The 825,319-nt window shown below is 45.5% G+C and overlaps 1 protein-coding gene across 2 annotated transcripts; it reads left to right on the top strand.

The window, feature by feature from the left end:
- Positions 1–31,069: 31,069 nt before the first annotated feature.
- Positions 31,070–756,359, top strand: ACSL3 (acyl-CoA synthetase long chain family member 3). Of its 2 annotated transcripts, none has more exons than XM_078665968.1 (15): positions 31,070–31,190; positions 242,965–243,397; positions 293,672–293,849; positions 353,037–353,146; positions 416,686–416,818; positions 500,591–500,738; positions 571,379–571,502; positions 579,130–579,201; positions 587,020–587,159; positions 608,714–608,886; positions 624,598–624,672; positions 678,021–678,212; positions 711,270–711,384; positions 729,031–729,188; positions 754,889–756,359. In XM_078665968.1, the coding sequence occupies exons 2-15, from the start codon at positions 243,047–243,049 to the stop codon at positions 755,044–755,046; spliced, it is 2,127 nt and encodes a 708-aa protein (XP_078522094.1). In that variant the 5' UTR covers positions 31,070–31,190; positions 242,965–243,046; the 3' UTR covers positions 755,047–756,359. The 2 variants fall into 2 exon arrangements, with proteins under 2 accessions (XP_078522094.1, XP_078522095.1); XM_078665969.1 differs by lacking the exon at positions 31,070–31,190 and adding an exon at positions 219,959–219,975.
- Positions 756,360–825,319: the final 68,960 nt, after the last annotated feature.

The following is an 825,319-nucleotide window of genomic DNA, read 5'->3' as shown; positions in this document are numbered from 1 at the left end:
CTCCTTGAGAATACAGGTATTTTGTTGGAATAATCTTGCAGGTGAAAAGACCCACCCAAGAACAGCACTAATACTAGTCAGTACCAATCTTAAATAGTGTTAGAGTCGTGCTACCTCAGACAAGCTATTAAGCCCTGTCTGTGTACTATTGCATTTGAGGATTAGATAGGCCTCTTTCTGTAGTAGCACTCGATCTACATCCAAGGGACTTTTGTTATTATTCATCACAAACAAAATGGACCATTTGATATCATTTTCGTCATGCCCTTTCTCAATAAAGTGCTCAACCATGGGTGCCGTCATCACTCTCTTTTTAATACGAGATCTATGTTGACTGATTCTCAGGCTGACCTGTTGGCTGATTTTGCCAATATATATCATCTTGCATGGGCAAACTACTACGTAGACTAAAAAAGGATGTGAGAAAAAGTCATTAGTCTACAGAAATGTTTTTATGCTGTTGATCAGCTCCAATTTGCTGTTGATCAGCTCCAATTAGATCCCAATTTGGTTCTCACATAAACAGCATCACAATTAAAAGCTAGCCTAAAAAAAGTAACATGGCCGATAAATTTTCACTTGGACAGGGAGGCGTGCCTTAAAACAAAGGGGATTCAAAACATAATAGACTCCATTTTAGCAAATAGAGTGCAACCATATATTAATTGTAATTTGTCTCAATGGCTGAGACACTTTGGGATTTTGCTAGGGTTGGGTATGCTCCTGCTTAATCCCCTTATGGCTAAATGGTATGGAATACCCACGGAATGTATTTCATGTCAAAAAAGAGGTTTTACGACCTGAATCACATCCTTTTTGTCTGTCTGGCACTTTTATTAGACCATTGAAAATGGCTGAGGCCCATATGCTTGCAGGTATCTATACGATCTGCCTCAGAAGTACTACAATTACTTTATATGCCCCCTAATGAAATGTTGTTATAAAATAACCAATTTAACTTTTTTAAGTGCTTTTTAAATGTACATTGATTTCATTGCACTTATAGTACTGTTGTTTTGATGTTGCCCTGGATTTTAATTAATTTCTAGGAATCTGAACATCATGTCATACCTGCCAACTAACACACTGCCTCAGTGTGGCACACGATATCGGCTCCCAGCAAATGGTCACCCTGTGGCAAGGAAAACGAGCTCAACACCACTGTAAATAGCGGTTTTCCAGCATGTTTAGGAGAGCCTTTGATCTGCCGACCTCCAATAAGGGGTGTGAGAACACCCCAGGACATCGGCACCCGCCTCAGTAGGTTTTTTAGGTCGACCTCTGCCAATGCGCTTGCGCATTGCAGATGTCGATCTATTGTAGCTGAAACAAAGTCTTTGAACCAAGCGCGGATTCAGATTACATGCAGTTCATGTGCCCGTGCACGCGCTTCAGACCCGCCACAGATATGCCGAGAGCTTCACACTTCAAAGGAATGCTCTCCCCCACTCCCATGCCTCTTCTCTCACCCTTTCGCTATCTCCCCCGCCCTCCCACCTTCAGCCTCTTCCTCTGCTGGACCTGCCCTTCCTCGCCATTGGCTTTTCCTTCCGTCCCCACTCTCTGCCTTGCACTCCTCTCCCTCCCTCGCAATCCGTTGTTTTTTGTACACTCCTAATTAAGTGCAGTTACACACTAGCCTTAAGCATTCTTTTGCACAGCACCAAATCAGTTCACGCGCTGACAAACCGCACTCACTGACTTTCTTTGCTCCCACCCACTAGCATTTTATCGCGCCCTGTCACTTCATTTTTTTCTCAGATCCATGTAAACGTAGGAGCACAACTCTCGTTATTATAACTCACATCAAGACACTACCCATACAGGCCACATGACCGAAACACACCGTTCAGAGCAATGCACGCTACAACCAGGGAATAGTGTGAATGAAGCTGCAGTACAGTTGTAGTCATATCCGAGCATTTCTTTGAAATCTGCCCCTTCTGTGATGCTCCTCATAGGAAGCCATTGGGCTCAGCGGGCTTCAGCTCTCAGCCTCCCCCCCAACCCCCCCCCCCCCACAGCCTCCGTACACACACTGGCATTTTTTTTAGCTGCTAGCCGCGGGCGTGTACTTGACAGGTCTTTAAAAAGAACAATCACTTGTTAACGAGGCTTTGTTGTTTTTCACACCTTCTTGGAGCCCCAGCATCTCCACTCTGCTTGTGCCTTGAAGAATTACCCCCACCCTCCCGAAAATTTTATCCGCCCCCCCCCCACACTGAAATGTGGCTCTAGTTGCGCCTCTGTAGGAAGCCCTTGAGTGTGCCACACGCTCTCTTTTTCTGTTTAGTTTGCCTTTTGGAGCGCTGACTCCCCGGTCCACCGCAGCCCTCATTGCTGTTTGTTGTGGAGGGAGGAAATAGCGCTGGTACTTCCTGGTCGTCCCACGACGGGCGGCCATCTTGTCAGGGTGTCGGTCTAGTCTCCCACCCCCTCCCAATCTATCTATACTCCTGCCATCTCGCGAAGCGGTGACGCGCAGCGGGAGCGCCATAGACGCGCCGAAGAGGCGCCAAAGAGAAGCCAGTCTGTGCCAGTCCGCGTCCAGACGCTCCCAGCTCGCAGACTGCGCCGACACTATGGCAGGTGATCGCCTGACTTATAGTGCCGCTCTCTTGCACGCTTTGTGCCCCACCCCCAACCTGCGGTGTTTACACTCTATGTCACCTACAAATAAAGGTGCTCGGTGTAATTCCTGTAACTGGGGCATGCGCCCTCAGGTGCTCGGGAAATCCCCACCCGCGCCTAAATGAAGGATGTACCTCCTTAACTGTCGGTCCCTACCGAAGCACCACACTGAGTTGGCTTTGCTCATAGAGGAGTACAAACCTGATGCCCTCTTCTTAACGGAGACATGGTTACAGCTGGAGCTCGACCCTGCCTCAGTTTGGGCTTCACCCCCAGGCTATACCATCAAACGACTGGATCGTCTGACCGGAAGGGGTGGAGGGTTGTCTATCATCTACAGAGATAATTATGGGTGTCGGATTTCCCCTTTTACGACATCAGGCTGTGAGAGTCTACATTTTACTCTGGAATTCTCCCCTACCACCACCTTCATGGGAGCCCTAGTCTACCGCCCACCCGGGACCCCTGGTAATTTTGTCTCTGACCTCACAGATATTGCTGCCAATTCAATGATTACTTCTGCTAATTTTACTGTGCTGGGTGACCTGAATTAACATCTAGACGACCCTTCTGACTCAGTGGCCAACAGTCTTCGCTTGAACTGTTTGGCTATTGATCTGCAGCAGAAGGGGTTCCACCCAACGCACATCAAGGGACATCTTCTTGATCACATTTTCAGCAATTTAGACAACCTTATGGTCGAGGTACCTATTCCTCTACCTTGGACCGACCATTTTTTAATACCCTTTTTGTGGTCCCCAAACATCTGTCCTGTCCTACTGAATAATAACAAACGATGGGGGAGGAAGTGGGCATCGCTCTCGTCCTCTGAGTGGATTCTGGCCCTCAATAAACATCCTCCTGCGATGGCGACCAATCCCGCCAACGCGACCGCCAATTTTGACAACTGGATAAACTGCACCCTCGATCAAGTCCTCCCTAAGAAACCCCTCGACTTGATAAAAAGATCCAAAGTTGCCCCCTGGTACTCCCCTGCTCTCAGGCTCATGAAGCAGTCCTGCCGTAAATTAGAGAGAGCATGGAGAAGTGACCGCTCACCCTCAAAAAGAGCAGATTACAGAGCCGCTATAAAGCTCTATAAACTCGAAATGAAAACTGCACAAGCTCTTTTTTACGACTCAAAAATCAACTCAGCCGCCAATTCTCCCAAAGAAATTTTTCAAATTGCCAAATCCCTAATCTCTCCCGCACCCGAGCAGCTGTCCCCAATAGGCGCCCAATCCCGATGCGATGATCTAGCCTCTTACTTCTTTCAGAAGATTCAAACCATCTACTCTTTATTTCCTGGAGGTAATGAGGCTGAGGAATCCACCATCTCTCTGGAGAGTGCTTCCACTGCCCCCTGCACACTGGACAAATTTCCCCTGTTAGACTCCGCCACTATTGATAAAATCATCCCTAAAGTTACCTCAGGATCCCCCAAAGATCCAGCGCCCCCGAGGATTCTCACAAAGGTCTGGGATGCCATCCGCCCGGCCATTTTGATTGCTCTCAATGCTTCTATTACCACCAACTCTGTCCCTGCCTCTTGGAAGTGTGCAATGGTCAAGGCCTTATTAAAGAAGCCCTCCCTGGACCAGAACAATCTGTCTAACTTCCGCCCAATCTCCCTACTCCCCTGGATGAGCAAACTGCTCGAGAGACACATTAACACCATCCTAGTAGACCACTTAGAATCAGCGGATCTGCTCTGTGTCTCTCAGACAGGGTTCCGTCCCCAGCATGGGACCGAAACTGCTCTTATCGCAGTGACGGAGGAAACCCGAGCCGTGCTGGACCGGCGAGGAAAAACAGCCATCATTTTGCTCGATCTCAGTGCCGCGTTCGACACCGTCAACCACACCATCTTATTACATCGTTTGATGAGTTTGGGAGTGTCGGGCGCGGCACTGGAGTGGCTGTCTTCCTTCCTGGAAGAGCGTTTCTTCCAGGTGTTTGAGGGTGAGGCTGTCTCCATCAAACATCCACTTAGCTGCGGGGTGCCTCAGGGCTCTTCCCTGAGCCCCACGCTTTTTAACGTTTATATGCAACCTCTAGCAGGGATAGTCCAACCCTTTGGTGTGCGTATTGTCACCTACGCTGACGATACCCAACTGGTGGTCTCTCTGGATCACACGGATGGGTCGTCCAACACCTTAGGTCCATGTCTAGAGGCTGTAGCTAGGTGGATGCAACTCTCCTGCCTCAAACTTAATGGGGAGAAAACGGAGGTCATGCTCCTGGGCAACCCTCCTCCGACCTGTCTGGCCTCTATTTGGCCTTCCTGCCTCGGCGCTCCCCCCCCCCCAAATCCCAGATAAAGAGCCTGGGCGTCTGGCTGGACAAGTCGCTCGACTTCTCGGCTCAAGCCATTAAAACAGCGGCCACATGTGTGGGGCTCATGAAGATGCGTCGCAAAGTGCTCCCGTTGCTTCCTTTCCAGGCGAGGAGAATCTTGGTCCAGGCCTTGATCCTTTCTCGCCTGGACTATGGAAACGCGCTATATCTGGGAACACTGGTAGCCGTGACCCACAGGCTCCAGGTCACCCAAAACTGTGCCGCCCGCCTATTGTACAACATCCCTCGCTGGCAGTCTGCTAAGCACACCTTGAACGATCTTCACTGGCTTCCAGTCGTTGCCAGAGCTCAGTTCAAGGCCATGTGCATTGTCCACAAATCTTTTTATCGAACGGGCCCCGCCATCCTGTTTCCCTTAGTTCTGCCCTATGTCCCCCCCAGAGCCCTTCGCTCCGGATCATTGCATCTAGCAACTACAACAAAGATTAACAAAGCTAGGTGGGGCGTCCGCTCTTTTTCCCACACGGCCGCCAGGCTCTGGAACTCCCTCCCTCTTGCCCTCAGAGGGAACCCCAACAGGATGGCTTTTAGGAAAGCGCTGCAGACACATCTGTACACCAAAACCCGGTAACCCCGCGGCCTGTCCATTATTACAATCAATGTAAGCGCTGCGAGGCCTCCGGGTAGTTTCGGCGCTATACAAATATAATTTTTCATTTCATTTCATTTCATCCTTAGTTGCCTGCGGATTGCGATCTCACACATTTGGTTGCTGCGCGCCCCCTTCCCTTCCGTCCCCACTCTCTGCCTTGCACTCCTCTCCCTCCCTCGCAATCCGTTGTTTGTAACGTGGGTGGGTGTAAGCTCTCGGACCAGCCGTTGGCTACCAGTATCTTCTAGTTTGTTGGCTTTGATATTTAATTATCCGGAATTGGGCTCGATATTCGGGTTTCTTCTGGTCACTGAAGGTGCCTTGACATTAGTCACATCTGAATTGACAGGATACAGCGAGGGTCTCAGCCAGTCTTGAATCCAAGTCAAATTACTTTTTTTTTCTCATTCGAAACAGTGCCCTTATTTGGACAATGACAGACCTTGCTACAAAACGTCTTTCGGATCCTTTCTTGTGAATTGAAACTGCACATACGCTGTGCTGTGCTGTGTTTGCATTTCAGACCTCTGGTGGTGAGCTTTTTCCAGGTGCCCGAGGAGGTTGTACCATAAAGCGCTACCCTTTTCCCGTCTCTCCCCTCCGGGAGACTGCCCTTCCTCGTTATGCCTGCAGTGACACAATGAAGTTAGCTCTTAACGTATGGCGGGACTCTTCGCATGATGGTGTCGACCACAGGTTTTATATCGGCACCCGCAGAGTGTTGCGCTACCCCAGCATCACTCAGCACCACCACAGCACCACTCAGCACCACCACAGCATCACTCAGCACCACCACAGCACCACTCAGCACCACCACAGCACCACTCAGCACCACCACAGCACCACTCAGCACCACCACAGCATCACTCAGCACCACCACAGCACCACTCAGCACCACCACAGCACCACTCAGCACCACCACAGCATCACTCAGCACCACCACAGCATCACTGAGCACCACCACAGCATCACTCAGCACCACCACAGCATCACTCTGGAACACTACAGCATCATTCTGGAACGCCACAACATCACTATGCGCTACCATAGCATCATTATGCGCCACCACAGCATCACTCAGGGCCTCCACAGCATCACTCAGCACCACCACAGCATCACTCAGCACCACCACAGCATCACTCTGGAACACTACAGCATCACTCTGGAACACCACAGCATCACTATGCGCTACCACAGCATCATTATGCGCCACCACAGCATCACTCAGGGCCTCCACAGCATCACTCAGGGCCTCCACAGCATCACTCAGCACCACCACAGCATCACTCTGGAACACTATAACATCACTCTGGAACACCACAGCATCACTATGCGCTACCACAGCATCATTATGCGCCACCACAGCATCACTCAGCGCCATCCCAGCATCACTCAGCACCACCACAGCACCACTCAGCACCACCACATTATCACTCAGCACCACCACATTATCACTCAGCACCACCTCAGCACCACTCAGCACCACCACAGCATCACTCAGCACCACCACAGCACCACTCAGCACCACCACAGCATCACTCTGCACCACCACAGCACCACTCAGCACCACCACATCACCACTCAGCACCACCACAGCACCACTCAGCACCACCACAGCACCACTCAGCACCACCACAGCACCACTCAGCGCCACTCCAGCATCACTCAGCACCACTCAGCACCACCACAGCATCACTCAGCACCACCACAGCACCACTCAGCACCACCACAGCATCACTCAGCGCCACCCCAGCATCACTCAGCACCATCACAGCACCACTCAGCACCACCACATTATCACTCAGCACCACCACAGCACCACTCAGCACCACCACAGCATCACTCAGCACCACCACAGCACCACCACAGCATCACTCAGCACCACCACAGCACCAGTCAGCACCACCACAGCATCACTCAGCACCACCACAGCACCACCACAGCACCACCACAGCATCACTCAGCACCACCACAGCACCACTCAGCACCACCACAGCACCACTCAGCACCACCACAGCACCACTCAGCGCCACCCCAGCACCACTCAGCACCACCACAGCATCACTCAGCACCACCACAGCATCACTCAGCACCACCACAGCATCACTCAACACCACAATATTATCACTCAGCACCACCACAGCACCACTCAGAACCACTCAGCACCACCACAGCATCACCCTGGGACACTACAGCATCACTATGCGCTACCACAGCATCATTATGTGCCACCACAGCATCACTCAGGGCCTCCACAGCATCACTCAGGGCCTCCACAGCATCACTCAGCACCACAACATTATCACTCAGCACCACCACAGCACCACTCAGAACCACTCAGCACCACCACAGCATCACTCTGGGACACTACAGCATCACCATGCGCTACCACAGCATCATTATGTGCCACCACAGCATCACTCAGGGCCTCCACAGCATCACTCAGGGCCTCCACAGCATCACTCAGGGCCTCCACAGCATCACTCACGGCCTCCACAGCATCACTCAGGGCCACCACAGCATCACTCAGGGGCACCACAACATCACTATGCGCTACCACAGCATCACTGAACGCCACAGCATCACTCGTCGCCACAACAACATCACTCCGCGCCATCACAGCATCAATCTGTGCAACCATTCAACAAAAACTGGTTCGAATATGTTCTCTCAATGTTTCAAGCTTTATTACCAATGTCACAAAAAGATGTTAATATTTCACTTCTGTTCTTGGATTTTCATCACAATAAAATACACTGAACATAATCTTCATAAAAGTTATTTACAAAAGGTGAAGCTATTGCCATTATAAATTACAATGGTATAAAACGTTTACAACGCAACTTTTACAACGCACTACCATTACAATGAAACTTTTACAACGCAACATCCATTACAACGCATACATTTACAACGCAGTCATTACAACGCATGACACTACAACGCACACCACTACAACGCATACCATTACAACGCAGTCATTACAACGCATACCATTACAACGCAAAACTTACCATCCAACACTTACCCTACTGTTGCACCCCCTGGAGTTAGAATAGTAATTTTAACCCCTACACTATCCAAAACTTTCCCTACTGTTGCACCCCCTGGAGTTAGAATAGTAATTTTAACCCCTACACTATCCAACACTTACTTTATAGGCAATGTAATGTAATGCGTTGTAATGGTATGCGTTGTAAATGTAGTATGCGTTGTAGTGGAATGCGTTGTAAAGGTATTTTTTAAGAATTCGTTGTAATGGTATGCGTTGTAATGGATGTTGCGGTGTAAAAAATGCGTTGTAAAGGTATGCGTTGTAAAAGTGTGCGTTGTAACGTCATACATCCAATTACAATCACTTTTATTTAAGTACTAGCAGCCTGCCCGGACATTGTCCGGGGCAGAAATAGAATGTGTGCAAAGGGTTGGAAGGGGTCAGCACCGCTGCAGGAGACGCGCAGCAGAGCGGCCAGCACCGGGAGCAGCAGAGCGGACTGTAATCCGGAAGAGCCATGAGGGGCGGAGGAGGGAGCGCGGCTGAGAGCCTGGGGGAGCAAGTGGGGCCGAGGACAGACAACGGACGATGCGGCGGAAGGTGGGCTTCGTCCTGCACAGTGTGCTGGTGATCTGCACTTTCCTGGGGCTGGTGCTGCTCTGGGCTTCCATGTCCCCCAAGGTGACGGACGAGTCCGGGGCCCCTGTGGCCGGAGAGCGGGTGAGTGCAGCATGGCGACGCAGCGAAGGGGGCTCTGGGAAACCGGATCTTGGACCGCCGGAGAGCGTGTGAGTGCAGCATGGCGACACAGCAAAGGGGGTCTGGGAAACCTGATCTTGGACCGTCGGAGAGCGTGTGAGTGCAGCATGGCGACGCAGCGAAGGGGGCTCTGGGAAACCGGATCTTGGACCGCTGGGCACGCTGATGCCGGGCCCCCAGCGTTTGCACACGATATGATGGCATGAAGGGCGGAACGTACCACACGCCCCCAGCGTTTGCCACGCCTCCAGCACACGCCCACAGCACAACAAATACACGCCCACAAGGGAGTACTTTGCTGGCATGGGTCTTTTACCTTTTAAATGTATGGTGGCCGTCTGCATAGCCTATGTCCTTCTGCTGCAACTGCCCTTTCCAACGCTGTATTGGATGTTGTGATTGGTGCTGTGGTTACTGAGATTACCTGCCTCAAAGGTTTGGGCTCTCTCTTTATAATAGTAGTATAGATTAATTATTCTAAAAAAATAAAAGCCATTGTTATTTGTAATATCAATACATCTAAGTCACGTAAATACAAAACATGTTGCATTACAAATGCTATAGGTGTCACATTTGCGAAAGTTATAACTGTTGGCATTGTAAATGACAAAGCTATTAATTTAGCTATTTTTAAAACCAACACATAAATAAAACAATTGTCATTTACAAGACCAATAGCTCAAACTTTCCTAATGCGAGACCTATTGCATTGCAAATGCTTTTCTTTTCTTTGGGAGGAGGGGGCTTGGGGCAGGGTGGGGTTAAAAAGTGTCTCCTAGGTACTTGTTGGCACGTGGCCCTGTCCTTTTTAAGGCCCTGCCCCCTCCTCACACTGTGAGATTGTTCTTCAAGTTGGCAGGTATATCATGTGTTTGTATGTTTCTTGAGCATATGTACATTTTTAAGTGTTTTATGTGGATCTCTTCCAGGTTCTGTACATTAATAAAATAAACTCAAAACTTGTCTGTTTAAACGCACAGACATTATCCTGAACTGTCGTTTTACCAAATTTTTAATAAAGGAGAAAAAAATTGGCGATAATGAATTTTAAGGAATTGAAAAAAGAATAAAGATTTTCATAACGGCAATCAAAATCCATCAGTGTTTCTTTACTTTTTGGGAAGATCTTAATATATTGTTATTTGATTGTTAGTCTCAATACCTGTGGAGTATTAACAATTTACATTTACATGATTTATTAGCTAAGTGCTGGGCCATCCTTTGTTTAGAAAAAAATTAAGAACTGTGCAATATCCCCAACTCCTGTTTTCTGTCTGCATTTATCTTTAAAAGTGGATAAATACAGAAAATTGTGCTTCTTTTTTTTTTGTTCAAATTTGTTTTATTGATTTTAAAATAGAACAAATACATTGTAATTCTGACGTAAGTCCACAAGATTACGCTAAGGGCTGACTGTAGTATGCACATCACATTAATCTGGACATTGTATTCGGGAGCCCTCTGGTGCCGCAAATGTCCTTGAATATCGCCTCCATGTCGTCCCGCGCACCTGGATATAAAGGACACTTGAGAACAAACGAGGAAAAGCAAAGAAAACCAAACCCTACCCCCTTCTCCAAGAACACCCCCACCCCAACCAGTGTGCCGAGATGCGTAACTAGATGTGACGTGTGTAGAATAGACTCACGATGCTTCTGACCTAGACTCGGTGTCAGCGCGATGTGCCTCAGTAAGGTGGAGTAGGCGGAGGTATTTGGGGCAAGGTTTTTCGTTGAATTACCCTGATAAGAGTGATAACAACGGCTGCCAGACTGTGTGGAAGGAGGCCAAGGATTGTGTAAGTGTAGCTTGGATCCGCTCCATACCCAACGTATGCCAAAGTTTGTGTAACCAACCTGTGTATGTGGGCCGAGTGTTTGTCCCCCAAAGGGATAGGATGTGCTGTGTGGCTGCCTGTAGTGCCAGGCACATCTGTCGCCAACTGGGGGATTTTAGCGGGAACGTAAGCGCGTTCGGGAGTCCCAAAATAGTGTATGCTGGAAATCGTGGGATGTCGGTATCAAAGTAATTGTCTATGTCATTGAGAACAGACGACCAGTAGGCCGTGAACTTTTGCCGTCCCAGAGAAGATGTGTCAGGGTACCTTTCTCACCAAACTCTCTCCAGCAGGTCGAGCTGCAGGACGGGTTGCCTCTGTGCAGCCTAACTGGGGTCAGATACCAGTAAGTTGCTAGTTTCACAGCTATTTTTCTGCCTGCCGTGTTCCTGGCTGTGTGATTGGCCCTGTAATATATGGAATGCCATTCCCGGGTCGTGAGTGTTCTCCCCAGCTCCTCCTCCCAACGTCACTGGCCGGCGGAATGGTGTGTCTCAGGAGGTGGGTCAAGCATCTTATATAGATCTGTAATTAAATTGCGATCTGAATCTTTGGTAACTATCCATTTTTCGAACTCTGTCATTTTCCTACCAACTAAGGGACTAACCTCAGGGTGTGTTAACCAGTGCCGTAATTGAAAGTATTGAAAACGATGTGGAGCAACAATGTCATAGAGCTGTGGCAGGGTTGAAAGTGGTATGAATCCCTCTAGGTCAAAAAGGTGACCCACCGACCTGCAATTGGATCCACGCCATTGTGGGAACATGTGAGTGTCCATACCTGGGGCGAAGTCAGGATTGTCAAGCAATGGAGATACCGGCGAAGGGAATGTTGTGAGCCCCCTTTTAGAGTAAACCGAGTCCCATACTCGTAACACTGTGCGAGTAATGGGTGATTTTTGAAGATATTTAGGTCTATGCTACCGGCAGGGGAATGGTATTTTCCAGAGTGAGGTCTGGACCATTGCCCTGTCTTGTAAGAGCCATCTCTTCTCTGACTCATGCCTATGCCATTCCACCAGGTACCTCAACTGTGCCGCCTGGAAATATTGCTGCAGTTTGGGGATCCCCAAACCCCCCTCATCCGGCCCACGAAAGGCTAGGTTTCTATGCATGCGGGGTCTCTTCCCTCCCCAGACAAAGTGGTGGAGCAGGTCCTGCAGCGTCTTGATGGTCCCCGCTGGGGGTAACAATGGGATAGTTTGAAAAATGTATAAAATGTTGGGAAGCGCTGACATTTTTACCACTGCAATGCGCCCCAGTAGGGATAAAGGTTGTTTCTGCCATCTCCGGAGATCCCCTTGGATTTGTGATGTGACTTTAGAGTAGTTAAGGCAACCGTTTGGTCAGTCGACGTGGTGAGAACGATTCCCAAGTAAGGGAATTGCATTTGGACCAATAATCCCCCGTTGTGCAGGGGCAACTCGTGTGTGGCGTGGGATAATCGGGTTGTCTCGCACCCTTTGCGCTAACTGTTCTATATAGAGTGTGAAGAGGAGGGGCGAGAGCGGACACCCTTGTCTGGTGCCGCGTTGGATCTCGAAAGGGCTTGAGCTCAACCCGTTGATGTGGATCCGAGCCTGTGGTCGATGATAGCAGCTTGCAACCCACGCTCTGAAGCGCTCCCCAATACCGAAGTGGACCAGAATCTGCTAGAGAAAGCACCAATCCACTCTATCGAACGCTTTCTCAGTGTCTATGGATAAGAGCACGGAGTCTGACTGTTGGTAGTGAGTTTTATTTATTAAATGGAGAATGCGTTTAGTGTTATCGCTACATTGTCTACCAGGGATGAAGCCTAAGTGATACGGTTCTATAATACCTGGAAGATATGGTCCAAGCCGAGAGGCGAGCACCCCCTGTAGGCCGCGTAATGAGTGGTGTCTTTGCCCGGTTTAGGCAGCACTATGATGTCAGCTGCCAGCATGTCAGGAGGGATGGAGCCTGGACCTTGAAACAAATTAAAAAGTTTTGTAAGAATCAGTGCAATTAAGAGGCAAAAAACTTTGTAAAAACCGGAGGAGAAGCAGTCCGGGCCAGGTGATTTCAGGGGCTTGAGACGGAGATTGCACCAACTACCTCCTCGATTCTGATAGGCGTGTCCAGTGACGTTGCACCTTCCACGTTGAGAGCGGTGGTGGCGGCACCTTGTAAGTAGGCTTCTGCGTTCTTGTCAAGGAGGGGGTCTGCAATATAAAGGGAAGCATAATATTCCCTGAACTCTTCCGCAATCCGCTCCTCATCATGTATTTTCTCCCCGTGCTTATCGTGTAGGGTTGAGATTTTGGACCGCTGGACTTTGGCCCGAAGAGCGCTTGCCAGGAGTCGTCCCATTCTACTCCCCCCCCACATAATACGTGTGCCGAAGCCTTAGTGCGGTGTATTCAGCCTTGTCTATATATAGACCCGCCAGCTTGGCCCTTGCGGCTTTCAGCTGTTTCCAGATTCTCTGCCCCTGTGCGACTGTGTACCCTTTCAAGTAAAACCACTTTGGCAGCTAACGATTCTCGCTTGTCTTCACGTTCTTTGGTGTCTGCCACTGAAATGGCAATCAAGTCGCCTCTCACCACCGCCTTTAGGGCCCCCCAAAAGGCCGACACAGACTTATCCGTCCGGTCATTAAACTCAATGTAGTCAGTGATGCGTTTGTGGAGTTGCTGGACTACCTCCCCGCGTTCAATCTCCACCGACCCTGTGGTATCTTAGTGTGTGGGACCCTAAGCGAGATTTCTACAGCGTCGTGATCTGAAATGGCAGCTGGGATGATGTCCACCTCCTCCATCTTGGCCAGCAGCTCTGAGGAACCTAAGAAGTGGTCTAGTCTGGCATATGTGTGGTGCACGTGAGAATAGAATGTGTAGTGCGAGGTCCCGGTGTGTTTGGTCCGCCACATGTTCACCAGCCCTCTCTGTACCAGCCAGTCTCTCCCGTCCTGTGAAAGTGCGCCTGTGTTACTGAAACGGTGGCCAGACCTATCTCTTTCCTTGTCCATAACCAGGTTGAGGTTCTCCACTATGAGTAGGAAGTGTTCTGAGGAGTGTAGAGCCTCCGACAAGGCATTTTTAAGAAAGGGCTCCTGACCCATATTAAGGGCATATAGGGATCCCACTATCAAGGACATGTCACCTACCTTGATGCTACAGGCAAGAAGTCTGCCTTTAATCTCCCTGATCTTATCCCCAATTTGACCAGAAAAATGTTTGGCCATAAGTATTGCCACTCCCGCTTTTTTGTTGGTGGTGGAGGAAAATAATTGCTGAGGGAATGCGCTGGACCTCATCCTATGCCAGTCTTTGGAAAGTAAATGAGTTTCCTGAAGTAAGCATATGGCGGCGCCTGAATTTTCCAAGTATGACAGGACCGCCCTCCGCTTAATGGGGCTATTAAGCCCTTTCACATTCAAAGTGAGAACGCGAAGCGTGGCCCCAGTCACCTCACCGATGGAATGTAGTGAATGTCCATTCTATTGGAAGCTGCCCACGTCGCCGATCTCCAGCTGGCCCCTAACCCTGTCGGCACACTGGTTCCCTCCCGCCCACTCCAACTCCCCCACCCACCCGAACCCTTCCCCCAAACTTCCCCAAAATCGGAATTCCCAATCCCCCCCTCCCCTCCTCCTCCCACCCTAACCCCAACAGAAACCCTCCAACATCGGATCATAGTCCCAGGCTTGGTAGCACAAAACAAAGGCCTGTGGTAAAGTTATGTATAGGAGCGTGTAGCAGTGGTGACCTACCCGGCCATCTGCCTGCCCACCCCCGGACCAGAATTGTTGTAGTGCCAAAGTGACCACACCACACAGAGAACTCAGTCTGTGGGCGATGTGTCTCTAGCCACCTCTTGAATGGCCAGGGCCCGTTCCTGTGCCATGGTGGATGGGTCTGGTTTCAAGTCCGTTTTAGGCGAGCGTCTACGGCCGACCCTCTGCCATTCTCCCTGTGACGGTCGCTGAGAAGGTCCTGGTGAGGTAGTTCCCACATTCTCCTCAATGACTAGCAGGGCGCAGGTGTCCCGGAGGGATCTCATCTTGTGCAAGGTTCCGTTCCATTTGAAGATCAATCAGAAGGGGTGACCCCAAGAGTAGGGGACTCCTTTATCCCGTAGGAGTGTCGTGGCAACTTTAAATGCTTTCCTTTTTTGAAGGGTGATGGCCGACAGGTCCTGGAACAGTGCCACTGGGTGACCTTGGTACTTGAGAGGTTGTTTCTGGCGTGCTTCACGAAGGGTCCTCTCTTTTAATGGATAGTCCGGTAAGAAGGCCAAGGTGTCTGGGCTGGAGCCGGCACACGCCGCGCCAAACCCACCTTGTGAGCTCTGTCTATGCGGATGTCAAAGTCTACTGGCTCCCCTACGATCTCTCGAAACATGCCCTGTAGCTATTCAGTGATGTTCGCTCCTTCTGCTTTAGATGGGACGCCCCGACCCGAATGTTGTTGCGTCGGGACCTGTTTTCAAGATTGTAGTGTAGTTCCTATATTCCCAATAGGCTCTGCGCATCGGAATAATATATTCAGCAGTGTAGACGTAGGACTGAGGTCGACTAGGTCCCTACTGACTATATTAGACTTAAGTTTTTGCCAGCTAGCTCAGAGGTCACTAGAAACTTTCTCGAATAAACGAGGAGGAGTTTAACCTCCCTGGATAGACAAGAAGGGATTAGCTTCTGACAACCATATAACATGACAACTTTGCTCCCTGAGAATAAGAGTGTATCTCTAGAGTTGTGTGAAAACAATAGACAGCTATTTCACTCAGTCAAGTATGCGTACTTAGTTTCACCAGAATGCAGAGAAAAGAGAGACGGGCGTTTTCAATAAAAGGTTGTTATTTATTGAGCAGTCTTCTTTCTCATGCAAGAGAAATGAATTGCAACAATTGCAATACTCATAGTAAAGTAAAGTGCGTACAGTAAAAGGAGGATTATAAAACAATACTGTAAAAGCATTGATATGGTTTCTTAGCCATAAGATACTTTAAAATAGATAAAATATATACATACTTATATACATTGACTAACGTACTCAACTGGTGCTTCTAAATACGCCTACCCCGGTGTACCTGACCTAAGCCTAATACGTGGGAAGGAGTAAGTAAGTAGCAGTTTAAGTTAAGTTTGTTTTGCCAAGAATCTAACTCAAGAATTCTCTTTAAGGGTTTAGTCAGCTCCGTACCTGGGTATTAGAAAGCAGGAGGTCTGGTATCTCTCTCTCAGGACTCGATATCCCAGTAACCCGCGAAGGTATCTGGAAACACCGGAGCTGGATTTCTCGGCAGGAGAAAAGACAGCGTCTCTCTCAGTGCGTCAAAAGGGAGGGGCAGCGTCCGTGGGCTCTCGCATCAGCTGGGCTCTCGGGCAAGTAGATAGCTGCTCCCAATACCACCACCGTGTGTTTGCTTAAGGCAACGTTGGTATATTTATACCTGTAAGGTGCCGGGTTTGACGTAAGGCTGGACATAAGACATCAATAAAGATGTCACTAAGAACTGGCCGTTCTTACAGTGCTTTACAGGAGTTCTAGGATGAAATCAAAACAAAGCAAGGGGGATTTCCCAGGTTGCTAGAAGTTTGGATTGTTTAGAGAACTCGTTGTGCTTTCTAGGGGGCCGGGGAAGTAGCCTTGCTTAATGTGACAGCATGTGCTATGACTGAATTTGGGTATGATTATTATGCCGTTGTATGGATATTATTAATTATAACCGGACAAGGGCATAAAATAGGAATATCGATTTAGGCTCCTAGATAAAAACACAATACCCACTCCACGATCTAATATCCATCATTACTAAAACTAAGCAATAGTAAACATATAAAAGTGTATGTGTATTTCAACCCACCCCAAAATACATTTTTAGCATTTGAAATGGTGCATAGATATACACGAAAAATGATTATAGGTACTGTACGCTATTCAAGCAGTGTAATCATTCATTAAAAAGGATGCATATATATATATCGGCATGAATGATTTGCGCAATTTACACATGAAATGGCTCTTAATACAGAAAAAAGGTTGAGACCATTCCATCACATATAAATACAGGTGCTGTAAATGTGCTAGAGGCTGAGGTAATATATTGTCTCTAGAGTTCCTATAAATAGAAGCTCTGTTCTCTAAGAATAGTTCTACTTCAAGCAGAGTACATGTGCCAGAGAAAAAGGTAAATATTTTGGAATCGGGAAAAAAAATAATTTCGCTTTCATGGGAGAGAGAAAAAATATAGTTCCAAATATGTTCAGTAGCTTTTGTTTATCAAAGCCGAAGGCCGAATTCAGAATTCAGGGAACGCTGTGTACTAGTTTGCTTAAAAAGTTATTCTTTTTGCTCGGGGGAAAACATCATTTCAGACAGACTCGCAAAAAAGTTGTCTACGGCTTCAAGTGAAAGTTCGATTAAGTTCGAAAATGCCGCAACTGTAGAGTCATGAGAATGATTGCTATCATCGATGTCAGGATCAGCAATGCTCACACAAGGTCGTACCTGGGTGATGTTGCTCTCATCTCGTACTTCACTACTCTTTAATCGCAGTGGTGAAGTCTCAACGAATGCCGTCATCAGAATGGGTAGCCGCTGGGGACAACACAATGCATGAGCCGTTACAGGACTTAGCAAAGTATCTGTATCCAATGGTACTGCTGATGGTAGTGTAAGACAGACGTCCAAAACGCATTCTTCTCCGCATAGCATACATCGAAGCACAGGTAAGATGCAATTCTGCCAGATGGGTCTGAATGAAAGAAACCAGGTCATATTCAGATCTCTTAGCCGGGCTAATCCAAGGACTTTAGTTATGCGGTCCCGATAGCGTATAGCTAGGATCGTTTCTTCCATTGTTGCTGGAGTCTTGTCTGCGACTTGGCTTGCCATATCGAAGCAGAAGTATCAAAAATAAAATGCCTGCTACAAGTCCCAACAGAAGTGGTAGGCCGCCAAAGACAGAATGGACAAAATTAGGAAAAATGCCCAGAACTGTTTGGAAGGTTGTTACCAGTCCCGAAAAAATTGTCTTAAATATATGTGGGATACCACTGGTATCAGACATATTTAGGATTTGGCTTAGCATTTCTGCGAAATGCAGGGGGCAATTTGTTGATAAAAGTGTATGTATCTCGCCGTTGTCCTTGCAACTTGAAGATCATACGTTTCTTTTGATGACGTCAAGGGCACAGTTGTCTGTAAAAGAACAGACTTCATTCTGCCTAAAGTATCAATTCGAATAGAAGAGATATTCAAAAAGGGCCAAATCTTCGCCTCCGTGTCTGGAGTGCTGTTTGGAAACAATACTTGCATACAGCAAGTGACCATGGAACTAACGCTCATGAGATAAGCTTTTCCTGGCACCATGCCACAACATCTGTGGTCCACTATTAAAATATAGCTTCCGTTAGAAAGCCGTCTAAAGAATGGCTCTATTCGAGTTGCAGGTGTGCCATGCTGGTGACATGAAAGGTTATTTGAAGTCCCCTCACAGGCCCCATGCAAGTTAATACCTTGACAAAGAAGTATACCACTCAGTGATCGTTTACAATTGTTACCACTAAGAAATACATTCTGTTTCTTTTCACTATAACATGTGTGTGTGTAAGGTAATTTCCATGATGACTTAATGTACCCTTTACCCAACCTTTCATACTGGCCTGCTGGTATATACTCTTGACAGAATTTAAATTGGAAAGTTGTTATCGGAATTATTATTATTCCGTGTATTATCCATTCAATGACAGGTCTTTCTGACATTGTCAATGGTAATCTCTCAAGTTTTTCAATGCTCAGAATTGTATACTCTGCTCCTTTCTGTGCCAAGCTAATTTGTGTATCAGTAAGGTTAAAGACAGAGAATAGTGACGTTGTGTTGATTAAACGCCAGGGCACGTAGCCTGAACGCAGATTTTGCAACGTCCAGCCAAGCTGTACAATAGAACGTAATTGGGACTGACCGTGTTGTAACATTAGTAAGTCCTGCTCTATTATATCAATAGCAGATGATACAATACTGTCCAGTGAAGATATTCTGGAAGACAGAGTCATTAACCCATTGTCCACAACAGAAAGTGATTTTTCCAAATTGATACGGTCAATTCCCCGTATTTTTTCTGCTGTTTCAATTTGCATTATTTTCCAAGCTTCGTTGTACGCTGCGTATACACTGGCCGCTATGAAACGTTTTTGACGCTGTTTGCGTGGTCCCATTATGAAATCACGCAAGTCAGCACCGTCTTTAAGTAAAGTCAAGTGTTGCTTAATTTCTGCCAGTGTGGATGTGTGTAGCCATTCGAGGCAGAGTTTTCCTACACTGTATGTTGTAACTATCCCTGGATGTTGTCTATGGGAGTATCTAGGGTCTGGCCTGGTCAATTTGAACCCCTGTAATTTGTTCAGGAATCTATCTTGACAGCTGTTTGTGTCTGTGGGCCATATAAACCATTTTTTCCAATCAGGATGTGTTCTGTTTTGGTTAAAAATATGGGATACGTCTATCTCAACATCTGTAGTGCTATTACTGTCAGGTGTTGGCTTTGGAATAGACGGTTTGTTTAAGTCTTTAATTTTGGCTAGGCCAAGACAGGTTGTCTGTTGAATGGTGTCATTCAAGAATATAATTTGTTCTGGGATCATGCAGGCTCTAAATAATGATTCTAAACCTTGGACCTGCCAATCTTTGGTACCCCAGATAGTTTTTGTTTCAATGTTGTTTTTCCAGAAATCAAAACCAAATGTAGTCATTTTTTCATAAAATGCTTCTGAATAGATTAATTTAGTGTTTGTCAGCATTGTTTTCATTCCTGTCTTATTTACCATTTTAAAATAAAACGTTTCTGCTTCACTTGTGTTAAATCCTGAAAAATATGGGAATTTCTCATACAATGTTATCGAACTTCCTTTTGGTGGAGTTGCACAATGTTCCCATTGATTATAATTAAAAAATGTCTAGGTTGAGCAGATTTATGCAAATAATGATGTGCAAAGTGGTTGTAGCAGTACATTTCTTCATAATTCGATGAACCCTGCAAATAATCATGTTCTTTAAATTTTGCTGACATAACTAAATCTGACATCATATCATTAATACTTTCAAAGTCCCAATCATCAGAGAATGTGCTCGGTTTTACAAAGTCACTTAACGAAACCTTAACACCTTCAATGCTAAGGCAATTCCCGCTGGGTGCTGAACTTTTGGATTTCCCATTGTTCATGACAAGGTCAGCTCGTCATTAGCACAGCTCCAGTGTACTGCATGACGAGCTGACCTTGTCATGAGCATCCAAGAGGTTAAACTGGTGTGGATACTTCAAGAGCTCGACCGGGCCATAGATTTCGTAATCTGTTTTGTCCCAAGCTACCCCACCGGGTATTGGATTGGCTGTGACATTCACGGATGATAGTTCTCTTTTCTCGATGTGAGATGACTTGTTTGGCTTTAGGACCAAGTTGATGTTCTGACTTGCTGTGTCCATTGAACTGTATTTTCCTTCAATAAAATTTCCCAAACAGAGAACCATGATGAGCCAAAGCAGGAGGAAAAGTACACCTAACACAATCCAAAATTCAATCCATGGATAAATCAGATAGGTTTCTTTGAGTTGATGAAAGAGTTCTGTTACTTTGTCTTTAAAAGTTTTTGTTGTTGGCTGTTCTTCAGGCTTGCTTGGATCCTCAGAAAAGTCATCGAAATTGACGAAGTAGCCAGATGCAGTTCTGTCAATTGTTGGAATCGCTTCAGGATTTTTATTTGCTTTTGCATTTTTTGTTTCATTAGCATAGTCTGAGGCTACATCGTTGTAGACTGGTGTTTCTTGACGAACTGTTGAAATTTGGGTTTCAAGAGGCACAAGTTCCATGGCATTGTTGCATAGTCCTTTTTTATTCACTGCAGGTTTATCAAATGTGATTAGTCTCTCAGTTTGAACCTCTTGTATTGTAACACGTTTTGGTGCTCTGCTACATCTTGGGAGTCCACTGGGCCTACTACTTATTATTGACCACATGATTGTGGTTTTACCAGGTCGATGGATACAACTCGGTTCTCCTTTTTACCAGCAAGGGGCGGTAGTACTACTGATCTTGTTCCGCTGACAGCTAAGACAGGTACTGCTTTTCTGTAAGAAGGCCCAAATTCCTTCTTCACCGCTATTTTCTCTCTGACTAGATCCTCAATCTTTGGAATCCAGACAGGCCTTGCTGGGACAGGTGGTTTCTCTTCAGTGGCTGTTGGCTGCTGTTTTAGCTTTATGTTGCTCAGGTCTTTTCTTGTTTCATTTAAGTCCTGTAAAATAGCCAAACGATCTTTGATATCAAAGCATTTTTCTTCTACCACTGAAGTCTGACTAGCCAAGTCCTGAATATGCATTCTAGTACCGAACAATAGTTCGTACGGGCTGAAACCTTTTAGAGAATTTCTTGGCAGATTATTAAGACTACGTTGGACACTTGTTAAATGTTGGACCCACCCATCACCCGAACCTAATACCCTCGCCGTTATAGATTGCTTTATGTCTCGGTTTTTTCTTTCCACAATCCCATTTCCCTCAGGATGGAAGGGCCAAGAGTACCGCAATGCAATGCCCATGCTGGTCATGGCCTCGTTATAAGCTCGAGAGCTAAAAGCAGGACCCTGGTCAGAATGTAGCATGCCAATTGCGTATGTGCCGTTATAGACTCGCAAATCTTTTATAACAGTTCTGGCGTCAGCCGAGCGCTGGTGTCTACATTTTTAGTGAATCTAGTCTTAAATAATATACATTGGGACACATTTTTCCTGTTTGATTTGGCGTATAGATCGCCTTATGCTGTCTACTAGGTGTTCTGGCACTACCTCGGCCGGTTCGCCACTGCGATCTCTGTTGCAGTTTTGACAGTTTATTGCAAATTTGCGATTACGCAAGCTCATTCCCGGCCACCAGTATTCTAATTGTAATTCTGTCAGAGATTCTTTGATCATCTGATGCCTTAGACCTAATCCCATATGTGCTTCTTGTATTAAGAAGATTCTCCTGTTCGTGTTTGGAATTACTCTATCCCCCACTCCAGGGATTTGAGCAAAAGGAACGGAGTTTGCATCGATTATGTATGTATAATTGAGTGGATAGTTCACGGGTAATGCTGCACAGTCGCCTTTTGAAGACGTTTTTACCGCCATCATGGTTTCCCCGTCTATGTATTTTTCTGAACGCTTTTTTGTGGCTACGGAAGCCGGTTTAGTTGCTTCCGCTGTGGCTGTCAGCCAATGAATTCCCTGCAGCGTGAATGCCATCACGCTGATGACTCAGTGTATGTATCACGTGAGCCTTTTGTAGTTCTTTCTGCAAAAGAACTACCTGTTCCCAAAGCTTTTTATGCTTTATTGTGGCACCTGTGTCATCTTTGTAATCGTTTTGAATCCACTTCTGCAAGTCATTATTGTAAGATTTGACGCAGTAATGCGAATCGCACACTATTAGTGTGGGGAATTCGCGATCGGCATTTTCAAGCGCCATCTTTAAAGATTTTATTTCAGCTCGCTGAGTTGAACAGTTTCTGAGTGATTCAGTTTTGGTAATTAACGGTCTGAATTTACCCAAGCGCCAGCGACCTTTAACAATCGCGCACGCTGCGTTGTAGGATTTTTTCTCTACATCGTAGTGTTGTGCAAATCTGTCCAGGTAGATTACACATTTGTATTTTTCGAGAGGTAGAATGTCGATTGACAGAGGATATTCTTTTTCATATTCTAGATTTTCCAGTTTTCTCATTTCCGGGTCAAAATAGTATTTCACTTTTTCTGTAGCAAGAGAATTTTCCCATTGTATCCATTTTGGATCTAATGCCACATTAGTCAAATTGCGTGGGCTTGTTAATGCCTCAAAGGCTGATTCTGCTGTTAAAACAGTTATCTGTCTGCCTTGGCCTTGGTCTCTTTCTTTTGCTACAGCTGTTTGAACCGCATTTACAATATTTTCTGTAAGACTGAATGATTTTTCAGCTTGTGTGTACAAATGTGATTTGTAAGCTATTGGTACCTTTTCTCCCTCATTAGAGGTCAGGTACGTGAATCCGCATCTTCCTGGGATGACTCGGATTACAAGGTTGCGTGTGTTATCGAGAGTTTGCAATTTTGTTTTAGCTAACATGTCTGCTTGCAATGATCTCAAAATTTCTGTGTGTTTTTGAGTCCAATTGATTGGTTTGAAATCAAGTTTTATTAGTTCATAGAGAGGTTTAACCCTCTCTGCATAATTTAGAATGTATGTTCTTCCGAAATTCAGGAAACCTAGTATTGATTGTAAGTTCTTCAGCGTTTTTGGTGCTTGGAGTACAGCACACTTCTCTAAGAAATTGTCTGCTAGGCTTTTGCCTTCACTTGATAATTCATATCCTAAAAACAGGACAGTTAGATGGGCAATTCGTGACTTTTTAAAGTTGAATTTGTAACCCTCTGCTGCGAACCCAAGTATTATGGTGTTCACTCTGTTCAAGTGAGTCTCCAAATCATCATCTGTGAGATAGATGTCATCGACATGAGATAATGCCTCATCATCATACATTTGTAGTAACTCTATTACTCTTGCTGAGAATAATCCTGGGCTATTCTTGAATCCCTGTGGGAGTCGACAGAATTTTTTGTTGTGACCAAATTATTGAGAAAGCGGTCAAGTACCTGCTTTCAGGTGCTATGTTTTGACAAAAGAATCCATTAGAGATGTTTAATGTTGTTTTGTATTTTTTGCGCACAATGTTATTCATTTGTGCTGCACTGTGTGAATTTTGTACTGCAAATGTCTTGCAACATGAGTTAAGGTGTCTGTAGTCCAAAACTAGACGATATGAATCGTCTGGCTTGGAGACAGGAAACAAAGGATTGTTCATTTGAGAGGTGCATGTTTCAATCACCCCTTGGTATTCAAGTTGATCTAAGATCTCCCTGACTTTCTTTTTAGCTTCTTGCTTAATTGGGTACTGCCTCTGTGCAGTTGGTTGACATTTTACCTGGATTTTGTGAGGAGGAGAGTCCTCATCCCATCCTACATGATTTTTATATAATGCAGGAGCTTGGGCTACTGCCCATTTTCTTGCATATGTATATTTTTTATGAATTGGAATATGATTTGAAAAGGCAGGCATAATCATTTCTTCGCCATGAGGGCACTCTCTGACAAACTCTGGGGGCCAGTCTTTCTCAGCTAAAAGGATGTCATAGCCTTTGGAAAGGTTATCCCAAAATAGACCCCTTACTTTCCTAGTCTTATCTCCCTCTATACGTAATGTTATCTCGTATATTTTATGAGGTTTGCTAACTCTGGTATTTGCAGTTTCCACCTGTATGTATTCATTCGTGTCCACTGTCTCCAGAAGATTCATCAGGATCCTGCGAGCTATGGTCACTTCTGCTGCGCTGTCTAGCATTGTCTGGGCCCACTCTCCGTTTTTCAGTTGTGTCCTCAGTATCCTCGGCATGTTTAACTATTTTAATGCTGGCTACCTTCTTTCTTGGAAATTGTAATTTTTTACTTTGATGAGCAGGTTCCTTGTCTTTGGACTTGACGTGCTCTTCCCTGTGTTCTGACCGTCCTCTTCTTTCCGATTTCTGCGAGGAAGTCTGAAAAGATCGAGAGGGACGTGTATCAATGTCTTGATATCTATCAGGTTTCTTCAGATTATCCCTATTTCTAAGGTTGTATCTTTTCTCAGAGGGCTCCCTCTGGGGAGACTTGTGTCCTTGGTCCGGAGATCTTTCTCTCCGCCGAGGAGACCTTCCTCTGGACTGGAATCTTTTTTCTTTAGGATTGGATTGTTTATTTCCATCCCAGCTCTTTTTTTTGAGTGTTTAGATTATTTTTAATAAATATCTTTTCAGGATTTTCAGTTAGTTGGGGTTTACTGGTTTCCCACCCAAACTATCTCTACCTAGTTCTTCATAGGATTTTTCTATGATTCTGGCAAGTTCAATTGGTTGGTCTGCTATATCTGTTTCTTTCAATTTCTGGCGGATCGCCACAGATGCTGCTTCTCCTTTTATGTTGGCTAATAATATAGCCGAGACCTGCCTGAAGTCTTTCAGTAATTTCATACCCAGAGTTAAAGCAGGTTCTGCACCGTATTCATTTTGAATCTGTCTTAGCACATCTGGTATTATCGCCATAGACGGAACACCATGTGTTTTTGTGTAAATGGAAGCAAAGACTGTGCCCCAAGTGTCACAGTCCTCCACATGTGGTGTGATCCCCATTGGAAGGCAGATAGTCAGAATTCTGTGTTTCTCAGTAGGGGTAGTATCCGGAAATACTGCCTCTATTTGAGTGACTTTTTGTCCTAACCAGAACGGAATTTGTTCCCGTTTTGCGGGTACTTTACCCAGACATGATTGTATGTTCTGTGGTGTAATTTTGTTTGTGTTCCCCTGATGAGGGATCAGCTGTGGAATGTTAATAGCCGGTTGGACTGTTGAAGTCCGCATTACATATTGGACTAATTGTCTATGTATTTTAATTAGTACTTTTAGCTGGACTAAAAGTTCTGGTACTGACATTTTTTCGATGTCGGGATGTGGTGTGTAGCTAGCTAGAACCGGCCACATTGCTCCTGGTCTACCTAGTGGACCGAGCCTGGTGATGTGATTATTATGTTTTAGGGCGCCTTTAAACCAGAGCAGGTGCTCTTGGTATTTTAATGGGATTTCCACCTCCTCGAAAGGAGTGTACTCATCCGGAGGTTCCTCTATTTTGTAATAGTGGAAGTCGTGTGTGACAGCGTTTGCTGCTGGAAAGTTTATCCATGTGTAGAATACCTCTGTCTGCCGATATTCATGGGCCTCAATTACGAATACGACTATTCCACCTCTTGGTGTTAGTCCATTTTCTATAAGTTTAAGAGTTATAGTTTTTCTTATGTTGACCGGAATGAGTATAACACTCGGGTCATTTTCTTGGAGACTTGTGTCATCCGCTAGGAGACGAGCTGCTATTCTAGCTGCCTCCCTCTCTTCTTCACTTTCTGACATTTTTACTGACAGAAAGGTTTTTGTTGCAGATCAGGTTTCAAGGAAACAAAGATTAGGTGCACAATATTTTGGAACACTGTATCCTTCAACGTTGACTAAACCAAAAACTATACATAGGAATCTCTTCCTACTAAGTTCCAGGGGATTTTAACCTTTTACCCACTCCAGACGTCTTTTGGAGTATTTACGGGAAAAGGGGTCTGTGTGAAAAAGCACGACTGGGTTACTCTAACGTCTTGCGTTAGATTTATCGCCTTACCAAACGTTGGGCGCCATGTAGTGTAGTTCCTATATTCCCAATAGGCTCTGCGCATTGGAATAATATATTCAGCAGTGTAGACGTAGCACTGAGGTCGACTAGGTCCCTACTGACTATATTAGACTTAAGTTTTTGCCAGCTAGCTCAGAGGTCACTAGAAACTTTCTCGAATAAACGAGGAGGAGTTTAACCTCCCTGGATAGACAAGAAGGGATTAGCTTCTGACAACCATATAACATGACAACTTTGCTCCCTCAGAATAAGAGTGTATCTCTAGAGTCGTGTGAAAACAATAGACAGCTATTTCACTCAGTCAAGTGTGCGTACTTAGTTTCACCAGAATGCAGAGAAAAGAGAGACGGGCGTTTTCAATAAAAGGTTGTTATTTATTGAGCAGTCTTCTTTCTCATGCAAGAGAAATGAATTGCCACAATTGCAATACTCATAGTAAAGTAAAGTGCGTACAGTAAAAGGAGGATTATAAAATAATACTGTAAAAGCATTGATATGGTTTCTTAGCCATAAGATACTTTAAAATAGATAAAATATATACATACTTATATACATTGACTAACGTACTCAACTGGTGCTTCTAAATACGCCTACCCCGGTGTACCTGACCTAAGCCTAATACGTGGGAAGGAGTAAGTAAGTAGCAGTTTAAGTTAAGTTTGTTTTGCCAAGAATCTAACTCAAGAATTCTCTTTAAGGGTTTAGTCAGCTCCGTACCTGGGTATTAGAAAGCAGGAGGTCTGGTATCTCTCTCTCAGGACTCGATATCCCAGTAACCCGCGAAGGTATCTGGAAACATCGGAGCTGGATTTCTCGGCAGGAGAAAAGACAGCGTCTCTCTCAGTGCGTCAAAAGGGAGGGGCAGCGTCCGTGGGCTCTCGTATCAGCTGGGCTCTCGGGCAAGTAGATAGCTGCTCCCAATACCACCACTGTGTGTTTGCTTAAGGCAACGTTGGTATATTTATACCTGTAAGGTGCCGGGTTTGACGTAAGGCTGGACATAAGACGTCAATAAAGATGTCACTAAGAACTGGCCGTTCTTACAGTGCTTTACAGGAGTTCTAGGATGAAATCAAAACAAAGCAAGGGGGATTTCCCAGGTTGCTGGAGGTTTGGATTGTTTAGAGAACTTGTTGTGCTTTCTAGGGGGCCGGGGAAGTAGCCTTGCTTAATGTGACAGCATATGCTATGACTGAATGCTGGGTATGATTATTATGCCGTTGTATGGATATTATTGATTATAACCGGACAAGGGCATAAAATAGGAATATCGATTTAGGCTCCTAGATAAAAACACAATAAGATCCTCTGCGTCCGCTTGTAAATCAACCTGTTGGTCTCGGAGGCAAAGAAGTTCTTGCTGAAGTTGTTCCACCTCCTCACTCCTGGACTGTTCCAAGTCTTCAACAGCCGCCACCCGTTCACCCAAACCGTCCACCTCGCGGTGTATTTCTCGGAACTCCCCGGCCACTTCCTGCTTCAACGTGTGGAAGTCCTTCCAGAGTGAGTTGAACAGGGATTCTAGGAAGGACTTGGTGATGGGCACCTCTCCGTCTCCCTGGTCCGTGGGCTGTTTCGGCGCCGCTGTTGTGGGGGATCCCTTTTCCCCTTTGGGAGGACCGTTTATGAGCATGTCGGTGAGCGTGCGCCCGCCCCTTCTCCCGGTGCCGGCCATGCTTAGCCGCTGTTCGCTAACGCCGTTCCACTTTCGGGTGTGAGAGGCTACAGGGGTTAGTCCCGGTGTTTGGGCCAGTCGTGAGAGGATGCCGGGTAGGGATAGCCTCCTGCTGGCTGAGTGGTGGATCTTCTGTGGAGTCAGTGTGGTGGCGGTGTGGGGGGGAGCAGTCCTGCCTGGATCCCCCAGCGTAGCCTGCACAGCTGTGCTCCCCCTGTCACCCCCGCAGCGCTCTATCTGAGAGGCACCCTGTCCTGGCAAAACTTTAGTGCTGACTGTCTGCTCTCTAGGGCTGTAATCCTCCTCTGAATTCCACCCCCGGCCATCTGTTGTGGATTGCGGGGCCCAGTCTATGCAAAGTAGACCCTGCGTGTTTTGAATGGGACGCAGGCCCGCCAAATGTCCAGGTGAGTCTCAACAGGGGGCCAAATGGTCGCTGTCGCTGCGTCTGAGGGGGGCCACCAGTGTAGGATTGCCAGCGCCACCCAGACCGGCAGGCGATTACGGCTGGTGTCCCAGTTGCCCACCGAGACCCCCCCTCGCCGCGATGGACCTGCACTTACGCCGGGTTCTCTCCCCGGCAGGCCGCAGACCCCTGCTCCATTCCTTGGGGCGGCGCCGACTACCCCCGGCACTGGGGCCTACTCAGAAGCACAGGGGTGTCCCTCGCTGTCTCCCAAATTAGGTTGAAAGCGTGCACTTCCCGCTCCTGTTTGCCTGACAGCCTGCCACTGTCCCTCCAGGTGCTACGCCTGAAGGGGGAAGGAGCGCCCCGCAGTGACACTTGAGTAGGCCTCCCAGCCTCGACTTCGATTTTCCCGCCTTGGCACGCGTCGCAGCGCCACTTACAGGTTGTAGGGGTCACAGCCCGATTCCTGGAACACCTTGACCGGTATTGCTATGTCTCCAGGCCGCTTACTCGGGTAGGTGGCCTAACCCCCGCACGTCCGCCTGAATGTCTGTGCCCGGGGGGGGAGGGTCTCTCACGGCACCCCCGGTCTCACCCGCCATGGCGCCCACCCCGTCAGGGCACCGGGTCACAGCAGGCAGCGGTGTGTCACAGCGGGCTCTCGTTGCGCCGGAGACACTGTTCTGCTGAGGAACGGAGCAACCCTCCACCACTCCGGACTAGGCGTCCCAGCCTCGGCCTCAGTTTTCTCGCATCAGCGCCCGCAACTGCCGCCCCGCCTCTCGCTAAGTGTCAGGGAGGCAGCTGGGCTCATAAAGTATCTTTCAGTCGCAGTTGTCGACCCCAGGTCTCCCACTTGGGTAGGCTGAATGATTCCTGCGAGACCACTTGGCTGCTCAGCTGCTTGACTGCTTGAAGCTCGGGGATCTCTCCTGGCGCCCTCAGTCTCCCTCGCTTCTGTCAGGGCGCCATTTCGCAACGGGCAGCCTTGCGACCTATGGGGCTGTCGCCGCGGCTTACGGAAACCAGAAACACACACAAGTGCCAGCTTTGTATGCCTGCGTAACCCCCCGCCGCCGTAGATCTCTGGTGGGGTGTTTTGTGCGGTATTTGGTCGGTTTGGAGGACTTGGTGCGGGGAGCCTCCGGAATCAGCTTCCTCCTATGTTGCCATCTTGGCCATGCCCCCAATTGTGCTTCTTTCAAGTGACTCTCCGTGCTTTCTTTAAGCCAGCAGCTGAGCAGATGGACAGCCTGGGAAATTAAAAAACAGGATAAAATGTCTTTAAATAACCGAATTTGTTAACATATATTCATGGTATAGTACTAATATCTACCAGTGTATGTATTGTGTAATATTTGGCAGCTTAAATAGCTAAAACACGACAGTCATCAAAGTATGAGTGCGCATCTGTCAGTTAAATAGATATGGAAATGTAGTTTTACAAATGTATTTATACGCAAACACAAAATAAATATGGATAAATACAGATAAAAATACAGATAAAATGGCCCAAAAATAAATATGGATAAATACATAAATAATTCCTTCGTTTTGGCCTTTTAGTTCGTTAATATATTCGTAATGGCACGAGGGGTGGAATGCTTCTAATATCACGGCAGATATTTCTAAATTCCAGTTTAGACTATTACTTTTTATGAATCCCTCGAAAAGCAGCTACATAATATGATGTAGTAAGGTGAGACGCTTCCGCGTATTAAATAAATGCACGCTTTGAATTCTGAATAGACTTCAGAAAGTTTTTACATCATGCCATATATTAATTATCATAGCTCGGCTCGTGCTCTCAGATCCAATTTAGACCCTTGTCTCTCCTTGTTTATTTATTTGTTCACCCACCTATAATATATATATGCAAACCCAGCTTACCTATGTGTGTTTCGTAATTGCCGTACACTCGCCCAGCTATTATTGGCACTGATACAAAAGAAAGAAGCCGCCCACAAAGTACACACCTTTCGAGAAGGTCTGAGATATCAACATCAACTAACCTGGAGTAACCTCTCCCTCCGCCCATCGGTGACGTAGGAAACCAGCCCCTCACGCGCCACTTTCCAGGGCCAATGAAAACGAGGCATCGCCATGCGTTGGGAGGAGGGTGGTGGGTGTGCGCGTGCGCTCCCTTGTATGCGCGTGCTTTAATATGTAATCTTGGTCAGTTGCCCACTGCCCCTTCTATTTTGGACTACGCAAGTTGCATTTTTCCTGGTTGTTTCCTATAAACGAATCGCCGTGGAAGAGTTTTATAACAAAACTGAAGCTGCCATTTAATAAGATACTGCCGGGGGATAGATATTCGTTGAAAAATCATGTTTAAATGGGAAAGGCTGCTTGTCCGCGTACGCCAGGCCTTCGGTCAGAAAAGAGAAAAAATGTGAACACAATTAGAGGGGGGTGTTATAGCGGTAGAAGCATTAGAACGAAAGTACTTCGCTTTTACTTATTCTACGCATTTTCGGGAGCGGTGGGGAATAGCTTGGACTTCTTTTGGTGGGCGTGTGCTTGCTTCTCGCTTCTTTTCAATGGCGGTGGGGCTTGTTCTTGTGTTCAGATCCGGCCACACACTGCCGGTGTTCAGCTGAGCAGGCGCGGCGCTCTCTCCTTCTCCTCCCGGGCCGCCGCGAGACACCGGCAGCCGCCTCCCTACAGCTCCAGGCGGCACGACCCGGGGTGAGTGACCACGCTGGGCAGAGGGTGGGAACACAGAGGGTTTGTGTGGCAGCGCCGTGGGTGCGGTACAGGCACCCCCGGTAACACGCATGGCAAAGAAAGATGCGCACTTGTCGCTGCTTGTGCTGCACATGCAGGCATCGGGGAATTGTGGACAGCAGTGAGCCGCACGTGTAGTTGCACGCAGGCTGCCACTGAAGGACATGTCACCTGTTGACTTCAGAGGACGCTCGCAACTGCAAGGGTCATTCTGCTCTTCATACATGTGGACTCCAGGGAGGGGCAGGTCTGCCCCGGGAGCGGATGTGCCGGCTCGGGCTCGGAGTTGCGCGGGTCATTACTTTGTGAAGACCCCATGCAACCCCCCTCCTTCCCCCATTGAGCTTTCACTACTGAGAAACACTTGTCTCTTGGGACATAAAGGGCTTTCACTGATGACACGTGGAATTTCCTTGTGTAACGTCACGCTGTCCGTGGTCTTGGTATATAGAAAAGTACACCGGTGGTTCTCCGAATTTCTCGATCACAGGCTTCCTAGGGGGGATACCTGGCTGGTAGTGTCTTAAGAGCAGGGCACTTGGTTCAAAGTATGAGGAGTCGTAACGGCCATGGACTCTGTTCCAAGGGGATGTAGGCGATAGTAACCGGGTACATCACCTCGAGCACTTATTTCATGTTCCCAGTGAATGGTATTTCCTTCTTAAGGGTCAAACTGACAAACCTTCTATTGGAATGTCCCCCCCCTTTCAGCAATCGTCTTTATTTTCTGGAATTTGTATTTTTAGAATCGTGAAAAGATGTTTGCCCTACACCACAGCTATACTAGATGTGATGTTATACGCGACCGCCGCAGACCTACGGCCCATTAGAGCACCATTTATTGTTTATTGACCAGAACAAAAAGTAGTTGTTGCCTGCTATATATCAAGGCGCACTGGCCTAACAGGGATTCCGGGGTGGCCCAAAGAATGTCCTTATTCTGATGTACACTTGTCGGTCCAGCCAGTGTCTACATCGTTAAATGTTGATGTTTTCGTTTAACACGTATTCTATTGTTTCTGTATTGTGACTAGGGTGCGTGTGCTAGTTTTCTGTGCTGTCTGCGAAATAGTTGTGTCTGGATGGGGCCCTCGGTCCAGGCAGCTGCGGATGCTGCGTTATTGTTATTCATTTGGACCAATCGGGGTTAACAACACTGCCGGAGCCCTGCTCACGCGTTCTCATCGGTGCCTGGATCTAGTTTCCCGTGGGTCGCAGCCGGTCGCTCACCCCTTTCTGTTTTGTTTTTATTAATCTGTGTTTTGTAAACACGGATGCTGAGAAGGGGCGGTGCACAGTGGGCTGCAGCATCACAGTCATGTGCTTCGTCTTGTTTTGGGGAATTACAGCATGGCTGCGCGCTCCGTCATGCTTACGCATCCACGTAGCAAGGCTAAAAACATGACCAATGTATTTATTATCTAATGTCCGTCCGAGTACAGGAGCATCCAACCTGCCTGTGAAGAAGGTAGCCGAGGTTATGGTTCCTCGTTGTGCGCTTTGTTTTCCCACACAGCTTCTTTGGCGTTTAATAGAGATATACGTGTTGATATTGCTTGGAGCCCATCTGTATTCCTTTCGCGCACTTTGGCAGATATATTTTTGGGTTGGAGTGGTGTGCATTGTTGGGGGTACCGAGACAACTTTAATTTTTGTACTTGCTGTAAATTAATATCAAACATTATTCCGTGATTGCTTGACATGTTGCTTCCGTGCACCTTTGTCAATGAGTAGCAATTTCAGGGCTTTAAGTGTGATGGAAACGGGGGGTTCTCTCAAAGGGGCGTGGTCGATGTAATTAGGGTGTGGCTTAAAACACGGAAATTAAAAATCTGTGCCTTTGGCAATTTGCTGCTTCTGTCATTGTATCCAGCTATATCATACAACACGTACCATTACACATCTAACAAGCCAGGACTATTGGCTTTGCCAATGGTTGTTAGTTGCATAAGATTATTAAGCTACAACTATGGCTTCGTTGCATAGAATATTGAAAAGGCCGCAGTTCTGAAATGATGAGGCAGAAAGAAATATATTGTTTCTCTTTGAAGTGGCATAAAATCAGTGAAGGGTGGTAATGCTGCAGAGCTAAGATTTTTTTCCACCCTGAAGAGGTGAAGGCAAAAATGTAGCCCAATAGCGACCCATCTCCGCATCTGATTTTTAGAACTGCCGGTGCTGAGCACCTACAGAACCTGGGCTACTTAAAGACCTGAGCAATTGTATAAACTGAGTAGTATACTTTATGATAATTATAAAGATTCGTCGCATGGTGCTGGTTGATGCAACAGGCCTTAATACTTAGCTCGTTGAAGATGTCATCACATGTATTCATAAGCTGATGAATGGATTATTGTGCTTTGCAACCAGGTTCTTTCCGGTCTTGTTACCACTGAGGTACCATGCGCCTGAAACCATTGTCCACAAATTTGATAACCAAGTTAGTTCCTTTTGTACTCTAGATTCTCCAGGAATCATTTGGCTGGGAATTCAGAGATTTGTACCCTTTCCTCTGTCGTATGTATAATGGGACCCATGGTAAATGCATCCCTGGCACTAACTCAGTAAGAAATTCCTACCCACTGTGTTTTTGCTCCCTATGTGCCTCATTGCTATTTAAATCTGTCTTATTTTATATTTTTGGGGGCTTTATTTGATCCCGACCGAGACCAGGAAGACTGTCACCCAGGCACTCGTCACCAGCCGACTGGACTACGGAAACGCCCTCTACGCCGGAACCACAGCCAAGCTACAGAAAAGACTCCAGCGCATCCAGAACACCTCCGCCCGACTCATCCTGGATGTCCCCCGACGCAGCCACATCTCCAGCCACCTGAGGAACCTGCACTGGCTCCCAGTCGACAAGAGGATCACGTTCCGGCTCTTCACCCACGCACACAAGTCTCTCCACGACCTGGGCCCCAAGTACCTCAACGACCGCCTGACCTTCTACACGCCCACCCGCCAGCTACGGTCCACCAGCCTCGCCCTCGCAGCCGTACCACGCATCCGAAGAGCCACCGCCGGAGGAAGATCCTTCTCTTACCTGGCTGCCAAGACTTGGAACTCTCTCCCCATCCACCTTCGGCTGACCCAGGACCATCTCGGCTTCAGGAAACAACTCAAGACCTGGCTGTTCGAGCAGTAGCATACCCCTCCCCCCAAGCGCCTTGAGACCCTCCTGGGTGAGTAGTGCGCTATACAAATGGCATGATTGATTGATTGATTGAACATGCTAACTTTTTTCAAATCTCCATTGCTTTACCCATTGTTTAGTTTGTCAAAGTATAGGGTCTAGATTTAGATGTTTTTTGTTCACGTTGTGCCCTTTTGAGACTGAAGGTGGGCACTTAGGTGTTCATGATGTAGAGAACTCGTCGCAGATCTGAATGTTGAATGGTTGGTCGTTCACAAAATATCTATTGACTGGAGTCACAGAATTGCCAGGTATTTTAACTGCTTACTTGAATATTTTTTTCCTTGTATCTACTAGGTTGTTTTGATAAGTGCAGAACAAAAACATTAAATTCTGAGTGTCTAAGACCATAGGTTGATTTAGTTTCCCTTGTTTCAAGGGAAAATTGACGCTGCCAACTATTGACCATCATGGTAGGTATTTCTTTAAAAAATAAAATGTCAGTCACCTCATACAAATGGCAAGCTTCTTCATTAACTTCCTCTTCATCATGGCCTAGTTGTTGGTGCATTGATGTCTTCTGACGAAGGACTAATGGTTGCTTTTGTAGATGGGCACTCTTGATAGACTTATGCTACTCATCAGTAACCTGACTTTACCATACAAAAGACACACAAATTATGAAAGGAATGCAGAACAAATCAAACATTCACCCTGAGTCTAGAGACCTGGGTTAAATCCATCATTCTTTTGCTCACCATGCCACCCAGTTTAGACCCAGCCATGTGCAAATACATCTTGACCTTGCTTCTCATGGGAACAATCTAGCCTGAACTCCTAAGCCTGGACCTGAAACAAGGGTCCTGGGCCTGGTTTCAGGGCATTACCCCATATAAGCCAGGCTAACTTGAATCCAGTGGCTTAGTGAGCCCACTTTCTTTCTGGAACTGTGACCATCAAACTGATCTTTTAGTCGCAACTCGACCGATGAGACAACTTCTTACCCGGAACCCTATCTCTACAACAAGTGTTATCCACTATGAGTGAAAGCTGAAGGTCTTAGTACTTCAATAGCTGTCTTTCAGATTCCATCTTTAATAATGGAGATATTATATTCAAATCCAGTTTAAGACAGAATGCATTTCTCACAATGTATTCCTCAACTCCACTATCTCATACCTGTTTGGAACATGAAAATCTCTGGAGCTTCTAGAAGATCAAGAATCACTTTGTCGTTCCTGGTCAAACCTCTGACCTTCAAGCAAGAATGCTGAATGAGACAAGAATTATAGTAAGCAAGGCTTTGTAACTCCCTCCCACCGGCCTTTCACAAACACTCTTGTCTATTCACATTAAAAAGGGAACTCTGACTCCTTGTAGTAGAACGTATATTGTATAAATCGCGCGACGGTCCGCGCAAAAAAGTTTGAAGAGTTTGTTAAATTTTAGGCTTTTTATACAATGTTTTTTTTGTTGTTTTTTTTGTTTTACTGTTGTAAGGGGGTGTAGTGGAACGTATATTGTATACATCGCGCGATGTATATCCACTGTGCATCCTCGCGCATTCAGCGCGATACTCTTATGTATTGTTTCAAATGTATTACTCTCGCATGGAGGGTTCGTCCTACAGGATTCTTGGTTGACTGGTAGTCACCGTTGGGCTTCCTGTGGATCGGACGCTTCATGTGTCGGGTGGAGTTATTTCTACATTAAACTTGATCTACATGCTGATTGAGTTTCTCTTCATTCTTTTCGAATTTAACACTCCTCCTTTAGGAAAGACACTTTGTTTAAAGTGGGGATCGTTGATCGCACCTCCAATGTTTACCTGACCTCTCTTTCCTGATAAGTGTATGCCTGGTGATGTCTGAGGTTCGATTCTGTACCAACAGCTGAAGAGATTGGTCATCAATCTAATTTCCTCGGAGCTTGTTTCTGCCCAATTTTTTTGGGGGGAAAACGGATTTTATTGATTGCACATATGGTGCAGCACTCCGGAGATGACTGCAAATCAATTATACAGCATCTATTGATTGGCAATATATGAATCATAGAATAATATCAAAAAACAGTTCTACCCCCCCACCCGGATCCCACCCAGTTTCTGCCCAATTTTAACAAGACAAACCCATCTACATTGCTTTACACTTGTTACATGTGTGTCAGATTTTCTGTATCCTTGTCTGCTGCTGTGAGGCAGCAGTGCTGCATGGTCTCCGTTTTTATGTTTTTGTTCTTCATATAAGTGTTGTATTCATCAACGTAGAGCTATTCCCATCCAATGCTTATGGGGGGGGTCACCTTTTGCAAACGCATAATAGACACTCTGAACTCATGTCAGTCATACTTAATATGTTCATGATTTGATAATTGTTCTCCTCAGACTTAGGCCTTCATTAAGGTTAGTTGTATTTCACCAGAGCATTTACTTCGGGTGGAATTCTGCTGCTTGTTATAATAAGTGGCTGGTGTCTGAATATCTAATTACTGGTTGTGAAAGTTCTGGACCTGATAATTCCAGGCCTGGAGGCACAGGTCCCAGTTTCACTAGGTGCAGATGTGCACCCTGTGAAAGCACTACAGGGGCTGAAGTGCAGGAGCACACACACTCTACATAAAAGCCACACGGTGGGTGTGAGGACAAACTCCGGACATGTTCACAACCCAGGGGCAGACAGGGATCCAACCCATCTTTTCTGAACTTCCCTCCCCAAGGAAGAACAGCATAATGCTAGTGCCAGACTCTGTAGCTTTGTGACCCCCCCGCCCCCTCCTGTCCCTTCTAGCCAAGAGGTCAGAGCAGGGGAAATAGACCACCACCCCCGGCACTGCCATGTCATGGCCTGATTTACACCCCCCAACGAGCCCCACCAGTCCGCCTGCTCACTTCTTCCTTATGCCGTGAGCATTTAAAAAACATAATCACATTTTCCGTTGGAACACAGCGAAAATCACATTTAGAAGGACCTGCTATCCCTGGTCCACATGAACATTCCCCTTTCCAGGAACACAACTCCTAATAGCTGTAATTTTGGTGTGGGATAATGATTGGAATTCTAGATTTCGGCCTTAAGTATTGCATCACCAAATTCTGCCAATCTGATACAAACGTTTTTAGGGCTCGCCTGGCGTTGGAGCGCGAAGCGCTCCCGCCAGCGAGTTCTATAGTCACCTTCCTCCCTGCCAAGGGAGTGTGAGCTGTGAACGAGCAGCTCTAGACCTGTGAACGAGCCGATTGTCGTATGGGCGCGAGCCGATTCAGGTCTGTGAACGCGCTTCTAGCTTTGCAGGGCCGCCACTAGCAGGAGCCGCGGGGAACGTCAACGTGCACGCTCACGGCGTCACGCTCATGCCCTCCCGCGTCTCTTAGGCTGTTCTCCGCTCCAGGCCGACTTGTTTGAGGATGACGCCGCGCCTGAACTGCATCCGCCTGTCCCACGGTCTCCGAGCAGGTGGATTTGGGGGTGCACCCACATATTCAGTATGTGATGCCCCAGCTCGCCACGGTGGAGGAGGCCGCAGACGCAGTCCCGCCGGCACAGGGTAAGTGATCTCAGCCGTCGGGTCTCCATCAGGGGCTGCTTCTCTGAGCTGGAGGGGGGGGGAGGGGGGCTTGTTATTATTATTGCATCAAGGGCCATTATTTCCCCATGAAGTCTCGTGCATGTTCTGTGTATAGTATTCCTTTGTGGTAATTTAACTGTGCTGTATTTTCGAAAGTGTTCACGAGTTATGGAAAGAGCGACCGTTTTCAGATTTATAAAAATGCAGAGTCTAATACATTTTTCCTGACTTCTTGTTTTTAATGGATGCACTCGCAAGTCCATTTGTTTCATACTGCACTTCTGGCACAGTCACGGCCAATCCCGTATCTTTAGAAAAGTGTGAGAATCCACACTGAAGTTAAGGGTGGACGGTGGGCGCTCCTGCTGCTAATCTTGCCTCAGACTCACCCCGGGCTGTATCAGCAGGCGGTGATTAGGATGACCCCCAGAAAGGATTAATTATTCACAGAGGAGCTCCCGTTGATTAACCGCTAATCCGCCAGGTAAACTCGGAGTGTAAGCACCGTGGTTTGGAACGTAGTTTTTCGAGAAAAAGCAAAAAGTATAACTTTTCCACCGCTTCACCCACCAGCTTCCAGGCAGCTCTTAGCTAGACTTGGCATGTACGGACTAATAATAAAATGAACACGAGTATCGATTAAGTACTGTAAAAGGTGGTTTGAATTGGTCCAATAAAATGTGTAAGCCGCCCGCCTAATCTCCTTTATCCGATCTAAAAAAATAACAACGGAATCCCATTGCACAAATTAATAAGTAAATGGACGCAAATGTTTTACATGGCACCAAAGAAACCGAATGAATGGTGTTAAGGGACTATAAACCCAGCATGTTCCAATCCAATTAAATATATATATAGCGGCAAAACGGAGTAAGGCTTCCGACCACTGTACGAGAAAAGGAGCACTTCCGTATACAGAAATGCACGATTTTCCACACCCTATATTAATACACTATGACTCTTCATGCTTTGCAAAGTTCCATCAGAATATCGTTCCAGAAACTGCATATGATTAGGGCAAAACCTGTTAATTCGAGGGTGGTGAGGGTACTGCTCCTGGCTACGCGTGCCATGTAGGCTGGTTGGGGAAGCGACTGCCATTTCGCCATTTCTGCCTCCTGGCTGCTATTCTTTTTATTGGACTAATTGAAAATAAAATACCCAGATGTTACCATGCATAATCTTTCCGAATGACATTCTTCAGGTGGCCGTGCAGGTGCAGTCAAGTTCTAGGCGGAAGAAGCAAAGATCCCGGGTGGGGGGCAAGAGGCGGATGGGGTGATAGAGGTGTGCGCCATACAGAATGAGGTACTTACCTTGACAAATTGAGCCCTAGATCAGCAAATTGAGGCTTGGCTCCACAAATTGAGGCATATTTTAGGCGAGTGCCCCTCTGAGCATGAAATACGCTGGAGTACAGGAATGAGCACGGCAGCATTTGGGGGAAGGTGGGTACGGGCCTCCAGTGACGGCCCGCAGTGGGAGTCGGTGGAGCGGGGGTGGGACAGGGTGGTAGGGTAGTGCAGTCGGGCATATGACGTCCACGAGTAAAGTAAGTAAATAAATAAATACAACTATTTACCTTGCGTTTGCTGCATTGCCAACTCAGCGATGCAGTGAGCGCAAGGTAAATAGTTTATTTATTTACTTACTTTACTCATGGACGTCGTATGTGCGACTCCGCTACCCACCCCCTCCCCCGCTCCGCAGCACTCCCACTGCAAGCCGCCACTGACGGGCCTATGTAGATGTTTACATGAGGGGGATGGGCACCAAGGAAGTGGACCATGATAGAATGCCGTACATCATATTCACACCTCACTGTCATCATTCACAGGTGAATTACTCCCACAGCACAGTGCACTAGAAGGGAGTGCTGGCCCACATTGAAAAAAAACAAAGATGTGTGAGCGCTGGCCCCGGCTTGAAAACATGGCTGTAAAGCTTTCTTTTTAAGAATTTCCCCCCTGTGCCGCCCCATCCCATCCCTCCCTTCACTGGCTTTTACTTTTCTGTGCTTCAGCTCCTATTGCTGTCATTTAAGTTCCCTGTGCCATACACAATCCCCACGAACACTACCTCCCACCCATTGCTGCCTGCTAATTTTAGAGGTACAGCACCATTGCCGCTGTTTCCCGTTTATTTTAAAAACACGTTCCATTGGCAGTACGGATCGGCACTTGTAATTTTGTTTTGGAGGGACCCTTACTGAATATCCGCAGCAGTTGTTTCCCTGAAGCAGCAGTGGCCTAATTTTTATTTTCGGGTTTGTCAAACCAGTAATCTGTTCGAAATGTGTTGCAGATATAATTTCCGGAGTGGCTGCAGCTGCTGGCTTACGTTTTCGTTTTACAATTGCAGAGGAAAAGTTTATGACTCCACAGCTGAATGGTGTGATGCTGCTGGGAGTTGTCAGACTCAGCTTGCTAGGTCTGTCGCGTTAGTGGGTAGGTGACGGACGTAAAGTAGTAGTAAAATGTTGCAGCTAAGCTGCATTTACCAGTGCTTTTCTCATAGGATCCTATCTGATGACCATAGTGCTATTCTGTACGGGTCGGAGTCTATAATATTTGAAAATCCTTGCATGCATGTGCGGACTCGAGATTTCCGATCCCCAACACGAAATCCATGCATAAATAACAAGCATTAACAAGCATTTGCAATGCAATAGGGCTCGTTATTTTTATGTCTTTTCATTCCCTTTTACAATTTCTCTTCAGCCCCCTCATGCTCCATTTTTATTCCTTTCCTTCTTTTTGCCTTCCTGTCCCCTCCCTTCTTCTCCAACTAACACCTCATATTTCTCTATTTTCTCTCCTCCTCTCACATTCTGCCTTCCACTCACTTCTGTTGTTCTCTGTCTCTCTTACTAACGTCACTTTACACCCATTTACATGCTCCCCTCTCTCCTTCGTTCGCCGTGTCGCTGCATTTTCTTCTTTATCCCTTCGTCTCATTCTATCGCCCTCACTCTATCTATCGCCCGCCCTCTATCTATCGACCACCCTCTGTCTATCTTTCGCCCGCCCTCTATCAATCTATCGCCCTCCCTTTATCTATCGCCCTCCCTCTATCTATCGCCCTCCCTCTATCTATCGCACTCACTCTGTCTATCTATCTATCGCCCTCACTCTATCTATCGCACTCACTCTATCTATCGCACTCACTCTATCTATCCATCGCCCTCACTATCTATCTATCTATCGCACCACCACAGCATCACTCAGCACCACCACAGCATCACTCGGGGGCACCACAACATCACTATGCGCTACCACAGGATCACTGAATACCACAGCATCACTCCGCACCACCACAGCATCAATCTGTGCAACCATTCAACAACAACTGCTTCAAATATGTTCTCTCAATGTTTCTAGCTTTATTACAGATGTCACAAAAAAGATGTTAATATTTCACTTCTGTTCTTGGATTCTAGTCACAATAACATACAATTAACATAATCTTCACAAAAGTAATTTACAAAAGTTTAAGCTATTGCCATTATAAATTACAATAACTTTTATTTAAGTATTCATTATTAAAAAAAATTAAAAGCCATTGTTATTTGTAATATCAATACATCTAAGTCACGTAAATACAAAACATGTTGCTTTACAAATAGTATAGGTGTCACATTTGCAAAAGTTAAAGTATTGGCATTGTAAATAACAAAGCTATTAATTTTGCTATTTTCAAAACCAACACATAAATAAAAAATTGGTCATTTACAATACCAATAGCTCAAACTTTCCTAATGCGAGACCTATTGCATTGAAAATGCTTGTTATCTTTGGCTTGTTCTTTGCAAGGCTAACCTAGTAGTCTTCCATCTCTGTTGCTGGGTTTTCCACAGCATTTTCAGGAGCCGGGTCAACAGAAATGCTTTAGTGAAGATTAGTGATAGTGGTGGTATTAGAACAATAAGATGCTTTTTTTGTAAAGGGTGGTAATAACCCTTTAAGGGGAGAGGAGTTGGCCTAATGGCTAGGGCTGTCGCCCTCGAATCTGGGGAACTGTGTTCGAGTCTCAGGAATGACAGCTGAACATCCTGTGATTCTGGGCAAATCACTTAAATCTCCCTAACAAAAATGAATGTGTCCTCATGTAATGCAACTGGTGCTATGTAAAGCGCTCTGATACCCGATTTGGGTCAAGTTTGTGCTATATAAAACTCAGTTTAAAAAAAAAAAAATCCCACCCTTTTTGGCTACCCATGAATGCAACCACAATGTTTACCCAGACTAGTGCTGGTCAGAGCTGCCATCGTGCCTTTGTGGCTGACAGATAAGTAATCTTCCGCAACTCTGTTTAGTAACACAGAAGTGACTTGCTGCTGCATCTGTGAAACTCTATACGGTTGTGAAAACTTAACGAAATAATTGGTGCGATGTGTGAGTCATTAATTGTGTGGGAGAGTGTTGCACAAGAACTGGCAAGTTCGCACAGAGGGGGTTTGGCTACTGGTGTCATTGTATGAGGTGTGGTGCATGTCCTAAGATGTATTATCTTTCATAATAGATGATGGGAGTGACACTCTTGAATCTACCCAACTTAAGGGGTGCTCTGACTGTATTGTGGTTTAAAAAGTATCTTTTATTGCTTCACTTCATTACCAAATTTTTTTTTTTGCAGTTACTTTTTTTTAAATAAAATGCCTACTATTCTGGTGATTTCCTTTCTTTTTGTGATGGTTATAGTCCAAGAGGAGCCTATAGTGAGGGTGGACTAATTTGGGATATCTGAACATGCATAGTTAATCTGAACTTAATTTCAATCACATGAATATAAACTCCTGAATTTTGCCTATTAAATCTAACATACTGTTTGACTAAGATAGGTTATGCAGACTAGTCAGTGCTTTTAAATTGAACCTTGTTTGATAGTTGAGAGCTGGAAGAAAGGGGTAAAATAAGAATATACCACCATTTGTTTTTTTTTTGGTCTCGCCTAGCGTTGCTGCGCACATGCATAGCTCGCTCGGCGAGATTTATTGTTAATGAGGAGTTTGAGAAAAGGGCTTTAAGCCCCGTTCCTTATTTCCATTGGCTGGCGTCACCGTTTATGGTAAACAGTGCCTTGCCATTGGAAATAAGGACGCCCTTTGGCCTCCAAGCTGGACTCGGTGGCCTGCTTTGCTGCTGTCACAAAGCAGTTTCTTATCTTTATGGGGCCATGTGTTTCGAATTAGAAACACATTGCCCCATAAAGACAAGAGATCCCCATACTCCGGCTGCAGCGCAGTCCTCTTTCACTTTAGGGATCGTGCTTTTTAGATGCTGTCGCCTCGGGCACCTCAACCAGAGAACGCGTTTTTCAACAAAAGGAAGTGGCTGAAGACATGCTTGGAAACTCCATTGTCCAAGTAAAGTTCTTTCTAAACTCTAAAAGGATCGCACAGCGTGTTCTGACTTATGTAGAAAAACAAACCCTCCCACAGTGAGAGGCTTATTGTTTGACGTTGCACAGATCTCAATAAACAAACAGCATAGCCAAACAAGAAGAAGCTGATATCCTATCTCATTAGTACATCGACGGTATTTTCTAAAGAGTGGGCTTCTGTACAATAATATTCCTCACAAAACATACAAAGTATTACATTTCTATAGCTCGGATAGAGAGAGAGCGAGTCAACCCAGCCAGCGCCTCTCTGGAGAAAACATAAAATAAATCTCGAGTGCTTGTAAAAGGGCCTTCGTGCACTGGAGCAGTGCTATGAAGGTATGCGCGTGTATGTGTGCAGCAGTGGTGTGCACACATGCCTGCCTCTCCCTCTGTATACGCCCTCGGGTGTGTGCATTTCTCTGCATGTTTCTGTCTGGGTGTGTGCGTGCATTTTTCTAGGTGTGTTTTGTGTGCACCAATGTATAAATATGTTTTGTGTGCTCTAACTGCGTGTGTGCACGTGTCTGCTTGTGAGCGGTCCATCGTCTTCTGGGTGTTTGTGTGCCTTTGTGGGCGGGTGGGTCAGTGAGTGTGTGTTTTTGTGGCTGCGTGCGTTTGTGCGTTCATGCGTGTGCCTGCACACATCCCGGTCTCTGAACCAGGAAGCAGCATTTCATCTCTCAGCAGCCAGTGTGAAATTATGGGATGCCTCATTTAGAAACAGACGTTCATGGGGCACAGCTTGCAGTGCCAGGTACGTGCCCCCGCCCAGTAAGTACACAGACGCCTCTGGTGCCAGCAGCTTCAGGGCACAGGGGAGTGCCTGGGTCACATGCGACACAGATGCCAGGGCTCACAAAAAAGCCAACCCTACGCCGGTTCCAGGGACTCCTTGCACGAGAAGCCACCAGTGCACAGCGGTGGCACACGCAGTACTGCTGAGTGGTGCTAAACGTGGGCAGAAAGGGTCAAATCTGGACAGAGAGACCCCCATTTCACTGCATGTGCTTGATGGCACGTCAGCCTGTGCTGTGTGCCTTGAAGCACAGAGCACACAGGGGGCACAGCTGGTCTGGAAACACCAGTGCAATACCGGTCCAGTATCTCGAGCAGGGGGTTCAAAAAGTCTCTCACTGAACCGACGGCCCATTACACCTCCATGAGAGTCTCAGTGCTGCAACCTCTGCTGAGCATCACACCCAAGCACCACCGTGACTCGCTACAGTACCAGTGCGTCACTTCCGCTGAATGTCAAAGAGGGTCTCACTGCTGCAACCTGTGTTAAGCACAAATACTACACGTGTTTACATCTAATATTCATAGGTACTGATGTGTTTTCAGTATTGTACGTTATGAACTCCTTTTACGAAAAAAAATAACATTTTAATAAATGTCTGACATGATTTTAACATGCCTCTTGCTTCTTTAGACATGACACTCTCATGGTAGATGTAGTAATCATGGGTAGATATTGTTCAACGTGTGGTCTCCTTGACTGCATAGCTTTTACAAAACCTCAAATAAGCAAAGCTGAATATTATACAGGGATTCTTTAAAACCTAGTGTCAATGTCTTTAATATATGTGTTGCTTTAAAAACACACATAAATAAAAGGCATTACAATGCCAATAGCTTAAAATCTCCCAATTGCGAGACCTATTGCATTGCAAATGCTTGTTATAGATTCTGAAAAGGAGGAGGAGGTTTGAGCAGTGGAAGGCAATGGTGCAAATACGGGGAAGAGACGGAAGCAGAGGAGGAGCATGAGATAAAAGGAGCACTAAGTCGATGATTTGAAAGAGTCTATGCTGAAATGGGTAAATGTGTCCAAGTTGAACATACAAAAATATATAGACTTATTATAAGCTTCGTACCTTCTTCAAGAGGGCCACAAACACTACAACACAGCTACAATTCAACTTGTACTGGAGAGTTATGTAGGTTTTGACGGACGACAGGCAGTAGAGGAGATGAGGATTTGAATGAATAAAGAAGTGTTTGTGGATATTGCAAAGGATGAATCGCCATCATCCTACAGAAGGAAGCATGTTGGTGATCGATTCAGAATGAAGGCAAGTTTCAGGAGTGCTCAGAAAAGAAGGAAACATAGCAGCAAATTCTTAGAGGCAGGGAAAGTCTAATTCAGAGGGATGGAGAAAAAAGGGGGACAGGTGATCAAAATCTTACATTTAAACTGAGACATGATAAAAGTGTTAACTTATGCAAAGTGTGTTGGACTATTAGTAGGCGTGTTTGAAACATGTAATCAACTGACCAAGCCTGTTAAGATGAAAGGTTGTTGAACTGTGTAAATAGAGGATTAACATGGACTCACGGGTGTGCTCAGTGCTCCCTAATTGATGGGCGAAGCCCGTTTTAGATTTCAAAGCTAATGACCTGGGTGTTGGGTAAATTTATGCAAGGTGGTACCCTTTTCCTATTGATGTTTGCGCTGTTGTGTAGATTGTAATGTGTCAAGCCTCCCTCATTTGTGTTAGTCTGTTTCATCAGTCATTTCAATTGATTGGACACAACAGAACAAATCTTCGGAGCCATAGTCTGCTCTCACCAGGTCTCCACCCTCAGAGGTACTGCTCTGCCTATGTGAATCTGAACTAGCTCTGCAGTAGTGAAAATGCGTTACTCTCTGGTGATTTTAATTGGTGGCTTCTGTCAAGTTATCAGAGCGTATGCCAGGTACCGCACAAACTACAGTCTCCTTCAGGTGGTGCTGGCTGAGTATGTTTCTGTCTTGCTGTCCCCAGATCAAGAATATACAGGGGCTTAGCTTACTCAATGTGGTTCGTGGGATGTGAATCTCAAATTTCCCAACTGAAAAAGCTGTGGTCTACAGATTGTAAGGGTGAGATGACCAATGTTCGGTATGGACTGCTTCCATAAGGAGAAGGGTGAATACTCATTACAATTAGGAGGGCCTCTGTCTAGATTAGTTAGGAGAGCTTCTGTCTAGAGTGGCACAATGGGCAAAAAATAATGGGCTGGAATGCTACCCTGAGCGATTCGAGTATTTACAAGCATCCATCCCATTACCTCTTGGGTGATTGCCAGTGGTATGCATGGAAACCTGAGAATGACTCCACATTCCAATCCTGCTACTGCAAATGCTGGTGGATTCAAAAAAGCAGTAAACTTGCACCCATTCAAGGAGAACTTCTATGGGTGCAGATTTACAGTTTTCTTTTCATTTGGGGGATAAACCAGTAACTATATACACTTACAATTCCACTCCAAAGAAAATGAACAAGTTAAAAGCTCCTAGCCAAATGAGAACAACAAGAAAACTGAACACGGACATGGAAAAATCAACTCTGGATGCTAGTCCCATCACCAAGCCAAGAACACATTTGGAGGGTGTCGCACCCCTCTAGAACTACTCGTCTGCGCCCCTTGGGTATGGTAGTTCTTCCTGTTGACTCATGACTGTGGTCATGGTCAACACAACGGCCCGAGTCCCTGCCCTGGGATCACTTACTTGAAATGTACTTTCACTGCATGATCTCCTCTTTGTCCCTGCTATGAGGACCTTGATGGTGGTTTTCAAATTGGTGCATGCTGTCGGGGCTCTATGTTTCCAGTCCTAGCCTTTTCCAAATTATTTTATCAAGTGACTGATGGCCACATGTACTACACCAAGGTGCAATTCGAGGTGGGGGTACCTGCAAATTAATAGTATGAGCTGATCAAGAGCCGAGCCAAGGGTCTGGCTTGGTTTGAGTCCAAGCATGACCCAAGCTATAAAATGTTTGGCATGAATATTGTGCAACAAACATAATGTAAAAATATGATACAGTATCTTAAATTTTTTTTAAAGTGCATTCCTTTAACATGTGGAAGCGTTTCACCCTAGTGCATCAGATTATATCACTTTCATTGACAAATATTCAGTGTACTGCTTTTTTCTTCAATCATTCTCTGAAACTGTCCAGGTGTGTGGAGTTCTCTCCAGTTATTTATTTACCCTATACTTTCGCAGAGCTTTTATGATTACTGTCTCTGTCATGTAGAATTAACTCATTGTCCTGCGTTTTTTCCCTGGGCTTTATATTTTTCTTAAATGTTATTTGAGCTTTTAGTTTTTCTTATCCATAATCATCGAAGAATTTACGTGCCCTAAATATAATCAAACAATGTCTCTGGTGTTTGATCTTCTCTCCCTTTTTCTGAAAGTGCATTGGTATGGGAGATTAGAGCCAAATAATTGCTTGTTATGCATGTCATAAATGGAGAATTGTCTGTACACACTTAGTCTTTCGTTCCAAGTGAACATTTTATAATTATAATGTATAAAGTTGTCGTTTCTCCAACTTTTCGGAGGTCTGCGTGCGATATGAAAATGCATGCATAACACTGCAGATACAATTTCCAGGAGAATCGACATTCCACACTATTTGTTTATGAATTTCTCTATTATTCGATGTATGCTGCACGTTTTTTTCACCGATGCTTGCAAATTGAAAACCATAAATTGTGTTACTTTCCGTATGGGGACGCGGAGCATTAATTCTCATTTTTCTTATCCCTACTTCTAGTCGGTTTTTAGGGCTCGCCTGGCGTTGGAGCGCGAAGCGCTCCCGCCAGCGAGTTCTATAGTCACCTTCCTCCCTGCCAAGGGAGTGTGAGCTGTGAACGAGCAGCTCTAGACCTGTGAACGAGCCGATTGTCGTATGGGCGCGAGCCGATTCAGGTCTGTGAACGCGCTTCTAGCTTTGCAGGGCCGCCACTAGCAGGAGCCGCGGGGAACGTCAACGTGCACGCTCACGGCGTCACGCTCATGCCCTCCCGCGTCTCTTAGGCTGTTCTCCGCTCCAGGCCGACTTGTTTGAGGATGACGCCGCGCCTGAACTGCATCCGCCTGTCCCACGGTCTCCGAGCAGGTGGATTTGGGGGTGCACCCACATATTCAGTATGTGATGCCCCAGCTCGCCACGGTGGAGGAGGCCGCAGACGCAGTCCCGCCGGCACAGGGTAAGTGATCTCAGCCGTCGGGTCTCCATCAGGGGCTGCTTCTCTGAGCTGGAGGGGGGGGGAGGGGGGCTTGTTATTATTATTGCATCAAGGGCCATTATTTCCCCATGAAGTCTCGTGCATGTTCTGTGTATAGTATTCCTTTGTGGTAATTTAACTGTGCTGTATTTTCAAAAGTGTTCACGAGTTATGGAAAGAGCGACCGTTTTCAGATTTATAAAAATGCAGAGTCTAATACATTTTTCCTGACTTCTTGTTTTTAATGGATGCACTCGCAAGTCCATTTGTTTCATACTGCACTTCTGGCACAGTCACGGCCAATCCCGTATCTTTAGAAAAGTGTGAGAATCCACACTGAAGTTAAGGGTGGACGGTGGGCGCTCCTGCTGCTAATCTTGCCTCAGACTCACCCCGGGCTGTATCAGCAGGCAGTGATTAGGATGACCCCCAGAAAGGATTAATTATTCACAGAGGAGCTCCCGTTGATTAACCGCTAATCCGCCAGGTAAACTCGGAGTGTAAGCACCGTGGTTTGGAACGTAGTTTTTCGAGAAAAAGCAAAAAGTATAACTTTCCCACCGCTTCACCCACCAGCTTCCAGTCAGCTCTTAGCTAGACTTGGCATGTACGGACTAATAATAAAATGAACACGAGTATCGATTAAGTACTGTAAAAGGTGGTTTGAATTGGTCCAATAAAATGTGTAAGCCGCCCGCCTAATCTCCTTTATCCGATCTAAAAAAATAACAACGGAATCCCATTGCACAAATTAATAAGTAAATGGACGCAAATGTTTTACATGGCACCAAAGAAACCGAATGAATGGTGTTAAGGGACTATAAACCCAGCATGTTCCAATCCAATTAAATATATATATAGCGGCAAAACGGAGTAAGGCTTCCGACCACTGTACGAGAAAAGGAGCACTTCCGTATACAGAAATGCACGATTTTCCACACCCTATATTAATACACTATGACTCTTCATGCTTTGCAAAGTTCCATCAGAATATCGTTCCAGAAACTGCATATGATTAGGGCAAAACCTGTTAATTCGAGGGTGGTGAGGGTACTGCTCCTGGCTACGCGTGCCATGTAGGCTGGTTGGGGAAGCGACTGCCATTTCGCCATTTCTGCCTCCTGGCTGCTATTCTTTTTATTGGACTAATTGAAAATAAAATACCCAGATGTTACCATGCATAATCTTTCCGAATGACATTCTTCAGGTGGCCGTGCAGGTGCAGTCAAGTTCTAGGCGGAAGAAGCAAAGATCCCGGGTGGGGGGCAAGAGGCGGATGGGGTGATAGAGGTGTGCGCCATACAGAATGAGGTACTTACCTTGACAAATTGAGCCCTAGATCAGCAAATTGAGGCTTGGCTCCACAAATTGAGGCATATTTTAGGCGAGTGCCCCTCTGAGCATGAAATACGCTGGAGTACAGGAATGAGCACGGCAGCATTTGGGGGAAGGTGGGTACGGGCCTCCAGTGACGGCCCGCAGTGGGAGTCGGTGGAGCGGGGGTGGGACAGGGTGGTAGGGTAGTGCAGTCGGGCATATGACGTCCACGAGTAAAGTAAGTAAATAAATAAATACAACTATTTACCTTGCGTTTGCTGCATTGCCAACTCAGCGATGCAGTGAGCGCAAGGTAAATAGTTTATTTATTTACTTACTTTACTCATGGACGTCGTATGTGCGACTCCGCTACCCACCCCCTCCCCCGCTCCGCAGCACTCCCACTGCAAGCCGCCACTGACGGGCCTATGTAGATGTTTACATGAGGGGGATGGGCACCAAGGAAGTGGACCATGATAGAATGCCGTACATCATATTCACACCTCACTGTCATCATTCACAGGTGAATTACTCCCACAGCACAGTGCACTAGAAGGGAGTGCTGGCCCACATTGAAAAAAAACAAAGATGTGTGAGCGCTGGCCCCGGCTTGAAAACATGGCTGTAAAGCTTTCTTTTTAAGAATTTCCCCCCTGTGCCGCCCCATCCCATCCCTCCCTTCACTGGCTTTTACTTTTCTGTGCTTCAGCTCCTATTGCTGTCATTTAAGTTCCCTGTGCCATACACAATCCCCACGAACACTACCTCCCACCCATTGCTGCCTGCTAATTTTAGAGGTACAGCACCATTGCCGCTGTTTCCCGTTTATTTTAAAAACACGTTCCATTGGCAGTACGGATCGGCACTTGTAATTTTGTTTTGGAGGGACCCTTACTGAATATCCGCAGCAGTTGTTTCCCTGAAGCAGCAGTGGCCTAATTTTTATTTTCGGGTTTGTCAAACCAGTAATCTGTTCGAAATGTGTTGCAGATATAATTTCCGGAGTGGCTGCAGCTGCTGGCTTACGTTTTCGTTTTACAATTGCAGAGGAAAAGTTTATGACTCCACAGCTGAATGGTGTGATGCTGCTGGGAGTTGTCAGACTCAGCTTGCTAGGTCTGTCGCGTTAGTGGGTAGGTGACGGACGTAAAGTAGTAGTAAAATGTTGCAGCTAAGCTGCATTTACCAGTGCTTTTCTCATAGGATCCTATCTGATGACCATAGTGCTATTCTGTACGGGTCGGAGTCTATAATATTTGAAAATCCTTGCATGCATGTGCGGACTCGAGATTTCCGATCCCCAACACGAAATCCATGCATAAATAACAAGCATTAACAAGCATTTGCAATGCAATAGGGCTCGTTATTTTTATGTCTTTTCATTCCCTTTTACAATTTCTCTTCAGCCCCCTCATGCTCCATTTTTATTCCTTTCCTTCTTTTTGCCTTCCTGTCCCCTCCCTTCTTCTCCAACTAACACCTCATATTTCTCTATTTTCTCTCCTCCTCTCACATTCTGCCTTCCACTCACTTCTGTTGTTCTCTGTCTCTCTTACTAACGTCACTTTACACCCATTTACATGCTCCCCTCTCTCCTTCGTTCGCCGTGTCGCTGCATTTTCTTCTTTATCCCTTCGTCTCATTCTATCGCCCTCACTCTATCTATCGCCCGCCCTCTATCTATCGACCACCCTCTGTCTATCTTTCGCCCGCCCTCTATCAATCTATCGCCCTCCCTTTATCTATCGCCCTCCCTCTATCTATCGCCCTCCCTCTATCTATCGCACTCACTCTGTCTATCTATCTATCGCCCTCACTCTATCTATCGCACTCACTCTATCTATCGCACTCTCTATCTATCTATCTATCGCACTCACTCTATCTATCCATCGCCCTCACTATCTATCTATCTATCGCACCACCACAGCATCACTCAGCACCACCACAGCATCACTCGGGGGCACCACAACATCACTATGCGCTACCACAGGATCACTGAATACCACAGCATCACTCCGCACCACCACAGCATCAATCTGTGCAACCATTCAACAACAACTGCTTCAAATATGTTCTCTCAATGTTTCTAGCTTTATTACAGATGTCACAAAAAAGATGTTAATATTTCACTTCTGTTCTTGGATTCTAGTCACAATAACATACAATTAACATAATCTTCACAAAAGTAATTTACAAAAGTTTAAGCTATTGCCATTATAAATTACAATAACTTTTATTTAAGTATTCATTATTAAAAAAAATTAAAAGCCATTGTTATTTGTAATATCAATACATCTAAGTCACGTAAATACAAAACATGTTGCTTTACAAATAGTATAGGTGTCACATTTGCAAAAGTTAAAGTATTGGCATTGTAAATAACAAAGCTATTAATTTTGCTATTTTCAAAACCAACACATAAATAAAAAATTGGTCATTTACAATACCAATAGCTCAAACTTTCCTAATGCGAGACCTATTGCATTGAAAATGCTTGTTAATTGTGTTGCTGCTGAATCACTGGTAGACCTATCCTCTACCGAGGTTCAGTTTTTCTTCCTTTCGGGGTTCAGTGTGGCATGGTTTACTGTATAACGTGGTACAGCATGGCGTCATGGTCTTGTTTTGATGTACTAGACTTGGAACCAAAAGAACGGAATACATTTTTCAAAGAAACCCTGAGTCGTCTTTGATTCATGTGCTCTGAAGCAAACGTGGGTTTATCTGGTAGAGAACTCGAGGCTCTATTGCATTTTATTTCATACTGATTAATTGCCGATGACTGGACGTATGTGGTTGATGTTTGCAGGAAATACCTTAATACCCCCAGCACATTAAAACGTTATAATCTGAAAGCTCTTAATCGCTGTATAATCTATGAAATTACGTGTGCTTTGGACCTTTTTATTGTGTGGAAGATGACGGGTCATCTCCTAAAGCCATAATGTTAGTATTGCAGTTGGCAGATTCAAAGGTGGGCCTCTGTCTCCCACTTCACTTTTACAGCCCTATCTCGTTTTGTAAAGTCGTGAAGCCTTGAGCAGGGAATATGTAGTAGCGCAATTGCAGTGGAGCCAGTGACCTCTCTTTGATTGCTGAAGAAGTGTTCTGGTATTTGGTTACCATGGGAGCTTCTCTGTTTTGGACTGTCTAGCACGGTGAAAACGGCATCCACTGAAAGAATGCTTCTTTTGTACAGATTATGTTAAATATGATAGGTCTGAATTTGGTATGGTGACAAGCCAGCAAACGAGGCTCTAGACTTTACTGGTTCATAGAGAAAAGCTATATCATGGGTCTGTTATATTTATTATGAAAAGTTCTGATAAAAGTAGTAGGTCTAAGTAATTTATTGTGAAAAGCTTATGTTAAAGTCAATAGCCATTAATGGGTGAATGGTTTTACATTTCGGTAATGCCAGTAGGCAGGTATTTTCTCACCTGGCTTTCCACAGATTACCTTAGTAGGCAAGGGTTTTGATTACTACCTCTGACAGACCCAGTTTTTTAAAATATCATTCTTTTTAATGTCTTTAATGACAGCGCAGTTGCCTGCAACAGTTTAGTGATCACCATTAAAAGATGTATAAGAAGTAATACTAGGAGAGAAGCTGTGGTTCCGCTCACATGTTTATCCTCTCTACTTGCATTTGATTGGAAAATGTAGGAAAGTCCTCCTTTTCACCCGGTCACCCCAAATTTTGGACAGGTACTGGTGGTTACTGACTTTGAAAATGTCCTAGGCTCTGCTAACCAGGGTCAGTGTTCTGTCCTTAATAGGTACATGGTATTTGATGTAGTTATATTTGTCCAAGCCAACCTACCTGCATGTCCCTCGTATATGGTAGGGCATGTAGGTTTAGAGACCTTAGTGGACCTAATTCACCTAACTTTGCACTGCTGTATTGTCTGATCTCATTTTAAAGCCAACCTGCCATGCAGGCTTGGTTTTTAAAATAAACTGTGTCCAAATTCAACTTTGGAAATACAAGTACTTCCAAAGAGCAAAACTACCTTTTTATAACCCCCTTAAGGTCTGCTCTTGGTGCCCCAAGGGTAGGTTTCCTTGTTATAAAAATCAGGGACATTATACATTTTTTTTATATGCCCTGAAGTGGGAAAAATAGCCAACGTTGTTTTCCCCGTTGTAATGCTGCTAGCTCCATAGGCTAAAAGAGGAGAGTTTATTAAACTTTAATAACGTCTAACTTTTGATTGGGAGTAGATGGCAACATAACTATTCATTTGATATTTGAATTAAGGTCTGATTTTATTAGAAGTATTGCAGGAAAGTAGTTTTAGAGCTTACTATCCTTCTTACTATCCTTAAGTTACCTAAAACAGCCCGGTAGCAGCGTCTTCTGATTGTCCAAGCTGCTCCCTGAGAAGATGTGAAGAGTCCTGGGGATGAAACCATACAGACAATTGGTGGGAGGAGGTTTGATTCCTGGAGAAGCCAGGGACAGGAAAGGGCTGGAGAGATAAATGTAACTTAAAGGTAGAAGAACAAATGTCACAGGACTCAGGCCAGCCCCCACTTCCTTGATCCCCAGCCAGTTGGGAGCCCCTAATTAGATTAGGAGTGGGGCTGGAAGGGGAGTGTAGGGAAAAGTTAGCCACAGCTGTGGGTTGGGTTAGCTAGACCTGCAGTCCAAGGAGCGAATTTCTCCATTTTGATATTTGGAAAATGTCTGTAAGCACTATTTTCTTTAGTAAGTTTCTCCTACTGCATGTATGAAATACTTTCCTGCAACGTTCAGTGCGACATGCATCCAGCCTGGGACAATAGCGGTCCGTTCTTTGAAATTAAATAGGTCTAGCATTTACAATAATTTGAGCTATTGGCAACTTAAATAACAATGCCTTTTATTTATGTGTTAATTATCAAAATAGATAAATAAAAGGCATTGTCATGTACAAACCGCTTAAACTCTCGCAAATATGAGACTGCATTGCAAATGCTTGTATTTTTATTCTCGTTCCTGTTCCCAGTACTCCACAGATAAGATTCTGCCCATGTGAATGCAAGGTAAACGGCATGCTTGTGAGGTTGAGGGTGTAGTATTTTGATACCAGACCTATTTGTGTTAAAGGCGCTTTCTTCAATGCCAAACAGCTGTGTTTCTGAAGCTTGTCAATGTAATGGTAGGATGAACACTATCACATGTAATTATTTTGTTCTGTTTGTAAAGTTCCAGAAAAACCTGTTCTGCAGAAGTTCCACATTTCGTTATTGCTCCATTCATATTAATGGATACTTGATACGCTGCACAGATTCTGTCGGACCCTAGCATATTTGCTACCATTTGGAGGCATCTTTTGAAATGACACGACCATTACAGTTCTTGCCTAATCAGATGTGTTTAGGTCTGGCCTAGACATTGCTTTAGTTGTCTCATTAGCTTCATGTTTTCCTAATAAAAAAAACAAAACAAAAAAACCCACTCAAACATTTATATTAATAGATATGTACACGCACAGCCACAAGGGGGGTCGGCCAGTCTTTTTTCCTCCATTCACAATTTGCTTCTGCAGCCTACAGAATGAGGTCGTTGGTCAACCCAGTTCAGCCATTGACTCTTTACCCTGAGAGACTGGATTGTGCTTGTTTACATCCAGCTTTAAAGGATGTCACTTAAGTGCTTGGATTAGTATGCCGAGCTATATTTTTTTTAATTCGGCTTTCATTTAATTTTTTAAATATTTGGCAAACACGTGAATGCTACTTTTAGACCATTTTTTTATCATGTTTATTGGTGCTTGCATTTTTATAAATAAATAGTAAAAGACATTGCAGGCTTGCCAAGATTTGGTCTGCTAGCTTTGTCGGTGCTTACTTTTTATGTTTTACAGATTTGTAGATTGCACCGTCACCCGGGATGGTATCCTGGTGCTGATCAGGCCTAGGGCTTAATGGAAAACCAGGTCTTCAGCTTCTTACAGAGTTCAAGAAGTGAGGAAGAGGCTCTTATGTGTAGGTGCATGTTGTTCCTTGCTTTAGGAGTGATGTAGGAGAAGGCTTCACCGCCAGATCTGCCTTTCCATATGCATGGGATTTGTGTAAGCAGGACTCCGGACAAGTGGCGGTGTCTGGAAGGTTTGCAAAAGCAGATGCGATTTTGAGGTATGCTGGGCCAGTGTTGTATAGTGCCTTGAAAGTGTGGGTGACAAGTTTGAATTGCACTTGTTTGTGAATGGGAAGCCAGTGAAGTTCCTTCAGGTGTGATGTGCGTACGGTGTGGGAGGTTGCAAGTGATTTTTGCCCATAGAGTTCTGAATGGTTTGTAGCCATCTGGGAAGTTTTTTGTTCATAGTGTTTCCATAGTCCAGCTTTCTTTTGACGAGGTTAGGCGCGACTGTTTTCCAGGTGCTGATTGGGAGCCATTTAAAAATGTTCCTCTGGGTCAAAACTGGTACCATACTTTACTAAGGGTTACCAGACTTTTTAAGTGTAAATTACAGTACAATGGTGGGGATCTCTTATTTGTGTTATTCAGTGATCGGGTCATAAACAGCATAGGAGATGGCCTTGAGTGGAATGAGGGTGAACTCCAGGTGGCAGTCAGGAAGACATTGGCCTGATCCGCCACAGATTGTACGGCATGCATACTGGAAGATAATGCTAACCTCCACATACGAAACTATCTGTTACTTGGAATTAGGCTGGCGCTGCTTGTTTTTAATTGGATGAGCCCAACCTAAGGTCTTTAAGTTGATGCATATTGTTTGTTCGAACTAGGCGAAGTGGGATTGGATTTAGTGAGGTCTTATGAATTTCCCACGGTTTATTTAGAGTAGTCAAAATGCTAAGAATTGTTTTGAGTTGCATATCATAATTGATACTGTTTTTGGGTGCCTTTTTACATATAAAAACAATATGATCATGTGATTGTACTGCTTAATGAAAACGGAAGTGTCTGTAGTTTGTTCTAAACCTACATCGATCTTTCACTTGCTACCCATATGTGCTTATTAACAGCTGTACTAAACTGCTGCTTTCAGGATCTGTATTTCGCGAAGGCTGGCATGGCCGTGTTACTTCAGAGTGCATAAGCATTCACTAATGCTTACATAGCACTAGGTTAGAGGCAGTCCAATTCACCTTCCTTCAAAATGGTCAAATCTGAGTTTTTCGCTTGCATAGATCCAGCCAGAAAACAGCCTTCTTGCCCCCAAGTACTTCAGCGGTTTACACAGGCCAAGACGTTTGTTAAAAGTTGGTGTTCGTGTCATCGCATAAAAATTCAAAAAATATCTAACCACTGTAGTAGAAGCTGCTTTAAAATATTCCTCTCACATTTGTTCATCATTGTAGCAAAGTGTAATGCAAACATGAAAATGGCTATCTTATCTTTTTTTCCCGATTAATAATTTTATAGTAGTCTGGCATGGCTCTATCTTAACTGGGTACACATTGCAACACTTGTTATCAGTGTTTGCAACACTAGTTCTAAACTTGTTTTAGTAGTCTCCTGTTTTATCACAGTAATCTTCTCCCACCCGCTGCACTATTGGTACAATTCACACGTCTGGTGATTAGCACAGCGTAACTGAGTGCTCCCACTAAAGCCAAAACATAGCACTTTGGGTGGGTAACTGACTTGTCAATGATGTCACTCGGAATCCTGTTCAAAACCACCTCCTTGTGAGCCTGCTTCTACTGCGTCTTCTTCTTTTTCCCCTCCGTCTACAGAGCCCTTGATCTTTCAAGGTGCTTGAACCCTTTATAGATCTCTTCCGCCCCCCCCCCCCTTCAGATTCCTCCCACCGATATAGATATCTATAAACTAAACATAGGGAAAACACGTTTGCTGTTACAACTATCAATCAAACAATACATTTATAGAGCGCGCTACTCACCCGAGAGGGTCTCAAGGCGCTGAGGGAGAGGAGGGGGGGGCCGCTACTGCTCGAATTCATGACAATAAGTCATACCTGAAGAATGTGTCACGTATTTGCAACGAAAATATGTTTATTGTGCAACAGCCATTTCTTATTAGTCGCTCCTATGTTTAGTTTATCAGCTTCTTTTGGTTGTATTCCTTGTTTCTTCGGGTCGCCAATTACATTGGTAATACTTTTTCTGTTAGTAGTAGTATGAATCTTTATTCAGTTACAATTTAAACATAAAAGATAAACATGACCCATATAACATATTATAAAAACATATAAACTTTAAAACGTCAGTTGACACACACAGTAAATTGTCCAGATTCCAGGGCAACCATTATAATTCATTACAAGCTGCTTAAGTCCTAAAATGACATGCCATAAAGAAAAGTATTCAGTAAGTTTCAGTAACCACATAATCGATTGTCCATTTCCCCAATGCATCAAACTAACGATCATTCCTGTATATAATACACCATAAACAAGCATTGGCATAGCCAATAGGTCTCGCCTTTGGGACCTTATAAGTGCTTGGCCATCCTTGCACCAAGGATATTGTGCTGCATAACCAAATACTTCTAAGGTCCCAAAAGCGAGACCTATTGGCTATGCCAATGCTTGTTGTAGACATTCACTTTTTCAGACTTAAGTCTACCAAGAAGCACAAAAGAAATCGATCGATGTATGCGGTCTGCATTTACTTCAGTATTAATCAAACGCATACTAGCAATGCTAGCACTTTTATTCTAATGTAAAATGAAAATGTAATAGTCAAAAATGTTATCCTGTAAAAAAGCAAAATGCAAGATGTACAATGTCAAATACGAACATCTTCAGAACTTGATTACATTAATTTATGCTATTTATTTGAAGTTGGCTATTCACTGGACTGTTTTGCAATTTATATATGTGAACAGTTGTGGCAAGAAGACCACTCCGTAGATAAAACTTCAATCAAACCTAAGTCCAAACATACTACATTTACCATCTTGTTTCAAAACATGTCAAAGCAATGGTAGACCACAGCTATGTGACAATTAAAAGACCAGGTTACTAGGAACACTTAGACCAATGCACACTTCAAAACAATATGAAATTGATTTTTTTACGGGAAATTACATTCCCTACATTAAAGAGACATATTCTAGCTTCAAACTGGGCCAGTAGAAGCAGTAAGGAAACAATGCGGCATGCTTCCCTCATGGTAGACCATGGAAGTATAGAGTCAAATTAATATTTCTTCTTCTACGCACACCCGTCCTAATGAATTCCAGAGGTTTGATTTTCATCAATTTCAAGGGTGAATGTCATCAACAACGCACGCTAAGCAAAAGAAAGACGTGCGCATCACATTTCTGAACTGGCATCAAATTAACACAGATACATCAACTTTCTGAACAGTGTTGCTTGTCTAATGCTTAAGATAGATTTAATATTTCATAAACTCTTCATCCTTGATTTTCAAAGGCAAAGAGCCCAGAATAAAGTAACAAGCTGAAAAGCTTGCATTTACCTCTCGAAAAATTTCGTTGCAACATTCTAACGTTATTGATAAATGTCTTTTTTAAATAAAATAAGCCTTTGCTTCCAGACAATCACTGCAGCTCCTTTCTGTCAAATGCCAAAACAGCCACTGGAAGAAACGACCCGAGCCCCCTTGAAAAATAAAACACTGCATTGACTGGAGCATACACACATTGGAAGAGCCAATCACTGTTGCCACTTTCTATCAAAAAGCAAAACAGTAACTGGAAGAGACGAGCCCACTTGAAAAATAAAACACTGCATTGACTGGAGCATACACACATTGGAGGAGCCAGTCACTGCAGCCACTTTCTATCAAAAAGCAAAACAGTAACTGGAAGAGACAAGCCCCCTTGAAAAATAAAACACTGCATTGACTGGAGCATCCAAACATTGGAGGTGACAATCACTGTAGCCGTTTTCTGTGAAAAGGCAAAACAGTCACAGGAAGAGACGCCCTTGAGCCCACTTGTAAAATAAAACACTGCATGACGGGAGCACACACACATTGGAGGAGACTATCAATGCAGCCACTTTCTAACAAACAGTTAGACATTCACTGGAAGACACAACACCTAGTGCCCTTGTCTCTTAAAAACCTGCATTGACTAGAGGATGTTCTCACCGCACCCTCTCCTGTCAGAGAACCCCACATTAGCTAGAGAATACAGCCACCCCCAATTAAACAAGCATTGGCTGAAAGGAAACGTGCGGCCGCGACTGGGAGTTGTATGTGCGTGCAAAAATAAACAAGCACGAAAGTGAACGCTCATTGAGGCACCCACAAAAACCCACATGGCAGCTGCGCGTTGCACGCTCGCGTGAACGCAAGCGTTAGGCCACAAAAAGCCTGTGGCAGCTCTTAGAAAACCCCCTTACTATAAGTCGAGGAAGCAGCGCATGCGCTGCTCTAGGCTCGACCTAAAAAGGAGTATCTAGCATTTCAAGTGGTGCATAAAGCATTTGGTCAGCCCTAATAAAAAGAACAAAACAAATGTGAGACCATGCCTCCCTTAACTAAATTGCACAGCTCAAAAAGTTAATTACGCACACATGTGTGAACATTTGAGTAGCATCAGCAGGTCTCACTTTTTTAGATTTTTAAGAAGGGCTATTAGAAAACATTTTCTTAGCCAGGTGAAGTGGGAACAAAACAGAACAAAATGATCAAGAGTTTGTGCAGACAAATTATCACACTAGCAGGGGACCAATGCGCCTGAATTAGGTCAGCCTTTAGAGAAACTAATCAGTTGTGCTAAAAGACTAAACCTTGTTAACAACTGCCAATGATAAACATTAGTCATCCATGTCGGGTAAGGTTCTATAAAGGGTACTGTTTTTATTAGACAAAAGGCATGTGCAGCAGATTTCTGAAGTTTGTCACTTTCCATAGTTGCAACAACACAAGCGCGTTTGACCTAATCACAGTCTGCTTTAGTGATCCCCCCGCCTACCCCCACATAAAATAAAAAATACATCTGGGTGGCCTATGCTGGTTGACCGTGGGACTTTATATAGCCAAACCAAGGTATTTCTTTTTACATTGTCTAGTAAGAGACCATCCCTATTGATCAGTCGGTTCAATGTTGGATCACTTTTGTACCACACTGAGATCCATCATAGCTAGAACCCCAAGGGGTGGTGTTAATCTGATGGTACAAGTTAACTTCTTTAGATTTGTTCCTTCAAAATATAGGAAATAGAATACTGTCAGAAAAACCGAATAGTGTCCACAATTGAGAAGACTTTTTTTTAATCCAGTGCACATTCGTTATATTTTAGCCTTTTGTTAAACACTATGAGAACACACATTAAAACATAGATTTAATTCAATATAAGCTATATTTGGTATGTGCAAACAACCATAAAAGCAGTTGCAAGATTAAAATACAATAGTAAAAACAATTGTTTAAAAAAGTTTTAGCAGCAAATAAAAAAACGCAAATCCTTGCCGAGTACATTCTGTTTTTTTTCAGCAAACAATGCTTTTTTTTTACATTTATAGATTTTATAATAAATGATGCAACATTAAAACAGACCCCACAGATTGCAGCTTTGTGCGCTCCCACATTTTGCTTTAAAAATAGTCATTTTTAGATAATGACACCTAAAATACAAGTGAAAAGCATAGTGAACAATGACGTGCTTAGACTGCCTGTCACGTGGGTAGGGGGTAGAATCTGGGGGGCAGGATTTCATTGCAGGGAAAGCGACTAGATGGTGTACTATTCCTAGTCTGAGTCTAGTCAGTACAAGCGATGTTTTGGCTTTGTCACCCCAGTCAAATCATTTTGAAATCCCGTCTTAGACTTGATTGATAGAATATAAGAGTTTGTTTCCCTGCCAGTCTCATACGAGTTTCTAGTTCAGAAAGACATCCTTAATTTCCTGTTTAGTTAATGTAGTCACCTGCACAGGGTTCGACTGCATTGGTAGATTAAACAGTTTACTGTATGTATTACTGATATATCTTAACCAAGGGATACACATTTTTTTATCCATAAGTAGACCGTCCATGATAATAGATTTGGTAAAATGAGTTTAATCTTTAGCCCAAATGGACCTCCACAACAGCAGAAGTTGCAGAGAAACCAAATCTGCTAGGTACTGTAATCCTACTTCCTGGTGTATTATTTCAGTGGACGCTGAGGAAGGTAAACTAAAGACACTTTAAAAAAATTCTTCACTCTGCAATACCTGACTACAGTGGTAGTCCCACACCCCAGCACCATATAAGGCAATGGCAATGGATCTAGCCTTGTAAATGAGAAGCATATCCTTAATTGGAAGGTTGCATAATTTTGTCACAACTCTAAAAACCCCATGTGCACTCCTGTTCATCTTAGATTGGACATTGGTTATTTCATGTGACAAATTTTCACTATCTGAAAAAGTTGCTCCCAGATAACAAAAAGTGTTAACTGTATCTATTGGGGTATTATCAATACAGACAGTTTTGCAGTTCTTTAATTTAACCATGCATACAATGGTAAAAGTCTTTGTTTTGTTAATTATCGGTTTCCTTGCGTTGATAAAATCCCTAAAACTGTCAATCGCTGTAAGCCTACTGGGGTCCTAGAAAGCAATACAGCATTGTCTCCACTGGGATCTGGCTCCTAGAGATTTGTGGGGCATCGGCTTGTTGCAGAACTTTGTCCATCTCATTAATAAACAATGAGAACAGGAGTGGGGCGAGGACACAGCCCTGACGAATGCCTCTTTTCACGTCAAAATTTGGCGTGCATTCGCCCTGCTGCCCATATCGTACCTAAATTGATAGCATCTCATAGTCTTGCAAGAAAAAAAAATTGGTTTGGGTGTACCAAGGCTAAGCAAGGTTGGACAAAGGATTGAATGGTCAACGAGGTCAAATTTGCTGCTACTGTTTGCGAAGCATAAGTACAATCTCCCTTCTTTGGCACATGTGTATTTGCCTATTGGTAACTCAAGATTTATACACTGCTCTATGGTCCCCACCCGTTTTCTAAAATCATATTGTGCTGGAGAACGTTTTGCCTTTTCGTTTGCCCACTCTTCTAATCTCATTAGAAGGACTTTGCTCTTCACCTTAACTGAGCAGTCTAGAAGCGATATGGTGCGGTCATTTTTTGCTTCTGACTTATTGCCTTTCTTGAAAATGGGGATAATAACGGATTTACCCCACAAATGAGGGATATGCTCTGTCACAGCTGTATTAAATACTGTGCTGAGAGTAGGCCACATAAGTCTATTGCAGCTTTATATACATCTACTGCAACACTGTTTGGACATGGGGCTTTCCCCCTTACTACATGAATATACATTTGTATTATTGATCAATTCTGTCATCAACTTCACTTGTTTCACTTCTTTATCCATCTAGGACTGTGAGACTAGTGCTGTTAGGAATTGCAGGGAGTTATAACAACCTAGATTCTGCCCAGGGGCTTCGTGGCATCTGTGACATAGCCAGCCCTGGATTTTTAGCCAGGAGACCATTGCCTTTGGTGACTTATGATTTCAATTTAACATTGCAAGAATGAGTTCTAAATTACCAGTTTGTAGAGATATCCAAAAAGTGTGGCATGTGACATATGCCCTTTGACTGTAATGGAAATCTAAGCTTACCTCTGCTGTGCAATTTATTTAGCTGGCAAGCTCTTGCGATCGCGCTCTTATCTGCCTGAAGGGAGAGGCTCATATTCTCTGTCTTGCATACGTTGCTACTTAAATAGTCACTGTTTTTTTTGTTTTTTTAATTTGTGTTTTTTTATTTTACAGAACAGTGAGCCAGACAGCGTAGAGCGATATAAACATGTGGCATAGTTTTGCATGTGTACAACCAGTGTGGGATAATATTTCATTTCAAAATCTTTATTTCGGCATATATGCCATAAAAGAAAAACAGTGCACACATTACTTGCATTACATCAGATAAAACATATCTCTACATTAAAACACTGATACATAAACACATTGATAAAAAGTAGAATCATTAAAAGAAAAGTACAATCCATATTTGAAAACAATAATAAGGGAGCAGTACGTTCATATGTTATAGGATGGACCACTACATTGCATCAACAATTCAGATCAGTTACAATTGATGCCCCATCTTTTTCCTTTGATAAAAAATAGAAAGTAGAAATCTACTAACACTAAATATTATCTGTTGTGACGTATTAGTAGTTAGGATTCTCAGAGCCTGTGAACATGACCTCAAGCCTAATAAGAGGCATATTGGTTTGATCCATCTCTTCCTTGCCTGCACATACGAGGGGCAGAAGAAAAGGATATGCTGTTCATTTTCAATCTGTTCATGTTCACACATGGGACAAATTTCGTCCAATGTTTGAGACGATGTATCACGACTCCTAGCCCAACGTGCCAAAGTTGTTTTGATTAAAAGGTTTCCATACCTAAATTTTAAAAATAATGTTTTGGCAAGTGGGGGCTCTATTTCATCCATAAAAATTTCATAAAGGGGTTCGTCCTTAAAACTTAAGAATTTTGAGATTATGGTCCCACTAGCTGAATTACTTATTGTTCTATTCCCTATAAAGGTCCAGAATGCCCTTTTTAAAATTAATTTGGGATTATCGGGTAGTTGCTCGGGATTCTCCCAGAAATGTTTTAATCCTATACAACTCAACCAGGTCTTAACATGCCTTAGCCATGGGGTAGCACTTTGGGGGTCAAGCGCAATAATTTCTTTTAACCCGTCTCTATAGTCCTGGAGTTCAGGGACGTGCCATAGTCTAACCCATAGCATTAGGGGTCGAATCAGGACTAGATGATCTGTTCTTTTAAAATTCAGGTCCAGTTCCAAGGGTACAAGTGGAGTACCTCTTGGGACCCTCACCAAACTTCGCATAAAGTTGTTATCTGATACTCTAAAGGTATCTTTGGCTCCGGGGCCCCATATTTCAGCTCCGTAAAGGGCTGATGACTGAACCTTGAATTTAAATAGTTCCATAACTGGGGACACTGCTTTACTAGTACTTTGACTGTGTTCTTTAAGGATTGGTCTAACATTCTGGGCAAAGATTAATTTACTTTTGTCCATTTGCGCTTTCCAATTGAACTTGGAGTCTAGTGTCACCCCTAAATAAGAAAAATGGGGAACTGAATCCAACCTTGCTCCATTTAATGTTAAACAACCTTTCTCCCGTTTTATAGGGTTTAGAGACATACATTTAGTTTTCGTTCCATTAATCTCCAACCCCTTAGAACTGCAATAATCATTAAAAGTGTCCAGTAGGGACTGTAATCCATTTTTTGTTTGGGATATCAAAATTGTATTGTCTGCAAAAAGTAAGGAAGTTACCTTTTCGCCATTGAGCTTTGGTGAGTCATTTTTGCAACCTTTTAAAAAAGAGGGAATATCATTTACAAACAGTAAAAAAAGCGTGGGAGCCAGGACACAGCCCTGACGAACTCCACGTTCGATGGGTATTTTTTGTGTTAACTCACCATTTGGACCCCATCTAATTCTAGCAAAATTCCCTTCATGCAACTCTTTAATCTGAGTAACAAGGTTGTTTGGCATACCAGCTGCGCTCAAGGTTTTCCATAAGAGATTTCGGGGCACCAGATCAAACGCTGCCCTTAAATCAACAAAGGCAACATATAAGTGGCACCTTTTGATCTCTACGTACTTCCAATAGAGGCAGCAAAATCTAAAAATTTGGTCTATAGTGCTGACTTTTGATCTGAATCCAGCTTGGTATTTAGTTAAAATTTCATTTTCATCCAACCAATCACACACACGTAATAAAATGTGCCGTGAATAAATTTTCTGTAGGATGTCCATTAAGCTTATTGGTCGATAGTTACTAGGGTCCATCCTATCGCCTTTTTTAAAAATTAAGACAATTTCCGCTCCCTTCCAGCTTTCTGGAAATTCTAAAGAGCAAGATAATGTATTGCACAGATAGTTAATATAGGGTGCCCATATTCCTAGGTCATGCTTGTATAGGTCCCCCGGGATCTTGTCCAGACCAGGGGCTTTCCCTGATTTGATTTGGGATATTGCCAGCTCGGTTTCCCCTAAGGTAAAGATTAAAGGATCTGTTCGATAATCGTGGGTCTCCACAATCGTGTCCATTTGAGGATCATCATATTTTTTGTACAAACTCGTGAAATGATCGACCCAGGTTTCCTCATCCAAAAAAACATCCTTCACCACCCTACCTGCTTGATTACCATTTGCGACCAGCCTCCAGAACGCCACGTTGTCGCGTGATCTGGCGGCTAGCAACAAATCAGCCCATTTATCTTCATCCCATATACAATAATAATATACATTAACAGCATCAGACATCCATGAGTGTCCCCATATGACATCACACAGTGGTCCAGAATCGTTAAAATAAGTCTCTAAAGGCATGCCAACACAGATTATTCTCAGCATTCTCGCCTACATCAGGAGTTTAGCTAAACCGAGGATGATTCGTCGAAGCTATCAGGATTCAATACGGTTATAACATCCTAACAAGAACTATTACCCAACCTCACTGTTGATTTGCAGGATGCCCTTTAATCTCCAGTAGCATGTCAACAGAGTCTGCTTGTCTCTTTCTCTTCCAGAAGCGCACAAGATATCTGAGGTTATCAGTGGATGTACTTGAATCACTCCAAGACGGACGCTCCCTCTTCATCCATCCACCAAAGGGAATTAGCATGACCGGAATTGGGTCCCTTTCCATCCTACCCTGACGTTTGCGTGTCGGTTGAGTGCAGCATTTTTAAGGCAGGATATATTCCCAGATGCTATTGTTAAAACCTCTTGGGACATAAGTGCAGCTCGGTAGCAGTATCATCGCAATGAGGTGGTGTTTGCTGGTAGAGCATACGGTTGAGTGAAACTTGTGTGGAGCATGCAGCGGGAGGGAGCAGAGTAAGGTGTGAAGGAAAGTAGCGTTTTTTTAATTAGCGAGGTCGAATTTAGCATGCATCAGATCCTCTTGAAAGGTTGGGTAAGAAAGTGCATAAATTAGTTAGAAGAGGAATGAGTAGCAGAGAATATGAAAATTATTTAATGAATGGAACAAATGGTGCACCCTGTGTGTTACCAGCTCTGGCATGACAGTCATCTAGATGAGGAACTTTTTATAATGTTCCTACCCCCAGAAGACAGCCGCTGCAATACAAGCCCAATGTTCCTTGTAAATGCTTCACTGAGAGATACTAGCAATGGTGCAAATGATGGCTCCGCTCAGGGGAGACTGAACAAAGAAAGCAGTCAATGAGCAAACATTACTCTGATGGGAATGTAGGAGGCAATGGTGGAAGATGCAGCATTTATTGGCTGGATCCAGCATCGCATGGCCTGGATCAGGCTTGTTGATCTCAGATTGTATCTGCTGTTGATAATTCTTACTTCGGAGGGAACCGGTTGAATTTACAATCACAGTAGTGGGACTCTATAATTGATGTTCGTTGTCAATGATACCCAAGGTCTTCTGTGACTTTGGCTCTCTGAATGTTGTGTTCACACACAATTTCTTATAAAGACCGTTGCACTGGATTTAGGAAATCATGTGGTGTGGGTGTTTCAGGCTGTGCAGGGCACCACATAACTGAAGTTTGCTTATTTATCCTGCAGGGGCAGCACCATCCAGTCAGGATGAGCGCTGAGGCCGTCACCTCTGATTGGCTTCTGACAACCACCCCTAGGTTATGTCATTGCCTGCAAACTGCTGCCCAATGAAAAGTGAGCTGGCACTGATTCAACAGCTGTTGGGCATGAAGAGACAAGGACATGTGCTCCGCAGATTATGTGACAATCCATTGCCCTTTTGCTGATCTGGGAACATAATGCCAATGCATGGGACTAACCCGCAATCTTTGACACTTTTAATAACATAACTTGTATTTGTAAAGCGCATGTTCATTGCGACGGGTATCTTGGCACTGAATAACTGATGTTTTTTACTCAACTGCACTCCTATTTATTTCATGACTGTGTACAAAACTCAAAGTTATGTTTTGTCCATGTGAGTTTTATCTTGATAAGACCTATGAATTATGCTATTTATTTCCTTTCAAACAAACGTAATAGTTGTAAGGTTACCTCCAAATGTGCAGAATTTACATCTTTGGTGAACATGTGAAAACCATTTGTATGTGTTGTGTACTGACATCTGGCTCTTTGCCATCAACATAACTTTGGTATGGAGCACTTTAAAATAATTATAGTGGCCTTTGGCCAGTCCACTTTAAAACATTGGCTTTTTGTGTACTTTCTCTCACAGCCATTAGCTTGAGACATTGTCAATCACATCTTATGTCTTCCTATAAGGGTTTAGTCCTCTCACCTCATTCGGTCAGCAGCCAGTGCATGAGGGACCATTTTCTTTCCTTCTACTCCCTCCCATCTCCTCTCCTGACCCTCTCTGAGTTCTGCACTCACTCGTCCTACTTCGCCCTTCTTGTTGGCTGCCTCTCATCCTTCCCCGCTCTTTTACCTTTTTTTATTACATTTTTTAAATTACGTTTTATGAGGGCCTTACAGCTGCATACTGATACTTGGCCACTCTCTTGCATTTTTTGCGTACAGCATGCACTGCATACTTTGATATTAACGTACTATTTGAAAATTACCGTCGGGCATCTTGGAATTGTTGATTTAGTAATAAAGCATACAAAAAAGATGGCCTCCCGCCCATTAGTGTGCACCCATGGCGGCCATCTTTTAATGGGATTAATTATACCTGTTACAAAAACCGCTCCAAGATGATCGTGATCTATACCCATATTTATGCACTCATGGTGGTAATCATGGACTTTTTTGCTTAAATTATTTTATTGGTTTTGGTTTGAAACATTACTAAGAGACCTAGGAACCCTGACTAACAATCATACAATGAAACACAATTCCCATTTTAATGGAGGAAAATAATTAAAATGCATCCTCTTTCCATCCGACACTTCAGTAAACAAAAACATTATGTGCTGAGGGGTGTGCGGGTGGGTTTGTAGAAGGAAGCGAGAGAGGAGAGTCTTAATGTTGAAGATGCACAATGGGGGCTCTTGTGCTGAGCATCTTTATAAGGAGTGTGGGTGTGAAAAGCTTTATGGCATGTTTGCAGTAAAGTTGTGCTACTTGTGACCTGTCAGTGAGATATTTGGGGGGGCCTTAGCCATGGGTATTCAAGTTTAGTGAAGTTGTGAAACCGCATGGCCCATCTTCGGTTTGAATTGCCACTCTTTCTGTGTTAGGTTGGGTTGACGTAGTTACCTTGCTGTAAGTTGTTACACCAATGGGCAATATGTGGGGAAATCTCTTTTTCCAAAATATGTCAGTACGTTGCCTCGCTGCTTGCAGCATGTGAGATGGCCAGACCAAATCTTGGAAATTATTTCCCTCTAGGATCTCAGATTGTTGGCCCATGGCGGTAGTTGCTGGATTTGGTGGGATGGCTACGTCCAGCACCCCTTTATTAAGGCCTCCCTCCGTACACCTGAGCCGGGGAAGGAATTAGTGACAGAAAGATGTCTTGAGGGCACTCTGGAGTCATGTGACCACTGACCCCCTAGGCTGGATACTTTAAGGATGTCTGACATTACTCTGCCTTCTGAGGATTAGCCATTAAGCCGCTACAGTCCTCTAGCTTGCCATCTGTATTTAGGACTAGAGATTAGATTGACTAAATTTGCCACCAAAAGGGCATGATCGACTACAGTCATAGCCCCTTAAGGTTGGATTGATAAATTCAAGATGACAGATTTCTGTTTTCTCAGAGTACTCTAATTCTCCTAGGACTGCCAAAGGGATCCCTCTAGATCAGCCCTGGACAAGAGGACATCATCATTGAAAAAGCACGACCTTGTGTTCCTGTCCTGCAAAAGAATGTATCTGCTGTCCTCTCGGGCCCTAATCCTTATGGCTAGTGGTTCCAAAACTAACACAAAAAGAGGTCTGTGAGGGCCGCCATGCCTCATGCCTCTTTGTATGGCAAAACCTGTGGACTTCAGACCATTGATCTTGGCTGCTACTGTTTTTAAACCCTGCCAATATGCAGTCTCGTCTCTTTTCCAGTGACTTCTTATCCAGGCCAGCTTCTGTAATTCCTTAGTTTGCAAAGTTGAACTACTATGTACTAGTTTTTGTGATAAAGTAGAACAAAAACAGTTAAAGAGCGGCCATCCTGCCTATGCATGCTTTGACATGGGCGGTCGTCTTTCAATGATTTTTGCCCTAAACAATTACCAAAGCAAATGAGCATTGGCAAACTAAGTTCGCTTTGTGATCTTGTGTCCAGGTGAGACTTATAGGCATTGTCACTGCTTATTAATTTTGGAAATCTGGAGCATTCTTCCCGAGTCCAATATCCTGAAAATGTTTTTCCTCAACTGAAATCGAAAGTTTGCTAAATAGTACAACGGCTAAGTTTAAAAAAAAAACAAACCTACAATTGCACAGTTTATATGTGATTAACAGATCTCTCTAAAACACCTGCTACCAAAGCTCCTTCATAGTTGGGTGGATAATGTTCAAAGCAAACACCACCTCACATTAAATGTCAATATTCAGTAAGATTATTTGTTTTGCTCTTGAGGTATATTTTTCTTTCTAGCTTGAAAGACCTATCTGCAGGAAAAAACATAGTAAATGTGCATCTAATGAGAAAACGCATGAGTTACCCTGAAGTACTGAACATGCTTTTTTGCCCATAACAGATGGTGCAAAAGACCTTACGTGATAAGCAAACTCATAGGAAATAGTCTTAACACGCCATGGTCATCGTGATTTGTTTAAGTATGCAATGTTTGTTTTAAATAAACAGCAATTAGCGTAGTAAAAACCTCCATACCAATCTGCTCGGTTGTTGAAAGTTCATCAGTGCCATGTGAAGAGGATTCTCTTAAGAAGGAAACAGATACTTCATATTATGGACATTTACCAGTTGGATCGTTGAACTGTGCATGATCTGTTATCCTAGTAATTGTCGAAGTTGACTTGAGGTTCGATATGTGAAAAGAGTGTATGTAATTAGGAAGAAATTTCAAAAACGTAGTTTTCAGTGGTACTATAATGAGCCCTGAAGAAGCAGTGTGACATATTTTGGCTGTCATCTTACTCTGCTCATATATTTTGTGGCAATTGAATTGAACAAAAATTAAATGGTCTTATTTTGTATAATATTAATATTTCAACAAAAAAAAAGATGCAGTACATATAATTTGACCGTTTTTAATGGCCTATACAGTGATTTTTAATCAATACAATTATTTGTTTTACCTTTATAAATGGTAATAAAAACAACTTTGTGATTACAAAATAGATTGCCCACACATAATGAATCATCCTGGTGATATGACTTCTGAAGTACTGGTCATGCTGTTTTTTGCATTAGTTTTGTAATCCTGTCATCTGAATAGATCTCCGTTTCCCAGTCTTTCTGTGGTCTGGTTTTTTTTTTCCCTGTATAAGTAAAATGTGCTACCTGTTGCAGCCATTCTTAACCCTTCCCAAAAAGGATAGATTATAGAAAAGTGCCTTTTTTGACGTGGTTAGCCCCCAATTTTTACATTATGTGATTTTGATCGAAAGCATACTGTGTTCCTGCTAACCAAGTTCCCAGTGCCAGATCTTTCCTAAAACTGTACCACGATTGGCACTGCTTCAGCAACCCCTATAATGTTCCTGTCAATTGTACCCCTGGTACCTAGGACATTGGTACTGAAGAAGGCCAACTAGGGATGCAGCACAAATTGTGCCACCCTAGGCACCCCTCACCAAGACCGTGCAAACTGCCATTGTCTGCTGCTTGTCTTGGTGCAGAGAAAACTGAATAGTCAACATGACACACAGGCCTGTGTGCCATGCCCACAGACACTGAATGAGTTATAGGTAAGTCACCCCCTATTGAAGGCATTTAGTCCTAAGGTAGGGTGCACTATATCCTGTGCATGAGCAGATATGACCCTACAATATATACGTCCAGGGAAGCCATAGGTAGTACAGGGGATGGATACTTGTCATATCAAGTTTCCTAACTCCATGATGGCTTCACTGTACCCTAAGATGTTTGGTACCAAACATCATGTCTTAATAAATCCTCACTGATGCCATCGTTGGATTTATTAATAACTGCACACAGGGGACACCTTAGAGGGTCCCCTGAAAACCTACCAAACAGTAGTGTGGTCTCTGGCTAGTCTTAGCCAGCCTGCCACCACCAGACATGTTTCTGACCTCCTGGGTTGAGAGCCTGCGCTGAACAAACCCTCCTCTGGATGCAGGAGTCGCTTCAAAGGCGATGCCCCCTTTAATATGCAATTGAGGCTTCTCCATATAGTGGAGGATGCCAACCCCCCTGTCCGGCTCCACGTTTGATGAGAGAACAGGTGGGAAAATTAGTTTGATTAGGAGGTGTGTCTGCAATCAGCCAGCATCACCCCTAAGGTGTGACAGAAGATGTGAACACTACTTTTCCAATCTATCTAAGCAAGAAGATGCAGAGGGTCAAATCGGTCTCCTCACCGAGTGTGAAGACACCAGGACCTACCGGAGCCGTGCCGCACCGATGCCTATGGTACCGGACCCCCTCCAACCTACACCGAGACGAGGAGTCCAATCCTGACTCTAACTGCCCAGGAAGCCAGCTCCCATCAAGGGATGTTGAGACCCACTTCGTTAGTGGCTCAGATGTCTCAGAATTGTCCCTGCAACCTGCTTACCCCTGATCACGAAGACATCTTGATGCAGCCTGGGAATCGACAATCCAGCTGTGCTCCTGTGGTCCTTAGGCCCTTGCAACCTGCTCCCTCAAGTGGGACCCCTTGGTCTTTCCTTTTAAGTCCCTTTGTACAGTGTGTTTTCTGATGACCCCCTTATCCGTAGCGCGCCTGCTACCAACAATGATTCGGCAGAATCTGGGACACTCCCGACAATTCGCTTGTGGAACTTTGGATCTGGCCTTCCTACTTTCCTAAATCCAGATGGTGAACCTTGCGATCCAACTGTATGATTTTATACGCATTTTCCAATTTTCTCCCATAGACTTCCGTGGTGCGTAATTGCGCCCAGGTGTATTTTTTTGTGAACTTCGAAAATTCATATCCTAAAAAGCACTTACCATAGAACAAAGTTCTTGGTCTAAAAAATTATATAAAAATCAATGTTATTTTTACAAATTGGTCTCAGATTTATTCTTGAGTGTTTATCATTTCTTGCCTCTGTGAGTACAATAAATGCCCTACTACTCTATGATAAACCTAACTGCTTGCCTACACTACCACAAATAGAGTGTTAGTATTATTTACTTTTGCCTCTGTATACCAACTGGGATCCACTGGACTCTCTGCACAATGTAATTCATTTAGTGCACTATATAGAGAGCCAGTTTCCTACAGACATGTATAAATTCTGTGAATCTGAACGAATCTTTTTTTTTTTTTATTTTAAATGCTGCAGCCATCTTGTTCCCATTCTACTCTGTTTGTTATCCTTCATGGTTTTTGCCCTCCATGCTACTTTGGGGTGCACTGAAAAGCCACAGTATTTTGAAAGCTCTTTTTAGGTCTCGACTACAGGACTGTCTAGTTGTGAAAGACCTCTTGTAGAGTCTACCAAAAACATATTTGTTTGGAGCCTGCCCATCACATTGGTTGGCCTTATGGTCCCTCTCATTTGCCTGCTTCTTATTCAGCAGCTTGCCTTCCTCTTGTGTTTGTCCCTCTCGTATAGTATAGCCTTTTAAACATCCTTTTATTGGCTGAATTGTATCTTTCCACTTCTCATGTTTAGGGAACTACTTTTTTAAATTTTTGTTATGAAGTATTCCATGAGCATGCACGTTTTCTTGCTGCCACTCATGTTCTGCTTGCACTCCTAAATACCCCCATTACTTCAACTTCACCAGCCGGTTGCACCCCTACCCTCAAAAGCCTTCAAATAGATGTTTTAAACTAATTTTACTTTCCTGGGATGGCCTAGCAACTGTCATTTACTCCCAGGCTGTTCCTCATTAAAAAAAAAAAAAGCAGAAATGCTTTTGGGTTCCTCCAATGAGTCCCTTTCCCTTCCCACTCACCACAGCTTCCCTCACCCCACCAACTGCTCCATTCCTTTCCCACCCCCACAATTTCTATGTTTTTTATTTTTTTTTTTATTTTAATTTTTGGGGAGGGCCTGACAGATGCTGTTTATTGCTGGTCACTCAGCAAAATTTAAAACACTTGTGCGCTAATACATTTTAAAAATGTTATTTATTTATCAATACACGTAGATCGGTGAAAAAAAAGAATGGCGCAGAGTCATTCCATAGGCATATGTGGCAATGCATGCACCTTAAGAATGATGCAGCCGGTGCCTAAGTCATGGTGTATCTTTTTTTTTTTTTTTTTTTACTTCTGCTGTAAAACATTGGCAAAAAGTACTGACAGTCAACTGTGTGAGACCTATTGACTTTGCCAGTGCTTCTGAAAGGAAGAGTAAGTGAGCACAGTCTGCTTCTGACATTTGACATGGCTAGCATTGCTACCCCCAGTCCTTGTAGGATGAGTACAACATTGATCTTACAGTACAATGCATGTATCACAATAAATGGCACTGCTAGATGTCTTGGCGCGAAAAATGGTGTTGCAAGTTTTTTGATTCCGTAGCTTATGGGCGACCCAGATTTCACTTTACCCATCTCATTGGTGGTTTCGCACCAATGCACATTAATTCTTTAGAGCGCAATAACTTAACGTTTGTTTCCACTACTGTTTTTTTTTCTTTCGCATCCTGCTTCTGACAAGCCTGAATGAGACCAAAGCCAATCCCCACAGTTGCTCAGTATTCCAACTGTCTCATGAGCGATGAAGAAGCGCAGTCCTGTCCTCTCGAGCACCACCAACCCCACCAAATTTGCTTCCAATATCCTGTGGAATTTCCTTTTGACCCACTTTCTGGAGGTCCCTGTTACTTGTATTTCGCTTTAGGATCCCACTGTGTAACCCCCACTTGCAACGCTGAAAGAAAATATTCACAACACGTTTTTCTTTTTGTGCATGTGTATAGGATGTGTTTGTGGGGAACGCAGACCACAAAAGAAGCCCAGCCCTACTTTCGGATTCCCTTATATAATCCCTATGGCTGTACCCCAATGCCTTGAGTCACTGGGGGAGCTCTCTGCGACAGTGGTGACCTTTTTAGGACATACTGCCTAAACCATCTGGCAGGTGAGCAACACTAGGATGCTGTGCCCACTGTGTTGCACTTCAGACCATGTGAACCGTTGTAGAACTGGACTTTGCCTGCCATGGGAAGCAAAGTAGAGGGTGACCGCATCACTGCAGTTCAGAGCTTCTTTTAACCGGATCTGTGCCTTCTATAGCTTTGTGATCTGTGATAGGAAGGGCAAAGGAGCATCTAAAGGACGGACCTGAGATCACAGATTCTGAATCCTTTCTGCTGCTAACAGCCACTGTATTCACTCTACCTGCCCGGTTGAATTGGTGGTACAGTTTTCATACTCCAGTGTTTACTTTAACCTGTTTAGCTTATCTTCGATGTTGTAAATGTGTTATTTATTTCAGGTCAGTTGTAAGCTACTTTTCTGTTTACTTTAGTGTTCTTTCTAGTAGTTGAGCTTGCAGTTGTGAACGTTTTCGTTTTTGGTGACAATTCGACCTTCTATGTCACGGTTTATGGCAAAAATAAAATGCCTGGCAAAGCAAATAGGTCTAGTGTTGGTAATTAAGTGTGACCAAAATATTGGTTGCAGGACTACACTTGTAAGGAAAATGTAAAAGTAAAATACTGGTGCTTCTGAGCAAGTAAATCTACTTGGAAGACAAACAAAAATCCTTTTTAGGTCTCGCCTGCGTAGGCTGCGCATGTGTAGTATCGCTGGCGAGATTTTATGATTTAGAGGGGCTTTGAGTATCGGGCTTTAAGCCCCGCCCCTCTTTCCCATTGGCCGGGTCACCTTTTATGCTAAACGGTGGCCAGCCATTGAGAGAGAGCTTTTGCTGACATAGACTTCTCTTTTTTTCTGCCGTCCCACTTGGACGGCCTGGCCTGCCTTCCTTCTGGCGTTAAAGGTTTCTTATCTTTATGGGGCCAAACAGATGGCCCCATAAAGATAATAAACCTTTTACTTCAGAAGGAAAGCAGGCCGAGGCCGTCCAAGTGGAACGGCAGAAAAAGAGTAAACTCTGTCTTGGCGAGCGCTTGTTTTTTTACTGTGCCAAGTGTACTCATGTCTTGTGTTCCTGCACTCGCAGGAGTAAAACGTTTCCATTCACAGCTGCTTTTGAATTTTGTTTGACAGCGCATAGTTACGGGGAGCTGTTTATGTGGAGTGGTGGCCACTGCTTCCCAGCTGGACACCTCTGTTTACCCCTGGAGTGCTCTGTCTTGAACCCTCAGGCCTGGTGCCACGAGACAGCTATGCGCTGGTGTGTGTGCCATGTTTTACCACAGGACCCGTGCCTCTCTCTGCACAGACAGTCTGTTTCTGCCAGCACATCTGCCACCGATGAAAGGAATAAAACAGTCAAAGAATGAAAAGTAAATAAACGCCGTTCCAACGCCATGACACGTGCAGCCCTCTCTCTCTCTCTTAACAAGTCGCAGAGCAGCTCTGCAGTCTGAGCCTCAGTCCCTTCTTGCTCTCTGTTTGCAATAATGGACCATGGTTGGAGCAAGCACACACCTCAAACAAAAAGAAAGGTATTACAATATTTTAGTTGTGGGGTCTCTGCACGGACTGTCTTCCTGCAGCCAGGCCCTGGCTAAACTTCAAGTGCTTGTTTTAAGTGTACAGAAGGGTGATTTGGGGGGTGGGGCGAGATCTTTTTCTCAGGAGCTGTAAATTCCCCCACAGGAGGACGGCACCTTTATCACTTAGTTTGGGCAGTGCCCCCTTCAAAGGCTGCCCCTCAGTTCACGTCCAGGCCTTGCACGTGGGAGGGGCGGTGGGGAGGTCACTTTCCTCTTAAATATGCCGTTTCTGAGGGGAAAACCTCACTCTGGGACAGCTCGCTCCAGGAGGCGCCTTCCAGCCTGCAACTTCCACCATTGATGCCACATTCAGCAGGTAAGGGTGGTGGGGGTCAGGGGGTGTGAAAGGGTCCAGAGATGTGTGTTATGTGCTTTAATTCACCATCCCACAGCACCGGCACCCCTCACATATATACCCCAGCCCTGGCCGGGCGCAGTGTGTCTGTGATTGTTGAACCTCGTTGAGACGTGACTGCTAGAGCGCCAGTGCCTCCGATGACATCACTCTCTGCGTCTTCTCTTAGAAAACCTCTCTGCGAGGGTGTGGTCGCGGTATTATCTTTTTTCACATGAGGTTGTAAGTAAAATAATTTGAAAATACAGTCTGCACCAGGGGGACTCTCCGTAGGTCCTGGAGGCGAGAATCCTTGATTTACAGGTTGTGCCCAGAGTACACACTACGAGGCCTTCCACCCGCCGAGCGGCTCTACCTGCGTTTTTTACTGCAACGGCCGGCGTTTTATGTGAACATTGCTTGGTTTCTTTTCGGGGTCTGATGGCACATTTTAGGGGCTATCTGGTAAATGTGTCATTTTAGGGACGGGTGAGGCCTTTCTAAGCTTACCTTCAGTCGGAACTGTGGGCAGGACAGTCAATCTGGTGAAACTTTATTGATGTGGTTTGAAGGTAGCACCTGTAGGTCACTTATTCTAGCTGCGTGGGTCAATGCGCCTGCTGCAGAGACCTATGCCCCCAACTTGCACATATGTTTGGAGCTGGAGAGCTGGTTGGTAAGGTGTGAAGTCCAATCTTTTGATGAACAGATCAGTGATTTCAGGTGTGTTCGTCTAATTAGTTAAATAAAAGCAAAATAAGACGACAACACCCAGAATGCATTTCGCTATCACACAAAAGTCCTGAACTGCTAACAGTGTCCCGAAGACCTAGAGCATGGCCCAGGGCCGCACCAGTGAGGGCGGGGTCAGTGGGGGAGGAGGATGGGGACAGAGCAAACAAGCATTGAAAATGCAACATGTCTCGCCTTTGGTTAAGTTAAAGCTATTTGCTTTGCTGATGGTATTGTATAGCAAAGCAAATGGCTTTAACTTAATAAAAGGCGAGACCTATTGCATTTTTAATGCTTGTTTAATTTTATTGCACTACAAAGAAAACATTGAATTAATATTGGGCAAAAAAAGGTACTATTGGGTTTGAATTACGGTAACCTGAACATGCAGATAAAGAGGAAAAAAAGACGTGCAGGGAATGAACAACAAGAATCTGTACTGGCCTAGCTGCTCTGGAACTAATATTTTTTGGGAGATGTGCGTATGCGATAACTGCAAAATGTTTGTCAGTCATAGTGCAAGAAAGCCAATGTTTGAGCTTGTCTGACCCAGTGCTCCGTTCTGTATGGTAGAAGTGAAATGAACAGGCCAATGGTTCAGGAGCCTGACCAAAAGCTCCTCAATGTATTTGTATTTTTTTTATTACATGAGGCTGGCGAGAAAGCTTTCACTAAGCCAGACCTAGAAATGGTTAAGAAGAGACATACTTTGAAGAAAATCGTTCGTGTGCTCTACTCCATAAGGCTATTTGGCATAGAAAACCTAAGCTGAATTTAAACTTTTCGATTGCCTTTTCAGCACTGTTGAACATTTAATCTTAACGTTTAAAAGCTCATATGCTACCTAGGCGTTTTAAGCACCTAATTCCAGGATAAAACCCATAGATAAAAAAAAATTTTTTACTTGACTTAAGGCTGGGACTAGGTCAGTGGGGAGCTTCAAGCCAGGGCACATAAATAGCCGTATTTTTGTGTATGTACTGGGTAGTGGGATTTCCATAGCGCTTGCCTACCCCTTACAACATACTGCTGTGCGTTCTGGTTGGTCAAGTATGTAGGCACTGTGTTGTGCATGGTAGGAAGATATTGTTTGAGATGTGACCCGTTGATAATATTTTGGCATCTCACCTAATGTTTGGATCTGCACCAACCTTGTTGCAGCAAGATGTAGCAGCATCTTAAGCGTAAAATGGGAAGTGAACAGTTGATATAATTGCAGATTGCGTATGCAAACCTAGGTAGCTTATTTCGAAGTCCTTCGAAATCTTAGGAAATTGCCATTTCTTCACTACGTTTCCTGAACTGTAGGTGTCTGTGATTGAGTGTTATTCTCTTCCAAAACATGTTCCGGGGCATGCATGTAAATACGGAGCAAGAGCTTCCCCGTATGCTTAAAAGGTGGAATGATGAGGAATGGGACCGTCCTGGATCTTAGATTTTTCCTTTGACTGTACAACGTGGTTTTTAGATTGTAGGAAAATTGGTCCTGTTTCTTAGCTCACTCAGTGAGCAATGCTGAGGGATTTTAATGGGATTCTTCTTCTGAATGCAAGCCACTATAGTGTCTTGAAGACAGAAGCAATGTGCTCACTTCTATTCGCGCTTAAGACGTGTCTGCCTATGACACTCTGGATTCATTTCACTCCTATATTTAAAGAAACCACTGTAAAGCAGGTTTGCATATTCAAGACGTGTAACACGAAGGTTTTTGTGACTTGCGTGTGCTAAGCGCAGGAGTAGTGTACTTTGACCTGTTACCAAAATGCTAATCAGTTTATTGTGAGAACGTTTCTTTAAACTAAAAGGGAATCTTTTCTCACAATGTCTCACATCTACATTGAGGAAAAACAGAGGATAATAGTGAAGTTGCCTGATGACTAGCGTGCATTGTGTTTCTGATATTACCACTTCTTTTTTGGAGGATAAGAGTTGTGGGTCATGATGATCATTTTGTGTGTGTTTGTGTGACCAATTTGTGGGAGTTCCAGGGATATCATCCTTTGCCCTTCGAGTTTGATCAGCTAAGAGGTGAACTTATGCTAGTTACCAAGGGAACTTTTGGATGGAGGAACCGGTAGAGCTGGGTAAGCGACCAATGTTTCAAAACTCCTGCCTCTGCTTTTTTGAAGGACTGTAGTAGGTTGACTTGAGTCATACAGAAATTAGTACTCCTTTTTAAGGTAACGTGCTTGCTTTTTTATGTAGTTTTTGCACTTTAGAACATGTAAAAGCAGCTTAATGATGATTTGGAAGTCGGAGGGTATAGAAGACAGAGTCTATATGTCCTGTTGTTCAGAGGCTCTGATATTTGTAAGGAGTTAAACAACGTCACCAGTGTTCCTGAATGAGTTTTGTGTGCTGGCTAGTTCACCAAGATGGTAAGTTGTCACCAGGTGTTTGTGTCCCAATACTGTTGTCTCCCAAAGCATGCAATGGATGCCTGTTACATTAGCTAGGGCAGACGTGTGAATATCAATATTTAGGAACTGGATAATTAACATGGACCTAAACAGAAATACTAAACAATGAATGCATTCGATACACGTCATCAAAAAAATATGTCAATCAATAGAATTTTTAATATATTTTTTTTATTTCAATTTTTAAGAATATATATATATATATATATATATATATATATATATATATATATATATATATATATATATATTATACAATAAATACAGAGTGATCAAAAATTAATTCACTTTCAATAAAATACATCTATAGATATCAATCCAAATGATTGGCAGTCACAATACAATTTGATTTTTTTTTTCTTCCTCACATTGATACAATTTTAAGCATGGCTAGGGAATAGGCAACCAGACCCCCAGTTTATCGCGAATTGGCTGAGCAGTAAGCATGGGCGGATTTTGCGGATCCACGATTCGCGGATTTGCGTATTCACGGATCGTGGATCCGCAAAATCCGCGGATTTTGCGTATTTGCGGATTGGCGGATTTGGGGCGGGGCTTCCATGCGAGTGCACATGCCTCTTGTGTGTAGAAAAGGTCAGAGACCGATCAGTGCCAGAAAGTACCCTGCCCTTGATATTTATTCAAGAAGATGCCACCGTTTTGTGCCATACCTCTACTCAACTGGAGTACTTTCTACTGGATAATCAGTAAGTGCTACCTCGTTGGGTAAATGTATAGTGCTTTTACTACACTACAGCTGCCTAAAGTGCCAGAGAGTTGTCTACAGCGACCAGGTGTGTGTTACTATGCAATCGAGCCGAAGGGCGCAGGGGTCCCTTGAGTGAGCTATTATAGTGGGTAAATGGCGGGAAGACGGTGCACACCACGAGTGTGTGGGCGGGGCCAAACGGACGAGGCTTCCATGCGAGTGCACATGCCTCTTGTGTGTAGAAAAGGTCAGAGACCGATCAGTGCCAGAATGAACCCTGCCCTTCATATTTATTCAAGAAGACGGGGATAATCTCCTTTGCCTGATCATAACACAAGAAAAGGCAGTGGCTAATCCGCCGGGATATAGATTTCTTAGTGTCAGCTTAGCAAATTGATGTGTATTCAGCAGCACAAACAGTGGTGTGTATTCTCTACAAGTTAGGCTTCGCTTTCAGTACATGTTGCATTTCTTTCACAGAAACAAACGACTGCTTTGTCCGGCTCTTTTCACCAAAGCTCAGCTGCAACAGAACCCTAGTTAACTCTCACCAAGATGGTACCTGGAATCAGGCTTAAGAACAAAAGTAACAAACACGTTGCTTACCCACAAAGATGCCTCCATCTAACGTCAAGCATAAAGAATCAGAAATGGGAAGGGGGTGCACCCGAAATTTGAAATGCAAGCTTGGGAGGGCAGAATCATCTACTGGCAATTAATATGTAAATGAACCCAGAGTATTATGACTTCCACAGACATGTTTTTTACTCCGCACTCGAATACGTGAACTCTTGAGAAAAGCTATAATGAGTTATCGCAGCCGATTTTCGATGGTATATTTGGGAAGAGGGCACAGCTGCCTGGCCTGTTAACTATTTTACGATGGCGCCGGCAAGCTGCCAGCGCCATCCTAAAATAGTTACTAAATTAGCTTCAACAGGAAGCTCGAATAGATAAAATAAAGCAGATGCACGAGTGCCTGCTTGATTTTATCTATTAGAGCTTCCTGTTGAAGCTAATTTAGTTACTATTTTACGATGGCGCTGGCAGCTTGCCGGCGCCATCGTAAATCACTTACAACAACAGGCCAGGAAGGCTTGAACTTTTGGCCTCGGAATCCGCCGCTCGCGGATTGCGAATTTTCGGTGAATTCACGAGAGTTCGCGGATCGCGGATTTACCGAAAATCCGCAAAATCCGCGAGCGTAGCGGATTTTGCGCTCATGCTTACTGAGCAGTGCAATGCCCCCAATTTCAGGTGGGGGCACTGCGAAAAAAACAAATCTGCCTCTGTAAATATTTGTTTTCCCTTTTACTGCAGGCTTAGATCAGCACGTCATGAGTACTTAAGTATAGCATTTCTCGCACTGCCAGGCTGATGCCGATCTGAAAGCCTACCCCCCACACACCACCACCTCTGGATTGGGGCTAGCGAGAGAGACATCCTGTGTGTAGTTTTCTGAAGTTTCTCAAGGGAATGCACTTGTCCCATGCTCTATTTTTTAGCTTGAGCCTATGCAGCAGATGCACTGCTCTGCGAGGCCTGCTGTATCTAGACAGTGGGCTTGAAGCACCTCCCATCTTTTTCATTAGTTCCTTTTTGTAGCCTCCGTAAATGCCTGCCTTTGATTGGTCAGTATGCTTCATGATTGGTCAGTATGCTTCATTAGTCACACCTTTTGATGTTTCGGACGCTCTCAGGAGAATGCCCCTGTTACATGTAGTATTACTATTTTTTTTTTTTTTTTTTTACTTTAGATTGCTTTGAACGCACTTCAAAAGAAATGTTTTGCCTCCGCTCTTATAGCATATGTAACACAAATTGCTCACATAGCAGCGTAGTGCCTGCGTCACAGATGCCGTGGTTCATGTTTTGGACAACATTTGCATTTTCAACTGTGCGTTTCCTTTGTTCACTTCAGCCTGCCTAAAATGGCTTATACACGCTGCTGGCAAGCGCTTTCATTTTAAATCTATAATCCGTAACACACCCAGGTATGTAAGTTTCCTCATCGTCTCCTGTTGTATGCGTGGTGAACCGCTTATGATCTAGAACTTTGGTCTGTACTGCCACAGGAAATGGAACATATTCAACTCAATTGCACTCCTTCAGTGGCCTGCTGATTGTCGGATCCTGCCCAGCTGCACCTGTGATTGTGCACGTACCCAGGCATCTATTTTGAGGAGTGGGGACATGAATAACGCCATCACTGGTACAACGCATTTTGGTTCTGGCGAATGAATCATGCAGGAGGGCACAAAGACAGTGACTGGAGGAAAATAAATAGTACTCCATTGTGCACAGAGTACAAGGACATCTTGAGCCTGCAGATCTATTTTACCATCCTCTACTGGAATAAGGTTGCTGTGGTGGGCCAGCGCTGCGCAAATCCGAGCAGCCATTCAGCTGCAGCATTTAGTCTTTGCCTATCTTGTCATGCCACGTAGCGCATACTCTCTCAACTCCCACCTCCTGCATAGGGCCTTGCGTACTGTAGTAAAAAAAATAACGAATTGTTGATGCCTACGGTGAAGATTAGCAAGTGACAGTAAAATGTAAGTGCAAGCACACACACCAACTGTCCTGGAGCTTAGAAACGAGTGCCAGTTAGGCTCACCGGCACGAATCAAGCACTGCTTGTTCCCACCCTAGTGTCCCTGGAACCGTGAGGCTTATGAACTCCTGTTTTAACAGGTGTGCTGCGTTGTGCGTGGGCAGATGAATAAGAATATCGCATTGTGTTCTGTGCTTGACATCTGAGATGTGTCTTCAGTGCCATGAACTGTCCGTGGGATACAAAAACTACATCTGCATTGTGAGACAGAAATCAACCGGCTGTGGTTTCCAAGGGCTTTAAGGACATTGTCAGACGGACCAGAACTGTTTGTGCCTTACAAGATGAGGTGTACAGGCCTTGTGAGAGTGAAGGCAACTACAGGGGGCTAGCACTAGGTAGAGAGAGGTGGTTAGACTAACATAAACCGGCTGTGGTTTGCAAGGTTAAGCAGGTGTTGTCAACCTGGGTGAAAACTGCCTGCAAATCGTAAGAGTAATACATGGATTGGGTGGCCTTCTGGGAAAGGAGGCCTCTTGCCATTACAAACGCTCGAGAAACATTGCCAACTGAAGGAAACTGACGATTGCAAGGACATTGTCAGAGTGACGTAAATTGTGTGTGGTTTATAAGTGCTGTGTTAACAGAGGGGAACTCTGAGGATTGCTCAAGCTGTAAAGGTGTTTTCAGACTGATGGGAGGTGTTTGTGGATGACACAGGCTTTAAAGCTACTATCAGGCTGAGCATGGCACTGTCGGATTACAAGCGTCGGCTATATTGTCAGACTGAACAAGGCTGTCTATTGATTCCTAGAACTAAAGACAGCAGACTGAAAGAAACCATGGATTACAAGAGCTACAGTCAATTTGTCCTCGGAAAAAGGAGCCATTTGGATTTCTCTGTTCATTAAGATACTGTAATACCGACCCCATACCGTTCCTCTGTCGTGAACAGGCTTTTCAAAATAATGTTATTCTTCGTGATTACATCTCAGCGCCGCGAGTCAAAGCAGGTTCCTACTGCTGTGAGGTATAAAGTACACGCTTCTGGAGACGGCGCCCACCTTCTTCAGACTGTTTCTTTCTTTTTTTAAAATACCACAATTAGAAACGCCTGTTCACAATACTAGACCCAGGGCTTTAAATAGACCGGGTCTGAGCACCAGCAGTTTTTTTAAAGGAGGCCTCGAAACGGGTCTCTATTGGCTCTGCTTTGTGCCCTGGCACAGCCGGTCCGTTTTTTTCCGGTCTACAGTGACGGCAGGCACTTTGATGTGCGCTGCTCACCCTGCTCACTTCTCACTTGAGGAGGAGTTACGGCATGACGTCATGCCAGGTGAGCGTGTAGGGGAAGGGAAATCCTCTAACCCCTTGGATGCTGATGACGGAACCACTCCGTCACCAGCCACGAGTGGGCTGTGCTAATGACGGAGTGGTTCCGTCACGGCCTGGCCGCCGCGCATGCGCGGCATTAATTTCGTGCCGCGCGTTCTATTAGGCGGGCGGGGCCGTGACGGAACCACTCCATCACCAGCACAGCGCGCCCGTGGCTGGTGACGGAGTGGTTCCGTCACCAGCATGGCAGCACGCGTGACCCCCCACCCCCCCAGCTCCGCGGCAGAATTACCGCCGCGGCCAAGGGGTTAAAGAGTCCTCTGTGGAGTTCCCTTCTCTTTTTGAAACTCAGGAACAGCAACATTGTTGTGGTGTCACCAGGGCTTTTAAGTGGATGCTTTATGTATATTATTATATACAAGTCATAGTTACTACTTATTTATCTTATTACAAAAGACAGTGGACCCTAGTATTTGAGGAATCCGGGTAAAAATAAGCATACGCTAAATAGCCAATATGTACTTTGTCCAGCCGGGCAGGAGTTTATTTTGGGGTTACAAACAACAATGAATCGGAAGTAATGTCAAGGGTGTACCGCCTGCGTCACTTTTTTTTTATGCCCCGGCAGCGCAATCCTCTCAATCATATCTATGAAGCAACGCAAAGCCAACCTGCATAGAAAGACAGAGCAGCACAAGGTCCGGCATGGCTCTATTTTGCATCAAGAAGGTGTTCCACAGGTGTTGCAGTGGATGTTCTCATGCAACATCCATGTATTTTGACTCTGCCCCAGATTTACTTAGTAACATAAACCTGAGGTTGCAGCGAAATCTTATTCCTCCCTTGCGCAGGTGTAACTAGGAGAAATATTATTATTTCTCCTCGTTTTTAGGTCTTGCCTAGTCGGCGTTCGCACTGTCTAATTGAGATGTATTCAGAATTTGGGCTTTAAGCCAGCCCATCGCGTCTGGTTGGTTGGGGTGCCTTTTGAAAATTCCTTTACTATGGTTGGTCAATAGTGTCCATCTGTCCTGCCTTTTGGTGCTGGGTTCCCTCCCAGGGGTAATCACCAATTTTGTTTCTTTTGGTTGGCCATCTGTTGCCTCCTCGCTTGCAGACGCACCCCCCCTCCCTTCTTCCCATTATTGCTGCCGTCCTTCCTGGTTTTCTTTACAGTTCTTTTGTTTTGACACACTGATTACGTTGGTCTGGTGTTTCCACTTCACTGCTCTCAGATTAGCTGGTATAGCTTTTAATAGGCCTGTGCCTCCTTGCTCGCAGAGGCGCCCCTCCCTCCTGTGATGACTGTTGTCCTTGTTGGTTTTCTTTGCATTGCTTTCGTCCCTTGCTACTCTACTGGTCACCAGTGTTTGAGCACCCACTTTACCTCAGTGGGTGCCTTTTTAATAGCCAAAATCAACTGTGCTTGGGAGTTCAGGGGGGGTTTCCATTAGTACTCCTAGCAATCTTGCGACGCCACTACCCTTCCTGGCTCAGTAAGTCAGGGTACGCCTTGCAAAACTCACTTCCCAGCTGAGCAGAGAAGCTGACTGAGGCGAAGCACAGTCTGCCAACCCATGGGAGACTTATTTCACCACAGACCCTGAGTGCGCTGTATTAGCACGTCCCATGCAGTGGTGTGGAATTTTTGAAAACCTTTACTTGTCCAAGGGCCAAAGTGTTAGAGAAATCTCCGTGTCCTATAATGAAATAAACTTGCCCCCTTTACTACCTAAATAATTTAGATGAGGCAGCACACTTGCTTTATTAATCATCAACAGCCTCCTAAGTAAACCTGCCCTCTGCTTCTGCCCATCAGTTGTAAGCAACCACACACATTCCCTTATTGCAACCTATAAGCTTCCATTTTCCTCTCACCATATACTAAACTGGTCCCCTTTCATCTTAATTACAGTCCATAACCCTTCCGCAGACTCATCATAGGCTCCATCACCCTTTGCTTCTGATCTTTCACACTATAAGCTTTATCTCCTTACCCATTTCTCTCAATACAGACTGAATAGTGTTTTACCTCCTCTCTCTCATTGCAGACCACAGGTTCCATGCCCCATCATCCACTACACACAATACAGGTTTCATGCTTGGTCCCTTTGCCTCCAGCTCACTACATGTTCTATGCCCCTTTCTCCACAGGTTCCATACCTCTTCCACTCCAATATCTTATCTCAACACCAAATCACTCTATTGTAGTTGTGTTAACTGCTTTAAAACCCTTGCCATCCACTCTTTCTCAACAAGCTACCAGCATTTCTTAAGCCTGTTTGCGAGTTGTGCTTGGCTAACAGAAAGGCAGCCAGCAGTCGATACCTCTTCACCAAACCACCCCTCCCTGTAAACCATGAGCCCTGCAATCTGCCCCTACAGCATCCACAGTCCTAGCGGCATGCTGTAAACGACTAGTGTTGATTGAGGTACAAACCCAGATAGGCTTAATGTGACCAGTGCAGAGGTGACAAATGTATAAGACAAAAGAGATATTTATGTCCACTAACATTGGCAGCAACAACATCTCATGTAGAAGTGTGCATTCTTAGCCATCAGCAGGAACAAGCCAAGCATCATGGCTGGAGGCATACTTCTGTGACAAAACAACTATGTGTAAGGAAGGTGGAAAAGCAGTATAACTGTTTTCTGGGTGAAAGAAAGCAGCATAAGGCACAGGCCAATTGCAAAAAGCAGAACATGGAATGGTGAAGCAAGACTAAGTGAATACTGAACCAAACTCGCCAGGCTGGCAGGCTATTCCAGCAACCTCCTAGCTGCATCAGTGAGGGCATGGCCATGACACCAATATCGGACCATTAAGCATACTTGAAAGTGTTGAGCTAGATAAAGGTAGCACCAGCTAGGAACTGAAAAATGTGAGGACCAGCACACCAGATGAAAGGGAGTATGAGGGCAGACAGGATAGGGACAGTTTTAGAGACTTACAAGGAGATCCTGTGGCTACATCGAGGGTTGACTTAAGGGATGGGATGTCGGCCATAGATCTAGGACACAGAGATAGGGGTGACTCTGTGAATAGGAAAATGCAGTGTCGATAGCAGGGGCAGAAATAAACTGTGAATCATAAGAGAAAGTTATGCAGGTCACGTACAGGGTGTGAAAGTGCAGGAAGTCAGAGAATTCTGGGACAATGGAAGAGCAGGAGACTAAATCATGCCACGGTGGGAAAGACTAGCACCATTGCTAGGCAACATCTGCAAACCAGCAAGATGGCTCAGTAGGTTGGGGCTCACCTGACAAGTAGTGTGATATGTACGTGGCAGTTCAAATCGTGACAAGGATCCACCTTCCATCGTTCAAGTTCAGCAAATGGAGTATCATAAAATGGAGCCCAAGTAAAATCTGTTAATTATAGCTCTTAAAACAAACAGATGTGTGGTATGAATGGCTATATTAAAAACATTGAGAGGTTTGGATTGAGGAAGAGGGAAAGGCCACAGAAAATGAATGACCTGGGGAACCTCAATGTAAAGGGATATGAAGTGTTAGGAAAGAAATACTGGAAAGCAATACTGAACAACATGGACAAAACCAGACTGCCTTGAGAAATAGAAATGAAGTGAAGAGAGTCAGATAATATTAGAACAGAGAGAGCAAGTGACTAGACTAGGGCACAAATGGGGAGACTGGAGTGTACAAAGCACTGTGGTGAAAGCGAGTTATTAGTAATAGTGAAGACCTCAAGGAATGCAAGAATGATGTAGTACTAGGGGGGAGTAGTGTTGTGGCCCGTGAGCATGTAGCAAAAAAGACACTGGTTGCTGACTTACTATTATTTATTTATTTATTTTTGAATTTTATAGAGCGCACGGCTACCCCCGAGGGGGTGTCCCGGCGCTAACAACTAATGAGCCCTGAGTATTACTTACTTACTAGCCAGGAGTACAGAGACAGATGGTTGTTGCAATGAGTTCAGAGTGGAAATATGTGGGATCTGAGTTAGAGGTGGGGAGCCACAGTGATGAAGTAGTGTACAGGAATGCAAGGATGTATGTAAAGAGGATGCTGGGAAGAGAGGTGGGCAGGTTTGTAGAACAGGAGTGGAGGCACTAATCAGGAAGTGAGTAGCAGAAGGAAATATGGTGGCATCAAGAAGGGACTATAGCCACAAGCAACTGAAAGATCCAAGGCAAACAGGAGGCATCAGGATGAGGAGGCAGGCATCTGTAAGATGATGGCTTCACTTTTCTAGGCAAGTGGTCAGGGGACGGTTTATTCTGCACAGACAGAGCAATCTGGTTTAACCCCCAATATTCTGGTTTATAGAAGCATCTTTCTCCCCTGCTGGCAGTAGGGCGACACCCTGGAGGCTGAAGAAAGCAGAATAAACAGGGAACACAACAAAAGGGGGACTCCGAAACATAAATCCCAATAACCTGCACATATTTAAGGCAAACCACCTCAATCAAGACACAGTCAATAGTAACGGGGTAACAGACACCCTCAAGACTGTATTTTTCCGGGCAAAAGTGCCAAAAAAGCAACCTGAAATTGAAAATGTGAGATCCCCCTGCATATTTTGTGTACATTCACTGTAATTTGCAGATCCTAGTACATGACTAAAATATAATGTACACTTTTGCCACTTTAAATATATAGTTTATTAATCAGCATGCACTTTTTTTTAAAAACAATTCAAGCGTCCAGGGTGCTGTGCAGGTACAAGTTAGCAACGCTTATATGGCAAACTGAACACCTATAGCTGCAGAGGGTCATGATCCAAGGGTATAGGTTCATTTTATATTGGGAGCTGTGCAGATTGGGACCAGGCAATCCTAGGTTAAGTTGGTGCATCGCTCCCTCCAGACATATGTGTGATATTTGCATATTTAAATCTCTGCATACCTGCTATCGAGCAGTGAAGTACCCACTGTGTCATGGGCTCTAGTGCAAGGAAGGATATGTTGCCCCAGGCTACTTATTGAAGTGTCCGTGCTGCTGTCACTCTGCTCGTGATTCAAACTCGGATGCAAACACACTGTGACAACCACAAAGGCGGCATCAGCCATCCAATGAGGTTTTTGCACGCCTGGTGCGAAAGGGGGGTTTAATCCACTCTGCCAATGGTAACAGTGCCTGCCTTTTGAAAAACGCGAAGGACACCCTGTTTGAAATTAGTCGACGGGGCAGGGAAACAGACTCAAAAAACGCACACAAAAAACACCCGTCCGACTTTATCAATGCACAACCGTCACCAATTTGTCATGAATGTGACAAAGGCTCAGTCAAATATTATTTTATGTTCACATCAACAATATTTATTTCTTGACTTAGCCAGAGTTTTGTAGAAAAGAAAATTATCATGCTAATACAAAAACAGTTTTTTGTTAGGAATTTTTAAAACACACTTATTCACATCCACATTCATGTCTCAATCAACTGCATTCCTCACACTAAAAGGTTTGATAAATCACAAGTCATTGGTTAAATCATCAGTTCATACGAGTGTGGTTTAAATTAAACGTTTCTGCGTCCATTATCAGAAAAGTTGTTATCTGTGGAACTTTGCTTCTATGTTCTTAAAGTATAACAAATCACAAATCAACACCCCCGGGTCAAGACAATTACATACTCTATTTCTTTACAACGTTCTTAGTTCTTATGTTAATGTTATTATATCCTAATGTGGTTAATCAATCTTCCTCTAAGCATGCACACATGCCTTCCTCTGGGTTGCCACACCTGTACGACCCCAAAGGCCACCCTAAGCCTGTAATGACAAAATATCACTAAGCCACACATTCAAATATGAACCCTAAAAATAAAGTGCTACTTAGTTCCATTAGATTTACAATCCTCAGTCATCAGAAATGTCACAAAATATAAATCACCAAAGCAGAGAACTTGAGAAGACACCTGTGCTTGAATTCACTCTCCCGAGGCCAGTGTATAGGGTTATAGCAGGAAATGGAAAGGTCCTCGACTGGAAACATGCATAGTGTGACTAGTCCAGCGGAACATAGAGTACACCTAACAAGGTGTGTGCAGTCAAACAAGTCTTACTATTAGAACAAAGAGGTGAGCGTGATTATCTGGCAATCCGGAGGCTCTGAATGTAATTTTCCTTACGGGCCTCTCTGGAACATGATTCCTCATACAAGGCAAAAGAATGGCCTTACAAGACTAGTCTGCATGTGCCGAACTGCACATAACGGAAAGAAATAATCGTCACGCTACCTTGATGTGCACACATACACTCAAATTAGCCTTGATTTGTTTCCGTGGGTCAGTACAACTGAAGGGAGATTATATTCCTTAAAAGGACATCTGCATTCTGCAAATCTAATTAGCATACATAAATAATGCAGGGATACAAAGAAAGACTTCTCTCGTCCTACCAAAAGTTAATGCTGCATTCTGTAGAAAGCTGGCAGCTATCTTCTGTTGTGGAGGGCATAGCTGCCAAGGTTTCAGATTGCTATGTGTGACATTTTCATAATTTCAATGCAATTATGAGTGACATTTCAATGACTATGAGTGACACTTTCGCTCGAGCAAAATCACGCAAGGAAGATGAGGGAAACATATAGATATCAGAAATTACGCCTGTTTGAGCAACGAGAAACTCTAAGAAGATCTTGGAGGGGCACTAACCAGAGACAGACTGAATGACTGCAATTCTCAGTAACAAGGCAGGAAGTCGCTGCAGCTGCTCAGTATATTATCTCATCAATCTGATCATTCATGACCATGTGCTAGCCTAAAACACATTTTATAGCATAGCATAGCATAGCAAGTGTACATAGGAGATTGTACCCTCACTCAGTCTCAGGCACATCTTTGCAAGCCTGGTGAGCAGGCGCTGCGGCAACACCGCTGCTTAGGTTTCAGATTGCTTATGTCTGACAATTCTTTAGCTCAGTGTGCTTGTTTGTGACATTTCATTCTCTTTGAGTGAGCCTATAGAAACCAGCAGTTATGCTATGTGCCATTCTGCACACATACTGAGTATAAACTGTGCAGAAATAGTGAGCTGAGTGCTAGCACTTGTTTGCTTGGCTGCTTAAGAAGCACATTTACCTTCATCAACGATAATAAAGAACATCATCACATGAACGTGCAGCTGCAATACATCACTGTGTTCTTTGACTTTAGGCATTTAATACAACAGTCGCAACTAGCACTGGCCTGATAGGATTAACTGCCAATATGTCAGTGAGAAAGGTGAACAATACAGACCCCAGAATGTAAAGCTAGGAATGATAGACAGTTTTCACCTCACTGCCACATGACAGCTGTCTGATAGCGACACTCACACTGTATTAAAAATAAGGATTCTGATTGATTGATTGACATCCCCCATCAACAAAGGAATTTTATATGCATATTCTCAATTTACTAAAAAAAAAACTTTTGAAAAAGAAAATATATGGACCTCCAAACGTCAAATGCATTGTCCTGCTTCTGTAAAGTTTGCTTTTACTTTCAGACGGTTGCACCAGTCATGCCCCACTTCTGCCACTATAAGAAATTGAAACTTTTGAATGCTGCCTTTGCTTCAGCATCGTGTCATAATATGCTAGAAAGGTTATAACCCTTTTGTCGTTGTTATGAATTAGAACTTTAGCCAGCCAGCTTTAGCCAGCCTGCTCTTTAAGCCAACCCCTTCCTGCTTTCTGAGATTTAAAGTTTTATTTTTATTTGCCTACAAATTCAGAACTTGCTGAAAGCGCATTAAATTCATGTCAGCCTACCTAACTGTTATAAATTTCAAGGACAAGAACTAGTTGAATGAATGCGTGATGGGACGTATCACCACCAACAGACCTTCAAAAGCAACCCTATATCTACAGTATTCCATTCTTGGTTTGCTATTTGATTTCCTGCACTTAAACACGCATCTCTGCAAGTGCACGGTTTATATTTGAAGGTCTGAACAGTTAAAAGTAAAGCCAGGCATGCTTTCATTAGTTTGTCCTTTAACTGTCCTTTTGCTAATTCTGAAAACTCATCCTTTGGCTGGGATGGCTTACCGGCCCCCCAAAAGCAACTTCTCGTAGGTATATTCTCAATGTAAGGTAGTGGACGGTAATTGCAGTGCCAGCCATCAAGCACCTGCGGTGCGCAGAACACTTTATTAATAATATGGAATAGCCTTACCTTATTCTGTCAATGCCACACTCTGGCCGCGCAGAGCGGCTGGCCGGATCCTTCCAGGTCCCAATGTGCGTGTGCAAGGAGCACCCCAGCCTGCTAAACAAATATGCGCAGGCCTCTGAAGCAGCCGTCGCTACACCCAATGAGGCCCGAGCAGGTGCTGTGTGGATGATCAAGTGCAGACAAACTTTCTCATCACGGCTCCAATGCTGACTCCTTCACGATGACGATATAAAACGGCGATCTGTGGCTTGCTGATGTTCTTCTCCTCACATTATAAACCACTGATTTTCATAACCTCATGTGCAATGGTTAAAATGCATATTATACCGACACACAGACAGATCGGTGATCTCTATAGTAATTCACATGACATGCTTTAATACTAAGAGGCTGCCGCTTGCCACTGCACAGTTCAGTTTAGGGGCCAGCCGCCTGCCTGCGTCCTTAGACTTGACTGCAACAGATTAGTCTCTCCCTCGGCAAACGGGCACGGAGTCGGACCGTGCGCCACCCCGGAGTAACAAACTCAGCTAGCAGCAGCCCCACTGCTGCTCAGTGGGCCTGCCTTCACATATGCTCGGTCCTGTCGGGTCCGGTTTGGAGGTAGCGGCCGGGTTCATGTCAGCCCACAGGCGCGCGCGCGGCACGCCTTCACTAGTCCCAGCTTCCGGAATCTGACCTCCCTTCCCTCCAGAACGTGAGGTCAGGTCAGATCGGCCCCCCCGTGGGGCCACAGTCAGTTTGCTGCCCTTAACCACTCCTGAGGGCACAGCAGGCCCCGCCCGGGTGTCTCGGATCGGGCAAAGGACTGCCTCGGCCTGGATACATTGTATCGGGCAGCAGTACACAAGTCAAAATCATTAACTGTCTGTTTACTAACAGTCAGAGCCTGTTCTGGTGGCAGCGCCCGGCCGGCAAGCCTGCCTGCGGGGAACAGCAGAGCCTGCGCACAGGGATCAGAGGTGCGCCACAGCGCATGCTAGCAGCCTGGTGTTACCAGTTTTACCGCTGGTACAGCAGAGTGAGATGGTGGCTTAAAATGCGTGACAATGCATTTCAGTGCGGTGATGCGGAGCACCGCACTGAAATGCGTTAGTGTCACACCGGTTGCGTGATACTTGACAGGCCTGGGAGGGTGAAAATCCAAAACACCACCTTCCGATTACCTATGAGGGGCTCCAAACTCCTTACTCGTCGTAAGGAAACAAAACTTGAACTGGTCCCGTAAGGGTTTATCCATACAAATGTGTAACACACCAGCTCCTGTGAAAGCCTGAATTTTAGCACTATCCATAGGGCAACAAAGATAAATGTGCTCACCCCGTGCCCCTCAGAAACTGGAGTTATAAATATGCTCCTCGATGGCAAAGTGATGGCCACTAAACCCGTTGTTCATCCTTGGAATGGTGCCAACCTTTTGACACACTGGCAGTGTTTATGATTTATGCGTACGCCTGCTGGGGCAGCAAATTACCTCTAGCAGACACATGGCTTTTTACTCCCGCAGCCAAAGGTTATCTGGCAGCATTTTTGATTGGCTGTGAGCCCCAGAGTGCCCACAGTTCTTATTATTTAAGTGATTTAATGTCTACTTGTCCGTTGGACAAAATAGACATTAAATCTTCTTGTTCTTCATAAAAATCAACATGGGTCGGGCGATATTATTCCCCCACCCCTACCATGCCATGCCTCAAATCTACTCGCCCACTCACAATTACGAGTAAAATTTTATCAGGTCGAGCTATTTTTAACGCCTATTAATCCCATCTTGCAAGTAAACTTAGGCTGTAAAAGGAACAGGTGTTCTGTTCATTCAGAAAGTGAGTGAGCAATGAAGATGACATAAAATCTTGTTTTTATCTTGACACATTTGCTGTCTGTTCAAGAAAAGAGGTCAAATGTCAGTATGTCTCTTAATTAATTGTTGCTTGGAAAATTAGGTTTATTTTTCTCTCTCTTACTAGAGTTAGTGATTTTTGTTAAGTTAGCTGTCTGAAGTTGTCCGTTATTTTTCTCTAACATAGCATTTAAATAAATAGCCTGTAAATTAATATTTCAAATATTTCAAAATATATCCTGAATTACAAAAGCACATTCTTTTGTAATTAGGAAGTGTGATGCAAACAAAGTTTTAAATTGGAGCAAAACAAACCAGAACGCTTTACTTGTTGATGTGTGAATGACACATTTGCAAAATCTCTATTTCCAAACATTGTTTGTACACTATACAGTTTTATCAGTAATGCTGCATGTCGGTGGGAAGGAAAGAGTTTGGCCATTTCAATGTAAAATCTGCTGATCACAAATGACCCTGTGCTACCACTTCATGCTTTATTTATGTCTTTATTAAAAGTGATAGTTTTTAAACATGATTTGGGAAACATTCCTGCTCTGCCCTCTAGAAAATTCTGTAAATGAACTAAAAGAGTCAAGGGTCATGTTTATCCTATATGTGGCTAGATTTTTATTATATATGGAAAAAAGTTTAGTGTATGAAGTCCAACAAAAGAGGTTTTTTCGTACAGCAGACTGGCTGAACTCGCACATATGTACAAGGTGCTCTTATATGAGAAGGAAGAAAATGGCGGTTCAATAAATTAAATTATTTGACCACGATCACTTCATTTGAAACCAGTTTATGGGCCAAGAGCATTACAAATAGGCTGAGTAGATTATTTAAGTCACTAGACTTGCAGGTCTCGTAACATTGTTATGATTTTTCGAGGCCTGCATGCACCCCCGGGCGGCTCATAGGCAAGCCCGCCTAGACCAGTGGTTGGGATGGCATGCACCCATAGGCTTAAAGCCACCTGTGTCCGTTTGCAAGATCCACTGGCATGGATTCAGACAATACCAAACGTCCCGGTCAAGGGGGCCCTTGGAAAAGATATATATTCAAAGTTGCGTCGTACAAGTCAGTGGGGCACAAAGGAGATTGCACTCAGCCTTCGGTTTTCAAGTTGATTCATTAACGTCAGCACGTTTTAACCTTAACAGGTCTTCGTCATGGCCTCATTTGAAATTGAAATGAGCGCGGAGTGCAATCTCCTTTGTGCCACACTGACTCATGAGGCGACACCTTTGTCATAATTACATGGGACCCGTACCTGCTGTATTGCACCAGCCCCACCAGGTGGATGTGGCCTGGCCTTTACGGGATCTACACTACTTGGATGGAGATGATAGATATATATATATATATCTATCTATATTTCATCCACTCGACTGTCATCGCGTTTCGAATGCACCAGGCAGCCTTGTTCACGACAGGGTGCACCATCTATTGTGCAATATAAATAGATAAAGTGCAAGTAAACATAAAAAACATCTTTTGGGTACTGTAATGTTACAGATATATCCCTGTCAATGAAAGATTCAATACATTACCAAGTTATGTGCATATCCAGTTGCATGTGGTTAACAAAACCAATCTTGTAACTCACTGAAATCATCTGTTATTGTCACCGTGGTTTTAAGCATATAAAAGTCTCACTATGTTATTAACGGTGTTCTAAATATTTCAACCACTGAGTACACAATGGAAAAATAAAACTAAACAAATTAATGTTTGGCGTCCACAGAGCGAGGTAAATCAGCTGAACTTTCATGGCTTCTTGTGCCAAAGTATTACGTATGTTGTAATTAACACATTCTAGTGCAACATTATGAAAGCAATACTTACCTATTGAACCTTTACAATCACTTTCCCCCTCAACTTGATAAAGTTCTCCATGCTGAACATACATTTTAAATTTATTACACTGCTCCGTTCTGAGCCACTAAAAACAGATTTTATAACAGCTCATATTGTAACCATACTCGAGAGAAAAATAAGGTGCTGATATGACATGTCCTGGTGGACTATCTAATATGTACATGCACAGCAACACTTCATTATTGTCTTCACAAACCCAATCAACCTTCTAAAAATACAAAGGAATGTATATAACAATGTAGTATTCTTCTGAAACCATTCTTTACTACAATGGCATCCTCCAAGATGCATGTCCTTGCATAAATGCATTAAAGAAGACCAGTATAGAGTTCTTCATCCATATTAAAACCAATTGGGTGTTTGCTATCCATCTCAAAATAAACCATGATTTTAATCTATGTAGTTCCTTCTCACAATCACCTTCTCTTTTTCTCTTAAGAACTTGAGCTACACAACTATATCTTAAAACTGAAGGGTTACTCTGATGGTGTTAAAAATGTCAAGCAGTGGGATAGCTTCCATCTTTGTGATTGCTCTGATGTGCTGTAGTATTGTCTTGTGCAGGTAAAATGGTACTCCCCACATACGGTCTCTTGCAGGGACAAGTGAGGATGTATTCCACAAAATCAGATTTACATACTAGGCTACCTCTCATTTTGATTTCCTTTTTGAAGGGTGTCACTAACACCGAAAGGTTCTCGCCGTTCTTGCAGGCTTTGCACTTAGTACATTTCCTAAATCCTTTTTGTTGTGTCAACCATGTCTTTGGTCTTCTACTTGTGCTATGTTCCCGTATGAACAAGTAGTCTCTCATCCAATTAGATTCCCTATAACTTATCATGATATGCCTATGCATCTGCTTGCCTATGATGGGGTCTTCTCTTAGTAGATGCCAATGTTTCTGCATGGCTTGCCTTACCCTGCAGTGTTCCTTGTTGTATGTTATTGTGAATCTATGTGGTTGCATTGTGTGTTTTTTCTTTACACTTGTTTGTGAAGGATTAAACGGGGCCTCTTCCCCATCTAATTCATGTGTCTTTTTGGAAACAGCAGTCAGTATGGTATCGGAATACCCACATTGTTTAAACCAGTTGATCATACCCTTCTCCATTTAATCATATTCAGCCTGTGTACTGCAGGCCTGTTTGGCTCTATAGAATTACCCAAAAGAGATTATTTTGGTCAGGAGGCGGAATGGAAGCTGTCTGCATGCAGTATAGTATTACATGGAGTAGGTTTCCTAAAAATTGAGGTTTCCAACCTTTTCTGCTCCTACTTGGATATAAATGTCTAGGAAATCTACGGATGTGGAACTTATCTTCGCTGTAAATCCTAAGTTAAGGTCATTGTCATTAAGTTCGCTCACAAATTGCTCAGCCTCACAGCTGTGCCCTGCCACAACACAAAGAGGGTGTCAAAGTACTTCAACCACAAAATTGTATGCTGTAACCAATGCTCCATGATATGGCCTCAAAGCACCTGCTCCTCCCACGGCCCATATGCAAATTAGCATAACTAGGGGCGAAGCAGGTGCCTATAGCCGTTCCTCGTTTTTAGGTCGAGCCTGGAATTCGCATCCAAAGGATGCGTCCAGGTGGAGACTTATAGCTAGCTGACTCGGGGGAATGAAGGACAAGAAACTGCCACGCGCTTCTCTTCGGCTGGATTACACTGCGTGCACGCGCACCCACACTCACGCATGCGCACATCACAGCCACACGCATACACAGGCAAACCCCCCCCCCCGCCGCCGCACCTACACACACACTAGCGCACCTACACGCGCACACACAGACCCCCCCACACACACACCAGCGCACCTACACTCACGCACGCACACATACAAAGACCCCCCTCCCCCCGCCATCGCCATTGCACACATACACACACACACAAGCGCACCCCCCTCCCCCCTAGAACTAAGCCACACTTACCGCCGGGACTTCTGTAGCCGGGGCTCTCCCTCGGGCATGGGAGCCCCGCTTTCAGGCACTCCGTGGGCGCGTGCGCGGGACTTCCGAAGACGGAAGTCCCGCCCGCCCAAATGAACTCAAAGCCTCAAACGCGCATGCGCAGTGACGAGACACCACATGTCCCCATGCTTTACCTTGAATAAAAGTTTAGCAGGACAGAGATGTTGACAGTAGGATCCTCAATGCAGTGGGAACACTTGGCCCCTACAACTGCCCTGCATGCCAGTCAGCGAGGTCCTAATCTTCAATCAGGATTTCCTTGTTAGGCTCGGCCGCCTTCCACAAAATGGCGGCCGCGTGAGTGCTTCTCAAGCTCGCCCCATTACGGCGCTAGGGGACTGTTGGCAGTACGTCCATGGAGACCGGAGCCAGGTTGCGTTAATTCAGGCCTCCACAAACACCTGCGGCAGTGTCCCCTTTACAGTCAGAGCCTCCCTCACCTTGTGCGCGCTCCGTGTCTCCAGACTCTTGCGCTCCGCATCGGCTCTCACGCCCGGCTGCAGCACAGGCACCCCGCGTGCACAGCGAAAACGCCCCATGGCCCCCACCTCCTTCAGCCTCCGATGTTGCGGGCGTCCCAGCGTTCAGTAGCCACCGCTTCTCCTCACCGATGGCGCGATCTCCGGCGCCAGGCTGCCGGCGTCCCCGCTGCACACGCCGGAGGCGCTCCAACCTTTAGGCCCCGGCTGCACTATGTAAATTAGGCGGTAGGCCTCGCCAATCACGCGTCGCTCGATGTTACGGTCAAATTTCTTGCAGAAAGCTTAATATGACCTCCTGGTCACTGTTAACAGCATTATCGCAGCTTCGAACCGCAGTCTAGCATGCCATGTACGGATGTATTTCGGATATTTCAGCCTCGGCTGGCCATTCCGCAGCTCAGGGAAGCCACGCCCCCTGAAAACAGTATTTTACACAGCGGTCTAAATCAGCCTTTCATCCTTCTGAAGTGAATAAACTGAGTACCATTGAGTTGGGTAACAATAAACCTGTGATATTCGGTGCCAAGATACTCTTGGGTGAATGTGAATTTTACAAATACACATGTTCTGCTACATAATTGAGGTGCAAAAGGACCCTCACAGGTCTGGGCTCCAGTGCCACTGCACCTGCTGCATTATTGGCAGGTTATACCGTGTCCCCACTCCCTCATACACACCACCTAACTGCAGCTTGCCTCCGACATAAGGTACGGTTGGCACATTGCAGTTCTCTATTCGACATGAATATTTAATGTCTCAGCCAGTGTAAAAATAGATAAAATCACCCAAAGACAGCATTTTTCCCCTTCATGGTGCCTACTTAAAACAGTATTTATAAAAACAATGCACTTTAAAATGTGTTCTAGAGGTTCCATAATTACACCTGACTAGGGTTGCCACCTGACCGATTTTTTTTGTATTTTTTTTTTTTTACTGACTCCGCAGGTATTTTAATGTCCCAGATAGTACAAAAATTAGCATGTACATATCACATTTATTTCTATCTATCATTAAAATTTGATACTTTTGTACGAGCCATATTTTATATGTTCCTTTTTATACAAACAAAACTTAACTACTGCATAAATAAAGACATTGCCATTTACAATACTAAAAGCTCAAACTTTCCTAATGCGAGACCTATTGCATTGCAAATGCTTGTTCTTGATAAAGCGGACTCCCAAAAATAAAAATGTTCTTTGTGAGGCACCACTCAGTTTCCAAAATCTTTGTATTATGCATGTCAAAGCCCAAAGGTCTCATAAGTAGGAGAATATAAATATAAATATATATATATATATATATATATCTAAAGAAAAGTTTGGTGCACTCACAGGGTGTAATATGAGGCTTTATTCATCGCAGACACGTTTCAACACATTGCTATCTGCAGTTCGATAAAGCCAAAAAATCAAAGAACCCAGTGTACATTCTTTTAAATGTCCAGCAACGTGATTGGTTGTCCTGTGGCAAATAGGAGGACCGCATTTCCCCAGACTGGTAGTGGAGCGCCACATCCCTGAAAAGATTGTTTGAATCGTGTCTGTGATGAATATAACCTCATATTATGCCCAGTGAGTGCACCAAACTTTTCTTTGGCAGTTGACAAGCGGGTTCCACTCCCGCCTATCTGATTGCACCGCCCGTGACTTCGGCGGCCTTGGTGGAAAGCAGTGAAACGAATATATATATAAATCCGTATTTAACCGTAATGTCCGACATGACAATATTGAAGCCTTGAACATGATTATGATTCAAGAAAAAAGCATATTAAGGGAACAACGTCCCAACAATCAACAGTTCAATTTGACTAAATCACAAAGAAACGCCTTGGAGGGTCTGATCAACGATCCTACTATAATTGTTAAACTATCTGATAAGGGCGGCAATGTAATTGTGACGGATTTGGAGCAATACAACAACGAAGCCCTGAGACAATTGGGGGACACTAATTGCTACGAGGAAATTAGTTGGGACATCTACAGATCTTCGATTAATGTTTATCATGAGATGTTAAAGGGATGGTGGGTTGCTGGTCTATTGGACATTGATGAATATCACTTCTTGAAAACAGATAATCCATGTATACTGTGTTTTTATCTATTACCTAAAATTCATAAACCCCCCCATTAGGCCACTATGAAGGCCCATTGTGTCCTCTAATGGAGGGCTCCTGGAGACTACTTCAATCTTCTTGGATTTGTTCCTGTCTCCCTTCGTTACCAATTTGAGGTCATACTGTAGGGACAGTACTGACTTCCTCCGTCTCATCCATGATGTGAGGTGGGAGGAGAGCTGCTTGATTATGGCATTAGATGTATGATCCCTATACACCTGCATCAATCAAAGGCAGGGTGTGGAAGCATGCATGTATTTTTTTCCGGGGGAGACCTGTATCCCTCTGGGAACATATTTATAAATCAATGTGGAAAGGATCACTGGTCCTGCATAACCAAGGTCTGCAGGTGGATCGGTAGGTGTCTCCCAAATAAAAGACCCTCATACACGTTTTTTTTCAGAGTCGTGTAGCGGTATATGATGTGTCCCCGCTTCTTGTAACACGTGTCCGTGCGTAATCCTTGGGTCAGTTTTTGTTTGCACCCTCCGCCAGGAGGTTGTACCATTGGTTAAAACAGTAGTGAGGTTCAACTTTAATTCTAGAAGCGGGGACACATCATATACCGCTACACGACTCTGAAAAAACACGTGTATGAGGGTCTTTTATTTGGGAGACACCTACCGATCCACCTGCAGACCTGCAGTCAGTTTTTGTTTGCACCCTCCGCCAGGAGGTTGTACCATTGGTTAAAACAGTAGTGAGGTTCAACTTTAATTCTAGAAGCGGGGACACATCATATACCGCTACACGACTCTGAAAAAACATGTGTATGAGGGTCTTTTATTTGGGAGACACCTACCGATCCACCTGCAGACCTTGGTTATGCAGGACCAGTGATCCTTTCCACATTGATTTATAATTATTGAAAGGAGATTGAAAGGATCTCTACTCTCTCTCCCTCCACCAATTGATGATACGTCCTCTGGGAACATACTGCTATAAGAGAGAATGATGCTGTATTGTTTAAATGACAACATTTTCATTTTTGACAAAACCCTTTATCGACAGAAGTCTGGGACTTGTTTTGTCCCCAGCTTAGCTAATTTTTTTCTGGGCTGCTGGGAGGAAAATGAAAGATACACCAAACACATCCCGATCTGGATCAGGTACATAGATGACCTGTTCCTGATTTGGGATGGTCCCAAGAGTATGGCACAAGAATTCATTTACTGGGTAACAATCGACTTAATCTCAATTTCGCTCATAAAATCGGCGCCTCATTGTGAATTCCTCAAACTAGCCGTCAACATTGGAAATAAGCAGATGGTCACCAGCCTCTTCAGGAAAGATACGGCTGGCAATACCTTATTGCACGCCAAAAGTAATCATCCAACGGCACTCGTTAACAGCATCCCCTATGTGAGGTTTTTCAGGGCCCGGAGAAATTGTAATACTGAGTCGGGCTACAGGAAGGAGCAATGGGTCATGGAAGATAGATTTGCACAGCTGGGGTATAATAGAAAAGTGGTATCCGCAGCTATTAAAAAAGTCAGAGGGGTAAACTGCAATGAGATTTTATTCCGCTCCAAAGAGACAAAACCACTGAGAGCAATGTTCCCAGGACGATTACTACATACAACACCAAATCCAATGTTATTAAAAGAATTATGAACGCCATGGTCGTAGTCTGACCATGATTTCAACTATTGTCCACATAGGATAATTGTAGCCGATTTGATGGATTCAGTTAGTCTGTTTCCATCGCCATGCCTTTTGCACAACATAGTATTAATTCTGAAGATTAGAGACAATTTGCGATATCTCCTTTTATTTACCACCATCACTTCTTTTCATTTTTCCTTTTTTTACCACTCACACCACACCACACCACACACAGTTTGTGAGCCAGTTCCCGCCGTTATTGCATACGTTTCTGCGTGAGTAATATGATTTGAGTATCCATTTGAGCCATTGACTATTGCATACCTTTCTGGTTGGTATCTGGTAAATTACCAAATATTAATATTAGACATAGATCATGTATTCTGGACAGTCAAATATTTAGGGGTACATTACCCTAGATTGTTGATATAATATTGGGCATTCACCATTCATTTCTGCTTGACTGAATCACCATTTGGAAGGAGTGGCAATTTTAATTATTGTCTAACTACAATTTGCCATTCTTGGCTAATCATTTTCCCTCTCTTTGTGGGCACAAGTCTGATCTGTGCATGCGTTATACTCTATCAAATACTAACATTGATTGTATTGCCAGCATGTACACAAGTGACTCGTAGTCGATATTAATTTGGGAGCATTTGCTCAAATACCCGTGCTCACAAAGACATGTTCCTGTCTTGAAAATCGGGCACAATATGTGGTATAACAGTGTTGGACATTGTATTCATGCATCTGTTTATTTAGATGTCATCATTTGTTTAATTACATTTGAGATATCTAGATCATCAAGTACCCATCCATGAACTATGAAATGATTCATTATTGCAAAGCATATTTTAATCGGCATTGCTGCATGCATTTTGTCAATGTGTAAAGTTTTGTCAATTAACATTGAACTCTCTTTACTGATTATCGTGAACATTTGAAGCACAAGCCGATTGCTATTGGAGTATTTTTTCTCTTTCCATGAACCTAGGTTTATATTTTTACAGGGGATGGTACGCAGGTTTCTCACTTAATAAAGGCTTCACCGAAACGCGTCATTTGTGTGCACAATAAACCATTGTGCAGTCCTCTGGTGCCGCTTCTTTCTTTGGGATTTCCGCGAAGATTACTTTCTGTGGAGAAAAAAATGTGTGTGTATACATTTTTGCAAGTGGGTAAAAATGAGCCACAGGTGATTCTTTTCAAATTTAATCATATTGCTGAAATTACAATACGAGCATTTCCCCGCAGGGACGTTGATCACGGGATGCAGAATAATTCTGTATCCCGTGATCAAGGACCCTGCGGTGTCGAAACGCGTAGGGGCATTGCGGGCCCGGCAGCGAGGGGTAGGGTAGGTCCACCCGAGGAGGCACGGGATTTTACAACCTGAAAATTACGAGGTCGAACTCGTAGCTCTACCTGCCGGGTGCTGTTATTGTAGCTCACCTTCACAAAGTTAGGCAAATACAGCACAACACAGGTATTTTTGACCCTTTACACTTAATGGAATAAGGATTCTATAGCAAGGTAAAGGCACTCTGTAGATAGTCTTTTTAACCACAAACTTTTTGTTCATTTTGGTCCTGAAGAATCGCTAGTCAGTGGACAAACAGCGAGAAACATGTCGACCAATTGATTCATTCACTAGTCTAGTCTCGCATCAGGGTACATTATTTCCCTCCGAGCCTATTCTATATCTCCTTTTAACTTGGAGTGAGGGACCGCTAGAATAAACCTGATCCTGGTACCCTTTGCCCCAATTTTAACTTCCACTACGTCTACATAGCACTGACCCCATACCCACACTTCACCCACATGGCAGTTGGATAAGAGATCTCCGTCGAAGAGCCCCTCTTTGAGGTGTTGCCCGTTGGGTATTGCACCGCCGACCCAACGAGGAGCATTGCCGATGATGAAGCATGACACCTGCAAGGGTGTGTGAGGCCATTATATCCAGCATATTGGATACCCACGCGTTTTTCCACGACGCACGGGTGTCACCAACACCACTACCCCCCCATTAGGAACAGCCTGGTACCTCTTGTGGTTCATGCTACTTTGGACGAACACCTGGCTGGACCTACCACTCTTTCTTAGGAGTGGGAAACTCGCCCTCTTCACTCCCTCCCTTCTTTGAAAGCACAACATATAAATGCACACACACACATAGGTAGACTTATACCTGTGTATATGTGTGTGAATGTATATTTGGGAGCTCTTCTGTGAGTCCTCACACCAACAATACTAATTGATAGCTGTCCCTCGACTAGCATGGACCGCCACCAATTGCTTCAAGGTTTCACTGTATGCACACAATTAACTACTGCTGGAGTCCTTCCCACAGGACTAGAAATATTAATATTTTGTGTTGCAAGACTCTCGACTCACGAGGGTGCCTACATTAACGCTTGGCAGCAAAATGTGCACAAAGCAAGGGTAAAAGGCAGGAATGCACCGTATTTCATGAAATACGCATTACTGACTTTTCACATTAGTGTTGGGCAGCGCAGCATGAAGTATTTGGTGCTGCCCTACCCCTCATAAATGAGGACCTGACGGTGTAAATTATGCATGCATACGGTTGTATAGCATCCCCCAGTTCATCATTATTTATAAAGTGTTATCACCCTCTTTCACACCCAGTCAACCATCCCTTAAAAAAAAAATATGAACACCAGCTGAGGCACTTGCGAAGTCCACCATTAAACACAAGATGAATGATTGCATATTTATTGGATATAACCAAAATAAACTGCTGCAAAAATGCCACAAAAATAAAACAAAAGTGTGCATCAAAATGTATTTATTGTGCCGCAACATTTCCTAACACATGCTGCAATATCCTGGGGGTCTGAGCAACACTTGGTAGTTTTTGCGTCATTTACCTGTGATAGTTTTCTAAGTCTAAGTCTAGCAGACAGCACAGCTGTCTGGTTAAAAAGACTTCTTGGGGACATTCTGAAAGCTGACTTAGGAATGAATGCATTTCGTCCATTGTTTTCCATTGGCTTTATGGTTTATAATTTACATTTGTCTGCTTTCTAACTGCTGCTATGTTTCAGGCTGTTCAGCATGTCTTTGTTCCCCCATGGAGCCCAGCTGGTTTACTGTAATCTTCCATGAGTGCTCAATTTCTGTAAACAGGCCTTTATATTTTGTTCTTTCATTGTCACATTTGCTGTGCATTGAAAGAAAGAGGTTACATGTCATGCTTCATCTTTCGAGGGAGCTTGGTGTTTAGTTTACTATTCTTTCTCAGACTTCAAAGTGAACAGATTTATCTGACAATCTTGCTGTGAAAGCGAAGGTTTTTATTCTAGCACACAACAAAATTTAAAATGTAATTGGAATGTTTAAATATTTTACCATATATCAGAATTAGGTAAGTACAAATAAAGCACATATTGTAATTCTGAAATGTGGCGGAAATAATTATTTTAACAAAATCAAAGCAAGCTGTACACCAGAATATGCCATTCCCATACATTATTGTTTGTGTGCTTTATAGTTTTATCAGTAAAACTGTTCGTTTGTGCAAATGTAATCGTCATTTCATTTTAAAATGTGTTGTCTTTAACTTCAATGGGCTACCACACCATACATTATCCACTCTATGCCAATCCACCACACTTGACGCTTCTCCACTGCACTCTATTCTACAACACTCCACGGCACTGTACGCCACTCCGCACCTCTCTTCTACCCACTGTACGCCACTCAACGTCACTCCAATTCACGCTACTCTTCTCTATGCTCCTCCACTCTGTGACAGGCTGCACCCCTCCACTCTACGACACTCTTGTCACTCCACTTTACAACACTTTACTCCACTCTAGGCCCTTGAACTGTAGGCCCGCCACTCTAGGCCGCTGCCATTCTAGGCACGCCACTCTACGTCACTAAGTTTTAGCTATGCTGAACAGCAGGCTTGCTGGTGTACAACATGCAGCAATACTTGCACAGGTGAGACCTTCTTACTGGCTTTGCCAATGTTTGTTAAAGTCTGCAGACTTGCCCAGAGTAGGAATGAACGCCCGGAAGAGTGACTCATGTGCTGTCATGTACAGGATGAACTGCTGGGTGTCTTGTCTGTTTTTTTTTTTTTACTCTGAGGTCAGTGGGTTTATTTTGCGCTGTTCACTTATGATTTCTAAATTTGCCGTGGTGTTAAACTTCATCATCCAATCTGTGGTTTCACAAGCAGGAAATAGACTTTAAACAACTCGTCTGTCGATCATAGTGAAAAACCTTGCACATTTGAAGGCGCACTCTTAGCATCGATTTTACTTGAACAATTATTTCCTTAAAGTAAATGTTTTATTTAAGGAAGAGCGCCGAGTTGAATGCAAAACGCCTAATATCTAGAGCTCTGTATGTGCATTTTCTCAGTTTTTACTGCACACCCACATATCTACCCTTTTCATGGGCGATCTACTGTTTCATTAGCACGCCTGGCCCAACTGCCAATCAAATGTAGAGAAATTGGATAGCTCTCAGAAACTGTAGGTACAGATAAAACAAGCATTTGCAATGCAATAGGTCTCACATTTGCTGGAGTTGGAGCTATTAGCCTTGCCAATGGCAATGTTTTTTTGTTTGCAGGGGAGTGATTATTTAAAGAAAGAAAGTGCACACTATACCAGAATATAACGTTCATAGCAACTGTGCAGTAAAGCTATGGCAATGCTAACATAAAGTAACTGGGCAAAGTACACCCAGCCATGGTAAACGCTACTTAGAGCCCACTTTTGGCTAAGAGGTCAACTGCAAGCAAGCACTGTAGCAAGCAGTTGTTGCACATGATGCATGTAGTTCACGCAGGTGCAACAGAGGAGCTTAACACAAGTATGCTCTGTTTATAGACCGCTCGGACTCAAATGTCGCAGACTAGAAAAGTTATGTAAAGATTTGGCGAGCCTCTGCGCCAAGAAAATGGACGTTCTACCCCTGTTTGTGCTCAAGATGAACACTTAAACAATTGTTCAATTATGACATTATTTACATTAAATAGAATTTCAGACTCAAAATATGTAGTGGTCTCTTTTGTTTTTAGATTTTGTGTGTTTTTCAGTATTCATCTATTTTCAAATGTTCTCTCCTAAGTGCTGGTAAAGTTGGCAGTTCCCCTGCTAGGGCTGAAAAGTAAAGTGATCTCAGCGGGGATGCGTACCATAAATCCTCCTTATAATTTAAGCAGATATTGGTGCCCATGTGGCTGCTTAGCAGAGCTTTAGGAGCCGTCCCCCTAAAATATTACATGCAGAGCTAATGGAAAACCTTTTAGAAACTACATAAATGACCCCTTTCTGATTTCAGAATTTTGACTTGTTTCCAGAACTGTATAGCTTTCTGGGATCCATTATTGGTTCCACATCCATTTCTACTACTAACTGGAAGGAGGTTGAAAGCACAAAAAAATTGGAAAAATAGGCTGTCCCAGTAAAAGGCCAAAACTGTGTAGAAAAGTTTGGTTTTCTGACAAGAGTCTGCCTGTTCCTGAAAGCTTGGAAGATTGTGATTTTAGTACCACAAACTCTTCGTTGATACCATTTGCAGGGAAAAAAACAGATACTGTCTTCTGCAGGACTTTTTTCCTATTTTTCCCCAACAAACCAACAATTAGCCGTATTTTACTTAATTTCTTGGTGCCCTCCTGGGGAATCCCCAAACCCTGGGTCCCTTTAGAATCCTCAGAATGTAGGAAGAAAAGGATGCAAATTTGGTAAGGATATCTTATGTGGACATAAATGTTTGGGGCCTAGTAGCGAACTAGCCCAAATAGCCAAAAACAGGTGTGGCAACGGGGGGGGGGGGGGAGAGCTGACAGTGAAGGGGTTAAGAAGCCTGTATACAGGCAGGTGAAACAATACAATATTGACATGTATACACACATCAACACTTGTACAAATAAAACAACATATGAAGAGGCGCTCTTGGGCACCAGCAACACACAGAGGCACATATATGCACATACTTAGACACCACACCCATACAGCCATAGCAACAGCCCCAAATCTAATCTATTCTGGCATAAATACATAGATAAATGGATCAGCAGACAGACGAGTGTGGATGATGCATCAATTGAAAAGAATGCACGAATAGAGTAATTGGTGGGTCATGAAGCAGCTCCTCATCAGCTTGGGGATTTATTTAACAGGTTTTGAGAATAATGTAGGTATTTCCTTTTGAGAATGCCTAATAAAACTAGTTATCAGTAACCATACACCTGAAACTCCCCTCCCTCCACATACTTCGACAACAGAAGGATCTGACACAGATCTTGAGTGAGAACCTCACCGTCAGTGTGCTTGGAGTGACAAAATAATTTGTACTCTGACAGAACCTGAACTTATAACCCTCAAGCACTGGAATTTATGATTACAGCTACTAGTGGGCTTTTATATAAAATGTGTTGACTGACTTGATGCCTATGTAAAGTCCCCCAATGTGTGGATTGCTAGTCCAAGTTGTTGTCACTGTCCCAGCCTTCTCTCACGATAAAGGACCGACAAACCTGTCTCCATCTCCAACCGCATCCAACAGTCTGGAACATACATACATACTGGGTGGCGGTCGAAATATGCAGGACTCATGTAGTGTCAGCATGTTCAAGGTGCATCAGCATGTTCAAGGTGCATCGTCTTCAACCATGGCGAGCGGGCAGTATATAAGTGTGTGTATATATATATATATATGTGTGTATATATATATATATATATATATATATATATATATGTGTATATATATATATATATATATATATATATATATATATATATATATATATATATATATATATATATATATATATATATATATATATATATATATATATATATATATATATATATATTTTTTTTCTTTCTTTTTCACGTTCTTTCTGCTAGGCTCCTTCAAGGTTCCGATTCTGATGAAGTGATATTGCTCCAACACTGAAATGCATGTGTCTTTGTAGTCTCCGGTTATGGGAGATTTGTCCCTTTATCTTTTTCTGGTGCTCTTAGAGGCAGCATTTCCTTTCTGGGTGAGTTGATGTTTTAGCTTGTTCTTCATGTTTTTGATCTCTGTGTTTCTCCACCCATTCCCGTGCGGCAGGAGTGTAAACAAATAAAGCTTTTGATTGCGAAATTACTTTTCTTTTGGCAGGGCATGGGATATTGTATTTAATGCCTTTTGACTCCATCAAAGATTTTCCTATGGCTTTGTACTTGTTGAATACTTTAATAGTCTGTGATTCATAGCTAATTTCACCCAGTGTTTGCATTGGGCTGAGAATTTCATCTCAGTCTTTGTAGTTTGAGTAACTGGTTATCATGGCCCTTAGCGAAGCCCCCACCAGCAGCCTCCAGGACAGGACTGTTTTTGCGATGAAACATCCGGACAGCTTATTGTGCATTGCATGGCCCAAGGCATCTTCCACTCTTTCTTGCAGAATTTCAATTAAGGTAGTTTAAAAAAAAAAAAAGTATATATATTTTTTACCTTCAGTCAGACAAGCTTCACGGTATGTATAAACAACAATACACATACAATGACAGGTACCACATATTCAATACATTGCGAGCAGTTCAATGTCCATTTTATATGTCACCACATATGTACCCTGATGTTCTGGGTAATTCGATTGTTGTCGGGTGCCTACCTCTATGGACAAGCTTAGGTGGCCCTTAGTAACTCCTCCTCCTGCCACCTAGTCTCTTAACCCACCCCTGTTCTTTTGGGTCCCTCCTGTTCTGCTTCACTTTCGATTCCTTGTGCCATACAAGTCTGGTAGTCCCCATATGTATTTGGGTCTATATTGTTTTGGGATTAGAGCATTGTAATTGTTGGATTGTGTAGAGCAATAGGCCAGCTCTTTTTGCCGTTCAGATAATTTGGGTAGCAGGCCACGCGTCCAGCGCATTGCTATTCTGCGTTTCGCTAGTAAGAGGCTAATGGCCGCCAATTTGCGCCCTGATTTATGTATGTTTTTATCATAGCCTAATAAGGCAACCAGAGGGGTCTCTGGAATTGTGAGCTCCAACATCTGTGTTAAGGCTGAGAATACCTCCCTCCAGAACGCTCAAACTCCGGGGTACTCCCAGGCCAAGTGAGTGAAACTTGCTTCTCAGACCTTTATCATCCTCGATCGACCCATACTTATGTAACTGGGACAGGGCGTAGTATACCCTGTGGCCCTGTGGAGATATTTGTAATGTATCAGCCTGTGTCCCCATTTTGTGAGATGGACTTGGTATTTGTGAAGCAGAGTGCCCACTGTGCCTTTGTCCTTTCTATGCCTAACTCCTCCTGCCACTCCAACTGAGCTTTATGCAGAGTCAGATTTGTACATTTCATGCTGAGTGCGTATAGCGTTGTGATGACGCACCGTGGAGAGTAAACCTGCAGAAGATATGTTAATGACTGTATCTCTTGTTGTTCTGTCATATCTTCTCCTAATATAGTGTGCAGTGCCTGCTGACCCCTGTGAAACTGATAGGTGTCCAGAGTTGATATCTGAGGTGTTAGTGCTAATATTTGCTCCCACATTTTTACTACGCCTCCATGAAAAAAGTCCCATCTCTGCACAATTTGTAGCTTGTGAAGTGATTGGATGACTGCCCTATCTTCACTCAACAGAAACCAATCGCACCATTCGATTGGCCACTTGGGTGAATACATGAGCGCAAGCTGCTGGGAAACTGCCATGTTCTTCATTTGGGTTCTCGTGCATCCTATCAAGTCTATAATGCTGGGAGTCTCCCGTACTCCCCTTACTAATACATTCGGCAGTAGGTTGGGGCTGACTGTTTTTCTTTAAATGTGTTGTGGTAATTCATGGGGTCCATGAATCCAGTAATATTCATGTAGTACCTGCGCAACCCTGTAGTATCCTTCTAAATCTGGGGCATTTAGGCCACTCAATGTGGTTTTTGTTAGTATGTCCCATTTAATCCAGGGCTGTTTCCCGGCCCATGCAAGACGTATCATTAGGGTGCAGAGATTCTAGAAAAATGACTTGGGCAGTGTCATTGGAATATTAGAGAATAAGAATAGGAAGCAGGGAAGCACAATCCTTTTCATTAAAGCCACACTGCCTATGAGAGATAGTGGGAGTCTGATCGACTTGTCGATGGAGTCTTTCAGTTTTTGCATTGCACGCCCATAGTTTTCGTGCAGTATCACCTTTGTGTCTGTATGCACCTGGATCCTCAAATAGCGCACCGGTTCTGTAGTCTATTCTATGGGGTAGTCAGTCTGTGTGGTGGTGGTCACGCTAGTGAGTGGAAGCATCAAAGACTTATGCCAATTGATATTCAGGCCCGAATGATGATCAAATAGTTTAACCTCTTGAAGCATAGGATTTAGATTTTGTTCAGGATTGCAAATGTAGAGCAATGCATCGTGTGCATATGCTGCGATGACCAGGTTGTATTGTAGGGACCGAATGCCCCTTTGGGCATGATATTCTCGCATGGCACAGGTAAGAGGTTCCACCACCAGAGCATCCAGTAGAGGGAAAAGGGGGCATCCCTGCCTAGTGCCTCTGGCTATTGGTGATGAAAATAGCCCATTAACCCTTACACGTGCAATGAGATCAGTATACAACACATGAACTAGTTTCAAGAAAACCTCGCCAATACCTACTCTCTGTAGAACGGTATATAAGAATCGCCATTCCACAGAGTCCAAAGCCTTCTCTTGATCTATGAAAAAGACAGTGTCACCAGACGTCTACTAATTCCTCCGCCACTGTGATATCCGTTATTGCTCTCGCAGCCCTAGAAGGGCGTCTAGGGGGGCCTTTTGACTTGTCTAGTTATGGATTTTGTATGCAATTAAAATCACCACCCCAGAGTTGTGGCATATCTGAGTGTCGCGTGATTTTGCAGTGCAGGGTGTGATAGACTTGAGGGTCATCGTGATTAGGTCCATAAATGCCGACTATTAGCACGAGAAAGTTATCCTTCTGTCATTTAGCTATTCCATATCGTCCCTCGGTATCCACTACTACCTCCTGTATGTGCAATACAGAGTTCCTGTGCACCCAAATCAGCACCCCTCTGGCATGTGACATAAATCCGGACGCAATGCAGGTGCCTTTCATTCTCCGCGATAACAGAGACCTGTGCTTGGGGGGAGGTGGGGCTCTTGGAGTATAGCCACATCCATATGATATTGTTGTAAATAGGCCACTACTTTGAGAATTTTTCTGTGATTATTGAGGCTCCTTACATTCCTAACATGAATTTTAAAGGGACATTAGTGTTAGTGGTTTGGTCTGTGGACATTGTATTTGCTTATGAGTTGATACAGAATATTCAAAATGTGAGACCTTTCACTTGAACAATACATGCTAAGCACAATTGACCTAGATTTGCTTGCTAACAAACGGAACTGTTAACTCCTCCCCTCCCCACCCTCGCCATAACCTGTTTTTGTAACATGCCTTGACTTGACTTTCTGAATCCCACCCTTCCCAACACCAAAAAAGCATTTCAACTTTACTCCCTGGTGTGTATTACACTTTGGGGCGGTGGTTGCCCACCTAACTGTGCCTAATGATGGCCGCTGTCCACCATTCCCATAGAATACCATCCAGGTAGCTATTACTACTGACAACAGTAGATATTGCAGCCGTGCACAACTTACTACAATTGGAAAATAACACATCATACTTATGGATTCATTGTGCACTCTTAATGTTTCAACGTATCCATCATGATGTGAATGGGGCGCATGTCCGTCGCGCACATTATGCCATTGTTTGTTTTTTGCATTACTCTAGGTGAGTCTTAGAAATGTTCCAATACTGCCAGTCCTGCTATTTTGAATCACCTTGCGCATACCCTTCTTCACCCACAGGCATCTGTGGAAGTTTCTTTTTGTTCTCCTTGCTATGCTTTTTGAGTGCTTGCTGTAGTGCTTGAGGTACAGTGTATATCTTGTTCTTACAATTAAAAGTTCCTCTCAATCTGGCCGGATATAACATTGCATATTCTAGTTGCAGCTCTCTCAATTTGCGTTTCATGGATGCGAATTGCCTACGTGCTTCCTGCTCCTGTTGTCTAAAGTCTGGTAAAAGAGCCAGCTCTGAGTCTTCATATTTTAACACTCGCAACTCGCTGACATGTCAGAGCGCCGCATCCCTGTCCCTATAATTCAATAACCTTGCTACCAGGGGCTGAGGGGGAGACCCGGGGGGTGGCCTGGGGCCAGCGAATGGTGAGTGCGCTCCACAATGAAAGCTAATGAGAATATTTCACGTCCTAGTAGAGACACCAAGAGTTGCTCTGTAAATGACCCCATATTTCCGGTTACTGTGAACTCGGCAGGCCTAGTATGCGCTGTTGCGCCAAGAACGTGCCTCCAAGTCCTCAGCCTTGTCGTGCAGAGTCGCCAAAGTTTTATCCATTTGCTTCTGTGCTAAACCTGCTTCGGCCGGTGCGGCCTCTGCCTCCGAGGTATAGCGCTCTGCCATATCTAACCTTTCAGCATGCTTGTCCATACATTCAGAAATGTGATCCATTCTTTATGCTAAATAGTAAATTTTACTGTCTATGGAGGTCAAACGTTGTTGCATAGCTGCTAGTATATGTCGAATGTCCTCACCTGTGTCAGCCACAGTGTCCCCCTGATCATGAGGAGGGGATTCCGTATCCTCCTCGCGTGCCCAGTAGTCTTGCATCTCTCAAAAGTAATCTTGGGCTGCGCCTTATCAGTCTTCACCATGGCTTGGCCTGAGCTGCTCCGCCAAAGGGGCGAAGACCGCGGGGTGAGTGCCACGTAGAAGGGTCGTCTGGTCGCACGTGTGTGCCTTTCCACACTGCCTAGCAGGGATTGTGTAAGATTTAGCGCTATAATGAAACAGCAACAGTTTATGTATGTTTAGTTCTTTATTTGCCCGGAGCGCCGGGAAACACCGCTGACCTAAACTGCGGTCGGCGCCTAATAACATGGCTGCCTTTCCGCTTCCGCTCGCCCGCATCCTGTTCCGGTCTGTAAAAGACTAGACCGTCACTACATATCTCCCTCCTTTAATGCATTTACATTTAACCATTAAACCTTACTGTTAGTCCATCACAAAGTCCTTGAATTTCTCAGGCATCTTCACCCTTCTTCCAGCTCTCGTATTCGTCACTCTTTCTCCTTGTGCTCTACCTTGACTTTCTAACGACTTTCCCAACATCTTCGCTTTCATACTGATATCTCCCGTACCTTTATCTCCTCCATCTTCACCTTTCTCTCCCTTAGGTCCTCTGACCTCCACTTGTTCACTTGCTGCTCAAATTTCCACTTTCTGCATGCCTTCTTCTACTTGCTCACACGTTCGTCCTTCACGTCCTTCCTCAAACGTTTCCACATCCTCCGTTCTCTCGTCTCCATCTGTTCCCCAGTTCAAGATCTTACTACACTTCGCCATCCTGTCCTGCGACCACACTTTACCATCACTAAGCAGTGCCGATCTGGCGTATGGTTCTATGACCTGAAGCGGAGGGGTGAACTTGCTTTCCCCCTTTCTTTTGAGCGTTGCCACCCTTACTCTCACCCAATCGCCTTTTATCTGAAGTCACTTCCTGGACACCGTGGCTTTTGTTGAAATATTCGGTGTATGTTTCCTGCGCTCTTTCCAGGTTCCGTTTGACCACCGCTGGAGACCATTTGCTCTGTACCACCATCTTCCTCCACACCGCGTTGTCCTTTGTGAAGGGTTCTCTTCCTCTTAACACTTTGAACGGGCTGTACCCCGTGCCTCCAGGCGTGATCCGGTATGCCCATATCATTTTTGGCAGCTCCTTCTCCCAATCTAAACCATCGCTTATGGCCGCCTGAATGGTGCCCATAATCACCCTGTTAAAACGTTCAACTTGTCCATTTCCTGATGGATGATATATGGGCGTGTGTTTGACCTCTATGCCATTTCTTGTCATAAATGCTCCCCACTTTGCCGACGTGAACTGTGGTCCATTGTCACATATTATCACTTTCGGTATTCCTTCCTTGATAAACGCATTTCTCAAAAAGGTTAATACATCTTCCGTGTCCATAGTTTCCTTCACCTCAATCTCTGGCCATTTGAAGTACTTGTCGATCAACACTACCACGTACTTTTGTAGTCCTTCTGTGTTTAGAATGGGTCCCATGATGTCAACGGACACATCTCCCACGGTCCTTCTGGTATGGGGAATCGTCCCAACTGAGGTCGCATCACACTCTGAGATTTGTCCGCCTTGGAGCATGACTCACATTGTCTTACATGCCTCTCCACCTGGGCGTCGATGGCTGGCCACCAGTACATTTGCCTAGCCAAAGCCTTCGTTTTTGTGATGCCTTGATGTCCTTCATGCAGTAATGTCATTAGATGTGGTATCACTCCTTGGGGGGGCACAACTTTGTCTCCTCTCAACAGGAACATGGGATTATCTCCCAGTGACATCTCGTCCCGCACTTCCCAATACCTTCTCAACGGTTCTTTGAGATGCCTCTTCTCACGCCATCCATGGACGGACGTACCCCTTGATTGCTTCCATGTCTTCGTCCGATTTGTATGCCTCCTCCCACTCTTGGGCACTTATTACTCCTTCCATGTCCTGGATGGTGGCTACCACATAACCATCCCAATTCGGAGTCCCTTGTGCGTCAGCCCCTTCCTTTGCTGCTGCCTGACTGACAAAGTCTGCCACCTTGTTTTGTGGCCCTGGTATGTGCTCCACATCATACACGAAGTCTAGGAGTCTCAGTGTCATTTTGGCTATTCGGGGAGTGGCGTGGGCATGTCCACAAGATGTCAATACTTTTATTAGTGGCTTGTGGTCTGTTCTTACTAGGAACTTTGCTCCCCACAGATACTGCCTAAATCTCTCCATTCCCCACACTACTGCTAGCATCTCTTTTTCAATGATGCTGAACTTTTCTTCGTTCGGCGCCAAGGACCTCGAGGCAAAGCTGATGGTGGACATCTCACCTTTCTCCGATCTCTGCATGAGTACCGCTCCCAGGCCTTTGTCACTTGCGTCTGTGGTGAGGACTGAGATCGCTTCAGGATCAAACCCCGTAAGCGGTATCGTCGTGCTGAGTTCCTGCTTTAGCTTGACAAATTCTTCCTGTTCTTCCTCCCTCCATTGGAAGCCATTTCTCTCCTTAAGAAGTTGTCGCATGCAGTGGGTTTTCGTGGCAAAGTTGGCAATGAACTTGCTATAATATTCTGCCATCCCCAGGAACGATCTGACATCCTCCTTTTTCTCTGGGGTTGGCGCGTCCACGATAGCTTGCATGTTGTTAGAAAGGCGACCCCGGGGGAGGCAGAAGATGTCTGACTGACCACCCCTAGGTCCACCTCTCCTTCGAGAAGTAGCCGAGCGTTACCGAGAGGCCTCCTGGGTGAGGGTCCTCTCCTAGGATCGTACAGCAGAATAATCACCACACTACAAACGGCCACTACACAAGAGATCAAGTTCTTAAGCTTTTATAAGTAATCAAGGTTGCTGGTTCTTGGCAGTATATACAGATGGATCGAAGGATCCGTAAAGTCTCGGAAAGGGGGGTAGGTAGCGGGACAGTCTAGTTCTGGGCGGAGGAAGGGATACCCTACGCACAGCTCTCAATCCTCGAGCTGGGGGGTTCCGAGGGTTCGAGCCGCGGCAGCGCCAGCAGGCTTTCAGATGGTTCAGCAAGGTAGGCCGCGGCAGCGCCAGCAGGCTCTCTGATGGTTCAGCAAGGTAGGCCGCGGCAGCGCCAGCAGGCTCTCAGATGGTTCAGGTTACCGGAGATGAGTTCGTCTGGTGTCGGCCGTGACAGCGTCAGCAGGGCTTCCAGTCCAGGATACAACTGACGTCCTAATCCAGGGCTGGCCCAGATATAGGACTGGAGTCCTTTGATGTCAGGACCCTCGCGCCTGGGGGTCAGAAGGGCCGGGATGATGGTGTCCAGACACCCAGCAGGGGGGTGGAGCCAGCGCCCAGGGAGGCCGGAGGGCGATCGAAACCAGGCGTCCGGGGACGGCTGGAGGGCCATCGCAACACCCTTTTCCCCGGGATCTGTCGAGTGGCCACTCGACCACCTGGGTGGATCTTGGTGCCTCGATGTCTGGGCTTCGCTGGGGCCTGGGCCGGAGCAGAGGCCACGTGGTCGTGACGTGGTGGGCCCAAGATGGAGTCGGGCGCGGCCTCATGCTTAGGTCGTGAGGGGCCCACGATGGGGCCAGGTCGGTAGTGGGGGTCCGGGATGGTGGCCGGACCAGCAATGTTGGGGCGTGCAGTGTCGGGCAAAAGGGCTGCCCGATGCTGGGGGGAGGGCCGATGTCGTTCTGGGCTCGCCATGCGGAAGGAGTAGGACCACGCCATGAGGCCGGGTCCAACACGCGTCCCCCCCAGCTGAAGGCAGGGGAGAGTCACCCATCTTCTTGGGGATTCTCCTCGCCGAGGCGGAAGAATCGGGACAGGCCGTCAGCATTGGCGTGGTCGTTGCCGGGGCGATGCTCCACAGTGAAGTCCATCCCCTGCAGCGAAATGGACCAGCGCAGCAGTTTCGGGTTTTCTCCCCGCATCTGCATCAACCACCGCAGGGGCCGGTGGTCGGTCTGTACTCGGAAGTGGGTGCCGAAGAGGTAGGGCCGGAGCTTCTTGAGGGCCCACACCACGGCGAAGGCTTCCCTCTCGATGGTGCTCCATCGCTGCTCTCGTGCCAGTAGGCGTCGGCTGATGAAGGCCACCGGCTGGTCGATGCCTTCGGAGTTAACTTGGGACAGGACTGCCCCGATGCCGTGCTCTGAGGCGTCGGTTTGGACCACAAACTCTCTGCTGTAGTCGGGGGCCTGGAGCACAGGGGCGGTGCACATGGCAGTCTTCAGAGTTTCAAAGGCTGCCTGGCACTCGGGGGTCCAGTGCACCTTCTGTGGTAGTTTCTTTGAGGTCAGTTCTGTGAGGGGCCCCACAATGCTCCCGTAGTTCTTTATGAATCGCCGATAATATCCGGTGAGCCCCAGGAAGGCGCGGACGGCGGTTTGGGTGACCGGGGGCTCCCAGGCCCGGATGGTGTCTATCTTTGGTTGGAGGGGAGCCACTTGGCCGCTCCCCACTTGGTGTCCCAGATAGGTCACGGACCCTTGGCCTATCTGGCACTTACTGGCTTTGATGGTGAGTCCGGCCCGCCGAAGGGCAGTCAGGACTGTCCAGAGGTGGGTCAGGTGCTCATCCCAGTGGAGGCTGTACACTGCAATGTCGTCGAGATAGGCGGCGCTGTACTCCTCTAGACCGGCCAGCACTTGGTTTACTAGTCTCTGGAAGGTTGCGGGTGCGTTCTTCATGCCGAAGGGCATCACTTTGAAGTGATAGTGGCCATCTGGTGTCGAGAAGGCCGATCGCTCCTGTGCACCAGGGGTAAGGCCAATCTGCCAATACCCCGCCGTGAGATCGAAGGTGCTGAGATATTTGGCGGCCCCTAGGCGATCAATCAATTCATCCGCCCTGGGGATGGAATGGGCGTCGGTCCTGGTGACGGCATTCAGTCCCCTGTAGTCAACACAGAACCGGAGCTCCGGAGCGGCCCCGGGGGGGGGGTGGCTTTAGTGACCAGGACAACGGGACTGGCCCAGGGACTGTTGGAGGGTTCGACTACCCCCAGAGCTAACATCTTGGCTACTTCGGATTGGATGCAGGCCCGGACCCGGTCGGGCACTCGAAAAGCTCGGTGTTTTACAGGCGGGCTGTCTCCTGTGTCTACATCGTGCACACACCACCGGGTGACCCCCGGAGTGAGGGAAAACAGATCCGCAAACTGCCCCAGCAGCTTCCGGCAGTCCTGTTGCTGCTCTGGGGTCAGGGAAGAGGAGAGCGTGACCCCTTCGACGGAGCCGTCTTTCTCGGTGGTGCTGAGGAGATCTGGTAGGGGTTCGGAGTCGTCCTCAGCTCCGTCATCGGTCGCTAGCAGCAGGCTCAGTTCAGTGCGTGCAAAGTGGGGCTTGAGCCGGTTAGCGTGCAGAACCCGGAGGGGGTTCCGGGGGGACTCCATGTCCACCAGATAGGTGACTGGGCTCTTGCGCTCCACCACTTTGAAGGGCCCCGTCCATTTGTCCTGGAGGGCACAAGGTTCGACCGGGGACATGACCCAGACCTGCTGGCCCGGCTCGAATTCGATGGACGAGGTGTTCTGGTCATACCAGCGTTTCATCTCCTCCTGACTAGCCTCCAGGTTGGCCTCGGCAAGTTCCCGGAACTTCCGAGTCTGATTGCGGAGGGTCAGGAGGTACCGGTAGACATCGGGTGGGGCCTCTCGAACTGCTGTCTCCCAGCCTTCCTTGACCAGGCTGAGGGGGCCTCTGACCGGGTGTCCGTACAAGAGTTCAAAGGGGCTGAACCCCAGGGACTTCTGGGGTACCTCTCGGTAGGCGAACAGGAGGCAAGGTAGCAGGACATCCCATTTGCGCCGGAGTGGTTCTTCTAAGCCCTTGATCATCCCCTTCAATGTTCTGTTAAATCGTTCCACTAGTCCATTTCCTTGGGGATGGTATGGGGTGGTGAATTTATAGGTGACCCCGCACTGTTGCCATAGGGACCGCATATGCTTCGAGATAAAGTTGGAGCCTCGATCACTCACGACTTCTCGGGGGAAGCCGACTCGGGAGAAGATGCTCATGAGGGCTCGGCCCACCACGGGGGCTGTGATGGTTCGGAGGGGAATGGCTTCGGGATAGCGGGTAGCATGGTCAACCAGGACGAGGATGAAGCGGTGCCCCTGCGAGGTTCGAGGTCCAGGGGCCCTACGATGTCTATCCCCACTCGCTCAAAGGGGGTAGTCACCACGGGGAATGGCTGGAGCGGGGCTTTGACTTTCCCCCGGCTCTTCCCGCTGGCTTGACAGGTCGGGCAGGTCCTGCAGTGGTTAAGCACATCGGTGCGCATTTTTGGCCAGAAGAAATGGGTTACCAGGCGGCTGTAAGTTTTGTCCTGCCCCAGGTGCCCGGCGAGGGGCACATCATGTGCTAAGTTCAGGAGGAAGTCTCTGAATCTGAGGGGTACGACAAGTACACGGCCGGCCCCTAGTTCAGCAATCTTTTGCTCACTGTAGAGAAGGTTGTTGTCCCAATAGATCCAGTGGGACCCCGCGGGGTCTCCAGTTGCTTGGGTAGCGGCTTGCTGTCGAATCCCTTCGAGGGAGGGGCAGGTTTTCTGTTCCTGCCAGAACTGTTCGCGGGTGGGGCCACCTTCTTGGCGCCATTGGGCGAGTTCTGGGAGGTGGTCGAGCTCGGTAAGATCTTCTTGGTCGGGCCCTTGGGGGCTGTGTTCGGAGTCGGCGTCCTCGGGGACGACGGGCGGCGGAGGGGCCGGCCACTCCGGCTCCTCGGTGGGAGCTTCCCCCGCTGGGGTGGAGGCTCGGGCGGTCATGGAGCGGGTGGTCGCACAGACCCACTCGGGAAGGCCTAGCATCCCCAGGTGCTCTCTCCGTTCGACGTTAGCCCAGGGGGAACTTCCTAGGTCGTTCCCAAGGAGACAGTCCACGGGGGCATCGTCGCGGACAGTCACTTTCAGCACGCCCGACACTCCTCCCCCCCCCCCCCCCCCCCCCCCCCCCCCACTGGAAGGGGATGCGGGCCATCTGGCACAAAGTCTCTGAGTTATCTGCGGACCGGACTGGACACAGGACGTTAGGAAGGATCTGTTCCGGGGTCACCAGATGGCAGCGGACCGCTGTCACGCTGGCCCCAGTGTCACGGAGGGCTTCGGTCCGGCGTCCATTGATGGTGACCCACTGGCGGTATTTCTGGGTGTTGTCGGGGATCGGGCCTCGGGGGATCAGGTCGTGAGTACCCAGGCATGCTAAGGTCATGGCGGCGGGCTCCCACTCGGCTTGCCCGGGGTTGTCGTCCTCCTCCTCACTTCTTTCTTCACCCAGGGCAGCGGCTGCGATCTGGCGGGTCGGGGGACCGGTGGTGCCGTGTCGCTGATTCATTGGGCAGAGGGGGTCATTCGCATAATGACCCAGTCGCTGACATCTGTGGCACGTCACGTTCGGGCGGGGCCCCGGTCTGGCTGGGGGGCGCCCTCTCTGGCCCAGGGATGGCGACGTGGAGGTGGGGGAGGACCCCTGGGGGACGTCTCGACCCCGGCTCTGGCCTACTCCGCCGCCTCGTGGGCGGTGGTTCCCCGGGGATCCCCGGCCGTAGTCTCCCAGTGGACTCCGGGGAACTCGGGTGCTCACCCATCTATCCGCCTCGACAGCGAGTTTTCGTGGCTCAGTCAATTTGCTGTCGAGGAGGTGTTGCCGGAGTTCGATGAAGCAATTATTGGACAGATGTTCCCATAGAATGAGGTCGATCAACTGCTGGAAGGTGGTGACCTGGCAGCCTCTGACTCACCCCTCGAAGGCTCTGCTGTAAAAGTTCACGTACTCCACCCACGTGGTACCGGGGATTTTCTTGCAGTCTCTAAATCGCTGCCGGTACATCTCGGGGGTGAGCCCGTAGCGAGTGAAGAGGGCGGTCTTCATGTGCTCGTACGAGGTCATCTCGGTATCAGGGAGATCCAGCAGGGCGTCCCTTCCTTTGTTGATAAACTTCCCCCACAGGCCGGCGCCCCAGTCCTTGAGGGGTACTCGATGGGCGGCCATGGCGACCTCGTAGGCTTTGAACCACTGTTGGATGTTGTCTTTCTTATAGTACTCTTTGACGACATCCTTGGGTATGTGCACCTTCGTGTCCACCGGCGGGGGTGAGGTCTTACCCCCGGCGATGGCAGACTCGTTTGCCTTGGCTTTAAGTTCCATTTCTTTGAGGACGCGCTCGTGCTCGAGCATGAGTTTTTTCTCCTCGAGGGCTAACTTCCTTTCTGCCAGTTGGATTTCTCCTTCTTGTCTGAGTCGAGCAAGATCCAACTCGTGGAGCCGGTTCCTCTCTCGTTCTCGGGCGTCTTCGTGGGAGAGGCCCGTGTCTGGGTTTGCGGGTCTCCCTCCCGCCGGGTTCGTCTCTGCCTCCGGGCCTCCGTTCGGGCCCGGGTTATCTTCACTCGGGGGTGGCGCCTCGCCGGCGTCCACCCAGGCCTGTAGGGCCGATTTAAAGTCTTCTTTGGTGCTTAAGCCAGTGGTAGCGATGCCTAGGTCTTTGCAGAATTGCTTTAGCTCCTTGTGACTGTAGTCTTCCATTTTCTCTTTCTGGAATTCTGTGCTCATGGTCGTAGTGGGTTTTTCTTGGTAGTGAGTGAATCACTCTCTGTACGATCTGCGTGGGCTCGGATCCCGGCGCTTGCCACCAATGTTAGAAAGGCGACCCCGGGGGAGGCAGAAGATGTCTGACTGACCACCCCTAGGTCCACCTCTCCTTCGAGAAGTAGCCGAGCGTTACAGAGAGGCCTCCTGGGTGAGGGTCCTCTCCTAGGATCGTACAGCAGAATAATCACCACACTACAAACGGCCACCACACAAGAGATCAAGTTCTTAAGCTTTTATAAGTAATCAAGGTTGCTGGTTCTTGGCAGTATATACAGATGGATCGAAGGATCCGTAAAGTCTCGGAAAGGGGGGTAGGTAGCGGGACAGTCTAGTTCTGGGCGGAGGAAGGGATACCCTACGCACAGCTCTCAATCCTCGAGCTGGGGGGTTCCGAGGGTTCGAGCCGCGGCAGCGCCAGCAGGCTTTCAGATGGTTCAGCAAGGTAGGCCGCGGCAGCGCCAGCAGGCTCTCTGATGGTTCAGCAAGGTAGGCCGCGGCAGCGCCAGCAGGCTCTCAGATGGTTCAGCAAGGTAGGCCGCGGCAGCGCCAGCAGGCTCTCAGATGGTTCAGCAAGATAGGCCGCGGCAGCGCCAGCAGGCTCTCAGATGGTTCAGCAAGGTAGGCCGCGGCAGCGCCAGCAGGCTCTCAGATGGTTCAGGTTACCGGAGATGAGTTCGTCTGGTGTCGGCCGTGACAGCGTCAGCAGGGCTTCCAGTCCAGGATACAACTGCCGTCCTAATCCAGGGCTGGCCCAGATATAGGACTGGAGTACTTTGATGGTGTCCAGACACCCAGCAGGGGGGTGGAGCCAGCGCCCAGGGAGGCCGGAGGGCGATCGAAACCAGGCGTCCGGGGACGGCTGGAGGGCCATCGCAACACCCTTTTCTCCGGGATCTGTCGAGTGGCCACTCGACCACCTGGGTGGATCTTGGTGCCTCGATGTCTGGGCTTCGCTGGGGCCTGGGCCGGAGCAGAGGCCACGTGGTCGTGACGTGGTGGGCCCAAGATGGAGTCGGGCGCGGCCTCATGCTTAGGTCGTGAGGGGCCCACGATGGGGCCAGGTCGGTAGTGGGGGTCCGGGATGGTGGCCGGACCAGCAATGTTGGGGCGTGCAGTGTCGGGCAAAAGGGCTGCCCGATGCTGGGGGGAGGGCCGATGTCGTTCTGGGCTCGCCATGCAGAAGGAGTAGGACCGCGCCATGAGGCCGGGTCCAACACATGTTGGCCCTCTTTGGCTCTATTCCTCTCTCACTCACTTCATGTCCAAGGTACGTTACCGATGGCACGCCCAGTTTGCATTTCGACCACTCCGCCGTCAATCCATTCGCCTGCAGCGTGCGTAGTACTTGATGCAGCTTCTTATTATGTTCCTGTCTGGATGCACCCATGATGAGGATGTCATCCTGGAAGAACTGGACACCACTCATTTTCCTGAACAGTCTGTGCATGAGATTTTGGAACACGGCAGCTGCGGATGCCAACCCGAAGGGCATTCTCACAAACTTGTAACAGCCGAAAGGAGTGATAAAGGAAGTGAGGTGACTGCACGAGGGATGTAGTTTTACCTGGTGGTAGGCCGAACATAAATCCAAGGTGGAAAACCATTTGATGCCCTTTGTTTTCGCTAACATCTCGTTGATGCGGGGAAGAGGGAATTTGTCCACTAAGATGTTTTTGTTCAATTCCCTGAGGTCAATGCATAGCCTCACCTTCCCGCTGGGCTTCTGGGCCACCACAAAGGGAGAAAGCCATTCAGAACTTTCTATGGCTTGTATTATCCCGCCTTTCTCCAGTCTGTCCAGTTCCGCTTGGACTGCTTCTCTGCTCCTGAGTGGAATGTTTCTCACCTTGTGCACCACCGGTTTCGCTCCCTCCTTCAACTTGATGAGGTGTTGGTATTTAACCAGTTCTCCTATTTGCCCCCCGAAAATTGTGGGGTATTCCCTGCACCATGCTTCATTGTCGCCATTTTGTTCCATGTCCATCAGCAAAACTTCTCTACTCCACCTGGGTTGAGTTGTATTCCTAACGCTCCCTGGTCCTTCCAACTGAGCACGGACGGTCCTTTCTCAGCGACATACAGCTTGCACGTTGCTTGTCGACCCCTGAACTCAGAGTAAAGGACAGTATCCTAACATGGGTATCTTCTGCCCCGTGTACGTGACCGGTCGTAGGTCCATAGGGCGCAGTTCTTCTTGTATTTTCGTAGCGAATTGCTTGTCCCACACATGTCTTTGTATTATAGTGATGGGTGCTCCAATGTCCGCTATCATTTCTACGGGCACTCCTCCTATGTGCATTTCCAACCAAGGTTTGTCTGACTCTGTACATCCCACATCCAAAATTTGGGCGTCAATGTATAGAAACTCTTGCTGGTCCTCGTCATCCGATCTGCTCGCCTCATCTTCTTGTTGCTCCTGGTCCACATACCTCACTGTGGCCCCTTTTGGCTTGCGACGGTACACCTTCTCGTAGTGACCGAACGTGCTGCAGTATGCACATTTCGCCCTAAAGGCTGGGCATGCCTTGTCATTTCCCAAATGTGTCATGCTTCCACACCGGTAACAACTGGGCTTGCCACCTCTGCCTGTCTTCTGGGCTGTTCCTCCAGTCGATGGTGGACCTCTTATATTCCTGACTCTTCGTTGTCTTTCTGCTTGGTCTTCTCTCCTCTGTGGCTCGCCATGATTCTGCAGACTGTCTGTGCGCTCCCAGTTTCTTTTCTAGCTGCTTGCGCACATCTCTTTGACATCTCTGCTTTCTTTACCATGGCCCAAACCTCCTTCAAAGGTGCTTCGCCGTTCACCCACAATTTTTCTTGGACGTGCGTGCTCGTCGTGTGCATGATGATTTGATCGCGAATTAGCTCGTCATGGAGGGGACCAAATTTGCATGTGAGGGCCAGTTTCTGAAGAGCCGCAACATATTCATCCACTGTCTCACCTCCTCCTTGCTTCCTGTGGAAGAAACTGTGTCTGTCAATGGCCACACACACCACGGGTCTGTAGTGCGCATCCAAGTCCGAAATAGCGTGGCTGAAGACCTCATCATCGTTGTTATCATGTAGCCCTTTCACAATGGTGTTGAACACCCGAATGCCTTCTGGACCCAAGTTGTGTAACAGGATTTTTAACCTTCGCTTGCTTGAAAAAGCTGCGCCGCTTTCCTCCTCTAGCGCTTCCAAGTAGTTCTGGAAGTACCTTTTCCAGTCTTCCCAGGGCATCGCGGGCTCACCTCTGGACGGAAGAAACGGAACCATCTGCGTCAGCGACGTGGATTGCGCTGCCATTTTCCTGACGACGTCGGGGTTGTGGCGTCGCGGTTGGGAGGGCTGCCCGGGGCTTGCCGTGTATCTGCGTCCGCCCTCTCACTTCCCCCAGAGATCGCGCTCCCTGATGCTGCGGTCTCACCTCGCTGGGGACGTTGCCCAACTCCACACTCTGCCTCCAGCCGTCCTCCCTGGCCCAAGTGCTCCGCCAGCTTGCACGGCTTGCAGTGCCACGTGATAGCGCGCCCCTTCTGGAGTCCTGCTAGGAGCTGCACCACTCCGCCTTTCCTGATGTAGAGTACCTCTGGAGGGAATTGAAGTTCAATTTGATGGCCCGTGTAATTTCGGTAAACACTGTGTGTTGCTGGCCACAATGAGTGTCCTCGCAGACTGGTGTGTGCTGCCTCCTCCCCCTATGGCTGGTACTAAAGCCTTTTTCCTTTGCTGCAGTGGGCCCTGCAGTGAGTGAGCACCCCTGGTGGTTGTGCGTGCGCTGGAACTGCCTGAGGGTTTCCTCTGCCGCGCTCCGGGACAGTATTCGGCTCCCTGCTGGGCGGGAACCGCCGTATCGCGTTGCTTGGTGCGTCCGCTTGATGCGTGGGACGCCGCTATTGAGCGCCACTCCTCGTCGCCATTGTAAGATTTAGCGCTATAATGAAACGGCAACAGTTTATGTATGTTTAGTTCTTTATTTGCCAGGAGCGCCGGGAAACACCGCTGAGCTAAACTGCGGTCGGCGCCTAATAACATGGCTGCCTTTCCGCTCGCCCGCATCCTGTTCCGGTCTGTAAAAGACTAGACCTTCACTACAGATTGTTATGCGCTCTGGGGGCCCTTGACACACACTAGACCGCAACATCGAGTCGTGGCAGTAGTGTGGGCGCCTCCCGCAGTCTATGTGACCGATGCTTCCACGTGAGCCCAGAAGCTCACAATTCCGCTGCTAAGTGCCTGGGGGAGAATAGGAAGTGGGCAGGGGACGTGAGCAGGTACTCTGCGACGACTCATTGACTCTGGAGCTAGATGTGCGGGTCGCTCCCGAGCGTCACGAGTCGCTGCTGATTGTGCCTCCCCTCTCGGTCCCGACTGCAGCAGCATCCACCGGGGGCCCGCTCCCCCTACACAGCCTCTCGCCACTTGCTGTAGCTATGCCGATCTGACCCGCATGAGCTGAGCCCCTCCCCTCCCCCCCCCCCCCCCCCCCCCCCCCGGCAGCAGCACACCCGCCCTTGACCGGAGAGGCTCTCTGTGCACGAGTCTCTGCCCTCCGGGACGGACTTGTAAAGGATTACATCAGGGCCTCTAATCACCGCACGCAACTGCCCCGGTCTCTGCACTCCGCTAGGCTGCAACGCGCCTCTTCTATTTTAAATTGCCGTGGCAGGCCCGTCGACTTCGAGACGTCAGCAAAATATTCCTGGGTCGATCTGGACTAGCGAAAGAACATCCGCTCAGAACCAGACGGCAAAGGTCCTGGATGTAAGCAGATTCCTGTAGTATAGTGCGGACGGGTCCCGGAGCTCACTCAATCTGCAGCCATCTTTCTACTAGGCAAGCTCCGCCCTCTCTTTCACAAAGGTAGTTTGTACAAACATTACAAACAACAGTTTGATCGGAGTCCTCCAACTGAAAGATTCGGCCCTATTCCTCAGTCACTCTGTTGACTGTATGTAGCAGGTCTTGGTGCAACTACGCTGAGCCAAACCTCTGAGTTTATTTTCTATTGTGGTTCAGGAGTCTTGTATGCCTGTACCTAGATGCTAGTTGAGTCTGCTGATGCTCCCTGTGCCACGCTCGCACCAAGGAAGCGGATGGGGCTAACGCCACCATGGCAGTCTGTTGAGGGGCATTGTGAGCAATTTTGTCAATCTTCCCCTGATTGGGGACGTGGATTGCTTTGTCTTTAGCTATTTTGCCTTTCTTTTGGCACATCCCTGGAGGTCCACTGCCACTAACCGAGCACCAATGTTCAAGTAGGAACTGTATACCCTGGTTTTGCTTGCTAATGCTCCCCCTGCATCCATCTGGATTCGCTCAATATTTTTACCCAAAAGTGACTAGCGTCCCGTTAATTTTACTGGCCTGCTGCTAGTTGTGGGTCAACAAGGTGCCAACAATGTCTCAAGATTTGGCAAGCTTTTCTGGTGGTGGTCTGTTTCACCATCTGTTATTGCTTTTGGGTGGGAAACCATGCAGCCATGGTCATTTATGCTTTGAGCTGCTCCGGTGTAGGTAACAACTAGGCTTGGTCTGTGGCAGCACCTTAATGAACAGGGAGCTTTCGCAGCATCCAGGACCACTTTCCCGGACACAGTAAGATGTCTTCACCCCGATTAAAGCTGCTTCGCATGCGGCAGCTACAGCCTTAAAGGACTGCTGTGGTCCCTACTGAACCAAACAGAAGCCTCTTGAAAGAATAGGCAAGGAGGGAGGTGTAAAGCAGGGAACTGCCCCTCACCTTGCTCCCAAGAGGACTCTCTTGCCTCCGGTTTGCTTGCCCTTAGCTGCCAGCCTCACCACTCCAGCATGTTCAGCTTTGCTTTGGCTACTGCCCAGATTAGTTTATGGTGTTATAAACATGGGGTAACCCAATGAAAGTCAAAGGACCTGGGTATCGAGTATTATAGAAAGAATTGGTCCTAGACGTTAATTCCTGATATATAATACAATTATGAATCAATCAATTGTTGCTTACAGTTTTACTCGTCATCAGATTAAATCCTTGATGATAGACATTAATCATGGTAAAAAACATATAATAGCCCAAAATGTTTGTTGTCCCACAAAACACACCTGAAACAGAAAATGTCTGGCCCAAACAGGGAGACTGTATGATTTAATGCATACTTAAATAGACAACATCATAATTTTTCAAACCGTTATTTACACATAAAGGGGATTTTTGTCAAAATGACGTGCATAGAGAGAAAAGATAGTAAGTGCTCGTGTGTGAAAGCGACCAAAGAGGTCAGTGGGGGTTAAAAACAGATTGGAATTTTTTCAACAGAAATAAAGGTACAATCCTTAGCGTTTAAGATGAGCCTGCCCTGCACAGCTGCAAAAAAAGTAATTCTTTCTTGCCAGTACAAAATTATAATATCCTGTCTCTTTAACACATTGTGCTAAGTTGAGTGATAGAGGCGACGTAGCATCGACCGCGCCCCCAATGACGTTTTCCGGGTTGCTAGGTAGCGACGTTCTACAATGACGCTATGCAGAGGCCCGGCTGGGTTGCTAGGTTACCGAGATGGCCGCCTAGACTCTCGGCTCCGCCGATCCTTGCGCTTTCCCCTATCATCCTGTTCTTTATCCTGTTTTTCCACCCGGCGACTGGAATGGGGACACGATCCTGAACATGACGGCGTGTCTCCCTGCACATTCCATGCAGTATCGGTGGTAAACCGTCCCCGCTCCTTTCCCGGCCCTGCGCGGCAGTGAGACCGGGTCTTTGTCTGTGGAGTCAGCCGGACGCGGCCACAGAGGCAGCGGCCATCGTGGAGGAGGAGGAGTTGATCGGCTGGTGAGAGGCTGCCGCGCTGTGCTCGTCGCCGCAGCGCCTCATTCCGCTCTGTGATTCTGCACGCCTGGATACTTTTTGCCTGCTGGAAACACTTTGTATCTTTGCCCGGCTTGGAAGTGGACGGAACAGTTTCTTTGTTACTCCGGCCCGTCATGGACGCCATTTTATGCATTGCACTTCAGCGCCCGGCAGTGGAATCCTCGGAGCTCAATTGGGGGTCCGGATGCTGGTTGACAGCGAATGAGCCTGTACTGCGATGTCATCAGTCGCCCCCATGTCTCCGGCCCAGTGGTCATTAGCGGAATGTCGGCGGAGTGATCTGTGGATGGCGAGTGACAATGGCGACCGGCTCCCTGAGCTGCCACACGTCCGTGAGCCTGGGGTAGAGGACACTGCTGTACTCTTTCTTCCTGAGGCACCGCTGGGGACCGGTGCTGTCCTGTGTGCTCTGGAGGCAGTTAGAGTTGCTTTTCTTGTCAACACCCGAGATCTGGAGTGCCGGCTTGATGCTATTTCTCCTGTGGGCCGTGGTTGCCCCCAAGTGCTGCACACTGCGCCACACTCTGCACCGGTCCACATTGATCTCCTTGCCGAGGTGCCTGTAGAGATGTTGGCGGTTCACGGTTCTGATTCTGCTGAAGTGCTGACCGCGATGGTTCGGAAGAGGTCTGGAGTTCGTGGTTCCTTACACTGGCTGGTATATCGTCCCCGGGCGCCATGTTTGCCATCTCCTTTGTGTACTGGTGGCGTGACTTTTCAACTCTTCATGGGACTGTTGTTGTCGCTCTGGCCGGCTATTTCCGACGGACTGATGCGCTGCCTTGCTCATGTTTGTATCATTCTCGGACATGCAACGGTGGTTTGCGTGGACTTTTGTGGGCGACCCCCCATTCTGTGTTGGCCATCCCGGGGGCCTCTCTCATCCACGGCGCAGGCCAGATTGTTGGACTCCATCGACCAACCTGATCGCAGGGGGCAAGGTTAAGGCAGTTTATTTGGGTCGCTATTCCTTATATTGCTGGGACTGTGTTGGGTGAGCGGGACATTGATTGCATCGACCGTTGGTATCATGTCGGGTGCGGGGACCGGGAGCGGGCGGCCGGGAATATATCTGTGGATTGTTTTCCTCCTCCGCTGATCCTTATCACCTTCGTTGTTTATTTCTCTCCTCCTCCATTCTTGTACTTTTAGTACTTTTTCCCTTCTTTGGGGCAGTGTCGGGGCGACAGGCACGCTGTTTATGGGCTAGGCCGTAGCCATTACAGGGGTGCAGGGTGGCGGGTGTGGGGGGGGTTTGTTATTTTAGTTTATTTTGTTCTATGGTCCCTTTTGCTCTTTTCTAGCTTTGGGAGGGTTCTTTCCTCTTTCGTAGGGCTGGCTGTCCCTTGGTCTTGCACCTTATTTCTTTTTCGGGCATCTTCTTCGGCCCCTGTCTCTCCCTTCTCTGGGGTGGGATTCCTGGGGTGATTTTGGGAATGTTGTTTATTGTATTATGGCCTGTTCGGTATTACCATCTCGGTTGCCTTGATTATTTAGTCGCTACAGTCATTGACTGCCTCAATTTGCCACTGGGGTATGTTCCCCTTGTCTCTTATGGTTTTTACGTGAGGTGCTATATTCCTGTGGTGGCAGCCCCTACTCTTTTTCAAAATGAAAACCTCATATCCTTTGTTACAGTCCCCACAACCGTGTCTGGTGTATCTTAACATATCCTGTTGCCGATTGGTATGCATTTCTCCTGTTTTTTATTGAAAGTTTTGCGGCCGGCCATGATGGTTGTGGGCCTGCGCATGTATCTCTTTGTTTCTCCGAATAAAGGTTTTTAAAAAAAAAAAAAAAAAAATCATAGTCTCCCTGTTTGGGCCAGACATTTTCTGTTTCAGGTGTGTTTTGTGGGACAACAAACATTTTGGGCTATTATGTTTTTTACCATGATTAATGTATATCATCAAGGATTTAATCTGATGACGAGTAAAACTGTAAGCAACAATTGATTGATTCATAATTGTATTATATATCAGGAATTAACGTCTAGGACCAATTCAGATTAGTTTATGGGCATTGGCCTCCTCACCCCAAGGCACAATGTCAGGCACCAGAATACTGGATAATAGGGCGGAAGTTGTGCAATATGATGCAGGATGTTGGGATTTAAAGCTCGTTTACAATGTACCCTCCTTCTTTAGGGGCAAGGCCACGCCTTTTGAGTAGATTTTTGGGGGCTGGGTAGGATTTGGAAATGGAGAGGATCGTAAGAGGCTGTTGTGAATGTATAGACGTTTTAAAGTGTTGTAGATGCATGGTTCACCCATGCAATGTCCAGAGCTGCCAGATGGGTCACAATGACAACTTTCACATGACATTCTAGGCCTCTTGATGGACGGGCATATTTTGTTTTTTTTAGTAGACTTATTTTCAAGGTGGCCTGAAGGGGATTTTGTGAAAGATATTGATTGGTTCAAGGGGAGTGTTAAGGGTCTTGGAAGAAATGTTCAGGATGGAGGTCTTTCCAAGGTTGATGGTAACAGGCAACAGGGTGCATTTTTTCTCTAGAGAGAGAAAGTCATTTCTACATGAATAGCTCTTTTCAAGGGTCTTCCTCATGGAATTAAGAAAACAAACTATTCATTATATAATCTAAAGTGTGGATGTTTAGATATTGAATAAAACTGAACGAAATCATAAAACTGACTAATCGATGATTAAAACTTGAAAAAAAAAATACAAAGTAGGTTGGTGGCCTACCGGGTGTCTCTGCATTTGACAATCAGGACACCCCTTGAATTGGTCACGGGACAAAGGGTGGTGTTTGTCAGACCCACCTGCAAATGTGGGGGGAAAGGAGAAGCACGTGGCAAGCAGGGGCTACTGGGCTTGAACTGTGGTTGTTTTCCTCTGATTTCATGTGGTCTGTCCTACTATGACCCTGCAAGTTGGGCCAAGTGTAACCCTTTCCACACTTGACTCATAGTGGTAGTGATGGTGAGAAGTCAGAGGCTTAGCTGGGTTTAGTGTGGGGTTGCTGCAGCTCAAAGCTTAATAATCCGTCAACAACCTAGAAAGCGAATGTCTAGCGCAGTTCTTTTCTTTTCCAAAAAAAAGTACTTAATTATACAACCGTACCACACATACTACTGTTAACAAAAAAATGTAGTCTCTCTGGGTGTTGTCTGGGCCGGTACAGCACCTTCCATGCACCCTCGCTGTTTCGCCTTCTTCTAGGCTCTGTTCCTGGTTCTGGAAGCCACCTCCTCCCTCAGTCTCTCCTCCTCTATGGGAATAACAGCAGTAGTGATAGTATAGCACATGTGCGGATTAAATTGCCCCCAAATACCATGAACACTCAGTCTCTGCTAGTCTCTTGCCTCTCTCAAGTGAAGTCAGTCGTAAAAGGGCCGTGCCACCATCTCGGGCCCTGATCACACCTGCTCATTCTGACTGAGTGGCGGTGCTCTGGCCAGCATTTCTTCGTCTCTCCCTACTTAGGAACTACGGCTGTGCATAGTGGTGCGCCCACTCTGTACCCTTTGTTGAGCACGAATTGGCAGTCTTGATGCAATGCAATCTCAACTGGTAAAAGTCCTGGGATTAGGAGTCTTTGTGCTAGGCATAAACCAGAGCCATCGAGTCAAAGACTGAGCCCCAAATGGGCAAAGTAGCACTTGGGAGATGCTGCCCCCTTGGACTGACCATTAATTTGGTTGCTGCAGCCCTTCATGACCAGGACACAACTTTGGCAGTTGCTGCCCCTGCACCAGCTGATTGCAGGTGCAGCATGGCCTGGCGACATTTTTTGCACTCACAGCCCTGCATAGGCTGATCACAGCTGGGTATTTGAGGCTATGCACAGAGCGTTTTCCGATTGGACAGTTGCAACCAGACTTAGGTTGATTGCAACACACAATCCTAGTCACATCCTGGCCTCTAGTTGCTGTCTCAAGGTTGCGGTTCCTGATCCAAACTATTATGGAGAGATTTGAGAGTGTATTACCACTAGGTCCAACAGATCTCTCTCTCCTTCAGCCCCTTGTAGTGGAGCCACACAGACACCAGGGGCACACTCCTTCCTGGACAGTCTCAGCCTGTGGGATCGACCAGCTCTTCCTCTCTCCGCAGAATGGAAGGCTTCTAGGAGTACACAGAGATCAGACCTCCTGTGATGTTCCCTCAGCTCTTGCAGACTGACTGTCCTGCAGTCACCAGCCCTGGTTACACAACACTCTTATGAGTACTTTGTGGAGCACTTACTTCCCTGGCCATGGAGGGCTTGGACTGAAACAGCATATGAACAGCATGTGGGATCCCACGTTAATACTGGCAGACCGTAAACGTGTATCCACAGAATGAAACTGTAGAATTGGGTTAGGGGAGTTCTTCCTTTAAGTGTCCTTTTCAGGCTGTTCTTCAGACACAACCTTTGAATAGAGGGATGTTCCTCACAGTAGACAAGCCTTCGACCTAGATGACCCAAAAGAGAGACACAAAAGGTGTGAGGCTTTGGCACCTGGCTGAAATCAGCCCAACCGGTAATGACCAAACGGCATGCTTCACCAAACTGTTTCCTCGCCTGGCACAAAAGGCTACAGTCCCACTGCTCACCCCTATCCTCTTCCAAATGGCAGTTTGGTGGAGACTAATAAGCAGCTCCATGCTAACTAAAAGACCTTTCGCTGATCCCTTCACAGCAATATCTAGGTCACCTCCCTACAACGATTCACTTCCACTGTCTAGGAATACAACCATCATCTCCATCTTCTGAAAAGTCTGGCCAAGGGGAATCCAAAACTATTCTCACTGGCTTAGATTATTCTGGTTCAATCACACACCATGCATGTACCATGCAGGCTACACCCATCAGCACACATAACACTCACTCTGGATGTTAGTGCTTTTGACTGGCTAAGCACGTGGGAGGGAACCTCATAAGAGTGGGGCAGTAGGTCTCCACTCCTATGACTCAGATTAAAAAAGTCTGGCCATTTTATGGCTCCTCTAAATATGGTATGCTGTCAAATCAAAACGGCTTGATTCGGTGACAACAAGGCAAACCCCATAAAAGCATACTATCACACATGTATCTAAAAGAAAATACATTCTAACTGTTATTAGTAAGCAATGATTGATTCTAATAAAATATGTACAGATTTGGACTTCGTGGGGAGAATAGCACAATAAAATAGCACAATAAAATAGCAAATCCATTTTCCAAAGTTTTATAAAATATAATCTACCACAAGTTCATGCGATAAAGTGCAAGTGCAAACAGTGCAAAAAAATATGAATAAGGAATGATGTTAATCATCTTCTTTTTCATACAGTAAAGCATCCAAAAGTGCATAGACTTTTCTTTCTCTAATTGGTTGTTTTATTAAGCAGATTACAGAGCTAATGATTTTCATGGTGTCCAAGCTGCATATAAAATTAAACTCATCCTTTTAGTTAAAAAGCATATTTTTATTTAAAAAGCGGTTTCAATACAGTTATTTGGATATCCATATAAAAAGGACAAAAAAGAACAAAATGCAAAGTGGACTGTATATTTTTACCATGGCATGGGCAAGGTGGCAACATTCTGTGCCATTTCTCTGTGCTTGGGAATGCAATTAAATAGTGTAAAGTGCTCATCCTTAGCCTGGTCAGATAAAATCTATGCTGAACATTCTGGACCAAAATAAGATATAACGGAGTACCCCTCATGTATGGACGTTCACAATAGGCTGCCACTGTCTGTTTTCTCATAGCCATCGTATCCCTATCATGTTCTGCGGCAGTAATATATCTCGATTTGAAAATCGCTTTTACTGTGTTCCTGTATGCTTAAAGAGTTATCTGTGCTTTACTTCACATTTTGTCAATAGTTTAAAAATGTGACGCAGTCATGGTATTTTCATACCATGGTCTAAAGCTAGGCAGTCTGTAATCAAATCCTTAGAGAATTGTGTTTCTTCCTTTGTCCATAAACCGTGCCAGAGGGTAAGAGCAGATATATTGAAGGTTTCACTTAAATGTGGGGCGAATAGTTCTTTCTGTACAATCATATTTGCAGTTACACTAAGAACTGCCAATCTTTTTAAGAACTTATTTTCATTAGTTTGAAGGATTGTCGTATTTGCTCTCCCCCCATATTGCAGCTCCATAGTTAACTGCTGGGACACACTTGCTCGTATACAAGTTTAAAATGTAAAATTTCTCGTAGGGGTTTGTGTCCAAGTTTTGCCGCAAACCTAAAAATCCCCTCAGTAGTTTTAAAAAATTTCAATTTTACATAATTCAAAGTGTGAATTCTATGTGCCGTTATTGCAAAATAGCAACCCCACATATGAAAAAGTCAGAGCTCTGTTTATAAAACCCCCACCCACATGATGCTGTCTACACTTTTGTCTCTTACCTCCACATAACATTACAAATGTGTTTTTTTTTTTTTTAAGTTCAGCTGTAAGTCTATGTTAGTCATATATTGGGCAAAGTTTTCTATTGGACATTGTAGGCTGTTTGCAGTTCTGGTCATTAGGACGGCATATAATAAAATGGGGTGGGGCGTATTCCAACTTTTGGGGCATCTACAGCCAATTTTTGTAAAAATGAGTCCACATTATTTATATACTGTTCTTCCTTGTCTCAGCGGTATTATACCCTGCCCAGTGGGTGCGTTAACAATATCAGTCGTTAATGAATTGTTTACGTCATCCATGTTATTTAGTTTGTTAGCACCAATTGGGCTCATTATGCCTTGGCCAAATTCTCCGGATGTATCGGCTAAAATGTTAGATTCGTCTATGTTCTTGGCTAAGTTGGTATCAAACAGGAGTGCCGAGCTTTGGGGTACAGGCTTCTTCCTTTTAGGTACTGTTGGATTTCTGGGAGCGCCCGTTTACTCATCTCTTGGTTGATACTTTCAGGGATCTGGGCATTGTCGTTTAACAGGGGTAAAGACTTATTTTAATTAGTAATGCCTCTGTAATATGGAAATTTGATTTGGTTTGTGATTCAAGGCCATTTAACTTGTCTTCAATGTGGGCCAGTCTCAAGATAATTGGATTTAACATAGTAAACATCAGGGTTTCCAACCTCTGCCATGAGGCTTCATCTTGGGGTAGGCAAGCTGTTTTGGGTATATCGATGTTTAATATATCCGTAGGATTTAAGGCTCCCTTAGTTGTAACATCACCCCCTTTTTTGACTGCTTAGCAAGTTTTGCAGGTTTAGGTCTGTACGGACCCTCTACCCCTTTCTCTTCACGGCGGGGTGGTACAGGTTGACGCTAACTCTGCTGCAGGTTCACAGAGTATCGGGCCACTAGCTATATCGGGGACTATTTCATCGACTGCATCAGGGGCTATTTCACTCGCTAAGTTGATGCTGGGTCCACAGTCCTGAAGTGTTATGGCAGCCTTATCCCCTAGTAAAGATCTTTTATTAACTAAAGGTTCCAGGGATCAGCGCCGTTCCGCCCTCCCAATCTCATGTTCAAGTACAGAGGTGGCTCTAATCAGAAATTGATCGAGAGTCCCCGCGATAGTCCCAGCTTGCTGCACATCTTTCCCCTTCCCATTCCCCTCTTGTTATGTTATGTTATGTGCCCACTCTTTTATAGCGCACGGCTACCCAAACGGGTGTCCCGGCGCTTTAGCAAAGAGATCAGAGACCAGTCAATCCAGCCCGCAGCTCAGAAAGTCGTGATGATCATGCAGAAAAGAGCCACGTCTTTAGTTCTTTTCTAAACATCAGGAGACTGTTGGCTTTCCGCAAAGAGATCGGAAGCCCATTCCAATGGAGGGCCGCTAGATAGCGGAAGGACCGACCACCCATCCGAGCGCGTTTAAAGGAAGGGACCACAATCGTGGCAGATGAAGCTGAACGCAACACCCTCTTTGGGACATAAAAGGCCAGTCTCTTCCTAATGTACAAAGGGCCTACAGAATGCAGGGCTTTAAATGCCAGAGTCAAAGTTTTAAAAATGACTCTTTTGGAAATCGGTAGCCAATGTAACTCTTTAAGTAAACCAGAGGCTCTAGCTCTGCGTGGAAGGCCAAAAATTGCCCTTGCAGCAGAATTTTGGACTATCTGCAATCTTGCCACCAAGTACTTCGGCAGGCCCGCATAGAGTGCATTAGCATAGTCGAAACGTGATCCAACTAATGCCTGCACCACAATTTTCTTATATTGCAGTGACAGCAGCGGCAAAAATTTCCTGAGCATCCGCAGGATGCTAAAACATTTCCCTGATAATACATTGATCTGGGATCTAAATGACAGATCAACGTCACAGATCACACCCAGATTTTTGGCCTGCGTTGACACCGCGTCTGGAGGAAACATGTCTCGAGGCCACCAAGATTTCCAACATGGATCCGGAGCACAGCCAAAAAAAAGCAACTCAGACTTGTCTGAGTTGCATTTAAGGCTGTGTTGTTGAAACCATGAAAAAACGGAGTCAAGGCAGTCCCTGATTCTAGCCCCATCAAATGCCTCTCCCTTCCTGCAAGTAAACAGGAGCTGGGTGTCATCAGCGTAGGATATGACCTGGGCACCATAAGCCTCCGCCACCGCCGCCAGAGGGGCCATATAGATATTAAAAAGGATGGGGCTCAGAATGGATCCTTGAGGAACCCCCACCCCTAGCGACGGCATTTCAGCGGAGAACGGTGGTGCCCAGATCACCTGTCGGCGGTCAGATAAAAAAGATCTAAACCAGTCCAACACCGTCCCGCGAAACCCGATCTCCTGGAGTCTTAAAAGGAGACCGTCATGCGGGACGGTGTCGAAAGCCGCCGACAGATCCAGCATGACTAGTACAGCCTTACCTCCAAGATCGAGCGTCTCCCTGATAGCTTCAGTGACCTCCAGAAGGGCTGTCTCTGTACTGTAATTAGCACGAAACCCCGACTGTGTGTCATGAAGAAGGTTGTTGCTCTCGATATAGTTGGTAATCGAGAGCTGCACGTGTTTTTCAACAACCTTAGCTAGAGCAGGGAGAAGGGATATCGGTCTGTAATTAGCATGCGTCAAGGGATCTAAATTTGGCTTTTTGATTAGGGGCAAAATCAGTGCATGCTTCCATGCTAAGGGAACCACTCCCGTAGACAAAGACATGTTCATCAGAGGGTTCAACAAACTATTTACAGCTGCAGCTACTCTGCCCAAGAATTTAGCCGGGCAGGGGTCCATAGGCGAACCTGACTGCAGTCGAGATAAAAGATCAAACGAGGTCAAACAGGACATTTGAGGGAATGTCGAAAGGAAGGGCATAGTATCCTCACTCAAGGAGGTAAAGGTAGAGCTATATACTGGCAATGTGGGGTCTACGGCCGGAAAAGACTCCTGAATAGTCTTAATTTTTTTAGCAAAAAAGACTGCAAGCTGTTTTATCCACTCTTCGGAATGTGAGTGGGCGGAAGAGCAGGCAGCCGGTGAGGTGAACTCCCTAACTATTTTAAAAAGCTCCTTACTAGTATTAGTGGCTTCATCTATTCTATGCTCCAGATAACTTTGCTTGCTCTCGGCAATCTGTTTATGATACGTTTTAATCATATCTTTATATCTTTGTTTACTCATCTTTAGATTTTATCGCTAAGCAGATATATATTAGACAGGGGTTCTCAGCCGTTGACAAAATTGTTCAAAGGATAATGTATAGAAGGAACCGTCCACAGTACCTTCTTTTGATGTAGATCTCAAGGGGGGGGGGGCCCAGCCCCGTCTCCTCAGGTCTTTGAAGGGCGTAGATGGGCTCGCTCTTGGCCCGGGCTTTGCCCGGGCATGCCCGCGTACGTCCCGCGCAGCGGTATCCCTGCGGCCCTTTTGAGCGCCTCCTGGCGCTTTTCTATCGATGTAGGCGTCATGCGCGCCACTGGGACTTCTTGGGCTTGTGCTCCCCCGGCCGGCTTCCCACTCGTGACCAGGATTACCTCGAATGACTCCGTTGGCGGTGGCGGCTGTTTGCAGGCACCTGTGGCAGACAGCAAGTGCAGGTAAATTGAGCTCACATCACTGCTGTATATTAATTCCATGACGGAGACAGTAGTTCAATGTCTATCAATAAAGGCACATTTGTGCTCTTTTCCCGGCCACAGGTGAGTCTAGGACCTAGTCATGTCACAGATAGGCCTAGGCGTGATACCAAACTAGCACTAATCTAGCTAGCTCTCTAGATTATTATTTGTCCAGGCCAAAAGTCAGAATTCCAGATACAGTTCTGATCTCTGTCCAATGCAGCATGGCTACATTATATAGAGAAAATTCCAGTGGGAAACAAATTGAGAATAAAGCCACCCTATGGAACATTGAGATATACTAGATCCTTCTGGAGTGTAAAGATTTTCCAATATGCGGTCACCGTGGATGGTTGCCAAGTTTGACATTTAAGTAGAGTGACACTGTGTCATAATGAAAAGAGAAAAGTGGTGACAAAGGTGTGTCGAGAGAATATGAAAGAAGATAAGGGTATAGTGGAATTCTCAAGATCAGTGAGGAAGGTAGTTTGGAGTCCAGTGCGAATCTTGGTCAGGCAAAATAGTTCAAACAGGACCTTTTAGCATTAAAGATAATATTTTTAGTGAAACTAATAAATCTTATCATTTGTGATTAACGGGAAAGACTGTTAAATATATGAAATGTCTATTTAGAGTAGCTCTATAACCCTGGTATCATCCTTTGAGGTCTATAATATTTTAAGATCCAATTTGCATTTGTACGTAACTTGAACATCTCTGATAAAATGTGATGGTGACACTTGTAGGTCCTTTTTGAAGTATTTATTCAAGTAAGAGACAAAACAGACCACCAGCCCATGCAGCAGCTCAAATCCAAATGCCATCAAACTCCGCTAGATCCTCCCCTCCACACAGAGCAGACCATTATGCTGTCATAGATGTTGAGTGGAACAATAAGGTGCTGCCGGCAACAGGGACAGGTGAGCACATGCATAGAAAGAGGTGAACAATAACATTGCCCACATAGCCCAGCCCATAACAATTTCTTTGTACTATCTTGCTAATTTTATCAATTATTTGCATGGTTCTGGTAAGTTCTGTTTAGGACACAAGTGGCTTCTGCTTAGTACGATTTGTAATCCAGTCTAATCAAGTTTGCTGTAAAATTGCGAATGGAGGCTGATGTGTGGTACCTCGAAAAGGAGGTTATCAGCATGGTGTTCAAACATAGAACCGATGGTTAATTATGGGGGTCTGTGGGAGGAAAGTTGTAAGTGATGAGGTGGTTATAAATGCTGATGCGTGTCCTACAGGAAAAATACTGTATTGTAGGTTATTCTAAACAAAAACCTTGAAAATGTAAAGCAAATGGTGGTAGTTACAGCAATGAAAAACCAGTGCACATTTTTTGTGTTAGTTTGCCTATACCGGCCATTGCCTAAAATGGGTCTCTTTATTGGGTGAAGAGCAAACCATATGAAGACTGAAAGTACAATGTTCTGAGCTTTGAAATGCACTCATTCTATTGCAGTAAATGCTTGACTCGTTCATTGAGATGTTCGGGGTGGTCTTTTGGTAAGGGAAATGTAAGAAATTACTAATATTAATTGAGAGTGGTGAGAACACACCACAATTATTAATCCCAATCCTTATGAGGGGGAACCACAAAGTCACTAAATAAACTTGTGTTTAGCCCTCTGGCAGCTTGGAACGCATCAGTCAGACTCAACTTGGAGACAATGTGTAAAGTATTTAGGCAATACTCAAACAGTAGTATCGTGAAAAACACAACATAAGAAAGATCTCAAAAGAATTTAGAAACAAATTGAATGTTTTACTTAATTAAATGATACCAAAATAAAAAACTTCTACTCAATAGAACCAGAGATGTGATTTTTTTCTTTTCAAGTTTTAGGTAAAAATAACAGCAAGAGGTGAGAAGCGCCAACTGCATATCTGGTCGGGTGCGTCTGGGACAAAGCCACAAGATCAGGCTGATTGCAATGCAGTGTGGGAAGGGGACAGGTCCAGGTTCATCCTGCAGGAAGTTTTGCCTTCTTTCTTAGGTGCTGAGTCAGTGTGGTGCTGCTCTGCGGAACTCAGAGTTACCATGTTTTGGACCCAGTGAGGCTTTAGGATGTGTCGGACCGGGTGAAAATTTTAGTCAGGTGCTGTGCGGCGTGGCTTTGCCGGGGAACTGCTTTGCTATGCATCTGATCTGGTGAGCTTTCACTTAGGATCTGCCAGTCTCTGCATCTTATCTGATAAAAACTTCAGTTCTGTGGGAGAGGTGCTCTCTGACTCCTGACAGTGGTCCAAGACCTTGAGGGCAGCAGTTGGGGTCAGGACACACTCCACAGAGGAAAGCAGAGGGGACCAGGTCAGATCCACTTGGGCCTAGTAAGATGGGAAGCAGGAAGTGCCTCTGAAAACTTGTTGTTTCCTTGTAGTTCACACAGGTCATCCAACTGACCCTTGATGTCACTTATGGGGTCTGGAGCTCGGGAGAAGCATGTCGTCTTCTTTCAGACTAAAGACAGAAGGGCAGTCCTCTTTATGAGTCTTCATAGGTCCAGGAGTGTTCTGATTTCAGGTTATAGGGATGCCACTATTCTGCCCAGTGCCAGTCTGTGGGCGGGGGACAATCCTTTGTCTATCTCCTAAACCAGTTATGCTGCCTACTGAATACCCACTTCCCCAGACTCCAGCCTGGCTAGTGAAACAGAGGCACGGTCAGGCCTGGTATGAGGTTATTCTTTTTAAAAGTGCCATTTTCAAAATAGTAAATTATAATACAACTTTAAGTTGGATTTGTCATCACTATTAAAAGGAGTCTTTAAAATATACCTCTAGCTGCTCCCAAACTTTATTTAGCCCTTAAATGTAATCAGGCCTTGCCACAGTGAAGAACGACTTTAAAGATCTTTTACTTGCTTGGAGATGTTAAACATTAAATATACAAGTCCTACCTTTAAGTTATGATGCACCCTGCTATATGGACATTTAGGGCCTACCTACAGGTCGAAATGACAACTTTAACCTGTACTGCATTAGCAGCCTGAAATGTTTTACAGTGCTACTTTAGTGGTGGGCACAAAGAGTGGTGCAGCCCACTAGTAGTATTTAATTTACTGGCCCTGGGTACGTGTAGGACCATATAGGACTATATACTAGGGACTGCTAAGTAAATAACGTACCAATCAGATGTATACCAATGTCACTATGTTTGAAAGGTAAAGCATACGCACTTTACCACTGGTTAGCTGGTATAATGTGTACAGAGTCTGATGGATAACAACAAACTTGTTCAGCAACAGAAGGCAAAAATCTATGGTGACACTGCGGAAAGGGCTTTTTTGTCAACAGGTTATAGCCCATTAACAACAGGACACACCTAATCATAGATGGTGCTTCTACGCTGTACTCGTTATTGCTACACACCAAATAACTTAGCCTACTATTTTGGAATCCAGCCCACCTCCATTTCTTTTACATGCAATGGTTTTGCAAAAATGCCAGTAGAAAAGCAGCTTTTCTGTTATTCTGTTATATTAGTGTTTTGTTTTTCTCCACAATTTAGAAGCTTAGCGCGCCAAGAATGAAGGCTCTTATTTAATTCAGATTCTAGCTAGTAGTAGCAGCCAAATAATCGTGCCAATGAATATTGTCTTGGTCTGAGATTTTATCATCACTAGGACTAGGTGCAGTTTAGAAGGCTGTTGCAAAAGGTGCATGCTGAACTTCACTCTTTGGTGTTGTATTAATCACCACTGGGAGTGTTATCAAAGATGTTTAGCCAAATAGTGGTCTATACTGGGACAAATATCTCTATTGGGTCGGTTCTGTGGTTGTATTGACCTGTGATAGTGGAGTGTCTGTTATTGGTGCATGGTGAGAGGAAGAGCCCAGGGCAGGGGGGATAGTATGTCAAGCTGAATTCCTTTGGCTGATGGAGTGGTGGGACTGTTGTTGGGCAAACATAATTTTGTCTGCGTTTTTGGTAGATTGGAGTGTTCATCCTTTCCAGATTGTTTATTAATGATCTAGATTTTCCAGTAATGTGAATCCTGCTTGTCTATCTATGAAGGGTCCACAGCAAATGCACTATTAACTGTTTGGTGTTGTCTCTTAGCCTAGAACGTGCTAGAACCTACTTTTCAAGCTGCCCTTCATTCCTTATACGTAAAAAGCATTTTTCTTTTTTTAAAGCGCAGTCTCAACTGGACACGGAGTATTGGTTTAATGATTTTTTCAAGCTGTATCTGAATTCTAAACCAACTGCCAAATCGGAGATTAATATTTAACTGTCATTTATTTTCTTAAAGTTGTGTAGAAAGGGGATCAAGTGTTACCCTGTTAAAGTTCAGGAGTACAGTAGTTCAGTAGACAACTGTGGTAATTGATGCTTTCTTTTTTAGATACTTCCCAATAATCACTGATTGACAAGGACCCAGTGAAAAGGCCATCCATATGCTTGACTCCAGAAACGCTTGTCAAATGTTTCTAGCTTTATTGGGTCCCTCAGATCATTTGCCATGTTTTTTGCGAACTTGATAGCCCATCTCTTTTCAAAGTCGTCATGTCCTCTAATACATTTGCCTGATTTCTGCCAAGTATGTTGTTTTTGTGAGATTTTTTTAAAGAATTGATTGATTGAGATCAACGATTGACCACTCACCCCTCTGTGGCCTTAAAGGCATCCCACTACATAAAATGGATGGGTCTTGACCCATAGATTTCTGTGAACTAATGTGTGATCACATATCTCAATTGTTTCATTTTTGAGGGGTAATCCTATAATCCTTCATCCTCCTTCTAAACTTTGGATATTTAATATCCATTGTAGGTAGACTCGTATGGAACATTGAGTTCTCTGATATTTCAATTAACTCTGGTTTTGGTAGAGAATTGGGATGGACCAGATTGTGTGGGCGACATGAATGTATTCTAGTCTTGAGTGTGATTGGTATCTTTTCCAGAAACCTTACATTGTTTCTCTGTCAAACTTTTGTCTCCATGGCTAAGATAGCCATCCTGTCGGAGTAGATTTGGGAGGGCATACTGGCCTTAGGGCTGGTGAAATTGAAATCTTGTCTGTTAAGCATGGATCATCCAAACTTGAAGACACAGTTGAGTATGTAGTGTTAATTAAAAAAAACTGCAAATTAGCTGATGGGGATCTCAACTAATATTAAAACCTAAAGGCTACTAAGCATATATTTAGCATGTATTCAACTGCTTTTGTCATCAACTTAAAATGTTGGTGTTCAGGCATGTGATATAGGGTTGGCAATCCTTTTTTTTAATTACCTTTTGTAGTCCCACATTCAAGGACCTAGTATTGTTGTCCTGCAATAATCTGATGAGACTACTTTTTCAGCTAATGCTCTTGACACTTGTGGAACCATCCCTATTGCTTGACACTGTCCAACACACATTGTACACATTCACTTCAATCCCTCAATAATTCATCCTTTTGCACCATTTTCTGCAAATTTTCTTCAGGGGTACAATAGCCATGGCACTTCATAGGAAGGGTTGGGGTTTCTCAATTTACCCCAACATGTATTGCCATATATGGCTCAAAGTGTGATGGAGGGGGGGGGGGGCATTTTTCTGGTTACTCCCTTGCTGGGCAAACACCAGACTTGGTAACCAGCTGCCCTTATGGAATACTGCTAGGCACTGTGAGGAATTGAAACTAGGAGCTGTAAAACAAGACCTTCAGAAACATGTTTATATTTCTTGTCATTTGGTTGCAGCTAATAATGTACAGTTTTAGCTATAGACAATTGACACCAAGATTCTGAACATGGCTATGATCAGCCATTTAGTCTACTAACTGTCACTGCTTGCCTTAGCGATGGGAGATACTGCATGAATGCAAATAATCTTAGTGTCTAACTGGGCTTTTTCTCTTGGGTGCCAATCCATTGTTGGTAGGGATCAACTTGGCCTACTGATCCTGGTGACCCCCCACTCCACTCCAAGCAGAGGGAATCTTTAAATAGCTTTGGTGTGTGGTTAGCCTCCTGCATTCATTTGACTTCCAAGTAGCCACTGTCACATTGGCAATTAATTTGTCATAATAATTTTTCAAATGTGGCTTCACATTTACAAAATATGTGTGTCTCCGTACAATCTCACAAGTTGATGGCATTTCAGAATCATATAATCTGAATTATTTGATTTTAGGAAATACCACTGCTTAAATGAGTGTTTCCAGGCAGTGGGCTGGCCTGCAGTCCTGGAGTTCATTTAGGACAAATAGTTGTGCTGAATGTAAAAGTCGGTGTTGGAGACTGGCCCCTAATGCCTGAACTATTGATTTCAAATTAAAAAAGACATTTGAACATTGTGTGCTGCTAATCACCCCGATTTGAATAACACTTCGTGGAAAAACGCTACATTTGGTGGTATAGGGCTCAATTTGCAAGGCTCAGATCTCTGGAATTCTTTAGCTCTGTCCCTAGTCTAAATCTCTTTAAGTTGAAGGAACACCTATGCTATGGTGGATGGTAACCAGATTCTGTGGCAATGTCATTACTGTGTTTTATTTACATTGTATCTGTTTTTGCAATCCTTTTTTCTGGTATGTTTCACCTTGAAGTTTGATGTTGTGGCATTTTGGGTGGTGCTAAATAAAATATAAAATATGTGTACGAAGAGAAGCCCCCGAAGATAGTGATGTTGGTCCTTACGTTCGGTTCAGAGATATCACATAATGGTCACTCAACTTGTACCATCATCATGATTTCTAGCCCTTTCCACATAGTGATGAACGAACGCTAGAATAGCAAACCGTGAACTTCTTATAACACCAACAGTATTTCAACTTATGAAGCCCTTTGTACTCTAAATAAAACCAAAGCTCAGAACAGACTAACATTTAAGCATTTACACATTTCATACCATGCCCCTGCTTCACCAGGCAGGCAGTCCGACAGTATGCCAGATTACTTTTTGATATCTTTCCCAGGACAGAGAGGTGCAGTTCTTCCTGTACAGTGTCCCTTCCAGTTAGTCCATTGGGCAGTCCCCTTTGAGATTGGCAGTGTGATCAACTGTGAACAACTGGATTATCTCAGACTTTACCGTGCACAGAGCCAATAATCATCATTTCATCTCTTGGAAATCTTTCCTCTTCCTGACGGTTTGCTCCAGAAGCATCTGTGGATGAAGATATTTGAGAGAATCTATGGTCAGCTTTTGTGTGTGGTGTTTTTTTAGGATCAGTCTTTGCTGCGATCTCCTCTTCATGGTTAGATTCCTAGGGTGAGGTTAGCTTGCCTGGACCTGGATGGGATCTAGCAGGCTTTTATGCACTTCAGTTTTGTGAGGAAACTCCATTTTTAGGAGATCAAGATTAAATATCGCCTTGAATGAGCGACACTCCTTTACTTCTCTGAAGAAATAATCCTTAGGCTTGTCTGGCTGTTTATATTTTCAAGGTCAGTTAAGGCCGTTTTGATTGGATGCAGCACTTCCTGAGTGGTTTGGTTGTTCTTTTCCCTTGCATTCTACATCCGAGTTCTGAGTTTTGGTATTTCAGCCATGATTTTAGGAGTTATCTATCTCTCCAATGCCGCTAGCTCCTGTTGTGAACATAGTAGGCATTAAGGGGCATTTTTTTTTAATGACAACTGTAAGGGGCTAACAAACATAGTTGTAGGACAATGCAGTGGTAACTATCGTGCTCACAGAGTTTATTTGTTTTTTGGGCCTGCTGCCACTTGAGATCTTGCTTCTGGTATTGTTGGGGGTGTGGAGTACGTTGGAATGAGCTTACTAGAGCACTGGCATTAGTTTGTTGACCTGCAGTTAAGCTAACTGATGTTGTCAAGGCTACCGTACAACAGTTCGTAGGTATGCTGATTACAGAGAGATCCATATTTGCCCCGAGAGACTTACCATGTTGCATTATTGCCATAGTCTCCATGCATCACAAACTACATTGTATACAAGATCAATCCATATGGCTGATGCAATGTGTTTCAGGAACTCCACTGCTTTGCATTTCTTGACCTGAATCTCTAATTATTGATGATGGAGGGTTTATGGTGATCCCTGCTACACTTCACAAACATTTGACAAACACCCTTCCTAAACACCAGTGGGCAAGGGGCTGACTTCCTTGTCCATCATTTTGTGAAATATTTATAAATAAGTAATTGGTCGAGAGTTAAAAATGTGCACAACAACATCCAGTCCACCAGCCCTAGCTGGGTAGTAAGAGTCGCAGACTTGCTCTCTTTGTGGATTGCTAGGTATGTATTTACCCCCAAAATGTTAAACAGTTCCCTAGCCTCCCATCGCTCTATGTTCGTCCTGGACTTGTACTCCGTTAGCCCTTGAACTTTTATTTTGTGACCACGACCATGCCTATAATGAACATCTGTGAAGAATATGAAAGAGCCTGTTGGTTTTAACTTCTGTTTGTAACAGTCGTACAGCCTAAGGCTGTGGAACACGGTGTCTGCTGTTTGCTTTAAACAACTAATAATGTTCTGGATGTTCAGGCTCTTTCAGCTGCTGACCAGCTACTTTACTATCATGTTATGTAGTTTAGCTTATTTGTTTAGCGCGTGTGGTAGGTTTTTTAACTAATCATGCCCTATGGCACTTATTGACTGTACATGTCCTTGTAATTATTGCGGTCAAGAAGCGAATGAGAATCCTGTAAATACCTGTGCTTCAGTTCAGATGGCTTTCATGCTAGTAATTTTTTTTTTTTTGCTCAAGCTGCTCGGAGTCCTAATACCTTTTTACTGCTTGACTTTGTAACCATCAACAATATAGTTAATGTTAAAGGAGTGGGCGGAGTGCATCTGAATCCTTGGGGTGACAGTTGCTTGAATTGTTCTGTTACTTGCAGTTTTTATTAGGCCAGTACAGAGGTTTCTTGCCCTGTAATGGATTACTCAGCAGGCCACACTGTGCAGCCTATAAAGAGCACTTGCTTCACTGGCTGCATCTATGTTCTCTTTAAACACAGTCTTTTTCTCTACATGCCTAAACATTAGCAGAAGGGATAAAACCGGATTTACCTGAACATGAAGTTTCCAGATGTACATCTTGCCAAAGAGTTACAAGTAAAAACACAAGGCTTGGGCGAAAATCAAGTATATTACTTTAAAAGGGCGTTGCACGACGGATGCTTGTTAAAGAATTTTCGTTGGTTATGCATTGGTCACATTCACATTAAGTACTTTTCGTTCCTGTACCCCAAAAACCCCTGGTGGACGAGCAATAAAGATAAAGGCATTGAAGAATGGAAGCCAGAGGGCTGTACACGGGGATGACGTGAGAGACTGGCGGTCAGCTGCTAGCGCGCCTATCCTGCATCTCACCAGAACTCCCGAGGCGACTCCGGGAGCAACGCTGCTTTTAAAATTACTTGGACACTAGTCTACTAGTTCTTAGCCCGCCTACCTGCTTCGCTGTTTGGCGCTACGGAGCCAGCGCTTCTGCTCTTCCTGGCTGCTCCTGTCCTGCTCGCTGACCCAGACCGCCACCGCTGATCGCCCCCTCCCTGCTGACTCTTGGAGTGGGACGGGCGGCTCCACCATCTTGGGCGGGTCTGGGCTCGGCGCTGCAGTTCTTTGGCCCCTCCCCCCTCGTCAAGTACTTCAGGCGGTCAGCTGCTAGCGCGCCTATCCTGCATCTCACCAGAACTCCCGAGGCGACTCCGGGAGCAACGCTGCTTTTAAAATTACTTGGACACTAGTCTACTAGTTCTTAGCCCGCCTACCTGCTTCGCTGTTTGGCGCTACGGAGCCAGCGCTTCTGCTCTTCCTGGCTGCTCCTGTCCTGCTCGCTGACCCAGACCGCCACCGCTGATCGCCCCCTCCCTGCTGACTCTTGGAGTGGGACGGGCGGCTCCACCATCTTGGGCGGGTCTGGGCTCGGCGCTGCAGTTCTTTGGCCCCTCCCCCCTCGTCAAGTACTTCAGGCGGTCAGCTGCTAGCGCGCCTATCCTGCATCTCACCAGAACTCCCGAGGCGACTCCGGGAGCAACGCTGCTTTTAAAATTACTTGGACACTAGTCTACTAGTTCTTAGCCCGCCTACCTGCTTCGCTGTTTGGCGCTACGGAGCCAGCGCTTCTGCTCTTCCTGGCTGCTCCTGTCCTGCTCGCTGACCCAGACCGCCACCGCTGATCGCCCCCTCCCTGCTGACTCTTGGAGTGGGACGGGCGGCTCCACCATCTTGGGCGGGTCTGGGCTCGGCGCTGCAGTTCTTTGGCCCCTCCCCCCTCGTCAAGTACTTCAGGCGGTCAGCTGCTAGCGCGCCTATCCTGCATCTCACCAGAACTCCCGAGGCGACTCCGGGAGCAACGCTGCTTTTAAAATTACTTGGACACTAGTCTACTAGTTCTTAGCCCGCCTACCTGCTTCGCTGTTTGGCGCTACGGAGCCAGCGCTTCTGCTCTTCCTGGCTGCTCCTGTCCTGCTCGCTGACCCAGACCGCCACCGCTGATCGCCCCCTCCCTGCTGACTCTTGGAGTGGGACGGGCGGCTCCACCATCTTGGGCGGGTCTGGGCTCGGCGCTGCAGTTCTTTGGCCCCTCCCCCCTTGCCACACCCCCGGACTCTTTCCCCCATGTGTCGCTACTTAATGGTTACCCAGTCCCGGCCGCGTAGCGGACGCGCGCAGCGGGCGCGCCGAAGGCGCGCCGAAGTTGCGCCTAAGTTAAGCCCGTCTGCGCCCGTCCGCGACAGGCCGGGACCAGGGGCCACACCCCCTGCCCTTTCTTTAGCTTATACCTCCGCACAACTCCTAGCTTTCAATGCTGTTTCCCCACTTTCACCCCCACTCTTGCGCCACCTTGACACACTTGGTATTCTCGTCCCTCCTTCCCCTCACTTGACTCCGCTTCTTTCTAGCCCCAATAGCACTTCCCCCCTAGCTACTGATCCCCCCTCTGCCTCCTTTTCCTCCTCCCTCTCTGCCTCTGCCGCTGCCGCCGCTTCTGCCATACTGCTTAACACCCGCTCAGCGGCCAAACATCAGACGGCTCTCTTTAATCTTCTTACCTCCGACTCCCCAGATTTCCTTTTTTTGACCGAAACTTGGTTCACCGCTGACTCCCTTCCCGACCTCTTAGCCATTCTTCCCGACTCCTATTATGCCCTCCGGGCTGATCGTCCGGACGGCAAGGTGGGGGGAGGGGTGGCGATGATCATTCGGTCAACCCTTAAATTTCAACTTCTTAATTACCCCCCTATCTCTAATGTGGACTACCTAGTGGCCCGCTCTCTCAATCTACCTGTCCCCCTCACTGTTGTCCTTGTGTACCGTCCTCCTCAATCTATGCCCTCTTTTGTAGCCTCCATTCAGGACCTTATGGCCACCCTTGTGGTCAATAATTCTTCCGTCCTATTGCTCGGCGACTTTAATTATTGGCCGGGCGACCCCAGGGAAGACCTTCCCTCGAAAGATTTCTCAGGCACTCTCCAATGCCTAAATTTCACTTCTCATATCTCAGTTCCCACTCATGTCCAGGGTCACATCTTGGACCAAATCTGGTCCTCTCGCCCTATTGTTTCACCCCCTCTTGTTTCCCCTTGCGTCTGGTCGGATCATTTTTCCATCTCTTTTGCCATCCTCCTGGGAGTGGTTGACAAGCCTCCCCTCCCTAAGAACATCTCAGCCCGCAATTGGAATCGAACGGACCTTGACTCTCTCTCGCTCACTTTGGCTTCATCTGTCCCTACCCTCACCAATCTTTCTCTTGATTCTCAGGTCAATGCCATTGGCACATGGCTTTCCTCCTCCTGCGACCTTGTCGCTCCGCTTAAAAAGATCAAGGCGATGCGTCCTCATGACGCGCACAAATGGTTCTCTCCAGAACTTAAAACTCTTAAACTCGACCTAAGGCGGTCGGAACGCCACTGGAGACGGAACTATTGCCCCTTGTTGCGCGCCAAATACAAATCACTCCTTGCTGAATATAAAAATGCGATCCTGGCGGCAAAAACCGCCTATTTCTCTGAGAGAGTAGCTCTCGCGAATAACAAATCCCGTGAAATCTTCTCTCTGGTCTACAATCTTGCCACCTCTGATCGCTCCACCCCCAGTCCGGTTCCCTCACAGTCCCTCTGTTCTTCACTTAACGATTTTTTTATTGATAAGATCGTTAAGATCAAAGCTAACATTCCCACACTGCCACAACCCCGCCCCACCTGTCTTCCCATCTATCCTCCCTTCTCTTTCTCCTCTTTCCCTCCTCTTTCTACTGAACTATTTCTAAATCTACTGATCAAAATCAAGTCCGGTTCCCCCTTGGATTGCGCGCCAGCACGCATCCTTAAAACCCTCTTCACCACTTGCTCTGGACCTCCTCTTGCCCTCCTTAACTCCTCTCTGGCTCTTGGATCTGTCCCCTCCTCTTTCAAATCTGCCATAGTCCTTCCGATTTTAAAGAAAACTGGTTTAGATCCCTCTCTTCCCTCCAATTTCCGTCCCATCTCTCTCCTTCCCTACCTGGGCAAGATCCTCGAGGCTCATGTCACTTCTTGCCTCTCCTCTTACATTGAGGAGAACAGCCTCCTTGCATCCCATCAGGCAGGATTTCGCCCGGGCCACTCCACGGAGATGGTGGTCCTCGCAGTCTTGGATGAGCTTAAGGGGAAGGCTGACTCCAATCTCCCCCAGGCTCTGGTCCTTCTCGATTTGTCCGCTGCGTTTGACACGGTCGACCATGCCATCCTTCTCGACCGTGTCAGCGCAGCGGGCATTCGGGGCGTGGCCTTTTCCTGGCTGGCGTCCTTCCTTCAGGATAGGTCCCAGGCAGTTCATCTCTCCGGTTTTTCCGCTCCTCCCCGTCCTGTCACTTGTGGAGTTCCCCAAGGCTCTTCTCTCTCCCCTCTCCTCTTCAATCTCTATATTCACCCCCTCATCACTTCTCTTCTTGAGCTGGGGGTCTCTGTGTATAACTACGCAGATGACCTTCAGCTCGTCTTCGATCTTTCTTCCTCCCCTGACTCTCTTCCCAAGTTCTGTTCCACTTTAGTTTTCATTTCTGACTGGATGTGCGCTAACCAACTGAAGCTCAATCCAGATAAAACCGAACTTGTTCTCACCGGTGGCTCTTCTAACCCCTGGACTCCCGCACATTGGCCCCTCTCTTTTGGTCCCCCCCCTGTTCCCTCTTCTTCTGTCCGCACTCTTGGCATCAAAGTCAGTCATGACTTATCCATGCACAGTCAGATCAGCTCGGTTGTGTCCTCCTGCTTTCTTTCTCTCCGTTTAATCCGGAAAATCTCCCGCTTCTTCTCCTCTGATGCTCTCAAATCCATAGTCATGGCCCTCGTCATCTCTCGCCTTGACTACGGGAATGGCTTGTATGTGGGCATACCTGCTTACGAATCTCGCCGCCTACAGGCCATTCAAAACCAAGCCGCTCGTCTCATTCTCTCCCTCCCCAAATCCTCTCATATCACCCCGGCTCTTAAATCACTTCACTGGCTCCCTGTTCGTCTCAGATCCTTTTTCAAACTGGCCTGTCTAGCATTCTTGGCTCACTCTCGCTCCGCACCCCTGTTCATCAACTCTCTTGTCTCTTCCCATGCCCCTGTCCGCACCCTCCGTTCTTCCTCTCTCTCTCTTCTTCACACCCCTCGTTTCCGCAAATCCAGAACCGGGGGAACCCGATTCTCAGTCCTTGCCCCCCAGTTTTGGAATAGCCTTCCTCTCTCTATTCGCTCCATTCCCATCTACTCCCACTTTCGCAAAGCCCTTAAAACCTTCCTCTTCCTTCAGGCATTTCCCTCTTAAATCTTTCCTGGGTCCCCTCTGCCGAGTTTCTGATCAGGTCCCCAGCGCCAGGAAGCCGCTTGGCCATCGCGCGCTTTATTAAATATTTTATTCATTCATTCATTCATTCATTCATTCACTGGAAACGGCTCAGCAGCAGGGCCGGACTGGGAACCAAAACCGGCCCTGGCAAAGTGCTCGGCCGGCCCCCCGCCTCCCCCTGGGGGAGGGGGGGGATGCCACCGAGCTCTTTACCAGGGCCGCTTTTCCGCCGAATTTGTTACAGGGCCGATTTTGCAGCTTTGCTGCAAAAACGGCCCTGTCACAAAAACGGCCCCCAGGGGCCCAAAAACGTCCCCCACCCTTGCGGCCGACCGGGCAATTGCCCGGTGCCCGCAACGGCCAATCCGGGCCTGCTCAGCAGGTCCGTTTTCAGCCGCATCTCCCAGGCGGACATTTCACAAGATGTTTAGCTCATTGTTAAAGAGACTTTTTCCAACTGCAGGTGTGTTTTTTAGGTCGAGCCTAGGCAGCGCATTCACTGTTCTGCAATGCATGCTGTATTGTGGTACAGACTTGAAGCTCTGCCCATTTTTTCCGTTGGCTTGTGATAGAGCGCGGGCTCACCTGCACGTTTTACCATCCACACCTGGGCCCACAAAAACATACACACTTTGAACAGGTAAACCTACGTTTAATCAGATATTAATTAACCTTTTAGGACCTATAACCTTACCAATCCTAGTCACCAGTTCCTAGAGTCCCAAGGGATCAAGGAAGTTAGCATAATAGGTAGTAAATAAACATTTGCAATCATAAAATAACCACAGACTCGTGAAAGGTTTAACCACTTTATCTATGTAAATTCTTACATGTCAGAGTACATACCAATTCAATTAAAGCTTGTTCAATTAGAAAGAGTATGATCAAAGCAAGATGATGTGAAAATATTACGAGACTTTCTTTAAGCATTGAAACCTAGGAAGGGTAAGAAAAGGGAAATAGTACAATGACGTACCCACACAAATTTATAATTACCTAGAATGGTGTGAAGACCAACCCTGGCCACGGGCTGGGATAAAGGACAGAACCCTGATAGTTCAGGTGCCAGCAGGATAGAACAGGTGCAAACCAGAATCGGGACAGGTACAGACCAAATTGGATCAGGACAGGACCGGCACCCACAGCTAAAGTGCAACACCAGCTGTGCAACCCTCTCTGCAGCTAACAGTCAGACCCCGATTGGGTTATCGAACTCCTTCCCAGAACCCTGATTGGGTTATCAATTCTTCTGACAGAGTGCTCCGCCAACAACTCTGCTCTCGATCGCCTGTTGAGTGCGTTGGCTCAGTGACAGGTCAGCTATTCAGACAAGTCGGACAATCTAACTAGCTAAGACTACCTTAGATATACCATTTTCTAGGGCAGTGTACCACCCCTCAATGTTGCAAATTGTGTGTTCCCTCAATTTGATTGATCAAAATGCGAGGAGAGGTCATCACACCATACCAGTTATGAGATCTTACTCTTCATTATTCATATTTATGTTCCGGCGCAATATTTTATTTTCCCATGCACTTTTATTCCACCCAACAATGAATGTTCCAATAGTAAATACAATGTATATCAATTGTTGAATTTAACCTCCTCTTGGAAGTTCATAGGGTCAGGTTCCCAGGCGCATCTCAGTCAAGACTGTCACTGGCACAGGTTCAATGCCATGACTCGAGGAATTCTTTGACTCTTGTGCGCAGACTCAAGTTTTTCAAAATGGAGTGCAGCAAGGTTACACCAGGCCCAAATACGAGCTAGTAGCAAAGTCAAAAAGAAACCGTTTTAGAACAAGGAATAAATTAATGCACTGTATACCACATATCTCTACTCTATTCCCATTACTTTATTTCAACTACAGCATTAGATTTTTAGGCAGAGCAACAACTTAGTAAAAGCAGCAGTGCAAGTTTTAGCATGTTAAAACCTATAGCAGCCATTTTTAGTTCTAGTGCGCAAAAGTTTCCCACCTTGCAGAGAGTACGTCATGTCACGTGAGTGTGGCAGACACGTGCGCAGTACAGTTCCCGCGTTGCGGCGGCCATTTTAGGTCACTTGAGTTACTAGTTAGTAAAAGCACATTGAAAAGCTTCCCCTAGATGCTAGAAATGTTGTGTGATGCATAATTAGTAATACGAAACCTGTTTATTAGTGCATTATGTGTTATTTCGAGAGGATTGAATCCGAGCAAGTCTCTTTAAGAGCGAAACCTTGCTCCATCACTTGTGTGATTGTCCTTTGGAAACTGAGACTTTTCATTTGTCAAGAGGCTTATAGTACCTCCTTGGTACTGCCTTGTCTCAATTTGTAACCTCCCTAGGCCACATCCCCTGTTATGTGTCCTTACAGGGTAGATTTTAAGTACAGCCTCCAGGCACTATTTTGCTAAATGGTTGTCTGCCCTGCTGGCACAGGCAGGACAAGCTCTCTCAACACCTTCTTTTTTTAATTTGAAAATGGCACCCCGCTCCTTTCTTTAAACACAGCTGGCTCTTGTAAAGAAGGATGACCTTATTGTGAAAGTGGTCATGGGTCGCTTTTACAAAAACGGATTTTGTTGTCAACTTAACAAACAAATGCTTTTTTTGTGTGCCCATTCAAAAAAGCCTGCTGGGAGCTGCAGAAACGAAATTTAAAAAAAAGGAAAACTTTACTTGCAGTTCTTCCCTACACAGCAGGGCAGCCGATACTATAATATTCGCTGCACTATGGAAAATCGTCCCATAATGCTTTGCAGTGCCCTTTATTCAAAACACATTTTTGCTCATTACTCATCCTGTGGTGGTCCTAGTACGATGGGACCACCACAAAACCAACCTGCACAGCATTCTTTTCCTTTCTAGCTTATCATCTGGGTCCTCACTTTAAGTTAGAGGGGGGCCCAAAATAGTCCCCCTTTCCCACTGTCTGATTAATTTTAAATCCACGCTTCCATAGTTGGAACTAATGCTCTACAGCTGGAATATGTGTTTAATGTAATTTTCCATTTAGTGACCACCATTACTCTGAAAGGTTTCCATAGCTCAAATTTTTGTAAATGCGAGACCTATTGCATTGCAAAAGCTTGTTAAGTTTTCCTTTTCAGATGTTCACTGGCCTGTGCCTCATCTGACCAGTTTCAACGGATGCACGATTTGTGGGAAATGAGGCTTGCACCTTATGATTACTGAGTGTATAGTCTGGGCCACTGTAAATATGCGGCAGGGGAGGACCAAATTGTGTGGAAGGGTTTACTAAATTATGCGTTAAGAAAAGGCCGACTATGCGGTTTAATGTGCCACATTTTGTGCCAGTATTGCTTCATTTTGTAATGTATACATGTTAACACTATCTGGGCAAAGGTATGACCTCATTAGACTCCCAAATTAAGCAATATACAACAGAAAGAGGACACGTCTACCTTTTGGTCTGCACATCAACTTGTATTACTGCATTTTAAGTAACCTTGATCCATTTTAGCTAGAAACACATTTTTAAAGATCTGCCTATTATGCAGGAGATGATGGATCACGTGGCAACTGCGTAAAATCCATAGTTATATTGAAAACGCTGCTGAAGCAAAAAATTGCATAATTTCAGTGGCCCTGATCTTGGGGCCTTGCAGTACATCATCTTGTGAGCTTTCATCCGTATTGTAGAAAAAGGACCAAAAACTGTCTTCAATTAAGACTTGTAATGTCCCTTTTACTCCTCCACAGCTACATGAACACATAATGTTCCTCGGTAATGCAAGATGTTTACAGTCATTCTCTCATAAAGGACGAGGGATAGCTGGTTGGTATGCTATAAAGTAGTACCCTTCTCTGAATGTTGGTAATCTTAATCCAGATTTCACTCTTTGCAGTAGATGAGGATTGCCACCTTGTCCCTCGTTTTTGCCACTGTCTTTTTAGGTCTCGCCTTTTCCATTCCGCAGGAATGGAAAATCGAGAGAATTCTAGTGGTCAAAATACTCGTCAAACTAAGGCTTTTTTCTGTGCGGTTTTCTTCGAGTTCACGTGGCCACAGGCACGCGCTTTTGTGCCATAAACTTTTTTTTTTTTCACGAGCTTTTGTTGTTTTTCATTGGCTCTTCACTTTGTCCACGCCTCATTGAAGCTGCTCCCTCCGCCCACCTTCTCTCTGTCCTGCGCGTGCATCTTGCTTATCTCACCGTAGCTTGACAACATTCAGACGTGCACTCTTTCCAAGCATACCCCCCTGCCTTTCACTTGCGGAAACACGCACACCAAAAACAAACAGCCCACAGACTCTCTCTCTCCCCCATTCACGCACGGCAACACGCACACCAAAAACAAACAGCCCACAGACTCTCTCTCTCTCCCATTCACGCACGTCAACACGCACACCAAACACAACCAGCCCACAGACTCTCTCTCTCTCTCTCTCTCTCTCTCCCATTCACGCACGTCAACACGCACACCAAACACAACCAGCCCACAGACTCTCTCTCTCTCTCTCTCTCCCATTCACGCACGTCAACACGCACACCAAACACAAACATCCCACAGACTCTCTCTCTCCCCCATTCACGCACGGCAACACGCACACCAAAAACAAACAGCCCACAGACTCTCTCCCATTCACGCACGGCAACACGCACACCAAACACAAACAGCCCACAGACTCCTCTCTCCCCCATTCACGCACGGCAACACGCACACCAAACACAAACAGCCCACAGACTCTCTCTCTCTCTCTCTCTCTCTCTCCCCCATTCACGCACGGCAACACGCACACCAAACATCCCACAGACTCTCTCTCTCTCCCATTCACGCACGGCAAAACGCACACCAAAAACAAACAGCCCACAGACTCTCTCTCTCTCCCATTCACGCACACCAAACACAAATAGCCCACAGACTCTCTCTCCCATTCACGCACGGCAACACGCACACCAAACACAAATAGCCCACAGACTCTCTCCCATTCACGCACACGTCGACAACATTCAGACGTGCACTCTTTCCAAGCATACCCCCCTGCCTTAGCTTCTCTCTCATTCATTCACCTGCACGTTCCTGCCTTTCACTCGCGGAAATACGCACACCAAACACAATCAGCCCACAGTCTCTCTCTCCCACCCCCCACACTCCCAATCTCTCTCCCATTCACGCACGGCAACACGCACACCATAGCTTCTCTCTCATTCATCTGCACGTTCCCCCCCCCCCCCTCCCAGACTCTCTCCCATTCACGCACGGCAACACGCACACCATAGCTTCTCTCTCATTCATCTGCACGTTCTCCCACCCCCCCTTCTACTTTTATGCCCGCTTTTCTCTCAAAACATTTTAAAACACAACCAACAGTCCCCAGACTCTTTCACATTCACGCACACCATCTGCTTCTTCCTTCTACCCTCTCTAAGGTGGGGAGGGGGCGAGAGCAAAACGTCTGAGGCCTAACCACCCCAGGAGACTGGAGTGCTTTAATCACAGTCGTAAAGATTCTAATCTGTTGTCGGCCATCCGCTGTGAAATGCAAATATAAACTAAAGGGAGCGAAACTCGCCTTCTCACCGAATACCATAAAATACAAGGGAAGCAACTTTTGAAACACTGTGGAAAGCACCACGTTGTTTTACACATACTATTACATGCAGGTAAAATGGTATTTTGTTATTCTTACGTTTGTTAGTGCAAAGTTACACATCAAACACGCATAGCACCAGCCGTAAGTGCCTGCTTAGGCCATGCACACACACCAACACTGCAAATGCCTAGACATTTTACGTGTGCGGATTAAGAAAAATACCACATTTAGTATGACACAAAAATGAGTACTAGGATTACGCGAAACACTTTTGTATTTGTATAATTGTGTTGCGAGTGCTGCTTTAACACTTGCTCACACTTTTTATCGCCATGTTTTGCAAACCTCAATCGTGAACACAAAGTGCAAATATTGTGGAACTATACACAGCCCTCACGCCCACTGCACACAGCCCTCACTCAGTGCACACAGCCCTCACTCACACTGCACAAAGTCTTCGATCGCACTGCATACAGGCCTCACTCAGTGCATACAGCCGTCACTCAGTGCACACATCCCTAACTCACACTGCACACAGGCTTCACTCACACTGCACACAGGCCTCACTCAGTGCACTCAGACTTCAATCACACTGCATACAGTGCGCACTCAGTGCATACTGCACACACTCAGTGCATACTGAACACACTCCGTGCACACTGCCCTAACTCACAGTGCACACAGCACTCACTCAGTGACACAGCTCTCACTCGCCCTGCACACAGTACTCACTCGCCATGCACTCAGGCGTTACTCAGTGCAAGCAGCCCTCACTCAGTGCACACAGCACTCACTCACACTGCACACAGGCTTCACTCACACTGCACACAGGCCTAACTCCGTGCACTCAGCCTTCAATCACTCTGCATACAGTCCGCACTCAGTGCATACTGCACACACTCAGTGCACATTGCCCTAACTCACAGTGCACACTGCCCTCACTCAGTGCACACTGCCCTCACTCAGTGCACACTGCCCTCACTCAGTGCACACTGCCCTCACTCAGTGCACACTGCCCTCACTCAGTGCACACTGCCCTCACTCAGTGCACACTGCCCTCACTCTGTGCACACTGCCCTCACTCGGTGCACACTGCCCTCACTCGGTGCACACTGCCCTCACTCAGTGCACACTGCCCTCACTCAGTGCACACTGCCCTCACTCAGTGCACACAACACTCACTCAGTGACACAGCTCTCACTCAGTGTCACAGCTCTCACTCGCCCTGCACACAGTACTCACTCGCCATGCACACAGGCGTTACTCAGTGCAACCAGCCCTCACTCACACTGCATACAGGCCTCACTCACACTGCACACAGGCCTCACTCACACTGCACACAGGCCTCACTCACACTGCACACAGGCCTCACTCACACTGCACACAGGCCTCACTCACACTGCACACAGGCCTCACTCACACTGCACACAGGCCTCACTCACACTGCACACAGGCCTCACTCACACTGCACACAGGCCTCACTCACACTGCACACAGGCCTCACTCACACTGCACACAGGCCTCACTCACACTGCACACAGGCCTCACTCACACTCCACACAGCCCTCACTCACACTCCACACAGCCCTCACTCACACTCCACACAGCCCTCACTCACACTCCACACAGGCTTCACTCACACTGCACACAGGCCTAACTCAGTGCACTCAGCCTTCAATCACTCTGCATACAGTCCGCACTCAGTGCATACTGCACACACTCAGTGCACATTGCCCTAACTCACAGTGCACATTGCCCTAACTCACAGTGCACAGTGCCCTCACTCAGTGCACACTGCCCTCACTCAGTGCACACTGCCCTCACTCAGTGCACACTGCCCTCACTCAGTGCACACTGCCCTCACTCAGTGCACACTGCCCTCACTCAGTGCACACTGCCCTCACTCAGTGCACACTGCCCTCACTCAGTGCACACTGCCCTCACTCAGTGCACACTGCCCTCACTCAGTGCACACTGCCCTCAATCAGTGCACACTGCCCTCAATCAGTGCACACTGCCCTCACTCAGTGCACACTGCCCTCACTCAGTGCACACTGCCCTCACTCAGTGCACACTGCCCTCAATCAGTGCACACAGCACTCAATCAGTGCACACAACACTCAATCAGTGCACACAGCACTCAATCAGTGCACACAGCACTCACTCAGTGACACAGCTCTCACTCGCCCTGCACACAGTACTCACTCGCCATGCACTCAGGCGTTACTCAGTGCAAGCAGCCCTCACTCACACTGCACACAGGCTTCACTCACACTGCACACAGGCCTCACTCACACTGCACACAGGCCTCACTCACACTGCACACAGGCCTCACTCACACTCCACACAGCCCTCACTCACACTCCACACAGCCCTCACTCACACTGCACACAGGCTTCACTCACACTGCACACAGGCCTAACTCAGTGCACTCAGCCTTCAATCACTCTGCATACAGTCCGCACTCAGTGCATACTGCACACACTCAGTGCACATTGCCCTAACTCTCAGTGCACACTGCCCTCACTCAGTGCACACTGCCCTCACTCAGTGCACACTGCCCTCACTCAGTGCACACTGCCCTCACTCAGTGCACACTGCCCTCACTCAGTGCACACTGCCCTCACTCAGTGCACACTGCCCTCACTCAGTGCACACTGCCCTCACTCAGTGCACACTGCCCTCACTCAGTGCACACTGCCCTCACTCAGTGCACACTGCCCTCACTCAGTGCACACTGCCCTCACTCGGTGCACACTGCCCTCACTCAGTGACACAGCTCTCACTCAGTGACACAGCTCTCACTCAGTGACACAGCTCTCACTCAGTGACACAGCTCTCACTCAGTGACACAGCTCTCACTCAGTGACACAGCTCTCACTCAGTGACACAGCTCTCACTCGCCCTGCACACAGTACTCACTCGCCATGCACACAGGCGTTACTCAGTGCAACCAGCCCTCACTCACAGTGCACACAGGCCTCACTCACACTGCACACAGGCCTCACTCACACTGCACACAGGCCTCACTCACACTGCACACAGGCCTCACTCACACTGCACACAGGCCTCACTCACACTGCACACAGGCCTCACTCACACTGCACACAGGCCTCACTCACACTGCACACAGGCCTCACTCACACTGCACACAGGCCTCACTCACACTGCACACAGGCCTCACTCACACTGCACACAGGCCTCACTCACACTGCACACAGGCCTCACTCACACTGCACACAGGCCTCACTCACACTGCACACAGGCCTCACTCACACTCCACACAGGCCTCACTCACACTCCACACAGGCCTCACTCACACTCCACACAGGCCTCACTCACACTCCACACAGGCCTCACTCACACTCCACACAGGCCTCACTCACACTCCACACAGGCCTCACTCACACTCCACACAGCCCTCACTCACACTCCACACAGGCTTCACTCACACTGCACACAGGCCTAACTCACACTGCACACAGGCCTAACTCAGTGCACTCAGCCTTCAATCACTCTGCATACAGTCCGCACTCAGTGCATACTGCACACACTCAGTGCACATTGCCCTAACTCACAGTGCACACTGCCCTCACTCAGTGCACACTGCCCTCACTCAGTGCACACTGCCCTCACTCAGTGCACACTGCCCTCACTCAGTGCACACTGCCCTCACTCAGTGCACACTGCCCTCACTCAGTGCACACTGCCCTCACTCAGTGCACACTGCCCTCACTCAGTGCACACTGCCCTCACTCAGTGCACACTGCCCTCACTCAGTGCACACTGCCCTCACTCAGTGCACACTGCCCTCACTCAGTGCACACTGCCCTCACTCAGTGCACACTGCCCTCACTCAGTGCACACTGCCCTCACTCAGTGCACACTGCCCTCACTCAGTGCACACTGCCCTCACTCAGTGCACACTGCCCTCACTCAGTGCACACTGCCCTCACTCAGTGCACACTGCCCTCAATCAGTGCACACAGCACTCACTCAGTGACACAGCTCTCACTCGCCCTGCACACAGTACTCACTCGCCATGCACTCAGGCGTTACTCAGGGCAAGCAGCCCTCACTCACACTGCACACAGGCTTCACTCACAATGCACACAGGCCTCACTCACACTGCACACAGGCCTCACTCACACTGCACACAGGCCTCACTCACACTCCACACAGCCCTCACTCACACTCCACACAGCCCTCACTCACACTGCACACAGGCTTCACTCACACTGCACACAGGCCTAACTCAGTGCACTCAGCCTTCAATCACTCTGCATACAGTCCGCACTCAGTGCATACTGCACACACTCAGTGCACATTGCCCTAACTCACAGTGCACATTGCCCTCACTCAGTGCACACTGCCCTCACTCAGTGCACACTGCCCTCACTCAGTGCACACTGCCCTCACTCAGTGCACACTGCCCTCACTCAGTGCACACTGCCCTCACTCAGTGCACACTGCCCTCACTCGGTGCACACTGCCCTCACTCGGTGCACACTGCCCTCACTCAGTGCACACTGCCCTCACTCAGTGCACACTGCCCTCACTCAGTGCACACTGCCCTCACTCAGTGCACACAACACTCACTCAGTGACACAGCTCTCACTCAGTGACACAGCTCTCACTCGCCCTGCACACAGTACTCACTCGCCATGCACACAGGCGTTACTCAGTGCAACCAGCCCTCACTCACACTGCATACAGGCCTCACTCACACTGCACACAGGCCTCACTCACACTGCACACAGGCCTCACTCACACTGCACACAGGCCTCACTCACACTGCACACAGGCCTCACTCACACTGCACACAGGCCTCACTCACACTGCACACAGGCCTCACTCACACTGCACACAGGCCTCACTCACACTGCACACAGGCCTCACTCACACTGCACACAGGCCTCACTCACACTGCACACAGGCCTCACTCACACTGCACACAGGCCTCACTCACACTCCACACAGGCCTCACTCACAATCCACACAGCCCTCACTCACACTCCACACAGCCCTCACTCACTCCACACAGCCCTCACTCACACTCCACACAGGCTTCACTCACACTCCACACAGGCCTAACTCAGTGCACTCAGCCTTCAATCACTCTGCATACAGTCCGCACTCAGTGCATACTGCACACACTCAGTGCACATTGCCCTAACTCACAGTGCACATTGCCCTAACTCACAGTGCACATTGCCCTAACTCACAGTGCACACTGCCCTCACTCAGTGCACACTGCCCTCACTCAGTGCACACTGCCCTCACTCAGTGCACACTGCCCTCACTCAGTGCACACTGCCCTCACTCAGTGCACACTGTCCTCACTCAGTGCACACTGCCCTCACTCAGTGCACACTGCCCTCACTCAGTGCACACTGCCCTCACTCAGTGCACACTGCCCTCAATCAGTGCACACTGCCCTCAATCAGTGCACACTGCCCTCACTCAGTGCACACTGCCCTCACTCAGTGCACACTGCCCTCAATCAGTGCACACTGCCCTCAATCAGTGCACACTGCCCTCAATCAGTGCACACAGCACTCAATCAGTGCACACAACACTCAATCAGTGCACACAGCACTCAATCAGTGCACACAGCACTCACTCAGTGACACAGCTCTCACTCGCCCTGCACACAGTACTCACTCGCCATGCACTCAGGCGTTACTCAGTGCAAGCAGCCCTCACTCACACTGCACACAGGCTTCACTCACACTGCACACAGGCTTCACTCACACTGCACACAGGCCTCACTCACACTGCACACAGGCCTCACTCACACTCCACACAGCCCTCACTCACACTCCACACAGCCCTCACTCACACTGCACACAGGCTTCACTCACACTGCACACAGGCCTAACTCAGTGCACTCAGCCTTCAATCACTCTGCATACAGTCCGCACTCAGTGCATACTGCACACACTCAGTGCACATTGCCCTAACTCTCAGTGCACACTGCCCTCACTCAGTGCACACTGCCCTCACTCAGTGCACACTGCCCTCACTCAGTGCACACTGCCCTCACTCAGTGCACACTGCCCTCACTCAGTGCACACTGCCCTCACTCAGTGCACACTGCCCTCACTCAGTGCACACTGCCCTCACTCAGTGCACACTGCCCTCACTCAGTGCACACTGCCCTCACTCGGTGCACACTGCCCTCACTCGGTGCACACTGCCCTCACTCGGTGCACACTGCCCTCACTCGGTGCACACTGCCCTCACTCGGTGCACACTGCCCTCACTCGGTGCACACTGCCCTCACTCGGTGCACACTGCCCTCACTCGGTGCACACTGCCCTCACTCAGTGCACACTGCCCTCACTCAGTGCACACTGCCCTCACTCAGTGCACACTGCCCTCACTCAGTGCACACTGCCCTCACTCAGTGCACACTGCCCTCACTCAGTGCACACTGCCCTCACTCAGTGCACACTGCCCTCACTCAGTGCACACTGCCCTCACTCAGTGCACACTGCCCTCACTCAGTGCACACTGCCCTCACTCAGTGCACACTGCCCTCACTCAGTGCACACTGCCCTCACTCAGTGACACAGCTCTCACTCAGTGACACAGCTCTCACTCAGTGACACAGCTCTCACTCAGTGACACAGCTCTCACTCAGTGACACAGCTCTCACTCAGTGACACAGCTCTCACTCGCCCTGCACACAGTACTCACTCGCCATGCACACAGGCGTTACTCAGTGCAACCAGCCCTCACTCACAGTGCACACAGGCCTCACTCACAGTGCACACAGGCCTCACTCACACTGCACACAGGCCTCACTCACACTGCACACAGGCCTCACTCACACTGCACACAGGCCTCACTCACACTGCACACAGGCCTCACTCACACTGCACACAGGCCTCACTCACACTGCACACAGGCCTCACTCACACTGCACACAGGCCTCACTCACACTGCACACAGGCCTCACTCACACTGCACACAGGCCTCACTCACACTGCACACAGGCCTCACTCACACTGCACACAGGCCTCACTCACACTGCACACAGGCCTCACTCACACTGCACACAGGCCTCACTCACACTGCACACAGGCCTCACTCACACTGCACACAGGCCTCACTCACACTCCACACAGGCCTCACTCACACTCCACACAGGCCTCACTCACACTGCACACAGGCCTAACTCACACTGCACACAGGCCTAACTCAGTGCACTCAGCCTTCAATCACTCTGCATACAGTCCGCACTCAGTGCATACTGCACACACTCAGTGCACATTGCCCTAACTCACAGTGCACACTGCCCTCACTCAGTGCACACTGCCCTCACTCAGTGCACACTGCCCTCACTCAGTGCACACTGCCCTCACTCAGTGCACACTGCCCTCACTCAGTGCACACTGCCCTCACTCAGTGCACACTGCCCTCACTCAGTGCACACTGCCCTCACTCAGTGCACACTGCCCTCACTCAGTGCACACTGCCCTCACTCAGTGCACACTGCCCTCACTCAGTGCACACTGCCCTCACTCAGTGCACACTGCCCTCACTCAGTGCACACTGCCCTCACTCAGTGCACACTGCCCTCAATCAGTGCACACTGCCCTCACTCAGTGCACACTGCCCTCAATCAGTGCACACAGCACTCAATCAGTGCACACTGCCCTCAATCAGTGCACACAGCACTCACTCAGTGACACAGCTCTCACTCGCCCTGCACACAGTACTCACTCGCCATGCACTCAGGCGTTACTCAGGGCAAGCAGCCCTCACTCACACTGCACACAGGCTTCACTCACAATGCACACAGGCCTCACTCACACTGCACACAGGCCTCACTCACACTGCACACAGGCCTCACTCACACTCCACACAGCCCTCACTCACACTCCACACAGCCCTCACTCACACTGCACACAGGCTTCACTCACACTGCACACAGGCCTAACTCAGTGCACTCAGCCTTCAATCACTCTGCATACAGTCCGCACTCAGTGCATACTGCACACACTCAGTGCACATTGCCCTAACTCACAGTGCACATTGCCCTCACTCAGTGCACACTGCCCTCACTCAGTGCACACTGCCCTCACTCAGTGCACACTGCCCTCACTCAGTGCACACTGCCCTCACTCAGTGCACACTGCCCTCACTCAGTGCACACTGCCCTCACTCAGTGCACACTGCCCTCACTCAGTGCACACTGCCCTCACTCAGTGCACACTGCCCTCACTCAGTGCACACTGCCCTCACTCAGTGCACACTGCCCTCACTCAGTGCACACTGCCCTCACTCAGTGCACACTGCCCTCACTCAGTGCACACTGCCCTCACTCAGTGCACACTGCCCTCACTCAGTGACACAGCTCTCACTCAGTGACACAGCTCTCACTCGCCCTGCACACAGTACTCACTCGCCATGCACTCAGGCGTTACTCAGTGCAAGCAGCCCTCACTCACACTGCACACAGGCTTCACTCACACTGCACACAGGCCTCACAACTCAGCACTATTGCAAGCTTCTTTCGTATATAGAGTGCACACAACACCATTGCAAGCTTCCCTACCATACAGAATACAGTCTGCAGCATTGCACCATTTAGAGTGGTGTGTCAAGTGAGCTCAGTGCACAGTTTTACAATACATTTCACCAGGCACAAAAACACACACACCACCAGACATCAGTGCACGCTTTCACCAGGCACACACACCAACAGCCATCACTGCACGCTTTCACCAGGCATACACACACACCAACCGCCATCAGTGCACGCTTTCACCGGGCATACACACACACCAACAGCCATCAGTGCACGCTTTCACCAGGCATACACACCACCGGCCGTCAGTGCACGCTTTCACCACATGTTTCAACGTGGCACACACAATAACAGGTATAAAAGCATGCTTTGTTGCTGTTGAGTAGTGCAGTAGTGTTGATGAATGAGGCTGTTGTTGTGCTAAATACGGCTGTGGTGGTGCAGAGTGATGCTGTGTTGGTGCTCAGTGGTACTGTGGGGGTGCTGAGTGATACTGTGGTGTTGCTGCGTGGTGCATTGGTGGGGCTCAGTGATGCAGTTGTTGTGATAAGTGCTACTGTTGTGGTGCAGAGTTATGCTGTGGTGGTAATCCGTGAACACCAACACAGCAGCACTCATCACCACCACAGCACCACTCATCACCACAACCGCATTACTCAGCACCACACTAGCATCACTCTGCAACACACCAGCATCACTCTGCAACACACCAGCATCACTCCACACCACCACAACAGCATCATTCAGCACCACCACAATATCACTCTGCACCGACAGAGCAGCACTCTGCACCACCACAAGCACCACTCGACACCACCACCACAGCATCACTTTGCACCAACACAACATCATTCACAAGCGACATATTGACAATAGGCACCACTCACCACCAGTCTAAAATTACACAGAACAACTCAGCACTATTGCAAGCTTCTTTCGTAGATAGAGTGCACACAACACCATTGCAAGCTTCCCTACAATACAGAATACAGTATGCAGCATTGCACCATTTAAAGTGGTGTCAAGTGAGCTCAGTGCACAGTTTTACAATACATTTCACCAGGCACACACACACACACCACCAGCCATCAGTGCACGCTTTCACCAGGCACACACACACACACCAACAGCCATCAGTGAACGCTTTCACCAGGCATACACACCACCGGCCGTCAGTGCACGCTTTCACCACATGTTTCAACGTGGCACACACAATAACTTCAGCTTTGAATATAAACGTTCTAATATTATGCTTCACTTTTATTCCTACTGTCAAGGACGTAATCAATTGTGTCTTTTATCACCTAAGCTTACTTTGGGGACTCTTGCAAATTCTTGTTCTCCCCCACAGAGGCACCCTGCTCCTGCGGTGAACCTTCCTAGACTGGATTAGGACATTACTATCACACACAACTTTTTCATCATCAAACAACCAAGCTACAGGTAGCAGCCTTTAGACCACATGCTCAGACTGTGGATCGTTGCATCGTCCACAAGGCACTACACAGGATGTCCGCAGGTCACGGATTCAGAACCTTCTGAACATGTCAGCTTACCCACAAATAGGAAACATCCAAAAGGTTTCTGCCAACTTATCAACCTACCAATAATGCTTTGCTGAAAGAAGATGCCTTCACTCTGAAGGGTCAGTGGGGCACTGGCTCCATCCCTATGTGCACACCATCATTCCTCACACAAAGCTGAGGATTCGTTATTTGTGTTTATCCAAGTATTTGGTGATTTTTATTCAATCAATGTTTTTCAAACGAATATTCCACATTTAAACATTCGATAATCAATCTGTTTTTTATCCACAATTTCAACATGTGACAAAGTCCTTCAATTGAATCCAATGCATTTCGGGCCAATAATTGTGCCCTTCATCAGGGAACAGACACTAAAAAAATGAAAATAAAACAATAAACTGTCAATAAATATCCTATCAAAACTAGGATGTGGGGGTGTGTGTGGGAATCACGTCACAATAAGTCGTGGACCTAGCGTGTGGGTAGTGAGTAGTTGGGGTGTCACCTCAAATAACCTTAATGCCCGTGTATGTCGAATAAGGTTACCTAAAAATGTCTCACATGTAAAAATTGCCAGGTTGACAGGTAGTTCCTATGGTTTAGATATCTAGGAACAAAAAAACTGGTAAGAAAACGATTTAAGAACAGTAGTGGCTTCATTGTCATGTCTCGGTCGAAAATGCCGAAAAAACTGACCTGTAAGTTCGTCATGGTGTCAGTGCGATGTTGCTCCGTTCAAGAACGCCGGTCGGGACGTGTCCGCCATGGACCGCGTTTCATAAGTTTACTCAGTTCTGATCACATGACCAAAGGAACTGAAGATAGACTACTAGTCGAGTTAATGGTTGACCGAGAAAGTGGACGGAAAAGGTAGTGTGAAACGGTAGTGATATAGCGCAAAAGTCACTGCGTGTTGGTGCTTGGTAGATGTGCTTATTAGTCAAAAAGGACAAGTAAAAAATTATAAGTAAAAAGTAAATTCAAAGGTAGTATGAAAAAATCGAACCAAGTCGGGTTAGGGTTAGTCACCTATGTCGTAAATGGGTGAGCTAGTGAATCAACAGTACTGTAAGGTATAGGGCTGGTGCATAGGGAATAAATATTTGCAAATTTACAAATTTCACATAAAAGGAAACATAACATGTTAACATACAGAATCACAGGAGTTACTAATTCGATTTCGGAGCAATTTTAGAGGTAGCAAGAGTTCAATTCTATCATTTAAGCCAAACTGCTTATGAGTTGAAAGTTTTTGTATCCAGGCGTTTTCTCTTTGGAGTAGAAATTTGGTGTTATCTCTGCCTTCAATTTTCAAGATGGTTTCCAATATGATAAATTTCATTTGTGAAATGTTGTGCTGTTCTTCAATGAAGTGGGTTGCCACTGAGGATTTCATGTTTTTCAGTCGTATGTTTGATTTATGTTCGGTAAGTCTAATTTTGATTTTACGCTCCGTTTTTCCAATGTATAGTTTGCCGCATGGGCACTTAAGAGCGTAAATGACATTAATAGAGTCACATGTAGCATTAACCCTCAGTTTTAGTTCATGTCCTTTCATGGGGTGGTTGATTTTATTTCCCTTAATTATACTATTGCAGTTTCCACAATTTAAGCAGGCTTTAGTGCCAGTAAATACAGTTGTTGTGACCGGTTTGTGTTGGAGAAGTTCTCCTAAGTTGTGTCCTCTAGTAAAAGCGAATAATGGGAGCTCAGAAAAGATCTGGTTGAAATCTGGTTCAAGATTTAACAATGGCCAGTGTTGGAGTATAATTTTCTTGAATTTGGCAGTAGAGGTGGAGTATTTTGAGACTACCACTATCCGGGTCTGTTGTTGTTTTTGACTTGGTTGTAGCAATTTTTCTCGGTCAATGTTCAGAATCCTGTGTTTAGATTCCTCTCTGATGTCTTTAGGGTATCCTCGTTTGTGAAATTTGGTTGATATTTCTTCAATTCTTTCTCCCAATTCATTGGGGTCCGACGTTATTCTTTTGACACGTGCCATCTGTGAAAACGGGAGATGCTTTTTAAGGTTAGGTTGGAGCATATTGTTTCTGTCTGTGGGTTTTTTAAAAAGATCAGTTTCAAGCCCTTTTTCCTTTATGGAAACTTTAACATCAAGGAAATTCACTGTGTCGTCTGATATTTCCCAAGTCAGTTGGATACGTCCGTCAATTTGATTGAATTCAGTGAGAACTGTTTGTAATTCTTCCTTGGTGTTCTTCCAGATGATAAATAGGTCATCAATATAACGTATCATAAGTTTGAGATTGTCAGTCCATCTCTTGTTGGCAAAGATGTGAGTCTCCTCATAATGTTGCATAAATATGTTAGCATATACGGGCGCTGCTGAGTTGCCCATGGCCATTCCGACTAGTTGTTGATACCATTTGCCTTGATACACAAAGTAACTTTGATATAATGTGAAGAGCATGAGCTCCATCAGAAATGTTTGGAAGGGTACGTCTAGATCAGAGTTTAATAGTGCCTGTTCAATAGCTTTTATTCCCAAAAAATGGGGTATAGTGGTATACAGTGAACGCACTTCAGCGGTGCAAAGTATCAGTTTATCTTCGGCATCGAACATTAACTCTTGTAGTGTAGAAATAAAGTGAGTGGTGTCTTTAATGTATGTTCTCATTTTTTGTACCGTAGGTTGGAGATATTTGTCCAGAAGTTGGCCTATCGGTTCATGTAAACTGCCACATGTGGAGACTATGGGTCTTAGTGGAGGGTCCATGATGTTTTTATGTATTTTTGGTACCATTCTTAACGTTGGACTTTTTGGATGGGATTTTGTGAGGAAGTGCTTGGTTCTGTCGTTGATGATGACAGTTTGTTATTGTTTTATTTTCATTTTTTTAGTGTCTGTTCCCTGATGAAGGGCACAATTATTGGCCCGAAATGCATTGGATTCAATTGAAGGACTTTGTCACATGTTGAAATTGTGGATAAAAAACAGATTGATTATCGAATGTTTAAATGTGGAATATTAGTTTGAAAAACATTGATTGAATAAAAATCACCAAATACTTGGATAAACACACATAACGAATCCTCAGCTTTGTGTGAGGAATGATGGCGTGCACATAGGGATGGAGCCAGTGCCCCACTGGTCCCACATTATCTTATTGTTACCGACTCCGTAGGACCCTCGACGTTACCTATGTAGCACCTGCAAAATTGAAAAACTCACGAAACTATTTGAACCAGCTGTGCATCCGCCCGGTCCGTTTTCTTTGTTACAGTTTCAGTGTCCACACTCTGACAGATAGCACGCAAATACAAAATATGAGTAATATGAGTAATTACGAGGAAATTTCAAAAAGCACGGAGGCCCGTGCCTCCACCTTTGCATACAAGTCAGACGAAGTGGATCGCATATATGCGCTTATCAGGGAAGAAAACTCAAATAGTTTCGTGAGTTTTTCAATTTTGCAGGTCAAATGGTATCAACAACTAGTCGGAAGGGCCATGGGCAACTCAGCAGCGCCAGTATATGCTAACATATTTATGCAACATTATGAGGAGACTCACATCTTTGCCAACAAGAGATGGACTGACAATCTCAAACTTATGATACGTTATATTGATGACCTATTTATCATCTGGAAGAACACCAAGGAAGAATTACAAACAGTTCTCACTGAATTCAATCAAATTGACGGACATATCCACCTGACTTGGGAAATATCAGACGACACAGTGAATTTCCTTGATGTTAAAGTTTCCTTAAAGGAAAAAGGGCTTGAAACTGATATTTTTAAAAAACCCACAGACAGAAACAATATGCTCAATTTTTCAAGTTTTCATGAACCTAACCTTAAAAAGCATCTCCCGTTTTCACAGATGGCACGTGTCAAAAGAATAACGTCGGACCCCAATAAATTGGGAGAAAGAATTGAAGAAATATCAACCAAATTTCACAAACGAGGATACCCTAAAGACATCATAGAGGAATCTAAACACAGGATTCTGAACATTGACCGAGAAAAATTGCTACAACCAAGTCAAAAACAACAACAGACCCGGATAGTGGTAGTCTCAAAATACTCCACCTCTACTGCCAAATTCAAGAAAATTATACTCCAACACTGGCCATTGTTAAATCTTGAACCAGATTTCAACCAGATCTTTTCTGAGCTCCCATTATTCGCTTTTACTAGAGGACACAACTTAGGAGAACTTCTCCAACACAAACTGGTCACAACAACTGTATTTACTGGCACTAAAGCTTGCTTAAATTGTGGAAACTGCAATAGTATAATTAAGGGAAATAAAATCAACCACCCCATGAAAGGACATGAACTAAAACTGAGGGTTAATGCTACATGTGACTCTAGTAATGTCATTTACGCTCTTAAGTGCCCATGCGGCAAACTATACATTGGAAAAACGGAGCGTAAAATCAAAATTAGACTTACCGAACATAAATCAAACATACGACTGAAAAACATGAAATCCTCACTGGCAACCCACTTCATTGAAGAACAGCACAACATTTCACAAATGAAATTTATCATATTGGAAACCATCTTGAAAATTGAAGGCAGAGAACACCAAATTTCTACTCCAAAGAGAAAACGCCTGGATACAAAAACTTTCAACTCATAAGCCGTTTGGCTTAAATTATAGAATTGAACTCTCTTGCTACCTCTAAAATTGCTCCTAAATCCAATTAGTAACTCATGTGATTCTGTATGTTAACATGTTATGTTTCCTTTTATGTGAAAGTTGTAAATTTGTAAATATTTATTCCCTATGTACCAGCCCTATACCTTACAGTACTGTTGATTCACTAGCTCACCCATTTACGACATAGGTGACTAACCCTAACCCGACTGGGTTCGATTTTTTCATACTACCTTTGAATTTACTTTTTACTTATAATTTTTTACCTGGTCTTTTTGACTAATCAGCACATCTACCAAGCACCAACACGCAGTGACTTTTACGCTATATCACTACCGTTTCACACTACCTTTTCCGTCCACTTTCTCGGTCGACCATTAACTCGACTAGTAGTCTATCTTCAGTTCCTTTGGTCATGTGATCGGAACTGAGTAAACTTATGAAACGCGGTCCATGGCGGACACGTCCCGACCGGCGTTCTTGAACGGAGCAACATCGCACTGACACCATGACGAACTTACAGGTCAGTTTCTCGGCATTTTCGACTGAGACATGACAATGAAGCCACTACTGTTCTTAAATCGTTTTCTTACCAGTTTTTTTGTTCCTAGATATCTAAACCATAGGAACTACCTGGCAATCGTGACATGTGAGACATTTTTAGTTAACCTTATTCGACATACACGGGCATTAAGGTTATTTGAGGTGACACCCTAACTACTCACTACCCACACACTAGGTCCACGACTTATTGTGACGTGATTCCCACTGACCCCCCCACATCCTAGTTTTGATAGGATATTTATTGACAGTTTATTGTTTTATTTTCATTTTTTTAGTGTCTGTTCCCTGATGAAGGGCACAATTATTGGCCCGAAATGCATTGGATTCAATTGAAGGACTTTGTCACATGTTGAAATTATGGATAAAAAACAGATTGATTATCGAATGTTTAAATGTGGAATATTCGTTTGAAAAACATTGATTGAATAAAAATCACCAAATACTTGGATAAACACAAATAACGAATCCTCAGCTTTGTGTGAGGAATGATGGTGTGCACATAGGGATGGAGCCAGTGCCCCACTGGTCCCACATTATCTTATTGTTACCGACGCCGTAGGACCCTCGACGTTTCCTATGTAGCACCTGCAAAATTGAAAAACTCACGAAACTATTTGAACCAGCTGTGCATCCGCCCGGTCCGTTTTCTTTTTCACTCTGAAGGGTCCATTGTCTGGAACTATCTTCACCTCCAATTAACACCTACAGACAACTTCCGGCGTTTAGAAAATTCACCTCATTATTAAACTAGCATGCTCTTTTTCTTCGAGTACTATACAGCAAGTTTTTTACACACTATTATTAACGTTTCGCATCAACTACTTTAAAAAAGAATCTACGCTATCCTTTTTAGACCTAGACAAACAACTACCAAACTAAGGCCAAACAACAAAACGAAAATGCCAAAAAGAAAATTCTAAATAACAAAAAAATGCACAAGATCTGCTACGCACCAAGTAAATGAAAACGACGATAGCTAACAATCACATAACTAACACATAATACGTACATTATTAACACCTTTAGGTAACACCCACAAAACTAAAAATTTAAAAGCTAAACAATCAACACAGATAAAAGAAGGATTAATGGAAATAACGTCAACATACATTTGCAAATTAAAACACAAAGAAACATCCACATTTGCAGTTGCCTTAATTATTCGCATATTTCGTTAATGAAGAATAAAAACATAAATGACATTCGCAAAAGTATACATTTACACACCTTCGATTAAACACTGTGCCTCCTATAATTTTCAAACATTGTCATTGTAAAAATAAACAATTTAAATCATCAAAACTTAGCACATCCAATTATTACATAAATATACTCTAAGTACATACCCCTTCTAAGTTAAAATACAGATCATGTACGTAAAAATACGAACACAACCAATAAATACATTAAAATTGTCAGACATTATATCTCAACTTTATAAACAGTTAATTAACTATATTTTAAGTAAATACCAAAAAAGTAATAGTCGCGAACAAAAGATTTAAATTTTTATACAAAAGAATTCATATTCTTTACTTAATTTATACATACTATCAATAGTACATTCTATTAAATAAATAAAACAGTTAGAAATAAAGTCTTACCTGTCAAACGACGCAACAACAGCACAGGAACGAGAACACGCCTTCCGCGCCCTGCGATTCTCGATCTTCTGGGGAATTCCACCGTTGACGCACGCCAATCGAAACGCAACGTCAAAAACGTAGCGCTCCGATTGGCTGAAAAAAAACGTGAATCAAAAATGGTACACTGGCAAGAGGAAACCAAAAAAAAAACTAGACCGCTGACCTACTAAACGTAGGTAGCGTCAAGGGGACGCATTGCGTCCGCCATTTTTTTTTAATACATACATAAACATCAAAAAACACTTAAACAACATCACATCTACAAATATACACATCACACACTAAACATAGCAACACTAAAATACACTCATACAGCACCAGCAAAGCAAAAATACAGCATCACTATACATCAAAGGCTCCAACAACACACATCTACAACACCACAGCATCAAAACACACAACACATGCATCACTAAGTGCAACAACATCATTCATCCCAACACATGCAACACTTAACACAACACAAAACTACGCACAACACTTGCATCGCTCAGCACAACACTCAACAAAAATAATGCTTAAATAAGAAAAAAATAACAAAAAATCGCCACAATGCACAACATCACTTTGTACTTATAAAAGACGCACACTAAATGTATTTTATTATTACACTAGGCGGACAAACAGGAATGAATATTCCCCCGCATGTTTGCAAAATATATATATTTATACAGATATATGAAAAAAAATAACACTAACTTGTAAACGCTCAATGTACGGGAGAAATAATACTCTAACACAAAAAAAACCATCAGGCGCACACTCTACTTACATCACTCTACAACTCTAACGCAATCACTCTGCCACCCTCACGCCTTCACTCTACCTGCCTAACTCTAACACTCTACTGCCCTCACTCTACAACTATGACACCCTCACTCTACCACTCTACGACCCTCACTCTAACACTCTACCGCCCTTACTCTACCGCCGTCACTCTGACACTCAACCACCATCACCCTACCACTCGAACGCCCTCACTCAATCGCACTCACTCATACGCACTCACTCTACAAACCTCACTCTAACAACATCATTCTACCACCCTCACTCTAACGCCCTCAAACACTCTGCCGCCCTCACTCACTGTAGCACCCTCAATAACTCAATCGCCCTCACACACTCCCTCCCTCACTCTATCGCCCTCCCTCACTCTATCGCCCTCCCTCACTCTATCGCCCTCCCTCACTCTATCGCCCTCCCTCACTCTATCGCCCTCCCTCACTCTATCGCACAACATCACTCTATCGCCCTCCTTCCCTCTATCGCCCTCCTTCTATCGCCCTCCCTCTATTGCTCACTCTCTATCACCCTCCCTCTATGATTCACCCTCCCTCTATCTATCTATCTCACTCACTCTATCTATTCAATCACCATAGAATCACTCCGCACCACCACAGCATCACTCAGGGGCACAACATCACTATGCGCTACAACAGCAACACTGAACGCCACTGCATCACTTGTCGCAAAAAAAAAAATAACTCTGCGCCACCACAGCATCAATCTGTTAAACAATTCAACTACAAATGCATCAAAACATTTCTGTCAATGTATCTACATTTAATAAAAAATACATTAAAGTTAAATATTTTCAATTATGTTCTTGATAAAACATTTTAATTATTCAGAACAATACATAGAAGACGGGGAAAAACTAAACATGTACCTTTACTAATGCTATAGATTTAACATTTGCAAAATTTAGAAGTATTGCCATTTGTATTACAAAAAATATAACTTTAATCTTTTTAAAAACATAAAAAAGATTACAAACATTTACATTTTACATACTAAAAGCTTAAACTTATCTATTGAGAAACCTATTGCATTTTCAGCACCACTTCACCACCACAGCACCACTCGGCACCACCACAGCATCCCTCAGCACCACCACAGCATCACTCAGCACCACCACAGCATCACTCAGCACCACCACAGCATCACTCAGCACCACCACATTATCACTCAGCACCACCACATTATCACTCAGCACCACCACATTATCACTCAGCACCACCACATTATCACTCAGCACCACCACATTATCACTCAGCACCACCACATTATCACTCAGCACCACCACATTATCACTCAGCACCACCACATTATCACTCAGCACCACCACACCACTCTGCACCACCACAGCACCACTCTGCACCACCACAGCACCACTCTGCACCACCACCACAGCACCACTCTGCACCACCACCACAGCACCACTCAGCACCACCACAGCATCACTCAGCACCACCACAGCTTCATTCAGCACCACCACAGCTTCATTCAGCACCACCACAGCTTCATTCAGCAGCACGACAGCATCACTCAGCAGCACGACAGCATCACTCAGCAGCACGACAGCATCACTCAGCAGCACGACAGCATCACTCAGCAGCACGACAGCATCACTCAGCAGCACCACAGCATCCCTCAGCACCACCACAGCATCCCTCAGCACCACCACAGCATCCCTCAGCACCACCACAGCATCCCTCAGCACCACCACAGCATCACCCAGCGCAACCACAGCATCACCCAGCGCAACCACAGCATCACCCAGCGCAACCACAGCATCACCCAGCGCAACCACAGCATCACCCAGCGCAACCACAGCATCACCCAGCGCAACCACAGCATCACCCAGCGCAACCACAGCATCACTAGTTCAAATATGTTCTCTCAATGTTTGAAGCTTTAATGCAAATGTCACAAAAAAATGGTAATATTTCACTTCTGTTCTTGGATTTTAGTCACTGAACATAATCTTCACAACAGTTATTTACAAAAGTTTAAGCTATTGCCATTAAAAATTACAATCACTTTTATTTAAGTATTAATTATTTAAAAAAATGAAAAGCCAATGTTAATTGTAATATCAATACATCTAAGTCAGGTCAATACAAAACATGTGACATTACAAATACTAAAAGTGTCACATATGCTAAAGTTAAAAGTATTGGCATTGTAAATCACAAAACATAAATATAAAAAGTCATTTACAAAACCAATAGCTCCAACTTTCCTACTGCGAGACCTATTGGCAACGCCAGTGCTTGCCTCGACACTGGAAGAACGGCATGTTCATGCTAGGTATGTTTATTCGGGTGTGCGCTAATTTGTTTTAACGAATTCCACGGCTCTGATTGATGGGCGAACATCCTCTCTGCTGAGAACAAAGCAATTAAAAACACATCATAAAACGCGATCGATTTCTAGATAGACAGATCTGTATAATCCAATCAAATATATAAGAGCCTCGCTCCACTGAGTACAGACTTTAACCAACAAAACTTTTCTTTGCAAAATATAGAGCTGTCTGCTGGGGGATTTGCGCTCTGTTTAAAATACAGGGGGAGTTTAAGAACCTTCTTTTCTGCCAGGACGGGCGGGCGGTATTATTGTGGGCAGGGCGGCACGTGGAGTTTAATTGTTCCATAGCTGCGCCGTCATTTAGACTGGGTTTCTGCTGCTGACTGAAGCCTGGATGACTGAGAAGTGTCCTTCAGCACCACCACAGCTTCATTCAGCACCACCACAGCATCACTCAGCACCACCACAGCATCACTCAGCACCACCACAGCATCACTCAGCACCACCACAGCATCACTCAGCACCACCACAGCATCACTCAGCACCACCACATTATCACTCAGCACCACCACATTATCACTCAGCACCACCACATTATCACTCAGCACCACCACATTATCACTCAGCACCACCACATTATCACTCAGCACCACCACATTATCACTCAGCACCACCACATTATCACTCAGCACCACCACATTATCACTCAGCACCACCACATTATCACTCAGCACCACCACATTATCACTCAGCACCACCACATTATCACTCAGCACCACCACATTATCACTCAGCACCACCACATTATCACTCAGCACCACCACAGCACCACTCTGCACCACCACAGCACCACTCTGCACCACCACAGCACCACTCTGCACCACCACAGCACCACTCTGCACCACCACAGCACCACTCTGCACCACCACAGCACCACTCTGCACCACCACAGCACCACTCTGCACCACCACAGCACCACTCTGCACCACCACAGCACCACTCAGCACCACCACAGCATCACTCAGCACCACCACAGCATCACTCAGCACCACCACAGCATCACTCAGCACCACCACAGCTTCACTCAGCACCACCACAGCTTCACTCAGCACCACCACAGCTTCACTCAGCACCACCACAGCTTCACTCAGCACCACCACAGCTTCACTCAGCACCACCACAGCTTCACTCAGCACCACCACAGCTTCACTCAGCACCACCACAGCTTCACTCAGCACCACCACACCATGACTCAGCACCACCACACCATGACTCAGCACCACCACACCACACCATGACTCAGCGCAGACTCAGCGCAACCACAGCATCCCTCAGCGCAACCACAGCATCCCTCAGCGCAACCACAGCATCACTCAGCGCAACCACAGCATCACTCAGCGCAACCACAGCATCACTCAGCGCAACCACAGCATCACTCAGCGCAACCACAGCATCACTCAGCGCAACCACAGCATCACTCAGCACCACCACAGCATCACTAGTTCAAATATATTCTCTCAATGTTTGAAGCTTTAATGCAAATGTCACCAAAAAATGGTAATATTTCACTTCTGTTCTTGGATTTTAGTCACTGAACATAATCTTAACAACAGTTATTTACAAAAGTTTAAGCTACTGCCATTAAAAATTACAATCACTTTTATTTAAGTATTAATTATTTAAAAAAATTAAAAGCCAATGTTAATTGTAATATCAATACATCTAAGTCAAGTCAATACAAAACATGTGACATTACAAATACTTAAAGTGTCACATATGCTAAAGTTAAAAGTATTGGCATTGTAAATCACAAAACATAAATATAAAACGTCATTTACAAAACCAATAGCTCCAACTTTCCTACTGCGAGACCTATTGGCAACGTCAGTGCTTGTTACACTATGAGGGTGAGTCATGTTGCAATAGTTGACATCCGGGTTAGCTCTCAATGAGAAGTGTTGGGCCCTCTTCCTTCGCCAAGAAGGAAGAAACACCTGACATTCACTTGGAAATTCAGTTGATGTATTTTCCTGAGGCAGACCCTTTACTTTTCCTGTATCTACAGAACTCCTCGTTCTTTTTAGGTCGAGCGACCTATCTCAATGCGCATGCGCATTGAGCGGGAGCGAGATATATAGGGGCTTATCGAGAGTTTACCTAACTGGCGATTTGATGCTGTGCCCGTGCGCTTTTAGGTCAATGCGCAAGCGCATTGACCTAAAATGCGCGTGCACAGCATCAAATCGTCAGCCATCTGTGGCCCAGCTTGGTGCCGCTCCACCCCCTGCGGCATCAAAGGCTTTCACGGCCGGCCGTGCTTTCAGTTTGCCGCTCCACCCCCTGCGGCATCAAAGGCTTTCGCCGGCCGTGACTCGCATTTCTCCTTCCTTCCTTCCTGCCCAGCCCCCCTCCCAGCGCTGCCTTGTTTAGTTAAGCTTTGTTTACAATGTGGTGTCATTTGTACAAGTGCTGTGTCCTGCTTAGATATATCAATCTGGCATTTCACTGTCTTGTTTCACGCATTTTTATTTGACCTGTGTAAACTTTTTTGTTATGTAAGCAGAATTTATGGCATTTTGCCCCACGCATAATTTCTGGTATTTTGCGTCATGCTTCGTACCTGAGATTTCAGAAATCAAGAATTATTCCTTGTAGAATTATTCCTGGTCGCAATATTAAATACCATTCAGGTGGAAATCCTATCAAGAGCACGGAAAAAAGTAAATGACTCAAACGTGAAAAGCTGCTGTTGCAGCATTTTCATTTCTTGCGCTATTATTTTTGTGCGACATGCGTCATCCAGAGGCGCATTCTGCACTATAAGTTTGCGCTATATACCAGATTTCCATTTTATGCCATTTCAAAAATGCTCAGCACTGTTTTTAACTCCTCTCTAGGTATATGTTCTTTAGTGGAATTAAAAATGTTCGCTTGTGTAATATATAATTTTGAAAGGGGTTGTCCTCATAAAACATCCGTCACTTCCTCACATGACATGGTACTTGCTGTATTGGGAATTTGGCTTTTGTGTGCAAGGTTATTTCCCCTCACCCACTTCTATTTTCATCATTTCATAGTTGGCATTCAAAACAAATAAACATTGACCGAATTATCTATATAGCTTACAATATGTGCAGCTGGAAAATGTGTGTGATCTTGACAATGAACAGTTTATCCCATAATATTTCGAGCCAGTAACTTGCTGCCCAGTTACCTTGCAGCCTCTGTACTTCCAGGGCCGGGGGACTTAAAGCATCGCCACCAACTGACAGGGCATCAGACTTCTATACCTTCAACAACTTTCAGAAACACACCCCCGTCTCATACTTTCTGGATTCCAGGCGCTGCATCTTGTTTTGTGTGTGCAATGTTTACAATTTTTGCATCCTTGCTTAAAAATCCGAATATTTCAATGTTTTAGTTATACGAAGTCTCTTCTTTCTCCGTGATTTAAAAGGAATAAAAACATTCTTAACACACGTTAAAGTCCGGCGCCACTTCAGTCGCAACTAACTGGATTTTATTAAATGTTGACTATTGTTGTGCTCTCTTAACTTGCGCAGCCAGGTATTGAAAGGTTGGTATGTGGTTGCTGCTGCCCCACCACATCCACCACATGCACCACCACTACATCCACCACCCCATCCACCACCAGCACCACCCCATCCACCACCACCACCGCATCCACAACCACCAACGCATCCACAACCACCACCGCATCCACCATCACCACATCCACCACATCCACCACCACCACATCCACCACCACATCCACCACCACCACATCCAACACATCCACCACCACCACATCCACCACATCCACCGCCACATCCACCACATCCACCACATCCACCACATCCACCACATACACCACCACCGCATCCACCACCGCATCTACAACCACCACCGCATCTACAACCACCACCGCATCTACAACCACCACCGCATCTACAACCACCACCCCATCCACAACCACCACCGCATCCACCATCACCACATCCACCGCATCCACCACCGCATCCACCGCCGCATCCACCGCCGCATCCACCGCCGCATCCACCGCCGCATCCACCGCCGCATCCACCGCCGCATCCACCGCCGCATCCACCGCCGCATCCACCTCAACCTCCGCCACCGCCACATCCACCACCACCTCCACCACCATCTCCACATCCACCATGACATCCACCGCCACATCCACCACCACATCCACCACATGCACCACATCCACCACCACATCCACCACCACATCCACCACATGCACCACATGCACCACATGCACCACATCCACCACCACATCCACCACATGCACCACATGCACCACATCCACCACATGCACCACCACCGCCACATCCACCGCCGCATCCACCGCCACATCCACCGCCGCATCCACCGCCACCTCCACCGCCACCGCCACCGCCACCTCCACCTCCACCTCCACCTCCACATCCACACAGCCACAGCCACCTCCACCTCCACCTCCACCTCCACCTCCACCACCACCACCATCTCCACATCCACCATGACATCCACCGCCACATCCACCACCACATCCACCACCACATCCACCACATCCACCACATCCACCACATGCACCACATGCACCACATGCACCACATGCACCACATGCACCACATGCACCACATGCACCACATGCACCACATGCACCACATGCACCACATGCACCACATGCACCACATGCACCACATGCACCACCACCACATGCACCACCACCACATGCACCACCACCACATCCACCACATGCACCACCACCACATCCACCACATGCACCACCACATGCACCACCACATGCACCACCACATGCACCACCACATCCACCGCCACATGCACCACCACATCCACCGCCGCATCCACCGCCGCATCCACCGCCGCATCCACCGCCGCATCCACCGCCGCATCCACCGCCGCATCCACCGCCGCATCCACCGCCGCATCCACCGCCGCATCCACCGCCACATCCACCGCCACATCCACCGCCACATCCACCACATCCACCACCACCATATCCCCCAGATCCACCACCACATCTATATGTGTGTGTGTGTGTGTGTGTGGCTCTGTGTGTGTAGGTTGCAAATGCAATGTTCTTGGATTTTCGTCACAATAAAATACACTGAACATAATCTTCACAAAATTTATTTACAAACGTTTAAGCTATTGTCATTATAAATTACAATAAATGTTATTTAAGTATTAATTATTTACAAAATTAAAAGCCATTGTTATTTGTAATATCAATACATGTAAGTCACGTAAATACAACACACATTACATTACAAATGCTATAGGTGTCACATTTGCGAAAGTTAAAACTATTGACATTGTAACTGACAAAGCTATTAATTTTGATATTTTCAAAACCAACACATAAAAAGTGTCATTTACAATACCAATCGCTCAAACTTTCCTAATGCGAGACCTATTGCATTTCCAATGCTTGTTTTGTTTTGTGTTATACGTTTAATTTGTTTGGGTGTGCTCATTTCCTCCCATCTAGGAACCAATTTGGACCGCCTGAGGCATGGCCAAAATGGCAGCCGCATCGGATGCTTCCTAGAAAAGCTCTGTGCTAGGCCCAACAATTATCCGGTTATCCAGCGCCATCGACCTGTTTACGGGCTCATTTTAAATTGCCCACTCTCTGGAGAACACTTGAGGAAACCAGATTGGGCCATAGATTACAGGGATTTGTCGCAATATCCATTGGTTTGCAACAACAGCAGCGAGTGGCATGTAGTGCGCTCCTCTGATGACTGCGGCTTCCCGAAAGGGGAGCGATCCTGAGGTATTATTGGACCCGAGTGAGGACCGGGAAGCCGGGTAGTGCGAGATCGGCCCTGCTGCGGGGGGCCCCGCCCCTGATGGTAGCATCACTCTGACTCCATGGCAGGACCCTGTCCAACACCACCCCTTGTTGTAAATATTTTTGTCCACCCTAAGCGTGGAAGGGTATACTCAGATGTGAGTCCCTTGCTCATTGCACCATCAGGATTCAAGCAAGCCGGGCCGAAGACGGCTGAAATGCCAGAAACCGGTCCCCGGAAGCTTGTTTCCTTCCCAGTGTAAGAATTGGCTTTTGTAGTCTGGTCTGCCCTGTTCCCATGATGCACTGGGCCAGGGACAGACTAATTTGCATACAGCCAGGTTCTGAAACTGGGATGGTGCAATGAGCTAAAAAACGGTGTTGGATTTAGCCCTGATCTCTTGACTGGGTGAGAGTATTCTGCTTAATTCAGAGACTCTGTCCATCACCACCCCTTGTTGTAAAGGGGGCAGAGGGTTGCCGATGAGCGGGAGCCCGGAGGACTGGGAGGGAACAGCAACGGGGTAAATAGAGCCCAGTGCGCACCTCACCCCACCCCCGAGGACAACTGTTTTGATGCCGGTGGGAGGCAGAACCAACTTCGGGGAAGAAGTAACCATGAAGCAGGCTGGCTGCGAGCCGGGCCTAGTTCCTCCTCTCATCGTCATCTTACCTGCACCTGATGGAGGATTGCCCTTCACTGGACAGACGAAAGGCCGCGCTGGTCCGGTGTCCAAGGAGGACTGCTCGGAGGAGTTGGGCCGGGATGGGCTTGAGGCGCCATTTTCCACCTGGGGCCTGGGGCTTAGAATGGAGTTCCAGATCTGGGCAGCCCTAGAGAGCGGTGAGACACATCTGCAGAATCCCGGGAGTAGCGGTGAGTTCCCTGGCAATGGGTGATAGCATGGGGCTTTCTTAAGGGATCGCAGTAGTGGACGCCATGACACGCTTGAGAGAGTGTCACCCGGAGTAATAAAAGGGCTGCTCTCTTTAGCACCCATCATTGGCGAAACGTAGGCCCCAGAGAGAACTTGGGAGCATTGAGAGGCGGTGGCCCCCGTGGCGGGACCTGGTTTGCAAGGACAATGGAAATACTACCTGTTGCCCGCCCATAGGATTGAGGCCTCATAAATGTCCAGTGGGGAGAGTGGGAGGACTCCTTGGATAGTGGTTCTCTCGTAACCCTTCCTACAGCGCTCAAGCAAACAGCCTCGAACTGGCTGTCTTCTACTATATTTCTCCAGAGGTCCGGAGGTGCTGTGTAACGAAGATGGATATCCCGTAGAGTTCTCTATGACTTTAGATCCAGCCCTAAACGTATGGCCTATGGGACTGGTACGTCAACAGTCTGAAACGCTGTAGAGGCTAAGGAACATGGCAGGGCGCATAACCCGCTCTCAAGGTGATGAGCTCTCAACATCACACAGCAGGGGTTGCACGTAAATCCCCAAGTGCCTCGTTCTGATCGTGGTGTCCTATCCATTACAGCTCTGATGGGGAAGGCAAGACTCAAACAGTTGGGAGCCCCACCCAAAGCCGCTGACCCCACTCAAGGAACAGCAGCCGAGGATGACCACGCCACCCAAGCTGGACACCCAATACGACTCCAGCTAGTTAAGATGCTAGCAGCCATAGCGGATACTAAGGCCACTCTAAAGCAAGACATAGGCAAGTGTCAGTGGGCCTTGGCCTACTGCTAACGGAGCACCACAAGTTGTCGGACTGAGTCAAAGGGGTGGGGACTTCCAGCACCCAACTGTGACCTGAATGCACAACACTTACGAGTCAGACGTCCAATCTCAAGGACCAGGAGCTGCTCCTTGATCGGAAAGCAGAAGATGCTGAAGGCCGTAACAGGCATAACATTAGGGTGGTGGGCATGCCAGAGGGAGTTGGAAAAGGTGCTGTGGTAAACTACCTGGAGAACTGGTTGTGAACTGAGGTAGGTGCTGGCTTACTTACCCCCCTTTTTCACGCTGGAGAAAGCTCAAGTGACAGCGCAGCTGCTAGCCCTGGGCCGACCTCCCTGATTGGTGGTGCCAATTACCGGGACCGTGATATTATATTACAGAAGGCACACTCGGAGGGCCTCTATATAGTGGACATAGTGGACAACAAGGGGGTCTCTATATTCTGGACTTTACCTCAGCAGTGCAAACTAGAAGGGCTTCCTTTCTGGAGATCAAGAGAGCCTTCCGTGAAAACGATATCCAGTACTCCTTGATGTTCCCATCGAAACACCAGATTGTTCTTGACGGCTCCACACACATCTGTGAAGACCCAGAATCCGCCTGGACCTGGCTGTAGACCTATAAAGTGGAACGGCAAACCGACGACAATCGGTACCCAGGCGGAAGGTATGGAAGTGCCCACGCCAGTTGTAAGTGATGGTCCCAGGAGCAGCCCATCACCGACAGAAACTGAATTGGAACCAGCATTATCCCCTCTCGGTCCACACCTCACTGAGTGGCCTTGTAGGCTGACTGGGGGAGGTATTCGTTTAGGCATAGCTTGAAGTATTTGGTTTGGACCGCCAGCCATTGCCGCTCTGCCCTTGGGTTGGGGAATTTATAATTTGGGGCTGTTCATGCCCTATTCTTTATTTTTCTTACTCTTTCTGTTTACACATGAACCACACAATACAGCATTGGAGTGGGGGGGAGGCAGGCAGGGGGATTCTGGGAGGCAGTGAAAGATGTGCCCAAGCAAAGTTCAATTTTGCTGACCAACTACAAGCCCTGACATTTATGTCCTGGAACATTAGTGGTATGGAATCACCTTCAAAGAGACGTGGGATCCATAGGTACCTCCAGAGGTAAGTGCAGGTCACCATACTCCAGGAGAACCACCTGGCTGGGGCGAAGATAGATCGGTTCAAACATAGATGGAAGGGCAAGCTTATGCCATTTTCTACCTTGCCTACGCTTGGGGGGATTTTAATATGAATTTTAGCACACGTTCCCCATTCTAGATTAGGAGGATAGCTTTGTCTTTGTGGGGGGTAGATTATTCGGGAAGGAGTTTACACTGGGTTGCATCCATGCTCCAAACCAAGACCTTATTGTTTTCCTCCACTCACTCTCCATTCACATGGATGGCCTATCAGTTGATAGTCTGCTGATAGGAGGCAACTGTAACTGTGTATTGGATGTGTCATTGCTCAACACAGCCACTGACGGGCAGGAGCAGGCAAACTGGCGAAGGGATTGCAAGATTGGGTTGGGCATTGGGAGATGGTAGATGTATGGAGGACTCAACATGGGAAGAAACAGGACTTCTCCTATTCCTCCCATATTCATAAGCTACACAGCCGGATAGATAGATGTGTATGTTCTCGGACGCTTAGCCAACATATTACATACTCTGAATACCTGGGGCGAACTCTAGCTGATCACAGCCCTGTGCTCCTGGGATTTCAGCCACTGGGGGAACGCCCACCTATCCCTATGTGGCGGCTCAGTCCAGCCTCTCTGGAGGAAGCATGCTACCGCAATTCTCTAGCAGGGGTGATCTCCAACTACTTTGCTCAGAACCAGGGCATCATGTCCACGAGTATAGTGGAATGGGAGGCTTTCATGGTGGTAGCTTGGGGTCGCTGCATCGGGCTGACAGTTTTTACCCAGAGGGAGCTGTGTAGGGAACTCTAAGCACTTGAAGACAAATTGCATAACTTAAATATGGCTCTTGCCGTTCAGTCAGGAACGTTGGAGAAGATCTAGGAGACCAGAGAAAGGTACAATGCTACACTAGAGAGAATGCTTATTCATGGTTCCAAACAGTGCATTAATAAGACGAAGAGGAGGGCAAAGCGGGACGGCTGTTGGCATGGCTCAGTAGACCGGAGTCACGGGGGCCTATCGCACATATCTGGCAGAGAGATGGCCGCTCTTTACATTCACCCACGGCTATCAATGGTGAGTTCTTTGATTCTTATAAAGGCCTGTACGCTGCCCCTTCGCCCCTCCTGGCGGAAACTCAATTGTCGTTTTTTAGCGCCTATGCCACTGAATACTTTACAAGCTCTGAACCTGATTTTATTGATGGGGAAATATAAGAATGCAAAGGGGGGAAAATTTTACATGGCCTAAGTAGATCTAACAGCAGCCTTCGACTGCGTGGACCATGCAAAACTATGGGCTATTTTAGGAGAGATGGGAGTTGAGACTCCAGTCCTAAACTTCATGCGAGAAATGTACAGGAACGCCATGGCTAGAGTCCGCTTTGGTTTAAGTGGAGAACTTACGACATCCTTTGGAGTGAGGAGAGGGGTTAGACAGGGCTGTGTCCTGGCTCCCTTCCTCTTCTCACTTTACACTAATGGTCTGGAACAAGCCATGCTGAAGGGGAGTCAGGACTTACCCTGTGTGAAAAATCGCCCGGTCCCTGCTCTATTATATGCAGATGATGCCGTAATTATAGCACGCACCCCTCTAGAACTTCAGCGCGCTCTAGTTAGGTATCATAGCTATATGGCAAACCTTGATTTAAAGATTAATATTAAGAAAACTTTTGTCATGTCATCTGAGACAAGTCACAAGAAGAAGAGGAGCGTCTTTATAGAACAGCGAAAGCTAGAAAATACTGTTAGCTACCCATACCTCGGAATTTTAATTGATAACAAATGCTCGTGGAGGCAGGCAATAGAAGCCAGAAAACTATTGTTTACAAGGGCCACGACCGCATTAGTTAACTTTGCACGCAGGTTAGGTAAAAGACCCCCCACAGAGATGATACAAATATACCAAGCTAAATGTGTGAGTACGGTGATCTATGGTGCAGGCGTGTGGGGCTATGGAAATGTTGACTCCTGCAGAAGTTGAAAAACAGTTTTCTCAGGTTTCTTCTAGCGGTCCCAAGAGGTACATCGACTTTTAGTTGCCACATGGAACTGGGTCTTCCGTATATTGTTGACCTGGTAAAAATTCAGCCAATTCTCTTGTGGCACCGAATATGGTCTTCACCAAACTTGGCTTTTAATAGAGACATCTTGGACGACTGCCTTTCACTTAATCAAGTAGATAGGATAGGCTGGATCGCATATGTCAAAAAATTCTTATGCGATGTGGGCTTTGTAAGATATTTTAACAAACCCCTTTCGATCCAGGAGATTTCAAGGAAAAAGCTAAAGAAACTGTGCATGTTACACACGGAGGAAGTGCGTCTGTCAATAGAGGCAACAAAAAGCTCAGCGCAACAGTCACTCCAAGTACAAATCACCCCGACCATTCAGCCATATTTCACATTTACTCTGAGTAGTTATGATAGAATGGGGCTTACTCGTTTGAGAATGAATATATTTCAACGACTGATAACCTTCCCTAAAACTAACGATTGGTCCCACTTGTTACCACCATGTCCTTGTGATGAAATGTCTAGCCAGTCCATGAGGCACGTGGTTTTTTTCTGTAAATTCTACCACGAACCGAGGAAGCACTGGGTAAAACCAATAATCAAAATCTTGGGTTTGCGGCAATGCCGCCCGGCGTTCCACGTGATCCAGTACCTTGAGGGGAAGTGTATCGCAAAGAATATTGCCAAATTTTAAAAATGTTGCATTAAGCACAGGTCAAATTTGGAACAGTACTTATGAATGATATACTACTAAATGAATTCTTGCTCCAACTTTTTATTGTAAAACTATGTAACTTTGTCCAATAATACTATAGACAAGATATTCATTGTTTTTATCTTCATAGTTTTTTTTAATGATGTTCTTAACCTGCATATTTCAAAATGCACTTTTATGGTTTTGTATGCTGAAAACCGAATAAAGTATTTGATTGAATACTTTATGTGAGGCACACCATAAAGACCTGGTGGAGGACCTATACCAGCAAAGTAGATCTGGGCGGCTATGAAAGAAATGGCGCGGATCAAGAAACCAGGTCCTAATGGCCGCCTGGTCTAGTTTTATGCTACTTATACTGGGACCCTGACCCTGCGGTTAGAACTGCTATAAGCAGACTCTTGGCGACTCGATGTACTCCTGGAATCCACCAATGATGCCGTGATCATTTCACTTCCTAAACTAAGACGCTGGGAGCCTGGGTTACTGAATTCCACTCTCTTTCAATGTTGAACATAGACTTTAAGATCCTTAGTAAAGCATTGGCCCTCCGCCTGCTCCCACGTCAGCAGACTCTGATTCATGAAGATCAAAGTAGCTTCATCCCAACCTCATAGATCCTGAGGACCTTGCAAACACAGTGCTGATGTTGGTTACGATTTGCCGCCAGGCCAATTCCTTAGGTGTAAAGCACTGACAGAAATACTTCAGGCCCGTGGGCAGGGGATCAGGGAGATCCTGAAACTCATGCTGTCTTGCAACTACTGGTCTCCATGGGATCAGCTAGACATCTGGTGACCTGGTTTGATTGGACCCTTGCGCAGTCTTACGTAGTCCCTTAGTTGCATTGAGGGGCAGATGGAAAAAGATTATAGAACATGAATTGTCGGACTCAGAATGGCAGAGAATTTTGGCCGCCCCCCAAAAAAAAAACCAGGAACACGAGGTTGAAATATCTCTAATTCAACTATATACACATGACATTGCACAAAATCCAGGTAGTATACCTTGCAAAAAATTGGCACACGGTTTATTGACTTAGCATTAGTACTGGCTAAAAGTCAAATAGCTATGACTTGAAATTGGATGTGGGTCCCAGGGTCCAGACTTTGAGGGAGGATGTCACCTAATGGCCGAGGGCTGAGGAGAGGGCATTGGCCAGAGAAGAGGCCCAAGGGGTGGTATACAACCTTTACAACGCACTACCATTACAACGAAACTTTTACAATGCAACATCCATTACAACGCATGCATTTACAACGCAGTCATTACAACGCACAACACTACAACGCACACCACTACAACTTATGCCATTACAACGCAGTCATTACAACGCATACCATTACAACGCATAGCATTACAACACATAGTACCCTTACACTATCCAACACTTACCCTACTGTTGCACCCCCTGGAGTTAGAATAGTAATTTTTACCCCTACAATATCCAACACTTACCCTACTGTTGCACCCCCTGGAGTTAGAATAGTAATTTTTACCCCTACACTATCCAACACTTACCTTACATGCAATGCAATGTAATGCGTTGTAATGGTATGCGTTGTAAATGTAGTATGCGTTGTAGTGGAATGCGTTGTAAAGGTAGTTTCAAAGAATTCGTTGTAATGGTGTGCGTTGTAATGGATGTTGCAGTGTAAAAAAATGCGTTGTAAAGGTAGGCGTTGTAAAAGTATGCATTGTAACGTCATACATCCCCGAGGGGTACGTGCTCGCCCGATTGCAAACTTATGGACCGAGGTGCTGGTAGCATGAGAGCACGTGAAGAATGGCCCTGGGGATGGACCGAGGGAAAGCGATGACCCACTGGGGGATGGGGTGTTTGGATCCCCAGGAGACCAGAGGGAAGAAGTAACTTTGGGAGGACCTGGGAAGCACCACTGGAACGTTAGACTTACTGTACTGCTCAGGTGAGGTTGGTGGAGGCAACTAAACCCCCGATATCGCAAACTAGACAAATGGTACAACCTAGGCTGCCAGGGTGTATCCGTAATAACATCAGGAGGGAACCTACCAACCCTTGCCCCCACATACCTACACCCTTGATAATTGGAGGTCGCTGCCCACTCATGTTTAGGGCTGGTGATCTAAAGCTGACTGACTCATTCCCATGTGCGAGGTCAACCTGTTTATTTGTATTACCTTTTGTTGTTTATTACAATATTTTTGATTCCCTATTATATATTTGGCACTTCAATTTTCCTCGAATATTGATCCATTGTACTGCTGTGGTGTCCACATGCCCCTCCTTCGTAAAAGCAAAGGGTTATTTCGCGAGATCAACAAAGGTGTAAAATGATAGTAACATTCAGAATTGCTTAGACTAGAGTGATAGATGTCGATAATGAGAATATACAACACCTTTTTAGTATGTGATACACCACTGTCGGTGTGGGTAAGTGCTTCAGTGCCACCCATTAGGGTAGTAGGCGCTATACAAAAGCTATAGTACAGTACAATTGTGTAAAGCCAACATAGTGACTTAAAGGCACATTACCCAACAGACACCACATCTCCACAGGCCATTCCAGATAACAATGAATGAGCCAGTGCCTCCCCCCCCGGCATGCATGCCCGAAACTAATCCCCCACTCTTGGCCATCTTCCCCTTGTGGGCCCTCTGTTTGTCTTGCGCGCTCCACCTCCCTTGGCGCCTTTTCTCCAGTTGTGAGAATGTGCGAGTAGAGCGTGCGCTGAGCGCATGCCCACGTGGCATGGGGGGGGAGGGCCAGGAGGGGGTCTGCGAGGCTCTGTTTTCATTTCTCAGTTTAGTGACATATTTTGAAAGGAAGCTGCGTTCGGGATGTGCCTGCAGAGCATCCGTCGAGCCCCCGTGCCACAGGAAGCACCCCTACCCCCTGGGATTAGTGGAAGAGGGATTAACATTTTTGTGCTGATTAAATGCAGATCGGAGGTTCTGTTTTTCCTTGAATTCTGAAATCGCAGCCACCTGAGCAAGAGGATGGTGCGGGTGTCAAGGTGGGGGCAGTGATTCAAAATTGTGTAACTAATAATGTCAATTTACTAAAAAATTTCACAAAACACCTAGGCCCGAAACAAAAGTCTTATTGTAGCTAACCATTTCATCAGAGGTGTTTCTATTAAACCCCCTCTTTCCAAACTTGAAAGGCAAAAGACTAAATGTAGCATCTCCTTCAGCAAGTTTCTAATAAGGGTTTGAGGGCCGGGCCCGACCCACCTATTTGAAAAATAGACTCCACTGAGGCGACATCGTGAAGCGCACTCCGGAAGTCAGGCAGCCTTGGTTTGGACGTGGGCGGTGCCTGCCAAAGAAACAGGAAGGAACCGCCGGGGAGGACGTCCGGAACCGTGCAGGCTCCATGCTGAAGTCCCGGCCCAATCAGAGGGACCGGGCGAAGCGAGAGGGCAGACTGCATGGCACCAGAGGCAACACGGGGCTCCCGAGTGGTGAGGAGACCCCCGCGGCGTGCCAAGAGACAGCCAAGGAACCTGCACACCGAGCCAGTAAGTGAGAGCTTGTAGGCTGTTAGAAGAACAAGCATTGGCATAGCCAATAGGTCTCGCTTGTGGGACCTTATAAGTATTTAGTTACAAGGATATTGTGCTGCAAAACAAAATACTTAAAAGGTCCCACAAGCGAGACCTATTGGCTATGCCAATGCTTGTTTTAATTTGCAAGAGTTTATCATATTTTATGTGGTTTGTGTTGTACAGTGTGCATGCGGCTTGTGCAGGGGCTCTTAGACTTCGGCCAGACCCTCATCATGGCATTTGCTGGTAATCTGTTGTTCACTGGGGTGAAGAAAGCTGAGTTCCATGCTCGAGACCTTGTGTAGACCTTTATTAAGTCTGTTGAAGAGCGCAGCAGTACTTACTTCATGCTGCAAACACGAGGGCAGCAACTCAACGTTAGGGCAGATACGTACGCCTTGGCCGGACAGGTTTTTAGCAATGCATCTGAGGTGAAACAGCATGGAGGGGATGTGTGGTTGCGCGAAGAAATCAGGGGCCCAATTTGAAGTGTGTGTTGTAATTATGAAAGCGGGCGCGTGTTAAACATATAGCACAGCGCCCATGTACGTCAAAGCTATGTGCAGCAGCCTATGAAGCGACTGCTGTGGCTAGTCATTACGAGCTGCTCTCGAAGAAGGCTTTGGAACAGATGGTAATTTAAGTAAAAAAAAAAAGACTTTGATGCAGCAGGGGGTCGGAGCGGGAAGAGCTGCTGGCGTGGGAGGGTGATTGATGGGCGGGGCAGCGCTGGGGAAGCCTGGGATGCCTTTGATGTGGGGAGGGAGGAGAGCCTTGTGCAGGAGAAATGAACAGATGTCCGTGAGGTGTGGGAGGAGTGCCTGATGCGCGTGCTTGTGTTTCACGTGAACTGAAAGAAAACGCCGGCTGAAAGCCCTTTGGTTTGACGAGGATTTTGCCGACTTGAATTCTCGTTCCTCAATGCGCTTGCGCGCATTTAAGGTCACGAGACCTAAAAAGCACGTCGCTCACTGGGCTTAAGGATATCCCGAGTTGAGCGCACGTGTGCCTAGAAAACAAAAGTGAAACTACAGGAGGCTTGCAAGGAAGGGGGACAGGAGATGTGCACGGCGCGTTCACATTTCCAGTCCAGCATGCGCGTGCCACTGTCTTGTCTCCCTTCCGAGGCAAGTCAGTAGCAATAGATCTCGCTGGCGACAGCGCATCGCGCTGTGGTCGCCAGGCGAGACCTAAATAGGTGCGCCTAATAAAGTACTGATGACAAACCGGGACGTGAAGGCGCCGCCTCGGCTTAGAGTTCACTGCTAGCTCACCTTGTTCATTTCTAATTAAAACTTTGTGCCAGGAAGTTTTTTGCCTCGTCATGACTCTTGGCTCAGCTACTGGGATTGTCTGCCAGGATCTCAATGTGACCTTCTTGAAAATAAAACATTGGATGTTACTTAGATCTTGCAGGATTGGTCGTGCCCTTCAATCATTAGTTGCATCTCCGTGCCGTTTTGATCACTTGTTCACCTGGAGTTTTCAAGAAAGTGCTGCCTTTTTTATTTTTGTTCTTTAGCATTACTTTGTTTGAGCTCGTTCTCCTAGGTAGTTCAATCAATTTAAATGATCAAAAATACGTCTTCTAGATGTGGTTCTCTATTAAACCTTTTTCTTTGGTCCTTTTTTTATTACCATTAGGGCACGTTGAAATGGTGAGTGGGTGAATATTTCCTTACTCACTGGCTTCGTTCACATACTTATAATATTTCGAAATTGAATTTCGGAGCACACCAGCATAGAGCAGAAAAGGTTGATTCGAACACTGCCCTCCCATCGTCGACACAGTAGCCCATTTGACTGGTGTACAAATTCTCTTTATATGAATTTGCCCACGCAGGGCCAGTGCTTCTGCCTAAATACTGGCAAAAGTACCTTCAACCTGTTCATATGGATATCCTTTAGGGGTTGCACGTTTTGTAATTTGATTGATAAAGGCAAAGTTGCATTTAGATTGGGGTCGACTTTTAGTGAGATTTATTACAAATTATGTTGTCAAATATATTTTTTTGCAATATCACACATCTTGTCCCATATAATGACGAGAACTCTGACTTTAGCACGTGAAGTCCGGACTGAGTTATCAGTGTTTCATTTCTGTTGGTTAGCAACATATGGCTGTCTGCACTATAATCACTAGGGCAAGAAATGATTTGCTTCGGCTCACTGTGTTACAGGCCATAGGTTTTTATGTTCTACTCTTCTCCACGCTTTCACCGTTGGCAGACACTAATACCACCAATCCGTCTCAAGAAGCAGAGGTGCATAGAGATCATCTGAGCAAGCGCTCCATTTGTGTATGTGCAGTGGCGGCTCCTCCTCCATGACTGAGGAGCGTCGGCTCTCTGCCTGGATCAGAGCCAGTAATTTTTATTTTCTGGCTCTATGCCAGCTTACACAGGGAGGGACGGGGCACGGAGAGGAGGAGTGCTCTGTGCACTCATTAAGTGCGCATATGTAATTGGCCGACTGTCTCGGGCTGACTCACTCACCGACCTACTTGGCACCCGATCTACTTGGTGCAGGCATCCCCGCACAGCGGAATCAGCGCTGACGCGGGAGAGTCTCTCTGTCTCCTTTGCCGCCATTCTCCACGCCTAGCCACAAGACACGCCCACTTGTGAGGCCACGCCCCCTGTATCCTCTCACCGCCCTATAAACATGTGCAACTACCGGAGGCGCAGCGGACGAGCGCAGCGGGCGCGACGATTGCGCGCCGAAGGCGCGCTTAAGGCAAGCTCGTCTGCGCTCATCCGCGCCCAGTCTGGGCCTAGGGCCATACCCCCTACATCTCAGTCTCAAAAGACCAGGCATTACAGCGCTGAAACCCTTCACAGTATTAGGCCCCCTGTTGTGAACTGCCATCTGCATTTCTATCACGCAGAAGACATTCCACAAACCTGTCCAAAATGCAAATTAACCCTTAAACCTAAGCTGGCCCTAGACTTGACACACGAGTACTGTATGTTTATGGTAAACTGCAGATTCCTGCCTAAACACAGGGCGGAGATTGCCCTGTTGTTAGAAGAACGCATGCCAGACATAGTATTCCTGACGGAAACGTGGCTCGCCACAGATTCCGACCCTGCCCTAGTAACAGCCCTCCCTCCAGGCTTCCAAATTACTCGGCAGGACCGACCTGAGGGGAGAGGAGGAGGCCTAGCAATCATTTATAAAGAACAGTTTCACTGCCGAGTTACTCCGGAAACAATCCCTGACTGTGAGAGCTTAGCCTTCAGTCTCGAACTTTCTCCTAATCACTGCTTCTCAGGAACACTAATTTATCGCCCCCCAGGCCCCCCTAAGCAGTTCCACAATCCTCTTTCTTCGATTGTGGCGGAACGCGTTAGCACTACATCTAACTTCACTCTGTTAGGTGACCTCAACCTTCATTTCGACTCTGCACTGGACCATACAGTCACTACTCTCGTAGATGACCTAGCTGCCTTGCAACTAATCCAACATGTCAGGACCCCAACTCATGTTAAGGGCCATCTGCTGGACCCCGTGTTCAGCAACTGTGTAGACCTTGTAGCCGGACCACCAATTCCCCTCCTGTGGACGGATCATTTATTGGTCCCCTTCACCTGGACCACACTTAAGCCCCCACCCACTAGACCCACGATAAGACTCGCCAGAGCCTGGTCACGCCTCCCAGTCGACGAATGGACCATTAAGCTCGCCAGCAACCAACCCCTCCACAATGAGGATCCTTGTCTAGCCAATCAGGCTTATGAAGATTGGATTACACAAACCCTCGAAGACACTCTCCCTAAAAGTAAAATCACGCTGAAACGCTCCCATAAAACCGCCCCCTGGTACTCGGAGGCTCTCAGGGAAAAGAAACGCCAATGCAGAAAAACGGAAAGGCAATGGCGTCTAGATTATTCTCCGGAGGAAAAAATTCGATACCGAGACTTAATCAATGACTACAAAACAGAAGTCTAAGCCGCCCAAGCTGCATACATCTCTAATAGAATTATTCTGGCCAAATCAAAACCCAAAGAAATTTTCCAAATCGTGAAAAAACTTACCAATCCTCCATCTAGGCTGCACGAGACAAAATCAACAGTCCATTGTAATGACGTAGCAGAGTTTTTCCACCAAAAAGTCAATAAAATCCACTCATCCTTCCCCCCCCCCCTCCTAGCTACCACCCCCTTAGCTCGGGCCAATACAACTATGGCACACCCAGCCTCCACCCACACTGGATCACTTCCCCCGTCTAGATTTTGCATCCCTAGAATCCGTGGCTCGGAAAGTAAAATATGGATCCCCTGACGATCCAGCCCCGCCAGATATCATAATGTCAGCATCCCAGATCACATTGCCAACCATAATGGACCTCCTGAACGTATCCATCACCTCCGGCACTGTCCCTCCTGTTTGGAAACAGGCCATGGTCCGAGCCCTGTTAAAGAAACCCAATCTGGATCCCGCAGATTTTAGCAATTACCGGCCTATCTCCCTGCTCCCCTGGGTGAGTAAAATCCTGGAGAGATACATTAACCTCCAACTGGTGAACTTCTTGGAAAACTACCAACTGTTAGACCCCACCCAGACGGGTTTTAGACCCAAACACGGAACTGAGTCCGCCCTCCTTGTGGTCACTGAGGAATCCAGAAAAATCCTAGATCGAGGAGGATCAGTGGCAGTGATCCTCCTCGACCTTAGCGCGGCATTCGATACGGTCAGCCACGACATCTTGCTGAACCGTCTGTCTAGTGTCGGAATCAAGGATAAAGCCTGGCTTTGGTTCAAATCCTTCTTGAAGGACAGATCCTTTCGAGTATTCGATGGTGAGTCAGTGTCCACTTTGTGAAAACAAATAGCTAACAGACAGACCAGCTGGGTAGGAACCAAGATTACATAATGTATAGACTCATCAGCGTTCTATGTGGTCACCAATAAAAATTTTAACATTTCAAAATCAAATTATCAATTGTTAATTAATTGTATAGACTTCTGTCAAACAATAAGTTATTATAAAAAACTATAAAAAGAGGGAGTAAATACACATGTATATAGCACAACAGAAATTTTTATTATGACACAATAAATCAAGGAAAAAATGGAACAAGAACCACAATTCATAAAACCTTCTTGTATCAATTTATAATTAAAAATTACAGATAGCCAAATAAAAAAGACTTTCAACTGTGAATAACTAAAGTTCCTTCTAAATCCTAAAGTATAGAGAAAAACCTATATTCACAAAAACATAAAACGTGGCCAGAAAACTAATTTCTGTTCGCGCGTTTCGGCGTTTCCACAAACGCCTTCTTCAGGAGCCACAAGGTTATACTGTAATAATCTTTAAAAGAAAAGAAGAAAGAGAGAAATATTTACATTTACCTTCTGTCCATTCTAAAAACATCTCATTATCATTATACTAAAAAACATATATACACATTCCCTCATAATTCAAACATTGTTACATAAATTTCTATTTACATCATAAGCATCTATCTTGAGCCGTGAACCACAAATCTCATTTAATCAACATATTCCTATATTACACCAGCTGTCTTATTCATCTTACATCACATAATTATTTACAACGGAGAGAAATTTCTCAGTTCATGATGGGTATCTAGAGCAGTTAATTCACAGATTTCGAATATGACAATAGAGGGGAGAGGGGCTGCCCCGCTAGTGTTTGGAGATACAACCTAGTAAAGACCAAAGTCATTTTAATATTTAAAGAAACACAGGGCTATCCCTTACTGAGGTATCATTTATTATGCAATGCAGGTGATAAGTCGTCCTTTGGGGTCTACTTACTTTAAAAGAGAAAGGAAAACGACTTCCCAAGGTCGGAATATTTCATGTACCAATAAGGCACTCCACTTCTGTTTAGACAAGAGGTGCCAATTTATGTCTGTAATTTTCAAACAAGAGAGGGAGGGGGGGCCATGTTATAGCCTCTATTGTATTCTCATAGTTACAAGTACATATTCACCATCAGCAGTAAATAGCGGCCAAAAGGGGCAAGATATCTTTATGTATTAGCACCTTTCATATTTTGGCTTCAAAAAATGACCCTTCAACTTTGCAATGATGCAAGCACCCCATATGGTGGCGTCTTATATATTGGTCTATTATTTACTTCTCCACTTGGAAAGCTGTTTTACATTCTTTCCCATGGTAACCGATACCAAAACTATCAGCAAAAAGACCCCGGAATAACTACATGCGTTAACATCTAATATGATTGATCATTACTGCATCAAAGCTGGTTACTCAAATATCCCTTCTACTTACTTTAGTTAGAGTAAAAGACTCGTTTTCTCACTGTTCTGTTTTTTCTGAGTGCAGAAGGAAGATAATTCACACTCTTAGAACCCGGTTATTTCAGCGTATTCTGGGAGCCGGCATTTCCACAACTATCAGCAGAAAAACCGGAGTTAACTGCATGTATTAGCATCCAATATGAATGATCATTACTGCACTAAAGCTAGTTACTTGAAAATCCCTTCTACTTACTTTGGTTAAAGTAAAAGGCTCGTTTTCTCAATGTTTCGTTTTTTCGAAGTGCAGAGAGAAAATAATTCACACTCTCGGAGCCCGTTTTTTCAGCGTATTTCTGGAAACGTATTTCCTGAGGAAGAGATTGTATTTAGTTTTGAATGGGCATCCCACTATTAGAAAGATGGATACTCGAATGTATCTAAGTTACTACTTGGCAGCAAAAGGGACGACGTTCTAAAACTGGTTACTTGAAAGTCTCTTCTACTTACTTTGGTTAGAGTACAAGGCTCGTTTTCTCGATGTTTTGTTTTTTCGGAGTGCAGAAAGAAAATACTTCTCACTCTTGGGGCCCGATTCTTCCAGCGTATTTCTGGAAACCGGTATTTCCTAAGGAAAGGTTATATATAGTTTCCTTAGAGTCAGTGTCCACTAGCAGACCATTGAGGTGCGGGGTCCCACGGCTCCTCTTTAAGCCCTGCGCTTTTCAACATCTATATGAGGCCACTGGCTGAGGTTGTCCGTCCTTTTGGGGTTAAGATTATTTCTTACGCAGACGACACACAGCTGGTGGTCTCATTGGCGCAGGAGGCCGACATGCCAATGTTAGGCGGGCTTCGAAAGTGTTTAGAGGAGGTAAAGAGCTGGATGTCCTCATCATCCCTAAAACTAAATGGGGAGAAAACGGAGCTGATGCTCCTGGGCCCTTCTGACCCCAGTTTCTTCAACTCTTTGTGGCCCCCCTGTCTAGGCACCCCATCACTACCCAAGGATAGCATCAAGAGCCTCGGGGTGTGGCTGGATAGATCCCTTTCATTTAACATCCAGACTACAAAACTCTCGGCTACCTGCTTTGGCCTTCTCAGGATGTTAAAGAAAATTCTCCCCCTTCTACCCATGGAGGCTAAGCAGGTAGCCATCCAGGGTTTGATACAGTCCCGCCTAGACTTTAACAACATCCTCTACCTTGGTGCTCCAGAATACACCTTGCGTAGACTTCAGACAGTGCAGAACTGTGCGGCTCGCACACTGCTTCAGGTTCCACGCAGACAATCAGCTAAAGCTGGTCTGATCAGCCTACATTGGCTGCCAGTGCGTCCGAGAATCCTCTTCAAGGCCATGTGCATTGCCCACCAGGCCTTTTGGGACACAGGTCCTATGATCACCCGTGACCCTGTCATCCACTATCAACCCAGCAGAAGTCTCCGCTCGAGCCAGGCCTTCGTAGCTACCGCCCCAAGAATAAAAAAGACTAGGTCTGGCGGCAGGACGTTCACCTACAATGCCTCCAAGACCTGGAATACACTCCCCCTACATCTTAGAGCCAACCCCAACCTTTTATCATTCCGCAAACAGTTAGACATTCCTATTCAACCTTCCTCATTAATTCTCTGTTAGCAATTCTGCCAGGCCACCTCTGTTGGCTCCTAGCGCTTTGACGCCCCCGGGCAGCAATCGCGCTTTATAAATCTACCTTTCATTTCATTTCATTTCATTTCATTTCACATGTGCACTTCGGTTTCTCCAGCCCGGCTGCATTGAGTAGCCGGGCTGGAGAAACCCCCCGAGAATCCCTGGTCTGAGCGGAGCGTCTTTTCAGCCCGCTCAGACCAATCCCGCGCTGCTGTCACACGAGACCAGCGTGGGATTTGCAGGGAGTCTGTGACCAGGAAGGACGAGGCGGAGGGGGAGGTGGGCGGCAGCTCCAGGTAAGTGTTTCTTTAAAAAATGTTTATTATAAACCCCCCCCCCCTCGCCAGCACTCCCTGCACCCCTTCCACCCACCTCACCACCTCTTTATTGTGGCAGCTGCCACTGTGCCTGTGGATGCCGTAGGCCAGTCCCTGCTCCTCACTGAGCTACGTGCAGGGGTGTTCAGATGTCAGGTGGGTTGCAGGGGCTATTTTCAAAACCGGCTCTGTGCCTATGTCCAAGTGTTACAGCTTGCGGAATTTATGGTACACTACCTCCGTAGTTAAACGATAAGCACTTCCCGGGCATACCGCCACGAGGAGACCGCTCACAGCGCGACCTCCCGAACCACTTCTTAGGATTTTGAGCACTGCGAAATATACATGAAACTACACAACGATCTTGTGGTACTTTGAACAGTACTGCCCCAGGAGCACGCTTCCCTTGTGCTCAACACAATCAACGACTGTTGCGGTGGGTCGCGGACCCTGCCGGGTCGGAGGTGTCGCCGGTGGAGCGACCTTTCTGTCCACGTGGTCCGGGCTGCAGCCCTCGTGAGTCGCGGAGACACTTTTCCGAGCACGGCGAGGCACGTGTCGGCTGGCTGGTTCTGGAACAATTGAGTGTTTTGGAATGTCAGGCCACTGTGCAGCGTGGTTCCTGTTGTTTCTGCTTGCTTTGGTTGTCCATGTGGGTGTTGTGGCATAGACACCACTGTATGATTGCTTATTGGTGTGTGCATGGGGCAATTCAGTTTATTATTTCTCAGCCTATACTTCGCTCAATATATCTTCTAGCCCAACCTTCTGACTCATCTCAAACTTCTTTCTACTACTCCTTCTAATGCACTACCCTATCTCTCATCCTATACATCTATCAATATATCCTCTACATCCACTCTCTCATTTATCCCAAACCCCATACCACTACTATGATCGCCAAAATAACCCTTTCTATACTCTCTCCTACTCTACCCCTCCTTGCATCATCTGACACCTCTTTTTACTACACCGATCCCCTAAAACAAACCTTTCTAAACTCTCCCCTCTAAATCATTCCCTCCAAAACTCCTTTTTACTCATCCAAAAGCCTCTTCCTACTGCTAAGACCTAAAAAAAAATCCTTCACTCTTTTATCCCTCCACTATCCTTTTTCAATCAAAATTAACAGACTAACATGTTCACTTCTCATATTACATATTCAACTATATTAATATACTGCCCAAATAACTGAATAACATATCTACTACTCAAATTACTTCGTATTTTTACTATACTAATTTTCAACACTAATCCTTTATGGATTCCGGAGTGGCGTGCTACTCGCCAGAAAAGCGCTTCAACACCCATCAGGGGTAACAAGTGCTATATGAATGCAAATCTTTCTTCCTCTTTTATCCATCCGCCATCCTTCTCACTCCAAGTAACAGACTAATATCCACCACTGAAATTACCTCATGTTTCACCATATTAATTCACCACTAATCCTTTATAGGCTTCCTGAATAGCATGCGTCAACAAGCGAGCGATAAATAAATACAAACCTTTGTCCTCCTTTATCCTTCTGCTATCATTCTAAATCCAAATAACTGACTAACCTATCCACCACTTAAAATGTAATTTCATGTTAAACTATACTAATTCAACACTAATCCTCTATGGGTCCCGGAGTAGCGTGCTACCCGCCGAAAAAGCGCATTGACGCCTCGTCGGGGGTAGTAAGCGCTATATAAATGCAATTACAATACAATACAATATATATATATATATATATATATATATATATATATATATATATATATATATATATATATATATCATTAATTTCTTTTTTTTTGAGATCCACAGATTTTCAACAAAACTGTCAAGGGAGCTATGGGAAACCATGCTGCAAAATATATTTTTTTTGTTTTTGTTTTTTAAAGGCTTATTTAAAAAAAAAATATATATATATATATAATGTGTGTATGTGTATATATATATATATATATATATATATATATATATATATATATATATATGTGGCCTGTTACATGGAGGGTTAGATGCAGAACATACCACCCCACCATCAGGGTGGGACATTAGGCCTGGCCCCCATCCCTGCTGCACACCGACAAAGGATATGGTATTGTTGGTTGTCCGCCCATGAAGAGTGGGACACGGGGCCAGACAGAATGTCACTCTGAGACCCAACTCTGCTGAGTTAGCCATAATTCACACTCCCCTACATACTAAACAAACAACATACATATTTGTTTCTTTTAAATGTCGTTATTGGGATCTCAATTTTTAGCAATATTTGCCTATTTTTACGCAATGAAAGTTGTGCCTTAAACAAGCCATTTGTTTTAGTTTTTTGTGTTTGTACAGTTATTGGGGATAATAAACAAAAAGGGGATAATAAACAAAAAGAAAACCAGAACCGTTGAATAGTAACTTGGATAATAAAAATATGTTTTTGAATGTCTGCTCATGTAACCGCACACTATTTCTTCATACTTATACAGTCTGTTCTCCAGTGGCGATCATAGCCCACAGAGAAGGCAATGTGAGCAAATAGTGGGAAAACTTGCATCACTTCTATATTTCTCCTGCTGCCAGATGTTTTGGGGCAGTTTGTCACCAGGATCAGTGGTGTGCTGTAATACAACAGTAAATGTAGATGCCACCTCTTCAGAGTTTCTCCCTTTTTGGTTGCATTAAATTGCCTTAGATGCCGAGCATTAAGTAGTTTATGCATCAATGTATTCTGAATTAATATGTGGCATGCCTGCCCATGCCTGCCCACGCGGAGTGTCTTGTCACGTAATGTGCATATGACCTATGTCGATTATGGCTTTTTTCTTTCCAGCAGTGATGGTAAAGAATGGTCACGATATATTTGAGTGGAGATCTCGTGTCTTCCACCTTATCCCATTTGCTGTCCTGATCAGCTTTCTCTGGATGTTCTCTGCCTAGTCTTCCTTTCAGAAGCCATACCTCCAGTTGAAAAATGTTTACTATTGCTGAAAAAGGAAAAGTTAGGAAGAAAACTGCTGTGGATCTCTTGTAGAGTGTAGTGATATGTATAATGACTAGAACTATTTGAATGTGGAATAATACAGTTGGTATCTAAGGATCTGTGATGACTGCACAGTACTAAGAGACTTCCCTGGATTGTTTTACTAGTTTTTGGTACCACTGTTCTGAAAAATGCTTAAAACATGGACATTTTAATGCATCAGCACGTTCCTGAGATTTACTTTGCTATTAACAAATCCCTAGCTTCAAACAATAAAAACGATTTTTTTTTTTATCGAACTCAACTTTATATAATGTAATAGGATCTGCGGTACCGTTTTTGGAGTTACTGTTCCTGGAAATTAATTTCTGCCTTTCCTATCTCATGAGAGTGTTGCAACACTATGGAATTGTTTTGATGGATGCCACAGCTTTTATTTTTTTTTTTAAAGAAAGGAAAGGAGCCTTCTGATTAGTTAAGCAATTCACTCTGAGAAAGTCTACAGCCTCTAGAAACAAGGGACCCACCTATTGGATGACACCCTTCTGCCCTTCACTCTTCACAGTGAGAGAAGTGTTTACTTTCCTCATTATGGCTTCCCCGTGGAGTGGACAAAGCCAAAAAACTGGTACAGTGTCAGACCAACAATCTTCTGCTCAGCTGTTCTATGATGATGATATTATGGAAGTGGCTACAACTCCTAGGGCTTCTGCTCATCACTTAAAGAGATCCTTTATTGATGCAAATTATCCCACAAAGTACATCACTAATTCTAATTACTAATTCTACTCACCCCACAGGGCAGAAAAAAGTTAATGTCGGTAAGGTCACATGTATTTTATGTGACCAAGTTCTGTAGAGGGGGCATCCTGAGACCTACTTATTCAGCGTGAGCAGCATAAAAACATCCCTGTGCCATGCAATTGAATGTGCACGTAACAGCAGAGCTAAAGAGACTGGAACATGAAAAGGGGTAAGAAGTAACCTTGCCCCAAGAAGAAATGATGCCGCTAGAAGTCCAGCTGTAATCGGAGGAGGAGGATGGCCACCTACAGTTTTTCTTGACCCACTGCAACCAGTACATGTAGATCATCTTTTGGGGTCGATTAATATAGGCGTTTACTCCCACACACTGAAAGACCAACTGGAAAAAATGTCACAAAGACTTTTATTATAGAATAATAAATGAAGAAATCAAAAAAGTTTTTATGTATGGGTTTAAAAAGTTTACAGGGAAATACCAAACATTTTTAAACTCAAACACAAAAAAGCTCCCAAAAAAGAACAAACCCAAAAAGGTAAAAAAAAGAAAACACTTATAAACACAAAATAAAAAACAGTAAACATTTAGCTGTCCGTTGTGGGTTTTTTCAGGACCTTTTTCGGGCTTCGTCCTGCAGCTCAACTCTGCTGCGTTGTCAGTTAAAAGATACTGTTTTAAACTAACAAAACCACTGAAAGTCACCACTTAGTTTTCGCAAGTAACTCCCGCCCCTGCCATGCACAATCTTGTCTTCAATTATATAATTTCAGATGTTGCAGTCATGTTCTCAATGATGTCTTATATCACACCATGAGTGATGTACTATGTGGGATAATTAGCAGTGCATGGCGAAGGGTGCAAGTGATAGTTACCTTAGGGCACAAGGTATAGTTACTTAAAATACCTATAACTGGTGAATTTCAGCTGTTTATTCGTTTGAAACTGTATGTTTTAACTGACATTTTCATCTCACTACAACGTTCCTTTAACCTTAATTTTTTTCCAGAGAATTTCTAAGATTATTTTTAATGGAAAGTAAGCTATTCCTACCATATCTAGTTATAAGAGCACTTTAACCTTTGGTTTCTACAGTGCATTTCTAGGTATTTTTTTTAAATTGTAATTAATATTTTATTGCCATATGTAACGCCAAACCCATTCAGTGCATGACCTGTGGCCAACCTCTCGCATTCATTAAACCTATGCTGCGCAAGGCCAGGGACCTACCTCCCCAAATAAATATATTTGTAAACCCCAGTGGATGGGGTGTCAGGAGCCTTTGCAGGTTTGAGGATGAGGGCAGCACACTTCCTTCGCCTTTGTGTGTTGGCACCCGAGGGTGAGGTCCTCACAGACTGGGACCATGCACACCCCTCCCCTTTTTAGGGCTCGCCTAGCTTTGGAGCAGGCATGCGCTCCTCGCTCTGCGAGGCGTCTTGTAATCAATAAGATTTCTGAAGTGGACTTGAAGCCCCACCCATGATTTTTATTGGCTGGTGTCATCATTTATGCTAAACGCTGGCTCTTGATTGTAAATTAGGCTTCTTTGTTACAGCCCTGTCTCCCTCTGCGACGGCCCATCCGGACTCTATCTTTTACTGGTGGCGTGACACAGTCTCCTTCAATTAGTTAAGCACGCACTATTTGGGAAATGGACACTGATGGGGACAATAGCGACTGCAGCGCTATGCGCTCTCAATTGTATGTTTTTGATTACTATAATGAGCGTGGTGCCCGCTAGGGACACCGCACTCACTTTATATCTTACAGCAAATGCTTGTTTATTTAGTACGCACTCGTATGCTTTTTTACTTGTTTATTCCTGTGCTAAAAAATGGCAGCCGCGCGCCTCCTTGAACGCGTCTCACCCAACTCGTAACGCTAGGCTCGTCCTAAAAACATGTTAGTGTTTGAGTGGGCCTGAGCGCCACGCTGCTCTTTTCGATTTATCTTTTGCTCAGGCTATGGCAGCCAGTGTCTCTTAAGGTGGCCTTTATGAACAGGCGTGCAGGCACCCCCCGATTGGGACGCCTCACTACCACAGGCGCCTGTGTCACGTCACCAGAAGAGGCTTCATCTAAAGTTAGTGGCTGAGAGGTAGACTTTCTTCCCAAGTGACGGGTGCTCCACTGACAAGTAATCAGACCGTGGCCACATGTCCCTCACGCCGGCACCCAACTGTAAAGTGGGAAAGTCAACCAAGTCACTTGTCTAACGTGTGAGTAATTTGACTGGAAACATGCTTCTGGGAGGAAGGATAAGCAGCGCAATGTATATTTTCTACTACTTTGCGCATTAAACTTTGGGACATTGTATTTTTGTGAGCGCCTTGTTAGTTTTGCTTGTGAAGAGCAGATACGCTTACAGTCACACTGTGGAAAAGAGGAGAAGCCATGATTAGCAAGGACCCAGCGTGTATACTTGGGTAGTCAAGTTTCCCCTGTCGCATGCACTACTGAAGCATCACCTTGTTCTATAGAAACAGGAACCGGCTTTTCAGAAATGAAACCTTGCAGACTACCTGTCAATATATTGTGCTGTTACTAGTGGTATAGTGAGGGTAAGTAACAGCAAAAGTTTTAAAAATGAAAGAGAGAAATAACAGAATTAATGTATGTAATAGTAATATTATGTGCTTAGAGGCGTTCCAACAACTGCTGGGCCCGGTGCCACTGCACCTGCTGCACCATTCATTCATGACCCCATTGCCTGTAAGGCAACTGCACTTTTGACTGTCTGTTTGGTAGTAAAATATCACAATATATGGTGTTTAGAGGGGTTACTAGAGCTTTGGGCCCCGGTGTCACTGCACCTGCTGCACTATTGAAATCATGACCCTAGTGCCTGCAGGTTAACTGTGTTTGTGACTGTTTGTTTACTAGTTAAATATAGCATTATTTGGTGTTAACAACCCTTGTCCACGGTGCTACTGCACATACAGAACTATTTAAAACATGGCCCTAGTGCCTGCTAGATAACTGCATTTGTGACTGCCTGATTAGTTGTAAAATTTATCAATATTCTGCGTTTCGTGGGGTCTCTCTAGCTTTTGTTCCCGGTGCCACTGCACATGCTGCGCCATTCAAACCATGACCCTGTTGTCTGCCAGGTAACTGCTTTTGTGGCTGCCTGCTTAGTAGTAAAATATGGCATAGCTCTTGTATATTAACTTTATTTTTAAAGCACCGTTTATTACAACATTTAGAATTGGATCATAATGACCAAATATATTAAGTTGAAAAAATCAATCTGATAATGTCTACAAAGTGCAAGTATTGAGGCATGAATAGGAAATGCCACAAACGTTCAAAGGCTAAAGCATCTGCTATACACAACTAAGTAATGTAAAGCAAGGATTCCAGCATACTGTTAGAAGCTGACTGCCTTCTCCGTGTTAAGAGAGCTCATCTTGACAGTGAATGCGCTTTGCAAGTGTGAACAGCTTTCGTAGAAATTTCTTAACTGCATAAATGCGTGCAGCCAGGGGAAGATGGAAAAAAATCCACACAAAAGTGAATAAACACAGTAATTCCGCAATGGAAACTGATAAGATCCCCCTTTTAATATATATTAATAGAAGATATTTCATATGCACAATACAAGTGCTGTGCAGGCGAAACCTAAAAAGCACACTTCCTGTACCAGGATCTAGCTTCTGAAAAATATGGTGGTGTTCCACTCAGCAGTTTTGGCTGGAGGACGTTCCAAAAATCCCTATTAAAATTGCATGGGGATTTTGTTTTGGGAACCCCCCATTTTCTATGCCCTCGCTTAACTGATCACACCGAAACTTTCCATCAAGGAGTTAAGCCAAAACAAGCTCTTTCTTTGGAAAGTTTTGTGAAAATTCAAGAAGGTCATTAGCAAACAAAAGAAGCAATTTTCTGCTGAAACACCATCCTAACTAGAACTGCCAAGTTGCAACTGCAACTGTGTAATATTTTGCAAAAACACTGAAATTGACTAGAAATGTTGCATTATGCATGCATAATCGCTTGCCCCATCATGTTTTACTCTTGCTAGACTGTTTTTTTATTTTAAGTCTCGCCTAGGCAGCGCTTGCTCTGTCTCTTCGAGACATGCTATATTCAAGTATGGACTTGAAGCTCTGCCCACTCTCCACCCGTCTTTTTAATTGGCTACTGTCGCTGTCCTTTGTAAATGTTGCATTTTGATTTGTGAATAGGCTTATTAGTCCCTTCTTGGTAACTCCCTCTCTTCTGTTACCTCCCATTAGGACTGGCCCTTTTATATGTGCTGTTACTTGCTATGCTTCATTTACAGTCTGTCAGCACTATTTTCTTAAATGACTTTTTCCTACCTACTGTTGCAGGCATACTTTTCGCTTCCAAGCTAACACACACAGCATTTGTTTCCTGATCATCATCATTGGCATTTGGAGGTTTTTTTTTGTTCTGTGCACTTCCTCTCGCCTCCCTCGCACCCTGCTTGTTTTTTTTTTATATATAATTGTGGATGTACTTTATCAGCGTTGCACCCGTTTCACGAGTGCCATGCTGGTTTTGCTTTCAGTGTTGTGTCTTTTCCTCGCTTCTCACTCTCACTATTCCAACCGATTAGCAGGCTCCAGCTGAGCAGCAGAGCCAGACGGACGGAGAGGGAGGGTTATCCTGCAGCCTGCTTCAGAACAGGGGGTACTGCGGTCTATGGCGCCTTCTTGCAGCTGCCCCGGCAATGGACTTGCTCTGGTCTCCGCAGACAGCTGCAATATAAACTCTAACAGTGCTGCACCTATTTCACAAGGCGAGCTGGTTTGGCTTTCGTTGTCGTGTCATTGCCCCAGCGCCTCCATTTCCCTTTCTTCTCTCCCTCCCTTCCAATCAGTGAGTGGGCTCCAGTGTTTTCGTCAGAGTAGGCAATAGTGGATGCGCACTTTTCTTTTTAAAAGTGTGCCTTGTCCAACTTGCTCCTCTGCTCAAAATGACCATTAGTAAAAAAAAATTTTTGTGCAAAATACCGCACTTCAAGTTAAACACTGGCACTGGTATGCCAGCAGCTCAGCGGCTTCTGCTGTTCTGTTGCCGAGACCTATGTGACTGGACTCCGAGATCCCTAGACCCCAGCAAATGTGGCGGACAGCTGCAGCAGGTTCGTTTACTTCAACCGAACCTCTCTCCAAAAGCTTGCACCATGCAATTGTTGACTATTTGAGGATATTGTTTATTAGCGCTTGTATAGCGCTCAGTACCAGTCTTTCCTCCAATGTGAGCCCCCTCCTATAATAGGCTCCCCTGCACTCTGCATATCCTTCCCATTCATGTTTCCATACTTAAAAGGCTCTTTTTGCTTTGCTGAAGGTAGTGTTCGCATCCTAGGAAATGCAGCAGTAAATGATAGCTCAACCCAATAATATCAAAATGTAAACTTCTCACTAGCAGGAAGTGAGACTTCAGGACCATTTTTGGCTTATTTTAATCATTGATGTCCCTAATCTCTTCCCTCAGCAAAATGACAATAGGATAAAAACGCAATCTAAAAAAAAAACTAAATGTTTTCCCACCTGACATGGCCGCCTACCAGACCACATCTCCTACAAGATGTGGTCTGGTCAATTTCCTCTCATTTCCGCTTGTGTTTCATCGTAATTATTTGACCATTTCAGTCTAAAATGTAACGACTCAGTCACGCCATTTGGAATCACTAACACAAGCTGTGTATCACAGCTTACGCAAAATGTACGAAATTACAATATAAATGTCAGAGAAAATCTTTTTTTAAAAATCTAAACAAGATTCAGATGAGCTACAAATCAGTCAAATGCAAAAATAAATGCTCGCCGAACAAGCTAACTTGTTAAAATGATTAAAACGCTTAAATTGTTAATTGCTTAAATATTTTTTTAATTTCAGCTGTACCTCATCTTAAAAGTAAGATAGTCATCTTCAAAACAAGCATTTGCCATGCATTAGATCTCGAATTTGCGAGAGTTTGAGCTATTGGCATTGTAAATGACTATCTTTTATTTATGTGTTTTGAAAGCCTGCAAGCAATGGGTAAACACGCACTTTGTACTTGTAGTCCGTGCTTACGAGATGCAAGACTGGCAGTAAAAGAGATGCAGTTACTTCCAACCTTGCTTCTCATAAGCGACTATAAGTACAAAGTGCATGTTTACGCACCACTTGCAGGTTTTCAAAACACATAAAAGGCATTGTCATTTACAATATGGGAAAAAGAGAGAGGGACCCAAATATACCACAGGGGTAGGGTACCGAACGACAATTGTCAAAAAAAGCTCCCCTGGGAAACCAATGTAACAACACAATCTCGCAGCCACACTAAGCGTTCAACCAGATATATATGACCCACTCACAGAGTTTCACACTATGAACCAGAAAAGCAAATCAGTACAAAAGCAAAATTAAAAAGGATAGCTAGACAGTTTATTAACAGTTATAACAGAAGCAGCTATATAATAAAAAATGTATTGTACAATATAAATGACAAGTTAAAAACATTTCATAAAACGACCTAAATCCGCATGTGGGACACAAATACAACAAGACATTGCACAAAGCTCTAGGCAGAAACAACTTCTAGCTAGATAATCAAAAGCTATTGTTTGCATATGTCATATATCGGTGGAGTTTTCCCAAAGTTAAAGCATCGACGCGTTTCGATGGGTCCAATAGGGATAGCTGCCTACCTTCATCACGACAAAAACAAAATCTTCCCTCTTTCTATAGCAAAATCTATTAAAAACATATAAAACAACATACATGTTAAAATTAGAACTGATTTTGTTGACTGGCTCACATATTAAACATAACCACCATGCAAACAAACCTCTCTTATATTAAGCACCATACATCATTCTCTCAAAATTGTAGTAATGCTTAATTAAACAGTGCAAAATAAATTAATTCTGGATTTTAAAACCGGCCTCCTAAAAGAAAGTACCGGCGACTCTTCTTGCCTTAAGTTCCTATTTAAAAATAAACACACCCCTACCAGAAGTTATTATTAGGGAGTTAGCTACTAGTCTGATCCAGATATCTTAAACATATTAGCGTATTTAATTCTGGATGTTTAAGCAGGCCTTTTGTAATAAAGATAGTGCCATGGGACTCAACTTGTTTTTAGTCCCTGCTTAGTATCAACATACCCCTGCTTTAAATTATTCATGGGATTTTATTTACTACTCTGATAGCGATGCATTTAACATAGTAGCACATTGTAGACAGAAGGGTAAAATTACCTCATATATTCGTGAATACTCTCTTAGTTATTCATTAGTTAAAAACAATTTCATATGCCAATGGTGACCTGCCGTCACTCACGGCAGAGACTGAAAAAGATAAAACAAAAAAAGGTCAAAAAGATCCAATTCTCAGTGTACTAAAGGAAGGAGATGATATAAAGCTCCACACAAAATACCTTAAATGATAATCGAGGCTAGTGCTGTATTGTCTTCTTCGAGGCTAGTGCTGTATTGTCTTCTTCAAGTTAAGCAAAGAACCACAGCTCCTTTCTCATTGTGTCCAATATAGCCAAGGTAAAAACCAAGACAATCTGAAGAAAAGGATTTGCATATATTAGCTGGATGCCCCGTGTTGTTATACTGCCTACACTTTATCATGTCCTAAGCATTACGCTAACCACATACCTTCAAAGAGCCAAAAGCGAAGCCCCGGTTTCAGTTTTTCTCGTTCTGCGTCTGAACGTATATTTTGGAATATATATACACATAGGACCGGAGTCTTTCACTACAGGGAACTCTCTAGGGAAAAGAGAGAAGTATTAAATGAAATATATCTCGGCATATTACTAAAAGATACCCATGTGCTAGCCACTCGTGTCAAAGGTAGACAAGCTTACACTACCAGAGACCCCTGCTGACCGCTATTACTACAGACTCGCTTACCTTAAAACGTGATGTCCCAGAAAATAAAGACTGGAGTCTGACACAGGGTAATGTTTCTCCGGAAGCGTCTCTTTGGGTCTAAGATAGGTGCCTGATTTTATACTAACAAAGTCCCACGCTGCTCTATGGAAATTCATGACAGCTGCGGTAGAAAGATCACATGATGTTTGTGTACAATGGCGGGAGCCAAACTTGATCTCCCCAGATGTAAACGAGAGTCGATCCCTAACGTCGGATAGTGTACCTAACAATGCAGTGGCCCAAATATTTTGCACCGCAAAGCGAATAACTAAAAATTCCAACAATAAAGACTGGCAAAAGGAAAATTCTTAAAAGCCGATAAATTTGCGACAACATCAAAAACGCCTGCCATCTTACGATTGGCCAACAACACGTGAGGCAAGGAATACCCTTTGGATGTCTATTTTTAATGTCAAACCGCCATCTTGCGGTTGGCAAATGTCGAACCGATAAAACCCGACCTCTAAAACGGACCAGAAGTCCAAAATAAATTCATTAATTCAGATCAAAAATCATAAAGATAGAATTTATTAAGAACAGCATCTAACCACTTCATGCAGATAAAAATTAGTGTAGCATAAAGGTGAATAGAACTCATTAACACCATCTATGCACTCCAATTCTCACCAAGTGTCTAACCAAACATGAAGAGTGGCATTAACCTACCATGTAATATTTATCGTTTGTACCGGCACATATTACTAGGGATCCAAACGTTCCCATTCATCTCTTGAGTTCAAACCCTTACGCATGGTATCTAAAAAAGAGATAAACGATTGTTTGAGCTTTCCGCTTTGTGTCCCAGTTGCCACCGCGTCTGCTCATGGTCACTTTTTCTAATACAAACCAGCGAAAGTCATTTTCCTTATGTTCCTTCTCAACAAAGTGGGAGACCAATGGTGCATTTTCCTTCCTAGTTTTAAGGGCGGATCTATGTTCTTGAACCCTATCTCTCCGCTCTCTGCTAGTTTCGCCCACGTAGCCAAGGCCACATGGGCTTAACTTGAAGAAGACGATACAGCACTAGCCTCGATTATCATTTAAGGTATTTTGTGTGGAGCTTTATATAATCTCCTTCCTTTAGTACACTGAGAATTGAATCTTTTTGACCTTTTTTTGTTTTATCTTTTTCAGTCTCGGCCGTGAGTGACGGCAGGTCACCATTGGCATATGAAATTGTTTTTAACTAATGAATAACTAAGAGAGTATTCACAAATATATGAGGTCATTTTACCTTTCTGTCTACAATGTGCTACTATTTATTTATTTATTTGAAAGTTTTATATAGCGCGGACAAGATCTTTGCAGATATCAGACGCTTTACACAGATGGGTACATGAGGGAGCATAGTCAGACAGCTATATCAATAGATCAAACAGTATAAGTAGGTGGCTACAATGCCAATCAAGTGGGTAAAAAGATAACAATACAAATAATCACAGGGATCAAACATGTAGTACAGATCGGTGCATATAGTCTTACCAGAGTTCGAGATAATAGTTCAAGTGTATTTAGCCATGAGGATAGCTTTTACTTCATTTTTAAAGAGTGTAGTGGAAGAGATAAGCCTGGTTTCGGGAGGGAGTGAGTTCCAGATTCTAGGCGCCATTCCTGAGAAGGAGCGCTTATATGTTTTTTCCTTCCGGAATCTTCGAGGTTTCAGCAGAAGATTGTTTGTGCCTCTAGTGTTTCTAGCTCTGCCAGAGATTGTCAGTTTCTGAGCGAGGTAGCCGGGTGAGTTTAGGTGTACCGCCTTGTGTGTCATGCAGGCGATTTTCAAATGAATTCTGGCTTCAAAAGGCAGCCAATTCAGGGATTTCAAGTCAGGGGTGATATGGGAATGCTTTTTTGATCCAGTGTCTCGCTGCAGCGTTTAGAGAAGCTCTTAGGGGTGCGGTTGAAGTTAGGGGGAGTCCGCAGAGGGCGATGCTGCCGTATTCAATTCGGGGGATGACTAGTGCTTGTACTGCGGTTTGGAAGTTTTTGGTTGGGAGGAAAGGTTTGAGTTTCCTCAGAGTATTGATCTGGAAGTTCGCACCCTTTGTTGCCTTGCTGATATGTTGCTGCATGTTGAGATTGGTGTCAAGTGTTATGCCTAGAGATTTTGCTGAGTCCACGATGGTGGGTTGGACATTGAGTGCGGTTAGGTGTTTAAGCCAGATTTGGGTGGTGGAGATCTTCGCTGGAGGTGAGATCAGAAGGAACTCTGTTTTTAGGGCATTGAGTTTAAGATGATTATCGGCAAGCCAGGATTGGGTGCTTCTGATCGTTGAGTTCAAGAGCAAAATGTCTTTGGGGGACTGTAGTTTGAGATAAAGTTGGGTGTCATCAGCGTACATGTGAAAGTGTACATTGGATGCTTGTAGCAGGGTAGTGAGAGGTTCCATGACTAGGTTGAACAGAGTTGGGGATAGCGAGGATCCTTGGGGGACGCCTAGCGTTACAGGTATTGGCGAGGACATCAGGTTGTTGCTCTTGAATTTCTGCGACCTGTTGTGAAGAAAGGAAGTGAACCACTTGAGAACAGTTCCAGATAAACCCATTCTTGTGTTTAGTAGTTCTAGTAGATTCTCATGTTTAACGGTGTCAAATGCTGAAGAGAGATCAAGAAGGATGAGGAGGCAGGTGTAGTTTTGGTCTAGCATTTGAAGTGCGTCGTCCATTATGTGAGTCATAGCAGTTTCTGTACTGTGCCCTGCTCGGAAGCCTGACTGGTGAGGGTTAAGGAGATCAAATTGTTCAATGTGTTTAGTCAGTTGTAGTTGTGCGCATTTTTCCAGCAGTTTGGCGAGAGTGGGGATATTGGTAATGGGACGGTAATTGTTGAGGTCAGAGGGGTCGGATGTAGGTTTCTTTAGTAGAGGTGTGACTTGACCAACTTTGAGGGAGTCAGGTATGCTTCCTTGTTGGAGAGAGCTGTTGATAATTTTGGTCCAGAGTGGGACAAGCACCGGGGTAAAGTCTTTTACTGCGGTAGCAGGAAGGGGGTCCGTGAGGTGATTGGATGGTTTCAGGGTGCTGAGCAGTTTGCCAATTTCTTTTTCCGAGTATGTGCCAAAGGTTGACCATGTAGCCTTGTTTTTTGGTTCAGTGGGTGCTAGGCACTGGGGTTTGGAGTAGAGGCTTGCGTCGATGAGGAGATCACTCTTTATGTTGTCAGTTTTTTGGATAAAGAAAGCGGCGAAGTCTTCACAGGAGGGTGCCTCACGCACAGTGTTGACTGGTGGGGGTTGACCCTTGGATTGTGATTTGATTAGCTCAAACAGTTTTCTCGGGCGGTTTTTTGCTTGGTCGAGCTGGAGGCTGAAGAAGTCTGATTTTGAGCGTTTTATTTTCCTGAAGTAGGCGTTTCTCTTTTTCTTCAGATCTTTTAGGTGCATTGCAGAGGGCGCTCATCTCCAGGTACGCTCCGCCATTCGCATGTCTCGTCTATCAATGCACCGCTATCCGAGTAGTAAATAAAATCCCATGAATAATTTAAAGCAGGGGTATGTTGATACTAAGCAGGGACTAAAGACAAGTTGAGTCCCATGGCACTATCTTTGTTACAAAGGCCGGCTTAAACATCCAGAATTAAATACGCTAATATGTTTAAGATATCTGGATCAGACTAGTAGCTGACGCCCTAATAATAACTTCTAGTAGGGGTGTGTTAATTTTTAAATAGGGACTTAAGGCAAGGAGAGTCCCCGGTACTTTCTTTTAGGAGGCCGGTTTTAAAATTCAGAATTAATTTCTTTTGCACTGTTTAATTAAGCATTACTACAATTTTGAGAGAATGATGTATAGTGCTTAATATAAGAGAGGGTTGTGTGCATGGTGGTTATGTTTAATATGTGAGCCAGTCAACCAAATCAGTTAGAATTTTAACATGTATGTTGTTTTATATGTTTTTAATAGATTTTGCTATAGAAAGTGGGAAGATTGTTATTTTGTCCTGATGAAGGTGGGCAGCTGTCCCTATTGGACCCGCCGAAACGCGTCGATTCTTTAACTTTGGGAAAACTCCACCGATATATGACATATGCAAAAAATAGCTTTTGATTATCTAGCTAGAAGTTGTTTCTGCCTAGAGCTTTGTGCATACAATTTACCTATCTATAGGTCCTAGTACCATGGTGTTCCCTGACTTGAAACTTATTTGTCTTGCTGTGTTTTTGTCCCACATGCTGATTTGTTGTTTTATGAAATGTTTTTACCTTGTCATTTATACTGTACAATAAATGTTTAATTATATAGCTGCTTCTGTTATAACTGTTAATAAACTGTATAGCTGTCCTTTTTAATTTTGCTTTTGTACTAATTTGCTTTTCTGGTTCATAGTGTGAAACTCTGCGAGTGGATCATATATATCTGGTTGAACGCTTAGTGTGGCTGCAAGATTGTGTTGTTACATTGGTTTCCCAGGGGAGCTTTTTTTGACAATTGTCATTTACAATGCCAGTAGCTCAAACTCTCAAATACGAGACCTATTGCATTGCAAATGTTTGTTTGGTTGATCCTAGCAGGCAGCACAAGCTATATGCATAGAAATATCAGTTGTGTGCTCAACAAAAGCTTACAGCCCACCTGTTGCTTACCATTGGTTCACTTTACATCTCATGTGTTTGCTTCTTATTTATGGCTGTCCTTCTCCCAGGTTGTCCATCTTGAGCACAGACTCTTTACCGTCTCTCTGATTTGCTGGCTTCTATCCTTCCACTTCTCACCTTTAGGAAACATTATTTGATTTTGGTTAAGCACTCCTTGAGAGTACATGTTATGTCCAGCTCCCTCCTCCTCTCCACCTTTTGTCCCCCCCACCCCTGCACTCTTTCTCTTTCTTGTGTACTACTCCCCTGAACTTTCTTGTACCCTGTTTTTCTCCATGTGTGCTTCTCACCTGCACCTCATGTTGTTTTTGTTACGTTTGTGTTCTTCTCATTCTCTTGTATTCTTCTCTCCCGCCCCATGCACTCAAGTCTTCTCTCCCCATTCCCTTGCACGCTGTGTTTTTCTGCATGTATTCTTTCCCCCGCCCCTGTGTTGGTCTCTCCCTCCCTCGTGTAGTACTTTGTCTTTTCCCTCCTTGCCCCCACCCACTCTCCCAAATCGCTCTTAATTTAATTCCCTCCAGTCACCCAGTTATATATTTTCTTATGCCGGAAATGTGTACTTTTGGCAACAAAAAAAATCTTTCTTTTCTTATTTATCTAGCCAAGTGGCTTCCTCTATCTTGAATCAGTAAATAAAATGTGTAACTAAATAGTGCCCATGTGATCATGCATGTGCATGACAGTGGAATGACTCAACTGCAAATGGCTGTTGTATATAGTGGCTTTTTAATTTTTGACAGTGCTTCATAGCATCCGTAACAAGCATTATGCTGTGTAGAGAATTGGCAAAAGCCATAGCCAAAACCAAGAGGTCCCAAAGGCTAGACCTTTTGGCTTTACCAATGCTTGGCACATGAGTGTTACATTTATGGCGTGCAGCATGTGTAATTCATGTGTTGTCTGTTTTATAGTATAGTTTCTTATTTTTAGTTGTTTTACGCTTTTCAGCCAGACCCATAACTTTGTTTCTAAGTATACATCTCGTTCAACTAATTTGACACGTAAATATATTCTCTGAACATAGAATTATTACAGTTTATTTCATTGAATAAGTGAACGTAAATCATTGTCATTTGGTTTAAGCACGATAGAGAAGAAAGCAAAAACCATTCAGTGGCGGAATTGGTGAAACCATGAAACCTGAACCTATCTTGGCATCCCAACTCGACCAAATTATCTTTTCCTAGAAAATTACTTTATTTCTCTGTGTACCTTATTTTGAATACCAAGTTTTTAGTGCATCTTTTAAAGTAAGATAGTTCAGAATGTTCTCTAATTAACACTTGTTTTCTTTGTGGTTTGAGACGTTGCTCCACAAATAATAACATTGGTCATGTAAACATGACAAACTCCAATCTGTTGCTTCACTTGTTGCGGCGTTGTTTGAATTGGGACGGGGAATAGGTGAATACTTCAAAGGTTTTGTCTAAAACAATGTTTGCTAGCCGTCTTGGAGTGATAACAGAGTACTGAAGAGGAAAACTAGCCTTCAAAAAATACATAATTTTACGTAATTTATGTGACATTTGTTATGAATTAACTTCTGTCCTTTAGTCCACATGGCAAGTGTTTCTATCGCTTGGACGGTGCTTTAGGTTTTGGAGCCAAGCCAATCTACTGGCTCATCTCTGCTCTCCCTGTGACTACGCTGGCTTGCCCAGCTCCACCAGTTAGTTCGGGAAACATCATGTTAATATTTTTCGTGCGTGGATTTCTCCGTTACTCTCATCTTGATGAATAAATCCTCTTTATACCCGACGCACTCTTCGGACATCCGCTGCGAGAGACGCGGTGACGTCACCCTAAGGGGCTGACCGGCCTGTTATTGTGAGCTCACAGGACGCAATAAGCGGGCACCTGTCAAGACGCACCTGGCGTCTGTTAAAGAGCACGTTCCGTCGTCATGGAGACGGACCCCTTTAGAGGAGCGCCGCTGTAGTGTCTCTACCCCTGAGGCTCCTGCATCGGCTGTGGCGATGAGAGCGCGCGGCGGGACCGTGCTGCTGCAGGCGGCCCAAATTCCCGGTGAGCGAGGGCGGCACACGCCAAAGTGCAATCATTGGCGTCATGTGGAGGAGGGCTGCATTTTGAACACTCAGTGGTTGTAATTTCCTTATGCATTTAGTCCAGAGAGGGCACATAATGATCCCATACCAATTGTACACGAGGTTCTTAACATTGGTTTCATTTAGGGCCAGTAATCGCCGTCAGTCCGTGTATTTGCGTGGCTACCTTATGCCTCATGGTTCACGTCCATAGACGACTGGACTGCTATGTTACTCTTCGTGTCCAGTCTCTCTGCCTCTTCCTGTTACTCCAGTACCCACAGAGCACAAGTCCTAAAATAAGAAGTGGGGGGGCGGGCTAACCTACTTAATCAGTATGCAAGTGCCATCACCGCGCGTGCCATCACAAGAAGAAACATCCGATCTTAAGCCCATATATGTTTAGCAGGTCTTTCATGAGTACATTTGAGCACATTTCGAAAATACTTACACACCCTCCTGATTTAGGCAGAAGAATCACACTTTTGAAAGCTTCAAGTAAGTCAATGTTGCCTTTTCTCAGAGTAAAGCTTCCTCTACCCATAGTGCTTTAAAAGAAACATTTGTGATATTTAAATTATTACACCGCCTCCTCAGGGGTAGTATGTGCTATATGAGTGCTATTTATTTTGTGCAAATACTGGGACAGATCAACACATCTGAAGTTCTTACAGTGCATGCATATCTCCTAAACGTGGACTGAACAAAGTGAAAAGCAGCCTCTCTTAAGTATGTGTGAAGTGCTAACATAGTGTGAGCCTTTGTTTCCCCTCTGATGCATTTGCTTTAAGGTGTGAGGCTCCTGAATGCTGCCAGCCAGGAGACTTGAACAAAAGGAGGCCTGATGACCCCTCAGATTCTTTCTTTGTTATGGGCCCAACGGGAGTCTGCAATAAGAGAGCCCCTGTCCCGTCCCCGCCTGCACCACACCTTGTTGAGGATGGAAATCAGATAACACCATGCAGGCACTGCTGAAATTGTCCCTGTGTTTGGAAATTACGCCGGGACAAATTCAGCATCTTTTTCTGTGGGGCCCAACTTCTTGGCAGGGAGGATGGCGGTCACCCTGTGAAAAAAGTGGGTTGACGCCGTCCACCCGTGTGTACTCACGACTCGTGCCCTGAGTACCCAACTATCTGTCAGCATTGTTATCACGAGTACCCCGACACTGAGCTTGATCCATGACGTCACTGAACGTGGTTATGAATGGTGTAATATTTGAAGTCATTAGCAGTGCATTGCGATAGTTAACTCGAGTAGCTTTAACTGCGGAATTTCTATGGTTTTGTATGGGTGAAATCTGAGCCCAACTATAACCCCCCTGTAACTTTTTTCTTTTTTTTTGTGAATTTCGGTGTTTTTTAAAAGTTTTTTTTCTAACTGCAACCAGTAATATTTGACAGTGAGTTTGTAAGTGAGTGCATGAGTAAGTGTCTCAGTAGGTCTGTGAGTGGGCATGCGAGTGTCTGAGTGGGTCTGTAAGTGGGTGTATGAGTCTAAGTGGGTTTGCATGGGCCTCCATAAGTGTGTGAGTGCATGAGTGTCTTAGTGGGTCTCTAAGTTGGTGCGCGAGTTTGAATGAGTCAGTGTTTGGGTGTGTGAGTCCAGGCATGTGAGTGAGTGCATGAGTCTGAGTGGGTGTGTGAGTTGGTGTGTGAGTCTGAGTGGGTCTGTGAGTGTCTGAGGGCTCTGTTTTTCCCTCTTCTGCTCTGTTTTGCCTTCGGTGCTTGTTTTTCTGCCCTCTGTTTTGTCCTCCTCTGCACAGGGGAGATGGGACCATGTACTCATCCTCCCAGGGCCGATTCCAGCCCCGCGTACCCAGACCTAGATTGGATTGAGGAAGGGGGCTGCTGGCTCCCCTCCCTTGGCCGATTCGGACCCTAGGACCCATCCTGTTGGGCCAGGTCATGTCTCCTGGGTGCCCTAGAGTTCACCCAGGGCATCCAGTGTGCAGGATTGGGACCGTTGGGCGAGCCTTAAGGTCCCAGCCAGCTCCTCGCCTCCTGATGGAGCCGGCATTGCTATTGCACACAGGAACCTGCTTGAAATGTGGCTCCCTGTGTGCAAGGGCAATAGTTTAATCTCTTTCCCTGTCCGCATGTCTGCCGGCAGAGAAATAGATTAAACCTCTGCTTCCAGCAAGTGGGAGTACTCTTGACAGCTCCTGCTCGCTGGAAGCGCAGTGTTTGCTTTTACTTGATGGGAGCTGTCCGCTCACGCCAAGCAAAAGCCCATAGCTATGTTCTGGGAGTGGGCACCCCGAGACATAGCAGGGTGCTATTTCACCAGAGGGAGGTGGTGGTCCCAAAGGGGTCAGGGGCGGAGTTCCTCACAACCCTCCCATCACTGTTTCTTTATTTCTGGGAAGGTGGTGGGCCTCCAGCCTTCTAGGGAGCCTAGGAGGGGGTTCTGCAAGGCCCTGACATTTCTAAATACAATGCCCCACGAAGGTGGTAGTCCCCAGGGCTTCTAGGAAGCTCAGGAGGGTGGCCCTGTGCACCCTCATTCCTTTTCTCAAAAAAATTCCCCCTGGTACCTTGGCCACCTGTGTGCTTTTTTCAAAACGAGCAAGGGATCCCTTGCTTCCACCCCCTCCTCCACTGTAGTCTCGGCTCTGCTGTGAATTTCGGCGAAAACGTTTTACAAAAAAAAAATGCTTTGTTGACCTGCCAGGGTCCATCTGGGATCCCAGGACTAAGGTTACAGGCGTTAGGGTATTACTGCCCTACCGTAAAAAAAATGTTTGTTTCTGGGACTCCGATGATGCTGAGTCCCAAGATGGCTACCAACACTTCTTTCTTGAAATGTTGGCAGCCAATCAGATCGAAGCACAAGATGGGGAGGGTTCGCAGAGCTTTCACGTCCCTTGATATCCAAATTTGGATATCTTTAAATAACTTAACTACTGAATAGATTTACACCAAATAACAAAACGTACTCTTTTTGGATCAAGAGCTAGATTTCTGCCAGATTTGGTGTAATTCTGTCCAGCTGCGGATCGGGCTGTAGTTTTGTTCAAAATTCCTATGGGAATTTACATGGGAAATGCGCTTTTTTTTTTTAACCCTCCCTCCTTTTCTCTGCCCCCACTTGACGGATCGCCTCGAAACTTTCCTTGCACAACTATAATCACCGTGGCACTTTTTTGGGAAAATTTGGTGAAGATTTGTCAAATGGTGCCAAAGATTTAGGCAACACGGCCCCTACACTATAGCGGAGGAGGTTCACCCCACCCCTCGCAAAACATCAGGAAAGGGAAAAAAAAGGACATGTTTTAGTTTTCCTTTACTGCGGAGTCTTGTTGGCAGGGTCTGGGGTGTGTTGGGAATGGTAGTGCACTCCCTTCACTGCACATGACAGTTTGGCCGGCCGTCTGAGGCTGGCCAAACATTCATGTGCAGTGAAAGCTCTTTCCAACCCAGCAACACAGTTTGGTTGAAGAGAGAGCAGGCACAGACTCCCAGTCTATCATGGAGTGTAAATCTAAGGTGCTCAGGCCAATCCGGAAGCTGTTTTCATTCGTGAGAGCAGCTTCAGGATTGGCCATAGGCCATTTTGGAAGATTGTGCCTTCTTGCAGTGAAGCGGAGCAGAATAGCCAGACTGGGGCGACTGCAGGTAAGTTTAATTCATTTTTTGACTCTATGCCCTTTCCCCCCCTGCTTGTATAATATACCGGCCGCTCCTGGATAAAAATTAGTAAAAAAAAAATGCTTTTCCGATGGAAACATGGTCCTAACTATAACCATCTACTGGCAACTGCCAGTATGTAATTATATTTATAGTACCAACTAATACCCTTTCAGGAGTTTTCAGGCCATTTCTTCACGATTGAAGAGTACAGACTTGACAATATATGGAGCTAGTGGCACTGCGTGAGATGTAATCTCCTCCAAGCTTTGACGAAGTCTTCTTGTCATATCTTTTCCTACGCAGTTCCTCTTTCACCCCAATAAACACTGCCTCCACTGAGGTACCAAAGACTTTAGGGTAAGATGTTGCTTATTAATAAAAGAAAGAATGACACCTGTGAGCTAATTAGACCTCTTAGGGTGTGTTTTCATATTGCGAGAGAATGGGACTACATTTCAGGAACTACAATAGTTTTCACAGGTTCATTTCCTGGGTTAAAACTATACATTCATTTGAGATGTGCATTATTTGCTATTGTGTTATAGTGACTGACATAAGACCTTCTCCATTTTGCATTAAGAAATACAAGCCCTTTTGGCCAAGTTGTGGAAATGTGCTTTTTAAGGAGCACGCTGGTGCAGGGGTCACCCTTATCTTGTCCACGGGTCCATAGACCAACAAAATAGAGATTGGCACTGAAACTGGAATTCAAAGAACAAGTTTATTAATCACTCATGAGTTGGACTACGTACATTCAACACCCTCAAGTGTTCCAGGAGGTAGTACGTTGAATACACAGACCATGGTGCTTATATACAAATAGAAGCTACCTGCCTACACAGAAATAGTTACAGCCAGACATGGGCAGATGAGTAATCACTTAGACAGAGAAGTGGGAGGGGGAACAGAACTGTTCACAGCATCACAAAATATCTGACAGTTACATCTTTAACCAGGTGCATTTCAGCAGCTACAGGCCTTTTCTCAGCACATACATTGCTTTGACTCAGTGCAGACTGAGTTAACTAAAGTTGATGACTCAGGCAGAATAGAAGGGCAAGCAACAGTGAAAACGGAAGAATTACATAGCTAATAAAATGGATTCCACAAACAAAATGGCTTCAGCTTATGCTAACAGAAATTATTTTCGATTGCCTCAAAATGGGCTGTCAAAACAGTGCTGGTGCAAGAAGTACGGCATGGTGTTACTTCCACTAATTTCTGGTGCCCAGGATGGACAAAGTCCATCTGCCTGTTCTAGACCAGCGCCCCCTCTATGCCTTCTGTAAGGAGAAATTCAAAAGGCTCACCCTAGCACAGGTCTTGTCGACCCTGGAGACTGGTTGGTGGCGTTGGACCTGGAAGATGCCTATTTTCCATATTCTCGGCGTGCCCACCCATCAGCGCTACCTGTGGTTCGTAGTATTTGACAGGAGGATTTCCAATTTGCTGTGGTCTTCTTTGCTGTCACCAGTGCCCCTCAGGTGTTCAAAAAAGTGATTGCGGTCGTGGCCGCTCATCTGAGCACATCTGAGCTGCCAGTCTTCTCCTAGTTGCCGACTGGCTGTTGAGGGTAAGCTCGTCCCAAGCAGTTATCAGCCACCGCCAGACTACGGCAAACTTCCTATCATTTTTGTAGTTCAATGTTAACATACCAAAGTTACACCTGACTCCTTCTCAAACTGTCCCCTTCATCCGAGCCATTCTGGACACAGTTCGGTTTCGTGCCTTTCCCCCGGGAAATAGAGTCCAGGACATTCAGGCTATGATTCTGATCTTTCAGACTCTGTCCTGGATTTGAGTGAGGTCGGCCGAGAGACTGTTGGGGCTCATGTCCACCTGCACCCTGCTGGTTGAGTACACCAGGTGGCATACGTGGGTTCTGCAGTGGGATCTGAACTACCAGTGGGCCCAACATCAAGGAGACTGCACTGACCACTTTCATATTTTCGAGAAGACAGCAAAAGATCCACAGTGATGGGTGCTGGACCACGAATGGGTTAGTTGCAGACCCCTCTTCCCTGCCCACACAGAGATGATAGTGGTGACTGATGCATTGTTTCTGGGTTTGACTGCTATCTGGGAGAGGTGGAGATCCGAGTCCTCTGGTCTCTGGCAGAGTCCAAGCTTCACATCAACCTCCTGGTGCTGAGAGCCATCCGCTTGGCACTTAAAGCCTTCGTGCCACCCATAAAAGGGATGCTGGTACAGGTTCTCACCGAATTAATCACTGACATGTGATGCTGCAACAAACCGGGTGGGGTGGGGCCACAAACCCTGTACCAGGAGGCCTTGTCGCTCTGGAAATGGCTGGACCAACAAGGTATTTCCCTGTTGGTGAACCACCTGGCAGGATCCTTGAATGCCAGGGTGTACACACTCAGCTGTCGATGCCCAGCAGATCACAGATGGCAGTTGCACTCTGAGGTGGCGCAAGGTCTCTTCCGCGACTGGGGAGAACCGTGGCTCAATATGTTCGCCAAAGTATAGAATGCGCAATGTCAGCACTTCTGCTCTTTTGAGTTTCCAAGGCACTTCTCTTGCTCGGAGATGCATTCCTACTAAGCATGGGCGGATTTTACGAATTGGCAATCCGCGAACTTGCATATTTACGGATTCGCAATGCGCAAAATCCGCGAACTCTCGCGAATTTGCGGATTTTTTTTTTTATGTTCGCAAGAATTTCTGCCAGTTCGCGAGGGTTCTGTACCAGTTCGCAATTGCGAACTTACTTGTCGGCTCGCAACGGCCGCGACTATGTTGTTTCTACATCTGGTTCATCATCATAGGTTCACAGCACCCTCTGTTTCACCACTGCCACCCTCTGGTACACCCATGCCACCCTCTGGTACATCACTGCCACCCTCTGGTTGGTTTATCACTGTAGATTATGGGGGTGAAAAAAAGCAAGCACACCTGCCCTGCTTCAACTGACATGAATTAATTTGGGGTTGATTAATGTGTCGCTGAATTTAAACTTCCAGTCTGGCTGGCACCTGCTTCCTTATCTGTAATTTGCTGAACTCTGAAGGGCCCCCTCAGGAAGCACTACAGGGAATGGTTACTAATGATAAGATTGAACTTTTGCACCTGCTGAGTGCTTTCAGTTTTGTCTGTAATTGCTTTCTGTTGCAGTGTAATTTTTTTAACAGGACCTTTGTTGTATACTTGTAGCTATTCTCTGAGCCTGCTGTGAGGGTCAGAGCAGGGTCATAGAATAGTTGCAAGTAGGCAAATGAACTCTGAAGCGGCCCCTCAGGAAGCACTACAGGGAATGGTTACTAATGATAAGATTGAACTTTTGCACCTGCTGAGTGCTTTCAGTATTGCAAAAATCCAAATATCCAGCAGCATCCACAAAAGTAATCCTTCCAGGTCAAGATCCAAATCAAAGTGGCCAGCACATGAAGAAAGCACTGGGAGGTGCCTGGTGGACAGGAACAGGAAGTTGGAGACGGTGGGGCACTTCCTTCCTCCCACCCCCACCCCCCAAAATGGACTCCTTGCAAAGAAAAAGTGCAGGCAAATGTCAACCTGAGGAGTTATTCTGATAAAAATCATAATTTTCAAGGTTTATGCTGCCTGCTGGTGGATTTCTTGTGCGAAATTGCAAATTTTGCAATCTCGCAATTGCGAGATTGTCGCTGCCCGCCGCATCTACGTGTTCGCAAGTATTTACTCCCGCGAAATTGTATAGTATTCTAGTTGGCAAGCAAAAAATCCGCTTCGCACGGATTTTACGAATTTTCGGCAAGTTCGCTAGAGTTCGCGGATTGCGAATTTACCGAAAATCCGCAAAATCCGCGAGCGGAACGGATTTTACGCCCATGCTTAATTCCTACCTTGAGTGGAACTCCAGACCCCAGTATGCCTTTCCACCGATACCACTCCTGCCCCGAGTTCTGAAGATCAGGACTGACCGGGCCCAGCTCATCTTAGTGGCTCTGGATTGGGCATAGAGAGTATGTTATCCAGGACTCGAGGGTTTGAGCATATCTCCTCTGATCAGGCTTCCCCTCCAGCAGGTCTTGCTGTCGCGGCAACAGGGGAGGGTTCTGCACCTGAGCCTTCATATTCGCCAGCTTCATGCTTTGAGATTAAGTGATATATGAACACCTTCGACCTTCCTCCAGAGGAGGTTGGTGCCATCTTGGCAGCCAGGCACCCCTTGACGAATACTGTTGCTAGAGATCGCGGGTCACCCGACCAATAATTTCGCCACTTCTGGCTTCGGGCCCATATACTTTACTTTATCATATACATTGATCAGATGACCACACAATCTACTACCAATAATTGTGAGTTCCTTTTCGATTTATTTTCAGTGTACCCAACTTACCATCCACCGTTATGGGTACCTATGACCACGATGGGTCAGGGAGCTAGCTGTAAAAGGAAAGGCAGCAAAATACAAACCCAACTTTTATGCTTTATTTTATGAAATGACCACGGATAACTGGAAGTTTTGAAAAGTTTATCTTAAATTCAAATAAGGGCGGTCATACAGCTTTATCAATAGAATACAAGTGCGACAGGGAACCCGCTAAGTGAGAGGAAAACTAAGATAAGGGGCAAGATGAACACGCTATAAATCTGAGTTACTTAGTCAGTTTTCGAGAGAAAAACCAAGACCATATCAGGAAGTTGCAAACTGCAATACAGAAAATGATTTCTAAAAGGTAGGGTAACATAGGAACACGCTATGAAATCAAATGCAAATGACTTTATGAAATGCAATGGTTGCAGGAGAAAGCATGGAAAATTATCACGTGCAAAGGTATGTCTTTATTGAAGCAAAGACAGAAAAATAGAAAGGTGCAGTTTTAAGAATTTCAGAGCAATATTTACCTAGACTGGTGTGAAAACCAACCCTGGCCACGGGTCAGTTAAGGACAGGAAAACCCTCAAGGAAGGATAACCCTCAGTAGGACAGCAGGTGCAGAATGGACACCCCAGGACAGGACAGGAAACCCAGATTCGGATCAGGACAGGACCACCAGGATACGACCAGCACCCGCAGTTCGGAAGCAACGCCTGCGCTCCACCCTCTCTGCAGCTATCAGTCAGGACCCCGATTGGGTCAGCGAATTCCCAGAAAAAGTGCTCCGCCAGCACTTAAGGTTCAGTAAAACCTTCAGAGTCTATGGTCAAATTTCGGACAGAGAGCTCCGCAGCACCTCTGTATCAAGTCACCTATTGAGTGCGTTGGGTCAGTGACAGGTCAGCTATTCAGACAAGTCGGACAATTTCTCTAGCTAAACCTAGGCTAGTTATACTGTTTTGGGACAGAGTACCACCCCCCAAATGTTGCAAAGTGTCAGAATCCCCAATTTGGATTGGTCCTAAGGTAGGCTTTGGTTAACACACCAATCAGAACAGACTATTCTAAGGCCTAATTTGCATCCTAAGGTGCCGCCTAGCAAGATTTGGGGTTCCCACGAGAAGTCGCACGGAATACAATGAAAATTTATACAATGTATTACAATATAGCATAATCTAGATGCTTCTGGCTGGGTGAAGGTGCATGTTCTCATGCAGGCTCTGCCAACAACCTTCTTTGGCTTGGTTTCAATGCCATCTTCACCATCGATTGATTCTGCGCAGAAGTACCCTCCAAGATGGACTCCCAAGCCCCCATCACCCCTCAGTGCCGAGGATACATGAAAAGTAAGCGAAAACAAATTAGTACATAAAAATAAATGACTGTATTACAGGTCATGATTTCACATTTTAGGTTCATCATTATAAAAATATACTATGCATTATTGGTAAGTGCAACAAACAATTTCACAAGAGCAGCAGCACAAAGCTTCACCACGTTATCAGCGCATAGCCATCTTATTGCTTATTACGCATGCGCACCCTTTCCCTCCAAAACTATCTCTACACGAAGTCACGTGAGGGTGACTGACGCATGCGCAGAAGAGGAAAGTCAAGCAGCGGCCATTTTAGAAACACGGATTAATCATATTAGTAAAACACATAAGCAAGCTTCTCTATCATACATATATATCGAAAATAAAGATATTAGTAAATCGTACAATTCGTTACGAGGTTACAACGGTTTCGAGGTTCATGAATCGAGCAAGTCGCGATGCGAAATCTTGCTCTATCACTGTATACGCTTGTTGTTGGGATACATTTGTGGCTTGGTGTGGTACACACTAGATTTACCCCCTCCAGGCCCAATTATCTCATATTCTGTTTATTTCTCTTGCCCCATTGCCTAGTTTGGGCACAGTTTAAGGTTATCTTTCGACTACTTACAGTTGCCAGATCAGCCCTCGCTGTTCAAGCTTCCAGTTGTGAAAGAGCTCCCACATATTTATTTATTTCTTATTTATTTATGGGCTAGGTTTCTCCTGCTCGAAGCTGTTTCGCCCCTTTCCCTTTATCATGCCCCAACAGGATCTTAATCTGGTCCTGATGTATCTGATGTGCTCTCCATTCGAGCCACTTCATAGCTGTGTCTTAAGACTCCTTACCATTAAGACTGTTCCTAACCGCCATCACCTCGGAATGGCAAGTGAGTGAGCTTCAGGCTCTTTGTGATAATCCACTATACACTACCTTCTTCTCAGACAAACTGATTCTTTGGACTTGGGCATCTTCTTGCCTAATGCTGTGACGCCGTTCCACGTTGCCGGCAATCTGTGCACCGTCTGGCCCTTCTAAGGAGATTGCTAAGCTTGTACATTAATCATATCAAAGAATACCAGGTGGACGTTCAGCTCTTTGTGCGGTTCTCTGGAGCAAAAAAAGACAGAATAGTACCATCTCCAGCTGGATTGTGCTATAAAGATCTGCTGCACTTTGACTAAAAAGCAGCCTCCAGAAGTACCTCCTGCTTAGTCTACCAAGGCCAAAGCTGCTACCACTGCGCTAGCTGGTGGAATTCCTGTCTTAGACATGTGCCAAGCAGCTGCATTCAGGTAGCACTGTTGTCTGGACAGTCAGGTTTGCCGAGAGGGGCATTTTGCCTGCTCGGTCCTGCAAGACTTTCTGGTTTGAGTCAATTCACAGACCCAGCTCTAAATAGGTACTGCTTTTGTATCTAGTCGAAAAGTGAGAAATCTGCAGTTAGAAGTTTCTATCAGAAGAATATCTTACTAAACATCGGTAACACTCTTTCCGGTAGAGCTTATATCTGGCCACAGATCCTTCACTGAACCTCCCTGTTCTCTGATTGGAGTCTAATAAAACCCCAAGTCTAGGAATGTGCACACTGTCTACCAATTAGGTTTTGCATCTCTCTGTCTGGAGGCACGGGCAGTCTCGAAAGCAACTGACGCAGTGTGCAGGAGTGGCGCCTATATAGGCCCTGCACGTCATCTCCGGAGAGGAACGGCATCCAGGGGGAGCTACAAGGTTCCACCTTCCAGCATGCAGAGGTACTGCTGAAAAGTTTTCAGATCCAGCCTCAAAAGGTGAGGAATCTGGGCTAGATCGAGTCTCTACCACAAGAGCGTTATAGAAGGTAAGTACCCTTATTCTTTACTGCCAGGCTCTGGAGTGTGGTTAAACCTGCAGAACTCCTAAATCTGAAATTGACCAAAGTAGATCACTTCTAAAGAAATACCTGAATGCTTCATTGATAATCTATTTGCTAAAGGTCAAAACACTACCCAGTTATGTTTAAAGCAACACCCCCCTCTATCTCTGAAACGGCTGCAAAGAACTGCTGTACATAGAGGATATAGAGAAAGTTGCATAAGCACTTAACTGGACATATGGAATACATTAATCAAAATGGGACATTACTCCACTAAACAGTCAACACACCTCAATCCATGTCAATATGTGTTCATGAGGCCTAGGTATGCAGCATTGCTTGAGTTGCTTCTTTTGAAGATTGTTGAATTAGGAAGTCCATTGTGAACTTTACAGGGAAGTGTGGGTATTGTTATGTTATTATACAGATCAAAGAGAGAGAGAGGACTAGGTACGCTAGCCCGTATCCCCTGGGTTATATGTAGATATCAATGTGGACTAGCTTAGTTTAAGGGGAGGGGGGGAATTTAAGTGACTCTGGTACGTCAGACAATAGAAAGGAAAAAAGCAATGTTTTCCTTATAAAGCCCTCACCCACCGACCTAGTCGGTGGCATGCTTCATCATCGGGCCCACCACAGTGGCACCGAATGTGCCCCGGGTGTGCTGCAACGCCAGGTGACTGCGGAGCTGGTATATTGCTGCGTGTGCAGTGAAGGAGTGAGAAGTGAAAGTTTAAAAAGCTATACAGGAGGTCCCAGCACCCGAGGGTTAACAAGTATTTAATAAACTGGGCCTCTGTCAGCTGTTTAAAAAGGCAAAAGGACAAAATGGAGTATATGATGACCTCCTGTGTCCAATGTGGTCTACATGTTTCTGCCAGTGCCTTTTATATTATAAGCTGGCTTTCCTCAGGACCAAAGTCTTACGTGATAAGTGCAGGTTAAATAATAATAATAAACTAAATTAAGTGTTGTGTCAATTCTTGACTATGTGTCGCGCTCGCTAAGGCGCTGTAGCTGTTCGAGGGGGATTCCCTCAAGCTTTTCTACATAAAACATATAAGACAAGGACAAGACGTACAGGGTAGAGTCATATTAGGATGGCATGTCTTGAAAACCATGGTGGCCGGCTTTTAGGGTGGTGTACGGCTTAAATCCGGCTAGGGTGAGCTCATGTCAAATGTATGAGACTGGTGAAAGTTTAGATACAACCGTTAGTGGGTGGTGGTGGGCTAAAAAACGAAATCACAAGGTGAGGTACAGGAAAGTACTAATACTGGGTCCTCACTCTGTTATTTCTTGGTGAAAAGCCTCATGGGTCGCCTGGCAGAGAAAGAGACCCTGTGGAGATAAACGTGGTTCACAAGGCTATCTAACCTGTAAGGAGAGAAGAGTTCTGGCTTACCCCATTTTGCAGGACAAGTGTTGTGGTTTACTCACGAGTAGTTCGGTCTGGTTCCTCCTTGGACCTATTCGTCCTTCTGCGGCGCCCGGTGTGAAGTGAGTGGGCCGTCTGGCTCGGTTTTTATATTGTTTGGTAAACTCGATGCACCTGTTCGGGTTAGAAAGTGGGAGGGGTGCGCGGTAAACGCTGCCTCATGGTGGTTCTATCTGCGCATGTGCAGATGAGTAGCGCGGGTTTCAGGCGCATGCGCAATGCGATGCCATTGCGTTCCGAGTTGAGCGCATGCGCAGGTGAATGCGTGCGCATGGACTCGTTCTCAAGTTGCCCGTGATCGGTAGTTAAACTGGGCATGAGTGTTTTACATGAACAGTGGACTTGAGAGTACAGGGTAAATCAGCATTGGTGCATTTTGCCGCATTGGGCGGACATGGAGGGAGAAGAGGGGGCAGGCAAAGGGACGCTCATGCAGGAGTGCAAAGGCACTACTACCTGTGGTTCTTTTGTGAGGGTGTCTACATGGCCAGACTGTTCCATGGGATGGAATCATTAAGGCCGTGGATATGGGTGGAAAGGCGATAAATCCAGCGTTGTTCTTTTTGCAGCAGGAGTTTCTCGTCTCTGACGTTGTCAAATTTCTCAATGACGGTCCACGTGAAGTCATTGGGTGTGTGGTTGTGGGTCAGGAAGTGGTCTGTGAGTTTACTGATGTTTTTACCACATCTTATGGTACTTCTATGCTCTGTCATTCTTGTGCGAACTTTTCTGGTTGTCATTCCGACATACCTGAGGCCGCATCTGCAGGTGATCAAGTATACTAGGTTGGAGGAGTTGCAGTTTGTGAACTGTCGTTGTGTCCAGGTCTTGCCCGGTTCCAAACTCAGTGTTTTTGATGGGGATGTCAGGTGGCATACACTGCAGTTATTGCAGGGTTGGTGGCCAGTGATTTTTGGCAAGCCCCATGCGTTGACGATGGTGTTGTCTTTGTCTTGATTTTTTGGGCGAGGTCTGGTGTTCACTAGTTGGTCTCTTAAGTTGGTGGCCCTTTTGTAGGCGAAGCGGGGCTTTTCCCACTGTCTGGTACCAGAGTTTATGATTTTCCAGTTGCGGTTAATGATGTTGGACACTTGGTTAGACGCTGTATTGTACGTCGTTACGCACGTCAGGACAGGATCTTCTTCCGGTTTTTCAACTGTCTCCAAGAGAGCCTCCCTGTTTTGGTTCCTGGCTCTTTTGCATGTCTTATTGATTATCCTGGAGGGGTAGCCACGGTCCTTCAGTTTTTGCACCAGATCGCTGGATTGCTGTTTGTAGTCTTTTATGCTGCTGCAGTTACGCCTGATGCGTAAAAACTGCCCATAGGGCAGGTTTTCCCTCAGGTGTCGGGGATGAAAACTATCAAACCTGAGCAAGGAGTTTCTTGCTGTGGGTTTGTAGAAGGTAGTGGTCGAGAGTCTTCCATACTCTGGTCTGATGTCCAGATCTAGGAAAGGTAGCTCAGTGGGACTGCTAGTGCATGTGAAGCGCAAGTATGGGTCTAGTTGGTTGATCCATAGCATGAAATTGTCAAGTGATTCCTGATCGCCCTTCCATATTATGAGAATGTCGTCTATGTAGCGACGCCACATTCTTATGTTGGTGGAAAAAGGGTTAGTTGGTTGTTGTATGTATGTCTCCTCGAAGTGGGCCACGTACAGTCCTGCCACACTAGGAGCAAAGACACTGCCCATAGATGTACCGTTCGTCTGGAGGTAATAGGTGCCCTCATATTCGAAATAGTTCTCTTTAAGAGCTAGGGCTGCACAGTCTAAGATGAAGCTGCGGGGGGTGTTGTAAGTCCAAGTGTTGGACATGAGGACATTGTTATGTTGTCAATTCTTAAAGACGGTTTTCAAGGTGTATTGGAAAGGAAATGTAAGTGGGATACAAGAGTCAAGGGGCTGATTGTTCACACTTTGGTCAACTTATGTGGCTCGGTCAGTTGAATCTATACCTTACACCTAAATGATTCGGCTCCGTATCTTTTGTGCAAATCAATGCACCAGTGGTGGCTGGTGACATTTGAAAGTGGTGAGGCAAATATGTTGTGTATGACTTTTATATAGCGAGCAACGTAAACCAGTTCAATGGACAAAGCTGGGGTCCAGGGTGAGTCCCTCTCCCAAGAAAGAAATGGAAAAAAAGGTAATGGTGCATTTTAAAGCAAATTAATGTAGCGATAAAGCAAGGTTTATAAAGCAGTGGGAACATACAGTCTTGAAATATTGAATACATAAACTGCCCCATATCTTCCTGAATTAAAATGTTCAACAGTTACTGTATTGTATAATTTGTACAACATAACAACCATAGCCCTTTAAAATGTATGCTTGCCCAGTGTCTTGCACTGCACGCAGTACTAACTTTGGAAAAATATGCTCTAACCAGACTCCGAGAAGCACCCACAGCGGCTGGCTGCAACCAGTAACATAGAAATATGTTCAGACAGGTCTTTAAGTGGGATGAAAATAGTGGCGGCTCTCTATAAAGGAACATGTCAAATACATTTTTGTGATTCCCATAGTATGCCATCTGACCTGTATTTTGGTTTCTTTCTGAGAAGCAATTGTACACAGATAAATGACACAACACCTGACATACACTTAAAGCCTGTCAGTACGAGTGGCTTTGTCACTGGGTGTTAAGTGTTTGAGATAAATGAGTAACAACAATTTGTTATAAATAATTAACATTGCAAATGTTTCAATTCTGAAACTGTGAGTCTCTGAATTAAATAGCATTGAGGCCTGTGGAAGTAGCTTAGGCCTTCAGTTATGTGTGCTCTGTTAGATGCATTTTTGATACATATGTTGTCCATCTGCACATCTTCAACCACCTCTTTCCTCTTCAGTATCCTATTTTCACTCTTCCCCCAAATGCACTTTCTTGCATCTCTGTCACTTCACCACCTCTGAACATTCACTGAACTCCCTCAAATGTAAGCACTTTCATTTCTCTTATTTTTCCTTGCAAATATTTTGACATCTGTGTACCCCCTTCAAACACATATCCACACAATTTCAGTTGCAAATGGAGTCCTTTTTTGACAAACATCTCCTCTAATATTGAAGTGCTCCAGCCCAAGCCTATGGCCTGGACTGATCACTATCTGATCGAAACGCAAATTGCTATTGACATCCCTTTAGCCAATCATAACTTGCCTAAGACTCTTAAGCGTCCTTGGAGAAACTTGAACTTAGAGCACTTTCACCATCTGTTGTTGCAGCACCATCCTCAACCTCCTGAGGAAGTTTCCCGTGGCTATGACGACTTTTGCAAGTGGCTTGAGCAATCTTTGGATACCCCCATACCAGCTAGGTGGAGCAAGGTTAAATCTGGCTCCCCCAGTCCCTGGTATGATGAATCCCTTAGGGTACTGAAAGCATCTTGTAAAAAAGCAGAACGCGCTTGGCGCAGAAACTATGATACTGATCTTAAAGCAGCCTATAGATCTTGCATTAGGATGTATCATAAGGCCATATGTTCAGCCAGGGCCGCTTTTTACTCACAAGAAATAAAAAACAGTACTAACCCTACCAAGACCATTTTTAGGGTGTGTAAGGACCTTACCAACAAAAGAACTGCTTCCACGTTGACTGCCTCTATGACACACTGCGAAGATCTGGCCTTGTTTTTCGTCGAAAAAGTGGAGGCTATATACAGGTCATTTGCTACGCCTTTTGTCAGTGAAATTAATAGTGCCCCTCCGGTCTCTAAATTCTTATTAGCCATTCCAGGTCCTACCCAAGAGGAGTTCCTAAATCTGACGGTTAAAGTTAAATCAGGTTCTCCGGAGGACCCTATGAGACCCATGGAATTTCGTGATTTCGCCGACTGTTGCTATCCGGCGATGCAGAGCTTAATTGATCTCTCCTTCAGATCTGGTAGTGTTCCTACTGCTTGGAAGCAGGCCATTATAATACCAATTCTAAAAAAAACCGTCTCTTGACCCTTCCAAATCAGAGCATTACCGACCTATCTCCCTCCTTCCTTGGACGGCTAAATTAGCTGAAGCCCACGCCAATAGGATCTTATCCCTCCACCTGCAAGAAGCAAACATACTGGATAACTCCCAGAATGGGTTTCGAGCCGGTCATAGTACCGAGACCGCTCTCTTGGCGGTGGTGGAACACATCAGGAACATAATTGACCAAGGTCAGACGGCGGCACTGATCCTATTGGATCTAAGTGCCGCGTTTGACACGGTCCCCCACCACATCCTTTTACACCGCCTCGTGGAGGCAGGTGTTGGAGAACAAGCGCTTGATTGGTTTCGATCATTTCTCACGGGTCGAACCTTCAAAGTTTCTACTCCTCCCTACATCTCTGCCCCACGTCCCATTTTGCAGGGAGTTCCACAGGGTTCGGCTCTGAGCCCTACCCTTTTTAATTTGTATGTTGCACCGCTGGCGCAGGTAGCTGCCAGCTTTGGTCTCTCAATAGTGTCATACGCCGATGACACACAATTGGCGGTGTCACTCAATGGCGATTCCAACATGAACGCCCCCACCTTTCAAGCAGCCCTTAAAGCTGTCGCCGGCTGGATGGCGAATAATCGCTTACAACTCAATGCCACCAAGACGGAGGTTATTCTTTTCGGGAGAGACAGCGAGCTCTGGGGAGACCAATGGTGGCCTTCTGAATTGGGCCCCGTCCCGACCCCTGTAGCCGAAGTCAGAAATCTGGGCGTCTGGCTTGACGATCAATTGTCTTTTATTCCCCACATCAAACGTGTTGCGGGAACTTGTTTCGGCGCTCTACAAAGCCTTCGGCCTGTTTTTAAATTTTTTGACGCGGACACCAGGCAGATTATAGTCCAAGCTCTGGTGTTGACCAGATTGGACTACGCCAGCTCTCTGTTTCTGGGTGTCAATCAAGCTGAGCTTGCCCGTCTTCAGCGGATACAAAATTCGGCGGCTAGGATGCTGGTCGGCCTCCCTAAATTTGTTTCGGCTCGTAGCACTATCTATGACCTTCACTGGCTCCCAGTGGGCCAAAGAATTAAGTTTAAGGCTTTGTGCCTTACTTTTAAAATTCTCAACTTGGCCTCCCCTCCTATTCTTACTCAGACCATCCGCCACTATGTCCCCTTAAGAGCTCTTCGGTCTGCAGGGTCTAATCTGGCCATTGTTCCTCGTTTTAAAAAGTCCAGAATGGGTGGACGCTCTTTCTCGGTGATGGCGGCTACGCTGTGGAACTCTTTGCCTGCTTCACTTCGTTCCATCCACGATTTGTTTCATTTTAGGAAACAATTAAAAACCCATCTGTTCTCCGCTGTATAGCCCTGTGTTTTGGTAATCATGTTGTGTTGTGTCTTTTATCTCCAAAAGCGCCGGGACGCCTCTTGGCTGCGGCATCTGCGCGCTATACAAAATTTAATAACATAACATAACATAAACATAGTTCTGTGTGCTATGCAGAGAAGCCCATCCACTGACGCACACTTTTTTTTAGCTTTAGCCTTAGCGCCTGCGTGCTCAATCAAAGCCCTTTATAAACACCGGGCATGGATCAAACCTCAAAATATGCCCAGAAAAAAAGAGATAAACAACAAAATTATAAGAGAGCTAAATCTTGGGTGATGCAAGATTAGGTGAAGCATGTGAAATAAGAGGAACTAAATTGCTGAAATCATTCCCTTAACATTTTTAACATTCATTGTTTGCAAGAGAATCCATGTTTTTGCCATCAGTGTTAACTTAAGAGCATGAAGACACAGCCAGCTTTGATGCCATACATCATAGGACTAGCCACTGCAAGCACATATTTCTTGCCTTGCTTGACTAGGATATTTGGATCAAATTTGCAAGGTAACAAGAACCCTGCTCGTTATTTGGTTCCATTTCGCGGGGGGAACAATTAACAAATTCAGCAGCTTCACTTCTAACGGAGCCTGCAATCTGCAACGAGGACCTGAGGTGTCACAGTGGGGGAGGTTAGCGTGATGAGGGGTCTCAGTACAATATAAATAACACAACACTAGCCTGCAAACACTTACCATTACAGAGAACAAGGCATCAGATCGGACGTGCTTGCATCCACTCTCGCGTATGGCAAAATGGTGGGATCTATGCCTTTGAATCACGGACATCTGAAGTCACGCAGGGATGAAGTCTCAAACGCCAGCACCCATGATGCCAGTTGTGTCACTAGCCTACAGAGTGCATACAACAATAGACCACAATGGCAATCAATAGCTTTTAAACAGAAACCCCTGCATCTTACATCACTGTTCCAAAAGTTGATTTACTGTCTGTCTTCGGTCTCCTGCTTCAGAGTGAGGTGGGGCAGGCAGCCTGAAGCAGACGGCCCAGCCCAGACTTAAATACATCGATTTGTTTAGAGATACGATCGTATCTCTAAATTAATCGATCTATTTAATATGTTTTTATGTAATTGTGTAGGAATTTTAGAGGAGCACAGCCCCTGAGCCCTAATGGAGAAACCGCCCCTGCAATGTATTCTATTTTATTTACAATATTACATCATCCACACACAGGAGGGTAAATGTTAACCATTCAAACACATTCATAGCATTTCATTGCATCTAAAAAAAAAAGAGAGCGATTTCGCACTGGTCCGTCTTTTTCTTTAAGCTCCTAATTAATGCACTTAATGACGTGGTTCCATTTCCTCCGAAATCCAATGTAGCTATACATTGAAGAGCGATCCACAGGAGCTATCATGTCAGTTTTGTTGGTCTTTTCTGCCAGCCTTGTTTAAAAAAAAAAATGTATTCTTAACCAAGGGCAAAGATGACCGTAGTTGGATGTCACAATAGCTATAGTTCTACAGGTCAGTCTTCTTTGTTCCGGAAAACCCACAACCATCTTGGTAGGAGAGAAACTGGGAAAGCCAACTGCTTGAACTGAAAATCCTCCGACATTATCGTGGGTCAAACTCCTTTAGATAGGATTTTCTTAGTTTGAAGTAAATTTATCTTTTTTCTAATCATTCTTATTGGCCTATTTATGTACGTTTGTTTTGCCACAAGCATATACAAATACAACACTATAAATATTGTGTGGCAGCAACAAATAATGTAAGGAAGCAATGCTATACATGAACAGATTTCCCTTTAAAGTAGTGTAAGAGTGGTTTAAACAGAGTTTTATTTAGACAAGGTTACAAAGAGGGTTTTAATGCACTCTTGAGTCATTCCAATATGTTTATATCAATTTTCTGTTGAGGTCTAAAATATTCATCAGAACTGATGTAGATATCCATACATCAGACTTGTTGGTGGGAGAAGAGGAGAGTTCCCTTGAAATCCGTAACTGTTAGAAAACAGCTGCGGGAAAAAGAGAGCATAAATTACAGTACTTGGCAACGATAGTGTAAATAAAAACATTACTTAAAAAATGCTAAGCCCCTTAGTCGCAGCCTGTAAAACGCAGTAGCCCCTCGGCTTTTCTACCTATCCATTATCTGAGTTTTATGTTTAGAGTTGGAGGTAAACTAATTCCACATACCTCCATGTCCCATAATTTAACCGTTCTATAACATACCTAGTGGCCATGTTAGGAGTGTTGAAAGCCGCACCAAGCGCTCCACTACTATAGCAGGCTATACCAGTCATTAAAGGCCTGCTCCCTTGTTAAAGGCATGTAATGCTGCACCGGGCCTTTAATGGCCGTTATAGCCCAGCTACGGCGGCTATAAAGCTGTCAGAATATTCCACCTCAAAAGGTTTGAGTGTCAAATAGAGCAAACAAATGCATAGACGATAGATGGGTTTGATATCCCCCTTGGCTCCGGAGCGAAGGGTCACAGGTGTTATCTGTTGAACATGCACAGCAAGAGCTGTGAAAGCAGGTTGAAGTCAGCCTCTGGTTCTCCTCGGCTAAACTGTTTTTCGTAGTTCAGCCAAGCCCGGGAGACCTAGAAGCTGAGCAGCGTTCACCCCTCCCTCCTTCTGAAGCCCCAGTGACACTGAGCTACAGGAGGAAGGAAAGGTGACGGCTCTGTGCATCCTGCTGCACATCCTCTGCCTTTCTTTTCCTCCTGCCCAATCCACATATTTTGGAGAGGCTGGGTAAAGAGAAATGCAGAGGACATTAGGAACTGAAATGTTGAGCGCAGCGCGCCGATATCAGCTCTGCTGCTTCATTGTTTTCAGTGGAGCTCCCAACAGTCCAGTGTTCTAATTGGTAAGAGAAATAGTGAACACAAATGGAATGGTTACCTTCTCTGTCTTCTTTCTTGATAAAAAGTTTTTTACAGTCTCAAAGTGACCTCCTGTAGAAGTTTGAGCTCTGTCATGTTTCGAGATAGAAAAGCTTTCTTACGCTTGGACGCCCAGTGGCTCTGCTCAGTGGTGTGGGAGATCAATAAGTCCCCTAAGGCCTTTTCACAGCCTCCATTAGTACTCTGGGGGAAGTGAACGCAGGGCAATCTTTTTTAACGTGGTGTATTTTCAGGTAAACTGCAGATTTGTAAGTCTGGCTGTGATTGAAGCGTTCTGTGATGGATGATATTCCATGACAACATTTTGATGTAGGGCTGTCTGTGCTGGATAGCAGTGGCTTTGGTTGGAGTAACCCCGAGCTAGCCCCACTTTATAACTTAATGGCTACCTAAAATGTTTGATCGATGTTTGACCTTATTGTAGCATCCTGCATGCCCTGTCCCCAGTTAGAGGGGTGCTAAATTTGAGAGCAGCTTTCTACCTTGGATTTAATTAATTATATATGAAGGGTATGCATCTTTGCAATTATGTTTTCTCGAGCTGTGTCTGCTGCATTATGTGTAGCCTGGGGGTGTGAAAACCTGGTCAGTGTTTGGACCACTCATGCTTTGTAAGGCCTTCTGTAGCCCCTAACTCCCTAGCGTCTATCTCTAGTCTACCCCTCAGTTTGTCTATCTCCCCGTTCTAGCTTGAACAGGCTGCACTTCCCCTTTTTTTTTTTTTACCTAACGCTTCTTAGCCCTTCCTGGCCATCCAGATAAAGGGAGGCAAGGATCAGTGTCAATTTAGCCTGACTCCTCTCTTCTCCCCTCCCACCCCCTTCATCTTCACCACTCCTCCTTAATACAGATGTTCCTAGACTGCAGTACAGACAGCTGCCACAATATTCCTAGAGCTAACCACTGACCCACTACCGTAATGTCTATCGCATTATGCCCAATCCTCTTATTGTATTTGTGGTGTTTCTACAGTGTCCCCACAGGCTGTGCTTCTTTCGTGCTTAGTTGGACCCCAAGCATTATTCACATAGAAATCAACTGTGCTATCAAATGTCGGGTTTTGATCTCTAAGGGGGACTTCAGATAGTATTTACCAGTGGCTTATTAGTCTTTTTAGTGGTTGAGCTCTGTCGCTTTTCATATCATCGGTGACTAATCAGTGCCTTCTAGTATAAGACTTGCATTGCTTCTGGGTAGACTCCATATGTACATACAAAGGTGACTTACAGCGCCTCAAAGGGTCCTGAGTGAAAACCATGCATTACTTACTGGTGGCTTAACAGTAGCTATGTCTTTTTCACTTCTTGTAGGGCTGCTTAGTATTCGTTTGTAGGGGTTGTCTTTGCGGAGTAGACTTGCATGTTTATTCTCTTGATGACACATTTGAGCCTCATCGAGGTTGAATTCTGTCTTTTTTGTTTTTATGTAAACTACTCAAAAGTGTGTGACAACCTCTGTTCTCATATTTACTGCAGCTCTTCATGCTAAAGTGGAGTGGCCTAATCATGTTAGGAGCATATTTTGAACCTCGAGCACCTAACCAAAGATCTCCCATTTAGACATTTTACATCCAATTCCTTCCAACCCAAACTATGAAATGCTGCTTAGGAAGTCGACGAAAGTCGAAGCAATTTACAGCTTTGTCAGGGGCAAGAGCGCTAAACAAAAGCTGCTGTTTGTTCAAATATAATACAGTAAACTCTGTGGAGGCCAGTGGTGCTCTTGTTGGAGAGTCTCTTTCCCTTGTGAACCTTTATATTTCTAGATTATGAATCCAGTTTTGACTCCTCCTTTTGAAGACATGGAAAGCCATCTTGCAAGTAGATTAATTGAGAGAAGTTACGCATGATAAGCATGCAAACAAAGTATTTTGAACTGTGCCATTTTGAATTCCAATTTTGTTTAACCACTTTATTTCCTTTTGTACTTTTCCTTTGTCAACAAAGTGAGAATTAATTCAAGCATACTCCTTTACAATTTACGGTGGCAATGGCAAGTCATGTACATGTAGATTTGATAATGGTTTTGTGGTGGGAGGATCAGAAAAAATGTTGGAAGGGAAAAGGGTATTTTATGAGATGGTAGAATGGTTTAAAATTCAAGCGTGCATAAAGTTGCAGGGCGACTTCAGAATCTTTTTACTATAATGTGCAGTATAAAATAAACACCAGATTCGAGAATTTTCATAGTTTAATTACCTTCCTTATCTATTTTTAGATCCAGATCTTCGTTGAACTCATTGCGGTAGGAAGACCTAAAGAAACACCAGTTGCAACTAAGATTTTTGTTAACCCGCAAGATGGAACTCAGCGATGATCTGAACCCTGTTCTTCGCCGCCTTGTGCAATTTATAATGTGGGTGTACAGTATAATTACTTTCGCACCATGGTACGTCCTGTCTGGGGCTATGGACCGAGAATTAAAAGCCAAACGAATTAGAGCTCGACCAGCGGATCTTCTGCCTGGGAGTCCTTATAGGGCTGTCAACAGTTCACGAAATTTGGCTTCAATTCTGTATCCTGAGTGTGATACACTGGACAAGGTCTTCAAGCATGCAGCAAACAAATTCGGACTCACAAAGTGCCTGGGAACCAGAGAAATTTTAAACGAGGAAGATGAAGTTCAGCCAAATGGGAAAGTTTTTAAAAAGGTAATTTGCTTTTCAGCATTGATGCATTTCTTGTTTTCTTTCTTTTCAACTCAGACATTTTAAATGCAGCTATTTTCTCTGACAAGGAGTTTGATGCGTAGTTTTGGAGAAAATCAGGTTTGTATATGCCTAACTAGCTAACATAATTGAAAGATAAATAACCGTAAACCACAGCAGGTTTCAGAAAATGTGTGAAATTTATCTTTCAGGAATGTGTTTTTTTAATGAATCTGATTGAGAGGTGTGCATTTTACCACAATGCCTAGTTTTCTGTAGAAAGGCAGGCAGGTATGTATGTTGTGTGTAGTCCACGTTCAGAGTCCTCTGCAGGCTTAGTGTCACAAAGCAGTAGCACTGCACATGCCATTACCGGTTCTTACCACCCCATGGAAGATGAATAAAGTATGTGGGGACAGTCAAACAACACTCCCTCTTATAACAGTGCCTCAGAAATAAATGTATTACATTTAAAATATTTTTCTGTTCAATATCTTGCCCACTTCCCTCTAGTCATGCGGTACATCCATGGGCATATAACAGTGCTTTAAAACATTTTTTTTTAACAATCATGTTTTCAGTGCGGAGATCTTTCTTAGTTAAGAGCTTGTTCTCCACTGTTGGTGTCTGATGCTAGTATATTTGGCCCGGTTGCAGTTCCTCAGGGCAAGGTATGGGCTAGCAAGGGGCTTCAATCCCCGGCTGTTGTAATCTGTGACCATACTTGACAATTTCGGTACTACACAACATTTAATACACCACTATAGTCCACATTCTGGCAGTTTATTCATACAGTGTGGCTGAGCAACAACCTGTCCTGCTCAGGTGTAAGAGCACTGTACAAAGTTATGAGCAGCTCAGTTTGGGTTTGCAGTATCCATTAAAAGATGCACTTTATGTGAGCTCATTTGGCAGTGAGATGGAATTGGCTGGCTTTATTTACCTGATCAAAGAATACAGATGGTTCAGGTGCTCTGGAGTAGTTTTTAATAGAGGCAACACCGAAAGCTTTGACCTTCTCTCTGTTCAGTCCTGTACTGACTCCCCACTGATCATGATGGAACGTACCCCCAAATGTGCACTTGTGGAACTTTGGGAGCTCACACGCTCTCAGTACTTAAATGCAGCTAGTGGTAGTAGGTGGGAACCACCAGCAGTCATTTTTGAGAACCAACAGTTCCTTTTCCCCATCAGAGTTTGACCCAGAAGAAGAGCGATAAAAGCAGACTAGGGGGAAAGAGGGCGGCAGAGAGAGGCATAAAAAAGGTACAAAGAGAAGCAGGAGCCAGAAAAAGTGAGATGAATGGGCTAGGAGTGTCTGGTCATGGACCAGAGGGCCAAGAGGGTGGATTCAAGACTATGCAGGCTTGGTATTCGGCATGCCAACATTCTGTAGAGCTACCAGTTCGCTTCTGAGTCGAACTTTGGGCTACGGCACTTATTCTTTTACAAATTAAGCACTGCTGGCTCCTAACACAAAGTATTAAAATTGGCAAAGTACACTCACGACTAACCTGAGCAAGATATCACAACTTTGTTTTGTTAAACACACTGATGACATCATACAATGGGTCTTATCTGTTCGCAGATTCCCTACGGAGGAATCGGGATGAAGTAAGTACTGAACATTTATATCATCAAGAAATATTCCCTCATGACCTAGATAATTCTGAAGTTAACAACTTGTATGCTTTCAAAATAATCTTTCAACACAGGGTGACAACATGTACTTTTTCACATGTGTGATTTTTATTACTTATTTTATATAAGATACATTTCTCATTTTTTTCTTTTTTAATTTTTACTTTAAAGTCATTGCAATCATTTTACAAAACATATAATTCATCATTTGAGCAATAAAAAACATACAAATACCATGCAGAGAAAAAAAGGACTAATTCACTCTCACAAAAACCTCATACAAACTCTCTCATACATACTACATTCATTCCTTATTCTGTGTCTGAGGGATCGCAAGTTGTAGTGCGAAATTATTAAGCAAGGTCGACGCGTTTCGGTGGGTTGAGACCACCTTCCTCAGGACCTTTTGGCAGAACAGACGATCTTTCACAAGGAAATTATAAACACTGCATGGATATCTGTAATAATAAATAATATATCATGTATCTGTTACATTATCTTAGGTTAATTTATCTCATAATCTTGTCATACAATGCACAACTACTACAATTTTTATTACTATTGAACACCACGTGGAAAAGTCAACAGAGACTAATTCATAACCTCTACTTATTACTTTATGTCTTTTGTCAGTGATCCTGAATCAAGCAAACCAACACAGTTTTATCAATGCATTTACTAAAGGGTATAGAGCTTGTTCTTAGGTTAACGTGAGAAAAAGTAAAGTAAGTGAGAGAGAAAAGATATAGAGGATCCCTCAAATCTATTGATTTGGTTCGATGTGCAATTACATGGTTTAGGAAGCCAGATTACATATAATTTTCCTATTGATAAGAGCGAAGGATAGGTTATTCATTTTCAGTTACAAAGGATGTACCATGTATTCTTACCCTTATAACATTAGTAGGGTAGATCAAAACTTCAATTGTGACTTCGTGTCAACAATTTGTTCACAAAGAAACGTTCCTACAATAAATTGTGCAAAAAATATGTTTGTAACTCTAGAGCTTGTGAACATATTGTGAAATTTTCATACTATTGGTTATCTATCAGCTTACCCCGTGACACTCAATCCATTAACAATCAAGTTAATAATCCGGAGGTTGACCTGAGCTGCAAACCTTGACTGATTAGTATGATTTGCCTAAAGGGATAAAAGCAATCCTTAAGCTAGTATGTTATGTATTTAAGAGTTGTCTACGTATGTAGGTAGTAGGAAGAACTACTAACCTTCCGATTATCAGGAGCAGCTCCTAAAGATTCCCTTTATGTATTTCGGCTGGTTTCTATTTTTTCTTTTTTCTCAACTTGTTTGGGGCATTTCACTCATTTATTGACATTTTGGCTGTAACAATAAGAGCAAAAGTCGGACATGAGAATCTGATCTCAGTTGAGATGATTAATATCGTAGTTACTACGACTCAAAAAATTCCATTATTGTTGATATATAAGATTAAAGAGTACGAGTGTATATCCTCTTAGTGACCTCAAGTAACTAACAGTAATGCCCTTGCTAACTTTAATTGACTCCTATGTTGTGCCAGTAATCATCATAATCGGAGTTAGCTAATATACAAAAACACGAGCTATAGTTTCAACTGAAGGACAGTCAGCGTTTCATTTAAATGAAAAAGTCTATGCAATGTCCTACCACTGGACTGCAACCCTTTAGGTAGTGAGACCATGAGATAAAATTACTTGGTCTTTAATTAACATTGTTATTGCCAAAGAGAGTCTAACCGCGTTTTAATATCCCGCATGTATCGAGGTGGTTAACTTACTTCAGTTTGCTAGGATGCAAGTTGCAGCCGCTTCCGCCAGCACTCCGGCTCGTACTCCCTTAGGTTCAGAAAAACCTGTTGTTGAGCCTGCGTTTAAATACCGTAATACTCGCGCCAATTGTTTTGTAATGAGCGCCATTTCTGAGTGGTGTAGTTTTTTTATTTTTTTCCTCATTTCTCAGCCCCGTACTATAAATACATAAAGCGACAGAATATTTACCCAGCTGCTCAAATAATTAAACAGCCCGAGTTTTTTAGAAAATTCCCAACGGTTCCCAGATTTTTTCCGAGGTAACTTTTACTCCGAGGATCTAAATGTCATATCTTTTAAACTTCCGACTACAACTAAATGGGCGCCATTTCTAAGTGGCGTTTAATTCTCTATTTCTACCCACGAAGTGTTAGTATGCTAAAGAAAATTTAATAAAATCCAGTTGACCAGAAAATATATATGGCACCCAATAAGAGATAAAGACGATATTGTTCAAGCCCTAGATAATACAAAAATATATGCGAGCTGTATTGTGAGTCTGCAACTATATCTTGACTTTTGGGTCAATGATAAGTGAGGTTCTCTTTTCTTAACCTGTCCTCTTTAGATGACTATCGTTTATATCAATACCCATGATAAACTGGGGTACGCAAGTCAATATATTGCAAAGATGTAACGTACATTTATGATAAGAACCACAAACTGGGGTACGTAAATCAATATATTGCAGAGATACAACTTACATTTATGATAAAGGCTACAGACGGCTCTTTTATTGCAAAGTTTATAGTATGTTTTATAGGGATGACGGAGGTTGTGAAAAACTCCTCATTGCAGAGATGCAACGTGCATTTATGGTAAAGCCCACAGACGGTTCTTTTATTTCAAGGGTCATAGTGTCTGTTAATTAAGATAGCGGAGGTTGTAAAAAGACTCCTCATTACATAATTTCATAAAAGATGCGACGTATTATGTTTAGGTAGCCAAAAACAGATTGATTAAACTACACGAGAGAGTCTGAGGTGTACCAATCGTCATACATATGTTTAATTATGGTATGATAAGTTGGTTATTCTGTTACATACCATGAGATATTTTCATTTAATCCTGATGGTATGTAACAGAATAACCAACTAACCAACAGACACTATGACCCTTGAAATAAAAGAACCGTCTGTGGTCTTTACCATAAATGCACGTTGCATCTCTGCCCGTCACGGCCCGCCCTGTTCTGTTGTTTACAGCACACGGGGGAAATCGCGGCCGCAGCGAAGGGGTTAAAGCAACTAGGTAATTCGAATAATTTGCTACTTGTTGTATTGTGAGATGTAAATAATATTGGAAGATGCTTGGACAGCATGGTAGAACCCTTCTCGCATAGCACATACTGATAACACACTGCATGATGGCACACACCTGCCCACAACATTTTGGTGAAATGGCGTCTGTGCTCTGCAATAGTTTATCTGTTGCTTTCTCGAGTTCTAGTCGGCACTTCAGAGCAGTGCCCTGTAACCTGTTGCATGTTCCTGTCTCTGAAAGTACGGATTCTCAGCCATTTACTCATTTTGCACTTTTGAGAACTAGTTGTTTAAGCCTACGCCGCGGCATGATTCTTTACTCTCTGCCATTTTTAGGGCTCGTCTGCTGATGCGCTTGCGCATTGCTGGCGAGCTATATTGTGGCTTAACTAGAGCTTAACCATCACGGCGATTTGTTGCTGTGCCCGAGAAAAACAAGCCTCCTCCCTCCTCCCCTTTCACTGCCCAGGCCGGCCGTACTTTCACTTCGCGTTTATTTTAACATGGCAGCTTTTCCTTTTCTGGTTGAATGTCTTATAGCTTTCCCTCACCCTATTCTCGTCACCCTTACTCACTCCCATCAATCTCCCGGACTAAACCCTTCTCTTTGTACCCATTCCGGGAGTGACTTTTTGTTTCTCCCGGACTAAACCCTTCTCTTTGTACCCATTCCGGGAGAGACCTTTTGTTTCTGTCAAACTCCTCTGCTTCGTGTGTGAAGCTTTGTAATCTCACTATTGGCAAGCCGCTTGTAGATGCATTTCTCTCCCGGCTCAAGCTCTACCTATCCCCTACCGATTTTCTCCCCACTTCCTCCCAAGTACAGATTCCTTTCCTCTGTAAGTATAGTTCTTGCAGATCACCTTGCCAGTCGTAATTGTTTTCATTGCGCATTTAAGGATATATTTTCTTTTTTTCCTGTGGACATTGTCTGACGAGCAGTGCCTAGCAATGCAGCGCTGACATCTCGTGGAAGAGGCGGCTGCATATGAAGAGTGCCCATGTTTGTTTGACATTTTCATCTTTCCTTGAATGCGGGCTCAGGCGGAGGTGTGCTAAGAAACTCAAAACTGCTCCGGTAGTCTGGGTAGTTCCACTGCCAGTTTACACTCTTGTTTCATGAAAAACGTAGTTTTTTGCTTTGTACCCATTCCCGGAGTGACCTTTGTTTCTGTCAAACTTCTCGGCTCTGCTTCGTGTGTGAAGCTTTGTAATCTCACTATTGGCAAGCCGCTTGTAGATGCATTTCTCTCCCGGCTCAAGCACTACCTATCCCCTACCGATTTTCTCCCCACTTCCTCCAAGTACAGATTCCTTCCCTCTGTAACGATGCAGCCACCACACAGCTCCACCGATGCAGCCACCACACAGCTCCACCGATGCAGCCACCACACAGCTCCACCGATGAAGCCACCACACAGCTCCACCGACACAGCTCCACCGATGCACCCACCACACAGCTCCACCGATGCACCCACCACACAGCTCCACCGATGCACCCACCACACAGCTCCACCGATGCACCCACCACACAGCTCCACCGATGCACCCACCACACAGCTCCACCGATGCACCCACCACACAGCTCCACCGAGGCACCCACCATACAGCTCCACCGAGGCACCCACCATACAGCTCCACCGAGGCACCCACCATACAGCTCCACCGAGGCACCCACCACACAGCTCCACCGATGCACCCACCACACAGCTCCACCGATGCACCCACCACACAGCTCCACCGTGGCACCCACCACACAGCTCCACCGTGGCACCCACCACACAGCTCCACCGTGGCACCCACCACACAGCTCCACCGTGGCACCCACCACACAGCTCCACCGTGGCACCCACCACACAGCTCCACCGTGGCACCCACCACACAGCTCCACCGTGGCACCCACCACACAGCTCCACCGTGGCACCCACCACACAGCTCCACAGATGCACCCACCACACAGCTCCACAGATGCACCCACCACACAGCTCCACAGATGCACCCACCACACAGCTCCTCAGATGCACCCACCACCCAGCTCCACCGATGCACCCACCACACAGCTCCACCGATGCACCCACCACCCAGCTCCACCGATGCACCCACCACACAGCTCCACCGATGCACCCACCACCCAGCTCCACCGATGCACCCACCACACGGGAAACGGCCTTTACAACGAGGCCGTTTCCCCGAAATCTTTAACCACGCATGCAGTACAACGCATGCGTGGTTACCACTAATGCCTTTACCACGCATACCTTTACTACGATGTTTGTAGTAAAGGCATATGTGGTAAAGGTAAAAAGAAAAAAAGGGGGGCTTGGGGGGGTCTCCCCCCCCAAATAAAACAACTCACCATAAGTCACGTCGGCGTCAGCGTCGTTTGAGAGAAATCGGAAAAAAATGCCGTTTTCTCTTAACGACGTATGACGTCACCACGCAATTATTCGAGGAAAAGTTTATCCGTGGTAAACGAATTCCGTTGTAACGCATGCGTGGTAAAGGCATGCGTTGCAACGGAATTCGTTGTATCATCATATATTCCCACCACACAGCTCCACCTACACAGCTCCACCGATGCACCCACCACACAGCTCCACCGATGCACCCACCACACAGCTCCACCGATGCACCCACCACACAGCTCCACCGATGCACCCACCACACAGCTCCACCGAACGACCCACCACACAGCTCCACCGAACGACCCACCACACAGCTCCACCGAACGACCCACCACACAGCTCCACCGAACGACCCACCACACAGCTCCACCGATGCAGCCACCACACAGCTCCACCCAGCTCCACCGATGCACCCACCACACAGCTCCACTGACACAGCTCCATCGATGCACCCACCACACAGCTCCACCGATGCACCCACCACACATCTCCACCGAGGCACCCACCACACAGCTCCACCGATGCACCCACCACACAGCTCCACCGATGCACCCACCACACAGCTCCACCGATGCACCCACCACACAGCTCCACCGATGCACCCACCACACAGCTCCACCGATGCACCCACCACACAGCTCCACCGATGCACCCACCACACAGCTCCACAGATGCACCCACCACCCAGCTCCGCCGATGCACCCACCACCCAGCTCCGCCGATGCACCCACCACCCAGCTCCGCCGATGCACCCACCACCTTGCTCCGCCGAGGCACCCACCACCTTGCTCCACCGAGGCACCCACCACACAGCTCCACCGATGCACCCACCACACAGCTCCACCGATGCTCCAACTAAGCTCCACCAATGCACCCACCACACAGCTCCACCAATGCACCCACTAAGCTCCACCGATGCACACACCACTCAGCGCCACCACAGCATCACTCAGCGCCACCACAGCATCACTCAGCACCACCACAGCATCACTCAGCGCAACCACAGCATCACTCAGCGCAACCACAGCATCACTCAGCGCAACCACAGCATCACTGGTTCAAATATGTTCTTGCAATGTTTCAAGCTGTTTTCAAGCTTTCATGCTTTATTACAAATCACAAAAAGATGTTAATATTTCACTTCTGTTCTTGGATTTTGGTCACAATAAAAAACACTGAACATAATCTTCACAAAAGTTATTTACAAAAGTTTAAGCTATTGCCATTACAAATTAAATACATTATTTAAGTATTAATTATTTAAAAAAAATTAAAAGCCATTGTTATTTGTAATATCAATACATCTAAGTCACGTAAATACAAAACATGTTGCATTACAAATGCTATAGGTGTTTGCGAAAGTTATAACTATTGGCATTGTAAATGACAAAGCTATTAATTTAGTTATTTTAAAAAATAACACGTAAATATAAAAAAGTTCATTTATAAGACCAATAGCTGAAACTTTCCTAATGCGAGCCCTATTGCATTTCCAATGCTTGTTTTACCTTATTGTTCTAAACACCCTTTGTTTTTGCCTCTGTCAGTGTTGCCCAATCTGTCGTTGGGAGCTGAATTTTTGTTGAGTGGGGTCATGGAGGTCCAAGCAATAAATAAAAATGCCTTTAAATTCTGTATTTATATTGTCACGTTTGCTGTGCTTCAATGACGGAGGTCAGATGTCAGGCCCTGCCTACTGACAGATTTCTGCTTGTTTTGAACATGGGGATTGGTGTTTACAAAATCCTCGAATTTTACAGTCTGAGAAAGTAAAGTGAATTATGTGACAATCTTGCTGCCTTACAGTGAGTGTGAAAGAAAAGGCTGTAGAACGTTATTTTTGGTAACATTCAACACAGCATATATTTTTTAACTCTTTTTATTAGCACTTCTGATAAAACATAATACCGACAGCATACATACAATACAGGAGAAAAAGAGCAAGCATTTGCAATGCAATAGGTCTCGCATTTTCGAAACTTTAACCTATTGGTTTTGTAAACGACAATGCCTTTTATTACTGCAGGTTTTTTTTTTTTTTTTTTTTTTTGAAGACCTTTATTTGCATTATTAGGTTAAACATGTATGGGCCTACAACCAATCCGGCCGGCCACAAGTCAAAAACGATCAAGAATCAAAATAAGCGACACAAGGCCAGTTGGCAGGCAAGCAAACATAATTGGACAATGCTAGAGACGGGATAAGCGGCAATAACGGCCCAACATCAGGATCAGTGAGGTCTATTTTATAATAAGGGGACAAGGCTCATGACTGACTCACAAATACGGAAAAACCCAAAAACAGGATTACACCCATGCCAAAACGAGAGGAGGGGGGAAGGGGTGGGGGGGAAGAGGTTGTAAGGGCACGATATGACCGTAGCACGAAACAAACACAAAATATAGTGGAGAAGCATACAAGTGCTACCAAGATCTCATGACCCCCACCCAATAACACGCTAACAAAGGCAAGGGGAGCGGGAAACTGTACGAATCGAGCCCACGTCTTTCAATATGAGCCTGGGAAAAAGGGGGAGGGGGGGTAAAAAAGGGGGGGGGAAGGAAAGGGGGGGGGGAAAGGGGGGAAAGAAACAAGGGGAAAAAACCAAAAAAGGACAGAAAGGGGGGGAAAGGAAGGGAGAAGAACAAAAGAACGAATAATAAAAGAAGATACACAACCGTGCGAGATGGGCGCCACCCCGGGTCAGGCAACCCACGGCTAATAGTACAGAAGAAATTGGAAGCTGGCGAAAAGAAGGGTAGGGCAGTTACGACGAAGCATCGAAACCAAGAAAAGTGGCATACCAACCCACCCATGCCGGAGAAGCGAGGACAGAAGCGGCACCGCTATAAAGGGATAGAAAAGGGCCATAGAACCAAAAGAAAACATCTGAAAGACCCCACCCACCCGTCCCACCCCGCACCCCTGCAGAAGGCTACGGCCTACCCTCCAAACAGCGTGCCTGTCGCCCTAATCCGAAACCCGAAATATAGTGAAAAGAAAGGTAGAGGAAAAAGACAAAAAGAGGAGAAAAGGAAATACAAAACAAAAAGAAACTATGAGGGAGGAGCCAGAGGATATGAGCAAACACATTTGGCCACGACCCACCCCCGACCAACAAATAAAGAAATATCAAATCAGTTCTACACCTTCACATACAGCAAGAACCACAGGGAGGTGGAGGGGGGGGAGAGATTGTAACGTTTCACCGTGTCGGGAGTACAAACATCAATACAACGAGCAGGTAGACCAGCAGACTATCATGTCGTGCAACTCACCCCCAACCCTTCCTGACCACGAAACCAACCCAATAAAGGATAATGTGGAGCGTACCACCCAGCACAAAAGAAGCGTAACGTAGTCCAGAGTCACGGCAGTAATATAAATCAGGTAGAGCCTTCGTACGGAGGGAATACAAAAAGTCAATTAAACAAGTCAATTGTAGCAGTAACGACAGGGCAAGCAACGGCAAGCCGGAGTCCAAGTGCGCAATCCGACAATACAAAGGTACCCCTCCAGAACAAAAGTTAGAATCCAACGTAGCGGTAGCAAACAGCGGCCCACCATGAGTTCCAGGTACCCGGGAAGGAGCAGATCTCCGCGTCGTGTGGAAGTCCTCGAAATCCAGGCGGCGAGGGAGCAGAGGATCAAAAGTCACCGGCCCATCAAGCGGCCGAAGAACAACAACAGCAACTCCTGGCGCAGCCGAAGGGGGCAAAGCAATGGCGGCATCAAAACGACAGGGGTGCATGAAAGAGCGGCGGCCCAAAATGGCGGCGAGCCACATGGGGTCGGTAGAGGCACCGGGGGCCAAGACAGCGTGCAATGACATCAAGGCGTCCAGGACATCTCCGGGCGTGGGCGCCCGAGCACACACCCAGGCCTCCGCACAATCCGGCCGGTAAGGAGCGTCGGTGCAGAGCGGAGCACTCCCCACGTTGTCGGCAGCCATCTTGTGAGTTTCGCCGCCCCACACTCCACCGTGGGCCCCCAAACAGTTCCCAAATGTAGGACTTTACAGACCTCCGGAGGTTCCCAACAACGGCCTCACCGGCACAGGATGGGCGAGCGCCCGATGGGGGGGGGTCTCCTCCAAACAATGACAGGCCCCACAGGCGAGAGCCAGGCGCGGGGTCCAGGACCGCCGGACAGGACAAAGGCGAAGGGACCCCTTCACACAGTCAGCCCCCAACACATCTCGTCCCCCTCCAGCTGCACGGCTCAGTCATCGGGGCCGGTCCAGGATCACAGGGGCACACGCACAACGGTTCCCACCAGTGGCTCACTTTCGCGGCCGGGGCCGGCAATCTCTTCTCTGCCGGTCGGGTCCCGCAGGAATCTCTTCTCCGCCGGTCGGGTCCCGCAGGCGAGGTCCCGGTCTCGAGTGCCCGGAGGCCTCAATCCCACCGAGGGCACAGCTGCGGATCCACAGCACACAGGGACCTCCGGACCAGACGGTGAGTAAGAGTGGGTCTTTAAAGTTCGAATTCTGTATGGAAGTAGCGTCGCAGTGCAGGATATATGGCAGGATAATCGAAGTTAGCCGGAGGGCCGACGGAGCCGAGCTAAAAGGCGGCCATTACGTCCTCGAGCTAGGCTCCTCCCTCTACTGCAGGTTTTTTAACATAAATAAAAGGACAATGCCAATAGCTTAATATCTCACAATTGCGAGACCTATTGCATTGCAAATGCTTGTTATTACTGTTTGTCACTGCTCATTGTTACTACACTTACCTATTCTGTACCATTTTTTTTACAAGTTATTATTAATTCCTTTATTGTAAACGACGATATCTTCACCAAACCTTAAACTTCCTTTACCCTTTAACTGTTCACCCCTAAACTCTTCACCCAAACCTTATCCTAAAAAATATTATTTTTCACTGTATTACTTGCATTGAAATGACAAACGATAACGTGGTCTGCAGTTAGTGTTATCCATAAATCCATATATAAATACCCACAAGCAAATGTCCTAATAATGAAATGGATGCAATCAGGTGACACGGGGACTAAACACCAGGGTGAGGGTGGCTGAGGATTGAATACTGGGACAAAACGAGGGCTACAGGCAGGGAAGTTACGTTTCTTTACCTTGCACTTCCTTACCCTGTACTCTTAACTTAGTTTTCTCCCACATGAAAATGGAAAACTGGGCTAACACTTTGTAATTCAGGAACCAATTGGAGATGGGGTATGCTACTGCTTTCAGATGCACTACAATTAAAACATCCTAACTGAAAGATATGCTGCAAAACAAGCAGAGGAAAAATCAGAATTTAAATTAAAAATGACTGGGGCAGGCTCAGGGTACTAACTGTAAGTGCAAAGCCAGAGCACAAGACGAAATGGGGTTATTGTTTCAGGATTGGAGGCCGAAATCTAGACTCGTCCACCAGTGTGACTAATATTATTTCCCAGAAGCCAAGTGAGCTGCTTTTTGAATAGTTTTAAGGGTGGGGGATAGTTGATGAAATATCTGTGAAAGCACTCCATCATGCTTTTGGGAAACTACTGTAACAAATGTGGGTTCTGTAATAATTTATCTGAAAGAGACACGTTAGTGATAGATTCCTTACCTTAGAATATCCCCAGGCGTCAGACTGGATCCGGAATTTTTTTGCCTAGCAATACCCCTGTGCGTCGGTAGGAGTTGTCCGTGGCTCCGCGTCCGTCGTCGGCGTCGTTAGCGCCGGAATGACGTTGTCGGAGTACTTAGACGCCGCCCATGCGCGCTGATGTCAGTTCTTCTTTTTTCCGCGCCAGCTAGCGCAGATCCGGAGAAGCTCTACCCCTAGTCATTTTTTGACTAAACTTTTTGATCTTTTTGATCATTTCTCTACTCGAGTTTTCGACTCCAACAGTGCCGGTAGGGATGCCCGGGTTCAAGCCCTGTTCGAAGTGCGACCGACTGATGTCGGTCACGGACCCCCATCGCCGGTGCCTGAAGTGCTTAGGCCTCGACCACGACGACCGCACCTGCTCCGACTGCCGGGCCCTGAAGTCGAAGGCTAGGCGGGAGCGGTCCTGCAAGCGGCTTGAGCTCCGGCAGTCGGCCCCGCGCCATTCCAGGTCCCGGTCCCACGGGAGGTCGAGGGACCGGTCGCGGGGTCGGAGTCCTCGCAGCTCCGGGAGTGGACATCGGTCGTCGGGATCCAAGTCCTCTGGTAAGAGGCATGAGAGGTCGGAGCGGCATCATCGCTCCTCCGACCCACCCCGACGATGCGGCCGGGGGTTCGGGCGACACCGCCCACGTGGCTCCGAGTGAGTCGCAAGCGTCGCCGCCTGCCCCACACCTTCGGGTCCCTGGGCACGGCGTGACGCCGGAGGAGGTCGAGCGGTACCTCATGGCCATGAGGTCCCTCCCTCCTCCACCGGGTCCCGCGGCGCCTTCGGGCCCAGCACTCCCAGCTGGAGGCCCTGGCGGGTCGGGCGCTTCGGCCCGACGCCGCCGGGTGCTTCGACCCTGGCGCCGCCGGGTGCTTCGGCCCTGGCGCCGCCGGCGACTTCGGTCCCGGCGCCGCAGGACCTCACCGGATACGCTTCCGGATCAGGGTCGTCGACCTCACGACCTCACCGGCGCCGGCCCCGATGGTGTCGCCCCCGGCGCCCATTGTGGACACCGTCCCCAATCTTCCCTTCGGTCCGACTCTGGCGCCGTTGGGCGCCGCTTCCGACGGCCTTTGGAGATTTTTATTTCCATGAGGAGGCCCAGTCTGTTGACCCTGGGTTACAGGAGACTGGTGACGGAGGTGATTGGGAGGGGTCTGAGGACCCTCTGGCACAGGAATGCCAGTCTCAAGAGGACTGGACATATGAGCTTGGGGAGGCCAGTGGTATTGACACCTCGCCAGACACTGGATTTGTCTCCCCTCCCACCGTGGCTACGGAGGAGGGGGCTGCTTATAGCGTAGTGTTGACGAGGGCAGCCAAGGCCTTGGGCCTTGAGCTCCCCGTTGCGACCGTGAGGACTAACCTCCTCACTGAGGTTCTTAAACCGCAGGCAAGCTCCAGTGAGCCTCTGCTGCCGTTTAATGAAGCCTTATGTGACGTTCTTGTGGGCACTTGGTCCAAGCCCGCCACAGGTCCGCCTGTGGATAGGAACGTGGCCAGACGCTACCGCCCGGCTCCGGGCGACCCTTGCTTTTTGTCCACCCTTCCCACCCCAGAGAGCCTGGTTATCCAGGCCTCCACTTCCCAGACCGCATTCCAGACGGCCCCGCCCGATCGGGAATCCAAGAGATATGAACAGTTCGGAAAGAAGGTGTTCTCGTCCCTGAGTTTGGGACTGCGGTCTGTCAATACCGCTTGTCTCTTGGGCCGCTACACCCACACCCTGTGGGACACGGTTGCGGACGATCTGCCACAATGCCCGGAGGAGGTCCGGGCTAAACTCGCCCAAGCCCTTGTGGAGGGTCGAGATGCGGCACGATACTCTATCCGGTGTGGGCTGGATACCACGGGCTCACTGGGCAGGGCGATGGCAACGACGGTGGCAGTTAGACTCCACGCCTGGTTGAGGTCCGCCAACTTTTCGGCCGATGTCCAGGCCACCCTTCTGGACATGCCGTTCGAAGGCCCTCGCCTTTTTGGCGACAAGGCAGACCATGCGCTGGAGCGCTTTAAGGACTCCAGGGCTACAGCCAAGTCCTTAGGCCTTTCGGCCACGCGCCAGCAATCGGGTGCCTTTCGCTCCTTTCGTGGCCACGGAAGGGGCGTCCCCACGCGTGCTGCTAGCCACGCACCGCAGACTACCCAGCAGCACGGTGGCGGCCGTGGAAACCGCCGTGGCGGCGGTCGGGGTCAGGGGCGAGGCCAGTCCACACCTCCCTCCGCAGCACCTGCCTCTAAACCTTCCTAGTCCGAGTTTTCAGGCCCATGTGACGACTGTGGGAGGCAGGGTTCGCCATCACCACTCCCACTGGCGCACTGTCACGTCGGACAGGTGGGTGCTGCAAATCGTCCGAAGGGGCTACTCCCTCCCCTTCGAGGCGACCCCTCCATCCATGCCACCGCGTGTCGGGGGATCACTTGCAACTTCTGCAAGAGGAAGTCACGGCCCTCTTGGCCAAGGGGGCCATCAAGCACGTTCCTGGGCCAGAAGTAGGGTGTGGATGTTACTCCCACTACTTTCTGGTGCCCAAGAAGGGCAGGGGGGGGCCTGCGCCCTATCTTGGATCTACGGAACGTCAACGGCTTCCTCCGACAAGAGAAGTTCAAGATGCTGACTTTGGCTCAGGTCTTAGCTGCCCTGAACCCCGGAGACTGGATGGTAGCGTTGGACTTGCAGGACGCTTATTTTCACATCCCCGTCCTGCCGGCCCACCGGCGTTACCTGCGGTTCACGGTAGGCCACGAGCATTTTCAGTTTACCGTGCTCCCCTTCGGCCTTACCAGCACCCCACAGGTGTTCACGAAGGTGTTGGCGGTGGTCGCAGCTCATCTGCGCAGGTTAGGGGTGTCGGTCTTCCCCTACCTCGACGACTAGTTGTTGAAGGCGGGCTCGCCCCAGACAGTCGTCAGCCACCTCCAGACTACGGCCGACCTCCTGCACTTGCTGGGGTTCTCCATCAATGTGCCGAAGTCGCACCTGTGTCCCTCTCAGAAGCTCCTCTTCATCGGAGCGGTTCTGGACTGGGCGCAGTTTCGGGTTTACCCTCCCGAACAGCGGGTTCGGGATATTCAGGCTCTGATTCCAATCTTCCAGCCTTTATTCCGAGTCTCGGTCAGGTTGACGCTGCGGCTTCTGGGACTGATGGCCTCCTGCATCCTTCTGGTGCGTCACGCCCAGTGACGAATGGGGGCTCTGCAGTGGGACCTGAAGTTTCAGTGGGCCCAGCATCAGGGCAACTTGTCCGACCATGTCTTGATCTCGGAGGGCACTGCAAGACAGTTGCAGTGGTGGCTCACGGACCGCGATTGGGTCAGTGGCAGATCCCTCTCCCTACCCCACCCGGAGCATGTAGTTGTGACGGACGCGTCCCTCCAGGGCTGGGGTGGCCACATGGGAGAGGCGGAGATCAGAGGACTCTGGTCTCCGGAGGAGGCCCGGCTCCACATCAACCTGTTGGAGTTACGGGCGATTCGTCTAGCACTGAAGGCTTTCCTCCCCTCTGTCCGGGGGAGTGTAGTGCAGGTGTTCACGGACAACACCACCGCCATGTGGTACTGCAACAAACAGGGCGGGGTTGGGTCGTGGACCCTATGCCAGGAGGCTCTGCGCCTCTGGCAGTGGCTGGAACATCAGGGCGTGACCCTGGTGGTTCAACACCTGGCAGGTTCTCTGAATGCCAGGGCGGACGAACTCAGCCGTCGGTGCATGATGGATCACGAATGGCGTCTGAGCTCGGACGTGGCGCAAGGCCTCTTTCAGCAGTGGGGAGAGCCTTGGTTAGATCTATTCGCCACCGAAGAGAACGCGCAATGTCATCAGTTCTGCGCGTTGGAATTTCCAGGGCGGCGCTCGCTCGGAGACGCTTTTCGTCGCGAGTGGAGTTGCGGTCTATTGTACGCCTTTCCGCCTATACCACTTCTGCCCAGAGTGCTGAAGAAGATCAGGCGCGACCAGGCCCAGGTTATCCTTGTGGCTCCGGACTGGGCACGAAGATACTGGTATCCCGAGCTACTCAGCATGTCAGTCGATCCCCCGATTCGTCTGCCTCTTCGGGAGGACCTTCTGTCGCAGCAGCAGGGGACGGTCCTCCACCCGAACCTGTCCAGTCTCCACCTACGAGCTTGGAGATTGAGCGGCGACAGTTGAGGTCATTTGACTTGCCTCCCGAAGTCTGTAATGTCATTCTGGCAGCCAGGCGTCCCTCCACAAAGTCGGTATACGCCTGCAGGTGGAACAGATTTGTGGCATGGTGCACAGCGAAGGCTGTGGACCCACTCTCTGCCCCCCTTTCTGAGGTTCTCCTCTTTCTTCTGTCTCTTGCCCAGCAGGGCTCAGCTCTGGGCACTGTCAAGGGCTACCTTTCTGCCCTTTCTGCCTTCTTGAGGCTGCCTGATCAGCCTTCTCTGTTCAAGTCCCCTATTGTAAATAGATTTCTTAAGGGCATCACACACATGATCCCTCCTATTCCCTTCGTGATGCCCCAGTGGGACTTGAACCTTGTTCTTACTTTCCTGATGTGCGCTCCCTTTGAGCCACTTCACAACTGTCCTCTTTGCCTTCTGACTCTGAAGACTGCTTTCCTGGTTGCCATCACCTCTGCCAGGAGAGTGAGTGAGCTCCAGGCCCTTTCTTGTACTCCACCTTTCCTTTCTGTCCATTCGGACAAGGTTGTGTTGCGTACCAAGCCATCTTTCCTGCCCAAGGTTGTCTCAGCCTTCCACATCGGGCAGTCCATCACCTTGCCAACCTTCTTTCCGCCTCCGCATCCCTCTAAAGAGGAAGAGCGGCTCCACCGTCTGGACCCAAAACGTGCGCTCTCATTTTACTTGGATCGCACACGCCAGTTCCGGGTGGATGACCAACTCTTTGTTGGTTACGTGGGCGCTAAGAAGGGGAAGGCGGTACACAAGCGGACCATCTCCCGGTGGATCATCTTGTGTATCCAGGCATGTTACTCCATGGCTAAGAAGGAGCCCCCTGTTGGATTGAGGGCTCATTCCACTCTGGCCACGGCGACTACCACTGCCCTGGGCAGGGGAGTGCCCTTACAAGACATCTGTCAGGCAGCTACGTGGGCATCGCTGCACACGTTTGCAAGACACTACTGCCTGGACAGCCAAGTCCGGAGGGATGGCTTCTTTGGCCGTTCCGTCCTCCAGGACTTTCTGGTGTGATTATTGGTTCGCAGACCCACCACCGGGGTTGGTATTGCTGGGGTATCTATTCTAAGGTAAGGAATCTATCACTAACGTGTCTCTTTCAGATGCACAAGTTACTACTTGTGTAACGATATATCTGTAAGAGACATTAGTTAGTGATAGATTCCTTACCGACCCTCCCATCCTCCCCGTTCTGCGAACCGATATCTAGGGTTAAGGTCATCCCCTTTCAGGGTCCTAGTTTCTTGGCACCAGTGTTGGTTCTATCATGGCTCTGCGTATCTGGCGCGGAAAAGCTGTGTATCAGAACTGACGTCAGCGCGCATGGGCGGCGTCTAAGTACTCCGACGTCATTCCGGCGCTAACGACGCCGACGACGGACGCGGAGCCGCGGACGATGCCTACCGACGCGCAGGGGTATTGCTACGCAAAAAATTTCCGGAGCCAGTCTGACGCCTGGGGATATTCTGAGGTAAGGAATCTATCACTAACTAATGTCTCTTACAAGTAGTAACTTGTGCCTTAGGCCCACATGCAAAATATGCCTGGCCTGTTGGGAGTTTCCGCTGAGCACCAAAAGGGCATTGTAAAGATTTTTGTAGCTGTTTAAATGGTGGTCCAGCGCAGAAGCTGCGCTAGAAGGAATGGTGTCCAAAAGGCCGACCTAGCTGTGGTGACCTATATAATGCCATTTATTATGGCATCAAAGTTCCATATGGGTATTTCTGATGGCAAAGCCAATGCCATCAGGAATGGCTATCCATCACCCTCTCAGTGGGTCGCAGAACGCAGAGAAGGGCAGATAACATGTCTGCATTTTTTTGCGCAGAAGTCATATTTGCGCCATTCTTTTACCTTGGGATATCCTCGTCAATGTATTCGAAGCATATTCAGAAAAGTAAGCAGATCTCCATTTATCTGTTTGTCATAGCCTGTCTCCAATAGGGTATGCTTGAAAGCTGTCAGATGTTTTCTCTAAGGGCAACCTGATTGCATCTGCAGGTGAGCTCTGAGGGTTACCGGTGGTGGGGGGGTAGGGGGGTGAAGGCATGCTGCTGCACTCTTAGGGCCTGCAGGGTGGGACAGTCATCCCAGGCACCCCTGTCAGTTGACCAGGAGTAAATGGGAGTGACCAGGAGGGGTCTGATTGGCTATAAGCTAACTAAAGGTCTGTGAGAGTTTAGTGCGGTGTCTGAAAGAAGGCAGAAAGCATCTGAAGGAGACATCAGGCAGTGATTTGGCCATGAGGGGATGTGTGAAGGTGGGCCAAAGACTTATTTAACTACCTAATGTCCAAATAGGGTGACGGATACCTTAGCTTGTGTGAGAGCATGCTGTGTATCTCCAAAGACTGTCCGTCTTGTCTGAGGGTTGGCTGGAGATAGTTGTGCATTGGTCAGATTTTTTTGTGTGCAGTTAAGAGTTATTCTAGTTTATTTATAAGGGTCTCTGAATGCCTGCTGGGGGTGTCATATGGCATGCCTAGGGTCTCTGATGGTCCTGTGTGTTTGTTAAAGGGCCAGTGGAAAAAGTCCATTATGACCTGGACAAAGTGGTGACACTTTCTAAGGTAGACAACAGAGGGTGTCAAGGGGAGCCAGGATGATACATGCCTGAGGCTCTATATGGATGATTAAGGACCATGCTGAACAGAACTGGGACATTTATATCATTCACGCCTGTACCCTCCATTCCAGCAATGCTGGAAACACCCCTCTCTTCAGCGGCGTTAAAACATGCCATAACTGTCTTATTTCTTAAATAGGCATTATTAATGCACCCTGATCCTTCCCCGCAATATTACTGACGCTGTCAACCCCACTTTTGTAAAACAAAAAACAAAAAAAGTAGCAACCACCAAAGCTTTCCTCCCATCGCAAATTTACATGCCTACAGCAATTGGTAAGGCTGGTATCTGTTATGATCGGCAACCTTCACCTGTTCCGAATAACCCCGTTGGATATTGTGCAGCAAAGAAATCATTCATCTAAAGCAGGTTTTCTCCTGCATGTTCCACATGTTAATGAAAAGTCAATGCTTGTACTCCTTCTTTTCTCTGTGATATTTATTGCCATTTTAGTAGAATCAAGTATCTAGAGATGTGCTGAATTATGTTTCTTCCGTAAATTTCAGGCTAATTTCGCATAAAATGGTTTCAAGTTCCTGAAATATTGTGTAAAGTTTTCTGAACAATATAGACAGCTATAAATGTAAACAAAGTGTGAAGCATTTTAAGGTGACTAGCGCCCTCCTCTGGTTATAAGCAAGAACTACAGGCAGGATAGACGTTATAAATTACCTTTAAACCCCTATTGAAAACTTCCACTGCACTGGAGATTTCACCTCACGGATGGGACGGTTACCTTTTAATTTCAGCACAGAGTTAGACTTGGTGGTTCAATTGATGGATCTGATACTGCTCAATAAATATACCATTGCCAAAGCAAGTTGGTCTTTCCTTTTGGAACTAATTACTTTGTGAATGCAGTCTGCATCGGCAAAAAATAACGGCAACAAGCAGCAGCTGTTTTAAAGCACATTCGTGCTTGTTCTGGCCTTCACCTTGCGGGAGCGAGCAGCAGCGGCGCCAAAGCCATATGTTTTCAATTAGAACGCGCGCCTCTGCTCGCTCCTGCAAGGTGGATGCCAGCACAAGCACCAGTATGCTTGAAAAGGAGCAGACTGATGGCTAAAGGCCCTCCTGGTGCAGCGCATGCCCGCCCTGCCTAGGCGAGACCTAAAAAGGACCAGAAGAGCAGTTTCTTTTCAACATTCACATTTCTTTCTCCACTTTGTCCGATTGTGATTTGCTGTATCCTCTACATGTTCGTAACCCAGACAGCATTTCTATACACACACTCTTCGTGTAAGATGATAGTGTACCCGGTGTTACTTCAGGCTTTCAGGTCCCTCTTTCCATAGTTTATCATTAACATGTGTATCCTCTATCGGCCCATTACACCGTTAAGACTGAGAGGTCAATAGGTATGTTTGCAATGGGTCCCAGATGTCTCTGGGCCTGGACGTGGGTGGTAGTAGTTCAGAGTATATGAGTGACTGTTCCTACTAGAATATCAGATCCTGAATCCATTCTTTGAATTTAAGTGCTCTTCCCCATCCTCATCTACAGGCAACCCTGCGTTTGGCCATTAACAACCCCAAATGCAATAAACTTCTTATATGCAGTCTCTACATCACCCTTATATTCCAGCAATGCTACAACAGGTGATATATGCAAGGGGGAACCTTAGCATACGTGCCATTGCATTGAATACCTGGCACCAATATCTATGAATTTCTGGGCATTCCCATGACACGTGTAGGAAATATGCGGCCTCCCTCCTACAACGTTCACAACTATTGCTATCTTCGTTTAAATTTGTGCATCTTGACCGGGCTATAATATAAACGGTGCAAACCGTTTATAACGTATCATAGGGAGCCTACTGTTGCATTTTATGTTTTCTGTCTGCTCGCAGCAGTATTCCCATTGCTTGTCCGTTATGGTGACCTCCAGTTCTGCCTCCCAATGCATGCGTGATCTCAGCTGATGCGTCTTACATGATGCCAACATGCTGCGATAGGCTAGAGGTTGCATGCCGCGGCGGGTCAGTTAGAAATATCACATGCAGTCAGGGTGCAACCTGTGGCTCCTGCGGAACATGGGGTTGCCGCTTTCACGCTTTGCCTAAGTCTAACATTTATAATAAGTCCATCGTGGAGGGTGTTCTTCCTCATTGTTCCTGCGTCTGAAATGTACCATTTTCATACAGCCCCCCCCCAATGCTGGACCTTTACTTTCTGCAGCATATGTCTACATGCCAATTCGTAGGTAACTTTTAGGCCACCGTGATATATTGGGGGTAGCTGGGGGGAGTAGAGTTCTGTACATGCAGCATTTCGGCCAGCCTTTGCCACACCTATAACTGGGCATGCCACCGTGGTGGGATCAGTATCTCTGACCTTGGGATTTGTTGCGATGGCTCCCGTTAGGAGTATTGGATCCAACACAGTAATTTAAATACTTGTAAATTAACTGTACCCATTAAGTAGTCCAGAAAGCAAAAATGTAGCAAATTTTTCTGTAATTCTGAAGTGTGATGGATACAAATAATAGGATTGAAACAAATCCGGGCCCTGTTTCCTGGCGAGTCACAAATGATAAATATTCACTGAAACCCAATTTCCACACTACTGTTTGTGTGCAATATAGTTTTATCAGTGAAACTGCATGTCTATAATTTCAGTGGCCATTTCAATGGAACATGTACTGTTTGTAAATGATGGTGGGCTACCACATGATGCTTTGGTTGCATTAAAAAAATTGTTTGTCCATTAAAGCTAGGTTGGTCATGAAAGTTTGTCATGCTAAAAAGTGGGTCTTGCTTCTAAAACGTTTGAGAAGGTTTACATATTCCTCTTAGCAAATAAAGACCTTAATTCTTCTTTCAGGGTAACCCACCGGGTGCCACAACATTACAAATATGTCATTCAGAATGCATTAAAGGCTTAAACTGAGCTGTACTCTTTCTGACTGCTCAAAAAGGTCACATTGTGACAATTGACTGTTGCCTCTGTTCTTACCAGGCAACAATGAATGATATCGAGACATTTTCAGAAAGTAGTGACCACCGCAGCAAAACAAAACTTGCTTCAAATAAGTACACCGTAAAAGACTTTTTGTTGTGTGTGTTTATTGTTGAAATAACCGACCTGAGCCTCGGCTGTCAAACGTCAATTTACTACAAATCCCAAGATATTTCTGAAGAAGTGAAAGTTGCGAATCAAAAGTAAATTTCTTGAATTTCCCCAAGTATTGTCGCTTGCACCATAATTTTAGCTAGAATGCATAATGGAACTCACTCAACTTTTTGTAAACTTTATTAATGGGTCTTGGGGCTAAATGACTATGTGACCAGTAAGTAGAAGACTAATTCTCACAACCCGACTATTATTTTGTATTTTGTATTTTGTATGTTTTAGTTTAGCAACTCGCAATTAAGGGATCCCCTCACCAACTTCTTTCCCCAATTGTCTTTGTAAACCATTTGACTGCATGCTGTTGATGGAAAAATACGTGATATAGTTCTAGATCCAACAGCTCAGACCCCTGTCCTCCTGATCCAGCTGCGGTTTATTCAGGTTGAATATACTCCTGTTTCTGGCCCATAACGGAGTAATCTTTAGGCTAATTCTCTAATAGTGCATGTTGCTATGGACACATGGAATTGTGTATTGTACACAGGCTGCTGGGACGGAGAACTATTTTAGCTATGGTGATTCTACCCCTAATGTAGAGGTTTCCAGAAGTGTACTAATTATTTTAAAACTTTGAAAACTCCAGCCATATGTCTACATATTATGTTACCATGGGTGTTCATTACTTTTATCCCCAAGTACCTGAATGTCTCCCTTCCCTAGTAGAGGCCCAGTTCTTGGAGCTTGTCAAGGGGCGGTTTTAGTAGTCTGCCTAGTAGAAACAGGATAGACTTTATCCAATGGGTTTCTAGGTCTGAATTCATTATTTTTAAATTTTGTTATGAAGTAACAGGACTGCTTGAGGCTGACTTGAGTATATCAGTTTTTCATCTGCATAAAGATTTACTGTGATAGTTGCATCGCAAGGGCAAATAGCAATGTTGAAAGAGGGCACCCCATTCTACCTTGCTTGTTTGGGAGACTAGGCCATCAGACCTTAACTTGTGCTATGGCTTCAGTGTAGAGTCCGTGAATCCTGCTCAAAAAGTTGGTCTTAAAGCCCATATGTCTCAATGCTTTCTGGTGAACTTTAACCTACATTGCATCTTTATGAAACTACGGCATATATTAATCATTTTAACTACATATCGCTCTGCATTGCTCTCTACTAATGTCTAGGGTAGCACAATTTCTTCACATTTTATTTTCTACTTAACAATAAGACCTTAGTTTCAATTTCGATGTTAATACATGTGTAATTCTAGCATAAGTATACTCTGTTAGCATTGGAGAGCGGTCTGAGAGAAATCTGTTAAAGTACTTTGCCACTTGTATTTTCATCAATAATTCACCCATGACAAATATTCGATCCAGCCTGCTATAGGTGTTGTGCGTGATTGACTGATAGCAGAACTCTCTGTATGACGGGTACAATACTCCAGATTTAGAACCAAACTATATCACCTGCGGTTTCCTTACAGGGATGTTATGATACAAACACAAGGAGATGATGGAAGGAGCGCTGAAACTTTTCAGATACTCACCCCCCCAGTCACAGATCTGGGTTGAATTCATCATTGTTCTTTAGCTCACTCTGCCACCCCAGTTCAGACCCAGCCATATGCAAATCAGTCTTGACCCTGTTCCTTATGGGAACAGTCTAGCCCGAACTGCCAAGCCAGGTCTTCCCTGGACCGGAAACGAGCATCCTGGGACCAGTTTCGGGGTAACATCAGCCAGGCTAGCTTGAATCCAGTGGAAAAATTGAACAAGAGACCCATGTCTGAGCATACCCTGCCAACTTAGGGTGAACAAAGCAAACACAGGGAGATGATGGACGGAGCGCTGAAACTTTTCAGACACAAAATTTGTGTTAAGCTGTTTCCTGAGCGGTTGCAGAATTTTGTATCAGCATTGAACAAAGTTATCAAGCCTCATAAAGATCTAGCTGTTCCATCAATTTTGATACCCCCTCATCGCACACACCTTTGTCTATTAAGACTTGTAATGTTAATGCTCTACCTCACCTTACCTTCCAGATCGATGGCACAGCTGACATTACTGCTTCGATAGAGTATGCCCCTACATCTGGCTCTGTTCCTCTGGCAATCTTGCAGCCCTACTTTTGTCTGTCAGGATCCTTTCTTTATCTGTCCTAGATTTGACTTATGCAAATTGTCTGACCTCTGCATCTCTCGTGGGGTGATTCTCAGTAAGGGTGCATAGTTACCTGTGTGTAGCCCCTGGGCACTTGGAGTGAGATAAAGTCCACCTATCTTAAAGAGGTTTAGCTTCAAGTGAAGGCCGCTGACCTCTGCAAATTGTAGAGTGTAGTCTCATGTAATTTGAGGTTAAGTGCCTCCTGCTTGGATATGTTTATTTTGAAACCTGACAACCTTCACTACTCTGTCATGTAGCAGATATGGCAGCCACTTCCATCAACGGGACCAAAATATAATTTGGAAAGTTGGTGAGCTTAAACATACCCACTCCCAGTTGGATCCCACGGATGCTACGATGCACTTTATTTACTGCGCTAGGGTTCTAGATGTAGTGCACATTAGAGGGACTTAGGGCACACCTCTCTTGTTCTCCTCTCTGCACAAGTTTTTTGTAATTTTTTTTTAGTTTTATATAGTGCAAACCTGACCCGAAGATATCAGTTATTGGAGCGCTTTACATGAGCACCAGTTTAGTTACAGATGGACACGTTCATTTTTGTTCAGCACAAGGAGATTATGTGATTTGCCCAGAATCACAGGATGTGGAGCGTCGTTGACGATACTCGAACCTGGTTTCTCAGCTTCAAGGTAGACTGCTCTAGCCGTAAGGCTACATCCTCTCCCAGAGTTGCACTAAATTAATGTTTTTGGCGATGCATAGCCTGCTCACACCTTGTTAATAAAATTGTGTACTAAGCCTCGAGTCCACACAGCCTCCCGGAAGAAATTCAACTCAACCCGGTCAAAGTCCTTTTTAGCATCAAAGGAGAGTAAATATTATAATCTTTCTACTGTACCTCGGGGCGTCCGCCGTGATGTGTATCACCATTAAGGTATTATTCTTAACCCTATGCACTTTCCCAAAACGACTGTGGCAGCATGCCCCCAGTTGAGCTGCTAAGACCTATACAAAGATTTTTCGTATACGTATTCAGGAGCGAAATGGGTTGGTAAAACCCACGTTCATTCCCATCTTTCCCAGGTTTAGGAAAAATGGTGACATTTAGTTTCAACATAGATGTCACACTATCCTGCTTTATGAAGGAGATTGAACAATCTTTTCATTATATTGAGCAATGCAGACCAGTGTGTCTCACAGAACATAAGGCTGAACATATCTTGTCTAGGGGCTTTTGATTTTCTTAGGCCATTTATTGCCTTAATAATTTCCCTGGTGGTAGCTTGGTCTTTTAAATCTGTGTGATCCAGGGATAGCTTCTAATCGAAGTTGGCCTGCCCTGCACACCCCTTCACCAAGCTCCCATCTGCTGGTTTGGAAATAATAAATCCGAACCTATCAGCCTTTGCCATTTAATTTTATCAGACCTTCTCCCTCTTAATTTCTCACCTCCTCTATGTATGCCAGTTGCTTATTTTTGCCTTGAGTCTGGGTGCTTAAAGCTTCCTGGCCTTGGCCCTCTTGTAGAATTTCTGCCTGCCATACAGTTGCAAGTGCATATTCCGCTATATTTTGATTAAGCATTCACAGTTACTCTCGGAGGCATTGCATCTGTGCTTTTGTTTTCTTTTGTAGTTTCTCTACCTTTTCTAAGTCTGCCCGCCTGATTTACTGAAAATAAACTAATCAAAGAGGGAGCATTATTTAAAAACGTCCCATGGTGCCATTATTTAATGCTTGCAAATTCAATGCAACTCACCAAATCGTCTTTTAGGCTGTAAGGTTTTGGTTAAACATTAGTGGCAGAGAAACTATTAACGACTGGTAATGACCACAGAGTCAAGATTTTTATTTGATTTAGTCCTCTACTGAAAACCCAAAAAATATTTTAAAATAACCGTTATAAAACATTAGTAATATAATCATTTCAAAACAGTTTTTAAAAAGCTCTTGAAAAATCTAAATCGGTTGTGACCTACAAATCATCAGGTAGCAAATTAAGAAGCGAGATAAGGCCTTGAACTGAAATTATATTATATCTAGTTCGGATAGGGTTTAAGTGCCGGCGTCTGGCCTCGACCAGTGTCGGATTTGGGCATTCAAACAGGATATGCGGTAAGTCTTGCGCTCCTCTGTCAAATGAATCACAATTCTCATTCGGTTCAGTGGATCGTTTCCTGCGTGGAATAAGTCCGTTATTTCAAAAAACCTGCTTTGTTGGTCGTTCAGGATTGAGTATAGGTGAATGGTTGTTGATTTTTGCTGTAGAGAAGCTTGAGGCCAGAGGATTTAGTTGTTTCCAATTTTTCTTTTGTGTTGAATAATGAATTACTCTAGCGTTATTGCTGGAATTTTCTGTTATGGAGATGGGGGATTTGGGAATTTTAACTTCTTAGCCTCCCGCCTTGTGAATTTTCTGTTTGCTCTTTTATTAATCCTATTCCACTTGCTATTTTTGTTTCTATTCCTTTCTTGATACGACCGGCTCAGGCACATCTGTGGCTGAAGTTCGTTTTCAGTGTTTCTTCTTTACTTGTTGAGTTATTACAAAAATCTATTGATCTTCTCCAGGTAAAGATTGGATAATAGGGAATTACACTGTGTGATTATTTAACGATGGTGGAGTCATTGAATAGTTTTCTGAGAGAATAGATTTTATCGTCCTTGAGCTTCTTGTTTTTTCTTTGTGTTATTCGACCCGTTTTGGTTGCCATTTGTATCGTTGGTCTTCAGATGCTAGGACTTCTTTTAAGGTTTTGTTGTTTCCCAACATCATTTTCGTCTCTTTTTGATAATTGAGATTGATTTTGTTTGAGTTGTTGTCTCCTTTTTTTTAATTATCAACTAAGTATTGTAGTATTCCTGTTTGCCGTTTCCAGGATCTGGTTGGATTTCCCATGACATTCTCTAAGCGGGTCAATACTAATTTCAAGATCCTTTGTAGAGTGAATAACAAACTGGAGACAGGGTTTTGTCCATTCGGAGATTGCAAAGTGTTGAACAGCAGAAATTCTAGTGAATGCGATAGGTTTCCCGCTGAGTCAAATGTATTACGTGGAGTGCTTTTGTAGAATTGCAGTGACTCCATTATAAATTTTAGAAACATGGGGAGGAGGGGTATCATTGAATTTTCCAGCTTGTCCTTTGATGTTTCTGGAAGGAATGCTGACATCCTTTGCATTATCTAAACCAGTTATCGGTCTCTTTTCCTGCTCAATTTGCGGATTTACTTGATCCGTTTTGGCAAAGAAATGTGTTATTTCTACGCTCCCAGGAAAGCTCCTATATGGGCTGCCTTACCCAAAGTCGTTTGCGTTGTTTGTTGCAAGCCCAGTCTTTTCATGTGGATTGTTTGTTCTGAGTTTCTTGTAGGCCATGACAGACAGACAGACAGAGGGGGGCCGGGTGGCTTAATCAAGATGATTTGTGTTGTACTAGACCACTGCTATTGCGTCTGGGATATGCCTTTCTTTTTATTGGTAAGTGTCGGATTGGATGGAGCCCCTGCAAACCACGTCCAGGCCCAGCTGGGGGGCTTCCGCTAGAACCTTGGTAACGATAGTCTACTAAGATTTCAGTGCTCAGCTGTTTTTTTGTCTATGCACCTCCTGCCTGGGTGCAGCCTCAACATCGTCCTGTCATTTACGCTCACTTACACCCATTCATTGCTCCGACATCAAGGTAAGAGGGAGCGTGGGTGGAATCTTTGCTCTGAGTTGAGTTTCAAAACACTAATGAATCTGGTGTTTTAGGAGGCTTGCGCATTCAATTAGTACCCTGATTCCCTTCCTGATTCCCCGTTTGTGATGTTTGATATATTTGATGGCCCCCCCTACCCGCGAGTGGGGTACTGGAGTCAAATGTGACTGTGGGGAGACGTGGAGGACCCACACTTACCTATTCATCGGCTGCTGGGAACCCTCCTACTCAATCCGCTCTGACCCACTGGCTGCGGCTGCTGTGTCTGTGGTCTGCTGACTGCTACCAGCCACACCCTGGTGGTTGATCCCTGGGGGTGACCGGTAACTGTGTTGCTGAGGGTCTTATGTCTGCAAACGTCCATGGGGGAGAACAGAGGAAGGCACAGAGGAGGGAGGGAGTGGCCACACTCTTAGGTTGTTTTGCAGCAGGGCCTCTGCTCCGCTTGCTCTGCTCCATTGCTGTACTTGCCCCGCGGTTTCAGGATTAGTGGGGCACTTCAGGAAGGGCCGCAGGCTGCACCCGAACCTAGTCGGGCCGCCTCCGTGGACCACCTGTGGCTCTCACTCAGCAGCCGCCGTTTAATGGCAGTCTCACTCGTCCTCACGCTTGTCCTCTGGAGCTCGAAAATTCCTGCTGGTGCCTGCGCGTGTGCCTGTACCAAGCAGGCTCCAGGGTTGTGGGTGGTAAAGAAAACTGACGGAGACTGTGGGCGAAGCGAGGACCTGGGGAGCCTATGGGGAAGCAGGAATGGAGAGCTTGAGGCATTCGAGGCGCACTCTGCTCCGCTTTCCGCTCCTCATTCCCCTGCTCACCCGCTGAACCACAGACCGTGGCACGGGAACACAGGGCGGTCGGCGACTCTGGCGTTGCTTGTTCTGCTCTGCTGATCGGATCACCTGAGACTCAACCGGATCTCACCAACAGTCAGTCATGTTATTGACCAAAAATTGTTACAAGTATCATGGCTAAAAACTCTATGATGCACTGAACGGTGACTTAGTTTCATTTGTTACCAATGAAACTAAACATGCTAGGATTTTAACTAGAAAGGGGCTGGGCCAAAAAAAGATCCTCACTCTGCGATCGGTTGTCGGTATTGGCATGTAAAGATTTGCAAGATGCTAGCTTTGATTGGGTACATCTCTTCAATGATGGCTGAAGCAGTGCGTCTAGGTGCACTGTGATCTGTTATTGACTACTACAGAGTGTATTTCACTGTGTACAGCACGTGCTAAACTGTGGAATGACCTACAAATTGGCTCCAGATAGGGGAGTTGTACAGTTCAAGCTCAGGGACCTACATCATGTACAGTGTCTGTTCAAGTGTATATTGCTCTGTGGGGAAATCTCATACGGGGAGCTGAGGCTATATTATCGAGAGTGGTAAGACCAGTATGTACTGATCTGTTGAGGAGGAGGGATGCAAACTGACCTGCAAGGGGCTCATGGGTTGAGAAGTTAAGAACGTAGTTTAGAAAATGTTTACAAGTTCCTCATTTTCATTCAAACCCCTATCTACGGAGTCCAATTGATGCTTCCACTTACATTCCCGTAGGTTCCATGTAAATCCAGTGGCAACTCCAAGTGGGTTCAGATGAACGTTCCCCAAGACCACTCACTGTATATCTTCCAGATTGTGGTTGTATTCTTTGAAATGTTCCACTAGGTGTATCACATCAAATCCAACTGCAATGTTGAAGGATACGTTATTTCACTATTTCTTTAGTCAAATCATCTTTCCTGTAATAATGTAGACAGCACTTCGTTTTTACCATGCATAATGTATCAATACCCTTTTGGTCCTGATGAAGGCACATTTTTTTACAGAACCAACCTTCTACCAATCAAAACATTGGCACTAAAATCTTTGTATGCATGTGTTCTGTAGCATAGAGAAACTGTGAATTGGACTGTTTGTCACCTATAACTCCACATTGTATACGCTGTGTCCAGCATTTGCACATTTCTTTTGTACTCTTGCACGTTTTCACTTTTCGTGAGTACTGCACCTTTGCACTTGTTTGGAACACCTACCTTGTAAATCTACTGTGATGATTGAATCAATCGATGTTTTACTTAAAGTGTAAAACATGAAGCTGGTGTGTACGTTGCTCATTGACGTGAAGAGAACTCTCCCAAGCCTCTTCACGAAGGGACCAAAGATTTTCTTTTTCTTTTATATGTTTTTATTACCATTTTTTAACAGATACAACAGTGAGGCGGAGGTCTCAAGCTAACAAGGGAAAAGGAGACAGGGATAGGGAATGGGCAAAGTTTCAGAGTCAATACATCAGTACTACAGCATATCACTTTTTTTGGGGAGTGGGGTAGTTTTACAAAGCGCAAACTTGAGGTGAAGATATCAGTTATCGGAGCGTTTTACATGAGCACGAGTTGCGTTACAGACGGACACAGTCATGTTTTCTAGCCAAGGGCAGATTAAGTGATTTGTCCAGAATCAACCTTTGTGGACTTTGAACCTAGGACTACAGAGAGAGAAACATAGCATGTAGAGAAACTGCAATGGTGCTGCATCCGATAGGCAGCTGGGTGGAGGAGAACACAGGGCACACTCACCCCGAGAGGTTTCAAACATTTAAGGGGCCAGAAAGGAGCATCTAAACACTGCCCAAGGGTCCATGTAGGAAAAGACCCCTCCTGATGCTGTGGGTTTATGTATCGGAGGTAAGCTAGGAATGTCTCCCTGATGTCCTGCGGGTGGGAGCTTGGTGCCATCAGGTCGCATTATGTGGATAGTTGTTCTTGACAGTAGGCTGCATCCCACAACCAGGCGTCTGCCTTAGATACAGGCCTTCTGCCCCAGTGCATAGCAACTCGTCATTTGGCCAATAGCAGGAGTATACCTGTGAGGCGTCTGAGTTTAACGGGACATCCATGACATAGCCCAGGAGTTGAGCCAGTGGGGTTTTGTGGGAGCCTGTTATCTGGTACAGAATAGATACACCATGGACCAGTGTCCATACGTTCCCAGGCGAGGCGAATGAAGGAGACCTATGGAGCTCATGACCTTGGGCAACATGCTTCGTTTTCCAGCCCCATGTGTAATAGTTGCAATGTAATACAATATAGCTTATGCGAGAATTTTAAATGGATGAGGTGCAACCTATAAGTAGGTGAAAGGGCCGCAGTCTGACCGCAGCAGTGTAATCATTGTGCGTCTGTGATGGAGGGCTTGAAGTCAAGATCCCTGGCTGTGCGAGTTGCCAAAGTTGACATTGGTGCCTTATCCTGCATTGTCTGGTATAGGCAGGTTAAAGTTTGCGGGAAGAGGTGTTTGTTAGCAGGTGTTCAAGCACATGAAGCTGGGGTGCAGGAAACATTGAGTGCATCGCACAACAGTTGACACATAGGGACAACGGATAATATATCTCACTGAATCATAGCTGTACATACCATTTTCTATCGGGCATAGACCCTCTTACCTTATCGCAGATACTGGCCTGTCCACTAATAGTACTAACACAGAATTTCTTCCTGCTGAGCTGTGTAACGCCTCTTCCTTACTTGAGCCTCCCTCACCTCCACTGGCCGCTTCGGATGTCAAATATGTCTTGTTGCTGGGCCAGCCCTGATACTGGAGACCTAACGTCCAGGGATAAGGCCTCCGCTCAGTAGCCATGAATTCAGTGGAGTTGCTTCTGTGTGCTTGGCAAGTGGGGTCTGTTTTTGACAATCCGCCCTCTGACAGCATTTGTGTAGGAGTAGAGGGGCTTCCCTCCATGCCACATAGTCTGAGTCCCTGGTGGTTGATGTCATGATTGTGGTTCTGACCTGGAGCATGGCTCACTGCAGGGTTTGCTGCTTTGCTTGTCTTCTCCTCAGTCTACAGCATTTGTTATTAGTTATATTCTGATCCCTTCAGGGTTTTGCTGGCTCAGGAGCACTATTATTCCGCCCCGATGAGCTTACCTTTTCATAGCCTCTCCAGTGCCCTTGACCAAGGTGCGGTATATTGCAGGGAATTGTATCACCTTCTCCAGCATGGCCAGCCCGCTGGGGTCTTTCCTGTTGATCTCCAGTTCAGGCTCCAATCCAGCTGTTCTCCAGGGATCCGAATAGTCTACATTGTCTTGTAGTCAGGGCCTGATGGCAGGCTTCTCTAGCTGCCTCTGCTAATAGGAGACCTAAAGGGCCAACTTGATTTGGCTATTTGTGAAGGGTCCTAGGTAGCCGACCGTGACTGTGCCACATGCCCTCTGTGTCTTTTTTTTAATAAATATCTTTTTTATTGGCATTTGTATGATTAACAAGCTTACAATCAATACAATTACATATCCACAGTAAGGTTACCCAGCTGCATACAATTTCTTATCAACTTTTATCATGTTAAGATTACGGATGCATCTCCGAGACAAAACATTTGTTTTCTTAACAGCATCGTATTCAGAACTATGTGTCCCCAATGTGTCTGTTCCTTCTGGTTTCACACCAGTGGTAAGATAACCCCTCACCATGGCAAAATACTTGATAGGGAGTGGATGGGCTCTCCATTTACACAATCTATCCTAGATGTGCATATATTGAGGATGCATAAGTCTGCCATATAAAAGCAAAAAAAAGCACAAAAAAAGGGAAACAAAGGAAAACAAACTCCATATCTTAATTAAATGAACACACAACTACAACTAGTGTAAAACTACCAGGGGTCCTCTGCCAGTACATGTGTCTACAACAGTTTGACCGGTGCTACCTTGGGGTCTGGGGCACCAAGGGGGAGGGGGAAGGAAAAGGAGAAAAAGCAAAGAGAGCTCTGAACAGACAAGGGTAACACCCGGCACCTCACCCATCTAATGGTATATCCCAGTCACGGCACGACACAGGAGGACCAATCCCACCGCTCGCCGAGAACTCTGATGGTAGTAGCCAGAAAACGTAAATACCTCCCGCTTTGAACTAAAGCTCTTATGGCACCAAGAAAGCAAAGTAAGTCATCACAACCCTCCCCAGAAGACCTCTCTTGTCCAAGGATCTAGCCATTCATCCTTCCATCAAACCCCTGATATCCACAATTTCAAATGTACATTCTTTCATCTATTCATTCTTTAACCCATCATTCAGTCTTTCACCATTCATTCTGTCATTCCATCTGTTTGCCCACCCATATGCAAACCTTTTCAACCATTTGCAAACCTTTCCATCGTCTATCCTTCCATCCATCATTTCACTCATCCATCCATTCACTCATCCATCCAACAATTTACCATTTCACCCATCCAGCCTTTAAGACCATAAGGAATGTACATTTGTTAGGTTTCAAGCTCTGTGAAATGTGAATAATGGGTGCGCGTGTGAACTTGGACGACCCCAGTACATCATTCATTGAAAAGAACCCATAAACGACATAAAGTGCACTTGTAAAGCGCACATTCATTTCGAAACTTTAGCTGGCGCTGTATACCCGATATGTATTTTTAAACTCCTTACACAAATTAATTATCATAATTTTATCGATTGAACGAAGATGGAAGGCTGATACAGCAACATTAGATTAGGGCACCTAACACTTTTACAAGCTTTCACTGAAAAACAATTGCATCCTGTTATGTTGAATAAACTGAAGTGCACAAACATGCGTAACACTTAAGACACAAATGAAACCTATCCGGGGCGTCTGTGGATTCTTGCGCTAGAGCTAGGAATCCCACAAGTTACAGTGGAGTGGGGCATGGTTCCTCACCTTTCCAGGTATGAAGAGGGTGGGTTTTTCCTTTTATGCACAGCCAGTTGCGGAGTGTTCGCCTCTCTGATTTGAGCGAGCAGGCTGGAGAGAAGGGACAGCCTCAGCCCTCCAACACTAGCGTGCCTCTTTGTGAACTCTACTCACAGATAAACAGCCCTTCAGAAGGCTTCGCTGCTCAGCTTTTGTTTTGTTTTTTTAAACAATACTGTGTGATAAACCATCCTTAAAGTGATTGAACTTTTATTTGAAACACATTACACCCTATGTTAATTTTCAAACATTGCACATCGTGTTAGCTTTCAACATGTGCCAAAAGAAGAGAGAGACTGCCTCCGGACCCCGTCGTCGGCAACATGCATCTGGTGAGATTTTTGGGCATCGCGCCTTACCAGCTGTTAATGTTGCCAGCCGCTACTGTGCAGGAGGAGGCTCACCACATGCTGTAACACCCCAAACTGACCCATTGCCATTCTGTATGTGGCAATCAGCCACAAGCAGAATGGCAATGGGCGAGGTGGGGCTGCTGTTGTGTTCCGAGGATGAGTGCGAGTGGGACCCATCAGGGAGCTGAGGCCTCTCGTATGGGAACAGCTCTGCTCCCTGCAAGCCCCAAAATTACGTACAAAAGGCATCCGTAAAAGGGATCCTCAAGGACAACGGATGTGGGGTCTAAAATACGGACGGTCCTTGAAATTTACGGACGGTCCTTGAAATTTACGGACGGTTGGTCACCCTAGTCAGGGCAGCCTGTAAATCCTTTATGGTGAAGCAAAAGTGGGACACACATTGTGTTCCCCAGTGTTGCTTTGTCTTGGCAGTGAATATCCAAATTTTAAATGTGGTATTCACGATAGTGGCACTTGGTGGGAGCCATAGAATTATAGGTGGGTAACTGCGAATACCAGATGTTTTACATGTTTGGGTTTTAATGACCTGAAGTAATTCAACAAAAACGAAGGGTGAAGGTTGCAGGCTCCAGGACTGAGCATTATGACTGGAAAGCAGTCTACAACAAGCAATGTTTCTCACTGCTGTGAAGTTAATGCAGTTTTTTTAAAATAACCAAGTGTTGTTTTTAGAGTGAAAAACACAAAAACACACAGTAAATAATTCCACATGTCTGAGTTAAAAAGAACGGCAGATAAGACATTATCAAAGCTCACATCCAGCCAAAGATATTCCCACCACCTGCCTCACATTTTGCCATGTTTCTGCGGGCATCCTCGTGCCTCATAAATGGGTCGTTCCTGGCGAGCACACAAGCCCTCACCCTTTCTCCGTAACCGCAGTTTAACATTTTAAAAAGCCTATTCACAATAATGGGTGGCTATGGAACCCATATGTAAAACACAGAGTTTAAACAGTAAGGCATAGCTTTATCAGAATTTGCAATAGTAATCAGTACTACAAACTGCAAAAAAAAAAACTCATTCAACTTGTTCAAAATGCAGCGCTGAATTTAGCCTAAAATTGCATGTTTTTTTTTTTACTTCGTATGTCTACAACAAAGTAAAATACTCAATGCAAACACTAGGTGGAGCATTTCCCTAAAAATGTAAAAGACACCTCTGCGGCACAGTGTTCCCCCTAACCACGGCAGTGGATGACGAGCACAAAGAAGGGGGACATCAGCTGCTCACCAGGGCTGAACAAATTTTGCTCTGCACTGGTTGCAGGCGGAGAAGGCTGCCCCCTTGCGGCTGAAAGGAGAAAGGGCGAGATTGAGGGCAGATGACCAAAAACGTACATAAAGGGTGGATAGTCGGCCTAGCTCAGCGCCGATGTCACCCATTCGCCGAACATTGATGGTGGCTGAGGCAGCAAGAAGGAATGGCCGCTGCGGAGGCGGGCGGAGCAGCAACCTGCAAGGGTTTATGGGATTGGGCTGTGTTTCATTACAGAGAGTCGACCTGTATATGTCTTTCATCGTTATTAAAAACTTTATTTTGCCTGAGGCAGACACGTCTGACACCAAACCTTCTGGGTCAAACGTTTTGAACGAAATTATGTTTAGCAAAATTATAAAGAGGTGGGTAAATACATTGGGGCTGTACATCTGTCCTGCAACCCTGCCTGGCGCTTTGAGTTATGGGGCTCACAAATTGGGCCTTGCTGTTCGGAGTCCGAGCTCAAGTCGTAACCGCCGTCGATTCCGAGCTGACGCATTAAATAGTGCGCCCCTTCGTCTCCAGTGGGGAGCACAATTAAGGTCCATTCATTGTTGGAATGGGTAAAACCATGTGCCCGGAGACTGCTGCTTATGCTTCTGTTTGTATACACATTATCCGCTTCTTCCACTGACTGTGGCATCATTGTTAGGGCACACGTCATTGTCCAGGCTCCATTACTCATATTTGGTCAGAACATTAGGAAAAATGCGAACTTTGCGAAAGCTTGCTGTAATTTCTCAGAATGTATTCATCGCAGTTTCAACAAATTGAAATGAGATAGTGAAGTGAGTGGGAGCTGAAGGCCAGAGAGCTGAAGGGAGCTCAGCGCACCACAGGTAATGCAAATGACATTTAGATTTACGTGGCATTACGGCTGTGAGCAGCAAAAAAGTCACAACACTCCCATTTGGGTCCTTAATGCTCGATATACAGCAAGTATGGAACTATTGTAAATAGTTATGTGCTTGCGTACACTGCCCTCTTGAGGTCATGTGTGGTATTTCTTTACTGATCACATATAATCCTCGGCTGCTGATCATCATATGGAAGTATAAATAGCCGACCCCGAATTAGCCAATAAATATGAGGTATTTGTGGGTTTTTTTCACCTAGGGCTAGCGGTTCTTATGTTCTATAAAATAAGCAGACTTATTAATTCATTAATTATTTTACTGTGTGGTTAATAAATAAGACATTAAAAACAGAATTAAATCCCGCTTGATCACAAACGGCCTTCCCTGCCCAAAATGCACAGAAACCATAACAAAGTTAGTTAGACGAACAGGGATAGATATGAATGCACTTAGGAGTATACCATCAAAGTAACCACAAACTTTTAGAAGTCTAGTCATTTTAGAAATTTGCATTCAGGCCCGGCCTAAGGCATGTGCAAGCTGTGCACCTGCACAGGGCCGCCAAACCCCAGGGGCCGCCACGCCAATATATATCCTTAGATACATATTTGCGTGGCGGCCCCTGGCAGGGATTTGGCGGCCTCGGGCCCCCTACCTACACTCCCTGCTCAGGGCCTCCGTGAGCCTAGAGCCGGCCCTGTTGCATTGAACTAAACCAAGGATTTTTTAGGTCTCGCACCTGGCGACGCAGCGCGAAGCGCTGTCACCAGCGAGACCTATAGTCGTCGACTATGCTTTCAAGGGCTTGCAAGGAAGACAGGAGATGGGCACGCGCAGGTTGCAGGCCGGATCGGATATGTGGACGCGCGTGTTCACCACATACAGTTACGCGCTGTGCCCATCTCCTGTCTCCCTTGCAAACCTCCTGCAGTTACTTTCACTTTCCCTCCCCCTTCCGCCGTCGGCTCCACGGCCTGTCAACGCGCCCGATGTGCTCCCTTCCGCTATCCCAGCACTGATTGAGAAGGACTCACCCACCCCACCGCCCCCCAGCACCCAGATCTGTCCCATCTGCAGGGGTCGCAGCTCTCCTTACCTGTGTAGGTCTCGCCTTCCCGCACCTTAGCCACAAGTCCAAGTAAAGTCCCAAGGATCGCAGCTTGCGCCCGCGCCATGGCTGCTAGCGGCAGCGGGAGGCGCCCCTGCGCCCCGTCGTTCCACCCGCGCGTCCACCTGAGGCTCCGGCTCCCTCTTGGCTGCCCGTGTGCCCCCCGCACAACTCCTTGCTTCGCCAGCAACTCTTTGCCCGCGCGCCCGTCTCGCACTCCAGCAGCCTCCAAGCCCAGGCGACTGCGCCGCTGATGTCATCCGTGCGCGAGCTCTTCTCCCACACCGGGCCACTAGAGGGCGAGTGCCAGCAACAACAGCTAAAGGCAGGGCGAGCTCCCGCTGGGTACAGAGCGCGCGCAGCTCTAACTGTACAGGAGGCGCAGCGGTAGGGGAGTCCGGGGACTCTCGTGGTGCGATGATTCTTTAAACTCTCTACTAAAATAGCCCAAGAGTAGCCTCATTGTTATTTTTGTAGTCTTTCTTCAAGATTGTTGGTTCTCTCATTGGTGAGCTGGTGGTAGGCTGTTTCCGCGTCCTAACAGTGATGTCGCCAAGCTGAGGGTGGATTGTAGGGTGGCCTTTTGTTACGTGAGAGCCTGACAGGGCCAATGGGTGTGTTTCCGTGGCTGTGAGCGACAGGCAGCAAAGGCAATTGAGGCTTGCGGAATCGCCGACCTGCGCAAATTCTCGAACAATGGCTATAAGTAAGGCCGTTAAGCCAACTCTGATGGAAAAGTAGTTTATGACTATCCCTAAGAGATAACCAACTTCCCTTTCCTGTGAATCTCCCAATGTGATTTCCCCCTCCCGGCTTATTTGAAGTTGCACTTCCACTGGGCTCGTCTAGAAAGTAGCCGGATACCAAACCACAAAGGCATGGTTCATTTATTGGTACAGAGACGCAACTAATTGTCCCAACGCCCTTACCTACAGAAGTCGCCAAGACCACTATGCCCCATTACTATGGTGCGGTTGCCCGCAGCAGGTGAATCATCTTGTCGCTGGATAACACCTTGTCAAGAAGGAGAAACCGCTCCGGCCTCTGGTGACCTTGGGTCGGGGAGGGATATGAGGGGTCATGGGTGGACTCTGCAGCAGATAGCAAGAGCTGGGAAGGAATTAAGGACAGGGACATCTAGAATGTGACAGCAGACAAGAAAACCCAGGTCTCGTGTCATTCACCAGCCGGCTGCTCACTCTTAACCCAGCGCAGTCTTCAGCTTCACACATACCCTACACTTCTACCCCTTCCTCCCAGCCTCCCTTTCAGAGCGCATTTAATCCATTCAGGGTTATTTCCGTGTTCACACCTCTTAATTTCTAGAAGAATCATATTGTGTTCTTAGTTGATGTGGAAGAGGCATCTCCGAGTAGCTCGTGAACTTGTTTCTTTCGCAGTGCCGCTTAAAAATAGCTTATTCATCTACAGGACCGAACCCGTTCGCTGCGAGTTACACATCTCGGCATTGGGCTATTGTTCTAGTAAACCGCGTTAAAACTTCAGAGACGGTTACCACTGCCGAGCCCATGTACCAATTCTGGTTCGGGTGCTGTGTGGCGGTGATGGGGGTAAGGAATAATATTTTTGGTGGTACTTTGGGTCTACAGAAAGAGATCTGCGCATCATGTGTGCTTTGACATTATATGGCGTGCAGAAATAATTCCATTTAACATAAGCCTTAGAAAGCAAACCCCTTTTCCGTGCTGCCACTCGGCACATAAAAAAGCTAAAAACTGGTGAGCCCTCCTTTGATATTCATTGCTCAAATTAGGTTTTTAGGAGGGCCGAAATATTAGGAACCCGGAAGAAGACAAAATCAGGAGTGTAGCTCCTAGAGGCCAGCAGCTAAACGCACAAGCACTTCAAGCAGAGGACGCAGTCATCAGCACCACTGCTTCCAGCTTGTCCTGTACGTTCATTAAAACCCAGTTACTAAAGCAACGTGCCGTTTTCTGTAACAGCTGTTCCTTTTAGCGCTGCAACGTCTAAAATGTTGGAACATAGTGCTACAAAAAACTAGAATAAATAATGCACCACAGATGCTTTTAAAAACAAATAGATAAAAAACAACGCCATTTACAATACCAACAACTTCAAACTTTGCTAATGCGAGACCTATTGCATTGCAAATGCTTGTTTTTTAAGTCCAGTTAGTGGCACACAAACACGAGTTCTTTTTGTGGCCATCGGCTCCTCTCTACATATTGCTCTCCCTAGCATTCCCACAGATAACTTATTGATAGTTTCAATCTGGAATTAGAAGCTGAAAGTCACTTCAAGTTGATGGAATCCTTAACATTGAATGTTGAATTTTGTTTAAAGTGCTTAACATGACCATAAACACGTTTTAATGACTACGACCTACCAATTTAGCACTCTATTGTGACGTCGCAGCCCTTAAGGAGTGGCGCAAAGCAAAGTGAAGGCCGCCCCAGTGAGTCTTCCATGAAAACCACTAAGCCCACGTCACACCGCTCCCCAGTGACTCCTGTCCTCTATAAACAGATCGCAGCAAACACTCGCAGGCCATTCAGACATCTAGAGGTGCGAGGTGTTATGTCCTTGAATTAGCACATTGAAAAGTAACTGGGAAATGTCTGTGGGGAGGATTTCTGAGAAAGATGGAATACATGGGCTCCTGTCTGGATAAAGAGATATATGCGAGGGCAATAAAGACCCTACATACCTCCATAAACGTAATTTCTTTACATCCCGGACTATTGGAAACAAATAAACGTTTGGGCATACCCGTGCCACTTAGGGTGACAAATGCAAAAAGAACAATTGATGGACAGAATGCAGAACAGTCACCCCAGTACAGAGATCTGGGCGTAAATCCATGTTTTTTGCTCGCCATGCCATTCCAGTTTGGACCCAGCCATATGCAGATCAGTCTTGACCCTGCGCCCAATGGGAACAGTCCAGCTCGAACTGCCAGGCCAGGTCCTCCCTGGACTGGAAACAAGCATCCTAGGACCGGTTTCGGGCTTTCAGCTCACATCAGCCAGGATAGCTTGACTCCAGTGGCATGGAGAGCACGGGACTCACATCTGGGTAAACCTGTCACTCTCGGGGTGACGAATGCAAAAAGAACAATTGATGGACAGAATGCAGAACAATGTCATACATTCACCCCAGTACAGAGATCTGGGCTTAAATCCATAGTTTTTTTTGCTCACCATGCCATTCAAGTTTGGACCCAGCCATGTCCTTGTGTTTGCTTTGTTTGCCCTAATTTATTAGGGTATGCCCATACGTGGGTCCCTTGCTCGCTTTGCCACTGGATTCAAGCTAGCCTGGCTGATGAAGGGTGTTACCCCATGTCGGTCCCAGGATGCTTGTTTCCGGTCCAGGGAAGACATAGCTTGGCAGTTCGGGCTGGACTGTTCCCATGAGGCACAGGGTCAAGACTGATTTGCATATAGCTGTGTCTGAGCTGGGGTGGCAAAGTAAGCTAAAGAACGCAGATGGATTCAACTCAGATCTGTGACTGGGGGTAAGTGTTTGAAAAGTTTCAGCACTCTGTCCATCATCTCCTTGTGTTTGCTTTGGTTAATAAATGTGGCACTAGAGGGCAGCATTGTATTATTTTTAGAACGTTCGTTCCATTTTCACACACTTTTGAAATACAAGTGAATTTCGAGCCTCCCAACCGGAATGATCCAGTCGTTGTGTCTTCTGATGTATTATAGGGATTCTATGTGGATCCATTTAAAATTCAGAAACTGCTCCAAAATGAGGAGCAGTGTTATGGGTTCAAATTTCCATCCTTTTCTCCCCAGGCCTCTTATGAATCCAGTGTGCCTTGCATTTATTGGCAAAATCCACCTCTGTTCCTGCGTGCTTTGCTGGTAAAATGTTTTGCACTTCTGGACACTACCTTCGCTCAGACTGTACCTCTGTCGAGTAATATCCCTATAAACATTGCCCATTTACACTCTATTCTGTGTAACCACTGCTCTAAAGTGTCCACCTGCCAGCATGCAGCATATAAACAAAATATCTAAAAATTAAAAATGTTAATCGGATTTATGAAAAGGGATTTTACTTTGGAATAACGAAATATGATTACCAAGGAAAAGACGTAAAGGATCATATGTACTGTTATGGCAGATCACCCTGTAGCAGCAATTTTATTTTTGTGGTAAATAAAAGGTGCTTCTTCACAAAGGCATTGTGGACTGTACTAGTTTTCCATATATGCCTTTTTGAATTGGCCCTAAAAAATGTAAAGTATTAATACAATGAGAAAATTGAGGGAATATTCATATGCAGTTAGTACAAATGTAAAGGATATGCCCTCTTCGCATTTTAACTGACAGGGTGTTTGACACTTTAGGGATAATTTAAGTAATCTTACATGCATCTGTTAGTTTTACAGTATTTTTTCACACACACCAGCATATCTTTGTCAGTAGGCCCCTGGTTCTTCAGGTATTGAACTGTTATAATACAGTGTGGTTGCACAATAAATATGTTCCTTCTGAAAACATCAACTATATAAAAGAAAGCATGAGGAGAACAAATGGTGTAGACGTGCACCTTGACCAATGGATGGAAAATAATGGCCAACTGATGAAATATCTGGATGTGAACCTCTTCTGTAAGGAAGAGGTAAGCAGCTAATGCACATTCTATTCTTGGCTTCTGGACAAACACTGATAATATCGTTCACATGTGATGGGAATGTTTCTGTGTAGCGGTCGCAAGCCCACTGGAAACTGAACCTAATTCATCAACTCATGGAAGCTAACGAACCACGTGCCAAATAACTGGTTTTGTATCACTAATTCTATAGGTCACATATGAATCAAATCACCTTTCCTCCAAGTCCTGCTGACATCAGTGTCTCTTTTTATGTTGTATCATAGATTCATTTTAATTCAGTATCACTGAAGTTGAAATAGAAAGTACATTTTTGGAAATTAACAAGGAAACCGGAACCTCTGAGATTAGTGTAGTACTTTCAAAATTGTTAAATATCATGATGATTCTTCATTGTCACCACTCCTTTTTAGGTCGAGTGTGGGCAGGCCATGCTCTGCTCTGCTCTGCAAAGGGTGTTGTACTAAAGTATGGACTTTAAGCACCGCCCATGATTTCAATTGGCTTCTCTTACTCACCTTTGTAAATGCCTGTTTTTATTTGGTAGATAGACTTACTAGTCCCTCCTTTTGCCCTTCTGTATCCTCCCATGAGGACTGCCCCTGTTATGTGCTTATATGATTCACGTTATTTCCCAAACTTCAAAATCACTCTTTTTTTGGTTGCCCTGCCTCTGCTCGTGTTCCTGTCATGAAACCTTTGTGGCCTCTTGATTTTTCAGCTTGGCCCGACACTTAATCTCTCCATGCCTTTCCCACACTACCTCACCCCTCCCACAACAGTGCATAATTGACCCACTACCCCTGAGAGGCAATTGCTTGTTTGTGTCGTTGCTTATTCAGCTTTGGCTCCTGCTATGCTGCTCGTAAACTTGCCTTCACCATTCCACACACCACATCACCCCTCCCACAACAGTGCATGCCCGTCCCCACCACCCCTCCGAGGTCACTGCTTTTTAGGTTGAGCCTGGGCAGGGCATACACTGCCCTGCAAGCCATGCTGTATTAGAGTATGTACTTGAAGCTCCAACCATATTTTTCATAGGCTTGTGTCATTGTCCTTTGTAAACATTGGCTTCTGATTCATAAATAGGCTTGTTAGTCCCTCCTTAGTACCGCCTTGTCCTCATTTCTATCCACCCATGAGGACTGACCCTTTTACTTCTGTTATACAGGATGCTTTCTTTAGTCTGTAAGCACTATTTTCTTTAAATGAGTGGCTTCTATTTCAGGTACAACAAGCTTTTCCTGCAACATTCAGCGTGCCATGGGCGCTTTCACTTTCTAAGCAGCCCGGGACAATGACGGCCGCTTCTGCTGTAACGGGCAGATTGCAGTCCACTCATTGTTGAGTAGCATGTGGTGTTTTTGGTATTTTTAGGACACCTTGTAGTAGGGTGGCGTAGCAGATCATCAAGAGGCTGGCCTCTCTGTGACCATGCCCTTTATATCTGCGTTTACCTAGTGCTCCTGTTCTTGACAGAACATTTACTCGTAGCATGTACGAAACTATTGCCTCCATTAACCACCCACTGTCACCTCTGCAATCTACCTCCTACCGCTCATAAATGTTCACGCACTCTCCTGCATTCTGTTATGAAATGCGCCTCGTGTTCAGTGACGTCTGCTGCCCTCAGCGCTTCATAACTACCCCCTCGCAGAGCATTCTTTTCTCAGGCTGCCTGCCTCCTTCTGCCCTCCTGAGGATACTTCAATCTACTCTTAAATTCTTGCGCTTACAGGGTGCACTAACGCCTTCTACCTGAAGCTTGTGATAAACCGCCCATAAGTGGAAAACATGGGTTCTGATTCAAGGATTTTTCTGACGGTAAACAACTACCTGCGGAAATTATAACAAATGGTTCCTACTTGAATAAAAAGAAAAATGACTCCTTAGTGTTTTTCTTATCAGGCAGTTATCTTAATGTCTCGTTTTACACATTTTTATACCTCAAAGTAGTATTCCTGATTCTCCTTAAGCTTTTTTTTTACTTTAATGCTGAGCACGGTTCCCAATTCAGGGACACTGTGCTCTGTTTCAGCTTTCCCTAATGTGCCGCAAGGCCACAGAAAGGAAAAGCAAGCATTTGCAATGCAGTAGGTCTCGCAATTGCGAGATTTTGAGCTATTGGCATTGTTAATGACAATGCCTTTTATTTATGTGTTTAGAACACCTGCAATAATAAAAAGCATTGTCATTTACAATGCCAATAGGTCAAAGTTTCGAAAATGCGAGACCTGTTGCATTGCAAATGCTTGTTCTAACATGCTTTTGCCTGTGCTAGAGAGTCCATGTTATCCTTGTGTTCCTTTATTTGTTGCGTGTTACTTCCTCATTAGTACATGAGGGACAGCGGAAAGGGAGGCGTACACTCGTGTGCCTAGCGCGCCATTGTCCCAACCCAATCCCTTGAACCGGCGAGCTGTTGTGTGCAAAGATTGTTTTTCTTCTGTAGTTCTGCTTGATAATCTGAAAGCAAAATGAGGGTTTCATAGTGAGCATTCTCATTTACTACTTGCGTGACAATTCGGATATGAAACCCTTTATAATAGATCTTTTTGGGGGCTAAAACCCTGTTTTATATGTGTATTAGATTAAACTATTTCCCCACTACCGTCGCCCCTAACTAAACCCAAAACTGTACACACCCTGGGCAAAATTTGAAATTGACTGCCAGCCAGGTATATTATTTTTTAGTGTGAAACTAATTAACTTAAGAGAACAGCATGCAATCCAAGACTGGAAAAAAATCATCCTGCAAGCCTGTCTTCATTGAACCATTGTTAAAATGTCCGACATCCGTAGGGATGCGAAAAAAGAAGCTTAAAGTTCCTGGGGAATATTTCTTAACTTGTGAAATTGTCACTAGAAAGGAATCTATTCGGAGCAGTACTGCAAACTACGTAGTCTGGATAGAAAACTGTATATTTTTAGGACTGCTGTTATTGAAAGGATAAACAAGCATTTACAATGCAATGGTTTCGCCTTTTGAAAAGTTTGAGCTATTGGCATTGTAAATGACAAAATTTGTATTTGTGTTGGTTTTGAAAACAGATAAATAAATGGCATTGTCATTTACAATGCCAATAGTTTAATCTCTGGCACACCTCTTAACAGAGGTGAGGGGCGCCCTACCAAAGCTCTACGGTAATCTACACACCACAGGCTCTTAACAGAGGTGAGGGGCGCCCTACCAAAGCTCTACGGTAATCTACACACCATAGGCTCTTAACAGAGGTGAGGGGCGCCCTACAAAAGCTTTACGGTAAATTTAGAACGTTCCCTAGATCCGTCAACTCTTGAGACGGAAATGTGTCAATGAATTCAGTGACCTACACACCATATCACAACAGATCCCATGGGAATATCCGCACAGCCAAGATGCCCCTTTTTCACACGGTTTACATTTGACTTGACCCCACGACCCAAGTGTGTGACCATAAGCACTGGTCTGGAGAAACTCCCCCTCTTAAAACTCGCAATCCACCCGAACTTTAATCCTGGCCAAAAGCAAAGGGACAGCTTGCATTTGTAAAAATGATTTATTGGTGAGCTTGTATGCCTGGACCTTACTGCTCACTTTTGACAGTGTTGTTGTGTTAAGATTGAATTTAGGATAATTTACCATTTATGGGTCAATTTCAAATTTTCTCGGATTTAGCGAACCTCACCTCGAAGGGCTGTTGTTACAACCATAGAGAACTGCCTTGGGCTCGGGTAATTTGTCCATCGCCAGTGTGTGGATCTCCAGAGCCATCTTGCCGGCTAGTTCAGGCACCCTTTCAACGAGACACTTTCTTGAGCTGCTATAACAAAACTTTCATGTAAAAATAAAACATGGTTTCTCTTTTTGAGCCACAAAAGGCCCACAGCTGACTAGGAGGCAGCAGAGCGAGTCTTTGGAGGAAGATAGCTTTGATACACAACGTTCAGTGCGCGATTGTGGGCAGCAGAAGGAGCGGTGTCCGCAGCCAGAAGGACAAGACTCCATTGCCATGTTTTAGAATCGGGACACGGCAGATATGCAAGAAGAAGTGGGGTAAATAGGCACTGCCCAAACATAAAATACTAGAATGATTTAGGTGATGGTGGTTTATGACACCACCTAATTAGTATTCTTTCTAAAGAGAAGGCTTAATTAATTAACTTCTTTTTACAGCCATACACTGTAAAAATGTAACAGCAGCATGCAACTATCAATAAAACAAAATTAAACCGGAAAGGGGCTGGGAGTGAATTTCAATCGGGTTTAGCCAGCAGCGACTGAAGCACAATCCCAGCAAAATCCTGAAGTAAAATGCAGATTGTGCTCTTTTTGCACAAGGGGCGGGGCTTGCATACTGCTCCAGGGTAAAGGAAATCACAGCTGCATGCAGAATTCACTTCGCTGGGGCTATCCCGAGAACAAGGATGGGAAGTGGGTAAACTCATGCTGCGGGCCCACTTTTGCTGTGCATATTGTGTGATGGCTGGAGGTTTTAGGTGTGTGGACTGGGATCGAGGTTCTGCAATGGAGCATTGTTGGCAGTTTCTTCTTCTGATGGTTTGTTTTGTCAACGTGAAAAATTGCAAGGTGTGTGTTACATACACTCTAGACTAGAGGAAAGGTCACGTTACTGAATGGTCAACAAGAGCACTGGACTGTGGTTCTTGTGGGCGGGGAGATGAGGGGAGGGTAGGGATGTCGCAGTGCAACAAGTTTTTATTAAAGCATTGCAGAGGGTTCCTTGTATCCCCAAGTTTTCAGGCAACAATAAAAGCGTCAAGATAACTCTGGCGATTAATGTACCTGCTGGAGAGAGATCGGCGTTTTGCCTAGTGGCAGTTTTGACTCGTCCAAGATAGCGCAGTGGGTTGATATTCCTGCTGCAAAGAGCACATACTACGCAGATCGCAGACCGGTGTTTTATGCTGAGGCTCGGTGGCTTACCGCGTTTGTCACGGAGATCCATTTGTGACTGTGCAGTTCAGAAGTTACAATCGCAAACATATATACATCGGCGCCCCAACACACGAGAAAAAAAAAAGTGGTCACACTGTACTTCCCCGTGACAAAGACACTGGGCTTGTGACACCACGTCCAGTCTTTTGTAACTATTTTAATTAATTGAAATATTAGAATGTATTCATTCATTCACTGGGCTTGTGGGCAACTGCCCTATAGAATGGATTATTGGCGCCAAAACTGGTTTATCGACATGAATTGCACCCGATGACCCCAGTGCAAAGACACAGCATTGCTATGGGGAGGAACACGAGGCCTTTAAAACTGCCATGCGTACAATAGCCGCAGCGGGGCCAGCAACAAGCTCAGTGTTTGGCCCCTTTAACCCCCAGCATCTTTGGAAACACTGTCTATCAGCCTCTGTCCACTGTGCTCCTAATGCCGGGCTTCACAGCACTGCAGTACAATCAGCTGCCCTTCTGTGCAGCACTTGCTAGACACTGTAGAGCTTTTGCGTTTGTGGTTCTCTGGTGCTGCTAATCCCAGCTTCTATGAACACTGGTGTCCCGAATGATCCTGACACTGCCTGGTGCTACTCACCGCATGCACCGCTGCAGCCTCTGTCCCTGATTCTCCCAGCGCCGCACACTGACTAATAACATTCCCTGCAGCGGGGCATCTTGACGCTCTTTCTTCCCCGTACTCTCTGCTTCTTTGGCGCTGCTGGAGTCTCTGGTGCAGCCTGTGTCCCTCTCACACCAGGTACTTCCACTGCTGGGGCCTCTGGCACGAGGCTTCTCCCTGATACTGCCAAAGTCAGGCACCGAGAAGCCCTCCACTCCCCCTCCCCCCACTCCCCCATCACTGGTTAATGAGCGCTTTTTCGCTGGCGCTGGACCCTCTGTTCCCACAGCCTCTACGAATGAGCTGATGAGCGCTTCAAGGGCCTCGGCTCTGTCTGTTGCGTCCCAAAAACCAGGCACAGTCTGACCCTATGTCGCTACCCCCAGATCCCTGGTGCGGACATCAGGACGCTCGGAGAGCCTCTGCCTCATCCCCGGAGCCCTTATAGGCAGACAGGGCTCGTCCACCTGTCTCCAATACCCGTACCCCTGAGCTGACGCACTCTCAGAGCCACGGCTCTGTCTAGCGCTGCCAAAAACCGGGCGCTGCCCGGCACAGCGTCCCTAATGACAGTGAAACTCACGCAGAGAGCAGGGCGCTATGGGAACCTCTGCTCCGTCTCTGGAGCACGCAGAGGGGCAGCGGAGGACACTCCGCACTGCCCTTGGTGTTCACAGACATTGCTGGTCCTCGTCACCGCTGCCACTGTGCACCGGTGATGAAGGGCTGGACCTCTGAAGAGTGTCTGCTCTGTCCCTGGTGCTCCCAGAACTGGGTAGAGCTGATGAGGCTCTAGGCAGCGCCCCCGGTGTCACCGAGAAGCACTCCACTACATTCACTAGGTTTGAAGCACAGCTTGGAAGGAAAACTAGCATTAAGCACGGGCAAACGGACAGCGGGAGGGGGGCGGGTTAACGGCACAAACAATAATGTCGGGAACGGGCAAACAGACAGCGGGAGGGGGGTGGGTTAACGGCACGAACATAATGTCGGGAACGGGCAAACGGACAGCGGTAGGGGGGCGGGTTAACGGCACGAACATAATAATGTCCTGACCTGTACAAACAAGCTACTGCCCGGCCGCCATCTTCAGAGAAACGACGAAAAAAACCTTGACGGCAAAAAAACCAAAACCCCGCCCACAGCCGCGTGACGTGGGCAAAAGCCTAAAATTCTCGGGAACGCCCCCGAATCTGCTCCGGCTATGACAGACCGATCTCTGTTCCAATGGCTAGCCTCCATTTATGGAGCTAGCCAATGGAACAGAGGGGCGGGACTACACACACACACTGTACACAAAAGTTTTCGCCTGCGCGAAACGCTGCTTGCGCAGCTTTCGACAGGCGAAACCTAAAAAGGAGTGAAGCGAGGTTCAGTTGTAGCAGCAGTGGAGCACCATCCCGGCAGAGGGTAAAACCTGGACCCGGAAGGAGTTTCAGTTGTCCCGGATATTGCTCATGTGTATTGATGGGACTTTCTTCTTGGTCGGACTGAGGTTCATTTGGTGGTTCCCCATCACTTGGTGTCTCATGAATCTGGATCTGGTTCACATCTCTTCCGAAATATTAGGAGTTGGAACAAAAACTACTGAAATATCGCTCAAAGCGTGGGCATCTTTTGGTTACCCTTCTTAAGTCTCTTTCACCTCTTTAATCCTTTACTCCGTTGTTTTAAGTTTTAGAATCACTTGGGTATCTTGCATCTGAATGAGCGGGCATACCTATGCATCCAGTGTCAGGCCAAAGACCCCTGGAACATGAATGCTGGGAAAACTCTATTGAAACAAACCATTATAAAAAATGCAGTTCTAGTATAAAGCAATAGAAATATGTTTCCAGTAATTAAACTGACAGAGTAACTATTATCTGCCCTTATTTAGCGTTCCAGTGATCTGTGTCTGTGGGATTTTAGTTCAGTTTCGTGTTTGACGACCTGCGTTTAAAGTGAAGGGCAGTGAAAGGTAGCCTGGATCAAACAATGTCAGTCTAGGTACAAAGTGACCACCCCAAGCCAAGAGTGACATATTTGATCTTAATCCATTTACGTTAGCTTTACTTTGTTTACAGGGAAATATTCTGTCCTATAAAATGTCACCATTCTCACTCCCCGGGCTGATACGCATCATGGCCGATTGTGAAGCGTTATGTTGTATTTCCACTTAATGTCTGAAAACCAACTCTATTTTATTACATAGTATCACGTTAAAAAATCTGGCGGGGCTTTCTTGGACTACCTTTTGTGGTGCAAGGGAGAAAAAAGTGTGGTTTTTTTGTTAATAAGAAGTTAATACTAACTTGAAGCTGATAGTGATTAAATTTTAGGGATGCATTGTAATTATATTTACTTTTTTTAGGTCATCCTTGGACAATACAAATGGCTGACTTACGAAGATGTTCTGACACTTGCCTCAAAGTTTGGTTCTGGGCTTTGCTCTATAGGTCAAAAACCAAAAAAAAATATTGCCCTCTTTTGTGAGACCAGAGCCGAGTGGCTGATAACTGCCCAGGCATGTTTCATGTACAACTTCCCAGGTAAGTTCTGTTTATTTTTTATTTGTTTATATCTATCTTTTAATCTAGTCAGTTTGGTAATTTGAGGATCCGACACAATAGGCCTTTTAATGTTTATTTTATTTATTTAATAGTTAGTATTGGTGAAAAAACCAGTGCACTCAACATAGAATAAACATTTTGTACTCACGCATACTACATTATATACTGTGTAAAACAATAAATAATCACATAAATTATTAAACAAGGCACGCTAGTTCTATTAATATTATTTGTAGAGCGCGATACTGTCACCTGAAAAAGGCATACTTCAGAGATTACAGAACCACTTCTTCAAGGCTTTCCTAATGGCATAGAGATTACTAAATGAACAATCCTAGTCCGATCTACTATTCCATAGTACGGTATATTGTTCCATTGGCAAGCCACCTGTACAGAAAATTATCTACCACTAAGACAAGGTTTCTTACATTTAGAAAATTTGAGCAAATTGATATTCCCAGAGTATAATGATCTAGTTGGAAGATAGGAATGCAATGTAGGTTGATGCTGTAGGGGAAAAGTGTGATGAAAAGCTCTATGCGCCATGCACAGTGCTTTAAACTTTATATGCTTGGCCATGGGGAACCAGTGAAGAGAATCCAGAGCCGCTGACGTAGAGGAAAGCGTGGTAGAATAAAACCAGTTTTGCGGCTGACGCTTGTATGCGATGAAGATGTACAAGACATCTAGGTCCAGTTAAAAAGTGAAGTCTGTTTAAGATCATACTTAGCAACACAAGCAGGCGGGGATCCATTGGCAGCAGAGGTTGAACTTTATGGAGTACTCATTAGCCTAAAACAACTGGAGGATAGTTTACTAACATGAGTGAAGGGGAAGAGAGGTCATTATCCTTATAAACTACCAGATTTTGAACGGCCTACACTGTAATTAGATCTGAGCTATCCTTCAGTGGTCAACATTTTGCTGCCAATGGTTTGAAAAGAGACTGAAAGACAACTCGTTACCTTAGTCTTGTCTCCATTGAACTTAAATAGCTCTAAGCCACTGCAAGACATCTTGCGTGTATTCATGGAAAGCTGCCATTGGAAAATGTCTCCTCCAATCATTAAAGGACTCTGAAAAGTGAACCTGGATCTCGTTACACCTTTGCCATCTGAGTTCATAACAACCTTGAGTTACTATGAGATGGAGTGCTTGTTTTCACTTTCCCATTTAAGCACAGATATGACTCTGTGTGTGTGTGTGTGTATTTTCACTGAAAAAAACAAAGGTTTCAGACATGTTATAGTTCGGAATTAGCATTTAAAAAACCTTGGAAAATCTCTGAAAAACCCATAGATTTCCGGGCTGTTATAGTTAGCTGGACATTTCACTCGTACAAAACCATTGAAATTTCTCCGTTATAGTTAGTTCTTCTAACTATAACTTGCGTGCCTGCAATCCACTGCTGATGATGTCATATATTACTTCATTCATGACACGGTCAGTAACATCACTGATGACATCTCAAATGACCTCACTGATGACATCATCCAGTGAATGTGGTTTGGTTCGTCATTTAAATGTTATATATATATATATATATATATATATTCACTGAAAAAACCATAGGTTATAGACCATATATAGTTAGGAATTAGCATTTAAAAAACCTTATTTTACTCACACAAAACCATTGAAATTCCATATATAGTTAGTTGCACTAACTATATATCGCGCACCCGCAATCCACTGCTGATCATGTCACATATTACATCATTCATGACATGGTCAGTGACATCACTGATGACATCACTGATGACATCTCAAATGACATCACTGATGACAACATCCAGTGACTGTATGTTTCTGTAAAGTTAAAATATGTCTTACATATTGAAGAATGAGTGGATGTATAAGTGTCTGGATGAAGGATTTAGTAGGTGCGTGACTGACTGTATGAGTGAGTGATTAAATGTGTCTCACTGAATGCATGGGTTAGTGACTAAACTGTCTTAATTTGTGCATCATTATGTCTGTTGTGATGTAAACTGCTGCATGTGTTGATCATTAGCTATACGAGAGGCTATATGTGTTATTGATTGGTTGCCCAAGTATTTGTATGGAGATTGAGTTTGTGTACGGGTGGCTGGGAGGTGTGTGACTCTGTGCATAGATGTGTGAGCAGTTGATTCACTAGGTGTATGAGTTCAAGAGTGCATGTGGAAACAGCTACATGGGCAGTTGACTGTGTGCATGAGTGTATTGATGAGTGAATGGATATCTCAATGCTACATGTCATAGTAAGTACATATGTAAAACACAGTACATGTGAGAGTTGGCATATATAAATAACTGTGCATGAGAGCCACTGAATGTGTGAGTGGTTGTATGGATCATTGTGAACTTGTATCAGGGATTGTATAAGAGAGTAAATATGTGTTCGTATATGTTTCAATAAGTAAGGTGTGTATAACTGTATAGTTGAAGAAATGGAGGTGAGATTGTTTCTTTGCATGACTGACTAGGTGTGTGAGTAACTCCATGGATGAGTGACAGTGTGTGAGTGTCTGTATACACTGAGTGTATCTAAGGTTATATTAAAGTCTGAAGAGGTTTATCGTATTAGCACAAGAATGATGTCAAATGAGATGTCATCATTGATGTCATCAGTGATGTCATTTGAGATGTCATCAGTGATGTCATCAGTGATGTCACTGACCATGTCATGAATGATGTAATATGTGACATGATCAGCAGTGGATTGCGGGTGCGCGATATATAGTTAGTGCAACTAACTATATATGGAATTTCAATGGTTTTGTGTGAGTAAAATAAGGTTTTTTAAATGCTAATTCCTAACTATATATGGTCTATAACCTATGGTTTTTTCAGTGAATTTTCAAGGTTTTGTAAATGCTAATTCCTAACTATATATGGTCTATAACCTATGGTTTTTTCAGTGAATTTCAATGGTTTTTTAATAGCAAATATCATAAACTGTCGAATGTCAAGTACGTGGTAAGTAAAAACATTTTCGTGTTTATGCACACTGATCTGCTTTGAATGCTGCCCCCCACCCCTCATTTCTATTAGGAGTACTCTCTCTTTGCAGATAGTGAAGGGTAGTTAACGCAGGCCTTTGCCCCCGTTGTAATCCGTCGTGCCTGCTTCTCTCTCCATTTGATTGATTGTTCTCTTTGGTTCATTCTCTATTTACAAACAAGCACAGAGTCGCAATACTCTGTTTAGTCTTTGCAGATAGCGAAAAATCGTGTAAAAAAACAAAAGGAATCGAGCAAAATCAGAAGGCCACTAATGGGATCTCTTTTTGACCTCGCTAAAATAGAAACATTAGGAACAACCTGTTGAAAATAGCAATGTGTATGTACATAAGCGGCGTTCATTTGTGTTCACAGTACCCCTTGTTGATTGTTTGAATCGAGCATTGAATTGTTCGAAGTTGGTTCTCTTAAGGATCTTCTCTGCCTGCAAACGAGGAAGAATAGGAATATTCTCTCTCCCTTTGCAGATAGTGAAGGGTAGGTAACGCAAGCCTTTAACACGTCGTACCTATTTCATTCCTCATTGATTGATTGATTGTCCGAACATTGACTGTTTGGGAATTAGTTCTTTTTGGAGGTATTCCCTGTTTGCAAATAAACGTAGGAAAATCTTTGCAAGTAGTGAAAGGGTACGTAATGCGGACCTTTCTCCCCCGTTGTAATCTGTCATGCCTATCTACTCCCCACTGATTGATGCACCTGTTTCACCCGGACCGTTTACTAGAGATAGGTCATCTGGCCCGACCAGAGAGCACCCCTAGTGAAAAGGACATATGCAATAATAACGAAGTGATCACTGTATCCTGTTAACAGAAACTTTAGCATGAAACAACCTGGAAAGAAAAGAATAGGAAAACGAAAATCAGTAGGCCACTGATGAACTTTTTATTAAATAACAAACAAAAAAACGATAACAATACGTAATGATAAAACCTATTATTGTCCTAGAAACAAGAAACGTTAGAAGTAAGCCCGTAATAAGAAACCTGAAAACATCGCCCCTCACTGCCCCAAAACGTGTCTGTCCCACCGCCTGCCACGGCCAAATAACGGCAAACTGGGAAAGATAGAAGTCAGCAGACATCCGCCCCATTCTAGAAACTTCCAAAGGGCAACAGGTTTTCGGCTACGCCCAGCCGGAAGCAACACATAATAAGGCGGGTCCTGCTGCCACGCCTCGGCCAGGAGATCATCACGTAGGGTGTAGCCGGAGGAGAGGCCGAGGCCAGCGGGACCCGGCCAGGGGGATTGACAACACTGGAGAGTTTCAGGGGGGGGAATGTCCGTGTCCTCGACCCTCCCCTCTCTCTCCCAGTCCGGCCGCGGTGGCCCTTGAGAGTTGCAGGTTGTCCCTCCACACTCTCTCCCGGTCCGGCCACCAACAGCCGGGGGCTGGGGCCGACGGGATCCGGCTGCAGCCGATGAGCCAAGGAACCCGTTCATGGGGCCAGAGCAAAGGGCGTCCGGCCGCCATCCACCGGAGGTGCGGCCCAAAGACGGACGGGACATTTCTTCTTTCTTTTATAATGGCTGCGACAACACTGGGGGGGGATGTCTTGCACATGCCTCCGACCCCCCCCCCCTCCCCCCCCCCCCTCATCCTCATCGCCTGGTCCGGCCATAACAAATGTCAAGCGAGATGCCGTGGGGTGCACTGGGAGGGAGAGACGCTGCGAACAGGCCTCTCCCGCCTCCCCAGGTGGAGGCTTCCCAGCTGCACCCTCAGCGCTCCAGGTGCCCGGAAAAGGGTTCTTCCACTGTGGCAATGCTGCAACGTCTCGCCCGGCAGGGTGGAGCCCGTCCGCTCATTTGACCCCGCGATCGCCAGTAGCTACCGAACTCTCAAAATGGCGGTCGACCTGGCAAGAGCGGGCCCAGCATAAAGAAATGGCCCGGTCACTGGTTGACTCCACCACCGTAGTCCTCCACGACCTTGAAGATTCTAGAGGAGCCGCGGGAGTCTCCGACCCCCGCAGACACCCCCGATGGGGAATGACTGCCATGATCGCCCGTGGAGTGACGAAACTGTATCCGCGGGACGTCGGCGCTCCCATGCTGCCGCCAGCCTCAGTTTGAATGACTAGAATCCTGCAGACCTCAGTTCCGGTGAAAGCACAGTGTGACCCGGTAGGAAAAATTGTTGCACCCCCTCCCCTTTTTGACTGATAGTTCAAACCACCGATCCTTTCCTTTGCCCTTTTACCGGAACTATGGACTGCCTCCCCCTCTTTTACATTTTCTAGAGAAAACAAAACATTAACCACTACATTAGCATGCAGTTGACACCAGAACTGTTTTCAAATTGAAAACCAACAACATCTTCAACAGAATCCTTTTTGTTTCTGCTGTGACCCTGCTACAGCACAGGCATTGTCCCCAGCAGTAATTCTGCAATGCCGGTAAGTATAGCTGTGGTGCCTACTGGACTCACTCACCCCCGCGGCGCCCCACGCCGTTATTTGCTGGGCGGCAACTTACTAGACATCACCTTCGTGACATCCAGATTTCAGCGCTTTCTGCTGCCTTGGAACTATTCGCACAACAGACCGCTACTGACAATCCACCCCCCGGGACGCCCCACGCCGGATACCCAAATCAGTGCGGCACCCAGGCAACATCTTCTGAATTTTCATAATTTGAAAGAACTAGTAACATGTCCTCATCAGGAATTTTCTCATAAAGTCTGCAATGATGATTCTTGTAACTCTATGGTCTCCAAACATTCGATAAATTCGCCATCAAGAGATTGATCAAAAAAATCATTCAAGTCATCTCCTCCTTGTGAGAATATTTCATTATTGGTGCTGTCAATTTCAATAAATGTATTGGATAATTCAAAATAAATTGCCACGGTCTCTTCGTTTAAATGTTTTTACTGTTTTTGTTTTGTTGTATATATTTATAAGTTATTAAAGTTTTATAATCCTACTACTTTGTTGGAGTGCTATATATTTTTAATATGACACATAATTGTAAAAACTTTGATGTACAAAGAGTCATCCCTGGAATCTTCCGCTTCAGGCTCGGTCCCCTCCCCAATCACAATACAGGATGGTTTTCAGATAGTAGGAACACGTGTGGTGTGACGGATCTCATCGGGTGTGGGCCTTGATCTACTATAACTCCTTTGAAGAGGGGTGATTCTTTACAGCTGGGGCCATAAACTACATCTGCAGGGCTAGCTGATAGCCTGGACAATCGGACACAGAGGAAGAGGAGTGTCAGAGGGTGCGGTAGTGAATAGGGCGAAAGGGAGGTGTCGGGCGGGCACAGAGTGTGATTCTCAGGGAAGAGCAGCGCAGATGGGGGGAGGTTTATTGCTGATGCATAAAACAGAGAGCGGGGGTGACCAGTGCCTGGGGAAGATGCTTGCGAGGGTGGGGAACCATGCTACGAATCGACAGCGTGCAGAGAGTGGGTCTGGTCAAGGCATCTAAAATGGCTGCCGTGCACGACAAAAGTGTGGCATTTCAAAAAAGGCAAGATGGCGCAGACAATGTTTTTCAACACTTCCTCATTTCCTTCGAATCGAACGTTAACAGACGTTGGTGCATATTACCAAAGTTAAGCGATATTTATCGCTAACGATGCTTAGCAACGAATTTTTTACCGCTAAGCATCGTCAGAAATTATCGAAGATAAACCTTGCTATTATCAAGGTTTATCGCAAATGCGATAAAAAACGGCCGCAATGCATGAATATCGCTAAAAAGTCAGCGATATTCATGCATTACCGAGCTAATGCTCTTAGCCATGTTATCCACCTCCCATTGGATAACATGGCTAAGAACTGCTCAGGGCAGGTGTTAGTTTTTGGAGATATTCGCGCTTAGCGCGAATATCTCCAAAAGTTGGTAATAGGAGATAGATATCTTGCATGTTGTAATGCAAGTTATTGTGGTATATGGAACTCATACCATAATCTCTCAGGAAAGCAGAAACTGATCCTTTTGGGACCGCCTGAGAAGGCCTAGGAGGTGAGGGGTACTCTACTTTGCCCCCTTTTCACGTTCCGAACTATTTTTTTTTACTCTCTTCTGTAATTACACAAAATGGCAGCGATAAGATGCATCAGAGACAGACAGTGAGAGAAAGGAGGCCGGAGATGAAGAAGAGATGTCAAATACACATTGGAGATAATATAGTGGGAGAAGGGAAGTAAATATGAGTAAACTTACCATGTAACATAAAAATGTTGCACTCTATACTATAAGTCTCATTTTATACTACAATCACTTCGCTACAACCTCATAAATTAAAAATAAAAATGAATAATGTCTCAAACAATTTTTGATTTCTAAATATAAATTTATTCTTCTGAATTTTCAAAATTTGAAAGAACTAGTAACATGTCCTCATCAGGAATTTCCTCTTCAATCATCTCATCTGGAATCTCCTCATGAAAAGTCTGCAATGATGATTCTTGTAACTCTATGGTCTCCAAACATTCGATAAATTCGCCATCAACAGATTGATCAAAAAAATCATTCAAGTCATCTCCTCCTTGTGACAATATTTCATTATTGGTGCTCTCAATTTCAATAAATGTAGTGGATAATTCAAAAGAAATTGCCACGGTCTCTTCATTGTGAGCCATTTTATTTTGAAATTGCTTGCTGTAAATTGCAGAAAAAAATAATCACTTTCATTTATCGTTTTTAGTAATACATAATATAAAACTAACTTTATCAAGTATTTAGTATAACAGAAGGACTGTAAATAAATAACAGAAAACATTTTTCAAATTATCTTCAAGTGTACAACATAGTTCCCCTTACAAATTAACAACTCACCTTTTTAAAAGTAGGAGAAGTGTTAGTACTGTGTAAATCAAACACCAGCAATTGACCACCAAAAATTCCTCACAAATGTACCTCAGACAGTAGTATCACAAAATGGCTGTGGTTTCCTCTCATTTTAGATATATACATAACCAATTAACTTTCATCACACACAAATACAAAACCAAAGTAACATTTTAATTGGTTCTAAATTTCAACACTTTCAAATGTGTTTTCCCCATGCAATTTTCCATAGGACATTTAGATACGTCTACAGCCTGAATGGCTGAACGGAATTACACCAAACTTGGCAAAATGGTACATCAAACCTAAGAGGTCAGGGAGGATCTACTATGCCCCCTTATGGTCATTTGCCCCTTCGCTTTGGCCTCCTCTTGTCTCTCGATCCTACCGAGAGACAAGATGGCGGCCGCTACGGACTGTTTGGAATGTTTACAGACGCCGGAGAACCAATCAGCTTCGCAAAGCTCCGTAACGCGAAAAGTACGCGAAGCGGAGCGCTGTTACAGATGCATATCTTTTTTTGAACGTTAATTTCTCAAAATCCACTGGAGCACATATATTGAGACCTAGCAAAGGCACATCGGGCTACCAGTCCCTACAATTTTGCCAAGTTTCGTGCAAATCCATTCAGCCGTTCGATTATGATTATTTTTATTTTTTTTTGCCCCGCGGGGCCCTTTTAAAACCTCCACAACAAACCTAGGGGGTCAGGGAGGATCTACTATGCCCCCTTATGGTCATTTGCCCCTTCGCTTTGGCCTCCTCTTGTCTCTCGGTCCTACCGAGAGACAAGATGGCGGCCGCTACGGACTGTTTGGAATGTTTACAGACGCCGGAGAACCAATCCGCTTCGCTTCACAAAGCTCCGTAACGCGAAAAGTACGCGAACTGGAGCGCTGCCTGGTCCGCTGTTACAGATATATATCTTTTTTGAACGTTAATTTCTCAAAATCCACTGGAGCACATATATTGAGACCTAGCAAAGGCACATCGGGCTACCAGTCCCTACAATTTTGCCAAGTTTCGTGCAAATCCATTCAGCCGTTCGGGCTAAAAGTGAGGCCAACCGCCCTATGGAAAACTCAATGTTAAAAACACGTTTTGGGACCCCCCTTTTTTCTCGGCCCCCCCTTGACGAACCCCCCCCAAATTTTCAGGGGCTGCTCAGAAACAAAATGTTCCATTTTCCTGAAAATTTCAGCCAATTCCGTCCACAAACGCCAAAGTTATTAGACATAGAATTTTCAAAAATCCCATAGAGAAAAAATCCTAACTATATATACCTACTGGCGACCGCCAGTAGGTAATATATATATATATATATATATATATATATATATATATATCTGCATTGAAGGAGTGGATATATAAATATCTGGATGGAAGATTTAGTAGCAGTGTTTACTTGACTAATTTATAGTGTCTCACTAAATATATTGGATAGCGACTAAACTGTGTGAATATCTGTATCACTTTGTCAGTTGTTGTGTAAACTGCTGCACCAGTTGGTTACTAGCTATGTTAAAGTCTATATTAGTTATTGATTAGTTAACTGAGTATTTGTATGGGAGTGTGAATGTGTGTGTGATTCGGTGGGGGGTGTGTGACTGCCCAAAGATGTGTGAATAGTTGATTCGGTAGGTATATGAGGCTAAGACTACATGTTATAACAGTTGTTGTTATAACAGGTGAGTGAATATTTTTATGGGTGTGGTGATGAGCAAATATATCTCTCAATGGTACATGTCCATCAAACTAGAAAAATAAAAGGCAGTGTATGTGACAGTTGTTGTATATAAATAAGTATACATAAGACTCAGTGATTGTATGAGTGACTGTGTGGATAACTGTATACTTGTAATCGATGTTCACTCTAATTTCTTTCCTTTATGTGCGGCAGCGTAAGCTCTCTGTGCATTGCAACCAAGGCTAAGTGCGCCAGAAACCAGACCACGCGTATGCGCTGCAATTAACATGAATACCCCCGCCCTGCCAAGTAGTACGTATTAGACGTGGTCCACAACACTGCACTAAAATGCATTAATCACTCATTTTAGCACCTTGACAGTGCCTGTAATAGGAGTCAGTGACCGCGAGTGTTGGAGCTGAATTTACAGAAGTGCAGCAAGTGTTGGCCATGTGGTGCTATAGGCAGGACACTGGAGAATTGAACGAGGTGCTTCCTGCTTGCGTCATTGTTTAAAGTAAGCATTTTACGTACTGTCCGATGACGCAGCTCTGATATCGTGAGGCTGAGTGTGGGAAGCACTGAACTACGCATGTCTGCCTTGGAGAGGATTCCTGGTAAATGCTGCACGCACTCACAGGTAAAAGCATGTGATTTGCACAGGAGCCCCCGGTAGCCCTGTCTGGCATCAGTCACTGACAGGTGTGCGTTGGTGCATAAGCCCCGAGAATCCCAGGTCCAACATGAGAAGAGGGGAAAGCATGGCTGGCGCCCACAGGCTATGCACCGGCAGCAGCTCAGGTGTGAACAGGTTACCTCGGAAAGCAGGCTTCCACCTGTGAGGGGCCAATGTAAGGGCTCCTGCATACACAGGAATGATGAGGGAAGTGCAGGTTTGTAAAGAAAGGTTCTACTTCAAATACAACAATATGTGCATGCGCAGGAATGCTGAGGGGGATCTGCAGATTTGTAAAGCTTTGTACTATAAATATAACAATAAGTGCATGCACAAGAGATACCAGGGAGCTGAACGTCGGGGTTTGTCTATGAACAGTGACTTAATGCCATAGCAGACGATGGAAGGGGATACATGGCAGAACTGAAGAATTGCATGTGCGCAGCTGGTTTGTTGCTTTGTGTCTTCTTTATGCTGCAGGCCCAGAGCTGCCCTGCTCAGCAATGCTGCATGGAACTTCTCACTTGTAGTGCGGAGGTCCCCCGTTGCCACCGATTGACAATCCACCTACCTACTCAAATTCACCCATTTTAGGTCTGGTGTTAGCCAAGACCTTTTGATTTTATTAAAATATGTATCACATGCTTACATATAGGGGTTTTCAGCCACCTCTCAATCCATTGGTCTGTTGTTGTCATCAACATTTTTCTTTTGCCCACTACAGCATACAACATTCGGTCGGTCACTGGTTGACATTACTTTGAGTGACTGCATTTTGCTCTTTCACAAGGAGCACATCCACACACAAGTGAGTTCCCTTCAGTGCCAGTGTTCTTACTTTATGATTACTTTAGTGTTGCCTTTGTGTTTGGAGCCTCGTTTGATAGCAGGACACCTCTGATGCACATTCCATCTTTATTAGATCCCATCTCCGGCAATTGCTGTTTGAAATTCCTTAAGGAGTATTTTGCTTTTCTGACTCTTGCTAGTTTACAGCCTACCAGATCAAATTGTGTCTATTTGAAACTGTTCTGTCTTAAGTTATCCTCTTTTTCCCTCTTTCTTTTCTACTCTCTCTTACTTTTTTTTTTGTCGCCTTCTTTCATTATTTTTTCCCTTTCCTTCTCTTTACTTCTCTTACATTGCTTCTTTACTTTCTTTCCCTGTTTCTGCTATCCTTCTCTTTCCTCCTTCCTCCACTTACATTTTCTCATTTGTCTTTCTTTCTCTCGTTCCTTTGATGGAGACGGTAATTTCTTCTGGTAGTTTCTCAATGCAAAACCCTCATGCTACCTCTAATTTACTGCTCAAAAGGTGTTGGGCCCTTCACACCATGTATTACCTTCAGGAGACTTTAAATAAAGATGAACAGTCAAAATACAATTATTATTGTAAGCCAATAAAGAGAGTTGTTGATTATTTTAAAGGGTTTTATTTTCTAGTCAAAAGTTAAGTTTTTCTCTGACCCTTTATTCATTAGTAAAATATCAATCAGGTTACAGAATTTGGAAAACAGGAAAAATATCAATAATACAGAACACATTACAGTCTGCATATAAGCATTACATGTGGTTATGAAAATGTGGCGCAAAAGTTCAGTCACAATTCTTAAAGAGTTTCTAAGAAAAATAGTCTTGCAAAGCTAATCAATAATTAAATAGTTGGCAAAAAATCTCCCATAAAGAGAAATAAATGCATAAATCAAATAAATCTTTTTAGACCTAATTAATTAGTCGAAGCATAAACTTAAAGTTTAGCATCTAATTCTATCCTGATCCACTGCACTCTCTGTCTGTCTGTGTCTAAAAGAGGAAAGCAGCCCCTCCTTCACAGGCCTCAAAGGAATGTGGCCTGAAGTGCCAAGATATGACGTGGAAGCAAGAAACCTCCCCCTGACTCTCCTCGGACGCAACTCCCCTTCAGCAATCTCCCGGGACATTTCGCGTACCTAACCCATAGAAGCCAGCTGAGCTGAGAAAGCCAGCCCCCATCCAGAGAGGACAGTATTTATACCCTAATTATTGGCAGATTACACAAAGATATGTAGCATCTTTCAGGAAACCTGTACGTGATTGGTCAGTCATGATGGCATGAGTTCTCACTCCCCTGACTCATTCTAAAAACCTGACTTCACCAGTTTTAACAAAAGAAGCATACATGAATAACTACATTTATAAACATTTGCAACATTTACTAGGAAAAATGTTTCATTCTGATTCTCTTCCTTCCTTCCACAGCGTAGTCAGAACGGATACTTTTAACTAACTGGTACATTGGCACAGTCACAAGAATGTACAGTTCAGGTTGTCCTTGACTTTTTGTCATGAGGAAAGCTGCCACAGTCTGCGCATGCTCCCTTCTCATTAAATTGCAAGCCATAGCCTTGATGGATTCACAGGCAGCCATATTTTGTGTAGGCCCCAAAAATAAACAAACACAAAGATAATATTAATTTCATGTCAATCAGTCCATTATGTTTCCCACGTGCATTATTAATTCACACACATTATAAAAAGAGGTGTTATTAACTGAAAATGTTTATCAAAATATGCAACAAGTCAAAGTCTATTAAGACAGGAATGATAAATCTAGATTACATGGATGAGCTGGGAAGAGAGAAACACATTCTATTAATCTTCAAAGGTAAAAAGGCCACTTTTTCTCTACATTGCAAAAAACATGTTATTTCAGCAAAAGCATTTTCGGGCCTCACTTTCATGTTTTTCATGTGCCATGTTTTTAACCTGCACCAAAATGTGCGTGGCAATTTAAATGCAGCCTGTCTGTAGCACAAAAATAAAACAATGCCTGGCTGCAGATGAAATCTGCTCCATCACCTTTTCTTTCCTTTTCCCTTTCCCTTTCCTTCTTTCTCGTGTCCTACTTTCTCGCTTTCCTTTCTTTGCTTTGCTTTTTTCACACTTTCTCTTTCTCTCTTGCTGTCTTTCTGAAAGGTAAGAGTCTTGCAGCAAATGCCAGACTAATTGTCTTTTTTAGGTCTGCATTAGCAAGAAAACTGATCCAGCGGCTTACCAGCAACAGGTACTCTAATACCATATACTCACCTGGGCCCATAAAGACACATACACATTACCTGGTAATACACTGCTGGGGTCAATTATTTATGATTCTTTATCATTCAAGATTAGTCACTTCTTATTCTGCATTGGCCAAGTCCTTTTGATTCTGCAAAAATTATGTGTATAATATAGTTACTTTTAGTGGTTTTAGCCAGACTATATCCATTAGTCCATTACTGTGATATTCACATTTTTATTCCACCTGCTGCTCCAGCATGTATTAAGGGGCAATGTATCAGCCTGCTTCAGCCATTGGCTGAATTCACTATGAGTTGTGGCATGCTGCCCTTTCACAAGGAACATATCAACACACAAAGTAGTTCCCCTCAGTGCAGTGAGTACTATGCAAATGTGTAGTTTTTTTTAGACCTGAAAACATTTTTTGCCTGGAGATTGAGGCAGGCTTGGTGTATTTACAAACAACAAAGCTTTTCAAAAACCTTGACAAAACCAGAATTGCCAGAAGGCTGGCTGCCAATGCCAGACCTAATGGCTTTGCCAATGCTTGTTTATAAACTGTCCTCCCAGGACAGCTATAGCCCTCAGTCGTTCATTCGCTTGAAAGACACTCGCCAAGACTTTAATCCTGCCACTAGTATCTGTGGAAAGAGGAAAGGTGTGTTTATCCTGCTTAAGTCCTTGCAACCGATTGAGTATCACTGCTGCATACTATTTAAAACCACAATATTAGCCAGTCATAAATTTGTAAAGAATCGAGTGCCAGGGCCCAAGAGATTTCACAGGACACCAGTTCTGCTTGCTCCACCCAGAGCCACAGACAGTGCTGTTAAATGCCTGTGTCATCGATACCTACTACCATCTCACACACACCAATAATTTCGACGATTTAATCTCATCCAATGAAAATGCAAGGTCGCTGAGGCCGTGAGAATCGTCTGGACGCCCTGATATCTATCTTTTCTTTTTTTTTTATATGTACATTGATTCGTTACATACTGTTGCGGATGTGCTCTGTTACAAAAATAGACAGAGAGCTCCATCATATGCTGGCCTGCCAAAAATAAGTGCAGATGCTGAGCACTGGCAAACAATCGCACAAATTAAGCACTGATATTATTAGCCCCTCACCCCTGTCCTTGTTACATACGAAGAGCTCCACCTGTCCCGAGCACTTCTAATCTTATCAAGAAGCTACAGACCCGGGAAATGCAAACGTCTCATTTGTTAGGAGTTCAGTCCTGAAAGTGGCGACACAGTCAGGCGGGCGCATCTGGTGGAATGATTTGTAGAAAACAGTAAATGCGCTTGAAACTTTTAGCCAAACTTGTTACCTCCAAGTTTACCCTGATCTCACCCCATAACTGCCCTTCTCCAGAAATGAGACTAAAGATCTGGACAGCTCATCCAATACATATCAGACTGCCATTTTTAACCTCTCAGCACTCACAGACCTCACGTAAACTGCCCCATGGCCTGGGTACATACAGCGTTAAACTGCCCTCAGTGTTGCAGAATTGTCCTGTACACTCTTAAACCTGACCATAATTGTAGCTGTTTTATGCCATATGTGCAATGTATCATCGCACGTTGTAAAGCGCTCTGAAGTCCAGAGTTTGAAACTCTGCATTTCTTTTTTTAATAGCGCAAGGCTGTGGGGTTGATTCTGGGCCATTTAGATTGTATTCATGTTGATTGCAGCCCCCGCCCCCCGTGTGCGCTGCAATTAACATGAATTCCATTTCAAAGGCATACATTCAACCTTGCAGCTGTGCACTATTACGAAAAGGAATGCATAGTCTAAAACACAACGTGTGCTTTCAGATTCTGAAAGCACAAGTCGTGTTTTAGACTCTGCATTCCTTTTCGTAATAGTGCGGGGCTGATTGTGGGCCTTTGTAAAAGTATTCATATTAATTGCAGTGCATGATGGCACTGCGATTAACACTAATACTTTCACAAAGGCCCACAATCTGCCCCGCAGACTCACACTATTAAGAAAATAAATGAGCAAGTGCCAGAGCCACTTGCCTGTTGAACGCGAGCCCTAGTGGGAAGTGGTGTGTGCGCGCTAATTATGAGACACTGCGCGCTCGGGAAGACTTCAGTGCACGCGTTCACAAGCGCGCACGTTAGGGGGAACAGTGCTTGTAATAGTGATTTTAAAACACACTAAGTATGAGTTACTATCTATATGAATACATGAAGTGGTGTTTGTATAAGTGTGTAGCTGAGTAAATGTAAGTATGATCCATTGTTTGCATAAGTGAGTAGGATGACGGCATAAGTGAATAGGATGTGTGCTGGTGTGTAATGTCGATATAGGTGTATAAGTATATTTGATAGTGTTCTATTGATCATTGACAGCATGTATGAGTGAATCTATAGGTAAGTGATTAGATGTATGTGTAGATCTAGGAATCACTGAGTGCGTTTTTAGAAACTTGTATTGGTGTGTCAATGGATTCAAATATGGTACTCTGTATTTTACAGTGAGTGATGAAAGGTTATACTAGTGTATGAGAGGTGTATCAGATTGTCACGTGGATGATATCATCAGTGATGTCATCAGTGATGTCAGCAGTGATGTCATTGACCATGTCATGAATGAAATAATGTGTGACATCATCAGCAGTGGATTGCGGGCGCATGAGTTATAGTTAGCAGAACTAATTATAACGGAGGAATTTCAGTGGTTTTGTACGAGTAAAATGTCCAGCTAACTATAACAGCCCTGAAATCTGTTTTTTTCAGTGAATTTCTAAGTTTTTTTAAAAAAAAACGAATTCCTAACTATAACATGTCTGAAACCTATGGTTTTTTCAGTGAATTTTGAAGGTTTTTTAAATAATTTTTAAATGTAATAGGTTATATTTATTTTTTGATACTGATTTTCTACAGTTTTTTAACTTTTTATTTTTACATATTTTATTTTTTAAATTACATTATATATTTTTAATATAACTGGAAATAATGTTTTTTTAAATATTGAAACTGAAATATTGTTTTTTTTGTTGAATGTATAAGTGCAGAACTATAAGTGTGTTGGTTAGTTAGGGGACTGCATTCATAGTGGATAGGGGTTTGAAGCAGCCCATGTGCAAAGGCCTGGCTCGGTGCATGAGTACTTGGGTTCTGACTGAATTATTAGAGTACTGCAAGGAGAGTGCCTGGGTGAATTGATAAGTGTTTGGCTTTTGGTGCAGTGAATGGATTAGTACATGGTGCTGAATGGGTCACTAGAGGAGTGCAAGAGGAGTAACAGGGTGTTTCCTGGAAGTGTGTGGATACTGACTGGGGAATTGAAGACGTGAAAGACAAGTGTGTAGGTGGTTAGAGGACTGCATGAATAGTGGATAGGGGTTTGAAGCAGTCCATGTGCTAAGGCCTGGCTGACTGCATGAATACTTGGATACTGACTGAATGATTAGAGTACTGCAAGGAGAACTTAATCTCCAAAATTAAAATGGCCACAGGGCGCGTTTACACAGTGGTGAAGGGAGGGGATGGGGCCTGAGGTGACGTGTGCAAACATGCCCTGTGGCGCGTTTTAAGATGGGGAAATTATTTGCCTTCAATCCTGAGTGTCCCTTGGGTCCAACTAGCTCACCAGGTATCTCCAGTTAGCGCCACAGAGCTGCGTTGCAGAGAGGTGTAAAAAGTGGTACGGCCTGGACCACCTCTCTGCAACGCAGTGCAGTGGCGCTTACTGGAAGCACCTGGTGGACTAGTTGGCCCCCAGGGGCCCTCAGGATTGAAGGCAAATTATTTCCCCATCTTAAAACGCGCCATAGGGCATGTTTGCACACGTCTCCTCAGGCCCCATCCCCTCCCTTCACCACTGTGTAAACGCGCCCTGTGGCCATTTTAATTTGGGAGATTAAGTTCCCTTGAATCCTGAGGGTGCCTAGGGTCCAAGTAGCCCACTATGTACCTCCAGTAAGCGCCACAGAGCTGCATTGCAGAGGTGTAAAAAAGGGCATGGCCTGAACCACCTAGGTGCAACGCAGCAGCACTTACTGTAAGCACCTGGTCGACAAGTTGGCCCCCAGGGTTCCTCTGGATTGAAGGGGAATTATTTCCCCATCTTAAAACCCACCACAGGGCATGTTTGCACACGTCACCTCAGGCCCCATCTGTGAGAAAGTGCCATCTTTCTTGCATGGTATGCCCCCACTTTTTGCTGAATTGATTTGACTGAGTGTGCCCTGGGCTCCTGGCAATCAGGTGCCCAGGGCCTGTGTTCCTTCCCTAAAACTGTATTGGAGCTGAAACCCGATTGGCATCTCTGGCCACATGTCATCCCCTGGTACATGGTACCCTAGGTAACCAGGGCATTGTGACCAGAGAAGCCCCTAAGGGCTGCAGCACTTATTGTGCCACCCTTGGGGCCCCTGCACCCTGACACCCACACACTGCCTTTGCAGACTGAGTGTCCTGGTTCAGAACTAAATAAAGAGTCGACATGGCACACATCCCTGTGTGCCATGCCCACAAACCCAATGCCCTGGCATACATCAGTTACCCCTCTAGCTGGGTGCCCTATGTCAGTGGTGTGGGCACAGGTGCATGAGCCCTGTGCCCCTACAGTACCCAGGGTCATTCCTGGGCACTGTAAGTGCAGTGATGCCATTAAGAGTATATGGTGCTGGGAGGTTGTCATTACGAACTCCACTGCCCCATAATGGCTACCCTGAAGACTGACAAGTTTGATATCAAACTTCTCAGCACATTAAACCCACACTGATGCCAGTGTGGGATTTAATGTAAAATGCACTACAGAGGGCATCTTAGAGATGCCCCCTGAAACCTAACCTACAATCCACGTCTTGTCTGAGAGGCTGCCACACAGCAGACATGTTGCTGGACCCCTGGGTGGAGAGCCCCCCCCCCCCCCACTCGCCTAGGCCTGCAACAATGCACATCCTGGGCGAGGTGCTAGGTCTCCTCCCCCAGGATGGGCAGGGGAAGCTTCAAAAGCATACCGCCTTTGTGAGCTTCTTCAGACCACTTGCTGTACTTAGCAACTGGCCCCTACCGCCCCCACTCTGGCGGGAAACCCTACGTGAAGAAAGGAGGTGTGCCAACTCCACCCCCCAGGTGGGAGAGGCGAGGTGAAGCACAACTCCAGGCCCCGGACATCTTGAGGATGGGGAGCCCTGCCCAATCGGAGATAGGCTCCTGCCCCCTCCCACAGGAGAGGAGCAGGATAGGAGGTGTACTCACCCAGGACAGGGACCTATTGGTCCCTGCCCTTCCCCTACCTGCAACGCCCCTAAATTTAGTATTTAGGGGCACCCTGAACCTTCCTTCCTCAGATCCCGATTTCGAAACAAGAAAGAAGACCATGAAGAAGACCTGCCGTGCAGCTGCTAACAAGAGGATGACACCAACTGACTTGGCCCCAGCCCTACAGGCCTGTTGATCCTTGAACCTGCTCCTGCTAAATCCCGGCGTCTCCTGCGGACAGCAACCTCAAGAACCCCGGAGGACCTGCCTGCCTTGACCCTCTTAGAGACTGGGACTCCCACGAGCAGTGGCTCTGCTCAAACAGCAATACCCCTGGTGCCAGCCAGGAACCGCAAATCCAGCCAACTCTGCACCCGCCGAATCCGGCCTGTGCCCGAGTGGACAAAGAGCCTGAGGACGTCCCCTGGCGATTCTGACCTGGAATCCAGTGCTCAATGACCCTCCTCGACGACCCAGACGACGCCTGCAGACTCAGAACCAGTGACCCCTCCAACCTCGACCAGCAGAGGGTAAGATTTCCCGACGTCCAAAGACACCCCTGCACCCGGCGCCCCCCGGCCTCCTGTGCCCAACTCCAGGGTGCCTACCTACCCTCCAAGATCCCAACTTACCCCTCAAAGTATTTGTCACTCCAGAAGATCCACCGTCCCCGAGCCTGCAGCCTTCGTTCACATTTAAAGATCTCCATTGAATAAGATTGAGCGCCCGACGGCTCAAAAGCACCCTGCACCCAGCCGCCCGAGTGCCCCTGGCAATGCAACCTTTGTCCTATCCTACTTCCCCCTTTGCGCTGAGCAAGTGAGCAGGAGTCCAGCTCCCACAGTTGTGTGGCTTGCTAGCCAGCAGCCACCAACCTAAGGCCCCCTGCCTGTCATTGGATAACATTGTTCCTAACTACCTCTGCACCCGGCTGCCCCTGTACCGCTGAGGGTGTACCAACTGTACCTACCTGACCCTGGGAGACCCCTGAGTCTATGCCCAGAACCTTAACTCTGCCAGTCGAGTAGTTACCTAAAAGCCGATAACTACCTTTTCTTCCATAGGCTAACATTGACTGGTTTCACTTGGAAATTCTTCTAAGTGTGGAGTTTTGGGGGGGCGTGGCTTGCCAGCCAAGATGGCGGTCGCAGCCTGCTAGAGCTCCGATCCAACCTGGGGGAGAGTTATCCTGAAGGCGCGTTTCCAGCGGCACCTATGCCTACAGGGGAGTGGGATTGTACCGCTGCTGCGCCTGTGCACCCCCGAGTGCTGCCGTGATCCCTGAAGCTCGTCTGGCGGAGGCGGGGTGACGTGAGGCCGACGACCTGAGAAGCGGAGGCCGGGCACCGATGTGGAGAAGGGGGCTGGACTGCATAGGACGGCCTCCTGGAGAGCTTGTGGTGTGCCCCGGTATGCGGCCGCAGCTGTAATTTGTTGAGCATAATCGCTGCTGCGGACAGCGCTGTTCACCCCTGGTGTTGCCGACTTGGAGGGGACTTTGGCCGATATATCCCCGACCGCACCACATTGGAACCCGGGCGAGACCCCCCTCCCCCCCCCCCCCCCGGCGGCGTGTGTAGCAGCGCGCGGCCCGATGCTGCTGGTGGGCCCTGGTGCTGGAGACCGGCTGGGAGTGCTGCAAGAGGCCCTGACTGCGGAAAGACAAAGGTGAGGAGCTGTGCTGAGGGCGGCGGGAGCTGTCGCGCCCCGGCGAGACCCAGAGGTGCTGAGGCAGACGACGCGGCCGGCTAGTTGCTGCGGGAAGGGCTGAGGATGGAGCCCGATTTGCAACGACTAGACCTTGCGAGAAGGCCTTCTTCTAAGAAGTTGTGGGGGGCCCAGGATCGAGGAGGAGCAGAGGGCCCTGAGGGGCTAGAGACCTACGGGACTTACCTGCGAGGGCCTAGATACAGATTGTGTGGACGGGTGGTGGAGTATAACACGAAGGGGGACACACCCAACTATGATGGCGGAGGCCCGGGCGGACCGGTGGCAGTGAAATGCCTTCCTGTGTTGTGTGACTGCGGGCGGGGAAGCAGGCTGTAGTCACTGCGGTGGGCCTGGAGAGAGATGCTTCCTGCGACTGAAGTGTGGTCTACAGGGATCTGCCACCTGCTCCGACGGCGGTCTGGCCCTTACCCCTTTGCTGCTACTGGCTAGCATAGTGCCCTGTGTCGGCCGAGATGGAGGTGGACACGCCGGGGATCCGACGGTGACACCTTGAGTGCAATACCCCCCCTTCCTCCCCCCCCATACCCCCACCCCCCCTCCCTGCTGCTTGGCTCCACCTACCCCTTGCCTGGATCTGGACTGAGATGCACCGTCCTCGCTGGGCCCTGCCTTGTGTCACCGGTTGCTGCTGGTTCTGCTGATGACTGCCTTGGGTAACTGGGACTCTTGTTTCTGGGTGCCCGCCTGGCTCCGTCTGCGCTGGGAGCTGGTTTGGACTATTGCGTGCTTGCCTCTCCTGGTTTGGCGGACCTGGTCGTAGTGGATCCTCTGCCTTCCGCCGGCCTATTGCCCACTAGCCTCTATGGGCAGAAATCGGACGAGAGGTCAGGACGGACGGAGTAGCTCTGCTGCCCCCCGCGTCATGTCGGGCAGCGCCAGCGGGAGTTCCTCGCCGGGGGCCCCCTCGAATGGCCCTGATGATGGGCAACCTCCGGATAAATTAGACCTGATCCTTAAAGAGATCCGTGACTCGAGGGCAGCGATGGAGCTACAACTCGGCACTCTTACTAATAGCTTGACCCTCCTGAAGGCGGACCATGGCAAACTGGTGGATAAAGTTAAAGATTATGGCAAAACCCTGACGGATCTTACTCTGACAGTGACGGAGCATTCCGCCTCCTTGAAGGAGCTCCAGCAGCAGGTCACTACGCTCTTCGATCGGGTGGAGGATGCGGAAGGGCGCAACAGGCCGAACAATATACGCGTTATTGGCCTGCCGGAGCACTGTGAAGGGGCTAAAGCGGTGGAATTTATGGAACAGTGGTTGAGGGACCATGTGGCACCGGAAGGGCTTTCCCTGTATTTCTGTGTGGAACGAGCGCACCAGATCCCGACTGGACAACCTAAGCCCGGAATGCCACCCCGCCCTTTGATCGTGAGGGTCCGCCATTACAGGGACCGCGATATTTTGCTGCGGAAAGCTTGGGAAAAGGTGGTACTCCAATTTGAAAACGACTGGGTGTCCTTATATCCTGATTACACACTGCTGGTCCAGAGACAGCTCTTCTCCCATCTTGCAGTAAAGAAGAAGCTCCAAACCGCGCAGCTCAAGTATGCATTATTATTTCTGTAGTAGGGGATCTCAGTGTATAGTCATAATCTAATGAATAGTCCCGCCCATGTGCGAGGACCCCGGCAATCAAAAATAATCTCTTAAGTTGTCAGAAAATTGCAGAACTGCAAAGACACTTAAGAGAGAATTTAAAGACAAATAATGCAGCCTATATCCACAGGCTACACTGTCCAGTACTTCAACTAGAAATTCCACCAAAAATCCACAAACCGCAAAGTCTGTCCAGATTTCCCTTGCTTTAACAGCAAAACCCTTCTGGAATGATAGAGAGGAAGGCATGGACAGACAAGCCCCATAGGCTGCCATTATGTGGCTTAAATAGGGTACTGTGCCTTTAAGAAAACTTTCCAGAACTTATCCCAGAATGCATAGCAGGTCCCTCTACTTTCAGTTCTTTTTTCCGGCTCCTGCTTACAGGACCCTGGTGCATTGAGCTCTCCCCTTTTCAAGGGTTTATTGGAGTTTTTGTACACTTTTTGGCTTTAAAAGTGTTTTCAGTTGCTTCTTGGTGTTTCCTTTCACTTCTGTGTGTTTGTTCAGGCTTTTTAGGGATCTAAAATGCCTGCTTTATTCGACAAGTGCCCAGCATGTGGAAGGAAGGCCAAGACTGATCCACACGACGTCTGCATTCTTTGCCTCCCTGAAGAGCATGTCCCTGAAGATTGTGACATCTGCCAGACCTTTTCTACAAGGACTCTGAGGGAAAGGCTGAGGATTAGGCTCCAAGGCCTGGAAGAGAGGCGTCTGCAGGCTGCAGGTGGGTCTGGGAAGGCTCCCTCTGCCCCTGCTGAGGCCTCTGGGGGGCTCCCCAGAGGCAGGAAGACCAGCAAACGGTCCCGGTCTCTGTCAACGTCGATTGCATCGACGACGACGTCGAGAGGGATGACGACGGTGTTTCCCCTTCTCCCCGGGGCTCCGGGTCGAGACAGCGTGGAAGGTAGACGTCGAGAGGCCTGGGTAGGCCGCCGTCGAAGTCACCGCCGACGGCGTCTTCGTCGTCGACGTCGGAGTCGAGGCATCGCCGTCGACTAAGGAGGCACCGGCGCTCGCCGTCGAAGCGACACCGCCGGTCGCCGTCACGCAGTTCGCCGTCGAGGACTGTGAGGAAATGGTCGACGAGGAGGAAGAGTCGACGCTCTCCGTCGAGGTCTGACCGTTCGTCGTCGAGGGGGCGACGGTCGTCGTCGAGGAAGAAGCACTCGGCGTCGAGGAGACGGCGTTCGACGCCAGAGTCGAGGGGTCGCCGTTCCACACCTGAAAAACGACGCTCGACGTCGAGCAGGAAGAGGTCAGCGTCCCCGAGGATCTCCGTCTCCCCTAAGCGGCGCAGAAGGGATTCTGGCGCGAAAAGTCACGCTGGATCTGGGGAAGGACGTCTGAGGCGTCGCTCGCGTTCTGGAGGGTCTGGGTCACAGGCTCCTCCCCCGAAGAAGTCACCGGGCTCGGTGTACTCGGTGGTATATACACCGCCAAGGCCTGCGACTCCTCCACCTGTACCGAAGGAGGCTCCTCCGGCTAATCCTCCGCTACCTTCGATTCCTCCGCTTCCCCCTGCGGGGCAACCTCCGCCGCCGGTCCCACCTCATAGGCCACCGAGGTCGGTGTCGCTGCCTCTGCTTCCGACACCTCCTAAGGGTACGCCTACTCCGAAGCCTCAGAATAGGCCGCGGAAGACGCCTCCACGGAAACCGGTGGAGCGCCCACGTGCTGGGAGGTCACGCTCCCGCTCCAGGAGAAGGGACCGTTCGCGTCACAGGTCTTCCACACGATCTAGACGGCGCCACAGGAGACACAGGTCTTGTTCCCGGACCCGGTCGTCTGGGACCAGGGACTACTCCCCGACCTTGTCGGACTCGCCAGACACGAGAGTTTTGCCGATCGATGATCTGGTGTCCTTCCAGGACGTACTGTTACGTGGTGCGGCGAAATTGGGCATTACTTTGACGGTGCCCACTCCCAAGACATCAGTCATTTTCAAGACGCTCCACCAGAAGCATTTGTCTCGGCCGTTGCTGCCACTGGTGCCGGGTCTGGAAGAACCGGCCATGGATCTTTTCCTCACCCCAGCGGTGACTAAGGCGGCACCCTCCAGATTGCAGAAGAAGTACCGGGCTCCGGACTCGGACCCAGCCTTTCTAAGGATGGAGCCCCCTCCAGATTCGGTGATTGTGACGGCGGCGCGCAAACAGCATGCCACCACACCTTCCTCCACAGTTCCGCCAGATAAGGAATCTAGGTGGTTGGATTCGTCTGGGAGAAGAGTTTGTGGGACCTCGGCGACCTCAATGAAGGCAGCTAGTGCCACTGCCTTGTTGGGTCGGTATGACAGAGCCCTCTGGGAATCCCTTCAACAGTTTGTGGAGCTCCTACCGCGGGACAAGCGGGAAGACTTCCAAGAGGTGCTGAACGAAGGGATGTTGGTGGCGAATCAAGTCATCAGCACTGCAGCCGACTCTTCTCTGCTGGCGGCGCATGGTTTCTGCCACGGAATTAACCAGCGACGACATGCATGGCTCCGCCTTACGTCTCTGAAACCGGACGCTCAGCAAAGGGTTGCCAATCTGCCATTCTCTGGCGAAACCCTGTTCGGGAAGCACGCTGATGATGAAATGGCCCGCATGAAGGCGGAGGCCGAAACGCTCACAGCGGTGGGTTTGGAGAAGCCCAAGGAGACCAAGAAGTCGTACCGTCGGTTCCAACGTCGGTTCGGTGGTCATGGCAGAGGGCGTGGCCAGTCTTCTGGACAACAGCAGCAACAACAACAGCAGCAGTTCAGAAGACCGTTCCAGAAGCGCCAGAGAGGCAGAGGCGGCCATCAGTCGGCCCCAGCGACTAAGGGCCAGGCCGGGTCTAGGCCCTGAGCACTTACTTCCCCTGCAACTGTTACCCGCTCCGGTGGGGGGAAGCATTCAACCTTTTCTGGCAGAGTGGAGAAAAATTACTCAGGACAAGTGGGTGCTGAATATTGTTTGCAATGGATACAGTCTTCGGTTCACCAGCCCGCCTCCATCAATTCCTCCGGTCAGCTCGCAGTATCAACTGCTCGAGCTCTAGGCGGAGGCCGATATCCTGTTAAGGAAAAGGGCGATAGAAGAAGTACCTCTGTCTCAAAGAGGAAGAGGTCTGTACTCCCGGTTCTTTCTGGTTCGCAAAAAGGACAAGAACGAGTTCAGGCCCATTCAAAATTTGCGACAAGCAAACAAGTGGATTTGCAGAGAAAGGTTTCGCATGCTGTCGTTCCATCAGATTTATCCTCAGCTGCAACGGGGAGACTGGCTGTGTGCCATAGACCTCCAGTATGCTTACTTCCATGTGCCCATTGCACACAAACACAGGAAGTTCCTGCGGTTCCAAGTCGGCGCCAATCACTATCAATACACAGTACTGCCATTCGGACTGAAGTCTGCGCCAAGAACGTTCTCAAAGTGCATGGCGGTGGTAGCCGCACACCTACGGAGGAACAAGGTGTTTGTCTACCCGTACCTGGACGACTGGTTGATCAAGGCCTCCTCATTCACGGAAGCGCAAGCGCACTTCCAGAAGACGTGCGTTCTCTTGAACAAGCTGGGGTTGCACATCAACATGTCCAAGTCGGTTCCGACTCCAGTCCAGTGCATTCAGTACTTGGGAGCCTCCATCGATACGCTGTCAGCAAGCGTGTCTCCTTCGGAGGAGCGACGATTATCACTGCTTCGGAAGACTCGGGCTCTTATGACCACTCCATCCACGACAGTGAGGACGGTGTCTTCTCTACTAGAATCGATGGCCTCATGTATCTTCCTAACGCCCCATGCACGGCTGCACATGAGACTGTTGCAAGAGTGCTTGGAGGATCAGTGGGATCAGAGGAGAGGATCTTGGGACGACAAGATACGTCTATCTCTGCATGCTCTTCAGTCTCTGAAGTGGTGGTGTTCAGCGGAGAATCTCCTCCGAGGGGTTCCTTTCCACAAGGACATTCCCACTCAGACTATCGTGACGGATGCTTCTCTCCAGGGCTGGGGAGCGCATTCCGGAGACCTACAGATTCAAGGGACGTGGTCCCCGACGGAGTCCACGTACCACATCAATTTCCTGGAACTCAGAGCTGTTCACTTGGCACTGAAGGCCTTTCACCCGTCCTTCCAGACCAACTCTCTACTTGTACAAACGGACAATACGACCACAATGTATTACCTCAACAAGCAGGGAGGCTCGAGGTCACGCACCCTGTCGCAGGAGGCGCAGGCGATCTGGCACTGGCTTCTGGCTTGAGGACTGACGATAACGGCTACCCATTTGCCAGGTGTGCAGAATGTTCAGGCAGACGCACTGAGCAGACTGATTCAGGAAAACCACGAATGGGTCATAAACGACGAAGTACTAGGAGAAGTCTTCGCAAGGTGGGGGACTCCAGACGTAGATCTGTTCGCCACCGCCGAAAACAGCAAATGCCGAGACTTCGCCTCCAGGTACTACCAGCCGGGGACGCTGGGGAATGCGTTATGGATCAACTGGTCGAACAGCTTTCTGTACGCTTTTCCACCCATTCCCCTGATTCCGACGGTTCTCAGCAAGCTGTCCCGGTCCAGGGCGCGGATGATACTGATTGCCCCGGAATGGCCCAGACAGTGGTGGTTCACGGACCTGCTTCATCGGTCTCTCCTTCCTCACATTCGGCTGCAGTGCAGGCCGGACCTTCTCACGAAGTCCGGGGGGCTGATGTTGCACCCCAACCTCTCGTCTTTGAGTTTGGCAGCATGGCTCCTGAGATAGTGCAATATGGTCATTTGAATCTCCCTGCAGATTGTATGGACATACTGAAGGAGTCTAAGAGACCTTCCACTAGGACTTCCTATGCGTACAAGTGGAAGAGATTTTGTATCTGGTGCAAGTCTAAGAACTATGATCCGACGACTTGTAAGGAAGATGTCATCCTTCCTTATCTTCTACAGTTGGCGCAGTCTGGCCTTAATGTCCATTCTATTAAGGTTCATCTTGCTGCTTTGACTGCCTACAGGAAATGCCCTTCACAGACTTCCTTCTTCCAGATCCCTGTGATCAAAGATTTTTTCTGGAAGGCTTGAAGAAAGTGTTCCCTCCTGTCAGGCTTCCTTCGCCTTCATGGGAATTGAATGTGGTGCTGTCCAGGTTGATGAAGGAGCCTTTTGAACCTATTCATAAGGCTTCGTTGCAGCACCTGTCCTGGAAGGCGGCGTTCCTCGTGGCCATTACATCGGCCTGCAGGGTGAGTGAAATTCAGGCGCTGTGTTGCCAAGAACCTTGTACTGTATTTCATGCTGCTAAGGTTGTTATCCGTACTCACCCTAAATTTCTTCCCAAGGTTATTTCTGATTTTCATGTCAACCAGACCATAACTTTGCCTATGTTTTTTCAGGATCCTTCATCTCCAGCGGAAAGGCAGTTACATTCCCTGGATGTTAGGAGGGTGTTGAAATTTTATCTGGATAAGACCAAAGATATTCGTAGGTCTGACCAATTGTTTATCAATTATGGATCAGTCTGGACGGGTCTTGCGACCTCTAAGCAGTCTATCTCTAGGCGGATTGTGTCCTGCATACAGGTACGTTACCAAAAAGCTAATAAGACCTTAGGAGGTAAGCCTAAGGCTCATTCCACCAGGGGCAAAGCTGCCACGACAGCATTGCTCCGTAATGTTCCGATTGCAGAAATCTGCAAGGCGGCCACTTGGAAGTCGGTTCATACCTTTGCTAAACATTACTGCCTGGACACTGATGCCAGGGCAGACGCTCAGGTTGGGCAGGCTTCGCTGCGAAATCTGTTCGCACAATAGTGGTGTTGATTTTCTTTCCTCCACCGCCGCTTTGGTGTGGGGATGGGCTTGCCATTCTATTCACTAGATTATGACTATACACAGAGATCCCCTACTACAGAAGGAGTAGTTTCTGTCCTGTAACTCCAGTTCTGTAGTAGGGGTATCTCTGGTATAGTCCTAAGCGCCCTCCCGCCTCCCCGGTGGAGAGAGATGTTCATTTAAGGAATGCGACAGGTCTGGCGTGTTACGCCTTCAAAAAGAACTGAAAGTAGAGGGACCTGCTATGCATTCTGGGATACTGGGAGAAGTTCTGGAAAGTTTTCTTAAAGGCACAGTACCCTATTTAAGCCACATAATGGCAGCCTATGGGGCTTGTCTGTCCATGCCTTCCTCTCTATCATTCCAGAAGGGTTTTGCTGTTAAAGCAAGGGAAATCTGGACAGGCTTTGCTGTTTGTGGATTTTTGGTGGAATTTCTAGTTGAAGTACTGGACAGTGTAGCCTGTGGATATAGGCTGCATTATTTGTCTATAAAATTCTCTCTTAAGTGTCTTTGCAGTTCTGCAATTTTCTGACAACTTAAGAGATTATTTTTGATTGCCGGGGTCCTCGCACATGGGCGGGACTATTCACTAGATTATGACTATAACAGAGATACCCCTACTACAGAACTGGAGTTACAGGACAGAAACTACTCCATCCTGCTCGACTGAAGATCATTCATGGGAAGAAAACGCACTTTTTCGAAAACCCTGCTGATGTTGAGGAATGGCTGGAGGTTATGTGTATAGGCTCCAGCCAGCTCAGCGCCTTGGAGGGACTCATGCAAGGTTCGGGAAGGGCCTCTGAACGATCCCCCTACCATTCCTCAAAGCTCGATCGCGGTGGCAGAGGCGCTGGCCCTTCGAAAGAACAACAGCGGAAAGACCAAGAGAGAGCGGTGGCAGTGGTCGGAACATTTCGGGAAGACCCGCACAAGATAACCACGGACTCAGAGGACAGTACCCTGCATTCTGATTCGGAACACAGTGCCATATTGTTCCCCACCATTACACCTAGAGCGGCGGATGACTTGCTGGATAATTGATTGCTGCCACTATATCCTTATATTGATTTGAGTTACACCTGTGTACACTGTTATTTTCATTACTGTATTGCTTTGAACTGAACGACTGGTTTATGCTCTTGAAGTGGGATCTATGGGAATACAATCGAAACCCCGTTTGGAACATATTGTGTGTTAGTGTTTGACACCTTAAACGTGCGTTTTATAGTATTAGTGATGCAGCTATCACACGTGGGGGTTAGGATGCGACCGATTGTGGTAGGCCCTTGCGGAGAACTAGGAACACTTTGCCACTCCCCCTCATACTTACACTCATAGCGTATATCTCCCCTGGGGTTGGAGTACCGTAGAGCTGGCGGGTTTCTGTGGTTAACTAGCAGAAGGTCGTGGGGGCGGCTGGCCACCTCCCTCGTAGCGTACGCACCCTCATTTGTTTTAGGTTTTGCTTGTTGCAACACTGTTGGGCTTAGCGCGGTTTTAGCACTATGCCAGGTTCAGTTCACATTCTTGGGGATGGGGATTCCTGGTCCTGCTTGCCTGATCGCTCACCGCAGGGAAAGCTCCTATTTTACCATGAGTGGAATGGCTCGATTAGTTAAACCCCCGGGGTCCTATCATTTGTTTACCTGGAATGTGAGAGGGCTAGGCTCCATCCAAAAGCGACACGGCATTCATGCATTCCTACTTCGTCACGAAACACACATTGCGTTCCTCCAGGAGTCTCACCTTATGGAGGCTGAAGCTCAGAAAATGTGGAAAAAATGGAGGGGATGTCTTTATTCTACAAACTACTCGGCCTTTGCTAGAGGGGCTGCTATTTGGATACGTCATGGGGTCCCTTTTGTTGAAATTGAGAGGCGGGTGGACGACCAAGGGAGATATGTGTTAGTGAAGGGAACGCTAGATGGATCCCTGGTGATTCTGGGGAGTATTGACACCCCTAATTTTGAGCAAGATAAGTTCCTGCAGAGGCTGGGGATGGCTCTGGCGGACTGGGATGGAATCCCCTGGGTTCTGGGTGGGGATTGGAATGCGATACTAGATATAGGGCTGGATAGATCGCACCCTCCACTTCAGACCTCTTCTACGATTAGACTGACTGAACAGTTTACCTCCTGGACAGACGGCTGGTCTTTATCTGACGCCTGGCAGACACCATCATACACAGAAGGAATAATCCTTTTATTATCCTACGCACAGCCTACATACTAGGATTGACCGTTTTCTATTCTCTAAGGCCATTATCATGAATATGGGTGGGTCAGAATACCTCGCCAAGACCTTCTCCGATCATAGGCCCCTCACACTGACGCTGCTCTGGGGTAGGGTACCGACCCCGGTGCACACCTGGAAGCTGAACCCATGTTTGTTGGAGGACGCCCCATTTCGTTCTTCTCTGTCCACCGCCGTCTCAGACTACCTGAGGGAGAACTCGAACACGTCCTCCTCAAACCTGATAGTATGGGACGCTTTCAAGGTGGTGATACGGGGGATGGCCATAGGTCAACTGGTAGGGGCTAGGCAAGAGATACACCAAAAACCTGAAGGATGTGGAGAGTAGATTGCAAATACTAGAAAGGGAGGTAGTTCTCGATCCCGACAAAAGAGCAGAGTTACAAACAGCTCACATTGACCATGCTAAAACACTAGAAACTCTCAGAGGGATAGACTACAGTGAATACATAAACCGGTAACACACCGAGGCGGATAGACCGAGTACGTTGCTTGCCCGACTGGTCAGGGACCAGCCTGATCCACCCCACATTACTAGTATACGCGACCAGGCGGGGGTCGTGGTTCAAACACAGGCAGAAATAAATATCGCTTTTCGTTCTCCAAACGCTCTATTCACTCCCCGAATCAGTAGACGCTGACTGGATTGACGATTTCCTGCAGGACCTGCCATTCCCAACACTTTCGGAAGATGTAAGAAAGATATTGACGGCCCCATCACCCAATCTGAGAACTGTGCAGCGATTAAAGGTTTAAACCGAAATAAGATACGTGGCATGGATGGTCTCCCCATGGAGTTTTATGTTACATATTCGTACCTCCTTGTTCCGGTACAAGAAGTGGGCTTTAAGACTGCGTTTAATGCGGGTTGCTTGCTCGATTCCACCATGCAGGCGTTGGTTACGTCGATACCAAAGCCTGGGAGAGATGAATTGGACATGACAAATTATAGACCCCTTTTTCTGCTCTCGACCGAATTCAAGATACTAAGTAAGGCCCTTGCAAACCGGATACAATCGCATCTCCCCACCCTAATTCATCGGGACCAATGTGGATTCCTTCCGAATCGTAGTACCTCCCTGAACACTCGCTGCTTGCATGTGATAATTCCGAGGCTGCTGGTGCCTTCCCTCGGGCGGGAATGTATAGCACTGGACCTTAAACAGGCATTTGACTCCCTGTCTTGGGGGTTCATGTTCGAGTCCCTAAAACGTTGTGGGTTCCCGGACAATTTCCTGAGATGGATCTGCATACTTTACACACTTCCAACGGCCAGGACTCGCACTGGTAGATACATTTCGGATAGCTATGAGGTACATAGAGGCACGAGACAGGGCTGCCCCCTGTCCCCGTTATTTGTTCTTGCCCTCGAACCCCTGGCACTATCCCTCCGTGATATGGCCGACCGCTTGGGCATACCAGTTCATGGCACACACCATCTTGTCTCTATACATGCGGACGATATTTACTATATGTCCGGGATCTCACAGCTAACCACGATCCGATGCCGGAGGTATTCGACACATTTGAACAGATATCGGGACTGGCGATAAACCCAGTAAAATAACTAGGCTTTTTCTTTCAAGAGACACCTCACCACATTCCTATACAGTTCGGCGCTCATCGTATGCCGGTGGCCCCTGACACGTTTAAATATCTGGGAATTCAGGTGTACAGATCGCCTTCCGATCAGATTGACGGGAACATCCAACGGGTGATAACTAGACTTTGGGGCAGTGTAGGGTTCTGGACCTCTCTGCCCCTGTCAGCGAAGGGACGCATAGCCATCTCCAAAATGGTGGTGCTCCCTCGCCTTCTCTACTATTTTGTAAATATATCGGTGAATTTGCCTCAGTCTATTTTAAATACGTTCGATGCCATTTTGATCCATCTCATATGGGGTCGGGACGGAAGCGTCTGAGTCTCTGGAAACTTCATTTGGGAACGAAAGCAGGCGGACTGGGAGCCCCGGATTTTCGGGGATATTATTTTGCTAGCCAGCTCCAATGGCTCTCCTATTGGACTGTGGGTCGGAATCTGCATGAGATTGGATTTACGCCTGAAAGACTTGGACCTGGAGAACTCCACTCCCTATTGTTGCCTAAAGCTAGGATTCCCCCGGACTGTCCTCCCCTGCTGAAATGTGCCTTGACTTGTTGGAGGAAAGCTCTTTCCTACACGTCGGTGGCCCCACCATATGTGGCGAATATCCCCTTGTTGGGCATACCCACACCACAGGGCAGACTCACACGAACTAGACTCCAGGACTGGACAGATAGCGGGGTGGAGGATGTTGGCTCTTTCTTTGGGGATGAGACTCTCCTAGAACACGATACATTCATGCAGATCACAGGTGCTCCACCTCGCTTATATTTGTTACATGCAACGGTAGCGCATTTCATTAGGACCACATGGGCACCACAACGAATTAAACCCACACAACACGAGCTAGCACTCCTCTTATATTACATGGGACCATGAGGGCATTTGGTCCGCTGGCTCTATACTGGTTTAAGGACACATGCAGCGATCCCGCTCGCGGCCCTGAGAGCTCGATGGGCTGATGAAACAACCACAGAAAATACGGATAGAGCGTGGCAGACTATACTAGAACATCCCAAAAGGGTGTCACATAACGTCAGGTTTAAATTCATTCAAACAATGATTCCCCACAGAGCATATCTTACCCCTAAGAGAATACATCTTATGTTCCCGGATTCCTCTCACTGCTGCCCTCGCTGTGGGGAGGACGAAGCAGACTTTATCCATATGATATGGTTCTGCCCACACTTGCGTGTTTACTGGAGTGAGATCCGCCGAGTCCTTAACACCCTAACACAATTGCCGGCCCCTACAGAGGCCTTATCCTGTTTATTGGGGTTAAGACGCCGCTCCGGGAAGCAGAAAGTCGGATTAAAATTTACAGACTTATCATACGTTTTGGCCATTAGTGCTATAACCATGAAGTGGAAGTCCCCCAGACCCCCCCTCAGTACCGCCGTGGCAGGCTGACTTATTGCAGTGGGGTAGGGCAGAAGGGGCGGCCCTTCGTAGGGAGGAAGAGAGGGGACTACGTGAACAACCTATAGCACTGGAGTAGAAAGCTCTGTTGATCGCCCTAGAGGCAATGGACTTCTCCCCAACTTTCTTGGCTAGGACCCAGTGAGACATACTTACCCTCATACACCTCGTCATTTATGACCTCTTTTGTGTACAATGAATGAGCCTTTTTAGCCTTCTATAACCTGTACTCTACGTGTGGCTGAGAATACCTGCGGGGGCGTGAGTTCGAGATGGAATGACCAGGAGTGGGCGGGGGGTGGGAGGGGTTAGTTTGAGATGGGTTACGTTAATAGATTTGTTTATTGGGAACAAAAGAAACAATGCACCTTACTGAACTGTCAATCGGACTGCACATTGAATGGTCCTGCACTGATTAGCTGGGGGAGCAGCTACGATATGATGTTTATATGGACAGTGGTGAATTCGTACTGTACATGTACAATGATAGTAATTCGCTGCTTTTGTTTGATCTGAGATTGGGGGAAAAAAGTGAAAATGACTGGCGATGTTCCTAATTGAGCTGTATTTTTTTCTCCTGCTCATGTTGCAGTCGATAATAAAGTGTGTTAAAAAAAAGTGTGGAGTTTTGGAACTTTAAAATATTCATCTTAAAATCAGCCGTACTACGAATTCTGATTTACTCACCTGCTATCAGGAGAGACCTCAGTGCTGCATCTTTGAGCCCAGTGCTGATCCTGAAAAGTAATTCTAACCGTACTTACCAGTAACTTGTATTTCCTTCCATGGGATATCATTGCCTGATTTTTGCTGCAAAAGTTTCGAAGTGTCGATTTTTGAAACTTACAAATATTCTCTTAAAATCATGCCAACAATAAAAACGTAATTACTTGCCTGTTTTAGATAGAGGTCCCAGTGCTGAACCTAGGAGTCCAGCACTGGATTACCAAAGTAACGTGAACATACTTTACTTGCAAATTGAATTGCCTTCCATAGGATAACATTGGTAATTCCAACTGAAAACGTTTGTCAACTTTTAAAATACAATAATCCTTAAAAATCACTACTGTAACCAAAACGCTTTTACTTAACTGTTTACAGCTCATGTCCTGGGACTGAATCTAGGATCCAATCCTGTGGTTAGAAAAGTAATCTACAAAGTAACTAATTGCATTTAACCAGAAATTCCCATTGAGCTCAATGTTGCATTGTGTTTGAAATTGTGTTGCCTATTGCAACAAACTGTAACTATTGCGTTCAAAAAGTCTAATGCCTATTTGAAAAGTATTTAACTAAAGTAACTCATCCTGAGAAAGTATATTTTGATACCTTCTTGGTTCTAAAATAAAACTATATCTTTTGATACAAAACAATTGGCCTAGAGTTCAGTTCTTGAGTGTGTGAGACCATTTGCTGACTGAGTGTGTACAACAAATGCTTTACACTGTCCTCTGATACTGCCTTACTGCTCGACCAAGCTACCACTTTAGAGAGTAATGTTATATCTAACTTTAACCTCTGCCAAACCACTGGGGACTCTATACACACTGTACCTTACTTTGGTCCAGTATATATGGAGCCACATTCCTACACCATCGCCTCCCTTCACCACTGTGTAAACGCGCCCTGTGTCAGTTTTAATTTGGGAGATTAAGTCTCCTTGAATCTTGAGGGTCCAAGTAGCTGACTAGGTACCTCCAGTAAGCGCCACAGAACTGTGTTGCAGAGAGGTGTAAAAAGGGGCACGGCCTGGGGCACCTCTCTGAAACACAGCGCAGTGGCACTTACTGGAAGCACCTGGTGGCCTAGTTAGCCCCCAGGGACCCTCAGGATTAAAGGGGAATTATTTCCCCTACTTAAAATGCGCCACAGGGTGTGTTTTCACACGTCCTCTCGGGCTCCATCCCCTCCCTTCACCACTGTGTAAACGGGTCCTGTGGCCATTTCAAGTTGGGAGATACAGTCCCCTTCAATCCTGAGTGTCCCTTGGGTCCAACTAGCAAACTAGCCCACTAGGTACCTCCAGTAACCTTCACAGAGCTGCTTTCAGAGAGGTGTAAAAAGGGGCACGGCCTGGGCCACCTCTCTGAAACACAGCGCAGTGGCGCTTACTGGAAGCACCTGGTGGGCTAGTTAGCCTCCAGGGGCCCTCAGGATTGAAGGGGAATTAATTCCCCCAACTTAAAACATGCCACAGGGTGCGTTTCCACACGTCACCTCAGGCCCCGTCCCCTCACCACTGTGTAAACACGCCTTGTGTCCGTTCTAAGTTCGGAAATTAAGTCCCCTTGAATCCTAAGGGTCCTTAGGGTCAAACTAGCCCACTAGGTACCTCCAGTAAGCGCCACAGAGCTGCGTTGCAGAGCGGTGTAAAAAGGGGCGCGGCTCGGAACACCTGTCTGCAACGCAGCTCCGTGGCGCATACTGGAGGTACCTGGTGGGCTAGTTGACCTGCAGGGACCCGCAGTATTGAAAGCGAATTAATGTCCCAACTTACAACTAGCCACGGGGTGCGTTTTCACAATAGTGAAGGAAGAGGCATGTCCTGAGGTGACATGTCTGCAAACACGCCCTGTGGCGCGTTTTAAGTTGGAGAATTAATTCCTCCTCAATCCTGAGTGTTCCTGGGGGCCAACTAACCCACCAGGTACCTCCAATATGCGCCAGAGAGCTGCGTTGCAGAGTGGTGTTCAGAGGCCACGCCCCTTTTTACAATACTCTGCAACACAGCTCCGTCGTGCCTACTGAAGGTACTTGGTGGGCTAGTTGACCCCCAGGGACCCTCAGGATTGAAGAGGTATTAATTCCTCAATCCTGAGGGTCCCTGGGGCGCAAGTAGCCCACCAGCTACCTCCATTAAGCGCCACAGAGCTGTGTTGCAGAGAGGTGTAAAAAGGGGCGTGGCCTCAGAACACCTCTCTGCAACGTAGCCCCCTGGCGCATTCTGGAGGTTCCTGGTGGGCTAGTTCGCCCCCAGGGACCCCCAGTATTCAAGGGGAATTTGTTTTCCCTCTGCAAGAAGGGGGCGTAGCCTCCGGCACGATGCCGGTCTTTTTTTGTTTTTGTTTTAAGAAGAGGGGCAGTTCCTAATATTTTGGCCCTGGGGACCCCATCCCCCAGGGCCTGCCAGTAGGTAATATGTCTTACTTTACATTAAAAAGAAACCTTAGAAATTCACTGAAAAAAAGCCAAAGGTTAAAGTGATACAGTTAGGTGAAAAAGTCAGTTTAATGTAACATTTGAAACGAAACAAAATATACTGAAATTCACAAGTTCTAGTTAAAAGAAGAAACTATAACTTGTGCACCTGACTTGCAGAGGAATGCCACTGGATGCGGAATAAAATATACATATATATTCTTTTTTTTTTTTTTTGTGACACAACATGAGATAGACTCTCCAAGCTAATTATTATAGCAAATGCCTCACCCAGGTTAATTGAGAAAGAAAGCAAGTGGAGGGTAAATGCATGGCAGGAAACTTCATTCAAGAATTCAAAAAAGGATTTCAGTTTTGTAATAGAGGTTTAGTAGAACATGCCTAGCCTCCAAGCCCCTGTCTAAGCGTGAACCTCGGCGCTCAGACATATCACAATGCTGCTTAAGGCAGTGTGATGGTCAGGGGATTCTAGGAGGCTGGGTGATTCCTGCTGGAGGAGAAGCGACAGGTTGCAATTTGTGATTCCCTCCCCCTGCCTTTTCAAAAGGTTTTTTTGTACACAACTAAATACTTTTTTGTGGTCAAAACCCCTTTTTAGGTCTCGCCTAGGCAATGTGCATGCGCTGCTCTAGGAGATGACCTTTTGGAATCGGTCAGCTCTTTTCAAGCACTCGTGCTTGTGGCAGCCTCCACCTTGAGGGAGGGAGCGAGCAGCGGCGTGCAGGGGCCATCTGTTTTCAATTAGCATGGCCACGCGTGTGTCTGCTCGCTCCCAGCAAGGTAGATGCTGCCAAAAGCAAGAGTGCTTGAAAAGAGCTGACCGATTCCAGAAGGTCACTCGTGCTTCTGTTAGCTTTGTTGCTAAAATCCGATTTGTTGTACGATTATCCAATAAGCATTGCTCATTCTGCCTTTTCCCATACAGTGTTATAGCTTTATAACGGCCCAAGGATATCCCCAATACTCAGCTACCAATCTGTGCTCGTATTGAAATGGATGGATACAATTCTATGCCTGGGGTCCTGTAGTGGCAGCGGGCTAACTTTTTATTTTTATTTACCATGCAACCAAAAAACAGAAAAAGAAGCCAGTGAAACTTGGCTGGCTGTTCAGTACCATGCCCCTTGTGTACCCCAATCTAAAATATATGGGTTATCAATCACATACGATTGCTACGTCCATGCACAATGGCTGCAGATGCCGATTTCATCGTCTGCCATTTCTTTCACATTGAGGCCGGATGCTTTCCTTAACTGTACACAGTGTTAATGTTTTCCCACAACCTCTTTTGAGACACTATACGCAAGATGTGTATTGACAAACCCTTCAACAGTAATGGACATTCTTTTTTGCAGACGACAGATACCATATTCTGAAAATCGTATTAATCAAGTATTTCTGCTTAACTGCTGGCAGACGAACTGTAAAATCGGGCACTGTTCAAATGTCAATTCCATTGCAAGACTAGAGGCTCCATTATAACCAGGGCCGCTGGCAAAAAAGCAATTCCGAAGTTGTGCTTGTCCCCCATAAATATGAATCTGCCACACTTCTACACACGCCATCTGCAAATTATGCAACAGACGGTAAATTAACAAACCATGTTTCCAGATCAAATTGATAAAAAGTTGAGAACAAGCATTGGCATAGCCAATAGGTATCGCCTTTGGGACCTAATAAGTTACATTACATATGGGTAAGGAGCAATTAGAAAAATATTTTTTGAAAGCCCATCCAACATATACCAGACGGTGAGTGAGCAGTGGCCATTCAATAGGTTTAAAATTGTTCATCCCATTTCAGAAGTCCATTTTATAGAAAAACGCATGGTATAATATTAGAAGCACAGCTTGAAGCGACAGGATATCCGAATGACTGATAAAGAATGGATGTGACTAGGATTTAAAAATAATGTAAGATTCCTCTGAAATTGCCAATAAACAATGAATCCTCGTTAATTTGTCAATTTGGAAGACTGGAAGTATCCGTTTCATAGCAAGTTTCAGCATAAGAGACTATTCTCTAATAACCTTTGCATATCTCTGCTGAGCATGAAAAACAAGATATTACCTCTTAATTATTTATACGAGAATGCAAGAAACCTTCCACGCATGACTAGCCCCTAAACTAATTTTTTTTTATTTAAGAATAATCATGATGTATCTGTGCAACAAATTTTAAACCTAGATTTTCTAAACATCACTATTGGTATGAAAGTAAAAAGCAGGAAATTGAACCCCACACACAGGACCTATCTTCAATAATGTCATTGTGGCTCAACATTTGTAGGGGACGCTGTTCATAAGTTTATCTATTCACAGATATTTGTAATACGGCAATTTAAAAGTTAAACATTTTACCAATACCTTGCAGACAATGGCCAGTAGATGGAGCTCAAGTACAGTACAAGAACATCTCGCTGAATTGTTTGAGCAGGGTTATGAAAATGCTAAACATTGAACAGTACAATGAATAACTGCTTCATGTCATGGTAGTTTGGGAAACATTGTGGCTGAAATATACTTTTAATACTGTAAAGTGACAGTGGACCTGCTCCAGGTACAGTAGCATAGTCAAAGCAGTAGATAATATTGCATTGGCAAGGGCGGTTACAAAGAGCGAAATCATGACATTGCTGTTTAGTGACAATTTTAAGAGCCCATTGTGGGAATGAGAGAAGCTGTGGGCGAAATCCTTCACTTCCTCTTCTGAAACTGCAAATAGACAACAAGCGTGGCCGCGCGGCCACGCTAATTACCAACAGATGGACCCTGTGGTCCACTATAATTCAGTCTTTCACCATTTCGTCCTTCTGCTCATCCATATTCACACATATACATCCATCTATCCAGCCGTCCATCCTTTCTATCATCCTTCTCTTCATCCACCCGTTTACTCATCCACCCGTTTACTCATCCACCCGTTTACTCATCCACCCGTTTACTCATCCACCCGTTTACTCATCCACCCGTTTACTCATCCACCCGTTTACTCATCCACCCGTTTACTCATCCACCCGTTTACTCATCCACCCGTTTACTCATCCACCCGTTTACTCATCCACCCGTTTACTCATCCACCCGTTTACTCATCCACCCGTTTACTCATCCACCCGTTTACTCATCCACCCGTTCACTCATCCACCCGTTCACTCATCCACCCGTTCACTCATCCTCCCGTTCACTCATCCACCCGTTCACTCATCCACCCGTTCACTCATCCACCCGTTCACTCATCCACCCGTTCACTCATCCACCCGTTCACTCATCCACCCGTTCACTCATCCACCCGTTCACTCATCCACCCGTTCACTCATCCACCCGTTCACTCATCCAGCCATTTTTCTTTTCACTCATCACCCATTCTTTCACTCAGCCATCCATCCTTTTGCTCTTCCACCCAATCACTCAACCATCCATCCAACCTTTCACTCATCCATCCTTTTTCATTCATCCATCTTTCATTCATCCATTAATCATCCATCCTACCTTTCACTCACCAACCAGTTTCTCATCCATACGTACTTCCAATTATCCTTTCACTCATCCATCCTTCCATCCACCCACTCTTTCAATTCATCTGACCATCCTCCCTTTCACCCACTAAGGGTAGAATGTTCTAAATTAAACAAGCATTGGCATAGCCAATAGGTCTCGCCTTTGGAACTTTATACGTGTTTAGCCATGCAACAGTTGATGTTGTTGCACCAAGGATATTGTACTGCATTACTACTTATAAGGTTCCAAAGGCGAGACCTATTGACTATGCCAATGCTGGTTTCCTTTTTTTCTGCGACTTTCAGCCTTTGCGATCACAAAGGTGTTTTATTCAAGAGACCCCATGGCTGTACCTAATTCTCTTATGGCACATTTCAACAAGTAGAGATCAATGAATGCAAGTCTTCAGCTACATCTTTTTTATTATTGGATCGGTGTATTGCTTAGAAATATGATTTGGCTCTTGGTGAGAAAGTATTAAAACCACTAGATCAAGAACCAAAGGAAACGAAGGAGAAGGCTCCCAAATCTGTATCAGTCTCATTACCTTCAGATGCTAGTTTGGACTTGAGGATGTGCTCCTGGAGATTGTTTTTCTTCCTGTTTCGGTGGAAATACGTTTCCCCACAAGATGAAATTGTTGAATCCTGTTATTATTTCTGTGCAGTCTTATAGGCTGGTTATCACTCCTTGGTGAAGTTTATCTTACTCTTCCGTTCTTCCTTAAAGGGATGACGTTCTCCTTATTTGGACCATAGCCTTTAGAGTAAGATTCTTATGCAAGATACGTTAAGAGCGACATTTGCAATGTCGTTGCTTGAATAAGTGCTCCCCCTCTTTCGACCTCCATTTGCTAATGGAACTGTTGATAAAGACTGTTTTCTGACCAGTCGTAAATGCTGTTGCATTTGCACTAAGAATACAATTCTAATACCAAACTGCAAGGTAAGCCCTCTTCAGAAATCTACTCTTCTCCCCACTGTTCAACTCCTTCAAGCAGTGGGTCATGTTACATCCAAGATCTCTAAAATACTTAAAGCCACCCCTCAAAGAAGTGCACCATGCTGAGCAAGTATCTTCTTACCTCTCTTCTGAAGGCTCGCCACCCCTTGTTGCAGAAACCTGGTGAAAAATCTGCCGTAGACTGCTTCAAACAAATGAATCCCCTCACTGATGCAACGTTCTTCACTTGTAACTTCCTCTATTGTACCCCACTAAACATTTTAAATTCAAACTATTAGAGTCAGACACTTGCTGTTCCTGTGAATCATTGACGTGTGATGTTGAACATATGTTCTTGTCATGCCTCTGCTCTTTTTGGGCGGGCATGTCTTCCCTATTGAATAACATTTTCAAAACCTCCATCTCACTGAAGTTCCCAAAGGTAATGCTTGGGCTGCACTCAGACATGCCCCTTATCGAGCTTTCGGAATCGGACCTCGCTCTACTACATCTGCTACTCAATATTGCCCTTAAGGTCCTACTGATTGACTGGAAATCCTTTAGCAATGTCTCTTACCATACTTGGTGGGCGTGAGTTACTTACCTTCGAAGCACACACATATCCCAGTCGCAAGACAGGAGCAACCCTGTTACTTCCCAACACATATGGGAAACACTAGACATCTTCACTCAAAATATGTAAACCTCTTGTGGGGCCCTTTGACCCTTCTAGACTGTCATAGGACTCGCATTCTCCCTTTATTTTGGCAGATCTCCAATAGTTTCCATGGCTCCCTCTCCTCCTATCTACATACCCACTAACTTTTAGCGACCTCTGTCTCTATTTTCTGTCTCAATCATGCCCTGTGTAAGAGTAGTTTGCTTTCATAATGATGTCAATCTCACCCGTTATTCACTGCGACCAAAGTTATACCAACATTTTATCTCATCCTCCTGCCTCGAGGATACCGAAAAGAGCTACTTGGATATCTCCTGCTTCATCATCATTGTTGCTGCGTTGTTGTTGTTGTGCTTCTCGAGCTCCACACGTCTCCATGTACGGACATTTTGTGCTGCTATGCTTTTGTTTTTTACCTAAAATGTCAACAAAATTTTTAGAACAAAAAAAAATGTATTCCAATGTCAGTCACCTTTCCTAGTTCTGCTTCTTCTAGGAGTAGATCGTTTATTGAATCTTAGTCCAATTACAGGTGGAGGGACTGGTTTGTCCTGCTGCATTCAGAAGGCAGAAAATTCCCGTCATTGGCTAATAGCTTTGCCATCTATAATATTACCGGAAGTTTCCCCCCCCCCCCCCCTCCCAAAAAAAAGTTCTCACCTGGTGGAAGGGAACATGGTACAATGGTTATGCTTCAGTTAACGTTTAATAAAAAAGTTTTTCTATTTAGGAAAAAAACCGTTTGTGTGCCACAGATGGTCAACATTTAAATAAAATTCAAATGTAGTCTAGTGCTTCCAGACAAGTTGGACAGCTCTGAATTTCAACCCTTAACTTATTTGTAACTTGAAATATTCTCCTTCTAAATGTGAAAGTTTGTTTTAAATATTTTCATTTAAGACCAATCCTTCCACTTCCTGGCTGAATCAGTGCTGCATGAAATGAAGCCAGATTTGTAATGCTTTCCATTGAGCTGTTCAAGGGCTTCCAGGAATCTCGCGCCATACTCTGTAAGATAAGGTGCACAAGTATTTGCTTTGCCTTGTGATAAAGGTTCACAGCACTATCGGTCTCATGTCAGTGTGCACACATGCTTAATGTTTAGTGTAGTTGGAGACGTGCTTCCGCTCACTCAGGCTCTTGTGCTGCTCACAATCGCAAGACAATTTGGCTGACTAGTTTGCAGGCAGATGCTCTTGTAAAAGGAATATAAAAATGGCACGTGGACACATAACGGACTAGATAAAATCCATTGTGCCTGGATTCCCATTTCTCCATGCTTACAGTGGCAATGGAAGTGATTGTGTAAGAAGTCCGTGACCGGTTAACAAGTCAATAATCATCCAGAGCATGTATGCTAGTTACAACCCTACCATAGGCCTTTGATTGCTCAGCTCGACTGAGTCAATAGAAAAATATAGAGATATCTGAAGCCCAGAATCTGAGGATTACCTGGTTCAACAGTGTGTTATTAATTGCTTTCTCGGCCCATAGGCAGCAGGTGTCCCCCACCGTTTTTTTTTTAATGGCCTTGGATCTCCAAGGTTTGTTTTTATGCCCTGATAATAATGTTGAACTTGGTGAATTGGAGACAGCCGTCCGTTTAGAATTAAAAAGGAGCGCTCATACCACCCCGTCATTACCACTGTTGTGGTAAGTACGCCCACTGCCTCAGCAAGTATATAATGTCCATCTTGGTTAGGTTGGACAAGAGCTTGCCCTCGTTTTTATACATATTTAAAATTCAAACCTACCATTTCTATGATTGTTGCAGCTGTTGTTGAAAAGCTGTTTTCTCAGAGTATTGTCATGCTTTAAAAAAAATAATTAAACCTGACTAGTGATATATTTTTCAGTTGCCACGAGATTGGCATTTTTGCCGTATCTTGATGATACTTGTAAATCCAGAGCGCTCTTACCGAATTAGAACCTGTTATAATGGAGGGCTTGTTTCAGCTGAAGTGCATGATTTTAGTGTGTTCTGTCCTGGAAGCTTTGTCAAGTGAACCACCACCACCATCGTCCTCTGATGTAATGTAGTGTAACATGGATTTTTAGAGTGCAAACCTTGTTAACCGTGAGGGTATTCCGGCGCTATCATCACGGATCGTGCCGTAGTGAAGTCGAAGCAGCAGCTGAGCCCCAAAGTGATGAAAGTTCATGAGAAAATGGAGTGAAAATTGTGCCTAGCTGTATTAATGAGAGATGCATGGTCGGTCACAAGTGTTGATGGAGGGAAGATTTGTGTGTCGTGCGTGAAGGCCACATAAGTGTTTTGATCATGTTGCAACCGCATAGTGCATTAGAGTCACTGAGAGATGGTTTAGATGGTGAAGAAGCACAGATCTCTCTCCCTCAACACACATTGTGGTTCCATTTCGATGAGTGATTAAGCATCTTTGGCCAGATGATTTTGATAGCAGCAGACATGAACAGCAGAAAGTGCAGTTTAAAAAAAAGAACAGCTATGCTTTATTAGCAACAGGAGCAATTCCCAGAAGCAATGGTGGACATAGCACTCAAAACTGCTCGTAAGTATTTACCAGTGGGGTGGGGGACATATAGAGGGGGGAAGGTATTGTATATGATCGAGACATGGCAGTACAATTCATTTTCATATACATATACATTCAGTGCCAGATGTGGTTTAGAAGATGGCTTTGGTTAATTAACAAAATTATTTTAAGATGAGGTGTACCTTGAGAACAGTCTCGAGAATGATGACCAGAGATGGATAGCGTTTCAGCAGCAAGTTTTTTTTCCAGTGTGAGATCCACAGTAAATTTAAGTACCAAGACCTGGATGTCTCACATGAATGTTTGCGTTTAATCACAAGATTCAAGTTTTGAGGAGCTCAAGTTATGAATTTAGAAGAATCGGGTCGGGATGAAGATATTTGGAGTTGAGCCATTTATGGCTTTAAAAGTAAAGATCAACAGCTTATACTCTTCTCTGTTTTTGCTGCCAGCCAGCCCTCTTGATTCTGGCAATTAGCTATGAGTATATTCTTCTTTGCATGCCTACAGACAGGTTCTGGTGCAATGGAGAGAATGGACAACTGTTTAAATCTGTTAGCCCCTTTCCTCCTATCTCCAATGTCTGTTTATAGTATCTAAAGACTTTAGCCCTGCCCCCTGGTAAGTGAGTCAATATATCTATATTCCTGATCGCAGTGTTGAAGTCTTGCTGGCTGTCGGGGTCCATACGTTGTGTGCATTACTATATGCCAGTGAGGGAATGCATTGCACCATTTGTGTTTGGCAAACGTTAAATGTTTAATATGTATCTGGTGTATATTTTTTTATTCAGTGATTTTTGTCCCAGTTCCCCCTGCCTGTGTAACAACTTGAGTGATTTGGAGGGTCCAAATTGTTGGTATGAGGTGCTGTTCAGAAGCTGGGTCTTTCAGTACTTTCGAAGACCGTCACACGTGGGGTAGGGCTTCCTACTGCTGCTAGTTGTAAATAGCCCTTCTCACTTCCTGGGCCACTCATATAATGAACAGTGTTCTGTGTATGGTGTGTTTTGCTCAGTCAGCCTTTACTCTGATAGCTCCCTGGCTGGAACCAAAACAGACACCCTCCCTGCTGATTGTGTGTGTAAAATGAGGGAACCAATGGGCCCCATTTGTGTTCCCATCTCAGTAATTGGCTGATTATTTCAGAGCAGTAACTGGCCTGTGAGCACTAACTTCTTTATTTCCCTTACCCCGCCCTCAACCCAATTGAGTCACACACGACTCCGCTGCTTTACACTGGTGCCTAGCTGTGATACCCATAACTGATCACACACCCCAAATCCTAGTGATGGAGACTACGCTTGGAAGAGGGAAGGCTGCAGTTTAGTGGCTGCTTAAACTTACAAGTGATTTGCCATATTTTGACTTTGTGCTCTCCATTCAAAGTGGGGTTTATATTATTTCTCCACCCAGTTAATGTTCACTGATATCACCTTTAGTTAAGCGGGCATGCTGGATGGTCATCCACTTCCAGTAGCCGTGCCCCAGTTGGGCCTGTCTGAACTTTTGCTTTGGTGGCCGTGCTTCAACAGTCAATCTTCAAAGGCTTCTAGTGTTGCGTGGCAGTATCCAGAGAAACTCCGTGCTAATGCCCTCGCATGAAGGTACCTTCATGTGAGGGCATTAGCACGGAGTTTCTCTGGATACTGCCACGCAACACTAAAGAATGCCTCTGGGTGAGGTGGGCATGAAGCATGTTAGTTAACCCGATGATAAATGCCACAACGCGAGTGTGGGGCGGAGAAAAAGATATAAACCGCACGATCAATACACAGCGTTTATGAGGGTTATCTAACATACCTCAGTGTAACGTGGTTACAAGTGTCCTATCCACCTTTTGATTATTGTATATAATTTGGGGAATCAATAGGACATTCATTCCTCCTCCCTAACCCTGATCATTTTGTTTAATTTACCACTAGTCAATGAGGCATGCTGGGTTGCTGTCCACTTCTGGTACCCATACCTCAGTCCGTAAGACGCTCCCGGTGGACCTTTACTTCCAGTTGCCTTGGTCCATTCACCTTCACTTAGACTAGACCTACCAATTGTTCATAACATTCCCTATCCGTACATGCTCTTGACAGCGACATAATACAAAATGATGGAGCCTCCCTGCAGAATGTGTTGAGGGGGCCATTGAGTCTCCCATACCTCTCAAATCTGCCTTGGCATGAATGAGGGACCCCTGAAGGGTTGCACACCTTCACCAGTATCACAGAGGCTGCAGGGGCCTGCATTATGCCGTTGGCCCATCGAGATTAACATTCGCTGTCAAAATGGATTCCTCCCATCATTTCTAGATTCCCCCTGTGGCCGTGTCATCATTACCTGTTGCACGGCTGTGTTTTCCTGGGTGCCATCTCATCCAGCTGGGTTGGAGCCCGACAATTCAACTACAGAGGATCGGGTTGTAAATTGCGCAGGTCTCAATGTTCGCTCCTGTTGCCAACAAGGCTTACATGCTGGCCTTTTCCTGTTCACACTTTATTAACAACCCTTTGTGGTTAGAACATGGACCTGCATGCTCTGAATAAATAAATCCTGCCTTGGAGAGATGCATCCCATCAATGCCACAGTTGGAAGGGGCCTGTAGGTTAGTTAGACTGTCTCTCGTGAGACTGTGCCCACACTGCTTAGATATTTAAACATAGCTCTATTTAAATTACTTCTTGGGTCTTTCTTGTGGTTTTGCTACCTTGTTAGTATTTTCTGGAAAAAATGTCCGACCATATTATTACCATGGCTGCAGAGTCGTCTCCTCTCATAATCACTGTAATAGTAAATAGTAGTGGGCCCCTGCTCTCATCTGTCAGGCCGTTCCCACCCTGGTGAATGAATGCAATTTCTCCCACATGGCCCACTGCATAACTGTGTGCCCACCTCATCACTTCATTGGCCAAACTGTGCTCTATATCGTTAGTGTTCCTGTGGGCATGTTGTGCTGCTGTGGATACCATGGGTTGCCTAGTTACCGATACATCTCTGGCAAGCATTGTAGAACCAGAAATTATTAACCCCTTCAGCGCGGTGCGAATTCTCGCGCTGTGCTGAAGGTTCTATTGGGCCCACGGACTCATGACGGAACGGTTCCGTCATGAGCACAGGCCAACCGACGCTCATGACGGAACCGTTCCGTCATGAGCATCGAAGAGGTTAAGGTGAAACACATTGTTGTTCTTTTCTCAGTCTCTCTTTGTGTTTATTTTTTAAACTAGGGAGTTTATTATTGACAACTTAACCCACAAAGTGAAATTCCAAGTTAGGAACATTGACAACTATCCAGATCTAATCTACACACAAAAGGGGAGAGGGCAACAGTAGTTTAAACTCCAATACCCCAGGCCCCCTAAAGCAACCAGTTGATCACACAAAAGGGGTATATAGAGTGCACAACTATAACAAAGGAAAATTCACCAATTTGGAAAAACTGCCCTCGCTCACATACCGAAGTATGTGACATGCTTCATCATAGGGCCTGCTACAAACGCCCTGGTGTAGCCACATCCAGGGCGGAGCATTAGGGAGGGGTAAAAATAATAAATTCCACGTCACAAGACGTACAACACAGTCAGTAAATACGTACAACGAATAACATACATGAGTGATAGAACGTGCAAGTGAAACCTCGTGGATTTGATGTGAGTGTGACGGAAAAAGTGCATTAGAATGTGATTAAAACTGATTAAGGGTGCCAATAGAAAGAATTACTTTATTAGACCCGATTTTGATACCCCTATCAGGATTAAAAATAATGAAAGAGGATGGGAAAATGTCTTGTTGAGAAGATGAGGTTCCTAAAGACTTCCCTCCTACCACTGCTAGAGCCAACATGTTTCGACCGCTTCAGTTGTGCCCTAAGAGGTCACTTCGGTATTCCTCAGGACTGTCGCAGTCAAATCCACTTGTTACCCATGCCATAATTCGGTCGCTAGGTTTCCCGAATGTAGTAGGTCTCATAAATCCGTACTCTTCCTGGTCTTCCAATCATACAGTGGAGAAAATATCCCCAAAGTTAAGGGGAGAACATTCACGAGTTTATGAACTACATAAACCCGAACTGGTGTCCGTCAGGGGGGTCTGCCCGTGAACACCATCATTCAGTTAGGCTAGCCCTGCCCAGAATAATCCTGTACCTAATGGCACCGCGTGATCAACTATCCAGATCTCTCAACCTAGATGAGTAGTGTGCTACACATGGGTTTACTTTTTCCCCCTGAATAATCTTACTACTGCCTTAATCCTCACTGCCGCCCCACTTTAGAAAACTGAGACCTTACATTGTGATATGTGGCAGGACACCTTGGTTTTCATTCCTTCACTTAATCTTTCTTTTTTTTTTTGATGGCCAACAACGCATGACTGTATAGTTGTCTTTTTTAACAGCCTTGTTTGTTGGGAAACCTCCTTTAGTAGAGCCCAATTGTTATTACAGGTGGGCTTGTCGCTTCCGTTTTCTGGTACTAGTTATGCTCTGGCCACCCCCTACAGTTGCATGATGGATTAATGCAGGTAAAAACATTGCATGCCTTTACAACACATTCTTAACCCCTAATTTTTTTAGTACACAAATGCTTTTACCTCTCTGCCATTACCACGCATTGTTAGTTTAAGTAAGGTAAGTATTATTAAAGGGTGTGTGTGTGGTTTTGTTTTTGTTTTTGCCTGGTCTGGTCTTGTCTGGTCTTGCCTGGTCTTGTCTTGGAGTCCCCCAACCCACCATACTTACCTAAGTGATAAAGGCCTATATGTGGTAAAAACGTGTGTGGTAATAAATGTGTGTTCAATCAGGACATTTGTTAAGCGTGCTACACACCTGTGAGGGTCTCAAGGTGCTGAGGGGAGGCGGTGCTGCTACTGATCGAAGAGCCAGGTCTTGAGAAGTCTTCTGAAGGCCAGTAGGTCTTGGGTCTGCCGTAGGTTGGTGGGGAGGGTGTTCCAGGTCTTGGCGGAGAGGTGGGAGAAGGATCTGCCGCTGGCTGTTGTTCTTCGGATGCGGGGGACTGTGGCGAGGGCGAGGCCGGCGGAGCGGAGCTTGCGGGTAGAGGTGTAGAAGCTGAGTCGTCTGTTGAGGTTTGCTGGGCTGGCGTTGTGGAGGGCTTTGTGTGCGTGGATGAGGAGCTTGAAAGTTATCCTCTTGTTGACGGGGAGCCAGTGAAGGTCTCTCGGGTGGGGTGTGATTTGGCTGCGGCGGGGGATGTCTACGATCAGTCGTGCCGAGGCGTTATGGATGCGTTGCAGCCGTCTCAGGAGCTTGTTTGACATTCCTGCGTAGAGGGCGTTTCCGTAGTCCAGCCTGCTGGTGACGAGGGCCTGGGTGACTGTTCTTCTCGTTTCGGTGGGGATCCACTTGAATATCCTACAGAGCATACGGAGGGTGTTGAAACAGGATGAGGAGATGCGTTGACCTTCTTAGACATGGAGAGGGTTGAGTCGAGGATGACCCCCAGGTTGCGAGCGTGGTCGGTGGGTGTTGGGGCTGTTCCCAGTGATTTCGGCCACCAGGAGTCATCCCAGGCTGAAGGGGTGGGGCCGAGGATGAGGACCTCCGTCTTGTCAGAGTTCAGCTTCAGTCAACTGTTCTTCATCCATTCGGCGACAGCTTTCATTCCTTCGTGGAGGTTGGTTTTGGCGGTGTGAGGGTCTCTGGTGAGGGAGATGATCAGCTGGGTGTCGGCGTAGGAGATGATGTTGAGGGCGTGCTGTCGGGCGACGTGGGCGAGGGGTGCCATGTAGATGTTGAACAGCGTTGGGCTTAGGAAAGAGCCCTGGGGTACGCAGCAGATGATCTCGTGGCGGTGGAGCGGAAGGGTGGGAGGCAGACGCTATGAGTTCTGCCAGAGAGGAAGGATGTGGTCCAGTCTAGGGCCTTCTCTTGAATCCCGGCGCCATGTAGGCGTGTTCGTAGTGTGCGTGGCAGACCGTGTCGAAGGCGGCTGATAGGTCCAGGAGGATGAGGGCTGCTGTTTCTCCGATGTCGAGCAGTGTCCTGATGTCGGTGGCGGCGATGAGGGCTGTTTCAGTGCTGTGGTTGCTATGGAAACTAGACTGGGACGGGTCCAGGATGTTGTTGTCCTCGAGGTAGCGGGTCAGTTGTTTGTTGACTATTTTCTCGGTTACCTTTGCCGGGAACGAGAGCAGGGAGATGGGACGGAAGTTCTTGAGGTCCTTGGGGTCCGCCTTGGGCTTCTTGAATAAGGCGTTGATCTCGGCGTGCTTCCAGCTCTCCGGAAAGGTTGCTGTCTCGAAGGAGATGTTGATAGCTTTCTGGAGATGGGGGGGGCGATGGTTTTGCTGGCTTTGTTGAAGACGTGGTGTGGGCATGGGTCGGACGGGGATCCGGAATGGACGGAGTTCATGATTTTGATGGTGTCATCGTTGTTGATGTAAAAATCACTTTACGATTGTCTCCTCCCCCCCACCCCCCCCCCCACACCTCCCTCTCTCACATACCCCTTTCCCCAATCCTACCTTACTGGAACTGAAGTGTGGATTCCGGTGGGCAGCAGGGGTTTAAATAGCCTCACTGCCCCCTTTGACTGCCTGTGGTGCAGGTGGAAGCCTTGAACTGGCCAGAGACTGGGCTTTGGGCACAGGGCCTTCCAACACCGGAGGTAAAAGTAAAACCCTGTGTACCCTGCTGGAGCCTGTGTGTGGGTGTTCTTCCCGTTGCAGGCACACACCTGATATCTTGGCCTTATAATGTCCCCTGTGGGGATGGGCCAGGAGCAAAGTTGTTGGTGAGGAGCAGATTGGGAATGTAGGGCAAGAGGTAGGATGGGAAGGGGGGTTGAGAGACTATTAAACTCAGGCCCCTACGCACATAGAAAAGAAACTGATTCGGAGCAGGTGACGTTGAAGCCCTGGAGCCAGGTGGAGACTGCTGAATGCCCTTAATCCAGGAAGCCTCAGAGCACTGCTCTGAAGGTTGGTGCCCTGAGCGTTGTGGCTCCAGAGCAGTATTTTTCTCTTACATACTTATATTGGCTATTTGTATATGATTCTTCCTCACCTGGAGTGCTTGCTATGCCATGCATGGGGGACAATTTTACATCTCAAAAGTACACTTAGATCATTAAATTGTGTCCATCCTAATCGACCGACTACACAAAGCCCGCACTTCGCTGGATTTGCTCCTACCTGACAGGCCGCACACAGTCGGCCAACCTGGCTTCTTTCACCTCAGATTTCATCAAACTGATATGCGGAGTTCGACAAGGACCCTCCCTCAGCCCCGCTGTGTTCACTGCCTACATGATTCCACTTGCCAGCATCATCTGAGCCTACAGCATCAACTTCATATTCTATACTGATGGGACCCAGCTCATACTCTCCCACTACGGCATGATGCCAAACACCTGTACCAATTTCTCTGCCTCCATGACTGAAGTTGCCAGATAGATGAAAACAAACTGCCTCAAACTCAGCATTAACAATATGGATGTAGCAATTTTCGAGAAAAGACACTTTGCTCAAGGACTCTACCGGATAGCCTACTGAACTCGGACTTGGCCTTCTCAGCAACCCACGGAACAAACCTCAGTATTGTAATAGACAAACAAGTTTCAAGTTTCAAATCTTTATTTCGATCATGAAAGATCATAAAAGATATATACAAGATAAAATATTCAATGGAATACATTTAAAACCCAATAAGGGCAATATAGAAATGTGCTATATAAAATACAGTTCTAAAAGAAAAAATAGCTTAGGCCAGATACAAGGGAGGTAGAGGAGGTGTTCACAGTGTTGCGGAGTCCTTAATTATTCGGGCACGTGCCCGCCACATTGCAGTCAAAAATGTTGCCATAGCAAACACTGTTGGCGGAGATAGATCCGATTTTAGGACTCTATAGGCCGGAGCATATGTTCTGAAGCCCAAATTTTTTAAGTGAGGAACCAGCCAATATCTCCTGATTCTGGTGTAGGCTCCACAGAACAGAACCACATGCAAGTCATTCTCCGATTTGTATGCACATGCCGGGCACGCCCCAGTCTCTGATCCACCTGCCCAAGCCTTTGTAAAGGACCTTAGGGGGAGAGACCCATACCTCCATTGCAGAAAGATCTTCCTTGTAAACACCGGTGTCATGCCATCCAAAACACATTCATGGCTGTACGAATCTTTGATTTTGATAAAGAGATTGGTTAGGGACCCCTCCCGAGTGGTATCCAGGGTTTTTTGGAGCATGTAGTTGTAAAACAAAGTAGACAATGCTTTTCTGGAGATCCTTGTGCACGCGCTTTCTGGATCCGACCATAAGTCAGGCACTCCAAGAGTCACACACATTCTCCTTATGTACTTTAGCCAAGGAATTTTAGTGGCGTTTGGTAAAGTAAGAAATTTCTGGAGCTCCGCTCTGTAGTTGGCAAGATCCTGGCTACTCCACAGGCGACGCCAGTAGGTCAGGGGTTTGAGGCCCAGTTCTTCCGTGATAGGTCTCAGAGCCAGGTCTAGTCTCAGTGGGAGTAGTGGAGTACTTGGGGGAAGGGCAGCCAGCTGTCTGATGAATTTATTTTCTATGGTTTGGATAGTATGTGTCGGGGTATAACCCCACAGCTCGCTTCCATAGATAATTCCCCCCGAGCCTGAGCTTTGTAAATGTGGATGGCAGGTGCCAAAGGACGGAGTGGGGATTTCCTAGCAATTCTCGTGATGCCTCCCGCCCTCTGCGATAGTTTCATGCTAGCTTTTGTTATATGGGCCGACCATGTTAAATTCTGGTTTAGGGTTATCCCAAGGTATTCTATTGTGTGAACCCTTTCCAGACCTGTTGTGCCCAGGCGGGGATTTGGGCGATTGTTGGCCTTAGGATTGAGAATCATAAATTTTGTCTTTGCAGGGTTGATTTCATGCCCCCTTTCATTACAAAAGCCTAGGAATCCGTCCAGGACCCTCTGTAGCCCCATAGGTGATTTGGACAGCAGCAGGGTGTCATCCGCAAACATAATTGCAGGCACCCTGCTGCCGTTCAATTTTGGTGCATCAATGTTAGCAATCCTCCTCAGATGCTCTATCACCCCGTTCACAAAGAGGCAAAACAGGGTCGGGGCCAGCACACAACCCTGCCTCACCCCTCTGCGAACGGGGAACCTATCGGTCAGCTTGCCATCTTTCCCGCATCTAACTCGTGCGTAGTTATCTTTGTGGAGTCTGATTAGGATTTCAAGAATATCTCCAGGGACTCCCAACTCGGCCATTACCTCCCACAATTTTGCCCTTGGGACCAAATCGAATGCGGCACGTAGGTCCACAAAGACCGCATACAGAGTGCCGCCCTCGATCAGTGCTATCTTCCAATAGATGATGTTTAGTTGAAATATTTGATCGACTGTGGAGACTCCTCTTCTGAATCCTGCTTGAAGTGGACTGAGGGTGTCTGTCTCACCCAGCCAGGTCTGTAGCCTATTGAGTATTAGCCTACCAAATAACTTCTGCGACACGTCAATGAGACTTCTTGGGCGATAGTTGGCTGGAAGCAGAGGAGATCCATTTTTAAATATCGGGACCACCTCCGCCCCCAGTCAAGTATCAGGTAATTCCATCCCCTCAAGAACTGCATTGAATATCAACAGAAGGTAGGGTGCCCAGATGCCCGGTTCCTGTTTGAATAAATCTCCCGGCACCCCATCCAGCCCCGGAGCCTTACCAGAGGATAACCCTGCGATCGCCGCCCTTACCTCTTTCTCAGTGAAAGCCTCCGGGGCCTGAACACTTTGCCTGATTTCGGATGGGGATTCCAAGAATTCAGCCTCCGGGGCATATAAGGACTGGTAGTGGTTTTGCCACACGCTCGGGGCAATATTTGGTTCAATTGCCGATGGAAGATTTTCAGAACCATGATTGACCACACGCCAAAATTTGCTGGAGTCCCTGATTGCTAGTAACTCAGAGAGGTTCTCCCAATGTTGGAGATCCCACTCCACCTTGGCGTTTGCCACGAGTGTCTTGTACCCCCTCCTTCTGGCACGAATCTCCTCCCGCGATCCTCCCGCTTTAATTGTAAGCACAAGGTCGCGTTTGGCATTTCGGCATGTGATATTAAACCAGGCATCTTTGTGTATTCCCCTGGTCCTAGAGGGTCCAGTGCTAAACAGATCCATCTGTAGGGTTTTAAGTAATTGTTCATGTATACTCCGGAGGTGCTCTCTATTTTACTGGGTGCTCAATGGCGCCCACGATGCGAATGCCTCTTCTAGAATCGGTGTGACCCTTGGGTAGAGGATCGCTAGCTTATCGTCTCTAGTGGACAGCTTCTCCCATCTTATTCTCTTTCTGTTATTTTCCAGGAGATGTCCTGCCCTGGCCCTTTGTTCGTCCTGTACCCTGTCCTCAGTACGAGGGATGGCGTATTCCAGTTCCAGGGCATTGTGGTCGCTGTCTTCTCTGGGTATCACTCTGAAGTCTATGACCCGTTTCCAAGCAGATAACTGTACCAGGAGATAATCTAGTCTTGATTCTCTCCCTATTTTGTTGTATGTACATTTACTCGGGATATCCGATTTGACGCGGCCATTACAAGCCCTGAGACCATGGGTGAGGGTAAGTGTATTTATCTGTACGGCTAATGGTGTCCAAGCTCTCGGAGAGGGGGCCTCTGAGGGTGGAACCTGCCAACTTGAATCCTCCTCTAGGGAGGGTCCATCAAGTAGGCCCGGTAATGGCTCAAAGTGCGAATTGAGATCCCCCCCCCCCCCCCCCCCCCCACTACATATGGTGTGCCATCCGGAATGGCCTCCAAGAAAAACGACAGTTCTTCTATAGTTTTTGAGACGCTGGATGTAGGGAGTGGTCTGGAATAAACATTTATTATAAGTAGTTTAGGCAATCTGGGCCATTCCAAGAGGACGGCCAGTATGTCTTCTGAATCCACATCTTGGCGTGTGGCTAGACAACCCAAATCGGATGCCACCCAGATTGCAAGTCCTCCCGATGGACGACCACTCCCTCCCCATTTTGCCGGTATCGTAAATATGTCAAAGCCCCGGAAAGTGTGCTCCTCCCTTGCCCCGGTCTCTTGAAAGAGACATACACTTTTGGAATCAATTAGGTCGGCCCACGATTGGGAGTCTATTTTATTAGCTAGTCCAGCTACATTCCATGACAGCAGCTTTAAGGTGTGATACTCTCTTGTTTGGGTGGCAAGCTGACTACACTCCAGTGAACCTGGATTTATCATTAAGTTGTTATGGTCTTTTGGGTATGTCCCTCCTATAGGCCCTTGTCCCCTATGGTCATCCACTGGTTCTGGTGCCATTTCTACTCTCTGTTGGGGATCTCCTAGGTTTATGGGGACTACATGTTCTCCCCCTTGGGTAGTGTTGCATAATAAAGCGCACAGATTGTCCCCGCCTCCCCCTATAGTACTAGGTGTGGCTTGCCTCAAACTCAGCATTAACAATATGGATGTAGCAATTTTCGAGAATAGACACTTTGCTCAAGGACTCTACCGGATAGCCTACTGAACTCTGACGTGCCCTTCTCAGCAACCCACGGAACAAACCTCAGTATTGTAGTAGACAAACAATTCCCCATGTAAATGCGGCCAAGTGAATCCATCTCCTTCCTCCACACACTCCAGATGCTCAAGAAGATCTTCAAATGGGTCCCCATCAACACTCGTAGAACTGTTACCAAAGCCCTCATTGCCATCAAATGGACTGTGGCAGCGCACACTATGCTGGAATCAACACTCAACTGACCAGAAGACTCCAGGCCATAGAAAACTACCCTCAACCTCCCACTCCCATCACCCCACACATCAAAGAACTCCACTGGCTCCCAGCCCACAATGGAGCACCCTTCATACTCATCATGCACACATTCACAGCCTTGCAAAACATTGGCTCCACATACCTAAAAAAACACAAACCTTCACAAACTTAGAAACGCTCGCTTATCCGGACTCCTACCGGCGCAAAACCCCTGTATATGCAGAACCTGATACAGCGGTCGCACCTTCTACTACTTTGCTCCTAGAGCCTGGAACGACCTGCCCACCACAGCCCCCTCTTCAGTTCTTGAATTTGACAACAAACTAAAGATCTGCCCCTTCATTAGCACCAGCGCTGGCTCAACACATACACTTCCCACCAGGATACACTACTGGGGGAATTGTGGGATTTTCTAATACGCTTAAGTAGCATAACGTACACCACTCCTTTTGTACTGTTTCACTGCAGCAAACTTTTCATAATTGTTTAAGTCAGTACTCCAATCGCAGTTAAGATTTCGGCTTTGCGAGTACTTGTTTTGTCAGTACCGAACATCCCCTTGTATTGTTCCTGTGCACAGTGAGTGTTACACTCGTTTTCGGCTGCTAACGCATGAACCCAGACTGGCCACGCCACTCGTGCTGTAAGATGAAACGTTTGACTGGCACTAATGTGCCTGAATGAACTCCGGCGCATGGGCCTGCACACGTAATGCGTCCTCGGCCGTGCCTGAGAAAGTGTTAGGTGTCTTGGCTGAGAGCTGACGGCTTTGCGGCTCGCGGCTGCGGCTAATGACTTTCAGCTGTCCCGGCTCGCGGTCCCCCTTTCTCCATGACGTCAATGCGCCGCCTGTAAACTCCGTGAACCTTTCGGTCGGATCATCCCCCAGCCTTGGAATATTTAATGTGGCTTTTGCCCGTTTGCTTTATAGGTGAATCACTCATTAGGCAAGCTGTCGTTTAGAAGTTTGTCCTACATCCAAATAACGTGTACTTTAACTTCGCTTGCTGGCTCGGGGAAGCCTCCTTTCTGATAAACTGTTTATGTAACGCGGGTCCCGGGGGTCAGTGTGAGGGAGCTCGTGGGAACAAGAGCTCGACTTTTCTAGAGCGTGCTTCCACCAAATTAAACTAAACAACATGCACGTGCATTTGTCGGGCAAACTCTGTTGAAACGTGCTGAGCTGTTTTAATATAACGACATAAGCAGAGGTTGTTATTTACAAACTGTAGCTGTTCATGTAACTAGGCGCTGCATGCATTCCTGTTCACTTCTACAGGCTAGCTTGGGATTGTTTCTTTATTATGATCAGCTGTTAAACACATCCTTTACCTCCATGTTTTACAGAGCAAACTGATAAAATGTATTGTTGGTCGGCTGCATGTTAAAGAAATGTTGCTTTTAATACCTCTGCATTTTACCCACAAAGAGAGCATAGGTGTTCTATTTTGGTTAATCTCTCATACTGGTTGAGGTAGGTGTAGTTTCTTGCAAATCTCTCACACTGGTTGAGGAAAGTGTGCTTTTTCAGTAAATCTCTCACTCTGGTAGAGTACGTGTTTTCTTGGTAAATCTCATAGTGGTTGAGGTATGTATGCTCTGGTAAATCTCATACTGGTTGAGGTAGGTGTTCTTTTTCAGTAAATCTCACACTGGTAGAAGTAGGTGTTTTCTTGGTAAATCTCATATAGTGGTTGAGGTAGGTGTGCTTTTTTGGTAAAACTCATCTTGGTTGAGATCAGGGTCATAACACCTGCCCCGCAGCCCCTGTGGGGCGGGCCCCCCCCCTGCTGCAGGAGGCCCCCTCAGCACAGTACTCGGGTCTGAGTGCTCCAGATAAAATCCCGAGTGGGAGCCCCTCCGTGAACATTGCAGGGGGGCCCCTTAAACTTTTGTTACGCCACTGGTTGAGATAGGTATAGTTTCTTGGTAAATCTCTCATACTGGTTGAGGTAGGTGTAGTTTCTTTGTAAATCTTTCATACTGGTTGAGGTAGTAGGTGTGTTCTCTTGGTAAATCTTTCACACTGGTTGAGTTAAGTATGCTTTTTGGTAAATCTCATACTGGTTGAGGTAGGAAGTTCTTTTTTGGTAAATAGCTCATACCTGTTGAGGTTGGTGCGCTTTTTGGTAAAGCTCTCCTACTGGCTGAGGTAGGTGTAGTTTCTTAGTAAATCTCTCATACTGGTTGAGGCAGGTGTGTTTTTTTGGTAAATCCATCACACTAGTTGAGTCGAGTCACAGTTCTGATTTGGCAAAGTGTTGCACAGTAGGGTTTGTTGCAAGCGCCAACTAGGGGAGTCTTCGACTCTCTTCTAGGCTTCAAGGTAAAGTCAAAGCACAGAAATAGCCACAGGAAGAAGCCCTGGAAACTAAGTGATTCCAGTGACGTTCGTGGTTTGGATAATGGCTAACAGGTGACCCATAAGGTATTCATCCTTCTGGGACCACTTATGTTACGTTTTCATTTTTGTAGATATCATTTTTATTTTCGGGCATCCGCTATTACAGGGTTTCCTGTTTATAGCGACCCCAGCAGCCGGATCCCGAACTAGTCCAATCCCTTTACTCCTATGTCTTCGAGTAAACTCCCTCTGGAGCGTTTCGTTTATGCAGCCTCTCTATTTGCTGCTTTCCCCTTTACGTTTACTGATACTTCAATTTTTCCCTCTTCATTCCTATAGATACACCTGCATCATTGAGAGCTGTACATATTTGTGGTTGTGAGTAGCAACAAGTCCCATTGAACACCATACGCAGACTGCTGTGTCAGGTTTTAGCATTTTAGCTTGTATTCATGTTTGTCTATTTTCTTTGTCTTTTTCAGTTAACTTTTCATTCTCTCGGGCATATTTTAATCCAAGTCCTGATGATGATTCCGAAATGATTGGATCGAAATGCCATCAACTGACTGTGCAGACCCGCCTAAATAATTATAATTGAGAAACACGGGCTGCATACCGATTGTGTAGATTGTGGTTCCCTTACTGCGTCATTTGAATCATCTACGCTTGACCACTGAGCAATATTTTTGCGCCGCACTGTCACTTATGTACACAAACGTTCTTTAATTCTTTATTATTAAAACAATGTTTTGTATCCTAATATTGTTTCCTATTGGACGTCATATAATTGCTTTAGGGGCCACTTTTTTTTAAAGGGATATAATAAAATGACATGCATAGAGGCTTAGTTTGTGATTATAATAGTTTATTTTTGTAATGACAAATTAATCACTTGTTACAAATGATGCTGCAACAGTAAAAAATGACCAGCACTGGCAAAACCAGTAGGTCTACCTATTTAGGTGCTAATGCATACAAACTCAGGCATGCAGAAACGTGGACTTGTACATGGCTATTTACGTTGGACCGATTAGTTTTTCCAAAGCTTTTCACTAATAGACCCCACTGTCACTTGTGTGCATAAACATAAATGTAATTCTTTGTTAAAACATTGTTTTGAATCCTATAAATTTTTCTTATTTGACACATAATTGCTTTAGGAACATCGGTCCGTTTGAAATTTGATAAATTACTCCTGTCTTTATACTTTTCAAGGTTCTCCTTGTGTTATGAAACAAATTTTTTAATATCTTGCATGTCTTTTCTGAACGTCTTTCAAGTCACCCTTTGTTTGTAACAAGTGGAAAAACATAGTATCTGGCCCTGGAATACATGTAAGACAATGCATTATACATGTTGCTTGTATTAGAACATCAAGCTCCAGAATTATTGAGCTTGTTAATGCTTCCTTTCCCAAGAGATGGTTGTGGTAGAGTATAGAAAATTAACCTAAATATGTTTTTTTTATTTCAGTTGTGACACTCTATGCCACATTAGGAGGCCAAGCAATAGCGCATGGTTTAAATGAAACGGAGGTAACCCACATCATTACAAGCAGCGAACTTCTTAAAACAAAGTTGATGGTAAAGATGCAACTTTTTTAACTCGTCTTTTGTGTTCCTTATTTGTTGTCTTGTTTAGTTTTTTACTTTTTGTTAGTTTTCGTTAAAGGAAGCTGTACCTATTTAGAAGACCTCCTGTTACCAATAATTAAATATGTAATTGAAAAAAGTAGTTTAGAGAGGGTCAGCCCAGTTCAGCCACTGGCTTTCATTCGTTTTCTAGGTCTGACTTGACAATGCAATTTCCACTGAAATGCACGAAGGGCTATTTTACATCTTAAAACGTTCACTCAATGATCCTGCTGTTTGTCGCATTTAATTTCTTTTCTCCATTGTGCATGCTCTATAGAAAGCACTTATTCGTTTTTTACCCATCATTGGTACAACCACTAGGGCAGGTTTTAATGTGATAAATAACATGCTGTTTGTGAATGCCTGTGTTTAGACGTTTTGGTATAACAAAGCATATTTTTAAGCTGCATATGGCCCCCAGGACCTCCTCCATTGAGAACGGAGCATATAACTTCTCAATTTGTTTGACCATCACCCTGGGAAAGGTTAATCCTTTCAGATATTGGTCTTGTTTGAACTCCACTTAGTTTTTTGAAACACAGTCACTTATAAATGTACCTAAAAAGATTCACTTTGTCCCTTTCATCATGTTTTGGGAATGTTAGCCCCGTCTTATAGGCAATGTACCCTGTCCCTGTTTTGTTTAGCTTTTAAAGTTTTAGCAAACTGTGAGGGCTTAGTTCCCGGTTTCCTAAAACGTACTGTTTAATGGCACGTGAGGCAGGAGATACGCATGCTCTGCCTACTCCTGCGATCTAGTGTTGGGTCCGAAATTAGGCAAGGTTTTCTTCAAAGAAGTCTTGAGTCACGAGGTCGAATGACTCCTCTTCTTGGTGATCTCGTGCATGGGCATCGACTCCATTGTTAGATTGTTTTCACTCTGCCATAGGGTTCGGACTTGTGTGCCTCTGCTCCATGTTTCAACTCCTCATCGATTCCTCGGTTTCTTTACTGTCCTTGATGGTATTGTTTTCAATCGCGCTTTTCCACTTCTGCGCTACTCTCGCATTTCCTCGGTTCAGGCTTGGACTGACCACCCTTCGGGGTGCTGCCTGTCTTGGGCCTACCTTTTCGTGTATCGCCGGCTCCATTGAAAACGCACTTCTAATGAAACGGACGCCCTTTAGGTTTTGCCTGCGTTGCCATGTAAAATGTCACACACCGACCAACAACTAGTGTGCAACCTGTGCCTTTTGCCCGTCCATCGAGGAACCAACTGCGACGCATGTAAGGCGTTTTGGTCTGAGACAACCCTTTGGGATCGAAGGGCTCGTCACCTGGAAGTGTCTCAAAAAGGCACAGATGGCACTTCCGACCTTTTCGGTGAAGAACATGCTCAAAAGGAGCCGATCACAGAGGAAGATAAGGCTCTCTCCATCGACGAAAGATCTGACTCCGACCTGTAAACAGACATGGAGATTCAGGACTTACCATCTGGTCAGCGTGTGGTTACTGTGATCCCAGCCTCCGCCCCTCTATTTAAGCAGACCAAAACATTTTTGGCACTACCGCTAATAAAGGCCTTCAGGTCATGGTCGGATCCGAAAACCTGGTTCAGATGCCCCAGCGCTGTAGATTTGTCATTTTTGTTACACAAGGGAACCCAAGGAAGCAATATGCTAGGGACCTTAGGGAATTGTATCTTTATACAGGACAGTGGTCCCTAGACAGAAGACATTTTTAGGAGATAAATATAGACTAAATAGGCACTAAGTTCTTTGTCAAGCCGGACAGTTTTATTTTCTAATAAACAATTTTTACAAAAAATCTAGTGTGATAACAGCAGGACGCCAGCCGATGTCCAACTAACACACTTAGGAAGGGGACAAACAAAGAATTTGGAGGCAATATGAACAGTCTGTGTAGTACAATTCACAGTCAGACAATATTGATTGCACACTATTGCTGGCATCAAAATAGCACAATTCATACACATATAGTGTGACCAAGGTCGACGACGTTTCGAACCTATAACTTATTAAAGTTTCATCTTCAGGACATCAAATATATGCCTTCTTTTTTTATAAAAAAAAGTCACAATTAACTTTTTTAGCCCGTACTAAGGGCAAAAATTGCCACAACATATGTTAATACAACAAGGCAAAAGAAATTAAGGGGGAGAAAAACAAAACAGAATACACAGATTAGGGCATTTCTTCAATAAAAGAGAGATGATCACACACACAAAGTATCCAAATAGTTTGTTACACCAATAATTACCCGTTAAGAACCAAACAAAAACATTCAAATGTAGTAGATTCATTCAAAGTTGCAAACATTAACCAAGAATGAGATAACATTTACAATTAGGTCGAAGGACCATTAGTGCAGCAAGTGACATAGTGACGCGAAATGTGCTCAGTGAAATTCGATTGTCATAGTGCAGTGCACGCAGCGGAATGTGATAGATGGCCAGCGAGTGATTTTAAGAGAACTATGTCGGAGCCCTATAAGCTCCCTACACCATGGAGCGGACAACCAAACCAGTGAATTCCGATACGGCATGAGAGTGTATGTACCTGCAAGGCTGGTATGGAGGCCGATAGCCTGGGTATTAAGGGATTGGTCCGCGTAAACCGTATAAAATTAGTAATTAGAAAAGGATTAGCAAAAGATAAAGCAGTGGTCACACCGCTAACGAGAAATTGACAGGCCCATATGCGCTTACCGAATTCCAGCAAGACAACCACAGCTGATAGGGAAAATTGCTGGAAAGAGAGCAATACCGTAATTACTAATTCGTTGTTACAGGAATCAAGAAATTACGCGTGGGCAAGTGAAGTGACAACCTAATCATTGATACGCTTTTACCGAGAAGTAGCTAGGGACGGGCCGTCAATGCGATCCGCGTCCAAGGGTGAAATCGCCCACACAACCATGAAAAACCGTTAACCAGGAAGTAAGGGTAACGGAGTCATGTGACACCGGAGTAGCCAATCACGCGCCTGTATTACGCGGCCATTTTGGAACAGTCAAAGAGCATAGGTGTAACACGGTATTGCTTACATCGGCCATTCGTTACATCGTGTGACCATATTGCAACTATGAAAAGACTAGCGGCGGACACATTCCTACACTAGGTAGTAATCCATAATTAATTCAAGCCCCACACCGTAAAAAACTATAGTGAGGGGATCAAATCAGTGCATCAATGCTAAGCACGGCGGCGGCCAAGTAAAGACAGACAACCCAAGAAGTACCCGTGGGGCAGACATTTGGAGTGGCATAAAATTAGGACAGAATGCGTACAAAAGGACGTGTTTGTTAAAGAAGCGGAAATTAAAGTAGTGCACACATCGTGATAGCCTACATTAAAAGCATAGCAAAGTTGGTTCATTCATTTAAAAAAAATCTGTTAATAAGGCACAGAATTGTACGGTTCTTTCGGGATGATAGACAACGTGCAGCATATAGCTTTAGATGAGGACCACATAATTACAGTCAATCGAATCCTTAGTAGACACAGTTTTGGAACAAGAGAACAAGGATTATATACATAATAATACTGTACAAGTATATACAGAACCCAGCATTATTACAAGATTGCAAAGCACATAATAATTCAACGATCTTCAATGTATGATTCATAATAGTGACGTCCAGTCCTCGGCCCGGTTGAGCCCATTATGAATACTTTTGGTTTTGAATATCCAGTGAAGTACTTCCTTATTCAGAAGTTGGTGCACATTGGCCCCTCTTGGAGGTATTTTGATTTGGGTGATAACAGTCCATTTGAAATCCAATTCTGTGTGAGCCTTACTTCCTGGTTATCGGTTTTTCATGGTTGTGTGGGCGATTTCACCCTTGGACGCGGATCGCATTGACGGCCCGTCCCTAGCTACTTCTCGGTAAGAGCGTGTCAATGATTAGGTTGTCGCTTCACTTGCCCACGCGTAATTTCTTGATTCCTGTAACAACGAATTAGTAATTACGGCATTGCTCTCTTTCCAGCAATTTTCCCTATCTGCTGTGGTTGTCTTGCTGGAATTCGGTAAGCGCATATCGGCCTGTAAATTTCTCGTTAGCGGTGTGACCACTGCTTTATCTTTTGCTGATCCTTTTCTAATTACTAATTTTATACGGTTTAGGCGGACCAATCCCCTAATACCCAGGCTATCAGCCTCCATACCAGCCTTGCAGGTACATACACTCTCATGCCGTATCGGAATTCACTGTTTTGGTTGTCCGCTCCATGGTGTAGAGACCTTATCGGGCTCCGACATAGTTCTCTTAAAATCACTCGCTGGCCATCTATCACATTCCGCTGCGTGCACTGCACTATGACAATCGAATTTCACTGGGCACATTTTGCGTCGCTATGTCACTTGCTGCACTAATGGTCCTTCGACCTAATTGTAAATTTTATCTCATTCTTGGTCAATGTTTGCAACTTTGAATGAATCTACTACATTTGAATGTTTTTGTTCGGTTCTTAACGGGTAATTATTGGTGTAACAAACTATTCGTATACTTTGTGTGTGTGATCATCTCTCTTTTATTGAAGAAATGCCCTAATCTGTGTATTCTGTTTTGTTTTTTTCCCCCTTAATTTCTTTGCCTTGTTGTATTGATATATATTGTGGCTATTTTTGCCCTTAGTACGGGCTAAAAAAGTTAATTGTGACTTTTTTCTATAAAAAAAGAAGGCATATATTTGATGTCCTGAAGATGAACCTTTAATAAGTTATAGGTTCGAAACGTCGTCGACCTTGTCACACTATATGTGTATGAATTGTGCTATTTTGATGCCAGCAATAGTGTGCAATCAATATTGTCTGACTGTGAATTGTACTACACAGACTGTTCATATTGCCTCCAAATTCTTTGTTTGTCCCCTTCCTAAGTGTGTTAGTTGGACATCGGCTGGTGTCCTGCTGTTATCACACTAGATTTTTTGTAAAAATTGTTTATTAGAAAATAAAACTGTCCAGCTGGACAAAGAATATAGTGCCTATTTAGTCTATATTTATCTCCTAAAAATTTCTCCTGTCTAGGGACCACTGTCCTGTATAAAGGTAGATTTCTGTCCAGCCCAATCCTATGGCATCAACTTCTTTGGACCAAGAAAATGATTTGGTACCGGGCCGATCTTCGGTACCGATCTGACAGGCGCCCTTGGTGCCGACCAAGCATCCCACTATGACTCCAGAAACCTTGGTACCAAAACCTTCAGAGTTTAAATACTCAAAGGCATCATAATCTTCCACATCTCCTGTTGAACGTATCCTAGAAAAATTGGACTGTCCTCACAGAATAATTTACATACAGGAGAGACCTGGTCGGATCCTTGCTTCTCCGCGTCCCAAAAAGAAATTCGCATTTAAGGCACTAGACATTCTGCTTCCTTCCTAGAAGAAAACGATGGACAAGGCGCTAGCCCAGCATACCATCCTGGTCCTAACACGCCTCCTCCTCTACTATCATGTAGTTACCACTAATTCATAGGACCTGCTCATTTGTGGACAACAAACTGTGGGTAAGGTGCCCAGACTGATTCCATGCACTCCCATAGTATATGTGAGACCAGCTAGCTCACGGTGACGCCATGAGTCCCCCTAACCCAAACAAGAAGCAAATGGTTTCTGGCAACCACCGAATATGACAACCCTGACCCCTCTGGGATTGAGGAAACCGATCAAGATCCTTTTTCGCTCACTCATGCACTCTTGTTCTCAAAGAAAATATAAAGCGAATACACAGTGGGACTTTTTCAGTATATTTATTGAACAAATGTTATTCTTGTATAAAATACATGTGCTGCAATAATCATTAGACTGAAGCAGATGAACGGGATTAGAAGCACCAAAAGAGTAAATAGCAGATATATTCTTCGTTCAACCAGGTGTATAAATGATCTATTAGACGTTCACCACTTGAATCAATGCCAATTAGACGCCCCATTTGACTCATGTTTAGATTATTATTATGGTATTGGTTATTATTCCTGTATATGATTATTTCACTTATTCCCCTTCTATCACTATGCTCCATCATATAGCTCACTCCTCGTTCACTTAGGATTTATAAATGAACTGTTATGTGTGCACCATTTGATTCAATGTCTATTATACTCCCCATGTTAGACTCATGTTTTTGATTGTTACCTTTTCCTATATTTGTAAAGCGCTAGGATATCCTTCGGGATCAAGTTTGCGCTATATATACCTTTATAAATAAATAGTTCCACCAGGGTGCTAAGGCAGTGTATGTATGCAGGCATATAATGCAAGGTTGTAATTCGGCATACTCCTACCATGCAATCCCTACTGTGTGTATGTCTAGAGTGTATGCAGGTGTGTAGCCAAGAATCCCCCACAAGATGATCCAAACCATTACCTGTCGGGAAAGAATGTAGGACCCCATCTTGGTCAGGAATTGGACACCCCTCACGGAGATGTCAGGCAGCTGCTTGGCGAAGCCCCAGCATGCAGACCTTTCGTTATCAGTGGAACTGTCTCCTCTGCCAACCCCTGTAAATGCTTCTTTATTTATAATAATAAGCATCCTTGCGATGTATGCGTAGCTTGTCATTGTTATGGTTTCGCCCCAAGTGCAATACTAGGTACTCCCGGCAAGACCAACACAGAGTGTGCAATCTGTTTGTCACCGGAACACGAGGAGACTTCTGTGGGGATGCTTGGCGTTCTGGTCAGAGAAAACACTTCGGCAGCGAAGGGAGCATTGTTGGGCCCAAACCACCATGCAGCAACGCACAGAAGATGTACCAGCATTTCGGAACCCCACTGCCCTTGGACCATGGCAGCATGGCCGGAGTGGGAACAGAAGCGGGCCCTGGCAATTCCGCTCAACTGGGCCCGGGAGGGTGGGGGTGCTAGTGTCAAGCACTGCTGCCGCTTTTGTTATAGGGGGCTGATATTGCAGCACAGCTGCAAAACAGCCCCCAGCAACAAAACCAGCCTCCTCGGGTCAAAAAACGTCCAACACCCTTCCGGCCCACTGGGGAAACACCTGGTGCCCGCTACGGCCAGTCTGGACGCACAAAGACAAATCCACTCCGCCTGGAAAACCTTTGGCTAGCAGAAAATATGAGGCCGTAAAATTTGTTATGGAGCCTGTACAGAAAAAGGCCACATCGACACTGCCGAAGTCTGGCATGTACACTGAACCGATTCAGCGAACATCGGAACCGAAGAGAGCTTTGGAACCAAAAGATGTTTCATCACCAATGCCATTGACACTGAAGCTAGCACGTAAGCCGTCTGCATTGAAACCTGATGCCACAAATCCACAACGGGGACAAAACCCTCTTTGGCACCTACCAGGTCTTCGAAGCCGAAAGCCACCAAAGATTGCGCTGAGTCGCGGCAAACACATTTGCCGACCATTCTAGAGCACATGCTATACAAGCTCGACAGGGGACAAAATGCATTTTTTGTACACCTCAACACTAGGAAGCTAGGCACCAAAGCACAACTGTGTGTTCCCTTACGCTTCCCAAAAGGAAGAACACATTTGAGGAGGACTTTGCTGAGCTTGAACGAGCCAAACCACCAAATAAGGACAGAGGCACAAGCCTTTCATTTGCCCTCTTTTTCCTCCTACTCAGTCACCTCCTCCATCCTCACCTACTCTGCCTTCACCACCACCAAAGCCAGTGCATCCACCCTCTCTTGAACACCTGCCCTCAGAGCAGACACATTTTTCTCCAGATCAGCCGCCTACTGGTGATGACCAAACAGAGCAATATAATATCCCCAATTTCACAGAACACTAGAGATCCCAATACTGCCTCTGACCTATGGGATTTTTATGATGCTGATCCGGTGAATGATACCGATCCTAACATCTAGCCATCCAAACCACCTCCGCTGAGCTGCTGCTTACCATAAGGAAATTCTACACACTATACATGATGATTTCTTAGTGGACACACCTAATAGGCCGCAGAAAACAGCTGTCACAACCTATGCTTAAAGGCATATTGTCCTCTACATAATACAACTTTAACCCCTTAGTTGCTAGGCCTTTCCCTCCCCTGTGCTAAGCCTTTTTTTGGCTATCTGGGGTAGTTAGCGCTTAGGCCCCTGTAACTTTTTGTCCACATAAGGTATCCTCGCCAAATTTGTCTCCTTTTCTTCCATCATCCGGAGTATTTTAAAGGTACCCAGGGTTTGTGGAATCCCCTGGAGGGACCCAGAATTTAGCCAAAATACAACAAATCTTTTTTTAAATGGGGAAAAAGTGCTGCAGAAGAAAGCGTCTGTTTTTTCCCTGCAAATGGTATTACCAAATGGTTTGTGGTGCTGAAAGCAACCATCCTCACAGCTTTCAGGGACAGGCAGACTTTTGACAGAAAACCAAACTTTTTTACACAGTTTTGGCATTTTACTGGGGCATAGCCTATTTTTGCCACTATTTGTGCTTTCAGCCTCCTTCCAGTTAGTGATAGAAATGGGTGTGAAAGCAATAATGGATTCCGGAAAGCCATACATTTCTGAAAAGTAGACAAAATTCTGAATTCAGCAAGGGGTCATTTGTGTAGATCCTTCAAGGTTTTCTTTATTGAAACCTATAGTTGAAAAGAGGAAAAATTTAAAATGAGTTGAAAAAGCAGCCATTTGTGCCAACTTTTTCACCTGTAACTTCCTCTGAGTATGACAGACTCTTGAAAGCAATACATCCGCTGGACCCTTTTGGTTGTGTGGGTATATAGGACTTCTAGGTTTATCAAGAACCCGAGAAACCCAAAGCCGATAACTGAGCAGCGCCTTGCAATGGTTTTTCATTGTGTACGGGTATATAGCAATTAATTTCGTAAAATATAATGAGTGAAAAATAGTTATCAAAGACACCTATGCATTTCCGAAATGGGATGAAAATATAGACTATAGAAACAGTAGCTATTTCACATCTACGTAATTGTGGGTATCCATATTAGCATGTAAATTATAGGACATTTTTCAAAGTAACTTCTTTTTCACACATTGTCTTACATTTGGAAGGCAGAAATGCACAGAAAGTCAATAGGTAAAAAATCCATCAGTAAACTCACGGACCACTTCCTGAGACAAGGACACACCACAAACGACATAAGGTGGACTGTAATTGAACAGATTCCAGTCCACCCTACTGATAACGAAAAACGACTGCTATCCAAAGAACAACGCTGGATCTACAGACTGTCTACCCACACCGAGGGACTTAATGACAATCTCCCCTGGAACAGCCTGAACAAATAAACATGTAGCCCCATAGAGAATTAACTTTGTCTGACCTACGCATACACCCTCTCCAGACTATTAAGGTCGAGGGCAAGAACACACTGCACCATTGACGCTGACATCTACCGTGCAGCTTGAGCATCTGAAACTCCGGTCACGATGCATATCATTTCAATCCCTTAAGGACCCCTAGTACCCCACACACTGTTTATACTCATGCAGCTCAACATTGCTATCATATGAGGAGTTTTGTCTAGCACCATACTACATGACCAAAACGCCCTCATCCCCATTTCCTGATATACTATACCATTCACTATAGTATTTATTGGCATCTCCGACACAAGCAGATGCACCCTCACACATGCCCACCCACGCAGGCAGAGATGCCTCAATGAGTAGCACAGACTCAACCACATCGCCTCTCACATTAGACTGTGTTTGAGACACTTAAATTCCTCTAGAGACACCAATAAACACTGACCATACTGGTTCCTGCAGCCCCATATACACTATTCACCTTAGTATATATTGGGACCATCAATCAGGGCATGAGTGTATGCATCTCCCTCTTTTTTCTGTCTACCCTTACAGGTAAACACGCCCCTTTGAGTAGCTCGAGAGCAAGGCAGACGCTACCCACACAAGTCCGCGCCTCACACGCCCCCAGCGAACAGCGCAAGATCGGGGAAAAACACTAATCACAGAGTCCCCGATTACGAACAATGAGCCACACCTAGGACACCGTGAAGGTGCTTAAATGCCTGCAACTCCGGGAGCTCTTTTCCACCGGTGCTCACGACCGGACAACAGGTTCCTTACGGGTCTGAAGAACTTGTGCAGTAAGTAACAGAGGCCGCCCCCGCTCGCGGTACAGCCGCTAGTCATGCTGCCACCGGCGGTGACTGAACGAGCATATCTCTACCGCTTGCAGCACTGGGCCACAGCCTCCCTCCCCCCGCACGCACACATTGAATCTTCTTTTTCTCTCCCCCCCCATCTCAGAGTGCAAATAGTCCCGGCCCCCGGCATAGGTCCATGGAGCTTTGTCCCCTGAATATAGGTGTAAGCAGTTCTTTATAAATCCTTCATTGCATTTATCTGACCGCACTTATATCGCATATATTGTGAGATCGGCTACATGCCACGTTTTGTCACTAGCGCCAACACTACCGCCTTATCCGTTGACATGTTTAGGCACTAAGCGCTGACTCACTTCATGTATATGGCCAAACATGATGTGCCTTTACAATGTGTTTCTCTGTCTGTTTTCCTTTTTCCCTAACAGGTACAAACTGAGAGGAAACACCTCTTACATATATAAGCACCTTAGCGCGTGCTTCACACTCAGGGAACTGACAACCCTATAGATCTCTATAACACCCTCACACATATTAGGTCCTGAAGAAAGCCAGTAGAAGAAAAGGCCTGGCTGAAACTAGTCGACCGCACTGGACGTTGGAGACCATAAGTCTACCATGCATGTCAAAAGCCTTTGTTTTTAGTCACTGCCTGGAGCCCATCAATAAAGTAATCTTTGGGACCCCAAGGGCAGTATTTTAAAACCTCATGCAACACACACGCATAGCACACTCACAAAATCAATAAAACCCGCTCCGCAGTAATCTGGCGTCCCAGCACACCTGAGGCACACTCGGTGCCTCGGGTGGGGCCCGATGATGAAACATGGCACCAACTAGGTTGGTGGGTGAGGGCCTTCATAAAAAACCAAATGGTTTCCCATACAGACACATAGCACACTAAACAGAGCTAGTTCTCGTTGGTTGATAACAGCCTGAAAATGTTACCACGTTTCTGAACCGGTTTTCTTGCCATGACCTGGAATTGCAGATACAATGTTGCAACCTGTAAATGCATGGAAAAATAAAATACTGTCACAAACACTTTTGCCAAGTTTATTACTATACTCATGGAGGACAGTAGCCTGTGATGTTTCCCAATGCAAAAATCAATCCTCAAATTTGGAAGATTTAAGCTGCTAAATGCATAAAAAGCAATAACTGCTACATCGGAATAAACAGTACGTATAGTTATGGACTTGGCCACTTTCACTAGCATGTTTTGCATGTAATAGTATTCTATTAGCAGTTTCTTCTTGATAACATGGTTTGAGTTCAGATACGATCAGATTTTCGGTAATATTCACCACTTTATCATCCTTTGTCAGTACTACAATTTTACCCTCTGGTATCTCAAGACTCAAAAAGTTAGAAGCAAAGAATTGGAACAAATCATTTTTGTTATCTTTATTTTGTATAAATGTAGTTTACACAATATCGTGGACCAGACCCTCGCCGATTTCTTTCTTCCTTTTTTAGAGACCCCTCTATGTAATGGTCAAATACTATGTCTACTTGTTTTGATTTGATAAGTATGTTCTCCACATAAGGCTTAAATATATAGGTGCTGTAGTCTTGAAAATTGCCTATGTTGTCGGGTTTTAAGAAATTGATTATTGCCGATCCATCCACAATAACACAACTTGCAGTGTCTGGAATGTTATTTATGTTATATACAAGCACCATTAAGCTTCTCCAAGCAAGAGATGATGTCAGACTTTGTCCCTTTTCTTAGCAATCCTCCCTCTGAAAGTGATGGGGGATAAATCACAAATCGAGTGTTGCAAGAGACATTGTCTTCATGGTGAACCTGGTTATTTAGTTTTCACTCAATCCCATTTCTTCATTGAATTGTCCCAGTAAGTTGGCAATTAGAGGTCACTGCACTAGGATTATCAAATATAACAACTGCCCCACCATCTGATTTTAAATCCTTGTTATAATGCTCATGCATCTGATCAGGAGATATGCAGGAATAAGATCTACCACTTTTACAAGCAACACAATATCCATTCGAAAATTCTTCATAAACATCTGGATTTTTTGTGTTCAGCTTGACAAGCATTTTAATGAACACTGGCATCCACCTGGCATAGTGGCTGAGGTCCATAGCAAACAAAACAAGGACAGACTATTTGCAGGGCTACAATAAACTTCTCAAAATTTGCTGATCGAATTGTATCAAGAAATTGGAATAGAGGTAATTTGAATTGAAGTGTAATATACCAATATTTGAAGTGAATTGACTCTGCAACTCTTCGTGTAATCCATTCTTTCATAAATATTTGCCCATTAGAGATAGCCTTCTTTAAAAGTATAAACAGTGATGAAACACTAACTTTGTGTATGTAGCAGGATCGTTTTACATGAGACCCCTTTAGACTTTCTCCAACTTTCTCCCACTGGTAACATTGGCTTCTGCTAAAATATCGGCCCACCAACTACCATCAAGCCAAACTCCTAAAACTGCAAGGAATGAAATTTCAGTTTGTAATGCTCCCATCATGACTACCATTTTGTCTTCCCCCATACAATTCTGGAAGCAACCACTGTAATTGTTTAGCTGTTGCATACACTGGTTGATCACGTCACCACAGAAGTCTGTTTAGGATTAATTGTAGTCAGTGTATGCTTTAGTATATCAAAGGAGTGGCATGCCATAGAAGGAAAATATATTGACTTATTTAATAAAGGCAGCAATACACTAAGGCTTTTGGTGACAGAACCACTTATGTTGGAGTGGCAAGCAGCCCAACTGGTGTGGCTTACATTGATTAGATTATGGAAATCAAGAGTTTGAATCATCTGAAGACAATCATCAGACATGGGTTCATTTTGAATAGGAGTAGGCTGGAAGGCATTAATATTACTTGCAGGTACATTTGACAGTTTTTTTGTGGCTGTACATGGTAACTCTAAATACCACTCTCTTAGAGATGAAGTCAATTTTTTGGTTCACTCATGTTCAATATTTAAGAAGGATGATATACCCTGTACATCTTTATCAGAGATATGGCTGTTCCGTGGAACGACTGAGTGGATGAAGATGACAAGGGATTTTATTTTATTTTTTTATAAAGTTTTATATAGCACGATCTTGATCCCGAAGGATTTAAGAGCGCTTTACAAATATAGGGAAAGGTAACAATCAAAAACATGAGTCTAACATGGGGAGTATAATAGGCATTGAATCAAATGGTGCACACAACAGCTCATTTATAAATCCTAAGTGAACGAGGAGTGGGCAATATGATGGAGCGTAGTGATAGAAGGTGGATAAGTGAAATACTCATATACAGGAATAATAACCAATACCATAATAATAATCTAAACATGAGCCAAATGGGGCGTCTAATAGGCATTGAATCAAGTGGTGAACGTCAAATAGATCATTTATACACCTGGTTGAAAGAAGAATATATCTGCTATTTACTCTTTTGGTGCTTGTAATCCCGTTCATCTGCTTCAGTCTAATGATTATGGCAGCACATGTATTTTATACAAGAATAACATTTGTTCAATAAATATATTGAAAACGTCCCACTGTGTATTCTCTTTATATTTTCTTTGAGAACAAGAGTGCATGAGTGACTGAGCAAAAAAGGATCTAGATCGGTTTCCTCAATCCCAGAGGAGTCAGGGTTGTCATATTCAGTGGTTGCCAGAAACCATTCACAACCCTGTCATTGCAGAATTGCTTACATTGTTAGTTATTGTTGCTGACACTTCTCAAACAGGCTCATATGGCACACATATGCTTAATGTGTGCAGTTTGTCAATTAATTCCCCTTTTTAGGTCTCGACCTGCCAATGCGCTTGTGCATTGCAGCTGTCGACACATATAGAGGTGCAACGCACAGTGCATGTGCTCCGTGCGCGCGCCTGCCATTTGCTCCTCGGCATCAGACTTCAAAGGAATCCCTTCCGCTCCCCTGCCCTCCCCCACCACACCAGCCACATCACAAACCACGATTTGTCTGTGCCTCGCATCATCGCATCAGACCGGCCACAGCAATACCGAGAGCTTCAGACTTCAAAGGAATGCTCTCCTCTGCGCAATGCCAGAGCTTGTACTTCGAGAGGCATGACATTTGTTAATACCTCTCTCTGCCTCACGGTTGTTTATCACCAGCTGTCTCTATCACTTTCCCCACACCTGTCTCATTCTGTTTCTTGGCTATTTCTCATCTGTTTCTACATGACTTCTCGCATACTGTGGTACTCTCACAGCAGGTCTTCCATTCTCTCTGACTCTCGGCTGTCTCTCAGTCACTTGTCTTTTGTGTGTCTATCACCTATCCTTCTAACCTGTCTAACTGTCTCATTTGTCTATATTTCTCCCACCTGTCATCACATACTCTTTAGTCCCACTCGTCTCTCTCGATCTCTCCCGTCTCTCTGTGGTGTCGTATTCCTGCTCTTCCTTTCATTATTTTCCCTTCATCCTCTTCCCTTCTACCACCTCTCCCTCGACCCCTACCCTCGGTTGTATTTCTTGTTAATACCTTCTTCTCAGTGCACTGCTATAATGTGCCCTCTTAATGCCAAAGTTTCTCCGTCTTAAATAAACACACTTCTTTTTAACTTTGAAGAGACTTGATCATTTATTTATTTATTAATAAAATTTATAAAGCGCTAACAAAGGCCCGTGGGCGTCTCGGCGCTAGAGTATCAGCAGAAATTAACCCTGAAGGGAAGCTCAAAGATTACTTAGTGCAGGCAGAATTACTGATTAAAAAGCCAGGTCTTAAGTTGTTTACGGAAAGACCATAGTGAAGAGCTTGTCTTAATCGAGTAAGGCAAAGAGTTCCAGAGCCTGGGGGCAGACACCAGAAATCTTCTGTCACCCCATGCGACAGATTTAGTCCGAGGAATCACTAGGTCGTTTAGGCTGGAGGAGCGTAGAGTTCTGGAAGGACAGTAGGGGATGAGATTCTGGGCCAGGAATGCTGGTCCCAGTTGATGCAAAGCCTTGTAGACTAAACAGAGGGACTTAAATTTTATCCTATTTCTAACAGGTAACCAATGTAAGTCTTTGATGGTGTTCGAGGCAGATTGATATTTGGGAAGTCTTCCTAGTAGCCTAGCAGCAGAGTTCTGAACGATTTGCATTTTGTTCAGAACTCCTTCCTGAGCATTTAGAAACAAGGCGTTGCAATAATCAAGGGTGGACAATACCAAAGAAGAAACCAAGGTTTTGCCAGCTGCATCGGGAAGGAAAGGGAGGATTTTCTTGACAAGTCGTAATTTAAAGAAGGCCGAAGAAGTGATCTGGTTGGCATGTGAAAGAAAAGTGAGGCGGTTATCAAAAATGACTCCCAAATTCCTGACCCTGCCAACCGGCTCCGGCGGAGGGCCAAATGATGAAGGCCACCAACGCGGGGACCATTCCGGAATCAGGTGACCAAAAATTACTACTTCCGTCTTTTCGGAATTCAATTTTAGGCAATTGGAAGCCATCCAAGTCCCAATTGCTCGCATGCCTAAATTGAGGTAATCTGCTCTTTTGTGACCGTCATTCTTGATGGCTAGGACTAACTGGGTGTCATCTGCATAGGACGTAAGGCTCATCCCATGGGCCCGAATGATATTGGCGAGGTCCGACACATAAATGTTAAAAAGTGTCGGACTTAGGGATGAGCCTTGCGGAAGTCCACATGGCAGAGACAAAGTAGATGATTGGAAAGATCCCAGTGTGACCGCCTGCGTCCTGTCGGCCAAGAAAGAGGCCAGGAGTTTCTTTGCATTGTGAAGAACACCCATGCTCTCGACACGGTCGATCAAGGTAGCATGATCGACCGTGTCGAAAGCTGCCGATAGGTCAAGGAGTATTAAAACTGCAGACCCCCCGGCATCACGGATGGTTCTAATTTCATCCGCGGCTTTTATCAGGGCCGTCTCTGTCCCGTGACATTGACGAAAGCCAAACTGGGATTCGTCCAAAAGATGATGTTCCTCAAAAAAAGCCGAGAGTTGCTGGTTTAGTGCTTTTTCTGCTATTTTTGCCAGAACTGGAAGGCTAGCAATGGGACGGTAATTCTTTAACTCATCCATATCAAGATGTGGTTTCTTTAACAGTGGCTTGATTAGTGTTTTTTTTAGAGGGGTTGGATAAATACCAGTACTAAACATGGAGTTGCAAATCAATGTAATAGAGGGGTGACTCCTGACGCGATAATTCTTGGCTGCTGACCGCTGTAAAGACTCCCTTTGCTGCCTGTACTAGCTCCTGTGGTTCCTGACCTCCCGCCTCCCGCCGCCCGACCCTTTCCACATCCCAGGGTGAGGCCGCCGAGTTGGAGCGCGGTGGGGATAAAAACTACATCCCCCAAGAGCCTTTGCGACGCTACTCGCGTCAGTTGCGCGCCAGGAGGCGCATAAATCAACAGTCACCCCGGTCGAGTGGGTGACTCCTGACGCGATAATTCTTGGCTGCTGACCGCTGTAAAGACTCCCTTTGCTGCCTGTACTAGCTCCTGTGGTTCCTGACCTCCCGCCTCCCGCCGCCCGACCCTTTCCACATCCCAGGGTGAGGCCGCCGAGTTGGAGCGCGGTGGGGATAAAAACTACATCCCCCAAGAGCCTTTGCGACGCTACTCGCGTCAGTTGCGCGCCAGGAGGCGCATAAATCAACAGTCACCCCGGTCGAGTGGGTGACTCCTGACGCGATAATTCTTGGCTGCTGACCGCTGTAAAGACTCCCTTTGCTGCCTGTACTAGCTCCTGTGGTTCCTGACCTCCCGCCTCCCGCCGCCCGACCCTTTCCACATCCCAGGGTGAGGCCGCCGAGTTGGAGCGCGGTGGGGATAAAAACTACATCCCCCAAGAGCCTTTGCGACGCTACTCGCGTCAGTTGCGCGCCAGGAGGCGCATAAATCAACAGTCACCCCGGTCGAGTGGGTGACTCCTGACGCGATAATTCTTGGCTGCTGACCGCTGTAAAGACTCCCTTTGCTGCCTGTACTAGCTCCTGTGGTTCCTGACCTCCCGCCTCCCGCCGCCCGACCCTTTCCACATCCCAGGGTGAGGCCGCCGAGTTGGAGCGCGGTGGGGATAAAAACTACATCCCCCAAGAGCCTTTGCGACGCTACTCGCGTCAGTTGCGCGCCAGGAGGCGCATAAATCAACAGTCACCCCGGTCGAGTGGGTGACTCCTGACGCGATAATTCTTGGCTGCTGACCGCTGTAAAGACTCCCTTTGCTGCCTGTACTAGCTCCTGTGGTTCCTGACCTCCCGCCTCCCGCCGCCCGACCCTTTCCACATCCCAGGGTGAGGCCGCCGAGTTGGAGCGCGGTGGGGATAAAAACTACATCCCCCAAGAGCCTTTGCGACGCTACTCGCGTCAGTTGCGCGCCAGGAGGCGCATAAATCAACAGTCACCCCGGTCGAGTGGGTGACTCCTGACGCGATAATTCTTGGCTGCTGACCGCTGTAAAGACTCCCTTTGCTGCCTGTACTAGCTCCTGTGGTTCCTGACCTCCCGCCTCCCGCCGCCCGACCCTTTCCACATCCCAGGGTGAGGCCGCCGAGTTGGAGCGCGGTGGGGATAAAAACTACATCCCCCAAGAGCCTTTGCGACGCTACTCGCGTCAGTTGCGCGCCAGGAGGCGCATAAATCAACAGTCACCCCCGTCTCGCGGGACGCGAGCGGGACGCCCGGAGCGAAGCCCGGGCAAAGGGCGGGCCCTCTGTGGCCCTCAGTGGCCGAGGTAGGCCGGGCTGGGCCCTGGTATTTCAATTTAATAGTTTTTGTTGTTCGCGCATCTCTGCTGCTTAGAAATTGCAGCAAATATTCTAACATAAGCATACGGATGATCTGCCGACAATCAACTGTTGTCTGCTCTAGTGAACTTATTGGCTTCTTTCGGTATTCTAGTATTATTATCTTATAAATTGTGTGTTCTGATATTTGTGACTGCTCATTAAGCGTAAGGTCTATCCCCTAAAGAAGTATTATGTCTACAAAGAAATTACGATCCGGGAAAGTGTTAAGAGATAAAGTAGATGTCATATCCGAACCTGCACGCCTGAGGAAAAAATCAGAAAGTAGTGTGTTAGTGAAAGGCCAGATGCAGCTGGAACATATCTGGGAAAAATCTGGAAATAAACTCGTAAGAGACCCAATAATTTTAAACTCTGGTCTATCGTCTCACTCACAACCACAAACCAAGTTAGTAATGGATTTAAACACTGTCGTGCTGACTGAACTAAATCAATCTTCTATCCCTCAAATGATTGACATCAACTCCTTGGCTCATGATCATAATACTTTCATTGAAAGAGAAAAGGATGGTGAAGACTTTGCTGCAACATCGATCTCCACTAGTATTGATCTCGAACTTTGTGGTCGATACATGGATAAGAAACCCTTTGCCCAGGCTGTGGACAGCAAAACTCCAATTAGAGCAACTCCATCTGGAATGCTTCTATACAGTAGCACTCCATCAAACAAATCTCAAGAGGACTTCTTAACGCATAGTGAATTGAAGTCTCCCCAATTAAACTTATCTGGGATTTGTTCCTTTGTTCAATCTAGCTACCCACAAAATGAGAAACCAATCTCTGAATCTCTAATAGCGCTTGAACAAATACTGTCTTCCATATTGTTGCTCCTTGGTAAATTTGCTGTGAGTTCAGATTGTATTTTATCATCTGTGTCTGAGATATTGAAGGAAATGTTGACTAAAAAGGGTGCTAATGTTTCATTACCCCCCTCTGAAGCTGTAGTTGAAAATATTATATTACCCCCTACCGAACCTGCAGTTCGGACCCCATCAAACTGTATTAATTCTGTGCAGGGCAATATTCCTATGAGGTTAAATGTTAAGGCAGACATCCATATACCTCTTAAGACCCCTGCCTTATCTGTCTCTGGACAGAGTAAATTGTCAAAGCTTACTGTCAAAGATGATAGCTTGGTAGAGGTGGTACAAACGATCGAAAATGATCTTTTTCCCATCTTTACTCATGAAAAAAAGGGCAGGGATGGATTGCCGGCTCAGATTAAAACTAGAAAAGAAAAAACAAAAGGAAAAAATAGGAAGTTATTACGTAAATATAAGAAGAAAAGGCCAAGGCAAATTATTTTTCAAAACATAAGCCTTGAGGCACGAGAGGAGTCAGATAATGGGGAAAATCCACTGTTGAATACCACCAATACCAAGGTGGTGAGCGATGCACTTAATGTCTCATTGAAGGATAATATGGTTGGGAGCAGTACAAAGGTGGTGATCTCACCTCATGTGCTACAAGCGCCAGAATCCTTACTTATGCCGGCTGATGGTATGGGGATTCCGCCGCAAGTGGTAAAAGTATTAAATCCAACTGCATCCACTTTCCGGCCTCAACCAATCAGTGCTAGTAGCTTAGATATCCAACCAGTAAAAGGTGTAGCGTATTGTGTGGATACACTAATATTGGATTTCCTTCCGTTGTTTGATCAAGACGTAAAAATGAATAGGTCTTGGCTCCTTAATTGCTTCAAAGAGACTAATAACTTAAAATTGATTTTGTCAAATGATATTGACCTGGTTTTTCCAATAAAATCCAGTATTGGACAACGAACAAGAGTAATTTTCTATTCAAAAATAATTACTAATCTTGTTCTACAACAGGCGGAATTTTTTCAATGTAGAGGAATTGACGTTCTGCCCTATTACAACAGGGCATTATTTATTGCCAATAGAGATAGTATAATTAATCCAGTACCTATACAGGATGATCATTACCTTGGTAATAAAGATCTAAAAATCTGGGTCTCAAAGGGCAAAAGAATGGTATCTCAGGCCCTGCCATTGCCTGAAAATACAGACGTTCCTCTAATAGAAGACAATCAGATGTGGAATTGGTTGCCGGGGGCTCTATCTAGTAATTCCGCGAACACCCCACGACTCTTCCAACATCTTTAACAAGAATTTAAAAATTGTCTCCTGGAATGCTGCTGGTATGTTCAATTCCCCTGAGAAGTTTGACTTTCTATCTACTCTAAATGTTGATGTAATATGCCTGCAGGAAACGTGGTGTAAAAATCTTCCCTATGTAGGGAAAGAGTTTTTTGTTTTAGAGGCGCCTGCAAAACCTTCAAAAAAAGGCCATGCGAAAGGTGGAATTGCTTGTCTGTTATCCACCTCTCTCCAATGGCAATATACACATTATTCTGATACTAGTAATCTCTTTCAATCTATAACTATCACTAATCTGGGCAAAGTTGGAACGCGGTCCTCGTTTGTTATTTTAAATGCATACATTCCCCCTGAGGAATGTTTTAATGTAGTTATGAAGCGAATGTTTTCCTATGTAGCAATGCTATTGGATGCTGAACATCCTCCTTATATACTAATGGTTGGAGATCTAAATAGTAAACTATCTAACTCTACTCTAGCTAAGTTTAGAAATAAGCCTAAGGAAGAAATGTATAATATACCTCAAATGGCTTGGCCTCCTAAAATAAAATCTAATAAAAGAGGTAAGATTCTTTTGGAGGAACTAAGCCTCCTAGAAGGGCTTATTATTAATGGTAGAATGCCCTCGGATAGTCCTGCCCAGTATACACATGGCTCATACAGGGGTGAGTCTATTTTGGACTACGCCATTACGGATTTTGAGTCATTCCATTTGATTATGGATATGGCGATCACTCATTCTATTCTGAGTGATCACAAAATAATTAAATTGGCTCTTTCGCTAACCCCTTCTGAAAACAACTCTTGGTCCTTAAAGCATAAAGATCTCTCTATTGATCGAAGGTCGGGTAGATGCTTTTGGGGACCTACTACCATGAAGGATATACAATGCCTCCTGGCCCATACTCTACTAGAACTTGAACAGTGGGAGGGTATAGAATTCCTACAACTCGAAAACCTTATTAAAAAAGTTATTGGACTCGCCAAGAAAAAGCGAATCGTTAATAGGCCACACTTCTCACCTAGTCCTCTATTTTTCCTGAATAGGGAGATAAATGCATTAATCAGGAAACAATATCTTAATAGAACTGAAGAAAATGAGTCTCTACTAGCATTATTAAAGCGTAGAAGAGCTAGATTGAGACTCAAATTGAAAAGAGAAAAGGAAGATCTATTGTGGATTAATCTGAGGGAGGCAATAACCTTTAATCGATCCAGAGAATTCTGGTCTATAATAAGGAAAGGTTGTGGTACTGTAGTAGCACCCCGTCCTATTGCCATCAGCGAAAAAGTTTGGACACTATTTGTAACTGCACTATATGCTCCAACTGAGGTAATGGAGGATATAGGTTTGGTGGAGATAAATGATATTCAAAATAGTAATCTCCCTACAGAAAAAACAATAGTTACGGCAATAAAGAGTATGCGCTCTACTGGAGCCATGGGTCCAGACGAACTCCCCATGACAATCATCAAACAGGATATTGCTACTTGGAGTAGGATTCTTCTCCCTATATTTCAGGCCTGCTTTATGACAAGAACTGTTCCTGAATCCTGGAGGGGTAGTATATTAATCCCCATATTTAAAAAGGGGGATCGGGAGTTGCCATCTAGTTACCGCCTAATAGCTTTATTAGATGCCATAGGAAAAATCTTCGCGAAATGTGTTTTAATGCTTATCGTGGAATGGGCAGAAACTAATAAGATTTTACCAATGGAACAAACTGGTTTCCGTGAAGAACACGGAACGCTCGATAATCTGACAATGTTGCAGGTGATCAGTGACAAGTATGTATGTATCCGTGATGGTGGCCTATATGCCGCATTTATTGACTTCTCCACGGCGTTTGACAAAGTGGATCGTCCATCGCTGTGGAGAAAATTGGCGGCATTGGGTATGCCAGGATACTTACTTGCATTGGTTCGTTCTCTACATATGAACACATGGTGTAAAGTGCTACAAGGTGGTGAAGAGGGTCTTACTTCATTAATTCCCTCCCAAAATGGCCTTAAACAAGGGTGCATATTGGCACCTATATTATTTTCCTTATATATGGCTGACCTCCCAATTTTTATTTCATCATGTGAAGGAGTGGCACCGAAAATTGGAGGAGCTGCTATATCTATTTTAATGTATGCAGACGATATTCTTGTTTTGGATTTGACCCCGAAGGGTTTATCTAATCGCCTGTCTGCATTGAATGAATTTGCTGTAGCACACCATATGAAAATTAACACATCAAAAAGTAAAATTATGTGTATTTTTGGCAAGAGAAAATGCAGATCGAGCAATTATAAGTGGTCAATTGGGGGGCAAAGACTCGACGTTGTTAAAACTTACCCTTTTTTAGGTAAAATAATATCAGCGAATCTTAGTGAGACTCCCCATATCGAACATAACTCCCGTAAAGCACTGACCCATGGAATGGGGCTATGTTCGTTATATAATGCTACTGGGAAGAGACACTTCTCACTTTTTTTGGAAGTTTTTAAAGCTAAAGTGCCAGCTACTCTTTTATATGGAATAGAACTAGTGGGGCTGAAACATTGGGGATTCCTTCAAAAAATGGAAGGACGGGTCCTTCGAAAAATTACATCACTTAGTAATGCATGTTCTACCTCGTCATGCAGACTAGAATTTGGGCTCCGAAGTTGTTGGACACAGGGATTGGTGGCCCTGGTAAGATGGGTAGCATGCTTGGCTAGAGGAAAACCTGGTACTCTAAGAGAGCTTGTTAAAAAGGAGTTACTGGGTAATCTTAATGATTTTTCCTCTTTACTAAAAAATTTTAGGAAAGCTGTGGCCCTGCTAGAGTTGGACGAGAGTACCCTATTTTTACTCACTTCTTCTGAACTTAAAAATTCATTAAAAAGAGCTTCGTGGGAGTTATGTTTTAAGCTGGATACTCTTGCCCAACCCAGATTATGTGCCAGGAAACCTCTCCTAGAGACATACACCCCCAAGCTGGCCCAGCAATATCTGAGCTGGAATATTCCTCATGGAGTACGTAGGTTATGGTATCTTCTACGTCATGACCTACTCCCTCTTAATTTACTTTTAGCAAAATGGCACGGGAGTCCCACGATATGTAACCTCTGTGATGCCGCTGTTCAAGATCGTAACCACGTCTTGTTTACTTGCCCTGCTTTACGTTCTTTGCGAGTTAAGTGGATTAAACCTATTTGTCTACAATTGGGAATCTTAAATGCCAAATTGTTTATTCATGCACTTTACTGCCCTCCCAATGAATTGTTTTGTTGTAGAATTTTTAAATTTTTTAAAGGATTCTTAAATATTTATTGAGATTACTGTAGTGTCGCCATGATTCACTTTAAAGCTGATAACTGTAGTATTTTGTTTATTTATTGTTAATTATGTATGCTTATATATCTGTTTCCTTATTTGTTATCACAGTATTTTGGTATGTTTAATTTCTTTATGTGGCCCTCAGCGAGAGCCAAAACATAATAAATAAACTTTGAACTTTGTAATAGAGGGGAGGACAGCTTCCATGACCGGAAGTAAAACTTTAACCGGACATGGGTCCAAGGCAGAACCCGATTTGATGGAGGATAGGATATCCGCAGTCTGGGTATTAGAAATTTCTGCAAACTCCAAAAGAGTTGGACCAGTACAGGGTGTAGTAGGTGGTTTGGGAGAAGTATTAATATTATTGGCAAAAACCGAGTAAATATCATTGACCTTACTAAAGAAAAAGTTGGCCAAGGCATCGCAGAGAAATTGGGAAGGAGGGGGAGACAGATTTTGAGAGAGCCCAGCTAGCTGTTTGGTAGTTTCATATAATACCTTGTTGGAGTTTTTAGCTTGTTCAATTTTATCGCTATAATAATTTTTTGGGGCGTCGCTAATCATATTTTTATATATGGCCAAAGTTTCTTTATATTTTAATCTGGCCTCTCCTGAGTAATCTTTCCGCCAGTGGCTCTCCTTACTTCTGCACTGCTGCTTCTGTGATCTTAAGGCCTCTGAGAACCATGGGGCTGATGGAGCGAGCCTATTACGAGAGTGTTTGATTGGGACCAGAGCGGTGGCAGCAGAACCGACCCACTTATTAAATTGCAAAATAGCAATGTTGGGGTCGACAGATAAGTGGGGGTAGATGTAGTCAGAAGTGTTTCAAGGCTGGCGTGTGTAAGTGATGATTGTTTTACGATTTACAAAGCAAATCCTGCACAGACTTTAAGACCGAGCCAGACCCCTGGCTCAGCTCTCCTGTTAAATCGTTGCTCTTGTTTCTGGAATTGTCTTGGTTTGCAGTAGATGGATGGCAGGTTCGGTGATGCTTACCATGCCCTATGCTTTCGATGCCACTTCGAACTGACCCCTAATGCCGGGTAGAAGGAAGGGTGTTTGACCTCTGTCCAAAGTGTCTCAGTGAAACTCCTGCGCTTCCTTTGAACATGCGGTGCAGATTCGGAAATAAAATGATGCCAGTGCAATGCTCCCTACAAACATGACAAATAGGGTAAAAAAAAGCGACATCAAAGAGTGGAGCAGGTAAAACTCATCTGCATCGAGATTATGCAGCACAGAGCTTACCTAAAAGTGGTCACAGTAGAAGGGCAACATCCATGATGAATCACCCGAAGGTTAATACTACAGGGTCTTGAAAAGATATAATTACATGAGCAGTAAGAGAAGCCCACGAGGCACAGACAACGCACACCAAAAAAGCCAGTTTGGATGGAAGGCCAGAGTCGATGCAAGGAGGGTTTTTGTGTGTGCAATTATATATTTATATTTATATTTATATTTATATATATATATATTCACTGAAAAAACCATAGGTTATAGACCATATATAGTTAGGAATTAGCATTTACAAAACCTTGAAAATTCACTGAAAAAACCATAGGTTATAGACCATATATAGTTAGGAATTAGCATTTAAAAAACCTTATTTTACTCACACAAAACCATTGAAATTCCATATATAGTTAGTTGCACTAACTATATATCGCGCACCCGTAATCCACTGCTGATGATGTCACATATTACATCATTCATGACATGGTCAGTGACATCACTGATGACATCACTGATGACATCTCAAATGACATCACTGATGATATCTCATTTGACATCAATGGTCACATCAATGATGATATCATTAATGTGACAATACAATGCATCTCCTCACACTTTAATATAACCTCTGTTACACCCAGTGTTAAATACAGAGTATAATTTTTGAAACCATTGACACACCAATACTAGTTACTACATACCCACTCACTGATTCCTACGTCTACACACACATTCACTCATTCACCCATACAATCATTCATACATACAATCACTCATCTTTACAACACTATCATATGCACTCATACACCTATACAGACACTCACACTCTGCCACTCATCCATGGAGTTACTCACACACCTAGTCAGTCCTGTAAAGAATCAATCACAGTTCCATTTTCTAATCTACACAGTTAAACATAGAGTACCTTACATTTTAAAACATATACTAACACATACTTACTCTCTTATAGAATCACTGATACAAGTACACATTGATCTGCACAGAGTCACACACCTCCCAGCCAGTCATACACACACTCAGTCTCCCATACAAATACTTGTGCAACCAATCAATAACCCATATAGCTACTTATATAGCTACTGATCAACACATGCAGCAGCTTGCACAACAACAGACATGCTGATGCACACTTTCAGACAGTTTAGTCACTAACCCGTGCATTTAGTAAGACGCATTTAATCACTCACTCATACAGTCAATCACGCACCTACTAAAACCTTCATTCAGACACTTATACATCCACTCATTCTTCAATATGTAAAACATATTTAAACTTTACAGAAACACATAATCACTGGATGTTGTCATCAGTGATGTCATTTGAGATGTCATCAGTGATGTCATCAGTGATGTCACTGACCATGTCATGAATGATGTAATATGTGACATCATCAGCAGTGGATTACGGGTGCGCGATATATAGTTAGTGCAACTAACTATATATGGAATTTCAATGGTTTTGTGTGAGTAAAATAAGGTTTTTTAAATGCTAATTCCTAACTATATATGGTCTATAACCTATGGTTTTTTCAGTGAATTTTCAAGGTTTTGTAAATGCTAATTCCTAACTATATATGGTCTATAACCTATGGTTTTTTCAGTGAATTTCATTGGTTTTTTAAAAGCTAATATCTATAGCTGTAAAATGTATTCTTCTTTAAATCCAAAAATATATTTTATATGTTTATTAATAATTTTTTTTTAATATTTTTTTTGTTTCGCTCCCGGTCCGCGAACCGGGAAGCTTCCCGTTAGCTCAATTCGATTCCGCGATCCGGTCCGCGAACCGGTAACAAATCAACATAGTTACGGTATCGCGTTGCCGCGTAATGCGTCTTATGACGTACGGCGTTAGCGCACCCGGAAGTGCCCCGGGGCGCGGACCGAGGCGCGAAACGCAACTCCCCGGAAGCGATCCGCGGCGCGAAAGCGCGACGTATCGCGTTGCCGCGAAATGCGTCTTGTGACGTACTGCGTTAGCGCACCCGGAAGTGTCCCCGGGCGCGGACCGAGGCGCGAAGCGCAGCGAACCGGAAGCTAACCGGGGAGCGTTCCGCAGCGCGTAACATGAAAGTTAGAGTCATGTGACTTGTTAATAAAGCTTTTCATTGGTTCATTTCACTTTTAGTTTCATAATTATGGAAGGCTAGGTCAGGTGACCTAAAAATAACACTTTTCATTGGTTGAGAAGTATTGTTTTTTCCAAATGATGAAAACCCCTCCTTCTTTCCTCACTCTGACTTTCATCATTGTGAGAGGAAGACCTTTATTAATACTTGAGAAATGACTTCAGTACTTGCTTCAGCTGGTGCACCCCCACCACCACCTCCACCTCCTCATGGGAAGAGAGGACCACCTCCCCAGGTGATCACCAACACAGAGGAGGAAGAGGAAGACCTAGAGGAAGAGGAGAGAGAAGAACCACAGTTCTTGGAAGAGGTGCCCCGGGTTTCCCATAGGAAAGCCAGTTTCATCTGGCAGTTTTATTCAATCCCTCCAGGGCAAAAGAAAGTGAATGCGAGGTATGTGACCTGCCTCATCTGCAAAGAGAAATTATCAAGAGGGACTGATAAAAAGTATAGCTATGGGAACTATACCATGCATCGGCACATGACCAGGAAACATCCACTTAATTACAGCCGGGCGGAAATACGGGATATGGAACAAAACCCAACAGCAACTCCTGTGGCCAGGTCAACATCGTCAATATCATTGACACCAGCAGAGGCACGGGAAACTGTGCCAAACATCCAAGAGAATTTTGGGCACATGAAACATACTTGTATGCACTGTGGTGCGTTGATATCATGTGGTAACATGAGTATTAATGCCATCAACCTGGCTTATGACAATCATAATTGCCCTAACCGCCCCCAGTAATTTTTTTTTGCTCCTGTTGAGCCCTTTTCAACGCCTGTTTTTTGTTGTCCCCCCCCCCCAAAAAAACCCAAAAAAAATATAAAATCGTTCAAAAAATACAAAAAAAAACAAAAAATGTTCAAAAAATACAAAAAAAATATAAAACAACAAAAATATAAAAAAAAAAGTTCTTTTCAGAACTACCTTCCCTTTCCAAAAAAATTGCTAGAATGTTTAGCACTCTGGCAAGCTCTATTTCTTTTGGTTCGCTTCCGGTTTAGCTTCCCGGTACGCGTACCGGGAGCTAACCAAAAAAAAAACTTTTTAAAAAAAAAGAGTAAGTATAAGGAAAGTAAACAGAGAGTGATGTTTCAAGAAAGACAGCTATAGGGAGTAAAGAAGAGATACTATTTAATAGATCTATTTACCAAAGAACAGACAGAAGATGGTATAATTGTGAAAAACAAAATAGATAACGAATTGAAAGAAAAACAAGCATTGGCATAGCCAATAGGTATGACTTTTGGACCTTCTAAGTCTTTAGTTATGCAGCATAATATCCTTGGTGCAGCAACATCAACTGTTGCATGGCTAAACACGTATAAGGTCCCAAAGGCAAGACCTATTGTCTATGCCAATGCTTGTTTCTTAAGTAGAATTGCAATACGTATGGCTCTTCCATGTAAAAAAATCTTATCTTGTGCTCTAAAGATTGCTAAAGTCTCGACAGAGAACAGGCTAGATTGTAAGTAGGGTAAATTGCGCTTGGTGATCTGTTTGAGGGAGCGTCTGCTTTGCCTGGTGTCTTTGGAGAGCAATTTTGATTGTTATACTGGACAATATAGCCCTAATGTAAATAACATAGGGGCATATTATCAACATAGGCAATAAAAGTTTTGCAGCTTTTATAGGCAGAAATGTGTCGCTAAAGCTGCTTTTGCGGCAGAAAACTGCCGCTAAAGCCGCTTTTGCACCAGTTTTCTGCCAATAAAAAGAGCAATAATTTTATTGGCTGCATTCATAATATGACCCTTAGTGTGCTTCAACTACACAGAGAAAGCATTATGAACAAATAGTGATACAGTGATCAGTCTAAGACACTAAGAGTAATAGAGACGGAGTGAGTGAACAAGAGTGAGGAACTATGAGAAGAGAGGGACTGAGAAAAAAAGTGGAAGGAGTTGAGTAAGTAGGTAATAGAGAAAGGAATGAGGGAAGTAGCAAAGGCAGGAAACTGAGGATTAAAGAAATGAAGCAGTGGAACTAATAGTAGTTCAATGTGATAGAAATGTAACGAAAAGAGTACAAAATACTTACCTTATAATTGTCGTTAAATTCCTCACTTTTTATTTTTATACTTTCAATCTGTGAAAGAGAGAACAAACATTTGAAAAATATAAAAACATGTATTGAAAAATTACAAAAGACAAGGGCAAAGATTGAAGGACAAACAGTTTTTCAATAACTTTGACACTTACAGAAGCTACACAGTCCTAAAGATATACATTTTAAAGTAACACTATCTTGATGGAGATGAAGTGAGACCTATCTTAAAACATGGTGCATCTTTTGCATTGCTGTTGTCTCAGAAAAGTGTCGCAAGACACTAAAATTTAAAATAATTGCTTCAGGATGCCAATAAGATGTCTACTATCCAGAGTTTTGTTTCAGGTGAGGCCTACTCAGGGTTGCAGATGAAATTTCGAGTTGTTGAAGAGAATAGAAGACATAATACATGTGAAGGTCTACCAATGAAGTGAGTCATGTCCACTGCAATGTTCAACAAAGTCCAAACCTCCTATGTTTCCCTGGACAGACCTAAACTTGATCTGCACAATGTGATTCGTAATGATAGGAAACACAGGTGATGTAATTGAAATACATGCAATTTATTTTGCTCATTTCACAATCACATCACTTCTGTTTCCTTTGCTTAGGTATCTCATTGTGCAGATGTAGTCTAGCATATCAAAGAATACGCAGAAGTGCAGCACTGCATGCAACAACTTTGACACTTACAGAAGCCTCACCTTCTCCATGCCTTCTACACAGTTCTACATATACATCATAAATGGAAACATTACAGAATTAATTATACATGTTAAATGGTTTATTTTTGCTGTTCTCAGAATGTATCAAAATTCACTAAAAACAGTGACTTGAAGGTATTCATCATGTAACAGCGGGGAAAAAAAAACACAATCAAAATGATTGTGTTTAAAAAACCCATACAAGATCAGAAATCAAAAATCAGAACTCCTTAAAGTTAACTTACTTTCCATGACGTCCAAGGATGTCCTATGAATAGCTTATACTCTTTTGTGCTGTTATTACTTTCAGCCCACCAGTTTCTGAAAGAAAATCTCCATCGTTTTTAAAAACATGTTACATACAATAAATGACTTCTTGCTCTCTACCACAAGATTCCACAAGGCCAAATTTTGTCAGAGCCATGTATAACTCTTGGATTTCTTGTTAGCCAATCCCATCATTTGGTATTCCCGCAACTTTCAGAATTAAAATGTTGAAGATCATTTTCACAATCCTGGAATAGTAATATCTTCCCCTTCTTGCTCAGTCATGTTCTACATTTCGTATGACACTGATACTGCTTAATATGAAGCAGACTTACACTACCTCTATGAGTACTACAATTATTTAATTCTCTACATCACTTTTAATCACAAAGTAATGTAAAACAGTATACAGCATTGCAGACTTACATTCCCTCTACTCCATGTTTTGATTGGCTGCTTTAATTAGCTTATGAAAAGAAACAGTTTTTCTGAACTCATTTAAACTGCACATACATGTCCATGATGTCCAATCCTATGATTAGAAGTTATGTCTCTGAACTACACTTATCCTCAAGGCCAAATTGTGTAGGAGCCATTAGAACTTCTTGAAATTCCACAGATCATATCCCGAGAATATTTTCCTAAAATTTTGGTTTTAAAAACACCAGGTAAGAGTTTTTAAGGTCATACGGCAATTTTTTTTGAAAATTACAACAGAATCATTACAGAATGACCAGCCATTTCTAGACTTTAAATAAGCTGTGTAATGTCCTGATGATATTGAAGGGCCGTCATGATATATAATTGCTGTAGTTACAAAAGTCCTTCCTGATATTGACAACTGCGAAGCTACAAAATTTTTTATTAAAGTTGTCAATTTTGTTCCATCAGGCCTACATCGTTGGAACATTAAAATGATGTACTGGCCATATGTTCGTATAAATAATGTGGACATCATTTCAGATTTACATTGGCTACACTCCATGTTGTGATTAGCTCCTTTTACTAGCTTATTAAAGGAGACTGATTTACTGTCTGGCAAAGTTAAATATACAAATCTTTCTGAGTCTACACTAGTAGTACTTGATACCATACAGTTCTCGCAGTCATGCTGCCATTGATAAGAAAGCCCAAACAGCTGATCTACATCTACACCTTCAGCATGTAATACATCAAGCATATACATTAAAAACTCCTGACAATCTTGCTGAATATTTTGAGAGAATTGTGTTTGCCCTGAACATCTGTCTAACAGGTTTCGAATTTCAGACACACTTTCTATTTTTGTTCTATCTGTGCTACATTTCTCTAACACAGAATTCAACAAACTGCAAAATCTTTGATCAGAATTGACCACAATCTCTTCTTTTACATTTTTTAGAGAAAACAAAACATTAATTACTACATTAGCATAGCAGTTGACACCAGAACTGTTTTCAAACTGAAAACCAACAACATCTTCAACAGAATCCTCTTTGTTTCTGCTTGTAATTTTAGGTTCATTCACTTTTTGTCTTTTTGCTACAACCTCTCCAGTATTGTTCTCATTTCTTCGTTTCCGGCCTACCAGACGTTTCTCAAACAAAGGAAACTGAGGCAAATGTGGCGCATACTCTCTTCTTAACCTATTGTATTCCTTAACACAATCTAGATCTGCACAAATGTTTCTGACATCACAGTCAATCAAGTACAATCCCGATAAAGTTCTAACTCGTGACAATGCCACATATGCCATACCCTCCTTGAACACAGAACTGCCAATATTCACCAATGCAGTGTCTACACTTAAACCTTGCGATTTATGAATTGTCACCGCATATGCCAAGCAAACAGGGAACTGCTTACGGCGAACATATAAGTCTTTTACAAGCAAAAATCTAGCAGAACAACGAGCAATTAGCTGTACTTCCTCAATGCCATCAAATTTAATTTTTAAAAATTCAATTCCATCTCTATTTCTGTATTTCACAAAATCAACAACATTACCCATTGATCCATTTACCAGACCTCTTTCAACATGTAAATTCCTTCTTAAAATTATACGGCAGTTCAAGCACACATTCAGAGTCTTTTCAAAACCTGCAGTTTTAGATATACTCTTCTCTAATGAATCCAATTTTGTTTTCAGATTCTCAGACAAAATAATTGTTGATCCCATATGCTCTACTCTATCAATAGCTTCCACTTTCACAATCTCTTGCTTTTCTAAATGCAACATTTTGTTGTTAAATTTTGCACATTCTGCAAGAGTTGGCATCAAACATATTCCAGATTTCTTATCAGTAATTTTCTGAAAAATATTCTCAGGCACAACATCTTGTTCTGGATATAAATTTGTCAGTAATCGTGCATGTAAAGCTTCTTTCCCATGCTCGGTCACTTTTCCAATTCTAACATCTTGTAGAATAGTCTTGTAAACTTCATCCTTTGCCTGACGCATATTTTCATGCAGTTCAGCATAATTGAAGTTTAACCATATATTGACGTTGCCAATGCTGCCTAGGCACTTCCTGGTATCTTCATGCGTGAGCATTTTGAACACAGGTTGCCCTTTCACTGGTGTCAGCTGCAGAAGATCTCCAAAAACAATGATGTGTTTGCCACCGAATAACACATCATACTCTGTTTTGAGAACTTCTTGCATCCTCAAATGCACAAAGGCAAGCATGACATTGGAAACCATGCTTACTTCGTCAATGATAAGAAGTTTCATTTTCCTCAAGATTCTTGAAACTTCAAAACAAGCATCTCCAGATAGCTTGTGATATTCTAATTTGTTGTCATGCTCCACTGGCAGCATCAGTAAACGATGTAAAGTAATCCCTTTAATATTATGTGCTGCCAGTCCAGTTGGAGCAGTGACAACACAAGACAGTGATGACTCTGTCCTTTCCTGCAAATAGCATGAAATTGCTTTAATGAGGAAACTTTTTCCAGTTCCCGCTTCTCCACTAACGTACAGTCGGACAGGCTTCAACGACGTACATGAGCACTCTTTCTTATCATGACTTAATCCATGATCAATTTGCATGGTAACTTCGTCATATATTTTCCTCTGCTCAACGTTGAGTTGCCTTTCCAACTCTTCTAAGTTAACCGCATCCTCTTGAGCATGTGCCATGGCTCTTTCCACCTCATTCATAGCAGTGGCAGCTTCATTTTCAATAAGAGGTCCTCCTAGTGGATCCTGACTCAATGAAGCAGAACTCTGACTGTCCTGAGAACTGTCTCTGGCAATCTCGGCTGCAATCGTTGCTTCCTGCTCAATTTCCGCATTCAACATTTCTACATATTTGGGAAAAGCAGGACATTCTATGGTCTCCTTGGCGGCATTGAAAGAGTCTTCGTAACAGAGGAAATCTCCAAGCAGTTCCTCTTCTGCACGCCAAGGCTTGAAAAGTTGCAAAAGTGCTAAATAGAAAAACTCCTTTTTTTCAGGAGATTCGCCACTCAATTTTCGATGGTTTATCAAGTGGCATTTTCTTTGCTTGACCAGACATCCCTCACTTCCTATTACAGCATACACTCCTTTCTCAGTATCTTCTTTGATGTTCCTCTTGAACATGTAATTTTGCAGAACCTCATACAGACAAACATTCTCTAGGTGACTGCTTCGATTTGGATAATATGTATCCAACATGTTTGTCTTCAAAATGTCGGTACTGTTTGGCTCCTTTTCCGCCAAATACTCAATTTCCCGCACAGGTTTGAGAACTCGATTACGCGTTGCAGCAAGACCAAGACTCGCCCAAACGATACTCCTGGACTTGGCATAGAGACTTGCTGAAGACAACCGGTCAGAACATTCGTACGCTCCGATTTCTCGATGCGACAACATCTTCAGACTGAAACTGTACAACTTCTTGCTGAGGCTCTTTTCATGGGAAATGTCCTCCCACATATCCTTCAATTCTGTCTTCTCTTTTTTGGTGATATACGACGTCACATACCGAGCCACAGCCATACAGTTATCAGCCACAAACTGTATATCCATGTTAGCATTCCACATGGACAAAATCACCGGGTTGTAGTCGTTGATATACTTGGACTCTTCGTTCCTCTTCAAATTGTAAGTGTTTTTAGGTGATTTCTTCATCACATTATGTCGCAGCGAAGACATCAAACTGTTTACTCTTCCTTTAGAAATCACCGGTCGTGGGAAGCCGAAACGACATTTGGTGTAGAACTTGTCTTTGTTTCGGAATTTACGACGGCAGTACTTTCCACATCGATGGCTTTGGAAACGCAGAACTTTTTCTCTTAGGCTTTTCTTCTCCTTTGCGTTTGGAACAGCACACGTAGAATACTGTTGGATGAAACTCATCACTGAGTCTTCTGGATCCGTTCCAAATTTAGGTGCATCCTTGATCCACAGCAACATATGTATATGAGGAGCTCCTCTTGCTTGGTACTCCTTTCTCCAGAAGAAATCCAACACCTCTCCAAGAGGTGGATTCTTCTTATTCATGATGAAAGACATCATAGCTTCAAATCTATGATTGAAGTACCTACATACATTGACTGGATCCAAAGAGCACAGTTCTCCGGGTGTCTTGAATTCGATGTTTTCTACGTTAGCATTTGCCTCTCGTAGAAATTGAAGTAAGTCTTCCCAGCCATACTCGGCACAACTCAGAGTGAGGAACCATGTGGGAGTACCTAAGTTCCTCAGCATACATTTTAAATCACCATGACGACGGTACCAGTACTCATTAGTACCACGCTGACACGCCATGAGATTAATCAGGTGAGATTCCAAAATACTATCTTGGACATTCACTTTATCCATAAAATCACTTGCTGAGATGTTTTGCATGTGTATACCACTTTTCAAGATGTGGTTCACTGCATATGACAGTCCAGACAGATCGCTTTCAAACAGGAGATGAAACAAATAAGGAATGCATTGTCGAAACCTAGCATCTCCTGCATACAATCGCAAAGTCCGGTATTCAGAAGCAGGAATTTGATGAGGTCGCTCATCATATCTTCCTCCCTGACCTGTTGGAAAAAGCTGTGGGAAACACCGAGCTTCCAAACTTTCCTCCCAAACACTAATGGGACTCCCTTTGGCTTGTTTCATTTGAAACAACTCAATAGCATTCCCCATGACTTCCTTTGAATGCAAAGGATGAACACTATAATGTTCATATATTTCCTCACTAGTAGAGGGTTCTACTTTCTCAATTTGACCAGCACACAAATCGCTATCCTCTTCCTCACTTACTTCCTCTTCTGCAACATATACATTCTTATAGTATTTATTATTTTTTTTCAAATACAATGTTGCCTTTTTAACTTTCCTAACATCTACTAAATCTTGCCATATTTTCTTATTCTTTGTCGGAACCCCATTAACTAAGATAACCAGAGGTTCCTCTTCCACTTTTTCTACTCCAATTGTGTTAATGTTTTTCTTCAAATCTAGAGGCAAATAAACAACTCTTCCCTTTAATCCTCTCTGTAAATCTGATGGAGGCAATTTCCCTGTCTTTGGCTCCATTCTTACAATAGCCTGAAAGGGATGGATACTTTGAATCAAAATAGATTCATAAGTATTTAAATCCTTCAATTCAGAAGGAATCTCAACCAATTCCAGATTATTATGAACTGCTCTAGCAGGCATCTGGTTTTGTTTTAATTTGTTACAACAATAAGTACACACACGTTGATCCAATCCCAAATCAAAACAATTTTCTACCATCAAGTATGTTGCAAAATCCTTCCATTCACTATTATTTTCCCTTTCACTTTTTGCATATAAATCCACTAACTTAGTCTGATTCTTATAATAAGTGCGTCTACAACACACACAAGTGAAATTAGGCCTCTCACTTGATTTCATGTCAAACGTCGCAATTTCCCTCTGGAAATTATCTGTACTGGAAACCTGTACACTATCTTCCAAATGACCCTCTACTTCTTGCTCAATTTCAACATTCTCCTCTTTACTTCCAAAGTAACAAAACTCAATTTCTTCACATATATTCTTCACATCTATTTCAGAACCATGCAAAAGAGCAGCGCATAATTGTTTCAGCATAATTGCTGGACTCTTAGCATAATACAACAGTCTAACTAACTTCCTCACTTTGTTATGATGCACTGCTAGCATCCTGAAATGATGAAAAACACTCTGGCATACTCTCCTGGAAAGACAAGCCAGTGAATGACCATGCAAACCTGTCACTTCTCTCACTCTGCAAGGATCTAATTCTTGCAACAACCTTATTTTCTGCTTCAAACTTTTCTTGTTAAATGTCCGTACAAAATCACAAAGCAAATTGATGGAATCCTGTCGCACACTGCAAATACTACTACACTTCCAGGTGTACACAGGACCCTTAGCACGTCTTCCTAAAACCTCATTACCTAACAACTCTTCTGCCTCTGTTGTCACAAGTTTTTCTTTTTCAACTGGACAACCATCTTTCACTTCATAAGCACGACCACTGATGTCAACTGCATGCACCAAATCATTATCCTGGAAATAACTCTCTTCATTAAAAAATGCCTCACAGCTTGAACTATGTATCCATTCTCCAGAAAAAACTTCACAAAAATTACTACGATTAACTATTCTCTTCCATCTACTATTTCTTTTGAAATCAAAAATTGCCTTGTTTAGCTTCCTAATTCTATTGATTATCAAAATAAATAACTTACGTTTAATTTCAAAAGCCTGATCAATAACTTTCTCAACTTTTTTTTTTCTCCTATAAAAAACTAATTTCTGTTGACCTTTCTTAATATTTTTTAACAAATTGCCAATTATCCTGTTACGGAACATTCGTTTACGAATCTCCATAAACTGTTGTTTCCTTCTACTATCATGCACAGATTTATCTCTTGCTCTAGCAGTAACATTTTCATTTGTCCTTTTCTTTCCATTTGATTTACTTGTCATTTTATGGATTGAAACATTTTCTGTACTAATATTTTTTTTATTACAAATATTTCTTATGAAATATTTAGAGCTCTTACCCGGTGCTTTCTTCATGGCTTGAGAAATCTTTTTGTTAGAGGACTGCTGCATTTTTTTTTTCTCCTGCTGTCTTTGACGTTTTGCAGCCTTCATCTCTCTTATTTTTGTAGGCATCTTGAAATGATCTGCAGTTGAATCTGAGGAAAAAGATACTAAAAAATGTTATTAAACATTATTATCAAACAGTAAATCATTAATAGTGATCAAAAATATAACACACTACTTGACATTTTATTTTGAAGATTTTTTAGTCATTGCCATTTTTACAATACAGAAATACCAGAAAAGAAATGACATTTATATTTATGTTACCTATGCTATTTTATATGTGAATCTGATCTAATTTTATGAGCATATTTTAATATTTTATTGAAAACACTACACATAACCTGTTTTTGAAGGTGTTTTTATTTTTAAATTAAACGGTTTACCTTTTTACTTTTTATTGATTATAAATTTTAAAAATAAATGTTTATAATTCCAAAGGCTGAAGCAAGTCAGCTTCCCATCCGATATCATATAATTCAGACAAATCTGCATCCTCATCACGCTCTTCTTCATCCTCAGGATTTAAATCATCCAATGGATCAACATCCACTGATGTTTCAATTACAAGTTCAATGATGAGGTCAAAATCAACTGATTGCAGATTGTCGCTCATGTTGAGGTTGTCTTTATCTTTAAAGAAAGATAACAACAATGAGATGTTGCAGAGTAAGAGACAAATCTCACAGATTATAATAGTAAAATTATTTAACAAGAGTAACATTTTGCAGCTATTATTTAACCATGTCCAGCGATGCTGAGCAGGTGAAGCCTATGTCTAATTTTTCACTGAACAGGACTCATCTGTTCTTAACCTTGGATAAGCCTCAACGACTCTGTGTTCCCTGCACATACTCAAATGTTAAAGTGCAGATTTATATTAAATGGCAGATCCCCAGGCATGCACCAGTTAATGTGCACCACTGTTTTACCACCCATGGTGTGCCGCATTTACAATCAGATAGGAGAAAGCTGCTTCAAAACCCTGCGCCTGCTTGAAGCTTGCATAGGTCTTGACGCAGCATTGTATAGATGGGGCACCCCTGAGCCTTGCTGGAGCTGCATCGCACTTACGATACAACTCCAGCAATGCGCCACCTTTACAGCACAGATACGTCACGCATCTGTGCCATTTTTGCCCCATGCTGCGCCGCATTGTAAATACAGCACACCATGGGTGGCGGAACAGCGGCGCAAAATGACTGGCACATCCACTGCTGCATCGGTTTCATGTGGCACGTTTTTTTTACACCATGACACATCTGCCTAAATGCATCAATTTGTAATTTTCTCGCCTCATAGCAAATCTTTTGCACCGCCACTGCGTCACAAAAGTGACGCACAGTGGCGCAAAAGATGCATACACCTATCATAAATCTGTCCCTAGCATTTTAAATGATTAATTCAGGATGACGATAAGGTGTGGCCTATGCAGAGCTTTGTTTAAGGTGAGGCCTACTCAGGGTTGCAGATCAAAGTTACGCTTGATGAAGAATACAGAGGAGATAATACATGTAAAGGCCTACCAATGAAGTAAGTAATGTCCACTTTATTGCACCAGTCATCATAAATGTATCCCTAAGCTTCTTATCTTGTTACAGATGAACCACCATATGTACATGACATTTTAAGTAATTTCCACATGTGCAGTGTTTTCAAAATATAATTTGAAAATCGTTTTTGGGGAAAAGTAATGGTTTGCAAAATTATGACAATTACATAATGGTGTATGCTTCTCTATAAAGCATTTCAGTATCTCTAATGTCATTTTTCCCATATTACATTATAAGACCTTTCCCCATGAAGCACATTCCTTGTAAATATGCTCCCACCTGTGCATTGCAAATTTAGATTTTCACTGTTTCAGACACATAGCCATGTTGAAAGTGACCCAAAAAAATTGCAAACGTTTCCCCATGAAGCACATTCCTTGTAAATATGCTCCCACCTGTACATTGCAAATTTAGATTTTGACTGTTGCAGACACATAGCCATGTTGAAAGTGACCCAAAAAATTTGCAAACGTTTAAAAAAAAAAAACATTCATGTGTCTTAATGACATTTTAAGTCATTTCCCCATGGAGAATGTTTTCTAAGTGGCACAAAAGAGGTATACACCTATCATAAATCTATCCCTAGCATTATAAATGATTAAATCAGGATGACAATAATATGTGGCCTATCCAGAGGTTTGTTTAAGGTGAGGCCTACTCAGGATTGCAGATTAAAGTTACGCTTGATGAACAAAACAGAGGAGAACATTTTATTGTAAATGCCTACCAATGAAGTAAGTGATTTCTACTTCATTGCACCAGTCATCATAAATGTATCCATAACCTTACTTAAATTGTCCTTAAGACACATAAAAGCGTTTTTTGATTGGCTTTCCTGCATGGTAGGGTCACTTTTAACATGGCTATGTAACATAAACATTCAAAATCAAAATTTTCCATGTACAGGTGGGAGCATATTTACAAGCAATTTGCGCCACAAAGAAAGGTCTGACATTAAAATGGCAAAAATAACATCAGGGACAGTCAATTGCCTTATAAAAAACCATACACCATTATGTCCTTCTCATGCATTTAAAAACAATTCCTTTTTCCCAAAAACGATTTTCAAATCATAATTTCAAAAAACTGCACATGAGAAAATGACTTAAAATGTCATTGAAACACATTAAAGCATTTTTTGATTGGTTTTCCTGCATTGTTGATTCATTTTTATCATGGCTATGTAACACAAACATTGATAATTAAAATTTTCATGCACATGTAAGAGCATATTTACAAGCAATTTGCGCCACAGAGAAAGGTCTTACACTAAAATGAGAAAAATAACATCAGGAACAGTCAATTGCCTTATAAAGAACCATACACCATTATGTCCTTGTCATGATTTTATAAACAATTCCTTTTCCCCAAAAACGATTTTAAAATCATAATTTCTAAACACTGCACATCAGAAAATGACTTAAAATGTCATTAAAACACATGAAAGCGTTTTTTGATTGCCTTCCCAGCATGGTTTGGTCACTTTTAACATAGCTATTTAACACAAACATTCAAAATCTAAATTTTCCATGCACATGTGAGAGCATATTTACAAGCAATTTGCGCCACATAAATCATAATTTTCTCCTTAAAGCACACTATTCTCTATCTAAAGTAAAGAAATATTTTCTCACCTTAGCAAATACTTTGAGTTTGAAAACAGTCTCAGAAACACACCAATTTGTCTTCAGCAGAGCAAAAGGTATGCACTCCAGAGTCTGCAGCTATGAAAAGCACAGAAATGGTGTAATTCTTCACACATATTTCTCATGTCACCCAATCAAAACTCTTCCCTCACTTTTTTTCAAATGAAAACCCTTCCCCCTCTGCCCTTTCTGCCTATTTTCCATAGCAACCACCTCTTGGAGAAACTCTGGTGTTTGCAAATTCACACAACAATGTTGCAATTGAACTCTGAACTCTCAGTGCACCTGCATATCCAGTGCTTTCTTTCATTTAATGATTTTTTATTGACCACTCAAAATACATCTTTCAAAGAACACATCTCTACACCCTAACTTTCTGTTTTCATCAATCAAAATCCACCAATCACTGTTACTACTTCATGAACACAGAAACTCCACAGTTTTTTTCATTTCAAACTCACATTTTTTCAACTGCCATTTCATTGCCACACTTCATCTGACTGCAGGAGAACCTTCTCTCACCATGTTTTCTGTCTGGATTGTTGGTCATAGTTATATTCACTGGGCTCAAAGGTACGTTGAAAGCAGGAATTTACCTAACCTCAATTTACAAGATGTGGAAATTAAGTGGTTTGGCCACAGAGGATTAAAATGTCACCAATTGATACCATTGGTGAAAACCTTTATGCATTTGCCCAAACCTGACCTGTTAATTGTGCACTGTGGAGGTAATGACTTGGGCACTTTGACTGGTGTAGGTCTGGAAATGCTTTTAAAGGACACCTTTGAGCAATTAATGGCACTTTTTCCTCAGACTGCCTTGGTATATTCAAATATATGCCAAAGACAGAAATGGAGGTGGTCAAACCAATTTTGTCCACAAATTGAGAAGTCGAGGAAGCATGTAAACAAATCTGTTTCAGCTTACATGAGAGACCATGGAATGGGCTCCCTGTACAACAATAACTTGCGTTACTACATGCAAGATATCTACAGAGGAGATGGAGTTCACTTCTCAGATGAGGGCAACAGAGTTTTCACTCTGAATTTAAAAATGTGCATTGGTACCTACTTATAAGTACCAAAATGTACCATAAACCCAAAAGCTCTTCTCAGAGCTACCCTACATCTAATCACTCACAATTATTATTTTACTCTAACTTTTTTTACTAATTTTCAACAAAGTACGCTCCCTGGGGCGCTACCCGGTACGCGTACCGGGAGCTAACCTCGCGAAATTTTAAAAAAAAATGTTTTTTTTTCGCACATATGGGCCTCCTCAGCCACCCTCACAAAACCTAGGGGGTCAAGATAAGTCTACCATGCCCCCTTCTACCTATTCTGAACATTATTTGCCCTCCATCTTGTATCATAATTCGACCGAAACACAAAATGGTGGACTCCCGTTACGCTTAAGGTTCGCGTACCAGGGCGCTCACCGGTTCGCGTACCGGGTCGCTTCCTGGGAAGCGCACCATCAAAAAAGGTGGGAAAGTAGTTCACACAAAAGCCACTTGAGACAATTTCACCAAATATAGATTAGCTCATACTACATACCAATCCCTACCATTTTCACAAATTTGATTGGAATTCCATTTAGCCATTTAGCCTATAGAACTCACTAAATACCGTGAGGTAAATTACTTCACAAAACACATCTGAAGTGTTGGAATTGACAACCAATTAAAATGTTACTTTCATTTTCTACTTTTTTTACCTGACATTTAATTGGTTATGTACCCGAATATATATAAAGGAAGAGAAGGAAACACAGCCATTTTGACTACTACTTCCTGGTGTACATTTCTATTAGAATTTTCATTAATAACTTCAACTTCTTTTTAAAGGTAAGTTGTTATTTTTAAAACTGAAGTATATTGAGCACTTTAAGTTAATATGGCAAACTTTTTCTGTTAGTTATATACTATCCCTCTGTAGTACTTATAAATTTAGATACACTTTTTTATATTCCTACTTCCACTCTGATACTATACACTGCCCAAAGATAAATTCTCTGTTAAAAACTGCCTATCTAAAATTAATCCCAACTGTGCCCTACCTCTACTAATATATATTTTTTTATGCAAATTTCAGGAAAAATGGAAAGTGAACAAAACATTTCATTTGAAATTGTCCTTCCAGAGTCCAACACAGAAATCATTGATCCAAATGAGATTGAATTTATGGATGAATCTTGGGACCAAGAACTACTGCAATGTGTACAAGCAGTAGATAACCTCCTTGCAAATGAGGACATTTTACAACCTCAGAGACTACAATCTATATTCCATGATTATGAAATTTCTGACAATGAAATGTTAGAAAGTTTAATAAATTATGAAACACAATAAAAAAAACTTAAAAAAAAAAAAATAAATAATCAACAAAACCAACAATCAATTAACATACAGCATTTGAAAAGTCTATCATTCATTTTTCATTGTGATACGCTCCCCAGAACGCTTCCCGGTTCGCGTACCGGGCGCTAACCACGAAAAAAAATAAAAAAAAAATTTTTTTTTTTTGCTTAGCGGGGCCCCTTTAAAGCCTCCACATCAAACCTAGGGGGTCAGGGAGGAGCTAGTATGCCCCCTTATGGTTATTTCCCCCTTTGTTTTGGCCTCCTCTTGTCTCTCAATCCTACCGAGAGACAAGATGGCGGCCGCTCCGGACTGTTTAGAATGTTGACAGACACCGGAGAGCCAATCAGCTTAGCTACGCGAAGTTCCGGTACGCTTAAGGTCCGCGGACCGGAGCGCTGCCCAGAGCGCGCTTACAGATATATATCTTTTTTTAAACGTTAATTTCTCAAAATCCACTGGAGCACATATATTGAGACCTACAAAAGGCACATCGGGCTACCAGTCCCTACAATTTTGCCAAGTTTCGTGCAAATCCATTCAGCCGTTCGGGCTAAAAGTGAGGCTAACCGCCCTATGGAAAACTCAATGTTAAAAACACGTTTTGGGACCCCCCTTTTTTCTCGGCCCCCCCTGGACGAACCCCCCCAAAATTTTCAGGGGCTGCTCAGAAACAAAATGTTCCATTTTCCTGAAAATTTCAGCCAATTCCGTCCACAAACGCCAAAGTTATTAGACATAGAATTTTCAAAAATCCCATAGGGAAAAAATCCTAACTATATATACCTACTGGCGACCGCCAGTAGGTAATATATATATATCTTGCAAACTCGACCCGAAGGTATATTGGAGGCTTCACATGAGCACCAGTTACATTACATAAGCACACGTCCATTTTATTGTAGGCGTGGGAAGATTACATGATTTGCCTACAATTACAAGATGTTGAGGTGACACCGAGACTCAAACGTGGTTCCCCAGCTCTAAAGTGGGCAGCTCTGGCCGTTAGGCCACAGCCCTATTATCAGGCTCTGCACAGTCTCCGTTGGATGCATTGAAGCATTGTGAGGGATCTGTTTTGGGGATTAGCCTCAGTGGCTGATATCGGCATCAGCTGCACTAATTGAAATAGTTTTCTAAACAGTACACTACCTCCTCCTCTTTATGGCCTTCTCGGCCACCGTGCTGTGTCTGACAGCGTTAGCTCAAATGGGGGCTCGTTACAACACCCACACCCGGTAAAAACTGATACTGCAGGTACGGGATTGTTTATACATCTTGGTTTAAGTGGGATTAGAAAGTGGGAGTTTCGAAGAAGGGGAAGGGGGTCGTAGAAGCTTTACTAGGAATCAATCAGTCTTTATCTTTATTCGGTTTCTTGCACAACAAAAACCATAAAGGCGCACACAATGAAAGGGGTCTCGAATGGGGGTGTGGTCATCGAATCTTTACTAGGAATCATTTCCAAAAGGCACCGCCTATGTATGCAAGGGCACGCAGGAACAAATAAACCAGCAACTACAAAGATTTTGTAGTGAATGTTTAGAATTGGAAGTGTTTCTATTCTGAAAATAAGTGTCTGTGAATTAAAATTTACTAAGGTCGGTGAAATGGGTGCTGGTCTTCAGAGAATCCCTCCTGCTCTCCCTTCTCATCACTTTCGTTGCAATCTTTCCCTTTGTTAGATACATATACCCTTTTTATTCTGCATTTTTCTGAAAACTTTAATTTGCACATCTCACACTCACCTTTTTTTCCTCTTCATTAGTCTTTTCACTCTCCCCTTCTGTATGTACTGCCTTTCATCTCCTCCACTTCATCGTCCCCCTCACACACACACAACCACGCACTTAGTTGTAAGCACTACATTTTCTTTTCCTTTGGAGCAGTCCATGTTTCGACAGCTGTGGACCTCCTTCACACACTTTCCCTCAATTACAATTGGCTCATATTTCACCTATGCTCTGCGCACTCTGCAAAGAGGCCAAGGATTGCATGTGCACTAAGGTGACTACTGACAAGCACTCTGAGAAATTCCCATTGTCTTCAGCCCAAGCCCCAGAGCTCTCACTTGTGCCCTGACATTAACACCCATTCACAACTTGAACTCACGCAGACTCCTGTTTTTTTATCTCGCGGCAAAACCCCCCCACGAAGGTTGACCTGAAAACGTGACTGCACACATTCATTAGAAAGGCAACTCGGAGATTACGCATTCTTGCTTTCTAGGCAGTTAAATTCCTTGTGTTTCTTCTTGCATTGTCTGTCGTAGCTACAATTTTTGGTTGGTTTCTGACTTCACAGTCAGTTCCCGTTGTTTTCCTTGTATTTTATAGTTTTTGTTCCCCCTCGACCTTCTTGTTTTACAAGTCATTAGTGTCCGGAAGGTTAATCCAGTTGGTCCAATTGAAGGAAGTTAAGGCCACAGCTCGTACACTGCAGACAAAGCCTCGAGCTGGCTACATTGTGTCCTGACAACATTGTTTTTACTGTCGCCACCTCAATATTTTGACCCCTGTGTACCTCCTCACATTTTCACAGAATTACAATTGCAACGGGAATTCCCGTCCATTGCTCTGTGCACCCTGCAAAGAGGCCAATCATTGGATGGCCACGTATTCCGAACACCTTTTGAAGTCACATTTACTCCACCATATGTCCGTCTCGGCATGGGTTGATGGGAGACAGAACCAACATGGTATTTAAGCTTGGACTGATACAATACATATACCTAAGAGTTATTTTTCTATGTTGAAAAACCTAGATTTTCAGATTCCAAAACCGCAATATGAAAAACTAATTATCCCCTGAAAGGAGCTTTTGTATCCTCCTGGGATTTGCCCTCACTACCCCTACGGGCAAATAATTCTCATCATACCCTCTTTTCCTTGGTGCCACAGAATGTTTTCCAATGGGCCATTATCATGATGGTGGGGGAAAAAATTAATTGAAGCTCTCCCAAGCCAATCACATCTCTTAAATTCATAGGTGAACATGGGGGAATCTTGAATTCATAATGGTGGTTATATCTCCGAATAAAATCATTTGACCCCTATTTTTATGCTTATTTTGTAAAAAACATGCAGGGGATTTCCACGAACCACATGATCGCAAGCTTTATCAGACTGCTTCACCGTATCAATTTGTTAAAAAATTAATTGAGCGATTTGTGCTGTTGAGGCAACAATTTTTGTATTTGGAATTGTTAATGGTACACACGTTTTATGCCTCATTCCATCTCGGAGCTTTTGCTCTCTTCACATATCACAAAAGTATTCTAGATTGAGTTGGTGCGGCTGAATCCAGTTTTCACAATGTCTCATATAGTGTGTCAAACAGCTCTATGATTATTCAATACGTAGATCCTGGATTTCTTATGGGCACAGCACCTTATCCACAAATACAATGTGTTTTGTATGTGGATACGACGTCTATGGGTAGATCTGGCCAGGGTTGCCAGAGATTGTTTATTTATTGGTTGCCTATTTTGTAGGGTGTGGCTTCCTTGCTGAGTAAGGACTTTGTCATGTTAGAAGGGTGAGGAGGTAATGGAAGCAAGCCGGGTTCTTATAACTATGTAACCTCTGTAACAATGTCACCTGCAATTATGGTCTGAATTCACATGTAAAGCGCTCTGATACCTCCGGGTCTAGCCAGCGCTATATAAAACCTTTAAAATAAATAAATAAATCACTGTGTTAAACTCGCACTGCTTTCAGCCTCGCCTTCAGAGCTCTCAATTGTGCCCGCTATAAACACCTACTCAAGAGTAAATGTTTCATGGAAAAATAAAGAAACACAGCACACTGGAAATAGTTTACTTAATCTTGCATTTCCTAAGAATGTTAAACAGGAAATAGAAACAAGAACTAAAATACTGACATGGATTACTTACATTTTTTTACATGAATTATTTAGAACTCAATCAGTGTTTTTAGCCAGTGTAGTTAAGGACCTGAATATAGGGCCCAATGGTGACCTTTTTCAATATTAGTTTTTAATTACTACCTAGTGCGAGATTGAGTGCACACTTCCAGACACACACTCACACACCACCAGCCGTCAGTGCACTCTTTCACCAGGCATACACAACACCAGCCATCAATGCATGCTTTCACCAGGCACACACACCACCAGCGATCAGTGCACACATCTGTTATGTTATGTTATGTTAATTTATTTCTTCTTTAGCGCTCGGCTACTCCAGGGAGCATCCCGGCGCTTTGGTGAAGAAAATCAGCAAGTAAAACAACCACATAACAACTAAAAAGCAGACCGAAGAGACGGATCAAATTTATTTATTAAAAAGCCACGTTTTAAGCTCTTTTCTAAAAGCAAGGAGACTGGGAGCCTGTCTGAGAGAAAGTGGTAGTTCATTCCATTCCTTCGGGGCTAAGTAGCGGAACGAACGACCTCCCATCCTTGCCCGCCTGATAGCCGGGACTGTCATTTTGGATAAGCAGGATGATCTCAGTGGCCTACTGGGTACATATCGGGAAAGGCGTTTCCTTATGTACTTAGGGCCTAATCCTTGTAAAGCTTTAAAGGCAAAAGTCAGGCACTTGAAAAGAATTCTTTTGGCGATCGGCAGCCAGTGTAAAGAATTCAGTAACACCGTGGCACCTGTTCTTCTCGGGAGCCCGTAAATAGCACGGGCTGCAGAGTTCTGGACTACTTGCAAACGGGTCATAAGATATTTTGGTAGACCCAAGAAAAGAGCGTTTGCGTAGTCCAGTCGAGATCCGATCAAGGCCTGGACGATAACCTTCCTATGCTGAAAAGACACTAGAGGAAGAAACTTCCTCAGCATCCGTAAAATGCCAAAGCATTTACCTGAAAGGCACGAAATATGTGGCCCAAAGGACAATTCACTGTCCACAATCACTCCCAAGTTTTTAGCCTTGAGAGACACATTGTCAGGAGGAAACAAGTCTTGTGACCACCAAGCTTTCCAGTCAGGTTCACAGGTGCATCCAAAAAAGAGCAGCTCCGACTTATCGGAATTGCACTTTAATCCATTACACCTGAACCACTCAAAGACCGCGCCAAGGCAATCCCTGATCTGTACGCCGTCGAATGACCCGTCCCTATCACAAGTGAATAGGAGCTGGGTGTCATCGGCGTAAGATACGATCTACCTGGCACACACACCACCAACCGTCAGTGCACGCTTTCAACAGGCACACATACCACCGGCAGTCAGTGTACACTTTCATCAGGCATGGACACCATCAGTCGTCAGTGCACACTTTCACCAGGCACACACACACCACCAGCCGTCAGTGCACACTTTCACCAGGCACACACACCACCAGCCGTCAGTGCACGCTTTCACCAGGCACACACACCACCAGCCATCAGTGCACGCTTCCACCAGGCACACACACCACCAGCCGGCCAGGCACACCCACACCACCAGCCATCAGTGCACGCTTTCAACAGGCACACACACACACACCACCAGCCATCAGTGCAAGCTTTCACCAGGCATACACACGACCGGCCGTCAGTGCGCACTTTCACCAGGCACAGACACCATCAGTCGTCACTGCACGCTTTCACCAGACACAAACACCACCAGCCATTAGTGCACGCTTTCACCGGGCAAAACACCACCAGCCATCAGTGCACGCTTTCACCGGGCACAAACACCACCAGCCGTCAGTGCACGCTTTCACCGGGCACAAACACCACCAGCCGTCAGTGCACGCTTCCACCAGGCACACACCACCAGCCGTCAGTGCACGCTTTCACCAGGCACACACACACACACCACCAGCCATCAGTGTACGCTTTCAACAGGCACACACACACACCAGCCATCAGTGCACGATTTCACCAGGCATACACACCACCGGCCGTCCGTGCACACTTTCACCGGGCACACACACCACCAGCCATCAGTGCACGCTTTCACAGGGCACAAACACCACCAGCCGTCAGTGCACGCATCCACCATGCACACACCACCAGCCGTCAGTGCACGCTTTCACCAGGCACACACGCACACCACCAGCCATCAGTGCACGCTTTCACCAGGCACACACCAACAGCCGTCGGTGTACACTTCCACCAGGCACACACACCACCAGCCATCAGTGCACCATTTGTACAGGCACACACACCACCAGCCATCAGTGCACACATCAATTGTTAACACATCCACAATTAACTATTGTAGCAATCGCAGTATGGCACACTTTACTATTAAACATATTAATCTAAAGTGCAGCATGCCACCATTGCTACAAAAAAATATACACATTTTTTTGGCCTACAATTTATAGACTTTTGTTGCAATTGGTGTAGCAATATTTCGCAATGCCAATAGCTCAAACTTAATTAATGCGAGACCTATTGCATTGCAAATGCTTGTTGAGTTTTAGCATGCACCATTAATCCAATATAAAGAGGTAGTGGAGTTTTCATTATCTTTTTTATGGCGGGTGTTTCCTTTAGGATTTGTCTTTTTACACTTTCTGGTATGATGCCCAACAATCTGTGAGACTGACAAAGCTGCACTTCTGGTAATTTTGCTCAAACTGTTCACTAAATCCATCAACTTAAATTTAGAAACATTTATTTTCGAATAATAGCAGCCTCGTTTGCCAGGTAGACCTCTTTTAGGTATGATATCTTCCTACATAGCCATATTCCCACACGCTTGCCTACATATGCACCCCTTTAGCTTGCTCAGCAATCTGTGGGTTCAAGTGGAGGGGTATTTATAAAATCTAGTGTTGGTAGGGTCAGCAACCCATCGCTCCCTGCGGTGGTGGATGAGCAACAACTTGTTGGAGGGTTGGCCCTTGAAGGCCCTACTTACGCAAGCCACCATTATCACAGACTTATCCCTTCAGGGGTGGGGAGCACATATGCAAGATCTCACAGTTCACGTTCTATGGACGGTATATTAGAGACATCTACACATCAATCATCTAGAGCATGGTTCCCAAGCTTTTCACTCCTGAGGACCCCCATTGAGTCACTACTGGAAACGGGGGACCCCCAAGCAATTTGTATGATCTAAATGTCAAACTTTAAAACTATAATAATAAACACACACGTGTGCACATCAAACAAAGACTAGACTTGAATTACTAAAGATTTTTGTATTTTTATATTAAAAATCTTTGCAAAAATTGAAATCTTAATGAGAAGGTTGGTGCTGCATCTCGCGACTAACTTTTCATTGTTTGGTTTTATTTTGCTGCCCGCGGCTCCTGTTCTGCCCAAGGCTGGACTGGAAACCTAAAGTTGCTCTGGCAAATGTTGTCAGACCAGTCCCTGTACAGTGCACACCAAGTGTAGCGAGTGAACCTGACCACTACAAAGGGGGATTTAGGGGGCTCTCCCCATGGAAAATATGGGGGAAAATGGTGCATTTTACAACACATTTGACATTATTTATTGAATTGTATTAGCTTTTAAAGAATAGTAAATAATGACCTTACTGTGCACCAGGATACAACAATCTTTTGTCAATCTTCAATGATTGTTAATCTACAATGATTCCCTCACTACTACCCTCCAACAGTGCCTCTCATCTCTTCGTAGCCCCACTGTCACATGTATTTAATTTATTTTATAGCACCTCTCATACCACTGTAGGGTGTCAGAGCACTTTACATCACAAACATACAGAGACAATGAATCATACATGTGTAGATCAGTGAATAGAAAATGTTACATAAGGCAAAGGGGACTACAAGGTGTACGATTCACGTGTCAACCATACCGGTAGGCATGTTTTTAAAGAGTACTTGGTCTGGAGAAGCACAAACTCAGGATTCAGAACAGAACACAGGGGTTAGCGTTGACTTTAATAATAAGGATGTATCGAGGAGGCAAGATGGCCGCGGATGAGTTGTGCTGAGAGGTCGCACATCTCCCTCTCTCCAGCATAAGTCGATTTACAGGACGTTATGCTGCAGAAGATCATTTGGCTAGATGGATGGCCTTAGTTGGTCTAAAACAACTATAAAAGAATATACCCACTGGATAAAACGGATTTTTTACAGCAACTGTCCCTGGTCTCGATATCGCCCAGCAGTGAGGTGGATACAGTGGATAACTGGGCTGGAGAACGGACGGCTGGCCTCATTCCCTGGGATGCCCCTCCGAAGTGTCAAACCCGACAAAAAGAAGGTAACGCCGGTTCAGATGAACACAGCGACGAAGGCCAAAACGGCCTTTCCAGACACCCCAAGTACAGACCCCGGTATGGGCAAAACCGGGAAAATGACCGGGACAGCAAGGAAGATCCCCGCACCCCCTCCCGCTACTAGAAGAAAGACGGAGCTCCGGGAGAAAGCGGGAGCGTCAGCGGGAGGCATGGCTGCAAAGCCGGCTGAGACTCGCGCGCAGAAGGGGGCAAGAACCGACGCCAGGAAAGGAGGAGAGACCCTGAAAGTTAAGGATACGGCTATGCGACAGCCTACCTTAAACGAGGTCTTCACTGTCAGAGCCCCTGAGCGGAACGAAGATGCGAGGAATCAGCAGACACGGCAGGAAGGCAGCAAGAGCGTCCTCGAGGACGCAGCGGTGGAAGCCGACAGCCTGGTTGCTAGGCGACGCTCGAGTCTCGAGCAAGGCAAGCAGCGCGATCAAGACGAGCAAGGCGAGGAGAGCAGTCAGAAGCCAAACCAACTGCTCGATGCAGGTAATGCTCAAGATACAGCCCCCGGGGGGGGAAACAACAACACGGGCTGAAGCTGCAGAGGAGGACAAAGAGGAGATGGGGGGGCCCCAGAGCTGAAGTGACTGAATTGAGGGAGGGAGGAGTGAGCTGCCTGGCGCTAGAAGGCGAAAAACAGGGAAATAATGACATGTTGGAGGCAATACTTTTAGTGGAAGAAGAGATAAATCTGGGGAAATGTACATTACAGACAAATAGTACAGAGTTGGGCAGAGATAACCCCAGCAGTAAAGAAGGGGGTGAAAGTGTCTCACTGGAGGGCGAGTGCTTTTTTTCTGTTAATGAAGGCACAGAGACAGAATCAGAGCTGGAGTCACTAGTATCTGAGAGCCCTGAGGAGGAGGAGGAGGAGATAGAAGGCTCTGGCTCAGGGTCAGACACTTCAGGAAAGAACTCTACTCAAAGAAAAAAAATCCCTAGACAGAGAAGACGTGGTACAGGGTCCCCCACTCAAACTGAGAGACGTTTGGAATGGGATTATTCAGCTACCATGCAGGAGTTTCAGGAGGACCAGGACAATGGCGGATCAGGAGCAGCAGGCGGGCTCGCCCAGAACGACTCCTTTTGGAATTCTTTTTTCCACACTAAAGCAAATGCAAGCGGAGGCAAGAGCAGATAGCCGCAGAGCAAGACAGGACACCAAGAAAATCCAAGGGTCCCTTAGGAAAATTAATAAACAATATAAAGCAGTAGTAGACAGAGTAACGGAAGTAGAAGAACGCACTGGGAAGCTAGAGGACGACGTTGGGACATGGCACTCTTTTAAAACTGAGCATGAGAAAATGACAGAAGATCTACGTTGGAAAATGGAAGACTTTGAAAATAGGCAGAGACGGAGTAATGTTAGAATTTTGGGTGTGGCTGAAGAGATGGAAGGGCAGGATACTAGACAATTCGTAGTGGATTTGTTAAAGGGGGCTTTCCCAGAATCCCAGTGGCAGTGGGAGAGGGAGGTCCAGAGGGCACATCGGTTCCCCTTCACTATAAGGAAAGGGCATGCCAGTGAAGGAAGAGAGGTACTACCCAGGGCAATACTCGTTAACGTTGGTAATTATCTGTTAAGACAGGAACTTATAGATAAAGCAAGGCCCAACAAAAAACGTACATTCAAAGATGTTACCTTCTTTACAAGACCTGATTTCTGCCATACGACGGTAGAGCGCAGATGGAAAATGAGGCAGTTGATAGCTCCATTCCAGGGCCTAGGGGCAGAAGCATACCTCCTCTACCCTTCTAGACTCAAGGTGGTGCTAAAAGGGAAGGTTTGGATGTTTGATTCGGATATTAAAGCCCAGCACTTTCTGGAACAACTGAAGGATAAGAAAGTTGAGTAGAGAGGGGAACCAACTGTATGATAGACTTATTTCAATTTATAAGGGAATTTCACTCTTCCTTGGGCGGTGTTTCAAGAGGGGGGGGAAGAAAATTTAAGCTTGTACTTAAGTTAAAAAAGCAGCACAAGGATCGCAGGATCTAGCTGGAGGGGGAGGCGACGAGCAGAACTCAACACGGCCACACATAGGTCAGCAGACCTATTTGCCTGTAAAGGGGAGGGAGGGCGGGGTGGGAGAGGCAAAGGGGGGGGGTGAGGGAGGGAAAGGCTGGGGAGATTAAAGGGAGGGGGGGGGAAGAGAGTCGAAAGATGGAAGCTTCAAGTTTGATATATCACACTGGGATAGGAGGTGACATGAACAAATACTTGCACGACAATCAAGCTAGACATAATATATATAGTAAACAGTCATACCCAACTATCATAGATGTAGCACCCCCATGTGCAAGTAAATACATAGAGGTATTCACTGGGAACGGGAACGGCACTGAAACTAAATCTCAATGTCATGTAGGATAGGCTCCATAAATGTGTGTGGGCTGAATGATATAAATAAAAGACTCAGAGTAGCTGCATTATTAAATACCCTGAAGTTAGACTTGGTTTGTTTACAAGAAACACATATAGAGGGCAAAAATGCTTCTCTTATGGAACAGTTGGGCTTTGCGGTGCTGACAAAAACTAATCAGGGGACAAACACTAGGGGGGTGGCAGTGATGGGCAGAAAGAAGGACACGGAGATAAAGAGGAAAAAGGAAGACCAATGGGGGAGATGGGTAATTTTGGAGCTAGCAATTAAAGGAGAGATAATAACGTTGGTCTCAGTGTACGGGTCTACTGATGATGACCCGGATATTTTCCAATACTTGGACGTAGAACTAGCACAATGGCAGGAACCAATCATATGCTGCGGCGTCCTTAATTTACACGATCCAGGTAGTTCGTTTACACAACTAGGGTCTTATTATCAAGGTAGAAAGAAAAAAACTTTCAAAGCCCTGTCAGACATGGTAATAAATAATGCACTGATGGATCCATGGATAAAATGCCACCCGAATTTGGATGGAAGTACCTTTTATTCAGCCCCACACCAGATCTTAGTCAGGCTGGATTACTTCCTTATCTCAAACAGTTTGGCAATCGGGTCGGAAATAGAAAAACATCCACGGATAGTATCAGATCACAGTCCACTAGTACTCACAATTAAACTAGGGCAGTTCCAAAGGAAAGAGTCACATTGGACTTTTGAAAGAGCTCTGCTCCAGGACCTTGAATACAGAACGTTCATGTCAAGTTGGATTACGAGCTTCTGGGGGATAAACCGAAATACCGCATCCCCAGGCATAGTTTTTGACACATTCAAGGCGGGAGTAAGGGGGGAGACAATGAGCTACGTCTTCTCGAGACAAAAAAGGGAAAAACTGAAGATAGAAGATAGAAGAGATAAATAGAAATATCTTGAGAGTAGAGGGGGAAATAGAGTTGGCTATTAAACACAAAACCCCATTAGACCAGATATTACTAAAGGGAATAGCACTTAAGGCAGAGGCTATTGAAGGGATTGCTAAAAGGACAGTGGAGAAATACCTGGCAAGAAAAGAGAGCGTTTATGAACTTAGTGAATGGGTTGGGCACATTTTGGCTGTTCGAACAAGGCAGAGAGGGGCTACATTAGATATCAGGGAGATCAAGGATGTACAAGGGAATACGGTCCATGAGCCAGGACAGATAAGAGAGGTATTTAGGCACTTCTATTCAGACCTTTATGATACGGGCATTGCAGCAGGGCCTGAGGAGGTAGAAAGATATCTGAGCGACATACTACCTCCAGTGTTATCCCTGGAGGATAAGGCCTTCTTAGAGGAGGTTATCCAACTTGAGGAATTTGGGGCAGCATTAGGGGAACTTCCGGCGGGGAAAGCAGCAGGCCCAGATCAGATACCGCTGGAGTTCTACAAAATCTTTAAAGATACCTTGGAGGGAGACATGTTCAATATAATGTTACAGGCTCAGAAAGGAGAGTCGGTGCCGGAATCATGGGGAGGGGCAGCCATTATTGTAATTGCAAAGAAAGGAAAACCTACGAATAACACAGGCTCGTATCGGCCAATCACCTTGATGAACTCAGACGTAAAGATTTATTCCAAAACATAAATACTGGCCAAAAGGTTATCAAGGGTGATAGAAAGCATGGTCTGCCCTTCCCAGCATGGTTTTATTCCGGGAAAAGGTTCAACTCAACATATAAGGCAGGTGATAACGATGCTGGATGCAGCTAACACCCTGGGAGACCCTATGGCCGTGTTATTTCTAGACGCTGAAAAGGCATTTGATAGGGTCTCCTGGGAGTTTCTATGGTCAGTCATGAGGTGGAGTGGAATAGGGGACAGATTTATTAAGGCTGTGCAAACTCTCTACATGAATCCATCAGCCAAGATAAATGTTAATAGAGGGTACTCTGAAGCTGTCATAATAAAGAGGGGAACAAGACAGGGCTGCCCCTCATCTCCACTGCTATTTGCCCTATATTTGGACCCCTACTTGCGCAGGCTAGAGCGTAATCTGGAAATTCCGGCAATGAGCCTAAACAGTAGCACCGTCAAAACACTGGCGTATGGAGACGACGTGGCTATATTGACACCTGATCCCGGAGCAGCTATCAATAAGGTGGAGGAGGAAGCACAATGCTTTGGGTTGGTTTCAGGGTATAGTTTGAACAAAAGCAAAACCCAGATAGTGGTGAATAGCAGTGCCACTTGTCACGATAAGAGTTGTTGACTCCGCAGTATATCTGGGGGTCGCAATAACGGCAAATTTAGATTTGGTGGTGGGCAACAATATGACACCGTTAATTGCACAGGTAAAAGGGGACTTGGAAAGAATGAATAATTTACACTTGTCATTGGTGGGGTGCACAAATGTTATAAAAATGTTAATTTTACCTAAGTTTCTTTACTTCTTTAGATCAATCCCTTTATTTTTCGAGGCTACTTGGTTTAATACTCTGGAGGCAATATGTAACAAGTTTATCTGGGCCCACGGTAAGACACGTAGAGCCTATAGATTTATGACCCTACCTAGAGAACGGGGGGGGGTGGGGGCCCCCGGATTTTAGGCTATATTATATGGCTGCGGCACTCCAATATATACAGGGATTAATTGGTGGGAACAATATTGACCCAAGGATCAAATGTTTTTCTACAAAAATATATGCAACGGTAGTAGGGGAGGATGCGGGAAATTGTTTTTTAAATTGTGTAAACTATGGATATTATAAAAGAACGAGATTCAGGACATTACTGGCTGCTTTCAAAATATGGAATGCATTCTGTAAAAAGTGTAAATTGGGGAGATATAATCGATATATATGAATGTATAAAAATAAGTCACTCCCTCCGGAGATATTTGGGGATCAAACTATGCTGAATTGGATGGCTAAAGGGATTGTACAAATAGGGGATGTAATGGGGCCGGAGGGAATGCTACAATTTCAGGACTTAAGAAGGAAATTCGAGTTATCTAATAGAGACTTTTTTAAGTACCTCCAGATTAGAAGCTTTCTAGGTGGCAAACAAGGAGGAATAGGAGGCTTTAATACGAATGAAATCTTGGAAAAAATAAGATTAGCAGGGGATCGCTCGATTCGATCAATATATGCGAGCTTGGTAAAAGAGAAACCCGACGACCTAGGAAAATATAGTAATAAATGGGAGGTATTACTACAGGGAGAAAGTGGCTGGTTTCAGGAGTCACTGGATCTAGGTCGGTCAATATTGTGTGCATCCTCCCTCCAATCCCAACACTATAAAACGATCTACTCACTGTATATTACACCTGCCAGGATTGCACAATGGGGAGGTACTGAGGGAACGTCCTGTTCGAGATGTAATGCTGCAGAGGCAGATAGTTTACACATATTTGCTACATGTCCGCAACTCCACACACTCCTTAAAGATATAGAAAGGTTTATGGATAACACAATAGGGATCCGGATAAAACTTACCCCATCCTGGATCTTACTAGGAGTAGGCAGGGCCGACGATGGGACACAGCAGGAATTTATTTTTGTGGCGATGGCGGTGTACAGATTAATGATAGCTAGGGCCTGGTTAGATAAGAACCCACCAACGCTACAGTGTTGGCTGGCCAACTTATTAGCAGCCTACAATATAGAGAAAAATATCTATGCCCGTAAAGGAAAAAGAGGGAGACTGATGGGTTTGAGGATTTGGGACCCTATCCTAAGATGGAAGGAGGGAATAGGTTGATGTAATAATTTGTCTGATATGTTGGGTTAGTATACTTATGCTTTACATTTGATATAAGATATTATTTGATTGTGAAACAATGTATAATGTGCAACGTACAACGTATAAAGTGTGATTAACTTTTGAAAAATAAATAAATAAATAATAAGGATGTATTTCTACCCAAACAAACCTATTTAACAGCATGAGGATAATGGAAAAACTGCAAAAAAGCATAACTGACTAACTTGCACCATGCAGTTAGCATGCAGCACTTTGGTGGCAGTTCATAGCTCACTGTGCTAGATTACGATTGGAACTTGTGAACTGCACTATAACAAAATAATCTGTGGCAAAAGCAGGAACCCACTGCGCTATGCACAATACAGAATACTGACATTCTTCGCAGGAAGCATATTAGATAAGTCAGAGTTTCTACTGGACAAACCCCCCATCTTTCTCCAGCAGGGACGTTAATCAACATTTTTCTTGACACTTTTATTGCTGCCCAAAAACTGCTGATTATTCAAGGAACTTTGCAGTGCTTTTAAAACTGCTGCCTGCGGACCCCCTGGGAATGTGTCACGGAACCCTGGGGGTCCACGGACCCCAGTTTGAGAACCACTGATCTAGAGCTTCTAGCAATTCAACTGCCTCTCAAAGCTTCTTACAGTCACCTTCGCTAGAAGGTAGTACTGATATGCACAGACAATATGACTGCAATGCATTATATTCAAAAACAAGAGGGGACACACTCCTCACAGCTGGCCCTCCTATCAGAGCGCATCTGGCACTGGGCAATCTCTCACAAAATCCACCTCTTAGCAGAATACCTATCTGAGGTGGACAACGACTTTGCAGCTATGCTCAGCAGGACACATCAGCAGGTACAAGAGTGGGAGATCAACCTACCACTACTCCATTCTTACTTCAAAAGATGGAGAATACCGGACATAGACTTGTTTGCCACTCACCTCAGCGCCAAATGCCAAGGCTTCACCTACAGGTTCCCGCACCCTCAATTCAAGGGCAGTGCCTTATGGATGAATTGGCCAGGAGTATTTGCCTAAACTTTTCCTCCTCTCCCACTCATTCCATATGTGGGACAGAATTTAACACTAACACCACCAACACTCTTCCTATTAGCCCCAACATGGTAATGACATGCATGGTTCACAACCCTACTGCAACTATCTGTAGTGCCACACAATAAACTACCTTTGGCCACATCTACTGACGCAAGATTAAGGAAAAGTAGTGCATCCCAATTCCAGGCAGCTAAATCAAGTGAGTTGGCTCTTGAAATCCTAGAATTTGGCCATCTGCAGTTACCAAAGATTGAATGGACATCCTTAAACAAGCTTGTAAGCCTACAACTAGAGCATTTTATGCTGCAAAATGGAAACGGTTTGTACATTACTGTACACATAAAGAAATACAACCATTAGCACCTATGTTACATAACCTTTCAGGTTATCTCTTCCGTCTGCAGCAAGCAGGGCTTGCTTCCACATCTATTAGATTACACTTAGCTGCTCTAGGTACCTACATGCAGAACAGGCAACATATGTCCCTGTTTAAAATACCAGTAATCAAAGCATTCATGGAAGGACTCGAGTTATCCCACCTTCAACTCCACCAGCCCCAGCATGGAACCTAAACATTGTCCTTACAAGGCTTATGGGGCCACCATTCTAACCACTTCATTAATTTCTACTCTGATTTCTAACATAGAAAGTTGCCTTCCTAGTGGCAATCCCATCTCTCAGAAAAATGTGCGAACTGCAAGCACTTACGCTGCAGGAACCTTTCTTTAAAGTTTTCCCAGCAAAATGAGTTATACAGACTAATCCAAAATTCCTACCAAAGGTGGTCTCAGTTTTTCACTCAAGTCAGACCATAGAACTACCAGTGTTCTTTCCGAGCCCAGACACAATAACAGAGAAGGCCCTGCCTACATTAGATGTCAGAAGGGCAATCACGTTCCACATTGATAGAACAAACCCTTTAGAAATATACAACAACTTTTTGTTTTCTTTAACAAGCCTCATCAGGGCGCACCTGTATCCAAGGCAGGAATTGCTTGATGGATAGTAAGATGCATTCAAACCTGTTATCAAAAAGCCAAGAGGGTACTTGCAGTACCACCATGGGCTTATTCCACATCTAAACAGAGCCACTATGGATTTTTCAGGAACTATCCCGTTAGAGAATAATTGCAGAGCAGCAACATGGAATAACCCACATACATTCATATAACACCACTGTGTTGATGTCTTCACAGATCAAGCAAGAGTGAGACAAGCTGTACATAAACTATTTGAAACAAGTTCTTAACCAGTCGCTAGCCACCGCAAAGGGGAGCACTGTTTTACATTCAGTGCAAAGCATATGTATCTACCACCAACATATGCAATGAATGGATTTATTACTTACCCTGTAAGCATCTATTCGTAGTGTGTAGTACCGTAGATTGATATGCACCCACTCTCCTCCCTGGAGGCTTTTGGTTGCCGTACTTGCTATATATTTAGCACAGTAAATTCCACCATCCCACTTCTACGCATGTTTCTTTATTCTGTCATTGTATTGCTCCTTTTTGAATGCTCACCCTATGATTCAAAAGCAATCTAACAAAGATACACACTGGAGGAGGAGTCGCTATACCTTGTGACTCGAAAACTTCTTCAAAGGAAAACAACTTTTAATTGTCCGAGTCCAACCCTAGATGGCAGTATAATGCTAAGCATATGAATCTACAGCACTTTAGCTGCAAATAGATACTTACATAGTAAGTAACATATTCCTTTTCTTCTTGGCCATCTCAAAAACATTCTTATCATAAAGATCTGGTAAATCCAAGTTCACCCGGGCACCCATGTAATGGATCTTTTTTTAATTAAACTCTAATAGGCAATCCACCCTGAGGAGACAGTTAAAGCCTACCCAGTCCCAGTCTAGTTCAGGGCAAGCATCTCTGGTCTAGGGTTCGAAACGCCTTCTGTGTGTCTTAGTTGTTGATGGCAGAGAACAGTATGTACCACAAAGTGGATGTCTACCTACAGAATAGTCTTCTGAGATTGATTTGTTTTTCTACCTGTAATGCTATCTAATTGATCCTGGTTAACCGTTTTGGTCATTAGTGAAGCAAATTAAGTGACAACAGTTTTTAAGATCTTTTTGAGGTTTGGAAAGCAAAAAAACTATTGCTTCTCGCGTAAATACATACAGTATGACTTTCACCAACGCCTCCTTGCAATTCTAGGGCAAACGGTCATACATATTTAGTCAAGAATGCCACCAGTCTATCGATGTGAGGAGATATTTCTTTATACATCGACTTGGTGGCACTCGTGATTCCCTCCAGCGTCTGTGAACAGCCTTCCCTCAATTTCCCTATCTACCAAAGCTCGCAGGTTATCTTCCACCTGGCCACCGTGTGTACTAGCTTCACCCTGCTTAACTGCAGACTAGTTATGAGCCACACTGTATGTTACCAAACAAATTCGGGCTTCGTGTCGGTGCTGGCTTCCTCCTGTACACCCGCTCAGTGGTCCATACCGCTGTTGTTGCAACGGATGGGCACTCGATCCCCCGGGGTCTATCCTTCAAAAGGGCTTGTTAGTAGCTCCCCGCGCTAAGGGTTCGCCGCCCTTCCTGCGGGTATTAAATTTGAATGTCAGATCGGCATTAAAACATTATTTAGACATCTATGACTTAATTGTGGATGAAGCCCCCGACGTCTTTGCCATGACGGAAACTTGGCTTCAAGATACGGATACTGCTATTTCTAACTTAGCATGCCCCCCTGAATATTCTATGTTCACCCTAAACAGATCATCAAGAGGTGGTGGTATTGCCCTCATAGTCAGGTCTTGTTACACCTGCGTTTGGAGTGGTCTCAACATAGCTGGGTGTGAGAGCGCCTCTTTTAAAATCTCAGTCAGCCCCCAGTTTACATTCTCTGGGATGGTGGTCTATCGTCCGCCAGGGAGTGACGTGGTGTTCAGAGATTCTTTCCCCGATGTTGTTAGCACGCTAGTTATAGGTTGTGCTAACTATTCCATCTTGGGTGACCTGAACCTACATTTCGACATCCCTTCTAATCTGGCGGTACGTAGCATTTCTGCGGATTTAGAGGCCCTTCAGTTCTCCCAGCTGGTTCTTCAGCCCACCCATGTAGGGGGTCATACTCTGGACCCCTTCTTTACTAATCTGGGTGAGACTAAAGTTATATCTGTCTCCCCGTTAGTATGGACAGACCATTCTTTGGTGACCATCCAATGTCCTCTACCTGCGGCCTCTTCCATCTCTTTTTCCAGACGGGTACCTAGGAGGCATTGGAACAAACTTAGACTTGAGGACTTCCACCGCCTCCTAGCGGTAGAACCGCCGAACCTATCTGATGACGTGGAAAAGGGCTATAACCATTTTTGCTCTTGGGTAACTAGGGCTTTGGATTCTTTGATACCAATTGTATCAAGTAAAATCAGTTCTAGAGACCCAAGCCCCTGGTATAACAGCGCCCTACATGCCTTGAAGTTAACTTGTAGACGGGCGGAAAGAGCTTGGCGGAGGACCTATGAGGCTGATTTAAAAGCTGCATATGTCGCCTCCGTCAGGAGTTACCACCGGGCAATATGTCGAGCCCGTGCAGCATACTATGCTACTGAAATTCGTAATAGCTCTAACCCATCAAAGATTATCTTCAAGGCCATGAAAGACCTCCTGGCGAAACGGTCTCCCTCTGCGGCTGTGGGATCCACCTCTCATTGTGAATCCCTTGCCACCTACTTTCTGGGAAAGGTCCAGGATATCTATCGGGCCTTCCCCAGTATGGGGAATGACCTGGGAACTCAGAATGGGGTGCTAGCCCATCCTCCCCTGCTATCATTTCCTCCACTCCTTCTGGAGGGGTTTGACAAACTTGCCTTGCAAGTTAAGTCTGGATCTCCCTTGGATCCAGTAAAACCTGCTTTGTTTAGAGACCAGGCCTTTATGGGACGTACTGTCGTGCGTTCCTTAGTCAACCTTTCGCTGGAGTCGGCTGTGGTTCCAACTAAGCGGAAGCAGGCGGTGGTGTCCCCAATTATTAAGAAACCTACTCTGGATCCATCAAAACCGGAAAGTTATCGCCCCATCTCATTGCTACCCTGGCCGGCAAAGATAACGGAGGCTCATGTTAACATCGCCTTGTCGGAACATCTTGCCCGGACCAATGTCCTTGATCCCACACAACATGGCTTCCGTGCTGGACACAGCACGGAAACTGCCCTTCTTGTGATGGTCGAACACCTTCGAGCGGTGCTGGATGCCGGTCAGACGGCGGCGCTGATACTATTAGATCTCAGCGCCGCCTTCGACACGGTCTCCCATACCATCCTTTTGCACCGGCTCGAGGACATTGGCGTTGGCGGCCGGGCTTTGCAGTGGTTCCGCTCTTTTCTTGACGACCGTTCCTTCTGTGTGGCCATCCCTCCTTTTAAGTCCAATTTCCAGCCACTGGCCATGGGGGTTCCGCAGGGGTCCTCGCTGAGTCCCACGTTATTCAATCTATACGTGAGACCGCTGGCTGAGGTAGCCAGGCAGTGGGGCCTGACTTTGGTCTCCTACGCCGACGATACTCAGCTAGCGGTTACTCTCAGCGGGGACGCGGAGCAAGATGCCCCCAGGTTTCGGAACGGACTGAAGGCGGTGGCCAGCTGGTTGACAGCTAACTGTCTCCAGCTCAATGCCACCAAGACAGAGGTTATGGTTGTCGGGAAGAGAGTGGACTTTTGGGGGGACCAATGGTGGCCGCCGGAACTGGAACCAACTCCGACCCCGGTGTCTGAGCTGAAAAACCTGGGAGTTTGGTTGGATGCCGACCTCTCCTTTGTTGGCCACACCAAAAAAACAGCCGCTTGCTGTTTCGGCTTGTTGCGAGGATTACGACCCGTTCTCAAATACTTTGACGCCCCTACCAGGCAGCTGGTGATTCAGGCCACTGTCATCTCGCGCCTGGATTACGCCAGCTCCCTCCTGGTTGGAGCTAATCAGGCGGAAATCACCCGTCTACAACGGGTACAAAATGCTGCGGCTAGAGCGATCGTTGGCTTGCCCAGATTTTGCTCGGTGTCCAATGTTCTCCGTTCCCTTCACTGGCTTCCAGTCAGGAAGCGAATTCATTTTAAGGTTCTTTGTTTAACTTTTAAAATACTGAAAGGTATTGGCCCTCAAACTATGTCCAGCTTATTGTCCTTCTATGTACCCACGCGTGCCCTCCGTTCCCAAGGTCAGGCCCTCGCCGTAGTCCCCAGATTCAGGCTTAGCCGTTCGGGAGGGCGCTCCTTCAGCGTTAAAGCGGCTTCCATCTGGAACTCTCTTCCGCCTGATGGAGGACCTTATGCTCTTCAGGAGAGCAATCAAAACCTTTCTGTTTTAATTCCAGTTATTCCAAACGCCTTGTCTGTTCTTGTTGTGTTACTGTCCTACCTTGTCACTGCGCCAGGACGCTCCTTAGCTGGAGCAGCTGTGCGCATAACAAATAAAGATAACATAACATAACAATTCAAACACTTTCATTATAAAGATTGAAAATCCTCAGGTGCTGGGTTTTGTGTGTAAACTGGGAGGGTACTCAGCTCTAGGGTTTGGGATTCTGAGAAAGAGGCACGCTGTACAATTCCTTAACATTGGACCCATTTACTGATTGAACAAATACCTCTATTTACTCCAATTTCAAGCCAGTGTAACCAGTGGAGCTTCATATGATAACCTGTTTTATTGATGATCTGAAATTTAAATGCTTAAGTTATCATGACACAACCTTCCCTATGCATGCATACTTTTATCTATCTGGAGCACTTCACTGTCCTGCGACGCTGCTCCATGAAATACGTTCCATTCGTAAGTATGCTAAACATATGGCAGTGTGATTTTAGTAATAACAGCTTTATTTTTCTTCACAGGATATTCTTGTGCTAGTTCCAATGCTCCAACACATAATTCTAATAGATGGAGCAGGGGTATTATCATTTGATTGTCCGGAGGATGTCACCATTCATACCATGGCTACAATGCAGGCTATGGGAGCTCGTCACAGTAAGTATAACATCTAAACACTTTTTTTATTTTTTTAAAATTTATTTTGGTTCCACAATTGGATCAAGTTGACAACACCAAGCATTTAAACAGTTGATATCAATTACAAATCTCTTCACATCTCACATCATTTAACAGCAACATTATTACATCTCTAAATGTTCATTAATTGCCCCCCAAATTAACATTCCTATACGCCGTTTTTTTGCCCCCTTTAAAGCGTAAAGATTCCATTCTAATTCGTATAAATTATATAATTTGGCTCTCCAAAATTCAAATGCTGGGGCTTCTGGTTGTAACCATTCTATTGTGATACACAATCGTGCTGCAGTCATTGCTACAAATAAAAAGTGTTTATATTTACATAAAGCAGTGTCATTTCCTACAATCTGTCCCCCACATAGTAGCATAAGTGCTGGAGAATCTTTACTGGAGTTTGAATAATCATTGTAAGAATTTTTTTTATAGTCTAGTCAAAAATTGCGTCAACTTACTACAACTAAAAAATATATGTATACTATCAGCACTCTCGCTACCGCAGCGAAAACATTTACCATCATATTGAGAGCCCCATTTTGCCATCCGTTCCGGCGTATAATATAATCTAAGCAAAGTTTTATAAACCTGCGCTTTTAAGTTAGCTGAAAGAAGCAAGTCTTTCGACATCAAAATTATATCTTCTATTGGCAAATCCAGTTCCCCTTGCTGATTCTGCCAATAAATATTATATTTCTGTAAATCATCCGGTCTATAATCCATCATAATCTGATATAACGTACCAATTTTTCCCTGGGTACGAATTGCCTCCACTAACATATTGGAGACTGGTCGAATTTGCTTTCTCATACAAAAGTCTTGTATTTGGAGATATTTAAAAAAAGAAGAGTGAGGTAACTTATATTTTAAGACCAAATTTTCATAAGTAGATATAGTCCCATTAGGTTCAAACAAGTCCTCAATATGCGAAATACCCTTATATGACCAGTCTTTAGCAACTCTGTCCCAGAATACAGAAGGAAGCAGTTTGGCCGCACTAAAGGGTGTATAATATGTGATTTTCTCTAATTGAATCAATCTGGATAACTTTCTCCAAACTTTAAAACGAGTATGTTTGTAATAATTTCCTTCCAGTTCCTTCATCAAACATCCCCTTGCTTGTTCCCCCAGCAATAGGAAAAATATAGATGGTGCTTCCGCTAGTTCTTCCACCGACTCCCCAGTTAAGAGAAGTCTCATTCTTTGCAAGAAGCGAACATAATAATAAAACAGAAAATCAGGGATCCCTCGACCTCCTCTTTCAACCGGCAATGTCATCCATTTAATTGCGCGTCTAATTTTCCCCGGGGCCCACAAAAATTTAGTAGTTATAGACTGAAGCTGTTGTATGTAGTTTGTAGGAATCTCCAGGGGAATACTCCTAAATAAATATAATATTTTGGCAAGAATACTAATTTTAATGATATTTCCTCTTCCAATTATAGATAGCCGAAGCCGTCCCCATCTATCTAATGATTGCTTTATTTGCTGAATGGTAATATCCCAGTTAGTATCAACTATCTCTTTCATTTGAGTCTTGATTTTAATACCAAGATATGTAACTTCAGACGCTACCCTGGGATCATTAAATTGGATATTATCTGTGCATAGAACCTGAGTTTTCGGAGAGTTTAATTTGTATCCGGAGGCTACACCAAAATTGTGGGCCAGTTGCTCAATCTCCACTATGGCTTCCGCTGGATTCACTGTTGTAACGGCAATATCATCCGCATATGCGAACAATGAATATGCTGTATTTTGTACAATAAATGGTTTGATTTGCAGAGTATTGGACAAACTATTTAAAAAAGGATTAATAAATAAGGCAAAGAGAAGTGAGGAACAAGGGCATCCTTGCCGGGTCCCCCTTTTCATTTTAATCACTTCCGATTTAATACCCATAGCTACTATTCTTGCATTTGGGGCTGTGTATAACACCTGAATTGCAGTTAAGACATTTTTTCCAAAGCCCTCTCTCTTCATAACCTCCCATAAATATTGCCACTCCACGCGATCAAATGCTTTCTCAGCGTCTAAAAGTATTAATGCTAATTCCCTTTTTTTCTGCCTGAGCTATAGCAAATAAAGTGATAACCTTATTTATGTGTGTCACGGTGCATCTCTTTGGGATAAACCCATGCTGATTTAGGGATACTAATGGTGTGATAACTTTAGATATACGGTTCGCAAGCATTTTAGAGTAGATCTTACTATCACAATTAAGTAAAGAGATTGGACGATATGAGCCTGGCAATTCTGGGGGCTTATCCTTATTAATAAAAACTACAATAGAAGCATCGACCCACGACTTCGGTGCCCTCCCAGTTTGTGCAGTTCTAAAAGTCTCAAGCATAATATGCTTCAGTGGTTCAAAAAACAATTTATATACTTCTCCTGGAATGTAGTCTGGTCCTGCCGCCTGCCCATTTGCTAAACTTTTTATTGCCACTTCCAATTCCTCCATGGAAAATGGGCTGTCCAGAAATTCCTTATCACTATCAGTTAGTTTTGTAAAGTTTCCCCCTCCAATAAAGCGTCTATACCCGTGGTAGCCTGATGAGTATATAGTTCCAAATAAAATTGGTGTAATATCAAGTATTTTTCCTGGGTCCTCCAGAATATTACCATTATGATCTTGTAATTTAGTAATTATACGAGATGTTTCCTGCATTTTTAGTCATAGCGCTAAGGACCTACCGATACCCTCGCCATATTCATGAGCATGTCGTCTATGCACAAGATATTTCCGAGCTGTCTCTTTGCTCCATACCCCCATTATCTATGCCCGACGTCGTGCCTCTATATCTTCGGATTTTTCAATATTAACCAAATTATCTCTCTTTTGAATTTCCTTTATCAAATTTTCTTCCGCGGTCTTTAAAGAATTCTACAAATCCCGAATTTCTGCTCGTAACTTATTTTGATAGTACAGCCCATAGCTCAACGCCTCACCTCTAAAACAGGCTTTGAATGTCTCCCATATGATATCTATACTAGTAGAGTACAAATTGATACTAATGAAGTCCGCTATCCATTTTATCATAGGGGTTCTAAATTGTTCATCAAGGCACAGCTTCCTGTCAAACGTAAAGCCTCTAGATTGATTGATCCCCTTTAAATGAGGAATTTCTATTACGATTGGCGAATTATCGGATGGTATCCTGGGAAATAGTTGTACCTTGGCCCCACTTATTAAAGACGTAGATATTAAAAAATAATCAAGACGTGCACATTTCTTGTGGGGAAAAGAATAAAAAGTATACCCGGGGTGTGTTGGATGTATGTTACTCCAGGTATCCACCAGACCATGATCTATTACCAAGTTATACAAAGCTTTAAAGACTCGTGGTTTATGTCCCTTATACTTCTCAAACCCACCTGCTAATTCCCCTATACTTTTTTTTTTTTTAAACTTTGTTTATTGGTGGTTTCGTAACAGAAAGAAAACAAGACAGAGCATACAGTGCGGCATTACATTGGCTGGGGTACAGGGCTCAAGGATTGTCATGTAGGTTGAATCAGTAAGCGTAGCACAGTATAGTACATCAAGGCGTCCATAGCATCAACATTGCAGTAACGGGCAACTTTTATGTCATGATCAGTGGCAGAACAGTGGCATTCAGACACAGGGAACAGGTAAGAGGGTAAAATACATTACAGCAAGGGATCAACAGAGACATGGAAATATGCATGATCAAACCAGTAATGTAGTGGTGACGCGATTGGAGTGCAGAGTGACACACGTATTCATAAGGCAGTACAGTAACAATATTAGCGTAGGCAATACAGAATCAATAGGTGAATAAGGTACATTAAGCCAGGCTACCATTACCATCCCCAGCGGGATCCTCCTCAGGCCCAGCATCTCAAGCCGCCTGGACCTGAAGATAGGCAACCAGGGGCTGCCAAATGTCTCTCGGCCTGCTAGACATTGGAAGCAGGTCAGCAAATGTCGTGTGTTGATCCTGACTATGCGTCATATCAGCAAGCCATTCTTTGAATTTGGGAGCCCTGCCACGCCCCCATCTGCATGCTATGCGCCTTTTTGCCAGGAGGAGCGCAACATCTACAAACCTTCTGCACTGTAAGGGAATTTGTGGTGTGTGTCCCAGCAGCATCAGTAGTGGGTCCGGTGGCATGGATGACCCAATCATAGATGTTAGGGCAGCATGTACTTGTTGCCAATAGGTCTGTATGGAGGGGCATTCACAGGCAAGATGCAGAAAATACGCATGTTCCGCGTGGCAGCGGTCGCAGCGGTCTGTGTCAGATAAGTGAAACTTAAATTTTTTCACGGGGGTATAGTACAAGCGCTGTAGGTATTTGTAATGAATTATTTTGAGCCTACTGCTCGCAGATATGCGAGACGTAAGGGTACAGCAGTATATCCATTGGTCATCAGTGATATCGATAGCTAGTTCAGTAGCCCAGCGCGTCCTCGCGGAGGCCGCCGGCATCAGGCAATTCGCTCGGATCTGACGGTACATTCCCGAGACCAGGTGCGAGCCATCTCGCGAGTTCAGCAGAAGATGAAGCGGGGGCGTAATGGTAGGCTCTGTAGGGTAGTCAGGAAGTATAGCGCGCATACCCTGGCGGAGTCGCAAATAGTAAAATACCTCGAGGGGGGGTACGGGCACGCTCTTTGAAGAATGCCTCAGCAGATTTAAAGTGACCCGCAATGAAAAGGTCGCTCCAGCAAGAAATCTTTAGAGCTGTACAAAGGTTCTGGAAGCCTTTCTCCTGCAGGAGTGCAAGCTCGGGGTGATATGTCAATGGCAGTAGGGGAGAATACAATAGGTCGCAGTGCATTTTCTTGGCCAGTCGACGCCATGCATCTATCGTACATGTGACCGACATATGAGGTGTCGTTATAGCCGAGGGCTGACAATGTATTAGGCCCTGTAAGGGTAGGGGATCAGCAATCCAGTCCTCCACTGCCAACTGAGGCATAAAGGGAGTAGGAAGGAGCCAGTGGTACGCATAGTGCGCCTGCGCGCAGAGATAATAGACTTCGAAATCCCGGAGGTCAAACCCCCCTCTATCATACGGTAGGATCAACGTTGACCACTTAAGCCGCGGGCCTTTGCCTCCCCAGAAAAGGCGGCAAAGCTCTGATCTCAGTGTCTTGAAGAAGTAGGCTCCCGGGTAAAAGGGAATATTGAGAAAAAGATAAAGCGTGGGAGCACCACCATTTTTATAAGAGACGCTCTCCCTGCCATAGAAATGGGTAGGGAGATCCAGCGGTCAACCAGGGCGGTAAGTTTGGTCACAGCCACGCCATAATTTGAGCGAAGTATCTCGTCCTTGTCGCGTGATATCTGTATGCCCAGATACCAAAGGTCAGACCTGCACCGCTCCAGAGGGTAATCCAGGGGAAAGTCAGGGACGGCATCTGTGAGCGGAAAAAACTGGGACTTCGTCCAGTTGATCTGCACCCCCGACATTCTTCCGAAGACCACAAATTCCCTAAGCAGGGGGTTCAGGTTATGCATCGGGTCTTTGACAGAGTCATATCGTCTGCATATAAGGACACATCAATCTGGCGCTGAAGGCAACGAATCGCTCCCTCACCATGGAGCTGACGGAGCCGGCATGCAAGGGGTTCGAATGCAATTGGGAATAGCAGGGGTGACAGTGGGCACCCCTGGCGGGTGCCCCTTGAGACGTCAAGCGACGTGGATAGGTGTCCGTTGATCAGGACTCTCGCAATGGGTTGAGTATATAGTAATCGGACCCAGGAAATGAATATGGTGGAGAATCCCATGCGGGTTAAGACGGTGAACAGATAGGGCCATTCAACAGAGTCAAACGCCTTCGAGACGTCTAGAAAGATCGCCGCGACAGGAATGTCAGGGTGTACCGTATGAAGCAGGGAGAAAAGAGTGCGTAAATTATGTGAAGTGGAGCGGCCCGGAACAAAGCCCGATTGGTCGGGCAGCACTATCCGGGTCATAAGGAGTGACAACCTGGTGGCTAGGACTTTGGCCAGAATTTTAACATCACAATTTAAGAGTGATAGGGGACGATATGAATCACAGGATGTGGGATTTTTGCCCGGTTTCAGTAAAGAGGTGATGACGACTTCGCGCATGGAGCATGGGAGGACACCATCCTCGAAGGATTCTATGAACACTTCTCGGAGGACCGGGGCCATGACATCTACATAGGTCTTGTAGAATTCAGCGGGAAGACCGTCCAGCCCGGGCGCCTTCCCGTTGCGCAGGGACATAATGGCATCCCTAATTTCATCCAGTTCGAAAGGCGCAGCAAGGAATTGCCTGTCAACATCACTCAACCAGCATAGGGCTAGGTCACTTAGGAAGCCGTCGTATTGGATATCAGGAGCAGAAACTGTGGTGTATAGTGTGCGATAATGGGAAACAAAGGCATCTAACAATTCATCTGAATCCCTGACAGTGTGACCTTGATGATTAACCACTTCAATGATAGTATTGTCTACGCGTCGCGAACCTGTCCGTATAGCTAGCGCTTTACCGGGCCTATCTCCCTCACAATATTTCCTCGCCTGCCAGTGTTTACTCCTAAACCTAGTCTCCCTGTGTGCTTCTTCTTCATAGTGTGTAAGCTTATCCCTGAACTCAGCGTGTGCAGCAGAGTTATCCCCCTCCACCATCCGCGCCTCCAATGCCCTCAGCTCGTCCTCGAGCTTCCGGATCGTGCGCTGTATGTCACGTAATACCCCAAAGCTCTTAGACATGCAGTGGCCCCTGACAGTGACTTTGAATGCCTCCCAGATAATTTCTACAGATGCAACAGAGCCCCTGTTCCTCGGAAAGAAGGCTGTGATCTCATCCTCCAGCTCAACACGGAAGACCTCGTCCAGCAAGGCCGCCGGTTGTAGGCACCAACGTGGTCTAGGGCGATCCCAGCCGGGTATCTGCAAAGCCAGCAGAACCGGACTGTGATCCGAATAGGTTCTTGGTAGGTGTGTCACAGTAGTCACCCCAGGCATCATCCCTCTGGTCAGGAAGAAATAATCTAAGCGCGCCCAGGTGCCAGTCTGTGATGTGAAGTGGGTGCCTTCCAAGCGGCCAGGGTGCAGCGTTCGCCAGGCGTCCAATAGGCCACCCTCGGAAAGCGCACCTTCTAACGCCTCTCTTGATCTGGGTTTGTAAATTGTCACACCATCAGCCCTATCCAATCGGGGCACTAACGCTATGTTGAAGTCACCCCCCCAAATGACATGGCGGGACCCTACATCTAAAATCTTACCCCATAGTGTGGTAAAAAAACAAGGCACGTCAAGATTGGGGGCATAGCTGTTAACTAGAGTGACAGAGTCGTGACCTAGCCGCCCCCAGAGTAACACAAAACGGCCATCCTTGTCCGTCAGCTCACCACATACCTGAAAAGGAACATTGCGTTTAACCAGTATGACAACACCTCTGGCATATGTGGAGTATGACAAGAATGACCGAGTAGCGGCCCATTTACAGCCAAAAGTAGGGCGCCCCTGAGGAGCCAAGTGTGATTCCTGTAGCATAGCAATTTGCACCTGGTGGCGATCTAAATATGCTATAACATTTCTGCATTTTTTGGCATCATTGAGCCCTCGGAGGTTCCAAGATAAGCATTTTAATAATACAGTAGATTCTGAACTAGCCATAACCCGGACATAACCTGATTAAAACATTGTGCCACCGCAGAATCCAAAGTTGCAGCTTCTCATGTATGAGATCATAGAACGCTGCTACCAGCCAGCCAAATGCCGTCTTGAACAAACCAACCATCCCCGTAACAGGTCCCGCCCCCCCACCCACTACTGCATCCCAATCATGCCAGCAGCCAGTTAAGCCCTCATCCACCCACCTCCCATTTCCCAGAAACTCCCACAACTTGACCAGAACAGCGGGGTACTCCCGTAGGGGGAACATCAGCAAAGGCGCACAGCCACCCCCCTTCCCAATAGCCTCAAGTCCGGTACCGTCCATGGTTGAGGTAGGGAAAGCGGGGGCGGTTCCTACACATCATGCGCCGTCATGGGACTCCGGCAGGTCCAATTCTCAGTAACTACATCAACGCCCACTGAGGCTGCAAGTGCAAGTGAATGATAGCTAGGTAGTTCCAAAACAGATACTTGCGGGGATGGCAATAGTCCATCAAACTTCATTGAGGTCCGGGGGCACCTCTTCCTCGGGGTCTTCGTGACCCTCTCGCCGATCTCTCTGTGCCCTGCGATGCTGTTTCAGAAAATCCTCAGCTTTACTCGGATCTGTGAAGAGTCGTTGTTTACCCTGATGTGTCACTCTCGGCCTCGCTGGATATAGCAGCGCATAATCCATCTGGGCCTCTTAGCTTTTTCTTGACAGCTAGGAATTTCCGTCTTTCCTCCTGCACGATGGGAGTGAAATCGGGGTAGAGAGAAAAAGCAACGCCATTGTAGTGCAGGGTACGTTTGGCTCTGGCGGCTCTTAAGGCGACATCCCGGTCACGGTAATTCAATAGTCGGGCAATGATAGGCCTCGGCGGCAACCCAGGCTGTCGCACAGGAGCCAGGGATCTATGTGCTCTCTCCACAATGAACTGAGGCGAGAAGGCATCCTCTCCGATGGACGTCCGGAGGAGTGATTCGATGTATATTTCCATTCTTCCAGTGGCTGTGGACTCCGGAATACCCGTGACGCGGATGTTGTTGCGTCGACTACGGGCTTCCAAGTCCTCGTTCTTGGCTGCTATGACTCTCAGAAGGTTGTCCATATGCGCAAGTTGGGAGCTGTGGGTAGCAGTGAGATCATCGTTGTCCGATATACGTTGCTCCGTCGCGGTTATTCTCTCCTCATGTTGGTCAACTTTGTGGACCAGTGCGTCCAGTCTGGAGGATATCCTGTCCACCTTCTCCACCACAGTGGCAAAGCCTTGGCGCATTTCTTGGAACAGGCCCTGTAGATCAGGTGAAGCCGGGGGGGAAGGCGCAGTAGCAGGGTCCGTGCCACTCGGCCCAGGATCCACCGCATTCGTCTTCGTCCCTTTCTTGGCGCTCTCAAAGCTGAGCTTCGCTTGTTGGTGCTCCGGGCGCACCATCGTGCCCCTGCGCCTCTCGTGAGCCACCGTTATAGGATCTGGTAGGTTGGAGGAGGGCCGCTATATGACCAGGCAGTGGAGTGAGTCCCTCTCCCCGTAGTCCATGCAAGGTACAGAACGGTGTGTAGCGGTGTACGATATTCCAGGCCCCGGGAACCGTATGCAATCGTAATTGGCCAGCCGGGCTAGAGCCACCAGCTTGACAATGTGGAAGGGAGTTAGGGAAGAGCAGTATCTATAGTGCCAGTCCGCTACTCCCAGGCCGGACAACAGCAAACCAGCCAATGCACCCTCAGGCCCCCCAACAATGTAGGGAAATGGACCACCTCAACAATTTTGGATTCTCACCCCTCATCTGCATTAACCATCTGAGGGGCCTGTGGTCGGTCTGAACACGGAAGTGAGTCCCAAACAGGTAGGGCCTCAGCTTCTTCAGAGCCCAGACCACAGCGAAAGCTTCTCTTTCAATGGCACTCCATTTCTGTTCCCTGGGGATTAGCCTTCGGCTAATGAAAGCCACTGGTTGGTCTCCGCCCTCATCATTAATCTGTGAGAGCACTGCTCCCACGCCTTGCTCTGAAGCGTCAGTTTGCACAATGAACTCACTGGAAAAGTCAGGTGCCTTAAGCACCGGTGCTGTGCACATGGCAGTTTTGAGGGTGTCAAAAGCAGTTTGACAGGCCTCCGTCCAATTCACTTTCCTGGGCTGATTTCTAGATGTCAGCTCTGTCAAAGGGGCCACGATGGTGCCATAGCCTTTGACAAACCGTCTGTAATACCCGGTGAGACCTAAAAAGGCTCTCACCTCAGTCTGGGTCTTGGGGGGTTTCCCAAGCCAGAATGGTATCAATTTTTGCCTGTAGGGGCGCCACCTTGCCTTGCCGCTCCCCACCTGGTGTCCCAAGTACACCACCGATCCCTGCCCTATCTGGCATTTACTGGCCTTGATAGTGAGGCCTGCCTTCTGCAGAGCCTTCAACACTTCAGTGAGGTGTTGCAGGTGTTCCTCCCAAGTGGAGCTGAACACAGCAATGTCATCCAGGTAGGCTGCGCTGAATTGCTCCAGCCCCGCCAGTACCTGGTTGACCAATCTCTGAAATGTGGCGGGGGCATTTTTCAACCCGAAGGGCATGACACGGAACTGGAAGTGCCCCTCTGGTGTTGAAAATGCTGACCTCTCCTTTGCCCCGTCAGTTAAGGCAATCTGCCAGTACCCTGAAGTCAAATCAAAAGTACTCAGGTACTGGGCAGCTCCTAACCGATCCACCAGCTCATCAGCTCTGGGGATGGGGTGCGCGTCAGTCTTCGTGACCGCATTGAGCCCACGGTAGTCCACGCAGAACCGAAGTTCTGGGGTGCCACCGGGGGTAGCAGCTTTCTTAGGCACTAAGACCACTGGGCTAGCCCAGGGGCTGCTGGAGGGTTCAATAACCCCTAGCGTCAACATCTTGGAAACTTCCTCCTTAATGCTGGCTCTGACCTTGTCAGCCACTCTGTAAAATTTCTGTTTGACAGGCAGACTGTCTCCAGTGTCCACGTCGTGGACGCACCACTTGGTGACACCTGGGGTCAGGGAGAACAGGGGGGCGAACTGACCCAAGACTTGGCGACAGTCCTCCTGCTGCTCTGGAGTCAGGGTAGGGGAGAGGACCACACCATCCACTGACCCATCTTGCTCCTTGACTGCCAGGAGGTCAGGGAGAGGATCACTATCCTCCTCCCCTCCAGCATCTGTAGCCATGAGCATAGTCACTTCCGTCCTCTCAAAGTGGGGTTTGAGGCGGTTCACATGCAGCACTCTCAGGGGCTGCCTGGGAGTCTTCAGGTTAACCAAATAGGTAACCTCGCTCTTGCGCTCCACCACCTCATATGGCCCAGACCACTTGTCACGGAGCGCACAAGGCTCCACTGGCGCCATCACCCACACTTTCTGACCAGGTTGGAACTCAACTAGAGAAGTGTTCTGGTCATACCACCTCTTCATTTCCTCCTGGCTAGCCTCCAGGTTCTCTTGAGCGAGCTTCCTGAAGCGCTTGGTCTGGTTGCGAATGGCCAGCACATAGCTGAACACATCCTGAGGGGTTTTCCCACGGGATTTCTCCCACCCCTCTTTCACCAGAGTCAGAGGCCCTCTGACAGGGTGGCCATACAGCAACTCAAAGGGACTGAACCCTAATGATTTCTGAGGCACCTCCCTGTAGGCAAACAACAGGCATGGCAACAAGACATCCCATTTCCGCCTCATGGGCTCTTCCAGGCCCATAATCATGCCCTTCAATGTGCGGTTGAATCTCTCAACCAAACCATTTCCTTGAGGGTGGTAAGGAGTGGTGAATTTGTATGTCACCCCACACTCACTCCACAGGGACTTCATATACTTAGAAATGAAGTTTGTCCCGCGGTCTGAGACGACCTCCCTGAGAAATCCCACCCGGGAAAAGATCCCCATCAGGGTACGGCCCACCACTGGGGCGGTGACTGTCCTGAGCGGGAGGGCTTCCGGGTACCGAGTGGCATGGTCCACCAAGACCAGGATAAACCTGTTGCCTAGGGCTGTCTTGGGATCCAGGGGCCCCACGATGTCAATGCCCACCCGCTCAAAAGGGGTGCTCACCACGGGAAAGGGTTGGAGGGGGGCCACGCGCTTCCCTCCACTCTTGCCACTGGCCTGACAAGTCTGGCAAGATTTACAAAAGGCAGAGACGTGTGTCTTCATCTGGGGCCAGTAGAAATGGGTGACAAGCCTGTGATAGGTCTTGTCTTGCCCCAGATGTCCTGCGAGAGGCACGTCATGAGCCAGACCCAGTAGGAAGTTCCTGAAGCGCTCCGGTACCACAAGCACACGGGCTGCACCAGGCTCAGCCAACTTAGGCTCACTATAAAGTAAGTCATCCTCCCAGTAGATCAAATGCTCCTTGGACCCCAGGCCTGCGGCCTGGTCTGCAGCCTGCTGCCGCACACCAATGAGAGAAGGGCACTCCTTCTGAGCCTGGCAGAATTCCTCCCTGGAGGGACCACCCTCTTGCTGCCACTGGGACAGCTCAGGCAATTCCCCTAGTTCGGCCACCTGCTCCCCTGTAGGTTCCAGGGCATCCCCTTCCGGGTCTGCTTCCTCCTGGACCGTGGGAACAGTGGGGGCCGGTTTCCCGCGCCCTCTACCCCTTCCTCTCTTGGCAGGTCCCTGGGCCATTGTTCCAGGCTCCAGTTCTGCTAGACCGCCCTCTCTGGCTGTCATTGCACGGGTGGACACACAGATCCACACAGGCAAACCCAACATCTCCAAGTGAGTCCTGTGCTCCACCTCTTTCCATGGGGAGCTCTCCAGGTCATTACCTAATAGACAATCTACAGGCAAGGCATCACTTACAACAATTTCCAAAATACCGGAGACTCCTCCCCATTCAAATGGAACTTTCGCCAACTTGCAGTAGCGCACTGAACTGTCAGCTGCCACCACAGGCCGGAGTACCTGGGGAATAATTTGCTCTTCAGACACCCACCGACACCGGACAGATGTCACGCTGGCCCCTGTGTCTCTCAGAGCCTCCACCACCTGTCCATTGATGGTCACCTTCTGCCCGTATTTCTTAGTATTTTGGGGCAGCAAGGTTTCCTGGGCCATCTCTTGGTCTCCTAGAGAGACAAGGGTCATCAATGCTAACCCCTCCTCCCCACTAGAAATCAAATCCCCTCCCAAAGCTACACTGGCCAACGCCGGAGCTGGAGCTGGAGCACCAGTGGGTGCTGATTTCTTCTTTAGACAGTTTGGAGCAATGTGCCCCACCTCCCTGCATGAATAGCAAGTAAGGGTCTTTTTGTCCTGCGGGCCCTTATGGGGCCAGGACTTCTTAGGCTTGGGGGGTTGAGACACCTTCTCCTGGGAACTACTTTGGGGCCCTTTAGAAGACTCCTTTTGATTACCCGTGTCCCCCCCACTCTTCTGCTGGGGACCCTGTCCACCTTTGGCTGGGGTACTTACCACCCCCTTGTGGACCCTGGTGCTCGTCCACCGGTCCGCCTCTTTAGCAAGCTCACTGGGATCCGTTAACTTGCTATCCAAAAGATGCTGGCGCAGCTCTGGGACACATAAACTACTTAAGTGCTCCCTACTAATCAAGTGACACAACCCCACATAATCAGTAACTTTCCTGCCCTTCATCCAACCTTCCAGTGCACGCGTGTACATACTCACACACTCCACCCAAGTACTTGAATCAAGCTTTTTGAAGTTCCTAAACTTCTGGCGGTACTGTTCAGCAGTGAGCCCATACCTGAGGCACAAAGCCTCCTTCATGGCGGAGTAGGACAAAGCATCCTTTGCTTCTAAGGGTGCCAAAACATCCCTCCCAGAGGCCTCAAAATGCTTCCACAATCCTGCTCCCCAATTCTTCTCAGGCACCTCATTCACCATTAAGGCAAGTTCATACGCACTGAACCACGCATAAATATCCTCACCCCTCTGATAATTCTGTACCAGATCCTTTGGTATGTATACCTTACCCGCCTGTACTGGTTGTGCGCTGCCACCATTAGAACTGGACACCCTCTCTTTATATTTGAAGTCCAACTCCTTCATGCTCCTCTCATGAGCCAATTGGAGCTTCTTTTCCTCCAAAGCGAGAGTATGTCTTCTCTCCTGCGCCGCTCTCTCCTGCGCCTCTTTCTCAACTTCCAGGCGCAGTCTCTTCTCATCGGCTTCCGCTCTGAGCTTCAAAAGCTCAATCTCATGGGCCCTAACTCGCTGATTCTCCTCTATTTCCTCTGGAGACATAACCCTACTGGAGTGGTCGCTGCCTGTCCTAGACCCTGGCTTCCTCACTGGCAATTCACTGGGCAAAAACCCATTCTCCTGTGTGTCTCCCTCTCCAGTAGCAGCTTCCGGGTCACCATGTTTGGCCTCCCACCAGGCCCTCAGAGCTTTCCTTAGCGCTTTCTTGTTTGCGCTGCCCCTTACTGGGCATTCAAGCCGTTTGCAGAATTTTCCCAGTTGCTCCTTGTTATAGGTGAACAACTCCTGGATATCAAATTCCACTTCCACTTCTCCATTCACGCTTGGCGCTTTCGGAGACATGATGCTTCCTAACCTTTTCAACTAAAAAGGTTTCACCAAAAGAAAAAAAATCTTGTGCAACCTGTGCCGCTAAACTAGACTAGTGATGTACAAGAGATCACTGCCGGTCAAGTGCAATTATTAGTTCAAAAATCCCACCGCGAGCCACCAATGTTAGAACCCGGGGTCTCTAGTTGGCAGAGGTAAGTACCTTAGACCAAGTAGGGACCCTTGCTTCTAGTCAGGGTGAAGAAATAACCCTCTGAGATAACCCCTGCTCACCCTCTAGGTAGCATGGCGCGAGCAGTCTAGGCTAAACAGAGGCAATGTGGATAACATTTGCACTTAACACAACAATAATCCCCAATCCACCACAAACTGAGACCACACAGGTAAGTATATATAAAATATAACTTTATCTAGTTTCAGCAGGTAAATCAAGCATTTGCACGATAATCACTTTTTTGATAACAGGTTGCGCTTAATCTTAAGGTTGGTACTTGTAAATAGGAAGTTCTTGTCATTTAAAACAATAGCCTCAGGTCTCTTGTGAATCAGGGTTCCAAAATAATCACGACTGACTTATTTTAAGAAAATGTGTTCTCCAAAAACGAGCAAGGAACCCTCTGCCCACGCGTGCTCTTAACCGTGGGCTTCATGCGCTGCAAATGCGCTCCTTGCGCGAGGCCCGGGGACTCTTTCTTTCCCCCGGGACAGACTCACGCGTTCTTAAGCTTCGGGCGCCTCGCGCACAGCAGATCTCCTGCGCCCCCACCCCGGCCGGTCCCCTGTCCTCTCCCGCCCGCTCTCGACAATACAACGAGCGGCGGGGGGGAGGTGGTGCTGCTCACCTGGTGGGGGACGGCTGGCCGGGGGTGCGGAACGCTTCAGAGTCCCTCGGCGAGGTCGGCTCTCGCTGAGGGGTCGTCTCCTCTCTTCCTTCCCTCCGCACCGGGACCAACCAATCCCGTCGCGGCGTTGGGTCGAGCCTCCCACAGCACCCGGGAGTCAGCCAATGGCAGTGCGGCTCCCGGGGCAGGCCGACGATGACGCTCCTCTCCTTCGGCCAATCACGGCCCGATCCCGCTGATGACGCTGCGCCGCACGGGCCAATCCCGTCGCGGCGTTAGTGAGGGGGGCTCGGCTCCCTCCACCAATGGGAGCGCGGCGGCTTCGTTCTTCGCCGCGGCAGCCCCTGGACCTCGGAGCAAGTTACGGGGGGGTTTCCTGGCCCCGGGCCGCGGTGGTGATTTGGCGGCACAGGGTTTTCAAGGGCGCTGGTCACGACTAGACCCCCCTCTCGACCTTCCCACCACCTGGGAGCGGATTTCACGAGGGGAGGCTCCACAAGCCTCCGACCCTCACTGGTAGTGTGCCGATGAGCACACCGATCCCTTCCTCACGCTCCTCAGTCAAGCACCACGCGTCTCGGGTCACAACAGCACGATTTTGCAGCTGTTTTCTGGGACATCTTGAGGAACCTTTAGCCCTGGGTTCCCAACAGGAGGCCAGCTCTTCTCAGGCCCTTGGAGATTCAGTTGTAGACACAGCACACAGCAGAGTCTTGGCAGTTTCAAGCAGGCAGGGTCACAGCACACAGCAAAGCCCCTTTCTCCTCCTCAGCTTCCAGTCAAACAGCAGAACAGGTCAGCCCTTAGAGCACACAGCAAGGCAGTCTTCCTTTAGTTCCCTAGCTGTCCTCCTTCCAGCAGAGGTTCCTTCTTGATTGTAGAATTTCAGAATCTGACTTCTGTAGTCAGGGGTCCTTTCCTTATACCCCTCAATGTCTTTGAAGTCCTTTGAAGTCTTTGTGCATGGAGGCCCTGGGTCCAGTCTAAACCAGTTCTGGGGGTTGCGGAGCACTGAGGTGTCTCTGGTTTTCTTCTTCCTGTCAGCTTCAGGGCCAGAAGTGTCAGTTGACCACCAGGAGGGAGCTAGCAGGGGGAGGCAGGCCAGCGCAGCCCAGCACTTATCAGGCATTCCTTCCTCCCACCTCCCAGGCAGGCAGATGTGCCCTTTCATCCCCGGGCTGGCTCCGACCCTCTCCTCCGGGGCTCTGCAGCCCCCCTGTCACATCCAGACCAGGCAGGCATTCCACAAACCCAGGCACACAGAAAGGTTTAGACAAGAGAACAGCCACTTTCTAAAAGTGCTATTCTCCAACACAGGATTTAAAAACACCCTTCACTAAAAGATGTCATTAAATTCTGAGTTCAGGGATATCTTTCACTTATGTCCCATCTTGTTCCTATGGGAAGATAGGCTGGCATCACATGGGGCCAGTCTCCTCCATGTTACTCTATGGAGCAAGAGAGCCTTACAGCAGTGAGCACATAAAATGGCTGCTGCCCACTACCAGAGCATGTGACCTGCACTAGTACATGCTCTACCTTAGCTATACACTGCACCCTGCCCAGGGGGGTACCTTGAGCCTTCCATAGGGGTGGCTGATGTGCACAGACAGGGAAGGGTTAGGCCCAGCCAGTGGAGACACTGGCCAGGGGGACAGGGCAGTCCACTGACTGCGCACAGGCCCTGCGCTGGCAGGCCTGAGTCACTATTTTAAAGCTACTCATGTGGGTGGCGCAATCTGAGCTGCAGGCCCACTAGTAGCATCTGTCATCACCAGCCCTGGCACACACAGTGCACTTTACTAAGGACCCCATGGTGATACAAATATGCCAATCAGGTATATTCAATTAATATGGCAATTTAAAGAGGGAGCACTTACACTCTGACACTGATCAGCAGTGGCAGAGTGTCCAAAGCATCTAAATCAGCAAAAACGAAATCCAGCACAGCATCAAAACACATGAGTCAGAGGCAAAAAGATGGGGGAAGAACCACGCCAAAAGGTGTCAGGTCTAACAGTCGGGTATGCAAATAAACATCCTCTCTGGCAAGGAAGCTGTTAAAAGCCACAAGAAAGGGTCTAGGCTTAGATACATTCTGCCCTGGGCGAAGGCGAATATAAAAAGGGTATCTATGAGCCCTCTCAATTTCTCTGTCCCAGTCCCATTTAGTTATATCAGGAAATGCATTACAAAACAGTTCTACAATGAATTTGCGTGGGTCTTGTCCTTCCTTTCCTTCTGGAATTTGCATGATCCTTAAATTATTGCGTCGTGCCCGGTTTTCAAAATCAGCCATCTTCCACAGTACATCATCTTTGTTGGCACTCAATGACTCTGTGGCGGCCTTTTACCTCACTAACTCATCCTCAATATTCGAGACTCTGGTTTCCACCTCCGTAAATCTCTCCCCAAAATCAAATTGGGATTTTGCAAGCCTCCGTATAGAGTTTTGAAGCTTCCTTAATGAATTCTGTATCCTGTGGCTTTCTTGCTCAGTTTTATCCATGTGGCTCAAAATAGTCTGATAAATGGTGGATAAAGTGATATCTTCCGCTGCCACTACATTCGCCCCAGTCTCAATTGAATAAACCTGATGCCCACCTGTGGCTCCCTCTACCATAACTGATTCTCCTCAATCCCGGACTGTAACTAGGCTTTCCTCAGTATAATCTGCCGAGTCATCATATTCAGTATCGGTCTCGTCTGCCATACAAATTTGTTTAGAGTAATGTGCTGCTAAATCTTCACATGACAAGGCCGAATTTTCCGATACGGAGAAAAAATCTCCTGACTCCACATCATTAACTACTGATTGTCCAGCCACAGCTGTCTGTTCAATTGGGATAGCGTTTATTCCAGAGCTGCCAGGTACATGTAGTGAGTTACATTCAGTCTCTGCAAACCGTTTATCACCAATACCAATACCATTACCATTTACACGAGAGAGTGTCAAAAGCTTTTGTTCTGCTGCTGCTTTATGCGCCTCTACCGCCGTAGTTGATACTTGTACAGCCACTGCACCTTTGTTTAATGTTCCATGTGCTGTCCCACCACTCTCCATATCTAGTGCAGCCACTACTAACTCCTCCGCATTTCCCTCCTGTTGTAAATTGGAATTCTTACCCCGCCGCTTTTCTTCTGCAGCAGAGAAAATTGCTGGGATAGTCCTTATCTCGGTCTGTTTGCTCTTACCGGGATTATCCAGACGTTTATCAGTTGTGCCCACGACGCCAGGTTTAACAGCTGCACCTCCGTCTGGGTCCATCTCTCCGGGCACCTCGTGTGCCCGCTTTCCTCGTGTGCCTTTCGGTGCCATCCCTCGAGCACTCCTTAGAGCTCCGGCTTTACCTCCAGTCGAGGTGCGGCCGCGGTCGATCCGAAGCAAACCTGCAGCACCTGTGTAAGTGACTGCCCACCAAGCTCGTCGGAGTTTAACGATTGCCGATACCACGTCCAGCATCAGCGTTCAGCGTTCTCCGGCGTTTTCCAACGTTCTCCAGATATAAGTCTAAGAAATGTCTTACTACGAGTTTAACAATTGCGCTTTTAAGCTTATGTTAGCCAGGTTTATGCTCTTTGCCGTCTTTGCGGTTAGCCTTCTGCCTCTAGCCACGTTCGCCTGACTCCGATGTAACTCGTCCTGCAGATCGACGAGAGGTCAGCTCACACGTCCACTCGCGTGGACGCCATCTTGCCACGGCAAGACATCTAAACACTTTTAATGCTTTTTCCACACAGTATGTTCTTTCTCTGTGCCTCTCTCTCCTCCTTGCTGATCTCTCTCCTGGTGCCTTCTCTTCCCTGCTCCCCATTCCAGCCCCTCTTCCTGGTCCTTGCTGCCAGCGGAAATGAAGACCCTGAGGAAGTTAGTTTGATTCAGCATATTTGCTTTCCATAAAGAACTATGCTACTCCCACTGGGGGTGAATATTCAAAACTTGGACCATTATGAAGGCACTCAATACACAAAAAATAATTGTGAATTGTACTATGTGGGTAAATTAATTGCATAGAAGCCTGTGATAGCAGGCAGCATTCAGTTCAGTATTTTTTTAGATTTTCCATAAATGCTTTAGAGATCAGTAGATTAGTGTTAAGAAGGTTTGCATGTTGTGGACAGCACTGAGCTGTGTGAGGCAACAACAACGCAGGACACAGGCGAAATGTGTAAGTAAAGGGTTACACTTTTGGACAGTAGCAAATGCAAAAGCCAAACATAAGTAACTTGTGTGTTACGCAAACTCCAGTTGAAGTACTCTGAGAAAGCATGCTGGTCATGAGATTCCTCTGTACTCTTGGAGTGCTTTGTTCATGGCAAAAAGTGTTTTCAATGTGATTGTTTAGCTATGTTCAAAGCAAGTACTTTGGTTGTAATCTCCAAGTCTCTCAATGTTAATACTAACTGGGTATTTTGCTATTCGTTTGACTAAATATTTTTTTTTGGTGTTCTGTGAGTACTGACGTTTGGCTAGAATTGATTTGGGAGTTGGCACACCAAATCACTGCTTTTATTTGGGCGGCGAATAGAAATGGGATTCTGATATATGTAATATTAAGCTATTTCTTTGTACACACAACATGAGTCCTATTGGAGGGGAGCAGAAGATTTAAGACAGTTGAGTTGTCTGTTATGAGGTGCATTGAAATTAGGTTTTTAGCCCTCTTTTAAATGATTAACCCAATTGAAGGGCATCCATCAGATATTTGGCTATACCTTAGGAATGATTCATCCAATCTGTTTACTGAAGTTTGGTGTCAATATTTTTTGTTCACCAAAAGCACAATTCTCTAAATAATGTTATCCAGCTATTCTGTGCTTCCTGTGGCTAGCCCATTTTTCCGTAGTAATTGGTAGGCATATCTTAAAATCTATTGCTAAAAAAAATAATTAAATGTTTAAAAAAAAGTATATGTAATCAATAGGAGTGGAAGAGTTGTGTTGAAACAAGAGAGGATAACAACAAAATTATTGTGAGAACTTTCACAATGTTGTTCCGCCAAGGCATGTTATGTTATGTTATGTTATCGGTATTTATTGTGCGCACAGCTGCTCCAGCAAAGGAGCGTCCTGGCGCATGACAAGGTGAAACACAACACCGTTAACAACAGGAGCAGAAGAAAACAGATATGAACAAGACCCTGCTTAACAGTTAAAACAAAAAAGTGTTGATAACCCTACGAAACTGTAGAAGATCCTCCAAGAGTCGGATCTCAACCGGAAGGGAGTTCCAGATAACCGCAGCTCTCACTCGAAAGGAACGGCCACCGGCACGACAAAGCTTAAACCGGGAAACAATGGCGAGAGCCTGGCCCAAAGATCGGAGGGAGCGAGACGGGACATAAAAAGATAGGAGATTGGTCAGGATCTGGGGGGCAGTGCCCTTCAGAATTTTAAAGGCCAAACATAAGACCTTAAACTGGATTCTCATCCTCACCGGCAACCAATGCAGGGAGCGGAGGACGTTGGAGACTGAGCAGAATCTAGGCAAGCCAACTATAGCTCTAGCGGCCGCATTTTGGACGCGCTGCAGGCGAGTAAGTTCAGCCTGGTTAGCCCCCACCAGGAGGGAGCTGGCGTAATCAAGCCGGGAGATCACCGTCGCCTGTATCACCAGCTGCCTGGTCGGGGCATCAAAAATTTTTAGAACAGGTCTTATGCCCCGCAGCACCCCAAAGCAGCAGGACGCAGTTTTCTTTGTATGGCCAACAAAGTTAAGGCTGGAATCTAGCCAAACTCCCAGATTTTTCAATTCAGAGACCGGAGTCTGAGATGGTCCTAATTCCGGCGGCCACCACCTGTCTCCCCAGAGCTCCGCGCACTTACCGACAACCATAATCTCTGTTTTACTGGCGTTTAGCTGGAGACAATTCGCAGTCATCCAGTTAGCCAGTGCCTTCAGTCCACTCTGAAACCTAGGGGCATCCAAATCTGCATCCCCGCTGAGAGTAACCGCCAGCTGAGTGTCGTCAGCATATGACACCATAGTCAGGCCCCACTGCTTGACGACCTCAGCCAACGGTCTCACGTATAGGTTAAATAACGTGGGACTCCGCGAGGAGCCCTGAGGGACCCCCATGGCCAGAGGATGGAACTTGGACAGGTAAGGTGGAATGGCCACGCAGAAAGAGCGGTTGTCGAGAAAGGAGCGGAACCACTGCAGAGCAGACCCTCCAATGCCAATCTCCTCCAACCGGTGTAGCAGAATGCGATGAGAGACGGTGTCAAAGGCGGCGCTAAGGTCTAATAATACAAGTGCCGCCGTCTGACCCGCATCCAACACCGCACGCAAGTGCTCCACCATGGCAAGGAGGGCCGTCTCCGTGCTGTGGCCAGCACGGAAGCCGTTCTGCGTGGGGTCCAGCACATTGGCCCGAGTAAGGTGGTCTGAAAGGACCAGATTAACATGGGCCTCCGTGACTTTCGCCGGCCAGGGGAGTAATGAAATAGGGCGGTAGTTATCAGGTTTTAAAGGATCCAAAGAGGGTTTCTTCAGGATCGGAGAAACCACCGCCTGCTTCCATTTAGTTGGTACTATGCTAGAGGCCAACGAGAGATTGACTAAGGAACACACCATCGAGCGTCCCAAAAAAGACTGGTCGCTAAAAAAAGCAGGCCTCAATGGATCCGAAGGGGAGCCAGATTTAATTTGCTGGGCCAGTTTATTAAACCCCTAAGGTAGTAGTGGTGGGAAAGAATGCAAGAAGGTATGTCCTTGGGCACCGTCAGAGCCTCCCAGAACTGGCCCAGTGTTAGGAAAGGCCTGGTAAATAACCCGGACCTTTTCCAAAAAAAAGGATGCCAAAGCCTCACAATGGGCGATGGAACCAGTTGGCAGGGAAGAAGTCCTTTTTGCCAAAAGATCTTTCACCACTTTAAAGATGGTTTTTGACGGGTTCGGGCTATTGCGGAATTCCAGGGCGTAGAACGCCGCACGGGCTCTACAAATGGCACGATGGTAGAGCTTGACGGAGGCCAGATAGGCGGCTTTCATATCGGCCGCATAGGCCTTCCGCCACGCCCTTTCCGCCCGTCTACAGGTACCCTTCAGAGCGCGCAAAGCGCTGTTGTACCAGGGACTCGACTCTCTAGAGCTCGATTTGCTCAGAGTGATGGGAATCAGGGAGTCCAGTGCTCTAGAGATCCACCTGCAGACTTGATCATAGCCCGTTTCCACATTGTCCAGAGGGCCTAACGGCTCTTCCAAGAGGATCCGATGCAAGTCCTCCAACCTAAGCTTACTCCAGTGCCGCCTAGGGACCCGTCTGCCAGATGGAATGGACGGGGTCTCCGGCAAAGGGCACTGAATGGACACCAGGAAGTGATCCGTCCACCCTAGTGGAGAGATGGACAGGACACTGGCTCCATCTACGTTTGTAAAGAAGGGGTCTAAGATGTGGCCCCCAACATGAGTAGGCTGAGATACCTGTTGGGATAGCTGAAGGGCCTCAAGATCAGCTAAGATATTACTAACCACCGGGATGGTCTTATTATCGAAATGGAGGTTCAGATCGCCCAGGATGGAAAAATTGGCACAACCCATCACTAACGCACTAACAGCGTCTGGGAAGGCTTCTCTGAACACTGCATCGTTACCGGAGGTCGGTAAACAACCATCCCAGAAAACGTAAACTGGGGGCTGATCGAGATATTAAAAGAGGCACTTTCGCAGCCTGCGATGTTAAGTCCGTTCCAGATACAGGTAAAACCGGACCTAACTATAAGGGCAATGCCACCACCTCTGGTAGGCCGATTCAGGATGTAAATAGAGTACTCTGGGGGACAGACCAAGTTAACAATGGCCACATCAGCCTCCTGGAGCCAAGTTTCCGTGATGGTAAGAATATCGGGGGATTCGTCCATAATAAGGTCATAGATGGCTTGGTGATGCTTCACCATAGACCTAGCATTCAGATTCAACACCCGAAGCATACGCCCGGGGCAATTGCTCCGAGGGACAGATATAATATCCCTCTGGCGAATAGGCACAGGGGAGTTGAGCATCCATCTCTTGCAGGCACAATGGTAAGGGCCACGCAAAGGATGAATCAGTGCTAGGTCACACCTTGGGACGGTCTGCCCGATAGACCAAAGGCTCCCTCTAGAATAAGTGAGCATCGCAGCACACAGAGGGAACTAACCTCATATGGCGACTGGCCCGCTGCGTCCCGCACGTCCTTAGCGTGGACGGGCGCAGACGGGCAGGACTCAGGCACGACTCCGGCAACGCGACGGCGCCCCAACTGCGCGTCCCGCTGCGCGGGGGGAGCGACTTTAAGTAGGCGTCCCGCGAAGCTGCCAGAGCGCTGCCCCGCTCAAAATGGCGCTTCCGATGGTCCGTGCCCTCACCCAAGATGGCGCCCACACCAGAACTGCCCCGGGAACCGGATCCGCCCAAATGGCGGTGAGCAACACAGAATTATGTGCAGTAAGGGGCTCCAATTAAAACCAAGGGGAAAAGAGAACCAAAAATTAACTAAAATAGAAAAACGAGGGAGATTTAAAATGGAGCGCGAGCGCTACCACAATTAACGCAGCCGCGTTAAAAACCTTGTCAGGCATGTATTCCGTTGGCATACGCAGACACAGATCGTCACATCATTCGGTCTTTTCCTCTACCATGTTGGGTTGTCTCTTAAATAAGAGACCATGTGGGTTCCACCATGTGAGGAAAAATGGTTTAAAAATGCCTCTTACCTATAGAAAAGATAAGGTGTATTAAAAAGATCAAAGGTCAAAAGAATGAGAGATGTGAAAAGTGAGGTATTAGGTGTCTCTCAGACCTATCTATTGGAGAGCCAGGTCCGCATGTTTAGCCTTCTTAGCGCCCTGTGGGGCGATGGCTTTCGTCAGGACCTATAAGATATTTTAGGTAAGATCCCTTTGTGAAGTCAAATCAATTGGGACACTTTCCCTCCGATTACTATAGTTCTACTTTTTGTCATATGGAACTCCTTTTTTTTTTTTTTGGTCCTAAAAAGAGGCAAAAAGACATGAAGAAAATGTATTGAATATTGTACTAATAGTGTCCCACTTTTTTAATAGCAGTGCATGCACCCAACAATTTCTAAGGACACATGTTCTTACTCCATTTATGAATTCAAACAGTTTTTAACCTCTTAGGGTTGTTTGCTTCTATGAGCAAATATAATTGGTGTTCATGTATTCCATTCTAAAATGGATCTTTTGCACCTTATATTGCTTCTTTGGTCACAGATGTATATCTTGACCTTTCTGCACGTCATGCCTATCTATCTTAAGCCACAAGGGCGGGCACATGATCATGTAGATACCATGCAATGTATTATAATTTGTGTGTCTCTTTAAAGTTCATGTACAATTTGATGTGAGCTGTAGCACTTTTGTGGTTGTTAAAGGGCATACTAAACAGGTGCCACATGGGTTGTGTCCTGTAATTGGAGGAAGTCCTAGCATTGTTGAAATTGTTTCCTGCCTTACAACTTACTTCTTTGGTCAGGTGTGAATCAAACTGCTCAAATTCACTATTCTCCAGTTTTTACGGGCCAGTTTTTTAAACAGATTAGATGCTGCATTGCAGTTTGCCCTGGCCCATACCATGCTTTGCCTAGAGGAGACGAAAGAATCTTAGAGATCATTTGATTCACACCCTGCCAAAGAAAAATGTTGTAAGACAGGAAACAATTTAAACCTTGCTAGGACTACCTCCAATTACAGGACACTATCGATGTGACAAGTGCTCAGTTTGCCCTTTAACAACCACCACAAAAGTGCTACAGCTCTCACCAAATTTTACACAGACTTCAAAGAGACACACACATTGTAATAAGCTGCATGCTATCTACATGATCACTTGCCTTTATGGCTTAAGATATATAGCATTTTATGTGCAGAAAAGTCAAGATACGCATCTGTGAACACAGAAGAAATATAAGGTGCAACAGAGCAACAACCATAATGAGCAACCATTTCATTACCGCAAAACATTCAAACTGAGGACTTGAGATGGGCAATTTTGGAAACCCTGGAATATGTTGATACAAATGCAGGAAGACATTTACTGCAAAAAGAACAGCGTTGGGTCTACCTTTTAGGTCCAGCGCAAAAAGGACTCAATGACAATATTCCTTGGGCATTAGTAATGTGATGAGGGTGCCCATTTGAATTTTATACTAGCCCTCTGAGAGTCGATAACTGAAAAAATAACAAGAAATTCGAAAATGTATGCCTCTGTCAAAAGAAAACACAGATTCCAAACATTAGATCACACCACATACATGACAAGTAATACCTACATTCAACCATAATCGAATTTATAATTGCCTCTTCAAGATCAAGAAGTTTCATTACACCTTGAGAATCCAGTGTCAATATGACAGTACAATCGTAATCAGTTTAAAATAAATCACAAGTTGATCTCGGTCAATGATACCCCATGGGCACTTTTGAACATAGACCTTCGTTTGAAATTGAGATTGCAACACTCCAAGTCCCAAGGGGCATGAGTAAACTGGTCAAAGTCCCCCATGATCATGATTAAAAAAACGCTTATGCGAGGAAAATTGTGATGTACATGGGCGATTTAACTATGCTTAGATATCCACGCAGTAGGTCTAGCTCCTCTGAGGATCCCATGCAGTTTGACGTATGGCTGTACGGATGGCTTTGGTGCTATGTATCTGGTCGATTGCACTATCATTTTCATACCCATGAATGGCGGAAGACATACCACTCATTGACCCAGGCCCGCGTGACCTGTCCCTAAAAATACTGACGTGGAATGTGCGAGGGCTAGGTGATAAGGTGAAAAGGGGCTAGTGCTTACTGCGCTGAAAAGGCTGAAACCCGCAATAGCACTACTGCAGGAAACACACTTAACGGGGGGCTTCCAAAGCACTGGATAGGAAAGGATATAAAATGGCAATACACTCCGAATTCACATCCGGATCTAGGGGAACGGGTATCCTACTCCACAAGTCCTCCAGGTTCATTCCCTTGCAAACTAAGACTGACGATCTGGGATGCTTCGCTGCGTTGCAGGGACAATGGGAGGGTCGGCTCCTTAATTTGGTTTCTGTGTATATCCCCCCCGCGCTCCACTCTGTACAGCTGCCAAAACTAGCAGACTTTTTACTGACCCTTCCTGAGGGGGATGTTATTCTGGGGGGAGACTTTAATCCCATCATAGACACTCAATTAGATAGGTTCCCGGTGACGACTCCTGCAGGGGGGCCCTCCCGCTTCCAGCGCTTTCTGACGGCTATTGGCCTGATCGATGTATGGAGACACGCCCACCCTCAGACTAAACAGTACACCTTTCACTCTGCAGTGCATGGTAGCATGTCACGAATTGACTACCTCCTGGCGCTAGGAAATGGCATCCAACATGTAGACACCATAGAAATTCACCCGAGGGGCATCTCGGACCTCTCCCCGATCACGCTGACGATATCCACACGCGAGAAGGCACGTACACGGGTCTACCCCATACACGCTTCGTACCTCAAGATTCCCCAAGTCCGCAAGGCACTCAAAAAGATGACGACACTATATTTCACTGAAAACACGGGTTCAGTAAGCTCTTCAGAAATCATATGGGAGGCATACAAGACAGTGTTACGGGGCCAAGCTATGAACTCAATCACAGGCTACAAATGGGTACAAGCTCAAGAACTGACCACATTGGAATTAACACTACGGGCATTGACAACAGCACATGAATTGAACCCCACTCCGACCTCGTTACACACACTTAACCTCCAACAACAGCTTTACACGGACCATTTACGGACCCAGGTTAAGGAACATATAGCTGACACCCAGAATAGGATATACGAGGTTGGGGACAAGGCGGGCAAACTACTGGCGTGGCTCGATAAGAAAGGGGGCAGCTCTAGAGGAATCCAACAAGTGAGGGATAGCCGAGGGGTGTTACACACGAACCCGGAATGCATAGTGGAGGCGCTTGCGACACACTTTAAGGGAGTCTACACCCCTGAGCACGTGATAACACCTGAGACTGCCAGAGCAGCCTTAGAGCGTATCGAGGTCCAGGCCCTATCCTCGGAGGCGGCAACAGACTTAGACGCAGACATCACTGAGGATGAGATCCAACGGGCTATACATGCCTTAAACCCGGGCAAAGCGCTCGGACCGAACGGCATACCTATAGAATGGTATCAATCGGCATCGGAGAGCCTAAGTACACATCTACTGGCAATGTTCACGGAATGTTTAGAGAAAGGTGTACTTCCACCAGATCAGAGATTGGCCACAATTGTAGCTATCCCCAAGCCGGGGAAACCACCGGAAGACTGCTCCTCATATCGGCCCATCTCACTGCTTAATGCAGAAACCAAAATCCTCGCCAAGCTTTTGGCGAACAGGATTCTGCCGCATCTGCCGGACCTCATACATCCGGATCAATCCGGTTTTATGCCACATAGGAACACAGCGCTGAATCTGCGCAGACTGCATGGGGCGCTGGCTAGGGCGGACTTGTTATCAACGCAAGTGGTGATCTTGAGCCTGGACGCCAAGATGGCCTTTGACCTCGTCGAGTGGAATTACTTGTTCGAAGTCCTGTCTCGTTTGGGATTTTGCCTCAAATTCATTGCTTGGATTAAGTTGCTCTATGCAGACCCGGAAGCGCAGGTGGTGGCGAATGGCCAGATCTCCAGTTCATTCCCTCTAGGGAGAGGCACTCAACAGGGTTGCCCCCTATCGCCATTGCTCTTTGCAATTTCCCTGGAACCTCTGGTCACCTTAATACGGACATCCCCGCTGCTGACGGGGATACGTTGGGAGGAGGGCTGGGAAGACCGGCTCTCCCTCTATGCCGATGACATGCTAGTCTACTTAACCAACCCTGAACAGGGGATACCAGCGCTCCTACAACTCTGTGATGAACACGGGGCAGTGTCGGGGTATACGTTAAATTGGAACAAGTCAGAGATGTATGTCCTGAGGGCTCCGACTCCAGCGCTATCGTTGGACTGCCCCCTAAGGGCGGCTGGATCCTCCTTTAAATACTTAGGTATACATGTTACGAGGGACCCAGCGGAATTTATGGATAAAAATCTGGGACCTCCTATGGCACGACTCAAACAAGATGTTCAGTTTTGGGCGGGACTGCCCCTAATGCTACTGGGAAGGGCAGCATTATGCAAAATGATGTCCCTCCCCCGATTTTTATATATACTTGAAAATACCCCTTACCCGGTGACTCCGAGACTCTTTAAGAAAATCGCAGCATTGGTTTCGACCCTGCTATGGGGGAACCTCCCGGCTCGCATTGCGCAGACCAAGCTACATAGGGGCTGGTATGATGGCGGAATTGCACTGGCTAATCTGAAATTGTATTATTGGGCAGCGCAACTAAAACCCATCAACCATTGGTTGCACTCTCCACAAATTGAACCGGCGTTTCGAGCAGACAGGGCTCAGTTGGGTACGGTTAGTCTACTGGCTCCGTTGTATGACAGGAATAAACTACGCAAATTGGTGGGGCCCACTAAACTGACAGCGACGCTGTGGCATACGGCAACGGCTGCGCTGGGATGGAAGGGGAGGCTGACCAAAATGACTCCACTGTGGGACTCTCGAGCCCTGGGTAACATGAGAAACAGCAGGGGTTTCTCACACTGGGATACTATAGGGATATCCACGGTGGGGGACCTCTGGGAAAGGGGAGTTGTGATACCTTTTGATAGGTTGAGGGAGTTATACGATATGGGAGAGAGAGAACTGTACAGGTACATACAGATACAACATGCATTACTCGCAGTCATACCCCCCGGCACCGAGTTGCCGAAATCCTCCCCGCTCGAAGACCGCCTTCTCACGGAGTTTATGGCCGACCGCGCGACTTCACTTATATACCGTAAACTATTAAATAACCTACCGGACCCATTGGCCCTACTGAAAGAGAAATGGGAGGGTGACACTTGTGACATGGACGAACAGGAATGGAACGAGGCGATGGCGTCGCCCAAGGAAGTAGGCATCTCCGCAAGACTGAGGCTAGTGCAATTGAAAGTTTTACATAGGACATACTACACTAGGACAATGTTACACCGCATTACTAGAGCACAACACCCTTACTGCCTGCGTGGGTGCGGGGAGGAGGGTACATTTTACCACACTATATGGGACTGCCCTCTCATCCTAGAGTTCTGGAGGCAAATAATGCGCACAATGTCACAAGCGCTGGAGATCTCATTGTTGCCCGAACCACGTAGGTGCCTACTGAACGTATGGGAACCTACTGACTTATCCAGGCATGGTCGTCTTTGGGTCACGGTGGGCTTGATCGTAGCGAAGCGAGACATAGCTCAGAAGTGGGGGGCGGCAGACGCCCCTACGAAGTCACAATGGTGCCTTAACATGGACAGAGTCCTGGTGACTGAAAGAGCAGTGTACTCTGGCAGAGCGTGCCCGGGGAAGTGGAACAAAATCTGGGCTAAGTGGAACGAGTATAGGGGGGACATTTGTGATCCCTTGCCAGTAGATGAACAAGACTTATCGGATGAAGAGGGGGAAGAGGTGTAGAACACATCCTGAACACAGTGGCGGGGGCCATGGGCACTAAATACACCAAAACACTATAAGGAGGGTTCGAGGGTTGGTAACTAGAGGACCTGGAGAACCGCGTCCGAGGAAGCCAGACTAATCCCACGAACAAGTTTAAATGGGGGGGATGATGGGACCAGGGGTGAAGACTCTGGGGAGGGGCCTATATACAATTAGTTGATGCGACCTTCCAAAGAAACTGCTTGACCATATTGTGATTCCTCGAATTGTTTGTGTTGTTGTTGTTTAAAAATAGAAAACCAAGAACATGTACTAATGGACGAATCATTAACAGTACTGTACCTTTTATTTGTGGCAATTGCGTGACGATACATGAACCGACTTGCTGATCCCAGTCTGATTTCACCGCATTTTGCTAGCAAGACTGTGATGGCGGCCGGCCCGGTGGGTTGTAGGCCAACAGCTGTGTGAACTTGAAGGTGCAATAAAAGTTTTTGGAATTAAAAAAAAAACAAAACGCTTATGATTTCAGATTTTACCAATTGTTAACACCTGACGAGGGACACCACTGTATAATCTGACAGCTTCCCCCACTTACTTTAAGATGCAGGTTGGAGAGGGCACGTTATGGTGTTCGAATGGAAGGATCCCGGTAAGGAGGGAGACCACAATCGGAGGGTGATTCTTAAGTGTCTCCACAATTGGTGGAGCAATTTAAAAACCCTTTGCATCTTCGTTACTGTTTTTCTTTTAAAACTGTTTTCCATTTTTCTTTCTCCTTTTTAAATTAAGGAAATAGTAACACTCAGTCCCTATCCAGACCAATGAAAACTTCTCAAAATGGAAACTAAGGTACGCCGCAAAAGCCTTCTAATTTTGGCATTCCACCAATTGCAAAAAGGGCATCAGCAGAGATTCCCTAAATCACTTTACTCCTTTTAGTAACGTACATAACATTGTGGCCACAGATTATTCTACCTGTACCTTTTGCTCACTTTGCCACTGGATTCAAGCAAGCCTGGCTGAAGACGGCTGTCATGCCAGAAACCGGTCCTAGGAAGCTTGTTTCCTGTCCAGGGAAGGCATGGCTTGGCAGTTCGGACTGGACTGTTCCCATGAGGCACAAGGTCAGACTGATTTGCATATGGCCATGTCTGAACTGGGGTGGCAGAGTGGGCTAAAAAACGGTGATGGATTAAACCCAGGTCTGTTAACTGGGGGTGAGTGTTTGATTTGCTCAAACGCTCCGTCCATCATCCCCTTTTGTATCGCTTTGTTCGCCCTAAGTGTGGCAGGGTATGCTCAGACGTGAGTCCCTTGCTCACTTGGCCACTGGATTCAAGATAGCCTGGCTGATGAGGATTATGAATCTGAAACCAGTCCCAGGATGCTTGTTTCCGGTCCAGGGAAGACATGGCTCAGCAGTTCGGGCTGGACTGTTCCCATGAGGCACAGGGTCAGACTGATTTGCATATGGCCATGTTTGAACTGGGGTGGCTGAGTGAGCTAAAGAATGGTGATGGATTAAACCCAGATCAGTTAACTGGGGGTGAGTATTTGATTTGCTCAAACGCTCCGTCCATCATCCCCTTTTTGTATCGCTTTGTTCGCCCTAAGTGTGGCAGGGTATGCTCAGACGTGAGTCCCTTGCTCACTTGGCCACTGGATTCAAGATAGCCTGGCTGATGAGGATTATGAATCCGAAACCGGTCCCAGGATGCTTGTTTCCGGTCCAGGGAAGACATGGCTTAGCAGTTCGGGCTGGACTGTTCCCATGAGGCACAGGGTCAGACTGATTTGCATATGGCCATGTTTGAACTGGGGTGGCTGAGTGAGCTAAAGAATGGTGATGGATTAAACCCAGATCAGTTAACTGGGGGTGAGTGTTTGATTTGCTCAAACGCTCCGTCCATCATCCCCTTTTGTATCGCTGTGTGCCCACATTGCAGGGTGCTTATGCTACATGTTAAAAGAAACATATGTACCAACTGCTAAAGTCTCTGAAAGCAGGAGACGAAATTACATTTCCCCTGAACACTTGTGAAAAAAGTTTATTTTTATAAGTTGTTCTTGAGGAATATTTGCCTCATTTTATCCAAAATCTGATTCAGTGGGGAAATTAGATTTTTTTAAATTACTTGTACTGGCTGAGAAAGCAACTGTTGAAACTGTATAGTATATGTTGCCTAAAACCCAAAACTAATGTAACTAGTATGCTAGCTGCCTTTACTTCAGGGATGGTAGTTAGCATCTCAAAGAGGCATGAAGGGCTGGCCTGGTGGAGAAACGTACAGCCTCTTTTGAAGTCAGGAAAACCCGTAGTGCAAACACTCACCATTTAGCAGGAATGAGCCATTTGAGATGAGCAGGAAGATATATCATCATAAATGACTTACAGCCTCCTCTTTCAGATGAAAATCCCAAATGGGGACCCAAGTAAGTGAAATCTTTTCATCTGGAAGGAAAACTCAGACCTTCGTCTCCATCCACATCCGGATGATGTAGAGATGTTTCATATTTCTTTGGGGGGTTAATTTAAGAGGGGAATTGGAGCTTCTGAGAGTGTAGCCTGACTTGAGTCGTATCAAATGACGAACTCTGAAATGGTTCAAAGTAAGGTGAAAGAGTAAGCCCTGGAAAAAAGAGTTGAGGTGTAGGTTTCACAAAGTAGTTCATAGATGCACCTGGTGGTTGTATAGGCAATCACAAACAATGTCTTCCAGAAAAGCAGCCAACAAAGAGTTTAACCCCTTGGCTGCTGGGGTCATTCCCCTGCCGTGCTGGGGGGGAGGGGGGCGCGCACAGCGCCCCGGTGCTCATGACGAGTTCAGCTCGTCATGACCACACCTGTTTAATTAGAACGCTCGCACAGCAGGGGAATTTGCCCAGCGTGAGAGCGTTCTAACGGTCATGACGAGCTCAGCTCGTCATGAGCACACGAGAACCGTGGCTCATGACGAGCTGAGCTCGTCATGAGCATGGGAGGGGGTTAAAGAATTCTAAGCAGGCTTGTATATTTTCAGTTAGTTTGTCCATCTTTCCTGCTCCTCATTCTCTTCTGTAGACCCTCTCTTTGAATTGGCTCTTACACGTAGCATTTCATTATTTACCTCTCCTCCCTAACTTCCCAGCACTCCGGCTTTTTTCAGCAGTCCTGTCCAAAGCCATGTGCAGGGCTTTGGGTGAATAAGGATATGTGTGTACTTCAGTAAGATTTGTATTGCAGCAGATAAAAGGTAATGGTAAACATTCAACACCCCTTCCTGCAGATTTTTTTTTTTTTTTTTTTTTAATAGCAACTCCAATACAACAAACAATAAGCTTTTCAAAGTACATCCAAAACCAAATCATATAAACGTAGTATTTGGAAGAGACAACAATCGGAGAAAAGAAAAAAAAAGAAATGGATAAATAAATAAATTAAAGAATAACATATTAAATGCAGAAGTCGGAAAATGCAAAATTGTCTAAAGCTTCCTATGCTTTTGTATGATTGTTTTAGCTAGATAGTATTTTGCGCATTATTTTGAGCTATTATTAAGAATTAGCCGCAGCTGCCCAGGCTATAATAGGGGACCAGATTTTTTCACCTCGTCTCTTAGATTTCAAACCCCTGGTGGCATAGATTGCTATTTCATGATTGTAAACACCCAAAAAACGTGTAAGCCACATTTGGAAGCTCGTGGGGTCACTATCCTTCCATCGTGCGGCCAATATTATTCGATACACAGCAGCTCCAATGAAAAGCACAGCTTCTTCCCTGGGGCTCAGATTTAATGTGCCATTGTATCCAAGCAAGCAAATAGTAGGTGACTCGGGCAAGGCTCGGCCAAAAACCTCCTGCCAAAATTCCCATATCATTTTTCTATATAGTATCAGTTTATTGCATTCGTAGAACATATGTAGAAGTGTGGCGGGTCCATAGTTACACCAGGGGCACTGATCGTTACTACTTTTGCCCCATGAGTACAGTTTTGCTGGGGTGTAATAGAGATTGAATATTGTTTTATATAGTTGTGCTTTAAGATTAGTAGAGAGTAATAATTGTGACATAATTGCCAAGACCTTATCAATATCTATATCTGGATTTTCAAGTCTATTTGTCCATAATATTTCTGTGTGTTCTATGTCATCGGGTGATTTTTGGTGTAAGTGAGAATAAATTGTGCCAATTCTGGTGGAAGGTCTCATGATATCTTCAATAAGGGGTATTCTATCCCAACTTATACCTGACAGCTTGAGGTTTATGATAGTTCTTACTTGATAATACTTTAAATAATCTGTGACGGGTATATTAAATTTGTTCTGAAGGGTGACGAAGTTAGCCTTCATATCAATACCGAGGAGGTCAGAAAGGGAGATAATTCCCAATCTTTCCCAGCTAGGTGAAATCATATTGTTCACATTTTGAGGAAGCAGAGATGACTGCCAAAGTGGGGTGTACCGGGTTAGTTTGGGAGTTTGGATATGTTTGCTAATTTTTGACCATACTTTCCATGCCCCAATAATAGTTTTAATTTTTTTTTTTTTTTAATAACTGGGTTCAAGTTGTCTTAAAAGTAGTCCTCTGGCTTTGTGGCCAAGGGATAATTTGTGAATTGACGGTATTCCCGATTCCTCCCCGTTGATTGCTGGATTAAGCAAGGGAGCGAATTGTTGTAAAACGGCTGCCCAAAAATATAAGAGTAGATTTGGAACTGCAAGGCCCCCTCTATCAAACGGTAGGGATAAAAATTTGAGCGCCCTCCTAATCTTGCCATGTTGCCATATGAATTTGGAGATCTGGGAATCGAGAATTTTAATATATTTGTCTTCAACTAATAAAGGGATTGCCCGGAATAAATATAATATTTTTGGAAAGAGTCATTTTTATATAATTTCCTCGCCCTATGATTGATAAATGAAGGCTGTTCACCCTGGTAAGATCTTGTTTAATAGAATTAATAAGTGGTTCGTAGTTACTTTTAATGATACTATCAACCTTGGCAGATATACAGACCCCTAAGTATGTCGCTTTGCTTGTTCTTCTTGCATCAATCAGGTCGGTATTGTCTGTACATAATATAATAGTTTTGTTTTTATTAAGAGAATAGCCTGAATATGACCCAAACTGGTAAGTGATAGCCTCAATCTCGGTTATAGCTGTATCTGGGTCTGGAGTTAAGATTGCTACGTCGTCAGCGTAGGCTAGGACTTTTGTTTCAAAAAGTCCTGTCATCACTGGGATGATTCTGGTGTTATCAAGAATTTTCAATATCAGAGGGTTGATATAGAGGGCGAATAATATTGGGGAACATGGGCAGCCCTGTCTTGTTCCCCTTGAGATGTTGATAATACCCGATTCACCCCCCATAATTTGGAGTTTAGCCTTTGGGTCAATATACATGGCTTTAATTGACTTAATAAAACTATGTCCAAAGTTGTAGTGTTCTAAAATAGCCCACAAGAATTCCCAAGACACTCTATCGAATGCCTTCTCGGCATCAAGAAGGATCATTGACATCTGGCCGCCCGTTACTGACATAATATCAAAAAATGATATTACTCTACGAGTATGTTCGGTGGTACCCTTCCCTGGGATGAAACCATGTTGCCACGGACTAGCCAGATACGCAATGATCCCCCTTAGCCGATTGGCCAAGACTTTTACGTATAATTTTGAATCTGAGTTGATCAATGAGATCGGACGGTATGATGATGGGGAATCGGTAGGTTTTCCCTTTTTGGCAAAAATGATAATATTAGTATCTTTCCAAGACGCGGGAGTTGTACCGTTCCACTGTACCCCCCGGAATAGATCTAATAACAGTGGTAATGTTATATCTCCTAGAATTTGGTATAATTCCAAGGGTATCTTGTCGGGGCCTGCTGCTTTCCCCGAGGCTAATTCTGCAAGTGCAAGCTCAATCTCTGACATAGAGATTTCTTTTTCCAGGTCATTTTTAGTAGTACTGTCTAAGCTATTATCAGGAGAGGTTAGGAAATCTTTGAGAAAATTCTTTATATCTTCTTTATTATGGACGATATCATTCTTATATAATTTCTGATAGTAATCTTGGAAAATCTCCACTATTTCTTCCCTTTGTGTAAATTCTTGACCATTCATTTTCATGGATGAGATTGCATTGGGGGTCGTTTTTTGTCTTGTTCGTAGAGCTAGTTGTTTTCAAACCTTTTCCCCATTCTCGTAAAGATCTTTTTGGTGAGTTCTAAATGTTTCGGCAGACTTAGTTAGTCCTTTATTTAAGTCAGTTTTGAGGATTTGGATCTGGTGAAGATAGTTAGTCCCATCGGATTTTTGCGCAATTATTGTTATATGAGCAGCTTCTAACCTTGCTAATTCCGCTATTTTATTGTTATATTCAGTGGCCTGCTGTTTCTTAAGTCTGGCTACATAACTAATGGTCTCTCCCCTGAGTACAGATTTAAAACAGTCCCATACGATGTTTCTTGGGGCACTGTAGCGATTTGTATCGAAGTAGCCCTGAGCCCAATTCCTAATGAAGTTAATATATTCTCTATTAACCAGAAGTTTTCTATCAAATGTCCATACTGAGGGGTTTTTAATGGTATTGGTTAAATTTATAGTGAGGACCAGGGCATTATGGTCAGAAATTAGCTTTGGATGTTTGATAATGGTTGATTGGGCAGAGATGTCTTTGGTAGTGAAGATGTAGTCTATCCTGGAATATTTCCTATGGGGGTATGAGTAGAATGCGTACCCTGGTCCCCCTTGATGTTTAAGAGACCAGATATCAACCAGATTGTGACTAGTTATAAGAGAATTAATAGCCTTGAATACCCTAGGTTTACGACCTGTGTAGTTTTGTTTCGTTAAATCACTACGGATAGGGTCGAGTGTAATATTAAAGTCCCCAGCAAAGATCAAAGGACCGGACCAACCTGCCAGTTCCAATTCTAGGCTCTCAAACAGCAATGGTTCGTCAAAATTTGAGCCATAGACCGAGCAAAGGGTGAGCCCAAGCGCTAGCTCTACAATTACCCATCTACCATGTTGATCTGAGGCAAAACGTTCGGGTTTCCCTATATGGTTCTTACCTAGTATGGCTACCCCTCGGGTATTTGTTGTTTGAGTTGTGGCAGCGAGAACATTATACCCCTGAATTTTAAGTAAACTTTGTTTTGCCCAGGGTAGATGAGTCTCTTGAAGACATATAATGTCTAGAGAATTCCGCTTGATTATCTCAAAAAGCCGTCCACGTTTATCACTATCATGTAACCCTGCGATATTCCAGCTGCAGATTGTTATCCTCCCCATAGATCTACAGAATATTTTCCCATGCTTCTGCTGATATTCATAATTGTATCAGAAAACATTTTTTTGTCAATCATTACTTTTATTCTGATTATTTGTATTATTTGATATGGAGTTGTTTTCATTTTTAGATTTTTTTCCCCCCTACCCACCAAACCTACCCATGCTTGACCCGCCCTTTCTCCCCCCCTCCCCCCCCAAATTAAGGCAAAAAGACTCTATAAGAGTCTAAAAGTGATGAAAGTGCTACCCGTTACCTGGTCCTAACCAATACGCTAAGGTTTGAAAGAGGAAAAAGAAAAAACATAAAAAGAACTTAAGGAGCTCATTACAGAGTAGATAGACGTATTGTGTTATATGTTACAAAAGTGCTTCTCATTACGAATAGAAAATGCCTATCTTATCACCTCTGTGCTGGTGACCACTACCATATGCTAGTACTAAAACATTTCCCAAAAAGAAAACCCCCCACCGACCCACCAGCCTCCCCCAAGGTGACATTATTGACAAGGTGAAGAGTGTTAGTATATCTCCGTATAGTTTCGTGATCCCAGATGGGCACACCAAAGTCAAAAATAATTATTGCGATTCTCCAACTGCACTCTCTTTGTAGAGTTAATTTAGGCTCTCGAGATATTCTTGTGCGGCAATCTCGGAAATGAAGAACCTTGTCTCACCCCCATATATAACCTTGAGCCGTGCTGGGTTATTTAGGTACACTGTTGCCTTTTTGTCTTGGAAGGGTTTTATAAGTTGGCGCAGCCTCCACCTTCTCTCAACAGTGGTATGGCAAAAATCGGGGCGTGAAAAATATGTAATATCTTTGAAGGTTCGTCTAGCTTCGGGCCTGGCCTTCTCAAACACAGCCTGTCTAAGAAGAAAATTGCCAAAGTAAATTAGGATGGCCCTAGGATATGCTCCAGGTTTTGCGGGTTTTTTTAGAGTGAGTGGCATGCGGTGGGCGCGCTGTATTTCACTATCCCAGTTCCAGTTTGACAGTTCCGGAAGTGAGTCGCGGAGGAGGTTTATCATGATAGCGCGGGTGTCACCTCCCTCGGATTTTTCAGGTACCCCCAAAATGCGCAAGTTGTTTCTGCGCTGCCGATTTTTGAAATCTTCCAGTTTCCATCTTATGTCACCAATTTGTGCCTCATTTGATTTAACCCGCTCCTCAATGGCCACAACTTCGGCCTCGTTGGAGAGGGTTCTAGCCTCAACCTCAGTAAGTCGGTCTCCAAAAGAGCTACAAGTTTTTACTAGCTTCCGTACTACGCCTTGTACCTTGCGTAGAGCCGCTTGAGCCTTGCGCCCGTCCTGCGATGTCTCCTCGCGATGTGCGGCTATTGCCTGTAAAACTGCGTCGATGTATGCAGGTGTTGGGGTCATTTGGGCTGTGGGGGTTAGCTGTTCCGTGTGGGTATGGTCCCAATCTAGACCTACCCCGTGAGGCTTGTTCCCCTGTTTTTTGGCAATTTTTTGTTTTGGTTTTACAGTAGCTGGTTCTTCACCAGCGTCGGTCAGGCTAGCTGATTCATCAGTTAGATATGAGACTGAGGAATCCCCCCAATCTGCTTCTAATTCTGCCTCATCAGAAAAAGAGAAAAAATCACTGACTTTTTTTTCCTGGTCGCTATGTATAGTGCTAACTTTGGGAGGTTCCAGTGGAGCGTTAGTTGTTAACCCCCCCTTGGCATTGGTATTGGGCATATCCTCGCTGTCTCCCGGGTCAGAGCTGGGGTTAGTAATTTTACCTCCAGGGGTGTTTGAAGTGTCTTGCTCGCTTGTTATCAGGCCAGACTGAGATGGTATTTGATCGTTTGTTGGGCCATCTCTTGCGTCAGTGCCTGTGCCTGTATGTACATCAAAATTAGCCTGGGAGCCAAGTTCCCCCGCTGTTGTGGGGGGTATCTCTTTCTCATATATTTCGACGATATTGCTGTTAACACTGAGAATTGTCACAGAGCTCACCTCAGTAGCAGCTGGTGTCTGTAATGCAGTCAAACTGTCTGTGGCATTGTCATTCATTCTGGAGGTTTCCCCTTCAACAGATGTGTTTTCAATCCTCTTCGTTGAGGAGACAGAAACAGAGCTACACGGTGCTGGGCTGCTGGTGTTCTCGCACGCATTGCCGGCATGAGATACCTGACGCTGCCTCTCCTGGCCCGGAAGCGTATTGGAGCCTCTCTGCATCAACTCCACAACCGACGGTCCTGCTGCGCCTTTCCGTGTGTCTTTCTTCCGGGTCACGGCTCCCTGCTTGGCAGCGTCGGATGATATGGAGGTCTCGTGTCTGTTCAGACGTGCAGGTCTATCGGCCCTCTCAGCTCTCCTGCGCGGCTGTGGTTTTCTCCATACCCCGGCGCTCCGCAGCCTCGCGTTGTGCCTGCCTTGCTGCCCTCGCCTGGGCGGCTGCTGACAGGATGAGGGGAGCGGTGACTTTGGGAGTTTTCTCAACCGACGGTGGAGCCGGCGCAGGGGTGTGCATGTCTGCGTGCTGGGTCGCCATGGTCGTTGTAAGGTGAGTGCAGGTGATTTCTGCGTCCAGTTTGCTGCTTAGGGGCGCTGCCTGCTGTCGTACGATATATTTAATGATTGCCCAGCCAATATAGGAGTAGCAAGCCCAGATCGCTTGCCGAGGAGAGGGGCTGAAATCCATTCGGTTTTGCACAGTTGCGCTTGTTATAATGCACCGGAGTTTCTAATCTCCGAGAGGCTAGTCCCGCATTTCACTGAGCTTTTCGGGGTCACTTCGGGTGCTTAGTGATGGTTTGGTGGAACTACGTTGTTGTTTCTGTGCTGCTAATCTTCATATTGACGCCATCAGAGCTCCTCAGCATGACCGGTCAGGAGCCAGGTACGTGAGCACTGCGATCCAAGTCAGATCGCCATCTTGCCACAGATTTATTTTTCAGGTGAATCACTAAGATTGAATGAATGAAGATTTCCTATTTAGGACATGAGATATATATTGTCGGGTACCCCATGCTCTGTTATTGCAAGCCAGTATTACACTGCCCAGTTCATTGTCTCTAGATACCAAGAAAGGGCTGGTCTTATAAATGTGGTTTTGCTTTCAGATTTCGTAGAAATATTATGCATGCTTTTAGCTTTAGGGTTCTTGTTGACAGCAGACAGTGCTATGGTATGGGTAAGAAGCAGCTGAGAAACTTTGACCTACAGGATGCTTCGGGTTATTTGCCTGTGCTATTCACACTGTGTATGAAGTATAATTTGCATTTATAGGCCATGTCCAGAGCAAGGGCTGTGCTCCTATCAGGCATACATGAGTTGCCAAAGGCTCTTTTAACTCTGTGTTCTGTTCAGTGTGCTAGTCCATTGTCTGTCATGGGTGAGGGGAGGTGGACAGATAAATCACAGATCAGTATGTTTCCAATAAATATGATCCATTTGGTTTGTAGATGTGAATTTGTCTAGTATCGCCTTCTTTCTGTAAAAAAAAACAAAATAGCAAAAAGGAACAAATGATGGATGGAAAGCTGAACAATGCAAACATTCACCCCTGTCACAAATATCTGGGCTTAATCCATAGTTCTTTTTCTCACCACCCCATCTGGACCCAGCCATAAGTAAATCAGTCTTGACCCTGCTCCTCATGAGAACAGTCCAGCCTGAACTGCCAAGCCAGGTCCTCCTTGGACCAGAAACAAGCATCCTGAGACTGGATTCGTGGCATCACCCAGTTGAGTTTGAATCGAGTGGCGCAGTGAGCATGGAACCCATGCCTGGGCATGCCCTTCCCACTTAGAGCGAAAAAAGCCAAAGGAACAATGATGGACAGAATGCTGAACAATGCTAACATTCACCCCCAGTCATACAGATCTGGGTTTTATCCATTGCTCTTTTGCTCACTACGCCACCGCAGTTTGGAACCAGTCATATACAAGTTGGTGTTGACCTAGCTCCTCATGGGAACTGTCCAGCCCGAACTGCCTGTCTAGGTCCTCTCTGGACCAGAAACAAGCATTCTGCGACCGGTTTCGGGACATCACCCCTCATCAGCCAGGCTAGCTTGAATCCAGTGGCACAGTGAGCACTGAAACCACGTCTGGGCATAGCCTTCCCACTTAGGGCAACAAAAGGAACAAATGATGGACTGAATGCTGAACAATGCAAACATTCATCCCCAGTCACAAAGATCTGTGTTTAATCCATTGTTCTTTTTGTAGCAGATCTTCAAAGCATTTGATAAGGAGGTAGTAGGACTTAAAGTTAAATTTAGTTATCCTTAAGCTGTATCACTAAACCATTCTTCTTTAGTATTCAAGCTCAAAACAGGTTCATGCACTAGTTTTTGCTCAAATTGTGCTGAGTGCAGCACATACTAGGAAATGCAGAGCAGACTCTTCATATTTCTGAGCTGCAATGTCTGCAGTTCAGACACTAACTTGTAGATTTTGTGAGATTGTGTATGTGCTGGAAGAAACTCCGTTCCTCTCAAAAAACGTGCCCCTTTTGGTCTGTGCATTAAGATGTTAACAATTTGTTCCTCATCCTTCTGTATGAGGGTTTGTCTCTTATATGTATGCTGTTCAGAACCATCACAATGTAAAACTAAGAACAGGAGTGTTTGGTGCAGCACTTTCTGGAAGGACATTGATCCAGGAGGCGTCCGTATGCACAATCTTAGTAATGTAGGTTTCGGAAAGCATAGTGCCACCCCTCTCTCAGTGAAAGAGAATTACATCATGGTGGTTCCTCTTATCCTGCCATGTGACCCTGCTTACAGTTTAGCTGCAAACCTGTTGGCCACTTCAAAGCAAAGTGCAATGTACATAGAGCTATATCCTTACTAGGTGAGCCATTCTGCCAAAACGCGAGTGGAAGCATATGAAGTGACTTACCGTGGCACAAGTGCAGGCCACTGTGAGCGTCCATCACAAAATAGTGCTTTGAGATGGGGGCTGAATTTGTACAGCTTTGCCACCAGAGGGCACTGATGCAGCAAAATCCAGTGTACTCAGGTTTCTATAAAAAAAAAATCCCTTTGAAGGTATGTTATGGTGATAATCTGTTGCAATTAAAAACCGGAATCCCCTCTTTTGCTTACAAAGAGAGCATAAGGCTTTGATCTCAGTCACTACCCAGCCCCTATTAGATGTTAATGTTCTAATTTATGCATAGGTTAAATGGGAGAGAAACTTCTTTTTAAAGGTTATGGAGTATGTTCATTTTACAGGAGAGAGAAAAGATTTGTTCTGATACCCTTAAAAACCCATCTGCGCATCAGTGAACTGCTATGTGAACCTTTCAGTTTTAACCTGGAAAAGGTGACTCTTGGAACCCACCCTTCATTTGTCCCACAGCTCTCTGAATTCCATTATAATGAGGTGATTAACATCCCCGTCTTCAGGCTTCCACCTCCCCCTCCTCAGCCAAGGAAATGCTTCATAACATAGATCTTAGGCGAATCATACATTTTTACCTGCACATGACTAGGAGCTCGGTATTAAAACAAACAAGGTAGCTTCCACAGCAATCCATTACAAAATGGATAATCTCCCATATTTAACATTGCTAGACCTTACATAGTGTTTCCCCTCCTACCAGTGGTCATCCACTTTGCTACGTGGACCGCCATTCTTGCATTTTGAAGACACTGTCTTTTTGAGTCATAATCTCAGTGTATTTGCCTAATCAGAGGCTGCTCATTGCTATCTTTTCAGTCATTGATGTTACTGTATGATCCACCCATTTTCTGGATGAATGGGTGAGAAGAACGTAATGTTATGGATAGAAAGCTTGACTTAATCTGTCATTGATGGTTACTGCTGACCTTATTCAAATGTATATTTTTATAATTGTGCCTGATCAGACAGCACAGCATAAATGTAAATAGGCTAGGGCCTGCCCCAAAAGGGACAGCCCACACGAAACTGCTATGACAATTTTCCTGTGTATGGGAAGGCAAGCAGCCCATATATGCTTTGCTCTTGTTTGGCTTCACCTATGAAGTGCAATGCCAGTAATACAGTATAGTGAACTGCTGGAACCACTTCTGGCACCCAAGGGTGGGTTGTTGATCAAGTCCAGCAGTGCCAAGATTGGTCTGTAGCTGCGTGTCTACCAGTGAGAATGGACATGGTCTGGCACTTCAGAACCCTTTTGGTGCAGGCCAAGACTGATTTCCACAAAGTTGGTTCCTTTCTTTAATGGAATCAATATGCTCAAATGCTCATGTAATTACCATTGACCAGGTTATTGCATTCATCAGTTTTTATGGTCTTTATGAATAACAAGGAGCTAGGGCTTAGTATAGCATAAAGCTACATTTAAGGGGACTTTGCTACTTCTAATTTAAACTTCCTGCTGTTCCTAGTATACTGCTGTCAATTCCTCTATCATTGGTGATAAAACTACCATAATGAGCTCTGATTAGGCAACTGTTGAGAGTGTGCATTTGAAATTGGGTCTCTAGTTGACAGAAGGTTGCACCCTGTCCAAGTAGGGACCACCACTTTAGTCAGGGTAAGCTTGATACATACTTTAAATTAACCCGTACTCACCCGCTGATAGCTTGGCACAGAGCAGGAAGGCTTGTCTGAAGAGGCTATGTGTAAATTATTTGTGCAAAACACACACACCCCCAGTTTAGGAAAATGGAGAATATTTATATGAGTAAAACAAGACTAAAACGACAAACATCGAATCAGTAGAAGTCGAGAACAATTTTTAAAGATTAAATGTAAAAACAGTGCTTCGAAGACACTGAGGTCACGAAGGCCCTGTGCAAATTCGGCAGGCCGGCTACAGATCCCCGGCAGGGTCTACTGAAAAAGTACTTTGAATGGAGCAAAGCGTCGACTCATGATGTGGTGATCTTTTCCACACAGTCGGGTCACTGCGTCGCTATTGGGCTCTGTTGACGTGAATGCAATGCATCGTTGTCGAGCCGGACAGAGCATTGTTTGGCCCTGCAAGGTGTGGATCCACTGTCGCTGAACAGCCTTGGTGTCGAAGGGTGATGCATTAGTTCCGACCGGTGCAGTGATGCAGCTGCCTCGGTTTTTGGCGAAAACAACTGCGGAACCCACTTCTGAGGCCCAGGAGTGGAGGGGGCCCTCAGGCAAGGGTAGGACTCCCAGATGACAGAGTCCAGCAGCACCAGCAGGATTGCAAGAATGCTTCTTTGTCCCGGAGTCTTCAGAAATCAGGAGGCAAGCCACCGAGCTCTTGGAGTCATTCTTGGTTCAAGTAAGTTGAGTCCAGTGCTTGTCCGCAGCAGGGCAGCTCAGCGCAGCAGAGAAGCAGTTCCTCAAAACAGTCAGTCAAGCAGAATGGCAATTCCTACAGCACAGCAGTCTTTAATACAGCAGAGTTCTTCCCAGGTCTACTAATGTACTGATTTGGTAGTGTCAGAGCCATTAGTATTTATATCCTAAAGTGCCTTTGATGTAGGGGGTGACTTCAAAGCAGCTGTCTGAAGTACACAAGGATCTCATTCAACCCAGTCCTGTCTGCCAGACTATCTGGGGGCGGGGCATTAATTAGTCCTACGTGTGTGGACAGGACACAGCCTATACAAGTGTAAGTGTGAGCACCCCTCTACCTCTTCCTAAGAAGTCTATCAGAATGAAGATGTCCTCTGTCACACCCAGCCCTTACTGTGTTTGAGGCAGTCTAGAGGGAATGTACAAAGTGTAGCTGTCACCCAGCCCAGACGTGTATTGGAGATGGGCTGCAGGCATACAGAGCAAAGCTAAGAGTAGAGAAATGCCTACTTTCTAACAGTGATGTCAAATACAACTTCACCACTAAAGAGCATTATTTATCAACACCACTCCAAATATATGAAACATGATGTAGCTACTTCTTTCTGATTTGGAATTACAGCTTTAAAAGTGTTTAAAGAAATTCCCAATGGGGTCGTGGCCAAGGACCGAACATGGCGGACGTGATCTAGCGAGGCTCCGTCCGTGATCACCAACACTAGCTAATTATCCTTCATTCCTCCACCTCCCAGACTGCCACGATACAACCCCCGGTCCCGGGAGGCGGTGCGGACCCCCGACGCCGATTGGCGATTGAGGACGACTGCAGACGACTGAATACGGGCCGTGGTGCGGAGGAGGCCTGGCCCTCGTGGTGCAGCAGCGGACTGGCGTGAGGAGGCGGCCGGAGCTGACCGGGTCTGTTGCGGACGAAACCAGGGCCGCTGACGGGCGGTGAGCCGGAACACACCAGCGGTCGGCCCGCGGGAGTGGTGCGGGTCGGTGACCTGCCGCGCCCTCCGCACGCCTGAAACCAGCAAGGACACTGCCTGGGGGGCCCGCCGGAGAGCCCTGCCCGCCCGGTGAGGAAGCGGCGCTGACCGCGAGTGATCTGAGCGCGCCTACCCCGCCGTCTCCCTGAGAACGCTGCCGGGGCTGTACTACCCCGAGTGCTGCTGCCCGGAGGGGCAGCGCGAGACACTGACAGAGGTGTGCTGGACGGTGGTGCCCCCCCCCGCAGTGTGTGGACTCTGCCTGCCGAGTCGGGCCGCCCGAGGTACAGCGCACGGAGCAACAGTGGGATAACAGGCACCCCACCACGCCGCTGCACGCTGCTGATAGCACTCGGCCTCTGAATGGTCCCCCCGCCCCCCCATACACCGGCATAATAACAACGAGACCTACCAGCTCATAAAAGAGTGGCCCGCCATCCCCGGATTTTACACAGTGACTGCTGCGCCCTGGGGGGGGGCTGGTGAGACCTCCTGCACACGTTGGACACGGTGGGACGGCGGCGGGTGGCCTCTCCCTGGCGGCTATACGTGGGGGACACTGGTGGAGTACCACTCGACTGCGACTCACTCTTCGCTGGCCCAGACCAGTAGCATAGGGGACGCTCTGCAGCCACTACCCTGCAACACGCAATATGGGCAGGAACAGGGCCAAGGCGCAGGACCACGGTGCTGGAACCGACCTTCAGTCCACGGGCTCGGAGGACCCACTGGCATCCTCAAACGTGGAGATGATCCCCCCGACGGGCAAGACTTCCCAGGATGCGAAACTGGACCTTATACTAGCTGAAATCAAGGCGTCTAGGGAGGCGCTAGAATCCCGAATGGACAACATGGCGACGAGCCTCTCACTGCTAAAGGCGGACCATACGAAGCTGGCGGAGAAAGTCAAAGAGCACAAAATAGCGCTAGACGACCTCATCCCACAACAAACATCCCATTCTACAAAGCTCGAACAAATGGACAAACAGATCAAACTGATATGGGACAAGTTGGATGATGCGGAAGGGCGGGCCCGCCGCAATAACGTGCGCATACTGGGTATTCCAGAGAAAAGCGAAGGGAAGGACCCTACCCAATTTGTGGAGGACTGGCTAAAGCAGATAGTGGACCCCCAAGACCTCACGCCACTGTACAGTGTGGAGAGAGCGCACCGGATGCCGGCGAGACCGCCTAAATCAGGAGCGTCACCGCGCCCCTTAATTGCCCGCCTATTACACTACAAAGACCGAGACTCGGTCCTGAGGGCCGCGAGGGAGAAGGCCCCATTGCGCTTCGAGCACCAGACTATTTCGGTGTACCCGGATTTCACCCCAGCAGTGCAGAGGGCCCGCTCGACGTTCCTGGGAGTTAAGCGCATGTTGCGGGACAGAAATGTGAAGTACGCTCTGCTATTCCCGGCACGACTCAAAGTGCTTTACAATAATAGGTCCTACTTTTTCGAGTCACCGGAGGAAGCGGCGGAGTGGATTGAGGTAACACTAACGCCCCTGAACACACAGGACCCCTTGGAGGAGGATCGCGGAGAGGGATCATCGCGCCGGGGAGATCGCAGCCGGGAGGGAGCAGCCAAGGATCGCGCGCACCGACACGCGCCCTCTGGGGGACCGTCTTTGGCCGGGACCGAAGGGATAGGGCAACTGACAACGGCCGCCCTGGCTGAGCACGACGCCCGAGACCCTGCTGCGTCAGCCAGCCGTTCCGCCACTCACACGGAGGTGTCGGGATCTGCTGATAGCCTGCAGCTGTTCCCCAAGATCACGGCACAAGAAGCGCATGACCTGTGACTGTGGCTGGGCAGAACGTCGGATGGTAACGTATGAACTGTCTGCAAGGCGGTCGGAGGGGAGGGCCTTCTTTGCTCTTGGTGAGATGGAGTGCTACCAACAGACTCTGGACTGGTGTAAGAGGCCCCAGACCCCCCACCATATAGACATGTTTAACTGTAAGGCATGCCCACGTTGGGCTATATCGTTTGGATCCCGAAAGGTTTTGTTCGGGGACCTGGGAGTTACGGGGTTGTTTTTTGTACGGGCACGAGACTTCTGGCTGTTTACTTGTACCTACTCCATGGTGTGGTATCTACCGACTACACCTGCTGCCGCTAGGGATGGGGACCCTTAATGACTATAAATTGTGCACTTGGAATGTTCGTGGCATGGGGTCGGTTCACAAAAGACATAGAATCTTAGCTCAACTGAATCGCAGGAAGGTCAAGATTGCCTGCCTTCAGGAAACCCATTTAACGACCTCGGAAAGTGGGAAATTGCTTAAAAAGTGGAAGGGTCAATTGTTTGCCACCTCTTACTCAGCCTTCTCACGCGGGGCAGCTGTGTGGCTGAGGAATTCGGTCCCCTTCAAACGGTCCCCTTCAAACTGGTGGAACTGAGGGCGGATACGAATGGCAGATATGTATTTGTCAGAGGGTTGTTGGATGGTTCCCCTGTTGTGCTGGGAAGTGTATACGCACCAAACTCGAACCAATCAGCGTTCCTGGTGACGCTTGGCGGAGTGCTGGCTGACTGGGCTGATTTTCCCTGGTTACTGGGAGGGGATTTTAATGCTGTGCTGGATGTCTCAATGGATAGATCGCACCCACCATTACAGGCCACAGAAAGTAGGAAACAGGCTGAGGCGCTGGCGCAGTGGGCGGAGGGTTGGCAATTAACGGATGCATGGCGTGGCAAACACATATTAGACAGGGAATATACATTCTATTCACCACCACACTCCGGGATGTGGAGGGACGTCTAGCACTACTGGAGAGTGAAGCTGTCGGCACGAATGTGCCTTTCACGCCCCTACAGGAAGCACACATCCAACATGCAGAGCTGTTAGAGGAACTGCGTATCCTTGACTACCGTGAGTACACGAGTAGACAACATGCACAGGCAGATAAGGCAGGACCTTTATTAGCCCGGCTGGTAAAAGACGACCCGATACACTTGCCCATAATGGAGGTACTTGACCAGGGGGGGACCATGGCAACTACGCAGCTGAGTGTGAACGCAGCGTTTCAAGACTACTATGGGACGTTATACGGCCCGCACGACCCTATGGCGGATGGGACCCTCGGGGACTTCATGAGGGGGTTGGAAATACCGAAGCTAGAGGAGAGACAGGAAAGAGTTGGCAAGGCCTATCACGATAGCAGAAATTCGACAGGCCATTCGCGCCCTCCCACGGAACAAGGCCCCGGGCACGGATGGCCTTCCAGTGGAATTCTATGAAGCCTTCATAGATCTTCTGGCACCACGTCTACTAGAGGTATATAGGGAGGTGCTTAAGGCTCGGGGTCTTCCACAGTCCACACTACAAGCCCTGATAGTATCACTGCTGAAACCAGACAGGGACAGCCTATGTATAGCAAACTACAGACCGTTATCATTACTGAACACGGACTACAAAATACTAAGTAAACTGCTGGCGAACAGACTGGCTCAATACATTCCATCGCTTATACACCCGGACCAGTGTGGCTTTGTCCCGGGCAGGAGCACTGCTATGAACCTGCGGCGCCTCAGCCAAATCATGCTAGGTACACCGGGAGGGGCGGGGATGGAGGGCTGCGTATCGCTAGACCTGAAGCAGGCCTTCGACTCCATCAAGTGGGACTACATGTTTGCGGTACTCGAATATTTTGGGTTGCCGATAGAGTACATTAGTTGGGTGAAACTACTTTACACATATCCAACTGCACGGGTCCGAACAAACAGGTGCATATCAGCACAACTGGCAGTGGCTAGGGGTACCAGGCAGGGATGCCCATTATGCCCGCTACTGTTTATAATAGCGCTAGAGCCCCTGCTGTGCAAACTCCGAGAGTCCGCGCAACACAGAGGTATACGGAGGGGTGAGAAGTCGCATGTGGTATCAGCGTACGCGGACGACATTATTCTCTACTTCGGGGACCTGGGAGGGGACTTAGACCCTGTGCCCGAAATATTTAACACCTTTAGCACTATGTCGGGCCTTACGATCAGTGAACCCAAGTCCTATGGGTTTTTCTTCTCTGTAGCCAGGATGGAAACTCATCTTCCCTTCGCACCTTACTCATTCCAGGTGGCGGAGCACACCTTCCGTTACCTGGGGATACAAGTGTATAGAGATTCAAGGGACCTGCTAGAGGGCAACGTAGGAAGGGCTATTACGAAGCTGAGGGCACAGGTGCGATTTTGGATCACGCTCCCGTTAGCAGTGGCGGGCAGGGTGACTATTACCAAGATGGTGGTCCTGCCACGTCTGTTGTACTACTTTACCGGACTGCCGCTGAAAATCCCTGCCGCGGTATTCAAAGCACTGGACACTCTGTTGACTGAATTGGTCTGGGGCACCGGGAGGCGACGTATTAGCCTAAAGAAGTTGCAGCTTTCCACGTCTGCGGGTGGTATGGGGGTCCCGGACCTCCGGGCATATAACTTCGCATGTCAACTGCAATGGCTCGCCTACTGGCTGGCAGGACGCAATTTGCACGAAATTGATATGTCTGACTCAGAATGGAACAAAGGGAGGGTTAACGCCCTATTGCTACCGAAGGCGGGGATCCCGAGGTCCATGCCCTCCCTTCTCCGCATAGCGATTGAACACTGGAGGCGGGCTGTAAAATACGCGTCTCCCACGTCAACCTACGCCCCTACGATACCACTACTAGGGTTGCCGGCTGGGCTGCGAACACTATCAAACCACATGCTTACAGATTGGCACGACTTGGGAGTGACACAAGTGGGGGATTTCTTTAATGATGGAAAGATGATGACATTTGAAGACTTTCGCATTACACACCACTCACCTGGGAGGTCGTTCTTGCTACACGCAGGGGTGAAATGTTACATAGCACAGGCATGGGCCCCTGACGGGACGGAGCCACCCACGAACCCACTAATCACGACGCAATATCTAATGGGGGCTGGCAGCCACCTGACCAGGTGGATAACGCATGGTATAAGAGAGGGCAGGGCCATCTCGCTACAACCATTACGAGATAAGTGGGAACATGACATTGGGAGAACACTCAGAGATAAGGAGTGGGACAGGATCTTGAAGTACCCCAAAAAGGTATCGAGGAACCAGAAGTTTAAATTCATACAGCTCATGCTCCTCCACCGAGCATATCTGACGCCTCACCGCCTGCACACTATGTTCCCAGACACTCCTGATACATGCCCGAGGTGTGGGGGGGGAGGATGCCCGACTGGTTCACATGCTGTGGGCTTGCCCTAAGCTGGGGTACTACTGGACCGCAGTACAATCTGACCTGGCTAGACTAGTCCCTTCCAAGCCATACAACAAATTGGAATATACCCTCCTGGGACTGGGCCCTGTGGAGCGGAGGAAGAGTGTAGGCACACGGTTTACAGACTTAGCCATGATATTAGCGAAGCGTGCGATCACCATGAGGTGGAAGTCCCCCAAGCCACCAGACCCTGAGATGTGGAGGGCGGAGCTAGTGAGGTGGGGGAAGGCTGAAAGTACGACGTTGCAGCGCGAAGAACGCAGAGGGCTTAGGAGACACCCCATTTCCCTAGACTGGAATGCCTTGCTGGGGTCCTTTGAGTCGGGGAACGATTCAGAGTCAGAACACACTGTAGACTTGGGTCACCAGGAATGGGGGTAGTCCCACCTCATAGACTGACACTTATGCGGCGATCACCGATAGGTAGGACCCATTGCACGAACTACAGGTGCACAGCTACAGACGGCGCTAACACAACAGTGTCTAACCCCACATACCCCTAGTACGCATACAGCAGGTATACTGCAACACACGCTGTATATATGTGTAAGAATGTCCGACACCACGGGCTGGTATAAATGTGAATAGGAAGTGCCTGGAGGGGGGGAGGGCGAGGGTGGGGGGAGTTTAGCTTGGGTGTTGTGATAACATAATGACAAATGAAAAATGTGTATATCCTGTCAGTGCGACCATATGATGCAAATATGTGACTCATGTACCGACCTGTTATGCACTGCTTACTATAACTTCATATATCCTGCTAATAAAGAAATTTTCAAAAAAATAAAAATAAAGAAATTCCCAATGCTAGTTTGATAGGAGCAGGCCTCACAGCAGTAAACAATGAATTTAGCTGTTTGCCACCACCAGGACATGAAAAACTTAAAAGTACATGTCCGCCTTATATTTACACAGCACCCTGCCTATAGGACTACAAAGGGCCTACCTTAGGGATGACGTATGTGGTATAAAACAGGAGTTTAGGGCTTGACAAGTAGTTTTAAATGCCAAGACGAATTGACAGTAAACTGCCCACACAGGGTCTGCAATGGCAGGCCTGAGACAGGTTTGAAACCCTACTTGTGTGAATGGCACAACCAGTGCTGCAGGCATTTAGATTACAGGCCCTGGGTATATGTTCTATCACTTTACAAGGGACTTACAGCTAAGCTAAATATGCCAATCGGGTATACACCAATGACAACATGTTTAAGGAGGAAACGCATGAACTTTAGCACTGTTCGGCAGCGATGAAATGCTCAGAGTCCTAAAACCAACAAAAACAAGATCTGAAAAAGAGAAGGAAGGCATAATGTTTGCGGTAACCCTGCAAAAAGGGCCATTTCCAACATTGCGCAAACATGCTAAAGAAGGAGGGGTGGTCATATATGCACATGCATGCCTGGTACACGCTGTAGATGTCTTTGGGCAGCTTTTATTAAATGTGTCTGATAGTGACATCTAGCCGCAGATTCCTTAAATTTTGAATTCTCTCCCCAGGCATCAGACTTGATCTGGACATTTTTCAGCAGTACATCTGCACGCCTGGGTACGGTATTGTACGGCTCTGCAATGATGTTGTCTCCGGATGGAACAGCAGTCCCATATAAGTCCCCTCCGGAGAGCGGATGGCAGTTTCTTCTTTTCTGTGCAGCAGCGCAGATCCAGAGAAGCGGTTACTCGGACTGTTTGTATTTGTGCCTACTTCAATGCCATTTTTGCATCAGGGAACAGTGTGCCTATGCCTTCGGGTTTGAAGCCAGGCGAGACCTGTGCTCGACAGCTGTCTGCTACGGATCCCCACCCTATCTGCATCTGATGGCTAGGAGAACATCATGACTTTTGAGGAGTGAAACGCCTGTAAACGGCTGAATCCTAAGGCCTTGCGAGCAAGGCGGATGAAGCTGTTAGCTGTGCTGCTCTCGTAGTCGGAGTCCAGGTGAAGTCAGTCTCCTTCCCACTCTGAGTTTCCTGCCCAGGGGCATTCAAGGAGCCGTTCACGTGAGCGTCACTAACCTTAGTCACGAAAATCCCATCGTAAGGGATCGAAGTCACGGCGGCCTTCGGCCTCACTGCGTCGCGTCGTGGTCTCTGCTGGTTCCTCCCGTTCTTTAACGGAGGACGTTGCACAAGAGTCGACCCCATGGTTCTCTCCTTATCCTGGAGCCTGGGTCGACTATGACCCAGATGCAGTCATACTATCATGATCTGCATGCGTTTTTTGGGTCTCCCCCCTGGAGCGCCTTCGGGCCCGAGGAGGTAAGGGGTACCCCGACTGGAAACACGCAGGCGGTCAGGAGGCAGATACAACACCACCCTGACATCTGTCGACGTCGATCATGATGACGCCGGACATCGATCGGCGCTGGAAACGCAGCTCATAGCCACTGCGGTTCCCTTGTCTTCTCATTTGCATTCTGAGGCTGAAGCTGGCTCAATTGCTGTTTCTCCAGCATTGCAAGGGGGCTCAGGTGATCCCGGTGACGTAGACCACTTGGCTGGTCTGGTTCAGCCTCTTGTGGAAGGTTCTTGGGCTGCATTGGGCGATTATGGTAGTCTACTACCCTCTCCTAATTCTGATCTGTTTTCCCTGCTACAAATGGCGACGGAGGCTAGTGCAGCTTTTGCTGAAGATATAAAAAAGAGCTGCTGATGTCTTGAAATTGCAGCTTCCTTCGTGACTTTCCAATCTGATACCTTATTGGATCTGTTCACCAAGGTGTGACAGGTGGTGAACCCTTACTGCCCTTTGGAGAGTTTCAGTATGATATTCTTTTGGGAACGTTGGTGAGGCCAGTAACCGGAGTCTCTTTTGATCGTGCCATTTTTCACCGTCCTGCTCCGGATGACCCTATCTGTCTTTCTCAACACCCTACTGCTAAGGGGTTCATCGTGCAAGCTGCCACGTCTTCACTGAATCCAGATGTTTCTCCTTTACTTCCACCAGGTAGAGAATCCGGCTGTGTGGCTGGAATATCTTTGCTTCGGCTAGTTCGGCATTGAGATCATTAAAACTGTCTTGTCTTAGGCAGGGCTGCATATGCTTTATGGGATTCTGTCACCCATCTGCCTCCTTCCCTTCCTGAAGAAGGCAGGGTTGAACTCTTTCAACTTGCGCAAGATGGCAACATTTAATATTAACTTGGCAATGGACACCACAGAGCCATGTCTTGGTCGGTTGCACTTCGCAAGCACTCTTAGTTGTGTGAGTCGAAATTCCCAAATAATGTTTGGGAGTTTGAAAGCTATGACCTTTGACGGTGTTCATTTATTTGACAGCCATGCAGAGTCAGCGATACAGCGCCTCAGGGCTGGCCACTTGCAGTATGGCCTTTTCAGGTCTTGTGTTTATCTTTTATATGGCAACGGTTGTGAATCTTTAGGTTTAAGGATTCAAATCCTACCTCTGCTGCTGTTGCACTTTGTGGTGTTAAAGTATTAAGCAGTACTTCTTTCTTACTGCAAGATTGTTTGATTCCGGATTTGATTATATTAACCCCTTCAGTACTGATGACGGCTCCCGGCCACCATGAGTCATGGTGCTGATGACGGCCTGGAGCCGTAATGACCATGCCCGCGATCAGAATGTTCACCACCGGCGCGGGATTCCGGCCGCAGCCAAGGTGTTAATCTCCGGGTTGTCTTTGCAGCTGTGTAGCTTGTTTGTTCTTTTATTTTACTCTGATGAGGAGCTTAGTCTCAAGAGTTCATACCCTTTTTTTGGGGTATAAGTCTTACTCTATGTGGAGTATTGCTTTGCAATTGTATAGCTTACGTAGTCTGTTTGTTTGCTAATAAATAGTTGTCTCTGAGAACCCTGTGTTGTGTGAGCATGTCTCGGCTATACAGCTTGGTCTATCTTGGACTCCATTATATGTTCTTTTAAGGGCTATTGTGAGCTAATAGCCATTTTTTAGGTCTCGCCTGAGCCAATGCGCTTGCACATTGCTCCGGTGAGATTATAGTAGTAAGTGGAAAAGAAAAGTCTACCAAAACGGCTGCGGATCGCATACAGTTCATGTGATCTATGCGCGTTCACACCATCGCCAGGCACGTAACACACCACCATTTGTCTGTGCCTCGGCATCAGACTTCAAAGGCTGCCACTCCCCTGCGTGCACATTGCGCACCACCATTTGTCTGTGCCTCGGCGTCAGACTTAAACGGCTGCCACTCCCCCCCCCTTCCCGCCCCCCCCCACCACAGCAATGCCGAGAGCTTGTTCCTGGACAAAATTGAAAGCCTGCCGTGCTTGTTTACAGTAGCCTTCCTCCTCAAATGTTGTTGCTGTGTTTCCATCTCTCTAGGGACACTCAGCTTGAAAACACTAGACTCGCTAGCTGCAATGTTGCATCCGCTATTGCTTTGCCTCTAGACACGTTGATCCCTCGTAGACTGTGCTGACTCTGCCCCTCCTGATTCTGAAACTGACCAACGCAGTTAACACGCAGTCTCTTCTCTCTGTCTTAGGATGTCTGCCCTGGCTCCATTTACTTCGGACCCTCAACCTCACACCTCCTCACCCTCACACCTCCTCACCCTCACACCTCCTCACCCTCACACCTCCTCACCCTCACACCTCCTCACCCTCACACCTCCTCACCCTCACGCGCCGTCACCCTCACGCGCCGTCACCCTCACGCGCCGTCACCCTCACGCGCCGTCACCCTCACGCGCCGTCACCCTCACGCGCCGTCACCCTCACGCGCCGTCACACCCTCACGCGCCGTCACACCCTCACGCCGTCACACCCTCACACGCCGTCACACCCTCACACGCCGTCACACCCTCACACGCCGTCACACCCTCACACGCCGTCACACCCTCACACGCCGTCACACCCTCACACGCCGTCACACCCTCACACGCCGTCACACCCTCACACGCCGTCACACCCTCACACGCCGTCACACCCTCACACGCCGTCACACCCTCACACGCCGTCACACCCTCACACGCCGTCACACCCTCACACGCCGTCACACCCTCACACGCCGTCACACCCTCACACGCCGTCACACCCTCACACGCCGTCACACCCTCACACGCCGTCACACCCTCACACGCCGTCACACCCTCACACGCCGTCACACCCTCACACGCCGTCACACCCTCACACGCCCTCACCCTCACACGCCCTCACCCTCACACGCCCTCACCCTCACACGCCCTCACCCTCACACGCCCTCACCCTCACACGCCCTCACCCTCACACACCCTCACACGCCCTCACCCTCACCCTCACACACCCTCACCCTCACACACCCTCACCCTCACACACCCTCACCCTCACACACCCTCACCCTCACACACACTCACCCTCACACACTCTCACCCTCACACACTCTCACCCTCACACACTCTCACCCTCACCCTCACACACTCTCACCCTCTCACACACACCCCTTCACACCCCCTCACCCACCCTTACCCACCCTCACCCACCACCACATCACTCGGGGACACCACCACATCACTCGGGGACACCACCACATCACTCGGGGACACCACCACATCACTCGGGGACACCACCACATCACTCGGGGACACCACCACATCACTCGGGGGCACCACCACATCACTCGGGGGCACCACAACATCACTCGGGGGCACCACCACATCACTCGGGGGGCACCACCACATCACTCGGGGGGCACCACCACATCACTCGGGGGGCACCACCACATCACTCGGGGGGCACCACCACATCACTCGGGGGCACCACCACATCACTCGGGGATCCCACCACATCACTCAGCCCAACCACATCATCACTCAGCACCACTGCAGCACTGTCCTTGCTTGCTACTAACACGCATTGCCATAGCCAATAGGACTTGCATCAGGAACGTGTAAGCTATTGGCTTTGTGAATAACACTGCTATTAATTTATATATTTTGAAAGCCAACACATTAAAAAAAATGTCATTTACAATACCAATAGCTCACAGACCTATTGCATTGCAAATGCTTGTTTTCCTCTTGTGATGCCCTTTTTGGGGTTCTGTTACATTTACATGCCCCTCTGGTTTTTCTTAACCAGGGTAATCAGTGCAGTTTGTTGTCTCTTCTTGAGCGGACTGCATATTTATTAGAAGTGCTACAATTTTTGAAGAGTTGTGCTGGTAAGTTCAGAGTTTATGGTTGTATTCTTTGGAATACACAAGTTAGTGGCTTCCTCCTTTGTGGGAGGGTATAGGTATTTCCTTTGTTCAAATTTGGAACATGGTGGTGTGAACTCAATGTCTTAATCTGTATGGTAGGCAGTCTCTGCAACAGTTAATGCTGATTTCAGTAGTGCCTTACAAGGTATACGGTTTTTAGGCTTTTAGAAAGGTCTTCTTGTTCTCCTAAAATGTTTTTTGCACATCTTATTTCTGACTGAAGGTTAGATATTACCGGACTTATTTAAGTTTGTATCTTATTTTCTCTGTATTTAACAGTTCCTTCAAGAATCAGAGGGGTGACTTACCTATACCCTCTTCTATTCCTCAGCTACCCTTCTCAATCAAAATAACTCACTAACGTATCCACCACTCAAATGACTTTCATATTTCACTATATTAATTCAACACTAATCCTCTATAGGTTCTGGAGTAGCGCGCTACTCGCCAAAAAAGCGCTTCAACACCCCATCAGGGGCAACAAGGGCTATGTAAATGTAAACCTTTTTTCCCTCATCTATCCTCCGCTATCCTTCTCAATCAAAATAACTGACTAACCTATCCACCACTCAAATTACTTTCATATTTCACTGCTATACAAATGCAACACTAATCCTTTATGGGTTCTGGAGTAGCGTGCTATTTGCCGAAAAAGTGCTTCTACGCTTCTTCAGGACTAGTAAGCGCTATATAAATGCAATTACAATACAGTACAATGGCTGTTGCTTCGTGAAGAAGAGTAAATGATATATATATATATATATATATATATATATATATATATATATATATATATAGTTGTATGTGTATATTTTTTTATGTCAAGAGGCCCCATCACTGAATGGGCACTTGCGAAGGGCTCCACTAACCATAATGCAGCAGTGCAAGTGAGGAGCGCCTAGTGTCTTACACCTGTGAGGCTAGGGTGGGACTTGATCATGTGACTGGGAGTGGTCACTATCAGAACAACTACAAGAAAGGAACCCCCGGGAGAACAACAAACAATCTGGATGGGCACTGATGAAGCCATTGAGGCGGAAACGCGTCTGCCCTGCGTTTCCAGAGACTCTAATGCCAGCGCTGTTTTTAAAATAAAGCCGTTCCTGATTCACCCCCGGAGCAGTGTCGCACTCTTTTCGTACGAGAGGGGAGAGCCGAGTTGGTATATGATTAAACCACCCTGCACAAGCACCTTTTGGGTCGACTCTTTGTTGCTTTGTATTTGGCAGTTCCCTGTCTTTTGAGTGACAAGCTTCGTAAATACCAAGTATCTACGCTTTCCAGGTACGAGTAGGACCCCTTCCCAAACAAGGGCGACGCGGCAGGAAGCTGTTGTTCCGGACTTGTCCGCGATTGTTTACTGTCTCCGGTGAGGAGAAAGCCGCAAAGCCCCTGCTTTACCGTCAATGTGTTTCGGTGGGACGGCAACCAGAGCCCTTTGTCTTCGGCATCGCGGAGCCGGTATCTGAGTTTTGAACCCTGGAGAACACTTTGGAAACGGCAGAGGGAAGTGTGCGCGACAACTGGTAGGACATTCATTCCGAGTTATCAGTTTGTCATTTTAAGTGCATTTTCAACATCAGCCACAACTTCTAGCGCTTTTAACTATGGCCGCCGACAGACTGCGCAATCGAGCTCAGGCAGCAGATTCCATGTTTTTGGATTCCCCGGCCGGGGGATCTTTGAGCACCACACCTTTTATACAGGAAACGGGAATAACGACCACCAAAGACCTATTCAAGAAATTAGAACGCGCCATGCTCGCTGAACAATCAAAGTGGTGGGAACATCGATCTCTTTCCCGTTATTTAGAGGTGGGACGTGTGCCCAGGGGGTTGAGAAGTACCATCGCTCCGAGTTATGAAAACCCGGATCCGGCTATGTTAGCGGAATGGGCGGAAGCGAACCTCAATTGCTCTAGTGTGTATTTGCGCATATTGGTGAAATTCGCTGAAAGTGATCGCATCAAATTACAAACTGAGATTGATGCCTTGGAGGATGAAATATCTAAAATAGAAGTCACAGATTTCATTGTCAAAATGAGAGCCGACATGATGACTCGTCTGACCAAAGAGGAAGAAACTATAAAAAAAAGAAAAGCTTACAAGTTTGAGAGGGATCGAATTGACTATTTAAATGGACAAGTTTTCACCTTCGCTAAAAGGTATGAAGCTGTGAAGGCGAAAGCACGTTCCAATATGATGACCCAACAGACCAGAGAAGACGCACTACTACCAGCAACTTCCTTCTATAGCCTAAGTTCTGCCGTGGAAAGTGATCCAGAATTAGATCCAAGCCGTGAGGCTAACCTGGGGTTTACCAAACTTTCCCTGGCACAGGAAGTCGACTGTCTTTGCCAGGACCGACGCGAGACCTTGAGATCACACAAAACTCGCGCACCAAAAAACAGCGGGCAAATAAACGCTGGCAACGCAGGAAATGTCGTGCCCGGAACCTCAAATGGCAACATTTCGAGCAAACAGGGTCACTGGAAACGCCATCAAAAGAAAACAAGGAAAACAAAACAAAATCAGTAGTCAACCTCTCTAATTTAAAGCTTACTCCTGCGGAGACTGCCGTGCTCAATCTGGGATTATCATATTGTCCGCCGTGCAATATGAACTATGCCGATACTCGCATGGACATATACAGATTTACAAGGAAGCTAAAACTTAAAAAGTTTTTTGAACAACATCCTAAAAAGAACAATCCTTCTGAGACAGCATCCAGTCCTACCATGATCAGCAGTCAGAGTCAGGCCACCTTCAGTACTCTTTGGGATCTACAAAATGAGTCAACCGCCGAAAATACAAGGGAAATACCATTAGATCCAACAGGACAACAGATTACTCCGTTTAAGGCTAAATCTACCTTCCAACCCATCATGGTCCATGACAACTTGGATACATTTCAGGAGAGTGTGGTTCGAGACATGAAACAACTTTATACCACGATAAATAAAAAGAAGTTTCATATATCAAAACAAAACCGATGTTACAAACTGCTAATTGCGAAACTTCAGAAGGATCACAACATCATCGTGAAACAGGCCGATAAGGGCGGAAACGTTGTCCTTTGGCCTAAAGACATGTATCTCCAACAGGCTGAATCACATCTTAATGATATCTCTTGTTACCGCAGAAGCAATATCCAGGTTGTCAAAAATACGTGCAACAACATCAAAAACTACAAGTATGGAGAAGTGCTGGACTTCTTACACATGAGGAGTTCAGATACTTAAGGAAGGATCATCCGATTATCCCCTCATTTTATCTGATCGCAAAGATTCACAAAGACATTGACATACCACCGGGCCGCCCCATCATTTCGGCTTTTGACAGTTCTTTGGAACATGTTTCCAAATACATAGACTTCTTCTTGCAAAGTCATGTTAAGAATCTTAATTCCTATGTCAAGGATTCCTTCGACTTTATAGGCAAAATTGACCATTTCGTTTGGGAAGAAGATATTATATTAATGACTTTGGATGTCTCATCCCTTTATACCTCGATAAAACATTGCGATGGACTCAAGACCTTGGACTACTATTTGAATAAAGGCTCCCCTCATTCGACGGCACATAATAAAATGCTATTGGATATGACCAAAATGTGCCTCGAACAGAACTTTTTTTATCTTCAATGGCGTTATCTACCATCAGGTTAGGGGTGTGGCGATGGGGGCCTGCTTCTCACCTAGCTACTTGTCTTTACACGTTGGGCTGTGGGAGGAGCAGGTCCTAGTCGGCCAACACCACAACTTTACTTCCAACAATATTGTTTTGTATTCACGTTACATTGATGATATTTTTTTAATTTGGAGGGGCAGTTCTGACAGTGCTAAGGCTTTTGTTGATTTGATTAATATGAACACTGTTAATCTAAATTTCACTTCGAATATGAGTTCCAAATCTATTTGTTTTTTGGATGTTGAGGTATTTGTCGAAGGTAACATTCTAAGTACGAGACTTTACAGAAAGCCCAGTGCAGGAAACACTATTTTACACTCTAATAGCCAACATCCGGCTCATTTGATTCGGAGCATTCCTTTCGGGGAAATGCTCCGAATAAAAAGAATTTGCAGTACCGATGCCGAATGTGCGGCTGCACAGGAGGCATGCAGGTTACGTTTCCTGGCCAGGGGCTATTCCAATGAGAATCTCAGTAAAGCGATCAGGCGTTCCAATTCAGTCAGCAGACAGGAGGCTCTGATTCCCAAAGTAAGAAACATCCATTCGGATGTCTCCTTGGTAGGGGAGGTTAAAACTAGTTCCCCACGAGTTATTCTGACAAACAATCGCCAACATGGGGCCCTTCGGAGAATTTTGTATAAAAACTGGAATCTGGTTCAAAGTGATCCAGTGATTGGTCACAAAGTAAACATCAAACCAGAACTGACGTTCCGAAGATCCCCCTCCATGTCAAAGGCTTTGGTCAGCAATACCTTGGAGCCCAAAGCCTCCACCACTTGGTCAGCACTGAAGAATGGTTTTAAGGCGTGTCCACAGTGCAAAGCCTGTCGATTTGGCAGCAACAGGACTCACTTTAAAAGACCGTTTCATGAACATCCCATCGCTATTTCCAAGTGGCTTACCTGTAAGACTGACTATGCCATTTATGTGTTGGAGTGTCCGTATGGACTGCAGTATGTGGGCAGTACTAAACTGCCCGCCCACAAACGGATACTCCAACACATACGGGCAATATCGGGACACGACCAGAATTATCCGGTTGCCAGGCACTTTCAAGATAAACATCTAGGCATACCTGATAAGCTCCAATTTTTCCTAATTGATTGTGTCGAAGTCTCAAGGAGAGGAGGTGACCGTGAGGCCAAACTCCGTCTTCTTGAGACGAGATACATCTTGGAGCTCAATACGAAAAATCCTAATGGCCTTAATGATAGGGAAGATCTTTACACTTGTCGCTAGGATTAATCAGTATGCCCATAAGACCTGTCCGGATTCATAGAAAAATTTCTGTTCCCCCATGTGGTGACTCTATTTGTATCTAACAAGGAACATTCTTTTAACCATAAAAATAAGAATCTTTTCAAAGAACTTTTTTATGATTATATCTTGGAATCATCTGTCATAACACTTGCACTTTATTGCTATTTTTGCACCATCACTATTTGCACTTTCCATGTTGTTAGCAGACATTGTGACAGGCCCACTTGGGCACTATTTAGATTTTGTGAAAATATTATCTCATGATTTTGGATTAACGCTGTTGTCTTGAATATGAGCATATCATTTGACTTTTTGAACAAACTGGGTATCTAGAATATACATAAGCAATGGGCCAACGCTCTTGTAAATAGATGAAATTATTTGTCATGTATATATATCGTTTTTACCAGTTTGTGTTTTATAAATATGCTCTCTTATTTATAAACTGTACATTCGGTTTTATTGATTGTGAAACATTGTTGAGCAAATTCTAGGTGTTTCATTATGGCATTCTTTATTGATTGCACGGACTCAGCGTTTCTATGTATAGTATTTTTACCATTTTCATGATTCAATCTTATGCACTGTCACTTTAAATGCTCTGCTCACTGTCAAGCAGTTTGTCATGTGATCAAGCCTTCTCGAAGGCGAAACGCGTCATGGCGGCAGCGCTGGCTTTATCTGAATAAACCACCCTGCACAAGCACCTTTTGGGTCGACTCTTTGTTGCTTTGTATTTGGCAGTTCCCTGTCTGAGTGACAAGCTTCGTAAATAAATATATATATATATATATATATATATATATATATATATATATATATACACACACACACGGCAGGGGATCCTGTCGAAATGCGTAACAGCACGATAATTGAATGAAACTGGATATACAACTGAAATTGCGGTGTCGGTGTCCGGTTTCAAAGAAGAAATCTCTCTCGCGCTCTTCATATTAGCTATCCAGTTCAATTTTGTACCACAAGTGTGGTTGTATGTAATATTGTTGAGGGAATTTGGACTGATTTCTCAGTTCTCTTTACCCATTATGTATACAGAGTACACGTGGCTGTATGCATATTTCTTACACATATATGGTCTTCGATATTTAATTTAAAAAAAGAAAAGCGGGAGAGGTTTTACTGAGATGTGGTTGCTTCTCTTTTCTCATTTGCCTTGGTGCCGCCATCGTGTCCACGACTCAGTCATGTTCAGACTGTTGGACCATGGCACTGAAGGCCCTGCGGGGGCAAGCTTTGTAGATCCTTGCGGTCTGACTGTAACACTGGCCAGTGAAATTCAGTGGATCGTCTGGCCACTCAGAGTCTCTGGTGACATCTATATATACATCTTTCTGGCAACATTTTATGCAGCTGGCATAATTGATGAATATTTATACGAGATTAAAATCTGTTTGGTTTAATTTTAGCTTCTTTATAGTGCATTAAGTAATCTCAGAGTGGTCCTTTTGTTCAAACAAAATTCTTTATACCATGGAGTTATTATTGTTCATCTTTCTTGGTTGTGTTGATGTTCATTTACCTTGGTATAATGGGAATGAGTTCTGAGAGCCCTTCTTTTTGGATTTTATCAGGACAGTCTTTTCTCTGATATTTCTTTATTGTTATAAAGAATGCGGATTACATGGCTTTTGTCTTGCACTTGGCCCATTTCGTCAATGAGTTCTCTTTCCCCTTGTGGGTTACAGGATAATGTCTGTTAACTGTCTGATGGTTGTTTAGGAGTTTACCCCTTTTTGGTCCAGACCCGATTCTTTCGGGCCTGTAGGGTTGTTCATTATTTATATGTTCTGTGGCAGTGATCATGGATTCTATTAAGAGCCAAGCTCTTGCTCTGCTATTCCTAATTGCATGTGGTCAGCTGTTAATTATGACCGGCTGGTTCTCTTTGAGAACTTTCGTAGGGTTAGTTTGCAGACCCTCCTCCAGGGTGGTATAGCAATGGTATTTAATTAAAAAGGTTAAGGAATCTGCTGCTAGATGTTTTTATCAGATGTACATGTTACTTTCCTTCATTAACGTAATATCTGGTAGAGACACAGTCTAGCTGCAGATTACTGAGCACCCTGCCCATCCTTACCACTCTGTGAATGACCTATGAGGTAAGGGTTATACCCTTTTTCAGTACTGGTTTTATTTACCTGTGATCACGGTCTCAACTAATGTTGGTAATCAACAGACCACTTGGTCTTGCCACATTGTTTTTGTTTATATGTTGCCATACCATCCATTTCCAATGGTGATTGATCTGTAGAGTGGGTGGTGTTTCTCTTTTACACTAGATTCAACACCAGTGAGCAGGGTTGATTCATTTGTTTCTTTCTTTGGAAGTCTTTGTCTAGTATCATCATATCTTGTATTAGCACTGTCACTAGGTCACAAATGGTGTAATTCAACAAACAGCTTGGTGTTGGTTTTATAGGTTTTGCTATTACCATGCCATTCATTACCATTGATGAATAGCCTGTAGAGTGTATGGTTCCCCCCCCCCACCCCCGGCATGCTAGTTATTCAAAGGGTTTCACATAGTCCTCTGTTTCGTTGAATCTTTTTGGGGTTTTCTTTAAAATCCATGTCTGGTATTCACATACCATTTGATGTATCTTATTAATGTTTCAAAGATTTTTGATCTTTTTGGCACACAGTTTATCCAGTATTATGGGTGTCTTTCATAGATTCACATGCCTGAAGCATTCCCCGTCGAGACTGGAGTCTCCGGTACATAGAAAAGTAATGTCCCATAGACATATATAGAGAAAAGTAGGCTAAAGGGCCTGCCCTTAGTAGCCTATCTATGTCCTTTTGTAAAAAGGACCAAGAAGAGAGCCAATCAGCTCACACCTCCCTCTAGAACCTTCCTGACAGGAGCCTCAGTCTCTCAGATTTTCTACCGAACGTTGTGCTAAGGGAGTCTCCACCTGAGTTCTCCTCAGGTTTCCTTTTTTCTAGCATTTTACTTCACAACTTTGGATTTCTTCACTTCAAATCTGACTATGGCTGACCCTCAGAAGAAGGGTCTTTTCAGGGCATGTACTTCTTGTGGAAAAAAGAGGTTACATGTGGATGACCAGCATAAGACATGTTTATATTGTCTCTATCCGGACCATTCAGCAAAAGACTGTAAGATTTGTAGAACCTTTTCTACAAAGACGCTAAAAGACAGAGAAGGACGCCTTTCACTCTGGCTTAACAGGCTCAAGACCAGGGATAATCTTGAATCTTCAGAGGAAGATGAGTATTCTTCTGTTTCTTCAAAACTGTCTTTAAAAAGGCCAAGGGTGGCTTCCCCTGGCCCTGCAGACGCTCCTCCAAAGAAGGCTGTCAAAAAACCTTCAGAGACCAAGTCTTCAGTGTCAGACAACGAGGCTCACTCCTTCAAAAAGCCAGCGCCGTCGACGACGACCTCGTCGACGCCCTCATCGGTGCAAAAGAAAGCTGTGTCTCCCGTCTACGTCAACAACGACAGTATTGACGACGATAGCATCGCCGACGTTTTCTTCATCGACGACTACTCCTTCATTGACGGCGGGTAAGCCATTGTCGTCGATTATCCTCATAAAGAAATAGTCGACAACGCCGACGCCTGTGTCGACAACGAGCAAAGCACAGTCGACGTCCTTGCCCTCGACGAAGTCATCATCGTCGACGAAGGAATCGGCGACAAAGAAGGTGCCGATGACAGTGGCATCGTCGATGAAGGTATCGTCGTCTAAGTCATCGTCGACGAAGACATCGTCGACGACGGCAAAGCCGATAGAGTTACAGTCGTCCGCCACACCGTCGACGAAGACATCATCGACGCCTCAATGGAAATACTCGACGACGTTTCCATCGTCGATGAGGCAGACACAAGAAATGCAATCTGTAGACTAGGGGTCATCCAGGGTCCTGCCGTCGATGAGCCCTTCCATAATAAAGAGCTCAAAAAAGGCGATTACGCCAGAGTTAACGTCCCGAGTAGAGTGCAAGGATTGCCACCAACTTGTCTCTTACAAGATGAGGAGTCGGATGAAGAGTACGACACACAGGCTACTAGTCCATCCCATCTAGTGGTCAAGTGCCAAAGCACTGATGAGGATGTTGACGATGTTGAGATCACACAAGAACATGATGTTCAACCACAGGTTCAGACTCACGTTACGCCCATGGTATGTCTACCAGCGTCTATAGTGTCTGATCTGCAATTTTTGATTCAGGATTACAGACAGCGATTCCCGGAGTCTTCAGCGCCAGCAGCTAGACAGCCTCCTCCAGCGGTGGGGACGGCTCCGTCTCCACGACCCAGACCACCGCCATTGGTACTCCATCAGGAAAGGAAACAAATACAAGATCCTCGATCATCGGATGATGAGGAAGGACAACAAGAAGAGGGGGAAATAAAAGATGACCCTTCCAATCATGATGACGGTGATGACTACATCATTTCTTCTCCTGCATCTCCGGAGCCCGCTACCTCAGGTTCGCCTCCAGCGGACATAGGAGGGTTCCACAATCTGATGGAGAGAGCAGCCAAAAGGTTCCACATGACAATGGAGTCTCTGGAAACTGACTGCTTCCTTTATGATTTTAAGGAGCCACTTAAAAGGACAACTAGATAAATTCCCATAATTGAACATTTATGGAAGGAGGGCTTGCAGTTGATGCAGACTCCAGCCTCTGTTTCAGCACTGGTTCCACGGCTGGACAAAAAATACAAGGCCCCGACATCAGCACCTGCCTGCCTTACAGGGCATCCCAAGCCAGACTCTGTGGTTACACAGGCAGCACAGAAAAATTCCAGGAATCCCTCCTCTCCACTCACAGCTCCTCCAGATAAAAAGGGCAGGAAGCTGGACAATATCGGAAAGCGTTTTTCCACCACCTCAGCAATGACAGTTAAAGCTGCAAATTCTATTGCGCTGCTGGGAAGGTATAATAGACAGTTGTGGGCCGACATTGCTCCGTATTTATCTGAGCTGCCAGACGCCACGAAGGAGGAGGTTCAATCCCTACTTCTAGAGGGTCAATCTTCGGCCTCTGAACTGATCGACTGTGCTCTGGATGTGGCAATGACTTGATTCAGACAGCTAGCAGGGGCAGCTGTCCTGCGAAGACAAGGATGGCTCAAATCTACCTCATTTCGACAAGAGGGTACAATCTAAAGTCCTGGACATGCCATACGATGGACAACACCTGTTTGGAGCCAAGATAGATGAAGCGCTACAAACAATAAACAAGCATTGGAAATGCAATCGGGCTCGGATTTATTGGAGTTTGAGCTAATGGCATTGTAAATGGCAATGTCTTTTCGCCATGTGTTATGGAGTGTGTGCATGTGGTGTGTAGTGGAATTATGTGGGTTAGATTTGAATTGTAGTAATGGTGGCATGCTGTGCTTTACATGAATATGTTTAAAAGTAAAGTGTACCATACTGAGATTGCTACAATAGTTAATTGTGTATGCGTTAACAATTGATGCGTGCATGGATGGCTGGTGGTGTGTGTGACTATGCCACACTGGTGCCACTGCACCTGCTGCACAATGCTAGCTACGCCACACTGGTGGTACTACACCTGCTGCGCAATCATAGGTAAGTAACACTGATAACACCTCACCTGCTCCACAACAGGTAACTACGCCACACACTGGTGCCACTGCACCTGCTGCAAAATCATAGCTAAGCAACACTACCACTGCACCAGCTCCACCAATGGTAGCTACCACTCACCGGTACCACTGCACATGCTGCGCCAATGATAGCTACGCCACACTGGTGCCACTGCACCTGCTGCACAATAATAGCTAAGCAACACTACCACTGCACCAGCTCCACCAATGGTAGCTACCACTCACCGGTACCACTGCACATGCAGCACCAATGATAGCTACCACACACTGGTGCCACTGCACCTGCTGCACAATCATAGCTAAGCAACACTACCACTGCAACTGCTCCACCTATGGTGCTATGCCACACTGGTGCCACTGCACCTACTGCACAATGGTTGCTACGCCACACTGGTGGTACTACACCTGCTGCGCAATCATAGCAAAGTAACACTGATAACACCTCACCTGCTCCACGAATGGTAACTACGCCACACACTGGTGCCACTGCACCTGCTGCACAATCATAGCTAAGCAACACTACCACTGCACCAGCTCCACCAATGGTAGCTACGACTCACCGGTACCACTGCACATGCTGCACCAATGATAGCTACGCCACACTGGTGCCACTGCACCTGCTGCGCATTCATAGCTAAGTAACACTGATAAGACCTCACCTGCTCCACGAATCGTAACTACGCCACACACTGGTGCCACTGCACCTGCTGCACAATAATAGCTAAGCAACACTACCACTGCACAAGCTCCACCTACTGTTTCTTCACTCCCGCTGCCTACTCACAAGTTGTAATTTGCTATCGTGTAAAGGAACTGCCACTGTAGATGAAAAGTCAAGTAACATGTATTTAATCTCTCATCTCCCTCCCTGGCCTCTAGCTCAGGCTGCTTGGCAGGCCCCTTCTGACATTTTAAGCCCCTCTCCCACGCGCATTGACAGGTCATGTATTCTTCGCGACTGCCATCTTCGGTTTATAAACACGCAGCAAATCTATTTTAATATTTTTTTTAATTCCGCAATCTCAGTGGCCAACTCTTCAAAACTGGGTCACAACTTATTTAAAACCTTTAGCCACCAGCCACTTAATGAAATGTAATTTGACAGTCAAACACAGCCGCCATTCACGCTAGATGCCGCTACAAAAATGTTTTGCAGAGAAGAGTAAACAGGCACAAGGAAAGAGCATATATAAAACACCCTAGCACTGACTCCATACGAGCTAGAGGGGTGTCCAGTTCCTTTATGGAGGGGGGGGGGGGGTGGCAGGACGGAGGGGAGACTGGTTCCATGGGGATAAAGAAAGCAAGTTGGTCATATCTCTTGATCTCCACCCAAAAGCCTTCAAACAACGCATACATTTGACCAGTGGGCTTTGTATAGTGCTATAAAAAGGTTGCATTGCAGTTACTTTGGAGCGCTAGAAGTGGGACGAGTGTAAGAGAAACTTCAGTTCAGGAACTTCAAGCAAGTGAAATGGATCAGAGATACTCTTGGAAGCAAATCAAAGGCGCAGTCTGTCTGGTCGGTGACCTTGTGGGTGACCCTGAAGACGGATCGGGATATTTTGCATTTTAAAGATGCTTCGCAGCGCACAGGTCAGACTGCTAATTGCAATAGAGTAATGTGACAGGTCTTTGTGGGGAAAAAAGGCAAAAAAATATATATACACATACATACATACATATGTGTGTATATTATATACGCATATACACATACATACATATGTGTGTATATTATATACGCATATACACATACATACATATGTGTGAATATTATATACACACACCTACATATATCTATATATTATAGAGAGAAATAAAGCTGTAGTAACCAGACCTAAAAGTTGGGGGACAAGAAACGGGAGCACGCTATCCGCCATGGCATCAGGTTTGGGCAGAGAGAGGACGGGTTGGTCCGGGTCTTTTGAGGTCGGAGATGAATTGGGTTGCGAGTAGGGGGGGTGTTGAGACCTTACAGGAGGGGGCAGATCAGATTCCCACTCAGGCCTGAACTCGATCGCCAGGACGCGCACACGGAGAGGCAGGCAGGACAGCAGCTGAGCGGGAACAGAGGCGGCCATTGTGCGTCTCCGGAGCCCGGCCAAGGGGGGCCAGGGGGGGCCCCGCCGGCCCTTTGTTTCCCCAGCGGCCATGAAAGGAGTTTTGGAAACAGGAGCTCAGCCCTTGTTGCCTCACACATGCTGCGGAATAAAGGAGGGGGGAGGGGCAGAACAAAAAAAAGCTTCACAACGCCGGACCACAGATCGCGAAAGCGATCCAATTGTAAAAAAAAAAAACAACAAGGAAGCTGCGCGCTGAGCGCTGCAGAATTGTGAACGCGCCCGGCCATCTGGATTCACTAACGGAGGCACCCTGACAGCTCCTAATTATAATTTATGTACTTCTTTGCGCAAGCACGCACGAAATATGCCCAAAATGGCGGAACAAAACTACATTTACCCTATCACTTCAAGCCTATTAAAACGAAAACACAAGGAAGACGAATCACTGGCCAGATGACAGAAAACGCTAAGGAATGTCTGGAATTCCTCTCACCAAGGCCCTTCTTCTTCTTCTTCTTTTTTTTTTCTTATAACATTAGGATCTCGAAACTCCTCCCCCAGGGGGAGGAGTCCGAGCCCTAAAAAGGACACAGACACAGCGAGAGCACTCGGCATGCTGCAATTTAGGAACCAGTCCTTTCGAGGGAACAGAGGTAGAGGACAAACCTCTTACAGAGGCAATTATCAAAAAAGATAATCATACTCTTACAGCCAAGGCAAGTCACAATACCAGCCTCGCCAACAACAGAAAGGCAAACAGTCCTCTTTTGGAAGGTCCAATTTTAGAGGAAAGAACCAACGGAAGGCCACTGGCGGACGCCAATGACCTATTCCTACAGCCAGTCCATCCCTTATCTCCTTCTTTGAAGATTGGAGGAAAATTGACCCAATTCCTCAACAATTGGAGGAGAATAACAATGGACCGGTGGGTCCTCCACTTAATTCAATTTGGACATTCTATAGAATTCAACACTATCCCTCCAACAACCCCTCCTCGCCCAATGCCCCACAAAAACCTGCGATTGCTTCTTCAAGAAATTTCCATTATGCTACAGAAAGGAGCAATAGAGCAAGTACCAACTGCTCACAAGGGGAGAGGGTTTTACTCCCGCTTCCTCCTCATTCAAAAGAAGGAAAAGAAATGGAGGCCCATTCTAGACCTCAGGGCACACAATGCATTCTTAAAGAGGCAATCGTTCCGCATGGTCACGATTCAGGAGATCTTGGGTCTCTTGGAGGAGGGAGATTTCATGACGTCCTTAGATCTGCAGGACGCATACTTTCACATCCCAGTCCACAAAACCCACAGGAAATTTCTAAGATTTGCAGTGGCTGGGCGGCACTATCAGTTCCGCGTCCACCATTTTGGCCTCAATCCCTAACAGGCGCAACCAAATCCTCCAACGCCTGTTTGAATCTCTTCCAGCACTTGGGTCTTACACTCAATCAAGAAAAATCCACTTTACATCCCTCTCGAGTCATTACTTTCCTCGCAGCAACACTGGATGCAAAAGCGGCGAAGGCATTCCCATCTCTGGAGAGGAAACGCAAACTCATCTCTCTGGCCTCAGCGTTGGCTTGAAGGAAAACTCTACCAGTCCGTACCTTCAAATCCCTCTTGGGAATGATGTCCTCGTGCATTCTGCTCATACCGCACTGTCGCCTCCGGATGCGTCCACTCCAAAAAGCTTTGTCCAGACAGTGGACGCAGTGCAAGGGATCGTTCGAAGACCGCATAAAGATCACGATGCAAATCACCAAGGCATTGCAATGGTGGAGGTCGCTCAAGAACCTCTCACAGGGATTGCCATTCCTGCTTCCAGCAACTCTCATGTCATTACAACGGACGCCTCCCTGGAGGGTTGGGGAGCAGTCCTGCAGGAATTGCGGATCAGTGGCAGATGGTCCGAACCGGAGACGCGACTCCATATCAACCTGCTGGAGCTAAGAGCAGTCTTTCTGGCCTTGCCATCTTTCTTGCCAAGGATCAAGAACTCCCTTGTGCTCGTCAGGACCGACAACACCACGACGATGCACTACCTGAACAAACAGGGAGGGACGCGTTCACTAACACTATCTCGCGAATCGCAGAAGATCTGGAATTGGCTTATTCTCCACAACGTCTCGTTGAGGGTGGAGTACGTCCCCGGCAAGGACAATGTCATCGCAGACGCCCTAAGCAGGCAGAGGTCTTCGACACACGAATGGGAGCTAGACATGAGCACCACAGTTCACATCTTCTCAAAGTGGGGAACACCGCAAATCGACCTGTTTGCAACCAGGGAAAACACCAAATGCCACAGCTTCGCAAGTTGGCATCCCCAGTCAAGGTCTATCGGAAATGCATTTTCCATCGCATGACGCAACATCTTTGCGTACGCATTTCCGCCATTTCCAATGATTCCCAGAGTCCTAAGAAAGATGAAGGCGGAGCCATGCACTTTACTTCAGATAGCCCCATTCTTCAGATAGCCCCATTCTGGCCGAGGCAACATTGGTACACGGACCTTCATCGCTTCTCTCTGCAGCTGCCGATCCATCTCTGTCAACATCCATCTCTGCTCACGATGAGCAACAAGCAGATTCAACATCCGGATCTGAAATCTCTAAGGTTGTCGGCTTGGCTCCTGAGTACCGAGAATTCAGCAATATGAACATCCCGCAGGATTGTAAAGACATCCTAGCCAGGGCAAGAGCGGACAGCACTAATAAGACTTATTCCTTAAAGTGGAAACGCTTCTGCATCTGGTGTGCGGACAAAGGTCTACGTCCATTTGCCACCTCTCCAGAACAAATATTACCCTACTTCTTCATCTGGTGCAGTCGGGCCTTGCCCACTCCTCCATAAGGGTACATTTGGCGGCGATCTCAAGGTTTAAAAGAACGTCTAAAGGGCCCTCTCTCTGGTCTAGTAGACTTATAAAACAATTCTTTAAAGGTCTCTATAGATCTTTTCCTCGACCACGGATGATACCTCCAACTTGGCACCTAAATGTGGTTCTTAATCAACTGATGAAACACCCTTTTGAACCCATTCACAGAGCAGACGTGAAATATGTCTCGTGGAAGACGGCTCTCCTCGTTGCGCTTACATCTGCAAGGAGAGTCAGTGAACTGCAGGCTCTTTCCATTCAAGACCCCTTCCTGCAGTTTAGGGATGACAGAGTCATTTTAAGGACCAATCCTAGGTTTATTCCTAAAGTCCCGTCTGACTTCCACTTAAATGAACCTGTGATTCTCAGATCATTCTTTCCAAATCCCAGCACCGCAGCTGAGAGATCGCTGCACTCATTGGACCTCAAGAGATGTCTAAAATTTTATATTGATAAAAACCAAACTTTTCAGAAAATCTAACCAACTCTTCATAGCCTTCAGTAGGCCTTGGAAGGGTCTACCGCTTACCAAACAAAGCATCTCCAGATGGATCTCTTCGGAGATTGCCTTTTGCCACGACAGAGCCGGACATCCATTGCACTCTAAAATCAGGGCGCACTCTACAAGGGCTATGTCGACTTCTATGGCACTATTTGCAGGAGTGCCGGTTCTCGACATCTGCAGGGCAGCGACGTGGAAGTCGCCTCATACCTTCACCAGGCACTACTGCCTGGATACAGAGCTGATGAAGGATGCTGCAGTGGAGCAGGCAGTACTACGCCATCTTTTCCAGTAACGTGAGCCTTCCTCCATCCCTCCATCCCTCCATCCTTTTCTGGTATGCACATTTTTCTGTTACTGCTTCTGGTTGATGTATAATGATGGTTCATAGTCGCATGATATGTATTATCTAATGACTTGTATATGTTCCATCAAAAATGTGCACGAGTTATTGCTTGCTACTCTGATTCAGGCATGTGAATCTATGAAAGACACCCACAATACTGGATAAGAAATGCGTTACTTACCTGTAACTGCAGTTATCCAGTATTGGTGTCTTTCATAGATTCACATGCAACCCTCCCACCTCCCTGGGAAGGACTCGCCTATCTCTCTATCAGTGCTACGCCTACTTAGCGCGTACGAAAATCTGAGAGACTGAGGCTCCTGTCAGGTAGGTTCTAGAGGGAGGTGTGAGCTGATTGGCTCTCTTCTAGAGTTTGGTCTTTTTTACAAAAGGACATAGATAGGCTACTAAGGGGAGGCCCTTAGGCCTACTTTTCTCTATATATGTCTATAGGACATTACTTTTCTATGTACCGGAGACTCCCGTCTCGACGACGGGGAATGATTTAGGCATGTGAATCTATGAAAGACACCAATACTGGATAACTGCAGTTACAGGTAAGTAACGCATTTCTTCCACAACCAGTTTCTATAGTGGCTCTGTGTTCTGGCGCAGAAGGTTTCACAGAAGTAACTGACGTCCTCGCGCCAGAGGGGATTTATATGGCACTGCTGACGTCACACCCGGAGAAGTCAATGCTGAGCCATACGGCACCATCCCCCGGTGCGCAGCGGTACTGCTGAAAAATGTCCAGATCCAGTTTGACGCCTGGGGGGAGAATTCAAAAGTTAAGGAATCTGCGACTAGACTGTGTCTCTACCAGATATTATATTGCTGAAGGTAAGTAACTTGAACTTCTTTTCTTGCGACAAGGTGGCAGTACTTTGATTGGGTAGGAGACCATGATAAACCAGTAGTAATTTGGCAGCTCTGTTTTATGCTGGAAGTCATAAAACTATTGACGGGTGTCTTGTTATTATTGGAACCCCCCACCAATAACCAAATAAAGCATTACCTGAAGTAGGGAAGCCATGTACCTTGTGTGTTAACTGCATGCAGGTCCATTGCCCAGGTCAGTGTTGATGACCCACCAGTGCATCAACGTTTTGTTGTAGATGTATTCTTTACTTCTCAACCAAAGATGCAGGAGTAAGCATACTCTCTCCCTTAGTCTTAATTCCTTTATGCAATTGAAGGGGGTTTAAAATAAACACATCTATATCCTGAGCCAAAAGATGAATCTGAACTTGACACTTTCAGTCCACTAGTTCCCAGTCTCCACTTTTAATTGTCTATAAAAAGCTTATGTTGGGATCATTTGAACTCGGTGAAACTTTTGTATTTTGATAGCATGGGGTGGTTGGTCCTTTTGCATAAGAAAGAATTAGAAAAGTTGCATTCTCAACAGACTGGGCGGTGAATGAGGGGGAGATTATACCTCTTTTGGACAGCCGCCTCCATTGTGGAAAGATTTGAAAGTTTTCATCAGTACCTGGCAGTACTTAATGTAAAATAAGCGCATGGCTTCTGAGAAGTGTGTGCTTATGAAAGCCAGTTTCTGATTACCAGGCTTCCTAGTCTTGATTCCACTTCATACCTCTTTATCCCACTCCTGCAGGTTCTTTTATCTCTGCTTTTCTCCCTTTGTCACTGTGTTTCTATTTTTCTGTTCATCCTTTAGCTCCCTATATTAGTTTTGTATATTTGCTATTCTTCCGATGTCAGACTTTTTTTTTAAATACATCTTTATTGGACTCCGGGATTCTTGTATCAATCAGTGTTATGACCATTACCGCTGAAGAATAGTATAGTTATCCATCCAAGACTCGATGCAACAAAAATCATAGTGTCTTTTGCTTTTTTTTCCCTAAGTACACCGGGTATGCCCAGACGTGGGTCCCTGGCTCAGTGTGCCACTTAATTCAAGCTAGCCTGGCTGATGAGGGATGATACCCCAAAACTGGTCCCAGGATGATGGTTTCTGGTTCAGAGAGGCCTAGCTTGGTTAGTTCGTGCTGGACTGCTCCGATGAGGAGCAGGGTCAAGACTGATTTACATATGACTGGGTCTAAACTAAGGTGGCATGGTGAGCAAAAGAACAATGGATTAACCCCAGATCTCCTGACTGGAGTGAGTGTTTGATTTGTTCCACATTTCGTCCATCATTGTGTGTCTTTTGCAACAAAGACAAGCAGTTCTCTGTTCAGGTTATTTCACCCATTCTGGAAACCAGAGCAAATATCAGTATCCGGTGGGATTGTCCTAATAGCCACTAAAATACAAGGATACAACCAGAAACCTGTGGCCCTCATACTTTAAGGAGCTATGAAGATGATTTAGTAAATAGCCAAAATCCAATGTATAGCTTGTAAAAATTAGAGTTAAGGTCAAAGGTAAAGGGACAGAAAGCCAGCCTTCAATATATCTGAACAGGATAATACCACTTTCTCATGAAGTTTATGAAGTTCGTGGGCAGCATCCCTGGGACAGTGACTATAGAAAGAGTTGAGGTGAATGGGGTAGTAGTAATTCAGCCCCCTGATTTGATATAAAAGGGTCCCATAAATTAAGCTGGCCGTTTAGCTATATGTTATACGTGCATAAGAAGCCATTTTCTTCCGTTCACCATAGCGATTTTCATGCACAGGTGGAGGGTTCATATTCTGTCTGCGCATTTTTGCTACTGCGAAACGCACATCATTCCCTCTCTCCCAGTTATTAATTGAAGTCAAAATGCAGGGTTTGTGCAAGAGAGCCACGGGCAAACATGAACCAGTTCTTTTCTATTTAGCATAGTAGATCATGCTCTACTCACCCATCCCAAAACGAATCCAGTGACCTACATAGTAATAAAATATGAACAATATTTGCTATTGGTCCTCCACATCTCCAGCAGAATGAGTTTGGGCTTAGGTTTGCCCTGAGGTGCTTGGACAATATCCAGTGCTAGTCTCAAAAGATTTTGAAGAGGCAGAATTTCAGTTGTGCTTTCTGCAGGCCTTTAATCAGCTGTTTACAGAATCTCCAACCAGTCAGTCTCTGAATGCTCTTTCATCAATGTAGGTCATCATTCAATTGGGATAGTTTGTCTTAAGTTTCTCAGTCAGGACACAGTGGATTCTAGCAACCAGTGCTTAAAATCACACAACCTTTTTAAATAGGCATGAATTGGTTGAGGTTCTCAAAGTAAGGATTCCTGTGTGTTTTTTACCAATTCATTTGTGTTTTAATTGCAAGTATTTCTATCGCTGGTTGCAATAGATTCCAAATTAGTCTTAGTGTATCAAAGGTTTTGGAAGACTCCTCTTCCATGAGATGTTCCATCCCTACAATGGCTTTTTCAAATCTCACTGTCCAGTGAATTGGGCGACCTCTGTTTAAGATTAAGACTCATGCATTGTTGCAGATGACACTTGAGGATGAAATAAGCTATTTATCTTCATTAGTGTATAGGTGGAAGTACATACTGTGTCCATTTCCACTAGGATCGGGTTGCACAGAGTTTAAACAGCATTTGGCTTCACAGAATTGCAGAACCTGTATGGGGGTTCATAAGGCGATGTTCGATGGAAAGCCAATCCGGAATGTCAAGAAAAATGATAATCTAGAAGATTGTGCTGTGTATATAACATGAGGACATGTGCTAAAGGCATAAGACCCCTGAACCCCAATTCTTTCACTGCATACATCTTGGACTTTTTCCTCATTAAGGAGGAGCATGGGGGATTGTCATCCACGATAGAGTCCTTTATTTTTCCATCAATTTTTGTCAGTAGCTTTAGGGGGATGTTGATAGGTAGCATGCCGAAGACACAGTCCTGGGGACCACTATCGTTCTGATTGTCTGATCTCGCAATCAAAATAACAATGGTACATTTTTCCTTTTGGTTCGTATGTGTTTTTTGTCTTAATGAACTATGATGGGAGAAGGTCCTAATCATTAGGATTTGATCTTCCTGAGGATCCACTGGAATGACACTCGCCCATGATTGTTTCACACTGGAAGTTGTCGTGAGCATAGCTTTGATTTTAGACCAGTTTATTTTGGGGGCTCAGGTCAGCCCTCTCCTACATTGTAGTGCCATTCTACCCAAACAAAGATGTTTTTTCTTGTCTGCATTGAGGTATCACAACTTTGCCATCCATGCCATTATGTACTTGCCATAAGAGATGTAAAAGTGTCCTCATGTGGTTCCTGATGTTTACCCTGGTGCAATACCCACTTGCTTTAAATGTATACGAGTAGATCACCCATTGAAGCCTAGAGGCTAGCATTTTCGCCAGTGTTCTTGTATGGGATATTGCTCCATAGCTGGCACTTTAATGATGATCTTTCCCCGGTAAGGGATCAAGGATATCACTGCCCTGTTGCATTTCATCCAGAGTCCTCCGTTTTCATCCACACTTTAAAAGACTTTGCTGAGAAAGAGAGTAACAGTGGGGGCTGTGGCCTTCTATAATGCATATGGGAAGCTATCCTCCTCGAGCACTTTCATGTGTTTATAGATTAGATAGTGGAAGCTATCAAATCAAATCAAATGATCTCCTCTTCTGTTATGTCTTCCTTCAAGACTTCCCTCTGATCCATAGCAAGCATGGGTAGTTTAAGACAGTAGCTGTGCAATCACTCTTGTTTGAATCAGAAGGCTGGCTGATATCGCTATTTGTAACAGCAATGCTTACATGTTTGCATGGGGAATCTCAATTTGTCTCTTCTTCCTTATGATACTTCCTCCAGTCCGTGGTCTTGGTTTGTACCACTCTTTTAGAGGACCCCATGTGTTTTCTGGCGCTGCTTCTTTTCTGTTGATCAGGTGACTACTATCCGGAGACGTTCTAGATGGAGCCATACCATTTTCTCTCTAGAGGAGACTTTATAGTTTGAGTCATATTCTTTAGATTTCCCCTAAATCGGTATCATATTTGTGGCCTGTTCTAGGAATCCAACTCTAATTTCCGATTATTCAAGTGCTGATCGTGGAGCCAAGAATTTTTTGAAACTCTGGTTGGTTTCTGTAGCATAGGAGATTTTGCATCCTATGCACTGGTATAAGTCCTGTTTAGGACAAGTAAGCATCCAACCTTTCTGTAGAACCAAGTCGTTCTACAGCATAGTAACTCTACTCTTAAGAGTGGTTTTATCACGTTCAATCAAACCTATAGTCATGTTCCTACCCAAGTCAGATCCCCTTGTTTTTCAACTGACCAATTTCCACTACACCGTTTTTCAGCAAAACTCCTTAAACGGGCAGCTACAAAAATACTTTTAAAAAGTCAACTGCTGCATGGTCTTCAATTAGGATTTCAACCCATTAAACGGACAGAGCCTGCCACTGCTAATAAGAGATACATTCCTCATCACACTAGATAAAATGCAACAAGCCGCCCAGCTCCATCTCGATCTCCTTGCAGTGTACAACACTGCACAACACAACACATTGATGACCATTTTAGAAGATTGGTTCAGTATCAGTGGAAATGCTCTTGGCTTGCTCAATGCTTCACACATTCAACCAACGACTGTGTATTAAATATACAAGACCCTTTTGTGCTGTCATTTCATGCTGTCCCTCATGAAATCCTTGGTCTGTCCACTCCTTTTCAGTTGCTGCACCGGGCCCTTTTTCCAGTTCTTCAATTAGAAATAAGCTGACAAAATAAAAATGTACATCAGCATGAAAAATAACATCAAGTACTTGTCCAACATTGGATGAGAAAAAAAAATCTCTCTTGTCTGAGTGAAACTGTAACCGGTATCCTAATTATAAGAGCACCAGACTCTACCACTCTTCTATAAACTCCCTTTGGCTAGAAACCGTCTCTTCCACATGTAACAAAGTTAAGATTCTAGGGATCGTCTTTGACTCGAATCTCTCATTCACCACTCCAATCAGTGCAGGTGTTCAGGGTATCAATAAATGCATGAGAAAATGTCTTTCCACACAAACCTCCCACGGCACTTAATCAACAAGTTGCATTGTCTCTTGGCATCTAGATTGTTGCAATGGACTGTATCTAGGTCTCAGAAAGAATCTGACTTCCAAGTTAGGCTGCAGGGATGTGTCTGAGCCAGGAGAGGGATGGCAAAATGAAATCCGCAATCCACGTACTCCTAGTGGGATCCGTGAATAAATGCAAGAGTCTCTTGTTTTATCCATAAGGCCTACTGGATTAAAGTCCCACTATAAGTTGGCTCCTTTTCCACCTCCCGGCCAGAAACATCGGATCAGCATCAACGCATTTGATCCTTTAGCTTATCTGTCAACTGAAATAAAACAGCAGATCTCCCAACGTTTGAGGCCACAAACTCTGCAACACCGTATTCAGAAAATGCATAGCCTGTGCTACAATTGTCAACCTATGGGATGATATGTTTTGGGGCCTCCCACAAGGCAGGGGTATGCTACTAGAACCAATGGCCCTTGTCGTCCTGCTTTCCTGAAATGTGATTGTGGAATTTTCCCGGATCAATACAACACATTTCTCCTCACTATTTACTTTGCTTCCAGGGTGCCTAAATTGTTGCTGCTTTTTTTCACTCGCAGTGGTCTAATCAGTCATAACTTTAGAAAACACATTTTGTGTCACTCCAGTTTGGTGCTTAGCACCCAGTTGCTAGTGTACTGATGCCTTTAGCTAAGAAATTTGTATTTACTACCCAGAGTATGGTATGTAGAGTGTGGCTATTGCTTATTGAGACTGGCACTTTTATATGAAAAAGTGTGGTCCAATAAACAGCAAGAAACTATTTTTCCAAGCGGCTATGTCTACAGATTCTGGCTATCGGGCTGTTATTCATTCAAAATGTCTGTCATGAGTGGCTGAGATAAATTGAAGTACAGTGTCCCTACTTATGGGAATCAAAGACCAGATCTTCTTGCGAAAGAACATGCAATCAATCACCTAATTCAATGAGAAATCTGTTTCAGAAAACTATAGATGTTCTTAGTCAATGCTTTTAGTTCTCTTTGCTTCCTGCCTCCTTGTACATTAATGTTATGTTTATTTTTTATTTTTCTGCCAGAGGATGTTAGAGGTAAAGCATAGAGTGTTGGACACCAAACCATAAATGGTGCTGATGTCAGGCGCTGATGTTGGCATAAGGAAAGTTCAGCGCTCTTTAGACACACTGAACATGCTGCAATGAGGGCTAACCAAGTTATTAGAAGAGGACGAGTGGGTTCTCTTTATTGATGCATATGGCTTCTGCTCAACTCTGGCAACTGGTACAACGGAGCATGTAGAAAAGCCAAGAGTGAGCTTATTATGGTTATTAAGTCTAAAATCCAGCTTGAAATAGCCAAGCATAGGAAGCTGTACCAGTATGTGATATCTGAAGCAAAAAAGGAGTGGGAGTGTTTTCTTTGGTCTGAATTACATGTAGCAATTTCAAAGAATGATAACAAGTCTTGATTTTTGTATCCAGCCACAAGATTGGATGACCCATTTCAAACAGCTCTATTTTCATAAATTGATACCCAGGTGAGATAAAAGGGTGCTCGATCTAGTTTTACTTCGAAAGCTGCTGATTTGTCTTTACCCTTACGGAAATGCTGCAATCTATAAACTCTTCTATTCCTGGTCGTGCTACGGGGCCAGATTGATTGCCCAATTATTTATATAGGGCAAACCCTGAAATCTGGGGGGCCATACATTAACTTGCTTTCAAACACCATTTTGGCTGGTATAGAGATTCTATCCTCCTGGAAACTAGCCGAAATTATTACCATCTATGAAAAAGGGGACAGGGCTTATCCGGCCAACAATCTGCCAATAAGCCTCATCGATTCCCTGAAAAAAATATTCTGTAAACAGGTACTGGCTTGTGTATAAGAGTCAATCAGGGGTGCATGTATACTTACGGATTGGCAGGCAGGCTTTAGACAATATGTGAGTGCACTGGATCAGGTTTTTCGATTTGTTTGTATGTATTTGCGAGAGGTGATCATAGGCAAAGGCAAACTTTGTTGCCTTTGTCGATCTCTGTGCAGCTTTTAATTTAGTTCCCAGCGCGAGACTATGGAAGGTCCTTGAAGAGACTGGTTTGCTGTTCCCTTTGCTGGATATTATTGTGAGGCTTTATGCTGACGCGTTTGCCCAAATGAGGTGGGGTAGGGACTGGGCCCTGACAGACCCGATCTGCATTGATCGTGGGGTCCGCCAGGGGTGTGTTTTAGCCCCCACCCTTTTTCCGTTCTACATAAATGGGGTGCTTGACTTGTTAGATCAAGATGGGTACGATGCCCCTGATATAGGTGGGCAGAGGGTTCCTGCACTTCTCTTTGCGGGCGGTACAATTTCTAAATCGTCGTAGGGTTTGCAACAGCCCCTGAACTCTTTCCAATTGTTCTTTTGAGACTTGGAGCATAATAGCTCCAAGACTAAATGTATGATTTTTAGTAGACGATTGTCAACTTCTTGTAAGAGGAGGATGTCTGTGGGCGCCACAATTTTAGATTTTGTTCCGAGCGTTCAGTACTTGGGAATTAAATTGACCTAGAAGCTATGCTGGACACCACAGGTGGAAAAAGCCCACGTATCCTTAATTCAACACTCAACACATATAGGAAAAATCCACATGAAAACAATATCTAAAAGGGTAGGTCCAGCATTGGAAATTAATAATGTGATGGCCCTAGGGACAGTTCTTTATGGAACTGAGCTGTGGGGTTACTCCCACACTAAATGCCTTTCTATAGTTGAGCAACGGTTTTTAAGAACCTTATTGAATCTGCCCGTTAGTACACCACTGTCACCTCTCTATTTAGACCTGTGCCAAAAGAAAATTCAGATAAGATTGAATGTAGAATGTTGACCTTTTGGCACAGGTTATGTACAATTCCTGCCCTCGAGTCTTATAGTGAAGATGTCAAAGACCTTTTGGTCTCTGAGTACGCACAGAAAATACCCTGGCTCTGTGCTATGAAGGATTTGCTCAATAGATTGAATATGTATGAGTATTGGACAAACACTAAAAGCATGTGCATGATTGGTAAGGACAGTATAAAAGGACTTTTTGGGGAAAATGTGGTGTTCAACAATTTCCGTATGTGTACAGGTTCCCAATCTGTGTATTTTTGTTTTCCGGACACAGTTAGCCGTCTATGAAGGTACAATTGACGAAATTGCTCTTCCACTGCCTTGGAAACTATCAGGCACATGCATCAATATTGCATTTTGCGATTCCTTAATTGCGAAAAATAAGGAATCGCAATTAAGGAATTGCAAAATGCAATGCACCAAGAAATCGCTAAATAAATTGCGATTTCTTAATATTCCTTAATTGCGACTCACAAATTGCGAGTCGCAATTAAGGAATACCTCCCCATTCATTCCTATGTGCCTGGAGGCCCATAGGAATGAATGTGAAGACATTCTCAATTTGCGATTAGCAAATTGAGAATGCGATTTCAAGGGTGCAGGGGTGTACAAAGGACACCCTGTTGCACCCCTGAAATCAATCTGTGCACATATGTTGTGCACACACATGCCCTTAGGGCATGTGTGTGCACATGCCCTTAGGGCATGTGTGTGCACAACATGGAACTTTGAAAAATGCACAAAAGTGTATTATCTTTCAAAGTTTTCGCAAATTACCATGAGGTTCAACCTCATGGTAATATGCTCCCCCTAATTGCGAATTCGCAATTTTTTAAAGTGTCATGCATTGCATTTAAGGAATCGCAAAATGCGATTCCTTAAATGCAATCGCAATTTGAGAATTCGCAAATATTTGCGAATTATTAAACTGCGAGGGCCTTAACCCTTCATGCATTCCAAAAGAGGATTTTGCGATCGCAAACGGACGATTTTTGCGATTCGCACCGTTTGCGATCGCAAAATCCTTTGATGCATGTGCCTGAATATTTGCAATTTAGGTATGGTACATTACCCATAATGTCATTTATCAGTCGATGGCTACAGAAAAAAGGGGATAAAAGAAGATGTGTCCGGGTTGTGATGAGTGTTTTGAAACACCCATTCATGTTTTGTTTTTCTGTCCCTTATATAAACAAATACGGGCAAAATGGATTGTTCCCTTGTGTAAAATTCTGGGTTGTAGGGTGCACAGGGAGGTGTTCAGAATATTACAGAATTGACACTAGCCAGATGGTAGTCTGTTGTGTGGCCATGTTTCTTATGGCCTTTTGGATTAAGCGTGTAAAACATTTACAGTCTGCTATGGTTTTTACATGAGAATGGTTTTAATGTGGGAGGCACTGACCTGAGACACTTTATATTTTAAAGATGAAGGTACATTTTGTGATTTTGACATTTTATATATATATATTTTTAGCAGTGATTGTGTAATGGGTACAAGTGCCCTTTTTCCTTTAAACCAATATGCTATTTATCGTCATTTTTAAAAGTGTGTTTTTATGTATTTGTCTACTGGGTAATTGTTTGTTTATACTTTTATGATCATTATCAATCGAAATAAAATTCTCATGATGATGAAATGAGCACTGCCTAGACCATTAAAGCTAAAGAAAATAAGTATATATTAAGTCACATTAGATTTAAGTTCACAATTGACACACAAACCACAGTGGTTTGTTTCTGAAACCAACAACCATGCAGAGGGGGCTGCCATGGTATGCCACCCTCTCCAGCATTACAGTTTCGCTGAAAGTTCCCTCTTTGGTCTGGCGTTGCATACAACCTGGGTAGATGAATGTTAAGACAAGGAAAATTGGAAGATATTGAAAACCGTTTTGCTGCAGTCCTTGGCTGAACACAAAATGGTACTATGCATGAACACTACAATTTCTGTACTGTTGTGGCAGGTTCTTTCATCTGTACCCATTTCACAAGGACACCCTGGGTCTATGAAAGGATAATGCTTGAAGAACTAACAGTCGAGGACCAGAATCCCAACATTTTGAGAATGCATGGCAAACTGATAATATTTGAAGGAAGTTTAAAGTTGTAGAAGTACTGTTTGCAATCAGATACTTTGTTCTCTACCATTGTAAATATTTTATTTTACCTCTTTCAATTTGGTACAGTGAATAAACCGAGTCCTCCAAAAGCTAATGACCTTGCAGTAATTATGTACACTAGTGGATCCACAGGACTTCCAAAAGGAGTGATGATCTCTCATAGCAACATTGTTGCTGGCATCACTGGGATGGCTGAGAGAATTCCTAGCTTGACGTAAGTTTTCATTTCCCAAAACTAAATCCTATTACATGTGTAAATGTTAATAAAATCAGCAGTTAATGAATCTGGAATTACTATTTATTTCCCAAATTCTCTATCCTCTCACTACAGTTTCCGCCGTTTCCAAAGTTTGGAAATAGCATCTATTGAGCATTTATTTATTCAGGCTTTGTGTTTCTTAAAATATTTAAAAGCAATATTGTGATATAACAAAAGGTGCTGACATCACATTTTGTTTTGATATCCTGAGCCATCTGGAACCTATTAAAACACAATTTTTATTGTGACTGTTATACAGATTTGTCTATAGACAAATACCATCAAAATAAAAGGTATTAATGTTGCATGGTATGCGCATACCTGCGCATACCATGCATACCATGTTGTCTTCTTTCGTGTTATTACAGCTATCAAACCTCTTTAAAAGTGTTAGACATTCACTGGTGATTCCTCCTGCAAATTTAAGTCACATTCATTCCTAGGGTGAAAATGTAGGTTTACAATAACCATGTGAAACTGGACACTCAGGGCAAAGCACCACCATCTGTTGAAAACAGTATCATATCTATTGTTCGTGCTTAACTATGATTTTCCTCTTAATTCAGCATTGAGTTATTCATAGATTCATTTGCTTGAATTATTTGCATCTCTTGGGGATTCCCTTGCACTGTTAAGATAGCATTAACATAACCCAACAAGCATGTTTGTTTAGTAGTACATCCACTCATTTGAAACAACCCAAACTACAGCCAGTGAGGTGGATGTGCTGGTCTCACTACTCACCCTAACTGCCACCATAGCTCAAATTTCTACCACATAATGTGTGCGAGGGAGTCCCTGGGAAAAGCTCTGCTCTTTGCTTTTGTAACAACCAGCTTCCCTGGATTTTCGCCCTTTTTTTTGCCCACCAGTCTGCCAACTTCAGGCTCCACCCATCTGTGAGTTGTTGCTGGGACTTTTATATCTCTTCGGGCTCAGGGGAGGCCCTCTCAAATTTCACAGTGGAAGATGAGGAGAAGAGATCTCTCTTCTTGAGCTTCCCTTCCTGTTGTTAAGGGATGATTTATTCAGATGACTTGCACTTGAACTGGTTTATTGCCTTAGCCGAGCTCCTAAGCCTTCTTGCTGCTGCATCTGTAAAACATTCCCTTCGGAAACGCCCAAGGAAAAGAGGCTGTGCCTATTACCATCTGTCAGCGAATGATTCTGTGCAAAGTGCCACAACAAACACTTTTGCGAAGGTGGTACAAAAACAAAGCGTTTTTTTCTGTGGTGTTACTGCAGTTTGGTATAAAAAGTAACTTTAAGGGGAGCTTCCTGTTGTTTGAAGAATTTTCTATTGTTGACTTCGCCAAGTCGGTTGCACTAACAATGGCAGTCCCATGGTTGATGGCCTCATTACCAAAGATCTTGGTCTTGTTGTTTACTATCACATCGCTGTTGGCCTTTCCATCATTGAGTAAGAACACCAGGTCAGCGACCATTTTTGCAATGATTAACCTGACAACAATGACCCTGTTTATGGACCAGTTGACTAGCACACTGCTGCAGAGTGCCTTTCAAAAAACAAAAACCCATCAACCATGTTGATGACTAGGCCGCCATGACGGTATACAGTTGTTGATACCGTTGACTTTCTTGATGACCTCTTTTCCACACCCTTAGTGGCCCCAGCATCTTAATTGCAGTTTCAGCTGAAGGAGTTAGGCACTTACCGATCCACATCCTGGATTTAGAAGTAGATGTTAAATGACCAAGAAAAGGTTTTGGCCTGGCATTACAGCCTAGTGCAACTTAAGATACACTACCACTGGTGTATGAAGAGGATAAAAATGGAATATGGCCACATGGAGAGGATGTTGGAAATAATTCCTACAATCCACACAGGCAAATATGTTGTGCAAGCTCTTCTGCAAGTGGGCCACAGAAGAACATAGATATCACCACAGGGACCTGCCTGAAATGCAGGTTCTTGTTGTTTTCTTGAATATCTTGCAACTGATGATGAGAAAGCTGTGCAGATGTTAGTCCCATAGCCTTCTTACTTTTTGCAGGAGCTTGTCCAAGTAGCGCACATCAAATTCCTCCTCCACCGTCACACCAGTTACCTTCGCCTCAGTTGCCACATACTCCGGCGCTGCCTGTGACACCTCTGGTGCCACTTACTGTTCCTCCATCCCATTAATACATGGGTGAGGAAGGCCAGCAGCTTAATGATCAGGACACTGTTCCAGAAGGGGAGAAAAGCAAGGTTCAAGAACTTGATAACAAATTTTAAAATTATCACAAATGGAGAGATTCAATCACTCTATAAGAGGAAAATAAAACCCCTTCGCAACAGGGTTCTCCACCGGACAACATTGCCCAGTTCCATCTCCTATTGGAAAGGAGGCTTAGGAATTCAGTCTGCAGATGGCCGCATCAGCACAGCAGTGCTTCTTTTCTCATTTTAAGGAACAGCTAAGAAAGATAGTTTAGTCCTTCCCCCAGCTCCTAAGCCAGGCATTGCCCTCTGGCTCTCAGCTTTTTACTATTGCCCAAAAGATTAGCACCCCCTAGGTACGGTACGGTCGCATTCCACCGGAAGCATTTCAACAAGAATTGTCCTCCATGCAGGAGTCCTGCTCCTAGGTATATGCCAAACAAGTACGTGGAACAGCAGACACAGGTTCACCAAGTACTACTGCTTGGACTAAGACACAACAGAGCTTTCTTCATTGGGCACAAGCAGCGCTATGCAACCTGTTTTTATTGAAGGGGAGCCTGCTTCCCACTTACTATTTGCTGATGCTACTCGTGTTACTGCTTGCAGCTGTGATTCAAGCATGTGAATCTATAAAAGATCCCATGCTGGAGAAGAAATGATTTACTCGTAACTCAAAATCTCCAGTATTGCTTCATAGATTCACATGTGGCCCTCTTTACTGCCTGATCAGAGGCTCTCTCCCTATTCTTTGTATTGTTCATATTTGTGTTTTGAAATATGAGCTCTGATGGCAGTACAGAATTAAGTACACAGACCTTATTCGCTGCATTTTGGGTTGGTTCAAATTAGGTGGATGTGATATTAAACCTGCACCTATGACAATGTTAACACTTTATTGCTATTTCACAGTTACCTGGGGTGGCCAGCTTGATGAGTGAGAATAATTAAAGCATGTGAATCTATAAAAGATACCTACATTGGAGAACTTAATTTACAGGTAAGTAACCTTCTTCCTGTCATCTTCTCCCTTCCTTTTTTATTTTCAAACGTTATTAATTTTTGTTTCTTTACACTCATGATGTTGTTCTTTACATAGACCACGTTGTCTGTGACGGTTCTTTTAGGCATCTCTGATCATAAACAGGGTGGTACACAGAATAGTCACAAAGCTGATTATTAGTTGGGGTGGTTGTGAGACCTCACCAAGTAATAAATGTCACTGTTCTGTATTGGTCCAGTTAGGTCACTTTAATTTAAACCTCAGCTCTGTCCTGGGGAACTGTGGCACAGAGCAGTCGGGCTTATATAGTATAAAGCATTTATCAGTACCAAAACGGTCAATAAGTAGAAAACACAACAGAATTAAAGCCCACTCCAATTTTTAAAAATAGTATATATTTTTATCTTTAAATAAACACCCAAAAACTAAAATCTGATTAAAAGACCCTGAGTTACGATTTTTCAAGGATGTGCATAAATCACTGCTTTTTCGTTGACACGGGAACTTTACTGTTGTCTTGTGGTCTCCCGTTACAATGTCGGTAAAGAAGCCTTGCAATTAAGTATTGCTGAGATTTTTGTGTACATCTAAGCACACATTTTCAGTGTTGAGGGCCAACTCCTTGTTACAATGTTCAAAATAGTCCATTGGAACATAGTATTAGAGACAGCTGCTTAGGTGTCATGTGCAGAAACGTTCTCATTGAAGGCATTGTACTAGATCTTCTCTAAGAAGGCACCATGTCTGTTCATGTTGCAGGGACCACTTGAGGAGCAGAAGTATCAAAGTCTATAGAACAAGCTTACACTCTGCTTTGTACAGGACAGTCTTGAGCTTGCTGGCTCCAAGATACTGCAGTCCACTCTAGTTTCCCAGGCCTCTGAAGAGAGTATCTCCAGTGACAGACAGACATACAGACAATTCACTTTATTCGATTAATTACAATTATAAAAGTACACTGAAAATCTGTACAGAATTAAAGTAAACCACATTTAAAAACATTTTCGAAAAGTCATTGTACAATTTTTCATGACCATAAAATAGCCTAAATAGATAAAAACAATAAGAATCATACGATATAGGCCGAATAATTACACTATTGTAAGTCTGGCACCTCCTTTTTTTTTTTTTATATATGAACAGCAGCTACAAGAAAATTAGAAATGGCAAACATATCCATGGGACTACTCAACATTTGAAGATGGAACAAGGCAGGTCTAACTTGCAAAAATCCCTTGCCACTCAATATAGGGATTAAAAACGTCCTTTGAATTTCATTAAAAAGGTCACAGAACATCATAAAGTGCACAGTGTCTTGTACAGAATAATTGTCACATTGACAGGGAGCTGCATCCTCTGGTTTAGACCACACAGGAAACTTACCCAAGGTCAAGTGGATCAAATTAAAATGGAACCTAATCAATAACCAACAGTGGAAAGCCCGATTCACCAATTTTAGATAGGGTTCAATAAACAAGGTAGATTTAGTTAAAAAGTGAGCCCTAACTAAGGGCTTCTTCATCTCCTGAGCTAACCGTTCCATCAACAATAAGTTCATAAAATTAATCTTGACCCACTTCACATCTTCCTTACAGATTCTATCTGGTGTTTCAAATAATTCCAGGCGCCCCAATTTAAATAGCATGGTCTAAACATAGGCCACCCACTTAATTTTGCTAGCTTTCTCCAGTTTGACACAATCCCACAGGATTTGATGATTCAAAGTCAATTCTGGGTTAAGCCAAGTTTTAAGCCAGCACAATAACGGGGCGGTTCTTAAGACATCTGAAACATAGAGTATCTCCAGTGTATATTGTAACTTTCTAGCGGTGCTTCTACATTATGCATCCCATTAGGCAACCTCTTCGGTGATTTGTGAAACATTGCGTCATAGTGCGCCTCCAAAATCATTAATGCTGTTGGTTCCAGACATTTTGGAACCAGTTATGGAAATCGTTCTGGATCCATCTACTTGAGACAAGCAAAGGTTCCTAAAGAAAAAGAATGTGAACTAGTGCTGCTCTTCCTCAAGCCAGGTCCATTGCCTCAATCTGGTATAGTTGCTGCAGTGAAAAAGAGATTTCCAAACACAACCTAAGCTTTAATACAGGCACAAAAGCTAGGGCAGTATTACCATCAGTGCTTCCAGTACACTCAAAGAAGACTCTAGAGATGTAGGAATCAGCAGCACCCACCAGCGGTAGAGAAAACCCTGTCAAATACAAGATAATTGATTCCCTTCTTCACCCTTCTGTTTACTCACTCCAATAGAGGGGAGAAAATCGCAACACTTGGCAGTGTGGCAAATAATCATAAGACACTCCTGGGTGCTCGGTATTGTGAAGAATATTATGCTCTAATATTCAAGCCATTTCCACCTGTGGTAAAGTTACTGAAATCAAATTATAAGCACTTCAGACCGGAAGTATAATACCTATAAGCACTAGGAGCCTTAACAAGTGGACCTACTCTCCAAAAGAGCAAAGGAGTATTTCTTGATAAAGAAGGGAGGAGTAAAGTAAGAATTCAGACCCATTCAATGAATAAGAACCACAAACAAGTGGATGAAGAAAGAGGAATTAATTATGCTGGTGTTACAGTAGAGTTTCCCTCTGGTTAATAAAGTAGACTATATGTGCTCCTTAGATCCAAAGAATATGTATTTTGTATTTCCAGATCACGTGGTTCTGAAGCACAGAGAAAATCTGAGGTTGTATTTCATAACGCTGTAGTTTGGTCTAAGGTCTGCCTCAAGGATTTTCTCAAAGTGCATGGCAGTCATTGTCGCACATCTCAGATCGAAATGATCCTTATCTAGATACAAACATGCTTCTACAGTCCAGTTGACAACAAAGAGTGCTCAGGACTACAAAACGATGGTAGAAGTCTTAAATAATCTGGGTCTTCATTTTAACTTCCAGAGATTCAAGTCTATTCCAGTACAAAGAAGTCCAATATCTAGTAGTGGAAATGGCCTTGAGTCTGGGGAAAAAGGATTATTCATCAGATATCCTCAGGCTAAAGCCTATTACTGAGACAAATATCTCCTCTTCTCAGCCCAATGGCCTGTTGCATCTCAATAGTTGCTCATGCAAGGCTACACCTTCAACTCTGGAAAAAATTACTGCAGGGTCAGTTGAGTCAGAGTTAGTAGAGCTGGACACACACATTCTTTTGGCAGAAGCATTGCACTCCTTCCCTCAGTGGGTGAAGCATTGCAATCACATGATAACCACCATCTTTCTGCATCCTCATCAAAAACCAAACGCATGTCATAGATGTCTGCCTCCTGGGATGGGCTGCTCATCTTGTGGATTTGCAGATTAAGTGTACATGGTCCTTGGCAGGAGATATTGTATTTCATAAACATTTTGGAATTCAGCATTCCTTCTATCTCTGAAATCTCCTAGTCCAAGAGAATAACAGCATTTTATTCCAACAGACAATGCAACAACTATCTATTACTTCAGCAAATAGAGAAGCACCACATTTAGGGACCTTATCCCTGGATGTTCAAAAGATATGGCTCTGGTTGAGATTCAAAACTCTCAACATCATGGCAATGCACTTGCAAGGTGTTCAAACCGTACAAGCAGTAACGTTATAGAAGATCACATGGGTTATCGGTATCGACACCAAAGCATACTAATTGTGAATGTCTTAAAAGAAATTGCCATTTTTATCAATTCGCATATGTGTGCATTTATAAACACTTAATGAAATGTGTTGCCTGTACATACATTTGTCACTTGTTCACTTCTATGTGTTTTTTCACCTTGGGAAAGAGCATACATGTATGGCTTTGTTTGCTTATTGCATCTTGTATATGACATTTATATAATGTATTACTGGTCTACAAATGATTGCACTACATATGTAGTTACTATACTTTCATAATTTAATTCAAAGCACCTGTAAGGCTAGAGTGTATTTAGTGGGTTTACTACATTAATTGTATGCTTAGAATATACTTATATTCCTATCTACAAAGTTTGTATGAATGAATTCCAGCCGTACCATTGTTTTAGTATATACTGAATGCCAAGGTTCTACTGATGAGAGGGATGCTCCTGCCATATATAATACTCTGGGCATAAAGAGCTTCTTAGGGGTGATAAAAGCAGGGTTTAGGCCTGGCAAAGGGTGTTACTTTGTTGCAGGGATTCTGCGGAGGCACAGAACTATTCTTGGGATCACAGAACCTTAGTAGGCTGAGACTTGGCATTCTACCTCCTAAGTAGTAATGTGCACAAGACCGCCTAGCTATAGTGTCTCACTTGCCCTCCTACTCACTCACAGAGGAACAAGTGATTAGCCACCCCAGAACACTACACTTCTGACCCTCTCAGGAATCATGGTTACAAGACACACCATTTCGCTCTCACACTCGTACTAGTACACAATAAGATCTTATCCGAGACACACCAAAAGTTTAAAATGTTTATTTTAACTATTGTGCTCTAGTATGCAGTATACATGCCACAACAAGTAAGAAAATGCCCAAGACAAATACAGTTAGCATAGTAAGTAGTACATAAATCATAAACTGTGCTGTCATTATAAATGACAGGGCAGTCCAACCCCCCTCCCCTTGTACAGAAGCAAAGTGATTATATATCAGAAGATCTCTGGGTGTTTGCAGCAGACCCCGTACCTTAGCGTACACAGATAGCGTTCTACATCTCGGGTGCTGTCACGATCTCTTCCCTTGAAAGATCCGTTTCCAAGTGTGTTGTTACATATATGTGCATACCTATATGACAAAAGTATATGTTCCCAAACAGCTGCGTTGAGGTGCTTTGTCTAGGTGCTAGGGCCTGAACAGAACAAACTAACAAGGAGCATTGTTGTTTGGCCTTGTCTACGGTATTCAGACTAAATGCCAGAAAAGAACAGTCCGCAAAAACAGCAGAAAGTTCTGTGTGAAAGTACAGCGTGGCACAAAGCAAAATAAGTTTGTATGGTAACGTGCGGAAGGCAGAGGGCAGTCTGCAATGTGCTGATGCGAACATAGGGAAAGCGACAATGGGCCTGCACGGTACATATGGCAACTTTGACAGGTCAAATTTGCAGTTTTAAAACTGCACAGATAGCTGCAGCGGTAGGCCTGCAGTCATTTAGTACTTTTCTCTGTAGTGGGTGGCACAATCAGTGATGCAGTCCACTAGTAACATTTATCTTACTGGTCTTGTGTACACCTTGTCCTATATGCTAGAGACTTAACTTAAATATGCCAAATAGTATAGACAATTTCAGCATTTCTTGCGGGTCATCGCACATCCATTGGATCTGGTTAGCAGGGTCTCCGTGCGCAGAGTGAAAAAATAAGAAGCCTAAAAAAAACTTGCACATCCATCGGATCTGGTTAGCAGGGTCTCCGTGCGCAGAGTGAAAAAATAAGCAGCCTAAAAAATACTTCGAAAGAGGACGGGGGAAGGTGCTCAAGCAAAATTTTCATACAGATACCGTTCGACAAATATGGCTGAAACTTGGCAGGCTCTTACTACATTCAGATTTCTATTGGTATTTTCGATTTTGTACCCATCCATAATGGGGGGAGGGGGTTGGATCACAGTTAAAAGGGTGGGAGAGGAGGGATAGACCAAAAAAGTGTTCATTTGCTATTACTTTTGGCACTGTGTGATGAATCTGCACGAAATTTGGCAGAAGCTACGAAGAATTAATTTTCTATTGATATGTCACTTTTTGTGCCAATCCATAAGTTTGGGGGTGTCAATAAAATGTTCATTTGCCTTTAATGTTGGTACATGGCAGGCAGTGCGGATTGGGGGTTGGGCACATGACAGGGCCCTGTAGCTATCTGCTGCAGTGCACTGTCGAAGGCCGTGACCAGTGGGGATTGAGCAGCTATGATGGGTTGACTTTAGGGCCTGGCCGCAGATTTCCACTGTGCACAGCCAAACAGCTTGTGCAGCAGCAGTTAAAATTTACGTAAATCATAAAAAACAAAAAGAAACTCATTAAAAAAAGCACAGTTTAAAAGTGAGTTAGGATTCTGGCCTAAACTTGTTAACCACAGAAATTCTCCATGCTTAATAACATACACAGCACTTGGTATAACTCACGCCACTCGCCAAGCGTGAAAAACCTATTTGGCAGAGGCACAGAAATAAGCTAAAGAGCGATTAAGAAAAAAACATGGTACCATTGCAGGTGATGTGACTTATGGCATGTGTTGTGTGCGTTGCTTATCATAACTGTTGAATCTAGTTCTTACCAAATCCTAAAAGTCAATACGTCTTACATCTTGTGACGACACATACAAATTCCACTTTCTTTTTTTTTGTGTATTTTTTTATTGATGTTTTTGTCAGCAGTCATATAGGAGGAATAACCCAGTAAATAGCTTGATCCATCTCATCAAATCACGTCAGTACCCCATTACATATTCCTTATTACAGCTTTGCCCCTTTTATACACTGTAAATCATACATTCATAAATTCATATCCATTTAAATACAGGAGACCACAATTTCTGACCCATAATCTTTCTTCTTATGCCTTTTGACCTGTACATCAGTCTCCAAGTGACATGTAGAAAGTAGTCAATTTTTACAAACTGGTGGATCTGTATCAAGCCATTGAGTCGTGATACATAACCGGTAGATTGGCATGCATATAAAAATAAACCCTTCCTCAGCTTCGGTCCTAGCCCTGCCTACGTTTTCTTGCAGGCCAAAAATAACCAATTCCGCAGACAGTTGGTTGTACCCAAATACCAAGACTAACATTAAAAAAATACTCGACATCCTTAATAAATTGACTCAATTTGAGACACTGAAAAAACATATGTACAGCATCCGCAGCGACTTCCCCACATCAATTACATTTATTCCCTCTATCAGAATTCCACTTTGCTAATTTTGCGGGGGTGTAATATAAATCGAATATGGACATAAAGTGCCGACTCTTCAGCGAACCATTAAATAAAACTTTTATAGAAACTTCAATTATTCTGTCCATATCAATTTTGTCCACCGCTAGTCTACGTTGCCACTTGTCCTCCCAGACTGATATATCATCCCCTAGATATTTTATCATTAATTGAAAGATAGGACCGATTCTAAATCTTAACCGAATAGCTTCTAGAACTTTAACTCTGTGTAATGAGACTTGATTATGAGTTTTTTTCTGTTCTACAAAGCTACGCAACTGAAGATATTTAAAAAATTCAGTTCGCGATAAATTATATCTCTGTTGTAAGAATAAAAACGAAGCTACCTGATTCCCTTGAATTAAATCTCCCAGATGACGTATTCCTCCCCGATACCATCACGTGGTCTCTAAAAATATCTGATAATAAGGGGCAGTTATTTAGAGGAGTATAATAACTCAGATTTGATTGTAGGCTGATTCTCTTTTTTACTTTACTCCAAATATCAAAAGCAGTCAGGATAATTTTTCATTTTGTCTTTTTATAGTAGCTAGGTTCTATTATGCGCACCAGGCATTGTCGGGCCTCCTCACCCAATACCATTTCGTATATGGAGGGACTAACTGACTCATCCATTCCAAAGTCCGGCAAAAGTAAGACGCCCATGTGGTGCAGGAGAGCTGTCCAATAATATAAACGAAAATTAGGTATCCCCCACCCTCCTCTATTTCTGGATAATATACACCATTTCATAGCTCTCCTAGACCTATGGTAACTCCACAGAAACCTGGCACATATTCTGTCAATTTGGGTAGAAAAAACTGAAGGAACAAGTAAAGGAATCGTACGAAATAAATACAAGAATTTTGAAAATATAAGCATTTTTAAAACATTACTGCACCCATATAAAGAATGATGGAGATTGTTCAGCCGTTCTAAAGTCTTGTTTACTGAAACTAAAATTGGATCATAATTTAGCCGAACAATATCATCAATTATGATTGAAATTTTCATGCCCAGATATATAGCGTTTGACTCAAAGTTCATATCATTTGGGCGCCCTGCTTCTGAGTGGAGTAACTGTGTCTTCGCAACATTTAGTTTATAACCCAAATGTCCCCCAAATTTGTCTACGGCTTCCACTATCTTGGGTAGAGCATTCTTAATATCTGCCGTTACTATAGCGATGTCATCCGCATATGCGAACACCTTATATGCTGTATTATGAATCCTGACTGGTTCAATTTCGGCGTCATTTTCTAATCTATTTAAAAAAGGGTCAATATACAGAGCGAATAACAAGGGGGAGCAGGGACAGCCTTGTCTCGTCCCCCTCGTTATTGCTATGTTTCCTGAAAGTTTCCCCGAAATACAAATAGCTGATTTTGGCTGAATATACAGAGCCTGAATCGCTGTTATAAATTCCACCGGGAAACCCTTCCAGGCTAGAACAGACAATAAAAACCTCCAGGAGACCCTGTCAAATGCTTTTTCAGCATCTAACAGGGCTACGGCGACAGGGGAGTTGGTGGCTTGAGGCCAGTCTAGCATGGAAATAATCATTTTAATATGATCAGTTGTATCTCGGTTCATGATAAACCCATGCTGTCTTTTAAATACTAAACTGGGCATAAGATTATTTAACCTGTTTGCTATTATCTTCGAATAAATCTTGCTGTCTGCATTAAGCAAAGAAATCGGCCTATAAGACCCCATATCCGTATCTAACTTATCCTTTTTCTTAAAGATTACAATAGTTGCTTCCGACCAAGAGTCTGGGGGATTACCCAGGAAAGATTGTTGACAGACTTCTAAAATCTCTTTTTTATGTATATGTCTAAAGGTACGATAGAATTCTAGAGGGATACTGTCGGGACCCATAGCCTTGCCTAGGGCTAAGTCTAATATAGCAGCTTCACATTCTTCCCAAGTTATAGGTACAGACAACAGTGTTTTTTGGACGTCCGTCAGTTCTGTGGTCTCTAAGTCTCTCAAATAATCCCCTTCTCTTAAACCCACTACCTCGTCTATCGGAGCGTTATACAAAAATTTATAAAACTCTTGGAAAGCTTTTAAAACGCTCTTTAGTTACTTGAAGTACACCATTCATATCAGAAATCTTAGATATATCACTAAACACCGCTTTTTGTCTTAGCCTTTTTGCCAGAATTCTACCAGTTTTTTCACCGAATTCATATGCTTCCTTTTTATATTGGGCGTATGTAGATACAATTTGATCAGCTATATTAGAGTACACTCCTGCTCTTTTTATAGTAAGTTCACTTTGAGCCAGTGATACATCCAGCCCTTGCCTAATCACATCAGCAAGTTTATGCTCAGCTAAAATACCATCGCACACGCCTTCTTATGTTTATCTCTTATTTTTTTACGTTGTGCATTTGAGTAGCTATGAGTTTCTCCCCTGACCGTGGCCTTCAAAGTATCCCAAACTATTTTAGTCGAAGCAGATCCCTTATTGATTCTGAAAAACTCCTGAATCACCTTAACCATAAATTGACATTATTCGTCATCCAACAACAAATTTCTTTCGAAAGACCAGGCTCGATTCCCCTCTCCCATCTGTGAGCCTAGCTTAAGATCAAGAATTAAAGGATTATGGTCAGAAATAAGTTTGGGTAAAATCTCTAAATTAGTGTAGGAGAGTAGGGTCTGCAATCCTATGATCACCCAGATTTTTTGCTTTTTGCTGCACTGGTTTACGACTTTCCCTGGCTGTGGGCCTGCTAATCAGACCCACAGCCTAGCTGTTCTCTCTATCCAAATTGTACCCAGGTACTGAATTGGCACTGGGCCCTCTCCAAGTCCCTGTACCCAGGGCTGAGGTGCACCCAGAAGTCTCCCAGGGGCTGAAGCACGTATTGTGCCACCCCTGGATTGACTACCTAAATCTGACACAACTGGCTGCACGACAGCTGGGGCAAGGTGGTGTACTCACCCTTTGCTTTAGATATAGTATACCTATATCTAACCCTAAAATGGACACACAGATCTCCTATCAGTCACTCCTATGGCAGGCCTTAACAATCCTGAAGGCAGAGTGCTTGGAATCGTGTGAGATGGTGCTCTGGCATGAGCTGAGCCTGTCTGCGGCTTTCGGGATCTATCCCTTAGCCGTTTCCATGATATCGCATACCATATACTCTTAAGTGCATTATAATCCTCGCGGTTATGTGCCAACTCTGGTATCGCTTTATCAAAACATGTCGAGTAAGGTGTCATACGAATTGGAATACTAACCCCTCGCCAATTCTGGCGACGGGGTTAGCATTCCACCCTTCTAGAGGGACACGGCATGCCTGTAACCTATAACCCGGTTAAACGTCAGACAGAGCCTTAGCATCCACAAAATGGATGCTGCCACCGAGACACAAGTCTGCCCTCCTGCTGCTGGGAGTCCTCCCAGAGCAGGAGATAAGGACAAAGGGTTTCCTGCCAGGGGCGGTGCCAGCACCGTCCCAGACAGGGTTTTGTGTATTGTAGGTAGGCAGGGCTTTAGAGGAAGGTGACTGCAAGTAGCACCCCGGTGCTCACTATGCATAGGCCGGCTTGAACCAGTTCCAGGGTCATTCCAGACCCTGTGCTGGGGAAAAGCCCGCCAAGGAAGTGGGTGTAACCACCCCCCTCCTAGTCCCACCCATAGGGCAGGACTTAGTCGCGTGCCAGCCCCTTTTTACAGGATAAAGGTAGAGACTGGCCCCCTTCCAAATCAGATCATCTTTGAATCCTGAAACTACTTTCTGCGAAAGGAACTCAAGACTTCTTCCTAAGATTTCTCCCTTGTGACTAAGGAGTAGTCACCCTGCACCCGCAGGCACCATCTACAGAACACTGCGGTCTGCTGCACGTCCTTCCTCCGGAATCCGACTGCCCAGCTCGACGAGACCCGGCTTCCCTGGCACCTCTGACCTCTACCCACCTCTACAGCACAGCTGAGAACCGTGGGTGCGACGAGACCTCGAGGGACCGGCCATCGCCCAGACTGCACGACTTCTGCACAGCAAGCCCACCGAGTATTCCACTGGTGAGTGCTTTGGGGTCCGAGAAGCCCCGACTCTGAGCAGCTCCAGCTCCGAAGTGCAGCCCCCCAGCATCTCCACGATCTGCGTGGGGCCCTTCTGCTTTCCGCTGCTCACCGCGTTGTTTGGCTACTAGCCCGTTGGCTTGTGGCCTTCCTGACGACGCCCGACGACATTTCTGCTGCTGGTCTGGTTGCTCCAGACTGGCCCTTGCTCCCTTCCCGAAGAGGAGCACCCTGGACCCTCCTGGTCCACTCAAGACGCCATTTTGAGTCCACCGCGTGGGCTTGAATTAGCCAAGGCTTGTTGCCCAATCCTGGGTAACTTCGACGCCAACGACTTCATCCTTCGTGGGACAGCTCGCACCTCCATCCTGGTCGCCGACAACGCCTCCTGGTCCGAGAGACTGCAGAGCCCAGCAGCGCCCACTCACCTGACTGCGGTGACTTCGCCCGGTGCCATCCTGGTGCCCACTTAATCACTGGCTAGTGATTCAAGAACTTGGTCCCCTCTGCTTTCAGGTTTCTTCTTCCTTGATCCAGGCTTGGATCCATCGAACTTTCCTTCACTGGTCGCCTGCCAGCAACTTCTTCCTTCCAGGCTCCCGGTCCGGCAACGAGATCCCCGACGTCTTTTCAGGCCTATGCAGCTGCAGCCCCTGGGCTAGGTAACTTCGGCACTCCGGTGTCCCAGCATAGCCTCACTATCCAAGGGTCAGGATCCACTGTCGTTTTCTTCCTACCAGGTCGGGTTCGCCCGTGAACACTAACTTTGTCTTTACTAGCCTCCATAGACTTTGTCCCGCATCCCGCGTGAGAGTGCACACTCTGCACCCGAGTCCCCTGGGCCTCCTAGTAGTAATCTAACGATTCCCTAGTCCAGTCCTAGCGATTCCAAAGCCTATTAGAACTGTTACTTACCTGCTAGTAATTCGCATTCCACTTTTAGCGTATATGGTTTTTCGTGCCCCTCGGGCATTTGTGTAACGTGCTAACTTAAAAGTATTTTCGTAAGAGTTTTGTTGTGTGCCTAGCACCCTGTCCTCATAAAGAGTACAGGGTTGTTGTGATTCTAATAAATACATTGTTTATTTTCATAACACTTGTGTGGTGTCCTTTCACTGGGTGTTCAAGGGGTAATGTGATGGTAAAACAGCTGGCTTAACACGCCCTCTAGAGTCTTAGCCTTAGACTGCTCGTATCCATGCTACTAGGATAGCTGGTCTATAAGGTTGACTTACAACCAATCATCAATAAGGGTTGTTTGGACTGATATATAGTGATCACTAGAATAGTGAGCACTGCACATCAGGCCAACTTCTCACATTGGTGAGCAGCGGTTGGGATTTGAGCTTGCTGTTGTTTTACCACACATGCCCTAAGAATATCTTGTGAAAGATCACATAAGTACTAAAGGTACATATAACTTAGCTTAGAATACTCTGAGTTCTACTGAACCAGCTGTTGTAGCTCCTAGGGCCTAGCACACCCTAAACTACAACTCTAGCAAGGGATCAGTAGGCAAACATATAGTGTAGGTAAGTGCACCACTTACACCTCACTAGAAAAGCATGTCGACTCAGGGGGACTCTGCTGAGACTCCCCTGGTCAGTGTTGACCCTCCACAGGTCACTTCAAGATATGCAGCTCTCAATTTTCAGGAGATGAGGCAACTCTGTGTCTCCAGGAAACTGAAACAGGGGTCTAACCCCACCCTACCCTTTCTGATAGGTCTCTTAGAGACATATGATGCCAGAAAGCTCTCTCAGTTACATGAGAGCATGCCAGCCTTAGAGGGAACCTCTGGGGATCCAGACCTCCCCAACACTGATTCAGCAGTTGAGGAGGAGGATGAGGAGGTACTCTCTGGGGATGAGGTAGACAAGGGTCTTGAGGTAGTCAGAAGGCTAACTAGGACCAACTTAGACTTACTTGGGCTAGGATCTGGGGGCCCCCCAGTACTAACCCGAAGTGGGCCTAACCTTGGAGTTAGGAGAGATAGATCTCTTTCTAGGGACTCCAATAGATCTCTGCACTCTAATGCCTCTTCTCAGGGGAGAAGGAATCCTCCACAGAGGAGATTTACTTCCCCTCAGAGAAAGGAGCATGAAGCTAGGATGAGACAAGCTGAACTGAGGATTGAAAGGGAAGAAATTGCCCTGGCCAAAGAGAAGCTTGCCCTGGCAAGAGAGCAGCAGATGAGTGGGCTAGCTCCCACTGGTGGCAGCAATCTCCCAAGAGATAGAGAGAAGGGTTTAGATACTAAACACCTGACTAAAATAGTGCCCCCCTTTAAGCAAGGGGATGACATCCAGAAATGGATGGCTGCTCTGGAGAGGGCCTGCACTGTGCAGAACATTCCCCAGAGTCAGTGGGCAGCTATACTGTGGCTCTCCTTTGATGGTAAAGGTAGAGATAAGCTCCTCACTACAAGAGTGGAGGATGCTAACAATTACCAGGTCCTGAAGAATACACTGGTTGATGGGTTTGGTTTAACCACTGAGCAGTACAGGTTGCTGTTCAGAGACACCCAGAAAACTCAGTCTCAGGACTGGTCTGATTTTGTGGATTGTGCCACTAAGGCTTTGGAGGGCTGGTTGCTGGGTAGCAAGGTTACAGATTACACAGGATTGTATAATCTAATGATGAGAGAACAAATTTTGAACAATTGTCAGAACCAGTTGCTGCACCAGCACCTTGTTGATTCAGATCTGACCTCTCCCCAAGAATTGGGAAAGAAGGCAGACAAATGGGTCAGGACAAGGATCAAGCAGAACCAGAACCAGAACCAGGGTGGTCAGAAGAAAGCAGACCAGAAGGGTAATGTTAAGAATGAGCAAAATGACCAGAAGTCTTCACCAGGTCCCCAACAAACCAAAGAGGGTGGGGGTCAGGCTTCCCAGAAGAAGAAGACTCAAGAAGGCCAGTCCAAAAGGTGGTGCCAGTACTGCAAAAGTAAATCTCACTGGTTTAGTGAGTGCACCAAAAGAGGAGGAGGACAAACTCCTGCCACTACAGCTCCTAAAGCAACTGCACCCCCTAGTACAGTCAGTAGTGGTAGTGTCACTCCCAAGGCATTAGTTGGGTTAACCTTGGGTACTGAGGGGTCTGACAACTTAGTTGGCACACTCACTCAGGCTGTCCTTGTCTGTACAGGGGATATGGATATGTCCCCTGAAATAAGTCCCAATACTTTGGGCAAATACAGGCAGACACCTTTGATTAATGGCAAAATGGCTCAGGCCTATAGGGACACTTGTGCCAGTGTCACCATGGTGACACCTAACTTTGTGGACCCTGGACAGATCATGCCAGGTACTGATTTCCTGGTGACCAATGCCAGCAATGTCACTACTAGTCATAGTGTGGCAATTGTAGCTTTCTCCTGGGGTGGAGTGAAGGGACAAAAGAAAGTTGTAGTCAGTTCAGACCTCCCAGTTGATTGTTTGTTGGGCAATGATTTGGAGTCATCACAATGGTCAGAAGTGGAGCAGAGGACTCACATGGAGATGTTAGGCTTGCCAGCACATGTGCTTGCTGTGACTAGGTCACAGGCCAGAAGATGCCCCACTGAACAGGTGCTGGATCCTGAAATTATGGACCAGACACCTCCCAAGAAGAAGAGCAGTAAGGGTAAGGCTTTGCCTTCCCCCTTGCCCCAGGTTGAGGATCAAGTCTCTGAGGAGGCTGATCTAGCAGAGCTGAGGGAAACTGAGCCTAAAGAGCTTGAACTTGATCAAGTTGAGTTTCTGGGCTCAGGGGGACCCTCCAGAGCAGACCTGGGGAAGGAACAGTTGAGCTGCCCTTCCCTTGAACCCCTCAGACAGCAGGCTGCTGCTGAGGCTGCAGGGAATGCCACAGGTGCCCACAGGGTATACTGGGAAGATGGACTCCTGTACTCTGAGTCAAGAGACCCCAAGCCTGGTGCAACCAGGAGGCTGGTCATCCCCTTGTCTCTGAGAGGTTTCCTTCTCACCTTGGCCCATGAGATTCCCCTTGCAGGTCATTTAGGTCAGACAAAGACTTGGGACAGGCTTGTCTCACACTTTCACTGGCCCCATATGAATGAGAATACCAAGGAGTTTTGTCGCTCATGTGTCACTTGCCAAGCCAGTGGCAAGTCAGGTGGCACAACAAAGGCCCCCCTCATACCACTACCTGTGGTGGGGGTTCCCTTTGAAAGAGTGGGGATTGACATTGTTGGTCCAATGGAACCCCAGACAGCATCAGGACACAAGTTTATACTGGTGGTGGTGGACCATGCCACCAGGTATCCTGAGGCTATTCCCCTTAGGACCACTACAGCCCCTGTAGTGGCAAGAGCCCTAGTTGGAGTGTTCTCCAGAGTGGGTTTCCCTAAGGAGGTCGTTTCTGACAGAGGTACAAACTTCATGTCAGGATATCTGACTGCCATGTGGAAGGAGTGTGGTGTGAACTACAAGTTCACCACACCCTATCATCCACAATGCAATGGGCTTGTTGAGAGATTCAACAGGACCCTGAAAGGGATGATTCATGGACTACCTGAACCTCTTAGGAGAAGATGGGATGTCCTGATCCCCTGCCTCCTGTTTGCTTACAGAGAGGTCCCACAGAAGGGGGTTGGTTACAGCCCTTTTGAGCTTCTGTATGGGCATCCTGTAAGAGGACCCCTGTGTTTGGTGAAGGAAGGTTGGGAGAGACCTCTCAAAAAGCCTGCAACCAACATAGTGGACTATGTACTTGGTCTCCGCTCCAGGATGGCTGAGTATATGGAGAAGGCATCTAAAAACCTTGAGGCCAGCCAGGAACTTCAAAAAGCTTGGCATGACCAAAAGGCTGTACTGACTGTGTACCAGCCAGGACAGAAGGTGTGGGTGCTGGAGCCAGTGGCCCCAGCAGCTCTGAAAGACAAATGGTCTGGGCCCCACACCATCATTGAGCAAAAGGGAGAGGTTACCTACTTGGTGGACCTTGGAACTCCCAGGAGCCCTCTCAGAGTGCTCCATGTTAACAGGCTCAAAGCATATGTTGACAGGAAGGACATGAGCTTGCTCATGGCCACAGATGAGGGACAGGAGGAAGAGAGTGACCCTCTCCCAGACCTGCTCACTCAGAATCCTGATGATGGGTCAGTTGATGGTGTTGTCTTTTGTGGCAGCCTCACTGAACATCAGCAACAGGATTGCAGGCAAGTTCTGCAATCCTTTCGACATATGTTCTCTCTGACACCCAGCCAAACTGATTGGTGCACCCATGATGTTGACACTGGAGACAGTCTGCCTGTCAAGAGTAAAATCTACAGGCAGCCTGATCATGTCAGAGACTGCATCAAAACTGAAGTGCAGAAAATGTTGGAACTGGGAGTCATTGAGCCCTCCGATAGCCCTTGGGCTAGCCCAGTAGTTCTAGTGCCAAAGCCTCACACCCAGGGTGGTAAGAGAGAGATGAGGTTTTGCGTAGACTACAGAGGCCTCAATGCAGTCACTAAGACTGATGCCCACCCAATACCAAGAGCAGATGAGCTTATAGACAGATTGGCTTCTGCCAACTTCTTAAGCACATTTGATTTGACAGCTGGGTATTGGCAAATCAGGTTAGCTGAGGAAGCCAAACCTAAGACAGCATTTTCTACCCCTGGAGGGCATTATCAATTTGTGGTAATGCCCTTTGGACTGAAAAATGCACCTGCCACCTTCCAAAGGTTGGTGAATCAAGTCCTCACTGGGCTGGATGACTTCTGTGCAGCTTATCTTGACGATATTGCTGTCTTTAGCTCCACCTGGGAGGATCACCTGGTCCACCTGAGGAAAGTGTTAGAGGCCCTGCAAAAGGCAGGCCTCACTATCAAGGCCACAAAGTGCCAGATAGGGCAGACACAGGTTGTATACCTGGGCCACCTTGTAGGTGGAGGCCAGGTTCAGCCACTGGAGAGTAAGATACAGGCCATCAAGGACTGGACTCCTCCAATCACCCAGACTCAGGTTCGAGCTTTCTTGGGCCTGACTGGGTACTATAGGAAGTTTGTCAGAAATTATGGGTCCATAGTGACCCCCCTTAATGACCTGACAAGCAAGAAGATGCCAAAGAAAGTTCAGTGGACAGCAAGCTGTCAGAAAGCATTCAATGACCTAAAGCAGGCCATGTGCACAGCACCTATCCTCAAGAGTCCAGATTACTCCAAGCCATTCATTGTCCAAACAGATGCTTCTGAGTTGGGTGTGGGAGCTGTTCTGTCTCAACTGAATTTTGATGGTAATGATCAGCCTATTGCTTTCATTAGTAGGAGGTTGACACCCAGAGAGAAAAATTGGTCAGCTATTGAGAGGGAGGCCTTTGCTGTGGTCTGGGCCCTGAAGAAGCTGAGGGCCTACTTGTTTGGCACTCACTTCACCATTCAGACAGACCATAAGCCCCTCTTGTGGCTAAATCAGATGAAGGGTGAAAACCCCAAACTGCTTAGGTGGTCCATTTCCCTACAGGGGATGGATTTTACAGTGGAGCATAGACCTGGGACTGATCACAGCAATGCTGATGGGCTCTCCAGGTATTTCCACTTAGAGCAAGAAGACTCACCTGGTCAAGGTTAGTTTATTGTCCCAAAGTTTGGGGGGGGGTCATGTAGGAGAGTAGGGTCTGCAATCCTATGATCACCCAGATTTTTTGCTTTTTGCTGCACTGGTTTACGACTTTCCCTGGCTGTGGGCCTGCTAATCAGACCCACAGCCTAGCTGTTCTCTCTATCCAAATTGTACCCAGGTACTGAATTGGCACTGGGCCCTCTCCAAGTCCCTGTACCCAGGGCTGAGGTGCACCCAGAAGTCTCCCAGGGGCTGAAGCACGTATTGTGCCACCCCTGGATTGACTACCTAAATCTGACACAACTGGCTGCACGACAGCTGGGGCAAGGTGGTGTACTCACCCTTTGCTTTAGATATAGTATACCTATATCTAACCCTAAAATGGACACACAGATCTCCTATCAGTCACTCCTATGGCAGGCCTTAACAATCCTGAAGGCAGAGTGCTTGGAATCGTGTGAGATGGTGCTCTGGCATGAGCTGAGCCTGTCTGCGGCTTTCGGGATCTATCCCTTAGCCGTTTCCATGATATCGCATACCATATACTCTTAAGTGCATTATAATCCTCGCGGTTATGTGCCAACTCTGGTATCGCTTTATCAAAACATGTCGAGTAAGGTGTCATACGAATTGGAATACTAACCCCTCGCCAATTCTGGCGACGGGGTTAGCATTCCACCCTTCTAGAGGGACACGGCATGCCTGTAACCTATAACCCGGTTAAACGTCAGACAGAGCCTTAGCATCCACAAAATGGATGCTGCCACCGAGACACAAGTCTGCCCTCCTGCTGCTGGGAGTCCTCCCAGAGCAGGAGATAAGGACAAAGGGTTTCCTGCCAGGGGCGGTGCCAGCACCGTCCCAGACAGGGTTTTGTGTATTGTAGGTAGGCAGGGCTTTAGAGGAAGGTGACTGCAAGTAGCACCCCGGTGCTCACTATGCATAGGCCGGCTTGAACCAGTTCCAGGGTCATTCCAGACCCTGTGCTGGGGAAAAGCCCGCCAAGGAAGTGGGTGTAACCACCCCCCTCCTAGTCCCACCCATAGGGCAGGACTTAGTCGCGTGCCAGCCCCTTTTTACAGGATAAAGGTAGAGACTGGCCCCCTTCCAAATCAGATCATCTTTGAATCCTGAAACTACTTTCTGCGAAAGGAACTCAAGACTTCTTCCTAAGATTTCTCCCTTGTGACTAAGGAGTAGTCACCCTGCACCCGCAGGCACCATCTACAGAACACTGCGGTCTGCTGCACGTCCTTCCTCCGGAATCCGACTGCCCAGCTCGACGAGACCCGGCTTCCCTGGCACCTCTGACCTCTACCCACCTCTACAGCACAGCTGAGAACCGTGGGTGCGACGAGACCTCGAGGGACCGGCCATCGCCCAGACTGCACGACTTCTGCACAGCAAGCCCACCGAGTATTCCACTGGTGAGTGCTTTGGGGTCCGAGAAGCCCCGACTCTGAGCAGCTCCAGCTCCGAAGTGCAGCCCCCCAGCATCTCCACGATCTGCGTGGGGCCCTTCTGCTTTCCGCTGCTCACCGCGTTGTTTGGCTACTAGCCCGTTGGCTTGTGGCCTTCCTGACGACGCCCGACGACATTTCTGCTGCTGGTCTGGTTGCTCCAGACTGGCCCTTGCTCCCTTCCCGAAGAGGAGCACCCTGGACCCTCCTGGTCCACTCAAGACGCCATTTTGAGTCCACCGCGTGGGCTTGAATTAGCCAAGGCTTGTTGCCCAATCCTGGGTAACTTCGACGCCAACGACTTCATCCTTCGTGGGACAGCTCGCACCTCCATCCTGGTCGCCGACAACGCCTCCTGGTCCGAGAGACTGCAGAGCCCAGCAGCGCCCACTCACCTGACTGCGGTGACTTCGCCCGGTGCCATCCTGGTGCCCACTTAATCACTGGCTAGTGATTCAAGAACTTGGTCCCCTCTGCTTTCAGGTTTCTTCTTCCTTGATCCAGGCTTGGATCCATCGAACTTTCCTTCACTGGTCGCCTGCCAGCAACTTCTTCCTTCCAGGCTCCCGGTCCGGCAACGAGATCCCCGACGTCTTTTCAGGCCTATGCAGCTGCAGCCCCTGGGCTAGGTAACTTCGGCACTCCGGTGTCCCAGCATAGCCTCACTATCCAAGGGTCAGGATCCACTGTCGTTTTCTTCCTACCAGGTCGGGTTCGCCCGTGAACACTAACTTTGTCTTTACTAGCCTCCATAGACTTTGTCCCGCATCCCGCGTGAGAGTGCACACTCTGCACCCGAGTCCCCTGGGCCTCCTAGTAGTAATCTAACGATTCCCTAGTCCAGTCCTAGCGATTCCAAAGCCTATTAGAACTGTTACTTACCTGCTAGTAATTCGCATTCCACTTTTAGCGTATATGGTTTTTCGTGCCCCTCGGGCATTTGTGTAACGTGCTAACTTAAAAGTATTTTCGTAAGAGTTTTGTTGTGTGCCTAGCACCCTGTCCTCATAAAGAGTACAGGGTTGTTGTGATTCTAATAAATACATTGTTTATTTTCATAACACTTGTGTGGTGTCCTTTCACTGGGTGTTCAAGGGGTAATGTGATGGTAAAACAGCTGGCTTAACACGCCCTCTAGAGTCTTAGCCTTAGACTGCTCGTATCCATGCTACTAGGATAGCTGGTCTATAAGGTTGACTTACAACCAATCATCAATAAGGGTTGTTTGGACTGATATATAGTGATCACTAGAATAGTGAGCACTGCACATCAGGCCAACTTCTCACAATTAGCTTTTCCAATAAATTGCGATGAAGTAAAAAAAATAGTCTAACCGAACAAATTTGCTGTGTGAGGCCGAAAAGAATGTATAGCCCGGCTCATCTGCATGTGTAGTATTCCAAACATCAAAAAGCCCATGATCTTACACTAGCTCTCTTAAAGCTGTGAATGTCTGCTGTTTTCTTCCCACGTACGGCGTACTCTTTCTAATATCCAAATTGGCGCCAATATGAATATTCAAATCGCCACACATGACCACTGGTTGAGGCCACCGGCCAATTCAATATTCAAGAACCTCATGAGTTCAGAGTCATCCAAATTCGGACCGTATGCTGTACACAGTGTGAATCTATACTGGCCAATCTTGAACTCACCAACTGCCCAACGACCCCATTTGTCTTCCAAAAACTTTGTACACGAGCCTAGACCCCATTTCATGAGAATAGCTACTCCTCTCTTAACTCCAGATTGTTTGGAACAGGCAATTAGATCTAACCCTAATTTTTTTAGACATCCCCTCTTAGCCCATGCGATATGAGTCTCTTGTAAGCATAGTATATCGATCAATGATAATTGGACAATTTTAGCTAATATATCCCTTTTCTTAGGATCATTAAGCCCACAAATATTAAGTGTACAAATCTTTAATTTCCTATCCATATTTCAACGATAACAGAACTACCCAGTGCATAAAACCATAGCTATTAGCATGTGTACCATTTTTATAGAACCCACCCTTACATAAGATTCTTTGAAAAAGAGAACCAATCATCAAAAACATCATGACTGCTGCTGACTTTTCACCCCCCCTCCACCCAAGCCCACACCCCTCCACCTTCAACCCTCCCTTCCCCTCGTCCACCACCCAGTGCCCCGCTTCCTCCATCCCTCCCCACCCTCCCCTCCCAACCCACCATATGAGGCCCAAGGACTATCAGTCCCTGGTGAAATGGAGTGCCGCTCCCCCTCCCCTGCTGGGTAGGAAAGAGAATATCACAATTTTTTAAATCATAAAAGAACAACTTTTCCCAGACAGTTACTCATGCAGAAGAAACAAACAAAAACACTAAATACTTAAACCAGCACAGATTACAGAGACCACAGAAACTCTTTAGCCTCAATCTCAGAAAAAAAACCTGGTCTGGCCTTTGACTAGAACCTTTAGCTTAGCTGGATTTTGGAGATAAATCGTAGCTCCTTTTTCTTGAAACCCGGTTATAAGCTGACGGAGATGCCAGCGTTTGGTTACAGTTGCCTGGCAAAAATCAGGTCTGACGAAAAAATTACAATCTTTCGCCAGCCTCTTTTTATCAGGCCTAGCTAATCCAAAAACTGCTCCTCTTGCAAGGAAATTATTGAAGCGCACAAGAATAGCTCTTGGACGATCTTCCTCTCCCTGCCTAGCTTTTCTCACAGTAAATGGAAATCTATGGGATCTTTGTATCTCCATTGTCCAGTCCCAAACAGTCAGTTCTGGAAAGGCCTCTGCGAAAAGTTCACATACAAATTTCTGAACATCCGAATCTTCCTTTTTCTCTGGAATGCCTAAAATACGCAAGTTGTTTCGTCGTGCTTGATTCTCTAGCTCAGAGAGTTTATAGCTGATGTCATCGCGATGGGCTTTAATAGAGCTAATTTCCAGTTTCTGAACGGCCAGATCGTCTTCTAAAGCTGAAATTCTAGACTCTGCTTCTGTGACTCTAAGGGCCGTATCAGAACAAATTTTAATTACACGACGAACAGCGTTCTGCACCTTACGACTTGTCTCTTGTCTACGCGTATTCTCTAGTTTTATTTCTTCTCTGTGCTCCATCATAGTATTGTATATCATAGACAAAGTTATCTCCTGAGCCGGGCTCTGCTCCTCACTTATTAATCCTGGATCAGGTCTTAAGGCTTCTTCTGGCTCAAACTCAGCCGACATATTCTCAACAGAGGGCATGCCACCACCTTGTATCCCATTCTTAGAATTTAGGCGTCGTGATCCTCTTGTTGTCAATTTCTTAAAGGTTGTAACAGCTGCGGTTGGGGAGGCGTTATTCGATCTTAATCCGTCATCTGTACATGATAGTCAGCCCAATCTTTACTTAAGTTAGTACTTTCATCCGAAGAGTGGTCTGACATAGAGTAAAAATTGTCTTGAGACCCTGTCAAGTCCTGTGAGGATATACCCTCATTAAGCACCAATGAATCTATCTCAGACACCAAATTATCCACACTTCCAGTCGAACCTCCTGGACAAATGCTCTTGAGGACCTTGACTCCCAGAATGCATCTCTCTGTACCTGTATTATTTGGAATTTCTTCCTCCAGTGCATTCTCTTGCTCAGAGCTAATTTTTGGCAACTTTGTTATTACGCCTGTAGACTCTAAAGATACAATGTCTCGAGAGGGGGAGGTACTACCAAATTCCTTATTAGCCGTATCGCTGCTGCCAGAGACTGTTCCTTCACCAAGCGTTGGCTGCAGGAGGGCATTCTTCGACAACTGCTTTTCGAATAGAGCTGGAAGAGTCTGAACCCCCTGTTTTGCCAAACGAGTAACAGCATTCACTTTCGCCAAGCGATCGCCCTTCTTCTGGCTAGCATTAGGTAAAGTCTTAGAGGTAGCGTTCCCACCTTCCCCCCTCTCACCGTTTTCTTCTGCTTAGTTATCTTTGTTGTCCTGCGCTGAGGCTGGCTGCGTTTTTGTTTTACTACCCCGCGTGGTTGCTTTGGGTGACATTCTTTTACACGTAACGCCTTGCGTACCTCCACACCCTAGAACCACTCTCTGATGGACTCCAAGAAAAAAAACAGGGAGCCGCCAAACCGGGGCTCTAATTAAGCGGATACAGAAAAGGGGGTGGTGATGAACAGAGTGTCTGAATTAAGCAGACCACTCTTACCCAGTCCAAAGATCAGGGCTTGATCCATCACCGTTATTTATCTCACTGCCCCATCCCAGCTCAGAACCTGGCTATATGCAAATTAGTCTGTCCCTGGCCCAGTGCATCATGGGAACAGGGCAGACCAAACTACCAAGCCAATTCTTCACCAGAAAGGAGACAAGCTACCGGGGACCGGTTTCTGGCATTTCAGCCTCTTCGGCCCGGCTTGCTTGAATCCTGATGGAGCAGTGAGAAAGGGACTCATGTCTGAGTATACCCTGCCACACCTATAGTGGCCAAAAACGATACAGAAAAGGGGGTGGTGATGAACAGAGTGTCTGAATTAAGCAGACCACTCTTACCCAGTCCAAAGATCAGGGCTTGATCCATCACCGTTATTTATCTCACTGCCCCATCCCAGCTCAGAACCTGGCTATATGCAAATTAGTCTGTCCCTGGCCCAGTGCATCATGGGAACAGGGCAGACCAAACTACCAAGCCAATTCTTCACCAGAAAGGAGACAAGCTACCGGGGACCGGTTTCTGGCATTTCAGCCTCTTCGGCCCGGCTTGCTTGAATCCTGATGGAGCAGTGAGAAAGGGACTCATGTCTGAGTATACCCTGCCACACCTATAGTGGCCAAAAACGATACAGAAAAGGGGGTGGTGATGAACAGAGTGTCTGAATTAAGCAGACCACTCTTACCCAGTCCAAAGATCAGGGCTTGATCCATCACCGTTATTTATCTCACTGCCCCATCCCAGCTCAGAACCTGGCTATATGCAAATTAGTCTGTCCCTGGCCCAGTGCATCATGGGAACAGGGCAGACCAAACTACCAAGCCAATTCTTCACCAAAAAGGAGACAAGCTACCGGGGACCGGTTTCTGGCATTTCAGCCTCTTCGGCCCGGCTTGCTTGAATCCTGATGGAGCAGTGAGAAAGGGACTCATGTCTGAGTATACCCTGCCACACCTATAGTGGCCAAAAACGATACAGAAAAGGGGGTGGTGATGAACAGAGTGTCTGAATTAAGCAGACCACTCTTACCCAGTCCAAAGATCAGGGTTTGATCCATCACCGTTATTTATCTCACTGCCCCATCCCAGCTCAGAACCTGGCTATATGCAAATTAGTCTGTCCCTGGCCCAGTGCATCATGGGAACAGGGCAGACCAAACTACCAAGCCAATTCTTCACCAGAAAGGAGACAAGCTACCGGGGACCGGTTTCTGGCATTTCAGCCTCTTCGGCCCGGCTTGCTTGAATCCTGATGGAGCAGTGAGAAAGGGACTCGTGTCTGAGTATACCCTGCCACACCTATAGTGGCCAAAAAATTAAGCGGAGAAGCAGGAATCCGGACACCATCTGGCCGTTACCAGCGCGGGCAGAACAAGGCAGCGCGTCCACCGAAGACGAAGGGCTCCTCCCCAAACACAAACAAGCAGTCCAGGTTAGTATCCTCCGTCAGAATTCTTGAAAAGAAAAAGGCACCTCCAGATTTTCTAGCGTCTTAAGGTCAAACAATTACTCAGTCGAGCCCGCTACATGAGAAAGCTGCCGATACCAATTCTCCTTCCGAAACCCGGAGAGGGGGACCGAGCTGCTCAACTGCCCACACCCCGGCCGCCATCTTACCTCCATCTACAAATTCCACTTTCAATAGAAAAAGTGAACTCTTTACTGTTTCCTAATTTAAGATGTTAATTGGAAACCGGTGCTTCTAAACATATGCACATCTACTTGATAGTCTGACAATGCAATGACGACGTATACATTCTGAAACTTTCGCAGTTGGACCTTGGGCGTTCAGGTTTGTAACATGCCATGCTTAGACCCAAATATATACCTGCAACTGACTCCTAGAGAATCATGACTGCTCTAGGAAGGAATATAAAGCATTTTCTACACCACATAAAGGTCATCATTTTACCGTGTCAGAGCCAAGGAGCAGCTGATGCCACCGAACAAGGACCGTTCTTTCTTCCTATGCTCTGACATGTATTCCTGGCTCTGACATGGACCATCGCGACTGAGCATGAGAACAGGGGTCACTGACCCTAGGACCACGGTTTTCATTTTCTTGAGGGTACTTCCTCTATTCTACGTCCTGACATGGAACAACAGCTTAGCTGAACCTCTATTTTCCTGGCGAGGGTATGACAGCCTTGAAGAAGCACAGGTTTGGGCAAAACACGTTGGCTGTGCTTCTATGAACCATCCAGCATTCTAAGAATAAAGACACACCAAAGGCTACAAACAACAAAGTGGACTCTTTCGTTATTAACTGGCACTTCTTTTTCTACTGTATATACGTGTTGCCTCTCATACCCCCTGTTTGAATGTTTTACTTTATGGTCATATGGCAGCTGGCCATTTGAGTTGGGCAACACTTTAAGGAATAGTGACTAGACTAGGCGGTGCAATCCTCCTTAAAACCCGGCTGCCTTCTCCATTTATAATTGTAGCTTGGCCCGCATGTTTGCAAGACATCAGTGAAAAAAGGTTGCTGGGCCAAATGGAAGCTTCTTGCTTGTACATCCACCGTACCTATCTTCCTGAAATCAGTAATACTATGTTCTCCAGTATTGGATCTTTCATAGATTCACACGCTTAAATCATCCCCATCGTAGAGGTGGAAGTCCCACTGTACATTCTAAAGCAGTAAGAATAGCATAGAGAGCCTACAACAGTAAAGACGTTGACTTGTGTAAGGTATCTATACCTTCAAAAGAAAAGAACTAAACTCCAGCCAATCAGGCCATCGCACCCTTAGAACACTCCGAGCAGAGACACCTACCTCAGGTTTTCTACCGCACTTCGTGTGATGGAGTCTCCTGAACTCTGCTCATTTTCTCCAGCTTAAACTCAAATTTGGTATTTCCTCACTACATCTCCAGCTTCAAGATGTCAGACCCTTTCAAGAAGGAACTCTTTAGGCCTCATGGGACTTGCAGAAAGAAAAGGCTACATTCAGAAGATCTCCATAAGGAATGTATATATTGCCTTCATCCTACCCACAAGGTAAAAGACTGCAATTATTGTAGAACCTTTTCCTTAAAAACTCTCAGACAAAAAGGGGAGGCTTTTATTATGGCTTCAAAAACTAAAGACAAAAACTGCTGTCGTTTCTTAGGGAGAAAAAAATGAGAATTCTATCACCTCATATGAAATGCCCAGGAAAAGAGAAAGGTCATCAGAGGGGCACAAAGCCTTAAAGACGCATCATGGGTCTTCAAAATGCTCCTCACAGAGAGATGGGCGAGAATCTGCTTCCTTTGAGGCAAAATATGAACCCTCTGCTCCATCCACAGCCTTGGTTTTGAAGCCTGCAAAATCCCAGTCTTATTAAAGTATAAACTAGTTAAAATTGAATATGAAGACCACGTCAACGACGGTAACCCCTTCAAAATCCTAATCGTCGACTACCACCTCATAGATGAAGCCCCCATCATCAGTGGCCGCGCCACCACCACCGTCGACTAACACCTCATCCACGAATAGTTTGACAAGATGTCCAGAAGAAAAGACTTCTCCCTCGAGGGCAACCAAAAAGAAGCCTCCAATGCTGGTTTTATTACCAGATCTGACCCAGTTGATGCTACAGTCGACGACCCCGCCGATGAAACCCCAACGTGCACAAGATTGTCTGTGCCCAGAGCACACCTCCCCATGTAAAGCGTCTCCTTTACCACAAAGCCACTTGTTTGACTTGGTGGAGTCTGATGATGTTGATGATCTGTTTGGAGCGTCCCATCAGAACTCCATGTTGAGTACCAAGAAGAACAGGAGGATGATGATAAATACTATCCTGAAGTATATCAAAGGCCACAATATGTTAAGAAGCAACAAGAATATATAGAGCTGTTCCATCATATGGTCCACCTGCTCCACCCGAGGGCATGGTCCAGGTTCCCTTAGTCCTGGTGCAAAACCTACAGGGCATGTTGCAAGACAACTACAAACGTTTTCCTATGCCTGTATGGGCAACTTCATCGCCTGTGCATCCACCACCTCCAGCGCCTTGATCACCAGATCCTATGCCACCACCGGTAACACCTGGATCGAATATTGCCATGCCTCCTAGAGATGACCCATCCTCTTCGGATGAGCATAGCGAGGAGGATGAAATTCAGGACTAACTGATCCCCAAACCTTCTCCTCCGGTGCTTTAACAAATTGACTCTCCACCAGACGATATTGATGGTTTTCATACTATGATGGAAAGTCCTGCTACATGTTTTCAGCTCCCAATGGCAGTGAAGCAATCTGATTGCTTCCTGTATGATTTTTAGGAACAGTAAAAAAAACTGTTAAAGCCATCCTTATAGTAGATTACATTTGGGAGGAAGGGATTAAAATAATGAAAACTCCTGCCACAGTGACAGCAGTTCTTCCAAGAATAGACAAAAAATATAAAGCCCTGGAGGACTCGTCTGCATGTCTGGTAGGACATCCAAATCCTACTCAGGCTGCCCAGCGACTGTCTAAGAACTCTTCCTCATCTGTCTCGACACCACCTGATAAGGAAGGTAGACGCCTTGATAATATAGAGAAGCGGTTCTACTGTACATGCTGTGAATACTCTGGTTATTTAGGGTAGATATGACTGCCAGATGTGGTAGAATATTGCCACATATATTGATTTGCTGCTAGAAGATAAGAAAACAGAAGCAAAAAAGATTCTGCTAGAGCGAGAAAGATCTGTCAGAGATCATAGATTGTGCTATGGACATAGCTTCTCTAGGTTTCCGGCAGCTCGCAGGGTCAGCGGTCTTTAGACGCCAAGGTTGGCTCCAGGTGACATTTCGTCCTGAATTCCAAACAATAATTCTAGACACGCCATTTGATGGCACTGCCTTATTTGGCAACCACTTTGATGCAATAAAGGCAGATACTGACCTTCCATTTGGTTTTAATAAGTAGGGCATATGTCCTTATTTCTTTAGTAGGTTGCTCCCCATTTTAAAATGTTTTTCAGTCCGATTAAGACCTGCTTTTGAGGCTTTGGTTTGCCCCCACCCCCCTTACACCTTGCCAGGTTGAAACGTCAACATTTCCCACATGCTGGATTGTCAATTGGTTTCACAAAGGGGCTATTATGAATAATGCAATTGACTGTCCAGATGTGACCATACTTACGTTGCATAATTTGTATATACGAACAGGCTTTGTTGTAAATGAGTTAATCTATGCAATAGGTCTACTTTCCCTTTCCTAAAACCTTCACGAACAAGCACTTCTTTCCCCGAGCACTTCTTTATGTATCTTTCTGGCGCAACCATATATGTATAGACTAGAGTGTACCTATTTTTGGTGGACTCAAATACAGAATATGTATGCATCCAAACATGTTTCCTGTGTGTGTGATGTTATAATTGGACAACAATAGAAGCATATTTCTCCCTTACGGTTAGGAAGAGTACCTACTCCTATCCTAAAGTTGTATAGGTTGGGGCTTTTAAGAAGCATTTGGGATAAGTTTATTCATTAAAAACCGTATTCACATAGTGGATTGTTCCGATTGGACCACTGGTGTCATGTATCATTAACTACCTAGGTCCTTCAGGTTATTTTTGGGTCACTAACCTCCCTACACGAGAAGGACAAAACCCTACTCTAAAATTTAAGAGCTAGGAAACTTAATAAGCATAAAAAAAGGGGACAAGGAGAAGAAATGGAGAGTAGGGAAGAACCTGTTGAAAAAACTTTTTCTGGAAAATCCAAGAAATGTTTGATTGCCCTCACCCACTATGCAGTGGCATGCTCCATCATATGGCCGCTGTCGGCGAACACCCTTTACAACGATGAGCGCACATAGCGGTTCCATTACAACGTTAGTTTACATTGTGGAAACGTTTACATAGAACTTCTCCACAACGCATCCTGTTACATCGCAGGGTCTTCCACATCGCGTGCTATTACAACGCGTTTAAATGACATGAGCGTTCACCTGACATGAATACGATGTTGAGATGCTGTGCGTTATTAAATCAATACGATGAATAGATGCCGTGCGCTATTAAATCAATACGATGAATAGATGCTGTGCGCAGTTTACCTGACATGAATTCGATGTTGAGATACTGTGCGCAGTGACATTGTGGTGACATACAACTAGGACGTGTGTACGATGTTGAGATGCTGTGCGCAGTGACATTGTGGTGACATACAACTATGACGTGTGGGATGACATTAATGACTGTTTGGTGACGTAATCAGTACCCTTTAAATGAATACGATGAATAAATGCTGTGCGCAGTTTACCTGACATGAACACGATGTTGAGATGCTGTGCGCAGTGACATTGTGGTGGTGACATGCAACTATGACGTGTGTACGATGTTGAGATGCTGTGCGCAGTGACGTACATACGCGTTTACCTGACAGGAATACGATGTTGAGATGCTGTGCGCAGTGACATTGCAGTGTAATACAACTATGACGTGTGTACGATGTTGAGATGCTGTGCGCAGTGACATTGTGGTGACATACAACTATGACGTGCGTACGATGTTGAGATGCTGTGCGCAGTGACATTGTGGTGACATACAACTAGGACGTGTGTACGATGTTGAGATGCTGTGCGCAGTGACATTGTGGTGACATGCAACTATGACGTGTGTACGATGTTGAGATGATGTGCGCAGTGACATTGTGGTGACATGCAACTATGACTTGTGTACGATGTTGAGATGCTGTGCGCAGTGACATTGTACATACGCGTTTACCTGACATGAATGATATGATATAAAGGGTTTTGTAGCGCGCTCTATTACTAAAATAGTATCCTGGCGCGGAAGGTGAGACGGATTCAGAGGACAAAAAGAAATTAGGAGAATTAAAGAATGATGTTAAACAGATGAGTTTTCAGCCCCTTCTTAAAGGCCGTGATGGTCGAAACAGCTCTGAGATGGAACGGGAGAGCATTCCAAACCCTAGAGGCCTTGACCGAAATAGACTGGCCGCCTAGTCGGGAGAGCTTAAATCTGGGAACCCTCAATTGGTGCTGGTTGGCCGAGCGAAGGCATCGATTGGGAATGTACAGGGCAAACCTTTTCCTCAGGTAAACGGGGCCGATCAAATGGACCGCATGAAAGGCAAGGACAAGAATTTTAAACATAATCCGATGGGCAACTGGAAGCCAATGAAGGGTGCGGAGACAGGAACGGACACTAGATCTCATAGGGAGATTAAACAGCAACCTTGCGGCCGCGTTTTGGATGACCTGGAGACGTTGGATCAAGAAAGCTGGAAGACCACAGAACAGTCCGTTCGCGTAGTCGAGCCTGGAAAGTATTACGGCTTGCAAAACCGTCTCTTTAGCCTCTCTGAAGGAGGGGAAAGAACCTACGGAGTGCTTTGAGAGTGGCAAAACATACCCCCGTAAGTTTTTTAATGTGGTCTTCAAACTTAAGGTCGTTTCCAAACCAAACTCCAAGGTTTTTTGCTGGGCGCCCGATGGATTTTGGGCAAGGCAGGTCACGAGGCCATAAAAGATCACTAAATTTGTCCGGAAAGGAGCCATAGAAGATCACCTCAGACTTGTCTTCATTACACTTGAGCTGAGCAAGAGCTAGCCAGCGGAAGACAGATGAGAGGCAAAGTTGGACCGCTGACGCGTCCAAATTGTCCTTGGGCCAGGTAAACAAAAGTTGGGTGTCGTCGGCGTAGGCCATAATTTTGGCACCCAATTGTTCTGCCAAATAAATCAGAGGGGTCAGATAAACATTAAAAAGCAGGGGGCTCAGCGTAGACCCCTGGGGGACTCCTGTAGTGAGTTTCTTGGGGAGGGAGGCAAAAGGAGGCATCCAGACCTGTTGTGTCCTATTATCCAAAAAGGACGTCAGCCAGTCTAGTGCAGAGCCTGTGATACCAACGGCCGCTAGTCTAGTGAGGAGTAATGTATGGGGTACCGTGTTGAAGGCGGCAGAGAGATCCAATAAAATCAGAGCTGCTCTGCCACCTCCGTCCAGGCACTCCCGAATAGCCTCCGACACTTCGACCAGCGCCGTTTCGGTACTGTAGGCGGCCCGGAATCCTGATTGAGCAGGGTGCAATGCTTGAGAGGATTCAATAAAATTATTCAGTTGCTTAAAAGCGATCTTCTCGCAAACTTTTGCTAAGGCAGGCAATAACGAAATGGGACGATAATTAGAAGGTACAGCTGGATCAAGCCCAGTCTTTTTTAGAAGCGGCAGCAATTTGGCTTGCTTCCAATAGGATGGGACAGTGGCAGAAGAAAAAAAGATTAATAATCTGGGTAATCTCCTTGCTTACTGTTTCAGCTACCTCCCCGAGGACCCTGGCATGGCAGGGATCGGAGGGAGACCCTGACTTCAAGGCCACGAGGACTGCAGTAATATCGGACACGGTCGGGGGGGAGAAGAAAGCAAACTGCTCAGTTGACTTCGGCATAGCAGTGGGGAGGGGAACAGGAGAAGACTGAAAGCCGTCGCAGGCGGTGCGTAGGTCTTCTTGGATTTTAGCAATTTTGTCGATTAAAAAAAGAAGAAAGCTCTTCACACCACTGCTCAGATAAGGGCAGTGTAGGTTGCGCGGCACATGGTGATAGGAAGCTTTTTACAATCGAAAAAAATTCCTTACTATTGTTGTTAGCATTTGCAATTCGCCCTGCGTAGTAGCTGCTCTTAGCAGATCTAATGGCAGCATAGTAGTTTCTTTGCGCCGCACGCAGGTCGCTCTTAGCTGTAGGTTGGTAAGATGATTGTCTCCACACCCGTTCGAGCTTCTTACATCCCAGTTTCTGTTCCCGTAGGTTGTGGGTGAACCATGGTTTGGAGGGAATAGACCGCATCCTACGGATACAACCTTTATTGATGGATGCAGCAGACCCAAGCTCCACCCAGGTATTGAAGGTGCTAACCGCTGCTTCAATCTCAATCTCCGGGGGCAGTTTTGGGCGGGTTAGGGACAGAGATTCGGCCAGAGTGACTAAATTAATTTTCTGTGAATGGGCGAGTGAGGGGCCGCTCTCCTTTGCAGCATCCAAGGACCAGGAGAACCTGACCAGCTTATGATCAGACCAAGTCACACTCTCAGGACTTGCCATATTAATATCAAAGTTAGAGCAGACTAAGTCGAGAAGATGGCCGCCATCATGGGTTGAGGAAGCAACCCATTGTTTAAGGTGGGCCATAGAGAGGGCTTCTGCGAAACGGATGGCCTCAGTGGAGTCTAAGACATCAATGTGTATATTAAAATCTCCAAGAAGGAGATACCTTGAATATCTCAGGGCACGGGGAGTAATAACCTCCTCAAGAGCCCCAACAAAGTTCCCAACATGACCCGGAGGTCGGTAAATCAGTGTGCCTCCTACTGAAAAATGTGGATTAAACATAAACGAGAAATGGAGCACTTCCGCATCCCCGAGATTATCCTAAGGCTCGCAGGCGAAGACCCATTGATCCCTGTAGATCGCGGCAATGCCGCCCCCTCTGCCGAGCGGGCGGTCAGCCCTCGTGATTTTAAAGCCGCGGTGAATGGCTAACTCCACCACCGGGGCACATGAGGCATTTAACCAGGTTTCTGGAATAAATAAAAGATCGAGCTGCTTCTCAGCCAAAAGCTCGAAGATATCGGCAGCATGCTTGACCATAGACCTGGCGTTAATTAAGCACTCTGATCAGCATGGGGTCGAAACTGGGTCGAACCTGGCAACTTAATGTGGGGTGGAAGCAGAAGTTACAAGCAGTACACTCCCGGGATGAGCTATCCGCCACCTCCCAGGGGTTATCTCTCCCACAGGGCATGACATTCAGAGCAGTAAGGTCAACGCGCGAGTACTTACGACAGGTAAGGTGAAGTTTCCGGTTAGTACTGACAGGGGGACTGGCACTGAGCATGTCCGGAGCACGGACGGGCACAGACGGGCCCTCCTTTGGCGCTCCTTCGGCGCGTAAACGGCGCACCCGCTGCGCGTCCTGAAGTGCATCACTATTTATGTCCCAAGCCCCTCCCTTAGCTGGACCGCTAACTCGGGTCCCGCAGGGGACCGGGCCTCACTCAAGATGGCGCCCGACCTGGCCCTCCACAACAATCGGCACCAAGAAGCCGCGGTGGAACGGGGCACAGGGGGACCGGGTGCAGTGCTCAGGGGGATTTTTTTAAAAAGGTACCGTTAAAAATATACACACAATACAATTCTTAAATCAATTGTTTGTTATTTTTAAAAAGATCGTAGCGCGATACCACGGGATAAAAGATGTAGCAGAAGAGAGTCCCTCGCAATCTGCTTGCCTTAAAAACGATGTAGCAAGGTGCTGCCACGATGTTGAGATGCTGTGCGCAGTGACATTGCAGTGTAATACAACTGAGGTGTGTACGATGTTGAGATGCTGTGCGCAGTGACATTGTACATGCGCGTTTACCTGACATGAATACGATGTTGAGATGCCGTGCGCAGTGACATTGTGGTGACATACAACTATGACGTGCGTACGATGTTGAGATGCTGTGCGCAGTGACATTGTGGTGACATACAACTATGACGTGTGGGATTACATGAATGCCTGTGTGTTGACGTAATCAGTACCCTTTAAATCAATACGATGAATACGATGACAGGAGCTTTATGCGCTTGAGATGCTGTGCGGCCTGAAATGAATACGACGACATGAGCCTTATGTGCTTCACAGGTGTGAACTGGTGTGACCTACAACTATGATGTGTGGTGACGTGCACACAAGTGTGAAAAGGTGTGACATTTTGGTGCTCTACTTTAACGCTACAACTATGATGTGTGGTAACGTAATTGATGCAATGGGATAACATTGGTGACGTTGTGTAAATCGCACGTTGTGATGGGATAAATCAATATGTACGCAGACATTAGCTTGCAGTACTTTGTGTGCGATGTGCGCTCATCGTTGTAAAGGGTGCATAGAGTGTTCTGCCTGGGATGAAAAGCTGGCCTTCCAAGCCGTCTCTACTTCTGTGTGGACGTTTATAGCCAGTCAAGGTTTAAATCGCAAATGGTGTAGGGTTCAGTCAGGGTTTTCACACTTGCAAGGCAGATGCGGATGTCTAGCCAGGTTTGTGAGTTTTTGTAACGACAACACTAACAAGTGACTAGTGAAAGGTTGGAGAAAGGTTATCTCAATGAATTGTAGCATGACTTTTCAAATAAAAAAACAACCCTGGACCACCACTATTTACACCCTCGCAAAAATCCATAAAAATCTAGAGAAACCCCCAGGACGACCGATAGTCTCAGGGTGTGGCTCCATTTTGGAGCCTTTATGTAACTATTTTGACTGATATTGAAACTAAGTGTTGAATCCACTAAGGCCTACTTGAGGGTTACAATAAAAACCATAAAGTTAATTGGCAATTTTGCATTCAATCCTAAAGAACAAACTCTGATTACCATGCATATTACATCGCTATATTCCAGTATTCCCCAGAGCCTGGCATTGGAAGTGGTCAGAGATGTTCTGAATAGGAGAACACAACCTGTACAAGTTCCGACCAATTTCATTATACAATCTACAGACTACAGGAGTCGCAATGGGGGTGACTATCCTACCTGACCTAGCGATCCTGTGCATGAATCATTATTAAAATGACCACATCTTCAAAGCAGGGACACTAATTTATGAACACATCACCCTGTGGAGACGGTCCGTTGATGAGGTACTAATGATTTGGCTAGGAAAGGAGGTTTCCATCAGTGGCTCAATGAGAGATCAGAGGATATTAAATTTACTATTGAACACTGAACAGAATCACTTGACTTTTTGGGATGTAACGATTAAGAAAAAATGTTGAGTGAAATACCTTCTTACAATACTAGTCGTCTCCCTAGAAACCTCAGGGACAATTTGCCCTATGGTCAGGTCCTCCGTTTTCAGAGGAACTGTTCATACCAACACAACTATTTTAGAGTATCTGAGGTTCTACTAAAACGTATGTCTGAGAGAGGATACCCTAAAGGTCTTCTGAAGAAGGCAAGAAAAAGGGCCTGGTTCTGCCTAAGGGATACTCTTCTCGAACACAGACCACGCGCAGACATGACGAAAAATATAATGACATCTGTAACAAGTTTTTGCACATGTAGTAATGAAGTACGTAATAACATTAATTGTCATTGGACCATGGTGTCAAATTAAATTGAAACCAAGGAGCTTCCAAATCATTCCTTTAAGAGAGGCAAAATATCAGGGATCATGTAGTGAGCTCCTTCTTGGGAACACCACAAAATCCTCCATAAACACATTATGCAACCTGCCTCCGGTTACAGGATATTTTAAATGTGCGAGTTGCACAGCATGTGGTCTTACCACAGAAACAAAGACTTACAATCACAAGGAACGGACATACACATTAAGGGAGCTCACTAGCTTGAATAGTGTAGAGGTCAACTATGTGATCAGATGTCCTTGGAGGCTTCTATATGTGGGGCAGTCAAGGCAAAAACACAGACCCTTCACCAATGCAATAGGATCAGATACAGGGTCCAAGGGCCACCCCTGGTAGAAAACTTTACCACCCTCAATCCTCCCATAGATAGTATACCCTGGTTAGTGATTGGAAAGGGTATGAACCCCAGTGGTAGCAACTTTTCGAACACCTTAAACCTACGAGAGTGCAAATGGATATACCGTTCATGCATGGCGGCGAAGGTCTGATTGAATTTGAGGAGACCTCTAGGCAGGTGGCAAGCCTAGGTAAGGGCTAGAGCTAGACCCTTATGTCCAGTAACGCATTCTGCAAACAGCGCATCCAAATAATGGCAAGCTGCGCAACTGGAACAAGGGTAACGCAAGGCATTAGTCTGCTAGCGGTATTCTGTTCCTGGAAATTACCCCTCTTGTTCTGTTTCTTTTTACTAAGAACAGACTGTTGGTGAAACTAATATTTGCTTATGAGCCAGGCTATGTGTAGAAACGATTATGTATGAGATGCTGCCCTCGATAGAACTGTTGCTTGTCAAACCTCGTCACATATTTCCACTGGGGGAGTGGGACAGATACAATGTTAAAAATCAACAATGAACACCACGATAGGAAGTTGTTTTTGTATGCGCAATAATATCTGAAATTGTTTCTAAGGATGTGCTGAATATTGTATATATTTTACATGGGATTTTTAATGTGCTGGGAATGTGGTTGCCCCATCACTTTTGTGAAAGCGTGGCAGCACATTTGGAGCCCTCTATGCCATTACAGTATGTATTTATGTTCTTGACACTGTATCATTAACTATGTGCATGTTCTTTAAATACTACGCATGAGACCGTTTTCAGATAATCTGCAATGTCCCTTTCAACAAACTGCTCAACACTGCTGTTCCATTCGAGCATGGACAAAAGCGGTTTTTGCTAGCCACTGGTAAAGTGTACCGAGTCATTTTGTTTCTTTTTGTTTACTGTACACGGGGAATATCTCGTACGCCTTTGAGGACATTTCGCAATACTGCCAGCACTCGTAGGCTGCCCAGTTACAGACGCGTCACGCTTGGCAAACTTTCCACCGTGCCCCTTGAGTGCACGCTGACGCAGAGCCAGCGTTATCTGTTTTCAGACGTGCCGCTCGCGGAGCCGTGAGTGACAATGTAGATTCATCTTCACAGAAGGATGTAAGCGATCGGGCCTCTTGACTGTGCCATACTTTTCCCTTTCCTAAACACAAATGCGCAATGATCCTTTACTGATGTGCACATTTGATTGTATTTGTCATTCCAGAGACGGACGAATACAAGGCCTCCCCTCCCACTTAGGAATTCATTTCCACCGCTTTGGCTCAGTTCGTTTCTTTCGTTTAACATTTCCAGTCTGTGCAGATTAGTTATAATATAGCAGATTTTTTTTTTTATATAACAATGACCTCTCCAGTATAGCTCTCACCTTTCAAGGCTGACAGCTTCAAATGTTCTTAGGGCTGTTTTTTAGAAACGGTACCTGACTAGGGTGTTCCCATGTGAACTCCTTAAACACGGTTGATTTTAGCCTTATATGTCTACTACACTACAGGAGCCAGCCGGTCCCCGTGAATTGCATGATCTTTTCGTCAGTATTCACTTTGGATGAATGTCCTGGTGAGGATGAACACTTGGGAGATATCTATACGCACACACATAATACTATTTATTTTTAATAAGTAGTCCATATGTCCTTTTTCTTTAATGGGTTGCTCCCCATTTTAATGATTTTCCAATTCTGATAAAGACCCGCTTTTGATGCTTTGATTGGGCCCTACCCCCACACCTTGCCGGGTCGAAACGTCAACATTTCCCACAGCCTGGATTGTCAATTGGTTTCTCAAAGGGGCAGTTAGAATCATACGATTACCTCTGTCAAGATGTGACCATACTTATGTTATATAGAAGTATAAAGGAACAGACTTTGTTGTAAATGAGTTAATCCATTCAATAGGTCTACTTTTCCTTTCCTAAAAACTTCACCCAAGAGCACTTCTGTCCTGAGCACCCCTTTATGTATCTTTTTGGAGCAACCACATGTGTACCTATTTTTGGTGTTTTTCCAAACACTGACAATTTATGCATCCAACCATGTTTCCTGCGTGAGATGTTATAATTGGACGATAATAGAAGCATCATTCTCTGTTGCAGTTAGAAAGAGTACCTACTCCCATTCTTAAGTTGTATAGGTTGTGGCTATTGGGGAGCATTTGGGATATGTTTATTTTTTAAAACCTTATCCGCATAGTGGATTATTCGATTGGACCACTGTTGTCACGTATCATTAACTACCCATGTCCTTCAGGTTATTTTTGGGTCACCCCATTGTTATGCAATGGTTACAGGCAATAAAGTTAGACACAGACACTGCAAAATCATTGGGTTCTTTACAGTTCTGATAAATAACTTTCAGAGGTGCCCGCACAAGTCGTACCAACCCTACCAACACTCCTTTCAGCCTGCTTATCAGCAATACTGTGCACCGCCAATGGCCACCTACTCCAAACAACCTCAGAGAAAGCAAACAATACCAGGAAGAGACACTGGAAAACAGTGACGACCTCCTAGTGCCAGTTACACCTCCTTTAACGCCTTCTTCTGTCAGAGCACGAATTTCCCAACATCACTATCAATGGCGAAGATCACAACGGACAAATGGACCCTGTATCTTTTTACATATGGCCGTACCCTAGAGTTCACGTAAATCCCACCTACCACTTCACCAAAAAGAGAGCCTTCTCAAGAATGAGGCACTAGTAATTCTGAACACGGGGTGCCATAAAGGCATTCCCACATTCTCAGAAAGGAATGGGCTTCTATTTTAGCTTTATCCTGGCCAAGAAGAAATCAGGAGAATGACGTCCCGTTCTGGATATCAGGAAGGCTCAACAAGTACCTAAAAAGCAAAATCCTTTCGCATTTTCACTCTCCAGGAGATCTTACAGCTCCTCAATCACTAAGACTTTATGGGAAGTCTGGATTTGCAAGATGCTTATTTCATATTCCTATCCATCCCAAGCATTGCTAGTTTCACAGATTTACGGTAGGCGGCACTCACTGTCAATTCAAAGTGCTCGACTTTGGTCTCAGTTCGGCCACTCGCATATTCACAAAATATCTTGCTCCAGTTGCAGCCCATCTGAGACAGGAAGGCCTGCAGGTATTTTCGTACCTCGACGACTGGCTCATAAAAACTTCATCTGACCAACAAGCATTGAAGGCTACAACATGTCTATGGATATTTGAATCCCTGGGAATCGCAGTAAATTTCCAAAAGTCTCTCCTCTTCCTCAACAAGGATACATTTGCTAGTAGCAACCCTAGATATATTGCAGGACAAAGTATTCTTGTCCACAGTGTGGCAAGGAAAACTCATGACACTGGCTCAAATCCTTTAAAAAAGAAAGTCTGTTTCTCTACATCTTCTCAAGTCGTTTCTCGGCATGATGTCATCATTTATTCTCTTAGTACCTTGTGCTTGTCTAAGAATGAGACCTTTCCAAGAAGAACTTGACAAGCAGTGGGTTCAAATAGAAGACTCATTTGACGATGTCATTCAAATTACACTGGCAAGTGTAATTTGAAGAAAAAGGTGCTTCCTTGGTGGAAAAACTCCAATAACCTCTCATCAGGTCTAAAGTTCCTATCGCTAGTCCCTGAGTACATAATCACAATACACGCCCCTGTAGAGGGCTGGGGAGCTCATCTCCAGGATCTCCAAATAAGTGGCAAATGGAATCTCTCACAGTCCCAGATGCACATAAACTTACTGGAACTCAAGGCGATTTCTCTTGACCTTCAAGTCTTCTTCCCGAGAATTTGGGGATCATCAGTGTTGATACGAACAGACAACACTACTTGCATGCATTACCACAACAAACAAGGAAATCCAAATTCTCAGATCTCGTCTCTGGAGGGGCAGAAAAAATGTAAATTGGCATTAGCGCGCAAAGTATCATAAGAGCAGAACATCTGCCGGGGGTGAGCAACACTTTGGCAGACACTTTAAGCAGAATAAACCAGAGCTTGCACCAATGGGAGCTAAATCGCACCATTCTAGACAACCTATTCCAACGATGGGCCAAGCCAAATCTGGATCTCTTTGCTTCTCGAGAGAACCGGAAATGCCAGTGCTAACAAGTTGGGACCCTCAAAGAGGGTTGCGGGGGAATGTTTTTTGATCAGATGGTTCAAGGTTTATGCATACACTTTCCTCCATTACGGCTCATTCCCAGGCTTCTCAAGAAAATGAAAAGGGAACCATGCAGCAAATTCTTTTTGCACCAAGGTGGCCCAGACAGCACTGGTACATGGAGTTTCTGCTGCGATCGGGGGACAATCCCATCAGCTGGAGCCCTGGAATAATTTGCTCTCAATGAACCGCAAGCAGGTCTTCATCCGAACCAGACATCTCTGCACTTATCGGCCCGGCTCCTGAATACCGTGAACTGCAACATCTAGATATTCAAAGGACTGTAGGGATATCCCGGCAAGAGCCAGGATACTACAAACAAAAGGTATTTCCTAAAATGGAAGCATTTTTGCCTATCGTGCCAGCAATCCAACGTACACCCAATTTCATCTCCTCTCCTCCAGAACAGGTTTTGCAATACATTCTCTCTAGCTAGATCAGGCATAGTGCATTCTTCCATTAAAGTGGACTTAGCGGCCATCTCCGGGTACAGACCAACATCAGGTTCTCCTACTCTGTGGTCAGACTAGTCACGCAATTTATTAAAGGTTTGTTCAGAGTTTTTTCTCCAATAAAAACATCTCCACCAACTTGGCAAATGACCACAGTATTGTAACAACTCGTGATGGCCCCTTTCTAACCTATTCACAGGGCGGATCTCAAATTTCTAACTTGGAAATTACCTTGCTGTCAGCTCTTACACCTGAAAGGAGAGTATCTGAGCTTCATGCCTTTACCATAAAGAAACCTTACTTACAATTAAAAAATAATACTGTTTCTACGAACTAATCCCAAGTTTATACCTAAAGTTCCAGCAGATTTCTATCTCAATGAACCTGTTGTGCTCAATACTTTTTTCCCCAGCTCCACACTCACCTGCTGAGCAAGCTTTGCCATAAGTAATACTTTATTTGATTTGTTAAAATCGTAAAAGGGTGAATCTTGCCACCATATGATAAACATCAACATCTTTGAGTCAACATAAAAACAACATAAAATGACACATGCCCCTGTGTCCTTAGCGACTTTGCACAAATATACGTGATAAGTAAAAACTGGTGAATCGTTTTAAAATGTACAAAGAAAAAAAGAAACAGGGGTAACAGTACTGTAAGGCAGTGGCTGTCTCATAAAAGTATGCGGGCCAACAAAAGACTGTTATGATGGGGGTACTGCGTACATAAGGGCTTATATTTGATTAGATGTGAATGTCCCCTCTTGTCTCAAATAAAAGGCTTGCAGTGTATTTTAAAATATCAGAGAAGGGAAGTGGGAGGGGGTGACTATTGAGAGAATGAAGGAAAGTCTGGGTCCAGTCGCAGGGAGTCCATGTGACCCAGTTCGTCTTTTGCTGCTCCCTTTTTTCAAGCTCTTGAGCAGCAAATGCCAGGAATTTTATCGTTATGCCGGAAAGTTGTATTGATGACCCACTGAGGCATTTTATCACAGCCGCCCTGCAGGTCCTGACTTGTGTTTCTCTTAGGGGTGGTTTCAGGAGAATCTTCCTTAGATTTAGTAGGTCGGGCAAATACATAATAGATGCAATATCGACTCTACTCCCTTTTCACAGAGGCGACAATCTAAAGTTCACCAGGTCTGTAACCATTTAGGGGTAAGGTATTTGCTCGGGAAACCACCCCAACCTCAGTAGACTTAGTTTCCTTTTGTAGTGATCCCTGAAACATTCTTGCAAATAAGGTTGTTGTTTCAGTTGATTGTAGTTGGTATTATGATCCAGGCATGACTTTTGCCAGCCACTAAGCCTTTGTCTATTTGCAACAACGCTTGTTTAATGACTTTGTTGGTAATTCGTTTAAAAGCATTATATGGCATTGGTGAATGCCAAGCTTCTTCCAGATTTAGCGATAGAAGCGCTTGCCTAAGAGACTTGCATGTGGAATTGGTCTGCCTAGCCTGTTTTTCGACTGTTATCTTCAGCGTCCCCAAATGTTGGTCGTTTTTTACATACTGGAGAAGCATAGGACATTGGATTTTTTGAGGTTTATTGTTAATTGTGCATTAGAGATATACAGCGCTAGTTGAGAAATCAGCCATTGTAAACCCACTGGAGTTTGTGAGAGAAGCACAATATCATCCGCATATTGCAGACTCGCTATGGGTGTTTGTCCCAATTTCGGTGGGTCGCCCTGGATTGTGCATAGCTCGGGCTCTAGGTCGGCGGTGTAGATGTTGAATAGACTGGGGGCCAGCACTCATCCTTGCTTTAGCCCATTAAATGTTGGAAATTTCTTTGTTAGGCACCGACCGTCTCCTGACCTGGTCAGAACCGGTCGCTCCACTCGCTCCCTGGTGTGCCTCACTTGTGCCCCGATCTCGCCTGCAATTGTGCCTGGTATCGTATTAAGCTGCCTGCTTTGTTTTGTTGTCATATTTAGCTGCATTTGTGCCAAATAGTGCCCCCGATCTCGCCTGCATTATTTCTGTGCCATTTGTTGTGCTTCTTAACCCTCCCCGCCGCTGCTCCCCCGCGGCCCCACCCCCGTTCCCTCCAGCATCCCCGGACCTCGCCACCCCGCCTCCCAGCTCCTCCTCCCTCCCACTGGTAAACATTAGGGAAGTCCCGTGAGGTGAAGAGCTGTGACCGTCCTGACCTGGTCAGAACCGGTCGCTCCACTCGCTCCCTGGTGTGCCTCACTTGTGCCCCGATCTCGCCTGCAATTGTGCCTGGTATCGTATTAAGCTGCCTGCTTTGTTTTGTTGTCATATTTAGCTGCATTTGTGCCAAATAGTGCCCCCGATCTCGCCTGCATTATTTCTGTGCCATTTGTTGTGCTTCTTAACCCTCCCCGCTCCCTGCCGCGGCCCCACCCCCGTTCCCTCCAGCATCCCCGGACCTCGCCACCCCGCTCCCGCCTCCCAGCTGCTCCTCCCTCCCTCCGCCCCCGTCCACTCTCCACTTATGGCAGGGTGGCAAACGCGCAGCGGACGCGCCCTATGCGCGCCGAAGGCGCGCCAAAGGTAAGCCCGTCTACGCCCGTCCGCACCTGGACCGCGCCCAGTGCCAGACCCCCTGGCCCCCACAAAAACCACTCCACCCGCCTAACATACGACGCCGCCACCCTCTCTGCTCTCAACACCAGCCGACTCCCTAACTGCCACCATGCCGCCCCAGGACGCACCCATGGACCCTTCACCTGCCAATCCTGCAAGTTCTGCTGCATCAAGAACCAATCTACAACCACAAACGCCAAACAGAGCTCAAACAACAACCACCTGAAGTGCATCCTGCTCAACACTCGCTCGGTCCACAGACACGCCATCGAACTATGGAACCTACTCGACACCACAACACCGGACGTCGCCTTTCTTACAGAAACCTGGATGAACGCCTCATCAGCGCCCGACATCGCCATAGCCATCCCGGACGGTTACAAGATCATCCGTAGGGTTCGCATCAACCAAACAGGAGGAGGCATCGCCATCGTCCACAAGAACACCATCCGCATCACGACCAGCTCCGACAACCCCCTCTCAGCCGCCGAACACCTTCACTTCCTGATACACACCGACCCCAAGACCACACTTAGAGGCACCCTCATCTACAGACCACCAGGACCCCGCACACAATTCTGCGAAGACATCACTGACTTCATCAGCCCACACGCCCTCCCCTCCGAGGACTACATTCTCCTAGGGGACCTCAACTTCCACTTGGAAAAGAACAACGATAGCAACACCACCACCCTTCTGGACAACCTCGCCAATCTCGGACTCAAACAACTGGTAAACACCCCCACCCACTACGCCGGACACACGCTCGACCCAATCTTCTCCTCCAGCAAGCACATCTCCTTCAATCACGCATCAGGACTCCACTGGACGGACCACAGCTGCGTCCACTTCAACTTCAGAAAGACCACGACCCACCACCACACACAACAAGTCCTCAGCAGAAACTGGAACAAAATTACAACCGACCAGCTCACCACATCGCTAAACCAAAACCCTCCCGCCAGATCATCGGACCCAAATAAAGCAGCCATTAATCTCGCACAATGGATCACCCACTGCGCTGATGAATTGGCACCCTTGAAAAAACATCACAACAAGCCAGGAAACAAAAAAGCCTCCTGGTTCAATGACGACCTCAAGAACTCCAAAAAGAACTGCCGCACCCTGGAGAAAGCCTGGCGAGGAAACCCAACCACAGACAACATGACCGCCCTCAAGAACGCCACTCGCAAACACCACCAGCTGATCCGATCCACCAAGAAATCAGCATTCAAGGATCGACTCGACAACAATGCCCACAACAGCAATGTTATGTTAAGGCCGTACTTTTAGAGCGCACGGCTGCCCAAGAGGGCGTCCCGGCGCTTTGGCAAAGAGACCTAAAACCTAAAACACAAAAGGCAGCAGCACTACAGTCGTAATAATTACTCGGAAAAGAGCAAGGTCTTCAGCTCTTTCCTGAAAGCCAGAAGACTCGTAGCTTTGCGCAGGGAGAGAGGGAGCTCGTTCCAGCATCGAGCTGCCACAAATTGAAAGGATCGTTCTCCCATCCGGACACGCTTGGCCGGGGGCACCTCCAATTTAGCCAAATCGGCAGATCGTAACATCCTCCGCGGCACATAGAAGGCGGTCCGCTTCCTAATATAATTAGGGCCGATAGAATGAAGGGCTTTAAAGGCCAGCGTAAGAATTTTAAATCGGATTCTTTTAGAAATAGGCAGCCAATGCAACCTATTCAAAAGCAGTTGAGCGCTGGCTCTCCTCGGCAAGCCGAATATAGCTCTGGCCGCCGAATTTTGGACAATTTGCAGTCTGGCCAGGAGATACTTGGGCAGACCCGAAAAAAGCGCATTAGCGTAATCTAGCCTAGATCCGACTAACGCCTGAACTACTGTCTTCCGGTATTGTAGGGACAGCAGAGGAAGAAACTTCCTCAGCATCTTGAGGATGCCAAAACATTTCCCAGCTATCCCCATGATGTGTGGGCGGAAGGAAAGAGCATCATCAAGCACCACTCCCAGATTCTTCACTTGGGAGGATGGTTTCTCCGGGGGGAACATATCCTGGGGCCACCAGGACTTCCAGGCCGGGTCAGGGGCACAGCCGAAGAAAAGCAGCTCAGACTTATCCGAGTTGCACTTCAGGCTGTGCCGCTGAAACCACGCAAAAACTGCGCTCAAACAGCTCTTAATCCTGTCGCCGTCAAAAGCCTCACCTTTGCTGCATGTGAACAAAAGCTGGGTGTCATCAGCGTATGAGATGACCTGGGCCCCATAAGCCTCCACTACAACCGCCAGAGGGGCCATATAGATATTAAATATGGTGGGGCTCAGGATGGACCCTTGAGGAACCCCGACCTCTAGCAATTGCATTTCGGCGGAGAAAGGAGGAGCCCAGATCACCTGCCGGCGGTCCGATAAGAAAGAATGGAACCAATCCAACACCGTCCCCCGCAAGCCGATCTCCCTGAGTCTTAAAAGGAGACCAGCATGAGGGACGGTGTCAAAGGCCGCCGACAAGTCCAGGAGGACTAACATAGCCTTACCCCCAAGATCAAGCGACTCCCTGATGGCGTCGGTCACCTCCAAGAGGGCCGTCTCCGTGCTGTAATTCGCATGGAAACCAGATTGAGAATCATGAAGAATGTTATTCTTCTCAATAAAGGTGGTGAGTGTAAGTTGGACATGCTTCTCAACCACCTTCGCCAGAGCAGGGAGGAGGGAGATCGGTCTATAATTAGCCAGCTGCAACGGATCTAACTGAGGCTTTTTGATCAGTGGCAGAATAAGTGCATGTTTCCAATCCCGAGGCACCACTCCAGAACTCAAGGATAAATTGAGCAGGGGGTTCAGCAAGTTGTTGAGTGCCGGAGCCACCCTGCCCAGACACCTTGCTGGACAGGCGTCCAGAGGTGAACCGGATTGAAGCCGGGACAGGAGCAAGGAACTCTTCAGCATCGTTAAAGAGCTTACCAATCCCAACGCCGACACCAACGACATCACTCCCTCTCAAGACCTCTGCGACTCTCTAGCCTCGTTTTTCCACAGCAAGATCGCTGACATACACAACAGCTTCGACGACCAGCCCACTCCCTTTACCACCGAACTGAAACCCACCACCACCCTTTGCGCATGGAACCTGAGCAGCACTGAAGACACCATCCGCTTGATGAACTCCATCCACTCCGGATCACCAACCGATCCATGCCCTCACCACACCTTCAACAAGGCCGACTCATCATCGCACCCCAACTCCGGAATATCATCAACTGCTCCCTCAACACCGCTACCTTCCCAGAAAGCTGGAAACATGCCGAACTCAGTGCCCTCCTGAAGAAACCTACAGCAGACCCCACTGAACTTAAGAACTACCGCCCCATCTCGCTCCTCCCATTCCCTGCCAAAGTCATAGAGAAGACGTCAATAGTCAACTCGCTGCCTTCCTCGAGTCTAACTGCTCCCTCGACCCCTCACAGTCTGGCTTCCGAGCCAAACACAGCACAGAGACCGCCATCATCGCAGCCACAGACGACATCCGAACACTACTCGACAACGGGGAAACAGCTGCCCTCATCCTCCTGGACCTCTCCGCAGCGTTTGACACAGTCTGTCATAGCACCCTTGTACAACGCCTTAGCAACGTCGGGATACAAGAAAAAGCATTGGATTGGAACATCTCGTTCCTTGCCGGAAGAACCCAGAGAGGCCGCCTCCCCCCCTTCAGTTCAGAGGCCACCGAAGTCTTATGCGGCATACCACAAGGATCATCGCTCAGCCCCACCCTCTTCAACGTCTACATGAGCCCCCTCTCATCCATCGCACGCCAGCACAACCTCAACATCATCTCCGACGCTGACGACACACAGCTGATCCTCTCCCTCACCAAAGACCCAAACACCGCCAAAACCAACCTACACGAAGGAATGAAAGACTCATCCGTATGGATGAAGAACAGCTGTTTAAAGCTGAATTCTGACAAGACGAAGTCCTCATCTTAGGATCATCCCCCTCTGCATGGGACGACTCATGGTGGCCACCAGCCCTAGGCAGCGCACCAAAACCAACGGACCATGCTCGCAACCTGGGATTCATTCTAGACTCCTCCCTCTCGATGACCAGACAAGTCAACGCTGTCTCATCATCATGCTTTAATACCTTACGCATGCTCCGAAAGATCTTCCGATGGATCCCCACCGAAACAAGAAAGTCGGTCACCCATGCACTTGTCACAAGCCGACTGGACTGCGGAAACACCCTCTACGCCGGAACCACAGCCAAATTACAGAAAAAACTCCAACGCATTCAGAACGCCTCCGCCCGACTCATCCTAGACATACCCCGCCACAATCACATATCCGGTCACCTGAGAGACCTTCACTGGCTCCCCGTCAACAAGAGAATAACGTTCCGCCTTCTCACCCACGCACACAAGGCCCTCTACGACCTAGGACCCAGATACCTCAACACGCGCCTGACCTTTTACACCCCCACCCGCCAACTACGTTCTTCCAATGAAGCCCTCGCCGCTATTCCACGCATCTGAAGAACCACCATGGGAGGAAGATCATTCTCCTACTTAGCGGCCAAAACCTGGAATTCTGTCCCTACCCACCTCCGCCTTACACAGAACCACCTTTCCTTCAGAAAACAACTCAAAACTTGGCTATTTGATAAGTAGCGATCCCCCCTCCCTCAAGCGCCTTGAGACCCTCTGGGTGAGTAGTGCGCTATACAAATGTTGACTTGGCTTGACTTGACTTTTTTTACTTGGAGCCAAGTATGCAAATATAAATTGATAATTGCACCCAATAAGTTGGGAGGGGCGCCCCGAGCTTTCATTTTAACCCATAGTTTAGATCTTGGCACTTTATCAAAAGCCGCTTTCAGGTCTAGAAAGCATGTGTATAGAATGGTAGAGTTGTCAATTGCTTTCTTAGCTAGGAAGGTTAGTGCTGATAAGTTTGTTAGAGTGCCCATGCCGGCCCGGAAACCTGTTTGTGTCAGTGGGATACAATTTTTACTGCTGACCCAAGTCTCCGGATCCGTCAATAAGTTGGATGCATAGATCTTGGCCTCAATGTCTATTAGGGCTATTAACCTGTAGTTGTTGGGGTCTGAGCGAGTCCCTGATTTGTGAATCGGTTGTAGGAGTCAGGAATATTCCCGGTCCACAAGCTGTTACAAAACTAGGGGGATAAGAGGTTGGACCAAAACGTTGGATCCTGCCTAAATAGAGCATTGAGTAGGCCATTTGGTCCGGGGGCCCCATCTGCTCTCAGGTAGTTTATAGTCCTCAGAACCTGCTTTGGAGTTATCTGCTCTGTTTCTCCTGTATGCTCCAGAACGGGAGGCTTGCAGCTTTCTTTGATTTAAAATGGCTTTATTGGGTTCGAGGTTGGAGCTTCCACCAGTACCCAACTGTGGGTGCGGGATGAGTCTTTTTGCATGCTGGGTTTCCAAGCTTCTGTTGTTATTCTCGAACTGGGAGTTGAATTGATCACCATTGGGATCGCAGGTGTGTTATCTATGCGCTTGTCCAGTGTGAAATTGTATGTTGAGTCAATATGTGCACTCCATATTTGATCTGTCATGTCCGAGTTGAACTGCCGCTGTTTGCCATTAAGCATGAGGTTTATTTTTGCCCGGAACTGTTTGGAATTCCGCAGCTTGACTGGCATGGAGTATGGTGGACTCCAGGTTTTCCTTATACTTTTGCTTGGCTGCCTTGGTTTCGCGTTTTAGCTCCTTTTTTAAAATTTCTATAGATTTGAGAGTTTGTTGTGATAATTGGGGGTCCTTTTTTCGTAATGACTTTAGGTTTAAGTTTAGTTGCTTTTTTATTGAACGCATTTTTGGCGTGTACCACTTCCCTCCTCCGTTTCTTGTTGTTTTGTGTCCTCCGGACTTGATTTGGTATTTTTTGTTGATGTTAACTATGAAGGACTCCAAGCCTTTACTATACATTTGGGTTCTTCTGATGGTGGGAGCAATAGGCGACATGTCTCCATTAAATTAGAAATGTTGTCTTCATTCCATTTTAATCTTTGTAAGTTAAAAAGTTGAGTATTCAATGTTAGAGGATGCGCCTGCTCAGACTTTTAGTTTGATTGATAATGTGAATATCTGGGGATAATGGTCGCTTTCAACCCGTTCCAGGATATGCAAATCTTTAATATAAGGAAATAGATCAGGTCTGCTAATGTGTAATCTATTGTTGAGCCGGTGTTCCTAGTAACCCACGTTAGCGCTGCTGGTCTGTGCAAGGGGCCCCTTCCATTTAGCGTGTGTTGAAAGAGGGCTTCCAATTTTGCTGCACATTTCTTCCCCATTGCATCTTGTCTACTTTGATTGCCCTGTCGTGGCTCTATAAACTTAGCTAAGTTTCCCTCCAGTCCTTGGATTAGATTAGGTTCATATTGAAGTCACCTGTTATTATCATATGAGAGAGAAGACGGCTGAATGGGGCTTGGAAACGAAACGAGTGGCTTCTTAATAATTATGTTCTTTCTGGAACGAGCTCGAATCTCATCAGACGAGCGTGGTGTGGGATCTGCTTTGCTGCTGAGACATCTGATTATTAGCGGGGTGCCGCTCGTAATTGGATTGTGGACTTTGGAGAATTCCCTGCCCGAGTGAAGTAGCTGGAGATTCCTTTTTCGCCAGGACTCTGTTGCTTTTGGGGAGGATGTGCTACGTGGTCTTGAGCAGCTGGGAGGAGAGAGAAGGGAAGACCGGGACTGCGAGGACCAGCATTCAGCTGAACACCCACAGCTGGTTCCTCTTCCCGGCCGTGCCACGCCCCCTCTCAGCGCGTTATCACCTCTCGCGGCCACCGCTCCGCGGGAGCCGCTCGTAATTGGATTGCGGACTTTGGAGAATTCCCTGCCCGAGTGAAGTAGCTGGAGGTTCCTTTTTCGCCAGGACTCTGTTGCTTTTGGGGAGCCTGTGCTACGTGGTCTTGAGCAGCTGGGAGGAGAGAGAAGGGGAGACCGGGACTGCGAGGACCAGCATTCAGCTGAACACCCACAGCTGGTTCCTCTTCCCGGCCGTGCCACGCCCCCTACTACGTATATAATTGAGCGCCCATCGCGCATCGCGGGACGCGTGCGGGACTCAGCCCGGGGCTAAGCCCGGGCAAAGGGCGGGCCCTCTGAGTCCCTCCGAGGACCGTAGAGACTGGACTGGACTGGGCCTGGCCCCTTGCAGGTCTTATTATTTTAAGCTCGTTAATCAGCAAGTATATCGCCATTATTTTGTACAGGTCCGTTTATGACCCCTCTTTATATTTTGCTGTGTGGTTGTTACCCATCTAGCTCTTAGCAACATTGAGGCTTTTTTGCTCCCTATGTGGTTTTAACCTGATTGTGTCTCTTGTTGACAGTTACTATTGTTTCTTTTTAAAATAAGTTATGTCCTTACGAGCAAAAACCAAAAAACTGACTAGCACACTAGATAATTTTATTTTACGTACAAACACGCTAATTGACGAGGGTATTGTCCTCATGGAAAGGAGGGTTTCACAAGACCTTGCACATGCCAAAAGGTCGTCATTAGGGAGTATAGCCTCTGCACGCACCCCGACTAAAGCCATGAGTATCTCTTATTCACTCTCGACGCAGGCTGATCCTGTGATTCTCAATACTATTGGGCCCCACTCATCCCTTTTAGACCCATCTCTCGCGCCCTTATTAACATCTCTAACATTGACCTCTCTTGTTAACAACTTAATAGTTACATCCGCTACTGTTCACAGAGCAAACATCGAAACCAAAGGGGGTACATTGGAAGGTGCAATTCTCAATTCTAACCAAACATCACCTCAGGTGAATGGCGTAATTACAACTAATCAAGACATGTTGGGTTCTTTGGGAAATGTGGCTTGCGCCAGTGGCAGCACTGAGGAGGGGAGGGTTTCTTTGGGAGCCCCAGCAGGGAGAGAAAAGGTACAACACGTATCCCACCCCCTATCAATGGGTATTCCAGATGATACAGTCTCAAACATTAGTCTGGTCAGCATCCTTGACAATAGCAGTCCTGATGAATCCTTAGAAGACCTAGAGGACCAGAATGTTCCACTCTTACATTCTCTAACTGTCCTCATTAGGTCTTTACTTTTGCCCCTGGAGACCAGACTCCAAGGTATAGAACATCAGCTTCAGGCCCTCTGTCAAGAACTAAAACCCAAGGGGGCAAATATAACTCAAGGGGCTCCCCGATACTCCAGCTCCAACGGGTAAACCATCATCCTTGGCTAAGATTCAATCTGTAGGGGTTAACTCTTCCTCCAAGAAACGCCCTCCTAAAACCCCCATCCAAAAGGGTAATAAAGATTGTTCTATCCAGCCAGCTCCCATCGTTCCTACAATACCACAGAAAGCAGCTGGCTCCTTCATTTCAGCCCCTAATCCTCCATCTTCTCATTTAGAGAAACCCAGGGTACGGCGGAATATCAGTTTACCACCTGACGCTTGTCCCTATGTGCTAGTTTTAACAGGCGTCCCGGAGCTTGCACCTGCCACTTCTGAACCCTTTTGGGCACTTAAAAACAAAGTTTGCCATTGGCTAGATAGAAACTTTCCTCCTCCTCCTAATATTAATAACAAAATGCTTATGGTGGAGAGCCCCATGGGTAGGAGAGAACAAGAAAAGCTTACAGGGAGACTGTGTTGTGATAACATTTGAAGACCCGCGATTAGTGGAGTATATTTGCTCTGGGCCACGATGTAACAACGATTCTACGATCATGGTTAAACCCCTGTCATATTTCTATATGTCCCAGGTACATCATGATAATAGGTGGAGTTGGTTGAGGGCCCCCAACCATAATAGAGGTAGGATGAGACCCGAGCCCCTGGGGGGGCAGTATCCTTGTAATTGGGGCGGGGATGGTAATGGAGGTTGGAACGTAATACGAAAAGGGGCAGGGAGGCCCATCACTGGGGGTAATCAGTTTAATGAGGAATGGTTGGGTCCACAGCTTAATTATCCAATCCCTTGTTATAATCGTTTCAGTGGTCTGGAGGGAGTTGATCGACTCTCACCCCAGTCTTCTGGACGATCTGGTAAGAGGGAAGTGTTAGTTACTCCTGGGGAACAATCTAACTTAGCCATGGATGGTACAGTTAACCCAGGAATCATTAGTCAAGGTCCAGGAGAACTGAAACCCAGAACTTTAGTTATAACCAGAGAACCTTCCGCAGCCTCTACCTCCATTAACATTTTGTCATGGAACATAGCAGGATTAAAGAAAAATCTTGCCAACCCTGATTGGAATGAATTCATTAATACTTTCCATATATGTATGTTCCAAGAAACCTGGTGCCTTTCCCCGCAATATAAAAATGGTTATTCCACCTTTTTCATTCCTGCAGTCTCGGTAGGGAAAGGTCGCCCGTCTGGTGGCCTGCTTATATGGGTGAAGGTGAATTTGAATTGTGCTGTTATCACCCATAAAATTGATTCTAATGATATTCTGCACATTACTCTTAAGAGTCAGTCTGGGGGTTTTAACTTTGAACTTTTTTGTATGTATGCTAGAGGCATTCAGGGCGGGCTTCCCTCCCCAACAATTGAGCTGCTAGATGGGAGGCTATCAGACCTTCCACCCAGATCCAAAATACTAGTAGGGGGGATTTTAATTGTACTTTTGAACCTCTAGATGATGAAGAGGTACTGGGATCCAACTCAGAGGTTTGGAGACAGACTATACCTCCCTTAGCCCTTGCACCCATTAAGAAATGGACAGCCAGAGCAATCCAGCTGAATGCTCTGGTATTAGAACATAACTTATGGGCCCTCAATGGTCGGACCGCGTCGGATCGCGACGGGGCAATGACCTATAATAGGTTAGGTTGCCCATCTCGAATTGACTACATCCTCCTAGATACACAATCATGGTCTGCCCTAATTGACATGGAGGTTAGGCAGTCTTCAGATAGTGACCACAATCCATTATGTATGGAAATCCAATGGGTAAAAGGGATTGATACAAGTGACAAACCAGAGATGATTACCAAAGAATTTTTCCCACAAATGGTAATCGGAAACTAAAATTGAATGTGGTCAAGTGTGATGAGGAGAAACTGAAAAGTATCAAAGAGTTAGTCTCAGTAGAAACCTGTAGCCTCACAGCAATGGTTTTAGCAACATCTAACCCTCCAGGACCTAGCCTGCTAGCCTCCTATAAAAATCTAATAACTAAATTAGGAGATGTTTAATGCAAGAGGCCCCAGGTGAATTCAAGGTTAAACCTTGAATCTCATAAGAGTAACCCCTGGTATACGGCAAATTGTAGAAAAAAAAGGAAAGCTATCTCTTTAGCGATAAAAAGCAAGGACCTAGCGGCTGTCCGAATGGCTAGAAAGGAGTACTCCAGCAGTATAACATTAGCTAAGAAAATTTGGGAGGAGGAACACTGGCAGCAGCTTAAGGCTGCAGCCCGTGGGAAAAACTCCACGATTTTTTAGAAATTGATTAATGCTCTTGATAGAAGGGGGGTAGAGCCAATTTTAAATCATATAACCGAACATGATTGGTATTCCCATTTTTTAAATTTATATTGTGAGGATAGTCTGGAAGGCTTAACATTATCCCCAGCCATTGAACCTCAAAGTAAGCTCTGTATGAAGCTACGCTCCAAGGTAGACCCATTTTCCCAGCGAGAAGTTCAGGATGCCATCTCAAAAATATTACCAGGGAAGGCGGCCGGGCCAGATGGCCTCCCGGGGGATTTGCTACTGCATGATTCTAAACTATGGGCAGAGTTCATAGCATGTTTAATGAATTTGATCCAGCATGGTCACCCTGTCCCAGAATCCTGGAAGGGTGCAGAGGTCATCACCATATACAAGAAAGGCGATAGAGATGACCCTGCCAACTACGGACCAATAAGCTTAATAGATACCATCCAAAAGGTAGTTGGCAGGGTCATCATAAATCGGACCGAAACCTGGCTTGCGGACAAGGACATTTTGTCCCACTTTCAGGCTGGGTTTAGGCGCAATGGCGGTGCAATGGACCAGGTCTTTCGATTCTGTGCAGTCTATTGGAAGTCCGTGTCAATCGCCAAGGGTAGTTTAGATCTTACTTTCATAGACTTAAAAACAGCATTCGGTGTTATTCCACGCGCCAAACTCTGGTCAGTCCTATTTGATTTGGGTTTCCCCGGCCATCTTTTGCAGTTTATTATAAAACTTCACGAAGGAAATTATGCAAGGATTCGCTGGGGAAGTCGGGGCCAATTGACAGAGAGGGTACCGGTCAACAGAGGAGTGAGGCAGGGATGCGCGATGGCTCCGACCCTGTTCTCCCTCTTTATAAATGGGGTGGTGGACCATGTGAGGGAGGACGCCGCGGATGCCCCCGTCCTTGCCGGCGAGAAAACACCTACACTCCTCTTCGCAGACTATACCCTCCTGATGTCCAAAACCCCCATGGGTTTGCAGAAACTGCTCGATCGTTTTAGTATTTTCTGTAAAGATCGTGGGTTGACGGTTAATACCACCAAAACAAAGTTGATGGTATTGTCCGCTAATAAAAAGCACAGGAAGGTTAACCTCTCTTTGAGTGGCACCCGTCTTGAGGTGGTGGATGAATTCGATTACCTCGGAGTGAGGCTTTGTAATAATATGAGATGGAATTCCCATGTCTCTAAAATGGTTTTAAATCTTAAAAGGGCTTCTGGAGCGATATTAAAGAACCAGCGGCTCTCTATTAGTAGACCTATAGCTCCTGCCCTGGCAGTCTATGAGGGGAAAGCGCTAGCATCAGCAGTATATGGCTCTTAACTTTGGGGTGCGGAGAACACCAAAGCACCGGTAGTGGCTGAAAACAAGTTTATAAGAGACATAGTCTTGCTGCCCTCATCGACCCCCCTTGAAACCATTATTCTTAGATTTAGGGAAAAAGAAAGATCTCGGACATAGTCCAAATTAGCCCCTTGTTATTTTGGGTGCGTCTCAGAAGGACCCCCGAATTAGCTAATTATGCTGTAGTGTTGGACGAGCTAATTTATCTGAATGTAGCCAATAAAATAAAATGGCTCAATAATTTAAAGAAGTTGGTGGTATCTATAGGTCTGGGTGAATCTTGGACCTCCCGAACCCCCCCCCCTTCGAAACAAATCGTTAAAAAACTTTACTGGGATTGGGTTGAGGCAAAGGAATTAAAGAACCCAAATTGGGGTCCCCTGACGAATAACTTCCTTGAACACAAGCCCCTCAGGAAGCTAGAGTCATTTCTGGACTTTATTCAGACCCCCCGTGATAAAACTTTGTTTCTGAAATTAAGATACGGTACCCTCCCCCTCAATTCATTTATGGAAGGGTGGAAAGACAGGAGGGAATCTGACCTAAAATGCCCAGGTTGTTCTTGCCCGAAAGAATCTCTTGGCCATTTTTTGTTTGCATGTGTTGCATATAAACAGGCTAGAGTAAAATGGTTGAAACCTGTTTGTAGGGAGCTAGGAGTTAGGGACCACAGATCAGCCATGCGTATTATTTTAACCAATACTTCCTCCATGTATATTGTTTGTGGGGTCGCCAAATACTTGGCAAGTGCTTGGTTTACCAGGTCCAAACTGCTACCCAATGCTTGATCAGTACTATTGGAAAAGATCCTTTTATCAATGTTCCCCTTTTTATTTTTCTTATTTTGATTTTAGTAAATGACATCACATATGTTATGGAACTGTAATACTTGCAATATTGTTTTATGTATTTTTGTATGCTTGTATGTTTGTACTTTTATGAAATATTTTTCGAATCAAGTATTACAATAACAGTTATTATCTCGTTGATCCAATGCCAATAAATGACTAAGTGCCTTTTTTGATGGAAAGGTCGCGCGTGCTGGATGAACCCATAATGCCTCCAGGCTCAAATTTTTCAGAAGCATCCTGAGATGAGAGAACCAGGGAACCCTGTGGGACCCTTCAAGTCCCCTCACCTCAGCGATAGCCTCAGCAAACTGGGTTAATTCAGGTGTAGTCCACAGACAACGCCAGTGGTCTATACCGTACCTCATCCTCGATGGATTTAACACCTAGGTCAAGCTGCAGGGGTAAGCAGGGTGTTGATTGTGGGAGACCAGTTGCCATTCTCAGGAACCTATTCTGAGCCACCCTCAAAGAGGATAAATCACTATACCCCCATAATTCTGCACCGTAGATAGTTGCAGGAATTATCTTGGAACCATACATTTTTACCAACGGTGCCAGGGGTTTAGTGAGAGATTTTGCATACTCCTTCAATAAGGCTCCCCCAAGTTGTGCATGTTTCAGGGTCATAAGATCCAGTTGGGGTTTTCAGCTCAAGTTCTCACTTAATGTGACACCCAGGTATGTAAAAACCTCCGTTTGATCCAAGATGGCTCCGCTCATCGACACCTTGGCCTTCACAGCCTTGGGGCCTCGCAGAACCATAAATTTGGTCTTGTTAACATTCACCTCTAACTCATGCTCGCTGCAGAAACACTCAAAACGGGTCAATGCGGACTGAAGTCCCTGCCTCGTTTTAGAAATAATAAGAGTGTCGTCCGCGAACATGAGGAGGGGAATTTTCCTTCCAGCAAGGGAGGGCGCATCCGTTGGATAGTTAAAAAAAGACTTGGTCACCCCATTAATAAACAAAGAAAAAAGAGTGGGGCCAACACACACCCTTGTCTAACCCCCTTAGCAACTTTAAAACTGTCGGTGACCTCCCCTGGACCACCCCATCTTACTTTGGCGTAGGTGTTTGAGTGCAGATTGATCAGCAGCGCCACCAGCTCTTTGGGCATGCCTAAATCCAGCAAAACTTCCCAGAGCTTATTCCTGGGTACTAGGTCAAAAGCTGACCTGAGGTCCACAAATGCCGCAAACAACAAACCTCCCCCAAGATGGACCACCTTCCAATATAATAGCATAAATCTAAAAACTTGCTCTAAAGTCCCCATGTGTTGCCGAAAACCCGCCTGGAGAGGACTTAAAACATCATAGTCAGAAATCCAGGTCTGGATCCTACCCAAAAGAAGGCGAGCCACAATCTTTTGTACAGCGTCAATGAGGCTTATGGGTCGATAATTAGCCGTTACTGAGCGGTCACCCTTCTTATGAATGGGGAGGATCTCCGCCCCCAGCCATGAGTCAGGGACTTTCGCACCCCTTGCCAAAGCATTGGCCAAAAGAACAATATATGGGACCCAAAGGTCCTGTTCCTGCTTAAACATATCAGCTGGTATGCAGTCAGGACCTGGTGCTTTACCCCCCGGGATGACCCTTAACACTGCCCTCACTTCAGTAGACGTAAAAACCAAGGCTTCGTTGGAAGTAATGGGCATCAAAATTGCGGGACTGATGACGTTCGCTTTAAATTGATTCCCATAGTATTCAACCCATTCACTTTGCTCAACACTATTTGAGGGGGATCTATCCTGTGGGCGATTGCCCCATTTAAGCTGCCGCCAGAATTTAGTCATATTATTACTCTGGCAAGCCTCCAACAGTTCCTTCCAACGGGTCTCGTCCCAATTCTTCTTGGCGGTGGCCTGCACAGCTTTGTAGGTGGCCCTGCAACTACGGATTAAACTCTGATCTCTTGACTTTAAAGCCGCATGCAGCACCTTTTGTGACTCCCTGCAAGCACTGTCATACCAAGTTAGGGGCTTCGGCTTGTTTCTTCTGGGGCCAGTAGATTTAATAAAGAGAGTTTTGAGATTTAGAAAAAGATCCCTATGTAATGTAGTAATGTTATCCAGAAGGGCCGACTCCTGACTGAACCCGCTGATTTGGATCATTGTATCCCTCAGCATGGTTCTAATCCTTGACAGAACCTCCTCATCCAGGGCTATTTTAGGCCAGCTAACCCTTCTTTCATTGTTGGATAATAAGACCTGCGGCAGGGACGCCTCTGCCACCGTGGGCTCTGCAAAGGTGCCTTCTTTGATCGATAGAGCCGAGAGTGACCATAATCCCTTGGTTCTATTTACTACCACCATATCCAGCAGACTGGGCCACATTTCCACATTCACCAGGATATAGTCAATGCGGGAACCAGATCTACCATTATCATAGGTCATTGCCCCCATCCTATCGGACTTCAAACGCCCATTAACTGCACGCATTCCCTGGTTCAAGCATAGACCCTTCAAAAATATGGCTGATTGGGACCATTTCTGGATGGGTTGTAGTTCCAAACCCGGAATGCCCCACAAGGAATCCTCATCTTTGGAGAGCAAACCATCGTCCAACCCCATAGGTTCAAAACAGGTATTGAAATCCCCCAAAACCACCCTATTTGTATTCACCGGTAGTGAGCTTAAGAGACCCTCCAACACCAGTGCAACAGGAGACCATTTTCCCCCTTGGATACAGCGCATATAGGTATTTACAATCACCATATTCAGTCCTGAGGACGAAATTACCCGTATGGCCAACATATCAGGGTTATCCAATGGGAGCTCCTCCACTGTTACTCCCGCATGTTGGCGTACCCAGATAGCTAGACCACCCACTGGTCTGCCCCTTGCACTTTTCACAGCTGGTCTAGAATAATTCAGAAAACCAGCGTGAAAAATAGGCCGGGTAGCCCAGGTTTCCTGAAAAGACCAAATATCAGAGTGGTCTATGAAGGACCCCCAGTCAGGCAGATCAAGCTTTGATTCAAGGCCAGCAATGTTCCAGGAGCATATCCGTAACACCGGTAAACACAGGGCAGTTGCCCCCTTCCCAACTCCTGCCGAGCTAGATATGGCTGGACATGGTGGACAAAGAGTAGAGCTAGCATCAAAGCAAGAAGGTTGGGAACTTACAGGCAAAACTGAAGATAATGTATCACCAAGGGTGGCTTTATCAACATTTAAACCAGCAGATAACCCCTGTTCCGATCCCTATAACGGTTATTATCATATTATCGCTTGGGTAGGTGGTTTTCAGCGTGGTAATTGCAGCTATTAGTTGCTTGATCCTTTTCCCTTTGTGTTTTCCCCCTGGGTGCATGTATACATTTAGAATCAATAGTCCTATGGTAGGAGAGATTTCAATTTTAATGCATTGCATCCATGTTGAGTCTAAACCGATACAGGTATCTCTCCGAAGGAAATCAGTAGATATAAAGATTGATAGACCTCCCTTTGCCCTACCGAGCCGTGCCTCCTTTTGTGCTGGTATGAAATGTTCTTTGTATCCCACAAGGGGCGAGTTTTTTGTCTGCCTAGTTTCCTGGAGCAGAAGTATGTTATATTGGGTGATGAACTCTATGAAATCATCTTCCTCCAGCTTTGTGCTTAATCCATTGACGTTCCAGGAACAGATCATGCAGCCCTGCTCTTTTCCTGCAGTTTGTCTTCGGTTAATTCATTCTACACTCCTCTGGTTTAGAGCCAGGGGACCTTGTCGGTGCCTCTCAAGTGGCTTCTTCGTGGTCAGCAATTGTGATTGTCATTTGCCTGGATAGGTGGCCTTCTTCTGCCATGTTGCTCCTTTGGTCTGGGCCTTTCGCACCTTTTAGAAGACTCAGTTTCGGACTTTGTTTCTGCAGCGGACTTGGGGTATCGTGCAGGCTCCACCTTTATTAACTCTATGCCCCATAGGGAGAAATCCTCCCTATGCTGCAGAATTTGTTCTGTGAAGCTGTGTTCGGTCCATGTTATAATAGTGGAGTCTAAGCCTGTTTGGTAAGAATTTGGTTTGAATTCAATTGATTCCAAATCGTCTGATTTTATACGGCGCAGGCCTGGCAATTCCTCTAAGAGTTTTTTAAAATGGACCCTCTATTCAAGATGTCATGTGGCCCTCTCGAGCTGTCTCTCGGAATTAATTCAACTTTTTTACTTGGGATGAATTGTATTTGGTCTATGTGTCTTTTATTCTCTCCATTACTTGGAGTGGCTGTGCCTGCCCGGTCAGCCTTCGGGTCCAGTGAGTTGAATTGATGTTGGGAACCATTTCTCTCAAAACCGGTGGAGTTCACAACTGATGGAGCTTGTATTGCTCCAGATGGCGGGCCCGTTTCTTTCTTCCCTTGGGCTTCGTAAATTTATCTGAGTCAACTTGGCTACTATTGGGGGTCACTTGAGGATAGAGAAGTTAATGTTTGCTTTATTGCCGTGCTCAGTGTCTGTGTTTTTTGATGTTCCTGGACTCGATGGTTTGAGTTCTACTTTCCTTGCCGGGAAGTTGAATATACTGAACACTTTCGTTACTTGCGGAGTTGGGCTAGTTCGTTCAGTTAGGGCGTCTGGAGTAGTGATCTCCTTTGATAAGGAGTTGTCAGTTGGATTTGACCCAAGCACCGGCTTTGTTTTATTTTGAGAGGGTCTCCCTCAATCCGCGCTTTGTTGTTGATATCATCAGGATAAAAATGTGTTTTTTGAGGAAGAGGTACCGGCGGCCCTCGGATGTTTGATTTAGTTTTTCTTGCTTTTCTCAAGCGCTGACTTTCTCTTTGTGAGAGAGGTTGCCAACTTCGTTTGTGTAGGGCTTATTTGGCCTTTTGTTAGTGGATCCTGGTTTTGTGGTGCATCCTCTCCCGCATCTGACTGAGCTCGTTCGTCTTAAGATTGCTGACGTCTTGATGTCGTCTGGAGTGGGAGAGTTTGATTTCTCTACTATTTCTAGCCTCTGTTCATTGCTCCGGGCTCCGCTTGCCCTGCCACTTCCCACCTGGCCGTCATATTCAACTCTTTCCTGGCTGGTGGTATTTCTGGTCTCTTTCGGTGGTTCCTTAACAATCCCCAATATCTGTCATCAGCGTAGGTACAGCTGCCAGTTTGTCGATTATTTGGGGGCAATGGCAAGTGTGAAAAGTGGTGTCCTTGTTGAGTTGCACCTTCTTTAGCATGGTGTTGAGGTCCTGTAAATTTGCTTCTATTCCCTGGAGGTGGATAGCCAAAATGTTAAGCAGATCGACTTGCGTGTCTAGTTTGTCTGCATGGTAGGACATTGCTCTGCCTATCGTTTCCATGGTGTTTAATAGTTGCGGCCATATGGTGGCCTTTGGTTTACTTTCTGGTGTTTCCCCCTGTATTTGGATTAGATGGGGTGAGTATTCAAGAAGCTCAGGATGTTCTGTGTAGGTGTAGTGCTCATGCAGTTGCTCGCTCCTCTGAGGTGTTGAGTTTTGAGTGCCCTCTTCCTTTCCTGAACTTGACACATTTGTTTCTAGAGACTGGCGCCTACTTTGTTTGAGGTCTACTATTTCATTTGCTTCTTGTGACTTGGGAGTTTTGATGTCTTCGGTTTCTGACCCTAAGAAGAGAATACTATGGATTTCCGCCATATTGTCTTGTTCCAGTGAAGATTGGCCTCTCATTAAACTTGGAAAGTAAACCATTGAAAGTGGGCTCGGTTCTGGGATGAGATTTTGGTTATGTAGAATGCCTCCTTCTGCTTCTTTAGTTGTCGTTTTCTGGGCTGACCAAGGGCTTTGCTGCGAGAAAACAAGATCATTGCTTGTGTCGGGATCTCAGTGAACAAGGTCACAAGCCATTTGAGGATGAGTTGCTTGTTGAGCCTGGGGAGGTAGTTGTGCTGAGGGTAAGTCTAATCATTTGGTTGGTTGTAACCTGCTCTGGTCGTCTAGCCCAGGAAGGCCGGAGGCCACACCCATTGGGTTCCCTGTTATTTTTGTTTTGAGGGCATTACTGGGCTAGCTAATACTCCTTAATGTTTGCAATGAGGATGTTGATTTGTCGCTGCTGTTCATGACATTGTAAGGAACTTGTGTTTTTCAACATTATCATTGGAGCTATCATTATTTTCTGTATGCTCCTTGTTGCTCCCTGTAGAAAGTCTGTGGCATACTTTAAGAAAGTCGGAAATTAGCCCTAGTTTGCTGGCTTTACAGCCTGGGCCTGGTGCATTGTGGGCCGTGGAGGCTATTGCGTCATTGTTTGTTTGTTTCTTGTTAGTTTTTGCTGGTCTGCTTTCTGTGATGTCCCTGTGGGAACCCTTTGCAACAGGGACTGGGCTCCACGACCCTTGTTTTATGGAGTCAAAGGATGCTGAGGGATCTGTGTGTGGGACTGGCCCATTGTCTGACTCTTTCAAAGATATTGACCTTTGGAAGCTTATGCCCCTGCCCGTGGCCAATCCTGCATTTGCCTCTTTGTTTGTGCTCGGTGGACCCCCTCTTCCTTTTTTTTGTCTTCCCCTGGGGTTTTTCTTCGCCGCCTCCAGGCTTCCCTGCTCTCATGGTCTACTTACTAAGGATTGACTCTTGACTGACGCTAGGTTATTATCTGAGGATTCCTGGTTGTCTCTTAATTCAACGGAGTTCCGATTGCCCTCCTAAGCAGTGTGTTTCCTGGTTAAAGCTGGGGGTCTTCGTAGCGCCCTGTGGTGATCCTCTTTTTTTTGGGGGGGGCGGCTCGGCTGCTCTATGGCGGCTTCCACAGCGTGCCTGCCTGCTGACAGCCGCTCTCGACTCTGTGCTCAGAGCTCTGCGCTCCTCCAGTCACGCCTCTAGAGAGCCTTCCGACACAAGCTGCCAACCGTAAACAAGCTTTGCATACCCTTGACGTAATAAGAAGCTTGAAGTTTCATCTACAACACCTAATGCATCAACGTACTGCAGATCAAATATTTGTAGCATACAGAAATCTCAACAAGGGGTGTTCCGGTTTCTAAGCCCACTATAGCACCATGGATTTCAGCAGCCATTTAATTCTGCCATTCTAAGGTCGGTCTTCCCTTAAGCGGAAAGGTTAAGGCACACTCGACCAGAGTTGTCTGTAAAACGGCAGTCAGGTTTGCTGGAGTGCCTATTGAGAGTATATGCTGTGCTGCAACTAGGAAAAACAGTCATACGCTCACCCAACACTATTGCCTGGATTCAAAGCAACTTTGGGGCAAGCGGTGCTTCTGCATCTTTCCCAATAAGGTGAGCCGTCTATCATAAAATGTGTATATTTGTACCTGCCATCCTATTTCACTGCTAACTATACGGATTCAAGCATGTAAAGTTATGAAAGATCCAATACTGGGGTAGAAACTTATTACTTACTTCTTGTTCTCCAGTATTGGTATCTTTCATAGATTCACATGCTACCCACCCTCCTCACCTTAGAGGCTCTCTTTGGCAGGTGGAGAATATTCCCACTAGTACTCGAAAATTGCTCGAAAATCGGAGGGAAGCTGCTTCTGCTGGGAGTGTTCTAAGGGTGCTAGCGCCTGATTGGCAGTCATTTTTTTTAATGATATAGATAAGTTACAAAAGTCAATGTATTTTTACCATCAGCTATCCCATACTATTCCTGCTGCTTTAGAATGTAGTGTGGGACTCCCACCTTGACGTCCGGGATGATAAAAAAAAGTGAATCTATGAAAGATACCAATACTGCAGAACAAGAGTTATAGAGAAGTAACAAGTTTTTTAGCTTTATTAATGGGGAAACAATCCCCATCCAGTCTTTGTCGCCACTGAAATGAGGTGCCACATTGAATAGTTACGGCTGGGTAGTGGCAAATAAATTGATCATTGTAAGTGAACATGATCATGTTTGTACTTATTTATTTGTCGGCAGTGTGAATTTATGCCTCCTTATCTTTAGGTGTATGTGCACCAAGTCTCCTTAAACCACTTTGGACCTGATTCCTAGTTCGTCTGAGTTTTCCGATCCCCTCTTTGCACACAGGTTGAACTTTTTGAGTCATATTTACCTCATCCAGTAATTATTGGGTCTGTAAAATACCTCAGCCTTTATTACATTTCTGTAGTTCAAACCTCCTAACATGGAAAAACAATATGGTATTTACAGAGGCATGTACAATTTGGTGTGGTAAACACCAATATCCATGTTATTCCCCTAAAACACAGAATAGGTACTATTTATTATTGATAAATGTATTTGCCTTTTGATGTTGAGATCGCCACGTCAAGCTATACAGTGCTCAACAAAACAAAAGTTGAGCACTGCAAAGGCGTTCAAAAAGACAACGGAGTCTTGGATTGGTCCATCCCATTTTTAGAATATCCTGTATCCCATTTATGTGTTATGCAAATTCACAGATACATACAAGGTCACTCCTTACTCATTCTAAACCTCAGACTAAGAGATGGCATTTTATGCCCAAGTCATATAATTGTACTCCACGAAGGGAGACCATCCTTTAGAATGAACAGGTTACCTCTACGAGACATTGAGAACTCCATGATGGCCTTGGAATTTTAAAAAGCATGTAAATCTCCAAGAGGTTCTTTCCACTGAGAAATCACCGTATAAGCCTAAAGTCATACTGAAAAACCTACTTTTCAGACTCATTTGTTTAAGTTCCTTCAAATATCTCTATCTTTCATAAAACACTGTCTTTACTGAAGTGATGTTGAGATCTTTGGCTGAGTTTAGTAGACCTGTGTTTACTCAACACATTGAATTCTTGAGACCCTAAAACCTTGAGAACCACTTTGACCACTAATTTCTGGTCTACTGAAACAAAAAGTGGTAACAGTTCCTTCTCTTGTAAAATACAACGCGCTAACTGACAAAAGGAAATGCAGCGTTTCTGTGAACTTCATACCCTTCCTCGTTCGAAAATTGTGTCAACAGTAGATGGCAGTCATTCTGCAGCTTCTTCAAAGAGCTGTTGATGGATACTATAGGACAGTAGTTCTTAACCTGTGGTCCACGCGTCCCTTGGGGTCCACAGCACCTACGCAGGGGGTCCGTGACTTCTTAGAAAATTAAGTAACATTAACAGATTAAGAAAGTGTATATAAATAAAGAAGCAAAATGTAAAATTGAAAATGTTTAAATGTTCTGTTAATGTGAAGGAAATTGAAACTAGAGGCTAAACATGAAGTTGTATCCTACATGTTTTTGGGAGCAGTGCAGTGCATCAAACAGTGTATAGTATGGACAATGGATGGCCTCAACTGAATTTTGAATGGCTCTAATCTTCCCATTAAATTTGTTTTCATTTTTTATTTTGTTTTGTTTGTTTTATATTTGCCAGACATTGAAATAAAATATTTTATCATTTGTGTATATATTTTTTTTACCATTTCGTTTTAGTCATTTGTGTATTTATATGATGAATTCCTTTTCTGTATTTTTTGTATTGTTTTACTGTCAAGTCATCAGAATTGTTTAGGTTGATGACTCAGTGGGGGTGCACAGGTTACAATGATGACTCCGTGGGGAACCTCTGATTCCAATAATGACTTAGTGGGGGGGGGGGGGGGGGGTCAACAGAAGTGAAAATGTTAAAACCTCTGCTATAAGTAATAAATAGATCTCCTTGTGCATGAGATCAGCCTTGGTCCTGTGCCGGCGCAAATTTGGGTGTCACAATGAAGCATATGGATAATATTAGACCCTGTCATCTGCAAATCAGACTTGGTCCTGCTCCAGTGGGAACAGTCCAGCCTATTTGGGGCTCTTCATTCGGGTGCAGCTTGGTTCCAGTGTACAGGATCCACATTTGGGTATACCCGTCGCACCGAAGGCAACTGAAATGGCCCAAATATTTCACAAATGGGTGTTTGTTCCTTACACTCTGGGTCAAAGAGGAACTGATTTGGTAGTGGGTTGGACTGTTACTATTGGAACAGGAACAAGGCTGGTCTGCTTACAGCTGGGTCTAATCTAGGGTGGCTTTGTGGGCAATAAATAATGGACTTGAAAGCGGCCCTTAGTAATTACCTGTGGCTGAGATTAATTCAAGTGTTTCATCCATAACTTTATTTTTGTATTCTTCGGTGTGTAATGGGTGTCTGTCCTCAGTTTCCAGAGTAGCAAGAAATAGAAGGGCAATTAGATTATCAGTAGTGTTTGGGCAAATATTACACACTCATAGTCAATAGTACACACTTAACCCCCCTAAAAACCTTTCCACCACGGAAGTCGTTTGGGATTTGCCCTGTGAACTGGTTTGTTCAAGAGGCACCCCTACAACAAATACATAACCATTTAAAATACTGTCTATGGCTTGAATGGAAAAAGGAATATACTATGTACTCCCTGTTAACAAAGAAAGGCAGGGGGGTGAAATGAATACATATTCATTCTGAACCCAAAAACTAAGTAAAGAGAAATGCACTCAGATTATTGATGATGTATATTTATCCTCACCTGTATAAAGACCGGCAAGTTCCATAGATCTTCAGTAGGCATGTTTCTTTTTTTAAATTATTTTTATATTCTAATTATGCACAAACATATTAAAGTAAAATCTTATTGTTTTCTCTTTTACAATACAGATTGCTTTACTTACTATACAAATAATCCTATACATACCAATTTAACCAGAGTTTCAGATGTATATTCTGTGATATCTAGTAGACCTAATCAGAAGTCAGTTAACTTTTACAGAAATGTCTCCCACATTCCATTGACTGAAACCAGCCTGTCTCAAACAGTACATGTAACCCCATCCAACATAGCATATTTTGAAAGTATTGTGCATAGTTCTATATTCTCGGAACTACAGAATACGAGAAATTAGAAACTTGTGAAAATCAAGTCCCCTGTCCACAGGAAAAGATAATATTCATCATAATAACCTTCATCACTGAAGCTGAGAGCATCCTAATAGATACTAAAAGAAAATGTTCATCTTTGTCATTTGCTTCCAAGTGGAAGTGTATCTGCATATGTTTTTAGTATAAGAAACGTATCTAAGCATATGCGAAAAGAATACCAGTTTCTCAGTTACCCTTGTGTGTCCTCTAGTTCTCCCCTGTACTATTCACATTGCAGCCGTTGCCAGACTTAGAAAATGCCCACAGAGGCATTGTTTTTTCACCATTACCGAAAATAACTTATTTTTTAAAGGGGGTAAAGACCCTATGTACACAACTGCGGAAAATCAGTCTTACAATGATATTGGACATCCTTTCGAGCCTATACTCAAATCATGTCATTCTGGAACATTGCATTCTTTGTGGCCCTTACATTTGGTAGATGGGAGGACATAATAAAGGCTGTGATTCCCCTTTAGAGCACTTCCCTTAAGAAAGTGTAGTCTGACAATACCAAAAGTTTGCCCTTTCCTCTCCCACCTCCAAAATCTTTGAATCTTGTAAAGACCTGATCTATTTCCATTCACCATGCCACAGATTTGCAAACATGTTTGTTTCCCTCTTGGCGACAGATATTTTTCTTTAGACAAAAAAAAAACCTTGCCTAATCCCATGACCTATTCCCATAGGGTATTCTATGGCCATAAGAACAAAGGTGTAATAATCTGCCTTTCAATATGTTGAGGGGGTTATACCATTTTATATTTTACAGTGTCCTTTGCAAGGGAGAAGCAAAATGTTTGTTGAAGCTTGTAAGGCTTTTTGGGTTAACTATGGTAGGACTGAGCCGTCTCATAAGGTTGCTTTTCAGGAGGTGGGTAGAATCGATCTTTGTTACTGCTCTTCTAATATTCCCAATAGAAAGCATATCCTAAAAGGCTTGGTGTTCCAAACCTCGTGATGTAACTCGTGTTAAAGAATAGTTGTAGCCAAGATGAAACAAGTAGAGTAAATTGCTTCTGGAGGTTGTGCGGCTCATGGTGCAAAGTTTGAAAAAAAAATCCCTGCAGTTGCCTTTGTAAGGTTGAGCATTGAGCCCTTTTCTTGATCGTCACCATGGAGGTAGGTTTTCCAGACTTTGAGTCTCGAAGCAAGTGTTAAACATGCACAAAAATGTAATAATATTGCTAAAGTAAAGTCTAGGAAAACATGCAGAATGTGTTTTCAAATTTAGTGTTGACATTGATGAATCTGTAACTAACATAGTAAATTCTATTTCCTCCACCAGGAGAAATGACGTTTACATTGGATATTTGCCTCTTGCTCACGTTTTGGAGCTAAGCGCAGAACTTGTCTGTGTTTCTCATGGATGTCGTATTGGCTACTCATCGCCACAAACTTTGTCAGATGAGGTAATTTAAGAATCCTTTCTACAAATGATCTGTTATCAGTTGTGCTTTCAAATCAAGATAACCCAATTGCACATTCATGTAACACTGTTATCTTGCTGTCAATACTGCTACTTAACAGTATGGCTGTTATGCTATTATATTTGGTTGGAAATTGGTAATTGAGGAACCAAAAAGCCTAAAACAGGATAACCTTTCTTCCAGAAATGAAAATGTAGAGTATGCATTATTTTGCGTGATTTTACAAGCAACAGTTCAGCTGTTATCATGCTGCGTTGTGTATTGGCATATGGGTCTGGTCCCATCCAGGTTTTAGAATTCAACACCATTATCAATTTTTGCAGAAAAACCTGATGTAGCTATTGCGTGAGACTTTTGGACCAGGAGCTAACTCAGTAACCAAATTTAAACCATCTGCTACTGTACAGTTTGAAATGCTCTTACTGTTCAAATTAATTTAATACCATTTACAGTACAGAAAAGGAGCACCGTTATCAAAATTCCAAATAGAGAAAGATGGCTTTAGCTCATAAAATAAGTGTTTACAATGCAATCGGTCTCGCCTTTGGGACCTTATATGTATTTAACTATGCAGCACATTAGCCCGGGTGCTTAAACATCTACTGTTCTTTAACATGGAGGGAAAGTAAGCACCAAACTGCGAGACGAGCCATATATGGAAACACATGGATAGAAATATTGCCTTTCAGCGGTAAATGGTAAAGTCCGAAGCTCTGTTTTTAATATAAAGTCAGGGCCTTCAGTGGTCATATCACTGAAAATACAAGATTTGCGAAAAATATTATTGACTACGGGTGCTTGTGGAAGACCATTTCTATGGACTGGAATCTGGAGCATGCTAAAGGGATTCTGGTATTTTACTGACCTCTGCTGGTCGTTTTCTTTCTAGAAAGTTAAATAGAAAACGACCAGTAGAAGTAATTTTTGAATTGCTTTCTGCTGAGGGACTTTATTTTTTTTTTTTTATGGCAACTACCTCTATCAAGACAGTTAAATACCGGCAGTTGAACAAGCAGAAAGCAATTCTGGGATTTTACTGACCTCTACTGGTCATTTTCTATCAAAGTTAAATAGAGACTGTTGAACAAACAAAAAAAAGTCCCTAAGCGGAAGCAGGCAAGTCCTAGGGCTCATCTCTAGAGCCCACAAAGTACATAAAAGTATATACAAGAGGTCTCGAATGCTCGACCTAAAAATGAGGGCTTAATCACTGTTTCCCTGATCATTAATTTCCCTCAGTTGGTGCATAGTAAAACAGTGTAAACACTGCTACTTCCTGACACATCCAGATATCTTCCTCTGAGTAATAATTTCAACACTTAATGCCAAGTATGAACCCCGCAGGCCTGAAGAATACCCTGTGAACAAAACAATGGAATCTGGCCAAAACCAATTGCATTGAGCTTTGTTCCAACAATCGGACCCAGGAATATGGACTGGGAGCATACCAAGTCAACGTAGCGAACTTTTTACTCAAATGCAATCTTCTTTTCTCCACTTTAGACCCCAAAAGCATCTCAAAACCATAATTTAGATGCACTTTTAACAGGCCACATTTAAGCCTTCATTTAAAGTACTGCTGCTGCTGGCCAAATTTGTTACTACCCCTGTCCTCTAAGGATTGGGCTAGTGACTGTCCTTGTGCATTGCAGTGCAATTGGCAAGGCCTCGTCCGTCCAGTTAAACACTGAACTTCCCTTTTTTATCCATTTATCTGAACTGATATCAGCCCAAGTTGAGTGAATACTACACAGTAATTAGGGAGGTATATTAAACAAGCCACGGGGCTCCTCTGCATTTTTACCTTCTCTAAATCAACCATTCTTGAAGCATTATGTTATCACCCTTCAGGGTGCTCTACAATACAACACAGATAGGACATTTGCTTCATGTTTTGAAAATAACAACTGTTTCCCTCCTCCCTTTGAAGACGCTGGAATGAAAGTATAGGTTTTATATTTAGTCTTAAGGAGGTGGTAACCCTTGTGTCTTTAACCTCTTCAAATGATGTCAGGCTAATCATCTACTTGAAATTAGCCTTTTCTACTCCCATTAAGATCACTTTCATTGCTCCATAGTTTAGGGCAAGTGAAAATAATTGGGCATATCCAACACAAAAGGGTTCAAAAGAAACGGTGGCCATTGGACATCCTGGTTTTAAACCACAACATTTTCCAGTGGTTGCTGATACACCAAAGCGTTGGTGATTCTACTCAGGCGCTGTTACGTTGAATTTCTCCTAGGTCCATGTCTTTTGTGCTTATGTATATGAACAGCTGTTAAAAACAGGATTTTGCCTAAAGGCCCCATCAAGCTTTTTGTTAGTTGAAACGGATTTCACATCAACGCTGCTTGTTGATTTGAAATGTTTTTATTGTGCCATACTTTTAAACTTCTGCTGCTATGTGTACTCTTATGGTTTTATAACCGAAATAAGGCTAAATGATGATGAATAAAGCATGTCCTCTTATCCAATTTTGCGTCATCAACAATCGCTGGCATTAGGGGTTCCAAATTACCCTTTTCTTTTATGACATCTGGTTGGGTTGTAAAACCTGTTGTGAAATCATTACCTTTAAAGTAATTTTCTGTTTGTTTCCTGGTAAATGGTGTCCCATGCAGGATAGAAAGGCTATTGCTTTTTAGGTCGAGCCTAGGCAGAGCATGTGCTACTGTGCGAGGCATGCTGTTCCTGGATATGGGCTTTAACCACCACCCATCTTTTCAATTGGCTTCCTCTTACTGTTGTTTTTAAATGGCCACTTGTGATTGGTCAATAGCCTTATTAGTTCCTCCTTTTGGACTTTCGTAACCTCCCAAGTGGACTGCCCCTGTTACATGTGCTTTTACACTTCATGTTATTTCCTAAATTTCAAGAGCACTCGTTTTTATTTAGATTGGTCTGCCTCTACACATGTTCCTGCCATGAAACTGTCATGGCTGCTTCATTTTTTGGTGACCACTGTGCCGCTCTTAATCTCAACATGCCCTCCCCCTAACCACCTCAACCCTCCCACAACAGTGCATGCCCGCCCACAATACCCTTCGAAGTCGCTGCTTCTTGTTTTCTTTGTGGTAAACTCTCACTTTAGCGCTCTAGTTTGCTGTCTCGCCTGCAGGCATTTGTCCCCGAGCCACATTACAATCTTTCACCCGTGTGGTTTCTGCAGGTTGTGAACTCTCTCCCAATATTAATTGCTTTTTGAATGTGTTTTTTATTGCTTTCTAATTTACATGCACTGAACTGTTTGATAAGGAACTGATTTAGTCCTAGCCGTACCAACCTTATCAGTTTCAAACGTGCTCAGATTAAGGTCCCTTGGGAGCTTTACCTTACTGTTGCATGTATTGCGCTTTTTGTTGTCTGCATACACAATTAATTAAAATAACTTCAGATGTTGGTTGTTTGTGTACAGTTGCTGTTGAGGTGCTATTCCTTTTTAACACGTGTTTAACTATTAACCCAATAACAGTAGCATGCAACTTTTATTCTTTGTAGAGCAACTAAACAAAACACAGCACATTTCTTTATTTGTGAGGTATTGGCATAACCAAGGAGTTCCTGAAACTGCTCCATTCCTAACACCGACGGGAATGTCCCAGTTTTATATAAAAAAAAAGAACACTCCCATTAACCAGACACTGCAGTCTTAAGCACAAATAATGGGGGAAGGGCATATATTTTCCTTTCTAAGTCAGTCACGTTATTTTGGAGGTTCCTATTTTTCAAAACAATGCTGCAGTGGCTAGAATGTAAACTAGAAAATGCATATATCGAGGTAAAGAGTGATATCTCCAGTTGCAGGCAGCTCGTAATTCTCTTGCTAATCTTATCATGCAGTTTCTTTGTAAGGAAAATATACGAAGTGGGAAACCAATTTAACTGTTTTGCCAATTACCCAGTTCTGTTTTTTTGCCAGGAACATGCAGTGTGGGATTTGTAGTTTTGTGTTTACCTTTTTGATTCTGTGCTTGTCCAGTGCAAACACAGACACCCATAATTGGCTGATAGGATGCTGCATGGCGTCCAGCCACTTGGCACATGATAGACTCATTATGCCAACAACTCCTTATGCCAATGAGTTCAGTGGGTTTCTGTACTTATTTATTTTTTATTTAATGTTTGCCGTTATCCAGCAGTAACCTCCTAGTCAACTTTACAGGCTGTATTTACTACAATAGAGGTGAAGTTGCGAAATAAGTCTGAACTTATAATGTCTTGTTCCAGGATGTTGTTACTCTTTTTTTCAGGCTGAATCTTACTCTTGTCGCCCCTCCCTCATAACCAATTTCCCATTTTCTGGTTCTCCAGCGCTGCAAGGTTATACAAATGGCAATATCGCTATGCAAATATGATTACTCCACTGCAAATAAAACAAGCATTTGCAATGCAATAGGTCTGGCATTTACGAAACTGTAGTAAATGTGACACCTATTGCATTGCAAATGCTTGTTTGTAAAAGTGCCCATGCGGTGCTTTCATTCTGTCGGCCGTGCCCTTTTACTTCGAGCTGCGTCTAAAAAAGGGGCATGGCTGCAATTAAAGTGAGACCGTGGCATGGGGCGCTTTTACAAAAATAAGCTTTTGTTTCTCAACTTGAAAACAAATGTATTTTTTGTAAAAGTACCCAATGCCACGGTCTCTCTTTAATTGCGGCCGTGCCCCTTTCCTTAGACGCAGCTCGTCTGAGGAATGGGGAGCGGCCGCCATTAAAGTAAAAGTGCGGCATGGGGCAGTTAAAAAAAATAATAAAAGTTCCTAAATAAAAAAAACCTGCGTTCGGTGCTGTGGATAAACCAAAGGCACGGCTGCCACTGTATGCGCGTGCCATGCTATGGGAAAAAAAAAAGCAAAGGGGGGAGAGCTTGTTCTCTCTGTAATAGCAGTCAGGAGAAAACCATTTAAGCAAATAGTGCTTGGAGGCTTTAATTAAAGCCTACTGAGTAACAACATGTAACGGGGGGGTGCTCATGGGAGGTTAGAAAATTAGTCAAGGCGTTACTAAGGAGGGACTACTAAGCCTATTGACAAATGAAAAGCCACAGATTCCAATGGACAATGACACAAGCCAATGAAAAATATGGGCAGAGCTTCAAGAACATACCTAAATACAGCATGCCTCGCAGAGCAGCACAGGCGCAGCCAAGGCTCCACCTAAAATCAAAAGGAAAAAACCTTGTCATTTTAAACTCCAAAAGCTCTAACTTTCCCAAATGCAAAACCGATTGCATTGCAAATGCTTGTTTAGACAATCAGTCATTTTGAAATTATCAAATTAAAGGCCTAATCAGTCTCCCTATATGGTGTACAAATGCTTCATCAGGCGTGTTAAAGGCTAAAATAGACTCTTATTTTGGTTGCTGTTGAGCTCATTTTGCAGGGAGTGTGACTTTCATGTAAAACAGAGAAACGTTACTTACAAATATGAGGAGGTTGTTTTGGCAACCCACCTCTGTGTCCTCCCAAACGTTCTGCCTCCTTCCAGAGAAGTCAGAATATTGAATTGCATTATGACATGAAAGACACACGTGTACAATATCAATTGTACTGAAACTATTCACAAATTAGACTGACTGTGGTATTTGGACAGTTTCACAAGGGGGATAATAGTTAAAACCAGTACGTGCATGATTGATTTTTTTTTTACAACCAAATTGTTAGAAACCAGCAATTGACCACTCCTACATCATGTTCTGCATGAAACGAGTAGCCCCTCTGGCATGGACCTCGGTATGTACTTCACAAACGCCATTGTGACTAGTAGTTGACTCTGTAACATGCCCTGCGGTTTAGAAAATAAGGTGTCCATATGAATTGTGGATTCCTGGGTGACATAGTGCTGAGTCATTCCAATCAAGCCAAAAAATAAATGTTGGTTTAAAAGAAAAAAAGTTATAGCATTTCAAGCACAATTTTCGAGAGTGGATTAGGCTCAGAATCGAAATTTACTACAGAATCAAGCTGCAGAACTATAGTTACAGGTAAGTAATGTTTCACTCCTGCTCTAAATGTATCGTCATTCAAAGTGTAGTCGTCTGTAAACCTTGGATGGACTGACTGAAATATTTATACATGACATGGGTGAATTTGGCATCCATGTTCTGCATACCAGTGAGTAGTTTGATTTAGTATCTGAATTTGTAGCTCCTGGCTACATACTCAACTGGAGCTGTTAGGATCTGCATTAATAACAGTACAGTGAAGATACATGACAGTGACGTTCTGTGAATGAAGAGTATATTATAAAGTGTTTGTTTGTCATATCCAAGAATGCAATTCATACTACTAATTCCCAATTGGATGAGCTTGGACACTTGTTACATCTGTTATTCAGTGCCTAGATACCCTTGGGTGAACGAGTGCTTTACAAATACTCATGTTTTATGTTATGTTTTGTTATGTTTCTGGAGACGCACTCTCTCCAAATGTTTCTCTGAACTCCTTGGTAATTCCAGGATGATTATTTCGTCATATCTATTATCACCCTGTCCACCAATTGCCTAGCTCCCCACCTGTGCCTGCATCAGTGGTCTGTTTGTATGTTCATGTCTTTGTACTTGTTGCATACATTGTGGGCCAGACTCATAGTTTCTAACTAAAACAAAATGCTTTTCGGAATGTAGAAAGCCCATTTTGCAATTGGGTAACAAGTTACTGAATCGCAAAATGGGTTTAGAAGGGCATAACAGATTTCTGTATGGAAGGGGCATGTTTAGCGCATCCCTTCCAAATAGCAATTCTGGTATGTATCAATGTTTTGCGATCGTTATCTGATAGCAAATCATTGAAATTGTTATAACACCAAGGATGGGGTGCTAAGATATTCTCAAATGGGAAAGTGTCCCTCTGGGACCCCTGTCTTTTTGTGAATGTAAAAAAAAAATGTGTAGTAGGTAGTGGTCAGGGACCACTGCCTACTCTCACACTATCTTTAAAAAAAAAAAAGGTATCCGACTTTTTTAAACGCATTCCTGTTATCTTTAAGGACAATTGTGTGTGTATGCGTGAATATACCTATATATATTAGGCATGGTGGTCTGCTGAGACCAACAGACCCCGGTCCTCGCAATTTATCAACTACCCCATGATTATTGATGAGGTAGGTCAGATTTATACCTATTACGAATCAGAATGTTGTTAATAAACTTATTTTTTACACAGGTTGGCTTTTAAAATTCCACTCTGGTTGCAATTTACGACCATGTTTTTGTGCCTGTTTCCCATTCTGTATCACTACTCTTGTTCGTTTTTTAATTTTTTTAAATTAATATTGTTTGTGGGTATCTGCATATAAGTTCCTGTTCTGTCCAAGTGGTTTGTTATAAAGTTCTTGAACACTTCGGTCGGCCAGTGGTAAAAGAAACGCTGACATAAAGCAACCAATTCTCCCTTTGCAATAAAGTGTTTGTGAGCATTTGCATGGGAGAAGGCTGCCACATTTTCAAAGGAGTAGATAAGATTTCCTGAAACACTGGCGCAAGCAGTCTGTATGATGTACATCTGTTCAGTATTAGCAAGGCTTACTGTAGACACGGTACTTAAGGAGTCTGACTTGTCCGAGCATTCTGTGTTATAAATGGTGTTGCTTTCTGTTTTAAACCCGTTTAGTCTACTAAAATCAAGAAAGGAAGCAAAGGAGACTCCTCCGAACTTCAACCAACGTTGATGGCAGCTGTTCCAGTAAGTGTGCCCCGCTGCTTGCTTGACGCATAAGCCTAAAAGTTTAGTTCTAGTTACTGTAACTTACAGATGCAAAGAGGACGGACGTAATGATACTTTCTGTACATAATGTTCTACGCTTTAGGGTTTAAAAATGTCCAGGTATAAATATTTACACTGCAGTGTAAACCTCCACATGCTGTGAATGTCGTCATGCTTGAATTTCCGAGACATCAGGTATTAGATGACGGTTAGTAATTTCAGCATGCCTCATGTGGTGGTATTTAGAATGAGCTTCTCATTGTGCTGGTGCCCTTGACCTTTAGCTCTGTTTCTTATTTTCATTCCTTCCACTCTTGCCACCAAAAGTCAGAATGTTAAAACTGAGGGAAAAACTGGAGGTTGCCAGACAGCTGCAGCTTTACCTAGATCAAGAAGCAAAATGGTTAAACTATTGACTTATGCGACATGGCTGTAGCACAGGGTCAATTAAAAGACTTTTAGCACATTTGCCAACTTAGCTGTTTTAAGCATTTATGTTTGAAAAGAAAGGCATTGAAGTATGTTAGTGAGTATGATAGTCTTGCCTCCAACCGTTATTTTGCCAAATGCTTGTGGAAACAGTGTCTGGGCAGGTCCAGCCCAGAAATTCTAAGTTAGTTGGAAATCCCCTGGGTTTCGCCCTACAGCTTGTGTATTTTCTGTCTTCTAGAATGCACATGAATTGTGATTTGGCCTATATTAGGAGCTAGACAGAGTAGTTAAACTTAGCAGTTAGATGCTGTTATAGTAAGAAGAGGTTTGTCTGATTTATTTTCTCTTGTGTGGGTTCTCGAACAGCAGAAGGTCCCACCCCTGTTGTAAGCCCACTGGAGCTACTGGAGTCCTCTTCATGGATGGATAGAAAGGAGCAAATAGATCTGCAGACGAACCAGACCATTTTACCATCCATCCTAGTACAGAGGCCCTGTAACTGGGAGCAGAGTTGAACACAAAGTTCGCCAGAATGTAACCAGTACGAGAAACGTGTAACCTTAAAACACACCAGTTTTCCCCTTACAGCCAGTCCTATCTCATCACTTCCGTTTTGAATAGTGCCCTGAATTATGAGACCACTCCTCTGTATGGCACATGAAACCCACGGGCGGCAAAAAAAAAAGTAATAAAAAAAAACAAACCTAACGTTCACGCCGCCGGGTCCCGCGTCTTCTCTCCTGCTTTCCTGTGTCCGATTCCAGGTCGGAACAGGCAGCAGGCAGCAAGACTCCTGCTCCTAAGCCAAACACAATGCTCCAATGGAGCATTGTGATTGGTCTGAACGCCATGACACGGCGCTCAGCCAGGGGCTGTAGGGGTGGGCATGTTCTCCATGCAGGCTGTAATGCAGCCTGCATGAATAACAGGGGGGTGCGCATGACTGTTTTGGCATCACAAGGTGGCCGACCGAACAGTCATTGCGCATATGAGTGTCTACCACTTCTCCTCTGCAGCTCTTCACCCCCCCCTCGCACTGCCGCAGCAGGAGGAAAAAAGAAAATGATAAGATTACGTTATAATCATTTTATTTTTTCCTTTCTTTGCTGCTCCTGGTATTGGGGCGACGCTCCTCTCCCTTAGCAGAGGAGCCGCCACTGGCGCTGAGAGCCGTGCAGATGGAAATGCGTCACTTCCAAGAAACACCAAATAAAGGCGGAGCTGCCGCCTCGAGTCCACCGTGCCATTGGCCTCTAAGCCATGCAGCCACACACACCGACTGTAACTTCTATGCTGTAGTATGCGCTCTAGTCTATGAGCGTGAACGCGATGACGCGTCACGCTATAGACAGGAGCGCGAGATGCGCGCATGCTCAGGAGGTGGTTCGGCGAGGGCGCGAACGGGGAGAACGGCAGTTGGTGACCGGAGCTGTCGCTGTGCAGACGCTCGGCGCCCTTATGCTCAGATTCTTTTGTTATAGATGAAAATAAAGAATTCATACACCTACAGAGCCTCTGTGTACAGTGTGGGGGCAAGGAACATTACATTGGCGACGAGGCTGGGACCACGAACACCAGGGAGTGCAGTGGTCAGGAGTAGGCACTCCACAACAGCCCCACACCAACCAGCAGAAGGACAAACAGCAACAAAGACGAGCAGAGGGTGTGGCAGTAGCGGAACAGCGCGATAAATAACCAAATACAGCTCCAACAACCAGGTCAGTGCCGGGCTAGGGAAGGAGAGCACAGCCAGCACCCTGGCAGCCAAAGGCATCACCCCCAAGACAGAGGAAGGGGCACAAACCGACAACCCCACGCAGGCTATTAGGGACAGCACCCCAGGTAGTCCCAGAGGGCAAGGTAACACGGCAGGGAGTGCAGGAGCATCCGGTGTACCCATTCAACACAGTGCCCAGGTGGTAGACCCCAGAGGCGAGGCCAGGATGGCGAGTCAAGCGTCGGCTCTGATGGCCCCCGTCCCATTCCTGCCTAGACCGGGAGAACCACAGCTAAAATGGGAAGATTGGAAGGAATACTTTCAAAACTATATAGAAGCACTTGAAGATGAAAACGAAGGGGCATTCACCCCGGAAAGGAAGAAGAGACTGTTACTCCACAACCTGGGCCCGGAAGGGGTGAGTGTGTTCAAGAACCTGGTGCCCAAGGAGAGGGGAGCGACTGAAACAGACGTCTTTAAAAATGCACTGGATGACTTGGACAGCCATTACCGTCCAGCAGTTTGTGTCTCCATAGACAGGTATAATTTCCAACAGAGGAAGCAGGAGGCTGGCGAATCGATGGATGATTATGTGGCGGCGCTCCGACGCCTGGCCATCACGTGCCAGTACGGGGGTCTTCAGGAGGAGTATATCAAAGACCAGATTGTCATGCACACCACATGCAGGGCTGTCCAGGACAAACTTTGGGCGCAGAGCGAGACATCGCTTAAGGAAGTTGTTGCAATGGTCAAAAAGGCTGAGATGTCAAAACGTGGTGCTGAAGCAGCCAAACGTGAGAGCGCACCGAGACAGATGATTAACAAGATAGATGAGGCACCCCAGCCCAGCAAACCCAGAGGGATGTATGGAGACCAGAGGAAGGACTCGAGATGGACAGGGAAACAGACGGTCCGCCCTGGCCCAGACAACAAGTTTGCGTGTTACAGATGCGGCAGCACGGCACATTCGGCGCAGGATAAACGCTGTCCCGCGTTCCGCGCCAGATGCTCGTTTTGTGGCCTGGTCGGCCATTTTGAAAAAGTATGCCGCAAGAAGGGGAAGAAATCCACGGTCAAGTGCGTCGATGCGGCCGCAGCGGACGTCAGCGAGGAGGACGACCTGGAAGACGACGATTTGGTGTTATGCATCGAGGACCAAGTGCTAGAAGTGACGGGGAAGCGGAGAGATAAGCCTCGCACGGACATGCTGATTGGGGGAGTGAAGGTACATGTGGCCGTCGATTCAGGATCCCCTTGGACCATCGTGCAAAGATCCATATGGGAAGAAGACTTTGTGCCTGTGGTGGGACCAGACCTATGGCCGCCAGACATCAGACCCATCTCGTATACTGAGAACGCCATTCCACTGGTGGGGTGCCGAGACTTCACATTCGAATTCAGAGGGAGGTCAGCCACGTGCACCCTGTATGTAGCAGAGAGAGGTCCTTCAGTGCTGGGGTGGAGAGACGCAGGAGATCTAGGAATCATACTCAACCCGGGTGGAAAAGAACAGATTCTCTTGACGGACGAGTGGCCCCTCACGAGAGATGAAGATTGGAAGTCTGCATACCCCAAAGTCTTTGATGGCTCAGTCGGGAAACTGGACAAGTTCGTCCACAGAATGGTCCTCAAGGAGGGCGCAGTACCTGTGGTGCACAAAGTCAGGAACATACCCATATCCACCAGCGGAGCGGTACAACATGAACTCCTGAGGCTGGAGGAGCAAGGCATCATAGAGCCGGTGGACAGTGCGGAGTGGCTATCCCCCTTGGTAGTGGTCAAGAAGCCCAATGGACAGGTTCGTCTCTGCGTTGACCTCCGCGAGCTCAACAAAAATCTCATTGTGGAGAGATTTCCCCTGCCTAGAATCGAGGAGATGCTCGCCAAGACGAAAGGTGTAACTCACTTCTCCACCATAGATCTCACGTCTGCTTACTATCAGATTGAGCTGCATCCATCGAGTAGGAAGTACACCGCCTTCATTACACCATTTGGGTGCTACCAGTTCCGGAGGATGCCCTTTGGCCTGGCATCCGCAGCGGCTGTCTTCCAGAAGCTGATGCATCGGCTGTTCAAGGACATTTCGGGGGTACAGTACTTTCAGGATGACATCCTGGTGATGGGCTCTTCCAAAGGAGATCACGACAGAAAGTTGCATAGAGTTCTGGAAGTACTACAAAACAAGGGGCTAACGGCGGAATGGAGCAAATGCAAGATTGGGACCCACTCGGTGACATACTTGGGTCATGAGATCGGCACACGTGGAATTTCACCCAAGGAACGAAACGTGAAGGCCATAAAGGATGCCAAGGCTCCCAGCTCCAAGGAGGAAGTGCGGTCATTCCTTGGGATGGCCGAGTATTATAGCAAATTTGTGAGACACTTCGCCACCAGGACATACAGAATGAGGCAACTCATCAGAGACAAGACAAAGTTTGAGTGGGACTCAGAAGCGCAATTGGAATTTGACACGATCAAAGACTGCATCAGCCATGCCGTTCCATTGCAAGGGTATGTCCCCTCGGGCAAGACTGTGGTGACAACAGATGCCAGTGATAAGGGCTTAGGGGCTGTCCTAGCCCAAGTGAGAGATGATGGAGCTACTGAAACGATCAGCTTTGCTTCACGTGCGTTGTCTCCGACGGAGCAAAGGTACAGTGTCATTGAGAAAGAGATGCTGGCAGTCACCTGGGCTTTGGGCAGGTTCCGGCAGTTCGTTTGGGGCACAAGATTCAAGCTTCAAACTGATCATAAACCCTTGATCAAAGTCCTGACTTCCTCGGGTCATGAGACGGCGACCCCGAGAATAGGAAAAATGACTCTGAAGCTGCTCGATTACACCTATGATGTCGAATACCTGCCAGGAACGCAGAATAGGGTCGCGGATTATCTCAGCAGAGCTGCGGCGATGGAAGTGGCACCGGAGGATGCCCTGGATAAGGAAGAGATGGTGGCAAGCATGGAGGACCATGAGAGGTCAATAAGTATCCAGGAATGGGCGGACGCCTATGATCAGGACGTGGAAAAGGTTGAGATAAAGAAACATCTGACGTCGGGCTGGCCTGACAAAAGGAAGCTCACCGATGGAGTACGGAGGTTCTATGAAATAAGAGAGGAGCTGTCCCTGAGTGACTCGGGAGTGTTCATCTACAGAGGTGAGAGGGTCGTGCCGCCAGAGTCACTAATACCCAGTTTACTAACTCTACTTCACGAGGGCCACCTAGGTATTGTAAAGACCAAAGCACGTGTCAAGCAAATGTATTGGTTGCCAGGCATGGATGTCCACATTGAAAGGCAAGTAAGGGAGTGTGGCCAATGCCAAGGCGCTGACAAAGTGCTGAGACCACTCCGACCGGCCTTGGGGAAGTTTGACACGCCACAGGGCCCCTGGGAGAACGTGGCCATCGACATACTAGGGCCTGTCCTGGACGGAAATGGAGTGAACAAGTATTTATGTGTGGTAATAGACAAGTATTCCAAATGGCCTGAAGTGGACATTCAAGAATCCATGGATACTGACACGATTCTGAAATTCCTGACGACGGTATTCTTAAGAGAAGGCATTCCCAAAACGATCCTCAGTGACAATGGCCCGCAGTTTGTCTCGGACAAATGGATTAGGTTTATGAGGAGGAATGGGATTGAGTCTAAACACACGGCAGTATATCATCCTGCATGCAATGGTCAAGTGGAGCGGTTCAACCGCGTGCTAATGGGCTCCATACAGGCGGCCATCACGCAGGGAAAGGATTGGGAGACCGAGGTGATGAGTATGCTGTGGGCCTACAGGATCACCCCCACGGCTGTGGGGTACAGTCCATTCCAAGTGCTGAGAGGACGGCATCCATTCACCCGGGACAATGTAGTATGGAGGGAGAAGACCATCACTAGCAAATGGTCCCCCGCGGTGGTTCAGCACAACTTGGAAAAGGCCCAGAAGATCTATGCCGCAAACTATGACAAACGTCGAAATGTGAAAGAGACAGAGCTGGAGGAAGGAGAGTGGGTCAGGGTTAAACTCCCTACCCTACAAAAGAAAGGTGACAGCAAGTATAGTCAGCCGTTACAGGTCAAGGAGGTGCGAGGTAGGGCAGCCCTCCTCAGCGACGGCAGGGTGTGGTCCCAAGACCGCATGGCCAGAGTAAACAAGATAGTTGTATGGCCCAAGCTGGAGGAGATAGAGACACAAGTGGACTCCCATGAATCCAGGCCTCAACCAGAGCAAGGTGATGAAGTCCTTCCCGATGGAATAGGAGAGGACAGTGAGATGGAATATTCCAGCACAGGGTTTACAGCCAGAGATGGTACACCGACCGGCGTAACCCAGAGTGGAGACCAGAGAGATGGAGCGAGATCAGGCGGAGAAAGAGAGGTGGAAGAGAACATGCCGGTAAGACACACCCGTAGTGGCAGGGCAGTCACTGTGCCCTCTCGCTATAGAGACTTTGAAATGAGTGGACATTAACCATAGGCGTGTTAGACATGTGTGCCAGCCAGAGAACATTGGGGATCATGGACACCGTAGAGTTGGAAAAAAAGTTATTTTGTTTATTGTTGAAAAAGGGAGATATGTAGTATGCGCTCTAGTCTATGAGCGTGAACGCGATGACGCGTCACGCTATATACAGGAGCGCGAGACGCGCGCATGCGCAGGAGGTGGTTCGGCGAGGGCGCGAACGGGGAGAACGGCAGTTGGTGACCGGAGCTGTCGCTGTGCAGACGCTCGGCGCCCTTATGCTCAGATTCTTTTGTTATAGATGAAAATAAAGAATTCATACACCTACAGAGCCTCTGTGTACAGTGTGGGGGCAAGGAACATTACATATGCTCCTCTCCCACAAACCAGCTTGTTAACCAGGTGCCCCTCCCCTCATAGCTGACATTACCTCCTTCCAGCTGTTATCCCACATGTGCCCTGCCCGCAATTCTGTATTGTGGAGCTGTAACCGTTTTATTGGCACTCAGTGTGATGCCACGACTCCACATCTGGTTCTCTTGTGCTGCTGTAGAGCTGGCACTTGTAATCTCCGGGAGGTCTCCCGTAAGCTGGGATCTGAATCTGCCTACCTTGGTGGGAGCTGTGTTCCTCTGGGGCCATGTCCTTGTCCTCTATGCAGCACAAAAGAAAAGCATCTTTCATTTCCATTAAATGTGTTTTCTGCAGAAACGCCTTTCTTCAGGCTGAAAAAGGTGCACACGTTTTCGTGCATGTTTGGTAATGGTAAAGCCAACATGTAGATTAAAACTGAATTTAAAAACTTATGTTTTCATCTGTTTTTCACTGAAAATGAACATACACTTGGGCAGGCATTGATCGAAGAAATCGATAATCAGATTGTCAAGGGTCTCCAGGCACAAGATTAGAGGCTTTTTTTCCCCCGCTCTTCAGTTTCCACCCCTTGTGTTCTGTAGAGTGGTCAAGAGGACTCTGCCACCAGTAACAAAACAGCACTAGCAGTCACATGTTTATCCTGAGTATGGGTGTTTGTTCAGTGCAGTTTGGCTTTGGTGTGCGCTGCCTGCCAGGGGTGAATCTGTTTGTTATTAAGGGTATCTTTTGGTTTTGATGAGTTTGAAGCTCACACTGCGATGATGGACTGTGCTATTTTCTAATCTAGCTGCACCCGTTGTGTTTTTGATGCAAATAGGAAATCATGGATCGTATATACAAGAACGTAATGAGCAGAGTGAATTCCGCGAGCCGCCTCCAGCGCAATCTGTTTTTTTTGGCGTATAATTTCAAACTGAAGCAGATCTCAAGGGGCTACACCACTCCTCTCTGTGACAGGTAACCACGTTGCATTCTCATAATGTTTTCTGTCACTGCCAGAACTAAACTTCATATCTTTAGGTCATTTTCATTCCCTTCCATAGCTGGGAATTTTTAAGCACTTACACCCATTTTAAATTGTGTGAAGCTCTGCATTTGAGTATATTGGCTCATCAAATTATCCATTTGTCTTTAGTTAATTGATATAGAGAGTCTTCAACATCACTACTACCTTTGCTAAGGGCCTTCTGCAAAATTGGATTTTTTAGGCTTCTATTTAGAGAGAATGCTTTTTACTTTCCGTCTCTATTAATTGGATAATTTTGCACACAACCTTTTTGTTTTATGCTCACACAAACTCAAGGGGAAATTGTTCATTTAAATGTAATTAAAAAAAGTGCGATTTGTTTAACATTATTAGGGGATTCTGGGTTGAAGTTTTCCAGTGGAATTTAGGAGTGAGTCATATATGCTAATTTGTAAACTCTCCTGTGGTCAGGATATAGGTCACTAAAGTATGCATGTTGCTTGGTTGGTACACACTAGCAATCCAGCTTTATTTCTGACCACAGATTCATCAAATTCTTTATTTGGCACATACTCCCATAAAAGTACACACAAATACAATTCATGCAAGAACATTAAAACAAAATTGATACAACATGGTTAAATGCTTCCTCCCCACCAATTCTCAACATCCTCGTGCTCCCTTTATATGTCATCATCAGATTAGATAAACCAATCAAACCAGGTGGAAGTATTGCTTGCATACACCGCAACAACCTCTCTGTGAATCAAGCTCAGAACATCACTCTCTCCACATGTGAATACCTGGATATCGATAACTGGAGTAAGGAAATACCTAGTTGCAAACTAAATGAATGTTACCATCCTCCAGGAGATAATTTACTATTCATTGAACAAATCATGAAAATAATCACAACCAACTCCATTCCTAACTGTGCCCAGATCTTCCTTGGTGACTTCAACCTACACTGGAATGACCCTTGCGATCAAGCAGCAATTAGCCTAAAAACCTTCCTATCTGACCGTAATCTGGTCCAGATCTGCGATAGTCCTACCATTTAGATCGACCTTATCTTAAATAATCTCAAAGGCTAATACCATTCAGCTTGAATCTATTGTCCAATGTGACTGGACAGACCACCATTGCATCACTTTCCGCATCACAAAATCAATGTCCTGTAAAAAGGCATAAATTAAAAAACTTAGTCACTGGAAAAAGGAACATTAGAAACATAAACCTTCACGAACTGACATCTATTAGCAACCACATACTCACCTCTCCAGCAGACGTGTCAGATGTCCAAAGCCTTAAGGATCATTATTACAAATCAATGACAAACATTTTAGATGATATGGCACCTCTCCAGCTGAAAAGAGTGTCCACCGAAGACTCTAAGCCTTGGTTCAATGGCCGCCTAAACACGGATAGACGCAATCTAAGACTGGTGGAAGGCTCATGGAGAATCTCCCCCCACTCTCAATCACCTCAAGCACTTAAGATCACAGAGAAAAATCTACAACAAATGCATTCGTAGCGCTAAAGCTAAATTCTTCAGGAATCAGTTAGACGATGCCAGGAAGTACCTAAAAAATAAACTCGTCAAATCACAATCTAACGCAACCCAACCCTATATCTGGATCTCTCTTGCTACCTAACTGCGAAGAACTGGCCTCCTTCTCCCATGGAAAGATTGAAAGTGTCTTAAGTTCGGAAATGTCTCTCCTCCCAGTGATTTCACACATCAGTCCTCTCCCATACTTGGGTTTGGAGCGTCCAGTCATCACCCCAAAAAATGATGCAGTATGGAGCTCATTCAAATCCGTTGATGAAACTACCATTCTAAAAATCCTATGAACATTGAAACCTTCCAACCACTTCAGCGACCCGCTCCCCACAAATCTCTTCAAGGAGATTAAAAGCTCTCTTCTCCCACTGTGAACTAAAATAGTTAATGCATTATTACTGCAAGGTTCTAAACCAGACTGCCTCAAATCTGGACTGATCGCCCCTATTTTCAAGAAACCCACAGCGGACCACACTAACCTAAATGATTTTAACTCTATCTCCAAAATCCCAACACTTTCAAAGCTCCCCGAGAAATGTGTCCACATTCAACTATGCAATCACATTGATCACTTCCAGCTCCTAGACCAATATCAGTCTGGCTTCCGTCAGGGCCTCAGCACTGAATCTGCCATTACTCGCATAGTTGATGACTTGCCTCAAATGCTTGATCATAATGAATCTTGCCTCCTAATCCTCCTCAGCATTCAATACGGTCAAACATGACAGGCTCCCTGATTTATCGGAATTCAGGATGGGATTTTCTGGTCCTGTCCAGATTAAACACTCCCTATCTAACTCCACCTCTGTCGCACTAGGTGTTCCGCAGGGTTCCTCGCTATCACCCACTCTCTTCAACCTGTTCATGGAACTGGTAACAAAAATTCTGAAAGCATCAAATAAAGTACCACATGTACGTGGATGACACCCAACTTTACCTTAAAATCTCCTCTCCTGGAGATATAAGTTCTCTTAATGCAACTTTACAAAAAACGTAGAATTGGCTGACCTGTAACTACCTCAAACTAAATACTCTCAAAACAGAATTCCTCTTAATTTCACCTCTCAAACACTCACTAGACATTGCGGAGTGGTTGCAACATCTAAACTGCCCTCAATTGCATCCCACAGGTCATTGACTCCACAAAATCACTAGGTATAACACTTGACAAGGATTCGAACACGAAGGAACACATCAGCGCAGCTACCGGAGTAGCTAACTTCCAAATGAGCATCCTAAGGAAAAATAAACCCTTCCTCCCTTTCATGGACTTCAAGTCAATGATTCAAGCCCTAGTTATCTCCAGGTTAGACTATGGAAATGCATCCCTTTCGGGCCGACAAAGGCCTACTACAAGGCTCATTACCGGATCCAAATGCTACAATCACATCACACCAGATTAAAAATCTCTACACAGGCTCCCTCTTGAGGCAAGAATTCAACTAAAAATTGCATGCATGACACACAAAGCCCTAAACTCCAACACCCCGAGGTACCTTGCACAACAATTAGAACTATGTGGCGGAGCTAGATCCCCAAGAAGCAATAAATCAGAGGAATTTAAGAAGAAGAGAACCCCAAGAATTTGGAACTCCCTCCCTTCCTTCTGAAATCAGAGTTAATCCATCACTGGCGTCTTTCAAAGCACAAGTAAAACTGTTATTGATGAACAAATACCTACTCTAGTTCACAGGTCCTTGTCGCATCGACCTTGACTATTCTATACTTGCTCTATGTTGCGCGGCACCTTAGTTTGTTATGTATCTTTGTTTCTTTATTTTCGACCCTGAGGTAGTTCCTCACCCCGTCCAGGTACCACCACTACATATACTTTTCAGTTAAACTGTTATTGTTGCGTAACAATGTCTCCTTTGCTTACCGCCTGCATCCTGTTCATGTGTAATGTGCTCCGATACCCTCGTGGGTCATGTTCGCACTATATAAAACTCGAAATAAATAAATTTGCAGTGACTAGGCAGGCTTAAAAAAATCAAAGAACACTTTGGTATTCTGAAGTCAGTTGGAAACCCTTTTGTATAGTAGGTTACTACTCCTCTGTCTTATACATGAATGTCAGTTTTTAGGTCTCGTCTAGCGATGCAGCGCCATGCGTTGCTCGCGTAAGCGAGATCTATTGTTGCCGACTTGCTTAGCGATGCGGGACAGAATGGGTGCACGCGCTTTAGAAGACATGAGCTGTGAAGTCGTACGACTGCGTTACCACAACTCTCAGGATAGGAGATGTGCACGCGTACAGTTCGTGGTGTCCCACCTCCTGCTCGTTCGCATGCGTACAGCGGCGTTAAAACAACTTGGATAACATGAGATGTGCACACGCACGGCGTGATCACAACTACTGCTCGCTCCCTGCCGCCCCTTGTTATAGCTGTAAATGTAACTGGGCGCTCACCATCCCTGTCGGCATAACAATTTAGCTAATGAAGTTCTCCATCAGCTTTGCCCGCCCCTGGATGTCACCGATGTACAGCACTGCCCCTCATCCAAATGGGAGCCACATCTACTACCCACTCCCAAAATCACACAACCCCCATGATTTTGATTTTGATTTTGGAGGATTCTGGCAGAACCTTGCCCTTACCAATGGGAGCCCAAAGCTTGATGGGGTCCATGTCTTCTGCAAACAGTCTGTTGTGTCCTCCTCGTCCCAGTACCCCATCTTCAACGCTGCAAGGGCACACTGCGGCAAATCTCGTGAGAAAAGCGGCTGTGAGTCTGGTTCTTGGATTGGACTAAAGGCGAGTGAGGGTGAAGGTTAATGAAGAGGCCATCTTGAAAGGGAGCTAACCTGTTTGTGTTTAATGTTAAAACCGACATGCGTCACCTGAGTGCTGTTTGGCTTAAAGCTTAAAGCTTGAACGCATGAACTTTTTTTGCCATAATAAAATAGTACGTTTGAATTAAAATATTTCAGGAATGAAATATTGTTATAAGTAATGTTTGCTTTTTTTGCAGATCATGTTGTAAAAAATATATTTTTTAATCTTGTTAAAAATGATAACCTCTGGTGTTATTATGATATTGAAAATTATTCATGCTTTCTTGTATTTTGATATTTACAGTGCAGTGCGTTAAACAATTTTAAGCGTTTTAAGATTGTTCCTGCTTTTTCAAGGTTTGAGAGCGGGCGGCCCCTCGCAGTCTAGCCTGGCTCTGCCTGTGCAGCGGCGGAGCGCCCTGCCCATGCGCACTGCCTTTGTTGGTCTGGTGTACTCAATGCCTTCAGAGTGACCGGAAATCGGCGGTCTTTAGAGAGATACTCCAAAAGTTCTTGCTCGGGTATCACTGTAAGCCATCAGCTGTGCTCGGCTGCTTGCTTCTCCAGTATTAGGGGTGTCTTTCATAGATTCACATGCCTGAATCATTCCCCGTCGTCGGAGTAGGAGTCTCACGGTATATAAAAAAGCAATAAAATGCCATAAAATATATAGCAGATAACAGAAATACCAAACCAGGAAGTAAGTAGCCCCAGCTACAGTAGAAAAAACTTCCATACTCGTGACTATCTAAGTCATTATGTGTTAGTCCAAACTGCAGCCAATCAGGCGACAGCACCCACCAGAATGTTCTCCCCAGAGGCTCAGGCTCTCAGATTTTCTACCGCACGTTGTGTGAAGGGAGTCTCCCTGAGCTCTGCTCAGTTTTTTTCTTCAAATCACTAATTTCTTCAACTTTCACAGATGTCTTCATCTAAATCCCTGTTTAGAGCCTGTGACTCTTGTGGGAAGCCAAGACTTTTCAAAGAGGACCCCCACAAGAAATGTTTGTATTGTCTTTATCCTGATCATGAGGTGAAGGAGTGCAAGATCTGCCGGACTTTCCCCTCCAAGACCATCAAGGATAGAGAAGGGCGCCTTCTATTGTGGCTCAATAGACTAAAGAACAAGGATGACCCTGTCTCTGAGGTAGGAAGTTGTGGTTCCGGCTCTTCATTTCTTTCAACTAAGAGGAAGGCTGAAACTGATGTTTCATCTCTGAGGGCGAAGGTGGTTAAGAAGTCTAAATCTTCTCAGGATGCTCCTGGGCCTAGTTCTTCAAGTAAAGTTATCCCACTTTCCAAAGGGGATTCTACGCCCTCTAAGAAGTCTGGGACTAAGACAGTGCCTAAGAAATCTTCTAAATCTGTGCCTCCTCAGTTGCCATTATTGACAATTTCAACGTCAAGGAAGGACTGTTTCTTCTCATGTGGCCACTTCTACCACCTGCACTATGACTTTCTCCTCACCGAAGCCTACACTTGTCATGTCTTCAGCTTCTTCGCCTACACTGGTTCATGTCCAGATTAGGCCTATCTCGTCGTCGACAGTTGCCCCGACGACGATGGCCAAGGTACCGTCGACGATTTTGTCATCTTCATCTTTGAGATCCCCGTCGACGATAAAATTGGCACCGTCGACGAGAACATCGACGTCGACGGCCCTCCCGTCGACGGTAAAATCCTCGTCGACGACGAAGACTCCGTCGACGATGCCCCCGTCGACGACGACGGCGAAGCCCCCGTCGACGGCGAAGCCACCGTCGACGACTTCGACGACGAAGCCACCGTCGACGGCCTCGACGACGAAGCCACCGTCGACGGCCTCGACGACGAAGCCACCGTCGACAGCCTCGACGACGAAACCACCGTCGACGGCCTCGACGACGACACCACCGTCGACGACCTCGTCGACGAAGAGATCCTCGTCGACGGCAAAGCACTCGTCGACGAAGCTACTGTCTACGACCCCGTCGACGACCCCGTCGACGACCCCGTCGACGACGATTCCGTCGACGAGACAGCACTGTCAGCAGTATACAGACGTCCCGTTGACGCCTCCTCTTTCAAGCTGCACTACTTTGCAGGTTTGGTCTGCGCAGACAGCAGGGATTCCATTGCCATCTCCTGCGACTACAGCTACTTTATTAAAAAAGAGAGCTACTGCGGAATCTATTTCTACTACCCTTGTGGTGCCTGACAAGCTTTTGGATTCAGATGAGGAAGGATCCTATGAAGACGAAAATTTTGGGGCAGCTAGAAGTCCATCCGAACTCCATATTAAAGTTCAGGAAGATGTTGAGGATAACATGGAGGACGTTCAGCCTGCTCCGCGTGCTGACAGACCTGACACTGATAGGCAATTGCCTGAAGATTTATTCCGCAATTTGCAGTACATGCTCAGTGACTATTATAGACGTTTCCCACCTTCTGAGTCTGGTGACTCAGTGATGTCCACACTTTTGCCGCAGGGAAGGCCTTCCCTCTCTCCGCGGACACGACCAAGGGCTACTAATGCGTTGGAGGACAGTCGCTCAACGTTGCCTACGTCACCAGTTTCATCTCCTCAGCCAAGGGAAGAGGAGCTCTCGGAACAGGAAGATCAGGAGGAAGGAGAGCTGAATGAAGCCTCTGAATCGTCGGAGTATGAGGATTACAATGCGAACACACCCTCTCCGGCGGAGCCTACTACTTCTGAGTCACCACCCGTGGACGTTGCCTCATTTCACAAGATCATGGATAGAGCAACTAGGAGGTTTCTGATAACCATGGAAGCTAAACAAGAAGACTGCTTTTTGTATGATTTTAAATCTACCCCTCATAAGCAGAGTTGGACCATTCCAATTATAGATTTCATCTGGAAGGAGGGTCTTAAGATCATGGCCAAGCCGAATTCCTTGCCAGCAGTGCTCCCTAGAGTAGATAAAAAATATAGGGCGCCTACTACTTCTCCAGCATGCCTTGTCGGGCAAGCTAAAGCCGATTCTGTGGTGGCACAGGCAGCGCAGAAGAGATCTTCCAACCCTACGTCTCAGGTCTCTGTTCCTCCAGACAAGGATGGGAGACGCCTTGATTCCATTGGCAAGAAGGTTTCTACCATTGCAGCCACGACCATCCGGGCCGCAAACTCCCTCGCCATTTTAGGGAGATACGATAGACAGATGTGGTCGGACATCTCACCGTACATGGACAAGCTCCCCGAGCCTGATCGCGCTGAGGCCAAGAAAATCCTTCAGGAAGGAGAGTGTGTCTCCTCGGAGATGATTGACGCTGCTGTGGACGTTGCTGCCACTGCCTTTCGACAGCTTGCGGGTGCAGCTGTTAGACGGCAAGGATGGTTACGAGCAACCTCCTTTAGGCAGGAGGTTCAAAACAGAATCATTGACATGCCTTTTGATGGAGAGTCACTATTCGGCAAACATGTTGATGAGGCCCTGGAGGCAATAAAGAAAGACACTGAAACAGCACGTTCACTGGGTACCCTTCAATACCGGAAGTCTTCCTTTCGTGGCACAAGAGGAAGGGGGAATTTCAATAGAGGAGGATACGCCCAACAACGCTCTTATTCCTCCACCCAGGGAAACCAAAGATTTCAGCCTTACCGGCAACAAACCTATGGACAAAAGAGAGGAAATTACTCTCAACCTCGAGGAAAATCTAATTATCGAGGAAGAGACAACAAGAAATGAGGCACGCATCCTGCCACCACTTTGTGCCAACCCGAACCAAATTGGAGGACAAATATCCCAACACTACTTAAATTGGTCCGAAATTACTACAGACAAATGGGTCCTGGATGTAGTAGCCAGAGGACACATTTTAGAATTCGTAAAAATCCCCCCAAATTGCCCCCCAAAAGGACCCGATCCAGCGCACCTCAAGGAACTATTCGTCCAGATCAACACAATGATCCGGAAAGGGGCAATCGAAAGAGTGCCTCATCATCAGAGGGGACGAGGCTTCTACTCAAGATTTTTCCTTGTTCGCAAGAAGTCAGGAGAGTGGCGCCCCATCCTCGACTTGCGAGCATTGAACAAGTTTCTGAAGAAACTCACATTCAGGATGCTAACACTTCAGGAAATCCTCCAATTTCTTTCGGCGGGAGAGTTTTTGGCAACACTCGACCTTCAAGATGCATACTTCCACGTACCGATTTTCCCACGGCATCGGAAGTTTCTCAGGTTCAGAGTGGCTGGCAGGGACTTCCAGTTCAAGGTCCTCCCATTTGGCCTGCGTTCAGCCCCCAGAGTGTTTACGAAGATGCTGGCCCCAGTAGCGGCCCATCTTCGGTTGCAATCGATTCAAATTTATCCATACCTGGACGACTGCCTTATCAAGGCCAGTTCTTTCGACACGGCTCAAGATCACGTTCAAAAAACGTTGTCTCTGATGCAGAACCTAGGTTTCTCAATCAACTTCGAGAAGTCTCGTCTCACACCTACAATGAGAAAGGACTTCTTAGGAGCGACACTGGACACCAACCTTGCCCAAGTATTCATTTCAGAAGAAAGACAAGTCAAGATTCAACGACTCGCGACGACATTGTCACTAAGAAAGTGCGTTTCAGTACGCATATTCAAGTCATTCCTCGGAATGCTTTCTTCCTGCATTCTGCTCACTCCCAACTGCCGTCTTCGGATGATACCCTTACAGGAGGAACTCAGTCGCCAATGGATCCAAGCCACAGGATCTTTCGAGGATATCCTCCACATTACACCTCGCATGCGACAAGCGATCGCATGGTGGACCCACCAATCCAACTTACAAGTGGGATGCTCCTTCCTAGCGGAAGTTCCCAGGTTCATAGTGACGACCGATGCATCAATGACAGGCTGGGGTGCACACCTCCAAGGCATGACGGTCAGCGGGAAGTGGAACCAGGTCCAAATGAAATGGCACATCAACCGGCTAGAGTTACACGCCATATTTTTAGCCCTGAAGTCCTTTCAAGCGACTCTGCAAGGTGCCACAGTCTTTATACGGACAGACAACACCACCTGCATGTATTATCTAAACAAACAGGGCGGGACCAGATCAGTCCGACTATCTCAACAAGCACAAGAAATATGGAGTTGGGCCTTGACTCACGATATTCATCTGTCAGCGGTCCACGTTCCGGGGATTGCGAATGTATTGGCGGACTCTCTCAGCAGGTCCGGGGGCTGCACTCACGAGTGGGAACTTCATCTCCCATCTCTACGTCGCATCTTTCAGATGTGGGGGCATCCGGACTTGGACTTGTTTGCAACCTTCCAGAACCGGAAATGCCCATTCTTTGCAAGCTGGGTTCCCCACAAGGACTCGTGTGGGGATGCCCTTTCGCTGAACTGGAATCAAATATTCGCGTACGCCTTTCCACCGATACCTCTGATCCCGAAAGTTATCAGGAAAATGAAGAAACAGCCATGCTGGTTGATCTTAATTGCTCCTCGATGGCCCAGACAATACTGGTTGCCCGAACTACTCCTTCTCTCGGAATGCAACCCTATACCACTACCACGCATTCCGCAGCTTCTATCCACCCAGCAAGGCAGGGTATACCATCCGGACCCGAACTCGCTGAAATTGTCAGCTTGGCTCCTCAACACATGGAATTTGCACACCTAAACATTCCACAAGATTGTCAGGAGGTGCTTGCAAAAGCCAGAGCTCCATCCACGATCAAAACATACAAACTCAAGTGGAAACGGTTCTGTGCATGGTGCCAAGCTAATGACTTACATCCCATTCAAGCAACACCAGAACAAATCCTTCCTTTCTTTCTGCATCTAGCCAGACTGGGTTTGGCGCACTCTACTCTTAAGGTCTTCCTAGCAGCCATCTCTAGGTTTCGCCAAGATGGATCAAACTCCCTGTTCTCTGTACGGATCATCCAACAATTTTTCAAGGGCTTATTTCGCATGTTTCCGCCGGTCCGAAAACCTCCTCCGGCATGGCATCTGAACATCGTCCTATCTCAGCTCATGCGACACCCCTTTGAACCGATTCATAAGGTGGACCTGAAATTTCTGACATGGAAAGTATCGTTGCTCCTGGCTTTGACATCTGCTAGGAGGGTCAGCGATATTCAGGCGTTTACATCTAAGGCACCTTTCCTTCAATTCACCACGGACTCAGTGGTATTGCGCACTAATCCCACATACATGCCTAAAGTACCACTGGACTTTCATCTTAATGAACCTGTTGTCCTTAAAACATTCTTTCCTAACCCACAGTCTACGGCTGAGAAAGCACTGCATTCTTTAGACATTAGAAGATGCCTTCGATTTTATCTCTCCAGAACTTCGGCCATCCGCAAGACAGACCAACTGTTCGTGGCTTATGGCCGGCAACGCCGGGGTTGTGCTGTTTCAAAACAGACCATTGCTAGATGGGTCTCCTCTACGATTGGACTTTGTCACCAACAGGCTGGTAGGCCCTTACAAGCCTTGCCAAGAGCACATTCAACCAGGGCAGTTAGCTCTTCCACTGCCCTTTTTGCTGGTGTGCCACTTCGACAGATCTGCAGAGCTGCCACGTGGTCTAGCAGGCACACCTTTACTAGACACTACTGTCTGGACTCGGCAGATGATGCAGATGCTTCGGTTGGGAGAGCAGTGCTTCGCAATCTTTTCAAATAAGGTGAGCCTCTGTTTCCACCTCCTCTTTTATGCTCTTTAGACGTTTGCTCAGAACATGTTGATTACTGTTATGCATGTCTCCTATACTATATACATAGGTATATTTAATTATATGCATACATGATATTCTGACGTTTACGAGCGTTATAATGTGAGTACTGCTTACTATTCTGATTCAGGCATGTGAATCTATGAAAGACACCCCTAATACTGGAGAAGAACAATAGTTACTTACCTGTAAACAGGTGGTTCTCCAGTATTGGTGTCTTTCATAGATTCACATGCAACCCGCCCGCCTTCCCCCAGAGACTCTCTCGAATAGCATGGGACTTCACTCCTGTGCGAGAAAATCTGAGAGCCTGAGCCTCTGGGGAGAACATTCTGGTGGGTGCTGTCGCCTGATTGGCTGCAGTTTGGACTAACACATAATGACTTAGATAGTCACGAGTATGGAAGTTTTTTCTACTGTAGCTGGGGCTACTTACTTCCTGGTTTGGTATTTCTGTTATCTGCTATATATTTTATGGCATTTTATTGCTTTTTTATATACCGTGAGACTCCTACTCCGACGACGGGGAATGATTCAGGCATGTGAATCTATGAAAGACACCAATACTGGAGAACCACCTGTTTACAGGTAAGTAACTATTGTTCTTCTCTGTTGTAAGCCCTCCGCCTTGGCTGCAGCTGCTTTGGAGGTCGCTTTATTTGACACTTTATTTGTACAAAAAATGCTCGCCCTCCCGTCGCAATGTCGTGCTTTAACTTAAGTTATGTTTAGTTCTTCCTTGTTCACTTACAATGCCAATAGCTCAAACTCTAACAACTGCGAGACCTATTGCATTGCCAATGCTTGTTTGGTTAGTATTTTGTTTGACTCCTTGTAAGCTGCTGTCTTGCACCTTGCTGCATCGAACTTCTCTTCAGTTCTTGTTTGCATCATCATCTTATCACTTCTTTGTTACTTTTTTTGCTCCCATTTAGCTTTCTGCCTGTATGTAGATCATCTTAGGTATGTTTGCTGCATTTGCACTGTTCCTCCATGGATGAGTTTGTAAATACATTGTAAACAATGTACAACATATGTTGGTTGTTTTCTAAAAGGTTTTAATTTGGCTTTATTTTCCATAAGATCACTGTCCACAGAACAGTACATAAAAATCATAGATAATCATTGTCTGGAGCCATAGTTTATGAAAACGTGGTCACAAAAAGCCAAAATTCCTTTTTCATCAGCAGTTGGTTGCTGCAAATGTATTGGTTGTGCAGCAATTGTTTCACTTGGTCAGTATTTGTGTACGTCATTTAACCCCTCAACTGCTGGTCTTCCCATTGCTCGCAAAAACAGGCAAAACATAGTTGAATTTTGAGTTAAAAAAAAAAAAAAATATATATATATATGTAGGGAAAAAGTGCTCCAGATAAGTGTCAGTTTTTTCCCCTAAAAATGGCATCAATGAACGGTTTACTGTACTAAAGTCACCCATCTTTCTAGCTTTCAGGAACATGCAGAGCTGAATCGAAAAACCAAATTTTGTACCACAGTTTTGGCATTTTTATTTTGAGCATTTGAGACCTCTTATATATAGTTTAATATATACTTCTCTTGTGTGCTTAAAGCCACCCCCCTGCTTTTGATTAGTTTGTTTGTGTCCTTTAAAAATCCTTGCTTGATAGGGGTCAGTCCTGTGTCTTTGTACCTCCTTTTGCTCCTTCGTTTACTCCCACGGAGCAGCAACCAAGTACTGTATGAATAACATGATTTGAACTTATGTCCATGTTGCTCTGTTTGAGGGCAAGACAAAGACTGGCAAAGGAGGCAGAATAAACGCTATCCCGAATTGCTTCATGTTTAGATGTTTTGACAGGGTTTACCGGGATGCTGGAAAAATGAACTGGACGAGCCCCCATCTGCTGTGCCGAAGAAACTAAAGGCTTTTAATTGCATTTTTTCGATTTGTTATTGTTTTAGAGAAAGCTGTGTTACAAAACTGCTGTTTTGCATTTCTTCCACCTCTTCTGTTTACATACTCCCCCGACGTACGCCAGTCATATGGACTGGAGAGGGTTGATGATATTGTGACCTTTAACACTATAGTTGCTTTGAACGTTCCGCGACACTGCGGAACGTTTGAAGAAACGGGCGGGCTGCGTCGGCCATTGGCAGCACCAGCCAGGTAGTGCTCGCAACGGCCGACGGGAGCACTTAAGAGGTTAACTCAAGTGGTTGAATTACCTACTTTGCGTTCATGAAGCCAGAGGAGGTTTTGCCTGATTTCAAAATGACTGTTTTTTTGTTTTGCCGCATTCTTATTTCGTTATTATGGGGCTTCATGTAAAATTACTGGCTGTGTCTGTAAAATACAAGTGGAGTTGAACTCTACTTTTACATAGAAAGACTTGCTTAAATATCTTACTTTGGAGTTTAGCCTATGTTTCAGGAGTTGTAATATTTTTATTTTTAAATGCTGCAGGCAGGTTTGGGGGAATAAAAGTGTATCCACCTCTTCTCCAGTTGCCCTGTCAAAAAGCGGTTATTAGTGCAGGTGGTAAATAATTCTAAAAACTGATTTAGATTATTGGCGTGGTGAACGTGCATGCATGATTGTTGGACCTGTTTAGGGCTCATAAAAAAACCTATTTACATGTTGCAATAAAAACATAAATTTTCACTCAGAATCGCATAATCGCCCTGTCCGTTTGTTTCTAGTGGCACTACTGTCAATTTTATCCAATTTTAACAGCTGAAACTTAATACTTGGCAGGTGCCATCTTTCCTTTCCCCCGTGCTATTCAGTGACACTACATATTGCTGCCAACTCTAAACGGATATATTTGACTGATCAATGAACTCAAACACTCTAACTCTGGAAACTGATGCAGTCGCACACCAAATGCTCTAGTGCTGCTAACTTGCATTGAGGCACTTGTCTTTCTATCTGTGCGCTAAAATGGCTTGGAATGCTAACATGTATTGCTGAATCAGACTGCATGACACAGTGTGTAGTAACTGTATAACTCTTCAATCAATGGTGGAACAGCACCCATGATAATCTGCTGCATGGCTAAACACGTATAAGGTGCCAAAGATGAGACCTATTGGTCATGTGATACCATTCGGGATTGACAAATACACATTTCCCGAAGAAATCACAAGTATTTCAGATTAATTCAAGCAACATACCCATCACTTTTTGAGCTGGCAAAGTGAACATTACTTGTGATTTAAGAAACCAGTGTCTTCCATTAACGCGTTTCTGATCTAAAAGTGGTTGTTAAACATATGGTAATTGGATGGTTTTAAGTATTGTTCAAGTGTAATGGTCATATGCCATCTTTTGAAACGCCACAAACTGGTTAATATTAGTTTTTGTGGCATGGCTGACTCACACTGTGTTGCCAGTTCCACACCACACAATTCAACTCCGCACATTTCCATTCCACATCACATAATTAAAAAACAAACAACATCATTCAACTCAATAATACAGTTAAACAACACACCACATACATCCAATCCACATCATAGAATTCCAAATAATGCCACAAAATTCACTGGCACTCCACATAATTTTACTCCACTAGATACCACTCCACAACACACAAAAACTCCTTATAATTTCACTCCATAACACACAATCCCACTCTACATAATTCCAGTACACTCAAAACCACATAATTACTATCCACATAATTCCACTGCACACCATGCCACATAATTCCACGACACAATAAGCACCACACAAATTCATGCTGCACAATTTCACAGCTAACATTTCCAATACAACCTACATAATTCCCCTCCACACTACATATATCCATTCTACTCCATAACATATAGGTCAAAGACATTGTCATTCGCAATGGCAATAGGTCTATCTCCTGCAAAAGTGAGACCTATTGTAGAGGTAGCCTATTTTCTCTATTTTTTGTGCTCTCACCCTACTTCCAGTCTGTGGTGATTATGAAAATGATATAGATTTATGAAAAGTAGACAAAATTACGTATTGAGCAAGGGATGGATCATTTGTGTAGATCCATCAAGGTTTTCATGAGGAAATTAACTGTTGAAATATTGAAAATAAATAGGAAAGACAGGCATTTGTGCCATTTTCATCTGTAACTTTGTCATAATGGCCAATTTACAAAAGCAATATACCATTATGTCTGCTAGACCCTTCAGGTTGTGGTGATAGGGTATGTAAGCTCTCCAAGAACCCAAGGTACCTTGAGCCAACAACTGAGCTGCACCACGCAATAGTTTTGCATTGAGTACCGAGTATAGACTAATTCTTATAGCGAAATAAGCAGAGTGAAAAATGGGTAGGTGGGAAACTTATGTATTTTTTTAAATGGGCACAAGATGTGGAGTTTAGGAGCAGTAGTTATTTGTACATCCCTGAATTTGTGGGTACAAATATTAGTGTATGATTTAGAGGGTATTTTTCTAAATGTCATGTTTTTTATACACTTGCTTACATTTGAAAGGCAGAAATGGAGCAAAATGCAACTGTTAATAACAAATGTTCTACTTTTCTCGACAAAACGTCGTGCTTTTTTCTGACCTGTGATCTAAGATGTTAACCATGCATTCTCATCCTATTTGTATATGGTGTCTAGGTGCGTACCCAGACTCCAAACTGTGCAGCTTGTGTCTTCAGCCTCAGTGTTCGATTTGCAGGATTGCCACAGGGCGCTGTTAGCGATGTGGTAGTCGACTGCCCCTCACCGATCGCGGTTATCTTCTTCTTCCTCCGAGGACCACTCAAGGGCCAGCTCCCAATGACCTTTCCTCCTCGCAGTCACTTGCCTGGCAAGTCACTCCGTTGTCGGTCAGCACCGTGGCCTTCCCCTACTTTACCACGTACAGGCAGTCACCCTGGCTCGTCCCCTGTTCTTCCGATACAACGGTCTGAGCAAAAATCTGGGCTGCACTTTCCAGTATTTTCCGGCACCGGGGCGACTCTGGCTCAGATTGAAGAACAACATCTCTCCCTCCATGCTATGTTTGGCTCTGAATCTCCCTCCGGCGCACTTCTTGGCCCCGAGGAGGTCGGTATAGCCTCAACTGATTCCAAACTGTCCATAGACACCATCCTGCTCCTGGAGATCCGCTCTGTCTTTCCCGTTAGCCTACTTCACACAGTTTTGTTGTTCAGGCTGCTACAGCCTTCCCCCAACATCGGCGCAGTGCCTGTTGTCCCTCCATAGAGTGGGTTTAAAGAACTGGATGTTTTGGGTCAATATCTTTTCTGTTACCAGCTGTGCCTTATGGGCCCTTAATATGGCTTATGTTTCGAGACTAGCTGTATTCAAGATATGGGCATGAAGCTCTTCCTGTGTCCCACCCATACATTTTATTGGCTTGTTGCAGTGTCTTCCGGGAATTATTTTTATTTCATTCGTTTATTTTGTTAGTAGTCCCTCCTTCTTACTGTATTGTGCCTCCCTTTCTCTTGTTACCACCCATGAACACAGCCCCTGTTACGTGTATCTTACTTGTCAGGATTATTTAGAGAGCTTTGATGATTACACCCTTTTCTTTTTGTTGGAATGCCTCTACTCCTTAATTGTTCTGTTAACTTCGCTTCTGGCAGCTTCATTTGCCATGCCCCCACCCCTCCCACAACACTGTTTGACCTTGCAGTTTAAAAAAAATGTAAATTACTAGAGTGCACGCATGTGATTAAGTGATTTGCCAAGAATTACAGATCACAAGATGTTGAGGCTCGAACACTGATCCCCAGCTCCAGAGTCGGCAGGTCTGACCACTGCACCACAAGGAAGGCCTGTACTTTTGAGTATTGAAGTGGTTTTTTTTTAACCTTTATTAACACACACATAATGTACAGAGCAGCCTGGAGAGGCTTTAAACATTCTCTATGCAGTGCATACATTTTGAATAATCGTCATCTTCAAAGGCCCCTCTACTTCAATGCTAAATGAGAACACGCGCAAAAACAAGGGAGCGAAAACCCAATGGAACTTCATAATGACTGGCAGAATAAAAGTTCTATGCAGGAAGGAAAGGAGGACCATCCTATTTGCTCATGAGCCTGTCTCATACAATCCCCTCTTGGCATATTTGTCCTCCGCAGAGAGTCCGGACTCGGCGACAGATCCTTTCTGTTGCTGTTAACCTAATTTTTGATAAGTCTCTGACTTCAGATAAGGAACTGTGAGCTAACCAAGGTAGCTGGACCTTGTGAAGTTCACATCATATCAGGTGGTTTGCTGGGGTAGGCTGGTGTCGGGAGTGCTTCGGCCGAAATCGACAGGGGATCCTCCGGAGGGAGTAGGGACATTTTGTCCTCTAGAAGATTTAGGTACTCCTGTAATGGTCCCCATACATTTCTTGGGCGTTATGCTGGGGGCATCAACTCCCAGTAATTTGAAAGCTGTTTCCGACAGTAAACCGCATACATGAGCCAGTCCCTTTCTTTTGGTGATCTACGACTGCCCCATATCATTGCCACTCTGCGTTTTGCTAACAGTAAAAGAATGGACACCAATCTGTGCGAGCGAGATGGCACATCCTTGACGTACCCCAGGAAGCCAAGAAGCGGTGTGTCTATTAATCCGCATTCCGATATAGTCTTTAATAGTCTGGATCACTGTAGCCCAATACCTTGCAACCTCTGGTCAGGCCCAAGCCAGGTGTAGGAAATCTGCCCTTGGGGCACCAGATCTGTGGCAGTTTTCTGTATCTGTTAGCCCCATTCTGTGCAACTGTGCAGGGGTGCAATATAGGCGGTGTAGGAAATTGAAGTGTAGTAGCCTATGTCGCTATGTCGATTATTTGGGGAGAGATCGGCTAATTGCCAGCAGCAAAAGTACCAATGAGCATCCGTGAACTCTGAGCCAAGATCTTGTTCCTAGTGGGAACTCACGTGCATTACCATCTGTGGCACGTGTTGCTGCCCTCCGGAATAGAGCAGAGTTATTAATTTCCAGGCTACAGGTGTATTAAGCATCAGGTCTAATGGGGGGTAGCGTCGCCGGTGACTCTGGGAACGCAGGGTTCCAGTCACTGCATGTGGCCCTAATTTGGTAATAAAACAGTGTCTGCTGCGCACGTCTGGTGTGAGTCAACAGGTGCATGTGCTGGCAGGAACTCGCCATCGGGGTATAGGTCCGAGAACTTAAGCAGGTTAAGATGCTGCACCCTTATCTGCATGCCAATGTCTAGGAAGGGAGTCCTCATTGGGTTATCATGAAGTGGAATAGGTGGGGCATATAAGTGCGGGGTTTCTACTCTCCTACGTATTCCCTCCCAGGCCCTCCGGCACTATCCACTGTATTTATTTCTCCACGCTGGACTTTGTATGGTGCATAGAGGGCAGTGTCCAGGGGGAGAGGAGCTGCGAGATCTTGTTCAATCGCCACATGAGGCTGATAGGGAGTAGGGTGTGTCCAGAAGTGTAAAATCTGGGCCTTTGCGCACAGAACGTATAATTCCAGGTCTGGCGCGCCCAGCCCGGGGCAAGGTGAAGATTTTCCAGGAGATATGTGGATGTTTTGCAGCCCAGATCCGGGACATCAGGATGGACTGCAGTCTCTGGAAGAATGCGCGAGTAAGGGGCAGGGTTATGTTTTGAAATAAATAAAGGAATTTGGATAGGATGAACAACTTAGCGATGGCTATGCGGCCGGCTAGCGATAGTGGCAGTTTGGACCAGATTGGGACCCTACTTTCAAGCCAGTCGACCACTCGCCCAGCAGTTCGGGGTCCACAATTCTTCAACATCCCGACTCACCCAGACCCTCAAGTAGGGCACCGGACACTCAGCCCATGTCCATGGGTACTCGGTGTGGAATGAAGGCGTATTATCAGTGAGAGGGAGTATGACTGATTTACTCCAATTAATATTTATTCCGGAGAGCACTCCAAACCGGAGCATCTCCCTGTTGACTGGGGCAAGGTTGTCACGTGGGTTGCTAACATAGAGTAATATCATCTACATACAGCGATATTATCAAACCTTTCGAGGTAAACCCTATGCCGCGTTGCGCCGGTTGTTGCCTAAGCCTAGCAGTTAATGGCTCTATGGCAATGGCGAACAGTGGTGGTGAGATGGGGCACCCCCTGTCTAGTGCCACGGGTTATCTTGATTGGTTCAGAGAGTGCCCCATTGAGCAGTATCCTGGCCGTCGCAGGGTATATAGTACATTTATATATCTAATAAAAGTAGAGCTACGCCCCACTCGTTGTAGCAATGTAAATAGATAGTCCTGCCAGAGAGTCGAACGCCTAAATGGCATCCAAAAGTGCGGCAATCGCCTGTACATTGGGGTGCCAGTAATGTAACACCGCAAACAGTATTCACAAGTTGTGCGTGGTGGAGCAGCCTGGGATAAACCCTGCCTGATCTAGTCGGATCACTTTAGGGAGTATTGGTAAGAGGCGATTAGCAAGGATTTTGGCCAGGATCTTTTCTATATTAATTAATGAAAACGGTCTGTAGGATTCAAACTTTTGGGGCTGTTAATCCGGTTTAAGCAGTGATGTCTCCACCGCCTTACGCAACGAAGGTGGGAGCATACCCTTATGGAGGGAGTCCTCATACATTGCCAGCAAGTGGGGTGCTAGGAGCTCGATACATTATTTATAAAAAGGGGCAGTGAAGCGGTCCAGCCCCATTGCTTTGTCACTGGGGAGTGCTTTGATGATTTGTATAATTTCCTCAGTTGTGATGGGCATATCGAGGAATTCCCTATGAGCGAAGTTGAGCCAAACCAGCTGTAATGTTTCTAAGTAGTTGGTAAGTGACTCCGCTTTTCCGTTTGGTTGTGCGGTGTACAGTGTAGAACTTGGTCATGATGTCTAATACCGTAACTGGTGAGTTCTGTGCAACTGAATCACTGTCTTCTAATTCAAAGACGTATGTTGTGGAGTGTGTTTGATTGAGGATACATGCAAGGGTTTTCCCGGGCCTGTTCCCTTCCCCGTAGCAGCGCTCCTGAATGAGGTTTTTGATCTCACCCTCTGCCTCTGTGTTATACTCTGAAATTCTCCCGGATTGTAGCCAATACCTTTGGGCAATTGGTTCTACTGTATTTTCCCCTCCAGGCATCGAAGGTCATTCTCTAGCGTGGCCAATAGGGAATGAATAGATTTAAGGATACCCACCTGTTTGATCATGCACACCCGCGGATCACTATAAACACCTCCCAGACTATGGAGGGGTTTGACTCTGCCGTACAGTTCTCGGCAAAATAGGCCTGGGTTTCTGATCGTATCTCCTCTGTAAATGCGGCTTCTCGCAGCGCTCCGCATGGGAGGCGCCATGTGAAGGCACATGGGATGCTGTGGGGTATGTGGCATTCAAGCATGACCGGTGCGTGGTCGGATAATGTTCAGTGCAAGTGGGTTACTTTTGTCTCCCACAGTTTGGTTTCTGGCGTAGTGAGCCAATAATGAATCCTGGGCCAGGAGTGATGAGTGGGTGAGAAGCAAGTACATTCCCACTGTCTCTCGTGGGCCCATCTCCAAATGTCAAGGAGGTTATGATCTTGTAGGAGGGTGTTGAGAGTGTCAGCTGCTCTGGGATGGGGTCACCACACTGTGTCTGATCTGTCATAGGTGTTGTCTAGGGCTACATTAGAGTCCCCTCCCCATATCTGCACCCCATAGCTACAACCCATGACCAAATGCCACAAATGAATGAAAAACTCTGGGTCATCAGTATTCGGACCATAGACAGCCACCAGTGTGAGGGGTTGCGTCTGTAGTGTGCCTGTGACTACAACATACCTGCCTTTTTTGTCTGCCGTGACCTCCCTGAGCTGCCATTGGAGCCCTTTTCTGAGAAGGTTAGCTACCCCTCTGGCATAACTGGAATATAATAAAGTATAGGCCTCACTATACCATCGCGCCTTCAGACCTGGGGCTGTGTGGGCTGACACAAGCAGTTCTTGCAGGAAGCAGATGTCAATGTGGTGTTGTGTAATGAAAGCATGCACTAGCTTCGATTTTCCGATAGTCGTTTATGCCCCTAATGTGCCAGGTTAGGCATTTGATAGACATCACATATAGTGGATCTCATCGTACCTGATGTCATGGCTCCCAGAGACGGCCCTGTCAGGTGTTCGTGCCTTAATCCGGCTCACAACAAGTTCAGAGGTGCCATCAAGCGTAGCATTTGTTGTTCAGAACTTAGTGTACTAACTTAATCACCCTACCACCCCCCTCCCACACCAACCCCCCCAACTTGGTTGAGTGAAACTACCTCCCCACCCTCACCCCACGCCCAAACCTCCCCATCTAGAAATAGAAAAAGTCATAGGATACATCCCTGGGTTTATTTGGAACAAGATCGGGCGGGGAAGGGTATGTATGTGTCGCGATTGGCCGACACACGCACCAAAAGGGGTAAAAATCTGTGCTCATGTTTGGAAATTATATCATGTTAAAACAGTTTGAAGACGTAGGCATGTCTGTTGAGCACAAACTTAAATAAACTAACCAGGTTCCTTTCGGGCACGCAGGCATTGAGTCACATTTGGGTAACAACAATAACTTGTGGAAGCTAAAATTCCAAATGTTAGTATGAATGGAATTTTAATGTTCCTTTTTTCTATTTTTAGAATGGTTTTCAAGAGGTTCCGAATGCTTCTTGGTGGAAGACTACGAGTAATGTTGTGTGGCGGCGCCCCACTTTCTGCAGCAACTCAGCGGTTCATGAACATCTGCTTCTGCTGTCCAGTCGGGCAGGGGTATGGTCTAACGGAGACATGTGGAGCTGGAACCATTTCAGACGGTCAGTGCAGGTTTCAGCAATTTGTATAGCTAGTCTTCCGTAACATTAATTTAGTTGCTAAGCTTATCCTAAGAAGTAATGTTAAAAACATTTCTTTAGGTAGGGGATCAATTGTTTCCATGACTTGTATCTTAAAACTCTTTTCAGAATGCTTCTCTAATTTCTCTGTTGTAGTCACTTCTGGTTAAAGCACTGGATGTCAAAGTACTTTTATCTGTTGTTATGGACCTTAGTGTAAGTAATGTTCTGATCATCAATTATGGATGTGCCAGAACTGAAATGACATCCTTCCAGCAAGCCTTTTATTAAAGAATCTTTCTGATCGACACTTATAACCACATATTCTTTACCCCAGAATATCCCCTAGGCTTCGGACTGAATCCATAGGATTTTGTAGCAGTACTCTCCTATTTCGATAGGTTGCGTTGTGGGTCTCTGCACTGACTCCATGGCACCCTGGAAGTGACTGTGTGGAGCTGTATAAAAACACAATCCCTGCATGCTTCGGTTGTGTGCCTTCCGATATGGATACAGAGCTCTGCTACCAACTTTGCCTGTCTTCTGATGATGCCATAACTTTAAACAAACAGGAGGTAGACCCTAGACTGGGGACTAACCACCCAGAAGGGAGGGGAGACCTTGTAGTAGCGAAGGATGACTGCGATACGTTCTCTTGGAACGTGAACTACAAAGCAAAAAATAAAAGTATTTTTCTTCCTACACAAAAACACATCCAGTGCACATGTATAATGATTACCATCTGGTATACATCAAGCTATGAGGGAGTCTTTCTCTTTTTCATATATAACCCTCACTCACTAACTCTTTTTAATCGGGACAGCAAGCCGGGTTAGTGCGATACTAAATAGGTACGCAAGTGGCTTTGGGACCCTTGAGGACTGTATGACTACAAGACCAAACCTCCCTCTACACCCAATGGGACTAAATAATAACACCTGTACCGGTAACATTCATTAAGTTTTCCAGTACCAGACTCTGAAGAGTCCTGTAGACACTCAATCTTGCATGTGTGCGTGCTACTAGTGATTAGACACCCATAGATTATCACTGTGGCAGTGATAGTTTTTTCCGTCCTGACAAATGCCCAGGATCAGATATGGCCGTCTGAGTCGGGCAGAAACATGTTGACAAACTGAGGGTCATAGGACCATTGTATTCCTTGAGTGCCCCTTCTTATAATTACTATTATTATTTTTATTGTGTTCATTGACCCCGCTAATAACCTCTTGCATGCGTCGGACGGCCCTCGATCTGCTCGCCCGTCAAATTCTGCTGCACCGTAGGTGAATTTGCGAAGCGGATAAAGAGATACCTGGGTGTGGATAAGTCATTTTTAGATTTGCCCTTGGTCTCCAGAAAATATAGACAAAGCGATACACTCCCACGTAGTTAAAGTCATCCTAGATGGTAATCATCTTACATGTGCACTGAATGTGTTTTTGTATAGGCAGACAGATACTTCATTTGTTTTGTAGATGCCATAACTTTACCACAGTGTGCAAAAGAACAATGCCCTCCCCTAACACATCAGAATTCACGCCTCGCCCCGACTGAAGGAAGCAGATTTGAGTCATGGAGCAGCACAACATGTGCCTTTGGTGCCTGGGATTTAGTTACAACTCTTTAGTTGTGTGACAAATGCGCTCTAATATACCCAGAGGTGATTAAAGACTGGGAGGCAAATTAGTACAACGTCAAACACAAGGAGTCTCAATCTTTGCACAGCTCCTGCTCCAAGTTGCGGGTCTGATCCAGAGGCAGTTTCTCCGAGTGCTGCACTTCCTGCTCAAAATCTTTAGGTAAGTCAAAGCACAAGTCTACATGGAAGCTTGAGAAAGCGAAGTGGGACAAGACCTCATCCTGCTACCCTGACTCCAAAGAGAAGGTGCAGGGTCATCAAGATTTATGTAACGTTCCATAGAGATTTCCTGCACCGGAACTGATTCCTCAGTTGGTCCCAGTGCACTGCAAGTTTCTAGTTCTAGGTTGTCTTCTAAATCTTCAGTGGACTTCCTGTACCTCTTAGTGCTCCTTATGCTCACAAGGAAATTCAGAGGCCTCCAGTCGGGTGCCCCCCAGCTGGTCATCCCCAGGGCCATCCCTTGGGATCTGTTACCAGGCCAGTACCAACTCTGGTACAGTCTTCTGCTGCCTCTAGATCTATACTGGTTACCGTCACAGTGTTGCCCTGGTTCCGGGACAGCCACCATTGTGACCAGTGGATGATCTGGGGCCAACACCCATGTCAATCCAGAACCGGCATCAGCTCAGCTTGATCAATATTGCGCAAATTACAAAAATGCCATTAGTTGTCCTGAAGCCTAATTCTAACCAAGTGTCTCTACCACATCACAACTATTAGCAGAGGCTCCAATTTCTTGTTGGTTCTGACTCTTATTTTGTGGTAGGACCATGTGGGCTGCAAGATACTACTGATGAGAGTGAGGTGAATTGCATGCTCTCCCCTTTTACACTGATGATTCCTTCTACCTTGATATGCAAAACATCCATGGTTTTGATACCTCCTCTGAGTCGGAGCTTGACTTGTCAAAAAGGCCACTGATTGAAGCAAATACTCCATTTGCAGTGGTGCTTCAGAGTGCCGACATACTGGAATTACAGCTGTCCACCACTGTGACTAAAACAGAGTTTTAGCCAGGAAAACCAAAGCAATATACAATCAATCCCCTGTATATGCACAAAGATTGATGTCTTTGGGACCTGTTTTCTTTTGCCAGCCTCGCACTCAGATATGTAGATGCTGTCTTTCTCGTAGGCCTTATACAATTGTCCTGTGGGGCATGGCCAGCGAGATCTTGTCTGCGTCTTGAAGGACCTTGGTGTCTTTGACAGGTAGGACATGACCAAGTACGTTATCCACGCAGGCTTGCACTGCATTGGGAGGGCACTTGGTGCCTGTTGTGCTTCGTAGCCATGCCTGAATGCAATTAACTGGATTCTTTTGCAGTTTTACAGGCATTGCTATTGTTTATGACCTTTGATTGGTCTTGTGGCTGTGGTGGGAAGGCAGAGTCCGTTAGGAATGCTTTAAGGACTGCAGGGCTACAGTCCATTCCCTTTGGCTTATGACCAAATCAATTTCCCACCATTTCTGGACATTTAGGGGCTATTTCAGGGGGCTGCCATATAAGCAGAGACAGCCTTGTCAGCCAGAAATAAAGCAAAGAGCCCAGTCTTTTTGGTGACGCAGAACCAGCAGACAGCGTTCAGGCCAGAAGAGGCAACAGTACTCCATGCTAGAGTGGCCGAGAAACTGCTTTAGTTTGGCCTCGGTGGTGCACAGGCAACTAGTGTGGGGCAGGGCCCAGCACAGCAGAATACGTTTCAGAAAAGCAAAGGTCTGTCCTGCTACAGGGAGTATACCTGCTCTGTCACCCTAAGAGGTGACATAGAGCAGGTAGTAGACTTGGCGGGTTGGTTGTTTCTGCTGCTTCCTCATCCCAAAAAGAATAGGCTTCTCCAACTCCTAAATGCCTTCCTACGGACAGTCAAATTCAAAATGCTCACATTGGCTCAGATGGTTTCTGTCCTCGTCCTAGGAGATGGATGGTCTCCATGGACATAAAGAATGCGTATTTTCATATGCCCCTGCAGTTGAACTGGCATTACCCATAGTTCAAGGTGGGTCAGGAACATTTTCAGTTTGTTCCTCTTCGGCCTCAACAGCTTCCCTCTGGTGTTCATAAAACTGATTGATGTGCGCGCTACCCATCTTCAGAGGTCAGGAGTTCCAGTATTCCTGTACCTTAGCAACTGACTTATAAAAATTGACTTGTTGCAGTCAGTATTTGACCACCTCTGGACGATGATGTATTTCTAACTTTGTTGTGGTTTATGTTAAACGAGCCAAAATCCCAACTGATTCCATCACAAAGACTTGCGTTCATTGGGGCGATTCTGAATATGTTAGATTTCAAGGCCTTTCCTCTGCTGCAATGCGTACAGAACATTCAGGTCTATGATGCCGATGTCTCAGGCTCACTCTTAGATTCAGGTGACAGTAGCTCTGGATGAGGTTGGCTCTGAGGCCTTAGCTTTTTGCATCCTCCTTGTCACCTTGCCAGATGGCACATGCAAACTCTGCAGTGGAACTTAAAGTCCCAGTGGAATCAGAATTAAGGCCATCTTTCTGGCACCTTCCAGGTCTCCTGGGAGATGGTCAGTGATCTGCAGTGGGGGCTGACATCTGTCCTGATGACAGTGGTGACAGATGAATCACTTCTGGGATGGAGGAATTCTCTGGAGGAGATAGAGATCAGAGGCCTCTGGTCTCCAGTAGAGGGTTGACTCCACGTCAGGCTTTTAGACCAACAGGCCCTTTATCTGAAATTGCTTGTGCAGGTTCTCACAGACAACATCACTGCCATGTGGTACTGCAATAAGCATGGCGGTGTTGGGTCATAGGTTCTGTGCCAACAGTCTGTGTGTCTCTGGCTGTGGCAGGAATGCTACAACATTTTCCTAGTTGTCAATCACCTGGCAGGGTCCCTGAATGCCAGAGCAGAAGTTATCTGGAAGTTAATGAGTGGCACCTACATCTTGAGGGGGCACAGGGCGTTTATGATCAGTGGAGAGAGCCCTTGGTAGATCTTTTCACATCCAATCAAAAGCATGCATAGCCAGCAATTTTGCATGTTGAATTTTCCACCCGAGCACTCGTTATGCAACATGTTCTGGCTGGAATCGTGCAAGGGACTCCTCTATACCTTCCTGTCAATACTTTTCCTGTCCCGATTGCTGAAGATCAAGAACAGCTGGCCCAAAGTAATGTTAGAGGCCCTGGATTGGGCCACAAGTGTGAGATACGCAAAACGCTTGAGCATCTGTCCTCCAAACAGGCTACTATTTTGGGAAGACCCTCTGTCTCAGCAGCATTGCAGGGTTAGTCACCCAAATCTACACACCTTATATTGCCTTGTGGCGATTGAGCGGTTGCAATTGAATGCTTTTGATTTGGCGCCTGAAGTGATGGGTGTCTTCCTTGCAGCCTGACGGCCGTCCACAACATCCATCTATGCCATGCACGGGACAAATTTGTAACTAAAAATTATTTTGTTTACTTTATATGTAGCCCAGCAAGGCCATGCAGTAGGTATGTAAAACGTTGTCAGCCTTTTGTGACCTTTATACATTTACCAGACCAACCTTAAGCATTGCTCATCATACAACTGTAAGAGAGGAATACAGATTAACACATCATAAGTAGCAATTAAATGTATACATCATCAAAGCAGTGGTCAAGTGTACATCAAGCTGGACGCCTTTATGGCCTGTTACCATTCATAAATGTTTAGCTTCACCAGCTCACCAGGAGTGTTCTACCCGTCTTTCTCCCCCATTAACATAACCTCACATCAAAACCCCCTAAAGTCAATCCTGGCCCCCAACACCTGTTCCCATTTCTTGGGGCAGCCCCTGCTTTCATAAACTACTTGTTCCGCCCGATGACACCAGTCAAGAACTGATTTCCAATCATGAATGCCAACTGTTTAGTTTAAATCACCTGTTGTGATGAGGTTTATTAACTTTGAAACATGTTCTCTCCCAAATACTTTGTGATGCCACTGTGGGATTTTAACTTAGCCTATGGCATTCCTCATGTGAATGCCTTTGGAGCCCATGCATGGCTGTTCGCTGCGTCTCCTGACTTTCACGTCTGAAGGCTTCACTATTGCGATTATGCTTACTTGGTGCGCAAGTAAACTGCAACTACTTTTAGTGTTTCTGCCCTACACCACCTATTCCAAGAGAGATTGGGACTGAGAAATTGGGCGGCCGCCTTACTGAAGGTTGTGACTGCTATCCACGTTGGGTAACTCATCAACGGTTTTCTTTTCTTCCCCACCCCTTGAAAGAAGAGGATAGGCTCCATTGTTAGACCTTAAAAGGACTTTAAACATTTACATTTATGATACCAAGGGCCAGCAAGAGGACGAATACATTTTTGTGGGGTTCTCCGGATCAAAGAAAGGGAAGGCTGTGCAGATCAGGCTCCTGTGAAGGTGAATACTCCTCTGCTCCAAGATTTGCTATGCACTGGAAAAAGCAGCCCCCTGGAACATCTGTGAGCCCATTCTTCAATGGCAAGAGCCACCACCCCTGCGTTGGCAAGTGACTGTCCATGATATCCGCCAAGCTGCGATGTGAGCATCTGCGGATATGTTCAGAAAGAGTTACTGCCTTGACATATCACACGGTGTGTTCTGCAAGACTTTCTGGTTTGAGCCTAAGCTACAAACTCTCCACTTTGGGGACGTACTGCTTTGGTATCTATTCTAAGGTGAGATTAAAAGTATCCATCAGAAGAACAAGTTACTTTCAGTAACACTCTTTCTGGTTGATATCTAACCCTCTATTCCTTACTGCCCTCCCACCTTCCTGTTCTTTGGAGTGGCCTCTTAATAATATCTTAAAGGTCACAAGTTACTACTCAGCACACTATTACCAGCAATTATTCGCCCTCCACGTCTGAGGGTCTGCAAAATGAAAATACAAGAAACTGACGTCAAAGTGCGGGGGTGGCGCTTGCATGTGACTTGCTCTGTCACTTTCGGGTCATTAGGGACGTAGCTTGGAGCCACACAGCTCTCTCCTATCAGCTCTTTGGGAGCACTGCTACAAAGTTCCCAGGATCCAGTCTGGCATCTGGGGATATTTTAAGGTGAGGAATGTGCCGTTAGAGTATCCACCAGAACCAGCATTACTTAACAGCTCATTCTTTGGAATGTGACATTCATACATTTTAATTACAGTAGTTGGAACTAAGCAGCCCATACACTTTGGTTAGTTTGAGATTTCCTTTTAGCTAGAGTGATCAGAAGCTGGAAGCATAAGTGGACCAATGTCTTGTAGACTTTTGCGTTAGGACTTTGCCATACGGCGGTGATGTGGAGTACTTGTCATTTCAATTAGGCCCATGGTCCCTGTTATCTGTTCCTGGACATCCCTGGTGTCGCAGGAATATCTCCCATAGTCTCTTGGCCTACTTTTTCACCCAATGCTGTACTGTGGGTGACACATGGTGTTTTAAGATACTAACCCTGAATGTCTTTCCGATGCAGCTACATGGCATAACACAAGGCCTGTTCTTGATGTGCCCACACAATGTAAACCGGTTTACACTCAGAACCAAGCTCTGACAAACCTCAGTGCTTGTCCAATGATGTCTAAAGGGTCTAAAACTGGGATGAGCCTTAATGTGATGGTTTAATCAATATCAGAATTCACTTTAAGATGCCTAATTCTCCCCCTATCATTTGCACCTTCTTCTGAGTGACTAGGTCATCTGTGCAGAATGACACATATTAGATCATCCTCTAGGACAAACCCAGCACATTTGTCCCAAGGATTTGGCCATTTGTCCAAAGTACTCTGTCAAAAGTGCACAGGTTCATAAAGGGGAACATGTAAGGTTGTTTTAGAAAACTAGGATGTAGCCCACTCGTTTAACATTCATAGACCGAGTTTTGGACTTATAGATCTAATCCACTTATGAGGACACCCACTAATGCCCCAACTCACCAGACTGTGATGGACCAGTTCCAAGGCTTTTCTTGGTTTCCATAACAGAATTATTTCTTGATGGAAGAGAATCACCTTTAATCCCCTCCCATTCCTGTGTTTGTGAGAGGGTAAAGAAGCAACAGCTAAAATTAGTTTTCTTGCAGACAGATTAAATCAGAGGAGTAGTAGCATACCATCACATCATGTAAACAATCATTGATATCTCATTTCTGTATTTCCTTCTTCAATAGACTCAATAAATCTTAGTTATGTCAGAGGAACTGATTAATTCCATTCACATGAGTAAGCTACCAGGAAACACAGATTCTAGGGTTGAGGATGACCCTTTGAATAAATTAGTATACGATGTACCCATCCCTACTTTTAGATAGTCACTTTCAGAGGACTTCAATACAAGTTGGCATGTTCACACCATCTAGAACAAGAATGTTGCTCTCTAATAAGTCCATTTTAAAAATGTACAGCTATGGAAGGACTGAAAAGTTGTTTTTTTTAATTAAAAAAATCCATCTTCGTTGTGTAGATGTGGTTTGTGTATTTTCAACATTTTCAGCTGCTTTTAAACTTTTAATTGCTGTAAATTTGCAGTTTGCATTGGCTTGGGGAACTATTTCTATTTGGTTTGGGGCAATCATTTATGTGGTGTTATGAGAGTTATTTTTTTCTGGGCACCCTCCCGGGTCCCCAGTCAGTTACAGAGGGAGATTATTTGTATGCCATTTTGCCTGTGCCACATAAGGAGGGTGGAATTCGGTGGTGTGCGCACCAAGTGGGCTGTCATATCATTGCCGGAAGAAGCCCAACTACACATAAAAGGTGGCTGATGCACAGACGTGCAACTGGCGCTCCAAAGGCAAGCAAGCCTGCATCTGGACAGCGACAGGTATTGTGCCACTTTTGAAATGCAGGACCTGCATTATAGCTCATGTCAGCTATGTGCTCTCTGCCCTGCAGCCCCACTGAAATGTGCCAGTTTGGTAGATCTGCACAAGAAACAAACAACATGCTAGGTTTGTTGTTATAACTTGAATTCCATGCGCAGGCATGATCAGGGGAGGTGCAGAAATAAACCATCTAGTTTCTGCATGCTAAGCTTGAACTGTCATTCTCTGGTCTTGGTATCATGCTGAGGTCTTTGACATCAGTTTGGACTGCTCACCGGATGTGATGTTCTTATCGGAGACCCAGCTTAATCGGATTTTCAACTCAGATGCTGTTTTAGCTCTGCCAGGAAGATATAGCATCAAGAGAGGCGACAAAGTAACTCGAAGGGGAGGCGGGATTGCAATTATTTAAAGAAATCAGCATTATGGATCAACTTAATATTCCGGACAGCAAGTTGCCCAGTTTCAGATGAGAATACATTATCATTTAGCTTTCTCCGGAGTTCCTATTTATAGGCCTCTTGGCCCTGAGTAGCGTTTTCAGGAAGCACTGTTGGATGCTATTCTATTGTATGTGCAGAAATGGGCCAGTTTTATAAAAGGTGAACTGAATTTACATTTTGAGTCGAACACCTCTGTCCAGTCACTGAATTATCATTTAGGATCGGGAGACCATCCAGCTCTCCCAGCTCGTGCAAGACCCTACACATGAGGCCAGTCACCTTTTAGATCTGGCGTTTTTTATCTGCCAAATTTAGAGTTACTCACGCCCATTCCTGTAATTTTGTCCAACCACTTTGCTGTCCCCCTCTGTATGACAGTACATGTCTCTCTGACTAGGTTGGAGGCAATTTGTATGCAAGCTGGCATGGCACACACTGGATGACATTAACTTTGATAAGATTTTATCAGGCACTATCTCAAACATTGACACCACTACTGAGGAGGCGGTAAGCAATGTGAATGCTTGGATTGCATCGAGTTTGGACTTCCAATTTCAAAATGAATGACCTATGCAGAGGAAAAAAAATTTGCACCCTGGTTCAATAAGCATTTAAGTGAACAAAGGAAACATTGTAAGGTGCTGGATTACACATGGATAAAGTCATATGAGATTGAGGCTAAAGAGACGTATAGGGCTGCCATCAAAATCTATCATAAAATTATTAAAGCTCATACTTCGTTTTTTCTCTGCCAAAATTGAGAACAGCCATAATCCTGTCAGAGATCTATGTGATCATTAAGGGGCTGAAGATAATTCACCGGCATCAGATATATCAAATGCGGTCTGTAATATGTCCGTTTACGACTATATTAAAAAAAGTAAATGCTGTCGACTGTAATTTATCTAAGCAAGGTCGGTTTGAATTTAACTTCCTCCTGCTCCTTTCACTTGGAAGGGCCTACATGTCTTAGCAGTTGCTCGACTGAGTTTTAACAGCTGAATGGGTGCTCGTGGAAGGCTCTTACATCGATGGTGAAATCCGGTTCCCCTGATGATGCTGCAAGACTGCATATTCTGTAAAGAGCTGAGACTGTTCTTTCTTATTATTTCTCAGTACAGTAAATTCTTCACTTTCCACAGCTGTTGGCATAGAAACATGCCAATGTTATTCCCCTTTAAAAAAAAAAACACCTTGGATCAGTTTAAGCCTGACAACTTCCATCCAGTCTTCCTCTTGCCATTTTTGGTGAAAGTGGTGGATAAACATGTCAAAAATCTGTTAGGGAAGTTGTTAAAGAAGACCAATGGCTTGACGCTTCACAAAATGGTTTTAGACCGGCGCATAGTATTGACCGCTTTACTCAAGGTGACAGAAGAGCTCAGGCAACTGATGGACGAAGGTGACTCATCTGCATTAATTTTACTAGTTCTAAGCTCAGTTTTTGACACTGTTGTTCATAAGGTACTTGTGGATAGACTCAACAAGATTGGTGTTCGGGGTAAAGCTCTGGCAAGGTCTATGTCCTTTATTAAAGAATCATACTTTCCAGGTGATGGCTCCACAGTTCTAATCCACTAAGCACCAGCTAGAGTTTGCGTACCACAAGGCTCGGCTCTAAACCCAATTTTATTTAATATTTATGTTGGACCTCTTGCCGCTTTTGTGAAACCTTTTGGGTTGCCCCTAGTATCTAATGCTGGCAACACTCAACTTATTAATCTCAGTTGGCTGGGGAAGAGGAAGGCCCTGTAAATTTTACAAACTGTATGGCGGCTGTGTCTAAATGGATGCACACAAACTGTCTGAAGGTCTGTGCTAATAAAACCTACCCAAGACTGGGGGGGGGTTACTGGTGGCCTCATTTGATGGGACAGGCCCGAGCCGAAACTGGTGGTTAAAAATGTAAGAGTACTGATAATGTCAATTTTTTTTTCTAGGCTCATATTTAAGTTTTGATGTTTTGCTGCTTTAGCATATTTAGAAACCTGAGAACAATCTTTTGCTTTTTTTTAGTTGGCTGTACGGGAAATGATCATATAAGCCCTGATTATTTCACGTCTGGACTATTGTAATATTTGTACCTGGTCTCTACTTGGCAATGTGCAAAAAAGGCTACAGATTATCCAGAATGCTGTACCCCAGTTTTTATGCCAAATTTCAAGAACTCTTTTAATATCCCAGCAATCTATGCGCCTTAAACTCACTTCTTTTTGAGAATCCTATTCATTTAAAGGCATTGTTCTTGGTGCATCATATTTTTTATAGCGAAGGGGAACCAAGCCTGCATTCCTTGCTGTACACTTCTCATCCAACCAGAGCATTAAGATAAGCTGTCCTTAATCTGGCTTTGGTCCTTCGTTGCAAGGTATTTATTTAGGTTGGCAGATCTTTTCAAGTGTTGGCACCCAGATTAAGGAATAATCCACCACATCATTTGAGCGCCGTATTGAATCATCTGAATTTTTGTAAAGCACCTGAAGACCTGGCTGGTCTAGGGCAAAGAAATTCGGCCTATGGTTATTAGCAACAGGCGCGCTGGGAAGTCCTTGGTTTGGGCTGCCATGCGCGAGATAGGCCAAACGATGTTCCGTTTGCTTCCGATCTAGGCATACCATGAAGTTGCAGTACTTTGCTGGAAGCATTGTCTAAATTTGGTTTAAATAAAATTGGTGTCACTAAATAAAAAAGGAAGGAAAGAGAGAGAGTGCACCCAAGTCATTCTTAATAGTTGATAGTTTCTTCCAATGGTAATAATGACAGTAATAGTGAAGTGCTCACTGACCCCTTTTCTCAGTAGTATTGTGTCCCCACTGGCATACTTATAGTCACAAGCAACCATTATTAGGCCTCTCCTCCACCAGGAGGTTGAATCGTTCATCTGAGATATAATAGGATGTGTACAAGGGAAACCTTAAAATTGCTACTAGTTCCGTAAGAACAATCCTTTTAATCTGCAATTAAAAAAGGGAACCAGGGAAGACTAAAAGTATACATGATGTGTTCAGGACTATAAGGTCGTCCTACACATCAAAGAACAAAAAAGGTCGACATGTTTCAGCCAATCTTGCGCCCAAAAAGGATCAGTCACTTTCCTCGGGACCATAAATGTACTTAACAAATCCCAACAATAGTATGTGGGACTAAATTGTCCCCCTGAAAAATATTTACTATTTTGTTAGTGCAATTTGCACATACCTCTAGAGAGAATTCTTCTTAGCCCCTAACGAATGGACAGAGAAAAAAATGGAAAAAATGGAGAGAACATTGCAACTCCTATGTTCATATATTCATATTCACTCAGAAAAAAAAAGAAAGATTCTACATGCTTCACTGATGTACATGTTTAAAACACGTGCTCAATGGCTTTACTTTATTAGATTGATAAAGGGAATACACATAAAAAAGCAATGGGTGTGTCTTAGTTATATATTACTGCTCGTAGATTTCTTGACTAGGGTTGCTAACGGGGCACACAACCAGTGACTTTAATACCTAAAGTAATGTAGTCCCCGGGCAGCCCTGAGTGAGAACATATAAAACTTTGACCGAATTAATCACAAATTGCACCATTTTATGTTTTGCTAGTGTCACCCCCCCCCCCCCCTCCCCCAACAAATAAAATGAGATAACACTTACAAAAAACTGAGGCTTTGTTAAGCCAAAATGCGGACTCGCATTCGTCACGTTTGTTTCCGATAGAAAAGGAAAAGAGAAGCATTTGTGCTCAAAAGCGTCCTAAAGCAAAAAGATTGAGTATAAACATACAGCTCACAAAAGCCTTTTCATAGAGAAATGCCAAGTTTGCTAAAATTGTTTAAAGCAAACCTACAAATGTTAAAAAAAAAAAAGAAACAACAAATTAACTTGCCATTCGTTGCTGCATATAAGAAAAACACTGAAAGCAAAATATGGGGGAAATGCTTCCTGTCAAAGAAGGAGACATAGAAGGTGGGAAAACCAACTTGTTTTTAATTTCTTAGGTGCTCACTGATCTTTTGCTTTATACGGCGACATCCGGGGATACATTCACGCTGTTACGTTCCAGGCGGATGTGTTACGTCATATACGAGGAGTCGCATCTTATCAACATAGAAATGTTACTAAAGAACTCGTCGCTTAGTGCAGTACATGTTCTTCGATGTCTATTGGGAAATCATCTCCAAGGGCCTTGTACTTAAGAATTCGTTTTTTATTGCTTATTTAAAAAAGGGGGGAAGGAGGAAAAAGTTTTCTTAGTATTAAAGGCCGAAATTGTCAAATACCTAACTAAAGAAGGGACCTGGAATATACGGAATTAAGGTCTGCCCTCTACAATGTTTTATCAATAGGAGGTTATTCTTCTATTTTTGGCCAATATAATCCTGTAGGGAAAGAGACTTAAAGCGTAAGGGCAGTATCAGGAATTTTCTTTTTAAAGATGGTAGATGGAGCATATATTAAATGTTGTCTTACTCATATAACAGGACAATTTCAGTTTCTCATCGAATTATTAATCTGCGACCAACATAAACTGTCGTTCAGGCCAATTCTAAAGGCCTTTAATCGATAAACCCAGATTAGTTCCGAATAGACATAGAAGATCATGTACTGTCCTAAGCAACAAGTCTTTTAGTAACTTTTCTATGTCAAGAAGACAAGACTCGACTCCTCGTAGATGACGTAACGCACGTCTGATTAGGAATGCCTGAGTTAGTCAAAGCTCAGAAAAACTGAAAAGTCTGAGCAGAATGTATCTCCCCCCCCCCCCCCCCCCCCAGAATGTATCCCCGGTCGTGGCCGTATAAAGCAAAAGTTCAGGGTGTACATAATAAATTAAAAAATGAGTTGATTTCCCACCTTTTCTTTCTCCTTCTTTAATGGGAGGTTTTTCCTACATATTTTGCCTTCAGTGTTTATTTTATATATCGCAGTGAATGGCAAGTTCATTGTTTTTTAAACATCTGCGGTTTTGCTTTAACCCCTTCGACGCTGATGACGAGCTGGGCTCGTCATGGCGTAGCCTCCTCGCACGCTCATGACGAGCCCAGCTCGTCACGTAAAGTGCGATTTAGAAAATCTCAGCGTACGAGCGGAATTCCGCCCGCACGCAGGCGGTTAAAAACTTTTAGCAAACATGCCGTTTCTCTATGAAAAGGCTTTTGTGAGCGGTATGTTTATTAATAACCTTTTTGCTTTACGAAGATTTTGAGCCTGATGCTTATCTCTTTCTTTTCTGTCCGAAACAAACAAACAAACAGAACAAATGCGAGTCTGCGTATTGGCTTAAAACGCCCCCGTTTATTTAACGGTTATCTTGTATATTGTTTGTTGTGGGTGTCACTAGCGAAACATAAAATGGAGCATTTTGTGATTAATTATTTCACAGTTTTATTTGTTGATATCTTCTCACTCTTGGCTGCATTACTTTAGTTTTAAAGTCATGTGTTGTGTGCCCTGTCAGCAACCCAATTTATGAGAAGTAATTTTTAACTAAGACCCATCCATTGCTTTTTCTGTGTATTCTCCTTATCAATCTGATAAAGTTGAAGCAATTGAACACGTGTTTTGAACATCTACATCCGGAACATCTACATCCGTTAAGCATGTTTACATGTATAGCATTTCTGCTTCGTTTTTCTGAGTGAATATGAATGGAGGAATTACAATGTTCTCTCCTTTTTTCCTCTTCTGCTTTTTGTCCATTTTTTAGGGGCTATGAAGAATTCTCTCCAGGGGTATGTGGGACCTGTTGTATACATTTCTGGTCCTGAGGAAAGCCACCAACCTTTTTGGGCGCAAGATTGACTGAAACATGTCAAGCCTTTTTTGTTCTTTGATGTGAAGGACGATCTTATAGTCTTGTGCACATTGTGTATACTTTTAGTCTTGCCCTTGTTCCCTTTTCAATTACAGATTAAAAGGATTGGTTTTAGGGAACTAGTAGCAATTTTAAGGTTTCCCTTGTACAGATCCTGTCATAATATCGCAGATGAAAGAAATTCAATCTCCTGGTGGAGGAGAGGCCTAATGATGCTAATGACAATAAGTACGCCAGTGGGGACAACATACCACTGAGAAAAGTGGTCAGTGAGGGCCTCACTATTACTGTTATTATCACCATTGGAAGAAATTCTATCAACTAGTAAGAATGACGTGGGTGCACTCTTTTTGATTACCCTTAAGCTGTACATTGGAAGCAGAATGCACTTGTTGCAAAGAAGATTCTACCTCTCTCTTTTGATTTTGTTGATGAATATTCTATATGCCACATTAAATCTACAAGTTGGTAAAATATATCATGCTTCCTTTTATACAGTTGTACGTTTACATGGACACGCATTTGATTGAGTGAAGTGCTGAGTGTGCATTTAGAGAGTAACTTGTTTACCCAGTTGTAATGTATTAGTACTAAAGGCCCTTGCAGACCAGTTGTAAAGGATAGTGCTCACCACGATTTTCCGTAGGACCACCAGAAAAGGCCTCGCAATAAGCAACAGACTGTGACCACAACATAACAGGTAAATACGTTTGTTTAATTGCAGTTGGGACAGGTCTTGGCAAAACTAACCAGCTACCTTGGGCAACACCAACAGAGAGTGGAATTTTGCGACTTAAAGCGTGAAACGCTTAATGTAACACATTGGCTTCAAACTTATGTAAGCCGTAGATGAGGGTTGAATGTGCACTTGCATTTCTTTATCAGACATGGACCTTTGTATGCTACATGTGTAAAATATACCCTGTTAACATTCTGACTTCATTTTTTCGAAATATATAGATGTGCTTTCATCAAATAGTACACATGCTTAAATATATTATGTTGATGTGCATTTCAGTGTATGATTACACTACAGGAAGAGTGGGCTGTCCTTTGGTTTGCTGTGAAATCAGATTAAAGAACTGGGAAGAAGGTAAGTTTTTAACTGTGTGTCATTGTTCTATTTGTGATGCATAGATTACTAAGATATGTAAATTTACGTAGGTCAAAATGAAACATTTCAACAGTTGCATTGTATTAGTAACACAGCATTTGTGTATGGCTCCCTTCAATAAGCCAGCTGCAAGGATAGATGATGTATCTGGGCGGACTCCTGAGTAAATGTTAAATCAGAAGGTGAGAAAAGGTGCAGAATGTCCTGCTATTCCCATGCTTTATTGATCACATGGTATGGAATGGACGAGGAAGGCGGCCCCAGAACTTGATTCTTCTCTTCATCCTATTCTAGGGACAGCATTTGACCAACTAAGATCCCCACATCTCTTGTGTTTCTGAATGTTCTTTTCCCCTACTTCATGATCTCCAATTCCCCTACATCTACTCCACAAGTTAAAAAATCATCATACAGTGTTGCCATACTGGCAGAACCTTTTGTCTGGGTTTTAAGGCCAAATATATCACTACAATATGATGTTGCTCTTCTTGGTCTCATGGCTTCTGATTTGACCATCCATCCCGATAAAATATATGGAAATCGTAAGGCAGGTAAGTAAACCTTCCACATGAACACACCATGGCTTCATTGTATGCCTTCAGATATGACCCACCTTGTGTTTGGGGTCTATCACTGGGATTAAACAGTTTGACATGCCAGGGAATGTGTTTTGCTGTGTTACATTAGTCCACTCAGTGAGTCCATCTTTCCAGCGTAATTACCACAGTTGGTAGCCATGTTCACTATTCTAAAAGGTCTTTTATAATTTGTACTTTTCACTTAGGTCACCTCTCTACATGGAATTTAACCTTCTCTAGAAACCAAACCCCCCGGTATACAGATAAATTAAGTTTGGAAAATCAAAACCTATGGGATTCATTGCAGATTTCTTGGATAAAATTTATATCATCTATTAGAACTTTTCAATCCACCAGGTACGGCCGGAGAAGGACCTTGATTTTAGTCAACCTCCTCCTAACACGATCAGTGTCCTACTGAATTTTGAATCCTGCTGTCTTGAGCAATTGCAGAAGATGCTGGCCTTAGCCAGATCAGGTTCCCCTTCGGACCTTTGACACCCCCCTCCCCCAAGATAGCCTCCTGGGGAGCCAACTTCATTGCATCTTCTGTGCTGGTACTTTATAATCTCTCCATAACCGAAGCCAAACTCCCGTCTGAATGGAAGTGTGCCCAAGTATCTCTGATTCTTAAGAAGCCCTCTGCCAACCCGGAGATCCTCTCCAACTATCGACCGATCTCGCTGTTCCCTCTATTAAGAACATTCTAGAACACTTTATCTATAAGAACTGGCAAATTTCCTAGAATAACATGTTCTCATCCAGGGGATACTCATCAATAGTCATAATCTATGAATAATCCCCGCCCATGTGCGGGATCCTGGAGCTTATAGAATATATATTTATATATATATAACGGGAACATCCTTTCGAAAAAAAGTTTCAGTGGCCACACAGGGAGTTCAGAGCAGGGCACAGCTTTATTTCACAGGTCCCAGCGGCGGCGGATGCATTTCGGCATAAGAGCCTTCCTCAGCGCCCATTGCTGTAAAGAGTACCTCCCTCTTACGCTCCTCCTGTGTCAAATACCTGCCCGCACAACAGTCTCCTCCCCCAACTGCTATATATATATATATATATATATATATATATATATATATATATATATATATATATATATATATATATATATATATATATCTATATATATATATATCTATATATATATCTATATATATATATATATATATATATATATATATATATCTATCTCCATCCCCAACTGGCGGCCGCCAGTATAGTTAGGATTTTTCTCTATGGGATTTTTGAAAATTCTATGTCTAATAACTTTGGCGTTTGTGGACGGAATTGGCTGAAATTTTCTGGAAAATGGAACATTTTGTTTCTGAGCAGCCCCTGAAAATTTGGGGGGGGGGGCGAGAAAAAAGGGGGGTCCCAAAACGCGTTTTCCCCATGTTAATTTCCATAGGGCGGTTGGCCTCACTTTTAGCCCGAACGGCTGAATGGATTTGCACGAAACTTGGCAAAATTGTAGGGACTGGTAGCCCGATGTGCCTTTGCTAGGTCTCAATATATGTGCTCCAGTGGATTTTGAGAAATTAACGTTCAAAAAAAGATATATATCTGTAACAGCGCTCCGGGCAGCGCTCCGCTTCGCGTACTTTTCGCGTTACGGAGCTTTGCGAAGCGAAGCTGATTGGTTCTCCGGCGTCTGTAAACATTCCAAACAGTCCGTAGCGGCCACCATCTTGTCTCTCGGTAGGATCGAGAGACAAGAGGAGGCCAAAGCGAAGGGGCAAATGACCATAAGGGGGCATAGTAGATCCTCCCTGACCCCCTAGGTTTGATGTGGAGGTTTTAAAAGGGCTCCGCGGGGCAAAAAAAAAAAATCGTTTTTTTTTGGTGGGGTGCGCCCTGTTCGCGTAACGGGAAGCGGACTGGGGCGCGTACTACAAGGAAACAAGAATGATTGACTTTTAACTTATTGTATGTTTATAGACTTTTTTTTTTCTTTTTTTTCTGCTTAGTGACGTCTCGGCCTATGTCCACGGGATGCAGTCCCTACCATCTCGGCGTTTAAGCCCAGGGGGACCGGTAGTGTGGGAGAGATAACGTCTGTTAACGTTCGATTCAAAGGAAATCAGGAAGTGTTGATAAACATTGTCTGCGCCATCTTGCCTTTTTTCAAATGCCACACTTTTGTCGTGCACGGCAGCCATTTTAGATGCCTTGACCAGACCCACTCTCTGCACGCTGTCGATCCTTAGCATGGCTCCCCACCCTCGCAAGCATCTCCCCCAGGCACTGGTCACCCCCGCTCTCTGTCTTATGCATGGGCAATAAACCTCCCCCCATCTGCGCTGCTCTTCCCTGAGAATCACACCCTGTGCCTGCCCGACACCTCCCTTTCGCCCTATTCACTACCGCACCCTCTGACACTCCTCTTCCTCTGTGTCCGATTGTCCAGGCCGGTCCCAGGCTATCAGGTAGCCCTGCAGATGTAGTTTATGGCCCCAGCTGTAAAGAATCACCCCTCTTCAAAGGAGTTACAGTAGATCAAGGCCCCCACCCGATGAGATCTGTCACACCACACGCGTTCCTACTATCTGAAAACCATCCTGTATTGTGATTGGGGAGGGGACCGAGCCTGAAGCGGAAGATTCCAGGGATGCCTCTTTGTACATCAAAGTTTTTACAATTATGTGTCACATTAAAAATATATAGCACTCCAACAAAGTAGTAGGATTATAAAACTTTAATAACTTATAAATATATACAACGCAACAAAAACAGTAAAAACATTTAAACATTTTTAGGAAAAAAGAAGCAACAATGGTCAGTAGCTGTGTTTTGTGCGAATAGTTCCAAGGCAGCACAACGTGCTGAGTTCTGGATGGCACCCAGGTGATGTTGCCTGGGTGCCGCACTGGTTTTGGGTATCCTACAATGCTGCTCCGAATAACGGCGTGGGGCGTCCCGGGGGGTGGCTCGTCAGTAGCGGTCTGTTGTGCGAATAGTCCCAAGGCAGCAGAACGCGCTGAGATGTGGATGGCACCCAGGTGATGTCAAGTAAGTTGCCGCACTGGTTTTGGTATCCTACAATGCTGCTCCGATTCCGCCCGCTTTTGGTACACTGTGCCAAAATCCGCCATTCAGCTGAGTTGCGCCCACTCTTGCGGTGCAGCGATAGGCGGCTGCCACAGGACTCTCAAAATGGCGGCAGGCTCTTTACTTTTTGGGCACGGCGTGGGGCGCCCCGGGGGGGGGGGGGGAGGCGGCGTGAACGGGCCTCCCCAGGTGGAGGCTCGTCTGCTGTAGTGGGGCGCCCCTTTACTGTTTCAGTTGCCATTCCGCCCGCTTTTGGTACACTGTGCCAAAATCCGCCATTCAGCTGAGTTGCGCCCACTCTTGCGGTGCAGCGATAGGCGGCTGCCACAGGACTCTCAAAATGGCGGCAGGCTCTTTCCTTTTTGGGCCTGGTCCACTGAAATGGCCCTGGGACACCTTGGAAATCGGATGCTTGTCTGCTAGGTCTTGGACCCCATTCTCAAAAGCATCCCCTCAGCCTTGAGGATTCTACAAAAGTCTTGGGGGCCCCCGACTCCTGCAGGCTTCCGGTGGGGAGCGGCTGCCATGATTGCTCGCGGAATGACCACGACGGAGCCACGAGATGGTGGTGCTTTCATGCTGACGCCAGCTTCAGTCTGAAACATCCAGAAACAAGGTGGGGCTTTCATCGTTTGGGAAAAAAAAAAGTTTTCATCCAATGAAAAGTGTTATTTTAGGTCATATGATCAAGCCTTCCTCATTAGGAAACCAAAAGTAAAATGAACCAATGAAAAGTTTTATAAACAAGTCACATGACCTGTTATGCGGCATAGGGTATAAAAAGCGTAGAAAATCCATTGGCACGTGAGGCGGCGTCAGTAGCGGACCGATGTGCGAATAGGCCGAAGGCAGCACAACGCGCCAAGATCCGGATGGCACCGAGGTGGTGTCCACCAAGTTGCCGCACTGGTGTGGCCATCCTACAATGCTGCGCCGAAAGTCGGCGTGGGGTGCCCCGTTGGCCTGTGAGGCGGCGTCAGTAGCGGACCGATGTGCGAATAGGCCAAAGGCAGCACAACGCGCCAAGATCCGGATGGCACCGAGGTGGGGTCCAGCAAGTTGCCGCACTGGTGTGGCCATCCTACAATGCTGCGCCGAAAGTCGGCGTGGGGTGCCCCGTTGGCCTGTGAGGCGGCGTCAGTAGCGGACCGATGTGCGAATAGGCCGAAGGCAGCAGAACGCGCCAAGATCCGGATGGCACCGAGGTGGTGTCCAGCAAGTTGCCGCACTGGTGTGGCCATCCTACAATGCTGCGCCGAAAGTCGGCGTGGGGCGCCCCGTTGGCCTGTGAGGTGGCGTCAGTAGCGGACCGATGTGCGAATAGGGCCAAAGGCAGCGCAAGGCGCCAAGATCCGGATGGCACCGAGGTGGGGTCCAGCAAGTTGCCGCACTGGTGTGGCCATCCTACAATGCTGCGCCGAAAGTCGGCGTGGGGCGCTCCGTTGGCCTGTGAGTTCGCGTCAGTCAGTGGGGGTTGTTTGAGGATCTGACTGCATTGGAAAGCAATGTGATGCTGTGCGTCGCCCCCAAGATGAAGGTTCCTCGGCTGCAGTGGGGCGCCCCTTGGTGTTTCACTCGCTATGCAGCTGAGTTGCGTGCGCACTTGCGGCGAATAGGCCGAAGGCAGCACAACAATATTTTCGGAATGGAAGACACCACAAGGCGCTGAGATTTGGTTGGCACCGAGGTGGTGTCTAGCAAGTTGCCGCACTGGTGTGGCCATCCTACAATGCTGCTCCGAATAACGGCTTGGGGTGCCCGAAGGGGGGGGGAGGCGGCGTGAACGGGCCTCCCCAGGTGGAGGCTCGTCTGCTGTAGTGGGGCGCCCCTTTACCGTTTAAGTTGCCATTCAGCTGAGTTTCGGCCGCTCTTGATGCTACAGCGACAGGCGGCTGCAACAGGACTCTCAAAATGGCGGCCTGTTCTTTGGATTTGGGCCTGGTCCACTAAAATGGCCCTGGGACACCTTAGAACTCGGACGCGCGAATTTTTTTTCCTTTCCTCTACATGCAAAAAAGGTAAATGCCCGGTACGTTACCTGCCTCATCTGCCACGATGTACTCTCCAGAGGAACCGAAAAAAAATATAGTTATGGTAACTATACCATGCATCGTCATATGGAGAGGTGGCACCGATTAATTATATTGCTGCACAAAAGAGAGATTTGGAGGAGAACCCCCGACCTGCCAGTACATTCACCAAAGAAGTGGCACTGACAGCATCAGAGGCAAGGGAAACGGTCCCAAATATTTAGAAGAACTTTGGAAAGATTAAAATGACATGTTTAGATTGTGGCAAATTAATTTCATGTGGACAGATGAGTGTTACTCTAATAAATACAGCATATGAACATCATAGTCGATGGTTGGTGGAGACATTTGACTATATCCTGGACCTGCCCGTCCTCGCCCAAAATGGCGCCGGAATAAATGGGACTCGTAACTCCTTGTTGTGTACTGGTTGCAGAACCTTGATATCACGAGATACGTATGCAGTTTTGAAGCACATGGCGGGCGGGGACGAGAATTGATTGAATATTTCCACATCCCTATTGATATTAAGTTCTGATGTGTTATTGATTACTGTACTATTGAAAGTTCGAATTAACGTCACCCATGGTACTTGCCCGCAAATGTATATCTAGATAATTTTATTGTAACTGGCCCTGTCGTATTTTAATTATAAAATGTACGTCCACCGATTCCGCAACTGTTAGACACCTTAGTTCTTGCAACCTAATGGCCCGCCCGTTACGTTCCTCTACAGTGTAAATGTCTACTCATCATATACGATTACAGTTTGCTCCGTGGCCGGCCCACGTGGTTATAGGCCCGTATTTGTATACTGACATTTTCACAATAAAGGTTTTTAAAAGAAAACATGGTAGTAGTATTTACATTGGTAAAGTTTTTAATAATAGTCACTGTTTTAGAATCAGTAAAAGGCAAGTGAAATAAAGCAGTCCAATTACATGAAGGGTAAAAGGTATAATACGCAGGAACGCAGTAAAGATAAATGGTCAAGGGCTGTTGTGTTTTCTACTCCTGCAACATAAAGTGATTGATAAGAATCTGATATTCAGGCGTATCGGCGACTAAGACAGCAGGCCGAGCCTCTTTTGCTCAACGGCTCCGTCATGGGACGAAGAAACGCCCTTTTTCTCGAAAAAGGAATATATTTTACTTGCAGGACAGTTGTAAATTTTCCGGGAAAGTACATTAGCCTGGAACATTATAACATATGTTTAAGAAAAAATAATGTTCGAAAGTAATAAAAAGCGTAATTTTCATCATTAGAATAAGAAAAGTAAAATGAACCAGTGAAAAGTTTTATTAACAAGTCACATGACCTGTTATGCTTACGTTACGCGATGCGCGCCGCGCCCCGGATCGCTTCCGGGAAGCTGCGCTTCGCGCACCGGAGCACTTCCGGATGCGCTAACGCGGCGCGTCATATGACGCATTACGCGACAACGCAGGTCCAGAATATAGTCAAAATGTCTCCACCAACCAGCGGTTGGAACACAACCCCTTTCAGCAGGCTAAATAGTTCTGTTAAATGACAACAGAAGGGACAGGCAACAAGAACCATCAGTCAAAGAGGGGAGGGCAAGTTCTTCTCTACCGGGTCACGTTGGGGCGCTACCGGAACTGATCGAATTGGTAGTCTACAGTGTTTCTGGATGTTTCAGACTGAAGCTGGCGTCAGCATGAGAGCACCACCATCTCGTAGCTCCGTCGTGGCCATTCCACGAGCAATCATGGCAGCCGCTCCCCACCAGAAGCCTGCGGGAGTCGGGGGGGCCCCCAAGGCTTTTGTAGAATCTTCAAGGCTGAGGGGACGCTTTCGAGAATGGAGCCCAAGCTCTAGCAGACAAGCGTCCGAGTTCCAAGGTGTCGCAGGGCCATTTTAGTGGACCACGCCCAAATCTGAAGAGCCGGCCGCCATTTTGAGAGTCCTGTGGCAGCCGCCTATCGCTGCACCGCAAGAGCGGGAGCAACTCAAGTACATGGTGAGCGAGACGCTGTAGTCGAAAGAGCGGGCGGTAAACAGCTGAATAGCGGAAGAGGCACAGTGTAGCAAAAGCGGGCGGAATGGCAACTGAAACGGTAAAGGGGCGCCCCACTACAGCGTGTCTTTAGGTGAAACGGATTGTGGGACAAGGTCAAGAATGGAAGAGTCACCAAAAGGCAAAAAATTCCGCTTGACCCCGGGAGCCGGCCACCTATGTCGGGGGCGATCTCAGGCCACACCAGGGCAACACGACTTGGGGAGGGGGCCGGAGCCAAGCGCCCCCTCCGAGTCCGCGCCATCACACCGTCCCTCGGGGGCCTCCGTCAAGCGGTTCAGGGTGGCACCGCATCACATTGTTTTCAAATGCAGTCACGTCCTCAAACAGCCCCCACTTACATTGAGAATAGTGAAGCTGTAGCAAGTGCAAATAGGCTTCAGACAGTGTTACAAGCACTCCTCAAAACTTTGAACTATCAGAGTGCATGAGTTTCATGCTCGATCGATTGAGCTAGCCGGATCGGGCAACAAAAAGTATAAAATAGTTATGTAAATAGTTATTTAATAAAATGTTTTACCCTGTTACTTTGCTGGTGTGTTGTATATATTTGTAATATTTGCATAGAGTTTATCGCTATTTTGGGCGGGGTGGGTGGCGGAGCCGAGCTGTCTTGCAGCCATCATGGTGTGGAGTTCAGTTCATCTCACTAGTTTCGTATTTCTCATGAGGGGTTGTTCCTAATGTTTCTATTTTAGCGAGGTCAAAAAGAGATCCCATTAGTGGCCTACTGATTTTGCTCGATTCCTTTTGTTTTTTTACACGATTTTTCGCTATCTGCAAAGACTAAACAGAGTATTGCGACTCTGTGCTTGTTTGTAAATAGAGAATGAACCAAAGAGAACCAATTCTAAAACAGTAAATGCTTGGATAACAATCAATCAAATGGAGAGAGAAGCAGGCACGACGGATTACAACGGGGGCAAAGGCCTGCGTTAACTACCCTTCACTATCTGCAAAGAGAGAGTACTCCTAATAGAAATGAGGGGGGGGGGCAGCATTCAAAGCAGATCAGTGTGCATAAACACGAATTTTTTTTTACTTACCACGTACTTGACATTCGACAGCTTATGATATTTGCTATTAAAAAACCATTGAAATTCACTGAAAAAACCATAGGTTAGAGACCATATATAGTTAGGAATTAGCATTTAAAAAACCTTGAAAATTCACTGAAAAAACCATAGGTTATAGACCATATATAGTTAGGAATTAGCATTTAAAAAAACCTTATTTTACTCACACAAAACCATTGAAATTCCATATATAGTTAGTTGCACTAACTATATATCGCGCACCCGCAATCCACTGCTGATGATGTCACATATTACATCATTCATGACATGGTCAGTGACATCACTGATGACATCTCAAATGACATCACTGATGACATCACTGATGATATCTCATTTGACATCAATGGTCACATCAATGATGATATCATTAATGTGACAATACAATGCATCTCCTCACACTTTAATATAACCTCTGTTACACCCAGTGTTAAATACAGAATATAATTTTTGAAACCATTGACACACCAATACTAGTTACTACATACGCACTCACTGATTCCTTCGTCTACACACACATTCACTCATTCACCCATACAATCATTCATACATACAATCACTCATCTTTACAACACTATCATATGCACTCATACACCTATACAGACACTCACACTCTGCCACTCATCCATGGAGTTACTCACACACCTAGTCAGTCCTGTAAAGAATCAATCACACTTCCATTTTCTAATCTATACAGTTAAACATAGAGCACCTTACATTTTCAAACATATACTAACACATACTTACTCTCTTATACAATCATTGATACAAGTACACATTGATCTGCACAGAGTCACACACCTCCCAGCCAGCCACACACACACACTCAGTCTCCCATACAAATACTTGGACAATCAATCAATAACCCATATAGTTACTCATATAGCTACTGATCAACACATGCAGCAGTTTACAGAACAGACATAATGATGCACAAATTAAGACAGTTTAGTCACTAACCCATGCACTCAGTGAGACACATTTAATCACTCACTCATACAGTCAGTCATGCACCTACTAAATCCTTCGTCCAGACACTTATACATCCACTCATTCTTCAATATGTAAGACATATTTAAACTTTACAGAAACATAAAATCACTGGATGTTGTTATCAGTGATGTCATCAGTGATGTCATTTGAGATGTCATCAGTGATGTCATCAGTGATGTTACTGACCATGTCATGAATGATGTAATATGTGACATCATCAGCAGTGGATTGCGGGTGCGCGATATATAGTTAGTGCAACTAACTATATATGGAATTTCAATGGTTTTGTGTGAGTAAAATAAGGTTTTTTAAATGCTAATTCCTAACTACATATGGTCTATAACCTATGGTTTTTTCAGTGAATATATATATATATATACACGAAAACATATACATGCAGCCTAAAATGTTTCCAACATGGCAAAAATGCTGAAATTACATAGGTTTGCATTGTAGTACCTATACCTTCTCAACCCATAAGGAAAAGAGGAAGCAGTAAACAATTGCCATACAACAATGCTTTATTGCCATAGAGAAAGCTTGTAATTGCAGGCGTTTGCCAGTAGGCTGCAGTAGAGTTCTAAGAAACAAAAAAAAATGACACCTTTGCCTTTAAGGCGTTCGAGTAGGGGTACCGTGCTTTTAAGACCTGCAGGAGACCCCTTGCTCCCATGATGCACCCCAGGTGGCAGTTATGTCAGTTCTTTTTTCCGTCTCCTTCTATGAGGATCCTGGAGCTTGAGCTCGTCAGTTTTTTGACTGAAAGTGATTTAATTGATATTTTTCTCAGAAAACTCGACATTTTCTGACTCCTTAGGCTTATTCTACTGGTTTTTTGCTTTTACCCAAAAGTTTTCCAGTCAGAATGCCAGCTTTATTCAGGAAATGCCCTTCCTGTGGCAAGAAGATGGCACTGGCAGATCCACACTCTGTGTGTATTGTGTGTCTTCCATCCTAACACAATCCTGAGCAGTGTTACCACTGCCAGAAGTTTTCAAGGCGGCCTCTGCGCGACAGTGAACGTATTAAACGTCGTGCCCAGCTGGAGAAGGGCAAGAGTCATCATGGAGGTGACTATGGAGACTTCAGACCACCTTCTTCAAGCAAACTACACCGAAAACGGTGACATACCACCTCTCCTGAGTCCAGAAAGAAGAAGGTAACAGGAGCTTCGCCGTTGAAGTCGCTGTCGAAGAGACCCAGACACTCTTTAGCGTCGAGGGATAAATCATCATCTCGACGTCAAGATTCTCCGCCGCATGCAAGTAAGTCGGCATCGAGGCACAGCACTTCGGGCTCGAAGGCTGTGGGTCCTGAGAGACCTGGAAAGTCTCCGTCGAGGCTTCAGTCGATGTAGAGACATTCGCCACCACCCTCGAGGGGGTCGGCGTCGAGAGTCATGACGGCAAACACCTCGCTGCAAGTGGGCTTGTCGAGAGCATCGTCGAGGTCCCACCACTCGACGTCAAGAAGATCGTCACCAGCACGACGGCGCGGGAGATCGACGCCGAGGTCCCCAGAGCGAGGTCGACGTCTAGGTCCCCGCATCGCCGTAGGCGATTGACGTCGAGACCACCGTCGACAGCGGGACGGTGTTCCCATAGCCCATCACCTCGATTGAAGCCGATGGTGACTCAGACTTCATCGACGTCGAGGCATTCGACATCGAGGGACAAAATTACAGCAGCTGCAGAGAAAACCCGGCGTACATAGAGATCCAGGCCCAGATCGTTATCTGGGAATTAGTCATCATCCCCAGATTTACATATTGTGCTGATTTCACCAGAGAAATCTCCCAGAGCTGGAGAGAAGAGGGCCTATGGTCTGTCACCTCGCAAGGTGTCTGGACTGGTGACCTCAGGAGTCCAGGCTCGAACTATTTTCGCACGTACTCGCCTTCCAGGACCTCTCCTCACAGAACCGTTCCTGTTAGACCCTCCAAGTCTCCCCCAGAAGACCAAGATCATCTTCCAGGCCAAGGTCACCTTCAGTGCTCCTGTCTTGATCCAAGGGTCGCCACAGCTCTCATCACGACCGTCCCCAAAAGAGGAGACGCGCAAGATCACCTACATGGTCTTCCTCCCCGAGGTCCGGGACTATTCTCCGACCTTTTCCTCAACTCCTCCATCACGGGTGTCTCCCATCGAGGACTTCGCGACGTTCACAGATGTGCTGGGTAGGGGTGCGAAGAAATTGAACATCACTTTGCATACCCCCGTGGTTCCAACGTCCATCACCTTCGACACCTTACTCCATCGTACTGCTCCCAGAACGCTACTTCCTTTGGTGCCAGGATTCTTGGAACCAGCTATAGCTACATTCCTCACCCCTGCTACGGTGGGTTCTGTCCCATCCAGGATTGCCAAAAAGTATAAGGCACCGGCCGAGGATCCTTGATTTCTCAGAGCTGATCCACTAGCAGACTCTGTCATTGTGGCAGCAGCCATGAGGTATCATTCAGCGTCTGCTTCATCCTCTGTCCCCCCGGAGAAGGACAGTAAGCAGATGGACTCCTATGGCAGGAAGATGTGCAATACCTCGGCTTCTTACATGAAGATTGTAAGTGCCTCAGCCCTTCTCGGGTGATATGACAGGTCTCTTTGGGACTCCCTAATAAGGTTCACCGAAAAGCTCCCCAAAGAAGACCGGCAGGACTTCAGCGGAATTCTGCTAGAAGGTGGGCTAGTAGCCAATCAAGTTATAAGTGATGCAGCGGACGCTTCAGATCTCGCCGCTCATGGTTACTCCCACGGCGTCTGTTCACGGCGCTCAGCCTGGCTGCGCCTCACAGGCCTCAAGCCGGATGCACAGAAAAAGATTCTGAATCTCCCATTTAATGGCTCCTCCTTGTTTGGGGCTCACGCCGACGAGGAGATGAACAAGATGAAGACAGAGCTGGATACTGTCAAGGCTGTTGGTCTGGAGAAGAGCAAAGAATTCCGGAAACGATTTAGTCAGGGCGACAAACGTTCCTTCCAGCAGAGGGTTCAAACCCCTCAATGGTCCTCCCAGAACCAGCAGAGGTCCCAATTCCATCAAAAGCGCCCTGGAAGAGGAAGAGGGAACGACAAGCAGCAACAGTCCACCTCTAAGCAGCCTCCCAAACATTGAGGCATTGCTTCCTCCGCACCCGTTCGCCACTCCGGTAGAAGGGAGTATCGTTTTTCACCTGGAAGAGTGGGAAACCATAACAAGAGACAAATGGGTGCTGAATATTGTGCAGCATGGTTACTTGCTAAGGTTCAAGTCTCCCCCTCCGCAAGTGCCCCCGCAATTGAAGCGCCTTCCTCAACTTCAAAGTCGCCTGTTACAGAACGAAGTATCTATCCTCCTCGCCAAGAGGGCCATAGAGGAGGTCCCACCTCTCCAAAGAAACAAGGGGGTATACTCTTGCTACTTCCTAGTCCAAAAGCGGGGAGTAGCCAAATAGTACAGACTTATCCTCGACCTGCGCCTGCTGAACAGGTTTATCAGAAAGGAGAAATTCCGAATGCTAGCCCTGCATCAAATCTTTCCACACCTTCACCAGGGAGACTGGATGTGCCATCGACCTGCATGACGCCTACTTTCACATTCCTGTCTGTGAAACATCGCAAATTTTTCAGGTTTCAGGTCTCTCGTCACCACTACCAGTATCGAGTGCTTCCGTTCGGCCTCAAATCCGCCCCGCGGACATTCTCCAAGTGCATGGCGGTGGTGGCTGCCTTCCTCCGCAGGCGGTAGATCTTCGTCTATCCATACCTAGACGACTGGCTCCTGAAAAGCTCCACTCCTCTGCTACTCCAGAGCCATCTCTCATACTGCCTCAACCTGCCTCATTCCTTGGGGTTGCAAGTCAACTACAAGAAGTCGGTCCTCAACGCCACCCAACGGATACACTATCTGGGCGCCTCCCTGGACTCCGCGGAGGCAAGCGTGTGTCCGGAGGAGAGGTTGTCATCAATGCTTCTCAAGTGCCACACCCTTCTCGACACTGCACATCCCACAGCCAGGCAAGTGTCTTCACTACTGGGATCAATGGCCTCGTGCATCTACATAATGCCCAATGCACGCCTTCACATGCGGCCTCTACAACAGGCACTCGAAGATCAATGGTCTCAGAGGTCAGGTCGCTGGGAAGATCGTGTCTCTCTCCACCAAGTTGCCAGGGACTCCATCAGAGGTGGATGAAACGTTCTCACCTGCTGCAAAGGGTCTCTTTTAATCAGACGCCTCCAACACAGACCGTGGTCATAGATGCCCCAATGCAAGGCTGGGGAGCCCATATGCACCAGCTTCAGGTACAAGGTCTCTGCTCAACTTCTTGGAGCTACGGAACGGACGGTCCATCTGGCGCTCAAGTCCCTGTATCCGTCTCTTCAATCCAGCCACATTCAGATTCAGACAGACAACACAACAACGATGTTCTATCTGAACAAGCAAGGAGGCACCAGGTCACGAGTCCTGTCTCTGGAAGCCCAATCCATTTGGCAGTGGCTGCTGGCGAGAGGTGTCTCAATCGTCGCAGTCCACCTTCCAGGAACCCTGAACGTGCAGGCAGACTGCCTCAGCAGAGACTTCGTAGAAGCGCACATCTGGGTGTTCAGCGAAGACGTCGTTCAGGAGGTCTTTAGGCGATGGGGCGTGCCAGACATCGATCTGTTCGCAGACATGGCAAACACGAAATGCCCCATCTTCGCGTCCAGATTCCCCCAGCAGCGACCACGGGGGAATGCACTTTTGATCAGCTCGTCGCAGATATTGCTGTACGCTTTTCCTCCGCTCCCTCTAATCCCGGCGGTCATACAGAAATTCTACAGGACCAACACCAGAATGATCCTGATAACGCCAGCGTGGCCACGCCAGTGGTGATACCCGGATCTCCTCCAACTGTCAGAGGTTCCACGCCGGAGGCTGCCCTGCCGCCCGGACTTACTGACCAAGAACGAGGGGAGAGTGTTTCACCCCAACCTCCCTTCCCTCCTGTTGACTGCATGGCTCCTGAAGTCATCCAGTACGGACATCTACACCTTTCAGTTGAAGGTATGGACTTTCTTAGAGAAGCAAAGAGGCCCTCCATCAGAAAGTCATATGCTTTCAAGTGGAAGAAATTTTACCTTTGGTGTAAGGAGAACGCTCTTGATCCGACTCAAGGTCAGGAGCAAGTGATTCTCCCATACTTACTGCACTTGGCAAGGTCAGGCCTGAAGTACCGCTCCATCAGGGTCCACTTAGCTGCTATCATAGCTTATAGAAAGTCTTCTACCCAGACCTCATTCTTCCAAATGCCTGTGGTCAAAGATTTCCTAGAGGGGCCTAAGAAAGTGTTTCCACCAGTGAGGTCCCCCTCTCCTCCCTGGGAGCTTAACATTGTCCTCATCAAACTGATGGGTGCTCCTTTCGAGTCTATTCATAAGGCATCTTTGCAGGCGGCTACATGGCCCTCAGTACATACCTTTACACACCATTACTGCCTAGATTCAGATGCCCAGGCCGATGCCCAGGTGGGGCAGGCCTCTTTGAGGAATTTATTTGCATAACTGCAATTGGAATGTGATGTTAATTCATGTTATGTATACTCTGTTGATCGTCCGCGAGTCTTGGGTATGGGCTTGCTACTCTATTCATAGATTGACTATTGATGAGTATCCCCTGGATGAGAAGGATTAGTTACTTACCTGTAATCCTAGTTCTCATCCAGGGGTATACTCATCAAAGTCATAAGCGACCCACCCACCTCCCTGGACGAGCATTACTTTGAAATTATCGTATATTGATTGCAGATCTACACAGGTGCATATGCACCTCCAAATAGGACTGACCTAACTGTCACCTGTGGTGCATCATGGGAGCAAGGGGTCTCCTGCAGGACTTAAAGGCACAGTACCCCTACTGTAATGCCTTAACCCCTTGCATGCTCATGACGAGTTCAGTTCGTCATGAGCCGTGGAACGCTCGCACGCTGGGCTAATTCCTCTGCTGTGCTGAACGTTCCACAAAACAGCTCGACATGAGCACGGGGGCGCTGTGCGCCCCCCCAGCACAGCAGGGAATAACCCCAGCATGCAAGGGGTTAAAGGCAAGGTGTCAGTTTTTTCTTTGTTTCTTAGTACTCTACTGCAGCCTACTGGCAAATGACTGCAATTACAAGTTTTCTCTATGGCAATAAAGCATTGTTGTATGGCAATTGTTAACTGCTTCGTCTTTTCCTTATGGATTGGGAAGGTATAGGTACTACAATGCAAACCTATGTAATTTCGGCATTTTCGCCATCTTGGAAACATTTTAGACTGTGTGTATATATATATATATATATATGTGTGTGTATATATATATATATATATATATATATATATATATATATATATATATATATATATATATATATATATATAATTTATTTTTTTTTTTTTTTTTTTTTCAAAGCAAACGTGGGAGAAACACATAGCTTGGAGAGAGGAAAACGAGCCATACACTACCAAGATAATTCTCTGGCTGAGATTTATTGACGATCTCTTCCTATTGTGGAAGGGGACAAGGGAAGAGTTGCTCGAATACATAACGATCTTGAATACCAACAGTGTGGGATTACAATTTACGTTTAATATCCAAGAAAAAGAAATCGACTTTCTAGATACAAAGGTATATATAAAAGAGAATAAAATACACACTACGCTCTTTCGAAAGAAGACCTCAACAAACAGCATCCTTCATGGAACCAGTTTTCATCCGGTATCTCTGAAACAAAATGTACCTTATGGAGAGTTTCTACGGATGAAACGAAATTGCTCTGAACCCATCGAAATGGAACAAAAATTTGCTGAAACTGCACAACGATTCTCTCAAAGAGGATATAGTATGCAAACTATCAAATTGGGAGAAACAAGAGCACGAAAAAAGACAAGGACTGAAACATTGATTGTAAAAAAGAAAAATGTAACCTTAACAAAAACAGAGGACAAGCCACATCTTATCCTAACATACTCTAAGGAAAGTGTGAAAATCAGAAAAATAGTCACCAAATACTGGAGTGTGTTGAAAAAGGATCCGGACATTGGAAATATGATCGGAGATGCACCATTAATCTCCTTTAGAAAGGCACCATCACTCGGAGACACCTTAGTCAACAGCCACTTCATAAAGAAAAGGGAAGAATCCTCGCTGGAAAAAAGACAAAAAGGCTTTACCAAATGCATATCATGCAAAGCTTGTAAGATTGGAAAAAACCTAAAATCCCTAACTGATCCGAAAGGCCAACCTTTTGAAATTCGGAATAAGATTACATGTGAGTCTCATTATGTTGTTTATCTTCTTGAATGCGACTGCGGTAAAAGGTACATTGGATCGACAATATGTGCTCTTAAAAAAAGAATGTTAGAGCACATCAGAGCTATTCAAAATAAAGACCAAACGTATGCAATGGCTAAACACCTCATGACTCATAAAAACAAAACCTGGCTAAATGTAAGATATTCGGGAATAGCCATGATGCCAGAAAATGAAAGAGGAGGAAATCGCCTACAAAAACTCAGACATTTGGAATCTAAACTAATAATAAGATTCAAGACGAAGATCCCAATGGGTCTTAATGGGGACGAAGAACTGTATGTACACTTATGAAGGACTTTTATAACCAACTAAGAGACAAATAAAAAGAATGAATGTAATCCAGATATCATGATATCTATCTCAGAACATAAGTGGTCAATATCCAATTTATACAATGTGAGGGATGATAGATAACAAAATTGAAAGTGTTGATATATTTAAGAATTGTATACTTTATGCTTGAACTCAGCGTCTTAGCAGCTTTTCAAAGTACACTTTGAATAGATTTTGAAATTTGAAAAGGGTCAAAGATGACTAGAACAAAATGAGAAATTTATGTTTGTTTTTTGCATCGTTGTTTTAATTAATGTCATGCTCCCGGACCAAAGCATAAGCCACTGACTTGGGGCATAGCACTTAGCTATCACCCCAGCATATGTATTTAATCATACATAGCGATGTAAGTATGTATATATAAAAAACTTACATCATGTAAATTAGAAGAATTAATTTTTCTAATCCAAGAGGCACTAAGTCCAGTAATAACAACCAACCCATAAAATGTCATGAACATGTGGCTTATAACTTTGGGAATAAGGAAATTGACAGGTGGTAATTCAACCTACAAAAAACTACCCCTCCCACAATGCATCCTAATTGCCAACTGGGTAGCAGGGTATAAATACTGAAAAGTAAAAACGGACTTGTTACTACCGTGATCAAGAACAGTTTTGTTCGAAACGCGTAGGTGAGGAAGTTTTACTTGAGATGGATTAAATAAGCTTGAAAACATCCGAGAAGAGTGCGGTGTCTTTTTGAAATTGCTCGGAATATATATATATATATATATATATATATATATATATATCACAATTCCGGTGTCCGGCCAGTACCTGCTCACGAGCGGGTCGTCGTTGGGGTCCCGGCGGCCCAAATATCAGAAAAAGAATCTCCCATGTACAAGGAAACGTACGACGACACTCCAGGAGTTGCTGTGCTTCAAGAGTTTATTTGGCAGCAAAACAAACAACGCGTTTCACCAACAGGCTTGATCACGTTTGTAATGGATACACAATCTCAGTCCTTTTACCATAAACAAATTATTAACATAGACAAAGGACTTTCGTGCACACACCCCCCAGTGCAAAATAACTAGCGGACATCTTGGAGTGGTAAATAATACGATAAAATACCGCATTATGCAATATAATACCAAATAAGAAAAATGATTAGGCCAATAACACAAAGGTTATGAAACTACAATTAATTCCGCCATCGTATTATGCTGAAAACCACGTGCGAATTTCCAAGTGGAAAAAACCATATTTTCAAATAAGTCAATCGCCTAACGCAAAATGTTTGTTTTCATGATAAATACCGCCCAAGTGGGCTATTCATTTCAAGAATACAATAAACGTCATGTTTTCTACAAATACCGCCCTAGTGGGCATGAAGTGTTGCTTTCATAATTACAACTTTAAACAAAGTCAAATCCTGAATTAGAAGATCATCCCATTGAGATGTTGGCTCAGCATAGATGGCAGTTGCATACAGGATACTAGTTCAGCAACCTCTCAGACCTTGTATTATGGCAATACATCACATCAACCGATCATCCTTAATTTTCTATTATTGGATCCTGTCCAGGAATACCTCATATCCACTAGTCCCAAAGTGCATGACATCTGTGAATTAATTAAAAACCAGGTGGAATTTAAAATCAAGGCGTACACTATTAGCGGTATTCTACGGACATATTACTACTGAACATGCAAGAATCACATAATACATTCTGAAAACTACATTACTTATTACTTGTTCTTCTTAATGTCAGGATGTTGTGATTACTTCTCTAAGTGAACAGACAGTTCCTCATGATTATTCAACCCCTGTGGGTATGTACATTCAAAATCAATAATCAATCTTGATTCCAGCTTTCGTAGACATGTGGTTCTATCTCCACCCCTTGGGCCTAGGTCTACTTTGTCGAGTACCACCATTTTAAGAAGATTTTCATTTTGGTAGTGTTGTTCAAAGAAGTGCCTGGCAACTGGGTACTGTGCATTATGATTTTTTATGGCCCTCATGTGCTGGAGCACTCTCTCCTTTGCTTTTAGAGTCGTGCTCCCCACATACCATTTGTTGCAGGGACAAATTAACAGGTAAACACAGTACATGGTATTACAGGTCAAGGTTTTACGTATCGTAAAGATTTTACCTGTGCTGGGCACCAGTACTTCCTTACGATTTTCACTGTTACGGCATGCCTTGCAAGATCTACAGCATCTAAACCCTGGTGTGTCTTTGGTTTTACTGACTCCTGCCACTGCGTTGGGACTTAATTCATCCCTCAAAGATCTACTTTTCCTGAAAGTGACTTGGGGATAGTCTTTCAGGTGTGGTTTCAGGTGTTGGTCTGTAAGTAGCACATGCCAGTGTCTATTTAGAATCTTTCTTACTTCACTGGATTGGCATGAAAAGGTAGTTATAAACTTGATCTTAGATTCTGCTTCTGTATCTGCATTGGTATTGAGGAGGTCCCTCCTCATTCTCGTATCAGCTTTAGCAACTGCCCCCTGTATCGTTTTGTTGCTGTAACCCCTTTCTCTGAAACGTGTTATCATCCTTGTTTTCTCTGTCTCAAACAGCTCACTAGTACTACAATTGCGTTTGGCACGCAACAGTTCCCCATAGGGGATACTGTCTACTAGTTGTCTAGGGTGTGCACTTCTTGCATTCAAAAGACTGTTGCCAGCCGTACTCTTTCTGAAAAGGCTAGTGGTCACTTTTGTCCCCTGTATCTCTACCAGGACATCCAAAAACTCTATTTGGAGGTATGTATTTCCGCTGTGAACTGTAAGTTCATAGAGTTGTTGTTAAGTTGACTCACAAACTGTCTAGCAGATCCTTCTGAACCGTTCCAAATCATAAAAATATCGTCGATATACCTCAGCCACAGGACAACCTGGCTGTTAAAGGCGCTGAGTTCAGTGGACACCTGCTCCTCCCACCAGCCCATAAAGATGTTAGCGTAGGCGATTGACTTATTTGAAAATATGTTTTTTTCCACTTGGAAATTCGCACGTGGTTTTCAGCATAATACGATGGCGGAATTAATTGTAGTTTCATAACCTTTGTGTTATTGGCCTAATCATTTTTCTTATTTGGTATTATATTGCATAATGCGGTATTTTATCGTATTATTTACCACTCCAAGATGTCCGCTAGTTATTTTGCACTGGGGGGTGTGTGCACGAAAGTCCTTTGTCTATGTTAATAATTTGTTTATGGTAAAAGGACTGAGATTGTGTATCCATTACAAACGTGATCAAGCCTGTTGGTGAAACGCGTTGTTTGTTTTGCTGCCAAATAAACTCTTGAAGCACAGCAACTCCTGGAGTGTCGTCGTACGTTTCCTTGTACATGGGAGATTCTTTTTCTGATATATATATATATCTATATATATATCTCTCCAATACCAAAAAGAATATTGCGGCACACTTCTTAGTTTTCTCGCAGTTTTTTATTCAAACGTGACACCTCCTACGCGTTTCGAACCATAGTTCCTGTTCACGGTAGTATTAGTGATTGGTCCCTTTTCTCTTTCCATATTTATATCATTACACACCCCTTTCATTTACTGGGTCATGATGGAACTTGTGGTTTCAACTATTAAATTAAATTAATATGCATTCCATCATGCATTACAAAATGTGGATTGTGCACATCAGCGAGGGCACGAAAAACAAATCAAAAGGAGGAACAGCCGCGGATGATAATGACATTTAGCAAGGAGAGTTATAACATACAAAAAGCCCTGATGAAATACTGGCATGTATTGCGCAAAGACCCAGACATAGGAATGTCTATTGGTGACCACCCACTAATCGCATACAAAAGAGCACCTAACCTTGCAGATCAACTAACTCAAAGTCACTTTGAAATGAAAAAACCAGAATCCTGGCTGGACATGAGAAAAAGAGGATTCAGTAAATGTCCAACTTGCAAGGCTTGCAAAATAGGAAAAAACATTAAGAACTTGAAGGATCCAGATGGGAAAAACTTCACAATTAGAACTAGTATTACTTGTGACTCATCGTACGTTGTGTATATGTTGCAATGTTTTTGTGGCAAAGCCTACATAGGGAGCACGACATGTCCCCTCAAAATCAGAATATTGCAACACATTCGTGCAATCCAAAACGGTGACCACTCATATGCCATTGCAAAACATATGGCCAGTCATGAAACTAAAACCTGGCTTGATGTGAAATTTTTTGGACTGGACAGCATCCAACAACACGAAAGAGGGGGGAACCGTACACAAAAATTAAGACGATTGGAATCGAAATTAATCATAAGGTTCAGAACCAAACAGCCGGCTGGCTTGAACGGCGATGAAGAACTATATGTTCATTTATAATGCAGTAATATTGATAATTTTTGGGAAATGCATGTCTGCTACAATAGTGAATTGTCCTCTCCAGATCATTGTCAAACTAGTAATCGATTGCCTATAGTGACAGACCGAATATGTTGGATATGGGAACTCAGTCAATGACTATATGAAAATACACAATGTGGGACACAGCATAACAGCGGGGACGTAGGGCACTCAGCCCTTAATTGTAAATGACATTAAGTCTTAAGTTACGCATAAAATCAATCATCAGGTACCGTGATTGTTGATTTAACACGCACGTGCGTCGCATGAGCGTTAAGGAAGCGAAGAGTCCTTTAAAGAGAGCCACGCTTTCTATGCAGTAACAAAAAATAGCCCTCGCTGATGTGCACAATCCACATTTTGTAAGGCATGATGGAATGCATATTAATTTAATTTAATAGTTGAAACCACAAGTTCCATCATGCCCCAGTAAATGAAAGGGGGTGTGTAATGATATAAATATGGAAAGAGAAAAGGGACCAATCACTAATACTACCGTGAACAGGAACTACGGTTCGAAACGCGTAGGAGGTGTTGTGTCACGTTTGAATAAAAACTGCGAGAAAACTAAGAAGTGTGCCGCGATATTCTTTTTGGTATTGGATTAATCAGAGACACTGCCCTGGTCTCTTCGCTGGCACCCACCGGACTGAGCTCCCGCTGCGACAGGACAAATCGTTTGTTAATATATATATATATATATATATATATATATATATATATATATATATATATATATATACACACACACACACACACGCTCCGGGATCCCGCACATGGGCGGGGATTATTCATAGATTGACTTTGATGAGTATACCCCTGGATGAGAACTAGGATTACAGGTAAGTAACTAATCCATTTTAGACCCTCCCAATTGGGTTTCAGGGAACTACACAGCACAAAGACTGCACTAGTGGCAGTCATTGATACCATCCGACTATCACTAGATGCTGGCCCCCCGGTCATGTTGGTACTACTGGATCGATCTGCTGACTTTCATACAGTCTCACATGCAATTCTGATCCACAGACTAGATGAGGTGAAATTTACGACAATGCGTCACAGTGGCTCATTGATTTTCCCAACAGTTAAACCCAAACTATCTGTCTAAACCTCCTTGAATTAAGAACAAGGTCTATCAATAAAGGAGTCCTACAGGGTTCCTGCTTGAGCCCAACACTCTGACATGTATGTGAGATCATGTGGATTTGAGGTCGTATCTTATGCTGACGATACCCAACTACTTATCTGTTTTGAGTCTGGTCCAGAAATAGTGAGATCTGAGCTTGCAAGCTGCATGAGGGAAATCGCTGATTGGATGACCAACAACTGTCTCCATCTAAACGGCAAGAAACCTGGGATAATACTGCGGGAAAAAGCGCAGGAGTTGTGGTCGCCCGACTGATAGCCTCCAGAACTTGGTCCTTCAGCCTTTCCTAAACAGGTGGTGAAAACTCTTGGTATTATGATCGACCACACCTCATCAACGAAAGGCAACTAAACACTACCTTTGACACCTGCTTTGCTACTATGTGATTATTGCAGAATGTTTTTCCATGACTTCCATCTGACTCAGAAGGACCCCAGTCCAGGCGCTACTCACCAGTTGCCTGGAGTATGTTAATGCATTGATAGTGGCAGCAAATGATTCTTTGCTGTAAAAATTGCAGAATGTTCAAACACAGCTGCTCAGCTAATTTTTAACCTGCCCTCCCACTCCTTTGTCGCCTCTATTCTAAAGCCTATGCACTGGCTTCCTTTCAGAAAACAAGTAATTTTCAAGCTGTGCTGCCTGACCCAAAAAGCACTAAATAAGGTCCTTCCCACGTATCTGCACTCCAGACTTCATCATTTTCAGACTGCTCAGGTCCACAAAGAAGGTCCTTCTAAAAATTCAACACATTCGTACTGCCAGATATGTGGGCAGATCCTTCTCATGTTTGGCCCTATTCCTGCTTCCCACATACGTTCCTGTTCCAAATTCGCAATCTTTAAGAAGCTGCTGAAGACATGGATATTTAAATGAGTGCATCCCTGCACAAATCGCAGAGATAATCCTTCAGGAGTGAGTTGTACGCTATACTAAATGCATATAACAAAAGCAAACACCTAATTCACAGCTGAAGTACTCTCTCCACTAGCTCTTACAGTGGCTAGGTGAATTAGCAAATTTGGCATCCTACATGACCTCCAAGGACATAAGACTGTTTTTCAGACACAGCCTTATTTTTTACTATTGTTAGACCAGACTTCCAAGTTAATCCTTTTCCTTAGAGAAACATGAAGACATTTTATTTAAAACACTGCAGTAAAAGGGATGCAGTAAGAAGACAATGGTACAAGAAACCAGGTGATGAGGAAAGGGTCCCAATTACTTAAAAGATGAATAATTATTGAGTGTAGGCAAGAGTAGAGGTACTGGCGTGTAGGTTATTGTTTAGATACTAAGGTGCAGGCGTTGGGATAGATACTACAGTATAGCGTAAAGGTGCTAGGGTATAAGCAATGACAGAGGTGCTAGATTATAAGTAATAGGGAGGTACAAGAGTAGAAGTAGGAGGAGATGTACAAGGATGTAAGTTAAGGGGTGAGTGAGATATTACGATATCTGACCTGTCTCAGGCATGCTTTTGTAAAGCCTGTGTGTGCAGTTTACTGCTGCTTCGATTTTGCATGTAAAACCTCTTACCAATCCTTAAACTCCCTTTTATTACACATAAGTTGCCCCTAAGGTAGCTACTTCATATCTGAAAGAGAAACGTTAGTATTAGATTCCTTACCTTAGAATATCCCCAGGCGTCAGACTGGATCCGGAAATTTTTGCGTAGCAGTACCCTTGTGCGTCGGTAGGCGTCGTCTGCGGCTCTGCGTCCGTCGTGGGCGCCGTGATGACGTCGTCTGAGTACTTAGACGCCGCCTCCGCGTGCTGACGTCAGTTCTTCTTTTCTCCGCAGATCTGGAAAAAGCAGTAACCCTAGTCAATTTTTGACTAACTTTTTGATCCTTTTTGATTGCTATTTCGAAGTCTCTCGACTCCGAAACGGTGCCGATAGGGATGCCCGGCTTCAAGCATTGTGACGATTGCGACCGGCTGATGTCGGTCACGGATCCTCACCGAGTGTGTTTGTCGTGTTTGGGCGTCGACCACGACGACAAGGCCTGCTCCGACTGCCGGGCCCTCTCTTCGAAAGCCAGGCGGGAGCGGTCCCGTAGGCGCCTCGAACTCCGGCAGTCGGCCCCGCGCCGTGAGAGGTCCCGGTCCCATGGTAGGTCGAGGGACAGGTCGCGGGCTCGGAGCCACCACAGCTCCGAGAGTAGGCCGCACTCCTCCGGGTCGAAGTCGTCGTCAGGTAAGAGGCACAAGAAGTCCAAGCGGCGTCATCGCTCCTCGGACTCCCCCCGACGCTCGCATGAAGCGGCCGGGGGTTCGGGTGACACCGCCCACGCGGCTCCGTCGGAGTCGCGGGCGCCGCGTCCAGCTCCACACCCTCCGGTCCCTGGACTGAACGCGTCGCCGGAGGAGATCGAGCGCTTCCTCATGGCCATGAGGAACCTCTCTCCTCCGACGGGCTCCGCGGCGCCCCCGGGCCCAGCGGACCCGTCTGGGAGTCCTAGTCCGACGCCTTCGGGCCCGGTGCCGCAGGTCCCCGTTATCCCGACGCCGCCGGTGCCTTCGGGCCTGGCGCCGAGGGGCCCAGTTGTTCCGACGCCGCCGGTGCCTTCGGGCCCGGTCCCCCTCCGGGATCTGGTTCGTCGGACCCTCAGGTGTCGCCTCCGGCGCAGTCCTCGGGTGGCGCCGGCCCCGGTCCTGCCTTCGTTCCTGTTCAGCCGTCGGAACGGCCCCGTTGGGCGCCGCTCCAGACGCCGTTTGGTGATTTTCACTTTTATGAACAGGCCCCATTAGTTGAAAACCCTGAGTTTCAGGAGATGGGTGATGAAGAGGACTGGGAGGGGTCTAAGGACCCTCTGACCAGGGAGTGTCAGTCTCATGAGGACTGGACAGGAGACCTTGGGGAGGCCAGTGGCCTGGACACCTCTCCAGACACTGGGTTTGTCTCCCATCCTACCGTGGCTTCGGAGGAGGGGGAAACGTATAGTGTGGTGCTGATGAGGGCTGCCAAGGCCTTGGGCCTTGAGCTCCCCGTCGCGGCCGTGAGGACTAACCTCCTCACTGAGGTCCTTAAACCGCAGTCAAGCTCTGCCGAGCCTCTGCTGCACTTTAATGAGGCCTTGACCGACGTTCTTCTGGGCACTTGGTCCAAGCCCGCTACGGGTACGCCCGTAGATATGAACGTGGCCAGGCGCCATCGCCCGGCCCCGGGCGACCAATGTTTCCTGTCCTCCCACCCTACCCCCGAGAGCCTGGTCATCCAGGCCTCCAATTCCCAGACCGCATTCCCGTCGGCCCCGCCTGATCGGGAATCCAAGAGGTATGACCAGTATGGGAAGAAGATCTTCTCATCCCTTAGTCTAGGCCTGCGGTCTTCCAACACCGCCTGCCTCTTGGGACGTTACACCCGCTCTGTGTGGGATAAGGTCGCGGAAGTGCTGCCAGAGTGTCCGTTGGAGGTACGGGCCAAACTCGGCCAAGCCCTTGTGGAGGGCCGGGATGCAGCCAAGTATTCCATCCGGTGTGGGCTAGATACCACTGACTCGCTGGGTAGAGCGATGGCAACGACGGTGGCGGTCAGACGCCACGCCTGGCTGAGGTCCGCCAACTTCTCGGCAGATGTCCAGAGCACGCTCATGGACATGCCGTTCGATGGCCGTCGCCTCTTTGGCGACAAGGCAGACCATGCGCTTGAGCGCTTTAAGGACTCCAGGGCTACGGCCAAGTCCTTGGGCCTCTCGGGCCAGCGCCAGCAATCGGCTGCCTTTCACTCCTTTCGTGGCCACGGAAGGGGTGCGCCCACACGCGCCGCCAGCCACGCACCGCAGGGCAATACCCAACGCGGTGGCGGCCGTGGGAACCGCCGTCCGGGCGGTCGGGGGCAGCGGCGAGGTCAGTCCACACCTTCCCCCGCAGCATCCGCCTCGAAACCCTCCTAGTCCGTGCTTTCAGGCCCATGTGACGCCAGTGGGGGGCAGGGTTCGCCATCACCACCTCCACTGGCACACTGTCACATCGGACAGGTGGGTGCTGCAAGTCGTCCGAAGGGGCTACTCCCTCCCCTTCGAGGCGACTCCTCCAGCCATGCCACCGCAGAACCACCGTGTATCGGGGTATCATTTGCGACTTCTGCAGGAGGAAGTTACGGCCCTCTTGGCCAAGGGGGCCATCGAGCGCGTTCCTGGGCCAGAAGTAGGGTGTGGTTGCTACTCCCACTACTTTCTGGTACCCAAGAAGGGCAAAGGGGGCCTACGCCCTATCTTGGACCTAAGGAACGTCAACGGCTTCCTCCGGAAGGAGAAGTTCAAGATGCTGACACTGGCTCAGGTTCTGGCTGCCCTGGACCCAGGAGACTGGATGGTAGCGTTGGACTTGCAGGACGCTTACTTTCATATCCCCGTCCTGCCGGCCCACCGGCGCTACCTGCGGTTCATGGAGGGCCACGAGCACTTTCAATTTACCGTGCTCCCCTTCGGCCTTACCAGCGCCCCACAGGTGTTCACAAAGGTGATGGCGGTGGTCGCAGCTCATCTGCGCAGGTTAGGGGTTTCAGTCTTCCCCTACCTCGACGACTGGTTGTTGAAGGCGGGCTCGCCCCAGACAGTCGTCGGCCACCTCCAGACGACGGCAGACCTCCTGCACCAGCTGGGGTATTCCATCAATGTGCCGAAGTCACACCTGTGCCCCTCTCAGAAGCTCCTCTTCATCGGAGCGGTTCTGGATCGGCGCGGTTTCGGGTCTATCCGCCCGAACAGCGGGTCCGGGATATTCAGGCTCTGATTTCCATCTTTCAGCCGTTATCCCGGGTTTCGGTCAGGTTGACGCTGCGGCTTCTGGGGCTGATGGCCTCTTGCATCCTACTGGTGCATCACGCCAGGTGGCGGATGCGGGCTCTGCAGTGGGACCTGAAGTTTCAGTGGGCCCAGCATCAGGGCAACCTATCCGACCACGTCCTGATCTCGGAGGGCACTGCGAGACAGCTGCAGTGGTGGCTTACGGACCGCGATTGGGTCAGCGGCAGGTCCCTCTCCCTTCCCCAACCGGAGCACGTAGTTGTGACGGACGTGTCCCTCCAGGGCTGGGGAGGCCACATGGGAGAGGCGGAGATCAGAGGCCTCTGGTCTCCGGCGGAGACCCGGCTCCACATCAACCTGTTGGAGCTCAGGGCGATTCGTCTGGCACTGAAGGCATTCCTCCCCTCTGTCCGGGGGAGTGTAGTGCAGGTGTTCACGGACAACACCACCGCCATGTGGTACTGCAACAAACAAGGCGGGGTGGGGTCGTGGATCCTTTGTCAAGAGGCTCTTCGCCTTTGGCAATGGCTGGAACGCCAGGGCGTGACCCTGGTGGCTCAACACCTGGCAGGTTCTCTGAACGCCAGGGCGGACGAGCTCAGCCGTCGGTGCATGATGGATCACGAATGGCGTCTGAACTCGGACGTGGCGCAAGGCCTCTTTCAGCGATGGGGAGAGCCTTGGTTAGATCTATTCGCCACCGAAGAGAACGCGCAATGTCATCAGTTCTGCGCGTTGGAATTTCCAAGGCGGCACTCGCTCGGAGACGCTTTTTCGTCGCGAGTGGAGTTGCGGTCTGTTGTACGCCTTTCCGCCTATACCACTTCTGCCCAGAGTGCTGAAGAAGATCAAGCGCGACCGGGCCCAAGTCATCCTTGTGGCTCCGGACTGGGCGAGAAGGTACTGGTATCCAGAGCTACTCAGTCTGTCAGTCGATCCCCCGGTTCGTCTGCCTCTTCAGGAGGACCTTCTGTCGCAGCAGCAGGGGACGGTCCTCCACCCGAACCTGTCCAGTCTCCACCTCCATGCTTGGAGATTGAGCGGCGACAGTTGAGGCCATTTCACTTGCCTCCTGAAGTTTGTAACATCATTCTGGCAGCCAGGCGTCCCTCCACAAAGTCGGTATACGCCTGCAGGTGGAACAGATTTGTGGCATGGTGCACAGCAAAGGCTGTGGATCCCCTCAATGCCCCTCTTTCGGAAGTCCTTCTCTTCCTTCTTTCTCTTGCCCAGCAGGGCTCTGCTCTGGGCACTATCAAGGGCTACCTTTCTGCCCTTTCAGCCTTTCTCAGGCTACCTGATCAGCCTTCTTTGTTCAAGTCCCCTATTGTTAACAGATTTCTTAAGGGCATCACACACACACGTTTCCTCCTGTTCCGTTTGTGATGCCTCAGTGGGACTTGAACCTGGTTCTTACGTTTCTGATGTGCGCTCCCTTTGAGCCACTTCACAACTGTCCTCTTCGCCTTCTGACTTTGAAGACTGCTTTCCTGGTTGCCCTCACCTCTGCCAGGAGAGTGAGTGAGCTCCAGGCTCTTTCTTGTACTCCACCTTTCCTTTCTGTCCATCCGGACAAAGTGGTGCTACGTACCAAACCTTCTTTCCTGCCCAAGGTTGTCACGGCCTTCCACATCGGGCAGTCTATCACCTTGCCAACCTTCTTTCCGCCACCGCATCCCTCTAAAGTGGAAGAGCGGCTCCACCGTCTGGACCCAAAACGTGCGCTCTCATTTTATTTGGATCGCACACGCCAGTTCCGGGTGGATGACCAACTCTTTGTTGGTTACGTGGGCGCTAAGAAGGGGAAAGCGGTGCACAAGAGGACCATCTCTCGGTGGATCATCTTGTGTATCCAGGCATGCTACTCCTTGGCTAGGAAGGAGCCCCCGGCTGGATTGCGGGCTCATTCTACCCGAGCTACGGCGACTACCACTGCCCTGGGCAGGGGTGTGCCCTTACAAGACATCTGTCAGGCAGCTACGTGGGCATCGCTGCACACGTTTGCAAGACACTACTGCCTGGACAGCCAAGTCCGGAGGGATGGCTTCTTTGGCCGTTCCGTCCTCCAGGACTTTCTGGTGTGATTATTGGTTCGCAGACCCACCACCGGGGTTGGTATTGCTGGGGTATCTATTCTAAGGTAAGGAATCTAATACTAACGTGTCTCTTTCAGATGCACAAGTTACTACTTGTGTAACGATATATCTGTAAGAGACATTAGTTAGTATTAGATTCCTTACCGACCCACCCATCCTCCCCGTTCTGCGAACCGATATCTAGGGTTAGGGTTAACCCCTTTCAGGGCCCTAGTTTCAATGGCACCAGTGTTGGTTTTTAACATGGCTCTGCGTTTCTGGCGCGGAAAAGCTGTGTCTAAGAACTGACGTCAGCACGCGGAGGCGGCGTCTAAGTACTCCGACGACGTCATCACGGCGCCCACGGCGCCGACGACTGACGCGGAGCCACAGACGACACCTACCGACGCGCAAGGGTACTGCTACGCAAAAATTTCCGGATCCAGTCTGACGCCTGGGAATATTCTAAGGTAAGGAATCTAATACTAACTAATGTCTCTTACAGATATATCGTTACACAAGTAGTAACTTGTGCGTTTAGTATATTTGCAGTGGTGGTGATAAATCCTCTTTAATGGTAAAGTTGGATTTAACATAACCATTTTACAAATGCCACTTTTAGAAAGTGGATATTTCTCTGCTCTTTGCTCTGTGCCCAAACAAGTCTAAACAATATCCCTGGAATAATTATAAAGATCACAGAATGTATAGGACAAATTATTCTGTATCCAAGACACCCACATACAAATTGTCAAGGGACAGGCCAAAGACCAAAGTCTAACGTTAGTCTTTTTATTAAAATAGATACAAATTATATCAGAATTAAAATTTCAGAAAAAACAATAGTTCTGAAAGCATACAATGTAAGCAAACATTTCATAAAAAGTAAAAATACATGAAAAACATTTTTCAATTAAAAATACATAAAAAACCTTGGTAAAGTGCGTATACATTACAATACAATGGTTTTCAATAACACAAAATATACAAAATATCAAAACACCCCAGTAACTATACTCGCTCGAATGTTATTTCTACCAATTTGTGGGATCCAATAGCCTTACTCAATTTATATATTCATACCACAGTTGTTAAATTTACATATAGTTGGTATCTTCTAGGCTTTATTTGAATTCTCTCTTTCTGTGCGTCGACGCGTTTCGGTGTAGGTACCATGGATGGGGTCACACCTTCATCGGGACAATTAATAGCGGGGTCCTCACTTTCACATAAGTGGTATCCTTCTTGAGCAGTCTTGTCAAATTGACACGGTCGTGTACTATTCGTATCAATAGCGACCAGATTCGCCGGGTAGTGGAGATATGTCTTTACGTGGTGGTATGGTAATCTTTCTCCTCTTTTATATAGGATTTAATCGTTTTGATTCTTTCCGTATATTTGTGATAGTAATCGTGGTACCATCTACTCTCCGGTTACCACAAGTTGTTTTCTATGCGGGTATCTTTTTATAGAAACAAAGTTGTTTTCCCACAATATTCACTGGCTACAGAGGGTGACTGTTGTACGTATTTCTCAGCGTTGCCGAACCGGATATGTTCATCCGCTGTAACGCGTAGTTCTTCACCTCTTGTATGCTGGTATTTCTCTGCAGTCTGCCTCCAATCCACGTCTAACGACGAAAAAAACCAAATGCCAATACAGATACACAATTATCAACACTTCGAAAAATGACGCAGTATCAAAGAATCCATATGCCCATGAGCTAATCATAGCACCTGTTCTTTTGAACTTATTCATTTGTAAAAGAACACACACATATTTTATTATCATTAGACAATTTATACACAATTCCCACAACACAATATAGTAGCCAAACATTTATATGTGCAAAACATAGAAAATCACACTTCCTTACATCTATTACCAAGCTCATCCATTCAAATCCAATCCTTCATTCATCCTTCACATTCAACCTACACACAACAATGTAACCGTTCAGAGGACCACTACATCTATATTCACAACTAGTGATTGGCCCCAGCTAAAACGACCAAACAAAGCAATGGTTAATGCCTTAATTAAATGTGCACGCTGTTCCCTCATAAAGGTTCACAATTTTCAACATCAATTTCCTAAACGTGCACAACACAGCTCAAAGACTTTTGGCATACAATTGTTTGGTAAAACAAAAACAAGAGTCTACTCGTTTCGAACCACCAAACTTTCAGGGTTCTCATCAGGACCAAGAAACACGGTGAAAAAACAAAAAAAAAATTTTTAACGATTAAAACCAAGAGTGACAAGCGCTACCAACGTCATAAGCCACCTCTAACTATAATAATAATAATAATTTATTAAGCGCCTGGCTGCACAAAACTGTGTGTCCCCGCGCTGACTGCAAATTCAACCCATCCAGAAGGCCATAGATCGGGCAATGGAGTTAATTTGTGGGAAATAAATGCGTTTTAAGTCTGGCTCTGAACCTAGTTTCCGATGGCTCCATCCGGAGCTGGATCGGTAAGGCATTCCAAAGCTTCTCTTACTATCTCTTACCGGTTTGAAATGCGCCAGAAGATCAACATTTCAACAACTGATGAACTCTTTCATACAACTGAAGAAAGGAAAAACAACACAAAAAGAGTAATTACTTGGGAACAGCCCCCGTATTTTTCAGCTGACCATCAGAATAGCCATCACTTACTCAGAAATCCGATGTGGTGGTATACAGATGGCTTCTACTGCTTCTTAAATAGTGCTGTGGACTTGCCACGACGTCCCACACTGTTAACAAGATGGTGCATGATTCAATAATAGTAGAAGTCTAGTTCATGTTTCCCGTTATTTTGGTGAAAATGATCCACATACCTCGGGCACCGTGTAGTGAGGACTCAATGGCCGCCGTTACTATTGCTGCTGGTGCGCTTAATCCCAGCAGGCTGGCACTAGGAAGGGAATAATGCGGTATTAGCGGTCAGAGCGTTCGCTAATAATGCGTGGTCAAAGTGCCCGCCACTGCCTACCCGCTACGGAGCTTACCGAATTCAATGGCATGGTCTGCTCAATGGCTCCGGGTAATTCTTTATCAGAGCGTACAAGACAATCGTCTCTGCTGCTCTTTCATCGTGTTCGTGTTCGCTCAGCATTCTGGGGCTTGAAGTCCAAATGTCGTCTTCGCTACAAACGTAGAAGTTTCAAAATGTCCCTTTTGTTCCACAGGTTGCCGGTAATCGTCAGTACACTGACATGCGCTTATCTATTAATATTGAAAGGCAATTAGCAGCACAGCTCCTGCCAGTTCGTTCTCTCGGTTGGATAGCCTGCAGTGTACATACAAGACCTAAGTTTTCTAAATTCCAAGCGGAAGAAGAGGGGAATACAAGGGAACATGGTTCCAGAACAATGCACCCATATAGTCTCAATCACGTGACACGTGCTAGCTCTCCTAATGTTGGCCCATGTTTAAAACATAGGAACTCAATCCAGAGACCTTATTTATAATTTGCACAGTTGTGATATTTCATTTAGTCCTGACACAGTCGTGTCAAATTTCACGATCCACATTACCTCAGTGCACTGCCATGCGCTTATCTAAAAAGGCAATTAATAACACAGCTCCTGCCAGTTCGTTCTCGCAGTTGGATGGCCTGCAGTATGCATGCAAGACCTGAGTTTTCTCAATTCCAAGCGGAAAAAGGGGGATTACAAGGGACCGTGGTTCCAGAACAGTGCGCCCATGTAGTCTCAATCACATGACACGTGCTAGAAAAATCAATTACGAGGCCTTATTATAATTTGTACAGTTCTGATAATTCATTTAGTCATGAAACAGCTGTGTCATTTAATTAAGGCATTAACCATTGCTTTGTTTGGTCGTTTTAGCTGGGGCCAATCACTAGTTGTGAATATAGATGTAGTGGCCCTCTGGACGGTTACATTGTTGTGTGAAGGTTGAATGTGAAGGATGAATGAAGGATTGGATTTGAATGGATGAGCTTGGTAATGCATATAAGGAAGTGTGATTTTCTATGTTTTGCACATATAAATGTTTAACTACTATATTGTGTTGTGGGAATTATGTATAAATTGTCTAAGGATAATAATGATTTGTAAAAGAACACACAAATATTTTAAGTTCAAAAGAACAGGTGCTATGAAAATAAAAAGCTATTGATTAGCTCATGGGCGTATGGATTCATTGATACTGCGCCATTTTTCTAAGTGTTGATAATTGTGTATCAGTATTGGCATTTGGTTTGTTTTCTGCGTTGAAAGGGCTCAGCCTTACTGATTGAGAGCCACACCCTTTATTGTTATTCAATCCACCTCTGGCCTGAGTGACAGCTACACTTTGTGCATACTCTCTAGACAGCCACAACGCAGGAAGGACTGGGTGTGGCAGGGGATATATCTGCATTCATCTACATACTGATAGTTTTCCTGGCTGGGCTGAGAGGGGGAGAGGTAGCTCACACTTACATCTGAATAGGCTGTTACCTGCTCTCACACAAAGGGCTGATTTACCCGCTACTGGTAGCCTGGAGTCAGGCCTGAGCTGCAAAGGATCATTGCTCACTTCAGAAGGGTATTTTGAAGTCATCCCCTCCATCAAAGGCTTTTTTGGTATAAGTACCAGTGCCCTATCAAATCAGTAAGGACATGTGTGACCTGCCAGGCTATTGTGAATATTGATAATGGTTCCAGGGGAGCTTTTAGCTTTTTACCTGTCATTAGCACCCCTTTTAAAAGGGTGGATATCGACACTGTTGTGCCTATGGATTCCCAGACCTCTTCTGGTCATAGGTTTATCCTGGTTCTGGTGGATCATGCCATCCGGTACCCAGAATCAATCCCTCTGAGGGCCACCACTACACCTGTGGTGGCACAGGCGCTGATGGGGATTTTTACCCGAGTGGGCTGCCCCAAGCAAGTTGTGTCTGACAGAGGCAGAAACCTCATGTCTGCATATATGAAGATGGGGGAAATAGTCCTCGATCTGCCCCCCCCCCCCCCAAAACTAGGCACCAGAGGTGGTTGTTTTTTTTTGTTGGTTTTTTTTAATAAGAGGGGTGTGGGCAGCCCATAATGGCCCCACCCCCAACACAAAAGGGACGGTCTTTCTGCCCACACCGTAGGCAGAAGGGGGTTATTACTCCCGATCTGCCCTTCTGGGAGGCGGGGGGGGGGGGGGAACCACTAGACACCAGGAATTATAATTTAGTTTTTTTTTTTTTTACACGTAGGGATGGGAGCTGCCCTAAATGGGCACTATAATGCCCCCACCCCTCCTAGAAATTTGCCACAGTCTTTCTGCCCCCCCCCCCCAGAGGTGCAGATGGGGGCAATAGGCTCCAGGATTTCTTTTTTATAAAAGTGGAGTGGGGGCTGCCGACAATGGGCACGCCAATGCCCCCACCTCACAACACAAAAGGGATAGTCTTTCTGCCCCCTCCTCAGATGTTACCCCCCCCCCCCTGATCTGGGACCAGAAAGCCAGCTAGACATCAGGGATTTTTTTTTCTTCTTGAAAGAGGGGTGGGGGGGTGCCCAGAATGGGCATGCTATTGCCCTCACCGTCCAAAACAAAAGGGACAGTCTTTCTGCCAGGGATTGTTTTTAATAATAAAAGAGGGACATTTGGCCTAGCCATACAAGTGAGGTACCGTTTTTATCGGGAGACCTGGGGAAACGCTGGGTGGTAGGAAATTTGTGTCGGCCCAGTGATTCCACAACTTTTCCACACAGACAAGTGGGTAAGAAAACATTGGTGGATCCACGCAAGCCACACCTCCCTGGACTCCCCCCGGGTGTGTAGTTTTCAGAAATGTCTGGATTTGGTAGGTTTCCCTAGACAGCCGCCAAGTCCAGGAGCAAAAGTGCAGGTGACTCTCGCAAAACAAAGTATTTTTGTGAACCTTAATTTCAAAGTCTCCTCCATATGTTTCCGGTCCAGGGAGGGCCTGGCTTGGCAGTTCGGACTGGACTGTTCCCATGAGGCACAGGGTCAAGACTGATTTGCATATGGCCAGGTCTAAACTGGAGTGGCATGGTGGATTTAACCGAGATCTCTTGACTGGGGGTGAATGTTTTGATTTGTTCTGCATTCCGTCCATCAATTGTGTCTTTTGCATCCTATCACTAGGGTGGATTAGCTCATTGAGCGGTTAGGGGCTGCCCAGTACTTGAGTACCTGTAAACTTACATCAGATCGCCCGAACAGTGGGAGCAAAGGAGAGTTCAGCCTTTTCCACTCCAGAGGGCCACTATCAGTTTTGAGTGATGTCCTTTAAATTATGCCACTTTCCAGAGACTGGTGGACCAGGTCATTGCTTTTTTGGAGGCCTTCTCAGCTACCTACCGGGATGACATAGCTGTCTTCAGCAGCAGTTGGGAGGGCCACCTTTTTCACATCCAGGAAGTGCTTCAAGCCCTGCAACACGCAGGCCTGACTACAAGGCCAGAAAGTGTCAGATAGAGCAGGGGTCTGTGGTGTACTTGGGATACCTAGTGGGCAGGGGGAAGTTCGGGCCAAGATAGAAACCAACATGGCCTGGCAGCCCACGAAACCCAGACTGAGGTCCGAGTATTCTTGGGCCGCATTAGGTACTAGAGGAAGTTTGTCAAGTGATATGGCACCATTGTTGCCCCCTTGACTGAGCTGACTTCGAAAAAGCAGCCCAGAAATGTGATTTGGACAGAGGCATTCCAAAAAGCAGTCAACTCACTGAAGCAGGCCATGTGCACTGCTCAAGTTCTCAAGACCCCTGACTTCAAATAATTGACCATTCAGACAGATGCCTCAGAGCATGGGTACAGAGGCAGTACTTTCACAGCTCAATGAAGAGGGCCTGGATCAACTTGTAAGCTTCATCTCCAGCACGTTCAACCCCCAAGGATCAAAGGTGGAGTGCAATAGAGGGAAGCTTTTGGTATGGCATGGGCACTTAAAAAGTTGAGGCCATACAGGGTTGGACTTCAGGGTGGAACACAGAACAGGAGTAGGCCTAGCCAATGCTGGCCATCTGTGCAGGTTTTACTGCCTTAGTGATGAGAACTCCCTAGAGGTTGGGTAGCTCTCCCTACTTTGAGCTGGAGGGTGGTGGTGGAAGGGTGGGTGCAGGTATTGGACCTGTCCACCATAGGGTGGTCTCTCCCCAACGTTTTGCGTCTGCCTCCCATTTTTGTTGTATTTTTTTGTTGGCCTTAGGACTCTGAGCACTTAACAACTGATAACCAGTGCTAAAGTGCATGTGATACACCCCTAAACCATGGTGGCATTGGTATATACTGAATTAGCAAATTTAGTTTACTTAGAAGTCCTTGTAAAGTGCTATGCCATATACCAAGGGCCTATAATCTAAATGCTACTTGTGGGCTTGCAGCACTGGATGTGCCTTTCACACAAGTAGCCTTTCAAACCTGTCTAAGGCCTGTTGTTGCAAGGCCTGTGTGTGTAGTTTACTGCCACTTCAACTTGGCATTTAAAACCACTTGACCAGCCTTAAACTCTCCATTTATTACACATAGGTCACCTGTAAGGTAGGCCCTACGTGACCAGGGTGCTGTGTACCTAAAAGGCAGGACATGTACTTTTAAGTTTGATATGTCCTGGCAGTGACAAACAGCTAAATTACTTTCTCACTGCTGTGAGGCTTACTCCTTCGATTGGCTAGTGTTAGACCTGGCATCCTTGGCGTGGTGACCCTGGACTTTTTTCCTCTATCTCATGTATTTTTGATGGTGTACTGAATTTAGTTTTTTCTGGCTTAGATGCTTTGGGCACTTTGCTGCTGCTGATCAGTGTCAATGTGCAAGCGATCCCTGTATAAATTGTTGTTGTAATTGGTCACCCATGATTGGCATATTTGATTTACTGGTAACTCCCTAGTAAAGTGCACTCCGTGTGCCAGGGCCTGTAAATCAAATGCTACTAGTGGGCCTGCAGCACTGATCATAGTATCCCTGTAAATTTATCACAGACATACCACTGCAGTCTGCGCGTGCAGTTTTAACCTGCCATGTCGACCTGAAAAGTGCACCTACTTGCCAGGCCCTAACCTTCCCTTTTCTAAGATGTAAGGCACCCCTCAAGTAGGCCCAAGTTGCCCCCATGGGCAGTGTGCAGTGTATGTGAAAAGGTAGAACATGTACTGGTGTTTGTGTCAAATGTCGGGAAAGTGAAATACTGTCAATTTCGTTTTTTCACTGTTGACAGGCTATCTGTCGCATAGGCTAACATGGGAGTTACTTTGTAACATCTTACAAGTATAACTTTCCATTAGGGCTAGATGGAGAAGTTGAGTTTAGGCTCTCTGAACTCAGAATTTATCAACAAACGGCGTCGGTTTTTAAATTGTGTGTTTGAAAATGCCAATTTTAGAAAGTAGGCACTTTCTTATTGAACCATTCTGTGTGCCTCTGCTGTTGTGTATTGACTGTCTGGTTTTGAAGTGACCGCAGCTGGGGATGTGCAGTCACTGTAGATAGCCACAGAGGGGGTTGAGGTGTGTCCTGCCTTTCCTGGGTAACTCATAGTTGGACTGAATAGGCCTGGTCTGCATTTAGAGTGGTGGGAGGAGTTTCTCACTGCTCCTGGATAGGCAGTGTCCCCTGTTCACAATGCTGTGTTCACCTCCTGTAGTGATGCGGCACCAGAAAGGACAGAACTGGTTTGGACTGGGCTCAGAGACCCTTACCACAAAGAGAACAAATAGAAAATGGGGTGTAAGTATTGGACCTTAAACCCCAGAGAATTAGATCACTTCTGGACTCGAGAGGAACCTCTGCCAAGGAGAAGAGCTGGAGAGTTGTAAGGAGGAGTACTGCCCCTTTGCTGTGTGTGCTTTGTTGGGTTGGCCTGTCGTCACTGCTTCTGCCAAGGAGAAGACAAAGACTGGAACTTTGCTGTGAACCTTCTTGAAGAAGAACCTCCAAGGGCATGTGTGTGCTTTCCTCCTGCTCTGAAGTCTCAGAGTTACAAAGACTTCGCCTCCAACCCACTGACCAGCACCTGGATTCATCTGCGGACTCCTTTATTAGCAGACTCCTTTATTCAAAAGGGAGCCAATTCCAGTTCCTGGGCCCTCAGAATAGTTGGTTGGTGCTGCAAAGCAAGAAAAACAACTCCGATGCCGTAGGTGATGCCGTGACCTGCACTGAGACGGGGGCACTGCTCGTGAAGTGCACAACACACTGCACCGCAGCTCCAACGCCCTTTGCCTGCCGATGCCTGCAGTTAACCGCCTTTCTGACCTCAGCGCTCGGACCGACACAGTCACTGCCAGCATCCCGCTATCGCGGAGCCGATAACCGACGAGGGTGACTCCACTAATTCTTTGACTTCGCATTGCCTCACTGGAACAAATGCCTCACCGCCGATGCCGTCTAACTTCCCCTGTCCTGGACTCGAAGCATCGCATCCTCATGGACACAATGCCTCCTCTCCAGTGGCAACCAGAGAACCAGCTTCGACCTTTGCACAGACGCCTCACCCCAACAATGCCGTGCATTGTCCATTGACTTCATTTCCAAGGTACAGTTTGGGGGTCCGTGTGACTCCGGCCCAAAGCTGCGCTCCTCGCGGTTGGCGCAGTGCTTTGGATTTATGCCTGTCACAACATCATAATAGCCCCAGGTGGAGCTATTTGTTTCTAAAAGGGCTATTTCTGCAAGTAACTGTTTTAAAGTGATATCTTGATACATGTATCTTGTATTTTTTTCATTTTGGTCTTGTTTAGTTTGGATAAAGATCGTGTATTTGTCTAAACTGGTGTGGTGTCCATTTGTGGTGTTTTCACTGTGTTACTGTGTGTGTTGAGTACAAATACTTTACAAAATGCCTTTGGGATAAGCTTGCCTGCTTGTGCCAAGCTACCAAGGGGATGAGCAGGGGTTATCTAAAGTCTGTAGCTCCCTTACCTTGACTAGAAATAAGCGTCCCTACTTGGACAAAGGTGCATAACTTTGCCAGATAAAGATCCCCATTTCTAACAGCTATTATTTGAAATTCCTTAAAATACCTTTTAAGCTGTAATTCCTGATTGGAAAGGAGTAGCTACTTCATGTTTAGTATCTTTGGAATGGTGGTGGGCAATCCTCTTGAATGGTAAAGTTGGATTAAACGTTCCCATTTTAGAAATGCCACTTTTAGTACTTGGACTTTTCCCTGCTCTTTACATTGCTCTGTGTGCATGCAGTCTGCCTCTAATCCACGTCTGGCATGGGTGACAGCTACACTTTGTGCATACTCTCTAGACACCCACAACACAGGAAGGGCTGGGTGTGACAGGGGATACATCTGCATTCATCTACATACTGATAGCCTTCCTAAGCTGAAAGAAGGAGACGTGGCTCACACATACATCTGCATAGGCTTTGTCCTGCTCTCTCCCAAATGGCTGATTTACACCCCACTGGTAGTCTGGAGCTAGGGCTAAACTGAAGCGGTTTCTTGTGCACTTCAAAGGCTCTTTTTAAGTCACCCCCTCCATCAAAAGCACTTTTGGGTATAAGTACCAGGGCGCTGGCCATATCAAATCAGTACACTACAAGACTTGGGAAGAGCTCTGCTGAAGTGAAGACAGCTGTGCTTGTAAGGATTGCCGATTTGCTGTGATTGACTGCTCCAAGGAACTTCTTCTCTGCTTTGCTTAGCTGCCCTGCTACCTGCTGATCTGCCCTTCTGGGTACAAAGGACTGGACCCACCCACTAGAACCCAGAATGACTCCAATGGCTTGCCCCTGCTTTAGTAGTCTCATTTACAGAACAGACTTGCAATCCTGATAGTGCTGCTGGACGCTGTCACCTTGCCTGAGATGCCCCTTCAGTCCTGGGCCTCAGAAGTGGGTGTCTACAGCATCTTCTACTTCGACACCAACGCAGCTGTGACTTTGTGCTGATTAGAACTGTCACACTACCCTATGACACAGCAGCCGTTCGCCAGCGATTCTAGTGCCAACGCGGCTCCGCGACAACAGCGATACACTCGCTGAAGCTGCCAAACATCGAGACAGCGCCTACATCTCAAAGCCGTTAAGCACCCACGCTTCCACCGACGGCATGGCTCAATGCCGAAGCTCACCTCCATCTACGGATCAAAATCGATGCGACTCCTTGCCTCAAGTTTTTGACATCAACCAAGGCTTCATCCAAGGTATTTCTTCAGCAGCACCTTTCTGGTTCTTGTAGCCGGCCTGCCATCAATCGCGGTTGGCCTGAACTTTGACGTGGCTCGAGTCCATCATGACCTCAATAAACCTTTTGACCTCTAGTAAATTCTAAGCACTGTTTTCACATTTAATCTTTAAAAATTTGTCTCTACTTTTATTTATTGGATGTTTGTCATTTTGGTTTTGTTTTACTCAGATAATATTTCCTTTTTTTCCAAATCTGTGTTAAGCCTTTTTTGTGGTGTTTACATTGAGTTACTGTAATTTAAGTGATACACAAATACTTTACACATTGCCTCTAAAGTTAAGCCTGACTGTTCTGCGTCAAGCAACCAGAGGGTGAACTCAGGTTAACTTAAGGTGTGTATCTGACTTACCCTGACTAAAGTGGTGCTCCCTAATTGGAACGGGTGCAAACCTATGCCAACTAGAGACCCCATTTCTAACATGCATGCTTGTCTGAAGTGTGATGAGACACATGCAGCAGTTAACCCATATACTTGGAAAACAAAGGGCAGTGTTGTGGGTTGAATGAGAGATTGTCATAGTTACCTCGAGTCCATGTAATCCTTCTGGCAACCATGATGCAATGGTTGTGTTGCCAACAGTTTATAGAGAAAGAGTGCCCCTAAACAGTCCCATGTTAGCCTCCGATATGTTTAGACTCCTCTTTATTTGCAGTGTCCTGTCTGTTGGTGAATACTGGTCCTGAAGGTCTGTCAAGGCTTCAAGTTGCCCTGAATGGTTCCTTGGAGGAAGTTTGAAAGAATGGTCTTCCTTTGTGAATAGCTGTAGCAGAGGTGTCTTGAAAGACCATGCTGCTTTTAACAGATTTGTTCAGTTTGTGTGGACCTAGTTTCACCAGGTGATAACCCATCTGGGCTGGCCTTTTCAATAGCTCCAGGGGCATCATCATTGATGAGTATTGCCATTGACCTCATCTTCCCCAATACATTGTTTGCTGTTGCAGTAACAAAGAATAGCCAAGTCTTCCTGTGTATACTTGCATGCTCGGTTGAGCAAACAATGTTTGCTAAAACATTATTTATAATTGGGAACATAGAGAACTTAAAGAAGAGGAACAGCAAAACAAACCAGAAGATAGCAGCTTTGGGAGAAATACTGTGACCCAAACGTGCACTAGCACCTACATGCACTTACCAGTTTCAATCAAATGTCCATATGTCTGATGAGTGAGTAAATCTATAAGTAAATAGTCAAGAACGGCTCAATGCTCTTAGAGTTGGATTGTTAGTTGAAACTGTGCTATCTCTACTATATTTTAATCTAAATTAAATTCCTTGGTCCAGCTATTGGAATACATTTTAGTCTGCCTGGGAAAATTGTGAGGCAGCAGAGCAAGCGTATATCAATGCAGCTCTATCAGTTTAGACCAAGCTGTAAATTGTCTAGAAAACCACAAAAACAAATCTAAAGTCAAAAGTAAAAACCAGTATAAATGTGTTCAATGGACACGAGGATACATTGTGTTGGCCAAGGTAGCTCTGTATAGATGAAGGACCTCTAGTTCACACAAGAACTGATTCTTTAAAGAGTTATCATGGATCTGTTAGCCTTCGGTCACTGTGTGCCCTGGCCTCTCGCCCTGAAGGCACATGACTTCATGCATTGCTGAAATTGTTATGTTAAATTTTTCGGCAAAGTGTTATAACAAGGAGGGGAAGATGGAATGGTTGTGTCGGCATTTCCCCAAGAACTATACTGAGTAGACCTGAAAATAAATGAATAGACCGTGCTACACAAACTCCAGACCATACAGAACAGTGCGGCCAGACTCGTCCTGGGCACCCCACGACATGAGCACATGACCCAACACCTGCTAGACCTCCACTGGCTCCCCATAGAGCAGAGAGTAACCTCTGCCAAGACCTGAAACGATCTCTGTCAACATCAGACATGCCCCTACTCTGCACACTTTCAGGAAGAGCCTCAAGACCTGGCTTTTTGGATGGCCCAGAGACCACCCTTCCTTCCTAGCACCATAAAACCCTCACGTGTGGGTAGCACACTTACAATTCCCTGATTGATTGAATATGCCGTACATGTTGACACTGTTAAATGGCTGTCGTGGAAAATTACTCAAAGATTGACTAATGCCATACAAAGTCATACACAAAGCAGAATAGGAATTATTTGACTATTTCTTCTTTAAGATGCCTCATATTTGCTGTAAATGAAAACAGGACTATTTCTGCTGTGCTAATAAGAATCAAAGACTCTTTTACAATTGTTAAATATGGGTTTCATTCATGTATTTCAATGGATGCCTAATAAAATGTTAAAAATAAATTTTGATGTGCTAATGACATAAGCCATTTGATTATTTTTCAAAATATTCAAAGCAGAGAAATGACACCTGATAATGAGGTTAAAATATATCCTTGAAGTTTCATTAATTTGCTTTCCATGTTTGTAAGGACATGTTGTAATGCATAGATAAGAATACTGATCAGATTTGTAATGTCTTGGAGCAATGATCATCCTTTACAGACCACAAGGACACACCAGGATTGAGGTGCTAATTTCAGTACCCCACTTCCGTCTTTTCAGATATCTTAACAATATGTAGAATTGCGTCCATCCCCAAGCCATCTTTGCGAGCTACTGCTGGTTTTTCTCAATTCCAAAGGTGTCTGACAACCTCAGTTTGTAATCAGTAAGCAACTAGTGTTAATGTTGCTTTAGCCTAGGATGCCTTTGAGTGATGGAGAGCTTTTCAAAATAGCAAAAATGTGGACTCCGTGCTAGGTTTGGCAGTTTCCAAAGACGGGTACTTGATATGTTCTTGATTTTTCAGTGTATTGCTTTAATTTACAACCATAATCTTTTATACAGTTCATACCAAAAGGGAGTTTGGAGCTTGAGCAAATGTCCTGGGATTAGGGCTCTTTTTCTTGTATATGGGGGCTACCTTGAGAAACTGTACTGAATCCAGCTGTATTTCTGTAGATGGAAGCTAGATAAAGAACACATATTTGCCTCACTAGGGAGGTCACTGAGTTAGCTGGACAGAGCTGCCTTAGGGATTCAACCCCAATTCAATGCTGTAAATTGATCCTTACTTGAAAAGTACATGGTTTTGCAGTCTTGTTTTTAAAACCATGTTAAAAGGCACATCCTTCAACGCCAGCCCTTTCACCCTTTGGAGTGTTTTAATACAAATGCATTACCCGGAGACACATTTTTTTTTACAACACTGTGACCCCCCCACATCAAAAGTAACATCTCCCTCACTGTATTATTAGCCTTCTATTTTCAACAAGCTCTCCGAGACAGGCCGTTCCTCTGTCAACAATTAATCCCTTTTCTATGTTGCCATTAATGAGGAAAAGCTTTGCGTTTTATGGTAGATCAGTATTACTACTCATAATTAATCTAATTGGTTAGTCTTGTATTAGTGGCTTGTTATTTAAGGCTGTATTCGAAACTCTTCATGCTCAAAGTTGTAGTATGTTCTCTCTCTCTCACACATTTATTCCATGATAGCCCATTACTTCGTCCCTCTGTTTAAGATAACCACGATGGAGCCTCCTCCTCCAGCAGCATGCAGCTACTGAGTCTTCTCTGCTGGAGTATTCATTTACATTCAGAACACCCTCCTAGCTTCTGTGTAGGGGCCTTTAGTACTTCTGTTTGACTGGAGATAGGCTAAGTGACATCTAGCCAGTAGGTTTTGTCTTTAGGATTTATTGGTTTTGCCAGCAGTTTTTACCATTGGATTGAGATATGGCACTGAGCGATTGCCAATGACTGAAATTCTTTCAAGCATTCCATCGGCATGCTATGCTAATGCTTGTGACCCAGCCGGCCTTGAATCAGTCAGCATTTCTAAAATGCACTCTCTCTCACCCCTAGGGGTATCTAGGCGCTATGCCAGGTCTTGAGTCTTTTTCTAAAGTCTGCCAGCAAGGGCCGTGTAGATAGCTGGAGGTCATTCCAGGTCTTGGCTGCGATGTAGGAGAAGGAGCATCCGCCACTGCAGATGCTGGGGTGAGTGCGAGTGCGGAATAAAGAGAAGCGTAGGTGTTCAGCAGGTTAGTGGAAGCTCAGTCGATGGTTGAGGTAGGCAGGTCCTAGGTCGTGGAGGGCTTTGTAGGTGTGCCTGAGGATCTTGAACTGACATCTTTCCTGGCCGGAAAGGGAGCCAGTGGATGTCTTTCAATGGGGGGGGGGGGGGGGGGGGGTTTTGGTGAGGTCTAGTGAGTCTGGCTGCAGCTTTATGTACAGTTTGGAGTCTTCTGAGGAGCTGGATGAAGATGCCAGCGTAGAGGGAGTTGCCGTAATTGAGGTGGCTGATGGCTAGGGCCTGAGAAAACTGTCTTTCTGGTGTTGGTTGGGATCTATCTGAAGATTATGTGAAGTGTGTGGAAGCTGGGGAGCCGACTGTGTTATCTTGTTGTTTCATGTTCAGTTGTCTGTCAAGAATGATGCCGAGGTTGCGTGTGTGGTCGGTCAATGTGGGTGTGGTTCTGATCTCTGCAGGCCGCCAGCTGTGGACCCAAGCGAAGGTGTTCTTTCCGAAGATCAGTACTTCAGTTTTGTTGAAGGCCGTTTTCTTTCATCCATTTGGCTACGTTTGTCATTTTTTTTTTAAAACCGATTTTATTGGGGTTCACATATGAAGAGCATACCTCCTTTTCAAATTATCATTGAATATCAGCTGAGCTCACTATGTCGTAGGAGTCAATTCAGATATAACAGAATATTGTTTCACCCTTCAGCAAGTCAGTTGCATTCTCTGTAATCCCAGCGTGTATTGTCCAACCATATCAGTAACAGGAGCCATAACGTTGCTCCTCAGGACAACCGATGTGCAGAACTCGAACTTATCCAGTATTTGGGTGTCTCTCATAGATTCACATGCCTGAATCAGTCCCCGTCTCGACGACGGGGAATGATTCAGGCATGTGAATCTATGAAAGACACTAATATTGGATAACTGCAGTTACAGGTAAGTAACGCATTTCTTGGTGAGCATAAGCCTCTTCCCCTTCAATAAGTCAGGTACATGAACATCCAACGCACCATCCCCCCCCCCCCCAGACATACTCAGACCCAACCCCCTCTCTACCCTCCCCCCTCCCCTCAGACATGCCGCTTCTCCAGTACAATGTGTGCTGCTCACGGGGTGATCTAACCAGTCCCATCGAGCTCTGTGTCAGTGGCCTAATCATCGTCCGGTAGAATACACACGATCAGGGGGGCCTCATTGCCCATCTACTTGGCCACCCGACTGCCCTCACCCTGGGTCCGGCATAATCGAAATGGTGGATAAGATCAGGGGGATCCGTCCTCGTCATCAGTTGGGTCTTTAAGTAGTTCTGTCAGTGCTGCCCTGGCTGTGTCTCTCAGCTTGTCATTGTCAGTTCTCCGAGCTAGTTGAAGTTGAATCGTCCCCTCGCAGTCTGCCCACTTAAGGAACTCTCTGAGCCAGCGCCCCGCGTTAGGGCCTGTGGCCGCTTTCCAGTGGCTGGTGATTTCGCGCTTGGCCAGAACCAGCCCCAGATCCAAAAACCTGCTGGTGGTTTTGTTGCGGGTAGTGTGGGGGAACCAGTGCAACAGACACACAGCCGGGGTATTTTGCAGGTCCCTCTCTGTTACCTCAGTCAATTTGGTCAGTACCCCTCCCCAGTAATCCCGAAGTATGTGGCAATCCCAGAGCATGTGCATGTACCCTGCATCCTCCAGTCTGCATCTTGGACAGGCGGCGTGGGAGTCGAAGAACTCATTAAGTTTAGAAGGAGTGAGGTACGCCCGATGGAACACATAAAATTGGATGAGTTGGAATCTGGCGTTTCGGGAGCATTTCCATGCTCTTTCCATCAACATTTCCCAGGGCTTAGGCTCGATGGGAATTCCCAGGTCTATCTCCCATTTGGCGCGTAGCCTCTCTAGTGGAGCTCTCAGGCCCTGCGTCAATCTGCGGTAGAGGCACGTGACCGCCTTAATCCTTCCCGCAGAGGTGACCGCGTATTGGCAAGGAAGGAAAATCTGTGGTTCTTCCAGTCCTCCCTTCCAGTGTTTGCGCACCGCAGCCGTCAAGGCCGCGTGAAGGAGGAAGTCCTGCGCCGGCAATACATGTCTGTCCACCAGTTCTTGGAACGGCAGGAGTGCGCCTCCCTCATACAGGTCCCCAAGGGTGGAGACTCCGAACTCTTCCCACTCTTGTAGCCGCTGCCAATTCCCTCCATGGGGGAGTTCCATGCAGAGCCATATCGGGATCTCAGGCGAGTATGCCAAGCCACCTTTCTGGCGACGGAGGGCCCTATTCCAGCATAGCTTCAGGACCAAGAGGTCCCTGGGGACCTCTCCAATCCGCATCGGGAGGCGCAGAAGGATGCGCGCCAGCTGGTGCATCTCTGCATCCCAGTCTCGCTGAGCTATGTCAAGGCCTAATCTCCTCGCTAATCGTTGGGTAAACCATTGGAACTGGGCTGCATGGTAGTAGGCCTCAAAATCAGGCGCTGCAAGACCTCCCTCCCGTCTTGGGCGCATCAAGGTCGGAAGGGCCACTCTGCGCCTCCCCGAACCCCATAAGAAGCCCGAGATCTTGGAGTTGAGCTGGGCGAACTATCTCCCCAGTATCCAGAGAGGCAGTGTCCCAAAGTAGTAGAGCAACCGGGGAAGGGTGATCATTTTCAGGAGTGCCACTCGCCCCGCGACCGATAGGGGAAGCGACCCCCAGAATTCCAGGTTATTCTTGGTATTTCGTAGGGCTCGGCCTATGTTACCTTCAAATAACTCGGCTGCACCATGATAAATCTGCACCCCCAAGTACGGTAAGCAGCTACGTTCCTATCGCACGTCTAGTCCCTCAGGGGAAGCACACCTCGCATTGGGAATAGGCAGGTCTTGGCCCAGTTAACCCTGAGTCCCGCTACCTCCCCTAGACGCTCCAGTAATTCCCGAGCCCCACGGAGTGCAGCAGTGTTATCAGCAAGGAACATCAATAAGTCGTCAGCATATAGGGCAATGTGGTGCGTTCGGCCCTGTACTTCCAGGCCTCTGTAGTGTTCCCCCCTTCGTGCTCGCACCGCAAGGGGCTCCATCGCCAGGGCAAACAGGAGGGGAGACAGGGGGCAACCCTGTCTCGTCCCTCTACCCACCTCACATGCATCCGAGATCACCCCCCCTGTCTGGACCCTGGCCGTCGAATTAGAGTATAGGATCCGCGTCCATGCCACAAATCCTTCCCCTAGGCCAAAGGCCCTCAGAACCCAGAACAAGTATGGCCACTCCAGGCTATCAAAAGCCTTTTCAATGTCAATGGAGAGCACACATGCCTCCTCGCCCCCGGCGTCCGACGCCTGTAGCAGGTGGCACAGTCTCCTGATATTCACCGCCGTGTTCCGGGTGGGGATGAAACCAGATTAGTCCCCATGTACCAGGGTCGTCATGTGTACCATAAGGCGATGTGCCAGTATGCCACTCAACACCTTGTAATCAATATTTAACATCGCAAGGGGGCGGTTTAAGGATCGGGACAATCACCGCCTCTCTCGTCCAGGTGGGCAAATAGCCAACCTGCTTTGAACGGTTATATAGGGACACCAGTTGTGGGGCCAGTGCATCGATGAAGGTGACATTAAACTCCGAAGGGAATCCGTCGGTGTCTGGGGTTTTGTTCTTAGCCATGCGTTTAAGGGTTCTCCGGACCTTGCCCACTTCCCCCGGGCGGCCCAACTCCTCTGCCTCTCCCGCTTCAATCTGCGGTAAGTCTATAGTTAGGAAATCCTCATCTCCCAGCACCCCGGTGTCCAGCGCACTATGATATATCATGGAGTAATAATTAAAAAATTGCGTGTTAATCGCCTGCTGCCCAAAGTGGGACGTCCCCTCCTCGTCTCTGATCTCAAGGATCGGCGTGCCCCTATGGGCCGGGTTCGACAACCAGGCCAGGAGCGCTCCCGATTTATCACGTTCCGCATGTGCTCTCACCATGTAAGCCTCATAATCAAAGCATCTGAGCCTCTCCATTTGTGTGGCTAGCTCCTCTTTTGCCCTTAAGAGCCCCTCCTGAACCTCTATCTGTCCTGGCCGTTCTCGTTCCTTGTCCCGAAGCCGCTGTTCCGCCCCCCGTACCTCACCCCGGAGAGTTCTACGGGCACCCACCGCCTCACCGATGCACCGTCCACGGATCACCGTCTTAAACGCGTCCCATTCATTATGCAGACTGGAGGAGGTGCCCGCATTGTGCTGGATATACTCCTCTATTGCTGGGCCTATGGTGGTCCGGAAGACCTGGTCTTCCAGGGCCTCCGGTCGTAGCCGCCAGTTTGGGATTGCCGGCCTGACCCGGGCCCAAGTCAAGGTCACCAGCAGGGGGTTGTGATCAGAGGTCGTCCTGGCCAGGTATTCACTCGCCGCAACCTGCATATGAACGTCCGGTGAGCACAGGATCGCATCGAGTCTGACATGTAGCTCATGTACAGCAGAAAAATAGGAGTAGTCGCGTTCCCTGGGATGATGGGCCCTCCAGGTGTCGGTAAGCCCCCAACTCCTCTGCCATTCCCGCCAGCCGTCCGCTATCCTACGGGTAGGGGCATCATGCAGTGGTGGGTGGGAACGGTCCAGGTCTACGTCCGTTATACAGTTAAAGTCCCCCCTAGTAGCACAGGACCCGTGAGCACTCCCGCCAATTTCTGTGAAAGTTGTGCAAGGAAGGTGGGTTGGTCTATATTGGGCCCATATATGCTGGCCAGTTTTAGGTCTCGCCCATCCAGTCGCCCTGTGACCACTGTGAATCTGCCCTTGGGGTCAATTACCTGCCTCTGGCATTGAAACGGTACACCTGCCCTTACCCAAATCAGTGTCCCCCTGGAGTACGCTGAGTACGTGGTATTATAGACCTGCCCTTTCCAGCGGCGGTGAAGTGCCTTACCCTCTGTCTCCGTCAAGTGTGTTTCCTGGAGTAGGGCAATCTGCACTCCCCTCCGTACTATATAAGCATGTATTTTGTGTCTGCACATGGTATGCATCCCCCAGACATTCCATGTTATGATTTTAAGGCCTATGGAGGTATCCATGGAACTGGCGTGTGTGGGCATGTGCTGCACCCTCTCCTAGCGGCATGTCTGATCTCCCCCCTCTTCCCCCAACACTGAAACTGCCCCCAACTCCCACTCCCCAGGACAGGTATACACAAACAGGTTCCCACCCAAACCAAACAGTTCAAAAGCATAACCGCAACTAGGGGGAAACTCTCAGCTCGCGCTCGATGCCCCCAGAGCCCCCCTCCCAGCCGCCCCCCTCCCTGGAAAGAAACCTGTACCGCCAGTGAAGGTCCTGGCATACTCTGGATCATCGTCAATCTCGTTGCCCCAGCTCCAAGCGCCCCCCAAGAATAGGCAGCGCGGCAGGTCCTGCATCATGTAGTTCCCTTGTCTTCTGTAGGTCCATCATCCGAACATTCCATCTGCCGTCTGCGGTGTGACATTCGGGAGTTCCAGATCAGAGAGGCCATGAGAGCTGCCGGAGTCCGGGCTCCCCGCCCCACTCTTCGTTGCTTCAGTGATGACGCTGGACGGGCTAGTCGCCCCAAGACTGATGGCCGCCACAGCCCGGATTGCTTTGTCACGTTCCTGTCTCTGTGTCGTCGAGGAAGCGGGGCTCCCCCTTGGTGAGGCAGGTTCTTAACGCTCTCGGGGTGAGGCTGGCCGCGAGGAACCCCCTGTCGCACCTCCTCGACTCTCCAACCAGTCCCATGCTGTCTGCGGGGTAAGGAAAAAGTGGGTCCTTTCGTCTGCCGTCACCCGCAGGCGTGCCGGGAAGAGCATGGCGTATGGGATGCTGAGCTGCCGCAGCCTCTTCTTGACGGCCAGGAAAGAGGACCGCTCTCTTTGCACTTCTCTGGTGTAGTCCGGGAATATCATCACTCAGCCATTTCCTATTTGCAGGTTCTGGTGCTCTCGGGCCGTTTGCAGAATAAAGTCCCGGTCGCGATAGTGCAGTAATCGCGCCACCATCGGTCGAGGGGGAGCGCCAGGCTTGGGTGGGCGCGCAGGAACCCTGTAGGCTCGCTCCAGAGCATAGAATGGGGAAAGGCCCTCAGGAGCTACCTCTGTCCTCAGCCAGTTCTCCAGAAATTGGACCGCATCTGGGCCCTCCTCTCGTTCCGGCACACCCACTATGCGAAGATTATTGCGCCGGGAGCGACCTTCACTGTCCTCCGCTCGTACCTCCAGGGCCTTGACCATGTGCGTCACTTCGTTCAAGGAGCGTCGTAGGGCGGCCACCTCATCCGGGATAGGTTTCATGCTGATCTCCTGCGTCGCAACTCTCTCCTTGAGCTTCTTGTGGTCGTCCTTCAGTAGCGTGAGGTCTGTTCTGATGCCGTCCATTCTTTTCTCCAGTGCTTCCCGCGACGCCATGATGGCCTGCATTATTTCGCCCAGGGTTGGGTCTCCAGGCGGATCCAGGTTGCGCCTCCGCACACCACCATCGTCGTCCTCCGTGCATTGACCCGGGTCCTCCAGGCGCAGCACCTCAAAGCCCTTTTTTGTTCTGGATACTCGGCCCATCTTTGTGGGGAAAGGTGTGCAACAGCAGCAGCTCCGGGGAGAAGCCTCGGCCGCGCCCCTCAACAGTAGGGCACCGCCACCTAGCAGGCTCGGATATCTCCTAGAGTCCGTATATGGTCTGCGTTGCGCCGATGCTCTCACCTGTAGCCCCTCTGAGTGTCAAACTGTCAGATCCGTAGTAGGTAATGCCGAGGAGGTGTCACCTTTTAGCCGTCCGATCACTCATCCCCTTGCCCACAGCTGCCTCTTGTTCACCATCAGTGGCGGGACCCTGGGGTCTCCACAGGGGGCCAGTGCTCCCTCCGGGGTAAAAAAGGCTCGGTGTCCCAGGCGTGCGGCCGAGTGAGTCGTCACTGGTGCTTGACGTGAACCTCTGCAGCTAAAGACCCAGAGCGCCGTCTAGGAGAGCTCTCGTTCAGAGCCAGTGTAGGCCTCAGACCAGCAGGTGTTGCGTGGAGCCGACCGCCAGGTGCACCGTGCGTCCCAGGTCTCCCACGGCTTGTCAGGCCACTCCGCCGCCCGCCTCTAATCTTCTGGGGTCCAGGGGGATGCAGGGGGCTCCGCCGCTCTTAGTGGGGATCACGTAGGGCCTGCAGTTGGAAAGTTCGCGCTAAATTTCAAAGGGCGCCTGTCCCGGGCGCCGCCATTTTAGGGCCAGGCAGCTGGGGGAAAATTGACGATGCGGGACGGCCTCCGCCCGCCAGCATGCAGTGCCTCCTCACCGGGATCGGGAGCTGAAGCAGCAGGCTATCGTCCGGTCGCAACGGCAGGAGTCCAGCCTCCCCTGTGCAGCCACCAGCCTCTCCGGGTCCTCTCAGTGCCTGACACCAGTCTCGCCGGTCACGGGCGCCATCTTGTCGCCTGCAGGCGCCAAGAGCAGGGATAGATGCATAAACTCTGTTTTTCGGGCTCTCACGTCTCCGCAGCTCCAGGGAGTAGCTCTCGGAGGGGGCACCGAACTTTCATGTGCCGGTTATGGCGCCAGGTTCCAGGATTGCTGATCAGGATCGGTGTATAAGGAGGGCGGCCGCGGAGGAGCTCCGGAGCTCGCCTCTGTCTACATCAGCACCGAATCCACGCCCTTGGCTACGTTTGTCATGGTGTTGCAGAAGTTGGTTTCGGCTTTGGCGGAATCCTTGGTGAGTGAGAGGATCAGTTGAGTGTTGTCTGCTTAGGAGATTATGCCAAGTCCATGAGATCGGACAATGTCTGCGAACGGGATAATGTAGATGTTGAGGCCATGTCTTATATGCCAATTAGTGCTCTTATAACAGGAAAGCTGCAAGGGTGCACAGTAGGTTTGTTTCAATCTCTTATCAAAACGTGCACTGAAACACTTCAATCATTTCTCCTTTTGAAGTGGTGGCCCTGCTGCGACCTATGTACTGGCTTAGTGTACTCTGCAGTTTGTCCAACGGTGTGCCTAGAAACCCAGAATTGCTAACAAAGCTGTGCTACTTAGGCATTCTTCTTTGATAAATACTCATCTGTATTCTTGCTATAAATGTGCTTTTTTCCAGTATGCTGTGGTGTATTTATACCATTTCAGGTTTTGGAGCTCACACTAGTGTTTGGCCTTCAGCTCTTTTGGGCTTATTCTGGCACCTGAACCTCACAAAATAAGCGTGTGTTCTCGCCTCTGAACAATGTGCTGGTCACTTATTTACCCTGATCTGAACTGAGAGCGGGGAAGGGTATAGCAAATCCACCAATAATATCAAGCGTTCAGATCACAAAAACTGTGCATCGCTGATCTCACTGCTTGCTGTTTCTTGTGAAATGTGTTTTAGACACGGAACTCCATTGATTTTTCTCTATTCTGATTTATGCCTTTTTTGAAAGGGTACAATTTTAAATTCATCAGCGCTTTACAGTGTTTGATCTGTTTTGAAAATGTTTTTATATTTTGGATGTTTAACTCTTCTAGGTGGATACCATAACACAGATAAACCATATCCAAGAGGCGAGATCATTATTGGTGGGCCAAACGTAACAATGGGCTACTACAAAAACGAGGAAAAAACCAAGGAGGATTTTAGTGAGAGTCAAAACGGACAGAAGTGGTTCTCCACAGGCGATATTGGAGAGTTCCATCCAGATGGATGTCTGAAAATTATAGGTGAGACGTAAAAAGCATCAATAGATTTTTTTTTTTTAAAGCAACTAACCTTAAGTTATTTTTAGGTACTATTTAAATTCATAAGTTATTTACTACTTTCCTATGTCCGCTGTGTCCTGTTATGAGTCCTATTTAGCTTCTCATAGAAAAGTATGTAAAAGGAGTAAATGATTTCTTTTCTGGTGAACCTTTATAACAGTAAATGGTTTCCCTTAACAGTAAAATAGGATTCATATTAATTATTACCTTGTACTCTATTTGATTTTGCTTATTTTAGACTTTTTGAGCATTTGATTGTCAACAAATAGATGTATTATAAGATATTCTAAAATGATTACATACTTAATAGTAGTCCTTACGGTTCACCTATTTGCAGAAGTGGTCCCCTGTTAACCCTCTCACTCTGTGTCCTACCTGCCACACCTCCGGGGTAGTAAGTGCTGTATAAATGCAATTAGTTAGATATGGGCACAATGAAAATAAAGGTGTAGTGTCAGCCGGCTGCACATTGCCTCTGCAGGAGGTGAAGGTACTGGACAGGGTTGTCACATGGTCGATATTTTTAAACATTGCTGTTTTTGGGTCTCGCTTAAGACCGCGCAGGTGCTGTCTGTTGCGACGCACAATTTTATCTAAATTAGGCTTAGAGCCCGCCCATTGCTTACCATTGGTTGTCTTCCTTGCCACTGCCATTTGCTTGCTTCTTACCTGTTAATGTGTGGGCTTTCCTTCCTCACAGTTACCATTCAAGTGCTACAGTGCACACCTTTATTTTCTTTTTTGTTCCATGTACTCACAACTTAACTGTTGAGCGTGCAGGGCAGGCTGCGTGATCCGCCCTAGTTCACGCTTCATATATTAAACAATCGGAGCGTGGCTGCGTTCCTTGCACGCGCGCACAGCGTTTCTTTGATTTCACACTTATTCTCCAGATTTTCAAGAATCAATCCATGTACTCCATAAACTTTTGAAGGTTTCATTTATTTCCGATGGTAAATCACACGTAAGACATAATGTATTCAACTGCTTCTCATGCCGCAGATATTCTTATCCAAGCCTTTTTCTGGGCACGCCGGAAAACATAAAACATCCTCAGAAAAGACTTCTCTTATACCCAATGCATTTCAAGCTTTAATAAGCTCTTCTTCAGGAGTTTTACTATAAATAAGAAAACATAAGTCTATAAATTGTATTTCCAGACCATTGAAACATACATAGCGCGTCTTTTTAAACAATGTTAAACATTTAAGATCCATGCCGTGTATTGCAACTAACCCTCAAGCAGCGTTTTCCCTCTCAAACCATAGCTGTATGTTTCACAAAAACATTGCCTTGAAGCCCTTCACACTACTGCCCCTTAAACCTTCCACATAGTTTTTAAAACCCTTATCAGTGACATCCCATATTCCTTTCCTGTAACCCAATACCAAAACTACGGTTCACCTCCTCTCGGTCACATACCTTCATGTTACTCTGCATCTGTGCTTCAAACTGCACCTTTCTTAATTACGGCACCTGCCTTCCTCATTTCCATTTCCTTTTTTAGCTCAAAAGACGTGACCCCTCCTGTCTCATTAAACCAATAGTCATCAACCACCCATAGGACTGCTGTCAAAATGACTACATTCCCCACAATCCAGTGTTTTCAACCCCACTCTTCTACAACAACTAATCCTAAACCTTCAAATCACGATTGGAGCAATAAACATATTACCCCGCCCTCCCCTTTGATCTTAAATATTGCGCTGCACATTGCATTTCATAAATCCGAGCTAAAATCTGATGTATATAATATACTGCAATGTCTTCCAACACGGATCCAATTTATAAAAGTACGACATGTACTTGTTCATAATCTAAAATGAACCTTCAATTTACTACCAAGTTCCTACAATTGCTGAGATGTATATCTCACGTGTGTATTCATGTCCGATTTTTAGCTTTGTAAAATTTTTAATCTCTTCTGGGTGCAACTCGTAGTTAGGGCAGAGTCCAAACAAATGTTCTATTCAAGTGCTACAGTGCACACCTTTATTTTCTTTTTTTTCCACGTACTCGCAACTAAACTGTTGAGCGTGCAGCCCAGGCTGTGTGATCGCCCTGGTTCACGCTTCATGAAGGCTTTCCTTCCTCTTCATTTTGTGTCCTGCCATGAAGCATTGAGGCATTACTATGCTGTTGAACTGCTCACTTTTTCAGGGTCTGCTTTTTACGTTTCGCCCTGGCCGTAGCACTGCAAAGCAGTGCTCCGCCCAGGGCGAAACCTTATGTCTTACACTGTGTGCTTTAGTTCAGCCTCTCTCTTCCATTGGCTAGCTCCATAAATGGAGGCTAGCCATTGGAAGAGAGAACTTTCCGTCATTTCCCGAGGCGATTGGTGGGCGTTCCCGCCGATTCTTTCCCTCTCCACAACGTCATGAAGACGTGGCCACTGTGGGCGTGTACTTTTTTTTTTTTTTTTTACCACCGATGTTTGTGTTCATTGTTCGTCTTGTCCCTGTCCCGCTGGCTGTTTCCTGATCACCCTCCCGCTGTCCGTGTGCCTGCCCGCCCCCTCCCGCTGTCCGTGTGCCTGCCCGCCCCCCTTCCGCTGTCCGTGAGCCTGCCCGCCCCCCCCTCCCGCTGTCCGTGAGCCTGCCCGCCCCCCCTCCCGCTGTCCATGAGCCTGCCCGCCCCACCTCCCGCTGTCCGTGAGCCTGCCCGCCCCCCCTCCCGCTGTCCGTGAGCCTGCCCGCCCCCCCTCCCGCTGTCCGTGAGCCTGCCCGCCCCCCTCCCGCTGTCCGTGAGCCTGTGCTGTCCCCCTCCCGCTGTCCGTGTGCCTGCCCGCCCCCCCTCCCACTGTACCGTGGCGCTGTGGGGTCACCATCATTTATTGTGGGTCTAGAGAATCACTTTGGAGTAACTCACATTTTTTACTTTGTATGACTGTGACAGTATGAGTTTGTCAGCCCTTGTCTCGTGGGTCGCAAAGATTGGGGTAGTAGTAATTTGTTATACTCTTCACTTGCGGCAGCACCCTGCCGTAGCTTTGTGTATTTTGTCTTTATTCCTCATTTTCGATTCAATTTCCTTTGATGTGGTCACTTGAGTAGCATAGAAACAGGAACGTATTATGTGCTTTTTTCGAGTGTTTAGGGCAGAATGCGCTGAGAGTCTGTTTTCCACCTTCCCGAGTTCCCGGAGATTTGAATACTTTGTGAAGGGCAGAGACTAGTCGCTGGCTGTTTCCTGATCACCCTCCCGCTGTCCGTGTGCCTGCCCGCCCCCTCCCGCTGACCGTGAGCCTGCCCGCCCCCCCTCCCGCTGTCTGTGAGCCTGCCCGCCCTACTCCCGCTGTCCGTGTGCCTGCCCGCCCCCCCTCCCACTCTACCGTGGCGCTGTGGGGTCACCATCATTTATTGTGGGTCTAGAGAATCACTTTGGAGTAACTCACATTTTTTACTTTGTATGACTGTGACAGTATGAGTTTGTCAGCCCTTGTCTCGTGGGTCGCAAAGGTTGGGGTAGTAGTAATTTGTTATACTCTTCGCTTGCGGCAGCACCGTGCCGTAGCTTTGTGTATTTTGTCTTTATTACTCGTTTTCGATTCAATTTCCTTTGATGTTGTCACTTGAGTAGCATAGAAACAGGAACGTATTATGTGCTTTTTCGAGTGTTTAGGGCAGAATGCGCTGAGAGTCTGTTTTCCACCTTCCCGAGTTCCCGGAGATTTGAATACTTTGTGAAGGGCAGAGACTAGTCGCTGGTTGTTTCCTGATCACCCTCCCGCTGTCCGTGTGCCTGCCCGCCCCCCTCCCGCTGTCCGTGTGCCTGCCCGCCCCCCTCCCGCTGTCCGTGTGCCTGCCTGCCCCCCTCCCGCTGTCCGTGAGCCTGCCCGCCCCCCTCCCGCTGTCCATTTATTTATAGGTTTTCAAAACCAACACATAAATAAAAAAATTGTCATTTACAATGCCAATAGCTCTAACTTTTACAAAGGCGAAACCGTTGCATTGTAAATGCTTGTTATGTTTTTCCGGATCATCACTTTCGCTGTGCTTGTGAAATCTCTTGTATTTAATATATCTTAAAAGGGGGCTCTTGTCAGTTCCCATTGATGCATTACTGTGTCCATCTGCTGTTGTGTGGAACTCTTTTTTTTTTTGTTTTTTGTTTACTTTCCTTGACTGCACGCGTTGAAACAGCTGGGATACATTCATCTTTTCAACGTGATGCCATCGATAAGTATTCTTTTGATCTAACTCTACATTTTATGTTGGTGTAACTTCTTGATTTTGATTTTATGACTTTGTTTTGGGCAGTTATATTAGTATGCCTGCATGAGCCATGTGAAGAGCTCACGTCACACTCTCCCCATATTAAAAGACCTGGATAACACTGCCATATACAAGTTATTTTTTTTAATATAAAAATTGCTCCCCCAAGTTACTTCTACCCCTCATCCCCTGTGTTGCTTCCGCCCCATACAAGCTCCCTGTTTTGCTCCCTTCCGTATAGTTCCACTACCTATTCAAAACAAAAATGTGCTTTCAAAAGGACATGGTCAGCAGCGTCAAAAGCTTTTTATTTCTTAATTCTGTAATCATGTGGTACAGCATCAGCAGTGGTGTACTACGGGGCTCAAATCCTTGGCAAAGCCAGAGAGTCCCAAAGGTGAGGCCTAATGCTTTGTCAGTGTTGCTTTTATTCTGAAAATATATGATTTCAGGATTGCTTTGAAGGGTGTTAAAATCTAAACCCTAAAGAACCTTTTAGAAGTGTTATGGCAAATGGGATATCATTGAATTATGATATATTATTGAAAGTATATTGGCCCATGATGTAAGTCATGACTGGGTGTGCGAAATTTATGGAATTTGCTTTTGCGTCATTAAGCAGAATTTGGGCAAAATGATACGAAACTGTTAATTGCAAATCCATAATTTTACGTTATATTTTATTGCCAAATGCATGCTTTCTTGAATTGACATTGGAAAGCATATGTCACTAAAAAAGAGCAAAAAAGCACCTGATTCCACAGCCTCTTGAGTTCTGCTATCCCTCTGCTTTCACTTTAAATTTTAACAGGAATTGCACGTAATTACATTAAGTGACGTAATTATGCAAATTTCTTGGAACAAGTGAACCTCAAAACTGTGTGAATTACACCAGTGTAATTTACATTTCGACCAAGCCTGGTTATGACACTGTAGAGTCATTACTTGAGAGTATGTCCTGTTTCATATGGGGGGCAGAAGCGCTCCAAAGACCAGAGACTGTCAATACCTGTTTAGAAATCTTTTGGTAAACCATACTACCCATTTCACAATTGTCCAATATTAGTCTGAAACAACGTTTCTGACTTTTATGGTACCGCAGGAGTCTGTGTTGTGCCTCCAGCCTTTCAATCAAAACCTGGTTCAACTGGGTCATTTGATCCAGTGCCTTGGATTGACCTTATTCATGTATGCAGACAACACCCAGGTTTATTTTTTTCAACAGTTGATGGTGATCCCAGTATAAAGGCCGGAAAGCTGCATAATTGCCATGCCAGACTTAGATATTGCAAAACCATTGTAAACGTAATGGTAGGAAAACTGAAATTTGATCTGACCTATATGTGAAATCTTCCTTTTTTGCTATCTATGCTTGGCCAGAATTCCGTTGTAAGAATTGGGTTGGTGATTGAGGTTGTGACCCCTTCTCAAACAGCCAAAATCTTTGTCAGGGTGAACCACACAAAGTCACTAAATTAACTTGTGCATAATCCTCTGGTAGCTTGGCACAAAAGCAGTTTGGCTTAACTTCGAGGCAATGTCTAATTTATGCAGCACATAAACAGTAATAAAGTGAAAATGCAAAACAAGAAAAATCCTGCAATAATTTAGAAAAATAGAATACATTTTAATACATTATTTGACACCAAAACAAAATCCAATCTGTGAAACTGTAGTTATGAATTTCTAAAGTTTAAAATGGAAAAAAAGCACCTATAAAAATCAAAGCTCCAACCGTGGGCATCTAGTCGCACGAAACCCGTGATATGTTGAAAGTTATTGTCGACAATAATAGAGCATCGTTCGGATACTCAAAGTGGACTGGGCTCCGTCTCCACTTATATTCGTGGCATAGAAGTATTTCTGAAGAAAAATGCCTGAGAAGGTAAAGTTTAGTGGGGCAAGGCAGCCAGTAGTGTACATGGAGAAGGCGGTGTCGGGTAGCCGCCGGATAAAGATTTGTTTAAGATTTCTACATTCTGACTTAGTCTCTTAATGGAATTTTAACATCTGCAGCGCGACAAAACTGTAGGCTGTAGCCGACGAGGGCTCCACAAAGTCGAATACCCCTTCTGCGGGGAACCACTGACCAGGATATTCTGCTACAGAAAAAATTGCGTGAATTACCGTGAAGTGAGGCCAATGCACCTTCGGTAGATCGGCGAGCAGGTATGTTTCCTTCTCCTCTCGGTTCTCAAAGCCCTTTTTGGCAGAAAATTTACTAAGTTCCAAGTTTAGTATTTTGGCCACCTGGGCACATTTAGCACCACTTCCAAGGATCCAGGACTGGAGGATCATGGCTCCATCAGGCTGAGTTCAAGTGCGTGTCAAGTGCTCTTGGAGTCAACAAAGTGATTTCAATAAATGGCTGGGGCACAATCAAGAAAAATTACAGCTATCACTATCCCCCAAGTGTTAAACAAAAAAGGTGTGCAAGTATGAGGGATCGACCACCATAAACCCTCAATCAGGAAAATCATCCCAATTCATCCTAATGAGAAAATATTATGCACTCTAAAACATATTCAAATACACAAATTAGTTTTAAACACCTGATATACATCTGTGTCCTTTTTGTGTATTCTCTTGGTAAGCAAATAGTCCTTCACACAATATATAGCCAATACTTTTATTTATATTCTTCAAATGCAAAGTCCATTCAGTTGTAGTCACAAGAGGTATCCAAGACAGAAAGTCAGCGCTTTTGTCCCCTTGAGACTTCTGCAGGGCTACAGGAATACACATAAATATGTATTTAGTACATATACATGCACATAAAACACATTATTTACATCATTTATTAAACACAATCAACATTTACTGGCAAGCTCACCGAATAATGATAGACCATGCCGCATTACGCTCGGAAATTCTCTTATTAATGCAGTAACCTTTTTCCATATAAAAAAAGTTTAAAATTTCTTTGAATGGTGTCCCATAACCCACATTATTCTCACCATGTTTAGTTAATCCATAATAAATTGAACAGAAAATGAAAAACAAAAATTATTACTAAAACCATCTGAAAATACCTATAAATCTCAAAATGCCAACTCTGCATACATGTCTCAAGCTTTTTCCAATGTGTTAGCATCAAGGTTATACACCATACCTAAAGGTTTTGAGTAGTCAATTTAACAAAAGCACAAAGTTATGTAGAATTTATTCTCAAAACTGTTTTATGTTCATATCTGAAAAGTAACCAAGGGTTGATCAATACTCATTCAGCAGCAAATGTTCATACCTGGTTAATGATGAAAATCAAGCAAAGAGAGGTGTCAGACCGTTCATTACAAGGGAAGAATAGTCATGGAGAAAAGATATTCAAGCTCTAGTTATGGATCCGTCACAAACATTGTAATTCTAAAATATAAGAAACAAAATAGCACCTATAAGAATTGGCAACCAATCAAAATTCCCTCCAAAAAAGACCGCAATTAAAACAGACCATGCCATTCTAATTTCCAAGATATAGGCATTCCACTTATGTCGACAGAGCAACTAGGATATTAAAATATACCCCAATGAATAGCAAGTAAGTCCGTGAAAGCATTCCACCTAAACAACACCAATTAAGACAAACCAAAACGTCTTAAGTTCCATAACAAGTAGAATACAAATCTGAAGAGGCATTCTGCCTGTGTTAATCAAATCGGACTGTAACTTTTGCAATCTGCAGCACAACGAAAACAAAATAACTCCATTGCCACAAGAAATTAATTCTACCACGTAATGGAACTAACATGTCAAAGTGTACCCCTTCACTAAATGGGCTTGTTTGCGTGCTCGACATAGAGTTTGGCCGCCATCTTGGAAGCGTTTTTTACCATCTAGGAAAAGAGCATTACATAAGAGCAATTGAACCAAAAAAAGACTGGACTAGAAAGGCTTTATGCGTGAGGGGTAGGGATAGGCAGACTAATGACCCCAGTATACGCAGAAATGTTAAGCTCATTCAAAAGCGGAAAGAATAATACATTCTCTGTATAATGCTTGCCACCTTGATGGTTTAAAATGAAATTACAGACTTATTTTGAAAACATATTAAAGTTTCTAAATAAACCAAACAATATATGGACATCAAAACAAATCGAGGACTATCATGCAAACATTGTATGTATTAACAAAGGTCAGGCAAACCACTCTCCGCATTGATCTCGTCATTTTAGGAGTTACATATTCATTTTGGAGTCTTATACTTAAGTGACTGGCCCGTACTGGTGGGAACTAAGCAAGACATTCATAACCTAGCAATGACTGTATTGAGTACAAGTATTACTAGCAATGCCATTACAGGCTGTTATAGACACTTCACAAAACAGCAAGGCCAGGGTATGACAGCTTGCATAACAATACAGAGAGCATTAATTCAAGATGTAACTCTGAGATTAGAAGCAAAAAGGAAAGGAGATTTTTGCTGAATTCTAAGAAATTATGTAATTTGCTATTTGTGTTAAGGCCATTTCTCACCGTTCTAAGTTTACATATTCATTTTGCTTCTATCTAAGTAATATCTTCCCATCGGGGCCCAAAATCCTGAAATTAACTTTTTGTTTCAGATCATCTTTTTAAAATTAACATCCTGGTTGCAGTTACGCTTTGCTCAGACCATTTCACCATAGGGGATGGACCACATTGTAGTTCTGGGATGTGAACAAAGCGCGTGTAATGCACTATTACAGGCTGTCATCTTTCTAAAGATGTCACCCTGTATTTTCACCTCATCTATCTACACAAGAGGTCTAAGAAATTCATCCCATTCTCCTGGTACTTCAGTGATGACTGTACATTAAACCTGTTCTCATGAGGAAGACACGATTAGCTAATATCGAAACTATTGTACCCATCCAGATTATGAAAACGTCTTTTATATGCCTTCCCCATATACCTATATACCTTCCTGGGGTCCAGGAACCTCACAATGGATGGAGAACATCATTTTGGGGGGAATTTAGTTTTGACCAAAATCGCAGAATGTTGAGCGTCCCTGCCGAGACTTGAACCCGGTTCCCCAGCTCCGAGGTCGACCGCCCTAGCCGTTAGGCCACATTCCCTCTTGTTAAATATAGTGCAATATAGGGATGAAAGAATAACCTGTGTTGCATTGTATTTGGAAAATTGTTTACTTTTTAAGTATTACCTTTGACTGTGCTGTTAAGATTTTAAGTGACCTTATCATTATTGCTGCAAATCATATGATGTGCCATTGCTTATCTTTCTCAGGTTAAAGAGTGCATCAAAATGTGAAACATTAATGCTGAATGTGAAAATCTAAACCTGTGAATAAAATAAACACAATTTACTATGACTTAAGTAGGCACAACATACAAATTAGCTTAGAGAGTGCATGCACTGTGTGTTGCATGGCATACAGTGTGGCTTACCAAGAACAAAGAGGGTTTTGGAGCCGGATTATTTTTTTACCATTGGGTTGCTTTCCTTGTCATTATTGTTTGCTTGCTTTATATTCTTGACTCAGCTTGCAATTTTTCTGTTAGTCCCTCCCAGGGAGCATTACCTATTTCTAGTATCTTTGATTGGCTGGCTTCACTGCTTTCTCTTGAAGCACTACTGTTTTCTTTTATGTGAAGCACTCCATTAGACTGTGTGTGTTTTCAAGCAGTCTTCCTCGTGTATGTCCCTCCCCGTGCACTACATGTTACTCTTTGTTGCCCAACTGCCCACACCCTCCCCATTGCTTCCCAGCAGCCACTTTGTCTATGTTGCTATCCCAACCCTGTTTTGCTTTTTCTTCTGCCATCCCTTTCTGTTGCTTTTCTTCCAACCATACACTCCTAGTTAATTTTGCATCCCATCCTGCCTTCCCACCTCTTGGTTTCGTGTCCACTCCATATTGTCTCTGCATGCCCCCTCCTTCCCTCTCCTTGTAGCTTTGTAATTCCCCCTCCCATCTCCCCTGTGTTGCTTTGCCATCCAACCTTCCCTTGTTGCTTCGCCGTTCCCCCTCCCACCCTCCTCATGTAGCTCTACAATTCCCTGCACCCACCCCCATGTTCCATCCGCTCCCATTCTCACCTGCTTTTTAAAAAAAAAAAGATTCTGCATATTTTTTTTATTTTTGTTCTCGATCTAACTCTCTAAAATAAACAAGCATTTACAATGCAATGGTCTCGGCATTATTAAAGGTAGAGCTATTGGCATTGCTCATGACATTCTTTTTCATTTTTTTTTAAAAAACATAAATAAATGGTATTGTCATTTACAATGGCAATAGGTGAGCATTAGAGAGTAGTAGAGAGTATTCGCGGACACAGAGCCACACACACAGACAAATCTGCGCACACACACACACAGACAGATCCGCGCACACACACACAAACAAAGCCACGCACACACACACACACACAGCCACACACACACACACAGAGCCACGTACACACACACACAGACAGACACACACAGACCGAGCCACGCACGCACACAGACTCATTTGGAAATGGATTAATAAGGATGCTTTCATTTATTTTCCACTCTTGGCATCAAGCATCCTCTTGACAACAATCACATCCCTCAAATAATAACCATGAAATATTACATGTGCAATGGTGTCATTTCAAAATATACTCATGTGAAACCACCAAAAGGAGGATGGCCAAGTATTGAACATATAAAAAAGTCTAGGTAGTTCATTAATTTCAAGCATACTTTAAAACCCTGATCTGATTACAAACCTTGTAACCTCCATGTCTGAAGTAGTAATTCACTTAGAGCGCAGTTGTACATTATTTTTGGGTCCCTCCGACTCACTCATGCAAGAGGGAGCACCATGGCCTGGAAACTTTTGAGGAACAATGAGCGGGAAGAGTGATCATTTTTGTCTTGATTTAGGGCTCAAAAGTAAGTCAGACAAGAAATAAGAGATTGCGGATGTGAGATTGTGAGGGGTGCATGTCAGTCCATGAAAACTTGAATCAAGGGATAGACAAAAGAAAACAAGAATCTGTGAAAAGATGATCTGTGATAATAAAAATTAAAAGACAAGAATGTTTTTAGGAGAATGGGAGGGAAAGGGGCACCACTACAGATAATCAAAAAATGGGAGACTGTTCCCTCTTCCTTAGAAAGGAAAAAACAGAGCCAGCTTTCTGAAAAAAGCTAAAAACTGGGCTTTTTGGATGTGTAATTACCTTAGGCTTCATCTGATCTGGTCTTTGGGAGTGAAACGGTAGCGCTGGGACACTTCAGTCTAAGTAACCATACGTTATAAGTCACTTTATTATTCTGCAAAGTGGAACACATGTCACAGCTATTTAAAGAAACTCTGGTGACAAAGTAAGGACAGGTCAGCGGGTTAGCCCACTAATGTAACACCGAATAGGTGGATTGAAATAATTTGCCCCTTGAAAGCCTCCAAAGGGAACTTTCCCAATGAAGGGCAACCATGGTTCTCAAGCAATAACTATGATGGCGAGCATCCAAACACTGTCTTGTATAGAAAGTGATTTTTTACAGAGGAACTGTCCTCAAAGCCAGGCAGGATCAGCACGCTAAATGTTCTCTTGGGGTAGGATTTTCCCTCCACATACTACCTGCATTTAGCGCCATTTTGTTATCACAAAATATCCCATTGCTTCCAAAATTAACATGTGAATGCAATTTTTGCTAAGAATCAGTGCTAAATGAAGCAAAACATGAATAAAGAGCGCGAGCAGGCGATCGCTACATGTGCTCTTGGGCTAGGATTCTTTTTCCCCTTCCTGCTGGCTGGAGATCAGAGCTTTGGCTAGTGGCACTTTCCACTTATGATGAAGCATTGCTGAGGTTTACTATTCCTGCTGCAAATAATGTGTACCCACAAATCACTTAACTCAATTTTCTGTGGATAGCTCAGTAGGTTACTGCTTTTGTCACAGGGACACTTGTGTTACTTACAGTTCTTAAGTTACAACCCTTACATAGCATAGTGAGCTATATACTGCCATCAAAGAGCAACATGCAAATTGTATGGTGTAATTTATAATGTTATATTCCCCCCCCCCCCCCCAAGCCTTTCATTATCCTAATCTTTCTAAAATGGGTTCATTTTGGTAGAAATACACTAATAATTAGTAAAGCCAACTGCAACCACTGTGATACGTTTCAAATCCTGAGTTTGTGCTTCTCCAGACTAAGCACTTAAAATATACCGCCTACTAGTATTGGTGACCTGGGACTCCGATACCACCTCATTATCGGATGTAACATCTCCTGTACAGCAATTTACATACGTACGATTCATGTTTGTATAATGTGTGTGATGGTAAGTGCTCTGACACCCTACACTGGTATGAGAAGCACTATAAAACAAATGACATGCATGTGAGAAGTGGGCTATAGACAGAAGAGGGCAGGCCAATCGCGAAGCATGGTAGTGGGGGAGGGGATAGAAAAGGATGGTGGGGTGGCAAGCCCAACAAAGATTGTCACACTGGGCGCCACCAGCGCGAAGAACGGCTCTGTCCTTAATTGGGGGGGGTCCTATTCTGTTGACTCACTATCGACCTCTCAAACTAGTCCAATCCCTTAAAGAGAACATCAACACACAGTCACTCATTCAAAGAAGTCTCTCTCCGCGGACTGCTACATGGGGCGAGCAGATGACTAGACGAAGCATGTCTCAGCGATATCACTTGTCCTGTCCAGGGTGTAGATTTACTGAAGCAGTGCCTGCTGGGAGATGTAGTTTTGGTTCTCATTGCATCAATTTTACCAAAAAAATGCTTTCCAGAGTAATGAAGGAAATACTGAAACTGCACGGATAGTGCCCAGGTGACATGGGACATTTGGCCATCCCTAACACCCAGCCCCACCGGCTTCTCGTGCAGAAGGGCATGTGCAGTGCGGGGGCAGGTGCATCGGGGGTGACTTACCTCGTACTTGTATGCCACGGTTCCTGCCATGAGAGGGGCGTCCTCAGAGTCTTCCTTCCTCCTCAGGCCGGTAAGAAAGGGGCGCTCCTGCCCTCAGCACCCTGATGGGGAGTCACCATCTGCCAACGACCCTTCTGCCTCTCTCCCTCTTTCTAACCTAAGCTCGCCCTCCTCGGGGTCACCTCACCCCTCTTCCCGCTGTGTGAAGAAACTTAGGGATTCCCCCTCCTCTCGCCTGAAACCCCCGGAGGGCCTTCCCCACCCTGCTGGCTCAGTAGTTCAATCTTCGCTCCACCCGCCGCAGCGCTAAGCGCACCGAAGACCACCTCTCCCCGCTAGCTTCCGAGTGACTCCCCGCTCTGTTCAACGCGCCAATTGGAGTTCCTTCTCCGAGTACCACCAGTATCACTTCCGGCCTCTGACGGAGTTCTTGTCTATCTCTCCCTCCCCCTCAAGTGTCTCTTTCAGGTGAGGTTGGTGGTCAGACAGGTTTTCCCGATTTCACATTTTTTTGTCCCTTAAAGGTACAGCACCATTTACAAAGACTGATTATCCTGCGTGTGAGGAGCACACCCTTCAGCTTGCGGGCATGAGACCTGCCCCGGGGCGCCCGTGGCCACACATTTAACCGGAACATAAGAGGTTACATTCCTGTCTGGATAGTGTTAACGTGGATATCTGCCGTATAATTCCAGTGGCCCTGCCAAAAAACAAAGATAATCTAAAATAGAGCTGGAAAAGGACAGTTTTCTCCAGCTGCACTATTTGTACAGAAGCAAGGCTTATGAACTAGTCTTACCCTCAGGGTTACAGGATACAGCAGTTAATGGCTTCAAGAGGGACGAACAAGAAAAACGGCACAATCAGGGGCAGAAGAAAACTTACCTGGAGTGGCAGCGAGGCTGTTCCGGGCAACAACAACAAAAAAATGGCGTCCGCAAACGTCCGAAATTTTCGGAATCGGGGGCGTGTTTTGCGTTCTGAGTGACGGATGACGTCACAGGGCGAAAGAACGCAAAAAACACGCCCCCGAATCCGAAAGAGACAGGGCTTGAATGGAGTGATGCCCCTCTCCTCCAAAGGCTGGCCTCCTTTTAGGAAGCCAGCCAATGGAGGAGAGGGGCGGGTTCAAGTCCCCCTAACCTAAAAACATAAAATCTTCGGACTCCGCCCACTGCTTCACAGTGCGACGGTCCTCGACCTAAAAACGATGCCTGTATCAATTTGTAGGCACGAGCAGAAAATTTTGTTGATCGCGGTAAAGGTGTTTTTTCTTTTGTTAACATTAGCATTGTGTAAGCTGTGCAGCCTGACTCAAAACCATTGGCAAAACCAGTAGGTCAGAATGGTTCGACGTGTTGGCTTTGCCAGGACTGCTTGTTATTCCTCCGATGTTGTCATAAAAACTTGAAAACCGTGTGGTGAAGGTCATTTTTTGTGAGCTGTGGAATTTCTGATTAGTTTCTGCAACTTTACTAATAGCTTTTATACACGAGCCCTGCGGTATGCACCTAGGTTCATAACTGAATTATAAGAACGTGATTTTGCGATCCATCAGGAATTCTTTGTGTAATGAGATTACTTCCTGGTAGCTCTCCGACTCCTGATTCTTCTTATTAATGACCAGTCTGTGCAATTAGGAAGAACGCTGACTAATTCCTGGTCGCCAATATACATTTTTGACATGTGCCTAGGTTTGTATGTTGTCCATTAGTTTCTGTGCCATAATAAGTGTATTCACCTACTGATTTTTGCTGTTTCTCATAGTTTGGCTCCAGATTTAATTTTTCTTCAGAAGAAGAAGGGAAATTTGTAAATTACCTCATGGTGTCCTACCTGCTTTTAAGTGTTCAGTGACTGACACACCCCACCGGTTATTTATCGTTTTACAAAATTTCTAATTTGCTAATCCCTATTAGGCCTTTTTCACCCTCTCTCAACACGGGGCTGCTATCATTTAGTGTAGTATTTAATAAATAGTCTGCTTGCAGCACACACTTGTGTTTTATAATGCTGCTGCCTTTTTGAAATGCAAGAGGTGAAAATCCTATTTATTCAAAGGACAGTCTATGGTATTTCTGATTGCCACGAATATGGGGCAGAAAAACGAATAGAAAACAATAGGCATACATTTTGAATTCAGGATCCTTTATCCTGTCATGTAAACCACATTCAAGCTAATGCTGTTATAATTCCTGCATTGGATCTTTCACAGATTTACAATATATCCCAAGTACTTAATGTATGTTCATCTATGGGATGCGAGTCTCTGTTAAATCAGTTAAGCCTCACATAACAGAGAAACGTATTTAGTTGCACATTGAACTCATTGAAAACTTGCCAAACTTTAACCAAAGAGGTGACTGTGCTGAACCCTGGAGACACGTTCCATGCCCCTCTACAGTCCCTCGGCCAGAAGAGGGGTGTTTAAGCGATAAGACCCAAGGAAATCATTTTTCTCATCAATTTACATACCAACAAGGAAAAAGCCGTCTTCTTCCTATGGCCAGAGAAAGTTAATGCAGATGATTTTCACAAAGAATGCCTCTATTAATCCCATCCACACCTTAAGGCAAAAGCCTGCAAAATGTTCATTACATTTTCCCTCTAAAATGTTGAAAGAAAGAGATGACCTTCGTATGTTTTGAAAGAAACACCCTCTATATATGCTGATTCTTCATGGACTGGTTTGGTGAGAAACATCCCTTGCAACCACCAGGAACGGAAATAAAAACTCACAGAACTGTCTCTTTTAAAATCTATGAATGAGAAATCTGCTTTGGCACAGAAACTGACCTTCTCCTTTGGGGCCTGCCCCAAGAGGCAACTAAAAAGTTTGACCAATTGACCGAGGCTACTTCTGACAAGATGGCAGAGTTCCTGCCACCATTGGCATAAATGTCAACTTCAGTTAATAAGTTCTTGTCAGTTAAGTTGTTGATGGCATCATTAGTTATAACCCCATTGAAGCCGGCACCTACGCTGTCAGTTAGTGGCTCGTCTGCTGACATGTTGACATTTGAGATGACTTCACCACCCTTGTCAGTTTTCCTGCAAATATTACTTCCACCCTACCTCCAGTGCCCTAATGGCAACGTCTCTGCTGTCAAACAAAAGATTGCCAATGACAAGACCATCAATTGAAACCTCAAAAAACACCATCAAACTGGCAATGAAACACATGGCTATTTCTGTGCTGGCCGTCCTGTAGGGATCACCATGTCCTTGTTGTGTGCACACTTGTCACATAAAATTGTGAGCCAGATTTTGTACATTAAGGAAGGTGATGGTGGCATCTCTAGAGGACTAACCTGTATTTGAAGCCATTTACATCCTACCCAACTGCATGTCTAGTTTGCTCCTCATGGAAAGAGATGATGATGGGGATTGTTATGAGTGTGTCCAGGATTGCCAGGAGAATGAAGCAAGAGTTTCTTATTATCCTTATAAGGTAGAGGAGCAACTCTTTTGGGATTACAATAAATGTCTTAGATCAGGAGTAGAACAACTGTGAAATTATAACCGATGAAATGTTATCCTAGTGCTGGCTGATTGTATTGCCTCTCTGTGAGGGATGATGCAGGAATTGTATGCAAGGTTCCCTAACCTGCTTCAAGCACAACCTCCACTTCCACTATTGTCTCCACCTCTGCAACCTGTGCCATAGCATGGAATCCCTTCCAGAGCAGTTCAAGTGGAGGTAGATACTACAGAAAAAGACCACAAAGAAGAGAGAAGGTACGAAGATGACGTTTGACACACAAGGTAAGGTGGAAATCTACATAGCATCACTGGACAGCCAAAAGACAACACGCATCCCTCCTATCGAACTTTCTGCCAGATATTACAGTCTAATTCCATTCTTTGGTTGAACAGGTGCCCAAGGGATTTGACCTCTCATTGAAACTCAAGTAAAAAAACAAGAAAGACTACCAAAGCCTTGACCACATTTGGAAGGAGGATAAGAAGCTTAAGCAGCTTCCAGCCACATTCCAGTGATTCTTCCCCAACTGGTGAAACAGGATAGGACTATAGGCTGTGCCCCAGCCTCTCCCAAAGGATACCCTAAAGCAGACTTTTAAAAGTGGGGCAATATGGTGTCGCCATGAGGGCAACATGGTGGTCGCACTTTAGGGTTGCTCCTCTTCAACCTCTGCACTCCGGCGTTAATCCGGGCTCATAATCGCCTTCAAACATCCCCCTGCTATATTTTGAGGACCTACCTGCGGAGCCGCTGTCTTTCCATCTACTGCAACTCTCCACAGTGAGCTGGGCGCAGACGACCTGTGGGGCCTGTGCTGTGGTCTGACAGCGGAGGAGCCGAGATCATCGCTTGCCTGTGGTCCTTGCCTGCTTTGGGTGCTCAGGTGGTGCCTGTGAGGGTCCCCCCTCTGTGCCCGCCTCCCGGTGGGGCACTCGATTGGGGGTGGGAACCTGGCCCAGCAGTGGAGCGACTACTATCATCTACCGGAGTGGAGGAGCCGGCGCCCACACGGGCGATCCGAGGAAGAGGACCCATTCGTGCTGCTGCTTCGGACGGGCCGCGCAACTGGGCAACTGTCTGTGGTGAGGCCCCGCCCCTCCGAGAACCTGAAGCTCTGCCACTGCCTCCTTCTGGCCTCCCACCATAGGACCCATTCTTGCCGCTGCTAGATTTGGCCACTCTGCGCAGCTGGCACAAATATCTGTATATCCTGGCCTACCACCGTTCCTGTCTGGAGCCCCAGGGCCCAAAATAGAGCCTCCACCGCGTGGATGTCGTGGACTGGCCGGAGACAGAGGGGCCACTGTACACTTGAATTATTGCCTTCCCCTCTGGCCGGTTAGTCTGCTTCAGATCTAGAGCAGGAAGCATCAGTGGTCCCTCATCGCGACTAGCGCCGGGGTCAGAAGTTCCTCTGGGTTGTGACCTTCTCCTGTAGTGGGGCTACCGGAGGGGTTCAGACAGGAGCCTTGTGTCGGATTCCCCTGCTACATCTGACCTGGAGGCCCAAGCGCGAGGCGGGTGAATACATGAAACGTGTTAGGGGCACCTTCGCCCGCTTTCCCTACGCTATGGATCGGACCCCTTGCTCTACTTGTCTGTGAGGTCCGCATCTCCCCTCCTTGGGAGGCCTGATGTGCTGAACCTCTACATACAAGACCTTGCTGTAGTAACTCTGTGCACGTTTTGGGGATTTCTAGGATTGTGCCATAATACCTCGGTTGCTAACCAACAGCCCTTTCCTTGTGTGAAAGCTAGGACTCTGTGCATGGTTGACTGGGCCCTTAGTGATGTGCGTCACTGAAGGCCGCAATTGCTGTGGGAACTTGTACTGAGGTCATTGTCCCCTCTACCAGCCTACTAACATGGGCAAGGACAGAACCTCCCACTCTGCGTCTTCACAGATGTGCATGGACCATTATACTACGTGCTCCTCTAGTTGCTCTCCAGCCCCCTCAGAAGGGGATGAACACACTTCTCCGTCCAGTGAACTTGCTGTCATACTGCAGGCCATCCAGGCATTGCAGGCTGCGGTGGAGGCGAAAGTTGGCGAGGTGAAAATGGACATGGCAGAGCTACATCAGGATCTCTAAAACATCACTGCCCGAATAACGGAGGCTGAATCTCGGTTCTCCGCGGTTGAGGACGAGGACTCTACTCTTAAGTCTCAGGTCTCAAGCTTACTTACCTGCACGTTGGAACACCATAGGCTCGCTGAACAAGCAGAAAAGCGCTCACAGCGTGTTACCATTTTCATCATTGGAGCGCCAGAGGACGCTAAAACCCAACAGATGGGGGACTTTATGGAACGCTGGATTAGATCCTGAATGCCCAGCACTCGCCTGTTCTCATGATTTGCTATTGAATGAGCACACCGTACCCTGGCTCCTAGACCTCCTCATGGAGCCCCACCCAACCAATAATTGCTCGCATTCTGAATTATAGAGACAGGGATGCGATCCGCAGGGAGGTCCGACTGCATTCAGACCTCCGATATGGGAGCACTAAGGTTTTCCTTTTTCCAGATTACGCTTGTGAAGTACAGCAACGAAGGCATTCTTACTTAGAGGTCAAACACAAGTTGAGGGCTAATGGGCTTCAATATCGTCTCCGTGTCATCCATCTCAACAATCTATTTTTGTTAATAGTCTGGCGTTCGCATGGCAGCGGCTTATGGAAGATCGCTTGTTACATGGGTCATCACCTCCGCCTCACGCAGGCAGGAGACTGATGATACCTCGAACGCACGGTCAGTCCCCAAACCCCATACGCAGCGCACTTCAAACAGGAGGGGGTGCAGAACTGCCAGATCTATGCCACCTTTGCGCTCAACTGCTGCCACAGTCCGGACCAGCTTCAAGTCCTGCCTCTGGGGTAGAGGATGAGGAACTGGGGGCTGATCTAGCGATTCCCCGTCTGGACTTTGATCTCTAACGCAGTCCTGTGATGTGACTGGGTTTGCATTATTAACTGTTAAATGAGCTCCTGTTTTTGAACTCTCCTGTTCCCTTTTTCAGCCATATTGACTTGACTAACTATTCAATTGCTTCAACGGGCTTCGCTTTGATATAAGATGGCAGCTATTGTCTTTATGATATTTTTCACTGTGATGGGGTTCCTCTTTAATCAAAGTTTTTACATTGTTGTGTATAGTTCTTTTTCTAATGTACCTTTCTTTAAAGGCGACAGATGCTTCTAGAGTAGAAGTGTAGGGTGAGGTGGGAGTTGAGGGGTGGGGTTTTCTTTGCATGTTGGTGGTTTTTCATTGTAGTGTTATGTACAATGTATTTGTTTACCCTTTTCCTTCCCTTTTAGGTTCTGGGACACAGTTTTGTATTTATTATGACTTAAATCTCGAGGCAGTGTTCACTTGTAGCACATGACTGTTGCAGTCTCTACCATACTATCTGACCCCTCGGTCTTTTTCCCAGGTCACATTCCACTCACAGTAATTAACACTCCCTATATATATGAATTTCCAGGTTTTATCGCAGAATCTTCCCGGTCTGATAGATCGAGTAAAATGCACTGCAGTGTTTATCTTTGCCCATCATCATCTCCCCGAGATGTTGCTGTTTCAGGAGACTTATCTTTTAGGAGAGTGCCGTCCCTTTCTGGCCCGTAAAGGCTACAATAGGGTCTTTCATGCAGGGTACTTCCAGAGAATGAAAGGGTTGGCTATCCTTCTGCACCGCTCCTTCCCTATTGTGGTTACTTACATCCCATGCGTCCCTCAGGGACGCTTCATTGCTCTAAATGGTACATTGGAGGGGCAGATAATTATTTTTTTAAGTGTTTGTACCACCCGCCACTTTATCTACCTGCCTCCGAGACCTCTTCACTTCTTTCACACCTTCCTCAGGGTCTTAGAGTATTAGGGGGTGATTTTAATGCAGTATTAGACCCTGACCTGGACAGTACTGGAACCACTACTAACTCGAGACATGCTGGGGCTCACTGAGTTACCGACTGGATTGGTACTCTGGGCCTCTGAGATGCTAAGAGAGCTTGGCACCCTGGACTTCGCCAGTTTACACATACATCTGCAGCTCACCATACTCTTGGACAGATCTCATCCTACTGCCTGCCCTAGATTGTCGACTGCTGACTCCGATCCACATTTTGCCACAAGGAATCAGACAACTCATTCTTACTTCTCCATCTCGGCCAGCCACCACCTGGACTGCGCCCCATGTGGTTCCTTAATGTTTGGTATCTCCAAGATAAAACCTTTGTTAAATCACTAGGTACTGAACTTTGTGTGTATTTTCAAGCCAATGAAGGGTTTGTCGCTTGTGTTGGTACTCCGTAGTCGGCTAGTAAGGCAACAGTATGGCAGTATGAGGATTTGCCAATAGTTGTAACAAGGCTCGAGAGCGTGATCGCTCCTCCCTCATTGCCAAACTGGAGGCTTGTGCCCTTCGCGTGGAGTACCGATTGGTGTTGACTCCCCAAGATGATGTCTCCTGTCAATTAGGTCTCATCCATGAAGATATCCATCTACACTCGTTTGAGGCGGCTAAAACTCTTTGGCTAGCCACAATGGCCAGGATTTATGGTTGAGGTGACATGAATTGAAAAACGCTCTATTGGCTGGCCTTCCACTAACAAGCAAATAGGATTTTCCCTGAGATTATAAAAGATGCTGATTGTTCACGACAGTCTCTTCCTGAGATAGCACAGGCTTTCGCTCTATACTATAGAAAGTTATCCTCAGTACCAGTAGATAGGGATCCGGCTGTATTCTGTTCCTTTCTTGATTCAGTCCCCTAGCCTATCTCCCATTGAATCTTGTTTACTTGAAGAACCCTTCACGGTAGACGAGATCAGTGATGCGTTGTCTGGTCTGGCGTCTGGGAAAACCCTTGGCCCGACTGATTTCCCACAGAATGCTATGCCACTTTTCGAGACATTCTTCTCCCCTATCTCTTGTCCTTCTACACGGCGGTCTGCCGCATTGATTCCTTTCCGTTAGAGCTGGAGTTGGCCACTATAGTTGTGAAACCGAAGTCTGAGCCTCCCTCTACGTCTTGCGCCAACCATCGTCCAATTTCACTCCTCAGATACGAGGGAAAAAGCTTTGCCACGGTGTTGGTAAACCGACTCAAACAGGTCTTGACTAAGTTGGTGCACCCGGACCAATGCCTCCAAGTGTCTGTTGGGTTTCCCACTCTTTCATGTACCCGGACCAATGCAGCTTTCTGCCATCCCGGAGTACGAGACATTTTATCCGTCAGCTTCACGTATCCCTGTCCCACAGTTATCGATTGCCCCAGGATCTGGCATTAATCCTTATTGACTTTGAGAAGGCTTTTGATACTGGCCCTACCTTCAGTTGGTGTTGGTCTGTGCTGGCTTTGGATCGCAATTTACGAATATGGTCTGCATCCTTTACTCTAAACCCACTGCCGGAGCACGTCAACAGGGTCATTTCTGCCATCTTCCCCATAGAGCAAGGGAACAGGCAGGGCTGCCCCTTTTCACCCCTTCATCTTTGCCTTGGCAATAGAGTCTTTGGCCAAACTTATTTGTACAGATCCCTGGTACTCTGGATGGAATTGGGGTGTGGGTCATGAGGACTGCTTTGCTTTATACTCTGATGGCGTTCTCTTGTATCTCGTGAGCCTGGCTGTAAGTGGCCCTAGATGTCTTCAATTGCTCATATACTTTGAAACAGCCTCAGGCTTGAGGATGAACCTCTCTAAATCTGTGCTGGTTCTTCTGATATTGGCCAGAGACTGCTGGTTCACTTTTAAATATCTGGGCGTATGGGTTGCTTTGCATCCGAATTTACCTGGGCCCTTAATCGTCAACCTCTAGTTTAGAAAGCTAAAATGGACCTCGCTAGATTGTAAACTTTAACTCTTAATGTCATGGAACGTATCGCGTTATATAAAATGATGATCCTTCCATGCTTTCTTTATATTTTTCCAAATTTACCACTTCAGTTGACTCTGGCGTGGTTTCGCAAGTTAGATGGACCTGCAAGAACATTCCTGTGACGCGGTTCTAGGCAGTGTTTGGCTTTCACGCACTGTCAACGGGGCCCCTTTCATGGTGGCCTGGGGATGTCTAACCTTTATTATTTGTTCTCCCACCTTCTTGTTATCCTCGACTGGTTTAATGGGGGATGGTTGGATCCTGCCTAGAGCTCTCATTGTTGGGCCTCTCTCACTTGCAGGCCATACTCTGTGGATCCCTAGTTTTTAACTCCAGACCTTTGATAACAAGAGGGGTGTTCCTTGCATGGAGAGCTGCATGTACGATGGGAGGCCAGACTTGCACACCAAACCCCTCTTTGGCACGGTACTTGGCTGGGAAAAGCAGCCTTGCTCCATGGCTTTTGATCCTGGGACCTTATTGATATGACACAACTGGGAGATGTGTGGTCAGAATTGCATATATTCTCCTTCCAGGACCTTTAACGGATGTATTATACTCTTGCACATACCCAAGTCTACAAATACCTCCAACTCAGACACACTCTCCATACTCATATCCAGTCGACTGAGGTCCACTTGGAGTTTAACTCCCTGGAAGCTAAGCTACTCATTGTAATTTGGGCTGCGTGGGAATCTCCCAGATTTATTGTACCCATGTAATTAACTCCCCTGGTTTTCTAGACCAACCTAGAACCCATTGGGAGAGCTAGGTGGGACCCATGGAAGATGAGGATTGGCGGAATGCCCTAATGGCCCCTCATGAGCTCATTGTCTCCTCCTGGCTACAGTTGGTGCAGACATATTATCTTTACGCTGCATATCTCTCCTCAGCCCGCCTGTGTCGCACAGACCTTCGCCCTACTTTCTACTGTTCTTGTTGTGGAATTGGCTCAGCAGACTTTTATCATATGGTGTGATCTGATAGAGACATCTAGCTGCAGATTTCTTACCGGTAGATGGTGTCAGTTGGCTCCGCATGACGGCGTCATGTTCGTCGTCATCGTGACATCCGTATCGTCAATATAACTGCCACTCCGGCATGCTGACGTCCGTTCTCTTATTTCCACGCCGATCCGTTGAAGAGAGCTAACCCCTGTCTTTTTAAAAAAAAAAATTTACTTTGTCGTTTTCGCTGGTGTGTTAGGAGTCATTTCGAGCAAGAAGACTTCGAGGTTCAAGCCGCACTGCGCCTGTCACCATGCAATGTCGGTCACGGACCCCCATTACTTTGTCTTTGCTGCCTGGAGAGTGATAAGGACTCCAAGTCGTGCTTTGACTGCCGGGCCATGGCGCCATAGGCTTTGAGGGAGCAGTTGCTAAAGCTTCTCACGACCTGGTGTCCTGCACTGTGGATGGGACCCGTTCCCGTGTCTGGACCGACGCCGGTGGCACCTCCTCAGTGCTCTTCCCCAGTGTCGTGTCTGGCGCCGTAGTCCTCGCCGGTGGCGCCTCCCTGATCCTCATTCCTGACCCCACGGAGCTGGTCTGGCGTCCTCCAATGCAGAGACTGGCGCCGACGGAGCCGCACGGCTCCATGACGTTCACCCTGCCCTATTCTGACGGGTTGGGGGATGGAGAAAGAAGATTGGGAGGACACCAGGTTTTTTTCAGCGGTGGGGAGAGCCTTGGTTAGATCTGTTCGCCTCCGAAGAGAACGCGCAATGTCAATGATTCTGCCCATTGGAGTTTCCAAGGCGACACTCAATTCAATTCAGTTTTATTAAAGTTTTGGAACACTAATGAGGTCCACTTAAAAAGATACATACCAATTAATACATAAAATACAATAAAGCCATATAAAAATACAGAATGATAAGGTGGTCCGAGAACAACATTTTTCAACATATAGCAGTATCAAGGAATACAATTTTGAATTTAGCAGCCAAAATGAGGAAACAGCAGTATCAAGGGATAAAATTTAAAATTTAGCAGCCAACAATGAAGACGCTGATCATATCATGAATTGTGGAAGTAACAAATAGGTAGCAGCCAGGACACCATAGAGCACCTTCATGACTCAAAGTTTACAATTAGCAGCAGAAAATGAGAGAACAGGACATATCCGGAAATATGCAAATGACATGTAGAATGGAACCGATTCATGTGCAAATTTGCAAATTAAAAATTAGATGAACACAGAGCCTTTAGTGTAGAAGACACAATAGTGCGAAATACCATCAAAATTAGGAGAAGATAAAACATCTAGATAGGTCAACGATTCAGAAATTAAATCCCACTTGGAAAATATACAGTTAAAAAATATACATGAATTCCTTAAAAAAGTTAACCAATTTTACGCATACTGCTTCATTTTTAGGATTAAAAAGAAAATTGCGAGCAGAAACGACATCCTTAATACCATTTTGTAGCGATGGCGATGAAAGGCTAGTGCCGGACAAACAAACAAAACATGATCCAAGTTCTGGATACTCAGTTCATAAAAATTACAGTTTTTTCAATTTTTCGGATTCTGAGACCAGTGTACTGTTAGATCATTTAAAGGTAGAAGATTTAATCTAAATAAGGAAAACCAGCGTCTTGTTCCATGATCTAAGTTCTTAGTCTCTCTTTAGTCTTACTGAACTCAATATCTTTATTAAAGCTGATCATACAACTTAAGTTTTTTACAAAGGATTCGAATTCTAAAAGCGGGAGGGATATCACGGATTCCTCCTGAACACAAAACAGTTTTAGGGCCAGGGAGAAATCTCAATTTAGAGAGTATTTGTCCCCCATACTACCGAAAATGTCCTTACACATGAAACCCCTTAGTGAATAGTGTTCACTATTTTTTGAATGGTATCCCCAACTTAAGACTCTAGAAATGCCTTGGATATAAGTGCTTAGCAGTCCAAATTCCAATCGAATAGCAGCTGAGGAAACTAACGTATTAAAATAGGCGGCACTCAGCGACACTTTTTTGTCGCGAGTAGAGCTCAGGCCTCACATATGCCTGCTCACCCATACCACTCCTGTCCAGAGTGCTCAAGAAGACCAGGAGCGACCAGGCATAAGTTATTCTTGTGGCTCAGGACTGGGCGCGGAGAGTTTGGTATCCCGAGCTTCTAGACATGGACATAGATCCTACGGTCAGGCTGCCCCTTTGGCAGGATCTTCTGTGGCAGCAGCAAGGGAGGGTTCTCCACCCGAACCTGTCCACACTCCGGCTCCTTGCGTGGAGATAAAGCGGCAACAGTTGACAGCTTTCGACCTTCCTCCTGAGGTCTTTGAGGTTATCTTGGCAGCCAGGTATCCCTCCACAAAATCGGTATAACCCTGGCAATGGAACAAATGTTGTAAATATTGTACAGACCGGTCTGTTGACCCCTTATCTGCTCCTTTATCTAAAGTCATCTATTTCTACTCTCTTTGGCCCAGCAGGGCTCTGCTCTGGGTTCATTTAAGGGCTCTCTTTCGGCCCTTTCCTCTTTTCTTCTGCTACCTGATCAGCCTTCTCTTTTCAAATCTCCTCTGGTGCAGAGATTCTTGAAGGGGTTAACCCATTTGTTTCCTCCTTCGCCTTTTAATCATGCCACAATGGGACCTTAATTTGGTTCTCACCTTTCTGATGTGTGCACCGTTTGAGCTGCTGCACAACTGTCCTCTGCGGTTCCTCACATCAAGACGGCTTTTTTGGTGGCAATAACCTCTGCCAGGAGAGTAAGTGACCTGCAGGCGCTGTCTTCACAGCCTCCTTACCTGAAGGTCTATCCGGAAACAGTGGTACTCCGGACTAGGGCATCTTTTCTACCTAAGGTGTTAACACTTTTCCATCTGTGACAGTCTGTTACTCTGCCCACCTTCTATGCACCCCCACACCCTTCCAAAGAAGAAGAGCGTCTCCATTGACTGGACCCAATAAGAGCATTGTTGTTCTATCTTGATCGCACCAGAGAATTCCGGGTGGATGACCAACTCTTTATAGGATACATGGGTGCAAAGAACGGCCATGCTGTCCAGAAGAGGGCTCTATCCCAATTGGTTATCCTCTGTATAGAAACTGTTACACCTTAGCGAAGAAGGAGCCCCCTGAAGGGCTTAGGGCCCATTCCTCCAGGGCAAAAACAGCCACCACAGTTCTTCAGCGTGATGTTCCCGTTTGCGATATCTGCCAAGCTGCAATGTGGACATCTCTGCACACGTTTGCCAGACACTACTGCCTGGATTCCCAAGTTCGCAGAGGAGGCCTGTTCGGTCACTCTGTTTTGCAGGATATTCTTGTTTAAACGATTCCGCAGTGTCTCCCCCGGGGATGGTATTGCTTGGGTATCTGTTGAAAAGTAAGGAATCTGCGGCTAGATATCTCTAACAGATGAACAAGTTACCTACCTTAGGTAACGCCTTTCCTGGTATAGACATGATCTAGATGCTGATTGATTTCCGACCCACCCATCCTCTCCGCAGAATTGGTTTTAAGTGTCAGGAATGCTCCCCTTCAGGGCCCTAGTTGTTAATTTTTTAACACACCATGGTAAGTCAATTCATGGCTTCTGGCGTGTAAAGTCGTGGAAAGTACTGACGTCAGCATGCAGGAGTGGCGGTTTTATTAACGACGCGGACGTCACAATTAACACAACGCTGACAAAGTCACAAGGAATCGACTGCCATTTACCGGTGCGCAGGGGTACTGCTAAGAAAATTCTTCCAGACACAGTCTGACGCCTGGAAGGTCAAAGGTAAGGAATCTGCGGTTAGATCATGTTTCTACCAGATACGTCGTTAACGAATGTAAATAACTTGTCCGTCTTGCCCAGTGGTACATCTTCAGTGGGCCAGGATAACCTGAGATTTGTCAGATGTCCTTGGGTGGGAAGTCCCCCCTGTGGATTCTCCTTGGTGTGTTTGAGGGCTCTGGAGGTACGCGGGCTGAAAGCGCGTTCCTGGGTATGGAACTTTTAGTCGTGAAACGTGATATTGCTACACGATGGCTGTCTCCTTCTCCCCCGACTCTTGAGATTGAGACGGGGTGTGGATTGGTGTGCACAACAGGAGTGTGTGGTCTTTGTGAAGCCAGGGGTTTCCCCAGAAACATGGGCGGGTGTGGGGGAAATGGTTGGGTCACTTAGTTTGAGACTGCTATTTACATGTATTCTTGGTCATTCCTTACTCTCTATGTGATGTACTGCTTGAGGGTTACTGCCCTGTACGATCATGATACTTTGTCCTACGTAGTGCTCTATGTGTGCCATATGTTCTTCACTGCCATTTTAATGGCGCAAAATGTAATAAACTGTTTACCAAAAGAATTGGGGCAATATAGTGCCACTCAAGGAGTCCCTCTTTTCCCTGCACTTGTCTGCCAGGCCAACAGTTGCAAGAGGGCTACATTTGAGAAGAGGTAAGTACTGTGATGCAAACTCCATTAAAGCACCCAACATGTTACTATGTTTGGCTGCTGTTATAAGCAAACATGGGCACACATTGCTCTACACATACATTTGCTTCTCAAAGACAAAAGAAACAAGGCAATAGGCAATATGATTGACAGAAAATAAGGTGTCATCGGCTCAGCTGTGAACAAGACCAGTGAAGACTTGTTGTAGTAAGTGGAAGCAGCAGTGTTAAAACATCAATGTTGGTTCAGGAGCACTTTCTCCAGACCAGGGTGCAGACGGCAATCTCGACATGCCGTATGGTTGTGAGACTTTGTTTGGTAAACGTGTATAGGATGCCCTGCCGCAAATTGGACACTGCGCCTTCATTCGAAGCCTTTCAAGTTTGTAAGACAAAACTATCTGGGACAGAAGAGGTTGCAGCATGTGATATTAAGGGGAGGATACCAGTACCATTGTATTCAACAGTACTACAGACCACCATATCCTGAGTAGGCATATTCCAGGTATCTTAAGCGCTCCTTTTGACACCAAACAGTCAATGCACAGAAGTGCAGACGAATCCAAAAGACCACTCCGAGCACCTGACTTTTCTAACCACCTGCTACACCCTAATGCGATGCTCCAGCCTTCAGGGAGCCAGTTAGCAACATTTTTTTCTATTCAACAATGGTCTTGTACGTTATTCAATTTGGCCACACACTGAATTTTATCCAGAAGCCACCACAGCCCTGAACTACCTCACCCTCCAGCATCTGTCACGACAATAGTAAGATAACCTGGCCCTGTTACAAAAGAGGGTGCTCAAAATTGTTATCAGATGTCAGCAGAGTAAAATAATCTGTTCCTGCTTCTTCCTTTTAAAAAACATATGACAAAAGTTTGGCTCTCCATGTACTATCGCCACCTATTAAACAAGTACCTCAGAAAACATAATTTCTAACGGTGCTTTTGCAATCGGTTGTGCAGCTTCTACAAGAGGGGACATTCTGGAGTCTCCTAAATTGTATGCTTTTATGTTCTCATACACCCAAACATTGCAAGTTTCTAATTTTCTCAGTGGCCCCGTAACGTTGTGATTTCAAAGTACTTCCCTTTGTCTTCAAATCAGCCCACAGAATCTTCACATAGTGTCTGGCACGTGTGACAGCCTATAAGTATCTATTTATTTGCTTATGATAACATGCATCTCACCTTTGTTCCTGATAAACATTGGTATACTTCCCTCTTATTCGGCACTGATAATACTTAAAATCATAGGATCTCAAGTATGTCACCAAAATATCTAATGTAATTTGGATGCCTACATCACTGACAGGAGGTAGTAGCCCTGTGTTGGTGGTCACGGGGTGCATGAAAGGTAGTTGAAAATTCATTTGTAAAGGCAAAAGACGGTAGGACAGAGTAGACTTTTACAGTGCAAGAGTTAATACTAAAGGTGAGAATGAAGAAAAGGGACATGCAGTAGTGGATAGAAGTAAAGTATAGCAGGGAGATGCATTAAACTGTATTGAATTATGTTACAGTATTTGCCAGTAAATACCCAAATATTACTTTTGTTTTTCTCTGGATTACTCATGCTTGAATATCACTTGTTCTGGAAGACCTATTGTCATAATATCTTTATACACAATGCATGGCTCAATGAGATAGGAATTGGCCAATACTGGTCCCTGATGTTGTGAATATTCATGCTTTGGACTTAGGATGACCCCTCTCAATTCACTCCATTCTTTCCTTTGTGATTCAGTGTTGACTTTTATCAAGTATTTGATCCAGTACATTTTCAGAAATATGAGACCTTTTTCCATAGAACATACATTTTTAGACTGTCTGAATATTTTTACATTATCAGCCCCTGTTGATCTGCATCTTGGATAGAGTCCTATTCTCCCAAAATATGTTTTTTGTTGCCTGCAGTTCCCCACATCAATCTAATATGAAATATTCGGTCTTTCTGGAGTGATATTGACAATTTATTGCTGATGGTGAATTATTCCTCCTGCACAAGAATTAATTTCTTAATGTACATTTGAATAAGACGTTTGAATAAATACTTTATCTATCAGTGTTCTTCCTCAGGATTGCATTTCTTAGTAAAAGGTAAGAAAAGAATGGCATAATAGAAGGTAGCTATTTCATCTTTTATTGCTTATATTTTTGCCATCTTCCAGTATCCTAGAATTGCCATCCTTTTGAGAAGAGATCCAAACTCATTTAATGATTGCATTTTTGTTTGTGGAAGATTAAAAGCTAAAAAATAGGGTTGTTCAAATCGGTGTTCTTTTAGTATCATCTGGAATGTTAAACACCATTCTTGCATTATAGCAAACCCTGCTAATGGCAGAACTACCTTCATTCTATCGCCCCAAAAAACCATTTGAAATAATCAAAACTCAATCAAAGGGGGTCTCCCACTCCCCCCAAGCTAGTCCAGAAACACTCCCCAATTGTGAGGAGCTTACCGCCTTTTTCACTACAAAGACTGAGAATCTAAAGACAGACCTAAGTAACGACCCACAATCCCAAACCCACACACACACTATTACCATGCTGACCACACCAGTGACCCTGCCTAACTGTTCTTCAAAGCTCGACCTCAAGAACAACGCTTCCTGGACTACCTTCAACTTCGACAGCGAAGAAGCTATCTTAAATACGCTCATGGCTTTGAATCCCTCTAACCATTTCACAGATCCTCTCCCAGCAACTCACTTAAAGAGCTTCATGCCACAGCTAGTGCCCCTATGGACCAGGATTATAAACACCTCTCTTTTGCAAGGAACCATCCCCTAAATCCTCAAAGCAGGTCAGGTAACCCCCATTCGAAAGAAAGTTTCAGCTGAGCCTTCAGACCTGAACAACTATCGCCCTATATCCAACATTTCGACCCTGGCGAAACTGCTCGAAAAATGTGTCCACGTGCAGCTTTGTAACCATATCGAGCACTTCAATCTGCTAGAACAATTCCAATCAGCCTTTCAATCTGGGCATAGTACCGAATCAGCCATGACCCACATCATAGATCATGCCCTACAAATACTGGATCAAAATAAAGCTGGTTTATTAATCCTACTTGACTTATCCTCAGTCTTTGATACAGTCAAACACTACAACCTACTAGAACTCTTAAAACATAGAATGGGTTTATCTGGAACAGTGTTAAACTTGTTTACTTCCTTCCTCCAAGACAGAACACAAAGATTCAAGATCAACCAATCTTTATCTAACCCCACCCCAGTCACCTTGGGAGTACCCCATGGATCTTCCCTCTCCCCTACACTCTTCAATCTGTTTATGGAACCACTCACTGAGCTTCTCTACTCCTCAAACATCCATTATCACATGTATGCTGACGACATATAGCTCTACATTAAGGTTGACTCTCTTGAAGACATCAAGTCCCTTAACTCAACGCTCCAAAAAACACAGATCTGGCTGGCAAACAACTATCTAAACTTAACACACTAAAAACAGAATTCCTCCTCATCGCTCCCCCCAAACAAACAGACACAATCCGCAAATGGATGCAACACCTAACTGCACTCGATGGTCAACCTCGCATTATTGATTCTGCGGAATCCCTAGGAATAACTCTGGACAATAATCTAAACATGCAGAAACACATCAGCGCTGCAACTAAATGAGCCAATTTTCAGATGAACACCCTGAGAAGACTGAAACCATTCATACCCGCGACTGACTTTAAACAGGCAGTTCAAGGCCTAATAATTCCCAGAGTGTATTATGGGAGTGTCGCTCTCTACGGCCTTCCCAGATCAACAATCGCTCCACTAAGAGCCTCAATCAAAACAGCCGCTAGACTCATCACAGGCTCCAGAAGAAACTGCCACATTTACCCCTACTTTCGTGCCCTTGACTGCTTACCTTTTGAGGCCAGAATCCATTTGAAAACCGCCTGTATGACTCATAAGGCATTGTATATAACAAGGACCCCCTGAACAATGATCAGTTCAATTCCTAGGTCAGGGACAAATATTTATGAGAAAAACACACACCTAGGCAATTGTATCCTCTTGTCTATACAGTGATAAATGGGAGAATTAACACATCCAAGAATTGAGTTCTGTTTTTATTGTCATAATTTTTCTTTAAAAACCTTTTTATACATAAATCATTAAAAAATTGTATCAACATACAATTCAAAACACAATATTAATAAAAACAATATCACAAAATCAAAGAAAAATTATAAAGCAAGACCAGACCAAAAATGTGGCACAATAGTAAATTCAACTATTGTGCCACAATAACATAGGTAAGTAATTTGTTTTTTTTACACTGAAGATCTAGATTTCATCTTCTCTTCCGTTCCATGACCATAGAGGACCAATTCAAAGAGGAAGACCCCCTCATGCATCTTCTTGTCTCAAAAATATGGCCATTCGATGCAATATTCCTAAAGCAGTGGTTTAGTTGAGGACTGTAAAACTTGGAACCAAAAAATGAACAATGTTTCCAAATTGCAGTGTTTATAAATATTACATCCAGCGATTGATCCTCAGCATTTTCTTAAACTGGCCTTTTTTGCATGCATTGTTAATTCCTTAAACGTTAATCATGGAAATAGTTTTTCTTCCTAAAAAAGTAATTTACTTCCAGATATTTGGTGAGGGAATTTCACTCAATCTTCCAAACGTTAACTGAAGGTCTGGTCGTACTGAAAAGTTACTATTAATGGTATGCAGCTCTTCTTCAGATCTTTTGAGATGCTGTATCAGTGAATTTCCAGTATAGATAAATTACACATGCAAAACCTTACACATTTCATCATGCATTATTTCTTCAACGGTATATTTCTTTTTCATTTTAGCCATTTGCATATGAAGTATTTGCAATGCAATGAAACGTTTTCTTAAGGTACCATCTATAATATACGGTTCTAAGCAATAACTCTTCAACTAGTTATGTGATTCAATAAAATACTTACCTCTTCAAAGTTACAAAGCACGGTTAATTACGATAATACCTAGAACTCTTTTTCTTTGCACTAACCATTCAGACAGATTATGTAATATGTTCTGCCAATGACTTTGTACAGGTTAACATTTAGTAGATGTCATTAATTTACAATGTATTTTACAATTGCTGTTCTGCATGTTTTTAAATGTTTTACTGCTCAAACTGTATGTAATTGTTCCCATTTTTTAATAGACCGTAAAAAAGACTTGGTGAAACTTCAGGCTGGAGAATATGTGTCTCTTGGCAAGGTGGAGGCTGCTTTGAAGATTCTTCCGTTTGTAGATAACATCTGTGCGTATGCAAACAGGTAAAAAAAACGTACGAGTTCATATGATTACACAGGAATTGTGTAAGTTAACTTTGCCCCCAAACACTACAGTCAAAATGCAACAAAAAATATTTCATTGCAATTAGTCATGTAGATATGAGCCATAAAACAGCAATCACATGCCTTCTCACCTTACAGAGGTCCTAAAAGATTTCTCAGTTAGATCGCTGGTTTTATATGTGTTCATTATCTGCCCGTAAAATGGATCAATAGATGAGCACACAGCCATGGACTTGTAAGTAACAGTTTCTAATCCTGGCATATCAAGTCATGCTTTTGTGTAGTCAAAGATAATGCAAAGCTTGCTACTGACTTTTCTTATAACAATGCCCATTAGTTGATCCCTCCTATAGTTCAATTCGGTTTGTTGTTGTCCTGCGGTGCTAAATGGTTGCCATATTATCAATGGATTGATAGGAGCTTGGGCTCAGCCTAGATTGGAACCTGAGATTTTCTGAACTCCCCTTCCCCCCGCGCGCACACACGTTTTATTTAAGTAACCTAGAATTGGTGCATCTGTACAGGGATGTCACTTTTCATAACGCCAGATACCACCTGTTCTGAGTCAAGAAAGACATTAGAGATGTAATGGGGCGAGGGTGGTCTTTTTCTTTCACTTTGTGATGTCCATTTGCAGATTGAATGGATATGGTTAATTTTAAAGGGGGTCCCCTAAATGGTTTCCTTTGTGAATGATCGATTTTAGTTTCTTGGGTTACCTGAAAGTCACAACAACTTACATGAACGATTTTCCTTTATCACATGTTGAGATGAAGTGAAAGTAGGACTTTTGTTTTTTTTCTTCTAGAAATTGCATATTGGAAGAGGTGTGGCGCAGCGGCCAGGGCGACTGACGCCGGATGCTGGGGATCACGGTTCGATCCCCGGCACCGGCGGCAGGGGTCTGCCCAGCATCATGTGATTCTGTGCAATAGCTTGCTTAATCTTCCCGACAGCCCCCAGCGTCGGGAAACCTACTACGGGTAGCTGTGCGCTTTACAAATACCGGATTAATATTATTTTTCACACCCAAGACCAGGAGGAGCCCTGGAATATGAAGAAAAGTGGATGCAGGACTTTGGCTATAATTTCTAATTAATATGTATAGGTCAGCATTGTTACCTCAAGATAGGTTAGGTGTCACGCTTTTCAGGGATACATGCTGAAAAGGCCAAGGATGAGCACACATAAGTATGGGGCCAGGATAGGCTATCATGCAGACGTTATAAGGCTTCTGATTCGAATTGAACACTTGGTCTTAGATTGTTGTTAAGGATCTTAATTCTCCAGTATTGGGTATGTGGGGTAGGAGAGAATTTGCTAGTCATTATCTGAATATTTTGTTCCAGCCAGAAACCCATTTAATGCTAAAGGAGCCTGATCTAAGAGAAATAAGTGAAGAGTGAGACAGTGGGGGCTGGGCGTTGCACCAGGAATAATAGACATCTTATCAGTTGCATCCTACAGAAGGGACCTAATCCATGAAACTGACCATCCTTGTCTGTGACAGATGGCAAAGTGGCCGGGGTTGGAGAACAGATCCCCCTGCTTTATTTTGGGAAATGGTCTTGTGACAATGTGGAATCTGGAGAAATTATCAGTGACACCTCTTTTCCCGAGAAAAGGAAAAAACGCTGGCCCCGCTCACGGTAGGCACTACATTCAGAAAAAAGCTCCGTCTTGTAGTAGCGTCAGGTAGAGGAGCTCACTGCCAGCTTATCCGCTAGCCGCTATGTTCCCAGCCACCGTCTTTGGACTTCCCTTGTTGACTGATTAGATCAATAATAGAACAATGTTGACTAGTGTTTATTTTCCTGTTCAAGGTTTTTAGCTGCATTCCTTCATAGGATTTTAGGAAGTGCCCAGCGTTTTATGGACATTGTATTTTATTTGGGTAGTCTGCTACTAGAACCACAATGGTTGTTTTTGGGGGGGCGATGATGCAAAAAGTACAAACATAGATTACTTTCAGTGTGCTCTGAAATAAGCTTGCTAGAGTTCTGGAGGAAACGTACACTATGAAAAGCATGCTCATTTTTCACTTGATATATTTTTTGTTGTAGACGGATGCTTGTTTTTCTGCATCGCAGGATATTCATTGATAGCCATAAATATTAGAAGAAGCCCCTTTGGTGTGAGTGAACCCCAGAGCCCTTCCTATGATGTCTTTGGTCATAAACCTTGAAACATAGAACGCAAGTCTCGAAATATCGGTATGATGTGCACCACAATTAGGAAGCTTATCTTAAGCAGTATTTTTCCAAAATATAAACTGGCAGACTCCTTAATGACCCTGTATTGCAGCATCTGAAGTATAAAAATGCTGTTAAACCTGTCTACCATAGAGGAAAACGTGCAGCCTGATACCCTTACATTGAAAACTGAAAACCGACACCTGTCTCTTTTAAGGCTCCAAAGGCTTCCCCTATCCATAATACATAGCGCTGTATCAAAGCACTCTGCATCATTCTAAACTGACATCTTAGGTAATGACGTCAAGGGCATCGCGCTGACCCATTCACTGCCTAAACCTGGCTTACTGCTAAGGCCTTCACATAGACACTTTAGAATACATTCTAAGTCTTCCATATTATGGCTACTTGCACTCCCTCGCTGTTTAAAAACGATTGGACCAGGGTGACGCACTCTTCTTTGACGTCAGATAGACCATGCACAATGTCGCCATGCTTTCCATAACAATTGATGTCACAGAGATCGAGGATGACTGTCACCTTTGCTGTCTAATCATTCTAAAGACTGTAGTGCATCTTTGCATTCCCTTTGATATGGATTTCCTCAACACCTTTCAACATCACCCTATTTAACTTCAAGATTCTCGAGGTCCAGTTTCTCTGCAATACCAAAATAGAGATCAGAGGAAGGCCCTTCAAAGATTCCCTCAATGAGTTCCTTCACGTCTCACGTTCTCATCAGATCTAACACCACTTCCTTTTTGTCCTCTGAGGCCCATTATTCCTTTCGAGGATCCACTACAAGTGCTATTGCATCCTCTAGATTTACCTCCTCCTCAGATGGTTTCTAGGCCTACTACCATGTCACCTTTCAAGAGCTGCCACCTATATAAAAGCTTAATACTCGCCTTGTGCATGAGTTATCTCTTTCGTAGAGTTTCTCATAATTATGTTGCACTGATCTCCTATAAAACTCTTACCCAGCTCCTCTTTCCATGAAGACAAAGTCGTTTTTAGGTTTCGCCTAAGTGAAAGCCTGCGCACTGCGCAGGCTTTTCACGCAGGTGAAAACCTAATGAGAACAGTAGAGTGGCTTGGGAATCCGCCCTCTGTTCCATTGGCTAGCTCCATAAATGGAGGCTAGCCATTGGAACAGAGATCTGTCCGTCATGGCCGGACCAGATTGGTGGGCGTTCCCGCGATTTCTTCCCTCCGCAACGTCATGCGGCCGTGGGCGGGGTTTCTTGCTGTTCTTCCAAGCTAGTGGTGGGGGCGGTGTTAGGCTGGCTCCAATGTGTCCGCACGTTAGGTATGCTGCTCGGTTTTAAGCACACGGTTTATGTCGCGCTGCATTGTCCGCAAAGGAGTTTTGTCTAACTCTTCCAACCACCCCCTGGCAAAGTCCCCTCCCGACTTCGGCATCGGAGCGCTCTGGGGTAGCCTCGGGGTCTGGGACGATGCGCTCCGGCGCTTTGCATAGCAGGGTTCGGTTCCCGACATAGCATGTTTCATATCGTGTTCTAATAACCTGTTCTGCCGACACCTTTGCTGTTGGCCTGGGGAAACATCCAGTGTTTTCACTACCTAGTGCCCCGACGATCTCCCCAGTACGGCCTCTCCGAATCCCCCTGGTTTCGGGGCAGTGGATGCACACTATTACACGCGCAGGCGGTTTGGTGGTTTAGGGCAGGTGATATGGGGTGGTCTCTACCTGTGAGCCGGCCATCATATTTCTCCGGTCCCCCATAGCGCTGGGCCGGAGTTGGAAGTGAGATTGCTCATGCCCACACCAACTTGCCATACCACCTCCCCCCCCCCTCCCCTCCCTTCCCTACAGCGAGATATGGGGCCCTGGGTGGCGCGGGCCCGGGAGTGCCGGCCGGCTCGCGAGCCATTGCTTGGCACTCTGGTTGGGGGCGGCGGGATTCAGCTGTTAAGTTCACTCCTCCCGCTGCTCCCATTTCCACACATTGGTCTTGCTGTTCCCGCGGTCCGGCTCAGAGCAGCTAAATTAACTATCGCTCCTAATCCGGTGGCACACTTCGACGACGGCGATAGCAGGGAGTTTGCCTGGTTTGGGAGCCATGCGCTCTCTCCTCTGGCAAGGCATCCGCCCGTTTGTCAATGTGGGGGCAGAAGGCGGCAACTCCATCACTGGGGCATCCTGGCGCTGCGGGGCTCAACACACGTGGCTAGCGCTGCTCCCAGCGCCACCCTCCCTGGCGCTCTGGTGAGTTTCAGAGCGCCACCATATTAGAGAACAGCGCGCGGGCTACCTCTGTTGGTTGCTTTCGGCGGAGCGGTCACACTTTTAGGTGGCCCCGCTCAATTTTGACTGGGTGCTGGTTGGCCCGTCTGGACCGATGCTTCGGGGCCTCATCAATACGACGGGGCGCTGCCAGGCGGGGAACGATTGAAGCATGAACATGTCCCTTAGCAATATAACCGAAGGAGCATGCCCCTTCCCTTGTTTGTACTTATTTAATTAGGCGTTATACAGCGCTGACTTTTACGAAGGTGTCAGAGTGCTTCGCAATAGGAACAGGAGTGGTACAGGAGGAACTATTACAAGTCAGCAGGTTACAAGAGCAAACGTTGCGTCAGTATGGCAATGGTGACTATTGTGCACGAATCAAGAGCAAACAAAAGACAAGAGGTAGAAAATCAGACGTTACAGGAGGAAGTGACGTGTGCTGTTACAAAAGCATACAAGCACGTGAACTACGGGCCCCTGTGCTGCGTCGGTGTTGATGTATCACACAGCAAGTTATGTGCCTCAGTTAGAGCGCTTCAGAAGAGGACAGATCTGTTACATGTGAACCAACACGATAGGTATGCTGCATCATGTTGGCGTGGCATATCAACAAGACCTGCCTGCCCTGGCGCTGGGGTAGCAGATCCGAGCGGGTCGCCGGCTCTACAACCTGCAAAGCAGGTAGTACATTTGTCAACCGTGCGGGTACAAAGTACTGAGGTAGCAAGCGGTACAACACAGGAGTAAACGGGTTATGTGTGCAGGTTTCATAAAACGCAAGTAGAGGTGCTCACTGCATCAATCGGAGGACAGATGGCGATGCCACTGCCCGCGCTTGGGGTAGCCTCTGACTTTGTGTCCTTCCAGGCAGTGCATTCACACGGGACACTCAACCATTGGGTCCATGAGTGTCGCCTGGGACAGCATAGGCGCCTTGCCCGCGGCCATTCGGTACCAGCCCCCCCCCCCCCCTCTTCCCTGCGAACGTCATTGTGCACTATATAAAGGTTGGTACAGACACCATTTGGAGGCGGACTGGGGACAGGGTAAGCCCAAGACACACTCAGTTGGAGAAGCGGAGGTCTCTTCGCTCTTTGAGCACGTGCAGTTTAGGCAGGTTCTCGCGTCTTGCATGTGGGGGAGGTATGTTTCACGCCTCGAGGGGGCCCGCATGTTCGCCGTGCGTGCCCGCTCCGGGATCCAACGTTCTCGCGGGGTCAGTTCTGTGTTTGCGACCATCTTGCGGGATCTTGCGTTAGTCTAGCAACCAGGGAGGATGGGTGCTGGGCGGAGCTCAGACTTAAATTAGGTGCTCACCTCTCCCGGCGGTTCCCTCGCTTCGCGCGTCCCCCGCGGGGAGATGAGTCATTCTCCTCTCTTATATGCTGCGCTGGCCGGGATGCATCTCTCGTGTGCTGGTGTCTCACCGGCGGCGTAATGCTACATTACACCAGCCTGCGAGAGGTGAAGGGAAACTGTGCTTCCATGGCCCGGCGGTTCTACTGTGTACGGTTACTTTTATTTTGCGAGGGTGAGTATCCGCACTTCTCTAGAGGGAGTTAACATGTTTATTCGGAGAGTATTTGCACTCTTCAAAGCTAGTAGGTACTCTGGCCCAGGGTACCTGCACTTCTATTTCAATTTCAAGCACGTGAAGAGAGGACCCTACCCCGGGGTCATCTTTTTTTTTTTTTTTTGCAGAGTTTTATATAGCGCGAACTAGAACCGAACCGAATCAGTTATCAGAGCGCTTTACATAGCACCAGTTACTTTACATGAGGACACACTATCTTGCAAAAATTGAAGGGCTGAGGAGTAGCGAGTGCGTATGTTAGTTAGCTCCTTGGCGGATAACATCCAGCCCATTTCCAATGCCTGCGCACCGCGCTGTGGCAGCCTGAGATCTTATTTCAGTTATCCTCCCGGAGCAGAACAAGCAGGGTAAGACCTGATTGCAAACGCCATCCAGCCAGTGTTTTCTGCCGTTTCTCCTTACACTCGGGACCCCTTGTCCTTGACTATCGACTGTAAGCTCCCCCCCCCCCCCCCCCCCCCCCCTTCGGTTGGCCACTCACTGAATAGCATTAGCAGGCGATGGGGGGCTGTGGCACGGCGGGCCGTCGGTGGGGGGGGGGAGGGGGGGATAGTAGGCGTTACAGGCTCCCTCCATTGCGGCCTCACACCGTATGCGCCACCTACGGTCATGGCAAACATTTAGATTTCATGATTCAATTATTGGTTAGAGGCTGAACAAGTATGGTTTTTACAGGATAAATCAATTCTCTCCAAAGACAACATTGTTGCATGGCTTGGGTTTTTAGAACAGGCCCTTAATGAACCAGATCACTTCTGGAGGAAAGTCCTCTGGACAGATTAGACAAAGTGGAGTTGTTCAGCTATGGTGCACAAGATGTTTAATGAAAACCAATTATGAGTACACGTCTCCTTGTTGGTGAGGCTATTTCCTTGTTCGTTTTGAGGCATTGTAGAGCGTTTTTTTTAAAAGTTTTTTTCTTATTTATTTATTATTATCCGCTTGTTTTTTTTGTGGGGGGAGACCCCCCCAACCCCCGCCCCCCAACTCCCCCCTAGCCCCCCCCAGCCCCTAAATCCCCCCCCCCCCCAAGCCCACGCAGATCGCACAGGCAGAACGACAGGAAGGAATACCACTCGCGTGGTAAAGACGGACGTTGAAGGCATACGCGTGGAAAAGACCTTTGCGTGGTGAGTGACGCGTGGTAAATGTTATGCGGGGTAATTCCTTCGTAGTAAATGATGTTTCCCGTGTACGCCACTGAATCGAACACTGGCAGGCCAAGCGTAGGGAAAGCTGCATGCATCCAATTAAAATGACGAAGGAAACATAAGTAAAGTTTGTAGAGATGTTTAATCCGTCTTTTCAAGTCGAAGCTAAGTTACATAATACTTTTCTAAACACCGCTAAACTGCCTCCCGGATCCCCCAGTCCTTGAAAGAGAACATTCCAGTGAGCGTGATCTTCCACGAGCACAGACAGAAGAGTGCTCGTGGAAACCACGCTACACGTGTAATATATACAACGCATCTTCCTCCTTTTTTTTTTTTTACATAAATACTAATCCATGACATATTCTTTGAATCTTTCAGGACAGTGATGTTCCAGTTTCCTCCTGGCGGAATCGCTGTTCCAATGGGAACAACCATGATTCTGTTTAGAGGAGACATCGGAAACCACGCTACACTTGTAACATACACAATACCAAGCTTATATCCTCTCCTCCCATAGAACAAAGAACATTGTGTTAGATCTCGATCTTCATACCTGTTATCACATTGCTTGAACACACCTGGTTTTGGGCATTCCACACATGTACATTTTTTTTAAATTCGGTGTTGGAGTATAAAAATTCTAAAGGACAACACTGTTGGTGATAACATAAGGGAATACGGTTATTTAGCAGGTCAGACTGGCTAAGGTACTATCAAATATGTTTAATGTACTTAATGATTTGCAGATGACAAAGCACCGTGCATTTTCTCTTCACTCTCTATCCTTCTCTCTTTTATCTTTCCTTTTTGCATACTCTCGCCCCTGCCCTCCTTCCTGCTCTCTTCTTCTTTCCTGTCCTCCCTATCTCTTCTCTTCTGCCTTCTCTCACTCTATTCCCTCTGCCCTCCTTCTTGCTCTCTCTCTCTTCTGCCACCCCTCTCTCTTCTGCCTTCTTACTCCCTCCTGCCCTCCCTTTCGAGCTCTCTTCTGCTCTCTTTCACCTTCTTGTCCTCCATCTCTCTCTTGTTCTCTCTCCTTTCTGTTTCAATCTCTCTTCCTTTTGCCCTCCCTCTACATCTCTCACACTCCTGCCTTTCACTCTCCATCTACCTCCCCATTTTCTCCTCAATCTCTATCCTGCACTCCTTAGCTTTTCTTTTCACACTCTCGCTCCTGCCCTCCTTCTTGCTCTCCTTCTTTCCTGTCCTCCCTATCCCTTCTGCCTTCTCTCACTCTATTCCCTCTGCCCTCCTTCTTGCTCTCTCTCTTCTGCCATCCCTCTCTTTTCTGCCTTCTTACTCCCTCCTGCCCTCCCTTTCCACCTCTCTCTTCTGCTCTTTCACCTTCTTGTCCTCCATCTCTCTTGTTCTCTCTCTTTCCTGTCCTCTCCTCCTCTAGCCCTCCTTCTCCTTCCCGCCCTCCCTCTCCTACCTGCCGCCCTCTCCTTTCTGCCCTCTCACACACTCCTACCTTCCCTCCTGTCCTCCCACTCCTTCTTGCCCTCCCTCTTGCCTCTTTTCCTTCTTGCCTTCCCTCTCTCTCCTGCCCTCTCTTCTTTTTGACCTCTCTTCCTTCTTCCTTCTTACTCCTGCCTTCCTACATGCCCTCCCTTTCCCTTCTGTCCTCTCTCTTGCTCTCCCATTTTCTGACCTCCCACTCCCCCTTGCATTTTCGCCTTCCTACCCTACCTCTGTATCCTCCCCACTCTTCTTTGCATATGCCTTCTCAACATGCGCTATCACTGCACACAGCCTCTCAACACACGGCCTCTCTGCACATGCCTCTCTCCATATGATCTCTCTGCACAGGGTCGTGTGTAGAGAGGGCAAGTGAAGATAAGGCATGTGTAAAGAGGGCGTCTGCAGAGAGGGTGTTTTCCAGAGAGGCACTCCATATTTCTGTGTAAAGTAAAACACATCAACGTTTTACACATAATTCAAAGAAGTTAGAAAAGACCATTTGTCAAAAGCAATACCAAAAGCTCAAACTTTAACAAAGGCGAAACCATTGCATTGTAAATGCTTGTTTTCCATTGTTACTGCCTCTTGGAGTAGCATATATACTCTGGAAATCGGATGCTTTCATCTGCAGTCTTTTTATGCAGTTTCTTAAATCGGGTAAATGGTTGTGCATCTGCTGCTTTTGCCTACGGGTTTAAAACCCAGGGATGTTCCCGATTCCTGTACTTCAACTTGCTTTTGCATCTCTTCAGATGTTTTAATATTTACTTTGAGGGACATGTCGCCCAACTTATTACATGTTTCCTGCCATGCACTATATGCTTCTCTGTTTAACCCCGGGGAACAGGCCGGATTCCCCCATATAGGAATAAATGGTGCTGGTAAGGATGTGAGACTGATCCTACGACCACCTGATCCCAAATCCTAATGTTTGCTCTCTTGATCGGAGGAAGGGACAGGTTAGTTGAGCCATGCTACTTCCCAGACGGGTTTCCCCACCATTGTATGATGAACAGTGTAGTGCCATTATCTTTCGGTTTCTGCTCTTAATCTTTCCAAGTGGTTTCGGAGGTGTGCTGCCCCTTTACTACCGTATGGTATTTGGTGTACCAAGTCACCACTGTTTGTGAGGTGAAAATCAGATTCTATTAGGATCCTTGCATCATCCTCTGCACCTATATAGGTAGTGCAAATACTTTGAAGCTGTTTGAAAAATTGTGTGGGGATAGTTATGGGTAAGCTCTGAAAAAAACCAAGGAGTCTGGGCAGTAGACTCATTTTTGCATTGGCAATATGACGCAGCCTCAAGAAGGCCAGTTTATGCCTTCACTGAGTAGCTGCTTCTATCTCATTTGGCTCTGTAACGCTTGGTTCTTGTTGCAGCCAACTGGACTCTTGAATATTTTATAGTACGATTGCTTTGTTTACATTTGTAATGTGCTTGCAGCCAGCTGACAGTCTCTTTTGGAAGGTTTATCAATAGTATCCCTGATGTGGGTAGGTTAATCTTAAAGCCTGAAACCTTACCAAATACCTGCAGATTGTTAAGAAGCAATTGCATTGATTATTTGGGGTAAGTTGTCCATACTAAAATGTGGTATAAAACTATGGAAATCGTAGATGTTTTAAGGACGAGCTTTACCCCTTCAGTACACCTTTCTTAACCAATCATTTGAGCTAGAGGTTCCAGATATATAGGCAAACAATAGGGAGAACAGCTGCACACCTGTATGGGGTGTGCAGGTTACACACATATTTTTGTTAGGGGTGTGTAGGTTACACACATATTTTTGTTCACCTGTATGGTTCCTCATCTTAATTGTTTTGGTAGACCTGTTGTTTATTCTAATGCACATGAGTATCATGCCACTGCCATCGATCTAACTCTCTGCTCAACCCCTCTATTATAAAGAGCTGCCTAGAGAAATACCCAGTTAATTCTATCAAAGGCCTTTTTGGCATCAAAATATATAAAAAGGTCACCTTTCTCTTTTTGTTTATTATATCAGTCAAATGTAGTACCTTTTTTCTGTTCTTGCTGACCTTTCAGTAAAGTTTAAATCCCGATTGATCTGGGTGTATCAACTGTGGCATGAGAGTGTACAGTCTTGTTGCCAAGATTTTTGTGAATGTTTTAGCGTCCATCTGTAGCTCTAAGATACGGTAATAAAAACCACATTATTTAGAATTTTTATTGGGTTTAACTGAGATTCTCGCTTTGACCATGGGGTGAGATACTGCTTCTTTGTAGGCTATTGAATTGAGCACCCATGGGAGAATTCATAGCAGAGTAGATCAGTCCCCTTGTAAAAATGTGGAAGGGAAGCCATCGGTATCCAGGGCAGTAATTGGTTGTTCTAGTGCGTGGATTTGTTCCTGTTAAATTTGAATGAGTGATGAGTGTTTTGAGATATAAAACCTTTATTTTTTATTTTTTTAAGAAGTGTGGTCATCTGGCTCTCTTGATGTGTAGACCTTTGTAGAATGCTCTAAAACTTTACATTGTTCCTGAGTACTCTGGTTTCATCCTCTGTTTATGATGAATGTCTGAGGTTTTGTTCACATTTCAACTTGGCTGCTAATATTCTTCTTGCCCTATTTCCCCCTTCATAACAGCGTTGTTGGATGCTTGATCTAGTACATTTCGCCGTATTTTTGTCCTCCTGCCTCTGTTTGTCACGTGTTGCTAGTCCTTTGTGTCATATTTCCTGTGGCAGTATGTTCTTCTGTTGAAGTTCTAGATCTTTTAGTTGCATGCTAGTGATTGTTTTAATGCTGCCTATATTTCTAAGCCTTGTTGCTCCTGTAGAGCAAGTCCCTCTGGACCTCATTTTAGCAAGTCTCACACCATTAGTGGGGAGTAGTCGCCTGTTTCCTTAAACTGTAAGATTTCCTTAATATGTAAAATTATATTTTCTCTAGTAATTGATCGAGTCCCCAGGAAGAGTCTCTTTTTAGAACTCTCCACCAATTGCATTTTGCATATAACTGGGCAACTATAAGTTATTGTAATGATTCTATGTTCCACCACTTATATAGCAGAACTAAGTGATTGGCCTATGACTATTGTTGAGTAATATTTATGAGCAGCAGAAAAGTGGTAACAGTACCTGTCTTGTGAGTCTCTCTCTCTCTCTCCAGAAGTATAACAGCCCTATGTTTGGGATCCACTCCAGACCCACTTTGGATAGGACTGTGGTTTTCCCACCACTTATCTTGACCTATCTAGTTGGAAGTGCAGATTTAAATTCTAGTCTCCTAGTATCAGAGGGTTCTGTTCTAGAGAGAGTAATTTATGATAATGGTTTTCAGAAAACCCACCTGGTCTTGAATAAAAGCCAATTGCCTTCCTTATCTGCTATTGATAATATGAGTGTATAATGTGCACGTCTGTTAAAGAGGGTCCCGTACTCCCTTTGTCTAGGCCGAGTTGGATAATTGCTGAGGGAAATACCTAGAGGCCATCCTCCTATTCTCTTTGGAAAGAAGGTAGATTATTGTATAAAACTGACATCTACGTTTAAGTGTCTCATTGACTATTCTCTTGCTGAGACTATCGAGGCCTGTCATGTTTCAAAAACCTAGGGACTTGGAAGGACTGGACCCGTCTGACTTGGATCAGTTGTCCGTCTTGGAAGAAAAGGACAAACTTAATGAGGAAGGACAAAGGGAAGATGGGGCCAACAGTATGAGGAGTGGGAGGACTACTGAGGATTAGGAGGACTACATCCTACCTTAGGAAAGTGGCAAATCGCTTATGCCGTGCAATTCGCCCCATGGGACATTGCTTGATACAATGTGGCTCGCAAATTAAAATTCTGCGCTGTATGTCCATTGACAAACTACGAGCATGTGTACAAATTCAAATGCAACAAAGCAAATATTTTTTTTTAAATTAAGGAATCGGTCCTCTATAAGTATATGTACAAAGAACAGGATGGAGCAGGGGTTCCCTTCTTTTCCTCTGAAAAAGGCAATAGATGGAGAGGAAACCATGCCAACAGCTGAAATATCAGATGAAAGCAACTAAATGGAATTATTAAGCAGATAAGGATCTGTTCAACAATCATTCTACCCATTGCTGGTCTCCCTAAACGGCCTTCCTTTCTTTTTATTCTGTAGCGAGTCATGGATGATGCCATGGAGAGGTTGAATCCCAGTGGTTGGTTTACTGTAATGTAATCTACTCAGAAATGCATAAAAGAGAAATTAACAAACTTTTTATAGAACTAAAAAGAACACCACCTCTTTAAGAACTACATAGGTTCCACATCTATAAGAGAATTAGCATGCAAGTCATATGAATAAGTTAAGCTTTATGTAAATGACGTGCATCGTACACCTACTTAACCAGGGCCAACCAGCGCAAGAACTGACATCCAAATAACTTTAAAAAAAAAAAAAAACAACACCCACGCCCCAAGTAAAAATCCCATCCAGCAAACGGAAGTGAATGAAAGATAGGAGTTCCAGTAACAAGGTACAAGACTTTGGAAAGTTTCATCTGGGCCTTCCAAGCATCCCCACCTTGCTGTAATTCGATGAGAATAGGGGGGGGGGATGCTTTAACTGCTACCTGGTGTATTAACCAATCCTCATTTAATATTCTCCTTCATCTGTTCTAATCATATCCCCTCTACACCTTACTTTCGACCCATTCTTCTTGATTGTGGTTGTGCACATGTTCAGAGGTGACAATTGAGGCATATGGTGTTCTAAAAATAAATACCTATAGCCATTAGCAAAGCCATTAGGTCTGGCCCTAAAAGCCTGCCATTTTTATTATTTTTCTTTTTTTTGCATATTTGTATAACAGACATTAAAAGTATAAACCTAATAAAATTCGTTGTAATTAAGTAATCAAAATTTAACATCCAAACTAAACCAGGGTAATAAAAATATTTGCCCTTTGCAAAATTATTTAAAAAAAATTAAATAAAACCAGCAATTACCCTACCAGCCCAGACACTGAAAATGAACTACTTTCTAGGTGGATGTGCACATGTAAAAGAGAAAAATGCGGTCATTCGCAGTGAAGCGATCTAATGGCTCCATGCTGTAGGTTTAAAACACACAAGGCTGGCAAAACAGCTAGTGCTGCCTCCAAACCAGCACTAATAATGTTCCACTCCTCTTTGCTATCGGAAAATACAAAAGTAAAAAGCCTTTGCCCATTAATTTGAGGCAGAAAAGGCCGATAGAACAGAAAAAAGGGTTATTCTCTCAAATTAACATTTCTGATGCATAACGTTCGTTAAAGTCCCGAGTATACTTTAGGTCTACCATTTAACATTCAGTGTCTATCTTGGAAACTCGAAGTGTCTGGGACTACATCTCGGATTGAAATTATTGAAAAATGAAAGGTCTGTATTCTAAAATGTAGGCAGAGCCTCTTTAGGTTGTTAGCCTGGCTGTATTTTGCAGGCATGAAAGGGTCTGGACAGTGGCAGGTTCTTAATTTTATTTATAACCAAAGCGCACTGCAGCCGCCAGATTGACAGCAGAAGGACTGGAGTTGTGGTAGTCACACACTTCAATGTGCGTATGTCCCTTTGGCCGATGGTCTTGTGCAGGCCAAAGGGACGTGCGCACTTTGAAGCTCTCCACTCAGCTGTCTAAGACAGCTGGATGGAGACCAAGCACAGGCCTCTAGGGCCTGAAGGAGCGTTTGGCAAACCCCCTCCATCCAATGCTGGTACTGTTCTCATGCAGCATGAGAGCGGTTCCGGGATTCGTTAAGGGGGTTCTTCATTCTACAGGCTTCAAAGGACAGTGAGGACACCGAGCCCGCAGGTCAGTACACTTAAGTTTAATTTAATGAATGTAATGTGTAATGCATGTAGTTTGTTTTATTTTGGAGGTAGAACATTTTTTTAGTTGGGCTTTTGAGGGAGGGTTTTCTTTAATATGGGAAAAAGTGTTTTTGGAAGTGGTGGGGCACTTTGCTCGCCCTACCACTTTGAAAGGTCACCCACCAGCAGTTATTGGGTCTGGAGGTAGCAAGTCTCTCAGACATGCACAACACTAGCAAAGTTCACAACCTTTGTAGATCAGAGATGCAAAGCAACTTTGTTTCCTGTAGATCAAAATAAACAATGTTGCAGTGTGTGCTGTCTTTGGTGTGTACTCTTTGCTACTGTACATACTTCTAAAGATGGCGACCCGCATAGGCGTGAGATACATTACTTAAAGGCATATAATAAATATAAGACATCTTTCTGATATTTTCTGGATAAACGATAAAGTTGTTGTATGGAATTGAAAGGGTGAATTTACAAATCAGTGATTTTACCAGAGGGTAGCTTCTAATGGTATAAGCATGCTCTAGGGAGAGCGGAAATCAAGATCACAAAAGGGTAAAGTCTCAACATCTTCAAGTCAAGCAGATTTGGTATTTGTTGAAATATTAAATGTCAGTTATTGTATGACTTCCAAAATCGTAATGTATGTATTCATCCAGCTCAAATCTTTGCCAGCAATACAGGCAAGCACAGTTTCCTTCCAGTCTTCCAAATGCCAACTCTAGAACACAACTATCCCCTACTCGTTTGTGTAGACTCCCAAAGGGCACCGTCTGTCAGTAACAAATGCTTTGGAGAGGTAGCCCGTCTGTGTTTGTGCTTCCTCTAGAGATTTTATCAAAAACCAGCACTGGATGTAACAGAGAGTGATTTTTATCTCTGGCACTACTGCCATCGAGGACAACAGACATCCATTGAAGAGTAAAGTGCATTGTTTGCAAAGGGTATATATTGTTCTGCCAATTGGCCCACGCGGATGAAGAACAACATTAGAGGACATTTCCTCAGATGACGTGTGTAGTTTCACTGCATAAATTATATTTGGAAGTCTGTTCCCTAAGAATGTCCCTTTCCCACTTATGCCCCTCTTCCACATTTGACATTATCTGTTTTCACCGGTGCTACCCTCTTTTCATTCAGGGATGTATGCCCTTTGCAGCCACTCTGCATGGAGTTCTTGCTATGTTTGCCCCACTTTACTCCTCTCGCTTTCATCAAATCATGAGTCTTTACTCTTTTGTTAGGTGCCATTTGTATTCTGCTGCTCTAAGCTTCTACCTATATTGAGAAATCTAAAAGGACAAGTCACAGGATGCAAAGTATGGTTGGCGTAAAAGCCCTGACTGACTGCTACAGGACCCACGTGATGTGGAGCCACGCCCAGTATTTTTTAGCATGAAGGCTGACCTTGAAGCCCAGTGATCCACAGTATCTACTCCACAGTAGCAGGGAGTAGAATTTTTAGTTATCCGCTGAAATTATATGACTAACAATGTTAAAGTATCATCAAATTATGTTTGTCCCATAGTTAAAATGTAAGAATTTATTGGAGTAGAGGAAGAGCTAAATACATAAATAAAAAGCAAAATATGGGAGATTCACAAATCGAAAGGCTTTTAGATGTAAAATTCTGCAGGCATTATGTTCACCTTTACATGTAGATGTTGGTTCATGGCTAATGCTTATTTCCTTTTGCCTGCGCCCTGTCATTAGCAGTCACATTGAGCGCCCACTTCCCTGCTGCACCATTACCAGTGGGTCCAGCTAGTTGCTAGCAGGGAGCCACAGATGTCAACAATGTGACAGCCAGCACAGACCACCCCTTCTGGCTGCTGCTTGCCTTAGTCCTGCCACCTCCTACTCTCCCTCTTTGGGCTGCCCTGTGGCTTCCTCACTTAGTGGGGAAGCCACAGGGCAGCCCCACTGCCGCTTGAGGTGCACACAGTCCGCGTACAGGCACTGGAGGTCAAGTGGGGACTATGGTGCTGTTGTCAATAACTCATTCCAATGGGAGGGCACTCTTGGGGGGGGCCTTCTTGATAGGCTTCACCTTGCTTACAGTTGTCTGCGGGACAATCCAAGTTGGCCAAGGTACCTCTGCAGACGGCCAGGCCTAGGATTATGAGGTGGACACAAAGCCTGACAGTCACTGGCCACCATCAAGAGGTGCCAGAGGAGTGCATGCTTGCCTTCCCGGCCCACTCCAGCTGATGATTCCAGACAAGCAGTGGGAATCAGGGGCAGTGCTGTAGCTCTCCTGCTTGTGGCTATTGCATGTGGGTCTGGGCTTCAGTGTATGACAAGCTTTGCATGTGGCACTGCCAGTGTCTTTGCCACACCAAAAATAGTTAGCGTGTCTCCCTTTGTGTCATGCAAAACAATCCTCAGCCTGCTGCCAGTGTGAACGAGTCGGTCAAGTTATTAAATTCTCTGTTAATGGTGTCCTCTCAGTTCACCTGGTGTCACTGCTGATTTCCAACAACAGTAGCCCTGGCCCCTCCAAAAGGAGTCACAGCACTGAGCACCGGCACACATTTAGCACAGCAATCTTTGTCCTGACAGGAGCTAGAAGCCTGTGGAATAAATATACATTTTGCAAGGAATGCAACAATTATGCGAGTTAAATAAAAAAAGAATAGTATAAATTATTGTATTTGTCACTAGGGGGTGGATGGTGTGTCAGTGTAGTTCTTGGGTACTACATTTTTGGCTCAGACTAAGATGAGACTTCTCAATGATAAAGCTTCGACTGTATTGACAGCGTAGCGGATATGGTTGTTTTCTCTTAGTTTTCAAATAGACAATAAGCAAATTCAGCTATCCCCATGTACTGAATTCATGAGTTTTAAACTCTATTTCCTTCCGGTTTTAGAAACTCAATGTAAATGCTGGTTTTAAGTATCCATCCGTAGATTTGCCATTAAGAGCTAGCATTAATTTGAAATGGAGTATTAATGCTAATTGGGCCGTTTTTTTGTATTCTGGGGTGAATCAAGTAGCCTTTTGATGAATCATTAAGTCAAACTGGCTGCTTGGTTTGGTAATGTCTGCTGACCCAGTTATACAACCGTTTGTCTGCCTTGAAAGAGCAATACATGATAATATATTTGGGAGAAAGCAGTGTTCCTTTGATCTCGTTAACATTACTTTTAATGTGTTCATGTTTCAGTGACCAGTCGTACGTTATTGGATTTATTGTGCCTAACCAGAAGGAGCTCCTAAAATTGGCCGAAAAGAATGGCATTCAAGGAAAATTTGAAGCACTCTGTAACAATCCCCAAATGGAAAAGATTGTACTAAAAATGGTAGCTGATGGTGCCAAAATAGGTACGTTTTTATTTGTTATTCCTTTGCCGTTTTTTATGTGATATAGTGAAGTCAATCTTTTTGCTTTACCACTGACAGGAAGTTACTCTTGTTTCTAATAAAATGTTCTACTTTTCCCAAAGAGTCATTTTACAAAAAAAAGTCCATTGGTTTATTCACAAAATGGAATGTTCAGATTGAGACATGTCTACAACTATTTTTTAAATACAGTGTTAGCTAGATTTAGGCTGCAGTTCATCTCCAGTTCACTAAACAAATTCCAAGCTTTAATGAAGTTCAGAAATGTAATCTCAATCCGCAAGCCATCTGCACAGTAACATAGTGGCAAGTGTGTGGGGGAGTGAATTTTCCATACGAAATCACTTGCTATTTTTCTGAAAAGATCTTCCCAGTATTCAATTTCTTTGGCTTGAATACACCAGCCCCAGGTGTACTGCCATCGGCCTATATTTTTTAATCTATGTTACATATTGAAATGACCAAGCATAAAAATTTGATTCAAATGATCCTTTTGATCCTTACTGACTGTCACGTTGGGAATCCAGATATATATTTTTTAACAGCAGAATGATCAAAAGGCATACCTTTTATTTTGCAGCCCTTTTAATCTTTTTCATACTGCTGGCCTCTCTACTCATCAGTAGAAGACCATCAGAGTTGTGCCATCAGAATCTATTTAGATTCTCCAGTGTCCCCAAGGTGTTTGAAGACCAATAGAAAGAGGATTTACCAGTTGGTTGGTCTCTCACTGCAACAAGTTAGTACCACATGGTCAGCTGGTATCTCCTTCTCTGGCACAAGTTCAGCTGCTATGCCTCCTTGCTCCCAGGAAGAGAATCTGTTAATGCTTAACTGGGAAAGAAAACGATGGATGAGAAACTGTTAATGTCCAAATACATCATCCACACTGCTACTGGGACCATCAACACCAGTATAGCTATGCAGCGGCAGCTATAGTTTTCAGAACTGAAGTAGGAGGCCCATTAGAAAGTCCTCAACCTCTTCTTTGATGGGAAGAACTTCATAGATCCCACAATGGAGTGGGCAATGAGGCAATACAAAAGTGAAGTTGTTGTGGGCCGGGTCCTCCTCTTCCTCTGAAAGCATCCTGAGGGATTACAAAACATACGTCCAGTTCACCAGTAAGTGGCATTTGCCCACAAGGCTGTCCCAAGGGTTTTAAAAAAGATCCTGGACCTGGTGGCTGTCACTGTTACCCATATTTGAGTAGTGTCCAAGGAGGGTATGTACTTCACAATCACATTTACACTGCACACCTGCCAGACAGGAATGTCCTCTTCATTGTAAACCAGCGTTTACACCTGTCCTGCGTGACCTGACAGCATATGAAGCTGAAATTCAGTCTTTTTGTTGTTTTGGACTCTGCTAACATGATAATCTAGCATGTGCAGCAAGTCCTACACCTGTCCCTGGTGATTCAAAGGTCCAGAACCTGTTATGTGATCTAGAGGAGCGCAGCAAGCGCATCTTTTTAATTGACGTGGGTATACTATCTAGGTGCTGGTTTGTTGACATGAAGCACTGATAGAAGCATACCAGTATTGTTGTGGATTAATAGTACTCAGCTGACCATTTTATTGTTCACGAGGAGTTTGCCTGCTTAGATGTGACACCCATTCCCTTGCGCTGATATCCCGTACCCGTGTAAGAAAGGTGAGGATGGTAGCAAAATTATGCGTTGTGGTGAAAGTCTGATTTCTGGGACCAGTGTGATCCAGTATGGATATTCCTTGGTTTGACATGGTGCAAGATGGTGAATAGGATACAGATTCCCCAGTTAGTGGGCAAGTATTGCCTGCATTCCTGTAGCTAAAGGATGGAAACCCAGATACCGAAGTGAGGAAGGATGGAGACCGGGCTGTATCTAGAAATTCTATATGGTCCTTTTAGCAGGAGATTGCTGATTAGTCTGTCCTGAGCACTGCCATTTTGGTGGAAGGTAGAGGGAAGAGAATGAGTCAGCAGATGCTGTTAGGGATGAGGAAGTTTCTAGGAGGGCCTGCCCATTTGTGCGTCCATTTTTGGTACTTCACAAAGGCTGATGACCACCATGTGCAGGGTCTTCACTCTAAATTGTGTCCCTGTTTGGGGAGATTCCTGCTTAGATTCATCATCATCATTGCCTGCAATGGAAGCCATCATCTTGCACATAGACTGAGTCTGCACTGCAGCCATCAAATGACATTTAAAAGCTTACCATTGCAAATAGATTTCAGGACCGTAAACAGTGGATTAACATCCACATTCCGGAAAGTTAATATAAAGGTGGGATGCAAACCATCCCACTTTGTTCTGCTTGCCTTCTTGACCAAGGAAGGTAGTATTCTGCAGAGTACTCAGAGCTGCAGTAATCCAGGACTGATGTCTGCTTAACAGCCAGTCTCTCGTAGGTGATGAGCCATCAACTTAAATCTATGCAATTTGCTGGAGATGCCGTGGATCTCACTAGCGCTTAGAATCTGCCTGTCTGCTCAGATAGGGGAGGAGAGAGCCTGGCTCTGCAAGAGAGAAGACTATTCAGAATGAGTATCTCAGCTGTGTTTCTGGTACCGGACACAACCCGAAAAGGCCAAATTATGCTCAGAATTATCAGCCTGCTGTCGGACATCTCCATTGTGTTCTGAGGGACCTGTACTGCAGGAGCCAGCGTAACTGGACAAGGACGTCATCACATCCATGGTGGAGGGAACCCATGCACAGACTGTGTGGAGGGCACACCTGCTAAAGATGGAGGATCTTTTGCGAAGGCCTGCTGTGCTGCTTTCTTCAGTGCTGGAACCCAGAGGTGGGGCCGGTGTTACAATATTGTTTCTTCTGATACAGATGCCGTCTGTGTAACCGCAGAGGGTGCACTGAAGCCAATTCAGTCACTGAGCCGCATTTGGCCTAATTGGTAAAACATAAGGAGATGTTTAGAGACTGTGTCTTGAACTAGTACTTCACGCTAAAAAGGGTAATGAGTGCTGATAAGAATTATGTGGCAAGAGTGCTGAGTAATAGCAGACCCACTGCTTCGCCGTCGCGCTGAATACGAGCACTAGACGCTATTCTTTTTTAAAATGCCCCTCCCTTCCCGCCCTGCTGACTCCTCCCACCTCCCTCGTCACAGCCTACTTATACGGCCTCCATGCGTCAGCGCAGCGGACGAGCGCAGCGGGCGCGCCGTAAACGCGCCGGAGTTGCGCCAGAGTTAAGCCCGTCTGCGCCCGTCCGCGGCCGGACGGGCCCAGGGGCTATACCTCCTGCTCCCTCTCTGGCATATACTTCTGGACAACTCCTTTCCTGCACTTCTGTTGTACCCCTTCCTCTTTCTCTTAGGCAGCACCTTGTCACCCTAGGTATCTACGCCTCTCACTTAGACCGTGTCACCCCTCCGCGCCCTGCGCCCCCTTGCAGCACCTTGTCACCCTAGGTATCTACGCCTCTCACTTAGACCGTGTCACCCCTCCGCGCCCTGCGCCCCCTTGCCCTCTCTGGACATCAGACCTCCCCCCACCTCAACCCCATTACCCTCTCACACTGCCTCTGCCTACCTCCTTAATACCCGCTCGGCAGGCAAGCATCATCTGGAATTGTTCAACCTTCTCACTACTGACTCCCCTGATATTCTGCTCTTGACGGAAACTTGGTTCACTGAGGCCTCTCTCCCTGACATTCTAGCCATCCTCCCCGACTCTTATTATGCCCTCCGGGCTGACCGCCCCGACGGCAAGACCGGGGGGGGTGTCGCCTTGATTGCCCGATCCACCCTTCAATTCCAGCTCCTTCCTCAATCTCCTATACCTGGGGTGGACCTTCTGGTCGCCCGCTCCACCAATCTTTCCGCACCTCTCACTGTCGTCCTTGTCTATCGCCCCCCCCTGAGCATGCCTACGTTTGTGGCCTCCCTGCAGGAGCTTCTTGCTACCCTCGTAGTTAACAACTCCTCTGTGCTCCTGCTAGGTGACTTTAACTACTGGCCAGGCGACCCCAGGGAGGACCTAGCGTCCAAGGACTTCACGGCCACTCTCTCTTGTCTTAATTTCAAGTCTCATGTAATGACCCCTACCCACAATGTCGGACACACCCTGGACCAAGTTTGGTCATCCTCGTATATAGTTTCTCCCCCCAGCATCCTCCCGTGTACCTGGTCCGATCATTCTCTCATTTCTTTCACTATTAATACTGGTTCCCCTCACAAACACCTCCGCCCCAAGAATGTTTATGCACGCAGTTGGAATCGTGCCGATCTGTCCTCCCTCTCTAATTCCCTTGCTTCTTCTTCCCCTGACCTCAATGGCATTTCCCTCGACTCACAGGCCGTTGCAGTTGGCAACTGGCTCTCGTCTGCCTGCGACTTAGTAGCCCCTCTCAAGCTAGTTAAGTCCATTCGCCCACACGAGGCCCATCGTTGGTTCAACCCTGAGCTCAAGGCCCTTAAATTAGAGCTCAGACGCTCTGAGCGCCTTTGGCGCCGTAGCTACTGCCCCGACCTCAAGGAAAAATATAAATCTCTTAAAGAGTACAAGAAAGCTATTCTTGCGACTAAGTCTAAGTACTTTTCCGAACAAGTAACCCTTTCGGCTAATAAATCTAAAGAGATCTTCTCCTTGGTTAATAACTTGGCTACTTCTGATCGTGCTTGCCCCAACTTCATTCCTTCTCAGGCCCTCCGCACCTCTCTAAACGACTTCTTCATCGAGAAGATCGTTAAAATCAAATCTAACATTTCTGTCACTCCTTTTACCCCTCTTCACCCTGGCCCTCCTATGTCTAATTCTTCTTTCTCCTCTTTCCCTCCCCTTTCTCTGGACTCCTTCTTAGTCCTACTCACAAAAATCAAGTCCGGCTCCCCCATTGATTGTGCCCTGCTGCCCCTCTTTCCCTCCTTAATGCTTCCCTCTCTACTGGATCGCTCCCTTCCTCATTTAAATCTGCTATTGTTTCCCCCATTCTTAAAAAACCTGGTCTTGACTCCTCCCTCCCTTCTAACTTCAGGCCCATTTCTCTCCTTCCCTACCTTGCTAAAATTCTGGAATCTTATGTTACTTCCTGTCTTTCTACTTATGTTGAGCAGAACCAACACCTCGCTTCCCACCAAGCAGGCTTTCGCTCGGGTCATTCGACCGAATCCGTGGTGCTCGCCGTTCTCGACGAGCTGAAAGCCAAGACCGACATTAATTCTCCCCAAGCCTTGGTTCTCCTCGACCTGTCCGCTGCGTTTGACACGGTCGATCATAACATTCTCTTAGACCGTGTCAGCGCAGCGGGCATTAGAGGTACTGCTCTTTCCTGGATCACGTCCTTTCTAACAGGACGTTCACAAGCTGTTCACCTCCCCGGCTTTTTTGCCCCTCCCCTCCCGGTGCCCTGTGGGGTTCCCCAAGGTTCCTCTCTCTCTCCTCTTCTTTTCAATCTTTATATTCACCCACTTATCTCTTCTCTTCTTCAGCTGGGGGTCTCGGTGTTCAACTACGCGGATGACCTCCAGCTTGTCTTTGACCTTTCTTCTCCTTCTCACTCCCTATCCTTTTTCCGCTCCACCATGGTTTTTATCTCTGGGTGGATGGGCGCCAATCACCTCAAGCTCAATCCAGATAAGACCGAGCTTGTTCTGACTGGCGGCTCATCCAGCCCTTGGTCCTCTGCTTTCTGGCCCCCCTCCCTCGGACCCCCTCCCACCCCGGTCGCCTCTGTAAAAACCTTGGGCATCAAGGTCAGCCAGGCCTTGTCCATGCATGGCCAGGTCAGCGCTGTCGTATCTTCCTGTTTTCTTTCCCTTCAGTTGATCCGAAAAATTTCTCGTTTCTTTTCCCTTGAATCTCTTAAAATTATCATTTCTGCTCTCATCACTTCCTGCCTTGATTATGGTAATAGCTTGTTCGTGGGCATTCCTGCCTACGAAACCCGCCGCCTTCAAGCAATCCAAAATCAGGCTGCCCGACTCATCTTTCACTTGCCCAAAACTTCTCACATCACTCCTGTCCTCAAATCCCTTCACTGGTTACCTATCCCGCAGAGATCCTTGTTTAAATTAGGGTGCTTTGTTTATCGGGCTCTTGATCGCTCGGCACCGGCGTTCATCAACTCCCTCATTTCCTCCTACACCCCTGTCCGTACGGTATACAACCTTTACAACGCAACTTTTACCACGACCTACCATTACCACGCATTTTTTACAACGCAGGATCCATTACAACGCATACCATTACCACGCATGTATTTACAACGCAGGTACTTTTACAACGCATACCATTACAACGTAAGTATTGGTAAGTATATTATTTTATTAAAAATATTATTTGGGTTTTTGGGTAAAGGGGTATTTTTAAGGTTCAGGGTCAGTTTTCAGTTTTTTGGGTAAAGGGGTATTTTTAGGGTTCAGGGTCAGTTTTCAGTTTTTGGGTAAAGGGGTATTTTTAGGGTTCAGGGTCAGTTTTCAGTTTTTGGGTAAAGGGGTATTTTTAGGGTTCAGGGTCAGTTTTCAGTTTTTGGGTAAAGGGGTATTTTTAGGGTTCAGGGTCAGTTTTCAGTTTTTGGGTAAAGGGGTATTTTTAGGGTTCAGGGTCAGTTTTCAGTTTTTGGGTAAAAGGGTATTTTTAGGGTTCAGGGTCAGTTTTCAGTTTTTGGGTAAAGGGGTATTTTTAGGGTTCAGGGTCAGTTTTCAGTTTTTGGGTAAAGGGGTATTTTTAGGGTTCAGGGTCAGTTTTCAGTTTTTGGGTAAAGGGGTATTTTTAGGGTTCAGGGTCAGTTTTCAGTTTTTGGGTAAAGGGGTATTTTTAGGGTTCAGGGTTAGTTTTGGGTTTTTGGGGTACAGGGGTATTTTTAGGGTTCAGGGTCAGTTTTGGGTTTTTGGGTAAAGGGGTATTTTTAGGGTTTAGGGTCAGTTTTGGGTTTATTGGGTAAAGGGGTATTTTTAGGGTTCAGGGTCAGTTTTGGGTTTTTGGGTAAAGGGGTATTTTTAGGGTTTAGGGTCAGTTTTTGAGTAAAGGGGTATTTTTAGGGTTCAGGGTCAGTTTTGGGTTTTTGGGTAAAGGGGTACAGGGTAAAAAGTAAATATAATTAAATTTAAATTACATTAAATTAAATTGATTAAATTAAATTACATTAATTAAATTAAATTAATTAAATTACATTATATTAATTTTAATTAAATTACATTTTAAAAATATTATATACTTACCAATACTTACGTTGTAATGGTATGCGTTGTAAAGGTACCTGCGTTGTAAATACATGCGGTGTAATGGTATGCGTTGTAATGGATCCTGCGTTGTAAAAAATGCGTGGTAATGGTAGGCGTGGTAAAAGTATGCGTTGTAACGTCATACATCCGTCCGTACTCTCCGTTCATCCTCTTCTGCCCTCCTCACAGTCCCCCACTTCCGCAAAACTCGCACTGGTGGTTCCAGATTTTCTGTTCTTGCACCCCGGTTTTGGAATTCCCTCCCTCTTTCTATGCGTTCTATTCCCATCTTTTCACACTTCCGCAAAGCACTTAAAACATTCTTGTTCGCTTTGGCCTACCCCTGTTAATATCCTTCCTAGCCTTGCTTGTTCTGTTCCCTAGACTTCTCAGCGCCAGGAAGCCGTTTGGCCATCGTGCGCTCTATAAATAATTTCATTCAAGATACAAACTGTACTGACATACGGGTCCATGCATTTAGCTATTACCTGCATAAACCAAGTATTGAACTTGCGCCTGAGCCAATATCTCGATTCAGAAAAGGGGGTGGTGATGAACAGAGTGTCTGAATTAAGCAGACCACTCTTACCCAGTCCAAAGATCAGGGCTTGATCCATCACCGTTATTTAGCTCACTGCCCCATCCCAGCTCAGAACCTGGCTATATGCAAATTAGTCTGTCCCTGGCCCAGTGCATCATGGGAACAGGGCAGACCAAACTACCAAGCCAATTCTTCACCAGAAAGGAGACAAGCTTCCGGGGACCGGTTTCTGCCATTTCAGGCATCGTCGGCCCGGCTTGCTTGAATCCTGATGGAGCAGTGAGCAAGGGACTCATGTCTGAGTATACCCTGCCACACCTATAGTGGCCAAAAACGATTCAGAAAAGGGGGTGGTGATGATATCTCGGCTTAAGTTTTGCAAAACTGCTAGGTCACTATGGTAGGTTGGAGGCTCCAGTCTCTGGCTTGATCACTACAGCTGGGCAAGAACTGCCATCATTTAAATAGGACACTGTTGTAGGTGTGGGTACTATAACAATTGGTTTACATCATAGTAGTGTTGAAGCCTATAGCTGAAATCTGAGTCTATTCCCCCTCACAATACATCTTTGAGAAGGCTGTGGCTGCTTTCCCTTACTACCCTGAGAATCAAATGCATATGTTGCATAGGTATAGTAGGACATGCCCCAGGACACCCGCGGAAAATGCCTCCAACCCCCATGGTTGTCACCTCTCACTCCCAGGAATGACAACACCAAATACAAGCTTAAGATGTCAGTGAACCACCACATATCTATTCTAGTTGGTCGCTTCCAGAAGGATTCAGTTTGTAGGAGGCTCTACCATGGCAAAGAGTTTCCCCCTCCACCATAGCCTTATGGTTCCGGAGGCCTGTGGGAGTCGAAACATCCTGCTCGGGGGGGCGGGGGGGTTACCACACATGTTCCATTTTCATTCCCTGTGATCCCATCTGGTGTCGAATTGGAAGTACAACAAAGCTAATTCTGGTGCTCTCCTTTGTCGTTTCCTACCTTGAAATGATGGTATCATTCTCCTAGTCACTTAATGAGATGCCCTTTCCACCTCTCTTGTCCGTAGATCGCTGACCCCTCATTGTATGGGGTGAAGTACATTGCTGGGAACTCTCCACAATTGCTTTGCAGGCGAAGTCAGATATGTCAGTGTAGATAAATGTGTTGGAAATCCAGTTCTGGGTCAGAATGACCTAGAACAGTCGTTCGTAACCTGTGATTACTAGGCCCCATGGGGGCACACAACAACTACTCGGGGTAAGAGGTTCTGCAACAGCTTATAAAATACATTGTAAGATATGAATAAGCTATATAGCCATGAAAAAGCTAAATTGAAATGTGTAAAATGCTCAGTAAATCAAAAGTGGGTGCTAAAAAGTAAGTTGGTATCATCTTGATGCATGGGAACAGCTCAGGTAGAGTAAACAGAATCCAGTAGGGATGATTGGGGGCTTCTGTTGAAGCACTGGCATGCAATAACAAAAAGAGAGCTTATATTTGAACATAAAAGACAATTATTTACTAGAGTCTAGCATATCGCCTCACCTTTTTAAAAAATAAGTCAATTTTTAAAAGCTCCATCCTTCCCAATAAATTAAAATGTAAGCTTTTTTGTTCGTGGGCTAAATACAAGATGTCATAATTTGTGGTGTGGCTTGATGTATACCGAAGAAATTGTGAGGCAGGGCTCCAGGCTTCCAGTAGTGAAGCTGCTACTGACTCCTGTTTATTTCCTTGTAATAATAAGTTCTTTATTGTGTAATTAATAAGAATCTTTGCAATGACAAAATTACATTCAGAGCACATCTACCAAACGCGTAAAATGTCTTGTTTCATTGCAATAAAATTAGTTTAAACAATTAAAATTGACGGTGGAATGTTTACTAATATATCTATATACCCTAAAAAAGTAAAAAAATATAAAATCTTATATGCTATACAAGGATAAAAATACAATTTATTTATTTGTACGCACATCTGAATGCGGTTTTAGAGGTGCCTGGCTCCCATGGCACATTAGCCACCCCATATTCTAAGGGCTTCAAGCCTGTTGCATGTTATTTTAAGTTAATGATTTTACTTTTTTATTTTTTAAAACTCTTTATTAAACATTGCTCATTACGTGATATTTACAATGAAACAGTTCTGTTCACATATTACATACATTGCAAGTGTATAGCGCCCTACATAGTGCGACATATCCGGAATACAGAAATCGGGGGTGCTTTTAGGGCCCAACTCCAACATCCCCTTCAGTCTGCAAATTTCCCCCTGAGTGCCAGAGGCAGTCATTGCAACCCCCCACACACTCCTCAGATTTCCCCATATGCCTGCCATGCCTTCCACACCCGGTTCCATTTCTTCAGCAACTCCATCTCTGGTGGATCACCTTTTCTGCCCCTTAGCACTAATCTAGATCAGACTTACTCGAACTCAGTCGGGGGGCCCCAGCCCTACCCCACATACAGGCTATGTTACATTTTGCCACCCTCGTTGCCAGCATTAACCAAATCTTTTGATATTTTGACCCCTCCCACCTCCCATTACTGCCAGCAGCAGCCACTTGGCCCACAGTGGAATGGCAACCGAGCGCTCTTGGGACATTGTCTCAGCAATCGCCCTCCAGTAAATCTGTATTTAGGGGCATGCCCAGAGAATGTAGAAATAGGTCCCATCCTGACCTGAGATTTTCCACTCCGGAATGTCCTCTGTGAGGAGACAGTCCTCCATATGGGAGGCCTCCAGCAGTTGTTCCCCCTGCAACAAGTGCCTCCACAGTGTTGTGCCCAACTTGTAAGTATTTAAACCTCTCGGTTTCCTTCAACTCATAGTCACTTTATACGGTTTTGAACGAGACATAGGCCTGAGCCCGCCATACATCCCCCAGATGCTCCAGTCCTATGAGTTCCCAGTCCGAGAACCCCCTCAGGCTTCTCACCTCTCGCAACATGCCACTGCCCCACAGCGGGCCCATAGTTGTTAATCTTCCTTCCCAGCCTGTGGCCTCTCCCCTAGTGCGAACCACTGTCTGGGTATGCAGGGGCTATAGATTGCGCTGTAAGCAACAGGATCTTAGGGACTTGGTAGAACATAGTGCACGCAGACATGCGCTTGCCACACAGATGAGACTATACGATGTAGGGGATAAAGCATTACTGGCTTGGCTTGACAGACGAGACAAGGAGTGGTCTTCTGTTCTGGAGGTGAAGGACGATCTGGGGGTGACTCAGATAACAAAGTGCTCAATAGCTAATGCTTTTGTCGCTTAATACGAAAAGTTGAATGAATCAAGAATGACGGAGGACTGTATTGATTGTTTTACGAGACTTCTGTCTGGCTGAGCTTTCCACAGAAGATAGGGAGTCGCTAGATGCCGATCCCGCTGCTGCACTGCAGGATTTGCAGTCTGGGAAGGCCTCCGGCCTAATGGCCTGCCGGTTGAACTGTACAAGGAGATAGTGGCCCGCACATGCTGGTAATGTTTAGAGAAGCGTGAGATAGTGGGGATGTTACCGCTGGATCAGTGGGTAGTCACAGTGGTGGTGATACATTAGAAATTCAAGCAGCCTACGGACTATGGTTCCTACAGACCTGCTAAATGTTGATATGAAAGTGCTGGCAACCAGATAGAAGACTGTCATTACATCCTTAACCCGTTTGCTGCTTCGAACGTTCAGCGCCAGTGCTGAACGTTCGAAGAAACGGGTGCGGCCGCGTCTGCCGTTGGACGTGCGCAGCACCAGGGAGGTAGCTTGCGCGACGTCCAACGGCCGACTGCAGCACCCCCAATGTTATTCCCACCAGTTAATGATCGGACACGTCCCTCACATAATGGAGCGCATGCTTGAATCTACCAGCATGTAACTGTTGTATGTACAGGAGGTCTGGGTGGGTGAAGGTACATGTTCTGCCGAGTAGTAGGTAAATTGTCTTGTTGGAGGGTGGGGGTGCCGCCAGAGGTCCACCAATCCCAGTGCCTCCACAAAAGGACCCAGTGGCCTCCGCTCCCCCAATGGGACAAAGCCAGACTCTTTTGAGCCCTGGCTCCGTCACTGCATTCGTGTCTCCCATCCCCCCCCCCCCACCCCTCCTCTCCCCACATCACCCAGATTCCATCTGGCCTTTCCAACAAGAGGGCGCTGTACCTCCTTGTAAGCGCAGTGGGACATACACCAAGCAGACACTGGCCTTTTCTCCCTCCCAGGATCCCGAAATTACAACATATCTATCTACCTTGGAGGTCATGCCAAACTCGGGTACAACAAGTGGGACAGAGCGTTTGAGCAGGATTCCCACCCCGTGAATCTTTAATACAGCCTGCATGCGCCACTAGATGGTAGCCAAACTATCAAGGGCTTTGTAATTCTTCTTTTTTTTATTTTTTTTTATGAATCTTTTTAATGAACAAGCTCATTAGACACAAGGGGCTTTGTAATGTTGGCCCCTTAGGTGAGTCTCCTGAAGTCTGACCAGATCTTGTGCTGGTCTGCGCAAATATTGGAGAACCAACGTCCTCTTAATCTTGTTACCCGGACCGTTAACGTTCCAGGTCCAGACCTTCAGGTCTTTCTTATTGGGGTGTCCCATCTGGCCAGGCTAACTTCTGCCCTATTGCTAGTCCTCCCACCCCCTGATCCCACTCTTCCCCCTTTTGCATTGTAGATGTAGGATGCTTCAAGTACCATGTGTGATCTGTGAATGAGCTATCATAACAGCTGAACAATCAAATATTTAGCAACCAATGCATGTGCATCAAATCCCAGAACACCTCCCTCCCTACTCTTGTCAGAACATGAATAGCCCCCTCCCTGCTACCCATCATCGTGAGCCTTGAATAGTCCACTCTCCCACCTTGCAGAGTGCCTGTTGCCCCTTCGGGAACATTTGCTAACTTGGGTGGGTTGCCCTTGCCACCTACCTACACGCAGAAGTAACCCTTTAGATCAAATCTAAACACCCCACCATTAACAAATGTGTCCCGATTCCGCAGTCCCATATACAAATGGTAAGACCCATCGTCAGGCCATCTCGCCCCATCGGGCCTCCTGCCATCAGGCAATATTAAACACTTTGAACCCAGAGAGGCAGCATAAAGAAGTTGTACATGTCCAACTCCCAAAACAGCCCAAAAAGCACATGAGCTCAGCCTCCGGTGCTCATCTGCTCAAGTGTTATCCTGGGAGGCGGTGGGGCTGGTACATAATAATATACTTTATCTATTTGCACCTGGAGGGTAAAGTCGGGGGGGGGGTGGATTGAGGCGTTGTCTATATGGAGATCACCATGCACTTGAGCCATCTGTAGAATCGCGTTGTGGTCACTTTAATTAAAAATTCTTGCAATAATTGTCCGCTGTGGGGCGCCCAGTTTGGGGACAGGGCCCAATACCTTATGGGCCCTCAATTGAAAAGTTGTGTACACTATATGTATTAAGCTGTACACATAAATAATACAGAATAGCTAGGGATAAGATTGATAAATGTATAACTTATGTGGATGATATAAGATCTTTTCCACCCACCTCCCGTTTTCGAAAAAAATCTTTGGAACAAGTCTGTTAGCTTTGTACATGTTTATTACGCTTCCCATTTTAGTTTAGAAAGCAGATTGTCAGAATTGATGACAAAGCTCATTTTTCAAACCATGAATATTTAAACTTGTCCGTGCGTAACTGATTTGTTTCCATATTTTTCTTAAATTGTGCTACTCTAAGGATGTTGCTGTGCTCTACAAGAACAAGAGCTTGTCTCCAAAATGTATTTAGGTGCCATCCGATGTAGAGAAAATATCTTTACTCAGTCCAGCATCTCCAGCAATCATCATCAATAAGGGTTCTAGAAAGTTCATTTGTTGGATGAATCTGTGGGTTTTGAGATCTATTGCGATATTCAGTGGATGGGCTCCTTAATGTATAGAAAGCAGCATTATAGATGATGAAATTCATTCCAAGTATGCAGCATTTAGTATAAGATACGAGTAAGTGGAAGATTGGTTGGTGCACAAGGAACAATGAAGTTTCTAAGATAAAAGGCGCGAAAGTCCTGCATTTGTCGGTGAGCTTTGGGATAGGGGATTACATGTTATGAGGTACAAAATAGCACGTCAAAAACAAAGAAGGGAGGTAGAGCGAAATGACTGGATTCTTGCTCCACTGGGATACTTAGATAAACACAGAGAATCCAACTAAGGATAGGGGGGGGAGAGTGTATTCAACGAGTGTTGAAGCACTCAGTGTTTTGAAAAATACCCCTCACACACCAAAAGGCCCCTTGGTGTCATGCTTCATCATCGGGGTCTTCGCACCCCTCTATCGGGATGCGGCGTGCTGCGACCTACGACTACGCGGGAGCACTAATGGTAAAGACTATGTGTGGTGTAGGTGTGTGGGGTGTTTTAGTTTAAGTGAGTGGTGGGATGTGGTGAAAAATTAAAAAATACCTGGCGCATGAGTTTGATGAAAAATTTATTCTGAACTCTGGCTGGTATTGTTAAAAAGAAGTGCAGAATGAGGTCAGGGCTGTTATATTTAGGAAACAGGACCTCTGGTGTGCGTTGTCGACATGTTTCGGAGCAAAGCTCCTTCTTCAGGACGGGGGCACAACCTCCCCACCTTACTCACGTTTTTCTAAAATTAAAAAGTGTATTATACAGAAAAGTGAAGAAAAAATAGGCTAAGTGTGCCTACAGCGGTCTGCTACAAGTACAATGACCTGCAGAAAGACAAAAAGGAGAAAACAACATTGGTTACCCTTGTAGTGGGTAGTTCAAGCAGGTGCAGTCACCTGGAACCTCACCATTATGCTTGTTTTAAAGCCTGTGGAAGGAAAAGGACTCACACAACATACAACATAGAACACACATGTACTGGTACTTAGAGTTATTGTTGGTCCTACTTTAGAAGCTTTCTTTTTTGCCTCATGAGCATAGAGGACGTCTGGGGTGTTGCTATTGTTGCAATCTATTGAGAAGAATGATGCAGGATTTAATAACTCATTCTTACTCACTTTTAGGACGTTGGTCTTAACTGATCAGACTGTGGATTACTCACATTTACAGGACGCTATGGACACCGTCTACCCCCACACGCTGCTCCGCTGGTTCTGAATGGTAGACCAGTGGTCATGTTATTTATACCCCGTTTCCTAATGGTCGGAAGTAACTGTGTTTCCTAACATGGGTGTTCCGCCCCATGTTAATTGACAAATGCCCATGTTTGGAACGTCCGTTAATTAGCCTCGCGCATGTCTCTCAATCATGTAATGACATGGCAAGAACGTCTGGTGATTCTCCCCGTCGGCGCATGGTAGCTGATCACTCGCGCATGCGCATGCCAGTGAGAAACGGCGCATGCGCGATCGCTGTTGTCATTTCTGGAAGGCACTGATTTACCGCGCATGCGCTTATTGATTTACGGCGGTCCTTTCAGTACTGTCTGCGCTTTAAATGGGGCAGACTCCTTCATATTGAAGCTAGTTCGTAAAAACTTCAGTTTCTTGGTCTCAGTAGTATCCCGATTGGGTACATTAGGACACTATGATTGTGGTCCCGCTCTATTTACCTGCTTAGTTATAATAGTCTATAATTTCGGGGATATTTGTTGACTATTATTGGCATATGTGAAAGACCGTTTCACCGGTCATTAGTCATTGGTCAATTGGGTCCACGGTACATCGTCATTAAGCCCAATTATATGGGTTCCAAGCCTGAAAACCCATCTCTGTTCCTTCTGGAAGAGGCCAGCTTCGGAGGGTAGTTGCTCAATCACTGTCCAGTTTAGGTCATTTACGCAGTGTCCAGCCGTTAGGTAGTGAGTTGCCATTTTTGTTGTGCTCTTCTTACAGCGTACATTGCTCTTATGTTCGTTCATTCTTGTTTTGACGGCCCTCGTTGTCATGCCGACATACTCGAGGTTGCAGGGACACTTGATCAGATATACTACGTTTTTAGTATTGCAATTTGAAAACTTCCTTTGCTCCCAAGTGGTTCCATTGCGGAAGAAAAGTTTTTTGCTTTTCTTGGTCAGGTGGCAGCTACTGCAGTTTCCACAGGGAAAATGGCCCTGGACGTCAACAGATGGTTGCATCACAGTTGTTTTTGATTTTGGTCTTGTGTGTACCAACATATCTCTTAGGTTACGCCCTCTTCGGTGTGCAAACATAGGTTTCTCAAAGTTTAGGTTGCCACAGGTTAGTATCCTCCAGTGTTTATTCACAATTTTTGAGACTTCATTGGACAAGGTATTAAAAGTTGTCACACATATAGGTCTTTTGTTCTCCCTTGCCTCTGTGTTTCGGTCCTCCAGTAGGGCCTCTCTGTTGTTATTCGTAGCTCTTTTTAGTCCTTTGGCAATGATTCTCTTGGGGTACTCTCGTTGCTTAAGCTTTTCACTCAGGTCTTTCGCCTGTGATTTGAAATTGGACATGTTTGAGCAGTTACGTCTCAGACGTAAAAATTGTCCATAAGGCAAGTTCTCACGCAAGTGCCTGGGGTGAAAGCTGTCGTATCTTAGCAGACAGTTTCTCGATGTTGGCTTGAAGTGGGTAGTGGTTTTTAGACCCCCATCTTCTGCATAGATGTTTAGATCCAGGAAAACTAATAGGTTGGATGACATGGTACTGGTGAATTTGAGGAAGGCATTTTGGTTGTTCAGCCATATTTGGAATTCCTCCGCAGAGTGTCGGTCTCCTTCCCAGATGACCAGGACGTCATCTATGTACCTCCTCCAGCATTTTATGTTTGCTCTGAATGGATTTCGTTCATTGAGAATTTTCGTGGTCTCTAGGTGGTGTACATAGAGCCCCGCCAGGCTCGGCGCAAAGGTGCTACCCATGCTGGTTCCATGGCACTGTTGGTAGATCGTGGTCTTGTATTGAAAGAAGTTTTTTTCAAGGGCCAGTGAGATGCACTCAAGAACCAGTCCTCGTGGTGTTTGGTACTTCCATTGTGTTGAGAACAAGACTTCTTCAATTATCATGAGTGTTTCGTCGTGTGGAAGGCTTGTATAAAGACTTTCGACGTCCAGGCTCATTAAGAGTTGACTGCCCGGGTCGAAAGGTATGTCCTGTAGGAGTTGTAACACCGCTTTAGTGTCTTTGAGGTAGGTGTTAGTAGATTGTACTAGAGGGCGCAGGAAAGCGTCTGCGAATTTTGACAGTGGTTCTAGAATAGAACCGATCCCTGATACTATCGGTCTTCCAGGGGGATTGGTGAGGCTTTTGTGAATTTTGGGGATGCTGTAAAAATATGGGATCCGCGGTTTTTTCTGCTCCAAAAATTCACCCTCTTTCTTGCTCAACCAATCGTGTGCAAGGCCTTCTTCGATCATCCCTCCAATCTTAATTCTCAGGTTCTCTGTTGGATCCTCTTGTAGGATCATGTAGTTGCGTCTATCAGACAGAAGTCTTAGACATTCACTGTCGTAGGCCTCGGCAGTTTGTAGGACGATGGCTCCGCCTTTGTCTGCTGGCTTTATTATGATATTGGTGTCCTCAGATAGCGATTTCAGGGCTTGTTGTTCCTCCTTTGTGGTGTTATGAAAAATTCTGGTAGACGACACATCCAGTTTGTTGACTTCTGTCATGATAGCTTTTTCATAGGCCAATAGCTCTAAGGGGACCAGGGGATCCGGTGGAGTGAAAGTAGATTTAGGTCTGAGGCCAGTATCGGTTCTCAGAACTGGTGATGGTCTTTCCATGAAGTAGGCCTGTAATTTCAATTTGCGTATGAATTCCTGCATCTCAATGTTCATCTTAAAGATGTCCGGTCTTTGTGTAGGAACAAAGCCTAGGCCTTTATTTAACACCTGGGTTTGTAGACTCGTTAGTAGTGTTGGAGTGAGATTGACCACTAAGTCCCTCTCTGGTTGCTGGACGACGGTTGGTTGGGTAGGGAGCCCGTCATGCTCCTGGTTTGTCGGGGGTTCCCTTGGTTCGGGTCCTCCCATGTGACGTTGTTTCCCTTGCGGTTTCTTCCCCGTGGTCCCGGGCGCGTGCCTAAAAAAGGCTGTGGGTCATAAAAAGCACCATCAAAATCCTGGTTCCATTGTGGATACCCCTGAGCATTTGCTGTCGGGTCAAACTGGAAAGGGGTGAACGGTGGGGGACCCATGTATTGTGGAAATTGGGGGTACCCTCTCCATCCTCGTTGTCTCGGGAACTGTTGTCTTTTTTGTCTCCAACCGCCTCGGTTTTGGCGGTACCTTTGGCCATTCCCTGAGTTAGAGCCGGTTGAGCTGTCTGACCCATCACTGTCTATGTCGCTATTTTGGTTCTTGTGCACATAGTCTGCTTTTGTGTATGGATAGGCTCCTTCCGGTGTAAATTTATCTTTATCCTTTCTAAGTTTGCTGAACTTGCTTTGTTTCAAGGTGTATTCGAACTCCGTCATCTGTTGGTTAAGTTCATCCAGTTTTATTTTGAGGTCGGCAGGTGAGATGTAAGTGCTTAGTTGTACCTCAATTTTTTGAATTTCAATTTTTAACTCTTGTGTTATTCTGGCCGCTGTTTTGATAATGAGGACTAACCAGTCCCTGGTGCAGTGCCAGGAGATCAGGGACCACTCTTTTTTAAACTGGGCATCAGACTGGAATATAAACGGTTCGGTTTTGACGATCAGACCCGGTGGGCCCATTTTATTCCGGAGGTACTCTGTCATTAGTAGACCATGTAGAGCTGCTTTGATCTGGTTGCGTCTTAGATTTACTATTTCGTTCCAATCATTAATATTAGGACCTGTTTCTGGGTTGCTGAGGCCCTCGAATGGGTTGATGGCTGTGAGAATTCTGTCGATCTCGTCGACCCCAAACGTGAGGCCATGTTCATCCTCCATTGTAAAGACCGCTGATATAAGTACCTAGTGTGTGATACTATGTGTGTGAGTATGAGAGTAAAGCTCCCGCAGCTGTGCGCTGCCTATACTGAGTCAAAAACAAAGAAGGGAGGTAGAGCGAAATGACTGGATTCTTGCTCCACTGGGATACTTAGATAAACACAGAGAATCCAACTAAGGATAGGGGGGGGAGAGTGTATTCAACGTGTGTTGAAGCACTCAGTGTTTTGAAAAATACCCCTCACACACCAAAAGGCCCCTTGGTGTCATGCTTCATCATCGGGGTCTTCGCACCCCTCTATCGGGATGCGGCGTGCTGCGACCTACGACTACGCGGGAGCACTAATGGTAAAGACTATGTGTGGTGTAGGTGTGTGGGGTGTTTTAGTTTAAGTGAGTGGTGGGATGTGGTGAAAAATTAAAAAATACCTGGCGCATGAGTTTGATGAAAAATTTATTCTGAACTCTGGCTGGTATTGTTAAAAAGAAGTGCAGAATGAGGTCAGGGCTGTTATATTTAGGAAACAGGACCTCTGGTGTGCGTTGTCGACATGTTTCGGAGCAAAGCTCCTTCTTCAGGACGGGGGCACAACCTCCCCACCTTACTCACGTTTTTCTAAAATTAAAAAGTGTATTATACAGAAAAGTGAAGAAAAAATAGGCTAAGTGTGCCTACAGCGGTCTGCTACAAGTACAATGACCTGCAGAAAGACAAAAAGGAGAAAACAACATTGGTTACCCTTGTAGTGGGTAGTTCAAGCAGGTGCAGTCACCTGGAACCTCACCATTATGCTTGTTTTAAAGCCTGTGGAAGGAAAAGGACTCTGCTTGAACTACCCACTACAAGGGTAACCAATGTTGTTTTCTCCTTTTTGTCTTTCTGCAGGTCATTGTACTTGTAGCAGACCGCTGTAGGCACACTTAGCCTATTTTTTCTTCACTTTTCTGTATAATACACTTTTTAATTTTAGAAAAACGTGAGTAAGGTGGGGAGGTTGTGCCCCCGTCCTGAAGAAGGAGCTTTGCTCCGAAACATGTCGACAACGCACACCAGAGGTCCTGTTTCCTAAATATAACAGCCCTGACCTCATTCTGCACTTCTTTTTAACAATACCAGCCAGAGTTCAGAATAAATTTTTCATCAAACTCATGCGCCAGGTATTTTTTAATTTTTCACCACATCCCACCACTCACTTAAACTAAAACACCCCACACACCTACACCACACATAGTCTTTACCATTAGTGCTCCCGCGTAGTCGTAGGTCGCAGCACGCCGCATCCCGATAGAGGGGTGCGAAGACCCCGATGATGAAGCATGACACCAAGGGGCCTTTTGGTGTGTGAGGGGTATTTTTCAAAACACTGAGTGCTTCAACACACGTTGAATACACTCTCCCCCCCCTATCCTTAGTTGGATTCTCTGTGTTTATCTAAGTATCCCAGTGGAGCAAGAATCCAGTCATTTCGCTCTACCTCCCTTCTTTGTTTTTGACTCAGTATAGGCAGCGCACAGCTGCGGGAGCTTTACTCTCATACTCACACACATAGTATCACACACTAGGTACTTATATCAGCGGTCTTTACAATGGAGGATGAACATGGCCTCACGTTTGGGGTCGACGAGATCGACAGAATTCTCACAGCCATCAACCCATTCGAGGGCCTCAGCAACCCAGAAACAGGTCCTAATATTAATGATTGGAACGAAATAGTAAATCTAAGACGCAACCAGATCAAAGCAGCTCTACATGGTCTACTAATGACAGAGTACCTCCGGAATAAAATGGGCCCACCGGGTCTGATCGTCAAAACCGAACCGTTTATATTCCAGTCTGATGCCCAGTTTAAAAAAGAGTGGTCCCTGATCTCCTGGCACTGCACCAGGGACTGGTTAGTCCTCATTATCAAAACAGCGGCCAGAATAACACAAGAGTTAAAAATTGAAATTCAAAAAATTGAGGTACAACTAAGCACTTACATCTCACCTGCCGACCTCAAAATAAAACTGGATGAACTTAACCAACAGATGACGGAGTTCGAATACACCTTGAAACAAAGCAAGTTCAGCAAACTTAGAAAGGATAAAGATAAATTTACACCGGAAGGAGCCTATCCATACACAAAAGCAGACTATGTGCACAAGAACCAAAATAGCGACATAGACAGTGATGGGTCAGACAGCTCAACCGGCTCTAACTCAGGGAATGGCCAAAGGTACCGCCAAAACCGAGGCGGTTGGAGACAAAAAAGACAACAGTTCCCGAGACAACGAGGATGGAGAGGGTACCCCCAATTTCCACAATACATGGGTCCCCCACCGTTCACCCCTTTCCAGTTTGACCCGACAGCAAATGCTCAGGGGTATCCACAATGGAACCAGGATTTTGATGGTGCTTTTTATGACCCACAGCCTTTTTTAGGCACGCGCCCGGGACCACGGGGAAGAAACCGCAAGGGAAACAACGTCACATGGGAGGACCCGAACCAAGGGAACCCCCGACAAACCAGGAGCATGACGGGCTCCCTACCCAACCAACCGTCGTCCAGCAACCAGAGAGGGACTTAGTGGTCAATCTCACTCCAACACTACTAACGAGTCTACAAACCCAGGTGTTAAATAAAGGCCTAGGCTTTGTTCCTACACAAAGACCGGACATCTTTAAGATGAACATTGAGATGCAGGAATTCATACGCAAATTGAAATTACAGGCCTACTTCATGGAAAGACCATCACCAGTTCTGAGAACCGATACTGGCCTCAGACCTAAATCTACTTTCACTCCACCGGATCCCCTGGTCCCCTTAGAGCTATTGGCCTATGAAAAAGCTATCATGACAGAAGTCAACAAACTGGATGTGTCGTCTACCAGAATTTTTCATAACACCACAAAGGAGGAACAACAAGCCCTGAAATCGCTATCTGAGGACACCAATATCATAATAAAGCCAGCAGACAAAGGCGGAGCCATCGTCCTACAAACTGCCGAGGCCTACGACAGTGAATGTCTAAGACTTCTGTCTGATAGACGCAACTACATGATCCTACAAGAGGATCCAACAGAGAACCTGAGAATTAAGATTGGAGGGATGATCGAAGAAGGCCTTGCACACGATTGGTTGAGCAAGAAAGAGGGTGAATTTTTGGAGCAGAAAAAACCGCGGATCCCATATTTTTACAGCATCCCCAAAATTCACAAAAGCCTCACCAATCCCCCTGGAAGACCGATAGTATCAGGGATCGGTTCTATTCTAGAACCACTGTCAAAATTCGCAGACGCTTTCCTGCGCCCTCTAGTACAATCTACTAACACCTACCTCAAAGACACTAAAGCGGTGTTACAACTCCTACAGGACATACCTTTCGACCCGGGCAGTCAACTCTTAATGAGCCTGGACGTCGAAAGTCTTTATACAAGCCTTCCACACGACGAAACACTCATGATAATTGAAGAAGTCTTGTTCTCAACACAATGGAAGTACCAAACACCACGAGGACTGGTTCTTGAGTGCATCTCACTGGCCCTTGAAAAAAACTTCTTTCAATACAAGACCACGATCTACCAACAGTGCCATGGAACCAGCATGGGTAGCACCTTTGCGCCGAGCCTGGCGGGGCTCTATGTACACCACCTAGAGACCACGAAAATTCTCAATGAACGAAATCCATTCAGAGCAAACATAAAATGCTGGAGGAGGTACATAGATGACGTCCTGGTCATCTGGGAAGGAGACCGACACTCTGCGGAGGAATTCCAAATATGGCTGAACAACCAAAATGCCTTCCTCAAATTCACCAGTACCATGTCATCCAACCTATTAGTTTTCCTGGATCTAAACATCTATGCAGAAGATGGGGGTCTAAAAACCACTACCCACTTCAAGCCAACATCGAGAAACTGTCTGCTAAGATACGACAGCTTTCACCCCAGGCACTTGCGTGAGAACTTGCCTTATGGACAATTTTTACGTCTGAGACGTAACTGCTCAAACATGTCCAATTTCAAATCACAGGCGAAAGACCTGAGTGAAAAGCTTAAGCAACGAGAGTACCCCAAGAGAATCATTGCCAAAGGACTAAAAAGAGCTACGAATAACAACAGAGAGGCCCTACTGGAGGACCGAAACACAGAGGCAAGGGAGAACAAAAGACCTATATGTGTGACAACTTTTAATACCTTGTCCAATGAAGTCTCAAAAATTGTGAATAAACACTGGAGGATACTAACCTGTGGCAACCTAAACTTTGAGAAACCTATGTTTGCACACCGAAGAGGGCGTAACCTAAGAGATATGTTGGTACACACAAGACCAAAATCAAAAACAACTGTGATGCAACCATCTGTTGACGTCCAGGGCCATTTTCCCTGTGGAAACTGCAGTAGCTGCCACCTGACCAAGAAAAGCAAAAAACTTTTCTTCCGCAATGGAACCACTTGGGAGCAAAGGAAGTTTTCAAATTGCAATACTAAAAACGTAGTATATCTGATCAAGTGTCCCTGCAACCTCGAGTATGTCGGCATGACAACGAGGGCCGTCAAAACAAGAATGAACGAACATAAGAGCAATGTACGCTGTAAGAAGAGCACAACAAAAATGGCAACTCACTACCTAACGGCTGGACACTGCGTAAATGACCTAAACTGGACAGTGATTGAGCAACTACCCTCCGAAGCTGGCCTCTTCCAGAAGGAACAGAGATGGGTTTTCAGGCTTGGAACCCATATAATTGGGCTTAATGACGATGTACCGTGGACCCAATTGACCAATGACTAATGACCGGTGAAACGGTCTTTCACATATGCCAATAATAGTCAACAAATATCCCCGAAATTATAGACTATTATAACTAAGCAGGTAAATAGAGCGGGACCACAATCATAGTGTCCTAATGTACCCAATCGGGATACTACTGAGACCAAGAAACTGAAGTTTTTACGAACTAGCTTCAATATGAAGGAGTCTGCCCCATTTAAAGCGCAGACAGTACTGAAAGGACCGCCGTAAATCAATAAGCGCATGCGCGGTAAATCAGTGCCTTCCAGAAATGACAACAGCGATCGCGCATGCGCCGTTTCTCACTGGCATGCGCATGCGCGAGTGATCAGCTACCATGCGCCGACGGGGAGAATCACCAGACGTTCTTGCCATGTCATTACATGATTGAGAGACATGCGCGAGGCTAATTAACGGACGTTCCAAACATGGGCATTTGTCAATTAACATGGGGCGGAACACCCATGTTAGGAAACACAGTTACTTCCGACCATTAGGAAACGGGGTATAAATAACATGACCACTGGTCTACCATTCAGAACCAGCGGAGCAGCGTGTGGGGGTAGACGGTGTCCATAGCGTCCTGTAAATGTGAGTAATCCACAGTCTGATCAGTTAAGACCAACGTCCTAAAAGTGAGTAAGAATGAGTTATTAAATCCTGCATCATTCTTCTCAATAGATTGCAACAATAGCAACACCCCAGACGTCCTCTATGCTCATGAGGCAAAAAAGAAAGCTTCTAAAGTAGGACCAACAATAACTCTAAGTACCAGTACATGTGTGTTCTATGTTGTATGTTGTGTGAGTCCTTTTCCTTCCACAGGCTTTAAAACAAGCATAATGGTGAGGTTCCAGGTGACTGCACCTGCTTGAACTACCCACTACAAGGGTAACCAATGTTGTTTTCTCCTTTTTGTCTTTCTGCAGGTCATTGTACTTGTAGCAGACCGCTGTAGGCACACTTAGCCTATTTTTTCTTCACTTTTCTGTATAATACACTTTTTAATTTTAGAAAAACGTGAGTAAGGTGGGGAGGTTGTGCCCCCGTCCTGAAGAAGGAGCTTTGCTCCGAAACATGTCGACAACGCACACCAGAGGTCCTGTTTCCTAAATATAACAGCCCTGACCTCATTCTGCACTTCTTTTTAACAATACCAGCCAGAGTTCAGAATAAATTTTTCATCAAACTCATGCGCCAGGTATTTTTTAATTTTTCACCACATCCCACCACTCACTTAAACTAAAACACCCCACACACCTACACCACACATAGTCTTTACCATTAGTGCTCCCGCGTAGTCGTAGGTCGCAGCACGCCGCATCCCGATAGAGGGGTGCGAAGACCCCGATGATGAAGCATGACACCAAGGGGCCTTTTGGTGTGTGAGGGGTATTTTTCAAAACACTGAGTGCTTCAACACACGTTGAATACACTCTCCCCCCCCTATCCTTAGTTGGATTCTCTGTGTTTATCTAAGTACAAAATAGCACAACATTTTTTGAATGCAACAGCATTTTATTGGCATTTCTTTTCCTGAGTGAGTTCAACAAGAAGGGAGCAGCCCCCAGAAATCCTTTTTTTTTTTTTTTTTTTTTTTTTTTTTTTTTGCAGTGGAGTATTGGTTTGAATCTTTTTGCCTCGAGTTGCACAGCTTGACACATTCATGTTTCTTGCTCAGAACTGAGCATTAAGGGCAGCAGTGGGTGTGGCGGACAATGGAAGGTCACATTTTATGAGTCTAACTAAAGAATATTTGGGGAAAGAGCAACTTTCCCCCAAACTTTCGAGGATGCTTATTTTTTATTCGAACTTCAGTCTCGGAATATCTGGGGGAAAGTTATAAATCCCCCAAGTTTTTTTTAGGAAGGGTTGAAAAGTAGTAATTTTGAATTGCACAAAGTGCTGCCCTGAGGGCACAGCTCAGGGCAAAAAACTAGGAATGTTACTTGAGGGCACAGCTCAGGGCAAAAAGCTCGGAATGCCGCTTGCGAGAGCTTATGTGTTGCTTCAAGAGATGGTCAATAACTTGTCCCTATGCCAACCTTCCTATAACGCTGCTTGAGCATGGCCTTTAAATATTGCAGTTTTTAATAGCAATGCTGTAGCCAAAAACGGGTGCCTTTGCCTACAGGGGTAGTAGGTGAGGCAAAAGAGCTGAAATTATAATTGCAGTGCTTTTCGACTTGGCAGACAATACAATCTTAAATAGTTCTGTATGCAAATGTTAACGTGTCGTGTTTCATTTTTTTATTTTTTTATTTTTTTTAAATAAAACTTGCCACTGTACATTGAGGAGTACATCCTTTAGTTGAAAAGAAAAAAAATATGCTTACTAAGGGTTTGTACCTGCTGTAATTGTTGACTTTCTTTTTTAGCTTCTTTGGAGAAATTCGAAATCCCACAGAAAATCCGCCTGTGCGCCGATACATGGACACCTGAAACGGGTTTGGTCACAGACGCCTTCAAATTGAAACGCAAGGAACTTAAATCACATTACCAGGCCGACATTGAGCGAATGTACGGAGGAAAATAACGGAATGCTTCCGATGTCTGGACGCCATTTTGCCGCCCGAAGCCAGCGCAACCGGGAAATACTTGAATTGAATCTCTCAACATTTGAGACCGTAAAATAAACCAATTCGAAGCCCATTCCTCGCCTGGGAGTGTTCTTCCGAGCAAAAGGAGCACAGCATCGTTGACTGACCCCAACAGTAAAATGTTAAGACGGCAAACTCGAGTCTGTCTCTGTTCTTAGCAGAAGTTGTGGTGAACCCTGCTGATTTCCCGAGTCTTGGCACTGGTGGCCAGATACGGATGGAAACCGCATTTTTAAACCGATTTATACATCTTGTGTTATTGTTCCGTTTGTAAGTTTATAAAGGGGTGGCTCTATAGAGGGATCAGTAACATTACTGTATATATGTAACGGTGACTTTTTGGGGAGACTTTTTTAACTTCTGATATTTAAGACGAGTGTTGTTGTTGTGAATTCGTGTACATTGGAAACCTGTTTACAAATGAAACCTTAGGGCGTGATCGAAGTTTCCTAAAACTGTATAGTCGTGTTGTGTCGGTCGAGAATTAACCTGAATACAGAGCGCCTTCTACGACGCCTCCACCATCTTTGATGTTTCTATCATTCTTTTTGTTCACGCATTTTTTTTCTGCTGTTGAGTGATTCTGATGGTCGAGACATGGGAGTAGAGAGAACAGTCAGTCATTAGCGTTTGAAAATTCAGTGTCCAGCAAACGGAGTTTGAATTGTTGAGATGAAGAGTTGTGTGTGGCAGTTTTAGGGCCTTTTGCTGCAGATAATGTGGGTTGGCTACCGCAGTTAATACAATAATGTAGTTAAAGGAAACAAGCACTACTGTAAGCAGAAGCTTTTGGTACTTTTTTTTTCTTCATTCAGCTTGAACTTAAGTTATTGTTACACTCTTTTCTTTAGTAAGTTGCTGAAGTACTGAAAATGAAAGGAAAGGGAACTGGGCCAGAAAAACTACCAAGGCACACATGCATTCAGGGTCCTATTAATCTAAATCAGAAAACCAAATGTCCTTAAAATCCCAAACCCCTTGAGGTTAATTGTAGTGACTCATTTATTTGCCTCTTGAAGTGTTTGACTGAATAATTACCTTATGTATTGAAGGGTTTTGTGCAATTTTTACTTTGTGTTTTTTACATTTCTTGCTCCAGAACCAGCAGCGATCAACCAGTTTAAATGTATGAATTGTTATACTTGGCACACGACGTCCCAAATGGATGCTATACTGAAGAGTGTATTCATCAGTTCCGGAACTTATCATAGGAATGAACTGAAAGAATTAAAATGCATAAGGAAAGAAATTACTGTGGCATACAGATCATTTTTTACCAGTTGTGTTTTGTGAGAATTGCTCTTCTATATCGAGGGGGTCCAGAACTGCTTTTTCAAGATGTTTAAATTGCGATAAATATGTAAATACGGCTCATGCTTAATTGGGTGCCCCCTCCCCGCCTCACATGAGCCCCCTTTTACACTTCACAGGGTTTCATTTTCCGTTAACTGTTGTAGATGAGAAAGTGACAGCAGTATTTTTACAGTTTCTTTTCAGACCTTTTATTTACGTTCATGCCTGTGATGTGATTGCCATACTGTGCCACCAGTCAGTTTTACACTTAAACAAATATTTATATGTGCCTATTATTACCCATAGGTGCAAGTGGTTTAGTTCTGCTTCAGGAGCCCATCTCCAGGGTATTGTGATGAATCAGACCTTGCATCACTCCCCCCCCCCCCAGTGTCAATTATCCAGTCATTTTCTGTCATTGCAGTGTTGGGACAGTTCCACACTTTTAGAGCTGGCTTTTCTGTATAAGAGAAAGAGACGTCCCAATGTAATGATTTATCTGTTGTTGCATGCCGAAGGCGAATGTTGCAAGAGCAATCCTCTAGCCACAATATAACTTGGTCATCCTTGGCAGTACTTGAAAAGAAAGATGCACAATGCCTCTACAACTCTAACTCCAGCACCAATTCGGAAAAGTCAGAATCATTTCAGTACTTCAGGGTATAAGGCTCTTCCCCAGGTTTCAGGATAATTTTCTGCAGCCTTACTTGTCTGTTCTCCCCTCTAAAATAAAATGCATGGACTGTTTTTTTCCTTTACTACTGTAACTGGTCCCCCATGACCAGTATCTCTTAATAAAGCAATCTTCCTCCGGACTGAATAGCAGGAGTGTGAACATCAAATACTTCGAGACCCTCCAGTTTCATTTGGAACAAACTTTGAAATGTCTGTCTGTGGCTCAATAACTCAGGTTCTTGTGTTTTTAAAAATTCAGGGACAAGCCTCTATGTTTAAAGAAAAGCCGTCCAGAGATCAGCGACCCTACTATAACCTAAGTTACAGGTGCAAAATATGTTTCTACTTCATGTGCAAAGGCGCTTCTCTTTCTCTCTCCTCTCTCCTGTGTATAAAGGGTCTCCATTGGCAGAATACAAAATTTCAAATTAGTCCACCCTCTGTAGTTGTTGACGCTTCATACACTTTGATAGGATACACCATTGTTTACCTTCTGAAGTATAGGGAGGTGATAAATAGGGGGTAGTAGGGTCATTCCTGGCTGGTGTGGTTTCATTCAAACTAACTTTGGGAGCCTCCCAATGCTCCATGTTTTACAGTGGTCATCTCCGGCCTTTACTCTTTCCATTACTATGACAGCACCCACAGAACTGCTCAAGAGACCCTGCCCTAGGTCTCTGGCATCAGACCGTTCTGTAGATGAAGATGAGATGCATGAAGTTGTGCAAACTGTATGGATATGATATGCTCTGTTTTGGAAAATAACTGATGCTCATCTTTAAACATGTGTCCGCACAAGCTACAGGGATCTATGCATATGTTCCTTGATCTATTTTTCAACCTGGCACCCCTGAGACGTGCAGCTGAGTGTCTTAGCTGTATGGACGAAACTGAATATAACAGTAGTTTCCAGTACCTTATGCTATTAATTACAAGATTGCTGTGCCCCTAAGAATACCCTACTACAATGAGGTCCACCCTCTAATGTAATCTGTGTTTGTCCTGCTGAAGAGTAGTAAAGGGCATACTGAATCAGTGTACTCTACTCAAGAAGACGCAGATCTGCCATCTCCAACAAAGTTAGGCTTATCTGGATACTAGCCAAACCTGGTGCCACACAAATTCCAGACCACCCAAGGCATAATGTGTGTATTGGAAGAACAAAAACTGCGTATATTCCAGAGTATGCCTCAGAGAATGCCTGAGTTGGATTAGTAAACAAAGTGGTCTTACTGTATCTATTTGTGATCAGTGATACACCAACATGTGGCTTTATTGAAGGCTTTGAGTGCGTAGTTATGTGTGCAATTACTTTCCATGAACCCAATCGAGTGACCTGACATTCTTGCCGTAAAATATTCTTTGGTCAATACACATATAAAGGGCTCACAAAGTGGAGTAACCCTTCATCTTATGTCGCCCTTTTACTTTTGAAAAATTGCTTTTCTTATATTTAAGCTCAGGTGGCCTGTGTCAAACTAAATCTCAAAAGATTGTGCTACGCACCCAGCAAGTCATGTTCAACTTATGGCTACATTTTTAAGACTGTCACTTTAATCCTTGAAGGAGTGATGGCTACCTGGAGTCATTCTTTATTATTGTAGTGAGTTGCGCACACCTGTTCTAAATTATTCACGTGCCTGACTGAGACAATTATCTGTCACTTGATTTGTTAGTGTAAATTATGCCATGCAGTCTTTTTGTGGTAGCCTTTAGTTGCTTGTTGATTAAACAATGTATTTACAGGCCCCCTGAACACTGTGGGGAAATCCTTGTGGCACCATCCCGGTTTCATTTCCAGAGCAATCACAAGGACCTCTCCGAGCCAAAAATCAAGAGACACAGAAGTTCTGCTGTCTTATATTAAAAAAAAAAAAAAATCTGAAGCGGCCTCCAGATCTAGTTTCAGGGGCTAGTTCCCTATGTCTACTGGCCCTAAATCACCTCAGTCCACCAAACTGCTTGGTTGCAATGTGTTTCTGTGGCCAGTGTCTTGAGGACAGACAGGCAATCAATCAAAATATTCCAAAGGAGAGACCTGTTACTGGATAAATTGCTAAAAAAATGTACCAGTAGCACTTTGTAAGGAAAACATAAAAATGGTAATTTGGATAAGTGCACTTGTTACTGTTAAAGCCCTTCACAGAGCTCAACACACATACCGGGTGTGTAGCTCCTCGTCAGTGCCCTCACTTTGCTTATACTTTGAGTCCACTACACATTCTGCTCACTATCCTTTGAGTAATAGGGTTGTTGTGCTACCGAAAGATGTTTTATGAACTGGTCTTACAGTACAGGTTGCCGTTCTGCAAGCCTATCACATTCTGTTCAATGCACCTAAATTAGAAGACGCAAGAGAAGACTTGGCAGCAGAGAGGGATTTACTCTGCATGAAAGGGCTTTCTAGCATTTGAAGTTTCAGACATTTTTCCGTACTAACTGAGCATCAGTTTGCCAACATATCCCACAGAAATATGCCTGGGTGCCTCATTCCTTCCGCTGATAGCACACACCCCACACTCGGTCTATAGACAGTCTTATATTGCATGCAAATAGGGCATACATTACTGTAACTGCCAACACTCATGCATATAGGAAGGAAATAATTCAAACGGCAGTTCTCCAAGGCTATTCTGCACCTCAGGTGGTTCCACTTCACCCTACAAGGGACAATGAAATGGATAAAAAAAATGACAGACAAGCAATGAAAAAATTCCCCTTTAAGAATCTTCACCCTATGGAAAGAGTTATACAAGGGTGTCTCACTTTAGTTGATGGAGACATCCTTTAGAAGAATGTCTTGTGACCTTTGCATCTGGGGCAGCAGGGGGAATTTCCAGCCTAAGGCTTTGTGTCAGACATCCCGCTTTTAACATAACAGCATGATGGCAATAGTCCATCACTCAAACTTACTTCTTGTCAGGCCATCACTTCTACAAAGTTTGTCAGTAATGCCAAGTCAGTCCCATTCATGTAGTCTATTTACGTTACGATGCCTTATAGAGTAATGTATTGTGTAAGTGACCTATTCGATTTCCAGGATGTGCTATACATAGTGTGGTGGGTTAATCATCCGTTTTCCAGAATTGTCTGGGCCCTGGAAAACTGCAAAGAAAACTTTCATCCCTTTTTGTTCATTCTGTTTTAAGCGTGTAACTCTAGTAACTGCACGCAAGGTGCAGCATGGATCGGATAACTTATCTTTAATCTCACTTAACACTTCTTCCCAAAATATGACCACTCATCTAGTCTCACTATATATGAATTGTATTCTACTTTGTCGTAACTTCTGTCCAAAATATGACCAAGCCATTTGTGAACATGTTTTGAGTTTGTGTAAGGTGCAGTATAACTCCTATATTAGTTAATCAAGCATTTTGTAGAGGTGTAAGCAGTGCATGCTCGTGCTGTCTCTCCAAAACGGTTCCCGTTGTTTTTCTCTCAAAACCTATGGAACACATGAACCGGTGACTCTTCTATGCAAGCAAACTAGCAATGTAATGAGAAGGTAAAGCATCTGGAGTCCGCACATGATTTCGAAAAGCTTAAGAACGGACCTGTGTCGCTACCTCCCTAAGAAGGTGACTGCATAACCCAATGCAAAATTTCCAGATAATGCCACCATCCCCTTTCTCGCAGGTCAGATCTTCTTAAATTTCTTAAATAATTTTTTTGCGCCTTTATCAAACAAGTCTGCTATGGTCTGGCAACAACCTTCTCTCCAATTATTGATGGCCGATTACTGTAGGCCCAGCATAAAGTCACAGGTATAAAAATAATCAAATGGAGCCTTAGTATTGGTATGCAGATGTAGACCATCAATTATTCTACAAAGCCCACCCTGCAATTGCTTGGTCCTGGTAACCAATTTTTTATAATAGTCTTCATGCAATAATAGAATGTATAACTGGGATACTTGGAAATCTCATGTTGGGCTATGTGAGTAGACGCTCCCATTGTCATTTATTTTTTAAGATGACTTCCTCAATTTTCCCCAGTCCCCTGGGTAGTTAGGGTAATATGCTGTTTAACTTTACTTAAGGATCCCAACAGGATAAAGTAAGTAGTAATGACTGCACAAGAGCCTTCATATTTGGTTGGCAGCACCAACCTAGATATGCCACCTGAAAGAACGCTGCTACTGTTGCAGTCGGATCTGAAGAGGTTTTTGGAAATGAAAAATACAGATTTTTCCGACGTTTCCACTGAGACTCTGTTGTCCAAGTGCTCTTCATTACTAGCCCATTAACTTTCACCCTGGTTTAGTCAGTGCTTACATTTTAGATGTCTTGAGTTACAGAAATACTCAGCATTACATAGTTAATTGTAGAGTTCTTCGTGCTCCGCAGAGCTTGCCGAGTTACAAAAAACTGGGAGCTGTTTTTTCCTCGTTCACGCTCCCCAACGGTAAGTTGGCGAGCGAGGAAAATCCAACGCTAGACCACCTCCCAGTTAGATTTCTCAACGCGAGCGGTCGCAGATGGCCACTACAGCTCGCATTGAGAAGACTTCCGTTCGCATTGAGGAAGCTGCAGCTCAAGTAGAACTTCTACTTGAGCAGCAGAAAGAAGCAGTGCCCTCTTGCACTGTGCAAGATGCTTTTTGTGCTGATTTTACAGTGCGGGACAAACACCTGGCATTAAAATGTAGTGTGAACAGTGCTAAGTAACCCACTCCACCGCTCGCGGAACTCCGCGGACCTTGGCCGATTTTTTTTGTCACTTCGTGGAGTTCCGAACTCCACCCATGCTTAGTTTTGATGATGTGTTATACATTTTGTGTGTTAGACAACTCATCCTGGCTTGGAGGTTAATATTTTGAATACCATGCCACAACCTATTGTAATTATGGTTTCCACTAATATTGAGGATATATGGTCAGCCCACCCCAACAACTTATCATTTGCAATCTGTTGGCATAGAAAGATAAAATGTGACTCCTTTAACAGTTGAATGAGATGGTCTTAGTCTCAGTGGTTTTCATCAGCTGCTTCATTAAATTGTTTTTTCGGTCTGTAACAATGCCATCAAAATCCGTTTATCTCTTTAGAACTAAGGCCTACTTTCGTTCACTGCCTGCTAACAGTCCAGATTTAGGTAGATTCCAGACCAACCTATTTTTGTTTTAGCAGTCTGTCAAGAATGGTAACTATGGAAGTGAAGTGCACAGACCTAGCATTCCCTCATAAGCTCATTAATGAGACCTTACAATATCAGCACTTTAAATCTGCCCCACATTTGTCTGTTAGCCCCAAATATTTTTCAAAGTGCCATGTGTACAAGTCTTGTATGAACCGAGGTCCACTGTCACTAGGGAATTTCTTTGTGAACAGTTTATCTCAGAACTCGTTTTCTCTTCACTTATTGGTTATCTATGTTATACCAACACATCGTTCTTTTGCGATTATGCCCGAGCTTGGTAAATGGATTTTGAATACTTTGATCTTCTGAATTTTGGCATGTTAAGACCCTTCGTATAATTCTGAATGTGATCAGTTTCTCAGGAGGAAGTCCAAATTATGCCAAATTTATTTGATTCACTGAACTTAAAAGATGATAAAGTGATTCAATGGTGTAATGTACCGATTGCAGGAATTTGTGCAACTCTAATGCCAAACCTTGCCGTTAGATTGAGATGATCTGCACTCTACATTCATTGGTAAAATATGACTAATACCGCTGCGCTGGGTCATAGTAACATCGGTCGTCATTACCATACCAAGAGATCATTCAATTTATATTTATTTATTCCATCAGTAAACCTTAAAAGCAACTTTTCAGAAAAATACTTTTTGCCATGTAAAACTTGTAGCATCCATTCTTGCACGTGGCCAATCAATGTTAGAACAGTATCAGAATTAATGGCCTTGGCCTTTTTAGTCTACTAAAAAGAACATCTTAAATGTCTAATTTCCTGAATTGTTAATATTAAGATGTTCACATTTTGAGGAAACCCGTTTTAAATGACATTTATATGAGGGTTTGGCAGCTGTTTGGACCATCTGCAAAATGTTAACCCATTTCCTTCCCGTTTCCGCTGATATGATATGTTTTGAGTTAATGGGCCTTCAATGAAATTTGTAGATGCCATTAAGGTTTATTACACGTTCCTTCACAAGTTTCCTGTTTAAGGGGTTTCTCAAAGGAATCTGAATATTGATTCACCTATATGGTAAGAGCCTCCTCCCCCCTTTAAGTATTGGGCTCTTTTTTATTTCCATTTTCTTATTTATGAGAGAACAATGTTGTTTTCCATTAATTAGACAAGGAAGTTCAAGAATATAGGCTTTGTTTGATGTATCTAGTGTAGTGTAATTCTGTCATTTGTAAGACACCATATACCACTTTTGGAGTTTGGGTACCCTTTCTATACCATTCTGGAATGCTCATCGAATAGAGTTGAAGCAATTACTGGTCAATGTGATTGGGTGGTGAAATTTCCAGTGGGGGTGTATATGGATATTTCACGTTTTTTTTACTGTAGGATGTCCGCTTTCAACATTATCTAGGACAGACAGGGCTTCTTTCACCAAATTATGTTCCACACTCTAGGCTAGCTCAGGTATCATTCACATTTTGTAGTTGAGAAAAACTTTCACGATCTACTGGAACCAATTCAAAGCAAGTAAACTCGTTTAAAATACTTTGGGAAATGCAGTAGGTAGCTTTCAAAATTCCATAGATCCATAGCAAATTCCGTGGATTTCTCATTTTACATTATCCAAGACAGAAACTACACCAACGTGTCTACTTCTGCGTCCTATCTTTCAAGCTAATTTAGAAAATGTGGTTTTCCAAAATATATTCAGGTGACGTTCTACAATTCAACGGCATTCACCTAGCACTAGCCTGGATTCTTCTTCAGAAGCAGATTCGGAATTTGATCAAGTTACGTTTTCACCACCTGCTGATAAGAGGCTATTTTCGAACCTTTGCTTTTACTTTCCCAGCTCTCCACTTGTATCAGATAACCTATTTACAAAGAATGGGAATTTATGTGCATAGTTACTTAAGGGATCAATGAAAATGTGAGGGTAGACTTGTAGTTACTGGCTGTGTGCATTTGCTCTTTTATTTAATGACCATCTTTAAAAGCAGTTAATGGCCTGTAAGCAGTTATGACAAATGACGTGGCAAAATGTCATGTGGTTCAGTATGGAAGTATATTGTAATTCAGTTATGGCTTTAAAGAGTTCACATATCATGTTTGGCAGAATTGGTTAGAGGCCGGTTTGTATTATGTCACTCCAAAATCGAAATGTTCGTATGCTTTTGTCTGTGAGGTTCTACAGGCCTGCGTTTAGGATGTTTACAACCCATTTGGGGCCTTATTAGTGATGGGTGGTGCTGGGAATATTTCTGAGCAATCGCTTAATAAATCAATCTGTAAATGCTAAGAAGAAAATACACCGTTACAAGATAAACAGGGTTACTGTTTAAGTGAGCTACTATTTGTGTACGTGACTGTAGGGGACCAAATTAGATATGTTTAAAAAAAAAATGTGAGCCAAATATATTTTGACACATGTAAAATGTAATCTAGTGTAAAATATACATGCCTATCATTCTTCATCTGTTTGAGTAAGAGAACAGAAATATTCTACTTGATGTTTTTCTGAATGTTTTTCTGAAATACACAATTGGGTTTCACCCAACACATGACAAGGAATGCATATTGTAAGTTTGCATAGAAAGCATATTTACTCCTAAATTTTAAACTATTTCCTCTTAAATATCCGAATAAACCTTCAGTTCAAAGCAGTGGTACTACCTAGGAATATGTTCCCTTCATTCATCTCTTCATTGGCTGTTGTTTGTGGCTGCTAACTATTTCTACTGGATATGTTCCTCAGATTCCTCTTCTATTTAATATTTCTATGTATCAGACTGGATCCAGAAAGATTTCAGCAATTCCACAGCTTCTGAAAGCTAGTACTGAACCAGTAGCAGCTGCTGATCTAATAGGACATGACATTTGGAAATAATGTAGCTTCTCCACAATGGCGCCACACAAATCCAGTGTCATTTGTTCCATTTTCTTGCATGCCTCACACGCCAGATTCCCTATTTAGTTTTTTAATTGCTCTAATTCTAGTACATTTTGAATATTTTGGTTACAAATCTGTTTTGAAATTTCACCTCTAATGCCTTTGGTGTCTGTCGCACGTTCGTGTGTTGTCTTTACAGTGAACAAGACTGTTGCTTGTGAACTGTATTCCAATGGAAAAAGAAACCATTTTGTGGCTCGTCAATAGAAGGGTTTCAGGTCCAGAGACCCCTTTGTGTAGCTGGTCAGTGGTGTCTCTGAGACATTACCTGTTCAGGGAGTGATCTTATGACTTCAAGAAGCGGAAGTGTGAAGTGTAAAATGAAGTTATCTTCCTCTCACTATGAATTAGATAATGCACTGGTGCAGAACACATATTGTCCTTTTTGGATCTGTGTGATTCGCCAGATTGAGCCCATCCCAGTGTTAAGCAACGCATTTCTTATCAGCTCAGTTTCCATCTTAAGATCAGATGTTTTATGCAAAGTCACATAAAAAATATTTGACATGGATCTTAAAATTGGGCCCGTAATATTGTACTGATCTATGATCTTGACAACAGCTAAAAAATAAAGTAATAGCGGATTGTAAGGATCATCACTTGAATATCGAGATTCTTATTCTACAAAAGTTTTCGATGTTTAAGAAACTATCTCTGACTTTTGAGTCTAATTATCCCCACAAAGGATATTATAATGAATAGAATAACTTTTTGCTCAATTGAGGCAGACGTGAGGCCTTATTCACATTTTCAGTTCAGAAGCAGTGGTCATACCACTCAATTGTGTGGTTTTCTGGTTCCCCCATACCACCTCAGGAAGAGCATTTTTCATTTTCTGTCTTGATTAAAAACAAACGCTGTCTTCCATGGTGGTAAAGAATTACTTGTTCACGGAAATATCACAGCTGGTGTGGCTTGCAATCTAGCCACTGCCCTTTAGTGGGGTCTAGTGGGACATACTCTTATTGCTTGAAAGACACCACTTTGAACTACAGCAGTGGAAAGAAAGGTGGCAAAGAAACATAAGTTCTCGCTGACATATCCATATTTTCTGCCCACCCTACTCTTTATTCCGTGGTGGTTCAGACATAATGTGCGAAGACCAGGCCCAATTAATTTTCCAATGCACCACCAGACCAAGAAGCAAAACACATTGATACAATGGGCAGGACGTATTTTACCTCATGAGTCTACCACACCTACAGACGTATTTCTTCGCTGATTAGGAATCCGGAACCTTTAGGGGTAGACCACAGCATTTATCTTCGATGTCCCCACCCTTTCGATCTCAAAACCTATAAGAGTTTTTCTCCCAATATTTGACTTGAACTTTCTCACCAGAGTCCTTAGAAAAACCAAAGTTTGACAGGATCGGCTTGACATAAATTATTTTGCCGTTGGATTTATCACACTGGCTTGGAACATAGAGGTTTGAGGATACCATTTTTTATACATAAAAGCAAAATATCACAAGAGGCTCATGGTAGAGAAAACATTTCTGTTTTAGTAGTGTCTACTGCTTTACTCGGGCCGGAGTTACATTTATTAACCCACTTGGGTGATTGACTAATACATGATATCCTGTCGCATTCAAAATACATGACTATTTTTCCTACTTCAGCTTCACATTGAATTAAAAAAGTTCTTTACAGATATCTGTTGCAAGCTTCGATTTATCTCAGTTAACCACAACAGAATGCAAGGTTTTATCACGTTTCACTCTTCCACCAGGACGCCACTCTTATGGTAATTACATTCCTGCGTCCACTGGTATTAAGGTGTATGCAGTCATCCCCCTGCCTCAAGGAGATATTATTTCTGCATGCAGCTTCTAAAGTTGAACTTAGGACTCGAATGAACTAATTCTACGGGTGCTTGTTCAGTCGTGGATGTTACCCAGAGATTCTGTTTATGTGCAGATCAAAGCATCTCACACAAATTTACATCCGCATTTGATACCCATTCAAGCGGAAGGCCAACACCTAACCGCTGCTCAACTTCAACTGAACTGCACTTACCAATAAATAACTGGACAAAAAGCAAATTCATTCTGAATTAGTTTCTTGAGAGACAGTGTGAATAAGCTTGTTCAGTGGGTTTTACACCTGTTTATGTATAAAAGCTGCTCCACACAAGATAGACCAGTTTGGATCTGTGTATGAAACAATTATTTACTGAGAATCTCAGGCTGGAAAAGTCCTATCCCATTTGCAGGCATACTTGGAATTACTAAGCACATTTTCAAATTCTAAGTATATAACTAGTGAGTTCTGTACCACAAAGACTTGAATTTTCCCAGAGACTCAAAGACCTAATCTGGTAGTCTGACCTTCATAACATTTTAGATGGGTGTTCGTTTTTGGTCTTAATTGCCTCAATGTCGCTGCACATTGAAAAGCTGTTTGTTTTGACAGGCAACATACTAGCTTGCACTATATTGATAAGCGTTGAGTGGCTGGATCCAAAGATCTATTCTGCAAGTCAGGAGGTGTTGTTTTGGTGCCTTAGCAAGCAAGGGCATTTCTGTCTCGGCTACCTGTTTGGCGGGTGTGGATAATACGAATGGTGTACATTGTCAGCAGTTTGACTTTTACTAACTACTATGGGAAGTTTACCTGCATATGCTTCTTCAGATCCACAGTGTTTTGAGTTATCCGTCTGTGGATCCGTTTGTCAGAAGTAAGAAGACGAAATGCCATCTTGATAGTCATTTGGACATTCTCTGGAAAGGTTACAATGTTTGATGTCTTTCTCACCATCATAACTTGTCCTCTCTGTTATGTCTGTCTCTCAGCGCCCATCATTCACAAGATCTAGTGTGTTAGAAATGTTATTCTCATCACACTGGATGGGATATTTGTACACGGTAAACATCACTTACAACGAAACTTTTACAACGCACTACTATTACAACGCAACCATTACAACGCAAACTATTACAACGCATTGCTCTGGGGGGCGCTATAGGATAGGGAATAGGTTAATTTACTATCCAATAACCTTCCCTAGTGTACACGGGGACTGGAGTTGGAATAGTAAATTAAACTATTCACTATCCAGCAACCAAAAGCACTATGCGTTGTAATGGTATGCGATGTAAAAACCGCGTTTTAAAGGCAGGCGTTGTAATAGCCTGCGTTGTAACGTCATACATCCTTTGTACACATGGTATCCAAATGTAATTGTACACAGTCCAACATTTATTGCAAGTTGCCTTTGCAGTTATAATTGCACATGCACGATGTTTGCATATAAGTGTGGGACTAGGCAGAACATAAGGGGGAGCAGTTACCTTAATACATTGTACATGGAGAAACTGTTCATAAAGGAGGGTATTGAGGAATAACATCAGGTAGCTTTTGTGAGCCCATTCTTTGCAAGACTGGGGGTGAATGGAGTAGGACCAGTAAGGAACATGTTGATCACAGGTTGCAAGGACATGGCACTCAAGCCACTTCGAGATTTACCCCCGCTCCTTGAGTGAAGCCTTAAATAAGTTTTTGTCCAGTAAAACGGAAGTGAAAAGTCAGCAACTGATTTCTGATGAGTTTCCATGGATGGCAGAATAGGTGAATAGCCTGGAAGACATCTAGGAGGCAAGTCACTGCAGATAATGGGAGCTGGAAGCCTTCTAGACACTTGGTGTGAAACAACCCCTTTAGCTATCCATCACCTGCCTGCATAGGTTCCTCAGCTGCGGGTCTGGCATATGGCATCAGACATCAGAGTACACACAACTATTCAAGCGTAAACCGCTTGACCTAACGCGCACTGTTGCACTTCCAACTGGAATGCTCTTTAGTGTTATACGTATAGTACAGTTTCATTAGACAGTATCAGATTTTGACAATCAACAAACCATCATTTTATGCTTACTTTCATCATTATTTACTGTACATGCTTATAAACAAAAAAAACAGTTTTCAATTTCATGATATTACATCATAAACATTTCACTTTTCATGATTATGACATTTATATATGAATCATTTTGCATTGCCCGCCCTATGCATTTCGGGCCTCCAGGCCCTTCTTCAGGGGCTGTATCTAGAAAATAAAAATACATTTTGTTGTAGTGTTGCGGTCCTTCATACATGCAGAGTGAGCAATCTAACTGCAGTTACCACTATGTGTTACTGCGTGATTACTTTAAGAACCAATAGTGCATGAGCCTTATGAGTGTAGACTCTAGTAGGTGGATGAGTGTGTAGGAGAATGAATAAAAAAATAATAAAAAAATAATAAAAATGCAAGTGAAGAGTGAGAAATAAATGAAAAATGAAAATAAACCATAAAAGCTCGGCAGATCTCCACTGTGCCTATGTACCAATAGTAATTACAACAACACCCAAGTGGGACACTCAGAGTGAAGCTTATATCATCTGTACTGACCTTGCTGTCGTATTGTGACACCGGTTCAGAATAAGTGGGATGATAAATCCTATAGCGTAAAGTGGACACCGGTACATCATTAGTGCTTGAAACTTTACCGGAAATAATAGACAATCGTTAAAACTGGTCGGGTCATACCTTGAGGTTCGCTCAATATGAATCAACTCGTTTCACGTGTAGACCGCTGTCTCAATGGAGTTGCGGCGTGTTAAATTCCTCAAACTAAAAGGAATGGGGAACTGCGGTTAGCATATTATGCGGAAAAACGCAACAAATAGTAATAGTTGCGTCGAGGAAATTCGACTTACCGGGAGTCCTGAAAAGTACTCTCGTATTCATTTAAACGTCTCTGTTCTGGTCGGCTTCCGTATGCGAAGTCGCGCATGCGCATTCTATAATTGAGGGACTGATACTAAAAGCGGACTACCGAAATGTAAAGGGTTGATGAGACGTGCGCCATATTAGGAGAACTAACGGAGCGCTATTCGGATAGAGATTGTGAATAGAACAGAAAAAAGTGCTATGAATGGAAAAAGTGATGTTAAGAACATGTGTAAAAATAATAAAATGAAATTAAATAAATAAATAAAAATGTGTAATAACATAAGCTGAATACAAGTTTCATAACTATTTTCTGCTGTATAAATATGCTGTGAAACAACTGTCAGAATCAGACATCAGAGTACCTTCAGTGTCCAGGTTTGGATGCAAGCAATAGGCTCACAATCCCACCTCCGGCATCGATGAACTCAAGAATTACCGTCCCATCTCGCTCCTCCCGTTCCCGGCCAAAGTCATCGAAAAGACCGTCAACAAACAGCTGGCCGCCTTCCTCGAGACGAATGGATCCCTCGACCCCTCACAGTCTGGCTTCCGAGCCAACCACAGCACCGAGACCGCCCTCATCGCTGCCACCGATGACATCCGAACCCTGATGGACGACGGAGAAACAGCGGCCCTCATCCTCCTGGACCTCTCCGCGGCATTCGACACTGTCTGCCACCGCACCCTAGTGCAGCGCCTCTGCAACATCGGAATCCAGGAGAAGGCACTGGAATGGATCACCTCCTTCCTCAACGGAAGAACACAGAGAGTCTGCCTACCACCGTACAAGTCAGAGGCCACCGAAGTCATCTGCGGCGTCCCTCAAGGATCCTCGTTGAGTCCCACCCTCTTCAACGTCTACATGAGCCCCCTCGCGGCCATCGCACGCCAACACAACCTCAACATAATCTCCTACGCCGACGACACCCAGCTGATCCTCTCCCTGACCAACGACCCCACCGCCGCCAGAGCCAACCTGCACGAAGGGATGAGAGATGTAGCCGAGTGGATGACGACCAGCCGCCTGAAACTGAACTCAGACAAGACGGAGGTCCTCATCCTGGGCTCCTCGCCCTCCGCCTGGGACGACTCCTGGTGGCCCCCCGCCCTGGGCACCGCACCCAAACCGACGGACCACGCACGCAACCTGGGCTTCATCCTGGACTCCTCCCTCTCCATGACCAGACAAGTCAACGCCGTCTCCTCGTCATGCTTCAACATCCTACGCATGCTACGGAAGATCTTCTGGTGGATCCCCACCGAGACCAGGAAGACTGTCACCCAGGCCCTCGTCACCTCTACGCCGGAACCACCGCCAAGCTCCAGAAGAGACTCCAGCGGATCCAGAACGCCTCAGCCAGACTCATCCTCGACATCCCACGAAACAGCCACATCTCCGGACATCTGAGAGACCTGCACTGGCTCCCCGTCAACAAAAGAATCACCTTCCGTCTCCTCCCCCACGCACACAAAGCCCTACACGACCAAGGCCCGAGCTACCTCAACAACCGAATCAACTTCTACGCTCCCAAGCGCCACCTCAGATCAACCAGCCACGCCCTCGCCGCCGTCCCCCGCATCCGAAGAGCAACAACAGGTGGAAGGTCCTTCTCCTACCTGGCCGCCAAGACCTGGAACTCCCTCCCGACCGACCTGCGCCTGACCCAAGACCACCTCTCCTTCAGGAAGAAGCTCAAGACCTGGCTGTTCGAGCAGTAACGGCACCCCCCCGCCCCCAGCGCCTTGAGACCCTACGGGTGAGTAGTGCGCTCTATAAATGTCTTGATTGATTGATGATGTAGCTTGCTGGGACTGTCACTTGTGGCTTTCCACGCATCTCCTCACAGTATCGCCAACAATCAAAGACGAGAAGGGGAGAGCTCAAGATGCATCACCCTGAGTGGCTGTCCCTGTGCTCTTCTTCTCCTTGGTGGAATTCCATGTTTGTCCTTTATGAGACTTCCCCCTAGGGGATGAGCTTCTCGTCCTTGGTGAGCTTACTTAAATTTTGCAGCATGGACATCTTCTAGATTACCATACATCCCTCCACCTAGTGGTTGGAGTCAAAGAAGAAAAACATTCCAGACTTATAATGCCATTCCAGCTAGATAAGGAACCATTGACGGAAAATTGGAAGACGATTGGCATTTCACCTGTCTTCAGCAAAAGACGGGCTTAATGCCAAATTCCTTTATTTTGCATTTTGGACATCTGAAATAACCCTGAATTTCTCAGTTACCTAATGATGATTCCATTTCAACTGTTGCTCATTAAAGTTAATCCCTTTGAAGATCTTATTTGTCAGAGCTATCAATTCAGCTGGAAATGCTGATAAATGTAAGCTCTGTTAGTAAAAAAGTAACCTTGTGCTATTTTTATACCTGATCGTGTGGTTGTGGTAGTTCACCCATCCATTTTCCCAAAAGATGTCATCGTTCTTTCATTTTTCTCAAAAGTGTTTGCTAACTACCTTTTTTTACATCCTTGGGGAAGGAGGAGGAACATGTCCACAGGCTTGATCCAAACATGTCTTAATGGCATAATCGTTGGGCATTACTTTACTGTGATCAATCTTTTGTTGGTAAAGCATAGAAAGGCAAAACTGTGACAAAGAGTCCAATATCTAGCTATACTGTGCTTTCCTTCCACCTCTACGGCTAAGTGGCTGGAAAAAAATGTGAAGCCAGGGATTTTGCTCACTCCACAAGAGGTACGGCAGCTCTATCTCTTCTTTCTGTAGGATGGTGCACCTATGACTTGTCAGGTTCCTTACATATTTTACCAAGTATTTTACCTAAACTCTGAAACAAGTAACAAAGCTTGATTTGGACTAGCTCTTCAGTAACACTTCCTAGCTTGAGGTGTTTGGATGTTTCTCTGACCACCTAGGTGTTTGTGTGCATTACTGTGAGACTCTTTCTAGCTGAGTAATTTGCCAGAAGAATAATAATTGACTTTTATTTTTATGATCAATACCATATCTTCCTACAGATTCCACATCACCCACCCACATCCCCTCTTCCGAGAAAGCAATGGTTTCTTTGGGATCTTGTTGGTCCTTCTTTTGGTACTGCCCCATGTAACAAGGAGAAAGTATGCTTATCTGACATCACCAGTGGTGGTAGTACCTTTGCTGGAGTTGCCCATTCACTTCCTGCAGTGCAATTACAGAGGATCAATGACTCACCCCAAGAATGGTGGGGGGGACGGACAATTTTCTGAAAGCTTTATTTATCCAGTCTTGCACCAAAAGCTCTTTCTAGTTGATGCATCTGCGTGAGAGTGCATCCATTAGGAAAATGTTAGCAAAGGTATGCAACGTATTATTTGTCCCCCTTTCAAAATTTATAATAAAGATTGTCTTTCCATTCAAAGCACCCCTTCACGGTCACTTCGAAATTGGGGGGGGGAGGTCCTTGCCATTTTTTATCAGTCTTTGTTATTTTTAATGTGGATTGTTAGGAACCATTTTCTCATAGGAAGTGCCTTTCCCTGTAAAAGTGTCAGTGATTATGTCAGTGATTATATGAGAGGTTACATTTAGAATAATGATATGCTTTTTTCAGTTCTCAAATTACTTCTTTTTTTTAGTTCCTGTTACGCAACCTATAACTGTTATTCGAATGTTCTTGGGGAATTGGTTCTGTGAAAATTGAGGATTCACATAACACCCTTGTTTAAATGACAGGGACTCTGGACCTTGACTATCTTTTTTAATGTTTTGGGAGGACTGATGTCACAACTTGTATGAGAGAGTATCTCTGATGAAAGTGTGTGTATGGAATAAGGAAAGAGGGAACTGGGGCCAGGTGGTTAACATTTTGCACAGTATGTTGTGGAACATTGTCTTTTCAAAAAGACTATAATCCTGGCGAAACAAGGTGAATGCCGATATTTATGATCGTGTACCTTGATTACATTTTGATGTATTTGTTGGCAGTCCTAAATTTCATCTTTTCTAATATTGTGCAAATAAAAAGCTTTATGGATGTTGAAATGGAACTCCTGGTGTAACTGTGTCTGAGAAATGCTTTAAATTTAAAAATTATGCTTGTTTACTTTGATCCTGGAAGCGCCTATAAAGGGTAATTTTTCATCGGCATTAACACTATCCTGTCGTAGACTTTATCAATGTAACATCTACAAATGGGATAAGTTATGGAGGGTATTTACACTGTTCATTGTGCATGTCTTAGTCTAAATTTGAGTGAAACGGCTATATTCTACTTAACGTAACATATTAGAATATTGTAAGTTGAGGCAAAGACATTTCCAGAAATAGTTCCTATGGAGAATTAAATTTGCACTGCCATGATTATGTACACATTGGAAATGCTAGACAGACATAAATTATTTTACCCTATGGTCATTGATATTTATGTTTACAATGTTCACTTCTATAAAATTAGCCTCTAAATTGAAATAGGAGAAAATAGTTTTTTTTAATTTATATCGCCACCCCTTTGGTATCTTAAGATACCACAATTAGTAAATACTGAATTGTTGGGTTGCTTTTATGGAAACAAAAAGCATGATGTTCATGTACTGTATCCTTTTATGCTTTAAAAATATTTGATTTACACACGCAACCAGGCATACCAGTTAATCTTGTATCACAGATTGAAATTTTGACCTCTTTTGCATCAGCATGTATTAATTTTGTAATGCTACTAACTGTTTATGTTTTATGTATTTGGTTTATAATGCGATGTTTTAAACAGGGTATGCCTTTCTGGTTCATTTTTGACATGGTGTCTCCATGATCCTACAGTGGAGCATGTGTCATATCCCATGTACCTTCTAAAAATAGGGGTGGCAACTACTACAACTTCTAAAGGTCTGGTTTGGATTCAAGAAGTAAGAAAGAATGATGTTAAAGCCTGTCTCCACACTGCATCATACCCTCCTCCCCCTTCGTTATTCAATCATCACCCACAAACTATTTTCTAACCAAGCTACAAAACAGCAATGGTTTTTAGTGTCTCCTTGCCTTTTTTAAGACCAATATATCTCACTCAAAATTACAGGGAGAGGGATTTGGTTAAACCCCCGTCAGCCATTGGTTGCTCTGGCATGGTCCACCCTAGGCTTTGCCTGATTACTTACATCAACATTTTAGATTAGCCACCACAAGTAGGTTATCTTTTACTGGTGTGTTGTTGTTAGTGAGGTGTATTATACAACTTAAAGTGCTTCCATTTCTATGTATGGATAGTGAATTTACATGTGCTACAATGGAGTAGCACCCTTTTGCCTACACCCACCCTTCATCAACTCCTTTTCCTAATCCAATTTCTACTTCTGTTCACTTCACAATTGCTCTATACCTACTCCTAAACCACTACATTGCTACTCCTACTCCAATTCCTACTCTACTCCTATGAATATTACATACTCTTCCTTTTTCTCTTAGTCATATGCCTGCTTCTACTTACTTTTACTCATATGTACTCCTTCACTTGTGTATCTACTCTCTTGTATGAGAGTTTCATGATTGCTTTCCATATCCTCTGTGAGACAGGCAGCTAAGGCGTAAGGAATAATATAGCAACATTTTGGTCATCAGGATTGGTAGTGCCCAGCTCACTTATAGTTCTGTAAGTCTGTTGAGTAATGCCATTGGATCACTTTATGCCATGCCCTGACAACAAATGCGTACTTTTTTCTGATTATTACTTCAGCTTAATTCCCACTACCACGTGTCTATACTTAATCCTACACACTCCAAGTCTTGTGTATACTTATGTCTACTCTCCTCCCTCTACGTATTCCAACCTAGACCTACTCTTACCCAGTCCTAATCCCATTTAAACCACCTATTACTTCTACTTATTTTAATTGAAACTCATACTCTTACTCTCTGCTGAATTCATCTTACTTGCATGTGTCTTGTTGCTTAATATTTCTACTTCCTACCTCACTACCATCTGCTGCACTCCTTCCTTCTCTCCCCTCTAATTCTCTCCTCATTGAAGTCAGATGCTGTTTCTCAACATAACCAATTTACTTTTTGTCATTCTAAAGTCAATCTACTGAACTGGAATCAAATGTATTTCTGTGACATATCTATGACATGCTACAAAAACTTGACAGCCAGAGTGTACAGGGCCTCCGTGGATACTAAGGCTGTCACAGGAGTTGAGATTTCTAGCATTGTCAATTCTTGTGTCAACATGCAACCTGTGATTGAATGTATGGAGTAAAGACTGTTTGTTCTCCCTGCCCTCCTGAGGAAAACACAGACACCTATTGCGTGCTTGACCCCCGACTCAGCTGGCCCTATACAGAAAGGGGTAAGCATTAGCAGCCCCTATGCACTGGACAATCTGCTCCTGTCCCGAGGCTAAGGACAACACAGAGATGTAAACCATGCTGGGAAGCAATGTGTAGTTCAGAAGTACAATCCTTGCAGCCATTCTTTAGGATGCATTCTGTGCATGTGCAGCTTGCAGGGGGAGTGCGTGCATGTTCCATCTGAACTTCTGCCCTAGCTCCGCCAAGCTTGCTCTGGCACCTATCCGTCACCGTCTGGGCATTGTCTTGTAGCAACAACTTGAGCTGGGTGGATCCCATTTACCTGCATCCCAGCCGAGTGAGTCTTCTGCCACTGCAAGTGACTTCCATATCTCTAAATAGTTTGCACCCCAAGGCCCAGCAGACCAGTGTCAACCAGCCCCTTAGAAGCTTCTCTGACTCACTCAGGTAACTTGCCAGAAAGGCGAGAGGAAACGCAGATGGGCTGGGGGTTCACCCTATTGCTTCTCTCCCAGTGGTGCCCTGCTGCTGCTGGCAAGTGGGCGGCAGGCCAAGGAGCAGGTGCTTGACTATCTCCACATCTGTCATGCTACAGCGATGTAGCAAGAAGGAAACGTCAGGCTTGAGGCAGACCTGCCCTGTGTATTGAGAGGAGTGACTTGCTATGGTATATTTAGAACTGTAAATATTTCTATTTTACGTCACTGTGAACATATTTATTTTATGCTCCTAGGACAGCAGGCTTTGAGAGGTGGTGTGTGATTTGCCTGACAGCACCGAACAGTTATACGCGTATAATAGCCTAAATCTGGTCTCCTGCCTTAGGTAATTGTGATTAGTCTACTACAAACAGTCCTATATAAGAGTGCATATACTGTCAAACATTAAGAGAAAGAAGAACTATGTTGGCAGTCATCATTTTGTATATATATATATTTTTACTGTAATCGAATGACTATAAGCTACAACCAGAATTCCCTTGCATCTCTCCCAGACTTCACTACTGCCACTTTATGAGGTCTTAAAACAGGACCAACATTTGGACTACAGCAAGGTGTCTGAATACACTTGGCTGTAATGTTACCAACACGTTTGCTGTGCCGAAGATGTAATACATACTCCTCACATAACTGCTTAAAAAATTACTAGCCCGTTTCCTTCTGAAGAGGTGCTACAGCATGAAGGGGATTCCAAGCCTAAAATGGTCCAGGATGTCTGTGGCCCTCTGGCACCACTTGCAATTCCCTCTATTATGTGTGATAACACCCCCTAATCTGCCAATGATTGACGGAGTTGTAACCGCAAGTCCGCATGGAGATCAGGGCAAAAGGTTGGAAACAAGCATTGGCAAAGCCAATAAGTGTTTATGCAAGAGCTATTGCCTTTACTAAGGTATTTTAGCCATGTTGTGCACCCGCGTGGCTTCTGTGCAGCATGGCTAAATGTTAGTGAGGTAGAGTAGAGCGGCGTAGAGTGGCGTGGCATTGATTCTCATGTGGATGTAGAATGGAGAAGAGTGGAGAGGTGTACAGTGGAGTGGCATAGAGGGAGTTGCATAGAGTGGGGTTGATTGTTGTAGAGTTGAGTGGTAGAGTGGAGTCGAGTGGAGCAGATTGTCGAGTAGTGTAGAATGGAGTAGTGTGTCAAGAGGTAAAGTGGCGTAAAGGGCGTTGCATAGAGTGAAGTGGCATAGAGTGGAGACAAGTGGCAGGGCGTAGAATGGAATACAGTGGACTGGCGTGGAGTAGTGTAGAGTGTCAGAGTGAAGTAGAGTGGACTGTCACAGAGTGGGGTGGCATGTTGTAGAGTGCAATGGCATGGCTTGTAGTGCCATAGAGTGGAGTATAGTCGTAGACTACTGTGGTGTGGTGTGGCGTACAATGGAGTGGATTGGAGTGACATAGTGTCATGGAGTGCCACAGTGTAGAATGTAGTGGTGTGGAGTGGCCTAGAGTGAAGTGGCAGACAGTGGAGTAGTGTGGTATAGTGTCAGGGAGTGTCTTGTAGAGTGGAGTGAAGTGGCTTAGAGTGGAGGGGTATAGAGTTGAGTGGTGTAGTGCGGAGTATGCATGGTGTGGTAATACACTGCCATTACACACAGCACATTTTCAGTTGAAATGACCATTACATTTGCACATACAGTTTTACTGATAAAACTATACAGCGCACAAGCTATAATTTGTGGAAATGGCATCACCTAGTGTTTTGGTTGTATCAAAATATTTGTTTCCACCACACTTCCGAATCACAAAAAAGAGCTTCATTTGTGCTCTCCTAATTCTGATATATTTTGCAGTACGTGCACAGTTCATTTACAGACATTTAATATTTGTTGTGATAGAAAAAATACTTTTCTTTCCCAGTACGTGGCAAGATTGTCACATAAATCCTCTCACTTTGTAGTCCGTAAAGAAAAGTAAACACCAAGCTACCTCGAAAGCCAGAGCTTGACGTTTGACCTCTGTCTTTGAATGCACAGCAAATGTGACACGATAAGAACAAAAATTAAAGGCCTTTTTACAGAATTTAGGACTCATGGAAGAATACATGAAGCAATGGTGAGTAAGCTTTGCTACACAGGAGGGACAAAGACATGCTGGACATCCAAAAACAAATAAAGCGAGCAAAGGGAAAGGTGAAAAATGTGAGTTACAAACTATAAAGCCAATGGTACGGAGTAGGCAGACTGTATTCCCAGGGAAGCTTTCAGAATGCCCACAAGAATTCTAGGCTTCGACAAAAAATTGAAGTCGGTGTCAAAGGACGGCAAGTCGCTTTCAACCTATCTGTAATCCATTAATTGAATGATCTATCATTGCATTGGTCACCAGATGAACAGTTTATTATTACAGACACTATGCAAGTTACAGAGACAATATTGAGAACTGTACTTTCTCTTCTTGAGCCATTTGTGATGAAACGATTGGTCATTACTCAGAAATGTTGTGAACTTTAAAAAAAAGAATAGTGTGTTTAATGAGTTGATTGGTGAAAAGATACAGCACTACAGTCATTTTGTCCCCTTCCTCCTCTTATCCAAACTGAGGCTACACACTTCAATAAGCACTTGCAATGCAATAGGTCTCGCATTTGCGAAATTTTGAGCAATTGACATTGTAAATGACAGTGCCTTTTATTCATGTTTTCAAAAACCAACACATAGATAAAAGGTTTGTGATTTACAATGCCAGTAGCTCAAAGTCTCGCAAATGCGAGACCCATTGCATTGCAAATGCTTGTTAAACCTTGGTATTTCAACCCACCATGCAGTAGGCCATCGCTGCACGTGGAGCTAAGGGAATCGCCAGACACTGGGCCTCCTATTGGATGAAATGCTCACAGAATAAAGGCATATTTAAAAAAAACGTTCATGTACATAACATGCATATGTGTGCATATATGTATATGTATGCATGGATTTATATAGATATGCAGATGTGCATATATATGTTTATATATGTATATATGTATGTATGTATATATATATACACATATACATATATATATATATATTTTTAAATGCATATATATATATATATATATATATATATATATATATATATATTCACTGAAAAAACCATAGGTTATAGATCATATATAGTTAGGAATTAGCATTTACAAAACCTTGAAAATTCACTGAAAAAACCATAGGTTATAGACCATATATAGTTAGGAATTAGCATTTAAAAAACCTTATTTTACTCACACAAAACCATTGAAATTCCATATATAGTTAGTTGCACTAACTATATATCGCGCACCCGCAATCCACTGCTGATGATGTCACATATTACATCATTCATGACATGGTCAGTGACATCACTGATGACATCACTGATGACATCTCAAATGACATCACTGATAACATCCAGTGATTTTATGTTTCTGTAAAGTTTAAATATGTCTTACATATTGAAGAATGAGTGGATGTATAAGTGTCTGGACGAAGGATTTAGTAGGTGCATGACTGACTGTATGAGTGAGTGATTAAATGTGTCTCACTGAGTGCATGGGTTAGTGACTAAACTGTCTTAATTTGTGCATCATTATGTCTGTTGTTCTGTAAACTGCTGCATGTGTTGATCAGTAGCTATATGAGTAACTATATGGGTTATTGATTGATTGTCCAAGTATTTGTATGGGAGACTGAGTGTGTGTGTGGCTGGCTGGGAGGTGTGTGACTCTGTGCAGATCAATGTGTACTTATATCAATGATTGTATAACAAGGTAAGTATGTGTTAGTATATGTTTGAAAATATAAGGTGCTCTATGTTTAACTGTATAGACAAGAAAATGGAAGTGTGATTGATTCTTTACAGGACTGACTAGGTGTGTGAGTAACTCCATGGATGAATGGCAGAGTGTGAGTGTCTGTATAGGTGTATGAGTGCATATGATAGTGTTGTAAAGATGAGTGATTGTACGTATGAATGATTGTATGGGTGAATGAGTGAATGTGTGTGTAGACGTAGGAATCAGTGAGTACATATGTAGTAACTAGTATTGGTGTGTCAATGGTTTCAAAAATTATACTCTGTATTTAACACTGGGTGAAACAGAGGTTATATTAAAATATGAGGAGATGCATTGTATTGTCACATGAATGATATCATCAGTGATGTGGTCATTGATGTCAAATGAGATGTCATCAGTGATGTCATTTGAGATGTCATCAGTGATGTCATCAGTGATGTCACTGACCATGTCATGAATGATGTAATATGTGACATCATCAGCAGTGGATTGCGGGTGCGCGATATATAGTTAGTGCAACTAACTATATATGGAATTTCAATGGTTTTGTGTGAGTAAAATAAGGTTTTTTAAATGCTAATTCCTAACTATATATGGTCTATAACCTATGGTTTTTTCACTGAATTTTCAAGGTTTTGTAAATGCTAATTCCTAACTATATATGATCTATAACCTATGGTTTTTTCAGTGAATTTCAATGGTTTTTTAATAGCAAATATAAGCTGTCGAATGTCAAGTACGTGGTAAGTGAAAACATTTTCGTGTTTATGCACACTGATCTGCTTTGAATGGTGCCCCCCCCCCCTCATTTCTATTAGGAGTACTCTCTCTTTGCACATAGTGAAGGGTAGTTAACGCAGGCCTTTGCCCCCGTTGTAATACGTCGTGCCTGCTTCTCTCTCCATTTGATTGATTGTTATCCAAGTATTTACTGTTTTAGAATTGGTTCTCTTTGGTTCATTCTCTATTTACAAACAAACACAGAGTCGCAATACTCTGTTTAGTCTTTGCAGATAACGAAAAATCGTGTAAAAAGAAAAGGAATCGAGCAAAATCAGTAGGCCACTAACGGGATCTCTTTTTGACCTCGCTAAAATAGAAACATTAGGAACAACCCCTCATGACAAATACAAAACTAGTGAAATGAACTGAACTCCACACAATGATGGCTGCAAAACAGCTCGGCTCCGCCACCCACCCCGCCCAAAATAACGATAAAGAGCGGCTGCCATGATTGGTTGTGGAATGGCCACGACGGAGCTACGAAATGGTACTGCTCTCATGCTAACCCCAGCTTCAGTCTGAAACATCCAGAAACACTGTAGACTACCAATTCGATCAGTTCCGGTAGCGTCCCAATGTAACCCGGTAGAGAAGAACTAGCCCTCCCCTCTTTGACTGATGGTTCTTGTTGCCTGTCCCTTCTGTTGTCATTTAACAGAACTATTTAGCCTGCTGAAAGGGGTTGTGTTCCGACCGCTGGTTGGTGGAGACATTTTGACTATATTCTGGACCTGCGTTGTCGCGTAATGCGTCATATGACGCGCCGCGTTAGCGCATCCGGAAGTCATCCGGGGCGCGCAGCGCGTAACGTAAGCATAACAAGTCATGTGACTTGTTAATAAAACTTTTCATTGGTTCATTTTACTTTTCTTATTCTAATGATGAAAGGCTTGGTCATATGACCTAAAAATTACGCTTTTTATTACTTCCGAACATTATTTTTTCTTAAATATATGTTATAATGTTCCAGGCTAATGTACTTTCCCGGAAAATTTACAACTGTCCTGCAAGTAAAATATATTCTTTTTTCGAGAAAAAGAGCGTTTCTTCGTCCCATGACGGAGCCGTTGAGCAAAAGAGGGTCGACCTGCTGTCTTAGTCGCCGATACGCCTGAATATGAGATTCTTATCGATCACTTTATGTTGCAGGAATAGAAAACACAACAGCCCTTGACCATTTATCTTTACTGCGTTCCTTCGTATTATACCTTTTACCCTTCATGTAATTGGTCTGCTTTATTTCACTTGCCTTTTAATGATTCTAAAACAGTGACTATTATTAAAAACTTTACCAATGTATATACTACTACCATGTTTTCTTTTAAAAACCTTTATTGTGAAAATTTCATTATACAAATACGAGCCTATAACCACGTGGGCCGGCCACGGAGCAAACTGTAATCGTATATGATGAGTAGACATTTACACTGTAGAGGAACGTAACGGGCGGGCCATTAGGTTGCAAGAACTAAGGTGTCTAACAGTTACGGAATCGGTGGACGTACATTTTATAATTAAAATACGACAGGGCCAGTTACAATAAAATTATCTAGATATACATTTGCGGGCAAGTACCATGGGTGACGTTAATTCGAACTTTCAATAGTACAGTAATCAATAACACATCAGAACTTAATATCAATAGGGATGTCGAAATATTCAATCAATTCTCGTCCCCGCCCGCCATGTGCTTCAAAACTGCATACGTATCTCGTGATTTCAAGGTTCTGCAACCAGTACACAACAAGGAGTTACGAGTCCCATTTATTCCGGTGCCATTTTGGGCGAGGACGGGCAGGTCCAGGATATAGTCAAAATGTCTCTACCAACCATCGACTATGATGATGTTCATATGCTGTATTTATTAGAGTAACACTCATCTGTCCACATGAAATTAATTTGCCACAATCTAAACGTGTCATTTTAATCTTTCCAAAGTTCTTCTAAATATTTGGGACCGTTTCCCTTGCCTCTGATGCTGTCAGTGCCACTTCTTTGATGAATGTACTAGCAGGTCAGGGGTTCTCCTCCAAATCTCTCTTTTATGCAGCACTATAATTAATTGGTGCCACCTCTCCATATGACGATGCATGGTATAGTTACCATAACTATATTTTTTTTCGGTTCCTCTGGAGAGTTCATCGTGGCAGATGAAGCGTGTAACGTACCGGGCATTTACCTTTTTTTGCATGTACAGGAAAGGAAAAAAAAATCGAGCGTCCGAGTTCTAAGGTGTCCCAGGGCCATTTTAGTGGACCAGGCCCAAATCCAAAGAACAGGCCGCCATTTTGAGAGTCCTGTTGCAGCCGCCTGTCGCTGTAGCATCAAGAGCAGCCGAAACTCAGCTGAATGGCAACTGAAACGGTAAAGGGGCGCCCCACTACAGCAGACGAGCCTCCACCTAGGAAGGCCCGTTCACGCCGCCTCCCCCCCCCCCCCCTTCGGGCACCCCACGCCGTTATTCGGAGCAGTATTGTAGGATGGCCACACCAGTGCGGCAACTTGCTAGACATCACCTCGGTGGTAACCGAATCTCAACGCCTTGTGGTGTCTTCTATTCAGAAAACATTGTTATGCTGCCTTCGACCTATTCGCCGCAAGTGCGCACACAACTCAACTGCATAGCTTGCTAGACACCACCTCGGTGCCATCCGGATCTTGGAATCTCAGCGCCTTTTGGTGTCTTCTCTTCAGAAAATATTGTTGCGCTGCCTTTGGCCCCATTCGCACATCGGTCCGCTACTGACGCCATCTCACAGGCTAATGGGGCGCCCCACGCCGAGTTTCAGCATTGTAGGATGACCACACCAGTACAGCAACTTGCTAGACATCACCTCGGTGCCATCCGGATCTCGGCGCCCCACTGCAGATGAAGTGCCTCTCAACTATGAAACCACCACGGTGACATCCGGATCTTGGCGCGTTGTGCTGCCTTCGGCCTATTCGCACATCGGTCCGCTACTGACGCCATCTCACAGGCTAATGGGGCGCCCCACGCAGAGTTTCAGCATTGTAGGATGACCACACCAGTACAGCAACTTGCTAGACATCACCTCGGTGCCATCCGGATCTCGGCGCCCCACTGCAGATGAAGTGCCTCTCAACTATGAAACCACCACGGTGACATCCGGATCTTGGCGCGTTGTGCTGCCTTCGGCCTATTCGCACATCGGTCCGCTACTGACGCCATCTCACAGACTAATGGGGCGCCCCACGCCGAGTTTCAGCATTGTAGGATGACCACACCAGTGCACCTTACTAGACACCACCTCGGTGCCATCCGGATCTTGGCATCTCAGCGCCTTGTGGTGTCTTCTATTCAGAAAATATTCTTGCGCTACCTTTGCCCCATTCACACATCGGTCCGCTACTGACGCCATCTCACAGGCTAATAGGGCGCCCCACGCCGAGTTTCAGCATTGTAGGATGACCACACCAGTACAGCAACTTGCTAGACATCACCTCGGTGCCATCCGGATCTTGGCATCTCAACGCCTAGTGGTATCAATCAGTGACACTTATAAAGCGCGCTACATACCCGTAGGGTCTCAAGGCGCTGGGGGGGGGGGGTGCCGCTACTGCTCGAACAGCCAGGTCTTCAGCTTCTTCCTGAAGGAGAGGTGGTCTTGGGTCAGGCGCAGGTCGGACGGGAGGGAGTTCCAGGTCTTGGCGGCCAGGTAGGAGAAGGACCTTCCTCCTGTGGTCGCTCTTCGGATGCGGGGGACGGCGGCGAGGGCGTGGTTGGCTGATCGGAGGTGGCGTTTGGGAGCGTAGAAGTTGACTCGGCTGTTGAGGTAGCTCGGGCCTTGGTCGTGTAGGGCTTTGTGTGCGTGGGTGAGGAGGCGGAAGGTGATTCTCTTGTAGACCGGGAGCCAGTGAAGGTCTCTCAGATGTCCGGAGATGTGGCTGGATCGTGGGATGTCGAGGATGAGTCTGGCTGAGGCGTTTTGGATCCGCTGGAGTCTCTTCTGGAGCTTGGCGGTGGTCCCGGCGTAGAGGGCGTTGCCGTAGTCCAGTCGGCTGGTGACGAGGGCCTGGGTGACGGTCTTCCTGGTCTCTGTGGGGATCCACCAGAAGATCTTCCGTAGCATGCGTAGGATGTTGAAGCACGCCGAGGAGACGCTGTTGACTTGCCTGGTCATGGAGAGGGAGGAGTCCATGATGAAGCCCAGGTTTCGTGCATGGTCTGTCGGTTTGGGTGCGGTGCCCAGGGCGGGAGGCCACCAGGAGTCGTCCCAGGCGGAGGGTGAGGAGCCCAGGATGAGGACCTCCGTCTTGTCCGAGTTCAGTTTCAGGTGGCTGGTCGTCATCCACTCGGCTACCTCTTTCATCCCTTCGTGCAGGTTGGCTCTGGCGGCGGCGGGGTCGTTGGTCAGGGAGAGGATCAGCTGGGTGTCGTCGGCGTAGGAGATTATGCTGAGGTGGTGTTTGCGTACGATGGCCGCGAGGGGGCTCATGTAGACGTTGAAGAGGGTGGGGCTCAGGGATGATCCTTGGGGGACGCCGCAGATGACTTCGGATGCCTCTGACTTGTACGGTGGTAGGCGGACTCTCTGTGTTCTTCCGTCGAGGAAGGAGATGATCCATTCCAGCGCCTTGTCCTGGATTCCGACGTTGCTGAGGCGCTGTACTAGGGTGCGGTGGCAGACAGTGTCGAATGCCGCGGAGAGGTCTAGGAGGATGAGGGCCGCTGTTTCTCCGTTGTCCATCAGGGCTCGGATGTCATCGGTGGCAGCGATGAGGGCGGTCTCGGTGCTGTGATTGGCTCGGAAGCCGGACTGTGAGGGGTCGAGGGACCCATTCGTCTCGAGGAAGGCGGCCATCTGCTTGTTGACGGTCTTCTCGATGACTTTGGCTGGAAACGGGAGAAGCGAGATGGGGCGGTAATTCTTGAGGTCGGTGGGGTCCGCTGTTGGTTTCTTGAGTAGAGCGCTGAGTTCGGCGTGTTTCCAGCTTTCAGGGAAGATGGCGGTGTCGAAGGAGGTGTTGATGATGTCTCGCAGGTGGGGTGCGATGACAGCGTCGGCCTTGTTGAAGACGTGGTGAGGGCAGGGGTCGGTCGGTGATCCGGCGTGGATGGAGTTCATTGTGCGGATGGTGTCTTCGGTGCTGATCGGGGTCCAGGCGTGGAGGGTGGTGGTGGGGGTGGGTGGCTGGTAGGTCGTGGTGTGCGTTGGTTGGTTGTTGAAGCTGCTGTGTATGTCCGTGATCTTGTTGTGGAAGTATGAGGCGAGGGAGTTGCAGAGGTCTTGCGATGGGGTGATGTCGTTGTTTCCTGCGCTGGGGTTGGAAAGCTCTTTCACGATGTTGAAGAGTTCCTTGCAGTTGTGTGCATTGTTGTCCAACCGGTCCTTGAAAGCTGTTTTCTTGGCGGCGCGGATCAGCTGGTGGTGTTTCCGGGTGGCAAGTTTGTAGGAGGTCCTGTTGTCCGGTGTCGGTTCCCTTTTCCAGACTTTCTCGAGGGCTCGGCAGTTCTTCTTGGAGCTCTTGAGTTCGTCGGTGAACCATGGGGCCTTCTTGCTGCCGGGTCTGCTAGGCGGGGTCCTCAGCGGAGCGAGTTCGTCCGCGCAGTTGCTGATCCACTTTGTGAGGTTGTCGGCGGCCTGGCTGGGGTTCGCTGAGCCGGCAGGAGGGTGTTGGATCAGGGAGGTGGCGAGCTGGTCTGCTGTGATCTTGTTCCAGCTTCTGCGGGCGGTCTGTTGCTGGTGTTGGTGGGTCGTCGTTCTCTTGAAGGTGAAGTGGACGCAGCTGTGGTCCGTCCATTGAAGCTCTGTGGCGTGGCTGAAGTCGATGTCTGTGCTGGATGAGAAGACGGCGTCGAGTGTGTGTCCGGCGAGGTGGGTGGGGGTGGACACCAGTTGCTTGAGTCCCAGGTTGGCGAGGTTGTCGAGCAGGGTGGTGGTGTTGCGGTCGTTGTTGTTCTCCAGATGGAAGTTGAGGTCTCCCAGGAGGATGTAGTCAGCGGAGGGGAGGGCATGTGGGCTGACTAAGTCGGCGATGTCCTCGCTGAATTGCGTGGCGGTCCAGGGGGTCGGTAGATCAGGGTGCCTCTGAGGGTGGTGTTCGGGTTGGTGTGGATTTGGAAATGCAGGTGTTCGGCGCTGGTCAGGGTGTTGTCAGTGCTGGTCGTGAGACGGATGGTGTTCCTGTGGATGATGGCGATGCCTCCTCCCATCTGGTTGGCGTTTCGGTCCCTCCGGACGATCTTGTAGCCCTCTGGGATAGCGATGGCGATGTCGGGAGCTGAAGAGGCGTTCATCCAGGTCTCCGTGAGGAAGGCAACGTCAGGGGCTGTGGCGTCTAGGAGGTTCCAGAGTTCGATGGCGTGTCTGTGGACGGAGCGGGTGTTGAGCAGGATGCACTTGAGGTGGGTGCTGCTGGAGTTCGGCTTGGCGGGTGCTGGTGCGGGGCTGGTCCGGATGCAGGAGAATTTGCAGGCGTGGCAGCTGAAAGGTCCGTGGGTGCGTCTTGGAGTGGCTTGGTGGCATTCTGGGAGTCGGCCGGTGTTGAGAGCGAAGAGGGTGGCGGCTGAGTATGTCAGGCGGGTCGGTCGGGGTCTTCGAGAGCCAGGGGTCCTGGCGCTGGGCGCGGTCCAGACGCGGACGGGCGCAGACGGGCTTACCTTTGGCGCACAATCGGCGCGCCCGCTGCGCGTGACCGCTGCGCGTTCGCCCGGTCGCCATTTAAGGCGAAGTGCGCGGGTGGGCGGGGCAGCTGGGAGGCGGGAGCGGGGAGGGTTACAGAAGACAAAAAAGGGGCGGGGACAAGCGGCGGTGGCGGGAAGGGAGGGCGGGGGGCGGCGAGGTAGGCGGACAACAAGGAAGGAGAGCAAACACGGGGAAAATGCAAATATAAAGATACAGGCACAAATAAAGGCAAAACGGGAAAAAAGAGAGTTAAACCAAGCAAGCACAAAAAACCGTCAAAACAAGGGCAAAAACACTCGCAGCGGCGGCAGCCGGCAAACGAGGCAGCAGCGAGGCAGAGGGCAGGCGAGGGGCACACGCAGCAGCTGGTGGCCGTGCGGCGCGGGGGTGTCCCACAAGTGGGTCACACTCACCTGCGTTGCACGGTCGCCATTTAAGGCCAAGTGCGCGGGTGGGCGGGGCAGCTGGGAGGCGGGAGCGGGGAGGGTTACAGAAGACAAAAAAGGGGCGGGGACAAGCGGCGGTGGCGGGAAGGGAGGGCGGGGGGTATCTTCCATACAGAAAATATTGTTGCGCTGCCTTTGGCCCCATTCGCACATCGGTCCGCAACTGACATCATCTCACAGGCCAACAGGGCGCCCCACGCCGACTTTTACCATTGTAGGATGGCCACACCAGTACAGCAACTTGCTAGACATCACCTCGGTGCCATCCGGATCTTGGCATCTCAGCGCCTTGTGGTGTCAGTCAGAAAATATTGTTGCGCTGCCTTTGGCCCCATTCGCACATCAGTCCGCTACTGACACCATCTCACAGGCCAACAGGGCGCCCCACGCCGACTTTTACCATTGTAGGATGGCCACACCAGTGCCACAACTTGCTAGACACCGCCTCGGTGCCATCCGGATCTTGGCATCTCAGCGCCTTGTGGTGTCTTCTATTCCGAAAATATTGTTGCGCTGCCTTTGGCCCCATTCGCACATCGGTCCGCTACTGCCGCCATCTCACAGGCCAACGGGGCGCCCCACGCCGACTTTCAACATTGTAGGATGGCCACACCAGTGCGGCAACTTACTAGACACCACCTCGGTGCCATCCGGATCTTGGCGCGTTGTGCTGCCTTCGGCCTATTCGCACATCGGTCCGCTACTGACGCAAACTCACAGGCCAACGGGGCGCCCCACGCCGACTTTCAGCATTGTAGGATGGCCACACCAGTGCTGCAACTTGCTGGACACCACCTCGGTGCCATCCGGATCTTGGCGCGTTGTATTGCCTTCGGCCTATTCGCACATCGGTCCGCTACTGACGCCGCCTCACGTGCCAACGTATTTTCTCTGCATTTTATACCCTATGCCGCATAACAGGTCATGTGACTTGTTTATAAAACTTTTCATTGGTTCATTTTACTTTTGGTTTCCTAATGATGGAAGGCTTGATCATATGACCTAAAAACAACACTTTTCATTGGATGAAAACTTTTTTTTTTTCCCAAACGATGAAAGCCCCACCTTGTTTCTGGATGTTTCAGACTGAAGCTGGCGTCAGCATGAGAGCACCACCATCTCGTAGCTCCGTCGTGGTCATTCCGCGAGCAATCATGGCAACCGCTCCCCACCAGAAGCCTACAGGAGTCGGGGGCCCCCAAAACTTTTGATGAATCCTCAAGGCGGAGGGGACGCTTTCGAGAATGGGGTCCAAGACCTAGCAGACAAGCGTCCGATTTCCAAGGTGTCCCAGGGCCATTTCAGTGGACCAGACCCAAAAAGGAAACAGCCTGCCGCCATTTTGAGAGTCCTGTGACAGCCGCCTATCGCTGCACCGCAAGAGTGGGCGCAACTCAGCTGAATTGCGGCTTTTGACACAGTGGACCAAAAACGGACGGAATGGCAACTGAAACGGTAAAGGGGCGCCCCACTACAACAGATGACACTCCACCTGGAGAGGCCCGTTCACGCCGCCTCCCCCGGGGCGCCCCACGCCGTTATTCGGAGCAGCATTGTAGGATACCAAAACCAGTGCGGCAACTTACTGGACATCACCTTGGTGCCATCGTTCTGCTGCCTTGGAACTATTCGCACAACAGTTTGCTACTGATGACCCACCCCCCGCGACGCCCCACGCCGGAAATCTGGACGTTGTGCTGCGTTGGGACTATTCGCACAGCCGACCGCTACTTCGTTGTTTTTCCCTAAAAATGTTTATATGTTATTACTATTTTTGTTTTCTTGTATATATTTATAAGTTATTAAAGTTTTATAATCTTACTACTTTGTCGGAGTGCTATATATTTTTAATGTGACACATAATTGTAAAAACTTTGATGTACAAAGAGTCATCCCTGGAATCTTCCGCTTCAGGCTCGGTCCCCTCCCCAATCACAATACAGGATGGTTTTCAGATAATAGGAACGCGTCTGCTGTGACGGATCTCATCGAGTGTGGGCCTTGATCTACTATAACTCCTTTGAAGAGGGGTAATTCTTTACAGCTGGGGCCATAAACTACATCTGCAGGGCTAGCTGATACCCTAGGACCGGCCTGGACAATCGGACACAGAGGAAAAGGAGTGTCAGAGGGTGCGGTAGTGAATAGGGCAGAAGGGAGGTGTCGGGCGGGCACAGGGTGTGATTCTCAGGGAAGAGCAGCGCAGATGGGGGGAGGTTTATTACCCATGCATAAGACAGAGAGCGGGGGTGACCACTGCCTGGGGGAGATGCTTGCGAGGGTGGGGAGCCATGCTAAGGATCGACAGCGTGCACAGAGTGGGTCTGGTCAAGGCATCTAAAATGGCTGCCGTGCACGACAAAAGTGTGGCATTTGAAAAAAGACAAGATGGCGCAGACAATGTTTTTCAACACTTCCTGATTTCCTTCGAATCGAACGTTAACAGACGTTGGGGCATATTACCAAAGTTAAGCGATATTTATCCCTAACGATGCTTAGCAACGATTTTTTTACCGCTAAGCATCGTCAGAAATTATCGCAGATAAACCTTGCTATTATCAAGGTTTATCGCAAATACGATAAAAAACGACCGCAATGCATTAATATCGCTGAAAACTCAGCGATATTCATGCATTACCGAGCTAATGCTCTTAGCCATGTTATCCACCTCCCATTGGATAACATGGCTAAGAACTGCTCAGGGCAGGTGCTAGCTTTTGGAGATATTCGCGCTTATCTCGAATATTTCCAAAAGTTGATAATAGGAGATAGCGATGTTAGCGACTGTTTCCAGTCGCTAACATCTTGGCATGCCCACTTTGCATGTCATTAGTGATAAATATCACTCACATGCAAAGTGGGGCCCAAGATGGTCGCTATCTCCTACTAGCCGTCGCTAACTGGTGTTAGCAACAGCTAGGTAATACAGATATAATTTTATCTCCGCGAAGCGGAGCGCTGTTACAGATATATATCTTTTTTTGAACGTTAATTTCTCAAAATCCACTGAAGCACATATATTGAGACCTAGCAAAGGCACATCGAGCTACCAGTCCTTACAATTTTGCCAAGTTTCGTGCAAATCCATTCAGCCGTTCGATTATTATTATTATTATTTTTTTGCCCCGCGGGGCCCTTTTAAAACCTCCACATCAAACCTAAGAGGTCAAGGAGGATCTACTATGCCCCCTTATGGTCATTTGCCCCTTCGCTTTGGCCTCCTCTTGTCTCTCGATCCTACTGAGAGACAAGATGGCGGCCGCTACGGACTGTTTGCAATGTTTACAGACGCCGGAGAACCAATCAGCTTCGCAAACCTCCGTTACGCGAAGCGGAGCGCTGTTACAGATCTATATCTTTTTTTGAACGTTAATTTCTCAAAATCCACTGGAGCACATATATTGAGACCTAGCAAAGGCACATCGGGCTACCAGTCCCTAATATTTTACCAAGTTTTGTGCAAATCCATTCAGCCGTTCGATTATTATTATTATTATTTTTTTTTTTTTGCCCCGCGGGACCCTTTTAAAACCTCCACATCAAACCTAGGGGGTCAGCGAGGATCTACTATGCCCCCTTATGGTCATTTGCCCCTTCGCTTTGGCCTCCTCTTGTCTCTCGATCCTACCGAGAGACAAGATGGCGGCCGCTACGGACTGTTTGGAATGTTCACAGACGCCGGAGAACCAATCAGCTTCGCTTCACAAAGCTCCGTACCGCGAAAAGTCCGCGAACCGGAGCGCTGCCCGGTCCGCTGTTACAGATATATATCTTTTTTTAAACATTAATTTCTCAAAATCCACTGGAGCACATATATTGAGACCTACAAAAGGCACATCGGGCTACCAGTCCCTACAATTTTGCCAAGTTTCGTGCAAATCCATTCAGCCGTTCGGGCTAAAAGTGAGGCCAACCGCCCTATGGAAAACTCAATGTTAAAAACACGTTTTGGGACCCCCCTTTTTTCTCGGCCCCCCCTTGACGAACCCCCCCCAAATTTTCAAGGGCTGCTCAGAAACAAAATGTGCCATTTTCCTGAAAATTTCAGCCAATTCCGTCCACAAACGCCAAAGTTATTAGACATAGAATTTTCAAAAATCCCATAGAGAAAAAATCCTAACTATATATACCTACTGGCGACCGCCAGTAGGTAATATATATGTGCGCATAGGGAGAGGTGTAGAGAGTGAGAGGTAGTGGGTAGTAGAGAGAGGGGTAAAGAGTGAGTAGTAGAGAGTAGTAGAGAATAGTAAAGAGTATGTAGTAGAGTGTGTGTAGTGGAGTGAGTAGTAGAAAGTGTGTAGTAGAGTAGTGAGTGTAGTATAGAGTGAGTAGTAGAGAATAGTAGTGTAGTAGAGTGTGTAGTAGAGTAGTGAGTGTGTAGTGTAGCATTAGTAGTAGAGAATAGTAGAGTAGTGTACTAGAGTGTGTGTAGTATAAAATGTGTAGTATAGAGTAGTGAGTGTGTAGTAGTGTAGTTTGGAGTGTGTAGTATAGAGTAGAGTGTGTAGTATAGAGTAGAGTGTGTAGTAGATAGTGTAGTAGAGAGTGAGTAGTAGAGAATAGTAGTGTAGTAGAGAGTAGTAGAGTAGTGAGTGCGTAGTGTAGCATGAGTAGTAGAGAATAGTAGAGTAGTGTAGTAGAGTGTGTGTAGTGAGTGCGTGTAGTATAAAATGTGTAGTATAGATTAGTGAGTGTAGTATGGAGTGTGTAGTATAGAGTAGAGTGTAGTAGAGTGTGTAGTAGATAGTAGTGTAGTAGAGTGAGTAGTAAAGAGTAGTGTGTGTAGTATAGAGTGAGTAGTAGAGAATAGTAGAGATTAGTGAGTGTGTAAGAGTGCAGTAGCATGTGTAGTAGAGAGTGAGTAGTAGAGAATAGTAGTGAGTGTGTAGTAGAGAGCAGTAGTGTAGAGAGTAGTGAGTGTGTAGTAGAGTGTTGAGTAGAGAGTAGTAGAGTAGCAGTGAGTGTGCAGCAGAGAGTAGTGAGTGTGTAGTAGAGAGTAGTAGTGTGAGTAATAGAAAGTAGTAGAGAGTGAGTAGTAGAGAATAGTAGTGTAGTAGAGTGTGTAGTTGAGAGTGACTAGTAGTGAGTGTGTAGTATAGAGTGAGTACCCCTCGGGCTGTTGAGTTTGCCGAGCCCCTGTGTCAGGCCAGCCCCTGAGGCTGTGGAGGTTGCTGAAACCCGTGCCTAGTGAATGCCCAAGGCTGTGGGGTCTGCGTGCTGAGCCCCTGTGCCTGGTCAGTCTCTGAGCTGTGGAGTTGGCTGACCCCCTGTGTCAGGCCATCTCCTGTGGTTGTGGAGGCAGCTGAGGCCCTGTGTCAGGTCAGCCACTGAGGTGTGGAGTTTGCCGGGCCCCTGTGCCTGGTCAGACCCTGAGAGTGTGGAGTCTCAGCCTCCTCCTGCGCTCCTTCATCTCCGGTCAGACCCTGAGAGTGTGGAGTATCAGCCTCCTGCGCTCCTTCATCACCGGTCAGACCCTGAGAGTGAGGAGTCGCAGCCTCCTCCTGCGCTTCTTCATCTCTGGTCAGCCCCTATGAGCGCAGTTTGCCCGACCCCTCCGTGTCTGCACATCTCCTAATAAACTGCTGTGCAGCACTCGCAGGTCTGAATGTGGAAAGTGCACCGCGGCCTCGCGGGACAGTCCCTTCTGGGGGTCCTGTGTCAGTAACGAGTTTGCTGGCCCCTGTCTCTCAGTCCCTGAGATTGCAGAGATCTGTACCTCGGTCGACGAGAGCGCACATTCTCAGCCCCTGCGAGCGCCGAGTGCCTCCATGTCTCACCCCACGAGTGAAAAGTCCCCCAGTTTCAGCCCTTGAAGATGGAAGTTACTAACTCCGATGTCCCAGCCCCTGAGAGGGCACGGCACGGATCTCTCTCAGTTCCCGGCTTTGCAAAGCGTCCATCTGCCTCGGTCTCTGAGAGCGTCCGAGCACGGAGTCATAAAACACACGCCGCCACTGATAAGAAAGTTCTTTACCACAGCTGTAAAACAGGTCACGGTGTCCGTAGGGACTGTCTGAAAAGCAGACAGGGTGGCACCTGAAAACACTCCTTTCAATTGGGAAGCCAGCGTTTACAATAAACGCTGACGTTACCCAATGGAAAGGAGGGGCAGGGTTTAGAGTCCCTTTTACAAGTCTTGTATTTACAAGATCTCTCGGAGAGGCGGAGCAGGGCTCTGCCCTGCCACTCCCAGCCGAGAACTAAAAATGGGTACCCAGTGAATCATCTCCTCACCAGAAGGAAACCTTGAAGAGGATGCCAGTGATAACTAATGTCCTTACACTTTACTAAATAGGCAAAATGTACCCCCGCACAAAAAAGTTAATTCTAGCGCACAGATTAACTCTAAACCCTCTAATGAGCCTCTGTTATTGAACAAGTCTGCAACAAGGAAAACCTTGAACTCCACTAAAATAATACACCTTCTATTCCCTGAGAAGAGGCTTTTCAAAAAGTAAACAAAGAACACTAGGTAAACAAAACACTGTATATCATCAATAGATGTGATACAGGCCAAAGATTATAAACAGGCATGTCCTGTATTTGATCTAGGGAGCAAGTCATCACCTCACAAAGCGTCTAATGATAATGGGTCTAAAACAAGTTATTAAGGACGCTGACGTAATTCGGGTGGCAGTAGATTTAAATTGATGTGTATTATTTTAGGATGGAACACTGGGGCCATGAAATATACGGTAGTCAAAGACTTTTGTAGACCATCTTCTCCTCCCAGATTTCTTGTTCCTTGCCTGCCAGCCTCATAATTTAACCAACGTGCTACTGCTTTTGCCGCCAATCCCCCAGTGCATCCCCAGACACTGTTCCCCTGCAACCTGATGTTTTCCATTTGTAATTTGTTGACCTATTATTCCCTGATGTGAATTGTGTGTTTTCCCCTCCTTGGATAAGTCCAGTTTGCTTAGGATTTTCTATGCAATTTCGTGGCTGCACTTAAATATCGCTAACTTCTACTTTTTCACCAGTGTTTCTTTACTAGAATATGAAAATACTTATGGTCCAACAGCGGTTGTAACATTTAGAAATCATAACACTTCTAGCAAAATATCTCAAGCAAACTTAGTAAGCCTAATAGTGCGTGTGAGGATACCTGAATTCATGCCCTCGGTTGTATAATAAAGAATACGTGTTGATGTCTGTCTCATTACGAAAAAAATCTGTGCATAACAGACATAAGGAGTTTGATTCTAGTAATGTAGTGAACCACCCAACAGTGGCTGAAACCATGATAGTGAAAAATCAGTAGAAATGCTCTAGTATGCATGTGGATGGAGGCAACCCGCACTCAGGAAGTACACAAACTGTGTCATGTAAATGTAAAAATGTAAATGTAGGAATTTGTAAAGCGCACAGCTACCTCCACCGGAGGTGTCCCGGCGCTGTCCGTATACCGCTTAGGAACCCTTCCTGGCTTTCCTGGGAAATGTCCACTCCTGGGCACCCCCCAGGTGCAGCCAGGCATCCCAGCGCTTTTGGGGCCGTTGTGGAGACTAAGCAAGCTATTGCCCAGAGTTGCAGCGTGGGACCCATGATCAGAACAGGCACTGAGGCGAGAATATCCAGTCAGGGGAATTAATGAGTCAGAGACCCGCCGAGGCGGGAATCGAACCCTGGTCCCTGGCCAGAGCTCTGCATCAAGGTCTGCCTGCTCTAGCCATTGAGCCACACTTCTCACACTTCTCCACTTCTTCATGGATTGGTGCATGCCAGCATCTTGTAGGGTAGGATAATGCAGTTGGTGTCAATGGTGTGAGTCGGAAGGAGGGAGAGGGCTAAGCATGAGTTTGTGTAAAGCCCACTATTTTGTGTTGCAGTAGCGAAGATAAAAAGGGTACAGATGTTTACGGTGGCCTGTCATCCGTTTGAGATCTAACCTAGGCAGTGCAAGCGTGGTCTCTTCGAGTCATGCTGTATTCACTGTGTGGGCTTAAATCCCACCCATAGGCTTGCTGTTTACTGACGTCATTGTGACTCTTGTATTTGGTTTTTCTGTTGGTTTATGGCATGCATTTGTCATGCCGCTAGCATTGTTTAACCCTCCGGGAGAGCAGAGACCAAGTACAATCTCAATCCACCGGTTCTCATTTTCCATCTGTTTCCCAGATTACTTTTTCTTTGTTTGCAAAGCAATTGTTGCAATCGCATTTCCCCGAGCCGTCCCCCACCACATCCCGCCTGTCACTACTGTTTTACGACTCTCGTTTACTGCAAATATTGGCTGTGCCACCAAATGGAGCAAGGCCATGAACCTTGACTGAAATGGGGTGCAAACACTGCTTTAGAAAACCACCCTTAAAGAGGCAACACGCCACTAACTCTCCACTTGCACCGCTTATCTCTGCACAAACCAGTGTGTTTACTATTCTGAAAGAAATGCCACAATCTGTTCCACCAGGACACGCAGCGATATTTTACTGCCGTCAGAGACTCCACCGAGCCCCTTGTATTTCCAGGTCGTTGCACATATCAGATGTAGAAGGAGCTCTAGAAAGGCCTATAGATGCCAGAGTCTCCTGTCACCACACCAACTGCAATAAAGACTTGCTTTAAAGGGAAACAAACAGGCAGGGTCAGAGGTGGCCCACCAAGTCAAAATATGGAAGTGGCATCTTTTGTGGCGAGTGCATCGAGCACGCACTAAACACAGAAACGGTCAAGATCTGCTGCTACATTTTATTTCACCAGGACGCTTGAAATGTGCTGGCAGTGCATTTAATTTGTGGGTTTTAGAATGACCACAAGAGACATGCCTACCGTCGTTGGACCCAGTGAGCTTACTTACTTTACTTTTATTTCACCTTGTGAAGACAGATCGGCGTTTAGTAAATGGGTCTCTATTCACCACCCATGGTCCTGAAGATTTAGCACTGGGAGTCTGTGTTCTTGAAAAGATTCTGCTTATCAAGTTACTTTGCTCTATGCGAGTCCTGTGCTTAAACACATTTAATCAAAGAACACTCCAGTTCTGTATGTCTTTGCTCACAGTACAGTGAGAGATGAATATAGCATGCAGGGATTCAGCTGCAGGTCTGTATGTCAACTGACCACATTACCATTGCTATGGACCTTAACACGTCCGGTCGCCTCTGCTCCCAAGTCCCAGTACATGCCTCGAACTGTCGCCAAGTCTCTGACTCCCTGCCACAGCAACTGTGTCTACCTTCTCGAGGGTCCATGTTTTCCTGCACTACTGTCTGTTTCTTTATTACAGTGCTTGCATTCATGTCTCTTAGTTTTCTTGTGCCATTATTTGTTTCCCACTTAGTTTATTCACATTTCACATGCAAGTGTAGACGCCTTCCTACCCTGCTGCTTTGGTGTCTCTGTTCTTGACACAACATCTGTGTCAAGGTGAACCACTACCTGCGTCTTTCTATCTTGGTGTTCCTGTACCATTCTCTGTCACTACTCTGATGCCTGTGTCTGTTTCATATGCAGGATTATCACAAGACCATATAACGTTTAGCGATTGAGGGCCACCAGATTTAACTAGGCAATTGTTCTTAAGTGTTCTTGGTCAGCAAGGTACGACGACAGGGAAAACAAACGGTTCGGACCCTGGATCCGATGTGAACTCGGGATAGAGTTCAAGTGTACCTTGCGTTGAGTGTCCGAGGCATTTCAGGCGCGGCTACTGGTGAGGGCGGACCCGGGACGAGGCCAACGGTTCTCCAAAGGATCTATCCGGCTCGGAGCCCCCTCGAGGTGCGAGGCGGGTGAGCGGGATGGTGTGGAGGGTTGTGGCGATCCGGGGTCTGATGCAGCTCACGGGGCGAGGCGCCGTTCAGGCCTGCGGGGCGTACTACTTCTTAGCACGCCAGGTCGTACCTGTGGATCTGTGTGGGGCGTCGCGTTCTCGGGCAGACTGGTGCAGCACCGGGCCTCTGGTACCACTGTACGGAAGGTCTTTCTTGAGGTGCGGCACGAGCCTTGGTGCAGGAGGGCAAAGCGAGACAGTCGGGTACGTTAAGACGTACGGACCGTCCGAGGCTATCAGATGCGCTCCGTGCAGATTCCGGCGGGAGAAGATGAGGTGCACAACGCGCTCCGTAGCAGGCGAGGTGACAGGAGAGCGGGCGGCCTGGCCCTGAAGCGGAGAGCGACTCAAGCTTAAGAGGGGCTCTCTGCGGCGGCGTGACCAGGCTCCGAGCTGTCATGACCTTAGGAGGGGGGAAGGCACCCGAGTCACAACTCCGGCGAGGTAATAAGAACTAAAGGCCCAACAGCAGACGGGCACAGGCAGAATAGAACCCAATGGTCCTGGTGTTCCGTTCAGGGGGCAAGCTCAAGATCAAGCCCTTGGAGATCGTTTCAGGCACAAGTCTTCAAAGTCCTCTCTGGTCTTTTCCTCTCCATTCTCAGCAAGGCACCACTACAGGCCAGTCCTTCAGAGCAAAGACCGGTTTCCTTCCTTCAGCTTCTCCTGGTCCTTCTAGTCAGGCAGAGGTTTGTCGTGGTCAAAACAGTATCTGATTTGCTAGGAGCAGGGCTCCTATTTTTATACTCAGTTTCTTTTGTCTTTGCAGGCTAGGGGGCCTGAGCCTGGTTCAACCCGGTTTTGGAGCACTCTGTTGAGAGGAAGCTGCTTTATTCTTTCAGGGTGCAGGGCAGGGACATCAGACGTTCCGCAGGAGGTGGAGCCAGCATTGTGGTGGTGGAGCACAACCCTATTCAGAGTCGAGGACTACTCCGCCCACCCATCCTGGTGTAAGCACCCTATTCACCACCTGGTAACCCCGACTGTCCCCGGGAATTCCCCAGCCCTGTCACTCACACAAACCCAGACAGCAGATACACATCCTGGCAGAGGCGGGCTGAAATAGTTAGGCGAGCAAAGGCTAACTTTCTAAAAGTAGCATTTGCAAACACAGGATATTAAAATAAACCTTACTAAAGGAAGTATTTTAATATTCTGAGTTCAGGCATACTAAACTTGACGTGCCACCGTGTTCCCTGAGCCTGCCGGGACTATAGCGTGTAATAATTCCGGCAGCTCACCTTGGCCTAAGAGAACAGGCAGCCCTTCAATAGTGAAGAACGAAAAGGGCGGTAATTCACTACTAGGACATGCCACACACATCAGGGCTTGTCCTACCTTACGCTTACAATGCACCCTGCCCGTAGGCCTACCATAGGGGTGACTGATATGAAGGTTAGGGAAGGTGTAGGGACTGGCAAGTGTGGGCACTTGCACAGTCAGCGTGACAGTACCCGACTGTACGCATGGTCTGCAATGGCGGACCCGAGACACATTTTACGAGGCTGCTTCTGTGGGTGGCGCAACCAGTGCTGCAGGCCCACTAGCAGCATTTGTATCTACAAGCCCCGGCACTCCTCGTGCACTTTACTGGGCACTGACCGTAAACCAAATAAGCCAATCATGGAAATCAATTACGGATACACTTTATATGGGGAGCACTTGCACTGCGGCACGGATTGGCCGTGGGGCAGTGCCCTGAGCAGCGAACACCAGCAAAACATCTGAGGCACATCGGCAAAAAGTGGAAGGGTGACTCACGCCAAGAACTACCCTACCCCAGAGAGTTCCTCATCACTAAGGCAGAAAAACCTTGACAGACCGTCAGCATTGGCGTGGTCTATGCCAGGGCGGTGTTCCACCGTTAAGTCCATACCCTGTAGGGAAATGGACCAACTCAACAGTTTCGGATTCTCACCCCTCATCTGCATCAACCATCTGAGGGGCCTGTGGTCTGTCTGAACTCAGAAGTGAGACCCAAACAAGTAGGGTCTTAGCTTCTCCAATGCCCAGACCACAGCGAAAGCTTCTCTCTCAATCATACTCCACCTCCGTTCCCGTGGAAGTAACCTCCGACTGATGAAGCCTACAGGTTGGTCCCAGCCCTCCTCAGTCATCTGTGAAAGGACAGCCCCTACCCCATGCTCTGAAGTGTCTGTCTGCACTAGGAACTCTTTGGAGAAATCAGGAGCATGGGCGCCGTGCACATGGCAGTTTTCAGGGTGTCAAATGCTTCCTGACAGGCGTCAGTCCAGATCACTTTCCGGGGCGGCTTATTCGAAGTCAGCTCTGTCAAGGGGGCAACGATGCTGCCGTACCCCTTGACAAACCTCCTGTAGTACCCGGTAAGTCCTAGGAAGGCCCTCACCTCCGTTTGGGTCTTGGGGGGTTTCCAAGCCAGGATGGTCTGAATCTTGGGCTGAAGGGGCGCCACCTGGCCGCTCCCAACTTGGTGTCCCAAGTACACCACGGAACCCTGCCCGATCTGACACTTGCCTTGATCGTGAGGCCTGCCTTGCGCAGTGCCGTCAACTCCTCCCAGAGGTGTCGCAAGTGTTCTTCCCACATACAGCTGAACACTGCAATGTCGTCCAGGTAGGCGGCACTGAACTCGTCCAGTCCAACCAACACCTGGTTGACCAACCTCTGGAAGGTGGCAGGGGCGTTATTCATCCCAAATGGCATAACCCGGAACTGGAAATGCCCATCTGGGGTTGAGAATGCTGACGCTCTTTGGCCCCGTCAGTTAAGGCTATCTGCCAGTACCCAGACGTTAAGTCAAACGTGCTGAGATACCGGGCAGCCCCCAACCGATCGATGAGCTCATCAGCTCAGGGGATGGGGTGCGCGTCGGTCTTCGTGACCAAATTGAGTCCTCGATAGTCCACACAGAACCGGAGTTCAGATGTGGCTCCCGGCGTTGCAGCCTTCGGGACCAAGACCACTGGGCTGGCCCAAGGACTACTGGAGGACTCAATCACCCCAAGAGCAAACATCTTCGAGACTTCCTCCTTGATGCAGGCTCTTACTCTGTCAGTCACGCGGTAAGCCTTGTGCTTCACCGGCAAACTCTCTCCCGTGTCCACATCATGGACGCACCAATCTGTGACACCAGGGAGAACAAGTCAGGGAACTGCCCCAGCAGCTGGCGGCAGTCACTCTGTTGCTCAGGGGTCAGGGAAGGTGAGAGGTTAACTCCGTCCACTGACCCATCTCGCTCGGAGGCCACCAAGAGGTCCGGAAGAGGTTCGGTCTCCTCCTCTATTCCGTCATTGGTTACCAAGAGCATGCCCACTTCTGACCTCTCCAAGTAGGGCTTAAGGCGGTTAACATGTAGGACCCTCAAAGGGTTCCTGGGAGATTGCAAGTTCACCAGGTAGGTGACAGGACTCTTGCGCTCCACAACCTCAAATGGACCTGTCCACTTATCCTGAAGTGCACAAGACTCCAATGGGGCCAAGACCCACACCTTTTGTCCAGGTTGAAGCTCTACCAGAGTGGCATTCTGGTCGTACCACCGCTTCATCTCTTCCTGGCTGGCTTCCAGGTTTGCCTCATCAAGTTGCCTGAATCGCCTGGTTGGGTTTCAGAAGACCAGCATGTAACTGTATACATTCTGGGGAGGTTTCCTGGGAGATTGCTCCCAGCCTTCCCTAACCAGACTCAGAGGTCCTCGGACCGGGTGACCGTACAAAAGTTTGAAGGGACTGAACCCGAGCGACTTCTGTTATACCTCTTGGTATGCAAAGAGCAGGCAGGGCAAGAGGATGTCCCACTTACGCCTCATTGGTCCTTCTAGGCCCATGATCATGCCTTTTAGGGTTCGGTTGAATCTCTCAACCAACCCGTTTCCTTGGGGGTGGTGAACTTGTAGGTTACACCACACTCTTGCCAAAGGGATTTCATATACTTCGATATTAAATTGGTGCCCCGGTCAGACACCACCTCTAGAGGGAATCCCACTCGGGAGAAAATTCCCATCAGTGCTCGTCCCACCACTGGGGCCGTCACTGTCCTCAGAGGGATGGCTTCAGGGTACCGGGTGGCATGGTCCACCAAGACCAGGATGAACCTGTTGCCCATGGCTGTCTTGGGGTCCAGAGACCCCACAATGTCAATTCCCACTCGCTGGAATGGGGTACTGACGACGGGGAATGGTTGGAGGGGAGCCTTGTTCTTCCCTCCACACTTACCACTTGCCTGGCAAGTCTGGCAGGTCCTACAGTGAGCATCCGAGGTCCTGTGCATTTGGGGCCAATAGAAGTTGGTGACAAGCCTGTCATAGGTCTTGTCCATCCCCAAATGTCCTGCTAAAGGCACATCGTGAGCCAGCCCCAGTAGGAAGGCTCTGAACTTCTGGGGTACCACCAGCGCACAGGCTGACCCAGGTTCAGCAGCCTTAGGCTCTGAATACAGGAGGTCGTTCTCCCAGTAGACTAAGTGTTTTCCGGACTGAACACCATTGGCCTGGTCTGCAGCCTGCTGCCGCATACCCATGAGAGAAGGGCACTCTTTCTGCTCCTCCCTGGAGGGGCCTCCTTCTTGCTGCCAATGGGTCCGCTCAGGCAGGTCCCCCAGTTCCGCGATCTGTTCCCCGGTAGGCTCCAGGGCATCCCCCTCGAGGTCTGCCTCCTCCTGGGCCGTGGGAACTTCGGGGGCTGGCTGTCCGCGCCCCCTGCGCCTTCTCTCTAAGGCCGGTTCCTGGGCCTCTCCTTCAGGCTCCAGGACTTCTTCAACACCCCTACTAGCTGCCATGGACCTGGTGGTCACGCACGCCCAGTCGGGTAGACCCACCATCCGCAGATGAGTAGTTTTCTCCACCTTTCCCCAAGGGGAGTTCTCCAAATCGTTCCCTAGCAAACAATCTACAGGCATGGAGGTCCTCACAGCGACTTGCAGAGTACCAGAGACCCCCCCCCCCACTCAAAGGGAACCTGAGCCATCGGACACTGGCTCTTAGAATTGTCAGCATTGACAACCCTACAGTAGGCGTGCGGTACCACCTGCTCCTGAGACACCAAGTGCTGGCGGACGGCAGTCACACTGGCCCTGTGTCTCGAAGAGCCTCCGCCTTCTTACCGTTGATGGTCACTACCTGCCCATATTTCTTAGTGTTACTGGGTAGGTAGTTCTCAGGGACCATCTCACTGTCTCCTAGCGAGACTAGAGTCATCTGTACGGGATCCCCACCCCCTTGGACTGCTACTTCCTCTCCAAAATTAACGCTAGCCATTTGCCGGGGTGGAGCACCAGTGGGTGCGGGTTTTCCAAATAAGCGACATTTAGGATCAGTGGCAATGTGACCCTGGTCGCCGCACCTGAAACAGGTGATGGGCCCTCTCGGAACAGGTCTACGTGTCGGGGCCCCGGTCTGCTTCGGGGGTGGAGGAGGCTGAGAACCTTTCCCTTGGTGCCCTTGGGGATTACTTTGGGGGCCTTTTTGGAACCCTTTCTGTTTTCCCCTGTCCCCCCCACTCTTCTGCTGGGGACCCTGCCCACCTTTGGCTGAGTCTCTCACTGGACCCTTGTGGACCCTGGTGCCGAGCCAGCGGTCCGCTTCCTCAGCAAGCTTCCTCGGGTTGGACAGCTTGCTATCGATCAGGTGCTGGCGTAGCTCAGGAAAACAATTAGCGGACAAGTGCTCCCACGCCATTAAATCAAGAAGCCCTTGAAAATCATTCACTTTGCTACCCTTCACCCAACCATCCAGCGCTCTGCAGAAAAAGGTCACATACTCCACATACGTACCCCCAGGAATCTTAGTACAGCCCCTAAACCTCTGTCGATACATCTCCGGGGTTAACCCAAACCTGTTCATTAAGGCATCTTTCATGTGTGGGTAGGAATTGTACACCTCGGAAGGAAGATCTAGCAGGGTGTCCCGCCCCTCAGTCAGGAACCGCCCCCACAACCCCGCTCCCCAATCTTTCTCAGGGACCCGATGGGAGGACATGGCTCCCTCGTAGGCCCGAAACCACTGCCCTATGTCATCCCCCTTAAGGTATCCCTTCACCACATCTTTCGGTACGTAGACCCTTGACTCTACCTGCACCGGCGTTGTGCTGCCACCAGGAGCTGTGTCCAAGCTTTTTGATTTCAGCTCCAATTCTTTGATTCGTATCTCATGCTCTAGCTGGAGTTTCTTTTCCGCCATCGCCATCTGTCCGTTCAATCTTGCCATCTCGACTTCATGCGCTCTGGTCGCGGCCCTGTCCGCCAGCTCCTCTGGTGACAGGCCTCCGTGCACCTCGACAAGGTTATCTGGTGGATCCACCACCAGCTGATTCTCTGGCTCTCTCGACTCTTTCCAGGCTTTCAGTGCCTTGATGGTCTGGGCTTTAGTTTTGCACCCGGTTTGCGCGACTCAGAACTTTAGGCAGAAAACCTTTAGCTGCTCGGCTCTGTAATTTTCAAGCCCTTCCCAGTTGACATCATCCAATCCAGAGATGATAGAGGCTGCTCTCACGGGGAGTGAACCAGGCATGGTTTGACGATACGAGATCTCTCTGCAAGACAATAAATCTGTGGCTTCGTTATAGGTCTGCTCTCACTACGTGGTGATCAGTAATTCACTGTACATAAATCATAAATGCAAATTTGAAATCCTCACCGCTGCCGCCAATGTTAGAATCGGAGGTCTCTGCTTGTCACAAGTGCATACCTGTGCCAACCAGAGACCTCCGATTCTAACAGTCTCCCTGCCCCAGTTTCAATGTCCGGGCTTCTGGGTCTCACACTCCATTGTCCCTGTGTCTTGTTGGCCCTGTGTCAGCCAATCCCAGATCTTCCCAAATACTAAAATGTAGATGGCAACCAATTATCTTAATGCTTAATGTTATGTTATGTTAAAAGTAATTTGTAGAGCGCACGTTCACCAGGCGGTTTCTTGGCGCTGAGGGAGGATGGCAGATAAGTAACAGTGAACGACTTTAGTTAGGTGAATAGCCAGGTCTTGAGTAGCTTTCTAAACTCAATGTAAGAGCCAGCGGTGCGCAAATTGGAGGGAGGGTATTCCAGAACTGGGGGGCCAGAATCGTATATCTGAGACCTCCATGTTTCTTTTGTTTGAAACTGTGGCCAGCAGATTCATATTTGAAGAACGTAGATCACTAGCTGGAATATAACTCTGTAGTTTAGAAGCAATGAAGGCAGGGCCACATCCAGAGAGGGCTTTATAGATGGTACAGCCCAGTTTGAACAGGCTGCGTTTGGGTAGATGAAGCCAATGAAGGCTTTCAATAATGGGCTCGTACGTTGGTGCTTGGGTTGACCAAAAATAAGCATAGCTGCCTGATTCTAAACCAATTGTAGCCTATGTAACTGGTAGGCTGGAATACCAGTGTTCAGGGAATTCGAATAATCAATGTGAGAGTTAACTAAAGCAAGCATCACTTGGGTCAAAGCCGCAGTGGACAAAATCTAATTTTCCGAATTCTACGGAGAGGGAAACAACATGCAGAGACCACTGAACAGATCTGGGCCTTCATAGTTAGATCATTACTGATGACAATTGCCAGACCTTTTACCGAGCTGACTGGGAGAGGGGAACTCCCTAATGGTGGAGGCCAAAAGTTGGAATTCCAAGGGTTGGCCAAACCACCCGTCAAAATCAGCTCCGTTTTGTCTGGGTTAACTTAAGCTGATTGATGTACATCCAATCACTAATGAAACTCATAGTAGATTGGAAGCTGGACACAGATGTGTTGATGTTAAAAATCAGCTGAAGATTGTCAGCGTAATTGAAGACCACAACCTTTCTTTTACGCGAAGCCAGAACTAAGGGGAGGACATACAGATTGAAAAGTAAGGGTGAGAGAGAGGAGCCCTGCGGGACCCCACCAGTCAATTCTGTCTGCTCTGCCCTGAAACTAGCACCGATTGAGAGCGGTTACTAAGAAATGAAGTGATCCATTTCAGAGACATACCCTTAATTCCAGCACAGCCGACACGGTCGATCAATAGAAGATGATCGACCGTGTCGAAGGCAGCCGATAGGTCAAGAAGTACCAGGGCCTGGGTAGAGCCCTTATCGGCTCCTCTTTTCAACTCATCCATAACTGCCAAAATCACGGATTCAGTAGAGTGTACTGGTCTGAAACCAGCCTGATGAGAATCCAGGTAATGGGATTGCTCTACGAAGGAGCTAAGGCAGGTGGCAACATGAGTTTCCAGAACCTTACACAGGTAAGGCAGGAGAGAAATAGGACGATAGCTGCTGGGTGCTAAAGATTCCAAACTGTTTTTTTTTAGAATGGGGACAACCTCCGCCATCTTAAATAAATTGGGAACAATCCCTTGAGCAAGAGAATTATTAAGATGAAGTAGAGGAGGGTGAGGGCAGCGTAAAAAAATTCTTGCAAAATGTGGGAGGGACAGATATCCGTAGGCGAGCCTGATCCCACCTTTTTAAGTAGGACAGGAAAGGCATCTCTGGTGATGAAAGGAATTTGGTCTAAACATGCCGAATTAGCACAAGAGTTAAGCGAGGCCAGAAAGTTAGTAGATTTCGGGATGCTAGCTTTGATGGTAACTATTTTCTCAATAAAAGAGATTGCGATGGAACAGGTTGACTCGATCTAGCTTTGAAAGTTTGTCCACTATGGAGAAAATGTCTTTGGTTTTATTAGTAGAGGCTAATATTTTAGCAGAGAAATATTCTGCCTTCGTTTGAAGAATAGTTGTTTTGTAGTTTTTTAAAAGGACACAAAAGTGATCTTTAAATTAGGATTATAGTCACGTCGCCATATGCGTTCAGCTTTCCTTAGGGCTAGTTTCTTAGCCTTCAGATCCGCCGAGAACCAGCGTTGGTCATCGTGAGGCCTCTTTATTCTGACTTTCCTCAATGGTATTATTTTATCTCTAACCGAAGTCAACCATTTATTTATATTCACCGCTTCAGTATGAGGGGACTCCTCTGAGGCAACAGGAGCCAAGACTGTAAGTGAAGAACATAATTCATTAATGTCAGCTCGGTTCCAAATCCTGGCCATAAAGTTAACAGACAGAGGGGTGTTGTTTGGATGAACATTAGGAATAACAAAGGTAACCAAGCAATGGTCGGACCATGTACAAGGAAGAATCTGTAGATGGGAAATTTCCAGGTTGGCTGTCCTGACCTGGTCTAAGATATGCCCTTTTTCATGGGAGGCTACCTTAGTATGCTGAGAGCAGTTCATTCCTACTAAGAGTTCAGTGAATTCAACGGAACAGGGACTTTCTCGTAGATCATCCGGCCAAAAATGAAAATCGCCAATGATCAAAATTCGGGAGTGATTAAGTAACACTTCAGCTATCATATCACCCAATAGTTTCAGAAATGTGGGCATATGATATGGGAGTCTGTAAAATAAAGCACACATAAATGATGAGTGGTGGGATTCAAACTTTAATAGCAGGCTATTCATGGGCTTGGACTGACCAGATATTTCAATGTGCTGATGTTGGGGCAGACGTGCTCTACATGGCTTTGTAATGCTGTGCCGCCCAGCCAGGCTAATTGTTTTTGACCTTCCATGTATTTATCCTCATACACGTCAGATGTTTCAAAGATGGGTAACCTAGTTAACATGGCCCTCCAGAGCATGCTCTACATTTATTCCTGGACAGAATCTGTGCAACCAACCACAATATGTCCATTCTGTCGAGGCCCCTCCTTATATCTGGTCGGTCATGTTGTGTTCATGTTGCAGATCCAGTTTGAAGAATTGTAACAATAGTGGATCCAATGCATGAACTACCCTTGTGTTCCATGCGTGCTGATTACAGCCTACCCCCAGAGCCTTGTTTCCATCATGCATTCATCAAGCAACCAGAGATCTGACTTTTGGCCAACAGCAAAGCTAGGTCTACATTATTGTGTTCTGTTTTAGCTTACTTGGGCCTGGGCATATCGCTTACCACACACATCATATAGTAGGTTAAATCTGGCCTACTTCCACTGGTTTTGTGGTAACAGTCCCCGTGACCTTCTAGCATGCTACCAGCCAATATCATGTGGTTCACAATGTGCTTATTCTCATATGGGGCAGCTATTGGAAAACCTTTAGTTACAGGGATGTAATCTCAGGGGTGTAAAGTATGTTTGGTGTATTTAGTTGAACTTCGTAAACTAGAAGACCTAGCCTTCTAGATACTTTCCCCACGAAGTGTTTAATCCTGTCCTATCTTACATCAGGGAGCTGCCTGTCTATATATATATTTTTTTACAGTTTGGAGTGCCCATTATTATTTCGTGTGCATATTAACTCTAGAAACTGTCAACTGTTGTTTTTGCATATTAACTGTAGGCCACAAGCTTGAATTCTCCTTTTTATATTCTCTAGAAGAACATTTGGTTTAGTAGTGGTAGGGTTGAGCCTAATATAATAAATAAGTTTGTCATCCTTGAATTGTTACAGTAAAATGACCCAGTCAGTTTTCATTCTCCTTTCCGAGCACTAGTGCTTTGTTTCTTAGATGGTAGCAGAAGGTCATTCCTCGGTGTGCAGGGCAGCTCTACCCTGTGCCTTTCATTCAACCTAATGGCTTCCTCTGTGTGCAGGTTGTCTCATCCCGGTGCGGCTAGGTTCAGGTGTTATCCTTGAGTGGATCGACTCGTTCCGGCCATGTTGTTTTCCCTTGTGCTGGGTGATTTTCACCATGTGTCTTGGCTCTGTTGCTGTGACATACTGTTCTTACTGTGCCCGGCTCAGTTCTGACCTGCTTTCAGCACTTCAAATATCCGCTGCTACAGCATTCCTTTGACTTTTCACCACCAAATGCCACTTTTCTACGAGCATTTGCAATGTAGTAGGTCTCTCATTTGCGAGAGTTAAAGCTATTGGTATTGTAAATGGCGATGTCTTTTATCTATGTGTTTTGTAGTGGAGTAGATGCATATGGCTTGGAGTGGAATTATGTGGGTTGAAATGGAACGGTTAGTTGTGAAAGTGTTGGGTGGAATTGTGCGTTGTCTAGTGTTTTTGTGTTTTGGAATTATGTGATATGGTGAATAGATAGGTGTGAGAGCTGCATAGAATAGATGAAAAGAAAGATAGAGAGGGATAGGAGTTTGTGCACGAAGTGGTGAATGAAGTATAGATAGAGGAGCAAAAACAGTGTGTGAGAAAAAGAGAATGAAGGGAGAGCAGGCTTTAGACATAAATAGGGAAAGCCTGTGTATGCAGAAGAGAGCTTAGGAAGACGAGGAGAAAAGCGTGCATTTGAGAGACAGAAAGTTGATAAGGGACAGAAAGGAAATTGTGCTTGAAGACCTGAAGTGAACTAATATTGTAGTGGCAGGAAGAGTGCGTGAGAGAGGTGTGAGAGACAGTGAACGAGAGAGAGAGGAACAAGTAGGAGAGGCACCCAGAGGGTGGGGGAGGTGGATTTTTCCACAGCCAGAGGTGGTACAGGAAGGTAGTATGTGTGACCAGGCAGTATAGGGAGGAGGCCTGGAGGGATGAGAGGTGGTAGTGGAATTGCGAGATGAGGATGTAGTCGCAGTGTGAGGTTGAGATAAGAGGGGCAGTGGGTGTGTGGGGTTGAGATGATAGGGTTGGTGGAAGTGGGCATTTGAGATGTGTTTTGGAATTGTTTGTTGTGTAGTGGAAATACTTGGTATGATGTGCTTTTGAATTATGTGGATATTAATTAAATGGTATTAACTGTAGTGGAATTATGTTGAGTGTGATTTTGTGTTATGGAGTTAATTATGTGGAAATGTATTGTGTGTTTTGTAGTGGCACGTTGTCGGCTTGAATTGTGTTGTGTTGTTAAATGTTGTTGCATGTGGGAATTTTTAGTGTGTATTGGAGGTACGTGGTGTTTTGTGTAATTATGTTGTGTAGTTGAATTATGTATTTTGTGGTGTGTAACTGTGTGGCGTTGAGTGAAACGTTGCTTATTTAAAATGTGTTATGGTGGGCAATGCATTTACGTGGCTTGCTGGTAGATGGTATAGACTGTATTTTGGTGGGGTGTATTTATATTTTATTGATTTGAGTGTAAATATGTGGACTTTAATTATGTGGCACTGAGTGTTATTCTGTGGAGTTTAATTATGCTATGTGGTGCGGCACTGGTGCTTAGGTGGTGCTGTGCCGAGGTGATGCTGGACTAATTCTGAGGTGGTGCTGCACTGGTGCTTATGTGGACTACAAAAAAAAAATCTCTAAACTAGGTACCGAGTCCTCAAAAGTGTTTTAACCCATACGCAAATGGCAGGTCTTCATCAGGATATGGGAAATATCACCAATTAAGAAAATGAAGATGTGTGGTCATAAAACGGGGGCTCACAAGATGCTATGAATAATCGAGAATAATAATCAAACTTTGGAAAATTGTAGATTGAAGCAAGGCTGTGGTATGGTGAATCAAGACAGGCACACTAGGTGTGTGTGTGTCCCAGGAGTGGCACTGAATGGAGGCTGCTGAACAGTCGGAACTGGAAAGGAAAGGATCCTGGAAGATGTGCATTCTTGGCAAAGCCAGCCATCTTAAAAACAACCCTTTATAAGGGCGAATCAGTTTCACTCTGGGTGCATTTGGGAATTAAAGTTACGTCGACACAGAGTCAAACTACAATATCACAAGCATGAAATATTAGATTAGAGATTTCAGTACAATATTACTGGTATCTCAACATACATATTGGCACAGGGAAAGTACCTTGTTAAATGTAAATGTAAATGTAAATGTAAATGTACAGGAATTTATATAGCGCAAATCACCGAGCGGTTTCTAAGCGCTTGCTTAGGGAACCCGTCCTGGTATTCCCCTGTGAGATAACCCCGGCAGGGTATCCGCAAGGTGAAAGCCAGGCATCCCGCCGCGAGGGGCCGTTGTGGATATTAAGCAAGCTATTGCCCAGAGTCGCAGAGTGTGAACCCGTGAATCGAGTAGGCACCGGAGCGAGAATTGTCGAGTCCATGGACATTTTAGGACTCAAGACCCCGCCGAGCCGGGAATTGAACCCTGGTCCGGGCTGACCTCTGCTTCCAGGTCTGCCTCCTCTAACCAGTGAGCCACACTTCTCCACTTGTTAGGGGACTGAATGGCTTTTAGCAATAAAATGGGAGGTTAAAATACCTTATTCCCAGAGTATCCCATTAGGTTTTTTGGGAGGCTACTCTAACAAGTAGGTAGAAGGGGTGCTTTTTGCTTGATGCTCTTTTACAGTAGCAAGCATTGCTGGTGGGGGAATTTAGAGTTTGTTATCGTGGTGTATTTTGGTCAGGCCATAGCACAAAAAGTCAAGCTGGTGAACTTGAGGGGAAAAAACGGGGAGGCGCTGGTGAATACCTTACACGCTGGACTGTCACCCTTACAGTAGAGCAAAATGGCAAGAGACACAGAAGATAGTAATGAGGAAAGAAGAGGCGAGAAAGAAGGGGTGAAAAGGAGGAAAGGAGGGCTTGGGAAAGTAAGGAGACAGATGACAGGTGCATGGAGATTACAAAGAGAATGGAAGATTCAGAGGAGGGGGAGCATTCTGTATATTAGGTTTCTATATCATTGTCTCCAACACAATCCAAGCTTGGGTTGTCTCACACTTCTTGGGAAAAAATGATGGGCAAATTACGTAAATGGTCTCTTCTGTGAGTTCACTGCTCAAATTACTTCACCTAATGGTCACACTGGAGCATTACTTTAAAAGAAATACATACTGTACATTTGCCCTGTTCTCGTTATGTTCCGGGAAAATATAAATAACCATAGCATCACAGCATTGAAAGGAGCTGTGTTGGGTGAGAAACACAAGTAGATTGTAGAGCGAGTTGTGTGAAAAGAGAAAGAGGCAGCAAGACAGGCAGCAGAAGGGAGAAGTGCCGGAAATGGTGGGGATAAGTGACAGTTAACAGATTGACAGTCTCATGTTTGTAGGAGGAGAAAGAAAATATAAAAGCAACAACAGTATGAAGGGGGTTCTCTAAACAAGAACACTACAATGGTGGAGGGAGACAGATGTGTGCTGCAAGAAACGACTTACAAGCTGGAAAGAGATATTTGCACTGTATTTTTTAATTTTGGGAGTTTTATAAAGCGTGAACTATTCCCTTGCGGGTATCGGAGCGCTTTACAAGGTAGAGTATTGTAGTGTAGTTCCTATATTCCCAATAGGCTCTGCGCATTGGAATAATATATTCAGCAGTGTAGACATAGGACTGAGGTCGACTAGGTCTCTACTGACTATATTTGACTTAAGTTTTTGCCAGCTAGCTCAGAGGTCACTAGAAACTTTCTCGAATAAACGAGGAGGAGTTTAACCTCCCTGGATAGACAAGAAGGGATTAGCTTCTGACAACCATATAACATGACAACTTTGCTCTCTCAGAATAAGAGTGTATCTCTAGAGTCGTGTGAAAACAATAGACAGCTATTTCACAAGTGTGCATACTTGGTTTCACCAGAGTGCAGAGAAAAGAAAGACTGGCGTTTTCAATAAAAGGTTGTTATTTATTGAGCAGTCTTCTTTCTCATACAAGAGAAATGAATTGCCACAATTGCAATACTCATAGTAAAGTAAAGTGCGTACAGTAAAAGGAGGATTAAGAAGTAATACTGTAAAAGCATTGATATGGTTTCTTAGCCATAAGATACTTTAAAATAGATAAAATATATACATACTTATATACATTGACTAACGTACTCAACTGGTGCTTCTAAATACGCCTACCCCAGTGTACCTGACCTAAGCCTAATACGTGGGAAGGAGTAAGTAAGTAGCAGTTTAAGTTAAGTTGGTTTTGCCAAGAATCTGACTCAAGAATTCTCTCTAAGGTTTTAGTCAGCTCCGTACCTGGGTATTAAAAAGCAGGAGGTCTTGTATCTCTCTCTCAGGACTCGATATCCCAGTAACCCGTGATGGTATCTGGAAACACCGGAGCTGGATTTCTCGGCAGGAGAAAAGACAGCGTCTCTCTCAGTGCGTCAAAAGGGAGGGGCAGCGTCCGTGGGCTCTCGCATTAGCTGGGCTCTCGGTGAAGTAGATAGCTGCTCTGCTCCAAAACCACCACTGTGTGTTTGCTTAAGGCAACGTTGGTATATTTATACCTGAAAGGTGCCGGGTTTGACGTAAGGTTGGACATAAGACGTCAATAAAGATGTCACTAAGAACTGTCCGTTTCTTACAGTGCTTTACAGGAGTTCTAGGACGAAATCAAAACAAAAGCAAGGGGGATTTCCCAGGTTGCTGGAGGTTTGTTTTGTTTAGAGAACTCGTTGTGCTTTCTAGGAGTCTGGGGAAGTAGCCTTGCTTAATGTGACAGCATGTGCTACGACTGAATATGGATATGATTACTATACCGTTATTGGGATATTATTGATTATAACCGAACAAGGGCATAAAATAGTAATATCGATTTAGGCTCCTGGATAAAAACACAATACCCACTCCACGATCAAAAAATCCATCATTACTAAACTAAGCAATAGTAAACATTTAAAGGTACATGTGTATTCCAACCCACCCCAAAATAAAAAAATTTGCATGTAAAATGGTGTATGCGAAATACACGTAAAATGATATTGTTACTGTATGCTTTTCAAGCAGTGTAATCATTCAGTTAAAATGATGCATATATAAGATTAGGTTAACGATTTGCGAAATTTACACATGAAATGGCTCTTAATACAGAAAAGAAGGTCGAGACCATTCCATCACATATAAATACAGTCGCTGTAAATGTGCTAGAGGCTGAGGTAATATATTGTCTCTAGAGTTCCTAAAAATAGAAGCTCTGTTCTCTAAGAATAGTTCTACTTTAAGCAGAGTACAAGTGCCAGGAAAAAGGTAAATATTTTGGAATCGAAGAAGAAATAATTTTGCTTTTAGTGGGAGAAAAATAGTTCCAAATATTTTCAGTAGCTTTTGTTTATCAAAGCTGAAGGCCGAATTCAGAGTTCAGGGAACGCTGTGTGCTCGTTTGCTTAAAAAGTTATTCTTTTTGTTCAGGGGAGAACATCATTTCAGACAGACTCGCAAAAAAGTTGTCTACGGCTTCAGGTGAAAGTTCGATCAAGTTCGAAAATGCCACAACTGAGCAGTCTCTAGCATGATTGCTATCGTCGATGTCAGGATCAGCAATGCTCACAGAAGGTCGTACCTGGGTGATGTTGCTCTCATCTCGTACTTCACTACCCTCTAATCGTAATGGTGAAGTCTCAACGAATGCCGTCATCCGAATGGGTAGCCGCTGGGGACAACACGATGCATGAGCCGTTACCGGACTTAGCAAAGTATCTATATCCAATGGCACTGCTGATGGTAGTGTAAGACAGACGTCCAACACGCATTCTTCTCCGCATAGCATACATCGAAGCACAGGTAAGATGCAATTCTGTCAGATGGGTCTGAATGAAAGAAACCAGGTCATATTCAGATCTCTTAGCCGGGCTAATCCAAGGACTTTAGTTATGCGGTCCCGATAGCGTATAGCTAGGATCATTTCTTCCATCGTTGCTGGAGTCTTGTCTGCGACTTGGCTTGCCATATCGAAGCAGAAGTATCAAAAATAAAATGCCTGAACAGTCCCGAAAAAATTGTCTTAAATATATGTGGGATACCACTGGTATCAGACATATTTAGGATTTGGCTTAGCATTTCTACGAAATGCACGGGGCAATTTGTTGATAAAAGGGTATGTATCTCTGCCGTTGTCCTTGCAACTTGCAGATCATACGTTTCTTTTGATGACGTCAAGGGCACCGTTGTCTGTAAAAGGACAGACTTTATTCTGCTTAAAGTATCAAATCGAATTGAAGAGATATTCAAAGAAGGCCACATTTTTGCCTCCGTATCTGGAGTGCTATTTGGATACAATACTTGCATACAGCAAGTGACCATGGAACTCACGCTCACGAGATAGGCTTTTCCTGGCACCATGCCACAACAGCTGTGGTCCACTATTAGAATGTAACTCCCGTTAGACAGTCGTCTAAAGAATGGCTCTATTTGTGTTGCAGGTGTGCCGTGCTGGTGACATGAAAGGTTATTTGTAGTCCCCTCACAGGCCCCATGCAGGTCAATACCTTGACACAGAAGTATACCGCTTAGTGATTGTTTGCAATTTTTTCCACTAAAAAATACATTCGGTTTCTTTTCACTATAACGTGTGTGTGTAAGGCAATTTCCATGATGACTTAATGTAACCTTTACCCAACCTTTCATACTGGCCCGCTGGTATATACTCTTGACAGTATTTAAATTGGAAAGTTATCGGAATTGTGATTATTCCATGTATCATCCATTCCATGACAGGTCTTTCTGACATTGTCAATGGTAATCTCTCAGGTTTTTCAATGCTCAGAATCGTATAGTCTGCTCCTTTTTGTGCCAAACTGATTTGTGTATCATTAAGGTTAAAGATAGAGAATAATGACGTTGTGTTGATTAAACGCCATGGCACGTAGCCTGAACACAGATTTTGCAACGTCCAGCCAAGCTGTACAATACAACGTAATTGGGACTGACCGTGTTGTAACATTAGTAAGTCCTGCTCTATGATATCAATAGCAGAGGATACAATAATGTCCAGTGAATATATTCTGGAGGACAGAGTCATTAACCCATTGTCCACAACAGAAAATGATTTTTCCAAATTAATACAATTTCTCGTATTTTTTCTGCTGTTTTGATTTGCATCACTTTCCAAGCTTCGTTGTAAGTAGCGTATATACCGGCCGCTATGAAACGTTTTTGACGCTGTTTGCGTGGTCCCATTATGAAATCATGCAAGTCAGCACCGTCTTTAAGTAAAGTCAAGTGTTGCTTAATTTCTGCCAGTGTGGATTTCTGTAACCATTCGAGGCAGAGTTTTCCTACACTATATGTTGTAACTATCCCTGGATGTTGTCTCTGGGAGTATCTAGGGTCTGGCCTGGTCATTTTGAACCCCTGTGTTTTGTTCAGGAATCTATCTTGACAGTTATTTGTGTCTGTGGGCCAGATCAACCATTTTTTCCAATCAGGATGTGTTCTGTTTTGGTTAAAAATATGGGATACGTCTATCTCAACATCTGTAGTGCTATTACTGTCAGGTGTTGGCTTTGGAATAGACGGTTTGTTTAAGTCTTTAATTTTGGCTAGGCCAAGACAGGTTGTCTGTTGAATGGTGTCATTCAAGAATATAATTTGTTCTGGGATCATGCAGGCTCTAAATAATGCTTCTAAACCTTGTACCTGCCATTCTTTTGTACCCCAGATGGTTTTTGTTTCAGTTATATTTCCAAAAATCGAAACCAAATGTAGTCAATTTTTCAAAAAATGTTTCTGAATAGATCAATTTAGTGTTTGTCAGCATTGTTTTCATCCCTGTCTTATTTAACAGTTTGAAATAAAAAGTTTCTGCTTCACTTGTGTTAAACCCTGAGAAGTAGGGGAATTTCTCGTAAAATGTCTTCGAACTACCCTTTGGTGGAGTTGCACAATGTTCCCATTGATTATAATTAAAAACATTTCTAGGTTGAGCAGATTTGTGCAAATAGTGATGTGCATAGTGGTTGTAGCAATACATTTCTTCATAATTAGAAGAACCTTGTAAGAAATCATGTTCTGTAAATTTTGCTGACATTACTAAATCTGACATCATATCATTAATACTTTCAAAGTCCCAATCATCAGAGAATGTACTTGGTTTTACAAAGTCACTTAATGAAATCTTTAACTGATGTGGATATTTCAAGAGCTCAACCGGGCCATAGATTTCGTAATCCGTTCTGTCCCATGCTACCCCACTGGGTATTGAATTGGCTGTGACATTCACTGATGATAGTTCTCTTTTCTCGATGTGAGATGACTTGTGTGGCTTTAGGACCAAGTTGATGTTCTGACTTGCTGTGTCCATTGTACTGTATTTTCCCTCAATAAATCTTCCTAAACAAAGAACCATGATGAGCCAAAGCAGGAGGAAAAGTACACCTAACACAATCCAAAATTCAATCCATGGAGAAATCAGATGGGTTTCTTTGAGTTGATTTAAGAGTTCAGTTGCTTTGTCTTTAAAAGTTTTTGTTGTTGGCTGTTCTTCAGGTTCGCTTGGATCCTCAGAAAAGTCATCAAAATTGTTGAAGTAGCCTGAAGCAGTTCTGTCAATTGTTGGAATCGCTTCCGGATTTTCAGTTGCTTTTGCATTTTTCTTTGTTTCATTAGCATAGTCTGAGGCTACATCGTTGTAGACTGGTGTTTCTTGACGAACTGTTACAATTTGGGTTTCAAGAGGCACAAGTTCCATGGCATTGTTGCATAGTCCTTTTTTATTCACTGCAGGTTGATCAAGTGTGATTAGTCTCTCAGTTTGAACCTCTTGTATTGTAGCAAGTTTTGGTGTTCTGCTACATCTTGGGGGTCCACTGGGCCTACTACTTATTATTGGCCACATGATTGTGGTTTTACCAGGTCGATGGATACAACTCGGTTCTCCTTTTTACCAGCAAGGGGCAGTAGTACAACTGATCTCGGTCCGATGACAGCTAAGACAGGTACTGCTTTTCTGTAAGAAGGCCCGAATTCCTTCTTCACCGCGATCTTCTCTCTGACCAGATCCCCAATCTTTGGAATCCAGACAGGCCTTGCTGGGACAGGTGGTTTATCTTCAGTGGCTGTTGGCTGCTGTTTTAACTTTACGTTGCTCAGGTCTTTTCTTGTTTCATTTAAGTCCTGTAAAATAGCCAAACGATCTTTGATATTAAAGCATTTTTCTTCTACCACTGAAGTCTGACTATCTAAGTCCTGAATATGCATTCTAATCCTGAACAATAGTTCGTACGGACTGAAACCTTTTAGAGAATTTCTTGGCAGATTATTAAGACTACGTTGGACACTTGTTAAATGTTGGACCCACCCATCACCTGAACCTAATACACTCGCCGTTATAGATTGATTTATGTCCCAGTTTTTTCTTTCCACAATCCCATTTCCCTCAGGATGGAAGGGACAAGAGTACCGCAATGCAATGCCCATGCTGGTCATGGCCTCCTTATAAGCTCGAGAGCTAAACGCAGGACCCTGGTCAGAATGTAGCATGCCAATTGCGTATGTGCCGATATAGACTCGCAAATCTTTTATAACAGTTCTGGCGTCAGCCGAGCGCTGGGGTCTGCATTTTAAGTTAATCTAGTCTCAAACATAAATGGGACGCATTTTTCCTGCGGTATTTTGCGTATAGTTTGCCTTATTCTATCTATACGAAGAGCCATGGCAATACTCCGGCTGGTTCGCCACTGCGATCTCTGTTGCAGTTTGGACAGTTTATTGCAAATTTGTGTTGTTGCAGGCTCATTCCCGGCCACCAATATTCTGATTGTAATTCTTCCAGAGATTCATTAATCTTTTGGTGCCTTAGACCCAATCCCATATGTGCTTCTTGAATCAAGAATATTCTCCTGTTCGTGTTTGGAATCACTCTATCCCCCACTCCAGGGATTCGTGCAAAAGGAACGGAGTTTGCATCTATTACGTATGTATAATTGAGTGGATAGTTCAGGGGTAGTGCTGCACAGTTGCCTTGTAAAGACGTTTTTACCGCCAGCATGGTTTCCCCGTCTATGTATTTTTCTGAACGCTTTTTTGTGGCTACGGAAGCCGGATTAGTTGCTTCCGCTGTGGCTTTGTCAGCAAATGAATTCCCTGCAACGTGAACGCCATCACGCTGATGACTCAGTTTATGGATCACGTGAGTCTTTTGTAGTTCATTCTGCAAAGGAACTATCTGTTCCCAAAGCATTTTATGCTTGATTGTGCCACCTTTTGCATCTTTGAAACCGTTTTGAACCCAGTTCTGCAAGTCATTATTGTAAGATTTGACGCAGTAATGCGAATCACGCACTATTAGTGCAGGGAATTCGCGATCCGCAATATCGAGCGCCATCTTTAAAGCTAGTAGTTCAGTTCGTTGATCCGAACTATCTTTTACAGATTGAGTCATAGTTACCAATGGTCTCAATTTTCCTTTGTGCCACCGGCATTTAACAACTGCGCACGCAGCACTGTAATTGTGTTTACCCCCAACTGCGGGTTGTGCTGATCCGTCTGTATATATTACACAGGCGTAAAGTTGTAGAGGTAGAATCTCGATTGGCAGAGGATATTCTAATACATATTTTAGATCTTTTAATTTTTTCATTTCCGGGTCAAAATAGTATTTCACGTCTTATGCAGCAAGAGAATTTTCCCATTTGATCCATTTTGGATCTAATGCCACGTTAGTCAAATTGCGTGGGCTTGTTAATGCCTCAAAGGCTGATTCTGCTGTTAAAACAGTTATCCTTTTGCCTTGTGCTTGGGCTCTTTCTTTTGCTACAGCAGTTTGAACCGCGTTTACAATGTTTTCTGTAATACTGAATGTTTTTTCAGCTTGTGTGTACAAGTGTGATTTGTAAGCTATTGGAACCTTTTCTCCCTCATTAGAGGTCAGGTACGTGAATCCGCATCTCCCTGGGATGACTCGGATTACAAGGTTGCGTGTGTTTTCGCGTGTTTGTAATTTTGTTTTAGCTAACATGTCTGCTTGCAATGATCTCAAAATTTCTGTGTGTTTTTGAGTCCAATTGATTGGTTTAAAATCAGGTTTTATTAATTCATAGAGAGGTTTAACCCTCTCTGCATAATTTAGAATGTATGTTCTTCCGAAATTCAGGAAACCTAGTATTGATTGTAAGCTCTTCAGCGTTTTAGGTGCTTGGAGTACAGCGCATTTCTCTAAGAAATTGTCCGCTAGGCGTTTGCCTTTACTTGATAATTCATAACCTAAATATAGGACCGTTAGATGGGCAATTCGTGACTTTTTAAAGTTGAATTTGTAACCCTCTGCTGCGAACCCAAGTATTATGGTGTTCACTCTTTTCAAGTGGGTATCCAAGTCATCATCTGTTAGATAATTGTCTTCGACATAAGATAATGCCTCATCATCATATATTTGTAGTAACTCTGTTACTCTTGCTGAGAATAATCCTGGGCTATTCTTGAATCCCAGTGGGAGTCGACAGAAATTTTTCTGCGACCCCATTATTGAGAAAGCGGTCAAATACCTGCTTTCAGGTGCTATGTTTTGACAAAAGAATCCATTAGAGATGTCTAATGTTGTTTTGTATTTTTTGCGCACGATATTATTCATTAGTGCTGCACTGTGTGAGTTTTGTACTGCAAAGGTTTTGCAACATGAATTAAGGTGTCTGTAGTCCAAAACTAGACGATATGAATCGTCTGGCTTGGAGACAGGAAACAAAGGATTGTTCATTTGAGAGGTGCATGTTTCAATCACCCCCTGGTATTCAAGTTGATCTAAGATCTCCCTGACTTGCTTTTTAGCTTCTTGCTTAATTGGGTACTGCCTTTGTGCAGTTGGTTGACATTTTAACAGGATTTTGTGAGGAGAGTCCTCATCCCATCCTACATGATTTTTGTATAATGCAGGGGCTTGGGCTACTGCCCATTTTCTTGCATATGTATATTTTTTATGAATTGGAATATGATTTGAGAAGACAGGCATAATCATTTCTTCGCCATGAGGGCACTCCCTGACAAACTCTGGTGGCCAGTCTTTCTCAGCTAAAAGGATGTCATAGCCTTTGGAAAGGTTATCCCAAAATAGACCCCTTACTTTCCTAGTCTTATCTCCCTCTATACGTAATGTTATCTTGTATATTTTATGAGGTTTTCTAACTCTGGTATCCGCAGTTTCCATTTGAATGTATTCATTCGTGTCCACTGTCTCCAGATGATTCATCAAGATCTTGCGAGCTATGGTCACTTCTGCTGCGCTGTCTAGCATTGTCTGGGCCCACTCTCCGTTTTTCAGTTGTTTCCTCAGTATCCTCGGCATGTTTAATTATTTTAATACTGGCTACCTTCTTTCTTGGAAATTGTAACTTTTTACTTTGTTGAGCAGGTTCCTTGTCTTTGGACTTGACGTGCTCTTCCCTGTGTTCTGACCGTCCTCTTCTTTCAGATTTCTGCGAGGAAGTCTGAAAAGATCGAGAGGGACGTGTATCAATATCTTGATATCTATCAGGTTTTTTCAAATTATCCCTATTTTTAAGGTTGTATCTTTTCTCAGAGGGCTCCCTCTGGGGAGAATTGTGTCCTTGGTCCGGAGATCTTTCTCTCCGCCGAGGAGACCTTCCTCTGGACTGGAATCTTTTTTCTTTGGGAGTGGATTGTTTATTTCCATCCCAGCTCTTTTTTGGAGTGTTTAGATTATTTTTAATAAATATCTTTTCAGGATTTTCAGTTAGTTGGGGTTTTACTGGTTTCCCACCCAAACTATCTCTTCCTAGTTCTTCATAGGATTTTTCTATGATTCTGGCAAGTTCAATTGGTTGTCTGCTATATCTGTTTCTTTCAATTTCTGGCGGATCGCCACAGATGCTGCTTCTCCTTTTATGTTGGCTAATAATATAGCCGAGACCTGCTTGAAGTCTTTCAGTAGTTTCATACCCAGAGTTAAAGCAGGTTCTGGACCGTATTCATTTTGAATCTGTCTTAGCACATATGGTATTACCGCCATGGACGGAACACCATGTGTTTTAGTGTAAATGGAAGCAAAGACTATGCCCCAAGTGTCGCAGTCCTCTACATGTGGTGCGATCCCCATTGGAAGACAGATAGTTAGAATCCTGTGTTTCTCAGTAGGGGTAGTATCCGGAAATACTGCCTCTATTTGAGTTATTTTTTGTGCTAACCAGAATGGAATTTGTTCCCGTTTTGCGGGTGTTTTACCATGACAGGATTGTATATTCTGTGGTGTTATGTTGTTTGTGTTCCCCTGATGAGGGGTCAGCTGTGGAATGTTAATAGCTGGTTGGACTGTTGTGGTCCGCATTACATATTGGACTAATTGTCTATGTATTTTAATCAGTTGTTTTAGCTGTGCTAAAAGTTCTGGTACTGACATTTTTTCTATGTCGGGATGTGGTGTGTAGCTGGCTAGAACCGGCCACGTTGCTCCTGGTCTACCTAGTGGACCGAGCCTGGGGATGTGATTATTATGTTGTAGGGCGCCTTTAAACCAGAGCAGGTGCTCTTGGTATTTTAATGGGATTTCAACCTCCTTGAAAGGGGTGTATTCATCCGGAGGTTCCTCTATTTTGTAATAGTGGAAGTCGTGTGTGACAGCGTTTGCTGCTGGAAAGTTTATCCATGAATAGAATACCTCTGTCTGCCGATATTCATGGGCCTCAATTACGAATACGACTATTCCACCTCTCGGTGTTAGTCCGTTTTCTATAAGTTTAAGAGTTATAGTTTTCCTTATGTTGACCGGAATGAGTATAACACTCGGGTAATTTTCTTGGAGACTTGTGTCATCCGCTAGGAGTCGTGCTGCTATTCTAGCTGCCTCCCTTTCGTCTTCACTTTCTGAAATTTTTACTGACAGAAAAGTTTTTGTTGCAGATCAAGTTTCAAGGAAACAAAGATTAGGTGCACAATATTTTAGAACACTGTATCCTTCAACGTTGACTATACCAAAAACTATACATAGGAATCTCTTCCTACTAAGTTCCGGCGGATTTTAACCTTTTACCCACTCCAGACGTCTTTTGGAGTATTTACGGGAAAAGGGGTCTGTGTGAAAAAGCACGACTGAGTTACTCTAACGTCTTGCGTTAGATTTATCGCCTTACCAAACGTTGGGCGCCATGTAGAGTAGTTCTTATATACCCAATAGGCTCTGCGCATTGGAATAATATATTCAGCAGTGTAGACGTAGGACTGAGGTCAACTATGTCTCTACTGACTATATTAGACTTAAGTTTTTGCCAGCTAGCTCAGAGGTCACTAGAAACTTTCTCGAATAAACGAGGAGTTTAACCTCCCTGGATAGACAAGAAGGGATTAGCTTCTGACAACCATATAACATGACAACTTTGCTCTCTCAGAATAAGAGTGTATCTCTAGAGTTGTGTGAAAACAATAGACAGCTATTTCACTCAGTCAAGTGTGCATACTTAGTTTCACCAGAGTGCAGAGAAAAGAAAGACGGGCGTTTTCAATAAAAGGTTGTTATTTATTGAGCAGTCTTCTTTCTCATACAAGAGAAATGAATTGTCACTATTGCAATACTCATAGTAAAGTAAAGTGCGTACAGTAAAAGGAGGATTAAGAAGTAATACTGTAAAAGCATTGATATGGTTTCTTAGCAATAAGATACTTTAAAATAGATAAAATATAAACATACTTATATACATTGACTAACGTACTCAACTGGTGCTTCTAAATACGCCTACCCCGGTGTACCTGACCTAAGCCTAATACGTGGGAAGGAGTAAGTAAGTAGCAGTTTAAGTTAAGTTGGTTTTGCCAAGAATCTGACTCAAGAATTATCTCTAAGGTTTTAGTCAGCTCCGTACCTGGGTATTAGAAAGCAGGAGGTCTTGTATCTCTCTCTCAGGACTCCATATCCCAGGAACCCGCGAAGGTATCTGGAAACAACGGAGCTGGATTTCTCGGCAGGAGAAAAGACAGCGTCTCTCTCAGTGCGTCAAAAGGGAGGGGCAGCGTCCGTGGGCTCTCACATCAGCTGGGCTCTCGGTCAAGTAGATAGCTGCTCTGCTCCAAAACCACCACCGTGTGTTTGCTTAAGGCAACGTTGGTATATTTATACCTGAAAGGTGCCGGGTTTGACGTAAGGATTGAAATAAGACGTCAATAAAGATGTCACTAAGAACTGGCCGTTTCTTACAGTGCTTTACAGGAGTTCTAGGACGAAATCAAAACAAAAGCAAGGGGGATTTCCCAGGTTGCTGGAGGTTTGGTTTGTTTAGAGAACTCGTTGTGCTTTCTAGGAGTCTGGGGAAGTAGCCTTGCTTAATGTGACAGCATGTGCTACGACTGAATATGGATATGATTACTATGCCGTTATTGGGATATTATTGATTATAACCGAACAAGGGTATAAAATAGTAATATCGATTTAGGCTCCTGGATAAAAACACAATAGTATCAGTTACATAAAAACATGGTAAATGGCATAAAGTTCGCTGATAGACAATGGTAGTGTAATCAACCAATAATTGATACACGGTATAAGATACAAAGCAAAACGTTCACTGTATATCACTGTACTATAAGTAAGGCAGTAGTTCCCAAATCTTTTCGACCTGCGGCTCCCTTGATCCATTGGCCATTGCCCATAGCGCCCCACTGTTACTATTTTTGGAGGGTGGGGTGGATGTAAGCCCATCCTTGGGAGTACTTGCATTTTGCTCCCTGAAAATATTTGGGATGAAGCTGATGAACGTATTATAATCATATACGCTGGGTGTTTCTTATTACTAAGGCGGCACCTCTAATAAAATATTCCTAGTTGCACTTCTTTACCCATGTCTTATTTTCGAGTACCCACTCAAACTTTTTATCCCACTTACAGTGCTGCTAGATAGCACCCCTATGCATGCAGGCCCCATTGCCAAAGTGTTTCTGCCCTTGAAGAATATTTGTATGCACTTCCATTTCTACCCATGTCATACTTGCCAACACACCTGTCTCAGCAGGGTGACTCATGATTTTTTATGGTTTAAATCTTTTATTGGTTTTCAATACAAATGACACAACGAAGAGCATGACCCCCAGCTCCCAAACTTATCTTAGTGCAGACAACAAGTGTCCTAGGTAGCTGTGATATTATAGGATCTGCTTGGAGCGGGTCTGGTGAAGCCGGTGCAAATGGCGCTACAAGAAGCAAACAACTGAAAAAGCCCTACAATCCCACCCCCACCCCACCCCTCATCCACCAAATGGGATACAAAATAAAGGGAAAAGGGAGAAAAGTGAAAGGAGAAAGGGGCAGAGGGTCTCCTGATTCATCGTGGTCTGCGAGACCCTCGCTTGGAGATCGCCTGTGGTATTGGTGTATCTGCTAGGCGTAGGAGTCGTAGATCTCTAGGACACGTCAATTCCCTGAATTCTGTCATGAGCAGCGCTAGAAAGGGACGCCACTGTTCGGGGAACTCTGAACCCCTACCTGCCAGCGTGAGTGACATCTTTTCCATCCCCAACACTGTCCAAAGTCTCTGCAGCCATCCGGAGTGTGGGGGAGGTTGAGGGGAGTGCCAGTGTGCAAGTATGTTCTGGGTAGCCGCTCCCAGGGCAATATCAATCAGGCGCCCTTTCCGCGACTTAGCCGGATACATAAGTGCGTTGGGTAAGCCTAGAAGGATATAGGCCGGGAAGCGTGGAAGTTGTGTATCTAGGTGCGAGTCTACTTCATCTAAAATATGGGACCAGTACGACTGAATTCTGCTGCAACCCCATAGAAGATGTTCAAGTGTGCCCACCTCCCCACACTCCCTCGGGTCAAACTGGTGAAGTCGTTCTGGGGTGTAGTACCAGTAGGTCAC

Source organism: Lissotriton helveticus, chromosome 11, assembly GCF_964261635.1.
Source record: "Lissotriton helveticus chromosome 11, aLisHel1.1, whole genome shotgun sequence".
Lineage (NCBI taxonomy): Eukaryota > Metazoa > Chordata > Amphibia > Caudata > Salamandridae > Lissotriton > Lissotriton helveticus.
This window is presented reverse-complemented; position numbering and strand designations above follow the sequence as displayed.

What these genes read in the sequence shown, in the direction of transcription:
- ACSL3 (XM_078665968.1), top strand. Translation starts at nt 243,047, where the DNA reads ATGGAACTCAGCGATGATCTGAACCCTGTTCTTCGCCGCCTTGTGCAA. An exon ending in GAGAGAATTCCTAGCTTGAC is followed by an intron (nt 500,739 to 571,378) that starts GTAAGTTTTCAT and finishes TTCCTCCACCAG; the next exon opens with GAGAAATGACGTTTACATTG. An exon ending in ATCTGTGCGTATGCAAACAG is followed by an intron (nt 711,385 to 729,030) that starts GTAAAAAAAACG and finishes TTCATGTTTCAG; the next exon opens with TGACCAGTCGTACGTTATTG.